This window comes from Bos mutus, chromosome 4, assembly GCF_027580195.1.
Source record: "Bos mutus isolate GX-2022 chromosome 4, NWIPB_WYAK_1.1, whole genome shotgun sequence".
NCBI classification, from domain to species: domain Eukaryota; kingdom Metazoa; phylum Chordata; class Mammalia; order Artiodactyla; family Bovidae; genus Bos; species Bos mutus.
This window is the reverse complement of record NC_091620.1, coordinates 9,184,376-10,310,183: the sequence shown is the minus strand read 5'-3', so window position 1 is coordinate 10,310,183 and position 1,125,808 is coordinate 9,184,376. Positions and strand designations below refer to the sequence as shown.

The 1,125,808-nt window shown below is 40.3% G+C and overlaps 2 protein-coding genes, 1 long non-coding RNA gene, 1 other non-coding gene and 1 pseudogene across 7 annotated transcripts; 2 read left to right on the top strand and 3 right to left on the bottom strand.

Annotated features, from left to right (window-relative positions):
- Window positions 1-29,495: 29,495 nt before the first annotated feature.
- On the bottom strand, window positions 29,496-135,897 carry LRGUK (leucine rich repeats and guanylate kinase domain containing). 3 transcript variants are annotated; one of them, XM_070369030.1, is made up of 20 exons: window positions 135,577-135,897; window positions 128,563-128,670; window positions 126,194-126,275; window positions 122,191-122,291; window positions 120,578-120,659; window positions 110,991-111,115; window positions 106,525-106,668; window positions 103,623-103,703; window positions 101,648-101,734; window positions 100,214-100,320; window positions 92,430-92,549; window positions 80,768-80,864; window positions 76,801-76,914; window positions 73,523-73,724; window positions 72,726-72,821; window positions 54,287-54,429; window positions 50,900-50,988; window positions 48,945-49,064; window positions 43,280-43,428; window positions 29,496-35,657 (listed from the first exon to the last, which is right to left on the bottom strand). In XM_070369030.1, the coding sequence occupies exons 1-20, from the start codon at window positions 135,895-135,897 to the stop codon at window positions 35,527-35,529; spliced, it is 2,499 nt and encodes an 832-aa protein (XP_070225131.1). In that variant the 3' UTR covers window positions 29,496-35,526. The 3 variants fall into 3 exon arrangements, with proteins under 3 accessions (XP_070225131.1, XP_070225132.1, XP_070225133.1); XM_070369031.1 differs by lacking the exons at window positions 29,496-35,657; window positions 43,280-43,428 and adding an exon at window positions 44,467-47,952; XM_070369032.1 differs by lacking the exons at window positions 29,496-35,657; window positions 43,280-43,428; window positions 48,945-49,064; window positions 50,900-50,988; window positions 54,287-54,429 and adding an exon at window positions 58,444-66,252.
- Window positions 135,898-180,061: 44,164 nt separating this feature from the next.
- EXOC4 (exocyst complex component 4) lies at window positions 180,062-983,213 on the bottom strand. 2 transcript variants are annotated; one of them, XM_070369027.1, is made up of 18 exons: window positions 983,083-983,213; window positions 959,866-960,055; window positions 948,789-948,983; window positions 927,269-927,453; window positions 917,122-917,231; window positions 896,606-896,849; window positions 874,944-875,118; window positions 758,705-758,850; window positions 748,972-749,060; window positions 621,738-621,834; window positions 415,717-415,936; window positions 344,051-344,187; window positions 324,090-324,245; window positions 299,963-300,141; window positions 249,734-249,875; window positions 240,629-240,807; window positions 237,168-237,327; window positions 180,062-181,114 (listed from the first exon to the last, which is right to left on the bottom strand). In XM_070369027.1, exons 1-18 carry the CDS (start codon window positions 983,166-983,168, stop codon window positions 180,877-180,879), a joined length of 2,928 nt encoding a protein of 975 aa, XP_070225128.1. In that variant the 5' UTR covers window positions 983,169-983,213; the 3' UTR covers window positions 180,062-180,876. The 2 variants fall into 2 exon arrangements, with proteins under 2 accessions (XP_070225128.1, XP_070225130.1); XM_070369029.1 differs by lacking the exons at window positions 180,062-181,114; window positions 237,168-237,327; window positions 240,629-240,807; ... (2 more) ...; window positions 324,090-324,245; window positions 344,051-344,187 and adding an exon at window positions 408,886-409,030.
- On the top strand, window positions 517,210-527,215 carry LOC138987516 (uncharacterized). Its single transcript, XR_011463877.1, has 4 exons — window positions 517,210-517,304; window positions 521,651-521,703; window positions 526,579-526,771; window positions 527,027-527,215. It is a non-coding gene; the product is annotated as an uncharacterized lncRNA (long non-coding RNA).
- On the top strand, window positions 910,726-910,797 carry TRNAS-GGA (transfer RNA serine (anticodon GGA)). Its single transcript has one exon. It is a non-coding gene; the product is annotated as a tRNA-Ser (tRNA).
- A 12,461-nt stretch (window positions 983,214-995,674) lies between the features above and the next one.
- LOC102278468 (large ribosomal subunit protein uL18-like) lies at window positions 995,675-997,332 on the bottom strand (annotated as a pseudogene).
- Window positions 997,333-1,125,808: the final 128,476 nt, after the last annotated feature.

The window sequence follows — 1,125,808 nt, the reverse complement described above, 5'->3', positions numbered from 1 at the left end:
GGAAAACTATCAACAGCTACAAAAGAAAACACTGAAACCTACCAAAAACAATACCCTGCGTCCACAAACAGAGAGGAAGCCTCAGTGAGACAATAGGAGGGACACAATCACAATAAAATCAATTTATTGCAATCGCAATAATATCACCCATAGCTGCTAGGTGGTCTACCCACAGACTGAAAAAATAATTAAATTGCAGAGGTTCTACCATAGGAGTGAAAGTTCTAAACCCCACATCAGGGTCACCAGCCTGGGGGTCTGGCATGGGGAGGAGCCATCGGAGCATCTGGCTTTGAAGGCCAGTGGAGTTTCACTGCAGGAATTCCACAAGATGAAGGGAAATAAACTCGATTCTTGGAGGGTGTACCTTAGGACCCAGGGGAAAAACAATGACCTCGTAGGATCCTGGGTCAGACCTACATGCTGGTATTGAAGAGTGTCCTGCAAGGAGCAGCTGAGGCTAACTGCAGACACAAGGACATTGGTGGTGGTAGTTGTGTAAAGTGTTCACTGGTTAAGTCTGCCTGCAAAGTACTATTTTCTCACCAAGACCTGGCCCAACCCAACAGCCTATAGTTCTAATGCTGGGATGCCTCAGGCCACAAAACCAACAGCAGTCTATCTGCCTGGAGCCTAAGCAGCCTGCTAAACAGATCCCTTGACATGGCCCTGCCCAGCAGAGGGACAAGACCCACCAGAGGAAAGGAAACCACCTACCAGGACATCTGCACAAGCCTCTTGGCCCAGCCTCATCAACCAGGGGACAAACAGCACAAGCAAGAAGGACTACAGCCCTGCAGAACAGAAATTGCAATCACAGAAAATCAGACAAAATGAGATGGCAGAGGAACTTTTCCCAGACAAATAAACAAGTAACACTGACAAAGAACAACTAAGTGAAGTGGAGGCAGGCATTCTATCCCAAAAAAGAATTCAGAGTAATGATACTAAAGATGAGCCAAACCTTGGAAAAAGAATGGAGGTACACACTGAGAAGACACAAGAAATGTTTAACACAGAGCTAGAAGATCTAAAGAACAAACAAGCAGATGAATAGTACAATACCTGAGATGAAAAGTTAACTAGAAGGAATCAAGAGCAGAATACATGAGGCAGAAGAATGAATGAGTGAGCTGCAAGACAGAATGGGGGGGATTACTGTCACAGAGCAGAATCAAGAAAAAAGAATGAAAGAAATGAGGACAGTCTAACAGACCTCTGGGACTACATTAAACACACCAACATTTGCATTATAGGGGTCCCAGGAGGAGGAGAGAGAGAGAAAGGACCTGAGAAAATATTTGAAGAGATAACAGCTGAAAACATCCCTAATATGGGAAAGGAAAAGAAGCAAGTCCAGGAAGCAAGAAGAATCCCAGGCAAAATGAACCCAAGAAGGAACATGCCATAGTGATCAAATTGACCAAAATTAAAGACAAATATATATATATATGACAAATATATATAAAGCAACAGGGGAAAAGCAGCATACAAGGGAAATCCCATATGTTACCAGCTATTATTTTAGCAGAAACTCTGCAGGCTGGAAGGGAGTGGCATGATATATTTAAAGTGATGAAAGGGAAGAACCTCTAACCAAGAATACTCTACCCAGAAAGGCTCTCATTCAGATTCAACAGAGAAATCAAAAACTTCACAGCCAAGCAAAAGCTAAGAGAATTCACCACCACCAGACCAGCTTTCCACAAATGCTAAAGGAACTTCTGATGGAAAAGAAAAGGTCACAAACAGAAACAAGAAAATTACGAATGGAAAACTTCACTGTTAAATGCAAACATACAGTAAAGGTAGGAAATAATCCACACACCAATATGATATTAAAACTAGCAATTGTAAGAAGAGGATAGTGCAGGATATTGGAAATGCATTTGAAATGAAAAAAGTAAGACAAAATATTCTTGTTTTTATAGACTGCTGTATCAAAACCTCATGGTAACCACAAACTGAAAATCTGCGATAGACACACAAAAAAGGAATCCAAACACAACAATAAAGTTAGTCATCAAATCACAAGAGAACAAAAGAGAGGAAGGGGGAGAAAAAAAGACCTAACAAAACAAATCCAAAACAATTAACAAAATGGCAGAAAGAACATATATATTTCCAAGTGGTGCTGGTAGTAAAGAATCTGGCTGCCAATCCCGGAGATGTAAGAGATGCAGGTTCAATCCCTGGTTTAGGAAGATCACCTGGAGAAGGAAATGGCAACCCACTCCAGTATTCTTGCTTGGAAAATCCCATGGACAGAGGAGCCTGGCAGGCTACAGTACATAGGGTCACAAAGAGTTGGACACGACCAAAGTGACTTGGCACGCATTGATAATTACCTTAAACATAAGCGTATTAAATGTTCCAACCAAAAGATAGACTGGCTGAATGGATACAGAAGCAAGATCTGTCAATATATGCTGTCTATAAGCTACTCATTTCAGATCTAGGGCCATGTACAGACTGAAAGTGTGGGGATGGCAAAAGGTATTCCATGCAAATGGAAATCAAAAGAGAGCTGGAGTAGCAATACTCATATCAGACAAAACAGACTAAAGAATGTTACAAGAGGCAATGAAGGGTACTAAGTAACGATCAAGTGCTTGATCCAAGAAGAAAATATAACAATTATAAATATTTATGCACCCAACGTAGGAGCACCTCAATATACTAACAAATACTAACAACCATAAAAGAGGAAATCAAGAGTAACACAATAATGGAGACGTTAACACCCCAATTAAACCAACTGACAGATTATCTAGGCAGAAAATAAATAAGAAAACACAGACCTTCAATGACCTTAATTGATATTTATAGAGCATTCCATTCAAAAGCAGCAGAATACACATTCTGTTCAAATTCACATGGAACATTCTGCAGGATTGGTCACATGCTGTGCCACAAAGCCAGCCTGAGTAAATTTAAGAAAATTGAAATCCTACCAAGCATTTTTTCTAACAACAACTCTGAGATTAGAAATCAATTATAAGGAAAAAAATAAAACTGCAAAAAACAAATATACGTAGGCTAAAGAATGTGCTGCTACTAAATAACCAATGGATCACTGAAGAAATCAGAGGAAATAAAAAAATACATAGATACAAGTGAAAATGAAAGCATGATAATCCAAAACCTATGAGATTCAGCAAAGCAGTTCTAAGAGGGAAGTTTACAGCAAAGAGTCTAACCTCAGGAAACAAGAAAAGTCTGAAATAAAACACCTAACCTTACACTTAAAGCAACTACAGTAAGAAGAACAAACACAACCTAAAGTTAGTAGGAGTAAAGAAATTATAAACATCAGGACAGAAATACAGACAGACAAAACAATAGAAAAAAAAATCAATGAAACTAAAATCTGGTTCTTTGAAAAGATAAACAAAATTGATAAACCTTTAGCTAGACTCATCAAGAAAAAAAAAAGAGGGCTCAAATCAATAAGATTAGAAATGAAAACGAGTAAGTTTTAGTGGACATCACAGACATACAAAGGATCGTAAGCGACTACTACAAAAAACTAACAACTATATGCCAATAAAATGGACAACCTAGAAGAAATGGACAAATCCTTAGAAAGGTATGATCTCTCAAGACTGAAGTAGGAAGAAATAGAAAAAAATATGAATAGACTAATTAAGTACTGAAGTTGAAACTGTCATTTAAAACTCCCAAGCGGGACAAGGAGCTGGTGGTACAAACGGAGAGAGTAGCACTGACATTTGTACACTACCATTTGTAAAGCTGATGGCTAGTGGCAAACTGCTGCATAGCACAGGGAGCTGCGCTTGGTGCCCCGCGATGACCCAGAGGGGCGGGATTGGGAGGGGGCGCTCAAGAGGGAGGGCATATATATACATATATATACTGACAGCTGATTCACACTGTTGTATAGCAGAAACTAATACAACATTGTAAAGCAATTATACTTCAATTAAAAATAAATTTAAAAAATGAAAAAATAACAAAAAAAAACCTCCCAAGATATGAAAGTCCAGGACCAGATGCTACACAGGCAAATTCTAGCAAATATTTAGAGAAGAGTTAACACCTATCCTTCTGAAACTTTTCCAAAGACTTGCAGAGGAAGGAATACTCCCAAACTCATTCTGTGAGGCCACCATCACCCTGATAGCAAAACTAGAGAAAAATACAACAGAAAAAGAAAGTTACAGTCAAAATCACTGATGAACTTAGAGGCAAAAATCCTCAACACAATACTAGCAATCCAAATCCAACATTACATCAAAAGGATCATACACCATGATCAAGAGGGATTTATCCCAGGGATGAAGATCTTTTCAATATCCGCAAATCAATCAGAATGATACACCACATCAACAAATTCAGGGGGAAAAAAATCACGTGATCATCTCAATACATGCAGAAAAAGCTAGTGACAGAATTCAGTTTTTGACAGAATGGACCCATTTATGATAGTCTCTGGAAAATGTGCATAGAAGGAACCTACCTCAATATCATAAAGGCCATATAAATGACAAACCTATAGATAACATCATATTCAGTGGTGAAAAGTAGAAAGCATTTCCTCTAAGATCAGAAATAAGACAAGGATGTCCATTTTCACCACTTTTATTCAAAATAGTTTTGGAAGTCATCGCCACGGCAGTCAGGAAAGAAAAATATAAGAAACCCAAATGGGAAAAAGTAGAAGTAAAACTGCCACTGTTGGCAAATGACATGATACTATACATCCGATCAGATCAGTCGCTCAGTCGTGTCCAACTCTTTGCGACTCCATGAATCGCAGCACGCCAGGCCTCCCTGTCCATCACCAACTCCCAGAGTTCACTGAGACTCACGTCCATCGAGTCAGCGATGCCATCCAGCCATCTCATCCTCTGTCGTCCCCTTCTCCTCCTGCCCCCAATCCCTCCCAGCATCAGAGTCTTTTCCAATGACTCAACTCGTCACATGAGGTGGCCAAAGTACTGGAGTTTTCAGCTTTAGCATCATTTCTTCCAAAGAAATCCCAGGGCTGATCTCCTTCAGAATGGACTGGTTGGATCTCCTTGCAGTCCAAGGGACTCTCAAGAGTCTTCTCCAACACCACAGTTCAAAAGCATCAATTCTTCGGCGCTCAGCCTTCTTCACAGTCCAACTCTCACATCCATACATGACCACAGGAAAAACCATAGCCTTGACTAGACGGACCTTTATTGGCAAAGTAATGTCTCTGCTTTTGAATATGCTATCTAGGTTGGTCATAACTTTCCTTCCAAGGAGTAAGCGTCTTTTAATTTCATGGCTGCAGTCACCATCTGTAGTGATTTTGGAGCCCAGAAAAATAAAGTCTGACACTGTTTCCACTGTTTCCCATCTATTTCCCATACATGGAAAAGCCCAAAACCCTACCAGAACTACTAGAGCTCATCAGTGAATTCAGTAGAATTGCAGGATACAAAGTTAATACACAGAAATCTGTTGCATTTCTATATACCAGCAATGAAAGACCAGAAAGAGAAAGATACAATCCCATTTACCATTGCATCAAAAAGAATAAAATACCTAGGAGTAAGCCTACCAAAGGAAACAAAACACCTGTACTCTGTATAAGGCATTGATGAAAGAAATAGAAGACAACACAAACAAATGGAAAGATGTACCATGTTCTTGGAAGAATCAAGATTGTCAAGATGCTTATACTATTCAAGGCTATTAATTTAACACAAAGGAGGCAAGAATATACAATGGAGAAAAGACAGTCAATAAGTGATGCTGGGAAAACTGGACAGCCACATGTAGCAGAATGAAATTAGAACATTCTTTAACACCATGCACAGAAATAAACTGGATTTTTAAAAATGGAGTAAAAGACCTACAAAAATGGATTGAAGACCTATGTAAGACCAAATACTATAAAAACTCTTTGAGAGGAAAAAGGCAGAATACTATTTGACATAAATTACAGCAGTATCTTTCAAACTGTCTCCCAGACTAATGGAAATAAAAATAAACAAATGGGACCTAATTAAACTCAAAAGCTTTTGTACAGCAAAGGTAACCATAAACAAAGCTTTTAAAAAGACAGCCCATGGAATGAGAAAATATTTGCAAACAGTGTGATTGACAAGGGATTAATCTCCAAAATTTACAAACAGCTAATGCAGCTTAAGATCAAAGAAACAAACAATCCAATAAAAAAATAGGCACATGATCTAAATAGACATTTTTCCACAGAAGATATACTGATGGCCAATAGGCTCATGAAAAGATGCTCAACATTGCTAATTATTAGAGCAATGCAAATCAAAACTACAATGAGATATCACCTCACATCAGTCAGAATGGCCATCATCAAAATGTCTAGAAACAATAAGTGCTGGACAGGGTGTGGAGAAAAGGAAACCCTCTTGCACTGTTGGTGGGAATGTGAACTGGTACAGCCACTATAGAGAACAGTATGGAGGTTCCCTTAAAAACTAAAAATAGAGCTACTGTAGGATCCAGCAATCCCACCCATGGGCTTATTCCCAGAGAAAGTCACAGTTCCAAAGCATACATGCTCTCCAGTATTCATTGTAGCATTATTCACAACAGCCAAGCACTGGAAGCAACCTGAATGTCCACTGACAGATGAATGGATATAGAGGATGTGGTACAAATATACAATGGAGTACTACTCAGCCATTAAAAAGAATAATGCCATATGCAGCAGCATGAATGGACCTGCAGATTATCATACTAAGTGAAGTCAGAGAAAGAAAAATATGTAATATTGCTTAAATGTAGAATCTAAAAAAAGATACAAATGAACTTATTTATAGAAAGATGGTAACAATAACCCTGTATACGAGACAGCAAAAGAGACACTGATGTATAGAACAGTCTTATGGACTCTGTGGGAGAGGGAGAGGGTGGGAAGATTTGGGAGAATGGCATTGAAACATGTATACTATCATGTATGAAACGAGTCACCAGTTCAGGTTCGATGCACGATACTGGATGCTTGGGGCTGGTGCACTGGGACGACCCAGAGGGATGGTATGGGGAGGGAGGAGGGAGGAGGGATCAGGATAGGGAACACATGTATACCTGTGGCGGATTCATTTCCATATTTGGCAAAACCAATACAATATTGTAAAGTTTAAAAATAAAATTAAGAAAAGAAAAAAAAATTCATCAAGCTGTACACTTGTGGCATGTACACATACCTTCATGCACATGTCATATATTAATAAAAAGTTTATGAAAAATAAAGAAAAAAAACAGACTCACCAACTTAGAAAATTTATGTTTACCAAAGGGGAAAGGAGGGAGGAGGAGTAAATTAGGAATTTGGGATTAACAGATACACACTGCTATGTATAAAGTAGATAACCAACAAGGATCTACTGTATAGCACAGGGAACTCTACCCAATATTCTGTAATAACCTAATGGAAAGAATTTGAAAAATGTGTGTGTGTGTGTGTGTGTGTGTGTGTGTGTATCTGAATCACTTTGCTGTGCCTGTCAAACTACCAAAACATTGTAAATCAACTATACTCCAATATAAAATAAAGAATTTTTAAAACCACACAATTAAGAAAAAAGTCACACAATTTAAAAAAAAACGTGTTGCAGGCAGATTCTTTACCAGCTGAGCCACGAGGGAAGCCCAAATCATGAACTCCCCAGCAAAATGTATAACCTCAGTGGAGCAGTCTTCTATAGGGTATGCTGTGATTCCAGTGCCAGCAGCAAAACACAGGTACAGATGCTGCAGCAACTTCTCAGCCTTCAATATTCCTCATGGATAAGGGCTTGAGCACTTATGTGGATGTCAGAAAAGAGTCAGTTTCTTTGTCCTCGTCTTACATTCGGCATTCAATCACCTATCATAAATAACACAGATGAATGAATGGAGTGTGTATTAATGTCAGAACTTTTCTTTAAAAGAAAAAAAAAAAGCACATCTGGCTATGGAAGTATTTAATAGTCAAAGATTTTCAGTGATGTTCTTTATCTGCAAATTAACTTAATAAAATCATCCCATCATTAAAATTAAGTTATGTTCACGTTTGATTGTCTCTTAATCAGCACTTCAAGAACTTAGCATCTGGCTTCATTATTGCATGTGACTCCGTGGTGCACAGATGCCTTCTGTAGCTGAGGGAGCATATGTTGATAATTATTGGAGGTTTATTATTTCCTGTAATAGCTTCGAATTATGTTTACTGCATGAACACCCTCCTTTCATGAAGGCCACACATCTGTATCAATTTCCCAGAAATCTCCAACACCGTTACAGTGATGGGTTTCATTCCAACAATTACATGCCATGAAATAGTAGCAGTAGCAAATGTGTATTTACCATGTGTGAGGCACCTTGCTCTGCTTACATTAACTGATGTAATCCTCATGACAAATCACTAAACTTAGAAAATTACCCTAGTTTCTTAGGCACAGAGGAGCTAAATTGCCTCAGACACTCATATGTGAGATTGGAGTCGATTTAACCCATGAAGACCGAGGCCAGCACCTACACACTCATCATCACCATACTATGCCACCTCTTGAATCACAGGAAGAGGCTGCCAGAGCTTCCTCTACCCTATGCCTCCCTGTTTGGTGTTGATCTCTATGTCAACAACTAGTCGTGATCTGTTTTCTCACTGTTATGTTATCATATGTCTTTGAATTCAGCTTATTAATCTACTTTTCCTCCAAGAGTTTATGATCCATGGTACAAACAAGAGGAACATAGAAGAGGGGGGTCAGGATGGCAGAGGAGGAGGATGTGGGGCTCACCTCCTGCCACAAACACATCAAAAAATATTACATCTACACGTGGGAAATCTCTTACAGAAAGCCAACCGGAAACTGGCAGATCATCTCCTATACAACCAGGGCTGCAAGATTCTCATGGAATTGGCAAGGACAGGCAGAAAACAGCAGGTGGGGACCTGTACTCCTGGGGGAGACTAAGAGGAAAAGGGAGATCATAGGGAGTAGACAGGCCAAGCCACAGACTAGGCACCGCAGTTCCGGGGTCCGCAGGATCAGAATATTATATACAAATATACACTATATACATTCACACTACATACAAAAGTAAACTAAAGGTGGTTTAAAGACCTAAACCTAAGACCTGGAGCCATAAAAGTCCTGGAAGAGAATGTAGGCAGAACAATTGACATAAATCAGCAGTATTTTCTTAGATGAGACTCCAAAGCAAAATAAATAAAAGCAAAACAAATGAGACCTTATTAAATTTTAAATGTTTTGCACAGTCAAGGAAACAGTCAACAGAATGAAAAGACAACCTGTGAAATGGGATAAAATATTTCCAAATGCAACCAACAAGGGGTTAATACCCCCAAATATACAAACTATAGTAACTATATACACAGTGTTCCAGAGAAGCCCTACAGATGGCTAAGACGCATTTGAAAAGATGCTCAACATAGCTAATTATTAGAAAAATGCAAAAACACCACAATGAGGTATCACCTCACCCCTGTCAGAATGATTATCATAGGAAAGTCTACAAATTATAAATGTTGGAGAGGATGTGGAGAAAAGGGCACCCTTGTAAACTTGGTAGGAATATAAATGTGGTGTAGCCACTAGGAAAAACAGTATGGAAGTTCTTTAAAAAACGGAAAATAGAACTATCAAATGATCCAGTAATTCCACTCCAAGGTATACATCTGGAAAATATGAAAGCACTAATTTAAAAAATACACATGCACCTAAATGTTCATAGCAGCACTTATAATAGCTAAGACATGCAAGCAACCCAAAGTGAAAAAATGAGTGTAGTCACTCAGTCATGTCTGACTCTTTGTGACCCCATGGACCATAACCTGCCAGGCTTCTCTGTCCAGGGAATTCTTCAGGCAAGAATACTGGAGTGGGTTGGCAGTCCTTTCTCCAGGGGACCTTCCTGACCCAGGAATCGAACCTGGGTCTTGCACACTGCAGGCAGATTCTTTACTGTCTGAGCCACCATGGAAGCAACCCAAATGCCCATCAACAGACAATTGGATTAAGAACATGTGATACACATGCAGAAACACACACAGAAACATGACTCAGCTATAAAAAAGAATGAAATTCTGCCATTTGCAGCAATGTGGATGAAGCTACAGAACATTATCCTTATTGAAATAAGACAAATACTATATGGTATCACTTATGTGGAATATAAAAAAGAATACAAATGGATGTACATACAAAATAGAAATAGATTTACAGATAGAGAAAACAAACTTGTGGATACCAAAGGGGAGAGGGAAGTTGAGATGGACAAATTATGGGTATGCGATTAATAGATACAAAGAAGTATATATAAAATAGATAAGCTACAAGGATATATCCTATAGTACAGGAATTATACCCATTACCTTGTAATAACTATAATGGAATTTAATCTGCAAAAATACTGAATCATTAAGCTATACACCTGAAACTAACACAATATTATATCAACTATTTAGTCCAATTAAGAAGCCTCTGGGCTTTTTGCCATAAAAGTGCTGTTTTGTATACCTAAAGTTGATTTTTTGAATCTTAAAAAATAAAGAAGAAAATAAATACCAGTAAATATAGGACTCTGAAACAGTTCTGCTTCTTAAATGTCACATCACAACATTCTCATTATTCCTGATGTATGACTTTTGGGTTAATCAACATTATCAAATGTGCAGCATGGAAACATAGGTAATTAAATCACAAAACCTTTATCAGTGATTTGCCTAAGTAGCTGTAATTCACAGAATGTTTAATGTAAGCATTAATCGTTCTTTTAGTTTCTCCAAGTCCTGTCTCAGAAAGCATTTAAATTATGTTATCTCATCTACCTAGATCAGTGCCAGCCCTAAATTATACTTTGATAATAAACCTTCAACCATTATACAAGGATCATTACTAGAGTTTTCATTTTCAGCAATTCAGTATCTTTGGCACAAATGGATTTTAATGCATTATACATTATCCACTGGATTGCCTAATATCCCCTTTTCAAACAAGAATAAATGTTATAGTATTGCTCAGATTTTAGCTCTGGAAAACATTTCTCTGCAGATGTGTTTGCATATGTAATTTGGTCAGAAAATAAAAACTTAACTATCATCCATTTTATACACATTTCATCAGAATGAGGTTTAACTACAAGTAATAGAGACCCCAACTATAGTAACTTAACCTAATGGCTTGTTTTTCACAGGAAGTAGGCCGGACACAACTGAAGCGACTTAGCAGCAGCAGCAGCAGCAGGCAGGTCAGGGCTGGTTCAGCCACTCAGGAAAGCAAGTAGAAGCTTTCATAAAATGCCATGTCTGCAAAAGCCCCCATCCGCCTACGATCACCAGAAGAGGAGCTAGATGGCTCCTGTTTCATTTCTGCCTTCCACATCACACAAGTACCTGTCATTAGAGGAGCCTGCCCCAGAACACCGCTGGCAAAGATTCTGGGGACTGTAGACTCTAAGACCTCCGAAGAGGGGAGAGAGTACGATTAGCTAGGGAAACAGCGAATTGCCAGCAGGCAAGCTTCCTTGGTGGCTCGGTTGGTAAAGAATCGACCTGTAATGCAGAAGACCTGGGTTTGATCCCTGGATCAGGAAGATCCCCTGGCGAAGGAAATGGCAACCCACTCCAGTATTCCTGCCTGGGAAAACCACCAACAGAGGAGCCTGGCGGGCTCCAGTCCATTGGGTCACCAGAGTCAGACACAACTTAGCGACTAAACCACCTAGCGAGCACACTGTGCCCTGTGGCTGGACTATTAAACAATACTATTTAACTTCCAGACTAACAATTCTAGTAAAGCAGCATGCCTCTGCCTAATAAGATGTGACATCCCTCACGCAGATGAATGTCTTGCATTCTTTGCCCTTAAGTTCCCAGATCCATTTCTAGTTTCATCACAATTCCCTTTTGATATCCTGTGACCTGAAGCCAAAGTGTAAAAGTTAACCACCACACATCTTATATAAGATGAAAAAGGTCAGAAGATGGGGATTTGCAGCTGAAAATAAAACTAATTTGCTAATGTTAATACCGGAGAAGGCAATGGCACCCCTCTCCAGTACTCTTGCCTGGAGAATCCCAGGGACGGGAGCCTGGTGGGCTGCCGTCTATGGGGTCGCTAAGAGTCAGACATGACTGAGCAACTTCTCTTTCACTTTTCACTTTCATGCATTGGAGAAGGAAATGGCAACCCACTCCAGTGTTCTTGCCTGGAGAATCCCAGGGACAGAGGAGCCTGTATTTCTAACAATGCAAAAAGCAAAATACGCAGGCTTGCTGTTATTCCTCATTTTAGCTACTGTTTCTGAGGCCATCATTGGTATATTTACAACTTTTAATTCTGCTCCTTATGCTGTGTTCCCTTTGCTTGAGGGTCTTTACCTTGTGGAATGACCCAGACCTTCATTCCTGAAGGATCTGAGCCAGTTGCTACCTGCGCTGGTGGTGTCTTCCATTAACTTGTGCCTCTGGGCATGTAAGTATTGAAACTAAGGAAGTTCCCCAGAGGATGCCTTGAGTCACAAACATTTCTTATTCCCATGATATGGAGGCCCTCTGTTTCCCTGTCATCATCAGGATCAATCCCCACCCCTTCACCCTTCCAGCAACAATAACAATCCCCTACTTGACCTATGGCTACAGTGACATAGGTCAAAAGTGACCAGGTGGAGGTCTCAACTTCCTCAACTGAATCTGTTGCACTCCTTGGCAAGAGCATTCCTCCCTTGGGATCTAAAACTTATAGACCAACAGCATTTAAAGTTGTGAGACACACGTTTTACAAGTGTCTTAGGGGTAATGGTGTGAAGCCACTTCACATCTACCTCCTAATTCTTGGACCCACATTTCCTCTCTGTGAGTGAAAAGGGACAGTGTATTGGTTACTGGTCTAAGCAGATACTTGCTGGACAGCAGATTTTAATTGCTCTCCTAAGACTGAATGAGGCAAACCTAGAGCCTTTTTTTTCCCTTCTGGCTGCCGCACAAGCTCTCAGGGCTCAGGTGTTCATTCTGGTTTAGAACAGCTTGAGTGACATGGAGTTGGCCTAGCTTAATACGCCTGTCTCTGCCTCGTCCCCAAATGCTACTTAAACACATGCAAATGAAACACACACACAACTGTTTGCAGTGTTTCTGGTGTAAAAAAAAAAATCCTGAAAGTGACATTTTTTTCTTTCTCTTTTGAAGGCTCCCTGGCCCCCCTGCCCCCACTCTTTCTTTGGTGGGCCCATTTCAAATGTGTTAAATCTAGGGAAAAAATGTCATCAAAAGGAGGAAAACAGGTGGGGAAGAAAGAGATGAAAACACTCTTTGACAGTTCACTTCTGTTTTGCAGCTGTGAGAGCCGCGGATTTGAATTGTGCTACCTCCCTCACTCACCAAGCTAATTAATTCTCTTCAAAACAAAAAAACCCACATCTCCTTCCTTCAATCAATGTCAACAGCCAATTACAATCTTTCATCACCCAAAGTGTAATAACACAAATGTTATCAGGGAAGGAAACAGTTGGATTGACAAGATTAGAAATTTTCACTCCTTCTTCCTTAATCTTGTAATCACACGGTAGGCAGGAGTTTACAATAATATACACCCCAGTTTGCCAGTGAATTACTCCAGAAAGGCTTTGTGTAAATTCCCCATCATGTCATGTCTACTCTGGGTACAGAAGCACGTGTCTTCCTTCAAGAGGCATGGGATGAATTAAGATCGACTCCTTAGAGCTTTTTCCTCATCTATTAATCACTGCAGAAGGTTGTTAATTATGCAAAGAGGGGCAGCCTTGGTGGAATATATAACCACGAATGGCATTTAAGGGTGTCAGAAAATGGAGACAGCTGATGGTGACAGAAGGTATTTCACCGATGCTAAGATTAGCACTTTGCTGTCATGTGCTGGACAACAGAAGGCTCTCCTTGTCTTATGAGGATTAAATATTTGTTGATATGATTAGGGTGTTTTCCCTAACGTCTTTGGGAAGCCCAGCTTGGTTACTGGTGCTCAAAACCCACACTCCCCACCATCCCAGGGGTGTGAGTGTAATGGTTTGAATTTTAGATCACAAGTGGGATTGTGAAAAGAATGTCACATATATTTGATATAAAGAAATTGACTTAAAAGAACTGATTCCTAGCTCCCATCCTGCCAGGCTCAGCGGGGAGTCCCAGATTCTGTCTTTGCCATGGCTCTCGCATCTCCCTGGCGTTGAACAAAGACCCAGGAGGCTCGTGTGATGTTTAGAAAATGAATGGGAGGGAGGTTCTGATTTCTGACCATTCTTGATGTTGGGATCCCTGAAGCCTGGTGACCCTGCATCCCCAGTGCCTGCCCTGGAAACACTTGTCTTGGTGTCTCCTTGTCTGTGTTACTCTAAGTACTTCCCTGGCTCACCCCAGGTGTGGGAGCACAGAGGCTCTGGAGGGGGAGTTAGAACAGGCAAAGGCTTTTAATGGAGAAGAAGGATGGAAAGTCAGAGGCAGATCAGTACTCAGAGAAACACTGTACAAGTGTAGATCTTGTTTCTCCTGCCTTGAGAAGAGCCTTTAGAGCTCTGTCCATTTAGAGAGAAGGTTTAGAGCCTTGTGTCTACCTGGAATTCTTCCAGCTTCCAAGAGGACTTAGCCACCCCTGCCACTAACTCCTCCTCCTCCTCCAGACTGGGGATGGTGTGACTGGTACCTAGTGTGGCCTAGGGAGGGCCCTGGCATCTGCTGTTGCATCCATATCCACTGCTTGATTCTAGATCCTGAAGGAAGATTTCTCCTTCCTGAGTGGCTACAGGAATTTCGGCTGATCTTAGAACTTATATGAGAGCAACCATGCTGCTTTCAGAGCCTCTCTGTGGCAAAAACTAGAACACACTTCCTTACTTTCCCAAAGCTCTCTTCGTCATTCCTGCCAGGGCTCCTTGACTGCTCTCATGCCGGAAGGACTTTGTACCCTATAACTGAATAGCCCAGCAAGGCAGGAAGACCAGGCTTAATATTAGCCAATGCTGGAGTCACATGATTTTGATACAGGATCAGATCTTGGCAGTCAATAGGTGAGTCAACAAAATCCTCATTATTTCATACTGAAAACATATGTCCCAAACCTCTGAATCATCCTTAAATAGCCAAAATATAACCACAGTAGGCAGTTTGTGGAAGACACAAGTTATCTGAGCTCAGCACGCTTAGTGCCTTGTGCTTGACAATCTCCCACCAAGAGTGTATGAAAATACATTGATTTCAAATCAAGGATGTACACACTCTGCTGTGGATACTGCGGGTTGAGTTCATGTCACATATAGCTAAGGCACAGATTACACAAACACACGTCACGGAAACAGTCTGCAGGCATTCAAAGGTGCTGGTGACAAATACGCTATGTATTTGCCTTGCCACTTCCAGTACACAGACTGCCCTTGGCAGGTATTACTGGTGGGGCATGCCAGCTGCCTGTTTTGCAAGCAGGAATATATGATGATAAATGAAGCTTTAAAATACACAATCAGTGATTAGTTACTGGTAATGGACTATGAAGGATGAAGAATTCTCACTATTTTAAAGTGCATTATTCCAATTAATTATTGACTATCACAATTCACAAGTACTGTGCCGAATTATAAAAATACCAACCTGGAACAACTTGGAACTAATTTCAAGGCACTTACAGTGCAACATGGTAATTATACTTACTGATGGTCCCTATCATCTAGAAACAACTACTGGAAAATACTGGCACATTTCTAATTTTTTCTATGCCCAGATACCATATACCAAAATTAGATAATTAAATATACAGTTTTATGTCTGTTTTATTAACACCATTTTGTTTGTAGTTCTTATATTCCTTGAGATTGTTTTAATGACTTCATGTCATTCTATTACATAAATATTATACTGTTTAACAATAATGTTAAATATTAATAATGTTTAATGGTAAACAATAATATTTAATGTTCCCTAAACTTTATTATAAATAGTGATTGTATGAACACTCTTGTTTATAAATCTTTTTGCCTTGATCAGATTTCTTTCTTAGAGTACATACCTCAAACTAGATCTACTGGTCCATAGGCTGCGAACATTTCTAGATTCTTAAAGCCATATGGCCCAGTTTTACTGGCTCTATAATTCACATAATTCGTTAGGCAAGTATTTTTTGAACAAGCTGCTAATGTGCCAGGTACCATGCTCCGCCACTAGGAGTATACAGGTGAGTAAAACCAATAGAAGCCCTATCTTTACAGAACTTAGACTCAACTGAGAGTCTAGATCTAACCTGAGAACAAGAATCTTTGTGAGTTTATGTTAAATTTCATGCAGAATTAAGAGCTTTGGACAAGGTAAAAATAACAAAATGAAAACTTTGGCTCTCAAAATGCTATTTACGCAAATAATTCCAACAAGTTAAAATTTGCTGAGCATTTTAGCAGCAGTCAAATTACCCATAAATTATGTGATTGAATCATAAATTATGTGTTCAGTTGGTTAAGGTTATGGAGGAATATTAGAAATTGATTCGACTCCAAATGATGCTCAGAGAAACAAAGAAAAATATTATTGTACTTTCACAATTTAAAAATATAAATGACTAACTCACATGTGAAAAGAGTTGTCTATCTTTCCAAAACGTCATCTAGAAAAACTGCCCAAAATATTAGGAATGGGAAAGTTTAAGAAGAGTCTATTGGGAATTTCTATATAATGTGATGGGTTAAGCTACATGGATGGCTCCCCTTCCTGTTCTAAATCCATAGATATTCTGGGGAAAAGTTTAACAAGGAAGGGAAGAAAGAGGAAAGGAGAAATATTAACCTATGAACCAGAACATATTTGTCATATATATATCTCCTCTTTCAGATATATATATAACAAAGAATTAATATCCAGCATTTAGAAAGAACTCCTAAAATTAATAAAGAGTAGACACAGAACAGAACAACAGGCAAAAAGACATGAGCAGTGTTTCACAGAATAAATAACATCCAGTGGCCTCTAACCATGAAAGGATGCTCAAACTCATTAATCATTAAAGAAGTACATCCTAAAACCAGAGTGATATATCATGTTACAGCCATCAGATTGGCCAACACTGAAAAGTCAGAAAATGGCAAGCGTGGACAAGAAGTATATCAGCAGGAACTTCTTACGCAGCGTTGTGGAGTGTAAACTGGCACAGCAGACTTGAAAAAGAATTTGATGATACCTTTTAAAGCTGAAAACGTGTCTGTCTTGGGACAAGAAATTCCACTCCTTGCTCTACCCAAGGAGAAACTCTTGTACATGTGCACCAGCCAACAAATCCAAGACTTCACAATAGTGCTGCTTACTCTGTGAAGTGAAAATAAATGAAAAAGACCAAAACTGTCATTGACAAGAGAATGAAAAAATGGAAAAGTAATGAATGAATGAAATATAGCTCTACCTGTCCACAAAGATGAATCTCAAAGATCTATCGTTGAATGAGAAAAGCAAATCTCAGATGACGACAAACATTTTCATACAGGTCAAAAATTAGCAAGCACAAACAGTAGGTACTATTAAAAAAAAACAAGGTAATGGCAAGCTGAAAACTGAGAATTATGGTTATTTCTGCCTCCTGGGCCTTCATTTTAATAAGGAGAAATATATGGTAAACAAGATAAATAATGAAAATCAATGGTGGGAGTGCTAGAGAGATAAATGAAGCAGGGAAAGGGGGTAAGGGTTAGGTGGAGGGGACGGGGGCTATAGACAGATTTTACATAGGATGATCAGAAAGACCTAAGGCAGTGATGTAAGAACAGAGACCTGGAAAGGTGAGGGGAGCAAGCCAGGTGGTTATCTGGGGGAAGAGTGTCCGAGATAGGGTTACATCAAGTTCATATATTCTCATCAGTAGCTTAACTTCGTCTGTGCATCAGAACCACAAAATATCCTTCACCTTAAAGCTTCCTTGCCTTTTCTGTTTTTCCTTCATTTGTCAAGCTTTCTGAATCAGATATTGATTGGGTTTTTAAGGAACTGCCTCCCAAACAAGCAAGTGGAGTTATTATTTAGGTAAAATTAGTGCCTCTGCCCTCCAAATCTTTATTTGGCACAATTCATAGTTAGATCAAGAATTCTGCTATAATTTACAAGTACTTCCATTTTGGGAAAAACAGACTGGATCTTTATACCTAAGCTCTATGATCCAGGAAATAAAGAATTTAAATATTCTACAGTGGCAATTGAGAATACTTTTGACTTCACAATTGGTAGGGGAGCACTATTTCTTATAGGAGTTAGAGAATTAGAGGTATGCATTAGGATAATAGAATTTTCGAGAGAACCTTATAAACTTGGGTGAAAATTAGATTGGGGGCTTTAGTGTCTGGGATTCTAATTTAACATGCTGTGAATTCACCTCATCAAATTGCTGAGCTAATCTCCCATGCCAACAACTGCCCAGGTTAATAAAAAACCTAGAGCTTTTCTCATGTTAATAAATAAGAGAAAATATAAAACTGCAGACCCTTCTCCTTCTTAAATGCAAGCAAGAAGTACGTGACCTTAGCTGAGCCACTTTGATTGCATGGAGGCTTTCTAATTAGTAGATCAAATTGCTCTCATCTTTCATAGTTCTTGTTCAACAAAACTTGCTGCATATGCTTTTTAAAAGTAGTGATACTGCAAATTCTGTCTGGTGCTCCACTGATTATTATACTGAGGAGCTGTTATTTATGTGTTGATTTCACCATCTCTGTAAACAACACCCTTGGCTATCAATACAGTTTGGGATTGGGGTGTTTTCATTAATCGGGTACTTTAGGGAAGAATTTTTACACATGTGACCATGTCTCCAAAACCTATGAAAATTATTATTAGTATGTGATGTTTATGCACTTGGAGATCTGAATGGCAAAAATGCAACATCTCACCATTTCACCAACACTGAGTGAGAAGTCTTTGTGTAGAGGGTTTGATGTGCTTTGGGAGAAGAGGGTCAGGCCATTCTCTGGGTGCCCTGACACCCCCCCTTGCCCAGAGGACTCTGCCTGGGCCCTGCACTGACAGAAAGCAGAGTACAGAAGTCTAGGTGGTGTTGGCGTTCAATGGCTTTCAGTCACAGCCCAGATTTCACTTCTCCCTCATTCCTCTTTTAGTTTTTGGCTAGTTTTGTTAAAGAATTAAACATTGTGTATATATAAACTATTCTATAAATACAAGCCTATCTGTGTATATATAAAGTATTCTATAAATACAAGCCTATCTGTGTGTATTATATACAGAGGTGTATATTTTTAGTGAGTTTTTTTTTATTTTAGTGAGTTTTTCTTACTCTATTTGTATTGTTCTGTTTATATTTTTATCCCATTTTACAATTTATTTAGTCTCTGTGTTCTCTGTTTTGTATTTTAAAATGTATTATTACACATTCTAATGTAACATTTCTAGAATACTTAGTTTGAGCTTTTAGCCCCTTGATGCAAAGAACTGACTCATTGGAAAAGACCCTGATGCTGGGAAGGACTGAAGGCCAGAGGAGAAGGGATGACAGAGGATGAGATGGTTGGATGGCATCACCGACTTAATGGACATGAGTTTGATCGAGCTGTGGGAGTTCACAATGGACAGGGAAGCCTGGCGTGCTGCAGTCGATGGGGTGTCATAGAGTCGGACATGACTGAGTAACTGAACTGAACTACTCTGCAATGTTGTGATGGTTTTTGCCATACAACAACATGAATCAGCCACAGTTATACGTGGGTCCCCCCAGTCCTGAACCCCCTATCTCCCTTTTAAAATGTGAATGTGTACATGCTTAAGCTTTTTGTGAATTTTATTGATGTGATGGCAGTACACACTTTAGAAACAATAAAATACTAACACTACTTTAGAAATAATAAAATACTAACTAGAAATAATAAAATACTAACTAATAATAATAAAATACTAACACTTTAGAAATAATAAAATACTAACACTACTAATACATGGAGAAGGAAATGGCACCCCACTCCAGTATTCTTGCCTGGAGCATCCCATGGACTGAGGAGCCTGGGGGGTACAGTCCACGGGGTCGCAAAAATTGGACACGACTGAGCGACTTCACTTATTCACTCACTACTAATAAAATACAAATATGCAATATTTTTTTGTGGTTAATTTCATATAGCAAATTGGTACTCACAGAATGCTTTCATTGGTTTTTGCAAAATTCTTGTGTCTACTATTTACAATAGCTAGGACATGGAAGCAACTGGGATGTCCATCAGCAGATGAATGGATAAGAAAGCTGTGGTACATAAACACAATGGAATATTACTCACCTATAAAAAAGAATGCATTTGAGTCAGTTCTAATGAGGTGTATGAAACTGGAGTCTATTATAAAGAATGAAAAGTAAGTCAGAAAGAGAAACACCAATATAGTATATTAATGCATATATATATATGGAATGTAGAAAGACGATAATGATGACCTTATATACAAGACAGCAAAAGAGACAAAGATGTAAAGAACAGACTTTTGGACTATGTGGGAGAAGAAGAGGGTGGGATGATTTGAGAGAATAGCATTGAAACATATGTATTACCATATGTAAAATAGATGGCCAGTTCAAGTTCGATGAATGAAGCAGGGCACTCAAAGCCGGTGCTCTGAGACAGCCCAGAGGGATGGGTGGGGAAGGAGGTGGGAAGAGGTTTAAGGATGGGGATACATGTGCACCTGTGGCTGATTCATGTCGATGTATGGCAAAAACCATCACAATAGTGTAAAGTAATTAGCTTCCAATTAAAATAAATTAATTAATAAAAAAAACAGTTGTTTCACCTTCTCAAATGTTTTTCATTTAACGAGTCCAAGATGTAGGCTTTTTACTATGGAATTATTTTTGTTTTAGTTTTTATTTATTGTTGATTTCTTGGTTTTTCAGTTCTTGTTCTTAGGCTTTTATATATCTCACTAATTGAATTTTTATCTTTCTGTATTTAAATTATTGTATTTCTCACATTGTCCACATAGAAATGGAAAGACTGACTCCTCATGACCCGTACATAGAATGAGCTTATCAATTATTATCTACATTAGGATGCTTTTGAGAATGAAAGCGGAGTCCTGTTAGGAATTTTGCTGGGACCCTGGGCATAAACTGGGGACAGTCCCAAGAACACCAGGATGCATGATCATTCGATCAATAAGGGAATTTTTAGGTCCTTCCCCACTTCAGCACTCCTAGGTACCATGAATCGCAGTAGCATTTCTGTTTTTTCCCTAATCTTTCATATTTTCCAACAATGTGTGGCCAAAACTACTTATAAAACTAGCTAATGCTTATGGAGCATTTATCATTTGACAGGTAATTTATGTAGACAATTCTGGAGGGAACAGGGGGTGAACTTCCCCTAAAGGGAGATGTAGTTTCTTCCCAAACTGGGATGGTGTAGTTAGCATCCCAGTTGGCCCTTCCTGTGCTGATGTGAGTTTCTGAGTGTTCAAACACAGCAGTCTCTGATATTCTTCCTGGTGGCTTAAAGTCAGAAGAATAGTTCACTGACAATGGTCTCTCAACAGTCCTGACTGACTTGTGAAATAATACCTAACCACAAGAAGGCTGACAGCCAAAGAATTGATGTTTTCTAACTGTGGTGCTGGAGAAGACTCTTGAGAGTCCCTTGGACTGCAAGGAGATCAAACCAGTCCACCCTAAAGGAAATCATCCCTGAATATTCATTGGAAAGTCTGATGTTGAAGCTGAAGCTCCAGTACTTTGGCTACCTTATGTGAAAAACTCACTCATTGGAAAAGACCCTGATACTAGCAAAGATTGAGGGCAGGAAGAGAAGGGGGCGACAGAGGATGAGATGGTTGGATAGCATCACCGACTCAATGGACATGAGTTTAGAGCAAACTCTGGAGGATAGTGAAGGACAGGGAAGCCTGGCATGCTGTAGTCCATGAGGCTGCAGAGAGTCAGACATGACTTAGGGACTGAAAAACCACCACACAAAGAAGTGGTATGGAAGGGGCTCCTGGCAGGCTGTCCACTTCCTCTGCCTTTTTCTAACTGTGTATTCTTATGCTTTTTTGTAGTTTAACTCTTTTCTCTGTTGACAAAGGAATTTCCTTGTACATGCAGTTCTTTTCTCTCATTATAAGGGACCTGGGAAAGATGGCTAATGCAAGGTTAGCCCTCGTTGGACTTCTTTCCTAAATGGGAGACCACCTTCTTTGACATAGCCCTAACTGGACAACCATGGCCCTCTTAGATTGCCAGAAGTTTAGAGGCATCCATGCTACCTCCACAAACAGACCTTAGCTGCCCCTGATGAAAAGCTGGTCTCTTGCAATAATTATCACTATCACATTTTATTGAATCTAAGGTGTTATAAATTATAACATACCCCATCATTTTATATTCCACCAAGAAAGAAAAACAATGCTGCCAATTCAGCTATGGCATGCCATCAATTTTAAAATGTGCCCTGATTTTTTAAATATTTTTTAAAATGTGAAAAATGTGTCTCTCAGAATTGATGGAATACTTTCTTTTTCCTTCAATTTTCCACCATTTGATTATTAATTCTCCACCAAGGCCCACCACAGGGGGTTGGAGACTTGAGGTTGGAGACCTCATTCATTACAATGTGATTAATTACAACCCCACACCTCTACCCTACTCCAGTCTGTAAAAGGACATTTCCATCAGTCCCTTCATGACCGAGCCTGGCAGTGGAAGAAACAGGGACTTGAGTGAGTTACCTAAGGTCAGACTCTAAGCTAATGACTGAACCAGGGTTTGAACTCAGGAATTTGGACAGCAGCCTTACATAGTTAATAACCATTATGTTACAGTGCCTCTCTACCTATTTAGATAGAGCCTCTCAAACAATTTTATATAGGCTGCATCGCAGGACATTCTAAGAAATAGCTGTGTCAGACTCTTCAATGCCTACATGATATGGAAAATATGGTCCATGTGTTCAGACAGCACCCACTTTTGGAGAACAAGGAGAGAAAAATTCTCCAAGTCTCATTATCAAGAAAGGCTATTGCTGCTCCTGGGCAATGACTTGTCTTATGTTAAGGTCACCATGAATCGTGAAACTGTGGTCCTGATCGTGCTTTCTTTTGTGCTGTGACTAAGTATAGTAGTCAAACCAGTCAACCCTAAAGGAAGTCAACCCTGAATATTCATTGGAAGGACTGATGCTGAAGCTGAAGCTCCAATATTTTGGCCACGTGATGTGAAGAGCCAATTCATTGGAAAAGACCCTGATGCTGGCAAAAATTGAGGACAGGAGGAGGAGGGAACAATAGAGGATGAGATAATTGGATGGCATCATTGACTCAATGGACATGAGTTTGAGCAAGCTCCGGGAGATGGTGAAGGACAGGGAAGCCTGGTATACTGCAGTCCGTGGGGTCTAAAAGAGTCGGACATGACTGAGTGACAGAACAACAACTAGAAAGCTTAATTTTGCTCAATTTTCCTCTAAAAATTAGGGCTTGCACTTGACATATTAAAGCATCCTCTTTTTCCTCGTTGCTTCAATATCCTTACTTTTTCATGTGTTATCTGATTGAACTGAATGCACCACTGTATGTGTCCTCAAACCTTTCTGGAATGCAGTGGTAGGCCACTGCCGAGGTCCAGCCCCGGCTGATCCAGGGTATTCGAAGGGGAGACGGCGTCGGCGACTATTTACATATTCATCAAAGATACAAAGAGTAATAGAATAAGGATAGCTCAGTAGGAAAATTCAGTGGAGAAAAGAGGCTGAGTAGCTTGGTTTATGCAGAAAATCAATATAACCTGTGACACCAGGTTAGCTCTGACCACGGAGGCCGCAGGCGCCCTCTCGAATAGCGGAAGGTGCCCCACCTTAGACACCTTCTTGAGTGGGTCTTAGAAGCCCAGGCAAGTAAATGGTCGCAGAGGACCTCCGCACTCCAGATGGAGACTCAGCTGGAAATTGAGGAGAAGAATGACATGGGGAGACCAAGCTTTGGTGAGCAAGGCCCGTAGCTTTATTTTCAACAGGGGCTTTTATACCCTAAGTTACACATAGAGGATAATAGGGGATGCAAAGTCAGCAGTCTTTGATCCTTATCAAAAAGCAGGGTTTCTTTCCTGCAAATTTATCGTATACAAATGGTTTAGGTGATTTACATCATCTTCTGGCCAAAAGGCCTATTAACATTTTATGACTCTTGACAAAGGTTTGTCAACCGTAAGAATTATTTTCTCTAAGAGTAATTATTTTAAGGTTTGGTGCCATCCTCCGAAGGTGTTAGATAAAACTGCATTCCTATAGGGCAGAGGTGCAGTGGGTTTACAACAAAGGAAAGAATTTATTACCTTAAGGGTCTAAAGTTGCTAGCACCAAGGCCACTACTTATCTTTTCTACATACCAACTATATTAATACACATTCAAGGATACAATACAGGGGATGTGGAAACTTGGCAGCAAGCATTGACTCATCAATGAAATCTTTTACTAGTTTTATTCTGACAGTTTCTAACTTTCTGAGAGGCTCTAAGCTATTTGAATATCTTAAGCTTCCTGTGCCTCTCGAGGCTGGGAGACTGTAAACAATCGTATGCACAGCTGTAGGAGTCCAGGTAAACTTGTCAGGCGAGTTAGAGAGCTACCTGAGGGGTTTGGATTTAAACACTCCTAATTGCCCAGGAACTTATTAATTGGAGCTGTAAGTTAACTCTTTGACAGAGAGAGTGAGATGATGGTGGGGGACAGCCCCCAGTAAAGTCAGAGGTGAGAGCACAAAGCAACAAAGTAGGCAGACTCTGGTTTTTTGGGGGTAGATGCTCGAGAATATCCAGGGGGACTCCTGAGGCTCGATCCCGCCTTTGCGTATGCCGAGCCTCCTTCCTCATGACCTTTGTCACGAGTGGAATGCCTCTCGCCGGCTTCCAGCAGGCCACACAGACAGACAGATATCTTTATGAACTTTTGAAATGTTGTGCTTCCTAGAAATTGAAATGCACGTGTCTAGGTTGGAATGGCCGCATATTAGCAGCCTCCTATCCTAACTTCCTGTTCAATAAATAATGAAAGACACTTCCCTTATAAAATGCAAACAAAAGTAACAAAAGCAACTGGTACTAGGAATGAAATCTAAAGTTAAGTTTACATGCAAAATCTTAGAATACTTATTGAGTACAGGATCCTGGGAGAGCAGAAAGAAAATATGTCCTGGGAAAAGCAGAATAAATATTTTAAAAATGTAAAAAGAGTTCAGTCAGCTCTCACCTCTTTCTTTTCCTAGTAGAATACAGAAATCAGATTCCTCCATTACTTTAGAACTATTTTCTGAAAATACTTCCCTTCCCTCACTTTCCCTTCAGGATTTTTTAGCTTAAGAATTTGACAGTAAGAAAGTAATCATATAAAAGAATTGGTAGTAAACATCGACATTAGTGAAAAATCCAGAGAGAAATAAAATAACATAAGAACTGAGGATAAAGCCAAAAAAGCTCTTAAAAATTTAATTGGGGAAAATAGAAAGAGGGGTGAGGCTCTATAAACTGAGTCTAAAATTCTGAAGTAGGACTTCTCTGCTAGTAGAGTGGAAAAGAATCTGCCTACCAATGGCAGGGGACACAGGTTCGATACCTGGTCTGGGAAGATTCCACATGCTGCGGGCAACTAAAGCCTGTAGACCACAACTCCTGACCAGGCTCTAGAACCTGCAGCCACACTGCTGAAGCCCCTGTGCCGAGAGACTGTGCTCTGCAACAAGACAAGCCACCATAACTAGAAGCCTGTACATGACTGCGAAGAATAGCCCCCACTCGCCTCAACTACAGAAAGCCTGTTTAAAGCAGCAAAGACCCAGCATCACCAAAAATAAACAAACACTTTTTAAAAATAATGAAAGTCTTAATTAAATGTATAATTGTGGGAATGGAAAAGGCAGGGAGAACTACAGACATTTTGAATTCTATGATATACATCAGAGTAGGGGGAAATATACCTTTCAAATTACTATAGATGAAAAGAAGAAAATATATAGCAAAAGACATAAACCAATAAGTGAAATGGTTAACAAAGCCAGCCTGTCAAAACATGAGAAGAAACGATAGGAAAAGGACTGAACTCGTCAGTATTAAAAAGAAATAAAAATTGTTTTGCACCACACCTGAAATAAAAGGCAGAAAATCAGATTGAGTTAAAGAAGAGAGCATCCAACTGCATGTTTCTTATAATAGTGAGACCAAAATCAAATTACATAGAAAGAATAAGATTAAGAAGATAGAGTAAAACATATCAGCGAAACAGAAATAAGCAGAGGTGGCCCTGATACTATCAAAGGAAACTTCAAAGCAAAAAGGATTCTATGAAACAAAAAGGACTCTTTCAGGACCCTTTTATTTTGAAACAAGGTGAAATCCTAATTATGAAATAGTCCTGAGCATTTATGAACTGATTAAGATAACATCAAAATCTAAATAGCAAGAAAACTAAAAGACTATAAAAAGCAAACAAAATAAAGGGAAAACATTTACTATAGCAAACAATTATTTGATATTTTAAGAAGAGACAGAAATAAAACTACAGTCTACAGAGAGATACTATAATACCAATATCATTTATGACAGAGCAAGTTGATAAAAATAAAGAGGATATATCTTGTTTGAATAATGTAAATTAGAAAAAGTGAATTAGTAGATGGAGCAAAATTTTATGCCACAGACTTTCTTTTAAATCCCAGTGATGATTTTTTAAAATTCAGCACATGCCAAGGCATAAAGGACATCAATAAAGTTTATAAAATATAAATTACAAAAGCCATATTTTCATTATCATTTCTTCATTATACTCCACCAAAACTAGAACTTATAAGGAAAAAGAACTCTCAAAATAACTGTCAGACAAAAAAAAAAAAAAAACCCCAAGACTACAATGATAAATTCTTTAGAGCTGTACTTTTCAATTGCTCAGTGTAGTAGCCACTTGTAACATGTAGTTATTTACATCTAAATTAAGTAAAAGTAAATACACTTAAGAATTCAGTTCCTCAGTCACACTAGCCACATTTCAAGTGCTCAACAGCCTCATGGAGCTATTGATTGCTATACCAGATAATGCAGATATTTTTACATATTTCCATCATCACCCAAAGCTCTATTGAACAAGCACTGCTTGTTCAATAATGTAATAGAACACATTTTATGTTCAAAAAAGTATATACAAAAGTTCTATACAAAAATGTATAGAACATATTTTATGATCATAAGCACTTTATAAGAAAACATAGTTTTGAAAACCTCTCTATTGAAAATAAATATGGACCAATGACAAATTGGGATGGATATGTAAAACAAGAGGGGGCCACTTGGTTAATATTTAATAGAGAAAACTCTCATAAAAATATAACAGAAAACACTGACATCCTAGGATAAAAATGTAACAAAGATATGAACCAACAATTCACCAAGATGGAAATACCAATTTAAAAAATAAGCATATGAAAAATATTAAACCTAATCAATAAATTAACATTTTTCAACTATCAAATTAGTAATGATAAACAATTATGTGGGAATATAAATTTGGTGTAGCCACTATCAAGAACAGAATGAAGCTTCCTTAAAAAAGTTAAAAATAGACTTACCTTATGATCCAACAGTCCCACTCCTATGCATATATCAGGAAAAAACTCTTAATTCAAAAAGATACATGTACCTCAATGTTCAAAGCAGAACCTCAATGTTCAAAGCACAATGATTTACAGTAGCCAAGACATGGAAGCAACCTAAATAGCCATCAACAGATGAATGGATAAAGATGTGGTACATACATACAATGGAATATTAGCCATAAAAAAGAAATAAATAAAAAAAAAGAATGCCATTTCTAACAACATGAGTGGATCTAGAGATTATCATACTAAGTGAAGTAAGTCAAAGACAAATATCATATGATGTCACTTATATGTGAAATATTAAAAAATGATACAAATGAACTTACTGACAAAACAGAAATAGACTCAAATACAGCAAACAAATTTATGGTTACCAAAGGGAAAAGTAGGGGGAAGGCCAAATTTGGAATTAACAGATACATTACTATATATAAAATAAACTCTCTCTCTCTCTCTCTATATATATATAAAATACTATATCATACTATTTTATACAGTATGTAAAATAAACAACAAGGACCTACTGTATAGCACAGGAAACTATATTCAATATCTTCTAATAATCTATACTAGAAAAGAACCTAAAAAAGAATACATATATTTCTCTATATATATGTACAACTGAATCGCTTTGCTGTATACCTGAAGCGTTGCAAATCAACTATACTTCAATAAAGATTTTAAAATATAAACATTAAAAAATCATAGTTTATGCTACTAAGAGTATGATGAGCTGGTGAGTCATCTGTTAAAGACAAAAAAATATACATTTGATAAAATCATTGTAGAAAAGCCCCATGACTCAACCCTCCAGGAGCAGTGGTAATTTTTTAAAAATACAATGCCTTAACACCCACCCCAACAACATACACACAGATCCTTATCTAAATGACTTGGGATGGAGCCTGGATATGGGTGTTTTTTTAACTTATGGAGAGAGTGACTTTCCTATCAAGCTGAGAACCATTACTCCAGAGACAACTTAGGTCTAGGATACAACAGAAATCCTATTTGAACTTGGGACTTGAAGAATAGGGTCCCAATGTTTGGCTTCCCGTATGGAGCTCTACCAGGTAGCCAATTGACCAAGTTCCCAATATATCCATGTTCTGGGAACTTGGCAAAGAAAGAAGACTGCAAGGGAATCAAGGGAGAGAGGCACTAAGACACACCCTTTGCCCCAGACTGGTACAACGGAGCAATGGGTTTATTATATGCTTTCATAAAGGTAATCAAAGTTACATTAGAGAAAAAAAAAAGAGTCGACATACCTGGAGTGGTCAAAATAATAGGGCACGTCAGCAGCTACAGGCATGGTCCCTGAAGAACAGGCAAGACCCCAAGATTTTCTCATTAATGCAGGAACCAGATGCTTTCTGCTGATGCCTTGGAAACTCTATAAACCCCTAGAAGTTGGATGAGATCCCAGGTTAAAAGCAAGAGAGAGGCAACAGAATTAAGATTGTCCTGAATTGATAGAGAATAAGATTAAATTTCTTTCACTTTGGATTTGACTTAAGAGTTTGTGGCCTGAGGTATCTGTACTCACTTACTATACACATGTCACTTAGCTTAACCATCAAAAAGTCCTGACAGGCAAACCTGTTATAATCCTAGGTTTATGGATGAGAGCACTTTGATTCAGATAGAAAGCAATTTACATTTCTAACATTTTTTTTTTTGCCGTATATACTTTGATGTTATATGATTCAATTTCTAAGCGTTCATGACTGTTACCCCTTGGTAATGGGATGCGCCTCTTTTAATGGAAAAGGTGCTTTACATATCATTTAATGATTGTTATCTTAACCTCTTATTTTGTCTGATTATAAAATTGCTGCTCTGCTGTCTTTCTAATTTGTGTGATGTTTCTGTAAGCGTGTCTTTTAGGTACCACTAACTTTTCTACAATCAACAGGTAATCTGGGAAGGGAGGGAGGGAAGGAGGAAGGAAAAAAAAAAGAAAGGAAAGAAGGAAGAAGGGAAGGGGAGGGGAGGGGAATCCAGTCATAGTGAGAGGGTATTTTTTTTAATGTTTCAGTATAAGTAGGAAAAAAATTTAAGAAAATAACTTTGAATAATACAATTGATATGATTGAATTTGTATAATACATACCTCAGATTTCTGTGCCCTACAAAAGAAAACATTTTTTTTTCAATACTCATTCATGGTAAAATGTATGGTAATCCAGGAATTAAATGAAAATTCTTTTTTCCAAAGGTGATTATCTGCCAAAAATCTACAGCAGATTTCACACTTAATATAATGAAGCATTAGAAAAATTCCTTTTAAAATCAGAAGTGAGACAAGGATGTCTACTATCATTGTTTCCACTCAACACTGAATTTAGAAGTTCTCTTCAGGGAAGTTTTTAAAAGAAGAAAATGATGAAATGAAATTTTCAAAAGAGAATAATAATAGGAATGTAAAGAAGGGAAAAAAATTCATTTTTGATGATATCTGAATGGAATCCTGAAATAATCTCCAAATATACTGTTAGAATAAATAATATGTAACTATAGGAATGAATTGCATCTCATATATCAGTCATAAAAAATATAATCTTAAAGAATATTCCACTTACAATGACCAAAATAAAAGATACCTGGGAATAAAACCTAAAGATACATATATCCTTTATGGAGAAAAGTATACAACTCTTGATGAAAGTGAAAGAGGAGAGTGAAAAAGTTGGCTTAAAGCTCAACATTCAGAAAACGATGATCATGGCATCTGGTCCCATCACTTCATGGGAAATAGATGGGAAACAGTGGAAACAGTGTCAGACTTTGTTTTTTTGGGCTCCAAAATCACTGCAGATGGTGACTGCAGCCATGAAATTAAAAGACACTTACTCCTTGGAAGGAAGGTTATGACCAACCTAGATAGAATATTCAAAAGAAGAGACATTACTTTGCCAACAAAGGTCCATCTAGTCAAGGCTATGGTTTTTCCTGTGGTCATGTATGGATGTGAGAGTTGGATTGTGAAGAAGGCTGAGCGCCGAAGAATTGATGCTTTTGAACTGTGGTGTTGGAGAAGACTCTTGAGAGTCCCTAGGACTGCAAGGAGGTCCAGCCAGTCCATCCTGAAGGAGACCAGCCCTGGGACTTCTTTGGAAGGAATGATACTAAGGCTGAAACTGCAGTACTTTGGCCACCTCATGTGAAGAGTTGGCTCATTGGAAAAGACTCTGATGCTGGGAGGGATTGGGGGCAGGAGAAAAGGGGACGACAGAGGATGAGATGGCTGGATGGCATCACCGACTCAATGGACGTGAATTTGAGTGAACTCCGGGAGATGGTGATGGACAGGGAGGCCTGGAGTGCTGCGATTCATGGGGTCACAAAGAGTTAGACACAACTGAGCGACTGAACTGAACTGATACAACTTTATTAAAGGAATTAAAGTTTATACAAAGGGAGCATGTTTATAGGAAGGGAGGTTCAATATCATAAAGAAAATAAGCCTTCCCAAATTTATGAACTAAATGTGATTCTAATTAACTTCAAGTAAGGTATTTGTAAGTTTAAAAAATTCTAAAATTACTTGAAGTAGAGGATTTATGTGGCAAAACCAGAACTATGTTCACCAACATAGAACTGCATGTTATTTTTCATATAAAGTTAAAAGCACATTGTATTTCATTCCTCACCACTTGCCAGTCCCAGTTTGTTTGAGAGAGACAAGCTTCATCTTGTCTTCAAGCTTCATCTAAATTATTTCATCTGACTGACTGTCATTTTTGCTACATTTACTGCTATTTCTGTCTTGGGTATTCCTTTGGAAAAGATGTATGGATTCATTACATATTCTAATGTATTGTCTATAGATTATAAGATAAAGTCAAGCATGTATCGGCTGATACTTTTAAAGTGGACCTGTCTTTATACTTACAAATGTCTCTTATTAGTAGGCTTCCCTGGTGGCTCAGATAGTAAAGAAACTGCCTGCAATGCAGGAGACTCAGGTTCAATCCCTGGGTCAGGAAGATCCCTTGGAGAAGGGAATGGCAGCCCATTGCAGTATTCTTGCATGGAGAATTCCATGGATAGAGGAGCCTGGCAGGCTACAGTCCAATGGGGTTGCAAAGAGTCGGACACGACTGAGCGACTCTCACTCACTCAAACTTACTTGGTACAGCAAAATGTGAAGAATGGTCAAGATAATTTTGAGGAAAAAAGAAGTACACAACTTGTCCCACAGGTTGTAAGTCTTATTATAAATGTATAGTAAATAAAACAGTAACACAGAGCAGAAAGCCCAGAAACAGACCCAAGCATTTATGGAAATAATATGTGAGACATGGTCTTACAGATTAGAGAGAAAAAGAGGTGGAACAACTGGAAAAAAATTAAGCCCTACCTCACACTGTACACAAAAATCCATTGCAGGTATAGACCTAAATTGGAAAGGCAAAATTCTTTAGAAAAAAGCATTTAGAATAACATCTAAGGGACTACAGTTACAGTCGACACAGGAAATGAATATATGAGACATAAAAAAAAGCACAGTATCAAGAAAATGGTTGAAACATTTGGCCATATTAAAAACTTTTATTCATTACAATATAACATTTTTTAAAAGGTGAAAAGACACAGCCTTTGAAAAGATATGTGATTCATATAACTAAAGACTTAATAACTAGAATATATAAATAAATCCTGCAAATTGATAAGAAAAAGATAATCTAAAATTGAACAAGACATATAAGTAGGCAACTCGCCGAAAAGCCACAAATGGCCAAAAAACTCATAAAGAATGTTCAACTTTGGAGAAATCCAAAGCACCACAATGAGTTTACATTATCACCTATTGGATTAGCAATAAAAAGACTGTCAATCCCACTTGTTGCTAAAGATGTGGGAAAATAAAAACCTCTTACATATTTGTGAGGACATATTAGAATAACCAGTGTAGCCATATCTGAAAAGAAAGTGAAAGTGTTAGTTGCTCAGTCGTGTCCGACTCTGTGAATCCATGGATTGTAGACCACCAGCCTCCTCTGTCCATGGGGATTCTCCAGGCAAGAATACTGGAGTGGGTTGCCATTCCCTTCTCCAAGGGATCTTCCCAACCCAAGCATCAAACCCGGGTCTCCTGTACTGCAGGCAGAGTCTTTACCGTTTGAGCCACCAGGGAAGCCCAAAGCCATAAGTTGAAGATCTACATACTAATAACACAGCAATTTCACACATAGATAAGACTTTTTTTACCTGCACCTTTTATAGTAGGAAAAAATTAGCATTCATCAGCAAGAAAGTGGATAAATGGTGGTATATTCTAACCGTGAAATATTATATAGCGGTGAAAAACCTTAAAACGAAACCAATACAATGTTCACGGAATAAACCCACAAACATAAAGTTGAGAAAAAATTAATTGACGAATATATACAGTATACTGTTGAAGTCATGGTGAATAAAAGTGTATGTTGTTTAAGGATAGAGACATGTACCAAAAAGTCTTTATCAAATAGAAGAAAGTCTCCTCTGTGCCAAGATTTTATCATGAATGGGTATTAATCTTTGTTAAATGCTTATGCTGCATTAATTGATCTGATCATGTAATTTTTATTGTTTAGTCTGTTATTATGGTAGACTACATTGGTTCATTTCAACTAGTGAGTGAATCAGCCTTGCATCCCTGGATTAAACTCTGCTTGGTCATGCTGTATAACTCTTTATGTATTACTCAACTTGATTTGCTGAAATTTTGTTAAAGCATCTTTTCATGATCTGTCTCATTTTGGTATCAGGGGATATTTGCCTCAGAAAATAAATTGGGAATTGTTCTTTCCTTTTTCACTTTCTGAAAGGGATAATGTAGAATTGGTATGAATTCTTTTGTAACACTTGGTAAAATTCTCCAGTGAAAGCATCTGGATCTGGAGATTTCTTTTTCATAGTTCAATTAAGAATTCTTTAATTATTCAACTCCTGTAATATATTTATAGGATTATTCAAATGATCTGAGAGAGGGTTCTCAACACTAGGTGGTGGTAAATGTCCTGGCTCTCCACAAAAAAATGTTCTGATACTATCATAGCAGGGAGGAGAAGGCGAGCATCATTACAGCTAGGAAAGCATGAAAGCATTTGCTCAGATGCTGGGAAAGATTGAGGGAAGGAGAGGAAGGGGGTGACAGACGATGAGATGGTTGGATCGCATCATCGACTCGGTGGGCATGAGTTTGAGCAAACTCTGGGAGATAGTGAAGGACAGGGAAGCCTGACATGCTGCAGTTCATGGGGTTGCAAGGAGTCGATATGACTCAGAGACTGAACAACAATTTGCTAACAAGAGAGTAAGAATGGGGCCATGACTTTCTTCACAGTGTTTAGCTGGTAGGAGGCCGTCTATGGGGTCGCACAGAGTCAGACACGACTGAAGCGACTTAGCAGCAACAGCAGCTGGAGTAAAGCAGTTCTTGCCTAAAAGGTTTCTGTGCTGCTAGTCTGCTCCTTCCCCAGTCTTTCAGCTAGAGAGAGCAGGCTCTTTTTTGGACATTTTGTTGTCTGTGTCGTTAGTGTTGTGGGACTGTAGCTTCTCCAGCACCCGGTAAAGGAAACGTCTGTGGCAAAAGGAAACCCAGAGAAATCACCACTATGTCGTTACTCAAGTCCCAGTGTCCTCAGGTGCTCTGCCTTCTCCCTTCTATCTCTCAATCTTACATTTTTTTAGCTGTGCTTAGTAGGATAAATTTTTAAAAGGCATCTCTTCCATACTGTCTGAAGTTGAAACTATTATTTTTATACCTTCCAGTATGTCTAAAATATTTCATAATAACATTTAAGAAGATTAGATGATGCTGGTGAATCTTATTTTCTAAGGTTCTTGGGGCATGAGACCCACTCTCTGCACCCCTACTTCTCCAGAGACCACTGCCTCCCTTCTCTGGCTCAGCCTATTACTCTCCTCTGCGTTCTGCCTCCCATCCTCTCCCACCCACCCCCAAGAGAAGAATTTAACCAGCTCCAGTTGAGAATAGGGCTAGGTGTAAGATAGGAGCCAATAGCATATCATGTTACATCCAAATTTGAGTTATAGCAAAGAGGGTTATTGAAGGAGGTTTTGATATTTTTTAAAAAGGAAACATTAGCAGATTTTGATATTTAAAATATTTAACAATCAGTGCAGTACTATGTGAAGGCTCTGGTTCCCATGAACCATCATGCATAGAGGATTCAGAGGAGAGGCCATTTGCCAATCCAAAGGGATGTGTTTCAATATTTTTAACAACCTGGTTAGTTATGCTCACACATATCAGCTGAATACCAGCTTCATTTATAACTATTAAACAATTTTTTTTGCAAATAGCAGGAAGCGAAACTACAAAGATGATGAAAATTGTTTATAAGCTTTTCATAATCAGAGTCTAAAAAGGGTAAAATAAAAGAAATACCTGATACTCTTTATTTTTTCATATTGCTAAAGCAAGTTGAGATACCATGCTGGTCAGAAGTTAAATGGAATGCTATAATTTTTTCATAATGAGAAGAACAAAATACTTCAATCCTGTAAAGTATACCCTAATGTTATAAATGGACATGTTGAAATTTTAAGACCACAATCTCCATTGGCTTTATCTTCACACCACTATGCATGTAGCAAGGCAGAGATCTTGGGAGATTTTTGCCATCTGATATTTTGGAGCAGGAAGCAGCTGGAAGAGTCATTCATAGCTATGGGAAAAACTGAAATTACATTAATAAAAGCTAAGAATAACTTACATTTCAAAAAAGACACTTTTCAGAGAATCACAAAAGAAGCTGATTGAGAGGATTAGGGCACATAGAACATTCTTTTGTAGGCAGTTGGTTGAGTGAGGAATAGCCAGGATGCACGGCCAGGTAAGACAGAGGGACCAGACATGATCAGAGAGGATTTTCCACATTGAGATCAAACATCAAGTACTGGTCTACTTGCGGCCCTGAGGTATCGGAGGGAGGGTGGGTTTGATGTTGGAACCTGGGCGACTGATGGCTGAGACCGTGTGTCTTCTGTGTTGGAGAGACCCTTTTCCATGTGGAAATGCTTGTTTATATAGTGCTGTAAAACATTAAGGAAAAAAACACAGTATGTATGGTTAACCCCTTGGTGCATTAAACAAAGAAAATAAGCATTGCATGACATAAAAAACAGAATAACTTTTAGAATGCATTCATAACTATAAAAAATTAATGACATCCAAATAAGAAAAATAGGAATGAGGTTGAGAATATATTGTGTGTGTGGTTAGACAAACCTTGGGTTGTAGAGACTTGCTCAATGACCCGAAGGTGGCCACAGCAAGCACTTCCCATGACACTCTTCTACCCTGCTCATACCCTCTGCACAATGCCCTGCACATATTCCTTTTCAATCATATATGAGCAGACTTAACAGACACACACACACACCCACAATCTGCCCCCCCACACACTCTGAAGTCCTTCCTAGAGAAACCTTATCGAATGCTCTTAAGATTGGCTTGTTCACCAAGGATGGGGACACAGGATGAACCATGGAGCTAGGTCCCTTCAGGGACTGTGGAAGCAAGAGGAGTTTGGAAGATAAGAGACTGAAGGTGGAAGCATGCTGGCAACAGAGGAAGCTGCATCCTCAGTGGGCAGAGAAAGCAGTGTAAGAAGAATTAAGAGAGTGAGGCTAGAGGACTCTATAGGAAGTGAGCAAAACAGAACGGCCTGTAAGATTGGGAAGTAAGATTGCCTCAGTTTATCAGGCAAAGCAATGCAATCCCAAAGTTAAAGGCAATATGGGCCTTTTTAAAGGTATATTCCCTTGTGGCTCAGCTGGTACAGAATCCACCTGCAATGCTGGAGACCTGGGTTCAATCCCTGAGTCGGGAAGATCCCCTAGAGAAGGGAAAGGCTACCCACTCCAGTATCCTGACCTAGAGAATTGAGGGACGGTATAGTCCATGGGGTTGCAAGGAGTTGGACAGGACTGAGCAACTTTCACTTTCAAGGTATATTCAGAGCAAGAACAGCACACTCCTTGAGAAGATGATACTGTGTTAACAGAGGACACACACACAAAAAGAAAACAAAAAGGCTCCTCCTCATGTTCTTCTCTTTTGTTCACCAAGGAAATTTTTTTTTAAGCTGGAAAGGATAATAAAAACACCTTAAATAAAGGCCTGTAGGAAGAATGCAGAGAGTAGCAGAGTCGGCCTCCCTTCTCAATCAGTTCATTTTTCATACCCAGGTAAGCTACCTCTCAGGGCGTTGAAAAAACAGGAGTAATTTTTAGAGTGTCTTGTTTTTGAGAATTCATCACCATAAGAAAAGCATTGGAGGTAAATGATACTGCCACTTCAGTTCACTTCAGTTCAGTTCAGTCGCCCAGTCGTGTCCGACTCTTTGCAACCCCATGAATTGTAGCACGCCAGGCCTCCCTGTCCATCTAATTTACAATATGGGGAAACAGTGGAAAGTGTCAGACTTTATTTTTGGGGGCTTCAAAAATATTTCCTATGAAGTGATGGGACCAGATGCCATATCTTCATTTTCTAAATGTTGAGCTTTAAGCCAACTTTTTCACTCTCCTCTTTCACTTTCATCAAGAGGCTTTTCAGTTCCTCTTCACTTTCTGCCATAAGGGTGGTGTCATCTGCATATCTGAGGTTAATGATATTTCTCCCGGCAATCTTGATTCCAGCTTGTGCTTCTTCCAGCCCAGCGTTTCTCATGATGTACTCTGCATATAAGTTAAATAAGCAGGGTAACAATATACAGCCTTGACGAACTCCTTTTCCTATTTGGAACCTGTCTGTTGTTCCATGTCCAGTTCTAACTGTTGCTTCCTGACCTGCATATAGGTTTCTCAAGAGACAGGTCAGGTGGTCTGGTATTCCCATCTCTTTCAGAATTTTCCACAGTTTATTGTGATTCACACAGTCAAAGGCTTTGGCATAGTCAATAAAGCAGAAATAGATGTTTTTCTGGAACTCTCTTGCTTTAGAAGATGGAAATAAAAATAGACAAACCAGCACACCTCAGTTTGCTGCTGCTGCTGCTGCAGCTGCTGCTAAGTCCCTTCAGTCCTGTCTGACTCTGTGCGACCCCATAGACGGCAGCTCACCAGGCTCCCCCGTCCCTGGGATTCTCCAGGCAAGAACACTGGAGTGGGTTGCCATTTCCTTCTCCAGTGCACGAAAGTGAAAAGTGAAAGTGAAGTTGCTCAGTCCTGTCCAACTCTTCGCAACCCATGGACTGCAGCCTACCAGGCTCCCCTGTCCATGAGATTTCCCAGGCAAGAGTACTAGAGTGGGTTGCCATTGCCTTCCCACACCTGAGTTTAATCTTAGCAAATTCAGGTTTATTAAAGAAATGATTCAAAAAACTAAGATCATGGCAATTGGTCCCATCACTCCACAGCAAATAGATGGAGAAACAATGGAAACAGTGACTGACTTTATTTTCTTGGGCTCCAAAATCACTGCAGACGGTGACTGTAGCCATGAAATTAAAAGACGCTTGCTCCTTGGAAGAAAAGCTATGATCAACCTAGACAGCATATTAAAAAGCAGAGACAGTACTTTGCTAACAAAGGTCTGTCTAGTCAAAGCTATGGTTTTTCCAGTAGTCATGTACAGATGTGAGAATTGGACTATAAAGAAAGCTGAGCGCTGAAAAATTGATGTCTTTGAACTGTGGTGTTGGAGAAGACTCTTGAGAGTCCCTTGGACTGCAAGAAGGTCAAACCAGTCCATCCTAAAGGAAATCAGTCCTGAATTTTCATTGGAAGGACTGATGCTGAAGCTGAAACGCCAATACTTTGGCCACCTGATGCGAAGAACTGACTCACTGGAGAAGACCCTGAGGCTGGGAAAGGCTGAAGGTAGGAGGAGAAGGGGACAACAGAGGATGAGACGGTTGGATGGCATCACCAGCTCGATGGACATGAGTTTTAGCGAGCTCCGGGAGTTGGTGATGGACAGGGAAGCTGGGTGTGCTGCAGTCCATGGGGTCACAAAGAGTTGGACACAACTGAGCGATTAAACTGAACTGAACTGAAAGAAATGGTTTGTGCGTTCAGAAAGCAATGTAGTGAGTAATAAGTGTTGGAAGAGATTTGCAAAGAAAAATGATTCATAATTAACTTAATTTCCCTTTCACTTTGGCAGGGGTCAACAACCTATGGCCCATAGGCAAAATCTGGTCTGCAGACATTTTAGTTAAAAAGTTTAATGGAACCCAGCCCACACCCTTTCATTTACATACTGTCTATAGCAGTTCCCACAACACAATAGTAGGGATGAGTAGCTGCTAAGAAGTCTATATGGCCACAAAACCAAAAGTATTTACTATCTGGACCCTTACAGAGATCTTGATGACCTCTGAGTTAGAAAATACGACTAATATGATGCGAGGCACACATCAAAGTTTCTCTTGTGAATACATTAGAGAGATGTGAGTAAGAGTCACAAAGCAGGTAGACTTTCCCTAGACATGAGACTCCAGAGACTTGTCACAGGATGTTACTCTTGGCCAAGCCCTAGGTGTCAGTGTTGACAGAGACCATGACAAAGGCATAGTGGCATGCTTGCTGGCTTAATAGAAATCTATGCGCCCAGTGGTTCAGTCATGTCTGACTCTTTACGGCTCCATGGACTGTAGCCCACCAGGCTCCTTTGTCTATAGAATTTTTCAGCCAAGAATACTGGCTGCTGCTGCTGCTAAGTCGCTTCGTGTCCAACTCTGTGCGACCCCATAGACGGCAGCCCACCAGGCTCCGCCATCCCTGGGATTCTCCAGGCAAGAACACTGGAGTGGGTTGCCATTTCCTTCTCCAATGCATGAAAGTGAAAAGTGAAAGCTAAGTCGCTCAGTAGTGTCCGACTTTAGCGACCCCATGGACTGCAGCCTACCAGGCTCCTCCGTCCATGGGATTTTCCAGGCAAGAGTACTGGAGTGGGGTGCCACTGCCTTCTCCGAAGAATACTGGAGTGGGTTGCTATTCTCTACTCCAGGAGATCTTCCCAACCCAAGGATCGAACATGCATCTTTTACATCTTCTGCATTGGTAGGTGGATTCTTTACCATTAGCACCACCTGGGAAGGCCCAATCTATAGAAGTAAATATGGAAGATGAATAAAGACCCCAAATGATCTAATCAAGTTGGAATGTGGGACTGAAACCAAAATAACAAAAAGATAAAGATAAAAGTTGCATATATATATATCATCAATGGCACATATATTATATAATAAAAACTTTGGCAGTTTGTGGGGAAAAATATTTATGTGTATATATATATATATGCTGCTGCTACTGTTAAGTTGCTTCAGTCGTGTCCGACTCTGTGTGACCCCATAGATGGCAGCCCACCAGGCTCCCCCGTCCCTGGGATTCTCCAGGCAAGCACACTGGAGTGGGTTGCCATTTCCTTCTCCAATGCATGAAAGTGAAAAGTGAAAGTGAAGTCACTCAGTCGTGTCCGACTCTGTGTGACCCCATAGACAGCAGCCCACCAGGCTCCTCCATCCATGGGATTTTCCAGGCAGGAGTACTGGAGTGGGGTGCCATTGCCTTCTCATATATATATATATATATATATATATATATATATATATATATATATATATATGTATATGTATATGTATATGTATATATGGGTTTAACTGACCCAGAACCAGTAGTGTGTTGTGATTTCTAAGAAGATAACCATGGAAAGATGGAAAGACGTTGGCAAGATGGCAGGTTAGGAAGCTCCAGGCCCTTATTCTCCCAGGGAAACATTAAATGAATAACTAGGGACTAGCTAAAATAACTGTATAGGAGTTCTGGAAATCAGTCAGCAATCCATAGTGACTAAGTGAATACCCAGTCATGAAAAAACCACAGGCACAAGGGTAGGAAATCTAATGAAGTTTTTACTCATCTTTGTCTCTCCCCCTTCCAGGGGGTTAAAGTACAGTTTGGGGGAAGAGAGGTCTGGCTCCCAGCTCTCTCATGAGAATCAGAGAGAGTAATATTCTAACCCATCTAGGGGCAGCCTTCTGGGTGTCTGCATCACCTAACTCGGAGCCCAGATGGCTAGAAGTGGGATCTCAGGGTAGAGGAAGCCATGGCAAGCAGTGGGCAGGGCTCCTGGAAAACCCCACAGGAGGCACAGACCCAAAGATGCCTGGAACAAGGGATTCCTACTTGAGGAACACAAGAGAACAGCTAAGACTCCAAGAAGACATTTAGGAAAATCAATACACTCATTTAAAAGCATCTGTGTATACTGGGGAACTGGGGGAAAAAAAGCACCCCCAGAGATCCAGGGAAAGGGCATGCCCAGGAAGGGAATGAAAAGACCTTGGTCCCTCAGGCTGGGCTGATCCTGGGCTCAGGACACATGTCTCTGGTTAGTGAAGGGCTTCCCCTGCATTGAGCCAGTCTACACCTTGAGAGAGGTAGCTGCTTTTCCAAATGCCCAGTTTTCAACACAAGATCACAATGCAGATAAAGAAATAGGAAAACTTCGCCCATTTCAATTTTATTCATTCCATTCATTCATTCTAATCTATTTCAGTGAAATAAATCTCCTCCAAACATTCCATTAGAAAACAACCACAATCTTCTATGTGTGTAAAAATTTACAAGCATAATACCTGGCAGGTATCTAACACTTAACTTCTTACTTACACCACACCCCATCTTGCTGGTCCTGTATTATCACATTATGTCTCACATTATAATGCATATATTATAGTAATACAGGATATTACTATATCATTGTGAGACAGATATTATTAATTCTAAGGCTCAGACATTAATTGATTTGCCCAACACTGTGCAGCCAGCCCACTGTAGAAATGGAACAGGAACCCAGGTCTTCTGATCCCTAATGCAATATTCTTTCCGCAGCCCTGCCCCACAGGTAGCATCCCTCCTTTGCTCTGGCTAGACTAGGTTTGGAATATAGTTTTCAACTCTAAGGATTCCATTGATAAGGAAGGAGACAGGCAGAGGAGGAGAAATGAGATGGGAAAGGTCTGGGAACATGTCCTGTGGGAAGCCAGAACCATGATGGACCTTGGGGGCATGTTTGGCCCAGGGCTCCTGTTTCCTCAGGCTTTGAAGTGGCAGCTCACGGCTTTTAAAGCGTTCCCAGAGCACTTCCCACATCCTGTGAGATGACACAGTATGTCTACCTGAGAACCTGGGACTATTTCCTGGAATGTGAGACTTGGGACTTGTAAAAAAATATATATATTAATAAACAGAAATTTCAATTAAGTGAAGTTGGAGCTGTTGTGTCCTGTGACCATAGTAGAGCCCACCAGGAAGAAGAAAGTCTCCTCTTCTTTCTTGGGATGGACTCAGGCAATGAAAAGCCATGGACTGTTTGTTTACTAAAGCTCTCCCAACTTCCGTTCCCTCCCTGTAAAAGCTTTCTCCTTCCTTTGCCTTGTGAGGTCTTGCATGTGGATGGTTGTGGTTGTAGACCCCAAATTTTGAAGTTCTCAGCTTCAGCCCCAATAAACCCATCTTTGCTGGAGAAATACCTGGCAGTCTATTTGTTTCAGGCCGTGTGCTAGGCTCAGTTGGGTCTGACTCTTGTGATCCCATGGATTAGCCTGCCAGGTTCCTCTGTCCATGGAATTTTCCAGGCAAGAATACTGGAATGGGTTGCCATTCCCTCCTCTAGAGGGTCTTGCTGACCCAGGGATTAGATGCGCGTCTCTTGCACCTCCTGCATTGGCAGGCGGGTTCTTCACCACTAACTAGTCCAACAGATTCTAATTCTTATGGTTGATGTCCACCCTTATGAGTAAAATCCTTGAAGATACTTGGTCAGCTGTCCTGAAGACACCACCTGAAGAAAAATGGTTAGAAGGTGCCTGATTCAGGACCTTCCTTCTGGAGAATGCCACCTACTGTGTCCTCTTGTTGCTGGTGACCTAACACGCCTGTACCCTCCTTCTGGTTCCCATGGTCACCTGAGCAAGCAGGCGATCCTCAAGTCTTCTGGGCTCAAGCAGGTCACCCCACCCCACCTCAGGTTGCTCATGGTGGCTCCTTGCCTCCAGGTCCTAGAGAATTCCCCCCAATTTATTCATCCCTCTATCAATCGCTCACGGAGCCCCATACGGACTACTCTCTCCCTTATCCATTTTGGCCTCCAGCCCTTCAGTCTTTACTCAATGTCCTTTATGAACAGTGCCAGAGACAAAAATGCAATGCTCATCCTGTCTGAGCTAGGCGATACACATTCACAAGTCTGTTGGGCAGCTGGGTGTAAAAAGGAGGTGCAGGGGAGTGGGGGCTGAATCTGATCCTTCAAGCCCTGAACCATCAGGATTCTGCTAGACCCCCAGAGCAGGAGATTGGTCAGTAACATGGCACCTTCTCTGCTTTTCTTCACCTTCACTGAATGGAGCCCAAGCTGCTATTAATAAAGTAGCACCTCTCGCTCCACAGCACCCGTGCAGGTAGTGTGGTCAGATGAGCCAAGCAGCAGCACCCACCCTGAATAGCTAAGTAACCCTCGGCACGTTCTGGATCTTTTCGAACTTTGTTTCTCATCTGCTACAATCTCATCCTGCCTCAACAGATGGATTCTCAGGTAAAACACTTATTTAATTTTTAAAAATCAGAAAACAGAAAGACGGTGGAAAATAGATATAATTATAATATGAATATCTATAAGAGAACCATATGTAAATGACTCATACCTTTTAGGGCATGATCCTCAGTATCACCTATTATTGAGCCTGGTTGCGAATAAATTCTGTCTTCTAGAGGCTGAAAAGGCAAATCTTTTGGCCATGGACAAGAATGAAGTAATTCAGGATATTGCATGGAATCACTGGAATCCATGACACTGAAATATGAAAAATGGATATCTTTGAGCTGTAAAACCATGAATGGTCATATGACCATTGGGTTATCATTGTCAAATTATTCAGTAGTTTGCAAAAGTATCTCTGTTGAGCTTAAGCTTTCAACAATACTTAGTAGTCAAGACCTATTAGCAGCTGAAATATTAAGTAGCATATATATATTAGCATAAAGTTCTCATCCATTATACAAAACATCCCTGAATATTTGCAAAGAGCATGGTGAGAGGTGCTGGCATCTATAAAACAAGATGAGTCAGGCGTGGATCCTGATTCCTAGGACTTTAGAGTGTGTGTTTATATGTGTGTGTATGTTCAGTCACTTAGTCATGTCCAACTCTTTGCAGCCCCATGGACTGTAGCCTGCCAGGCCCCTCTGTCCATGGAATTTTCCAGGTTAGAATACTGAAGTAAGGTGCCACTTCCTTCTCCAGGGGATCTTCCCAACCCAGGGATCAAAGCCACATCTCTTGCATCTCCTGCATTGGCAGGTGTAGTCTTTACCACCAAGACACCTGGGAAGCCCTTAGAATCAAGTGAAACTTATACAGGCAGTCTCTGCTATTTCAAGGTCAGAAAAGATGAAAGCATGCTAGGCAGCCTGATCTGGACCATACATTGGGCATAACTGTTGCTAGATGTTAGTTCCCCTTTTAAGGACGAAGCTGGGGTGTGATCTGGATGCCTGGACTCTCTGCCTCTGGGCCAGTGCACTTCCTATCAGCAAGCTGCTCTCCTTTGCGTTCTACCTGTTCCTGCTTCCTCCAGGGTGGAGGGGCGTGGGAGGCAGCAAATCCACCGAGGGGGGAGCTCATTCCTCAGAGAGAGCACTGTAAACAGCTGAGCTTTGTTTACGGCAAGGTTAATCATTATTTCTTGCACCTATTAATTAGCTTTTATGAACTATTTACTTCTTTTCTTTATTTATGTTTTGAGGCTCTGAATGTTTTCCATATCAATTTATGTGAATACATACACATTTCTGGGGGAACGCAATTCGACTCAAAAGACAGATGGTTTGCTCTCTTATTTCTAGAAAAGAATACCTCTTCATTTAAAACACACACCAAGAAAGGGATCACAGCAAGTTCTGCCTTTCAAACAATTACTGTTCCTTTGTATCAAAGGATGTAGTAAATGAAAATGCTTTGAAAGTCAGAAGTCCAAAAGTCGTGGGGTTGAAAGACACAGGCGTTACCATGTGGTGTGAGCAGACTTGAGTGAAGGTCTGACCCACCGATTGACAGAGAAGCCTTGAGTGAAGGTCTGACCCACAGTTGACAGAGAAGCCCATTGCAGTCTAGTAAGCAATTTTTAATTCTTTTTTTTTAAATTCTGCTATGGACTGAATGTTTGTGTCCCTTCCCCACTCTGCCCAAGTTTATATGTTGAAATCCTAACCCCCAATATGATGGAGTAAAGAGATAAGACCTTTGGGAGGTGACTAGGTCCAGAAGTCCAGCCTTCCTGAATGGGATTAACGCTCTTATAAGAAATAGCTCAGCTGGTAAAGAATCCGCCTGCAATGCGGGAGGCCTGGCTTCGATCCCTGCATCGGGAAGATCCCCTGGAGAAGGGAAAGACTACCCACTCCAGTATTCTGGCCTGGAGAATTCCAGGGACTGTGTAGTTTATGGGGTCCCCATAAAGAGTTGGAAGTGACTGAGTGACTTTCAAGAAAGGACAAAAGGCAGCTCGCTTCTGCTGTGTGGGGACACAGCAAGAAGCCAGCCATCTGCACACTAGGAAGAGGATATTCATAAGAACCCAACCACGCCGACCTCCTGATCTCAAACTTCTCAGCTTCAGAACTTTAAGAAATAACTGTCTTTTGGTTAAGCCACTCAGCCTATGGTGATTTGTTATAACAGCCTAAACTGAGACATTCTTTCTCTCAGTGTTCCCATCAAGCTACCCAACTGTACTAAAAACTGAGAGCATGAATAAATGCTCAGAGATCTACAGTCTCAACATTGTCACTATAATGAGTTAACTAATTATAATCTAGAGTATCTAGTATCCAGTGAGATGTGCCGACTTGGGGGAACCATTTAGTGGGGACTCTAGTTTTTGGTTATCAAATTTCTCAAAGGAAACCCAAAATATTATGACAATAAAACTTATAAATAAAGGAAGCCATTACTCATTTTTTAGGTTGGCATTCTCATGATGAAACATCCCCCTCATAAAACATCCCTTTGCCATGGCAGACTTCTAAAATGGCATTTTAAAGTTACATTAATACCTCAAAAATTATAAAATGCTCACTTGGAAAATATGGTGAAGAATAAAGAAAATAAAAATTGGCCATAATCCCATCACTAGGAGATAATAACTGATAATATTTTGGCATATGCCTTTTTAGTGTTTTTTCATGTTACATATACATGAATATTTTTTAAAGCTACACTATATCCTGGATATACATTTGCATCTGACTTTTAACACACCATTGATATTATAAGCACTGATTTGCATTTCAGTTCAGTTCAGTTGCTCAGTCTTTGCAACCCCATGGACTGCAGCACTCCAGTCTTCCCTGTCCACCACTAACTCCCAGAGCTTGCTCAAACTCATGTCCATCAAGTTGGTGATGCCATCCAGCCATCTCATCCTCTGTTGGCCTCTTCTCCTCCCGCCTTCAATCTTTCCGAGCATCAGGGTCTTTTCAAATGAGTCAGTTCTTTGCATCAAGTGGCCAAAGTATTGAGTTTCAGCTTCAGCATTAGTCCTTCCAATGAATATTCAGGACTGATCTCCTTTAGGATGGACTGGTTGGATCTCCTTGCAGTCCAAGGGACTCTCAAGAGTCTTCTCCAATACCACAGTTCAAAGACATCAATTCTTCAGCAATCAGCTTTCTTTATAGTCCAACACTCACATTCATATATGACTACCAGAAAAGCCATAGCTTTGACTAGACAGACCTTTGGTGGCAAAGTAATGTCTCTGCTATTTAATATGCTGTCTAGTTGGGTCATAACTTTTCTTCCAAGGAGCAAGCATCTTTTGATTTGTATTTAACTGTTTGTAATTTACTTCCCTGGTGGCTCAGATGGTAAAGCGTCTGCCTGTAATGCGGGAGACCTGGGTTTGATTCCTGGGTTGGGAAGATCCCCTGGAGAAGGAAATGGCAACCTACTTCAGTACCCTTGCCTGGAAAATCCCATGGATGGAGAAGCCTGGTAGGCTACAGTACATGGTGTCACAAAGAGTTGGACATGACTGAGTATCTTCACTTTCACTTTATAATTTACCCAAAATTTATTTTAATATATGGAAGCAATGAGCAACTTAATTGTATTATAGGACCAATTTTTCCAATTTACTGAATATTTCATCAAATTCTCATGAGTTTTTTTTTTTAACATTTTAGGATATTAAAAATAAAACACATATATGCTGTGTGGATGATTTAGAATTTACAGAAAAAAAGATGAAGACAATAAAAATAACTGATAAGTCTAGAGGAATACCCACTGCTAATGTTTTAGTGTGCTTGCTTCCAGTCCCTTCTTGTCTATTTTGTTGTCATACATTCAGAGAGACCAAACCCACAAACTCCTGCTGAAGAGTTCTTTACTTAGTTCTCTGTCACTGCTCTGGCCACAGATGATTAGGAAAAAAGATGGTTATCTGACATCAGATCAGATCAGATCAGTCGCTCAGTCGTGTCCGACTCTTTGCAACCCCATGAATTGCAGCACGCCAGGCCTCCCTGTCCATCACCAACTCCCGGAGTTCACTGAGACTCACATCCATCGAGTCAGCGATGCTATCCAGCCATCTCATCCTCTGTCGTCCCCTTCTCCTCCTGCCCCCAATCCCTCCCAGCATCAGAGTCTTTTCCAATGAGTCAACTCTTCCCATGAGGTGGCCAAAGTACTGCAGTTTCAGCTTCAGCATCATTCCTTCCAAAGAAATCCAAGGGCTGATCTCCTTCAGAATGGACTGGCTGGATCTCCTTGCAGTCCTAGGGACTCTCAAGAGTCTTCTCCAACACCACAGTTCAAAAGCATCAATTCTTCGGCACTCAGCCTTCTTCACAGTCCAACTTTCACATCTACACATGACCACAGGAAAAACCATAGCCTTGACTAGACGAACCCTTGTTGGCAAAGTAATGTCTCTGCTTTTGAATATGCTATCTAGGTTGGTCATAACTTTCCTTCCAAGGAGTAAGTGTCTTTTAATTTCATGGCTGCAGTCACCATCTGTAGTGATTTTGGAGCCCAGAAAAATAAAGTCTTACACTGTTTCCACTGTTTTCCCATCTATTTCCCATGAAGTGATGGGACCGGATGCCATGATCTTTGTTTTCTGAATGTTGAGCTTTAAGCCAACTTTTTCACTCTCCTCTTTCACTTTCATCAAGAGGCTTTTCAGTTCCTCTTCACTTTCTGCCATAAGGGTGGTGTCATCTGCATATCTGAGGTTATTGATATTTCTCCCGGCAATCTTGATTCCAGCTTGTGTTTCTTCCAGCCCAGCGTTTCTCATGATGTACTCTGCATAGAAGTTAAATAAACAGGGTGACAATATACAGCCTTGACGAACTCCTTTTCCTATTTGGAACCAGTCTGTTGTTCCACATCCAGTTCTAACTGTTGCTTCCTGACCTACATACAAATTTCTCAATCTGACATAGGGGCCACCAATTATAGACCAGCTTGTTACCTATGTTACCTGTGAGGATTCCAGCTAGAGATTTCTACCCAAGATGATTGACTCAACCAGCCACATCTTTGCTTGAGAAGCATGGATTTAAGACCTATAGAGAGACAGTCAACGGTAGTAGCAGGGACAGCTGAAGCAGAAATGGAATGTAATAGAATGCGCACAAAAGTCAAGTGCTAAAACCACTGGGAGGCCCATATGGAGTTCTCAACCTACACATATCAGGTTTTGAATCACAGTTTGACATATTAGGGACCCAGGGAAAAAAAAGACTTTTATAATAATTGAGAGAGAGCATCAGCTAGCAAACATTTTCAATCGTACTAATCAGAGATGTGGATTACAAATTACAGACACCAACTCTGGCTAATTTAAATTTCAAAAAGGGAGTCACTGAAAAGCTATTGGGTAGTTTGCAGATTTAATGGAAAACTAGAGAACCAGGCTTTTACACCTGGCAAGAGCTAGATGCCAAGAACACAGCCAAGCTGCAGTACAGGAAGAGACTGGTAGACATCACAGCTTTTGCTTCACACCGGACTCTTGATTATTCACCACTGGTGACCTGAATGACCTCAAACTGCCCCTGCATCTGTGTGCCATTCCCTCAAGTTTCAAAGTCCCAAAGAGAAGCTTCTTAGGTTCCAGTGAACCTTGATTATAAGGCTGTGCCCTCCCTAGAGGGCTCAGATCTACTCCATTCATATTCCACGGTGGGGCCTGCTTCCCAGCGTCAGGAATCCTCTGAAGTCTAGGGACAAGCACCATGACTGTAACTAGCCAGCAGAAAATAATGTATTCTATCCGACAAAACTCAACTCACCTCTTTTCAGAAGGTCCAAAGGGGGCTTTAAAATAATCTCCATAAAGCTCAAAACTTTTCTTGAGTTCTAACGCTGTAAAATAACGTAGACTATTGATGATGGGTGCTGGTACTAGACCCCTGAAATTGGAAAAAAGATCCACAGAATTCTGTAATGATACCAAGCATATACACACATGTTATACCTAAATAGTGACTCTTACATCACAAGTAAATGCATTTGACAGCAAAATCTATTTGGAATAATGTAATGTTTACACTTACAAACACATCAGAGCTTGTCTTAGATACTGGTATTACATTTTAATTTGTAGATTAAGCAAATTTGTATTTTTCTGAATATTCCTTATCCATTAAGACATTAATATAGGCAGATTATCTTCCTGTTGATTAGTGCATATTCTATTGTAAATCCTCACCTATTTGTTACATGAAGTCCAGCAATATATCAACTGCTATAAGAACTGAAACAGATATTTTTCAGTTTTGTTTGTAATCTAATACTTTGAAATAATATCAGAATAAAATATTTATAAAAATTCTGTTTTACTTTCTACTGAACTCTAGTACAAAATATCCTTTTTTCATCTATACCAGCCTGTTTTCCCAGACAGAGTGACTTGAAAGAATCATTAACTACTTTTAGTAAATAAATCCTGCCGCTATTCACTCTAGAGTTGCTAAACAGAGTTGCTATGTGCAAAGTAGACCGATTGCATATAAAGGCATGCAAATTTCAGAGCACCCTTCTGCCCTTGTATGACCCGTCAGAGGCTCAGATTTAAAATGTCTACAGTGTGCCAGTAGGCATGGCCGCTCAGCTGGTCAGAGGTCGGACAAGCCCCTACTTTAGCTGCTCTGGGGTATACTGCCCATCTCCTGACTACCACCCATAACCCCTCCTCCAGTAGGATTTGTATATTCCATACAGCCTGCCTTTAGAATCAGACTATCCAAAGATAGCTTACCAATATGGAGAAAAGAAATCACACTTTTTTTTTTTTTTTGCTACATAGAAGACAAAGATAAAACTTAATTTATATTGGGTTAAAGATTTTCAAAAGATAGCTTAAAATTACAGACAATAAAAAGAAGTGAAATTGAAAAACATTTTAAAATGGCTTTAGCGTTCTGCTTTCTTGAATCACTGCACTTTAAAAAGCTCTTTAAAACACTATAATTAAGGTCTTGTCAGTGCTCTTAGTAACTTTCTGAAAACAGGGGCATCACTTTACTACTCGAACTTTCCAAAAGGTCACACAGAAAAGAGAATTCAGAATACTGAAGCCTATAACTTTCATGAGAAAATAAAACACAAACATTTCATAAACATCCTGGTTATTCATTGTGAGTATCTCTTAAAGTTAAAATGTGCCTCATCACATGTGATAATTAATAGTACAGTAATTATTATAGCCACCAATATCTATGAAGCCTCTACTATGAATCAGGGGCTAAGTGAACCACTGCATATTAAGGATGGAGAATTCATGGATTAATAAAGATACAACAGTCCCCATCCTCATGGAATTTACAGTTTAATGTGGAAAGGAGACATTAAACAAATGATCCCACAAATCATTAACTACTATTGTTTTGAGATTCAGGAAGGACAAGGACAGGATATTCAATAGGATAAAATTAACCTTCCATCATCAAAGCCTTGGTGAAGGCAGATACTCATATTCAAACACGACCAGAAATATCATCCTTTGCAGTCCTCAAAGACTGCAAAAAATCATCTGTTTCTAGCAACAGTGAGTATACTGTGCCTTTAAAAACATGTATAAATGAAAGGGAAATACAACTTCTAGAACTAGGCTTACTACCACCAGGTCCATTTTAGTACAAAGGTCCCTGGCTATGCTGACGATTTAGGATTCACTTGGTATACCTGGATACTAAAAAATCAATCTAAAGATGCCCAACTATAAACACACGTGACAAGTATCTACCTTTGAAACAGGAACGTGTGCTGAGGAGGCGTGTTTCCCATTAGGGTCTGCCGGGCTGTCTCATACTGTCTCGCCAAAGACTCTCTTTCCTAGGCAAGAAATATGATCTATAATTATACTGAATTAAAAATGTCAGATATTAAAATAGCTATAATCATCCTCTTCTTGAGAGAGACTGCCAAATGTGTGGAAAGAAAAAAAAAAGGCCTATAAAACAATATTTGTCCAGTGGAAAGAAAAAAAACTTTATAAAACAAAAATATTTTTATGAAGACTGAAATTTAAATGTGGCAATTTTTATTAACATGTCATATTATTTCCTACATCTAATGAGATTATCTCTTGATGATACAGACTATTACTGTCTTTTTAGTTTTATCATAGTTTTGCACACACAGTAACTGACTGAATATATCTGATGATAAGTATGAATCTGAAATACGACAGACTGTGAGGTTTTCCTCCAGTATTTCACCAACACCCCATCACCATCACTAAATACCAAACAGCACAAACATTTCTATTTTGGGGGATGAATGATTTACGATATAGATATCTGACTGAGGAAGTTGTAATTACTTTCCCCAATCCAATAAAAAGTTTCAAATATACATAGGGATTTATGCTGGGAAAGTAAAATGAATTAAAATAGCTTCTCCTAAGGGTTGCAATGAGGGGTACATGAGATAATTTACATGAAAGCCCCTTCCAAATTATAAGTGATGCATAAAGTCTGTTTTCAATCCTAAAGGAAATGACCCCTGAATATTCATTGGAAGGACTGATACTTTAGCTCCAGTACTTGGGCCAACTGATGCGAAGAGCCAACTGATTGGAAAAGACACTGATGCTGGGAAAGGATGAAGGCAGAAGAAGGGGAGGACACAGGATGAGATGGTTGGATGGCATCGCTGACTCAATGGACATGAGTTTGAGCAAGTTCTGGGAGATGGTGAAGGGCAGGGAAGCCTGGTGTGCTGCAGTCCATGGGGTCGCAAAGAGTCAGACACAACTGAGCTGAGCGACTGAACAACAACAAAGGCTATTTATGATCTCCGCCATAACATCTCATTAAACTTCTGTTGTGATGATCTTAAGAAGGTTGTTGTTCATTTTGCAGCATTGTAACAGCTGTGCAAGAGGTTGATAACCTACGAACTATCCTAAAAGCTGATAAACACTTAAAATTTCAAAATAGCATTGAATTTTCATAATCTTTATAAGAAAATGAGGCACTAAAAATAATCTCAGGCAAATTCACCTCATGTGTATGACAGCAGCAATTTAGCACTACTTCTCTCATTTCTGAGGAGTGAATCTGTTGGTTCCTGGTGGGATTTGATTTGCTTTTCTATGAAATTACTCTGTTAGATTTTATCTCTACCAGGGTTGGCAGGTGAAGTTACCAGAACCTCGGGCTGCAAGAGGCTTGAGCGCTGTTGCCATCATGGATGAGAAACCGCTAACCCTCTAACACAGAACACAGCAGATTTCCACACTAGAAGCCCGGGATTATGGGGGCTGAACAGTTTCTCAAGGAGGTGGCAACAGATAAGGCATGACCCTGGGCATGTCAAAGTTCAGGAGAACTTTTGACAACATGTGGTCTGCTTTACCTGCTCCCCTCCCCCCGCCAACGCGGCCCCTTCTACTCTCATATTGCCTTTTGATCACAGCTTCTACTCTCCAGTTCCTCCATAATGTTCATGAATCTTATGTTGAGATGCTGGAGATGAATTATAGCTGAGAACCCAGCGTGTGTGTATTTCATCTCTGTTTCTCTGCTCTCACTCCTGAGTACCTGAGTGCCCTTGACCAGAGAAAAGCTGCCTTTAATCGGACCTGAGAACTTTCTAGCAGGTAGCATTCAGGTTGGTCATGTGTAAATAAAGCACGATACGCACTAACAGGCAGCGGCTGCGAGGCAGTGATGTGTGTTTCCCATCAGTGTGTATGAGGGTTAGTGGCAGGACAACCTAACTGCGACATGAGCTGGTTCTTGTTGTTAAGACACAGACTTATCATTACAGAGTGGCCAAGGGGCTTCCCTGGTGGTCCTGTGGTTAAGACTCTGGGCTTCCAATGCAGGGGCTGTGGGTTTGATCCCTGGTTTGGGAACTAAGATCCTACATGCTATGGGTAGCACTGCCCCCAAAATGGATAAATACATAAAGGTGGAAATATTTTTTTTAATATATTAGAGGGAAAAAAAGAATAAAGGTGGCCAAGAATGTGTGTTCTGGAGTTCACAGTCTGGATACACCATGCCCTGGGAAGTTAAACAAAGAACTTATATTTGAAAGTCTAAGCTCAAAGGAACATAAAGATGTACCATCCAAGGAGGGTGGGAGAGCAGATACAGAGAGAAAGTGATGGGAAAAAAAAAAGAGCTGGGCTTCCCAGGACTACAAGGAGAGAGGCTGATGGGCCCCTCATGTCGAGGGAGCTCCTAGGGTGTGGTGAGATCTTAGGAGTTGGCACTGGGCGAAGGTACTTGCAGGAGGAGATCTGGAGAATACCAGAACCACTGGCTGGGAATGGAACTCAGGGTTTCAGACAAGGTGCATCGCCATGGTAACCACGATAACCATAGTAACCAGGGGCCCTTCCCTTCCCTAAATTTCCAGGACGATGTAAACCTCAGGATTCTTGAACTTAATCCAAAGACTGGGAGTGATCCCCACTCCTAATGACTGATGTTTGATTTCCCACAGATTCTAGTAGGTGGGAACAATTCTAGATTCAATTTATTTTGCATAAACAAATGGGACATTTCCTGCACTCCAGGATCACTTCTGCAGAAGTGGCAATGATTTAGGTCTCTGTATTCCCAACATTCACAGAAAACCCATCACAAACAGGAAAAGAACACGACCTAATGTGAATGCAGGCCAACTCCTGTCCATCCTGACTTCTCTAAGTTCTCGAAGGGATTAGAGTAAGTTATAGGACAATTCTACGTACTGCAAGCTTATAAAACATGGGCTCTTTGAGTGGACTTGCTTTGAAGGCTCAGCACAAGAATATTCAAAATTGTATCTCAACACAAAGCAAGTTTTACCTTGAAATATACATATTTTACAGTATTAATTCTGTGTAGCGCTTTTCTGTGCCTCTTAACTAGAAGAACTGAGTGTCAGAGTTTTGACTAGGAGCCTGGGGGAAAGCTACTCCCAAAATCTACACTAAATATTCTACTTTTAAAACCCGTGCCTATTCTTAGAGGTGTAGAAAGTGTGTGGGGGGCCAGTGGGGGGGCTTGTCTTCAGCTGACACTGTCAGAGAACAGTCCTGGTGAAACTTAGTGTTAAAATATCCAATGTCCTTTTTGTCTGAATTGCGTAATGTTCAGCTGCGGCTTCCCCCTCCCCTTCTATCCCTTCTTACCACTGGCGTTTTTTTGCCTGAAAGTCTGGCCCATAATTTCACAAAGTAGTTTCTGTCTGCAAAATCCAGGGACTCAAACTCATTTGAAACTCTTAACTTCCTAGAAATCTTTTCAGGTTTCAGCTGAGGTTTCTTAGTATCTCCTAGGGGAAAAAAATAAGGTTTCAAATAAAAGGCATAAAATAGGATACAAGAACTTTCTGAAGTGGGGGAAATGTTTTATACCTGGATTTGCTCAAATACAACAAAGTGTATACTTGAAGTCTGTGCATGTCAACTTGAAAGTAAGATAACTAAAAATATATCTTAAGAGTACAATAATAATTATTATTGTAAATATAAAGGTAGTCCACATCACCTAGTAGAAACATTCTGGGAGTACACTTTGTGTTCAATCAGTAAAGACTTATGAATGCAATTAAAGGCTTCCAGATACTTAACTGAAAAGTCCCCTTAATAATTACTTTCCTTTTGACAAAATTGTCCTAAAAGGCTAAAATAATAATGAACATGCAGTGCTAATAATAATAGTCATAATAAACACACAATGCTAAGAAAAAACTTCTAAAAAGAATGGAATGGATGATGAGGTCACTATTTAGCAGAATTTATACATAAATGTCTAAAGTTTCCTTTAAAACATTAGAATGTCCATAGACCTAGAATATGGAGAGGGCAATGGCACCCCACTCCAGTACTCTTGCCTGGAATATCCCATGGATGGAGGAGCCTGGTAGGCTGCAGTCCATGGGGTCGCTAAGAGTCGGACACGACTGAGCAACTTCACTTTCACTTTTCACTTTCATGCACTAGAGAAGGAAATGGCAACCCACTCCAGTGTTCTCACCTGGAGAATCCCAGGGACGGGGGAGCCTGATGGGCTGCCGTCTATGGGGTCGCACAGAGTCGGACACGACTGAAGCGACTTAGCAGCAGACCTAGAATATAAAGAATCTAAATTTCTATCACTGCTCATGTATCATGGGGCCAAGTGTGAATACTTTTGGATGTATTAGGAATATCACCATTTTCAGTATTGCTATAAAAATGCCAAAATAAATCATCTCCACAGTACCAATATGGCTGACTGAACAGATGTGGGAAGCGAGCCCCAACTCAAGACAGAATTGAATAGTGGATAATATATAACAGAAGTGTGTTTTTAACACAGAGCAAAACTGAAACCAAGAAGGAAACATTTTCAGGTGCTGAAAGTGAAGATTCTAAGTCAGAGCAGAAGACATTGACACCAAGAGGTCAGAATGTTTTGGGCCTGAGGTTTCTGGACTGAGAGGCAAGGCCAGTCCTCATGTGCTTCATGGACAAGACCTGGGCTCTTTATTAGGCGGGAAGTTGGAAAAGGCGTGTCTGGAAATCTCAGGACTTAGTCTGGCACAGGCTCACCTACACCAATGATGGAAACACCCATGGGAAATCAGACCTTTAATTCTGGGCTGTGTGCTGGTACAGAATCTGAACTCGAACTCCTACCAAATTGCGTAGCGATCCCCACAGCAGCCAACAAAAACAAGCAAGGTAAAAGCTGTTGCAGACAAATGAGTTTTTAACCATGGTAGGGAAGTCTAAAGCGCCACCATTCAGCACCTGTCTTGAAGGGGAGAGACTCAGAAGATGTAACAAACGCATGAATCCACACCCAAGGAATTCCAGGTGACAGAGCACTTGAGACACTGAAGTAATTAAGTTTACAACAATCACAGAGATAATAGGAGACAAATGTTATGTGGAAACATCCTCTATTCAGTCTTCCTGATGGAAAAGCCATCCAACCCATATTGGTTGAGCACCTACTATGTGCCAGGCAGCACACTGACTGTTGGGGGTAGAGCAGTAAATAAAATGTCTTGACCTGTGAGATTTACATTTTCATGTTGGAGACTAGACAGACAAATAACACACCAGATAATGTCAGGTGGTGATAAGGGCAACCAGGAAGGTAGATAAGGAGGCAGAGTGAGGGAGAGCATGATGGTCAAAGAAGTCCTAAGGAGATGACATCTGCACAGTGGTCTAAAGTTATAAAGGAAGGCATTCAAATACCTTGATACCTTTGATATGGGACAAAAGCATATCAGGCAGAGAGAATGGCTTTGTATAAACACCCAGAAGCATGCTCAACACAACTGACTTACAGTAAAGAATTCAGCATGGCTGAGGCAAGGCAAACAAAACAAGAAGAGAGGGAAGGGCTGGCTGAATCTTATTAAAACAAAGAAACAAAACCCAAAACATTTGTTCTCTTGATGAGACTCTTAGAGCATTGTAAAAAAAAAAAAAAAAGAATAGAGCATTGTGAAAAAGATCAGATGAATCTGAAAAAAAAAAAAGATGAAATTTAAAGAAACAGAAGCTATAATTTCCATAGAAATGATCCTCTCTATATAAAAGCTTATTTAATGTATAGTATTTGTGTCAGGGTCCCTTATTCTAGCTTTCTCACCCATAAGTCAATTGTACCATAATGTAAACAAACCAAGTTCTATCCAGTGATACAATGGACCTATAATTCAACAGATGAATGTCTTAATGGTTTCTCAGCAACAAAACATTTTGGGTAAAAATAATGCGTTTAGACTACATTAGACTACATTGAAATGCCATTACTTTCGAGACTTGGACTCTTATAGTAAAGAGTTTCATACAGTTCTTAATATAGTTTCAAATGTCTTGATACATTAATGAACAAGAGATATTACTTTTCAGTTATTGAAAAATCATAATTACTGGTTATAATATCCTGCAACAAAGTTTCTTAAAGTGATGTTATTCAAAGTATCTAAATTAAAGTCAAACTTGAGGCAACATTAAATTATATATGTCATTGTATAGTCCACAAAAATTACCAAGTTCTTCAGTATATAAGCTAGTTACATTTACTTAAACACCTACAATGAAGCATAAATGAATTTACTGATGCATAACAGATTGTCAAGTTATTTTATGGATTGGTATCATTACCAAATACAGGAAAATATCAATGAAATATCTGGAACAACCAGAACTATATCTCAAATGAATTCAAAGTAACTTAGACTTTATTTAGAATTATACCCTTTTGCAGTGAATTAAAATAATATTTATATAAGATGTTTAAAAAATGAGCACAGAATCCAACCAAATAACGAATGCAGTAGAAACCATATACCTAAGATAAAACATCTGTGTGTATTTCATAACACATTATTACACAAATGAAATAAGACCTTGTACTGCAAAAAAAGGAGGAAAGAAAAAATGTTGATGATCTGATATCATAGGCACATAGTCATCTTAATAACTAGTAATAAAATTAGAATTTGGGAGTCAAATGGTAAATATTTTTAAAAATAAAAATCCCTATTTCGATGGCTAATTTTTCTATAGCTGTTAAGATTACTTGTTTAGCAAAGCAACTAAGTCGCTCTATTGTCTAAAGACATGAGGCTGAATGCTTTTTTTTTTCTCTTTATTTGTGCTGGGTCTTCACTGCTGCACGGGTTTTTCTCTGGTTGTGGAGAGCAGGGCTAAGCTCGAGCTGTGGGGCATCTCACTGCGGTGGCTTTCCTTGTTGCAGAGCATGGCTCTAAGACACAAGGGCTTCGGTAGTGTGGCACGTGGGCTCAGCAGTTGAGGCTCCTGGGCTCCAAGGCACAAGCTTAGCTGCTCAGCAGGATGTGGGATCTTCCCGGATCAGGGACTGAACTCATGTCTCCTGCATTGGCAGGCGTATTCTTTACCACTGAGCCAGCAGGGAAGCTCCTGAACACTTTTAAGTATACATTTTTTTTTAAAACAGTTAAATAAAACTTTGCAACAACAAAATAAATGAATCAGCACTAGACTAGGTTTGTCTCTCTTTGAAAACACATGGAAACGTATGACTTGGAAGTAGGCTTTAATTTTCACACAAAAGTTCTCAGACAGCCAGAATCATTCCTTTCTTTCCCCACTCAAATGGGGCTTAAAATACATGCTTATTTTGGTAGCAGTGAGGTGTTTTGTTTTTTTTTTTTTTTAGTTAGCAAGAGTAATATATGCCTACCATGATTAAATACATATACATATACAAAATGCAAATAACTATAAAAATCTCTGTGAAAGTTTCAATGCTGAAATATGTAACCATAAAAAGGACCAGAAACAAATTAAAGTGCAATAATCTGATACACAATTTTAAATATTTATTTATTTTTAATAGGCTAGTTATACAATTTGTAGTGGAAAATTGCTCAGTGCATTACAAAGTATTAACACAAAACCAATGGGGCCGAAAGAAACCATTTTTCCCAGGACAGATTTAAATCTTAAACGTCTTGTCTGTTCTTCTGAGAAAGGAATAATTGCAACTAGAAAAACAATCATTTCACATAATATCTATAATAATTTTCCATAACAAAATAAGCTTTTGTAGTAGAAAGCTATCATATGAGTCTAAAAATATAGTAATAATGTTCATGTTATACAGGATAAATGAATACTGTACTAAACTATTCTAACAGCAAAGTGCTATATTCTTTAGTGTCCAGTCAAAGGAATAACCAGTTATTTAAACAGAGAACAGATTCTACAAAGGAAAGCATGTGAATGTATTTTCTAAGACAGAAATTATGAGGCACAAAAAGAATGCTTCCTTCCATTGAACTCCATGCTTTGAAATGTCTTCAGCAGAGGCGAACTAATGGGTTCAGTATTTGGACACTGTATCCAGAATGTCCTAAATAAAACAGATAATAACATTACCCTGAATTTCAGGGTTTTATAAAATAGATGAGTTTATCAGGAAGTAGTTAATTGACACTTTGAAGGAGATAAAATGTAGGGCAGATAAGTTCAAGAGTGGAAACGATGAATAAAATCTGGATGTGTATAGTATTTGGGGAAAGGAGAGGATAAGGAAAGAGTGGCTATGGCTGGCAGGAAATAGGATAAAAATCTTCAGGAAGCTTGAACACAGATTAAAGGTTTCCTCTTCTTGGAGCAAAATGTTTTAGAACTAAATTTCTGATGTGATTTCTGCCCAATCCTACATCTCACCTTGGCTAAATGTGGTCTCTGCTTGCAAGGGCTCATCCCTTAAGAACAACATTTTCAAAGATGCTGTTTCACTGGTCACTTCTCAAGCAAATACATCTTTCTTTTATTTCTTACCTATGCTATCTTTGTCCCTGTAAACTAAGGGACTTTAGATCTGGTAGTTTATAGAAGCCAGTCTTTGCTTCAATTTACCACAAAGAGAAACCAAAATGCCCACTATCTGGTAGTTTCTTCCTCAATCATATACCTTGATGGCATTTACGATGTAACCAACCTGAAAGGTGGAACATAAATGCCTTTGATATTATCAATGACATAATAATGGTAAAAAAAAAAAAGATAACATTTACTGAGCACACTATGTTTCAGGTGCTATTACAAATCTGTTCTGTGTGTGCATACATGCTAAGTCACTTAGCTGTGTCCGACTCTTTGCGACCCTATGGACTGTAGCCCACCAGGCTCCTCTGTCAGTGGGATTCTCCAGGCAACACTGAAGTAGGTTGCTGTATCTCCTCCAGAGGATCTTCCCCACCCAGAGACTGAACCCGAGTCCCCTGAGTCTCTTTCATTGGCAGGAAGATTCTTTACCACTGAGCTACCTGGAAAGCCCTATGAGAAAACCACATCAGTTGCCAAATATTTCCACCTAGTTTGAACAATGTTGTGCTTTCCAATTAAGGATAAGATGATATTAGAAAAAATTTTTTTGCTGCTTACATGTTAATGTACAAATACACATATAAGTACTTACTATGTGCCAGACATTGTTCTGGGTATTTTTCAATATATTAGCTCATTTAATCCTCACAATAATCTTGTGAACAGGTACTACTAGTATCTCCATTTTATACATGAGAGCTTTGTAATTTGCCTAAGGTCGCACAACTAGATTACACTGGAACTGGAATTTCCAATGATAATTTTGACTCAATGTTTTCTGAAATCATGAATTTCTAAGGTTACAAACTTAAAAAAAAAAAAAAAAAGATCTCCAGCTTTTGCTAATCAGGACTGGTTTCTCATAATCACCTTTGAGATGAAAGATTTTAGTCTAACATTATTTATCATCAACACAAAGAAACAGTCTCTTTTTATTCTCTTTTCTGAATGCCTGGTCAATAAAGAAATAAGATTTCTAGAATGATTATCTTTAAGCTGAACCAAGCAATTAAGTTTTGACATAAGTTTTTGTCCATTTTTATTTCCTCTTTTATAAATTACCAAATTATCCTTTGCCCAATTATCTTTTGAGATTTGGAAATAACTGATTAAAGTATTTGAAGAAGGTTCTTGGCACACAGTGGAACTATTACCTCTGTTGATTTGAATACCAGGTACCAGACTTCTTCTAAAAAGCTGAGGATTGTATTAGGTTAAGAGAGAGACCAAAGTCCACAGAGTTGTTTTTTTTCCCCCATAAAAATCACTTTGCTAAGGCACAAAACAAATGAAAGTGATATGAACTTTGTTTGTAAATGTAGATGGAAAATGACAATTTTTAAATATTTATATTCTATGATTAAAAAGCAGAAGTGTCCCTGATGCCAAGAAAATCAATAACAGCTGTTAAAAATCTCGTACCGAGAGAGAAGATGGCAATCTTTTCTACCTATTTCCTTGAATCACAGACAAAATATCCAGCTGCATTGACTCAGAGACATTTATACGACCAAAACACAAACCGGACACCATCATGGACCCCAGGGAAGGATGCTAGAGCTTCTTCCGATTCAGAAGATGGGAAGTTTGGCATCTTATTTTGTATTAGAGCCCTAATGAAGATGCAGTCCCGAATTCCTTAATGAGCCTCCAAAACAGCTGCTCAAGGAGGAAATCAAATCAATTTCTAAAGCTTTTCACCTAAGTGAGGTATTTGTGCCTCTAAAATGCCCCACACGCAGGTCAGAAAAAAATGGGTGCTTATCCTGATTTTCCTCCTCTCTTTCAGTCTGCACTCCCCCTCATCCAGTCCAAATGTCTCGAATCTGCCCATTCCTGCAACAACGTGCCTTGTTTCAGCCCCTTAGCATTGCGTCAGGATTAACGCAACAGCTTTCCAGCCACCGTTCCAGCTATCTGTATTGCCCTCCTTAAAGCGATCCTCTATACTGACTAGACAACAGATGCCCCCTAAGATAAAACATTTAACCATTCAATGGCTCCCCACTATTTTCTAACAGATCAAGTTTCCAGGCTCACTAGCATAATACAAAGTGCCCTTTGGATCTACAAATACCTACATATACCTACAGCTCTCCTGACATTTGGGTCCTTAGAAGATGCCATGCCTGCTCTTACCTCCCTGCTCAGGCATATGCTGTTCCCTTCTGAAAGAACTTCCCTCCTCTCCTGTCAGCCTGCTGACTACTCTGCAAACTTGAGGACTTAGCTGAAGGGTAGCTTCCTCTTGGAAGTGTTTTCTCATCCAGTTCTCACATCCCAGGCTGAATCAGTGTCCTTCCTTAGTATTCTTCTTGTGACATTCTGGAAAAGTTAATAAATGAGTTTTCTTCTCTATTTGGTGCTAAACCTACCCTCGCATGCTGCGGGGACTCCAGCTGCCCCAATCACATGGTGTTGTAATGAACCCTCTTATCTGTCTTCCTTGATAAGAGACAGAGCTCCTTGAAGTGTCCTCATCATCCCACTCTACGTAGAAGCTATCAAAGTGTCTGGCATATATGAAGTACTCAATCCATGCTTGTCAGAGGACTTGAACTAACTTCATAAAAATAAGTTATGATATGTTAAAAACATTCACCGTATTAATTTCATCTTGGACAAACCAGATAAATCAGAGGGTAATTATTAGTATATCACAGGCTCTTCATCATACAAGAGGAGTCCTGCACCGTGGATTGTAAAAAATATCAATTTCCTCTATGGCACTTGAAATAACACTTGACCTACATACAATTTTGGGGGATATGTGTTAAGGTAAGACATACCTTTTGTGTAAGATAAAGACATATTTATACAGGCTACAGGTAATGTAGTCATCAATGACATTTTTAAAACACAGGACACCAAACACAGTTTAGTATGATACTGAACACACAGTAAGAGTGCTCAACGACTGTCTTGTAAATTCTTCGGAGTCAAATCTTAGACTGGCTGCTTTCTTTAGTTATTCTCTTTCATGTGAATGATAGGACTCACAGAATGGAACTTATGGAGTATATCTAAATGCGCCCCTGTCCCCAGCCAGAGTAGACTGGCTGAAGAGTGAGCATCTGACTCACACTGGGCCACTCAGAGAACATCCCTGAAAAAAAAGAAAAAATATATATGTATATTTTAATCTTTGGACCAAGGGGCACCTGAGTTAATCCCTCTCTGACAGTGGGAGCTGCCAGATATAAAACCAAATGTAAACTTTAGGAGTGACTGATGGTCATATTCCCTGCCAAGTGCAGAATCTGATTTAGAGTCATTTATGTCATAGAGAACGAAGCCAGCATGGAGGCAAAAACAGAGATGAGAAATGGTAAGAGTCCTGGAGATGACAGAAGTCTAGGAGATGACAAGAATCCAGTAGATGATGAAAATCCTGGAGATGACGAGTTATGGATGTGTTGAAATGGTCCCCGGTCTCTCTGAGGTTCTTCTGCCGCTCTGCTCTCCCCAGTTTGGCTTTGTGAGATATTCCCCTCCCTTCTGATAGATTTGTGTAAGCTGGCTCAAGTTGGATTCCTGACACTTGCCAGCAAAAGAATCCTGATGGTATGAACAGATAAACAAAAAACCGATTTGCCTCAATTTTCTCCTTCCTAATTCTTTTAGCCAGCTGGTTAGGCATAATGAAGGCATGGGCTAATTTACATGGGGTTCTGGTTCAGAGAAAGAAGGTGTTCATTTCAAACAAAGTCAGTTTCAGGCCGTACATGCCAATACAAATCTGAAGCACTCGATCACTTGTCATGGATGTAAAAAACCTGTCCTCTTCACACAAATTAACTGTGGGATTGGAATGTTTGTGGGAGAGACCAAGTAACTACAAAGGATTCATTTCTCAGAGTTCTTTTTGCTTTTGAACCCCTTGATAATGCAAGAAGCATAAGAGAATCTGCTAATGTAGAAATGACTTTTCCTAATAAAGAAGTCTGAGCATTGAAGAATTGATGCTTTCAAATTGTGGTGCTGGAGAAGACTCTTGAGAGTCACTTGGACTGCAAGGAGATCAAACCAGTCAATGCTAAAGGAAATCAAGCCTGAATATTCATTGGAAGGACTTAGGCTGAAGCTCCAATACTTTGGCCATCTGATGCAAAGAGCCAATTCATTCGAAAAGATTGAGGGAAGGAGGAGAAGGGAGTGACAGAGGATAAGATGGTTGGATGGCATCACCGACTCAATGCACATGATATCTGAGCAAACTCTGGGAGATGGTGAAGGACAGGGGAGCCTGGCATGCTACGGTCCATGGGGTCGCAAAGAGTTGGATACGACTGTGACTGAAGAACAAAAAAGAAAACTTAGTGGCTATAAAGCATTGCTTCAGACAGAGCCTACAATCATGATGGAATTCATGTAAGTCTGGACACAAAGCATTTTTGCTGATACCAACCTTTCAGACCTGCTCTCTCTGCTGCAGCAGGGGAACCACTTGCTGGCATACCCCACCACCACAGAGCTGCTCTTCCACCCTGACCGTAGCTTTTCCCGCCTTTAGGGGCACGTATGTCAATGACCTGGTGGCCCCGGGATGACTCACATTTTGGTGCTCTGACTCCCCCGAGCTCGAAGCCTCCCCTTCTGGTTGCCCTGCTCCCCAGCAGATGCCTGACTCTGGGGTGCAGCCGGGCTGGTGCTCCCCGGGGCTCCCCTGCGTTTCCAGGTGCCTCTCTCTTTGGCGTGCTGCCTGGAAGCATGGTCCCTCTGGACAGAGCTCAGCCCAGTCTGGCTGGCTCCCTGCTCGGCTTGTGTGTTTTTGACAGGCTGCTGGACAGGGGACGTGCCGTCCTGCTCTGGGGGATCCGAAGAAGTCTCTCCCATCTGAGACCTACCCCTTCTGTGATCCTCTTTTTTTCTCCTCGTTTGCTCACGGGCAGCAGAGCCCTCTGATGCTGACTCTACAGAGACCTCCTCACTCTGGGGGGGTCTCCCGTGAAGGGGTTGACCTTCTGGAGTTGCTTGATCACTGCTGAGGGTAGTTGCATGTTCTTGAGATAATCCTCCAGAATCCTCTCTTTTCAAAGCCGGTCCTTTCTTCGACCTGGCTCCCTTCTGAACCAAGTCATCTGCAGGGAGGTTGGCTTGGACCTTTTTCCTGAAACGATGTACGTTTCCCCTTTTCTCTTCCTGGACCTGGGCATCTTTAGGCACTGGTTCAGTGTCGGGTGGTTCAGGAATGTCTGATGTCTGGACTTTTCCTCTCCGATTCCCTTGAGGGCTCCGGGGAGGGGTGGGGCTGGGGTGGCTGGGGGCCTTGAAGGGGGTTGGCTTCCTCTGGGATTCTGGCTGCAATGCTGCATGGTGGCCTCCAGGTGGCGCCCTCTTCAGGTATGCGGGCCCTTTAGCTGTCTCTCTGTGGCCAGGAAGTTTTTTTTTCCTAGCTCCTGTGGGCTGTCCTGGCTCGTGGTTTTGGGGTGAGGCATGCATACCTGGAATCTTCTTGCTGGAGGAGTGGCCTGCCTTGGGAGTCTGCCTTTCCTTGGCAGACCTCGAATCAGAAGGAGCCATATTCTGAGGCAGCTGCTCCGAGAAAGGAGTGGAAATTTGGGGGAGCTTGATTAAGTGGGTCTCCCCTTCCTGGGGTGGGTGGGGTGCAGCTGATGGCTCTTGCACCGGAGGACTGATAAGAGGGAGTTTCACCTCCTGGACTCTCTCTTGCTGGACTTGCTGGGGGCCGGGGCCCTGATGGGGGCTTGGGTTGGGTGGCTGTTTGGAATGGGGGGAGCTGATAAGAGGAAGTTTACTAGGGTCTTCATCCTGAGCTACCTGGGGCCTGGGAGAGGGAGTCACGGTTTGATCTGAGGCTGTTCCGAGGGCCTCCTCCCTGCTGGGTGACAGGAGTTTGGGCGTAGGCCTCCGACTCTGGAATGGAGCAAGGACCCGGGGCTGGGGCAGCCTGGTGGGAGCCAGCCGGCTTCTGGGAGGCAGAGTCACAGGTTCCCCCCTATCCTGCGTCTGCTGGGTATCTGTTGAGTCCTGGGGATGTGGCATTTCTGGGTAAGGTGTGTCGACCCGGGCAACTTCCGCTTTGGGGACGCCCTCCTCGGGAGGTTGTTGAGAGCCTCCCGGAGGTGGTCCAGGCCTCACCTCGTCAGGGCCGGAGAGATCTCTGGGAGGATCATGGTGGGAGCTGCTGGCCTGCAGGCTGGCCGACCTGGTTTCCCCCTCCTGGATTCCCTGGGGGCTTAAGGATGCTGGGTCAGATCCCTGTGGAAGTTCAGAGCAGGGAGGGCTGCTGGGGGTTACTCTGGCCTCCCCTGATTCTTCATCCTGATCCAGCTGAGGGCTCTGGGATGGCGGTGGGTCAGGATGCTGAAGAGGCCCTTGGGAAGGAGTGGTGGCAGGCTGCCCCTCTTCACCTGCTTTCACCTCGGATGTCTGGGCCTCATTCTCAGGTGGATTTGTGGTTGCTGTTTTTGAAGAAAGAGCTGATTGTTGGGCATCGCCTTCCTTCCGGTCTGGGGATAAGTCTTGGGCCTTTTGGAGACCAGGCGCTGATGGGCTGGGCTCTGCAGGAGGCTGAGCGCTGACCTGGCTCTCGGGAGAAAGCCCCTTTTGAGGGGCTGCTCCCTCCTGAATCAGCTCCTGGTTCTGGGAGGGAGCGAGGCTCTGATTTTCAGGGACCTTTGTGGGGATCTGCATTGCAGAGAGATGCTCTGTTACCTGGCCATCCGCTTGCAGTTTCGCCAAGCGCCTTGGGGATGGAACCAGGTGTGCTGGCACCCCAGAGGCAGTCTTCTTGCTAGAGGGAGCGCCTGCTTTAACATAAAAAGAAGTTAGCTAAAAAACATCTTAACAAAGGCAACAATGTAACTTTAGAAATTAATAACCAAAACTATCTTTCCTTTTTTTGTTGATGCACATAGGACCTTGAAAAGAATAAAATTACACATATAGAAGAATTTAACGATCCTTTCTCCTTGGTATACTAAGTGCGTAGAATTCTCTTATTTAATGGAATCAGAGCAATTTGGGGGCTTCTCATGTGGTGCTAGTGGTAAAGAACCTGCCTGCTAATGCAGGAGACATAAGAGACGCGAGTTCGATTCATGGGTTGGGAAGATCCCCTGGAGGAGGAAATGGCAACTCACTCCAGTATTCTTGCCTGGAGAATCCCATGGACAGAGCAGCCTGGCGAGTGACAGTCCATGGAGTCGCAAAGAGTCCGACACGACTGAAACGACTGAGCACGCAGAGTAATTTTTAGTCAAATGAAAGCATAAACTTTTACGAATAAACATGAAGAGGCTTCTTCACAGAACTGACATTTATATTCAGGTCTGAGAATGGGCCAGAATATTTTCTAAATGAATGACATTTTCATTTCACCAGCTTAGAGGTCAATGCTGCTTTTCACAGTAGAAACTAGAGGATGGACAGCTAGGCTACCAAGTCTGATTGGTTTCCTTGTTCAGTGGCCTGTTTCCTTGTCCCATAAAGAAACTGTGAGCTCTGTAAGGAGTACCTAGCAAGGTGCAGAAGCTCAGCAGGCACTCAGTAAGTGAGTGATGAATGGAAGGAGGAAAGAAAGAAGAGATCCAGTGGGATCTCACAAGACGCCATGGCTCAGGGACATTGCACCTGAGGCTCCACCGTCCAAGCTGCTACCCATCCCCACTCCACCCCTCCACCCCCCCAGGGCAACCTCTTCCCTCCAGATCCACCCTGGCTTCAAAAGTGACTCTCAGAGGCCAACATCCATGCCGATGTTGCAGAGGGGGGATGCCTTCTTCAGTCACCTGCATGAGAGCACATGTGAGTCTGGTCTCCTGGACACAATCACCTCAGCAGGCTCTTGTTCAGGATAGAACCCCTGGTGTATCCTGGTGGCCCGTGGATCACTGTAACCCAGTCCTTAGGACACGGCTCTGAAAGGTTAGTGGTCAGAGGCGGCACACCAGTCTGGAACAGCCTTCAAGAAACCAGCCTCAGCTGACCCTGGGGGAGACTGGTTACTCAGAGGCCAAACCCAATCAGACCTCTGAGGGGAGCCCAGAGCAGTCCATCTCCAGGAGCCAGCTGGGCTCCTGGCCACCAGTCCCTCTCCTCCCACAACACAGGAGGCTTTCAGACCACTCCGGGTTCTCTCTGAACCTCCTGGTCTGGGTGTGCACCCCGAGTGTCCAGACAAGTGAGAGGTAACCGGGGAGGAAGAAGAGGGGGAACAAGGAAAATTTTGCCATGTGGTGGGTTTTCTGAGGGGCTGCCCTGTTCATCATTCTTAACATCCTAGTTTATAACAGTTATAAATTAAAATACGAACTTAGTCAAGAAACAAGGCTAAAATAAAAGAACAGTAAAAAAAAATATCTAGAATAGGCAGGTTCATAGAGACACCCAGTAGATTAGAGGTTACCAGGGCCTAGGGGTTGGGGTGTTGGTTATTGTTGAACGGGTATAGAGTTTCTATTTAGGATGACGAAAAATACTTAAAATAGGTAGTAGCTATGGTTTGCAACATTGTGAATATAAATAATACCTTTAAGGCGTACACTTAAAATGGTTAAAATGGCAAATTTCATGTTGTTTTTTTAAACCACAATAAAAAGCATTAAAAAAAAAAACAGAAAATTCTAAGAATGGTGAAATCCAATGCTGAAAGTTCTTTGAGCCCTCCTGGTTTCCAATAATCAGATACACAAAGATTTTTCCACCCCACTTTCACAATTTAACCATTACAATTTAACCATATAGCTTGGCAAATGATACCAGGCCCCTCATTAGAGATAAAGGCACCACTTTACGGACTAGTAAATTGCTCAGTTTTCCCCTTGTTAGACTCATCATCGCCATCATCATTCTCCTCTATCATTAGTCAGAATCTTGAATAATGATTTTCAAATAAAATGTTGTTTTATGACCTCTGTAGTGAGAACTCAGGGTGGTGGTTGGATCAGCTTTTTAAAAGCTTTACTGGAAGTACTGACAATTCCAGAAATCACTTGTAAAGAGACAAATGGAGAGAAAAGACATCACATATACTGGGTTGTGAATATAGTGAGTTTTCCCTTATTTTATAGACATTATATTGTTTACTCAGGATTTTTTAACCATCTTGGTTTTAGAAATGAATATTACCTGCATTGTTGTGGGGGGAGGAAGGCAATTCTGTACCTTAATTGATACAGGATGGCATCATCGACTCAATGGACATGTGTTAGAGCGAACTCCAGGAATAGCGAAGGGCAGGGAAGGCTGGTGTGCTGCAGTCTATGGGGTCGCGAAGAGTTGGACACAACGGAGAGACGGAACAACTAAAGAACTTGAAGGTTTACAATTACTCTGTGCCCAAAGTTATTATTTTATATTTACATGTATTAAATGAAATTTAATTAGTCTCTCCTCCAGTGAAGGTTTGCACTTGTGGGTCCAGGCTGATGGGCTGCTATACTCAGAACTGATAAACACTGGACTTACTTTGTTCACTTCATTCTACTCTCATCATTAAGTGTAGAATTTAAAATTGCATTCTCAAGTACAAATTAGTAACATGAAGTTACTAAAGATAAAGCTATGTATTAGCAATTCAGATGTTTGGCAATCATTTTCTGTTTGCATTGACACAGGATCACTGCTTCTATGAAAACACCATTGGCCATCAGGTTTTTGTCTGCAGTGAAGCTGACCGTATAGATGGACAGTTTAGGCCCGTTGTGGAAAACCTCAGCTCTGGAAGAACATATTTTAACGTGTTCCAGAATGTTATATATAGTTTTTTTGCGTTTTGCTTCTTAGAAATGGGAGTTCTAATCAAATTAATGATTATTGGTGAAAGTTTGAATGCAAAACTGAGGTTTCCTCTTTCCAGTCCAATTTTTTAATTGTTAAGGCAAAATTGGCATCATAGAATCTTAAATATTTTTAATTTCAATTTCTTACCTTTGACAGCTCAATTATACATGAAAGTGATTCCACATACTAAAATTATGGAGTTTTGCTTTTCAGGATCCCATTTACATGCACGAAAGTAATGAAAGTCTTTATATAGACATACCTAAACCACAGAACTTTAACTCAGAGTGACCCGGCCCAGAAGGGAGGCCGAGAATTGCGAGCCAGCCGAGCCTGTGGCAGTGACCCTGCTGGGGCTCTGGACCCTTCTCAGGGAGTCACATGGTTCACCTTAAGGTGATTATGGCTAGGCCTTGCTCTCCCGCCGGGAACCTGTTACCATCTGCTCCACGCTCCCTGGCGCGCACCTCACCGCCCGGAGACTCAGAGGGGCCGCTGGCTCTACTCTCGGGCCACTGGAGACAATGTATAAGCTTCTTAATGAGGACTATGTTAATTAGAATTTTTAAATACTTGAATAATATCTGGCCTCCACAAAATCACTTTATGTGCAAATTTATCCTTAAACCATCAGCTGAAAAAAGTACCTTCTTCCACAGATGAACTGCATAAACCAAATAGAGTGTTTGGCTTCTAAAGAAAATATATCAGTTTCCAAATAGTAAGCCTGTCAGAGCAACTGGGGTCTATCAAGGCCAATGATTTGATATAATGAGTACAAACCCTCCCATCTACTATTAAAAGCTGGGGCTCTATTAGTCAATAACTGGACGGCCCGATTTCAGGTATTAAATGTATCTGAGAGTGAGAACACTTTTACAAATTCCATAAGTCATACTTTTCATTAAATCAGACAGGTCTAACCTAATTAGTCCAAATAAATGAAGTTTCCCAAAACCGTTTAAAACAGAAGTCTATTTCCTTATGCACACATTATCTGGTCTATTAATTTGCCAAATGGCACACTGCAATCAACCATCAGTGTTCCTGATGGCTGCAGAGTAAGACGAGCTGTGTTGGTGGGGGGGGTTGGGGGACTGGCCACATCCCATTGCCCGGGGTGCTAAGTCCTGCTCGGCAGTCACAGTTTAGAGGTGCCCTTGGGGCTGCTGTGTCTCGGTTGTTCAGAACCGCTCAGGCTCAGGGGACTGACTCATGGTTCTCCCAACCCACAAGGGGCTGATTTAAAAGCCAGAAACACCAACTTATTAATTTACAATGGGAGATGGGCCTGGTGCAGGGATGGGGCAGGGTGCTCTCACCTAGGGGACAGCCCCATAGGGACAGGTCCACACAGGGGACCAAATTAAACATCAGAGGTTGCTGGGCTGCTAGCAAAGATTTAAAGCAAAGGGAGCCATATTTCCTCAGGAGAAACTTACATGGAGCTTCTATGGAAGCCTCACGAGATAACACTGTACAACTGGATAGGCGAAGCTTTCTAAAGAACAGAGCCTGACGCAGAGGCGGTGGCCAGGCAGGGTGGACCCTGTCCACCCCTCATTGGACGTGCCCCTCCACGGACTGAGTGAAACCTTCCCTCCTCCAGGGGTGCCCATTTTCTCAGCGTGCACGCTGGTCATTATATGTTGGGTGCCACCATTTTCACACCAATCTCGTTCAGGGATTCCAAGGGCACCCTCCTCGAGAAAGTGTGTAGAGTTGCAAAACAACGCAGTTAGTTTGAACTTTGGCAAAAACCATGACCTGACATGCTGCTGGCTGGCCAGGACGCAGCCCGGCCAGCAAGATCCTACTGGGCAGGGTCATAAAGACCAAACCACACGACAGACTGCCTGAGCATTCATAAGCATGAATGCAGGTCAGTCCATCGAAGAACTTCTTTCATGAGGGCATTCTTTGATGATGATGATAGTAAAATACATGTAACCTAAAATTTGCCATCGTCACCATTTTTAAATGGATGGTCCAACAGCATTAAGTACACTCACACCATTCTCCAGCCGATCCCCAGAATTCTTTCCATCTTGCAAAACTGAAACTCTGACACCGTTAAACAACACTCCGTTCCTCTCTCTCCCCCAGCCCCTGGCAACCACCCTCCTCCTTTCTGTCTCTATGATTTGTCTAGTCTGGGTACCTCATATAATTGGAATCATGCAGTATATGTGTTTTTGTGGCTGGCTTATTTAACTTAGCAGAAGGTCCTCAAGGTTTATCCATGTTGTGGCAGGTGTCAGAATTTCCTTCCTTCTTAGGCTGAATCATATTCTGTTGTGTGTACAAACCTTCATCCACCAATGAACGCTTGGGTCACCTCCACTTTTTGGCTATTGTGAATAATGCTGCTGTGAACACGCAAAGACATCTGTGCAAGACCCTGCTTTCAGTTCTTTCGGGTATATACCCAGCAGTGGAATCACTGGATCAGATGGTGTTTCTAATTTTAATTTTTTTGAGGAACCACCATACTGTTTTCCGTAGCAGCTACACCATTTTACATTTCTAATTTCTCCACATCCTTGCCAGCACATTTTCTATTTTTTTTTTTTTTTCATGGTAGCCATCCTAATGGGTGCGAGGTGGACTTGGGGGAAAACTGTTAAAGACATCTCAAAATACTCATGTACTGAAATTCTAAGTTAGGGCTTTAGAATTCCTAGATTCCAAGGAGAGGCACTCACATATCCCATTTTCTTTGCTGCGTATGATTCATGAAGCAGGTGGGGAGGATTAACTCCATCTAACAAGAGGGCAAACTGAAGCTCAGAACAGCTAAGCAGCCTGTCCCAGATGGCAGCCGGGCCAGGACCACTCTCACACTCTCCTCCATTATTCTCTGACGGGCCGCATTTTGAGGACTAGAGCAGCGCAAACAAAGAGGGAAATAATCTCTTGGATTGAACAATGCTGTCAGGCAGAACACCACCCCAGCCCCTGAGAAGCCAAACTTCCAGAAGGCTGAGTTCTGAACCATGGGACTGACCTATATCTAACTAGTACCAGCCTGCAAGGTACTGCCCAGCACATCCTTAAAGGACAGTCCTCTGCGATCCATTATAGTCACCTTGACAAACAGAGGGACACATCCAGAGGGGCTGTTTCACACAATTTGTTTGTGGGGACAGTAACCCCAGAGGAAGGACAGGGATTAAAGAGTAAGAACCAGCTTTAGAGGCCTTCCCTGGTGGTCCAGTGTCTAAGACTCTGTGCTCCACTGCAGGGGGCCCAGGCTTGATCACTGGTCGGCGAACCAGATCCCACGTGTGACAACCAAGAGTTTGCATGCCACAACTAAAAATCCTGTGTGCCACAACTAAGATCTGGAACAGCCAAATATGCAAATAAATTTGTTTCTTAAAAAAAAAAAAGAAACTAGCATTAGCCTGGTTGATGAGTCCTCAAATAACAACCGATAGATTTGTTTTCCTTTCAACGCAAAATAAGTTTTGGCACAAAAGGGACAGGACCGTACCTGTGGTTGGAGCCAAACTCTTGGCAGTTACCTCAGAAAATCCAAGGTATTCTCTAATGAGCTGACTCAGCTTTTGGTAGGCAACATCCAGATCATCTACAGCAGAGGAGAGAATTTACTTTAGCAACAGACGTATGTAAAAACAGCCAATCTGTGGCAATAATTTTTTAGCTAGATCTAACTGCATGAATATCGTGGTAGGCAGAATTCTAAGACCCAGTGACACTTCACCCTTGCTTAATTACACACACACACCTTGAGTGTGGGCAGAACCTGTGAATCTGATGAGCTATGACTCCCGTGGTTATGTTAGGTTATATGGCATAAGGGACTTTTGCAAATGTAATTAGGGTTATTTTATTAAGATCCTAATAAATAATTTACTGTCCTAATAATAAAAATCCTAATAAATAATTTATTATCCTAATAAATAATTTGGGTTATTTATGAGTTTGGGCTAATCAAAAAGGAGATTATCCAGGTGGGCCTAATCTAATCGTATGATTCCCCATAAAAGGAGGTTTTCTGTCTGGAGAAGTATGAGGACACTCGAAGCAGGAGGAGGAACTTAATGGGCTGTTGCTGCCCTGAAAGTGGAGGGGCCACATGCACACAACCTGAGCACAGTCTCTAAAAACTGAGGGTCACCCTTGTCAGACAGCCAGCCAGCAATCAGGAACCGCAGTCCTACAACCGTAAGAAACTGCCTTCAGTCAACAACAAGAATGTACTTTGGAGCAGGTTTTTCCCCAGTGATCTTATACTTCAAAAATAAAACTTTGCTGAAAGTTACTTACCTGCATTGATTACTGCATCAAAGTATCCTGGATATTTCTGGTTAATTTTAATATAAAGGTCCACTCTGGAGACAGCAAATTCAATCTCTACACGACTGAATAATCCTTTTCTCCTCAAGTAGCCCTCATATTTTTGCTTGTCCATGGGTACCACTAGGATATATCGAGGCTCAAAATAGCAATGTTTTAAACTTCTTACACCCTATGTATTTAAATAAAAGATAATAAATTAGAAACACAGATACAATTTCGAAATCATTTAGGAAATATGTGACAACATAGGCTTAATAAGTAGTGTTGTACTGAAGAATTTGTTTACTCTGTATAATTAGCTATTATTTTCCTCAGGATTGGATTACTTCTGTTTGTGTATCAAATATTACATTATCATTAGAAAAATAAGAATTCATCCTACCTGGTTATCCTTTAACAGTTCTAAGGAACATTACTGTTAAAAAAGAAAATTGCTAGAGACAAATAGGTATGCTCACAGAATACTGCATATTTATAACTGAAAAGCAGTTTCAATTCTACTTTTCAAAAGGCATCCTTGCAGCCGCAGGAGACAGAGATCTTACCAGAGAGAAAGGCTCCTCTGTTTCCCCTTTGTCACCAACTTGGTGCCTTCCTGTTCCTAAACCAGCAGCCTGGTGGTTGGCTGGTTCCTATTCCATCTCACGGGCTGTACCCAGAGCACGGGAAGGCCAGGCTCCTGATACCCTGATAACCAGGAGCCCACACGAAGCAGGGAAGCGGCGGTACGTAGCAGTGCTCTGAGGAACCAGGGGCCTGGGTCAGGACTGCAGCTCGCCGCCACCGTGACTCTGTGCCAACTCCTCTGTGAAATGGAAGTTCTTTCAAATGGACTCTGAAGTTCCTTCCATCTCAATCCAACCATCAGTAGTTTAACTCAGTGTTCAAAATCTTTGTTTTTAAAAATTCAAGGGGAAGAAATAGAGACTCTTTAAAAAAAAAAAAAAAAAACAATGTCTAAAAGCGTCAATGACAAGGAGAGTTTGGAAGAAGGATTTAGCTAGGAAGAACCAGGAATAAAGCCTGGTTTATAGACTCAACCTCCTGGAAATGAGTAGGAGGAAGCTCTCAGGGAGGAAGAAAGTAAAACGGGAGCCAGAACTCAGAACCACTGAGCTGGAAAAAGGTGGACACTGGAGCTGTGTCTGCACTCAAAGATGCATACTTTTTGTGTCTGCCTTGTTCAAGGAAGTCATTTTCTGGGAAAGGTCTTTGTTGTTGTTGCTCTGGCTAATTAGCATAGAAACAAAGTCAACCTTAAGGATGAACAACCAATCAATTGCAGGAAGATAAGAACTGTAGGGTTTTAAAGTTAGGAAAATTACTGAGGTGGAAGAAACTTGACCAGTCTCACTGAAGTGAGGCAACACTTATCTCCTGGATGGTAGCCCACCAGGCTCCTTTGTCCAAGGGATTCTCGAGAATATGGGACCAGGTTGTCATTCCCTTCTCCAGGGGATCTTCCAGACCCAGGGATTAAACCCAGGTCTCCTGCATTGCAGGTGGATTCCTTTATTGTCTGAGCCACCAGGGAAGCCCTTGTGGGGACTAGACCAACACAAAAGACCAAAAAGGAATCACAGTCTCCTGCTCTTCAAAGTCAGAGAGGAAAAAATTTAAGGGAGGGGTAATCAATAGTAACGGAATACCTGACCCCTAGATTTTGTTTTCTGTGTGTTTGGTGTAATGGGATCCTTTTTATCATTTTTTTTCTTTCTGACTAAAAAAATGTTACACTGTCAGAAGGTAACTTGGAAAAAAAAAATCAACTGTATTTGAAGATCTCAAATATTTAATATAACTACATATTTTTTAAAAACAAATGCATACATCTGCCGGATTGTCAAAAAAGCAAGAGAGTTCCAGAAAAATATCTATTTCTGCTTTATTGACTATGCCAAAGCCTTTGACTGTATGGATCACAATAAACTGTGGAAAATTCTGAAAGAGATGAGAATACCAGACTACCTGACCTGCCTCTTGAGAAACCTATATGCAGGTCAGGAAGCAACAGTTAGAACTGGACATGGAACAACAGACTGGTTCCAAATAGGAAAAGGAGTACGTCAAGGCAGTATATTGTCACCCTGCTTATTTAACTTATATGCAGAGTACATCATGAGAAACTCTGGGCTGGAGGAAGCACAAGCTGGAATCAAGATTGCCGGGAGAAATATCAATAACCTCAGATATGCAGATGACACCACCCTTATGGCAGAAAGTGAAGAGGAACTAAAAAGCCTCTCCATGAAAGTGAAAAAGTTGGCTTAAAACTCAACATTCAGAAAACTAAGATCATGGCATCCGGTCCCATCACTTCACAGCAAATAGATGGGGAAACAGTGAACACGGTGGCTGACTTTATTATTCTGGGCTCCAAAATCACTGCAGATGGTGATTGCAGCCATGAAATTAAAAGATGCTTACTCCTTGGAAGGAAAGTTATGACTAACCTAGACAGCATATTAAAAAGCAGAGACATTACTTTGTCCACAAAAGTCCATCTGGTCAAGGGTATGGTTTTTCCAGTGGTCATGTATGGATGTGAGAGTTGGACTATAAAGAAAGCTGAGCGCCGAAGAATTGATGCTTTTGAACTGTGGTGTTGGAGAAGACTCTTGAGAGTCCCTTGGACTGCAAGGAGATCCATCCAGTCCATTCTAAAGGAGATCAGTCCTGGGTGTTTATTGGTACAACTGATTTTGAAGCTGCAACTCCAATACTTTGGCCACCTGATGTGAAGAGCTAACTCATTTGAAAAGACTCTGATGCTGGGAAAGATTGAGGGCAGGAGGAGAAGGGGACGACAAAGGATGAGATGGCTGGATGGCATCACTGACTCGATGGACATGAGTTTGGGTAAACTCCGGGAGTTGGTAATGGACAGGAGGCCTGGTGTGCTGTGATTCATGGGGTCGCAAAGAGTTGGACACAACTGAGCGACTGAAGTGAAGTAAAGCTAATTAAAAATTTCACATTATTATTACTTTTTAACTTTTTGGCCACACTATGTGGCATGTAGAATTTTAGCTCCCTGAGCAGGGATCGGATCCAAGCCTCCTGCAGTGGGAGCATGGAGTCTCAAACACTGGACCACCAGGGATGTCCCCCAAATCTCACCTTTCGTATGCATTCCTTTCAGGCCTAGAAGTGTGCTGTCTGCACACCATAGTCTCCTCCCCAGTCCCAAATATACACACAGTTTTACACACTAAAAAGAAACTGACTGAATGGAAAGTACTTACTTCTATTTCCATATGAACACAGCTTGCTAAACCATCTCTCGCGATACCTTCTATGGTGTCCCTACTTAATCCGTACTTGTGATTACCGTAATTATAGGTTAGAATGAATTTCCCCTGCAAGGGAAGAAGTAAAAAGACTTTCCAATAACAGCTGCCATCATGGAATTTAATATAAATTAAATTACTTGATATCTTCTTTCTATATGACTCCATAAAACTTATAAATATTAGCGATTATATAAGGATGACAATGGGTTTAAGAAACTTAATATCAAACTGTGATGGAGAAGTTCATTCAGAATTCCTGGCTGGCAAAAAAAAAAAAAGGCTTTTGGAGATAATCTAGAGCAGAGTGAAGGCAATGAAGCTTACGGTAAACAGATCATTTTGTCCACTGACCCACTTCCTGCCAAATGTGTGCTATAAACCTTCATTAAGGAGAAAGCAAAACTAATAGTTACTTTGTGCCTCAGCCGTTTTGGGTCTCCCAGCACACCAGCTCTCCCCCAAAAGCTTTCATTCCCAAAGGCCTTGCACTCCCAGATAAGCCTGAAGGCTGTGAATTACAGCCACATTCTCAACTTTTGCATTCTGAGATAAGCTGTAAAATACAGACCCCTCCTGCTTTTCCTCATAAACACAGCTTTTTATTGGAACTGCCCCAAATGTATTCAGCAGCCTCGCTGGGTGCCCTCTAGACATTTGAGGTATAAATACTGCCTTCTCATTATATTCCGGAAGCTCCTCCTGAAACTGTAGTCATGTGTAAAAAAGAAAGAAAAAAAGAACTAGAAACATCTCTCAAAATTGTCTTGACTTTTCCTTTGATGATATGATATTTACTAAATTACAAGGTGGATGCTGATGACAACAGAAGAAAGAAAAATGTGGACATCCTTGGCCACCAGGACTCTTACGATACATGATTTTGAAATAAATAATGAAGTGAAAACTCCTCAGGCTGAGCCCCATCCTCCGAAGCCCTGCAACAGCCAGCACTGTCGTTACAAACAGTAGCAGTTTGGGGGTCTCTGATGCTACCCTGTGCCTCCTGGCCTGGAGGTTCTGGAGATCCATGGGGATGGGGGGTGGGCTACCTGTCAGGGGGCGGTGTTGGAAGGCCATGAAACATAGGGTGTCCCTCAGGTGGGATGGGTCTCTGGGGCATGTGTCTGGTGTGGGCAATGAGAAAAATCCATACCCTCCCATAATCAAATGAAATTTATGTTATATATTCTAAAAGTTAAAGACTCAACAATAAATATCCTTAATACTTTACCCACTCAATGTCATACTGTATTCTCTGCAACAAACACTATGACTCCTTTCCTTTTAATATCTATATTATATTTATATACAGATAAACAGATATCTGAATCTCTTGTCAGGTATGACTTATTTCATCTTGTTTACTGTGACTCACCCTGTTTTTTACAATGTATATTTGAATCACTTTCCAGATGTAGACTATGAGTTTGCTTACTTGTGTGTACAAGGGCACACAAGTGGACCCAAAAAACATTTTTTGGAAGAAGGGAGGGTTGGGAGAAATCTTGCATTGTACTTGTGTACATAAAACAAGCCTTGTTCAACTGATTTGTTAAGAATTGAGATGAGTGGTCCCCCAGCTTCTGGAGAGGTATACTCCTGTCATGGCTTCCGGCCTGTGGATTTCTTCATACATAGCAATAATCTTATCTCAGACACCTCCATATCTGCGGTCTTATTTCCACCAGGGAAGAAGAGGCTATGCAGGTGAGTGACTGTGTATATGGCCTTAAGGGTTCATGTGTCTGTGGGCACATGGAGAGATGATCTGTGTTTTGGGGGGTGTGGAATGTATATTGAAGTGTGTGCTCGTCTACGTGTACCCATCAGAGTGGGGAAGTGTGACTGTCCACAGCAGGTGTGCAGGGCTGGGGTGTGCCAGGGCTTCTCTTAAGGGGGACTGTGACTTGGAAGGGGACAGGCTGGCTGGGGAGTGTTCCGTAGAGGGGTTCTGTGTGCAGAGGCTGAGTGTGTGGGTGTGACTGATGCAGCTGACAAGGTGTCGTGAGTTTCTCCTCTCTAGGTTTGTCTCTCTTCACGAAACAGCCTCAAGCTCCCTTTAAAGAAAAGATCTTAACTACAAAATTCAAGTTAAAGATGCTGATACCACAGTGAAGTCATGCATGTTAGCAGAGGCAGTAAAAGTGAGTGCTTTTCCAGTACACAAGAACTTTCATAGTGAGAGTAAATAGAAGACTAAATACAGTTCAGACGTATGGTGATTTCTTAGACTAGGGACTGTTGGACTTACTTGATTACAGACAAGATAAGGTCTGAAACATCAGGGGAGCCCGTGGGGCACTGAGAGCAGTGGAACTAAATCAATAAAAAATGCCCCAGACTCTACCACGAGAAATTAACAGCAGTGTGGGGAACTAGTTGTCTTTCAACCCAAAGAGTCCTAAGAGAAGGCTTCTTACTAATATCAAGATAACTCCTCAGATTTCTATTATGGCTTTTAGAAATAGAAAGTCTCAGAGTACCCTTGGTACATTAAACCAAACTTCTAAAATATAGCCCTAGGAGAGAAAATCATAAAGAAGTTCCAAGATGTTCTTCTGACAAGATTAGAGGGAAAATGGCCGAGGGACTTATAGGGCTTTCTCACTCGGCTTCTCTGTGAAAGCAAGAGAAAATATGTACCATGTGTAAAGTTGGTCATTCACAATTAAACTCATAGCAACTGCAGAGCCTATGCCTACATGCTCCACAGTTGCCTGCACTGAGGTGGAAGCCAGGTCTGTTATCCGAGGATGGGGCAGAGAAAGGACAGATGAAGGAGCAGGGGCAGAGAGGAGGAAGCCTGCAGCAGTAAGAGCATCACTGGTTGGATGGTAATCTTTCAAAAGCAGAAACAGAGATTAATCCTTAATCCTGTCCTTCACCAGGCTTCAGGGGGAAAAAAAAAAGTGGTGTACGATTAATTTAGTGATAGAAAGAAGTGAAGATAAGATAAACAAAATTAAGGCCCATGCCTGAAAAGAGAATAAAAAGGCTTACAGATTTATCAGTAGTGATGAAGATATGAGATACTCTTTAACTGAAGTCATGGGTGGATAATGTATGGACATTAGCAATATACCTTTGACAGATGAAACACACTAGGGTTGTGAGGATTCCCTTTGATGTGAAGGGCCAAGAAAGAGCAAATAAATTATTTTTAAGGAAATGAACTCAGACACCAGGTTGTTGTGAATTACTACCGATGACCAGATGATCAGGGTTTCAGGGGGTAAAGCCTTAAATTGAATAAAACTGTCCAGAGCTCCTATGAAAGGGACCAGAGCAGGGTAGTGACCCTCACCCAGGAAAGCCACAGACCTCAAGGAAATGAGGAATCTTTTCTGATCTAATGTCGAGGGCTTCCAACTGCGTTAGTGACCTGCCTGCCAGCTCTCTGGGACTGAGGACTCCTCACACAGCGATGTTTCAGGGGAAGAGTAAGGCTGTGTACGTACGTGTCCAGGGCAGACCAACTGGCTGAAATGGTGCGTAGGGTCACAACAATTAGAAAGCACCAAAGATAGCAAACACAGGGAGTGGTCTGTGGACAGAACACGCCAACTCCCTGGAAGTGCTCAATTCATAAGTTAGCTGCGTAACATCAGTTCTGTGCGAGCCGTTTATCTTGAGTAAAATCTGACCATAAATAGCAGCACCTGACAAACACAGATCTCAAGAACTTTTCATGGTGCTCTTTCTTCCGTTTTCTTAAAAAATCTCTTTATTCAGTTTCATTGGAGATTTACAGTATTTTCTCCAAGATCATAAAGCCGTGTGTGGACGATGATATATCAAAGGTATTAAAAACACAACTCAATGAGAATCCATCCAAGTAATTGTTCTCTTTCTTATCATGATCTCCTAATACTTCTACCAGAGAACATGTATTTCTTGTGCACATAAAGAGCATTCTTACCATGTTTTGCATTTCATCAAAAACTTCTTGAGAGGTAAAATGATAATCAACCCGATCTCCTTCTCCAAAGTAAGGCAGTCTGGTGGTGTGACAGGCCCTGAAAACAGAAAGTGTCTCTTTCTATTAATTTGAAATTCAAAATGGAAAAGGTTTTGGCATAAAGTATGTTTTAAAAAATGGATCCACAAATCATAAAGTAACGTAACCATGAAAACCCTGATGTTTGGCAGTGCTAGACATGTTCACTTGCTATGCTGTATAGGGGTTATACAAACTTTGGATTCAGTTCAGATCAGTCACTCAGTTGTATCTCTTTGTGACCCCATGGACTGCAGCATGCCAGGCCTCCCTGTCCATCACCAGCTCCCGGAGTTTACTCAAACTCATGTCCATTGAGTCGGTGATGCCATCCAACCATTTCATCCTCTATCATTCCCTTCTTCTCCTGCCCTCAATCTTTCCCCAGCATCAGGGTCTTTTCAGATGAGTCAGTTCTTCGCATCAGATGGCCAAATTATTGGAGGTGCAGCTTCAACATCAGTCCTTCCAATGAACACCCAGGACTGATCTCCTTTAGGATGGACTGGTTGGATCTCCTTGCAGTCCAAGGGACTCTCAAGAGTCTTCTCCAACACCACAGTTCAAAAGCATCAACTCCTCGGCGCTCAGCTTTCTTTATAGTCCAACTCTCACATCCATATGTGACTACTGGGAAAACCATAGCCTTGACTAGACGGACCTTTGTTGGCAAAGTAATGTCTCTGCTTTTTAATATGCTGTTTAGGTTGGTCATAACTTTCCTTCCAAGGAGTAAGTCTTTTAATTTCATGGCTGCAGTCACTATCTGCAGTGATTTTAGAGCCCCCCAAAATTTAGTGTTGGATTATCAACACTAAGTTTTCACTTACTGTTCCTGACCACCTTCCGAGTCATGACCTCTGATATCATATCATCAAACTTTAAGAAATAAAACAATATTTATTACCCATATACTTTTCACCCAAATGTTTTCATACTCTCCCTGGTCTATGGCTATTTTCTAGAATGCTCCCTACCCCATTCCTCTATCTGGTTAGCCCACTTGTCTTCAGGACTCAGTTTAAGTGTCACTCTCAAAAGGCCTTTCTGGACCCTCTGTGGCTGGGTTATGCACCTCTTCTTTATCCACCTGTAGTCTCAATGCCTGCCGCCAACTCCTCCCCCGCCCCCTTGTTCAGGACCCCATCTCCTCCACTGCTGGAGGGTGGAGACTGCTCGTTCCTCATTCCTGCCACACTCATCAATCTATATGAATTTCCTGAGGGACTCCATGATTCCAACACTGTATGGAATTCTCAGTATGGCATTCTCAGCTCAACCAGAGAGGGCTTTTCTGCCCGCTGTCTGAAATAACATCCCCACAGCTTCCTTGGTGGCTCAGATGGTAAAGAACCCACCTACAATGCAGGAGACCCAGGTTTGATCTCTGGGTTAGGAAGATCCCCTGAAGAAGAAAATGGAAAATGGCAACCGGCTCTAGTATTCTTGCCTGGAGAATTCTATGAACAGAGAGGAGCCTGGAGGGCTACAGTCCATGAGTCTCAAAGAGCCAGACACGACTGAGCACACACATGCATGCAACCAGCTCACCACACCCCAATTACCCTGTTACTCCTTCTCTTTTCTGTTTTTTCCTCTTTTCCCCAGGAGGATGTATGAATCATAAAGGGAGCACTTTATGTTCCTAAAAATTTTTTCATTAATTTTTAAAAATTTCTGCCATACCACAATGCGAATCACCCTTAAGTATACATATGTCCCTTCCTTCTTGAACCTCCCTCCCACCTCTCCCCATCCCACCCCTCCAGGTAGTCACAGGGCACTGGGTTTGAGCTCCCTGTGTCATACAGCAAATTTCCACTAGCTATCTGCTTTATATACGGTAATGTATGTGTTTCAACGCTGCTCTCTGAGTTCATCCCAGCCTCTCCTCCCCGCGCTCGTCCCACACGTCTGTTTTCCATGTCTGCGTCTCTATTCCTGCCCTGCACATAGGTTCATCCTTACCATTTTTCTAGATTCCACATATATGCATCAATATACGTATTTGTTTTTCTCTTTCTGATGAACCTCACTTTGTCTAACAGGCTCTAGGTTCATCCACCTCACTAGAACTGACTCAAATGCATTCCTTTTTATGGCTGAGTAATATTCCATTGTGTATATGTACCACAACTTCCTTCTCCATCTGCTGATGGACACCTAGGCTGTGTCCATGTCCCAGCTATTGTAAATAGGGAGCACTTTATCTTGTTCATCGAATCTGCTACTTCATTCACAGTGCCTGGCCCACAGTAGGCATTTACTAAATATCTGTAACATGAATGAATTAATCAAACATGTGAGGTGGACAGTAGCTGTGATAAGCTCCGTTTTAAGATGACTATAAAAATGACTTGCCCAGGGACTTCCCTGGTGGTTCAGTGGTTAAGACTCGGGAATTTTCACTGCAGGGGGCTCAGGCTTGATCCCTGGTTGGGTAACTAAGATCCCACATGACAGGTGGCATGCCCCCACCACCAAAAAAAAAAAAAAAAAGACCTGTCCAAGACCACAGAGCAGGCCAATACTGGTCCCAGAACTAAACTATGACTCCCAACTAGCCCAGGACTCTTGATTTCAGACATGCTGACTTCCCAATGCTAAGTTCTGGGAATGCAAACTGATTTTTAGATTATCCTATGGCTTTAAAACAGGAGATGCAAGTAGCTAGACAAATGACATGCTGTTTCACTGACTCCTCACAAAAAGATATGAGGTAGGTATTATTACCATTACCAATGGTTATATTACCATTACCACTGTTATTACCTCATTACTACTGTTCTCATTTTACAGATGATGAAACTGAGATACATCAGTGAAGTAACATGACTCAGTAACAACCACAGGATGACACTGAAGTCAAGTCCTTTTAGGATCACACTAAGAGGCAAGAATACACAGAAGAACTGTACAAAAAAGATCTTCATGACCCAGATAATCATGATGATGTGATCACTCACCTAGAGCAAGACATCCTGGAATGTGAAGTCAAGTGGGCCTTAGAAAGCATCACTACGAACAAAGCTAGTGGAAGTGATGGAATTCCAGTTGAGCTATTTCAAATCCTAAAAGATGATGCTGTGAATGTGCTGCACTCAATATGTCAGCAAATTTGGAAAACTCAGCAGTGGCCACAGGACTGGAAAAGGTCAGTTTTCATTTCAATCTCAAAGTAAGGAAATGCCAAAGAATGCTCAAACTACCACACAATTGCACTCATCTCACACACTAGTAAAGTAATGCTCAAAATTCTCCAAGCCAGGCTTCAGCAATATGTGAACCGTGAAATTCCAGATGTTCAAGCTGGTTTTAGAAAAGGCAGAGGAACCAGAGATCAAATTGCCAACATCTGCTGGATCATTGAAAAAGCAAGAGAGTTCCAGAAAAACATCTATTTGTGCTTTATTGACTATGCCAAAGCCTTTGACTGTGTGGATCACAATAAACTGGAGAATTCTGAAAGAGATGGGAATACCAGACCACCTGACCTGCCACTTGAGAAACCTATATGCAGGTCAGGAAGCAACAGTTAGAACTGTTGGAACAACAGACTGGTTCCAAATAGGAAAAGGAATATGTCAAGGCTGTATATTGTCACCTTGCTTATTTAACTTATATGTAGAGTACATCATGAGAAATGCTGGGCTGGAGGAAGCACAAGCTGGAATCAAGATTGCCAGGAGAAATATCAATAACCTCAGATATGCAGATGATACCACCCTTATGGCAGAAAGTGAAGAAGGACTAAACAGCCTCTTGATGAAAGTGAAAGAGGAGAGTGAAAAAGTTGGCTTAAAACTCAACATTCAGAAAACTAAGATCATGGCATCTGGTCCCATCATTTCATGGCAAATAGATCGGGAAACAATGGAAACAGTGTCAGACTTTATTTTTTGGGGCTCCAAAATTACTGCAGATGATGATTGCAGCCATGAAACTAAAAGACGCCTACTCCTTGGAAGGAAAGTTATGACTGACCTAGACAGCATATTAAAAAGCAGAGACATTACTTTGCCAACAAAGGTCTGTCTAGTCAAGGCTATGATTTTTCCAGTAATCATGTATGGATGTGAGAGTTGGACCATAAAGAAAGCTGAGTGTTCCAACCAGTCCATCCTAAAGGAGATCAGTCCTGGGTGTTCACTGGAAGGACTGATGTTGAAGCTGAAACTCCAATACTTTGGCCACCTGATGCGAAGAGCTGACTCATTTGAAAAGACCCTGATGCTGGGAAAGATTGAGGGCAGGAGGATAAGGAGATGACAGAGGATGAGATGGTTGGATGGTATCACCGATTCAATGGACATGAGTTTGGGTAAACTCCGGGAGTTGGTAATAGACAGGGAGGCCTGGTGTGCTGCAGTTCATGGTGTCACAAAGAGTTGGACATGACTGAGTGACTGAACTGAACTAAGAGGGTAAAGTCACAACCTCAACATCTTCTCCATTTCAAAGTAAAAAACCAACAAGCTTTTATAATTCATACTATTGTTCCCCTGCTTTATAGCCAAGAACTAACAATAGTATAAATGTAAAGGTTTTAAGATCACATTTAAATTGCATACTGAAGAAAGTGCACATATTCTAAGAGAAGGCGGTCCAAACACCACAACCTTTGTTGAGGTGTTTGCTCGCACCAACATCTCTTCCCACCATTTGGCAGGGACCTGAGACCTTCTGTTTGTTGGTGTCCTTGACAGTCAGGACAGATAACTCAGTGACTTCGCTTCGGGTACGGTGCACCCTTAATGTAGCCTTTACACACTGTACTGAATTTGCATTTTCCAACAAAGGAATTGAGCGGCAGGGATTTTCTCAGAATTTCTAAAAGAAAGACAAAGCAAAGAAGCAATCTGAAGCTTCTAGGCAGGTAAATAAAGGGATGGCTTCACTGGCGTGGAGAATGCTGATGACAGAACCGGCATCCACTGTGGAACTTTCTATTAAGAAGGACCTGGGATGACCTACGGTTTTTTCAATCTGTCATCCAGTTTTCACATATAGAAATGTCTGCTCTGTAGCATGCTGTCCAAATATGAATATCTTAAAAAGGAAATACTTCATAGTGAAAGCAATGTTCATTAAACTGAGATAAACACAATACCAGATAAAGAAATTTGCTTGGGCCATCACCTTTAATATCTTTCCTGTCCCCAGTCTAAACATAATTTCAATTGTAATTTACATTTCTATGAGTTTATTTTTACTAACTTACTAGTTCAATCATGGTATGTTAGTTAAAACCTGGTTTGTGATGGGAGCCATACTCCCTGTTAGTTTCATTTAACAGACAAAAGAGCTGAGTTAGCAGTTAACCTCAGACTATAACACAGGTGCTCAAAAGTCTAAGGGTGAGTTACACATTCTCAAAGGCCGATTCACTGGCCAGCTGTCATCTAGGATCCTAACAAACCAAGTCCGTGGGCTGGGGGAGATGATCAGGACAGAAAGGAATCTGGAAGGCCAGGCCAAATAATGAAATGTCTCTACATCCGGGAAGATATAAGAGGAAGAAACAAAGATGTCTAAGAAGAGCTAGGAGATGGCTGAGGGAGTAGAAGTTTTTTCAGTGTAATTCAGAAGTGTGCAGATTTAGAATCTCAATTCTGGACCAGATTGCCTTAAGAAATAATGAACTTGTTACTGCAAATATTTAGGCAGAGCGCATTTTGGCTGTGAGTGCATCCAAATTCAAGCATATTTATAGAATGCCATATTGTGAGCAAGGGAACTGGGTGTTCACAAATGCCCAGGTATTCTGAGGGTGCTTGGTAGGCATGCCGAATTGGTCCCAATGCCCAATGCAAATGTGTATCAGTAAGTTGCTGGATACAATTTAAGAGATCAGGAACACAGAAGATTCCAGCATATACTGTGTCTGACTATCAAATTCCAGGGATCCACTACTCTGTCCACTTTCCAGTAACTACATACCACTTTCTAATTCGTGCCACCAGCACCTGTCACTACATCCTCCCCAGTCTCCTAGTTTCCAGCCTTCCTTCCCCAAACCCTCTCCCAAACTGCCCACAGGGGCCACTTTCTGAAATGCAGCTGTGACCCTGACACTCCTCTGCTCAGAGATCCTTTATGGCCAAACCCCTGACTTTTTCTCTGGTCCCATCTTCTGCCATCTTCCTCCATGCTTCACGCCTAGACAGGCTACAGAGTATAACACTCTCAGTTAATCAAATGTGCTGTTGTTCTTTCTGCCTGGACTGCATTCCCTGCTCAAATCTCACATCCCATTTACCCCTGATTTCTTCTGTCACAGAGATTCTTCACTTCCCTCACCATCAGATCAGATCAGATCAGATCAATCGCTCAGTCGTGTCCGACTCTTTGCGACCCCATGAATCACAGCACGCCAGGCCTCCCTGTCCAGCACTAACTCCCGGAGTTCACTCAGACTCACGTCCATTGAGTCACTGATGCCATCCAGCCATCTCATCCTCTGTCATCCCCTTCTCCTCTTGCCCCCAATCCCTCCCAGCATCAGTCTTTTCCAATGACTCAACTCTTCACATGAGGTGGCCAAAGTACTGGAGTTTCAGCTTTAGAATCATTCCTTCCAAAGAAATCCCAGGGCTGATCTCCTTCAGAATGGACTGGTTGGATCTCCTTGCAGTCCAAGGGACTCTCAAGAGTCTTCTCCAACACCACAGTTCAAAAGCATCAATTCTTTGGCGCTCAGCCTTCTTCACAGTCCAACTCTCACATCCATACATGACCACAGGAAAAACCATAGCCTTGACTAGGTTGGCAAAGTAATGTCTCTGCTTTTCAATATGCTATCTAGGTTGGTCATAACTTTCCTTCCAAGGAGTAAGCGTCTTTTAATTTCAAGGCTGCAGTCACCATCTGCAGTGATTTTGGAGCCCAGAAAAATAAAGTCTGACACTGTTTCCACTGTTTTCCCATCTATTTCCCATGAAGTGATGGGACCGGATGCCATGATCTTTGTTTTCTGAATGTTGAGCTTTAAGCCAACTTTTTCACTCTCCACTTTCACTTTCATCAAGAGGCTTTTTAGTTCCTCTTCACCTTCTGCCATAAGGGTGGTGTCATCTGCACATCTGAGGTTATTGATATTTCTCCTGGCAATCTTGATTTCAGTTTGTGTTTCTTCCAGTCCAGCGTTTCTCATGATGTACTCTGCATATAAGTTAAATAAACAGGGTGACAATATACTGCCTTGACGTACCCCTTTTCCTATTTGGAACCAGTCTGTTGTCCCATGTCCAGTTCTAACTGTTGCTTCCTGACCTGCATACAAATTTCTCAAGAGGCGGTCAGGTGGTCTGGTATTCCCATCTCTTTCAGGATTTCCCACAGTTTATTGTGATCTACACAGTCAAAGGCTTTGGCATAGTCAATAAAGCACAAATAGATGTTTTTCTGGAACTCTCTTGTTTTTTTGATGATCCAGCAGATGTTGGCAATTTGATCTCTGGTTCCTCTGCCTTTTCTAAAACCAGCTTGAACATCAGGAAGTTCACGGTTCACATATTGCTGAAGCCTGGCTTGGAGAATTTTGAGTATTACTTTACTAGCGTGTGAGATGAGTGCCTATCTTGTTAGATGGCTTTACTTAACTGAATCTCATATAGGTTGTAGGCTGCCAGGAGGACAAGACCCATGTCTGCTTGTTTCACAGTTTTTTCGCTGGAACAAGGCACACAGATAGTGCTTAAGAAACACTGACAGAAAGAATAAATAAACCACTCTACTAGTCTGTCACATCTGTATAAAGGGGCATTAGATTAGATGGCACTAGGGAGCTATAGCTCATATCATCTCATTTAGCTCAATAGCTATGAGTCTCTGATTTACCGTATTATTAGTAGAATATATTTAGTAGTCAACATCATGAAAAGGTTATAAAAATAAAGATTTCTCTAAGAAGAATAAGGTTTTGCTTTCATGCCTCTTCAGATCACTTTCAAGGCCTTAAATCTGGAAGATGAACAGGCGTGCTGGTATTGTTTTATGTTTCTCTCATTATCCAGCACTCTTCCAGGAAGCTACTGATCTGTGCAGTAATAGTAAGACTGAAAATAAGTGGAGAGACTCAGAAGGCATGGATGCATGCTCAGTTGCTCAGCCATATCTGACTCTTTGTGACCCTATGGACTATAGCTTGCCAGGCTCCTCTGTCTATGGGATTTTCCAGGCAAGAATACCAGAGTGGGTTGCCATGCCCTTCTCCAGGGGATCTTTCTGACTCAGGGATTGAACCTGCATCTCCTGCATTGGCAGGTAGATTCTTTATCAGTGAGCCACCTGGGAAGCCCCATCTTTAGGTCACTTATAACTAATACTGGTAAAGAAAGAACATCCAGCCTATTCCTAAAACCAAGAACAAATACTAAAATCAGATTCTGAGGCAAGAGAACAATCTCTCAGCCATCCCAATATCTGTTATACCACTGAGATACATTTTTAATATTTATACATCTGGATATGCAATTCAGTATGTGAATATTTCATTGAATGTCATGGTCTTGGGTAAATGCAATTTAAAAAGAAAGACAAAATGCCAGGAGAAAATGAGCTAACTAGGAGGGAAAGAAAAGATTCAAGCAAGCGCTAGAGAAAGTGCCCTTGTAAATGTTTATGTGTTTCACAATGAGACTATGTTCAAGCCTTTTTTTCCCATTTAATTAAAAATCAATAAAATTTATGTTGGCTGAAGACTAAAATAAAAGAAAAATCTAAACAAGAGCAATGGCTTGCCCCTGAGGATATGCTTTGGTTTTATCATTTGTTTTAATTAGAAAGTTGCCGCATATCATCATAGTACTATCTGACTTTCTTATTGCATGAAATTACTGGTTTCCTAATACTCTTTATAGTCCAATGATATGCTCTTTGGGCTCCCCAGGTGGCGCTCATAGTAAAACAACTCGCCTGTCAGCGCGGGAGAGATAAGAGATGCGGGTTCTATCCCTGGATGGGGAAGACCCCCTGGAGATGGGCATGGCAACCCACTCTGGTATTCTTGCCTGGAGAATCCCATGGACAGAGAAGCCTGGCGGGCTACAGCCCAAAGGGTTGCAAAGAGTCGGACACAACTGAAGCGACTTAGCAAGCACGCATGACATGCTCTTTGATCCATGCCTTGGTGAAATTCTTAGAATGACCCTCCTATTTACAAGCCCTGATCTCTGCCTCCATGAAGATGCCAATGCACAGTCAGACAAGGCTTTTGAGCCCATGAGGGAGGTGGGAGGGTGACTGCAGGTCTTTCCACTCAGGTATCTTTCTACTCGTCACTAATCCTATCCAGAGGAGAAAAATAGCAGTGGTAACAGTACCATTAGAGGAGCAGGAAGCTAATTTAGGATTTCCATTTTGTCATCCTGTGCCTCCAGACAAAGTGCATATGATGCTAACTATTTAAGGTCTGAGTTCCCCACCTTCAGAGTCTCTCCATTTATTTCCAAATACATTACAGACATTAAGGCAAGGGCCTCATCAATATTGTTCCCACTGCATCTTCAGGGCCCAACACATGGGAAGAACTCAATAAATCTTTATAGAAAGAATGGATGAACAAATGAATGAATCTCTTCATCTCTCCATGTACCCATCAGTGGAGGTTGGAAAAAAAAAAAAAAAACACCTATGCTTCTTAGCATAGTAATTTCCCACTGAATTTTGCAGGTAATACCACTAATTAACTCATCAGACAATCACTTAGTCATTCATTTAATAAATATTTCTCATGCAATTGGAAGTGCCTGGCCATCCACTGAACACTGGGAACTTAGTCATGAGCAAAGCTGGCATTGGTCCCCACCCTCACTGGGCTTACAGTCGAGCAGGGGAACCAGGCATTAAGTACATCATCAAAAGCATGATGGACAGATATTTGTAACAGTGGAAAAGCAGGATTTAATGAAAATGAACATTGGTGGGGTAGAGGTGGGGGCTATCCAGTGAGAATGTCAAGGCCAACTGGATAAGAACCTTGACGATGACTTAACAGACATCTCCAAGAACACATCTGGCCCTACATGCCTCAGAGAGTAAACCACAAACAAACACGAAGGATGGGCTCTGAATCATTTGCAACAGAACTGGTGTCAGACATGTGAAAGGACTTCTAAGCAGGAAAGCCTTGGTTCATGTAAGTTACTTTGGTTCACTAAAAGGTTCCAGGTTTACACATTAGCACCATAGTCAAGAGATATCTTTTTTGCTCTAATTTGATCATCCATTCATTATGCTCCACTTATCTTTCGAAGCAGGTTCTATACCGCTGTATAAGCATAAAGACACTCTGCCCTTTTCAATTCTGATATTAAGTTTTAATTTACTTTTTATTGCTTCAGGGTGTTTAGAATAGATTAATGAGTAAATTCTTCCATAGTATTTGTTTCCTGGAGTTGCTCAAATGCTGGATATAATTTTATTCAGCATAAATGAACCTGTTTAACACAGTGTTTACATTGTTTGAACACATGTAGCTTAAGGGAAGGAACTTGTCTGTAACAGCATTAGAACATAACTTACATTTCTTTTTCTTGCCGTCTTATGTATCTTTGCAGTCACATTCTCAGCTCACTGAGAAACATCACTAATCTAAAAGTAAGGTCTTTGCTATATGTAAAAAAGAAAAGAGGAAGCCAGTTGAAAAGGCCACAGCGATAACTCTAACACTGAGACACAGAAACCTTTAAAAAGTCTCTAAGTCCAGCTGATGATTTCCCCGCAAGGTTCTTGTGTTTTGGATATATCCAGCTATTTTCACTGAGTCATTTGGGAATCACACAGCGAAATATCTGCCCCAGAAAACTGAAAGGGTACTGAATGCTAACCTGAGGGTAAGGAAAAGGAACCCTTTGGCTGTCATTTCTCATTCCTTCCTTCTGAAATATGACCTGAGCGGAAATAAAGCAGCTGACATGCTGGCAGCGTGCGCTCCGACAGTGATGAGGAGAGGCTGTGACTGGAGTGCAGACACACCCCCCACACCCCAATCATAATGTTGTGATTCGCGTGTCACACCACATGGCGATAGGAAGAGGCCATGCTCCAATACCACGAGACTTAATTAAAACCACTACTACTACTACTAAGTCCCTTCAGTCATGTCCGACTCTGTGCAACCTCATAGATGGCAGCCCACCAGGCTCCCCCGTCCCTGGGATTCTCCAGGCAAGAACACTGGAGTGGGTTGCCATTTCCTTCTCCAATGCATGAAAGTGAAAAGTGAAAGTGAAGTCGCTCAGTCGGGTCCGACTTTAGCGACCCCATGGACTGCAGCCTACCAGGCTCCTCCCTCCATGGGATTTTCTAGGCAAAAGTACTGGAGTGGGTTGCCATTGCCTTCTCTGGTTAAAACCGCATGTAGTTCCAAATCTTGGAGCAGGATTTTGGCTGTGGCTGAGTGCATCAAAACATTTGGAGGGTTAAAGTAAAAAATAAACAAATAAATACAGTGTATATCACAGTGTAATAACCGGCAAAGCAGCTCATAAGCCTTCTATGCTTGTTTTTTAACTTGCTTAAAATTAATAGCCATTGTGAGCAACAGCTGACATTTTATAGCCTTAGCAGCCAATAAACTCACCCGTATCTGAAGTAAGTGCTGAACTGTCTGCAGAGGCGGTGAGCGAGTTCTCGTTTACCACATGCTTGAGGACCGGCCAATACCAGCATGGGGTACGGGGCATCCAGACTAGGCAGGGTGCTGCAACATAGGGCAGAGCGGGCACGTGCATTAATGCATCCGGCGTGGAAAGCTGTCCACGTCGCAGTCACGGTGAATCCGGCTATCCGGCACTTGCTATATGCAGACAGGGTATGGAAGGACAGTCCTACTTTCCAGAAGCAAGTTGATTACAAAATAGCAAAGAATTTACTTTAACACCATTTTTTGAAGGAAAAAGACGGTAGGAGAGATATTAATTTCTGGTTGATGGGAGTTTTCCCCCAAGAAATTCAAAATGAAAGAAATAAGCCTTGCCCTCTCAGAGGTAAACTTTTTCATATCTTTTTAATAATTACTTTAATTGGCGGATACTTACTACACAATATTGTGATGATTTTTGCCACACACCAACATGCATCAGCCATGGGGTACGCATGTGTCCCCCCATTCTGAACCTTTCCTCCCACCTCCCTTCACACCCTGTCCATCTGGGTTGTCCCAGAGTACTGGCTTAAGGTGCCCTGCTTCATGCATCGAACTTGCACTGGTATCCTTTTTGCATATGGTAATGTACACGTTTCAATGCTATTATCTCAAATCATCCCACCCTCGCCTTCTCCCACTAAGTCCAAAAGTCTGTTCTGTGTCTCCTTTGCTGCCCTCAATGTAGGATCATTGTTACCATCTTTCTAAATTCCATACGTATGCATCAATTTACAGTATTCGTCTTCCTCTTCCTGACTTACTTCACTCTGTATAATAGGCTCCAGTTCTTATCTATTGATTTAGAACACTGATGTGGGGACTTTCCTGGTGGTCCAATGGTTCAGAATCCTCCTTCCAACACAGAGGATGTGGGCTCAGTCCCTGTCAGGGAACTAAGATCCCATGTGCCACGGGGCAGGTAAGGCTGCACACAACTCGAGAGGCCTATGTGCCACAAATACTGAGCCCTCAGGCTCTAGAGCTCAACCACCAAAACTAGAGAACGCCTGCATGCCACAACGGAGACCCAGGGCAGCCAAAATAATAATAATAAAGATAAAATGGCAAGTTTACTATAAAAAAGAACACATGTGTGCAAAGAAAATAATAATCACTAACATTTACATAAGCAATTACTATGTGCCACGCACTACTCTAGGCATCTTACGTGTATTACCTGATTTAATTATTGCAGGAAGCTAATGAATTCATTCTCCCCACTTAACACACGAAGAAACTGAAGTACAGAGAGGTTAATTAACATGCTCAAAGTAACAGCTAGTAAGTGAGAGCTGGTATATGAATTTAGGCCTGGCTTCCAGGTCTAAAAGACCAATTTGGACTAATTTACATAAAATCTCTTACAACAGGCAGAGCTGAAGTGTGTGGGCTTCACTCATGACACAAATTCTAGAAATACAGACTAAAATATAATATTTTGAAAACAATATGGCTGAGGTGTAGATTCTATGAAGCACGGGGGCAGCACAGCATACGTTTTCAATCTCTCTGAACACTCACAGAAAGACAGAAAAACTTGAGAACAGAAGTCCATGGAAAATGTGGATAACAAAACCAGACGAAAAGCCACAAAGCCACAAGACCTTTATGGCACTGGAATCTGTGCAGGAGGAAGGAGGAGGGAGTGATGGGCAGCATTTGAGGACAACGGAACCCCAGAACAACACGTATCCAGCGAAAAGCAGGCAGGCTGGAACTGTACATGTCCAAAAGCCTACACATGAATGCTCATAAAAGCTGTATTTGCAGTAACCAAACACTGAGACCAGCCCAGATGTCCTTTGAGAGATGACTGGTTAAACTAATTGTGGTGTATTCAACAAGGAATACTACTCAGCAACACAAAGGAGTGAACCGTTGATACATTTAACAGCTTGGATGAATCTCCAGGGAATGAGGCTAAGCAAAAAAAAAAAAAAAAAAAGTCAACCCTCAAAGGTTATACATACACTATATGATTCCATTTATATAGGCTTCTTGAAATGACAACATTCCAGAGAAGGGGAACAGATTATGGGAAGATGAGAAGGATGGAGGCAGCTGTTGCTATTAAAGGGATTCACGTGACAAAACTCCTGTATCTTGACTGGAAGTATGTTGTGCTCAGTCATGTCCGACTCTTTGCAACCCCATGGACTGTACCCCTCAGGCTCCTGAGTCCATGGGATTTCCCAGGCAAGAATACTGGAGTGGTTGCCATTTCCTACTCCAGGGGATCTTCCCAACTCAGGGATCGAACCCACGTGTCTTGCATCTCCTGCACTGGGAGGCAGATTCTTTACCACTGTGCCACCTGGGAAGTTACCCATTTCCATCTTGAGTGGCGTGATGCTCATGTGAATCTACACATGTGATAAAATCGCACATAACTAAATGTACACACGAGTTCATGCAAAACTGGTGAAATCTGATAAGGATGATGGACTGTATCAATGTCAGGTTCCTGGTTTTGATATTCCACTATAGCTAAGCAAGATATTACCACTGAGGGAGACTGGGTGAAAGATACCTAGACTTTTTCTGTATTATCTCTTAACTGCATGTGAATCTAAAATTGCCTCAATAATTTTTACGTGATTAAAGAGGAAAATTTTTGAAAGAAGTGATGAAAATTGGGGATAGGCAAAGAAGATCTACTTCCTAAAGGAGAAAACCAAAACCTACAGAACAGAGCAAATATTACAGACTGTCATTCAAGAAAAAAGTTTCCTGAAAAAAATAAATAACAGTATACAACATATCTGAGAATATTAGCCCAGAACAACTGGGCTAGAAATGCTGTGACAATAATAATAAGGCATAGTCTCGTAAAATTGCTGGACTTTAAAAAGGCAGTGCGTGCTCAGTTGTGTCCAATTATTTGCAACCCCATATACTGTAGCCCACCAGGCTCCTCTGTTCATGGGATTTCCCAGGGAACAATACTGGAGTAGGTTGCCATTTACTTCTCCTTAAAAAAGGCAGAAGTGGGGGTAATTATTTAGCTAGAAAGAGAACACACGATTTATACAGGAAAGAAAATTAAATTGTCATCACATTTTTGACAGCAATTTTTGCATGAAAAGAAAATGGGAGAAGCCCTTTTAATATATTCCAGGAAGAAAAAAGTGTGAGTCATGGCTTTTATATACAGCAAAAACTGATTTTCTAGTGTAAAGGGCAGATAATCGTCCATATTATCAACATGGAAGATTTCAAGAGACACTGATTGCACAGCCCTTCCTAAGCACTGTGCTAAAGAACAAGCTTCATACAACTAAAATGACTCAAGAGGCATCACTATAAGGGCTGGCAGTGGGCAATAAATATGCAGTTACCCAGAGAACTAAGGCTAAATGACAGCAAAGGAGAAAGTGCAGTGTGTGATGGATATATGTTCTGACAATATAAATATAGTGCACTATTTTTAAAATGGAGTGATTGACACTTATATGAAATATATACAGTAGGCAAATTCATAGAGACAGAAAGTATATTAGAAGTTACCAGGGGGTGAGGTAGCAGGAAATGGGGAGTTATTACCTAAAGGCTACAGAGCTTCTGTTCTGGGTGATGAGAAACTTGGAAACAGATGGTGGTGATGGTCGCACAATACTGTGAATATAATTAAGGCCACTAAACTGTACACTTCCAAGTGGTTAAAATGGCAAATTTTATGTTATATATATATATATTTTTAACTGAAATAAAAAACAATGGGGGATGGTTAACAGGAAGAACATTAGCAAAATGGTTTTAATGCTTCAGTAATTATTACTACTGGTATTCTTACACTGTTGTGGTGTAATATGGGACATTAAAAAAAAGAGTAATCATGGGATGTTCTAATTTCAGCTTCTTCAATGTCTTTGGTGAGGGAGAAAAGGAGATATAGATGTAACACAGGTGAAGTTCAGTAAAAGCTCAACTGTAGTCTTGAAGCTGAATTGTATCAATTGAGGAGGTATTTTACTATTTTCCTGGTGGCTTCCCTGGTGGCTTCCCTGGTGGCTAAGACAGTAAAGCATCTGCCTACAATGCGGGAGACCCGGTTTCTATCCCTGGGTTGGGAAGATCCTCTGGAGAAGGAAATGGCAACCCACTCCAGTACTCTTGCCTGGAAAATCCCATGGACAGAGGAGCCTGGTAGGCTACAGTCTATGGGGTCGCAAAGAGTTGGACACGACTGAGTGACTTCACTCACTTTACTATCTATTTATAGATAGAGCTATCTAGATACAGATTCAGTTCAGTTCAGTTCAGTTGCTCAGTCGTGTCTGACTCTTTGCAACCCCATGGACTGCAGCACGCCAGGCCTCCCTGTCCATCACCAACTCCTGGAGTTCACTCAGACTCACGTCCATTGAGTCAGTGATGCCATCCAGCCATCTCACCCTCTGTCGTCCCCTTCTCCTCCTGCCCCCAATCCCTCCCAGCATCAGAGTCTTTTCCAATGAGTCAACTCTTCGCATGAGATGGCCAAAGTACTGGAGTTTCAGCTTTAGCATCATTTCTTCCAAAGAAATCCCAGGGCTGATCTCCTTCAGAATGGACTGGTTGGATCTCCTTGCAGTCCAAGGGACTCTCAAGAGTCTTCTCCAACACCACAGTTCAAAAGCATCAATTCTTTGGTGCTCAGCTTTCTTCACAGTCCAACTCTCACATCCACAGGAAAAACCATAGCCTTGACTAGATGGACCTTTGTTGGCAAAGTAATGTCTCTGCTTTTCAATATGCTCTCTACATTGGTCATAATTTTCCTTCCAAGGAGTAAGCGTCTTTTAATTTCATGGCTGCAGTCATCATCTGCAGTGACTTTGGGGCCCCAAAAAATAAAGTCTGACACAGTTTCCACTGTTTCCCCATCTATTTGCCATGGAGTGATGGGACCAGATGCCATGATCTTCGTTTTCTGAATGTTGAGCTTTAAGCCAACTTTTTCACTCTCCTCTTTCACTTTCATCAAGAGGCTTTTTAGTTCCTCTTCACTTTCTGCCATAAGGGTGGTGTCATCTGCATATCTGAGGTTATTGTTATTTCTCCCGAGAATCTTGATTTCAGCTTGTGCTTCTTCCAGCCCAGCGTTTCTCATGATGTACTCTGCACATAAGTTAAATAAGCAGGGTGACAATATACAGCCTTGACGTACTCCTTTTCCTATTTGGAAGCAGTCTGTTGTTTCATGTCCGGTTCTAACTGTTGCTTCCTGACCTGCATACAAATTTCTCAAGAGGCAGGTCAGGTGGTCTGGTATTCCCATCTCTTTCAGAATTTTAGAAGAGGTGCCAAGAATGCACAGAAGAACTGTACAAAAAAGATCTTCATGACCCAGATAATCATGATGGTGTGATCACTCACCTAGAGCCAGACATCCTGGAATGTGAAGTCAAGTGGGCCTTAGAAAGCATCACTACGAACAAAGCTAGTGGAGGTGATGGAATTCCAGTTGAGCTATTTCAAATCCTGAAAGATGATGCTGTGAAAGTGCTGCACTCAATTTGCCAGCAAATTTGGAAAACTCAGCAGCGGCCACAGGACTGGAAAAGGTCAGTTTTCATTTCAATCCCAAAGAAAGGCAATGCCAAAGAATGCTCAAACTACCACACAATTGCACTCATCTCACACGCTAGTAAAGTAATGCTCAAAATTCTCTAAGCCAGGCTTCAGCAATACATGAACCGAGAAATTCCAGATGTTCAAGCTGGTTTTAGAAAAGGCAGAGGAACCAGAGATCAAATTGCCAACATCTGCTGGATCATCGAAAAAGCAAAAGAGTTCCAGAAAAACATCTATTTCTGCTTTATTGACCATGCCAAAGCCTTTCACTGTGTGGATCACAATAAACTGGAAAATCCTGAAAGAGATGGGAATACATTGTGATTGGGAAATACCATTTCTCACTAAAACGAACTAGGGCTTCTTGGAGAAACGGCTGATTTCAGAGTTCGGACAAGGCTTGGACAACATCAGTCTGAAGAACCTTGTCATATGAGAGAGGTAGAAAGCCATCACTGACTATGAGGCCAGAGTCAAGACAATATGAAAAATCCATTTTCATATTCGCTTCTTACTTCAGTCTCGCCAGGAGAGAGGACAGTGATTCCCCAGTATCACAGCCTAAAAGTTCCAAGAGAAAGAGTCAGGGTTTCTTTCCTGGAGGTTGACTTCTGGGGCTGCCAGGGAGCATGTCCTGACCCAGGGTGGGAAGGACACAGCATGCCTCCTCCTGCCTCCACGAGCTTTACATCATGGACACTGCTCCATCCCAGGGCATCTACGGTGGCTTGGCCATTTGCTATTCTCTGTCTGACAGCCAGAAATGATCAAGAAATGTGCGTTTATCAGACACTGCTGTAAATTTGCTTGATACATATTTTTATATAAATGTACCCTAAAGCATGAAACAACTAGCAATCTCATAAACTAGAAAAGAAATACAATGAGGACAATAAATGCCCTTCTTTTAAATCAAATGTGCTTTTCCAGATGTATGCAAATAAATGATAAATCATTTCACCTAGAGGGCTACCATAAATATATAAAACTGTCAACGTCTACATGATTAAATTACATGTAAAAAATCATGTCCTGGATGCAAAATAAAACATTTTCTCTCTGTGGGAAACCAACCGGGTGGAGTATAGGACCAGACCACATGAAGAAGAGGAGCCATTTATAACCTAGAGATTTTACAAGTATTTTTCAAATGCCTTTGGGTACTGATAGAAATTCTGTATTATACTTATAGTGTCAATGGCCATCTGCTTCGACAGAGTGTTTAAAAAGAAATGGAGAAATTGTGGTAAATCTGTCTTCAAACTTAGAGGTGAGGGTCTCTATTCCTGTGTTCAGACAAGCTGGGTGACTCCTCCCTGTGGGGTTGATTGCAGCTCAGCACAACCCCTGGAAAGGCTGTTTCAGTTCCCCTTCGGCGAGCAGGGACTCTACGGACTCTCTAATATAGAACCCGTGGTCACGGGTGCTCTTTGGCAGGGGTTTCTAGCATCCACTCACAGCTAAGGAAAAATTGTCAGTGGATAGAGACCATCACAGTTCTCTGTTGATGAGGCGAGGGTCTGGGGTTCTCTCCTATAGCAGGTCTGTCGGCAAATTTTTTTTCCTTTTTCATTTCACCATCCTATGTCACAGGCTTCCCTGGTAGTAGCTCAGCTGGTAAAGAATCCGCCTGCAGTGCGGGAGACCGCGGTTCGATCCTGGGTCAGGAAGCTCCCCTGGAGAAGGGATAGGCTACCCACTCCAGTATTCTTGGGCTTCCCTGATGGCTCAGCTGGTAAAGCATCCACCTGCAATGTGGGAGACCTGGGTTCGACACAGAAGGGAACAGGTACCCACTCCAGTATTCTGGCCTGGAGATTTCCATGGACTGTATAGTCCATGGGGGTCACAAAGAGTTGGACATGACTGAGCGACTTTCACTACCATGTCACAGGCTAGCCACCATTCAAGAGTCCAGATGAAAGAGAGAAGTTGAATCCACTTATTGCCACACTTGGGAAAATGCCAACAAGGGAGTCCCATGTTTGAACATCTGATGATGATATGCTATATCCGAGACAATACAACCTGTCAAATGAAGACCCGATCCCTTCCTCAGAGAGGTGAGAAAGGAATGAGTCACAAGGGAGATGGCTAGGGCAATGAGGAGGTTGTCCTGTGCTGACCACCCCAGGTTCCACCCAAGGCGTCTCTCAGAATACCTGTCAAAGATCCTCTGTGGCTGCATCACGCTGTTGACCACATGGGTCATGTGATCTTGGGCCGCGACCACTTCCGGGGGAGGGTTGTATTTATTCACGGCCGAGATCTTTTCCAAAATTAGAAATGCAAAGGGGAAAAAAAATTCATTGTACAAGAAAGACAAGACTTTCTTTACTGAAATGTTCTAGACATGCAACCAGGAATCTGTGTTCTGGGTTCATGTCTACTCTAGCTTTCCTAAAACCTAAAGAATGATAATTCTTTCAAAATATTGAACTGGAACCCCTTGGTCACCTATTTCTTTATATTTTCTGGTTTGGGGGAAAAAGCAAAAAAAAAAAACCTCAAAAGTCTAAGATTACCTTTAATACAGTAAATGTTTCAACTTTTACTAAGAGAAGAATAAAATTCTTAGTTCCAGATTTCAGGTAGCTGTTATTGTAGAAGTTTTCCTCCTGCCATCATACCAAGAACTATTCCTATTATCTCAAATTCTACTAAACCTCCTCCTCTTTTAATATAACTTTCTCTTTTCCAAAGATACAGGCCTTTTCCTCATGACAGACAGTTGTCTGTTCCCCGGCTTTGCTATCACTCTAAATACAGTATACTTGTCTACCACATCTTTATCTAATGTGTGGTTTTGAATGTTATCCCCTTTGCAAAACATTAAAGGGAAAGAGAAATCTAATAAGTGCCTCTGAGTGTGAGAATAATAACAGACCAGCATCTATAACTATTTTTAACCAAGATTTCAGAAAGACATTTATGAACTGGAATATATCTGCCTCTCTGCATATTTATACCTGCTCTTTCACGCCCATCTCAACTTTGCATCAGGTGTAAGAAATCCCTCATTAGTAGAGATCTCAGCTGACACCTGTCACGACAGCATGACAAATTGGCTACCACAGGTATGGTGTGGGGAGGCAGGTGCTAGCATTCAAGGTCTGGTTACTCTCAAGTTGCGTGTCCAGAAAAGAATCATTATCTTAAAGAGGAGAATAAAGGATTTAAAAAACCAGAGTAGTGATTTGAGTCCTTTACAGTGATGTGGTAGAATGACATTGTAATTCATTTCATTATTAAGTGAAGATTTAGAGGAACACAGAATCATACATCCCCCACATATGATAATTTTCCAAACTTATAGTCAGCCTTACAGCTGCCAGCCTAGGTACATGAAGGCTGCTTCTGTCTCCCATGGCCAGTCTCCTTACTGTACCAAAAGCAGGGCTTTCACTGCGTTTGTGTTGACACTCAGCTCTGCAGAGGGTTAAACAACTAGACTCTAGGACAAGGAAATGCTCCTTAAATAAATAATGAATGAGCATACGGTTATATGCTCATTTCTGGATTGCAATGGTCCTGCAGCAGACGGCATGAGCTTTTGAACCTATCAACTCATAAACATGTGAAATATGACTACATACCTTTTCGTCTACTTTAATCTTCTTCTGATCCAATTCTGTTAATCGGAGTAGCATAAAAATGACGAAGGACCAATAGTCAGGTTTTTCCTGTTTAAAATATCAAGAGGGTTATTTTGTTACCTTCCTTTTCCCAAATTAAAAAGCAGTAGCAGTCTGCTTTCATGAGCCAAGGCCTTTTACCCACGAATGCTGTCATTCACACACACACACACACACACACACACACACACACACACACACTAGGTTTTCACATTTTCACAATTGCAGTCCCCTGATATTAACAACTCAAATGCAGACTCTGCCTTGTAACTTATAAAGCTTTTCAAATGTGTGATCTTGTTAATCTCCCTGTGAGATAGGCAGGACAAACCTGATTATCTTCATCTCTAAAGAGAAAAACACCTAAGGCTCAGGGAGGTGGAGTATTTCATCTGATGTTCCATGGCCAGTGACTGAAACCCTATCTTCTAACTTAAAGGAGTTTCATTATTATAATAGTAGCAGTCCTTATGATTAATTCCTCATTATTTCTTTGTGTTGTTTTATATTAATTTTGTATCATTAATTATGACTGTTTTACAATAATAAAATGATATTCATTTATAGGACAGTTCCCTTAATACTCTATCATCTGCTGTGTTAGGACTATCTGCTTTTTAGAAATATAATTAGTTACATTGTATCAAGAAGCTACGTCTCTTTGAAGGGAAAGATATTAAGTGGGTGATGCATTTTGTAGATGAGAATACACATGAAATGAATATACAATGGCATCTTTTGTGTACTTCAAAGTGCATATGTGGGAGGGGCTTATAAATAAATGAGGTAACATTGTGAAAGGGTTTGGGCTATTTATTTATGCAAACACCTGGATGCTCTTTATGGGTCTGAAACTGGGAGGGATGGCCACTTTAAACCCCTTCCTTTCCAGGGGACGCTTTTACAGTGTCTGCCATTATTCCCATACCAAGCGTTGTTTTTACTTTCAGACTGTACTTTTCATTTTTCATTTTGATTTTTTGCCTGCCTAGTTATGTTTCTCAAGTCATACACGCACAAAGAAAGGTACTCAGAGATACATACAAATTCGAGAATCTACGGCAAAGTGAGCAAAGGATATAGATTCAAAGGGGAATGAATGACATTTGCACAAAGAGGGAGGGACAGAGTTGAGCAGAAAGGATCTATCATTGGTGACAAAAAAGAGAGGACCCAGAAAAAAGAAAAAGCCTGGATCTTTGATATCCAAAGGTGAAGAATCACTAGGATATAAATGATTTTTTTCCTATAATCATTTTACAATGCCAGTTTTACAGCAATCGCCAGGATAATTTCTTTAGGTGTCTAATCTTAGACTTCTCCCTGATATAAAATAGGAGCCACATTCCATCTACACCTCAGGCTGCTAAGTCGCTTCCATCGTGTCCGACTCTGTGCGACCCCAGAGACGGCAGCCCACCAGGCTCCCCCATCCCTGGGATTCTCCAGGCGAGAACGCTGGAGTGGGTTGCCATTTCCTTCTCCAATGCATGAAAGTGAAAAGTGAAAGTGAAGTTGCTCGGTCGTGTCCGACCTTCAGCGACCCCATGGACTGTAGCCCACCAGGCTCCTCCGTCCATGGTATTTTCCAGGCAAGAGTACTGGAGTGGGGTGCCATTGCCTTCTCCACACCTCAGGCATTCTTACACTAAAAAGACATTGCTCTATAATCTCAATAGGTCCCTCTTGATAATCTTTGTTACCATGTGGATGAGTCACAAATGGTCATACAGAGTAGACAACTAATATTCAATTTCAGGCTTTACCTGCACCAGTGGTGGAGCACGGGTATGACTTTGCTTACCCTTCTAATAGAGAATGGTGATAAACACACTGTATTCACATTCTTCATGTTCTATCAAAAGTATTTCATAAAGAAGAATTCCAAGAATGTTCTCATCCCTAACCCCCACCCTCAAAACAAAGGACGTCTTACCCGAATTGGATTTCTCAGAAGATTGAGAACTCGAAGGAGAGGTAGGTTTTCAATGTATTCTATTTCACCCAGCTCAGCAACCTGTTTAACAGAAAAACAAACACACACACACAGAGACAATATTATCAACAGACTAAATGTACCAAGACAACAGAGAACATAATATAAGAGGAGCTACACTGGATCCTTTAAACTCAACTTATTTTAAAAATTGCTCTTGTGAATATCTAGCTTTTCAATGAGAATTCCATAAAGTCACACAGAACAAGAGAATAACTGCATATTCCTTCAATAAATGTAAACTCACAGTCACATTTTCTTTTCTCCCCTCTGGATAGAAAACAGTGAGGTGGACAGATGTTCCTCATCTCATCCACATTTAAGGCAGGAATAAAATAGTATGTAGAAACAGAGAAAATGCAACAAAGGCACGCATGGGCTATGCGGCTCTCCCCATCACTCATCCTATCTAGCCTCCAGTTCCCCAGTCCCCTCCCCACCACTGGTTCTGCAGGTTATTGTGGTTATTTGTGACTGGGGAAGCCTTCTTACTGCATGCAGCTCTATCATTTTATCAATGAGGTCACTGTTTTAAGAAAAGATAAAAATGGCAAGTTGCATGACATATTTCTTGATGTCAATGTTACATGACTTCACCTGAAAACTCTTTGCTAAACTGTACATTTATGAGTTATACATAACTCTTGAGAAGACTCTCAAGAGTCTTCTCCAACAACATGGTTCAAAAGCAACAATTCTTCGGCTGTGTAGATCACAACAACTGTGGAAAATTCTTAAAGAGATGGGAATACCAGACCACCTTACCTGCCTCCTGAGAAACCAGTATGTAGGTCAAGAAGCAACAGTTAGAACCAGACATGGAACAATGGAATGGTTCAAAATTGGGAAAGGAGTACATCAAGGCTGTATACTGTCACCCCGATTATTTAACTTATATGGAGAGTACATCATTTGAAATGCCAGGCTGGATGAAGCACAAGCTAGAATCAAGGCTGCCAGGAGAAATATTAATAACCTCAGATATGCAGATGACATCACCCTTATGGCAGAAAGCAAAGAGGAACTAAAGAGCCTCTAGGTGAAGATGAAAGAGAAGAGTGAAAAAGCTGGCTTAAAGCTCAACATTCAAACAGCTAGGATCATGGCATCTGGTCCCATCACTTCATGGCAAATAGATGGGGAAACAATGGAAACATTGACAGACTTTATTTTGGAGGGCTCAAAAATCCCTGCAGATGGTGACTACAGCCATGAAATTAAAAGATGCTTGCTCCTTGCAAGAAAAGCTATGACCAACCTAGACAGCATGTTAAAAAACAGAGACGTTACTTTGCCAACAAAGGTCCGTCTAGTCAAAGCTATGTTTTTTCCAGTAGTCATGTATGGATGTGAGAGTTGGAGTATAAAGAAAGCTAAGGGCTAAAGAATTGATATGTTTGGATCGTAGTGTTGGAGAAGACACTTGAGAGTCCCTTGGACTGCAAGGAGATCCAACCAGTCCATCCTAAAGGCGATCAGTCCTGAGTGTGCACTGGAAGGACTAATGCTGAAGCGGAAGCTCCAATACTTTGGCCACCTGATGAGAAGAACTGACTCATTGGAAAAGACCCTGATGCTGGGAAAGATTGAAGGCAGGAGGAGATGGGGATGACACAGGATGAGATGGTTGGGGTGCATCACTGACTCGATGGACATGAGTTTGAGCAAGCTCCAGGAGATGGGTAAGGACAGGGAAGCCTGGCGTTCTGCAGTCCATGGGGTCGCAAAGTCAGACACGACTGAGTGACTGAACAACAACAACCACAAAACCATATGAAGAGATTTGGAACCTGGTCTTATGACTTCTTAGGTCTTATGACTTCTTAAGTCTAATAATTTCATGAAGTCTATGACTTCATAAGACATATGGGACAGTGAACAAACGCATTAAGCTTAGAAGTTGACCATTTAATATGCAAGTCACATGAAAATGAGGAACAGTTTTTCCTGTTATTAAAAATCCACTCTTGCCAGACTTAAAGACTGTCCTTTTTTTGATTTTTAGAAATATAACAGCTAATGGAAGCTCACTGGAGAAAGTCATTAGATTCAGCTGATGAGCACCATCACGGCTGAACAGAGAAACGTCTCCTCAGAAATTCATCTTATACTCTCTATGTCTCTTTTAGGGTCAGGCAGACTTTTCATTTTCAAGAAGTAAATAATCAACTTACTTGTGAGATCTTTCCCAAAAATACAACAAAGTACTCAAGATGAATAAAATCACAAAGTAGATCTTATCGCAGAAGAAGTGAGCTACAGGTACCAACTGAATATATCATTATTAGGAGCATACATGCTTTATTAAAAATAAAATATAATTCAGAGTGAAAGCCAATTGATATAATTTGTGAAGTAATGTGTGCATTAAGCCAGAATGGAAATCTGAATAAGTCCAGTCTCCAAATGTATCCAAGTTGCAAACATAGGCTATTGTTACAAATAGGATATGAGAATTCACTTCCTGGGTCTCTTCTCATTAAATGGAGGCAACACCAGCCTGAGGCTATTCTCTTGGCTCCAGTTTCCCTGCTCTGACATGTCAGACATTCCTAATGCAATCTTTCTACCCCAAATTTCACATGAACATATCTACTTCACAAAGTCATGCGCCCTTGGTTGCAGTTTAAACCTTCAAAATTATGAAATCAGGAATGCTTAAAAGCTAAGAATCACTATTTATTAAAAAAATAAAAAAGCCCTTCACCTATTGCTCCAGGAGGGTTTCTAGAATATTTCTGAGCTGGCATTGCATGTGATAGCACTTGAGACATTAATAATGGGTCCTAATATGTTCTCTTATGTAGACACTAAAACCAAGACACTTAAAGTATGACATTACCTTATTATCCTCGAGGTTGATCACTTCCAAGAAATCATGACCCTCTAAGCCTTGGAGGCTACTGATCTGATTCTGGCTCAGATCGAGGATCTGCAGGACTCTTAGGTCATCCAAACCTGTCATCTTCTCAATCTGGTTATTGCTCTAAAATTGATAAAAATACACTTAATGTCCTAAAGAGAAAACTGCAGTGACAAGTTTTCATTCTGGGTACACTGCCTCAAACCTCTTAAAATCAGTAAGACATTCTTGTCTCCCTCTATTCCCATCATTCACCTCCCTAAACACATATACATACATCATAGAAAGAAATCACGGTATTTCAGCTGGAAGACTCAGAACTTAATATTTTTTGCTAGAGATAAGCAGATAAATGTTCATAGGAACATTGTTCAGTAAGAAAGACAAAAGCTAGGCAGTATAAAATTTGGACATTGCTAACCTCAAGCCTAATGGCAGCATGACTCCATGCTCCTCTTTAGAAATATAAATTTAACAACAATTCTTTCATGGCCATTTTAACAAACCACTTGAATGCTACAACTCCCACATCTACTCTGTCTTCAGAAATATTCTGAATATAATCACTTCATATCACAAGGTTTGTGGCAGTCTGATATATGCTTCTGCTTATTCATGCTCTTGGTACCTTTCTCTCCTCTTGAATCCAGGCTGCACCTATGACCTGCCTTCACCCAAAGAATATGGCACAAGTGTCCTAGTTACAAATCTAAGACATAAGAAGGCCTGGCAGTGGCTCCTTTTGTGTTTTGGAGCCCTGAGCTGCCATGTAAGAACTCTAGCTCCTCTAGAAAGAATCTGTGGAGATGTTAAACAGAGAGGAGCCCTGAGACTAGAGAGAGAGAAGAAACTCAGCTACTGTAGCATCTCCGCTGAGCCCAGCCCCCAGTCAATCTGCTAGCTGGACAAGGCAAGACCAGCAGAACCACCCATCTGAGCCCAGCTCAGATTACAGAACTGCAAAATAACAAAATGGTTCACTAATAGAATTTCTCAACACCACTACATTTTGGGGTGGCATGTTTTACAACAATACATACACAAACTAAGTTCTTAAATAATTCACACATAAACATCTTCTTAGACAACACCATGAAACAGAGAAAGATATAGGACTTAAATGTTGTTCTCTTTTCCAACCCCCATGAACCCATAACACAAATTATGGTGGTAACAACAATTTGCATTTTCTTGTACATTTCCCAACACATGCAAAATTCCTTGTGCTCATTAGTCTTTGAAGTATAAGAATATGTCCCAGTAAAGCTAAACTCTGAGTTGAGAATCACAGTAAAGAGTAATTTTGAGATTTCAACTAATGCCATGTTATACCCATCCTTAACCTTTTAAAACTTTTACTGACCACTTTATAACTAAAAAATTTTAGTATTCTCTACCATCTATAATATTTTTCCTGGTACATGTTTCCTGATACATTTAATAGTAAGAGCTCATTTTCACCCAATTTTTCATAAGATTTCACTTTAATAATGAGCAAGATTTATATTCATTAATATAATTTTATGGTTCTTTAAAATATATTAATAAAATGTTGATAATCTATAAAGCTGGATGATAGTACATGGGATTCATTAAACTATTCCCTTTATTTTTATATATGTCTGAAAAATTCCATAATGAGAAGGAAGAATACTAATGACCCCATTTGCCTAAGTCAAATTTCCTACTGTTCAAAAAAGTTCTAGAAAGAGTAATAGAAAAAGGAAAGGAAAAAACTACACTGAACATAATGTCCATATTAATTTAACTTATTGAAATAGGACCTCAATATCCTATTTAAAATATACCCACATATCAAGTTTATACATAATACACTTCTTCCTAAAGACTTTTGATGTGCCATAGATGTGGAAGATAAACTGTAATTCTTTTTTAGTGTGTCTCTGATGGCTTTCAAAGTGGTAGATGCTCAAGAGCAGAGTAAGGCATAGAAATGTTTAATTAGATAGTCTACGGTCATAAAAGAAAGCAGAACTTGAGAAATATGTCAAATCAGAATTTGAGTTGAAAGTCATCTAGTCAAATCTTTTATCCAATGATGAAAACCCGATACGTCTCTGCTCAAAGCGTATGGCCAGTTTCTGCAAGAACAGTTCCTCTTGCATGTTTCATCATGTTGAGCAGGGAAAAGGGAGCAGTTAGAGAGAAACTGTTTTATTAAATAAATGAAATGAGAAATAGTCTCAATCTCCCAAGTTGGGAGGGGAAAAAAAAAACAAATGACTTTTACTGAGACACAATGATTTTTTGAAGTTTGGAATGGATTGCCCTTACTTGCTAAAGGAGGTGGCTGGCAGAACAGACCATGAGTGAACCACATTTTCCCTTAATATTTATTGTAGAAGTTGATGGTAGGGAATTAACAATTGGTTTGTATAGTGAATGGCTCTTTTTTTTCCTCTGAATTTATCTCAATAAAGGGAATTACTTTCAGCAGTACAATTGTTTTACTGATACCACAATTTTTTAAAAAAGCATGAAAAACTATTGAAACAAATGAGTCTCATTTTATGTATTTTATTAATATATGGAAAAGAAAACTTTACCATTCTCAAAAATTTTAAGGAAAATGAATGATGGAAAATTCTGTATTTTCTAGTTAATCTTGGATGACGGGAAAGGGAATGGGGAACAATCCATCTAATCTACTTGTAGGAAAAGTAAGTTTTTTAATGCTTTTTCTAAAAGCTGCTTGAGATGAAACTGTCAACACAGTTTACTTATTCAGTTACTGAAACAAAGTCTTACGATAAAAGTGCTATGTGTTGTTATTCTTAATAATGAGCTGAATTCTCATTGCCTTATGCACAGCTGTGTATCTCTTTCCGCATATCATGCTCTACTTAAAGTGAACAGGAATGCAATGTAAAAAGATACATAAAGAAAAGGATAAAGTTGTAACAAGCTGCAAATTGAATAGAACATACTGCCAAGAATCCTTCAAATTATCGTAATTTTTAAATGTGACTTTCTTTTATAATTTTTAAGTTTGCAATTTGACTTGCCGAAGTCATTTTCATTTACAGCTTTGCCACTGTGCCTTGGTGGACAGAAAACATGAAACTTCCGGGGAATAATTAAACTTTACCACGTCTCTACTGGCAATCAGTAGTGTGCCCTCATCTAATTCACCGTAAGGAGTGAAGAGTCCTGAAAAAGCACTTCAGGCTTCAAGCTCGGGGAAAGAAAAATTAACACATAGCCAACCATCAGCTGTCTGTAGTTAAACAAGACAGAAATAATGCATCATATTTGTAAAAAATCTGCAGATAACAGAATTTAAACAACAGTTCGACAATCTTCTGTGGGATATTAACTTAAGAAATTAATAAATTACTAGTCTCATGGCTTAAAATCCCTGCCTATCCTGTGACAGATAAAATGAAGAATAGAAAAGCCATCCAAGGGTAAGAAAGAAGAAGAAAGACTCCTACATCATCCACAAACTACTTTATCAGCCCCCAAACTAGTGAGCTAGACTATTACTTCAAAAATACTGTATTTTTGGTTGGAACTAATATGATCCTGCTGATTTTTAAGTAAGTTGTCTGTGTTTTCTTTCAGTCATAGTCAGAGAGCATGTCATATAGCTTAAGGATAGTGCTCTTCATGGGGAAAAAATTTAAAATATTAACTTTCTGAAGGAAATTGTTCATTTATTCTCAGCCAGAGAGAATAAGTGAACTTTATTTATTCATTCATAATAAATTATGAATAAATTTATTCATAATTCTGGTTTTCTAGAATGGGAGACTAGCATATAGTGATATAAAAGGATTGCCAAAATTCAGTGCCCAGTGGTTCATTTGAAAGTAATGAAGGTTTTTTTTTTGCAATGATGCTTTAACTGCAATAAATATTACACTTCTTCATGTTGTTTAGTCACTAAATCATTTCCGACTCTGCAACCCCATGGACAGTAGCCTGCCAAGTTCCTCTGTTCATGGCATTTCCCAGGCAAGAATACTGGAGTGAGTGCCATTTCCTTCTCCAGGGGATCTTTCCGACCTAGGGATCAAACCTGTGTCTCTTGCATTGGCAGGTGGATTCTTTACCGCTGAGCCACCAAGGAAGTCCAAATATTATGCTTAAATATGTTTAAATATTATTGCATTAATAAGACATTATAACTATATTCTTAACAGGTGCTAAAAGTATGCCTTTCTTTCTTAGTGGTAAAGTCAGTCTTTTAAAAAATGGAATTTGTATTCCAAGTTAGAAAATCATTTTACTTTAAGCATGAAATATTCATCAAACACACATAAACAAACCAGATATGAAAAGGAGCAAACAAAATGGAAGATCACGACATTACATAAAGAAACTAGCTCTTTATAAAACTGAAAAATCCTAGCTATCATTCATATATTTACTAAGACATTAATTGGTACTTCTATAAAGAATAATACTTTTGGTAGACTCACCAGACAAAGTATTTTGATTGGTAACATGCCTAAGCCATTAATGGTTGTGATCTTGTTGTTGGCCAAACTAAGGTAGGTAAGGCTGCTGCACAGCTCTAGTCCACTGATTTCAGTTATCTCATTGCCTGTACACCACGACTATGTTTAAGGAAAATGTTACTGGAAACATTTTGAAGAAACAATGAATCAGTGTCAAATCATCATTAGAAAAATGACAACCGCATAAATAAAAAGTACTACATGCCCAATACAAAGCATGCCACATCTTAAAATATTTTTTATATGTAAGCTAATACTTACATGGGGAAAACACGTGAAAAAGAATGGATGTAAATATGTGTGTGTGTGTGTATGTATACATATACTTCACATATATCAACTTAGCAACATACCTGATTCACTTTGCTGTACACCTGAAACACATTGTAAATCAAATCTACTCCAATAAAAACTTTAAAAAAAAAAAAAAAAGAAAAGAAAGAAGTTAGTCCTAGCAGTACTTATTTATTTTTTTTTAAAGGAACAGCTTTTGAGTGCACTCAGTTGCATTTGTGTTCATATGTGACTCATTTAATTGGTGAGGAAAAAGCAATCGCCAGAAGTGAAACCACCAGGGTGGTTCAAAGCTGCCTCTTTGGCAGCATTTTTCCTTTGCTCCCTTAATGGTCTTCATGGGAAACTCTTGTACTTTCCTACAGGCAGAACTTCTGAATCCAGGGTTGTCCTGGGGAAGTACACGTGCTTTATCATCCCCATAACTGGGAAAATAGCCCGGGAGATGTCATCTGCAGAAAATGGGTCATGTGAGAAAATTTGGAGAGGAACAGCTTTTTGGCAAATTTCCAGGATTTAATGTCATTCTCCACCAAAGCTCAGTTTTCCTTCCCAAGTAGCCTAAGACATCACCATTTTCTCAGCCAACTGTCATCTTCAGGGCGTCCAGTCATCACCAAGACCTGGCATTTTTTGCTTTAAAACATCTCTTCAAACATGCCATTGTTTTTCATCTCCAGCTTAATTCAGCTTTGATACAAGTGCGTACCTCTAACCTACATTTCTTCTTGTCTTCAAGTCATCTTACACCCTATAGTCAGGTTAAATTTTTTTCAAAATATTGACTGGTTATCATGCTTAATTAACAAATTCTTACAGGACAAATTCCAAAATCTTCACTCTGGCATTTAAGACCCTTTACTTTAAGCAAAAGCTATTTATTTGAATTTCATCCCCATTAGAATCCAGTGAGAATTTTCCAGTTCTGCCAGGTCCATCTTCTTAATAGTTCAGGAATTTACATTTGACTTTCTTTTTTTTTATACACTGCTTTCCTAATTATTTCTAAAATCTGCTCATTCTTCAGGATTTAATTTAAAATTCCACTTTTTAAGTTTTCTCTTTTTTTAACATTTGCTTTAGACTGGCATATTAAGCATTGCTTTTTGATGAATAGCCTCATTTCTCTATTACTTTTTAATTACATAAATAAGTACGAGTGACAGGCTTGGAGAACGTATATTCACAACATACAGAGTAGACAAAGAATTAAGTATCTAGAAAATATAAAGATCACAATAGCCCAACAGAAAATGGGGAAAGAATATAATCAAGAAATTCTCAGAAGAGAAAATCCAAGTGGCTAACATAACATAACAGGGAAAAGGAAATGGTAAGCCACTCCAGTATTTTTGCCTGGGAAGTCCTATGGATAGAGGGCTACAGTCCATGTGGTCACAAGAGTCAGACACAACTTAGCAACTACACCACCACCGCCAACATAAAAAACATATGAAAAGACACTCTGCTTCACCTGTAGTCAGGAGAAAGTAAATCAAGATGTTATTCTTTGCCTATCGGTTTGGCAAACATTTTAAAAGTTTTGAAGAATAGATTCTTTCATACCACTGAGTGAGAGGGTTCATTATGGTGCAGCCTCTCTGGAGGCAATCTGGCAGTGTTTATTATAACTGTAAATATCGGGGCAATTCCAATTCTTGGTATTCACTCTAGACAAACTGTTTCTTCCCCACAGCCTTTTCTGGTCAACTTTGAACACCCCACCTATGGAGATCAATCTCAGAACCAACAAATGCTTTGAAGAGAAAGGAACAGACCGTAAGTATCACAAAAACATACATTTTGCTTCATAATTATCTGCAGTTATCCTAACTCTATTACTTACTAGTTATGTGACATAATTTCTCTCTGCTCAGATTTTTCATCTGTACAATGAAGACAACATCAGGTTGCCATGAAGCCCAAAAGTTAGATCATGAGGAAAAAAATTTAGAAAATAGGTGTGAATGAGTTGTACAAACTATCAAGTACCTCACACTTACAAGATGTTATTGTTACTAAATTACAAGCACATGAGGCTAAGGAATCATATCCTCTGCCTCCTGGCCAATAGCACACAAATAAGGATTCAGGCCAGGATGGATTCTGAAAGAACAAGGCCAGAGACAGCTGTTAATTAAGAAACTAAGAGCAATGATGAGAAAATACTGCCAAATGAACTGGAAATTCCTCGATTTTCCTCACAGGGTCCAGATTCAATCCTTAGGCGGAAGCATAATTCTGCTTATTGTTAGCACGCATTTCAAAACCACTTTCACAAAGCTTCCCGCCAGACTAGCCCTACAGACAGACATTTATGCTCATAAACACGATCCTTCTTTCTGCTTCCATTTTCTTTGAGCTGTTTAAATAATCACTCCATAGATGAATTAAAATATCCTCAGAGTAGCAGTCTTTGGTAAGAAAAATTAAGCACGGAAAACTTCAAATGGACAACGGTTTCACTCTAGCCCAGGAAGCAATAGTCTCTTACGTCCTATTTCAGGAGCCCTAGGGTCTTGGTAGCTCAGCTTCAGCAGAAATGAAGATACTCAGTTATGATGGAGAGTAAAACAAATGCTTGTCAGTGGCTGAGTCAGGAAGGACTCCCATGGGAAGCAGGCAGGAGAAACCATCAAGAGATAATGGGAATTGAAAAGGAAAGCTTGTTGACTGTGTGTATAATGATTTTCCAAGACATGAGAGACTACGTTCAGTTTACTCTCTAGCTTTGAATAGGAGGGAAAGTCATGTATTATGAAGTTAGTGCTGCAAGGGCCAAAAGAAGGAGCAATTCAGATGCCCCCTGCAGTCATGGCCAGGGCTTCTATACTGGGGCAAAGGGTGAGGAATTGACTGAACATCTCTGTTGATAAATACTTCCATTTCACCAAAACCATCTGTTTCCCAACTCTTCACTCCTCTTTAAATTTCAAGGAATTTCAAGCATTATAAATTACAGCTGACCTTTGAAACACAGGTTTGAAATTTATGGGACCACTTATACTTGAGTTGTTTTTTCTTTTTCACTAAATGCATACTACAGTGATACACCGTCTATTGAGCTTGGTTGACTCCACTGATGCAGAACTGTGGCTAACAAAGAACTTACTATAAAGTTCTGTGAGGATATTCGATTGCTCTGGGTTGGTCCCTAACTCTTATCATTATTCAAGGATCAACTGCAATCATGTTCTTAAGAGTACTTTTAACCGTGGTATAAGAGCTTTCTTCACTAATTACTTCCACAGTTACATCATATGTGACTATCAGCAATGACAATAGTCAATATGCAGGACTGGTCCATCCGACGTTCTGAGTTCAGGAATAACTTTATCTCTCCCATCTCATTTTCTTGAGAACCTTCATGAAATGTTACTTGCCCTTCCTCCTAACATTATTCTTTCACATTCTTTAATAGGTCTTGGGACTACCCAGTAAGAAGAAATATAATCAGTTAAGTCATTAAAATGTTACAATGAATTAGTTTACTAGTTTAATTCTCTTAGGTATATTTCAATTTTAAAAGGCCACTATTAGGAGAAAGAGACTCAAAGAACTAAGAATCAACATACTGCATTCTAACTCTAAAGTTTTATGACCCTATGAATAAATCTTTTACTATGGAATGTTAGATCCTCATGGAGACTGAGTGAAGGAACCCAAAGGCACATAAGCATAACTTTCCAGCTAGGGAAAAGCCCAACAATATATTTTTACATTTTGGTGATGCTGTCAGCAGTTCGCAGTGCTTGACATGAATTATTCGCTACTCTGGTATTTGCTCTTATTCATTTGTCTACAATCATAAAATATGGGCCTGGTGTATAGAAAACAGTTACTAAGAAATAAGTAGGAAATCCATCACAATTCTCTTAGTGGCAAGAACCACAGTGATGGCTTTAATCAAAATCAATCCTGAAGGATGTATATCACCTTACCAGTGAAAAATGTTCTTCACTCTGAGAGTGAATCTCTTTAAGAAATGAAACACGCATACACTTTAAATGGCTATGTGATAAAAGTAGTAATTATTCAATGAATTGCAACATAGGAAGAACAATGGAATTCAGAAGACTAGTCTTGGTTCAACCATTTACCAAATAATCTTGGACATGTCCTTGGGTCTTGGGCTTCTCTCTCATAAAATAATAGCACTAAAGACAAAAAAGAAAAAAGAAAAGAAAAAAAAAAATAAACTAACAGCACTAGATGATCCCTAGAGTCCTGTCTAGATTTAAAAATTCTATGAATCAATTTTTCAAAATTTCATGATTTTATAATCATAGAATAAATTCCAGTGAACAATCAATTAGTATATAGGTAAAGAATAAGCTGCATCCTTTCTTAAACCTAAACAAATGTACTTATCCTTGGTAAAGTTTATCTTCTTTCATTTTGGGGTGCTTATCAATTAATCATCAGTTGCCCACCTACAAAGGACAAAATAGTATAATAAACTAAAAAGTTAGTATCGTATAACTGACATTGAGTTATTAACATAATCTACTACAATCACATTGTCAGCACGACTAGTTTGATTAGCTGATTTGTTTTTATTCTAAATAACTGCTTCTAATATTGATAATTATACTTCTAATTTTATTTTAAACAAAGGTGCATTTCTTTCCCCTCAAATAGAAGATAGCTTGAACAAATTTAAACAGTTTAAAATAGGTAACAGCTAAATTTCTAAAGCATTTAAAAAAGGACAAGTAGAATGGTATCAGATTAAAAAAACATGATATTCAAAATATAATAGAAACGGACTGATTAGGTTAGAGCTGTGGATCTCAGAAGTGTGGTTCTCAGACCAGCAATATCAGCATCACCTAGAAATTGGCAGAGGATGAGAAGGTCAGATAGCATGACTGACTCAACAGCCATGAATTTGAGCAAACTCTGGGAGCTAGCGAAGGACAGGAGTGTGGCGGGCTGCCGTCCACAGGGTCACTAAGAGTTGGACACAACTTAGCAACTGAACAACAGGAACTTGTTAGTGATGCAAATTCGCAGGTACCACTCCAGACTTACTTAAGCAAAAGCTCTGGAGGATGGGGACCAGCAATAGGTGTTTTAACAAGCTCTCCAGGGAATTCTGATAGAGCTAAAGTTTGAAGTTTGGTAAATAATAATTTTCAAGGAAATTAATTTCTAATTTTCAAATTTAAAAAATTTTTAATGGAAAATGGGTACATTGTTGGTCATACTCGGCCTGCTTCTATTTACTTTTAAAACTTTGATGAATATTCCTAGAAACACAGGTCAGTGGTAGTCTGATACATGCCTCTGCTTATTCATGCTCTTGTACAGGTGTCTCCTCTTGAATCCAGGCTGCACCCATGACCTGCCTTAACCCAAAGGATATGGCAGAAAAGTCCTGGTTCCAAATCTAAGACTTAAGAAGGCTTGGTAGTGGCCTATTTTGTGTCTTAGAGTCCTGAGCTGCCATGTCTCCTGTAACATCCTGATGTCCCTCTCTCAGAGATAACCCCTAGGCTGAACTGCCTATTCTTTTCTTTCCCCTTTGATTTTAAACCTCAACTATATTTGGTTTTATTAACTGCCAACTGAACTGGCACATGGAGATAGAGTTCATTCATTTCCACTACTGTATGATAATGCTGTTGTATCAGTATACCATAATTTATTTATGCTCTCTCTTATCAAGGAGCATTTGGGCTATTTCAATTTTTGCTGTTATAAGCAATGTTGCTACGAGCATTCTTACACACGCCTCCAGGTACACGTATGCTAAACTTCCTAGACATAAGAATGAAAGGGTTAGGTCACAAAACGTGGGTGTTCAACCTCACAAGACTGCACAAAATTGCTTTCCAAAGTGGCTGAACTAATTTCACAGCTGTAGGAAGAAAAATAGAGATCCTCTTGACCTAGGTGTTCTCCAACGTGGGGTATTTTTAGATTTCTTACATTCTGCCAATTGAATGGCTGTGACACAGTATCTCGTGGTCTTGAATTGCATTTCCCTGAGTACAAGTGAGGGTGACATGTCTTCATATGTTTATTAGTCTTTCTGATTCATTTTCTATAAAATTATTTTTACATACCTTCTCCCATCTTCATATCCAGGAGCATAATATATTTCCCTTCAGCTATGTCTTTAATACTTATCAATAAAGTTTTACTATGTTCCCTCTACAGGTCTTTTTCATTTTTAATAAGAAATATATTCTTATAAATAGTGTTTCTTTTAAAGGTTGTGTTTTCTATGTTGCTTGTTTGTGGTGTAGAGTAACGCAGCTGATTTCTGTTTATTGAAATCATATCCAACTATCTTGTTGAACTCTCAAAACTCTATTATTTCTAGTAATTTATTGCAAGTTCTTTTACCTATTCTCTGTAGACAATCACATCATCTATAAAAAATGACTTTTTCTCTGTATCAATCTTTATATTTTCCTTTAATTTCTTTCTCTTATCTTTTGGTACTGAGCAACACCTCTAAAACAATGATGGTTAGAAGTGGCAAAGGTAGTTATCTTGCCTTGTATCCTTGAGTTTAAAGAACGCTTTTAACATGCCCCCAGTTGAGATAAAGTTTGTTTCAAATATTTTTGTTGACATTCTTACCAAGTTGAGGAAATTTCCTATTACTAGTTTCCTAAGTTTTTATTGTGAAGGAAAAACGTATTCTATTAAATTTTCTGTATCTATTGCTCACATGATTTATTTCCCTTAATCTGTTCAAGTTATTAATGACATTTTAAAATCTGCTACTGTTAAACTAGCCTTACATTCATGAGATAAACCTAACTTGGTCATGATATATTGTCTTTTTCATATATTGTCAGATGCAGTGTGCTCATATTTTGTTTAGGATTTCTATGTCTATATCACGAGTGAAATAAGCCTGCCATTTTCCTTTCTCTTATCTTTCCTTGTCTGGTTTGGGTATCAAAGTAATCTTATTAGAATGAACTGTGCCTATGCCTTCTGTTTTAAATCTTTGAAAGAATGTGTTCATTTTTGAAAAGTCTGTTCTTCAAAGTTTGGGTCTGGTGGGGTTTTTGTATGAAGATATTTAATTCATTTTAATTTGTAATGAGTTACTTTAATAGTTATAGGACTACTCAGTGTTTCTATCTCCAAGTCAGTGCTTTGGTACATAACATGTTTCTAGGGATTTATTCACTTCATCTAAGTTTTCAAATGTCCTGGCATTAAAAAGTTGTCTAGAAATTCTTTATCTTAAAGCTTTTTAGTCTTTTCAAAACTCTAATTACATAATTACACACAGCATGATATGCCTGAACAGAACAAAAGGAAGAGGCATAGTTAGTACTGTTTAAAAACTAGCCTACCCTCTTTCAAAGCTGTAAGCTATCTAAGAAGTTGTTTATGAAGGGAAGCTTGTTCTGGGTACTTGTCTTTGCATTTTTAAAAACCCAGGTGAGGAACAGTGCTATGGTACATTCTAATTTTGTGTCCATGTTCTGAATTTCAATCCGTTCTGATATAGTAATTAAAGCTTTTTATACTTTGGAGAGAAGACTCCATTGTTACATCTAAAGTTAAGTTTTAAAAAAACCCTGATTTCTTCCTCCACTGACATTTACAAAGTCATAATAGTTTAGCTTTTTACATGGAAAGATAAATTTAGTAGAAATTGAGACTTTCATGATAGATATGTTTTAAAGAGCATCTTCAGTCCAAAATACCACTGAATTGTTTTCTCTGACAATTCCATGCTGCATATGGGAGACTATTTTTCTGGGAGACAAAATTCCAGACTGCTGTGTCACAGTGTCACTCAGGGTACCCTGGGGGACACAAGTGGCTCTGGACACTCAATTTCTTCTGGCTGGCTGGGGCTTAGGGGGCAGCTGACTTCTAGACTAGTGCTTTTCAAGCTTTAATATCAACTCACATCACCTGGAGGTTTTGTTAAAAATGCAGATTCTGATTTCAGAGGTCTGGGGGAGCCTCCAAGAGCCTGCATTTCTAAGAAGTTCCAGGCAATGCTGCTGCTGCTGCTACTCCTTGAGGAGCATTCTTCTAGATGGCCCGAGATGACGAGATCTCCAAGCCAGACTGCTTCAGGGCTGTCAGACTGTATCTCTTTGCAAATGAAATACACGTACAACAGTCAAGCATAAAGTGAAGGTTCTGTGAACGGGTGCTGCTAACGTGTACTCCTTTTAGCTTGTCATCAAAACAAACCCTTCCTTCATTTTGTTTCATTTTGATCATTTTCTTATTAGGCAACGTTCAGGAACACTTGCTCGTTTCAAGAGCACCATCTAAATTTCCACTAATTGCTCATTTTCACATATAAGTTCTAAAGAGAGTGATGCTATGTTTTAAGCTTTCCATCATATACAAATAAAGGGTTTTTCCTACAAAATATGCCTTCAAGAAAATGTATCTTCTCTTCTCCCCACATCCCAGCATCATTACAAGTATAGTGTGTATTAGCTGCTGCCACATCCCTGGAATGAGGCACCCGAGGGCAATCAATTCATTCTTCACTCTGCCCCGAAAAATCCTCAGGTGGGTAGAAAGATACTGAGAAAGAGAAGGCACTGCTCCCTTATCACCCAGAGAACATCAGTCTCTGGTGTAAAGAAGTTCAAGCTCATTAAACTCACAGATCCCCTGTCAACCCCTCAGGGTCCAGAAGCTGGAGTGTGTCTACTTGAAAGTAGGTGCTGTGTCTGCACGGGAGCCTGGCTCATGAAACAGGTATGTTGCTAAAGTTGGCTACGAATCAAAAGTTGTTGGTTTAATAACTGTTAAAACGTTTTTTTATGGAAGCATCATTTGAAATACACTGGAGAAGACTGCTAGTTAAAGGGAGCTTTGTATGAATTTTTCTGTAAAATAAATACTCACTAATTTTGGTTGTATCTGGATTTTCAGATACTGGACTTACATAAAGTAGGGCACCAGTTTAAGCAAATTTGAAGAAGGGAGTTGGGTAAACAGAGCTTATCTGGTTCTAGAATTAAAAGTAAGACTATGTTTATCAGAAGAATGACTGACTTCTTAGCTTTTCAGGTGTAAGAAGTTCTTGGCAAGCTTTGCTTACAATCGTACTCCATGGTCAGTAAGACCTCCTTCCTTCATTTTGTGAGTATCAATGCTGAGCCATTTCAGTGAGTCACACATCTCTAGTAAATCTGCCTATCCGGCCCTACTTCATATCATCCAGTACATACACATTAATTACACATGTATTAACTACATGGGCCTATTAACCAAACTTTCCCCGTTACTCATTCAAAGGATACTGTCCAAAATTAGTTTTGTGAGAGACTCATATGCCGATAAACTGCACATTTCTGAAATTTGGTTGTAGGAAAAATCCACCTTCTGATGAGAGAAAGAGAGCAAGATGTTATTCATCTTAACCACACAATTACTGGGCACAAGAAGAATGTCTTTTCTGATGAGGAGTTACCAGTTCAGAATACACTCAGGCTGACTTACCTGCCCTGTGTTTAATCACTTCCTAGCTGGGACCCTCTTCTGTCCACTGTGGGGGGAAGTAAGGGGAGACCCTTCCCTGTGGCCAGTGCACACACCCCTCACAACAGAAACGTTGTCCGTTTCTGCAGTCACTCTCCCCATTTTCAGCATTCATTTTATTTTTTGTGTGGATAAAATTTTTTTTATTATTATTTTTTTTTATTACTTTACAATATTGTATTGGTTTTGCCATACATCAACATGCATCTGCCACGGGTGTACACGTGTTCTCCATCCTGAACCCCCCTCCCACCTCCCTCCCCATACCATCCCTTCGGGTCATCCTAGCGCACCAGCCCCAAGCTTCCTGTATCCTGCATCGAACCTGGACCGGCGATTCGTTTCTTATATGATATTATACATGTTTTAATGCCATTCTCCCAAATCATCCCCGCCTCCCTCTGCCACAGAGTCCAAAAGACTGTTCTATACATCTGTGTCTCTTTTGTTCAGCGTTCATTTTAAACTTTCTTGATCTTCCTTCAGAACTTAACCTCAGCCTCACCCTTCCTAACCAGCATGTCTCCATCTTCTCTAACTCCCAGGAGCCTGTGTGCACCTAGTTTATATGTATATCCTGTTTCCAGTTTCTTCACTTTCTCTGTTTCGATCTCAATTTACTCTCCCACTTGAATCAGAATCTCTGGGAGTGGGGTCCAGGCATCAGCAGTTTTTAAAACTTCCCAGGTGATTCCAATGTGCAGAAAACTGGGGTACCATCAGTCTGTGATCTCTCTGCTTAATTAAGTATGCTCCATGGACCAGCAGCAATGGCTTGCCAGGAATGTTGTTAGAAAGGAGAGTCTCAGGCCCACCCAGACCTACTAGGTTAGAATCTCATTTTCACAAGAATGCCACATGAGCTATATTCACATTAAAGCATGAGACACTGGGTTCCATAGCAGAGTAAGCTGCTCCGTCAATCAACATTCCTCGGGCTTCATTCTGCCTCAGAAATGCAGAAGTATGTGCAGAGAAGCAAGAATGCAGATCTGAAATCACTGCTTTCTAAACAGAAGCTAAGGCTGGATCAATAAGAAGGCAAAACGTAAGCCCCCAGGAAATTTTTACAGATTTTTCAGGTACAAAATTGTTCCGCTATAACAAAAATAAACAAACAATAACTAGTATTTAAATGAACCATAGAAAAAGGAAGGAAGTTAATTCTTTGGTTTGAAGACTAGGTTTCAGCAAAGCTTCTGAAAAACATCTGACTCTTTTTTTTTCTAAAATAACTGATACACAAGTCCTTCTCCTTTTTTAAAACTCATTTTTCCTGTACCTCATTCTCTCTGAATTCTCTTTGGATGCTGTTTGGCTTGTTAATGTATTTCACTCAGTTAACACATGTAATTAGTGTATTAATAAAACCTACCTTGAGCTTTTTGGGTGGCTTGAAATTGAAGAATGTTTTCAGGTGATTCTGAGAAGCATTAAGTTCTAGAAGATAAGGCATACAGCTCACACAAGACAAATCTGGGAGGAGAGACAGTGGAAATGAATACAGAATAAGGTAAGCCAATAAAGTAAAAATTAGACAAAGTCATTAAAAACAGCAAACATTATGTCAGGACATTTTAAAATTATGCTAGTTGCAAGCACATCTTAATTATTCCAGATGAATTAAATGAACAAAAATAGGAATATGCAAAACAACACACACACAGACACACAGACACAGACACAGACACACACACACACATACACACAGCATAGAACTCACATCATGAGCCTACAATGTAACCTTCTTCTCCAGGGCCCCCACCCCCCACAGTGTAACCTTCTTTTCCAGGGCCCCCCACCCCTACAATGGAACTATTCTTCTCCAGGGCCCCCTCACCTCTCCTGTTCCCATCTTCCAGCACCTTCAAGAAAGAAATGGCCAAGGTTTCCTGAGTTCCAGCTCACTCTCCCCGAGGCTGCTAACAGTCAATGCTTCAAAAATGCCAGGCTTGGAGGAACTAAAGCTTTACATAATCCTCTCGATAATTAGCCCCTGAATAACTGCATTAGGTCTTTTCGGAAAGACGGCAAATGCCACAATTAGTTCTTTGTTATAAATTACATTTTGTTTCAGATGGACTCAATCTTAAATCTCATTAATTATTTGAAGTGATTTAAATTATGGCTATTATTTTACTTTGATTCTGGGCTGGTTCAAAACCATGTCTGAGTTTTGCACTTTATCCCCAGCCAATATTCTGTACCTAGAATACTAAATAAAAGACAATTGTGCTAATGACATGACATATACAACATAAGAAATAGTGAAGCGTTGTGCTGCTTCTCTCTGCCACTTGACAGGAGACGGACTTTGGGGCAGCAGGAGAATCAGGGAGAGGCTCGGGAAAAGTCACATCTTAAGGACTTAGAGCACCATCTCTACCACTAATGGGCGTCTCCACCCATCTTTTCACTCGAGATCACGTGATCAGCCATCACAACTCTTCAGAGGACGGCCTCTGGAGGAGAACACAGCCTTCACACCCCTGAAGCCCAGCAAAGTGCTTCTCCTTTCGCCAGGTAACAGAGTCACGCCCAGGCCAGGAGAAGGGAGCATAGCCGAACCCTGGGGTTGTGCCATGAAGAATGTGGAGCTGGTAAGGTGAGGGTCCTCCCCACCCATCCTCTTGACATCTTTGCTTCTCAGGGTGGCAGAAGCCATGAGATTCCTACCAATTTCTACTTCATTTCTCTGGACTAAACCTCAGCCTTCTTTAGCCTGTCTTTCTCATGAAATTACAAAACATTAAGACATCAACACTTTGGTGGGAATTCATGAGCAAATCCAGGAAGGCTGCCTGTAAGAGGAAAGCTAAGGAGAAGTGTAATGGCTTCACAATTTTGGCTATTTGCTACAGTTTTGCCTATTTGCGCCAGACAAGATCAGCTCCATGTCTGTCAGCGATTATCTACATTGACCCTTTTCATTTCCACAGGCCCCCATGTCCCCTTGAAGTTGCTCTTTCTGTGGGCAGGTAAGTGCTGTACCGTGGAGCACTATCTTAAAGCAGAAGCAGCAGCTACCACTTGGATCGTGAGTACATTTCACATCTGGTATACGCCGAGCGCTTTTGAATTACTCTGATAGAAAAAATTCACCGTCTGGGTTGCTGGACTCCTAACTCTCTCTACTCGGTGTAGTGACCCCAGTGTCCACCAGATGGCAGGAGCTCCTCATGTCTGCATCCATGGTTCCCAAAGTCTGGTCCTGTCTCTTCTTTCAGGGGAAGTAATTAGAAATGCAAATTTTTAAGTCCCACCTCAGATCTACAGAATCAGAAAGTCTGAGGGTGTGGCACGGGCATCCCTGTTTTAACAGACCCCCTCCAGGTAATACTGATGCAAGTTGAAATCTGGTCCATATCAGGCCAAAAAAGCTGTTCTCTTGAAAAGAAAAATATATACTATGCCTTACACATTGCTTTTGAATTGATGCTTTCAAACTGTGGTGTTGAGAAGACTCTTGAGAGTCCCTTGGACAGCAAGGAGATCAAACCAGTCCATCCTAAAGGAAATCAACACTGAATATTCATTGGAAGGATTGATGCTAAAGCTGAAGCTCCAATACTTTGGCTACCTGATGAGAAGAGCCAACTCATTGGAAAAGACCCTGATGCTGGGAAAGATTGAAGGCAGGAGGAGAGGGGGACAACAGAGGATGAGATGGTTGGACGGCATCACTGGCTTAATGGAGATGAGTTTGAGTAAGCTCTGGCAGATGGTGAAGGACAGGGAAGCCTGATGTGCGGCAGTGCATGGGGTCACAGAATTGGACACGACTGAGCGACTGAACAGAACTGAGCGACTGAACAACACCACGGGCTTCCCTGGTGGCTCAGAAGGTTAAGAAACTGCCTGCAATGCAGGAGACCTGGGTTTGATCACTGGGTTGGGAAGACCCCCTGGAGAAGGGAATGGCTACCCACTCTAGCATTCTTGTCTGGAGAATTCCATGGACAGAAGAGCCTGCCAGGCTACAGTCCATGGGGTCACAAAGACTTGGACACGACTAATACTTTTCACTTTCACTCATTTCACTCCCAGTAGGTTCTTGGACACTTGATGAGTTAATAAAAGATGACATACAAGGTTGAAAGAGACTGATCTGAAGAGGAAAGCTTCATTTGCTCCCAAGGACTACTTGCTCAAGAGGTAAAGGTCTGAAGCCACATTTCTTTCCCTTTCATTGAGCACTAAAAGTTCTTGGAGTCCCTGCAACCCCTTATCTAGTAAGTGGAAACAATCTTGGAGGTATGGATTGTGGGAAGAGCACCTGCTAGTAACATTAAAAAGTCTTTCTGATGATATGATGTCTGGGAACTGCCTTAAATAGCCCTGGGGAGGGGAGCACGGGAGGATGCTGAGCAAGAGGGGCCATGGGCTGATAATTGTTGAACCTGAATATTCATTACAAACCTCTCTACTTGTGCACGTTTGTAATTTTCAAAACAAAAAAAAAAAGTTTTATGAAACTAGAAAAAAAGTCCTAAAAAGTGTTTCAAAACAGTAGCACTTTAGAATTAAAATATGCTGGAATGTGTCTGAGCCATTGAAAGGAGTGAATTTTAATTACTGCAGTCAGATGGGAGGAAGAAATCAGAAAACAAATCAGAGAAGACCATACCAGCGACCCTTAATGGTCTTTAAAAAAGAGCTAAAGAAGTGAATAGAAAGGTTATCAGTGAAGAAAAAAGCAGGTCAGAAATTTCAAATAAGATCAGAAAATTATTACAGAAACAAGGATCAAGCTTTGAATAAAGTGTGACTAATTTCATTAAATGTGAGAAGGTATCACAACAGATACCTTATAAGGAACCATAAATGGCAGGGTTAGACCTGTAAGAACCCACTAACTACATAAGGAGAGCAAAGAGAGGGGAGAAAAAATATTTCTGAATCCCTGGTGCTCAAATAAGAACAGAAGCAGCTAGCCAGGATTAAGATGTAGACTCAAATGCAAATTAAAGAAAAGCATCCATTAAAGGCGAAAGAAAAGGACTAATCCCTCTCCACTGAATAAACTCATAGAGGGAAAGAAATGGGAACCATCAAATATTCAGGAAGTATTAAAGAAGTAACAATCCATCTCTGGAAAGGAAAGAGCAAACGTTCCATCTGATGCTCTTCAATATCACTGAGTGTGTCTCAACCATCGCATAAAACAGCATGTTTGCTGACCTCTGCATTTTTCTTTTCTCATGAGTCGGGTGCTTTTTTTTTTTTTCTCATGGAAAAAGTAGAGGATTAATGCATAAAGTGATCCATAATAGCATTTATATCAAGTTTGGTAGTATTAAAGTATATTGCACTCTGCAAAGCTTAAATTTTGTAATAATTCAGTGGTCCATCGATTTACTAGAATGACAACGACATACCTTCAATTTTATTTACTGAAAGATCCAGCTTCTGTAGGTGAACATATCCACAGAGGATGCTAACGTCAGTTAAATCAAGATCCTGAGAAAATAAAAGGTAAACGACTTTAATGTGGCTTTAGCAGATGAGTACTCAGGCTTTTCAAGATATCTGGAAATAAAAGCCGACAGAGAAATCCAGAATTTCCTTTGAAAGTATTGTAGGAGTGAGAGGATAAAACCTGAAGCCTATTACTAGTAGGATCTCAAAACAGACTACAAACCCCATCAAAAATGCATTCCTCTAAAGGAAATACTAGCTTTGAAAATTAGGGTTGTTAGCAAGCACAAATACAACATGAAAAGGCAAATTAAAGCCGTGTTCATGAAGACCTTTAGAGCAGAGTTTTATATTTTATAAAAACATGCACACACATAGAAGCAATAAAGCCAAAGCCTTTATCTTGTAGAAGAAAAGAAAAAGCAAATGCCTAGAATTCAAACAAAATGTTAGGCAGGTTCACACCTAATCAAGTGATCATTAATAACAATACTTCCTACACTTTTTCTCAGGCTGGGTTTTCAAAGCTCTGTCACAATAGTCTCATCTGATGAAACAAACCTGTGAGATCTGTAGGGCACATTATCCCCAGTGGAGTGAGGAGGCATGTGGGGTACAGAGAAGTACACAAATAGCTTAAAATCACTTAGCAAGCCAGTGATAGAGAAGCAACTCCAAATTTCCAGAATCCACGTCTCAGATGCTCTCCATGAAATCTACTGAACGTCCTGAGGGGTTGGAGGGGAATTTGGTCACTTGGAACAAAGATTCATGTCACTGGTCTATGCTGTGACGCCAGAGTCAGACAAAGCCAAATGATAAAGTGTCATTATAAGCAAGTTCTCAAATATAAGAATGATAAGAATGTTTAATGAAGGCCACTGGAACAGTAATAATTACTAAGAAACCCACTATGTACAAGGCATTAAGCTCAGAATGATGAGAAACACATATAATGATGGACTAGAGCTATATTTAGCCCTTATAAACTTACGACTTTGGGGAGGAGAGAAACTGTGCACACAAGTAATAAAAGAAAGTTTTAAAAATTACATGTAACGTAAGTAAGATATAAGGGGGGAAAATCACTAACCTGGCCAACCCTAAGAAAGTGTATTCAGTAAGACAGGTTATTAGGGCAAAGTAAATCAACATGTAATATCTCAAATGTAAGGAGGTCAGTGACAAAGTAAGTTAAGCTTCAGTCCATCTAGCTGAAATACGATTTAAAGAATTGTGCTTTTTTGCAGATCAATTTAAGGCGAGGTACTGTGTACGTAAGTAGAATTTTGATTCAAAGGAATTTATGTGAGGAGGTACTGGCTGCGGGAACTAGCTTCCATTCCAAAGCCTAACACAGCGCAGCACACCCAAGGCGCTCCCTGTATGTTCCTGCCTGACTTGCAGTCATCCCTAAAATGCCGTGAAGTGAAAAGAGTAAAAGATGAGAGTCTTCATGTGCTGTTGTCAAAGGGCATGCGGTGAAACCAGCACGGGTGAGAGGGGCTTTAGCATTTCTTAGGTAGTTTGCGTGTTCAAATCTAAGACAAAACAGCCTTGCTATGAATTATATATGCTCGAGCCAAAGGAGGGTGCCATAGCAGAATTTCAGTGTGCTTTCTTCACCAACATATCTGCACTTACTCTGTGGACCTCCAAGGAGAAGTTAACACTTTACAGTACGAGGAAGCAGAAAGAGATAAATTGTATTTCTGTGTCTGTAAAGAAACGAAATGAGGACAAAAGCTGAAATCCTAAGTAATCTGCTCTCACAGCTTCTCTTATGATAAATTTAGAGCCAAGATTCTGTGCTAGTATCGACATCTTATAAATTGATGAATAACAATACATGTTTTCTTTCATAATAGATATCTTTTGGAAAGTGAGCTATAGCTCACAGCTACATATTTATGGGAGGGGGGCCAAGTCAATACCAAAATACTTTGTTCCCCTGGATTCAGATATAAATTTTAGTCCTGCCACTGATCAGAGGAAAAAAAAAATTCTTAAAAGAGTTTTTGATTGGTTTTACGGAATCAAATTCAACCTCCTAGAAAGAAAGCATTGATTACTATAAAATAGACTGCTTAAGATGAAAGAGACAGACTGTGAAGGAAACGAAAACAAAGGAACTGGGGGGAAGGCAGCTGATTACTGGACTGGCCAGGGCTCTTTGATGTCAAACGTAAATAACTCATTGCCATTCTCTGTCAAATGCAAGACTCAGAGATTTGGGACCACCAAAATAACTGTGAGTTAGCAGAGAACATGGATATGGTCCAACCAGGGTCAAGATGGAGCCACGCAAGGGTGACCCTGTCATACTCACTGATAAAGTCAGGCTGAGGTAGACCTGCTCCGTCCCAGAGCCTGAGCGCCCCAGTTGGTAGAGCTTCTCAGCCACGACCTCCTCTCTCAGGACCCCATCAAATCCTCCCTGCAAAAACAAAACAGACAGGTGGACAAAGAAAGGACTTCCATTAGAAAAGAAACAATCCGCTTCGTCATATCCAGCACTTATTTAGTATATTACACATCTGGGAGCTGAGACTTCCAAAATTTACTGGCCCCCAAGAAAATTGTGTTGAAGACCCATGCATATTATACACAATTAAAAAAATGTATCTATCCAATCAATGTCTCACTGCTGATAGCATTGAGTGCCGTCGTGTCGTTCGTTGCTAAGAGCTCTCAGCGGGTCCACTCACTGATCCGCCTAACAATTCTGAGGGAGGTACTCTTCGCTCCATTTTACAAATAAAGAAACTAAGGCTCACAGACCAAGACTAGCCTGAAACCACAGAGCCCAGAATACAAACCAGAATCTGCCTGACCTCTAGGCAGTTCTAACCACCAACTGCACTTGACTGCTTGTCCACACCCCAAAGGAGGGCTGCACCACATCAAGGCAGTGACTTCTCTACATCTGGCATTCTTGTTGGAGAAAATGGGTCCTCGGGTTCACTTTGCATTGGCTAATCTTGCTGGATTCATACCATTTACAAAATTAAAAGGGTAATAATTTCAAGAAGGAGGCTGGTCCTTAGTCTACAGACACCATGAACCAGTGGTGGCCCAACACCCCCTCTCCCCATTCTCCCCAAGAGAAGAGGTAATAGTGCTGTGTTTGTGCTGCCGGCAACTCTATAATGACCAACACATTAACACTAACATCAGCATTAGAACACAAAATAGAGCAATTTTTTAAGTCACAGCAATACAACTAACCAGTGTAACTGGTACGTGGACTATGAAGGCAAAATACTGTTTCAGGTGTTTTGGGCCACTTTACGTTAACTTGGGAATCAGGAGTGCTGTTCAGACTGCTCGTACTGAGGACATAAGTATGTAGGGTGGTGCTATTGTAAAAAGTTTTATTTCCTCCCAAATTTCCCCTATCTTGTTGCTATTTTTCAGTAGCTCAGTCATGTCTGACTCTTTGCAGCCCCACGGACTGCACCATGCCAGGCTTCCCTGTCCTTCATCATCTCCCAGATGGACTTGCTCAAACTCATGTCCATCGAGTCGTTGATGCCATCCAACCACTATCTTAGAGAATCAAATATGGCTCACAGCTGGGCAGGCTTGGTTTGAAGCCCAGATCTGCCATTTTGAATATATATGACTTTGAGAGACAAAGTTTTCTCTGAGCCTCATATTTTTCATCTATAAATAGGGAATGTTATTACTTTCTCTTAATGTTTTGAAGATAATTAAAAGTAACTGTGAACATAAAGCTCTTAGCACAGTGCCTAGAACACAGCAAGTGTTCTCAATAAATGGGAGCTGTTAGTACAAATTGATGAATTCAGAAATTCCACATCTTAATGTCTCATTCATTGATACCAATCAATCTGTTCACAAAATGGGGGAAAGAGATCTACTTTTCACAACAGAGTTACTATTTTTTATAGATGGCCTGGGAAGGAATCGAGGTAAGACAGTGTGACCTTACCTCTCAAACTTTTCACATAGCCCACTCCCTCCAGCTCCTGTAAACTAGATGCTACAGCAGCCCTTCCTCACCGTAGGTCTGTTTTTTAACACAGCCATTGATACAGAGACTGGCCACATGGTCAGCATATTCCCAGACCCCCAAGGCAAGACTCTCCATGGCCACCCCCTCACACCTCCTTAAGTTCCGTGCCATTTGTCAGAGTCATGTCTCTCCCTTCTGGTCTTTGGTCATTTTCAGACCTTGACTGGCCCAATCTGTACGTTGGCTGGCTTCAGAATTCCTAAGGAAGGCCACTCAACATCCCAACCACTCCAAGTGCATGCAAATGCACACACACACACATTCCTTTACTTTCTCAACTCCAAACATTTAAAAATTGATCCAGATAACTCAGCCGCTCACTCCCCTGGCTGTGCCCTGGACCCAGTCATCATGCTAAACTGCTCTGCCCTAGAAACCTTAGACCTCAAATCTTCCATCGCTCTCGGATCCCACAACTGCTCGTCCTTCAGCCTTCCCAGCATCTCCTGAATTTGGTCACTGACCACAACAACATTTCCAGTCTGTTCATCCACCCCTTTCTCTGAGTCTATCTGTCCCCTCCCAACTATATACTTCCTTCCTGACTGGGTCTCCCATGGGCAATTTCAATGTCTCTCTACCCTCAAGTCTCAGCCTCCTTGTCCTGATTGCAACTGTACCATGCAAACCCAAACCTGAATCAACTTCACAATCAACTACTGCATCGAGGCAGGGATTATGTCATGTTCATTATCCATTTGGGATAAAAAATCTTCCTAGCATGCCAAGCACATGCTAGACAAGTATACAGATGATTTCAGGAGTTGCATAAACCACTATAGAGGTGGGCAGGGTGCTTTGACTAGCAGAGTTCCCATTTCAAGGCAGTTCTAGTGAGGAGTAGGGGGTTAGCAAAGGCTTCCTCGGAGAGACAGCTATTGAGACCTGAAGCTGCGAGTTATTCTGACAAAGGAGAAGAAAGGGCAGAAGAGGGCCAAGAAGGGTACTGTGGGCACAAGGGACATGTACAAAACTGCAAAGGCAAGCATGGCCCACTGGGCAAACTACCGAGAGTTCAGACAGCTGAAGCGTAAGGGCGGGTGGGGAAGACAGTACCTAGTACATGGAGGGCACTGAACGAATTAATGAACCTACTCCCTGCCCGCTTCTGAGTGAGCCGGCAAAGACCCACAAGCATGCATTCTGGTGCCACTCAAGTCAGCTTCTTGCTGGGGTCTCAGAGGAGGACAGTTCCTTCTCCTCACACAGGGTCCTGCTCCCTTTCCCCAGAGACCATGTTCAGGGACCATCAATAGTACTATCTTTTGCTTGTGGTTTAACCAGTCACTCTCCACTGCCATTCTCCAAGCTGTCACTTCTCCAGCTCTAGGAGTGCGTGAGTCCCTTCTGTCCTCCAAGGGGCCCTTGGCTCCTGCATGTTCCTTCAGCGATAGCTGGAGTTTCCCTTAATAGCCAAGCTCCTCCAGAGGTGCTGTTTTATTCTTCCGTCTCCCCTTGTTCACTTCCCACTCATGTCTCAACTCACTTCAGTTAGGCTGCAGGCTTCTCCACATCACAAAATGCATATGGGTTGAGATCTCCAATGGCCCACAAAAAGCCCTTTTCATGGTCCACTTACCCTCTTGGCAACGTAACCCTCTCCCCTGTTCTGCGATTCTTTCTTGCTCTGACTTCCCACCCATACAGCTCTTAGTTCTTCTCCTTTTTCTCTTGCCAGTCCTTTCCAGTTCCCTCCCCTAACCCCAGGTCCTCTTCATCTTCTGAGATACCTGTATCCCAGGGTTTTTTCCTTGGCCCTCCCCTTCTCTTCTTTCTTCTCTTCCTGGATGATCGCACAGACTCCAGTGCTGATGGTTCCTGGGTCGCTGACCCTCTCCTGATTTCCATGATTCGCATGCCCACCTCCTGAATGCATAGCTCCGCCTGTCATTGTTTCCCATGGTAGTCAGTGGTCTGATATCCCTCTGGAACATTCCATAGACTTGGCAGTCAACCTAGACTTCCCACGTTCATTAGTGTCTCATTCTAAATACGTATTCATCACCAGCTTCCTTTCTATTCCCATTGCCTTAATCCAGACTCTTGTCTCTCCTGCACAGATGCTGCTCAGCTTCTCACTAATCTCCCTGCCTCCAGACTCACCACCCTCTAATCTAACCCTCTCAGCCACAAGAGAGGTTCCCTACTGCTTAAGAGTCAAGTCCACAGTCCCTACAGCAGTGTGTGTGCTTCAGTTGTGTCCGACTCTGTGCAATACTATGGACTGGAGCCTGCCAGACTCCTCTGTTTATGGGACTCTCCAGGCAAGAATACTGGAGTGGATTGCCTCGCCCTCCTCCAGGGGTTCTTCCCAACCCAGGGCCCGAACCTGGGTCTCTTTTATTTCCTGCATTGGCAGGCAGGTTCTTTACTACTAGCGCCACCTAGGAAGCACAACAGCCCAGAGCTCTCCACAATCTGGCCTCCGACCCATCTACCTTTTCTGTTCTTACCTATAATTCATCACTTGGAAAGATGCCATCTGCCTGCCCATACCCCACCGCTGCACCCAAACAAGGGTTTACTTCCCTTCAAGTCTTCTGCCAACCCTGTAACCCGGCTATCACTGCAGGCATCTGTTCACAGGCTGAATAGCTATGGTTTACTCACAGTCTTCTCTCACCCTGAGAGCTGGGACCATGCATGTCCTCCATCGCACTCTCATCTTCCTTGATCATCACTGTTGCTATTATGTATTACACATAAAATCTTTTGAGAGCCCACGCTGTATCAGACCCTATGTTAAGAACTTTAACACAGACTTTCCCATTAAATTTGATGCTTATAACTATTCAATGAATAGGCATTATTAGCCACATAAAGTTATTGGCAAAGAGTGGCTTTCACACAGCAGAAATGTGTTGCAGGCCCAGACACTTCTTCTGACCTTTATTGTCAAAAGAGTACTTCCCATAGAATAATCGTTTGTTCCATGAAGGCTGAATTAATGAAGTCAAGTGATAGGCTGGAGTTAGTAGATAAGGACAGGTAAGTTATTACTTGTGTTAGTAACAGTATAAATGATATATTGTGCTAAGTAGCTTACACATAGGATCTCATTTAATTTTCACAACTCTCCTGTGAGGTAGGTATTGTTATAATTCCCATACTACAGATGAGATGCAGAGAGTATAACTTGCTCAAGATCTCACAACGAACAAAAGATTTTATACAAATATCTAATTCCAAAGGCAACGTTCTGAACAATATTCTGCCCGACCTCCCTCAAGTTCATTGAGCCTAATTACATTATAGGCACTTTGTCATTCTGACCATCAGAGCCTTATAAAACTTAATCAGGCTAGGATATGGAAAATAAATCACTGAACAGAAAAGTTCAGGTATTTCCTCCTAAAACTTTTCAGTTTACTCAACATACAAAAACATATGAGACACTATAAAAACTAAAACAGAATGTGAGAACATAAAATAAATATTAATATTTGGAACATAAACAAAAGAAATAATACACTTTTTCCACACAGAGCCTACAAGCGAAAGAGGATTAACTAGTTCAAGTCAACCCCCTCCCCCTCTATGGTTTTTAATGGCATACTGAAGACAGATTAACAACGGTATTAATGAACCCCATAGCTGAAGAACACACGTTAATTAGAATAATAAAGTAAACTGGTGATTCATTTGTTAATTCCTCTGGGGTGAAAGATGGTAGAAACCATATAAACATCTCAAAGTTGTAAAAACATTGCTACAGTTTTGCAGTAGTCACTATTAAGCATGGCAAATAAATCAACAAAAGATGAACAAAATAAGTAATAATTTTCTATGGCTCACTTTTAAGAAAAGTTGATGTTTAGCCCAGGTAAAAGGAGGGAGAAGAAGAAGAAAGGTAGAAGATTGGAGAGGGGGGGAATGTGAGGGTAGAAAAATATGGGCCAAATGTGGGAACTGAACAAAAGGACATTACAAGAGAAGGGAACCCAAGCAGGGACACTGTAGATAGTCAGTGGCAAAACCAGAGTGACAGAAGGCAGTGCAAGTCACAGAGGGGTAAACAGGAAAAAATAAAACAAATGAGGAATGGAGATGAGAACGGGCATAACAAAGAGAGACCTGTTTGAACTCAAGAGGGAAAGAAAGGTGACTAGGAAATGAAAGGTACAATGAGACAGGGGGGATGTCAGAAAAACATCACAGAATCGGATGTTGGAAACGATTTCTCTATTATATCTACTTCTGAAAAGAGTCTGAAGCAATTTATACTATCAAAGAGGAGGAAAGAGAAGAGAAAAATGTAATCTAGAGAAAAACTATTGAAATTAAGAAAATTTTTGAGTTAAGGGGGGAAAAATGTTATATTTCCTGGCAGCCAAGACAAAGAGGAAAACCTAACAGTTTACTAAAAGAAAGCAAATCAATTTACATTTTTAAAGAAAGCAAACAATTCATTAGGAAGTCAAGAGAAGGAATTGGTACAATATGAAGTAGAAAGGGACAAGAAGGCAGGTGAGGAACTAAGGAAGGAACAGGATGATGGTAAGTGTAAGAAGTGGAATTGGGTGGTGTTTAGATGAGACACTGCAGAAAAGAGGGAATCTGTATTATCAGTGTGAAAGGCCAAGCTGCCAACAGTTATCACTGATGGGAATGTTGGGACATTCCCCAAATCCTAAAATACTCTCACAGTGAGCGGTGGGTGCATGTGTGTGTTGCTGTATAATACATTATACACCCCTGGCATAAGTAATATATAAAACTTTCAAGACACTTGGTCTTTGAGGAATAAAGTGGGCTTTGCTTGTGGCTCAGCTGGTAAAGAATCTGACTGCAATGTGGGAGACCTGGGATCGATCCCTGGGTTGGGAAGATCTCCTGTAGAAAGGAACAGCAAGCAGCACTTAAGATTACTTCAAGAGGGGTTTTATTGGTTTGTCTGTTTTTCCTAGAGGAAGGAGGATGAAGGGACTAGAAACTGAGGAGAGTGTTGGAGTATTTCACAGTCATGACGAAAAGGTACAGAAGGTGCAGAGGTGGAACTCTGGTCAATTCACAACGCTTTAGAGGTATAATTTCGAAAAAGTTAAAGTCACAACTCTAATAGATACTTTTTTGTAAGGACGCTGCGTAACGACTCTTAAAGAATCACATGTGCTAATGAAAAATGAAGGGTGAGGCAATGGGCTAACGGAAATGGGGAAGAGAGGAGGGGAGTCTCGGAGCAGTAAGGAAGAGGCACTCCTAGAGGCAAGGAGCCCTAGGAATGGGGCTCAGCCGCAGGCTGGTGAACGGGTTCTGACCGCTGGAGAAGGAACTGAGGGGATTAGGGGTAGGGGGAAGGCACACCTCAAAATTCAGCATTTCAGATTCTGAGGACTCCTCGGATTCCACTTCGCCCTCGCCCTCGCCCTCGCCCTCTTCCAGGTCGTAGTAATCTCTGTCCACGTCTGACTCCTGATAGCGGTGAATGAGGTGCTGGAGCAGGTAGGAGGAGGCTTTGCATAAAGTATTTTTCGGTCTCTGACCCATGGGAAAAGGAGACCAGCAAGAGTGACGATCTTTTTCTGAGTGCAGCACTTTTGACTGCGCTCCAGTTCGTGAAATGCTCATGCCTCCCTGGAGAGAGGAAGGCGTCGGAAACTTGGGCTCTCTCCCGGAGGTCGCCATCTTGTTTACAAGAGTTGCCTAGGAGACGGACGCTAGGGCGGAGGTGCCGCAAGGGATTTTGGGGGCTGTAGTCTCTGCCCCTCGTGCGTTCTCCCTTTCAGCTTGCTTTGCCACTGTAGCGCAACTTAGCTTTCTGTTCGCTTGCTGTGATCTTTCTTTTTCAATCTGTTAAGTCGTTGGCTCTGCTTCTTTTGGCTTGTCTTTCTCGTTTTCCATCATTTTTCTCTGCGCCCCCTTTTTTCAGTGTTCAACTATTTTCTCTCGACTTCGAGACCCCTCTTGGAGATTTTTCATCCCACCCTGAGATCACTGGTGAGCGCACCATCCTGCTTCCTTCATGAAGGGTCTTTATATACTTAGTGTTAGATGTCTGTAAAGCTGTCTGTCAGAAAGTTGATAGCACTGAAATTTTACTCTATGCAGAGTGCAGTGCGCATACATGATATAGAAGGCATGGCTCCTGTCCTTATGATTTAATTGCGGATAATAAAGAGAAACTACCAGACGACGACTGAGAGCTGGTTGGCAGTTAATTAACATTTTTACCCAAAAATAATAAGCCATGTCCTTGGGGAGAAAAGCTGGCAGTGGTTTAACAGTCCAAATACAGGGGGGGAAAAAACGACTGTCAAACTCACACTTTATCTGAAAGCCTCTGTAAAACTATTAGCATTGCATAAATAACTATATTAGTCAATGATCTGCATTGGTAATAATTTTTACCTTGTTGCATAGGTTCTCTTTGCAGTTTTATAAAATACTCTTGCAAGATTATAAAGCATGATTTTATGCTAGTGTGATTTCATGTGACCTAAATCCTATAGCCTTGAGCTCCACAAAGTAGACACTGTATAGAAAAGCAGAATGAAAATTATAGAGACTATTATTGCCATAATGATGACCATAGAGATCCTTGCGGGAAGGTCGCTCTCATCCTCCTGCCTTACAGGCCTTTTCTCCATGCTTCGGTGATAGTAGTTGCAAATACAAAATGATCCTGTCAATGGCTGTCAGGGGAGAAGTAGAAGAAAAAATCCTTATGGACACCAGCCATTGACTCTTATTTTTCTCAGGGCTTGAGGGCCCATTAAAACTGACAGAAAGCTTTCAGAATTACCTTCCTTCATTATCTTGCTGGTCATAAATGTAAAGGCCATAATTAAAGTATCTCTTTTGGCTAGGCTCATCTTACTGCTTGCCTGCTTCTTTTTCCACTGGGTAGAATATTCCTCCAAGGGGTTTTTCTCTACCCTCACCCCCATAAGACCTGGCTGGCTAACTGACAGAAGGATGAAGAGGGAAGAAAGTATAAAAATGGAAAAACTCTGTGTGCTTTTTGCAGTTTCCAATAACTTAGCATCATATGAACAAAGCTAGTAGAGGTAACAGAATTCCAGCTGAGGTATTTCAAACCCTAAGAAATGATGCTGTTAAAGTGCTGCACTCAATATGCCCGCAAATTTGGAAAACTCAGCAGTGGCTACCATGGTGGAAAAAGTCAGTTTTCATTCCAGTCCCAAAGAAAGACAATGCCAAAGAATGTTCAAACTATTGCACAACTGCACTCATATCACACACTAGCAAAGAAATGCTCAAAATTCTCCAAGCTAGGCTTCAACAGTACATGAACTAGGAAAGTCCAGATGTTCAAGCTGGATTTAGAAAAGGCAGAGGAACAAGAGATCAAATTGCCGACATCTGTTGGATCATAATAAAGCAAGAGAATTCCAGAAAAACATCTACTTCTGCTTTATTGACTATGCTAAAGCCTTTGACTGTGTGGATCACAACAAACTGTGGGAAACTCTTCAAGAGATGGGAAAAAGACCACCTTACCTGTCTCCTGAGAAATCTGTACGCAGCTCAAGAAGCAACAGTTAGAACCGGACATAGAACAATGGACTGGTTCCAAATTGGGAAAGGAGTACGTCAAGGCTGTATATTGTCACCCTGCTTATTTAACGTATATGCAGAATACATGGGAAATGCCGGGCTGGATGAAGCACAAGCTGGAATCAAGATTGCTGGGAGAAATATCAATAACTTCAGATATGCAGATGACACCACCCTTGTGGCAGAAAGCAAAGAGGAACTAAAGAGCCTCTTGATGAAGTCACCTTCATCATCAAGAGAAGAGTGAAAAAGCTGGCTTAAAACTCAACATTCGAAAAATGAAGATCACAGCAACCAGTCCCATTACTCCATGGCAAATAGATGGGGAAACAATGGAAACAATGACAGACTTTATTTTCTTGGGCTCCAAAATCACTGCAGATGGTAACTGCAGCCATGAAATTAAAAGACACTTGCTCCTTGGAAGAAAAGCTATGACCAACCTAGATGGCATATTAAAAAGCACAGACATTACTTTGCTGACAAAGGTCCGTCTAGTCAAAGTTATGGTTTTTCCAGTAGTCATGCATGGATGTGAGAGTTGGACTATAAAGAAAGCTAAGTGCCAAAGATGGAGAAGGCAATGGCACCCCACTCCAGTACTCTTGCTTGGAAAATCCCATGGACGGAGGACCCTGCTAGGCTACAGTCCATGGGGTCGCTAAGAGTCAGACACGACTGAGTGACTTCACTTTCACCTTTCACTTTCATGCATTGGAGAAGGAAATCGTGCCCCACTCCAGTGTTATTGCCTGGAGAATCCCAGGGACAGGGGAGCCTGGTGGGCTGCCTGCCGTCTATGGGGTCGCACAGAGTCGGACACAACTGAAGCGACGTAGCAGCAGCAGCAGCAGCAAGTGCCAAAGAATTGATGCTTTTGAACTGTGGTGTTGGAGAAGACTCTTGGGAGTCCCTCGGACTGCAAGGAGATCAAACCAGTCCATCCTAAAGGAAATGAGTCCTGAATACTCTTTGGAAGGACTGATGCTGAAGCTGAACCTCCAGTAGTTTGGCCACCTGATGCGAAGAGCTGACTCATTAGAAAAGCCCCTTCTGCTGGGAAGGATTGAAGGCAGGAGGAGAAGGGGATGACAGAGGATGAAATGGGTTGGATGGCATCACTGACGAGATGGACATGAGTCTGAGCAAGCTCCAGGTGTTGGTGATGGACAGGGAAGCCTGGCGTGCTGCAGTCCATGGGGTTGCAAAGAGTCAGAGAGGACTGAGTGACTGAAGTGAACTGAATCAGCATTTCCAGGAAAGTTAGTTTGCCAATGTCAGTCTATTGAGAAAAGTGTTAAGGCAGAGTTAGGTAGGACTTGTCAAAGAGTAATTTTCAAAAGGTTAAAACGGTGATTGTCATACAAAAATAAAAACACCTGTGAAGGATTTTATTAAACTCATTAATTAATGAAGGAACCAGCAAGATGGTAACAGACTATTCATTGTCCACACAGAAAGACATTCTGAAAAAAGCTCACTAGGTTAGAGATAAAACTGGTTTATGCCCTACAGGACATTAAATGATAGCCTTTGGTGTTAAATATTTCTATGCTTTCTCTCTTTTCACCTTCACATCTACTCTATCACCATTCAACAGATAAGGTAACTGACACTCAGAGAATTTAAATAAATGGCCCAAGGATAAGCACTGGTGTTGCAATCCAAATCTAGAATGACCAAATCCACTGTCTACCTTCAACTACTATTTTTGCAGGTGGAAAATGTGAGTCAAGGTAAAGGTGCACAAACTGTCTCAGAAGAAAAAGTAAAACATGTAATCAGAGAATGTTCTCAAGTGTAAATAAAAGAACTCAGAGAATAATCCTTTCATATAGAATCACAGTATGTCAGAACTATTAACAGAAAGAATTTAAAAGCTCATTTTATCCCAACTCTCCCTTTTAGAGACAAAAAACTGATGGCCCTCCAGGAATAATAACTTGCCCCAAATCACCTGACTTGTTAGCAGTCAAGCAGGAATTAGAGTCTATACCTCTCCTTGCTCAATCTTTGCTTTTGCTGGTTCACCAGAATGACCCGTAGGCTGGAACTATATGCATAGAATCCCTAATTTGGGATTCTGGGCATCAAAACAGAAGGCATCATCTTTATAAAAGTTATTTTACCAGGTAGAGAAGACAGAATTAGGCAGAGGGACAGGGGTGAGGGGAGGGACTACTTTGTCAAAAGTTTTCCTATTAGCATAAGACAACAATAATCGCTTCTGTTTTTTTATTGCTTACTGTAAACCAGGCCTGTGCTCAATGCTATAGATATGTCTCAGCTAATTATTCCAACTGCTCTCCAAAATAGGAATTGACACCCCCATTTTTCAAAGGAGAATGATGCTCAAAAATGATAAGCAAGTTGCCCAGTCACACAATCTGCATCTAGCCCCAAATTCCAACTCAAGTCTTCCTGGATCTAAAGCCCCTGATCTTAACCAATAATACTCTTTCTCTAGAAGTATGAGTTAATTTCTCAGGAAGCATTTGTGAGGCACAGAGAGCCTGGCCCTGAGTCCTGAAAGTGTGTGTGTGTGTGTGTGTGTGTGTATGGTGGTGGGGCAGGAATACCCAGGGTTTCTGAATCCAGAGAAGTACAGTGGGCGGGCAAAGGCAGTGGGATATGATAATCCAGGGGATTATCAGGGGACCTAGGGTAGCAGGGTCTTCTGTGATGGCACTGGATCCTTAGCACGGGGGTGAGAGGAAGGAGAAAGTGGAAGAGTGTCACCATGACACTCTAGAGCTCTTCTCGAGAGGACATCCAGGACAGGAAACTGAAAGGGGAATATCAAAGGGGCCAAGAGTTTAAGTTTCAAAGAAGGTGCTACCTACCAGCTTCAGCCACTTGCTAGCTTTGCCCTGGTAGTATTATTTACCCTTACGCCTAGCTTTTCTATGTAGAATAAGGCTCTCTTCCAATCTGGAGCCAGCACCCTGATGTAAGACCTCACTTCACTGAGAATGGAAAGAAGAGGCAGGGATCAACCTCTTGTTTCCTTCATTTGGGAAGAGGATCTCCCCAGGTGTGTTGACCTTTGGCAAAGCAAAAAATGTATGCCCCACCCCAATTTTATGAGAGGAAAAACAAGTTTAATAGTGCTTCTTAGGTATGTTTGAGATGGCAGCACCTTGAACTCATGGTGTTTTTGACAGAACACTTAAATTTTCACAGAATATCCTGAAATGGGGAGAACAGATAGACTGTAGAAGGCACCACTGATATAATAATGACAACAAAAATAGAACCACAACTAATGTTTATGAATAATAACTATGTGCTTGGCACCCTTATAAATACTTTACATATATTAACTCATTTTATCCCCCAGAGGATCCTACAAGGTAGAGATTGATATTATCCCCATACTACAGATGAGGAAAGATAAGCATAGAAAGGTTCTGTAAAGTATTCAACCCAGTTTATCACCCAGTGGCAAAGTTCTATAGAACTCAAATGGAGGGAGTCTGGTGTCCCAGTCCACATCCTTAGTCAAAACATTGTACTTCACTCAATTGCTTTAGTAAAACTTTATGGGCAACATTATGGACATTTTTGGGTTCCCTTCCCCTAAAAGTCATATGTTGAACTCCAATCCCCAATGTGATGGTATGAGGAGGTGAGGCCTCTTGGAGATGATGGGGTCAAGAGAACAAAGTCCTCATCAATGGGATAAGATGAGGCCAGAGAGCCTTCCACCAGGTGAGGCTACTAGGAGAAGGTGGCTTCTTGCAACCTGGAAGGAGGTTTTCACCAGAACCTGCACCTGGCATCTTGACCTTGGACTTCCAAACTCTAGAACTGTGTGGCAAGTAAAGTTCTGTTGTCTATAAACTAGTCCGTATATTCTTGTTACAGTAGCACAAACTGACTAAGACAGGGGAGAATCTTAAACTTGATGCATTAATGTCATATCCTTTTATGTTTTGTTATTCATTCTATGAATAAGGGATGATTATTCATAGGGAAGGGAGTTTATTATCTAATAACAGCTTAGTGGGTCTATAGCCATTAGGCAGATAATTATATGAATAATCATTTGTTTCAACTGCCATAAAGGCTAAGAAGGGAAAATATAGGAGTCATGAGAGCATCACCTGGGGCCACCTTGATCCAATATTGGGTGGAAGGATCCTTAAAATTGTCAGACATGTTGAGCCTCACAAGGATTATCAAAAATGTTGGGGAAAGACAGTATAAATGAGAAACGCTGTCATCTTTGCAGAAATCAGCTGTCTTAAAGTTATGAAGGTAGTAATGAATTGGGCTCATAGAGCCTGATAAAATCCAGGTAGGACTTGATTGAGCCAAATAACACCTGTTCTAAGCAAATATCAAAAGCATTTTGGGGGCTGTCCCACTAATAGATACCCTGAATCAGATACTCTGTGTTGAGATCAGAGACAAAAACCGCAGTCTAGGAAGAGGTAATTGTAAAAGTTCTTAGACAAAGGCAGAAAAATCAAGCCAAGGAAGAATTGTTTGCAAAGGATTTGCAAGCATCAGATCTTGAATAAAACCTGAACAGAGGACTAGATAAGGACTATTCAATTTTTGAGATTATCTTTACGGAGCAAAAGATGGATTTCATCAGGGAAGTCACAACCACTTAAGATCAAAATTATTAAAATGTTACAAATGATGACCAGAGAGGGACTATATGGAATCTTCTGGGGAAAGATACGAGGATGAGAGGATGTTATGCAAGGCCATTCAAAAGATCAAAGAAGACCAGAAGGAATTCAAGAAGAAATCATCACATAAGGGATAGAAAGGAAAGTGCTTTCTAGAGACATGAGGTTTAATAACCAAAGCATCCCAGTGGCACTAAATAATAAAAACAGAAGGAAGAGCAAACAGAAGTCAGGTGAATGAACTGTGCAAGAATTCCCACCATAGCCATGCACTTCCAAAAGCACAACATACTTCATCTAGTTAAGAGCAAGTCTGCAATGGTGGAGATTGGGAAAAAGCAAATCATGCAGGCTTTGATGCAAAGGACAGGAAACACCCAGATCATTATTATCAGCAATTAGTCACACAATTTATGTAAGAGGGGTCTGTTTCAAGTGCTGGAGATATAAAAGCTAAAGTTCGGGTCTCTTTAATTAAGAGATTTGTGTTATGGTAGGGACAGTAGGATATAGAAATTTTCTAAATGAATCAGAAGTACACGAGAAACATGTATATGCATTGCAGAGTCCCTGTGCTCTCCACCAGAAACTACACAATGCTGTGAATCGGCTGTACTCCAGAACAAAATAAAAGTTAAAAAAAAAAAAAAAAAAGCTCACAGGAGAAGGTAAGCCCTACCTGAATGATTTCTAGTTCATGTTTCAGGCCCTCAGGCAGGCACTGAGTCGGAGGCGACATGACCACCACTTTCCCTTTACCAGGCTTGGCACAAGGGACTCACTCCTTGAGGCAGATAAAGCTGGGCCCCCCACCCAGCAGGTGCATGGGAGTTGTCCACTGGGATAAAATCTGTGTCCCAAGACAGGGATGCTCAGAAGCTTCATAGATAAGGTAAGAGTTGAGTTAGAGCTTCAAGAAGGAAAGAGATACATAGGAAGAGGTGTTGGACAGTCCCCAAATGGGAAGTGGCATAAGTAGAGGCAGAAAAGTTCGCCTGGATATTTTAGGAAGTCTCTGAGAAGTCACTGATTTTGAAATGAAACCTGCTCACAAGAAGTTGGCAAGAATGAAGAGTATGCTGCCTTTCTGGGAGAAACAGGGCATGAGTGAAGAAGTGGATGAAATTTCCTCACATGTCAAAATGTCTTAGCTGAACCAAGGAGATGAGACTTTAAAAGAGGGAGAGAAAAGATGGGCCTGGTGAGAGATTCTGACAGCCATGGGGGGAAGGCAGAAACCTTATAATTAAGGACAAAGGCTTTTTCACTTAGATAATGCTTTCCCATGAGATTAATAGGAGATTCTGTTGGTCTCTAATGTACTGTATATTTTGGGCACTTTACATAATTTACATCTACACCTAATGGCCAAACTTCCTAGTTACCTCTCTCCACTGAGGGCCCTTCCTTTCTTTGCAAAAAAGCACCTTGCCCAGAGTAAATGCTTTATAAACATTGACTCCACAAAAGCTTGTTTTTTCAGTGAGAATACTGAACGCAGTTTCCACTTTATTCCTTTCAAGTGAAATCACAACTGTGCAGATGAGTGACTGGAATTAAAATAGCAGGATGCCAGGACTTCCTTGGTAGTCCAGTGGTTAATAACCCCCTTTCCAATGCAGGGGACACAGGTTCGATCCCTGGTTGGGGAACTAAGATCCCACATGTCCTGGGGCAACTAAGCCTGCCCACAGAGCCCACAAAAGGTCCTGTGTGCTGTGTTAGTTGTGTGTCCCAACAACACTGGGTACAGCCCAAAATAAATAAATATAAAGAAGTTAGCAGGATGCCTGTCTCAGAACTGCCAAAAAAAATAAAGACACAAATCTGCATTCAAAGGGTCTAACAAGACTGCTTCAGAGTTGAAGTGAAGTGAAGTCGCTCAGTCATGTCCGACTCTTTGTGACCCCGTGGACTGTAGCCTAGTCCATGGGATTCTCCAGGTAAGAACACTGGAGTGGGTTACCATTTCCTTCTCCAGGGGATCTTCCCAACCCAGGGATCGAACCCAGGTCTCCAGCACTGGAGGCAGACGCTTTAACCTCTGAGCCGCCAGGGAATGACCTGGCTAATCCAAGCCAGTCCTCATGCCTGCCTCCCCGGATTACAGAGAGAATTAAATGAATGTGAAATTGACTGACTCAGTGTGGTAGACTGTAAATACCGCCACCAGTTCTCATCCTTGTACACACCCTTTGCTATGTGACTTTAGCCCCTCCCATTAAGAGGCTTCCCTGGTGGCTCAGAGATGAAAGTGTCTGCCTGCAATGCAGGAGACCTGGGTTCCATCCCTGGGACGGGAAGACTCCCCTGGAGAAGGAAATGGCAACCCATTCTAGTATTCTTGCCTGGAGAATCCCATGGAGAGAGGAGCCTGGTGGGCTACACAGTCCACAGGGTCGCAAAGAGTCAGACATGACTTAGCGATTTCATTTTCACTTTCATCAAGAGGTGGAGCCTCCTTCTCTACCCCTAGAGTCTGGGTGTGGCCAGTAGAGCTCTCTTTGGCCAATGAACAGTAGCAAATGGTGCACCAGTAGAGACTTGAAAGTGCTAGGGCTTTGGGATAATGTGATCACCCTGTGAAGAAGCCAGGGCCAGCCTGCTAGATAGAGACAATGACCTAGTTCTCTGGGGCCTTGGTCAGCTCCTCCCATTGCCAGCCATGCAAATGAAGCCAGCCTTGATTACCCAGTACCAGCAGCAGACCTACCAACTGATCCAAGATGCCTGAGGGAACTCAGCAGAAATCAGACCAGAAGAACTCTCAGTCAACTTGAAGAATCATGAACTAAATACACGGTTGTGTCAAGCCACTAATGTCTGGGATGGCTTGGAAGGCAGCAAAAGTTAACATATAGTGCATGAATTGCCTACAGTCTCACCCAACTGGCTAGTAATAGATTGAATATAGAATCTCTATCTTCTGACCCTCATTCAGGTGATTATTTTCATATTGGCCTTTGCTACTGTCAGTACTATCTTCCATCAAAAACAAATATTTGTACTTCCCTGGTGGTACAATGGTAAAGAATCCGCCTGCTAATGCAAGGTACACATGTTCGATCCCTGGTCTGGGAAGATTCTACATGCAGCAGGGCAACTAAACCCACAGGCCACAAATACTGAAGCTCTTGTACCTGGAGCCCATGCTCCAGAACAAGAGAAGCCACAGTAAGGATAAGCCTTCGCACTGCAATGAAGAGTAGCACCCATTCGCCCCAACTAGAGAAAGCCTGCCTGCAGCAATGAAGACCTAGTGCAGACAATAAGTAAGTAAGTAATTTTTTTTTAAACCCAAATCTTTGCTTTATAAAGCCCAAAAGAGAAACTACAGATCTTTCCAACAAGGTAGATATATTAGCCAGGATTCTCCAGAGAAACAAAACCATATTAATTGCCTCACATGATTATAGAGGATTTGAAGTCCCAAGATCTGAAATTGGCAAGCTGGATACTCAGAAGAGCTGATGGTATCAATTTCAGCTCAAGAGCAGAAGAAGACAGATGTCCCAGCTCAACAGTCAGACAAGCACTGGGTGCTCAGTTGGTCAGCTTGTCCAGCTCTTCACGATCGCAAGCTTAAGTTCCCTCTTATACAGTTTCTGTTCTGTTCAGGTCTTTGATTGACTGAGGCTCACCCACCTTAGGGAAGGCCATGTGCTGTATCCAGTCTACTGATTCAGATGTTCATCTCAACCAGAAACACTTTCCCAAATGCACCCAGAATAACATTTGACTAAATGTCTTGGGCACCCCATGGCCCAGTCAAGTTGACATATAAAATTAACCATCACAGAAGGTGATTCTTATGGGTGGTTTCTAAGTAAGGCATGGAAAGAAAGTCCTTTGGAGTCTGTGAAAAAGAAGAAGTCACGTCCTTTACTATCATAGTACCATCCACCCTGTCCAGCCAAGTGGGCTTGAACATCAGCCTCCATTTCATGCCCCACTGGTCTGGGGAGCACTCTGGCTTTCCTTAAGGTCTGTGATGACTCAAACCACTGAGAGTATTAAAAAGTCTAGGCTGTACATAGAAATGATAACAAAAACAATAATAAAGCCACACTTGCATGAAAAAGTATAAGTAGGTAAGGGATAGCTTTCAAATACTTTCCCCTTCAAATGAGACAGTCTATATTCAAAAGTAGAAAGAATATGGTAAAGAGAAACCATACCTTGAGTCATGCCACAAGGCCTTTTAAGTGAGTCACAGGATGCTGGCAACATACTTTTCTGGAAAAAAATAGAAATCAGTAAGCATCAGAAGAATAGGTCAGGATTCTGACCTTTGGCATCTCACTGCCATTAGGTATCCAGGTGAGCAAATTTATGTTTGAATTATTTATCTGCTTTGTAAAGAGCCTTGCAGATACAAACAGCTCTGAATATGCATAGTATTTTCATGACAAATAAATGGAGGCTTCAGGCATTTTTCAAAGTTCATTAATTATTGAGGTTCCCTCAAGCAGCTCTCACTCTGTCCTGTTTTGATTTTTGTTCCTGACCAAGTCCAGTTACTGAAGAGTCCATCTTGATTGTGAATTCATTCAGAAAGAGATTTGTGGCTTTTATGAAAATTCTTTTGCGTAAAAATCATCTTGGAGAAATTTGATTTTAACTATTTAGGTACTGAGCTGCTGTTTATACACAATGCCTTTTCAAAAACTGTAGTAAAATAAACAAAGCATAAAATTCACCATCATAATCATTTTTAAGTGTACCATTCTGTAGCATTAAGTATATTAACACTGTCAAGCAATCATTCACCCTCATAATTCTTTACCTTGTGCAAAACTGGAACTATACCCATCAAACAATAACCCCCCTTACCAATCTGCCCCTTACCTCCGCCCCTGGAAATCACCATTCTACCTTCTGTCTCTATGAATTTGACTGGTCTACGAATATCATATTAAGTACAATCATATAGTGTATGTCTTTTAGTGACTTATTTCACATAGCATAATGTCCTGAAGGATTATCCACGTTGTAGCATGTACCAAAATTTTCTTCCTCTTTAAGGCTGAAGCATATTTCACAGTGTGCATACACCATATTTTGCATCTATTAATCTGTCAGGGGACACTTGGGTTGCTCCCACATTTTGTCTATTGTGAATAATGCTGCTATGAACATGGGTGTACAGAGACCCTGCCACAGATTCTTTGGGGTGTATACCCAGAAGTGAAATTGCTGGATCATAAGCTAATTCTGTCTTAAACTTTTTAATTAACTGCCATGCTGTTTTCCATGGCAGCTGCACATTTTACATTCCCACCAACAGAGCACACATTTTCCAATTTCTTCACATCCTCACCAACACTTGCTATTTTCTAGGTTTTTGTTTATTTTTGTTTGATAATAGTCACCCTAACTGGTGTGAAGTTGTATCTCCTTAGGTTTTGGTTTGCATTTCTCTAATGATTAGTGACGTTGAGCATCTTTTCATGTGATTATTATTCATTTGTATGTCTTTTTCTGAGAAATATCTATTCAAGTCCTCTGCCAATCTTAAAATCAGATTGCTTCTATTTCTGTTGTTGCTTTGTAGGAGTTCATCATATATTCCGGATACTAATCTTTCATCAGATATATGCTTTGCAAATATCTTCTCTCATTCTAAGCGCTGCATTTTCAACTGTTGATTACATCCTTTGATGCACAGTTTATGACTTTGATTTCGCCCAATTTACCTATTTTTCCTTCTGTTATCTGTGCTTTTGGTGTCTTATCTGAGAAATCACTGCCAAATCCAATGTCATAAAGATTTTGTCCTTTGTTTTCTTCTAATAGTTTTATAGTTTTAGCTCTTATGATTTGGTCTTTGATTCATTTTGAGTTAATTTTTATATACGGTATTAAGCAAGATAGAGTGCCTGATGAACTACCGTTGGAGGTTCCTGACATTGTACAGGAAACAGGAATCAAGACCATCCTCAAGAAAAAGAAATGCAAAAAAGCAAAATGGCTGTCTGAGGAGGCCTTACAAATAGCTGTGAGAAGAAAAGAAAGTGAAAAGCAAAAGGAGAAAAGGAAAGATATTCCCATTTGAATGCCGAATTCCAAAGAATAGCAAGAGAGATGAGAAAGCCTTCTTCAGTGATCAATGCAAAGAAATAGAGGAAAACAATAGAATGGGAAAGACTGGAGATCTCGTCAAGAAAATTAGAGATACCAAGGGAACATTTCATGCAAAGATGGGCTCCATAAGGGACAGAAATGCTTCCTAAAAGAAACAAAAGATATTAGGAAAAGGTGGCAAGAATACATAGAAGAACTCTACAAAAAAGATCTTTAAGACCCAGATAATCATGATGGTGTGATCACTCATCTAGAGCCAGACATTCTGGAATGTGAAGTCAAGTGGGCCTTAGGAAGCATCACTATGAGCAGAGCTAGTGGAGGTGATGGAATTCCAGTTGAGCTATTTCAAATCCTGAAAGATGATGCTGTGAAAGTGCTGCACTCAATATGCCAGCAAATTTGGAAAACTCAGCAGTGGCCACAGGACTGGAAAAGGTCAGTTTTCATTCCAGTCCCAAAGAAAGGCAATGCCAAAGAATGCTCAAACTACTGCACAATTGCACTCATCTCACACGCTAGTAAAGTAATGCTCAAAATTCTACAAGCCAGGCTTCAGCAATACGTGAACCGTGAACTTCCAGATGTTCAAACTGGTTTTAGAAAAGGCAGAGGAACCAGAGACCAAATTGCCAACATCTGCTGGATCATGGAAAAAGGAAGAGCGTTCCAGAAAAACATCTATTTCTGCTTTATTGACTATGCCAAAGCCTTTGACTGTGTGGATTACAATAAACTGTGGAAAATTCTGAAAGAGATGGGAATACCAGACCACCTGGCCTGCCTCTTGAGAAACCTGTATGCAGGTCAGGAAGCAACAGTTAGAATTGGACATGGAAAAACAGACTGGTTCCAAATAGGAAAAGGAGTACGTCAAGGCTGTATATTGTCACCTTGCTTATTTAACTTCTATGCAGAGTACATCATGAGAAACGCTGGGTTGGAAGAAGCACAAGCTGGAATGAAGATTTCTGGGAGAAATATCAGTAACCTCAGATATGCAGATGACACAACTCTTATGGCAGAAAGGAGAGTGAAAAAGTTGGCTTAAAGCTCAACATTCAGAAAACGAAGATCGTGGCATCTGGTCCCATCACTTCATAGCAAATAGATGTAGAAACAGTGTCAGATTTTATTTTTCTGGGCTCCAAAATCACTGCAGATGGTGACTGCAGCCATGAAATTAAAAGACGCTTACTCCTTGGCAGGAAAGTCATGACCAACCTCAGATCAGATCAGATCAGTCGCTCAGTCGTGTCCGACTCTTTGCGACCCCATGAATCGCAGCACGCCAGGCCTCCCTGTCCATCACCAACTCCCGGAGTTCACTGAAACTCACGTCCATTGAGTCAGTGATGCCATCTAGCCATCTCATCCTCTGTTGTCCCCTTCTTCTCCTGCCCCCAATCCCTCCCAGCATCAGAGTCTTTTCCAATGAGTCAACTCTTCGCATGAGGTGGCCAAAGTACTGGAATTTCAGCTTTAGCATCATTCCTTTCAAAGAAATCCCAGGGCTGATCTCCTTCAGAATGGACTGGTTGGATCTCCTTGCAGTCCAAGGGACTCTCAAGAGTCTTCTCCAACACCACAGTTCAAAAGCATCAATACTTTGGCACTCAGCCTTCTTCACAGTCCAACTCTCACATCCATACATGACCACAGGAAAAACCATAGCCTTGACTAGACGAACTTTTGTTGGCAAAGTAGACAGCATATTAAAAAGCAGAGACATTACTTTGTCACCAAAGGTCTGTCTAGTCAAGGCTATGGTTTTTCCAGTGGTCATGTATGGATATGAGAGCTGGACTGTGAAGAAAGCTGAGCGCTGAAGAATTGATTCCTTTGAACTGTGGTGTTGGAGAAGACTCTTGAGAGTCCCTTGGACTGCAAGGAGAACCAAATAGTCCATCCTAAAGGAGATCAGTCCTGGGTGTTCATTGGAAGGACTGGTGTTGAAGCTGAAACTCCAATACTTTGGCCACATGATGCGAAGAGCTGACTCATTTGAAAAGACCCTGATGTTGGGAAAGATTGAAGGCAGGAGGAGAAGAGGACGACAGAGGATGAGATGGTTGGATGGCATCACCGACTCGATGGACATGGGTTTGGGTGGACTCCGGGAGTTGGCGATGGACAGGGAGGCCTGGGGTGCTGCGGTTCATGGGGTCACAAAGAGGCGGACACGACTGAGTGACTGAACTGAACTGAATTAAGCAAGGGTCTGGCTTCATTCTTTTGCATATGGACGTCCAATTTTCCCAACATCATTTGTTGAAAAGACACTATTACTTTTTAAAATCTTTCCAATCCTTTGAGGATTAATTAAGAAACAAGATTGTCTCTTCAAGCATGGAACATTAATGCTTTACAAGATGGGACTGACTATCAGTTCAGTTCAGTCACTCAGTTGTGTCCGACTCTTTGTGACCCCATGAATCGCAGCACGCCAGGCCTCCCTGTCCATCACCAACTCCCGGAGTTCACTCAGACTCACGTCCATCGAGTCAGTGATGCCATCCAGCCATTTCATCCTCTGTCGTCCCCTTCTCCTGCCCCTAATCCTTCCCAGCATCAGAGTCTTTTCTAATGAGTCAACTCTTCTCATGAGGTGGCCAAAGTACTGGAGTTTCAGCTTTAGCATCATTCCTTCCAAAGAAATCCCAGGGCTGATCTCCTTCAGAATGGACTGGTTGGATCTCCTTGCAGTCCAAGGGACTCTCTAGAGTCTTCTCCAACACCACAGTTCAAAAGCATCAATACTTTGGTGCTCAGCCTTCTTCACAGTCCAACTCTCACATTCATACATGACCACAGGAAAAACCATAGCCTTGACTAGACGAACCTTTGTTGGCAAAGTAATGTCTCTGCTTTTGAATATGCTATCTAGGTTGGTCATAACTTTCCTTCCAAGGAGTAAGCGTCTTTTAATTTCATGGCTGCAGTCACCATCTGCAGTGATTTTGGAGCCCCCCAAAATAAAGTCTGACACTGTTTCCACTGTTTCCCCATCTATTTCCCATGAAGTGATAGGACCGGATGCCATGGTCTTCGTTTTCTGAATGTTGAGCTTTAAGCCAACTTTTTCACTCTCCACTTTCACTTTCATCAAGAGGCTTTTTAGTTCCTCTTCACTTTCTGCCATAAGGGTGGTGTTCATCTGCATATCTGAGGTTATTGATATTTATCCTGGCAATCTTGATTCAAGCTTGTGTTTCTTCTAGTCCAGCGTTTTTCATGATGTACTCTGCATATAAGTTAAATAAACAGGGTGACAATATACAGCCTTGACATACTTCTTTTCCTATTTGGAACCAGTCTGTTGTTCCATGTCCGGTTCTAACTGTTGCTTCCTGACCTGCATATAAATTTCTCAAGAGGCAGATAAGGTGGTCTGGTATTTCCATCTCTTTTAGAATTTTCCACAGTTTATTGTGATCCACACAGTCAAAGGCTTTGGCATAGTCAATAAAGCAGAAATAGATGCTTTTCTGGAACTCTCTTGTTTTTTCAGTGATCCAGCAGATGTTGGCAATTTGATCTCTGGTTCCTCTGCCTTTTCTAAAACCAGCTTGAACATCAGTAAGTTCACATATTGCTGAAGCCTGGCTTGTAGAATTTTGAGCATTACTTTACTAGCGTGTGAGATGAGTGCAATTGTGTGGTAGTTTGAGCATTCTTTGGCATTGCCTTTCTTTGGGATTGGAATGAAAACTGACCGTTTTCAGTCCTGTGGCCACTGCTGAGTTTTCCAAATTTGCTGGCATATTGAGTGCAGCACTTTCACAGCATCATCTTTCAGGATATGAAATAGCTCAACTGGAATTCCATCACCTCCACTAGCTTTGTTCGTAGTGATGCTTTCTAAGGTCCACTTGACTTCACATTCCAGGATGTCTGGCTCTAGGTCAGTGATCACACCATCGTGATTATCTGGGTCGTGAAGATCTTTTTTGTCCAGTTCTTCTGTGTATTCTTGCCACCTCTTCTTAATATCTTCTGCTTCTGTTAGGTCCATACCATTTCTGTCCTTTATCGATCCCATCTTTGCATGAAATGTTCCCTTGGTATCTCTAATTTTCTTGTAGAGATCTCTAGTCTTTCCCATTCTGTTGTTTCCCTCTATTTCTTTGCATTGATCGCTGAGAAAGGCTTTCTTATCTCTTCTTGCTATTCTTTGGAACTCTGCATTCAGATGGGTATATCTTTCCTTTCCTCTTTGCTTTTCGCTTCTCTTCTTTTCACAGCTATTTGTAAGGCCTCCCCAGACAGCCATTTTGCTTTTTTGCATTTCTTTTTCTTGAGGATGGTCTTGATCCCTGTCTCCTGCACAATGTCATGAACCTCAGTCCATAGTTCATCAGGCACTCTGTCTATCAGATCTAGGCCCTTAAATCTATTTCTCACTTCCACTGTATAATCATAAGGGATTTGATTTAGGTCATACCTGAATGGTCTAGTGGTTTTCCCTACTTTCTTCAATTTAAGTCTGAAGTTTGCAATAAGTAGTTCATGATCTGAGCCACAGTCAGCTCCCAGTCTTGTTTTTGCTGACTGTATAGAGCTTCTCCATCTTTGGCTGCAAAGAATATAATCAATCTGATTTCGGTGTTGACCATCTGGTGATGTCCATGTATAGAGTCTTCTCTTGTTTTGCTGGAAGAGGGTGTTTGTTATGACCAGTGCATTTTCTTGGCAAAACTCTATTAGCCTTTGCCCTGCTTCATTCCGCATTCCAAGGCCAAATTTGCCTGTTACTCCAGATGTTTCTTGACTTCCTACTTTTGCATTCCAGTCCCCTATAATGAAAAGGACATCTTTTTTGGATATTCATTCTAAAAGTTCTTGTAGGTCTTCATAGAACTGTTCAACTTCAGCTTCTTCAGCGTTACTGGTTGGGGCATAGACTTGGATTACTGTGATACTGAATGGTTTGCCTTGGAAACAAACAGAGATCATTCTGTCATTTTTGAGATTGCATCCAAGTACTGCATTTTGGACTCTTTTGTTGATAATGATGGTTACTCCATTTCTTTTGAGGGATTCCTGCCTGCAGTAGTATATATAATGGTCATCTGAGCTAAATTCACCCATTCCAGTCCATTTTAGTTCACTGATTCCTAGAATGTCGATATTCAGTCTTGTTTGACCACTTCCAATTTGCCTTGATTCATGGACCTGACATTCCAGGTTCCTATGCAATACTGCTCTTTACAGCATTGGACCTTGCTTCTATCACCAGTCACATCCACAGCTGGGTATTGTTTTTGCTTTGGCTCCATCCCTTCATTCTTTCTGCAGTTATTTCTCCCCTGATCTCCAGTAGCATATTGGGCACCTACTGACCTGGGGAGTTCCTCTTTCAGTATCCTATCATTTGGCTTTTCATACTGTTCATGGGGTTCTCAAGGCAAGAATACTGAAGTGGTTTGCCATTCCCTTCTCCAGTGGACCACATTCTGTCAGATATCTCAACCATGACCCACCCATCTTGGGTTGCCCCATGGGCATGACTTAATTTCATTGAGTTAGACAAGGCTGTGGTCCTAGTGTGATTAGATTGACTAGTTTTCTGTGAGTATGGTTTCAGTGTGTCTGCCCTCTGATGCCCTCTTGCAACACCTACCATCTTACTTGGGTTTCTCTTACCTTGGGCGTGGGGTATCTCTTCACGGCTGCTCCAGCAAAGCGCAGCTGCTGCTCCTTACCTTGGAAAAGGGGTATCTCCTCACTGCCGCCCTTCCTGACCTTCAACGTGGGATAGCTCTTCTAGGCCCTCCTGCGCCCACGCAGCCACCGCTACTTGGACATGCGGTTGGTCCTCCCAGCTGCCACCCCTGGTCTCTGGCGTGGGGTTGCTCCTCCCGGCCACCGCCCCTGGCCTCGGCCTTGGGGGCATGGGGTAGCTCCTCCCGGCCATCGCCCGTGACCTTGGACGTGGGGTAGCTCCTCTCGGCCACCCCCACCCCCGACCTCGGATGCAGGATAGCTCCTCTCGGCTGATCCTGTGCTGTCGCAGCCTGGGCCACTGCCCCTGACCTCAGACGTGGGGTAACTCCTCTTGGCCGCTGCCCTTTGGGCATGGGGTCCTCCCGGCTTCTGCCCCTGACCTCGGATGTGGGGTAGCTCCTCTCGGCCACGATTAGTGTGCCGGTCGCAGACGCCTGTGCTTATATAGACTGACTATAGGGTAGGCATTACTGAACACCTGAAGTGTTCACTTAATAATATGTAAGACACAGACACTGGCTAGTCTCCATTTCTCCCTGTCCCTTTGGTTTTGTTTCCATCTCTGTATCCCTCGAGTGGCTGATTCCTGCAGACAGTATCACCTGGATCCCTTGTCCTTTGTCTTTTCACTGATTTTAGCCAATGGAAGGTAAAGTATGGGGGGATAAGAAACAGAATGGTCAGAATCTCCCTCACAGCTGCATCTCTCTGTAACTGTGGTTCCTGTCTGAAGGTCCCCTTCCATAGCTTCAACTAAGGCACTGTTTATATACTATTCAGCATAGAGCTACATTTACAATTTGGGCAAAAGAAGTAAAGCCAGGGATGGATTACCTTCAGTTCAGTTTAGTCGCTCAGTCATGTGTGACTCTTTGCAACCCCATGGTCTACAGCATGCCAGGCCTCCCTGTCCATCACCAACTCCCAGAGCTTGCTCCAACTCATGTCCATCAAGTTGGTGATGCAATCTAACCATCTCATCCTCTGTCGTCCCCTTCTCCTCCTGACTTCAATCTATCCCAGCATCAGGGTCTTTTCCAATGAGTCAGTTCTTCGCATCAGGTGGCCAAAGTATTGGAGCTTCAGCTTCAGCATCAGTCTGGACTACCTTAATCAATAATATACATCAGAGGCTAATGAGAGAAGGCACAAATATAAGACTACCGAAGTATTCTATTCCTTTTTATCTTGCTCCTTCAGTTGCCTCTCAAAAGAACTGTATCATCCCTTGTCTCATTTTTCTTATATGCATTTGAATCTAATGGGCAAACTCAATCCACACCCAAGCCTGCTTCAGTTATTGAACTATTCTGAATGTGTCCAGAAGGGGCCTCTACTATCTAGCTATCTACTTGAGTCAAATCCTTCTGTAAACTACACCTAGAATTTTGTATCTTAGGGATGAATCCCGGGTGCACACATAGAATGAAAGCACTTCCCACACCTCCCATCTACTGTCACTGCTAATTCAATTCATAAGACCATCCTTCTGCACTTACAAATATCCCCAGCTACCACCAGGCAGCAGCAATCAGAGTTGCAGGTTTACACCTCAGAGGAGAATAATCAGTGCACCACCTGTGGGATAGTTTGTAAACCCAATCCCTTCCAAGGATGGCAATCTTCACAACTTATCAGGTTACATGGCTAATTCTCAGTACTTTGCCACCTCAAAAATTCCTCTTTATGTTCATATTTTAAAGAAGTAAATGGATATGGATTGCAGTTATAACTATAGGTGGGGAGAACTTCTCCATGCCCAATCAGTTCATATTGATTCAAATAATGACTAGGAAGCTGGGAGAGAGAACTTTCAAATTTGATTCATATCTCCCCATCCAACCATTTCTCAAAGAAGCTGCTAAGCCTTCTTAGATAAATCCTAAACAATATTTTATATTTTCATTAGGCTTGTTTTAAAAAATGAGAGTAAAAAGACGAAGTATTTTTCACCCTGGCAATAAACCTGCATTAGGCCGAGAATTGGATGTCAGAATCTTTAGTAGCAGCTTCATTATTTAGCTGATGAATTAATAGGAATTTGTAGAAGAGGAGGTAGGATTTAAAGTTAGAGCTGAATAATAATTAGGCTTTAGTGTCATTAAAATTCTACTTTCAGCTGCTACTAATTTTCTTTTTGACCACAAAAGACATTAGTTTTTCTGAGTAAAGAAGGGGGAAAAATCTATATTGTTTTACAACACTACCCACTGAAGAGGCTGCCACAGTAGTAAGAGGCAGTCATTTGAATTATGTAGACAGGAATAGATGAACAGAAGAGAGGATGATTGGGAAAGAAAAGAATGCACTGGGATGCTTGAGAATCTAAAAAGCATGAGCAAAACAGCATTACTGTTTCCAGCAGTAGGAAAACAGGTGAGGGAGCCTAAGAAGAAACAGCATCCAGATCCCTACCTTGACACAGAGGGCAGAGAACACTGGACACCACGGTGTCCATCTGTGAAAAAGATCAGGTGCTTTGAAAGGGTAGGTTAGGAGCATCATTTAAGGCCAAAGACAAGTCCAGTTGATGCCAAATTACAGTGCGGCTATTGGTTTTAAGTCTTTAGGAAAGTTCCATCATCGAAATACTGGTGGTATTTAGAATTTACTTGGGGAGAAGGACTTGGATTTATAACATAGGTATGTTTACCACCCTTCCTTCCTTTCACCAAACAAACGCTGGTCTACTACTCATGTTGCCAGGACTAGCCGCCCATCTAATTCCTGGTTAGCAATATTAAATACGAAAATGAAATACATTTCATTGTTCAGCAAGTCCATTAATGTATTAATTGAGAGCAAAAGAGCATAAGCATTTTAATTAGGTGACTGCAGAATCTGAGCTGTAGGCTGTCAAAGTTATAATTCTGAGCTCAACCATTCAAAAACCAAACCATTTAAGAAGAGGAAATATTACAGCATGAGAAATGTGTGGAAATCCCCAAATAGGGACTACACTACCACTTGCCAAACCTCAATCAAGATTGTTTAAAAAACTGGACATGCTTCTTGAAGGAAGTCTGAAAAACACGAGCTCTTGGAGAAAAGCAGCAAATCGAAGAGAGTTGATTCCATAAATGTTGAGCTAGAATAGAGGAACAAGAACTTGCTTTCAAGGAGCAACTGTTAAAAAGACAGCTTCCAAGAGAGGCTGAGATAAGAAAGAAATGACTCAGCAAGAAGATGGCAGCCCATTCAAAATGAAATGTGGGCGAGAGCAGCAGCCCTTCCTAGCCTTCCTAATGGCTCCTCCGTGGGCCGATCTGTTGGCTTTGCAATCGCCCCTTAAAGACAAAAATGAACATCCCATGACCTCATCAGAGCACTAAAAGGGGTCAGAATTTAGTTCACAAATGGCAGTCTCTCTTAGAATTTACATACTAAACAGAAGCTTCTATTCCTGGAATTTCTCTTAGGGAGACAAGATAAGTAAGAAAAGGTGCCTATGCTAACCCTTGATCTAGTAGGAGAAACTGAACTAAGTACAGATGATTCATCAAGATGGGTGGGTTCTGTAATATAATGTGAGAGATACAAACGATGGAGCCATGGACCAAGAGCTAAGAGAAAGCAGAGGGGGCTATTAGCCACCCGGACCTTTTCGGAACCCAGCCATTCTCACTATTGTAGGCTAGTCAACAAGCACAATGTCAAGTCTAGTGAGGAGACAAAGGGCATGCCAATGTTTTCCCTTTTGTTTGGGTCCCCTAATTTGCTAGACTGACCTGAGATGCCTCCCTTCCTCAGTATTTATTAAAAAACAACAAAACAAAACAAAACCTCACTGTCACTGTTTCTCAGAAGACTCTTTGGAACTGTAAATTATTTCATGTGTTTCTCCTGAAAAGAAACAGTGGATGTCAACCCCCAGCAAATTAAGGAGCAGCTGCCCCCCTATATTGCCACCATTTCTAACAAAGACAAAGGGATTTCACAATAAGGGCTCTTGGTGTACGGTAGGCATTATGCTAGGTTCTTTACATGCTCTGTTTCTTCATATTCACAACAATGGGAATTATTATTTCCACTTTACAAGTCAGACGACAGAGTTTAAGAGGTTAGGTGACTTGCCTAAGAGTGCATACTGGCAGTAGGTGGTACAGCAAAAAAAATAAGGTCTCTGACCCCGAAGTCCACACTCTTTTCACCACATTCTGTGCATCCTACGGAAAACTGAAATATAATCAAGTACCACTGAAATCTCTTAGAGGAAAAAAGCCGATTAGTTTAATAAGTAAAAATAGAAACTGATACACAGGCTAAAGCATTCCTTGCTACTTGCAGACCTAACATCTGTTCCCTCAACCTCCACTGCACCCTCTCCTTCCTCAAACAAATTCAACCTCCTCCAGGAACCCTGCCTTCCAGCAGCCAAGTGCTGCTTCTAGGAGGCTGGCGCTATCCAGCTGCAGCCTTTGCTGACAGGGCCTTGACTCAATTCAATCAATCAGAGTGTCCTGTTGCTTGCTAGTGATTGGTTTAGGATGATCACATGACACTTGTCTGGCCAATGGGATGTCTCCAGTGGAGGGGCATCTGGGTTTCCTTTAAAAGAAAAAATGGTTCACAAGCAGATATGGTCTCTTCTTCCATGGATTGGTGACACTCTCACATGGTGCTCTTAGAAGTGTGTTAGCATGAAATCACCAATCTTTATAGTGGCAGGATGGGGTCAGAGGGAGCCTGGATTTCCTGAAATGGCCACCTTCTGCCCAGATCAAGGACCACCTTGTGTCTTTCATTATTTTCCTTGATGATGGAACTCACTCTTGAATGTTCCCAATGGTTGACCCATTACTGGAGCTATTTACTGCTTTTTTTTTTTTTCCTTTTGATGGAGTCTGGGGTAGTTAATCACTTCAGATTCATTTCTATTTTGTAATTTAGAGATCTTTCTCTGTAAAATGCAGAGCAATTTTGCAGAATCCATAGGAAACATCTCTCCCACGTTCTTTTGTAACATCAAACAGATCTCTGTCAACAAAGGGCAGTCAACCCAAGCTTGCGCTCTTTAATGTGATAATGAGATAAAGCCTGGTGTCTGATTTCTCTGGGGCTTTTCAAGAGTCTGCAGGCTGCACCCCACGTGCAACTCTTCCCCCAGTTCAATCCTCTCTCAGCATCCTCCTCCCATTTCTCTCTCAATCCAAATGAATCTCTCAGTATTCTGTGTTCTTTATACTCTTAACCTTTTCACAGTACAACTTAATGCTCACAGGATACCCCAGATTTTTATCCTCAAATTCAACAAGTGCTTATGAAGGACCTACTATGTGCAAAGCACTAGGATAAGCACAGTACAAGATATAAGCCTGAGGGAAGCCCCTGACCTCGGGTAATGTATACTCTAGTAAGTGCCACAAAACACCTCAACATTTTAAAATACTAATGAAATGTTTAAATTAATATTTTGGACATATTGGGTTAAATAAGATTTTTCATTAAAATATTTGTTAACATTGATTTTGCCTCTTTCACATTTTTAAATGTGGCTACTAGAATTACTTGTGGTTCACTGTTGTGTATTGGTTTAGTAGGATTTCAGATCTACTTGTTTATGACAAATATAAAAATAAGTTGTTTTAGAAGTAGTTTTAGAAGGATCTCTACTTTGTTGGTGGTGGTGTTTGTTTGCTAAGTCATGTCCGACTCTTTTGTGACCCCATGGACTGTAGCCTGCCAGGCTCCCCTGCCCGTGGGATTTCCCAGGCAAGAAAACCAGAGTAGGTTGCCATTTCCTTCTCCAGGAGGTGATCTTCCCGACCTAGTGATTGAATCCACGTCTCCCGCATTGACAGGTGGATTCTTTCCCACTGAGCCACCAGGGAGGTCCATTACTTATGGTTTCCTGTTGTGTATTAGTTTAATAGGATATCAAATCCACTGGTTTATGACAAAGATCAAAAAAAGTTGTGTTAGAAGTAGCTTTGATGTAAGAATGAAGCTGTGTCAAGATGTCATTGTCTCATCTGTTGTTGATAAGCACTAGGCGCTCAGCTGCCCAAGGGTCCTGCTGGGGCTTATCAGTTAAAACATATGAAGAAGCAAATATGGTGAGGGGACATTTAGACTATAATACCCAGAGATGTGAGTTCTCAGAATTTTGATCTGGGCAAGGAGACTCTTCGTTTCCAAATCTCCTTGGGACCACGGTAAAGGTGATTCTTAGTGACAGCGGCAAAAGTCATGCAACCATCCTGGAGATCACCTTGCCTGCCATCACCAGGGACCATATTCCATAGCAATATGCTTGAGCCACAAGGGACTTTGGCTTTTGTGCTAGCAGCTGGAGATCAGTTCTTGGTTGGTCAGCCATCTCTCCCAAGTACCAACTCATATAAAGATACACACTGAATGAAATTTGGATCTTATTCCTTTCATCTAATACTTTGGCCACCTGATGGGAAGAGCCAACTCATTGGAAAAGACCCTGATGCTGGGATAGATTGAAGGCAAGAGGAGAAGGGGACAATGATGATGGTATCACCGACTGAATGGACATGATTATCAGAAAACTCCGGGAGATAGTGAAGGACAGGGAAGCTGTTCTGGCTTGCTGCAGTCCACGGGGTCACAGAGTCGGGCATGACTGAGTGACTGAACAATAAATCCCTTGCCTGAATTAACAGTGCAACTAATCTAACTTTGGATTGGGGTATGTTATTTCTTTATTGGCTCACTAAGAGACATTATCCTGTATGCTACTGGCTTGTGAAATTATTATAATTCCTGTGGTGAACCTGTGTTAAATAAAATATTGGCAAAGACAAGCTCAGCCTCTGAGAATAATTTGTCCCCAAAACAAAACACTCACATTCTATTTTTATTGGTGAGGCAATGAGGTAGTGACTAGTTTGGGTGACATGCCACCATGGGAGTTCTTATCCACTTTTACTCGGCTTAATAAGTTTTGGTGGTGAGATCGTATGAGCTTTGCTCACAATTACCAGGCTTCCTGAATACTTAAGTAAGCAAGGAGTTAAGTATGATCAGGTATGAGTTAAGCATATTCTTCTGCTACACTTCACTGTTGAACTTAACCAAGGCTTTTCTTATCCTGCTTTCAAGAAAAGTGCTTTCTCATTCTGGTGCTAAAAGCATCCAAGGTCTTCTTCCCAGATGCTGCTTCTTTTGTCTCTTTCTCCCGATGCATCAATTAAGAATTCTTTGATGACCGGAGCTTCCTCTGTCAGAGAGCTCAGTATTCATCAACTAATTAACTCTCCAAAGAAAGCTGAGCTGCTCTGTCTGTCTGTGCTTTCTTACTCTCTCGGTGGCTCTTCTGCTTCCTGCTTCCTGCTGTGGCCCGAAGAGCAAAGTGGGGAGATCACCCTCAGGGGCTGCAGGGCCTCAGGCTTCAGTTCATGCTTTTGTTTTTCTAGTTAGGAGAGACCTTCCTTGATAAAAAGCTATTCATTTCATTACTCAGCCTTCCACAGAAGCAAGGTTCAAGCAGTTTTTTTCACCAAATTTTTTTCTTTGTTAACAGTACTTTAAAGAAAAACAACCCATATTTGAATAGATTAGAACAACCTTCAAATGGATTAACAGTGTTTTTTTCCCATTTCTTGTATAGTAGAATTGTTATTTTTCAGCTGGCTTCAAAATGTCAAATCTCTTGTCTAGGTGAATAATACCATATTTCTTCCAAGTTCAACTGCCTGCTGGACTCCTCTGCTTGGGGCCCTCATAGACACCCCATAGTCAAGTGTGTGTAGAAGAACTGAAACCCAACAGGAAGCCTTTCTGTCCACCCTTTCTTGCCTTCAGCCTCTATGACCTTCCCTGAGTCTCAGAGGGTAGATTTGGAACAGCTGCTAATCTAGGAAGGAAAGGGATGCAAAGAAGGGAGGGGCAGCCAGGAAACAATAGTGCAGCCTTAGGGCAGGGCCTTGGAAATGGCACAGGCGACCCACTCCAGTACTCTTGCCTGGAAACTCCCACGGACGGAGGAGCCTGGTGGGCTGCAGTCCATGGGGTCGATAAGAGTCGGACACGACTGAGCGACTTCACTTTCACTTTTCACTTTCATGCATTGGAGAAGGAAATGGCAACCCACTCCATGTTCTTGCCTGGAGAATCCCAGGGACGGGTGAGCCTGGTGGGCTGCCGTCTATGGGGTCGCACAGAGTCGGACATGACTGATGTGACTTAACAGCAGCAGCAGCAGCAGGGCAAGGCCTCAAGGGATAGACGTAACAGTGTGTTTGTGCCCTTTACAGAATGAAAACCCAGCACTTGGAAGATGTCAGCATTCTTCATACCAGAGAAGACTACCTGAGGCCAGACTAAAGGAACTAGAGAAGCTCATCAAGATTACCTGGGACCACATTTAGGGAATGCAGATCCTGTACATGCTCTAATCATATAAGCAACCCCATCCTTGAACTATTGCCATAAAACTCCTCACCAAACTACCCTGGATGGGGAGACACAGTTTTTGAGGATAGGAGCCCACTGTGTCCCCCTCCTTGCCTGGCAAACCATAAAACAATTCTTTTTACTGCACCAAAACTCTGTCTCTGAGATTTGATTTGGTACCAGTTTACAGAGGCTGAAACTTGGCATTAGAACCTCTCAACTCCCCCAACACTGGAGGGAGTTCCTCACTGAATGTGTTAATGGCGCTATCGTCCTCCCAGTCACCAGGCTCAAAATGCTGTCAATTCCTCCCTTTCTCTTCCTCTCCACTCATGAACATTTACCAGGTCAACAAAGACTTGTTACCCTTTGTCTTCATCCCCTATTCTCTGTTCTGCTGCCATTTGCTTCTTTCAGTCCTTCTTTGCTTCTATTTTCAGATTATCCTTGTGGCTTCTTACCTAGGTGCTGCTTGCCTCTCATTTCCCTAAGGATGTGTGGCCAAGTTCATTGTCCTGTAGAGGCTCCGATCATGTCACACCCAGCATCCAATCTGCTTTCCTGTGACCTACAGACTAAAGGCAGACACCTCAAATCACTTCCTGCCCTACTGGATGTAAACAAATACAAACACAACACAAACCAGCTGAGAAGCAAACTCCCCCAGATCAATCTATGCCTGGCCCCAGTACAACTTCCCCCAGCTCCTGTTCAGACTTGTTTCCAATAGAACTGAACTGCAGGGTGCTCCTGCGATGAGAGCACATTCTTAACTCCATAAGCTTGTGCTATTCTCTTCACCTGGGGTTCTCTTTTCCCTTGTCTACACATATAGTCCTACAAATCTGTATTAGTTTGCTAGGGCTGCTGTAACAAAGGGCTGCAAACTGGCTGACTTCTTAGAACAACAGAAATTTATCGTGTCCCAGTTCTGGAAGCAAGTCCGAAATCAGTAGGGCCATGTTACCTCTAAAGGCACTAGGGAACAATTTGTTCCAGGCCTTTCTCTTAGCTTCTGGTTAAGTTCCTTGGCTCGTGGCAGCATAATTCCAATCTTCATATGCCATCTGTGTGTGTGTGTGTGTGTGTGTGTGTGCACACGTGCGTGTGTGTTCAAATTTCCCCTTGAAGGACACCACTCGCACTGGACTTAAGGGCTCACCCTACTACAGTATGACCTTAACTACTTACATAGACAATGACCTTTTTCCAAATAATGTCTTATTCTGCAGTACTGGGGGGTTAGGACTTCATCATAAGAACTTTGATTTGATAAAATTCAATTCATAACATCATCCTAACAGCCAAGCTCAGAGTCACCTCCTTCTGGAAACATCGCAGGTGTAGTCTCCATCTCCTGACCCTGAGTTTGACATAATCTCTATTTCTCTTTGATGACATTTGACCTAAGTAGCCCCCGTAACTTTTCTGTGCTTTATGACAGAAGCACTAGCTTTGCATCTGATTCGGGTACTTGAATGGGCTCCAAGATGTTTTTTGAAGGGAATGTTGACCCTGCTTGCAGGGCCTCTAGTTCCCACCTTCATCTCTCATCTCCCTCAGAAGATGCAAGAGACGCACATGTGGTTCAGAGAGGGCTCTCCGTGGCCTTGTGAGCCTGCTGTGTGTGATGAGGGGGTGTCCCAGTGACAATATCCTGCCATGACAGTTGTGTCCAGAACCAGTGCTGGAGTTCTGAAGATAGTTCCTGAGGCCTCCTTTACTTCCAACTACTCAAAACGGTACTTCCAGCTGCTCCCATGAAAACCTGAGTTTGCTTTGAGCTATTTCCGCCTGCTCGCCTGTAGCTTTCCCGACCGGAGCAGTTAATCTGCTATTTAAAATGCAGATCTTGATTTCTCTCCACAGCCTGCCCAGGCCCATTTTGCAGTTTTGATTAGAAGATAGTGCCCTGTGTGTGAGAATTGGGTTGGGTCACACCATTTAATAAAGCGATCATGACTGATGTGAGCACTACACACAAAAGTGAACAGGAGGCCCATGGCTATACTCTTTGTGGCATGAAATCATGCAGCTTCCGCTTGGGTATGGACCTTTTTGATGTCACAGGGTGAGGGATTAAGTCATAATTATGTAGATCTAAATTACCTTCCAGCAAACCCACTGGTGCTTCTTCATTAACCTCCCAGCAGGCTTTAATTCCAGCATAATACTGATCACCCTTCAGCTGCCCGACATCCAGCCTGCAGAATATGTTTGGAATTAAGCAGAGACTTTGGTTGAAAAGAACATCAAGTGCCATTTCTCTACTTTGGTCTCAGACTTGATTTCGATTAGCAAGTATGTGTCCTCCTTTCATGATAGTGCTGGAGATGCATGATCGTCAGGTTCCATATATCTGATTTCACTGCCCAAAGCTCACAGCACTGTAATCTGAGAATGCAGGAGTTATTAGGACCTTGGGTATCACCGATCATCTTGAGTTTTCATTGGAAGGCAGTACAATTCCAAGTTAGATTTCTTCCAGAAATTTTTATGGCTGAGGTGGCCAAATGATATGTTCATGAATATTTTCAAGGCCCGAATCAGATTCAGAATTAGACTGTAACATCTTAGTGTCTTTTTCAGGAGCACTGAAATAACCAGGAGGAGAGGTTTAGGGATTAGAGGCAACTGTTAGGAACGTGGATGTTTCCATCCCATATCAGGTTGTGGTGGCTAATCCCTGGTCAGAGTGCAGGATGCCTTGGGGCTGGTCCATTGACCCTTGTCTGGGGTTACTCAGGAGCTTGTTTCAGCAAGGACAGTCTACGAGCCCAAACCACCTCCTTCATATTCCATTGGAGTGAACCAAGGATACTGCCTCCCAATGTTAGCAAGTTTAAATAAGTTTGTTCTAGGAGACTTCAAGGCAGTCCCTGAAAGATATGGACAGTGAGATCTGCTTTTTTCCATTAAGGAGGGAGCTAGGCTTTCTCTTACCTTAAGGGATTAGGTACAGTGCAACAGCTTTAAGACATTACAGAGATATTTTTTTTTTTCCTACTCTGTAACAGGGAATAGTCTTCAGTTTACCTTAAACTGGGTAATGCTTCAGTTCAGTTCAGTTCAGTCACTCAGCCGTGACCGACTCTTTGTGAACCCATGAATCACAGCACGCCAGGCCTCCCTGTCCATCACCAACTCCCAGAGTTCACTCAAACTCATGTCCGTTGAGTTGGTGATGCCATCCAGCCATCTTGTCCTCTGTAGTCCCCTTTTCCTCCTGCCCCCAATCCCTCTCAGCATCAGAGTCTTTTCCAATGAGTCAACTCTTCACATGAGGTGGCCAAAGTACTGGAGTTTCAGCTTTAGCATCATTCCTTCCAAAGAACACCCGGGGCTGATCTCCTTTAGAATGGACTGGTTGGATCTCAAAAAAGCATACAGGAGATAACAGAATTTGGAGGAACATTCTGGGCCAATAGATCCTCCAACCAGAATGTTAGTGGACTTAAAAAAGGAACAAATGGCTAGGTCCCACTCTATGCCTACATGTCAACATCTCCAGGGGTTGGGAGTTGGATTTCTTCCTCTTTAAGCTTCTATCAGGCTTATTTTTGGTTGCAAGTTTTCCTAACTCTTCTAGGTAATTTCCAATCTCTGTTTCTTGTTTTTATTTTAGCTTTTTTATGCATGTAGGCCATAATTCCAGAGACCTTCAAATTGTTTCTGGAAAACAGATGGCAGTGCTAGTGGTAGGTGTCAAATTATAAACAAAATCGAAAACAGAGGTCATTCACAAAAATCATCTACCACAGGAGAAGGAAAGCATATTCATCATCTATGATAAGTGGCCATCTATCTTTGGTTGAAACCTTTAAGTGACAAGCAACTCACTACTTTAAAATGTGACCTCTTCCATTGTGGGCTGCTCTCACTACAGAAAGTTCTTCCCTCTTTTAACACAAAATTAGCTCCCTGGTAACATTTCTCTAATGCTCTTAATTCTTTTCTTAGATTATTTTAAAGGCCTTTTCCCTCTCCACATGTATTATTAGTTACCACTAATATTTGCTGCATAACAAATGATCCCCAAACTTAGCTATTTAAACAACAATCTGTGTGAGATACACAGTTTCTGAGGGTCAGGAATCCAAGAGCAAATTGCCTGGATGGTTCCAGCTCAGGGTTTCTCATGAGTTACTAAGACATCAGTTGGTATGTTTACAGTCATCTCAAACCTTGATAGGAGCTGGAAGATTTGCACAAGGTAACCCATTCACACGGTTGTTGGCAGGAGGTCTTGGTTCCTTGCCATGTGGCTCTCCCCATGCTGCTGCTGCTGCTAAGTCACTTCAGTCGTGTCTGACTCTGTGCGACCCCATAGACGGCAGCCCACCAGGCTCCCCCGTCCCTGGGATTCTCCAGGCAAGAACATGGAGTGGGTTGCCATTTCCTTCTCCAATGCATGAAAGTGAAAAGTGAAAGTGAAGTCGCTCAGTCGTGTCTGACTCTTATCGACCCCATGGACTGCAGCCCACCAGGCTCCTCCATCCATGGGATTTTCCAGGCAAGAGTACTGGAGTGGGGTGCCATTGCCTTCTCCAGGCTCTCCCCATAGGGCTGTTTTAAATGTCCTCATAATGTGGCAGCTGGCTTCCCCAAGAGCAAGTGATCCAAGTGAGCAAGGCAAAGTGTCAGTACTTACAGGACCTAATATGGTCACATACCATCACTTCTGCCTTACTCTACTCAGCAGAATTGAGTTGTTTACTGCAGCCCAACTCAAGGGGAGTGGAATTAAACTCTGTCTCTTAAAAAAAAAAAATCTCTTTATTGTTGCTGTGGTTGTTCAGTCATTCAGTCATGTCCAACTTTTTGCAACCCCATTGACTATAGCACGCCAGGCTTCCCTGTCCTTCAGCATCTCCTGAACTTTGCTCAAACTCATGTGCATTGAGTCAGTGATGCCATCAAACCATCTCATCCTCTGTTGTCCCCTTCTCCTCCTGCCTTCAATCTTTCCCAGCATCAGGGTCTTTTCTAATGAGTTGGCTCTTCACATCAGATGGCCAAACACTGAAGCTTCAGCTTCAGCATCAGTCCTTCCAATGAATATTCAGGACTGATTTCCTTTAGGATGAACTGGTTGGATGTCCTTGCAGTCTGAGGAACTCTTAAGAGTCTTCTCCAACACCACAGTTCAAAAGCATCAATTCTTCGGCACTCAGCTTTCTTTATAGTCTAACTCTCACATCCATACATGACTACTGGAAAAACCATAGCTTTGACTAGATGGACCTTAGTTGGCAAAGTGATGATGTCTCTGCTTTTTAACGTGTTAAGTTTGTCATAGCTTTTCCTCCAAGGAGCAAGCGTCTTTTAATTTCATGGTTGCAGTCACCGTCCACAGTGATTTTGGAGTCCAAGAAAATAAAATCTGTCACTGTTTCTGTTGTTTCCCCATCTATTTGCCATGAAGTGATGGGACTGGATGCCATGATCTTAGATTTTTGAATGTTGAGCTTTAAGCCAGCTTTTTCGGTCTCCTCTTTCACCTTTAACAAGAGGCCCTTTAGTTCTCCTCTTTCTGATGAGAAAGAGAAGGGTGATGTCATCTGCATATCTGAAGTTATTGATATTTCTGCCGGCAATTCTGATTCCACCTTGTGCTTCATCCAGCCCAGCGTTTCACATGATGTGCTCTGCATATAAGTTAAATAAACAGGTAATATACAGTGTTGACGTACTCCTTTCTCAATTTTGAACCAGTTTATCATTCCATATCCGGTTCTCTTTATTGATTTTTCTATCTGGTGAGACATTATTCTTTTTCTTCCCTTTAATTCTTTACACGATTTTCTTAATTCTTCAAACGTATTCATAATAGCTAACTGAAAGTCTTTGTATAGTAAGTCCAACATCCAGGCTTTCTCAGGGATTTCTATTGACTGCTTCTTTTCTTGAGTATGAGCCATTCTTTCCTGCTTCTCTGTATGTCTCATAATTTCTTTGTTGGAAAGTAGACACTTTTGTCTTAAAAACTTTTTTATTGAGATACATACCAGAATATTCACACTTTTCAAGTGTATAATTTCAATGGATTTTAGTACAAAGACATTCTTGGGAGATATTGTAGGTTCAGTTCCAGACCACTGCAATAAAGTGAATATGGCAAGAAAGCGAGTCACAGGTTTTTATTTTTTCTGTGCACATAAAAGTTATGTCTAAACTATTCTATAGTCTATTAAATATGCAATATTATTATGTTTAAAAATGTACATATCTTAATTTAAAAATACTGATAAAAAATGCTAACCATCATCTGAGTCATAGTAGTAATATCAAAGATAATTGATCACAGATCACTACAATAATTTAAAAATTTGAAATATTTGAGAATTACCAAAATGTGACATAGAGACATGAAGTGAGCAAATGCTGTTGAAAAAATGGTACTGATAGACTTTCTTGATGCGGTGTTGCCAGAAACCGTCCATTTGTATAAAAAAAAAAAAGCAATATCTGACAAGAGCAATAAAGTGAAGCATCATCTTCCTCCTGGATTATATTAGTCTTCCTGTCATCCATCTTCCAGTTCATTATTCATCTTCCCAGGGTAATAGCTGTCAAGTCAAAACCTGACTCCACTCTATTGCTTAAAATCCTTAGTGGTTACCCTGCACTCCTCAAGGTAAACACTAACAGTTCATTAATATCTCCTGTGAACCCAAGTTCTTCTCAGATCGTACGCCCCTCTAGTCCCTGCTGACAACCATAGCTACTTCTCTGTCCTGCAATAAGCATGGTGCTGAACTTTTTAAAACCCTCTTAAGCTCCTCTCTTCTCCTTCCACAAAGAGAATAACGGGGTTTTAATTTTGTTGTTGGTTGGTTTCTCTTTATTTGGATTTGAGATGTATTTTAGAGAAACTGGCTCCCTTTAAAAAAGAGCCATTCATTCAGAAAGGGTAGGTCTGGGGATAGGATGAAACTTTCTAATCAGGAAGGTAAGAGCTAATCATGCAAATGAGAGACGTCTGCAGCTTCACTAAGTCAGACACTGCAGTGATACATTATTAATAAGCTAGCGGCTGGTGGCGTGGCCTTGGATATTAACAGGGTAAGTTAAATGGACTATAAATCTTGTGAGAAGGGTATAAAGCTCTGCCCCCTTGGACAGGGAGCAGTTTGCAACAGCAGTAGGAGTGAGGTTTGGGGGGCTCTCTGAGTCAGGCTTCCTGATTGTGCATGGCTGGAGTGGAACAGTTTAGTGAAGCACGTATCACTGGGGCTGGGTCCAGCCTTGTTATCAGTGGACCAAGGAGTTAGTGTCCTTGTGCTCTGAGGCAGGTTGGGACTAAAGCCTGGGTCCTGTCCTGCAAATTAGAGTTTTAGGTCCCAAGGTTACACGGACCACTCAGTGCAGAGCTGTGTCCACAACTTGGAAAATGACAACCAGCAGACATCCTATTGTGGGGGATTGGAGACTGCCACTAACAGGGCATCTGAAGGGCGGGATATTCATGAAGGGTAGAATGCCTCCCTGAGAAATTCTGTCCCCAAAGAACAGACTCAGGGGCATCTGTCCAGGAGCTATACTCTCCAGAGGTGGCTGTGGCAAACTGTTGCAATCTTGCTGTCTCAATCTGACCAGTAGCAGAGGATTGGTTAATTGCTAGGAGAGGGGTTAGAAATGAGTGGTGAGATGTGTTCAAGACATGTGCTTGGCTGATAAAGACTTTTCATGAATGACTTTAAAAATAAGTAAACCCAGTACTTGACAGCTATGGACTTTGGACCCAGTACTTTGGGTCTTTGACTCCCCTTAATCATGGTGAACTCGGACTCCACATCTGACTAGAAGGTGAGTCTGGTGCTGCTGTCAAAATATTTTTGTGTTTGCCCTTGAAGTGAACATTTCAATAATGGTGGTGGTGGTCAGAGAGAAGGGACAGAGAGAGGGGATTCTGATGAATTTACAGAGCATTTCGGAAGGCAAGTTTTGTCCTTGCTTGCTAAATGCTGTCTGTGGCCTGCTTTCTTTGTAGCATAACCTGCTAGCAAAGTCATGGGAAAGAGGTATGTTGTTCCTACCTTATGGTTGAAGGCTAATAATGTTTACCAAAAGAACCTGACAAATAGAATTATCAAGTTGGCTTAGATACATGCTATGACCTAAATGTCTTGTGTTTTCCCAAAATTAAAATCCCTCCTTGGGAGGTGCTTAGGTTGTGAGGATGGAGCCCTCATCAATAGGATCAGTGCCCCTAAAAAAAGAGACTCTACAGAGCTTGCTAGCCCTCTTCACCATGAGGACAGAACAAGAAGGCACCATCCATGAACCAGAAAGTGGGCCCTCACTAGACATCAAATCTGCTGGTGCCTTGATCTTAGACTTTCCAGCCTCCAGAACTGCGATGAATAAATTTCTGTTGCTTTTAACCTACCCAGTCCATTGTATTTTGTTACACCTGCCAGGAGGACTAAACACAGAGACCTCAATCAAGGGGCGAAATATAAAGTGATTTAGATATGCTTTCTTGCTTCTGACTCTGAGTAGGGTTTGGGACAGTGGAACCATCTCAGGGGTCTACCCTGAGACCTGTGGTACAGGGACATGACCTGTACCACAACTAACTGTATCTAGGAAACACGGAAATGAAAATTAAAAATAAAAAAAATTTACACAATACAACTGCAAAGCTTAAGGATTTCTATAACCTCTGTTAAAATACTTTAAACATTTGCTATATTGTAGATAAGTAAATTGCAGCTCTATAAGTGTCAAAAGCCTAGTACCTTATGCTTTATTAGTCTCTTAAAACTGGCTGAGTTAACAGCTTCTCAGGGTTATGTTTCTTCATTTTTAAATTGCAACTTCATTATTTCCTTCAAAGCCATTAACATTTACTTCCATTGGGACATCAGAGAAATATAAGGAAGTCTGAGCTACTGGAGAAGAGTGTAGAAAAACAGAAAGTAGATTTTTTTTTTTCCTCTCAGTCTTCTTCTTGCTTTGGTGAATGGACCTGAATTGTCAGAGGATTAAAAACTCAATTCCTCTGAGAGGATTGGCATTGAATGGCCCTGTGTTAGAAAGCTTTTAAAAGAAAAAGGGGCTGGTCCAGTGAGATGATTCCTGCTGTTGCTAAGTCGCTTCAGTCGTGTCCGACTCTGTGCGACCCCATAGACGGCAGCCCACCAGTGAGATGATTAGACCTCAGTGAAAATGAGAGGTTTTAAGCTTTAATAACTTCAATTATCATAGGCATTAATTTTTTATGTATTGAATATACAGGCTTTCCTATGAATAGTTAGAAACACTGAGATCTTACTATTATTACATTATTGATTACACAATTATTACATAATTACATAATCATTACATAATTATTATCACTATTATTACACAAGTTTAAGGATGGAGGCAGAAAAAGCAAAAGACATAAATAAACTGGGGGCTCCAGGGTCCTTTTGCAAGTGAACAACACGTCCCTGTTGCCTCTATCTCTAGGACAAACGTGCTGACTAAAAGCAGCAAAGCACTTCTCCCTTGAGCCTCCAAATTTACCTCTTGTTCCCATCACTACACTCAAATAATTCTCTTTGATGTAATACTTCAACCTTCATTAAAATTCCCTTGGTCTTCCCCTTCTCATCTTTGTTCTGTGCATTAGTCAGGACATGCAAGGTTCTGCTGCAGTAACAAACACCGCCCCTACCCCCTCAATTTCAGTGGCTTAAAACAACCAAGATTCATTTCATGCTTACATCACATGTCCCCTGCAGGTCAACTGGAGCTCTGCATCTTCCTCCCTGTGGGACCCAAGCACACTGAGTGTTCACTATCTGGAACACTGCTGGATGGGGCAGAGTGGGCAGTGCTGTGGAGGGTTGTACAAAGGCAATTAAATGCTTTGGCTGGGAAGTGACATACCTCTTACAATTCATTGGCCACCTAATCACATGGTTTCAGCCAAACACAAAGGAGCCAGGAAATGCTATCCTACCACATTTCTGGAGGGTGAAAAACAGGACATATGGAGACCCTGATTTAAAAATCTGACTTTTATTTCTTATAATGCACTACCAAACCAACCCCCCAAATGCTGCATCCATGTAATCCTAGGAGATTCAAAGATCCCACATATCCACTGACTCCCAGCAAGGTTTAGAACAAATGAAAAAACATTCAATGTGCTGGGCCTCCTCCCTGACTGGTGTTCCCTTTTGACTAGTTTTCATGCTGATCCTTCTTATATTTCTGAAGGTTTTCTTTTTTGCTTAATTTCCTTTGCTTCCTTCTAAACAGCAACATTTGTCAATATGCAGCCTTTCATCTCCGGAGAAGGCAATGGCACCCCACTCCAGTACTCTTGCCTGGAAAATCCCATGGATGGAGGAGCCTGGTAGGCTGCAGTCCACGGGGTTGCTAAGAGTCGGACGCAACTGAGCGACTTCACTTTCACTTTCATGCATTGGAGAAGGAAATGGCAACCTACTCCAGTGTTCTTGCCTGGAGAATCCCAGGGACGGGGGAGCCTGGTGGGCTGCCGTCTATGGGGTCACACAGAGTCGGACACAACTGAAGCGACTTAGCAGTAGCAGCAGCCTTTCATCTCAAGTCCCCCTATTATGATTTTGGCTCCACATTTTCTTCAAGATCATAGTCCAGTTCCTACCTCTCCATGAAGCTGTATCCAGCTAATAGTAGCCTATAATTCTTTTTTTCTGAATTCTTGAAGTATTTAGTCTAAACCACACCATGAACTTTTAGCACCACATGGGCTGGCAGTTTTCCATAGCTGATCCATGTCTGTTGCCTGGTTCTTTCCATGTGAGTCACGTCTTTGAAGTCAGGTCTTTGCCTTCTGCTTCTACACTTGGCAGCCTAATAGAGTGGGGCACCTTTGGGCTCTTAATGCAGCCTCCCTGGATTTAAGTCAAGAGACCTAGGTGCTAGTCCTGCCTCAGGCACTGTGTGTCCCCATTCTGTTCTCTTGGAACTCCTCCCCTGACTGCCTTAGAAGGTATAGATGGTTGGAACAAAAGCTCTCCAGGTCTTATGAGTCCACAACAGGGTGAATTACTGAGAAATGGCATGCATGCTTAGTTGTTCAGTGGTGTCGACTCTTTGTGACCCCATGGACTGTGGCCTGCCAGGCTTCTCTGTCCATGGGATTTCCCAGGCAAGAATACTGGAGTGGGTTGCCATTTCTTCCTCCAGGGAATCTTCCCCCCTCCAGGGATCGAACCCATGTCTCCTATGTCTCCTGCATTGGGAGGTGGATTCTTTACTGTGCCACCTGGGAAGCCCCTACTGAGAAACTGATTGATGTCATCTGCTCACCCCCAATTAGAGTAAACACCCCCTCCCTCTGCTGCCCAATAGGGAGGTTTCCTGGGGACTGCTCCTGGAGCCCAGAGAGGCAGAAGAGAAGAGGGGAAGGAGAGGAGTCCCTTTCAAGTTTTTTGAAAGGTCTAGACTTTGGGAAAGGACCTTGGATCCCCAGTGGCAGAAAGGAGTAGAGATTTTGGCATTTGGAAGGAAGAGGGGAGAACTATCCAACCTAGAGTGTTGAGACCCTCAAAGTTCAAAAGAGAGACAGGGGCCATAGATTCCATGGAGGTTCCCACCCACACCCCACTCAGTGCCTCCCAGCAGGCAGGACCTTGGGTGGGGATGACTGGGAAAGGGGTCACCTCTGGAGGCTGGTCACTGATGCCTGGCAACACTGGAGAGGACCTCCGCACCCAGAGCTGCAGCACCTGAGGGCAGCTGGCTATCCACGGCAGAGGCGACGAAGAGATCAGGACACATGGATGAGCATGTTGTCCTCAGGGACGCCTCCCCTCCCCACCCCCTCCTCCAGGAAGAAACCACAGAAAATGAATGAACTCGGACTTCTGCTCAGAATGGTAAGTGAGAGCTCAGAGTTAGATTCGATTGACAAAATTTTTTAAAAAGTGACACTTTCCTTACCTCAATTTCACAGAGCAATCTGAATTTGGAGATCCAGGATCAGATATTCCTCAGCACAGGTGGGAAGACTGACAGCAAAGTCAAAGCCCAGGCAGAGGCCACTTTGTCTGTTAAGGTCTGGTCCCTAAAGGGTACTGGAGCCTTCAGACTTTAATGAGATGTGCATAATACATTGGCAGACAATGAGATGCAAACTCACTAACAGCTAAAAAGGAAGCAAGTGTGAGAACCAGACACCAAGGGCAGTTGTCCTCTGTGGGAAAAGGGGCTGAAACAGTGAAGTAATAAAATCAGGAGTCGGGGGTGTGGGGTCGGGGTAGGGCTGGGGGTGGGAGGCTTCAGGATTCCAAGTCCTGGGTTCCACCTGGCAAAACCTAGGCTTTTCTAACAACAGGGCTGGTCAGGATAGCTGTACTCATATGTCATATCAAAAGGGCAGGTTTTCTAGATATTGGGTCAACAGCACCCCACAGAAACAGACAAGATATATTATTAGCCTATTATTAGTCATATATATATATATAATACTTATTATGTGCCAGGCACTGAACACCCTCTTTTATATTATTATCATCATCCCATTTCACAGATGAGGAAACTGAGGCTTAGGGCATTTAACAACTTGTACAACAGCAAACCAGTTGTAAAAGGCTGAGATGATCTTCTGTGCCAAGGCAGAGCAGATTTTAAAACCTAAGCATTTCGCTCTCACCCTCCTGGTCACTCCATCACTTAGCTGAAGTGTGGGTCCTCTTAAGTCTCCAGCTGGCTGGGCTCAGCCTCTGAGCCCAAGGTTTTGGTTTCCAAGAGTTATGCTGATGTACTGGCCACAGGGGTGGGCTCGGGCAGTTGGGGGCTGAGGAGAAGCAGAGGAGAGAGCCAGGTAACTCCAAATTCAAGAATGGTTCCCTCTGGGGGCCACAGGAGAGGGCAGAGCAAATGGAGGGGTCAAACTACCAGAAAATGTCACTTGGAACTCAAATACAGCAGGTGAGGTACCCTCCCTTTGCTTCACGGGATGAGGGGTTTTGGCTCATGATAGAGAACAGAGGGGATTTCAAACACGGACTCTGGCATCAGCATCTGTCTGGGGTCAAGTCCTTAATCTGAGCCTCTGTTTCCTTCCCTCTGTAAGGGGTGGGGGTGGGCCTGGGTGGGAATGATTCTAACACCTGTCTCATAGGATTACTGCAAGGATTAAGTGGAAAAATGTTAATTCATTGAGTGTAGCACCTGACACATATTCAACTTCCAATAAGTATTATTCAGTAATTGTCATTCAATAGGTGTTATTATTATCTAAAATAACAATAACAATCATAAAATAAAAACAGTAACAAAAAACAGGTACCAAGAGCTTCCTGCTCTCTCACAGTAAATAAATCCTTGTGAAAGAAAACTCAGCCTGGTAGGAAATTAAATGTTTGGGATGAGAAGATTGCCAATTTTTCTCCTCCTAGAGTATCTATTTTCGAAGTCAGCAGGAAGCCGAGGTCACGTTTCTAAATGAGTTTGAACATAATGGGAACTACACTCACCCAACAGCACCTGACTTTTATTTCTTTTCAGTTCTATGTACATAAATAAACTGTACATACATGAAAAAAAGTGCACGTGCAACGTTTGCAGGTCACCGCATTCTCGGGTTCCCAGAGACGCCCGCTCCAGGTGTGTGAACGCCCTGGTGATATTTTTAATTACAGACATAAGGCTGTGGCCCAGGTACGGGAAAGCGAGTCCTCAAATCGGGCACATTTCACTTTGAAAGAAATTTCCAGCTCAAGTCCAGGGGCTTCTGCATCTCATTACACTTGGTAAGTAGCTCTCTCATCACACCCCAGCCCAGCTGGAAGAGGATATGTTGTTTTCAGGTGTAGAGCTGTGGTGGGCCTCCCTCCACACTGCCTCAAAACTCCAGGCAGGCCTTGAGCTGCCGCCAAATCAGGACAAACACCTCCAGCTGTGTTCACTTCAGTACAACTTCCACCTCAGGAAGAATCTCCGTATTTCACATCTGGTCATCCGCTTATTAATTATGTATTTCTTAGGACAACTGTGCCTAATTAGGACAGAGTCAGGACCTTTGCTGAGCCCAGTTATTCTTTGTTTTCTTGTTCTTGTACCTCATTACCCTCCCTCCAAATTATGCTCGATTTGTTTTCCATCCTTGCCACGTTAAGACAATTGTTCTCACGTGTGTGTATTATAGCTCCTTTTCACATTCTGCTAGAAAGATGGCTACTTGGCTGGCGGTCTTTATCATGTTTGACTCCACTGGAGTGAGTCTAGCTTGGGCTGGTGGGACCCTGGTTATCCTCTGTTGTTTACTATGAAATTTCTATGCCCTGGTCCTGGGGAAGCAGCCACACTATGTCTCAGAGCAAGAATCTTGAACACAATGGCCTTGGTACATTCATAGAGGCTGTGGAGCAGGAATTCACTTGTTCCATCAACTTCCAGGCTCTTTGCCCCAGTTAAGGAGGAAAGAGAGACTAGTGAGACATAGTACTGGCTTCCAGAAGAGCACAGCTCAGAGTAGCAGAGGGTTAGGCTGAAGATTTCAGTCCTCAGTCCTACTGGATGAAAGGGCAGCCCTGGGAAATATGGAGTCTGGGGAGGGGAAGATGTGAGTGCAGGTACCCGCTCCATGTCACAGGGACTGTCTCTTTTGCTTGCCATTACATTATTCCATATCAGGATTTGTTATTGCTATAACAGGCAATCATATCTTTTTTGACTGACAGTGAACACCTTAGCACTAAGACTTTCATGGATATGACTTGACAGTAAGAACGATCAGGCTTTGGTTGCCAGTCAACTTGGCTGTTTTTGAGGTTTTCTTCCCAAGCTATTTGAAACACAAATTAATGACTATCAGGCTAAGAAAACATTCAGGCAAAAATGATGTTCTGGAGAGAGGCTGGAGCTTCTACAGGTGAGGTCACTGTGCCCAGGGTAGTGATTCCAGCTGGAGGGTCCCTGCTGGATTCCACATGCCTGCCCGTCTCAAGGGTATGAGCTGTGGGAACTTAGGTCTGGTCTTACCACTGAATTTGAGCTGATTCACCTACTCAGAAATGAACTTGTCCTTCACAGCCTGGAAGCAGGGGTCCTCTTCAGCCAAGGGCTTCACGAGGAACCTATATCCTTGTTCCTTATCTAACCAGCAGACATGTAACCAGCTGTGAGAGGGAAAAGTTCTACTTGGGCAGTAAGACTAAAAAACCATTTGTGAAGCAGGAATAAAAACACTGTACAAGGAGGAAAAGCCCTGAGATAAATCGTAACCATAGTGCAGGTATAAATGAGTGCTCATGGGGTGAACAGCACAGCATTATCCAGAGTACTGCTTATAAATTAAGAGGTGCAATCACAAGTGATAATAAGATAATCAAAAGTAACAAAACACCCCAGAAGAAACCATTGTCAGCAGTTCTGAGAATACAACTGACCAAAATCTATCAAGGTTCAAAGGAACCTATGCTCTGAATGAGTACTTCTTATTCAAAAAATTTATTTTAAGGGAGGCTGAGTTGGGAGAGATTCCACTTAGCATCTTCTAAGACCTGAAAGATCGTAGTATTGACAGCATGGTTGTGGGACAGCATGTTAAGTGCCAGAGGGCAGATGCCAGTGACGATAATAGAAGGAAACTCTCCCTAGAGCTGCTCTGGCTTACGGAGTTGGTTCTCTGATGACTGGGCTGGATCTCACCTCCCAGCCCTCCTTCCTTGGGCTCTTGTCTGTTGTCCACCTTCAGACCCTTCCTCATGAGCCTTTTCCATGGTGCTGACAGTGGTACAGATAGTATCCCACATGTGTCCATTCCATCTGTCACTTTGTAGAAGAGCAAGATGGTAGTTTGCTTTGTTTTAATGCCCTTTCTAGGAGGTCTATTTTATTGTGGTTTTCAAGGCTGGAAACGAACTCCTGTGGCTGCATATCAGTGTGAGTGGATGCTGGACCTTGCCTTTGGGAGACTCTGGCTCTCTCTAGTGATTTCTGATCACAGCTGTGAACAGCACAAAAGCAGGCTCACAAAATATCCCCAAACTAGGACCATAACAAGTAGAAACCTTCACTGTGTTCCAGATGGAGGCAGGTCTTCGGGTGGCTGTACCAGCTCCATCTGCATCCACGGGATCACCACTGAGTAGCTATTCTTGATCTCTTAAAGAATAATGACTGATGGACCATCCTGAATAGTGATTTGGGACAAAGAATCACAGACTGCTTTTTATGTGCAGAACTGACATTTTTCAAGCCTATCATTATTGCAAGCAAAGCAGAGATTTCGCTTTTCTAAATGCTCCCCCGAAACAGTTCATTTGCTATTTGTCTGTCGGTTCTCAAAGTTCTTGGCTGTTTTCTCTGTCCAAACCCGTGTCCCTTTCCGCATCCAATTAAAGGATTCTAAGCACTCCCCCATCCTACCCTGGCTCTTCTGGTCTCCTTGTCACCACTCCAGGGCTCTTTGTCCAGAGTGGACAGGAAGGGGAAGAAAGGGAGGACACAGAAGCGCTGAGGGCAGGTCACAGCCACCAAGAGGAGGCTTCCAAACCACAGCAATTAGCTCTGACTCCCCTCTCTCCCTCCCCTCACCCCTACTCTCAGGGAGACTACTCCAATGATGTTGTTTAGGGACAGTACCTTCTTGCACGATCATCTCCCATGTAGATTCAACTTCTTCCTTGTTGGGCCTCTGAAGCTACAGAGATTTACAGTATTCCTTCCACAGACTCTCCTAGAAGATCATGCTCCAGTTGCCTGCTGAGTTCCCTTCACAGCCGCCCCACTGGCCTGATTTCGAACTCAGCCCTGAGTGTACATCTCTTAGGATTTTGGTTAGAGTCCAGCTTCTGTTCTTCTGTCTTCTAGGTAGGTAATACGGGAGCCCTCAATACTGTGAATCTGTGCCCCGCAGTGTTTGGCGCATATTAGGGTCTCAGGGCATGTTTGAGGAATAAATACAAGAAAAACGAGACGCAACATTTAAGCTTCTCAAAGCATTTTTTTTTTTAATTTTCTGCTTTTCCCACCAAGACCTAAGTTGTACAAACAGGTGTAAAATTCTGACCTCATGTAGTCCAAGTCCTTTCTGCTTTCTTTGCCACATGTTTTCCAGTTGTGTCCCAGTCAGTGCATCACTTTCTTCTGTGACATATCAGCCATAGGTGGCAAGGGCACTTAGAGAGGTGGGGACAGAGGGGAGGCAAGCATGCGGGAAGCAGCGGGCTCCAACCCCAGCTGAAAGCCCTGTAGAAACAGCCTCGGCTGGGGGATGCACAGAGGAGGAAGGTCATGGCTGTACCAGCTTCCTTGCACTCGGCTGGCAGCTGGAGCTACCGTCTAAGATGAGGAAGTCCTAGGGGCTCCCATGGAGACTGAGCATTTAAGAATAACTAACGGGTTCAGGACAGGAAACACATGTACACCCGTGGCGGATTCATGTCAATATACGGCAACACCAATACAATATTGTAAAGTAATTAGCCTCCAATTAAAATAAATAAATTTATATTAGAAAAAAAAAGAATAACACCCAGGCAAGGTGTCAAGTGAGATTAAAAGTTCTCTAACCATCATTTTCTCTTGGTGAGTGGAGGAAAAAAAAAAAAAAATCAAGAAGAGTTGAATCACCTTTCATTCTTCAGTTTTTGTCATTAATTTGGTGTTGCTTGGTTTTAATACAGCAGAAATAGAAACAAAAATGCATCAAACCAACAGATACTTGGGTCCAGGGTACTGCATACAAAACTCTCCCAAGGATTGAGATAAAAGGACTTTATCCCCTAAGACTTGAAGAGGCAAAGAGGTCCTGTTTGGTTAGGAAAACTGGTTGAAAAGTACAACTAGCTGAGAAGCCATTGGTAATAGAGACAGAAAGCAATGCACACACACTTATTTTGTAGAACAGTAAACTGACAAGGTCAAGAGAATAAAAATCCTACTGCCTATGTAATAGAACCCCACTGAGCAGTTTTAGGAAGGGACTAGAACTTAGGTAACAATCTACTTACCAAAGATTGCTGGGTGTTAGTCACTCATGCATTCATTTTTACTGCTTACAACCTTCCTCCCCATCGCACCCTAGACCCTCTGAAGCTGACCACATCAAAGTAAATGTCCAACCCAAATAGGTACTGTGAAGTCCCTTTAGCATTTATAGAAAAGCCAAAAAGAAAAAGAAAAGAAGCCTTACGCCTTCTTTCCACCCAAGCTTCAGTGTGGAGAAAACTCAGTCAGCTCAGAACATAGCAACTAACATACCAAAGAAGGGACTGTGACTGAGGAAACAAAAGTGACCCATCCCCTGGCCCCTTCCCGCCATGCACCCTGTTCACACTGTAGTTATTTTCTTATCCTTGGTGGCTTGCTTGATGGCTGCCTGCTCGCAGATGATCTCCTTGAGCCGCTGCAGCCGCATGTTCTGGGTGGTCTGGTCTCCCACCCCCGTCTGGCTGCGGTGCAGCAAGGTCAGGGCGTGAATGTACTCCAGCTCTGTGTACTTCACGCCCTGGTCCACCACCAGATTCAGGAGCTCGTCGGCCGTGTTGTACAGCATCTCGTAGTACTGCCTGGGGAAGCAAGACACAGCGGGGTTCATTGGCTGCATGGTCAGCAGTCTACACGGTTTCAGTGGTAATGAATGTGCTGTTCAGAAGCTACCGCATTTACCTATTCAATAAACATTTACTTATCACTGGATGTTGTTCCAGGCTTCCTCAGTGGCTCAGCAGTCAAGAATCCGCCTGCAGTGCAGGAGATTCAGGAGACATGGGTTTGATCCCTAGGTTGGGAAGATCCCCGGAGGAGGGCATGGCAACCTACTCCAGCATTATTACTTGGAGAATCCCATGGACAGAGGAGCCCAGTGGGCTGTTGTCCAAGGGGTCACAAAGAGTTAGACATAACTGAAGTGACTTAGCACCCACGCTGATGTTGTTCCAGGTCCCATGACTATGATGGAGAATAAGACAGCTATGACATCTGTCATCCTGGAACTCACTTCACGAGAAGTCTAAATACAGACCCAGAGAGACCTCTCATCAGGGTCTCAGATCACTCAAGACTCTCCTAATTTTGCATTTGCCTCAGGATATAAAAAAGAGAGAAAAGTTGGGATACAGAAGTAAGAGAGAGAACCATCCAGCAGACATTGCTAGTAGTTTCTGTTTCATTCAGCCCCTCATTCATCAACATATTCATTGGAAGCTCTGTGAAATATATGGCTTTCTCCATAAAATGGGATAATAAGAGTACCTCTTGAGGCGATAGTACCTCTTAGGGTCACTGGAAGAATCAGTTAATCCATATAAAGTACTTAGAATGGTGCCTGACACAATTTTACCTGCTCCATAAACATTAACTATTATTACTGGAAACAGATCTATAATAATACATTAATAGTAATGTAGCAATAAAAATAGTAGTATATAATGATGAGCAAAACACAGTCCCTTTCCTTAAATAGCTCAGAGACAGGTAGGAGAAGGTAATGAAAAGCAGAGAAAACTGCTGGCAAAGTTAATTTCCATGTACTGGGTCATGTAACACTCGCAATACCTAGGGAGCTATTACTGCCTTTCCTCAGATAAGAAAACTGAAGCCCAGGGATATGACAGGACATGCCCAGTGTCACAGAGACATCTGTGACTGTGCCAGGATAAACTCAGGTTTTGGACTCTAAGTCCAGTACTCTTCTTCAAGGACACAGACATGATGCTCCGAGTGCCCTGAGTGAGGTCTCAATGCTATGAACTGACAGCAGAGGAAGGAGGAACCAGGCATATTGCTGGGACGTGAGGGACCAAGGAAGACTTCCTATGGGGTAGGATGCTGTCAGGTGGGGCTTCCAGGAAAGAAATTCTAGACTAAAGGAAAAGAAAAGAGATGAGCAAAGACAGGGAAGAGCAAACTGGTTGGCCTGGGAGTGCAGCTGAATAGAGGAGAGCCGTGGGAAAAGGGATTAAAGGCCAAGGGTACAGAGCCTGGCATCAGGTTAGTTGAGTCAACAGAGAACTTGAGACTGAGGTACGTCAATAAAGCCCGCCCCACTTGGGGTCCCAGGTTCTGCTGAGAACAGAGGCAGCATTCCAAGCTTCTGGAAGATTAATGTGATGGCACTATGAAAGCAGGATGATCTAGGAAGGGACCAGGTATAATTCTAGCAAAAAGGAAGGGACTTGAGAGCCATTTGGCTCAAGGCCCTAGAGGCACAGTTGAGGGAGACAGCTATCCATTTAGGGAACTACTTCAGAAAACACTGAAACAGTTGTTTAAGGACACATGTTTGAAGCTAAATTTGTCACATGGAATAAAAGAGGATTGGGAGCTCAGGGTTCTTTCAAAGCTAGAAGACAGGACTTTCCTGGCAGTCCAGGGGTTAAGACTTCACCTTGCAATGTGGGTTTGATCCTTGGTCAGGAAGCTAAGATTTCACATGCTTTGGGTCCAAAACACCAAAACATAAAACAGAAGCAATGTAGCAAATTCAATAAAGACTCTAAAAATGGTCCACATCAAAAAAAAAATCTTAAAAAAAAAAAAGCTAGAAGGGACTTGAAGTTCTAGAATGGTGCTTCACCAACTGTAGAGTTACTAGGGAACTTAGGAAAAGCACAGGTCCCCAAGATCTCCATCCCAGAGACTGTGATCCTCAAAAGTTTAGAGCTAGGCAAGACTCTGAGCCAGCGTCTGTTTGGTAAGTGAATAGTTACAGACCCATTCCCACCTCCTTGAGCCAAGGATCTCAAAGCATTAGGGAAGGAGACAGAAGCAGTAGGTGAGTTGTGATGCTTTTCACTGAGATTAAACCAAAAGAATTGAGTTTCTTTGTACTATGATGTTGATATTTTCATCATTTATCTTAAGAAGTAACACTGAACCCACCAGACCAAGTGAAATCGGATTTCTTTTGAAAAATCCAATGAATTGTTTCCAGGGATACTGGCTGGTTTTCTACAGAGACAGCAGTTTCATGCTGGGAGCAGACAACAAAACAAAGATGCCTGGATTTCTAGTCCTGGAGCCTCCAGTGTGATAAGTGATAAAGGGCATACTACTTAAGCCCTTAATGTTTCAATATCCTCTGTGCGATGAAGACCTTTATAAATCCCAGAATGACACTGCGAAGTGGACTGAGAAACTAAAAGAGTCCTCAGGAGCCGCGGATGAACAGTGCCTCAGAACTGCAAAGCTGAGTTATTAAACAAAATTGACAGGTAACTGATGGTGTATTTTCCATAGTTAAGGGGAAGAAATTCCCCATAACTACGATGATATATTAGATCATAAAGAAACATAAATATTTAAAGAGAGAATGAAATTCATTCATCTTTCAGAATAGTACCCAGGAGCAAAGGGTATACTAAATCAGCATAGCAACAGTTCTACTTGGAGATGGAGAAAGGGTGCTACAAGGTGCCCTAAGGAGAAAAGAGAAAAATGCCTTGAACTATACAATTAGGATGAGCTTCCATGCTAAACACTGACACACTGAAATGAACATGTAATCCAAGTGGGATAAATAATTTATCAGTGTTTATTGAGGCCCCGGGAAAATGAAAGCTTGATCTTTATCATCACAAATTAAAATAGCAGCCATGGCTTCCAGGGCCCCACGTTTTATACAAGGTGGCACTCTACTTGACTGCCGAGACAGGACCAAGGGAATACATATTTGATTTAGACTTTTTCTGGCTCATGACTTGTAGAGCAAGTTTCTTCAGAGCTGGTGATATAGTCAGAGTCCGATTGCTAGACATGGACCAAATATCCCATTCCAGTAACAGAGATCCATGTCCCCCTTAGGGGTGGAACGTTCTGTGCGGAGGTGGTTCTTCCCTGCTCTTTTTCTCTTGCTTTGCTGAGTGCCTTTGGGCAGTTTCCACGTTTAATGAGTGGAGGGGGAGAGAGTGCAAAGATAGAAAAGTGACGTCATATAGACGGGTCTCACAGTCTATAACATGACAACGTTTACATTTTGCTTGGGTCCAAGCAGATTATTTTTTCATATCTTCCTCATATCTCCTTTATCCACAGACCTTTCTTCCTTACTTTTTCCCTTATTTTATTTTAATATTGCACTGCAACTTTTTCTCCCCAGTGATTCTGTCTTAAAACATTCATAACAGTAAGCATACGAAGGACATTTTGGTAAGCTGGGCAAATCTTCTTTTCCACGTGTAGAAATAGTTTGTTTTTCTGTGATTGGATATTAATACATGTGTCATAGCTGTCCCTGTGGCTCAGCTAGTAAAAAATCCACCTGCAATGCGGGAGACCTGGGTTCGATCCCTGAGCTGGGAAGATCCCATGGAGAAGGGAAAGGCTAACCACTCTAGTATTCTGGCCTGGAGAATTCCAGGACTATACAGTCCATGGGGTTGCAAAGAGTCAGACACAACCAAGTGACTTTCACATAGGATACACAGATTATACAGAAAGATTAAGCTGAAAAAAAATTACTCATATAGTTGCATCACCACATTTAGCATTTCCTTCTAGATTTTTCCCCCCATATGTAGAAGTCTACCATTTCTTTGTTACAGCTGAGAACTTTAGGGTGACACAGTATTGGACACATGGGTTGTTTCCATTTTAAAAAACTTTCTTTCCTGATTTCAGATTTCCAAAACAGAATTAGTCAAAAGATAAGTATATATATATTTTTAGGACTTTGGCAATGCCACCAAATTGCTTTCTAAAAAAGTTGCATCAATATCTTCCTACCAATAGCATATGACAGCCCCTAGCTCCTCATTTTCTTTTAATTTACATGAGGTTGGACAATTTTTACCTACATATATTTTTTTAATGTGCGTGCATGCATGCTAAGCTGCTTCAGTCATATTCGACTCTAGGTGGCCCTATGGACTGTAGTCTGCTAGGCTCCTCTGCCCACGAGATTCTCAAGGCAAGAATACTGGAGTGGGATGCCATGCACTCCACCACTGGGAAACCCTGTTAAAGTACATGGGTATGCATATATGTATAAGCAAACTGTTGATATCTTTGTATCTTTTGAGTATTAGTGCTTTTCATACTTTTCTTTAAGAATGCTTCCTGTTTTCACAGACATGAAGCAAGGAGAGTTCTAGTCTCTCATCCCTGGCTCTCCTTCCCACTTCACCAAACTCAAAGTTATCACTGTATCTCTGAGAGCTTCTGGAAAGAGTTTCCATTCTCTTCTTTGTCAAGAGAGGGAAGAAAGCCCTAATAAGACCAGTTACTCTCAACCCAGTGACCCCTCATCCCTGTTCTTGTGGGCGGTCCCTAAAGTTTGGGTGTGGGGGTAAAAGGAAGGCACCAGCTGGGGGCCTGCCCACAGTCTCTGGAGAAAGCTCTGCCCTCTGCCTCCCTCCACTGTTGGGGTTCAGATTCCTGGATCTCCAAATGGAAACTATATTTTCCACAGATACACAGCTATGTCTCAGACTGGGTTTTATAATCCATCATGATCATTGTAGTAGTTAACAGTGATGTCAAAATTTTAGTTACATTAACACATTCAACCCTTTGAAGTAGCTCCTGCAATCACCCACATTTTATAATGAACAAACTGAGCTATAGAGAGTGTGGGTGTTTTGTCCAGGGCCTCAAAATGAAGGACCCTGAACCCTACACCTGCTCCAAAGTCGCCCCTAATACAGAAACTATAAAAAGCAAAAGTACTAATTGCACAGGATACTTGTTGAGCTTATTCATTTTTAGTCATGATTTAGGAAAAATGAATTAAATAAAATTTGCATACTAACTCAACCCTCTGCCTTCCATTGTAATGCAACAAAGTAATACTGTGACAATTCAAAATTCATTTATACATTTTGCAATAATATTTGAATAACACTGGATTTGATCTGGGAATTCAGCACTCTAAACCAAATAATTAAGTCATGTTGTATATTCAGCACTCAAGAGTCACAGCAAAGACTTCTGGCTTTTCATTGTGAAGACTTTCTCATGTAGTCCTTTCTCCCATAACAAGAGTATTAATGTCAATGAAAGAATTAGGCTCTGGAGCTGACTTCTTAAATGTAAGTTTCTAAGGAAGAAAAATTTACCTGAATATAATTTAGTAATGACTGTAGCTCCCCAAATTCTTTTTAGCCAATACTTGCAGCATTATGAGCAATTTAATAAAAATCAAGTAGTTGATAGGTCACTAAATTGTCAGGTAAAATATTCAACTACTGTTTTCTCTGCTGACTCAATGGTATATAAGGTAATAAGCAGGGAAATAGGAAGAGAAAAGAAAAGAACTGAATAATCCATAAACTAGACAATCATCTCATAAATAATTGAGAGGTAATATAGCAGAAAGACCTGGAGAAGTAAATACTCAAGAGATCAACTAAGCTTAGATTCCAGTTAAGTTTTTAATTTCTTCCTAACTAGTTACAAGAACTTGTATAACTGCTACTAGCTTTTGAACCTCTGCCTCCAACATGAAAAACAAAGAGGTTACAGAAGATGCTATTCAAGCACTGGTATTTTTGGATTTTAAAACCTTTACAACTAAAGCCTTTGACTGTGTGGATCACAACAAACTGTGGAAAACTCTTCAAGAGATGGGAATACCAGATCACCTTACCTGCCTCCTGTGAAACCTGAATGCAGGTCAAGGAGCAACAGTTAGAACTGGACATGGAACAACAGACTGGTTCCAAATAGGAAAAGGAGTACATCAAGGCTGTATATTGTCACCCTGCTTATTTAACGTATATGCAGAGTACATGGGAAATGCCAGGCTGGATGAAGCACAAGTTGGAATCAAGATTCCTGGGAGAAATACCAATAACCTCAGATATGCAACTGACACCACTCTTATGGCAGAAAGCAAAGAGGAAGTAAAGAGCCTACTGATGAAGGTGAAAGAGGAGAGTGAAAAAGCTGGCTTAAAACTCAACAATCAAAAACCTAAGATCATGGCATCCAGTTCCATCACTTCATGGCAAATAGATGGGGAAACAAAGGAAACACTGACAGACTTTATTTTCTTGGGCTCCAAAATCACTGAAGATGGTGACTGCAGCCATGAAATTAAAAGATGCTTGCTCCCTGGAGGAAAACCTAGTTAAAAAGCAGAGACAGATTTAGGAGAATGGCATTAAAACATGTATAATATCATATAGGAAACGAATTGCCAGTCCAGGTTCGATGCAGGATACAGGAAGCTTGGGGCTGGTGTACTGGGATGACCCGGAGGGATGGTATGGGGATGGAGGAGGGAGGGGGGTTCAGGATGGGGAACACGTGTACACCCATGGCAGATGCATGTTGATGTATGGCAAAACCAATACAATATTGTAAAGTAAAAAAAAAAAGGCAGAGACATTACTTTGCTGACAAAGGTCTGTCTAGTCAGAGCTATGGTTTTTCCAGTACTCATGTATGGATGTGAGAGTTGGAGCATAAAGAAGGCTGAGAGCCAAAGAATTGATGCTTTTGAACTGTGGCGTTGGAGAAGACTCTTGAGAGCCCTTGGATTGCAAGGAGAGCCAACCAGTCAATCCTAAAGGAAATCAACCCTGAATATTCTTTGGATGCTCTGATGCTGAAGTTGAAACTCCAATACTTTGGCCACCTGATACAAAGAGCCGACTCATTAGAAAAGACCCTGATGCTGGGAAAGATTGAAGGCAGGAGGAGAAGAGGACAACAGAGGATGAGATGGTTGGATGGTATCACTGACTCAATGGACATGAGTTTGAGCAAGCTCTGGGAGATGGTGAAGGACAGGGAAGCCTGGTGTGCTGCAGTCCATGGGGTCACAGAGTCAGACACGACTGAGCAATGGAACAACAACAACAACAACAGCATCCTCTGCTTGGTCCTTTAAAATCATGGGCTTCCGGGACTTCTCTGTTGGAATGCAGGGGTACTGGGTTCAATCCCTAGTCAGGGAATTATTTATAGACTCTCACATGTGACAACTAAGAGTTTTTGTGCCTCAACTAAAAGATCCTTCATGCTGCAACGAAGATCAAAGATCCCATGTGCAGCAACCAAGACTTGGCACAGCCAGATAAATAATAAACACTGAAAAAAATCATACTGGGCCTCCATTAGAATTAGCTGATGCTGATTTTCCCTAAGCTCTGGGAAGCAAGATGCAGTACTGCTTGATTTGAAAACATTCTGAACATATGTAAACTTAGCTCAGATGTACTTTCCAGACCAATAATAAAATGGATGGTAATTCTGTGTGTCAGAAAAAGAAATTACTTTATTAAAAATATAAATATAATTGCTCTCATTTGTCTTCCCCTTCAAAGAGCTCAAAGTTTATTACAGACAGGATTGAAAATTCTACTTTGAAAGAGCTGAAGTTATTTCCATTTCAGGAATAAGAAAACTAAGGTAAAGAAAAGCTAAATAATTTTCTGAGAGTTTGTGGCAGAATTACATTTGTATTCTACATGGGGATAGTTATTAACACTCCTTAAAATAAGTTGTGCAGTTTTTCTTCTGACCAGGACAATCCAGAAAAGAAGTGAAGAATGGTCTTTAGAAAAAAACAATGTAGAACTTCCTTCAGCTGGTGGCAGCTGAAAACCTTTCAAGAGGTAGAGAGCCTGAAGGCCAATGCTACAAGGCTTGCAGAAACTGGATGGGTCATCTACCTACATTTTCTTTATATAATGTGGTGCATATACCAGAGATTCCATCAACAGCACATATGCTTAAATGATGGTTATCCATTGGTCTGTTTCTGATAACCAGTACTGGGGGGCGGGGCTGTCTCCCCAGAGTAGATGTTAAACCTGTTAATGTTAAAAAAGATGTTAAAAAGTCATCTGCGTTCATTCTTCTCAGTAACGGACCCTGATATGTTTGACAGCAGTGGCCAGCGCCTTGCTTTATTTCTCTTCAAAAAATACAACTACTCAGAGGAACTTCTCTGAGATCCAGCCCTTTTGAGATGAGGACCCTCTCCCAAGCTCAGTTACAGTTGCGAAAGGGGAAGAAAATGTCTTTTTATTCCTTTAGTTGGAAGTTTTGCTCCCCACCTTTGGAATACATTCTAAATTATAAATATCTATGGTTAAAATTTCTTCCTCAGTGACTTAAGGATTCACATGTCACCCTCTGCTGCATCAGATAATTTTTTAAATTAAGTTTTCTGCAACAGGGCTGGAGGAAGATCTGCATTTTTAAATTCAGTACAATTAAAACTGTGTCTCTTTGGTCTGGCACTGCCTTTGGTCAAACCCCACTGGTATGAATAATTATTCAGTCCATTAAGAAGTCTGCTCTACTCCTTCTCCCATTTTGAAGGTTTTAATAAATATTGATCAGGCACATTTCTGTTTGCACTTGCCAAAGCAATTCTGATGGATTCATCTTATGATGTTATCAAATAATGAAATATGAAAGAGTGAATAGAATTACCCTCTTGTTCTGTGATTTTTTATTTAGGTCCTTCATTTTACTTTCATAATTGTGTTTGTCTCATACTCCTGTAAATGCTCTTTTGATTATCAAAAGGTGTGTTCAGGTTAAGGCGAGCTATGCTGTGCTATCATTTAAGAGAGTCTTTTCCATTAAAAAAGTATAATTCATTGAATATCACTTTAGAAAGTCTTTTCAATTAAAAAAATGATCTAATATCATGGGTTGATAAGAGGACATAGTATTATACATTTTGGTGGCCTCAACACTATAAATTGTTTACCAATTAGCACAAGGCCTTTGTATTGGATATTGTCTCTATTTCTCAGATTATCAATCTGGGAGACAACTGCTGAGATATGCTAAATAAAAATAATTCAAAAGTCCTATGGCTTTTTCAGTTTTAAGTAATGAAATGGAATGATCAACTTTTCAATAAATAATGCAAAGGCTTTCTTCAAAGGAAAACCTAATATTATTATTACTAATGCTTAGGAAGCTCTAATAACATTTTAAATGCTAATATACAAAGGTACAGTCCTTGGCTTCAAGAAGGTTTTTTTTAAATCTACACTTGAAAAAAAATCCAATCTAGGCCTAGATCAAAGATCTCTAAGACACCAGGGAAATGTTTTAATAATCGACTACTCTCTTTCAGATCATGAGAAAAAGAGTTGAGGGGCCCTAGACAAGGTACCGGAGAAGGCAATGACACCCCACTCCAGTACTTTTGCCTGGAAAATCCCATGGACGGAGGAGCCTGGTAGGCTGTAGTCCATGGGGTCGCTAGAGTCCGACAAGACTAAGCGACTTCACTTTCACTTTTCACTTTCATGCACTGGAGAAGGCAATGGCAACCCACTCCAGTGTTCTTGCCTGGAGAATCCCAGGGACGGGGAAGCCTGGTGGGCTGTCGTCTATGGGGTCGCACAGAGTCGGACACGACTGAAGCGACTTAGCAGCAGCAACAGCAGACAAGATACAGAAACCAAGGTTTCTAATTCAGGTGATGAAATGGAGAAGTGAAGGGGTAACAGGTGTTGGGTTTTTGTATTTATAACATGGAGATTCTTCTCTACATATAGTGCTTGGGGAGAAAGGTCTGTGAGGATAGGCATAGACTGCATGCTTTGATGGGAGAACATGTTCATTAGAATATTAAGCCAATGAGACCAGGATGATGGATTGACTGGTAGGTGCCAGTTAGTTGCATCCAACCGAGTCTGCCCCAGCCAGCTACCTCATCAGTATGTTAAGACAAAAACTCGACAAGGTTGAATGGACAGTTCAAGCAAGCCATTATTCCTGCTGGGGGCTTAAGATGCAAAACCTGGTATTCAGCCAACAGTTGGCAGAGTTACTCAAACACTGACTCCTTTCTTACCTTTCAGTCCTAGTCAAGGACCCTCCCATGCTTTTCAATAGTGTTTGGGAAATTTCTCTACTTTGCCAAGACAAAAGACTGTATCTTTTAGGAATGAAGGGCCAGAAAGGAAAATAGTCTGGGCAGAGAGACCAAAAAATCTGGGGGTTATTTGCAAAGTATGAGCATATGGAAATCAACAGGTCCCAAGGGCAAAAATTCAAGGGTGTGTTTACTAAACCATTAGATTATTTATGAAAGACAGAGGGAAAAAAAAAAAAAAAACTAAATAAGCCAAAGCTACAAACTGGGCTACCTGAGATTCCAGGACACATGACTCAGAATGGATGTCAATTAGAAAAATAATTGATGAAATCAGAAGGAGGTAATGGAAATGTGTACAATATCCAGCAGGGTTTAATTAAAGATCCAAATATTCTGACAAATGTGATGGATAGCTTTGGATAGCAGTATGAATTTGGTGGATGTAAAGACCACTGTGGCTGATATATATTTGGATGTCAGTAAAGGCAAAGGCACCCCACTCCAGTACTCTTGCCTGGAAAATCCCATGGATGGAGGAGCCTGGTAGGCTGCAGTCCATGGGGTCCCTAAGAGTCAGACACGACTGAGTGACTTCCCTTTCACTTTCCACTTTCATGCATTGGAGAAGGAAATGGCAACCCACTCCAGTGTTCTTGCCTGGAGAATCCCAGGGACGATGGAGCCTGGTGGGTTGCCATCTATGGGGTCGCACAGAGTCGGACACGACTGAAGCAAGTTAGCAGTAGCAGTAGCAAGCCATTTTATACAGTGCCTCTCAAAAAATACAACTAGCAAAATGAATTTATTCTGAATGGCTATCCCGATAGGACACAGACTGAAAAATAAACAAAGGATAATGACGAAGGCAAATCAAATTCAGAAGTGAAAGCATCTGCTGAATGCTAAGGACACTTCCTTCTAACCGGTCTCACCTAACACTTTAATTAATGGGCAAGAACATATAAAAGCAGTGTGGAAAAGGTCAAGCGCTACCAAATGGGGAAAGGCTGGCAACAGCAACAAAGTAATAGAAATATGGAAAGGAAGCCAGAGAATTTAGAATCATGGGTAGCAAATAATGGAATGAGATTTTTTTTTTTTTTTAAGAAAAACCCAGGCGAATCTGTCTAGAAGAAATTCTAATCTCCTATAGTGGGGATTCCCAGGTGGCACAGTGGTTAAAAAAAAAAAAAATCCACCTGCCATTGGAGATGCTGGGTTTGATCTCTGGATCAGGAAGATCCCCTGGAGGAGGAAATGGCAATCCACTCCAGTATTCTTGCCTGGAGAATCCCATGGACAGAGGAGCCTGGCGGGCTAAACTCCATGGGGTCGAGAAGAGTTGGACACAACTTAGCTACTGAACAACAACAACACATTCAATAGTTGGGAGAAATTTTAGAACAGCACTAGTTTAAAAAAAAAAAAAAATGGTCCATGAGGGTGTGTTGGGTTAAGGACACTAAATCAGGGCATTTTTTTTCTTTAACTTACTATTAAAAAAGTGCCAGTTATAGGACAAGAAGATGATGATAACCCATCTTCACCGAACTTCATAGTTTTATACTGCTTTAGGCTACAAGCCAATTGAAATAAAATAAAAAAAGAGCATCAAATGGCATTAAAGGGGCAGAAGGCTAGAGGAAAATAGAAGATACGAAGAAATTTAGTCCAATTTTTGCTCAAATGTCAGCTTATCAATAAGTGAGGTTTCCCCTGACCACCTTAACCTAAATGATACCTGCCCCATCCTCATTAAGCTTTATCCTTTTACTGAGCTTGTTTTCCTTTTAGCTTTCATCCTCATCAAAAATATGTATCTTTTCCAAGATATATTTTAATATGTGTTATATATTTTAAAAATATGTGTGTGCGCATACACACAATTAGACACAGCATAACACAGTGGTTAAGATCATGGACTCAGGAGTCAGGAACCTGGGTTCAAATCTCAATTCTGCCTCTTTTTCTTGGGCAATTTATGACTCTCCGGGCCTTACTTTCTTCATCTGAGAAAGGCAAAAGTAAATGAGGTTGTTACAGGGATCAAATGATGAAGAACAGTGGCTGGAACAGAGTTGTGTAAGTATTGATTACATAAATGTCTGTCTCCCATCCTCAAATGCAGGCTGTACAAAAGCAGGGTTGAATTCTGTACCATTTGTTGTTACCCCTCGGGGCTGAGTACAGGGCATCTAACGAGTGGTGAATAAAGGAAAAGGAAAGAATGAATGAGAGAGCCAACAGTCGGTAAACTTCATTAAGTGACAGAACACAAGATAAAAGAACAGTTGATGACTCTTTGACCCCCGCTGGCGGGTGGGGGAAGCATGAATAAGACAGGTGGCTCTGTGTAACAGGGTAAAGGGTATTCTAATATAATTCTAGGGTGGTGATGTGGATGTCCGGGATAAATGGCTGCAAATGAAAAAGGGGAGGGCACGGAGGGAAGATGTCTGTTTCAGGATAGTGATGTGCAATCCTCTCAACTTTTCTTTCATTCTTTGGCAGAATTAGACATCAATCTCATATATTTACTTAATCTGTTTGACCTCAGCAACTTCTTAGCCTGTTCGAACTTCAGTTTCTTCATTTATGCAATGAGGTAGGATAATATAGCATCTCACGGGAGATTTGAGGATTAACTCAATGACATGGTAGGACACCCACGATGTAAAAATGGTAACGAAACACACACACACACACAAGTAGAAACCACAGCTAACTTTTAATGTACTGGCCACACATATATTATCTCTTTGGATCCTACTTTATCATAATTGTGTAAGGCATCATACCTTCCACACTGAAATGAGTTCTTACTAATTGTTCCCCTTTCAACTCTAGGCTCAAAAGATGGGTTTCTTTTCTAGCCTTCCCTGCTCCTTTCCTTCTAAGGTTGGTTTTATGCCTTTAATCCCCATCCCTCCCAATGCCTTTAGGACCCTGCTGGGGTTTTGTTTTGCTGTTTTGTTTTTAACTCTCAGATCTACTATCTATCCCTTTCACAGGTTCTTTCACGTCTGCTTCAAGCATCCTTGTTTCTCCTATTTTGAAAAAACAAACCAAACAATAAACCCCAAGCCCTTCACGCAATCCTGCGTCCACTCTGTGTCTCATTATGTCTCTTTTCTCCCTTTTATTGTCAAATTTCTCAAAAAAAAAAAAAAAAAAAATCACTTGTATTCACTATGCTTCAAAGGCCTCCATTTTGTTTGAAACGAAAAGGTCATTGATGACATCCTAGTGGACAAACACAGTGGTCTTTCCCCTCGACAGTGTCCATCTTTGAGCCACATCGTCAAGCTCTTCTCCCAGCAGCCCGAGTCCCTTCTTTCCTTTATCGGCTCCTATTCCGTGCCCACCGCAGGCCTTCCTCCCAGTCAGGCACTTGCCCTTTGCTCTTTCTCTGCTTGCAAAAGTCTTATCTGTACATAATACAGTCTCTCTTTATGATCTGGTCTTTGAAATAGATCAGAACTGCATTTTCAGACATGATGACAACTGGGTTTTAGAAAGACCTCTCAAGGTGGTTCTGCAGGTGGAGGACAGATGGTTTGAGAAGCCAGAGAATCTTCAGGCTATAGGACTACCCAGCTTCTCCTTGCTTTGCTCAGATCTCCTCTATTTGGCCATATCCATCTTCTAGGTTTCCTCATAACTCTTGTCCCCAAGCTTGTAATGGAATAAAATCAACCTCAAAGAGAGAGAAGGGCACCAATACCTTGATAGAAAAGCCAGGAAAATTTAGGCCCTCACCTCTAGTAGCTTTTTGTTCAGGTCACCATTGGAATCAACTATTACAGTTACCCACTATGGACTGGGATGAGGTGGAGAGGAAAGGGAAGGCTGGCAGTAAGAATAGGAGAAAGCTGGAGGGATACCTTTCACCAGAAGCTACTGTGAAAGGAAATATTTCCTGCCATACTGGTAAACAAGGATGTCACAACCATGGAGGTGGGGGGCATTCGAGGAAGCACAAAAGGCAGGCATCCCACATCTGCCACTCCCTGTGTGGATGAGGAATTAAGGATGTGAATAATCAAGAAGCAGGATTTGGCCCCATAACTGAGATGCATATGAAAGGAATGAATTCAGTGAGCCTACATGCTTACACTTCCCATACATAGACCAGCACTAAATTCCTTAAATTGAGATATCTGGTTTTCCTTAATGAACAATAATCTTTGGATATTCAGATTACCTGCTCTTTGAGGAAAAATGATGTAGCCTGACTCCTCCCTCAGCCTCCTTAGAAAGTTTTCTCAGGGGTACCTGAGATGCTATCTCCTGGACTCGAAGTCCTAATAATCCCCAGAGAATAAACATAACTCTCAACTTTTAGGTTGGGCATATATATATCTTTAGTTGACACTACTTTCTACTTTCTATATATATTTAGTTGACATCACTGGTCTGGTTGAAGGAGCTCAATGTGAGGGAGGGAAGATTTAAGATGCTCACAATTACATATAAAATTATAAATTAGAAGGAAAGTCACTATCTTGTTTAATATCTTTACAACCACATACAACAGGTTTAATAACCTCAGTTTGGCAGGTAAATAGAGGCCCTGAGAGAAGATCAAGCAGAGAAAATCAGGCATTGAGGGATGGAATAGCAATTTTTTTAAACTGACCCTTTCCATATAAAAAGACTAACAGTGAGACTTCTCAACGATGCCTTTCTCCTAAGTCTGTATAAAGAGAAAAGGGCCTTTGATGGGGAATATATATATAGCATTTGCATTCTTTTTTTAGGAAGAAAAAGTATCAGGTTTGAGAAACCTCCCAGAAAGGGCGACGTTATGAGAGAAAGGTCTTTGAGTACGCTTAATACCTCTATTTAAATGCTAATGCTAACCTATAACTCTGGACCACACAGAAACTAAAGTTTCCAAAGAGCAGAAAGTGAATTTAAAAGGAAAACTTAATTTCTGGAATAAAAGACCTTATTTTTCTTATTTCTGCAGAGAGGCTAACACACAGAATTTCATGAGAGGAATACATTTTTGCTCAGAGTAAAAACCAGACGGTGACACAGCAGGGGAGTTTGAAGGCAGAGTAGAGGCTGCCTTCATTGCAAGTAGGAGTCACCCCTCAAAAGACTTGCCTTTGGAGGTCAACGTTGGTCACAAATTGTACCTGCCTGGAAGGGAATGCTTTCTCCCCCTCCGCTGTAATGGTCCGCGCTAAGGGAGCGCTAGTGTTTGGAAGGAAAGCTGCCTGGGGTCAGGAGCATGCAGTGCGCAGTCAGGGGCTCTGGGAAGACTGGGTGTTGCTTTACTTCCTTGGAACCAGCGGTAATGAACGCAGTGACCGAGGCCCCTGAGTGCTAGGGAAACGTCCATCCTGAAATCAGAGCTCGTGGAGGCTGGGACACCCACTTGTGCAGGTAATCAAATTCAGAAAAATCAAACCAAACGAAATTCGGAAATATCTGTGCTGGGGGTAATGACTAGGAAGGGGACACAGGAAGTTTCTGGGCTGATTCTGATATTCTCTGTTTTTATCTGGGTGATGGTTATCTTTAGCTGAGTGTACTCACTTTGAAAAAAGTAATCAAGCTGTGAGGACTTCCCTGGTGGTCTAGTGGCTAAGACTCCAAGCACCCACTGAATGCAGGGAGCCTGGATACCATCTCTGGTCAGGGAACTAGATGCCACACTCCCCAACTAAAAGATTCCATGTGCCACAGCTAAGACCCAAGGCAGCCAAACAAGCAAATAAATAAAAGTAAATATGAAACAAGTAATCAAGCTGTATAGTTACGATTTGTACAGTTTACAGTACGTATATTATACTCCCATAAAAACATATTACCTTCCTTTTCCCACTTCCCTTCCTACTCTGAATAAAAAAGAAAGAGAGAGCAGGCAACAGGCTAAGTGTTGGGGTGGGTACCTGGATTTTTTAATTCAGTCTCATACCCTAACATTAAGACAACTTAATGAACCTTGAAAACATACTAAGTAAAAGGAGCTCATCACAGATCACGTGCTATTATTTACATGCTATAACCAGAACAGGCAAATTCATAGCGACAAAGTAGATGAGTGGTTGTCAGGGGTGGGGTGGAGGGATGAGGAGTGACTGCTAGTGGCTAGTGGGTTTCTTTTGGGGGGGTAATAAAAAACGCTCTAAAAATAGCTAGGGATGATGGCCATGCAACTCTACGACTACACAAAGAAAAGCGAACTGCACACTTTAAAAGGGTTAATGTTTATGGTATGTAAATTATATCTCAATAAAGCTGTTATAAAAATGCTAATTTTATGAACTAGAACTCCATCTTAACCATACAGAAGACGTATACCCACAGCCAATACTTTTGTGAAGACTGATCCATTAATCCAGACATTTGCTGCAGTTCCATGTTCTTCTGTGACATTTGCAGAAAAGATTCTGTAAGCTGACAGATACAGAAATATTTTCACCAGCTCACATTTTCACTGAGTGTCCTGAATGAACTAAAGCCATTTCTCAGGGTTCTACATTTTTGTAGGTTCTGTGACTTTTCCAGCATCTTTGCACCAAATGCCTTTGAACTCCCTCCATCCTTACACTCTATTCTCAGGAAAAATTTATGACAACTCATGAAGAATAACCTCCACTAGGAAAACAGGATAAGACTGGGAATAATTCTAGGTATATGATTACAGAGTAACAGAAATATAATTGAGTTGAAGACCCACTAATGTTTATACTGATTTTTTATTAAGGGGAACAATGACCATTTATTACTATTTAACACTTGGTGTGCATGCTTAGTCATGTCTGACTCTGTGACCCCATAGATGTTAGCCTGCCAGGCTCCTCTATCCATGGAATTTTCCAGGCAAGAATACTGGAGTGGGCTGCCATTTCCTACATCAGGGGATCTTCTTGACCAAGGGATCGAACCTGCATCTCTCATGTCTCTAACACTGGCAGGTGGATTCTTGACCACTGGCACTGCTAAATGCTTTAAAGTTCACCTGATTTCATCCTCACAATTGAGCATCACAAAGGCTAAATACCTAAGGTTGGCAGGCTGGTTAACAATAGCCAGATCCCTAGCCTACCTCCCCCAGATCATTCCAGAAAAACTCTGATTTGGGCCATGAGAAAACAATTCTCACCCCGAGTCAAGTCCGGGGAGACAAAAGTGTTTACTCATAATCAAGAGACTTATCATGATCATATATATGACAGCACTGTAAAGGGCTAATGCAAATATACATATGTGGCAAGACAACATGAATATTATTTCAAATTGGGTATCAGATGGGGCAAAACAAGAAGCTGAGGTGTAGTCACAGAATCTGACTGCTCTATGAAATAAAATTCATATTTTATGGAAAGACAGGAAGAATTTTAACATAAAAATTCTCTACCTTTTGGTTTCCTTTATCTCCTTCACTGTGCATTATATATCTGTATTATGCATCAACCAGATCGTGGCCATCAGGCAGGATGATGGCCACAAAGAGCAACATTCTTGTAGCATCAACAAGACAATCCATTAAAAGATAACATTCCTTCTTGAGCTTGTACAGGGTCACACAACCCACTATGATGACACTTAAACTTGGGTTATGTAAACTTCAATAGTACATTACTTGATGTATAGCCCTCTGTTTCAAGAAACCTTAAATGACTGTACCTTGACTTCTAATGGGTGGAACAGTTCTTAGAGCTTTCTGAGATGCTCTTTGCCAATTATAATCCTTAAATTTGGCTTAAATAAAAACTTCTCTTTCTTAGATCTACAGATTCATTTTTCATCTACAGCTCAAAGTGTGACTGTTGTACTAAGTTATGCTAAATTAAAATGAAAGTTGAGACTTCTCACAATCATCTGCTCTTTCACACAGCTGACCTTCAGGTCTTTATTCCTGGTAGCTAGTGATTCTTTAAGGCTGAACTGAGACTGTAACTACAGGAAAGTTTAGTGTGGGATGGGTATAGATTTTACAGAAAAATATGCTGATCCTTGGTGAGAAAAGTTATTTTAAAAAACAGCAAAAATAACCTGGGCTCCTGAACCCAGTTTTCCACAAATACTGAAGAAGAATGTAGTAGGAAAGAGTGAGAGAGCTTATTCCATTTCCTCATACCTGCTACCTTCAGAATTAGCATCTCATAATTTCCAGGGCTTTCAAAAGTCTAATGAACTTCCATAGCGCTTCATATATAGTCTAGTGGAGCTCTGCTGGCAAGCAGGATGGGGCTTATGACAGTTCTCCTGTGGCCCCAAAGAAATGCTGCTCTTGAGACCTGGGATCAGGCAATGGGAAGAAATTGGTAGAGGGGAATTAAATCAAGTCCCCCTAAAATGGAAACAGTGACAGACTTTATTTCCTTGGGCTCCAAAATCACTGTGGATGGTAACTGCAGCCATGAAATTAAAAGATGCTTGCTCCTTGGAAGAAAAGCTATGGCAAAGTTAGCATATTAAAAAGCAGAGATATCATCTCTTTGCCAACAAAGGTCCATCTAGTCAAAGATAGGGTTTTTCTTGTAGTCATGTATGGACGTGAGAGTTGGAACATAAATAAAGCTGAACACCAAAGAATTGATGCTTTTGAACTGTGGTGCTAGAGGTCTCTTGAGAGTCCCTTGGACAGCAAGGAGATCAAATCAATTAGTCCTAAAGGAAATCAGTACTGAATATTCATTGGAAGGACTGACGCTGAAGCTGAAGTTCCGATATTGTGGCCACCTGATACGATAAGCCAACTCACTGGAAAAGACCCTGATGCTGGGAAAGATTGAGGGCAGAAGGAGAAGGGGGTGACAAAGGACGAGATGGTTGGCATCATCAACTCAATGGACACGAGTTTGAGCAAACTCCTGGAGATAGTGAAGGACAGGGAAGCCTGGTACACTGCAGTCCATGGCGTGGCAAAGAGTTAGACATGACCTAGTGACTGAACAACAACAACAACAAATCTGTAGCTTCTTCATGTACTTTAGTTCATGTACCTATTATAGTTCAGAATCAAAGAATGTCACACTCTAAGGTCATGCTGGGAGACGCTGCACATTCCTTCTGGGCAAGGAAGGAACTGCTGTGCCTGGAGCTGCCTGGAAGTCCCCAAGCAGGTAGCTGGGGGTGTCCCTCCTACTCAAGGCTTATACTTCCGTTGAGAATCTGCTTTACTGGCAAACATTTCTAATGTTTTGTAAGAGAAACATTTCAAGTGTAGTGGTGAAACAAACATTGGTTTGTGACCCAAATGTTCCTGCAAATGTTTTCTCAGACTAGGGGGTGAAAATGTTTACAAACCATTTGGGCAAGAAAACTGAAGTGATGTGTTTCAGAAATAGTTGCTTGGGGAAAAAAAAAATCCCAGTGCTACCAAGTGCTGCGAGGATGTCACTAAGAAGATGCCCATGTGTTCTTGTATACTCCGCGTGATGGTGCAGGCTGAGCTCAGAAGCACCCACTCCAATTCTGGCCCTGCCTCTAGTTCAATCAGTGACAATGATTGTACCACTCCATCCCGCTGTACCTCAGTTTCTGTATCTGGAAAAGTAAATGGGATTAAAATGAGAATGAATGACACTTAAAAACCATTTGGACCCATGAGGCAGACTGAAGTAGGCAGGAGGGGCATCATTATTAATATTATTTCCATTTTCCAGGAAAAGAAACTTAGAGAGATTAGGCTTAGGTCATCAGCAGCAGAGCTTTCAATCTGTTCTCCCAAGCCCAAGGCCTGGAACTTTTCAATTACACCACAGAGACTCTCAACAGTTTTTCTGGCTGGCTGGCTTCCTGGGTGCCTGTGTACTGAACAACAATGTGCCCGGTCAGAGATGGCCTACATTTGCTATTTGTCCTTTCTCTTTCTTTTTTTTTTAACCACGCATTGTGTCACTCAATCTGCACTGAAAAAAAAAAAAAAAACCCAAAAAAAACAAAACTGTGCTTTTTGACAAGAGCACTAAGCACCCTGGGAGTATAGTAGATGCAGCTTTATTTCAGTGCATAATCAATGGAAAGTAATAGTGGCTTCATTGTAATAAAAGGCTTTATTGTGCTTTGTAATGAAGACACAAAGCACTTAGTTGAAATCAGTCTTTTAAATAATCTGCTTTATATTCTATAGTGGAGTCGCAGATACAAGGGAATTCAAAGTGATTTCTACAAAATGATTGACTCAAAGAAGCCACACTCAGAATCTCAGGCTTGCCCAGGTACTCTCTCTCGGGTCAGGGTTTCTTATCTTCTCCCTTTTCCTACTGTGTTTATGGCCTGCATGCTCTGATCTTTCCGTGTTTATCCAGCTTGTTAGGACTGGGAGCCTTCCCCATAAAAACCATTACATACTATATGATCTCAATCAGGATGTAGAAATCCTGTACCACCTACCTCTATACACACATATACACGCACACCAGAGTATAAGACATTTCGTTCAGTGGGAGGAGAGCATTTTAAAGTCTTTAAACACAGATTATAACTGTTGTTGGACTGCACAAAGATACAGAGTAATTAAAAAGCTCTTCAAAGAATGGAATAAGTCCATTAAATCCAGTTAAATAATCTTTCAGAAACACTGCAAGAAACACTTCTTGCTGTTTCATTTTCTCACAATGAACTGAAGGAAGAATATCTCATTTTCCAAATGGAACTTTATGGAGTTTTCAATAAGACCCCTCAGCACTTATCTACATCTTTAATTAGTTCTATAATATACTGATGATATCAAGACTAATTAAATTTATATAGATAAGGAGCAATGAAATTCTAACCAAGTGAGCTGGAAAGCATATATTAAGAAGTAAATTTAATGGTTCAAGCTGATAACTATAATTTTATATCAAAAAATTAAATTCAATTTACTTGTTGTATTCAAATTGATTTTGAGTGTGCAAATTATTGGAAAAATCTCGTGACGATATCAGTAAAATTGCTAATCCAGCCTGTTTAAATATCAGTTATTAATGTCTGCATTTGCAAATAAGCCACACACATTTGCATTTTTACTGCATATAGTAAAAAATTATCTAAACCTTATGTCATTTTATTAAGAATACTAAGTGATTCTTCTTTTGGCTTCATGCATAAATTAAGGAGGCAAAGAAATGACTACTGGGTCTAAAGAAGAGAGAGTCAGCAATTTAATATATAGCAAGGCAAAGATGAGAGATATATATTTTGCTGACTAAAGCAGTTTATGCTACCCTTTAGGAATAGCAATTACAATGGTTAAATTCTTCCTTATTTGGGATCAACTGGAATAGAACTGTACATAACATCTGATGCCATAATCACAGGGAGAGAAGGGTACATACAAATTTAGTGGTGTTTTCTATCAGTTGGGAGATGGGAAATGCCTTCTTACGTTTATCAGAGGGTAATGGTATACACCAGCTGACTTCATTTCACAGTTCAGTCAAGGAATATACTTGGGAAGCCGTGATAAATATTCACTTGCCTAGTCAAAGACAAGGCCCAATTACCTGTACCATATAAGCTGATTGATGACAGTACCATTCCTGGTTTCCATGGGTGACTGGTTACCCCTTAGAATCATTAGCATTAAACATGCGTAAGACATACACGAATACTGAAGACATGACAAATATTGTAACTGAGTCTCAGTGACCTCAGAATTTGCTGTGTATTTGTAAAAACTTGTGCAGTGACTACTCTGGTCCAGCCATTATCTGCTTTCCCCCCAAACATACCTTGATTATTCTTAAGATTCCATTGGTTAGAAAGCTATCTTTGAAATAATCAAATATTTACTGAATATCTATTACATGTCATGTACTTGCATTATGGGAGATACAAATAAGATGCCAATATCTGTAGACAATGGAAAAATGAGTGCTAACTGGAGTAGTCAATCGTTTCAGAAAAGGGGTGGGAGTGTGATGCATTTTGAAGAGGAGGAAGTTTAAGAATAAGCTAACACGAGGGACTTCCCTGGTGGTTCAGTGGTTAAGAAGCTGCCTTTCAATGCAGGGGACATGACTTCAATCCCTGGTTGGGGACCTAAGATCCCACATGCCTCGGGGCAAGTAAAACTGTGTGCTGTAGAGAAAGCCAGATGGCTGCAACAGAGACCAAGCGCAGTAAAAAAATTAAAAAATCAATAAAAAGAACAAGAAGAAAAGGAACAACAGCCAGAACAAAGTGGAGATTGGACTATACATCACATGTAAGGAGGACTGTGAGATCACTGGGGATGGAAGATTCTGGAACAAATAATGGGAGAAGCTAGTTAAGAAAGGACAGTGATTAGCAGAATTTTTATTCAGGCTTAAAAAGTTTGGCTGGATAGAGTATGTGCAAAAAGTCACTCCAAGTATTGAGCATAAAATTAAGGGGCGCAGTATCACAAGGGCTGACCAAAGGGAAGAGACTAAAAGACAAACATCAGCTTCAGGACCGTCGCTTTATTCCAGATGGAGTGATGGTGGGAATAGCAAAACAGAAATCAAACTGAATGCCGTTTAGAGGAAGAGTCAACAAGGACGTAAGAGGTTGATATGGTAGATGGAAGAGCCATGGAGAGGTGTTAGATCTTCCTGTAACGTAAACTCTAAGGTTAAGGGGTGGGGCACAGAATTAAGATTCAAAATTGGCACATCTTTGAGCCTGCTCTTACAGAGAACCAAAACTAAAGTGAATGAACCAATGATTAATATCTGAAAACTTGAAGGAAGAACCGCGAGAACCAGAAAAGTGTGATGAAAGAGAATTAGGAGTCAATGACTATCCAAATTCTCTCCTGAGTGGAGAATGCTGTCAGGTTTAGGAGTGGGAACTTGCTTTATGAAAGAAGATGAGCTCTTTTCAAATGTAAATGATTCAATAAAGTGAAAGTCAGTGTATTCTGAGACTCTGTGCCCATGATCATCCATTCTACTGAAATAGCTAAGCAAAGCAGTATGAGTATATGGGGAGGAGTAGTCAGTTCTAAATGGAGGACCAGGATGGTGGGCAGTGAAGAGGGCACCAACGTTGTCAGGCCTGGCGAGATTATATAATTTCATCATTGGCATGATATTCTGTTCTGATCCCTAACTTTCTGTTCCAAGGATCATAGAGGGCTGAAGAGAAAGGATTTAGAATTTCACAGTACCTTTTGAAAACTTGGTGAAATTAGGGATTATCTTGCCAGAGAAGATTAACATCCCATAAACTAGATTTTGCACATAATTTGAGGATGTTTATGGAGCTCCTGAAGCTCCATCATGCGCTTCAAGTTAGGATTATATCATTTATATTCTGAATACCATACTCCCAGACACACACAAACACACACAAATTGTTGTTGTTCATTTGCTAAGTCATGTCCAAATCTTTGCAACCTCATGAACCGTAGCCTACCAGGCTCCTCTGTCCATAGGATTTCCCAGGCAAGAATACTAGAGTAGGTTGCCATTTCTTTCTACAGGGGATCTTCCTGGAACAGGAATTGAACCCATGTCTCCTGCCTTGGCAGGTGGATATTCTGAGTCCCAGAAATATCTATATTGAGAGGCACATCTTTTCTACACAAACATACTCCATACTCATATGCATGTATTATCTATGTATCTGCATGTGGCTGTCTTTCACCCACTTCCATTTCTGAATAATCAGGATCTCTATTCAGACCACAGAGAAGCAAGAGAGTGGGACAATGAAAAGGTAGGTGGATATTTTTACACTGTGGCAAAGAAAATAAAGGAAGAAACCTCAGTATCACCAGAAGTGGCAACATGAGCTATGGGATTTATTGTAAGGACACACAGATGGATGGGCTTCCCAGGTGGTACTAGTGGTAAGGAATGTGACTGCCAGGGCAGGAGATACAAGAGATGCGGGTTTGATCCCTGGGTCAAGAAGATCTCCTGGAGCAGGAAATGGCACTCAACTCTAGTATTCTAGACTGGAAAATTCCATGGGCAGATGAGCCTGGTGGGCTATAGTCCATGGGGCTGCAAAGAGTCAGACACGACTGAGCACACACATATACGGATTATCTTTCCACGTGCACTTGGAGTGCTTTGAGGTTGCTGGGTATGCAAATGTTCATTTATCTTGATTCTCAGGGTCCTGACCTAGAGCCAGTCAAGCTCTAGAAAGATCCTGGTTCAAACATCTTGCTTAAGAGGTCTTACAAAAGCCCCTCGTTATTTTTGCTGGTGACATATACAGGTTGGTGGCATCCTGTGCTATGCCTACTCTGCTTGGTACGGGCCTTGTACTACTGGGGAAGATGAGGTCTGGGGGCTCTGGAGGACAGCAAAGGAACAGAAGGCAAGGACCAGTGAAAGAAACAAAATAGAGATGAAAAGGCAGAGATAGGGAGAGATGCAGAATCAGAATGTTTTGCAACTGGTTTCTCAAAAAAAGGATTAATTTACCCACACAATTTAGCTCAGCACTCTAAGACAACTGAAAAGATTTGGAAGACAAATTAGAAAGGCCAACCACATCTGAAGAGCTGACCACAGGCAGCAGTTCCCAAAGAGCAGAAATGCAAATACAAATGCATACAGTATCAACAGAGCCCTTGGGGAAAATACTTTGATGTGGCAGTGCTAGAATTAATAAAGGTGGAAATCTTCTAACGTGTTCACCGGATCTCCATGGGAGAAATCTCAGGCTGCTACATCTCGGGCGGTGCGTTAAAATCCTAAATCAGACGCACGAAAGCTGAGCAGTGCCAGTCCACCTGGTCCAGACGCCTCACAGCTGAGTGAGTCCAGACAGTCCCCATCTGCCAGATATGCTAATTTTACACAATCAATACTGCAACTCCTTAGCCTCATGCTTCTCAGACAGGCCTCAGAGAATGCGATGTCTGTTCCACTGTGGGTGAAGGAGGCCGATGCCGGCACTGGATTTTGTTTTCATCTTGACCTTTTAAAAGCAGGCGGTGGAAAGACAGGTTAACCTATTTCAGTTCCTTGCCGTTCATGGTGCTAGGCGTTTTGAAAAGAACTCCCTAGGTTCAGAATCAGCCGGTTGGTCGTGAGATGCTGTGGATTACTCTTTTATAACTGGAATACTGGAAACAAAAATATGTGCCTTTTCAAGAACTCCTGGGCTACAGATGCGGACTAACAACTTGTAGAAAGTCTTTATTTTGTCACGGCATTTTGTTCAACCAGAGCAACTGCTTTAAGGGCATCCAGAGATGAGACAAGAAAGATAGTATCTCCATTCAGCGCCAACAAAGCCCTCGAGGAGGAATGGGGATAACCTACTTCTTCGTTGTGCCTAAAATATTCACGGCAAAGTGTCTAAAGCCAGGATGCTAAAACTATAGATATGACCATTGTTCTGCCTCGGTGCCCTGGTCTAGGATGTGAAGAGCAAAAAGTCTAACTCCAGGCCCTCTCTGCCATCAACTGATCACAGACACATGTTGTAATTCATTGAGATGATGTTTGAACTTCTTTGAGCTTTTCCGCCAGGGGAAAAACACTCCAGAAATTCAATTATTATTGAATTTATAATCCTATAACATATTTTATCCATCATCTCCTGCTTTTTGATTATCTGAACCCGATTTCTTTTTATAATTCAAAGTGTTTCAGTGAAGAAATCAAGTTGCCCTGGTCTCCTTCTGTGAGGAACCATTCTACTGAAACCCCTTTCAATGGCTCTCCCTAGGATCCAGCTCAGGGCAATGTGGGAGCAGCTTGTGGTCTTTGATTGAGAAAACTTGGTCAGAACCACTGATATCTCCTTCCTTTGGTCTTTATCCTTGCTGCCTTTCATCTCTCCCCTTGTTACTATATTCATGTTTCAAATGAGAATTAAATTCCACTGCCGTGCCCCCTAATTTGACTCACTTTTCAATAATGTCAACCAACTATCAAACAAAAAAACGGGGAAACCAGGCACTGGGTGTCCTTTTGCGTGTTACACTAAGAAGAAATAGAATTAACAATTGCCCACATCCTCTTTATGTTTATACTAGGTACTTCTATTGGCAGTTCAATCATCCTAAAATGTAAGCAGATCATTTCTATTTAGAGATAGGACAACTAAGGTCTCCAAAGATCAAGAAATGACTGGCGGTTATACAGCTACTAGTGAGTGGTGGGATTGGGATTCAAGCCTGGGTTTGCACTTTGGTTCCACTTTACCAAGGTACAAACCACGAGGTTTTGAGAGGAGACATAGGAGCCTTCTCTTTATAGAATCTACACAATATGGAAAAGCTAAGGACTATCTAAAGAGAGGAAGGATCTTACAGGATCTATGAATTATATAAAGCTGTTTAATAAAGAAAAAAACAGTCAGCAGTTCTGAGGATTCAGATTTGATGCATCAACCAGAAAGAAGGAACCTATATTTCTATATCTCAAAATAGGATTACCAAAGAAGGAAACTAGATTGTCACTTTGGTCTTTTTTTCTGAATTATGTCTGTAATTAAACTGAGTACAGGGATGACAAAGACCACTTTTCTTTAATAGGTCCATTGGTGGGAATGAACACTTAACAAGAGAAAGACGAGATTAACAGTTGCCCTGTTCAAGTCTTAGGTTCATGCTGAGATACAAATTGCCATTTCCAGGGACATCCTGCCAAGTCAAGTTGCCTGAGGAGTGGCTGCAGGAAGGCAGCTTTCCATTTTTTGTTGCCACTGACTGGTTTAGGGAAGGGTGTGTGATACAGCTGGGGCCAATGAGACATAAGAGGAAGTCTGCTGAGGGACTCCTGGAAATGCTTCCTTCTTGACAAATCTAAAGCACAGGAAGGAAAATACTCTTTTGCCACTGGATACTTCTATGATGCTTAGAAATGCAGGAATCAGCCTAGGGCCACTGAGGGGGCTGTGGACGATGAAGCCAACACACTGTGAAGAAGGAGGAGCAAAGAGATGGCAAGAACACGGGTTCACTACATCAACGGGCTGCTGAATTAGCCGACCCTCAAGCCACCCTATCTTGGTCCTTCTTGTGATAGGAGATCAAACGTTTCTTAAAATAAACATTTTAAGTGACTTAAGTCAGGGTTTTCTGCTACATGCAGTCAAAAGTATCCTAATAAGCCTCTTGATGTGAAAGATACAGATATAGCTCACCTATAATCCTTCTCTCCTCTTCCTATATTTTATTTTAGTGTGAAAATGCTATTCTTAGTAATTTAAACATAAACTACCTCAACCATTATTTTTACCTCTACTAGTCTCCTGCCTGTCCCCACTTTCTGAGATGAAGCTATGACCTTTTCTTAAGATTTAACTGTCTAATATTTTTTAAATGGTTCTATCAGTTTATTATTATTTTTTTTAATTTGTGGCTACACCACGAGAAATGTGGGATCTCACTCATTCCCTGATCAGGGATGGAACCTGCGCCCCCCAGCACTGAAGTGTGGATTCTTTAATAACTGGACTGCCAGGGAAGTCCCTAATGACCCTTTTTAAAACCTTCCTCCCTCTACTATGCCTGGACCACCTCTCGCTCTGCCCCCTCTTCCATCTCTCGCAGCTGCATTTTACCTCTGGCCTGTACTGTGCGGCAAACACAATCAAGTCTTTCATGCTCTGTGTTATTCATGCAAAACTATCAGAAGCATTTACACTACTGTGTGTTCTCAGTACTCTTCTGTAAGTGGCCTGGTGCAGTTAGGTAAAATATTTCCTGCTCCGTCAGTCAGTTTCAGCCTTAGGGCCTCTCAGAGAAGATGCTCTAGAAGTTTACTTAGTATTTGGACCACAAATGTCTTGCATGGTTTTTCCCCCCCTGAAGATTTCCAGTTGACTTTCCTTTTTCTTGCATGTCTTACATTTATCATACTTCAATTTTTTGCCCATAACTTCTCAATCCTACCGTCTATTTTCTTGAGTCTTTCTCCTCCCCGGAGACCTTCCTGAGTAGCTGTATCTTATTACTCCAACTTGGACTGCTTCTCTGAGCCTGCTTTGTGGATGCCCTTGCACTGTCTTTCTAAGTGGGAGCAAGCGTTTTTTAAACACTATATTTTTCTACTTTTTCGGTTTATTTACTCTCTTTGCTCAGACACACACTTAATTAGTTCCCTAGGAAGAAGAACATGAGAAGCAAACTTTCTGAATCCTTATAAATCTGAAAATGTCTTTATCTTCCACTCAGAATTGACTGAAACGCTCTTTGGATATGTACTTCTAGGTTGAGATCCTTCTTTCTCAGAACTGAGACGCTTAGCCACCAGTTCATTATTTTCTAGCACTTAGTACTATTGATGGCAAGTCTGACGCTGGCTGACTTTCGTCCCCCTCCCCCTCTCCCTGTCTCTTTTAGGGACTTGACTTTAGGCATTCTGATCATTCAGGAGGCAGGGTATAGGTGAGGCTGTTTTTTCCACTCACTGCACTGGGATCCCAATACGCTTCTTTACTATGAATATTTGTGCCCTTCCTTAGTTTTAAGAAGGGCTTCCCTCACAGCTCAGTTGGTAAAGAATCTGCCTGCAGTGCAGGAGACCTCGGTTCGATTCCTGGGTTGGGAAGATCCCTTGGAGAAGGGCTAGGCTACCCACTCCAGTATTCTTGGGCTTCCCTTGTGGCTCAGCTGGTAAAAGAACCCGCCTGCAATGCGGGAGACCTGGGTTTGATTCCTGGGTTGGGAAGATCCTCTGGAGAAGGGAAAGGCTACCCACTCCAGTACTTTGGCCTGGAGAATTCCATGGACTGTATAGTCCATGGGGCTGCAAAGAGTCAGACACAACTGAGCTACTTTCACTTTTTAGCTTTAAAAATGCATTTCTCCTAATTCTGAAGTACTTTCCCTTCCCCTTCATTTTCTGATCTTTCCCAGGGACTCCAATTAGGTTGATGCTAGGCCTGAAACAGTGGAAACAGTGGCTGACTTTATTTTTGGGGGCTCCAAAATCACTGCAGATGGTGACTGCAGCCATGAAATTAAAAGACGCTTACTCCTTGGAAGGAAAGTTATGACTAACCTAGATAGCATCTTAAAAAGCAGAGACATTACTTTGTCAACAAAGGTCTGTCTAGTCAAGGCTATGGTTTTTCCAGTGGTCATGTATGGCTGTGAGAGTTGGACTATAAAGAAAGCTGAGCGCCAACGAATTGATGCTTTTGAACTGTGGTGTTGGAGAAGACTCTTGAGAGTCCCTTGGATTGCAAGGAGATCCAACCAGTTCATCCTAAAGGAGATCAGTCCTGGGTGTTCATCGGAAGGACTGATGTTGAAGCTGTAACTCCAGTACTTTGGCCACCTGATGCGAAGAGTTGACTCATTTGAAAAGCCCCTTCTTTTGGGAAAGATTGAAGGCAGGACCAGAAGGGGACGACAAAGGATGAGATGGCTGGATGGCATCACCAACTCAATGGACATGGGTTTGGGTGGACTCCGGGAGTTGGTGATGGACAGGGAGGCCTGGCTTACTGCGATTCATGGGGTCGCAAAGAGTCAGACACGACTGAGCGACTGAACTGAACTGAGGCCTGTACGTATGAGGTTTCTCTGATTGCTCAGTGGGAAAGAATCCACCTGCCAATGAAGGAGACACAGGTTTGATTCCCTGGTCTGGGAAGGTCCCCTGGAGAATGAAATGGCAAGCCACTCCAGCATTCTTGACCGGGAGATCCCATGGACAGAGGAACCTGGCAGGCTACAGTCCATGGGGTTGCAGAGAGTTGGACACGACTTAGTGACTAAACAACAAGGTCTCTAAGTATAGGTTCCTAAAAAGCCTCTACTCTGAGTGAGAGGGAGCTCTGCCTGGAAGGATCATGTGGGTGGTGCAGAAAGTAATGCTAACAAGTAGGTTTCTCCTTTAGGGTAAGAAGGTAGGGTGTCAGCTGTCAGGCTGAGAACCTCTTTCTCTGGTGCCACTATGAGGAGGGTTTATCCTGGGGCTCCAGAATCCACGCCAAGAAGCCCTGACTTGCCTCAACTACTGGGGTGGCCAAAAGTTTGTTCAGGTTTTTGGTAAGATTTTATGGAAATACCCAAATGAACTTTTTGACCAACACAGTATTTCCTAGGATTCCTTTCAGGAATACATTTTATATGTCACCACGTTGAAGGGGTGAACAAAATAGTGCAATATATTTTCCCATTTATGAAGTTTTCACTAATCCCTCTGTCTTCAGTTTCTCTTGACACTCTCACTTTTGGGGGCGGGTGGGTAGTGTTGATTATAAGTTTAGAACTTCTCCAGAGCACTCACTTGCATTTCTCAAACTGAGGTTCCCCCCCGCTTCCCCAACCAGCTAGTTTATCCATTAACTGTGTCCCATTTTCTTCTCATCTTCCAGAAATCTGTTGACTTCATTTGTTCCTTGGTAAATCCCTTCCTATTCTTTCTCAACTGTGGATTTATTCCTTTTTGTTTCTCCATGAAAGGACAGAAGTTGGTCTGCCATCTTGAATCCTACATATTATTTTAAACGTCACAAGGTTTGTTAAAAATATCCGTGGGACTTCCCTGGCAGTCCAGCAGGTAAGACTCTGTGCTTCTGATGCACGGGGCATGGCTTCAATCTCTGGATGGAGAACTAAAATCCTGTATGCCACGAAGCCAAAAAGAAAAGAAATAAAATTTCTTGAACTGAATAGAAATAAAAATACAATGAATCAACTTAAAATACTGGAGATGATGGAGAACCTTTTAAAATAACTTCTAACGTAGGCACTGAAATTTACAGTGTACAGTCAGGGAGAAGCACGGTGCTGCTTAGTTTTCAAGTTGCTTACATCTCCAGAAACAAATAAGGAAGAGAGATGCTGGGCTGCGATGTGCTGACTTTAAAACACAAAGATACTTTGAGTGCCCAGGGCTGGCCTCCCTGAGAGGCTGCTTCCACAGGTTGGAAGGGGACTGTCACACCCCCTGTGCCAGTGAAGTGATGGTCGCAGCTGGCATCGTGGCTGGGAGGGTGGTGACGAGCAGTGGCAGTAAGGGGTGTCAGATGGCTCTGTGCCTGCGGTTGGGGAACAGCTTCTGCCCCTTGATGTGGCACGACGAGGTGCCAATCACTTCCATTAGTAGCAGGATGACAGTCACAAGGGCATCAGCTTGTATGTGATGGTGACGACAGCAGCCGTGGTGAGAACAGGCTGGCAGCTGCCATGACACCCTGGGAGCCGCCGCTGGACAGTGACAGCAGCTCCCGCTGTAGGAGGAAGTGGTGGCAGGCTGAGGAGATGCATACCTCACACTTGGATGTAACAGATTGACAATCACTTTCAATACATAAAAGATAGCTTTCTCGGTAATGTGATTATGAGAAAGACTTCAGTCTGCTTCAAGATGCCTCTGACAAAAGATGCCTCCATTAGAAAGATCTCTAACACCAAGGTCAGAAGACCTTATATAGGACCTTTGTCACCACCAAAGATTCTGATTTTCAGCTTGCAAGGGGTTAATTTTGTTTCTAAAAAGGCTTGTTTTTTCTAGAAGGGCTGTACTCTTTGTTGTCATCAGGGGGCAGCCGCTGGTGCTGCTCAGTCGATCAGTCTTGTCTGACTCTTTGCGACCCCACAGACTGCAGCGCACCAGGCTCCCCTGTCCTTCACCATCTCCCAGAGTTTGCTCAAACTCACGTCCACTAAGTTGTTGATGCCATCCAACTATCTCATCCTCTGTTGCCCTCTTCTCCTCCTGCCCTCTGTCTTTTGCATCACTGGAGTCTTTTCCAAGGTGGCAAAAAAGAGTTGCAATTTATAATCTCAGATGGCTTGGGTTACCAGGGAGATTAGACATTTGTTATCCTAATCATGACTTTGTAACTAAACTCACTGTCTGCTTGTTAAAACAACCTTCATTGAGAGATGAAGTGAGAAACAAAAACTTAGAAAAGGCAAACTTCATTGCAAACACAAAAACAGAAGAACTCCCTGACATTTCTTTAGTTCCGCTTAACTTAGTGGATCTATAATGGAGTCTTATCTTCATCTGCACAGAAGTTTCTTTCTCGTCATAAGATGCATCTGTTTTAACTTCCGAGTTGTTTCTTCCATAGCTTCTTGCAGCCCAGCTCTTTTGCTATAATAAGTAAGTCTTCTCCCAGCTGGGATGGAAGCACGTGTCAGATCTGAAATGGGTAATACCTGTCTCTTCCCTCCAAGTGCCATCTATCTCTTTCTCTGCCTGAAAGGGTTTTAGTCATAATTACCTTCATAACCAACTCAATAATAATTACAAAAAATCACCAGGACTAATAAAAGCATCCCCTTGCTACCAGAGGCAGCGTTATAAACATTGCATTTCTTTTCTTAGAGAGAGAGATGGAGGGAGGGAGGGAAATAGGAAGAAGAGAGAGGGAAAGAAACATAAATGGGGTTGGGAGGGTTCCCTGTCATTCTACTACCACTACTCTCAATATTTGTTCTTAATGGAGTTTTTAGAAAAAAGATTTATTGAAATATAATTCACGTACCACATAATTAACTCATTTAAAGAGTACACTGGTCAGAGATACATAGATCCTCCCTGTCTACTTGTCTACCTGGCATTTTAAGGCTATTTCTCAACATAAGCATCACGAGCACTGGGGCTCAGGAGGGAAACCTCTGGAGAATCTTCATTGGAGGTGGAAGACCAGTGCCGTTACAAGACAGCAATGACATTAAACTCAAGAGTCTAGCTATCTTCACATTGGGATGACCCCAGAAGACTAGGACTTGACTTTCTACTCCTTGTACTAACAAGTGAAGTCTCCCTCCTACACTCTCTTTCTCTCTCACACATAATCACAGAAACCTATATGCAGGTCAGGAAGCAACAGTTAGAACTGACATGGAACAACAGACTGGTTCCAAATAGGAAAAGGAGTACGTCAAGGCTGTATATTGACACCCTGCTTATTTAACTTCTATGCAGAGTACATCCTGAGAAACGTTGGGCTGGAAGAAGCACAAGCTGGACTCAAGATTGCTGGGAGAAATATCAATAACCTCAGATATGCAGATGATACCACCCTTACAGCAGAAAGTGAAGAGGAACTGAAAAGCCTCTTGATGAAAGTGAAGGTGGAGAGTGAAAAAGTTGGCTTAAAGCTCAACATTCAGAAAACGAAGATCATGGCATCTGGTCCCATCACTTCATGGGAAATACATGGGGAAACAGTGTCAGATTTTATTTTTTTGGGCTCCAAAATCACTGCAGATGGTGACTGCAGCCATGAAATTAAAAGACGCTTACTCCTTGGAAGGAAAGTTATGACCAACCTAGATAGTATATTCAAAAACAGAGACATTACTTAGCCAATGAAGGTCTGTCTAGTCAAGGCTATGGTTTTTCCAGTGGTTATGTATGGATATGAGAGTTGGACTGTGAAGAAAGCTGAGCGCCAAAGAATTGATGCTTTTGAACTGTGGTGTTGGAGAAGACTCTTGAGAGTCCCTTGGACTGCAAGGAGATCCACCAGTCCATTCTAAAGGAGATCAGTCCTGGGTGTTCATTGGAAGGACTGACGCTGAGGCTGAAACTCCAATACTTTGGGCACCTCATGAGAATAGTTGACTCATTGGAAAAGACCCTGATGCTGGGAGGAATTGAGGGCAGGAGGAGAAGGGGACGACAGAGGATGAGATGGCTGGATGGTATCACTGACTCGATGCACATGAGTTTGGGTGAACTCTGGGAGTTGGTGATGGACAGGGAGGCCTGGTGTGCTGCGATTCATGGGGTTGCAAAGAGTCGGAAACGACTGAGTGACTGCACTGAACTGAAGAGTTTATCAGGGGATTCCCTAGTGGTAGTGGTTAAAGGTCCCTGTCTTGCAATGCAAGGGACAGACACTGATTTCATGCCTGTTCTGGGAAGATCCCATATGCTATGGAGCGACTAAGCCCGGGAGCCACAACTACTGAGCCCATGTACCCTAGAGTCTGTGCTCTTCAACAGGAGAAGCCACTGCAATGAGAAGCCTGCACACCACAACGAAGAGTAGCCCCCACTCTCTGCAACTAGAGACAGCCCGCAAGCCGCACAGATCCACCAGAGCCAAACAAAAAATACAACTCTTAAAAAAAAAAGTTTACTGAAATTCAGATAGTAACTCATCATGGTAGCATTTCTACTTTAATTTACTTGAGAAAAAAAGATTCAAATTGACGTGGGCAGAACAGATATTTATAGGTTAGGGAGAACATGGCGATATCAATACTAAAAGCTAATAAAGCTAATAATCTTTCTGTGCTCCCTTATTAACAAGGACATGCACATGGGTAGATAGTGAACAGAAGTTGTAATTGTTCTCACATAGTAATTTCTGTTTATAAAGATGTGGCCAGCAGCCATATTACTCTGTTAGCCTCAGAGAAGGCAAATACAAGAGGAATGAGGTTAGCATAACACTCTTAGAGTTTTATCACAAACTAGGAGGGGGTTTCAAACCCAGGATGATGTCTCTTCTCCCCAGGCTGCCTGTTAACTGCCCCGGGGAGTCATGGCTTCTGATGTGAATGTGAATTTGTAAGCCCCTTTGACATCAGCCTGCAGGAGGCATCAAGGTCTCTGGGAGGGAGACCTGAATGAGGAGTCAAGTCTGGGCTCTCCTCCTATCAGGATCCTTCACTGTCCTATTACTCCATGTCTGTGAGTGTCAAAGAAAGGGGCCAGGAGATACCATATTGAAGTCTTATCCAACAAAGGTTTCTGGGAAGACAATATGATCCAAGATGTCTGAGAGTCATCAGAACTCTTCTTACCAAATTCCATTTCTATTTTCTTTTTCACTTGAAATATAGTTAATTTACAATGTTGTGTTTGCTTCAAGTATACAGCAAGCTGATTTAGTTATACATACATATATATATGTATGGAAAAGAATCTGAAAAGGATATCCATATATATGTATATATGGATATACATATACATATATATATGTATATATGTATTCTTTTTCAGATTCTTTTCCCCTCTAGGTTACCACAAGATATTGGGTACAGTTCTCTATGCTATACAGTAGGTCCTTGCTGTTCATCCATTTTATATATAGTGCATTTACATTAAACCCAACTCCTAATTTATCTTTCCCTCCCAACTCACCAAATTCTAAACTCCTCTTTGCTCTCTACTGCTTTCTCTTTTCACCAATCTCATTAAAACTGTAGCCAGTTTAGACAGTTCATGTTTCGTTACTCTCTCCTCATACTCTGTTACGTTTGACTTTGAGACCGAGAGAGGGAGCTGGGCTCACTTTCTTTTCTTCTTTTGCACATGAGACGGGAGCTAAATTAATTCACATTCATGGAAACTTTCAACTTCACAAGAGGACTATATACGCAGAAATGCAGATTACTATTATTTCTGGTAATTTTGGCATCTGTTGTTAATCAAAGTTACAGACGACACAAATCGAATATATATTTTGAAAGATTTTCTTTTCTTTTGATTGCAATCACCTTGGAAGCTTTATTTATATATGAGTCCCTTAAACACTTAAAATACCCACTTGTCATATTCAGGGTTAAAAAAACAATCTTCTTTACAACCAGCTAATTCTGAAACTATAGAGTGCAACACACTGTAGTAACCAGCCTCTGAATTTTCTTGAGGGTATAGTTTAAGGAGAGCAGTAGCACCCTAGAATTAAACTTTATAACCTTCTTTTTAATAGCGTTTTGATTCTTCAGAAAGTAATCCTTTGGCTAAAATATCATCCCATTCCTTCCACCTCTTCAAAGGACAGCTCAAAAATTGCTTCTTTTATATTTTTCTCTAATTATTCCAGTCCACTCTGAATAATGTCCCAGCAGCACCTCTCTCTCTCTCTCCATAAAATAATTTTTAAATTGTCTATCTTCTTTGGCACATGATAAACTCCAAACGTTATTGGCTGTGCCACAATTAAATTTCATCCAGCAAATGGTTATTAGATGCAATATTAACATTATAGCATTTTATCAAGCATTCATCCCACTTCTTTTGATAAGAGAAACTTTCCTCTTCTCTGTTCTAAGAGGTCCAGGTTGGAGGGATCAACCCTTCACAACAGATGTGGGCATGTGATGTGGGCTGTCCAATCAGAATGCTCCATTCTCCCAGGCCACAGCAACTGGGTCAGAGATGGACAGGGTCCAGCAGAATCCCTTCAGGAGATCTGTTAAATGGATTGTAGAAGAGATAACTCTCTCTTTTGCTAAGATTTCTAGCTACGAGTATGATGTAACTTCGGGGATAATGTTTGGCCACACAGGGAATTAGGCTATACAATAATAAAGTCTAGTAGATATGAACAGAAGCAAGAGTTTGACAGGAAAAAAACAAAAAGATTGAGTCCTGCTGATAGGGCTTGAACCCTTGGATAAAAATCAAGTCTAAAACCAATCACCCCTTGAATATCCAAATTTCATGATTCAATACATTCTCTTTTTTGGCTTCAGCTAGTTTGGATTTGGTTTCTGCTCCTTACAACTGAAAGAATCCTGACCAACATGAGCTGTTTACTGTACCAATCACTGAACATCTCATCTAGGGCCTCAAGTTTAGACAGAGTGGCACTTACATTCCAAAGATAACCCCTAATAAGTGAGACCTTCCCTTATTTATGTCTTTGTGTTGTCTTCTCCTACACTAAGTCTAGGCTAGCCTAGTGACTTGCTTTAACTAACAGAATGTGGTAAAAGAGATAATGGCACCAGTCCTGGGGGCAGGCCTTAAAAAGGCCTGGAAGCTTCTACTTGCCTGCTTTTGGGAGCCCTAGGTTATTGTGTAAGAAGTAGGACCACCCTGATGGAGAAAGCACATGGAAAAGCTATACGAAAGGGAGGAATCTTTGAGACTATGGGGAGAAGGGGGAAGGAGGGATCCAATCATCTGAGTGTCCCAGCAGAGTCCGGCCTTACAGAGACTCCCACCAGACACATGAGGCAAACCATCTTGGGTGTTCCAGCCCCATTTGCCATCAGATTACAGTCATGCAAGAAATCCCGAGATGCTTCAGGAGAAGAACTGCACAGCTGGGACCCAATCTTCTAAATCAAGAGAATCAATATAATGGTTGTTGCTCTTGGTACTAAGTTTTGGGATGATTTATTATATATTATATTTATATTATATAATAAGATGATTCCATTATATAATGGAAACAAATGTACACATCTAATAATTAAGTTTTCTCAGCTCCAGAAGGAGCCAAGCTTCAGGGCATGTAATCCAGCCAGTTTTGCTTTCTTTTTTTTTTTAAGTAAAATTCTTGATATGAATTGAAGTATTCTCTATAATTGATCAAGATAAAGAGATATGCCATAACTTTATTCCAAAACTTCAACAGTGGTGAGTAATAATTTAAGACTCCAAGCTTTACTGAGGATTGACAGTTTTAAAAGCTAAATTTTACCAGATTCAGTAGATTTTACTATGTCTGTAAGGAATAGTCTTGGTTTTAAGTTGCAGAGAAGAAATTATTGAAAGGATTCCGGGTAAGTCATAGATGATTCAGAAAGACGGAAGCATCAGACTTGGAAAGTGAGCAGGAATGAACAATGTTAGGGATCAAGGCCCAAGTCACTCCAGGATCACTCTTCAAGGACAGTTTTCTGAAGAGATCACTATTGCTGCTGCTAGATACAGAACCCCATGTCTCGCTCTGCTGCCGGCAGAAATGGATGTTGACTGTGTCATGGCCACTGCCACTGACTCAGGTGACTGACAGCTACCACTACTGCTGATGCCACGTCACAAGACTCCCCATCACCCCTGCACTCGTCCCGGGCTCCCTGATTAGTTTTGAGTAGGTCATCCGATTGGCCCAGCTGAGGCTGGGTCACCACAGAGTGAGCAGGCCTGGCCTTTGTGTTTTTATAATGGGAAATGGGCCCTGCCTCCCTCCCCAAGGAGGGGAATTCCCACAAGGCCACATTGTGGGGAATTCCCTTAACACAGCAAGAGACGTAGAAGCTAGGTGGACAAAAAAATGACACGTGTCACTCATATATCACTATTGTATTTTCCTTTAAAAGTGACTGGGTTTTCTACTGATACAACAAAAAGACATAGCCTCTTGCTTCCCTTCCTTTCTGAATATATTAAATTCATTTGAAAAAATCAAAGTAGCTTCTTAAAAGCTATTTTAGACAACTTCATCAGTCACTGTATTACCACCACACGTAGGTGTTTTCCTGATACTTGGAGAATTGAGGTGTACACTTGGCAGTGAGCCCTCTCTCCCTGGGCTCTCTGGTCCAGCCTTCCCCCCTGACCTGGACACCCTCCAATGCTGCTGTTGCTGGGCCAGGTCTCTTGGATGTCCCACCCCCATCCTGGCCTTGCTGGGCTCAACAATGACTAGTGAGCATTTCTAGACAGGACCTTGGTGCTATGCTAAAATCCACTCTCATCACCTTTTGGATTTTCTTTTGTTTATCCCCACAGGCCTACAAAACAATCTCTCCTTTCATTTTCCCTGAAGGAAGATAAAAAAAAATATTACCCCTCCTTTAAAAGCCCTTTCAGCTAGGAACACCCTATCATCATTGTTTTAATAGAGTCTATAAAATCATCGAGGCCATGGTCTATCTTCTTGAAATACTAACACATTACACTGTCATGAGCTGTATAGCACAGTAGCTAAAATGCAGCCAGACCTGGCTTTGAATCATGGTTCCGTCATCTATCAGCTGTGTAGACCCTGGGTTAATTAATCTTTCAGAGACTCAATTTTCCCATTTGTAGAACGAAAATGCTAATAGACAGGCACACTAAGTTATCATAAGGATTAAATAAGATAATGTGTGTAAATCACGTAAGCAGAGTGCCTTATACAAAGTAAGTACTCAATACAATAGGTGTTATTAGTAATACGAATAAAAATAATAAAAAATATTTATTTTAAGCAATTTGCTGTTACTGTATGTGGAAAAAGGAAATGCTGTGACAGAACTACAGAGCTATAAAAACTTCAGGATATGGCATCAAAAGAAAATCAGGGGTTACAGTTAATCAGATATTCTGGCCTATACTGAGATATCATATTGAGTCATCAATTTTTAAAAGACAGAATACAGGAAAATACATGTAATGCTAAGACTATGCTGAATGCAGTAGTCTTCTTTGATGGTGGACAGGATCTTCCATTCTCAGGGGCAAACTTCATGAACCCCAATTATCATTGCAATGAAAAAACACAGAAGTACCAGTCTGTATGATTGTTTTGTGCAGAATTATTAGTAACCAATTCTTGCTGCTCTTCTATTTGGTTCTAAATATAAACACTATTTCAAAGGAAGAGATTCAGGAAAAAGAAAAACAAACTCATTGTTCTAAGAAAAGGACAGTCTGATGGAGATTTAAGAAAAGCTTTGAAGTTAGGATTTATAATGGCTCACGCATCAGGAAAGGACAAGACAGATTAGACGGAATAGAAAAACTTAATATTAATATTAACTGAGTTAAAAAGAACTGTGAACATGTATAATGTATTGTTCATGTCTGTAGGGGTGAGCCAGCCTTCATGCCAACAGCAGAATACCTGTGTGTGATGGCTGTCACACCAGCCAGTATCTAGTCCTGCCTACTGTATCTGTCTGGGTGAGGATCCCTTCTAAGACAGTTGCCAAAAGGAAATTTCTCTCTCATTTTCCAGGTGAGCTAACAAAGGGGTGGATATTATCCAAGCAGATCTGCACAGGTGCTGTCAGAAGAAAAGGACCTCAGGAAAGCAACTGAAGGTTTTACTGAAAAAACTGCATTTTTCTCCCGTAATTTAAAAAAACGAAAAAGAGTTATTAGAATCTCTCTGGCTTTGGGGCCCATAATTTAAACATATGCCATTGGTGAGGAGCCTCAAAATGCCTGAGAGCAGGTTCTTTCCCTCCGCACAACAAAAAGTAAATATTTAAGGCTCATTAGAGGAACTGGCAAATAGCTGATAGCCAATAGCTACAAAACTTAAGGAAGGCATCAGTTCCCTGGCAGATATATGCTTCCCCTGTTCAAATGTTAGTTACATGTCATTATCACTTCAGTACTTTCATCCCTGGAGAACCAGGAAACCAAAAGAGGGAGAAAGAAAGCAAAATTTCTGAAAACCGAAAAGTAAAAATTCTTCAGTGCTATATAATTAAAGTTAACAACAGACGCCAACCTACCACCACATACACGGAGCCGAGAGAAGTCGAAACTTCTAATGACTGATTTATCACAGCAAGTAATTACTTTATGTTTTTCACAAACATTTGAAACCTATTATTACTTTCACAGCGGCGCACATCAACAGAAGACAGTCACCTAAGGGAGAAACGGGGAAACTGGGCTGTAATTAATTTCCGGTCGAATATATTATGAAGCCTTTAATGTTGTCAATAAAATGCTTGAGCTGCTAAAAATCACCAACCTCTCCCTCCTTCCTCTGTCCCTGGTACCCCAAAATGTTTAATCAGCATCTTTGTGAAACAGATTGCCAAAAGGAGCAAGAGACACGGTATTAACGCCGGCTGCAAAGCAAAGACCATTGATCCACTCCTTTCCTTGACCCAGGTATCAAGAGAGAGATGTCAATCAAGAACCGGCCTCTCCAACCCCCACTTGTTTTTTTCCTCATTTGACTCTATCTCTAATCGACAAAAAACGGAAGGTGTACAATTCTTTGGAGAAATTTAAACATGTAGATGCCAGGCAATGGAAATCATTATAGCAGCAACCGAAGCCTATATCCTTAAAGGTTAGAACACAAAGATTAAGAGTACCTCCAGGAAAAAGTGAAATAGCTGATCTGAATAAAACCTTTCCATCAATTGGAAAACCACAGCGCAGCAAAGGAGATGAAGAGCTATAGCTGATGTGACATTTATATTTTTGAGTACCTACATGTTTATTTTTTGAATTACTGTTCAGAGCCTTATGAGACCTTTATAGGTCATGCAAAAAACAGTAGCCAGCTTCTCTATCTGTCTAACTCCCCAGTACATGGGGTGAGCAATGCTACAACCATGATCTCGACTGTGAAAGACACAGGCCTACACTACTTCTTTCTCCATTCATTCATCCATTCATCCAGTCATATACACATGCATTAATTTGTTCATCCTATCAACAAACACTAAAATGCCTGTTACATGCTGTGTATCTCAGAAATCTTTACAGTGTCTTTGTGGAATTAGACTGAAGTTCACTTCCCTCCCTTTAAAAGTCTTTCCTGGGATGGTCTCGAGAGCTAGGGGTTGGGGTGGAACTCTAGACCCCTGAATCCCATCTCTGGCTGCACAAGTCTAATCTACAAGATACCCTTGAGTTGATTTTCTAGTCAAATACTCATTTTATAGATGAGGAAACTTCAGCCAAGAGAGCTCAAGTGATGGGCCCAAGTTTATGCAAAAATCATGGGCTGAATTCGTTTACAGCCTCCCACTAGATAATAAAACACTACTTTGTTCACCCCCGAACTTCCAAGAACACAGCTTGACTCTTCCTCAAAACAATAATGGTGACTCCATAAGGGGTTTTAAATGATGAAAAGTGTTTTCAGATAATTTTTACTTTCATTGCCTGCAGCAGGAGAAAAAAAGGGTAAAGGGGAAGAAAGGAGAATAAGAGGGTAAAAGAAAAATGGCCTGGATATTGTAGAGTCTCAAAGAACATGAGGTTAGAGTCCAAGAACTACCTGCATCAGGATCCCTGGGCACCTTTAAACAAACTGCAGATGCCTGGGCCCATCCTCAACCGTCTAAATCAGAATTTTTATGGATGGAGTCAGAGAATTCCACCAAAAGCAAGTTCCCTGGGAAATTCTTACGCCCTCTGGCTTTTGACGACCACTTGGCACCATGTTTTTAAAGCAAAGGTGTATGTACTTGGGGTTAATCATAGAGTTTACTGGGAATATGAATCGTGTAGTGGTTCTAATTTGTGCTATGACTCCAAGAGCATGGTCTTGGGCATCCAGTGGTGTTGCTCCTGGACAGCTGTTTGGAACGTGGGCAGGTGAGCAGCAAGCAGCACTGAGTACCTACTGGCTGAGCAAAACCAGTGCAACACGTTCGTGAAAGAGAATCTGCATCCTCCAGTGAAACTGCTCATTAAAGCTAACTACAGCTGCCAAGACCAGAGCTCGATGGAGACACACAACCAGAAAAAATAAAGGAACAGAAAAGAGAAGCGCCTCATTGAAAAATAAAATCATATTTTAATTAAACAGAGCAAAACAGAAACCTAGGATTTACCAAATGACAGCCCTGGTTCCACATGGTTAAGGACATTCAGAGACTCTGGGGTTGGACTGACCTAAGTTTGAATCCTGAAGCTCATTCTTGTGTAAACTGGGAATTTACTTTAGCCTCCTCAAGCTTTAGCTTTTTCTTTGCAACTAGAAAATGGGGCGGTAATAGCTACATATGGAGTTTCAGGAAGGATTCAGTGAACCATTGTAGGTCAAACATTTCCTAAGGTTCATGTTATTCACTGAGTTTAATTATATAATAGTATCAGTGACTACTCTTTCATTAAAATGGGAATATATCATCATCGTAACTGGGAGAAAGTAAATAATTAAGCCTCTAGGTGATCTACACTGAAGTTACTTGACTGCTAGATGCTGTCTCTGCTTTAGTAAAAGCAGGCTGCAGCCACAGGTCTATCAGGCACATGTTTATTTCTTGGTAACCTATCTATAATTAGCTATGGATGCTCTCTGAAACATGCAAGTAAATTCATATTCATCAAGCATGCTTGGAAACTCACATTACATTCATGAACACTTCAGGTTGCTGACTATTACAGAGAAGAAAAGGAAAACAAAAGACAAATTTCAGAAACCACAAGAAAGCAAAACACAATCATGGTAACTAGTCACAAGGGCTTTATAATGAAATGGGGAGGAAGAACATGTTAGTAAGAATTAGAGCAATAAAGTATTACACAATAGGTACAGATGAAGATGGTTGGATGGCATCACTGACTCAATGGATATGAGTTTGAGCAAACTTCGGGAGATTGATGTTTGGGTGAAGTTTGGGTGAAGTTCAGGTGAAGGACAGGGAAGCCTGGTGTTCTGTAGTCCATGGGGTCACAAAGAGTAGGACACTTGGAGAAGTCACACTTTGTGACTGAACAACAACAAATGAAGAACCATATGGATATAATAAGGTATTATTTAATAATTACAGAGGGTAGAAGATTGAGGTGGAGAGGAAAGAGATGATAAGGTGAGAAATGGATGTGGACCTGACTGTTGGGGGGGTTGAGAGAGCAAAATGGTCTGGCTGGGTGCTGACCACTGAGCTCATTGCAGCCACCTGGCCTCCCTTCAGCACTATTCTCGTAGACTGACAAATGGTGTTAGGCAAAGCAGGGGGTGAGAATGGAGAGAAGGGCTTTCTGTATAAAATGGAACAAGAGAGGGAATGCAGAAGGAAGTCTAGCCTCCATATGATTTGTAAGGGGTTGTAGCTCTGTTTACACCATGATAGCCAATTGCGCCTGTTTCTTCCTTTTAGGCATCAAAATTAAACCCTCTATTTTTATTTATAAGATAAGAAAGGCGTCAGCTTCCAGTCTCAAGTTTTTCAGTAAGGATTCTATTAGAGTGATCATTAGAATGATCTTTCCCCTGCTTTAGTCATAGAATAAGCGTAATGTCTTTCTAGAACAATACAATCCTTTCCTGGCAGAAAAATGGCCTCACTGGGTGAATTAATTTAATTTCCGCACTATGGCGACTACAGAGGCCATGCAGGGGATATACATAGCACAACTTGATGAGAGATTTTGGACAAGTCACTTCTGATTTCTGTTCCATAGGATCTTTATTGGATATAATAACACCTGCCATCTATGCTAATCTCTGAATCATCCAATCCTAGCACATGTGCAACAAAGGGAAGATGACGACTATGGCTGCCGATACGCTCGGGGAACCCTAAATTATACACTGACATTGTATATGTACAAGGTATGGTGACGTTAATTGAGCATAATCAAAAGAAATCTTACTTAATCAAAGCTCACACACTGGATAGGTTTATAAGGAATCAAACACCAATACTGACAGGTATTATTTTTTGAGAGCCTTCTGAGTACTCATTGTTCTGCTGTGCTCTCGGGGGATATGAAGACCAGTAGGCATACTCACCTAATTAATAAAGCAATTAATCACCAGTTAGTTGGTAGAATGTATGGAACCTACTGTGAGTGCAGTAAACACAGAAAAAGGAGATCAGTAGAAAGTGGTATCGTTAGAAACAGGTATGGTCAGGAACAAAGTCAAATACAAGTTTAATTAGGGGGAATGTAATGATATTTAAATCTACTTGTAATAATATTTACAAAAACTGCCTCAGAGATCATGCCACACAAAGTTTTGTTTTGTCACTAAATTTTAATAACTGGCATATTTCCTTCTTCCAGGGAGCAAAACATGCAGCCTCTTGTATTTCCCCAATGACTTGGGTACCTAGGAAAGTCAGGTTAGCTTTGTCTCACTAGGAAACTCAGGAGATGTAACAGAATTTTTAGTGGCATCATCACTGAAAGAATTTTGATAGCAGACTAATTTCTCCTGCAAATTAATCACAAAATTAATCAAAATTAATAATCTTGAGCCACAGTCCTGGAATATATGACAGGTAAAGGTTCGAAAAAGGATGCATTACCCCAGAATCAGAAAGGCAGGTAAGACTAATAGCACAATAAAGTTGGGGAAAATGTGAAAATAATGGGAAAATGCATATACATATTTTAGGAATAGAGCTGCTCTTTAAGCACTGCAGTCAGGAAATTTCACGTGATAGGCGAGGACACTTCATTATTTTCACCTCTGAAGCCTACCAGTGAGGCAGCCCTGCTCCAGACTCATCAGAGAGACAGGGAGTTAAGAGACCACAGGCCTGTCTGGATGTCCGTGGGTGTTTCCAGTAGATGGCAGCATGTCATTGCTAATCCCTACCTATCAAACAGCTCCCTGGTCACTTCAGATAGGAAAACCCATAATAACCTTTTCTGCAGAAATCCAGAGTAATGTCCCTGGGACAATAGGTCTGTAGGAATCACGTCTACCAAAGCAGCTCCCTTGGAAGGAATTCAATATTCTCAGCTACGCCAGAGGTCATCGCTGGCCTTAGAGAAAGTACAAGGTCAAGGATAAAGCAGGAGTCCAAGCTGATATGCTTAGGCTGGCTTTGTCACTCGCTCTGCCGCCTTGAGGAAAGCATTTAAACAGTCTACCTCAAAGAGGAACTGGGAGAAATTAAAATTAGAAGATGTGCTCATTGATTGGGAGGAAAGATGCTGGATCATTTTGTGGGGAGAGTACCGTGTCAGTGCGGGTAGCAATTTCACGCTGTGCTCTTTTCTGGCTCTTGTACTGTGGGGTCATTCCTTCCCTGTCCTCTTCTGGGGTCCCTCTTCCTTCTCATGCCCTTTACATGCTGGTGTTCTCCGTCTCCTCTCTTTTTTTTTTTTAATTTTAGGTGTGCCATGCAGCTTGTGGGATATTAGTTCCCTGACCAGGGACCAAACCCATGACCTCTGCGGTGGAAGCGCGGAGGGGTTCCACTAGTCTAACCACTGGACTGCCAGAGAAGTCTTGTCCTCTAATGGTCTTAAATAACAACCTCGAGCTGATGATTCCCCAAACTGTTCAAACCAGGCCCCTCCCCTCCTCCACTCTTCTCCAAGCTTCTAGCTTACACACTCAGTTGCACATGAGCCATCTCCACTGGAAATCTCACAAACATCTTACACTTGTCACATCCACTGATGATCTTCCTTCTGCCAAGCCTACTCCTCCCTCTTCCTATAGGCTTATCTAATTTAACAGTGTGGGGACCCACGTAGACATCCATGTCAGAGAGTGGAGGGTCAAATCTGACCCATTTTTCTTTATCCTCAACATTTAATCACTCTTTATATCCTGCACATTTCAGCTCATTTATACATCTCAAATCTGTCCCCTCCATCTCCACCAGGACTGACCTAGTTCAGGCTCTACACATCTCTCTCTCTACAATTACCTTCCAATTGGCCTGCAAGGCCTCTAGGGTTATTGCCCTCAAGGCCATTTCTATATAGTTGCTGAAATAATCTTCTTAGAAAACAAATCTGACCATCTCCCTTTTCTGCTTAAAGCTCTTTAGGCCACAACATGGTTAAAGTTATCACGCCACAAATATTTACTGATTGCCTACTGAAGACTCTTGAGAGTCCCTTAGACTGCAAGGAGATCAAACCAGTTGATCCTAAAGGAAATCAACCCTGAATACTCATGGGAGGGAATGACGCAAAAGCTCTGATATTTCGGGCACCTGATGTGAAGAGCATACTTATTGGAAAAGATCCTGATGCTGGGAGACACTGAAGGCAAAAGAAGGCAGCAGAGGATGAGATGGTTAGATAGCATCACAGGCTCAATGGATGTGAGTCTGAGCAAGCTTCTGGAGACAGTGGAGGACAGAGGAGCCTGCATGCTGCTGTCCATCGGGTTGCAAAGAGTTAAGACACAATTTAGTGGCTGAACAACAACAACACTGCATCCCAGGTATTGTTCTTAGCCCTGGAGATACAGAAATGAACAAGAGTTCTTGCCTTCTAGAGTTCATAGACAAGGAACAAAGAAACAAGTATATATTAAATACATCAGATGGTGATATGTGCTAAAAAATAAATCAGGGTAAGGAATACAGGGAGTGCTGAGAGGAGAAGCAGGTTGTCTTGGAACTGTAGAGAGAAGGCCTCTGATGAGGCGGGGCTTATGTTGAGCCAGCTCTGGTCTCTCCTCAGGTTACACTTCACCACTGCCTGCCTTGAGCATCTGCTCCAGTCACCCTGAACTGCCCTTTCTGTTCCAAATGGCTCTCTCCCTATCCTGGATAATTTCAGTTAAGATTAGTATTGAGATTCTCCCTGGTGGTCCAGTGGCTGACTTCATGCTCCCAATGTAGGGGACCCAGGTTCGATCCCTGGTCAGGGAACTAGATCCCACATGCTGTAACTCAGTTAGCATGGCACAGCTATGGCCCAGCACAGCCAAACAAACAAATATTTTTAAAAAATTAAGTATTATCTCCTCCAAAACTCTGTCTTGATCTCTCTCAGATGTGTTAGGGAAACTCAAAAAGAGTTAGATATTTCCTTTACAAAGCTCCCCATTAATGTGAATACAAAACTTAAGCTACTTATTGCCTATAACATTTGGGACTTTAATCTTTAAAGTTCAATCTTTTAAAAAATTGAAGTATAACTGCCATATAACACTGTGTCAGTTTTTTTCTAAAAAAAAAATAAAAAAAAACAGCTTTGAGAGTATGCCATACAATTCATTCATTGTGCAATTCATTCAAAGTGCACAGTTAAATGTCTTTTAATATATTTGTAAGGCTGTACAACTGTCAACACAATCTACCTTAAAACCACCCCTAAAGGAGACCTTGTACCCATGTCCCATTTCCTTCCAACCCACTAGCTCTAAGTAACCACTATGCATTCAACTTCTATAACATTAGTTATTTTGAGCATTTCATATCAATGGAGTTAACATACGATCTTTTGTGACGAGCTCCTTTCACTTAAAGTTTGCAAGGTTTATCCATGTTGTATCATATATTAGTACTTTTGTATTTATGGCTGAATAAATCTATTGTAGATATGGATTGATCATATTTTATTTATTAGTTGATGGTTACCTCGGCAGTTTCCACTTTTCAGCTTTTATGAATAATGCTGCTCTGAACATCTATGTACAAATTTCTGTGGAGATATAAATTTTCATTTCTCTTAGGTATATATCTAGGAGTGGAATTTCTGGATTATATGGATGCCAAGTGACGTGGGTTTGATCCCTGGGTCAGGAAGATCCCCTGGAGGAGGAAAAGGTAACCCACTCCAGTATTCTTTTTGTTTTTTTTTTAAGTTTTATTTATTTGGCTGCACCAGGTCTCAGTTGCAGCATGTAGGATCCAGTTCTCTGACCAGGAATGGAACCCTAGCCGTCTGCATTAAGAGTACAGGGTCTTAGCCACTGGACTACTGGGAAGTCCCTCACTCCAGTATTCTTGCCTGGAAAATTCCATGAACAGAGGAGCCTGGTGGGCTACAGTCCATCGGGTCCCAAAGAGATGGACACGACTGAACACACCCATGCGTGCATGTGCACACACACACAGTAACTCTATGGCTAACTTTTTGAGGAACTTATAAATTGTTTTCCAAAGAGCGGTTGCACCGTTTTATATTCCTATCACCAATGTATTGATATGAATGTTCTAGTTTCTCCACATTCTCTCCAACACTTGCTATTGTCTGTCTTTTTGATTACAGTAATCCAACACTTGCTTTTGTCTTTTTGATTATAGTAATCCTAGTAGCTGTGATGTGGTATCTTATTGTGATTTTGGTTTGCATTTCCTTAGTAACAAATAGTGTTGAGCATCTTTTCATATGTATACTGGCCATCTATATGTCTTGTTAGACAAATGTTTATTAAATTTTTTGCCCATTTTTTTATTAATAGATTTTAATTCTTCCCAACAGTTTTAGACTGAAAGAAAAATTGGGAAGATAGAACATTTCCTGTTTAACTTATACCCAAATTCCCTATTATTAACATCCTACATTAGTATGATACATGTAGCACAACTGATGAACCTATATTGATAAATTATTAACCGAAGTTCATAGTTTATTCCCATTTCCTTAGTTCTTACCTAATGTCTTCCTCTGTTTCAGAATCCTACCCAGGATACCACATTACATGTACGTATCATGTCTTCTTAGGTTCCTCTCGGCTATTACAGCTTCTTAGATTTTCCTTGGTTTTAACAAACTTGACAGTTTTGAGGAGAATTGGATGGGTATTTTGCAGGATCTTCATGTAGTGGGATTAATTTGATACTTTTTACTATATGGGTCACGATTTATGCATATTGATGCTGACTTTGATAACCTGGCTGAAATACTATTTGTCAGACTTTTCCACTAGAAAGTGACTCCCCCACATTCCACATGTACTCTTTGGAGGGAAGTAATTATGTGCAGCCAGCCTTAAAAAGTGGGCCTCTACCTGTAGATTAGCTCCATAATCTATCCGGAATGCTTCTGCACAGATTTTTCTCTTCCTCCTTGTTTATTACTGTAGTCAACCATTTACATCAGTATGGACTTATGGACATTTACTTGATAGTTTGGGTTGATATTCAGTAGTACTTTGTTTATTCTGTGGCTCCAATGGTCCCCTCTTTGCCACTGGGAGCTCTTCCTGTGTCTCTCTGACACACTGTTATATATGTGCGTGTGTTTAGTACTTCCTTACTTTCTGGTACTACAGTGAAGTCGCTCAGTTGTGTCTGACTCTTTGCAACCCCATAGACTGTAGTCCACCAGGCTCCTCCGTCCATGGGATTTTCCAGGCAAGGATACTGGAGTGGGGTGCCATTTCCTTATCCAGGGGGATCTTCAGAAAGTATTAATACTACAGGCTCATCTTGTCTATTTCTTGTTCCAGTCCTACAATCAGTCACTTTCTGCAGGAGCCCTGCTTCCTTTTATTGAACAGCACTTAGAACCAGACTGGGGTACTAGGTATGCACAATGCTACTGGGATAGCTTTACCTAGTCTTAAATTAGGTTATTTGCTTTTGTATTATTGAGTTGTAAGAGTTCCATATATATTCTGGATATAAATCCCTATGAGATATGTGATATCCAAATATTTTCTCCCATTCTATTGGTGGTCTATGATGTACTGTACTTCTCCATATAAACCTATGTCCAGAGGAGGCAGTTCAGGCAAGATATTTTACTTCTTTTGTTCCCAGGTACCAAACAGTTTACTCTCTATCAGTGCAGATTTTTCTGTTGTCTTCTGTGGAGTAGATGTTCCCACTCCATAGGGTACTATATATAGGAGATATAGGACTTGGTTAAGTCAATATGTACAGAACAGCTTCAAAGCTAACTTGGAGCTTCTGGAAGAGGAACTGGGGCTAAAGAGGGGTGAGGCACCTAGGAGCAGAGACTGCCATCATTAAAAGCAAACTCACTTAGCTGTGTGCTCTGCTTAGTCGCTCAGTTGTGTCTGACTCTTTGTGACCCCATGGACTGTAGCCCTTCAGACTCCTCTGTCCTTGGGAACTCTCCAGGCAAGAATACTGGAGTGGATTGCCATACCCTCCTCCAGAGGATCTTCCCAACCCAAGGATTGAACCCAGGTCTCCCATATGGCAGGTGGATTCTTTATTATCTGAGCCACCAGGGAAGTCACCATTGGTTAGTCTCTCTCTAAGAGTGATCACAACTCTGCTTCATCATGGGAACTGGATGAGTACCTTTGCTGGGAAGAGCAGGGCTTTCTTTCTAACTATTCAATGAGAAAAAAAGAGGCTGCCAATTTGGTCTTTTATATATCACACTAGAATCACACTAATTGCATTTCTGTTTGCCCCAAATGCTTCAGACCCTACCATGGAACTGAGGAGTAAGCAGCCTTCCCTAAATATGTTCCAAGTTTGTTGCTATACTAGGTAAGTTGTAGGGCAGATAAAAGGAATGCAAACCAAAGCATTTCAGATATCTGATCAAGTCTACTAGGGGCTGATTCTCTATCCTGAGCTCATTTAACCTACTGGCAGCATTTAACACAGATGAGGACACTCTCCTCTTCAAACATGTTCTTCACTTCTAGGACACAAACCTCCCCTGGTTATTTTCCTACTTCATTGGCTGCTCCTTTTCAGGTTCCTTTGCTGGTTCTTTCCCAGTATTCCAACATCTAAGCAGTGGAGGACCCAAGGACCAATGCTTGGTCCGCCTTGCTTTCTACTCTATTCATTCTCATTGCAGTCTCACTTCTCACTCTGTCTCATGACTTTAACATGACATTTATAAGCTAATGAACCACAAACTCCCATTTCCAGTGTATATCACTTTCCTGAAAAAGCAGAGACATCACTTTGCCAACAAAGGTCCATATAGTCAAAGCCATGGTTTTCCCAGTAGTCATGTATAGATGTGAGACTGGACCATAAACAAGCCTGAGCGCCGAATAATTGATGCTTTAAAACTGTGGTGCTAGAGAAGACTCTTGAAAGTCCCCTGGACAGCAAGGAGAGCAACCTAGTTGATCCTAAAGGAAATCAGTCCTGAATATTCAGTGGAAGGACCGATGCTAAAGCTGAAGCTCCAATACTTGGGCCTGCTGCGAAGAGCTGATTCACTGGAAAACACCATGATGCTGGGAAAGACTGAGGGCAGGAGGAGAAGGGGAGAGAGGATGAGATGGTTGGATGGCATCATCAACTCAATGGACATGAGTTTGAGTAAACTCCAGGAGGCAGTGAAGGATGGGGAAGCCTGGCGTGCTACAGTCCATGGGGTCACAAAGAGTCAGACACAACTGAAAGACTGAACCACCACCTCTTTCCTGAACTTTAGATTTGTGTATCCAGGTCTCTCTTCTTTACTTCTATTTAGACATCTAATCAGCATCTCAAACTTCATATTTCTAAATCCAAACTCTTGATAGCCTCTTTGTATTTGCCTGCCCCCTCAACTCAACCTGCCTTTCCTGTCGTCTGGCTCATTTTCATTTCAATAAATGAAAATACCATCCTTTGAATGGCTCAGAACAAAAATCTTGGGGTCATTTGTTCACTTCCAATCCCTTAACAAATCCTGTTATCTCTACTTTTAAGATATATCCTAATCTGTCCATTTCTTATCCTCTCCACTGCTACAATTGTGGTTTGAATCACCACTATTTTTCACCCAAATTATTGCAATAGTTTTCTAACAGATCCTTCTGTTTCTGCCCTTGTGTGTAATTTCCCCTCCTCAGGAAAAACAGAAAATCATCTATTTTCCACATAGCAGCCAAAGCGACTCTTTTATAACCTGAGTCAGATCATGACATTCTTCTGTTCCAATTCTTCTAATAGCTTCCAACCTCAAAGTAAAGGCCAATGTTATACTGGTCTTCAAGATCTCAGCTTCTTTGATTAAATCTCTGACTCCTCTCTTATTCTTTCCTTGTTTATTTACTTCAGCCCTACTGGCCTTTCTTCTGTTCTTTAAATGCTAAATACATGCCTCTTTCTAGTTCTCTGCTCCTAGTGCTCCCTTCCTCAGAAGCTCCTCTATATATTTACATGACCTACTCTTCTTTAGGTCTTTCCTCAAATGTTACCATCTCATTAAGAACTTCCCTGAACACTCAAAATCACAAATTACCTTCATTATATCTGAATACACTCTATTCTTCTTAACATCGAATTTTTCACCATAGCACGTGTCATCATCTGGCATACTTTGTATCTTTCTTGTTTATTAGTTGGTCTCTCTTGCCCATAATAATGTAAATTCCACAAGGGTAGGGCCTAGAGAGGATGCACACTCAATAAACATTTGTTGAACAAATGAGTAAAAGGATTCCTTTTACTTCCTTATGTGATAGGACCTCACCTTAGGTCCTGAACCTTAGCTTTCATTTCCTTATCTGTGCCAGATTAAATAATGAGAGAGATATCAGTCTAAAGAAAACCAAAAAGACCACAGAATCAAGGAGAGATAATAGAGATAACAGGAGAGATAAAGGAGAAAAGAGGCAACTGTAATGAGAGAGACCAATACAAAAGGGAAATGTGGGAAGAGACGGAAGTACTAGGAGGAAAATTCTGGGATTTTTTTCCCCCAACAATGGCTTCACTTGAACTATAAAGGCTGCCAGATTCATTACCCTGGGGATGGAAGTACTCATTCAGACTTTTCCCGTTACTCCTGACTAGTGGGTTGCTTCGAAGCACGTGACAGTTCAGGGTAAGATGTTCTTTGATGAAGGCAATTAAAGAGCACACTCAGAGTGGCCTTCCACTTTCTAGCTAGTCTGTAGTGATTTTCCAGGACAAAGCCTCTTTTTGAGCCTGAAAGTCAACGATTGTGTCAAAAGGGTCAAAAACATAGCAGAGATCATTACCATAGGGGACAGGGTCTCTCAGCAGTTCTGGTCACATTATGGGTTATTTTGAGCCTTTGCTCACCCAAGATTTATTCCTATTAGAAATTAGCTGGACCAAAGGTGTGTATGAAGAAAGAGACAACAATACCATGAGTAGAAGAGTTAACATAAATGGAATGAGTCCAGATCTCTCATTTCTTTATTTTGGAAGAGTGTTCTATTTTCCACTGGTCAGGAAGGCTGTGAAAGTGAAAAGCTACAAGAGCCTTGCAACTTCTTGTTAAGTAAATTTTCTGACACATGGCAACTAGTGATTAATTACTACGTTAGAAGATAACATTCCTATAGAGGTTTGCTGGAAATACAGATGTTGTCTGTGCTTGATTAGACATTGCTTAAGGAATGCTGAGACACACTGCTGCAGTCTATTATTTCTAGCTATTTTGGTATCACTCTTATGTTTATTTTACATCACTTCACATTCAGTAGAATTGATGGAGCCCATTTCACAAAACCTGTCCCTACCAAAATCAAGAACAGGGAAAACAACAACAACAACAAGGTTATAAAGTGTATTTAGTATATGTGTATGTAGGAGAGCAAGAGAAAATGAAGGAGAAAGAGCCTATGAATAGTTAGGGATGTAGTATTCCTTCTTGTAACACTTTCTAGAAAGAAAGAATTGCAAAGGAGATGCTCTGTTTCTCAACAGCCTGTAAGAAAATGATCTCACATCAGCTGGTTAAAATGTTCGGGATGTTAAAGATAAACTAGACTTTGCCATTATCCAAGCTCTTTACCACAAAAAGAAGCCTTGATTTGATACCTAGTCATTCGTCCAGTATACAAAGTGAGCACTTACTCTGGTTTGAAAATCTCGGCTTCCTGGAGCTTACAAGTCTAGTAAAGATGTGTCTTTCTGAACTGTGATCAGGATGGAATCATCTAGTGCTATATACTTAAGCTAGCCTATCTCCTCTCAACATCCGTGAACAGTAACGAGAGCAGTATCTCTCCCAAGTGGTCATCTTTTAGCTTATAGCTACTTCCTTGGATATCACCCCCAAATCCAACTGTGACAGGCGTGGCTTCGCTGAAGAAATGCTTTGCTGGTACACGGCCCATTAATGTCAACCTCAACACTGCCCAGTCATCATTTCATTATTCAGATGCTAGGGTTTTCAGTATGTGTGCAGGCCCCATAGTGTCTGTCAAAAGCTGTGTTAATTTACTTACTTCAGCAAAATAAAAAAAAAATTCATTTAAAAAAGGATGATTGAATTTAGGAATTATATTCCTCAGAGAATTAGTAATGCTTCTCTGTATCCCTCAGGCCTCTGTGTTCTTAACTTCCCATTTTCAATGTTATTATGAATAGACTAATTCAATAATGAGATCATTCCCCATAAGGGAGGCCAAATAAATGCAGCATTCAGTCACACCTGCTTTCCCTAATCTGAGCAAGGAACGCTTTCCACCGAATTTAGCCTAACATAGGGAATTTAATGCACACACACACTCAAACAGAAAGAAAACGACAGAGGAGGAGGACAGAAAAGCAGAACAACAGGAGAGCAATGGAACAAACGAGTGACAACCTGGAGAAGAAAGGTCAAAGTGAAGATGTATGGCTATATGATTTCAAGACGAAGATCCTAGCACAGATGTCCTAATGACTGTCAAAGTAACACAGCATTTCATCATCCCCAGAAGTTTCTCAACAATTATTTCAAATTTTATTAAACTTCTTCAGGAATCAAAAAGTCAAGTGAAAAGACACAGAAACACTAAATAATAGGCAGGAGCATGCCGGACTATTAAAAGCAGAAAACTTCCCAGCAATAAAGGGGTTCATGGAAAAATTCATCCAGGTATAATCAGCAATAAAACACCAACACCATAATCGTCATCCACCCTCTTCAAAACTTCTAAAGTTCTCATTAAAGCCCCAAAGATCCACTGACTTAAGAAAGGTATGAGTAGCGTTGAGACCCCTAAAGAGAGAAGATTAACTCTTGCATTTGAAAAAGAGTATTACAAGGAAACCCTAAAGACTGAGATCAGCAAACCCTGAAGAGAGAAAGTCCAAACACTATTTTAAAAAAATAACGTTCAGTTACGTGAAGGAACAGCATGGAGAGTGATGAGTAACCATTTTCTCCCCACCGAAAGGAAGAAGTGGGGATGGATTTCAACTGGGAAAGACAGAAGAGATGAAGAAATAGATTCATGTAAAAATACATTCAATACATGTTATTTATAATGAGAGAAAATGTAAAAAATCCCAATGTCTACAAATCTGCAAATATTAATAATCAGATAAATAAATTATGATTTACTTACCCCATGAAACATTTGTTCAGGCATTAAAAAGAGTATTTTCAAGGGACATTAATGGATATGGAAAAAACCATGTTTTCAAAGGTTACTAATGATATAGGAAAACACAAAGTAAATGAATAAAAAACCCATTAACAATTTTATAAAGAGAAATGATACACATGCCCACGAATGAGACTCACCTGTACACATAGCACACTCATAAAAACCAGGAGAAAGTATATCAAATATTGCATTTTTAGATTAAAAGTTTATGAGTAATGTTTATATTCTTCTTTGTATGTTAGGTTACATATTTTATGCTACATATTTTATGCAATGAGCACATATTACATTTACAATTAGAAAACAAAGTTACTGAAGTTCTGTAGTAAAAGACCTTAGGTTAGACAATAGGAAAAATTACCTGTTTCACAGTCATTAAACATTCAATAGAATTTTATAGACTTACTTCCCTATTACCAAAGGACATCTGTTAGTTCCATTTTTTTTCCTTTTCTAAAATTGAGGTATAATTGACATATTAGTTTCAGATGTACAGTGTAATAATTCAATATATGGATATATTGTGAAAAGATCATTGCAATAAGTTTAATTAACATCAATTACTTGTTTCATTTTTTTAACTAGCTTTTTAATGATTAAGAATCCATTTTTATTAATGATGGAACACGAACTGAGTCCAGTCTACCCTCTCTTACCTTGCGAAGTCCAGGTCTGCCTCCCGTGACATGGTGATGTTGGTCAAATTCTGCTGCAGGACAAAAATGTTCCTACACATTTTCTTGATGCCAGACTCACTGATGCGCCGGAAGTACTGGGCCCCATTAATAAGGATGCAGGAGATCAGGTGTCCCAGGCCTGAGGGATCAGCACAGGGTGATGGGGAGGGAGGAGACAGATTAACACCATCTTGAAGAAACGGACACACAGGATTCCTCTCTCTAGTCCTCAGAAAATGTAAGTGACCAAAGAAAACTTAGCTGTGATGGTTGGACCACCTGATATTACAGTGATTTTGGAGTAGTCAGATACTGCCCAAGGAGTTACAAGTGGGGAGGCTTCATACTGGTAAAAAACCGGGTACATCCACAGTTTCTGCACTGCCATATACAGCTAAAGCCACAGGCCAAGGCTTAAGAGTATATGCTGCTGCTGCTGCTGCTGCTGCTAAGTCGCTTCAGTCATGTCCGACTCTGTGCGACCCCATAGACGGCAGCCCACCAGGCTCCCCTGTCCCTGGGATTCTCCAGGCAAGAACACTGGAGTGGGTTGCCATTTCCTTCTCCAATGCATGAAAGTGAAAAAATAAAGTGAAGTCGCTAAGTCATGTCTGACTCCTAGTGACCCCATGGACTGCAGCCCACCAGGCTCCTCCGTCCCTGGGATTTTCCAGGCAAGAGTCTGGACTGGGGTGCCATTGCCTTCTCCGGAAGAGTATATGCTAGAATTTTTTAAATTACTGTGTAAAACTTCTGTTTTTCCTGTTGAACTATTTTAAAGCAGAGAACACCATATATAAATACTGTCATCTGTTTAGCCTCCTTTTCCTCCTACAAAACAGGTAGGGGTTGTACTTTTGGCTCAGAAGTTGATTGGGAACCTATGTAAATAAAAATAAATCAATAAGAAATTGGACTCTTGGCATTAATGTTAAGATACCTCAACGCTGACAATGGGGTATATTTCTAAAGCAGTAATGGGAGAGAACATAACTCGAAACAAAGTGGAAGGAAAAGCAGATCACACATGAACTGCTGAGTTCCCACAGGACTCCTGTGTAGTTTTTCAGGGGTCTCATTGAGTGAGTTGTTCTCACCGCCAAAGGACTGTCTTAAGGTCTGTGAAATTTGACAAATTGCTGGTTAGGATGTCAGCAAACTAAGAGATCCCATTTCAGGTTATCTTAGGTAATGAAGTTGAGGAATGTTGTTTCAGAACAACCCGAGGAACATGTGGGTTACCATTTTTAGAAGTTAGATTTCAATTCGAAATGCTTGGAACTAAGTAAACCTCTCTTCCTCCTTCTTCTCTTATTCTTACAAAGTTGGACTCTGGCAAGATATTTTCTCAGAAATCTCAAGTTAGTCTGACTAGTCGAGAATAGTCTACTATTTTTGTCTCAGGGTGCAACTTCAGGTTCAAAGGCTTCTTCTGTCTTCAAAGCAAGTTTTCCCTTGATTAGGATACATGTAGGAAAAGGACAGGAGAAGGCAACATCTCATGCTTCAGCTGCTGCTGCTGCTGCTGCTAAGTCGCTCCAGTCGTGCCCGACTCTTAGGGACTCCATGGACTGCAGCCTACCAGGCTCCTCCGTCCATGGGATTTTCTAGGCAAGAGTTCTGGAGTGGGGTGCCACTGCCTTCTCCATTGCTTCAGCTACACTCACCCAATGTGGCTTCAACATGACAAATTAGCTACTCTTATAAGGTGAAGTAAAAAGCTTTTCACTCAAAGGGAAAGAAACACACACATGGATTTTACATTTAAAGCTAGACAATTTATGTGAAAAATCTCTGTTGGTTCTTTTGCTATGATGCCCTTGAGCCCATAACTTCAGGCAGAATTTTGTTCTGCAGTGGTTTAATGTGGTCTGCCCTAAGCATAGGCTATGAGGTGATGCACTGGTTATAGAGAATAAAAAACAGATTACAGAAATAAATGTATATAATAATTAAGCATGATAAATTATAATAATAAACCAGTTAAAAGTTGGTCTGCTTTGTATTATCACTATACTCCAGGAATTTTAAACAGTATCTGTGATTAAATACACCCCTTAAAAAAATAAAAAAATGTTTCTCCTTGCCACACCAAGAAGACTGAGACCACTGTCACCTCCTCCACTTGGGAAATTCAATAATATGCCCTTGAATTTAGAAAGTGATATGACAGGGGATAGCTAGCTTTTTTTAAGTAGGAAATTTCCAATTTATGATTTTTTTTTTTTAGTTAAAATCTCTTCTGTGTCAGAGGATTATACCTCTATTGTTTCCCAGAAGGATTAGATGTCAAGAAATGTCTGGTCCAAATGAGAGGAAAACTCTGGGATGTGAATGGTGACATGTGGGACTTGGAAGAGCCAGTGTCAAAAGCCAGATGGGAATTCTGTGTGGTCAGGAGAATGATTCTTAGATGGGTCCTAGACTGTTACGACAGACAGTATGACTGCAGTCCCCAGGACACAGAGCCACGGGGCTGACGAACCTTTTTCATCACTTATACATTCTGGCTAAAGTCTTTCCGGAACATTCCCTTTCAGAACACATCTTCATCACTATGACATAATTTAATGAGAAAATAGGATTTTTTTTTGGGGGGGGTGGTTTCTGCATTTGCTAGAAGCAAGACATGGTCATGCATTGACACTTTCTTTCCATCTTCAGGCTGCCACAATCCTTTGCAGTAAGTACCTTCTTGTTTTAAGTTACACTGGCTGAATTCTGTGAGACACCATAGATACTTTTGGCCCCGGGGTCTATGTACAAACCAACCGAAACAAGAAAAAAGGGGATATGACTGGAAGTCTTAAAAAAGGGTCCTTTGGAGGAATCCATCACGCAAATGATTTGGCTGGCCGCTCACTTTTTTGAATGTTGAAGGCAAACACCTTTGGGTAGTACTGCTGTCTACACCCTTCGTTGCTTCCTTGCCTCTGAAGGCATTTATGGATGCAGACTTCTCAGAGCTGCTGTTCATCAGTGGTTTCTGTTTTCTCTTCAGACAAAAATTCATTCTCTGAAAGAAAACGTCCCCTTCCAGGGATAATTTTAGCCAATGAGGGGATCTCTCAGGGTTCTCTTCTTCTTGCATGTGTTTCTTTTTCCTTTATGAGCTCTTCTTGAGTTAATTTGTGGTCCACTCCACACTTACCCAGCTCTCATGAGTGGTGTGTCAAGGAGGCAGCCGGGCTGCCATCTGCCTCGTCTTGGATTAAATCTCCTCGTCAAGAAAGAGCAGATGGCAGCCATACTGTTGCCTACCTAGCCATACACAGAGAGGCTAGGTATTGCTGCTTTAATCCAAAAAGCAAAAAACAAACAAAAAAAAAATCATAAACTTTTTACTACAAGTTTTGAGCTTTAGTAATAGAGAAAAAAAATCAGGAAAACCTTCACCCTTCTTTCCTCCCAAACTCTCAGGGACAGGGGCAGGGTCTGACCTTCAAATATGTACTGGAACTTGTGCTGCTGGAGGCTGGCACTCATGGCTTCTTCAATGGCACTGATATCTTTGTTGAGCTTCACCACCAGTGGGTCATAGTCCATACTTTCCACATTCGCGACAATGGCGTAGTTCCCCTCCTTCGCAAGAGGGATGAGATAGTGGAAACAGTGGACCCTGGAAGAGAGAGAGATGGGGAAAGAAGTTGGTATGATTCTTCCTGATGAAAACAACCCTCTTCTTGTGACAGTGCACCCAAATATTTAAGACAGCAGTGGCCCTTTAAATTTTTATGTACCCCTCGCCTCCAAAGTATTGGAGTTTCAGCCTCAGCATCATTCCTTCCAATGAACACCCAGGACTGGCCACCCACATGTACAGGTATTTACTAAAAACAAATATACAACCACCCCACCCCTCCCCCATCCACTGGCAGGTATAGATCAAACAGGTTTGTTCTGTAAGTTTATTGATTGTTTTCCGTGCTCCATCTGATCTTGACAGGAAAGGTTCACTGGAAGTAGACAGGATGATAATCCAGAGTAGGGGTTCTGTTATGCCTAGACCTGGCATCAGGTAATGAGAATATGCCTAAACAAATGGCCACAGCCTTGAACATCATCCCTAATATTGCAACCACAGGCTTAATCATCATCTTGGTGACAGACAATTTACAAACAGTAAATTCACCTTTCTAGTGTACAGTTTTATGAGTTTTGACAAATGCAACCAGTTGTATAAGCATCACCATAATCAAATTATAGAACAATTCTGTCACTTCCAGAACTCCATTGTGCCACCCTGAAGTCAACCTCTACTTATACCCCAAGGCTCTTGCAACTACAAATCTATTTTCTGTCCCCACAGTTTTGTCTCTTCTGGAAAGCCATATATATGCAATTGTATAGCATGTAGCCTTTGGGGTTTAGTGTCTTTCAGTCTGCCTCAAACATCTGAGATTTATCCATGTTGCTGTCCATTCCTTGTTATTGCAGCGTGGCCTCCTGCCTATGAATGTGCCATGATTTAGCCATCACCAGCTGACATCAGGGTTGTTTCTTGTTTGCAGTGATTATGAATTAATCAGCTTCACGTATAGGTTTTTGTGTAAATATAATTTTCTCTTTTTCTTGGGTAAATATCTAGAAGTGGGATTGCTGCATCATATGGTAAGTGTACATTTAATTTTGTAAGAAACCACCAAATTGTTTTCCAAAGGAGCTGTGCCACTTTGCTTTCCTACTAGCAATGTAGGAAAGAGTTCCAGTCGCTCCGCATTCTCACCAGCACTTTTTGTTGTTAGCTTTTTTTTTTTATAAAAACTTAAGCTTTGTGAAGGTATAACTGGCATTAAATGATTATAAGATATTTAGTGTACATCATGGCAACTTGATATATGTATACACTGTGAAAGGATTCCCTTCATCTAGATAATTAATACATCCATCACGTCACATATTTATCCTTTCTTTTCTAAAAAAGTGAGAACACTTAAGTACTACCCTGTCAGCAAATTTCAATTATACAGTACAGTGTTATCAAGTATAGTCTGGTTTACATTAGATCCTCAGACCTTGTTTATCTTACAGCTGAGATTTGTAGCCTTTTACCAACCACTTCCTATTTCTCTCATCCTCTAGCCGCCACTTTTCTGCTCTGTTTCTGTGATTTCCTAAAAAAAAGATTTGACATATAAGTGATGCCATGCAGTAGTTGTCTTTCTGTGTCTAGCTTATTTCTTCTAGGATACTGCCCTCAAGTGTTGTCAGTTAAAAAAATTTTTTTAATTCATTTTAATAGATGTACAGTGGTGTCTCACTGGGGCTTTAATTTGCATTTTACTAGTGACTAATGATGTTGGACACATTTTCATATATTTATTTGCCATCCATACATCTTTGTATTCATATCACTTGCCTAAATTTTTATTGAGCTGTTTATTTTCTTATTATTAAGTACTGAGGGTTTTTAATATAGGCTGAAAAGAAAGTGTTAGTCACTCAGTTGTGTCTGACTCTTTGTGACCCCATAAACTGTAGCCCACCAGGCTCCTCTGTCCATGGGGTTCTCCAGGCAAGAATACTGGAGTGGGTTGCCACTCCCTTCTCCAGACCCAGGGATTGAACCTGAGTTTCCTGCATTGCAGGCAGATTTTTTACCGTCTGAGCCACCAGGGTAGCAAGTTATCAGACATGCGTTTTGTAAATATTTCTTCCCAATTTTTGGCTTGTCTTTTCATCTTAACAATGTCTTTCAAAGAATGGTTTTAAATTTTGATGAAGTTCAATTTAATAAATTTTTTCTTTTATGGCTGGTACTCTAGGGGTTAGCTTTAAGAAAACTTTGCCCAAAGTTACAAAGATTTCTTCCTATATTTTCTTCTGGGATTTTTACAGTTTGAAGTTTTACACTTAGATGTATGATCCATTTAAAAGGAAGTTTTGCATAGGATGTGCTATATTTTTATAATCTGTTCATTTAAGGAAATCCAAATATCTTGACTGTCAGTGTGTTTTTATGATAGGTGATCACTTTAACAGTTACTAAAAACTAAAGATTAATTTTGCCAGTAAAAACTCTTTCTGACATTCATAAGCTTGAAGTGTATGGTTTTGATCAGGATACCAGTAACTGCACCAGTTACAGTCCTTCCAGAATGAGACATTTTTGATAAAATGAAAATTGAACAACCCTGGAGTGGGATTCATGCCTAGGGAAACTGACTGCTATTTCACAGTTGAAATTTAAACTAAGTAACTCTTAGTTGAAAATAAAACCAAGTCATCAACGCTAAAATACTTTTACAGTAAACTATAGACCATTACCACCTCAGACAATGAGGCTTCTCAGGTCTCTCAGTGGTAAAGAGTCCGCCTGCCAATGCAGGAGACCTGGAGTCCATCCCTGGGTTGACAAGATCTCCCAGAGAAGGAAATGGCAACCCACTCCAGTATTCTTGCTGGGAAAATCCCATGGACAGAGGAGACTGGCAGGGTATGGTCCATGGGGTTGAAAAGAGTCGGACACGATTGAGTGACTGAGCACGCATGCACGCCTCAGGCAATGGGAAGACCATGTGCAATGGCATGAGGGTGTGAATGGAGGACGGTTTTAAGGACTGACCAGAAGTTCCTTTCAGTACATAGAGATGACATGACAGAGGCATGAAGTGAGCTTGGGGAGGTGGTCAGGGACCAGGTCATCATAAGATTGAGGTCATCTAAACAGGATTTTAAGAGGTGAAACGATATAATCAGATATGAGTTTTTGCAAGATGATTCGGCACAGTATAAAGAGTAAATTGATGGTAGAGAATAATAGAAACTAGAAGTAGAGACTGCTTAGGAAATTACTATGAATTGGAGGCGTTTATGAGATACTGGACTTCCCTGGTAGCTCAGACAGTAAAGAACCTGCCTACAATGCAGGAGACTCGGGTTCAATTCCTTGGTCAGGAAGATCCCTTGGGGAAGGGCATGACAACCCACTCCAGTATTCTGGCCTGGAAAAGCCCATAGACAGAAGAGCATGGCAGGCTATAGTCTGTGGGGTCGCAAAGAGTCAGACATGACTGAGCGACTAACACTTTCATGAGATACTGAAGTGAATGGCAGACAGGAGAGAGAAAAACTATTTTAAGGCACTAGCTTCCTCTCCCCAAGAACTTAAAATAGTCATTGGCAAACATCAAGTTCAGAAAAAGTGGGTTTTTTCCTTTGGAATTCTGGCATGTTGTTGCTGACCTTAACATGACTTTGGCATTAATATTTTTTCTGCAAATATTGCTGATTACACAGCAGGATGGTTGGTTTTCAGAAAGTGCATGCTTAGGATCCCAACAGCGACAGGCAGTTACTGCTGAACCCACTTAGAACCCTCCTGATGGTGAGAGAAATCAGCTGATAAAGGTGACATTCTTAGCATCTCAGACTGAAATGGCAACTTAATTATCCTCTTCTAAAGTCCAAAAAGGGGAGAAAACCAAAAACCAAAAAACCTCAACCATTTTTAATGGTCTCACCACGTCTTTCATCTCTTGGGGTTGTCACATGCCTTATGCTTCAAACTGTATAAAAAAAGCACTGCTTGGTGGTTAAATGTGACCTACAGGGACACAGGTAATATGTCACATGTCTTTCAGAACAGAATCTACTGGCTTTGACAGCACTTTTTGGTTTGAACTATAACAATGTTCAAGAAAAAGATGGGCTATGGATGTAAAAATATTTGGGGGAATAAGACAAATTTTTGGTATCTGAAGTTCTAGACTTCTTGCTAGCTTTCGCCATTAAATGCGCTGCGCCCCGCCTCCTTTTTCTGTTTGTTCTGGCTTCTTGGGTAAAAGTGCCAGAGAGTGCCAAACCAGCCACTTCTTCATCGTACCAGCTCCAGGACCACAGGTCCTAAGCTGATTCTCCTTTACAACTGGATGGGAACAAAACTAACCTTAGCTGATTATGATGACAAGGATGATGTCGGGCCATGCAGTCTTTGTACCTCTTAAGTATAGGGTTGGCCAAAAAGTTTTGTTTGCGTTTTTCCGTAACAGCTTACAGAAAAACCCAAATGAATTTTTTGGCCAATCCAATCATATGGTGGACTGTGAGTTCCAAACCAGTTCACTGTCCTTGATGAGTAGCACGTTTTGTTTGGGGAACCTGCACTTGTTTTATCTGGGTTTGATTTCAAACCAGCTAAATCCCCAGAGTCACTGAAGTTTTTACTGAACACTTACTATACAACAGGACTGTTACAGGTTCTAGAGCCAGAGCAATGATGAGGCACACCTGATTCCTGCCTCCCAGGTGCTAAACGTTTCTTCCACAGTCACCCACTGTGGGCACCCATAGCCCTTAGCCGTCTCCTCTATTGTAGCGTTGGACTACTACAGTAACGATTTACTTGGGGTTCTCCTTATTCATTTTCTATCATTAACTGTACAAACAAATGAAATCTTGTTACTGTGACAAGGAATGAATAAAGTATGTCAACATCCACTATCTGAGCCGTACATGGAGCGCTCTGTCTAGTTTTTTGTACCATACTTAAGAAGAAGCAAAGACAATCTGGAGCACATTCATAGGAAAGCAACCTGAATGCTGAAACCATGTTAAAAGAAGATACAAGAAAATTTAATTTGGAAAAAATAAACATATTTAGTGTTTTCATTTACAGTTAAGTAAAGATAATTCTGCATCCGGGACTCTAAAACTCAGTCTTTTTTTTGTAATTTAGTCTTAAAATGATCCTTTTTCTATTTTTAAATTAATGAGGAAGGAGATATGGCAATAGATGTTACAGCACTGAATGGTTTCTTGTAAAGTTAATTATTAAATAATGACTAAAATATGCTTAACATTATTAAAAATACTATTGCCAAGATGTACAAAAATTTTAAAAAGCAGGTTAGAGGTTAAGGATTAAAATGATCTTACTCAAATGCCTTGAAAATATCACACTTTAAATTAACTACACTACAAGCTGATAATTCCAAATGAAGAACACATCGTGTACCTACGCAATCAATAACATAAATTCTAGGAGCTGTGAGAGTAATTAATTTGATGGTTTTCTGCACAACCCAGGTAACAGAGGCATCAGGGTATTACTGTTTCTTTTTTTCCTCATCAGTTGCATTTATCTATTCACAGAAAGTAATGTCTCTGCTTTTGAATATGCTACCTAGGTTGGTCATAACTTTCCTTCCAAGGAGTAAGCATCTTTTAATTTCAAGGCTGCAGTCACCACCTGCAGTGATCTGAGAGCCCAGAAAAATAAAGTCTGACACTGTTTTCACTGTTTCCCCATCTATTTCCCATGACGTGATGGGACTGGATGCCATGATCTTCGTTTTCTGAATGTTGAGCTTTAAGCCAACTTTTTCACTCTCCACTTTCACCTTCATCAAGAGGCTTTTGAGTTCCTCTTCACTTTCTGCCATAAGGGTGGTGTCATCTGCATATCTGAGGTTATTGATATTTCTCCCGGCAATCTTGATTCCAGCTTGTGTTTCTTCCAGTCCAGCGTTTCTCACGATATACTCTGCATAGAAGTTAAATAAACCGGGTGACAATATACAGCCTTGACGTACTCCTTTTCCTATTGAGAACCAGTCTGTTGTTCCATGTCCAGTTCCAACTGTTGCTTCCTGACCTGCATACAAAATTCTCAAGAGGCAGATCAGGTGGTCTGGTATTCCCATCTCTTTCAGAATTTTCCACAGTTTATTGTGATCCACACAGTCAAAGGCTTTGGCATAGTCAATAAAGCAGAAATAGATGTTTTTCTGGAACTCTCTTGCTTTTTCCATGATCCAGCAGATGTTGGCAATTTGATCTCTGGTTCCTCTGCCTTTTCTAAAATCAGCTTGAACATCAGGAAGTTCACGGTTCACATATTGCTGAAGCCTGGCTTGGAGAATTTTGAGCATTACTTTACTAGCGTGTGAGATGAGACATTACTTTGCCAATAAAGGTTCGTCTAGTCAAGGCTATGGTTTTTCCTGTGGTCATGTATGGATGTGAGAGTTGGACTGTGAAGAAGGCTGAGCACAGAAGAATTGATGCTTTTGAACTGTGGTGTTGGAGAAGACTCTTGAGAGTCCCTTGGACTGCAAGGAGATACAACCAGTCCATTCTAAAGGAGATCAGCTTTACCCTTCCTTTCAGTCCTCTCATCCTCTTGTTCACTGAGTTATAGTCATACTGGGATCTTCTCTGTTCTTCAAATCTGCCACCTCAGGATCTTGTGAGTGCCCCTCCCTCTGCCCGAAACTCTTTTCCATAAGGTCTTTGTACAGATGACTCCTTCTTAGTACCTTGTCACAATTTCCCTGACCACTTTATATAAAACATAAAATTACCTAACCCCGCTCTCTAGTAAACCTCAGCCATTCTCTGCACTGTCCAGTATGATAATGCTAGCTACACATGGCTACTGTGCAGCTGAAATGAGACTAGTCCAAATTTTGATGTGCTATAAGATATCATAGATTTCAAAGGTGTAGGATGAAAAATGTAAACTATCTCATTAATAATTTGTATGTGAATTCCAAATTAAAATGATAATATTTTGGACATACTGGGTTGGATAAAATATGATACATTAAGATCATGTGTTTCTATTTTTTTAAAGGTAACTATTAGAATATTTAAATTATTTGTGTGGTCTTGTCTAGTCACAGCTATGGTTTTTCCAGTAGTCGTGTATGGATGTGAGAGTTGGATTATAAAGAAAGCTGAGTGCCAAATAATTGATGCTTTTGAACTGTGGTGTTGGAGAAGACTCTTGAGAGTCCCTTGGACTGCAAGGAGATCCAACCAGTCCATTCTGAAGGAGATCAGTCCTGGGTGTTCATTGGAAGGACTGATGTTAAAGCTGAAACTCCAATACTTTGGCCACCTGATGCAAAGAACTGACTCATTTGAAAAGACCCTGATACTGGGAAAGATTGAAGGGGACGACAGAGGATGAGATAGTTGGATGGCATCACTAACTCAATGGACATGAGTTTGGGTAAACTCCAGGAGTTGGTGATGGACAGGGAGTCCTGGCGTGCTGCGGTCCATGGGGTTGCAAAGAGTTGTACACGACTGAGTGACTGAACTGAACTGATGTGGTTCATATGTGTAGCTTACTTTATATTTCTATTTGATAGCACCATTTAATTCCATTCTGCTATTGTTTTTGTTTTTTTTTTAGTTACACTAATCTGAAATTTTCCTTTGTATTTATTCATTGGCTGTTTACCCAATAAGAATGTAGCTCTATGAGAGCAGAGACCTTGAGTGTTGTTTTCATTGCTGTTACCCAATTCTTAGAACACTCAATAAATATTTAATTGAATGAATAAATAAGTGATTGGAGACTTCCTAGTCTTTTCTTCCTACCATTTCCATAGGTGTAATACTAGAGTCTCGACAGATAATAAACTAATCATAGTATTCTACACTTCAGGGGAGGAAACAAGAGCCCAGCAATATCACATCTTAGAAACTATTTTCTTGAATTATGATTGAACTTAATTCCTTCAATTGGGTTTTAAGTTCTTAAAGGAAGATATCATAGATCTTTCATCTGTACACTCCTTTCTTGATTAACAGAATACCATAATAAAAATACTGATGGCAATAAAGTCACCATAGTTGAAAAGCTACCATATAGTGAGCACTTACTCTGTGGCAGGCATTGAACTTTTTATTTCATTTAAAAAGTCCCTACAGATGGTGATTGCAGCCATGAAATTAAAAGACACTTACTCCTTGGAAGGAAAGTTATGACCAACCTAGACAGCATATTCAAAAGCAGAGACATTACTTTGCCAACAAAGGTCCGTCTAGTCAAGGCTATGGTTTTTCCAGTGGTCATGTATGGATGTAGGAGTTGGACTGTGAAGAAAGCTGAGTGCCAAAGAATTGATGCTTTTGAACTGTGGTGTTGGAGAAGACTCTCAAGAGTCCTTGGACTGCAAGGAGATCCAACCAGTCCATCCTAAAGGAGATCAGTCCTGGGTGTTCATTGGAAGGACTGATGCTGAGGCTGAAACTCCAATACTTTGGCCACCTCATGTGAAGAGTTGACTCATTGGAAAAAGACCCTGATGCTGGGAGGGATTGGGGGCAGGAGGAGAAGGGGACAACAGAGGATGAGATGGCTGGATGGCACCACCAACTTGATGGACGTGAGTTTGAGTGAACTCCAGGAGCTGGTGATGGACAGGGAGGCCTGGTGTGCTGCGATTCATGGGGTCGCAAAGAGTCGGACACGACTGAGCGACTGAACTGAACTGAAGTTAGAAATTATTGTCTTTATTTTTAAAAGGAGGAAACTGAATTAGTCAAGTTAATTAAGTTACTTAAGATAGCCTATCCAACCCATATAGATATTCTGATCCACAGCATTTCTGATGTCATGGGCCATGCAAACTCCAAACCACCATATTCACAATACATCATGTACTTAAAAACTAACAGTGACTGAATAACACTAAATATCACTTTTAGTATCAAAAAAAGAACAACATCCATAATAAGAACAAAAATGGATGATGACATGACCCACAGTGCATTTAAATCACGAAGTCTTGTACTTGAAGAAGTTATACCTGACTTCCAGGTGTAGGACCAGCAAGCAGCGGTCAGCCATATCCTGGAAAGACTTGGCAAGTTCGCTCAGAGTCTGCATAATCTGCTCTGACACTGGAGGGAGATCAACGTTCACAGGGTTATCTTGAGCAGGAGACAGATCTGCAGAAAGAGGTGAGGACAAAACACCCATCGTTTCATTAGACGCCTACAGAGAGATTTTGAAATGACATACGATTTTGTTGTTCATCATGTTGTTTTTATCAATTTGGCTAATGCTAGCGTTGGCAGCCTCAGACATTCAAGACGTGATAGACTATTTCTGTATTTGATTAAACATAGAAGCCCAGAGGATTGTCTTGCATCAATTCACAGAATGATAGAAACAGAAACTCAGATTTGGAAGTGAATTTAGTCATCTGGCCCAACCATGTGGTCTATGCTTGTGTTATTTGTACATCTGCAAGTGGCTGTTCAGCTCCTGGTTGCACACCCAGGAGCATTTGGTTGCATACAAATGTTTGTGACAGGAAGGGTAGCTAGGCTAGGTGTGTGTACTCAGTTGTGTTTGACTCTCTTGGACTGTAGCCCGCTGGGCTCCTCTGTCCATGGAATTTTCCAAGAGAGAATACTGCAGTGGGTTTCCATTTCCATTTCCCAATCCAGTGATCAAACTTAGGGATCAAGATGCTTCTCCTGAATCTTCTGTGCTGGCAGACAGATTCTTTACCCTGTGCCACCTGGGAAGCCCTTGTGAAAGGAAACTCAATACCTTTTGTGACAACCTATTCCATCTAAGAAAGACATGACCATCTTATGTCAATCTGTATCTGTTGTCATTGACTTCTAATCATGGACTCTGGTTCTACCAACTTAACAATCATTCTTACAAGTGTCAGTATTTCAAATACTAAAAATCTCTCTTCTGTCTTCCTTGAGCTCTTCTCTTTTTTGGGCTAAATATTCCCAGATTTTCAACTATTCTTCAAATAATACAACTGAGCCATTTTATAATTCTCATAGTTCACCAACAAAAACATTCCAATTGTCTATTTCCCTTGAAATGGGGGACTCAGAACCAAACATAATAAATACTACAGAGTGGTCTGACCTGTCTAGAGAGAATGATCAACTCTCAAGTTCTAGAAGCCATGCTCCTTGTGTGAAGCCTAAAATCTCCTAGGGTGGGGGGCCAGAAGTAGTGTGCTGCGTTTTCCTTTAACTCATATCGAGCTTACTTACATCAGCTAAAATTCATAAAAAGGTCTTTCTGGAAAATTTGATAAACCTAACTTCTCTCACTCTCCCAAGTAACTGATAAAACATTTAACAGCATTTGGTATTTTTCATCAGCAAACTACTAAACAAAAATGTGAGCTGTTATTTCCTTATGTCTAGACTTCTGTCGTGTAAACAGTTCCCCACAGTTTCTCAAACATCACCAATAATAATTTGGCAATTTCATTCAAAAGTTCTTTGAGTTCTCTAGAGCCTCAAAAGCTGGCCTTGAGTCCAGGTTCTGTTACTTACTTACTTACTGTGACCAAGAGCTAAGGACTTAAATTCTGTCCCCCTCAGTTTCTTCTGTAAAAGGGGCATCTGTACCTACAGAATGTTGTTGGGAACTTTGAATAGTTTCCAGTTGTTGGGAGTATTGAATGGGTTAATGTAGATAAAATATTAATACTTAGGACAATAGCACAGAAAACTTACTCAATATTAATATAAATAATAAACACAAGAAACATTAATTTTAATATTAAGAATTATCCTGTAGCATGTGGTTTCCCCAGACTAAGAGTTCTAAGCTTAATTATGGCAACAAGGTACTTAAAAGATAAAGCCATCCACCTTGAGGTTCAATTTCCATTGATCAGTATCTTCTGTTTTTCCATGTGAAAACTCTCTTCCTCAGAGGATGAAACCTTTGGAAGAAGAGCTCCCTGGCCTTAGGGGACACGGGATTTGGCGAGGCACGCTGACTAACTTGGAAGGTGTCTGCCTTGCGGAGCAGGGCGTCAACACCTGTCGTGGAAGGCGTACCTGCAGTTGTGTGCTTGAGTGCTGCATCTGCTTCTAGACTCAGCCAAGCATGGAGACGAGCCCAGAGAGACAGTCAAGACTTAAAAGGCTAAGTTCTCCTTTGTGGAGGCAGATTTCAATAAGTTAAAATATGGAAAACACACAAAAAAAGAATTCTGTTTAAGGGAACAGATGTGTAAGGAGGAAGGAAATACAGTTTTGGAGATTTAAAATTATTACCAGTGTTGGCATTATCTGAGATGTGCACTGACTTGGTCTGCAGGACTGGAAGTAGACACTGCTTTTCCTCTCTAATGGTATCGTCTTTCAAGTTGTTTGATACAAGGTAAGATCACTGTCTTCATAACGTTTTCTTTTGGGAGATTGGGTAAAAACAACTATAAGCAACAGTGTTCTAATATTTCAAGGCAATTAGGGCTTTTGAATCCTTAAATCCCCCTGTTGTGTGACACTGTGCCAGGAAGAGCAAAGCATATATCAATTAAAAAAATTTAAAAAAAAAGGAGGAAATCAGACCCTAAGGAAATTGGGCTCATAGTCTAAACACACACACGTGTGTGTGCTCAGCTGTGTCTAACGCTGCAACTCCATGGATTATAGCCCACCAGGCTCTGCTGTCCATGGGATTTTTCAGGCAAAAATACTGGAGTGCATTGCCATTTCCTACTCCAGGGGATCTTCCTGACTCAGGGATCGAACCAGGATCTCTGTGTCTCCTGAATTGGCAGGTGGATTCTTTACCAATTGCACCACCTAGGAATCCCTGTTCAAAGTCTAAGGTCCAAGGCTATACTAATCGTCCAACCTACAAAAGGCATTTTGGACAAATTTCACCAAGGTAAAAAATCTCCCTTTCTTCTTACAGAAATATGTAATTTCATCATGTGTAGTAGTTGACTACTTTCAAACTCTACAAATGTTAAAAAAAAAAAAAAAAAACATCCAAGTAGAGTAAGTTAACAGCCAGATAAGCAGTCTTGGTAAAACTTGCAATGAATGAGGTAGAAGTAGTTTATAACAGCAGCACACTTTATATTTTGCTAAACTGTAATCTACAGCAAAAATAACATTCTAGTAAAGCAACATGAAAAATGATGCCCAGGGCTCCACTGAAAAGCTGGTTTGAGAATTCAGCTCACTCAAACATATGAAGTTTTTTTTAACAAAAAGGAATATATTGAGCAAAGAGATGCTGAGGATGGAAAAGAAAACATGAAACAATTAACTACCTCTTAACTGTCAAATGGAAATCTACCAAAAAAAGCAAAGCTGACAGAATCTCCTTGGGAGATTACAGTCAAGATAGAGATTACTTGATGCGTGCACACACACACACACACACACACATGCATGTACACCTTTAGAGGCTCACGTCTGTATATTTATGTTGGGGATTACTCTTCTCATTGACAGAGTCCACATATATTGGCCTTCAACAATATCCATACTTGATTATTTTATTAAGATATCCTAAAAGATGATGCTGTTAAAGTACTACACTAAATATGCCAGGAAATTTGGAAAACTCAGCAGTGGCCACAGGACTGGAAAAGGTCAGTTTTCATTCTAATCCCAAAGAATGGCAGTGCCAAAGAATGTTCAAACTACCACACAATTGCACTCATTTCACATGTCAGCAAAGAAATGCTCAAAATCCTCCAAGCTAGGCTAAAACAGCACATGAACCGAGAACTTCCAGATGTATGAGCTGGATTTAGAAAAGGCAGAGGAACCAGAGAACAAATTTCCAACATCGACTGGATCACTGAAAAAGCAAGAGAATTCCAAAAAAACACCTACTTCTGCTTCATTGACTGCGCTCAAGTCTTTCACTGTGTGGTTCACAACAAACTGGAAAGTTCTGAAAGAGATGGGAATACCAGACTACCTAACCTGCCTCTTCAGAAACCTGTATGCAGATCAAGAAGCAACAGTTAGAACCATACACAGAACAACGGGCTGGTTCCAAACTGGGAAAGGAGTACATCAAGGCTATATATTGTCACTGCGCTTATTTAACTTATATGCAGAGTACATCATGAGAAATGGGAGGCTGGATGAATCACAAGCTGGAATCAAGATTCCTGGGAGAAATATCAATAACCTCAGATATGTAGATGACACCACCCTTATGGCAGAAAGTGAAGAGGAACTAAAGAGCCTGTTGATGAAGGTCAAAGAGGTCAATGCTGAAAACTCAACATTCAGAAAACCAAGATCATGGCATCAAGTCCCATCACTTCATGGCAAATAGATGGGGAAAACAATGGAAACATTGATAGACTATTTTCTTGGGCTCCAAAATCACTGCAGATGGTGACTGCAGTCATGAAATTAAAAGACGCTTGCTTCTTGGAAGAAAAGCTATGACCAACCTAGACAGTGTAATAAAAAGCAGAGACATTACTTTGCTGACAAAGGTCCGTATCTAGTCAAAGCTATGGTTTTTCCAGTAGTCATGTATGGATGTGAGGGGTGGACCATAAAGAAGGCTGAGTGTCGAAGAATAGATACTTTCCAACTGTGGAGTTGGAGAAGACTGTTGAAATCCCTTGGACTGCAAGGAGATCAAACCAGTCCATCCTAAAGGATGAATATTCATTGGAAGGACTGATGTGCTGAGGCCTAAGCTGCAATACTTTGGCCACTAGATGTAAAGAGCCAACTCATTGGAAAAGACTCTGATGCTGGGAAAGTTTGAAGGCAGAGGAGAAGGGGATGACAGAGGACCAAATAGTTGGCTGGCATCACTGACTCAATGGACATGAGTTTGAGCAAGCTCCAGGAGACGGTGAAGGACAGGGAAGCTTGGCATGCTGCAGTCCATGGGGTCACAAAGTGTAGGACAGAACTGAGTGACTGAACAACAACAACAATTTTATTAAGATATGCACTTTGAGCTGTTTTTCTAATACATCAGATCATTTAAAACATCCTTGTTCCTCTTACAACCATTGCATAAAAGCAGGCATCTTTGAGATTCCTAAGTATTTGTGGCTACATGACTGTGGCTTTCTGTACTAAATTGATCGGTTTATATGAGGAAGCTAAACCTTGGTCTTTGGGAGAGCTACTGCTTGCTAGGTGAATGAACAGATGTTGCCAGTTCTCTCTTGCTCGTTCCTCAGTAGACTCTGAGAAGCTGAATGTCTTCATTCCCAGTCTTGCTTGTGGCTGGTGGTGGCCATTTGCCACTGTCTGGCCAATGACCCTCTCGGCTGATTCTTAACTAACTCTAGGCTAATTCTATGACACATTTTTTTTGGCAGGAAAACCAAAGTACAGATGGCTGCCACTAGAATTTTCTGGATTTTACCCCCCCCCGCCCCCAAAAGTCTTCATTATCACCTGGCAATCTTTCAGTAGTGCTTGGCCATCTCCTTTCCCTTTCTAAACAACTTTCCCAAATCCATGCTGCTCTCCCCAGGCCTTTTGTCCTTCTTACTGTTAACTCCTCTCTTGAGGACCTCAGATTCTTACTGACATCTCAAAAGAACTATCAACATTTGCTTTCTCCATAGTCATGTCTTCTATTAACTCTTCCATGTGCCATGATTTGACTTCTGCCTTCACATCTTTATTAGGTAATTATTCTGATAATAGTTGCCTATGGTATCCTAATTGCCAAATCCACTAGGTGCTATTCAGTGCTACCCACAGAAAGGCTCTCTGCTATATTCCATAGGACTGGCCACTTCCTTCTTGAATTCTGTTTTCTTTTGGCTAGGATGGCACCAAAATTCTCTGGCTGTCCTTTCACCTCTCTGCCATTACCTTAATAATTTCCTTCACTGGATCCTCTTTAGCACACCCATAAATGCTGGGGTTCCCAGGGATTTTTTTCTCTACTGGTCTCCCTTGCTTGTCATTCTGTATGGTTCTCTTTGAGTGAGCGCATCAATTTTCATGGTTTTCACTATTATCTAGGGCTTCCAAGGGGAGAAGGTGATGGCACCCCACTCCAGTACTCTTGCCTGGAAAATCCCATGGATGGAGGAGCCTGGTAGGCTGCAGTCTATGGGGTCGCTGAGGGTCGGACACGACTGAGTGACCTCACTTTCACTTTTCACTTTCATGCATTGGGGAAGGAAATGGCAACCCACTCCAGTGTTCTTGCCTGGAGAATCCCAGGGACGGGGGAGCCTGGTGGGCTGCTGTCTATGGGGTCGCACAGAGTCGGACACGACTGAAGCGACTTAGCAGCAGCAGCAGCAGCAGGGCTTCCAAGATGGTGCTAGTGGTAAAGAATCCATCTGCCAATGTAGGAGATGTTAAGAGATGTGGATTTGATCCCTGGGTCTGGAAGATCTAGGAACTGCTGACTCCTAAACTTTATTTGATCAACTGTTACCAAGCTATCTTTATCTGTAGATCCCACAAGCCTCTCAAATGCAGTATGTTCAAACTAAACTCTTCAGCATCTGCTCTTTATCCTGAATTCCTTTTCTATCAGTGGTATATAAATCTAGGAATCTCAGCTGCAAACATGAGAGTAATCTTTGAATGTCTCCTTTCCTTTCCCTCACTCTCCTCAGCAAAGATTAATTTCTGCCAACTTTATTCCCTAAATGTTTCCCTAATATATTGTCCTTTTTATGTATCTGCTCACTTCCTTGCCGAAGCCTTCATCTCTTCCCTGGATTACTGTAACAGTCTCCTGACTGATGTCTTTGCCTCATGCCTGGCTCTACTTTACATCATTACTCCATATTTAACTAATTAAATACGAGTTAGATCAATGGACTTATTTATCTAAGATACAAAATTTGACTATGTTATTAAGAATTACTTGTAAAGACATCAGTGTTTTCCATTGCTTATATGATGAAGCTTCTTAGAAAGGCTTTCCATGATTTTTGTTTTCTGCCCAACACTTCAGTTTTTCTCCATCTTTCACCACTTTCTCCTTTCTCTCAAATGTCTCCCTTCCCTAGCTCGGGCCCTCTGACTTGCTACCCTTTTAAAGCAAATTCCCTAAACATATCAGGGTGGTTAATGATTCTGTATCTTTGACGGCTCTTATTCCTCTTTCTGAAATATTTATGATTCCTGGCAGGGTCACTGGTTCCTCTGCTTATGTTTTTCACACAGTTCTATTAGCTATCATATGCTGCTTATCATCTGTATATCAGTATGTATGCCTACCAGATCATTAACTCCTTCTAGTAAGGGATTTTATACACACACGCCCCTATTTTCAGGGCCAGCAAAATAATAGGGGGCATTACAGGAGCTCAGTTCCTGATTTTTCAAACAGAACAAATGTTTTAATTGACCAATATAACATGACAAATAATTCACATAATAACAGATTGATAAAGATCAGGCAGGAGATGAAATGACTTGGCATTTACAACTAACTTTCACTTTAGTTTCTTGAGTGTATCCAAGGGACAAAGTAAAGACAGGGAAGTCATTTATTATAGCTAGTTTCCTGGGCTGTCAAGGAATCTTGCATATGTATAGTATAAACCAATTCTGGTCAATCCCTACAGTCAAAGCACTTTAAAACAACAACAACAACAAAAAAACTGCATTGCCTTCAGAAGTCACCTTGATTTCATGAGTCCACCTTCCTACAGCCGGGACTTGAGGGTCTGTATTTCCTATGGACATACAATCCCTAGCATATCAAATACTCAGCATCTCTCAAGGAAAGACATACACTAACTGTCATGGAGAAGCAATCAGTCTAGGGCATTAGGATGTCTCAAGTGGTTCCACATCCTAATATTAACCAGACTGAAATCTGTTTAGGTCTTAAAATTAGTCAAAATTGAACTCATTCAGACCCAGAAGAGCATCTGTTTTCAAGGATGCAGCTGCTACACTTTCAATGGCAACTTACTGTGACTTCTTTAATTGTCTCATGTGAGCATGTCCTTGTGCATCTGCAATATTATCTCAAATTGTTACCATATTAGCTTAGACTAGTATCAGCTGTCATGAAAGTGATAAATTGAACAGGGGAAGATGGTTACAGCAGGAAAAGGAAGGTTAACTGTGAATTCAAACTTTTTAGAAGACAGAAAAAGACGATGAAAAATGATCTCATGAGATGTCTCACTGGAAAACAGTTTAGAAGATCAAATTTTGGCATAATTGTTATTTCTGACCCCTCTTTCTATTCGTACAGATACCACAAAATGATCTCTGCTTGAACATGGAATAAAATTATTTAATTTTCAATCTTCAGTTTTCCTATTTAGAAAATTGTAATAGGACCTTCCTAACTCCTGGTGCAACGTATTATTAGATTTTGTAAATAATTTTGAGATGCTGTCATCTGGCACACACTGTAAAAAAATAAAATTAAGGATGCTGATCAGCCTGTGACATTAAGAACTCCTGGGACTTACAGAGTTAACAGGGGCTGCAACAGGAGACCCCCATCTAACCTATTTTTTTCTCCTTAAATACCTGTGGGATATACTAATACTACTGTCAAGCCCAGTGCTACAGTAGGATTTAAAAATGTCTTACACTGTAATACCCCAGGTCCAAGTTGAACTTCTAATGCCAGCGAGCTCTATCCTCAGCTTTCTTAATGTCTCTATATCACTATCCCTATTTTTCATTCCCTTAAATTATTTGCAACACATGCATGCTAACCTTCCTCCATCCCAGTGCTCTGTACACAGTAGGAACTTTTAAAGTATTCTTAAATATATTGCTTCCCTATTTATGAAATCTACAGGCTTTTGGGATGGACAGATGATCTTCATATGCTAAAGGGTCTACTGTCTTATTAGCATCTATGTTGTATTTTCTTAGCATAGGGATGTCCTTCCTCCTTAACCAAGTCAGTTACTCCAAGCTAACATTTCATGGTGACTCTTTTGAACATTCTTTCTCTTTCTTGAAACCTATTTTAATACCTAGCTTCTCTTTGTCAATAGTCCTAGCTTTAACCCCTATTATTAAGTCATACAGTCACTTTCCCCCATCCTCTAACAACTCAAGTTTTAAGTTCTTTTCGATGTAAGAATGGGCCTTATCTAAGAAACATGTTTGCTAGGCTCTCTCTGTTTTACTTCCTAAAGCAATGGTTCTCCTGTCCCGAAACAACAACTACCTCTTTCAGCCCTGATACCTTTAGAAATTTGGGGTTTAAACTAGCAAAGTCAATTGACACTGAAAAGCAAAATAAGCTGATGCAAACTGCTCCTTGACCTAAAAAAATTATGATTGCGAAGTATGGGGACACTTTGTGTATGAGTCAGATCAGACTCTGTATGCACACGTATACATGTGTGTATAACCCGCTTTGGAAATACAGCCTACTCTATGAGACATCACACTCAACCAAGGAATCCTTTTGTATCTCACAGCCATGCAAAAAAAATGCTAAGCCTTTTCACTGCTGCTTCTGGAAGGGAGCTCTCTTTTGTCTACCCTTTTGGGGGAAGAAGGGCAAATAAAGAGACTTTTTAAAACTGGAACGGGGAAAAGTGAAAAAATTCATTATCAGGAAGGAAAAAGAACTTAAGAATGGGGGACGTGCAGGATGAGGGGAAGGTGTTTTACTTATATTTGTTTTTCTGGGTGTAACCTCCTAATTGATAATAAGTTCATGATCAAAAGAATGCTTCCAGGGAGTACAGGAGGCAGGGACCTACTTTCTTTTCTGTGGTACTGCTTTTTTTTTATTTTTAAAATTTTTATTTAATTGACGGATAATTGCTTTACAGAATTGTGTTGGTTTCTGCCAAACATCAACATGAGTCAGCCATAGTGGTGGTGGTTGGTGGTTTAGTCTCTAAGTCATGTCCAACTCTTGTGACACCATGGACTATAGCCCGCCAGGCTCCCCTGTCCATGGGGTTCTCCAGGCAAGAATACTGGAGTGGGTTGCCATTTCCTTCTCCAGGGCATCTTCCTGACCCAGGGATTGAACCGGGTCTCCTGCACTGCCGGCAGTTTCTTTACTGACTGAGCTACCAGGGAAGCCCAAGTATACATATGTCCCCTCCCTCTTGAACCTCCCTCCCCATCCGACCCTTCTAGGTGGTTACAGAGCCCTGATGTGAGTTCCCTGCGTCATACAGCAAATTCCCATTGGCTATCTATTTTACATATTGCAATGTAGGCTCCCACATTACTCTTTCCATACAGCCCCCCTCTGATTCCTTCCCTTGCCGCTGTGTCCGTAAGTCTGTTCTCTATGTCCGTGTCTCCATTGCTGCCCTGCAAATAATTTCAGTCGTGGTACTGTTTGCTATTTAATGATCCTGTGTTACATCTTTTCTCACTATTAATCATAAGACAGTGGGCAACATAAATTCTTAGTGTTTTTTGGAAACTCTCCCTCTCACTTCCCTCTCTCTCCTCTGAAATGCTGTACAGTCCCCTAACTATAGACAGTAACTCTTTGGGGCTGAAAAAATATGCCTGTCCCACTCACTGCCAACCCAATGTCCCAGATGTTCAATAACACTTCTTTGGGAACGTATTATGATAAGGCAAAACCCAAACCAAACCAAAACCCAAACCAAAAGAACCCAAGGACCAGATTTATAAGAACCTGTACTTTTGCCATTAGCAACGACTTGGATGGACCTAGAGATTCTCATTCTAGGTGAAGTGACTCAAAGACAAATATGACATCACCTGTATGTGGGATCTGAAAATATTACACAAATGAACTCATTTATGAAACAGAAAGAGACTCACAGACACGGAAAACAAACTTATGGTTACCAAAGGGGAAATGGGGGCAGGGATGAGTAGGAATCTGGGATTAATAGACACACACTATTCTATATAAAATAGGTCAATACGTCCTGTTGTATAGCACAGGGAACATAGTCAGTATCTTATAATCAACTATAATAGAAAAGAATCTGAAAAAGAATATACTCACACACATACACACGCACGTGTATGTATGTATGACTGAAACAGTCTGCTGCACACCAGAAACTAACACAACATTGTAGACTGACTATATTTTAATTAAAAAAAAACAACACCACGCATTTAATTTTAAGGATGATGCTCAACAGTAATTTTATCTCAATGAAAACAAACTCTTTTCTACTGCTTCCAAAAGGAGTAAAATTTATTCTTTCACTTTTTATCACCTCTAGAAGACATTTCTCAACAATCCTAAACCTTGTTTTCCTCATCTCTTCAGCTTGGAGAGCTGCTGTGAGGATCAAATGGGGAATGTGGTCCCTGACACAGGGCCTGCGGCGGAGCTAGGGATCACCCTCTGAGCTCCAGTAACTCTTGGCGTCCTCCTTCCAGCCTCGACACTTCCATCTCGGGCTGCATTTGCCTACAGAATGCCTAGTGGATTGTGAGATCTATGACAACAGAGGCAATAACTTATTTATCCTGGCATCTCTCAGAGCCTATAGCTCTTCTTTACATTCAGCAATAATGCCTATTGAATTTAATCTTCAAGTGAAGGACCAAAGAATTTCATAAACTTTTTTTCCCATTATATTAACATCTGCACAATGACATTAACCTAATGTCTTCCAAACAGTTCATTGGCCTGTGACGTTATTCTCTTTCAGGGTAAGAAATTGAAGCTCTGGAAAGCCTATGAGTGTTTGAAATTGCAAAATTATGCCAAATACTGACCTATATAGGGAAAAGAAAGGAGACTGGTGTAAGACCCATTGTGAAGAGCAAATCAAAAATAAGAACCAAGGTACAAAAAAAAGAGCTGTTTCCTTGGGCTACCACAGGAGAAGAGGCCGATTCTGAGCCAGCGGTTTACACTACACGCCGCCTGGTTCCACAGCAGGAAAATCACATCCGGCTTCTCATGACACAATGCTCGACGGTCACAAGCCTGAACAGGCCTTGGTCCTTCGTTACACGGAGCATTAGGCTCCTATGTCCATGCAGGGCAAACAGCACACACACATCGTCTTTACACACTGGGACAGTGACAGAACAGATCTCAGTCTCTCTCAGTCCTGAGGGGGAAACACTAAGATCGACTTTTCTTTCATTCCAAATAATCTTCCCCCAGGCTTGGTAAAAAACCTAATCATCTACTAAAAAGGAGTGTGGTTTGGCTCATTCAGGTCCTGTCAGAAAGGAAAGAGAAAGTGAGGAGAAGAGTTAATGAACAGCTCCTGTTCTTCTGTTGAAAAAGGCACTATTGTGGAGCTATCTTAGATTTCCATGGACTTTGTAAGCCTTCTGTATTCTTGTAAATCCCTGCATCATAGACCATCTTAAAATGTTAGTGACTACTTAACAAGAGAGTGTAGGTGAAAAAAACAACACAGTTTTAAGTTTTAACAGAATTATAGAGGCAAAAATATTTTATGGCAAAGAGATAACGTTTATCCATGTGTTCAAACAGGATCCCTCCAGCTTTGCATTTGTAAATCTTCCAAAGAGCCTCAGGGGATGGCTTATTCACTGGCTAAATTAGAAACATAAGGTCCATTTACAAATGGTGAAACTGAACCAAAGAGAAATATAGCTTAGATCCCAATATGACAGCAAAAAAACAAAACAAAAAAATGTTCCACAAATATAGAACTAGAAAGTCCCATATGTAGTTTCTCTTCTTTTTAATTTTTTCTTGTCTTTTTTTTTTTTTCCCCCCACAAGTTTACTGTTCAGGCAGCTACACCATTCAAAAATTTGGGCCAAGCTTAAAAATACTCATCACCTTCTGATGGACAGCAAGTACAATCTCACTTTTATCTTTGCAGACCCAGCATATAATGTAGCTTCTGGAATCAGCCATCAAGTATCAAGTTCAATGAACAAGACGGTACCCTTTGGAGACAGACAGACCTGAGTTCAAATTCTCGTATACCATTTGGGTGAACTTCTCCATATCAGATTCTCTATTTGTAAAAGAGAATACTCATACCTTCCTCATGGGATTCTTAATATTAAATGAGAAAATATATAAGCACTTAAAATAGTTTATATATTAAGAATAGTCCTTAATATGTGGCGATTCCTATTGTGTACGTTAGTCACTCAGTTGTGTCTGACTCTTTGTGACCCATGGCCTGTAGCCCGCCAGTCTCCTCTGTCCATGGAATCCTCCAGGCAAGAATACTGGTGTGCATTGCCATTCCCTTCTCCAGGGGATCTTTCTGACCGAGGGACTGAACCCACATCTCCTGAATTGCAGGCAGATTCTTCTGTTTGAGCCACCAGGGAAGCAAATCAATTACTAATACCACTATTATTATATATTCAATAAAGATGTGCTGAATGAAAAAAATGACAAAAACTCAGTATCCTTCTCCTTTATCTATAGCTTCAGGTAAAGGAACAATTCTACTAGCTTTATACATTTAATAAACTCCAGTACTTTGGCCACCTGATGCGAAGAACTGACTCATTTGAAAAGACCCTGATGCTGGGAAAGATTGAAGGTGGGAGGAGAGGGGGATGGCAGAGAATGAGATGGTTGGATGGCATCACTGACTCAATGGACATGAGTTTGAGTAAGCTCAGGGAGCTGGTGATGGACAGGGAAGCCTGGTGTGCTGCAGTCCATGGGGTGGCAAAGAGTCGGATACGACTGAGTGACTGGACTGAACTGAACTGAACTGATACCTTTAATGCCAAAATCGGATGGGCTACTGTCATTGTAGAGCAAATAGGTAAAATTATAAGCACTGGTCACTCTGATCCTATTGCTATGTGGAAAACACACGAACAACTGACTTAACTGCAAGACACAGTCGACTCAGCCACCAAGCACACAGTCACCAAGACTAGCTGCGCAGCTGATGACAGCTCCCTAGGAAGGAGGCTGGAAGCAAGAAATAGAGAGAGAAGCACCTCACTAACACACAGTGCAGGGATGGCAGGTGTAAATCTTGCTAAGACTATTGCTACTCTGTGAGGATAAGTGTGGCCACTTCCCCAGGATGGGGTAAAGATAACGGTTCAGTAGCTCCCCTCTAATTTCTCTTGTGTCAGATACTCCCTGTGCAGGCCAACATGATGAATGGATGCCATGGACCTACTGACTAATGCCTTGTGAAGGTTCATAATACACAGCCATATTTCAGTCATTACGCATTAGTAACACATGAGTCCCGTTCACACATCCATTCCAGTCTCGCCACATAATCCCTAGGATAATTAACAGTTCAAGGAGATGCTTCCAGAATCAACTTTCTAAAAACCAAAAGAATAATCTGTTTTTATGCCCATTAAGGATAAGCTATACAGAGAAGTAATCATTTATCAGGTGGTCATGTAATCTCAGGATACCGTCTGAAACTCTAACTAATTTTATTTTACTAAGTAAAAGAATATGGTTCTCATATTCATTATAAACTTGAATAAACTTGATTTTTCCAGCTACCACAACATCTCTTACATTTCTTTGGGATTGACGACCTATGTTTAGCCTCAGTAAGTAGTGGTTAAATTCTGACTCAATCACTTGACTCAATTCAGCTGAATAACCTTGGGCAAACTGTGAAAACTTACAATCAGTGCAGTTACTGTTTCAGCCTCCAAAGGACATTGTAAGGATTCAATGATATAAAACACATAAAACTTTCATAACAATGTTCAGTATATAGTAAGTGCTCAGTAAATCTAAGTGATTATTGTTGGACCTTCAAGAAGGAACCCCGAAAGAGTGAAATTCCTAGACTCATATCTTCACTCATCAAGATCAAGTATGTGTTAGTTGCTCTGCTAAGTTGCTTCAGTCGTGTCCGATTCTGTGCAACCCCATAGACGGTAGCCCACCAGGTTCCGCTGTTCCTGGGATTCTCCAGGCAAGAGCACTGGAGTGGGTTGCCATTTCCTTCTCCAATGCATGAAAGAGAAAAGTGAAAGTGAAGTCGCTCAGTCATGTCCAACTCTTAGCGACCCCATGGACTGCAGCCTACCAGGCTCCTCCGTCCATGGGATTTTCCAGGCAAGAGTACTGGAGTGGGGTGCCATTGCCTTCTCCAGTGTTAGCTGCTCAGCAGTGTCCAACTCTTTGCAACCCCATGGACTGTAGCCTGCCAGGCTCCTCTGTCCACGGAATTCTCCAGGCAAGAATACTGGAGTGGGTAGCCAATCCCTTCTTGGGGGGATCTTCCCGACCCAGGGATTGAACCCGGGTCTTCCTGCATTGCAGGCAGATTCCTTACCATCTGAGCCACCAGGGACACCCTTGCAAAAACTAGACAGCTATAGGCTTAGTTGTTCCTGTGGCTAAGGGACACAAAGGAAACAACATATCGAGATAGTAAGACATTCAAACTGCATAAGCTCATGACTTTTTGACCTTCAAATAAGAAACTGCCAAGGTCTGAGAACACAGCAGAATTCTCGAAAGTTCAAATCAGTGGAGACATGCAGGAGGAAAAAGGGATTCAGGGTGGCAGGCTTAAATTTGATCTTTTTACCCACAAAAAGGGGGAGAATGATTTTCCCCAGAGTTGCAACTATTTTAAAGGGGAAGTGACAGGGATCTCTCTTTTCAAGACAGTATGTCCCCAGTGCCTGATTCTATAGCCAAGTGAACTTGGGTGGTATCTTAGGACTTCAAATGGATGTTCAACAAAGCTTTGAAACTGTGTTTTTGAGCGATCAGGTCTGCCTTACTCAACTGGGTCTGAAAGGTCATATTTATATTTTGAATCAGCATTTATTTCATGGTTACAGTTTATTTCCCCTTCTGCCAAAGGCATTATGAGGAGACAGAAGAAATACACCTGAGTGTGCATCCCTGTGGTACAGGTGAGCGAGCAATGATGATGAACCCATAGAGACTCTGAAATTTTGACCTGAAATGATAGGAACTGTGATTTCACTTGAAGAGACTGAAATTGCATTATAAATTATTTCAGTACGCACATAAAGACAATGACAAGTCGGATCTTCTATTAAGGCTGACACGGCTGAATCGGGCTTATTTTGGAAAGATGGTTTTTCTATTCACCACCATGGGGGACTGGCTATGTTATTTGCTTTCCTAGGACTGTGTTCCGTTTGATATCACCTGGGATTAAATTTACTGTAGAAAGTGACGGGGGGAAATGCCCAGTGCCCTTGTCTGTTGGCATAGTGACATCATCCCCAGTCCATTTCCTGGAAGCACAGGAATGACATTTTCTAACTCCCAGCCAGCAGGGTTTGGAGTTTAGATTCTGCTGGTGAGGGGCACTCCCCAAAGAGGTGGAAGGTTAAAGGAAAGGGAGGGCATCCTTCCCCCCTTGCAGTGGGACAAAGAAGTTCAGGCAGATGGCAAATAAGAGGCTCGTAGTAGCATCCAGAACTGCTCCCGCAACAGCCGCCTCCCTGCTGCGGGCAGGTGGAACCACTGGCACGATTCCTGTATCTCATTTCCCCACTCGCCACCTGCTAGTTCTCCTTGCTCTTTGCTTCCTTCCAACTAAGCCTTCTTAGCAACCTTCAAAACACTGAATTCCTTGTGTTAAATTCCCTCTTGCCTGAAATCCCTAAATAATGACTTCTGTTTTCCTGACTGAGCCTTGATGAATAAATACAACCTTCTACTCATATTTCTGAGCTGTGGCGACTCCAACCTCAGAGCATATTTGGAGTAGGAAGGAGTGGGATGAAGAGTCACCAAGAACCCCTGGGCTATCTCTGAAGGGCACATTGTAACCACTAAGGCAAGGATTCTCAAGATGTGTTCTACTGTAGCAGTCCTAATCTAATCTCTCAGTTTTGCCCTCCTCCACCTTCATCAGAGAAGCTCCAATTTCACTCGTTACCTATTAAAGTTTGGCAGGACAAGCTTGCTGCTGAGATAGCTATTTGCAAACCACTGACCTTGAAGAGTTGGACCACAAAGAAGGCTGAGTGCCAAAGAATTGATGCTTTTGAATTGTGGTGCTGGAGAAGACTCTTGAGAGTCCTTTGGACTGCAAGGAGATCAAACCAGCCAATCCTAAAGGAAATCAACTTCGTATATTCATTGGAAGGACTGATGGAAAACTGAAGCTCCAACACTCTGGCCACCTGATGCGAAGAGTCGACTCATTGGAAAAGATCCTGATGCCGGAAAAGATTGAAGGCAGGAGGAGAAGGGGACAACAGAGGATGAGATGGTTGGATGGCATCACCAACTCGATGGACATGAGTGTGAGCAAATTCTGGGAGACAGTGGAACTCAGATGAGCTTGGCGTGCTACAGTCCAGGGGGTCGCAAAGAGTCAGACACGACTTAGCAACTGAATGACAGTAACAGCCCTTGAAAAGGAAGGATCTGGTCACTAGCAAACAATGCCCCACTGCACTGCAACCTCCAGAGCCAGTCAGTAGGGACAAAGGCCAAATGTTTAAACTACGGCACAACTCCTATAGAATGGGGATGAGTGGCAGGAAGAGCTATTTAAGTAACAGAAATAACATTTACTTGGGAACAAATAACTTGCTTTCTCTCTATCATTTTAGTTACATGAACTGTAGGATCATTTTAGGGATATTTACTGAGTATTGAAGAAATTATACATTGCTCTCATTTTGACTAATGCACGCCAAGATTCCCTGGCAAAGTAGATTCAATCTTCCCTTTGAAAATGTTTCACAGAATCATTTTGCTGTCTAAATTTTCAGAAAACTACCATAGCTATTTCTGCCATTTTCTAAAGAAATCACAGATTGAAGATGTAGACTCCACAAAGTAGACTTCTTATCTTATCGAGGTCACTCAGTCTGGAGCTGTTTTCAATGATTATATAAAAGCTCTGGCTTAACACTGAGGTATCCCCCAAATACTCCATGTCCCTGAGAATGTTATACACGCAGCTACTTCTGGGCTCTGTAGTTTGGATCACCAGCCCTTTGGTAACTAGGTTGAAGGCATGAAGTTTAGGAGAAATCACCTAGATACTGACCCATAAAGGCTTAGATCTCTTTGTTCTTAGGCTGTTCATCAGAACACCCACTTTTTTTTTTTTTTTTCCATCCTGAGCCCCTCTCCCACCCTATCCCATCCCTCAGGGTCATCCCAATGCACCAGCCCCGAGCACCCTGTCTCATGCAATGAACCTGGACTGGTGGTCTGTTTCACATATAATAATATACATGTTTCAATGCTATTCTCTCAAATCATCCCACCCTTGCCTTCTCCCAGAGTATCCAAAGGACTGTTCAATACACCTGTGTCTCTTTTGCTGTCTCGCAAATAGGGTTATCGTTACCATCTTTCTAAATTCCATATATATGCTTTAGTATCCTGTATTGGTATTTTTCTTTCTGGCTTACTTCACTCTGTATAATAGACTCCAGTTTCATCCACCTCATTAGAACTGATTCAAATGTATTCTTTTTAATGGCTGAGTAATATTTCATTGTGTATATGTACCACAGCTTTCTTATCCATTCGTCTGCTGATGGACATCTAGGTTGCTTCCATGTCCTGGCTATTATAAACAGTGCTGTGATGAACATTGGGGTACACGTGTCTCTTTCAATTCTGGTTTCCTTGGTGTGTATGCCCAGCAGTGGGATTGCTGGGTCATATGGCAGTTCTAGTTCCAGTTTTTTAAGGAATCTCCACACTGTTCTCCATAGTGGCTGTACTAGTTTGCATTCCCAGCAACAGTGTAAGAGGGTTCCCTTTTCTCCACATCCTCTCCAGCATTTATTGCTTGTAGACTTTTGGATCACAGCCATTCTGACTGGCATGAGATGGTACCTCACTGTGGTTTTGATTTGCATTTCTCTGATAATGAGTGGTGTTGAGCATCTTTTCATGTGTTTGTTAGCCATCTGTATGCCTTCTTTGGAGAAATGTCTGTTTAGTTCTTTGGACCATTTTTTGATTGGGTAGTTTATTTTTCTGGAATTAAGCTGCAGGAGTTGCTTGTATATTTTTGAGATTAATTCTTTGTCAGTTGCTTCATTTGCTAGAACACCCACTTTTAAAAAGTGAGTAGCATTTAAACATTTTCCCATTTTCCCCTGTTGGACTAATAGAATTTCATTTCCGGAGAAAGAACAAGATGATAGTGGTAAATCTTGGTTTGATATACATAGAGCTAAGTTGAAAAACATATTCACATCTATTTGGAAATTAAGCATATACATTTGAGATTGTGGCTAGATTTGTCTTTGCCCGCTAATTACACAAAGACATGCACAGGCCCCCGTTCTCTCCTCTACAGATCTGGTCCAATATCTTTCGGTGGCCCTTCAGCAGCTGTGATGCTCTTCTTTAACTCCTGTGAGACCACACTGACTCCTGGCACTCAGTCTTTTCTTGCTTGCTTGCTAAGTCACTTCAGTCGTGTCCGACTCTGTGTGACCCCATAGATGGCAGCCCATCAGGCTCCCCAATCCCTGGGATTCTCCAGGCAAGAACACTGGAGTGGGTTGCCATTTCCTTCTTCAATGCATGAAAGTGAAATCGCTTAGTTGTGTCCGACTCTTGGCGACCCCATGGACTGCAGCCCACCAGGCTCCTCCGTCCGTGGGATTTTTCAGGCAAGAGTAGTGGAGTGGGGTACCATCGCCTTCTCCACAGTCTTTTCTAGGTGCCAAGAATCATATCGGTTCTAGGCATCATTGTCAAATTCTTGTCTATGGTGTCTAGAATTTCTTTAGCATTCATTGTTCTAAGAACTGGCAAATCTGGAATTCCCTACTGTGGTAGTTGCTAGGATGCTGTGCTTCCACTGCAGGGGGCACAGGTTCAGCTCCTGGTTGGAGAACATCCCACATGGTGTGCCAAAAAAATGAAAAGGCGTATCTGCTGTAATCTGGTGTTCTGTCATATTTCACATGTTCCACATTTTCCTAAATTTCCTTAAACACCCAAAGGATAATATATTTGAACTCCACTTTTGAAGCAAGATGCCTTCTGATGCTTTTCTCACAACTGTCTCTTACCACGAGCTGTCCTGCCCTTTCGCCCTTTAGTTTGGAGAATAGTCCCCTTTCTAAGTAAGAAAGAAAGAAAGAGAAACAGAGTGGTTGGGCTTTCTATTAATGACCTTCACCACTTTACCAACTGTGGGCCTATCCGGTTCCTGTTTTCTGTGTCTAAACATCCTCAGTATCTCAGGTATCAGCATGTCAGTCTGGGTTTTGCCTCCCTGACGCTTTACCTACAGGCTCCCTTACATTTTGTGTCTGCCATGCATCTATGATGCTTCTACGTGAGCTCATCAGAGAGCTCTCTGGGTGCTGGACAACAGTGTGGTGGTCAAAGTACAGATTGTAGAGGCAAGCTAAGTAAGTTCAAATTCTGGTCCACCACTTTCGTAATTAATAGCTGTGTGTCCTTGATAATTAATAGTTGTGTGTACTCTTAAAAGTCTAATATTTTAGACTCTCCATGTCTAAAATATTTCAATACCATGACAGTGTCTTCCAAATAAAATCCCAACTGATCTTTGTTCCTATCTCCAGTTTCATAGTTTGTTGCTTCCCTACAGTGAACTTCATGTTCCAGCCCTTTGGAATAAGTGAATTACTCTGAACTCACCATATTTTCTTCCATAGTCTTTTCTCCTCCCCTCCCCTTTCCTTCTTGGTTTCTCCTCCTAAAAGGCCCTTCTGTCTGGCTAATTACTATGTAATCATTTAAGCCTCAGATCAGCTGCTGCATTCTCCAGAAAGCCTTCTCTTGATATTTACATTCTCCTTTAAAATGTGTTCTTTATATATTCCCATAGTACGCTGTGTTTACCCCATAGGTGCCGAATCACAGGATGGTATAATTCTTTCATGCCCATCTTTGCCATGACTTACAAATCCCCTGCAGGCTGAGGGTGGGTCGTGTTTATTCATGTCCTCAGGGCCCTAGCCCAGAGCCAGTACTGTTATTTGTTAAACCAAGTTGATCCATAAATATTTACTGAATGAATGAATATCTTCCCTGATGGCCTCATGAGAGAGCGCTTCACTGATCTAGTAAATTAAACAAGATAAACTTTCCATTTAGCCAATAGAAATTAACTATTGGATAAATTCAATAGAACACATGATTTATGAATCCTTGTCTAAACCTGTAACCATGTGACGCTCCAGCTAACTGACTGTGCCTTATTGTCTTCTCAATAGGGGAGGCCTACTGGAGAAGATGGACGCAAGGCAAAGCAGTTGGCAAAGCCGAAACACGACAGAACAGTCAGAGGTCAAAGGTAAAAACAGGGGGAAGCCAAATTCACTTTTGTGACTACGACACTTCCAGCCCTTCCTTATTCTCTGCAATTCAAACAATCCATCACACACAAGAAACACAAGAATTCCCCTAATATGGACAGTGAATCCCTAAATTTTTGCATTTGTGGTGTTCATCTAAGATTTGCTTTATTTAAACCTGAAGACACATGAATAACATCCCCTCTGCACATCCTACCACAGTATGCTTTCAAACATGCTTTGAACTTGAGCCATTCTGATATTTCAAGTTTGTTAAAATGTCTGGGGGAGAAATGGATACACGTGTATGTATACACGTGTTCACCTGAAACTGTCTCATTATTAATGCGCTCTAACCAATAGAAAATAAGAAGTTAAAAAATAAATAAAATGTCATTATACTTCTTTTATTAGGTAAGGAAGTCAACTTAAATAAGAGAGACAAAGGACCTTCTAATCCAGAAATTAAGAACACATGTCTAAGAATCACCAAAAAGGATTTTTTAAGAAGGGAATTAAAGCACTACAGATGAATGACAGGTAAAAATCTGTCATATGAGGAAGTGGGAATCACAGACGCACAGATTCATCACGTACAATGAGGGGCGCTGAAAGCATGAGAAATACAGGATTTGAGAAGAAAAAAGAGAAACAGAGTAAAATGGTTTTAGTTTGATGAAAAGAAATGAGGCTCCAAGATTAACAGCCCAGCTCAGACACCGGCTAAGCAGAATTCACACTTTTTTGCTTCAGCTTTTCTACCTATAAAATGGGAATAAAGATGGTAGCTTTCTAATTAGCTCAGGATGCATCTGTGCAGATGAACCAAGGGATGACTACGGTATAAGCTACAAATGGAGACTGCGAGGGAGGTTTTGCTGGGGACACATTAGAAGTCAAAGAGAAAGGAAGAAAATTTTAAATGGACAGAATAACTCAGAGCTTCTTTGGTACCCATGGCCTACTCACTTCAATGAAGACAGGAGGGATGCCCAAGGAAGCTCAGAAAGTGATGTAAACTCACTGAGATGAGCAGGCCTGACCAAACTCCCATCCCACCCCACCCCCGCCCCACCCAGGCTGAGTAACACTACAGAGGAAGAGGGGGCAGGGAGCCAGCTGAACACTCTATGATGAACTGTCTCCTTAGAACTGCCTGAGGCACTCCTCTCTGCCTCTGCAAGTTACATCTTTCACTGGGAAATTCAGCACTTCAAGGAGGCAATAACTCCTTTTAAAAAAAAGTTTGTTTTCAATTAGGTTGTGCAAACATCCTGCCCTAAGAAAGTGTGCTCCTTTTCCTTCCTTCCTTCCTTCTTCCCTCCCTCCCCCTTCCTTCATCTCCCTCCTTTCTCTATCTTACAACAATTAAAGAAAACAATCTTCCATAAAATTTTATAGATATTCATGATTTACACGAGTCCCGATACGAGCTGGGAATAATTTAAAAAAAAAATCCACAACTGAAGACCCGTTAGTCCTCTAAAACAATAAAGAGAAACCAATCTTTTACTAGTCAAGTCTTGCACATTAACCCTGACTATCAAGTTTCTCCACCAGCCAAGGTCCTCTAAACCTTATCTCCCCTGCAGAATTAAAAAGCCAGGCCTGGGCCTCGGAAGCACATTACTGCATTTCATTTCTCTGGGGCTTATAACCACTTATAAGCTCACAAAGGACTGCACAGTTAAAGCCTAGGTTCTCTTTTCAGCCTTAAACGAGCTGCTCCACAGGTTGTTTTTAAGAAAGATGAGTCTGGAGAAGGCCATTTAGAAACTGGAGTCTTCCTTCTGGTGGCTGTTGTTGGCTCTGTGGCTGACTATCTTGAACCAGTGAAGTGTGGACTGATAAAAGTAAGTTTAAAGCCTGAGAGAAAAAAGTTTGTTTCTTCAACTTAGCTGGCTTTCTCTTTCTAATATAGAAAGTTAGTATCAGGGAGACTGTATTGTATTCTGAAATAAAGAACTAGATTAGGAACCAGAAGACCTGAGTCCTATGATTGGTTCTTTTACTGCCTTTTTTCTAAGAGTTTTGAATTTATTTTCTTCCTCAGAGATTTATATATTGCCAATTTCTCTAACAACGTGTTCTTTCTCATATATTCTCTTATATTAGAGTTGCAGATTTTAATTAAAAAGATTTCACAGGGGCATACATACATAATAAAAACAATCTCATAAAATATATAAGACAGGTTGCTATTTCTAAACTTATTCTTAACATTCATCCCTTCAAGTCGAGCTCCCCCTTTCTTCCTTTCTCCGTAATCTTCAATATTTCCTAGGTGACTGTGCACAACCCTCTGCATAATTTAACCACGTATCTGCATTCCTGTCTTATGTAGCTAACGGCCTCACTAAGCTCTAAGACCGCAGATCAACTAGACCCCTGATCTTCTGTTCACCACTGAACACCCTCCCCCTGGGCACAGAGCAGGCTATTGACTGAAGGGATGGAAGGGTTGGCGTCAATTTCATCCTCCTTTTTCCCTCCATGGGAGTTCTCATCTCTTTCATTTTTTTTTTTTGATACTTTAATATCACAAATTTCTTTCTAATAATTTAAGTATAAAAATCAGTCTTTCCCCCAAATCCTTGACACCAGTTATCCCAGTTTGGTGCCCATGGCCTCTATTATTTGTCACTTCCTTTAAATTCCTTACTTGTCAGAAACGCTTCTGATTGCTGGCATTTCTTTTGCCCCTGGACTGTCTGTAGTCTAAAGAGACATCCCTAAGAGTTCAAATTTCTGTGTTCCACATGGAACACACTTTGTTGTTTATTATATCACTACAGTACTTAGGGGAGGCTGATGATCTTCTTGGAGGTCAGTTAACATTTACTAAACAGTTAAGAGTATCACTACAGTACTTAGGGAGGCTGATGATCTTCCTGGAGGTCAGTCAGCATTTACTAAACAGTTAAGAGTATCACTACAGTACTTAGGGGAGGCTGATGATGTTCCTGGAGGTCAGTTAGCATTTAATAAACAGTTAAGAGTATCACTACAGTACTTAGGGGAGGCTGATGATCTTCCTGGAGGTCAGTTAGCATTTACTAAACAGGTAAGAGTATGCGCTAAGGGGCTTCCCTGGTGGTTCAGTGGTAAAGAATCCTCCCAGAATGCAGGAGATGCAGGTTTGATCCCTGGGTTGAGAAGATCCCCTTGGAGAAGGAAATGGCAATCCACTCCAGTATTCTTGCCTGGAGAATCCCATGGACTGAGGAGTCTGGTGGGTTATAGTCCATGGGGTTGCGAAGAGTTGGACACAACTTAATGACTAAACCACCCCCACATGCTCTAAACCTGAAAGACATTCATAAATTTGCTTTTTCAAAAATAAATTCCTGAGCCCTTTAAATACTGCAGACCCCACCCTCCTAAAAGGGAGCCCCATGACAACCTGTTGGGGATATTTGATGCTGGGGAGTCAGATGAGGCATACGGGCAGGGAGTGATTATCTGGGGCCCATGTGATTAAGTGGAGGAACCAGGGGAAGTGGCCTCAGGCTGTCCTGCTCGCCCCTTGTGGAACCATCTTCTTATTTGTATGATGACTGCCACCTTCTCATTGCAAAGCCATCCCTACATGTACCGCGTGTGAAAACATATTGAAAGCCTCTTTGGATCACAATACATCTGTTCTAAGAGGCTGAATGAGAGATGCCAGGGGAACATTAACTCACAATTTCCTAACTCGAGTGCAATTAAAATCTCAGCCACAGTACAGAATTAATGTAGTCCTTTGCATTTTAAATACATATTTTAATTAAATGACACCCATCTGTAGAATATGAGACTGCATTTTTATTGAGGATTTCAAATGATATAATCTGTTCCTATGAAGCGTAAATGGCTTGGTTCATGTTTCCAGAAACCTCTGAAGAATTATATAGATCTGGCAGAAGCACATGTGGTGACACTCAATTTTGCTGAAATTTAAATCTGTTTAACTTGCATGATAAGTGCTGTTTGTGTGATAAGACTTAGATTATGTGTAAATGTGACAGAAAATAAGAGCACAGCTCTTTCAACCTCTTGGGCCTCTTCTCTGCAGGGTCTGTCAGAGGAAACACAGGGTTGAGGGCGGGCATCTGTGACCTGGCTAGAGCTACGTAGTCATGGTGATCATCCTTTAACTCATTTAACCTAATGAGAAGCTTCGTCTAAGGTAAAAGATAATGTTAATGAGCCTCTAACCACTTCCTTATGGACAGGAGAGCTACCTGGGAGCTGTACAATTATTTGTGACAGAAGTGATTTGAGATAGGTGTAAAGTTCCTCAGAAAACTGAACTACACCAACAAGAAGTAGACAGCAAATGTGCCCTTTGCTCTCTAGAGTATCTTTGTCTCAGGTCCTTTTTTTCCCACCTATATTTCCACATTAAGTACACTCTTCAAGAAGAGGAAGCCTTAGGGAGGCAGGAGGTAACTTGGGTTCTAGCCCCATGTTGATGTGAGACCTCGCGAGAGTCAGCCAGTTGGCACTCAGTTTTCTTGTTCATCTGCAAGAAGACAAAGTGGTGTTGGGATGGACAGTGTGGGCATTAGAGTCTGATGGCACAGATTTAAACCCTGCCTCGATCGCTCTCTGTGACCTCCCTCAGCCCCAACTCTGTCCTGTAAGAAATGAGGGTAACACCACGTCCCTCATAGGTTGTTGTAAGGATGAGTTAGCACGGTGGAGATCTGAGACCAGGGCCTGCCTCACTCTTGGTTGGTGTTCAATAAATGTCAGCTACAACCGCAAGCGAAATGTCAGCATTCGCTCTTGGGAAATCTGGGAATCACACTGTCCTAGGTTCCAAGCCTGGCTTTGCCTCTTGCTACTTGATGCTTGTAGAGAAGGTATTCAGTCTTTGAACTTTATTTTTATCCTTTGAAAACTAGAGACAATAATGCTTACTGTATTAGCTTCCTATTGCTACCATGACAAAGGACTACGAATGCAGCAGCTTAAAGAACACAGACCGCTTATCTTACACTTTCAGAGACTAGAAATCTGACATAAGGCTCAAAGGGCCAAAATTGAGGTGTCAGAGGCTTCTAGAGGCTGTCCGCATTCCTTGGCTTGTAGCCCCCTTACTCCATCTTTAAAGCCAGCAACAGAGGGTTTACTCTCTCACTGTATCACTCTGGCCTACTCATCTGTCTCCCTTTTCCACTTTTAAGGACCCTGTAATTACATTGGGCTCACCTGGATTATCCAGGATAATTTCCCCACCTTAAGGTGAGCTGACAAGCAATTGCCCATCTGCAATCTTAATTCCCCTTTGCTGAACATCTTCACAGCTTTTGGGGATTAAGATGCTGACACTTTTAGGGGAGTGATATTCTGCCTACTACACTTAGCCTCACAGCATTATGAAAGTTAGAAATAATACTCTATAATTCCCAGTACAGTGTCTTGCACATGATAAAACTCTCGATAAATAGCAGCGTTCCCATTATTGGAGCTGACTGGTAATTAAGGTCCTGTCAATCTTGGAAGTTCTGTAATCTTGTTATAATGTAGGTAAATGTTTTGCTAACAGTTTTATGTTTTGATCATAAAGCAATAGGCTCCAAGTTCTGATCTATAAACACTTGTCTGTTAACAGTCAGAATATTATTACAGCAAAGTATCTGGCTCTCCAGATAAATCTGTTGGTAGCAAATTGAGGTAAGTAAAGTCTTCTAGGATGATTATCATACTATATAGGGATTTGCCTCAAAAACTCTGTCAGACAGCTTGTGGAAACATCTTAACAACAGTGAATTATTTATAATATTACTTACGGGGGTATAATATTATATCTCTAAATATTAAACAGACTTGAATTACTTTGCCAATTTTTCTCTTGTGAATTTATTTATACATGCGTGCACATATAACTTAAGGACTTAAAATTTTTCACTGTATCTTAAAAAAAAATCAAGTCAAATGATCAGGGTTCTACTATTTCTCATAGAATTATTTCTGATGAGCAGAAACTAGTTCTATCTAGCCTATGTTAGGCATCGTATTAATTTTAGCTATCTAATAGTCCTTCAGATCAGATCATATCAGATCAGTCGCTCAGTCGTGTCCGACTCTTTGTGACCCCATGAATCGCAGCACACCAGGCCTCCCTGTCCATCACCAACTCCCGGAGTTCACTCAGACTCACATCCATCGAGTCAGTGATGCCATCCAGCCATCTCATCCTCTGTCGTCCCCTTCTCCTCCTGCCCCCAATCCCTCCCAGCATCAGAGTCTTTTCCAATGAGTCAACTCTTCGCATGAGGTGGCCAAAGTACTGGAGTTTCAGCTTCAGCATCATTCCTTCCAAAGAAATCCCAGGGCTGATCTCCTTCAGAATGGACAGGCTGGATCTCCTTGCAGTCCAAGGGACTCTCGAGAGTCTTCTCTAACACTACAGTTCAAAAGCATCAATTCTTTGGCACTCAGCCTTCTTCACAGTCCAACTCTCACATCCATACATGACCACAGGAAAAACCATAATAGTCCTTATGAAACCAGAAAACATCATGGTCAAGATGGTGCATCCACGAGCAAGGCAGAATGTAGAAGCAGCCTCCTGGGGAACTTATTACATGCTAGATAGAAGAGCTTTTATTATCTAATCCAAATCCAAGCAAATACATTCTTCTGGGAAGAGCTGGGTTTGGTGGAGCGTACTTGGAACAAGGGCAGATTCCATAGTTAACCTAGCCATAAATTTCACAGGAGAAATGGTGAAAGCCCAGATTTCAAGGGACATTTGGAAGGTTCCCTTTTCTCTAGTTTTTGGATCCCAGGAAAATGAACTGAAACTTTGTGGACAATAGGCTCTTCTTTGATTGGGTCTACCTAACAAGTTCATATAATAGTGTAAATTATTCATCAGAATTGATTAAAACTTAAAAATGAGGACCTAGCAAGGACTTTTGCTACTGTAATAATTTTTCGTTCACTTTTTATTTTAATCAAATCTAGGTATGCACATAGATTAAAGAGCCAGGTAGGTTTTATAAGCTTTTTCATCTTAGTCAATTTCCTTAGTGCTTATCCCTGTATAAAGAACTTGTCTATTTAGCTACTTTCTTAACTTTTAATGTTCAGGTGTTTGTTGCCCTCCCACTAAGAAAGATGGGGATTTAACTTCCTGCACATATGCGTATCTCTTCCCACTACTGTCTCATAACTGTGGCTAGATCAGTATTTCATGTTACTGTTGTTTTGTTCAGTTGCCCAGTTGGGTCTGACTGTGATCCCATGGACTGCAGCACTCCAGGCCTGCCTATCCCTCACCAACTCCTGAAGTTTGCCCAAGTTCATGTCCATTGCATTGGTGATGCCACCCAGTCATCTCATCTTCCGACACCCTCTTCTCCTTCTGCCCTCAATCTTTCCCAGCATCAGAGACTTTTCCAATGAGTTGGCTGTGAGCATCAGATGACCAAAATACTGGAGCTTTAGCTTTGGCCATCAGACCTTATAACGAGCATTCAGGGTTGATTTCCCTTAAAACTGACTGGTTTGATCTCCTTGCTGTCCAAGCGACTTTCAGGAGTCTTCTCCAGCACCACAGTTTGAAGGCATCAGTTCTTTTGCACTCTGCCTTCTGTACAGTCCAGCTCTCACAACCATACGTGACCACTGGGAAGACCATAGCCTTGACTGTACGGACCTTTGTTGGTAGAGTAATGTCTCTGCTTTTCAGCACAATGTCTAGGTTTGTCATAGCTTTCCTGCCAAGCAGCAACTGGCTTCTGATTTCATGGCTGCAGTCACCATCTGCAGTGATTTTAGAGCCCCAAAAAAGGAACTGTGCCACTACTTCCACTTTTTCCGCTTCTATCTGCCATGAAGTAATGGGGCTGGACACCATGATCTCAGGTCTTTTAATATTTAGTTTCAAGCCAGCTCTTTTACTCTCTAAACGCTACTGCCATCTAGGGCCATGCAGTAGGCCACGTTTTCCCCTTGCACAATAGGTGTGTTTTCTCTGGCGCTAATAACAATCTTGTTATTTGTTTGCTTAGTCTTTTTGTACTTAAGAGATTGTTGAGCCTCAAATACTTCTCTCTCAATACATCAAAACATATTGGGTTTCCTATCAACATCACCTACTTGAACAAATCTCTCCTGCAACCTTCTGAACCGTTCCTCTGGGGGCGAGTTACTCTCTATGCCTGTTGCCATCTTGGCACCTCCTGCCATGATCATTTTTGGGCTCTTTCTCTGTGCTGGAATCCTTGCGTACTATGACTTTCTATTTTTCAGGTAAACTCTTTTGTACTATGACTTTCTATTTTTCAGGTAAACTCTTTTAGTTTGGTAGATTCTGAGGAAGGCGGCGTGGAAAGTACGTTTTTTTGAGACTACGTGTGTCTGAAAAGGTTTTCTTTTTCCCTCACACTGAACTGGTAGTGTGACTAAGTATATAATTCTTGGTTGGACATAATTTTTCTCAAAATCTAAAGGTATTTTTCTATTGTGTTCTAGCTTCTGGTGTTACCTTTGAGGAGTAATTTTCTGCTTCTTGATTCTCTAAAACCTCTCCTGTGCCCCTCTGCCCCAGACAGTTTAGCACTTTCTCTGTATTCTGAGGGCTCTGCAATTTTGCAGTGATCGACTTGGTGGGAATCTATTTTCATCCACTATGCTGGGCACTCTGGGTCTGTACAACTTGCAAATTCATGTTGATCCAGCAATCTGCCTCCTGAGCATATAACCAGACAAAACTCTAATTTGAAAAGATACATGCAACCCTGTGTTCATAGTACTATCCACAATAGCCAAGACATGGAAATAACCTAAATGTCGACCAACAGATGAATAAATAAAGAAGATGTGGTATGTATATACAGGGGAATTCTACTCAGTCATTAAAAAGATGATATGATGTCATTTGCAGGAACATGGATAAGCCTAGAGATTATTACACTAAGTGAAGTAAGTCAGAAAGAGAAATACAAATATCTGATATCCCTTACACATGGAATCTAAAATATGACAGAAATGAACTATGAAGCAGAATCCCAGACATAGAGAACAGATGTGTGGTTGCCAAGGGGCAGAAACTGTAGGGGAAGGATGAACTGGGAGTCTGGGATCAGCAGATGCAAACTATTATATATTGAATGGATATACAACAAGGTCCTATTGTATAGAACAGGGAACTATGCTCAAAATCTCATGATAAAGCATAATGGAAAAGAATATTATAAAAAAAAGAAAGTGTATGTGTATTTATAACTGACTCATTTGAAAAGACCCTGATGCTGGGAGAGACTGAGGGCGGGAGAAGGGTACGACAAAGGATGAGATGGTTGGATGGCATCACCAACTCAATGGACGTGAGGTTGGGTAAACTCCGGGAGTTTGTCATGGACAGGGAGGCCTGGTGTGCTGTGGTTCATGGGGTTGCAAAGAGTTGGACACGACTGAGTGACTGAACTGAACTGATAACTGAATCACTTTGCTGTACAGCAGAAATTAACACAACATTGTATATCAACTATACCTCAATTAGAAGGAAAATTCTTAATCTAAACCCCAGAATGGCTTGAACTCCTTTAGATCCTTACAAGAAAAATCCTACTTTGGACCTGGTTATACTTTGCCATCAGAATTTTACTGAATACTACAGAATATAGTTAATACAATTTCCTAGGTGGTGCTAGTGGTAAAGAACTCATCTGCCAATGCAGGAGACATAGAGACTCAGATTCGATCTCTGGGTTGGGAAGATCCCCAGAGAAGGAAATGGCAACCCACTCCAGTATTTCTAGCCTGGAGAATCCCATGGAGAGAGGAGCCTGGGGGGCTACAGTCCATAGGGTCCCAAAGAGTAGGACATGACTGAGCAACTTAGCATGCACGCACAGAATATAGTTAATAAAATTTTAGTATGTTAAAGTTATGGCAGATGTTTTAAATTAATGCATATTTATTTATTTAAAAAATTTCACTCTTTCTGGTATTACTGAAGTGTCAGTATCTCATTCACCTTCCTAGGGATATTCAGGGCTACTAAGATATTTAATCATCTTTAGTTTTTATGTTTTTTGGGGGGGCTTCCCTGGTGACTCAGATGGTAAAAAGTCTGCCTGCAATACAGGAGACCTGGGTTTGATCCCTGGGTTGGGAAGATCCCCTGGAGAAGGAAACGGCAATGTGCTCTGGAAAATCCCATGGGCTGAGAAGCCTGGCAGGCTATAGTCCATGGGGTCGCAAAGAGGTGGACACAATTATGCGACTTCACTTTCACTTTTCATTTTTTTAAAAAATAAAACAATGTGTAAGATATCTAACTGAAAAAAGTCCATATGAATAATCAACTCAATGAGACATGTTCAAGTTAATCCCTAATTAACAAGAGAGGCAGCTGAACACAGAACCCTTTGATGCCTCTAAAAGGCTCAGAGCTTCAGAACTCCTATGGCCCTGTGCTGGACGGACTGTCATTTTGTTACAGTTTTTATTAAAATTGCACAGCTCCTTCATTTTCATACCTCCTGATTTAAAAGTACAAGTTTACAGAGAAAGTCATTTAATGAGAGTGGAGATTTAATTTAAATTTCACTCACTGTGGCTCTGAATAAACATACCCTGTGCCAGAGTTCAAGGGCCACATGGATCTTGGAAGGCTGTTAAACTTAAGTGCTCAACGTCGAATTTCAAATGCAATGCACCAAAGATTCCTTGATGGTGAAATTAAATGATCAAGTAGACAAGTAGGCCCGGTTATCAGCAGGAAGGATAGGAGAAGGGGAAAAACTAGAGGCAGACTCGGGCATTTCACACTAAGTTCCATCATGGGGAACCATGGACAGTACAATGAGAGAGTCAGAAATGAAATACTCTTAAAGGGATGGCTAAGAATGAGGAAATGAGTTTAAAGGGAGAAGAAACAGAAGGAAAAACAACTGCCATTTATTGAAAGATCACTGTATGGTAGGCACTAGATCAAGTGTCATGCATAAAGTAGTTGACCTGATCCTCAAAAGCAGGGGTGAGGCAGGGGTTCCCAACCTCCAGGATCTAATGCCTGGTGATCTGAGGTGGACCTGATGTAATAACAATAGAAATAAAGTGCACAATAAATGTAATGCACCTGAATCATCCTGAAACCATCCCCTCCCTCCTTGGTCCGTGGAAAAATGGTCTTCCACAAAACCATCCCCTGGTGCTAAGGTAGTGGGAACTGCTACTGCGAGGGATTTAGAACATAGACAACGCCATCGATGATGTTAAAAGTGCCCTGTCCAAGCTCAAGGCCATGGCCATGTTTCTCTGTTATGTTGGTGCCGAGAAGAGAAATAAGGCTGGACTGTAACATTAGATGTCGGTCTTGCCTCCATATTCCATGGTAGGGCTGGGTCCGGGGGGAGAGAGAGCCTGGGCATGGTGTGGAAGAAACCCATCTCTGTCCGCTTATTTGGGGAAACAGGAGGTGGTGGGAGGAGTTTCCGGCCACTGGTGGCGCTTGTGACAGCCATCTGTCTGTCAGTGACCCCTGCTCTGCTTCCCGGAGCGAGGCAGACCCAGCAGCATATGCAGAACTCTGGTGTGGGGGCGTTTCTCTACCACACTTCCAAGATTCCTGTGAAAAGCCCAAAGGCTGTTGGCTTGAGCAAATGCGTTAATTGGGCTTGCGGTACCTTTACACACATAATAACGCTGGTGGATTTTTCATCACATTTCCCTCTCTCAGAAGCGGACGTGATAAAAGTTCGGAACATCTCTCTCTGGGTAAAGTTTGAGCAAATATATATATATATATATATATATTTTATATAAAGCCGATCCAAAGGGTGGCCTTTATAATCAGTGTATGAGAAAAGACTCTGATGTTATTTCTGTTTTCATACTTATAATCATAATGCGTAAGTCTTAAAATTAATATTTCTGGGAGAGTTTCTCTCTACACAATCTTTCTCAGTATTCTGACACCACTATTTGAAGACTGTAGGAGAAAAGGTCAAAAATCTTGTCATCATTTCTTGAGTGAAGTTTTATATTTTCCTAAAAATTGTATAAGAGAAACCCTTGGAGGAAATGGACAGGTCCTCAGTGGGCTCAAGAAAAGAGTTTCCAATAAAGTAAGAACATATGTGTCCACTTTATTCTGGTCTTTTGTTCAGGACGCCTTGCCTAAATCTCCCAGAGATTTCCCATTATAAGGAGAAGAGGCCTGATCTTAATTTGAAAATAGAACTATTTCAGGAAAGTGGGCAAGATAAAAACCTGGGATAAAATGTAAACACCTAAGAGTATGTACTGTGGATCAGGTCCAAAGCTTAGGTAAAGAAAACACATTAAAAAAAAAAATCATTCACTTGGAACCACTGAAGTTTTTCAGATTTAAAATGTTAAGATGCTCAATAATGAGCTATACATAGAAAGAGATATTGTTTGAACTGGCATTCTCCCCCAGGTGTTAGGCTAATGACTTTATCATTTTCCTTTCAGTAAGTTTCTCATATAAAGACAATCTTTATATACAGAGACCCACTTACACAGCTTATCACCTCCTTTCCTGAGGTTCAGTAATACAGTAATTCTGATAATACCTTGTCTTCGAGCAACATCAGATTTCCTAATACCTCATCTTTGCCATGCACTGTGTGTTTTAGAAGAATGAGGCTCTAAAGAGCCACAGAATACACAAATATTGGAAAATAAAAAGAACCACAAAGAAAAGAGGAAACCCCCCACTGCAATTAAAATGCAATAGCCTTCTACTGCGTGTCCCAATGCTAGTTAATACAGACATTTCCCATAACTTTAATCTTTAAGTGGTGATTGTTGGGGGGAAAAAAAAAGAAGAAATCAAGTTTTGAGTTTCTTAAAAGACAAGAGGGAAGAAAATGACTTGTCATATCTGACTGGTTCGGAAATATAAAATCCAATTCTGAAGAAGGAGAGATAAGAAAAGTCCTGTGGAAGTGCCATCAGCTTAGCAAACACTAAATAATGAACAATGCAGAGACTGTCCAGCATGATAAAATACTCTATTAGAGGGACTGCTTTTAAATGAGTGATAATTGTGGCACTTCCCCAGTGAAAGGTTATTGAATTTTTATCTGTAGCAGGAAGCTTTTGACAGACTTGCTGAAAAGTCACCTACAAATAGCACCTTCTTTAGATGAATTTGACCAAAGGGGTTTTCCAGTGTGTAACATCTTTCTGACATTTACAGGATTTTTGTTTCCTTGAAGAATCAGATCAGATATTCTTGGTTTCTAGAAAAACACTTGGGTTTTTCATCAGTCTTATAGAAAAGTCCTCCATATTCTTCCTTTCATAAAAATTGGATTATGTTAGTTAAGAACTCCAGTCAAATCCACCTAGGATTCAAGGACCAGACCTTAAAGATGTTAGTACACAACATTAACTGCTCTTCATAAACAACACTGTGCCTTGGAGACCTACACTTGATACGTTCCTGTACCTCATATGAAGGAGGAGGGAGGTCTTTTATGTTTTTATTGTAGAGTTTATGAGTGGATATAAATTACAATATTAAATTTAGGATAATAAAGTAAAAGAGAAAAGTGACAGTCGTCAGTCATGTCCGACTCTTGCAACCCCATGTACTATACAGTCCATGCAGTTCTCCAGAGAACCTTTCCCTAAATACATGCCTGAAAAATCTGGTTGCAAAATAGATCTCTGGCAGGGACGTGGTAGTTTTAGTTTTTTTATAGCAGGTGAAGGTCAAGACCACTCCTTTTAAAGTGTATTCAGGGACTTCCCTGGCTGTCCAGTGGTTAAGACTCTGTGCTTCCAAATGCAAGGGACATGGATTCAGTCCCTGGTCAGAGAGCTAAGATCCCACATGCTACATGGTGTGGTCAAAATAAATAAAGTACATCCAGTGCCATTCATAGATGCATTTAGGGACACGGCCGGGCACTCATCTGACTGCTGTGATTTGGGGAGACAGCTAAAGAACAGCATTAACCACGAGGGGGAACAGAAGTGCGCTGGTTTCGTGCTCCGAGGCACACTAGCAACAGGCGATTGTGGTGTTTTTCCCAACACTGTGGTCTGCACTCCGAGAAAAGTCAGGTTTGGCCTAACTTCATCGTCTCACTCTGACCTTGGGCCCAAACTTCTGTTTCATGTTCATGTTTTGTAAACGGAGAGAATAAAGGCTGTTAACTCCAGCTTGAGGCAGGGATAAAGGATTAAGAATTAATGATTATAAAGGCCCTTGAAAAAGTATGAAACAATCTACATGTTGAGTGCCATTACTGTCCTTGCAGCGTCCTCTGGGACCGTCACAGGCACACACGTGTGCACGTATTGCCCCTCTCCTGGGGGCCGGCAGATTGCAAACGGCCTTTGTGCACTACTGATTAATAAGCAAGCTGTCTGAAAAGCCAGATCCAGTTTACACGTAGAACATTTTTCTAAATCCAATCCTACAAAGTGAGGGAGATTTCTTCCATTCAATCCAAGCTAACCCTTTAGCCTCTTTCCATTTCCCCATCAGGATTTGTCGTTCCTGGTCCCCTGCATTTGTCATACACCCATGCTGAGTCTCAAGGGTGAAGAAATGAAAAGACATACTCTTTTTCTGGCGAGGAGTTCATGAAGTCATGGCTTCATGTTGGTTAGGGACCTTATCTCACGTTCTAAAGCACTCAGTGATCTGAGGGCTTTTCCAGATAAAAGCTTGGGTTTAATAGCATCATCAGAGCCTTCAGGTACAATCTTTAACTTGATTCTCACTCACTTGAAGGGTTTTTTTATTTCCCTGTTTGGCAGCCAAATCAGTCCCCTGCAATTTCTCATTCAAGTCCTGCTGCCCAAGTAGCCACTGCTCCTCATTTCCACTCAAGGTGTCAATCTGGGTAATCTCACATTTCCATGCTCTCCTCAGTCTGGTTCTATTTCAGCATGTCATTTTAAAGCCCTTTCTTGCTTTCCACTTTCTTTTGCCTTCCCTTTTCCCCAGAGATTTTCATTCCTATTTCTACTTCCAGATTCCATTTTAGAGTTTTGTTGAAGATTCAATCATTCAGCTGGAAGCTCCCAGCCACCACACTTAAGCCAATCCATGATATTACCATATTTTCATCAAATATTTCCCTCTTGGATACAAATTTCAGCCTTTTCAAAGAAACAGCCATGTAACAAACTCCAAAATTATTTGGAATGCTCACAGCACTAGCCCTCTGTAGTTTCACAATCGATAACCACCTCCTTGCTGAGGGAGGTAGGAGGCTGTTTTCTCATCAGTACTCAGCCTGGGACAGTGGACTCTACAGATGACCAGCTAATTGACAGGAGGGAACTGTAGTTGATTCTGACATGGTTTCCAATAGCATTGGAACCCTCTCTTCATAGTTTCGGAGAACACAAAGGACAGGTGTTAACAGGGTTTTAAAAGTACCCATAAAACTTGAAATACAGAGAAGTCTGAAGGGGTAGGAAAAAGTGAAGACCCTGTACTTGGGGGGCAGTACAATGAGTGAGCGCCCCAGTGATAGGATTGACAGCCGTAACCCCAAGAAGCCCGTGCTGAGTTCCCATGGAGTGTTACATACTAGGAACTCCAAGTTTATCCTCTCATGTAGTGCTTACACCAACCCAGCGAGGATCCAGCATCGTATCTACTTTACAAGGAGACCAATTTAGTTCAGAAAGGCTAAATAATTTCCCTTTGGTGATACAATAACTTGCCTCATTTGTCCCCAGGTGCGCTTGACTTCAAAGTCAAGTATGTACTATATACACGCCTGTTAGATTAGGGCAGAGAAGGCACTGGCACCCACTCCACTACTCTTGCCTGGAGAATCCCATGGACGGAGGAGCCTGATAGGCTGCAGTCCATGGGGTTGCTAAGAGTTGGACACGACTGAGCGACTTCACTTTCACTTTTCACTTTCATGCACTGGAAAAGGAAATGGCAACCCACTCCAGTGTTCTTGCCTGGAAAATCCCAGGGACGGGGGAGCCTGGTGGGCTGCCGTCTATGGGGTCGCGCACAGAGTCAGACACGACTGAAGTGACTTAGCAGCAGCAGCAGCAGCAGACTAAGGGAGAGAGTCTGTGAATTAAAAGAGAGAGTAAGAGGGAAGCAAACAACCACTATCTAGGAGCCATGTGAGGGTATTCAATGAGAAGAAAGGGAAAAAAATGAGTAGACATATTGAAAAAGGGGACTTAACTCCTGCGTATCAGTACTTAAGATGCACTAAGGAGACAGGAACATGGGAACCCCATGGGTCAGCCTGAAGCCTGGATGATATCATCAGTAACAGTGCAGAGTACACCATTGTGGAGAAGGAGTAGGGAGGGTCCGCATGTTCTTCCTTATAAAGTGACAGAATTACCAGCATCTCCACTGTTTGTAACAATACGGTCTCAGAAAACTCCTAACATGATGTGAACACCCTCAGCACAGGGACTTTGCACACAATTCTTTCTTCATTAAAATAAATTTCAATCAACTTTTAAGGAACAATAGAGTACAATTAAGGCTGAAAATGAACAAAGCTGAATCATCATAAAATGACTGTTTAGTGTTTCTATTCCTGCAAAACATATGGTTGGTTTAGAAACTGGTAAAACATAGACCAAGTATATTGGGCATGTCCCAAGTATACTGGGAGTATATTTGGACAGTTCCAAATATTTCAAGGCTCACACAAAAGTAGAAGTTGTATCAATTATTAATAGATAAGATCAAAACAAATTCTGAATTGGGCAGAAGGTGGCAAACTCCTGAACGAGGTATACTTCCGGGGTTAGTGCAATTTTCCCAGTAAACAGTATACTCGTGAACCCAGCCAATGACAATGAATTTGGAAGTTGTCACCAAAAGAGGAAGAGGAATGATGAAACCACAGAATGAGAGCTGGCTGAAGAAAACGACAGCTAATGAGACCAAAAAATGATTACGGCAGAGAAAGCCCAACCTCAAAAAGACGATTTGAGAAACTAAATGTGTAGAGTTAGGCTAAGCAACTGCTGAGGAGGAGCTGGTCTGATAACAGTCTACAAATATTTGAAACTTGTAAATACCGGAGCAGGAGAGAAATTACCATGCACGGAGTTTTAATTAAAAATAATCAGATGAAATCATGACAGGAAAACTCTGGCTTAATGATTTGACAGAAGCGAAGCTGAACCAGGACAATGTCCCATGAGATCTTGGCTAGGGACGTTTTTATTCTCATTTGTGTCAAGGCAGAAAACCAAACAGCAAGGGGAGGGGGAGCCTGGATTTTATCTTTTGTTTGCCATTAAGGCCGAAAAAGCCCATGACAGCAAGCTCTATTCATATTCAATTCCTATTCCATCTCCTAGAAAATGTTAAATCATAGCAGTGCACAAAGACCCCCTGGTTTGCCACAAAACCATGTGTTTGAGGGATGGGGGTGTATAGACACTTGGACCTTGTCCATCTTCATTTGCAATGATATAATTCACTTGTAAACACTTCCACATTCATTCAATTGGTTTGGCAATCACAGCCTTTTGTGTTAAGAGAGGCACTGATTCCTGTGCCCTTCTCATTTAACTGATTTGAAGAAGGGAAGAGGAAGATTTCTATCTTTAATCAGGTGTGGGGAAACAGCTGGGGTGACTAGGGACTGCTGAGCAGAAGTGGGCGGCTGTCCTGCTTCTGTGCCACACTCTGAGCCTGGTGTTCTTGTCTGTAAAAAGGGAAGTCGTGCTAACCCCAAACTTTTGAGACCAGACCTGGCAAAATAACTATAGAGTATTTCCCAAAAAGAAGAGCTACTCCAAGAAGAAATTTTGGAGGAATTTCAGATCAAAAATCAGTGGCTCTCCACCTTGGCTATTTGTTGAAATTGCCTCAGTGTATTGGTTGCTCAGTTCAGTCCAGTCACTCAGTCATGTCCTTGACTGCAGCACGCCAGGCCTTCCTGTCCACCACCAACTCCCAGAGTCTACTCAAACTCATGTCCATTGAGTTGGTGATGCCATCCAACCATCTCATCCTCTGTCGTCCCCTTCTCCTCCTGCCTTCAATCTTTCCCAGCATCAGGGTCTTTTCAAATGAGTCAGCTCTTTGCATCAGGTGGCCAAAGTACTGGAGTTTTGGCTTCAACATCAGTCCTTCCAATGAACACTCAGGACTGATCTCCTTTAGGATGGACTGGTTGGATCTCTTGCGGTCCAAGGGACTCTCAAGAGTTTTCTCCAACACCACAGTTTAAAAGCATCAATTCTTCAGCACTCAGTCATGTCCAAATTTTTGTGACCCCATGGACTGTAGCCCGCCAGACTCCTCTGTCTATGGGATTCTCCAGGCAAGCATATTGGAGTGGGTTGCCATTTCCTTCTCCAGGGGATCTTTCCAACCCAGGGATTGAACCTGGGTCTTCTGCATTGCAGGCAGATTGTTTTACCATCTGAGCCACCAGGGAAGCCAAAATTGCCTGAGATGATTGTTAAAAGCTTGGTACTCTGAGCATGTCCCCCAGAGAATGTGACTGGAAACTCTATAAGTCATCTTAATACAAGTCAAGGTTGAGAACCAATCCCTTACAATAGTGGTTCTCAACCCCTGATTTGAATGTTTTAAGGATCCCCAGGCCACATTTTGGCACAAATTAAATGAAAATCTGGAGCAGGGCCCAGCATCACTATTTTTTTGGGGGAAGAGGCGATGTTGCATTTTGACAACCTTTTAAATTTCTTTTTTAATTGGAGACTAATTGCTTTATAATGTTGTGTTGATGAGTATTTTTTAAAACTCCCCAACTGATTATAATTGACATGCAGCTAACTTTGAGAACTGCTACTCTAAAAGGATATTTTTCAGGAAATAACTTTCACTTACAAATGAGTTTTGAGTCAACAATGCATATTAGAAGGACCTAATGTAAATGAGCTAAAATAAAACTATTTTTGGTGAAGAAAAATTCAGAGAGCAGTTTAATCTCAGCATGGCCTTGTCTGAAATTAATATGATTGTACACATTTACTACAGATTGTTTAGTACACACGGCAACTAAGAAGTACTTAAAGACCCTAACTGAGTGGCTCAGAGGAAGAAAAAACATCTTCTGTATAAAGGTTTTCAGATCCACAAGATTATAATCTATCAACTGCATAACTGTTTAAGGTGGACAACTATTTTTTTAAGCAAGCTATTCAACTTGTCCAAACACTGGGCTTATAATAGATGCATTCATCATGTTAAAAAAAAAAATTCATCACTAGAAAGATAGACAAAAGCAATTTGTGGTGGGAAAGTGGAAAGTCAATCTAGAATTCAGAAGGAGCAGTCTAGAGGGGACCATATGAATTGGAGGCATAAAAATCAATCCTAGAACATCACCAGCGATAAGTCACACTGATAGAAGTTTGCCTTGATAGATGTGATGAGAATGGTTTTATCTTTGTGCTTTTCCTTCCCAAACCTACAAGCCCAATGTAATCATGAAAAGAGATTAGACAAATCCGTATTGAAGGACATTCTGCAAAAAATCTGACCAGTATTCCTCTAAACTGTCAAGATCATCAAAATCAAGAAAAGACTAGGAAAATGTCACAGTCTAAAGAGATTATGATTATATGTATTATGATACCCTAGATGAGATCCTGGAACAGAAAAAGGCCTTTAGATAAAAAACAAGGTAATATGAATATAGACCTTAATGAATGATAATGGATTAATATTGGTTTATCAGTTGTGACAAATTTAAGATGTTAACAATTAGGAAAACTGGGTATGAGATACACAGGAAATCTGCACTGTCTTTGCAAGTATAATCTAAAAGTATTCTAAATTAGAATTTCTCTTAAAAATAAATCTCTGAAGTCCCACAATGGATATATTAGCATTCATCAGTGAATTGAAGTGTGCAATCACTGGGCTGGCCAAAAAGTTCCTTTGGGATTTTCTATAGCACCTTATGGAAAAATTCTAATGAACTTTTTGGCCAACACAATACATTAGCAGCTGAAATCTCTTGGGAATCATGAGAGACGTGTAATGATTGGAGAGCAGTCAGGTTTGAAACAAGCAAAAAGGAAGCCATAGTCATTTCATATTGGTTGGCCTGAACATTTCTAAAGATAATCAAATCAAATAACAAAATAACCAAATTGCCACAGAAGTCATCTGATACTGTGCAGATCTGCCAATATTATGAAATTGCACGCCTGCAACAGGGAAATGTATGTCCTGTCTTGTGCCTGATTATGTTGGGAGAAATAAAAAGACTCTGAACAAATTATATAAATAGAGCAGTAAAGTCCTGTAAGATGCTCTGGAGTGAGAGAATTCCATCAATAAAGAAGTCTGGGAAACACTGCCCTGTCGTAATTACTCCATTAACATATTTTTTAAAAGAATTTTTTTAGACCGTTTAAAAAAGTCTTTATTGAATTGGTTATAATATTGCTTCTATATTATGCTTTGGGTTTTTGGCCATGGAGTATGTAGGATCTTAGCTCCCTGACCAGGGACCGAACTTGCATTCTCTGCACTGGAAGGTGACGTCTTAACTTCTGGACCCAGGGAAGTCCCTCGTTAACATACTAAGGTTTGAACAGTTTTACTGTATGCAGGAACTATATTTAATGTTCTTTAATGTTTCTCAAGTGTATTTGGTCACTAAACTCTCTTGCCTATAGTATCAACAGAAGAGTTTTAGAAAATGCTGGGCCTAAAACATACTTCTCTGCAGGAGATTTGGAGACTGGACAATTGAAGTATTTATGATGTCTTGATATAACTAAGAGGACATTTCAAGTAAGTTTCGTAAAGCCAGCTGTATGGACTGGCAGGATTTTAGACCTTCATCAACAGTGACCTAAGTGATGAGCTGTAACACTAACAGAACCTTCTGTGAAGATGGAAACGTGGTATAACTGCCATGTTCACGAGAGTACTCACTGAATATCTGAAATGTGGCTAGTATACCGAAGCAAATGAATTATATATTTTAGTTAATCCTAATTAATTTCAATATAAATAACTACACAAGATTAGTGGCTGCTGTATAGGGAAGTACAGTAGCTAGAATATATTCTGTAACACACTATTTCAAACCTTAAAAGATGATGCTGTTAAAGTGTTGCACTCAACATACCAGCAAATTTAGAAAACTCAGCAGTGGCCACAGGACCGGAAAAGGTCAGTGTTCATTCCAATCCCAAAGAAAGGCAATGCCAAAGAATGTTCAAACTACTGCAAAATTGCACTCATCTCACACGTTAGCAAAGCAATGCTCAAAATTCTCCAAGCCAGGCTTCAATAGTACATGAACCAAGAACTTCCAGATGTTCAAGCTGGATTTAGAAAAGGCAGAGGAACCAGAGATCAAATTGATAACATCCGTTGGATCATCAAAAAAGCAAGAGAGTTCCAGAAAAAACATCTACTTCTGCTTTATGGACTACGCTAAAGCCTTTGACTTTGTGGACCACAACAAACTATGGAAAATTCTTAAAAAGATGGGACCATCTTACCTGCCTCCTGAGAAATATATATGCAGGTCAGGAAGCAACAGTTACAACTGGACATGGAATAATGGACTGGTTCCAAATTGGGAAAGGAGTACGTCAAGGCTGCATATTGTCATCCTGCTTATTTAACATATGCAGAGTACATCATGCGAAATGCTGGGCTGGAAGAAGCATGAACTGGAATCAAGATTGCCGGGAGAAATATCAATAACCTCAGATATGTAGATGATACCACCCTTATGGCAGAAAGTGAAGAGGAACTAAAAAGCCTCTTGATGAAAGGAAGAGGAAAGTAAAAAGCTGACTTAAAACTCAACTTTCAAAAAACTAAGATCAAGGCATCTGGTCTCATCACTTCATGGCAAATAGAAGGGGAAACAATGGAAACAGTGACAGACTTTATTTTCTTGGGCTCCAAAGTCAGTGCAGATGGTGACTGCAGCCATGAAATCAAAAGATGCTTGCTCCTTGGAAGAAAAGCTATGACCAACCTAGATAGCATAATAAAAAGTAGAGACATTACTTTGCTGACAAAGGTCTGTCTAGTCAACGCTATGGTTTTTCCAGTAGTCAAGTATGGATGTGAGAGATGGACTATAAAGAAAGCTGAGCACCGAAGAATTGACGCTTTTGAACTGTTGTGTTGGAGAAGACTCTTGAGAGTCCCTTGGACTGCAAGGAGATCCAACCAGTCCATCCTAAAGGAGATCAGTCCTGCGTGTTCATTGGAAGGATTGATACTGAAGCTGAAACTCCAATACTTTGGTCACCTGATTAGAAGAACCAACTCATTGGAAAAGACCCTGATGCTGGGAAAGATTGAAGGCAGGAGGAGAAGAGGATGACAGAGGATGAGATGCTTGGATGACATCACTGACTTGGACATGAGTTTGAGCAAACTCTGGAAGTTGGTGATGGACAAGGAAGCCTCGCATGCTGCAGCCCATGGGGTCACAAAGAGTCGGACATGATTGAGCAACTGAACTGAACTGAATATAATAACAAGACAGGTGGCGTTTCTAACTTAGAAAATACTTGTAGAACAATTAAAAAGAGGGAGAAAAACTATTTTATTATAACTAAGATAAAATTCAGAAAGCGGTATGTGCAATATCCAACATATTTAAAGCACAGGAAGTCTGGTTACATAAAAGACAATGATGATCAGAAATGATGACAAGTTAACTGTAGGCATTTAATTGCTTTCATTAAACCAAAAAAAAGGTGACCTTCCTGGTGGTTTAGGAGGAATATGGTATGAAGTGCTATCACTTCTAGTACTTAATCTCGGTCATGGTCAAGACAATGATGTGGAAGAAAGTTAAACTGGCAATTTGAGGACTTGTTTCCATTGGAGTTCAGGTAGAGATGTGCAGAGTGATCATTTTGAAACCTTAATTTCCTTATGTGCAAAACATCTGAGTTAGACCAGATGATTTCTATCAGATCAGATCAGATCAGTCGCTCAGTCGTGTCCAACTCCTTGCGACCCCATGAATTGCAGCACGCCAGGCCTCCCTGTCCATCACCAACTCCCGGAGTTCACTCAGACTCACGTCCATAGAGTCAGTGATGACATCCAGCCATCTCATCGTCTGTCGTCCCCTTCTCCTCCTGCCCCCAATCCCTCTCAGCATCAGGGTCTTTTCCAATGAGTCAACTCTTCGCATGAGGTGGCCAAAGTACTGGAGTTTCAGCTTTAGCATCATTCCTTCCAAAGAAATCCCAGGGCTGATCTCCTTCAGAATGGACTGGTTGGATCTCCTTGCAGTCCAAGGGACTCTCAAGAGTCTTCTCCAACACCACAGTTCAAAAGCATCAATTCTTTGGCGCTCAGCTTTCTTCACAGTCCAACTCTCACATCCATACATGACCACAGGAAAAACCATAGCCTTGACTAGACGAACTTTTGTTGGCAAAATAATGTCTCTGCTTTTGAATATGCTATCTAGGTTGGTCATAACTTTCCTTCCAAGGAGTAAGCGTCTTTTAATTTCATGGCTGCAGTCACCATCTGCAGTGATTTTGGAGCCCAGAAAAATAAAGTCTGACACTGTTTCCACTGTTTCCCCATCTAATTCCCATGAAACGATGGGACCGGATGCCATGATCTTCATTTTCTGAATGTTGAGCTTTAAGCCAGCTTTTTCACTCTCCACTTTCACTTTCATCAAGAGGCTTTTGAGTTCCTCTTCACTTTCTGCCATAAGGGTGGTGTCATCTGCATATCTAAGGTTATTGATATTTCTCCCAGCACATTCTAAGAAAGAAGTATTATTGGCACCCTTCTGTGTCACTGTGGGAATAGTCACAATAACCAAGAGATGGATGAAATATAAATACCCACTGAGAGATGTCTGGATAAAGAAAATGCAGTATATCCATAAAACAGAATATTATTCAGCCATTAAAAAAAAAGGGAATTCGGTCATTTGCTATAATACAGATACACTTTGAGGACACTGTGAAATGAGACAGTCACAAAAATACAAATACTGTATAATTCCATTTATATTGTTATTGTTTATAGTCACTAAGTCATGTCACACTCTTTTGCAACTCCATGGACTGTAGCCCACCAGGCTTCTCTGTCCATGGGACTTCCCAGGCAAGAATACTAACAGTGGAGTGGATTGCCATTTCCTTCTACAGGGGATCTTCCCGACCCAGGGGTTGAACATTCATCTCCTGCATTGGCAGGTGGGTTCTTAACCACTGCGCCACCAGGGAAGCCCCCTCCACTTATATGGGGGCATCTAAAGTAGTCAACCTTGGGACTTTCCTGGTGGTCTGGTGGTTAAGACTCTGGGCTTCCACTGCAGGGGGTGTGGGTTTGATCACTGGTTGGTGAACTAAGATCCTACATGTCACGTGGTTGCAAAAAAAAAAAAAAAAAAAGTTGCATAAAAAAAATTTGAAAAATAGTAGTCAAACTCATAGAAATAGAAAGTAGACAGTGGTTACATCAGGGGCTGGGGGAGAGGGGGAAATCGGGTGTTGAGGGGTATAGGGTTTCAGTTCTGTGAGGCGGAAAAGTTTCAGAAACCTGATGCGAAGTAATAAACACACTGTGAACACAACTCTACTGACCTGTACACTTAAAACCGGTTAAGATGGTGTATCTGATGCTACACATTTCTTAATGCAATTGAAAAAACAGTATAACTGCATAGCTAGTACTGTAATTCATGAGCCAATTCTGGGAAACAAAGTTATGAGATTTATTTGACCCTGTGGTTTCTCAAAAAAAAAAAAGAGATTATGGTATGCCTTTTTATTATCCATGTACGTGGGCACAACAAGAACCACGGTAATGGAAGCTGAGGGAGCCAGAGCAAGATAAACCTGGGGTCGAACGAGCTTTCAATATCAGCCGAATTCAGAAAGGCTAACAATTAAACCACCATCTGAGAGGCTGATCTGGGCTCCTAATGCTGCCAGGAGCCTGAGTCCAGCTTGGTTGTTCTGGACTGAGACACTGGCAGCCTCAGGCCAAAAGTCTTTAACATCCAGGGATGGGCAGGTAGAGGCCAGGGAAATGTTTTCAGGCACATTATTTTATAGAAAAAATATTCAACATTTAATTTCTGAGGCATAGGACAGAAGAAAGAGGTTTAGACTGAAGCAAAGGGAGGTTAATAAAAACTAGATGACCTCCTCAATGGTAAGGTTACTTAAAGAGCAGACTATATAATCAAGAAGTTGTAGATTCTCTAATCCTGGAGATTTTTGCAGAATCAAGAAAGGAAGAAGGGACCCCTGAGGAAGCAAGGCAGTGAAAATAAGCCCTGGAGCCCCCTTCAAGTTCTCTGTACTCTATTTTTAAAAGCAACACCTCCTTAAAACACAGGGATAAAATACAAAAGAAAATCATTAGTGTTTCAATTGAATGCACTTTAACAATTTCTATGTAGGTCACATTTTGCTGAGAATTTTCTTAAAGTTAATTTCAGACTTTTTATTTAGTATTCTTACAAACAGCAGCTATTACAGAGGACAGATAGTCTGTGCCTTGACTACAAAGTTGAAACTCTGATCAATGACGGGAGGTACCTATAAATCTAGATCCTGAATGTCCAACACTAAATATGGTCCTGCTCAACTTCCTTGCACTGGAAGCATATTTGTTAAAAACAGATCCTGAACACAGAGATTCTAGGAGTGGGAGTGGGAGACTGAGCCGTAAGTAGGGGGATAGAGAGTTAGAAACCAAGGCGTATACACGGAGAGACTGAGAGACCCACGAGCGGAGGCCAAGTTAGGTCAATCCAAGTCTTCTTTAGGACGGCTTCACGAGCTCTTAGTAAAAATGCTCTTTCTGTCTGGGATCAAATAATCTTGGGGCTGCTGGTGGCCAAGAATGTTACTATATGAAAAGGTCTTCCCTGAGATGAAATAAAGGAATACAGCAAAAATAAAGAATGGGGGAGAGAGAGGGCGCAGGCGTGTAAACAGGTCTGTTATGTCCTGTTATCTTGTGAACCTCTGCGTTCAGCCACATCTGAAGCCTTTGATTTACTGGTTTTATAAATCAAAGAATTTTTTTGGTCCTTTAATTGGGCTGTGACTGTCACCAGGCTTCCCAGGTGGCTCAGTAGGAAAGAATCTGCCTGCAATGCAGAAGATGCAGGAAACATGGGTTTGATCCCTGGGTCGGGAAGATGCCCTGGAGGAGGGAATGGCAATCCACTCCAGTCTTCTTGCCTGGGAAATCCCACGGACAGAGGAGCCTGGTGGGCTACGGTCCATGGGGTCACAAAAAGTCAGACACGACTGAAGTAACTGAGCACTCAACACAAAGAATTTTAAGTAGAATACGTTGAAGGAAGACTGAGCAGGAGAGTACTGGGAGAAATGGAGCAGGAACAAAGGACTGTGGAGGGATGAAAAAGGAGCAGTGTCTTTGGTGCAGTTAGGATCTACATGAGATAAGGCGACTCTCCTAAGTGTAAGGAAAACAAAATAGTAGAAGAGACGGAAAACCCATCTTTGAAAAAAGGGTCAACTCTTATTCTCTGGGTACATGGCCAGCCATGCTCTGCCATTCTCCTCTACTTGACATATTTCATGTCTTTATATTGAACAGGAGGAGAATCCTGTTGTAGTATCTAAAGAGATTGTTTTTTACTATGAAAATAATTTTCTGCAAACTTTCTCCATGTACCTTAATTATAATAAGGCACAGTATTATCATCCAAAATAGTTGAACAGATGTGGACAAAAAATAAACTTCTATACTTCTTTTCTTGACTTTCCCCCACCTGAGTCTCTGGGAATGCTAGACAAAGGGCTGGCATTTTCCTCATGCTATCGAGTCTCCAGACTGGGCAATACTTTTGTTGAGGTAATCATGTGGTTCACTTTTCAAAAGAATATAAAGAGCTGTTCCTGATTCCCCTTCTAAAGTCACACTGACATGGAACAATCAAAGTAACCCATTATCAGAGAATCCCCTGCTTTGTTCAAATTATAAACAGCAATGGGCATCTCTGCTGGGAATTCGAAGACTAGACGAGTGTGGGTGAGCGAGGCATGTTGCTAACAGAACAAACCAGGCTTGCTTGATGCTTTGTTTTAACAAAGACAACATAACTAGTGATTACAGTTCACTCGGGTTTTGCGCTGATCGTCAAAATGCTGACAGTCACTTAAATCACTCACTGGGTGGAATAATCACCCTGAAAGGAACCGAGAGGGTACAACTTATATTATAAAATGGAATTGAGCATACGAGAGGTATTAACGGGCGTGGTACGAGAGATCTTTGTCAGAAAACCAGAGATGATAGAAGGCATGAATTAGACATCAACTGTACCAGGGACTCTTAGTGACATGAACACAACAGCGAAATGGTGCAATTACAGAGTTGAGCATAACTCTGAGAGCATGTCTTTCCCTTTTTGAGAATAGTTGAAGCCAGGTTAGCCTGAGTGGATCACTCGGTGGCTTGCTGTAGAGGCTGTGTGGAACCTATTTTGCCTTGTGGAACCCTTTTAGAATAGAAATCTGGACTGCTGTGCTGCCAAAGTAAGAGACTGCATTATTAAATATTAGACTTGGATGACCCACCAAACGAGAGGACTCCTTCCAGTCATCACTAACACACCAGCCCAAGCAGCCCTACGTTTCAAGAGTCAAAGGAAACTGGGATGGGAAGCATCGGGTTCCTCTTCAGAGCTGTTTATTTTGCAAGGAACAAAAGGGAAAGTCAGCTCCTCCCTGGTTTTTTTGTTGTTGGTGGTGGTGGAGTGAGGTGAGTCTGGGAGATAAAATGGCTAATTTCAACTACTACTCGTGACAGGTTCCCTGATCTGAAGGGATCATAAAGTTGAAAGCCTCTCAAGGGTATCCACTTAGGCAGAGTCTGCTCAGACTGATACTGCACCCAAGCTATCCATAGTAGATGAATATATTTCTAAGAGTAAACACGTACAATTTTATTATCAGCTAAAAGCAATATTTTCTATAATAAAAGTATAAAAATAAAAATATTATCAAAGAGCAGTATTTTAATGAGATTTCTAAAGCAGAATACCTAACATCAAAAGCCCCCTCCCTTCCATCCTTCTTTCTCACCCCCTGCTGACCCCCAGGACAGCTACACAACCTGCGGGAGATCATAAGTAGTGAGCATTCAAAAGTCTCCTAGACTCTGCCCTTGAGACTCGTGTTTCAGGAAATAATTTACTCTAGTTTATTTCATCCACATCTTCTCCCTCTTGGGTCTGGAAATCATGGTTCATCAAGTAATAATAACTTTTCAAGAGACAGTGATAAAAAATAACTGTCTTTGAAGTTCACAGTCCAAATAATATAAGCTTTTCCTTTAATAATCTTCTAACAGTTCAGTCTAATATTAACTTCAGAGCTGATTTAGTTTCTTTCATGTTCTTGCTGTTATTTTGCTATTTTCTATCCTGTTTTTTGTCCCTCCATTCATGCGTTCAAATCTGCCATCTCCTTTATTCCTTCTGCATTATCGTTTTTTCTTTGCCTTTATTTTAACTGTTTAACACTTCTTAACTAATGCTTTTAAAAAGTATTTATGTTATACTTAATGAATAAATTTTGTGTCCCAAAGTTTCGAAATTATTTTGAAATAACTGATCATTGCTCCTTGATAGAAAAACAGGTTTCCTATTTTCACTTCAGACCCTATGCCTTAATTCCCCTGAAATGTATAATGAGGTTATCTTTTAGCCATCTCTTATCTAGAATAACTGTTTTTCTCATTGTTTTCTAGCACCTTAAGCATTTCTATCAATATAATTGTCTTTTTAGATACTTTTCATTTTTTTTCTATCAATTAAAATGAAAACATCAACCAAATACACAACTTTGAGCTCCGAGACACAGTTTCTACCCTTGAGAAATCATAAGGAGGACAAAATATACTGCTTTCTGTTCTTGAGACATGGTGTTTCTATCTTACATGATTCTGGGTTTCTAAGGTTTAATGTCAAGCTATGCTAACATGGACCTTTTTTGACTTCCCATGCCCTAACACACAGAAGTCAAGATTTCTTCATTTCACAGAACCACAAAGTACCAGAGGCTCAGCACAAGAAGAATCCTTGCACGGATCTTCTGACAGTTTGGACATGTGCCCATACAGAGACGTGTAGACACTCTCTCATTTCAAATGAATGTACTCAGCCTAGTTTCTCAGCTGTCCCCACAAGATCCACCCCACCAATACTTACTCTGGGACGTAGAAAGACTGGAGAAAGCTGACTTTGTTCGGCCTGCTAACCATTCCAAGCTCTCGTGCATGTTGGCCAAGGCTTTGAGGTCGCTGACGTCACAGAGGATGTCTTGTGGAGGGATTAATTTATCACCCAGGTTCCCAATAAGAACTTCTGACTCCTTGCCAAATGCTGCCCTGCACAACAAATCAGAAGCACATTTTACTTACAGTCTGGAAAAGACAGAGGGGACAAGACTTTCTAATGCTTGTCTAGCAAAGATGGTTGTTATCATCACTATCTTATAGCATGCTGTTTTTCCTACATTCTGTTTTGTCAGAACATCATAATATACATATACTGGCATTATCATATGCATATACTTTCTCCTGTTGTAAGAGAAAGAGTTATTGGAAGAACGAAGACCCTGATGCTTGTACTCCAACCAGGGTGGGCCTGATTATACAGTGACAGTCCTTGAGGATGGCTTCAACACCTGCCCTTTTGTAGGTTTTCCTCTTGCCTCTTCTGCTATGAAAGCTGAATAATAGCTTAGGGTGTTAAGTATATACATGGTTTGAAGGTGATTATAATATATGAAACAGCCATATTAACTTGGCAGCTAGAAAATGTTTTAAGCTGTTCAAAAGCAAAGAGGGTCCAATCTCTTTAAGAAAGTAGATTATAGTTGAAATGGATGACAGGCCTTATTCATTGATTCATTTTGTGCTTGTTGCTCAGTCACTCAGTCGTGTCCGACTCTTTGCAGCCCCATGGACTGCAGCACGCCAGGCTTCCCTGTCCTTCAACATCTCCCAGAGCTCGCTCAAACTCATCTCCCTTGAGTCAGTGATGCCATCCAAGCATCTCATCCTCTGTCATCCTTTTGTCCTCCTGCCTTCAATCTTTCCCAGCATCAGGGTCTTTTCCAATGAGTTGGCTCTTTGCAGCAGGTGGTCCAAGTAATGGAGTTTCAGCTTCAGCATCTGTCCTTCCAATGAATATTCAGGGTTGATTTCCTTTAGGATTGACTAATTTGATCTCCTTGCTTTCCAAGGGACTCTCAAGAATCTTCTCCTTGTTCTAAAAAGGATTGGAGGCAAGGAAGCTATAAAACATCAAGGCATTCACTATTTGGATAGAGAAACCAGTACAAATCAGTGAGGGATCCTTTAACTGGCTGGAAAATATAATCAAGCGCATTTCCTATACAGTCCAGTGTCTTCAAAATGTTTCTGTGGTTTTCTTGTGGGGGGAGGGGATGGGTTGAAAAATCAAGTTACATGAGGTTAAAGAAGAATGACATTGGAAGTGACTCAGCCACTGTACAAAAGGAGGGATGGAGGCTCATACGGTTAAGTGTTTCAGCTGCATGATACATAAAAACTAACCCATATTTCTCTTTCTTTCAAAAACATGGCTGAAATGATACAAGATGACTGAAAATGTTATGGAAAAAAATTTCTTTTTGGAAAAGGTACACACAGGTAAATAGAGATGGTGAGAAGAACAGGTGTCTGGAGTTTTCTATAAGCCCCAAAGTGTTTAAAACTCACAATACCTTAAGTGAACAGAAGCAAGAGTATTACTTAAGAACAAACCAAAGTAAGTTTCAAGCAAGCAGTGATTATTAGCAGCTGACAATATGGTCAGAACCATGCTTAATTGACATACAGGCATGCAGTGCCCAGCACTAAAGGCGGACGCTCCCAGCACTAAAGGCGGACGCTCAACGTTGAAAGAAGTAACTGCTCTGAATTAAATGCTTATTAAATTGTTATTAAATGCTACCAAAGAGTGGCTCATGATAAGACTTCTTGTTTCAAAGGAGGGTAACTTTTTAAAATTAATTTATTTGTAATTGAAGGGTAATTGCTTTATAGTATTGTGTTGGTTTCTGCCAAACATCAACATGAATCAGTCACAGGTGTACCTATGTCCTCTCCCTAAAAGAGGGCTGTATTTTTTTAAGGAAAAGTCACAGTTGATTGAGTTGGGTAAGCAGTGGCTACGGAGGCAATAACACTGCTGTGGACAGAGCATGGGAACTTTGGGTAGGCACACAAAAGAAACGTCAGGGTCATGTAATAGGTCTTGATGGGACTCAGAAGTCTGAAGTTCTAATAAGTTTCAGTTTCCTTACCTGGGAGACACACTCTCTTTGAATAATAAGGGTTACAGCACAGGTTTCTAAGTCAGGCAAACCTGGGTCTGAGTCCTCAAACTGCCACTCACTTGCTGTGTGATGCTGCTTAACTGCCCTGAGCACTGTTAGCTAGGGCTAATAGTACTGCCCTCATACGAAATAATGTAAGAAGCTGATGAAGTGATTTAAAGATCTTCACTGGGAAATTTTCCATTATTACAAAGTAGAGCAAAGCATATATATAATCACCTCCCCTGTAGCCATTGCTCAGCTTTAATTACTAGCAACCCATGGTGGTTCCTGGTGGCTCTGATGGTAAAGTATCTGCCAGCAATGCAGGAGACACCAGTTGGATTCCTGGGTTGGGAAGACCCCCTGGAGAAGGGAATGGCTGCCCACTCTAGTATTCTTGCTGGAGAATCCCATGGACAGAGGAGCCTGGCAGGCTACAGTCCATAGGATTGCAAAGAGTCGGACACGACTGAGTTACTAACACTCTCACTTTCACATGGTGAGTACTGTTTCATTTATTCAGATCTACTCTCCATCCCCCTTGGAATATTTTGAAGCAAATCATTCAGGTAAAGTTAAATGCATAACACAGTGCATGGAACTGGATGAAAGCTAATAAGCTGTAGTCATTATTATTCTTAAGTCTGTTGAGATCACGGGTTTATTTACTGTCAACCCAGGGTATGCTGTGATGAATAAATTGAAATAGATGAGTGATCAGAAGTAAATAAATTAGATAGCAAGGGCTAGTTTTACAAATGGAACCTTGTAACATCATAGCAAATGTTGCCATGTCTCAGAGTCCAGACTTCTCAGAATCTTGAAGAGGTAAGTCACTGTGACAGAAACCACCAGCTGCCTACTAGACCGCCAGGCTGCCACACCTTCTCGGTCAAAGGATCTTGACTGCAGGAAGCAACGTCCCCAGTGTAAAATCAAAACAAACCAAACCAAAACCCTGCTCACTTTCCCAGCCTCTCTTGTGGATGTGGCGGTCAATGAGACATAAATTGGGATCAGGAAATGGGCTTCTGAGAAAGTTCTTCCAAGCAGTCTTAATGGCAGGGATTTCTTTTGCCTCCCTCTTTCTGAGTGCAGCCGTGAAGAGTGAAGCTGCAGTAGCTCTTCTTCAAATAGCAGGTGACCTTGAGTATGAAAACCACCCTGGGAATAACAGAGCAAAGGCAGGAGGACACAGAGGCACCAATGACATCATTGAACTGCCATGCAGCCCCAGATGATACATTTCTGGGCTTCGTGTTATAATAGGAGAGAAAATGAAACCTTATTTGTCTAAGCCACTGCTATTGCAAGTTTCTGCTACTAGCAGTGAAATGTAATTTCAACTGACACAATTATCTAATTAGCATAAGTGATGTCATCTGCAGAAAACTTTCCCTGAATTTAGATATCCCTACAATCAAGTTACTGGGGAAGGCAAAACAGTATCTCCTCCATGATTTGAGCCCAGCAGACAGTCATAATATCTACCCCTTGGCTGTCACTCAGTCAAGCTGTAAATATTTAGTTTTCTCAATCCATCCTTCTACATCAACTCTCTCAGTCCCTTAATCATCTTTGATAGATATAACACACAAAAAAATGCCTCTGAGCTGGGTGGTTAAAAAGCAACAAGGGAGGCAAACTGGCTTTGAAAAAATAGGCTTGGAGCCATTTTTATGCATGTAGGTGTAACCCTGGGTGGAAAGTGACAATCAAGACAAATGTATTTATGTAGCAGTCTAATCTTCTTATCTGGGGATCTCTGGGTTTAGGGCATGTCTGCTGCGCACTGCCAGCACTCGACACCTATCCCATTCCCCTTTGGCTCACAGATTTGCTTAACTCCCTCCGACGGGAAAGCAATAGACGGAGAAAAATACAAACTGCCTCGTGTTGAATACATAGTAGACATCTCATTTGACAGGAATCCATAATCACCCCCTAACAACCTGGAGAGAGCACCACAACCATGACATGGAGAATAAATGATTGACAGCTAGAGCCATTTCGCACGAAAAATCATACCTTCGAGGATTCGTGTGTGTCCAAGAGTCTGGTGGACGGTTTTTACGTGTTACAATAACCTTAAGGGGATGGCTCTAGCTGCTCAACTACAGATTTTTTTTCCTATACCCTCTAATTTATTAAATAAATTACGGCATATCCACACTATGGAAAACTATGCAATCATTAGAAATTATCAAAAAAAAAAGTTATTAATACATGGTACCACAGAAAAAAGCTTGATACTGCATACTTTTAGCCATAATATGCAAATGAGTAAAATAAACTGTTATAAAACTGTATGCATTGTATATATAAAAGGAACAGAATTATGTATCTATGTGAACCGAAATAAGATTGGATATGTATCAGTCAAAATGTTGCATGACTCGATTATGCTGTGTGCTTCTCTGTATTTTCTATACTTTCTCCAAAGGACACATTTACTTTATAATTAAGAACGAAAAACTGAAAACCCTACAAGTGAGAAAAACCTTTCAAACGGATGCACCAAGCATTTTAGCCTGGAAAATTAGAGTATTTGGGTACTGCAGTTATTTGAGCCAAAGTGAAGGCAAGTTTGGTTGGTCTCAAGTCTGGTTTGGACCGTGGCTCCAGGCCTGCTCAGCCTGCAGTCAGTAGGGATCCTTTCCACACTGTAGGTGGGAATGTAATTTGGTGCAGCCACTGTGGAGAACAGTTTGCAGGTTCCTTAAAAAAAAAATAGACATATCATATGATCTAATAATCCCACACCTGGGAACATATCCAGACAAAACTCTATTTGTGTATTCGAAAAGGTACACGCACCCCAATGTTCTTAGCGGTAGAATTTACAATAGCCAAGACATGGCAACAACCTAAGTGTCCACCAACCGCGGAATGGATGAGGAAGATGTGGCGTGTATATCTATATATGAATCTTACTCAGCCATAAAAAAGTAAAATACAGCCAATTGCAGCAACATGGATGGCTCTAGAGATTATCATACTGAGTAAGTCAGAAAGACAAACATCATAAAGTATCACTTATAAAAGTAATACAAATGAACTTATTTACATAACAGAGAGACACACAGACATAGAAAATAAATTTATGGTTACCAAAAGGGAAAGGGGGTGGGGATAAATCAGGAATTTGGGATTAGCAGATACACACTACTGTATATAAAATAGATAAAGAAGGACCTCCTGAATAGTATAGGGAACTACATTCAGTATCTTGAAATAACCTATGATGGAAAAGAATCTAAGAATCATCTGTATCTATACCTGAATCACTTTGCTGTACACCTGAAACATTGTACATCAACTATACTTCAATTTTTAAAAATATGTTTAAAAAAAAAAAGATGGTGGTCAGCGTCTGCCTCAGAGGTCTCACTGTCAGGATGATTGCCTGCCAGCATCCGGGTCAGCAGTGTTTCCTCTTTCTAGATCTGAATTTTTATTTAGCCTTCATCTTCTTTTTATTATGAAAGCACATTATTTAACGAAGGTATTACATATGTTTGTGTGAAATGGGCAGCAGAGTAAATCATTACCTGGAGAAGATGAAGTAAGAAGTGTTCAGTTATGGCCCAAAGATTATCTGGCATACCCAGGAACAGACATCAGAACCCAGCACTCACTGGTTCAGTCACTGAACCCTATCTGAGAAGTCACTTTAATCATCAGTAGGCCAACGCACTCACAGAAGCCTAAGAAACTGAAGGAAGAGTGTTAAACCTGTTACGTTTTATTTTACCACACAATTGTAATCTTTAAAGAGCCTGAATCTGACAAGAATCCATTTAAGAGAATTTTGCCGAGAGTGTAAAACCTGTTTAACTCAATCTTACCACACAATCATAATCTTTCAAGAGATCTAGCTGACAAGAATTCGTTTAAGAGAAGTTTGCCAAAGATGCCGCAAACTGTCTCCATTTAGTCATTAAGTAATTGTTTTTTTTCCCTGAAATCTTAGGAAGGAAAAAAAAGAAAGTACACTTTCAGCAGACTAAATGGTGCTTATGAAGGAAATAGCACAAATAGTTTCAAAGCGATTTGCAGATCGAGGCTATAGTTGACCGCATATCATATATGCTCAGACCCTCTCCATTCTCCAAGTCTTCTGTTAGTACCACGCTTCCCTTTGCTGACTCTGCTGTAAGAATACTTCTCCCACAAACAGGAAACACTGCCCAAAGTCCCCTGTGATCCAGAAGACAGCAAGGGGAAGACACAGCCGGGCTCAGATGGAGAAGCAGGTCACCAGACTCCTTGTGTCCCGGAGGGGGCAGTGCTGTACCCACACGGAGCACGGAATTGCTCTCCTGAACTGAAGTGTTTCTAGCAGCACCATTATCAGGAGATTCACTCAAGCTCTTATTCGCAATCACGATATCCTATTCAACAATGTTTCTGGCCAAGAAACTTCTTGGGTGAAAATGGCTGATGCAAGATTCATCTACGGTCCAGTTGGGAGACAACTTTTACAAGGCTGGAGTACTTTGACCTAGAGACCAATATATAGTGCTGTTTTATTTTCCCCCAAGAAAATATGGATCTAGAAACCCAAGGGTTAGAAGTAGGAATGATCTCTCTTCTCATTATTAAAACCATGCATGGAGGTTCTGTTACTGCTCTCACAGCTTTGGGCTAAACTGGTCTCGAGGCACTCAGGAAGGAATGCTTCCACCAGAAAATACAACAATGACTAAATTACATGGGAAAGAGAGACTGTCATCTGGCTATTTCAGGTTTCTCACACTACTGAACAACAGGTGGAGAAAGGGGTCACTTTGATGCCTGGAAGGACTGATCTCAATTGCCAAGGGCAAATTTAGTTGCTTCTATGCAATAAAGGCAGAGGGCACTACATCAGATTCACTGGAACCCCTTTTAGTATTTCCAGGGCCATAGTACCAATAGCTCCTGGTGACTCAGATGGTAAAGAATCTGCCTGCAATGCAGGAGGTCCGGGTTTGATCCCTGGGTCAGGAAGATCCCCTGGAAAAGGAATGGCTACCCACTCCAGTATTCTTGCCTGGAGAATCCCATGGTGGTGGTATGCCCTTATATGAGAATTGTTAACCTTGTATTAGGCAGAAATACCAAGTTTTAACAGATACAGAAAAAAAGGGGTGAACCCTGAAAGCCCTAGGCTTGTCTTCCCTAAGACCCATTCCTCACTTTTGCTCTGCTCTATATCTGGAGTCAGGGGCTGACTCTCTGCAGGCTGTGTTCCAGGTTCTGACCACAGGGGACCCTGATGGGAAACTGAGGGCTAAAGGGAAAGGGGAATCCAGGGCTTTTCTGTTCTTTCCCTCCCCTCTGCCTCAAGTGATGTCTCCAGCAACAGACACATCTCCTTCTTGGTTTTAGCATCTACCATGCTCCAATTCCTTTGACTAATTTGTGTTCCAGTAAAAACCTCTTCCCCTTGGCCCTCCAGCTAAAGGGAGGCAGAGGCTTCTGTGAGAAGGGGCTCTATGGGTTCTCTTAATGTCCCCTGTTCGACACTCAGATCCTCATTCTCCTATGAAACCAATTCTCTCCATTTAAATCCAACTTGAAGGAATTTAAGGGAATGTCGTCGTTTAGTTGGTAAGTTACGTCTAACTCTTTTGCGACACCATGGACTGTAATCTGCCAGGCTCCTCTATCCATGGGATTTCCCAGGAAAGAACACTGGGGTGGGTTGTCATTTCCTTCTCCAGTGCATCTTCCCGACTCAGAGATCAAACTTGCATCTCCTGCACTGACAGGCAGATTCTCTACTACTGAACCACCAGGGAAGTCCAAGTTAAGGGAATTTGGTTGTTGTTCAGTAGCTCAGTCGTGTCCGACTCTTTGCAACCCCATGGACTGCAGCACGCCAGGCTTCCCTGTCCTTCACCATTTCCCTGAGTTTCCTCAAACTCATGTCCATTGAGTCAGTGATGCCATCCAACCATCTCATCCTCTGTTGTCCCCTTCTCCTCCAGCCTTCAATCTTTCCCAGCATTAGGGTCTTTTCTAATGAAAAGGGATTACTTGAAGGGATTTCTGTTTTCTGGGAAAGACCTTGACTTATACCAGACCTAGTAAGATGTCTGACCATATTCAAGGCAGTTGGAAGTTGATTAAATTCTTTGGCATGGGATTAATTAGTTCTGTTCTATAGGTAGAGAAACTGAGACATGTTAAGATAACCTGTAAAGATCACTTCACTATTATCTGTCAGAGCTTAAACTGATGAAGGCTATAAAAAGGTTAGGTCACCTACCTAAATTCCTAATAAAACCGAGTGATTCTTATGAGATGTGACAATGACACTTCCATCTATCACTCCTGCTTTTTACAACTGCTCAATCTTCAACACTTTCAAAACCTGTCTAATTTGTCAGTGTCAAAAATAATGGAGGTGGTAACCATTCTGAAGAGTTCTTTACTCAGGTCTTCAAAAACTGCCTTTCTAAAATGATCCTGGCTAAGCCCTCAAAAATAGGAAGGCATAAAACAGCTTAGTTTTCGATTATAGTATTTTTTTCTTCCTAGAGACTGCTAAAACTCATCACTAAGTCTGTCCTTCAATGGTTTTCATCAGAGATGATCATGTGAGTAGCTATTTTTCATATTTAATAAGTAATTGCTCCTCTTCAGAAAAGTGTCTCCTCTTTCAGTAAGCACAGTCAAGGATTTGTCATTTGCTTTCTTTGTTTACTGTCTGTCCATGATTTAGAAACTTGCAATACTCTTGATACACTTGCCAAATAAATATATATATGTGTGTGTGTGTGTGTGTGTGTGTGTACACGCACATACAAATACAAATTTTTTTGGTTACAGGGAAATTGGAGTTTCTGGGTTGCATACTCAAAGATGTCAGCCAAAGAAATTAACCATGACTATTATTAAGGTGTGTTGAGGGGGTGACCACCAGTTGATTCCCTTGTGCTTTTAAATCACCTTGTTCACTGGGACAAACATAGAACACTAGACTCAAGGAATCATGGTGCTTTAATACCGAGATGGATCTTGGAAAATAGTCTAAACCAGAAGCCATAATCCTGGCTAGACATTAAAAACTTAACTAGGGAAGCTTAAACAAAATACCTGATGCCAAATTTGACTTGTAGAAATTTTTATTTAATTGGTCACAGGTGGGGCTCGGTCATGGGCATTTTTTTTTTTTTGATAAATTTTTTTTTAAAACTCAACATTCAAAAAACAAAGAACATGGCATCCAGTCCCGTCACTTCCTAGCAAATAGATGGAAAAACAATGGGAACAGTGACAGACTTTATTTTCTAGGGCTCTAAAATCACTGTGGATGGTGACTGTAGCCATGAAATTAAAAGATGCTGAAAGAGTAACTACGACAGAGCTAGACAGCATATTTAAAAGCAGAGACATCCCTTTGCTGACAAAGGTCCATCTAGTCAAAGTTATGGTTTTTCTAGTAGTCATGTATGGATGTGAGAGCTGGACAATAAAGAAGACTGAGTGCCAAAGAACTGATGCCTTTGAACTGTGGTGTTGGAGAAGACTCGAGAGTCCCTCGGACTGCAAGGAGATCAAACCAGTTAATCCTAAAGGAAATCAGTCCTGAATATTCATTGGAAGGACTGAGGCTGAAGCTGAAGGTCCAGTACTTCGGCCACCTGATGCATTGGAAAAGATCCTGATGCTGGGAAAAATTTAGGGCAGGAGGAAAAGGGGATGACACAGGATGAGATGGTTGGATGGTATCACTTAATGGACATGAATTTGAGGCAACTCCAGGAGATGGTGAAGGGAAGGAGATGGGAAGCCTGGCATGCTGCAGTCCATGGGGTCACAAAGAGTCAGACACAAGTGAATGACTGAACAACTGAAATAGAACTCACATACCACAAAATTTACTCACAGTATCAGACAATCATACAACTAGAACATTTTTATCTCCTCCAAAAAAGAAATCAGACTTCTCATTTATTTCCAACCCCAGCCCAAGGTCATTACTCATCTACTTTCTGCCTTTATAGATCTCCCTATTCTAGACATTCACGTATAATTCCTATTCATATAAATGGAATCATACAATATATCATCTTTTGTGACTGGCTTCTTTTATTTAACATGGTTTCAAGGTTCATCCATATTGAAGCATGCATACTATTTCTTTTATTACCAAAAAGTATTGCATTGGGTATGTCCCGTTTTATCTGTTCGTCACTTGATGGATATTTGGATTATTACCATTATTTGGCTATTATGAATAATATTGCTCTAAACATTCACATCTAAATGGATGTATGTTTTCATTTCTCTTGGGTGTATACACTAGGAATGGAATTGCTAGCTCATACACTAACTCTAACCTTTTGAGAATATGCCAGACTATATTCCAAAATTTTATATTCTCACCAATAGTATTTAATGGTTCCAATTTTTCACATCCTTGCCAATACTTGTGATTACCAATCTTTATAGTATCGTTATCTTAGTGGACATGAAGTAGTATCTTTTGGTTTTGATTTGCATTTCCTTGATGGCTAATAATACTGAGCATCTTTTCATATGCTTATTGATCATTTGTGTTATCTCCTTTAGAGAAGTGGCAATTCTGACCCTTAGATTATTATTATTTTTTTAGATTATTTTTTAATTGGGTTATTTATTTATTATCAAGCCATGCCTTCATTATCAGATATTTACTAGGAATCTACTATTACTCAGGCTCCATCCTAGTTCCTGTGGTGGGTTCAAAGTCCTCTAGAATCACTTCACAGTTCCCTAATATGCCGTGACCCAGAGTTTGAAAAATGCTGCGTTAAAATCTGGCTCTGTGAATGTGTTCCTTGACTGTGTCCCCTGAAGATGGCAAACTTCTATGAATCATTTTAAAGAGAAACTGAGGCCCATGGCAGGAGATGTGCTCACTGCACAGCTGCAGCCATGATGGAAGCAGAGCTGGTTTTTGTTCTTTTTCACTACTCAGGGCCACAAGCCATGCTGCCTCTCACAAGTTTCAGTCACTCTAACATTTCTCTTTGCCTAGGGATTCACCAAGAGACATAAAAATTGCCTCTTATCATGGAATTGGACTTTCTTGAAGACTCAACTCTCGTGCTAAAGGATGTGTGCACATACACGCACACACACACACACACACACACACACAACCGGAATACAGGCTCAAGAATCAAGGGTGGGTGTTTATACAAGGGCTTAATTTCCAAAATATACAATATCTCACACAATTCAATAACAAAAACATTTTTTAAATGGGCAGAATTCCTAAATAGACATTTCTCCACAAAAGATATACAGATGGCCAACAAGCACATTAAAAGATGCTTAACATCTCTACGCATTCAGTTCAGTCGCTCAGTCGTGTCCGACTCTTTGCAACCCCATGAACCGCAGCACACCAGGCCTCCCTGTCCATCACCAACTCCTTGAGTCCATCCAAACCCACGTCCATTGAGTCGGCGATGCCATCCAACTATCTTATCCTCTGTCGCCCCCTTCTCCTCCGGCCCTCAATCCTTCCCAGCATCAGGGTCTTTTCAAATGAGTCAGCTCTTTGCATGAGGTGGCCAAAGTATTGGAGTTTCAGCTTCAACATCAGTCCTTCCAATGAACACCCAGGACTGATCTCCTTTAGGATGGACTGGTTGGATCTCCTTGCAGTCCAAGGGACTCTCAAGAGTCTTCTCCAACACCACAGTTCAAAAGCATCAATTCTTCGGTGCTCAGCCTTCTTCACAGTCCAACTCTCACATCCATACATGACCACAGGAAAAACCATAGCCTTGACTAGATGGACCTTTGTTAGCAAAGTAATGTCTCTGCTTTTGAATACGCTGTCTAGGTTGGTCATAACTTTCCTTCAAAGGAGTAAGCATCTTTTAATTTCATGGCTGCAATCACCATCTGCAGTGATTTTGGAGCCCAGAAAAATAAAGTCAGCCACTGTTTCCCCATCTATTTGCCATGAAGTGATAGCATTAGAGAAATACAAATCAAAACTCCAACGAGGTATCACCTCACACATGTCAAAATGACCTGAATCATAAAAAGTTTACAAATAATAAGTGCTGGAGAGGATGTAGAGAAATGGAAGCCCTCCCGTACTGCTGGTAGGAATGTAAATTGGTAAAACCACTATAGAAAGCAGTATGGAGATTCCTCCCAAAATTAAAAATAGACCCAGAATATTTTAAAAATTGAAAATATGACCCAGATATTCTACTCCTGGGCATATATCCAGACAAAACTCTTAATTTGAAAAAATACATGCACCCCAGTGCTCACTGCAGCACTATCTGCAATAGCCAAGACATGGAAGCTACCTAAAAATGACTGAATAAAGAAGACGTGGTGTATATATACAATGGAATATGACTCATCCATAAAAAAGAATGAAATGATGCCATTTGCAGCAATCTGGATGGACCCAGAGTTTACCATATTAAGTCATAAAGAAAAAGACAAACACCATGTGATAGTATCACTTATATGTGGAATCTCAAGCGTGACACAATGGTATATGAAACAAGACTTACAGAGAACAGAACCATGACGGCCGAGTGGAAGAGGGTGTTGGAGGAAGGATGGGTTGGGAGTTTGGCATTAGCAGACTCAAACTATTATACACAGAACGGATAAGCCACAAGGATCTAATGTATAGCATGGGGAGCTATATATTCAGTTCAATATCCTGTGATAAACCATAATGGAAAAGAATATGAGAAAGAATGTATATATAGCTCAATCACTTTGCGGTACAGCAGAAATTGACACAACATTGCCAATCAACTAAACTTCAATAAAATCATATTTTTTAAAAGTTGGCATCTATAGATGAGGGATGGAGTGAGGGAACCTGGCTAAAGACATATGGAGAAGTAGGGGCAGGCGAGGGCGGGAAGCCAGGGCTCAGTCTCAGGCTTTTCTCCACATTCTGTACCCCTGTTTTGGGTCCCAAGTAGATGAGGAAACTGATATATCAGTGTGTGAAGTCCGTGAAAATTTCCATGAAAACTGGTACTTGCTAACAACAAGAAAAGAATGAATTGCGAAGTAGTGCATTATTTTCAAGCTGATGGCACCGCTCAGAGTTTTGATATAAACTCAACTTGGAACAAAGTTGCACGGGAAATGCTCTGTTAGCTTGGAACATGAATGCATCTTTCTTTAGCCAAGCCACTCAACAAGCCTGGTTACTAAGTCTTCTTTGCAGGATGTTGTCAAGCAACATGGGATATACACAATAAGGTACCAGTTTGTTTTTTGTTTTTTTTTTTTTCTGTAGATGCTGTGATTTCCAGAGGTGTGTGGTTTTTCCACCAGGAGCCACTGTAAGTTATGCATTCCTATAAACAACAACAGATGTCCATAGAACATCTTTTGGAAAATAATATTTGTAGAAGAATATATATATGCATGTACAACTGAATCACTTTGCTGTACAACAGGAATCAACATTGTACCTCATACTTCAATAAAAATAAAGAAAAAAGAACATTTCTTAAGCTTCAAAACAGATGATCAATACATAAGATTAAAATAACCAATAATTACTTATTGTTAATTGAAAATATACTCTGGTTTTTCAACTACCAAGAATGATGACAGATTTAAAAGTAAAAATGTATATACCATTGAACTTCCTCATTAACTATTTCAGCTTATTGATGATTCTGGTTATTCCTCAAATTTCCATACAATTTCCTTTGGAAAAAAAATTTACATCTGTTCAGAGCAGAGACATTAAACAGTTGATTTCAAGCAATGGCAATGATTCGAGCTAAGCAACCAAGTGTCATGTTTTGAAGGTAGCTCTCTGGGGAAGGGATTAGGGAACTGCTGGGGGATTTGGAGGAAGACAGAGAGAGGGGAACCTCAAAGTCAAAGTAAACTACTACAGAGAAGAGTAAAGCTTTGCATAAAATTAGCAGAAAAATACAGACAGATTAAGTTTTTTTTTTTTTTTTTCCAGGGATAAAGAGAGGTTAGAATGACTGTATTTGTGGAGAACCGGTGAACTGGCAGTGAATAATAACAGGGTTTGAGGACGTGTGGAAAAAAAATTTTAAACCAATAAAAATTTAAAAGCTCAGTACTTATTGGTCATGGTTAAATAGCCAAGAACGATGAGCAGTGATCCCCTGTCCCACCCCTTCTCACCTTGGACTTTCGTCCCAGAAAGAAGCACCTACAACTTAAAAAAAAAAAAAAAATTCTGTTTCTAATTCTTTCAATGTTACATCCATCTTTTTATATAATCTGTGAAAACCACTACTCGCTGATATATACATTTTATGAATGTATGAGGTGAGGACATGATTGGTAAGGAATTATCTTATTTATGTCCCTCTGGCAACTCCCTGATTATACCAATTTCCCCTTCAGAGTGCAGTTGTGTTATTATTTTTAGTTTTTCTATTGGTCTCTTTCACAATATATTTATATATTATCTTTGCCTCTAGCAGCTGTACTCACTATGCTCTAAGTTCTTATTTAAGTCCCCCATGGACTGTGAGCTCCTAATCTAGGAGGGATGCAGGGTGGGATGAAGAAAGGGAGAGGGTTACGGGGGCAGAGATGCTGGAGGAGTTCATACCTGAGCTGTATCTTGAGAGCTGAATGGGACAGGCACAGGAAGCTGGGGTGGAATGAGCAGGAAGAGGAATGGACATGGGCAAAGACATAGAGGGAGGAAAGAGCATGGTAGACTGGGAACCTGAAAAGGTTCAGTAAGACAGGGGTGAGAAGGCCAAGAGTCCTTCATCATCTGGCAGGGAATTAAGCCTGCAGCAGAGAGCAGCCACCAGTAGAGATGGTCCTAGGGGGAGAACAGCAAGTGATGGCTATGGACTATCTCATTCATGTTTGCCCCTGTTGTAGGAACACCTCTTTCTGCTCCTACCCCAGAGAGATAACAGGTATCCTGCCCACCAACACAATGTCACAGAACATCATTCTCAGCTTCACTTTCTGAAGGGCTGGGTAAGACTAAATTGGAAGGATTAACTTTTAAATTTTATTAAGACTCCAGATGAGAGAAAGAGGGATGGCATTAAATGTGTATCTATGTAAAAAAAAAAGTTAAATAATTCCATGACCTAAAATGAAACAAAAAATAAAATGCAGAAATACTGTATTTTGACTTTTTAATGGTACTAATAGATAATCATAATCCTCGAATAACTGTCTCAATAGACTAGCATTTATGCACTGCATAGAGGAGATTCACATTTTTTTTCATTTACTGCCAATCTTATGCTAACAAGAGTCATATCATTTTGATATAATAACAAAGTGCCTAATTCAATCATCTTGAAAATTAATTGATATGTTTGTAGCTGAGCCTCCAGTTAATTACCTTTTTTGTTTAATTTTGAAATTTAAGTCTGCTTCTCATCCGGTCCTGTCTGTCTGTGTCCTACATACATCTATGACCTTCATCTTGTATTATGGAGAAAAAAAAATTCTTGCCAAGCACTTTCTACTCCTGTACTTATTCAACATATTCATATTTTCTGATTCATCTTTCCTTTTATAATTATATTTTTAAAGTCATATTAAGTCTTCAGAGATAGTAGAATAAATGTCTCTCTTCTAATGAACATTTTGTTAGAGTTAACTAAAGTCTTTTCCCCCCCTGCATCAGATCTTCAAATTTATATAAAGATTCTTCAATAGCTATAGTTATCAAGAACCTTTTAAGTCATTGCTTATATTATTTTGAGAACCTTGACATTTCCAAGTGGAATATTTCTGACACTTATTTTGTTCTACTTTATTAATACTGATACTTGCTTACATCTAAACACATTCCTAGGCCTACAAGATTTCTACTTCTATTAATTGTTAAATCTCAGCAGGAGGAAGAAAGTAAAGAGGTGTGAAGACCAAGACAAACCCCAAATAAAACAAAATGATTAATTAATGGCAGTGCTGAGGACTAGAACTCAGACCTGTGAGCTTCCAAAAGGAATAAGCTTTTGGGAGGCCACTGAAAGCATTTTCTTGCAATTAAGGCGACTGGCTCACCATTCTTCACATTTTATTTTAGTTTTTCATTTGAAGAGTGAATGAGGGCTTCCCCGGTGGCTCAGTGGTGAAGAATCCACCTGCCAATACAGGAGACACAGGTTCAATCCCTGGTCCGGGGAGATCCCATATGCCTTGGAGCAAATAAGCCTGTGTATCATAACTTTTGAGCCTGTGCTCTGGAGTTTGGGAGCCACAACTACTGAAGCCCATGTTATAATTACTGAAGCCCACGTGCCCTAGTGGAGAAGGCAGTGGCACCCCACTCCAGTACTCTTGCCTGGAAAATCCCATGGACGGAGGAGCCTGGTAGGCTGCAGTCCATAGGGTCACTCAAAGTCAGACAGGACTCAGCTACTTCACTTTCACTTTTCACCTTCATGCACTGGGGAAGGAAATGGCAACCCACTCCACTGTTCTTGCTTGGAGAAACCCAGGGATGGCAGAGCCTGGTGGGCTGCCGTCTATGGGGTTGCACACGACTGAAGCGACTTAGCAGCAGCAGCAGCAGCAGCATGAAGTACTAGCAGGGTCCATGCAAAGTAAAAATACAAACCTGTTTTCTGCTTTTATTCTGATTCTTTCATTAAGCATCTAATATAAAACTCATGCCAAATAAAATCTTAGAAATTGTCTTGCTCTTTGGAAAGAATATTTGGAACCAAAATTGCTGTTCTTTAAGCACTGAGTTCATACAGCTCAAAAAATAACAAAAATCAGTCTTAATAAACATATCACTCATTTGATTCTCCAGATGAAACAGCTATCTTCTAAATAAAAATAACTAAAAATCTCCTTTCATTTTCTCTTCCTTGTTCAGGTCTGTATCACACATTACCTGAAACCAACATAATTTGCTTTATATCTTTTTAATCTTGTCAGCCCCTTTGTATCCTTCTTTTTACCAACAATGATTGATTTTCTTTTTTCTCTTCTTTGATTAGGCAAACATATAATTCAGAGGGAAGTAAGACAATCAGTTTTAGAGCATGTACATTCCTGGTATCATTATCCTGTCTTTCCCTCAAACAGTTGGATATTCTGTTAACAACCTGTTACTGAAAGGGAAAAAATGGGCAAAAATATAATACACAAAATACAATTAATTCTAATAATAATGAAGGGTAAAAGTATCTGTATGATAAATTTCTGCAACAAAGTGTGTGTGTTAGTCACTCAGTTGTGTCCAACTCTTTGGGACCCCATGAATTATAGCCCACCAGGCTCCTTTGTACATGGAATTCTCTAGGGAAGAATACTGGAGTGGGTTGCCTTTCCCTGCTCCAGGTGATCTTCCTGACCCAGGGACTGAACCCAGGTCTCCTGCATTATAAGCAGATCCTTTACCATCTGAGCCACCAGGGAAACCCATTAGCAAATAACTATTAAAATATCAGTCAAGATTATGATGGTGAATGCAAATGAAGGCATAACTCAAATGTCCAAAAGTAAAATTCTTGGCCAATTTAAGTCTGGATGATCACTGTGTGCTAGCTCTGGGAACCAGACTACTGGGGCTCGAATTCTAGCTCTGTCAACTTAGTGGCTCTGCAAATTCGGGGGCCGTTATTATTTAAGTTCTCTGCACCTCAGTTTCCTTATCTGTTGAATGAGAGTAATAGTGCCTGTAAACACAGTCCATGGAATTCTCCAGGCCAGAATACTGGAGTGGGTAGCCTTTCCCTTCTCCAGGGATCTTCCCAACCCAGGTCTCCTGAATTGCAGGCAGATTTTTCACCAGCTGAGCCACCAGGGAAGCCCTATTCAGTGTCACTCCCTGTCAACTCTGATTGTTGTAATAGATTAAACAATTTCATAGAAACTTAATGCTTTATCATTCATTTTGCTTCATGCTGGAGTTCCAGAACAATTTGTAGGTTTTATATATTCTTTAACTTTTATCACTTGAATATTCTTTTCCTGGTCAAGTGGAGAAGGGAATGGCAATCCACTTCAGTATTCTTGCCTAGAGAATTCCATGGACAGAGGAGTCTGGTGGGCTACAGTCCATGGGGTCATAAAGAGTCTGACACGACTGAGTGACTAACACTTTCCTGGTCAAGATAGATGTCAATTACATCCTTCCACTTCAGGATTTTCAAACCTGGCTGTAAAGTAATGATTCTTATTCTTTGAAATTATGGGGCCCTGAGTGAAATGGGTGTAACAAATTATGGGGGACAGGCTCTAATACATAGGGCCTCCCCACCCCTTTACTTCTTCCAACACCTCATCTCTTCTGTTAATTACATCTCCAGAAAGCAGGGCTGCTTTTATCAGTGGCTATCCACTGATATCAAAAGGATAACTATATACATATATAAGACAGGTACAAAGACAATGGGCTAGAAAGCCTGCTTTCAGCTACTTTGGGAACAAAAGGATATTTGCTATATTTCATTTTTCTATTAAGGCCCTGGTCTGACCTATTTTTCCCCCTTTATTCAAAGTTAAGCCAGGAAATAATACATTTTATTTTTTTTAGTTAAAAAACGAGAATGGAAAAGGGTCTCATTTAGTAATGAAGGGAACATAACCTTTATTCAATGCAAAGGGCACTGGAGTCTATATTCATCCAGGCGCCAAATAGCCCTCTAAGCTTTAAAAACTAATTACAGGAGGAGAGTGTGATTTTTCAGTCTTTTTGGCTCATGCCACGCTCCTGTGGTACTCTAACGTGCTAAATCAAGGCTCTGTCAACTCTACCACATTGGAATATCAATGAAGAATGTCCCCTCCACTTACCTTTGGTTTCAGGATAGAGAATGTGATAGATTAAGAGAAAAGAATCAATCACATATAAAGCAAAATAGACATAAAAAATTATTTTTCTTCTGTTAAAGCAAACAGAATGTGTTTTCAACCCATGTTTATTTGCATGCAAAAACACGAACAAATATCTAAGGCACCTTGTTCAGCAAAATAAACCAGATAAATATGGAAAAATTTATATAAAATTCAAGCCCAGACAAAACTAAACAACAGTGATGAAAGTCAGAACAGTGGTTACCTTCAGGTAACCTTCTGGGTACAAGAAAAGTTCTGTATTTTGATCTGGGAGGTGGTTACAGGAGTAAAATAACACGTAACAGTTCACTGAGTTATACACCTAAGATTAACATGTTACTTCATGGATGTAATAATCCACCAAAAATTTAAAAAATATGTATAATTTGTTTTGCCTTCAAATTTAAGATGGAATGTAACAATTCAAATCACACACAGAAAAGAACAAAGCCAAGAACTAAATTCTAGCTCTTTTAAATCAGACATATGAGGTGGTATAGGGAGGCTCATCTCTTGATCAGCATTCTCTCTTTCTAACTATGGCTAGAAGGCCTCCCCTTTAAGCTTTTGAAGACAACTAATAAAACTGATTGAGGGGGAAGGAGGCTTCAGAGGGAGGCGATATATGTATACATACAGCTGATTCACTTTGCTGTACAGCAGAAATAAACGTGACATTGTAAAGCTTGATTGGGAGGGCAAGCTCTTACCACCACTTTGGGAACTATTTGGCCATGTGCACTACAATTGGACACATGCATATGCTATGACCAGCAACTTGAAGCCTACAGTGTAAGCAATAAAAAAACATACATACATATGGTTACCAAGAGAGAGTAGAATATACAAAGAAGCACTATTTGTAACAGTTTCAAATTAGAAACTACCCAGGTGTACCTAACAGGAGTAAAATAAATGAGTGCATATATACACACATACACAGTCAAATAATAAAATATTAAAAAAATACTTGTGGTGTGTTCACATTCATTGTGTATTCACATTCAAGTCATGTCTGACTCTTTGCAACCCCATAGGCTGCGCATGATGAAATACGATATACGATCTATACACAAGAATACGCATGAATCTTGTCAACATAATGTGGAACAAATGGAGCCAGTTATAAAATATATAGCTGCATGATTCCATTAAAAAAAAAAAAAAAAACCAAACAGACTAAACTAATCTTGGTACTTAAAGGTAAGACGCAGGTAACTTTCAAAGAGGTGGCCAGTGACCAGGAGGAACGGTAAGGCTCACTACCGCTTTGTTCTGTTTCTTGGTATTATTCTGTTTCTTGATCTGGATACTGCTTACACAATGAAAAGCATGAAAATTTGCCAAACTGTGCCTTTGACGTGTGCACATGTAAACTATAGGCAATATAAGCAGAGAGATGGAAACTCTAAGAAAGAATCATAAGGAAATGATAGAAGTCAAACATGCCATAACAGAAATGAAGAATGCTTCTAATGGTCTTATTTAATGGACTGGACATAACCAAGCAAAGAATCAATGAGCTTTAAGAAATGTCAATAAAAATTTCCAAAAGCCAAATCCAAAGACAAAGAATGAAGAGACAGAACAGAATATCAAAGAACAGAGGAACAATTTAAAAAGGTATAATGTATGTTTGGGCATACTAGAAGGAGAAGAAAGAGAGAAAAAAAAAAAATTAAACGATAATGACTGAGAATTTCCCCAAACCAATGACACCCATTGAATCACCATGATCCATGAAGCTCAGAGATCACCATCATGAAAAACACACATGTATACAAGATTTGAATAGTGCAAAATCAAAAACAAAGAAAGGAATTGTGCAAGAAGCCAGAGGAAAAAATTACCTTACACACAGAAAAACAAGGATAAAAATCACACTGGGCTTTTCTTCAAAAACCATAAAACAAGAATAGTGAAGTGAAATACTTAAAAAGTGTTAGAAGAATTATCAACCTAGAAATTTGAACCCTGTGAAATTATTCTTCAAAAGTGAGGGGAAAATAAACACTTTTTCCAACAAAAATCGAAGGAATTTGTCTTCAAAAGGCTTGCCTTATAAGAAATGCTAAAAGAAGTTCTTTAGGAAGAAAGAAAATATAGGTTAGAGACTTGGACCTACATTTAAAAAGGAAGAGAATTAAAGAAGGAATAATTGAAGGTAAATAAAATCTTTTATTTCTCTTATTCTTAATTGATCTACAGGTAACAGTTTGTTCAAAATAATAATAGCAACATTATATACAGTGATCATAGTTTATGGATAAATGGAATAAATGGCAGAAATGTTACAAGGGATGGGAGGAAAGAATTAGGACTACTCTGTTATAGCGTACTTTTGTTAGTCCCAAATGTATGTTGCGAACTCTAGTGGAACCTTTAAAAAAGCAAAAAATAAATAAAACAAATATATACCCTAAGGTGATACAGTAGAATTACACAAAAACACTCAAAACCAGACAGCAGAAAAGCACAGTCCATTTTGAAAAAACCATTAAGTTTGATTTTGTTAAAATTAAAAATTTCTGTTCTATGAAAGGCTCTGTGAAGAGAATGAAAAGACAAGGCACAGACTGAAAGTTTTTGTAAACATCTGTCAACTAAATAAGTGGCATCCAAAATAGCTCAACAGTAAGAAAATACATAACCTAATTTAAAAATGGGAAAACATCTGAACAGATAGATACCTTACTATATGTATATATACACACACACACGTATATGTATACATATATATGTGTACACACACACACACACACACACACACACACACATATATGCTACCCTGGTGGTTCAGTGGTAAAAAATCTGACTGCAATGCAGGAGACTTGGGTTCGATCCCTTGGTTGGGAAGATCCCCTGGAGGACGGCATGGCAACCCACTCCAGTATTCCTGCCTGGAGAATCCCAAGGGCAGAGGAGCCTGGCGGGCTACATAGTCCATAGGGTCACACAGAGTCAGACATGACTGAAGTGACTAAGTAGCAGTCACTGCTTTAATAAATGCTTATTTATTAAATAAAAAATGAGATGATGCTAAACATCATATGTCATCAGGGAACTACAAATGAAAACAATGAGATCACCAGACACTGATAAGAATGTACCGAATCTGAAACACTGACACCACCATATGCTGGCGAGGATATGGAGCAGTGGGAACCCCTACTCCCTGTTGGTGGGAATGCAGAATGGGACTGCCACTTTGGAACAGTTTTGCAATTTCTTACAAAACTAAACACACTCTTGTCATACAATCTAACAGCCACATTCTTCGGTATTTACCCAGATGAGCTGAAAACTTACATCCACAAAGAAACCTGCACATAAAGGTTTATAGCAGCTTTATGGATAACTGCCAAAACTTGGAAGCAACCAAGAAACCTAACAGTAGATGAACAGATAAACAAATTCTGGTATGTCCATACAATGAAATGTTATTCAGACATCTACAAAAAAAAAGCTATCAAGCCACAAAATGACAGAGAACAGAAGCGAATATGAAAAGGCTACGTACTGTATGATTCCAACTATATGACATTCTGGAAAAGGCAAAACTACAGAGATTGAAAAGAAAACAGGGGTTGCCAGGGGTTGGAGGAGACAAGGGCTGGATGAACAGGAGGAGCATAGAGGATTTTTAGGGCAGAGAAACTTATTCTTAGTGATACTGAAAGGGTTACATTTACTTTAAACAGTGAATGGATACAATCACTAGACATTTCTCAACTTTTAAAATGTACAAGACAAAGAGTGAACCCACTGTGAACTACAGACTTCAGTTGATAATAACGTCAGTATCAGCTTACCAGTTTTAACAAATGTACCTCATTGCTGCAAGGTATTAAAAGTAGAGGAAAGTGGGGGTAAGAGTGGGTGAGGGGTCACATGGGAACTATGCATCTTCCACTCAGTATTTTTAACAAACCTAAAACTGCTCCCTTATACAAATAAAAATCTATTAATTAAAAAATACACATATATTCATATATATGTGTATTTTCTTATATCATGTATATGTTTTCTTATATCAACGTAACTAGCTAACAAGTTTTTCTGAGAGAATGTGAAATATAAGGAAGAAAACATAAATTGTTGTTGTTGTTCAGTTACTAAGTTGTGTCCAACTCTTTGCAACCCCATGAACTGTAGCACACCAGACTTGACTATAAGAACCTTTGTTGGCAAAGTGATGACTCTGCTTTTTAATACACTGTCTAGCTTTGTTATAGCTATTCTTCCAAAGAGCAAGCATCTTTTAATTTCTTGGCTGCATTCACCGTGTGCATTGATTTTGGAGCCCCAGAAAATGAAATCTGACACTGTTTCCACATTTCCCCCATCCCTTTGCCATGAAGTGATAGGACTGGATGCCATGATCTTAGTTTTCTGAATGCTGAGTTTTAAGTCAGCTTTTTCACTCTGCTCTTTCACCTTCATCAAGAGGCATTATCTTAAATTATGGAAGAACTTTTGAGTCTCATGATTTTGAGAAAGTTTTAAATGGCACTATAGCAATTTTTCATAATAAAATAGTAAAGATATGGCACCACAATACACAAATACAGTTAACTTCATGAACAGTAAAGGCCTATTTATCTACAGTTGCAGCCCACATTCTGAGAAGGAGACAAGCTCACAGTTCTGTGATGAATTAAAATTAAAATACTGGTCACTACTTCTTTTATTCTTTTTCTGGTCTTTGCTTCTTTCAAGTGCTTTTACTTTATTTTATTAATATTTATTCATTCACTTGGATAGGCAAAAAGACAATAAGAATAAATTTTATTTATTTTAATGTGACAAAATATTACCTCCACTTCTCCCCTACCTGACCACCAATTTACACAGCTCTAAAATGACAGAGGTGAAAATATTTCACTGTGCCAGGCCAGCTATATGAAATTCAAGAGTGTCAACAGATTAGGCCACATTTTCACTGCTAAAAAAATAACTTAAATTGTACCAAGGTAAATATTGCGGGATAAAGTTGAGAGACTTCACTTTTGTCAAAATATGTAGGAAATAATCAGAGATAAAGCACTGTATATGCACCAATGTGGGAAGCACATCTCATTTCTACAAGGTTCACCTAAGTTCTATGAACTAAAAAGCACGTTAAGAACAACTGCAACATACAACATATCCGTACAAGGGCAAGGACTTTTTAAACGTTTTTACCTTATGAAATCTTCTTCCTCTTCTCTCTTTGACCTCAGCTGTTTGGGTTGAGCCATATTCATCCAGTTTGGTAGAGATTTCAAGAGCCTGCTGATATCATCATCTTTTGCCCAAGATGCACTGATGACAAGTTTTTCTTCAGACTGGACGATACCCCTGAACACAACCAACAGAAAAGAGACACTTCAGGACACTTCATCAGCATTTTCCATCTACCTTTGTTGTTGGAAAAAGACACCATGCTCACCTCTCTTATTAACCTAACCCATTATCCAGCTGGAGGCATGACATCCACGGATAGGTCACCTTTGTGGGAAACATCATTTCTAGATTCCATTCTTAGTTTCTTCATTGTTGAGTAATTGTGAAACTAGTAATATTAATTAGCTCCCCTCATCCTAGTTAATCTCTAAGGATAAATAAAAGTGTATGGGAGGTCTTTTGTGGGTGGGGAGTGGAAAGGGATTCTTTCAAGAAAGATGCTGAACAAACAAAAAGTGGGTTAACCACAAAGACAGTGCAATTAAACAACAACATGAATTATATCTGAAAGGTGATGGAAGTGTTACAAAAGGCTGTTCTCTGACCTCTTGGTTTAAACTACCAGTTAGCTCTACTTGAAGATGTTTTTTGAATCATGGACACCCCTCTATTCAAAGCAAATCCACCATCACAGAGAAACCTTCTGCCCTTGATGTCAGGCAGAAAAAGTCTTTGATTACTGTTCTCTCTAGTGAGCTCTGACAAGTGACCTGGAGTGACAGGCTTCAAGTCCTTTAATAGGGCCCATGGGTGAGCTATTAACACTGCTCTTACCAAAACATACCTGGAAAGCCATCGTGAACACTCAATTCCAACTTAATTAAAAAGCTTCCCTTTCTGTTCAACATTTCTTTCACTGTAACTAATTTCAATGGTCTAAAAATCCTCCTCAGCAATTCTAGGTGACAGAATGGCATATATTTATGAAAGGACTGCTAATTAGCTGGCGAGCCCTCTGAGGCTAAGAAGTTCTCTCCTCCATCACAGGCAGGAATTTATGTTGGTATAATGGTTCTACTGAAGAACATGATGTCCTTCTAAATAATACAATACATACACAGTGTATATGCTTGGATGTATAAGAAAACCTTCTTTACCCAACAGACAGTGTATATAGACAGAAGTTGCTGACACCTAAAAACCTTGACTCATGACAACCTAACTTGAGGTAACAAAATTCTATGTTGCAGGGAGCAACACTGCCCTGGTTCTCTGAAAATAAACTAGAATAAATAAGAGAACCATAGTTGATTTCTAGAATTCTCACTCACCACAAGCAAAAGGTTTCTAACAGTAAGTGTGGTCAGCAATACAAAACTTAGATTACAGAATCTTCTTCCCTGAGACCTCTCAAATTACTCTGACTGGTATCTTTTGTTCATTTTTTTATTTGTTATTTTCAAGCATCTTCCTACAATCTACATGGATTGATCCCACAAGATAACTTTACACTTTTATACATGGGGTGCTGTATTCAGCCTTACAGAATACAAATCTATGCTACTGCATGTCAGAAGAATCCTCAACGTTCTTTGGCATGCTTTTTACCTGTCTCTGATCGACTTCCTCTCTCCTTCCTTCTATGGCTATCTTTTAAACCTTTGTCTTTTATCTCCTCATTGTTTGACCCCCCACATTCTTTCCATTTGTCAAAGAAAGGAGGGGACCGAAGTATATACTTTCAAACAGCTCAACTCTTATCCTCCATAGAAATATATTCAAATCTGTTTCATCACCACTTATTGGCAATAATTCCTCTACCTAGGCTTGTGGGGCTCCTTTCTCTGCCCTTCCTTCCAGTGACACCCCCCCTTCCTGCATATCTGGGATCTCTCTCAATATATTCCTCAATCCCCTGTGTTCAATTTTTTAAATGAATGAATAACTGAATCTCTTTCCTGATGCAGTATTTCTCTCTAATAAAACTTCTCTCCCTCCACATACACTGTTATCAAATGAATGTGGCCTTCACCCAGTCACTTCATTCTCTCACCTCTCATTTACTTTTTCAATTCCTGAAGTCTCCCTCTGGGATCTACTCTATGGTTTAACCCATCTGTTCCTTCTTGCAACTTCTTCAGTGATTTTTACTTCTAGATTTTCTGTTTAGCTCTTTTACAAATCCACTGGCTTCTTTCCTCTAAAATGTTCCGTACTTGTATTGCGGATTCTATCCTTCCTTTATTTCTCTGAATCATTTTTAAGCAGAGATTTTAAAGTTCTTATGTGGCTCTGTATTTTCAGGAAGTTCTTTGGGGTTTCTCTGGTGGCTCTGATGGTAAAGAATCTGCCTGCAATGCAGGAGACCTGGGTTTGATCTCTGGGTCAGGAAGATCCCCTGGAGAAGGAGATGGCAACCTATTCCAGTATTCTTGTCTGGAGAATCCCATGGACAGAGGAGCCTGGCCGGCTACTGTCCATGGGGTCGCAAAGAGTTGGTCGTGACCGAGCCACTAACCCTTTCACTCTGGATGTCAAATGTCCTATAAGTTGCATTTTCCTTCTTTTTTCATGAGGGTGGTTTGCTATTCAGGTCTGCAAGTTCTACCTCAGAGGGACTTGACCTTTGAACGAATCCCACATTTTGCCCTGTGCTTTGGAGATGTCACTATTAGATGAGCTGCATTCGCCCCTCCTGGATCCTTTAAGTTTCACTACTTTCAAATAAGTTTTTAAATTTTTTTTTTCCTTCCTTATTCTGGCTTACAACTTTCTCCCCCTACACGAGTGGTATAAATTGAGGTCCTTACTTGCATACGTCACATGTGTAGGATTCTGATTTCTTTTAGAGGTCACTTTTTCCCTTGGACTGAAAGGAGATCAAACCAATCCATCCTAAAGGAAATCAGTCCTGAATACTCATTGGAAGGACTGATGTTGAAGCTGAAGTTCCAATGCTTTGGCCACCTGATGTGAATAACTGACTCATTTGAAAAGACCCTGATGCTGGGAAAGGTTGAAGGTAGGAAGAGAAGGGGACGACAGAGGATGAGATGGTTGGATGGCATCAATGGCTCGATGGACATGAGTCTGAGCAAGCTCCACGAGTTGGTGATGGACAGGGAAGCCTGGCGTGCTGCAGTCCATGGGGTCGCAAAGAGTCAGACACAACTGAGTGACTGAACTGAACTGAACTGAGGGAAGCCTGGCATGCTACAGTCCAAGGGGTCGCAAAGAGTCAGACATGACTGAGCAAATGAACTGAACTTTTCTCCTGGGAGTAGAGTGGCTTATTCCCAAGCACAAAGTTTTCCTAGTCTCATATATGGGTGGAAAGACCCCATGCATAACTCCTGCACAGATAAACTTCCAGGCCATGTAGGTGTTAATACGCTAGCCCCTACTGGGTCTTCACCTCTGCTATGATCTAAATGTTTGTGTCCCCCTGGAATTCACATGTTGAAATCCTACCACCGCTGCCACAGTATTAGGAGGTAAGGCTTTTAGGAAGTGATTAGGTCATGGAGGGTGCAGCCCTCATAGAGGGGATTAGTGGCTTAAAGAGATCCCACAGATGTGGTTCCCTAGCCCCTTCCTCCGGGTGGTAATACAATAAACAGGCTTCAAACCAGAAGAGGGCCTCCCCTGATGCTTTCAGCACTTTGATCTTAAACTACAGCCTCCCGGACTGTGAGAAATAAATTTCTGTTGTTTATAAGCCACCCAGTCTGCGGTATTTTATTACAGCAGCCCAAACAAAGACTACCTCTGGATGTTGTCCTCATACAGGGGTGGGACTCTCAACTGTAACATTTGCTTGTTGTGATGACTTTTAGTTTCTGTTTCATTCTTCTTCATGTGGAGAATTCTTTCTTTTGAATTTGGCAACATATTTAAAAAATATTTTTAAAGTCATATTTTTATCTTGACTTTCTATGTGTTGGAGTAGGAAAGGGGTTTCCTAAATATACCCACTCCACACTTCTAAATAAAGTCAAAATTCAGTATTAAATCAATTGAAGTCAGGGTTCTAAAACTATTGTTCCCCTGGAACTGTTCTACCAATCCATGGGCATGTTCTACCTTCAGTCCAGTTCAGTTCAGTTCAGTCGCTCAGTTCTGTCCGACTCTTTGTGACCCCATGAATCGCAGCACGCCAGGCCTCCCTGTCCATCACCAACTCCCGGACTTCACTCAAACTCACGTCCATTGAGTCAATGATGCCATCCAGTCATCTCATCCATCCTCTGTTGTCCCCTTCTCCTCCTGCCCCCAATCCCTCCCAGCATCAGAATCTTTTCCAATGAGTCAACTCTTCGCATGAGATGGCCAAAGTACTGGAGTTTCAGCTTTAGCATCATTCCTTCCAAAGAACACCCAGGACTGATCACTATGATTATTGAGACGTATCTGATACTTTTGATTATTCCTTTTTAAAAATAATACTCCTTTGGTATCCATGTCATTATCCCTCGTAAGTTCATTCTTAGCCAAACCAAGGGCTCTTTTCCTCTGTCCCTACTTTAGGTATTTGATTCCATAGCATTCTGGTTGTGCCATTTGGGCAATCTCATCTTCTTGCCAGACCCAACCCACCAGTATTCCGGGGACTCCCAAATTAATATTTTCAGGGCTGCCCTCTCTTCTAAGTCTCGGATCAGCATATGAAAAGGCTAACTGGAGAACTCTACTTAAAAGTCCCAGAAGCAATTTAGATTAAACTGAGTCAAAAGAGTTCATTTATTATCCACCCTTCCCTGTCCCACTGAACATCTAGTATTCCCTAGTTTGATTGACAGACCAACCATACATCCTGCTATTTGAGTCAGAAACTTGAAGTCATCCTCATCACTCATAGACACCACATCCTGCTGATTTCATGTTCTTAGTATCTCATAAGTCTGTTGTTTCCTGACTAGTCTGTTGTTTCCTGACTATGCCCTTCACCCATATGCAGACCCTCATCACTTTTCACTTGGACTTGGCCGTGACCTTATAACTGGGTGCCTTGCCTGGAACTTCAAGACCATCAGTCCAATTCACCACTTTCATTGGAAGGGTCATTTCTCTAAAACTGTACAAATGCAATCCTGTTTTCTCCTTCTTAGAAATATTCACTGATTCTTAATTCTAATACCAAGTCCAAACTTAGCAAGTCATGAACATCTACCTTTTCAACTTCATCTCCTTCTACTGCTTTCCTCTCTTGTATATTCACTACTCCCAGTCACGGCTTCCCTGGTGGCTCAGATGGTAAAGTCTCTCTGCAATGTAGGAGACCTGGGCTTGATCCCTGGGTTGGAAAGATCCCCTGGAGAAGGGAATGGCAACCGACTCCAGTATTCTTGCTTGGAGAATCCCCATGGACAGAGTAGCCTGGTGGGCTACAATCCATGGAGTTGCAAAGAGTCAGACATGACTGAGTGACTAACACACACACACACACCCCCAGTCAAATCCCTGCCTGTGTTGGCTGAACATCCCATCCACAGTCAAAATTCAAATGTTTTCTGAATGCTTCCTGCTTATGTGTATCATCTCTGCCTAGAGAACTTTTTTCCATCTCTACTGATTAAACATTACATCAGCTTTTCCCTTGAGACAACTGAGTCCTTTCATTGTGCCTTATCACCCTTTACTGGGGCTTTCAATCTTGACTGCATCTGTGCGTGCATGCTAAGTCACTTCAGTCATGCCCAACTCTTTGCAAACCTAAGGACTATAACTATCAGGCTCCTCTGTCCATGCGATTTCCCAGGCAAGAATAATGCAGTGGGTTGCCACGCCCTCCTCCAGAGGATTTTCCCGACCCAGGAATCAAACCCTTGTCTCTTATGTTTCCTGCACTGGTAGGAGGGTTCTTTACCACTAGCACCATATGAGATGCCCTGGGGAGCTTTAAAAATATTACTAGATGTCCGGGCCGCATCTAAAACCTAGTACACCAGAATCTCTGGGGATGGCATGTGGGCATCAACATTTTAAAAAGTGTCCCAGGTGATTCCAGTGGGCATTCCAAGGTGAGAACCACTACCTCCCACATACCTCTGCTCTCACGGGTCCTACCACACTTCTTTACAAGCTAGTATCCCTTACTAGATGGTGGCTTCTCTGAGGACAGGGTTGATTCCTCATTAGCTGTTGTGCACCCAGTGCCGTGCACAAAACCTGGTATTTGGAGTGTGTAAGAACTGAACTGGACATAAAAATAAGCCCTCTTCAGTTTTAGGAATCTTGGGTAACTGATTAAGCTAAAACCATGTCAGTGGTTTTCCTTTACTCCTTCTCTGCACCAAATGACTCAGGTGAGCCATCAAACCATCTGGCATTTTGACCAATGTATAGATCATTCTGCTATGCTCTCACTATACCTCTGTGAATTCAACAAAATTAGAATAATGAATAGAAGTGTATCCCCCTTTCGAAAGAAAAAAAAGCCCAGCATTAAAAAGTCCTGACTCACAAGACAAACGAGCCAAGGAGTAATTACTGTCAAGCCTTCCCTTTCCACTCCACTTACTCATACATGGCCTATTACTGGAAAGTCTCCTCAAAGCCTCACTTTCTCTGGGAGGACCTTGTTAACTGTGTCAGCCTACAGTATTTTCCCCTTTGGAAAGCAAATGAACAAAACCCCTCCTTTTCTACTTACAATTTATAACCTCATAGCTAGGACTTTGTCCTATACCATGGGTTGGTCAAATTAAATAATCTGCATGTCAGATCTGCTTCACCTGCTAATTTCATATGTGTTATAAAAGCTGTGAATAGTGCTGATATTTTCAATGCTTTTTTAAAATCTAAAGACAACTATTTTGTGACATATGGAAATTACATAAAGGTTAAATTTCAGATTTATTTAACCTTTATGTAATTTCTATGGAATCTAGAAAGATGGTACTGATTAATTTATTTGCAGGCAGCAATGGAGAAACAGACATAGAGAACAGACATGAATGCAGGAGAGGGGAGGAACGGGTGAGATGTATAGAGAGAGTCACATGGAAACTTACATTACCATATGTAAAATAGATAGCCAATGGGAATTTGCTGTATGATTCAGGGAACTCAAATAGCGGCTCTGTATCAACCTAGAGAGGTGGGATGGGAAGGGAGGTGGGAGAGAGGGGACATATGCATACCTATGGCTGATTCATATTGATGTTTGACAGAAAACAACAAAATTCTGTAAAGCAATTATTCTTCATTTAAAAAATAGAAAATTTTTAAAAGTTAAATTTCAGTGTCCATATTTATTAAGAGCTATGGCTGAGTGGGTCAGTTCCTCTCATGCCCACAGTACAAATCAAAATTCTGTTCCACGGAGTTAGAAGCCCAAACCCAATACAGTTTTTCAGCATGTAAATCTCTGAGCCCATCCATGATGGCCCCCATCTGTTCCCAGGTTCAGGGAAAAGGCTGGGTCTATAGGCATGAGATAGTACTGTACATTTTTCAAGAACTAGACTTTTTCTTTTAGCACTGGTTGGAATGAAAAAGTATCGCTTAGTGGGGTACTATGTTAAAAGTACTCATACTATTTACTTATGTATTTCTTAAAGCCTGGTTTAATTCAATAGTACAGTATTACATTACTGTCTCCACTAATAGTCATAGATCCTGTCTTATTAAAAAACAGTAATCCAAATTAACGAGCATGCTATCCACCTATATAATGCCCTCAACCATAAATTATTAATTCATATTGTAATCAGTCCCCAAAGCAATTCCAAATATCCTAATTTGAAATATTAGCATTGATTAGCAAGATACGATTACCCTAAGGGGAATTTTTCATTCAAATGGCAAAGTTCCCATCTTAACCAACCGCATTACTTTATAATTCTGTGAAAAATGGTACTATGTGGGTGACACAATTCTAGGACATATCCAAACAGCCTCCAAAAAGGAGAACTAAATTTACAACAATTACTCCATAAGAGGGGTAGGGTTAATTACCACTACCAGAACTATAATCTACTGATTAATTCACAGCTCAATGGGCCACAGACACAGCCATCTGTGTAGCTATTTGTACCTGCTCCCAGGAGGAAGAGGAAAAGAGGTATACCTCTTGGAACAGGTGAGGGGGCTGCCATGGGAAGAGTCCACCCTCTGGACACAGCTGAGTGAATTTCATTCAGAAAACATCTGCTGGTGTCGACTGGCTCCGACGTGTACCGCTTCCTTGCTGGAACAGTTGGGAAGTACACGTGTGCCTGGTCCCCGGACACAGCTGGGGTGCTGAGTCTTTCATTAGGTAAACAAGCAGGGGCAGGTGGGGCTAATTGGATTCAACTGTTTGGTGATAGCCTGGGCATGATGTTTGCTTTCCCAGACTGAATCTTTCAGACACTTAAAAAAAAAACTAGGAGCCAAGCTAGAGAAATGAACCCCATCAAGGCTGGTCCAAATGAAGCCACTAGAGTTGATTTTCGACCATGAATGACTGGACCTGTAGCAGGTCAGACTGCAGAGCGACATTCAGCAACTCGGCGATCATGACAATGAACGCAGAATGCAGAGCTGGTACTACGCCGCTGAGTGAAATCAAGCAAACACAAAAGCAGATGCAAAACTAAATATTCTCTTAAGAAAAGACGGAGCAGAATAAATAGGAAAAGAGCAGAGAAACATCAGGTTGTCTTTCACATCACACTCAATGCTGCTCAGAGAGCTTTATGATGGTATGTATCTCCACCTTGGAATTGTAACTCAAGAAACATCTGATAACTCTAGAGATGGGTGATGGAAAGAAACAATCTTAAGAGGACCCAGGGGGAAAGACTTGAAATTTCAGAGCTTACTGAAATTATTTAGGGGATAATTTAATAACAACCTTCAACTAGATAAGCTCTCACATGAAGGGTCATAAGTGTTTGATATTTTAAAAACCAAGAAAAATAATTATAACACAGTGGACCAAGAATACAAAATCTGCCTCAACTGTCAGGGCTCAGATTTTTTTTAATGATAAGCCAATTTAAATATAAATATAAAGATCTTTATAAAAAGATCTCAGACCAGGTAACTCCCAGTTTCCACCCTAAATGAACACGTCTCTCTGATCTGAAACATTATTTGAGTTTCCCACTTTCTCTTCTTTGGGCTGTAGAGCCAGTCTTAGCTTCTCATGCCTGTACAACCACTTGCTTACATTGGGACCTTAGCCATGGTATGAACCTTTCTGAACCTCTGTTTCTTCATTTGTAAGGTTGGGAGAATCTAATCTTGAGAACTGCTGTGACTGACAAAATGAGTAGATAACTATGGAGTCCTTGCACAATGACCACGCACCTTCCCAAGTGTGTATTTCCATTCTAGTTCGGGTCCTTATTACTTTGCTTCAAAGTGACTGCAACTGACTCCTCCTTCATCGTGAGTTAGGTGGGGGAAATTAAGACTGGCTGCTTGCTAGGGAACTCCTGGGAGATGTGATTGGAAGGGCAGTATCTGTACTTGACAGGAAGGCAGTTTATGGGCACTAGAATATGGGGCTTCCCAGGTGGCACTAGTGGTAAAGAACCCACCTGCCAACGCAGGAGACATAAGAGATGCATGTTTTATCCCTGGGTGGGGAAAATCCCCCGGAGAAGGGAATGGCAACCCACTCCAGTATTCTTGCCCGGAAAATTCCTCAGACAGAGCAACCCGGTGGGCTTCAGTTCATGGGGTCGCAAAGAGTGGGACATGACTGAAGTGATTTAACATGCACACAGAAAAGTAGAGTTATTCACTTGATCAATAAACATGAGGGAAAGGCCTGTATGCAGATGTCATGCTAAATGTTGGGACAATTTTGTGGAAAAAAGACACAGTAACTTGCTTCTAGAGCTCCAGAATTCAGATCAGTAACACATACAAGAATCACTTTGGCGACATTTTTAAACTACTCTTTCCCAGGTCCAGGATTCTGTGAGCCTTATGTGAGAAATCGAAGTGGTGTGTTTTAAAACCTCCTCAAATAACTTGCGAGTCCACAGTGTTTGAGAGAGAAAGACATGTAAACCAATAATATATCAAATAACACATGATAAAAGTCTTCAATTATAATACAGCTGGATAAATATTGAAATGTTATGCCTAATAAGTTATAGGAGCACATAATAAAAGCTCGCATTTGCTGACTGTGCTCTGTGAATCAGATACTGTACATATTTTTATAAATGTCTTCATAATCTCTTCACTATTTAATGAAAATGAATGTATCAGTGGTAGGTGAGCCAAGAATAGGGGACATAGCATAGGTTTAAGAGGCAAACCAGAAGACAGGCTAGCATGGAGCTTGACTAGGGTTCCCTGGCACAGCCCTTGGCTCATCTGAGGTTCAGAGTTAGTTAGCTGGCAAAGACAGTGAGACCAGGTCAATTAAACTCTCACTCCTGTAGGACCCTGGCATCTTTCTGCACAGCAAATCCACAGGGTTTCACAAACCATGGTGTCTAGTCTCTGCTACTTGGCACAAGGTAGCCACTGAGAGCTTCTGAAGACACTACTTGGATTAGAGAGGATAGGTCATCCTGTTCCCAAATACCCATGATGGTGTTCCTGTACTTAACATGGGAAGTTTAAAAGAAGAGAAACCTTTTCTGCTCATTCTTAACTACACTGACCACCCCAGTCATTTTCATTTCTCAACCCCTCCCCCATGCATCACGTCCATCCATGCTTCCCTACTGCTTGCTCATCCTCTTCGGTCTGTTAGGAACTGACTCCTTCATGAAATAAACATCTTGAAGCCCCACAAGGTGTCCAGGCTTGTGCCAGAGCTGGCTTCTGCCATTGGTGGTGGTAAGTGCACCTCCATGTCAGTCATGCCTTGGTATGAGTTCTCAGGCCTCCGTGGAGAAGTGGTGAAAGGTGGGCTCTGGGGTTGGTTCTTTCTCCTAATAAAAACATGCCTGTGTCTTGTATCAACTGCTTCTTCAAGATTAGATGTTTTATTTGTGTTTTCTACCAGGCCCAACACAATGCAGGAAGGCCCAGAAATTTGATTAATGAGCTGATGCTCAATTGGAACAGACAAACTTTACAAAAATGATTTTCCATCTTCAAGTGACTATTTGGGGGCACATAAGCAGCTGCTTGTACCTTAGGACAAAGAGGATGATAAAGGGAGAGAAACACTCAGCTTACAAGTAGCAGACCAACAGACTGGCCACCTGTCGCTAATGCAGTATAAATGCATGCTCAGTCACTCAGTCGTGTTTGACTCTCTGCGATCCCATGGGCTATAGTCCGGCAGGCTCCTCTGTCCATGGGATTTCCCAGCAAGAATACTGGATTTGGGTTGCCATTACCTCCTCCAGGGGATCTTCCCCACCCAGGGATCGAAACCTTGTCTCCAGTGACTCCTGTATTGGCAGGTGGATTCTTTACCACTGAGCCACCTGGGAAGCCCCTCACTAATGCAGAGGACCCAAGAATTCACAGCTGAGTTTTCTTTTAAGACTCAAGAGTTGTGACTAATTAAGAAGTAGACTTCTAGTCCTCATCTCCCTTTTAGGATGCCTTTTTATCCAAAGCATATAACATGACATCAGTATACATAACAGGCTTTCTCTCCAGAGTGAAGGGCTCAGAGAAAGGTGAGATGTTGTTGACCCTTCCTTAGACCTCCTTGTGACTCCCCTGGTGGCTCAGACGGTAAAGCGTCTGTCTACAATGCGGGAGACCTGGGTTCGATCCCTGGGTTGGGAAGATCCCCTGGGAGAACGAAATGGCAATCCACTCCAGACTATTGCCTGGAAAATCCCATGGACAGAGGAGCCTGGTAGGCTACAGCCCACGGGGTCACAGAGAGTCGGACATGACTGAGTGACTTCACTCCAAACTCCCAGTGGTTCACTTGGGTTCTCAGGGCAAACTCGGAAAACACTCCAGCTCTCAGCAGAGGGCATTGTGAGCTTATGGATCAGATTCTTTGTGTAAAAGATATCTGCTGAGAAAGAATCCGATGGCGATATTTCCCCGCTCCCTTCCTCCTTCCCCAATGTTATATCACTTTGGATCATTTGAATTGTATATGGCTTTCTATTTAAGTCAGTCATTTGCTGGCAGCAAAACTAGAACATTTCCTGTTTTTCCTCTCACTGTAATCAGGATTTGGCTGTCCAAATTAGAACTGCCCTAATTACTCCTCAGCAGGTGCCAGTCTGGGGGAGGGCAACACGTGGGAAGAGAGGAAGTAAGGACACTTTACATCTTCAGACTCACACAGTAAGGAAACACTTTCTTCCGAGCCTGGAAAGCCTGACTAAGTGACAGGTAACAGGCACCACAGGGTTCTGTGTTGCGTGTGTGAGCGCGCTGTTGTGTAACAACCACGTAAACGATTTTCTATTTAATCCCCGGCAGAGCTTCACAGGAGTACTTTTCCCAACTCTGAGATAAATTCAGCAACTGTGGTAGACCAGGACAGAGAAGACTCTGAAGAAGGAACAGTGTGATCGTGGGCACCAGTAAGTCGACATCATTCCAGAGAATTTGGCCAGGAAGGACACCAAAATGATATAGTCCCTCGGGAGAAGGAATCATGATACCTGTTGACCACAAGATATCAAGAACCACAAGTAATGGGTATTTTCCAAGAGAAAAGCATGGGGGTTGGCCAAAAAGTGGATTCGGATTTTCCCACAGGATGGCACGGAAACATCCGAGTGAACTTTCTGGCCAACCCAGTAGTATAATAGATTGGTGCATTGTTTGGACAAAACGGTGAACTATAAATGACAGAAATCATTCCTTTGAGAAGGACAGAGCATGGTGAACAACACTACCTGTGAGCCTGTCTAAAGCCAGTTACTATATTTGTTGCACTGAATCCAACCCCCAAACACAATTTTAGCAATGTTCATTCTTTCTCTCCTGTATCGATAATCTTCCCTTTGTCCTAAATAATTTTCTTAAAATATAAACATGCACTTATTTCTATTTAAAATAACAGCTAAAACAATTAAAAAACCCTTCATGTGGTCTCAATTCCCCAGCTATCACTCCATTTCTCTGTTCCCTTTCACAGCAAAACTCACTGTAAAAGTTCTGCCTGTATTTACAAGTTCTCTACTCCCAGATTCTTTTTTAAGTCCGTATCAATCTAGGTTTCCCATCTACGAGTCCATGGAAACAACTCTTGTGACAATCAGGAATACCCCCGTGTTCCATTTATCACTCAAAGATGAGTTCTAACACGATCCTATAGCAGCACTGGGACAAAGGATCCCTCCATCCCTTCACTTGGTTTCCTGGACCCCACACTGTCTTCTTCTTCCTCCTACTGCGCTGATGGTCACTTCTCAGTCTCCTTTGCTGGTTTCTCATCTTACAAACTTCTTAAATTCCACAGTCCTTTTCTCTGTCATAGTAATACTCAATCCCCTAGAGATTTCATGTAGTCCATAGTTTTAAATACCATTTATATACACTATTTATATGTTGGTGGCTGAGAATACCTATCTTCAGGGCAGACTTCTTTCCTTTTGATACATACATCCAACTGCCCATCCCATAGCTCCATGTGGTTGCCTAATACACACTCCAAATTGGAATCTTATCTACTGCCCCCAAACCTGCCATGTTCTCCATCTCAATACTGGCAACTCTGACTTTTCACCATTTAAATGAAAAATCCTGAATCATTTTTGATAGCTTTCTTTCTCTCACACTCTATCCAGTCTGGCAGGGAGCTCTGTTGGCTGGCCCTTACAAATACAGTCGATCTTTGAGCAATGCAGGGGTTAGGGGCACTGACTTCCCGCACAGTTAAAAATCCATATACTATTTCTGCCTCAAAAACCAAAGATTGATTAGTGACTCACCCAGGGGCACGAAACTGAAACAGTCTGGACAGAATCAGGACCCAAACCCTAAGTTTTTTGATTCCACATGCTGGAATCAAACACAAACTTTCCCTCACACTTAAAGATGTGCAGAATGAAAATCCAGGTACTGTATTTATTGAAAAAAATGTGCATATTAGTAGCAGACCCATGCAGTAGAAACTTGGGCTGTTCAAAGATCAACCATGTATTCAGAATTCAACCAGTTCTCAGCCCCTGTGCTGCTGCTAACCAGAATGAGCTGCAATTCTCACCTGGATGACCGCAACAGGCCCTCGTCAGCCTCCCTGCTTCCATCTATGTAACCCCTACAGCCTACTCTCGATACTTATATTTAAAAATAAAAATCAGACCATATCTGCTTGTAGGCACAGCTCTTGCAGTGGCTCCTGTTTTAGTCAGAATAGAAGTCAACAGCCCTACAGTGGCCTACGAGGCCCTACACGCCTGGCCCTCTGTTCCCTTTCGGATATCTTTCTAGTTCCTTCCTGCTCAGTTTACCCCAGACACGCTGGCCTCCCTGTTGGTTCTGAAAAGTGTCATGTGTAGTCATGCTTGAGGGCCTCTGTCCTTTGCCAGGGCATTCTTTACAGATAATCTTCTCTAACTCCCCAAACTCCTTCCAGTCTTTTATCAAACTTCAACATGACAGGGCCTACTGGGGCACCCTACTGAAAACTGCAACCTTCTTCTCCTACATCCCAGGGTCTATTGACTCTACTCCGTTTCCCCCTGCAGGGCTTACCATTTTCTAAAATTCTTTATGGATTTATGTATTCTATTTATTGTATATCTCCTCTCTCCCATCTCCAACAGAGTGTAAACCTCTACAGTGTAAACCTGTAGAAAGCAGTATATTTTCTGTTTGGTTCACTGCTGTATCTACAAATCCTGGGATAAGTACTCAATAAACATTATGCTAAAGCTGAAACTCCAGTACTTTGGCCACCTCATGCGAAGAGTTGACTCATTGGAAAAGACTCTGATGCTGGGAAGGATTGGGGGCAAGAGGAGAAGGGGACGACAGAGGATGAGATGGCTGGATGGCATCACTGACTTGATGGACGTGAGTTTGAGTGAACTCCAGGAGTTGGTGATGGACAGGGAGGCCTGGCGTGCTGCGATTCATGGGGTCGCAGAGTCAGACACGACTGAGCGACTGATCTGATCTGAAACATTCATTAAATGAATGAAATTCTAGAGACCAAGCAAATGAACTGTTTTAAGGATCAAGTAATTAACTGTGTCAAGAGTAACTGAAATTAAATAATATTTTGATAGGTTTAATAAATTTAGTCAAGAACCATGGGGCACAGAAATAATTCAAAGCATAAACTCATAGAACCACTGCTGATAATCTTAGACGTATCCTGGCAGATAGAAAAATGCCTGAGAACAAATGCCCTGATGTTCATAAAAGAAGGTATATTACAGAAATTGGGTAAGTTTGGAACTATAGGCAAAAATTCTAGAATAGATTATTAATGATGGTTTATGAACAATTAGGAGGTGGTACTCACTAGGAAACAGGAAGATCTCACAATTAAACAAGTAACATGACTTTGTTCCTTTCCTAACTGGGTATGTCACTGACTTGAATGAAGAAATGGTAACATTTGGCTCAAAGTCAAGAGACTTTATTTCTAAGATGGAGAGTTCTTAACAAAAAGTCTGGCAAAGTGGGAGGCGATGAATGCTAAAAATGAAGGGATGAGAGGATTCCAGAGCAAAGAACTAGGTATTGTCTACTGCTGTCTTCTAATGCCCATCATGGGGATACAGAAGGAAGGGCTAGCTGCACTGTAAGGATCAGAGCTGGGCGGACACTAGTAAGAAATCTAAGTCTCTTATAGGATGCATGATGAAATATAGGGGCATTGACCATGGGTGGTAGTAATCTTTGTCATCATCATCATTGTCATTATCAGAACAATATGAATAGCTAATCATTTGGGAGGGGGCTTACTATTTTGCTAAGACAGCTCTATAAAGTTGACATTTTCAAAACAATAGTATGAGAGAAGAACTATTATTTTCTCTTTCTGTAGATGAGAAAAGTAAGGCACAGAGAGGCTGAGGAACTCGGTTCAAGGTCAAAGCTAATAGGTGACAAAGCTGGTATTAAAGTTCAGGCCCCAGAGACTGCTCTTGAGCTATAGTCCAGGGTTTATAGTGAGAAAAACATATGAACCCTTGAAGTACTGACTAGTATATGGATGTCAATCTCAACAGAAGTCTTGAGAGATACAGAGTGCAAAGTTCTTAATTTAGCCCTGTCCCGTCAAACATTTTTTAAATGACACAGGCAGAGAAACCAAAAGATTGCTTATAAAATCAAGAATGACATGGAATTTGGAGGAATAGCTATGATTATTTTGATGACAGAATGAGGATTCAAAAATATCTCAATAGACTGAAATGATGACCTAAAAATAACATTAAGTCCAATGGCTACATGTGAGATCTTGAATTTAAGTTAAAAAAAAAAAAATTCCTTCAAATACAGCTTAGAAAAGATAAGGCCAATTTCAGCTAGTATTTCTTCTTATACTTTCCTACCCTCTAGAGCCAGACAGTGACCACATCCTACAAATTCAGCCCCTCATGTCTCTTGGTCTGCCCCTTCCCCTCAATTTCCCCCATGTCTCCTCTAATTCAGGAGCTCTGCCTCTCTCCACTACACCTCCACACTCTTGCCTTTCCAATCCATCTTACTCAAGCTCAGAAACATCTCCCTAAAGCACAGGTCTGCCCGGGCACTCCCTGTTTACTCATCTTCAGTGGTTCCCACTCCCTAACTTTAAAAGGTCAAGTTCCTTGAACCTGGTATTCAACAGCCTCTATTTTGGCTTGGCCATCTTTTCCAAAACCCAAAAGTTCATCCTTTTCCTGCTCTTCCCCACCTTCTTGACATTGTTCTGGTTCCTTCATTCCTTCAGCCCCTTCAGCTTAAATCCTGTCTAAATCCTCCTTGTTTTAGGGACTTCCCTGGTGGTCTAGTAGCTAAGACTGCACACCCAAAACACCCAAAGCAGGGGTCCCAGGTTTGATTCCTGGTCAGAGCACTACATCCTGCATGCCACAACTAAGAGTTTGCATGCTGCGACTCAAGATGCAGCCGAATAAACAAATATTGTAAAAATCCTACTCATTCTTCACAAGTCCAAGTCGGTGTCTTTCCCCAAGTCTTTCTTGTCCTCTGTAATTTCTTCTTCCTAGAACATGTCATCATTGCCTATCTTACCATGTTTTCCATCATAAGTTAATGCTGTGGGTATACTTGCCTGCTTTCTTTGTCTCCTGTTTTCCTTTCTATGCTTTACCAAGAATGTAAGCTCATTAGAGATATAATCTGTAACTGACTACTTTAGTTCTACACATTCACACGCAATGAAAGATGAGTTTTGGCACTGGGTCCTACAAAAAGAAGGCAGTGGTTTTGCTGAAGAATGAGAGCACATCTGGAACACTGGGCTCAGAGGGGAGTGCTCCTTTTTTAAGATAGACACTGCCTGCCTAATGGCAATGAAGAAAGAAGAGTAGGATGGTTTGCGGACCCAGGATGTATCAGAAACCAAGGATGTTCAGTCTAGAGTGAAGAAACCAAAACTACTAAATGGACCGTGATAGTCATCGTCACATATCTGAAGGGCTGTTCACGTGTAAGGATGAAACTTATCTGGAAACGCTCCAGGAAAAAGAACTATACTCAACCTGAGTATCATTTCAAAAGAAGAATGTTCAACAGTGCTCTGTGAATTTAGTAAGCTATACAACCTCCATTATAATTAATAATCATTGGCATTATTATTTGTTAGAAATTATGGGTTGCCCTTATGAAATATAAGAAAGAGAAGACATACCTTGCTTTAAAAAAATCTTAAAATTCAATGCCACTTAAAGTAAATGTAAAAATCGATTTTTAAAATATGTTTTTTGACTGTCATTTGGTAAATGTGACATTGGTACAACCATTATGGAATTTGGTTTTATAAAGTTGAAAATACAGCTTTGGTCCAGATTCCTCTCTTAGACAACTAACTAAGGGCAACTAACAAGGGCAATGGCTTTTAAAATTTTTATGTGTATCTCTTAAAGGAATTTTGAAAAACTGTATTCTTTTTCCCAAATTTTAAAATTGAAATTTAGGGTGTTTTTTTTCTTTTTTTTAAGCATGAGTTCAATGGTTATAAATACATAATTTTTGGCACATTATAAATATTGATACTTTAAATCACTATTTTAAGTGTAACCAATAGAATCTCAGTACCTTAGGGATTTGATATCCACCACAATACATATAAAATATATGAAAATAAGCTTGTAGTTCAGCTGGTAAAGAATTTGTCTGCAATGCAGAAGACCCTGGTTTGATTCCTTCGTTGGGAAAATCCTCTGAAGAAGGGAACAAATACCCACTCCAGTATTATGGCCTGGAGAATTCCAGGGACAGAGAAGCCTGTCAAGCTACAGTCCGTGGGATCACAAAGAGTTGGACACAACTAAGCGACTTCATTAATTATTATTAATGGTTAAATATTTTTCATTTTTCTCTTTGAAGTATTATTTATACTTCATTTCCTCACCAAGTTCTATCCTAATGGAATATATCTTAATGCTCAAAAGTATTTTATTATTAATCTTTTACAGTTTTCTGCAAAAAAATCATCTAATTAAAATCTAAAAATTTAAATTAAAATTTTATTTATCAAAATACTAAATGTAAACATATTTTTTTTTGATGTGCCATTAGAATTATCACTTGTACATCACAATTACACAATTGAGTATAACATATATGTTGATTATATGTATGATTTTAACCTAAATGTATTAACATTCTTGATGAATAATTACTGAACAAAAAAAAATATTATTGGGAGTGCATCTTTCAGTGAAATGACTGTTTGTTTTTTTTTTGGTTTGTGTAACTGTGGATAAATATTACTTACTGTTGGAGTTAAGGAGGTTAAGTATTAATCTATGTTATATCCCTTGGCCAGATTAATCTTCCCTAAACACTGCTTCCTGGCTTACTTATAATGGCTCCTTATCATCTACTATTCAACATCTAAAGTTCCAAGTCTTATTTTTTTAAGACCTTTTGTTATATGGTCTTACTTTCCCTATTCAACATTATTTCCTACTATCTTCTCTAGGAACTCTGTTCGATTCAAACCTCTCCCTCCTCAACCGTCCATCTGAATATCAGATAACTATGCTCTTGCTGATTCTTTATCCCTGCAGTGCTCCTATTTCTTCTTCCACCTCCCTAATCTCATCCATCTGTCTAAGGTTCTGAATCTATCTCACCTTCTGTGAGATTTCTCTTGACTCCAGCCTGTCACTCTCTTTAATGTTTTATTCCTTCTGCTTTTACAGTCTGTAGTGTACAAGTAGTACCTGATCCTGTGCTATACTGTCTATTCTTAATTATATATCACATAAATTTAGTATTTTATTATACATTCTTTTCTTCCCTAATTGTTTCAGGTCTTGTCAACCAGACCATAATTTGTTCCTATTATTAGCTTTTTACAAGAAGTGCCATGATCTTTTCCACAAGCTCAAAGAGAATTTTGAACTCAGAAAAAAGAAATCAGGAGGAAAATGAAAGGTTTTCAAGTTTATAACAATGATCTTTCATCTCCACTGACGCTAAAAACAGATTAACCATCCTTTCATGACAGTAGGAACGCTATAGATCAAATATCAGGAGGACTACATTTGTACTAACTAAAAGAAAACCGTATTGATTATTAAGGGTTGCTAAGAGTTCAAAATTGCTTTCTTTAAAGATCTTCTGGAATCACAAGAGGGGTTAATCAAGATCTGGAATTTCCTTGAGGAAGACACACCTTGTGAGTCTAGTAGTTCATAAAAACCAAGGCTGACACTTCACCTAAGCCGCTCAGTGGCAGTGCTAGTCGGCTTTGTCCCTTTGTCCCTCCCACTCTCTGTTGATACACACGTCTGTGTCTAGGAGACTGCTGCTTTCGTATATGTTCTCATCAGGCTTCTTGACAAACTGAAGGACGGTCCTTTTCTATAAAGGTGGAAATTTAGGCTATGAAGGCAGTATCACCCACCGCCCCAATGGTCAAGTTCTAAACTGACTGCTTAGCCCCACAGACGCTCTACCTGTAGGCTGCAGCGCACGTGTCCTTGTACTCCTGCAGCTTCACGCACACCATGTTGAGGAACTGATCTGAGTAGGCACTCAAGTCGTGCATCAGGTTCATGAGGTCTTGCACTGTCTTCTCCACAATGATTGTGCTCTGGAAAAGAACACAGAGAGGACGCAGAAGCTGATGAGGGTTTTGACTCAGGTAATGTGTAGGAAGAGGAAGGACAACTGAAGGATGTAATCACTTAAGACACCTGAACCTTCCTAGAAAGACATGACATTTAAAACTACTCACAAAAAAAGAAATAAGTATCTTACATAGGGCTGATCCTCCCAAGACCTGAGAAGGTGTTTTTTTATGGAAGGACACAGGACAGGGAATTTCAAACTGATTTCATGAAATTCTTGGCATTCACAAGATATCTCTCTGTGGCTTTTAAGAAAGGAAAATACATATTCAGTTGCAGTCGATTTATCATCCTCAGGGTTCTACTTTCAGATTAGGGATCCATGACAGGCAGCCTGAAGAAAAAGCCTTCCAGGAGTTGTTTTTAAAAGTTTCAAAACCATCAATCTATTAAGGATACCAAATAACATTTGTATTGTGCCTTACAGCTTGTAGAATGTTTTCACATATACAGCATATGTTACCCTCACTTGAAACTCACATAATAATGATAATTACGAACACTTACGCATTCTTACAAGTGCAGAGTACTGAGCTAGACACTGTACATGCTTTATCTCATTTAATCCTCTCAACAAAGCCATCAATTGAATCCCTTAACCATCCCCAGTGTAAAAAGGAGGAAACAGGCTTAGAGAAAGAAAAAAGCAAAGCAAGGACTCCAGACTTGTCTTTTCACTACACCATTGCACTTTAGAAACATTTCTCATGAGATCATGGTGCTTCTTGTTTTTGTCACTGTAGAAGCAGTGTCCAAACAGATGTGTTTTAAAAGCGAATTAAAGGAAAATCCAAGGGAAAAAATAAACCCATCTTTAGAGACTAATAATACTGTGCAGTGAAACAATGCTATATCTAAAAAGAGGCATTTTCAATAAATTCTATATTTTTGCTTAAGAATAAGAAAAAGGTGGCAAGCCAAGCCAGAAAAAAAGAAAAGGTATAACTGTTCAAACCATTTGTTTGTGCCGCTTTCCCCAAGAGCTCAATTACACTGGAGTAAATATTAATCGCACGCTTAGCATTTTGGAATCCTTTGGTCAATAACTGGTTTAATGAATATGTATTTATTTATATAGAATTCCAGACTGAGCCAGAAAAGTGAACATTAAATTTTTTTTTTTTCCCGGTCTGACAGTAACCTTTGAAATAATCAAAGGCATTTTATTCTGCTTAAATACAGACTATGGGGTACAGGGTTTTGGTTTTCTTTCTTCTACAGTCAAAAAGAACGGACAAAAGTGTACAGCTTTTCTCAACACAGTGGGGGACCAGCTTAAGTTATGAGTTTACACGTACGTGCTTATTTAGGCTAATTTGGGTCTAGAAGTTTCTTCTTTGCCTCTCCTCTCCCCACACCCCAAGTAAAATAATCAGAAGATGAAAAGGAAGGAGCAGTTACATCGTGTAGGGAAAACTCCATGGGAAACCAAATTACAGTCTCTACAGAATCCCCACAAGTTCAACTTCCTTTTCTGTATTGATTTTAAGATTAAAGCACTGCAGCTTCACCCTGATCCATAATTCTGTTCCTTGGTGTTTGTGTGTGAATGACAGGAATTGATTCTGCTCAGCTACATGTCCCTGTGCTGCTATGAAGAATCAAAAATCCTCATCCTGATTAAGAACACAGGATATCCTACCACACGTGGAACAGCAATTAATAAAAGGAGAGTGGACTCCAGCCATCCTAACAAAGGCCATTTAAAATCTGAAACACTGCAGGGAAGATGAGCACAAGCAGATGGCTCAGATCACTGAGAAAAAGGGCCTGGTTCTATTTCCTATTATGCTATTGATAATCCACTCTGGGACAGTTTTGGGGAGCTCCTGCCTTTCTGATGGCTCCATCTAGCTTTCTGGTAACCAAGGAGAACTTGATGGTCCTCTACGGGCCTTCATCACTCAACTGGTACCTTGGTGCTTGCAGACTTTGGGAATACTGTGTTACTGTCCCAGGTCATCTCAGGTGTGTTTGTTCCTCCTAATTAGACTATCGACTTCTCATAGTGACACTGGTGTTCTTCTTTTCTGAAACCGTCCCTGTGTCACACAGCAGCTTCCCTCTAGCTATTTCACACACGGCAGTGTATATATATGTCAGTGCCTACTCTCACAGGTGGGATGCAGAAGGGCGGGCGGGAGGCTTATGAGGGAGTGGATATGTATATACTTACAGCTGATTCACACTGTTGTACAGCAGAAACAAACACAACATTGTAAAGCAATTATCCTCCACTAAAAAAATCTTAAACTCAGCCAACTTAAATTAAAAAAACAACAACAACAAAACATAACCTTCCCATCCTTCCCTTTCTTCACGTATTCTGTAATTTCTTAGGATCTTCAGCACAGCACTACTAATCAAAGAAACAGGACTAATAATGTTAACTCATATAAATAATGTGAGGGATGTCATATATGTGAAGGACGTGAGACACATACATCTTTGTATTTTGAAGTCTCTGGGTGGATTCAGTTTGGTCTGTATTTATCCCAGGGCTTTTGGGTGACTAGAATTGTGCTGATATCAGCTGGAAGGGAAGGAGAGGTTGGAAGCACATAGAAATATCCCCTGGAGATAAAGGTTTTGGGGTAAACAGAAAGTACCTGCAGGGAATGATTAGAATGCCATGGTTTAATTCTAATGGTTGTGCTCAACACAGAGCCTATGTGATGCTATATGATTATATACAATTTTCCAGCTATTTGCTTGGTTTTCCTTGTCATGGTAGCACTCTGGATAATCAATCACTACATTCTCTTCAAGGAAAATGACACTGTAGTTTGCCAAATGATGGGCATTTTTACAGGGGAAAAAGATTCCATTTTCCAAGAATTTATAACAATTTCCAAATCAGTGGCTCTGACAGATAAATACTGAAAATATCAAATGTCTAACAAGGTCAATCCTGTTTTTATTTATTTGATCCCTTTGGCATCACAAATGATTTATTGTCTCATTATTAATTTGGCGATTTGCCAGTGGTGACTATAATGACTTCATCATAAGTAAAACCTTGATTTTATTCATTATAATTGCCATTAAACATATCACACATGATTGATATTTGTTTAAAAATAACTCAATTCTCATTTCTTGCAACCTATTACCAGGTAATAAGTCTGAGCTTGACATGAAAAATGAGAACAGGAAAAACAAAAAAAAAATCCCAGGATAGCTGAGGCAATAAAAAAAAAAAATTGCTATGAAGAATAAACAACTAAAGTTTATTACAGGGATGTATCAGCAATGTAAAATAAGAAGATGATATATAAGGACTAGCTCTTTGGTTCTGCACTTAAAATTTTTAATGAATGAATAAATGAATAAACATGATTGGACATTAAAGACCTTGTCCACTTAGCCCAAGTCCTAATGGGGTACAGCAACCAGTGGTAAACTTTTTTTTTTTTAATAGCAGTATAGTTGATTTACATTGTTATGTTAGTTTCAGGTGTACAGCAATGTGAATCAGTTATATACGTATATACATACACACATGTACATATAGCTGCTCTTTTTTAGATTATTTTCCCACACAGGTCATTACAGAGTATTGAGGAGAGTTCCCTATGCTATATAGCAGGTCCTTATTAGTTATCTATTTTATACATAGTAGTGTGTATATTGGAGAAGGCAATGGCACCCCACTCCAGTACTCTTGCCTGGACAGTCCCATGGACAGAGGAGCCTGGTGGGCTGCAGTCCATGGGATCGCTAAGAGTCGGACATGACTGAGCGACTTCACTTTCACTTTTCCCTTTCATGCACTGGAGAAGGAAATGGCAACCCACTCCAGTGTTCTTGCCTGGAGAATCCCAGGGACGGGGGAGCCTGGTGGGCTGCCGTCTTTGGGGTCGCACAGAGTCGGACATGACTGAAGTGACTAGGCAGCAGCAGCAGTGTGTATATGTCAATCCTGATCTTCAAATTTATCCCTCCCCCACTTAACCCCTAAATAACCATAAGCTTGTTTTCTGTACCTATAACTCTATTTTTGTTTTGTAGATAAGCTCATTTGTACCCTTTTAAAAGATTCCATGTATGAACAATATCATGATATTTGTCTGTCTGTCACTTCCTTACTTACAGTCTCTTCCATCAAGTCACAAAATCCTTTTGATGGGTGACTATACCTTCATCTCTACTGCCTAGGAGAAGGTAACTGGCACATTGCAGGTGCTCAACAGATGGTTATTAGATGAACTGATGCACATTCAGAACAAGGTGAAAAGACAGAATAGAATTATAACGCAGGATAATGGTTCAAAAGCCTGATTTGGTAATGTTGAATCAGAATACAGTCTCTATTACTACATTCAGTTCAGTTCAGTTCAGATCAGTCACTCAGTTGTGTCTGACTCTTTGCGACCCCATGAATCGCAGCATGCCAGGCCTCCCTGTCCATCACCAACTCCTGGAGTTCACTCAAACTCATGTGCATCGAGTCGGTGATGCCATCCAGCCATCTCATCCTCTGTCATCCCCTTTTCCTCCTGCCCCCAATCCCTCCCAGCATCAGAATCTTTTCCAATGAGTCAACTCTTCGCATGAGGTGGCCAAAGTACTGGAGTTTCAGCTTTAGCATCATTCTTCCCAAAGAATACCCAGGGCTGATCTCCTTTAGAATGGACTGGTTGGATCTCCTTGCAGTCCAAGGGACTCTCAAGAGTCTTCTCCAACACCACAGTTCAAAAGCATCAATTCTTCGGTGCTCAGCCTTCTTCACAGTCCAACTCTCACATCCATACATGACCACTGGAAATATTACTACATTACTGTATCCTAATTCTCATGGTTCTAAAGACTGAAGATCTTGGACTTTTCTATATAAACAGTCCTAATTTCCCCTAATTGTTTTATTTTTCTTTAATGACAATCCATAAATATATATACACACACAACTAAATTGCTAATTTAAAGTTTTAAGCTGTAGAAATAAATTCTCAACTCAGGAAAAAACAAAAAACTTTAGTTTGGAGAATGTGGTCTCTGTATGTGTGCTGTTTTAGCCCTTGGATCAGAGATGGTTCAGAGATGCGGCAAATAGCCTAGGGTCCTGGGAAACTGCTTTAGGAAGAATTTGAAAGAAAAGAGTAAATCCATCTATCACTTTAGACATGCCCCACCACACCCCCTCAGCAAGACAAACAGCAATAATTGTGGAGGGAGGGGCTTTTCCTAATATTTAATGATGACAATGTTTCTGTTTAGGAGGCTATATCCAACTACAAGTTGCCAGATCTCATCATTGCATATTGTCCTTCCAGTTACTATCAGCTCTAAGTTATTGTTGGCTGTAAACAATGACAAAGACAATAATGACAGAAATCTTCTTTCTGGTTTATAATCTATATTTTGATTTCTGTGATGTTTAAAATAATCTGAATTGGTTTGCTCCTTTAATAAGCCAACTGGTAAAAGACTATGCACCCAAGGAGTTGGTGACTAAGGAAACTGCCTCTGCTACACTCCTCCCAATCATGCTTCTATAGCCCATCATTCTCATGTAACCCATGGCGCCCTTCATGGCATGGCTCTGTCTACCCCTCCAGCCTCAATAGTGCCATTCCCCCTTGCTCTCTAAGATCTGGCTACATGAGGCTGCTTCCATTTTTCCTTCTCATTTCAAGGCTCTGTACTTGCCTATAAAGTTCAGTCCCTTGCCTTCCTTTCCTAGAGCACTTTCTCCTATCCTTCAGGTCTTAGATAAGAACTCCTTTCTGTGGGAAGATTCTTCCTAACCTTCACTAGGTTCTCCTGCTACAAGCACTTAGAACATATTTATCTATACAGCCATCTCTCCTTCCCCTTCTTTTGGTTCTGTTTCTCTGGGGAGCCAGATTAGTCGAGGAGGGGGCTACTGATTGGGAGGGACATCTGGTCGGTGGTTACACGCACACATGTTATATCTCAACTCTGAACAATTTATATCCAGCCATTACACAAATGAATAGGCATCCCTTCAAAACTCTGTCTGAGAATACCATATGTAAGCATATAAGGCTTCTATTATAATGATTTTCACTTAGGGTGTATTTTTAAAATGTGAAGATGCAGCATTCTTGTTGGCAATATTATTATAGAGCACCGTTATAAATGAGAACTGTTCCGAAAGAACAGAAGTTTTGTGGACAAAGAGCAGAGAATTTAATAAATTGATTAAATATATACATATTTATTAAGTAAATATTTCTTGTATGCCAAATACTAACCTAACTGTAGGAGACAAAGATCCAGAAGAGACAAATTTCCTGACTCCAGTAATCTTAGATAGGAGGAAGAGACATCAATTCACTTCAGTTCAGTCACTCAGTTGTGTTCAACTCTTTGCAACCCCATAAACTGCAGCATGCCAGGCCTTCCTGTCCATGACCAACTCCTGGAGTTTACTCAAACTCATGTCCATTGAGTCCGTAATGCCATCCAACCATCTCATCCTCTGTCGTCCCCTTCTCCTTCTGCCTTCAATCTTTCCCAGCATCAGAGTCTTTTCAAATAAGTCAGCTCTTCGCATCAGGTGGCCAAAGTATTGGAGTTTCAGTTTCAGCATCAGTCCTTCCAATGAATATTTAGGACTGATTTCTTTTAGGATGGACGGGTTGGATCTCCTTGCAGTCCAAGGGACTCTCAAGAGTCTTCTCCAACACCACAGTTCAAAAGCATCAATTCTTTGGTGCTCAGCTTTCTTTATAGTCCAACTCTCACATGCATACATGACTACTGGAAAAACCATAGCCTTGACTAGATGGACCTTCATTGGCAAAGTAATGTCTCTGCTTTTTAATATGCTATCTAGGTTGGTCATAACTTTCCTTCCAAGGAGTAAGCGTCTTTTAATTTCATGGCTGCAATCACCATCTGCAGTGATTTTGGAACCCGCCCCCCCCACCCCGCCCAAATATAGTCAGCCCGTTTCCCCATCTATTTGCCATGAAGTGATAGGACCAGATGACATGATCTTAGTTTTCTGAATGTTGAGCTTTAAGCCAACTTTTTCATGCTCCTCTTTCACTTTCATCAAGAGGCTCTTTAGTTCTTCACTTTCTGCCATAAGGGTGGTGTCATCTGCATATCTGAGGTTATTGATATTTCTCCCGGCAATCTTGATTCCAGCTTGTGTTTCACAGCCCAGCATTTCTCATGATGTACTCTGCATACAAGTTAAATAAGCAGGGTGACAATATACAGCTCTGATGTACTCCTTTTCCTATTTGGAACCAGTCTGTTCCATGTCCAGTTCTAACTGTTGCTTCCTGACCTGCATACAGATTTCTCAAGAGGCAGGTAAGGTGGTCTGGTATTCCCATCTCTTTCAGAATTTTCCACAGGAGGAGACGTACAAGTTCACAAATATGGACAAAACAGTGTCATAGACACTGCCACCCTGGGCATCTGTATATATGGCAGTAGAGGTACAGAGGAGGAAAGAGTTCACTGGACTGCGGTAGAAGGGGTGGAAGGAATCCTGAGAAAGAGGAAGATACAACTGAACTGAGTCCACAAAGACAAATAGCAACTTGTCAATTGACAAAGAAGGCAAGAAAAATACTTATGCTTATGGTAGATGGAATAGAATAATCAGGAAATGGTGTGGGATTCTGGGAATTGCACGTGGTTCCTCACGGCTGGGGTGAGAGTGTGCTGTGTTTGTGCAGATTGGGAAGGCAGGCAGAGAGAGGACCCCGGAAGCTAGATCCTGGAGGCCTTTTTACAACACATACAAACAGGGTATCTAAATATTTTGAATATTCCTTCTCCAGCAAGAAAATACAACAAATTAATCCCAATTGATGTCACTAGTCACTAGATGATCCACTTCAAGTACAGGAAGACAATTTCAGAAGGCTCTATTCTACCATTCAGAAAAGAAAAACATAGAGCCAAAAGGGAAATACGTTCTGAGTTCTGGCAGCCTCAAGAGTCAGGTAGAATTTATAAGTAGGCTTAAACAAAGAAAATATAAGGTTAAATTCTGGGCAATCAAAAAGACTATATCCCTGTAGAAGTCACAAAAGTGCTCATAAAATTTATCTGCCAAGTAAAAACTTGAAATACACATGATGTAAATTACTAATAATACTTATTTTTTAACATTTTGAATAGAGGATCATTTATGGTTGAATACAATCTGTGCCTAACATTATAAGCACAGCTGGCTTTTTATGAGGTTTATTTAGGGGGTTGTGATTTCATATTCAGAACAAAACAAATAGCAGGCGAGGGGAAAGAAGTGTGGAACAGTTGGGCTTAATTAGACTGTGAGATCCCAGGGGGCATCTTTGTTTCCTGAGCTAACACTAGATAACAAAGGAATACTTGTTGACTTATATACTTCAAATCAATGTAACTCTATGGCCTGGTTATCAATTCCCCTTGATGTGTAATGGAACCCAGAGAGGCAAAATAATCAACAATCGGTGAGCATTAGCACTTGGAAGAAGTATCCCCAAGTCTGCCCTCCCCTCTAAACACAAACATATTTCAAAGGTTATTATTCTGCCAACTACCTAGTGCTACATGTTAGGAGGGTCACAGAACTATCATAGTAACAAAATTAGCAGCTATAGTACTTCATTTTTGTCAAGCAATGTTCTTGGTATAAAGCACGGTCTCTTTTCAAAGGGGTGATGACTGTCTACTTGGGATAATATCATTCAGAACAAGAAACGAGTGGCATTCCAAGAGATGAAATTAAGTGTGAAAGACAATGGAGGAGGAGTCAGGGAGCATGAACTGGGACCTGTAGGACGGGTCAGGTTGGATACATGGAAAGCAAGAGGTAAGATATTTCAGGCTAGAGAAATGGTGTTGCAAAGGCTAGGAAGGAGGATTGAGCTGGTCTCACATAGCAAAGAGAAGTCAAGGGTGGTTGGAGAAAGGTTGACCAGACAGGGGAGAACCAGTTTGTGGAAACCCTGAATGACAAGCTAAAGGCCTTTTCCTGCAGATGGAGAGAAAGAGGGCAGTGTATTAGACAGTGGAGCCCAGAAACTGAATTCTAGTGTCAAAAGCAACTTGCTGTCCACAGTCTAATTATCTTAAGCCACGTTACAATTATGGTCCTAGATGGAATCTTAGTTTGGAAAAGCTAGTTGTGAAGAACAGCTTTGTAACATTTAGGAAATTTAAAAACAGACTAGATATTATATGACATTAAGAATTTACTGCTAATGTTGGTAACAGTGATAATGTTATTTTGATAAGAAAATGCTCCTGCTCTGTAAAGTAATATTAAAGTATTTTGGTATAAAACAGCTTGAAATCTTGGCTAACACAACTAGAAAACCAGATGAGATACACGAAGCAATAGATTTCAGATGCCGGAGAAGGGAAATGCGTGAAGCGAGACCTATGGCCACCCCAGCTGGTGTTTCCATGCCGTAATGCGGAAGGTGGTACCTAGACAGAGCCTAGAAGTCTTCCTGAGTTGAGGAGATAGAACTTGGAGGTTTGGAACATTAAGGAAGCTGGAGTTTCATGGGAAAAAATACTGGGAAGGCAGGAGCTGCACAAAGAAAGGGGGAAAGAAGGGAGGAGGGAAGAAAAGAGAAAGAGAGAGAGGGAGAACGTTGGAGGGAGGGAGGAAGGGAGAAACAGAGAGAGACCTCTGTATATCATCAAGAAAAGTCCCCTCAGTGTGGGGGAAAAGGAACCCTCCTATACTGTTGATGGGAATGTAAGATGGTGCAGCCACTATGGAAAACAGGGATTTCTCCAATGAGTCATCTGTGGCATCAGATGACCAAAATACTGGAGCTTCAGTATCAGTCCTTCCCATGAGTATTCAGGGTTGATCTCCCGTAAGATTGACTGGTTTCATCTCCTTGCTGTCCAAGCGACTCTCAGGAGTCTTCTCTAGCACCTCAGTTCAAAGGCATCAGTTCTTTGGCACTCTGCCTTCTTTATTGTTCCAGCTCTCACAACCATACGTGACCACTGGGAAGACCATAGCCTTGTCTATACGGACCTTTGTTGGCAGAGTAATGTCTCTGCTTTTCAACACACTGTCTAGGTTTGTCAAAGCTTTCTTGCCAATAAGCAATTGTCTTCCAATTTCATGGCTGCAGTCACCATCCACAGTGATTTTAGAGTCCAAGAAGAGGAAATCTATCATGACTTCTACCTTTTCCCCTTCTATTTACCATGAAGTAATGGGGCCGGATGCCATGATATTAGTTTTTTTTTAATACTGAGTTTTAAGCCAACTCTTGCACTCTCCTCCTTCACTCTTATCAAGAGACTCTTCAGTTCCTCTTCGCTTTCTGCCACTACAGTGGTATCATCTAATACCACTGGAGGCAATAGCAAACCACCTCAGTAAACTTGCAGTGAGAACCTCATGACCTGTATAAAAGGACAAAAAGATATGACACTGAAAGATGAGTCCTCCAGGTTGGAAGGTGTCCAATATGTTACTGGGGAAGAGATGAGGGGAACTACTAATAGCCCCAGAAAGAATGAAGTGGCCAGGCCAAAGTGAAAATGACGCTCAGTTGTGAATGTGTGTGGTAATGAAAGCAAAATTTGATGCTGCAAAGAACAGTATTGCATAGGAACTTGGAATGTTAGGTCCATGAGTCAAGGTAAATTGGACTTGGTCAAGCAGGAGATGCTAAGAATAAACATCGACATCTTAGGAATCAGTGAACTCAAATAGACAGGAATGGGTGAATTTAACTCCGATAACCATTATATCTACTACTCTGGGCAAGAATTCCATAGAAGAAATGGAGTAGCCCTCATAATTAATAAAAGAGTTCAAAACGCAGTACTTGGGATCAGCCTCAAAAATGACAGAATGATCTCGTTTTGTTTCGAAGGCAAGCCATTCAATATCACTGTAATTCAAGTCTATGCCCCGACCACTGATGCTGAAGAACTATCATAGAATCCAGCAATCCCACTTCTGGCATACCCCCAGACAAAAACATAATTCAAAAAGATACACGCAAAAAAAAAAAAAAAAAAGATACATGCACCCCTATGCTCACAGCACTGTTCACAAGAGCCGAGACACGAAAACAACCTGAACAGTGTACATATGAATGGATAAAGAAGATGTGGTGCATATATACAGATGGAATACTTCAGTTCAGTTCAGTTCAGTTCAGTTCAGTCGCTCAGTCGTGTCTGACTCTTTGCGACCCCATGAACCACAGCACACCAGGCTTCCCTGTCCATCACCAACTCCCGGAGTTCACTCAGACTCATGTCCATCAAGTCGGTGATGCCATCCAGCCATCTCATCCTCTGTCGTCCCCTTCTCCTCCTGCCCCCAATCCCTCCCAGTATCAGAGTCTTTTCCAATAATGAGTCAACTCTTCGCATGAGGTGGCCAAAGTATTGGAGTTTCAGCTTCAACATCAGTCCTTCCAAAGAACACCCAGGACGGATCTCCTTTAGGATGGACTGGTTGGATCTCCTTGCAGTTCAAGGGACTCTCAAGAGTCTTCTCCAACGCGACAGTTCAAAAGTATCAATTCTTTGGTGCTCAGCTTTCTTTATAGTCCAACTCTCACATCCATACATAACTACTGGAAAAACCATAGCTTTGACTAGATAGATGTTTGTCAGCAAAGTAATGTCTCTGCTTTTTAACATGCTGTGTTGGTTGGCCATAACTTTTCTTCCAAGGAGGAAGCGTCTTTTAATTTCATGGCTGCAGTCACCATCTGAAGTGACTTTGGAGCCCCCCAAAATAAAGTCTGTCACTGTTCCCCCATATATTTGCCTTGAAGTGATGGGACCAGATGCTATGATCTTAGTTTTCTCAATCTTTGGCTGAGTACTAATCTTTGCCTGTGTGGCTGGAACTCCCAAGGCTGGTGAGTGAACTACCTGCTAAGAGCAGGTAGAATTCCCAGAGTTCATATAGCAGCAAGAATGGTTCATGCTCTTACCAGCTAGAGCAGAAGGATCTCCCTATAGATAAGGAATCCAGCTGAGTTCTCAGAAAGGTACTGCCACAGTAGTGGGACAAGTTAGTTTTAGACTAAAGATTGCCCTGGACATGTATAACAAAGCCTGAAAGCAAAGCTTGAAATAACTGATGCAATTCTATGTCACTAAAATGTGTCTTAAACAAAGCTCAATAATACTGAAAAGACTACAGCAAAATCTATCATCCAATGATGTACAGATGATAGATGCTGGGGAAGATTGAAGGTGGGAGGAGAGGGGGACGACAGAGGATGAGACGGTTGGATGGCATCACTGACTCAATGGACAGGAGTTTGAGTAAGCTCCGGGAGTTGGTGATGGACAGGGAGGCCTGGCGTGCTGCAGTCCATAGGGTCACAAAAACTCGGACACAACTGAGTGACTGAACTGAACTGAATGATGTATAAAAATTATATGTCCAGCATCCAATCATTTCCCAGGTGGCACCAGCGGTAAAGAATAAACCTGCCAATGGAGACACAAGAGATGCATGTTTGACCCCTGGCTCAAGAAGATCCCCTGCAGGAGGGCATGGCGTCCCCTTCTAGTATTCTTGCCTGGAGAATCTCATGGACAGAGGACCCTTGGTGGGCTACAGTTCACAGGGTCACAAAGAGTGAGATACAACTGAAGCGACTTAGCACAGATGCACACATCTAATAAAAAATTACCTGGCTTTCAAATAAGTGGGAAAATACATAAGGAGGGGAAAAATAAGAGGAACAGAATCGGAAAGAACACAGATAGCAGAATAAGCAGACAAGGAAAAAGATACAATAGCCATTGTAAATATGCTCCTCTGCTCAAGACCATAAAAGAAAGACATGAACATGGCAAGGAGAGAGGTGGAAGACACGGCAATAGAAACTATTCAAAATAAAACACAGAGGGGAAAAAGATGAAAACAAGGTCAAGCAACCTAATATACGTGTAACCGAAGTTCCCGAAGGAGGCGGCAGGGCAGAAAAAAATGACGGCTGAAAAATTTCCAAATTTGATGAAATCTATAAGCCCACAGATCCAAGAAGCTCAACAAACTTAAAATAGACGAAGTCAGAAACTACAGGGGGGCCCTTTACAATCAACTTACTGGATATTAAGGATAAATAGAAAAATCTTAAAAACATTAATTAAAAAAAAAAAAAAAAAAGAGATTTGAAAGGAAGCCTTTGGATTCTCATTTCCGTGCTCTCTTTACTACCTCATAGGCTGACTTCTCCTGGGGGAAATGGTGTTAGATGAGGATGGACTTGGCTGGCACAGTGGGATTGACTGAGGCTCTGGTGGTAGTGTAGGGTGGCCTGGACAGTGGCGATAGGAGGAAAAGAAGATTCAACAGGGAGAAAGAGAGAGGGACAAGGACAAATAATCAAGAAAACAAGTATGAGAAAAGCTGAGGTAGAAGAGTTTCAAAGAAGAGGGGTAGTGTAAGGACGTCCGACTTGTAAGAAACCAACCACTCACAAGTCCGCCAATGCAGCAGTGAAGGTGAGAGTCGCTCAGTCGTGTCCAAGTCTTTGTGACCCCATGGACTATACAGTCTGTGGAATTCTCCAGGCCAGAATACTAGAGTGGGTAGCCTTTCCCTTCTCCAGCGGATCTTCCCAACCCAGGGATCAACCCCAGGTCTCCTGAATTGCAGGTGCATTTTTTACCAGCTGAACTATCAGGGAAGGCCTAATGGAGCAGTAAGAACCTTCAATGGGAGGCTTATTCTGGGTAACAGTCTTCCCAGGAATTTTATTTTCTCACTGTATATTTCTAAATGTTCTCTTTCTGTTCAGAGGGCCCAATATGATCCCATGCTCTACACTCTAGTTATATATACATTTTTAAAAGTAAAAACATTCTTCTCCTTAATCCAACCAATACAAGTTCTTTTTTTTTTTTTAAAGATGTAATTTACTCAAAGAAAAAATGAATAACAGAAAGCCACATAAAAGTAAAAAGTCATAAAAAAGAACAAATATAGACAAGCCTATAGAAAACACATACTCAAAGATAATCAAATTCTAGCCAGTACTTGACTATATTAATGAAGATAAAATATATGTTTCCTTCTTATTTTGGATACACTGGCAAAGATAAGTAACATGTATATTATAATATAAAAGCAAATGTTAGAATGAGCTACCTACTCATCATCCATCAATCTACCCAACACTTAATGAGCACCTACTATGCATTACCTCATTTAACTCTCTATACATTTTATTTATATAATATGTATTTACTATCTGTAAGAAGAATACTATTATCTCTATTTGGTAGCTGTGTGCTGTGGTCAATTGCTCAGTAGTGTCTAACTCTTTGGGACCCCACGGACTATAGCCCACCAGGTTCCTCTGTCCATCGGACTTTCCAGACAAGAACACTGGGGCGGGTTGCCATTTCCTCCTGAAAGGTTGTTGTTGAATCACACGAATACACCGGGATTCTTGGCCCCCGGAGGAGAAGAATTCAATCCAGGGCCAGAGACGAGGCCTGATCGCTCGGAGCTTTTGTGTAATAAAGTTTTATTAAAGTATAAAGGAGATAGAGAAAGCTTCTGACATAGGCATCAGAAGGGGGTAGAAAGAGTACCTGCTTGCTAGTGTTAACAATGAGGTTATATAATCCAAAGAATGTCTGGAGGTTGTAAAGACCTCCTCCGACCTACTCCCATAATTTACATTTTCAGATAACACTCTTCAGGCAAGATACATCCTTGTAAAGACCAGGTATACTCCCATAATTAACATTTTAAAATAACAGAAGGTTGAATCCAAAGACTGTCCTTAGGCAGGATACATTATTGGTATATAATTCTAAGGAATGTGGAGAAAGAAAAAAAGTTTGTCCTTTTTTCCTCCTTGAGAATTCCAGACCCCTCTCTCCTTGGGGACCCCTAGACTCCCTATCAACCTGCCTAGGAAATGACTCTCTCACTCCTACAGGGGATTTTCCCCACCCAGGGATCAAACCTTCGTCTTCTGCATTTGCAGGTGAATACTTTACCCCCTGTGCCTGGGAAGCCCATTTGATAGTTGGGGAAATGGAAGCCCATTTGATAGCTGGGGAAACCAAATACTAAGAGACCAAATTGTTTAACATCACACAACTAGAAAGCTGCCGTTCCAGCCAGGCAGCCTGAATCTGTAGTTGCTTCTAGAAAGAAATACAGATAGAGTGAGTGATGAGTTAATCTTTTCAGGCAGTCCACAGTGTCCAGTACAGCATGGTCAAGGTGCATGAGGACTGATTTTGGAAGGTTATGATGACCTTCAGATGACAGTGTCAGTCTTGTGACTGGTGAGACCATAACCAGGTCTACAGGAAGCTGTGAAGGGGCTCAGCAAGCAGACAGGATGGAGTCAGGGCAAGGAGTGAAGACTGGAGACTCCTGGCCCCAGACTCTCCTGGCTAACCTGCCATCTGGAAGGATAGGCCACTCCAATGCCAGCAGCCAAGACACTCTTCGGGGACAATGCTACGCCAGCAAGAGGTTTAATCTTATAACGCTTTCCTTATACCCCGCCCTCTTACATCACCCAGAACTGATAACTGAGACAAAAGGTTTAGACAGAAGGACAGAAGACTGCCAGACAGGCTCCGACTAGTAATTCAAACTGTCTCAAACTTATCTTTTTGGAGATTATATTTTCACATAATTTTCCATGCCCTGCCATCACTGTCACATTTTCTAACACCCCTTTTCCTGAGAACTCGGAGTACTGCATAAATATTTCAATCAATATCCCAACAGATTGTGAGAAAGTAGAGCAGTCGTTACCACCCCTATGTTTTAGCAAGTCTAACACTTAAAGCAGTTTCAAGGAACAAGTATAACAGTTCGAGAGAGGTTTGTAAAGAACTCCAGAACACCAAGTTGCCACCAAAGGTGGTCCTAAATGCTTGCATGTGGCTATGGTTTTCAAATTCTTTTTCGACTCAGACCACTTTCTGTCAAGCTGCAAAGCATCTGTATTCACAGAGACCCCTTTCTTGATGTAGTGGTGCTATTCAAGTGTATTATGTGATTATTTTGTTCTCTTGAAGATTACATGTCCTAGTCACTCCATTTGGTGCCAACACACACACACAAACCTGGAAATTCACAGAGCAGAACCTTCACAATTCTTTTTTCTAGTTAAGGCAAGGCCTCTGCAGCAGGAAGTTCCAATGACCCACGGTGGGGCACAATTCATGAGGGAAGAGCTACAGACTTATAAATCAACATGTCAGAGGAGGAAGCCCGGCTGAACCCAGTGGGAAATGCATGCTACACACACTTGGTTCCACTCTGTGCAGGCTCACCTGTCTTCGGTGGCTCACACCATATAATCATCAATTATGCTGACAAGTTTCCCTCCAAATCGTTTCAGCCTCAGTTACTCAGAGGTGAGAGCTGGAGCCCTCCATGGAGGAGAATGAGAAGGGAGCTCGGCTTTCAGGAAAATAGAACATATGGGATTATTTTGGGGAGACAGTGTGCAAGGAAGCGTGCGAGCGTGCACACACAAGGGGAAATTTGTTCAAGGGTAAAGACCCAACTGGGTTATGACTCATACTGGGAGGGCCAATACAATTTGAGAAGAGCTCATGAATTTAAAAAACTAGATCTGGTTTTTGACAAAAACTGGCTGTTGTACATCCAGCATTCTAGCTCATTCTATAAAGTTAACTGCTCTATGTGACCTGTGCATGCTGAGCAAAAGAGTATGAAGGTCTTCCCTGGTGGCTCAGTTGGTAAAGAATTCACCTGCAACGCAGGAGACACAGGTTCAATCCCTGGGTTGGGAAGATCCCTGGAGAAGGAAATGGCAACCCTCTCCAGTATTCTTGCCTGAGAAATCCCATGGACAGAGGAGCCTGGTGGGTTACAGTCCATGGGGTCGCAGGAGTTGGGCACTAGCAACTAAACCACCACCACCAGAACAATATGTACCACTGGGCAAAAATCAACTCACTAGAAATCAGGAGACCTGAGTTCCAAACATGGTTATAACACTGACTGCCTTTAGGAGGTTGAACAAGATATTCGCTCTTTCTTCATTGGCAAGGGCTGTGATAATCTTCCTGACCCATGGTGACATCTTCAGCCTGCCTACCATAAAGCTGATTTGAGCTTTACCTCTTTTCCCCAAGTTTAGGAGGTGACTCATTCACATTTATCCTAGATTTTAGGTATCAAAGCACATGATCTGCGCCTATATGAGATGAGAAATTTCACAATGCATCTGATGAACTCAACTCATGGCATCCTGCCAAAGTCTGCATGGAAGGAGCAATAACAGAATCACCCACACACACTGCCCAGGGAAGCAGCTTTTCTCCTGAGTCTAAAAACAGTTAGTGGCTAGAAATCAGAATATTGAAGGTTTGACGTGTCTCCTTCTGTAAGAATTTCTTCACACAGGAAACGCCCACGTTACTGGCAAAGATACAGCCAGCATTTAGGTGTATGATAATTTATAGACTTTAGGATATCCCCAGCCAGGAAACATAAATGGACCAACACAGATTCAACTTTTGATGGTGCTAAGCTATGAGGCTTAAAACAGAGCCAAAAGAGATCACCTACACTGTCACTGTTTTTACAGAAGTATGATAAAAGCATGAATGCTTCAGCAGCAAAAAAATAGAGGAGGAAAAGAATATCAGAAAAAAGGACAGTTCTTCCCCGCAAAGTAAACCTAAAAATCCCCCTCTCTCTCGCACCCACCCACCCACATCACACCCACCTACACCCACCTTTACCCCCGCCCCCATCACCACCCCCACTGTGCTGAATTTACTTTATCCATTCTCTGTGGATCTCACTTTGGGCTGACTCAGGCGGGTTGGTAGATTGGGCTTTGGGAACCACAGCTCTATGAGGGAGGGGTTAGGTATCATTAACAGCGTACATGTTTTACAGATCACTATGCCTGGTGAGACAAAAGTGCCAAGGGACAACGTTCAACTCTTCTGTTTTCACCTGTAGGGGTGAGGGGGTGGGTGGTCATCACTGCACCAAAACAGGATTTTGTATTTACCCCGGACTCTCTTATTAAATGAAGGAGGAGAGCAGAGACAGGCTCACATGTTTTAAAAATTAAGAGAAATTAAGCACACAAAGATTCAGCTGTCAAGATTTTATCTTCAAGTTGTAAGTATAAAATTTTTTACAATACAAAATTAACACAAAACTCAAACGTACTAAATGGAATAATAAATTTGTTCAACAGCCTCTTACTGTAGGTAACTCAGGAGGTACTTTAAGAACAGGCAGATATAATTTGGAAAGAAAACTCTAATGATTCATAAAATTACCACCGTTCCCATGTAACTGAAAACAATAGAGCCTACCGCAAAATACAGACAGAGCATTCAAATCATTTTAATGGTTTCTCTTTTTTTTTTTAAACTCTCTGCTCCTTTTATCACTAAGATTTTTTTTTTAATGAAAAGTGGAATGTCCCTGCTGCCCATTTTCTTCCTTTATTGTTTCCTTTTTGTTCTAAAAATGAGGGTAAAATTAAGAGCTTAGATCACTCGAGATTTCCAGATGGTCAGACAAATGAGTATGGGGCTCGTGGGCTTGTGTTTTTCATAAGATACGGTCGGACACCTCCCATTCAGGCTCCAAGGCTCTTGTTCAGCACAAATCTTATTTAGCCTAAGTACCTTCAGTGTGTGACAACCAAATTTCTACACAGGATGAGGGGGCAAAATTGGTTTCACTGCTTAAATTAAAATGGGAAATTTTTATGCATTGCACAGTATCCCTTAATTTTCTTGGTGTGTATATCTAAAATAGACATTTCTATACTTTAATCTTTGCCTATTATTCTGAAATGTGACTGTTTTTCTTCCTATTTGTCTCCCCTCTCGAGCACCTTTTCTCCAGGTTGTTTCTTTAAAGTGAAAGACACTCAGTTATGTCCAACTCTTTTGTGACCCCATGGACTGAATTCTCTAAGCCAGAATACTGGAATGGGTAGCCATTCCCTGCTCCAGAGGATCTTCCCAACCCAGGAATCAAACCGGGGTCTGCTGCAGTGCAGGCAGATTCTTTACTAGCTGAGCTACAAGGGAAGCCCTTTTCATTAAAGCTTTTCCTAGTTCCCTGGAGCTACTAATCCTGTGTTATAACCCCAGGCCATTCTTCTTCTTTTACCCTCAGATGTTTCTTTTGCTATTCTCTTTTCTGTCTTAAACTATCTACCATACAATAAGCCTGTGGGTTAAAGATGGAGAGCAACTGCAAGTGTTTAGTTTCTTAAATAAATACGCATATATTGTTTACAATATGCCAGGCATTATTCTAGGTGCTTTTAAAATTATTAACTCATTTAATCCCCAGAGTAATTCTATGAGGCAGATACTACTATGAATTCCACTTGACAGATGATGAAACCGAGGCACAAAGCCCAGGGTAACACAACTAGTGAATGGTGGAGCCTGATTGGAAGGACTGATACTGAAGCTGAAACTCCAGTACTCTGGCCACCTGATGTGAAAAACTGACTCACTGGAAAAGACCCTGATGCTGGGAAAGACTGACGGCAGGAAGAGAAAGGGATGACAGAGGATGAGATGGTTGGATGGCATCACTGACTCAGTGGACATGGGTTTGGGTGAACTCTGGGAGTTGGTGATGGACAGGGAGGCCTGGCGTGCTGCGGTTCATGGGGTCGCAAAGAATCGGACATGACTGAGCGACTTCACTTTCACTTCTTCTTTCTTTAGGGAGCTGAGGGAGTCCTGATTTGTGATGTTTGATGGTTTCCACTTGTAGACACTCCTGCCACAGTATATCTCAAGCTTCCAATGTGATGTCTCTGAACTCAGAGGTGGGAAGAGATGCATAGTAACACACCTGGTAATACAGTGCTGCTGCCACAGCTGTAATATGTGCAAAAAACTAAGAATAGAGATGCTAGTAAAATGTAAAATAATCAAGTGATGAGTTTAGTATTTACTACCTTTGTTTTTAATATTACAGGACTTACTTTTTAGTAACGGCTGTGTTTACTAACTGGCTCACACAACTTCTGACAATTTTAACAGCCAGCTCTTGGGAGCCTATGGAAGCCAGCTGTACATCACTGAGTTTGAGTATCCAAACACATCCATTCTCAAATAAGTGGGGTGGGTCACAGGGTGGAAACTTGACCTTCACAATGTCCAAAATTTGCCACACCAGGAAATAAATTCAGGAAGAGGCAATCAAAGAAAAATGATAGAGCGTACATATATAAACAAATCAAATAGCCAATCTAATCTGATGAAAGGAGATGACCAAGAGGTCAAGTGTAAAAAAGGGAGTTTGAGAAGGTAAGTTCAGAGAAGGCCCGAGTCTACATTTTCTAACATGCCATAGGTCATGAGCATCAAACAGAAGACCACTGCACAAACCTACCATCTAGCCTCACACTCTCTAAATGAGGGCCTGCCTCTCCACTCTGTTCTACGTAGGCTCTTTATTCACAGGAAACAGAAGTAAGGAAATAGACTAGGACATTCATGGAATAAAAGGCCTTAGGTGAGCAGTAATGATAAACTGTATAAAAAGAGGATTCAGGAACATCACGAGTACTATTTTAGTATTAGGATCTGACATGGCACTGAGAAAAATGTAAAGCTCTGATACAGAGAGAAGAAAAAGTCAAATATCACAGGGAACTAGTAACCTTTGGAGAAAGTCAGTCCGTTTCACTCACCAAGGTTTCTCCATAGTCAAGCACAGAGTAGTACAGTCATATTCAGTAATTTTTTCCCACTAAATGAATTTCCATTCTATCTGTTTCATGAGGTCTTTGAAATTCTTGTCACTTTTTGTAAAAAGCAATGCTTGTGTGTGTTTGAGTGTGAAACTGTTTTTTTAAGGAAAACTTTCTGCTTATTTGTTACTCAAGATCCTAGTAATATTTGAAAATTCATGAGCTCACAAAGGAATGCACATTGAAAATTTTGACCTCCAGCTCTTCAGATAACCTCACTAGGTCCAGTACAATATAGAATTTTATGGCTAAAGCATTTATCAACTGCTTGTAGAATTGGGAGATTAGTGCAAGATCCATCTCATTACTTCAGGCTGCCAAATAATGGTCTGTTTTGCTAATTGACACCTGAACATATAATTATAACTGGCAACCCTACATAGCAGAGCACCTTAGGTCAAAAAATCAGCTAGCTTCCAGATCCCAAGTGGCAAACTGAGGATTGAATTGGAAGTTAGCTAACACAGTTCTCACTTTTATAACTGCTAAGAGGAAGCACAGATGTAAGCCCCTGGTTGGCTTTGGTAAGGCTAATACTGACATTAAGATCCTTTCAGCTGTATTGAATACTGTATTTCTAGTTCCTCCAGAATCTCTTCTCTCAAGTGATAAGGATTTCCTGCCATAAAATTTTAGTTTTGAGGACAGATCCTATCTTCCTGCTATAGCTAATATGGTACAGCCTGGATACAGAAAAACAGAATAACTGTGTTTAGTGAAGATGAGAAAGATGGACTTAGGGGAGAACTTACCTCTGGGTAAAGAACATACACCTCTATTCACTCTCTCTCTCCACCTCCAAATCTCAAGAAATGACAGTAAGGAGACTATTTTTGGCCAAGACAGAAATCTATCGGATAAAGAAAATAGGAGGGAGAAGACAAAGACAATGCAATATTGGAAGCAAGAAAGCAGATCAGATTGGTAAATGCTTCTAACAGGCTCAAGAGAGTGGAATCTTATGTCAGTAGTGGGAAAAGCAGAGAAACAGTCCACTTTCCACTGCAAGTTCCAGACAGCCCCAGGTTTATCTGGATGTGAGGGCAAAACAAGAGGAGCGACTAATATAAGGAGTGGCTAAAACAAGGAGGATTAGTTGAAAGTCTGTTATTTAAAAAAAGTAGTCAGAGCCATAGACTATACTCCCTGTTGGGTAATTGTCTCTCCTCCACTCTGGTAAAAATATGAAGGTTTATTCCTTGGAAAGAGTGAAACAGAAGGTCTCTGGGCTCAGAGACAGAATGAACAACTAAAGAAGGGGGGAAACAGAGGAGTTAAGTGATTTAAGGAGTTAAGTGCATATCAGATGCCAAGAATCCCTGGCCTTCTTCCATCCTCTTCCCACTTGGTTCCTTGGATGATGGCAGTGAGGCCTTCAACCTCTAGGCAGCAGATGAAAGAATCTTTCTCTGGGAAGTCTGATCCAAGAGAAATGACCTGAAGATACTGACATTGGAGGCATCTCAAACAAATAACCCAGTCAAATCTTCAGGGTTCCCTGACCCCAGCCCAAGCCAGGAAGTGAGATTAGAAGAACAAGTAAAAGCTAAAGAGCTCTCACCCTTATTTGAAAACTAGAAAGGATCTCTTTGCACCAACCTCCATACAGAACTCTTACTACAGAGAGTTCCAAGTCCTTTAATTTACTTATTAGAGAAAATTCTTGTTTTTTTCCTTCTGTGTTCTTGGCAATTATTTGATTACCAAATTGATGAAATAACCTCCGATTCATGCTGCTTTAAATGAGAAGGCCATTAGCACACATGCTTTCAAGATCCTTGGGAACCATACAGTCAGATAACACACAGAGGGCAGTGCACAAGTCATAATCTTCTTTTAATTAAGTCAATCAATACACATTTGCTCAGGTTCTACCGAAAGGACCCAGTCTCTTTTAATATGCACACCCACCTCTGAGGTTTCTAAAAATTAGTCTTTGGCAGGTTTAAGTAAGTGATTAGAGTTTTCCACTGTTATCCTACAGGTCAGACCATGTATCACATTTAAGTGAATGTGGCAGGATAATTTTCTGGAGACTCATTTCTGTTCTCACTGCCACAGGAACCTTGGCAGGACTGAGGGGGGCAGGGACACTCTAGAAGAATATTTTTCTCCTTTTCCCACTTGTAAAAGAAAAAGCAAAGCTTTGGTTCCCCAGGAAAGGATTAACCGCTGCCTTTTGCCTCAAGCAGTTCCCAAAAAGAAAGTCTACCATCCAGGTCTCTGGAAACTGAGCTAGACTGCCTTGGGAGAAAGGGCAGGAGGTTTTGCATGCTCTGGAAGTACTGGGACAGTGATGGAAATGACAACAGCGGACTTCAGAGCTCTGACAGTTCTAACACCTCAGAAGGTGTTCACATTGATACCTAAGTTAGAAATTTATACAGTAGTTTATTTCATCCTTGCAACAACCCTGTGAAGAAGGTACTGTTATCGCCATTTTTCAATGGGAAGAATGGGGGGAAGAGATAGGGAGTCTGGGATGGACATGAACACACTGCTATACTGAAGACGGATAACTGACAAGGACCTACTGTATAATATGGGGAACTCTGCTCAATGTTATGTGGCAGCCCGGATGGGAGCGGACTTTGGGGGAGAGTGGATACATGTATATGTATGGCTGAGTCCCTTTGCTGTTCACCTGTAATCATCACAACATTGTTAACTGGCTACACTTCAACATAAAATTTAAAAAGTTTAAAAATAAATAAGTAAATAAAACAAAGGGGGAAACTGAGGCACAGAGAGTGTGGGAAATGTGCCCAAGGCCACATAGCTAGTAGAACAGGGAAATTAGATAATTAAATTGGAAGGTACTGGTCAGAGCTGGGACTTAGTGGAAGAAGTGAGTGGCAATGCCCCAGATGAACTGACCCCACTGCCCACCCCACACCTCCTCACCAAAAGAGGCCCAGAGGTGTCACCAGCATAGCCGGTCTAGCTGGCATTATCTCCTGCCTTCTTCCCCCATGATCCACAGCTGTCCTGAACCACACAACTCCCGCCACAGCAGGGCCTTAGGACCTTTTCTTTCTAATACATGAAATGGCCACTCCTCCTTTCTCTGCTTGGTACTCCCCTCTCAATCTGCAAGCTCAATGTTAGCCTTCTCTGCAAAGCTGTTCCTGACTCTTTCTGAATCAGTCATTCATCCCTTTGTGTTCCCACAGTGCTTTGGACAAATTGTGACTACAGAATTATGTGTTTTCCCAACTCCCGACCATTTCAATGAAGCTAGAGCTTGAGACACACAAGGCCCTGAATATCCTGAGTGGCCAGTTGGCATCTGGTATCCACTAAGCCCCATGTCTGAGGGAAGCAGTAGACATCGTACAGTCAGAGGCAAGAGTTAGAAAGACCGGGATTCACCAGAGACTCTGTCGGTGATTTGCCCTGTAACCTCAAAAAGTCACTTAATTTCTCTCAACCACATGACTGTTGCAAAGATTAAATGAGATCACACATATGAAAAACATATTGCCTTCTTCATAAATGATAATGAATGTAATTTTCCTGAGAAAATACTGAGAAATAAATACAGTCTTTACTAAGAAAATACACACAGCAAAACAGACGTCTCCAAGTGCACAGTGAGTGGACAGTGATAAAGGCACTGAACGAAGCAGTGAGGGCGTCTCTGGTGGCTCAGTGGTAGAGAATCTGCCTGCAGCACAGGAGATGTGGGTTCAATCCCTGGCTTAGGCAGACTCCCTGGAGAAGGAAATGGTCATCCACTCCAGTATTCTTGCCTGGGAGATCCCACGGACAGAGGAGCCTGGTGGGCAACAGTCCATGGGGTTGCGAAAGAGTAGGACACAACTTAGCAACTAAACAGTTGAGCAATTAACTAGGATACAAGTATTTCTACAGAGGAATGAGTGAAAATGAAAATGCAAAAGATGCAAAGATAATCTGGTTCAAAAACATGCTGGCAGTATTAACATAATTTGAAAGAACTGTTAATACACTGAATTTATATACATTTCTACACATAAGTAAACTACATAAGAGAACTCTCAAGGTTTTCATCAAAAACAAGCTATACTTTTGTTTTCATTTGTTTGTTTCAATGCACAAAGAATTTTTAAATCTTCATTTCTACAAATAAAAGGTTTCCTTTTTTTTAAGGAAATGAAAACAAGAAATTCACTAAAAATAAAAATCTTAGAAATCATCTCAAATCTGATCAGGCAAATGGAATTAGTGAAGATAACAACTTTGTCCCATGAAATTTATCTAGGAAAAATGTTAAAGTATTATACTAATATGATGGTAAACATCTTTCAAATTATATACATAATTTGAACAAAATATATACATAATAATCCTTCACTATTCACTTTCATTTTTCAGGCAAAGTTTTTCAAAATCCTAATCCCCTAACAGGTGATTTAGTTATTTCAAAATAATATTTAATAAGACAAAGGTCCCATACAACCATATACTTAATATAATTTCCTATATGCCCATCTGTGATGCTTTTTGAAAAATATATTCATACATTTCCACTTGTTGGAGAAGACTCCGCAGGTCTTAATGTAACTCCATAATGATTCATTACAAATTAATGATTCATCATTATTAATATCAACCCGTTTGGTAATACAGTCATGCTTTTAAAGGCTATTAAGGCAGGCAAAGCAGTTTGCACCCCATTTAAATAGCTCCAAACCAGCATGTCATTTTATGGTTTTATAAAGTTTTTCTTATAGGGATGAACAGCTATAAAATTTCATTACACTGAACAAAAAGTAACAGTATATTCTTACTCTCAGTTTCTGCAACTGCTAATTTTGCTGCTTCTTAAAGTACTGCGAATCAGAAAATCAGATAGACAAACTTTTCTAGAATAAATAGGCTTTGACTAAGGGTGAAGCACAAGGGATTTGATACCCAGTTTTATTATGACTGCTGTTCATGTAACTCAGAAGCATTCAATTTTGCTTGTATTAACCAACTTTCAGTATCAGTCAAGTATTCAGAGGAAACGAAATGCAAGCATCACTATCCTCTCCCACAATAGTAACTCAGGTGTGTGAAAAGTACAATACCATGAGAACTCCGATAAATAAGAGTATTTTTCATATATAGACTTGTATTTACATTTCTTGAATCAAGCTAAGTCCTATCCACTTTTGTATATCTCAGAGCACCTAATGCTGTAGCTTGTATGTATACAGTTAGCAATCAATGATTATTTGCTTCTTGAAATAACCATAGGAGTTAGAGAAAAGGAACCTTTGGCATCTTCATCTAATGAATCAATGGCTTCCAGTGATGATGAGAGCAACTATGTGGGCATATCTCCCTATCAGAGCACAGAATGGGGAAGACAGTTATAATGACAATGTAACCAGATTGAGAAACCACAGGAGGAGCTCAGGGCTGGGGAAGATAGTGTTCAGAGAGGCCCTGTCCCTTTACTGTCCCTGGGCCATCAAGTATTATCACAGTATATAAGGCCTAACTTTTCATTATAGGGGACTGGAATGCAAAAGTAGGAAGTCAAGAAATACCAGGAGTAACAGGCAAATTTGCCCTTGAGTACAGAATGAAGCAGGGCAAAGGCTAATAGAGCTCTGTCAAGAGAATGTACTGCTCATAGCAAACACCCTCTTCCAACAACACAAGAGAAGACTCTACACATGGACATCACCAGATGGTCAATACCAAAATCAGACTGATTATATTCTTTGCAGCCAAAGATGGAGAATCTTTATACGGTCAGCAAAAACAAGACCAGGAGCTGACTGTGGCTCAGATCATGAACTCCTTATTGCTAACTGCAGACTTAAATTGAAGAAAGTAGGGAAAACCACTAGACCATTCATGTATGACCTAAATCAGATCTCTTACGATTATACATTGGAAGTGAGAAATAGATTCAAGGGATTACATCTGATAAACAGAATGCCTGAAGAACTATGGCTGTGGGTTAGCAACATTGTACAGGAGGCCCCTAGGGATCAAGGCCATCCCCAAAAAAAGAAGTACAAAAAGGTAAAAATGGTTGTTTGAGGAGGCCTTACAAATAAATAGCTGTGAAAAAAAGAGAAGCAAAAGGCAAAGGACAAAAGGAAAGATATACCCATTTGAATGCAGAGTTCCAAAGAATAGCAAGGAGAGATAAGAAAGCCTTCCTCAGATATCAATGCAAAGAAATAGAGGAAAACAATAGAATAGGAAAGACTAGAGATCTCTTCAAGAAAATTAGAGATTCCAAGGGAACATTTCAGGTAAAGATGGGCACAATAAAGGATAGAAATGGTATGGACCTAACAGAAGCAGAAGATATTAAGAAGAGGTGGCAAGAATACACAGAAGAACTATACAAAAAAGATCTTCATGACCCAGATAATCATGATGGTGTGATCACTCACCTAGAGCCAGACATCCTGGAATGTGAAGTCAAGTGGGCCTTAGGAAGTGTCACTACAAACAAAGCTAGTGGAGGTGACGGAATTCCAGTTGAGCTATTTCAAATCCTAAAAGATGATGCTGTGAAAGTGCTGCACTCAACTATGCCAGCAAATTTGGAAAACTCAGCAGTGGCCACAGGACTGGAAAAGGTCAGTTTTCATTTCAATCCCAAAGAAAGGCAATGCCAAAGAATGTTCAAACTACCACACAATTGCACTCATCTCACAATGCTAGCAAAGTAATGCTCAAAATTCTCCAAGCCAGGCTTCAGCAATATGTGAACCGTGAACTTCCAGATGTTCAAGGTGGATTTAGAAAAGGCAGAGGAACCAGAGATCAAATTGACAACATTCATTGGATCATCGAAAAAGCAAGAGAGTTCCAGAAAAACATCTACTTCTGCTTTATGAACTATGCCAAAGCCACTGACTGTGTAGATCACAACAAACTGTGGAAAACTCTTCAAGAGATGAGAATAGCAGACCACTTGACCTGCCTCTTGAGAGATCTGTATACAGTCAGGAAGCAACAGTTAGAACTGGACATGGAACAACAGAATGGTTCCAAAAAGGGAAAGGAGTATGTCAATGCTGTATATTGTCACCCTGTTTATTTAACTTATATGCAGAGCACATCATGAGAAAAGTGGGGCTGGATGAACCACAAGCTGGAATCAAGATTGCCGGGAGAAATATCAATAACCTCAGATATGCAGATGACACCACCCTTATGGCAGAAAATGAAGGAGAACTATAGAGCCTCCTGATGAAAGTGAAAGAGGAGAGTGAAAAAGCTGTCTTAAAACTCAACATTCAGAAAACTAAGATCATGGCCTCTGGTCCCATCACTTCATGGCAAATAGATGGGGATACAGTGGAAACTGTGAGAGACTATTTTTTGGGCTCCAAAATCACTATAGATGGTGACTGCAGCCATGAAATTCAAACATCCTTGCTCCTTGGAAGAAAATTATGACCAACCTAGACAGCATATTAAAAAACAGAGACATTACTTTACTGACAAAGGTCTGTCTAGTCAAAGCTATGGTTTTTCCAGTAGTCATGTATGCTGCTGCTGCTGCTGCTAAGTCGCTTCAGTCGTATCTGACTCTGTGTGACCCCATAGACAGTGGCCCACCAGGCTCCCCTGTCCCTGGGATTCTCCAGGCAAGAACACTGGAGTGGGTTGCCATTTCCTTCTCCAATGTAGTCATGTATAGATGTGAGAATTGGACTATCAAGAAAGCTGAGTGCCGAAGAATTGATGCTTTTGAACTGTGGTGTTGGAGAAGACTCTTGAGAGTCCCTTGGACTGCAAGGAAATCCAACCAGTCCATGCTAAAAGAAATTAGTCCTAAATATTCATTGGAAGGACTGATGCTAAAGCGTAAACTCCAATACTTTGGCCACCTGACGTGAAGAACTGACTCAATGGAAAAGACCATGATGCTGGGAAGGCAGGATGAGAAGGGGACGACAGAGGATGAGATGGTTGGATGGCATCACCAACTCAATGGACATGAGTTTGAGTAAACTCCAGGAGTTGGTGATGGACAGGGAGGCCTGGCTTGCTGCAGTCCATGGGGTTGTAAAGAGTCAGATATGATTGAGTGACTGAACTGAACTGAACTGATGAGGACTAGCACACCATTCCTCGGGTGTCTCCTCTCAGGGTTCCTGGTCTGAGGAATCCGACCATCTAGCCTACTTCTATATCTTTACCTCTTACCATGTCAGACTACTAGATCCAAATACACCATGGCATGACAATATTTAGGTTTCCACAACTGGTATATGTAATTTACTTACAAAATCCCAAAATTTGAGTGGCAGGAAAGCTATCTCTTGTTCTAGAATTACCTATACTAACCAAACCCCACTGCCTTTCCTAATTTGAGTACAAATGTCTCAAAGGCTGGAAGAAAAGGATTTGACAATTTACTGCTTATCAATATGTTATGGATTGATATTTGGCAAGTTACTAAATACTAATATTTACAGGAAAAAATACTAATATTAACAGGAAAACTTTGGGAGCATGTAGAAATACCTAACAGCTTCATCAACTTTTATAAATTAACATGACCCCCTAAAACTTCCCTGATTCAGAAGAGGCAGTGAAGTCAAGAGAGAAGAACATGGAGTCAGGGTTAGAAGATCTGGATATTAGATCCTGATCTACCACTGACTAGCTGTGCTACATTAAGTAAGTCATAAGTTTCCTTCTCTATCACACGGAAGAAATAATCTACCTTACAAAGTTGTTGTGTACATGATACCACAGCTGTAGGTAAGATGCTGTCCAAATATTCACTGATCTCATCAATTTCCATATAGAGATCAATTTTGTTGTAGTTTACTCGTTAAGTCGTGTCTGACTCTTACAAGTCCATGGACTGTAGCCCGTCAGGATCCTCAGTTCATGGTTTTTGGTGAATATATGTTCATAGTTTCATTGGGTTTATACCTAGGCGTGGAACTGCTGATAACAGGATATTTATTTATATGATTGTCTGTAACAGATACTACCAAAGAGTTTCCAAAGTAGTTGCGTCAGTTTGCATCCTACCAGCAATGTGTGAGAATTCTACTTCCTCCATTCTTACTGCACTCGGTATGGCAATGTTTTTGAAGCCATTTTGCTAGTGGTATGTCAATTTGTTGTTGCTCAGTTGCTAAGTCACATCCAATTCTTTGTGGCCCCATGGACTGCAGCACTCCATGCTCCTCTGTCCTCCACTACCTCCCAGAGTTTGCTCAGATTCATGTCCATTGAGTTGGTGATACTATATAATGATCTCAGTATCTCAATATGGTATTCTATATTTCCCTTAAGACTAATGATGCTGAACATCTTTTCTTAAATGTACTAGAAGAGCTTATTTTCATAACTTCCTATTCAAGTCTTTTGCCCATTTTTAAATTGGGTTGTGTGTCTTTTATTACTAGTTTGTAGAAGTTCTAGATCTATTTGGACACATATCTTTTGTTGGAAGTATGTAGTACAAATCTCACTCTAAGGTTTGCTTTTTTACTCCCTCTTAAGGTGTCTTTTCAGAGACGGAAATGGCAACCCACTCTAGTGTTCCTGCCTGGAGAATCCCAGGGACGGGGAGCCTGGTGGGCTGCCGTCTATGGGGTTGCACAGAGTCTGACGCGACTTAGCAGCAGCAGCGGCAAGGTGTCTTTTAGTGAACAGAAGATCTTAATGAAGCTCAAAATTATCCATCTTTTCTTTCATTACTGTGCTTTTTATGTCTTGTTTGAAAAGTCTTTGCTAAGTCATGAAGATATTCTCCTATAAAAACCTTATTTTGAAATTCCAGTTGGATATCTAGTTGATCCAGCACCCACCACTGAAAGGATCACCCTTCACTTATGGCCCTCCAAGGGCACTTTTGTCATAAGTCAGCTATTGTCTGTTTTTGACCCTCTACTCTGCTTCAGTGATTTATCTTTAATGCGAAAAACTGTGCTAACTTCCTCCTGGTGGTATTTGTACTTTCAATATTCATTGATAAAGCAACTATGTAATGAACCAAAATACTATAAATTCAGTAATGTTTATAGATCATATTATAGTGTATTGTTATTATAACTTCTATCTGTTATTGATGGAGTCCATTTATGTATGAGATATAATTATTTAGATTCATGAACCTTGCAAAAACTCAGACACTCTTAGCCTTGTAAATGTGGCTTTAGAAGTAATTTTTAAAAGCGTTTACTCAAATCTTTGCCCTAATATAACTTATCACCATTAACATAAATCTATCACCAATACCAAATGTAAAAAGAAACATGTATGTGTATATGTATGTACACATGTATCTGTATTTACTTTAAAAAACACCTTAGCTTCTTGTAGAGATCTTTGAAAAATCTTAGGAGCAGCCATCAGTTTCACAGCTGAAAGCAATGATTTAGCTTACCTAAAGGTCATCTTTTGTGTCGTAGCTAGGATTTCAGTTAATCAATCAATAAATCAATTGAGCAACCCAAGAAATAAAATGCTTCAGTTAATGAAGTCTCCAGGAATAAAGCTCTTTTTAATGAAGCAAGACAAAGGCGGGGGAGGCGGGGGAAGGATAAAGAAAACTAAAGATACGAACCATGTGGGTCAGTTTTGGTGTGTGCCTTATGGCTTTAACGGAATATTTCTAAAGTTATGCATGCAAACAGCTGATCAAATACCCTATTTCATGACTTTTATTTGCAGTCACCAAGGAAAATGGGTCTGATCTTAGAACTGTGAAAGCACCCTTTTGACATTTCCAATCTTGCCTCCTCCACCTTTCATTATTTTGACATGTGAGCTACTTACTTCCAAACCAGTGTTTCTCAAAGCATGGTCCAGAAACAACCTCGTGAGCATAACCCTGGAGTGCCTGTTAAAGCTGGCAATTCTCAAGCCCCAGCCCAGATCCAGAGAATCAGAATCTGTGCAGAGGGAGCTGGGAATTCCCATTTTAAAACAAAGGCCGCAGGCAATTTCACACACCCGGATTTGAGAAGCACTGTTTCTGGTCCTATCGTAAGTTTTCTCATTTCCTGAAAACCACTGGGGATCTCTTCTACAACTTAGTGCCTACCCTGCCTGATCACAGGTCTGCTTTAAAGGAATCTTCCCTTCTCATCCTTCAATTTCTTTTTTGACTTGAGAATAGATGAAGAGAATTACTTTATGCTGAAGAGAATTAGGAGTTGCTTTGTAAAGGAGATGGCAGTTAAGCTATTAAATAGTAATATCTGGACAGTTGGAAATGGATGGAAAGACATTCCCAATAGAGAAAAGTGAAGGAATAAGAATGCCCTCATCATGTAAGGGTGACAGGAAGCCGCTGAGCTGAATTATTTCTAGTTGTATAGTATGCATGCATGAGGGCTAAGTTGCTTCAGTCATGTTGACTCTTTGCGACCCCATGGGTGGTAGCCCGCCAGGCTCCTCTGTCCATGGGGTTCTCCAGGCAAGAACACTGAAGTGGGCTGCCATACCCTTCTCCAGGGGATATTCTCGACTTAGTGATCGAACCCATGTCTCATGTCTCCTGCATTGGCAGGCAGCTTCTTTACCATTAGCAACACCGGGGAAGCCCAATACAGAGAAACATATAAATGTTGACGTGTATACTATGCGAAGAGTTGACTCATTGGAAAAGACTCTGATGCTGGGAGGGATTGGGGGCAGGAGGCGAAGGGGACGACAGAGGATTAGATGGCTGGATGGCATCACTGACTCGATGGATGTGAGTCTGAGTGAACTCCGGGAGTTGGTGATGGACAGGGAGGCCTGGCGTGCTGCGATTCACGGGGTCGCAAAGAGTTGGACACAACTAAGAGACTGAACTGAACTGATACTATGCATATGATACATTTAGGTAGAGCATGAGATTACATATATATATATATATATATATATTTCTTTTAAAAGTTTAGTGTTTTCTACAGGGTATCATTATTGCATGGATATAAAAAATTTAAACTCTAGGTCAACATGTATCCATTCTCCCCTTTTGCTATTCACCTAAAATTATCACATTGTTAATCAGCTATACCCCCTCCACCAAAAAAGAGGAAGAAATCAATGGATATTAAAAACAAACAAACTAAATAAATTCCAGGTCTGAAACGTGGCAACAAACAGAGCAAGAGCAGAAGTAACATCCATAAGTACTAAAATATTTTGGCTCTAGATTCTTTACTATTTGAGCTTCAATTCACCATTTCTCTGAAATATATTTTCCCTCTTATGAAACCAAAACTAGTAGACATTAAGATATTTGCCCTAAGTCACACAGCAGCTATAAGGGCAGGAGTGAGGGAGGTATGGAGGAAAGGAGGAGACTTGCTTTTAATTTATTTTGTATAGAATTAAAGTTTTTCATTGTAAGTGGCAGGTTTTGGAATGAGGAATTGCTGACTCCTTTCCTTTCTTCCTCGGAACTTGAAGTTTGATGATTTCTCACGCTCTGTTAGCTTGCCTATGTCATATGTAGAAACGCTGAGGAAAATGAGGCTCAGAAAGGGACAGCAAGCTGTCCAACGTGAGCCCGTCTGTATAACCAGATGTTCCCCTCGTAGAGCAGTTCTGAAGCATATTTCTGACTCCCACAGCCAACAGTTTAGATTGGGATCCTCTCAAGGACATATGGGCATTGGCCTACAGGCTTTGGATTTTTGTCAAAGGGAAAAATGCATCTATAATGTTGTTGGCCTTCAGAATTCTGTCTAAAAAGCCAGAATTCTGTATAGGGCAGACCATATGAAATTGCCAATATTTGCCCTGTGTGACCTATGGAAAGAGGTGATTTCATAACCTGATGGAAGCATTACAGATGTGTTCTAAGGAATTTTCTAGTTGGTTTCTGGCTCTGCTTTCTAGACGATAATACAACAATTTGTTACAAAATTTCTTGAATTTTTAAAAAGCTTTAGCATACAAAAGAGTGACAACATTATTATAAGTGCTCAAAGCAATTTTTACCTAGCATCTTATTTTATTTTCATAATCCTGTACACCAAAGACACATACAAAACCCCCATTCTTTTTCAACTCTTAAAACTCCATGATGAATTTCCTAGGTTAAGCCATTTGTTCTACCTCTGGAAGGATTTTGTGGCTTCACTCTCAAAAAAAAAAAAAAACCAATCAAATCCTCCCAAGTGAGTGAAGACGGCAGGGAAGCAGCAGTTTGACTTCCTTCCGGTGCTAACAACCGGAAGCCACTATCCTGTGAATAAGCCCATTTAGGTCTCCAACGCCAGCTGCAAGTAGGAAATTAAAGTAAATGGGAAGCCAGACTCTGCTGCAGTTCCAGTGTGGGTTCCGGATCCAAGAAACACTCATCCATTAACCAAACAACAGCACTTTCAAACCCAGCGGGAACCCATGGCTCCCTGCTGAGAAACAGAAATTAACTTTTCGAGCAGATAATTCATCTTCAGATGGTTGTCATATTCAGAAAAGCTTTTCCAGAGAGGTGGTGGGAGGAGTGGGAGGGAAGCTCCTGACAACAGAGCAACGTTTAAAAAAGAAAGCATATCAGGGAGCCAGGTGGCACTGAAGATTGATGTAGGAAGTCTTGCTACCTGTGGGACGCGTGCTTGAAACCTAGCAGTAGCTGGGGTGCCATTTACCTTTAAGAACAGCAGGGGTAGGGGAATGGACTACACCAACAATGGGTGTAGATTTAACTCACCTAAAAAAAATCCATGAGACAAGTGAAATGAGGTCTCTGAGAAACGAATTGGTGCCACTGGGTGGGGTCTGGCAAGGTTTTGTGGGAGAGAAGAGTCAAGGACCCAGAGGATGCTTAGGATGGCAGGAGAACAACCTGCCGGAGCGGATGGCTGTCACAAAACAAGCACCTGGAATTTAGAATGCATGCTGGGACTGGACAGCAAGCTGCAACAAGATGCCACTTGCTGTTCAGAGCAGATGAAGCATGAGAGATGCCTGAGATGCTGACACTATTTTGACTAACTTGAAAATGATTTAATATTACAGGGCTTGAATAGTGCCATGGGGTAAAAGCATAGGGAAACTCCCTGTTGTGAACTGAGAAGAACACCATCCCATTTCAGAAGCCACACTTCTTGAACACCTGCACAACATCAAGTCCCTATCCTCAAGGAGTTTCCAAAATGTGTGATTGCAAAAGGTAGTCAGAACGTCTTTACTGGACCCAGCTGTCAAATAAATGACGCCTCTTTAGTCGCAAGGTATTAAAGGACAACCGTCCAGGTAGATCAAGTGGAGGTGTTATCTTTAAAATGTTCTATTTCCCTACTGCATTTCTGGCTTTTGATAAGAACTGATCAAGCAAGGAACGTGAATCAAGAGGTGTTAAGAAGCCTGGAGATGCAGAATAGAAGCAGCATTGTGTATTTCACCAAAAGTTACATTAATTCATCACTGCCCTGCCATTCAAATGTTTGATTAATTTTATAAACATGAGCGGTACTTACGAGGTACAACAGCATACAGTGTTTGACTCTTGAGACCCCATGGACTGTGCCCACCAGGCTCCTCTGTCCATGGAATTTTCCAGGCAAGAATACTGAAATGGGTTGCCATTTCCCACTCCTGGGGATCTTTTGGATCTAGGGATCAAATCTGCATCTCAAGTGTCTTCTGCATTGGCACATGGATTCTTTACCACTGAGCCACCTGGGAAACCCTTATAGAAGGTATAGCAGATGATAAAAATCATGCGTTTATTCATTCAACAGACTTGTTCCAAGCTACTACACGTTAGATACCCTACTAGGAGATGCATATGCAGTAAGAAGACAACCCTATATACAAGGAATTCACAGATTTGTGGGTGACAGAGAAGTAAACAAGCCATTACAAAAAGGTGATGTCGCACTGCTGGTAAATGGCAGTGTCAAGAATACGCCTGAGTAGTGTGCTCCAGGTACTCAACTGACATCATGCTCTCAGAACTCCAAGTCATTACATCATCTCCTTTACAATTGTACCAGTAACTTGAATCTTTACAGAACTAACATACATCATACATAATGTACTTTTATATGCCTTACTCATTAATCCACATACTAATGCTATAAGGGGCGTTCCTGGTGACTCAGCTGGTAAAGAATCCGCTTGTAACGTGGGAGATTCAATCCCTGGGTTGGAAAGATCCCTTGGAGAAGGGAACAGCTGCCTACTCTAGTATTCTGGTCTGGAGAATTTCATGGACTGTATAGTCCACGGGGTCACAGAGAGACGGACAGGACTGAGAGATTAGGAAAGGAGGAAAATGCTATAAGAGTCAGGACAGTATGATTTCCAATTGATAGGTCAGGAAACAAAGGCTTAAGGTAACTTCCTGTGAAAGGCCATATAGCTAGAGAGTGGCAGTTCTGGGATCCGACTCCATGTCTAATTCCAAAGGCCATGCTTTTGTAACTATATGGGCCAGGTTTCTCAGAAATCAAAATTCATGTAGGGTTTCACTTTACCAAGTGCTTTTGCATGTTCCAGATCATTCCATCTTCCAGAAAACACTGTAAGGTAAACATCTCTGATGACAGATAAGGAAACTGAAGCTCATAGATGTTAAGGGAAAGTATCCATTTACACAGCTAATGAGTGATAAAACAAAAGGCTTACAAGAAGGTGCTAGATTCTAAATTGATGTTTTCCACTAGAGCCTACACATGTGATAACTGTTCGTCAGCACTGCTGAACGTGAAGAGAAATGCCCTGACTGGCACACAAAACACGGGAAGCTGACTTAATGCCTAATGTCCTGTCCCCAATTGCTTCCACTCTCTTCTCAAAGAAAAAGGTATATACACTTGGCTTGTCAGAATCCTTCGTCATTCTACATCATGTTGAGTACTGTTACATCACCACTTGGGCACTTGGTGCAGAGAAAATGAACTTGGAGATCCGAAGGATAAAATGTGAATCCCAGGGTCCAGACACAAAGGCCCTATCTCCTTATGCTGGTATCTTGAGAAGTGAAATAACAATCCTGCTTGCCTGGTAAGTCAAAGACACGGACATAAGTGTTTTCTTTTCATATCTTCAGTTTTCTTTTCATATCTTACTAGAGAAAAGAAATCTTCCAGGTTACCTGCTGTACTACAGAGGAGGAGTTAAAATTCACAGGTGAAACTAAGTTGATTTTCTGCTTTAGGTTATTAGATTATTCCAGAAAGGCTTGAGAGGGGTTGAGAGAGGAATATAAAGTAGAATGACTCTACTACGTGTCTGATAAAGTTGACCATGAGAAGCAACTGTCCACTTCTCTTGGCTGGTAAAAGAAGGTGCTTCAGTACTACCTTGGGAACAGATGGGGGTGGGACGAGGGGAAGGCACTTATAAGTCCATCATCAGCTACAGGGCAACCCTGTGTTATCTCCTTCCTTCAAATGAGCTGAAGATCCAATACTTAGCCACCTGATGTAAAGAGCCGACTCATTAGAAAAGACCCTGATGCTGGGAAAGACTGAAAGCAGGAGAAGGGGATGACAGAGGATGAGATGGTTGGATGGCATCACTGACTCAATGGACATGAGTTTGAGCAAGGTCTTGGAGATGGTGAAGGACAGGGAAGCCTGGTGTGCTGCAGTCCATGGGGTCGCAAAGAGTCAGACATGAGTGAGCGATTGAACAACAATTAAGAGTCACAAGTGGACATGATGTACTGCACAAGTCTCTAGCTGATGGTAGCTCAACTTCTTCTTTTTTAATTAATGCCAACAGGTAAGTCTTTTTTTTTTTTTTTTTTTTTTAATTGGTTTCCAAGGAATAAAGGAAAAGGAAGTCAGGAAGATACATCCAGAAAGAAGAAATGGCTGAGGGACTATTGGAAGGCGGGGTGGGGTGGGAGTGAAGAGGGCTCAAAAATTTAATACGCCTCAGGGTCCCACACAGTCTCTCAGTTTTGCTGATGGCTGTGCTTGTGTTTTAAAAATAAAATATTTGCTGAGTGGATTAAAGGAGTGAATTGAATTCCCGAGGCTCTGATTACCTTTCCCTTTGCCAGTTTTTATCAGCAACGATCAGTAAGACTGTCAGATCTGATGTAAACTTTTTGCCTCTTGCACTCTCTCTCAGCTTTGGAGCATATAAAGTACAATATTAATTTTTTTTTTTCCCCTAAACAGTTGAGCCCAGGAGGAGAATGTGCTTTTTGAAAAACACCTCATAACCAGAAAACCAGTCTAGAAGGGGCATTTCTGTGTGAGGGGGGGCGTTGTCCCTAGAGCCTTTGAAGGCACTTTACTCCGTGAATCCCAAGGTCCCCGCATGCCCTGCTGTCTATCACTCAGCTCCACCCCGACTCACCCTGAGAAGCAGGAAGCAGGATGGCCAGTGCCTGGAGAGCCAGGTGTGAATTGACATGGCTGATGTGCTGCTAGGAGTCCTTGCCCCGCAGTCAAATGTGATGGACCACTTCACACACACCCTCTCCTTGGAACACTGCCTCTCTGATGAGGCAGCTGCCTACCAGCTCCTGGATAGGGCTGTTTTCTTCTGTGTACACCACATCTTCTCAAAGGTTCAACACTCTACCTCCATGCGGAAAATGTAAAAGGGGCACGCACCAGGGACTGGAGACTGCCAGAACCTGCAGGTGAGGACCTTTGTGCTCACAGACAAGTCAGAAAAAGGAGGCAGCTGGAGACTGAGTTCTCTCTGAGGAGGAGGAGCAAAGCCTGGGGCTGGGAAGAGGGTATCATTCATGTGTGCTGCTCAGCTAACATGACCTGACAGGTTCTTCCGAGGTTTAACCCTGTGAGAAGAGGTGGGAAATGTTAGAGCAGGACCTCTGTGCCCTTCCAAGATGAACACAAATATAAGCACATGGTAAGGATTCAATGCATGCATGCTGAACCGGACCAAATGGAATTGGGATGTCCGGGGAGTAGGAGCAGATGTGAAGGCTTTGCTGGGCCTCAGGTATGCCTAAGCCTACTGCTAAGCATCTTAGAGGTTTGGCAAAGAAAGATTTTCTTTCTCCATGAAAGAGAAATGATGACTATCAAAACAATCAAATCTTGACAAAAACAATAGTGAGAAGAAAGAAGTGGACGGCAACAGAACCCAGCTAGCTACGTGGAGCAGGTGTTCTGGCTGGTGACGAAGCACGCAGTTATCTTTGGTGTCACACTAAAGGATGGCATTGTTCCCAACACCTTGATTGCCTAACTCATGGCCAAATTGCACTTTAACAGGCACTCATGTACCTTAGGCTAGAATCATTTACTGGATTCTGAACATCAGGAGAAAAAGACAGGTAATTGACTAAAACTAGCTTCTGGTTAACTTAACCCCCTCTCAGACCTCCCAGGGCTTTAAGGAGGACTTACGAGCAGAGACACCAGATTGTCTTTTGTTTGTTACATTTTGTGTTTTTAACAAATCATTGGTCCCTAGGTCAATATGAGAAGTGCTCAAAAAACATAAATTTATTTTGTATGAAATTCACTTTGGGCAGGGACTTTAAGCCACAACAGATGTTGCTATTCCCTTCTCTTAGAAAGAATGCTTTTGTCAAAGACTCCATTAAGAGTTTTGCTTGCTCCCTAATCTCCATTTCAAAAACCAGAGTCAGAAAATTCTAGGGATTTTTGTTTTGTTTTTAATGAGAGAGGATGTATTTCAGAAAGAATTGATTAAATTTCAATCTTTTGAGTTATGAACATTTAGAAAAGGAAATGTTATCTAAGAGTTATCCTGCATTCACTAATGTATTATATAAATTTTCTTATAGGATTAGTAGACTTAGTGATCTATGTTTTCAATTATCTGAAGGGCTATCCTTGTGGTAAAAATTTGGGGTGGAAGCAAGTTATGGGGTCAATTATGAGCAGGCAGTTGAAAAGCTATACTGAGAAAGGACTGCTTAGTGGATTATTTTCAACCTAAAAGGCTAACAGACTATGGTCCTTGGCAACAACCTGTGCAATCATTTTACTGGTAAATTTGAGTAAAGGCATATAAGATTTATTTATTAAATTTAAGAAAAACAGAAACCTGAGACTGCTGTTATTACCACTGATGACAAAGTCAGAATCCAACATTTTCCTGATAAGCAGGAAATCAAATCTATGCAATTTAAGAGCAACAAATATTTTTCACTTAAGATTCTAAATTATTGGCTTTATCATTAGCATAAGAAAAAGCAAAGACCTAAGGATTTTAATTTATCAAAAACCAATAGGAATTGGAAATTTGATCAGATTTGTAGAAAAAATAACAGCAACACCAAAAAATTGTGGGCTGGATTAGAAGCAGTAGAATGTCCAATCAAATGCAGATCAATGTACCATCAGTGGAGATAGAATTAACTGGAATTACCCTTTAGAAGTTCCTGTTGCTCTCCCATTCTCTTCCTAAACTCCCCAACACAGTCTTCTTTCCCACTGACAATACTACCCATGATGTTCCCTCCCTGGGGTTCCTCTACATCATTCAAGAACAGCTGAAACATCACTTCTCTAGGGTCCTTCCTGCACCACTGACCTAAAACAAGTCACCTCCTTCCCAAATACTTCTTATTAGAATAGAGATTCCTATCTTATTGACTTTATAACATTTTTGACTACCAATCATCTTCCCTCATTTACTTACTGGTTTTTTCACTACCAGTCCTGTCTTATTGCCTGCTATATTCCCAGTGTCTGAAAATGCCCGAAATAGAGGAGTGACTCCAGAAGCATTTGTTGACTAAAAAGTTAAACACTTGGGCTTGGCAGACCATAGCAGACTGTATTTAATTTCTAGGTATCTTATTTGGAGAGAGACACTGGATGTTATCCAGAGGAGAATGATCAAGATGGTGAGAATTCTAGAAAATTCCTCATAGGAGGAGGAGTTGAATAAATTAGAATTGTTCAATTTAAAGAAGAGGAGGCTAAACAGGAGATATGACAGTTATAGGAAGGAAGGAAGTGTGTTTTGTCAATATTTCAGATGATAAAACAGGAAGTAATGGACAATTCATGGCAGATTTTTGGTTCAACTGTAAGTAGGGACTTAGTTTTAAAAACAAAAAAAGGAAAGGAGGCTAGACATGGAATGGTGAGTTTCCTGCTAAGGTTGGCAATTCCAGTGAAGCTGAATGGCTACCTGGCCGGGGTGATGCAAAATGGATTCTGAAATGGAGGAGGGAGTCAGGAGAGGTAGCTGAGATAACTTTTAAGGGGTCTCACTTCTCAACACTATAGGATGCTATAAGTCTGTTCATTTGTGAGTGTGATATTTCCCAAAGAGTGCTCCTGGGAACATCAGGTCCTTGTGATAAAATTCTTATGAAAAAAATTCACTGGGAAATAGTATATACCGTATCCCACTCTGTAATGTGCTATTGTAAAAATACTATTTAAAAAAAAATACTATTTAATGTTAGACTAATTTTTCCCCAAGCCCATTTTATCTTGGAACCAGTTATCACACAATGCCTATTAACATCTTGCAGAACTGGATCCCACAGAATACATTTTGAGAAATGTTAGCCTACACTATGTTGATTTTGTTTAGTCATTAAGACATTTCTGACTCTTTGCAACCCCAGGGACTATAGCCCACCAGGCTCTTCTGTCCATGAGGTTCTCCAGGCAAGAATACTGGAGTGGATTGCCATTTCCTTCTCCAGGGGATCTTCCCAACCTAGGGATGGAACCCATGATTCCTGCATTGCAGGCAGGTTCTTTACCACTGAGCCATCAAGGAAACCAGGTCTACACTATAAGCGGGTATTATTTTCACCTTAGAATACCTTAAAGTGCACAGATACTAGAATTCCTATGTTTGGTCAATGCCAAAACTTTAGTCTGAAAATATGTAAGTTACACAGCATACAGAGAAAATATAATTCTCCTCAATTTTGTAAACAGAATAATGTACATATGACAGGAATTGGTAGTGTTCTGTTGGTTTAGAAGAACACAGATCAAAGAAACTGACATTCTACTGAAATATAGTTCCTGGACATATTTATATATTGAGTTATTTCTTTGAACACTATGACCATGAATAACTCACATATCCTTAGTTGTAAGGTATTGAAAATATTAATATTTCATAAGCTAAAGTACCTAGAGATGAACATTCATAGAAGTATATATTGTCAAAGTTGGTCAAAACCAAGAAAATAAAATGTGGTTTTTAGAAAAAGAAACCCTATCTTTGGTTTCATGGTGTATTAATTTGGTGAGAATGCAAACAGCTGGAATAATTCATTTACTCAACAAGTACCTGAGTACCTACTATGTGCCAGGCATTAGTGATGCAATGGTCAGTAAATCAAGCTTTCAGGAAGCTCATTCTTTAGGGAAGAAGGAAGACAAATAAACCATTATAATACATTGTGCTAAGAATAGTGATGGTCTGGAGCTGACTCCTATTTGTTCATAAGAGTGAACTGTTTTCACCACTTTGGCAAATGAGTTCTTAAACCCAGACATTATTAAAGACATAACTATTACTATTATCCATGTTCTTGAGGTCACTTATGTCCATTGATTCTTTATACTGAAAATTTCATATAATCATGTTCATTTCTTTTCAGCACTGCATTCAGAACCAAGATATTAGTAGATTAAAACTGGTCAGGGTTAACTCCTGGGAATATATCCAGATAAAACTATAATTTGAAAAGATACATGCATCCCAGTCTTCATTACAGCAGTATTTAAAACAGCCAAGGTATGGAAGCAGCCAAAATGACCACTGATGAATGAATAAAGATGTAGCACATACACACAATGGAATACTATTCAGCCATAAAGAAGAATGAATCAATGCCATCTGCAGCAACATGGATAGGCCGAGAGTTAGTGAAGCAAGTCAGAAAGAGAAAGACAAATATCATATGATATCACTTATATGTGGGAAAAAAAACAGGTACAAATGAACTTATCTATGAAACAGATACAGACTCACAGACACAGAGAAGAGACTTGTTGCAACAGGGAACAGGTGCTTGAGAGGGGTGAACTGGGAGTCTGGGGTTAGTAGATGTAAACCATTATATACAGAATGGCTAAACAACAAGGGCCTACTATCTAGTACAGGGAGCTAATTTCAATATCCTGTGATAAACCATAAGGGAGAAGAATATGAAACAGGATATATAACTGAATCACTTTGCTTTACAGCCGAAATTAACATAAGCCTGTAAATCAACTATTCTTCAGCTTTTAAAAAAATGGCCAGGGTAGGGACTCTTAGCTTCTGAAAGGCTCTCCCACACCAAAATAATTTACCTTTCCCTAAATATATTTTCACTCAACAAACATGTGCTACACATCACATGCAAGACATTAAGGAGTCAAATGCCAGGTATAATTTTGAGGACTGTCACCAGAATTAGAAACTTCATGTTACAAAGAATATACCATTCTATCTAAGACACAATTATCTTCCACTATTAACCCTTATGAGACATATTTACAAGCTAAATTCATTAGTGTAAAAAAAAATACAGAAACTAGGAAAGTTTCAAAATGATGTTCCTTGAGTATAGCAAATCCTTCTTGGCAAGTTAAAAATTTCACATGAGATTTCACATAAAAATTTCACATGAGATCTGGAGAAAACGCTAATGAGAATAGATACATGTACCTCAATGCTCACAGCAGCACTACTTACAACAGCTAAGACATGGAAACAAGATAAATGTCCACTGACAGATGAATGCAAAAAGCAGATGGGGCTTATACATGCGATGGAATACTATTCAGCCGTAAAAATGAAATAACGCTATCTGTAGCAACATGGATGGAGCTAGAGATTATCATACCAAGTCAAGTAAGTCAGACAGAGAAAGAATTATCATATGATATCACTTATATGTGGAATCTAAAAAAATTGATACAAATGAACTTGTTTACAAAACAGAAACAGACTGACAGACACAGAAAACAGTTATGATTACCAAGGGGAAATGGGTATGGAAGGATAGACTAGGAGTTTGGGATTAGCTGATACGAACTATTCTATATAAAGCATATAAACATCATATGATATTTGACATCTTGTAGTAATCTACGACAGAAAAGAATCTGAAAATACGTACATCTGAATCCCTTTGCTGTACACCAGAAATGAACATAACACTGAAAATCAACTACACTTCAGTAAAAAAATTACTTTTTACATGAGAACACTTAGATGAGAGGGAGACCATCCAATACTGATCATCCCACTGACGCCAGGGCTGATGTAAAAGCTATAAGAGACCATGTTGGCATCCTCTCCCTTTTCCTATATGATCTTCCTGAAGCTGTGTACTCAGACAAAAAGGGCCGTCTCTGATTTTGCCCCCTTTTATGTTGCTGGGGTTTTAAAATAGGCCCATAGGCACATGAACATCTCTGGGTACAGTCTACATCCCAGAGTGAGGTTCTCTGATGGCTTATAGGGGTTTTGCTCCCAAACCCATAAATTCTGAAAGACTCTGATACAATTGAGAGAGATTGTAAGTGAATTCTAATCTGCTGCTCCTCTAGGAAAAACTGTCCTTGCTGCCACTAATAAAACTCAGCTGGAAAAAGGCTATGTTTACACAGTACTTCACAGTGAATAAATCTTATTCATCCATATTACTCCATTTAACTTTCTAAGGGAGGCATGGAGAGTGTTAGTTCTACAAATTTTACCAAATGAATACACAAGTGATGAGACCCACTTATGACCACATTGTGATATACAGCTTTTAGATCTCATGTGAAAACCCACCTCAAAATCCAATAATCTTGCTACTCTATTAGGAGTCAGTGATCTAAACTATGGTCTGTGGGCCTCATCAAGCCTGCTACCTATTTCTGTAAATAAAATTTTAGTGGAATATAGCCACGTGTTTATTCCTGTACTGCCCATGGCGATCTTCCTACTACAAAGGCTGAGTTGAAGAGCTGAAAAAGAGACCATATGGCCTGCAAAGCCTACGATACTTACCATCTGGCCCTTTACTGAAAGTTCGCTGACCCTACACTATGCCCCACCTTGCCTCAGTAGAGTGGTCCAAGATTTCCAGAAGAGATGGACGCTTCCAGTCCCATCTGTAGTGGAGTGATCCAGAGGTACTGAGTACCCGACAGGGGTCCTCCAGGCCCAGGGTACCAGCACGGGTTGCATGTTACCGATGTATCAACCACAACTCAGCTAAGGGCGATAGAAAGACTGAGCCTACAAAGGACTTGACTACTTTCAGGAGGGCCTATGACTTCTGTTATCAAGCATTTTGAGGCTTAAATGAAACTAAAGAACTGAATAAAAACGATAGAACTGAAGGTTTCAAAGATTCAATGAAGCAAGCAGGTGATGGAGACAGAAATGGATTTTATGAAATTCCAGTCTCAGCTTGCTTTTTGCATCATCTTTTCTCAAATTTTCTTTCACTTTATCCCCTATTTTTTTGCTTCACTGAAGACCAACCACGAAGACATTAAATGAGTGTGTTGTTTTACTATTTTTTGCCATAAATTAAATTTTTTCCCAGTGTGTATGTGTATTCTAAACGGGGAGTAAGGGGTGATGATCATTGCATTTATTGCAAAGCCTGTTGGTTTCCTATAGTGAACAAAATGCCTGCCTTTTATGTTCTCTTACATCCTAGAAGGCTGACAAGTTCAACCAGTCAACCAGAGACACTTCATTTCCTCCTAGCTCCAAAAAAAAGAGTGCAGCATCAGCACTCTGACACCACTATAGCAAAGACCAGATTACTAAGACCTGTGTTCATGACATGATTGCAAAAATGGACCTCTAGTCTATTAAAGGAAGCAAAGCTTCCTCTACCTCACTGCATGGCAACATGAACTGCAGAGTTTTGTTTCATCTGAGCTCCAAAGTGGCATTTAAAAAGATGTGCTTTGTTAGGTGAGAGGAGACAACATGACTGGGATGTATGTTAAGTGTCTGTGTCAGGGAGAAAGCAGAACAAGCCTGACCAAGGACTTTTGACTTTCCAAGAGAATCAGAAACCAGACAGTGCGGGATGGGTCTGAGCCATGGATCTCTTGAGTTAGCAGTTGCCAATACCGGGCCCTCAACACATTTTGACTGAATGGGACATTCCCAGTGGGCCATCTGTCACACGACGACCCAGGCAACAGGATAAGTATGGATGATGCAAATGAAGCTCTTGCATCAGAAAAGCGGCATAAAGCAGCTGCCTACCTAGTCACAGTAGGCCTCTACAGCATCTTTCTAAATAAGTAACAGCTTGTTCAGTCTATTTCATATAAAGAGAAAATACACAAGCAATAAAAACCAAAGCTCCCATGACACAGAGGCTACTTACACATATACAAATTTCAGTTTCAAGATACAGGTTTGGATTTACAGTCTTGAGTTAATGAAAGGCTCCTTTAAATTAGAAAGGAAAGAAAGAAAGCCATATGAGAAAGAACAAAATCTATTACAATCAAAGTAGAACATCTAGTGTGGTTTTAACATCAACATGGATATTTTCAGGATTAGTTTAGAGAAGGCCAACAATGACCTTTTTTATTCAGAGATGGGTTTCTGAAGGGGATTTTAAATTTGGTTGTAAAAACTGAGTAGTGGACTCTGGGGAGAAGGACAAAGCAATGTGTTATACGTACAGAAGCACAGCAGAGAGGTATGGACAAATACATGGAGAAGACCAGTGAGCATTAAGGACTGCATGTTTCAAACTGGTAAGAAAGGAATGTGTGATATATTGAAGAATCAGCCAAATCAAACCAGTTGGCTAAAAATGTAAAAGGCAGTGTGTGTGTGTGTGTGTGTGTGTGTGTGTGTGTGTGTGTGCAGAGAGAAAGAATTTGAGGTGATTGCTGGAATGAGTGGAGATGTGAAGATGGACAACTAAGCAGTCTCTTGGTAGGACTGTTGGTGGAGGTGGTAGTGATTCATACTGGGTTGATCAAAGAGTTCATTTGGGTTTTTCCATAAGATGTGTGCTGTAGCCCTTGGAGTTGCAATGAGTCCGGACAATAAGATACAACAACAACAACGATACTCGAATGAACTTTTTGGCCAACCCAACATTTACCTGAAGAAGTAGGTATGAATAGCAACCTTTGTGCAGAATGAGAAGGGGCCTAAAAGAAGAGAAAGCTGAAGCAGGAAAGGCCTCGCCAGTTGTGGCTGGTACTGAATGTATTCCCCATCTGAGCAAAGGCCATCTTTCTGGTCAACAAATTAAAAACCTGGGATCAAGGGATCGCTCTGACGCTCCATCCTCAACTGAATCAGTCGTCCGTGATTCCCTTGAGTGATTGCCAAATCTCCTTCCTGCTCTTCCACTTCCTACTGCCTCATTTCAGGGATTGATCTTCTCTTCAAGAAATCTCTTTTATTGTAAAATAGAACATATATATTTCACAGTAACATATATACATATAAGAATTTTTATAGTATGTATGTACATCTTAACCAATAATCATAATGTAGACACCCAATGGAATCATCATGATCCTGGGAAAGAAACAAAACTTTCTAGGTCCCCAAGCACGCCCAATACCAACCAAAACCTTCTCCCCATCTAAGTTATCTTTTTTGTCTATTCTTTATGACTGTACTACTTTTATATATATATAAATATACATATATATATTCCTAAACTATATAATACAATTTTGCCTGTTATGAATACAATTGCAATTTACACAACTTTTGGGTCTTACTTTTTTTGAACATTATTTTGTTAGGTTCATCCAGGCTATGTATACCATGCAGTCCATTCATACAGAATTCTATCATAGGCACACATCACATGTATCTATTAATATTTCCCTTAATGTGTGATTCTATTGCATGCCTCCGTATCTTCGCCAACGCTTTTCTCTCTATTTCAAAAATTCTCCCACTTTCTATCAATATATTCAGCTTAAATATCATATCCTTTATAAAGTCTTTCTTGAATGACCACTCTTTCTCCTGAGCTCCCAATGTGCCATGTACATGTGTGGGTCATGGCAGATGTAACAATGACTTGTTAATATGTCTGCCTCTCTATTAAACAGTAAACATGAGGATGGCTCTGTGTTTTACACCATGAAAACATGTTGGCTAAACATGTTAAAGAACAGTTAGATAACTTTCAAGTATAACATCTCAAATGTCAAAGAAAGTACATGTTATTTACATCAACAAATACTAAAAATGTGAATCTAATACAGTGACCTAAGTTTTCTGAGCTTGTATTTTTTTTTAAGTTTTTAATCTACAGTTGCTTTTATTTTTTTAATTAAAAAAATTTTTTTTGGCCACACTATACAGCATGTCGGAGAAGGCAATGGCACCCACTCCAGTACTCTTGTCTGGAAAATGCCATGGACGGAGGAGCCTGGTAGGCTGTAGTCCATGGGGTCGCTAAGAGTCGGACACGACTGAGCCACTTCCCTTTCACTTTTCACTTTCATGCATTGGAGAAGGAAATGGCAACCCACTCCAGTGTTCTTGCCTGGAGAATCCCAGGGACGGGGGAGCCTGGTGGGCTTCCGTCTATGAGGTCGCACAGAGTCAGACACGATTGAAGGGACTTAGCAGCAGCATACAGCATGTGGGATCTTAGTTTCCCAGCCATAGATCAAACCTGTGCCCACTGCAGTGGAGGCACAGAGTCTTAACCACTGGACTGCCAGGGAATTCACTCAGTAGTCTGGATTCTAATCTTCCCATATAGCATCTGTCATTACAAAATTGCAACGCTGGTACAAGGTCTCCCATGGCTGATATCTTAAAACTCAAGAGTACTGTTAAATGATTACCAGCCTTGCTCTTCATTCTCTGTTGACTTCCAACTCTTGGGTCCATTTCTCCATTACTGGCAGAAAAACAGGCAAAGGCTAACTGACCTCGTCAAGGAAAGCCCGGTGAAAATGAATGTATTAAAGCATACGTTTTTCACCAGAGCACAATCTTCAAAGCAATATGCTGCACTGTCATTATCTCATTACAGCAATTTCAACACTTGCTCCTGTTAACTTATTAAAAAACATTTTAAATCATTTTCTTCATTGCAGGCACAACAAACGATCTCATTACCCAAATATGGATCAGTGCCAAATGATATGGCAAGGGATGTGATAAGAGAAACGCACATACGCAGGAAAGAGGTAGTTCGGAAAGAGACACACATCTAACAATGTGTAACTGTAAACCGCTGCTTGCCAAGCTGGAAGTGGTTTTTCAAAATGTTGTCATCGTTATGCCACAACAGCGCTAAAACATTATGCCTCTTACCTTATTCTAAGTCCTCTACAGGGAAAAGATATCATTATTTGGCTTACTTTTTTTTTTTTTTGTAATAACTCATTAGAGCACAAATTAAATTCTAACCATTTTATACATGTTCCCAGCACTGTAAAACAATCCTATTTAAACATGTGGACGAAAGCCTTCAAGTTTTAAAAATATATATACCTCATTTCAAATACAATGTCTAAAGAAGGGCTTGGCAAAATATGTCTCACAAGCCAAATCGGGTTGTTGCATATTTGGGTAAGTAAAGTTTTACTGGAATACAGCCATGCTCATTCATTTACACATTATCTAGGGTTGCTTTTATATTACAATGGTACAATTGTTCAAACAGAGACCATATGGTTCACATACCCGCACAGAAATATTTACTATCTGGCCCTTTACAGAAAAAGCCTGTTGATCCCTGGTCTACAGACTTGCTACTCAAGGCATGGTTCATGAGCTAGAAGCATCAGCATCACCCAACTGCTTGTTCAAAATGCACAATCTCAGGTCTTAACCAGGCTGCTTGAAGCAGCATATGCATTTTGCAAAAATTTCTGGTGATTAACATGAATATTAAAATTTTAGAGGCACTGGTCTAAAGAACACAGTCCTAAAAAAACTAAAATTACAAAAAAGAGGTGGGCTTACTACTAGTCATAGTGTTTTTATTACTAGACAATAGAGGGGTTTTATAAAGATGAAGGGGAGGAAAAAGGTAGATTGCAAATTATGGAAAGCATTAATACTGCAAATGAAGGGAAGATTTCTAGCCTCAGTTTCTACCCTTAGAGAAGATGGGACATGAGCAACTTACTTTACCCCAGATGGTTAGGTCTTTTTCAAAAAAGAAGCATTACTGCTGAAAGCAGATTCAGGCACCATATTACTCTCCCTAGTGCAAAGCAGGACCATGGGGCAGCTAAGAGTCGGACACGACTGAGCGACTTCACTCTTCACTTTCATACACTGGAGAAGGAAATGGCAACCCACTCCAGTGTTCTTGCCTGGAGAATCCCAGGGACGGGGGAGCCTGGTGGGCTGCCATCTATGGGGTCGCACAGAGTCAAACATGACTGAAGCGACTTAGCAGCAGCAGCAGCAGCAGTGCAAAAACAAGTAAATAAGAAACAAATTTGCCAATTTCGACCAAGTCCATTTGGCTGTCATGTTCATTTCCTTTTTAAATACTCCATTTTCCCTCTGTAACAGAAAAATTGTTTTTCCAATAAGGCAAATGGATTATGATTTGCTCCCTGAAAATAAACATGTTATGAAATCCACTCTAAATCTCTATTTTAATATGTGTTATTTATGTTCCATTTGAAACAGGCTATACGCTGTCATTTTGGGTTTACTTTATCCAACACTCTAAGGCTCTGACAAGAGATGAACACCATTTCCTCTTAAAAGTTGCAAAGCCTGAATTATCATTGTGTTTATACTTAACACCAAGTTTCCTAATTTCTTGAATTGGCAAGTTTCATTGTATCCAAACTACATACTTTCAAAGAGTAAAGAACAATATATAAAGAAGCACAAGAACCAGTTTGTGACATTTCCTTCCAGTCAACGGGTGGCAAAGTTCAGCCTTGTGAAAAAAACATGTTAGACTCAGAATCCTCACTGGAAAAACAGCTCCATGAACTAGTAAAAAGATGTCAGGCAGTAATTTGAGAGGAAAAGTTACTGCTCCTTTGATAACACCTTTCAGTTGCTTAGAGACTGTTACTTTCTGCTCCCAAACACCCCCTGTTTTGGGCATTCTGGATATAGCAGGTAGAAAATATATTAAAAAAATAAATAAAAGAATCCTTTAAGAGCATTCAGGCTGGACCATCTTTGATTTCAGAGGTGATGAATTGACTTCAGTCACAGAAAATGTATGCTTTTTTACTATCTCTCATTCTTCTAATTAAATCTTACAAAGAAGGAATGTGGCAGCTACTTTATGGCCCTTTTTCTTCAGAGCATCATGGGATTTTACAGCTAGAAGGACATTCTGAAGAGGTACGATATCCTTCATTTAGATGAAAATTGGGGGCTCAGGTCCCTCCCAAAGTCATAAGTCGGGTGGCAGATTACCACGATACCCACTCCTAACAGCAGTTTTAAGTCTTAGTATTTCTTAATGCTTAGTACAGTGCCAGGTATATGGTAGGCATTCAGAAATTGTTTGTTCAGCTGAATAAAGATCCCAGCATGCCAGTCCAAAGCTTTTTCCCTTGTACCATGGTTGTTCATGTTTAACAATGGATTAATCTCTCTTTCATCTTCCAAAAGAATCAGAAGTCACATTTCAAATTATGCTTTTACACAGGTATAATTAAATCTTTAAAAGGTGGGATGGCAAAGAAATTAGAGGCTAGAGCATAACAGACATTTTACAACCTGCAGATGCCAACAGCAGGCAGCCTACCCTACCCCACCCCCCTTCCCCCACAGTACAATGGCAATTATATTCTGGGGTGAATAATATAATTATCTAAATGAAATAGTAAAAAAAAGTTAAAAAAAAACAAAACAAAAAACCAAGCATACAACATAAAAGGATTAGCTGCTCAAGGACCTGGAGCTGGGGGAGGTGGGGGATGGATTCAGGCTGACAATTTCATAAAGTAGCCATCAACTATTTAAATCATTGTGACTTTTCAGACAGCATTCTGGACAGCAAGAGGAAAAAAAAACTCTGAATTTCTGAAAACCATAAATTAGGAGAGAGATGCTTGTTATTTGATTTGTGATTGAAATGTGCTCTGCCTTTAGAGGAAGAAGCGAAAGGAAAAGCAGAGTCATTGGAGGTGGTTCAAAATGATGCTTTTCTGGGAGTTCAGACAAGTATTCTTCTTATAGTACAAGCATTGGTGCTGTTAAAAGTCTGATATAAATAAATTACTCAGTACCTAAAAGGGTAGCGGGCTTTAAATAATACCGCAGGAAGAAAAGAAAGAGAAGTGGGTCAGCAGGAGAGAAACCTGGATTCTACTGTTGGAGCTGCCACTGGTCTCCTAAGACAAGACACTAAACTTGTTGAGCTCGACTTCACTCAGATTTGCATAAAAAATCTGCACTAAAATGTTGCTGAAGTCTAGTCTTTACATGCTAGAGAATATCAACACTAGCTGGGGGAAATTCATGTTGAAGGCTAACCACACACAATCAGTCCTTGATCAAACAAGAGTTATGACTTACAAAGAATATTTGTTCCATGTACATGAGTTTGGTTACAACATTCCTTGTCTGCTATATTTCTATCATCTAGACAAACTAGCCTGTGCCTATATGTCCAGGACCTGGCAGAAGGAAGGAAGGAAGTAGAATGCAAATAAACCTAAAACTGTGGCCAGTACTTGAAGTATTTGCATTTGCAAGACGAGCTCTAAAGCAATTGATTATTTCTACCAGGTACAAGGTCTGCAATTGGGTTCGTATTCATGAGGTCAGTCTGGGAAGTAGTTTCATGAATTCATTAACTTGGTTTTCTCTAGATACAGCTAGTTGAGAAAGAGCAAAAATAGCTTTCAATCCACTCACTTATGATTATTTCTATAAAACTACTCTACGAGGAGGCAGACATAAATAACTAATCACATAAATATTTAACCACTGCATTTTAGACAAATATATGTACTCTAGCAAGATTTTTAAAAAGACAGTTACCCAGGGACTAATTAAAAATATTCACCAACTAAATTGTAACATGATAAATTACAACTTCTCTCTGAATATTGTTTTGTTTTTCACTTAAGGAGAAATCTTTAATTTACTCTTATTTATGTTCCACACATCAAAAAGTTTCTGATAACTTACAGCCAACACATTTCTTGTTATCCAGGGTGCTGGAGAAAATTCTTTCTTTATTTACAATCAGGATCTCTGTACTCCTTCCTATTAATTACTCTGTAAACGAAGAGCACTTGCTCATGAAATCAAGCCTCTGTGCTTGTGTTATATTTTACTAAAATGCAGGTGGTTTTTCCTGTGGTCATGTATGGATGTGAGAGTTGGACTGTGAAGAAAGCTGAGCGCCAAAGAATTGATGCTTTTGAACTGTGGTGTTGGAGAAGACTCTTGAGAGTCCCTTGGACTGCAAGGAGATCCAACCAGTCCATTCTGAAGGAGATCAGCCCTGGGATTTCTTTGGAAGGAATGATGCTAAAGCTGAAACTGCAGTAGTTTGGCCACCTCATGTGAAGAGTTGACTCACTGGAAAAGACTCTGATGCTGGGAGGGATTGGGGGCAGGAGGAGAAGGGGACGACAGAGGATGAGATGGCTGGATGGCGTCACTGACTCGATGGACGTGAGTCTGAGTGAACTCCGGGAGTTGGTGATGGACAGGGAGGCCTGGCGTGCTGTGATTCATGGGGTCGCAAAGAGTCGGACACGACTGAGCGACTGATCTGATCTGATCTGATACATTCAAGAAGGGTATGTGTGGGCCAATTCTTGTGCATTCCACCTCCCAGGCAGTAAACACACTTTCCTTCTCCTGCTATTCCACCTTCTCTACCACTGACGGGGGTATAAGTCCGGCTCCAGTTGGCACAGTGGACCCAGGCAGCTAACATGCAAAAGTGCACAAGCAAGAAAAGAGAGGCCTTCCCATGACTCCCTGGCATCTCTTTCTGGGCATATAACACAAAAGCTCTTCTTGAAAGATACTGGCTTAGCTCTTGACAAAGCAGGGTTTCATTTCCCATGTGGCTAGTTTCACTGGGTTTAGCTCTAGGAGAAATCTCTGGGGGAGGAACCCCAAATCCCAGAATAAATTATTTGTTGTTAGCTCTGCACTTGGTAAAAAAAAAATTACATCAGTTCCTTCGTCCTACTAGTTCCAGATTTCCAAACAGCTAAAAGTCTCTATGCATTTTTTTCCCTTCTCATTGGTAAGAGCTGTTTTTTCAACCTTATGTGGATTTTCTCCCCCACTATTAAGTTGTGAAGGAGTCTGTCATGAGCGAGTTCCTATGACTTTCATTTTTCAGGCAGAATATTTTGGGCCACCTGTCTCAAGGTCTTCACTGTAGCTGCAGCAGAAAGTCTTTGGTAAATTGGTGGGTTTTGGTGGAGGGAAGCAGAAGAAGTTGGAGGGAGGGTGTTTTCCTGGAAAGCAATGTGAAGTATTTTTTTTTTTTTTTAATGAAGCTTAAGAGTAAATTAAGGACAAAAACAGTATGGACCTAAAAGAAGCAGAAGATATTAGGATGAGGTGGCAAGAATACACACAAGAACTGTACCAAAAAGATCTTTATGACCCAGATAACCAATTACCTAGAGCCAGATATCCTGGAATGTGAAGTCAAGTGGGCCTTAGGAAGCATCACTACAAACAAAGCTACTGGAGGTGACGAAATTCCAGCTGAGCTATTTTAAATCCCTAAAAGATGATGCAGTTAAAGTGCTGCACTCAATATGCCAGCAAATTTGGAAAACTCAGCAGTGGCCACAGGACTGGAAAAGGTCTGTTTTCATTCCAATCCCAAAGAAAGGCAATGCCAAAGAATGTTCAAACTACTGTACAATTGTACTCATCTCACATGCTAAGCAAAGTACTGCCCCAAATTCTCCAAGCCAGGCTTCATCAGTATATGAACTGTGAAATTCCAGATGTTCAAGCTGGATTTAGAACCAGAGATCAAATTTCCAATATCTGTTGGGTCATGGCAAAAGCAAGAGAGTTCCAGAAAAACATCTACTCTGTTTTACGGACTATGCCAAAGCCTTTGTGGTGTGGATCACACAAACCAATCACAAAGTTTGGGTGGATCACAACAAAACTGTGGAAAATTCTTCAAGAGATGGGAATACTGACCACCTGACCTGTTTCCTGAGAAATCTCTATGCAGGTCAAGAAGCAACAGTTAGAACCGGACACGGAGCAATGCATTGGTTCCAAATAGGGAAAGGAGTACGTCAAGGCTATATATTGTCACCCTGCTTATTTAACTTATATGCAGGGTACATCACGTGAAATGCCAGGCTGGCTGAAGCACAAGCTGGAATCAAGACTGCAGGGAGAAATATCAATGACCTCAGATATGCAGATGACATCACCCTTATGGCAGAAAGCAAAGAGGAACTAAAGAGCCTCTTGATAAAAGTGAAAGAAGAGAGTGAAAAAGCTGGCTTAAAACTCAACATTCAAAAAACTAAGATCATGACATCTAGTCCCATTGCTTCATGGCAAATAGATGGGGAAACAACAGAAATAGTGACAGACTTTAATTTCTAGGGCTCCAAAATCACTGCAGATGGTGACTACAGCCACAAAATTAGGGATGCTTGCTCTTTAGAATAAAATCTATGACCAACATGGACAGCATATTAAAAAGCAGAGACATTACTTTGCTGACAAAGGTCCATCTAGTCAAAGCTATGATTTTTCCATTAGTCATGTATGGATGTGAGAATTGGAACACAAAGAAGGCTGAGAGCCAAAGAATTGATGCTTTTGATCTGTGGTGTTGGAGAAGACTCTTGAGAGTCCCTTGGACGGCAAGGAAATGAAGTCAGTCAATCTTAAAGGAAAACAATTCTGAATATTGGAAGTATGGTTCATTGTTCATTGGAAGAACTATGTTGAAGCTGAAATTCCAATACTTTGGCCACCTGATGTGAAGAACTGACTCATTGGAAAAGACCCTGATGCTGGGGAAAATGACGGCAGAAGGAGAAGGGGATGACAGAGGATGAGATGGTTGGATAAGACTGTTGGATGGCATCACCAACTTGATGGACATGAGTTTGAGCAAGCTCTGGGAGCTGGTGATGTACACAGAAGCCTGGTGTGCTACAGTCCATGGGATGGCAAAGGGTTAGACATGACTGAGCGAATGAACTGAACTGAGGAATCATTTAAAAATAGAACTTAAGAGTAAATTTAAGTATATTTACTTTTGCCTTTTTCTTAGATTCAACAGTTTACTGATCGTATTCCTATGTCTATTAGAGCACTTACCACGTAAAGTACTTGCTTATTTGTGAGTAACCCACAACCCCATCCACTTGCACAACTTCTATACATAGTTAAAAACAATACCCAACTGATCTGAAAACTTATAATCATATAAAAATCTGTATGTGGATATTTACAGCAGCTTTATTTGTAATGGAAGCAACCAAGATATCCTTCAATAGGTGAATGAATAAACAAACTGTTATTTCTATATCATATACCACATCCATAATCCATACCATGGACTATTATTCAGTGATCAAAAGCAATGAGCTGTCAAGCCACGAATTAATCTTTCATAGAGTGCTAATTTAAAGAAGCCAGTCTGGAAGAGCTAAATACTGCATGACTCCAATTATATGACTTCTGGAAAGTGCAAAACTCTAGAGACAATAAATGACTGGTGACTGTCAAAGGCATGGGGAGGAGAGGAGACAAAGGCTGAACAGATGAAATACAGGGTATCTGGGGATGTGGGTAAAAATCATTTTATGTGATACTTTAACGGTAAATACATGACATTATGCATTTATCAAAACCCACAGAACTTATAATACAGCTTAATATATGCAAATTAAAAATTCATTTAGGAGGTTAAGGTATCCTACAATACCTTAAATTTAACGACATACAGAATATGATAAAACCATCTAACTATATCACAAATGTCTAAAATAACCCTCTTTAAAGGAAAGTGAGAGAAAAAGGTGCTAGCCCAAGTAATTCTGGAAATTAGTAAAGTCTACAAAACTAAAGGCAGAAGAAATTATACATAAGGACTATAATGAGTTGAATAAAGTTGTTTTTCACAGGGTGGGGGTTATCAATTCTGATATTGCTATGCATGGAAGCTGGAATTGAACAGTTAGGGACATGGATTATAGGCGGTCGGAGGTTCTTTCACTGTGGGAGAGGAAGGTAACAGATAAGCGAGAGGAGGAGGTTAGAATGATCCATGTGGCAATGCACTTGAGGCAGAGACGTCAGTATAAACTCAGTTTTAGCTCAATAAGTAAAGGGGCCACATACAGAAATATACAGGGATATGAATATATACACGAGTTAGCATACACATGTATTTCCTTTCTCTGTAGACCGAGAGGACAGACATAATGACACCCAAGTAAAAATAATCATATCAAATCCCCAGATCTTGGTTGGCATTTCTATTTTCTCTAATAACAGGAACTGGAGCTTCTGGGAAAAATGGCTGATTCTAGGACTGGGGTAAGAAATACAAAGATGGAGCTCGTAGCATCTTGGGGCACCAGAAAATAAGTGCTTAAAAAAAAAAATCACAAGGGTGATGATACAGGAGCCTCCAATGGCCAAAGCTGGGATTTAAAACAGAAAACAAAGACAGTATTGGATTTTAACCCACTGTATGCAATAAAAATCTATGAGTTCATAATGAATGATTGAATAAATACAAAAATGGGAGAGAAGGGACACATCTTTCAGGCAGAAGCCTTCCCAATCATTTATGCAGATATTCTATTTTCACGGAAGTGGGGCATAAATCCTCACTCTTTTTTCTCCCCACTCCTTGAGTGTGTCTGCTGTGCATAATGAATTCCTTCCAAAGAGTAAGGTTTCTCTGATGGCTCAGAGGTTAAAGCGTCTGCCCGCAATGTGGGAGACCTGGTTCGATCCCTGGGTTGGGAAGATCCCCTGGAGAAGGAAATGGCAACCCACTCCAGTATTCTTGCCTGGAGAATCCCATGGACGGAGGAGCCTGGTGGGCTACAGTCCACGGGGTCACAAAGAGTCGGACACGACCGAGCGACTTCACTCAGTCCAAAGAGTAACCTATGGAAAGGGGCAGGGGAACTCTCTAAAGGAGAAATCTAAGCCTCAGCAAGGAGAGCAAGGTTAACACTGACAGTGATGAATCAAGCCGACAGTATATATACTTGATGTGACATGATGAGAAATATGCTTTACCTCTGTGGTCTTCCCCCCACAAACACATACCCCTCGTCAAATCACGAGAAAAACATCAGACTAGTCCATACTGAAGGACATTCTGCAACATACCTAACTTGCTGTCAAGGCCATTTAAAAAAGGAAAGTCTGAGAAACTGTCATATCAGGGAGGAGCCTAAAGAGACAGAACTTAACATAATGTGATATCTTGGATGGGATCTGGGAACAGACGACATCACGTGAAAGACAAGGCAATTTGAATAAAGTGTGGATTTTAATTAACAGGAATGTATCAATATTGGTTCATTAATTGCAATCAATTCACCATACGAATATAAGATACTAATAAGAGGGGGCAACTGAGTGTGGGGTGTATGGGAAGTGTGTCATCTTTGCCACTTCTCTATAAATCTTGGATGTTTCTAAAATAAAATGTTTAAAGAACCATAAAACTTAGAGCTCCTTTCCTTGGCAAACAACATAGGTTTGCTTCTATACACCCTTTACCTAACTGTAAGCCGAAGGCCATCCTTGAACATAATTGTTCAAGGCAATTTCTATTTTGGCAATTTCTATTTTACTCACTCACCAAATGAGAGCCTACTAAGTATAAGAGGTTTCTTTTGGCTCCAAAGCAAAACTGTGAAAGGATGGAAGGACAGATATGTCTTGCTCAAGAGGTACGAAATTCACGTACCAACTAGCCATCTCTCACTCAGGTAAGCTGCTCATTCTGGACCCAGCCTTGGAAGCTACGGGCAAGAACAGCAAGCAAGGTCATCAGAGCACTTCTGCAAGCACCTGATAGGCAGCCTTGACCTTGGAACAACCAAGAGGAGAACAAACTAAAAAACGCTTTGTGGAATAAAAAGGAAGAAGCAATTAAACTCCTGTGGTTGCAATGGGGCCAAGAGAAGTAGTGTGGGTCCAATAAGGTACAGAATAGCTCTCATTGAAGAGCAGTTATCTGAACTTGACTTTGTAGCTATTTGCAAGTGAATACTCAGGGTATTCTGGACTCCAAAGATATGACCATCCATCATGGGAATAGCTGTAACTATGGAGGGAAAAAAGGCAGATAAAAATGAGGAAGAAAAAGAAAGGGAAACTAGAAGCCTAGATGGATTCTTTTTTCTCCTCAAAAGACGATTTCCAATATGTACAATCCAAAAAGGACATAATGACATAGATAACCTGTTAATGAGTTAGCTGCGTGTTGCCTTTTCCCCAAAGCAGGGCTTTAACTGACAGAGCTCCTGTGTGTCTAAAAAAGGTAATAAGGGAGAAATGTACAGCTTAATCTTTGAACAAATACAAACATGCTGCAGCCGAGCGGCTGCTCTTGTGGACAGAGGTGATGAAGGGCAGGACACCATCCAGTGGCTGCCGTTTGAAGGCTCGGCGAGAAAAACCTGATGATGATTAACAAGTACAATACTTATCCCAGAAAGTAAACACATCTGGGGTGGGTGTTTGCCCAATCACGACACTGAGTCAAAAGAATGACTTCAAATCCAAGCAAAAGGTTGGGGGTCATCAAACCTCAGGCAGCCGTGAGGTTACTACCTGAAGCTTCTGTCTGAGAGAGAAACACTCGTTGGAAACCATCTTCCTCTCTGGGTTGGATTACTGGACTCCCATCTTGGCTGGCCCTTCTGACCCCAGGCTCTTTGTCTCTTATCTTTTTGCTTTGTTTTTAACTATTTATAACACAGTGCATTGAGATAAAATAAAAGAGGAAATTACCCTCACATGGTACCAGTGTATTGACTACACAGAGTACCTAATAATCAGAGAGAAAAACTACATTGTCAGCTTATCACATTGGTTAAACAAGATGGTTTTCTGGGGCACAGCTATTATCAAGTAAAATCTCCAAAGAGAATTACATATCTCTGGGACACAGAGAACTAGGTTCCCATTCTGTGTTCCCTGAGTTTGAAATGTCTCTGCCTAGCAGATCAAGTGAATTCCTAGGCATTTGGGTTCCTTCTAATCTCACCTATGAATTGCCCAAGCCCACTCTCCCTTAAGAGAGCACCCGTTAAAGTATACCCTTCCAGGCTCTGTTACAAAGGAAATAGTCCTGTCAAAGTTTAAGACCTCCATGGGAGTTCTGCGCCCTGAGAACCTTGCTTATCACTCTCCATTCCTTCACTCACCTAGACTAACCCCACCATTTTGTGAACAATCCCTTTGGTGTCTTCACATGTATCATTTGGCTCACGTAATCCTACAATGTCCGGTTCAGGACCCACCTCTTGTTTAAAGTTTCTAGAATTCTCCAGCCCTCAGCTGAGTCCTCCACTCTTTTTTATTTTTTAAATTAATTTATTTATTTTAATTGGAGACTAATTACTTTGCAATATTGTAGTGGGTTTTGCCATACATTGACACAAATCAGCGATGGGTGTACATGTGTTCCCCATCCTGAACCCCCCTCCCACCTCCCTCCCGATCCCATCCCTCAGGGTCATCCCAGTGCACCAGCCCTGAGCACCCTGTCTCATGCATCGAACCTGGACTAGCGATCTATTTCACATATGATAATACACGTGTTTCAATGCTATTCTCTCAAATCATCCCACCCTCGCCTTCACACACAAAGTCCAAAAGTCTGTTCTTTACATCTGTGTCTCTTTTGCTGTCTCGCATATAGGGTCATCGTTACCATCTTTCTCTTAAACTGCAAATCTTCTGAACCATCACCTTCAGTGTTCAGGTACCCATGGTCCTCTGCTGCTGTCACACTTATAGGCGTGAGGAATTCTGATTCCCCAACTAAACTGGAGGCCCCTGAGAAGTGGGAGTCGGGCTTTAAATTTCTTTTGTATATCCTCATCTCCTTGTCCAGTGATAGCACAAAGGAGGTGTATAGTGAGTAATCATTTAGTCTTACTAGAATTTCATCAGTGGAAATTAACCAGCTGTGTCGTGTCTCTCTTATTATATCTGATGTGTCAGATTTTCACCAGCCCATCTTAGGGTGTCTAATCTAAGACAAAGCACGTGCCAGGTTCTGAGCAGGACAGGATCCTTGAAAAGCATGAAGAAAAACATCTACTTTATTTGAACAGTTCATCTTAAAGAACCGTTTAACTCTCAAGCTCAGGCAGTCTTCATCCTTTTCCTTGGCTCACTAGAACATCTCTAAGCCAGAGCTGCACTGGGCAAAACTGACTTAGGATAAGGACCTCAAAGATTCCCCAAGAGCAGCAGTGCTCTGTCTATGCTCATCCGGCCTCCACCAGTCATCTTGCCAGGTCAGCAATCCTGCTGCTCACAAGAACGATGACTATCATCTGCTTGGGCTGTCAAGCCAGTCTTTTCTCCCTTCTTGCTATCTCTCGATGGGATGTTCTTCCTCTTCTCCAGTGTTTAAGGAAGAGAAATACATCTGAAGATGCCTTTGTTAGCAAGTAAAGTCAAATCTATTTTGGGCAAAGACAGCTCTCTAAAGATCTGAACGACAGAGTGTTAATGCAGTTCAGTCCCTGTCAGCATATCTGTCACTAATCATTACCTTCTCTCCTGCTTATCCACCAAGGAGTGGGCCGAGGCAAGATCAAGACAGATAGTACCCCGAATAAGCCCTGTTACATAGCCCAGTCTAGGTGAAAACCAAGATGGCCATCAGTGGGCCTGCCTTTACTTAGAAAGTAAATTCAGAATCCTCCTTTAAAACCCAGGGCTTATCCCTATATTGATGTCATTCTGAAACAGCCTGGTGCTCAAGCAAGTTTCTTAGTACCAAGCAAAGCTGGTAAACAAGCGTCATTGGCTGTAATTACTTTCTCATTCAGCAGCCCCTCATGCCTCCTCCAGCCCCTCATGCCTCCTCATGGGATAAGCCCTTCCCAGCCTCTGTGTTATACACTGACCTCATAACCCAGATACAATAAATGAATTCTGGGAAAGTTGCATCTAAGTTAAAATCTGTCCCAAACACATTCTGAGAATTAATGGAATGCTGGAGAAAACAGTCGGATTTTTAACCGACTTCAAAAACGGAAAACTTCATATCATTAATGATTTTTATACAATGCATTGGGTTGGCTGCAGATGATTTTCTGCAGACAAAAGAAAAATGATTTCTTTATTTCTGGCCCCTCTTGGTTTTCTCCAAATGCCTCACTGGCTATACTGTATAGAAGTTAGTTTAAATATATGCATATTTACACACACACACACCCTTTTCTCCCATCTAGTTAACCAGGGACTTTCTATGAAAACCAGCCAAATGGACAACAAGGTCCTATTTCTTCTTCATCCAGAGATAAGACTATAAAGATATTTATAAAAAGTTGATCATATGATGTGCCTATTCTGCATGTATATAAAAATCACTCTCATTTGCTCACTTCACAGCCCTTTTCATCAGTAGTTATAAGGGCAAATTCCTTGGTAGTATATTCAATAAAGGCAGTCTATTCAATAAAGGCAATTTATAGGTAATAGATTAACAACAAGCATGGGTTGGTCAATTTCCTGTTCCATGACACTATTTTAAGGAAACATCTGGATGGATACTTTTAGAAACTGAACAGTTAACACAAAGCAACTACTTTCTCACTTAATATATTTCTTTTTATGTTCAGATTTTCTACGTAAGAGATTAAAAACCTGTGAACACCACCATGGTAAAGTGATTAGGAATTACTGGGAATTCATTTCTAGAATGACTGAAAAAGAATTCAAATTTATCAGGTTTGGTTATGCTCTGGAACAAATTCAGAGAAGTGCTAACTGTAAAATCTGGATAGTGAGCTGTGGGTGGTTTTCTTTCTTTTTCTCAGCCTTTTTAGATGTTTCAAATATTTTCATGATAAACTCTAGGGGGAAAATACCAGGTTCTTATATTGGTTGTCCAATCATTTATAAAACAAACTGTTGGCAAAACTTAGAGAAGCCTCTCATTTAATAGGAAATATTTTTCATTTCTGTAGGTGTTTTCTTAGCATCATTTCCTTTAATGCTAATGGATTTTCTGAATGATCATGTGGGTGTGTGGACCAATAATAACAATTATGAGACAACTCAATACGTAGAGCAGTTCAGAAAGCCCTGCCGAATACATGATCTCGCTGTACTCATCACCTTAATCTTACGAGGTGGTTTAAGCCAGTATCATTCTCATAGAGAAACGTGAAGCTGAGGGACAATAAGTGGTTTGGGATTGCCTAAGGTCACTGGACTAACAGGGAGACCGGACCCCCATTTTAAATGCTTTTCCTACCATGCCATGGTGAAATTTCTGTGAGTTATTTTCCTGAATGGCTATGAAGAATCACAACAAAAATTCTACAACAAATAAAATGCTTTAAACTATTAACAAAATAAATCATACAAAAATAACACAAGTTGATAAGAAAATCTGAAGACACACCCGAAGTCCACATCAGTACTGAAAGATTTAATTTGCTCAGCTGTCTCAGAAGTGGACAGCGGAGTGTTGAAAGCCATGCTGACAATCTGAACATTCAAAAAGAACAAAGGAACATTGTTGCCCGTCTTCCCAGATAAAACCTCAAGCGGCCACTAGTGGTTGGTTACTGGAGGCCTTCGTGCAGCATGAAGGGCCTAAATAATACTGTCGGTGAGTATTTTATTTTACTTTTATTTTACCTTTATCAAAGGAAAATTCAAAGTTACTATTTAAGTTAGTATTTCTTTAGGTTTAGGTAAACACTGAAGAATCAAATTAGGCCTCAAGGCATCTTGGTTCTGAGACCTATTTTTAGCACACTGAGACCATTAGCACCACCTCTCCAAGCTTACAGGGGAGAAAAAAAAAAAAAAAATTGATCAGCTCTCTTTTCCACTTAATGATTTCCATGATGACTTCCAGCAGACCTTAAATGGGACTAATCTATTTAGGCTAATAAAAACTAAATCTATTCTGTACCATGAGTAGAGTGGTAACAACTGGCTGTATGCAAACACCACTCAAATCCAACATTGTTCACATTAACATAATTTGATATGATGAAAACAATATGCTACTTCCGCTGGCCACACTTCCCTGGGAAACCAACAAGAGGTTACTGGCAGCACCTTGACTTAGCCAGGGAGATAATAGGCTTGGGCATCAGTGTAATTATCTCTGGCAAATCATTATACTGTAAGCAGCTGTGTCTGCTAACCCTCAATAAAGCTTAACTAGAGCTCCAGCAATCACTCAGCCCACCAAAAACTTTCATTTGGAACCTTGCTGACATCTAGAATTTAGACCATTCTGGCCCTATTGACTTAACAACATTACTTCTATACTGCTTCCTGCCAGAGTGTTTTCTAGGAAAATATAGCAAGTTGAATATGTTGCATTCTATATAGACTGCTTCAAATTATTAGCTGTGGTGAGTTGAATAGTGTCCTCCCAACATTCCACAGGCAACCTCAGAATGTGACCTTAGTCGCAAATAGGGTCTTTGTGGATATAAATATGATTAAGGGTTGAGGTGAGGTCATGGCTGGATTAAAGTGTGCCCTAAATTCAATGAGAGTGTCCTGAGAAGAGACAGAAAAGGAAAAATGGAGAATGTGGGAGAAGATCATGTTAAGATGGAAGCAGGGATCAGAATTATGCTCCCCAAAGCCAAAAAAGGCCAGGACCACCAGAAGATGGAAGAAGCAAGGAAGGGTCCTCCTTTAGAGCCTTTGAAGGGAATGTGGCCTCTGGCCTCTGGAACTAGGAGTCCATGGATTTCTATTTTTTTAAACCACCAAGTCTGTGGTAATTTGTTTTACTTGCCCTGGGAAATGAACATACTAGCTTTAATGATCATAAATATTGCATGATGTTTCTGCTGCTAACAAATGATCAGTGGGCAAATCCAGGAAAAAGAGGAAGGAAGTGAAACAATACCATCTCCTGCTCACTCTAAGGTAATAGGAAGCAGGAAACACCACTTACTAGCTGGGTGAGGGAGCACAGAGAACAGGAGTGAGTAAACAGTGATGAGAGGAGATGCAGGCTGAAATCTACAAAGAAACAACAGGAGTGGTGAGGCGTGGTCAGGAGAAGTCAAAAGGCTGCGATGTTGAGAGATAAGCTGTGGGCAGGTAGCAGGCATCAGAGTAGTCAAGGCTGAAGTCCAGGCATCTGTGACATGGAAAAGGAAGGAGGCATGTTTTACAACCATTATTCCATCCAAACCCTAGAAATGATGTCTGTGTTCCTAGGACACATATTTTATTATTCTTATTTTATAGAGCAGGGAATAGGTATGGAGAGGTGAGAAACTTGGTCCTGATCACAGAAGTATCCACTGAAACATCTGGGATTTAAATCTATTTGTATCTGATCCCAAGTCTTATATATCAAGCTTGATTCAAAGTATCCAACAGACCCTTTGTTACAAAACTGACTGAAAGAAAGGATCCCTTATTTATAACTTTTTTGTACTTCCTCTCAGGGCAGTAATTGATTCTATGGAGTAGAAAGATGCAGGCCAGCGACAAGTGATGCTAATACTGTCTGTATATGTTGGAATCATCTGGACAGCTCATAACACCTGGATGCCCAGACCTCATCCCTGATCTACTGAACCATATCTCTGGGATGGAATCTTACCCCTGATCAACAGAACCAACTCCCTGGGTGTGTTCAGAAAGCCTTTGGGTGCTTCTAATGAAAATTGTTACTGATACCCACACACCCCCAGGCAGCAGTGGGGAGCTCAGAAGGATGAGGAAGACAGAAGAATGTAGGGTTTGCAGGCTGCCTCTATCTCACTTCTCAGAAGGGCTCTGACACACACTGGGGCAATGAGGAAAATGAAAATGTACTTTAGATGTTTGAATATTGTTTCAACTTTTTCACTTGCACAGTTTATGGTTTTTTCCTCCTGTGAATGTGGGAATGTAAGCCTCGGCTTTAGGAAAGCTGTCCTTGTCTCACATTGCTCAACATGAGCCAGGAAACGTACACTCAGCCTGTGTCTGGAAAGAACTTTGCAACATTCAGCAATGTGCTAGACTAGGAAGCAGCTTCTGCTGCCGCTGCAAATATTGTTTTTACAAATTTGGCGTCTGTATGAAACAAAGCTGAATCATTTTCTTGAAGTAACTACTGTTGTTTGCCGCAGTGCTAGAAGCCCACAGCATTAGAACCCCATTGCCTAGCCTCCAGCTGGAAATGCCCGTATTATGTAAGACAATGCTTCTAAAACTTCCACCTCTATTAATGACCAAGAGGGCTGGTCAGACCAGAGATTCCTGAGCTCCACTCTTGAGCACAGTTGAGGCTGAGGAATCTGCATTTCTCACAAGCTCAGGTGATATTGGGGTCGCATAGAGTCGGACACGACTGAAGCAACTTAGCAGCAGCAGCAGCAGGTGATATGATGCACCAGTCCATGGACCACACTTCATGTTGCTCTCGTACAAGGAGTATGTGTGTGCTCAGTCACTCAGTTGTGTCCAACTGTGCGACCCTATGGACTGTAGCCCACCAGGCTCCTCTGACCATGGGATTCTCCAGGCAAGAATACTGGAGTGGGTTGCCATTTCCTACTCCAGGGGATCTTCCTGACCAGGGATCAAACCCTCATCTCCTACAGTGGCAGGCATATTCTTCACCTCTGAGCCACTAGGGAAGCCGTGCTCATTCAAGACAGTGCTTCTGAAAATCTAATGTACGTACAAATCACCTGGGGATGCCGTATACATGCATATTCTGACTCAGAGGTCTTATGTTCTTGTCCACAGGTCCCTCTCTAAGTAACAAGGATACCAGGTATTTCATTGGTGGGAGGGTGGGGGGGGGACACCTTTACTTGTATCTTTTGTTCACACAGAAACATGTCTGTTCAGCTGTGTGATAGTTAAGGGAGAAAAACCTAAGCATTAGTCTCCTCTCCCCTTTCTGGATGGAGACACTAAAGAGGAATAAATCAAATTACATCCCCAAACCAAGGGCAAGTCAGGGAACAGAGAGAATGTTTCCTCCTATCTGATGAGTGAACAGTTGGTTGATTGCTGTGATATATAAGGCATGAAGGGGTATCCACTTCAAACAATCAACTGTTTCCATAGCTCTATGTCTGGAATGCCAGAAGATCTGAGTCAGGAGAAATGAGGAATTTCTCTTAATGGATTTCTTTCATTTGAGTCAGCATGCTTTGCCTTGCAATGGATGGAGGCCACTCTGCAGAAAAAGTGATGGTAACAGAGGACTCTCAGATGGTAAGAGCATGAAGCATAGTCCACCTGTCTCCATCTAACAGCATTAGAAGTATAAGATCTGTGATGTTTCAATTTAAACATTGTCATGATGCTGGGAAAGACTGAGGGCAGGAGGAGAAGGGGACGACAGAGGATGAGATGGTTGGATGGCAACACCGACTCAATGGAGCTTGGCTTCCTAGGTGGCCTAGTGGTAAAGAATCTACCTACAATTCAGAGACATGGGTTCGATCCCTGGTCCAGAAAGATCCTCTGGAGTAGGAAATGGCAACCCTCTCCAGTATTCTTGTCTGGAAAATTCCATGGACAGAGGAGACTGGCCAGCTATAGTCCATGAAGTCACAAAGAGTCAGACAGGACTGAGCATGCATGCAGAGGAAAAAAAATAAATAAATAAACAGCTTGCAGGGAAGCATTCTCTTACACTGAGTAAAACTGAGTTAGAACACGGGTTCCAGGGTTAGGTCACCTGCCTTTGAATTACAGTTTTACTGATGCTAGCTAAATGACTTTGGGCAAATTATTTAATTTCACTGTTTCTCAGTTTCTTCCCAACAATAAGAACGCTACCTTCACAAAGCTGTTGTCAATGCATATAAAACATTTACAAGTCAATACATGTAAAGCACTCGATAGTGTCTGGCTCATAGTAAATGCTGTTGAAGTGTGAGCTGTCAGCTTTATTACTATTTACTGTTATGACTGCTATCATTACTGCTTCTGTTACTTCTAGTACAATGCTGCTGTATCAGCGGCCAGCATCCACACAGTTATTTCACCTATAACATGGTGCTTGTAATTTCTTCCTCCCTATTTCCTTCCTTTCTTCCTTCCTATGTGCCTAGAAAGTAAAGTTACCAATGTAAAAGCACGTGAGCACACGTGTGTGCTGTGTCCAACTCTTTGCAACCCCATGCACTATATGCCGCCAGGCTCCTCTGTCCACAGGATATTCCAGGCAAGAATACTGGAGTGGGTTGCCATTTTCTCCTCCAGGGGATCTTCCCCACCCAGGGATCAAACCCATGTCTCCTGAGTCTCCTGCACTGGCAGGCAGACGCTTTACTACTGAGTCACCTGGAAGTCTATGTAAAAGCACGTTATGGCCCAAATAAATGCCCCCTTATAACTGACTGTCTACCCTGACCAAATGCCATTTCAGAGAGGAAACGACCGAGTGTCCCGGGGTTCTCTGTGTCTGCACATCATGAAATAAATGGAAGCAGCACTGAGACAGCTGTCTGTCCACTGTCCCCGGAGAACCCCATCGGGCTGATGCTTTATGACAGTGGGTGCTGCCTCCAGGGAAAGGCACCATCCTTTCCAGTCTGTAAGCAAACAACAGTGAGCAGGAAGAATGGCTTTGAAGGACACAGAATTCCATACTTAGCCCTCCTGCATCTTTCACACATATAGATATTTCTCCAAGCTCTCTTCTTCACAATTGCTTTGGATTCTCAGCTACAGTTACTGAGAATTACTTCTCAATTATTTTTCTTTATATTAGCTACCTATAATTAGCTGGGAATAAAAAAATATTAAAGTGACACTGAAACACATTTAAGAAACACTGATATCTGAGCACGAGAGAAATTGTCAGAGAACAATTTACAACCATCAGAAAGCCAGAGACTTTCTCAAGATGGGAAAGGAAAATAGCCTCCTCCTCATGTGCTTTTTTAGCCTAACTCTGAGAATATTAAACAAACTTACTGATGTGCTCTAACTCATTTTCACTGTCAAAAATAAAACTCTGAGGAAGAAAGGGAGAACAAAATAACCAAATAAGAAGGCAGGTATCTGGGCTCTGTAAACCTATCTGGAGATGAATAGCTTGAATGGCTTTTAAGATTTATTCACTTATGTGCAACTATCATGTTTGGACAAGGTCAAAGAAAGAAGAGGTAAGGCTGGAGTTGTTAATGTAGCCTCAGAATGGAGTCATTGATTTGAAGAACAAGAGGTGTAATGACATGTACAAATGGCTGGTGATGAGGTTAGGAGTGACTTGATAAGCACGTTGGTAGACGGACCAGAGACGCCATGGAGCCAGCAGTATGGGGCCCTGACATGGCCCAGACTGCAGTCAACCAGTTAGGAGTTTTAATGTGTCTCTGTTACTCAAGTTGAAAATTATCATGTCTAATGAGCCAGTATCTTTAGGTCCCAGATTCTGTCTGTAGTGCAATGTTTCTTTTATTTTCACCACACTAAGTGTATTAAAGTTGCTCTGTACAGCATATAGCATGATACTTGAGGGATATACATACTGAGAGGCTTTCTAATGGAGAAGAAATTAATGATATGGTCAGACATAACATAAAAGTAAACAAGTTTTTGTCCCTCTCTCTTTCTCATCTTCCCACTCTGACTCTGCAGTTAAGACACTCAAAACCTATTCACTGTGACCATCTATCTGCCCACCCACCCACATATACATTCATCCAACAAACTCCTGAGCACATTCCTCCTGCCTATGTGTTTGGAACTTAATTTCTAGTGAGAAAAGATAGGAAATCAACAAGCCTGTTGTTGTTGTTCAGTCACACAGCCGTGTCCAATTCTTTGTGACCCCATGGACGGCAGCACGCCAGGCCTCCCTGTCCCCCACCATCAACAAGCCAGAAAATAAACACCTATGACTGTTGTGCGAAGAAAGAAAAAAAATTAAAACCTGAAAATAGTGACTAAGTAGGGAAATCTATTCATGAGCCTAAATGAAAAACAGAATTCCATTCAGATGATTAACAGAAGAAATACTAATGAAGAGGTGACTTACAGAGATATAGGCAGCATTGAAAAAAGCAACAAGGGATGCTGAGGCTCCCAGAGACTGGTAACAGCAGAAAGCTCTCATCAAGGACCGAGGGGAGGAAATGGTGTTGTCATAGTCCAGGGAGAGCTGGAGCCATGGAGAAAATGTTATCTGGCAGGACCTCTCGTTATGGAGGGAGGCACCCAAGGCCAGAACTCTGGTCCAAAACGGAGAGGAAGGAGACAAGAGCCCAATCTCTCTTTCTCCTTTTACCCTCCAACTTCCTGCTGCTGCTGCTGCTAAGTGGCTTCAGTCGTGTCCGACTCCTAGCGACCCCAGACACGGCAGTCCACTAGGCTCCCCGTCCATGGGATTTTCCAGGCAAGAGTACTGGAGTGGGGTGCCATTGCCTTCTCCCCAACTTCCTGCTAGTGCTTCCTATTGGCAGAACCTGATCATACGTCACCTGGAATGGGAGTTTGTGTGATACATCCATAAAATTTGGCTCCAGTGTTAAGAATAGATTGAGAAGGTGGAGGAGGGAAGATGAAAAATAACCAATGAAGGGAACCTACTTAGGCAGATAGTCAGGAAAAGCTTCCCTGTGGAAGTGGCATTTGAACTGGCACCAAGAGAAGAGGCCGGCCACACAAAGAGCCAGTAGAAGAATGAGCCAGCAGAAGGGTAAGTGAGCACATGTCTTTGCTCTTCTCCTTGTTCTGCATCCCACACTCAGGACAGATCCTTCACCAGGAACACAGATTCAGACAATCCAAATGAACACCTTCCTAGATGTGTTGCTATTACTCTAGTTCTGGGGGACATGAATGCCTCTCGTCTATGTTCTCAAGACCATATAAGACTTAGCTCATAAAAAAGGAGAATGCTCACACTAGGACCTTTCCCTACGAGAGGGCCAGCATTTTTATTCAATCTAGTGTACAAAGAAGGAAAATCTAGGATGACATATGTAAAGCAGGTAAAGAAAGGCAACTGAAGCAACTATCCCATTTATCCAATGTCTCTTTGAAGAGCTCAAGTCTTCCACATTTTGACGTATCCTCATATCATACAACATATGCAAAAATGCACTATTGTGCCTATCATTCTCTTAAATGAGGAAACACTGCAAAGGTCCAATTATTATACAATATAACAGTAATTAATGTATATTCATAATTGAAATTCATATTAATACAAATTTTCTTTTGGTTTTATATTTACCTCCAAGTCACTGGCTTAAAGCATGTAAAATAAATACCTCGTCTATTAATCTGAATATCTAACAACTTGTTTTACTTCTGTTGCCCAGAAACCATCACTTAAAATAGGGAAAGTAACATTTTCATATTAAGATGATCGTCACTTGAATTAACAAATGATCTGACCTTCAAAAGCCAGTTTGCAAGGTGGGTTCAGATTCACTGTGAGCTAGCCAAATCAGCATTCAAATGGAACTGAGGGTTTACTGTTGGTCATTGAGGTTAGGCAGAGTCACTTCCTCCCTGTAAATCCTTCTACTTCAGCATGCACTCACCACTGGAAAGAGAATTCTATTCAAGGACAAATTTCAGGCCAATAATGAGGAGTTGCCTGCATGTTAATGAGGCTCACCATCTCCTATACTCAAAACTAACCATTTTTTTCTTAAAGATCTTCAGGACTTCCATTATCTCTACATTAGTCCTTTAATTTCCCTAGTGCCCATTTAATTTATTTCCTCTTATTTTGTCCCTGATGAACATGGAAACAGATGGTAATTCTTCTCCTTCTCTTTTCAATTTGTAACCCTTGCCAAGTCAGTGAAAACTGCTGACAGAAAGAAGAAGTTCAAAGGATGTGATTACCTGGAGGAGAGGCCGCTGAACCCCCAGCACTTTCATGGTGTCTGCATTAGCCAGGATCTTCAGGGGGTCAGATGTTTTCGTGACTCCTTCGATCTCCTTGTTGATCTCAGCCAAGACCTGATTGAGGAAGATGTTTTTGATGTACATGGTGAGAAACTCTCGAAGAGGACACTGTTTGGCAGGACCAAGTCCCAGGGCGTGCTCTATCTCTTGAATGAATCTGGAAGACAAACAGAGCACAGCCACTGTCAAACGTATCAGAAAGATAGTTACAGAAATATGACCAAATATGGGTATCTCTGCTTGCTGCCATGGAGAGATCTGGGGAAATTACCAGAATTCTAAACAAGGGCAGGCCACTTTAATATCCACCTATATATGAGTCTGTTTTTTAAACAAAAGTTATTTCACTTATTCAATAGAAATAGGATGAAACAGAAACAAAAATTTCAAACTAGTGGGGAGAAAGGAGAGACAAAAATATTTATTAATTCAAGAAGGAAATAAAAATATAAAAAGTGAAAGAAAGTGTGATAAAAAACAAATTATGATGCAAAGAAAAGAGCAAACCTCATTCTGCATATTTCTTAAGCTCTATATATGTGTGGACAGAACTTTCGAAAAGAGAGAAAATAAAGGATATTGTTGTTCAGTCTCTAAGTCATGTGTGACTCTTTGCGACCCTATGGACTGCAGCATGCCAGGCTCCTCTGGTCTCTACTATCTCTGAGAGGTTGCTCAAATTCATGTCCCTTGAGTTGGCGATGCTATCTAACCGTCTCATCCTCTGCCACCCCCTTCTCCTTTTGCCTTCAACCTTTCCCAGCATCAGGGTCTTTTCCAATAAGGATAGTCTTTGAATTTATGATGCTAATGTGGGTTGAGAGGTTATGAAAGGAAACAGGAGGGGGGTGGGGACAAAGGAGAAGTTTAACTTTATTGGTAATGATCAATTTCCTTTAAAAAAAAAAAAACACTTAAAGCATTTATAGCGGAAGGCTAACTGTCAAACCTCACAAATGAGTACACAGATACTTGTTATGTTATTCTTTGTATTTTTCTATGATGGCAGCTCCTGCTTTCATGGTTCTGATATGCACAAATATAAGTTACTACAGTGTAGTGAATCACACCAGTTCAACAGGATTTGAATTCCAGTTACCACAATATATTAACTATGAGTAGTGGCATGAAACAGAGACTCCAGTGCTTCAATCCAGAAATTTCTATGTAAATAATTGATGTTCGTCACAATCAATGATCAGTCATATCACTTCTTTCAAAGTCCAATCAGTGAATGGTCACTTCACATCTGTTACTCAGTTCGCAGAAAGACAACAATGTGGGTAGCTGTTGTCTCCTGTCTCTCGGTGATTAACCCCTGTGACAGTTTACAGAAATGGATAACTGAAAAACGGATTGGCCAAAAGAGCTAAAATTACGGGGGGCGGGGGGGGGGGGGAAACCACCTAAAAGTAATACTGGGAGCAAAATCTGACTTGAACATAAGTGGATTTACAGAAGAAATAACAGACCCTGGGAACATGTGACAGGAACATGCAGCCAGAGGGAGGGCAAACAAACTGACCTTAAAAGAGAAAAACAGTTGTGATGAAAGAGAGAAAGGCATCCCAGAGGAAGTGATGTTGACCAAAACATGTTACCTAAGAGGAACTCTTGGAGATTTTTCATGACATTGAAAAGCAAAGGATAAAATACAGGCAGCTGACCCAAACTGAGAGGGAAGTATGACATTTCACTAAGGCAGAGAAAAAAGATCTTTGCTATGTATTGTAAATGACCCAAAAAGAAGATGGTGGCAAGCACTGTTCAAACTGCTCTTGGTAAGACTTGTTTTTGTGGCCAGGTCATGTGACGTATGGGATCTCTTAGTTCCCAGATCAAAGGGATTGAACCCGTGCCCCCTGCAGTGGAAGTGCGGGAGTCTTAAACCATGGGACCTCCAGGGAACCCCACTCTTGGAAAGATTTTAACAAAGAAACAAAACTCTGATTCTCAATGTTTCTAATGTTACAGGGTACTAATACATATTAGTTTTATTTTTCATCTCTGTATATATTTGTAACTGACAGTAAGAATTTTTTAAGGTTCTCATACCAAAAAATTTCAAGTCATGAAACAATTGTTATTTTCCCCTACTGATTAATAATACTGCTTTGCCTGGTGAGTTTTACAGTTCTGCAATGTTCTGTAAAGCAAGAAAGGCCTTACGCTTTAAATTTTTCCCAAAAGAAGAGAAGTTAAATAAAATTAAACAGAATCTAATATAATAGAGAAAAAAAATTAGTGATTAACCGGGAAGATCTATTTGCAACTTATGTCACAGACGACAGGCAGTGAAAAACCAAAGAACGTGGTAGAAAAATGATCAAAAGACATGAAAAGACATTTTACAGTAAGTGAACATTAAACATAAGAAAAAGTTTTAACTTCATTCATAATGAGAAAAATGAGAGGTAAACTGTACCGAGATACCATTTTTTATACCCACGCATCAGCCAGATTCCAGAAGTTCGAAAACACGCTGTTGGTTTAAGTGTGGGCAGAGAGACAGTCTCATATGTTATTGATGGGAGTGAAAAATGTTACAACCCTGACGAAGGACAAATTGGCACTATCATTCAAAATTACAAATGTATTTCCTTTTGACCCAGAAATCTCACTTCTGGGAAATTCTTCCAACAGCTATCATCTGAATATGGATGAGATGATCTATGCACAGGGTACAGAGATCAGTGCAGCATTGTTTTTATAGCAAAAGATTAGAAATAACACAAAAAATCCATCAGTTAGACATCAGTTAAATAAACTACGGTGAATCTACACACTACAATATGAGCAGCAACCCAGCTCCCAAACATGGAAGCTTTTGATGACCTTACATGCAAAGGTCTCTAGGACTTATACTGTTTAGTGAGAAAAGCAAGGTGCATACCAATATGCACCTTTGTATAAGAATTACACATTTATTTGTTTTATTATAAAGACATCTTGGAAGGATTCATAAAAAAATTAGTAAATGTGAGTATTTATAGGAAGCAGGATGGGGGTGGGGTCTGGCAAAGGAGTGAGAATATACTTTTCAATTGTAATTTTCATAATCATTTAATTTTTAAAAAACTGTGAATATATTAGCAACTCAAATAAAATAAATTATCTACATTTATCAAAGACTCTATTTCATAAGTTGCTTTCTAATTAGATCACATTTAAAGTTTGGGGTATAAATGTTCCGTAAGTTCAGCTGTTTAACCTAATAAAGAGTTTCCTTTACTTAATAAATAAATACATCATGGTTACTCTTCCATATCACCAGTTAAACGCTCCATTAACCTCCAGGCCCTTGGAGGGGGAGTGGGGGCAGGAAAGAGAACACAGAGGATTATTACAGTGGAAAAGTCACCCAGGAAAGGGGACACAGAGAAGCCATGACAAACAGCAGTGAGATTTCTTAACTGATGTTGTCAACAACTAAAGGGAAGTAACAGCCTGACCCAAGGGACTTCCTAGTGGTTCAGTGGCTAGAACTCTGGGCTCCCAATGCAGGGGACCTGGGTTAGATCCCTGAGCAGGGAACTGGATTCCATATGCCTCAACTAAAGATTCCGGATGTTGCGACTAAGGCCTGGCGCAGCCAAATAAAAATAAATAAGTTAATAAATATATATATGTTTTTAAGGCCTGACCCCAAACAAGATACCATAAATCTTTAAGAAGAGATTGCGTAGAAGGTGGGCGGGGGGGGGGGGGCAGAAATGAAGAAATAAAGAGCAGATAGTTAACTATGGTTATAGTTTTAAGATCTCCAGGTCCCACATCATGCTAGAGTGATCCCCTCTGATCTCATCTAACTCACAGAGAAACCCTCCACCCAGGGGCATCCCGGTTCCCTTGGTCTGACTCTAAAAGACCACCACTGTTACCAATCTGATAACAAATAAATACACCTGTCATCAGAATCCCTATTTTTTCTTTCCCATGGGTCTTAGAAGAAGAGTTCTCTGACAGAAATACTTCTTGTATTTTCAAAATCGACCAATTATTTGGAGGAGATTTTTAGTAGTTAACCTGCTCCTAAACAAAGTAACAGAAGGCTCTAAATTACCCCATTTTTCTTTTTTTCTAGTCCCTTATTTGCCTTTGGTGCCCCTCGAATCTGAAACCACTCTGAGCAGCACGGATGGAGCAGCTTCCATCACCTTCAGCCAAATGATTTTTTTCGAATACAAATCATTTATTCCCTAAAGCATACACATCTGTCTAAAATGACACAGTCAGATTGATGGTGTCATCTCTGACTCGAGGGGACCCATTCAACATGTTTCTAAATCTGCTTTTGGAGCTGGGAGGGTCCCACTGTGCAGAAGACATGAGACATGAGGGGAGAAAGAAAGAGAAAAATTAGGGCCGTCTCACCAGCCTCTTCTCCACACTCTGGTCAAGAATGAGAAGCAATCACATTAAATGGGCAAAACGCCCTTTCTTAGGCAGGAAGGACACAGAGGAAGATTGTCCCTAGGCATCTAAGAGGTGAACCAAACTCATAGTCTGTGCAGAGAGGAAAGGTTTAGGAAGTGGGATGGCCAAGGGTGGAACACGGAAAGTAAGGATTCCTGAGTCTGAATCTTGAATGTACTGTCTTGGGCAGGTTACTTAGCCTCTCTTCATCCTTTTTGTGCATTCTGTAAATGGATGTAACACACAGGATTTACTCTGATGATTAACTAAGGAAATAAAATGCAAGTGCTCATCACAGAGGCTGACATATAGTTAACTGCTAAGTAGGTGGTGGCTGCTGCTATTTGTATACTTACTATCAGTGCATAAACCCTGATGAGGCTGGAGATTTAGAACAAAGTGTGACATATTTTATCATTTTTTTTTCACTCTCTCCTTTACTTTGCCTTGCAATTATCCATAATTGGCAATTTGGGCCATTAGATTATTACTTGGACTATTTCAGCAATGCACATATGTAGGAATGACCAAAACCCCATGTGGCCAGGGGTCAAGTTTAAATTTCTCACTGCTGTATCTTCAGGGCCTAGGACTAGTCTACTGCTGGCATATAGTAGGTCTCAGGAAATATTTGCTGACTCAAGTATTGAATAAAATAATTAATAGGTCCTTTCATTTACCCTTAGTTCCTAAAACTAGAGTGTGATCTCTCTGATAAATAGTGCCCTTCCCCAAACGATTTGGACTGGAGGTCCAAATGAAAGATTATAAGAAAAAGAGAGAAAGGAAGAAAATAATCCTATATCTCAACCACAGATGCCTTGGATTGAAAGAGTATTCTCCACTCCGTGCCCATATTCTCACTTGTTTTTTGCTTCATGCAATAAGGTTGTTCACACTACTTCATATTAGCCATTTCACAGAGGTTAGTGCTTGTAAGCCTAAGACTCACTTCATCATCTAATGAAAGTGAAAGTCACTCAGCCATGTACGACTCTCTGTGACCCCATGGACTAGACAGTCCATGGAACTGTCCAGGCCAAAATACTGGAGTAGTCAGCCTTTTCCTTCTCCAGGAGATCTTCCCAATGCCAGGGATCAAACCCAGGTCTCCCACACTGCAGGTGGATTCTTTACCAGCTGAGCCACAAGGGAAGCCCAAGAATACTGGAGTGGGTAGCCTATCCCTTCTTCAGGGGATCTTCCCGACCCAGGAATCGATCTGGGGTCTCCTGCCTTGCAGGTGGATTCTTTACCAACTGAGCTATCAGGGAAGTCCCATCATCTAATGAACACATTATTAACCTAAACATCTATTGTGAAAGTGAAAAGTGAAAGTGTTAGTCACTCAGTCATGTCTGACTCTTGGCGATCCCATGGATTGTAGCCTCTGTTCACAGAATTCTCCAGGCAAGAATACTGGAGTGAGCTTCCATTCCCTTCTCCAGGGATCTTCCGGACCCAGGGACTGAAGCTGGGTCTCCTGCATTGCAGGCAGATTCTTTATTGTCTGAGTCACCAGGGAAGCCCAAACATCTATTAGGGAACATCAATGCTGCTTCCTGGCTTTACTATAGATAAGCCTACAGTGAACATCTTCATTTTGCTTCTGTGGAATTCTTTCCATGAGTTAAAGTACTAGGAGTATTTCCTCATCATCTTTCATGGGTGAGCCTATATTTTATTTCCCTCAGATTCCCAAAAAATGCTGCATGGCTCCTTTCACCTATTAAGTACCTTAAAAAATCATCTGTTGAATGGAAGACAGAAGACAGAGTCAAGGGTGTTGAAGAGAAGCATCAAAAAACCCAGTTTTTCCAACAATGCTCCTAATCAGCTCTTTGGAACTAAGAAAACATTGAATTTTTAACAGTGAAAGGAATCTCATTAGGAAAGAAAACACTTCACTTCAAAGTTAAAATGGAACACAGATGGAACCCCATCAAAAGGGTATTATCTAATCTCGTGAAGTGCTTTCACACTGGGGATTTCCTCTTCTTGTAAACGATGAGAAGGCAAACACAAAACGCAGGTACATCTGTGTATATGGAAAGAGAGACAATGAGAATCAAAGAGAAGGATCTACATAATGAAAGATGCAGAGTATCTAATTACAGGATTTTTGAAGAACGTTATTCAGATCAGCCTCCCAATCCTCAAGCTGTAGCGCAGGATATACCAGAAAACAAAGAGTGTATGCAATCTATCCTTATTGTCTTTGAATGTCTAAAGCATGGATCTTACTTCCTAAATTCTAATGTTGCCGTTTATAACTATTTTACCAAAGGTTTTATTTTCAAATTACCATCAACCAGGGGATCTCCAAAAATCTGTACATATGTAATACCTATATTTTATTTTTGATTGGAATATAATTGCTTTACAATGTTGTGTCAGCTTCTGTGCTACAACAAAGTGACCCAGTTATATGTGTATATATATCCCCTCCCCCTTGACCCTCCCTCCCATCCCACCCATCTAGGTCATTACAGAGCACTGAGCTGAGCTCCTGTGCTTTATAGCAAGTTCCCCCTATATTTTAAATTTATTCTTTCTTATAGCAAGCATGTGTACTTTGGAACACATACATGAGCACACAGTACCCACACTTAACCTAGTATTTTCAAAATTTTTACTCTGATTTGATTTCTATCCAAGAAAATCACACTAATTAAAATTTCACTCAAGTTTCCCAAGCCTCTTGTTTAACCCAGACTCCTCATCACAAATTCCATCTTATTGTAAAGCTCCATTTCATCTCAGTCAATGATTATGGTTGCTACCAGCTGGAAATATCCTAAAATACAATTTGGATCCTCTGTGTTCAAGAAGTTGCAATGAGAGCAATACTCAGTTGAATAAAAATAGTTGCTCACAGTAAATAAGTGCTCCTTGTGTAATTTAAAAGATCCTACAGCTGACAGCAGTAATGGGACAAAGTGACGCCATGTACCATCTGACATGGTACAGAGAAGAACACAGCAGCACCTCTTACCAGAAATGAGTATTTTTGCCAAAAAGCGCATAACCTGAATCCAGTCATGGGGAAATAACATCTTTCCAGAGAACTAAAATACAAATCAAAAGTATACACTTCAGAAAATTCAAATTAAGAATTTTGGCTTTTGGACTACAAGGAATTCATTCATGGCTCTCTCACAAACAATATGTCACTGTTTACTGCTAATTCTGTTTGTAATACATACATCTGTATATAATGTATATCATACAACATAAAACATTTTAATTCTTTTCACTTTTATTATTCCTGGATTTGTCATATTATTACACACATGTGTTGGTAGTTTGGGCTGCATTATGTACACACAATATTTATCTGAAAAGCTTGGGATTTTCCTCCTGATCTTATGTATTAGAACCAGTAGTTACATGTGATTTATTCCTCTGACCTCTTGCATTCTGCAGGATCTTGCAACATACCATTTCTGCCAAAGTAACTTCTAATCCAGTCTTGCCACTCTGCAGAGATGTAACATGCTTACCTCCATCAAGAAGCTCTGAATCTCTTCTATTGCACAATGGCTTTAAAGACAGTTTAAAAAATCTGAACCATCTCTTTCCCTTCCTTAAGTTCAAGCTTTCTATGTGAAAAGTTATGAGACATTTACAGGCCTGCAGAAGATCTGCTTATGTCATCAAGCATATTCAGAGGTAAATCCCCATGTCACCATGCTCACCATCACGTTTAATGTATGTACATTTAATAATGTCACAGGATACAGGTATTTATAAATATCTACATTAAAACTTGATTAGCAATAAGCAGTGAAGCACTGTTTATGACAGAGACATGAATAAATAATTTTGTGCTTTAAAAGCCAGAATTCTAAATTTTCTGAATTTTCTGAAACTGATTTTGTGTTTTCATTTTATGGAAAGAATGCAAACAATAGCAGTAACAGCCACCCTATAGCCAGAATGACACATTAGTTATGAGGAGACAAAAAAACTCACATTTTCCCTCAAATCCAAGACAATCTTCATACCCAGAAGGAACACTGCTTGCTCAATGCAGAACTCTTCTGGAGAAACATGGGCCCACGCGAAAGGATGCCAAACATCACTAATAACAGGGAACTATGTGCTCATGACACTTCCTGCACATCACTCTAAGGGGAACAGTGGGCTTTTATGAATATACAGAACACACTCAAAATTCCTGCCATGCTTGACTGGTACCAAGTGACTCAGTGGGTACAGAATCCACCTGCAAGGCAGCAGATGCAGGTTTGATGCCTGGGTCAGGAAGATCACCTGGAAAAGGGAATGGCAACCCACTCCAGTACTCTTGCCTCAGAAATCCCATGGACAGAGGAGCGTGGCAGGCTACAGTCCGTGGGGTCGCTAAGAGTCAGACACGACTGGAGCAACTCAGCACACATACACACATGACATTTAAGTCATGGAGCAAACTGGAAATAACTTGGGCAAAGAAGGAAAGAAGCCTCAGAGGAATTGACTGGGGATATATTCAACTGACTTGGATTATCTCACTTGGAAAAGATCATTTAGAAATGATTTACAAGGGACTCGTTCAGAAACAGCTGCAACAGGCATATTTAAGACCATAAATCAGGGGAACATGAAAACCGAAGAAAAAATCCATAAAGGTTAATGCACTTTGGAGCACATTTGCCTCTTAATTCATAGGAGTAAGTCACCAGCACATCAGGAAGAGGCTCCCCCAACAGCCTGTAATTGTTCACGCTGAGTGTAACTACTTTCTGTGACTTCTGTATAGAAAGATTTTCTGGCTGAAAGTGCAAAACAAGCTCATCCTTGCAAAGCCCAATCATGTCCTCAGTCTAAATCCCTAGGAGACAATTTACTGAACTAATGAAATAAAAAGGGATTTGGGTGCTCTCTTTGTAACGAGTGAAATTCATGCCTAGGACTGGAGGAGAAAAGAGGCAGAAATCATTAACTAAAGGTAGAAAAGAAAATTATCTACACAATTTGAGCTCTGCAGGCTTGTAAACAAATTTAACTTAAAAAAAAAAAACAAAAAAAACCCTTACACTTGTGATAGCAAGTGATTTGTGACTATACTTAAGTGTTCCCTCCAGACTGAGAAGCACTTTAGGTAAAATGAAGTAAGCCTCTTTATAATGACAGCTGTTTAAATTTTTTAAGCATGTAATTTGGAAACTGAAATAACTCCAATGCTAACTCTTAATATCAAGTGGTCCTTTTTTTTAATCAAAAAAAAAAAATCATGTAAATAAGGACTTGATATAAAACTCAAGACAAAATGATAGTCCTGCTTCTTCCAACAGGCCTGGAATTGTTTTTATCCTTTTCATTTAATTGTAAAATCACCTCTCCTTTGCATCTTTTTAATAGAAGATAAGGATGTCAGAAAATTTTTCAAGAAAAAGAATCTCAACTTATAAAATGTCTATCATATCACCTGGAAACTTATGTATAATATATTAAATATATTTCAAGTGTTCCAGAGCAATCTGGCAAATCTACCATTGCTATGTGAGCAGGAGCAGTGCTAATAACTGCTTACATCTACTGAGCTCTTCCGTCCATGGGATTCTCCAGGCAAGAATACTGGAGTGGGTTGCCATGCCCTCCTTCAGGGGATTTTCCCAACCCAGGGATTGAACCTGCATCTCTTTTGTGTCCTGCATTGGCAGGCAGGTTCTGTATCACTGGCACCACCTGGGAAGGTCTTACCATGTTCTGACTGAAGAGCTTCATATGGATTTTTTTCTGCCGTTTTCACAATAACTCCCTGAATCTGCTCCATTAATATCTGTATTTTACAAATGATGAAACTGAGCAAATGAAAAAATAACAGTAACATTAATAGCTGAGAGTTATATTGTGCTAATGACATGGCAGCACTGCTTTAAGCAATTGCCACGCTTTGCTTCCTTTATGCCTTCCTGAGGTTAGATCTCTTGAGGAGGGCTGCTGAGGGGAACACAATCAACGATTTCATTTTGAGAACCCCAGCATGTGTACTGATGTAGTTGAACTTTGTGTGGATTGAGAGGACCGTAATATTGCTAAATACAAATATTAGAAAACAATAAATTATTTCTCTTGAAATGTAGTAAATCTGATTTCTACTCCTCACTTCTTTACCCAAGCTCCTAAGCTGCCTTTTAAATCACCTGTTAGATACTTTCTCTGGATATCTTCTTGATAACCCAAACGATGTCCAAAATGGAATCTCAGAGCCACCCTCTAGTGATTTCAATCCTCTCCTTCTGCGTTCTCTATTTTTGCACCATTCCCTTTCAGTCACCCAGTCTCAAACTTATTTATCTTTCACTTCCTTCTGTTTTCAGCATCGTTACTCATGCAAGACACTTCCAGACTTAGAGACATTTTCTTTACATTGTCTCTTGATTCACTTGTTTATTCCTTCATTTATTTAAGGAGTATCTATGGAGTATCTACCTGAGGTCATGGACTGTTCTAGGGGCTAAAGCATTCACAGTGAAATCACCCTGCCCAGGGACTGCCATGACCATAGCACACGCTATGAATGGTACCACCTCAACAGTTCCATGCCATACCCTGGGAAAACTTCCCCGCATCTCCATTTATAACACCTGGCAGCATCCTTTAGCCTTTCATTCAATTAGATGACATAGATGAATAGGTGGAACTTAATAAAGGTAATTTATTTCCCAGGCTTTCCCACAACAATCGCCTAACTGGTTTTTCCATCTTTCATCTCTTCTTCCTTCAATGCATTAATATCTAACATACAGCTGCTATATTAATTTCACTAAAGCACAGACTATAACTGCTTGCATTTTCATGAACTAGCCCTGCTTTCTTTCCTACTTCCAGGTCTTGCCCAAGGTGGTCTATTTGCCTGAACACTTTGCCCACACCTCTTGTTTCAAATGTCATTTGCCCAACAGCATCTAGCTTAGAAATACTTTCTCCAGGACGCCTGTCCCTCGAGTCCAGTTGAAAGCTTTTCACTTTGCACCCCCCGCCCATAGCACCCCAGGTCCAAAGAATATTCCTGTTGAGGTGCCTGTATTCCCTCCTACTTTGTAAACATCTTGAGGTGACGGGAGGTGTCTTGCTTCTTGAAGATAGTAGCACTTAATAGGAAATTAAGAAACAAGTAACATATTTCAACTTTTACTCATCAAATTTTGTTTTCTATGTATTCTCTACATTAAAAAACAAAACAAAACTTTTTTTTTTTTTTCATGGTGTCCATGTGGTCTTTTTCTAGCTCGTCTAGGCATGTTCTATATTGTGACAAGTAAGCTACAGTGGATATTTGAAAAACTGTCATTTTCACTATAATCTCCCCTCAAGGACTCATTCAAAGCTCACTCACTCATGGTTTTCCCTGATCTCTTTAAGCCAGTTTATTAATTTGAATTATTTTACTTCATCAGATAGCATTAGTCATTCTTCTCCCTAGGCGCTTTTCTCTCCTATCAGAATCGAGCTCCTTTAGAGCTGCAACTGTGCTTTGCACATTTCCAATCACACTCAAAGCACATAACACTATGTCAAGTACAGTGGACACTGTCAATAAATGTTTTAAGAAATGATAATATTATGTTTCTATCACAAGTTGGTTAGGCTTGTCTAAAAGGCCAGTGCTTTTCTGAAGGGTTACAATGCATAGGCTACTGTAAGGCTATGTTTTAAGGTATAAATATGGCTGGCTAAACAAGGTGAAAGAACAGAGATAGTGAAAGAAAAAAGAAAAGGCTGTGAAGTTAAATGATGCATTATGTGAAATCTATCCATATGAGGCCTTTTTAGGCACACCATTAACAAATCAAATCCTGATCACATTCCTGGTAAAGTGAAATTTACCGACTCTGGCCTAAACTGAATACTACTTTGCCATCAATGACAAAAGTCAGAGCTTGGTGTATGTCATGTGTCAAAACATGAACTGCGAGCCTGCTGGGATAAAATTACAATATATATTTGCTGGAAGACATGGTCTGGCCACTTGGTTCTCACCTTCACTGTTCTTCAATAAGGATGGATTTGATTATATTTAATAAATGAATGCTTTGGAAAACTCAGTTTGAATTATCTCTAATGAGCCTATTTGGCAGCTAACCTTGTTTCTGAACTTAGCTTATTATTATTTCATATCCTGCTCTTAGGTTTATCATCACTTGATCAACTGCCAACCTGAATGCAAAGTGCTCCAAGAAAAAGTACCTGGAAAACAGCGAGTGATCCCTTAGCTGACAAATCTGATATGTGAGAGTCACAGACATTGCTTGCCTAAACTTTTTTGCTTTTATCTCCTTTACTCACATATTTGATTGTTTCAATTAGGCCATGCTCGTCTTCTCATAAACACTGCTGGTTCCAATCCCTGCTCCCATCTCCATACTTTTCCAGACCAATATCTATAATTATCTTACACATGTTCACAAAGTTATTTTCTATAATGGTTCAAAGTTCTCCTCAGATTTACCTCCAAAAGAGTTCTTTACTACTTAGAAGAGATTTTGTGCTTTCGAGAGCCTTGCTTTTGGCCATTGAGAGTCATATCACACTCTTAGGGTTTTAACATGATAAAAAGGGCTGGAGTAGTATCAACTTAATATTGAATGTGAACTAAGCTAAATGTTTTTAAGCCATCTTAGCTGGCATTCTGCTATTATTGTCCTCCTTTCCTTCCAGAGGGCTCACTCATTTTCTTCTTTATAGTTTCATAAATAGGTCTACTTATTGGAGGAATTAGACACGTTATATTCCTACCATTTCCTTTATTCAGGTTTTCATATCCTCTGTAAGGCTAAATCAGAATTTTAAATTCTGCTCAAAAATCTTGAGATCCAGAGCAGCATAGATTATTACATTTGTATGTAAAAATAATACAGAAAAAAAGAAAGCCTCTTGTCTGCAGATTAACTTGTAGGTTAATATTTATCAATCGAAGAAACATTAAAATGATGGAATATACATGTTTCTGAAGAAAAAACGAGACTCTAGAGAAGAATTTCGATTAGAACACTATCAGTTCCCACAGAATGGATACTCTTTGAGATTATACTGATGACAAATACCTAAAACACAGAGCAGATAAAAGACCAGTCCAACAGTCAGGGTCGACAGTAAGGTTACTCGGTTCAGTGAGTTACACGTTTGGTCTGGTTATTGCTACTGAATATGCAAGAAACAGAAAAAGCCTATAGAAGTAGTTTGAACATTATTTTTTAAAAAAGCCAATGTAAGCCCTGATTTCATCTGAGAAATGTTTCCTGTTTTCAAAGCAATGGAAAAATGTAATGAAAATATGATTTACCATTGCACAAACATGAAATACATCTTACTGGAAAAATTCATTTCAAAAACCTACTTTGTTTTGTATTTAACTTTTTAAAAAAATATCTAACTCATCAGACTGGCTGTAAATTTCCTCTGAGAAATTACACATACATATTATGTATATAATATATATAACCTAATACTATATATTAGGTTATATATATTATATAATATATAGTATTAGGTTATATATATTTTATGCATAATATATAGTATTAGGTTATATATATTATATGCATTAGGTTATTATATATTACATGTAATTATTATATGTAATATTACATATAATATTATATGTAATTATATGCATAATATATATAACCTAATACTGGAGAAGGCAATGGCAACCCACTCCAGTACTCTTGCCTGGAAAATCCCATGGTCGGAGGAGCCTGGTGGGCTGCAGTCCATGGGTTCGCAAAGAGTCAGACACGACTGAGTGACTTCACTTTCACTTTTCACTTTCATGCATTGGAGAAGGCAATGGCAACCCACTCCAGTGTTCTTGCCTGGAGAATCCCAGGGATGGCGGAGCCTGGTGGGCTGCCATCTATGGAGTCACACAGAGTCGGACACGACTGAAGCAACTTAGCCGCAGCAGCAGCAGCAACCTAATACTATCATTTTGAAAATTATTATATATATTATATATAATATTAATACCCTAATATTATTGGTATTAGCGAATACTAGGTTCCAGGACTCCTTATAGATACCAAATCCACGGATGCTCAAATCCTTTAAATACAACAGCATAGTGCAGTCAGTCTTCTGTGCTGACCATTGTATGGAGGGCCAACTGTGCACAACAACTGACGACTGCTATGAGGTTAACAATACAAAATCACAGCCGCAGACACAACACTTAGTTCTACATTTATCATTTATGTATTCAGACTGTTACTTATGTGCATTCAGAATTACCAACACCTTGAAGTATTTTTTAATATCATTCCCCACGTGCACATTTTGCTTCAGTGGCTCTGTAATAAGCTCCTTTTGGACAGGAAGACTCTTGAGAGTCCCCTGGACTGCAAGGAGATCGAACCAGTCCATTCTAAAGATCAGCCTTGGGTGTTCTTTGGACAGAATGATGCTAAAGCTGAAACTCCAGCACTTTGGCCACCTCATGCTAAGAGCTGGCTCACTGGAAAAGACTCTGATGCTGGGAGGGATTGGGGGCAGGAGGAGAAGGGGACGACAGAGGATGAGATGGCTGGATGGCATCACTGACTCAATGGACATGAATCTGAGTGAACTCCGGGAGTTGGTGATGGACAGGGAGGCCTGGTGTGCTGCAATTCATGGGGTCACAAAGAGTCAGACATGACTGAGAGACTGAACTCAACTGGACAGGAGAGATTTGTTGTGTTTTCTCTCTTAAAAAAGTATGCAACTCTATTTTTGACAAATTCTTAGCAATCATCATTCAGGTGAAATCAATAATGTGAAACCTGGCAGTGAACCTCCCTAATATCTAATTTGTTCATTCATTAAAGTTAACATTTACTGACCATGGATAGGCCATGACCCAGGAGCAAGGGATGCCAGGTCATAAGGCCAGTGGCTACAGGATGATCTCTCACAACCACAGTGCTTGTTAGCACTTGCAAAGGACTTCCACATACTTGAACCTCACTCTGCTTTGGAGGATGTTTTGATAGTGATAATTATTTCCGTTTTACAAAGGAAGGAACTGCAGTTTACAAATGAAGGAACTGTAGACAAGTTACGTAATTTACTGAAAGTCACCCTGCTATCAAGTTTTAAGACTCTGCCTTATACTTCGATCCGGCTCTTCATTTATTCACTATTCTTTCTTCTATATCCTGTCCTAAAAATGGCAAAGCCCATATGCATGGAAATTCAGAAGAAAGCAAAATAAATGGTCACAGATTCAATGATTTTAGAAAATTTCCCCATGCGCTCATTTCCAAAGATGGAAAGGCATATTTTTCACAACTAAGTTTGGGATATTTTGATAGTTTTAAAAACACTGGCAAAGTCAAATACGTACAACTTGGTTGGAAAAGTGAGTGGGCAAAATGCGTGTATAAAAAGGACAGACATGACAGGAACCTGGGCTACTGGTGTGCTTCTATAGGAAAGGATTCCAGGTAGTGTTGTGACATAATACCAGTGTCATACGCAGGCCCGTGGAGCTGCAAGAGACCTCGAATTTTTTAAGACTCGATCACATAGTTCGGCCAAACACAAAATCTGCGTCTTTTGCCTCTCGGTTCAGCGTTCCATTTTTCAATGACAAAAATGAAAGAATAACTAGACTATGTGGGTTTCTCTTTAACCTGTTTGGCCATTTCTCCTAACAGCACAATTACCCTGCTAATGAGATTAAATTTGGTTTAACGAGGGGATTATTTCACAGCGGAGCCCCCGCTGACTCCAGTTCCCCAAAGACCTATCGTTCTGAGGTTGCACCCATCTAACATTCATTTGCCTTAATGAAAGCCAGACGGAAGAATCGGGCAGGCACAGTTGTGGAAAGAAAAAAAACACACACACATACACACAAGGGCTTTTGTTTATACTGAAAAAGAACCTCATTTAGTCAATCTGAATCTTCCTAATACCCAGTAAAATATTTATTAATGAGTATCAGCACAGCAAGCCAGAAAGTCTTATTTGTATTAATTTAAACCATAAATAATTGAAGGTAGATTTCATTCCTTAATACATGGTTTCAGAAAAAAAAAAAAATCCTCAAGAGCATACTGTATAAAGAGAGAGCATTAATGAAGTAAAATGTATTAAAAGTTGAGGGTGGTAGATGCTTTGCTTCCACTTGGTCTACATGGATTGTTTCCCAATATTTAGATCATAGTCCTGTTATATGTATCACAAGGAGGGGACACAATAAGACACGTAATTTTTTTTTTATTTCTGTCAGTCAGGATTATAGGGAATATATCTGTACTATCTGTCAAGGATCGATCAAAAATTTCTTCACTCATTCAGCAAACAGTCAGTGTGCTTACTATACCACATACTCCAATAGGTGACAAGGATGAAAAATGGACAAAACATACAAAACACAGAACCTGCTCTTGGGAATCTCCTATTGGTCCAGTGGTTAGGACTCCACATGCTTACTGCTGAGGATCCACGTTGAAAAAAAAAAAAAGAATCTGTTCTTAAAAGAGCTTGGGTTGAAGCAATGCTGAATCCAAACCATATGAGGGGTCATGAAACAAAACGAAAGGATTGCAATCAGCACTGATAGAGACAGAGTAGGGGGGAGGAGGGTGGGCTGAATAGGATAGAAAATATCAGAGTGTACCCTTAGTCAGTCTCTCACATCAGGAAGCTTCAGTAAGCCTCTTATCCTTCGCCATCAATGGGCAGACAGACTGAAAACCACAATCACAGAAAACTAACCAATCTAATCACATGGACCACAGCCTTGTCTAACTCAAGGAAACTATGAGCCATGCCGTGTAGGGCCACCCAACACAGACGGGTCATACTGGAGAGTTCTGACAAAATGTGGTCCACTGGAGAAGGGAATGGCAAACCACTTTAGTATTCCTGCCTTGAGAACCCCATGAACAGTATGAAAAGGCAAAAAGATAGGACACTGAAAGATGAACTCTCCAGGTCGGTAGGTGCCCAATATGCTACTGGAGATCAGTGGAGAAATAACTCCAGAAAGAATGAAGAGACGGAGCCAAAGCAAAAACAACAAGAAGCAAAGTCCGGTGCTGTAAGAGCAATATTGCTTAGGAACCTGGTATGTTAGGTCCATGAATCAAGGCAAATTGGAAGTGGTCAAACAGGAGATGGTAAGAGTGAACACCGACATTCTAGGAATCAGCAAACTAAAATGGACTGGAATGGGTGAATTTAACTCAGATGACTATTTTATCTACTACTGTGGGCAGGAATCCCTTAGAAGAAATGGAGTAGCCATCATGGTCAACAAAAGAGTCCAAAATGCAGTACTTGGATGCAATCTCAAAAACGACAGAACGATCTCTGTTCGTTTCCAAGGCAAGCCATTCAATATTACAGTAATCCAAGCCTACGCCCCAAACAGTAATGCTGAAGAGCTAAAGTTGAACAGTTCTATTAAGACCTACAAGACCTTCTAGAACTAACACCTAAAAAAGATGTCCTTTTCATTGTAGGAGACTAGAATGCAAAAGTAGGAAGTCAAGAAACACCTGGAGTAATAGGCAAATTTGGCCTTGGGGTACAAAATGAAGCAGGGCAAAGGTTAATAGAGTTTCTCCAAGAGAACACACTGGTCATAGCAAACACCCTCTTCCAACAACACAAGAGAAAACTCTACACATGGACATCACCAGATGCTCAATACTGAAATCAGATTGATTATATTTTTTGCAGCCAAAGATGGAGAAGCTCTATACAGTCAGCAAAAAAAAGACCAGGAGCTGACTGTGGCTCAGATCATGAACTCCTTATTGCCAAATTCAGACGTAAATTGAAAAAAAGTAAGGAAAACGACTAGACTGTTCAGGTATAACCTAAATCAAATCCCTTATAATTATACAGTGGAAGTGAGAAATTGACTTAAGGGACTCGATCTGATAGACAGAGTGCTTGATGAACTATGGATGGAGGTTTGTGACACTTGTACAGGAGACAGGGATCAAGAACATTCCCATGGAAAAGAAATGTAAAAAAAAGCCAAATCGCTGAATGAGGAGGACTTACAAATAGCTGTGAAAGGAAGACAAGGGATAAGCAAAGGAGACAAGGAAAGATATATTCATTTTTATGTGGAATTCCAAAAAATAGCAAGCAGAGATAAGAAAGCCTTTCTCAGTGATCAATGCAAAGAAACAGAGGAAAACAATAGAATGGGAAAGACTAGAGATCTCTTCAAGAAAACTAGAGATACCAAGGGAACATTTCATGCAAAGATGGGCTCAATAAAGGACAGAAATGGTATGGACCTAACAGAAGGAGAAGATATTAAGAAGAGGTGGCAAGAATACACAGAAGAACTATACAAAAAAGATCTTCATGACCTAGATAATCATAATGATGTGATCACTCACCTAGAGCCAGACATCCTGGAATGTGAAGTCAAGTGAGCCTTAGGAAGCATCCCTACGAACAAAGCTAGTGGAGGTGATGGAATTCCAGTTGAGCTATTTCAAATCCTAAAAGATGATGCTGTGAAAGTACAACATTCAATATGCCCGCAAATTTGGAAAACTCAGCAGTGGCCACAGGACTGGAAAAGGTCAGTTTTCATTCCAGTCCCAAAGAATGGCAATATGAAAGAATGCTCAAACTACCACACAATTGTACTCATCTCACACGCTAGTAAAGTAATGTTCAAAATTCTCCAAGCCAGGCTTCAACAGTATGTGAACCGTGAACTTCCAGATGTTCAAGCTGGTTTTAGAAAAGGCAGAGGAACCTGAGATCAAATTGTCAACATCCGCTGGATCATCAAAGAAGCAAGAGAGTTCCAGAAAAACATCTATTTCTGCTTTATTGACTGTGCCAAAGTCTTTGACTGTGTGGATGACAATAAACTGTGGAAAATTCTTCAAGAGATGGGAATATCTGACCACCTGACCTGCCTCTTGAGAAACCTGTATGCAGGTCAGGAAGCAACAGTTAGAACTGGACATGGAACAACAGACTGGTTCCAAATAGGAAAAGGAGTACTCAAGGCTGTAATATTGTCAGCCTGACCATTTAACTTCTATGCAGAGTACATCATGAGAAACGCTGGATTGGAAGAAACACAAGCTGGAATCAAGATTGCCGGGAGAAATATCAATAACCTCAGATATGCAGATGACACCACCCTTATTGCAGAAAGCAAAGAGGTACTACAGAGTCTCTTGATGAAAGTGAAAGAAGAGAGTGAAAAAGTTGGTTTAAAACTCAACATTCAGAAAATGAAGATCATGGCATCTGGTCCCATCACTTCATGGCAAATAGATGGGGAAACAGTGGGAACGGTGAGAGACTATTTTTTGTGGCTCCAAAATCACTGCAGCTGGTGACTGCAGCCATGAAATTCAAAGACGATTGCTCCTTGGAAGAAAAGTTATGACCAACCTAGACAGCATATTAAAAAGGAGACACATTACTTTGCCGACAAAGGTTCGTCTAGTCAAAACTATGGTTTTTCCACTCATCATGTATGGATGTGAGAGTTGGACTATAAAAAGCTGAGTGCCGAAGAATTGGTGCTTTTGAACTGTGGTGTTGGAGAAGACTCTTGAGAGTCCCTTGGACTAAAGGGAGATCCAACCAGTCCATCCTAAAGGAAATCAGTCCCTAATATTCATTGGAAGGACTGATGTTGAGGTTGAATCTCCAATACTTTGGCCACCTGATACGAAGAACTGATTCATTGGAAAAGACCCTGATTCTGGGAAAGACTGATGGCGGGAGGAGAAGGGGACAATGGAGGATCAGATGGTTGGATGGCATCACCAACTCAATGGATATGAGTCTGAGTAAACTCCGGGAGTTGGTGATGGACAGAGGCCTGGCGTGCTACAATCCATGTGGTTGCAAAGAGTCAGACATGACTGAGTGACTAAACTGAACTGATTACATACATTAATGGTAAATATTGATTTGTATAATCTTTACTTTATAGATATATATATGGTGCTGGTGGTTTAGTTGCTAAGTTGTGTCTGACTCGAGAACCATAGAAGGCTTCTCTGTCCGTGGGATTTCCCAGGCAAAAATACTGGAGTGGGTGGCCATTTCTTTCTCCAGGGGGTCTTGCCGACCCTGTGATGAAACCCACATCTACTGCATTGCAGGTGGATTCAGTTTACTGACTGAGCTACCAGGGAAGCCCAGGTATATGTATATGTGCATATTTATTTATTCATTTCTTTTTTTTTTTTCCACACACACATAGTAGGAGTATACCAGATCAGGGTGTAAAATACACATACTTCACTGTTCTGTTTGCAAGCCATTGATCCAGAGAATAGAGAATTTAAGAATGCTCTCCAGACAGGCTGATATGACTCACGGCATACAGCACTTCGTAATGTGTTTTTATGTGTCACCCACCTACATGACTCTAGGGTCCTTGATGCAGGATGTTGGTCAGCTCTGTCACTGCATTCCCGTCCGTGCCTAGTACAGTACAGTTCACTAGTAGAAGCTCACTGTAAAACTTCCTGCATAAACTGGTGTATGAAGCCATCTCTGAAAATGACACTGATACAAGCCAGCCAACTTAGGTCTGTGATTAACTGAGCATATGTGAGGAAAATGCATATTCGTTTGCAGTGGGCCATTTGCTGTTTATGACCAGTCTATGCTTATATCTTCTCTACCCATGACAATTAGATCTAACTTCATTTGTTCAAGCTCTAATTAATTCATTGTTCGTCCTTTAGGAAGTATTCAGAAATTACAAACAACATTGCTGCTAAGACAAATTGTGCCTCTTATTAGCTGGTTAGGCAGTGGTTTAAGGCGAGGGAGTGTGCCTATTGATTATTCATAAAGAGCAAATATGACATAACCAAACAACAAGAGAACATAAGCATGAGGGGATGCTAGCAAATAATATCTCACAGCCAAGAGTGAAAATGAAGTGCTCAGCTGTGTCTGACTTTTTAGGACCCCAGGGACTGTAAGCCCGCCAGGCTCCTCCATCCGTGGGATTTTCCAGGCAAGAATAGTGGAGTGGGGTGCACGTTTCTCATCGCGTTGCTCACCTTGGAAATTAGCACAGGAATAAATAGCATTGTTAAGAAAGCAACAACAAGGAGAAAGAGAGTCACCTTCAAGCTCTCGAGTCACCCCGGCCACACACGCCATGCCTTCACCATCTGCCCTCACTACATTCAAGTATTCAATGGGCGTCTGCCATGCAGGTCATGGCTTTTGGCCAGTTGTCAAATAACAATTCTTTTTTTCATCTGAAGAAAAGATAAGCTTGATCAACTCTGACTACAAGGCTGAACCACTCTATTCCAGAAGGTAATGTATGCAAGTTACAACACTGTAAAGGAAGGAAAGGATGAGATAATCTTTAAATTTTTATATATCTTTCTCTGACTTGAGAAACTGCATGCTTGACTTTGTAGCAATACTGAGTTGACCAAAAAGTTAGTTTGTGTTTTTCCAGAGCAAACCCAATATTTTGTAGCGTTTTTACTGGAGAATACAGGATGCCTGCCTGTTAGGTCTCCACACTGGGGCAGGTAGTCTGATTGGATGTCAATGACTAAACCATAAAGCGATGATCAGGAGATGTCCATGAAATGTTGAACTCGAACTCAATGAACTTGTTTTGACTACTGTTTCTAAACTATTTGAATTTCTGAAACGAAAGAAAACCCTATCAGAGGACTGAAAATTTATTGTAGGAATGTAACTTAATATGACTATTCTTTAATATTATGAGGAAAATAAAAGAGATGTTATTAAAACAGCAAACATTTTTGCTGTGCCTCTTCCATTCAGAGCATTATAGAGGGAAGCAAAGTGATCATTTTAGGTCTTGAAGAAAAGGAAGTCTTCCTTTTTCCTTGATCAACTAATTTTCTAGTAGAAGGTACTGTCATAAAAATGCAGGAGGAATCAGAATAAGAAGAAACTAGATGACTGAAGGATGTATTTATTTTCAAATGTACAAAGCAGTACATGTATCTACCCACCTATTCTAAACATGAGTTTAAGAGAAGTCAAAAGGGATGAAAACTAAATAATAATAACCATGATGTTTCAAATTTGCTTTTACAATGGGAGTCACTTTCATGTTCATTACCTGTTTTTATGCCTCCAACATAGTGCTACACTGGGACTGTTACCTGGGGAAATGTGATTGACTCTTAAGTATAAATTTAGAAAGGGAGGAAAGAATGTAGGATGGATAGATGGATGTACATTCCAAAAAGCTACAGCCAGATGCTTCAGTAATTTACTTGTATTTAACCTACTCCTTTGAATGTACATCATTCCCCTTAAGGAGATCAAGTAAGGTAAAAAGGCAACAAAGTTCTCTCCAAACAAGTCCCATCTCTATGACTGGTCTAACATTCTGGTCCATCCCTCTTCTCATAGACTCTGACAAACTGTCTCTGGACCAGTCTTTCCCAAGTCTACTTCACTATCCACCCTAAGCTCCACCAACCTGATTAATCTACACTGAAGATCCCTTTCACAGTGATAGTCCATTTCTCAAAAACCTTCTATGGCTTCAACTTCCATTACATTAATCCAAAATTCTCTCTCTGGGTTTCAGGGCTCTCCTGAAAACACTCTCTCCTGGCCCAATTATTATGCTCCCACATTTCTGCAGGATGCTCATTATCTCATAAGACTTTTCACTTACGCCTTTCCATTCATTCAGAGCACAATTCATTTCAGTGACTTTCAGAACAAACATATTCAGTATAAATGAAATCAACAATACATGGGCTAAGAGGGCAGTGTAAATACTACCAGGTATTCAAACTGCCATTCTACTTCGTCAGAATAGCTCCCAGGGTATGCAAATAGGGAGACACAAATCCAGGTCTTTTGATCAGACCCAGGTCCTGGCTATCTTTTCTTTGGTATCAGCATCTAGCCACTGTGACTCTGTAACCTGGTATTTTAAAACATATATTTTGAATGCACTAGAATGCCTATCATTCATAAGGGAAATACTTCTCTTAGAGCTTAACCAAAAAGGAAAAAGAAAAACCCTGGAGAAAAACCTAATTGCATTGTATTTACCATGTTAAGAAATGGTAGTTAATTTCTAAGTTGCTAAGTGATTTCCACAGATAATCATGATATCTGATTTTCCCCTTAGGGGCAAGAGTAGCTGCTAATGCTCATATATGACTGAAACTCCATCATACAGCCTACCTAAATCCTACCCGTCTTTTAAAAGCTTAGCTTCAGGCCTACTGTCTCCAGCCTGCATTCATCTCCCTCTTTTCCCTAGCTTTCACAGACCACGGAACGCAATTATGTGTTTATATCTCATCGTTCACTGTCTGTGGGTGTTTCTAATGTAATCATCTCTTCCCAGCTATATTTTCATTTCTCTGAGTACAGAAACTGTGCTTGTAGTTTTTTTCTCTATGTCTCATGGTTCCTAACACAATGTGCCACTCATGTTAAGAACTCCACGGGATGACCTTTTGGACAACATCATACACAAGGTTTGGGGTCAGACACACCTCGGTTGAAATCTCACATCTCCAGATATTTAACCAGAGGACTTCTTGACTCGCCCCCACCCCTCAGACTCCTGATCTACAAAACAGGGAAACAATACCTCCCTTGGAGGGTTAATGTAAAGTTGTCAGTGATGTACGCATTGGAAGAATGCCCTATATTCACCATATAATATATACAAGGAAAGCTCCTGAAATAGAGTAGCACTCATTACAAGGTAGTTGGACCATAAAAAAGGCTGAGTATCGAAGAATTGATACTTTTCAACTGTGGTGTTAGAGAATTCTCTTGAGAGTTCCTTGGACTGCAAGGAAATCAAACCAATCAATCCTAAAAGAAATCAGTCCTGAATATTCATTGGAAGGATTGATGCTGAAACTGAAGTTCCAATACTTTGGTCACCTGATGCAAAGAACTGACTTATTAGAAAAACCCTGACTTAAATTGAAGAAACTGGGGAAAACCACTAGACCATTCAGGTATGACCTAAATCAAATCCCTTATGATTATACAGTGGAAGTGAGAAACAGATTTAAGGGACTACGTCTGATAGAGTGCTTGATGAATTATGGATGGAGGTTCGTGACATTGTACAGGAGACAGGGATCAAGAACATTCCCATGGAAAAGAAATGTAAAAAAAGCAAAATGGCTGTCTAAGGAGGCTTTACAAATAGCTGTGAAAAGAAGAGAAGCAAAAAGCAAGGGAGAAAAGGAAAGATATATTCATTTTAATGCAGAATTCCAAAGAATAGCAAGGAGAGATAAGAAAGCCTTTCTCAGTGATCAATGCAAAGAAATAGAGGAAAACAATAGAATGGGAAAGACTAGAGATCTCTTCAAGAAAACTAGAGATACCAAGGGAACATTTCATGCAAAGATGGGCTCAATAAAGGACAGAAATGGTATGGACCTAACAGAAGGAGAAGATATTAAGAAGAGGTGGCAAGAATACACAGAAGAACTATACAAAAAAGATCTTCATGACCTAGATAATCATAATGATGTGATCACTCACCTAGAGCCAGACATCCTGGAATGTGAAGTCAAGTGAGCCTTAGGAAGCATCCCTACGAACAAAGCTAGTGGAGGTGATGGAATTCCAGTTGAGCTATTTCAAATCCTAAAAGATGATGCTGTGAAAGTGCAACATTCAATATGCCAGCAAATTTGGAAAACTCAGCAGTGGCCACAGGACTGGAAAAGGTCAGTTTTCATTCCAATCCCAAAGAAAGGCAATGCCAAAGAATGCTCAAACTACTGCACAATTGCACTCATCTCACATACTAGTAAAGTAATGCTCAAAATTCTCCATGCCAGGCTTCAACAGTATGTGAACTGTGAACTTCCAGATGTTCAAGCTGGATTTAAAAAAGGCAGAAGAATCTGAGATTAAATTGCCAACATCCGCTGGATCTTCGAAGAAGCAACAGAGTTCCAGAAAAACATCTATTTCTGCTTTATTGACTATGCCAAAGTCTTTGACTGTGTGGATGACAATAAACTGTGGAAAATTCTTCAAGAGATGGGAATATCTGACCACCTGACCTGCCTCTTGAGAAACCTGTATGCAGGTCAGGAAGCAACAGTTAGCACTGGACATGGAACAACAGACTGGCTCCATTTAGGGAAAGGAGTACGTCAAGGCTGTATATTATCACCCTGCTTATTTAACTGATATGCAGAGTACATCATGAGAAAAGCTGGGGTGCACAAAGTACAAGCTGGAATCAAGACTGCCGGAAGAAATAGCAATAACCTCACATCAGCCTTATGGCAGAAAGTGAAAAACAACAAAAGAGCCTCTTGATGAAAGTGAAAGAGGAGAGTGAAAAAGTTGGCTTAAAGCTCAACATTAAGAAAACTAAGATCATGGCATCCGGTCTTGTCACTTCATGGCAAATAGATGGGCAAATAGTGGAAACAGTGTCAGACTTTATTTTGGGGGGCTCCAAAATCACTGCAGATGGTGATTGCAGCCATGAAATAAAAAGATGCTTACTCCTTGGAAGTAAAGTTATGACCAACTTAAACAGCATATTAAAAAGCAGAGACATACTTTGTCAAGAAAGGTCCATCTAGTCAAGGCTATGGTTTTTAGAGTGGTCATGTATGGATGTGAGAGTTAGACTGTGAAGAAGGCTGAGTGCCAAAGAATTGATGCTTCTGAACTCTGGTGTTGGAGAAGACTCTTGAGAGTCCCTTGGACTGCAAGGAGATCCAACCAGTCCATCCTAAAGGAGATCAGTCCTGGGTGTTCATTGGAAGGACTGATGTTGAAGCTGAAACTCCAGTACTTTGGCCACCTGATGTGAACAGCTGACTCAGTGGAAAAGACCCTGATGCTGGGAAAGGCAGGAGGAGAAGGGGACACAGAGGATGAGATGTTTGGATGGCATCACCAACTCAATGGACATGAGTTTTGGTAAACTCTGGGAGTTGGTGATGGACAGAGAGGTCTGGTGTGCTGCAGTCTATGAGAATGCAAAGTCAGACATGATTGAGTGACTGAACTGAACTGAACTAATGCTGGGAAAGATTGAAGGCAGGAGGAGAAGTGGGTGATAGAGGACAAGATGGTTGGATGGCATCACTGACTCAATGGACATGAATTTGAGCAAGCTCTGGGAGATGGTGAAGGAGAGGGAAGCCTGGCACGCTGCAGTCCATGGGGTTACAAAGCGTTGGACATGACTGAGCAACTGAACAACAAATGCTACTAACCGTTAATTAATGTGTTCCTTTATTTGAAAACGTGCCTATCAAATAAATGATATAGTATTTGTATCATGAAAATTTGCATATCACTGAGTCTCAATAAATAGGACTTCCTTTGAAACATTTAAGGATTCAGTTTACAATAACGGGGCTGTCTAGAGATTACCTGGAGCTTCGTAACCAAATCCATGTCTGCATACCATTTAGAGCTCACAACACCCTTTCATATACATTATCAGTCTTTCTTAACTTGCAGACAAGAGACGCCGGAGACCTTATTCATGCAAGCAGCCTGGCAGCACCTGGTGACTATGGACAGTGTACTTCATATGTACTCTAGGCAAGTGCTGGGCCCCCTCTCTGGTCTGTTCTTCCTCTAGTCACACTTCAGCCAGGTCTCTGCAAACATGACGTCTTCTGAAGAATTTCAAGGAAGGTCTGACATCTATAATAGCTTCCTAACTACTATCATCTTAAATTCCATCTTCTTTTTCTTTTGTTAGAACTTATTATAATTGGATACCATAGAAGACTCTTGAGAGTCCCTTGGACTGCAAGGAGATCAATCCCTTCAGGACGGACAGTCAATCCTAAAGGAAATCAACCCCAAATATTCAATGGAAAGATTGATGCTGAAGCTCCAATACTGTGGCCAGCTAATGTGAAGAGCTGACTCACTGGAAAAGACCCTGATGCTAGAAAAGAATGAAGGCAAAAGGAGAAGGGGGTGGCAGAGGATAAGGTGGTTAGATAGCATCACCAACTCAACACACATGAATTTGAGCAAACTCTGGAAGATAGTTAAGGACAGAGAAGTCTGGGGTGCTGCAGTCCATGCAGTCATAAAGAGCTGGAAATGACTTAGCGACTGAACTACAATATATCTATTCACCTATTTGTTTATTCTCCATTTGCCTCACTGCAATGTAAGCCCCAGGAGAGCAGGAACTTAGGTTGATTTATAGGTGTATATGTTGAACTATGTGAATGGAAAAAACGTTGCCTGCTGTGTCAGGTATAATAGGATGTTGCAGCCATCAGGCCATCACATTACAGCAGCCCCGACAGTGAGCCCTGAGGAAACTCAGGGTGGAAACAGGACACTCCGATTTAGCTGTGACCCACTCCAGCCACCCACAATGATGCACCCTAAGGAGACTCGGGATGAGAAAGCATATGATACCAGCCCCAGACAGCTCAGGTGCTCATCAAAGCAATAATTTCACTGATGTTGAAGTTACTGCATCTTCCCATATATAGAAAGGCACTAAATTTCTTAACTTCAGATATCTACGTGTGTGCGTGCGTAGTTACTCAGTCTTGTCTGACTCTGTGATCCCAGGCACTGTAGCCCACCAGGCTCCAATGTCCATGGGATTCTCCAGGCAAGAATACTGGAGTGAGTTGACATTTCCTCCTCTAGAGGATGTTCCCTCAGGGGTCAAACCCACATCTCCTGTGTCTCCTGCAAGGCAGGTGAATTCTTTACCCGCTAAGCCATCAGGGAAGCCCTGAGATGTCTGGTTTTCTTTAATTAACAGGAATCTTTGGATATTTTGACTATCCTGACTCCTCCCTTACTTCTTTAGAACAGTCCCTCAGAGCTGAGAGACTGTGTCCTGGGCTTAAGTCCTTGGCAAATTCACCAAGTGAAAGTCACTCAGTTGTGTCTGACTCTTAGCAACCCCATGGACTATAGTCCATGGAATTCTCCAGGCCCGAACACTGGAGTGGGTATAGTCTTTCCCTTCTCCAGGGGATCTTCCCAACCCAGGGATCAAACCCAGGTCTCCCACACTGCAGATTCTTTACCAGCTGAGCCACAAGGGAAGCCCAAGAATACTGGAGTGGGTAGCCTATCCCTTCTCTAGGGGATCTTCCCAACCCAGGAATCTAACTGGGGTCTCCTGGTGGTTCTTTACCAACTAAGCTATCACCAGATAAAACATAATTCTCAGCTTTTAGGTCATGCATTAGTTTTCAGTGGACAACTTAGGAAAGTGTGTAAGATGCTGCAGGTACTTTAGAGACACTTGCTGAATAAATATAAACTTGCTGGATTCTGGTCTAGTTCCAGCCATGAACATGGAAGACTAGAAACTCTAGGAGGTGACAGTTATCCCTGAATCCATTAATGACTAACGGAAGTACTATTTTTACCGCTTCTCCCCAACCCCATCAGAGCCCTCCCAACCCATCCTTCTGAGAAGAATAAAGCTGCAGAGCTTATCTGCTGCCCTACTCTCACACTGAGCCCATCCCCCATGTCCTCTGACCTTCAATGGTACCAGACAGTAAAACTGGAACCTGTGAGAAGAAACGTGTTTATGCAACATGGTATTCTAGGTCTTACCACCTTTCTTTCATGCCTCTTTAAGACTACTGTTTAACGATCACACCTGAATGTAAGAAAAGAGCATGGGGCTAATGACATTCCTTGGGCAGAATAACTTGAAAAAAAAAATTTTTTTTTTTTTTTTAAAATTATCACCAGTAACACATTCTCGTGTGTTCCAATCCTGCAGCTCTCAATCTGGCCCCCTGTAAGAAGTAACATATGCTCATAATAAATCTTTAAAATGGCTCTATTAATAGAGAGGCTGCAGTGACAGTTTTATAAATGGGCCCCATCTTTATGCAAACTGTGTTTTATTAGATTGCCTTATAATGATTTGCAATAAGAATACAGAGATGAATTCTGAGGCAGGAACTCCAAATACTCCTAAGCCAGTCAGGAGTTTCAAAGCCCATGAATTCTGGGTGGCGGACTATGCATGCCGGGAACCGCAGACATCAACAGATTAGTTTTGCTACAGTTGTATGCTTCTTCTCCGCCTGCTTTTTCCAATCAGATAGTAACAGTCTAATAACTGGCTTTGTGTCTGTCAATCCAATTACTTCTTATTTGGGATGTGCTGGCACTCCATTAAATCGGCAGACAGATGGCCGGGTCTCTCATTACCCTCCGACTGAATAATTAGCTTCCCGGGCACATAATTGGGGAAGGAGTCCATCTAGATAAAGTCAGGTGTCTTCTAAAGAAAACCAAAGACACAGATCACTAAAAGTAAATTCATGAGCCTAATGTTACACTGATGCCATGCCTAAAATAGGCAAAGCCATCTAGCTTACCCTTCAGCCAACCTAGGAACCCGCCTGGGCAGGCTTGATTAGGAAGGGTGGCCCTTTGGTCATCTTTCCACTAGAGCCCTTTACTGCCAGAAATCTGACTGATCTGCATTCCAGGGGAAAAAAAAACCAGTTTAGTCTGGGATCCGAGTGACATCACCTTGGGAAAGCAAAACTGTTCTTTCATCTGACCTGATTTCATTAAGAAATTAAAGGAGTAGGACACATTAAAATAAGCTCCCTATGGAGAAAGTCAAGTAGAACTTAACCCACAACTTTTAAGGGTGAGGCCTGGGTAACTACAGTAAATAAAAATACATCACAAGAATTTTAACAAAGTTATCTTATAATTATAAATCTTCATAGGATGCTCACAGTATAATTAAGGAAAAGAAATTTTAAAGGAAGAACCATCATTTATCTTCTATATTCTGGACTCTATTTACCATAACAACCACCATTTATTAGTAACAGGTATCCCATAAACTCTCTGTGAATCAATTTAAGGATATCACAAAGTTGTTAATAATCATGATGATAATTTTTAGAAGGAAAAAGGCGATGTAGTGGGTGAAATTAATGCCCCCAAATATTGTGAGAGTTTACTACTAAGAGCTCACATGGTTGACAGAGACCCTTTTCCAGTTCCCTTCCCTCTTGGAGCAGCTATGTCACAAACCTCTCACTATCATGGTCAAATTCTGATTAGTTAGTGAGCATTCAGTGGGTTAGAAGCCCAGGAATGAAAATGGCAAATTAATATGGAGTCAGCATGATGTTATGGAGGAATATGGCTTGGGTATCCAAAGACTGGATGCCAATCTGGGTGTCCAATTCATAATTAGGAACCCTGGGCCTCAGTTTACTGGTGAAATGAACTTCCCGGACACTGAGCATATGCCGCCCCCCCCACAACCTTACATGAGTCAATATGGGAGGCTGGCATAATACGACCTTTTCCTCAGCTTTCCTAGAAGCTAAGACTAATTCCCTGAGGGCGCTAAAAGGGACCTGAAGTCTCACTGCTATCTCATTATGAATATTCATTTCCAAAGGCCACAAAGACGAACAAAATCCCAGCTGCAGGGAACAGAGGGTCAACATACTAAAACAGCACTAAAAGCAAGAAGGCATGAAAGTGCTGAATCACTGCAGCAGACAACTTTATGGCCCTTTAATGAGGATTATATTTTTTCATGGTTGTGGCTAAAGGGAAAGGCAGGCCCATGAACAATCATTCTCCCCTTTCAATGTGTCTTCATTCCTTATTTATGGAGGATAATAGTTATATTCGATGATAGTTATATATGAACTTGCTTGTGTAACACCTGACTTTTTTTTTTTTAAGTTCTTTGAATACACAATCTCTTTGATGGAACACTTAAAGCACTCACAATGAATAGCTGCTGCAGAAAAAGAGGGATTAAAAGTGATTAGACTGGGAGATGCTCAGTCAATGGAGCCAGAGAGTTCTGCTATTGAAGAAGAGAAGGTGCTCAGTGGCAGATAGTTGTAAAACATTCTGGCTGTTATCAATAGCATGGACATGGCCAGCGACACTAATATAATGACAGAAAGAACACCTCGGCTGGAAGAACTGAAACTTGAATGAGTTAAATTCAAGGTGGTGCCGTTCAGGTGCTAAGAGAAGAGATGGAATAACCTAGAGAGTAAAGTTCAGTATCAAGAAAAGGGTGATTTAATTTGGAGACTTTACAAATATTAAAAATTAAGTATGAATTCCAAGGCAGAAGAGGGAGGCTCTGCTTCCAGGCTCCCCAGGGAGGTCAGAGAGTGTCAAGGTCTTCAGTAGGGGTGAGAAGGGTCTAAGCTGCCACTGGCCTTCTGAATTAATTCACCACTTAAAATGGGAAGCAGTCTATGACTCATCTGGACAGCAAAGGTGAAAATACCACTCTAAGTACTGAAGTCACCTGAATGTATCAATATATGAGATAGCATCTCTAAAGAGTTATTTTTCCAACTAGGAGACTTTATGAAGGATTCAAAGTCAATTACAAAGACTGGATATTAGGGGGAAAAACCCATTGAGCAAAATACTGGGTAAGATACATGAGGATAAAATGGCTCCACAAGCTCAAGCTCCTCAAATCTAATTCTTGAATTGTCTCTTACTATATCAAGAGAGGCTATGGGGGAAAAAGAACTACAGAAGTCATGGGGATATTTTCTTGGGTGTTGGGAGAGCCAATGTAAAGCCAAAAGTCCTCTTGGGGTCATATGTCTGAGACTCAGAGTTCAAAAGTTACATGAGCTTCTGATAAATACAGTCAAGGTCAACAGAGCACCATTGCCTCTGTCAGAGTCTCTTCGAATCACCAGTGAAGATGGTAAGAAGAGGTGCAAGGCTCCCTGATCAAGTTCCTCTTTGAGGATTCCGAGGCCTCACTTTTATTAAACATCTTCATTTGCCAATTAAACACACTGTGCTTTTCCCACTAATTGACACATTTTTACAGGTAAAGAAGAAAAAGTGTGGGGTAAGAGGGAATGCCTCAAAAAGCCAAGGGCACGTCTGTCTTTGCTTTTTGGGAGCCAGTCCTGCAGAGGTTCCGAAGGCAAGGACTGTTCCGTCCCATCTGGGACGTGACAACTCCCTGTCAGCCTCCGTCTATGCTAAGGAGGTTCCAGACCCACTCAGACAACCCGAACTTGACTATCCCATTTGATACTTAATCCCGAAGAGCTGTAAACACACCATTTTACACAGTTGTTTTTTCAGAGCAGCAAAACTGTCTCAGTCTTTACAGCTCCATTTCTATGCAAAAATGCATATTCTACAATAGCTCCATTTATGGCTTCATCATAGCATAGTAATTTACACTTTTGTTCCTCTGAACAATTTTCTTCTATAGCAGTTTTTTCCCCATTTTCTATATATATTTTAATGAAAACGCGTTAGTTGTAAATCAAATAATCACTTTCTATGGACAATATGAAAAGTCCCTTTGGGGGTGTTTTAAATGATGAACCGTTACGGGCTGTTTAATTGTGATCTGAGCAGAAGTAAATGTGAAAGCTCAAAAGAGAACATCCAAGACTATGGGAGGGGCGAGAGAAAAGGCAGTCGATCCCCTCACTCAGGGTCCTTAACCCGGGGTCTGTGAATCCCCCGACGCAGTGTGTAACACTGCATGGGTCTGGGCATAGCAGCCTTTCTCCAGGGTCCGCAGCTGTCACCAGATTTTCACAGGCAGCTGTAACCATCCCTTCCCAAATTCCCTAAACCACAGAATTCAATAGTCCCTCATCTGCACGGAAACAAACAATGTTCAATTTAGTTTCCATGCATCATACGTAAAAGTAAAAGGAAGCAACCACAGAGGTAAGTTTTATTTAGAGCCACAGATGTTTGCTTTCTAAATCTCAGATAGTATTTTCAGTTCATAAAGATGAAACATACTAAGAAACCTGATCAGTTTTAGCTAACATAATTCATGGTTGGGGACACTGTGTAGACACACAGCTCTGGGTTTTAATCCTGATGCTACACCCAGCCTGCTGCTCAGCTTGGAGCAAGCCAATGAGCTTTTCCAGGCCCTGGTTCAGAACTACTAGAAGCAGTGAACACATCCAAAATGTAATTTAGTGATGCACTCTCACTGAGATTTTGTTTTGAAATACTTTTACTAACCAAATTGCATTTATTAAACAATAATCTGTTTCTCCTTTAAAAAATTAACCCAAGTTTATATAACTGCCAACAGAACTCCTGATCAGCTTCATTCCATTTGTCTAAGCACATGACCAACAAGTATTTATTAAGTTCCGAGCAGGTGTGAGGACCTATTTAGGATGCTAAGGACACATACCTGAGCTAGAGTAGACCTAGTTTCCACTGCTACAGCGCCTACAGTAAGTCCTACATCTCGAGGTGATATAACACCAGTCAGAAAAATAATAAACCTACTCGTAATTTTGTAGCCATATCATGAGTGCATCCATACGCATGAAAATCCTGAAAATAACTTGTGAACCGTACCACCAACTTCACAGGCTTCTAGAAGCTGGGAATCCAGGACAGTCAGCTGCTGAATGAGATCAGCTGTCAGCTTCCTTCTAGTTCTAAAATATTAAGATTTCTAAAACATTAAGATCTTATCATTCTAAGTGGAGACGACAGGACCCCATAGTTCAACCACAATAAAAATGATTCTTCAATGATTAAAACATTCCCACGTCTCCCCAATCTACATAAATGTCTTCTTTCATGAAAACCTAATTATGTCTGTAACTAAAGTAGGTATTTATAACGATAATTCAATTTATGTAATGTACATCTGCCTCCATGCTTCAGAGAGTTGAGTTTAAATGTCTTTTCTGATTACTAATTATTTTCTAAGTAAGTTAATTCTTGGAAAGCTATGGGGACCACAAACCTGTGGATGAACATTCTATTGATTTGACAAGTGGACTCCACAGAGCCCCCGCAGCGTGTACCATGAACATATACCCAACAATCTCAAGCTGGAGAGGCCCTTTAGTGAAGCTGAAGAACATTTCAGTCATGATTCAATTACCAGCTGGTTGTAAATCTTAAAAGGGTAACCCAGCTCTAGTAATAGGGGATAAATTATACAAAGACTTTGCCTAATCATTTATTTAAAATGGCTTGGATGTGGCCACTCAGAAAATAAAAATTATGTAAAACAGCACCAATGTGATAAAAGCAAAGAGCTTCTACATACATTCTACCAATTTCCTTCCAATAGAACTTTCTACCAAAGTTCTATCACCTTGGTGCAATTTGAGATGTCACCAGTGATCACCCCTGCAGTTCCAGGAAATCCAAGCATGGCTTTTTGCATCATCTGTTTCAGACTACTCAGTGCTTGCTGCTGCTGCTGCTAAGTCGCTTCAGTCGTGTCCGACTCTGTGTGACCCCATAGACGGCAGCCCACCAGGCTCCGCCGTCCCTGGGATTCTCCAGGCAAGAACACTGGAGTGGATTGCCATTTCCTTTTCCAATGCATGAAAGTGAAAAGTGAAAGTGAAGTCGCTCAGTCGTGTCTGACTCTTAGCGACCCCATGGACTGCAGCCTACCAGGCTCCTCCATCCATGGGATTTTCCGGGCAAGAGTACTGGAGTGGGGTGCCATTGCCTTCTCCAACTCAGTGCTTAGCAACTTGTATTAAGTGTCCCCAGTGGGATGGGCAGGGACTCATTAGCAGCTTCAATCTTTAGGACTATTAAGCAATCTTAGGTAAAGGCATCTCTTAGACTTTTCCAGTGAAAATCAATTCATCAAATTCCTTTCCTGTCTATACTCTATTGCATGCTCTATTGCTCTAAAAGCTTGATCCTCCTCCAGCTGGGCTAAGTGCAGTTCACTCAGCAAGCACTGATTCATTGACCACACTGCAGACCATAAAGTAGGCTGACTCTTCTGCTGGGAAGATCAGGTTGTGTTAGATATGTGCTCAATATTTACCAGGTTGGAGGCAGCTCTGGGCTCCCTCAGGAGCCACCTAACTCTATAAAGTCAGGTCTGTTACACGAGAATATGTACTTTTACTAATTATGTGGTCAATGGGCTGAAGATCTTGCTGGCCATGATCTTCATGGCAAATCCTTACACTCCTTCTACCAGATGATCAATATATTGATTACTACATCTAAGATGAAGAGTTAAAAACGAAATATGGTAATACAATTGTGATGGTTCAAATGCACAAACTAACACACAAAGTCTGTCATTATTTTCAACAACACTGTATTCTTAGAAACTGAAAGTCTTTTCTCCTCCACAATTGTCAAAATAACATTTTCTCTTTGAAATGGATAGCCTTAGACTGATCAGTATACCTGCTATTATTGTAATTGTGTCTGACTCTTTGCAACCCCAAGGACTATAGCCCGCCAGGCTCCTCTGTCCATGGAATTCTCCAGGCAAGAATACTGGAGTGAGTGGCTAGCCATTCTGTTCTCCAGGGCGTCTTCCTGACCCGGGGATTGAACCTGGGTCTCCTGTAATGCAGGTGGATTCTTTACCATCTGATCCATCAGGGAAGACCATTATAATGGTAACACAATCTTATAATGGAAGTAAATAACTGAGGTACAGAGTCCTGTAATTTGAGCATGGCTATTTCTAGGTCAGTAATGGGCAAAGAATCCAGGACTTTCAAATCTTCCTCTGGTCTTCTTTGCAATATAATGCTTTGTTTTGCTTTATTATCAAATGGTAGCCGCATATTGTTAGTGTGGTTGACTATAAAATTATATTCGAAAGCATGGATGAAACTAAAAATTGAAGGAATTAAGAGATACAAAAGAAAAACGTGCTATTTTATGTCGGGGTGGAGGGAGGTGCTGACACGCGGCATAGAATTGAACCAAAGTCGGCAAAATCCAAAGTGGCACAAGGTAGAGAGCTGCTGAAACCGGAAGCCTGCAGAAAATGCTTTTCTCACCCCAGTGTTCCAGAACTTTTCAAATAATTCCCTTTCTTCCTTCATACTATCTTTAGCTAAGATATAATTCACATCCCATACAATTTACCCTTTTAAAGTTTATAATCCATTGATTTCTAGTATATTCACACAATTGTGCAGTCATCACCAAAATCAACTTTAGAATATTTATTTCATCACCCCCAAAAGAACCCCTACACCCATCAGCAGTGGTTCTCCATTTCTCCCCCAATTCACCCCTACCTCCAGCCCAGGCCACCACCAATCTACTTCCTATTTCTATACATTTGTTAGTTCCAGACTTTTTATATAAACAGAATCATACAGTAGGTCGACTTTGTGACTGGCTTCTTTCATTTAGCATAATGTTTTCAAAGTTCATCCATGTTATAGCATGGATCTGTGCTTTATTCAGAATAATATCCCATTATATGGATGCAGTGCATTTTATTTATTTATCCATTCATCAGTTGGTAGATGACTCTTGCCTTTTAACATGTTAATAATCCCTCCTCTTGGGACTTCCCTGGTGGTCCAGTGGCTAAGATTTCACATTCCCAATGCAAGCAGCCCGGGTTTGATTCCTGGTCAGGGAACTAGATCTCACATACAGAAACTAGGAGTTCACATGCCACAACTAAAGATCTCAAAACATAGACCTGGAGCAGTCAAATGAATAAATAAACAACAACAACAACAAAACACTCCTCTGGGTTCTTCATTAACTTACAGTCCACAGCTATCACTATTTTTATTTTTTGTTCATAATCACTAACGGAATAGTGACTGAAGAAACCAAGGCAATCCAAAAATGAACTGAAAGCAAGTCTAAAGATAACTGAAAGGCCATATATTTGTATGAAGAATAATCCAGTGAACTGTGAACTAATAGTGGAATAACAAAAAGAAATTGATGTGGGTCTCAGGAACTAGGCAATACGTTATCTAGGAATGTGCTGGTGTGCAGATTCAGTGGCATCACCACGGAACATGACTAAACAGAGAAGGTGGGTTTCATAGTGTTCTCATCATGATTTCTCAATATGACATTAGCACGAGGCAGTGTCACTGTGGGAGCCACTCACTTGCCAGCTCCTGTGTCTTACACATTTTTGAACCTCTCTGAAAGCCTAGAATAGCATCTGGTCCAACCAGAGTTAACAAATATTTATTAAATGATCACATCTTCCAGCTTCAGGGTTCCCTATGAAAATGCCAGAACCTGTCCCTGCACTGGGATCTCACAGCAAAAACCTTCTAAGAGACACACTCTTTCAGGTCATTGCAGGGTATGAAGACATTTGATTCATGGAACTGTACTTAAAATGACTGATTTGTTTAGTGTTGAATAAACATCTGAACCCAATGGATAATCAATTCACAGTATTTGTTGAGCATCTACTATGTGGGAGGCATTGTTCTAGACACCAGGGACAGAACAGACAGAGATATTAATGCAGCTTACATTCCATTCTAGTTAGGCAGACAGACATGAAATAGACATGTATCAAGTAGGACAAGTTAACAGGGCTTTAAAGTCCATGGTAGGAACTTCCCTGGCAGTCCAGTGGTTAAAACTTGCCCTTCCAATGCAGGGGGTGTGAGTTCAATCCCTGGTTGGGGAGCTAATGCTTTATGGCCAAAAAAAAAAAAAAAACATTAAAAAAAGAAGCAATATTGTAACAAATTCAATAAACACTTTAAACAAACAAACAAAAAAAATGGTCTACATTATTAAAAAGAAAAAAAGCTTAAAAAAAATTAAAGACCATGGTAAAGAATCTGACTAGTGTTATGATCTACTTTGTGTTTGTTTTTTTTTTTTAACCAGGATCATGCAAATGGCTGCCATGTGGACAATGAAGTTTACCAGGCAAGAAAAAGTCATGAGAGCATCAGCCATCTATTAAAGTGATACAGATGAGGGATTATGTTGGCCTGGATCAGGACAGGAGCAGTAGAGATGGTGTGAAGTAGCTAGATTCTGTATGTAGTCTGAAGGCAGAGCACACAAGCTTTGCCAATGACCTGGGGTGTATGGGGTATAAAACACAGAGAGGTGTCAAGTATGGCATGAAGAGTTTTGGTTGGAGCCAACAGAAGGATGGGGCTGGCATTTACTGAGATGAGTAAGACAATGATAGGAACAAGTCTAGGGGGAAATTAAGAGTTTTGTTTCAGGTGAATTTAGCTGAAGATGCCAATTAGACATCTAAGTGGAGAAGTCAAGTAAGGAGGTAGATATATGAGTCTAGGGCTGAGAGGAGAGCCTGGCAGGGCGGATAAAAATTTTTAGAATATATGAGTGCATAGTTGGTATTTAAAGGCATGAGATTAGGAAGAGAAAAGAGAGGCACAAAGACTGAGCCCTGAGATATCCTAATTCACAAATGGAAAAGCCAAGGAGTGGGTCACAGCGCTGAGGGAGTGGGTGAGTTGACCAAGAACTGTAGACTACCAGGCTCCTCCATCCATGAGATTTTCCAGGCAAGAGTACTGGAGTGGGGTGCCACTGCCTTCTCCAAGAACCTGTTATAGTATTTTGAATAGACATAAGCTTTATCTCCTTTCCTCTAGAAAACTGTCAAAAACAGTTAAGACTATGAACATTGAGAAGGTCATGTCCCTACTATCTGTGCAAACTTAAATCAGTTGTTTAACCTCTCTGATCCTGTTGCTTCATCTACAAAACAATACCAACTATATGTTGAGGGATTGAATGGCACAACCCATAAAAAAAGTGCTCAATACAGGACCTGACAGAAAACGCTCAATAAATATTACTTCTCATTATTGTTCTCTACGAATCCTTCCTCTTTTATGTCTAAAGCACTTTCCATCTGTATACTGATCATTTGGGATTTATTTACAACGTTGAAGGGTAATGGTAACTACTTTATGTTTATGAGTTATATTGTCAACTAAAGTGTAAGCCATTTGAATTCAGAAACTAGTTCAACCTTCTTGTATTCTCCACAATTCAAGCACAAGACTCTGAGCACTGTAGAAGCTTGAATACATACAAACACACACACACATACATTAGTGGACTAATTTCATTATTTTACATTTTTAACAGGGTAAAGAAGGAAATAGGTCTTTGGGTTTTTCTTCTCCTGGATACTTGGAAGGGAAAACTTAATATGCAATCAACTAACATGTTCCTTAGAGATCCATAAACCATCAGACAGGATGATGAGGTCATCACTGTTAGATCCTACCTGGCCTTCTGTCAGATGGGGGAAGAAGCAGCAAACAACTAAATAAAGATCATCAAAATGTAACATGACACCAGATGTAGATCCTCGACGTAGCCTTAAGTCAGAGGAAAAATGCTGTTCTAGACCTAGTGTTCCAAGCCAAGCAGGTACTGAAGATGCTCTGAGAGCCTTTATTACATTTCTGCAATGAGTGCTGGTCTAAAAGACTCTGACACCTCCATTTTGATGAACTGTTGAGTTGGTTAAAAAGTTCACTGGAGTTTTTCCATATAGAAAAAAACAAAAACAAAAACAAACTTTTGGCCAACCCAACAAAATGAAGCCTCTAAAAACTTTAATAAGAATATAGATGCTTTGAGGATGGCCTATGCAGTCCCCTCCTCAGGGAAGAATCTATAACCCCCAGAAGAATAACTTTGAGAGTAGATTTTCTGTTGCACGGCCATGTCTTTACACAAATTGATTTGTATGATGTCCAAAGATAACTGGCAAAAGTGGGAGAGCTGAGTCATGTGATGAGCACACTGCAGACCAAAGATGCATAGACTCCCCTTGCTGAGGCCCCAGAGCTGCCCTGGTTTCTGTCCTTCCAAAAGAAACCTTGGATTACTGTTCTTTCAAAAATTTTTTTTTGTTTTTTGTTTTGAGGTGGGGTGGGAGTATTGACTTCTTTTACTTACAATTAAAAAAAGAAAGAAAGAAAGAAAAAGCAACTGGGACTTCTCTGGTGGTCCAGGCCCTAAGACTCCACACGTTTACTAAAGGGGACGTGGGTTCAATCCCTAGTCAGGGAACAAAGATCCCACATGCCTCAGAGCAAGATTAAGCAAAACAAAACAGAATTAAAAAATAAAATAAAAAACTATCATTGATATATGTGTATATTGGAAAGAGTATGAGATTTGAAGGAAGAAGACCTTTCAGTAAAAAGGTTTCTAAAGCAAAATCAAGAATATAGAACATTTGCTCATTTCCTTCCTCTATCTCTTCCTTTGACATCTCGTTTGGTGACCTGGAGATAATGGCCTTCTCAGGGGCTGAGGATGGAAGACAGCAGGCAATTTCGAGAACCTAAGTATGTGCTTAGGGGTGAAGGAAGAAATAATGGGGTGGTTTTTGTCCCTGTCATCCACGTCCAGACTCTCTCACTATTCTCCCTATCTCACTCAGTAAACAAAGGATAAAATCTGAATTATGATACAGTGCAATAAGCCAGACACATATGGGAAGGAAATAAATCCAGTGAGGAAACCTCTTAATTCTATAGAAGTGTCACAGAAAACAGTGACTGGAAAACCTAAGACTTGGTCAAGTACCTCCATTATTTTTTTTTATATTTAACAGGGAGCATCACAACTGATGACTGAGAAAGAGTAATGAATGAGTGTGAGCTGGTTTTAATCACAACACTTCTGACACCCATTGTGTCAGATTTTTTCACCAATCAATTCTCCAGCTCTCTGGACACCAACTGTATGTCCAGCAACTCAGTTCAATTCTAACATTAACTACCAAGTGTTATGAGTTTGGGTATACTCCGGGAGCTGGTGATGGACAGGGAGGCCTGGCGTACTGCAGTCCATGGGGTCAAAAAGAGTCGGACACGACTGAGCAACTGAACTGATCTGATTTGAGTGTTACCGTTAGACCCCATGAGTTAAAGGCTTAGTCCTACCAGGCCCTCACTTCAGACACCAGTCACAGGTCCCAGGTGTTTCATGCTTCTGAGTGACTAGCCAAATCAGGAGCTAGACTATGGAAACAAAGACCTCCTCTTTGGATTTGGTCATTTGCTAGAACAGGTCACAGAATCAGGTAAAACAATGGACTTACTATGACTATTTATGATAATAAATGCGCTCCCCCTGTGGCTCAGCTGGTCAAGAATCTGCCTGCAATGTGGGAGACCTGGGTTCAATCCCTGAATTGGGAAGATCCCCTGGAGAAGGGAACAGGGCTACCCACTCCAGTATTCTGGTCTGGAGAATTCCATTGACTATATAGTCCATAGGGTCACAAAGAGTCGGACATGACTGAGTGACTTTCACTTTCATTTTCATTTATTATAAAGGACCTTCTGTCCCAGTGGAGCTGGGACAACCACCCTCCTTACCTGTGGACATGTTCAGCAACCTGGAGGCTCCATGAACCCTGTTGTTCAGGGGCTCTTAGGGAGGGTGGTATGGTTGATAAAATCATTGGCTATGGGGTATTAACTCAATCTCTAGCCTCCTTTGCCTCCAAGGAGGCCAAGGGGTGGGGCTGAAAAGTTCCAATAATCATGCTTTGGTCTTTTTGGTCACCAGCCCCCATCCTGAAACTATCCAGGGATATCCAGCTACCAGTCACCTCTGCTGCTGCTGCTGCTGCTGCTAAGTCGCTTCAGTTGTGTCCGACTCTGTGAGACCCCATGGACTGCAGCCCACCAGGCTCCCCCACCCCTGGGATTCTCTAGGCAAGAACACTGGAGTGGGTTGCCATTGCCTTCTCCTCCAGTCATCTCATTAGCATACAAAAGACACTCTCTCTGTCATTCCAGAGAGTCCAAAGGTTTTAAGAGCTTTCTGCAGGGAACCTGGGACAAAGACAAAACAAATATTTCATATAGTAGCACAAGGAATAATACAAGAATTCTACAAGTTAATTATAAAAATTCCTTAGCCTGGGACTTCCCCGATGGTCCAGTGGTTAAGATTTTGCCTTTCAATGCAGGGGATACAGGTTCAATCCCTGGTCAGGAAGCTAAGATCCTATGTACTGTGCAGCCAAAAAAAATAAAAAAAAAAAGAAGCAATATTGTAACAAATTCAATAAAGACTTAAAAAATGGTCAATATAAGAAAAGAGATCTTTAAAATAAGTAGATAAACAAATGAAATCTGCTTAGCCAAATAGTCACTTCAGTCGTGTTCAACTCCTGTACAACCCTAGGGACTGTAGCCTTCCAGGCTCCTCTGTCCATGGGATTCACCAGGCAAGAATACTGGAGTGGGTTGCCACGCCCTCCTCCAGAGGATTTTCCCAACCCAGGGATCGAACCCAAGTCTCTTATGTCTCCTGCATTGGCAGGCGGGTTCTTTCCCACTAGCGCCACCCGGGAAGCCCAAACAGGCATTCTGTTGTTGTTCAGCTGCTCAGTCATGTCCGACTCCTTGTAACCCCAAACAGGCACAGAAGACATAGGTTCATCAGTTTCATTCTAACAGTGATGGGACTTTTGGGCCAATCAACAGAGGTTCTTTCTCCAAATTCTCTTCTGCTCTGAGGCAATAATATGGGGCGGGGGTGTGGTTTGGCTAACTAGGGTTAGAGGCACAGTAACTGGTGATTTATTAAGTTAAGTTGTTTGGTCCTATGGGAACTAAATTCACAGCACTGGTCTCACTTGAACCGTGCTCCAATAAACTACAACATACTATTCTGGAGTCATGTAGTTGACAGCTGCCTCAAAGAGTTATTTCTTCAGAGCTAAGACCAGCAGCCAAGCAGTTAACTGCATTTGGGAAAAATGCCTTTTTTTTTTTTTTAAACAAGTTAGCCTGAGTGCAGCTGTGATTCTTGAACAGCTTGTTCTGAACCACATGGCCTTCCAGCCTCCCAATCTTCCCACTATGTTCCATGCTTAACTGGCTTTCAACAGCTTTCCTGAAGCAATGCTTCAGCATACTAAACTTGGGATTCTTTAACAGCAACTAACACTCTTCTCTAATGGGATAATTTAGCCTTCTGACTTTCACAGCAGATGCATTTAAGACTTAGTGATGTCATTTAATTACAGACTCTGAAGCAATCTGAAAGCATCATTATAACTAGCCTATGCTGGCAGTTCCCTGATGGAACCCACCAGCAATGCCATGTACAAAAAGAACGGACTCCAGGGAGGAAAAAAGAAGAGAAAAAGGCGCAGGTCAAGGCCTGTGCTCCATCACCTGAATATTAATGTCTGAGGGTCTCCATATATCATCTAGTTAAATGGAGATAAAACTCAGAAAAGCAGAGACTGAGGGCACAAATTAGAAGGCAAATGAATAGTTAGGTCAATATACCTACTGAATAATTATTAAGGTGTATTTTTCTCAATTAGAGTGATCAAATTAAGATACCAAAGGTACATTTTTCTGTCCTCCTAATGGTCTCTTGAAGTTGTACCCGCTGGGGTTCAGTAGCTGCCATGTGCCATTACGAGCGCTTGTGCTTGACCTTGCGTCTGGTGAGAGAGAGGATGAAGACTGAGGGGAGAAAACACGAACAAAGGAGAAGCCTAGGTGCTAAGCAAATGAGAAAGTGCTTTAAGAAAAAATTAAGTGGTATAATAATCAAAAACTTTGCTGATTTGAATCAACATAATAATTGTTAATGTTATCACGGAAAACGGAAGGACAGATGAAATCGATGTTTTAAACCAGTGATTACTATTTCTTTAAGAGCATAAGGATGGGGATGTGAAGAAATCATCACATCCCTAAGCTGTCCAACAAATCAAAAATAAATACATTTCATCTACTTCAGGAAGCTTTCTCTTGGGACTCACCACCATAAACTAAGGATCTGAACAATCAAATTGCATAGGAGAGTTTAACAGAATCTCAAAGCATGATAACCCCAAATCTGTATTACCTCCTGTTACTGAGAACATATATCATTGCTATATCATAAGCAAAGGAAGAAAAATTAAGTTTTGTTAGTCTGCTAAAATCTGAACCTTCCTCCCTTCCAAATAATTTGTAATTTTAAAAATTACCTACAAGCAATGATCCTATACACTAAATCTTCACACAGTTCACTGAATGCACAGTTTATTACACTACTTAAGTGAAAGAATTCAAGAGCACAAATGTGGAGGAGTAATTCGGACTGGTGAAAGAGATGAACACTGAGCTTTTGCCACTAGGAATCACATAAAATTCATTGTCCATAAGAACAGTTATGCCCTAGGGGAACTGCAAGTGGGATGATGGCCAGGGCCATGGCTAGACACCATGACGTCACACACAGCAGGGCTTCATGCTTGTAATTTACAATTTATTTCACTGAGTAGTGTCCAACTCTTTGCATCCCCTGGACTACAGCCCACCATGCTGCTCTGTCCATGGGATTTCTTAACAAGAAAAGTGGAGTGGGTTGCCATTTCCTTCTCTAGGGGATTTTCCTGATTGAGGGATTGAACCCATGTCTCCTGCATCGCCTGCAATGGAAGGTGGACTCTTTGCCACTAGCAATACCTGGGAAGCCCAGGGTTTCACATGTAAGCATCAAAATCCACACAGGTATGACATATGATCCTCTCCCACCAGTTAACCACAGATAATCCCTGTCTCTAGATATCTCCAGTCCTTAGCAGCTCTGAGACTTAAGAATGCTATGAACATGTGGATTCTCTAAGTACCGTAAGACTGGGAAAGGGCTAAAAGAGTAAAGTTTTCAAGGGGTCCAGTGGCTCATATCCATGATAGAAGAGTTACAGAAGGTTCTTTAAAGAAATCATTGAATACTATGAACTACTTGTACATTATATGTATTACATATATATTTATTATTAACCTTCACAATATTCCCATGAGATAAACATCTTCGTTTTAAAGGTGAAGCACAGTGAAGCAACTTGTCCAAAGTCACTAGGGAAATAAAAATGGCATAGTTGGGATTCAAACTCTAGACTAACACCTACATCTTTCCACTCTGTGACTGCCTGTTTTCCAATGGCTTGAGCCAGGGACCAAAGCAGTGTGGCCTGGAAGCCAGAGAGCAGGTCTGTGGAAAGCGACCTTATCTGTCTGTATACTCCATACAATACTATCAAGCGCTTCATAGCAAGTCCCTCTCTCCATATGCATGGTATAATTGTAGTTACATATGTACTTGGGTCCAGAGAACATTTAATCTAAAGGCAATAATTCCTGCCATTCGTTTAACTAGATGTCAGCGACAAAAGAAAGTGTTTCAGGGGACCCATTAAAGTGTGATTTGCCCCAGGCTCCACTTCTACTATGGATGATGCTTCGAAAAAGTCTCTCATGTTGGGATCATTTTTCTGCCCTGATTTGAAACTTATCCTTTGACAGCTTTCAGCTTCAGAGGCTGATCTGAGCCTCATCTGTTCAAGTATATTATTGCAAACGAGACTTCTTGTCTAGTGAGATCAACATGCAGGGAGCATCAGATAATTTCTAATTGAATTTTGCATCACTTTGATTAATGTTAATGCCCTCAAGGCCCCAAGGATGGGTGCATTTGTGTGACTCGAAATAATTCAACAATTTTATAAAACCAAGAAGGGATATTGGCGTAATGTTAAGCCTAGAGGCCCAGGTATCTAACTAATTTGGATCCCAGAATGATTGCATTCCCTCAGAGGTTACATTTATTTTAGAAAACCTAGATATGCATAAATATAATAGTTCCTGATGTAGCATTTTGACAAATAACTGCCGATGTCTGAATTGATGACTCCCTCTGAGCTAAGGAATCTCACATGTTCTCAACAAAAGTTTAAAAATTTTTATGAATAGCTTTTAGTTGTAGACGGTACTATAACCCTTGGCAGCCTATTTGTTTTGGCCCAAGTTGGTGGTATTCATCCCCAAAGATAAATTAGATGGAAAAATCATACAGGCTAGGATTACAAAGGAACAATTATTCATACACACTCACTCACACTCACACACACATACATACATACTAGAAGCCACAGGGGAATGATTAAAATTATAAGAGGTTGATTCTGACACAACAAAAGCTTTTTCTGTGTTGTCACTCATTAAGTGGAAGGAGATTATTATTTGCGTTTTGGCTGGTGAAACTAAAGATAAGTTAGACAAGTTGCCCAAAGGCATAGAGCTATGATAAGTCAAGAACACAAATGGGAGTTGAGGTTCTCTGCCCCCGTCTCTAAACTGATCATAGTCAGGGGATAATCAGCCCCATGTGGGAGACCCACACAGGTAAAGGAGGCCCATGGTAAGACAAGTTCTCTGGGGATGCATATATTTTTCCCACAAGCTTCAGGTATGGGAGTATATAGGCTTTTATTGCACAGGAATACCTCAGACAGAATCAACAGATTTTAGAATTGGAAAGCATTCTGCCTTCACTGGTATTTCAATTTTTGTATTTTGCAGATAAAGAAACCAACCCAGAAAAACTGAGTGATTTGCTGGAAGAAACACAACCAGTAAGTGGCAGAACCAGATCACAAACTTGGGTCTACCAACTCCAAGCCCGTTATCAGAGAACCTTACCACAGTGTGGACACATTATCTTCAGGTTTCAGAATTCACAGAAAGCCAATTTATTTCTATAGTGATTCCAGGAACCCCAAGAAGTCTAGTATAATCTAGCGTTTAATGACCCACTCCCCCCACCACAGACCAAATGAACCAGGCAACCTAACCCAGCCTTCGAAAGTTTTCAGCCTCCAGCTGCCTTTGGCAAGGGCTGTTTCAAGTTCTACATTCTCTGAGAGAGGGGTTTCTGCTTCTTGATACTTTATATTTCCCCCATTTCAGTACTCTTGCTTGGAAAATCCCACGAACGGAGGAGCCGGTTAGGCTGCAATCCATGGGGTCGCTAAGAGTCAGACACGACTGAGCGACTTCACTTTCACTTTTCACTTTCATGCATTGGAGAAGGAAATGGCAACCCACTCCAGTGTTCTTGCCTGGAGAATCCCAGGGACGGGGGAGCCTGGTGGGCTGCCGTCTATGGGGTCGCACAGAGTCGGACACGACTGAAGTGACTTAGCATAGCATATACAGAAAAAAACTGAAGCTAAGAGCCATCATTTTCTTTTGGAACCAAAGTGTTAGAGGTTTACAGAGGCAGCACTTTCTACTCTCATCAACATAGCTAAGGCATGCTTAGTGTCTCATGTTTCCAAAAACTAATAGAAGATCATCTGATCATTTTAGTGATGTTCATAAGTGGAGTCACCATGAGGCAAAGCTAATTCTAATCATGGCAATCTTAGAGGCTCAAGTTAGTCACTTCACATTTCAGGAGGCAAGAGTTAATTCCTAGTTTTAAAAATACCAACATGCTAACAGGGGTTATGGCAGCCACAGAGGCGGTCCACTTAGCTCTCCCTCTGAGGGAATGTGTTGTGGGGAGTGGAGCTGACTGCCAACCTCCAGACACCACACCTCCTGACCCCCTGGGCGTTCATGGTGGCCGTGTTCTCTGGAGTTGCTCCCAGCCAGTGACCGAGCGTGGTAGGCATACTTGAACTGGGCCACTGAAACCCAGTGTGGGATTCTTTACAACACTATTTCAGCTCCAAAAAGAAGAAAAGACATTGCTCTTGGCAATTATTAACAGTAATACTGGGAGACTCCCAGGAAACCTGGGATAGCTGCTAAGTCCAGTCAAGAAGGTGACTCTATTAGCATAAAAGGGTAGTTTGGGGGAGGGAGGGGAAACACATACAAAGGAAAAAAACATCTTTGGTGACAAGCTTAAATGAATTTTTGAGCCCCCAAATCCAACACATCTCAAAGACTGCTAATACCATTAATGCTTTCCTTTTCCAAATTTTCAAAAACAGAACAAAAAAAACCTTCTCATTGACTTGGTAACACTCTCAAGTAAAATGCTAAAATTGTGGCTTTTTTAGCTCTTAAAAAGCAATCATAGGAAGAAGAAATTATTTCAAATATAAAGAAAATGAAGGATTTTTTTGGAAAGCATGTTAACTATGAATGTTAAGGCATTCAGGGTACTGGTTGATGACTAGAAATAAAAACATAATGAGTTGTAAAAAAAAAACAAAACTATTAGTACCCCATTACTTTTATGCTAATATCATTTGTAAAACAAAACCCATCCTTCTAGCATCCAACCCCTGCTCTTCCAACCCACCAGAGTATACTGATTTCCTCCCTAGTTCATCAGGGAAAGTCCTCCAACCTAGATATCAAGTAATCTAACCGAAATTTCCCAAATGATCCTAAGGCCTAGTGAGTTCTAGAAGGTTTCAAGATAGAGTTTCTAAGATATTTGTACTTTCTCTTTTTTTCTCTTTACTCTTTGCTTTTTATTGTTTCATAAATCCATACTTCTCACCCAGCACTACAGCAAAATTAAGAGTAAGTTGTACTGAGAAAGCCAGTTAAGAAGAAACCTCTCATTTTTATAGACAAATTCCTTTTAATGCATAGTATTTAAAGCTCTCACTTATACAACGAATATGGCACGCAGACAGATATTTTACAGTCTCTAAAAGCAAAACCCTGTGGCCTACCAAAACAAAATTTCCCTTTAGATGAAACTTTGCAATCTAAACTTAAACTCCAAAGGTAATTTGGCATCCAGGGTACTTACTGATATATGAATTATACTCACAGAGATGACTCAATAGTTAATAGTTTCATTGCTTTATCATTCCTCCATTATATCAAATCTTCTAAGGCAGCAGAAAACATCATAAGGATGTCTGAGGATTGTTCATTTGAAGATACAGAGGAGGCCAAATCCTATCATACCTATTATGGAAAAGAGCCTGACCATGAAATCTTAATTAACACTGTAACAATTTACTTAAGAGTCTCTGATGCAGCCCAAGCGAGGCTAACTCAGAAGGGAACTGCTGTTGGCATTTTAGAAGAATTAAACTAATAGAAAAAAAATTGACAAGGCAGAGACCACATTATAGACTAATAAGGGACTAGATAAAGCAATTATTGTTTGGGTATTGTTTCTGCTATAACGTAGAATGAAGAGGAAAATAACTGAAACCCTGACTAGAGTATAACTTTTGAAGTCAGTAACCATGGGAAGATAGTAGGTGAACCACAACTTCCGGATTCTATCAATACTGGAGAAATAGTGGAAAAGTCATATGAGATAGCATCTTAGATTAAGTCTTGTTTAAAGTTAAGGGAATCCTGAGGAACTTGGTTTATATTTTTTCTCATTAATTATTCCCTAAGATCTGAATCAAGAGGTAGGGAGTGTTAATGGCAACTTGAGTTAAAGCGCTTATTCTACATACTTTGACCGTCCCTTTGTCTTAATGACAACATGTCCTAAGAAGAATGCCTGCAGCTCTCATCAGTCAAGTGTAGCTCTGTAAGCCTTTCAGGGACGTTCTTCTTTTGACTGTGTGCGGTGCTCAGTCGCTCAGTCGTGTCTGACTCTTTGTGACCTCATGGACTGTAGCCCGCCAGGCTCCTCTGTCCACGGGGATTCTCCAGGCAAGAATACTGGAGTGAATTGCCATGCCCTCCTCCAGGGGATCTTCCCAAACCAGGGATCAAATCCAGGTCTCCCACACTGGAGGTAGATTTTTTACCATCTGAACCACCAGGGAAGCCTTCTTTTGACGACATAGAGATCCATATAAAGAGTGAATGTTACTAGATATATAGGCTGCAAATAGCATTGGGGTACAGGGGAGATGTAGTTCCAGGGAGAACACAGCATCACCTGGCTAAGGTATCGAACCAAGACAATCTTCATAATGGCTCATAATAAACGTGCTGTATCTGGCTAGCTCTATGCCAGAGACAGTTTTAAGAACTTCATGCGTATTAACAAGCTTGATCCCTACAACAATTGCACAAGATAGGTTCATTATTATCATCCCCATACATTAGATGAGGACTGAAAAACAGAGGTTTAGTGACTTGGTCAAGATCATGCGGCTAATATAAATGACTGGGCTAGGATTTGAATCTAGACAGGGTATGTTTGTAAAGTCTGCATTCTCAACCACATGCTGCATCTTTAATCTATACTGCTCATCAGCTTCTTACTACAATTCCAAAGCAAGCCATTTCTGATATCACCAATAATCATAATACTGTTTTCTTCTTTATAATGGCATTTATTAAGAAGGTGAAAGTACTTTCCACCTCTAGAGTAACAACTTCTCACATTATGCTCTGCAGGAAGGATTTTTATTATACACTGTGGTCCAAAAACAGATCCTCAGATAGTCTGAATCAAACTTTGGTATACAACTCAGTAATAAGGTTTCCTGAGAATACCTTCTGAAGAGGTATCTATAAAGGCAAAATCAACTGACAAACAAATCTCAGTAGGAATTCTGGTAAGTACAATAATGGTCAAAGAATTATCCTTGATAGGGAATAAGGATCATTAATGATCCGAGTAAAAGCATTTTAAGCCTATAATCTTAGCAGACTAAATATAAAAAAATGATAAAGTTATGAAAAAGCATCAGAAAATATAAATTAAGTAATTTTCTTGGCCCTCAAGTGGTCCTATATTTAGAACAAAATGAAAGCTTGTGCTCGTTTTTATTTTCATTTTAGTTCCTTTCTAGAAGGGTAAAGGGGCCTTCTTGTTGCAAAACAGTTTTATTTCATATTTTTAATGTGGTAGTGAACTACATACAAGTATTCTTAGATAGAAGGCAATTAGGAAAACATCATGAAGAAGAAAATAAATTCATGGCCCATAACTTGCAATGAAGAAACAAAGAAAATTCTTACTTTGTTAAGAATACTAATTTTAAGATTCAAAGCAATGGGTTTCTGAACTTAATCCAAATTATTTGGGATATGAATAGGTTTACCCTGAGCCAAATGTTAGCTCTTGAACATTTGATAACTCTTAAAAAATAATATGTTGATGATTTAAGAGGAAACAAACATGAATTGAGATTTTCAAAAATTGCACATGATCTTAAAAATTAGAGTGAATGAATCCTGTCCACCTTCACATGAAACCCAATTCATCTTTCACGTGCTACAGTCCTTCATTCACAAGGAGGTCAATTAGCCTCCTTGGGCGGCCCCTTTTTCCATATAAAGAGACTGAACTTGGGGCAACACGTGCCAAATGTCTGGAACAAGTGACAAGATGTTCAATTAACTTCTGAAAGATGACTGAATAAATTAATATAGAACTAAGACTAACGCATAAATACAAATCATGTCAGTGCACTTAGCACAGGGAGGAGGAGGCAGGAAGAGCAAACTGTAAGGAGGATGTACACTGTTGCCTCACTGAGCAACAATATGCCAACAACAACGAAAGATGCCACCATTTTTATTCCTTGCCACCAAAGGGTAGAAAGAAAATAGAATGTGATGATCCATAAGGAGATAGTGTTTAAAAAAAAAAAAAAAAAGTCCATTTCCTCAAGTGGCTCATCTATTTCTTAAAAATCACATATGCTTGCAATTTGAAGTCCCCACTTTCTTGAGCTTTCTAGCCTAGCCAGAGCTATATCTTGAATTTATTTTGCCCTATTTCTTTAAGAGTGCTTTTAATCCACAGAATACCCATAACTGTCCAAAGCATCTTAAGTCCACTAAGACTGAAAACAAAAAGACGACACATGCAGTTTCTTCAAGAAAACTGATGATGTCATTTCTTCCAGCACTGAGTCTAATTCTATATTCCTGAGAAATCCTTTCCTGAAGTTTCAAGTATGCCCAATTTCAGTTTTTCTTTTGTGGACACTACAACATCCCAAACAGTTTATAGCCATGACTTACCTGCATTGAGAGACAGCTCCACACTAGTCCTACTGTCTCCTGTGTATTTAAGGACCAAGGACATTCAACAGAAGAATAAACAGTAAACTTGTGGGTTTATGGAAGTCACACACACACACACACACAATATGTACAGGGAAATGACCTCATCTATACTCTTGGATATTCTGATGCCTTAAGTGTGTTAAGAGGCCTCTCTATTGTACTGAATCCACAGAAAAGCTGTACTGGCGAATGTACACCAGATACCCTAAGTGTGGCTATACATGTATTCTTCCAGGGGCACCTCCTTTATATTTGGCAGGTATAATTAACTTGTCTTCTTTTCAGACTTCATTAAGGATGACAAACTAAAGACAAGAGTACAAGGACAGTGCTACACTGTGTATCCAGACTGAGGAAACTCTGTGTTTGCAGATCACCCTGTGGGATTATCAACTTGACTATTTTGCTGAATAGCTTAACAAATGGCTAGAAATTATTTCTCCACAACGCAGGCTAAGAACGATCAATGTACACTCTTAATTTATTTAAATGCTTAACACATACAGGCTCTGTATTTTATCCATGTTGATTTCTATGCCTTTCCCCCAGTGACAGGGATATTGCATATTAAAGACAATAAGACACCTTGGCATGCACACAACATAGTAAAGGGTTTCAGAAGAAATCAAAATTCCTGACTCCCTGCAAGACAAACTAAGCAACAAATTCTTAAAGAGATGGGAATACCAGAACACCTTACCTGCCTCCTGAGAAATCTGTATGCAGGTCAAGAAGCAACAGTTAGAACCAGGCATGGAACAACAGACTGGTTCCAAATTGAGAGAGGAGTATGTCAAGGCTATATATTGTCACCCTGGTTATCGAACTTTTATGCAGACTACATCATGTGAAATGCCAGACTGGATGAAGCACAAGCTGGAATCAAGTCCTGGGAGAAATATCAATAACCTCAGATATGCAGATGACATCACCCTTATGGCAGAAAGCAAAGAGGAACTAAAGAGCCTCTTGATGAAAGTTGAAAGAGGAGAGTGAAAAAGCTGGCTTAAAACTCAACATTCAAAAAATGAAGATCATGGCATCGGTCCATCACTTCATGGCAAATAAAAGGGGAAAAAATGGAAACAATGACAGACTATTTTCTTGGGCTCCAAAATCACTGCAGATGGTGGCTGTAGCCATAAAATTAAAAGACGCTTGCTCCTTGGAAGAAAAGCTATGACCAACCTAAAGCATATTAAAAAGCAGAGATATTACTTTACCGACAAAGGTTCGTCTACTCAAAGCTATGGTTTTTCCAGTAGTAACGTATGGATGTGAGAATTGGACCATAAAGAAGGCTGAGCACTGAAGAATTGATGCTTTTGAACTGTGATGTTGAAGACTCTTGAGAGTCCCTTGGACTGCAAGGAGAACAAACCAGTCAATCCTAAAGGAAATCAGTCCTGAATATTCTTTGGAAGGACTGATGCTGAAGCTGAAACTCCAATACTCTGGCCACCTGATACAAAGAACTGACTTATTAGAAAAGACCCTGATGCTAGGAAAGATTGAAGGCAGGAGGAGAAGAGGACGACTGTGGAAGAAATGGCTGGATAGAATCACCGACTCAATGGACATGAGTTTGAGCAAGCTCCAGGTGTTGGTGATGGACAGGGAAGCCTGGCGTGCTGCAGTCCATGGGATGGCAAAGAGTTGGACAGGACTGAGCGACTGAATTGAAGCCAACTGAAGCAACAAAACCAAGTAAAATATTATGTTTTTTTAAAAAAAAACTGTCACAATTATGACTCCATAAAGAGTTAAATATTCTTAAAATCCATAGACCTGGAGCTCTGGGATAAATGCATTGCTCCATCTTATTGCCACATATCTGAGTCATTGTTGGAGGTAAGAGACTTTAGTCAGGTTAACTATATTTTCATCATTACTAAATCAACTAATAAAAGGGAGGGATAAATTGAATGGAGGATTAGAAGCTTCAGGGAAAAATAATCATAAACTTTGAAATGACATTGTGAGTTACCTACCCATAAGCCTCAGTGATTCCTGAAATTGGCCTGGGGATGAGATTCATACAGCCCATTTAATTCACCTAAAAACATCTAACTCACTAAGCCCAATGGAAATATGAACTCAGAACTAATGTCCATAAGTTAAGGACCATATACTATAATATGCACAAATAGAGTAAGAAGTTAGGCTTGAACTAAGTGGATTTTTAAAGTTGCTTTTTTTTCTAAAAAGTCAAGTCAATTGTCCTCAAATTTTAATGTTTAATAACCATGGTCAATATGCCACTGATTATCAGCAATAGCTTGATTTAAAATAGCATGGACATAAGAATAATAGCAATAACCTCAACAGGAGCTAACATTTATTACATGCTTACTTATATACTGGGCTCTGTCTAAACTAACTTTATATGTGTGTAAAATCTCATTATCTTTGATTGCCTTCTTTTTCTAACATCTTTATTCAATGTCATTCTACTTCCTTCTGGAACATCTTTAAACCTTTACCAACACTGAAGAGTCCACAGCTGGTAAGGAGGCTGCCTTCATTTAGAAAGCAAGTGAACCATTATAGTAACACATATGGAATTGGCTAAGCATCCACTTTCTGCTCATGCCTAAGAATAGTTCAAGATATCAGTCTGGATCTCAAGGGATGTTGATGGTGTGTGCCCCTGTAGCCTCCCTACTTTGCCCCAGCTGGTAGCTCATGGATAGAGAATCATACAACAAAGTCAAGACTCTAGCTCAGTGTGCTTCCTGATACCAGTTTATTCTGCACAGAGATAATCACTTAGCATCACACACCATATCCTTCATCCCAACTACGTGTTTTGAAAACACATCTTCAATCATGAGGGGACCAGATGTAGGAGCTGCTGCTGCTAAGCCGTTTCAGTCGTGTCTGACTCTGTGCGACCCCATAGACGGCAGCCCACCAGGCTCTGCTGTCCCTGGGATTCTACAGGCAAGAACACTGGACTGGGATGCCATTTCCTTTTCCAATGCATGAAAGTGAAAAGTGAAATTGAAGTCGCTCAGTTGTGTCTGACTCTTCACGACCCCATGGACTGCAGCCTACCAGGCTCCTCTGTCCATGGGATTTTCCAGGCAAGAGTACTGGAGTGGGTTAGATGTAGGAGAGAAGGGAGTAATATAAACTCAACCCTATTACTGGGAAGGTGGATGTGGGGAGATTAAAATCACCACTGCCACAAAGCAAATCTCAAACTGGAAGTGGACAGCAGACTTCCCTTTACTGACACTGATATTTGTTATACTGTCTACTTCAAGTTGGAAAGGCTGCAGACAGGGTGGTGGTGGCGTTGTGGGGAATGTGGGTGGTGGTGCTTGTATAAGTCTCTATAAAGGCAAGAAGAGGAGAACCAATTCTTGCCTCCAAGAACTGTAGTATCAGCTTACTGCTGACACTTCAACCTCTAAAATATAAAAGTTAATTAGAACCCACGGAGAAGTACCCAGAGATTCTAGCAGCTGTAGAAGGTAGCACATTTGGGGATCTGATCTGCTTGGGTAAGCAGCATTTCCCCAGCAGGCATCCCGGGAGCTCAAAAAGCAAAAACAAGTGAAACAAAACCTAGCTAATCCACTGATGATCAGGCTCTGCTGCAAACGTACTACATTAGGTTTTTTTCTCAAGGAGGCCTGACAGGAGGGTGGAAGTACCATGGGGAGTAGGAATCTGTACTTTTAAGAAAACTCTGAAAGTACAAGTCGCTCAGTCGTGTCTGATTCTTTGTGACCCCAAGAACTATATAATCTATGGAATTCTCCAGGCCAGAATACTGGAGTGGTTAGCCTTTCCCTTCTCCAGGGGATCTTCCCAACACAGGGATTGAACCTAGGTCTCCCACACTGCAGGCAGATTCTTTAGCAGCAGAGACACCAGGGAAGCCCAAGAATACTGGAATGGGTAGCCTGTTCCTTCTCCAGCAGATGTTGCCGACCCAGGCATCTAACTGGGGTCTCCTGCATTGTAGGAGGATTCTTTACCAACCAAGCTCTCAGGGAAGATCTTAAGAAACTCCATGGGAGTCTTATTTGTCGTGTTCGGAAATCACCAATGGACATATCAGGGATGATACCTCGGGTTGAAAAAGACAGAATTTCTGCACATGACTTGAGCGGCCATGTCTCAAACAACAGGTAATAGAAACAGTGGGTAGCCTGTAAAAAGAGTGCTGTTTTCAACCAGAAAGGGGCTGAGCACCTTCTTCTGTTTCCTGGCAGGTGGTGATGAGGCCAGGCACGTACTGGGGGAAAGATGACACGTGATGAGAGCAATCAGAGGGCAACACAAGATTGCCTGGAGTCCCACAAAGGACCGGGGAGTAGCCTTCCCATTTATGCTCAGTGCAACCCTGGGGTTGCTCATTCTACAGCTGAAAAAGCTCAAGGTCAGAAAAGTCCAGTGGTTTTCAGAGTAACCCAGATAATCAGGCAGGAGGCAGTGCTGTGCAGGGAAACGAGCAAGACTCTGGAAGTCAGGAGAACCAGGTTTTAGCTCAGGTTTGCTCTGACATTGCTTAAGCTCTCAGGGCCTCAAATGTCCTGCTTATAAAGGAACTGATTAGACTATTCCTAAGGTCCTTTAAAACTTCAACCATCTATGATTTTAAGCTGTCTCAAGCAGGGTTTCTGCCTCATGGCTTAGCTTCTTGTACACTGTACTCGACTGCCATGTTTATAATGACATTCAGCAAAAGGGGGCATGGAAAATCCAGGTTAGGTTTCCCTGCAGGAGTTATCGAAATTTAAGGTTTATAATGAGAATACATCATTTTAATTAACGCATGGCAAGTTCTTTATTAAAGATGGAAGGCGGGAGGGTGGCAGGGGGTCGGGTGGGGTAGAGCTAGAGTTTGAATTCAACAATGTGAAAAATTCTTTGTGTTCTAACATGTAAGCTACAAAGATGAGTGGTATGTTCCATGAGACCAGGTGTGAGGGACTGCGGTGTGAGATATTCCTAAATATTACCAGGGCTGCAGTAACAACTCTGTCTGCAAAATCCACGCCCGGCACAGCCTGAGATGCAGAGCACATACTAAGTAGGAAAACGTAAATGTGCAGAACGGCTGTATAATTGTTGAACTTGTGCCTCATATATTCATAGTTAATTTTGGCAACCGATTTCAGTTACGGGAAGGGGGAAGATGGGGAGGGGGTGACTTCTCCTGTCCTTCAACTTCCCAGAAATGTATTAGAAATGACAGCCTATGATTGCTGCAGACAGTATCTAATTAACTGTCATTATAAAACACATGTCAGAGCCTGGGGCCTATGAGAGATCTGATGTCTAATTTCTCTCCAGAATAATAAGAGTCTCCTTTGAAACAAGCTGGTGAATGAATTTTGTTGTCTTATTAATCAACTGATTTCAATCTGACCCCCCTTTTCCCTCCCCTACCTCCTTCTTTCCTGCAGTAGCCCCCTCTCCTAACTACTCTGGAACTCATATTTTAGACAAGTGATGGGTTTAAAACAACTTCTTGTCATCTTCTGCCTAGGCAATCTCAATAAAGAGCTACTGCAGAAATATGATATGGAAATGGAAGCTGTTTGTAAAAACTATTAACTCAATAATGAAACAATTATTCCTAAACAACCATGAAAATTACTTACAAGCCTTATTTTCTCTCATTTTGCCATACCATAGATTGTGATTCTATTTTCATTCCTATTAATTAGAACAAAGAACTTAATCCTTTTCTCCTTCTATTATGTAAAAACAAGTGTGGTTATTAGGGAGCTATCTAGCTTCCAATTAATTTTCTTTAGGAATGAGCTGCAGAAACAGAATCATTACTGATGTCCTCTAACGAGGGGTTAAGATGAAATGGGGCCTGAATCAACACCGAAAATAAACAATTTCCCTCAATTCACTATTCCATTCACAAGATTACTCATCCGTTTCCCCAAAGGGATCCATGACATTCTGCAACTAAGCAAGAAGCATGAACAAATGAGGCTGAGTGAAACTAGATAAAAGACTGTCATCAGACAGAAGTATAAGATCCTGCATGTGACACATCCATGGTACTTGCCACTCACCCCCTTCAGTATCGGAACAATGCACATCCATAACCAGGCAGGATTTTCTGGGAGTGGAGGTCACATTCTGACCTGGCCAAATACGTGTTACTGATGGGGATCAAAGCAGACTTTTCCAGACTATATCATAATCAGCATGGAGTGCATTGATATCCAATGGATAGGACAGAACAGAACAGAAAATATCTGAGTGTATTACATGTAGTCAGATATTGTTGTTGTTCAGTCGCTCAGTCATGTCCTACTCTTTGCGACCCCATGGACCGTAGCACGCCAGGCTTCCCTGTCCTTCACCATCTCCCAGAGCTTGGTCAAACTCATGTCCATCAAGTTGGTGATGCCATCGAACTATCTCATCCTCTGTTGCCCTCTTCTCCTCCTGCCTTCAATCTTTCCCAGTTATCAGAGTCTTTTCCAATGAGTCAGTTTTTTGCATCATGTGGCCAAAGTATTGGAGCTTCAGCATCAGTCCTTCCAATAAATAGTCAGTATTAATTTCCTTTAGGATGGACTGGTTTGATCTGCTTGCGGTGCAAGGAACTCTCAAGAGTCTTCTCCAACACCACAGTTCAAAAGCCTCAATTCTTCAGCACTCAGCCATCTTTATGGTCCAATTCTCACATCCATACATGACTACTAGAAAAACCACAGCCTTGACTAGACAGACTTTTGTTGGCAAAGTAATGTCTCTGCTTTTTAAAATGCTGTCTAGGTTGGTCATAGATTTTCTTTCAAGGAACAAGTGTCTTTTAATTTTGTGGCTGCAGTTACCATCTGCAGTGATTTTGGAGCCCAAGAAAATAAAGTCTGTCACTGTTTCCATTGTTTCCCCATCTATTTGCCATGAAGTGATGGGACCAGATGCTATGATCTTTATTTTTTGAATGTTGAGTTTTAAGACAGCTTTTTCACTCTCCTGTTTCACTTTCATCAAGGGACTCTTTAGTTCCTCTTTGCTTTCTGCCATAAGGGTAGTGTCACTGGCATATCTGAGGTTATTGATATTTCTCCAGGCAATCTTGATTCCAGCTTGTGCTTCATCCAGCCTGGCATTTCACATGATATACTCTGTACAGAAGTTAAACAAACAGGGTGACAACATATAACCTTCATGTACTCCTTTCCCAATTTGGAACTAGCCCATTGTTCCACGTCTGGTTCTAATTGTTGCTTTTTGACCTGCATATAGATTTCTCAGGAGGCAGGTAAGGTGGTCTGGTATTCCCACCTCTTAAAGAATTTTCCATAGTTTGATGTGATCCACACAGTCAAAGGCGTTAGCATAGTCAATGAACCAGAAGTATATGTTTTTCTGGAATTATCTTGCTTTTTCTATAATCCAACGGTACTTGGCAATTTATTCTCTAGCTCTTCTACCTTTTCTAAATCCAGCTTGAACATCTGGAATTTTGTGGTTCATGTACTGTTGAAGCCTGGTTTGGAGAATTTTGAGCATTATTTTGCTAGCATGGAGGCTTCCCTAGTAACTCAGCTGGTAAAGGATCTGCCTGCAATGAAGGAGACCTGGGTTTGATCCCTGGGTTGGGAAGACCCCCTGGAGAAGGGAACAGCTACCATTCCAGTAATCTGTCCTGGAGAATTTCATGGACTTTATAGTCTGTGGGGTTGCAAAAATCGGACACGACTGAGCGACTTTCATTTTGACTTTTGCTAGCATGGGAAATAAGTGCAATTGTACAGTAGTTTGAACATTTTTTGGCATTGCCCTTCTTTGGGATTGGAATGAAAACTGACATTTTCTAGTCTTGTGAACACTACTGAGTTTTCTATATTTGCTGATGTATAGAGTGAAGCACTTTAACTGCATCATCTTTTAGGATTTGAAACACCTCAGCTGGAATTCTAACACCTCCACTAGCTTTGTTCATAGTGATGCTTCCTAAGGCCCACTTGACTTTGCATTCCAGGATGTCTGGCTCTAGGTCAGTGATCACACCATCATGGTTATCTGGGTCATGAATATTTTTTTGTATAGTTCTTCTGTGTATTCTTGCCACCTCTTAATATTCTCTGCTTCTGTTAGGTCCATACAGTTTCTGTCATTTATTGTGCCCATCTTTGCATGAAATGTTCCCTTGGTATCTCTAATTTTCTTGAAGAGATCTCTAGTATTTCCCATTCAATTGCTTTCCTCTATTTCTTTGCACTGTTCCACTTAAGAAGGCATTCTTATCTCTCCTTGCTATTCTTTGGAACTCTGCATTCAAATGGATATATCTTTCTTTTTCTCCTTTGCCTTTAGCTTTTCTTTTTCTCAGCTATTTGTAAGCCTCCTCAGACAGCCATTTTGACTTTTTGCATTTCTTTTTCTTTCAGATATCCCTGTATGTGTGTGTGTGTATATGTGCATGTGTGTGTATGTACATAAGAATGTATGCATGCATGCCTGTATATTGTAGTGATGGCTAAAATTTTTGAAAATCCTTGGACCAAAGCAATGAAATTGGTCAACAAAAAATATTCATTAAATACACAGGTGACCTCAAAGTAAGTTCAAGTGAGCTTCTGCTTGTCAGCTACTTGATTTAACTTCAGACTCTACTTATTAGACATATCTGTTCTCATTTTTCTTCTACAAGGAGGAATCAGAGAGTATAATAATGATCATCTTAGTGTCAAAGGTCTAAAGATAAACCCGTAACTTCTTAAAGTCAGTTCCAACTTCTGTTTAAGAATTAAGTGAGATGTAGGACACTGGTAAATGTTGAAAAAGCTTTACTATGCAAATTACTGAAATGTAAAATAAGCCATAATATTTAATCTAGATGATCACAGCAGATAATTACGTGCTATTTTTAAAATGCTATGTTCTTCACCTCATAGTCAGAAGCAGTCACTTAATTATAACATATTCAAGACGAATAAAATCCAGTAATCTACTTACGCATCAGATATGTACATCTGCCCATGAGAGTACTGATAAGTAATTATTGTATTGAAAATCAAATCTGAGTTTTCCTGTGTTAGCTCAGCTACAATACATTGTCCAGACTCTTACGTGGCTCTGGCCTTAGAGAGTGGAATTGGCCCAAAGGGAAAACAAGGCTAATAGACTTTGTGAAATAGGTTACCAAATAAATGGTCCCTTCAGGACAAAATATTTCATTTGTCCATATATCTATTCTTCTATCCAATGAGTATTTACTGAATGATAACTATGAAGCAGGCATAATGCTAAGTACAAAGATATATAGATCAGATCAGATCAGATCAGTCGCTCAGTCATGTCCGACTCTTTGCGACCCCATGAATTGCAGCACGCCAGGCCTCCCTGTCCATCACCAACTCCCGGAGTTCACTCAGACTCACATCCATCGAGTCAGTGATGCCATCCAGCCATCTCATCCTCTGTCGTCCCCTTCTCCTCCTGCCCCCAATCCCTCCCAGCATCAGAGTCTTTTCCAATGAATCAACTTTTCGCATGAGGTGGCCAAAGTACTGGAGTTTCAGCTTTAGCATCATTCCTTCAAAAGAAATCCCAGGGCTGATCTCCTTCAGAATGGACTGGTTGGATCTCCTTGCAGTCCAAGGGACTCTCAAGAGTCTTCTCCAACACCACAGTTCAAAAGCATCAATTCTTCGGCACTCAGCCTTCTTCACAGTCCAACTCTCACATCCATACATGACCACAAGAAAAACCATAGCCTTGACTAGACGAACCTTTGTTGGCAAAGTAACGTCTCTGCTTTTGAATATGCTATCTAGGTTGGTCATAATATTTTTTGTTCTCTAAATATATACTATATAATAAAAGGATACTTACATATAAACAGATGACTGCATGAAATATTAGAGATTCTGTGATACAAATATATACCATCTATGGTGGAGAGGAAAGGAAGGAGCAATTCGTTCTCAGGAAGGCCTAATTATCAGAGGGCTGACTCTTAGGGTGAATGCCAGTTGGAGAAGGAGTAGACATAAAGCATTTGAGTGTGAGACACAGAGCCAAGGCAGGGCAAAGCAAAAGAAGACCCTGCATGCTTAGGGCCAGATCTTGCATGCCTCACTGAGGAGTCTGGACTCTAACCAGAAAGTGGGGAAGGGTAGGTTAAGTAACAAAGTAACTTGCTGGGTGTCTCAGAAAGATTGCTCTGGGGAGAAAGACTAGTGCCAAGAAGTTCACTTAGAAGTCACTGACAGTGAACCTCCTTATTCAGGGTTTATCTCATCAAAAATAGGTAATTGATCTCCCTCCTAATACCTTCATGTTATTTTCTGTCTAGACTTTATCACCGAAGTACCTTACCTAAGACCACCTTTTATAAAGGAAAAAAAAAGTATGCCTCAAGATTTCTCTTCACTGACTTCTATGCTGAGGTAAAGGAAATTTGACTGGAGAATATTTATTTCATACATTCATTATACCTCTACACAAGCTTATTTAACTTATATGCAGAGTACATCATGAGAAACGCTGGGTTGGAGGAAGCACAAGCTGAAATCAAGATTGCCAGGAGAAATACGCTGAGAAACCTCAGATATGTAAATGACACCACCCTTATGGCAGAAAGTGAAGAAGAACTAAAGAGCCTCTTGATGCAAGTGAAAGGGGGGAGTGAAAAAGTTGGCTTAAAGCTCAACATTCAGAAAACTAAGATCATGGCATCTGGTCTCATCACTTCATGGGAAACAGATGGGCAAACAGTGGAAACAGAGGCTGACTTTATTTTTTTGGGCTCCAAAATCACTGCCAATGGTGACTGCAGCCATGAAATTAAAAGATGCTTACTCCTTGGAAGGAAAGTTATGACCAAACTAGACAGCCTGTTAAAAAGCAGAGATATTACTTTGTCAACAAAGGTCTGTCTAGTCAAGGCTATGGTTTTCCTAGTAGTCAGGTATGGATGTGAGAATTGGACTATAAAGAAAGCTGAGCACCAAAGAATTGATGCTTTTGAACTGTGGTGTTGGAGAAGACTCTTTGAGAGTCCCTTGGATAGCAAGGAGATCCAACCAGTCCATCCTAAAGGAAATCAGTCCTGGGTGTTCATTGGAAGGACTGATGTTGATGCTGAAACTCCAATACTTTGGCCACCTGATGCGAAGAGCTGACTCATTGGAAAAGACCCTGATGCTGGGAGGGATTGAGGGCAGGAAGAGAAGGGGACAACAGAGGATGAGATGGCTGGATGGCATCACTAACTCAATGGACATGAGTTTGGGTAAACTCTGGGAGTTGGTGATGGACAGGGAGGCCTGGTGTGCTGAGATTCATGGGGTCGCAAATAGTCGGACATGACTGAGCAACTGAACTGAACTGAACAGCTTAAGGGAAAAAGACTCTTGGACATGGACGTGTCCCTGCATGCCCTCATATTAAATCATGGAGATTAGAGTCCCAGGACTTATGGAAGGGAAGTCCCTGCAGTTAGAGTTATGGCATCAGAAGAGTCAATTATGTGATATAATTTTGTGGATTTCTTCGGAGTGATAAAACATGTTGCTGAGTAGACGGAGGGTGACTGTGAGATATGACATACAACTGCCTACTTGAAGGTGATTTATGAGTTTAAGTCATTACCCACCCTTTCCCCACCAATCACACCACCATGGGTCTGGAGGTTGCAAACAGCAGCTTCTATACTTCTAGCTGAGACTTGGTTCTCAAGAGTCAGTTTCCTATAGGGGCCAGGCATGATGGTTTTGCATGTCATGTAAAAGATGCTAATCTTTCAGGATTTTCATGAGTAATTAATCAGTGTAAGATGTCTTGCTTACATGTTGCTAGAGAAGATGCATTTAGGCTATCTTCTTTAGCAACACAGGCATTCTACAAGACATAATTTTCTATTAGGATAAAACAAAGAAATTTTTAAGATAACTGCTTCCCATAGTACCTTCTTGCCTAAAATAATAAACTGTTTCATTAAAAGCAAAGTAAAAACTTCTGATGAAATAAGACAAGCATCATTATTTTCAAGCTATAAAGTGACTGGACCCCTTTGTTCTCTTCAGTTTGGAAACTTATTCTTCAGCTTATTCTCCCACCATCACATTTCCATGTCTCACCTAAAAAATATGGAAGTTGCAACTGATATGCTACTTGATCACCAAGTGGTAGAAGTTTCTTGGGTCATAGTTCAATGTACTTCTTAAACATATGGCACAATAAAATCCTAGAAAGAACACCTGAAGGCTTGTCAGTGGCACCATACCTTAATCACTGAAGCTTAAAATCAAAATCTACTCAGTTATTCACTAATTGCACTGCGAACACATTCAATGGCTATTCTTTAATTCACGCTGTTGAAGACAAAGTCCAAGAGGCTGAGCTGGTAGGATTCTCTCCTTTATTGACACAGGAAATGAGCAGTAAGCCATAAGCTATAGCTAAGGCCTCTTAACATACTACTTCAATCAATTGTTGCCTTTCCCAAATATTAGTATTTTGAAAGATGACAGAACCCTCTGATTAGTCCATGCACGTTTTGTAGAGCAGTCTGCACTAATGGTACACCTGCCCTCAGCCACCTCAGCTCTTCTTCCAGAACATGCTGGCCTGAAAGTGCCAAGTGATCTCCTGAGAGTGCGCGTGCTCTGACAATGTCTCCACAGCATCTGACAGCATCTCCTGACACCCTGCCTCATGCAGGAAGGAGACACACTGCCATCCTTCCATTCCTTGATACACCTCCATTTGTCTCCTCCACTAACTGCTTCTCTTCAATCTCGTTAGCTTCATTCTTCCATCTAACCTTAAATGTGGGTCACCTGCACTGACTTCATCTCGATAATATCATTTACTCTAGCAGCTTCAAATCATTACAAATATCTATGACTAAATATAAAACTTACAAGCGGTACTTCAGATCCCAGATCTCAATTGCCTGCCCCATCTCCACAAACATGATATAGAGGAAAGTCAAGTTCAACATGGACACGATCACTAGCTCTTGTGCCTCCCTCTGTATTCCACGTCCACTGACTCAGATGCTCAGATTAGAAAACCCGGAAGTCGGCTTTGAGGTCTTTTCTTCACTTCCCTTTCTCTGTCCTTGCTCAATTATTGCCACCACATTGTTCCAAATCCTCAGCATTCTGGGCCCTATTTACTATCACAGCATCCTCGCTGAGGCAGGAGGGAATTCTCAAATGCAGAAAGTTGATGAGATGACTCCTCTGCTTAAAGCCTTCCCAAGCTTCCCTAGGGCTCGGCCACAGCCAAAACCAGTGCACACTTGCTGTGGCATGCAAGGCCCTCTGTAATCCGAGGCCAAACTGCCTTTCTAGTCTTGTCTCCCGTATACACCCTCGTCACATTCTCTCATGACAGTGTATCTTTGCCCTTGAGTTTTGCTCTGCCTGGTCAATTTTTGGTGAATTCTATCTTCAGTGTCTGAAACCTTTCTTCTGTGAATCTTTAACTCAGTCAGGTCAAGTGACCACACCTTTCTTGGGACCTCCACACCTGAATTCACTGTAATGGGTCCACAATCCCCTCTGTTAGACCCTTACAACCAGATGTATTCCAGAAATGAGAAAGTTCAGAATTTAGAAAAGTTATGCAGGGCATTTACTACAGATTATGTAACAACTCCCAAAGGCCATGTATAGCCTACTATCAATTCAGGTCAGGTATTAGTGCTAAATAAGCCTCATACAAAAATCTTTCATTTTTCAGAGGTTTTTGGAATTTGGGAACTCTTGTACATCTTGCCAACTACATGTGACCTTCTCAAGGTCAAGTGATATCTTTTTTTATTTTTTAAAATCCAATGCCTGGTATAATGTTTGGCTTATTAGTAGCAAGGACATCCTTGCTAAATAAATATCTTATTAAGCCTACACCAGCTTCATCTTGCTTTCAGTGTTTATAAACAAACGTTAATAAGCTAGTACTAGCTTAAGAGTAAGTACTAGCATAAGACATCAAATAATGCGTTACATTAAGGACTGTCATGTGGAAAGTCTATTTTAGAATATCACAGAATGACTGAAAAGATGTAGTGTAGGCTAGTGTATCAGAGCCTGGGCTCTGGAATCAAACAGGCTGGGGTGTGTACTCCAGGCCTGTAAGCCACAGAATAAGAGGCAAGTCGCTTGACTTCTTGAAGCCTTAGTTTTCTAGATAAATGATATCACGTGGGCATCTCCATGACAGGACCACTGTAAAGATAAACAAGACCACTTACATGAAGCACCTAGCATGTGTTAAGTGGTTAAAAAAATAGTTAACTCATATTATGACTACAACATGATTGTAACATATTTATAACACTTCAAATCAAAATAGCTACATGAAGGGTCATGTATAGAGGCCAAACATGTTGCCTTTACAAGCTTACTAAAGCAGAGACCTACTCTTTCTCAACATACAGTGTGGTTACTTTCTTGATGTCTCATGTTGGCGCAGGTAGACATATTTAAAATATATTAGAGTTGACGAGGCCAGTGAAACAAAGGCTCTTGCTACAACTACATGGAAAATGATTCTGTTCCAGAAAAAAAGGGTGGCAGATATCATCGGAGTGTGAAGCTCCCTGTGGTGACTGCTAATAGTCCTTCAAACCTGGAAGCTAATTCTGAACAAAAATTGGTTCCTTTGGATATTAAACATTCATGATAAAGGGAATAAGGGAAAAGCTTAAAACTGTTTCAGATTTGCTTTGTTATCCTGGAAATAGGATTGATATACTGCGTTTAGAGATTTCTTCCCTCATTAGAAAATAACCAGAAGTTTTTCTCAAGTCAGTCTTCTTTTTTCCTTAAATGTTATTTCCCTTAGTTGTTAATAAAAAGAATAATAAGAGGAAATCATTTGTCTTTCTATCTGCTACATGGCTCAAGGCACAATGTGTGCAGACAGACTTTAAAATTGGAATAAAAACCAGACACAACCCCAGGACAGAAAAGATTTGATGGATCAAAAATATGCCTGTTCAAAGTCTCTGAGAAAAATGGTGCATTAATTGGGAAGGAAATTTTCCATTTGAGTAGCCCAACCACTGTGTAGGTGGTTGGCAAATTCAGCCACTATCAAATACCAAAATTTGGCTTCCTTGGCAATGAATGCCAAATTCTCAGTGTTTACATTCAAACCAACTTATTTTTTAAACTATGTATTAGGTCTCAGCCCTTTTATATGCATCCTCACAATGCTTTGCGGTAAACCCTATATGGAGATGTGCAAGTGATGTTCAGAGAGGTTAATTAAATGACTGGCCTGTGTGAGACCACAGAGCCTTGCACGTGGCTGGCTGGTCTCTGGAGCATCAGATGGATGACAAAGACCAAGTGTTCTCCACTCAAAGACAAAGCATATAGGGAGGGCATCCTTCCCCATGTCTTTACTTGTCTAATTTCTAACTGATTCTGAAAGACTCACTTTCAATGTCATGGCCTCAGACACGACATCGTCTTTTCTATGGTCCCAAAAGTGCTCATTATGTTTCTTCCCTAACACTTAACATAATATTCTGAACAATCTGACTTTTCCACAAGACTATGGCTCTCTGTGGAGAAGACAATGGCACCCCACTCCAGTATTCTTGCCTGGAAAATCCCATGGACGGAGGAGCCTGTGGACTGCAGTCCATGGGGTCGCGAAGAGTCGGACACGACTGAGCGACTTCACTTTCACTTTTCACTTTCATGCACTGGAGAAGGAAATGGCAACCCACTCCAGTGTTCTTGCCTGGAGAATCCCAGGGACGGGGGAGCCTGGTGGGCTGCCGTCTATGGGGTCGCACAGAGTCGGACACGACTGAAGCAACTTAGCAGCAGCAGCAGCATGGCTCTCTGAGAAGAGAGGCCTTGACTTTTTCCTCTTGTACACAGTGCAAGGTTGGTATATGGTAGTCAGTCAAAAAGTATCTATTGAATTGAACAGCTGTCCTAAAGTCAGTCACATTTTGCAGAATTTCTTGGAGTGTTATCATGTAGCTAATAGATACTACCTTCCTGTGAGCCAAATACAAATTTCAGATGATAACTAAGACTCCCATTTAAAAAAATAATGCAGTATTTCCACTTTTAGGCTTCCGAGGTGGCTCAGTAGTAAAGAATTTGCCCACAATGCGGGAGACCCAGGTTCAATTCCTGGGTTGAAAAGACCCCCTGGAGAAGGAAATGGCAATCCACTCTAATATTCTTGCCTAGAGAATTCCAGGGACAAAGCAGCCTGGCGGGCTACAGTCCATGGAGTCATAAAGAGCTGGACATGATTGAGCGACTACACTTTCATTTCCATTTCCACTTTCACCAATTAAGGTTCATTATCTAATCTTGGTGATGGTTTAAACTAGATGTTTTAAATATGCCTTATCATTTGACTTCCTCTTTAGCCCTACAAGGTAGAGACACTACTTCGAGCCCCATTTCATAATTAAGAACCCTGAGACTCAGAAAAGAGGCAATTTACCTAAAGAGGCATGTTTTAAATCCATTTCTGTGCAGATGATGATGATTTAGTCACTAAGTCATCTCCAACTCTTGTAACTCCACGGACTGTAGCCCGCCAGGCTCTTCTGTCCATGGAATTCTCCAGGTAAGAATACTGGAGTGGGTTGCCATTTCCTTCTCCGGGGGATCTTCCTGACCCAGGAATCGAACCCAGGTCTCTTGCATGTGCAGGCAGATTGTTTACTGACTGAGCTTTAAGGGAAGCCCATTTCTGTGTAAGGCCAAAGCTAAAGCTCTTGAGATAGAAAAGAAAGCTTTTAATGCGAATTAGAGTTAATAGTAAGAACATATTGCAAATATTTTAAGTTGCTATTTTAGAGAGAAAATCTAGTTTTAAACTAAATGAAGGAAAGGAACTGATAAGAACTGAGCCCTTTAAACAGGTGCCAGGGTACACGCAAATGAAGGAGGACAGTTACGTAAATAAGAGTTCCCAGCTCATCATGAGATAAATGGTGAAATTAACAAAAAAAACAAAACATCATGCCTGATAAAGAGTGGGAGGAAGAGGAAGCCTATATAAGAATTGTGAAAGTGAGAGAAGATGAAAAAAGTGGAATGGAGAAAACGCAACTTCGTTGGGAATTTTATTTTAACTCCAATGGAAGATCCGCAGCTTGAGAACGTCTATAAATACACTCAGCACCATGAGTGGTCATAACCGAGCGATCTGGGCAATGCTGCGAACAAATGCTCATGAGTGGTCATAACCATCTGGGCAATGCTGCGAACAAATGCTCATGAGTGGTCATAACCAAGCGATCTGGGCAATGCTGCAAACAAATGCTCATGAGTGGTCATAACCGACAATCTGGGCAATGCACCAATGAGTGGTCATAACCGAGCGATCTGGGCAATGCTGCGAACAAATGCTCATGAGTGGTCATAACCGAGCGATCTGGGCAATGCTGCGAACAAATGCTCATGAGAACAAAATGCTGCAAATGCTCATGAGTGGTCATAACCGAGCGATCTGGGCAATGTGCGAACAAATGCTCATGAGTGATCATAACCAAGCGATCTGGGCAATGCTGCGAACAAATGCTCATGAGTGATCATAACCAAGCGATCTGGGCAATGCTGCGAACAAATGCTCATGAGTGATCATAACCAAGCGATCTGGGCAATGCTGCGAACAAATGCTCATGAGTGATCATAACCAAGCGATCTGGGCAATGCTGCAAACAAATGCTCATGAGTGATCATAACCAAGCGATCTGGGCAATGCTGCAAACAAATGCTCATGAGTGATCATAACCAAGCGATCTGGGCAATGTGGTCATAATCATAACCAAGCGATCTGGGCAATGCTGCAAACAAATGCTCAACAAATCTGGGCAATGCTGCAAACAAATGCTCAGAGTGGTCATAACCAAGCGAACTGCAAACAAATGCTCATGAGTGGTCATAACCAAGCAATCTGGGCAATGCTGCAAACAAATGCTCATGAGTGGTCATAACAAATGCTCATGAGTGATCATAACCAAGCAATCTGTGCTCATAACCAAGCAATCTGGGCAATGCTGCGAACAAATGCTCATGAGTGATCATAACCAAGCGATCTGGGCAATGCTGCGAACAAATGCTCATGAGTGATCATAACCAAGCGATCTGGGCAATGCTGCAAACAAATGCTCATGAGTGATCATAACCAAGCAATCTGGGCAATGCTGCAAACAAATGCTCATGAGTGATCATAACCAAGCGATCTGGGCAATGCTGCAAACAAATGCTCATGAGTGGTCATAACCAAGCGATCTGGGCAATGCTGCAAACAAATGCTCATGAGTGATCATAACCAAGCGATCTGGGCAATGCATGAGTGATCATAACCAAGCAATCTGGGCAATGCTGCAAACAAATGCTCATGATGATCATAACCAAGCAATCTGGGCAATGCAAACAAATGCTCATGAGTGGTCATAACCAAGCGATCTGGGCAATCAAACAAATGCTCAAGTGATCATAACCAAGCGATCTGGGCAATGCTGCAAACAAATGCTCATGAGTGATCATAACCAAGCGATCTGGGCAATGCTGCAAACAAATGCTCATGAGTGATCATAACCAAGCGATCTGGGCAATGCTGCAAACAAATGCTCATGAGTGATCATAACCAAGCAATCTGGGCAATGCTGCAAACAAATGCTCATGAGTGATCATAACCAAGCGATCTGGGCAAAAACAAATGCTCATGAGTGATCATAACCAAGCGATCTGGGCAATGCAAACAAATGCTCATGGTGATCAAACCAAGCGATCTGGGCAATGCAAACAAATGCTCAAATGATCATAAACCAAGCGATCTGGGCAATGCTGCGAACAAATGCTCATGAGTGATCATAACCAAGCAATCTGGGCAATGCTGCAAACAAATGCTCATGAGTGATCATAACCAAGCAATCTGGGCAATGCTGCAAACAAATGCTTCAGAGAATATGTGTATTAGAAAGAGACGTGAACTGGGGTCTTGGGATATCATGCTCAAGTGCTAATTCTCCCCCTCTTTCTTCTAGAGTAGGCGATGAGGTTCTGAAGGGTAGGGAAGGTTTACCTTAAAGGGTGAAAATGTGTCCTTCAGTAAATGAACCATACGCAGCACTGGATGGTGGGAATGGTTGGGGAATGTTGACCATTATACTCTGAAGCTTTTGATTTCCAATTACAATTTGATATTAAAATAGCTCTGTTACATTTTAGCCAGTCCAAATTCCCACTGAGGTTGATAAATACTTTCCAACTACCATTCTAATGAAACATCACTACTATTATTTTAGAAAGCATATTAAGTTGAAATTTAATTTAAATAGAGAGTGAGTTGCTTTCCTTTAAAGAATTACACTGTTTCCTGTGTTAAGCAAATAATAATTAACAGAAGTACATACAGTTATAATTAGCAGGGAATTTAATTAAACAAATATGCCAACATAACCAGATGCATGACAAAGTAATTGTAATAAGCCTTGCCAATGTATTCCTTCCCACTTCATAGTCCTTACATAGTAATTATAAAGCTTTTTTATAAAATAAGCACAGAAAATCTAAATATGAGCCTCCTAGAAGCCATATTCAAGCAAAAGAATACAAAGAAAAGAAATCTTTCTGAAGGGGAACATAGGAGAATGCAAACAATTATTTCACTCAGAATTCCTGATAAAAGTTCCATTGATTTTACTTCTTTAGCTCTGCCTGAACTTCACCAGACTTACCCTTACTTCAATTTTTTTGGGTAGTATCCCTCAGCTGGCAGAGACAGAATTACATCTATTTTTAAGAGCTTGATTTTACATAATCGCCTCAAGTTAAGTCCTCTGTCCTTCAAAAACAAAGCAAGTCACCCAGAAATCATATGTCACTTTGAGGCCCAAAAGAGTCTCAAAAGAGAAAAGGGAAATAAATTACAAAAGAGAGAGGAATTATGACTCACGGTTTATAAAGCATACATGCTTACTTAAACCCAGAAGAAAGAAAAATGATGGGTTAACCTGACATTTTCTTTATAGAAAAGATGATAATACAGGGGAAGATGATTAATGCAGCAAAGAGAAAATGCTACACAAAGACCTTAAAATACACTCCGTTTTTATCTTATACTCACAAAAACTTGATGCTTTTAGTGATTAAGAAACAAATGATCCGCCCATGGTAAAAGAACACGTCTAGAGAGACACACACCACTTCTAACGCCCTAGTCTACCCCTGTTAAAAGTATTCCGTTAATCTTGGGTTTTCAAAATGAGAACAGGCCATTTTAAAATCCTAGCTACTTGGTATACAAAAAGATCCAACTATTTAGCTTTTCAAGCTTTACCTAGCAAAGGTTAGAGGTAAACCAATGATAAACTCAATCAAAAGGGAGGTGAGTCATGACTCTGTCAGAGATCTCTTCCATTTAAATCCTAAGTCCTGAAATCAACGAGGAAAAAACAGCCATCCTAATTCCATAATGAAAGCGTAAACTCTCCCAAAGCAACAGGATATGCTCATTTTATAGAGACAACAACAAAACCAAAAACTCAAAACAAACATACAAACCCCCCCCCCAAACTTATGTTCATAGAGTAACATAAAAATAGCAGCCTGTAGCTTAACAAGTCCCACCTACCTTGATATAAGAATTGATAGGTTAGATAAAGTTTTCACACATTTCACATTCTCTGGTGGTCACAACAATTCCAATTACCTACTGATTAGTATCTATGTTTAATAATGCGGCATTTGAGAATGGCGAGGTTAAATATTCTGCCCAAGGTCACCTACCTAACAGATGGCACACCAGGAAGCAAAACCAGATCGTTGAGTTTGAATTTGTCTTTCCCACCACTTTTCAGATGTCACACAAAGAAGAACGATCTGTAGATATGTATAATAGAGCTCAACTCCAGATTAGCAAAAGCTTGATCAATATCAAGCAACTCCCAGCTGGGTGGGAAGAGCAGTGAACTTCTCTTTATCTCTCAGGCAATCTGGGGTCTGCCTTAGCTCTGCCGTCCCCACTTGTGATGGACATTCTCGGAGTCCACAGCCAGTTGATCCATCATTTTCACTCTTTTGTAAAAAGAGGAGTTCTAAAGTCTCTTTCCAGTTCTAAGTTCTATGAAGACATTGGCAACTGGCTAAAACTACTGTCAGCCCCTTTTCCTTGGAACTCTGGCAATACTACATTTCATCAAGGGAGGCTCAGAGCCAATCTTTCAAAGTAGGCCCTAAAGCACCCTTAAACTCTCACATACATTACAAAATACAAGGCTCTTTATGAGCTTCCCGAGTCTGTTTCAGATACTTTATAAGACGTAGCATTATCCAAGCTAATTAAATCCTTACATCTGTGGGGCTCTATGCAATTGTTGGGTTTTTTTTCAAAAATGCTCCTTAGGGTATCTTCTACTTGCACTGTTTTGTTCAAAATTTCAGAGGTAAATATCAACAGAAAATGTTAATCTTCTTTTAAGACTTCTTAATTAGGGAGGGTTGAGGCCCCAGTAGATATACTGCTGCTGCTGCTGCTGCTGCTAAGTTGCTTCAGTCGTGTCTGATTCTGTGCGACCCCATAGATGGCAGCCCACCAGGCTCCCCTGTCCCTGGGATTCTCCACGCAAGAACACTGGAGTGGGTTGCCATTTCCTTCTCCAATGCAAGAAAGTGAAAAGTCAAATTGAAGTCACTCAGTTGTGTCTGACTCTTAGCGACCCCATGGACTGCAGACCACCAGGCTCCTCCGTCCATGGGATTTTCCAGGCAAGAGTACTGGAGTGGGGTGCCACTGCCTTCTCTGTAGATATACTATTAATACTAAATCTTAAGTTACCAGTTTGTTTGCTCTCTGACTGTGGATAGGCTGATACATGCATATTTTGCTGCAGATTTTGTAAATTTTGTCAATTTGCTGTTTTGTTTTTGTCATCAAATTGTAAAGCATGATAATCAAAGAATGATAACAGAAAATTCAAAAGATGAGATGGCACTGTGTATTCTGTTATCATTTCCCCATATAAATATTTCTTAGAATAAGGAGATCATTTCCTAGGCCTCGGAAATATTTTTGTTACCCAGAACTTTCTGTCATCCAGAAAAAAAAGACTTCCTTTAAATTAGCCTGATAAAACATTAGACACGTTGTTTGAGCTTTTAAAGAAACGTAGTTATATGTCAAGTGGAGATGAGAAAGACAGTGAAAGTGTTATTCGCTAAGTCATGTTTGACTCTTCACAACCCCATGCTCTTCTGTCCATGGGATTTCCCAGGCAAGAATACTGGAGTGGGTAGCCATTTCCTTCTCCAGGGGATCTTCCTGACTCAGCGATCCAACCCAGGTCTCCTGCATTGCAGGCAGATTCTTTACCGTCTGAACCACCAGGGTGGAGATGAGAAAGGAATAAACACCAGGAGACCTAGATCCTGCCTTTGCTACTAGTGTCTTTCCTAAATGAGGCCTAGAATAGTGCAAGGTCCAACCAGCGGGCAGAAGGGAAGTCCCTGAAATCGGAAAGAAAAACTGCAGATGTGGAGTGAGGTCAGAAGGAGAGGCATCAGCATCAGAGACTTTCCCTGGGAGACGCTGGAGTCTAAGATCAAAGGGGACAGGTTGTCAGGGACTGTACGGCACTCGCTGCTCTCCTCCCCTGCACACTCTAAGAACTGATATCCTATTCAAGGAAAATATTAAGATGGTATATTTCCTTCCATATCCCATGACTAAAATAATATTTTGAAAGCATTTCTGTGTTAAATAGGAGTAGTATACATATTCAAATATAGTCACTCTACAAAGATACTACATCAAAATGCTACTCTCTTCACTAAAAATGACTAAACTAACAAGAACAGGGCCCTCTAAATATCTCCACTGTACAAATTTGCTTTCACTTAATACCATGTGCTATATCCAGAGGCTCTCCAAAGAGCCTCACTCCATGGAACTGAGCACCACAATCGGGTGTGTAAAAACAGAGAGTTCTCCCAGTGATCTTTCCTGTAAGGGATTTGACTTGTCCTGACATGATCATCTTTGGTCAGACTCGCGTGACTTGGAGAGGCAGTGATTCATTCTAACCTGTACCCTACTTCTTCTTCTTCTGTATCATACTCCTCATGAAAAGTAAGAGGCTGCTTCCAGACCAAGTTGGAAAACAGAAGAAGCCTACCACTACCTACCTTCCCACTTTACCTTCCTTCTACTGCGCTCCTTCCTAAACTCGGACCCCCATCCCCTGCCTCCACTCCTCTGAACATTCAGGGGCTGAGGCTCCTTCTCTTCACTCTTCTGTCTCACCATCCATCAGAACTCCAACTCCCCAAGGCTCTTCCCTTGCTTGCTGTCATGATGAAAAGGGGACAATGACTCAGTGATCTAGACTGTAAGTATCTGATGAGAACTTTATGTGTAGGATTACACGGAGCAGGTAAAGACAGAGATAAGTGGCTCTGGAGTCTCGTTACCAATGGCTTTGACACTGACTGGTTGCGTGTGTGACCATGAAGAAAAACACTATGTAGTTCCATTAAGCCTATCTTTTTTCATTTGCAAAGTGAGAAAGCTCATAGAATTGTTGTATTTAAATGAGATAATACATGTAAAACCGCTGTAGATCTGTACATGGGATACAGTAAATATCCAGGGAAGGTTACATACTATGTTATTACATCATCAATGCTATCATCAGCATCTCTTCATCATTTATTAGCCTCTCCCAGAGAGCCATTAGGAGACTGCTTAGAGAAACAATATATTAATCCAGTATTCTAGGGGAAAAAATTCTATTATCATATAAATTTGTGAAGTGTTGACATAACAAAAGTAAACGGAATTTTTTTCTCACTATGGGACGTTTTAGAATCTATCTTGTCCTAAGAAATAATGAACTGCCTAGAATGGGATTAATAATAGTATTTTCCAATCTTATTTGCTGATGGAATTCTTTACATGCTCAGCACATCTTTCAACATCTTGCAAAACAAGATGATTCTTAGGGTGAAGTGCCCTAACCTAGAAGGTTTTAATGGTATCACTGAAGGTATGTTACAAGCTGGAGGGAGGGATTTATCGTATGAAGAACAATCCTTCAATGCCACAAAATCTTATCATATTTAAAACCATCCACTCTATCAATATGCTATTGGCCCATTTCTTTATTTTTCCTCACCCTCCAGAAACACCTCAAAACTTTAACATTTATTCCTTAACTATCTGAAACTGCCAATGTACTTTAAGTCTTGGTTTTCCTCAATGAACAACATGATCTTTCTACTTAATCTGAAGACTGAAAAGGAACAATGTACTACATAAAAAATATTACATATATTAGATCATCAAACCACAAAGATTATAAATAATCCTTTGGGTGGTCTGGGAAGAAAAATTAATCCTGCTTTATACATACACACACATACACACCACACTTTTCAGTGTATAACTATATACCATTGAATTTTATGCCATGTGCTGTGTTTCTTTGCAAAATGCATATCTTGGATTGGTCAAAAAGTTTGTTTGGGTTTTTCTGTAACATCTTATGGAAAAGCCCAAGCAAATGTTCTGGCCAACCCCAGACATACAGCAAATAAAGGTGAGAAGGAAAGCACATATGTTCATCCCCAGTGCTCTCATTTCTATATAACCTGTCCCAGCCCAAGTGTACCTGGTGGTCTGCCTCTCTACACAGTGGACCATGCCCCTCAGGTACAGATCCTGGCCTTTTCATCTTTGTACCCCCTAGAGCCTAGCATGGCATATTCAATAAATATTCGCTCTACTCAATGGGTAAATTATGCACCGATGCACTCATTTTATACTAACTTCATGATGTTCTGCTTCAGTTAAAATCATAAGCAATACTATTTAAGATGTTTCCTAAACAGCCCACTAATTCAGAATTTGTCTGACTGAACAGAAAATAAAAGCAACCATAAAAGCAATCCTTTATCATCCTCTTTTGGTAAGACAGTAGGCTCTGGAGCCAGAGACCCTGAGTTCTAATCCCTGCTTTACCACTTACCTTTAAAAGTTATTTAAAATATGTAAGACTCAGACTCCTCAAAACGGGAATAAAAACAGTACTATAGTGATTAGGGTTCTCCAGACAGGCAGAAACAATAGGGTGTGATATGGATGGTACTTAGGAATGTGAAAGTGAAGTCACTCAGTTGTGTCCGACTCTTTGTGACCCCATGGACCGAAACCTGCCAGGCTCCTCCATCCATGGGATATTTCAGGCAAGAGTACTGGAGTAGGGTGCCATTTTCTTCTCCAGGGGATCTCCCTGATCCAGGGATTGAACCCGGGTCTACTCGTATTGCAGGCAGACACTTTACTGTCTGAGCCACCAGGGAAGAGGCATTCAAAAACAAACTGTTGTTAAGTTCACTGAACAAATAATTATTTGTCTGAGATCCAGACCCACAAATACCTGGTCTTTGCCCACATCCGTGATACTTCAAGAATGTTCATATAAAGGCCTTTTCCACACAGTATGCAAGACATATCATTATAAGTTTATTGTTCTTTTTAAACTGCAATTTAATACATTTTGGAAGAACATGGCAAAAAAAGCTGCCTTTAGAAGAATTCATCAAGTAGTTTTGACTCCAAAATCTCTTGGGAAAAGCGCTGTCTGATGACAGTCTTCTTTCTCATTTCAAACTATGCATTTCCAAAACTGAAGCATCCTTATGACACGTCTTTAAACATCTGAATCACAAAGCGAACAGGGTCCACATCTTTTAAAAAATGAGATGCTTCATATTCTTTTTCTAAAACAGCTTTCTTCTTCTATCGACTTTAGCACAGCAGAAAAATCCTGAGCAATTTAACTAGAGCCACAAAATGCAACTTATGTTCAATGGCTTATAGTCAACACTACATCACTTCTCCACTATAATCTCAGTTTAAAGTGAGAATCCACTCACTTCACACAGAAGGAGACGATGTTAGAAGAAAGAGTGGCCTCATCTGTATTAAAACCAAATGTTAGTGTAACATATAGAAAACAAAATTGCAAATGACCAACTTCACAGATAGAGCTTCTAATAATGTACAAAGGAGCTAGGGGATATATTTAGTCCATCAGTACATGTTTTCTAAAAATAGCCAGACAACTGTAGTCTTGCCCATTGTCCCTCTCATTCTAGAAGCCTGAACTCAGCACTTCCATGTATAGCTCCAAGAGTCACCATTTTTACTACAGTCTCCTAAATTATATAATTAGATTACATCCAAATATTTTAAACTCATTTTGGTCAATGTTTTTATGTAACTTTTCAAAGTGTTTTATACATGTCTTCCAGAATGTCTTCTCATTTTCTTTCTGGGTTACACAACATTAGAGAAAAATGAACCATATCATTTCTGCTACTTCTTGGATGTGAAATACTTTCTCAATTCTATGTCATTTCCACAGCTTCTTTTCTTTGCTTAGGGCAAAAAATTCTTGGTCCCTTGATCATGAAACATTTTATGTGTTTGTGCACAGTGGCATTTTTTAATGGAGAGAATCCAAAGCTTTTGCCATATTCTTAATGGAGTGTAGGACACAAAAGATAAAGAACTATCAATGTTAGAGAGGTTTATTACATTCAAAGAGTCATAGACTGGGTATCACGTAAAAGGACTTAGAGATAATCTCAGAGACAAGCTTGATCAATGCCTTCATTCTACAGGTGGGATAGACCCAGAGGGCAGGAGTTGTTCCAATATATCAGCACTTGATGTAAATGTCTTTGAATTCACTCTGTGCCCAGGCTGTAAAGATTTGATAGCATCTAAGTATGACCAACCTAGACAGCATATTAAAAAGCAGAGACATTACTTTGCCGACAAAGGTCTGTCTAGTCAAAGTTATGGCTTTTCCAGTATATATGTTATATGGATGTGAGATATGTTAACATATGTTATATGTTAAACAGGTTATATGGATGTAAGAGTTGGGCTACGAAGAAAGTTGAGCGTCAAAGAATTGATGCTTTTGAACTGGGGTGCTGGAGAAGACTGTTGAGAGTCCCTTGGATTGCAAGGAGATTCAACCAGTCCATTCTAAAGAAAATCAGTCCTCAATATTCATTGGAAGGACTGATGTTGAAGCTGAAACTCCAGTACTTTGGCCACTTGATGCGAAGAACTGGCTCACTGGAAAAGACCCTGATGCTGGGAAAGATTGAAGGCGGGAGGAGAAGGGGACAACAGAGGATGAGGTGGTTGGATGGCATCACTGACTCAACGGACATGAGTTTGAGTAAACTCTAGGAGTTGGTGATGGACAGGGAGGTCTGGCTTGCTGCAGTCCATGGGGTGGCAAAGAGTTGGACACAACTGAGCAACTGAACTGAAAGTATGCCTCTCCTTGAGCCTTTACAAGTTGGAGGATATGTTTTCCTTTATTTTCCCATGGAAAGCTCTTCATCCTCTTGAGACTTTTCTTATCCATCTTTGAACATTCTGCAACATCCTATAACTCACTGTGTATTTCTTGGAAGATAGGAACTACCTTAAGGTCTTTTCAAGTTATTCCTTGCATGTTCATTTAGCATAATATGTGGGATAATGGAAGTTCAGAACAGTTATGTCAATTTCAAAGGTGTTTTGAAAACAAAAACAAAAACATTTACATCATCAAAGAAAGTAAAATGGCAATGGAGGCTGCCTAAGCATTGAAACATCCCTAACCTCCTCTGCAAACTTTAACACAGGTACTTAGAGAAAACAAGCAGGAAGTGTCATCAAGATGGTGATTAGAGGTGACTTATTTTCTGTAATGGGATCGTACTGTTTTTATGATGAAAATGATAATTATGAAAATTACACAAAAATATGGAAAACAGGATATATAAGAAAAAAGCAGAATACAAATTAGTGCCTGTAGTCTTGCATAAATATATATGTGCATAAGGAAAATAACTGGAGGGTACAGAATTTAAAAAAGGCTGTTCTGTTGGAAGGGAGTGATAATTTTTTTCTTTATCCACATACTGTCTTTCCAATGATTTCATTGGGAAGGGAGCCACCATGGAGACTCAGGTAAAACAAGCTAGGTCTTGAAGGGAGACAAGGGATCAGAGAAGAAGGGAGGGTGAGGTATTAGAGAAGAAGGGAAGACAAGGTATCAGGAGCCAACATTCCACCTTGAGTCAAGACACAAAGGAATTAAAAATGGGAATCAGTAGGGAACGAGTACAAGAAGTTCAGAGTGTGTGAACACCTAGTTCTCAGGACAACAGAGACATGGATTGTGCCTATTTGCCAAGGGCCTACAGGACAGCAGGCTTCCACAATGCAGCTTCATGCTGCTCTTGTTACACTATAGCTCCTTTGAAATACTGTATTAAGTTGGCCAAAAAGTCTGTTTGGGGTTTCCATAAGATGGTACGGAAAACCCTAAAGGAACTTTTTGGCTAACCCAATAAATGAGATTTGGCCAATCCAAAATCACTGCAGATGGTGACTGCAGCCAGGACATTAAAAGATGCTTGCTCCTTGGAAGAAGAGCTATGACAAACCTAGACAGCTTATTAAAAAGCAGAGACATTACTTTGCTGACACAGGTCCACCTAGTCAAAGCTATGGTTTTTCCAGTAGTCACATACGGATGTGAGAGTTGGACCATAAGAAAGCTGAGTGCCAAAGAATTGATGCTTTTGAACTGTGGTGTTGGAGAAGACTCTTGAGAGTCCCTTGGACTGCAACAAGGTCAAACCAGTCCATCCTAAAGGAAATCAATCCTGAATATTCATTGGAAGGACTGATGCTGAAGCCCCAATACTTCAGCCACCTGATGCAAACAGCTGACTCAGAAAAGACCCTAATGTTGGGAAAGATTGACGGCAGGAGGAGAAGGGGACGACAGAGGATGAGATAGCTGGATGGCATCACCAACTAGATGGAGTTTGAGCAAGCTCTGGGAATTGGTGGAAGACACGGGAAGCCTGGCATGCTGCAGTCCCTGGGATGGCAAGAGTCAGACATGACTGAGCGACTGAACAACAACAACAAAATAAATGAGAGGCTGATTTCTTCCTATGGCCTTCCAATCTTGTGTGAAGAACGTTTTTAAAAAATTAACTTATTTATTTTAATTGGAGGCCAATTATTTTACAGTATTGTAGTGGTTTTTGCCATACATTATTGACATGAATCAGCCATGGGTACACGTGTCCCCCATCCTGAACCCCTCTCCCACCTCTCTCCCCATCCCATCCCTCAAGGTTGTCCCAGTGCGTAGCCTTTGAGTGCCCTGTTTCCCGCATCGAACTTGGACTGGTCATCGATTTCACATATGGTAATTTATATGTTTTAATACTATTCTCTCAAATCATCCCACCCTTGCCTTCTCCCACAGAGTCCAAAAGTCTGTTCTTTATATCTGTGTCTCTTTTGCTGTCTTGCATATACGGTCGTTACCATCTTTCTAAATTCCATGTATATGCATTATTATACTGTGTTGGTGTCTTTCTTTCTGACTTACTTCACTTTGTATAATAGGCTCCAGTTTCATCCACCTCATTAGAACTGATTCAAATGTGTTCTTTTCAATAGCTGAGTAATATTCTGTTGTGTATATATACCACAGCTTTCTTATCCATTCATCTGCTGATAGACGTCTAGGTTGGTTCCATGTCCTGGCTATTATAAAAAAGTGCTGTGATGAGCACTGGGGTACATGTGTCTCTTTCAATTCTGGTTTCCTCAGTGTGTATGCCCAGCAGTGGGATTGTTGTTTCGTATGGCAGTTCTATTTCCAGTTTTTTAAGGAATCTCCACACTGTTCTCCATAGTGGCTGTACTAGTTTGCATTCCCACCAACAATGTAAGAGGGTTCCCTTTTCTCTATACCTTCTCCAGCATTTACTGTTCGTAGACTTTTGGAGAGCAGCCATTCTGACTGGTGTGAAACGGTACCTCATTGTGGTTTTGATTTGCATTTCTCTAATAATGAATGATGTTAAGCATCTTTTCAAGTGTTTGTTAGCCATCTGCATGTCTTCTCTGGAGAAATGTCTGTTTAGTTCTTTGGCCCATTTTTTGATTGGGCCGCTTATTTTTCTGGTATTGAGTTGCATGAGCTGTTTGTGTATTTGTGAGATTAATTCTTTGTCAGTTGCTTTGTTTGCTATTATTTTCTCCCATTCTGAAGGCTGTCTTTTCACCTTGTTTGTAGTTTCTTTTGTTGTGCAAAAGCTTTTAAGTTGTGTGAAGAAGTTTATACAGCATCAAGCAGGTCTTTTAGAAGGCAAACTGTTGAATTGAGGACTTGTTAGCACCTATTTTCTAGTAGTTTTTACTTAGGTTTTCAGCTTCCGTATTACATTTTCTTTTATCTTTTCCATTGCATTTTAAATAAACTATGTTGACAGAGGAAGGCACATGAGAGAAATGGAAGCTCAGCCTTTTTTGCCAAGGTATTCTCTTTCCAGAGGAAAAAAGGTCTTTATCAGTAAATATTTACTTATCATCAACAACTGCAGTACTGTGTTTCCAGACCTACAGAAAAACGTGTACCATTCTTCCTTGGCATGGAGGAGGAACTGGCAAACCGCTCCAGTATCCTTGCCTGGGGAATTCCACGGACAGAGGAGCCTGGTGGGCTATAGTCCATGGGGTTGCAAAGAGTCGGACACGACTGAGCGACTAACACACGCACACTTCCTTGGTAACAGCAAGAACATTTATGTTGGGAAAGGGCATCAATTCTGTTTCTTTCAGCAGCTTTAGATCTGAATCTTGTAAATAGTACTTTGTAGCTCCTAGATTTTAAGTAAAATCACGTATTTTTAAATGTCACATGCAACAGAGTACCTCGTATAATCAGTTGGTACTATACATTTACAATGCCTAAACATTTATCACAGTAAAGAATTACAATAGTATCAGTAGCAGTATCTTTAGTTGAGTGCCCCCTTCCTCTGACCATTCCGTAAGTGCGATGTTCCCTAAGGTGTCACCCAGTTATCTTCTTACTTAACAAACTCCCTAGTCCATTCCGACCACTGTCATGGCTTTGACTATTAACATCATGCAAATAGCACTGGTTCCCTCACATGTAACCTCCTACCTCTTCCCTTCTGAACTCCTGAGAGGTGTTCATAACTAACACACGCCTTCTGGATATTTCATCAGGACCAAATGCCACAAGCTCAAACCTAAACTTAATAACTTTCCCCAGAAACCCACTCCTGTTCTCAGTCTATTTCAGAGAAGGGCACCACTATATCTCCAGCTGCCCAAGGGAGAACTGGCATACTGGCCTCCTCCCTTTGACCTCCAACAGCCTGTCCAAAATCTGTCAATTCTGCCACCAAGACCTCCTCACTCTAGCTTTTACTGAAGTGATTTTATTGTAAGACCCCATCATTTCTCAAGCAACCTACTATAATATGCTGTTCTCATTCCTTCAGTCTTGCCTGCTTCAAAATATCCTTGATGCTACCGACACATGACTGTGGGCCTTAAAGATGGGAGGGTTACCTGAGTTAGAACTGGTGGAGAGTGTGGATTCTGGCTGGTATTAGGTTGGCCACAAAGTTTATTCTTATGGAAAAAATTTGAATGAACCTTTTGGCCAACCCAATACATTATAATAACTCATCTCTTCCTAACTTTTCTCTACCTTATCCTTTAAGTTTAAATGTGATGAATGCATTCCTCTGATTTGAACTCCTTCAATACTCCCCAACTCATAAAGGCTAAGGTCACTACCCCGAAACACAACATGGACACTTAGGTTCCAGACTGAGCCCACTTCTCTAGCTGCATGTCCACTGCAGCCCCACATACTCCCAGCTCTCCAGGTCACAAGAGCAACTTGCAGCTGAACCAACGTGTAAGCACATCTCTCCAAATGTATGCAATTCACATTTGAATTCTCAAGCTAGAATGTGCTTCTTTTCTTGTTCACATGGAGAAATTCTTGTCATGCTTTAACATAAGTAGTTGAGAAGCTCTGAATGTTTGTGTCCTCCCAACATTAGTGTTGGAGAAGGAAATGGCAACCCACTCCAGTATTCTAGCCTGGAAAATCCCATGGACAGGGAAGTCTGGCAGGCTACAGTCCATGGGGTCACAAAGAGTCAGATACAACTTAATGACTAAACAACAACAACATTCGTGTGTTGGAATATCAGCCCCCAAAGGTGATATACATATATGAGCATCTGGCGCCTTTGGGAGGTGATTAGGTCCTGAGAGCAGAGCCCTCATGAATAGGATTATGCTGTTATAGAAGAGGTCCTACAGAGCTCCCTAGTCCTTCCGTCATGCAAGGACAGAATGAGAAGTCTGCAACCTGGAAGAAAGTGAAAGTCACTCAGTCGTGTCCGACTCTTTGCAACTCTGTGAACTGTAGTCCATGGAATTCTTCAGGCCAGAATACTGGAGTGGGTAGCTTTTCCCTTTTTCAGGGGATCTTCCCAACCCAGGGATCAAATCCAGTTCTCCCATATAGCAGGCAGATTCTTTACCAGCTGAGCCACAAGGGAAGACCAAGAATACAGGGGTGAGTAGCCTATCCCTTCTCCAGCAGATCTTCCCAACCCAAGAATCGAACTGGGGTCTCTTGCATTGTAAGAGGCTTCTTTATCAACTGAGCTATCAGGGAAGTCAAATCTGGAAGAAAGCCCTCAGCCAAATATGCTGTTACCTTGATCTCAGACTTCCAGCCTCCAGAACAATGAGAAATAAATTTCTGTTGTTTACAAGTCGTCCAGTATGGTATTTTGTTATAGCAGCATGAATGAACTAAGACAGTGGTGTGATGGTCATAGAGTCTTTCTGGACCATGTTAGGCAGGGGTCATTTAATTCTTCCAGTGCATCTCTGCAGCTCAAATGACATCCTGCTCTACCTATTAGATATTTACATTTCTCATTTCTAGAGTTTCTCTAGAGTTTATTTAGATGTAATCTAAGTTCATCCCCAAGTATTTGTTAATACAGTCCTTTATTTAAAAACATCTACTATGTATAAAATAGACAACTAATGAGAACATAGTGTATAGCACAGGGACTCGACTTAATGCACTGTGCTGACCTCAATAGGAAGAAACTCCAAATGGGAAGGGGCGTATGGCTAACTCATGTTGCTGTACACTAGACATTGTAAAGCAACTATACTCCAATAAAAATTAATTTAAACAATTTAAAAAATCTTGTCAAGTATCTATGCTGTGCTTAGGTGCTCAGTCGTGTCCAACTTTTTGCAACCCCGTGGACTGTAGCTCACCAGGTTCCTGTGTCCATGGGGATTCTCCAGGTAAGAATACTGAAGTAGTTGCTATGCCCTCCTCCAGGAGATATTCCCAACCCAGGGATCAAACCCAGGTCTCCTGCATTGCAGGTAGATTCTTTACCATCTGAGCCATCAGGGAAGCCCTGTCAAGTATCTACCAAGCATCATATTCTTGGGTGTGCTAGTGATAGAACAGTGAATCACTTCTAGTACTTGCCATAAGGTAAGAGATTTAAAAAATAAATAGGTACAATGAGGACTACAAAGTTGGTCTTAGGAGAGAACAGTTATCTCAGCTTCTTGGTGTTCATGTTCCTGTTAGATTCAAGTTTCCTATATTTATAAACTTAAGCTGAAAAGATTCAGAACACACAAATCAGATTCTAAAGAGATAAGTTCTTTGATTTTTGAAAGAGATGGTCAAAATGGTGGAGAAAAACATCAAGAGTATTCTGCAGGTTGGGGATAAGAGGAATGATGTCAGAGAAGCAGGAGCAAGCAAATTTCAGGGAAAGGAAGCAGGTTTCATCTACACAGGGCAGCATTAGAAAACAAGGGGCCAGATGCAGGCAATTATGTGCAATAATGTCTGACAGAGCAAGTTGAGGGTTCAAAGATTGAGACAAATTGGAAAACTGAGAGCCTGGGGAAAGATGCGCAAAATCTGCTTGGGTCAGCAAAGTAGCGCCTATTTTAGCTCACCTTCCATGGAAACATTCATTAAGTCAACATTTATTTGCTGAGCAAAGCTGCTCATGACCTCTCTCTCTGCCCGCCAAAAAAATTAAAAATATTTTGATGACTTCTGCTGTAGACTGAATATTTGTGTCCTCCTAAAAATTCATATGTAAAACCTAATCCCCAATGTGATGCTCTTTGTAGGTGGGGGTGCTGGGAGGTGATCAGGTCATAAGTGTAGAACCCTCATGAGTAGGATTAGTGTGCCCTTATGAAAGAGATCCCCCTAAGCTCCTTCGTTCTTTCTGTCATGTGAGGACACAGTGCAAAGACGGCCCTCTATGGTCCAGGAAAACAGCCCTCACCAGAAACAGAATCTGCCAGTGCCTTGATCGGGACTTCCCAGCCTTCAGAATAATTTTCTGTTGTTTAAACCATCCAGCCTAGGTATTTTCTTGAAGCAGCCAGAATGGACCAAGACAGCTTCTCACTGTTTCTACCCTGTCATGCTCCTGCAGCATTCTGTACTCTTTTTTTTTTTTTTTTTTTTAAACATTGGTCATTCTTGCAGTGGCTTCCCTGGTGGCTCAGTTGGTGAGGAGTCCGCCCGCAATGTGAGAGACCTGGGTTTGATCCCTGCATTGGGAAGATCCCCCAGAGAGAAAACAGCAACCCACTCTAGTATTCTTGCCTGGAGAATTCCATGGACAGAGGAGCCTGGTGAGTTACAATCCATGGGGTCACAAAGAGTTGGACTAAATGACTAACTTTTCTCTTTCTTTCATGCTTGTAACTACTGTTTAATATCCACTTGCCCCACTAGATTGTAAGCATCCTAAAAGCACAGACCATGTCCATTTTGACATCCCTTCAGTTGGCATGGTGCTCACCAGAGTGAGTGCTCAATACCTACTGTGAACAAATTCATGAAAGAATGCAGACCAAAGAAGGAACAACTGAAATAACAAACAACCGAGAAAGACAGATGCCATCAGCCCCATCTCATTATGAGAGAATATCATCACTCCAAAAGTTAGCGGCTGTAACTAAACTCAGAGATTGTGCGCAAGAAAGCCAAGTGTAAAGCCAGAATGATTCAAAATCTACCACCAGATTCTCCTTCTTCCTGATCACACAGTTCCCCTTAAGTAGCAGTGCAATAAGAGAAAGCAACTGAATTAGCTCAATTCAGAAGCAATCTAGAGAGATTATAAATGAGTCTACTGGAAAAGGAAGATTAAGTGGAAGAAAAGATTTTAGATGCTGGTCATCAGAAAAGTTAGAAAATTCAGGAGATATGATAAAGTAGCCATTCCAAGTGAAAGGAATAGTATGTAAGAGGGCTGTGTGAACTCTCTTGAAACGAGTTAAAAGAGAAAATTAGATACAATTATTTCACTGTTGTGTTTTAAGATAACACGTAAAGGCCACCAGTATGCCAAAAAGAACAGTATATGAAACTGTGGTTTTGATGAAAATGCAGAACAAAGAACTAACACTCAAGTCAAGATGCTGTTACACACAGAGTTATTTGCTCACTGGCATCATCCACCTAACTTCTGCTTTCCTGCTTTAATTCAGTCCCTGAAAACCAATTATACTTGAATGCAATGGAAACCAAGCAGTTTCTTAGACGATCTAACACCCTTTCACATGCTGACAAATCAAATTTGGGAGGAGGCAGAGCAGCAGGGAAATTTCGAACTATTTTGGGCTGTGTGTCTTCTCAGGTCTTTGCCTTGCTAGCCCTTCTCATGCCCGATATTTGACTAATTGGAACTCTAGATTTCAAGCAGAAGTCTTGAGCTATAATTTGGTACATCTGCTTAGAGATGTGACTAGACTCTTAAAATGGTTCAATTGTAACATTTGGGAATGGTGAACACCAGTGCAATTACAAATAACTACCAGAGAAATGCTAATACGTGTCACTCTGTTGGGAAAGAAGAAAGACAGGATCCAACTTCATGCAAATAATTAAAGGTGCCTTTGTGACTGTGAAATACACTGGCTCTCCAAATACTCTTATGGTCTTCAATGACACGAGTGATTCAAAGGATTCAGTAAACTAGTTGAGGAAATGGACTTTCTGTAAGAGTCTCCTCCTGTGGTTAATATACACGTGTGGGTATGAAACACAAATGATTTCTAAGTGGTCTGCCTCTTACATTTTAGGAAGCTTCATATTTCCCAATAATTGATTTTCTGAGGTCTTCCCACTGACAAAGATAAAAACAAGTTTATAATCCCCTTGCACAGCCATTACTCATTTCTCAGGTATTACAGCATTTTAGAACTGGACTCCCCACAAAATGAGGCACCAGAAGCATTTCTGCTTTACATATGAGATTAATACCAGAAGAAACCTGTGATCTACCAATGGTGCTCTGGGTCTCCCATCCCAGGAAGTGCATAATAAAATCAAAATAGCCAGATTCTGCCTGAGAAACTGGAGTTCAATGCACACACTGTCGGATAAAGTGCTCTAGGCCAATGATTCTTAAATATGTTGGGGTCTAATTATGCTTGAAATATAAAACACATTTCCATCAGCCATTAATAACAATGGCTCAATATTAAGGGCACACAGAATCCAGAATCTTGAGGGAAAGGAGACAATGGAGGCAGATATGGTCCAGAAACAGAAGCCCATGTAATTTGAATCCCCAAGTAACTCGAATATACAATCTACTCTCTTGATGACTAGAAAAATCAGAACATTAGGCCTTGTAACTTTCCTTCACTTCAGCAGAATTTCCCGCAAATCTCTGTCTCAGAGGCTTGTCTATTTAGTATTCAAGGCACTAAAACCTATTAGCAAAGAGAAAACCAACCAGCCTATATTAAGGCCTACAGGGGGAAGAAGGGAGTATGTTAACCAGGTGGCTAGAAATCATCTTTTACTGAATCTCATGGTACTATTAGGGCTTCCCTGGTAGCTAAGCTGGTAAAGAGTCCGCCTGCAATGCAACAGATTCCAGTTCGATTCCCAGGTCAGGAAGTTCCCCTAGAGAAGGGACAGGATACCCACTCCAGGATTGTTGATGGTAGACAATTTGCCCACAACGCAGGAGACCTGGGTTTGATCCCTGGGTTGGGAAGATACTATAAAAGGAGAATCAGTTTAGTGTGGAAAAAGAATTGGCCACCGATATGATGTTAAAATACTAGTTCATGATGGACCCTGCTCAGTGCTTGAACTTGGGAATTTTAGACACAACATTATCCCTGTGAAGTCTGAACTTAGAATTAACTATTATTGCGCTGCACTCAAAACAAGCCACATGTTTAGAGTTCTTCAGCCTGATTTTACATAGTTTTTAATAAAGGCCATCACCCATCAGGACCCAGAGACATGAGTAAAATTGTGAAGTAGGCTCTTGGGGAAATCTCTCCCCTTTTCATCAACCCTTTGGACTCCACTGAAGTCTATCAGCTAGAGCAGGGATTCTGTGAAACAACAAAAAACTTCTTGTAGTCTGGGATTTTCAGTGCTTGGCAAAGGGTGCCTACATGACCCAGTGCCCACTCCCTGACCTTGGGTGCTGAATTTCTCATACATATTGTTGCATTTCTGTTTCTGGGAGAAGAAGAAGGTGCCCTTAGTGATCTTCTCATGGGGAGTAGGGCAGTATGGAGAGCATAAGGAAGCCAGTACATGAATTTCTGCAGACCTATATGGGCCTCTGAAACTCCAATACTTTGGCCACCTGATGCGAAGAATTGACACATTGGAAAAGACCCTGATGCTGGGAAAGATTGAAGGCAGGAGGAGAAGGGGACGACAGAGGATGAGATGGTTGGATGGCATCACTGACTCGATGGACCTGAGTCTGAACAACATCTTGGAGTTGGTGATGGACAGGGAGGCCTTGTGTGCTGCAGTCCATGGGATCGCAAAGAGTCAGACATGACCGAGTGACTAAACTGAACTGAACTGAACTATATGGGCCTCTTCCCCTTATCAGCCAGTTGTGTACCCTGACTATATCACTGTTCTAAATCGTAGCCACGGTACAACTCTATGTTGAGTTCCATGAGTCCTACTGAATCTCCAAAAATAAGAGTGATCATCTGAACTTCCAATGGAACTATGAAATGACTTCCCAATCTGGGACTTCATGTGATTCCTCTTGTAACAAGGATTCATTCATTGATGGTTTCACCTTCCCTCTCTTGAAGTTTGTTCCAGGTTATTCATAAAACCATATTAATGCAAAGAATCACAGGTTTCTAAGATCTGAGGTTTTCCTTCTAAAGTATGTTCAAGTACTATGTTCAAGAAAACATCCTCAGAATCATTATCTAACCCAAAGTATGAATTCTGGTGGTAGAAATCTAAGGCCAGGTAGAAAGATGTCAGTTCAACAATTGATCAGTATAAGAAATCTTTGGAGGAGGAACTCCCTGGTGGTCCTGTGGTTAGGACTCTGCACTTTCACTGCTGAGGGTGCAGGTTCAATCCCTGGTCGGGGTACCTGGCTTCTTCAAGCCACATAGCATGGCCAAAAAAAAAAAAGTATCTAGGGGAAATACAAGCTTTGCAGTACTTCAGCTCACATGACACCAGCAGTTTCTAGATATGTAAATAGGGTTGGGGAACAAAAGGGAAGAAAAAAATCTAGTGGTCTCCTAACCTCTTCATTTAGATCCTTCTTTTCCAGTGTGAGAACAGGGAGCAAAAAGTTAACTAGATATTCTAAGTCTGAGAGACTAAATTTTCAGTCAGAACGCAGATGCTTCAATTATGTGGTGATGGCTGATAGGCATGAAAATAAATTAATATTCTTCCTTATTGTTGGTTTTTCTTGCTGAATCATACAGATTTTAGAAACTGCCTCAGAACAGGAACAGTTATATTGAGCTTTGGGGGGTAGGGGATGGGAATAATGAAGAGACTAAGTTACACTGCTTGCTCAGTGCTATTCTAGGAAGAGCAAGACAGCTCCAATCATAATTCACTATATAAAGGTCTAGAAAGATACATCAACATTTTGTCAACACACATTTCAATGCATGTGAATGCACTGAATGCATGTGAGACCAACTCACATTATTTCTTTTAGCCCTCAGAGCACACCAATTTCTGGCATGACTTTAAATAATTTATGTTACTTCTAATCTTCTAAGAGTTCTTATAAGTTAAACAAGCCAAATTTATTTCAAAAAAGAAAACCAAAATAACAACAGTAATAGAGATCACCACCACCACCAAAGAGTAACGTGGCACTGACCATTTATTCTTCCTACTAAGTAGACATTTGTCTTGATATTCTGGATTATGTTACTTCTAGGGGTGTCACTGCAATGCATTCTGATATATAAAAATTGTAAAAAAAAAAAATAGGTCTTAATGTACAGCAATAATAGTATTTTAGAAAACTGAATCAGTAGCGATTTGAAGTTAATCACTCAGTCATGTCTGACTCTTTGCAACCCCATGGACTGTAGCATGCCAGGCTTTCCTGTCCGTCATCAACTCCCGGAGTTTACTCAAACTCAAGTCCATCAAGTCGGTGATGCCATCCAACCATCTCATCACCCTCTATCGGCCCTTCTCCTGCCTTCAATCTTTCCCAGCATCAGGGTCTTTTCCAATGAGTCAGTTTTTCATATTAGGTGGCCAAAGTATTGGAGTTTCAGCTTCAACATCAGTCCTTCCAATGAATATTCAGGACTGATTTCTTTTAGAATGGACTGATTGGATCTCCTTGCAGTGCAAGGGACTCTCAAGAATCTTTTCCAACACCACAGTTCAAAATCATCAATTCTTTGGTGCTCAGCTTTCTTTATAGTCCAACTCTCACAACCATACATGACTACTGGAAAAACCATAACTTTGACTAGGCGTACCTTTGTGGGCAAAGTAATGTCTCTGCTTTTTAACATTCTGTCTAGGTTGGTCATAACTTTTCTTCCAAGGAGTAAGCGTCTTTTAATTTCATGGCTGCAGTCACCATCTGTAGTGATTTTGGAGCCCAAAAAAATAAAGTCTGACACTGATTCCATTGTTTCCCCATCTATTTGCCATGAAGTGATGGGACCAGATGCCATGATCTTAGTTTTCTGAATGTTGAATTTTAAGCCAACTTTTTCACTCTCCTCTTTCACCTTCATCAAGAGGCTTTCTAGTTCCTCTTCACTTTCTGCCATAAGGGTGGTGTCATCTGCATATCTCAGGTTATTGATATTTCTCCCAGCAATCTGGATTCCAGCTTGTGCTTCATCCAGCTCAGCAGTTGGCATGATGTACTCTGCATATAAATTAAACAAGTAGGGTGACAATATACAGCCTTGATGTACTCCTTTCCCAATTTGGAACCAGTTTGTTGTTGTATATCCAGTTCTAACTGTTGCTTCCTGACCTGCATACAGATTTCTCAGGAAATCTGTGATTTCCAGGTCAGGTGGTCTGGTATTCTCATCTCTTGAAGAATTTTCCACAGCTTGTTGTGATCCACACAGTCAAAGGCTTTGGCATAGTCCATAAAGCAGAAGTAGATGCTTTTCTGGAACTCTCTTGCTAACATTTATAGGGCACTGTATACAAGGCACTTTCTGTATGCTGGCTCATTTAATCTTTATAACAAGCATCAGCTGGATCCTTTGCAACATTTGGGAAATATGCAGCATGGGAAATATGCAGCAAAGAATTCAGGCATTAGGTGTGTCCGAGTTTAGCTGCATTTGTAATTCCTTGGCCTCAGCTAATCCAAATGGTGCACAGAATCTTCTGAGAGCTTTCACACAATCTTATAAAAGAGACAGACCCAAATCACCAATCAGCACTGGTCTTACTTGCTGCTAAGTGCTACATGGAGCAGAAATTCACATATGCAAACCCAACAGTGGTGGAATAATATACAACCGTTTGTAATATTAAGAACTAGTGATAATAGTTCTCACCAGAGCTCTAGTTCTACCTGACCCCTCATCTTACTTTTCAGTGACTTTGGGTGTATATGTTTTATTGAACATTCTCCCACCCCCACTCCCTAGCATCACTATAATTAATCAGATTTGTGTTTACTGAGTAAAAGTCATATGTCACACATTTCATCTTCCCCTAGAAAGTCTTTTTTAAATTAAGCCTCAAGGTAAAGTGATACTGTATTCCAAGAGTTAAGAGCTTGTGCTTTGAAATCAGACTATCCTGGATTCAAATCTTGGCTGCATCACTCACTTCTGATTTATAAACTTAGGTGATGGGATGGGTTGGGTTGGGGGTGTATGCAGAAAAGTCTATGGTATTATTTCCTGTACCCAGGCAATCTTTTATAATGCGTTATACATAGCAGATGCTCAATAAATATATTCCTATTATATTCCCCCATATCTAAATTTTCTCTGTATATTTAACCAGGTCTCATTCCCTTCTACTTTTTTTTTTTTTTTTTTTGCCTCTAGGAAATATATACCTGGCAGATGTTTAACAGCTACGTATAAGCAGAAAATGAAATGATGTTGGTACATAATTTGGTTGTAAAGTTTATAAAGTGCTTTAAGTTGACAGAAATAGTGCAAATGAAGACTGTAAATGGATATAAAACATGAAATATCTCTCTCACTAACCTATCTTTTCTCCTCAGATTTCTCTCTCCCAAACTAGGGATTCCTCTGTTTTCCCCCTTCCTGTAAGAGGCTTCTCAGGTAGCACAGTGGTAAAGTATCGCCTGCCAATGCAGGAGACTCAAGAGACAGGGGTTCGATCCCTGGGCTGGGAAGATCCCCTGGAAAAGGAAAAGGCAACTCATTTCATTATTCTTGTCTGCAAAATTGCATGGACAGAGGAGCCTGGCGGGCTACAGTCCGTGGGATTGCCAAGAGTCAGACACGACTGAGCATGCACAAAGAGGCAGATGTAACAAGCTCACACGGAGCAATTAGAAAAAGGGTGGTTCTGATTTATTTAGGACTCCCAGCATCAGGGCACAAAAATGACAAAGTAGCTCAAAAATCAAAGATTAGGCTCATTCCCCTAACGCGGACAGCTTGCTCACAACAGCCTGGTGTGTGAACCCTGTCAATAACGTGCATAGGAAGTAGTGGCCAAAGTATGGCAGCCATAGGGTTTTGAGTTATTTCGTGGTTTTGTAAAGGATGGCATCTAATTTCCCCAAAGATCCTGTGTCTGGGAGAAATTCATCTGCTCTCTTCTTCTGGAGCTTTGATACATGACATGTCACAGTACTTCTGAGTGGGCTTCTGCCAGTGGTGCAAAAACTGATGACATGAAGCAGGTATCCACAATGGCACAGCTGCTCATGGGTGCATTTAAATCAACGCCTATTCTTCCCGTGCCATCAGGCAAAGCCCCTTTTACTGCTCTCATACAAATACGGCTTAATTTTATTTCCTGCCTGGCTTTGTATAATTTTGACATGTCCTCAGTCAAACACGACCCAGTCCTTCAATCAGGCCCTATTTTTCTGGAGATGGGAAAATAAGAGGAAGCTAAAGTAATTATTGAAAACTCATAAGCAGCAGCTTTAGCCTAATTACCTTGACTTTCCTTTTTAATTTTTCTATCGATCGTCTCTTGTTAATATACAAGTATTGACTGAGCCAGGAGAGCCTGGTGTTACTGTGATAAGAACAGATGCCGCTGCGAAGCAAGATGGAATTAGGAGATCCAATAGTCAGCTCTTCTTTCTCAGAAGCACACACAAACAGCACAGACTTTGGTGGGGGACCCGCTTAAGAATCACCAGCAGCATCTATACAGCGAACATCTTTGTTCAATGCCTTGGTGGTCTGTTCTGCCTTTGCCACCAGGGGGCAGCTGGGAAAAAGAAAAACAACCCCCTTTTCTTTGTTCCTCTCCTGATGTTAAAATAATACAATGTCCCTTACTTTCAGCACATAATCTACTAGAACTCCCAGGTCAACAACTCCGGAGGGGTGGGCAGCCCAGGAATGAAGGTGACATCCCTTGGAGCTGCAAGTGCTTTTTAAACGCTGTTGTACTGAAAGTTTCAACCTGAAAATACCTTAGCAATATTGGGTGAGCTGTCCTGCATATTAATGTATTGTTGACAAACGCTTTTAACAGTTCCTGCTTCCTCTCTCAGGGAGAAATGTGAAGTTTTCTTGCTATAGAATAGGAAACCCATTTAAAAAATAATTATTTCTCAAGCACTTTTAACTTTTCAATTTCTCATATATCTCAGTTTTCAAGAACATTAATAATGCGTTGTAGGTTGAGAGTCTTAAATTGCTATCGAGGTCTACCTCAATATAAGCAAACACAATTTAGTAACCCCGAGTGGAAATCAATTTTCTTAGGAGTTAAGAAAACCCTGGTAAGCCAAGGTGGCTGGCGTGCTACATTCTGCTTTATTTCATCTTTTAAAGCAACTCTACAGGAAAATAAAGCAGGAGATGTTAGCAACGCTAAAAGAAACCAGAAATATCTAAATGGGGGAGTTCTCAATAAACCCCGGTCGCAAATTCTCTTACATATTCCAGAAGGAAAGAAGTGTTCTTAAAAAAGGATGGAGAATACACATAAAAACCAAACGAGTGGTTCAAAATCCAAGAAGCATAGAGGAAAGCCACAGGAAAAGGCAGCCAATGGATCCAAAAGAAAAAACTATATGAAATGAAAGAATTGTTAAGACTAAAGAAGGGGGTTAAGGACTGGTACAGAGCTGAAATGGCTCTCTCGACAGTAGAAGCAGCAGAAGTAGAAGAAACAGTACAGTCCCCATAAAGCACAGTGTTGTAGCAGTGAAGGCATGTCTATTATAAATTAACAAGTTTACAGACTTGGGGGACATTTAGGGAAAGGGAAAATGGATTTCTAGAAAAATAACTTCATCAGACCCCCTGAGGGCATCACTGTCATCAACAGGTCACAGGCATAGGCTACATCATCAGTCCAGATTAACCAGTGGCAAGCAATTCATCCGAAGGTACCGAGAAACCAAGTCACACTATAATCTGTACAACTGTCGTGCATAACACCATCAGATAATAATCACAGACATTCGTCCACAACATAGGTTTCAAATATGCTTTAGTGAAAAGACTGGCTCAGGAAATGACATATTTCAGAAATGAAAACTGAAAAATATCTTCAGGATTTGGAATGGATGAACTCCCAACGAATAACACTGTGATCTGCTTATAGCTGGATTCAAACACTTAGACAATGTTTCAGCAGATCAGGATATTTTTGAGTGCCTACCATGTCCCAGACACAAAGATACAAAGGCAGATGGGACCTGCTCTTTCTCTCTACAAAGGTCATTGTGTGGTGGAGAGAAACACTCTAACGATTCTAACACAGTGTGATAGGAGGATAATCATCTCAGGAGCAAGATGTTAAGCCAGCCAAAGGAAAAAACAGGAGAGCCTTCACTGTTTAAAAGCGTTATATTTAAGGCAGATCTTTAAATATACTTGAAATGGCCATCAGAAGAACAGCAGGACTGGAGGAGTGTGGAAAAAGAGACTCTAGCATCCTCAGGTCAATTCAGGCCTCAAATGGGGAGGCACAAACCAGTGCTGACCAGAGAAAACCTGTGTTTAGAAAGACAAGGGTGGGAAGAGGCAGAGACACCACTGAGAGGCGACTGTGGAAGACAAAGGGAAAAGCAGACAGAAGGAAAGAGAAAGCAGAGTCATATTCCAGGAGTTGAGTTTAATTTCTTAGCTCTTACTGACATCCTAGTCATGGTATAATGGAAAGAGCTACGGATCTGTTGTCACGTGACTTTGACTGACGTCCCAGCTCCACTCTTCACCAATACTATGTGTCTGACTATTTCAACCAGGGATCTTTCAGTTTTAAGTAACAGAAAAACTGACTCAAAGTGGGAAACAGGGTTTTACTGTAAGAAACAGAAACGACTATAGTTAATTTAAGCAGAAAATGATGTAAGAAACTAAACGTAAGAAATTGAGTGCTTATGGTATCACAGGAAGGGCTGGTGGAGCTGAACTTAAGCCACATTTCCAGGAAATTACTCAAAAGTAACACTAAAGAACTGACCCCACCAGAGGAGGTCACTATTAGGGAAAGTGAAAGTCGATCAGTCGTGTCCGACTCTTTGCAATCCCATGGACTATACAGTCCATGGAATTCTCCAGGCCAGAATATTGGAGTGGGTAGTCTTTCCCTTCTCCAGCACTATCAGGAAGGCCAGGAGTTAAGAGGCTGCCCAGCTTCCATCAGCTCTTGATAGCCATGAAACTAGTGAGTAACTTTTAACATTGTTGCAAAAATATCAACATCTCTATTCTTGCTCCCACAAAAGAGCCAAGCCACTCAAAAGAGCCTTCATCTCAATTTTCCCTTCCAAATGCCACATGAACGCATCTAATAATAAGAACCTAGGGGCTCCCCAGGTGGCACTAGTGGTAAAGAATTCACCTGCCAATGCAGGAGACGCAAGAAACGTGGGTTTGATCTCTGGATTGGGAAGATCCCCTGAAGGAGGGCATGGAAACCCACTCCAGTATTCTTGCATGGAGACGCTCCATGGACAGAGGAGCCTGGCGGGCTACAGTCCATGGGATTTGCAAATAGTCGGACATGACAGAGTGCCTGAAGACACAATAAGAAGAACTCAATTCACCCTTGAATTCTGCTGCAGGGAGATCAGGAAATGTACTCCCGAGGGCCCACCAGGAGGAGCCTGGAATTCTGAGTACCAACCCACCAGACTCACAGGTAGATGAAACAATAAAAATAATACTGGCATTCAGGAGAAGAATTCCAAAGGCGGAGCAGTTCAGCATTATTTGATTCAGTGTTTTTACAACACCATTAAGGACTCAGGGTTTTTCCATTTTTCTATCTTTAGCATCAGAGGCTTACCCCTCTTTGATGGCAAAATGGCTGTCACGGGTAACACACATACATTAGACATTGTTAACAGAGACAAATGGGCCTATTTCTTTCTATTACCTTTTAATCAAAGAAAACCCTTCCCCAAATGCCTCAGCAGATTTTCAGACTTTCTGAACAGAACTGAATTACTTATTTGTGGCCCAGACCATCACTGCTGAAACATCATTAGCATGACTGGTCTATAGATAAATCATGATGTACACTGAGAAGCAGGAAAACGGACCCTTCCCTGAGCATATGGCCTTGCAAGAGAACAAAAATTAGCACTGGACAGCTAGGAAGAAGGGGGAAGGCAATACAGAGGTGCAGCAAACTGTTTATCTCCAACTCTCAATGTCTTACCTTCCTCAAGTTAGTATCTGCCTCCTCATCTAAGAGGGCCATCATTCCTGGAAGATCACATGAAGTGACATGTATAAGACCTCTGCAGATGATCTGAGAGGTCATCATCATTAGCACAAGGGGGAGTGAGAAAGAAGACTTTTGTTTTCAGCAAGTACCACCCTGTCTGGATAGTGTTCATTGAAAGGGCAACTAATTGTCTTGAGGAAAAGCAATTTGCTGAGATGAGTGTTTTTGAAGCACTTTATACTGTCATTATGGAAAAGAGGGCTAGATTCTATCTGAAGGAAGACAATCAATAAACCATGAAACCACCCAACATTACTGGAGTGTTTCCAGAGACAGAACTCTTTGGTTGTTTTTAAGAAAGACTCTCTCGAGCAAGTGTCACTCGGCTGATGAAGCAACCATGTGTATGAAGCACGGTAAACACCATCCCAGCAGGTAATCATGGATCAAGAGCCTGAAGTTGAGAGGACAGGGCTTATTAGGAATGCAAATGCTAATATCCATGTAGGTTTGATATACAAAATGTGTGGACAATTGCAACTTTCACAGCCCTAGATATTTCAAAGGGTCACACCTGTTGCTTACAGGGTACTAGCTAATGCAGATCAATTCTTCCTGCCAAGTTCAAGCTCTTTTGTACACTCAGTGGAATTTCATATCCTATGGTTGAATTAAGGTAGCAAGGATGACTGCCCATTAATATGCTTATAGTATCTTTCAGCTTGCAACAGTTAATTCGCTGAATCGAATTACACTGTAATATGAAATATTATTATAGAACTGATCTCATAAATTGATGATGGAACTTTCAAAGGAATTTTCCTTAATATTCTCATTTATTTACTCTTAATTTTACTACATTATAATCATACCCTCAAATTCAATGAGCCATTATATAGGATTCTCAGGCCCATAGTAACACTAATGATGTAATTATGTATCCTGGCTATGCCTGGAGAAGGGAGTGGCAATCCACTCCAGTATTCTTGCTTGGAGAATCCCATGGACAGAGGAGCCTGGTGGGCCACAGTTCATGGGATCACAAAGAGTCAGACACGACTGAGTGACTGACACTACTATGCCTAGAATTTTGCCATTCAGATGTTATGAGAAGGGAGGAAGAAGCTTTGACCTGTACCTCCTGAAATGATATTACCCTCCTGAAATGATAAAGAAGTTATATAGGAAAGCTAAATTTGTAGTATGATAGCTGTGAAATGTGCCAACTTGGCCAGGCTAAACAATATTTCCCTGAATTCCCTTCCCTGTGTACTTCTGTTAAGATGGGTTATAAGAGACATTCTTGCTTGAGACTGAGGGGTGGAAGTGAAGCAGCATCCACTGTTTTACAGATTCAGGAGCTTGGGTTCTTAATGCAGATGCTGTTCAACCACTTGGTGTGGGGCACTGCTGAGCCCATGACCCTTCCACTTTCCACTTGGACCCTCTTACAGTAAGCTTCTTTGATGCTCTGTAGGACGCTCATATCATCAGGGTTGGAGAGAGTGAGAACTCACAGGAATTCCAGCTCATTCTCATGAGTTCAACCTTGTCTACACCATCCCTTACTTTATATCCCTCTCTCCTTTCTACCTGCCCTACATAGACTCCAGATTATAGTAAGAGCTGTGAACCGCTTAACCAGAGCCTACAACTGCATAAGGTCAAGTCCCTGTAACAAGTCTTTTCTTATATGTGTGTTTGTGTACAATACACACAAACGCCTACCTGTGCTTCTGCTTTTCTGACTGAACACCACTAATTTAACGCCATAATTTATTTGTCAGAATATCATTCCATGGTTTTGTGTCTGTCCACAAAGATATTTATTCTGAAGTGAAATGACTAAAGGTGAGCTTTTTTACAACTTCCTACAATCCAGTAGTTGAGAGATGTGTGAATAATCAAGAAAAAGAAGAGGTAAAGCTTAGAGAGGCAAGATTTAAGAGAGATTTCCACTTGAAAAAAGTTCAAAACCAACTTTTAGCATCAAAAGCCAAACCTTAGTTATCTGCTGAATTTTGCTTTCAAAACTCCCATGCATTGGAGGAAATGATAAAATGAAAATAGCATTTAAAATATGTTAAATATATAGATCTCTATAAGGAGGGATAAGAGTAGCATCTATTGAGCAAAGGGGTTATGTAGTAGAAGTCTTCTCAAGAATAATTATTATTATAGCTAACACTCACATATATGGCTCTACAGTGAAGTTTCACTAAAAGCACAATCCTATTTTATGAGTTTCAGATATAACAGTTCACCTCAACAACATAGGAAAACTATGATTACCTCCTTTGTACTGATAAGGAATCTAAGACAAGAGCAAGAGCTTTCCTAGGATCACCTAAGAGGAAACTACAGGGACAAGGCTTTTACCAACTCCTGAACTCATATACTCACACAAAAGTGTACAACTTAAAAATTCATACAAAATATTTTGAAACAAAAATATTGCTTATGATAATCAGTTCTTTAACATATAATGCTTCTCATCTCAATGTCTTTACTCAGATCCCCTAACTAAACCATCTAGGTCTAACCAATTTTCTCTGATCAGAATGTACGTTTCCTGATGCCAAGTCTCTAACTTCAAGGCACTTCAAGATATTTTAGAGTAACATGCATATAGACGTGATTTCCATGGAGCAATGGTTTGTGGTCTTTACGGGCCAGCTGGCGCAAGCCTCTTGACGGCAGATACCGTATCTTCTCCTTTCGTGCATCCCCTCCACTGTACATAGGGCTTTACAAACACCAGGCACTCAATGACGCCCTACTCATTTTCACAATCAACTGGCTTTTTAATCTGGCAACATAAGGCTGGTAATAGGTACAAAAACATATTTTTTCATTGAAAAAAAAATGTCTAAAAACAATATGCAGATTCATTCACCAAACTGCTTAACTCTACAACAGAGGGGTCCTATCTTCAAGTTTAAAGATCATTTCAGAACGAATTCAAGAAAGTATCATAAATGATGAATAGATGTATAGAACTTGTTACTCAAGGAAGCAACACAGATTCGAAATAATTAAAACCGCAAAAGGTGTTCTGATAAATTAAAGGTACACATTCATCATCGAGAAAAAAGAAACGGTAGGTCGATGTCTTGAAGCTCAATGGTGTGCTTTCACAAAACATCTTCTGTTTCCTGTTAGAAAAAGCACAGTTCTGTACTGCAGTGAGTTTTCTTAAAAAAAAAAAAAAAAAAAAAAAAAACAGGAGAGGGAGCAGTGCCAGGTGTCAGGACCACACGGAGCTTGCATTTATATTACCCTGGATAGTCGAGATGGCACTTTTTAGATCTCACGTTTTGTCTGGCTTCATCTGGGCCAGTTCGTTTTGTTCTCACCCCTACCTACAAACTGTCAAAACATGCCATCCATTTCATAACTGTGTTCTACGTAAAAAAGGAAAAACTAGACCATTTTCATCTCAGTTGCTGGGGAAGAATTCCAGTGGAATGGACCTAACAACACAAGGGAACTGGAAGGGACGCTTCAGGCAGGCTGACTCAGATACCCAAGCTCCTTTCTGCAGTATCCCTGGAGACGTAAGTAATATCTTCAAATCAGAAGAAGCTAATAAGACGATTTCAAATAATTACTACTCTAAAAAAAAGATTCTAAGTTATGTTCTATGAAAATGATGTTCTCAAAATGCCAAAAATGCATATCCAAAATTATCTATGTAAAACAGGTCATAGTGACTGAAACAGCTCAGCTTTTGCAGAAATGCAGGGCCTGTAGTTAATATTTGCTGAATGCCTTGTAGCAGAAAGCTCAAATAGCAAGAAGTGATCAGTCTGCCATTCCATTATCCACACCTTCAAGTATAAAGCTCCTTCTGCTGAGAATTCTTCTTGCTTTTAAAATGTTGCCCTAAAAGCATTATATTGTTTCCCAGCAATGCTAACCACAAAGGTAATGATGCTGTACATTTAATTTTTCCAGCCTTCATGTGTCTGCCAGAATTATAAATGAGTCATTAACAGTCTCAAATAGATTGACATTATTGTTTGCTACTGCTGAGAAATCTCATTTCTTTAGAGACAGCAGGAGGACAGTTTGGATTTAATAATGGTGGGGCATAGAAAGCATGCAAAGTTAAAAGAATCTAAAAGCATACCAGTCCAACTTTCTAGGATATTTATTTTGTTGCTGAATTCAAAGGGCTGAAGGCATATTTTATCAAAAGGTCCAGGTTAGGAAGATAGACTCCAGCCTACAGAAAACATGAGAATTGTCTAAAAAAAAAAAAAAGAAAGAAAAGAAAAACCTCATCTTTACCCTGATATGGTGTGAAATAAAGAACAGTTAGCTAGACAAAGTCCCAGAATATGCCAGGGATCACAATTAGTCACAAGCCATCTTTGAAGCTACAAACATACTCTGGTTAAATTATATTCAAGCAACTAGAAACCTTAAGCTATTTAGTTGACTTTGGAAGTCAAACATGAGGTGGATCCATGAAGCCTAGAACTTTTATGGCAAAAATTCTCCTTTCCAAGGGTTTCAGAAAAAATTAGTAGGCTTCATAAGATAGAACATTTATACAAGAATGTCAGAGAGAAAGCTTAGAGGTGAGGGAACAGCAAATAGCCCAGTTTAGCTGAAGTACAGAGTCCTATTGAAGAGAAACGGGGCTAGGTTGAAAATGCCGGCAGGGAGCTATTATCAAACGCCTAGAATTGCCAGATAATTATATTCTATTAATACCATAGTCAGTATGGATCCATAGAAGGTTTAAAGGATAATGAAAAGATTGGAATTGAGCCTGAAAATGAATGTAACAGCACTGAGTACAGTTATCCTACAGTGCCACAGGATACAAGAAAGATCAGCTAATGTAATATTGTAATTATTCACATGCAACCAGAACAAAATTAATGACTGTGGAAAGAGTAAAATAAGAGCAAACCAAAGGGAAGTTCCTAGGATGAAATCTATAGGATGTAGATGATAATGATAGTGGCAAAAAGAAAGATGAAATTGAAGATAAATATGATGCTTCTGGCATTCACGGCTGAAAAAACAGAAGCTAGAAAGGAAAAGAAAAAACAATCCCAGCTAGATGATAAGCTCTCCTTTGGACATGAGTGGCAATGGTATATGCAGGTAAGTGTCTAGAAGGCAGTTTATACTGAGGAGTCTGGATTTAGGGAGAGAGAGCAGAGAAATAGTACATAAATATAATTGTAAAGCAAGGACATAAGATCTGTGATCTAGATAATAAAGACTAGAAGATCTATCTAGGCTGATACTTTGGGCAGAAGCAATATTTTAGGAATATGAAAGAGAAAGAGAAGGAAAAAGAGGACAAAGAAAATGAGCAGTCACACAGGAGCAGACAAATACAGTGCACAGTTACAACCAGGAATATTTATGAGCTTAAGGAAAAGATTTTTATCTATCTTGAACTAATAAGACAAAAAGAAAACATAAGGAGAGAACCTGTTGGAGTTAACAATTACAATGATCATTAGGACAGTGGTTCTCAACTCTGGCAGTACATCAGAAACCTCTGGGAAGATATTTTTTTAAAAGATCAGTGGGGATGCTTATCACTGACCAGTTAAAGCAGAATAGTCAGGGTGGTCCCCATGCATCTGTAGTTTTTAAAAGCTATCCAGATGATTCAAATGCAGCCAGGTTTGAAAACCACTATTCTAGACAAAATGATGAAACCAGAATATGTTAAAAAAAAGAAAAAACAGCAGGAGGAGGAAGGAGAAGAGGAGAAAGAGGAAATGGAAGGGGAGAAAGAGAAAGAATAGAGTTAGCACAATCTAATCTTCGGATAAACTTGGTGTAGAAAGGACAGCAGGATCTTGAGAAGATCTCAAGTCAGGAGACGGTTTCTTTAGGATGCGGAGAGAATGAGCATGTTTTAGGGAAAGAAATCAGTAGATGTACAGAAAATAAATATGGGCTTGGAGAGAGAGCTGGACATGGGGTACACAGGAAACAGTGAAACAAGACTCTGGAAAATTTGAAAGAGGATACAATTAAAAGCACGAATCGAGAGCTTAAGTCAGGTGGCAAAAAGATTTATTTCCCAGAAAAAATGAAAATGGAAGAGAAGTAAGATGAAGATAAAGAGAAATACTTGAGGTAGAGTGGAGCAGGGTCATGCTAAGAGAATCCTCTTCAGATGGTCTCAATAGGTAGATTAACAGGGAAAGAGTTGGGGTTTCAAGAAGAAGAGAAAAACCATAACATCACCAAAGGCAAAACACTCAATATCTCTTTTAACTGAGGCAGGTACACAATCTTCTACTAATGTAACCGATCAGATTTCGTATCAGAAAAGTCAGGAAGATGACTGGAATACACAGAGAGGACTCAGATAATCTAACTTGTGAACTGCCAACACAGCTGAAATTAGAATCAGGCACCAACTGCTTTACAAAAAAAGGAAAAAGACAGATCAAACCAAAGTTTCAATTGACATCTACATCAAGTCTCAAGAAAGTTAAAGAGCTGATCAAAGTTTCAAGTGATGAATGACCTTAAAGCAACTGACTAACACTAAGCTATAGTTTTTCCTTCAAGAAATTCTGACAATGAATTAAGAATCTCAATTCATTAAATTCTTCAAAGTTCCAAAAAGTTCCATGAAATCAATACAGGAAAATTAGAATATCAAGGAATCCCTGAATTTCTAGAAGGCATTCAGAAACTAAAATGAACTAGAAAACAAAACTCTAAGTATAATTTTTCCAACAAATGGAGGCTAACAGAAACAATCAGAGATTATCTAAAGTTTCAACCTCATATCTACGTTGGAAAAAAAATGAAGAATTATCATAAGTGAACTTCAAAGATTCCATTTACATTTGGCCAGGTTCTGTTTAAATAAAATGGAAAACCAATTTATGACCCATCACCACCTCCCTGCTTAATGTGATAATGACTACAAAGGCTTAAAAGGTTTAATTTTAAACCCTTTCTAGTACTTGGGATGTTCCCATTAATAATTTGAGTTTTTCAGTGTCGCCAGCTCTCACCCTGGCCTGCTGAAGGAAGCTGTCCCCACGATACAAGGAAGCTCTCTTGTGGATAACAAACAACCCACCTGTATGAATGTGATCTGCCACAGGCGCTATTGTCTAGTGCTGGGTAAATGGTTTGTATAAAAATCCATATATTGAGTTGAGCAGAAATGAAATAAAGTCTGAGCAGTGACAGAATGTCAATTATGGAGTTGGTAAAATAGCCTTTTTAAAAAGCTGTTCACTTCGGCACTTTTTTGACTCTACAAATTTTACTTAAATATCATATTCCTCTGTCACAAGCCACATTGTGAAAAATAGCAAAAACTATTTGGTGAAGAGGAGAAAATTAATCTTTTAGGCAAGTATCTTCTCGGGACTTCACTAAAAATCAGTTAAAATCTGCATTTTAAATTAAATCTACATGACATGTTTGGAATAGAGAGGGCCAATAAACAACAATACCCATCCCCTCCTAACAAAATAACAGGTTACTATCATTGGACACGACTGAACTGAACCAATCATGTGCACAGTATCTTGGGGAATTAGAAGAGAAGTGTCTTAAAAGTTCACTACAAGATATCTACAGAGATACGGTGGGTTCGAAATACTAAAAAGGGAGTCACCATAAACTTATAAAAATTAAAGCTTAAGGACAACAATAATTAAAGAACATGCCCATGGGTCAAATGTAATGACAAAATCTCAGTGTAGGCTATTTAGACTTGGCAAGGAATGGCAGGAAGAGGAAAACACTCAGATGCCTGGCGTAACAACATACAGGTTAACATACGAAATATGAGTTCTGATTTGCAGAACACTTGGATAGAATTAACTTCTTGGTTCCTTACAGCTGCCTGGTGAGTTAAGTAAAGCAAGCTTTTGTTATATCCACTCTACAGCTGAGACAACTCGGACCAACCGAAGTGGAGTAACTTGCCCAGAGGCAACTAGAGTAAGTGCAGAAGCCAGGATTCAAACTTAAGTTTTCATTAACATCCAGATTTGGCTAAACAAATTATTTTTTTCTCTCTTTATCCTCTCTCTGTTTTGCAAATTCAGTAGTCCCAGAAGTTAGTATGATTTTTTCTTAATCGTATCCCAGCAATAAACAAAGTCTTTAATTAGCACCTATTATTTTACAAAGAGACCAAGGATAAAGGATATTTTAAAGTTTATGTTCTATATAAACCAAAAGCAATAAAAAGAGGAAAGGAGGGATTTTTTAGTGGATAGGACTGCAGTTTGGGAAAGAAGAAAAAGTTCTGGAGTTGGATAGCAATGATGTGAATAATGTGAATGTACTTAATATTATTTAAGTGTACACTTAGAAGTGGTTTAAACAGCAAATATGAGTTATGCATATTTTATCACAATAATGAAGATAATAAAACATTTTTAAAACCACATTTAAAATCTGAAATGTAAAAAAAAGTAAATAAGTATATGAAATCTACTACTGGTTTTCATTATCTGTGTTAAATGTATTGCTCCTCTAAGTGTGACCTACACTTTAGCTAAAATCTGCAGTAGATAGAAAGAACTAAATCTCACTTCCCATTTGACTTCCCAACTAGATTCACTGTGCAATGACTATCAAGTAAGTTTTATGAAGTCAAATGAAATCTAAGAGAGAAAAAGAATACTTAGTCTTACTAAAGGCTTATGTCTTTCACAAAATTAACATGAAATGACTCAAGCTCACCATAATGACCCATATCTGTTAATGTGAGCTAATTCATACAAAATGGTGAGAGGGGAAGCAATGAAGCACTTAATTGTATATCATTTAATATTTAATACTGGTATTTTTGCACAGTTCTTCCAAAATGCTTTGGATTGTAAGCTCCGTGAGACAAAGACTAGTCTTATTCTTTGCTGTATGTTCGGACTTTAGCAAGTAAAATAAATAGGCTACAAGGATATGTTGTAAGCACAGGGAATACAGTCAATATTTTATAATCACTATAAATGGAATATAATCTTTTAAAATTGTGAATCACTATGTTGTATACCTGAAACATGGGTCACAAACTACAATATTTTTTAATTTTAATAAATAAACTAAAAAATTAAGTAAAGAAGGAAGAGAGGGAGAGAAGAAAGGGGAAAGAAGGAAAACTAATGGTTTATGAACACATCCAAGCAAGTAACCAAGAAAACTTGGGATCTGCCAAATCTGAAATACTTGATAGTTCACCAAGTTGACTTGATTATATCAAAAGATATCTTTTTTCCCTAGAGCCATGCTTGAAAGATATGACAGTGCCATTAATAACATCTTACCAATCTATTATTTGTTTGGAAGGAAGAGTATAAATGTAGAACATTTCAGTAAAGGGTCATCATATGCAAATAATCCTAACACTTTGTACTTGGAAATCCTACTTGCTAACCTTTAGGACTTCCCCTATTAGATTCCTCTCCAGGTAGAGAATATAATTTCAAATCCATTTAACAAGATTCCAGTTATTGCCATCAATAATCGTTACCCCGGTCCAGTCATTTCATTTGCAGTAAATAGGTAAGAAAGAAGGTTACTAAAAAGATGATTTGTCTGCCTTTAAGATCTGTGGAGTGTGTTTGTTTTTGTTTCCCCCCCAACCTCTCTTCTTTTGTGGTTGTTAGAAATAGTAGCACTACTGGAACAAAAGAAAGCCAAAGGCATGGTGTTATTTGGTCACAAGCCTACAGCATCTATTTCCTTTACCTAAACCTAAGAAAAGTAATCCAAATAGTCAATGATTGCTCATTTATATGCTATTACATTTAATTTCTAGAGGTCAATTACTTTATATCTTCCTCTGGGAGGTTTCCAGATTAAAATTTAATTAATCTTATTCCTTTGACCATGAGACTAAGTATTTCAGACCTAGAAAAGGAAGTTCTGCTTTTTTTTTTTTTTTTAAACAATCTTCTACAGTAAGGGGAGAGCTTATCTCCTGAATTCAAAAGACAATTTAGAAAAGGAGAATCATGAAAGTTGATTTTGACTGCTTCAATTCTTTAAAAAAATTTTTTAATAAAAGACCTGGGTATGCAACCTAGCAAAAGAAGGCTTATTAAGTCATATATAAGAATCTTCCTCTAAATAGAAACAAAATCACATAAGGAAAGTTTTCACAAATCTTACTGCACTCCAAGGGCCCAAGAAGATACCCTGTAGCTAAGAACCCCCTTCCAGTCAGGTCAGATAACATCATTTCAGTAGGAAGCCAGATGAGTTCTCTCCACAGCTCCCTAATATGCAGTGAACTGACAGAATGTCTCCTTCAACCTAAATGTTTACCTCGAAGTATCTTTCATGTATTTCTTCTTCATTCCTTCATACAACAGGTTGCAAGATTTGTCAAGTCCAAATCCATTGATTAGTGATGAATAAGCAAACAGTCATGCTTTAACAATTACACAATATACTCATGCAACTAAGATTTGGTTGTAATAGCATAGTATACATTTACTCAACAGAGAGTAAACAAGCCACCTGTCAATCATTCCTACATTTCTTCTTATAGCCTGCCTCAAGTTTATAGTCAGAAATAAAGTTTTTGGCATTTGTTGTCTGCAACTTTTCTGGAAACTAATTCTAAGGAAAAAAATCAAGGGAGAAACTTCATCAATGATAGACATTACCTGAGGACCTGCAGGGTTTATAGAATAGAACCATGTTCTTGTTGTCCAAACACTTGAAGAACTGTTCTGCGGAAGAGGCATTAGACTATTTTCCTTAAAAAACTCAAGCTAGAACTGGCATGGACAGGTAAGGCTTTTTAGGAGACAAAGTGTTTGCACAAAAAACAGACAAAAAAAAAAAAAAAACCCACAAGCCCCCCAAAACAAAGTAAAAAATGCTTTCTAAAAGTCAGTTTCACAGAATGATGAAATAAGTTTCCTCAAAAGGTGGAGAGTTTGTATTACTAAAAGTCTAAACACTGGAACAGACCAAATCCAAGATAAACAGTTACTGCAGAGAAGATCATGTCTCAGAAGACTCTCAGCGTTCTTAGTAAAATGGCCTGTACATAAAAGTCATTCTTATCATTGTTATAAGCTAACTAATAAGAGGGTTAAGAGCCCAAACGGAGTTCACAGAATAGACAGATTTTACAACATGTTACAGGGGGACATAACGTAAGTTACAAATAGCTAGAAGGCAACGAAATAAGGAAAGTTTGCATCTAATAATATCAAGACAAACTGTCAGCAAACACAACCATTTTTCCCCCCAAAGGAAAGGCAGAAAACCCAGCTCAAATATGACAAGGGAAGGTATTCTTTGGTCGACTCAATACAGTCAAAAATGACTGAGACAGTCTACAACTTCCAATGTTATCTAGCATTCTGAAATAAAAAGCTGTCTTCAATAAACAGTATGTGACAGCATCAACAGAAAGTCTCAATAAAACTTTCCCCAATACAAGCTGTGGCACAAACAATCCTTTCAAGACAACTCACTAGCAAATCATCATTTTAGGGTTACTGCTGCAACTTCACAAAGGCGCTAAGCAAAGGTTTAGCTCTCCATGTCACTTTCCCTTTCTCCACCTGATGTACCACCATCAATTTTTAACATAACATTTTAAGGTCTAATGAAAAAGTTATAAGTACTGACTGGAGCTGCAGCTCCTCCTCACTCAGAGATACTCTGTTGATTAACAAGAAAAGTAGCATTTGGGGGCAAAGGAAGAATCAGATACTTACGTGCTGTTGTCAAGTTAATAAATTGCCAAGTGGCAATTATTTAAAGGAACTGCAACAAAGATTGTCAAATAAGACACAATTAACCTATAATTAACTTAAGGCATATATGCAATGTTTAATCCTTTCATTGTAAATTATTGAAGAGGAGGTATGTACAAGAGAAAGTGATAAACTTTCATTGAGATAACAACAACCTCTTGATGATTTTCCCTTGCACAAACTTATTTGATACATTGTCTCCATGGGGGGAAATAGCTTTAATCTGACAAAGTGTAGATGCATACATTTAATATGACTATCTCATCTAATTCTCAAGAAACCTTATTTGTCTAAATTTATGGGTGCAGAAATGGAGCCTTGAAGAGTTTAACTGACTGAGCAAAAGTCAAAAGCCAGTCATGGCAGAGGTGGTATTTAAAAACAAGTCTGTTTTATACCATTGTCCTTATAATGCTTATAATCAGTCTATATAATCAGTCTTATAATCAGTCTACTCTAGTACCATGCTCCAGATTATAGGGAATCTAAAATGCTATACGGGAATTAAAGCAAACAACTGGAATCAAGTGTAAAGTGGAAGAAATGTTGGTAGAGCCATGACACAGGTTGAAGAATGGGTGAGAAGAGAGAAATGGAGAAAAGGCAAGTGGTAAAGTATTTATGGAGAGGAGGGTATCAGAATTAGCCCCTAAAGGACTGCCAAGATTTCCATAGGCAAAGAGGGACAGAGTGGCATTCCACACATAGAGGAATGTGAACAGAATGAGTAAATAAGGAGATGTAAACATTGCAGAGCTTCCTGGAGACTTGTAAAATGCTGTGCAGTTTGGCTCACAGTCATATTAAAATATAAATTCCCAGTCTTAGACTTGACTTATGCAGGCAAAGGGGAGTCATCAAAGGCTTCTGAACAGAGGGATGGTACATTACAAGTCAATAGCAGTCAGTATGGAGTAGTGTGTGGCCGTAATTCTTGACTCCACAAATAAACATGGGCCTACTGTACCCCAAGAGCACTTGATTAGTATTGATGGCTCTCTCTTAGACACGCTTTTATTTGGTTGTTAGGACATCACTTTCTGGGTTGCTCGGACCCATCCTACGGTCTACTTTACTGTGTCCTTTTTAGCTTCCTTTTAGGGCTTCCCTGGTGGTTCATTGGTAAAGAATCCGCCTGCAGTGCAGGAGGTACAGGAGCTGCATGTTCAGTCCTGCTGGGAAGATCCCTGGAGGAGGGCACGGCACCCCACTCCAGTATTCTTGCCTGGAGAATCCCACGGACAGAGGAGCCTGGCGGGCTGCAGTCCATAGTGTCCCACAGAGTAAGACATGATTGAACTGACTTAGCACAGCACACGTCTGTTTTATCTCTACACAATGGAGTATGTCAGGGATACTGCTGTTGGGCATGGAGGGTCACTTCCCTCCGTGCCTCAAAACCCTTCAGTAACTTCCTCTTTTATTCAGTGTCAAAGTCTCGGGTAAGGCCTACTATACAATCACCTCCCATCCCCAGTGCCCCACCACTTCTCCGTCCCCATCTCCTCTCACTCTCCACCTTATTTTGCTCCAATCAGGAGTGCCCTCCTCCTGCTGAAAACACACTGGTCTCAGGCACTCTGCACCCACTGTTCCCCCGGTCTTCACATCTGTCTCCAAGTATCTGCAAGAATCACCACGTCTTCTCCCTTGGCCTCTGCTCAGACAGCACCTTGGAGCCTTGAAGAGAGCACCTTCACAGAGATCCCTAACCAGCCCACTGGTCCACTCTGTCTGTCCTTATGACATGCATCACCAGCTGACCTATTATATCTGTATTTTATGATTAACCAATAAAAGATATACTATTCTTAATATCTGTGTTTCACCATTACAGTGTGTAAGCCCCCAAATTTTGTCTATTTTGCTCTCTGGTATATCTCTGGAGCCTAGAACAATGCCAGGTACACAGTAGGTACTCAATAAATATTTCTTGAGTAAATGATTGAGTGAATGAATAAATGGGAACACCCTGTAGAAGAGGCTCCAGAAGAATTCAGATTTAAGAGAGTCTTCTTTGAAATCTGCCTCACTGGCCTATCTTCCAGATGTGGGTTTAAAATTTTGTCTTTAACATATAATGTCACATATATGTGGAACCTAAAACATGATACAGATGAACTTACTTACAAAACGAAAAGTAGATTCACAGACAGCAAACAAACTTACGGTTACTACAGGGCAAGAGATGGGGAAAAGATAAATTAAGAGTCTGGGATTAGCAGATGCAAACTTCTATATGAAAAATAGATAAAACAACAAGGTCATACTATATAGCACAGGGAACTATATTTGATGTCCTGTAATAAATAAACCATAATGAAAAATAACATGAATATACATGGGTATAATAGTGGTTTAGTCCTAAAGGAAATCAGTCCTGAAAATTCACTGGAAGGACTGATGCTGAAGCTGAATCTCTAATACTTTGGTCACCTGATGTGAAGAACTGACTCACTGGAAAAGACTCTGATGCTGGGAAAGATTGAAGGCAGGAGAAGGGGACGACAGAGGATGAGATGGTTGGATGGCATCACTGACTTGATGGACATGAGTTTGAGCAAACTCCGGAAGATGGTGATGAACAGGGAAGCCTAGAGCGCTGCAGTCCATGGGGTCACAAAGAGTCAGACATAAGTGAGTGACTGAACTGATTACTGAGTCACTAAGCCATGTATGACTCTTATTATCTAATCGACTGTAGCCCACCATGCTCCTGTGTTCATGGGATTTCCCAGGCAAGAATACTGGAGTGAGTTGCCATTTCATTCTCCATAGGTGTGCATGTATGTGTATGTGTATGTGTGTGTGTACACACATCTATATATTTGCATGCACACACATATGAACATGGAGTATCCACAGGTATCTATCTATACAGGTATATATACACACACACAGCTGAATCATTTTTCTGTACATCAGTAACTAACACATTGTAAATCAACTATACTTTGATAAATTTTTTTTAATTTTGCCTTTTACTTCCACCAAACCTTAGTTTTGCTGAGCTCCCTTATCCCTTGAATTTGCAGTAACTGATGAAATGAAATTTTCTCAATAGCTGCCATTGAGTCCTCTCTGCTTCAATCCATTCAACAAGAAAGGCTGAAAGTTTTTGGAAATATCAGCTTGGGAAAACCAGATCCGATTGAGCAGCCCAAGGCCTCAGACTAAATCTACCAGTCCAAGGGCAAAATTTGCCATTGCCAAATCTGCCAGCCTGGAGTTCACTATTAATAGTGATAATGGAATTTTCGATTCTTACATCACTCAGATTGGCATGACTAGTAATCACTTATAACATTTTTTTTGTTTATATAAGTCAGGGCTTTGCTAATTTTGAATAAATCATTATGGAAAGAAAGTAGACTTCTTTAGTAATTCAAGATATTATTATATATATTAGCCATCAAGTCAGGAGGTGTTGTCATATGGCTGCCAAGAGGGAGATAATATTTCTCTGGTTTTAAACTGTGTCCTGTTTCTCCACCCTAACCAACTCCTCCCAGGATTTAATGAAGGAAACACACAGGAGGTAGGAAGGTGAATGCAGCCGCTCAAGGCTTAGTGAAAGCCGCCACAGGTCAGCTGATACCAGCTGCGGCAGGGCTCATTTTGACATAAACCACCTGGCCTCTTTCTCCCTTCTTTAACAGAGGGCTTTTTTTTCTTTGTAATTTAATTTTTATTTTATATTGAAGTAGAGTTGATTTACAATTTTGTGTTAGTTTCAGATGTACAGCACAGTGATTCAGTTATACATGTATCTATTCTTTTCAGATTATTTTCCCATAGCAGTATTATAGAATATTGAATAGAGTTCCCTGTGCTATACAGTAGGTCCTTGATTATCTATTTTATATATAGTACTGTGTATACATGGGGCTTCCCAGGTGGCTCAGATGGTGAAGAATCCTCCTGCAATGTGGGAGACCCGGGTTCATTCCCTGGGTTGGGGAAGATCCCCTGGAGAAGGGAAAGGCTACCCACACCAGTACTCTTGCCTAGAGAATTCCATGGACAGAGGAGCCTGGTGGGCTACAGTCCATGTGGTTGCGAACAGTTACCTTAAGACCAAACTCCTAACTTATGCCCCTGCCAACATTCCTAAAACAGACTTTCTATTTTCGCCAAAAACCCCAAACCAGCTACCATAATGGGCAAACAGATAAGTAGCATGAACATATGCACTCATCTGACAGCTTTCATCTTTCTAATTTGCAAGGAATGAATTTCAAAGCAGGTAAATAATTTAAGATTACTAATGTAAATGGAGAAGTAACATTTCACTTACAAGTAATACTCATAAAGAATGGACTTTTTATTCCCTGAGGCATATGCATAAAAGCAAATCTATGAGATGATCACTGACCTAGGAAAAGGTTAAGAGCAGCTTAAATAATAAATCCAGAAGCAGAATTCAGACGGACATAAATTTATTTTTCCTGCTACTGCTTCCATATGGCAATAATCCAATCTGAGAGGCTGAATTTATGTGGTCAGGGTATAACTCAAAAGCCTGCTTGTTTAAAAATTCAACAATACAGGGTAGTTGGGAGTGGTGATATTATATACCACTCTGCATTTTGAATGGCAAGGAAATTTTACATTGATTTTCACAGAAGATACTTCAATGAACACACTAGTAAAAATTAATGCATTATTTTCCCTTTCCCAGTGACCTTTAAAATGCCTAGAATTCAAGCTGAAGTACCTAATGGTTAATCACTTCTGCTTACTGCACCAGTTATAGTATATCTAAGACCTAAAGTTTCAATAATGTTTCCAAATTGGCTACTGATAGAGACATATAATTGCTCAAAGCAGACTCTAACAATAGCCAGCTTCCATTTCCTTGTGAAAGGAACAGATTTATTTCTTCTTTAACATTCCTCATTCTGCAGAATCTTGATTTTTTTTCTCCTAAAGGAGAAAGAAATTAACTATTTCCTCCATTGACACAGCCTCTGATTCCCCTCTGAAACCTAGATAAACGCAGAAGCAACAGGAATTTAAGGAACTCAGGTAAAGCAGCTGATATGTGTGGCTGAAGAAACAGTTTTTCTTTAGTCTTGTTGTCTTAAACTCTCAAAATCAAAGTGCATTATCCATAGATGTCTAACACTTCATGGCAATGAAAGAATGGTTTTAGGCAAGTCTCAAATGGGATAACAGGTAAAGACTGTTCAGCAAGAAGTCTTCGAGTTACAGTTTCTATTTTGAGTTCTACCCTCTTCTTTTTGGCCAGAACTCATAGGCAGTTCCCAATTTCACCAGATCAATGTATCTTACTTTAAAATTAATATGTTTAAACTCAACTCTGTCAAGAACATGAAGGGTCTGAGTTTTTACCCTACTTGCAAGCTAACAAGTTAGCATGCCACAGTTTCAAGGATGCTGGCACAAGAAAAAAATTCTGTGGTTCAGAGACAAAGTACATTTCATTACGTTCAGCAATAACAGGAGTCAGCGAATCACCACCTCCTTGTTCAAGTCCCTTGAGGCTCAACTGCCATGGAGCCATGTGATGCAGGTCAGCTAAGTACATGATACATAACGGGGAACAGGACAAGGCAGGAATCCAGAGGTCAGGAATCCCTGATCCTTTACAAGGGGCTGTAAGCAAACCTGCTACAACTTTGCACCCTGGAGGGAGCTGTTTTTATGATACTAGACTGTAAACAACTCTGCCCTTTGCTCCAGAGAAGAGACACTACTTCTTCTTCTAAGGATATCCAATGGACGATCAACCTTGAGAAGACAGTCCCCAACAAAAGCGTGCCATGCTATTCTGTCCGTGAGACGTGAAGCACAAGAGACCGAAGGAAAACTGTCTCCCAATACTCATCATCTCTTACCATGTATACTTGCCCAGTGGTTATACATAAAAGAGACACTCGGTTCAGTAGGTCAGGTAAAAGACTGGTGCTTTTGGCTGACTACAACGGTTCAAAAACCTACTCCACCTTACACTCAGCATCATATTATGTTTGCTTCTTTCTGTCTTAAATCTTAAAATGGTCAACATCCAATGGGATAAAACTTCGTCTCTCACATAGTAACAAAATTAGGAACAGGAATGAGACTTGCAAATCTATCAATGTTTTTGCTACACCACACTGTGTCTGTATTAAAAGAGATTCTCTATTTTATCAATGGTTCCAATTACCAGTCTGATTCCTAGTTCTTTCCCTAGGGATATTGTATGAGCCCCAACTAGATAACACTCAGAAAGCAAGCTTGATGATGTTTCAAAGTATTTTTCTTTATAATAAGCTCCTAAGAGTATGGAAACTAGTAAACTGCAAGGTGATGCCACTGCTGACAAATGTGTAAAATATGGTTGTTTTTCTTAATCTTAAGGAAAAAATGGAAATGAAGCTCCACAGTTTCCCATCTCTACCCCAAACCAAGGCCAGTCCATTAATTTAGTGACAAGAAGAATGAGGTCTCTGAATTTCAAGTTCTCCATTTCCCCTTAATTGGATGTGGATGGTAAATGCAAGGGCATGTCTACCAGAAGCAAAAGGACAGAGCAAAATGCCAGGCTTAATATCAAACACCGCTGAGCTGGATATTTACTTAGGAAAATTGAAGGGGCCTATTTAATGCTAAGAAGTTCTATCTTAGCCTCAAATTGCTTCTCCTTAAAATTATCTGATAAATTTAAACCTTGACCAACACTACATATTTCGAATGGCAGTCAACTCCATCTCAAGTTGTCCATCTCCTTGCTGGGAAAGGTCATTTTTCATATCTTCAAATGGTCTATGTTCTGTTTACCCATCAAAGAAATATCATTGTCTGGTAAACACCACAGTGGAATTTCTTGGTGGCTCAGAGGTAAAGAATACAACTGACAATGCAAGAGATGTAGGTTCGATCCCTGGGTCAGAAAAATCCCCTGGAGAAGGAGATGGCAAACCACTCCAGTATTCTTGCCTGAGAAATCCCATGGACAGAGAAGCCTGGAGGGCTACAGTCCTCCAGGTGTCACAAGAGAGTCAGATGCAACTAAGTGATTAAATAACAACAAAACACCATGGCCGGGCTGTCATAAGGATGCAAGGTAAGACAAGCACTATTCTCTCTTAAAAGTTCTTTTTCTCTGATATTTTAACAGCAAACAACTGAGACAGGCATGCAAAATTTACCACATTGTCAGAAATTCCTAGTTTTACAACTTGAAATATCCCCAAAGTAACTACAGCTTGTCATTTTATATGAAGAAGAAAATAAAATACCTCCAAAATCAGATCCTAAGGTGGGCTGTGTGCACATCATGGTTTCCTTGTGTAAGTGGTCATTTCCTTACAGGCTTTTGAAATGTCATTGTCAGGATGGCTCATGGGCAACATGCAGGAGATAAATCCCTTTATTGGTTGCATATTTAGCTGAACTTAGTGATTAAAATTCTGAAGTGATTTGTAGTATATTTTAACTTACTGTTTATTAGCAAAATAGGTGCTTTACGAATTTCTATAGCCAAGGAAACTAAGATCTTAAGGGAGTGGCCCAAAGCCCAGGATACAATCAGTGATGTACTCTTCATCAGTGATGTACTCTCAAAATCCCACAAATAATCCTATTTCAGGGGCAGATTCACTTATTTAGAAATAATGAAAAACCATCCAAGGTACTGAGTTAAGAACTGGAGATACAGTGAGAACAAGAGGGACACAGTCCTTGTTCCAAGAGGCCCCTGGTCCAGTCATGGTGATGGTGGAAGATACATCAGGCAATCATGCTCCATGAGGCACAGTCCCACAGGGCAAAGGCCAACAACTCTGAACTCCTTTGCAGCTCATCATATTGTTCATTCATTTACCCATCATTCCTGTTCATTTTCTCTCAAGTATTACATGGGGAAGGGTTGGAAAACAGAAAGCTAAGTAAAGCACTGCAAACTTTTATAAAACCCTGGCTTATAACATTAAAAAATATATTTCTTGAAAAGGGGGAGGGGGAGAGAGGCTCAAGAGGAAGGAGATATATATATAATTATGACTGATTTGCACTGATGTACGGCAGAGACCACATCATTGTAAAGCAATTATTTTCCAGTTAAAAAAAAAAGAAAGAAAGAAAGAAAAAAAAAAGGGGGGGAGTTTCTGAGTCTGTCAATTCAATATAGTGAGAAATCACCAAAATCCAAAGAAATGCCTTTTAGATGTATTGTCTTATACTGTTTTTATCTGTGCCTATATCCTATTAAAAATAACTTGGATTACTTTTTAAACCTTTTGTTATTACAATGCCTGCACACGAAGAACAGCAGAAGGTGGACAGAGGTCTGGAGGCATATTGCAGCTCACACTGTAACTCGCTGGAAGAGGGTGATGGCAAAGCAAATGGAAGTCAAAGGGCACAGAACTCAAATCTGCAGCTTCCTGGAAAATAAATTACTTCTAGCCTAGAAGGTACTCCTGTCTCCAGTTTATTTTCCTTTTAATATACTTAGAATGCCTACCACCACATTGTTTTTTCTGAAAAAATTCCACTACATATCATGAGTTGACAAGAAAATCTCCAATGTCTCCAAGCTGACTGGAGGATGGTTCTTTAATTTGCACTAAGGGTCCTCCCTCCCCCAGTACAGTTCTATTCTCCCCCAAATAAGCCCTTTCCCTGACAAAACTGGCCCATCCTCTGTCCCTGGAACAATGCCTACCCTTGGAACAATGCCTGTCCCCACTGGAACATTCTGCAACATTCTCTTTCCTTTCTTGGAAAATCATAATCCTTGCTTTCCAGCTAATGTTCACCAAACACTTGCTACGTACTAAATGTCTATTTTATTTCATTCTCATTACAGTTCTATGAAGAATGAGTTATTATTATTCTAACTTCACATTTCAGAATATTGAGACTTAGAGAGGTTATGAACCTACAGTCACATAGTCAGTAAGTGGGCAAGCAGAGATTTGAACTTGAGGTCTTTACTTTCAGGGCCAAACTCATTACCACTGTAGTGCAATGAGCAGGACTATCTGATGGTGACCCCAGAGCTCAGGCAGCGTCACCCGCATGACAAACAGAGCAGGTGAACACCTTTTTCCCAGCAGAAGGGACTGTACTTTATATCAGTTATCCACAGTGTGGGTGACTTCCTCCCTCGGAAGAGGAAACTGAAACTTCCCATGGGTCTGAAAGTCTCTAGTCCAGAAGGTGACATTCATAAATGCCTATAGACAGCTGGGACACCAAACTGAACTGTTTTGAACTAAGCAGCCTGAGTATTCCTCCAATGCCAAGGATGCTTTCTCATTCTCTTGCTCTGGTAAGGCAAAATGACAAGAGAACTCAAGCCCACACTGCAGGCTCACAAAGCCCAAACTCAGTACACATCTCAGTGGGACAATGGGAACACTGGGGGAACTGTGCCTTCTTTTCTCCTCCTGACTGAGCCGTGTAAGTTTCCCATTTCCTAAGTAAAATCTTCACACATTAAGTAAATTCCTTAACACATGCAGGGTAAAGTTGTATGATCAGTCTTGAATCCCGGTACATGGTGACTGAAGACCTAGATGGAATGTACTGGACACAGCCACCACCTATGATGCCTTTTGGCATAAATGTTAACCACTCTTTTACAGTTGAGCTAAAGTCCCACTTATTCTACAAATAAGCTCCTGATTATCCTTAGTGAAGGGGGATCCTTGGAGCTCCAAGGATCCTATAGCAGAGTTTATCCTTTGGCCTCTACACAAAGCACATCTCTGATATGTTATTGGTTACGGCATCTTTTCCATTAATAAACGCAGACGTGAGAGATATTCTGAGTTCACAGATCATCGCAGTAAAGTGAGTCCTATAGGCTGTTCTGGTTTCCCAGGGCACAGAAAAGTTATGTGTACACTATACTGTGATCTATTAAGCATGCAAAAGCATTAGGTCTTAAAAAATAATGCATATACCTTAATTAAAAATACTTTATTGCTAAAAAAATGCTAAGCGTCATCTGAGACTTCAGTTAGTTGAAATCTTCTTGGCAACATAAGCATCGAAGATCAATGATCACAGATCACCATAATGTATTAATAATAATGAAAAAGTTTGAATTTTGTGAGAATTACTAAAATGTGACACAGATACATAAAGTGAGCAAATGCTGTTGTAAAAATAGTGCCAGCAGACTTGTTTGATGGCGGGTTGGTCACAAACCTTCAGTATGTAAAAAACCTAATATCTGTGAAGTCAATAAAACAACATATGATTGTGTGCATTTAGAATCCAATGAAATTCATCTTCCCAAAGGTAGGGGAGGGACCCTATAAATTTAGTACCTGCAACAGGCCCAGTGGCAACCCTATATACAACAAAGATTAATGCCTATTTGCTGATTGTGCGTGTGTGTGTGTGTGTGTGTGTGTGTGTGTAAGTAGGTTCTGTTCTTCAGAAGGCCACATTTCATTCAATCACTACATATATATGCTGCTAAGTCGCTTCAGTCGTGTTCAACTCTGTGCGACCCCCATAGACAGCAGCCCACCAGGCTCCCCCGTCCCTGGGATTCTCCAGGCAAGAACATTGGAGTGGGTTGCCATTTCCTTCTCCAGTGCATGAAAGGAAAAGTGAAAGTGAAGTTGCTCAGTCGTGTCCGACTCTTCGCGACCCCATGGACTGCAGCGCTCTAGGCTCCTCCATCCATGGGATTTTCCAGGCAAGAGTACCGGAGTGGAGTGCCATTGCCTTCTCCAACATATATATGAGTACCTATTATATGTCAAGTGCTGTGCTGGGCACTGGGTTTACAAAGATAACAAAGATACTATTCTGGCACAAGGAGTTCATAACTTAGTAGAAAGATGGATGACATATAATAATATAATTATATAAAGACATGGGGTAGAGTGCGAAACGTGGAGAGTGTCCCCAATGAGTAGGGAAGGGCACACATGCTGAACATTCACATTTTACTAGAGTCTCATGAATAAACCAGACTTAAAAAGGAGCAAGATTCTATAACTGAATGAGAGATATAGGTGAATTCTTTAGCTATTAAATGAACAATACTAATTTAAAAGGAGAGGATTCCTATCATTTATAAAATTATAAAACTTACCCAATGATAAAAATTTCTTTCACCAGTTATTAACCTTGAATTACACAAAAAAGAGCAATTTAACTGATTTCATTATTTGGCAGTAGCCACCTGAAAAGATAAGAAACAGCAGTGAAACTTTCAGAAGTTTTGACAACTTTTTGCTCTTTGCTTTTTCTTTTTTTTAAGATCTGAAGCTAAATCAATGGAAAATATCAAGGTGAACAACTTGCTAACAAGACTAAAAAGAAATTAAGTGAATCAAAAAATAACATATTTCTGTTTATGTCTAAGAAACACAGAACCAGTGTGAATTTTTGGCAATTGAAGAATTACACTTTTAAAGATTTTCTAAAACTAATCCAAAACAAACTCTTTAATTACAAAAATAGTCTAGGACAAGGCTCCAACTTGGAGGTATCTCATTTTTATATTTCATGCCAGAAAACCAGATCTATATTATAAATCACTTTAAGTCTCAAATAGCTAAGGCCAGATATGAAAAGTGCACAGAGTTGTTCCCAGAATCCATCCCTTGGGTACCTGGTTCCTATACAAAATGTATTTGCACATATATGTATTTGCATATATATACTTACATATATCCTACTCACATCCTCCTGTTTATTATAAATCATCTCTAGATTACTTATAACAGGAATAAGTGTAAATGCTATGTAAATAGTTGTAAATACAATGTAAATGCTATGCAAATAGTTGCAAAATAAGGCAAACTGAAGTTTTGCTTTTTGGAACTTTCTGGAAATTTTATTTTATTTGAATATTTTCAATCCATATTTGGTTGAATCTGTGGACGTGAAAAGCTGACTGTATTTATTTTGTGAACAGGGAGAATTTCTCACAAAGGTTCTTCTCAACCAGTACCCAACTCTCAAAATTTTCTAAATTCATGCTTATAAATAAAACTTGTATTCACACAGAAGTCTCTCCCTTACACAAGTATTTTAGTTTTATAACAAGACTCTGCAACTGTTCAATTTGCTTTTTCCACCATGCTGAAGGCCCACTGATGTAAGAGTCCCATTTCAACTTTTTCACATCTATGTCCTCAGCACTTTGCAATTCTCTGCACATAGAAGTAGTCAATAAGTTTGTTGAATGAATCACTAAATGAATAGAATCTAGAAAAAGTATATTTAACAAGCATCACACTAGAAGCAACTTCTCTGAGGGTAGTAGAGTGAACACAGTCTTTGAGAATCTGTCTGTATTTTTAAAAAGAAAAAAATTCTTGATTGATACATGGTATGCTTTGCTTTCTACATGGGACATGATGCAATGTTAATTGCTTTAATGACTCTGTATCACCTACAAATGGTTCTCCCCATTTGAACAGGAATCCTCAACAGTATCTTTCCTATGAAGAAATATGCTTTCTAGAGTAAGAATTAAGAGTTCCCATGAAAAGTAAACTGTCTAATTTCATGTGTCTACACTACAAGAACCCGTTCTCTCCAAGTTCAATAACCGAAGGCACTGGTGCCCTTGCACTCCCCCTTTTCTCCCCTCCTCACTCTCTTTCTCTCTTGTGCCCCTAATAGTCAGGAGGGAACAAACAAGCAAGCAATGTCTCGTGAAACACACAAAATGCAGAAGTGAGAAGGAGTCGCCTTTAAAGTCATCAAAATTATTTGGGACAGAAAGTCTGTAAGAAGCAGCTTAGGAAGTAAGAGTGAAACACAAAAGAAGACCACGGATAAGGCCAAATGTAATTAAAAAATTAAGTCCCTGTAATACTCAATCAAGATATGGGGCCCCTCATGTTTAAGACTACAGTTTCTAACTTTTTGAATCTTAAACCTTGGATCTTTCCCGTTTGTTGAATTCTCAATATTACTACCTACCCCCTTCCCCCAAATCATTAGAAAACATTCATGATTTTCATGACTACTTCAGGGTCAGAGGGAAATGGTGGGAGACCAGATCCATTTTTATAGCCTCGAATGAAGGAAGACCATTTCCTTCTGGGAGTGTCCAGTGGTAACGACAAGAAGTCAGAGGACCATGAGACCCCTGAAGTCCCCAAACAACAGAGCCTCAAAAACTCAGTAGAATGTTACTCATAATTGTTATTCTCCATCTGGGTCTATTTTCCCTAAAAACATCCATGAATGCTTAATACCATGTACTTTCATGAGACACTCAAAAGTGACTGTGTGCATCTTATCAGTGGGTTTCAGTCTGTGCGCCCTTCTACAAAAATCCATCCTCTACAGCTAGCTCTCCTCTAGCTCTAAAACCCAGCAAGGATCTGTTGCTCTTTTGTGAATATACTCATAATTTTCAGAAGAAAAAAAAAGAAGTCAAAAATGGAGGAAAAAAAAAAAAAAAAAAACTAATAGAACCAGAGAGTTTATACAAGAAAATACAGAGATCAACAGATACAAGCTACCCCTTTCTATGAAAGAGAAACAGTGAGTTCCAGAGAGATGTCTTGCTCAAGATCATACAGCAACAGAGCAGAGGCATGCCTGCACAGTCACGGCTTCCCTTCTGGTCCAGAATTATTTTGGATTATGACTGTGATAATGATAAGAATGGGACAGAGGGCTAGAGTTGGGTTTCAATGATGAGGACTGCAATCCTGGCTGAGCCTTGAACAAATCACTTCCCCTCTAGGTCATTTCCACTTGGTCAGATGCTTGCTAAAGGACAAGAGTTATTTTCTAAAGTAACACTACAGGTTTCAGTGTACAACACAGACTATGGAATATAAATATTCCAGGTGATCTAGCCATCAGTATGCTTTCAGCAGCAAGGGAAAACAGCAGTACGACTGACAATCTATTTTCCACTAGAGCAAGCGGTCCAAAGGCGGGAGGTCATCAGGAACTGGAAAATCAAGGTGCCTGTCCCCTGTTGTCCATGATTCTCCTGGCTTTTCACTCCTCCATAGCCAACTTGTCCTTATGTTACCTACCCGTAAAATTGCAAAAGGACAAAAAATCTCTCCCCAACTGTAGAATAAAACCCTTTCTTTCAGTTGGATTGGGCCAGGAAATAATTTAGACTTTGTCCTCTTCTTCAGTACCTGAGCTCTTAAGAGCACCTAAACAAGCAGTGTTAGAAGTATTCAAGGGCCATTGTGAGAGCCCTGACTATAGGCACGAACACCCCCGGCTGACGGTCTGAGTTCCTCAAAATGTAGGGGTTCCATCAGTATCTAGCTGAGCCTATTTTCCCTAAAAACATCCATGAATTGCCTAATACCATGTACTTTCATGAGACACTCAAAAGTGATTGTGTGCAACTTTATCAGTGGGTTTCAGTCTGTGTGCCCTTCTACAAAAATCCATGAAACCCTCAACTTGGGAGTTTCAGGAAATGCATTTCTCTCTCATTTCAGTCTGAGCCATGCAATCCAGCTCTACAGGTAGCAAATTGAAATGTTTAGTGGCCCATTGCAGAAAGATTGAATCTGAAAAGAATACAGCAATAAGAAAGAAGCAAGGCATCAATATCATACAGTAAAGCTCTCGCCAACGACAGTGATGATGTAGGAGAATGATTGGGCATTTGTTAAACTTCTACCATCGTGAAAATAACCTATTATTTTCCTGGTTGTGCACTGAAATGCCTCAATCACTGACAGAATGAGTCAGTAAAAAATGATAGTTTATTTTCTATCACTGTTCTACGGGGACAGTGTGGCATACTGTATCCCCACACCTTGAACTCCACTTTACCAAGAGTGTGCTTAATGTACCATCCTCCTTCCTTCATTTTGTAATATGTTTGATATACCTGTGGTGATGACTTTTCCTTTTTTTTTTTTTTTTTGTGGTTGTTAAAATTCGGCCTGATAGAGTTTAATTTTAAGCCTAACATGACATGGCTGTCTGATTTAGGATTACTTACAAAAATTCAAAAGAATGGGCAGTCATGTCAAAGTGAAACAAAGGAAAAAGAAATTAGTAGCAGCTGCCTCGCAATATACTCCTTTGTCTCTCTGACTGACTGCACAACAAAAACAGTGGAGGTTATAGGTGAGGTCTCACGTAGTAGCATTTTGAATCTGCACCTACCAATTTACACCGCAGCCAGTTTTCACATCCAGATCACATCACTACCGAGTGTAATCCCCCTACACACAATAGCAGCCAAAGCAGCTGCACGGACCCAGGCCGGGAGCCACAGAAAAGCTGAAGGAAGGTGCCTAAGAGATCAGAGGATAAGCCTACTCCCAAGATCTGCCCCAACTGGGTGCGTGAGCCCCTCCTCTGCTGGTGCTGTTTCTGCTGCCCTTCTTCCCAAGGGCCGTGGACTAAAGGATTGTGTCCCCCCAAAATCTGTGTGCTGAAGTCCTGATAGCCTAATGTGATGGTATTTGGGGGTGGGAAATTTAGGAGGTCATCAGGTCACAAAGGTGGAGCCTTCATGACTGGGATTGGAGCCCTTATATGAAGAGTCATGGGAGAGAGGATTTCAACTCAGCCGTGTGAAGATACAGTAAGAAGGTGGCTGCCTGCAAGTCAACAAACAGGTCCTCATCAGACAGTGATCTGCTGGCCACCTTGATCCTGGACTTCCAGCTTCCAGAACTATGAGAAATTAATATTTTTTGTTTAAGCCAGTGGAATTCTTGTTATAGCAACCAGAACTAAGATACTAAATATACTGTCCTAAATGCCTACTACTGCATGCAGTACAAATATTCTGTCCTAAACGCCATGACTACTATGGCATTAAATTTACAAGTTCTTTTATGGCTAATATATACATGTCCCAACATTCACAAAGGACTAAGAAGCTAAAGGTAAATGCTCTTGTTCATCTGCCATTTGATGTTAAGAGGATACAGTGACCACAATAATTATGCCATGATAATATGTTTCTGACAGTAACAACAATACTATCAACAATCACAGTCCACTAATCACACATAGTGTTTACCACGGGCCAGGCACTTCTCTAAGATCTTTACTCACAAAAATCCTACCAGGTGGGTTCTACTGCTGCTGCTGCTAAGTTGCTTCAGTCGTGTCCGACTCTGTGCGACCCCACAGACGGCAGCCTACCAGGCTCCCCTGTCCCTGGGATTCTCCAAGCAAGAACACTGGAGTGGGTTGCCATTTCCTTCTTCAGTGCATGAAAGTGAAAAGTGAAAGTGAAGTCGCTCAGTCGTGTCCAACTCTTAGCGACCCCATGGACTGCAGCCTACCAGGCTCCTCCGTCCATAGGATTTTCCAGGCAAGAGTACTGGAGTGGGGTGCCATTGCCTTCTCCGGTTCTACTGCTATTCACATTTAACTGGGAAACTGAGTCAATGAGAGATTAAGTAGATTAAGTCATCTGCCCAAGGCTTTGCAACAAGGAAGAGACTGATACCACGTCAATCTGGCTACAGAGCCAGAAGTTCTTCGCCACTATTCTAAAATCTCACGCCTCCCAAAAACTGAAATAGAAAACAAACTATGATAGTGATGATTGCTGCGTTTCTTGCGCCTCCTGCATTAGCAGGTAGATTCTTTACCACTGCACCCTCTGGGAAGCCCGAGTCCATCACAGAAAATCTTAAAAAACAAAGCTAAAGTCATATAGGCAATGATCAGACATAATCTCCCAGCTCCAAGGCTAAGGTTTGACCACACACATACTAAATTTGATTACGCTCCCTTCTATTGAGATAGATGTAACCAAAGCCTTAATCGGAATAGAAACAAGGTATCTTTACAGCTTGGCAGATAACAACTCTAACCTGCACAGGCAGTGCCTGATGACAAGGCACTGTTGATAATCAGTTAGCAGAACTTTTCCCTTTGCTAATCAGAAACGTGCAAAACTGTCTTCCCCACTTTTATCTTTTTTTCCTCTCTTGATGCCATCTCCTGAATACTATCCCTTCACAAAATCCATAAATCCATATATTTCTACAGTACCCCTACCAAGGTCAACCTTGGCAGACACTGTCTGATTATAATTGGCTGTCCTTTGCTATTACTCCAACTACACTATTAAAGAGGCAATTGCTTATCAGAATTACCATTCTGAAGACAGTGCCCATTAAGGATCTTCCTGTTGTTATTGAGGCGAAGCTGTCGTTTGTGCTACTAGATCAGGCTGAGCGTACCAGGCGTAATTTCTTTTGAAAATGCAATCAAGCCCAATACTACAAAATGACTGATCTGAAAAAAACAACTGAATGATAAGCAAAAACAGGTTTTAATGTTATTAAATGATGACATTTGGTAAGATATTTTTATAAAGAATGGGTCCACAGGAGATGGTATATTAGTGGAGCTGCAAAGTGAAGGGGTCAGGCAAGGCAAGCTTTCACTACTGGCACCAACTCCTGTTGCTTACTGGTTATACAGTCTTAAGCAACTTAGTAAGACTCAGTTTCTTCAACTTCAAATTGGAAATAATCATTATGCCATAGTCTGCTATGGAACTTCTAAGAGAATACAAAAAGTACCTACTACATTGCCTATAAGAAAACAAAACCTCCTCCACAAGAATTTAAGCTCTAGGATGACAAAGACTCTTGTCTGTCTGTCCTGCAGAACAAAATAAATGTTCAATAGATACTTAATAAGTAATGAAAGAATAAACATACTGATTGCTTCATTCCTTTTAGTAATGTTGATTAATATCAGTTCCTCTTTTTAGTGAAATACAAAGAAATGCTTTTATTAGGACTAGGTAAGTTACTGAATCCAATCAGTATGTCCCTACCAAACCATCCAAAATGTTTGTTATTTCCCAAAGTTAGTATTGAAACCTAAAGAAGAGTCCGTGATGACAGATGCCTCAAATTCTTCATTTATTTTAGTTTTACTCAGTCATTTATGAAGAATTCCGTTTTCCTGTATTGACCACATAGTCACTTTTTTGTCTTCTTCATCTTACAGTAATTCTGATCCATTGGGAGATATGCTTGTATTGTAAACAGAAGAACTAACAGATCTCCAGTGAGAAGTAAGATTGTCTTAGCTGACAGTTCTGCAGCCCTACCCCAAAACTCTGAGTCTGAAGGTTTTCATTAAATTCTATCTTAAGGATTTCAAAAATGCACTTTATAAATAATATGAACTATAAACATCATATAAATTTCAGGTATTACTTCTGTTATTTGTTTACCTAAGTAACTGCCCATTGTCACTTAATATAATCAGAATATCATGTCCTCAAATCTGTCAGAAACAAAAATGATAGCAAGTATTATCCAGAAATGAGAATTTGGGAGTTGAGAAAAAACTAAGCAGATTTCTATAATCTACTTTAAAAGAAGAAAGTATTAATCTTATTAATTGGTATTTCATTGTCAACTTTGCTTCTATTTATAATGACTTTTCTTTTGTCATTTTATTAATCATTGGCATAAGTTGAATTCTATAATTTCACCAATAAAAGCTTCAATGCAAACCCTTCAAACCACCTAGCACTTATCTGCTAAAATGAACTTCTTGGTTTCAATTTTATTTTTTAAAAGAAAGAAGGAATGGCCACTACATGTGTACACATACAAAATCTTGTAAGAATGCTGGTTTACCAGGCATGGATATAGTGAAAGCTGGAGATATGACAGCAGTTCCCATACTCTGGACTGAGTATTTGCCCTGCTCCCCCATTTCCTGCCGTAATTCACATATGAAGCTTCAATCCCCTATGTGATGGTATTTGGAAGTGCATCTTTGGGTGGTGATTAAGCTTAGGTTTCGTTTTGCTGAGGTCCTGGGGTAGAGCCCTCCTGATAGGATTAATGTCCTTATATATAAGAAAAGGAAGAGCCATCGGAGCTCTCTTGCTTGAGGACTTAGCAAGAAGAGAAGCCGAATCTATCAGCCAGGAAGAGGAAACTCCACAGAGCCCAGCTAAGCTGGCATCTGATCTTGGATTTCAGCCACCAGAACTGTGATAAGTAAGTTTCTGTTGATGAAGCCACCTAGTTAATGGCATTTTGTTATAGAGGTCCCAGCTGAGGCACCCCTTCATACTCTGTCTCTGTATTCATATTAACTGGGCCTGAGCGTCTGCAGGTGCAATCTCTCTTGAGAAGTAAATTACTTAAACAACTCTGTGCCTCCCCTTCCAGAAGGCTGGTCCCAGCCTTCCACATCAGGAACGGTAATGGTAGTGGAAGCATCTTATCTCTGTAGGCCTCCTGCAGCTGGGAGACTGGGAGGCTTTTCCTCCCCAGCCTGAGAAGGAGTCAGCAAGCTCTGGAAATTTCTGTGAGTCTTACCCCCAATTTGGAATTTTGCTTCTGCCAGCAAAGAAAGAAAAACAATATAGGAGCTCTTTCCCCTGTGTTCACATATATATAGGAAACGGTCTTTTGTTTTCTAGCCAGTGTTCCACCTTCTCTAAAGAAGCGGTGATTACTGGAGACGCTGTTAAATGAGCTATGATTTCATCCTAGCTTCATTATCTTCGCCATCCCCTTCCTCCTCCCCGCTCACCCGGGTGTCCACACTGACAAGCATCAAGCTCTGTGCCATCCTGCACAGGAGCCAAAAGCCACACAGAGCTAGCAAGCACTTCAGATGTGCAGCGGCCAAACCGAGATGTGCTTTCAGTGTAAGGTACACAGTTCTAAGATTTACTATGAAAAAGAACACAAAACAGATTTGCAATTCTTCTGTGGCTTACAGGTTGAACTGATACTTTGGAGGTATTGGGTAAAATGAAATATATTACTACAACTTACCCGTTTCTTTATGCTTTTTAAAAATTGGGTATATATATCTCTACTGGAAATAAATTACATTTTGTGGCTCATATTTCTTTTGGATAGTGCTAATTTGAGCATTCATTTGTCAATGAAAGCTATGTCTAAACTGGACTTACAAGACTGTATATGTGTATAAATGTAAACAAACAGAAATAGAAATATACATGTGTGTCAATCACCTTTGTAGTATGATCTTGTAACTGATAAACCAAGTCTGTAAGTAATGCAGAAGGAAGGTACCATGCTGGAATATATTTAACCAGATGTTTCACCATAATTTCATTATATTAAAGCTAATGGAACTAGTCAAATTAAAAGAAATACACAGAAATATATCTTTTGATGCAGACCTGCATCCATGCATGCACATGGTGGGCATCATAGTGGCATTAATTCTAAATGGTCGGTAGGAAAACCACTCACACACTAACAGAAAGAACAGGTGAATATGATACTTCTATTTGAAATGAAGCTTGATCATTTCTAAAGTTTTAAATGCACTGGAACATCTAGTCAAATGCTGTCTAGTAAAAAGTATAATTTAATACACAAATAAAAATTACACACAATTGGCACAGCAAAGCCTCAGTGGAAGCAACCTCTTTAACAGTGTCTAAAAATGCTTTGATTATTAGCTTTTGATGCTGTTGATCTTGTTTAATAGTGTTAATATTCTCTTCATTAAAATCCTTAAGGTAATATGCTTCAACTCAGCTCCAATTCAAATTATCCCATTTCATACTGTGAATTATGCAATTCTATTACACTCTGCACTGATCTTTTTGAGGATGTAGAGCTATTCAGATAATGGAAAATTTCTAAAGTTGAGGACTACAGTTTAATTACTCAGGGAAATATTCTACTTGGAAAATTAAGACTTTCTAGGTATTTTGAACCCTTTGGTGTAACAACATTTACAATTCAAGATAATCTTTATATATATCTCTGAATTTAGATTTTCAAATCTACTGCGTACTTGATCCTTTCTGTTTATTTCACCAGGTAAGAATATGCTATAAGATAATTGCTATTTTTAAGTAACATAGAAGAATTTAAACATCCAAGGAAGAGTCAGTCTTTCCAAGGTTCTTGATGATGGATGTTAGATATTTGCTTCAGAGCTGCCACCATTGTTAAAAATATTCTAGAATTCTAAATATTTTAGAAACTGCCTTAAAGAAAGTAAATGGTAACTTTTCTTTGTCTACTACAGATTTTCTAACCACTTAAAATCATTCAAACCTCAGTCTAATGACTGAGTAAAAGTAAACGAATTAGGTAGTATCATTTGCTGTTTAAAAATATATATTCAGTTCAGTCGCTCAGTTGTGTCCAACTCTTTGCGACCCCATGAATTGCAGCACACCAGGCCTCCCTGTCCATCACCAACTCCCAGAGTTTACCCAAACTCATGCCCATCATGTCGGTGATGCCATCCAGCCATCTCATCCTGTGTCGTCCCCTTCTCCTCCTGCACCCAATCCCTCCCAGCATCAGAGTCTTTTCCAATGAGTCAACTCTTTGCATGAGGTGGCCAAAGTACTGGGAGTTTCAGCTTTAGCATCAGTCCTTCCAAAGAATACCCAGGGCTGATCTCCTTTAGAATGGACTGGTTGGATATCCTTGCAGTCCAAGGGACTCTCAAGAGTCTTCTCCAACACCACAGTTCAAAAGCATCAATTCTTCGGCGCTCAGCTTTCTTCACAGTCCAACTCTCACATCCATACATGACCACAGGAAAAACCATAGTCTTGACTAGACGGACCTCTGTTGGCAAAGTAATGTCTCTGCTTTTCAATATGCCATCTAGGTTGGTCATAACTTTCCTTCCAAGGAGCAAGTGCCTTTTAATTTCATGGCTGCAATCACCAACTGCAGTGATTTTGGAGCCCAAAAAATAAAGTCTGACGCTATTTCCCCATCTATTTGCCATGAAGTGATGGGACCAGATGCCAAGATCTTCGTTTTCTGAATGTTGAGCTTTAAGCCAACTTTTTCAGTCTCCTCTTTCACTTTCATCAAGAGGCTCTTTAGTTCCTCTTCACTTTCTGCCATAAGGGTGGTGTCATCTGCATATCTGAGGTTATTGATATTTGTCCCGGCAATCTTGATTCTAGCTCGTGCTTCTTCCAGCCCAGCATTTCTCATGATGTACTCTGCATATAAGTTAAATGAGCAGGGTGACAATATACAGCCTTGACATACTCCTTTTCCTATTTGGAACCAGTCTGTTGTTCCATGTCCAGTTCTTAAAAATATACATAAACACACACAAAATAATACATGAGGTGTATATAAAACATATATATATATATTATATATATATAAGAATTGTATTTAATTTGGGGTCCTTAAATTTGCTCTGTGAAGTGAAACTTGCTCAGTCATGTCCAACTCTTTGCGACCCCATGGACTATACAGTCCGTGGAATTCTCCAGGCCAGAATACTGGAGTGGGTAGCCTTTCCCTTCTCCAGGGGATCTTCCCAAGCCAAGGATCGAAGCCAGGTCTCCTGCAATGCAGGCAGATTCTTGACCAGCTGAGCCATAAGGGAAGCCCAAGAATACTGGAGTGGGTAGCCTATCCCTTCTCTATCAGATATTCCTGAGCCAGGAATCAAATTGGGGTCTCCTTCATTGCAAGTGGATTCTTTACTAACTGAGCGATCAGGGAAGCTCTAAATTTGCCATGAGGTAATTCCAAAAGAAGATTTTTTAAATGTTTGTAACAATGGCAGCATATATAAATATATATATATATACACACACACACACACACACATACTCCTAAAGTAAGTATTTTATGGATAAAATTCAATTAGATTATCAAATCAGGATATTTAAAAAATCTGTTTATGAGCATGTTTCTAACATGCTGACTCAATTGCAAAGACAAGTCTACCCTACTTCTTTTTACATTCCTAGCTCAGGATCATGGAATTAGTCATATGAAGTATGACCTTCCATTTTCTCTTAAGTAAATAGAGAGATGGAGTTAACCAAGGTCACGGAGATAGAAGATAGAGGAGTCTGATGTTCTGAGTGACAGTCCTTCCAGACTAATTCAAGCCTTGTGCTTGGGCTCAGTCACTAAGTCATGTCTGACTCTTTGCAACTCGAGGGACTGTTGCCCACCAGGCTCCTCTGTCCATGGGATTCTCCAGGCAAGAACACTGGAGTGGGTTGCCATGTCCTTCTCAGGGGATCTTCCTGACCTAGGGATCGAACCTGTGTCTTTTGCATCTCCTGCATCAGCAGGTAGATTCTTCACCACTATCGCCACCTGGGAATTCCAATTTAAGTCTAGAGCTCTCCTTCCCCTTTCAAATTCGGACAGACCCAATATTCTCATTCTGAAATCTACATTATTTCTTTTGTGTGGATGTTTTATTCCAGGCTGTATTTAACCTAATTAAGCTACTTCTTCCCTTCGGCAAACTATAAAACCTCAATTTTCCCTTCTATTATTACAAATCCCACATAGTGCTGGCATCAAGATTCTCTTGCACTGATTATCCCAGACACTAATGGGTTCATTCTCTCTGCAACTAGTGCTACGGATTCTCTCTCCAAATCTACAATCTCTAATAGTTTTCTGACATTTCCTTCTCAAATTACAATGTAACTACCTCAAACTACCATCTTATAATTAAATTTTAATTCCTATTAAGTCGAGGATTTGAATTTGATAAAGTCAAATTTTCTCACAACAGATACTATTAAATTAACATTTAATATCACTTTAGAATTCTTTTTCTCCTTTTACCAACTAACAAACTATCAGGTTGGCCAAACCCAATAAAACAGAGAGTGGTCCCTTTAATGTTCCCTGGACCACAGTGGACACCAAAGTCTCCATATAAAAAACAATTACCAAGCGAATCTCTTTCAGGCAATAAAACATAAATTCAGTAAAATAAACGCATGTAGACTGTCTGCTATTACTGCTATAATACGATCTGACACATACATCTTGGCCAGGACCTATTAGCAAAACAATGACTATAGGCTCAAAATCACAAATCCAAAGGTTAAATATTTGACCACTGTCTCCCCAGAGATTCCCTTCACCAATGAATAAATGGAAGCAATTTACTGCAATTTTGGAATCTGTCAAAACTCATAGAGAAATCAGAGAAAAATCCAGGGAAGGAGTCCACAACCAATATCTTTTTTTTTTTTTTTTGCTATTCACAAAGTCAAGTTGATTTTGACATAAAGAACTTGAATGAACATCATACAGAATTCAATTACTAAAGCTTCTTTAAATTGCATCCTTTGAAAAAACAGTCTCTTAAGAGTAATTTTATTTTTTTAATTTTTTTTTTTCTTAAGAGTAATTTTAAAGAGGGGGATTCTATTAACATGTAACTTTGGAAGCTACTCCATGTTATAGTAATCTCTTTGGCAATATGCACTTTCACACATTACAATTCAGGAGAGTCCTGGAGTTAAAAAAACAAAACAAAAACCTCAAATTTTATTTAACCAAAGGTTTTTTTCCCCTTGTCAAATTCCAGTTTCTCCCTTACTCGCCATGACTCCAGTTGCATGACTTCCTAGGGCACTAGTGTCCTGTGGAGTACAGTTTGGCAAAAGCCAGTGTTAGAAAGTGTATGCGGCTGAAAGAGAAATGAACATGATGCCAGTCTAAATTTAAGGAACCTTCTGCGTGACTTCGGCAAGCTATTTAGCTACCCCGGACTTCAGTTTTCCCAAAGGTCGTAATGTATTACACAACTATACAATTCACAGTTAATTGCTCTAATATATTTTCTTTGCCAAGGCAAATCATAAACTTTGTTCCTTAAACCAAAATCAAACATTGAGTGACTTGTGTAATGTTTCAGATGCTGCTGGAGCTCCCTCAAGATAATCCTTACATGAAGGAGTTCACACTTGGTTGAGAAGACATACCTAAGTAAATCATTACAGACAGCTATCAGAGGAACAAATACTGCTTCAGCCTAAAAAGGGTCAGACACAGAAAACTCTCCTGAGAAGTGGACCGGAGGGATGAATTTCAGTTTTCTCAAAGGGTTGAAGGTGGTGGGCAGCCCAGAGAGGAGTTTAAGAATACAGAATCTTTAAACAGTCTAAATGTAAGTATATTCCTCTGTAAATACACTTGACAGTAGCCTCTTCAACATTCTAATTTCACCCTTGCAAATATTTATATCCTATCAGTGTGGCTCTTAAAAAGGTAAGTGTTAATACTAAACAATAACAGCACTTTTTAAAAGCAACTTCCAGTTAGTGTACAGTTTTATAGAAATAATATGTGCACAGATAGCACAGAACTGATAAAGCACATGTCTACTTTTATTGACTAATTTATTAATGATGATCTGATTTTTAATTTCCATATTACAGGCACATAATTCACACAAGTAAATGAACCATGAACCTCTATATGTTAACATTCTTTGCAAAATGTCAATACATGGCCTCAAAAACCGTCAAGAGAAGAAAAAAATGGCCAACATATGTGTCATGAGAAAAAACAAGACATTAGATATTGATACAGAGTAATATGTATATTGAGTGTTGTTAGGTATTTTCATAACCTTAAGCAATAGACTATAGAGCTAAAAATAAAGCTGTACAATGTCTCTATGACTCGTAAGTTTCAAACATGAAGCCATTCTTTGAAACTATACACAATGATTTTTAAAAATAGCCGAAGGACCCATGAAGAGGTACTGATACACAGAGCAAGAGGGGGAAAAAATGAAATCATAGGTCACAAATATAAACGTAATCGCTTTTTTTCCCATAGAGCATTTGAGTTTTTTATGAGGCATCCAATTCCTTGCATTTTTCCTTTGTTCTTAGGACACATAAGCAGTTAGTATGTTTTTGTGTATTTTTTGTCTTTGGCCATGCCGTGTGGTGTATAGCATGTAGGATCTTAGTTCACCAACCAGGGAATATACCCGAGTCCTTCGCAGGGAAAGCTTGGAGTGTTAACTACCGCACTGCCAGGGAAGTTCCAGCAATACACATATTACAATTAATTTCATTTTTATGGTACGGCTGGTTGTACCAAAGGAAAAGAAGACAGGCTCCTGAGTTGCTCAGTTCTGTTCCCTGAACTATACTTTGCCATTAACTAGATATCTCACCTTAAGGTTTTATAACCTTTAGTAATTTATGGGGGAAGAAAGGGAATATATTTAAATCACAGGGTTACTTCAACAGTTGAATGAAATAATCTATGTTAAAGTGCCTTCCCCTTCCTTAAGCTTTAAAAAAAAAAAAAAGTCACTGCATTTTCCCATTTTATTTCATTTGTTTTCATGAATGAGAATAAAGATAAGAACAAGCAAAATAAAGAGAGTGACAAAAAATAAGGAGGACTAACCAGTTTAGTGGAGAAGGCAATGGCACCCCACTCCAGTACTCTTGCCTGGAAAATCCCATGGACGGAGGAGCCTGGTAGGCTGCAGTCCATGGGGTCGCTAAGAGTCAGACACGACTGAGCGACTTCACTTTCACTTTTCACTTTCATGCATTGGAGAAGGAAATGGCAACCCACTCCAGTGTTCTTGCCTAGAGGCTCCCAGGGACGGGGGAGCCTGGTGGGCTGCCGTCTATGGGGTCGCAAAGAGTCGGACATGACTGAAGTGACTTAGCAGCAGCAGCAACCAGTTTAGAGAAAGGACTATGTTTTCATCTCTCAGACTCTGAAGGTTACATGGAGTTTCCCAGGTCCTGGGCGTTAACTTATACTATCAAGCTCACCAAGAATGGAGCCCAGGAACGCACACTGGTTTTGAAGTTACCTTGGTAATTCTGGGGTAGCCAACTCCAGACATGGGCTTAGAGCGAAATTCCTAAAACAGGTAACAGTCTCAGCACAAAACTGGTGCTCAATAAATGTTTATTAAATAAACACATGGTGTGTGATTGAGTGAACTGTTTGTGATATCATTTAAAAAGAATTTCTGAAAACTACACTAATAACATCCCAGGCACAGGATGCTGACAAATAAGAATGTCTGTCTTCAGAGTTTATTAAGGGAGGCTGACATGTAAACAAATAAAATAAAATTGTGATAAATGCAACAGCAGAAACACAGCAAAAGGGAGAATGGGATAAATGTCCTGCTCTAAAGTAGTTAATTTTAAGAAAACAATATATATTGTTCAGTGTCAATGACAACAACAAAACCTAAGAGATTATATAAAAAAGACAAAAATTTAAGGGGGAATTATCAATTGGTTTTGCGTTAACATGTCACACTTTTAAACGCTCTTTGAGGAACAGCCTATTTTGTTCTTCACCTGTACAAATATGGAGAATACCTGAGATATATTGATGTGTTAAACTTCATATAAGACAATATTATTTCAAGCAATGCCTAAAACAGCCAAATTTCAGTATAATAAATGAATCTGGACAGTGTTTTGTCTTTTACCATAATAGGATTTGATGCATGCAATATAATTATTCAGAAAAGCGTAAATCAGATGCCCGTAGAATTGCATGTCAAACTTTTAAAATTCTGAGACAAGTTAATGGACATCACTGGTAATGAAGACTAGAAAAGCTACTGTCACTAACAGTGTAACAATTATCAGCACAGACTTATTTAAGCTATTAATGGCTTGGTTTGGTCCCAGCCATTAAATAATGATTATAAACAGCTGAGAAAAGAAGAGACGCGAAAAGGAAAGATATACCCATGTGAATGCAGAGTTCCAAAGAATATTTTTTTTTAATTTTATTTTATTTTTAAACTTTACATAATTGTATTAGTTTTGCCAAATATCAAAATGAATCCACCACCGGTATACATGTGTCCCCCAAAGAATAGCAAGGAGAGATAAGAAAGCCTTCCTCAGTGATTAATGCAAAGAAATAGAGGAAAACAATAGAATGGGAAAGACTACAGATCTCTTCAAGAAAATTAGAGATACCAAGGGAACATTTCATGCAAAGATGGGCTCAATAAAGGACAGAAATGGTATGGACCTAACAGAAGCAGAAGATATTAAGAAGAGGTGGTAAGAATACACAGCAGAACTGTACAAAAAAAATCTTAATGATCCAGATAACCCAGATTACACGATGGTGTGATCACTCACCTAGAGCCAGACATCCTGGATTACGAAGTCAAGTGGGCCGTAGGAAGCATCACTACGAACAAAGCTGGTGGAGGTGATGGAATTCCAGTTGAGCTACTTCAAATCCTAAAAGATGATGCTGTGAAAGTGCTGCGCTAAATATGCAAGCAAATTTGGAAAACTCAGCAGTGGCCACAGGACTGGAAAAGGTCAGTTTTCATTCCAAGCCCAAAGAAGGGCAATATCAAAGAATATTCGAATGACTGCACAATTGCACTCATCTCATATGCTAGCAAAGTAATGCTCAAAATGCTCCAAGCCAGGCTTCAGCAGTATGTGAACCATTAACTTCCAGATGTTCAAGCTGGATTTAGAAAAGGTAGAGGAACCTGAGATCAAATTGCCATCATCTGTTGGATCATCAAAAAAGCAAGAGAGTTCCAGAAAAACATCTATTTCTGCTTTATGGACTACGCCAAAGCCTTTGACTATGTGGATCACAACAAACTGGAAAATTCTTCACGAGATGGTAATACTAGACCACCTGACCTGCCTCTTGAGAAATCTGTATGCAGGTCAAAAATCAACAGTTAGAACTGGACATGGAACAACAGACTGGTTCCAAATTGGGAAAGGAGTACGTCAAGGGTGTATATTGTCACCCTGCTTATTTAACTTATATGCAGAGTACATCATGTGAAATGCCAAGCTGAATGAAGCACAAGCTGGAATCAAGATTGCTGGGAGAAATATCAATAACCTCAGATATGCAGATGACACCACCCTTATGGCAGAAAGTGAGAAGAACTAAAAAGCCTCTTGATGAAAGTGAAAGAGAAGAGTGAAAAAGTTGGCTTAAAATTCAACATTCAGAAACGAAGATCATGGCATCTGGTCCCATTATTTCATTGCCAATAGATGGGGAAACAATGGAAACAGTGTCAGACTTTATTTTGGGGGGCTCCAAAATCACTGCAGAGTGTGACTAAGACGCTTACTCCTTGGAAGAAAAGTTATGACCAACCTAAACAGCATATTAAAAAGCAGAGACATTACTTTGCCAACAAAGTTTCATCTAGTCAAGCTATGGTTTTTCCAGTAGTCATGTATGGATGTGAGAGTTGGACTATAATGAAAGCTGAGCACCAAAGAACTGATGCTTTTGAACTATGGTGTTGGAGAAGACTTTTGAGAGTCCCTTGGACTGCAAGATCGAACTAGTCCATCCTAAAGGAAATCAGTCCTGAATATTCATTGGAAGGACTGATGCTGAAGCTGAAACTCTGAATACTTGGGCCACCTGATGCAAAGAACTGACTCATTGGAAAAGACCCTGATGCTGGGAAAGATTGAAGGTGGGAGCAGAAGGGGAGGACAGAGGATGAGATGGTTGGATGGCATTAGCAACTCAATGGACATGAGTTTGAGTAAACTCCGGGAGTTGGTGATGGACAGGGAGGACTGGCGTGCTGCAGTCCATGGGGTAACAAAGAGTTGGACATGACTGAGTGACTGGACTAACTGAAGGTGGGGAAAGATGAAAACTATCTTTATGAGAGTGAAACTGTTACTTGCTCAGTTGTGTCCAACTCTCTGCAACCCCACAGACTGTAGCCCACCAGGCTTCTCTGTCCATGGGATTCTCCAGGCAAAATACTGGAGTGGGCTGCCATTCCCTTCTCCAGGGGATCTTTCCAACCCAGGGATCAAACCTGGGTTTCCTTCATTGCAGGCAGATTCTTTACTATCTGAGTCACCAGCTTAAATCCTGTGTGTAAAAGAACAGACTATAAACAAATATATCTGTGTGGTGAGATGAAGCATTTTATTTGTCAGAGCTCCCCCAAGACAAGGCCAACAGCAGAGAAGGCCAGGTGTCCAGGGAGGCAGAGTCTGCATGGGCCCTGAGAGGAGGAGGAATGCAATGAGGAAGCAGCACAGTGAGAGGGGGTCTGTGGACACGTGTTTAGCAGCCATTGAGACTCTTAACTTTGGGGTTTGGAAAAGCTATCTGAAGAGGGTCTTTACTTCAAGATGAATTTTAGAGAGTGATTTTTCTCTTAAAGTAAAGATAGTACTAATGCACAGCTCTCATGGTTAAACTGCTATAGTAAGATTGGGCCATTAGACTGATCAGTTTTCTGCATTTTATACGTGGTAGAATAGAGAGACGGAGAAGGCAATGATATCCCACTCCAGTACTCTTGCCTGGAAAATCCTATGGACTGAGGAGCCTGGTAGGCTGCAGTCCATGGGGTCGCTAAGAGTTGCATACGACTGAGCGACTTCACTTTCACTTTTCACTTTCATGCATTGGAGAAGGAAATGGCAACCCACTCCAGTGTTCTTGCCTGGAGAATCCCAGGGATGGGGGAGCCTGGCGGGCTGCCGTCTATGGGGTCATACAGAGTTGGACACGACTGAAGTGACTTAGCAGCAGCAGCAGCAGAATAGAAGATGCAAGAGAAACTGGTTGAACACTAAAGAAGGAAGCTTAAATTGATCAGGGAAAGCATTTCAGCATGGTCAGAATCACACTACTAAAAGAATTGCTTACCAGGAGGTTGCTGATGTACTGGCTACTTTACTTAGAGACGGGACTTAGTTTCAAGAGTTGCAAGACTAGATTTCTTTTCCATACTATTTAATTTACATCAATAAATCTGGAGATGAGAAGCACTGGCTTGCATATGAAGAAACTATTTAGCTAAACAGTGATAAAACAAAATGTACATAAGGAATGTGGGCATTTGAACAATTTCAGCACATACACAGAAAACTGTGAATGCCTGACCAGTAGAGGGAATATCCTTGGTCTATCTTTTGGTTTCTCAAGTGCTTGAGCTCAGATGCTCAGTTGGGTCTGACTCTTATGACCCCATGGACTGTAGCTCGCCAGGCTCCTCTGCCCATGGAACCCTCCAGGCAAGTACTGGAGTGGGGTGTCATTTCCTACTCCAGGGGATCCTCCTGACTCAGAGAACAAATCTGGGTCTCCTGTGTCTCCTGTATTGGCAGTCGTATTCTTTACCACTAGCGCCACCTGGGAAGCCCCTCTCAAGTATTCACACTGTAATAAAAATGTTAAAACTTCATAAAGGAACCTATGAAGCATCACCTGACAAAGAAAAATGGGCCTGGACCAGGATGCTATGCCTTTTGATATGTTTATAATGACAGACAAGCTAAATTACATTTAAAGGTTTTATTTTTCTAAGCCAGACAAACTACATTTTTACTGATAATGAAAGATCATTTACTTGTTTAAAAAATATATATATTCAGGTCTTGCTCTTCTTGTTCCAAAGCTTCCCATACCATTTATAACAGAGAATACTAATGACTTATAAAATTGGGCACCATTTCTTTCCTTATCAGTCCCAAAGGAGCAATAATCACTGCTATTTTCAATGTAAAGTAAAATCACTAATCCGCTGGGACTCAAAAGAAAAAACTGCAAGATTACTGTTTTATTGCTGCCACTTTTTTTCAATACATATTTTCACTTTTGGAAGACGTCTATTTAATTAAATGTATACATTGATTGAAGGAAAAATGCATGTAGGTATGTACATGATATAACCCCTGTCCTATACACTGCATGCCTACAGAAAGAATTGCATTTTCAGGTGGCTTCACAAAAAGGCCAGCTTCTCCAGAGTGAGCCATGCTATAAAATGTACTACCTTCTTCTCAGTTTTGGTGAAGATCCCTGTAAAATTATGCAATGACCGCAGGACATTTCTCTTCACATTACAGGGTGTCTTAAATCATAATTCTAACTGAGCTCAGTGACATGTGAAGTGAAGGCAAGTAGTTCTACTCTGGACCAACTATTTTAATAGTCCTTTAAGGCAAATACAGATACTCCTAAACCTACTTTAAAAATTTTTACATATGCCTGTACACACAGTTTGCTGGATTCATACAGCAACATTTTAAGATGCGATTAAAATACTTATGTTAAACAAATTCCAGTATCCAACAGTTTTAAGCCACATTTTGTGGCAACTGATTAATAACTAGTTAAGCTAAAATAATGAACTGCTTGAATGTATTTTAAGGCCAGAATTCAAAATACTATATATGGAATGATAAGGACGCTAGAGAAATCCAGTTGTTAAACGTAGTACCATTCCAAAACAAAACTATTCTTTGCTTAGAGATTTATCAAAAATGGAGGAGCCGAGTCAAGTCTCAGTTGGAGCTAGCTGACTAGATGGAAATCATACTCTGCTGGCTGTATGCAGCTGCATGCATCAATTAGATCAAGTAACCGCTACAACCACTGAGTACAGATGCTCCACACTTGGTGCCTGCGCTGGGATCAGCCTAGAGACCTTGCGCTGCTGTGTGACTCCGGCCTATCACTGGCCCCAGGTCAACAGCAACTACCCAATGATGGCCGGTTCAAAGGCTGGCTAGAAGCCAAGCTCAAATTCCTACTCCCAGTAAGAAATTCAAATAAAGTAGTTAGACAAAAAAAAGATAGCAACTAAAGGATTATTATGTAGAGAAATGCTGGCAATGTCATAATATGTAAGTTGAATTTTTAAAACTACAAGGAGGAAAAAGTTAGCTGAGTCATTTACTGGAAGACAGTATTTGTGGGCTGGCGAGTGTCCGGGTTCCGCTGTCTCTTTCTGCTCAGCTTCACAGTGTTTACTATCATTCCTGTTGTCCCTGAGTTTTTAATAACTCTCAAGTATATCACATAACATGCCATAACACCTGGAATAATTTGAATGAGTTTCTATTCTTTACAAAGAAAAGATCCAACTAAGAGAGCAAAAGCTTTGCCAATGAATTGAAAAACTGAGTTGCATCTCTAAGTCAGCTGTGAGGGAAACTCACTTGTCCTTATCCATTTGACCAGATTACTACTGGAGGGAAGAATAAAGTTGACAGTCATGCCCTCACAAGCAGCATTCTTAGCAATTTTATGATTAGTAATTTCTTCACTTCCCACCTATCTCCCACCTGCAATGCGGGAGACCTGGGTTCAATCCCTGGGTTGGGAAGATCCCCTGGAGAAGGGAACAGCTACCTACTCCAGTATTCTGGCCTGGAGAATTCCATGGACTGTATAGTCCATGGGATCACAAAGAATCGGACACGACTGAGAGACTTTCACACTCATCACCTATCTCTCACCAGTCTCTCCTCCTCAGCCCCACCCCCACTCTTTTCCATTCAGACTCACCAGACGTCATTTATGGCTGGGAAATCACAGTTGATTGCCAGGTACTTGAGAAATGAAATATAGTCATCTTCAGCAAAACTGTAGCAGACTATTTGTTACTATAGATATTCAGAAAATTTTAAGAATACAAATATTTTTCAATGGTATTACTAAGGATATAAAGGCTCAAATTCTATCTTACTCATTTATAACCAAGATATTTCATTTCTCACAATTCCAAGACTTGGGCCATAATGTTCCATATCTACTGTTTCACTTCCTCCCCTCAATCTACCCCCTCTGCTAAGGCTTAAAATCTCCCAGTCAAGTAGACTGATCTTATGCCCCACAGGCTTTGATCTTTTTCCTATGTGATATACCATTCACTGAAACCAAAAGGTACACAGGATTTGCTCAATCTCCACTTTCCAAATCCTTTCAGATTAAATACGTGCTTCCTTCAAGGAGATGTCACACAGATTCCTATTACTACCACTCAGTAAACCCTCACACTCTCGGTCAAATTTTTATTATAAAATATTCAGGTGTATAAATAAGCGTAAAAAATTATGCATACTCATGTAGTTGCTACCTAGCTTAAGAAATAAAACGCTACAGAGTGCAAGTGTCGAGTGCAATTACATTCCTTTTCCTTTTCTACTCCCACCCCTAGAAGTGACCATTATACGGACTTTGTTTATTATTCAAAATACATCTTTGTATTTTCACATGTATGTGTTGCTAAAAAGCACACATGAAGACATATCCACTTGTATAGTTTCTCATAGTTAAAAATTTTATATAAATGCCATCACACCATATTCTTTGCCATACATTATGCTTGGGAGACTGATTCACCTTGATATACACAGCTCCCGTTCAACTCCTTACCGCTGGATAGTATGGGTAGCTTCTTATTGTTGTCACATATCAATATATTCATCAATCCTTCTACCAATGAAAAATCAAGATATCTCCAGTTTATTTCTGCTATACCAACTAATGTAAGTTGTACTCCACTGCTAAGTAACATATCTTTTCTATCTGCTTTTAATATCTTATCTTTGACTTTGGTCTTCTACAGTTTTACTTTGCTGCATGAGACATGGGTTTCTTCTATCTTTCCTACTTCAAATTCATTATACTTCCGGGATCCAAGGATGTATGTCATTGATCAATTCTGGAAATTTCTAAACTTCTATTTCCTTAGATATTGCTTTTTTCCCTCATTCTATTACTTTCATTTGAAATTTCTAACAGATATATGATAGAACATCTCATCTTGTCTATTCCATTTACCCACTGCTAAGAAACCTTATCAAAACTTAGTAGTCACCACCATTGTGTGGTTAAAGCATTCACAGAGCAGAGTTGGACTGTGTTTGTTCCAGGATGTCTGGTACTTTAGCTTGAAACAGTCAAACTAAGTGACCCAAAGAGTTGGGACTGAACTCTATATGATTTGGGATTCTTCAAACCATTTCAGCCACAGGTGAGCTGGATGTGTTTCCTGCCAGCTCAGGGTCCCAAGAACAATTACTTCCACCAACAGATCAGTTCAGTCACTCAGTCGTGTCTGACTCTCTGCGACCCCATGGACTGCAGAATGTCAGGCCTCCTTGTCCATCACCAACTGCCGGAGTTTACCCAAACTCATGTCTACTGAGTCAGTGATGCCATCCAACCATCTCATCCTCTGTTGTCCCTTTCTCCTCCTGCCTTCAATCTTTCCCAGCATCAGGGTCTTTTCAAATGAGTCAGCTCTTCGCATCAGGTGGCCTAAGTATCGGAGTTTCAGCCTCAATATCAGTCCTTTCAATGAACAGTCAGGAATGATTTTCTTTAGGATGGACTGGTTGGATCTCCTTGCAGTCCAAGGGACTCTCAAGAGTCTTCTCCAACACCACAGTTCAAAAGCATCAATTCTTCGGCGCTCAGCTTTCTTTATAGTCCAACTCTCACATCCATACATGACTACTGGAAAAACCATAGCTTTGACTAGATGGACCTTTGTTGGCAAAGTAATGTCTCTGCTTTTTAATATGCTGTCTAGGTTGGTCATAACTTTCCTTCCAAGGAGTAAGCATCTTTTAATTTCATGGCTGCAGTCAAGGTAGAAGCTATATAGTCTTTTAGGATTTAGACTCTGAAATTACATAATAGGATATATGCTACATACCCATTTCAAATAGTCACAAGCCTGCCCAGTTTCAAGGGCATGGACTTCAAGATAGGAAGAGCATCAAAGAATCTGTGGTTCTTTGTATTGATAAAAGGGCCACAGCATCCTACAAATTTTAACTTTCTTTCCTATTTTCTAAATCTTTTGTCTTTATACACTGCAGTTTAAGTAAGTTCTTTGGATGTTTTAAATAGTTTGCTAATTTTCTCTGGAATGTGTCTAATCTAATGTCTAAACCATAAATTATTTCCTTAATGCAAAGATTAAAATGTCATCCATAGCAATCTATTTGGTTCTTTGTTAAGACTGGCTAGTCTTTTTGTTTTGAGAGCATCTTGTTCTTTTATCATGTTTTTGATGCAAATTTTATTTTTTAAAAGTTTGAAACATACCCTTTTTATATTCTACAATTAGTAATTCCATTTCTGAAGTTATTGGGAACTAATTCAACTCCTTATGACCTCTGCTTGACTCCAGCTCTCGGTTACCTATCATTTGGGGTTGTGAATTCATGTATTAATAAAGTTTAAACATGAGAAGAATCAAATCCTAAAATAGGCCTATTCCTCTAGAGAAGAATTGTTTTGCTCTTCCAGGACAAGTTTTTTGGTCATCTCTCTGCTGATGAGCATGTTTTTTCTATTTTACCCTTGCACTGAAGATGTAACCCATCAAAAATTCTAGGCTTTACATGTTGGTTCTAATTCTATATCTACTCTTGAACAGGCCCAAGGTCCTGTCTTCAGCAGTGATGCAGCTGTTAAAACTGAAGCCTCTTGGTTAGTGAATCTGACAAATGCCTCCAAGGCAGTGGCAATATCAGTATCATCTTGCTGCTCCAATTTTTCCTTTTCTCTTTATTTTCACTCCCAAGGGACCTCTTACTCTCAAACAAGGTCAGCAATACACTTAAAAGACAGTTTATTACACTATATGCAGCTTTTCTAACTGCTTTATACTAGCAAATTTTCCAGATTTTTTAGCTTTCCCCCTTGCCAGAAATCCAAGTCCCTTCATTTCATTTTTATGTGGTCATTTCCAATAGTTTTTCCTCCCCATTTCCTTTGACCTAGAACCTACAGATTTGTCATATATTATGCAAGATCTTTTTACCTCATCAAATCCAATTATTACAAAGGTGACATAATTGGGCATTTTAAAAATCACCAGTTCTTAAATTGAAAATCAAAACCATGGTGATTTTGTATTAAAATTATTTGTCTTTAAAAGCATATTGTATTGAATGGATAAAGAACAAGGCCCTACTGTGTAGCACAGGGAACTATATTCAATATCCTGTGACAAGCCATAATGGAAAGGAATGTAAAAAGAATTTATAAATATATATATATGTAACTGAATTACTTTGCTGTACAGCAGAAATTGACACAAGATTGTGTAATTTTATAGAAATTTACACAAGATTGTAAATCAACTATACTTCAATTTAAAAGAAGTATGTCAAGTTTACATTAAGTATGGTTACACTGTAATTTTGCATCATTTATAAAGTTACAAGAGTGCATTAAAATTCAAAGCATAATGTTTTCTGGCATTTAAAATAAATTTTAAATTAATAAATTTAATACATCGTTTTGAAACATGAATATCTTATCTTTCATTTGTAAAACACTTTCAAAATTTACATTAATCATGTCAAAAGGCAGAAGGATGATATGACACTGCGAGATACTTTTTCTGAGCTACATCTAATGCTTATATAAGTTCCTTGGATGTGTGCTAAGTAGCATGTACTAGTTAAGGTTTATTAAAGCAACTAATTGGATAAAGCTGATGTGTGATACTGGCAGAATAATACAACTTTAAAATACCAAGTGTGATTTTTTGACTTTCTAAAGTCTAGATCTAGGACACCTTGCAATACACGTATAAACAAGCTGGTGATCATTTGCCTAACATGTTATATTTTAATAAAAAGGGGGAAATTTCCATCTTTTAGGATTTTATTTTACATCCTTAGATGTACTGGTAAAATATTCACTAGCTTGTCATATCTTGATGTCAATTTTACCTGATTTTTCTTTCCATATGAAAAAAGTGTCACTCAAGTAATAACTATTTTAACAAAACTGGCAAAATTGCTTTCCTTGGTTCAAAATTACCAAAAAATCTCATGTGAATTCCCCTAAAGTTGCATAAAGAGACATGATGTTGTAGAGACCACAAAACTATACTAAGAATAGGGCTTTTACATGAGGATTTTGCTGGAAATTATTATTACTATTTTTTTTTTAATTCTAACCTTAAACAATAATTAATGATCAGTGAAAGAATAATCACCAGTATTTGATTCAAAATAATGGCTAGATGACCAAAATATAAATTGCATTCTTCAACTGCCACTCTCTAAACAGCTTAAAATACATGTTAGATTGTGAGCCCTAACACATGAACCAATCTTGCATGTGAAATCAGCACACTGTGAGTGAAATTAACAAGTCAGATGTAGAATAGGCTGCAAACCTGATACTGATCAATTATGCCCCAAGCAGAGCAATCAAGGAGTGCTATCTTCAAAAGTAAGCCTGCTGACCTGAAAGGATGTGAAACAACACTCATGGTGATTTCACTCCTTCTAATCTGTCTGGTAACACTAACAAAATGTGTCAGTTGGAATGAGCCATGTAATATAAACACAGGGAAGAAGTGAGGCCCCATAAAGACAGGTGGAAAAGAAGCAGAAACATGACAATCAAAAGAGTCACAGTGCTCAGAAAAGCAAAGGGGGAAATGCAGTCTTTCAAGGGGCTATCATACTTATCCCCCCATTCATAGAATGACAAAGTCTCTGCAAGATCAGAACACCAACTCGTTTAAAGAAAAGCTTTTCATAGTCTGAGCACACAGGGGAAATCCATACAGCCTTTTACCATCTGGGGTCCAACTCCTTTCCTTCAAAAGCATGTATTGGTGCTTGAGAAAATAACAGTGTGCTCCAGGACCCCACAGCTGTAGCTTTGAATCATTTTTGACAGAGCTTCAGACCCTACGTGGTGGTATAAAAGGGTCTGATCATAAACACTACTTTACACCTGCTACAAAACTAAAAGAATCTGCCTGCCAATTAGGAGACGTGGGTTTGATCATTGGGTTGGGAAGATCCCCGGAAAAGGAAATGGCAACCCACTCCAGTATCCTTGCCTGGGAAATCCCATGGACAGAGGAGCCTGCTGGGCTAATGTCCAGGGAGTCACAAAAGAGTTGGACACGATTTAGTGACTAAGCAACAAGACTAGTGGTCAATGAAATGATAAAGGGTGCATGAGAAAGGTGGCTTATGAAATTGTTCAGGGTACGTTCCTGTTCCACAATGCCAACCCACGGCTACCAGGGTGCTACTTTAACAAACATTACGGTATGAACCTAGTAGTCTATGAATTCTCAGAAGTAAGGAAAATGGTTGGTGTATGTATTCTTAGACTTTGGCTTAACCTCTCTGCCTCAATTCCTTTTAGCTACAAAATGAGGACAGTAACAGTGCCTGCTTCATAGACCATAAGTTAGTTGAAGGGTTAAATAATGAATATATGTAATATGATTTTACAAAGTGCTAGATTTATACCATTCCAAAGTTGTTAGCTATTCCAATGACATTATCTTTTCCATTAACACTGATTTTCATATATTTATCCAACTTGTCAGTTTTCATATTTTTATGAGCTTCCATCTCAACCATTTGAACACAACATTCCTCACAGACACTAAATGGAAAATGTGTTACATGTGTTTTTCTAAAAACAAACAACAGAATAAAGGCAAAGTATAATAGCAGGTCTGTCAGAACAAAAACTCCAATGAAAATTAACTACTCTAATGAAATAAATTGTCAAAATTTCACCAGATTAATAAAATTTTTAACTATACAGATGACATAGATTTTTCTCTATTATTATATACAATTGAATTCATGCCCAGCATATTCCTTCTTCTGAATAAAGTTGTTAATATACCTGGCATGACACCTCCTAATGTACTAGACCTTTCTCCAGTATTTTATTTTGAAATAAGTGTACACTTAGAGAAGAGTTGTAAATACAATAGAGTATTTCTATATTGAGAGTGTGTATGTGTATATATATACACACACACACACTATATACAGAGTATATTGCTATATACTCATACTTAACCATTGTGCAATTAACAAAACTAAAAAGTCCACACTGGTATACTACTACAGACTCTAGACTTTATTTTGATTTCCCCTGTTTCTCCGCAAACATTCTCCCTCTGTTTGAGGGTCTAATCCTTCATATTTCATTGAATTTAGTTGTCATGTCTTTAGTTTCCTCTAATCTGTGACAGTTCCTTGGTCTTTGTCTTTCATGATTTCAAACCTTTTGTAGTGTGCTCACTAGTTATATAGTTTTTTTGGTATTTTCCCAGGATTAGACTGTGGTTATAGATTTTCCGGGAGGATCCCACAGAGATGAAGTGCTCTTTTCATCTGACCACATCAGGGGCTACATGATATCTATGCCTTATTGTGCTGTCAATGCTGAACACTTGCAAGGTGGTGTCTATCAAGTTTCCTCACCTTCAAGTTATTCTTTTTCGCTTTCCAGATACTCTGCTAGGTCACCATGTCCAGTATACACTCCAGAGCAAGGGAATTGACTTTGGCTCCTATAGCGGGGAAGAGTGTCAAAGAATTTGTGGATATGTTAAAACTGGTACAGGAGAACAGGGAAAAAGAGGATGGTCATGTCCCAGGTGTTTGGCGAGTCCCTGGGACAGGCCACCAAGTGAGGATCCTTGCCTGGGAATCCCATGGACAGAGGAGCCTGGCGGGGTTACCGTCATACAGGAAAGAATTTAAGACTGAGCCACAGAAAAGCAAAAGCAGGTTTATTTAGAGAGATATACATCCCATAGGCAGAATGGTGTTATCTCAGAAAGTGAGAGGGACCTCAAAAGATGGGGTAGTTAGTTTTTATGGGCTGGGTAAAACTACAGGCTAATGTGTGGGAGAATTATTCCAACTATTTGGGGGATGGGTTGGGGATTTCCAAGAATTGGACCATGATCCACTTTTTGACCTTCTATGATTGGCCTCCGAATGGTCATGGTATCCATGGGAGTGTCATTTATTATATGCTAATGTAGATAGATGGGGAAACAGTGGAAACAGGGTCAGACTCTATTTTTTGGGGCTCCAAAATCACTGCAGATGGTGACTGCAGCCATGAAATTAAAAGATGCTTACTCCTTGGAAGAAAAGTTATGACCAACCTAGAAAGCAAATTCAAAAGCAGAGACATTACTTTGCCAACAAAGGTCCGTCTAGTCAAGGCTATGGTTTTTCCTGTGGTCATGTATGGATGTGAGAGTTGGACTGTGAAGAAAGCTGAGCTCCGAAGAATTGATGCTTTTGAACTGTAGTGTTGGAGAAGACTCTTGGGAGTCCCTTGGACTGCAAGGAGATCCAACCAGTCCATTCTAAAGGAGATTAGCCCTGGGTGTTCTTTGGAAGGAATGATGCTGAAGCTGAAACTCTAGTACTTTGGCCACCTCATGAGAAGAGTTGATTCACTGGAAAAGACCCTGATGCTGGGAGGGATTGGGGGCAGGAGGAAAAGGGGACGACAGAGGATGAGTTGGCTGGATGGCATCACCGACTCGATGGACATACGTTTGAGTGAACTCCGGGAGTTGGTGATGGACGGGGAGGCCTGGCGTGCTGCGATTCATGAGGTCGCAAAGAGTCAGACACAACTGAGCGACTGAACTGAACTGAATGTATTATGATGAACATATAATGAGGCTCAATGTCAAAGTGAAATCTTTCGCCATCTTGGGCCCAATGAATTCTAACTACTTTTTGTCCTAAAAACAAACAGCAACAGGTTTTTCTCAACTGCTGTGTCATTCTTTAAGAGTGATGCCCTGCCCTCTTCCCTCTGGTCTCAAAACCACCACAGAAATAAATACTTCAGGAAAGATATTTCAAGGCTATATAAATAACCTGTGTCTGTAATTTAAGGGTTGTCCAAAGCCAGTTTTACATATATCACTTTCTTTGACCTTTACAAGAATTCCTTACCTTACGAATACATATACTGAGCCTGAAATAAAGTCAGCTCACTATAAGAAAAGGGTAAATTCCCAAGTTCATGCTAAGATTACATTATAAGGCAGTGCTAATTCTGTTGTTCAGTACCAGCACTGGAAGATTTCAATGGCCAAACAGCAAATTGGGGAAAAAATTAAGCAAACCCACTCATTGGGATTAATTCCTTTTCCTGCAGACTACTCTTGAATAGAAAGTAAAGCGGGCTGGGCTAGGAGACAAACATTTCATACTCTAGCTGTGTGTGCAACAAAAATCACCATTCCCCTTGTAAGTTAGAGTATTGTTTACCAACCTAAGAATGTCTACTTGATTTTCTTTTCCAAAAAAATAAGACTCTGGATGTTCCACCCTTGGAAGATCACCTGGAGAAGAGAATGGCTACCCATTCCAGTACTCCTGCCTAGAGAATTTCATGTACAGAGGAGCTGGTGAACTACAGTCCAAGGGGCTGCAAAGAGCTGGACATGATTGAGTGACTGAACACACACAGATTCTGAACAACTTAATCAGTTCTTCACAGATATCTGAATCCCAATGCAGGATATAGTGTTGACCAAAGACTAAGAGTTTCAGGTAAACCTATTTTCCAACTATTGAATCAAATTTTACTCATTCTTTCATAACAATTTTAGTAAATATCTTTAGTTAGTACCATTCATATCTGAAAGTTTGTAACACTGAAATTCTATAGAACAAAAAAACCTAGGTATACTAGTTTACATAGATTTAGTTAATATTTATAGGGCTTCCCTGGTGGCTCAGAGGTTAAAGCGTATGCCTGCAATGCGGGAGACCTGGGTTCGATCCCTGGGTCAGGAAGATCCCCTGGAGAAGGAAATGGTAACCCACTCCAGTATTCTTGCCTGGAGAATCCCATGGGCAGAGGAGCCTGGTGGGCTACAGTCCATGGGGTAGCAAAGAGTTAATATTTATAAGGCAGTTTTACATATATTTCCTCATTCTATCCTTTCAACCATCTTATGAGATAAAGGGGAAAAAATGACCAATTCCATTTTACAGATGATGCTTCTAAGGTTTTAAGGTGTTTACTGCTAGCGTTAGTAAATGCTATCTACTTGAAAATAGATAGAACAATGCTATCTACTTGAAAACAGATAGAACTATGCTGTAATTCTACATTTGAGCTATGCTGATGGATATTCACTCTTTTTATTTATATATGAATTTGCCTTAGCATAACTGGATGGATCAGATTATTTCTTTTAGACAAAATGGATATTATGTCAGAGCTTGTGACACTTGGTTAAATCACATTTTTTTTTTCAAATCGTAGAACATATGTTCATATGATAAAAAACAAAAAATACAGAAAAAAAATAAAACGAAGAAAAGAAAAATAATACCCAGGGATAAATATGTTTGCTATTTATTGTATTACCTCCTAGTAACATTTCACATAGTGAAGATCAAATTGCATCTATGATCACAAATTCAGTTGAAACACATATACTTTTCACTAGTAAAGATTCTTCAAGGACATTTGTTAGCATTTACCACTAATAAAATAGTAAAAATCTATGTGATGCTTATCTGCTAGTAACGGTTCTAAGTTCTTACCATATACGAACATATGCAGTCTTCATCTCAACACTATGAGCACATTTTAAAGAATAGAAAATTGACTTCATGGTGATATGATAGAACATTAACTGAAAATATCACAATTTACTCTGTCTTCCCACTATTCCTTGATGCTCAGCTTGTTCACAATTTATAAAACGTGGTTAATGTTAAGTTCTGACATGACATGTATTATTAACATAAATGTATTCTGCTTTGCCTGGAACTGTGGATTAAATATACTATGAAGTAAAACATAGTTTTTATTAGACTGTTGTGTAAGTGGTACCAAAATAAAAGGGTAATAAAAAGCAAGGCAGCCTTTATATTTTCAATTATTGTAGACTGCCTGTAATACTGATTTTAAGCCTCATGGCCAGAAACCCACTGAATGACATTCTTGTCTGAAGAACAGTTGTTACTGTTGGACGTCACCTTCTCTCCGTGATCACAGTATCTGGTGGTATGGTTTAGGGAAAGGAAATTGCGGCATGGCAAAGCAAAATTACTTATATATGATCAGTCAATAAACAGCCAGCTGGATCAGGAAAAATCTGCTGGGTGAACTATTTTGTTCTGGCAGACCACATTGCCTTTCTATCTTAAAACTACAGAAAACCTTCTAGAGTCTTTCAGAAATGCGGAAGGACCTAAGTCCATATACTAACAATACTAAATGTGAACGAAGACCCAGTGAATGGGCATGCTTGCCTTGCTACTGCCAGTCTGGAATTGTTTATAGGAATAAGCAGTTGTCCTATTTTGTCATAAACACAGATTTTTTTTTTTCTCACTACAGATACAGAGAGAACATTTCCTTTTAACTGGAAAAAAAAAATTTCCTTTCAAAGCAAGTTTCCATCATTCAAAAAGATATCTGGAGCTAAAATGCCCTTTACCTGCTTTATTTACATGAGAAACAGGGCAGAAAGAGACTTGAAGCTCTCCACCATCTAATTTCTCTAAGCTACAGCCATTGATTCTTTGTAAGTTTATTTATTCAAAACAACAGCACAAACAATTCTTTTTTCTTGGGTCAGCAGCTTACTGAATTAACATCAATCATCAAAGGAGACGGGGCTGAAAGGAAGATGGAAGCCCATTTTCTCAGAGATTGATTTTTTTTTTAAGCCAAAACACACAGGCATAAGCAGGAGGCTATTTACCATTGAAAAGGTTCAACTTGGAAGTCACAGCTGAAAACTGGGCACTCACAGGACTGTCCAGGTTCCTTGAAATCCAAAAGAATTTTTACTCATGTATTTCTTTATGATGGCCTGTGAAGTTTGATTACTTCACCATTTAAAGCCCACCTGAACAATTCAAAACACGGGGAGGGGAGGTTCTGAAGGAGAGGGAAGTGGATCAATGCTGGTGTTTATTATAATGATTTCCTAATGGCTTTCTCTACTCTCTTTACTTACTTTGATGTATTTAAAGTGGGAAAAGTTCATCAAAGACCTCTTTGATTAGAAGCTTAAATGTATTTAAATAACTATCTTTGGCATGTTTTAGAGGTGATTTGCTCCATAGGTCCTGGCAAAAAATTCTTCTTTGAAAGCCTTGATTTGCCTCTTGCTAGGAATTCTACTCAATTACTTTTCTTTGTAAGGTGGGGGTCAAGAGTTCTGGCTTGAAAATGAAGTCAGAAGGGTCAGTATTTCTGAGACTAAGAACTGCAAAAAGTAATTGGTTTATATCCATTTTACACCCTGCCATGTCAGGGGAATGTGCTTGCTTCCTACAGCTTTTCTGGAGATTTATGTAAGGTGAGGAATGCATTAGACCAAGCATGTGTAAACTATAGGCCTATTTCAGTAAAATGTGCTATACTCTTTGTTTTAGGTATTTTTAAACATTTGCCATCAATTTTAGGAGAGAATGTGAGATTTTCAGTCTAGGACACAAGTAAATAAAGATGAAAGAATGGTCCAATATGCCTGGGTTGGCTGACAGAAAGGACCTTGTGTTATCGCTATTTCCTCTCAAATTGAGACAAAATTTATTTCAGTTAATAATATGATATCAAAGCCATCAATCACCTTCTTGTCTAAGAATGAAGTAGGGACATCCATTTGCTCTCCCAATGTAAAACGAAGATTTTTATCCTCAGATTCAGAGAGATTATGCTCAGAAATAAAGGGAGAAAATAAATTCATCCATTAAATTAAATCAGTATGAAAGACTTTTACCTAATTTAAAAACAAAAAAATACAACAACAACCCACTAGTTTTCAATGAGATATGGTTTGCTACTCATTTTAAACTTTCTTTTTAGTCCCACAGTTAGAACATAGAGATTAGGAGACTAATGTTATCTATGGCCATTTTGAGTAATCTTTCAGCATCAACATCCTACCTTGCTGATGTTCTGTGCTGAGAAAATGCAAAATGGAAGGAGAAAATAAATGCCTGCCACAAAGAATGACTGGCAATTTCCACTGATTATAAAGCCATTCAATGAGGATTAGGTGAAACTCCAGTAAAGCTAAAAATACTCCCGAGGGCCAGCTCTCTGGGCATGATAACACAGCCTCATAGCAGTGCTGTGAACATCAAGCTGAAGGCTCTGCTCTGAGTGGCCGTGTGTGGCCATCCACAGTGAGAAGAAGGCTCAGAGGCCTTCAGAGATGGGAAAAGGGATATATTAGATCACAATCAATTATGAGAAAAAGTGAAAAAGTGAAAGTCACTCAGTCATGTCTGACTCTTTGCAACCCCATGGACTATACAGTCCAGGGAATTCTCCAGGCCAGAATACTGAAGTGGGTAGCCTTTCCCTTCCCCACGGGATCTTCCCAACCCAGGGATCGAACCTAGGTCTCCACATTGCAGGCAGATTCTTTACCAGCTGAGCAACAAGGGAAGCCCAAATATGAGAAGGGGAACTTAAAGACTTATCACATGCTTATCAAAATGCTTTGAGACTGTTTAAAAGCATGGTTTGCAACAAAGGTAGCACAAGGAAGGAAAGTGGAAGTCACTCAGTCGTGTCCCACTCTTTGTGACCCCATGGACTCCAGGCAAGAATACTGGAGTGGGTAGCCTTTCCCTTCTCCAGGGGATCTTCCCAACCCAGGTATCGAACCCAGGTCTCCCGCATTCCAGGCATATTCTTTACCAGCTGAGCCATAAGGGAAGCCCTAAGGAAGGAAAAGGCTTTGTAAATTCTGAAAAAAGAATGCACCTAAGTGGTGCATTCCCCTGTAGAATGATTGTCTGTCTTCAAAAGAACAACATGTGGGAGAGAAGCATCAGACTTTCAGGGACATTCGAACATGTCCTGCTTGTTCAAGGATGCGAGCGCTGGAAAAAAAGTAGTCCAAGGCAAGGGCCTAAGTTATTGACATATAATAGATAAGAGGGATTTTAAACAAAACAGAAGTACTGAGATTGGTTTGAACACATCAAGAATAACCAGACAAATATAAAAATGGAATATCAGAGTAAAAGAAGTAAGATTAATCAAGTAGAAAGAGAGGGTAGAAGTTATCAAGAGCTGGTCTGGCGACACAATGTGGAAATTTTAAAGGGGAAAAAAAACAAAAGGAGAATGAGACCAGGTGTACGATGACATTTATGACCTCCAAAATTTTTTTTATTTGAAAATAAACATAACCTTGAGAAATCAGTTACTTTAATAAAGGGGTCAGCATGAGGGAAACAGTTGGGAGTAAATTGCATTAAATTATTTCCCTGTGAGTGAACACACAGAGTAATAAGCTGTGAAGAATGTAATTCTGTACTTACATTGTGTTTTGCAAGCAAAGTGGGAAATTGAGAATTACTGAACCTTGCTTAAGTTCTTATCCAAATGAGTGTTTCAATTAGTTAACCAAGATTCCATCTAGTTTTAGAACTGGAGTTAGTATGTGGGATAAAGCAGTCCGTCTACAGTGCTACAAAATGGCCCATCAAATTTGTTATACATGGGATTAAACCTAACCAAAGAAGGCTATTTGTATTTATACAGCACTATTACTTAGGTAAGATCTTGGAGGTTACTCCACGTATACAGAACAGCTTTACTGAGGCATAATTTCCACACCATTAAGCTCACCTTTTTTAAAAAGTTTATTCTTAAACAAAACAGCAGAAAGCAGAGCCTTATTAAAAAATAGTCAATGGAAGTTTAAGAGCACAGTTACGGTGATGCATTTTAAGTTCGGTATACTGTTGAACACATAACAGGACATTAAATAAACATTCGAATTTACTAAGTGATGAAGGCACTCTAAGAGATATCTACCAATGAAAGTAATAAACAAAACACCAAATCTTTAAGTTAAAGCTAACAAGAAAAAAAAAAAAGAATTCTATTTTGATGCTATTTAGCAGAAAGGGAAGGATTTCAGAGTGACTATTTCCTGAGCAGCTTTGGAGTGGGGAAAAGGGATGGAACTTTCATTTACCTTGTAACCATCAAGGTACTGAGCCCAGTTTTTTGCACACAGTGATGCCTTAAACATTTGCTAAATTAAATGGAAGAATAACGGAAGTTGGAATGTAGAAAGAAAGCAAAATGCAACGTGAACAAGGCAAACTTTCAAACACAACCCTGGAATTCCAGATTGAAGCTCTGGAATTTCACACTCACAGGTGACAACTTGGATGACATTTTTTTTTTTAATTGCCTGCAATACATTTGACATCTGAGATCTGAGAATTTCTACTACATATCCCTTGTGTGGAGATGGAGCTGACAAAGATGGAAGTGTCTAAGGATGAAATCATGGAACAAATCTAGCGCAGTAAATCACTGGGACAGGGTACTCTGATCCATGGATTTGGTAGAATCCATGTGCAGTGACAAAGACATGGGGATTTGTCACCCGTTCCTATAAAACAGCAGCACATCTTAACTGTAACAAAGATGTCAATAAGACATCTTATTTGTAATTCTTTTTATCTAGAATTTAAAACTAAGGAATAAAGGAAACATTAAGAACCACCAAACTAATAAGTTTTATGTCATGCATAGGAAATAAGGAATTCAAATAAAACAGGACAATATTCTATAAAGATAAGACAAGCACAGAGCCGGCAGTGTGGTGTTGGAGAAGACTCTTGAGAGTCCCTTGGACAGCAAGAAGATTCAAACCAGTCAATCCTAAAAGAAATCAACCCTGAATATTTACTGGAAAGACTGATACTGAAGCTGAAGCTCCAATACTTTGACTACCTGATGCAAAGAACTGACTCACTGGAAAAGACCCTGATGCTGGGAAAGACTGAAGGCAAGAGGAGAAGGGGGAGACAGAGATGAGATGGTTGGCTGGCATCACTGACTCAATGGACATGAGTTTGAGGAAACTCAGGGAGATAGTCCAGTTGGTAAAGAATCCACCTGCAATGCAGGAGACCCCAGTTCAATTCCTGGAGCAGGAAGATCCACTGGAGAAGGGATAGGCTACCCACTCCAGTATTCTTGGGCTTCCCTGGTGGCTCAGCTGGTAAAGAATCCACCTGCAATGTGGGAGACCTGGGTTTGATCCCAGGGTTGGGAAGATCCCCTGGAGAAGAGAAAGGCTACCCACTCCAGTATTCGGCCCTGAAGAATTCCCTGGACTGTACAGTCCACGGGGTCACAAAGAGTCAGACATGACTGAATGACTTTCACTTCACTTCACCTCAGCGAGACAGAGATGGACAGAGAAGCCTGGCATGCTGCAGTTCATGGGGTCGCAGAGTCGGGCATGACTTAATGACTAAACAACAACAAGACAAACGTATCAGTATAAAGAATAATTATAACACCATCAAAATAAGAGAGGCAAGAACGCTAAACCCTGGAGATTGATCATTCAATCCCATTCCCTCTGTCTCTCTCTCTCGCACATACACCATATATTTGTACTCCCAAATGACAACTGTATGTGAATTTTTGAAAAGCTTTCTATAATATACATAAGAACTTCCTACTGCAAATACAAAGTCTTAATCATAGACAATCTTTTCACTAGTGAAAATTACCAGGAAAACAAGAAATAGTTCTACAGCATGTTTGTTTAAATATCACACAGACATTTAATGTCCTGTTAACTACTATATTTACTTAAGAAAAGTAAGGCAACCCTGGGGGAAAAAAGGAGAAGGTGGTAGTTAATAAATGCCTTATGGGAAATGAATGAATCACAGAAAGCAAAGTTCTCTCCCTTCCACCTTGCCAAGATCACATCTCATCTTGAATGTACTCGGTCCTGTTCCTACACATGAAAAGGGGCAATACTAAAGAAGGGCAATCCAACTGTGTAGAAGAAAGAACTGTTGAAATTAGGACTATTTAGCCTGGCCATTAAATGAATGCCTTCGAACTGTGGTGCTGGAGAAGACTCTTGAGAATCCCTTGGACAGCAAGGAAATCAAACCAGTCAATTCTAAAAGAAATCAACCCTGAATATTCAATGGAAGGACTGATGCTGAAGCTGAAGCTCCAATACTCTGGCCACGTGATGTGAAGAACTGACTCATTAAAAAAGACCCTGATGCTGGGAAAGATTGAAGGCGGGAAGAAAAGAGGATGACAGAGGGTAAGATGGTTGGATGGCATCACTGATTCAAAGGACATGAGTCTGAGGAGACTCAGGGAGATGCTGAAGGACAGGGAAGCCTGTCGTGCTGCAGTCCACGGGGTCACAAAGAATCAGACACGACTGAGCGACTGAACAACAAGAAACCTGGCCATTATGTTAATGTGACTAATATATTTAATGGCTGTCACAAAAGGATTAGATCTATTCTATAGTGCTCTCCAAAATATGTAGACTAGGTTTTTCACTTATTTAAAAAATAAAATTCTGAGCACATTCTAAATGTAATATACTATGCTGTGTAAGGTGAGGTACAAGATACAAGGTAATCAGACAAGAATCCTGTTCTTAAAGAGTCTAGAGTCTAGAAAGGAAAATAAGACACAAAGTTAGAGTATGAGTGCACCTTGTATCTGGAACAATGCCTGGTATATAATGGGCACTCAATAACTTTCTTTTTTAATGAATGAATGAGTGATTGCAACTCTCATCCCGCTGATCTTGTGACCCTCTGCTTGACTGAGTTGCATTAGTGGAGCTGACTCATGTGCTTCAGTAAATCTGCAGGCTCATGGAGTAAGCAACCTTCCCAAATGCTGCTGTTCTTTATTCATGAGACAAGTACAGATAATGTACAAGGCAGAAACGATCAACTGCCAGATAAGAGAACCAAACAGAACTATGTGAATTTAGAGGTGGAAATTAGAAGTAAAAATTACAAGAAGGCAGATTTCATCTCCATCTAATAATTGAAACTGTCCAAAACAGGAACAAATACTGCAACTCCTGGCTTCCCAAATCAAAACTGTGCTTTCTGACGGCTCTCATCAGAGGGTTATTTTACACTCTTTCCCACTCCTACCCTGTTATCAGGAAATACAGTCCAGGGCTATTTATCTTAGCAGGGCCATCAGGAATACAGTCAGCTCTAAATCGAATGGTCTACCAAGTAGAATGATTTGTTCACACTAGAAGCAGACAACTAGTAAATCAGCCCTAAGAATCTTGCAAAATAAAGTCAACTCTCCCCTGGTTGAGAACCATAGGCTTACACACAGCCTGTCGTGTGTTTCTGTAATACACTGCCTGGGGCTTTCTAAGGTGATTTCACATATCCTTAAAGAGAACTATGAAGACAAAAAGGCTTCATAGATTGATATGCTATTACATACATGTACAGATATACCATTCTGCTGCTGCTAAGTTGCTTCAGTCGTGTCCGACTCTGTGCGACCCCATGGACTGCAGCCTACCAGGCTTCTCTGTCCATGGGATTCTCCAGGCAAGAACACTGGAGTGGACTGCCATTTCCTTCTCCAGATATACCATTCTAGCAGATGCTAAATCAATTTTTATCTACAGAGGCAACACTGGGTCATAGAGACCAATCAGTACAAACTCTCTTGAATAGCATATAATAATCAAATTACGACTCTAGCAAATGGCTTTGGGTAAAGTGAGAACATATTTTGACACTTTTTTTGTGGGAAAAAAAAATGGTAAGTTTGCAGTTGATTTTTCCTTTTGGTGGTGAGTCTGTTCATCATTTGCTAGTATAAAAACACAATCACCCAATCACTTGTCTATGACTCTATTACCATAAAGGTAAACCGCAGCATATCCCTCTTCCATTCATTCATTTCTGGATAAATACACAATAAAATAAAATTTAACTGTACTGACGTTTAAAGACTGAAAATAAAAATTCAACATAAACAACACTGAGTATTTTGTGTTTATTGAGTGCTACCTACTCTACTTTGCAATGCCTCACTATATTCAGCATTCTTTTCTTTAAAGATGCTAAAATTTTAAGTGATTTTCTTTCAAGAGAAAGCTCTAGCAATGTATCATGATGTCAACAGGCATGACCAAGGAGAATCAAAATGGAGGCACATTCAAACCAGTAATGGACGACTGGAGCTAATAGTGCAAAAGAAGCCTTGACAGTGTAAACATTTTTGGGAACTTACATTTAAAGCAGAACTATCAAGCTGGTAACCTATGAACCCAAACTAGAGTGCTGATTTATTTGGTATTTAACTTTTAAAAATTAGATAACAATTGATCATGAATATTTCACATGAAAATAAAAACTATGATGTGTTTTTTATCAAATTTAGTCCATCTGTCTTCACTGAGATTATATTCCACGTGTCAAAGATTGACTGGACCTGAGTACAGGTTGGCCCCTTAGATGGAACAAGGGTCCTCCAATTCGCCCAAGTCATTCATCAATCAATCAAGCTCCTAACCGCATGTAAACCTGCAACCTTTATCTCAAGGAATGAATGTCTAATAAAGGTAAATAAAAGCAAGATCAGATCAGATCAGATCAGTCGCTCAGTCGTGTCCGACTCTTTACGACCCCATGAATCGCAGCACGCCAGGCCTCCCTGTCCATAACCAACTCCTGGAGTTCACTCAGACTCACGTCCATGGAGTCAGTGATGAATAAAAGCAAAGATATTACAAAAATAACTTGAATAATCTTGGAATAAAATCAGATACACGTTTATACACACAGAGTTTTGAGCATTCACGAGTTAACTCTTTCTGGACTTCAACAATGAAACAGAACAGCTCTACTGACCAGTGATCATGGTGAGGGTCTGGCCTGCACATATTTCATGTATGGATAACCAACAGGGTCATCTTGAAAACCTCCAAATTAATAATACATTGATAAGGAAGGAATTGTGAACTGCTTACACCCTCCCCACAAAGTTCAAGAGTTCTCTATGGATGAAGCTGGTGGAAAACACTAACCTAACATTTATTTAGCCCAAGAAATTAGGTATCATATGCTTTTAAGAACACTTCCTTACTTGAATCGCTAACTTGGAATTGATATTACCTTCTGAAATGTTGCTAATATGACTGAGTCTTTTCCCTTTCCCAGTCTCATTACATTCAGATGTTAGTACTAATAAGCATAATGTTAAGCATTGTAATTCAGCCTTTATTAGATTCAGGTATATAGATGGCATCCTAGTGAGTGTGGTGAATTTTGATCATTATTTCCCCACTCAAGTTGTGTTCATCTTCCTGCTGAGAGGATGATCACTGAGTTGTACCGCAAGCCCAAGGGACCCATTATTTATTATATTACATTTTATGGTGTGGAGTAAATAAATAGCATTAAAGTGCTAAATTCATTCACAGAGATGAACTGTATTTATACACTGTAGAAATTCTTTAAATCAAGCCTAAGCTGCTAATAGGCTCTTCATAAAAATGCAGAAAACATCCACTGTAATATGGGAGCAATAAACGGAGGCAGCTGGGTTAACACACAGAAATATAAGAAGGCAAACATTGTAGGCAAGGCACATAAACGGCATATAACCAAATCACGAGGTTAAACACACGAACCTCACCGAGTAATCTGTCATTTTCATGTAACTGGATTGTGAAAATTCATACCATAATGTAATTATCATAATAGAAGAACTCAAAATCAACTAAATGTAGGAATGTGTGAAGAATTCAGCAACCTTGACCCCTCCTAAGATGTCCCTTAATTACTGCTCATTTTGTCTTAATCGGCTTGTCTTCTATTAAAAGCCCATTCGGCAGGGAATGTGCGTGCATTTGTCTTTTGTATTATATATAATCCACTCTCATTTCCATTGCTGATTTTCAGGGTCTCATGCAAGTGCTATGAAAGGTTTTCTAGCCACCAATCCTTTGGGGTTTTCTTTCCCCAACCCTCATGTGACTTCTAATCATTTGAGGCAAGCTACAACTCCGCATTTTTCCCTTGGCAGATTGAAGCTCAGTAGGGCTTGGGAGTGACACAAATCCTTTGGATTTTACCTCAGGTCGGTGTAGATCTCCAGAGTCCAGGCCCTTACTACCCTGGCACCTGTTCCTCCTTATACAATGCTGCACCAGCACTACGCATGTAGCCAGGAGCATTTTAACAACAGGAATCATGAATTTTCTGTGCCAATTAAAACATTCATTTTGTATTATAAGGTGGTTCAATACAGATACAAAGAACAAAGAAAAATGAGCATTAACAACAAAGTATCATCATAAGTACTTAAAAACATACTTAAGAGGATTACCATAGAAATTATAATCAACATATAAAAGGTACCGAGGAGAAAGACACACCTGTTGTCTCTTTGTTTTTAGCATTTCTAAGCCAATCAGAGATGACGGGAAGCACCCACTCCAGTGTTCTTGCCTGGGGAATCCCAGGGATGGGGGAGCCTGGTGGGCTGCCGTCTATGGGGTCGCACAGAGTCGGACACGACTAAGCAACTTAGCAGCAGAAGTATCAGTGTAACACACACAGAATGGACCAGAAGGCAGAGCCAGGTGTACAGAATAGAGTCAGAGGTCTGGAAGCAGCAGAGAACTTCCAAATGGAGGCACATAAGGGCACAACGAGACAAAGCAATGGCGTGTGTGGCTTACCAAGTAACAGTCTGAGTCAGGGCATAGGAACAAGGAACGGAACTTTCAAAAACTAGGGGAGGGACTTCCCTGGTGGTCCAGTGGTTAAGGCCCTGTGCTTCCAAGCAAGGGGCATGGGTTCAAACCCTGATCAGGGACCTAAGACCCCACATGCTGCACAGCACAGCCAGCCATAAACAAACACACACATGAATAAAGTAATTGCTGGGTACTTTTAAATGTTATTAAAAAAAAAAAAAAACTAAGGGACTAAATGGAGAGAATACCAAGGGGAAAACATACACAAGAGAAAAGGCAAGAGAGACAAATCATCAATATGCAGAGACAAGAAGAACTACAAGGGAAGCTGGGAAAAGAAAAAAAAATATTACATGTAGTTATCACAATAGTCAATTTAGTAAGGTATATCAATATTTCAGGGATTTGGGGTAAAATCCATACCCAGCCATACCCAGTAATTTCTTCACTTGACTCTAAAAGTTGGTGTGGACTGAGTGTATACACAGCTAGAGAGAAGGCCTGCTGTTGCTAAGTCGCTTCAGTCATATTTGACTCTGTGCGACCCCAGAGATGGCAGCCCACCAGGCTCCCCCATCCCTGGGATTCTCCAGGCAAGAACACTGGAGTGGGTTGCCATTTCCTTCTCCAATGCATGAAAGTGAAAAGTGAAAGTGAAGTCGCTCAGTTGTGTCCGACCTTCTCGAGCCCATGGACTGCAGCCTACCAGGCTCCTCCATCCATGGGATTTTCCAGGCAAGAGTACTGGAGTGGGGTGCCATTGCCTTCTCCGAGAGGGAAGGCCTAGGGCCTAGGGCCAGGCAGATATCTGGTTCTTTCACATCAACTGCTGACATAGGCGGTATTGATGCTGTCTCCGTCCCAGCTTCTCCAAAATCATATCCCGTTAGTACGAGGGAGGGTGAGATGGTGGAAAGTACCAGTGAGAAAGCAGTAATGAATACAGTTTGGGATTTCCAAAAGTAATAGTTCTAAGATTTCCATGTACTGACATTAAATTAGGGAGCATATCTCCTGAAAATAAGTTTGTAAAAGTTGATTGAGTGACCTTGTTCCACATTATTCATTTTGCACCTACAAGTCAGTAAGCACACTCTTAGGTTTGTGGATGAGCAGTCTTTAGAGACAAGTTCAAAAGTCATTCACCATGATCAGGGAAACAGCTCAGCAGAGTTTGACAGCACGGCTCACTAGTCTCAAAACACCTGCTTTGCTTGGTTTTCTGGAAACCACTTTACCACTTTCTCTTGGCCTTCTGCATTCTTACAATCTGCTACTTTTTTAAAACATTCTTTGACTACAGCTCTGTATCTTCCCAACCTCTCTGCTTTGCAGGTCTTGATCCTCTGACATCTTTCCTTCTTTATCCAGGCTGCCTCCAAGCAGATTTTATCCAGTCTCATGGCCTTAAGTGAAAAGTAAAACTCGCTCAGTTGTGTCCAACTCTTTGCAACCCTACAGACTGCAGCCTACCAGGCTCCTCTGTCCATGGATTCTCCAGGCAAGAATACTGGAGTGGGTAGCCATTCCCTTCTCCAGGGGATTTTCCCGACCCAGGGATCAAATCCAAGTCGCCTACATTGCAGGTAGAGTTTTTACCATCTGAGCCACCAGGGAAGCCCATGGTCTTATGCAGCAACGAAATGTTGAAGACAAATTTTTATATACTGTCTTCCATGCTGACCAATGCAGTAGCCTGAAACTCCTGTGGCAGTTCAAATTTCAATTTAAATTCATTAAAATTAAGTAAAATATGAAATCAGTTCCTTGGTTTTACTAGCCACATTTTAAGTGCTCGGTAGGTATCCATGGCTAGTGGCTACCATATTGGAGAGTGAAGTTATAAAATATTTCTATCACAAATATTTTATCACAATAGCAAACATGCTACTGAACAATGCTGGTCTAGCTCTCACTTTCAGACTTTCCATCATACACTCAACTAGTTACTCAACATTTTCACTGTTTTATCTGACATCTCAAATTTAGTATTTCCAAAACTGGATTCATGATTTTACTCTCCAGCTAACTCTTCCCATAGTCTTCACCCTCTCTAGAAAACACATCTTTGTTCTTGTTGCTTAGGCCAAAATTTTGAGATATGCTTATTTTTTTTTTCTCATACCTATATTTGACCCACTGGTAAATCTTCATAAGACATCCAGAATATACCCACCTCTTAACTCCCTGCTGCCAACCTAGTGCATCCGGGACATCAAGTCTCACCGAAATGACTGCAATGGCTTTCTACTCTGCTACGACTCTGCCCCCTACACTAAATTTTTCACGTGGCAGGCAAAGCAGTACTTGAGAAAGGTTAAATCAGATTATGACATTCTTCTCTTTAAAACTTTCCAATAGCTTTCCATCTGAGGATAAAATCCAAAGTCCTGACCACCATCTCCAAGACCTGAAGAACACTGTTCCCAGCATCTCTCTGACCCTATCTTTGACATCCTTGCTCACTTGTCTTCTGCTATTCTGGTTTTGAGGTTTTTGTGCTTACTTTTTCCTTTTCTCCCAGATATCTCATGGTTTGCTCCTGAACTTCATTTCAGTCTTGGCTTGAACATGCTCTCTGAGCACCCTGCTTTATTTTCCTTCACAATACATACTATACCCAACGTATTTTATACTGGCTTATTGTCTGACTCCTCCCATTGGAATATAAATTACATGAGAGCAGAGACTTTATTTTTTCCATTGCTTGTAACATAATAGGAGCTAGGTAAATATCTGCTAAATATAAACCAAAAATTACATCATTATGATACATGCCCTAACATAGGGATGTAGAAAAAGAAAATTTGCCAGATCTATTAACTCAGTCCACCAGCTGAGATGACCTCAATCAGGCAAATACTATTCAAAAATAGAGAGATTCAGGCACAAACAAACATGCAAGAGGAGCAGCCCACTAGTAATGAGTTACACATGCAGAAGGAAGGGAGAGTTAGAGAATCCAGGAAGAAAAGAAGGAAATTCCAGGGGTTCCTGTTCCTGGCAGAGACAAAGCAGTCTTGCAAGTTGAGTGGCTCAGCAAATCCCCTCCAGCCAGACTGTGCTGCTGTTTCCCTATCTGCTTGTTAGCGACTGACCTGCAGCATACAGTCAGAAATGGAATCACACTCAAACAAACCAGACATTCGCTGGGCAGCCAGTAAATGCCAGGACCTTTCCCGTAGATCACTTTAAGCCGACACTTAGAACACCACTGCCGGCCAGTTGTTACTTGCCCCGCATTACAGGCGAGGAAACAAGTTCAGGTGATTAAAGAATTCGCCTGAAGTCACAAAGCTCACAAGGCGAGAATCTCAACCTAAATGTGACTCCAAAGACCATGGGAAATTAATACAGCCACTGAGGGCAGTGTTTCAAGTATTGATAGCAAGGTAGGAACCAACTTTTGAACCAGACACTAAGATCACAAACAAGCATCCACCCCAACCACTTACTGGCAACGTAATGCTCATCACTAACGTGAGTGCGTCAAGTGAAAGCTTCTCAGTAGCGTCCGACTCTTCGGGACCCCATGGACTGTAGCCCACTAGGCTCCTCTGTCCGTGGAATTCTCCAGGCCAGAATACTGGAGCAGGGAGCCATTCCCTTTTCCAGGGGATCTTCCCAACCCAGGGATAGAACCGAGGTCTCCCACATTGAAGGCAGATTCTTTACCATCTAAGCTACCGGGGGAGCCCTAAACCAACCGTGAACCGTACTTCCAAAAGTTGAGATAACTAACCTCCAGAAAATTATGAAAATTTCATCACAGACTGCAGTCTTAAATATAAAATGAGCTTCCTAACTGCTTCCCTCCTCCAATCTCATTACAAAGCCAAGTTAGATAAAAAACAAAACAAAACTCTACAACCTATATGAAAATATTTCCATGTGCAAACATAGTGAGGGAAAGAACATTCTCCAGAGTCCTTGTAGGTGTTTCTCAGAAATGAGAATGTCCTCTCTCGGCCTTCAAGAAGCTGCAGTGAATCAAGACACACTCGCGACATTCTCCTCAGACCCCTCTGGAGAACTGTATTTCGTGTCAGTCCCTCTAGCCTCCTTCTCTTTTTTCAACCATCCTCTTTTACCTCAAACATACACAATGACATGCTACTGGAAATTTCTATATTTTAAAAATAAAAATATTTAGAAGATGCAGGGTGAAGGAATATCCTTCTTGTGAGTCCAACACCATTGGCCCATTCAATGATCATGGTTCTTGATTCAGTGTGGGGTTTATATGTTTGTTTCCTAAAATCCAATTTTCCACACCAGATTGTCCAGGACTTGTCCCTGTATCGTAGATGCCGATTCATCAGAACAGCACTGAGAGCTCTGCTTCACCCTTCCACCCACACAGGCATACAGGAGCCCCGGCCCAGCCAGAAAGTTAGCATTGTTTTTCTCTCTACATCTCATATTAACCTATCTCCCCAAACCAGCTTCCCCAGGCACTGTGATGTGGAAATCCGGCCCTGTTACCTACACCAGGTAGTCAGGCAGTCTGGTTACCTACACCCCCAGCTGGGGGCCACAGAAGCTTCTCTTCCTCACCAACTGCCAGAAACATCCTGTTGCACCCCCATGAGCCACTGCAGACTATGTACCCAGCCAGAACAAATTGAGTTTGCTCCTCACCTCTTCCCTCTAGCCATAGCCTCAATGGGTAAGGGGGGAAAATCTGTATTGACTCATGACAGTGCCAATGGGGAAGAAAAAGATGAATGCTCTCTTACCCAAAGAAAAGGGCTTCACCTGACATTCCTTAATAACTAGGAAGGGCCAGAGTAAGGAGTGGGGTACAAAGGGAGGCAAAAATAGAGAACAATTCCTTGGTGCCTATCAAGAAGGGTCTCACATATTCCCTCCCAAACCCAGACCCCCACCACTACTTCAGTTTCCCACGCCTCACCCCAGAACTGTCAGATCCAGGTCACACCCTACTCCTCACACCAGTGACTCCAGAAGACTCTGCCCGAGGCCTCAGTAACAATGAGGGCATGTTGGGGATTTTGTCCTTCATCTCTAAAATATAAAAGCTGGCCTGGACGATCTACACATTTCTTTCTATTTACCATATCCCAACACTAGCTCTAAAGAATCTGCCTGCAATGCAGGGGACTCAGTTTCAATTCCTGGGTCAGGAAGATCCTTTTGAGAAGGGACAGGCTACCCACTCCAGTATTCTTGGGCTTTCCTTGTGGCTCGGCTGGCAAAGAATCTGCCTCCAATGCAGGAGACCTGGGTTCGATCCCTGGATGGGGAAGATGCCATGGAGGAGGGAAAGGCTACCCACTCCAGTATTCTGGCCTGGAGGATTCCATGGACTGTATATAGTCCATGGGGTTGCAAAGAGTCAGACACAACTGAGCAACTTTCACTTTCACTTTCTTTCTTTACGACGCTATATGAGGGCTTCCCTGGTGGCTCAGTGATTAAGAATCTGCCTGACAAGCAGGAGAAGAAGGTTCGATCCCTGGGTCACGAAGATCCCCTAGAGGAGGAAATGACAACCCACTCCAGTATTCTTACCTGACAAATCTCATGGACAGAGGAGCCTAATGGGCTACAGTCCATGGGGCTGAGAAAGGTTGGACACAACTGAGTAAATAAACAGCAATACTACATATGACTTCTGACTCCACTGCCAGGTTTCAAAAGGAAGAGATGTGCTCCTAGAATCTCCAGCGCGACTCTAAATCCATTTCCAGGACACATGCTTATATTTAAGTCAAATATGAGAAAGTTATGGTAAGACTACAGATATACTATGGAAAAAACGGTTTCGTGTTGGTTTGTACCAAATAGGATTTCCATGAGGAAACGCATTCTGAGCTACAAACAACTGAAGAACAAATGAATCAGATGGATGGACTATAACCTACACACAAGTATGAAACTATATTCTGTTATGATGCTACCGAGTACCTTGTAATAGAAAAACCACAGAAAACAGGCCGGCCATTTGGCAAGTAATCATGAACATGACCTACAGGTGCCCACAGTCCATTATACAACTTTTAGTGTTTTTATTTGACTTATATGGCACTTCTGAAACGCATTCATGATAAAAGCAAGGCCTTCTTATAACTTATTTTCCACTCATACATTTAATGTGTTATATTCCCCTCCCTACATTTATTGCACTTTCTCTGACATAAAACCATTCAGAATAACCTACCCAGGGCTTCTGTAGAGCATCAGATTTTAATAGTGAGTCACTATAGTATTTATTTGTGGAGGTGGGAGGAAGAGGCTCATCACTGCCTACAACATGACATGGTTATTTAGGTAAAACACTCTAAACACTACGATGGAATAAGAAGCACGTGAGATGAGAAAACTATAAAGTAAAAGACAAATAGTTGGCTTATTCAGGAATTTTGTGGGAAAAAATTTTAAAAAAGTTTGATAGTAAAGACTATGTTTAGCCTATTTGATTGTAAAGTCTAGTTATTCAGGAGTTTGTTCCAAATGCACCAGTTGTTGGGGATTCAAGCATTTGAAGAAGAACACTTCTAATCAGATATCATCCGAGGCACAGTGTGGTGTAATGGTAGACTCAGGAGATGTGTTTTGCTTTTGCTTTTTCCCAGGCTATGCTTTTAACTAGTTCTGTTATCGTAGGTCAGTCACAAAGCCTTTGTAAACCAGCTTCAGTCTCCTCTCAAGTTGAATATAGGATCTAAATGAGGGGACTGCTAATCTTTTAAGAGTCGATCTCATGGACAAAAATACCTTCTGGAGACAGCCTAAGTGTAAGCAGTGGGGAGGCGGTTTGCTTCTCTTTCACAGGCTGCTACTCAATTTGGGGGAGAAAACAGCTTTAAAGAGTAACTCAATTACATCCCCAACAGCTGTTCAGGGAAAGCTGGATTGCCTGCCCTTGCTCACTTCGAGCGCTGTCTGGCAAGCGGAGGGTGAAAAATGGCCATGTCATTAGTTCTTTAAAATGTGTCCTAAAGAATACCTACTCTAAAACATACTTCTTAAGTAACGGATTTATCGTTTCCATCAGCTTAGACAAGGCTGCATACGCTATTTGCCTCTGGAAATTCACAACAAACCCTTTCTAGTAAAGCTCTGAAAAGTTCCACAATAAACAGTTCTTCATTTTAAAATCAAGCGAACAACAAGTATATTACATGTGTATGGTACTAGAAAGGATCAACTAGAATAGAGCTTCTTAGAACAAGAACTGTGTCTTAATTCACCTTTCTAGCCTTGGCCCTTAGCACAGTACCTGATACATGACAATGTTCACTTTTTTTTTTTTTGAAAAACTGGAAAAGCCTGGAGCCTGGAAATATGGCAAATGCTTTTTATTAGGTCCTTGGCTAGCTAAAGTAAAAAGTATTAAGAAAATGCAAGTGGAAAAGTAAAACGTACAGCCACAAAACAACAGTTTCCATGAAGACGGATAAAATCGAGCCAATAAGTTCCATGGAACCCTTTTCTTAGGCTGCTGCTGCTGCTAAGTTGCTTCAGTCATGTCCTACTCTGTGCGACCCCATAGACGGCAGCCCACCAGGCTCCCCCGTCCCTGGGATTCTCCAGGCAAGAACACTGGAGTGGGTTGCCATTTCCTTCTCCAATGCATGGAAGTGAAAAGTGAAAGTGAAGTCGCTCAGTCGTGTCCGACTCTTCGCGACCCCATGGACTGCAGCCTACCAGGCTCCTCCGTTCATGGGATTTTCCAGGTAAGAGTACTGGAGTGCAATTGCCTTCTCTGTTTCCTTAGGCAGTAAGCGGGAAAGCCGGAAACAAAACACACTGCACAGGGCTTATGAAAGCACATGCTCCACACGGGCTCAATAAACATTAGCTGACGTTTCCCAGCAGTATCCATAACTTATTTATCTAGCCACTTAGGTTCCCAATGCCTCAATTTCCCTGTCTATAAAATAACCAAATATTTACTGTAAAATAAAACAGCAATCCATACTCACTGAGGAGTTAGGAGGCTTAATTTATGTTTCAGAAGCATCTGGGAAAAGGCAGATGATAGATGGGAGTGTCGATCACCATCAGCATCACAACTGCTATTGCGGTAAACAGGTTAGAAAGGCAACGTGCCAGCTCGTCTGTTTCCTGTCCTGGGAGAGGTGTCCTTTTTATAAAACCACACACTGCTCGGTCTCTTAGGGCATGGAGAGAAAGATGAGAATTGCTAAGTCAATAATACTGGCTATAGCTAAGTTCCAATAGTTAACATTAATCAAGATTTCCTTTCTTAATCTACGACAAATATTTTTTACCCAAACACTATGTATAAATGAAATTAGTTCCTAGGAAGAATCAAGATATGAGTTTAGAAGAATTTTTAGGTATAGGTCAAGGTTTTGAACACAAGAGTTGAGACAAGAAAAAAAGAAAAAGAAAACTTTAATTAGGATCTTGATGGTTTTCCATCGGTTCTTAACCCATCCGTTTGTAAATTACTTGAGGACAGGGACTGAGGCCACCACTTTATATCCCTAGTGACTCGCAGAGCACATGGAATACATTAGGCACTGAGGAACGGCTGAATGAAAGGCTGGGTGACTATCCGGGCCTCACCGTTTCATTAAGCGATCACCAAAATCTGACCAGCTACATAAAGGGTCTCAGTAATCATTCGGTTGCTTGTAAAATGCTTTAAAGAAAACCTTTACATATTACCATCCCCATCAGCAGAAGCCTGAAAGGTAGGAGGAGACGAGAGAGGGAAAAAGATAGCATCTATCTACCCTACAAAATGTCCACCAGCTTAATATATGACACAGCTATCAATCTGTTCACCAGTCACCCCAATCCATTCTGAAGAAAAATCATTGCTTCCACCATAATACACTAAAACAAATTTATAAATGTTAATAAAATTTTTAAAAGGTCAGGTCACTACTTCCTGTAACATATGTCAGGGAGAACCTAATACATCTCAGTATCAGGTCATTGGCAGGACAGCTATGACATTCAAGAATGGAGAAAATGAAATTTTTTCTCTTTGAAAATTAGTTAACCAGCACATCCGTCTGTTCCCCCACTTGGCTGCCTGGTGTGGAGCAAGCACTGTAACAGGGGAAATTTATTGAAACATACCATTAAATCAATATGGTAGAGCACTCTGCTTTATATGGGGCTATAAAAGTCATGCATGTGGGAAAGCTGAAGGAAACAAATTGGCACTGAAAATAAGAACAGAAACGCTTATTTAAAAAAAATAAAATGGATTCCTAGAATTTACAAACATCAGGTACGCAAAACCAAGGTCTTGAAATAGGCCTTGTAATCTTTTCTTCTTAGGCTAAAATTAGAGCTAGCCTTCTTTTTCAAGAATCGAGCCTAAATATGACAAACAAAAAGTAAGGGTTCTGGCTGGATTGTCAGAAATTACTTTGGAAGTAGGTAATAAAACTGGATTTATAGAAGAGCCATACTGGGGTTTTATTTAGTAACAAGTGGAGGTGCTATTTTTTGGTAGATCATCCATGGAGAGACAGAGGTGAAGAACAAAACTTGCTGTCAAATAATTCTGCAGGAGAGTAAAATGTGTTCTGAATATCTGAGAGGCACATGCCGAAAATATAGGATGTGTAGGTCACACTGACATTCTGCATATTTTTTTCTTTTTTAAGTCTTAGATCAGGCCCGACTACTCAATATGATGTATATATGTAAAACCTATGGTTTCTAAGAGTTGAACCTAAGACATTCATGTATCCCATTACCTAAATTTGTAGAATGTACTAGAAACACTGCTTTGGGAAATTTTAGAATAAATTTAGTTCTATAATTAAAAAACATCTTGGAGATCAACTGGTCTAATATCCACACTGGTATCATCAATTTAACTATTTACAGTAGTTTATAAAGCGTATTTATCCATAGGTATTTGATCCTCACAAGAATCATGTGCAATAGAAAAAAGTCAACTAATTTATCCCAGGATCACTAGGCTAGCCATGTGAAACTGCAAAGGGGAGGAGAAAGACACATAAAGAAACAAGCTCCTCACTTAAATTAGGGATGGGAAGGAAATGCACAGAAAATGAAATCAACCAGCACGGATCACTATGATAAAAGTCTAAGTGCTGATGAGTAAAATAACAAGCAGCTAAAGAACTCAATTTAACAATCTGCATGATAATGCATATGCCTTGGAAAAGGAAACGGATGAACAATATCAGGTTGCTATTGGGAATAAAGGGCAGTACATTTCTATTTAATGGAGCAGAGTCCTCCATCACTCCACGATAGCATATGTACCTTTTACACTCGAGATGTATATACTTACAAAAAGGAAAAACAAAGACACCATGAAAATCACCTTGAACTTGGCCTGCAGGTTGTTTCTTCCCATCTTTGGTTATGGTTTGGTTTTGCTTTTTTCATGACCATTATAAAACAGAAGGAAAAACCCCCAACTTGCATGGCAGCTGAGCCTACAGAGACCCATTGTGTCACACGCCATTAGTGTTCATCATTACACAGCTTAATGCAGTTGTCTGTTCCCTTTAGTGAACTCTGCATAGATTTATCTCTGGCTAATGCAGCAGAGGCTAAGGGAAACTACTAAGGTCTCTGGATTTGTCTGCCTTTCTGGGGTAGCATTTTTGAAACCATTCTGGGCCAAAGGGATTTTACAGAAATGGAGATGGTAATATGCCCTTCTCCCATCGCATTGGCTCTAATAGGCAATGGCTGTTCACAAGGATAAAGATCTGGGTACTCAGAGGCACCTTTGTTCAGACACAGGAAATTGTCATCTTAGGACTAGAGCTCAGAAACCAGGAGAAAAACTGTATTCACAGACACATGTTTATTTACATAGTCTTATTCCATAACTCTGTTTCAGGTTCTGAAACTTCATTTATTCATTTCAACAGAAGTCACTGAGGGCCTAGGGATGTGCCAGGCCCGATTTCTAGATGACAGGGAAGTAACAATGAACAAAAGAGACAAAAATCCTTGCTCTTGTGCCACTGACGTTCTTAGTGGGAGGAGACAGGCAATAAAACAGATGAAAGATACAGTCCATAGACAGCAACTAGGGAAGAGCAAAAAGTAAAACATAGTACAAGTTCAAACAGGATAGCCCGGCAGGGCTTCACTGAGACAGTAACATCTGAGAAGAGCTCCAGAGGTATGAAGGTGGTGACTCGCACGTATGGCCAGTGGAGGAACAGAGAATAAATGTGCTACTGTTCAATTGCTCAAGGATAAGTTGGGTCTTTTCAAACATTGTAAAGAATTCTGGTTTTTACTCAGCATGAGTTGCTATTGGAGAGTTTTGAGCCAAAAGGTTTATATGACACAACTTACATTCTAACAGGATCACTATGGCTAAAAGGGAGGAGAGCAAGAGATCAAGCATGAGACCAGATAAGAGCCTAATTCACTAATCTCAGCAAGAGATGATGGTGGCACAGACCAGGCTAGGACTCACAATGGGGTTGAGCAATGATTAGGTTCCGGGTAATTTTTGGAAAAACTAGTAGGATATGCTGATGGATTGCTTCTGGATGTGAGAGAGATGACTCCTGGATCTTTGGCCTGAACAACTGGAAGACTAGCAGTGCCATTTATCGAAGTGGGGAAGACTACGGGTGGCAGTTGGTGAACAGATGGTGTGAAATGTTGGGATCTCAGTTCTGGACGTTTTGAAGTTGGAATTCCCATACGACACACAAACAGAAATGTCAAGAAAGCTAAAAACATAATAAGGCTGAGTTCATTGGAGTAGTGCAAGCTGGAGATATAAATTTGGGAGTCCACAGCTTGAGATAGTATTTCAATTCCTACGACAAAGTGAGATCCACAAGAGACATACGCGTAGAGCAAAAAAGAGAAGGTGGCCAAGGACGAAAGCCTGGGTACCATAGGCTAAGAGGTCAGGGAGGCAAGGAAGAAACTCATGAGGAGCTGGTGAGGTGAGAAGAATACAGATACTGTCCTGGGAGCCAGCCCGAGAGAGTCTTCTGAGGAGGAGGCATCGATTAACCACATCAAATACTATAGACAGCTTTAGTAACAAGTCAAAGCAGCTGGTCACCATAGTGGTAGCACTTTGTTCTGACGAGCAGGGAAAGCAGGGATCAGGAGAGAAGACACAGAAATGAAAAACTGAGGGTTATACTTGTCCCATGCTATCTCTGTTTCGATTTCAGTTTCTCTATCACTGCCCTCCTCACAAAGGAAATTATTAGCCTTACACATGTCATGTTTTATTTATGAGACTCAAGCGTGAATCTGTGAAATGTTTTGAGATCTCAGTAAAAAGCATAGGAAATCTCACTCTAGATAGAGTCCATTTAGCACATCACTTGATGCCATCTTATATCTACTTGTTTTTAGTAAGTCTCTCTGAGCAAGATTAAAAAAAAAAAAATTCTGGTATTGTTTTGCTGTTCTCAGTGAGGAAGACATCCTGTTACTTTGTTCTACCTTTGTTTTATATATGTGCTTAATGAATTTATTTTGGAGGTGAGAAGGAATGGGACAAAGAAATGAAGGAAGTATCACACAGGCTCTCATTTGCTAAAAAAATGTTCAAAACTACTGTGTGTGTGTTAGTCACTCAGCTGAGTCCAACTCTTTGCGACCTCATGGGCTGTAGCCCACAAGGCTCCACTGTCCATGAAATTCTCTGGGCAAGAATACTGGAGTGGGTTACCATATCCTTCTCCAGAAGATCTTCCCAACCCAGGGATCGAACCTGGGTCTCCTGAATTGTAGGCGGATGCTTTACTGGATGAGCTACTAGGGAAGCCAAAAGTTAAGTTGGCTTTAGGTACTCTTGTGTGTGTTAGTTGCTCAGTCGTGTCTGACTCTTTGCAATGCCATGGATTGGGGCCCTCCAGGATCCTCCATCCATAGGATTTTACAGGCAAGAATACTGGAGTGAGTTGCTATTCCCTTCTCCAGGAAATCTTCCTGACCCAGGGACTGAATCCAGGTGTCCCGCATTGCAGGCAGACTCTTTACCATCTGAGCCACCAGGGAAGATTCAAAAACTATTATCTTAAATCAAAGTTTCATTTGCATAGCTTGTATCGATAACACAGTACATTTACTTAATCATCCCCATCCTTGTCAAGAATCATCTGTATGTCTTGGTGGCTCAGATGGTAAAGAATCTGCCTGCAATGCAGGAGACCTAGGGTGGGGAGATCCCTCAGTGGGGAAGATCCCCTGGAACAGGGAATGGCAACCCACTCCAGTATTCTTGCCTAGAGAATTCCATGGACAGGGGAGCCTGAAGGGCTACAGTCCATGGGGTATTAAAGAGTCAGACATGACTGAGTGACTAACACAGAAACATCTGTTGTCAAGAACCACTGGTCCAGAAATTGTCATCTGGATAGTCAGAACCCCTTGTTTCCAAGGCATTTTCTTTTTCTAAAAAACTTGCATATTTTAATATCTTTCAAGTAACAAATCATTTCTATTGCAAATATCTAATTCTCTTATTCTAAGAATTGTTTTGGAGGTAATACAAACAGGAACACTTTGAACCTATACCTGTACCGTTTTCACCTGTAAGAACTTTCTAAAGTTATGTGGTCACATCAAACTCCTGCTGACCAGGTAGCTCACGGCATACTTTTTAATGAATCCTATTTGTCAGAACATAAACTGTCCAATAATCTACCTTGAAATATAACTTCTCACTGCCATCAAAATTGTCTTTTGCTTCACAAATATATAGTGCCTAACCATAAACAGCGAATAAAATATATCCAGAGGGCCTGTAAAATGTGTATTTTACCACTTCTGTGTGAGCTTTCTGCATTCTTTGTAGCCATCATCTTTTTACTTTTTCCCAGAAGAAGGGGGTAGAATACCACCATGGCTCAGGTTTTGGAGGTAGTTAGGAAACTGTATATAATTCCTCCTGGCTGGCTCAATGACCAAACACAGTGAGATGTGTCTATGGTTCCCGGTGATTTTGTGTTTCTTTCTCTCCAGCAGCATCTCTTAAAGTAGTAATTCCCAGTGCCCTACTCATTGAGGCCACAACTGCTCTGCAGACACAGAGCCGCAGAGACGAGAATACACTTGTGGCCTCGGGCCGAGCTCCATTCTCCCTCTCTGGGACGCTGCTGAGCCCTTTGTCTTGCAGTTCTCTTAGGTCCCTCTCCTAAGCAACAGCACATACCCTGGCTGGCTTGAGTGGTGAGCTGGGAAGCAAAAGAAATTTCATGCCAGGCAAAATGTGAGCTCAAATCTCTAATTCACCACACGGTACTGTGTTCGATGACCTTGAGCTAATTACTCTGCCTCTTTCTCAGATTCCTGATTTTTCAAATCAAATGACTGCTCTGAGAATTAAGACTGGATGTGAAAAGTAGCTGGGACACGGCAGGGGCTTTAAAAAATAAAGGAATAAGTTTAAAAAATAAAATAAAATAAAAAAAATAAAAAATGAATCATGCCGTTCCCTCCCTGCAGGCGTATGGCTGACTTCTGCAGGGGACAGCACCACCCCGCTCACCCACCCTTCTGCACTGCACTTGTGTATCCCCAAAGACTAAAACTGGCACTAGGTCTCCCATAAAATCATCAGAGAGAACCAAGAGAGGAAGAAAAGAGAAAAAGGAAAATACTAAACTGCCCTCAAAGGTTTAATATTCTTCTGATTGGATGCTTTGAAAATTTGCAGAGTTCCACCAGATCCATTCAGTAGGGAATTTATCTTTTCCATGGCTTTAAGAGATCAGTACAAACAATAACAATGGGCGTTAAAGTGCTACACGCCTGTTATCAAGAGGTCTTTCGTACAGTGTGGCAGAAACATTGTCTTAGAGGGAGAGGCATCTTTACGGCCATTCTTCCTCTCCACCTTTTATTCTCTTTAAAAAATTATTGCAGTAAACACAAGCACAGAGCCGTCTGTCTCCGACTCCGTGTTTCCCTTCACTCTTGCTCACAGGCAGTAGTTTTCCCATATTCACCTTTGCTTGGAAAATATTCTGTAAAGAAATAACTGGAAACAAATGAGTCATTCTGCAGTCTATTGATTAAACCACACTGAATCAGGGTCACACCGGGTATGCTCTGGGGGAAGGGAAGCAATCAATTCAAGGCTGTGAAAAAAGTTAATGAAAACATGCGCAGAAGTTTCAGTCTTTTTTTTACCTCGTTTTGAACATTCAGGCTATGAGTGCTGAACATATTGCCCAAGGGCAGTAACAAACCTTCTGATTGGAAAGGGGAAAGCATGTTATTAACTACATGATACTGAAGGTGAGTAGTAGACGGGTGTCAGGCTTCTTGAGTTTTTGAGAAAGATGCTAGGGAAAGAAGACTTATGCAGAGAGGAAGACAGTTCAGTCACACCTTACTTATTTCTGGAAAAACCCATGTAAATGAAGGCTGCTAAATGGGGGCAACAGGGGATGAGACAGTTCGATGGCATCACTGACTCAATGGACGTAAGTTTGAACAAACTCTGGGAGACAGTGAAGGACAGGGAAGCCTGAAGTGCTACAGTCCATGGGGTTGCGAAGAGTCAGACATGACTTAGCAACCGAACAACAGCCAACAAGCACTAAATGGCCATTTTTCCATTTAAAGTAAAGCAAAGAGGGTTTCTCAGGAAGCAGAGTTGCAGAAAGCTCATACAGTAAAAAGAACAGGAAAGTGACTGCAGCTTTACTTAATATTGTGCTAAATGGGAAGTCAGTGAGACCAAATGACCCTAGTAGGTTACAATCTTCAGGGCGTGCATGGGAACCACTTAGAGAGCTAGTGTAACACACGGATCTCCCACGTCATTCCATTTGCACCATTATTTAACAGGTCATTCATCAGTTTAGTAGAGTGGGTTTTTTTTTTTTTTTTGCATTTGTATTGCATATTGTTACCTATTCAGTATATGTATTTAGAATTTAAAAATAATTCTATTTTAGTTACATACTTTGGATACTCTTCTATTTCTTCCAGTCTCCAATTGCACTCTTGTCTTTGCATAGGCAGAAAAGAAAATGGCATATTCCATGCATTAGTATGGAAGTCCCACCAAATGTTACTTTTGTCACTAAAGGACTGATGGTGAAGCTGAAACTCCAATACTTTGGGCACCTGATGTGAAGAACTGACTCATTTGAAAGACCCTGATTCTGGGAAAGACTGAAGGCAGGAGGAGAAGGGGACGACAGAGGATGAGACGGTTGGATGGCATCACCGACTCAATGGACATAAGTTTGAGTAAACTCCAGGAGTTGTTGTTGGGAGGGAGGCCTGGCATGTTGCAGTCCATGGGGTGGCAAAGAGTCGGACACGACTGAGTGACTGAACTGAACTGAAAGCTTAAAAATCAGCCCTTAATAATTTAAGTGTGAGCAAATGTTCTCCCAGTTCTTCCATACATCAATATAGGAGCCATTTTTCTTATGAGTTTACTATGAATGAGCCCAAAGAAACAGGAAAAGGAAAGAGTTGCTGAGCCCAGCAGAGAGATATGAGGACAGATATTCTACACCTATTATGGGCAGATTATCCACACGTTCTCCTTACACCATCTCAGTGTGCTTTATCAATAACACCCCCAAATGCTAAGGCCGTTCAGAACATCTAAAAAAGTAACTCATTTAAACTATCCATTTTCAGTTTCTGTCACAACAATCTCTACAAATATCGTATACCCAGACTTTACTGTGTTTCAAGTACAATTCTAAGTCATTTAGCTAACTAACTTGGCTCATTGTCTGACAATGCCACTAAGCTAATGGCATTATTCCTATTTTACAGATGAAAAAAACTGAGACTTATCAACACTCAGTAACTACAATGGGAATGGAACTTTGATGGTTTGACTCTAACACCTGAATCTCAACAGTATTTCTGCCTTCAGGGTTAAACTTACAGCTCTCAGACTTTTAATGAATTTAAGGCACTCCTTTAACTTCCTACTAAGGCATATTCTCTCATGCAGGACTGATTTTTACAAACCCTTATTCACGCATTCACAGAACCAGTGCTGAATGACAGAGATCACCCGGTGCACTATTCGATTTCTTATTAGGAAAAAACTTCCATATATTAGAAACCCTATTTTATGAGTCCCCAAGGAGGGAGGACATGTTATCTATGAGGAAATTCATTTCTTCCCTGACTGCCTGTATCTTTCCCAACGAGGTTTCTTAATTACCTCCTAGTCACCCTGGCTCAACACTGCCCAGGGCACTCTGACGCCTTTACTCTTTCCCCAGGCCAGCACAAAGGTGAGAGCTCTGAACAGAGAGCACCCCGCCCTCACATATTCCTAGTCTGTTCACTTCAAGTTCTGTGCAATTTAGAAACAGAGAAGTTCTTGGGAGACTGACAACAGAAGAGGGTTCAGAAAGTTAGGCTCCCTTCTGGTCGGAAGAAAGTGGAGCTGTGCAGGGAAGAAAATTCAGCTACACACAGAAAGGTATTTGCTGAGCTTTAGAGAGTTTACAAGCAATGAGGGGATGTTTGCAGAGCTGACGACTCTGAGAGTGGGTGGGGAAGAAAACGATTAAACAAGGTTATTTGTCCTGTTAACCCGACAGAGAGGAACAAAAGTTCGAAAAGGTAAATGAACTGCTGTGCTTGTGTGCAAATAAAAAACAGTACAAAAATAGCGCAGAGCAACCCTGTCAGCCCATCGAAAACTGAACCTGAGCCACAATTCTACAACCAAAAGGGTATGCTGGTATAGTGGGCATTTTCTAGCTGTGTTAGACAAACACATTGAGGAACACTCGATCCTGGTAAATTGCACAGGCTTGCCTTGGCCTTTAGAAAAGAAAGTTCTGAAAGCTGGTTAAGGTGTTGGATGCCAAACATACTTCATGTAATGAAGAATCTGAAAATATAATATCTACCTACAACATAAAACATTCTTATTGTTCATATTACTGTTTTCCTTCCTCTCTGAAGTTGCATTAGAAGATACACTCAGGCCCATTGAAATCTGGATTGTACATAGAAAACACTACATACAGCTGGTCCATGGATGAAAATGCACAGCTTCAAGGTTTCACCTCTTAAAGGACAGTCTCACTTGTTTACTCATTTTACTCTCTTCCTCAAATGTACTCCAATCAGAAAATTAGAAAAGAGTGAGCACTGTTATTTATAGTTTTAGATTCGTCACATCTCTCTGCCTAAAGATTTTTGATGAAAGTAAAAGAGGAGAGTGAAAGGGTTGGCTCAAAGCTCAACACTCAGAAAACGAAGATCATGGCATCTGGTCCCATCACTTCAAGGGAAATAGAGGGGAAACAGTGGAAATAGTGTCAGACTTTGTTTTTTTGGGCTCCAAAATCACTGCAGATGGTGACTGCAGCCATGAAATTAAAAGACGCTTACTCCTTGGAAGGAAAGTTATGACCAACCTAGATAGCATAGTCAAAAGCAGAGATATTACTTTGCCAACAAAGGTCCATCTAGTCAAGGCTATGGTTTTTCCTGTGGTCATGTATGGATGTGAGAGTTGGACTGTGAAGAAAGCTGAGCGCTGAAGAATTGATGCTTTTGACCTGTGGTGTTGGACAAGATCCTTGAGAATCCATTGGACTGCAAGGAGATCCAACCAGTCCATTCTAAAGGAGATCAGTCCTGGGATTTCTTTGAAAGGAATGATGCTAAAGCTGAAACTGCAGTACTTTGGCCACCTCATGCGAAGAGTTGACTCACTGGAAAAGACCCTGATGCTGGGAGGGATTGGGGGCAGGTGGAGAACGGGACGACGGAGGATGAGATGGCTGGATGGCATCACCGACTGATGGACATGAGTTTGAGTGAACTCCAGGGGTTCGTGATGAACCAGGAGGCCTGGCGTGCTGCGATTCATGGGGTCACAAAGAGTTGGACACGATTAAGCGACTGAACTGAACTGAACTGAAAGATTTTTACTCTTTTTCTTCTTTTCAAACGGGAAAAGGCAGGATTACTATTTAAATCCCAAAAGGGTCCACTCTCATATAGTGCCTGGTCTGTGAATTTTTAAGATAATGTCAAAAAAGCTATTTTTATTTTTGTATCTGCAAGTGAAAAAGAAGACAGTGAATGAGAGTTTAGAGAATGGAGAAACAGTCAAAATGCTATTTAAAAAAAATAAAAACAGTCGATTGCTCTGAGGCCAATAGACAATGGGGCACTGGTCCTGGGGCTGCTTTTCCCTCATCAGCTGCTACCTTGAATCGACTTCTCTCTTAACTATGCCTCCTCCTTGAACCCTGTCCACTCTGCCCACTCTGCTCCCCCTTCACTCTGGATCCATGTCATTCTTTTCTTTTTAACTCCGCTCTCCCATTCTCTACTCTTTCCCTTTGCTCCATTTCCTCTAAATGGCTTAAATGCAACTGAGATGCTCTAAGGACTGCAATCTCTATATTATATTAAAGACAAATCATATAGCTTGTATTTCTCTAAGAACAAAAAAAAAGGGTGGGGGGAGAAAACCACATTTCGCCAGTATGTAGCCTTCAATTTCTTTGGGGCAACCCAAAGAAGATACTGTCCACCACATCCCATGTATCTTCACTAAAAAGACACTGTACCTTTAGGCTGTTTGTGAATGTAATCACTTTCCCCCCACTTTTACATTTCACAAGATACATCCTTATGTGATAAATATATATATGCTGGTAGCTTTTCATTTACACTGAGACTACTAACTGTGGATGTCACCAGGACAAGTAACAGTTATAATCCAACACCATCACAGCCAAATTACCTACAGAAGGAAGCCAACCAGTTTTCCTGTTTATCTCAAAGCTAATTATAAGAAATCAATCTACGAAACAGTACTTGCCCACTAGAGTTCTGGAATTACAAAGTAAGGTCCTTGTGGGCAATTCTGGTAACAGAAGCCCTCAGAGTCATATTTAAAATCATCTTATTCAGTGAATAAGCAATCTACATCTTCCTAGCATGGTTTAACGCTATGAGGCTAATTCATACTATAAGTGATCCAAAGCTGACTTCTATTAGAATCAACAATCCTGTTCTTATGATAATGCAGTAATTTTTCAGACTAATGAATCATGATGTCTTTCTGAAAATGTTCAATTCACAACAAATATAGAATCGTACGGCTAAGAGAATATAGGTGCTGATTTTTTAACCATTTTCTTTTGACTTCTAATTTTTGGATGGTATCTCAGTCTTTTCCTCTGTATTTACTCAAGTTTGAATGCAAAGTTCCCGCTTCAGTTCTGAGTTTTGATCTTCTTGGTTATGATGCCTTCCTTGGCCTGCACTCTAATGAGACTAAGGTTCCACACACACTGTCAGTCATCAACATCAAATGCTGGGAGAGAGGAGAAAGTGACTTTTTATTACAGAACTTGGAGGTGGTGAATGACTTCTTTCAATTTTTCTTCTTTCTCACATGGGGCGTATTTAGGATATAAGCAAAGAATCTTTTCTGGTCAGAATAATGAAATTAACAAAGACACCTCCACCACACCTTTTTTCGTGCTTCGGGGATACGTAAGAAATGTGTGGGCTTTCCAGGCAGCACTAGTGGTAAAGAATGTGCCTGCCACTGCAGGAGATGCAAGAAACACAGGTTCAAGCCCTGGGTCAGGATGATCCCCTGGAGAAGGAAATGGCAATCCCCTTCAGTATTCTTGCCTGGAGAATCCCATGGACAGAGGAGCCTGGAGGGCTACAGTCCATTAGGTCACAAAGAGTCAGACGTGACTGAAGCAACTCAGCACGCATGGAAGAAATGTGTACTCCAGAAATCAAATGAACCAATCTCAATACTAATAAAGCTTTTTCATAAGGCAAAGTGATAAACTTCTTTCTACTATAAGATAAAATAACCTGGAAAATAAAAGTATGTCTCCTGGCTTTTCTCCCTCTCTGAATTTCTTGTACTACAGCTATTTTATACATTAGACTCAATTCTCCCCAACAGTAAATCTCCAGCAGGGGAGGTTATTGATTACATTTATAATAAGAATACTATTGCTGATTAGGGTCTAAGACTGTATGAGAAGTCAGCCACAATTATTGGTATAAAATCTTAATATAAAACGTACTTCCCTGTTCCAAGGCATAATTGCTGTAGTTATGGACCTCGAAATGGCCACTCCATTAGTTTTAAATGGTACTAAGATTTATAAATTAGATCCTGTGTAACACAGAGACATAAACATGGATGGTGCAAAGTTTTGGCTCTTTCTCTAAGAAATTATCAATTCGATGATTAAAAATATGACTAAGTAGTCTTAAAGGGCAAATTTTCATTCTAGAAAGGAAATAAGCAACCTTAAGTTGCTGCCAGTGGGAGGAACAACTGAATTTAAAGCTCCATTTCACAAATTAAATTCTGGCTGCATTTTAACATCAAGACTTTTTTCCCCTTTCACAGTGCCAGAAATACATTCCAGAGCCAATGTTCTCAAGTGAAAACATACAGTATTTAGACAAGCAGTAATTCGCTAGTAATGTTTCCACATAATCATTTCACACACGACTGCTAATCATGCCATGTGAGGGAAATCTCTAAACTGGGGAACATGTATTGGCCATAAAATTAAAATATCAGACTGATAAATAAAGGAAAAATGGTCAAATAAAAAACTCATTCTCCGCTGGTTCAGAGTATTCATAAATCTGTTTTGGCTTCTTACAAAAGGGTAGCAATCTGGAACGATGCCATATCTTAGAAATATAAACACTTCCTTTCTCTTATCCCTGAAATGTTTGGCTAAAATTATTTTTCCCACAAGTAGTGAAAAAATACTCAATTATTCCCTGGTCACTTACCACACTAACCTCTAAGGACTAAGCTCTTAAAAAATTATTTACTGAGGTCAGTTCCAACAGTTTCCCTACCAAACCACACTCTCGATCTTAAAACCCTCTCAAGCCACTAATGGGCAGCGAGAGAGAGAAGTTGGAGCAACACCAGAGCTTCAGAGAGCATCCTCTTGCTGAGAAGCAATGCCTGTCATTCAAAGCATCTCCATTTTCCTCCTTGTGCGCCAAAGGAAAGACACAAGAGGTGATGATAGAAAGTTATTAGTGAGGTTTACACAGAGGAATGCCAAGAGAAACACTCTGAGTGAGCACACCCCTCCCTGCCTTCTTGAGAAACACAAATGAGCATGGAAGAAGTCAAGTTATAAATAATCTTTCCTGGTAAGAAAGTAGTAATGCTTTACACACGGCAGGATCTGGCAGAGTGTGTTACAGAGCCAGCTCGTGAGATGCTTAGCTATCAAATTAATTCCAGTTGGCTGGGATATGAACCCTGTCACATATATTGAAAACTAGATGAAACGTAACTAAATGTAATGATAAAGAGCAATGAAAGTGCTGCTGGAAAAGTCATCATGAAGCTTCAGGCTTGTTTAATGATTTTGTCAATATGTGGAGAAGAGAAATTCCACAGAACCAGAAGAAACCTAAAGGGGATTTTTGCAAACACTGGAGAGAAATTATACAAAGGGTTTGCAATATCAGTATTTTTTAAAAGCGGAGAGGGTATTCTTTTGAAATAATAAACTCAAGAAAATGCTAAGCTGAATTTTAAAGCTTAAAATTATTTTCCTTTATAAGCGGTATTCTGAGATTAACCATACTACCAAAAAAAAAAAAAAAAAAGAAGTCTACTCAAAATTCACTGCAATCAGTCCAACATAGAGAAAAACCATTCATTTCTGTTTCAGGAAGCTGTATGACGGAAAAGCACAGGTATATAAAGAGAAATTAATTAAGAAAAATTAAATACCTCTATTGCTTTCCTTTCATCAATTGTTTCTGGCACTGTTTCCCCATAATTTTAATTTTTCAACTGCTCCTCAAGCAAAATACAGTTGATTCTTGAACAAGTCAGGTTTGAACGATATGGGTCCACTTACAAGTGGTTATTTTCCAATAGTATATACTGTAGTTTTACATGGTCCAGGGATAGCTGGATCCAAGGAAGCAGAGGAACCTTGGATAGAGGGCCAGCTATAAGTTATAGGTGGATTAACCTCTGCATTGTTCAAGGGTTAACTGATTAAACAAGGGTTAACTGTGTTTAATTAGCTGTTCACATTTCTCTTGGAAAAGTATAAACACTGAATGAACAATTAAGTAAATTTTAAAAATCTGAAAAAGAATGGATGTACATATATGTATACCTGAATCATTTTGCTGTACACCTGAAACAATATTGTAAATCCACTACACTCCAATATAAAATAAAAATTAACTTTTAAAAAATTGAAGTTTCTGAATCAAATTGCTAATCACTTACTCAAACTTTTCCAGATAAATATATAGATAGATGTGTCCATTCTTCTTCATGTAAGAGAGAGGGTTAGCAAGATGACACAAACAAATGGTCTGGGTACATAAGAATTCTTTTCCTCTCCTTATGTCATCCTGCTTTAAGGAACAAGGAGAGTATCATATACATTAAGAGATGTATGAGATTGAAGTCCATTTGAAACAGCATTACAAAGACTAGCATGTGCCGTGTCAGTCGTATTTGACTCTGAGACCCCAGGAAGTGTAGCCTGCCAGGTTCCTCTGTGCATGGGATTTTCCAGGCAAGAATACTGGAGCAGGTTGTCATTGCCTTCTCCAGAGGAATCTTCCCATCCCAGGGATCGAACCCGCATCTTTTGCATCTCCTGCATTGGCAGGTGGATTCTTTATCACTGTACCACCTGGGAAGCCCTAGAGACAAGCATATCTGAGGCCAATATGATATTTGTCATAGCTCATTGAAAAAAAAAACCTACAATACCAGGAATCATTGGGAAAATAATGTAATGCCATAAAATACATGGAAATGCATGCTTTCCAGAAGATAATCATTCAAAAAGGTGATATTCCTCCAGGAAGGGTTATTGAAACTTTTCATTTCACTTCGTATCAAGAAGCAAAGCTAATGGGGAGATCAAAATGTTCTGTTCTAAATATATCCAAGTGCTAAGTCTTTCTTGCAATAGAAACATCTCTAATTTGTGTAGAGAAATTTCCTTTCACATAAATTAACTTTTAAATAGGCTTGAAAATTGACCTTGGGTAAATTTATATAATAATGGTTCCTAAGCTATGCAGATTATTATACCTAATTAACCAGTTAAATTCATAAAATTTTCTTTTAAATCAGCTCAACTATTTTCAGATGTTTATCTTTTAGAAGCAAAACTAAGAAGGGCATCATGATGAGACTAGACCATCACAACAAAGTACTCTGAGTTTCTGATCTTAATTTCACCTCCTATTACTCTGGGACCTACAGCTAATCATATCATGTCTTTTGCTCTTCATTTTTTTTTTAATAGAAAAATCCTTTTTTTAAATCCAGTAAGGGAATTCTGTTTATGAACCACTTGTGTAGAAGAGTCTTAGAGCCTGAGAAACCTCCCATTATAAGGGTTGGATGGCATCACCGACTCAATGGAGATGAGCTGGAGCAAACTCTGGGAGATGATGAAGGACAGGGAAGCCTGCAATGCTGTAGTCCATGGGATCACAAAGAGTCAAACGTGACTTAGTGACTGAACAACAATAACATAAAGGTTTTGGGCTTTGGGGTCCTTTTGCCTAGGCTTGAACCCTGGCCCTTCCATTTTCAAAAGAGTGATCTTGGTCAAGCCACTTCAACTCTCTAGGCCTCAGGTTCTTTACCTATAAAATAAGGATACTCATAACCCCTTACCACAGAGTTGCGGTGAAAAATGAATTAGACATACACCTTAAAATGTTTAAAACACAGCTGAGTATACCACTAGGACTCAATAATGTTAGTTATTTTTATTATAATTCACTTGAGACCTTTACAAGCAGACTGCAAAAGTGACACCCGGAGTGCACACTTTGATGACAATTCCATCCCACATTACTCTAACATTCCTAGAATTCCAAATGTCTTGAAACTATTGTTTAGTCTTTTATATATAAACTGAAACACAAGCAGCCAAGATGGGGACTCATCCCTCCTTCTGGGTACAAGCAGGAAACAGTATTGGTGTTCCAGAAATGCAGTGTTTGCATGGCATCAAACTTTTGGTGGCAAATTGGATGTGAGCATCGCAAGCAAAATCACTAAGACTGCATCAATAAACTGACGCCTTCTGACTTCAGTTACAGTTTTCCTGGAGTTTGCTGTGATAATGAACACAGACAGCATTGATCCATTGAGGACTACACCTGCTGCATTCCCACAAGTAATTCAATCATGTTTGTCAGGGAGAAACTGTGAATTATCTTAGGACATCCAAACACCAGCTTTCTCAGGGTATGATAATATATTTAAATTACAGAGGGGCTTCCTGATTGCATTAGAAATACATCCATCTTCCCCTTCTTATCTTTGCAGACGGCATGCCACAGGCTTCATCACAGCCAAATGCAAACTTCTTGAAGGCTGGGATTGCTAATTGTATTTAAAAGAGCAACTGGTTTCTTTCTCAGTAGTTATTCACTATCCACCAAAAACTATCTGAAGTAAGTGTAGCACATATAAATGTATTTCATCCCACTCCCAGGTAAATCCCTAGGGGATGCTTAACACAAGAATGGGTTTGGTAAAGACTCTACAAGACTGAGAAGAAATTAAACGGAAGCATAAAATGAATATTTAGAAATATCAATGCCTATTTTTCAGAGAAAGTAGAAAAAAGGTAATGAGATATAACTAATATTTGGAAGTAAAAATATCTAGTTCCCAGCAGTGCAGTTTACTTAAATTGCTAGAAAGACTTCAACGTATCAGCAGAGGCTTTCTTCCTCTCCCCAATCCAACTCTCAATAACACTTCCTACAGACTCTCCAAAGCCTATGACAAAATGCTCCTAACATTTACATCTGTAATGGTTTTTCTCCTACAGAGAAGAGAAAATATGGGGAAATAAAAATTTTGACAGCCTTTGTGATGTTCAGTAAGGTGGAAGGATGTTTGCAAACTTCAAACCTGAGTGACTTGTTGTTCCACCTTTTCTGACAGGCGACATTAAACAAATGTCTCACACAAGAGGTACCTCTGGTGTGTGCGCTTGGGTTTGGGCAGAGAGGAGGGGAGGCGCTTTATGTGCTGTCATGGGAAATTAACGGTCTACCTTAGGAAGTTTTACAGACAATCACTTTAAATCAAACACAGGCAGCCTGTCAGCAAGCATAAGCGCTAAAGAGCACAAAATGGGTGACTTTCTCACTTTGCTTCATCCTCATCTCTACAATGACCTAAATAAGTTCTCCTTAAATAATGTTACCACCAAACACGTTTGGAAATTTTTTAATTTATCTAAATTAAATTTACCTAATTAATTTATCTAGTTAATTTTATCTAATTTACCTAATTAAATTATCTAATTAACTTATTTATCTATTTGGAAATCAAACAGATATCCAAGTCAAGGTCTTAAGTCTGAATAGAATCCAATTCCCTTCCTCATCCCTATTCTTCTCCTTTTCCTAAACTTCACTAGTAATTGCAGATGTTACCATTTTCCCCTAAGATGATGGCCATTTTTCTAACATTTTCACTGGGTATGTGTACATTAATCTCAAAATAAGACAGTGTCCTGCCCTGAGCCATCTTGAGATGATGTGTTAAGTGCTATAATGAAGATGTCTAAAGCAAAGTAATTTTAAAAATTCACACAAAAAATATTTCAAATAATTCAAAAGGAAATTTAACTTACATCTTACAAGAGTGGGTGAGTGTAAGACCAGATAAAAGCTGAGAGAGAAGATGAGACAGGACTGAATCTGGAAGGATCAGGTGTATACCAGATAATGAAAATGAGAAGGTTGGCATGGTTGATTTTGATTTAGGTAGAAATAAATAACTATGGGCAAGCTTGGCAGAGCTAAGAAAAGGAAAGGGCCAGTGAGGGTCTAGAGCATAAAAGGTCAGCACAAGAGCTGTGTGCTGTGCTTTTGCTTAGTAGAGCAGTCATGTCCAACTCTGTGTGACCCCATGGACTGTAGCCTGCCAGGCTCCTCCATGCATGGAATTCTCCAGGCAAGACTACTGGAGTGGGTGGCCATTTCCTTCTCCAGGGGATCATCCTGCCTGAGGGATCAAACGCAGGTCTCCTGCACTGCAGGAGGATTCTTTACTGTCTGAGCCACCAAGAAGCCCAAGAGCTGTGTGGATGAGGTCAGAGAAGGCCTTATGCTCTACAAAAAGGCATTCATTCCGACTTGAATAGTAGACAATACAAAATCACAAAGATGAGGGAAGCAACATGATCATTCTGGCAGAGGTAGGGAAGATAGAGAAGTTTAGGTTTAGAGTGGAAACCAATTAGAAAGAGGAGAGGGGAAAGCAATGGCAACAGGTATGGGAAGGAGAAAATGGATTTGAGACATAATTGCAAAGCAGGATGGACAAAAATGAATGACGGTGTATGAATCAGGTGAGGGGGACACGAGTGTTCTAGAGCGACCCCAAGATACTAGGGGGTGGTGGTATCTGGATCACTGAAGAGCTGGAGGCATCACCTTTCAGGAGAGTCAATAAAGGAAGATGAGAAGCAGAAGATGATTTGGGCGAGGATGCAGGTATGCGTAGGGGACTGGAGGTTGGGGGTGGAAAATTTCAACAGATTATTATTATTTAGGTTTAGACCTGGACCTTTGGAGAGAGTTCAGTTTGGAGCTACCATTTTGAAATTTATAGCTAAAAATACTGAATGGATACAATAATGGCAAAAGAAGCAGAAAAGAGTCAAGGAAGGCTCTGTGGAGAATTTGTGTTGAGTGAGCGGGTAGAGAAAAGGGAATGTTCACGAGCCTGAGGACAAATGATATGAAGAGGAACAGGAGGTCAGAGATAGTGGTGACGGAGAAGCAAAGAAGGAAAAGGCTGAAATACAAAAGCAGCATCAGTTGTATAAAATATTTATGAAATCAGTTAAGACAAGGCTGAAACACACCCTTGAGCTTTGGCAGTGAGACAGTGACTGGTCAGGAGTGTGCAAATGAATGGGAGGGGGAAGGAAATGGGGAACAGATTACGAGAAAAGAAAAGAGAAACTCAAGGGATAGGCTGGAGAGCTGAGGACGAAATGCAGGATTAAGAGATTTTTATAAAATGGGAGAGATTAAAAATATTTATAGGTCCTGGGGAAGGAGCCAGTAGAGAGGAAAAGACTGAGGACAGCGGAGAGAAAGAATCTAACAGAAAGAACAAGATCCCACAGGGCATGGAGGGAAATGGAATTAAGACTAGAGGAGAAACTGCCTCTGAAAAAGACAAGGCCACACAAAGAAGTGTGCCTCTATGACAAATAAATGCCTAAGAGTAAAGAAGAAAATTTAAGGAAATTCAGCACTGGTGAGAGGGATAACAGACTTCTTTCTCACGGATCTTCTTATTCTAAAATTACCAGGATGCTTTAATAAGGAGAAAAGGTAAGGACAATGTCTGGCACACAGTAATCCTTCAGTAACTGTTTGCTGGAGAAAAGGAAACAAATGAGCAAAAAGTCATTAACAGAAAAATATGACTAAATAGAAGGATTTCCCTTGAAAATTCAGTTTATTTTAAGTATACTCAACTCCTATTGAATGTCAGAGCTGAATCTTGAAAAAATAGCCTGCCAATCAAAAAACATGTACAAGAGAAAATGTAATGAATTAAGGCTTATAAAGCAGAGGGCTTCCAACTTTTAGAGAGGATGCAGAGTCCTTTTTATTCTTCAGTGAAATCCTCATTTCAATTTGCTTGAAAGCTTCAAAATAAGAAAGAAGTGTAGATTCACTTAGATGCATTTTTGAGCATTGATGTACCTCTACCAACTCTCTCAGCATTTCTAATTTCATTTTAAAGAATGGATTGAGTCACCTCTTTTCATACAATTTTCTTTGCTATTCTTATTTCCATTCTGACATTGAAAAAAATAAAATAAAATATGCAAATGAGATATTGGTGGCTTTGCTGATGCCAGGGCCCCAAACACACTGGGCAGACAAAGAGAGCTGCCTATGGGCGGTAGGCATCACGGCTGACAGGGAATGCTAGTGGCCACCGGAGAGACTGCAGATAGATTACAACTCAGAAAACAAAGTGGCCATGACAAATGCGACTGGACAGAATATACTATATTCTGGTAGCCAGGTAGCTAACCTGATGGCAGTGGATGACAGCAATTAACTAAGCCCAAGACAGTGTAAAGAGTTTAAAAACACGTATCTTTTTAATATGCAAGAACTAAAATGAAAGATTCCAAGACCTACTATGGGTCTACTATACTCTTGCCTGGAAAATCCTGTGGATGGAGAAGGGGGTCACGAAGAGTGGACACGACTGGCACACTTGCACTTTCCATGCATTGAGAAGGAAATGCCTGCCTGAGAATCCCAGGGACGGGGGAGCCTGGTGGGCTGCCGTCTATGGGGTCGCACAGAGTCGGACACGACTGAAGCGACTTAGCAGCATACCTACTATATCCATCAAGTTTTATTTTGTGCTTTTACAACCTGCCCATCCACTTACCAACCGCTCATTTGCTCATTTACTCAGAGCACTTTTATTGTCTGTTACGGGCCAGAATCACACGATTTACATCCTCACTACATTTAGGGTAGAGCCTCTTGGCTGGGCCTGGGCCGGCTCGCTGCTTCCTTTGATATTTCTACATATTAATACTTTTTCCTGCGAATGTTGATTTAAGGTGCCAACTGTCTTTCTTTGAAAACCATAATTCTTAATTATGAAGTCATATGATTCCCACTTTTCTTAGTGTTGAAATTCTTATTCTGTATTAAAATTGGCAAATGATGTTGGTTCTAATTATCTTTGTCATCGACTGATTCATAAATCCCATAGTTTAGGAAATACAGAGTCAATTAGTTTTATCTTCCCTGGCTTTCACTTTTATTTCCCAGGCTGTAGGGCACAGTATATATTCATTATCTATATAGTCTTGCTTCTGGGCACACCATATCACCACCTACCTGGACCACCCCCCAGCATTCACCACCATCCCTCCCCTCCAACCCCACCCCAGCCCCACCAGATCTCTTACATGTTCAACTGGCCCTTTGGTCCCACAAGATAGGAAATCAAAAGATTTCTTGAAAACTTGCTTTGAAGCAGTTTAAATTGGTAAGCAGTCCTTAGGCCCACAGAACTCTAAAAAGTTCTCATTTATTCCCAAACAATAATTAAATATTGCTTTTATAACTACCAATTACAAATTTTGTTTTTATAACTACACATTTTATAACTATATACTGATACAATGACTGACATAAAGGAACCAAGTACTGCTACTGCTTCCAACAACATGGTAACTGACACGATATAAGGTTACACCAAAGAGGACTTCTTACAGTATTCCATTTAGATAAAGTTCAAGCACAGGCAAAACCTATCTATCCACAGCCAAAAAAATAAGAACAAGTACCTCTCAGGGATGGATGTCAACTGTCAATAGGAGGAAGTTTTCTGGGACACAAAAAATGATCTATATCAACATTTCATATATTGACCTGGGTTGTGGTTACATGTGAATATATATATATATATATTTTGTATATATGTAAAAATTCATAGAAATATATGAATACACAAATATTGTAAGGATTTGGACACAATGATGTATGTCATATTCCAATAAAAATTTAAAAAGAAATTAGCTTGCAAAATATTTACAGATTTTGAACTCATAGAGTCCAACTACTTCCCTGGTGGCTCAGAGGGTAAAGGATTTGTCTGCAATGCAGGAGACCTGGGTTCTATCCCAGGGTTAGCAAGATCCCCTGGAGAAGGAAACGGCAACAACCCAGTGCAATATTTTGCCTGGGAAATCCTGTTATAAGGAGTTGGGACTGGACTGAGCAGCTGTCACTTTCAGAGTCCAACAATGTAAAATACTTGAGTATTCTTTCACTAAGAGCAATATCCTACAAACTTTCTAGCATTACACTTTTTTCTTCCTGCTATGCATTAAATACTTTTGTACCTATTCCTGCCTGGAGAATCCCAGGGATGGGGGAGCCTGGTGGGCTGCCGTCTATGGGGTCGCACAGAGTCGGACACGACTGAAGCGACTTAGCAGCAGCAGCAGCACAGCGTGGTAGCTTACAAGAATAGGCTCTAAAGAATGCTCATTGAGAATGCTCCTGGTGGTGAAGCAGATGGGAATCTGCCTGCCAGTGAATGGGTCATGGGTTCCATCCTTGGTCCGGGAAGATTCCACACGCCACGGAGCAACTAAACCCACAAGTCACGACTACTGAGCCCATATGCGGCAGCTACTGAAGCCCGTGCACCCAGAGCCTGTGCTCCACAGCAAAAGAAGCCACCGCCACGAGAAGCCTGTGCACCACAGTAAAAGCAGACCCCGCTTGCTGTAAGCAGAGAAAGCCTGCATCCAACAATGAAGACCCAGCACAGGCATAAATAAATAAATGAAATTATCTTAAAAAAGAATGCTCACTGAGCTTAATGATAACAATCACCAAATCATTAGCATTCTCCCACAAGTGCTGAAAACTACTTAAGGACATCAGAGACTCGAGTCTCTCTTTCAATCGCAAAAAGAAAAGAAGGCACACACCCAGCGTTTCCAAGTTCAAAACCCCTGCTCTTACTCAAAACATGAAATTAAGGTAATTAAAAATTCAATCTTCTTTAATGGCACTTCCATGTCAATTCTTTAAATATGGTTGTTGTTGCTTCTCTTGCTTGAATCAAGGAACTCTCCTTTCTCATTTATTAAGTAACAAAATCTCAAAAAATACATGCTTAGCTGGAGGTTGCTTTTTATTTTTTACTACAAAAGGAAAATTAAAACGGTTTCTTGGCCACAGAATGGAATATATTTAATTTCCTGTATAACATATTTAAAAAAAAAAGTAGGCAGTATTAATGATTAAATTTTCAAATGACAATTACTGAAAGTAAGACAGTTGCTAATGACAAAGTATGCGAAACAGCAATAGAGACCAAATGAACGAGGCTGGGGTCTGTGTTTTCGAAGAGGCAAGGGGAAATGGTAAAATAATCTTCCAAATGACACTGAGAAACAGTGTCTATAGTCAACACCCAGAAGGAATATAAGTTATTAAAGGGAAAGACCATGTTTTCCCTCTAGGTATTCATATGCTATTTTTGATACCAACTTATATTATCAATTTAGGTCTCAAAATCAGATGTAAATGGGCTTCTGGCTGGAAGGAAACTTATTTCATTGAATGCTGAATAAGCATATTTTGGCTACCACAGTCCAAGACAAATACATGTTCAGAATACATAAAAAGCAACACACAAATTAGGTAAACATTTTGCACTGGAAAGAACCTCCTCTACTGTCTCGTATATGTAAGCTTCCAATAATGTTAATTGATCATTAGAAAACTTCATTGATAGTAAGAAAATCTGCAACTAAACTATCAGCTTAAAGTCAAAATCATGGCAGCAGTCATGATGATTTTAGGTTTATCTGAAAATACAGTTTTAGTTCCATATTAGCTTTACAGCAGAAACAAGTACGCTTTCATTTTGTCTTACAAGTCCCCAAAAGGGTTAACTTATAACACACGCACCAGTTACTGGCACGGGGCGGGGGGGGGAATAGAAAAGTACAAAAACAGGAGCAGAGAAGGAAAAAAAAAGAGAGAGAGTAAAAGGAACTCCATTGCCGAGAAGGGTGCAGTTCCTCTAATAATTGCTCTCTGTACAGCCAGGATCTGAGTTTCTCTCTTATCCTTTTTGGAAAGAAGAAAGTCAAAGCTGTAATGACTTTGACCAGTCAGACCTGGTCAACCGTAACACCTTCACTTGGTCAATGATAATCATAAGCACTAAACTGAAGTATAAAAATTAACCCAAATGATCAAGACTGGAATAAACACTTCCGACCAGAGTTCTGGAGCTGCACAGTATATTAGAAAGACTTCCAATCACAGACTTAAAGAATGTAGATCTCTCAACTCTGCACCTTGTTAACTGCACCTGGAATTCATCTTTTGATTAAGCATCTCTAGGAAGGATACCGTCTTCCAAGGAAAATTTTCTATTTTTGAACTGCTTTGTTCATTAGAAAAAAGCATTCATTCATTCATTCTCACTATGTAGAGTCAAATCTTACACATCCAACCAACTAGTTCCACTCCAGATTTATGAAACAACAAAACACAAAACTGCTTTATTTCTTTTAAGTGGCATTTTATATATTTGAAATCAGGTAGCAACTCTTCTCTTTTTCACTAACATTTTTTATTTTTCCTGCTGTTTCTCATAAGGACCAGTCAACACTTTCCTGCTAACTAGACTGGCCTGTCTGACCTCTCTTGACATTGTTGCTGAATTGTGCACTGACATGTGGACTGGAACCTGACTGACTCACCAATTCACTTTATTAATACAAAATTGCTAGTTAGTTGCAATCAGTGTTCAGCCATATACCATTATCATATTTTGAAAATACAAAACTTAAAAAAAAAAGCTTCAAAAAGACTTTTTTATAATCTCCAAAGGTTACTTAGTTTGAAGATTAAAAGCATTTAACATTTATTATATAAATTCAAAAATACAATATATATAAATAATATTACATAATTTCAAAAGCAGTGACTCAAATGTGGGGTTTGAAATCTAAATATACCACAACTCAAGTGTTTCACAGGCCTTCACAGGTCAGACACTCTGAAAAGACAGCAATATTTTTCATAATTCTGAGGACAGGGGGAAAAAAGCATTGTGTTTCATAAAAATGCAACAGGGTAGCCACATTTCCTCCCATGCATGAATAATGTATGATCTACAATGTTATTTGCTAGACTGTCTAATCACCAGCATCTTTCAAAATGTCTATATAAGCTTTAGCTCATTAAGAACAAACATGTTATCTGTATAAAAATATCATATACCTGTGAAGACTCAGAATAATATTCTGCCAAATGCCAATGCACACATCAAACTGACATGGTGGGCCAAGCTTTGTGCATTTCTCCAAGACAAAAACATTGAGAAAGAAATACAGAAAGATGACTTCTGTTTAAGACATTCACACTTACTCTAATAATCACACACACACTCTCACAATGTATCTATGTAACTATCGATCTAGTATAAAGAAAGAGTCCAGGGGCTATGGAACCCTTGTAAATAAAGTAAAAAATAACAACAACGAAAACAACCTAAGAGAATCAGAAGCTACATAAGAAAGCTTTTAAAGCAAGGTTGCTTCTATTAGAAAAGGCTTTATAATCTTGAAAAGGGTTTCCATAATTCATGAAAGAATAAGGGAAAAGTTGTTTAATGCAACCATGACCTTTCAATATAGTAATAAGAAAGAAAAGGTGAAAGAAAAAGGATCTGCTTCTATTATGTAACCATTAAAAACAAAACATGAGTCTAAAAGATTAGTAGTTTAGGATCAATGATATTAAAAAAATAAATTTCCCAATTCACTTTAACTTTGTGATATTTTAGCCTTTAACAAACACTCTATAGTTACAATAGAGATAAAACAATGTTAAAATATATATGTGTATATATATATATACATACACAGACACACACACATATATATATATTTAATACACATATATATGAAATATACACACCATTTTTAGGTACAAAAGAAAGATTGATCTATTTCAATATCATTACTAAAACATTTCCCTTTATATTTTTATTCATATTTAATAAAAAAAATTCACTTCAAATCAACAAATAATTGCTAAGCACTCCTGTAAGTTACCTATTAATTCTTTTTTTTTTTTTTTTCCATCCCTGGGATTCTCCAGGCAAGAACACAGGAGTGGGTTGCCATTTCCTTCTCCACCTATTAATTCTTTAAACAAATATTTACTGGGTATCCCATTCACACAGAAGATACATGTGAACCACTACTCCCTTTACTATGGAAGTAATGTTGAGAAAATGTTTGGGAGAGAGATTACAAAAGGCAAAAATCCAGGGTGTTATAAGAAAGCAGACTTGGAGTTCTGAAGATATAAAACAGCCTTACCAAATTAAATCACTTACAAACAAGTCAGTACCAGAAGAGGTTGAAAAGACCTTTTGAGCTAGAGCAGGTTTAGACCAATAATCTGCATAATTCATAATTTTTAAGTGATTACTCCCAAATTATTCTCTATAAAAGACTTAGATTTGTTGGCAAAGCTTATTACAAAACTAACACACAAAAAAAACCTACAAAACTTCTGCAAAGCTGCCCACAGAACCATACTACCTCTTCAAGAGAAAACAACAATTTATAGTTCAGCCACAACTATTTAAAAACTCTCATATATGGAAAAGTTACACAGAATAACTCCTTCATAATCACTGCAGATGGTGACTGCAGCCATGAAATTAAAAGACGCTTGCTCCTTGGAAGAAACCTAGACAGCATATTAAAAAGCAGAGAGAATACTGACAAAGGTCCGTCTAGTCAAAGCTATGGTTTTTCAGTATTAATATATGGATGTCAGAGTTTGACCATAAAGAAAACTGAGTGCCAAAGAACTGATGTTTTTGAACTGTGGTGTTGGAGAAGACTCTTGAGAGTCCCTTGGACAGCAAGGAGATCAAGGCAGTAAATCCTCAAAGACATCAGTCCTGCACACTCATTGGAAGGACTGATGCTGAAGCTGAAGCTCCAATACTTCGGCCACCTGATTCAAAGAACTGACTTACTAGAAAAGACCCTGTTACTAGGAAAGATTGAAGGTGGGAGGAGAAGGAGACAGCAGAGGATGAGATGGTTGGATGGCATCACCGACTCAATGGACATGAGTTTGAGCAAGCCCCAGGAGTTGGCAATGGACAGGGAAGCCTTGTGTGGTGCAGTCCATGGGGTTGCAAAGAGTTGGACACGACTAAGCGACTGAACTGAACTGAGCATCTTGAAAGGCTAATGGCATAACAGCATTTGCTTACTATCTTTGGATAGTATTGTCAACATTGACCAGTATCAGAGATTTATTTTCCATTTCAGGAAACAGAAGTGTTAGGAGGGACAAAGGACTTTTACTGTATCAAACAGATGAATATTAATGGCTTCACCCATAAAAAGAGGGCTTTCTGCATATTCAAACCACAGTAACATGAAGTCTTAGAAAATAGATTTTACTAATAGCCATTCTCTGAAGCTATGAAACAGTTCCCTATACAGCTGCTAACTGGCAGCTTCTATCATACATCTGACATGATTAACTTTTAGAAGCTATTCTTCTCCATAATTATGGACAAGAATGATTGGATGGTATGATTACAATTACCTGTCATTCCTACTGTTGTTTGCCCAAAGAAAGGCACACAGAAAACCAGAGAGACACTATCAGCAAAACCCATGTGGCCATAAAAGTTGGATCCCCCTAACTGACCTAAATGCCAGCTTACTCCTTACTGACTAATAAATATTTTTGGTTCAACCCAGGAAGTGTTTAATTGCTGCCTGATTTAATGAAATGTGGCTAAAAACAGTGAAAAATGCTCACAGCCCAGATACTGAGTATTCCAGTTGTGTTCAACAGAGGAAGCATCAGTGACATTTTTGCAACTTTAAATACCATCATCATCCACTATGTCTCGAGCCTCTTACCTCTGCCAAGTCACCCCAAGACTACAAACATCTGTTCTTGCAACTGTCTCATAAGAAAGGTACTTCATAAATGCAAAGTGCTCATTATCCTAAAGAGCCAAATGGCTTTTAAAGGCTAGTTAAAGCAAATAAGCAAAAGAAACAATGCATTGTCATTTGGACTTTTCAGATTTTAAATGTCAGGCCATTGGACATTTTTGTAAATATTGTAAAAAGCATTTCCCAATCACAAAATTGCAAAACTTGGAAGATAGAAAACAAAATTCAGACCAACCAACTCCTCTATTTTATAGATATGAAAAACGAAGACACACAGTGATTTGACCAATATCAAAGACTACAAAGTGGTCACTCATACCCACTCCCCCACACCCACTTTTATTGGTCTGTCCTCTCTACCATGCAGTATACAAATCCCCCTTCCATTGAAACAATGGCTTTAGTGCTTAAGAATGACCAAATAAATCAGTTAATAAATTAGGTCCCCAAATTTCTTCTAACTGCAAAATTTAATGTATATTCTCTGCAGTAGATAAATAAGAAAAGATGATTTCATAAGGGTGAGTCCCTAATACAACAGGACCAGGGCCCTAGTTAGAAGGGGAAGGGACTATGTGAGGACACAATGAGAAGACTTCTTTGAACTCCTGAGTTCTCATGTCTGACTGGCTCTAAACATTTGGAATTTCAGTTTCTCAAATGATGATGCACTAGCATTAAAATCCACCACCTTTCTTTGATGATTCCACCTTTAAAACCAAAAACTTATACACAGAGATGAGATGGTGAATACAAAAATCAAATGCATGTTTTTGTTTTCATTAGAGACACATTAGTAGCAAGCCACACTAATGTGCCTAATTATTCCAGAATGCATGCAATAATAAATGCATGCAGTAGACAGGCAATGGCAGCCCACCCCAGTGTTCTTGCCTGGAGAATCCCAGGGACGGGGGAGCTTGGTGGGCTGCCGTCTATGGGGTTGCACAGAGTTGGACACGACTGAAGTGACTTAGCAGCAGCAGCAGAGAGGTAAAGCTTTAGACTGTTTTCTAAATACTTCAGTTCGATGGCTGCAGTCAGTTCTTCAAGTAATAACTCTATCTTCACCCATTTTTTTTGCCCTAAGAAAAAATTGCACTAACAAACCTTGTCCTTGTTGCTTAGTCACTAAGTCATGTCCAACTCTTGAGATCCTGTGAACTGTAGCCCCCCAGGCTCCTCTGTCCATGTGAATTCCCAGGCAAGAATACTGGAGCCAGTTGCCACTTCCTACTCCAGGGGAATCTTCTGGACCCAGGAATTAAACCCAAGTCTCCTGCATCTCCTGCAGTTGTAGGCGGGTTCTTTAACACTGAGCCAGCAGGGAAGCCCACTAACAAATCTCAGGTACAATATAATCTGCTTTTAGAGAATAAAGAATAATAAGAAATTTTAAAAATAGATAGGGAAAAATAAATTCTCACTCCCTCCCCCACCCCCTCCCAAACAGCAGCCACAAAGTAATTTCAAAGTTCCTGAAATAGCTAGATTATGTATTAATTATAACTGAAACTTATTACTCTATAGCAAACTGTGGTTAATACCTCAATAAAATACACACTTTTTTGGTAATGGAAATGCAACCCACTCCAGTATTCTTGCTGGGAAAATCCCATGGACAGAGGAGCCTGGCAGGCTACAGTACATGGGGTCACACAGAGTCTGGCGTGACTGAGTGACTTCACTTTACTTTAAATTTTATTAATATTTACATGATGGTTAATAATTAACATAATGTAATTACTCAAAAATATAAATTTTAGAAAAAATATAAATGCTTGGCAGACCTAGACAAAAGAAGGGCAACATGCCACTCAACATTAATGTATCTTCCTTCCGTTCCCCCAATTCAATGCCTTTAAATAAAACCAGTTTATTAGAGCGAATTCATCCATTCTGGTTAAATGTTTCCAGAGAAACAAAAAATAACAAATATCTCAGTGGGAATGGTTGGGGGAGGGGGTGGTGGGAGGCAGATATAAGTCCTATTATTTTTTAGGTTTATATTTTGGTCAAAGTATCTCAGAATCTACCTAGGCATGGCTAGAAATCTTTTTATTTCAATATGCTTTTGTTCATTTTAGACCCACAGGCAGAAAAACTGATTATATGACCTCTCACCATTAAAAGCCTACATTCAGGGTTTAATTGCACACAATGTCTTATTAGGCTGAGTAATGCAAGCATGGGCAAATAAAGAACAGAAACAGCAAGGATCGAAAAGAAGCAGAGGACATTAAGAAGAGGTGGCAAGAAGAACTACAGAACTATACAAAAAGGTCTTAACGACCCAGATAACCACCACGGTGTGATCACTCACCTAGAGCCAGACACCCTGGAGTATGAAGTCAAGTGGGCCTTAGTATTCAAACCTATAAACAAAGCTAGTGGAAGGGATGGAATTCCAATCGAGCTACTTCAGATCCTAAAAGATGATGCTGTTAAAGTGCTGCACTCAATATATCAGCAAATTTGGAAAACTCAGTAGTGGCCACAGGATTGGAAAAAGTCAGTTTTCATTCTAATCCCAAAGAAAGACAATGCCATAGAATGTTCAAACTATGTTACAATTACCTCATTTCACATGCTAGCAAGATAGTTGTCAAAATCCTTCAAGCTAGGCATCAACAGTATGTGAACTGAGGACTTCCAGATGTTCAAGCTGGATTTAGAAAAGGCAGAGGAACCAGAGATCAAATTGCCAACACCCACTGGATCACGGAAAAAGTAAGAGAATTCCATAAAAACATCTACTTTTGCTTCACTGACTGCACTAAAGCCTTTGACTGTGTGGATCACAAAAAGCTGTGGAAAATTCTTAAAGTGATGGGAATATGAGACTATCTTACCTGTCTCCTGCAAAAACTATATTCAGGTCAAAAAGCAACAGAACTAGACATGGAACAATGGACTAGGTCCAAACTGGGAAAGGAGTACATCAAGGCTATATACTGTCACCCTGTTATTTAACTTATATGCAGCGTACATCATGCTAAATACCGGGCTAGATGACTTGCAAGCTGGAATCAAGGTTGCAGGGAGAAATATCAACAACCTGAGATATCCAGATGATACCATTCTAATGTCAGAGAGCAAAGAGAACTAAAGAGCCTCTTGATGAGGGTAAAAGAGGAGAGTGAAAAAGCTGGATTAAAACTCAATATTCAAAAACTAAGAATATGGCATTCAGTCCCACTTCACATCTGGCATCACTTCGAGGCAAATAGATAGGGAAAAAGTAGAAACTGACAGATTTTCTTTTATTGGGTTCCAAAATCACTGTAGACACTGACTGTAGCCCCAAAATTAAGATGCCTGCTTCTTGGAAGAAAAGCTATGGGAAATCTAGACAGTGTATTAAAAAGCAGAGACATCAGTTTGCCTACAAAGGTCTGTATAGTTCAAGCTATGGTTTTTCCAGCAGTCATGTATGGATGTGAGAGTTGGACCATAAAGAAGGCTGAATGCTAAAGAATTGATGCTTTAGCATTGTGCTGCTGGAGAATACTCTTGAGAATCCCTTGGAAAGCACAGAGATCAAACCAGTCCATCCTAAAGGAAATCAACCCTGAATATTCATTGGAAGGACTGATGCTGAAACTGAAGCTCCAATACTTTGGTCACCTGATGCAAAGAGCCCACTCACTGGAAAAGACCCTGATGCTAAGAAAGATTGAGGGCAAGAAGAGAAGGGGGCAGCAGAGGATGAAATGGTTGGATGGCATGATCAACTGAACGGACATGAATTTGAGCAAATTCCCAGAGATAGTGAAGGACGAGGAAGCCTGGTGTGTTGTAGTCCACAGGGTAGCAAAGAATCAGACACCACTTAGTGACTGAACAACAAAAATGAATACATGAATGACTACAGGAGACATGATTTATGATAATTATCAAAGTAAAATATACTAGCAAGATGATGCACACTGATTCTTCTCACTGTCGAAACTAAAATTCTAAACTTCTTTATTTTTTTGGCCACACTGCAGGGCTTGCAAGATCTCAGCTCCCTGACCAGGAACTGAACCTGAGTCATAGCAGTGGAAGCCCATAATCCTCACTACTAGGCCACCAGAGAACTCTCGTAAACTTGTAAACTTTGAGAAGGAACAATAAATTCAGTAATCAGCCAATGCTGAAGTGTAAAAGCAAAAATTAAAAAAACAAAAAACCAACAACACTAAAAGATCTTAGTCATTTGAAGTTCCAAAAGCCCATGGAACCATGAGAAGCAAGGTTAAAATCTGACCCAAAGGCTAATTTAAAGTCTATAATGATCATTTGCTTAGGAAGGAATTAAGTCAGCTTGTAGACCACTTAACAGTCTTGTGACTTCCACTAAGAGTTACACAGAGAAAAAATAATTAACTATTTGCGTTATGCAACAAAATTCTCCCTAGTTCTAATCAATAATCAATTAAACTACTTTATGAAAGTAGAGACTAAACAAGTGAATTACACTGGTAAAAGTATAATCAAGCTATAAAACAACTCTCTAGTGAAGCAACATAAATAAAATAGTAAAAAAAAAAAAAAGAATTGTCAGGAATACATTCAACCCTACCAATATTTTACCAGAAATGTATTACTTAGTGTGAAATAAGTATATACACTTTTTATTCTAACTTCATGTTTAAAAAGAAAAAAATAAGTTTATGGGAAAAATAAAAAAACTCTTGAAAAGTGACAATACTGCTAATGAAACTTCCCAAAGATTCCTTCCATTGTTAAAAACAAATGTAAATATTAGGATTACATTTATTGAAGTAACAGTATACTTAGCAGTAAATTATGGTGTTTGAACTAGGTCAGAAGATGCCTATAATGATTAAGCTATCTTCTCATTTTCCTAACAATTAGGAACACTGACTAAGTAGAAATCAATTGTAATTGGAAAAGCGTTAAGTCCTAAACTAATTACTAAAGTCAGTTGATATATATGATAGTTAATTAATTTAGAAATTCTAAATGTTGCACTTTATATATGTATATATATATATTTATATATATATACACACACACAACATATAATGAATTATATAAATTAATTGACACTATATATTTCCCACAGCATTGTGGAATCTCAGTTCCCCAACCAGGGATTTAACCTATAACCATTGTATTGGAAGTGCAGAATCCACTGAACCACCAAGGGAAGTTCTTATAAGTTTTTTAAATGGAAGTATCACAGATTCTTATTTTCTTAAATCACATTATCACAATAAACTGAGCATTGTGATAGATTTCATTCTACTCATCAAGTTTTATCTTCCAATATTTAAAACCATATTGATTGATATAATGCTTTTCAGTTTTCGTAAGTCGTATTTGTTCAGAGAACTGCTAATTCTCAAAGGATATCTGAGTCATTAGTTTAAATCAGTGAGACAGATCATGGGTCTGCAATTGTTTCCCGTAAAGGGCCAGTAAGAAAATATTTTAAGCTTTGTGAGGCATATGGATTCTGTTTTAAATATGCAACTCTGTACCTAGTGCCCCAGCCATGGGCAAATACATAAATGGATAAGCATGACTGTGCCAATAAAAACCTATTTACAAAAACAAGTGACAGGTTAGATTTCTCCATGGGTTTTGCCAATCCTGAAACAGTTAAGGAGGAAAAGAGAGGGATGGTAACAAGGAGAGGGACAGGAAATGGGAAAGAAAGAAAATCAAATAAACATATTTATGAAGTATTACTCTCGAGACTAAGTAGCTACTTAGTAGGGTTAACATTATTTTTCTAATGTTGACAAACTTTGATTGTGAGGCCCTATAAAATGCAACAAGGTCTTTTTATGATTTGTTTCAATGCTGACAGACCTACTGGCATTCAGTATATCAGCATAAATAATGAAAATATTGATCTTCAGTAAGTACATAGGATTTGACTTACCTTAATAATGGATGGAATATGACGGTAATGTTCCTGGCTCCAGGTTTGCAAACAAATTTTGTTCCTCCACCTTCAATTAAGTTGTCATCAGGACCCCCTTTCAGAAAAAAAGCAAAAGAGAAGAGATTAGCTTATAGGAACTTAGAAAAAAAAAAAAAAAAAAAGCCTATCTGATGGATGTTATACTATCATAAGGAATATCAACTTTGAAAACAGCTGACTTTAATATTTACTAAATTATTATGAATGACTTGATCCAGTCTTCCTCGTGAAATAAGCAATGGATTAGCATTTTTCACTTTGGAGAACACGGAAGCACAGTAAGAAATACTGTTTCAGTGTCAACCTTTGACAGCACAGTTCAGAGGAAGGAAGGAGGACCACTCAGGCTGGTCTAGGTAAGGCTGCAAAGGTTGGAGCAGAGGCCCATATGAACCTAACCAAGCTTATTTCATCAAATCTAAAACCCCACTAGTTTTAAGATACACTACTGTTAGAAGCAACAATAAGAAAAAAGAAATCCTGCTAACTAAAGTATACAATGCTTCCTTATTACATAGAATTTTCTTTTTCTTATTGAAGGTTCTTTATAGTTTAAATTACAAAACTAGGTCAAATAATTTATAAATAAATTTAAGACTTTATTAATATTTGAGTACATCCAGTATTTTACTTCAAACTGCTGATACCCATTCTGCAAGGTTTAATGTTGATAAGTTCTTAATGCTATTAGAAGGTTTAAAGAGAAGGTGTTCTTATACCAACCAAATTTCATACTCTTTCCTCATATATTCCTTAACAGGTTCACTGACTGAAACACTGAAGGGTTAAGATGTGAAGAATAACCACTCAGCTCACACATACTGAGGCAAAAACAACTCGTTATGACTATTTTCCAGTTAACAGCCATTAAGACGTCACTAATTGAAGATATACCCTAACTTCAGAGTTTACAGTGTGACAAATGTACATCGAGGGGTGCTGGGAGAAATGTCCCCCAGATCACTATTCCTGTTTCTTTGCATTAAAATGAAGCTCAATTAAAGTAATCTCTGGCCTCTCTCCATCTTTCATTCACTCTGGGGGAGTAAACTCCTTTGGTAAAACAGAAGAAAAGGCTGGGCATGCACAGCTTAGCAACATTCTTATTTCACTTCAGAGATCAGAATGCCTGTACAAGGTCAGCATTGTCTCACTAAGTTTAGCAAATAAAAGGTCCTACCTTGTCAGAGAAGGATGAAGTGGTCCAGCACCTTCTATAAACAAGCAAATTCGTCTAATTCTGATGTTCAGCAAGCAAACTCATTTTGCTCTCAAACTAGCTCACACTTTCAGTCTGCCTTCTATCAGCAGAAAAGTGGAAGTGGTATTTCACCTCCCATTTGCTTACATATATTATTTCATAATAGTATCAGAACTCGAGATAGGGAAGGTAGCTGCTATTTAATAGACTTTTTCAAAACCCTAACAATCTACACACACAATATTGCATTTCTTTTTTTCTGAATTAAACAGCTTCTTTTTAATTATAGTTCTTTTCATGATACCAAACATAACTAAACCTCACCTGATTTATTATCTGTTTTAATGGTCTCTGAGGTATCTTAGAAATTGACTGATAAAAACATGTGAAGCTTAAGAAATCTAAAGCCTGGATCATCAAGACTTCCCAGAGGCATCAGAGTTTAGACAAATCCCATTTGAATCAGCTATTTCCACCAACGGATCAAAGAATGGTTTTTCTTAAGAAATACAGAAAATACAATGACACGTACAGCTCTTGATTCAAAATCATGAGCTTTTTGTTCTCATTTGGGAAAAAAATCCATTATTATATTTGCATTGGAGATATCACTGCTCTGCTAAGTCAATGATTTTGCTTGGTTAAAAGTGAAACAAAAGGAGAGAATCAACGTTACAACAAACACTAGTCCTATAATAAAAATCCTCCTCCAAACTTCATATGATTTGGTTACAGACCAAAAAAAAAAAAAAACCCACAGAATAAAAATATCTTTATTAATACTTCTCAAGATCATAAAACCAAGTCATAATTGAATCACCAAGGAAACGTGCACATGCGCAGAAGAAACCAGGTTAAATTCTGCACTCTAGGAACAACATCAATGATTCAAACGACTTCCTATGAAACAAATAAATCTATAGAAAATAACGCACTAATCTACTCAATATGAGTTATGAGCATATCTTAAAGGGACAAATATGAGTGGACTGCATGACCTCTAACGGTTTCTAAAAACTCTGAAGCTTTCTGATTTTAGATACTCAATAATTACACACAGGCCTGATTAACACAGCTTCAAACCAGCATCTTCACGGACACTGAACACATTGTACGATGACTACCTCAAGGCCTCGGCCCACAGTGGGCTGTATCTGGGGAGACTGCTTGTCTCCTACCATTCCTTTAGGGCCCAGGAGGTATAGCCCAAACTGTCAAATGCCCCTCTCCTGATGTTCACAATGCCATTCACTTCAGTTCAGTCCCTCAGTCATGTCCAACTCTTTGCAACCCCATGGACCAAAGCACGTCAGGCCTTCCTGTCCATCACCAACTCCCGGAGTTTACTCAAACTCATGTCTGTTGAGTCGGTGATGCCATCCAACCATCTCATCCTCTGTCGTCCCCTTTTCCTCCTGCCCTAAATCTTTCCCAGTATCAGGGTCTTTTCAAATGAGTCAGCTCTTCTCATCAAGTGGCCAAAGTACTGGAGTTTCAGCTTGAACATCAGCCCTTCTAATGAACACTCAGGACTGATTTCCCTCAGGATGGACTGCGTGGATCTCCTTGTACTCCAAGGGACTCTCAAGAATCTTCTCCAACACCACAGTTCAAAAGCATCAATACTCTGGCACTCAGCTTTCTTTATAGTCTAATTCTCACATCCATACACGACCACTGGAAAAATCATAGCCTTGACTAGACGGACCTTTGTTGGCAAATTAATGTCTCTGCTTTTGAATATGCTGTTTAGGTTGGTCATAACTTTCCTTCCAAGGAGCAAGCATCTTTTAATTTCATGGCTGCAATCACCATCTGCAGTGATTTTGGAGCCCAAAAAAATAGCCAGCCACTGTTTCCCCATCTATTTCCCATGAAGTGATGGGACCAGATGCCATGATCTTAGTTTTCTGAATGTTGAATTTTAAGCCAACTTTTTCACTCTCCTTTCACTTTCATCAAGAGGCTCCTTAGTTCTTCACTTTCTGCCATAAGGGTGGTGTCATCTGCATATCTGAGGTTATTGATATTTCTCCCGGCAATCTTGATGCCAGCTTGTGCTTCCTCCAGTCCAGCATTTCTCATGATGTACTCTGCATATAAGTTAAATAAGCAGGGTGACAATATACAGCCTTGACATAATCCTTTTCCTAATTGGAACCCATCTGTTGTTCCATGTCTAGTTCTAACTGTTGCTTCCTGACCTGCATACAGATCTCTCAAGAGGCAGGTCAGGTGGTCTGGTATTACCATCTCTTTCAGAATTTTAGTTTATCGTGATCCACACAGTCAAAGGCTTTGGCATAGTCAATAAAGCAGAAATAGATGTTTTTCTGGAACTCTCTTGCTTTTTCGATGATCCAGTGGATGTTGGCAATTTGATCTCTGGTTCCTCTGCCTTTTCTAAAACCAGCTTGAACATCTGGAAGTTCACAGTTCACGTATTGCTGAAGCCTGGCTTGGAGAATTTTTTTAATATAAATGTATTTATTTTAATTGGAGGCTAATTACTTTACAATATTGTATTGGTTTTGCCATACATCAACATGAATCCGCCACGGGTGTACACGTGTTCCCCATCCTGAACACCCCTCCCATCTCCCTCCCCATACCATCCCTCTGGGTCATCCCAGTGCATCAAGACCAAATTTGCCTGTTACCCTAGGTGTTTCTTGACTTCCTACTTTTGCATTCCAGTCCCCTATAATGAAAAGGACATCTTTTTTTTTTTTTTTTCGGTGTTCCCGTTCCGCCTGAAAAAGAAAAGGGGAGGTAGACGCTAGGAGGAGGTCTTGTAGGTCTTCCACCCTCCGTGACCCATTCACCTGAAACTCCCAAGGACATCTTTTTTGTGTGTTAGTTCTAAAAGGTCTTGTAGGTCTTCATAGAACCGTTCAGCTTCTTCAGCATTACTAGTCGGGGCACAGACTTGGATTACCGTGTGACTTTTTCTGGGGGGTGGGGGGCAGCACTCTGTGACATGTGGAATCTTAGTTCCCCAACCTGGGATGGAACCCACACCCCCTGCACTGGAAGCGCAGAGTCTAACCCCTGGACCTCCATGGAAGTCCAGCAGTGACTTTCTGTAAAATAGATCATGTAACCTTAATGTGAGTCTCTTGTCACTGTCATCTGTTTTCTGATTCTAATGCCACCTTCTCCCTTTGTGGAATGTTAACATCCCAGAAAGTACCTACAAAAAATATATTTGTTGAATGAATGAAGGAGAAACAATGCCCTAACTTAGTAGTATGTTATCAGAATTAGATGAGAAAGTATTATGTGCAAGTCCTTCATAAACTGCCAAGAACATAACACATGTCAGCAATCTTCTCTGTATCCCCAAAGTGTTATAAATGGTAGGTGTGCCTAATCAATGTTTGTTGATGACCATCATATGAGGAACACACATAAAGATGCGACACCAAAAACAAGGCACTGGAGCCACCGGACATGTCAGTGTGAAGAAGATTTCACTGGGACTCACATGTGACAATACTAGGCATGAGGACAATACATCAAGAGATGACCTGCTTCAATTCCTCTAAATCCCTGTTAGTTACATAAAGACTATTCCTGATTCACACAGTAGGGTTAAACTAATCAAAAAGTAAAGGCTGGGCAGAATTGAAAAGAAAAAGAGAACAGAAAAATCCCCCACCCCCACCTCCTCCGACAACCAAAATTTCATCTGTAGGACTTCTGTAGACTTTTCCAGGTTCATCACCAAGTGCCAACACTGTATTTGATGTGATTTCCTCTTTACAGGCTACGAGTCCAAATCTAGCTTCAGATCAGATCAGATCAGTCACTCAGTCGTGTCCGACTCTTTACGACCCCATGAATCGCAGCACACCAGGCCTCCCTGTCCATCACCAACTCCTGGAGTTCACTGAGACTCACAGTGGAGAAATCGAGCTTACTAAATTACTAATAAACAGCACAAACCTGGTGAAAATAGTCTTGAAAATAAAGCTATCAGAACCAAAAGTAAAGGCCATAGCCAAAGAACCGTGTTGTCTGTGAGTCTCTCGCCTCTGACGTTTAGCTTTCAATATTCTGAATGAGAAACACAACCTACCACCTCTCCTCACATGCCTTCTGGTCATCAAGCAAGCTGGGAGCCGTTGTCATGAACTTGCTTGGGGAACACATTGTTCAAACCTGAGAAAAACAGGGGTTGAAGGGCAGAGCTTATCCTTCCCCTTCATTCATTATGCTCACAGTGTAATCCCCACTGTCACAGGCCAGGTGACAGGCACCAGGGAAAACGCGGAGAGATGATGGATGGCTGGACAGGCCGGGGAACTGACAACCGTACTACAAGTAGAATACATATTCTGCAGAATGAAGGGGGCGAGATGCCCTCATCATAGATCTTGGTCCTAACAGGCAGGACAGTGGCTGACTGGCAAAAGGTGCCAGGGCCACCCAGTGACTTCGGGATGACAGCTTCTTAGCTAGGCCCTTCTTTAAGAATCCATCTACTTATAAGTCATTAGCTCCCAAACTTCTTCTCAGCTAGAATTTGATGTAGTTTATAATAAACATAGTCATGTTAATAAAATAGAAAACCAAGATCTCAAAAAGAAAGGGAAACAAAGGTTCCTGCAGAGAGGACTATGGTACAATGGGAAGAAGCAAAAAGATTTGTGTCAGACTCCAGATATCTACCTACTACTAGTGTAAGGGTGACAAGAACACTCAAATTTTCGGAGCGTCAGCTTTCACATTTATAAAACAAAGATTGCAATAAACTTTTTCAGAGATTTAAGAAGTAGGATAACGTACTCCAGGGCATTCAGTACAGTGTCTGACAGCTGGTACATCTCAAATAAACAATTATCTACTTTTCCCTTTAGAATTACTAAGCAGATAAGGATCTAAATGATCACACACTCACAGGAACATACACTAAAAGGACAAAAGGTTCAAATTAAAAAAGTATTATCCATGATCCTTTAGGCAATACTGTACTAGTCAGTATCATTTGTGAGATCAATAAAAACATGTTTGTCTTTATTTGGAGTCAACAGCATTGCACTGAAAGTTTGAAACGATTACTAAGAATACTTACAGCCTGACAGAAGAAAACCAGTCTTTCTCTTCATTTTTCAACTAAAAACAATCAGTATTAGGACTTTCTGGTGGCACAATGGATAAGAATCCACCTGCCAATGCAGGGACTATGGATGAGTTCAATCCCCAGTCCAGGAAGACACCACACACCTGGGAGCAACGAAACCCGAGCAATCGACCACTGCACCTGTGCTACAGAGCCCCCCTGCTGCAACTACTGAAGCCCGAACACTCTGGAGCCCATGCACTGCAACGAGAGAAGCCTGTGCGAAAGAGTAGCCCCCGCTCACCACAGCAAGAGAAAGCCTTCATGCAGCCAGGAAGACCCAGTGCAACCAAATAAATAACTTTTTAAAAATCAACATTAAATGTATAGATGTCAAAATGATAAATGCTCTGTGCCAAGAGATTAGACGAAAATAGTATAGAATTAGATAGCCATTTTTGCTGAGCCACAGCAAACACTATGCCTCACCTGACATTTTTAATGTGTTCTGGACTTAAAGTTGGCCTTTCCACATACAAAAGAACCACAGTGAAGGTTAACTTTAAAAAAAAAAAAATTGAAATATAATTTAGAATCTTATGTTAGTTTCAAGTGTACAGGAAAGTGATTCAGTTATACAAATACATATACACACACTTTTGCGGGCTTCCCTTATGGCTCAGCTGGTAAAGAATCCACCTGCAACGCGGGAGACCTGGGTTCGATCCCTGGGTTGCTTTTTCGGATTGTTTTCCATTATAGTTTATTATAAGATACTGAGTCTCACCCCCAGTGCTCAACAGTGGGTCCCTGGTGTTTGCCTATTTTATACACGTAGTGTGCATATGCTGGGGCTTCCCAGATGGTGCGGTGGTAAATAATCCACCTGCCAACGCAGGAGATGCAAGAGATGTGGGCTCACTCCCTGGATCGGGAGGATCCTCCAGAATAAGAAATGGCAACCCACTCCACTATTCTTGCCTGGAAAATTCCATAGACGAAGGAGCCTGGAGGGCTACAGTCCATGGGTTCAAAAAGAGGTGGACACGACTGAGAACGCACACACACAAGTATATGTTAATCCCAACTCCTAATTCCATGGGGTCAAAAAGAGGTGGACACAACTGAGAACACACACACACAAGTATATGTTAATCCCAACTCCTAATTTACCTCTCCCAACACAGCCTCCGATACCCCTCTATCCTGAATGGTAACCAAAAGTTTGTTTTCTGTGTCTGTGAGTGTCTCTGTTTGCCAAATAAGTTCATCTGTATCATTTTTTTCTAGATTCCACACATAAGTGATATCACATATTTGTCTTTGTCTGATCTACTACACTTACTATGTTTATCTCTAGGTGCATCCATGTTGCTGCAAATGGCATTACTTCATTCTTTTTTATGACTGGAAGGGGAACATTTTTACAGCAAATATTTTGCTTCATAAATACTTTCTAAGAATTATGAAAATGCATACAGTACAAAAAATATGGAATTCCTGATTGCATTAAAAAATAGGGTTTTAAATTGGTTCTATGAGCCAGATGAATGGTCTCAGAGTTCTCTGAATTCACAGCTGTCACAAGAGGGCTTTTAAAAGATTAAGTCCTTTAGAAAGTACCTATTCTTAAAGCACAAATTACCTCTGTGACTTCATGCTGCTGTTGCTGCTCCCAGCACCACCAAACCTATAACAAGGGTCTGCACACGAGATTGATGTTCAGTGCTAGATTAAGAAGCACACAAAGATAAAACACTTACCCTTACCCTCAAACGACTTACATTATGGACAAGTCAAGAAAATCAAGATTGGTGATGATATTCTGCTGCTATTGGGTCTGGGAGGAAAATACAGGCAATAAGCCACTTGGAGGAAAGGATCATCTTTTAGACTCAACTCTTACCTAGTGTATAATTATCAGCAACAATACTTTTTACAGACTATTGTTCATAGACGTAACCCTTGTTCCTAAAATAATTTCTGGTACGTAACAGGCACTTGGCAAATGTTTATTAAATAAATGCATGAATAAGCACAGGAAACTATATTCAATATCCCATAGTAACCTATAATGAAAAATAATCTGAAAAAATATATATGTATATAAATGAGCTGCTTTGCTATATGCCTGAAACTTGGTCTTCCCTATAGTTCAAACTGTAAAGAATCTGCCTGCAACGCAGGAGACCTGGGTTCAATTCCTGGGTCAGGAAGATCCTCTGGAGAAGGGAATGGCAACCAACTCCAGTATTCTTTTTTTTTTTTTTTTAATTTTATTTATTTTTCCATTGCAGGATAACTGCTTTACAGAATTTTGTTGTTTTCTATCAAACCGCAACATGAATCAGCCATATGTATACATATATCCCCTCCTTTTTGAAACTCCCTCCCATCCTACCCTTCTAGTTTGATACAGAGCCCCTGTTTGAGTTTCCTGAGACATACAGCAAATTCCCATTGGCTATTTATTTTATATATGGTAATGTAAGTTTCCATGTTACTCTCTCCAAACATCTCCCACTCCAGTATTCTTGCCTGGAGAATCCCATGGACAGAGGAGCCTGGCGGACTATAGTCCACGGGGTAGCGAAGAGTTGGACACAACCGAGCAACTATTACTACTACTATGCCTGAAACTAACATAATATTGTAAACCAGCTACACTTCAATTAAAAAGTACATGAATAAGCAAATGGAAAATGATAAAGAATATTTCTTTCAGACCGACTGAATTCTATGTACAAACCACACAGGAACAAGCAGTTGTGTTTTGCATGAAGTATGCTCAGTGAGGAATCCATGTTTCAATAAAGTGCTAAAAAACTATATTCATTTAAAATACTTTTTGTAGAAGATAAGCTACAAAATAGAAATAAATTAGTTATTTCGACCGTAAGTTATGTCAATGACTTGCCTATATTTCATTGCTCAATTATATTTTATTCCTAGCTAGTTGTAATGTTACATGGTTCACAATTAAGACAGGTACAAAGTATTACACAGGGTGTAGGAATAAGGTCAAGGGAGGGGTAATAATAGTATCCCTGTAAGATAACTCACTCCAGTATTCTTGCCTGGAGAATCCCATGGACAGAGGAGCCTGGCAGTGTACAGTCCAGAGGGTCGCAGAAAGTCAGACACTACTGAAGTGTCAAACCAGCAGCAGCAAGGGGCTTGGGAGATGTGTCTTGCTCAAGGTCACACACATGCTAAGTCCAGAATTCAATTTTTTCCCAACTATATATGCTACGATGTTTTAAATATTTTTTAAAAGGGTCTTTGTTGGCTGCGTCAGGTCTTAGTTGCAGCAAGTTGGGGCCTTCTTCGGGTCATGCAGGATCTTTTGTTGTGGTGCGTGGGATCAGCTGCTCACAGGCATATGGGATCTTAGTTCCCCGACCAGGGATCAAACCTGCGTTTCCTGCATTGCAAGGTGGATTGGTAACCACTGGACCACCAGGGAAGTCCCCTGTGCTTAACATTTTATAGTTCCAAGAAACTCACAGGTTGAATCAAATGATGTAGATGATGAGAGACACAGGACAGCAAATCCTGACTTTTTTTCTTTAGGGACTTCCTTGGTGACTCAGTGGTAAAGACTCTGCCTGCAATGCAGGTTTTGACTTGGGTTCAATCCCTGGGTTGAGAAAATGCCCTGGAGAAGGAAATGGCAAACCACTCCAGTATTCTTGCCTGGGAAATCTCTTGGACAAAGGAGCCTGGTGGGCTGCAGTCCACGGTCCTGCAAAAGAGGTGGACATGAACTGGCAACTGAACAACAATGATATTGTGGACTGTAGCCCACCAAGCTCCTCGGTCCATGGAATTTTCCAGGCAAGGACACTGGAGTGGGTTGCCATTTCTCCTCCAGGGGATCTTCCTGATGCAGGGATCAAATCCCTGTCTCTTCTGTCTCCTGCACTGGCAGGTGGATGTTTTACTAAGTCACTTGGGAAGCCCTTGTGCACAGTCCATGGGGTTGCAAAAGAGTTGGACACAACTTAACGACTGATTAAACAACAAACAACCCTGGTCTTACAGTAGCTTGACACACAAAATGCATTTTCCATGTAATCAACACCATAAATATCACAGTTGGTTATCCAAGTCAACGCACAAAGAAATCTCTTGATCAAAAATGCAAGTGAAGCTTAAGAAAAATAACATTCTATGGATAAAACCATCATGCAGAAAATGTTTCAGGGGAAAGGCATTTAATGGTTCAACTGAGGCCAGAAATAACACTTTCTGATACAACAAGAATTGGAATTCTACTTTTCCCCCCTCTCTCTGGACTAGCCAGTAGAGGATATCATAACCCCTCCAAACTCAAACTACTCCTGATGGCTCCTTGGAGGTCCAGGGACATGAAGGGAGAAAGACAGGAAAGGGCTGACACCTTTGAGGACGGAACTTGTACAGTCTGCTTGTATTAATGCCTAAACACAGATAGAAGCTAATTTTTTTTTAAATGTTTCTCCTTTTAAGCAAACAATTCCAATAAGCCTTCCTTGCTGCTGTTGGTGCTTTTTATTATTTTTTTTTAACTGTTACTACAGGTCAGTTCTACATGTCTATTCATTTAAGGCCCATATATTGTCTTGTGTATTTTTAAGTTTAGCAACAAATGAAAAGGGGAAGATGAAAGGGTCTCAAAGGTCTCACAATAAATAAGCAGTCCTAATATGTAAATGAAGGTTTTTATTTTTTAACTTAAAACCTTGTCTATACTTTTTATTTTCATCTTTATTAAGATACATTTAACATCATAAGATATTTAAAATATATACCATAATAGTCCATCATGAAAGGATTTGCCCCATCTAGAAGGAAATGGTAACCCACTCCAGTATTCTTGCCTGGAAAATCCCAGGGGCGGGGGAGCCTGATGGGCTGCCATCTATGGGGTCGCACAGAGTCGGACACGACTGAAGCGACTTAGCAGTAGCAGCAGCAGATAATTAACACATCTATAATTTCACATTTTTTTTTGGTAATATTTAACTTTCACTGTTAGTACATTTCAATCATACCATACCCTTGTCTCCATTTCTCTTGCCCTCTGTAATCCTTGAAAATGCTGAGGATAAACTCTGGGCTAATACTCATGAAAAACATCCTCCCTTCTCTGACTTCCAACCACCTATAATTTAATATGAACATGGCAAACCCTGTGAGAAAAGCAAGTGATGCTGGTGGATTCCTGTGGTCCTCAAAGCTTATAATGAAATAGGGATGATATGGCATCTTTCAGGATGCCATTCTTCCCTGTCAGAAGCATGGGCAGTCATTGACTGGGGGTAAGAATGAGAAATGAAAGAAAGAAAGGAAATTCCAAGGACCGGATCCCTGAGAGAGGGAAAAGGGAAGTCCTTTTGGGTTCTACCTAGAGTCACTCACTAGGTATATAAGGTATCATGTAGGGAAAGAACCATCTAAATAAGGGACTGCCCAATGATGGGTTATTGTGAGGATAAACAGTATGTGTTTTGAAGCACAAAGAACAATACAGTACTGTGCACTGCATTAACTTATTTTCTGGAAACTTCACCAGAAGCAGGCTGCTGGGAAGCAAGGAAGTCGTCTGAGTGTTGCTTCAAGTTAAGACAATCTCGCCTAGATTTTCAGTTAAAGATCATGAAATGATTCTTACTAGAAAGTAAAAAATCACATTTTGTAGTTCAAGAACTGAATACACTCTTGCTCCTAAGTAACAAGTGAAATTTATAATAATCTATTATTTGGGCGGGTGGTCTCTTAGCTTAAAACAGGAGGAAAAAAAAAAAAAAAAACACCAGTTCCTTAATTATCTTCCTAACAATAAATGAGAAGAGGTTTTGGAGGCTGGGATGACAAGGAACAGGGAGAAATGACACAATGGTTTTTAAGGTTATTAATAACTCATTCTGAGCCATCTATAAAGCGTGTTCACCTGGAGCGCTTCATGAGCATAAGTCAAAACAGACCCGACTACTTCTGGAATGGAGTTTGAGATGCGTGCTCTAAGAAGAGCATAATGTGAGGTATAAGCCAATTACCAAAGGACCCACAGTCACTGCATGCAGGTTTTTTAATGGTTGATCGATAAGGCACAAGGGAACTTTAACTGACCATCGGTGAGGAGCATTCCTATCTTAGTGACATTATCTTCCAACTCCCTTTATTTTAAGGCTACAGCAGGAGACTGCATTGATTCTTTTTTTCTCTTTCCACTCTTTAACAGCTCTTCTAGTTTGAATTATCTTTCATCTATTATAAATATTTTTGTGGCTAGTCAGGTATATCCAGCTCAGAGATTCTCACGTATGTAAGCTGGAGTTCCAACCTTATTTTGGGGGCCCTGGTTTCCTAGCAAAATGTTTTCAAAGTTCGTCCACACTGCACAATTTACCAGTCATGTGTGCTAAGTCACATCAGTGTGTCTGACTCTACAACTCTATGGACCACAGCCCGCCAGGCTCCTCTGTCCATGGGATTCTCCAGACAAGAAACACTAGAGTGGGTTGCCACGCCCTCATCCAGGGGATCTTCCTGACCCAGGGGTCGAACCTGCATCTTCTGCGGCTCCTGCATTGCAGGCAGATTCTTTACCACTGAGCCACTGGGGAAGCCCATTTATGAGTATAGCACTTCATTTCATTTTATGGCTGACTATTTATTCCATTGTAGGTATATACCACACATATATATTTACCAAGTGATAAACATGTGGGTAGTTCCACTTTTCTGGCCATTATGAACAATGTCACTATGAACACCCATGGATAAGTCTTCTGCGGACATACATTTCCTCTTCAGTATATACCTAGAATTTGAACCCTGGATCATATGGTAAATCTACGTTTAACATTTTGAGAAACTAGCAGACTATTTTCCAAAAAGTCTATGCCCTAATGTTCATGTAATATTTTTAAATAATTATTTTAAAATCTGAATGTGTATGTGTTTGTGTGTGTGTGTCTGAGTTGTGTGCTGCAATGGTCAGCACTCAGAGGAAATGTATTTTGTTCTCCAGAAAAACCCTCTCCCACTAGCCTTAGACCCCATCTGCTAATTCCTGAAGTGGCTGCGGCTGCTTAAGTCACTGCTGATGCTGCTGTTAAGTCACTGTAGTCATGTCCGACTCTGTGTGACCCCATGGACTGCAGCCCATCAGGCTTCTCCGTCCATGGGATTCTCCAGGCAAGAACACTGGAGTGGGTTGCCATTTCCTTCTCCAATGCAGGAAAGTGAAAAGTGAAAGTGAAGTCACTCAGTCGTGTCCGACTCTTAGCGACCCCATGGACTGCAGCCTACCAGGCTCCTCTGTCCATGGGATTTTCCAGGCAAGAGTACCAGAGTGGGGTGCCGTTGCCTTCTCCGACTTAAGTCACTAGGTCATGTCAGATTCTTTTTGCCTCCATGAACTACAGCCCACCAGGCTCCTCTGTCCATGGGATTTCTCAGGCAAGAATACTGGAGGGGGTTGCCATTTCCTCCTCCAGGGGATCTTCCAGATGCAAGGATCGAACTTGTGTGTCCTGAGTCTCCTGTTTGAGAGGTGGACTCCTTACCACTAAGCCACCTGGGAAGCCCCCCTGTAGGGGCAGCCTTGTCTGTTTCCATCATTAACAAAGCATTACCATGTGTCACAGGTGACAAGCAGGGCACAAGCATTCAGGCATTGGTACAATTTGGTAACTATCTGTGCTTCCTGTACTGTTCCCGTGTTGGTTCATCAGCCATGATTAAAACAGACAATAAGGTTTCTCTCCTCACTCAAGTTTCAGATTGCAGAAGATTTTACTATTTGCTCAGTAGTTCCTGTTAACATAAAGCAGGAGTGATATGAAAGATGACAGAATGCAGTGAAGATCTCTAATCAGACGAGCCCATCACTGTGCTGACCTAACACGTATGTCTGACTAGTCCCAAGTCTTCTGATGATGTCTTGCCAGCTGGGTGGTAGATTTATGGTGCAAATAAGCACCAAGCTGAAAACAGATTGGGCCCATCAATCTTATTTTGCCTGTGAAATGGTCTACGATAGAGCCCAGGCCACTGGAAATGATTAGCGCATAAATATACCAGTTCATTTGGAAGAAGTGGTATTGTTAAATGCTGTCACTGTCTTCACACTCAGAGACATGATTAAGTCTAAGCACTCCCAAAGTTTGAAAGGAGAATTATTTTGCAGGGCTTGATGTGACAGGTATAAAGTATAAAACCCTAAAATGACTATCAGAAATAAGAGAGATAAAGGTCTCCTCAAATACAAATTAAGAGTCGAAATACAAGTGGCACAACATGGTAGCGTTTAGCTTGCTGACAAAGACAATCAGGGCTGGAATCTAAACAGAAACAACATTATTTCATGGCTCGCTGGAAGCATCTGGATTACTGAAGCACAGGTGGCTTGAAATACCTTTACCAGTCACTGTTTAGGTTTAATCAGCAGTAGTCAACTTTCCAGGCCCCCTAAGCAACAATTCTTGCAATATTCTCAATGGAACAAAATTGGTCTTTCAAGTCAGCTAAACATGAACCATGACATGATCAACACTCAGAACTAGACCCGGCAGAGGCATTTTGTTTGTCTATTGTTATGTAGAGTACAATATAGGATCGTGCATACCCGATGCTCAACCAATAACTGATAAAAATAATCAGTGTTTTACAACCTATTTAGATTCTCCATTCCTTGCAGCTCTCAATGACCAATACATGTTTTATACTCTACTGGAATACAATATTATTTTTAAAAAATACATTATTCTCATTCATCTACAATTGAAATAATGACAATCATTTTTTTTTAATGAGCCTATTATGTTTGAAATCTTAACCTCTGTCCTGCATTAAATGCAGCAAGTTCAATGTCAGCGACCTACCAAAAAAGAATAAATTTGTAGTGAATTTTTATACTCATGTTTGCTCCATTTTTCTGGCAAAATTATATCTTGTATTTATTCTCAAATTTAAATTTTTCATTTGATCAGTCATGATTGTTGAAAAGCACATAACCCTAAATGTTAACAGTTTATACTACTAAACCCCCAAAATTTCTAGGAATTTCCACCTAGGTTCCATAAAAAAAAAATCATGATTAATTTCAGATTTGACCAACAAAGATGTTTATCACAAAACACTATATTAAACTTCAAAAAAAATCACTTAAAATGCAGAATAGAGAACCAATGACAAACATACACACAAATATGCATATAACTGATATAAACACATAGATATAGATAGATTTATAGATATTAATTATATCTACTACTAGAATATGATGCAGCTATTAAAAATGTACAGATACTGGAATGAGGCAAGAAAAAGATCTGAAAGGTAGAAGTCCATTATGGCAAAAGGTTATAAATTAAAACAACATTGTGATATAAGCCTGTATTAAGTGCCTCCTGGCACCTGGTCCCATCACTTCATGGGAAATAGATGGGGAAACAGTGGAAACAGTGTCAGACTTTATTTCGGGGGGCTCCAAAATCACTGCAGATGGTGACTGCAGCCATGAAATTAAAAGACGCTTGCTCCTTGGAAGGAAAGTTATGACCAACCTAGATAGCATATTCAAAAGCAGAGACATTACTTTGCCAACAAAGGTCCGTCTAGTCAAGGCTATGGTTTTTCCTGTGGTCATGTACGGATGTGAGAGTTGGACTGTGAAGAAAGCTGAGCGCTGAAGAATTGATGCTTTTGAACTGTGGTGTTGGAGAAGACTCTTGAGAGTCCCATGGACTGCAAGGAGATCCAACCAGTCCATCCTAAAGGAGATCAGTCCTGGGTGTTCATTGGAAGCACTGACATTGAAGCTGAAACTCCAATACTTTGGCCATCTCATGCAGAGCTGACTAACTGGAAAAGACCCTGATGCTGGGAGGGATTGGGGGCAGGAGGAGAAGGGGACGACAGAGGATGAGATGGCTGGATGGCATCACCGACTTGAAGGACGTGAGTTTGGGTGAACCTGGGAGTTGGTGATGGACAGGGAGGCCTGGCGTGCTGAGATTCATGGAGTCACAAAGAGTCAGACATGACTGAGCGACTGAACTGAACTGAAGTGCCTCATAATTACAATACTGAAGTCTTTGCTGATTTGATTCTTTTGTCTCTCACCTCAGCTGAATCTTATTTTCTTTTTAAATCTGTTATTTTTCAAGGTTTACTTATTTACTTTTGGCTGAGCCTAGTCGTAGTTGCAGCGCTCAGGCTTATGCTTAGTTGCCCCACGGCACGTGGCATCTCAGTTCTCCCATTAGGGATCGAACCTGCCTCCCTTGCATTGCAAAGGATTCTTAACCACTGCATCACCAGGGCAGGCCTGCACCACACTCCCCGCCAGCTGAATCTTATTCCTGGAACTTTTCATCCTATGTGTATTCTGTATGTATGTTTCATAAGATCATTCCCTTAGAAATTTATCCTGAGCAATTCTTTGAGGCCTGGTGAGAAGGTATGTTCTACCAGAAAACATGTGATAGTGTCTACTAGTTTACTTAAGGGTACTACCAACCTGGAACCCATTGTAAACTAACTTCTCACTCTGAAATTTTCTCACATCCCCCAGAGGATGTATATTTTAGCAATGAAGCTGGTTTTTTTAGGAATTTTTCCTCCCTTTGGCCTATGAGTCCCTTACAGGAGGTGGAGAGATTATGGAAAATAGACTGTATGTCTAGATGATCCATATACTCTATGTAGAGGTTGGGGGTATGTTCCACTAGATCCCCCAGGTTGGGCAGGTTCTGGGTTTTGCTTCTATTCTGTGTCTTGCAAGTTCACTCAGGTTTGGCAAATACCCTCAGGATGAAAATTACCTTGGTAGTACTTTCTTTAATATTTTTCTGCATTCCTTTTATGTTTTTTGCTTCAATTATCCTAACTCACTTGCCAACTCATCAAAGCAACTTAACACCTTTTAAGTGTTTTATCCAACACTAAAATTTTTTTTTTCCTGGGAAGTAAAGGGAAAGTACGAGTCATACTGCTATAAAGATAAGTCTCCAGAGAACTTACTCTTCACAGAACTGTCTACAAATAACTTCCCCTCTGAATTCAGTTATTCCAGTGCAAGCACCTTTGGAGCCTGTTCAGATATCCCTACCACTGGCTGTTGGTCTTTAATCTTCATAGTTATCGGAAGATAAAGATTACAAATACTCTAAGAAAAATTTAAAAATATAAGCAATAAATACAGCTCATTGTAAAGGTAATCATTAACTTGATATAGTAAGATACAATATATAATAAGCCAGAATTTGATATAGTAAATTATAAAATGAGATGAGGAGAATGAAGTTCTCTTTCCAAGTTTGAGATCAAGTAATTATATGGCAGTAAGTTGCTTAACCTCTCTGAGTCTTATCAATAAAATAAGGAGAATGAACCACATAATGTATTCTTGAGAAAATCCTCCATCTAAAATTTCCTTTATAACATATCCTACTCAATGGTTTTATTTACATTTTTGACACTGTATAACATATATATACCTTCATCAAGTAGATATTTATGCCAATTATTATAATCACCATATGTAATAATTCTAATGGGATTTTAAATGAAAATCAACTGTACTTTTGCTTTGGGATATTAGTTATGCTTCAGGAAAAAATAATTAGTATCATTTGGGGCTGACATTTTTATACTATCTAATTATGATTATCTTATGCTCTTTCTTTTTTATCTGAAGCATCTTAGATTCTGTCTTTATTATCACAAGAATTCCCCAATGTGGATAAATAAAATGGGCAAAACTCATGGCATGTCTGTGCAATTTTAACCTAAAGCCTTTCTCAATTATTTATCCCAAAGCAGGTATGAGAACTTTAAACAAACCAGTATAATCAATGGTATCAAAAAAGTAATTCTGATGGAAACTCATTTAATAGGAAAATACTATTTGAGTTCAATCTATAGTCAGGAATTCAGCAGTTTTGTGCCTAGGAGTGATCTCATAGAGACATAAATCTAACTAAAAGACATAGTTCATGACACCAAGAAGTTCATATCGATTGAGGTATAAAAAAGAACACACCAAAAGTTAGAGACAAAGGTGTTATAAACTGTACTAAAAGAATGAAAAATAGCATTCCAAAATGATACACCTATCACTGTTGATCTTGGAAACCAACTTACAGAAGGCAGGAAAGATACATGAAATTTCAACTGTTTGACAGAAAAAATATGACATTGTTCCTCTACAAAGTAGCCTTGATATTAATAATACAAGAAAATAGATTAGCAAAGATAACACATAATATAGGACTCCTAATTAAAAGGCGCTTAGTCTTTGGAAGGAAAATTATGACCAACCTAGGTAGCATATTCCAAAGCAGAGACATTACTTTGCCAACAAAGGTTCATCTAGTCAAGGCTATGGTTTTTCCTGTGGTCATGTACGGATGTGAGAGTTGGACTGTGAAGAAAGCTGAGCTCCGAAGAATTGATGCTTTTGAACTGTGGTGTTGGAGAAGACTCTTGAGAGTCCCTTGGACTGCAAGGAGATCCAAACAGTCCATTCTGAAGGAGATCAGCCCTGGGATTTCTTTGGAAGGAATGATGCTGAAGCTGAAACTGCAGTACTTTGGCCACCTCATGCGAAGAGTTGACTCATTGGAAAAGACTCTGATGCTGGGAGGGATTGGGGGCAGGAGGAGAAGGGGACGGCAGAGGATGAGATGGCTGGATGGCATCACTGACTCGATGGACGTGAGCCTGGGTGAACTTGGGAGTTGGTGATGGACAGGGAGGCCTGGCGTGCTGCGATTCATGGGGTCGCAAAGAGTCGGACATGACTGAGTGACTGAACTGAACTGAATGTTGGTACTCAATAAACGCTCCATCTGACTGATCAAAAATAGTGACTCAGTCACAGAACAAAGGAGTTACTTATCAATATTTTCTAAATGCATCATATAAAATTATTGCTACAACCTCTTCTTGGAAATATATTTTACTTTTGTAGTTCTTCAAAGATCGGTGAATCTGCTTTTTACATGTTGTTTTTCGAAAGTCTAAGATACTGGCAATGGCGCCCCACTCCAGAACTCTTGCCTGGAAAATCCCATGGATGGAGGAGCCTGGTAGGCTGCAGTCCATGGGATCGCTAAGAGTCGGATAAAACTGAGCGACTTCACTTTCACTTTTCACTTTATGCATTGGAGAAGGAAATGGCAACCCACTCCAGTGTTCTTGCCTGGAGAATCCCAGGGACGGGGGAGCCTGGTGGGCTGCCGTCTATGGGGTCGCACAGAGTCGGACACGACTGAAATGACTTAGCAGCAAGATACCGACAAGTCTTTTATTAAAACGCACAAAAAAATGATTTGTCAATTTAGCTCAGGAGGGAGCCGAGAGGCAGAGGTAACTAACAAAAAGTCTCTAAAGATACTAGATAGCATGACTTAGCCCTAGAAATGGATGGTCCATGAATATAGCTTCAGTGTGAACTTTTTTTAAAGATGATCCAGCACCACTCTCACAATACAGAACTAAAGAGAGATTAGTACAAAAAGACGGGAGGTGGGTTAAATGCAAACACATTCAACAAGTACTTATTAAAGTACCCACCATGGGGCTTCCCAGATGGCACTATGGGAAAGAACTTGCCTGCCAACGCAGGAGATATACGAGATGCAGTTTCGATCACTAGATCGGGAAGAGCCCCTAGAGGAAGACAAGGTAACCATGCCAATATTCTTGCCTGGAAAATCCCATGGACAGAGGAGCATGATGGGCTGCAGTCCAAAGGGTCACAAAGAGTCAGACACGACTGAGTGACTAAGCACACATAACCACATTACAGGTACCAAACATGGTCTCGGCAACAGTGAGAGTAACATCATCCTGTGGTTGTTCATGTTAACCTTGGAGTTATCCTGCCTCTTCTATCTCGTTCATGCTTCTCATCCAATCCATCAAGCCAGTCCTGGCCATTCAGCCTTCTAAACAAAGAATCCCAGCACTTCTCACCACCCTCATCACTGCTACTCCTTTAGACTAAGCCACCACCATCTGTCTCCTGATTACTCGTCTCATACTTGGTCTCCGTGCCTCCATCCTTGCCTCCTTTCAGGAGATTCTCAACATTCAAGCCAGAGTGATCCTGTTAAAATACAAGGCCAACCCAGTTACCCCTCTCTTCAGAATCTTCTGCTCTCTAGAATGTACGTTCCTTTGTCTGGAATGTTTCCCTCTCTAGGGTGAACGTTCCTCTCACCTGAAGTCAAAGCCCAACTCCTTTCAATGACTAGAAGATTCTCTACTATCTGCCCCTTTTCTGGGCTCAAGTCCTACCACCCCTTCCAGTTACACGTCCTGCCCTGCTCTTTCGTGAATATACCACGCATGTGTCTTCCTCAGGGCCTCTGTCCATCCTGTTCCTTTCGCCTGGTAACACGCTAGAATTAAATGGCTCACTTCCTTACCTCCTTTCAAGGCTTTACTCAACTATTTTCTTCCCAGTAAGCCCATTCTGGGCATACAAAATGAAAATCAAATAAAATATGAGTTCATTTAAATAATACATTTAGTCAGTAGAAAGGACATATTCTACATACTAGCAACTATAAGCCTATGAAAAATGAAGTTCCTGAAACCTGGCCATGTTGATATCAATCTGAGGTAGACACTACACAGAGAATCCACTAAAATGTCTCACTCCAGCACACAACTGAAGCACATGCATAAAGTACTGAAACCATGCACATATTTGTCCCAGCCAGCTTTCTCCTCCTAACTGTCTATCCTGAGTATTTGCCCAAGTCATTAATTATTTTTTAAGAACATGATTTTAAAGATAGCATAATACTGTAGGGATGCACCGAACATTCACTATTCAACAATTATTAGAAAACCTGCTACATACCAGCTGTTGTGCTAGGTACGGGGCGGAAAAACTGATCAAAAAAGATACAGCTATGCTTTTATGGAGTTGAGCACAGGATTATGAGATAGACATTAAGCTATCACACAAATACATATATAATTACAAATTGTTTTCTATGTTGTGAGACTGGAATAGAATTAACAGGAGAGACCATGATATCTCTCTAACACTTAAAAATAATCTCTCTAGTATCTATTGGCAGCTAATTCACTTCAAGGTCAGACAGAGTGATACTTATACAAAGCCTGAAAGCTGAGTGGAAGTTGGTCCATAAAGAATAGAGCAAGGGTGTTCAACTAAAAGGAAGAACATGTATGACGGCCCTGAGGGAAGAGCTCGGCACATTCAGGGCACAGAGAACATTGAGTCCAGTGTCAGCAGGCTAGTGAAGAAGCAGCATGAAACGGAGGCGGAGGTAGGCAGAGCCAGATCACATAGCAGCAGGTCATGTCAAGTACAGGATGCTTTAAATCCTAAGCATAATGGGAAGCTGTTGAAATATCTGGAGAAGGAGAGTGATGTGATTTAATGCAAATAGATTCTGTGTTTTAAAATCCAGAGTAACCTGTAACACAACCCATTCCCTAATTTTTATCTAGATGTTAAGTCTTGCTTCAAAATGCCGCTCCTATCTTCTTCAAAGCAAACTGAAGCCTCCTTCAAATCCCTCTGCCAAGCAGTACCCAGGATCTGCAGCTCCTGGGACCAACATCAACCAAGAGAAAGGCGACAAAACCACAGGCCACTAGCCCAAAGCCTACTGCATCTCTCATTCCTGTGTCATCAATCTCTTGGACGCGACCATCTGTTACCACACTACTCCCTTCCTTCTAATACTCCAAATTTCTCTGCTCCAGATTCAGATCCTTCTTTCCTCCAATCTCCAATCTCTGTTATCCCTGGTTTTCTCCTGTGAACACCATCTCTGCACAGGCCTCTGAAGCACTGGTTATTTCCTCCTTCAGAGGCAGGAGGATAGATGGGGTAGCCTGCATGGTATCCCAAAGCAGCTTCTAGACCACTGCACCTTCAGCATCTGAAAAATAACTTCTTAAAAATTCTGAGGCTCTAGGGCCCATGCCACTGTGCTGGGTCACCCTACCTATCTTGTTTCCCTACCACTTAAGAGTTTGACTTCTGCTCCATAATCTCCTTCTTACCCGAGGGTCCTCCAGTATCTAGGATGATGTCAAGATTTACGCGCTTGGCCCATTAAACACAAAGGCTACTGAGAGCTGTGACACTGTCACCTCCAATGACTTCCTCTGTTCAACCTCAGGCCCCACATAGAACACATATATGAACCCTCCAGCAGACAGGCTCCAGGTGCCAGCCACCTCAGGGTCTGCCATTTCAGAGCCCCTCCTCTGGAGGCCCACAGCCAGTGAATAAGTATAAATAAAGTCCTGGATATTTCACATCAATGCAAGACAATTCTGATGGGCAAGATCCACCCAGTTGATCCCTGCTGTGCTGGCAGAGGCTCTCAAGAAGCTGTCTCCAATTTCACTTTTCGCTCTGCTAAATCCTAATTCCTCCCTGGACTCTTTCATAGGTGATGACTCCCATCAGGTATCTTGCACCTTTGACTCTTTCAGTATCTGCTTCTGGATAAACCCCACCTGCAACAGTTGCCCACCCCCTCAGTCCCTGCTCAGTCTTTACCATCTAACTATGAACTCTACTCTTCTCACCCAATCTTTTTTACCTCCATCACAACTTCCCATCAATAGTTCCTTTATCTTTCTCCCATTTCATTACCATTTTTTTTATTTTAAAAAATAATAAAGTGATCTTTTTATTGTCCTCCTTATTCATCCAAGATTTCAAGCTGCATAGTGCAAGGCCCACTTCTGCTAACACCATCACTGAACCTTCTATCTCTTCATACATCAGACCTGATGAAAGACAGCCATGGAGGAGCCCAATTACCTGCCATCTCTGTGTTTTATCAGCCAGTGCCAGAAACAGACACCGCACAAAGTATACTGGCTAACAAAAATGGGTCCTTCAACACTGCATAGCAAGTAAACCACATTTTTCTGGATAATTCATCTCTTCTTTACAACAATCGTATCAACCCTTCTCCACTCTCAAGCATCCCAACTATACCACCTTCTCCCTCACTCTTACTGGATGACCTTGCTTTTTCATCTTACCAAGAAAATAAACATCCTGGACATCCTTCATCTTTTTTTTCCCCAAAAAAACAAATGTTCCTACATCTATACCCAATCTAACCTCTTCTAAGCATTTCACAGTTCTCCCAACCTAATGTTGATACCTCAGAGTCCTAGAACACTTTTTAGTTTATTACATAAACGAAAACACAGCCCCACTCAAAATAACCAAAGTGAATTGATAGCACACATTAAACTCTAACAGAAGTTCAATATTATTTAATGAGGTGTGGCAATAAAGTAATAAGACAAGTTCCATAAACCACATTTTTTTCAAAATTTATTTTCTTATTGTTTACAAAACTAACAATAAATTATTTCTAAATTTTAAAATTTGGAACACATGGAAAGTGTAATAAGAGAATATAAAATGTGCATGTGTGTGAAAGGAAGAGAGAAAAAGAGAAAGGTTGAGGGGGAGAGAGATCTGGTTAGATCTAAAAAGTGAAAAAGGGTAAGAGGGGTGTGTGTGTGTGTGTGTGTGTGTGTGTGTGTGTGCCTGTGCATGCGTGAGCACGCAGGTGTGTGCGCTCAGTTGTGTCCTACTCTTTGCAACCCTATGGACCATAGCTTACCAGGCTCCTCTGTCCATGGAATTATCCCAGCAAGAATGCTGGAGTGGGTTGCTACTTTCTCCTCCAGGGGATCGTCCCAATGCAGGGACTGAACGTGCATCTCCTGCATTGCAGGCAGGATTTTTTACCAATGAGCCACCAGGGAAGCCCATGTATGATGTTTATTACATACATATTCACATAATACAGTCCAGTGATTCAGCCAAAGGGAAGGATCTTTACTCGATGACATGAATCTCAATGAAAGCTGTATCTCTAAAAGAAGGGAAGTAATAAAGCCACACCTTTTATTTACTGAAGATTCTATTTGTAAATAATTTTTTGATGAGTAAACTTTCAGAGAGGGCTTCCCAGGTGGTGCTGGTGGGAAAGAACCCGTCTGCTAGTGCTGGAGACATAAAGAGACACAGGTTCAATACCCAGGTCAGGAAGATCCCCTGGAGGAAGGCAAGGCAACCAGCCCAGTATTCTTGCCTGGAGAATCTGAAAGACAGACAAGCCTGGCGGGCTACACAATCCATAGGATTACACAGAGTTGGACATGACTAAAGCGACTTAGCATGCATGCACACACTTTCAGAGAGGCAGGCAACACGAAAATATTTCACCTTGTTGAAGTTAGAAAAGCTTTTCAGAATCTGACCTTCTATGGATCTTTTTCTCAGAAAAAAATGCACGTATACATGAAGACAAAACCTTAACAAGCAATGCCAGGGCTGCACAGGCACCCTTAGACCAGAGGCCTCAGGTGTAAACAGAAAAGAAGTTTCTGGAGTCAGATTTGGATTCAAATCCCAACTTCACTACTTCCTCTCTATGTGTCTATCCTTGGTCAATGCATTTCAACTTTTCCAATCTCCATTTATTGTATCTATAAACAGTATTTTATCTATAAACAGTATAAAAATACACCTTTTTCCCTCAAGGATTTATGATAAAAAACAAGAAAAATTAAGTATGTGAACCTCTTTCTAAAATTTTATACAGCACCGTGTAAGTAATAGCTATTGTAACATGGAATTGGTTGTGTTTTGCTAATCCTCACTATGAAGAAGCTTTAAGAGTCAGATCCTCAGAGGTAAGTGGGTTTAAGTCATAGTTTTATTCTTAGTAATTTTTTAAAATGGGGAGGTGGGTAGAAGAAATGGGAGATGTCTAGGTTAGAGGAATGGGAGAGTGGGGAGGAGTATGAATGTTCTCTTCAGATCTGTTAAGTGCTACACGATGAAAAAGAGAAAAAAAAATTACATTCTGTGGTCTTAGAGACAGTATTAGGACAAATAGGTTAGAAGCTTCAAAAAGGCAGATTGGGCTTTATAAAAGGAAAATTTTACCAAGGATAAGTAGAGCATAAAAAAGTAATGCCTGTTTTAGGAGAGAGATTTTCCCCTTGTAATGTAAGATCTTTATTTTTGTTTTTCCTGAGACAAGCCAGATATACATTTGTCGAGGTAGCATAAAAGAGATTTAAAGCAATGATTGGGAAGTCAGAATCAATTTAAACGGTGAAATTCTGGGATTTCATAAAAATGCACTGAGATCAAACCTATAAATATTATTAAGTCAAAGACCATCACCAAGAATTGTGTAGCAGTCAACTTCCCGAAAGTTTACCACTATATGCCACAGTCATATAGATTATAAACATGAAGCTAAATATATGTCTAATTATATCTAGTTATGGTGAGTCATATCAAGAATAAAAAGGAATATTGCTCATATTAAAGAGCAAATGATCATAAAGCAATATAAAAACAAAGTGTGCTTTTTTTTTTTTTTTTGAATTCTAAAGGGACAGAGCAATGAAGCAGCATTTGAACCTCTCATTTTACAGGTACTATAAAATACTAAGGGCTTCCCTGGTGGCTCAGACGGTAAAGAATTTGACTGCAATACAAGAGACCTGGGTTCGAGCCATGGGTGGGGAAGATGCCCTGGAGGAAGGCATGGCAACGCACTCCAGTATTCCTGCGTGGAGAATCCCATGGACAGAGGAGCCTGGCAGGCTACATACTGTCCATGGGGTCACAAAGAGTCAGACACGACTGAGCGACTAAGCCCACACACACACAAAATACTACACACTATAAATTAGTAAATAGTATTAATATATAAAATGTTATACAGTATAAAATAGAAGACAGCAAAATAGTATATAGTCTTTACTGACTATAACCACTGATACGTTAGAAAATGCTGAATAATCAGCTCTTTGGTGGTGGGACAGGGAGAGAAGCCCTAGTTTCTTCTCCTGAGCTGGTGATATGCAATACAATGCTCCCTTAGGATGCCCGACAGCAGCAGTGAATGTAAGCCCCCACTCACCACAGGATCACAAGGTGAACAACCATTCTGTACCCAGGCAACCATTCTGTATCTCACGTCAGTACAGTATTTGATAAACTGCATGAGATATTCAACATTCGTTACATAGGCTTTGCGTTAGATGATTTTGCCCACTGCCAGCTCAGGTAAGTGTTCTGAGCACACTTAAGGTAGGCAGCGTAAAGTCATGACATTCTGTAAGTGAGGTGTATTAAGTTCATTTTTGACTTCGAGTATTTTCAACTTATGACGGACTTACAGGGACATAACTCTATCATAACTCAAGGACAATTTAAGACAAAAAACATGTATTCATTTTCCCTCGATCCAGCAGAGTTAGTAAACACCCTCTATGAATCCAGTTTCATCATGGCTGAACATTACATATATATTCATCATTGCAAACGAAGAATAGTAACAAAGTTTAACTACTCAAGTCAAAACCGTGGATAGTATTCTCCAACTCCAAAGTACTTACACAAAGCCACGAGACCTTGCCACGGCTCTTGTTTGACCTTGCTCCTTCACTGCATCTACACTACTGATTGCTCTTTTATTACAGGGGACTCCCTCGAGGCAAACACCTGCCTTTAGTCATTTTAGGTCTCTTTTACTGAGTAGTGGCCTGGCAAATAGAACACACTCAGGAAGCCACGGTTTAGGCAAAGTAGAAGGCTTGACAGCATGACAGTCAATGGACAACATCAGAAGCATTACATTTAACAAGAGTTGCTTCAGTGGTGGCATTCAATGGACTCAAAAGTAAGCTGACTTAACATACGCTTATAGTATCCCTCCAAACCATAAGGCAGGCTGAAAGTAAAAATATCATAATTGGATACAAGTTTGTTGCAAGTTTATCATATTTAGAGAAAAGTTTTATAATTCAGGGCCCAGAACAAATAATTGTTCTGCCAAGCTAATCTTATGGATCTCATATTTTACTATTTTATGTCATCTTTAATTTCATTGCATTTTTCAGTTAAATATGTTGCACACTCTCTTCCCAGGAACTGTGACCATCTTAAAGGCAGGGGAACACCTGTACACCTTTGGCGGATTCATGTTGATGTATGGCAAAACCAATACAATATTGTAAAGTAATTAGCCTCCAATTAAAATAAATAAATTTAAATTTTAAAAAAAAGGCAGGGTCTTTTTATCTCCTAGCTAAGTGTTCAATAACTGATGAACACAATAATATAACACCATTTTGAGAAAGTCAAACTCAAATGACACAATCAAGCATATTGTTAACCTAGAGAACTGTGAGGAATATGAGAATTTCTGTCTTTTTCCTCAATTTACCCAACCAAAAACAGTCTCAGATTAAAGTGTTCGATATTCAAGATCCAGAATCTAGTTTAAAACAAACTCCAAGGAACATTCTGCTATAGAAACTTTAAGCATCTTCTACTAAAAATGCCTTATAAAAATAAACCAAAAGAAAACTTCCTTACTTCACTTATAAAATAAAAAGTCAATAAAAGATGACTTAATTTCTTAAAATCATAAATTTTTGCTTGTCCCTCTACATTCTTATTTGGCAAATTAATAAATTAAAACTTCAGAGCCACACTAGTTTGCTTTTCTAAAATCTATTTTTATACTGAAGCTGCATGTAGTTTTCTGACGTGGTTCATTTTCTATCATTCTGTGAACAAAGAGAAGCTGTGCAGCTACATTCCAAGCATGAAGCAGGCTCACACGCACTGATGCAAATTTGTCCATTATGATCATTTGCATTTCTTCTGTTAATGCTTTTTATGAGAAATCTATAAAGTGATTATAGCCTTCTGATCTTCTTAAAACACAATGGGGACGGAAATACTAGAATGATCAGAGAATGCGTGTGGTAATACAATTTCACTCTGATCTCTTTCATGTATAACTCCATGGAGATCTTGAAGGCGCCTCTTGGCGCACTATAATTATTTATTTACTAAATTTCTGAGTTTGGTGCCATGAAATGTATTTAAATATTGTTATGCAGATGATACTTAGGTACAATGGACTTCTGATGCTGCTTAATCTATTTTTACTCCCAGTACTATCTTGTCTAAGATCCAACACCATATGCATTGAAATAAGTTGTTCTTCAATGTTTCAAAACCTGATTTATTAGTTGTTCAAATTCCATCTGCCTCTAAAAACTGCAATGTCCCTCTGCTCTCACTGCCTGCATAAAAGGGTGAGGCTCGATTTTCCTCTACTTTATCATTTGATCAGCATATCTGACACATACATTAAGTTCTCTTTTCAACTATATAAATCACTTAAAATTCACACTTTTTTTTTTTTTTTTGAAAGATCAGGCCAGTACAGCAGGAGCTTAACTAATGCATTTGTCATCTTCCATATTTACTAATGTTTCAAAAAACCGGTCTCAAGAAACTGTCCTTGTTATTATAAAAAAAAAAAAAAACAATGAAGTCAGGTTGAAATACTGGTGCTTGCCCAAATTGGGAAAACAAATTATTATTAGCAAATACAGATTGCATGATCCACAGCTAGGGGGGAAGAAATGGAACAATGCTCAGGTCTGTAAATAACTACAACAAGAAATAATGACAGATGGAATAATCTGAAGGTGTGGGAATTTTTCTGGAGAAGACCAAAAAAAATGGAAGAGGCAAGAGAGACACTTTTGCCATCCATGTGACAGAAAAGAGCCACCATTTAGGAAGAGGCAAGAGAGACAAAAAAGAAAAGAGCCACCATTTAGGAAGAGGCAAGAGAGACACTTGTTGCCATCCATGTGACAGAAAAGAGCCACCATTTAGGAAGAGGCAAGAGAGACACTTGTTGCCATCCATGTGACAGAAAAGAGCCCATTTAGACAGAAAAGAAAAGAGCCACCATTTAGGAAGAGGCAAGAGAGACACTTGTTGCCATCCATGTGACAGAAAAGAGCCACCATTTAGGAAGAGGTAAGAGAGACACCATTTAGGAAGAAGGCAAGAGAGACACTTGTTGCCATCCATGTGACAGAAAAGAGCCACCATTTAGGAAGAGGCAAGAGAGACACTTGTTGCCATCCATGTGACAGAAAAGAGCCACCATTTAGGAAGAGGCAAGAGAGACACTTGTTGCCATCCATGTGACAGAAAAGAGCCACCATTTAGGAAGAGGCAAGAGAGACACTTGTTGCCATCCATGTGACAGAAAAGAGCCACCATTTAAAACGGCAGCAGGGAAGTAGGCTTTCAAAGGTGAGATGGGTTTTAGTTCCAACTGCTCTAGGAAGAAGGTTAAAAGAACATTCCGTTAGGACATCTAGGATATAAAGGATTCTCAATGATGAGTCAGGTAAATTCACTGGAGAGAGAAGGGAGACGGAGACGCACAGAGCAGTATTAGGGAGAGGGGGCCCGAGTAGGTTAGCTAACTGAGGACCCTGGACTCCCTGTGGTGACAGACATGAATGAGACACTGAGCAGGATGAGAATGACAAGCTGGACTCGAGAAGAGCAGTAAGAGCTGCAGGGGACTGAGGGACACGGAAATTAACAGGAACACACACAGTTGTGAGGCTCCCACCTTCAGGTTTCGATGGTGGTATGGAAGCCACCCTTGTAAAATTCTCAATCCTTATCTTTTTTTTTTTTTTTTAATCCTTATCTATCTTATTGGATCCAGCAGGTCAAACTGGCTCAATTAACCATTCTTTTCTGGAAACAATTCCTTCATTTAGCTTCCAGGACCATATCATCATCATTTCCCTTCTTACTGCTCAGTCCTTCTCCATTGTTCTGGCTCATTCCCCCTTATTTTCCTGACTTTATATCACTTGAAGACCCCAGAGCTCAACCCTCTGAACCCTTTCTCTGCTTTACATACATGCCATGGAAGATATCATTTAACCTGGCGGCTTCACATATCATCTATATGCCAATGATGCCTCAATTCCTATCTCCAGTCCAGACCTCTGTCATGAACTCCCGACTGGTATGTCCAATTGACTCCTTGGCACCTCCGCTGAAATGCTCATAGAATGACTAATTTAACATCCAAAACCAGACTTAAACCAACCTCCCACTCCCTACCTGCTCCTCCAACGGCCTTCCTTATTTCTGAAAAAAATAAATAAAAAAAAGAATAAAGTTCCGATTCATGCTACAAACATGGAGGAAGCTGAAAAACATGATGCTAAATGATGGAAACCAAACACAAAAGGCCACACATTGTACAGTTTCGTGGATACTGAAGGTCGGGCACAGGCAAATCCAGAGAGGCAAAAGACAGATTAGTGGTTAGCGGGAGCTGAGGGAAGGAGGCAGGGACAGAGACTGCTGACAGACAGCGATGCCTTTTGAGTGTGATAACAGCGTTCTGGAACTAGAGAGTGGCGATTTTGCACAACACTCTGAACACACTAAAAATCACTGAATTACACACTGGAAAACTGAGTATTATGGCATGTGAACTTTATCTCAATAAACACATTTAAAATAAAATAAAACTAATAAAAGATTACAAGAACTTTGTTTGCTCTTATATCTATTTCAAGTACCTATGACATCTGACAATGGTGGGTATTCAGAATATATTTGCTGAATAACTGATGAAATTAGTCTCTGAAGTTCATGCACATATATATGTGTGTGTGTGTGTGTGTGTGTGTGCATGTGTGTATACACCTACTACAGTTTTGCTCTCTGCTTCATACATCAGTACCTAATGATGTGTGAAAGATGAGCAGAAATAAGATGAAAAGTCCACTGTTCCATCTTGAAATCAGTCCTGAAAGTTAATGGAAATGTGAAAAAAAAAAAAGCTAAATAAAAAGTACCAAGTGTGCCAATTCCTTACATTTAGAACTCTCTCAAGGTAACTTTAAATTACCTTAGGTTTGTGTATAATACTGCATTAAAGCTTAAAAATAACTTTTTGTAGAGCACAAAGGATAAATTCTAAATCAATCCACAGGTAGCTTTTTCAAAACTGTTTTGTGTACAGTACAGTGAGAGAAAAGAACTTGAGTCAAAGATATGGTATCATCAAGGAATTTATAACCTATATGGGTAGAAAATAAATACTCAAATCCTAAAACTTCCAAAGACAAAAGGCTAGCAAATAAAAGAATAAAATTACATAGGATTTTAATTTGGTAGCAACTGATAAAAAAATCTCATGTCTAATATTCCTAATTTTTTAAATCCAGTATTTTTTCCCCAGAGAACTTATTAATTGGGGTAGCAATAGTCGATAATTGTTTTTATTTAGATGGCGATAACTCCACAGTATGTCTTAGAATCTAGGAACACACATTTCTTGATTCATGCACATTTATTTCCATATTTTTTCTGCATACATATGAAAGGAGTTCATTTTCCATTTCCCGTTGGCAGGCAAAGACATCATTCCTAATGGCATGGGGTTCCCAAGCATGCCACTGCCCGGGGCACCCACGCCAAGGCACAGAACACACCTGTCAAGAAGAAAGGCCTGGCTGAACCTGAAGTATCTGATGGTCTACATCTCAACTCTGCCATATCGTATTCCTCAGCTTGTTCATCCATAATCTCTTTTAGATGGGTTTCTCTCCCTTCTCATCATGGCCCCATTGTTTTGTCTGAAATTCAATCACAGATGAATTAGGCTCTAGGAAACATTCCCATTCTAGCTCTCCAGCCACACCAGAAACTCTAGACCCCGTGTTAATTTTGTTATAGCTTTCAGTTCTCGCATTTCAATGCAAAATCACTTTCCCCTGGAGAATGCCACTGATATTGGCAAGACAGCACAAGGGGCTGCCACACAACTCAATCACCAATAACAGCCAGGGAAACTCAACCCTCAGCACACATTAGTAATCATGGGAAAGGAGCCAGAACTTTAATCACAGTTGTTTCAAAAACAGCCAGGGATTTCAAAACGCTGTTATTCTAGCATATGACCCCAATACAGTGCTTAATCAAAGCCACTGCCAGTACAAGAATAACCTGCAGACTTTAATAAAAACCGATTTCATAGATGTCAGTGTGTTGGCATCATGCTGGATCCAATTTAGCAAAAGTCTAAAAAGTTTACATCTATAGACATTCTCGAGATAACATTTGTTTACGATACCATAGTGCACTTCTGTACTTGGGACTGTGTATTTATACACACACACACACATGTGCAGCCACATCCACACTGCCATTTAGAGACACAGTCACACAATTAAGGTGACACAGTCAACAAAAGCACTGCAAAATGTGAACGTGCGCAACTGGTGACCAGCTGGGTGGGCAGGTGCAGGATCTGGATGCGATTACCCTCAGGTCCCAGAGATGATCTGGAAGCTTTCTTCAAACTAGAAATTTGGGACAGAGTGTTTTTGGTGTCAAGCCTTGCTGTCGAGAGACACAAGTCCCAGATGTTCACAAAGCCACGAGGCTTGACTTAACTCTGCCACCAGTTCTATTTTTAGGCTGCGCCCTGGTGAAATGGCGAAGGCCATGATCATATCTTAAGAGACAGCAGCTGCCACGGCTGCTCCTGTAGTTGGAGAGAGTACAACAGAGCCGTTCTCTGTCATCCAGGAGAAGGATAACAAAGAAAAGCAGGATGGTGAGCTTGACTTGTCTGCAATAGTCCCACTTCTAGGGCTTTTCACTTCTCTCCAACTGTGGCAGAACTGGGGAGAGCAGCAGGGACTAGAGAGCCATGGAAAGGAGAAGGAGGCTGTACCAAAATGTTTTTTATAAAGAGGAGCTGCACCAGGGGAATCTCACACACACACACACACACACACACAAAATGGTCCGCGTGTGTGTTAGTCGCTCAGTCATTTCTGACTCTTTGCAACCCCATGGACTTTAGCCAGCCAGACTCCTTTGTCTGTGGAATTTTCTAGACAAGAATACTGGAGTGGGTAGCCATTCCCTTCTCCAGTGGATCTTCCAGAACCAGAGATCAAATCCAGGTCTCCTGCATTGCAGGCAAATTCTTTATCATCTGAGCCACCGGGGAAGTCCATATACAGTGGTGGGATACAACCATTCAGAGGGTTTACAATCTATTAGAATTGAAGGGAATGAGTTCACTCTTAATTCTTAAAAAATATATGCTAGGGCTTCCCCTCCCAATGCAGGGGTCCGGGGTTTGATCCTCGATCAGGCAACTAGATCCCATATACCTCAACTAAGACTTTTCCTGCCACAACTAAAGATCCTGCATGCCACAATGAAGACTAAGAGCCCCATGGGCCACAAGTGGTGCAAACAAATAAATATTAAACAAATTTAAAAATGTTTATGTCCATATATGTGTATATAATACACACACATACATGTATACACACACACACACACACCCCCCTCCAAACATTTTCACAGACCACCTTCTAACATGAGATATTTCCACCAGATCTTTCTACTCATAAAAGTGGGGAGATTCCTCTGAATAGAAATAATGTAACTATCAGTGAGTATTCTAGGCCAGCAACACCAGTAAACATCAACATTAAGCTTTCTGATGAACTAAAGCACCAATCTGAGATTTTTTTTACCTCTGAAAAAAAAAATCCCAATTACAAAGAGGTCTGTGATGAAGAATAAAAAAAAAACATACCAAATAAGTTATTTCTTAAAGAAAAAGCAGTATGTAAACAAGGGGAGGAAGGGCAAGGGACTCTACATCTGTCACATTTCTATCCACTATCACCAGGACAATCTTCAGGGGATTATTCCCAGGATCCGTGATTCACAGCAAACCTGCTTTCAAATATATATTGGCAATATTTAATTATATACTGTCTTGGCATACTCTGTATATAGTTGATGCTTTTATACAAGCTAGGAAAAAGACAATTTCACAGAGTCTTCTCCTGTCTGACTATACAAATGCTTGAAATTTTAAGAAAATAAGCCATCGATGCTTTAAGCTAAAACCCTCACTGATTAGAGGTATGGACGCACTTCTACCCCACAAGGGGGTGTGGGGGAACAAAGGGATAAGATGGTAAAGTTGTAAAGCTGCTTATTTGCCTCTGAATCAGACTGAATTTTCATGGACCTTTTTTTTTTTTAACTTTTGTTTCCTGAATTATGAACTCTTGGAAATATGTCATTGTAATATGCAAATACTGTAATATTTTCTAAATGATTTTTTAATCATCTTCCTTTTTGGAAAATTGACATTATTCTCTCCGTTATTGCAGATAATAGAGGATACTCTGCACCTAGATGATTGGGCAAGTGGGAAACCATAGCACCCTCGTTTCACTGAAGAAGAAAATAGGTCTACACAGATAACAATACCTTACAATACCATAGCTGCTAAATGGCCAAAATGCTTTTGCAATCATACTTTCATCTGAGCCTAGAAGTATCATGTTATTGAAGCAATGGATGGGAAAATTAAGATACCAAAGGGTCAGCATCTTGCCAAAGATACCCACAGGTGATTAGTAGTTTAAAACAAATGAAAAGGCAAGGCAATGTGAGGATCTTTCAAACATCTCAAAGGTCCAGTGATCTGTCTAGTTTCCAATACCTGTCCTCTATAACTTGTTCTCTGATATTAGTGGAAATAATGTCAAGTTGGATATGAATTTGTACTTTGTAGATTAAGGATCATACCACTTTTCTCCCAAATATCTCATCACAGACACCAAACCAAATAATAAATAAGAGGTAGGCTTTCAGATAAAAACACAGTCCACATAATTTCAACATTTAACATCAAGCTGGTGTCTCTTTAAGGTTTCTGGAATCTTAGATTCTAAAATTCCTCTCGCAGTTCAGGCTGTGATAGTTCTGCCTCAGTGACACCCAGAATGGTCAATACGACTATCTTTGGTTTGAAAACAGTCTCTTAATCACTATCTCACTATTCCACTTGTTGGAAAAATATTACTTATTTTTATCTCATGTACAGTATCAGAGGAATTTTTTTTATAAATCCATTTCTAAGAAAGTATTAAATTCTACTACATCTTTATGTAACCACTTAAAATGTGGATTCTGATAGGAAATTAAAATGCATTTATTCTTCTTTTACTATTTAATCAGAATAAAACACAAATGGGTTTACTTTTGCTTGCATAATAATCTATTTTGTGTGTTGTTTTTAAGATGTGTCTTTTGCTATGTTTGCTCTAATATGCTTGCTTATCTATTATAGAAACACCCTGCCACAAGAATTTTGGAAAAGTGAGGTACAGAAGTTGTGACAAGTGGATATAACAAGAAAAGAATTGTCTTTTAAGGTCAATCCTTCTATGTGCAGGAGACAGAACTGAAGAACCTAAAATCAGGAGGGCTGTCTATAATGCAAGAGGCTCCATCCATAAAGATCTCCTCTGATTATACAAATCTGACAACTGAAGTTCATCAGCTATTCTTCCCAAACCACACTCCCAAAGATGAGCTGATACCCATTTTATAATTACATACACATTAGTAATTCAGGGAGCAAAATGGCCTATAGATTTCTAGCCGGATTATCTCAGGCCCTGAAGGTTATGCCTGCTGGGTAAGGATTACCAGAGTTAATTTCAGATAGTGAACTAGAAACACCCAGGCTAATGAAAAAATGCCAGTGTCTACAACCAGAACAATAACTCAGCATGTCCAAGCTTGCCTTATCAAATCTCACCTTGCCTAGATGTCATTCATACTCCTGTTTCACTTGTAAACACAAAACACTACAATACTTAGCTATGGCAGAGAAGTGGTGATTGTTTGCAGTACTTTTTAGTAGCTTCTTTGTTTTTTTGGTCACACCTTGTGGCTTGTGGGATCTTACAGACAGAACCCGGGTCCTCAGCAGTGAAAGTGCAGATCTTAAGCACTGGACTGCCAGGGAACTCCAACAGTGATTCTTCTCTCCTGTGTTTCACGAAGGCCAAGAAGAATTACCAAGACCAAAATGATAGGCTTTCCTAATTTTTTGAAGATGTAACCCCTTTGATTCACATCTATATCGCTGCTGGATGGAACTTTCAAGGCCTCGCGAGGCAATTCCAAGTATGTACATTCCTGTAGGCAACAGAGTAGCTTAAGGGGAATGCTTTCTGAAGATTTCTTGGGCTGCAAAGAACTCAAGTCCAGATCTTGCAATCTTTGATTTGGCCAAAGAATAATCACAGCAGGTGAATTTCACAGTTATGAATGGGGAAAAAAACACAAAAACTGGTGAGCACACTCAACAGACCCAAGAGACTCAAATAGAGTCTCAGAATACAGCACACAGCACTGCCACAAGCCTTTGAGCCCACCTTAATGCCATAGCACAGGGCAAAGGAAAGCAACTGAGTCAATTATCAAACCTACATTCATTAAATCCCCCAAACCCCCCAGGTACTTTTTATAAACCAATCAGCTGCCACTCTGCCCTGCAGTGTACAGACCTAAGAGCCATGTCTGCGAACAGTAAATAGGCCCCTGAACAAATTCATATCAGCAAATTCTACAAGGTGTTATTTTTCAAACAAAGACATATGGTGTTAAAAACAAAGGAAAAGAGGCAGTATTGCTAAGAAATATGAGTATATTTTTTTAATTATTAAAATGGAATTACATTAAAGTAGCTGAAAAGGGAGCAAGGGACTGCTAGATCTTCCTTCATTCGGACGTCTTAATTTATTTAAAACACATAGAAGAAAGAGAATGGCAACAAGACAGTCTTTGTTACTGTTTTACTTAATGGCTAATGATTATTCTGCCACACAGAAAACCATAAATTAGCAAGCCACAAACACTGAGACAAACGGCAATTTGTTTGTGTTTTAAGATGCTATGTAATATTTTAAAAGGATAGGGTAGGAAGGACCAGGTAAGGATAAGGAGAGAAAAGAAAATCATTCATTTGGGGTATGTGGTATTTAATTTCCTTTCTGGATTAAACTGAGGGTCTGGGTGTCATGGATTTAAATGCTGCCACATGGCCCAGTTCCTAATGATTGGTCTATTACACTACACTTGGATTTATTTCAACAATTAAATGGCCTGTCCGAAACAGAAGGCATACCTGCCTTCCAGTAGATAAAATACACAAATTCCCTTAGGGGATGAATACAGGGCAAGAACACAGAGAAGTGTGCCTAACAATGGTAAAAATGTCAGGAAACAGAAAATGTCAAATCCCCAAGGGGAAAAACAAGCCCAAACTTTGGTTGGAGCTCAGGCACCAGTTTTTTGTGTTACGAAATTATACTCTGCAATCTCCCTTAAGGAAAAACAACTGCTCGAAGTAATCAAAGTGTGGTGTTTGGTGAATTTTCTTTGTTTCAAAGTCCAAAACAAAAGCAAAAGCAACAACACAGCTTTCATGTCCCTATTGGCAGGAAATTTAACTCTTCACAGGATAACTTTTCTTTAGAAGAACCTAACCCCAGAAATGAAGAGTTACCGGTTTCTGGGTTTCTCTTCCTGATTCCAATTTCCTGCCTGGTAAACTGGAAGCTAAAGAAATCTGGAGGACAAATTTAACTGCTAATTACAGATTCAAGCCATCAGCTGATTTTTCTGATGGGTTCAAGCAATGATGCTAAAACTTGGGCACTTTACTTGATGATTTCTGTTCAGTCTGACATGCAAACACCTTGTAAAACACAAATGATCTGAATAAAACTGGCTGCAGACTCTCCACCTTTCCAAGTCTAGTGAGTCACTTTCAGCATGAGTACTGGAGTTTCACTCAGGAAATTTCCCCTAAGAGCTCCAGATTTCATTATGAAACTCAAAGGCACTAGAATCCTCATTCAGTCTCCAAAGAGCCATAAATAACACCTTATGGAGACAAGAAGTCTTTATTCTTCTGGAGTGTCTAGCCTAATAAGAGTTAGATGAAACAAGTATTAAATATTTAACTTGCATGGAATCCCATCAACCTCCTCTTGGATATGAAGGCCTTGCCTTTTATACCACTTCCAGTTATATTTTGATATTGTATCAATTCCTTGTCAGGATGATGTATTTTCACTGCAATAAAAGTGCAGTGAGGAAACAAGAGAGCTAATAAAAATGTATCCCTCAGTGCAAGGAGTTCTCATGGAGCTGAGGTCAAAGACCAAGTCTAAACACACACTTCTAGGCAAACAACATGTCGTAATAGAATGATTTTATCAAGCATTTCAGGATTTCTAAAGAGAAAACTTCTCGGAGGCCTTCCCCAGCCACTCCACCTAAAATTTCCACCTTTCCTGTTGCTATTGCATGTCTCCCTTTTCTTCTTTAATTTTCCTCCCTCACATTTATCATTATTAAAACATTATATGCTTATCTCACTTATTATCCAACTCCTCTTCTAGAACATTTGTTTCATGACATAAGGGATTTTTGTCCACTTTGTTAACTGCTGCATCCTCATGGCTTAGGGAAGTACCAAAGCAACTGTATGTTGAATGGATAAATAAATGAATGAATAAAATGATCCAGAGGGACAAAGATCAGAAATATTAACTACTGTGCTTCACATTTCGCTTTATTAATTTATCCCACACAATGGCCTATTTTACAAATAAAGAATATGAAATTCAGAAAAGTTCTTCAAAGTTACTCAGATAATGGGTAGCTGCACAAAGGTTTACACAGTTCTTTATACGGCACCACACTGCCTCCTCTTCAAAGAGGTAATGACACTTGAATTGCTGAATTGGGCCTTTGTATAAGTGAGGAGGAGTGAAGGTAGTAATAGAAACAGCGTAAGGAAAGGCGAAAATTCCAGAGCATCAAATATTGCAGAATGGCAAAAACCTGGCATTTATGCTGAAATTTATATTCAAAAAGATAAACTAGAGATAGTCTCTACAGGGCCTTAAATGTCAGGACCTGTCTTCTTACAAAGGATCAGTTTCAAAAATTATTTTTCTCAAAGAAAATAACTTTCCTTTGTCATTTGAAAGCTTATATAGAAATCTGATACATTAAGTAGATAGAAGTCTGAGAGAAAATTCTAGAGACAGAAAGGTAGGCTAAGAGAAAATCGCAGAAGACTAACAACAAAGGCCTGAAAAACAATGATGCAAGTGGAAAAAAAAAATAACAAATGCCAGATTTGAAAAGTATTATAAAAGAAAAAAGCAAAAGAGCTTGGTGACAGATTAGGCAAAGATCGTTGCCAGAGAAGACTTGCAACTTCACATTCCAACTCCACTGAGAATACCGTTTTCTTGAGAGAACAAGGAAATTTAGGAAGAAGGGGGTTTTGGGGAGAGGTGACAACTCTGACTTTAGGTGAGTGTGGCCTCCGTACATTTGTACATGTCAAGGCCCCCAAGAGTCTCTTCCCCAATTCTTTTTCTTCTCCTCTCCCTGAATGATCAAATAGGCAATCACGGTATCAACTACCACCTAAATACTAATCACACTCAAAACAGTCCTGACCTCTCTCCCAAGCTCCAGATTTTCCCTGAAAATCTCATACATTTCAAATTCAACAATCTGAACTCTTTATCTCTGTATCCCGCCCTTCCTTTGTCAAAACTAAACCTTCCATCACCTAATTTCCCACGCCAGTGGTCAAATCGCACTTCTTCCTGTCCTTCGAACCTTCCCCTTCCTCCACCCAGTCAGTCAGAGGGAGTGAAGAAGTATTTTCAAAATTACTGTACCTTTTCCTGCATTATTAGTATCTTTATGGTAAATATATGTAACCTGCATAACTTAAAATCCATAGATTAAACAGAAAATAAGTGTTAATGAGAATGTAGAGGATTTGGAACCTGTGTGTGCTACTGATTAGAATGTAAAATGAAAAACAATATGCTGATTCCTCAACAAATTAAAAGCAGAATTATCATATGATCCAGTAATCTACTTCTGGGTATGTATTCAAAACAATTAAAACCAGAGTCTCAAAGATATGTACACCAAAGTTCACAGCAGCATTATTCACAATATCCATATACTGCTACTTACTTACATAGCTAAAAGCCAGCAGAAACTCAAATATCCATCAGATGAATGAATGAGTAAACAAAACGTGGTGTATACATACAATGGTGTATACATACAATATAATGCAGAAAGGAAGAGAGTTCTGATACAGGCTACATGAATGAAACTTGAGGACATTCTGCTAAGGGAAATGAGTCACATAAAGTATTATATTGTTCCACTTATATGATGTAGGGCTTCCCTGGTGGCTCAGAGGGTAAAGCGTTGGCCTGCAATGCTGCAGACCGGGCTTGATCCCCGGGTTGGGAAGATCCTCTGGAGAAGGAAATGGCAACCTGCTCCTTGCCTGGAAAATCCCATGGACAGAGGAGCCTGGTAGGCTACAGTCCATGGGGTCCATAAGAGTCGGACAGGCTGAGTGACTTTCACTTTCACTTTTATATGACGTAATTCAGTTCAGTTTAGTTGCTCAGTCGCGTCCGACTCTTTGCAACCCCATGAATCGCAGCATGCCAGGGGGGTGCTGTCCATCACCAACTCCCGGAGTCTACCCAAACCCATGTCCATCAAGACAGTGATGTCATCCAGCCATCTCATTCTCTGTCGTCCCCTTCTACTCCTGCCCCCAATCCTTCCCAGTATCAGAGTCTTTTCCAATGAGTCAGCTCTTTGCATGAGGTGGCCAAAGTATTGGAGTTTCAGCTTCAGCATCAGTCCTTCCAATGAACACCCAGGACTGATCTCCTTTAGAATGGACTGGTTGGATCTCCTTGAGGTCCAGGGGACTCTCAAGAGTCTTCTCCAACACCACAGTTCAAAAGCATCAATTCTTTGGCGCTCAGCTTTCTTCACAGTCCAGCTTGATGTAGTTAGACTAGTCAAATACACAGAGACAAAAGTAGAATGGTGGTTGCTAGGGGCAGAGAGGGGGGTAACCGACCATGAAAAGTGAAAGTGAAAGTGAAGTCGCTCAGTCGTGTCCGACTCTTTGCGACCCCGTGGACTGTAGCCCACCAGGCTCCTCCGTCCATGGGATTCTCCAGGCAAGAACACTGGAGTGGGTTGCCATTTCCTTCTCCAGGGGAATCTTCCCGACCCAGGGATTGAACCCAGCTCTCCCTCATTGCAGGCGGACGCTTTAACCTCTGAGCCACCAGAGGGAACCACATTACTGTTTAATAGGCACAATTTTAATTGGGTAAGATGAAAAATTTCTAGAGATGGACAGTGGTGAATGCACTTAATAACACTGCACTGGGCTTCCCCTGTGGCTCAACTGGTAAAGGATCCGTTTGCAATGTGGGAGACCTGGGTTCAATCCCTGGGTTGGGAAGATCCCCCGGAGAAGGGAAAGGCTACCCACTCCAGTATTCTGGCCTGGAGAATTCCATGGACTATGTACAATGGTTAAGACGGTAAATTTTATGTGTATTTTACCACAATTAAAATTTTTAAAATTAAGTCAATGAAGCAACTCAAGAAATTCCAACTACCTAATAATGATAAATACTAGTGCTTAAAGAAAAAAAGAGTACCTAAACATCAAAAGATATTCATATTATGTCTATGCTTTACTCTATACTCAAGAATGGTCTTTCCTTATCCAAAAAAATGATGCATTACAAGAGTAAACAAATTATTTACGCATGCCAAGTACTATATTTGGAGAAGGCAATGGCACCCCACTCCAGTACTCTTGCCTGGAAAATCCCATGGGCTGGGGAGCCTGGTAGGCTGCAGTCTCTGGGGTCCCTAAGAGTCGGACACGACTGAGCGACTTCACTTGCACTTTTCACTTTCATGCATTGGAGAAGGAAATGGCAACCCACTCCAGAGTTCTTGCCTGGAGAATCCCAGGGATGGGGGAGCCTGGTGGGCTGCCGTCTATGGGGTCGCACAGAGTCAGACACGACTTAGCAGTAGCAGTAGCAGCAAGTACTATATTTTCATTTCAAAAACAAAAAGCCAATATATTATACTCTGTGTTAAACCATCCCTCCACTGTTAATCAAGTTTAAATAAAACTCTTTATGGATGGCTAGAGACCTAAAAGTGAAGTATTAGTATACCATTAATATTTTAATTGAACCATGAATATTCATAGCCATTTATTTTGTTAAAGAACAAGATAACTCAATTATTCTAATATGTAAATTTCAGCCCGGACAAGTTATCTTACCTTCATCTGCATTACAAAAACCAATGCATTTTGGGACCATTCATTATTTATATAATCCTAGAGTTTTCCAGGTTAATATGAGCTTCCAAAGTCATTTTGCCCTAGCCATCTGAAAGAGTTTTATTTTATTTTTTCATGACTCCAAACTAATTTCAACACCTGTTCTTCACTACAAGCCCATGAGAATAAGAAGAATGCAATGTTAATAAAGATCTGTTCCTTTGCTTTCTTTCAATGACCTGGGAATTTCCAACTCTAACACTGCAAAGAATGTTTAGAACTTTGACAGCAATGACAGTTGTTGTGTAAAACTAGTAGTTTATCACTTTACTTTTTAATTATTAAAAAGTATGCAAATAATTGCATACTTTTGATAATTGATAATCCCCCAAAGTGAAGCAACTCATTTTGATGCAAAGGTACAAATAACCTATTAATTCAAGGACTACCCAGAGTACCTCACCATATCAGGATTATACTACTATATATTTTAAGTCATATTGTTATTTCAAGTGAGCCATGGTGATAAGAAATATAATGGCTATGAAAAATTCAAGTTCTCACTGATTTTGAGATATAAAAGTATATCTCAAGTTAAAAAACCATGTGAATGGAGAGTAAGAAGTTGGTTCTCCAAAAAAAAAAAAATCAGCAATGTAGGAACAGGATTCAAGGTTCTGAAGCATCAAGTAAAGTAAAAAGAGTTCTTTCTACGGTCTAAGAATGGCTAGGTAAAACATGAAATCCAAGTAAGTATTTGATAAGAGATGAAGCCAAGTTTAAAGGGAGAAATATGGCCAAACAGAACTATAAGGAACCATGGGCTTCCTTTTCTTTGAATCCCATGTGACAAACAGATGATAAATACTACAACTTCAATAAACTAAGACAATATAAGAATGACAACATCAAATATACATACTGAGTTGAGAAAATCTGTACTCTACCTACTGGGGGAATTATGAAACATCTGTGCTATGCTGAGTTGCTCAGTCATGTTTAACTCTTTGCGACCTCATGGACTGTAGCCCGGCAGGCTCCTCTGTCCATGGAATTCTCCAGGCAAGAATACTGGAGTGGGTTGCCATGCCCTCCACCAGGGGATCTTCCCAACCCAGGAATTGAACCCAGGTCTCCCACATTGCAGGAAGCCCTGGGGGATTACGAAACATCTGTACTATTCTGAAAATCTGTAATCTCTACAGGTTTGATTTATCTCTGATTATGAACACATATTTTCATAATATAATTATGCTAGTATTTCACCATGTGATAATATCCTTCCAAACAAACCAGACGGATCCATCTTGGTTTCTTTTTTTTAACTTCACATTTTCTGAGGGGGGAAGTCAGCACTGTCTTAACTTTTACAAGCAACTTGTGATAGGCAGCAGCATGACTATAATCAAGAGTGATGAGCAGAAACAAGGAGATCTGGGTTCTTCTAAAGACTCCGTAACTTAAGATGTTGTACAATCTTAAAGAAGTCACTTAACTTGGGGAAGGGCAAGGCTCAGTTGTAGCCTCTATAATGCAAATTAGATTTTATCCAAGAGAACCTCTAACTTTATAAAAATCATTGGAATGATTTATAGAACAGTTGGCTTAAGAACAGTTATTAAAGTGATCCAGAGAATTACAAAGGGATATTTTTATAGTTTCATAAAGAAAAATATTATTGAAATAAAGGGGAGAAAAGACAAATACAAGTTTCTTACTTAATCATGTATTTCCTAGCTTCCTAAGCTCTGATGAATGCATTAAGCAAACTAGATATTTAAGGGTAAGTGGCAGTAACACATTTGACTTTTCTAATCTAAAATACTATCCAAACTTCCACAAATGTATCCCAACTCCATAATCTGTATAATTAATTCTTTTTGATTATGTCTATTTTTAAATTGGGCTTCCCTGGTGGCTCAGACTGTAGAGAATCCACCTGCAATGAAGGAGACTTGGGATCAATCCCTGGGTTGGAAAGATCCCCTGGAGAAGGGAATGGAAACCCACTCCAGTATTCTTGCCTAGAGAATTCCAGGGCAGAGGAGCCTGGTGGGCTACAGTCCATGGGTTCTCAACGAGTTGGAATTACACTGTGAAAGAGACTGCCAAGTCCAAGCTTCTGTGCCTACAAGTATATGCACATCTTACTCCATTTACTAGTAAATGAAAACATATAGCCAACCCAGAACATATTTTTCTCTCTCATTCACACACTCACGTGGATACAAATAGTGAATAGAACTAGAAAGCAAAAAAAAAAAAAAATTTACCTTTAGCATCTTTTTATAAGCAGAAATAAACGTCTGTCGTTACCCTCAAGAATCAGCTGTTATGAGACTGTTGTACAACGCCAGTAATTACACAAAGGCTGAATTAGTAATTACCATGACTGTGGATATTTTAAAGGTCATCACTTTCATTTGTCATCACTGAAATTAAATGAACGGATTCATTTGCCCTAACTCTCAAGGACCTCAGTAAAGACTTGCCGTGTGATGGAAGAGTTCTATGGGTTTTAAGGCCTCTCAGTTCCCTCTCCAACAGAACACTGCAGTCCAGTATTGTGTCTCCATGGTGATAACTGGTCTTCATTGAGAGGGTTTCATGGGTCTCATTTCTCACTTCTGAACATTTATTTTCCTACTGAGACTATCTAAAATCATCTCCTTGGGCAGCAAGGAGATCAAACCAATCAATCTTAAAGGAAATCAACCCTGAATACTCATTGGAAGGACGCAATGCTGAAGCTGAAGCTCCAATACTTTGGCTGCCTGATGTCAACAGTCAGCTCATTGGGAAAGACCCTGATGCTGGAAAGACTGAGGGCAGGAGGAAAAAAGGGGTGACAGATGATGAGATGGTTGGATGGCATCACCGATTCAATGGACATGAACTTGGATAAATCCCAGGAGATGGTGAGGGACAGGAAAGCCTGGAGTACTGGGGTCACAAAGAGTCGAACATAACCTGGCGATTGAATGACAAGAGCAAAAAAATCACCTCTAATGTTATCAGGGTGGTGACTGCCCCTTCCCCTTAAGAAATCATCTTTATAGAGCTGGGATTATTGGGATCCCCTCCTTTGCTCATTTAGAATTTGCTGGCTGTTACCAAATTGGACAATGTAAGAGAATGTTTTCAATAATTCAAGCTCAGTGAACAGATGCCCCCTATAAATGGGTTAAAAGAATTTTTTTTTAAAGGCACAGGAATATACTACATAATGATGATTTGATTGTGATGGAGACAACAGATTAAAATGAAAGAGACAAGCCAACCAATCACTTTTCTTAAGGTGTGATCTGCCAATTATCTCAACCAACACAGATCCTAATATTATCATTCTAGGCCATATGTGTAATTCTCAGGCAAAAAATAAATCTTTTCACAAGTCTGAAAGAACTGTTGGCACCCATTCATGCCAGCCTGCACTAACATCTTGAGAATTTTCTCTATTCCAAAAAAATATATATAATGAGGGGGGAGTAGAAGAGGTGGGAGAGAACCTCACCATAAATGTGATTTCACTTTAGGTTAAAAAAAAAAAAAAAGTAAAGATCTAAGCAATTCTTTTGAAAATTGCTAATAGATAATAAGAAAAATGCTGGCAGGGCTCCCCACTTGCAAGCTGAAGGAGCGTGTGGAGGTCCAGAACACGTTCAATATTCACTGTGCCCATCTGTCGGCAGCACAGTCACCGAACAGAACAGGCAATTACCAGAGCCCTGTTCAGATATAATCTGTCAACCACATCTAGTCTTCCTGCCAAAAGAAATCAGAACTGAGGAATGCAAAAACGGACTGGCCTTCTGGGACCAGGGAGACATTCATTTAAGATTAACCTGGAGGTGAAGAAAGGCAAGGGGAAAATTAGAAAACTGTTACAACCACTCCCCAGAATACACTGGAATTGTCCACCACTGGGCACCAAAGCAGTATGGAAGGAAGAGAGGCTCCACTGTGCTTATTGTGACAACTTTAAATTCAAGAAAGTGTCTCCTCATTCCCAGAACTGATTCTGACACTGAACATTATGAGATAGACCCGTCTCTACAGCCACCACATTCCCATACCCTATCACTAAGGCAGGAAAATGTTTGAATCAAGTATACTGCCAATCTATTAAACGTTTATTAAATATTTTCAGCATCTAAAGCAGTACTGTATGTGCTGCGGCCCCATAATTATGTTTTAAGGTGAGGAGGAGCTCTTTTAAAAGTCAATGCTCTACTACAAGTCAACACCTCTCCATCCACTTTGTGATGCTTTCCAGGCAAGATGTACAGTGTGGCCTGAAGAAGACAGTATACAGAATGGATCAGAAAGAGGAGAGGCAAGTGTAGGTGTACAGTAATGCAGGTGAGAGGGGATGAACACTCAGGCACGGTGGGAATGATGAGATTATGAAGCCACAGCAGGTAAATATAAATGAAAGAGAAAAATGGCAAGATTTGTTTGACAGGTTAGATAGATCTACAAGATAATCAAGAAATGCAGTACCTCCAGAAGTACATATAATGAATACACTCTCACTTCCTTTGGGGGTAAAAAGCCACTTTAAAACTTTTGAGGCTGAGAATTAAGCACATTTCTTTCAACAAATGTGTATGATCATAAATACAATTATATGATTACTAGTGAACAATTCACTGATTAGATAATATAAAGTCCCACTGAACCATGAATCCATTTTATGAATGGTATCACTTTCTTAAAATATTCCTTCTACGAAGTTGCTTCTAACAGATTTTTTTTAGCACCACGGACGATAAAAGATAGTGTTCTAAGCTTGCTGCTAGGTCACTTCAGTCATGTCCGACTCTGTGCAACCCCACAGACGGCAGCCCATCAGGCTCCCCCGTCCCTGGGATTCTCCAGGCAAGAACACTGGAGTGGGTTGCCATTTCCTTCTCCAATGCATCAAAATGAAAAGTGAAAGTGAAGTCGCTCAGCCGTGTCCGACTCTTAGCAACCCCAGGGACTGCAGCCCACCAGGCTCCTCCGTCCATGGGATTTTCCAGGCAAGAGTACTGGAGTGGGGTGTCATTGCCTTCTCCGAAGAGGCTCCAAATCGTCACCAAAAAGCATCTCTGCCAGTGACATCTTTGCAGGTGCATTTGGGTACAAAGGTGGAGGCGAGTTCTAATAAGAAGCAAGGGAGAGTAGCCAGCATGAGACAAAAGTCGAATTTAACAAGAGAGGGACTTGTACACTTCAGAGAAGCCATGGTTATGCTGATCACAAGCTTCATACTTCACACAAGTGAAGCACAGACACTTCAGGATAAAGGCAGCGAGCAGCAGCGGCAGGTCAGCATTACACAAACTGACAACAGAAAGCGCCCTCACCGTAGTTACACTTCAGAAAACATCACCACCTTACTTAGTACTAAAACTATAGCAATCAACACAGTTTTATTCAGCATCTGTAAGTGAGAGTAACAACAAGGTTATTTTAAACTGCCTGTGCTCAAGGAGCTTACAATCTATTTCAACAGGTTATAATCTAAAATAAGCCTAATTCTCTCCCTAAATATATCTTTAAAAGCACTGCTGTGTGCTTTGGTATATGTATGTATAAATATTTAAATATTGTATTTGTATATAGTTTTTATATATAAAGATTGTATATACAATTATATATACGACCGTACATAATTATATATGTATTATATACATACATGACATACATGTGAGCATGAGTGTGCACACACACACACACGCACACACGCACACACTGTGGCAAATTCAAGAGCCAGAGCTACCTCTTCACATACTACATACTTTCTACTTATTCATCTCAGACACTGATTATAAATAATAATGTATAATCACCCAAAGCACTAATAAGAGCAGTAGCTTATTAGAAATTTTACCTAATAGCCAATGATACTAAGAAGTACTTTGAAAACACAAAATGTGTTTCATGTACTAAATGATAAATGTAACAATTATAACACAAAACCAAAGGTATTTTAAACAGTCTACAAGGCTGATGCATATCTTCTCACAGCACAAGTAAAGTTCCCAGCATTTTTAATTCACAATTAACACATGAGCATACAACTCTGAAAGCTGCAAATCAAAACTCGAGGCTGGTAGTTAAAGGCCAAGTTCTAAGTCCGTGAAGTTCCACAGGACTCTATATACTTTGGGGTGTACTACCACACTTTCCTGGGCCCCTAATTCCCTGTTTATTAGAGTTGCCTCTGATGATTCCTGATGGGCCCAAGCAGAGGACCAGAGGTGAAGGCCTGCCAGAGGATGAGGCAAGTACCACCCTATCTGCACTCTGTCACTGAAGCTAGTCCTTCCTCCACTTTTCTAAGTAGCTTCATGGCCTATATGGACTGATGACACCAATCACCCCCAAAAGGCAGAATTCCTATTCTTCTGTCCATAACTAGTCAATTCCCCTCTCTAGATCTCAGTTTACAGACTCTTTAAAATGAGGTTCCTTCCAGTTCTAATTTTCTATGTAAACTTTGAGTGTTAATATACATCGAAGACTAGTACTGCTTTCTTTCACTCATCAGAAATCCTAAAATCAACATATTAACTGCATTTAAGCTCTACCATTCATGTATTATCACAGCCATACACAACCGCACTCTGTTTTCATAATTAGTACAATTTCATATTACCCTACATATAGTAAGTGCTTTATCATATGGGCATATCCTTAAATATTACCTTACAATCTGGCTAGGGCTCCATGGTAAATGGAAGATATCTAACTGAAACATTCAAAAATAAGAGACTGTTTTATCAAAACATTCCCCATATTCATAGCTAGGAAGTCAGTTTATTAAATGGGAATTTTTCTAGTAGTCATGAGTAGGAGATGAAGTCACCATTTTAGTCACTATGATTCATATTGAGCTATTGATCACTATTCGTGGATTATTCATCAGCAATCAAAAGCATGCTGTTTCAGCATGATGGCATTTAGAGATGTCCCAAAAGTTTCCCCAGACACCCAAGAGTTATTCAAATCAGTATCATACCTTCGTTAAAGTTTATTATTTTATTGTCCCAAAGTGATTTTTGCATGCCAGAAGGAATTTCTTTTATTTATTTTGTGTTTGTACTTGCTTCATTCTGCTGTAACTTTTCAAAAGCTAGAAATCCTTCATGTACATAGGCAGAAACTATCAATTCTTTTTGTTTATGCGGTTCAAAGTAAAACGATTATCTAAGCACCTCGGTTGTTTATTATTCTTGATTTATTGCTATTTTTATATTGAGTAAGCTTCTACAAGCTTTTCCCCTAAGCTTATTGATTTTTCAGTTCCAGTCATCTTTTCCAGGCAGGTTCACATTGAGCCTATTCAATTTATTCACTGCTATGATTCAGATTTACCGTTTGCATCGCTGCAAATTTGGAGCAAAAATTTAGACAGCAATCTAGACAAGAATGCAGGCTGTAATGATGGGGAGACAAAAGAAAATAGACTGGAATGTTGTGTTGAAATATCTCTAAGCACAAACAAACATGATCACAAATAACTGCCTTGTTGCTTTAAACCTACTGACAAATTCTTCATTCATAAACACTATTGCCTTTTCCATTAGATTCTTTCTACCATCCTTCAGTTTATTTTCAACCGGTGGCTCATCAACAAAGAAAATCTCCATATCTACTTTTACAGTAAACCCTTTTCAATAAACTTTCTTCAAAAGGTATTAATTGTTATGAGTAATGTCTACATTCACTGGGTCCCTTCTGTCTGATGACACTGGTCCATTGGACTGTATGGAACATCAAAGGGATTATCTGGTCACTCCTCTGACTCACAGTTGTCTCTTGGGAAACATTACATGACATAGAGCCACACAAGTAGTCACTTAATAATCCCTTTAATATTGTTTCTTAATTTTTTATATATTTAACTTAGATCTTCTATAAGTTATTTAGGCAGAGTTTTGAAACAATTCTAAATTCCACTATCTGCTTCAGAACAGCCACTGGAGATACTCAATAGCATAATAATTGGAAAGTGCAAAGATCTCAGTATTTAGATTAGCATCCCTAAATAGTTTCAAATCAAATCATTTTTTAAACATTAGTTGTCATAATCTTATTTCTTTTAAATCCCTACTTAAAGGTGGCTGGCTGATGCTGGGCCGTTTTACATTGGTAATTAACAAGCCAATGTCCCACTAAGCCGTGAATCATCACTGATTTTAGCAGCTTTCTAAATCTTGTTCCCAACCTTGGGTGGAATTGGCCACTTCACTTCCCACAACATGAAAACCACACATCAAAAAAGACACTGAGGAACGAATACAAGTCCTGGTTTCACCACTTCCTAGATGGGAGACCTCGGCAGTATGACGTCCATGTGCTCCAGCTTCATGCAGGACATAGACCATCCTTCTCACGGAGTGGTACAAGTACCATCTTCATCTGAGTGAATACATGTTTAAAAGGTAGATTCTTGGTCCCAAACACCAGATCTGCCAAAACAGAATCTCTGAGAGTGGAGATCAGCAATCTGTATTCTTTACCAAGCACCACTAGGGGTGCACTGAAAATCAAGAACCACCATGACAAAGGAGTTAGCACATGTTGAAAAGACCAATAAAGTAAGTCGGAGAACCTGTTAATCACATCTCTGCCCATGGACAGAGGAGCCTGGTGGGCTCCAGTCCATGGGGTCACAAAGAATTAGACATAACTGAGCAACTAACAATTATATTTTATCTGGCAACTCTACACCAGAGTTAAAACCTATTCAAAACCGTTGAAGGTAGATCCCAGCAAAAAGTTTTGAAACATCCTCAAGGTTAATTCTGATGCATGCATAAAGTGTGAGAACCACTGCCTTAGACTTAACTCCTCCCTAAGCTATCTCTAACCAAGTCTGCATCTAAGTTAACTCCGTTGAGTTGGCAGCAACTGTAACAGCCAACATTCTCATTGAACACTATGACACTGGCACTAATTTAAGTAGTCTCCATGGATTTTCTTTTAAGGCCCATAAACAAACCCATGAGGTAACTACCATTAACTACTATTACCGTCTCCCAGATGAGAAAACTAAGAATAAAAGATGTTAAGCCCTGGATACAGCAGGCTTGAGAGAGCCCACCCAGTTTATGATCTTCCCTGACTCCACCATGCACGCCCAATCCTTGGCTCCTAATTACCTCAATTTTACTATGGTTCTGAATGGGCAAAGTCTTTCCCCGGGTCACTAACTGGGATTGTAATTCAAACTAAAAATGGTACAGCTGGGAAACTCAACATTACTACTGTAAATTAGAGATTTCTATCGCAATTCCCCACTCACCAGATGAGAACCCTGGGTACCCGTAGCTGGAGGGGTGAAACCTGAGATCATGGAACTCCTTGAATACTACAATTCAGACAGCTGGAGCTGACCTTAGCAAGCTCCACCTGCAGGCCTCAATTTGCAGCCCCACAATAACCTGTAGCTTAGCAGTAGGTTAGGATATGATTTTACCCTCGATGAGTTGCTATATCTCTTTCCTATTTCTCTTCATGTTACATGTCAAAAGCCTAACATACTACATTAAAACATTATTAAATGAAAAGTGAAAGTCAGCCTGTCTAATACTAGTCACTCACCAAAACTCAGCAGTCTGGTCCTGACCTTTAAAATGGGTCATGGGAGGTTGATTTAGTAAGGTATAGTTAAAAGTATGGCACGTGTTGGAGAAGGCTCTTGAGAGTCCCTTGGATAGCAAAGATATCAAAACAGTCAGTCCAAAAGGAAATATTCATTGGAAGGGTTGATGTTGAAGCTCCAATACTTTGGCCACCTGATGCAAAGAGCCGAGTGACTGGAAAAAACCCTGATGCTGGGAAAGACTGAGGGCAGGAGGACAAGGGGGTGACAGAGGATGAGATGATTGGATGGCATCATCACCAACTCAATGGACATGAGTTTGCGCAAACACCAAGAGATAGTGAAGGACAGGGAAGCCTGACGTGTTGCAGTCTATGGGGTCGAAAAGAGTCAAACACGACTTAGTGATTGAAACAATAATAATTTAATTTATTTCATATAAGTGGAGAAAGAGGGCAAAAAGGTTGGCACTAGACTGTGATCAGCAACTGGGTAGGCAAAATAAAAGAATTCCTATATAGCAAATGATCTTTCAATAAAGCTCAATTTGATTCATACCCAAGTTAATAAAAATAAAACATTGATAGCACCTTAATTTTTTTCACAGTCTTCTTCAATTTCACTTGCCATTAAAAATGACCGCTAATGCCAGAGTGTGCCAACCCACCACTGAAATATAACCCCATTTTATAGAACTAGGCCCCATAGAGTAACTCAGAAGGAAAATTCAGGTGGACAAAGTAGCTGATGTCAAAATCAGTGGCTTCAATGTGCAGTTAACTCAATACCTGGCAATTCTGTGAAAACAAATTTCTATGAATACCATCACCCAATTTTGCATTCATGCTGAAAATATAAAAGCCCGTATATTTGAACTACTGTGTCTTACGGCCTTATTTTGCAAGGTCTTCATCTCGTATAGGAGTTGTCTCATTTGTTCCCACTAACTTATGCCACCTACTTTTACCAAATCCACTTGCATGAAAACACAGACAAGACAGACCACGCATTGGACGCCTCCCACTCAAACCACACGTAACTAGGCTCCAGCTGGTGGAGACTCGATTCAACTGTTAACTGGTGTTTGGAAGAAAAGACTTTAACACAGAAGCGCACTTATCTTTAGAATCTTAAAAATAACTAAAGCCTCTTAAACTTTTCTACACAAGCAAACCCATGTGACTCACGCAACAGCAGAAAAGCAGAGAGTGGCATGTAACAATGGAGGAACATAACAAGAAACCTCCCAACCACAGCAGCTGCAGGGCAATTAAACTCAATGCTTACAGATGTTCATAAGACAGAATTTGCCCAAGTTTGGTTTACTTTTTAAAAACATACACATCTTTAGACTTACAAAAAAAAACCTCATTTCATTCTGCTCCCGTTAATAATTAAAAACTGCAGTTTTCCTTCCAACACTTCAGTTTTTTCAATTTCATATGCCATTAAAAATGACCATTAATGCCAGGGTGTGATAACCCACCAGGACAAATCAAATAAATGAAATATAACACTCAACCTCCCGAAGCTGACTATAAACAGTACTCCTTGTCCTGCAACAGCCATTTAAGAAAAACTGTTTTTAAGTGATGCTGAAAGCACCAAATTGACTTTATCCTCTTTCTATGTCTTCATGAGTCACCAGTCTATCCCAGCAGACCAGCTTATTCTTAATATTGTTATTGTTTTGTCCCTCAGCCGTCTGATTATTTTGCTACCCCATGGGCTGTAGCCCACCAGGCTCCTCTGTCCATGGGATTTCCCGGGCAAGAATACTAGAGCAGGTCGCCATGTCCTTCTCCAGAGGATCTTCCCAACCCAGGGATCGAACCTACGTCTCCTGAATTCCAGGTGGACTGTTTACTGCTAAGCCACTGGGGAATCCCCAATTCCTAATGAGTCTTTCATTATTAAAAATTAATTAGTCAAGCATTCAGTTTGGCCACAGTGGGGCTAGCAATACAAAAATGTGATAACTCGGGGACTAAAAATTAAAAGCTGTTATTAAGAGGCATGAGGATTACTAAGGACACATTAAGATCCTTTTATTTCAGATTTCATAACTAACAAGGTCCCAGAAGGACACATGAACCCCATAATACATTCGTTGTATCATTAGAAACTACAAGGACTCAATGCCCTCGAACCTTCTTTCAATTTACTGCCTTAGTACAAAACAAGAATATTTCAGCTGTGCTTATCTGAAACTAATTGCAATTTTCCAGTTCTTCACACACTTGTGAAAACAGCTATGGCTAAAATAAAGCTAACATTTTTCCGAAGTAAGAAAGAACTCTATTCGTCAGGGGTCTGCCATAACTGCTGAAGCAATGAGACCTAATAAAAATGACAAGTCTGCAAGTGCCAGATGAATGGGATTTAGAGAAGCATGTGAATCAGAAGCACAAGGCAGCGATTCCGGGAGGCAAAGGAACCTAATAATGCAGAACTCAGGAATCAGAGAAGCATCATGAGTGTCTAGTCTAGAGGTCAGATGTGGCCTTCTTATCACTGGAGCAGAAACCTACTCCTGGGCCTGGGCAGTCCAAAACAGGGAGCAAAGTTGATGGAGAGAGTGAAAGCACCTTCACAGAAGTTCAACAATTTCTTCATAGTAAAAAGGAAATGGACAAACACAAATAAGAGTCACCACTCCAACTCATGAGGAATGACCAAGGCAATCCAGTATCAAAGAGTCAAAGATTTAAAACTGATGGAAATGAAAGGTAAATGACTTTCAGGGTTTCCAAGACGCTGTCTTGCACTGTCCAGGTGGTAGGCCAGTAAGAAAAAAGGCTTCTTAGAAATCCCCGAGGGGGGGGAATTGAAGACTCAATTAAGGGATACAGGGAAATCCTGGTTAAAGAAGATGCGGAAGAACTTAATCACCTATGTTACAAAGCTGGGTTACACAACTTAAAATACTTTCAAGAGTGACTTTTGACCTTATTTGCAAAGACAGATGGTGTTAAATGGCCACACAAGGCCAGTCCAACTCCACTTTCTAAGACAGAGACTCCAGTGCCATATGCTTGCCTTTGTCAACCTTCCCTGCATAGAGGAATGGTCATGTCACAAGACCTGAGGTGACCTGAAAAACCTTTCATGTCTCTGACAAGAGGACTAAATCACACACCCCATCCCATATCCTCTGGCCTCAACCATGTATATAATGACTGTCATTGCAGCAGCTATCATATGACCAGCAGAAAAAACCCAAAAGAACTCTACAGAATCAGCTCTGATTTCATTGAGTCATGGAACCAACTGCCCATCTTCACGCTTTTCATGTAAGTAACAACTCCTGCTGTATAATGGGTTTTCCCAATACTCAGAAGTGAATGCATTTCTAACTGATACAAGTGCCAACAGCTGTATCTTGCAGTTTTTACCCCATGGAAGATACAGTCCCATCACGTCCCTCAACGTAAACAGTTATTCATGAGTGGCAGGAAGGGAGGAAATCTTTATTTATGTCCTTCACTCACATGTGTTGTCTAAATTATTATTATTCCATGAAGCACTATTTGGTTAAGCACAAATTAGGAATGAACATTCATTTGACACTAATATGGCCACGTAAGATAGCTTAACATTCAAGAAAGACTGAATAAAAAAATTAAAAAGGCATACCATGATTTGGGTATCAGAATAAGAAGTCAATTCTCAGCTTATAAATCTATAAATTCAATATACTTCCATGGAAAAAATGATGGTGTGTGTAATGGAACTTGACATGCTGATTCTAAACTTCATCTGGAAGAGTAAGTATCAGCCGGTAGTATTTTTTAAAGAGAAAAAAAAGGTACTTACCTACAGTTTTCTAAGCACAACAGCACACAGCATTGAATTAAAACAGGCATGGGTTAACAGCTAAATTATCATTTCTACAGAGCTCAGAACCAAACCCACATACCCAAGGAATAGTAGGCATGTAAGGAAGTATTAATCTGTTACTAGTCACCACACCTTTTCCCAGATGGCTCTGGTTGGGCTGGCTGTGCTTTTACACGACTTCATTTCCAGGACACAAGAAAGGCAGCTGACCCAAACTGAGATTTTTGGACTAGAGACCAAAAGAGTTCGTCTCTTTCTGGGCAGATGAAAAGCTCAGGAACCAGTTATAAAAAGATAGTCTACGGTGAGAAAGAACAAGAAAGCCAGTACATAGTGACAAGAAGAGAGATGAGAAATGAGAAAGAGAATGAAAATGTGATAGTGTTTGAGTCACTGGTCAGAGTTGTTCCCAAGGATCGGCAGCATTTCCTGCTCTGGGGTTCAGAGAAAAAGCCCACTCTCCTGAATAATTACCCCTTTTCTCTTAAGCTCACTAAGCTGCCTCCTTTTCATCTGAAATCAAGAAAATCTAATTATGCATGTGGAGACTAGTATACATTTCAAATCACTGGAGAAAGGCCAGGATTAATCAATAACAGGTGAGTGCATCACCAATTTCACATCTGAAAAAATTATGTCCTATTGCACATTTACACAAAAATAAATTCCACATGTATTAAAGACCTAGATATGAGAAAGGAAAACTGAATGATGGAAAGTTTTAGCTATAATAAGGAAAAATCTAATTATGGACTAGAGGGGAAAAGTGTTCTCTTTAATACTGAGGTGAAGCGAAAGTGTTAGTTGCTCAGTCGTATCAGACTCTTTGCAACCCCATGGACTGTAGCCCTCCAGGCTCCTCTGTTCATGAAATTCTCCAGGCAAGAAGACTGGAGTGGGTAGCCATTCCCTTCTACAGAGGATCTTCTTGATCCAGGGATTGAACCCAGGTCTCCACATTGCAGGCAGATTCTTTACCATCTGATTCCCCAGGGAAGTCCACTGAGGTTGGGAAGGTTTATTTCAACAATATTAAGAAATAACAAGCTATAAAGAAAAAAGGAAAGATAATAACCAACACAAAATTTTAAACTTCTGCATGACAGATACCATAAACAAAGTTTAAAAAGTGAGCAACAGACTGGAAGAAAATGATTGTGCCACACTTATAAGAGAAAGGCTATATATAATACATACAAAAAAGTTGACAACAAGGTACAGAAAAATGGTCAAGAGATCAGAACAGGCACTTCAGAAAGAAAAAAACAGAAAGAGAAACATATACCAAATACAAGCCAAAGTTTGGTGTAATTAGTTTAACTGCTTAAAATCATAGATGTGATGAGCATTTTACATAATTCCTGTATATTATCATGTATTTCTCATCTTATACCCTTTAGTAGAGGGCTAATGAAGCTGGCCGCTTGTTCCCCTTGGAGGCACCACAGCTGAGCACAGACCTTGCTTCTGGCCCCTCACTCTCCTCTTAAAAACAGTCATTAGCAGCATTCCTTTTCTTTTTTTTTTTTGTTTTTTAATTTAATTTTATTTTTAAACTTTACATAATTGTATTAGTTTTGCCAAATATCAAAATGAATCCATCACAGGTATACATGTGCTCCCCATCCTGAACCCTCCTCCCTCCCAAAGCAGCATTCCTTTTCTGAGCAACTAAAAGTTTACGAAATGATCTGAAGAAGTACCAACAGGGTTAACTGTCAAATATCTTAAACAATCAGGCTACCACTAAACAAAATTCGTATCTCATATCTTTTCAGTGAGCATAACCATAGCCTAAGGGGACTACCAGAAAAAAAAAAAAATATATATGTATATGTTAACTCCTTTAAAATTGAAAACAGGAAAAAAAAGGAATAGAAATTTAAAGACTATGTACAACATTTGTTTGTAATTGCCAAGATTATTGTTCCACCATTAAAGGGAAGAGGGTTTAGTTTAAACACATTTTTCACATTAAGTTAGTCCATATTTTACCCACTCCCCTAAAAATGCCTCAAGTATTTCATGAACTTAAAAGAAAGCATTATTCATACATTTAACTGAGAAACTGATTATTACATAGTTGTACCTAGAAAATGAATGCAGATTAAAATACGTAGTAATTCTTGATTAATTTCAAGCTTTATCTGAACTCTAAGAAGCCACAATTCTAATGCTGTTATTTGATGTTCCTTTTACACATTTCCTGGGAATTACATTTATAACAGATTTCAGGGCAAAAATGGTTTTACTAAAAAAAAAAAAAAAAAAAAGAACCAAAATGCCAGCTAACAGTTCCTTCAGGAAGCATTTCACTGTGGGTGTTTTCACAGACATATTTTGGCTTTGATCAAGGAATAAAAAGCAGATGAATTAACAAACATATGACACAGGTCAGAAGCAACGCGTGAGGGGAAACCACTTAGCATTCTCATTCTCCACGCACGTGCTCTTTTAAGTACGAAGGAGAACGAACTGTTGGATTTGGACAGTTAGTGTCAGGAGAATTTTCTTTATTGTTCAGAACTCAGTAAAAATCATGCATGTTTTATGTACCAAACACCTGTATCTCACGTCCTGACAGGTTCTAAGCATATGAATCTAACTGTTTATTCAAAATAAAATTCTCATTTTTTTAAGAAGTTCATTAAAAAAGGAAAACTTTGATTTTTGAAATCACATCATTAGCGCTGGGCTCATGAAATCTCTAGGCCATTTGGAAAATGTATGTATCAGTTAACGGGCAGAGAACCAAGGTGCAATCTGAGATTTTTGTGCTTGTTTTATTGGGTGGGCCAAAAAGTTTGTTTGAGGCCTTCAGGGGCATTTTATAGAATCCAGTACTTGGGAAGGAGGAAAGAGGCTGGGTAGTACTGAAAAGAGTGTAATGATCACAGCATTCTAAGAAAATCGGGTTGAATAAAAGCTGTGTTATTTATGTTGAAGGGCTGAGTATCTGTCTCCATGGTCTAACACCCCGGTCATCTGTTTTAGGTTAGCTGCTCTCTTCTGAAGAGGTAGATGACCAACACTGAGGTAGAGACACTTAAACACTCCAAAGGAGGTCCACCCTCCATCAATCTCACAACATACTCTCTTCCTCTGACTTAACTTCATTCACACTCATTCACGCCCTTGCTGCTGAAACAGAAGGAAGCAGAAGTGTCTAAGAAAGTCCTGGGCAGGGAAGCTGATCCAGTCCTTAGGTATCAGGAAGGTTGCCTTGCTGGCTTCGCTGCTTTCCTTCTCATTCATCACTGCAGATTTCCCCAAGGCCAAGTTCTCAGTCCTCTCTCTGCTCCTGAATCCACTCACTCTTTTAGCATTTCACTCATCGTTTCCACCAATACACCACCCCACACACACACAAACACACAAAACCAGGCCATCAGTGCCCTATCTCCCTCAGATACAGCCCCCAATTCTTACCCAAGTGGTTAATTCCTATCATAACACTCCCTTTGTAGGTCTCCAGCATCTAAGCAGAAATGCTTCTCTTATACACACACTCATCCCTACCACGGTACTTGACTTTGTTTCTTTAAAAAGCTGACACGGTACCTCCTACTAAATGCAAACTTGGGACTTAACTTTTTCTATCTGGACAGCATAAGAGTCATGAATTTGTCAGTGACGCTGGATTGAAGATGGGAGGTAAATCACAAAGGACAAGTCATCTTAAAATGGGGGAAAAACGGGGATGGAAACAATAGGGAAAAAAAAAAAAACCCTTTCAAAATAAGAAGAATTAACTCTAGATATGTAGGGAAATTCCATTTAGGATAAGAATCAGCGACAGGCAACAGCCAGAAGGGACTATTTGTACTGAAATACAAGCCATTAACTTGAGCCAAGCTAAGAGCAAACGACTGCAGTGGCAAGTGCTGGCTGTGGATAATTAGTTTAGAACCTATTTGAACATGAATATTTTATCATGCAGCACAGAACTTGTTACGGAGAAGAATTAGAGGGCCAGGACGTCTGAAGGCTCTGGAGAGGTGATTTGTCAGGTCCTGTAAAGGGGCTTCCAAGAGAAAACAGGTTCAGTGACTCAGCAAGACTGGATTTCATTACAGTTACAACAATGCATTAGAACACATCTGGTGACAAGCTGAAGAGCACGGGTACCAAGCTACAACTTAACTGTGGGCAACACCTCACAGTAAAAATAAACTCAGTGAAAAGATCATCCAGGGATGAACACCTTCTCAGCGATGCACACACCCCACTTACATGAGGAACTACCTAATCTGGCGATGCTACAATAAAAAGCATAGCTACTTCATACAGTAGCTATGCAATGCAGAGGAGAATATGCCTGCAATGCAGCAGACCCGAGTTCAATCCTTGTGTTGGGAAGATCTCCTGGAGAAGGGGATGGCTACCCACTCTAGTATTCTTGCCTGCAGAATTCCATGGACAGAGGAACCTGGCAGGCTACATACAGTCCATGGGGTTGCAAAGAGTTGGATATGACTGAGCGAATTTCACTTAGTACTTACCTTATCTGTTTCCATACGAAATGTGAAAATTCAAAATTTTGAAAGTTCAAAACCTCATTTTTCGTGCTATGGAGGAATATGCCAAACTGGAAATTTTACCTCAATAACGGTTGCATATGGAGTGTATGTGATAACAGTAAACCATCATTGTTAAGAGTCTTATTTGCATTATCTCATTTAATCCTCAGACTTACCCATGAGGTGAAAGTGAAAGCCGCTCAGTTGTGTCTGACTTTCTGCAACCCCATGGCCTATACAGTCCATGGAATTCTCCAGGCCAGAATACTGGAGTGGGTAGCCTTTCCCTTCTCCAGGGGATCTTCCCAACCCAGCGATCGAACCCAGGACTCCTGCATTGCAGGCAGATTCTATGCCAGCTAAGTCACAAGGCAAGCCCCAAAATACTGGAGTAGCCTCCCCTTCTCCAGGGGCTATTTCCAATCCAGGAATCAAACTGGGGTCTCCTGCCTTGCAGAGGATTCTTTATCAACTGAGCTATGAGGGAAGCCCTATCTACCTATGACGTAGATAACCCAACTGTATTTTGTAGATGACAAAATGGCAGAGATGCTGAGGTAAATTCATTTCAAATCATGCGGCTGAAGTAGCACAGCCAAAGTTTAAACCCAGGCCCTTTGATTCAAAAGCCTGTGTGCTTTCTCTTTGTATATATCTCAAGACACCCTAAGGCTTCTCAATATAAACCTAGGTTCTCAGAGGGGCAAGTTTAATGTCTTTGAATTTACTAAAAAGAAAAAAATTAAAAACAGGGGAACATAGGTATTACTCAAAAATATTACTATTGTAAAGAAATAAAAGCAGCTTTAAAAGAATAAAGTTACAGGTTGTGAAGATAAGACTTGAAATGTCTGACCTGCGAAAATAGTTATTAACACAGAGCTAATGTATTGGGTTGGGCTCCCCTTGTGGCTCAGCTGGTAAAGAATCCACCTGCAATGTGGAAGACCTGGGTTTGATCCCTGGGTTGAGAAGATACCCTGGAGAAAGGAACGGTTACCCACTCCAGTATTCTGGCCTGGAGAATTCCATGGACTATACAGTCCATGGAGCTGCAGAGAGTCAGACAGGACCAAGCGACTTCCACTTATTTGTTAACATTTCTCTATAAGCTCTTATGAATGCATTTTCTGGCTACCCCAGTACTAGCATCTTCTTAACCGCCACAAACTCAGTGACCAGCAAAGAAAAAAGGCATTTTAATGACTGCTAGTTTGACAATCTATTTATACACCTTAATCTATACACAGAATAACCACATCTAATAGAGTCCCTTAGGCTGATAGGGACTCAATAAATATTTGTTCACTGTTATTTAGATAAATAACTTGCCCCAGATCATTGTATGTTATAGGAATTAATCCACACCCAAGGGGCATTAGAGGCTAGATTCAGTTTTTCCAATAACTTCTAATCCACTGCTTTCCCAAACATTTTTTCATCCATATCAGTCTTGGAGGTTTCACTACGTTTCATGACACAGTGCTGTGCCTACGGGGAATTAAAACAGTAGGAATCTTATTACTGCGTGTAGGTTGCAAGGCACAGGGTTTTAAAAATTAGTAAATTAGGCCCTGCCCATTAGGGTCTCACAGTTGACTTGTGGAAAGAAACAGATAAATAAACACATGCAATACAATGTGATGATTGCTGATATATAAAAGAAACAGATAAACACATGCATACAATATGATGGCTGCTAATATATAAAGAGCTAATGGAACAGGAAAGAGGAGACACTAAACTCTTCAGAGACCAGGTGAGGCTCTCCTGGTAAAAAGTGACATGCAGGATGCTCACCTGTAGCATGGCAGGCAGGCCCAGGGAAAGAGCATGTCCAGGTATAGCAATGAAAAGGAAATGACAATGGCCACAAAACCTAAAACCTGAAATGCGCCCTGTGATTGGAATTCTGCTTCACGGTAGTTTGGCTGGGGGTGGCGGGGGCTAAGTCGGTTTGGGGCATGTTTTGAAGCACAGATTACGCAGGCCCATGTAAATCTGGCCTAGCACTGAATAAAGGAGAGAGGACAGAAGCAATGAAATTCTCTACCAGAGATCCAGAGCTTTATTTTGAAATTGACAAAGATGATAACAAATCTATTTTTGATGTAGAGAGCTTAGAAAGTTAGAATGTAAACCTATTTTCCACGATTCTTGCTACTCAAATCATACCAGCAAAGAAGACTTCTAGAGCACAGTATTAAATGACTGAGAACTAAAACTTAAAACTTGAGCAACCTAAGGTAGTGTGGCCTATGAGCATTTTACAACTTTCAGGAATTGGCCAGGGCTGCATTCCTATAGACATTACCACTTAACATGGGATAAAGTATCAGTATTTCTTAAAAAAGGCTGATGTATAAAAATCTAAATAGCAGACGAACTGTGAAATTTTTCAATATACCAAGTGAATTTTTACTTTCAACACAGCTCACTGCTGTATTCTTCTAAACAGCATGCTTTCTAAGAATTTACATTATAAGATGTATATAAAATGTGTATTATATTATATAAAAAGGGAATAGTTATAGATCTACGTATCATCAATCTACTTAATAAGTAAGATTGTGGGTGACATGCTACACGACAGATAAAAACCTATCACAACTTAATTTTCCAACAGCAGAATAAAACCTGAGATCACGTCTCACTGTGTTGGGAACAACAGAAAGTCAAATTGGGTCATAATGCCTCTCAACTCTTATTCCTGGTTCCCACTGTCTATGCCATCTCTAGTAAAGAAAAATCAGGTCTGGTAAAGTACGGGAAACAAATAAAGGTAGAAATTCGTACTTGAGATGAACAAAGACAGATCAAGGACTCTGGGTAGAAGTAACAGCACATTCGAAGGCATACAGGTGGCAAGTAGAGAATTTAAAGCATCGCGAGTAGTTGAGGGAATGGAATGGGAGGAAGAGGGATAAGGAGAAAAATAACAGCTGGCAGAGTAGACAAGTGGCACCATGAAGAAGTCTTGAAAAGGAAAGTAGCACATTTGGAATCACATTTCAGGACTACTCTACACAGCCTAAAAAAGCCAGAGATGGGAAATTTATTTAGTAGCAAATCAAACATAATCCAAACATGAGGAAGGAAAAGACTTGAGTTATCTGAGGCAGTGGAAAGGAAAAAAAAAATAAATTACAGACACATTGTAATAGAATCTTTTACATGAATATCACACTGCATAAAATACTTTATGCACAGAGTATTTATTTTAAGCGTAAAATAGAATTACTTATTTGATTCTCACAATAATTCTATAGATTAAGTAGGATATAAAATGCTGCCCCTATTTTATCAGTAAAGAATCAGTGCCTGAGATAAACTGCAACTTGCCCAATGGTACTGATCCACTGGTCAATGGCAAGGCTTTTATATTAGAGCTCTGTGTGTGTTAATCTGATACCCTTCAAATATGCAACATGCAAAGAGATCAGAGATAAAGAAGGGTAAACTGTGCTCCTTCCTTTGATAGCTCAAACACACTGTGTTCAAATATTTAATAAAAATGCTTGAAAAAATGGGTAAACATAACATTAATGGTAAGATGTGCCCTGCTTTCAGAAGCATATAAATATGAAAAACGTGAATTTTTACTTTCAAGAAAAGATGATGTTTAGTACTTTGCCCCAGACACTGCCAGGGGCTATGAATATGGTGGAGGCTGACGGGGCTGGCTGTGTTGATTAGATGTGTATGATCACCAATTGGGAGAAATCTCCTTCTTGCCTCCCCCATTCCAAGTCACCACCGAGTTTTAGCAAAGGAAACCTACAGTAACTGTCTGATCTGCTACGTGTTCCTAGAAGTTGGCTGTGGTGGAAAGGAGGCAATGCCTAGGGTATCTGGCTTTTGAAATAATTTCAAATATCAATAATTATCCCTCAATTTCCCTAACATGGGGGTAAAATAAAATACCTCTGGTTAAAAGTTGTCAATGTTCACTAGCCTGTAAACAAGAAGGACCTTTTGGTTTTACATAATAACAGTAGCACCAAGACATCTTTGATGACTTTTGCCCTGTCTATTAAAGCAGCCACTTTGAAGAGAAGCTAAAACATTTAAGATTTTGCAAGGTAAAACAATGCTAGCTGACACATAAACCAATAACTCTGTCTGGAGCTCAGAGAAGCATCTTTATGAGGTCTGAAAATCATGGTCCAATGCAACCTTGTTTTTTTTTTTTTTTTTTTCATTTCTGAAATCAAAGGTTCTTAATGATACAAAACAACTGCAATACCATGCAGTCAGAATGCAACCAGTTTTTATTACTTTTTATAACACAGTCAAAACGCCAAATCAATGCCATTCACAATACCATTATTCCTGAACCATGAAGACATATTTAAATTCATTATTACTTTTAAAGATGCCCCAAATGATCTAACTCTATCTTCAAATGAAGACTCGATAAAATAAAAAAATTAATTTCCCTCTCCACTCCACAAGTCAGAAATGGATACGCTGCTTCCCGCTGTTAATGAGGTGATAGAAACACTGCTGCTGTCGTACTAATGCACTCCTTTAATGATTTTTCTCCCCTTGGTAATTAGTATAATAACAGTAACTCATCCCAAACTTCAGCATTTTAACACTGGCATATTATTTCCATTTCCATATTTAGTTTGCTTACCTCTTGGACAAATTTAAGTGAATGAAAATCAGCTAGATTACAGGTGGTAAAAAGCCCCAAAGAAACGCCATATGGAGATTCCATATGCTTTGGCACTATATCAGCATGTGACAGAATCCTGGAATGCAGTCTCAGAATAACTGACACTCCCCCGTATCAGCTCTCTGCACTGGTGCTCCAGAACATTCACTTTTAAACCTTGTGCTCACATAGTCGACACTGAACGACTGAATACGGTAAATCAAAAAGCACAGCAGTTGCTTTTCTCCTTCCAAAAGAGTAAACAGAGCAATTTCAAAACAACTAAAATTATAGAAACATTATCTCCCTATATGCTCTAGACCAGAAAATTACGAGATGAAAAGTCTGCCAAACAGAGGCATTTCTCACACAGCTAAAGTCTTTTATAACCTATAACTTAGGAATAGACTGATGAGTTAGGATCCATGCTTTGCATCACACCATTCATTATAAAATAATCAGGAACCACCTCTGTGAACAGGGTAATGTATGGGTCATGGTTTAACTAGAGAAAGAACTAGTAGGAGATACAGATGAAGAGATAACAAGGAATTGGGAAACAACTGTTGTTGTCGCTGTTCAGCCGCTCAGTCATGTCCAACTCTTTGCAACCTCATGGACTGCAGCATACCAGGCTTTTCTATCCTTCACCATCTCTCAGAGCTTGCTCAACTCATGTTCATTGAGTTGGTGATGCCATCCAACCATCTCATCCTCTGTCATCCCCTTCTCCTCCCGTCTTCAATCTTTCCCAGCATAAGGGTCTTTTCCAAGGAGTCAGTTCTTTGCATCATGTGGCCAAAGTATTGGAGCTTCAGCATCAGTCCTTCCAATGAATATTCAGGACTGATTTCCTTTAGGATGAACTGGCTTGATCTCCTTGATGTCCAAGGGAGTCTCAAGAGTTTTCCCCAACACCACAGGTCAAAAGCATCAATTATTCGGGTCTCAGCTCTTTTTATGATCCAACTCTCACATCCATACATGACTACTGGAAAAACCATAGCTTTGACTAGACAGACCTTTGTCAGTAATGTCTCTGCTTTTTAATATGCTGTCTAGGTTGGTCATAGCTTTCCTTCCAAGGAGCAAGCATCTTTTAATTTCATGGCTGCAGTCACCACCTGCAGTGATTTTGGAGCCCAAGAAAATAAAGTCAGCCACTGTTTCCATTGTTTCCCCATCTATTTGCCATGAAGTGACGGGGCCGGGTGCCATGATCTTAGCTTTTTGAATTCGTTGAGTTTTAAGCCCGTTTTTTCACTTTCCTCTTTCACCTTCGTCAAGGGGGTCTTTAGTTCCTCTTCGCTTTCTCCCATAAGGGTGGTATCATCTGCCTATCTGAGGTTATTGATATTTTTCCTGGCAACCCTGATTCCAGCTTTGCTTCATCCAGTCTCGCATTTTGCACAATGTACTCTGCATGTAAGTTAAATAAGCAGAGACAACAGACAGCCTTGACGTACTCCTTTCCCAGTTTGTAGACCAATCCCTTGTTTCATGCCCCATTCTAACTGCTGCTTCTTGACCTGCACACAGGTTTCTCAGCAGGCAGGTAAGATGGTCTGGGCATTAGCAAGGGAAGTCTTAAATCCACAGGGCAGGCACTAACCCTCAGACAGGAGGTGAAGCTGTCACAGAATTTCTTCTTCTGGGAAGCTTACAGCTCTGCTTTCAGTCCTTTTGCTAGCAGAATCAGGCCATCCAGGTTACCCAGGATAATTTCCCATACCAAGTCACCTGATTATGGGCTTTAATCCTATCTACAAAAGATCTTTACAGCAGCAATCCCCAAACTTTTTGGCACCAGGGACTAGTCTCGTGGAAGACAATTTTTCCACAGAGGATGGAGGAGGGAGGGAGGATGCTTCCAGGATGATTGTCATAAGGACTGCATAACCTCCATCCCTCCCGTGCACACAGTTCACTGCAAGGTTCTCACTCCTATGAGAATCTGATGTCATCGTTTTTAGGGAGCACCTATTATGGGTCTGTAATCCTGTATGATCCTGGGGTCACCGTTATCAGATACCAGAGAGACAAGGGGCCTGCCTTTGGAAAGCTTATTTGGCAAATATGATCCTAATAAAAAACAAAGTGGACAAATTTAGCTTTAAAATAGCACCAATGAAGAACACTTAAAAGTCAATATGAATCAACAGAGTAACCAGCTCTAAAATATGTCTAGAGTAATATTAGATTAAATTAGCAGATATACAGTATCAAGAATAAGAAAAGTACATCATCCAATTCTCCTCTGGATAGGGAAAATCTTATCTGGAAAAAAGTTCCTTTTTTGAGAGAGATCTGAACCAACAGAAATAGGCAAGAATATCAAAAAGAAGCCAAGGGTACTGGAAACACAAATATAGACTGGAAACTGAGGGCTTTCACCTGAAGAAGAAGAGGACAGCTAGGAACACGAGGGCCACCCTCGTGGACCACAAGGCCTGCAATGAGAGACTGGGGTCAGACACTCTCTGAGGCTAGACTGGGTCAAAGCAGGACCAGCATGTGTAAGCAATAGAGACAGACTGGAAAACTTGAAGAAATACTGCAGAGAGAACAAGTCTTAGAAGAGCAGTGAAACTAGATGACTTTCAAGACCCTTCGATATTTACTGAAAATAGTTCAAGGCAGTGATGAAAAACATCTCATCTGGGGAACCTACAGCAAATATGGAAAGGAAGATTAAAAAAAAATTACTTGAATGTAAAATCTATGTGATTCTACAACCATGAGAATCTGAAGAAAAAAGAGAAAGGGAAGGTACATCAAGTTATCATCTTTAAAAGGAAAAATGAAAGAACCTGATATGAATTAAATGGCGACTTGGTATCCAGTGCTATCCAATTGACACACATTTAATGTTCAGAATAACCCACTGAAGTGGGTATTACTACAACTTCATCTTTAGAAGAGAGGAAACTGAGGCTCAGAGAAGTTCAACCACTAGCTGAACATCTAGACACTGGAGGAGCTCAGATTCTTACTTGAATTTAACTACATGTCCACTGAACACCAATCTGATTCCCAGAGGGAGAATTTAGTTGTCTGGAAAATTAACTTTTGAGAGATATTTCATTTCTTAATGATGTTAACAAATGAGGCATTACTATACTGCTTTCTCCATAAAGCAGGAGTCCTGACCTAAAGTGTAAAAGGGGGTAAATCTCTCATTTCTGTGTATCTGGCAGAGAAATAACTGTAACATAGTTAAAAACCAAATTCTTTAACTAGGCTTTTGTCTCCCTGGCAACTTTTCAAACATCAAGCATATATACAGATCCCCTGACTTTTAAAAGTGCAAACTAAAGGAGAATTTAAAAAGAAATAATGATAATAATCAGGACAAAAGGTAAAGAGTTATCCTCCTACTCATTCAAATCTTATCTTATTTGATGTATGAGATACAAAGCCCTGAAACACGCTGACCAGGAGAAAGAAGGAAGGAAATCTACAAATGGAAGGTAACAAGGTCTTTCCCGCAGCCAGTCAGCCCAGCACATCAATATCCTGCTGCTTTAGAAACAGAACGTAAAAGCTGACTTCTTTACTTCCCTTGATTTGGCTAAACCTCACATTTGACAAAATACCACCTAACAAACTTACTTAGCATGGTCTTGGAAATCAAGAACAGAAGAAAAGGGGGAAAAAAAAATTTTCAGCTACATTCAGCTAAAATGTAGAAGAAAAAGGAATGAGACACTGTGAGGTGACCTAATTTAATTTGTTAAAGGGGTTGATAAAATGGGTTCTAAAGTCCTTGATCCTAATGGACAAAGAAAAGACAGTTTCAAAACAGATATGTGAACCACATAAAAAAAAAAAAAAAAAAAGTAAATCAGTGTCCTACCAGGAAAACAAATGAATGGCAGAAGTTACTATAAAAATCACTTTACCAGCAGGAATTGTACTAGATTTCAATTTAACTTGATCTCTAAATGATTAGGAGACTAGACAGAAGGCAGATAAAACAATGAAAACATTAGTAGTCCCAGACATGCTGTGTGATTATCAAGATTTTAAAATTTATTTTAGAGCTAAAAAAAAAAAAAAATCAAAGCACAAATATCTGGTAAAAGTTTATTTTAAGCATGTATTTTTCAGTCTATCTGGGTATAATTTTTAAGCATGGCTACAGGCATAGATGATGAGGACTCTTTTGTTCTCTTCAGGAAATATGTGCTGAGTTCTTAACACTTTCATATTCCCAGAGCACTGTTATTTGGATGCTAAAATCCAAGCAAGAAAATTGTGTGTATAATAATAATCAAACTGTAGCCCCTAGCCTTTACTATTTAACTTTGTTCAGAAAGGTATAATTCAAAATTTTCTAAGTAATGCTATTTCTTGGAGAAATAAGATAAACCTAATTTCATTTATAGGCTAACTAAAGACTGAGGGTCCATTTATCATTTTAAAAATGCTAGCCAGCAGATAAGATTAGTTTCTGTCATTCACAGCACTGTCAAGATGACTCAATATGATTGCAAAGTCGATTTTTATGGCCATATTTGAACAAATAATAAATGTTCCCATACAGGCTTCAGTTTGAGGGTCTCAAGAATTTGACTGATACAGAGGATAAATGATAAGCACACTTCTAGCAGGAGATTCATTTTATAATCTCATCCTACTCTTTTCTAAAGAAGATCTAGAAGAAGCCACTAAAATCATTAAAGCCTGGATAAAAGGAGTATAGAAATAAAGCTTAAAGGAAGTGAGATTATTGTGGCTGAAGAAAAGACAGCATAAGGATAATCTAATAATAGTTATTAAATATAGGAAAGCTTATTGTATAAAGGATAGGTGAAGCTGCTCAAGTGAGCAACTCAAGCAAAAATGGGAATGAAGAAATCACATAAAATGAAGAAAGGAACGTGCCCACATAAGTGTAAGCAGTAGATACTGAAAGTTATAAAAAATACTCCTCTGAAAAGGGATATCAGGGAACAGCAACGAAACAGCAGCTTGGATGGAGTCAACAGAATTAATTAAATTCTATCTGGATATTCACCATAATCTACTGAGATTCCCCACAAAATACTGAATTAAATGGAAATAATAAACTAAATAGAAACATAAAAATCCACTTTAGGGAAAAGTCTTAGGCCACTGAGATTATGTCAGATATACAATTTACATACAAAGTGGATTTTGGAAGAGTTACAAAAAATCTGATTGCCTTCTTAAGTCATTACCAAAGGCAACTAAATATCAAAAACATAGACTGCAAAGCCAACCAAGAGCTGAAGGACAAATCTAAAAGCTCAAGTTTCCCAAAACACTCAAGCTGTTATGTCTGTGGTCTAACTAAAAAGAAGGAAAAGCTTCTTTTTATAACTTTGATCACTTTACTGCTCTCAATTGGCATATTTCTATTTTAAACACAAATATTATTTTTAATCTCTAAATTTTAATTCTGAATCCAAAAACAACAACAACAACAAAAAATTCAAAATTTTCTGGATACAGACAAAAAAAAAAAAGCTGGTACTGATAATCAGACAAAATTTAATGGCATTCATTAAATAAGCTTCAAACCATTTCAAATCATTTTGTGGACACTTTTACATGGGCATTCTCTGGCTACCCTAAAATAAAAAAAATAACAACAGCAAGTGTTGCTGAGGATAGGAAGAAAAGGGAACCCTTGTGCACTGTTGGCAGGAATGGAAATTTCTGCAGCCACTATCTAGAAAGCCGAACGGAGACTCCTCAAAAAATTAAAAATAGAAATACCATATGATCCAACGATTCCTCTTCTGGGTATACATGCGTAGAAAATAACAACAGGATGAAAAACAAAACAAAAAAAAACAGGATGGCAAGGAGATAAACTGCTCCCATGTTCACTGCAGCATTGCTCACCATACCCCAAGACAGGGCGACAATCTAAGCATCCCTCAACAGATTAACAAATAAAAAAAGATTAATGGATAAAGAAGACGTGAGGGGTGTGTGTGTGTGTACATATGTGTGTACACATATACATAAACACACACATACACAGTGGAATATTATGCAGTTGTGAGAAAGGAGGAAATCCTGCCATCTGCAACAATGTGAATAGATCCATGCTAAGTGAGATAAGTCACTCAGAACATAGAATCTTACAAGGCCAAATTGGTAAAAACATGGAGTAGAATGGTGGTTACCAGAGGCTGGGGGTGGAGAATGTGGGGAGATGCAGTGCAAGGATCTAGCAAATAGTAAGTCCCAGATTTATTTATCCATAAGTCCCAGGGAAGCTATGGGGCTTCCCTCGTAGCTCAGTCAGTAAAGAATGTGCCTACAATGCAGGAGATCTAGGTTTGATTCCTGGGTCGGGAAGATCCCTGGAGAAGGAAATGGCAACCCACTCCAGTATTCTTGCCTGGAGAATTCTCATGGACAGGGGAGCCTGGCGGGCTACAGTCCATGGGGTCATAAGAGTTGGGCACGACTTAGGGACTAGACCACCAAGCACCCAGATCTAATGCACAGCATAGTGATACTCAACAACAGTGCATTATAAACTTGAAAATCACTGAGAGACCAGATTTTTAATTGTCCCCACTACAAAAAAGAAATGATAATTATGTGTCATGATAGAGGTATAAGCTAACACTATGTTGGTAATCATACTGAAAGACATTAACATATCAAACCAACAGGCGATACACCTTAAACTTACAGTATTATATGTCAGTTATGGCTCAATACTAGAAAGGAAAAATACAAATACATGTCTCCAAGCAACATATTATCTCAAAGTACTTTTAAAAATAAGTTTATAACTGAGGTCTCCAGCTGGCAGCCATACTCTCCAGCCACAGTTTAAGTCTTAAATGACAACTGTCTTGACCAGCATCTTAATTATAATGTCATGAGGAATCAAGAGCCAGAACCATCAACATAAGTGACTCTTTAATTCCTAACTCATAGCAACAGTGAGGTAATAAATGTTTGTTGTTTTGAGCTCCTCTCCCCCAAAACACTTACAAAAGACACTTAGACTGTGTACTAAAGGAAGAGACAGACTGATATGAGAGTTTAATGCTTTGGACTAAGAAGTACATGACCACCCACAAGAGAACCCTGAGCCCAGTCTTCCTCACTGGTAACCCTTCACTCACATGATGCAGATATAAGGCCTGGACAAAATTTCTTTCCTCAAAATTACTTTCAACACTGCTGAGAATTTTTTACTGTATCAGACTGCTGAAGCACCCACCAAGCAAAGGGCCAAGAACACATAAAAGAATGATTCTTTAAAATACAAATATACTGGGACTTCCCTGGTGGTCCAGGGGTTAACAATCGCCTTCCAACGCAGGGACACAGGTTCAATCCTTGGTCTGAGAAAAAAGATACTAGATGCTGCAGGGCAACTAAGCCCAAGCACCACAACTACTGAGCCCGTTCACCACAATGCAGCATTCCGCATGCTACAACTAAGACCTGATTCAGCCTCAAACAAATAAATATTTTAAAACACACACACACACACAAATACACTTGGGTGGATGATCCTTAGTTTTAAAAAAATAATAATTTAAAAATATCAACACAACTATTTATGGGGCATTATGCATCACTGCCTGGTGGGCTGCCGTCTATGGGGTCGCACAGATTCGGACATGACTGAAGCAACTCAGCAGCAGCAGCAGCAGCATGCATCATTATTTGGGCTTCCCTCGTGGCTCAGCTGGTAAAGAATCCACCTGCAATGCAGGACACCTGGGTTCGATCCCTGGGTCGGGATGATCCCCTGGAGAAGGGAAAGACTACCCACTCCAGTATTCTGGCCTGGAGAATCCCATGGACAGAGAAGCCTGGTGGGCTACAGTCCATGGGGTCACAAACAGTCGGACACAACAAAAGTGACTTAGCATGCACGCACACATACATCATTATTCTCAAGTGTTTATGGCCAACAGCTTTCAAAGTAACTACAGAGATGCTAACCAGTAGTGTCCCAAAATGAAGCAGGTAACAGTGATGGTCTTTCAGACGTGGAAAATTAATGCAAGTGCCATTTGGGCACAGATTCTTAGAAACGGCACATCTAACTTATGCTTTCTGTGTAGTGCACAAATTCTCAATTGTTTGAAAAAACAGGGAGAATAATTTCCAAAGAGGAAAAAAAAAAAAAAAAACCAGACTATAATCAGCTTAATCGGGGCTAATTATTTCTTGTAGATATAAATATCTAAAAGATGAACCATGATTTTCCTTATTTTTATCTTTACAATGGGAAAATTTTTATGTTATTGGAATTAAAAATATAAATGTTAGTAATGTCAGAAAAAGCACATACTCTGTAGGTCAGATGGTAAAGAGTCTGCCTGCAATGCAGGAGACCTGGATTGGATACCCGAGTCAGGAAGATCCCTTGGAGAAGAGAATGGGAACCCACTCTACTATTCTCGCCCAGAGAATCCCATGGACAGAGGAGCCTGACAGAGGACTCTTTGCGACCCCAGCCTACAGCCTGCGGTCGCAAGGAGTCAGAGACACAACTAAGCAAATAACATTTCACTTCAATGTCAGAGAAAGGGTAACAGCTAGAGAGTAGTGCTTTGATTCATTATGTAAAACCACACGCTTCAAGGGATTCCAAATTTCTAATCAATATTTTTTTAAGTTTTTTGACAAGAAGTAAATAAAGAATAAATAAACTGATTTCTGCAACAAAGCCTTTCTCTACTTTATCAGAAGAAGCTATTAGTTTTGCAAGTGAAACTGCACAAGTCCATCAGGTCAATATATCATCCCATGACATGCAAACTGAAAACTGTTAGCAGGAATCTTGCAGAATAAGACTCAAAGTTTTTGAATAAGGAAAAAATGGTAATTTACCCGAAAAACACACATATACTGATATACAATGAGCTGTGCATTAGTAAATAAAAGCATAGGTTTGGAAATTATGTTTGCAAATTTGGAAGTAAATAAAAAGGCAATTTAGCAATTGGTTATAAAAATGAAGCCAGGCATGGAAAACTTATTAATGTTCTTTTAATAGTTTTCTGAGGTAATAAGAACTGTGATGGGGTAATCAGTTGGAGTTTCCTTGGTTTTTAATATGTTTTCTTCTCCTGCGCACCCAGCACCATATGTTCCTAAAAAATTTCCATTAGTGGCTCATTGACAAATGGGACAGAAACAGTATTCTAAGGCTGGAGTTTCAAAGAAACAAGAAATCCAACCACAACATTTAGATGGTATGTGATTTACCACTGATTACATAATGACAAAAAGTGGCCATCAGGAATAAAATTGCAGCTCCTGTAAGCAATTGCATTAGTGAGACAGGTGCTCCATAAATGACAACAAGTAATGGTAACAGTAATAACAAAAAATGCCTTATGTTTATCCAATGCCTTCCTTCTAAAATACTGAAAACTACCGATGGAAAATGGCTCTCTGCTCCTCCCAGGTTTTTGGAGGTTGCTGGTACTCTTTTTTTTTTTTAATCTCAATTATAGAGATATTTATCAAAGAATCATAAAGCAAGATGGGATTCTGAGAGATTATCTACAGCAAATCCACCACCTCTAAAGAGCTGAGTGCCCATCGAAATGCCTCCTGAGAATTTTCTGGCAAAGAGTCCATAAACTTTCAGATCCAAAGACTCATAAACTTTACTGAGTGATGAACTTTTTCCAGATAAACAACTGAAAATTCAGTTATATCCATGATGGGATCTAGGGAAAGTTTCCTTGCTTATGAAACTATATGATAATTTCCTTTCCTATGTGGAAAACTTTTAGGTCACATAAAGGGAAAAATTCCCTATTACTAAACTATCACAACCTACACAGATATTATGGTTAGCTTTTAGAGAGGACCTATGTCATCTGATCTGATGTCTAAGACAGGGCTTCCCCGGTGACTCAACGGTAAAGAAATGCCTGCAAAGCAGGAGTCAAAGGTTCAATCCCTGGGTCGGGAACATCACCTGGAGGAGGGCACGGCAATCCATCCTGTATTCTTGCCTGGCGAATCCCATGGACAGAGGAACCTGGTCAGCTACAGTCCATGGGGTCGCAAAGATTTGGATATGACTGAAGCGACTTAGCATGCACGCGTGCATGTCTAAGACAAATGGCTTTTTTCTATTCTTGATTAACAGATACTACGTATGATAGCCTGTCTTCAGTTAAGTCAGCAGAAAATAGAATGCAACTGAGATCTGGAACTCTGGTAAGGATGATTTAAACTCATTTTAAAGTTCAGACATTGGCAGTTATGCAAAATGGAAAAATACAGCCCAGGAGGTGAAGTTAAGGACAAAATGAGATACAGGAGAGATGGCTATTTGCATCAGATACCAGCTGACAACAATAAAAGAAGAGATAATCTCTTACTTAATCAAAGCATCACAGTGCTTGAAGCAGGTCAGGATAAAGAATGGCGTGATCCCCATTTTCATGCCAGGTAGAAAACTGCCACTGCCTTCTGTTCTACTTCTTATAAGATGATGGAGTGTGTATGTGCATAAATATAAAGATTGTTTTTTTTCAGAAGTGTTGGAGTAATACAAAGCCTTAACTGTACCCATGACATTCCCGGAGTAAATATTCCTGGAGTAGAGGATGACAGAGCAGTATCAGTTTATATTAAAAATGTACTGGATAAAGAACACTAAAGGGAGAGAAAAACATACACAGGCAGCAATTTCACTGAGACCAATGTGGCGATGTGGCTGTTTCCTGACATATACATCATGTATCCCTAATGAAAATGTAAATTCCTTGAGAGCACAGACACAGATTTTTAACAAGTAAATTCAATCATGGGGAAAAAAACTAAGAGCAAAAGAGTTTAAGGAGGGGAAGGAGATCTTTTCTATGCTGTAGATGAGGAGAAAAATCTTTTAACAGCAAAGAAAAAAAACAGTTCTGCTCCAGCTAAACATTTTCAAAGAAATGAGGATTCTCCCATGAAGGCTGATCCATCCACTATAAAAAAGCAGCAACAGGGAATTCTGAGAACTCACAATCTGTGGTAAGTGAAAGACTTCCCAAACTGTGCTTGTTTTCCAGCTCCTGTACTTACCACAGTGTAAAAGGAACTGGATTTGATTTTGGTCTGAATCTTAGGTCTGCTACTTATGACCTTGGACAAGTTACCCAACCCCTGAACCCAGTTGCCTCATCTATTAAAAGTACTCATATGGCCAGTCAACCACAATAACGTATGTGGATAAGGCAGGGCAAGTTCTTGTTGCTGCTACTAAAGAAAGGAAACATTTATTGATAAAAGAAAACAAACTGAACCAAAAGAATGGGCTTCTGTGACCACCATGTCAAACTTTTTATAATCATATCTTCAAAACAGTTCACAACTATACCTGAGGACTGGCATATCTTAAATACGGACTGTATTTCCACAGGCATTTTGATAAAAACAGCTGAAGAGTTGTACAGCAACATTATTCTGGCTGAAATAGTACTAACATCCACATGTGGAATTACCTTCATAGGAACAGGGAGGAAAAAACCCAACATGGCATTCTACCAGATCTGCTAAGCGTGCAGCCAAAGATCAAGGTCGCTGATTCATTAGGCAACAAAGAATCTGACTAGTAGGGACACTTTTTTCTTAGTAAGAAAATGATCAACAAGGAACACAGGTGGTATTCTCTCTATTGCCACAGATAAGTGTTACTTGTTCAGTCATGTCCTACCCTTTGCGACCCCAGGGACTGCAGCCTGTCAGGCTCCTCTGTTCATGGGATTCTCCAGGCAGGAATACTAGGGTCGGTTGCCATTCGCTTCTCCAGGGGATCTTCCCAACCCAGGGATCGAATACAGTCTCCCGCATTGCAGGCATATTCTTTACCATCTGAGCCACCAGAGAACCCATGGTCACAGATAATGTAGACTCAAAAAGATAAAGTACAATATGTGAAGAAGGACATGTCCTGCTTTGCCTCTGCCTGCTGTTGCTAAGTCACTTCAGTCGTGTCCAACTCTGTGCGACCCCATAGACGGCAGCCCACCAGGCTGCCCCGTCCCTAGGATTCTCCAGGTAAGAACACTGGAGTGGGTTGCCATTTCCTTCTCCAGTGCATGAAAGTGAAAAGTGAAACTGAAGTCGCTCAGTCGTGTCTGACTCTTCACGACCCCATGGACTGCAGCCCACCAGGCTCCTCCGTCCATGGGATTTTCTAGGCAAGAGTACTAGAGTGGGGTGCCATTGCCTTCTCCTGCCTCTGCCTACTTCCTGCCAAATAATAAGTAGATGTGGTGGCAGGTACCCATATTGGACAAACAGGAGAAATTAGGAATAGGGTGCACACACAGGATGAAACTTTGAGAAGAAAAAGCCTGGTTCCTAGAGGACACCACGCCAGGACCTGATTGCTAGACTCTGACATGCTGTTGCTGTTCATTCACCCAGCTGTGTCAGACCCTTTGCAACACCATGGGCTTCCCTGTCCCTCACCATCTGCCGGAGTTTGCCCAAGTTCATGTTCATTCCATCAGTGATGCCATCCAGCCATCTCATCTTCTGATGCCCTCTTCCCTTCTGCCCTGAATCTTTCCCAGCACGAGGAACTTTTCCAAAGAGTCATCTGTTCACATCAGATGACCAAAATATTGGAGCTTCAGCTTCAGGATCAGTCTTTCCAGTGAATATTCAGGGCTGATCTCCCTTAAGATCAACTGGTTTGATGTCCTTCCTGTCCAAGGGGCTTTCAGGAGTCTTCTCCCGACAAACCTAGACAGTGTGTTGAAAAGCAGAGGCGTCACCCTGCCGAGAAAGGCCCATATAGTCAAGGCTATAGTCTCCCCAGTGGTCACATATGGTTGTGAGAGCTGGATGGTAAAGACTTTGACAGGAATGAGAAATAAAATCCTATCTTGTACACCACTGTTAGGTTGAGTCTCTGTTGTTTATAACCAAACCTACTCCTACGGCCAAGATAAAGATGTTTGGCAGGAAATCTGTCAACTTGATAAGGAAAGTTTTAACATGGATTGACAGAAAAAAAGAAGTAAGCTCAGATAAACTAGTTAAGAAATATGGGAGACAATGGGTGACTGGAAAGTAGCATGATGAAGTCATACTTTGCTCAAATACTAATAAACAACCTGATTAGAAACGATACTGATGACCCTATGTAAGCTAATGACCAGAGCAATCTTCCAAGTGGGTTAGGTGCAACCTCCTGAGAATCACTAAGACTCTGGAGTTGTAAACAGAGAGAGAAAGACAGAGAGAGGGAGATGGGGAGAGAGGGGGTAACTGAGGAAGAGGGGGAGAAAGGGAGAGAAATACCTAGTAAAAAGTACTGCATATTAAAAGAAAATCATAATTTATTTAACACTCACTCTGAGTAAGGGACACTCACTCTCTTCAGTTACCCTACAGAATCTTCACAATAAACCAACTAATCCCTCTTATTAGAGATCAGGATAATGTGGCTGTGCTGTGCTTAGCTGCTCAGTCATCTCCTATTCTTTGTAACCTCATGGACTGTAGCCTGCCAGGCTCCTCTGTCCATGGGGATTTTTCAGGCAAGAAGTCTGGAGTGAGTGGCCATGCCCCTCTCCAGGGGATCTTCTCAGCCCAGGGATCAAACCCAGGTCTCCTGCATTGCAGGTGGATTCTTAACCATCTGAGCCACCAGGGAAACCCAAGAATACTGGAGTGGGTAGTCTATCCCTTCTCCAGGGGATCTTCCCAACCCAAGAATCAAACCAGGGTCTCCTGCATTGCAGGTGGATTCTTTACTAGTTGAGCTACCAGGGAAGTCCCACAGTATGGCTGGGAAAAAAGTAACTCAAAAATCTAGTAAGCAGAGAAGAAAGAATCCCAATTCAGAGGTCTCTCAAAGGCATACAACTTTCCATTCCATGCTGTTGCTGCCTCAAAGTTAAGTTTCTGAACAAAACTAACTGGACTCAGAATAGAAGCAAAGTAAAACACCCAATTTGGTATAAAAGACAGGAAAAATATCTGTGATAGCACTCTATTAATCTGAGCCACTGGAAAAGAAAGTGTGATAGTAACAGAAATTTTGGAAGAAAATGAGTATGTTCACTCAGAGCTTATAACAGCAACAAAACATGCTGGAAATACTTAAACCTGCACGAACTTCTAACTAATCTTAGAAGACAGTGACAGCGTGCTTAGAAGATACATATTTACTACTCCAGAACTAGTTTCTATCAAAGAAAATAAAAATCTACCAAAAGGTAAAAATACGTTTTTAATCAGATAAAAGAACTAATAGTACTTTACAACTATGTGTTACACTGGCTTCCATAAAATATCAACAGTGCCAGAGTCCTCATCCGCACGCTGTCAGGAGTGTGAATGCAAAGCCTACAATCCCTAGAGAACGGTGGTGTAAGTCCTGGTGTCACCCTTGCTTTCTACCACGCTTCTGACGTTAACACTCACCCTAGGTGAAGCGAGGGTTCACAATGTCTGAGGTCACGCACACAGGATTGTAAGCACAAGATATGAGGAATTTTTCTTAAATGCAACCCGTCAACTATCATTTGCGATAATATCAGTTCTAAACATGAAAACCTACCCCATCGACCTCATATTTTTCCATTTTCTGTCCCCAAAGATTGTACATTTTCAATCAAGCAGTTCTTCAACTGGATACGAATGACTCAATGAGACCAAGGGTAAATATGTTGTTTCTATTGACTTGAAATCGCAAGAGAAGCCATCCTCGAAGTCTACTCATTTCCTTCGTTTGATTCAGACTGACTGACTCTGAAGACTAATGGAACGCGACTTCTGTGTGTGTGCCGGTGTATATACATGTTAATGTGATTCAATACTACGAGGTTAAGCTGCAGCGAAAACATTTCTCAGCCCTTGATTAAGGCCGGCATTAAACCATCAGACCCCATCACAAGCCTTGCTGATGAGTAGCTATTTGGACACACACAGAGCTGTGATTTCCATCCACTTTACTAATCAGCAAGTTCAGATTTGCTGCTAATGTGACACTGATGAACAGGAATGATGCTAATGTGACAGTGATGAGCAGAAATGACAGCTCAGGATGATTAAAATTAGCTAAGGCTCTGCAACCCAGGACGAAACAGAGGGGCTTTGAAAATGACCACAGCCAAACATGCATCTGTCACACAGAAAGGAAACACCAAAAACATATGTTTTCTGATTATACATAAATTTGAACAAATATACACTGTCAGCGTGACACTGTTTAAAATGTAGGTGGTCAGTAATATTCAAGTCCCACACTAAATCAAAAATGACAAAAAAAAACATGAATATAATGAACAAAAGTGCTGAGCAAAACAAAAACGTCAAAAGGTAGAGAGTATGGTTTGATTGTGAAAATACAGGGTATACTAGAAACACAAACCATGTGCTTAGTGGAGCTGAAATAAAATTCTCTGATCTATGCTAAATGAGAATGCTTCAGAAAAGCATGTGGACTTCATGCACTGGTCACTCTCAGAGACTTGGAGTTAGGTATCACATACACAGACTTCAGGACAATGACATCACCTTCCTTCCTTGCCTTCCTTTTTCTCATCACCTACTACCCCGCCACCCAGGCCAAATCAGTGTATTTGGGAAAACTGAAGTAGACTGCTGGATTTTTAAAAGTCAAAATGTACTCCTGGCAAAAATAAACTAATAAGGTATGTCCATTTTCCAGTATAGTCTTAATCTATCCACCAAAGTTTCTAGTAGCATAGAACTGCTTCAGGAAAAAAAAAAAAAAAAAAACAAGCAAAACAAGAAAATCTACAGAGAAGTGGAAAGTCAGCTGCGGCACCACTTCAGCTTTTTATGGCAAGGAACTGACCACACTGTTCATGGGGTTCTCGCACCGAGAGTGCTGGAGTGCTTTGCCGTTCCCTCCTCCAGTGAACAACATTTGGTCAGCTGATTCATTGGAAAAGACCCTGATGCTGGGAAAGATTGAAGGCAAAAGGAAAAGGAGGTGGCAGAGGCTGACATGGTTAGGCAGCATCACTGACTCAAGGAACATGCATTTGAGCAAACTCCAGGAGGTGGTGAAGGACAGGGAAGCCTGGTGTGCTGCAGTCCATGGAGTCACAGAGAGTCAGACGTGACTTAGTGAATGCTCAACAGCTGACTATAAGCAATCCACACTGCACAGGCTACCCCACAGATAGAGCAGAATAGGATACGGATGTCTTTTTTTTTTTTTTTTAAGTTCATTAATACATTCTGCCAGTGTTGAACTCTAAATAAGGTAACCAGATTCTCATTTTGATAGTATTGAATTAAATTCCTAAAGACGGATTTACTCAAAACATCACCTGCACCAATGAGTCATTCTAAAAAGGCTGGTATCCAGAAGCTACAATGCCCTTGCATAGGCCCTCAATCTAGCCCTGAAGATCAATAAGGATTTCAACATAAACATTCAGATACCTAAGGTTCTGCAAAGAATAAATGAGAAAAGTGTATTATATGTGAAAAACCTCAGTCTCAGAATTCTAGTAAACGTCAGGTTTTTTATAATGTTAATAATGCTGTCACCTGAAATAGTCTACTGATAACTACTAAATGGTTAAATGACCTTCGAAGACGCCAAAAATCAATAGATAAACCGGACACGTCTTACAAGCATTTCTGCAAAGAGGTAACAAAGCAGATCAGAGAATAAGATACACTGCTCAGGGCTTCTGTAATCAGATACTGAAAGTCAATCAACACAGGAAAATCTTCAATTACTGTCTTCCCAGTGGCAGGCATTGACAGGGCTTGTTTCTGGGTCATACTTCATCCATGTAATTTTCACCCTGAAACCTCCAAGAAGAGACTATTTTCAGGCAGAATCTCTCATTTTAACCTCTATCTATAGTTAGCATTACTCCCTTTTTAGTAAACAGTCTTTTCTCACACGTAATTGTCTAAATTATCCTTTATTAGAATTCCTTCTCAAAAGCAAATTTTCTGAAATTATCTGAATTACCTCACTGCTTCAAATAAGTCAATTACAAACGCCTCCAAACAAATTTATATGGGAGTAAATAATTCATTGTTGTCATTCTGCTAAGATTCAAACTCAAACATGGTTTCCACACCTAAGAACAGACAATGCTAATTTATGTCTTAGCAACACCGAAGTCCCGTTTACTTCTAGAAGAAAAAGGTATCAAACACAGACAGGTTTTCCTGTAGGTCAAATGCTGTCTTCGAGCTTTAGGGCTTTGCTTCCTGGCATTAACTTACACCATAGCACCAAGTATGAAAAGCACTCAGGAAAACAACAACCACACAAAACTAAGCACCACTTCTTAGTGTGATTGGCTTCCAGGCTCTTGTTTCCAGTGGGAGAAAACAACTGATACTCACTTCCTAAGACGGTTTTCACTGAAGCAATTTATCCTAAATCTTGTCAATTTGAATGTATCTCTCCTTTTATTTTTCTAAAATAATTATGATGGGCCATATGTTAATGAGCACAGTTAAGAAGTCAACTTTAGACTAATAGAGAAAGAAAAAGTTCAGAGAACTCTTAGAAAGAACTGGGTTCCCCAAAATGAGAAATAATAAACATTGGGTACTTGTAGGTCTCTATTGTTCAAAACTAATTTCTAAAAACTATTCAGTGGGAATGGTTTTGTTTTTTACATATAAAAAAAATCTATTATTAAAAGTCAGCTTCATTGAAAAGATGCAGTACAACTGAATTCTCAATTGCAACTCCAAGAAAGAATCATATCCTGAAGAGGAGAACATTTTTTCACATGAAAAAAATTTTTTTTCATGTCTTTTTTGTTATTGAGGTAGACAGACCTGCTCGCAAGCCTATCCTGGTCTCAAGGCCAGTGACATAGGCCTTGACAACAGTTTTTCTTGATTTTATTACAATGTTCATCTCCCCTCCAACTTTCACCTACTCTAAAATTTAACAAAAAAATACAAATTCAGTTAATGAATCTGTAGTTAGAATTCAAGTATACTGTACTATAAATCAAAAATGCTAAACATGAAATGGTTTATCACATTAAAATTGATTAAAGATAAACAGAAAATGTTTTTAAAAGCCTAACTGAAGAAGCATGGATACCTCTGACATGGATGGTTAAGATTCCATAAAATGGGGTCCCATTTGTTTACTTTGGTTTTTATTTTCATTACTCTCAGGAGACAGATCAAGAAAAATCTTGCTATGATTTATGTCAGTGTTCTGCCTGTGTTTTCCTCCAAGAGTTTTATAGTATCTGGTCATAACAATTAGGTTTTTAATTTTTTGGTTTTGAATTCATTTTTGTGTGTGCTGTTAGATAATGTTCTAAACTTAAAAGCTTTTGCACAGCAAAGGAAACCATCAAACAGAACAAAAGGAAAAGCCACAGAATGGGAGAAAATATTTGCAAATGAAGCAACTGAAAAGGGATGCATCTCCAAAATAAACAGCTCATGCAGTTCAATATCAAAACCCCAAACAAACCCAATCAAAAATGGGCAGAAGATCTAAATAGACATTTTCTCAAAGAACACATATAAATGGCTAAGAGGCACATGAAAAGAAATTTAACATCACTAATTATTCAGTTCAGTTCACTCAGTTATATCCAATTCTTTGAGACCCCTAGACTGTAGCACGCCAGGCCTCTCTGTCCATCACCAACTCCCAGAGTTTACTCAAACTCATGTCCATTGAGTCAGTGATGCCATCCAACCATCTCATCCCCTGTCGTTCCCATCTCCTCCCACCTTCAATCTTTCCCAGCATCAGGGTCTTTTCAAATGAGTCTGTTCTTCGCATCAGGTGGCCAAAGTATTGGAGTTGCAACTTCAGCATCAGTCCTTCCAATGAATATTCAGGACTGATCTCCTTTAGGATGGACTAGTTGGATCTCCTTGCAGTCCAAGGGACTCTCAAGAGTCTCCTCCAACACCACAGTTCAATAGCATCAATTCTTCAGCGCTCAGCTTTCTTTATGGTCCAACTCTCACATCCAAACATGACTACTTTTCATTCCAATCCTAAAGAAACACAATGCCAAAGAATGCTCAAGTAAGTGAAATCACTCAGTCGTGTCTGACTCTTTGCAACCCCATGGACTGCAGCCTACCACGCTCCTCTGTCCACGGGATTTTCCAGGCAAGAGTACTGGAGTGGGGTTTCTTCTCCAAGAATGCTCAAACTACCACACTAATTATTAAAGAAATGTAAACAAAAGTCCAATGAAGTATCACCTCACACTGATCAGAAACGCTATCATCAAAAAATCTACAAATAATAAATGCCGAAGAGAGTGTAGAATAAAAGCAACCCTCCTACACTGTTGATAGGAATGTAAATTGGTAGAGCCACTATGGAGAACCATATGGAGAGTCCTGAAAATAGTAATATTAGAGGTACTATATTTTCTAGCAATCCCACTCCTAGGCATATATGTGGAGAAAACCATACTTTGAAAGGATACACGCACCCCAGTGTTCACTGCAGCACTATTTACAACAGCCAGGATGTGGAAGCATCAATGGATAAATGGATAAAGAGAATATGGTACATACAAACAATGGAATACCACTCAACCATAAAAAGGAATGAAATAATACCATGTGCAGCAGCAACATGGATGGACCTAGAGACTGTCAGACTGAGTGAAGTCAGAGAAAGATCAATCATATGATATCATTTGTCCATGGAATCTAAAAAACGTAGTACAAATGAACCTATTTGCAAAACAGAAATTGAGTCACAGATATAGAAAACAAACATATGGCTACCAGTGGGTAAGGCAGGAGAGAGGGATAACTTGGAAGACTGGGATTGACATACAAACACTATATAATAATAATAATATATATGTATACATATATATGTAATAGGCAACTAATAAGAACCTACTGTATAGCACAGAGAACCCCACTCAGTGCTCTGAAATGCCCTACATGGGAATGGAGTCTACAACAAGTGGATATATGTATATGTGTGGCTGACTTACTTCATTGTACAGCAGAAATAACACAACCTTGTAAATCAACTGTACAGCAAAAGAAAAAGAAAAAAAAAGATTCCATAAAACACCCATAGAAGAATCTGTGGTTCAGGAATGAACTTGGTAAAGACCACGTAATTGCATTTATAGTCAATAAAATAAAAGAAAAATAACTTCTCATATAAAGACAATGTCAGCTATATATTTAAAAGGCATGAATAACAATGGGTACCATACTGTTATTTTAATGAAAATCTTTTCCTCATTAGAAATTTCACCCTTCTGCTACCCTTCTGCAGCAAAGCAAATGTATTGTATATTGTATATGTGTTGCATATTGAGACGTATTTGCATGTATATGGATACTAAGAACTGTCTATTACTCCATCCAAATGTTCAATGATGACCGTTTCTACTAGGTCCTGCCTACCCAGGTCTTGCCTACATGTCAGAAAAGTCACATATTTTATTGTGCTTTAGGAAAAAAAGATTATGGCAAGCTCCGCCACTACACTCAAGGTTATACAGTCAACAGGCCAATGCACTTGACATCACTCACAGACTTCCTCACGATGCTTTGAGGTAAGAAAGTGAATCAGATTCACATCCTTCATCTTCTTTTACCTTTGACAAAGCTGTACAAGTGCAAAACCTCTAGCCTCTTCATCACTGCTTTTAACTTCTCTATTCTCTTAAATCCCCAGTTCTTTCTTTTTATACCCAACTAGAGGGACTTGGAAATCATATAACCAACTTTCTTGGATTAATCAAAAGTATACAAGGTAAATATACATGTACTTCAACTTCTCTTTATGAGACTAGTATTCAAGGAGGGGCAGATGCCCTTCCAATTGCTTAATGTTTCTAGCTCACAGATGGAGGCGGCGGGGGCGGGGGGGGGGGGATGTAGGTATTCAAATAAACTACCTCTCCTTTTCTAGGCTATCATATCACCTCTTTCAACTTCTGCTTCTTGGCAAGGTACCACAGATTAGGACAGTGAGTTCTGGAATCTGAAGGCAGCTCCTCCCGACTGCATCCCCTCAGGTTATGTTGGCCATAATGTTTAACTGCTATGGCCCTCATTTTCCACATCTCTTCCTACACTTCCTAGAGGAGTAAGTGAAATAATATACTGTGTTATTATTATTATGATTATTATTATTGCAATATGTGGCTGGCACATCGGAAATCCCAAAATATGTTAGTAGAGAGGTTAAAACACTTCTTTCCTATTACAAACAAAGCTCAAGATTACTATTTCTGATCAGTCCTGCCAATTTCATCTGCAAAGAGTGAATAATCTTCCAAATAGAAAAATGATGACCTCAATATGAATCTGAACCTCCAGATAAAAACAGAATTTTTAACATGCTTTCTCTAGTTGTCTTTTTGTTCTGGATAATCATGCCTCATATGCAAACAATAATGCCCTACATGAAAAATGAACATAGGCATTTGAGATCATATATTAATATAACTCACCAAAAATTTGCATACATAATAGAGAAAGAGAGATTACAGCATCAGAAAGATGCAGGTTTGAATCCCTGCTCCACAACTGAGTTATCAAATATTTGTGATGTGCAGTGCCCCATCTACAAAATGGGATCATCATATTTAAAGCTCACAGATTTTTTACCACAATCAAATGAAGTGACATGAGGGAAGCACCTGGCACAAAATAAGCATTCAAATGGGAGCACCCTTCCCTGATAAGCATGATGAATTTAAATAGCAACCCCTTCCACAGCAAAGTTGCTTTTCATCCGCAAGGGAGCAAGGATATCTGAACATTAGGGATTTATTTGTGGAAATCTGTTCTTAAGATTCTTCAAACTGCATAAACAAGTGATATGTACAAAGTACACGAGGGCCTTATTTTTTGAAATAAAAGCCACAACGTTCACCATAAACATAATAAAAAGCCAAAGAAGAGGGAGAAGAGATAACAAGGGAACAGCTGGTAGCAACTGTGCACATCATTCAAAGAGGCAATGGGGCCAGTAGAGTTTTTCAATAAAAGCAAAGAGAACACTAGGTGGTAACGAAATGGATACTTTAGATGTGGGGAAGCAAAACATATTCACTACTCTTCAGGATGCCAGGGGAGGCTTGGATAACATCTCCTGTCTTAATGAGCTATACTCCATTCCCAGCTGTTCAAAACAATGACAGAGTTCACTGCAGCAGGGAATCTATATACAAAAACTCCACAGTCCCTAGGGCCAGAGGTGCAGGGCAAATGCTAAATCATACATCTGTTGATGCTTGGATGTATAAATGAAGAGGGATTTTTAAAAAAATCAACTTGCACATCTGGGATCTTTCTTCTCCAATAACTGTCAAACTTATGTATATTTTCTAATCCCTTTTTTTGAGCACTTTTTAAAAAATTAATCATCTTACTTTATATTTTAGGGCAATTTTAGGTTTAAAGAAAACTAAATAATATGAAGCGTACCCCCATATCCTCTCAATCTGCGCATTTTTAAGGGTCTTGGCTCATTTAAAACATTAAATGGTCACCCAGAATTTTAATGAAATAAATAAAATGACCAAAGTAGAGAATTTGAGACGTTATTTAGATCTGCATAAACCAAGTGATGGTGACAATCTGAAAACAATATAATGATGTGTCAGAAAAAATTTTAATGTATAACTGCAGATTTAATCAAACCTAAGCAGGGCATCACTACAGCCAAACTCAAAATCGTTGTCTGAATATAACATTTAAAGTGAACTTATAAAAAAATAAATAAATAAAGTGAACTTATAACAATCAGAATTTTCACAGTTAACAACATTAACATCACATTCACACCTTCACCTCTATATTTGCTAAAACCAGAATACCCAGCAGATAAAGGAACAGGATAAATGCCCACCAAACCAAACAAAAGAGGAAGAGATAGGGAATCTACCTGATAAAGAATTCCAAATAATGATAGTGAAATTGATCCAAAATCTTGAAATTAAAATGGAATCACATATTTGCTAAAACCATAAGAAAACATGTTATAATGGACCTTTCTCCAATCTAAAGAATATGAATGTTCCCAAGATCAAGGTTCAGAGCACCTTGTATGTTTATCAAACAGCTTCTTTTAATTATGGAACTACTACTGCTACTACTTTAAATAAGATGAGGTGCTCTATTGGGTCATGCAGATAGATGAAGCAAAAGATGTTCTATTTCCTCTGAGCTGGAATTCCATCACCTCCACTAACTTTGTTCATAGTGACGCTTCCTAAGGCTCACTTGACTTCACACTCTAGGATGCCTGGCTTCTAGGTGAGTGATCATGCCATCATGTTTATCTGGGTCATTAAGATCTTTTTTGTACAGTTCTTCTGTGTATTCTTGCCACCTCTTCTTAATAGCTTCTGCTTCTGTTAGGTCCATACTGTTTCTGTCCTTTATTGTCCCCATCTTTGCATGAAATGTTCCCTTGGTATCTCTAATTTTGTTGAAGAGCTCTCTGGTCTTTCCAATTCTATTGTTCTCCCCTATTTCTTTGCATTGTTCACTTAGGAAGGCTTTCTTATCTTTCCTTGCTGTTCTTTGGAACTCTGCATTCAGATGGGTATATCCTTCCTTTTCTCCTTTGCATTTTGCTTCTAGAGAGAAGTAATTTTTTACCTATTGGTTGACCTTTATTAAGGCTGCCTGCTGTCACCCTGCTTGTTTAATCTATACACTGAGCACATCATGAGAAATGCTGGGCTGGATGAGTTACAAGCTGGGATCAAGACAGGCCGGAGAAACATCAACAGTCTCAGGTATGCAGAGGATACCACCCTAAGGGCAGAAAGTGAAGAGGAATTAAAGAGCTTCTTGTTGAGGGTAAAGGAGGAAAGTGATAGAGCCAACTTAAAACTAAATACTGAAAAAATTAAGATCATGGCACCCAGCCCCATTACTTCACGGAAAATAGAAGGAGAAAAGGTAGAAGTAGTGACAGAGTTCCTCTTCTTGGGCTCTAAAATCACTGCAGATGGTGACTGCAGCCATGAAATCAGAAGACGTTTGCTTCTTGGCAGGAAAGCTCTGACAAACCTAGACAGCGTGCTGAAAAGCAGAGACAATACTCTGCCGACAAAGGTCCGTATAGTCAAGGCAATGTCTCCCCAGCGGTCATGTACGGTTGAGAGAGCGGGACCACAAAGAGGGCGGAGCACCAAAGAATCGATGCCTTTGAACTGTGGTGCTGGAACAGACTCCTGAGAGTCCCGTGGACAGCAAGGAGATCAAACCAGTCAACCTCAAGGGAAATCAACCCTGAATACTTGTTGGAAGAACTGATGCTGAAGTTGAAACTCCGGTATTTTGGTCATCTGATGTGAAGAGCTGACTCATTGGAAAAGACCCCTCTTGCTGGGAAAGATTGAGAGCAGAAGCAGAAGAGGACATCAGAGGATGAGATGGCTGGATGGCATCACCAAGGCAATGGACATGAACTTGGGCGAACTTCAGGAGATAGTGAGAGACAGAGAGGCCTGGCGTGCTGCAGTCCACGGGGTCACAAAGAGTCAGACACGACTGGGTGACTGAACAACAATGACCTTTATTAATCTAGCAACAGTGGCTGTTCTGGGAAAGGCAAAGGAAGCCCAGAGATAATTCTGGCATCAGGAGTCACATTCTCCTCAGTCCAAAATACTACCTAAGGCAGCAGCCCCAATCTTTTTGGCACCAGGGACTAGATTCGTGGAAGACATTATTTCCATAGACGGGGACGGGGAATGGTTTTGGGATGATTCAAGCACATTACACTTATTGCGCACCTGACTTCTATTATTGTTATATCCGCTTGACCTCAGATCATCAGGCAACAGACACTGGGGGTGGGGACCCCCCACGTAAGGTACTACTGAAGTGACTCAAATACCGCCCTCATGGTATGGAAGCAGTAACAAGCAGAAGGGCCATGGAGGACAATTCCAATGGCTAAATGTCATACAAGATGGACCAGGTCAAAGCTGTTTGTGTGAAAAGGATTTCAAAATGCCTGACAACAGAATAACTTTGTGAAATTCTAGAGACCATAAATCAACATCTTTATAATTAGCAAATATGTTTTGATAGTCCAATCACCATGCGTAAGAGATGTTCCTGAAACCATGGTTTAAGTCAGATACTTTCAAGATACTAAGAAAGAACTTATCATTGAAAGGAATCTTATAGTAAGATTTGAGTGGTCTGGGGCCATGGTTAGGAAAAAAGTGACAATACCCTATCTCAACGTTGCATGCATCTGCCCGGACCAATTTATAGGGATCTGCTGACCATTAACATATGTAAGTCCTCACTGCATTCAATACCAGCCTCTGGTTTAACAGAGGTGTGCAAGAGCTAACTACCATCTCCCATTTAGGTTACAAGATTCTAAACTTTCACCTTCTCTTTCATGACTCTTCCTCTACATTAAACCCGAAGCGGGCAGTCTCGAGCAATCAGTGCATAAGAAGTGGTGGCACATTACAGTTACTAGTTGGAATTTTAACTGAGGGTAAATAACAATTATCACTGCAATGCAGCTTTAGAAATATTTCTGCCTGGCATCAGGCAACAGCAAACGCAAAGTGGAGAGTGAAGCACCAGCAGGCAACCTGACTTGGTTCAGAAATTAAATGCTGTAGATGCCCTTCAAATAAGATTGTTTCAGAAAAGACTTCAAAACGGAACACCGGACCATGGCTTTCATACGGCCGTATCATGGATTCCTGGGCAGCAAGGCTCCTGTTTTATGCTAGTCACTGTTAAAATGATGCTACATAAGGCATGTGTGTGCAAGGACCTTACAAAGGGATATTTCCAAGACAGATTCTGTGCATTTAAAATGTTCTGCAGCTAAAAAGAAACAACTTTTCCCTCTCTGAACAGTAAATTTTCTATCTTCTACACCACTGTGCCATCTCAATTTAGGGAAAAAAAAATCTGCACATTCAATTATGATTCAGTTGAAAACAAAGGTAGTACCACCATAATTGTGCCCAATGAGGCCAGAATATTAAACTTTTATTTTCAAGTATGGTTTTCATCACTCTCTCCTCCAGTGCAGTATATATGATAATATATTATTTGTTATTCAGAGGGGAAGAGTTCCATACAAAATGAATGACTTCAATTGCCTTATAAATAAAACATAGATAAATGTCTTAGTAAAATAAATTAAAGGAGCATTTGTATTTGATCACTCCATCATATTACTGCCTATCTACAAGCAGAATTTGTTGCTATGTATTTCGTGAAATTCATTATATGTAAAGTCCATAATGGCTGAAACTCAAACAAATCACACGTATCATGCACCTCAGAGAGACTTGAAACACATTAAAGGCACAAAAGTCAGAAAACGTAATGATGGCCCACACTGTAGTTTGGGGGATTGTTTGCTTGTTTGTTTCAGGAAAGCTTTTCCCAGCTAGACTATTTTAAAAATTAAGCTGTAGCACATTTAAAAGCATCAACATTTAAATGTATTAACATTTAAAAGTTGATATTAAACTTCACTTTCCCTTCTTAAAATTTACTGAAATGGCTGAAGAGGATGAATATTAGTCTTGATGAAATGCCTTTGCTGGTTTGGATTTAATAAATAGGATCATTATATAAACTAGTTAAATCCATTTTTAAGGAAAGCTGAATCCACATTATTATGACTGCATTGCTAAAGTAACAAATCCTGAGTGAAACAGAAGTGGAATAAACAACAAATAATAAATACATGATATTTTGCTCCGGGGGGTAATTCCAGGTTATCCTTCATTTTTCCCATTATTGTTGAAATACACTGGGGACAATATAAATTTCAAACACTATAGAAATAAATAAGGAATGCTGATGGTTTAAGGGAGTGTTTGAAAAACAGAAATGACAAAAACTATTTTCAGTGAGAACATCATGAAAGAAAAAGCTTTTTTCTCATGTGCTACGGCAGGGTGATTTACAAATAAAATCTTAATTATGACCAATATGAAAGATGAGGTAACATAAAAAAAGCACCTGATTTCTACAGATTTCAAGTTATAGACTAGTGTTTCCCATAGCATAAACAGCTCTAAAAGAACGATTAAGATAACAACAGTAAGTGTATTCAATGCAATAAAAGTGAAAGCCTGATTTCATATAAATGTCAATGTACAGATTTATAAACACTGTCATTTCCAGTAGCCAGTATTATTAAGCTGGCTCAGTTTACCATCCAAATCAGGTAATACGTGCATACTAGCCCTGAAGGGTCAACATTCCACATGAAATCCTTTATTTTCTACAGCATCACCGACAGTAATCAGCCTGCATCTGAAGTTTATTTCCCATCATACTCGGGCCATCTTCAATACATACTTGGTTGATTTTTATGGCTAGGTGGAGAAACGCACAAATGAAACTCAAAATCTTCACTGTCTTGCTGAGTTTGTTGTGTGGCAGGAAAGAGAGAGGAGGGGGTGAAAACAAGAAGCAGGAACAGAGAGAAAAGATAAAGGGCAAAAAAAAAAGGAGCGAGGTGAAAAAGGAGAGGAGGAACGAAGGCAGGACTTGTGGAAGGAAAGGCAGAAGAGTTAGCAAGACAATAGAATGATCTTCCATAACTAAACGATGGAAATAGTGACCTGCACTACTTGCATTTATAATGTAACTTCAGTACTCGGTCTATTTCATCAGAATATGGTTTTCTTTTTAAACATTCTGCACCAAATACTGTATTTGGTACAAATAAAATCTGTACAGTACTTTAACTGAGCACCGTTTTCCCCTTTTCTCAAATCAGGTTCATCAACTGACAAATGAATTTGTCAACATTTCACATTTCAGTAAAACAAGGGCCCCCAAATCTAATTCCTTCATATTCAGACGCTACTGAATTCCTCCTATGGGCTAGATCCTGTGCTTGTCCCTGAAAACATCAAAATGAATAAGGTACCCCCACAGAGTAACACAGATACAAACACAGTAATAAAAAAAAGAACGTGGTAGGTATATTAAGAGAAATGCATAGGTCTTCTGGTACACCCAAAACAGGATCGCATCTGATTAATAATGAAATTGTGCTGTTTGTGACACCATGAATGGACCTGGAGGGTATTATGCTTAGTGAAATAATTCAGAGAGAAAGACAAATACTGCATGCTTTAAACTGTATGTGGAATCTGAAAAATAAAGCAAATGAATGAATCTAATAAAACAGAAAAAGACTCACATAGGGAACAAATGACATGGGGGGAGAAGCAAAATAGATGAAGGGGATTAAGTACAAACTATTAGGCGTAAATGAGTTACAAGGATGGAATGAAAAACACAGGACAAACATAGTATGTATGTATGTAACTTTGTATGAAATGTTGGTCAGTCACCAAGTCCTGTGCAACTCTTTGTGACTCCATGCACTATAGCCCACCAGGCTCCTTTGTGACTGGGATTCTCCAGGCAAGAATACTGGAGTGGGTTGCCATTTCCTTCTCCAGGGGATTTTTCTGACCTAGGAATTGAACTTACATCTTCTGCACTAGCAGGGAGATTCTTTACCATTGAGCCTACATTCGATTAAAACATCGATTTATTGTTATATATCTACAACAAAATACTATAAGTCAACATCACACTAATAAACATAAACAAGTAAAATAGATAAATAGTTTCTCAAATATTCTGAACTGGCTTTGCCAATCTGCTGGTTTCCAAAGGAATACATCTTTCACATAGACTTAAAATATAAAAATAAACATGGTGTTAAGTTGTTGAGCAGAAAAGTTTTAGCCTTTCTGACAATTTCAATTTATTTTATTTATAATGGTGATGGTTGCACAACTGTGCATACCCTAAAAACCACTGAATTATACCACATTTTAAATGGGTGCTTTGTATGGTCATGTGAATTATGTCTCAATAAAGTTCTGTATTAAAAAGTAACAGAAACGGATTTCTCTGGAGGTGCAGTGGCTAAGAATCCACTTTTGAATGTAAGCTAGTGGGTTCAATTCAACCCCTGATCTGGGAACCAAGAGCCCACACACTACAGGGCAACTAATCCCGCAAGCCACAACCAGAGAGAAGCCTGCTCACCACAGTGAAGATGCCACCTGCAGCAACCAAGACCAATCACCGCCAAAAATAAAGATTTTTTTAAAGTAACAGAAAAAAAGATGCAAAGCATCTCAAGAAAAAGCTCCTAAAACCTTCTCGTGTTCATCCAGTTGCTGAGACTGTCATTCGACCCATGTTAGAGACAGTAACTGTAGCAGTGATACATCAAAATCCTGCTAGGATTTTAAAAGCACTGCCACTGATCAATGATTCCATGCAAAGATGTATTGCTGAGATGTCAATGAACAAAGATAAATTTTCTATTAAGAGTGATGAAACCACAGTTGCTGACAGCAAGGCTCTTCAATGGCATATTTTCATTAATTTGATCAGGATTTTAAACTGTAGAAGACATGCTATTGACAGATTCTTCAGAAACTGGTTGAACTAGAGCACTTATTTTTGCTACTATAAAAACTTGGCTTGATGAAAACAAGTGTCATTCGAAAATTCAGTGCCCTGTGCTACTGATCATTGAAAAAGCAAGAGAGTTCCAGAAAAACATCTACTTCTGTTTTATTGGTTATGCCAAAGCCTTTGACTGTGCGGACCACAGCAAACTGTGGAGATTTCTTAAAAAGATGGGAATACCAGATCACCTGACCTGCCTCTTGAGAACTCTGTATGCAAGTAAGGAAGCAACAGTTTAGAACTGGACATGGAACAACAGACTGGTTCCAAATCAGGAAAGAAGTACGTCAAGGCTGTACATTGTCACCCTGCTTGTTTAACTTCTATGCAGAGTACATCATGAGACACACTGGGCTGGAGGAAGCACAAGCTGGAATCAAGATTGCTGGGAGAAATATCAATAACCTCAGATATGCAGATGACACCATCCTTATGGCAGAAAGTGAAGAAGAACTAAAGAGTCTCTTGATGAAAGTGAAAAAGGAGAGTGAAAATTTGTCTTAAAACTCAACATTCAGAAAACTAAGATCATAGCATCTGGTCCCATTACTTCATGGCAAATAGATGGGGAAACAGTAGAAACAGTGACAGACTTTATTTTTTGGGCTCCAAAATCACTACAGATGGTGACTGCAGTCATGAAATTAAAAGATGCTTGCTCCTTGGAAGAAAACCTATGACCAACCTAGACAGCATATTAAAAAGCAGAGACATTACTTTTGTCAAAGGTCCATATAGTCAAGGCTGTGGTTTTTCCAGTCATCCTGTATGGATGGAGAGTTGGACTAAAAAGAAAGCAGAGTGCTGAAGAACTGATGCTTTTGAACTGTGATGTTGGAGAAGACTCATGAGAGTCCCCTGGACTGCAAGGAGATCCAAAGAGTCCATCCTAAAAGAATCAGTCCTGAATATTCATTGGAAGGACTGATGCTGAAGCTGAAACTCCAATACTTTAGCCACCTGATGTGAAGAACAGACTCACTGGAAAAGACCCTGATGCTGGGAAAGATTGAAGGCCAGAGGAGAAGTGGACGACAGAGGACGAGATGGTTGGATGGCATCACTGACTCAATGGACATGAGTTTGAGTAAACTCCGGGAGTTGGTGATGGACAGGGAGGCCTAGCATGTGGCAGTCCAAGGGGTCACAAAGAGTTGGACAGGACTGAGCAACTGAACTGAACTGAACTGAACTGTGCTGATGGAGCGACCTCCACGGTCAGAAGACGTAAAGCTCTTACAGCCTGCCTAAAGAAAGTATATTCTGAAGTTCTTGCAACACACTGTGCTATGCATCGAAATAAACCAATTGCAAAAAAATATTTGTCTACTTCTTTGTTCCTCTCACAGTATAATAATTAAAACCAACAATAATATAGTAATACCACACACACAAAATGTAACTTTCGGTGTATCCTGTTGCCTCTATGGACAGTCTCTAAATCTAGACTGGGAAGCAAGTGAAGTGAAAGTTGCTCAGTCCTGTCCGACTCTTTGTGACCCCATGGAATATAGGAATTCTCCAGGCCAGAATACTGGAATGGGTAACCTTTCCCTTCTCCAGGGGATCTTCCCAACCCAGGGATCAAACCCAAGTCTCCGGCATTGCAGGCGGATTCTTTACCAGCTCAGCCACCAGGGAATCCCCTAGACTAGGAACCCTCCTATCAATAATTTAAATACTAAAGGAATTACCTGGTGCTGCACAGAAGCACCCCACTGTCAAATTTTCTAGAACAGTCATTCCAAAAGTGAATGTTAGAAATTATACAAAGAAGAAAAAATAGTTACTTGTTTTAAATACAAGGATGCTCTTCTGAGTTGAATATTAGAACCAAATCAAATTGAATTCCATGAATTGTAAGAAAACATTATCAATATCATTAATCCATGTAAATCACCTTGAGCAATGTCTGGATATAACAGACATTTCATAAAGGTTATGCATGACACTACACACATGATATGGAACAGTGGGTAAGCCGTTGGTGGGTGGCTTACCACCCATGGTGTGTGCCAGAACAACACCATTCAATCCAACAACTGGCTACGTCTCCTGCCCAACTGCTGCCCAGCATTGTGGAGAACAGACAGAGCTCACGTACACCCAGCAATTTCAGGAATCCAGATAATAATCAAGAAATAGAAGTAAACACAAAAGGCTGCTAAAGGGACAAGGTAGAAGTTACAAATTTCATAAGCCTTACTTCTCACCTCAAGTCTATTTATTTGTACTTTATACAGAGCAACACAGTCTTATATCCCACTTCTACATCTAAAGAAAAAAGAATGAGAATAAAAATGACTAGAAGGAAGAAAGCCAAGAGCAAAGGAAAATATCTGACAAAAAGAAAAGTGGGGGGGCGGGAAAATTAAACTAAATTATATTAAATTAAAACATTATCAATATCATTAAGACATGTAAATCACCTACAGCAATGTAAATCACCAAGAACACACAGAGTCAGGATGCTGGATATCTTGGATCAAGAACAAACAGACTTAAACCTAAGTATACTGTTCTGTTTAAAGTATGCAATGATGATTCACATTTATCAATAAAAAGTTATCTTATATTTAGAATATTCTCCTCAGAAAGACATGAAATATTATAGATAGCTTTTTTTTAGAAAAGGGTAAACATTTTAAACATAAAAATAATACCAAACACAGGACTAAAAGTTGCCTTTCTATTTAATTCTCATGGCCTCTCTCATTAAAATATGTGTTTGCACACTGAGATTTAGAACTGTAAGATGGTTCTGACCTGCCAATCCATCCAAACAACCAAACATCACAAATAATGCATCACCAGGACTATAGTAATACAGTCACTACCACTTCTGCTGTGATCAGTACCACCCTGCCCATAATACACTTAACAAACGATCATGACAATATTAACCAGTCATTTGCAGGTCACATCATCACCATCCACAGGGCATCACTGAAAATCACTACAGTTGTGTGATTTATTTTAATGTATGCTTTTAAAACAGCGCTGCTGCTTGTATGCCTCCAGTGCTTAGATTTCTCAATAAATGATCTGTTACCGTACTTCATTTAATTCTCACAGCAATTCCACAAGGAAGACTGCATCATGATCTCTGAGAGATGAGGAAATCACATCTCTTAGAGATGAGCAGTTAGGCAACTTACCTGAGGTCACCAAGTTATTAACTGGAGGAGCTAAGATTCAAAGCCAGGGACACCAGAGCCTTGCAGGTTAATATTCAAAGCAGCAGTATTCAAAATAGCCAAATTGCAGAAACAATCCAAATGTCCACTATTGATGAATGAACAAAATGCAATATAACCTGGTAACCAAATGCCATTCATCAATATAAAGCAATCAACTACTGATGTGTAATAGGACACAGATGAACCTCAAAAAAGTAGGCCAACTAAAAGAGGCCAGATACAAAAGACCACATAACTGTAGGATTCTATTTATATGAAATGTCCCCAAAGACAAACCTACAGAGACAGAAAGCAGATTAGTGATTGAGGTTGGGGTAAGGATTTACTGTGAATGGACACAAGGGATCTTACTGGGGGGATGAATAGCATTCTAAAACTGGATTGTGCTAATGTCTGTATGACTCAGTAAACTCATCAAAAACACTTAAATTGTACACTTAAAAATTGTACACTTAAATTGTACACTTAAAAAGGGTGAATCTTATGTTAATTATGTCTCAATAAAACTGTTAAGAATAAAAGAGGTGTTTCCAGCTCTGAAAATATGTAATTTCACCAAGAGGAAAGAAGAAAAAAAGAGGTATAACATGACAGGGATCCAGTCACATAGATGGCTTAATTTATAATGAATTTACAGGGTCAACAGTGAAAATACCCCATAGGTTTTAAAGACCAGCTTTTTTTTTAAAAAGAGAGGAAATGCCACCTGTAATATTAATTACATGGTTTACTTGCAAATAGCAGAAAGTACAAGTAAATGCTTAAACAAAACAGAGGGTTATTTTTCTCTCCAATCTGAAGGTAAACAGTCCAGAGCTGGGATGCTGACCCAGGGTCATGAGGGATTGAGGGTCCTTTTTGTTCAGCTGGCATCAGTGCTTGATTCCCAAGATCGAGGTGGCCTCAGATCAGGATGACTGTTGAAACTTCGGCTATCACATAAAGACTTCAAGCAGAGAGAAAGAAGAAGCGTTTATAAACAGGTATCTCCTGAGTCAGTTCCTTTTAGGGAACTGTCCCCGAAGTCCTATCCAACTACCTCTGCTTCTATTTCACTGGTCATTCCCACTTGCAAACAACAATTGGAAATGTGTTTAAGCTAGGAACATCATTATCTAGAATACAATCAGAAAAGGGAGAGAAGCAGGCAGGTAAATGGATCTGACTAAGCAACCAGCAGGTTCTGCTAGATTCCCTTTAAAATTGCTCAAGACCAAAACTCATTTAAAGAAAAGTGTAGAATAAAAACTCAACACTAATATAATACAACTAGACATCTAGCATCAAGACAGTATCTTTGTACACTATTTTATTCTTCTCAAGAATGTGGTGTTACTGTTACAAATGTTTAAACTGACTACTCATTTTTAATACAAAATTAAGAGCCTGCAATTTCTATTGGAATAACAGAGTTTGAAAGATAGTCCTTCATCCTGTCCCTAAACATTCTCCCACCTCCAGCTCTGTAATTCATGCATAAACCCAAATGAAGGAGACTTGCACAAACTCCCAATTATAAAGCCTGGTAATTGTTAATTTGTTACTATAGCTACAGGTTTCATGTCATTTGATGGGAATGTCTCTTTTCAAATTGCTCTAGGCCCAAGGGAAAAGGTGTAAGGTTGACGATCTCTTAATGCACATGCATAATTCTATTAGGTTCGATCTTCTCCAGGGAAAATAAGATAATTCCTAGGTGCTGTGGCATTAAAGAAAAGTAGTTGGTCAGAGACGACAGGACTATCTTGATTAGCACCATCTTTTCTTGTTTTTATTACCAGGTTTGGAGGAGAGCGTCTCAAAATTAATTCCTTGAGCCATCAGCATCACATAAGAACATGCTAGAAATGCAAATTTTCAGACTCTACCCAGGCCTATGGAATCAGAAACTCAGGAAAATGGGGAACAGCCATCCCTGTTTTAACAAATCCTCCAGGCTTTCTGGTGTGCCCTAAAGTTGGAAAATTCTGTCTCAGGATATAACCCACATCACACTTCTTTCACTGAAAAGATGTAAGTTTTCAAGGACAAATAAGAAATATCATTACACATTCAATAAGGTACCTCTGTGGCATGGTTAAAAAAATAAATGTTGCATTTGTTGATTTTGGATTGTGAGAGGAGTAATAATGCCCCAGGTGGCCCAGTGGTAAAGAATCCATCTGCCAATTGAGGAGATGCAGCTTCGATCCCTGGGTCACGAAGATCCCCAGGATGAGGAAATACCGACACTCTAGCATTCTTGCCTGGGAAATCCCACAGACAGAGGAGCCTGGCAGGCTACAGTCCATGGGGTTGCAAAGAGTTGACTGAGCAACTGAGCACACACGTACTTTACATCTTAGCTGATGGTGATGAGGAAAAAGTCACCTCGTTATACTAGAGTTCTTCCAGCCATGCTCAGCTATGGTGATCAGCCACCATGGTGGTAATTCTTCATGGAGGTCTGGGGAATAGAACACAAGTGATTTTCATGCCCTTTACAAGAAAGACCGTAGGTTGGGTCACTTACTGCTAGACAAAATAGTTATGCCCTACTGTCAAGCCAAATGTACCTTAACCTGAGAGCACATCTAAACAAAGATTCTGATTTCTGGTTCTGCTGTGTTACAATCCCACGCCAAGTTACTAGACATCTGTTCTTCCCTTCAAGAGTGCAGATATGCATACACAATCTATCCACAAGGGATACTGTGATGATCACAGTCTACAAAGCAAACTAACTTTAGGAAGAAAAACTGGAATCAAGTTGCTATGAAGTAATGAAAAATTGTAACATTAATTAGAAGACAATAAAACCTTGATATTTTATGTTGATAAGAAAAATATTTTAGACTGCTAATTAAGCCGAATATATATTCAAATTAATTGAGGATGTTCATAATTCCTTATAATGCTTTCGTAAGTTGAGAAATAAGGGCTTATAAAGACTTGAGACATTAAAATTGATTACCCAATGAAAACTGTACCAGATACTTACTTAAGAATCCATTCATCTGAAAGAAATCATACCATCAAAAACATTACTGGTTTAGTGGGTTTAAAATTATTTTTAGAAAAATAATATTTTTCCCAAATTAAGTCTTGCATAAGTGTCAGATTCTGGAAGAAAAAAGCATTTATAATTTAGAACATATAAAAAGTATATAAAAATCATTAAAGTAAAAACAGACTAACAACCCAATAAAAAGTAGCAAAAGGGTTAGGGAAAAGGGGTTTTCAACTCTACAGCAGTAATTCAGTGAAAAACTACAATGTCAAATAAATGAAGAAAAAGATGTTAAACCTGACAGGTACACACTCCAGTAAAGTTTTACAAAACCTGAAGTCAAATGACATCAAAGATGCACAGAAACAGGCGTTTGGAGGCAATGTGAACCGGTAACTTTTCTGGAATGTAGTTGAGTAATCTATAGAGATTCACATTTTCATACTCAAGTTTTGAAGAGACATCCTCTTAACAAAGAGTCCCTTTTACTAGAGTTCCTTTTCTAGACATTTGTTTTAAAAGAGTATTCAAAAATGTTCATGAAAGTACTCACTGCAACTTTTGTGATTTAGCAGTTTGGAAAATACGTATATGTGAGATTACTTGATACATATTATAAACACAGAACACGAAATAGAAAGATGCATACTAACTTCCTTACAGTGGATCATCTGGGTAGATGAACAGGAACAAGAGGTTAAATGGTTTTAATAAAGGTTCACAATTTCATGTATAAAATTCCACCAACATGGACCACAATGTCATGAATAAAATTCAAAACAAACAATTTCACAGAGGAACACTGGAAGAAAAAAATCTTACGCTGAATCTAAATAAAACCAAAAAAGCAAAGACATTAAGCCATCCTGGTTGAAGGGAGGACTAAGACTATTGACTGGCCAATTTCCTAAACCTTTTCGAGCTTCTAAGCGTTCTAGAATAAAAACAGTTTTAAAACCACTACACTATATCATCTCAAAAGATGCTTCCAAGCCCCACAGTAGAATATGTTTTGAGGGGCTTAATATCACTGAAACCATCCAAATTTCATTTACACGTGACTGTGTTTAGACTACTCAATCACTACCATGGAGTTTTATCTTCAACTTAAATAAATCATACATAAATATCAAGAAAAATATCTTCCTAATTCATTTAGCTATTCTAGGATACAACTTGTCATCCTATTGCCAAATCTAATGCAACTAGCAAATAAGCCAACTTCTGTGGAATAAGTATTTCTGAAAATATTTCTTCAGCATATCTCCAATTTCAAAGAAACTCAAGTTGAGGAAGAACATTTGAAGTATGTAGATATTCACTGAACACACAAAGACGGGACTGTTCATTCATCTTATACTAAATACCACTGATAGGCAACAATTGTACGGCGAGTAAGCAGGAGACTCCAGCGGTGGTTAACAGCAACTAAGTTGAACACAACCACAAAAACACTGCACTTAGGACTCCCAGAGAAAGCTGTGGGAAGTCATCTGAGCTACAGTCATTTATAATATTTTTTATATTATTTAAGGGAATCCAGCGGTAGAACATCAAGCTTTTGTTATTATCAAGCTTTTGCTATTTTGGTATCAAGCGACTACAGAAAAATCAGAAAACACTAAGATTTCTCATACTAATAAATTCTTAGAAGAATCAGAGTGAGTTTGGCATACTCTCAGGAACTTGGGAGGTTATGCAACTACCTGGGCTTCAAAGCAGGTTCATAAAAGAGACAGAAATTCTTGGCATTATCTGTCAGAAAATTTTTCATGGCTCTGATTCATTTCATGTCATCAGAGCAAAACATTTGAAGATGTGATGCCATCATTTATTCAAAGACTGTATTTCACTGCTTATTAGTGTGGTTGCAAAAATCCTACAATCTTAACTCAGAAACTTGCATTCAAGAGTATACTATTGCATCATTAAAATATACCCACAGCTTTGGATATTTTAGGCTCACAGACAAGGCTATAATTATCAAAACTTATAAAGGGGTACCAAAAGCAAAAGAAAACATTTGATTATATATATAGCTGGGAATCACTATGACCTCATCCAGGTGAGTTTTTTAAGAAGATGATAGAGGAAGAATTTTTACACTTACAAATCTTAGCTATCCCCGGGCCCACCCTTCTCCCTAACTTATTCAAGATAAGTTATGTCCTTATGTCTTACGAGCTGTGCTTCTTCAAACAATCCTGAGCTTTTCTTTGCATTTATCCCTAATTTTTTTTTTTTAAAAAAGCTCAGCAATTCCACAGTTTATAGCTACCACATAAATGGCTCATATATTTCAATCTCCGATCTAAATCTCTTCTAATCCATTGCTTTGAACCCTGAGGTTTCAACCCTTCATTTAACTGGCTAACACCAACCCTTGCTTATAAAAGTCTTATTTCATAAATTAGATTGATCAGAATCCTAAGAAAATGGCTTTCTTTTAACTATTAGCTATTTCTGTTAGAATGCCTGCTAAATTGCTTTAGCCATGTCCGACTCTTGTGACTCTATGGACTGTAGCCAGCCAGGTTCCTCTGTCCATGGGGATTCTCAAGCAAGAATACTGGCGTGAGTTGCCATGCCCTCCTCGAGGGGATCTTCCTGATCCAGGGATTGATCCCATGTCTCTTATGTCTCCTGCATTGGCAGACAGGTTCTTTACCACTAATGCCACCTTGGAAGCTTCAAAAGAAAGTGAAAGTGTTAGTTGCTCAGTCATCTCCAACTCTTTGCGACCCCATCGACTATAGCCCACCAGGCTCCTCTGTCCATGGAATTTTTCAGGCAAGATAGTGGAGGGGGTAGGTATTTCCTCCTCCAGGGGATCTTCCCAATCCAGAGATCAAACCCAGTTCTCTTGAATTGTTAGTGGATTCTTTACTGTCTAAGCCACCAGGGAAGCCAATAGGATATCCTTATCAAATCAAGTACTTCAATGGGAAATTGGGTTAGAGAGTTTCAGATGCTCAATAACAATGTAAGCTGCCCAGTATAAATTTCAAGTATTTATAGGTTTCTATAAAACCTATGAATATTTACTATACACATATCAGTATTTACAGGTTAAATAGTTAAATATCTATACATGTATGTGTATAATCATATAAACACACATGAGTCAGTCACTATTAAAGGTTGACTGTATCCTAGTTAAAGTAAAAGCTTTCTTTTATAGTCATCATCAAAAATTTTTAAATAATCTTCCAGGTCCATCATTCACCACTGTATAAACAACACACAGCAAACCAAACAAAGCAGAATTGTTGCCAGTAGAATAGCTGACACCCCTGGGAAATCCAGAATGTAATAATGCTATTACCAATTGTAAGCCTCTTAAAGCAAACCAAGTTCCTTAAATAATTGATTGAGCTATATCAAACGGTACTTTTTAAAAACCTACGATTACAGGAAAGGCCCTAGAATCCTCTTGGTTTTTCCACTCCACTGAACCAGAATCCTTGCTTCCTTCAGAATGATTCATATTAAATTACTATGCCTTTCCTGATTAATTTTCCCAGTTTTTATAAATTCATTTATTTCTGCCGACTCTTGATACTTAAACATTTGAATATACATATACACATATTTAATTCATACTTGTTACAAAAAGGTATCATTAAAGTTATTTGATTGGGTTTTGTTGTTTTTGTTTTTAATTTTTTGGCCTCGTCACCCAGCCTGTGGAATCTTAGTTCCCAACTTGGGATCGGACCTGCATCAGGAGTGCAGAGTCTTAACCACTGGATACCAGGGAAGTCTTTGATTGTTTTCTTTCACAAACAATAAGACTCTCAAAGTTCAGAACTGCACTTGTATATGTATTTATGAATGTGTGTTTACACATACACATAATAATAGTATTTTACAAACCTAATGAAAACAAGGCAACTTCTTTCCCTTCCCCCACATACCTGTATACAATGATGGGGTCACAGATTCCCTGTAGGCCATCCATACACCTTTCCCCCCAACACATGCACACATAGGTTATCAATCCCTAATTCAGCTGCTTAAATCCCTATGTTATAGATTTGGAAATGCAGAAACATGTTCCAACAACAACAAAGAAAGATCTATAAACCTAACACTGTAATTTCTTCAGCAAATATTTCAGCAAAAAAGCATATAATCATCGACATTCAAACACACGAAGATCAGCATTGACACTGATGGCTACACATCTGATAAGACCAACACTTCAGCCTCTGAATGGCAGTTTTTCCCTCTCCTCTCCCCAAGATTAAACTGCAGCCAACTGTCATCCGGCCCGTGACGGATACTCTTTACCAACAACGGAAGAAGGATTAAGCAAAACTGAGAAATAAAGCTGAGGATTCACAGTGGGATTGTAAAAATGACAGACTAGATCAGTGAATCATGTTCCCAAATCAAAGATGCTTTAAGGAGAAAAATGGCATCACAGAAATCACTGATTATATGATGTCACGTGGTCTCCCCCATTCATGGTTAGCATAGCCCAGAAGCTGCTTATAAAGCTGTTTTTAAAAATAACGCTCAAGAGTCTAACAAAAGCTCCTACCCTTTATGGAAATAGAAAAATCAAGTCTGGCAGAACATGAGATAAACCACTATCACACGGGCCTTTCAACAAATCTTAACCCTCAACCTCCGTCCCAGGTAAAAGAAGGGACCCTTCACCTGTGTTCATCTTGGCACTGGATGCCAATGATTTCCTTGATGTCATTAAGCAGGCAGTCCATAAACAGCACATATCAACACCTTAGATACACAAAGCACCAGCCGAAGTGCAAAATATCATTGCAGAGAAGGACTGGTGATTTTAAAAGATTAACAGACCCTTTACCCAGGAGTCTTAGTACCTAATGGATAAAGAAGGGAAAGACAGAGTGCTACCCTAATGGAGTGAGCTAACACAAAAGATACATTGCTCCTCTATTTCTCAATTGAAATTAGATGTCTAAATTAAGAGAAGAAAAGGTGAAAAATATCTTCCAGAACAAATGAATTTTCATTATGTTGTATTTCCTTGGGGAGCACCAATTACACTGATGACAGCATCCACTTTGTTTTACAGGAGGTCTGGGGTTGCCTTGCTTATCACAGATGCCTAAGCTTGACAAAGGTCACTTATTATTAAATGGTAATCTACGTCTTGAGATAACTCAATATCTCAACTATGCCTCAAGTGATTTAAAATAATTAAAAACACCAATGAAAATAAATAGACTCCAAAAAACAGCAAACCACCATTTAGAAAAGAAACGTCCTTTTCTAATGAGGAAGAATTTTGGCTCTTCTCCAAAGCATACAAACACTCTAAGTATTTGTTCAGCCACTGAATATCTAAAAGGAATATATTGGAGAAAGACTGAATAATAAGTAATAATACAGAATCAAAATATATTGCTGTGTTTCTAAAACATATTCTAAGCAAACATTTATAACAGATACTTTGCATAGCAAATAGACCACTAAAGAATCAGGCATTTCAGGGTCTTGCATTTTCAGATTTTTTTGCTCTGCCATGTCTCTGAATTTTCCATTGCCTTGATAGCAATCTCAGAATTAAAATCAAAAGACAATTTTTTTTCTTAAATATAATTTCACACTCTCCCACCCCTGCTTTGCTGTCAAGTGTCTGACCCTGGTTTGATAATCTCATTTCCTGAGAATCAAAAAGCTGGAAATTTAAGCTTCCTAGAGTGTTAATTGCAGCCCTGCTCCATTGCTAATCAAAAAATTGGATGTTTTGCATGAAAATGCTTCTCTAATTAATTCTCAGACATAAATCGCCCTGGTTTTAATAACCCCTCCTTGATTGGATAGCCTTTGAAGAGACAGTGCAGCTAATCTGCTAAACTGGAAAAAACACACGCAGAGGAAATAATAAGTGGGCTTACAAGGTAGAAACTAGATGATTGCATTAATACTGTCAAACCAACAAAGTGAGTCTCCTTTCCAGGCCTTTCATGTCTCACCCTGCACCCAAGTTCAGATAAACCATGAAACTAGGAATCATGAACAAAGCCAACTGCCAAAGAGGTCAGACATCAAAAGTCCAATCTTTTCACCTTCCTTCCACAAACAGCTATTCCTATCATTTTGTAAAAGAGGTTTCCCTTGACAGTTTTTTCCCCCCAGAAAGTGGGGATCCAGCAATGTCCACTTGTCACACTGTCTATTTTAATAAGCCAGGGGGTTTTGCTTCCTCCTTTCACCCTGCTTCTGACTGACAATATATTATCATACATCTCTAAGAGGTGCTGAACTGAATTTTCATTATCCCAAATGTCAAGATTCGTTTTTGTCATCAGAGAACACAGCTGGTCTACACCAGCAGCTCTCTGATTAATTCAAATGGAACAAGTCACCTATACATAACTTCATTTTCCCTAGGCTAGGTCTTGCATTCGGCAGGTTTTAATTTACAGCTTGTCAGTTTAAGATACTATTTGCTGCCGTGGTGGCATGCAAAGAAAAACAGAACGTCTTAATTAGCAGCACTTTGCATTAGTCCTGTGATTACCAATAAGGCAACAATTGGGAATTTTTAGCGTCAGAGCAGGACTTATTTAGAACTCACTCACTGCTGTTTAAAAATATTAAACACTTGCAGAAGATGCTGGAACTATACAGATATACAATAAGTAGTACTGTTAGCAACCACTGTTTTTAACATATAAATGTTAACATATGAACATCGCCCTGGTGGCACAGGGCCTCACAGTGGGCAGAGTGATAAAGAAGCCACCTGCCAATGCAGGAGGTTTAAGAGACTCAAGTTCAATCCGTGGGTCAGGAAGATCCCTTAGAATAAGAAATAGCAACCCACTCCAGTATTCTTGCCTGAAAAATCCCATGGACAGTGGAGCTGGCAGGCTACAGTCCATGGGGTCCACGAAGAGTCAGACATGGATATGTGATGTGATTAGTCCCTCAGCTGTGCCGACTCTCTGTGACCCCATAGACTGTAGCCCGCCAGGCTCCTCTGTCCATGGGGATTCACCAGGCAAGGATACTGGAGTGGGTTGCCATGCCCTCCTCCAGGGGGTCTTCCCAACCCTAGGATCAAACCCAGGTTTCCCCCATTTCAGGCAGATTCTTTACTGTCTGAGCCACCAGAGGAGCCCAAGAACACTGGAGTGGGTAGCTTATCCCTTCTCCAGCAAAACTTCCCAACCCAGGAATCGAAACCAGGTCTCCTTCATTCCAGGCAGATTCTTTACCAGCTGAGTTACCTTATATATATATATATATATGTACACATATCTCCAGTTGACTTGTAAAATAGGGATTTCTATTTTCTCTATACTTAGAAATGTCATAGAGCTAAATATTTTAACAGTTATTTCAAAAGAAACTACATGGAACAATCGGTCTAGACTTGTCATTACAACAAGAGAAAAAAGATTTGAGGTGGATTCTAATTTGAATTTAGAATGTTCAAATCCACAGTTGCATAGCTTTTTCCGTCAATAAGATATTACACTAAAAATGTACAGGACACCACAATAAAACACCACTACATACTCACTGAAAGTCTGAATTTAAAGACCGAAAAATCCAAGGTTGGCATATACTGCTAGTGGCAATATAAAATACCACACTCACTTTACAAAACTAGTACTTCCTTACAAAGTTAAACACACACCTACCATATGATAAAGCAATCCCACGCTCAAGTATTTCCAAGGGAATTGAAAATATACATCCCACACAAAGATTTATACATGAAGCTTTAGTGCAGCACCATTTACAACAACCAAAACCTGTAAACAATTTAAACAATTCCAAGAGCTGGAAGGATAAACAATGTGACATGCCATATCTGCTGTGGTATATCCATACAATAGAGCTCTACTAAACAGTAATAAAATAAAAAGGCACAAACTACTGATCCACGCAATAAGATGGATGAACGTCAAAATCATTACGTTGAATGAAAGAAGCCAGACATAAAATATATCTGCATGACTCCATTTATATAAAATGTAGAAATTGCAAGCTAATCTCATGACATGAATCATTTCAGTAGCTGCCTGGGGCTGGATCATAAAAAAAAGCAAGAGAATTCCAGAAAAACATCTACTTCTGCTTCATTAACTATGCTAAAGCCTTTGACTGTATGGATCACAACAAACTGTGGTAAATTATTAAATAGACGGGAATATCAAAACAGCTTACCTGCCTTCTGCAAAACCTGTATACAAGTCAAGAAGCAACAGTTAGAACTGGACATGGAACAACAGACCGGCTCAAAATGGGAAAGGGAGTACGTCAAGGCTGTACACTGTCACCCTGTTTATTTAACTTCTATGCAGAGTACATCATGTGAAATGCTGGGCTGGATGAAGCACAGGCTGGAATCAAGACTGCCGGGAGAAATATCAATAACCTCAGATATGCAGATGACACCATCCTTATGGCAGAAAGTGAAGAAGAACTAAAGAGCCTCTTGATGAAAGTGAAAGAGGAGAGTGAAAAAGTTGGCTTAAAGCTCAACATTCAGAAAACAAGGATCATGGCATCCGGTCCCATCACTTCATGGCAAATAGAAGGGGAAACAATGGAAACAGTGACAGACTTTATTTTCTTGGGCTAAAAAATCACTGCAGATGGTGACTGAAGCCATGAAATTAAAGAGAGGCTTGCTCCTTGGAAGAAAAGCTATGACCAACCTAGACAGCATACTGAAAAGCAGAGACATTACTTTGCTGACAAAGGTTGGTCTAGTCAAAGCTGTGGTTTTTCCAGTAGTCATGTATGGCTGTGAGAGTTGGGACCATTAAGAAGGCTGAGCGCCGAAGAATTGATGCTTTTGAACTGTGGTGTTAGAGAAGACTCTTGAGAGTCCCTTGGACTGCAAGAAGATCCAACCAGTCAATCCTGAAGGAAATCAACTCTGAATATTCATTGGAAGGACTGAAGCTGAAGCTCCAAAACTGTGGCTACCTGATGTGAACAACTGACTCATTGGAAAAGACCCTGATGCTGGGAAAGATTGAAGGCAGGAGGAGAAGGGGACAGCAGAGGATGAGATGGTTGGATGGCATCACTGACTCAATGAACATGAGTTTGAGCAAGCTCCAGGAGATGGTTAAAGACAGGGAAGCCTGGCGTGCTGCAGTCCATGGGGTCGCAGAGTTGGACATGTCGTTCAGCTGAATCACTGAACAACAACAACTAGGGCTGGGAATGGAGGGAGAAGCACACTTCAAAAGGCCACAGAGAAACTTCTGGGCGACGAAAATGTCCAGTCTCCTGACAGGTATACATATTCATCAAAACTAATCAAATTGTTCATTTAAATGAATTTACATACAATAAGCTATATTATCTCAATAAAATAGAGAAAGTCACAAGTCATCTCAAATGCAAGTTAATTTGCAAACCTTATATAATGAAACTCGATTATATTAACTGTTCATCTCTATCATTTATCCACTTTGTGCCTTTGGTTAGGTTAGTTAACGCTCATAAGCAGTGCTTTCTTAGCTATAAAAAAATTTGAAAACAAGACCTACTTGAAAAAATTATTATGAGAATCAAGTAATAATTATGTTGTTGTTTAGTCACTCAGTCATGTCTTGACTCTTGCAACCCCATGGACTGTCGCTTATCAGGTCCTCTAACCGTGGGATTTCCTAGGGAAGAACACTGGAGTGGGTTGCCATTTGCTTCTCCAGGGGATCTTCCTGACCCAGGGATTAAATAGAAGTCTCCTGCCTTGGCAAGTGCGTTCTCTACCACTGAGCCACCAGGGAAGCACCGAGAATTATGTACCTACTCAAAAAAATGACATCTCAATAACTTCACTCTCCTTTCTCAATATTAGTTTCCCTTATCTTCCTTCCTCATAAAACCTCTGATATATTTATATATCTCCTCAAGTATTACTAACACACTGGAAAAAGCTCTAAACTTGTGGACAGAAAAGACCTAAACTTCTGCCGAATTCACCATTTGGTTAGTGTTTAACACTGAACTTCTTTATTTGTAAGACATATGAATAATTATTGGGCACTTACTATATGCAAGACACTGAACTAGGAGCTTGGAATGTCAGGTAAACACAACTGATAAGGTTCCTGCCTGTGTGCAACTTAAATTAAGTACACATTTCAAACAAACAAGCAATTAGCTGAATAACCATAAGCATGCTATGTGCTACAAATAAGGAAACCAACCTTGTCTGGGAGAAATTAAACAAACAAAGCTTCCTGAAGAAAGTAATAGTAAGAAGACAAAAGAAGCTACTCCATGCAAGATTTTTAAAAATACTGATTGACACACGGTATTTAATAAGCTTTATTTAAAAATTCTTTTTATAAAGCAAAGAACCACCTTTAAGATAACAACTATTAACCAAGGAGAAGGAGAAGATAGGGGACACCAATTCCAAGTAAGGAGGACCCAAGGCCTGAATGAGCTTGAGCTTCTGAGAACTGCAACAGACAGGCATAAGAAGTCCAATGAGAAGGTCATGGCAAGAAAACGGGGACAAGAAGAGGCTGTGTATAAATGGCTGCCAAATCATGCAGATCTTAATAGGCAGATTAAGGACATATAGTTTAGCACAAGAGACATACGAAATCACTTTGGATCCAGTATAACCAAATGGTTTGGAAGAATTCAAGGCAGTAAACAATGAAGAGCTGATGGTAGTTAGAACCTGGGTAAGGCAAGAGCCCTTTATAAAAATAGTAGATGGGTCTGTCACAGTAGATGGGTGCAGAGACGGTAGCAGCAGTATCTTGTAACAGACTATATAGTGCAAAGGAGGAAAACAGAAATGACTTCTGGGTTTAGCAATTAATAAGCCAAGAATGCCACTTAGTGAAATCGAATACACTGAAGGAAGAGCAGGCTTGGGGGTGATGGGGAGAAGAGGAGATCATGAGCTTGATTTGGACATGTTCAGTGTCTGCTGCCCATGAGAACCCAGAGAGGTAACCCTCTGGCTTGCCTTAAATGGTTATCATGATGATGTTTTTATTGTATACATAAATTATTACTAAAAATTTTAAACTGTTATCTCATACTATAAAGTCTACAGAAACATAAATGTATTAGAAACTGCATCCTAGCTCAAGGTCCCTCTCAGCTTCTAAATTAAAATCAGAGAACTAGAGGGACAAGGAATAATTGTAAGATTGGCAGCTCAAGTAAATTTGGAGTAGGAAGAAAAAAGCTGATTCTTTTCCTTACTTACAATAAGGGAACTAGTTTAACAACTTCCATCCATTTATCTAAGGGAATGTTTCTGAGTCTCAAAGGAAGAATCATGAGTTATCAAGACTGGGTACCATATTAGTTTTCTTTTGATGTGTAAGAACTTACTGCCAAGTTAGCAGCTTAAGACAACACCCTTGATTACCTCACAGCTTCTGTGGATCAAGAGTCCAGGCACGGATTAATTAGGTCCTGTGCCCAGGATCTCACTAGGCTGAATGTAAGGTGCTAGTCAGGGTTGCAACCTTATCTGAGGCTGGCGGTCCTCTTCTGAGCTCATTCAGGGTGTTGGCAGAATACAGTTCTTTGTCGTTATAGAACTGAAGTCTTTGTATTCCTGCCAGCTACTGGACAGGGGTCACTCTCAGCTCCCAGAGTCCACCTCATGTTCTTGCCACAGACCCCACTCTTCTCACAATTAGGTTTTCAAGGGTAACATCTGTACTACTTCTGGCCCCTTTAAAGGACTCACTTGATTAAGTCGGGCCCACCAAGGATAATCTCCCTTTTGAGTAACTCAAAGACAAATCATTAGGATTTTAATCATATCTGCAAGGGATGATATTCCATCATAGTCACAATCTGGCTCAAACACAAGAGGAGGAATTATAAATGTCATGTGTCACTGGTGTCAGTTTAGAGTTCTGTAAGAACTCTAAATATCAGTCAGATACCTGTAATATCAGTGAGAATATCAGTGAGAATATCAGGAAATGTATCAGTAAGATACCTGTAATAAAGATGTAATTCAAAGTAGAAAGCCACTAACCAAAAAAAAATTACAAAGAGAGAAGACAAAAGATATCATTATATCCCATCATAAAAGTGATAAGAGATTAATAGGTGATTTCTAAAAAAAAAAAAAGACACCCAAGAATTCTGGGTAACACTGTATGTACAGAAGCAGGACTTCCCAGGAAGAACACAGGCTCATGTACTATGAAAACCTGCAGTCCTGAAAAAAACCAGTGAATTAGGAAGTAGCCTGTAAACTGAATACTCATATCCAGAAGTAGGGAGACCTTAGAGTTCAGAGGGGCGGGACGGGGGGGGGGGTGCGGGGAGTGTTATTTTGTTTTAAATAAAGTAGACTACACATCCACCAAAATGGAGAAAACTTAACAGCCTTATACAATCACATTAGTGAGAATGTAGAATAATGTAATTTTCATACAATTTCTCATTAATTTCTGTAATTGTAAAATGCCTGTTAGTTATCTTCTAAAGAGAGATACATGAGTAGCTCATGACTCAGCAATTCCACTCCTAGGCTAATTCTCAAGAGAAATCAGCGCATAGGTACAAAATTCTTCACAGTATATTAATGTATCACAGCTGCAAAGTGGAAATGACAAATGTTAACAGAGCAAATGAATAATTTGTCCTACAATCATACAACGGAATATATAGCAATAAAAATAAACTGTACCTTCAATAACATGAATGAATCTCCAGACATGATGTTGAACAAAAGAAGATACGTAAGACACTGTTATGATTGTATTTATAGAGAGTGAAAGAACCGGCAAAACTAAGTGACAGCATTAGAATCACAATTGTGGTTGTCCTGTGGAGGTGAGGCTGATTGGGAAAAAGCATGGGAAAATCTCCCGGGTACTGGTTACATGACTCTTCATATATGTCAAATTTTGTATGTATATTCAAGATAAGCATATTTCACACACTTCAGTGTAGGTACAGTTGTTGTTTAGTCACTAAGTTGAGGCTGACTCTTTGCAACCCCATGGACTATGGCCCACCAGACTCCTCTGTCCATGGGATTTCCCAGGCAAGAAACAGAAAGGATTCAGTTCTTAGGCTCACATGTTATAGACAATTTCTGTTTATATAATTTACATGATTACTGTAAAAATATCTGAGGCAGTGACAAATTTCGAAGTGTGAAATAAAACAATTATGGCTAAAAACTAAGCAAACACCATCTAAAATTGAGCTAGTTATTCCCCTTGGGGCATTGTGTATTTACCACAAAATGTCTTGGAAGTGAAAGTGAAGGAAAAAAATAAAAGAACCATACTGACTGATTCAGGGATGACAAAGGAATCCAATTGCTTAGGAAATAAGACCAAATTCTGTGTCTATTCTGAGGAAACTACATCTATTACATTAATCAGAGTAAACAGATTTGAAATGATAGCAACCACTCAGATACAAAAGAATATTTGTGGCAGGAGATCTTCTCTTGAAAAAAAATTTAAATGACACATTTGAGAGGAGTTGGAATTATTGATTCCAATGGATTCCAGAAAGAGTCAAAGAATCTAAAAGGGTAGATACTCAATGAGTGAATGGTTTGTCCCATTCACAGCCTCACTTGGATCAATTCTCTTTCTGCAGCCATGTGGTGGGAAATATTGTCCACACGTGGCTCATTGCTCAGCTTCTAGGACAAGTCAAAAACTCCCCTTTCAGATTAGCTGTAATTGTTTTTTTGTTTTTGTTTGTTTGTTTGACTTTGTTTCAGGCATACAGTTTGTTGTTTTTAAGAATTTGCGTTGTTTTCAATAGATCGTTTCAATTTATTTTCCTCAATGATACTAATTTGAGCCCTCTGCTAGCTCTAGGATATTTTAAGTTGACTTGTTAGTAAATCATGATTTAGAGTATAACTTTTTCATTTTCACAAGTAGCAAGGCAATGATTTCAAATTGGAAGAAAGAGGAAGGCAAAACAACAAGGTACATAAAACGCTGCCGAATGCTCATATCTAAAGTCATTACTTCATGAATAGAAGGCATGTCCACTACATTTTAGCCTCTTTATTTTGCTATATACTAATCAACCTAAATTATTTTTGTAGTAAAATTCAGACTTAGTGACACTGAAGATCAAAGTAACTTTGAAGAGAAATGGCTACTTTCATGATGGCCATATTTATTTCGGGGGAAATAACTAGGAAGAGCAGATCACTATAGAGTCACTAAGCACTGCCCTCTTGGTTAGATACATGTGAATGCCACTTAACATTATAAGATTGGGATGATCACCAAGTTAAACATGGTTTCTCAAGTCTTTAACTAAAAGGGCTTTTATCCAAAAAAAAAAAAAATAGAAAAGAAGCAAAAGAGGACCATTATAGATTTTACTAGAATTTCTTTGTCCATTAGCATGCTTATTCAATCATTAATTTTACAAGAATTTATTTTTTGAGTATCTCCCATATATGAAGAATGATGCTAAGTGCTGGGGTGTGGGGCAGGGGGGAGTGCAGATATAGATAAATTAACAATAACTAACATTTATTCAGTATTTAGTATGTGCCAGGCACAGTGTTTAGCCACACATATTAACTCTTTTTATCCTCACTATGGCCCTATGAGGTAGATATATTTACAGTTTGTAGAAAATAAAACTGACATACAAAGGAGCTAATTTGCCCAAAGTCACCCAGATAGGAAACCTGCTATAGAGACCATACTCCTAGTTCTCAGACTCAGAACAGAGAGTGACTGCGAGGCTAAGACTCAAGAATCCAGAGGTTTGGGCAGAATGAGAGTCAGAGAAGTCATTTAACTTCTTTTTACAATTAAGACAACTAGAAAGTAACTTGTACAGAATTGAAAAAGCAAGTTATTAAGAAAGATAGATAGTAGCTTGATTTTAATAGCAAAAATAGAGGATATATCTGGAAACAAAAATTAAAGACTTCCTATTCTTCAGAGACATAGAAAGGGCACCAAAGTTAATAGATCAGTTAAATCCTAGAAAGGAGAAAGCAGTATGTGGAATTTAAAAATAGAAAGAAGAGGAGGGAAGGGGGGAAAAACTTTAACTCCATTACACTTAGAGAGGGGAATGGTAATGGTAATCAAACATGCTGAAGGCCTTAATCACCAGAGAGTTGATAACAGATTAATACAATTAGTTAGGTTAGCTAAGGTTAGACAGATCCAAACAAAACTAAAAGAGAAGCATGAAAATATGTATTATAAAAAGCGATCTTCGCCCCTAACACTCCATAAAAACCACTTCTCTTCTTGTACTTCTATCTTACAACAAATAACATCATAATCTACCCAAGTCACCAGATTGGAAAACTGGGAACCAAGCCTATCTATTGCTCAAACTCCACACAGAATGAATCCTGTCCAAATGACTCCACCTCGAAATTAGCTTTTGGATCTACTCCCACCTCTCCATCCTCCCTGCTACCACCCTTCTAAAAAGCTGGCATAATCTCCTATAAGCTCTCACCTGGAACAGCGCCATAATGTGCCTTCTTGTCTCCAATCTCACTGCACTGATGCTCTTCCATGAGCCACCAGAATACTTGTACTAAAATGCAGATTTGATTAGGTGACTCCCCTGCTTTAAATCCTTAGAGGACTCCTCATCACTCACAAGCCTCCCTGCTGTCATACCAGGTCCCTTGAGATCTGCCCAACTGTCCCCCTTGACTGGGTCCAACCTTCCCTTTGTGCTTCAACCACAACAAAACACCTCCATCTCCCTGAAGCTCTCACACAGCTGTGTGTTGTTTTACATCCTCTCCCTACCTGCAGTGAGTGCCCTTCCCCTGGTCAGTCCAGTGAACTCATCTTTTCAACTGTTCTTTTTTTAATATTTATTTATTTACTTTGGCTCCATAGGGTCTTAGTTGCGGCAGTGGGGGCAGCCCTATGGCATGTGCAATCTGAATCCCCTGTCCAGGGAAGGAACCTGAGTCGCCTGCACTGGAAGGTGGATTCTTAACCCCTGGACCACCAGGGAAGGCCATCCAATTTCAACATAAAGATTCCTCCTTTGTAACAGCTTCTATGGCTATCCCAGGAATGTTCTGTTTTCTCCTCCATGCTCCTCAAGGTACTTATTTATGAAAACTGTTTGCATGTCTTGTCTTCCACAGCTCCAAGAACTCTTCTACATGCAGACGTTCTAGGAGCAGCGCCTAAAATATGGTTGGCCTGGAAATGTTGACTATGTTGTCACCTCTGACACATCAATTACCAGAACCTTAAGAAAGAGGCAAGGTCAGAGTACTGCTGGCTTCATTACATGGATGAGTAATCTGGGGCTCAGAAACGTAAAATACCTTGCTTGGTAAAAGCAAGGTGAGTACTAAGTACTCCTTCCACTAAACAAGAATGCTCCCATAGCTACTCAAAGCACAAACAGCCGTACCAATATTCCACATATGAACCTCACTAACCAACTGAACAGGGATATGTAAATGAGCTAACTGGTGCTGAAATCAGACATTAATGTGCAAACAAACAGGGACTTATTTGAGCTAAGTGGGCATGAATATGCAAATGAACTGGCTGCAGTTCAGTACATGTCATCACAATTCTAGGAATGAACATCCTATATTATGACTATTACAATATTCATGTAGCATTCAGAAAGACTATCATATATTACTGTAATATGGGCTTTTCGAGTTTAAAATTGTGGTGAAGCCAACAGTGACTTGATGTATATTTTCATCCACACCACAATGACAAGCTGGAAATCCAATGTGAGTACACACAACTCTGCCACCTCCATACAGAAGCAAGCTGCCATCTGCAGCCTGAGCTGAACAAGGGACTTTGGAATCGGCTGGGCTGGTCCTTCATGATCCAGGTGCTGCCAGGATCTCCAGCCAAAACTACTGTACAGTCTGATACAATACCGTTACCACAATTACATTTAAAAGTTATTTTTTTCCTCTAGGATTTTTAATAAAGTGGCAAGGCTCTACTGCTTGAACACCACTCAGAAAATCCAGTATGTGATTATATTTAGCTTTTGGTCTAGTATAAACTTTTATATTCCTATCACCACCAGCACACCACTGGTTTCTATCAATTCTTCATCTCTTAATTGCTATGATGCACACAGCCATTCACAACAGCTTTGGTATCCTTTCTGTTATCTCTGGTTCCCAAAAGTTATAAATTATAATCAGTAGAGGTCTGTATATATGAACTGATTTCCTTAATTAAAGAAAAAGTTATATCCAATTAATGTTACAAAACAAGAAAAGCCTATACTCTCACATTTACGTGACTTTATCCCTCCATGCCCACTGCCTGAAAGGCCCACCCCTTCCTTCTTTATCTGGAAAGCTACTTTTCATTCCTCATAAGCAGTTCAAACCTTAAATACTTGCAAAAGTCACGCTGCCTTTTCCAGAGCTTGTACACACATTTCAGCTACATACATATATACATACAGTTCCATCACAGCACGCGTCACAGCACTACGATCACGTGCTTGTACGTTGAATTAACTGGAACATAAGTAGAGCTGCAAGTTATAGAGAATCCAACGATTAGCGACAAACAAGACTGCTGCTTCCTCTTTCATCGAGAAGTCGGGGTGGGATGGTGGCTCTGGTCATCAGAGTGTAACACTCCGTGGGACCAGAAACCTAAGCTCTTTTTCACTTGCTGCCCAACCATCCCTACAGTGCGGCCTCACCCACGTGGTCTAAGATGACTCCCCACCACACTTCATTCATACTGTGTATGTGTGAACATCTTCACACAGTACACACGCACCAGGCTGGGACAGAAGAAGAGTCTTCTCCTTCCCTTTAAACATAAGACCTGAAGTTACACACATCACTTGCACTCACATTCAGTTGGCTAGAACTATGCTTCCCTAGCTGGCTGCAAGGAAAGCTTAGACATGTTTATATTTGCAGGTAGCCATATGTACGGCTAAAAATTAGGGGCTGTATCAATATAGAACTAATGCTGGGAGACAAATGCCAGTCTCTGGGACACATTCACAGTCCCTTTATGTTTTTTTACTTTAAAAGGCAAAACTCAAAACCTGGTTCTGTTCCTCATGGTATCCTAAAAGCCTAGTGACGTGTCCAGTACAAATACACATGATAAATCTGTACCAATTCAATAAATCAACAGGAAATCCTAGAAAACACAGCAAGAAAAATTACTCAGCCATTAAAAAGAATACATTTGAATCAGTTCTAATGAGGTGGATGAAACTGGAACCTATTATACAGAGTGAAGTAAGCCAGAAAGAAAAACACCAATACAGTATACTAACGCATATATATGGAATTTAGAAAGATGGTAACAATAACCCTGTGTAGGAGACAGCAAAAGAGACACTGATGTATAGATCAGTCTTATGGACTCTGTGGGAGAGGGAGAGAGTGGGGAGATTTGGGAGAATGGCATTGAAACATGTATAATATCATGTATGAAACAAGTCACCAGTCCAGGTTCGATGCACGATACTGGATGCTTGGGGCTGGTGCACTGGGACGACCCAGAAGGAGGGTATGGGGAGGAAGGAGGGTTCAGGATGGGGAGCACGGGTATACCTGTGGTGGATTCATTTCGATATTCGGCAAAACTAATACAATATTGTAAAGTTTAAAAATAAAATAAAATTTAAATAAATAAATTAATTAAAAAAAAGGAGAACAGCAGCTGACTTAAAGTTAGGTTCTGACACCCAGATGTAGGATGAGAGAGAGGAAGATGCAGGTCAGTGGGGAGGGAGCCTTCCTGACTCCAAAGTTGTCCTCTCATGAACTCCATAAGGTACAGACCTAGTTCAATAATCATTCACAGCTTCAGCAGGGGCATGGAGTTTCAGTGAAATGGTGCAGGCCTAAAAAAAAGAATCCAGCTATCGCAGAAAACTCCAATCTGGTTTAGACTTCCCAACAGTAGCATTACACTGCAATGTATGATTGTGTCTCCAGAGACCTAGAGGGCTTTAAAAAAATTATATTTCTACTCTTAATGAAATGTATAATATATGTGAGAGTGCACTTGGCATTTGTATGGTTTTAAAAATAATAAGACTAGCATGAGCATTTCCATCATGGAGCTTAAGAAACACAACACTCCTGTTCTCCTTCAAGGCTCATGTGCTCCTCTCTTGGATCATATACTCCTCCATCTTCTCCAGAGGTGATCCCTTTCCTAAGTTTTATATTAATGCCTCTATCTTACCTTCTTTGCATTTTCATTACATAAGCAGACGTATGCCTAAAGAAGATACTATTCATTTCTGACTGCTTCTGATCTTCATGTAGATGGAATTAAGCCTATACACAGTCCTATGTGACTGCTTCTGAGATCCAACAAAACTAATGCAGAGCAGAATTCACTCTTTTTCATTGCTATTTACTATCCCTCCACTAGGAACCATGGCTATACCATGATTTATTAATATATTTCCTTTCTCCAGTCTATGCCATTTGTTTCCAGTTTTCTGTTATTCAAACAATGCTGCTATAAACATACTTGTCCACGAGTTTTCCCTTTCACATGAGTTCTCTGCCCACCAAAAATGTATTTTCCTAAATGATATGAGGTTCAAATCCAATGTGTTTTCTTTTTTTTCCTTTACAGGTTCTCAATTGTCTCACCACTCATTACTGGTAAGTCTGTCCTATCCCTACAAACCTATGATACCCTCTCTCTCCTGATATCAAATTTTCCTTTGGTTAGGCCTCTGCCTCTGAGAGTTGCTGGTTCCCTCGGGTGCCCCAGAGAGGAAGGGGAAAGAAGCAGATGGAGAAAGGGTCTAAGCGGGGGAGGGGCTGACCCCCAGCCTCAATGAGCCAAACCATTGCCACTTCATCTCTTTTCTGTACCAAACTGGGAAAGAAGACACAAACAGACAACTGGCTCTGACTGAGAAATGAGTTTAAAAGCACTGGGTTGTGAGTTCCACAGCGCTTTCTTGCATTAAAAACCGACTGCTTTATTTTCTAGATGTCATACTGTGCGCATGTTTACTTCAACTTCTGAATTTTTATATCAGATCACTTTCGATAAGGTAATTTCTACTAGTATGTCATTAGTATTACATTTTGAAAATATAATATTACCTTATGAATCGTGTCTTATTGAGACAATGATAAACTTGTTATATACAGCATTTAGTTCCTAATAACTACTTTCCTCACTACATACCATAAATGTTTGTGGTCTTCTCTATCTTCTAAAAGAGCTCAGGTCCAAATGAGCTGCATTGTAAAAACTACTGGAGTGGTCAAAATGCAATTTCTTATGGTCCTAAAGAAAGTCTAAGAAAATAAGGAACAGCAGCAAGCTGCTATCTCCACATTATTAAAAAATTAATATGAACCAAATGATGAAAAATATGACGGAAGCTAACTTTCAAAATTCTGTTGCTTCACGTTAGAAGTTTTTGGTGTAGTTTTTTCATACTTTGGTTTAAAAAAAAAGTTTAACTGAAGTATAACATAAATAGACATGCATATGTATGACTTTTAAAACTCAAATATATATATATCTCATTTAGCAGCATTTCCCCTTCATTCCTATTTGTATGGATGAATAAATAAATGGGTAGAACAAAAGCTTTTTTAAAATACAGTTATATGTCATCAACTAGTTCTGCATAATGACCAAGGACCCTTTGTCAAGAGTGAGTTTCTTAGACTTTACTAAATGAGGCTTTGCAATGGCCTCTTTGTACTCCCCTGTTTCATCTCCTCCATGGTTCAGCTACCAGTGATTTGTCCACTATGTAGAAAGGATGGGGTATGAACTAGACTTATTCAGAAAATAAATACCTATATACTAAATCCACAAAAACAAAATAATTTTAAATAAAATACCTACATTCCATAGATTAAGGCTAAGAGTTGGTACACTCAATAACAGTCGTGGCATAAGAACACTTTTATTTTCTACAAGATTTGAAATAACGCATTTGTCTGCTCATGACCTGAGGAAAGTACATTTATTATAATACTTCTTCTTAGGAACAGACGAAGAAATTAGCACTTATAAAAATTTGATTATAATTTCATTATGAGACAAATCTTACCTATAAGTAAGTTATGATCTGTCTTTTTAAAAAGTATTAAATACCCCAAAGGAGGGGGAATCAATTTTCATATACTATTTTAGAACTTAAAACAGAAGAGCTAACTATAACAGATTAAGGTTATTTTGAAATAATTATATGCAATTTTAACCAAAAAAAGTACTTTTTTTTTAACCCATGTCACCTGCATATTGTTACTGAGTTATTAACAAAGTCATTAAGCAAAATTTTAAAGACTACAAAGAATTTTCTTATCAGATTTTAGAATATAAAGCTTTACAAGTTCTTGTATTTAAGGCTGTGGAACAAAAGAGTGGTATGAGTATAAAATCACTGTGCCTCACTTCAGCCAAAATGTCCCTGAAAATGTATGCATAAGTGAAATCTTGCTTTAAATGTTCCATTATAGAAGAGCTTGCTACTTAGGAGACTCTTATTATAAATTCTCTGTGAAAAGGATAATCAACTCATGGTTAATCTATTTCAAATATTGCCTTACCTTAAGGCAAGGCGCCTCCAAGCAGATTAATTACATACAACATTATTAAGTATTCACAACCCCAGTTACCAACAACCCATTAGAGAGAAAAACTCAGAAAATTCAGGTCAGGTCAGTGTAAGAGCCCACTTTTCCCTGATGCCAGTACTTCTGTATTTACTATGTAAAGCAAATCCTCTTAGAGAAGTCAATTCTCAAGTGGTTGGAGCTTTACAGACTATTTCAATGTCAGGGCCATAGAAATGCTACTCATTAAACTAATGGGAATAAAACTAATACTCTTAAAGGTGATATAACTGAGAACAAATAGAAGCACTAAGTAGCCCCAGGACACAGAAGAAACTGGAATCAAAACTGAGCATACATTTCAACCTGTTAATGTACTCTACCCACTCGTGAGTTCTAACATCTTTAAAAATGAACACAGACAAATCACAGAACTACAAGTCTGTTTATTAAAACCCCCCACTGCTGCTGCTGCTGCTGCTAAGTCGCTTCAGTTGTGTCCGACTCTGTGCGGGTTTCTCAAATAAGTAAGCTTGAACCTACATCTAAGATTTGAGGATAGAGGCCTCCTCCTCCATCATGTATTTTCTAAGTGCCTGATTCCAGTCAAGCGCTGTCCCGGGCCGTGGAACACACTACCAATGCTTGCATTCTGAGGGAAGTGTAGAAAATTAACAAGTTAACCACTCACTGACCAGAGGAGTACTAATACATCTTTTGTTACCCAAATATTATTGACCGGAGTGTTTCAAAATTCACACAGAACAAATCGCCAACCACAGGCATTAGTAGCTTCTGCAAAAAATCGCCAGTCAATAATGTGTTAAGAAGATGTATATATTTTTTTTAATGTATCATGAGGAAAATAAAAAACCTGCTGAGATCAAGAATGATAGGATGCGAGAAGGGGAGACAGGATGCTGGAAGGGATCGGGAAACAATGATGAGATTTGGGCAGGACACACAGACTTGGAAGTCAGCTGTATTGAGGCCGCAGGCAAAGCTTGGTTTTGGCTGAGCTCATCTGGGGAAAGGCCACACAGGGAGCACGGGAGAGATTCCAGGACCAAATCGGGAGACACTCCACGGAGGAGCCCTTGAGAAGACTCAGAAAGAACACGAGAAAGAGAAACGGAAAACAGCTGCTGAGAGAGGCAGTGAGAGGAACGCAGAAAAGCAAACACAAGATCTGCCAAGATGGAGGTCACTGGTGACCTTGAGGAGAGCTGACCCAGAGAAACAACGGGAGTGCAGGGGAGGCGAAAATGAGGGATGGGGGTGTGGGGGCGCAGCTCCCTTCAGTCTGCAACAATCAATTGTTTTAAACACCATTTTAATTTCAATCAATTATAGCTATTCTAATTTTTCCAGAGTTTTAATATCTAATTTACCAGTCATAATATCCCCCTAAAAGAGTCAGAAATGATAACAGCTCTATTTTTCAAATGAGAGGACCGAGGCACAGGGGACTGATTAATCACAGAGCTTATTTTGGTCATGGGCTGCAGTGAGTATTTTGACTTTTTTTTAACCCTCATGAGATAATGTGTTCATCAGTTATCTTATTCTCCTGAAGAATCACGCACTAAACCTGAGATGCTATATTCAAGCTAAACATTCATTAAAATGAGTATCTTTCTAAGCTACCACATGGCTGCCTAAGTGGAACAATGAACCAGTGAAGAGGCTCAGAACAACAGGACGTCTGTGATTAACGGAGACACATACACAAGTTTGATTTCCACCTGTTACCCTGCACACTTGGAAATCGCACCCCCACCTCCTCAGCCCAATTGCCAAAAGCAGACTATATAATGAACCATCTGTACCCTGACAGTTAGAGCCAATTGAGATGGGTTGATGGTACCAAAGAAATCTCATTTTTTTATTCTTTTCTTCCCCCTTGTGGGTTGTTAGGTTGGGTAACATTTTTAATTGCGTGATGAATTGGAAGTGTTGGCAGGAACTAAACTTTTTGTCAGATTTGAGCTTTTTAATGTTACTTTGATGGTCTTTTACCATGCTCCTACAACAGAAGGAAGAGCTGACCTCATGAACCAAACCACTGCAGCTACGTGGTGCTAAGAGAAGTGACGAAAATCTCCTGCCAGTCTCTCGTGATGTGACTGAACTATTCAGCTACACCTTTTCAGGGTAAGCTGAAACGTGGATCTCACTGTGGTCCTTGGACCAGTCAGATTAACAGAATAACTGAGCAAGAATGACTGTTTTTAATGGAAAATAGGTATGACCCCCCCACACACAACTTTTTTCCCTGAAATATTAAAAGCACTCTTCAGAGAAACTCTGACTGCTAAATGAAACACTATCAAACTTGTATAATAATTGGTCATGTGATATTGTCTCTCACCAAGCATGTGATGTATCAGTTCAGTTCAATTATTTTTTAATGACTATTGTGAACATGGTCTAGCTAGCTAGTCTCTACCTGTAACCAGAGATAAATGCTCCTGTTTGGCTCAATACAGGTAAGTACAATAGACTGTTGCTTGAAAGTTCCATATTTCAATTAACTTTTTGAAAGAGGGCAAGTTCCTAGTCAAGATTATGATGATTCTTCAATTAACCATCCTCGCAGAATAAAAGTCCTCTGTAATTTAACTGGATTTTAGTGTTTTTCAATTATACACAGCAATGCTGTCATAGGCCAGACAGCTCAAGGGCAATATTTGTACTTAATAAAGCCATGTATAACTGCAAAGGACAAAAACGTATCTATGTATAGTCTCTACTTCCACCTAAACTTAAAAGCTAATGGAAACCGAGGAAGCTGATAACGGCTGTCAGTGGTCCCGTCTCCTTCGGGACCCCTAACTTCTCAGTGGTAAGCTGTCCATCCTACTTTAGACCTCTGCCATCCATATTCCTCCTGGCAGTGAGCTAGTCAGTCTTTATCGAACATTTACTATATCGGGCACTGTGCAAAGCACAGGAAATAAAGAAGCATTTCCTTCCCAGAGCTTATACTTCAGTGGCAGACTCAAACAGTGAGCATTAAGCCACACTACGGTGCAGAAAGTGATCAGAAAGGGAACACTAAATATGTGAGCACACAGCAGGGGGAATGAGCTCAGAGAGAGGTAGAAAGAGAGTGTGTTTGTGGTTTTTTGGGTGGTAGGCAGGAAGTAAGTTAGGGAGAGGAGGGACCAGCAGGGTAAATGACAAATTTAAGTAGGAAAGGTAAGTAGCATTTAGCCCAATGAGGAGACAAACAGAATGTATATGAAAACTCTACACTGACAGAACTAGTAATAACAACATTTGAGGAGGAAGGCATTAGAGTTACTATATGCCAGGCACTTTCTTAACACTGTTCACAGCTTAACTCACCTAACTTTCATAACAACCTCATGGGGTTATTTTTATCCCCATTTGGAGATAAGCAGAGGCATAGAGCTTCTGAAGCTAGGAAATCAGGAGCTAGGTTTGAAATGTGGGCAATATGGGCCCAGAATCCTCTACTCTTCATTGATCGGCTATTACTGTCTCTCAAGAGATCATGGACCACGAATGGGGAGGAGGGCAGAGAAAATCCTTCCACATGGCTAGAGCAGACTGCTTACTCACTGTGCTTACTATCTAACCGAAAAGAAGAATCTAGTGCATACTTACGTGTACTCAGTCATGTCTGACTCTGGACCTCAAGCACTGTGGCCCCCCAGGCTCCTCTATCCATGGGATGTTCCAGGCAAGAATACCAAAGCGGGTTGCCATTCTCCTCTCTAGGAGATCTTCCCGACCCAGAGATCATATACTAGAAGCCAGGTGGAAAGGAATTATATGGGTAAATTTAACCTATTCCTTAGGCCCCAACTCTGAATTCACGAATGAACTCTGTGATGAAAGGTGGAGATACAGAAGATCTCTCTAAACCTAGATGACTTGCTACATCCTCTACCTGGCAGTTCAATTATCATCAGTCCTACAAGAATGTGTGTTCCAAAACTACCATTGCCTCCCAAGCTTTGCAGTCCATTCTACATTGCTAGGAGGTCTCTGTCTGCAGAGGTCTAGATCGCCTTCTCCTTCACTCCTTGTCTGACCACACAGCAGGTTACTCCTTCACTTATTCCAAATCTAACTACTCTCCATACTCCTCCACTTCAAGACTCCAAGACACACCCTTCATGTTTTCTAGAACATATAGCAGTACTTTAGAACTAAGTAAGATGCTGGTAAGCTAATGTCCTTTTCCTTATATCCTGAAACATATTTCTAGGTTTTTAATTCTAGAAATTAAATCTAAAGAATCATTCCCTTCCCTCAACAAACTTAGCAATTTATGCCTAACATCTGCTTAGCTGTTGACCACTGACTGTCTGATATTGCTTGGTTTCTGGAGGGGTTTCTTTGTTTGCTGTTGGCGCACCATGGGCATCTGAACTCCCCAACTAGGGATCGAACCTGCGTCTTCTGCATTGCAAGGCAGATTCCCTGATATTGATATTCCTCCCTTACTTTCACAACTGGATCTTCAGGCTCTTATCTTATTTGTACCAGACAACTTCCATCTCTTTCAGTGCTTGTGTGTGTTGCATTTAGCAGGCCTCACGAACCTTCCTTGACTGATCACATTTCCCGTGATTAGCATCCTTTTGATCACAGGGGAAAAAAATGTTATTGGCGTGATTTTTTTTTATTTAATTAAATTTACTTATTTATTTTCTTAAGTATTTTCTTCTTCAGATTTCAACTATTTGGTAACCACACCTAAGTATCAAATATCCTGTGTATCAAAGCTATGTCAGCACACACTATTTAAAGACATCCTTCTTCCCTTTTCCAAATCTCAAGCATTCCTGTGATACTCCAGAAAGTATTGAAAACAATAATTAAAATAACCATGGCAGCCACAGAAGACGGGCGTTCCTCTAGACAGTGACTGGAATCATGTCCGTCATCTTTAAGCAAGAGGGAACTGCCCTCCTTTTCTTTGCACTTTGAGCTCCCACTTGAATGGTGGCAGGTCTATAAATCCTGCAGCTATAGTAACAGTTTTAGCTGCTTGGCGGCAGAAGCTGGGAAATGATAGAAGAAACAGATTACCAAGTCTTTAAATCTTTGCTATTGTGAAAGAATCCTATGAATGCAGACCTCAAATTCACATGCTATAAACACTTCAGATCTTCCTCCAGAAAATGACTTTTTCCAGGGAGGGTCAGTTACCCACCTTGAAGTTCTCCGCTCCGACTGTACAGCTCCCTTCTCTGTTCTCTCAAGTAGGCACTCATGCTGATGGCATGGGAGGAGGATTCGAACCTGCAATGAAACGCAGCAAAAAACACACAGTGAGGGAGTAACCAAATAGGTGGTGTCCAGCTACGTATATCCCCAAAGTAACCTACTCCATCCGTGGGATGCTCACTAGTGCTCCATGACCAAGATGTCCTGATCCAGGGCAGGCTGCCATGGATCGTGATTTGTGAATGGTATTCCTGGCGAAATGCTCTTCCAAGACAGAATTTGGATCTTCTGCTCATTATTGATTTCAACTGATACAACTTGATCTCTTGCAACTTTCTTTTGTCTTCAGATCCCTCGCCAAGATCCCTACACGCAATCCACACAAGCATCTCATAAAGTCATTCTGACTTTCCTCCTATGCAACCCAAAAGCCTTCAGTGGCTGCCAGCTGCCACCACAGAAATACTGGCTCCTCGGAGCTGAACTCTTGCCCTTCCAACTAGTGACAGGATGAGCACAGTGGGCTCTTTGAAATGATGTTAAATAGCTACACCAGAGAAACAAGACATCTGCAGTCTCTCCGTAACAGCCCTCAAAAGCCATATACCTTCTAAACAGTTGTCAGAATTCTTACCTGCCACCTGCCACATAAAATACTTTGAAAAATACCAAGCTACACAATGTCTGTTCATATCTCCCCAGGAACGGTTTCAGAGACTAGAAACATGGTGGATAGGTTCGTGATCTAGAACATGTCTTTAAAAGCTAAAACGACAAGAACGTGAATAAAAACAGAAACAAATCATAGTCTTCAAAGTAACTTGCAGTGGGACTTCCCCGGTGGTCCAGTGGCTAAGACTCTGGGCTCCCAATGCAGGAGGTCTGGACGTGATCCCTGGTCAGGGAACTAAGATCCCGAATGCCACAGGGCACAGACAACAATAAATAAATAAAAAGGCACCAATTTCTTTAACTAAAAAGAAAAGGTAAAGGCATTGTTCATTCACTCACTCATTCTTTAAAAAATAACAAAGAATAACTTGCAGATATGGGACAACAACAAACAGGAAAAATTATGATTATATCAAACAGTAAATTCTTAGATGTGCTAAGAAATCCCATTTCAAACCTGAGGCATTCAAAGCCAGGATAACAGGCTGACAGGAGAAATTCTTCTAAGAATTATAGCCACTCAGGGGTAAAAACAGTGAAAGAGCATCAGTGATGATGGGACAGGTTTCTGGTCACAACAAAGGAGCCTCAATATTTTCTTAATTATGCCTTCTTTATCCATTCTTTGACAAGGAAGATGAATACCAAGATGAATGTCAGTGTGAGGGAAACACTTGAGTCACTTGATCCTTTCTCTGCACCCTGCCAAGAACTGAGAGGGCACGAATAGCCAGAGGGAAGACAAAGGGCAAGGTACTTCAAAAGTGCCACCTGCCAGTCAAGAGTTGACAAGAAACCACTGACCTCCAAAAAGCACACTGACAGCTACTGATCAGAAATGGCAAAGGGCAAAAAAAATACTCGGGCAAAGACTACAAAGGCACACGGAATACCATAAGAGAAGACTTAAATACACCCAATTAACCTTGGCTAGGGGCAATTAACGGAGAAGGCAATGGCACCCCACTCCAGTACTCCTGCCTGGAAAATCCCATGGACAGAGGAGCCTGGTGGGCTGCAGTCCATGGGGTCGATAAGAGTCAGACATGACTGAGTGACTTCACTTTCACTTTTTACTTTCATGCACTGGAGAAGGAAATGGCAACCCACTCCAGTGTGCTTGCCTGGAGAATCCCAGGGACGGGGGAACTTGGTGGGCTGCCGTCTATGGGGTCGCACAGAGTCGGACACAACTGAAGCAACTTGGCAGCAGCAGCAGCAGGGGCAATTAAAGACAGCAATAAAGTTCCTCATGGATGTGATAAGAACAGAGGACGTGCCAGAATCTGAATCATTTATGACCTGATGTATTTTTACTACTTGGGAATCCTTTTTGTGTTTGCAACAAGCCACAGATTGATACAATTTTACAGTAAAAGAGGCAAGAAGGATTATCCAGTCTCACCTAATTTTACAGCCAAAGGCATGAGGGGCCATTGAGACAGGAGAACAGCCCTGACTCACACGACTCATTAATGGTGGAACCAAAACAAGAAACAGGAAGATCTGTAAGAATGGCCTAATTCTGTGTGAGTGATGAGTTTTCAGTTCAGTTCAGTTGCTCAGGCGTGTCCCACTCTTTGTGAGTCCATGAATTGCAGCATGCCAGGCCTCCCTGTCCATCACCAACTCCCGGAGTTCACTCAGACTCACGTCCATTGAGTCGGTGATGCCATCCAGCCATCTCATCCTCGGTCGTCCCCTTCTCCTCCTGCCCCCAATCCCTCCCAGCATCAGGGTCTCTTCTAATGAGTCAACTCTTCGAATGAGGTGGCCAAAGTATTGGAGTTTCAGCTTTAGCATCAGTACTTCCAAAGAACAACCAGGACTGACCTCCTTCAGAGTGGACTGCTTGGACCTCCTTGCAGTCTAAGGGACTCTCAAGAGTCTTCTCCAACACCACAGTTCAAAAGCATCAATACTTCAGTGTTCAGCTTTCTTCACAGTCCAACTCTTACATCCATACATGACCACAGGAAAAACCATAGCCTTGACTAGACGGACCTTTGTTGGCAAAGTAATATCTCTGTTTTTTAATATGCTATCTAGGTTGGTCATAACTTTCCTTCCAAAGAGTAAGTGTCTTTTAATTTCATGTCTGCAATCACCATCTGCAGTGATTTTGGAGCCCAGAAAAATAAAGTCTGACACTGTTCCCACTGTTTCCCCATCTATTTCCCATGAACTGATGGGACCAGATGCCATGATCTTAGTTTTCTGAATGTTGAGCTTTAAGCCAACTTTTTCAGTCTCCTCCTTCACTTTCATCAAGAGGCTTTTTAGTTCCTCTTCACTTTCTGCCATAAGGGTGGTGTCATCTGCATATCTGACGTGATTGATATTTCTCCCAGCAATTTTGATTCCAGCTTGTGCTTCTTCCAGCCCAGCATTTCTCATGATGTATTCTGCATATAAGTTAAATAAGCAGAGTGGCAATAGATAGCCTTGACATACTCCTTTTCCTATTTGGAACCAGTCTGTTCCATGTCCAGTTCTAACTATTGCTTCCTGACCTGCATACAGGTTTCTCAAGAGGCAGGTCAGGTGGTCTGGTATGCCCATCTCTTTCAGAATTTTCCACAGTTTATTGTGATCCACACAGTCAAAGGCTTTGGCATAGTCAATAAAGCAGAAGTAGATGTTTTTTTGGAATTCTCTTCCTTTTTGCATGATCTAGCGGATGTTGGCCAGAGGAGGCAATGGCACCCCACTCCAGTACTCCTGCCTGGAAAATCCCATGGACGGAGGAGCCTGGTGGGCTGCAGTCCATGGGTCACTGAGGGTCAGACACAACTGAGCAACTTCACTTTCACTTTTCACTTTCATGCATTGGAGAAGGAAATGGCAACCCACTCCAGTGTTTTTGCCTGGAGAATCCCAGGGACGGGGGAGCCTGCTGGCTGCCGTCTTCGGGGTCACAAAGAGTCGGACATGACTGAAGTGACTTAGCAGCAGAAGCCGTATCAGATGTTGGCAATTTGATCTCTGGTTCCTCTGCCTTTGCTAAAACCAGCTTGAACATCAGGAAGTTCACAGTTCACATATTGCTGAAGCCTGGCTTGGAGAATGTTGAGGATTACTTTACTAGCGTGTGAGATGAGTGCAACTGTGTGGTAGTTTGAGCATTCTTGGCATTGCCTTTCTTTGGGATTGGAATGAAAACTGACCTTTTCCAGTCCTGTGGCCACTGCTGAGTTTTCCAAATTTGCTGGCATATTGAGTGCAGCACTTTCACAGCATCATCTTTCAGGATTTCAAATAGCTCACTGGAATTCTATCACCTCCACTAGCTTTGTTCATAGTGATGCTTTCTAAGGCCCACTTGACTTCACATTCCAGGATGCCTGGCTCTAGGTCAGTGATCACACCATCATGATTATCTGGGTCGTGAAGATCTTTTTGGTGCACATCTTCTGTGTATTCTTGCCACCTCTTCTTAATATCTTTTGCTTCTGTTAGGTCCATACCATTTCTGTCTTTTATTGAGCCCATCTTTGCATGAAATGTTTCCTTTGTATCATTAATTTTCTTGAAGAGATCTGTAGTCTTTCCCATTCTGTTGTTTTCCTCTATTTCTTTGCATTGATCACTGAGGGAGGCTTTCTTATCTCTCCTTGCTATTCTTTGGAACTCTGCATTCAGATGCTTATATCTTTCCTTTTCTCCTTTGCTTTTTGCGTCTCTTCTTTTCACAGCTATTTGTAAGGCCTCCTCAGACAGCCATTTTGCTTTTTTGCATTTCTTTTCCTTGGGGATGGTCTTGATCCCTGTCTCCTGTACAATGTCATGAACCTCAGTCCATAGTTCATCAGGCACTCTGTCTATCAGATCTAGGCCCTTAAATCTATTTCTCACTTCCACTGTATAATCATAAGGGATTTGATTTAGGTCATACCTGAATGGTCTAGTGGTTTTCCCTACTTTCTTCAATTTAAGTCTGAATTTGGCAATAAAAAGTTCATGGTCTGAGCCACAGTCAGCTCCCAGTCTTGTTTTTGCTGACTGTATAGAGCTTCTCCATCTTTGGCTACAAAGACTATAATCAATCTGATTTCGGTGTTGACCATCTGGTGATGTCCATGTGTAGAGTCTTCTCTTGTGTTGTTGGAAGAGGGTGTTTGTTATGATAAGTGCGTCCTCTTGGCAAAACTCTACTAGTCTTTGCCCTGCTTCATTCCGTATTCCAAGGCCAAATTTGCCTGTTACTCCAGGTATTTCTTGACTTCCTACTATTGCATTCCAGTCCCCTATAATGAATGAAAAGGACATCTTTTTTGGGTGTTAGTTCTAAAAGGTCTTGTAGGTCTTCATAGAACCGTTCAACTTCAGCTTCTTCAGCATTACTGGTTGGGGCACAGACTTGGATTACTGTGATATTGAATGGTTTGCCTTGGAAACGAACAGAGATCTGTAATTTTTGGGATTGCATCCAAGTACTGCATTTTAGACTATTTTGTTGACCATGATGGCTATTCCATTTCTTCTAAGGGATTCCTGCCCACAGTATAGATATCATGGTCATCCAAGTTAAATTCACCCATCCCAGTCCTTTTTAGTTTGCTGATTCCTAAAATGTCGACGATCACTCTTGCCATTTCCTGTTTGACCACTTCCAATTTGCCTTGATTCATGGACCTGACATTCCAGGTTCCTATGCAACATTACCCTTTACAGCATCGGACCTTGCTTTTATCACCAGTCACATCCACAACTGGGTATTGTTTTTGCTTTGGCTCCTTCCCTTCATTCTATTATTATGCAATAATAACAAACGTGTAATGATTTAAGTTCATTTACTCACTTCCAATAACTTATGTTTTCCAAAACCACAATTTCAAGATTGGTTAAGTGTCTAAAAATGCTTATGTGGTCTGATGTTCACAGTTAGGGGTGAGGGGTGACAGTATGAAATCTAAACACCTTGCTTTTGGCAATATGCATAGAGTGAAAATGGTCAGCTGAGCTTCAGGAGGGAAGAGGAGGATGAGGAGGGTTGGAGGAAGGAAGGCAGGGGAGGGAGGAAAGAAAAGGCCTAACAGGAGAAGGCAATGGCAGCCCACTCCAGTACTCTCGCCTGGAAAATCCCATGGACGGAGGAGCCTGGTAGGTTGCAGTCCATGGGATCACTAAGGGTCGGACACGACTGGGCGACTTTACTTTCACTTTTCACTTTCATGCATTGGAGAAGGAAATGGCAACCCACTCCAGTGTTCTTGCCTGGAGAATCCCAGGGACGGGGGAGCCTGGTGGGCTGCTGTCTGTGGGGTCACACAGAGTCGGACACAACTGAAGTGATTTAGCAGCAGCAGCAGCCACAGTAGGCCTTAGGCAGCACCTGAGGCAGTCTTAGCTGCCTCCATCAACCACCTTTCTCCCATGATATCTTGCTTGCTGGCACAGCCTTAATTTTATCTGGGCATCTGTGTCCTCCGTCCCTCTTCACTCAGCAGGAAGCTCAGGGGAAGGGGCCCCCTCTCCAGCTGGAGACCTCTTACCAAAGATAAACTCTGACTGCTTTAAAGACAGTCACCATGGTCTCCTTCCCCTTGCCAGTGACTGGTTCAGGAATGGGCTTGCAGAGGGGCTTTGCCCCTGGCAGAAAACATGAACAAATGGATGACTAACCACTACTCATGAATTAAAAAGGATTTGAAATGCTAAAGCCATTTCAGAAGGCAGTTCCATGGCGTCTTAAAAAGTTAAAACACAGTCCTACCATGTGATCCAGCAATCACGCTCCGGGGCGTTTACCCAAATGAGTCAAATACGGACACTGACACTAAACCCTGCACACGAATCTGTATCACAACTTTATCCATGACTGCCAGAAGCTGGAAGCAACCAAGATGTCTCTCAATGACTGAAAGGGAAAACTGTGGTACGGTCACAAAACTAGTATTATTTAGCAACACAAAAGATGCCACAAAAAGACACGGATGAACATTACATGTGAAAGAAGCCACTCTGAAAAGACTGGGTATTGTCTTTAAGACCTTCTAGAAAGAGCAAACTACAGAGACAGTTTAAAAACAAAAAAAGATCATTCATTTCTAGGGGTTCGGCAGTAAGGAAAAGGAGGAGGAATGAGTAAGTGAAAAACAGGATATTTAGGACAGTGAAGTTACTCTGTTAGATAGGATAATGGTAGACACATGACATCATGTATTTCTCCAAACCAGTGCAACTATATAACACAGAGAGTGAATGCTAATATAACAAAGAACTTTAATAATGATGTATCAATGTTGGTTCCTCAGTGTAACTAATGTGCCACGCCTAAGCAAGATGTTAATCAGAGGAGAAACTGTGGAGCAGAGGAACATAAGGAAAATCTCTGTACATAAGGGAAATCAATTTTTCTGCAAATCTAAAATGGCTATAAAAAATTAAGCCTATTAATTTAAAAAGAAAAAGATTTGTGGGATGAATCACACAGTTTCCTTGACACCACCATTTTTACTGGAGTGGGACTGAATGCAAAGAGAAAAGGAAAGGACCGAGTCCTTGATGACACTGTATTGGTGAATTGAGGAATCCTCTACAGTCACACTTACGTGTGAGGTAATAACCTTCTTACAAGTTAACCTATTCACTTGGGGTCCTATGTTACTTGCAGACTAAAGCATTTTAACTCCTACTGCAAACAACCTGTGAATAAAACTGTTTTTTTTTGTTTGTTTGTTTTTAAAGAACAAATTCAATAAACAGAGTGGATTTTACTACAGTCTGGGCACAGGAAATCTGCTCTCCTCAAGACTCCAAAATAAATGAACTGTTGAAACCTTCCTTAATGATTAAGAACTCTATGAATACCTGATAGAAAACAAATCTCAAAAGTGAATCAATAGAGGATACTGGACTTCCAAATATTTAAAAAGTAGGAATTCACAACATTGGGATGTATTTCTGTACTCACTTTACATGCTCAGATATGATCTTTTAAATATCTATTAATCCTCACAAGAACATAGGTTAGCCAAGATTTAAATCCTGTTTCTACCACTTGCTAGTTATGTGACCTTATGTAACTTAACTTAAAGAACTTAACCTCTTATGTGTCAAGTTTTAAATTTTAAAAAAAAAAACTGAATTTTGGAATCAAGTTTATAGAAAAGATACAAAACGGTACAAAGAGCTGCTGTATACCTTTCACCCCAAACCCTCCCTAATGTTAATGTCTTACATAATTGCAGAACATTTTGTTGCATCTAATAAATTAACATGGGTATGATATTGAACTACACACTTCATTTGAATCTCACAAAAATTTTCCACTAATAATCTTTTCCTGTTCCAGGATACCACACTGCATTTAGATCATGTGTAATTTTGATAGACTTCAGTTTCCAATGAGCTTTTTCTTTACCATGTATGTTGTTCAATAATCCCCTCTGACTAGGGCTGAGCAGAGAAAGTCATTGACCATGAGAATGAACCACACCATACCAGTAGTGTTTGGTAGGCTTTGTTTCCCACAGCACTGTTAATTCAGGGGAAGGGCTGGCTTCGCTCCCAGGATGGTGTAAGTTGTCTCCTGAGAAGCTTAAGAGCTGATTTTGATTGGGAGTCCCTTCATGGCCTCCACCAATACCATGCACTCATGGTACTATCACCAAGTATTTACTTGTCGGTCTTCTTTACTAAATTGTATGTGTCTAAGCCATGAAATTAAAACACGCTTACTCCTTGGAAGCAAAGTTATGACCAACCTAGATAGCATACTGAAAAGCAGAGACATTTGCCAACAAAGGTCCGTCTAGTCAAGGCTATGGTTTTTCCAGTGGTCATGTATGGATGTGAGAGTTGGACTGTGAAGAAAGCTGAGCGCCGAAAAATTGATACTTTTGAACTGTGGTGTTGGAGAAGACTCTTGAGAGTCCCTTGGACTGCAAGAAGATCCAACCAGTCCATCCTAAAGGAGACCAGTCCTGGGTGTTCATTGGAAGGACTGATGCTGAGGCTGAAACTCCAATACTTAGGCCACCTCATGTGAAGAGCTGACTCATTGGAAAAGACCCTGATGCTGGGAGGAACTGGGGGCAGGAGGAGAAGGGGACGACAGAGGATGAGATGGCTGGATGGCATCACCAACTCGATGCACATGAGTTTGGGTGAACTCTGGGAGTTGGTGATGGACAGGGAGGCCTGGTGTGCTGCGATTTATGGGGTCACAAAGAGTTGGACACAACTGAGCGACTGAACTGAACTGAAGGAGTCAGTGCCTCAACTTTTTTTTCATGTGTAAAAGAGCATGAAAAATAGTACCCACACCCATAAGATTTTTATATGAATGAGTAAATGAGATAATCCTTGAAAATAGCTTTATGCCTTGGCTAGCACTTAGTAAGGACTCAGAAGTATTAACCACTACTCTTGCTGCCCAAATCTGATATAATCTGAATTAAATTATGATTAATTGAGACTCTCCTGAGAAACCCATTTATCACAGTGCCTGGTACATAGTAAGCACTGAGCAATGGTAGCTGTTACTGTTATTACTATTAATGTTAATAATTATATTAACTATTAGCTGTTACCAAGTGACACTAACTTATGACCTGCTGAGGAGGGTAGTTGGTCATAATAAGGAAAAAAGAATGTCCACATTATTCTTTTATTAATTCAAGTAAAACCCAATACTACTTAGCTAGCTTTATGACTTTATTAACAAAGGTTGTTTCTTGGCACTTGGGGCCTTTGCAAAGGCTAAAATACTTCATTTCCTTTCATTCCATATAAAATTCCCCAGAAACAAGAGGGGAATTTCTCATTTTATATAAAAATACCCAGAAATGAATTCTAGAAATTATTAAAAGTTTTAGATAGTCCAGCAACCATAGTCCAAAATAGCCACTCCTCTTACAGAAGACGAAAGTACACAAAATTGAATATATATATTTAGTATATAAGAGGAATATATATTGCTACCATAATTCTTTCAAAGCAACTTTAACTGCATGAAATAATGACTGTTAATAAAGTAGAAAACCATTCAACTTGGATCTAACACATCTGAACATCTATCTTACCAGCAGGGAGATACTTACTTGAAAAGAGAATTTTTTGGCCTTTGAGGTTTCTTCTTGGCAAAAAAGGCTGCACAGTCGCGTCCACTGCTGGCATAACTGAGCTGCGCTGATGGTTCAGAGGCTGTACGTGTATTTTTCATATCCAAGTACTCAGTCAACAGCATCTGTACAAGCAAATAAACAGCTTAAAATTAACATGCACCTTTACGATATGCAGTTTTAAAACCATGAAGACCTAATTCTAAAACCTCCTTGACTAAGAAGGGTATTAACCTAGCTATTCATTATTTCTAGTAGTAGACCTAAGGAAAGATTCATTATGTTCCAAAAGTCATGGATTTGCTACCTGTGCCTAAAACTGAGAACAGGGTATAGTGGGCATTTGCACGTGGGGGTAAATGGGAAGTTTTTATTGAGGGTCTACTATGTGTCAGGCATGAAGTTGGGTGAGTCAAGCAATATACTCCTGCGGTCATAATTTAAGCCTCATTATTCCAAATTATAGTAGCATCAGCAGTAATGCCGTAATGTTTACTGAGCGCTTACTACGTTGCAGGCAAGGGGCTAATCCATTTAGATGTGTTACTTCATTTAAAGAACAAAATCTTATCAGGGAGGTCAGTTCTCAGAACATAGACAAGGAAATGGACCAGCAACCTAAAACACCTGCCAAGCAGGCCAGCGGAGGCCACAGTGGACTAAGTGGTCTTGACCCGCAAATAATCTTGAGGGCCACTACTCATCTTCAGAGCTTCAAAGCAACAAAAGCAACAGGGTTTTTTTTTTTTTTTTTTAATCACTACTGCCATCAGGTCCTGCTTATAAAAATGAATCCACTTCAGAGCCTCAAGGGTTCGGAGGCCTGGGCTAGAATCAGTTGTACTATCTTTAAGACAAGTATAGTAAAAAGTCCCCACTGTTCAGAAAGAAAACAGCAGATCTGGAAAAGAAATCACCACGGTTCCTAAGAATATCTAACCTGGGACTAAAGTCTATCAACTCACTTCTATAATCACTTGCCACATTTACAATCTCACGATAACCAAGTGGTATAACAGTACATGTTGGCAAACAATTCTATCCATGACGGAACTGAAATCCCATATCACTAGTATCCCTGCATATGGGTGGGTGGGTGTGTGTGTGTGTGTGTGTGTGTATTCATTCATTCAAAGTGTGAGAACCATATTAAGCATTATCATCAAAAAACATTTATGAAGCATCTGTGACTATACTGCTCCAAGTAAATTTTAAAGCCAATCATGTCTCTATTATGATCACATACACCTTATTGAGTACTTATCACATATCAGGCATTTTGGAAACATGATCTTACTCAATCCTCAAATCTATGACGTGTTACTAATTTTAATTTAGAGATGAGGAAACTGAGAATTAGTGGTGTTAAAAAAACTAGCCCATATGGGTGTAGAGGAGCAGGAGTTAACAGGAAATTTCTGTACGCTCCGGCTTCCCTGATAGCTCAGTTGGTAAAGAATCCGCCTGCAATGCAGGAGATCCCGGTTCAATTCCTGGGTTGGGCAGATTCTCTGAAGAAGGGATAGGCTACCCACTCCAGTATTCTTGGGCTTCCCTTGTGGCTCAGCTGGTAAAGAATCTGCCTGCAATGCGGGAGACCTGGGTTTGATCCCTGGGTTGGGAAGATCCCCTGCAGAAGGGATAGGCTACCCACTCCAGTATTCTGGCCTGGAGAATTCCATGGACTGTATTGCCCATGAGGTTGCAAAGAGTCGGACATAATTGAGCAACTTTCACTTTCACTTTCTGTATGTTCCCCAACAATTTACTATGAGCTTTAAAATGCTCTTTAAAAACCTCAAAAGAAAAGGAGAGGGAAAAAAGGAGGGAAGTAGAAACTAGCCTGAGGTCTTATATTTACAGTGTAACAGGTCAGGATTTCAACTCAGGTTTAGTTCACACCAGTCTGTTTTCTTCCCCATGACAGTCCACTCTCACTAACTGCACAAAATCTATCACTGAGACGGATTGCAGCTGTCAGTGAATGGATTTTTGTTGTTGCTGTTCAGTCACCAAGTTGTCTCTGACATTTTTGAGACCCATGGACTGTAGCCCACCAGGCTCATGGGATTTCCCAGCAAGAATACTGAAGTGGGTTGCCATTTCCTTCTCCAGGGGATCTTCCCGACACAAGGATCAAACCTGCATTTCCTGCACTGGCAGGCAGATTCTTTACCACTGAAGCCATCAGGGAAGCCCCTGTGGGCTTCTTTTATTTCATCCTCTGTACAATAAATGTACTTCATTTGATTTTCTGTACAATAAAGAGTTCACTGGGAAACAATGAAACATGTTAAGAGATTGGTCAATGTTTTGTTTTTTTTCTTTATGAGGTCCCTGGAGTATTACTCAGTATGCTGAGGAAGTAATATAATGACAAGTACTATCTCTGTTAATATATCACCCAAATTGCACAACAGTCAGAGAGAGAATTGAATTGGGTCTCTAGTAACAATTCCAGTGAGGGACTCAATTATTTTGCAGATTTAGCACTGATGTTAATAAAGTTTGCAGGAATCTGTGATCAAAAGAAGGTCAGTAAATCAGAGAAGAATTTCAACTTGTTGACATCTTTCAAATTTCAACACAGAATGATGTCTACAAATACCCTGGTTTCACTTAAGTGTTGGTCATTACACCAATATGACAGAATTATGTTTCTACCAAAGCCACACTATACCAAAGTAATTCTTCTGAAGTAATTATTGTCCTATAAATCAATGACTGTCCTTTTATAATAAAATATTGACTGACCAGGACATAACTAAGCAGCATCCTTAAAATCCAGGTATTTTATGATCATTGTTCTTTTTCTCCACATCCCCTTAATTATTAGAGCTCAGGATTCTTAGTCTTTCTATTCACCAGCTTCTCCCTTTCTATCTATACAAATATACTATTTCTAATACATTTTTCTGGTGACAAATATCTTCCTTTGGTTCTCACAATCTATTATCTTTTTTCCTGTCTTTTGGTTCTAAACTTTAAAAAGCAGTCTCCACATATATTATGTCCCCTACCATAATGTGGTCTTTATCCCTCATTTCTCTCCCAAGCTTCAATCCTACATCTGTGACTTCATGCCTGACCTATTCACTTATTTCACATAAAATCAATCCTAAATTCTGAAACCTAAATCATCTTCCCATAAAAATTAGTAATTTCTTCTTTCAACTTTCTGTTTAGTATTTTCTTACTGTCACTGATCTCCAGGTTTAAAACTTCAGAACAATCCTTAATACATTCCCTTATCCTTTGTATTCACAAAGGAGTTAGTGCCCAAATTCATTAATCTCTCTTTCTCAACTCAATGAGGTTGCCCCTTCTGGTCCATTCTGACAGTCACCACGTTAGTTCAACTCATGCAGTTTTCCTCATTGAGTTTTCTGTCTCCCATCTCTTATTCTTCCAATCCTCCTACACCTTCAATAGAGTGATCTTCCTTAAAAAAAAAGTTGCTCCAAAAAAGTGTAAAAGTGACTTTATCTACAAAAGAGAAATAGAGTTACAGATGTAGAAAACAAACACGCACAGTTACCAGGGGGCAAAAGGCAATTAGGACTGACATATACACACTGAAAAAAAGAAAAAAGTGAAAGTGTTAGTCACTCAGTTGTGTCTGACTCTGTGCGACCCCTGGACTGCACCCCACCAGGCTCCTCTGTCCATGGGATTCGCCAGGCAAGAATACTGGAGTGGGTTGCCATTCCTTTTTCCGGGGGATGGTTCTGACCCAGGGATCAAACCCGGGTCTCCTGCATTGCAGGTGAATTCTTTTACCATCTGAGACACCAGAGAAGCCCACATAAAATAGGCAACTAAGAAGAACCTACTGTATAGCACAGGAACTCTGCTAGGTACTCTGTAATGGCCTACCTGGGAAAAAAAAATCTAAAAAAGAGCTGATGTATATATGTATAACTGATTCACTTTGCTGTATACCTGAAACTTATACAATATCAACTCGACTCCAATAAAAATCATACAGAAAAAAAATAAAAAACAAACACAGTTGCTGCTACCATCACAAGACTCTTAATCTCATCATTTACAACAATCTGACCTCAATATTCCAATCATATCTTATTCTCCTTAAGATGAAACCAGCACTCCAATCAAGATCACACACTTAACTTTCCCCTGTATATGCCTGGGCCTTCTCATTTCTGGAATGTCTATCCTAGACTACCCTCTCTCCTAACAGACCCTTCCAAAAAACAGTTCCAATATTTTCTCTTCAACAACTCCTTTCCCAGGCCACTGGAAATGAGCTGTCTCCTTTTCTGAGCTCCTCAAGTACCCACTTTCAGATCAGATCAGTCGCTCAGTCGTGTCCAACTCTTTGCGAACCCATGAATTGCAGCATGCCAGGCCTCCCTGTCCATCACCAACTCCCGGAGTTCACTCAGACTCACATCCATAGAGTCAGTGATGCCATCCAGCCATCTCATCCTCTGTCATCCCCTTCTCCTCCTGCCCCCAATCCCTCCCAGCATCAGAGTCTTTTCCAATGAGTCAACTCTTCGCATGAGGTGGCCAAAGTACTGCAGTTTCAGCTTTAGCATCATTCCTTCCAAAGAAATCCCAGGGCTGATCTCCTTCAGAATGGACTGGTTGGATTTCCTTGCAGTTCAAGGGACTTTCAAGAGTCTTTTCCAACACCACAGTTCAAAAGCATCAATTCTTCGGCATTCAGCTTTCTTCACAGTCCAACTCTCACATCCATACATGACCACAGGAAAAACCATAGCCTTGACTAGACGAATCTTTGTTGGCAAAGTAATGTCTCTGCTTTTCAATATGCTATCTAGGTTGGTCATAACTTTCCTTCCAAGGAGTAAGCGTCTTTTAATTTCATGGCTGCAGTCACCATCTGCAGTGATTTTGGAGCCCAGAAAAATAAAGTCTGACATTGTTTCCACTGTTTCCCCATCTATTTCCCATGAAGTGATGGGACCAGATGCCATGATCTTCGTTTTCTGAATGTTGTGTAAATGTGTATGTAAAGTACCCACTTTACATATCAGTAAATAAGTATTCATCCAAAACTGCCCAATACTATTAGCTATTGTCTAATGAAAAGATGTCTCACCATTAATAAATAGGAGGAACTTTTATGTTCCTTAAAGCATTATATTTCTTTACTTCTACCACAGAGCCATGCAACATACCAGTGAATCAAAAAATACAGGGAACCAATGAATTTTTTGAAAAGCAAGTGATGAGAAGCCTTGATGTACGCTATGCTATGCTATGCTAAGTCGCTTCAGTCATGTACAACTCTGTGCGACCCCAGAGACAGCAGCCCACCAGGCTCCGCCGTCCCTGGGATTCTCCAGGCAAGAATACTGGAGTGGGTTGCCATTTCCTTCTCCAGTGCATGAAAGAGAAAAGTGAAAGTGAAGTCGCTCAGTCATATCCGACTCTCAGTGACCCCATGGACTGCAGCCCACCAGGCTCCTCTGTCCATGGGATTTTCCAGGCAAGAATACTGGAGTGGGGTGCCATTGCCTTCTCCAGCCTTGATGTATATATGTTGTTAGATGCAAATTAGTGATAGTCTCCAAAGCAGAAAGAGACCTATAAATGAGTCCAGAGTATAAAAACGTACACTGTGAATAAAGTAACAAAGGGAGAGGTGCGATTTTAACCACAGGCTTTGTGGTGTCTGCTTCCTTCGTTGTGTTTCCCTCTTTTTCCTAATAACATTCACCACCAGCTGAAAAATACTGCTTTAAAACAGGTAAAGTTTTATGTTGACACTCAAATTGGCAAAGGTGTAATATTTTTTAATATCTCAAAGAACAAATAGCCCCTACTCTAAGATGCCTGAAATGTGTCTGAATTAGGTTAAATCTTCTACTACAGAGTCTTGACACAAACACCAGATGCTTGGTATTAAAATATAACCATATCATTTCTTGGTGATTTTACATCATTGTGGATAACACACTGCATCTTCGAAATTGTACATAAATTTCCTAAGTGCTCACGGATGAGTTCAAATTTCCATTTTTATGAAAAGAAATAAGCCATACAGCTTGTCTTTTGCCTAGGGAAAATCACCCAAGATTGGAATTCCGGGGTCAAAGAGCATTCATATAGTATCAAATACATTCTGCCCACAGAAAATCTGCAGAAGATAATTCTTCTTGGCTTTACATTCCTTCTTATTTCAGACATGCATCTCTTTTCTCTTTGTAAGTACCAGGAAGTACTATTTCTTCTTGATCAAGAGTTCAAAAAATTAAAAGGCATAATTAATATCTGTGCTTTAAGTTTAACTTAAAAGGTGTTCATTTGTATTGAGTTGGCCAAAATGTTTGTTTGGGGTTTTCCTATATGGTATTATGGAAAAACCCCACCTTTCTGTTCAACTTAATAATAACTGAAGACAAGAAATAAGAAAATATAATTGAAAAGTACCTGAAAAATCTATATATACCAGTGATATCATGATTCAAATGTATTTACTGAGTATCTGGTATGTTAGATGGTTCTGTGGTAGAAGCAAAGAAATATAATGCTTTAGCAGAGCATACAAACTCGGATGGTCAAGCATCTCTTCTGCTAGAATACTGATTAGCAGTTGCTAAGATGCTAGTCAGAAATTCCATGATATATAAAGCAGGGCCAAGATGTTGAGAATTATAACATGCTCTAACATTGAAAACATCATTCTGAACGAATCCCTCATTTACTATACAGTCCTCTTTATTTAACATATTAACTATGGCTGCTTGTGGTTATACATGGAGAATTTTGTTTTTAAATAAATGCGAGATTTACAGACTTAGAATTAACACATCTCCTGTTATCAGCTTCTCCATTTACCCAACTAGCTACTTTGTGAAACATCGAGATCCTTCTAGATACTGATCCTTTTTAGTGTCTTTCAGCTTACAAAATGCTCGCCTCACATAAGGACTGTTTCCCAACCATTAATGGACTTGGGAGGAGCCAGGCCTGTACCCTGGGATGTCTCTATGTCAGAGCCTACTTTGCCAGGCAAACAGCCAACCCTCAATCAGCTAGTCAGATTTCTCTGTGTTAGTGGGACACAGTCTGTGCTGGTGAACGTGAGGAGATGTAAATACCCTGGGGCAATCATCTTTCACCATGTGGATGAAAAATCACAGAAAGCCCATCTGCACAGAAAGAATAAAGAATGAACCAGAGGGCCAGAGAGAAAGAGAAGACTCACAGGAGAGAGATTCACAGTTTGCAAACTAAGTTTTCCACAGTGCAAAGGTCTCAAACTGATCTGATAAGGTCTTAGACTTTCTACCCTTGGGTCCCGCAATATATCCTTACAGTCTTCAGTATGTTTTCCTTATTTCCTTATGATAATCTGAATGAGTCTATGTTTCTTCACTAAGCTATCTCTGGATAAATGAATATACACTAATATGCATCTATGTGTATATTCTATGTATACAGAATATATTCTATGTATATATTCTATGTATAAATGAATATATACTAATAATATACTAATATGCATCTAGCAACATTAATATCACAAATACAATTTTTGTAAAACACTGTATCTTATGAAAACAGTAGTAGTAGTAGTGGTTTGCACAGATTTCAACCTCTGCAACTAGGAGAGCGATTCTCCGGATTACAACCTTCATATGTTCAATGATTTATGTCAAAGCCATACTGTATTTGTGTCCCCTACCAGCCCCCTCCCGACCATGAATCTGAGAATTAGATTACTGCATGACAGCAGCAGTACTAAGGTGAAAGAAAAAAAAAAATCACCTTGAGCTCCCACTATGAACTAAGGCTCAACTTCCTTATGTGGTACCTTGTATATGCCTATAATAAATACTGCAGTTTTTAATAATCTGCTCTTTTAAAATACAGATGCCCAGGAGTTTCTGTTCTAGGAACAGCAAAGTGACTTTCAATGGATTAACCCTCATACTGATAATAATTATAAAAGCTGAAAAAAAAAAAAAAAAAACAAACATTTAAAAAAAACAGAAGTTGAAGACCCTGGAGAGGAACCAAATTAGGCAGTACCTTTGGTTATGACCCCTGGAAGAAAGGAAGCACACTAGGTGAGCTCTCTCGGCTTTTCCCCAGAGAACCCTTCCAGGGACCACGGAGTAAGAGTAGAAGCCACGCAGAAACTCCAGGCTCTCTGGATGGTGGACACAAGGCCTAGGTAAAGGGAGACCAGGATGTCCAGAATTTGAGAAATCCGGAGGAAGAGGAGGAGCAAAATCAGAGTAGTACACCCCTCAGACTGTCACCTTGATTCCAGACACACTAAACAGTAAGACTGAAACAATGTAATGACAGTTTAAAAAATGAGGACCACTATTTACAATTACTAAAAACTATCAGGTTTCCCCCATAAGGTTGCTAATGAGTAAAATATTTGTAACAAAGAAAAACAGAAAAAGTTATCTTTTGAAAATAGCAGTCTTATTTCCCTATTATATAAAGACTAAAATATTCTGCCATAAGAAAACCAGTCATTCTGCAAATAAAAGGCTGCCTGCTTAACTATACTCATTATCAGTGGCAATTGTATCATTAAGACTACTATGTATATGGTCTTGTGAACAGTTCCTTAGTGTTCAAAGTAAAAGAAACCAAAAAATTCCAAGAGTTACACAAGTACTTTCCGGTCCTCTGTCAAATTCCTGGTAAGTCTCAAAGAGACATTTAGCTCCTCAGTCCCCTCAAAAGAAGAGTTTTTAACAAAGAAATCCCAATTTTAAAAGAAAGGTTTCATTTACTTTAAACATATTTACTTAATATGTAAAATATGCAACATATTGTCCTGGATATGAAATCAAGACTGAAAAAAAAAAAATCCTAATATCAAAACAAGTGAATTTTACTACATATAAATTAAAACTTTAAGGGAATTAAAAGTCAAATCAAGCCAAATCAATCAATCCTTCCCTCAATGTGCTTATCTAGTCATACAGACACAAGAATGACTACAACACAAGAGAGAAAGTAGAAAGCATTGGGTCAAAGAAATTGTTGTGAGCATTTATAGAAGGATAAGATTGCTCCCATCCAGGTGGTTCAGTGGGTAAAGAATCCGCCTGCAATGCAGACACAGGAGACACGGGTTTGATTTCTGGGTCGGAAGGATTCCCAGGAGGAGGGCAAGGCATCCCACTCCAGTATTCTTGTCTGGAAGAATCCCATGGACAAGCGGAGCCTGGTGGGCCACAGCCTATAGGGCTGCAAAGAGTCGGACATGACTGAAGCGATTGAGCATGCAAAGGACAATAAAGAGTTTCAAGATCACGGCAGTATAGGACAAAAATATAATCTTATAATGTATAAAAAGCAAAAAATAAGGCAGAAAGAAAAGGAAATTTCAGGTGTCTTCAGTTAACTACAAAATAGTTCAGGTAACATAAAAATGAAGCCTGAGAGATGAGCCTGGAAAGGTGGTAAATTCACAAACTTCTCAGGGTCTGTAACCCCAGTATTGAAGTCAAGTACAGAATGAGGAGGCAGGAAAAAGCTTTCAACGGGTAAATAAAATGTTGATGGATATACTCTAAGTAAATTAATCTGCTAGCATATACAATAATAGATTAGAAGGCAATGGGATTTGCAGGGGAAAAATGAATGATTAAGGAAATAAGATAAAAGGAGGGGACAAGGAAAAAAACCTACCAAGATGAATTTTAAAAAATAAAAAGGATTTTAAGCTAAAGTAGTGGCAATGAGATTTTACAATTAGGCATACATTTCTGAGTTGATGTCTAGAAAAAATATGAAAAAAATTTAACCAGCTACTCTAGAAGGAAAGAAGACAAGTTTTAAAATGGCAAAAAAGACTGCATATTCAAGGGACTAAAAAAATATTGTTCCATGAACAACGATCAGGAAGGCAGTAACAATGAGTTTGATAGGAACAATAAATTTAGTTTGGAATATAATCCCTTGTGAAGCATATGAATATTCATATGCACCCTCAAATACATAATTGTGAAAGGGGAAATAATGCTGATGAGATTTCCTTGATTTATACACTAATTAACTTCCATTAGGACTGTTAAGTGTTTGTCTAGGAGTTCTCTGAAGGATACTGTGAAGGACATATATTTTTGAATATTTGTAACCTGATTTTATCCTTTATTTTTATTTATTTATTTTTGTTGTTGTTGGCAAAGTGATGTCTCTGCTTTTGAATATGCTATCTAGGTTGGTCATAACTTTCCTGCCAAGGAGTAAGCGTCTTTTTTTTTTTTGAATATATGAGAATTTTTATTCTTATATATTCATATTTATAAGAATAAATATGAAAAGTTACTCAAATTCATTATCAGAAAAAGGCAGATCAAGACCACAGCAAGATACTCTTTTACACCAGTGTTCAAAATTATCAAGTTCTAGGAAAAAAATATTGAGCTCTCCTATAAAATTGTTTGTGGCATTATGAATTAGGAACAGTACTTGGGAAAACGAGTTGTCATTGCCTTATATTCTTATTTCCTGTGGCTCGGAAATTCCAGTAAGTATATACCAACAGAAAGAACTTTCTGATGAGATTAGTAGTGAACACATGCATGCTGAAATGTGTAAACATTTGAAAGATCCAAATTACTCAATGACTCAATATTTTTCAAATGACCAATGCAAACTGATACAAAATCATGCATGATTAAAAGATCCATTCAAAATTCAAGATACACTAATGTACTTTAATGTAACAGAATATAAAAAGTTCATCTGATTTCAGATTCCACATTGCAATGAATCTTTAAGAAACTATTGCTTGTCAAGTTTTGGTGTTACATAAAAGCAGAATATCCACAATTATTTGAAGAGGCTATAAAAACACTGTTCCTTCTTCCAACTACCACCCTATGCCAGGCTGGATTTTCTTTTTTTTTTTTTTTTTTGTAATTTTTCAGCACTTTATTTATTTATTTCTATTTGATAAATTTAACGCCTTTTATTGCCATACCTCATTTTACTGTGCTTTGCTTTAGTGAACTTTATAGATACATGTTTTTTTTTTTTTTCCTTGTTAATTTTCTGTTTAGTTGATCTATCCATAAGTGTGAGTGGGGTATTAAAGTCTCCCACTATTATTGTGTTATTGTTAATTTCTCTGTTCATACTTGTTAGCATTTGTCTTACATACTGCGGTGCTCCCATGTTGGGTGGATATATATTTATAATTGTTATATCTTCTTCTTGGATTGATCCTTTGATCATTATGTAGTGACCTTCTTTGTCTCTTTTCACAGCCTTTGTTTTAAAGTCTAATTTATCTGATACGAGTATTGTGACTCCTGCTTTCTTTTGGTCCCAATTTGCATGGAAAATCTTTTTCCAGCCCTTCACTTTCAGTCTGTATGTGTCCCCTGTTTTGAGGTGGGTCTCTTGTAGACAACATATGTAGGGGTCTTGTTTTTGTATCCATTCAGCCAGTCTTACCCTTTATTTTTAGAACAGCATTGTTGGGGCACAATTTACACACCATAATTGTCATGTACAGTTCAACAGTGTTTAGGTAAATGTATAGGTTGTGCAACCATCACCACAGTCATTTTAAAATACTTCTAACATTCCAAAAATTTCCCTTATTATGTTACAGGTTTTTTACAGAGCCTTTTATTAGATTGAGAAAGTTCCTTTCTAGTACTAGTTTGCTAAAAGGTTTTGGTTTTGTCTTTTCAGTCATCAGTGGGTATCAAGTGCTTTCCAGTATCTACTGAGATAATTGCGTGGGTTTTCCCATTATTCCATGACTATGGCATATTACATTCATTGATTTTTTTTCTGATAAATCCCAGTTAACTGTGGTACACAACACAGTTCATATGTTAAAGGACTCAATTTGTTAGTACTTCATTTGAGGTTGTTGCATCTACGTTCACAAAGGACATTGACCTATAGTTTCCTCTGCTATCTCAAATTTTTATCAAGGTAACAATGGACTCACAGCATATGCTGAAAAATGTTTCCTCATCTCTGTTGTCCAAAACAGAAATTGGTATTATTTCTTCTTCAAATGCTTGACAAAATACTTGTATACGTATGTATGTGCAGGAAATCTTTTTAATTATTTAATTTATAGGCATAACTTGAAGATACTGTGAGTTCAGTTCCAGACCATTCCAATATAGTGAATATAGCAATAAAGCAAGTCACATGATTTTGTTTCAAAGAGCATGCAAAATGTATGTTTACACTATACATGTACAATAGCACTATGTCTGAAAAAATGTACATACTGTAATTTTAAAATAATGCTACTGAACATATAGCACCAACAGACTTCCTCAACATAGGACTGCACAAACCTCCAATTTTTAAAAAATGCAATGTCTGCAAAGCTCAATTAAGCAAACTGCTGTAAAATGGGGAATGCCTATATTTACTATAGGACAGTTTAGATTTTCTATTTCTTCCTGAACTAGTTTCAGTATCTTCTTTCTTTCTAGGAATTTGTCCAGCTCATCTAAGTTGTCTAACTCGGGTTATTCATCACAATCTTTTTAACTTTTATACAGTCTACAATGATGCCTTCTCTTTCACTCCTAATTTCATCATTTTTTGAGACTTCTCCCCTTTTTAATTTATCAGTCTAAAGATTTATTAGTTTTTGATCTTCTCAAAGAACCAATTTTAACATCATTACTTTTTTTTTAATTTTCTGCTGATTTTTCACTCTAATCTTTATCATTTTTGTCCTTCTGCTTGCTTTGGGTTTCATTTTTCCCCCTCCTTTTTCAAGATCTTAGCGTACAAACTTTGATTGTTGATCTTAGGTCTTTCTTCTTACACCCACGGTGTATTTAGAACTTTGTTGTTTTACTTAAAAATATTTTGAGACGTGCCAAAATTTCTTCCTGTTGTTTATTTAATTGTTATGGATGGAGAACATACTTTTTGTCATTTCAATCCTTTTAAATGTACTGAGACATGAACGTCATAGTCCATGATCTACCATGATAGTCAATGTACATAAAAGAATCTGTATTCTGATGGTGGTAGTTAGGGGTACCATATGTCATGTTAAGTCATGGTGCTTGATAGTACAGTTCAAGTTTTATTGGTTTTCTGTCCAGTTGATTCACTATTTTAAAAGAGTATTGAAATCTTCAACTTTACAATTGTTGAATTTTTCACTGATTTCAATTGTCAGTTTTTCCTCTATGCATTTTAGATCCTATAGCATTTTCATGATTTTTTGTTTATTGCTAAGCTCCTAAGTCACTTCAGTCATGTCCGACTCTGTGCGACTCCATGGACTGCAGCCTACCAGGCTTCTCTGTCCATGGGATTCTCCAGGCAAGAACACTGGAGTGGGTTGCCATTTCCTTCTCCAATGCATGACAGTGGAAAGTGAAAGTGAAGTCGCTCAGTTGTGTCCTACTCTTAGCGACCCCATGGACTGCAGCCTACCAGGCTCCTCCATCCATGGGATTTTCCAGGCAACAGTACTGGAGTGGGGTGCCATTGCCTTCTCCCTTTATTTATTGCTCACCCATTAAAAAAAAAAAAACAGAAGGCAATGAGGCTATGATGGGGAAAGCACAGATGTGGTCTCAGTGCCCAAAGGCATACTGCTAGCTACAGCTTCATAATATTCTCTGCCCATTTCACTAAAATATATTTTAAGGGTCATTCTATATATTTGTATCACTTTCTCCCCTTTTCTCATCAAAGTTGACACAAGCTCCATGATTTTCTTACACCATTACAAAATGTTAGCTACTGATAATAACAGTCTTACTCTGCACTAACACTCAACATGTTTCATCATGATATATTAAGAACTCCTTTTACCATTACACAGTCTTTCTCAGTCTCCTTAATTTCAATGACCTCTATGTATTACTCTTTGACATTCTTTCTTTGGAAATACTCCAACATCTCCAATTCTGAATTCTCAACTCTGACCACAGTGTTTTATCTCCTCCCCCAAAATACATATCACTCTTCCTTCTTAGTTTAAGCTAAAATTCTATTAAGAGAAAGACTGATCCATACATAGGAATCACTTGAAGAACTATTTTAAAGATTCATGTGCCCCACCTTAGAACTATAAATTGAGAGGGTAATTCAGAAATACAGAAAGTGTGCGCTTAAAACCAAACCTGCCACTTAACCAGCTATGTGACCCTGGCAAGTTACTTAACCTTGCTAAACTGTATTTCACTCAACTGTGAAATAAGTGTAACAGAACAATCTGCTTCACAGAAATAAAATAAACACACATGAAATGCTTGGCATACTCCTTTCCCAATTTGGAAGCAGTCTGTTGTTCAATGTCCAGTTCTAACTGTTGCTTCTTAACCTGCATACATCAAGGCAGGTAAGGTGGTCTGGTATTCCCATCTCTTTAAGAATTTTCCAGTTTCTGGTGAGTTCCAAATCAGGAAAGGAGTATGTCAAGGCTGTATACTGTTACCCTGCTTATTTAACTTATATGCAGAGTACATGATGAGAAATGCCGGGCTGGATTAAGCTCAAGCTAGAGTCAAGATTGCTGGGAGAAATATGAATAACCTCGGATATGCAGATGACACCCACCCTTATGGCAGAAAGTGAAGAAGAACTAAGAGCCTCTTGATGAAAGTGAAACAGGAGACTGAAAAGGTTGGCTTAAAACTCAACATTCAGAAAACTAAGATCATGGTATCCGGTCCCATCACTTCATGGAAAATAGATAGGGAAACAGTGGAAACAGTGTCAGACTTTATTTTCTTGGACTCCAAAATCACTGCATATGGTGACTGCAGTCATGAAATTAAAAGACACTTGCTCCTTGGAAGAAAAGCTATGACCAACCTAGACAGCATATTAAAAAGCAAAGACATCACTTTGCCGGCAAAGGTCTGTCTAGTCAAAGCTATGGTTTTTCCAGTAGTCATGTATGGATGTGATGGTTGGACTATAAAGAAAGCTGAGCACCAAAGAATTGATGCTTTTGAACTGTGGTGTTGGAGAAGACTCTTGAGAGTCCCTTGGACTGCAAGGAGATCCAACGGTTCCATCCTAAAGGAAATCAGTCCTGAATATTCATTGGAAGGACTGATGCTAAAGCTGAAACTCCATTACGATGGCCACCTGATGCGAAGAGCTGATTCATTGGAAAAGACCCTGATGCTGGAAAGATTGAAGGCGGGAGGAGAAGGGGACAACAGAGGATGAGATGGTTGGATTGGATCACTGACTCAATGGATATGAGTTTGAGCAAGCTCCAGGAGTTGGTGATGGACAGAGAAGCCTGGCATGCTGCAGTCCATGGGGTCACAAAGAGTCAGACACGACTGAGCCACTGAACTGAATGAGCCACTGAACTGAACTGAAAATGCTTGGCTCACAAATGCTACTACATCTGAGGAGGAGGCTCAGAAATTTGTTATTTTTTCTTAAATGAATCCCAAGAACCAGGTAACTAAGATACTACCTTTCTGAATCCAAGAACCTTGGTTCCTCATCTTTATTTTTTGCCATATAAATTATATTTATTATATAAAGAGATCCTATAACTTGATATGAAAAAGAAAGCAACTCCAATAGGTATCACAAGGGCAAAGGATATTAGCATTTGATTAAAGAGGAACACAGCTACTCAAAAAACACAAATATTTAACCTCATTAATAATTAAGGAAGAAATTCGCTGGTGGTCCAGTGGTTCAGAGTCTGGAGGCCAATGCAGGAGACACTGGTTTGATAATCCCTGGCCCAGGAAGATCCCACACGCTGCGAAGCAACTAAGCCCCTGCACCCCAACTACTAAGCCTGCACCCTAGAGCCCAGGAGCTGTAACTACGGAGCCCGTGTGCCTCAACTATGGAAGTCCACGCACCATAGACCTCAACAAGAGAAGCCACCACAATGAGAAGCCAGTGTTCTCAATCACTAAACGTAGGATTCTGCTAATATTTATCACTAAACTTTTGGAATGTTTTCACTTCAGTGAATCTGACTACATCATTTGTCTTAAGTATGTGAATGTCCAGTATCCTTACTCTTACTATTGCTCTCTTCCATTTTAGTTATACCTACATTTCAGATGATTCTCAAATCTTCCTCTGCCATCACACTGTACTTTTTTCCAAGCTCCAGAGATGACTGTCATTGCCTGCAAGAGGGTCTTGTCACAGTAAGGAAGTGAGAACAGCACGGCAGACAGTACGAAAAGTACTGGGGCACAGGTTCAACAAACAGCCTGACCAAGCAAACTCTTTATCATCACCCCCCTTCAGAAAGAGAAAGGGGCAAAGAAGGAAGAAAGAAAGGTCCCTTTAGTTTCCCTCTTTGTTAGCACTACTGTTATTTCTCTGATCTCCCAGGACCATAACCTGTAATTAGCTCTCACTCTTCTCTGTCTTCCCTGGTGGCTTCAATGGTAAAGTGTCTGCCTGCAATGTGGGAGACCTGGGTTCAATCCCAGGGTTGGAAAGATCCCCTAGAGAAGAAAATGGCAACCCACTCCAGTACTCTTGCCTGGAAAAATCCTGTGGACGGAGGAGCCTGGTAGGCTATAGTCCATGGGGTCGCAGAGAGTCAGACACGACTGAGCGACTTCACTTTCACGTCTCCGTCTTACTCTCCAAATCAACTGCCAAGTCTTATATTATACCACAGATCTCATGTTCTTTTCCTCTTTTAAGTATTTTCATTCCGACCCTCATGCCTTTAAATCTCATCCTCATTATCCTTCACAGAGCTTAGTCCAACAATCTCCCAACACTCTCCCATCCTCCTTACACCTCTTATGACCATCTACCCCACAACCCACTACACTCGTAACAGAGCTTAGCATCATTATTCTGCTCAAACCCTTCAGTGACATGCTCCTTGCCAGTAAACAACCTATATCTCCTCTCTGTCATTCAGCACCTTCCACAACCCTAACTGACTTCTACAACCATATTTCCTATTTATTGTTTTTACATAATTTACATAATTGTTTCTTAAATTGAAGAAAGTCTTCTTCCCCACTCAGACTGGGAGCTGACTGTGGCTCAGATCATGAACTCCTTATTGCCAAATTCAGACTTAAATTGAAGAAAGCTTGAGATTGATCTAACTCATAAACCTAGATAGTTTCATATTCCACAAGTAAGTCCCATGGGTTTTCATCATGTCTAAGTTTATCCTTTTTTCCCCCTGCTTGTAACTACCACTATCATTAATCAAGCATAGAAGAATGAGATCAAGAAAGTGAATTTAAGTATTAACTTGGCTGATTTTTAACATAGTATACACGTGCACCATCCAGATGCTACTGATCACAGCCCACATGCCCGATGGAGATGCCAATCCCACGCATGCAGAAGCAGAGGCTGGTCTTACATCTCGGAAGTTTTAGCTTCTTATGGAGGTATTGTCCCTACTTTCTTTTTTCCCCAGTGGCCTGTCATTTACCCTTAGTCTTACAATAGCTTCCTCTACCTTCACAGCAAATATAAATTGTGTAACATATGCTGATAAGTAGAAGAGACTTTTCATATCCTTTTACTTCCTGAAGGTCAATATCCCATCAGTAGGCTGACAGACAAATTGAGACAATTAGACCAATCAGTGAGCATATCTCCAAAGGATACTATCTTATTTTTCTGGTTTTCCCATCCTTACCACTTTCATTTTAGATTAACACCAGATATTAATAATTCATATCTCACAGGGGGGAGAAAAGCACATATGTGCAAACTGTTGTTTAAAAAAAAAAAAGCTTGAGATTGATCTAACTCATATTTTACCGTTAGTTAGATGTGTGTATCTATATATCTCTAACTGTTCCTGGACTTCTCTCTTAAACTCCCAACCAAGAAAATAAACATGAACGAGAACACTGTGTGAAGAAGCCAAGGTCCCTACCTTCTGGGAATTTTACCATCTATCCTAATTGTTAACTATGGTATCTTGCTCTCATTGAAACCCACATTGCAGTCTGCAGCTCTCAAGGATTCTATCTTGTGGTTATTTGCCTTCTCTCTGCCTCTCAGTTCAGGCCATGTCTTTTCTTTGTGTCTCTGTTAACATCCAGCACAGTGCCTTGAACAAAGTAGATGCTCCCTAGTAGGTTACCTAAATTGGAAGTAAGATGCTTGAAAGGGCAGCTACTCATTGATGTTTTACATTCACAGGCGAGCTCCTTGGAGTAGAACTTTAACACCCACGGTGAAACCAGGCTTTCTGAGGTACATTAATTTACTCACATCACAGGAATACCATTTATTAAATTTCTGCTCCAATGAGATAAGTGCTACCCTAATGACCTGAAAGAGTTAATGCATCTTGGAAAAGACCCAAATTGCTCTCTGGAGACAGTTTATTCAATTAAGTGGCTATGACCCAGAATTTTCAATTAGCAGTTCAGTTACTAGAGCCTCCTTCATATTGGTTATCTGTAATCTGTGAACATTGACACACCTACCAAAAAAAGAAAAACAATGCTTGCTTATAGTTCATTCAAAATGGATTATTTAGGACTAACAAGTGCAGATTCAGACTCGATTAACGTTTTATTTTGTACCTACTGAGTGCCAGGAACCGTGTTAAGTACATTTCCATTAGGGCTTGAGGGAAATACTGTTAAGACTGGGAGATAACAAGATTTGGAGGCACTGAGAAGTACAAAGCACAAGGAAAAAGCAGCTCCTTTCATTAAGGAGGCCACAAAGATTTCAATTGAATTCCTCTAAGGCTCTTCAGAACCTGGCTTCTATCTCTCTGAACACATCTTACACCCCTCTGTACAAACTGTGCATATGGCAAATTCAGTGAATCCCTACTGGTGGCATACATGTAACATTATACCTAGCTAGAAGGAGCTTCCCACTTGCCTAAAGCCTAGCCTTCCTTAAAGGGCCAGCTCCTACCAAATACACAAAACCTTCTCTAACCAATCTATCTTTAAACTCCTACAGGACCCAGAGTTGATTACCTAGATTTGGGAATTAATCATACACTGCTGGATATTTAACTTTACCTCTACTTATCTCTTAAACTCCCAATATGACTTGATGAGAAGGCACCCTAATACATCCCTGTATTTCCAAAGATTCATGCCAACTGGAATACATTAACTGAAATTCTTTAAAACTGAAGGGCAACTTAACATCACTCATTTCTATACTCACTCTTACATCTATAAGAAAGATTTTGTCTATTAAATAAACAAAACTCTTCTATCTGAAAGTGATGAAATTATATATATGTTTATGTGTGCATACATATTTCCCTTAAGTAAGATATTAAACTGATTTAAAAAAAAAACAAAACGTTGACAGCTTGGTTGTAGTAACCCTGTTTTATCAGCTTTGTGGCCAGAAAACAATTTTCCAAATCCGTAAGAGGTCTACAATTACTAAATGGTATTTCTACCGAAATCTTTCATGTTATTCAAAACACGTAACTATTTTCATTTATTTGCTACATTTGAGGCTAGCCTACAATTTATAAGATTAACCAGTTAACTGCACTGCTGGTTTAAGTGCACAGTAAACACAGAAGCTCTAGGGTCCAAAAATGGAAAACTGCTTCACTGATATTTCTGGCATGGAATTTAATTATTTCAGATCAGTTTTCCTATTTAAATTTATTTTTCTCCACACATTTCTCTATTTTGATCTTTTATTTAAAAGCAATATATGCTCATAAAAAATTCAGCTGGTATGGAAACATTCAAGTATTCTTTCATAACATTGTTATATACAATATATTTTAATGATTTGCCTTTGTCGATATTTCCATTATTTTCACCTGTCATTCCTCTAAATGCTAATAAGTAGTGCTCTGCACAAAGTACCCAAGAAATGCATTGTGCATCTATCAGAGTCCAATTCTATTGGCAAGGAAAAAAGCCTGCCAGATTGGCAGTATATGCCCAATAGGATCCTTCTCACTTTTAACTATTTACTTCCCATTCTCCATACATCACAGCACATTCCAGAGTGTTTAACTATGCTACACTGACCTGTTCTAACACATTTCTCTTCTGTCCTCACGACCCAAAGAAAATGTCTCAATAGCTGAAATGCCTAAAAGTTTAGAAAGAAGTTGCATGCCTGAATCACTTCTCGCTCCACAATGTATATTTTTTCATTTTAACTCTCAAAAAGACTACCGCACCCTCTAGAAGAATGCAGTTTTAAAAATGCATACACTGTGTTTTCACTTATATGTGGAATCTAAAAATAAACCAAATGAATAAATAGAACAAAGCAGAAGCAGATACAGAGAACAGACTGGTGGTTGCCAGGAGGAGGGCCGAGAGGAAGGAGCAAAATGGGCAATTGGGGCTACAATGCACAAACTGCTAGGTATAAAACAGCTAGGTTTACAAGGATGTAATGTACAGCACAAGGTAGAATAGCCAGTATTTTATAACTTTATATGGAGTCTATTCTACAAAAATATTGAATCACTGTGCTGTACACCTGAAACTAATATAATACTTTAAGTCAACTATTCTTCAAAACAAATGCAGGGGCTTCCCTGGAGGTCCAGTGGTTAGGATTTCATTCTTCTGCTGCAGGGGCCATGGGTTCAATCCCTGGTCAGGGAACTAAGATCCTGCATGCCACGTGGCACAGCACCACAAAAAAAAAATATGCAATATAGCAGGATGATGAACCTGACTCCTTACAACCTGAGAATGTAAACATGACTTCAGAACATCAGACAGGAGGAGGAGCCTCAATCTCCTAGGTATGCAAATTGCTACAACTCCACCTCATTTATCCTTGGCCCTATTCTACCACTCAGTAACAAGCTCATGCCATATAGCAAGTCAGAGGAAAGAAAAAGACTGCACGCTATTTAAATATCAACCATGTTAACTTAGAAGCAATACAGTACAATTCATGTACCCCATGTTCTCTTCTAATTGCCTGAGACAGCCTGCGATGGAGAAGACAGCAACACTAGCCAGGTCCAAGACTTCTGTAAATGCCAGCTCTTAATAACAAACTCCAAAAAGGTCTTAATTGCATTTACCAGGAGCTCATGAACTTTAAAAGTTGTTAATCAGATTTCCATGTAAATGGAATGACGATTAAAGGTTAAGTACAGGTTTCTGAAATTTCAGAAGATGAGAATATATTGCCCTTCACAGGGGAAAAAGAAAAAAAAAAAAAAAACTATCCGTCTTGACAGGAACTAAGCATCTTAATTAAACATTCAGAAGTACCATGCTTATTTTTACGTGAAGTTCTATTTTCAAATGTCAAAGTTAATCACGCACTTGACGAAAATGTGCAATATTCACTCTGCCAGAGAAGAATCGCCTTAGTATTCTTTCCTGAGACAACATCTGCAGACCTCCAAAAATTTCTCTGGTGTCCCCCTCAGACCTGATCCCTGCCAGTGCTGTGCGAAACCCTGAGAATAGCAGTGAAATGCTTTCTACGGAGAGATCTTAATTGCTTTCCACCTGAGGAGTAATCGAAAGCCACACGTTTCCGATCAAGACGGCTTCATATTTATGTGGCTCAGGAGAAACACGAGGTGCATCCTCCATAAATTTGCTGCACCTGTGTCCCTGGAGTGACATGTTGACAAATGAACATGACATCCCCTCAAACTCCAGTAAGAATTTATGATTCTTTGAAAGAATATATTTGATCAATTATACTGTCATCACAGTCGGAAGCAAAACCACGTCTTTGGAGTGCGCTTCACTGAATGTGCGGGCGCTTCAGTGCTGCCACAGGGTAAACGGCAGATCCCAAACCCCAGATCAGGTCTCCACTCCAGCTTTAAAACTCAATCTCAGATTCTCCAGCTTAAGAGGAGCTGGGTACGACCATGGCTGAGAACGATAATGACTAAGATAAACAGCTGTGTAGTGCTCTAGACAGATTATCTGCGGAGCTCAAAACTGTAAATCATTTGTGGTGTACTATCTAGCCAGTACAAATAATGATTCTTTAATCTAGGTACACAGGGAAGCAAATGATCCCGTTTGCAATCCTACATTTTCTGCTTTTGTCTCTGATTATACTCCTAATTCTTCCTTCTTTTATTTCTTCTAAACGTCTGAAAAAAAGTAAGATGTGTGCTCAACACAAAGTACCTACAACATACTTGAAAGGAAAGCATGGGTTCTTAGTGTTACTACCAGAGCTACATCTACCAGCGCTGTCAGAAGTATTTCTAATAATTGTAGTTATTAGGATTACATTTCTCTGAAGAACAAACCAAAGCTCATGAGTTTTAAAAAAAAAAAAATCCGTTAGTGAAAATGTAATACAATATACTAGTTAGCCAACTGAAGATGAAAAAAGAAGCAGAGAAGAATTTTTTTTAATGGCTATTTTGTAAAGTGCTTCTGTTAAATTATGTGGTCCTTTTAGCAACATCTGTAGATGCATCTCAACAGCTGGCAGAGTGGGATACAATGACTTTAAACTAAAGGGGGCTCCCGCCTCATGAGGATAGTTTCAGAGTTTTACATTTGCTTCAATCCACCAAGTATCAGTAAGATATATATAGAGAGAGACATATGTTTAAATATATATAAAATTGTATTTGTTTGTCTTTGGCTGTGCTGGGTCTTCATTCTGCACGGGCTTTCCTAGCTGTGGCGGGCAGGGGCCACTCTCCAGTTGCAGTGCACCGGCTTCTCACTGCAGGGGCTTCTCTTGTTGTGGAGCACGGGCTCCAGGGCGCGTGGGCTTCGGCAGTTACGACTCCTAGGCTGTAGAGTACAGGTTCAGTAGTTGTGGTGCATGGGCTTAATTGCTCCGCAGCTTTGGGATCCTCCTGGGTTGGCGATTGAACCCATGTCTCCTGCATCGGCAGGAAGATTCTTCACCACTGAGCTACCAGGGAAGCCCAGTACGACTTTCAATAAGCAATCTGACTGAAGAAATGACCCTACTCAAATCTGGGGAGCTCTCAGCTGCAGGACGGTGGTGTGCAGAGTTATCAAACTTGCTTCTGCTAGTGCCACCAACAGCATACAGGAAGGCACTTGGTTGGAAGTTATGACATTAGTCTGTGACAACTTCAGTAGAAGCATCTCATTTCCCCAAAGAAGCATATACTGAGTCTTATTCTGTGTGTTTGTGCAATGAATACCAACTGAATGAATGGTTTTTTTGAAGACGAAAACCATAAGCCTGCCCTCACTAACACCCCGTTCTCCTAAAGTAGTTTTACCCAACAAGATAATCAGGACAGAGCATCAACAAAGCCAGAACACAAAATTCTGAGGAATCAGTCTTTAAAACAACCCCATACAATCATTACTACCACAATATCCACCACAGGCCTCTAATCAGACTGACTTCTCCAGGGTCTCACAAAATCAGTTAAGCTCATTCCAACATCTGTGCCTTTATTCAGTGTTCTAATTTACAAACCCGTCTCATTTCCCTCTGCTACATCAAATTCAACCACCTCTCAAGGCCCAGCACAAACATCAAATTTTCACTGACATTTCTATTTGTTCAACCAACACTTCTGATTGCAAGGCACGGTACATACACTGACACACAGACGGTCTATGCCCTGAAAGAGCTTGCAGCCTTGTGCAGGGTCTGCCATTCCTTTGAACTATAGCATTCACCTTCTCTGTCAGCTTACACAAAGAATTCTGCAAATAAAATTAACCTTTAAAATATTACAAACATGACACCAAAGTACATATTCAAAAAAGTACCACCAAGTCAGAAGAGACTCTAGCCACTGACTTGACTCTTATGTTTGTTCCCCATATTTTCTGGCTTCTTGCTGTACTTTCTTTTATTATGTAATATTTATGAGTGTCTTCTGCGTGTTGGGGGCTATGTGTTTGGGGCTTCCCCTGGTAGTTCAGTCAGTAAAGAATCTGCCTGCAGTGCAGGAGACCTGGGTTCGATCCCTGGGTTGGGAAGCTTCCCTGGAGAAGGAAATGACAACCCACTTCAGTATTCTTGCTTGGGAAATCCCACAGAGAAGCCTGGCAGGCTGCAGTTCATGGGGTCGCAAAGAGTTGGGCAAGACTGAGCGACTTTCACTTTCTATGTGTAAAGCACTAATGTAAGTACCTTCATTTGTCACTTCACTGACTACATGGAGTGACCCATTTCTCCACATTACCCATCATGTCCTTCAACCACGGGCTCTGATAACTTATTCTATCTGGGTAGCAATAATTCTGTCTGCAACCCAATAGTAAGCTCTGAGACCTGGAAAAGGCACATCAACCTTCAAGTACAAGATGATTACCCACACCATCCAGAGCAAGTCGTAGAGCTCAATTCATGGCATCATCTAAGTTTTCTCTTACAGGAGACATTGATTAGACAGAACAGAATCTAGTTTGCTATTATTTCCAGTTTACCAGAGTAGCTGCACTGGAAGTTCCTCCCCGCTCCTAAGGGTGTTCAGTTACATGACCACATGAATGTAAATGATGCTGGTGTGCTCCATAAAGGCAATGGAACTTATCATTCCTGAGAGCAATGTACTTCCACGTGGGGGAGATGTAATGAGGCTTTGGTACAGCTATTCTTTCTTCTGGACCCATGAAGCCATTATCTAAACATTTTCTAGCCACTTCGGAATGTGGTGACCCATATGAATATGGTGATTGTAGGATTCAGTTACAGTAACTCATTAATGACCAGGTACAGGCTGAAATACAGTTGCTTTCATTTCCTTTGCATTTACTTTCAACTGAAAAATACCTATTTCCCATTAAATAACAGCTTCCATGAATAAAGGCAGAATACACTTAGAATGAGTACAGAATATAGCATAGCAACCAAAGACATTCTAGTTCAGCCCAACATGGAAGGAAACAGACTGTTCATATAACTAACTTCTTAGAATTTATATTCTCAGAGCATGTTTTTTTTTTTTTAAATAATCAGTAATTCTCAGATTAATAAATAACATAGGTTATGATTGGGGACATGATAAATAGGGCAAGAGCTGAACTGCCTATGTTTATGGAATTGTGTTACTTTTGCAGCTTAAAATGTCACTAGGATCATTTTTAAGTCAAAATAGCAGTAAGTTAAAACTCATAAATCTATAGTGTCAATTAGGTGTATTATATATCCAGTTTCAAAGTTGCAGTCAGCACTTTCCTTTGCAGGCAATCACCAGCTCAACCTTATCTATTGATATTGGTTCAGACATATATCTACCACTTGAATTTTCAGATTCATCAACTCTGAGTTTTCAAAGAAATATAAAACTCTCCATTAAAGAAAGGTTCTACAGGTAACAACTTTAGGAAATAAAAAATATTATTTTTCCTCATGTGTCAACCACAATCAGTTCAGCTCAGTCACTCAGTTGTGTCCAACTCTTTGTGACCGCATGGACTGCAGCATGCCAGGCTTCCCAGTCCATCACCAACTCCCAGAGCTTGCTCAAACTCATGTCCATCAAGTCGGTGATGCATCCAACCATCTCATCCTCTATATATCATATTGATATAATCTCAATTTATAGCTCATATCATGAAAGTGAAAGTTGCTCAGTTGTGTCTGATTCTTGGCAGCCACATTGACTATACAGTCCATGGAATTCTCCTGGCCAGAATACTGGAGTGGGTAGCCTTTCCCTTCTCCAGGGGATCTTACCAACCCAGGGATCAAACCCAGGTCTCCCCCACTGAAGTTGGATTCTTTACCAGCTGAGCCACAAGGGAAGCCTAAAAACCACAATATGTGAACTAAAAATAAATGATATGAATCTAGATGGTGATATGCCTCAGCTTTGTCACAGATGAGCTGAAAGTTGGCAAGATGAAAATTCTATTAAATAAAAATCACAGGAGTTCCCGCAACTCAGTGGGAAAGAATTCATCTGCTGCCAATGCAGGAGACACTGTTTCGATCACTGATCTGGGAAGATCCCACATGCCACAGGGAAGCCCATGCGTCAAAACTATTGAGTCTGTGCTCCAGAGCCCAGGAGTCACAACTACTGAGCCAACAGGCCACAACTACTGAAGTCCATGTGCCTAGAACCTGTGTCTACAACAAGAGAGGCCATTGCAATGAGAAGTCCATGCACTGCAACTACAGAGTAGCCCCCACTCACCACAACTAGAGAAAAGCCCATGTGCAGCCACAAAGACCCAGCACAGCCAAAAACAAATCAAACATTTTAAACTAATAATAATCACATATTGCTGAACAACTGATGCTTTCAAACAACTGATGGTTTTGAAGACTCTTGAGAGTCCCTTTGACAGCAAGGAGATCAAACCAGTCAATCCTATAGTACATCAATCCTGAATGTTCCTTGGAAGGACTTATCCTGAAGCTCCAATACTCTGGCCACCTGATGCGAAGAACTGATTCATTGGAAAACACCCTGATGCTGGGCAAGATTGAAGGCCAGAGAGGGGGTGACAGAGGATGAGATGGTTGGATAGCATCACTGACTCAATGGACATGAGATTGAGCAAACTCTGGGAGACAGTGTAGGACAGGGAAGGCTGTTGTGCTACAGTCCACGGGGTTGCAAAGAGTCAGACACGACTCAGCGACTACACAACAGTAACAACAAATTGCCACCTTGGAGAGATGTTCTGTTCTTGGTAGGGAAGGAGTTTGGTGTTTCTTAACCTTCAGCCTAACAACAAACCAAAGCAAATCCTCTTAAGGAATAAAGGTAGTGTTGGAGAACTTTGAATACAAAATACAAAAACAAGGGGCTGTTTTAATACGAAAGAAATTTCCTTTTAGAAATGAATTAAGGAAAACATCTCCTAATCTATTGGAAGCGGAATATTTAGAATGCTTTTCAGTCCAGTTATGTGTGAATAGGGGTAAAAAAGTAATAGTAGCCTGTCTCTAGTTTCCTTTAACATTGACATTTAAAAGCAGCCTGAACCACACAATTTAGAACTTAATCATACATTGTCTTGAAATGTCAGTGCCGTTAAAAATAATATTAGTTTGATCTCAACTAGGAAGCCATCGAAGAACAAGCACTGTCTTATACTTTTCTCTTTATCTCCTACATTATTTATAGAGGTTGCTTAATTCCAGTGACACAAAGAAAGCACTTTTAATATAGAAATGGAACCATTGTTTTCAAACTAAAAAGTTGTACATTTAACATGTAACTCTTACCTGTGTAAGAGCTACATATTTTAAAGAAAACTTCTTAAAGCAAACTATACCCTGTTTGTTAAAACAGCTAATTAACCAAGAAATGATACCTTTAATACAAAGAATATTCTCTTTAAAACATGTTTTAAAAATTATTTATATATTTATGATTAATTTTCTTTATAAAATTTAGTTAAGATAGGAAAAAAATTAAGGAGCTTCTCTGGATGCTTCATCAATAAGAAACCCAAAAGATAATCACTAACTTCAGATAAATAACTTTAAATAAAACAAAGTATGAGATGTTTCAATTGTGATTTTTAAAAGACTGAAAATCTACATGTTATTTTCTAAGAACAGATGTAAAGAAAAATGGGCAAGATTTCTTTTGACAATACTTTGATAATAACATAAAGCAAATGCAATTCCAATAGCATAAGTAGCATCAGTGTTTCATGTTATCAATTATAACCCAGAATTTTTCCTATGGAACTTTCTACTATATTCCACATTGAATATGGTCAACCAATGTTATTAAAATCACTGAGTGCTATTGTAGGAAGAAATATATATCCACTTTCATATAAAATGATTTCTATAACCCTGCTGTCGTATTTATAATTCACAGTGATTTTTATAGTCTCACAGCCTACTAACAGATTTTTCACAGTGATTTATGTTGGGCTCTTCTAAAGCCTCGTTCATATTTATGGTTTATTCTCCTTCCAGAAAAGGTAATAATCCATTCCATGTATATATGTCATGATAAACTTACAGACTGACAGAGGGTGGACACACAAGGAGTTTACATAATGGAAAGGAAATTGACGAACAATTGGTGACGCCATTATAAGGCACTTTTCACAGGAAAAATAAAGCAGAAAATGGACTATAGAATTGAACTAAGCTCACGTGACAGAATTTTAAACAGACATATTTCAAAGCATCTATGTATTGCTCATTTGCTCGAAGCAAACACAAAGGTTAGTAGCTCACATATGTAACATTCTGTTGGCTATTCAGTCATTATCACTAAGAACATGTTTCCACAGTATCCATTTGTTAGACTGTCAGCTGCTGTCAACAGCCCATAGTGGTGGAGAATCAGAGAAATCTATCTTAAAATAAATTTTACAAGGGGGGAAAAAACCCTATTATCTAGAATCAATGAGCATTAGCTATTCTGGACCTTTGAGGTGGGCAGAGAGCTGGAGGCTGGATGGAGTATGAAGAAGGCAGTGGCTGTGAGGTTGGCAGGATGGCTCTTAGTCGTTCTCTACGCCCATGCTCTGACACTACTCTGCCTCTGTGGTCACTAGCTTCCTCCTCAGATACAACATTCACTGCTTCTCATCACCGTACCTAACACTTCCCTGTATTTCTTAGATTCTATGATGCAGATTTTCTCATATTGCAACACACCTAAAATAATTATATCTTTATAAATAATTATCAACAGTTTTTTTTTTTTTTTGGTGGGGGTGGGGCACAGGGTGGCGGGTGGTGCTTCCTTGCTGGCTCAGACAGTAAAGAATCTGCCTGCAATGCAGGAGACCAGGGTTCAATCCCTGGGTAAGGAATATCCCCTGGAGAAGGGAATGACCACCCACTCCAGTACTCTTCCCTGGAAAATTCCATGAACAAGGGAGTCTTGTGGGATACAATCCATGGGGTTGCAATTATATCTTTATAAATAATTATCGACAGTTTTTTTTCTTTTAACAACAAATGTACACATTTAAGATACCTTTTCTTTTTTCCCTAATCTTATACTTAGATTGAAAAAATGAAATATTCATTAATACTGCTGCTATAGGGACTATTTCTAATCTAGGCTTTATCCTTCTTCCCTGCTTTTCTTATTTTACATTTTATTTTGTCTTCAATTGTTTCTTATATACTTCATGAGAAAACCTGGGTTGTTCAACAAATTACAGTGTGTCAGACAAAATATTAGAGCTTTGCCCCTTCCCAGTAGTATAACAAAAAAAAGTTTAAATGCAACACAACATGAATATACTTAACACTGCTGAATTCCCCAATGGCTCAGCAGTAAAGAATCAGCCTGCAGTGCAGGAGACGTGGCTTCAATCCCTGGGTTGAGAATATCCCTTGGAAGAAGAAATTGCAACTCACTCCAGTATTCTTGCCTGAAGAATCCTATGGATAGAGAAGCCTGGCGGGCTCCAGTCCATGGAATCACACAGAATAGGACAGGAGTGAAGCAACCTAGCACACATATGCATTAATAAATAAACAATAAACAATCCAAAAATAAACCCCTTTAACTCTTTCTCTGACTCAAGCTTTTTAAAATAATACATGCTTGGAGATAAAGAAAAACAAAATATACAAAAAAGGCGGGGGGGGGGGCGGGTAGTGAACATTTTTAAATACCATCAGTCTACCAAATGAATCAAAGAAAAATTCATTTGGTCAAGAACACAAGAAAAAAATGCTGTCATATATTAAGAAATATTGGTAAATTACTTGAATATTTACATATATCCAAATTAAAAATACACATTTAAAATCCCATTCAAAGCTGAAGATAAGATTAAAAGATGATCTTGCCCTATGTCATAATACAACAGGAAATCTATCAGTAGGAAATAACAAATCAACATCAGACTTTCAAGTTAAAATGTAAAAATGGTGTTTGGCTAGCAGCACCCCACACAGCTTCTCCCACATACTTATTAAAATATCCGTGTAAAGAAGACAGAAAACAATTAATAATCCCAAACCTCTGGACCCACACACAACTACCACCAGAATCTTTAAAGAATTTCCACAAAATACAAGGTTGATGGAATAGGGATTAAAACCTACATCTTTTTGGCTTAAATTTATTGGTAACTGTTGCACCAGTGGAAATAAAATTGAGTCTGCTTGCTCAGAAATAGGTACACAAAGCCTTTCCAGTGTTCCAACAGTCTGCACTCTCAAAACCAAACCAAACTGTTCAACCATTCACAATTACATAGATGCTGGCTTTAGAGGCAGCAGTAAGCCTTTCCACTTACTACCTGACATTAACACTTCTTATCCAATATCCATTGGAAACAGCACTTCCAATTCAACAATATGCACCCCAGACAGTAAAGAAATCTGTCCACAATGCAGGAGACCCGGGTTCAATCCCTGGGTTGGGAAAACCTCCTGAAGAAGGGAATGGCAACCCATCCCAGTATTCTTGCCTGGAGAATCCCATGGACAGAGGAGCTTGGCAGGCTACAGTCCAAGGAGTCCAAGTCCAAAGAGTAAGAACAACAGCTGAGCGACCAACGCTTTCACTTTCACAAAGCAGAATAAGGCTGGCAATGGGGATCTGACAAATAGAATCGTCTTATGTAAAAAAAACAATCATAGAAGATATGTTTATGCTTGTTTTAATATGTCATCTATTTCTGTGCACCAGGGAGTCAGGTAATAATGTAGTATGAAGAGTCATCTCAAGGAAACAGATTTGCATTATAAGAAAACTGAGCTGGCAAAGACACATGAAATTGACTTCTAGCAGTAAAACTAAGAAAATGATTTCATTAGTACCCAAATGCTTAAGTAATGGGTTAAGAAGCAGCCTTCCTCTCGGAAAAGTTGGCAAAAGTTGTGTCTCCATGAACTTTCTCTCATTTGAGAATGAGTATACAGGAAAACGGACAAAGTGAGGAAAAGATACAATCAATAAACTAGAAACAAGAAAGCTTCAATAAATTCTCACATCTTCGAGTAGCATATAAAACCACGTGACCTCCTGCAATAGTAGAAAAAAATCTTTAAAAAGATGAAAGGCTGAAAAGACTAAGATAAGATAAAACACACAAAGGAAAAATGAGAAAAATTACAAAGGAAATAAAAGGAAATGTCATAACCAAAGAGAACTATATAATAAAAGCACAAAGTTAATCATTGACATCCCATGAAGCACAAATCAGAGGTATAAAAAACAAACTTGAGAAGTAACTCCAAATTCAGATGGGAAAAACAACAACAAAGGTTGAAAAGGTTGAGAACAAATGAAGATTTGAGGACAAGGATTTAATCCAAGAAAATGGATTTAATTAAAAATTATTTTTTTTTAAAAGATATGTGTACACACACATACATGTACACCCACAACCTGAAGTATATTTTCTTGCTTTGGGAGAAAAAAGACCATGACTAAAACAGAGTTTACCATATTTGGGGGCACGGGGCAGTGGGTAGGGATGAACTTTTTCTAGCTAGATGGATCTAGGAGGCAAATGGGGAAAAAGGGGGGAAGAACTAAGAACTTACAAAAAGAACAAAAATCAGAATAGCTTTATACTTTATACAAATACAATGACAGAGAAGACCATGGAACAATGTCTACAGATTTTTACGGAAAACCTGCATGCCAAAAATAAATTATTCTCACATTTAAGAAAGTTCAGAATACATATTTGAGAGAGCTCAGAAAATAAGGAACCAATGTCTTCAGGACTGTACTAGTTTCTTAGGGCTGCAGTAACAAATGACCCAAACAGGGTGGCTTAAAATAACAGTGATTATTCTCTCACTGTATCAAGGTGTTGGGAGGCCATGCTTTTTCTGGAAGTTCTAGGGGAGGATCCTTCCTTGCCTCTCCCCAGTTGCTGGTAGCTGCTCATAGATACACCACCTCCATCTCTGCCTCCACCATCACATGGCATTCTCCTGCGTGTCTTTTCCCTTTCTTATAGGAAAAGTAAACTTCAGTCTTTAGGTTAGTCTGGGCCCACCCTGATACAGTATGACCTCATATCTGTGGCAACCCACTCCAGCATTCTTGTCTGGAAAATTCCATGAACAGAGAAGCCTGGCAGTGGGCTATAGCCCATGGACTTGAAAAAAGTCGGACATGACTGAGCACTGCATCCATGTACGCATGCCTCTTGACCTGATTACAGCTGCAAAAGTTCTATTTCAAAATAAGGTTACATTTACCAGTACTGGAGGTTAGGATTTGAACACACCTTTGGAGGAGGGTGCACAATTCTATCCATTATGCTGGGACAGTTAAGCTATACTTAAGGCCATCAGGGATAAGTAGAACTTAGGACTGAAAGCATAAGGAAGTCATGATACAAAATGATTGGTGGATTTTCCCCAACCCCAATGTCAGTGACCCAACCGGACTGCATACAGTGGGCTCACCATGCAGCTCAAGGGCCAAGTACAGGCGGAGCACTCATCCAAAGCTTCCCAGACCTGTGCCTTTCCTCTCCTGCCCTTCACTGTGAACCACTTCTCTGACCCACAAACAAAATATTTTAGTTAGATATACGACAGGAACTGGAGAAGGAAATGGCAACCCACTCCAGTATTCATGCCTGGAGAATCCCACAGACAGAGGACCCTGGCAGGCTACAGTCTGTGGGGTTGCAAAGAGTCGGACACGACTGAGCGCACACACACAAGTTAGGAACAGTGTTATTTTTTTCTACAACTAATGGTAGCCCAACTATCTTAGACACTTTTAGGACACTATTCCTGGGAAAACTACCTAAATGAAAATTATATTTTCTCAATATAAGGGAATAATCACATAGGGTAACATTGCCGGGAGCCAGCGTGAGGAACTCCACCCGTGGCAAAGTTCATAAGGAAGGAGGCTCAGCATACACAAAGGCGGGATCAAGCCTCAGGAGTCCCCCTGGAAATTCTCGAGCATCTACCCCCAAAACCAGAGTCTGCCTACTTTACTGCTTTGTGCTCTCACCTACACCTCTGACTATACAGGGGGCTGTCCTGGGCGTGACAAGAGTGTTTTAGTTCACAACCATGAGAGGCATGAGATGTTCTAAACTGTCTGAATACAGATTTCTTTGAGCAGTTAAAAGATTGATTAAAAATTGTATTGGTGAAGGGTTTTTCACTTGTTGGGCCAATGTTTGCTGCTAAGTTTCCATATCCCTTACCTGCTGTGTCCCTGGCAGTGTATTGATTAATATAATTGGTGTAAGTAGTAGCTTTAATGTTTGTAACCTTGGACCCTTGAGTTAATTCTTTTTCTTCTTATAGCCCACCACACCTTTACCCTGTAGGAATGCAACTTTATCTAATGCTTTTGGAGGGTGGCGCCTGCCTAATCACCTTTAGAGAAAAATAAGTTTTCTGAAGAAAGGCTCTTAAAATGTTAACAGGCCTCCAGGCCAGAAGATGATGCAAATCACCTAAACTTTTGCATATGAAGAAAGCCTGGCTTACTGCATGACTCTACCCCTTCCACCATTATCCTCTATGCATAACTTAAGGTATAAAAACCACTTTGGAAAACAAAGTGCGGGCCTTGTTCACCGAAACTTGGTCTCCCCATGTCATTCTTTCTCTCACCTTCTGGCTGAATTATTCAGCCTCTTTACTCCACTAAATTTTCTCACTGAGCTATCCTTATTTAACCACTCTTTATATCCTTAATTAACGTTTAATTAAGCAATTGTTTCCTGATCCTCGCCGACGCCGTCCCCGCTTCGAATTCCCTGGATCCACTGGGGCTGGACCCCGGCATAACATATTAGCCTTTTTTGGTGTTTGTTTGTTTTTTACTAAGAAGCATGAGAAATAATTTTTCACAACTTTGAAACTCATACTGAATAACCTAAATCATTAGCTTTTTTTTTTTTTTCCATTAACTCTTCGTTGCTTTACGTCTTGTAGCTATGCCTATATCAGGTATGCTTAAAAATAATTAGGATAGCAGACACTCCCTGGTGATCCAGTGGTTAGGATTCACTGCTTTCATGTCATGACCTGGGTTCAATCCCCGGTCAGGGAAATAAGATCTTGCTAGTCATGCAGCATGGCCAAAAATAATAATAATGATGGTAACAATAATAATAATTATGATATGAACTCAAATATGCAGGAACTGTACAAAAAATATCTTCACGACTAAGATAATCACAATGGTATGATCACTCACCGAGAGCCAGAGATTCTGGAATGTGAAGTCAAATGGGCCTTAGAAAGCATCATTACGAACAAAGTTAGTGGAGGTGATGGAATTCCAGTTGAGCTCTTTCAAATCCTGAAAGATGATGCACTCAATATGCCAGCAAATCTGGAAAACTCAGCAGTGGCCACAGGACTGGAAAAGGTCAGTTTTCATTCCAATCCCAAAGAAAGGCAATGCCAAAAAATGCTCAAACTACTGCACAAGTGCACTCATCTCACACGCTAGTAAAGTAGTGCTCAAAATTCTCCAAGCCAGGCTTCAGCAATACGTGAACCGTGAACTTCCTGATGTTCAAGCTGGTTTTAGAAAAGGCAGAGGAACCAGAGATCAAATTGCCAACATCTGCTGGATCACGGAAAAAGCAAGAGAGTTCCAGAAAAACATCTATTTGTGCTTTATTGACTATGCCAAAGCCTTTGACTGTGTGGATCACAATAAACTGTGGGAAATTCTGAAAGAGATGGGATACCAGACCACCTGACCTGCCTCTTGAGAAACCTGTATGCAGGTCAGGAAGCAACAGTTAGAACTGGACATGGAACAACAGACTGGTTCCAAATAGGAAAAGGAGTACGTCAAGGCTGTATATTGTCACCCTGCTTATTCAACTTATATGCAGAGTACATCATGAGAAATGCTGGGCTGGAGGAAGCACAAGCTGGAATCAAGATTGCTGGGAGAAATATCAATAACCTCAGATATGCAGATGACACTACCCTTATGGCAGAAAGTGAAGAGGAACTAAAAAGCCTCTTGATGAGAGTGAAAGAGGAGAGTGAAAAAGTTGGCTTAAAATTCAACATTCAGAAAACTAAGATCATGGCATCTGGTCCCATCACTTCATGGAAAATAGATGGGGAAACAGTGGAAACAGTGTCAGACTTTATTTTTGGGGGTCCAAAATCACTGCAGATGGTGACTGCAACCACGAAATTAAAAGGCGCTTACTCCTTGGAAGAAAAGTTATGACCAATCTAGATAGCACATTGAAAAGCAGAGACATTACTTTGCCAACAAAGGTCCATCTAGTGAAGGCTATGGTTTTTCCTGTGGTCATGTATGGATGTGACAGTTGGACTGTGAAGAAGGCTGAGCGCTGAAGAATTGATGCTTTTGAACTGTGGTGTTGGAGAAGACTCTTGAGAGTCCCTTGCACTGCAAGGAGATCCAACCAGTCCATTCTGAAGGAGATAAGTCCTGGGTATTCTTTGGAAAGAATGATGCTAAAGCTGAAACTCCAGTACTTTGGCCACCTCATGCGAAGAGTTGACTCATTGGAAAAGACTCTGATGCTGGGAGGGACTGGGGACAGGAGGAGAAGGGGACGACAGAGGATGAGATGGCTGCATGGCATCACCAAATCGATGGACGTGAGTTTGAGTGAACTCCAGGAGATGGTGATGGACAGGGAGGCCTGGCGTGCTGTGATTTACGGGGTCGCAAAGAGTCAGACACAACTGAGCGACTGATGTGATCTGATCTCTGATGCTTTCAAAAAATCAAAAGTAAATAAATACATGTGAAAGTTAAAATTAATCCTTGAAAAGTAGGATTCTGGATGATTTTTAAATTTTCTGCTTTATAAACTAAATAAAATGGTTTATATAAACAAGTGCTGCACACTTTATGACACCTCCAATTTAAAAAAAAAAAGAAAGGCTTTATAAAACCCTTCAGGGAGTTGGGGGTTTTTGGAGGACAAGCCAACCCCCACACCCCACTGCTCCTATTCTCCTTGCTCAGACTTGCAATAAACCTCTTTCTGCTAAAAAAAAAAAAAAAAAAAAAAGCACAGATTTCTACATTCCCCGTACAATGACAAATTTTTGTTTTTTTTAAATGAAACAAAAATGTGGAAAAGAAAAATACACTAAAATGTAACAACAATTATTTATAGGTGCAGTAAACGTGGAAAAGTTAACTTTCCTTCTATTTTTCTGAATTTCCCAAATTTTCTGTAATGGCCATGTCTTATTCTTACAGTAGGAAATAATAATACAAAAGACAAAGGGAGAGTCCTGGTGGACTCTGCAGAAATCACAGAGCGTGAACCAATCTTTCTTTTTCATCTGTAAAATCTAGATATCCCAGTAGGGAAAAAAGCAAGTGGAAGTCCCTATTTGCCTTAAACAATGTGTGGAAAAAAGGATCAACATTGTTTTCATACCTCAGTATGCTTTAGACAATGATATATGTCTTTTAGAGCATAACACTGCAGAGCCAAAATACATCTGAAAATAAAAAATGATAAAATGCTTAATTGACTTAGCCAGACTCACTTGAAAATGGAAACATAAACTGACAAAGCAAACTGAAAATGATTCTTCCCCTTCAGTTCTTGACTCATGGTTAAAATCCAACATTAAACCTACCAGAACGTCCCTGTGTCTTCGATGGGATAAACAAACATATGGAAATAGGACTGCAGCCTAAAGAAGCCAGGTGGCAAATAAACTGTCAGAAATAGGTTTAGAAATTTATCTTGTAAACTGAGGCCGAGTTGTAGGCTGAATGCCATCGCTAAAACCTGAAGTTACCACTTGACAGTTTATCACTCAACATCCTCAAAAGTAGTCCCAAATCAAACATATCAGCATTCTTCTCCAAAAAGAGAGGTGGTCCTTAGTCCTCCCAGTTCCTGCTGGGTTCAGAGATATAGTCCATGGCTTCTGAAAGCATCTGGGAAGATGGATCAGTTTTGATATTTTCTCAAAACACAGAAAGGGTACCAGTTTAGAAAGACAAACATGAACAAAACCTAAGCTCCAATTCTATTTTGATGATTCAGCTCAACAGACATAAATTACTTTGTCTAATCGCTAAGAGCTTCTAAGTGTTTAATCTCAATCTCCAGACTTAGGACAGTGAGGACAGGTCCCAGGGAGCATACTGGCTGGTGTGGCCGGGTTAGTAGCACTAATCTAGTCAAGCAAGAAGCTGGCATGTAGTCACTAGTTAATAGTGAGCAAATGAGAGAAGCGCCATCTTCATTTCACAGACAAACCTGCTTTCAAAGCTAGGAGTACACAGCATTGTACTCAAAACACAAAGAAATAACCAGAGAGAACACTACAGCATGAAAAATGGAGCAAAAATTACAAATGCCTATCTCTCAATCCCCAAATGTGGACAAAGTCCCCTTTTAAGTGAGAAGACAGCTTTATTGACAGTCTTGTGCAGTAATGATACTGGGCTAAGAGAAGAAAAGAGTTGATCCAGCTTCATTGGTCTCATGGGCCCGCAGAGAGAATGAGGGTGGCCCAAGAAGTAGAATGTGTGATGCTTCAAATTCACAGAGACTGACAAAGGGCCCAGTAAGAGTCAGGACTCTGAACTTCACTGGAAAGAAAAGATAGGCCTTCCTTACCAGTGTCATTACAAAGAGTCCTGGCTGACTCAGTAATCTCTTGGAGTAAAAGAGACAATACAGAGACAATACATCTGGTGACAACACAGCTCCTAGGAAGCAGTTGGTACAGGCCGGCGGCTCACAGCTCCAGCTGCACAGGAGCATGCCCTGGGGAGCATAAAACAAAACTCCCAGTCCAGGCTCCAGTGCAGAGCCCAGCATAGCTCTTTTAAGATGATTCTAATGCATAGGGAAGGCTGAGAACCTCCAAGGTAGTAGAAAGAGCCTTGGCACAAACCTTAAAGTCGTGGGTTCTATGGCTGGCCTCAAAGTTTTTCAGTTGTGTTGCCCTGTCGAGTCACTTCACATTCCAAAGCCTTGTTCTGCACAACTGTAAGGAGTTTTGGAACGTCAGATGTGTGTTAACTGGAAAGCACTTTACATAGGTTTCAGCAATCCTTTTCAAACACAAAATGTACTAAGGGAAAGATTTCTGGGGCTCTTTATAAATCTGAAGATCAGAAACCTATGACTACATATCCACACTTGAGCAGATTCTATAATGAGTTTAGAAAAATTTCAATTTGTCAGGACAGAAGTTGAAAACTTTGAGAAATGCTGGCTCTTAGAATCAAGTACATGGTAGGGGGAACCCAGCAATCACTATACACATGATCCAGAAATATGAGGGAAAATCTGCATACGAAATTATATTTATGCTCCCAAATTTCTGCCTAATCTTTTTAATGTTTTTAATGTTCTAAAAGTAAAAAATTTTATATGTACTTTATCTAGGCAAACAGACAATTACAAAGCCCCACAAAAGCATAAATTGATCTCACCCAGTCCTGTGACTCTAAAATACAACCTCTCAGCCCACGTCTCTCCCTTGAGCACCCAGAAGCATATGACTACCTGCTAGCTCTGTATCTCATGACTCACAGACACTCAAACAACATGGCCAAAGAAAGCCACTCTTCCCACTCTAAATGTGGCTGACTGCTTCTCATCATCAAGGACTGAACTCAGATGTCAGCCCTTCAAAGAGAGACCATTCTAGCTTGAAGAAGACACCTCAGAACAAATCACACCCTACAGCACTGGTCCCTTCATTTTTCTTTTTCATAGGAACTCATCAGGAAGGAACTTACTGTTCATATGTATACATGTACGTGTGGGCCTATCGTCTCCATCTCCCCATCAGGATGTAAGCTCCATGGAGGAAGGCACTCTTCTCTGTCCCCACAACTAGGGTGTTCACTGCTGTGGTTCCAACACTAAGACATTACCTGATACAAAGTCAGTCCTCAATAAATATCACTCTCCAACTCTGTGTGCATTTAAATAGAGGCAAAGAGTAGGAGAAAGATTCAAGCAGATTAACAGAAAAGGAATAAACTACTCATAAATGGTCAAACTCTCTTTAAAGAGCTCCTTTTTCACACCTGAGATCCCATGTACCCCTATATAAAGGTTCTCACTCTGGTGCAAAACACTTATTCAGACTAGTTGCCGCTCTCTGCTCTGATCCTTCCTTTTCTGGTCCCTGGTCTGTACTGTGGCTCTCATCCAAAATCATCATTGCCCCCTCAGAGTAAACTCCTGTGGTCAGCCAGCTGGACTCTGTACTTTGACTCTTCCCAAAGGCAATGCTCAGACTGAAACCTTGGCCAACCATAGTCAGTGAGTGAACTGCACCCTACTCTGATGCAGACCTGGTTCTCAGCATGCGTTTTTGGCCAGGACAGCAGTACACCCAAGTCTGCTGGGAACAAGAGAACAGTGAACATAAATCCCTGAACCACAAGGCTCCTGGGGTCTGTCATTTGTCCCCAGTTGTGGCACAATGGCCAACATTAGGACAACATTCCACCATCCCCACCATCCCCCGCTTTTGTTGTCTGGGCAAGAACTTTGTTGCAGGGGTTTCTTGTTGGCTTTCCATGCATAGAAAACAACACCTCACTTAACCACATTCTACCCTGAGGGAGCATTTTCCAGCCGACCTTCCTGGGAATACAACTCTCAGAGACAGAGATGCAGCCTCAGGGCCCTTAGGTCCTACACTCGATTCTAGGCCCTCATCACAGTCAAGAAGATAGGAAAACTTTGGCTAAAGGCCACTGTTATCACCCATGGACACCCCCCAAAGGAGGGCAAGCCCCTAGGCAGATAGCTGAATCTGTAGAGCAGTAGAAAGCAGCCCTCATCCAGATCACCTGAATTCTGTGCCCTGGTGACCGACCATAGGAAGGAACTTAGAGAAGCTTTCAGTACTCGAATTTCCATCACCGGAATGAAGTAACAGACTCTGAGGGCAGCTGTGCACTTTACAGACCAAGTTCTTACCTGCAGGCCTGATTTCTGACTCCATCCAAGCCTACCCAGCTCTCTGGTGAAGAAACCAGCGACAAGCCCACACTGTACACTGCACAGGACAGAGTTTGCCAAGAGGTTGGTGTGTCTACTGCCTACCTTTCCCCTTGCACTGGGCCTCTGCTGCTAGGACTTCCTGGAAAGTCATCCTTCTGCTTCTAGCACTACTTCCATTTCCCACACCAGGTCTAGCCTCCACAATAATTTCATACCTGGGATCCTGGACAAATCTGCCACCTCTCGGAGAATATCTGAAGACCCAGAAACTATGGTGCCACCCCAAAAGGGAAACGCTTTATTTTATGAGATAACTCATTCCATGCTTCCTTTCACAGCAACTACCCCTCTTACAAGCTCCCCCAGCCCTGCAGACACACAGTCAGTATAATAGATGACATCATCATTATGCACCTTCTCTTTGATAAGGAGCTCAACCTTATCTTTCACTGGTCAACCTTATCAAGCTTCACTACAAGCTTCCTATTGGACTGTCAGCATCTCAAACTCAAACGGGCTTAGAACAAATCCATCTTCTCTTTATTACAAACAGTACCACTATCCCTTTAGTTACACAAAACTGATTACTCAGTCAGTGGTGATTTATTCCTTTCCTCCGTATCCAGCCAATCTTTAAGTTCCCCCAAATGCCTTCTCCTTGAAGCCAAAATCCATTTACTCCCCACCTTCTCCATATTTCATCTAATTTTCTCTTCTCTCTCCTTGAACATAAACCAATCCCTCCTTCTCTACTAGGTTCTCTCCTTTAGCTTACAAATAAGCTCAAATACCACCCCTCTCAGGCTCCCCTTGAGACTCTTCCCTCCCCAACTAGGCTGAGGAATGACCCCCTTCTGTTTCCATAGCGCTGCAGCACTGCAGCACTGCCCGTCATTAAGTCCATCATGGTTCTGACTGCCCGCTAGGGAGGGCTCTTTGAAGCAGTGATTCCAGGTTTTTCAACTTTAAATCTCTAAAGCATAATACATTTCAATGAATGTTTACTAAGTGAATAAATTCTTCCTATGTTCCTTTCTTTCTAACTATCCTTATTCTGTCCCTCCTCATCTCACACTACACTTTCAAAAGGGTCCTTTAATTGGCCTTGAGTTATTCCCTCCAACTCATTAGAAAACTACATCCAGCACACATGCTTTCTAAAACAGTCATTTCCTATCAATTCCAACATTTAAAACACAAGACAACAAAAACCCTCCAATGCTTCCCACTGCTTACGGCAGGCCTTGTCGCAGGTAGGTTATTAGAAATTAAGAGATCTAAAAAACCAAAAGGTCAGAATTTCATTTCACAGCTTTCCAGGACTGTTTACAAGAGGAGGACTCAGCCAGCAGTGCCCTACTCTCCTTCACTCCCTTCAGGGCCTCTCATCTCAAGAATATCTACTGGATGTGTACTGTACTTGTGCACAAAGCTACACAGACACAGATACAGAACACACAAAGGCTTAGTGACTTTAGATTCTTAGAATTAGCCCCACTGTGTGATTCACAAGCCCTAACCCTTAAAGAATGACTGGATCCTCACAGGGAGTGATAAATATCTTGTTAAGATGTTAAAAAAAAATTCTTGCTCCATAAAATATAAAATGGAATATCTTTCACTGGGATTTCTAGACCCTCTAAGACTCAGTCCAAACCCACCTGTACAGGATTTTCTCCCATGCATGTCACATGCACAGCCTCCGTGCAGTCCCATCCCCCACCCCACACACACACTCCCTGTACTTTCTGCCTTTACCTTTCTCTAGTACTGTTTCCCAGACCTTACTTGCTTATTCATCCATAATACCATTTCCATCTTGAAACATTTTCCAATAACCAAGTGATCTCTCCTTCCCTTTAACTCCTCTGCTACCTGGAGGCCACATCATTTATTTGGCATTTACCACAAGCTGTTAAAGTTACAACTTCTGAAATGGAAGATTTCAACCAGAATCTCCCAGTAGTACTAAAATAACTCCACAGTCAAATGATGAACACTGATGACCAAATGTGGCATGAGGAGCTAATTCTAAGGCTAAAAGTGCTTGAAAGGAAGAGGGAATTGAGTGGGCGGCCAGGGGTAAAGATGAGAAAAATAAGAGTGAGAGCTTTCATAAAAGTACAGAGTTGATTCTAGCACTTTCCTCCTTGTGCATTAATATGTCACTCAGCAACAGCAAGACTCAGTGAAAACATGAAGAGAAGTAAAATGGCCCTTGCGGGCTTCCAGCAACTACAATAACTTACTGAAAAGTTTAAAAATGTGGTTGAGGTAATAAGCCATGCAAGACCCTAGCCTGGAAATACTGGGTTGGCCAAAAAGTTCATTTGGGTTTTTTCTGTAACATCTTATGGAAGAATCTGGATGAAATTTTTGACCAACCCTGGTGGCTCTGCGGTAAAGAATCCACCTGCCAATGCAGGAGATGTGAGATTGATCCCTGGATCAGGAAGATCCCCTGGAAAAGAAATGGCAACCCACTCCATCATTCTTGCTTGGGAAATTCCATGGACAGAGGAGCCTGGCGGGCAACAGTCCATGGTGTAGCAAAGGAGTTGCACACGACTTAGGGACTAAAACACAGAAACATAGTTAAAAGTTTACGGAGGGGAGAAAGAATGCCAGTGAGTGAATATTCCACTGGATCACTATTTACACATTTGCTTTTAAAAAATGCTTTTAAATGGACACGCTTAATTAAAAGGAAAAAATAAAGAGGCTGTAACCCACTAGAAGCACTGTGTTACCCTGAGTTTGGTCTCTTTGAGCTGTCTGAACTGAGTGACAAACGGAAGACCTGCCCACTGAGTTATGGTCACCCCGATTACTTTGCGGTCAGAGATCTCCAAACACTCCACAATTCAACAGTGAGGCAAATCCAAGGGCAACACAAGAGGAGTCATCGGAACTGAGGGGATGATAAGACTCCCACTGCCTTTGTTTCTTTTGTGTTATACACTTTATGTCTTTTTAATAAATCCTGATTCTTCCAGGAGTGCCAGGCCAGTGATACACTTTTCTTTTTTCTTTTTGGGGGTGGCGGGGGGAGGGTCCAGGTAATCATGTGTCAGGAGTTAAAGGCAGCTTCATGTAGTATCGTCATCCTCATAAATACAAATACATGCAAACACATAGGCATATTTCACTGGTTGTATGAGGCATATTCTTTCACATTTTAACATCACTCAACTTGAGAGAGGTCTTTTAAATAATGACATATTAGAACTGATGAAACAGGGTACATTTCGTCTAAACTCAACTACAAGAACTTAAAGGCAGAGAGCACCAACGGAGATTCAAACACTGACTGCAAGGAATATTAGTGACCTAAGACAATCCACCTTCTTTTATTCACACACACACACACAGAGTCAACAGAAAAAATAAACCCAGCCTCCAAATCTCCTGATTCTCAATAACTGCTTTTATGTTCTAAAAGCCCAGTAACAAGAATAAGGAATATTACTGAACTAAGCCAATCCACATTCTTTTATCAACCCACACAGAATTGGAGGGAAAAATAAAACCCAGCCTCCAAATTTCCTGATTCTCAATCACTGCTCTTATGTTCTAAAAGCCCACTAGCAAGAATATTGATGAACTCACTGTTACATGTAAACAATAGGAAATTAAGGACGTTTTTGAACTAAGGAAGACATGAAGAGGATTCAATATAGTGTAAGCATTGCAAGATCACAGACAAAGTCCATTTTGCTTACTATGATATTCTGAGTGCCCAGCACAGTGCCTTGCAAATAGTAGCCATTTTATAAATTAATTTATGGATGAATGTTGCACTTAAGATAATTAGCAGACAGCGGCTGCAGTGTATAGTCGTGTGGTCGGTGGACCAGCTCATCAAAAACCTCCTGTTTGCCTGTTGAAAATGAAGATATCTGGCCTCTTCATAGGCCAAATAGAATTTCTGGGCTTGGGCCCCAGGAATCTGAACTTTTAACATGCAATCCATAGTGATTCTCATGGCCATTAAAGTTTGGGAACCAGAGTGTATGCAAAAATAATGATGTGCACTGGAGGCAATGGAAAGAAATGAGACAACATCGTGGAAAATAAAAATTTAAACCTAAAGAACATCAGGTTTCAGAGGGAAAAAAAAGAGACAGAACTTCGGAGATGGCGTGGGGGTGAACAAGGGGAAGTTAGTTATAAACTAATGTGAATGAGTGTTAGTCCCTTGGTCATGTCAGTGTCTGACTCTGCAACCCCACAGACTGTAGCCCGCCAGACTCCTCTGTCCATGGGATTTCCCAGGCAAGAATACTGGAATAAGAACCATTTACATACAAATGTACAAACATTAAAGAACCAGGAACGCTGAAGAGCCCTGGGATGAAGGATTAATTCCATCAGTGTGCAAGAGGCCAAGGAGTACCATATGAGACTTCATTAGGATAATTAAATAATTAACACACATAGGATTAAAATTCCTCTTGGGGAAAACGATAATGAACAAGAAACACCTAATGTAGTTTCACAAATGACTCTTCAAATATCCACAGACAAAGACAGATCTGAACTAAATACAGGGAAATGGGAAAAGTATCTTGCTATAGTCAGTTAAAACTTTCAGAAGAGAGTCAAATGGAGCAAATTAATTCATGCTACTCAAATAAGCCAGACATGAGAAGACGAACTTTTAAAAGTATCAACGGGGTGGGGGGAGGAAGAAAAGAAAAATGCTGCTAAAAATAGAGTTGGGGTATGGAATTAATGAAGACTATACTCACTCAGAAGCTGAACTGATCCTTTTTAATTTGTCTTTGACAAGAAAAATGAAGAAGACATATTTGTATAATTAGAGAGAAGGAAGACTCTGCAAAAATAGTGACTGACAAAAGCAGATGGGGAACTTGACAAAAAACAAAAAACTCATACCAATCGGTAGGCCCACATGATGGGAAGCTCAGCCTCTTAAGGGAATTCACGCACACACTCGAGGAGCCATTTCCAATCATTACGGAAACATCACAGAAAATGGGGAAACACAAGATTTGAAGGCGAGGAAATTAGATAATGAAATATCCTATCAATCTTAAAATGGTTACAATGAGACATTATGGAAAGTGTTAGTGGTAAATGAAATGTAAAGTGTGGGGAATACAGTCAGTAAGACTGTAATATCTTTGTATGGTGACATATTGTAACTAGGCTTATCACGGTGATCATTTTGAAATGTGTAGGAATATCAAATCAGTATGTTGTGTAACAGGAACCAACATAGTGTTGGAGGTCAGTCATACTTCAAAAACAAACACATAGAAAAAGAGATCAGATTTGGGGTTACCAGAGACAGGGGGATTCACAGAAGGAGAACTGCATGAAGGTTGTCAAAAGGCAATACTCACAGTTACAAATAACTACCAGGGATGTAGTGTAATGATAAATATAATGAACACTGCTGTATGTTCTATGTGAGAGTGTTGAGAGTAAGTCCTAAGAGTTATCAACACAAGGAAACATTTTTTTCTATTTAATTTTGCATCTGTATGAGATAGTGGATGTTCCCTCAAGTTACTATGATAATTTCATGATGGCCATTAAGTCAAACCATTAAGCTGAATTCCTTAAGCTGACACAGTGCTGTACGTCAATTACACTTCAATAAAACTAGAAGAAAATAAATAACAAACAAATAAAAAAAGGTTAGTGGTAAAATCAGTGACTTTCTCTCCCATACAGGTCGTGAACTCCAGGAGGCCAGTGACCGCTTTCCTCACCATCCAACATGAGCACCAAGTTTGCAGCAAACAGCTAGTGACCATCAGATAGTTGAACATGGACACATTCAAAGAGCTAGAAAGTGAATGCTACCAAACTTTTCCTTTTCTTCTGAGCAGAAAATTATATCACAGAGAAAGATTACAGCTCATTTTTCTCTCAAGTAGGAAATAACATAATAGCAAAAGGTAAAATACTTGAACATCTGGTGGGTAATTAAATCATCAGCTATAATCAGAACAAAAACCTAAAAACTCTGCCAACATAAATACAGTAGATTTGAGAAATACAAAATAAAAGCCAAAACAAGGACAGTGTATACCATAAATCTTAGCAAATTTTCTCAGGACTTTCTTTAAAAAGAAATCCTCTAATGTATTTGAAAGACATGTTAAGTTTAAAGAGAAATCAAAAATAAACAGAAATCTTAAAAACTACCTTTACTGCGATCATTATATCATTAAATGATTCACAGAAGTTCCTCACACATATATTTCAACACAACCCCCAGCCACAAACACTCAAATCTTTTAATTAATTTATCCTCAATTTATAGGCAGGGCAGACAGGCAAACATACATAGAGGAGTATTCTTTCAGGAGGCTGACACTAAGCTAATAAGAAAAGATCTCAATTATAAACATAAGCCAAAAAGACTACCTGCTGCATTTTTTACAAGCTAAATTACAAGGGGGAGGGAGACTTCCCTTGGGGGTATCTTTTGGTATACCACATAGTGCATTCCATGTAGCACATGTTAATAACCACACTCTGATTACATCAAATTGAAAACCACTAAACTCACATACAGGAAAGGTATATGATACTTACAAAGGCTGTTTACTTCACAGGTCAGTCTAGTCCTCTGAGCAGGTTCCTAAAACTGACCCCTACGGACGGCCTTAGTAAAGAAGGGTTAGGTTAGCAGACTATTGCATAAGGTCGGAATAATGTTATGACTTTTTTTTAATTGGCCACACTGCCTGCTCTTGGGAAAAAGACAAAGAAGAGAAAAGGGATTGGTCCTGATTAAGGGGAAAGTGGGTTTCAGTACTTAGGAGTCTCAATGCCAAATGCAGAACAAAGTAGAAAGCAGACTCAAAGATAAAATCATCATTTACATGAGTAACAATAGCTCTGGTTTAAAGTGGACTTGAGAGTCAAACAGGAGATCTTCTCATTCAGAAGGCCAAACTCAGGGTGGAGAGATGAGCCTAACAGCTGAGACAGTAAAAAGAGAACAAGGAAGGACCAGACCACTCTAGGTTTGACCAGTTCATATCCAGTTTGTCTGGATGAAAAGGAAAAAAAAAAAATCAAATTGATATAAGAGCACCAACTTCTTACAACAACTGTCAAGGGTAAATCCTATCTTCTCATAACAACACATGAAAAAAAAAAAAACTGCTTAAGATAATTCAAAAACTCTTATGCTATCCTTAAGAACAAATCAAGTGTTTCCATATCTTGACTGTTGTGAATAATGCCACAACCTAAGCGGCCATCAGCAGAAAAATGGATAGGAAAAATGTGGTATGTATGTGTATCTGTGTGTCTATAACCTGTTTCAGGTATCACTTGATTGCCACTGTTAGCCTTGTTGATGTTCAGTAGTCAAGTTGTGTCCGACTCTGCAACCCCATGGATTGAAAAGCACACCAGGCTTTCTTGTCCTTCACTCTCCCAGAGTTTGCTCAAACTCATGTTCATTGAGTTGGTGATGCCATCCAGCCATCTCATCCTCTGTTAGCCTAATAATACCTAATTTATCTGAAAACCTAGAGAAACCACTGAGAACTTAACAGGAAAGAAAAAAGGGTATATCCCACAGCCAAAATTTTCCTGTTACAAAACTCATAGCTTAGAACTCAGGCACCTGACACCAGAGGATGCTTCTGTTTCCTTATTCTTCACAGAATTCTAACCACTTTTATTGCTTCCTGTCTTTGCGCTTATACCAAGTGAAAGTGAAGTTGCTCAGTCATGTCCAACTCTTTGCAACCCCATGGACTGTAGCCTATCAGGCTCCTCCGTCCATGGGATTTTCCAGGCAAGAGTGCTGAAGTGGATTGCCATTTCCTTCTCCAGGGGATCTTCCCGACCCAGGAATCGAACCCAGGTCTCCCGCATTGCAGGCAGACGCTTTACCGTCTGAGCCACCAGGGAAACTTATACCAAAGAGTTGGGCAATTCCAAAGGCAAGAGCAGCTTGTCTGAGACAGACACAGTCAATAGCTAGATATGATAACCTACAACCACACAGCAAGGCAGGTGGCATGAAAAGCAGACAAGGAGACAGACATGGAAGTCTGGGCTGGTTCTGACTGAGGGTAACACTTCACTTGCCTCCACAGGCAACAACGTGACCTCTGACACCACAACACACAGAGTAAGGGGCAGGGCTGCAAAGTCCAACGGGAGCATCAGTTAATCCCGTTCAAAATCTTAGTCTTCGATCAAGGTAAATCCCAATGTGCTCAGGAGTTTTGTGACAAAAGGGACTGGTGAGTTTAGAGCACATCACCCCAAAATATGTCACCCTGGCATGTTAATTCTTGTGGATCAAAGGCACTTGAAAAACACCAAATGTAAGAAAAACACTTGGATCTTTCTTCTGTTTCTTAAAGGCAAAAGATGGAATTCCTATGTAAAAGATGTCCTTTCTATACCAGAAGGAAAGTAACATTCTTACCATGAAGGATAAGAAGTTGAGACAGAAAGGATTCTATACAAATAGACCTTCTTCTCAGGAATTCCCTGGCGGTCCAGGGGTTAGGACTTGGTACTTTCACTGCTGGGGCCTGATCAGGAAACTAAGATCTGCAAGCCACATGGCACGGGCTGCCCAGGGGAAAAAAAATGTCTTATCTTCCTCTGGCCTCCTCACAGAGTTGAGTCACTTTTCCATGTCGGCCTCCCTTTGCTCAACCTAATATAAGAAAGCAAGTAAGATTTTTTTTTAATTTTTATTTTTTTAATATAAATTTATTTATTTTAATTGGAGGTTAATTACTTTACAATATTGTATTGGTTTTGCCATACATCAACATGAATCTGCCACAGGTATACACGTGTTCCCCATCTTGAACCCCGCCCCCTCCTCCCTCCCCATACCATCCCTCTGGGTCCTCTCAGTGCACCAGCCCCACGCATCCAGTATTTTTTTTTTTTTAACTTTTATTTATTTTTGGCTGCACCGGGTCTTCACTGCTGAGAGGACTTTCTCTGGTTGTGGGCAGGGGCTTATTATTGTGGCAGCTTCTCTTGTTGTGTAGCATGGACCCCAGGGTGGGCGGGCTTCAGTAGTTGTCTCACATGGGCTTAGCTGCCCCACAGCAAGTGGATCTTCCCGGATCAGGGATCGAACCATCCCTTGAACTATCCCTTGCGTTGCAAGGCAGGTTCTTAACCACTGGACCACCAAGGAAGCTGGCAAGTAGGTTTTACATGTCTATGAGTCTTCATTTCCTTATGAAGGTTCCCTTATTACACAAAACTAACAAACAAATTTGGCCGCTTTTCTTCTACTAATGTTTCCCATCAGTTTAACGCTCAGACCCAGCCAGGGACCCTAAAGGAAAGTAAAACCTCATCCTCCTCCACAGACCCAATTTGAGAAAAATGTATTAATGTGCTGTACAAAATTTTCCATTTAGAAGTGTTAAAATACAACCTTTGGTGCTTCAAAAGGGTGAGATTTTGTTTTCTGAAAAATCAAGCTACAATGACAATCCAATTCCTAAACAGTGCTAAATAAATTGGGCATTACCAATCTTCTTGCTAAAAAAAAATATTCAATAGTTAAGAGTTTACTGACAATATAATCAGCTTTCATCAGAACAAAGATAGCCATTTAAATAGAAAAAGCATAAGGATAACACTTGAATCGCAAAAACAAAGAGCCATATGGATCTATTTGTTTCAAGAGCACAATCCTGAGGTCTGTGAAAAGGCACCTCATTTCAGTCCTGGCACACAAGTCTTAAAAATTGGTTAAACAAGGTCAAAGCATCTTTGAGGCAACATCAATGGTGCACTGGCTTTCCGACTTTTTTTTTCTCTGCACTGAATTAAAAGTTAATAAATGTTCCAGGCAGTTCCTCTGCGTTCCTTAATCCACAACCCCCCAAATAAGAAATAAAAGCAGCGCAAACCATCACTTACAGTCGAGAGGGTTTACAAAATGACATGGCGGGAGAGCTTTGAAGTTTGTAATAATAGAAAGAGAAATATACCATGAATGCCAGAGGGGGGAGCTCAGAGCAAAGGGAAAGACCATGTTTATAATGGGCAAGAAAGGGAAATTCTGGAAACCTTCGGCGCTTTTACACAATATCCTTTTTTCTCTTTTTCTTAGTGTTCTCTTTTGAAGGATGAGTTCCAATACCCTTTGAAATAAACAATCTTTTTTCCCCTATTTTTTCCCCCTAGGTAGAGGGAAAATAAATAAAAGCACTGCTGAGGGAAATGGGGTTTCAACAATGGGCAGGTGTCTGAAACTCCACTTTAGGGGAAGTCTCGGACACAGCCTCCCCTCTCTAATCAGTTTTGTTTGCAAATGATCCTCCACAGTAGGACTGACATCTAAGGATGCCACAGGCACAGAGAAAGAATTAGCCCAAGACAATCATTATTTTAAAGAGGTGTCTGGGCTCCTTCAGATTCCTTTATATGCTTACTTCTAAAGACAAAATGGAATTTTAGTAGTTTCTTTCCGTCATTAAAGAGACCAGCTTTGTGTATTCACGGCCCTTTCCGCCAGCCACCAAGGAAATATCAACCAGAAAAGAGCCACTGGTCATTATCTTTTCCTAGAATAACTTCCAAGTACACACAGGTTTGCATAGATAGCCAGGGTCAACCAGCAAGCACCCTTCTTCCAGTTCTGAATTGTTCCCATTCCTTTTAAATGAGCTTCCAATCCTGAATGAACACAGAAATGGCATTAAAATAGGTACAATCAAAGAGAGAGGTTTTTTGATTCTCCGGGGAAGGTTAAGGCTCCCAAATCAGTGCCCAAAGAAAACCTTGAAAAGAAATCAGCATTCCTTTGTATCTTTTAGTCATTGCCACAACAACCCTGAGTGACAGACCACCTCAGAACTTAGTAGGCTTGCCCACATATATGCTGGTTGGTTGGGATTCACCAAAAGACCGAGTCCACAGGCACAAGCACTTTTAAAACAAGTGGCGTATCTGTACACAACTGCACTGGCCATGGTAAGCCACACATCTTACCCAATACCAATGGCTGGCTGCTGTTTAGTCAGTGAGTCGTGTCTGACTCTCTTCTAACCCCACAGACAGCAGCCCAGCCCTCCAGGCTCCTCTGCCCATGGGATTTTGCAGGCAAAAATACTAGAGTGGGCTGCCATTTCCTTCTCCAGGGGATCTTCCCCACCCTGGGACTGAACCCACATCTCCTGCGTTGGCAGGTGGATTCTTTATTGCTGAGGCACCAGGGAAGCCCCAATGTCAATGGCAGCAGGAAACTCTGCTTTCACGGACGCAGGGCTGGGTGGTGGTGGAGTGGGCTGGGAATGAATGATTGCCAAGAGTAACCCAATCTACCACACCCTCAGATTCAGCCTGCTAGAGGTTTTTCTGTTTACCCACACCTGGTATCTTGCTGTTAATGGAATATAAAGTTCTTGTCACTTATACTATTTAGGTAAAAGAGACCCAATTTTATCAGCTTAGCATTTAGAAGATTATTAGAAAATAAGAACTACACATGGAAAAAAATTTCAAAACCGGGATTATATTGTATTTCTGAGTATAAATGGACATGAAGCTTATCACCTCAGTGATCTGTTGACTAATAAACTGTCTACCTTACATCAGCATCAACACTCTTTTATGCCGTGTTAATTTTGCACAGAAAGAGCCTACTGGATAACAAAATCACGAATCAAAGAGAAAGTAGAAAAGACTTCCAACTTGTATGACGTAAGCAATAGTGGCGGCACTGACAGAAACCGGAAGAGAACGGGAAGCCCTGCCGGATCGACAGCCACCACGAACAAGTCTTCACAGTAAACAACACTTGAAGATCATCTGTAAAGGTTCCCATTATCCATATACACATAACAGTTATCTTGTCAACCACTGAGCCAGCTAAATCCTACTAGAAACAAGATGTGAGGTGGAGACAGCTGGCGTAAGAGGGATGTGAGCGTGTGTGCATGGGCTGTGTGTGTGTACACGTATGTGTGTGTGTTTGCATGTGCAGTTGCTCAGTTGTGTTCGACTCTGTGACCCCATGGACTGTAGCCTGTCAGGTTCCTCTCTCCATGGGATTCTCCAGGCAAGAATAATGGAGTGGGCTGCCACTTCCTTCTCCAGGGGATCTTCATGACCCAGGGATGGAACCTGCGTCTCCTACACTGGCAGGCAGATTCTTCATCACTGCATCACCTGGGAAGTCCTATACATGTGTACACATAGACCCCTATACATACGTATACATAGAACCCTATACATATGTACTCATACAAGTAAGCTCTGTATACATACAAAGTTTACTAAGGAAGTCCAAGGAACCCCAGGGTTCAAATTCCACAACTACTGAATGCCTACCACGTGTCCTACAGAGTATCTCAACAAATCACAAAATCTACTTTGTAAGGAATTATTATTATCCACATTTAACAAATGAGTAAAGAGAGCCTTGGTGAAGTTCTGTGATTTGAAGATTATACAACCAGTTAGCCATAGAACCAACATTTGAGCATAAATCTTCTAAATATAACCCTGTGTTTTTTCCCTACCACCCCAAGCTAATCCCTTTTAAAAAAAAAAAAAAAAAAAAACTTTAGTTCTTACTTTAACAAAAAAGAGAATTCTTTTATATTTTCAATAGTACAGGGATGTAGTAGATTAGAAATACAATTAGGCCCCTAATGGCGTTAATGATCCTCCCTAGTACATGTCCCACAGATTTAGACAAATATGACGAAAATTCCTAATAGTCTATTAAACCTGTTACTTTAATACCAGGTATCAATTAGCTAAAAAGTTTCAAAAAGGGGTTAATCTCAATACTTTCAAAGAACGTCTTGATATTCTGTTTCCTGGAATGAGTTGTAACTAAAGTAATGGAACCAAACTGTTCCCCATAAGGCCTCATAAAATAATGGCTTTGTCATTTCCAGGTGTAATGGATACTCTGTGTTCAAAGGCCCTAGATTTCTACCCCTAGCCTACAGGCTTTACACAGTGATTCTCGACTTCATTATGGGTCTAGTCTATAAACCTATCCTTCATGGCACACGATTCACTTAACATGCAAATGTGGCTCCAAGAACACTGCCTCTGATACAGGCTAATCTATGCTTACTTACACTAAGCTACATTTAATTTATACATATATTACTCTGGAAGAGCACAGTTTGGAGGAAAGACTGATAAAATGGATTCTCCCATCCACAAGGGTGATTAGGAAAGAAAAGAATGCTAGTAAATAGAGAGCAAGTCTGCATTAACTTGTCTCCCTTTCAGATAATTAGTTGTGAATTTTTAAGGCATGTGATTCACAAGGGAGGGGACAAATTTATTGTCTTCCACAATCTAATAATCCTGGCAGCTACGAAAGTTATCTATTTATTGATGGACAACTGTAATTTATCTTCCCTAGGTAAAATGCAGTTATTTAAATGTTTCTCTCCTTTTATGAATGCTGGCTTCAGCAGTAAACATGGAAATGACTTCACAAGAATAAAAACACTCGTTAAACGTCAATAACCCCCCAGAGCCAAGCTCTAGAACTGTCAGAAAATGCTGTACCAGGTCAGCCATGGACCACCAAGCTCAATAAGAATTGTGAATTCAAGATGATTGTTATGGTAAGATCTTGGCGAGGAATATGAGACTAGTATTCCAGCCATTGCTCTGCCAGTTAAGTCTGTGGCCTTTAGGAAGTCACCTGACTTCTCTGAGCATCATTTTTCTCATTAAAACAAAGGTAATTGAAAAGATTCATTCATTTAGAAAAATATACTGAGCACCTACGATTTTATAGCACTGATCTCAGAGAAGTAAAAGCATTGAGCAAATACCTGAACCTCAGGGACCTTCCATTCTGGTAAGAAGACGAATCCACTAGAATCTCTCCAGCTCTAAAATTCTATTACCTTTCAAAATTTCAGGTAATAACTCATTCCAGTAAATATGATGTCCAAAAGGGCAGGAAACAATGGATAGCTAAGCCTTTTTTTTTTTTTTTAACAGTATGTCTCTTAAATTTCAAATAACATATCCAATATAGTGAGAATATAAAATTGTGCAGTCAATTGGAAAACAGTTTGGCAGCCCTCAAAAAGTTAAACACAGAGTTGCCATGTGACCAAAAGTTCCATTCCTAGGTATACTGAAACTGTTCAGTTTCAGTTCAGTTCAGTCGCTTAGTCGTGTCCGACTCTTTGCGACCCCATGAATCGCAGCACGCCAGGCCTCCTTGTCCACCACCAACTCCCGGAGTTCACTCAGACTCACATCCATCGAGTCGGTGATGCCATCCAGCCATCTCATCCTCTGTCGTCCCCTTCTCCTCCTGCCCCCAATCCTTCCCAGCATCAGAGTCTTTTCCAATGAGTCAACTCTTCGCATGAGGTGGCCAAAGTACTGGAGTTTCAACTTTAGCATCATTCCTTCCAAAGAACACCCAGGGCTGATCTCCTTTAGAACGGACTAGTTGGATCTCCTTGTAGTCCAAGGGACTCTCAAGAAACTGTACATATATCTTAATGTAAAATCATGTATGTAAATGTTCAGAGCAGGATTATTCATCACGGCTAAAAAGTGGAAACAACCCAGATGCCCGTCAACCGATGAACAGAAAAATCAAATGACCATATGATGGGATACTATCAAGCAATCAAAATGTATGATGTGTTCATACATGATACAGCATGGATGACCTTGAAGTCAGTCACAAAAGATCACACTGCCCATTATATGAAATGTCCAAAATCCATGAATCCATAGAGACAGAGAGTAGACTGGTGATTGCCAAAAAGTTGAGGAGGAGGAATGGGAGGGACAATGAATCGCAGGTTACTGCCAGGGACCAAGTTCCCTTTGGGGAGGATGAACATGTTCTGAAATCAGGTGGCGATGACAGATGCAGTATCTTATGAATATACAAAACATTACTGAACTGACACTTCAAAATGGTGAATTTTATGAGATGTGTGAATTACATCTCAATTTTTAATTGGGGAAAATATTTTAATTATGAAAAAAATATTGGGCTCAATATCTAATAAAATCACTTACCTTAGCAAAACTTAAAAATGGCTAAATTGAAACAGAATGTAGAAGATTTGCTTTAGAGAATACTTACTGAAACATTTTAAATATTCAGATTGTGATTTCAAAGTAAATTTTATACTTGTTCATTATTTTAGGTCCAAAGGAAAACAGTGCCAGTGTAGATTAAAAGACATGAAAAGCCATGTTTCTAATAATTCTTATTCTAAGACTCTATCATTTCAGTACACTTCCACCAACTAAATCAATATGCTGACTTTCTCCTTCACTGTTTTTCTTAATCCGTATTATTAATTACTTCAATCTCTATTCTGAAGTCATCTCTCAGTTCATATTTCCCTTGGTTCTACCATCCCCCTTAATCAGCTCTTGACTTGAAAAATGGAATATTTCCTGCCATATCAGTAAACAAGGATGTCACAGCCATCAGCTGCAGCCACTCGCTACAGTGAGCCCCCAAGGCAGCTCAGGATGTGAAAAACACAGGACTGGCCCCAGATAGCTGAGATGAGTATAAAAGGAGTGATTTCAGTGGGCCAAGACTCTTGCATCTCCCCATACAAGAAAAGCGCTCTACTCCTTAACTTGGGATATCTGGTTTACTTAACAACAATTTTTTGATGTTCAGACTACCTGACCTCTGTTACAAAACTTCTATATAACCTGACTTCTTCCCTCGCCTTCTTAGAGCAGTTTTCTCAGGGTCACTGGAGATGCTGTCTCCTGGGCTTGAAGTCCTAAAAATTTCCACCAAATAAACCATAACTCTCAACTTTCAGGCTGTGACTGTTTTTTTTTAAGTCAACAGACTCATATCAAGTCAGAGTTCTCAGATACACACATCTGTGTAATGTTCATAAGGTAACCTTTGATTAGTGAAGAGGAAGAAATAAAACAAAAATTAAGATATTCATTGTAAGCAATTTTACCAAAATTAACTTTAAGTTCTGGTATAACCCAATTCAGAACTAAATATACACAACAAGCACCCAAAAAAATGGTTGTGGAATTATAAGAAAACACATGGATGCAGAATACAGCTGAAGGAAGTTACATTAAACAAGTTTTAAAGCCACAAGTACTAAATCAGTTTCCTGATTTATAAACTCTACAGCACCCAATTTCTGAATATTAAGTTTGTGCATTCTTAGCCAAACCTGTAGAAGCTTCAGGGATTTTTAGAAGAACTGTATGAGGGCCTCCATAACAAATATAAAACATTAGTAAAGAGCGCAAAAGAATTGATGCTTTTGAACTGTGGTGTTACAGAAGACTCTTGAGTCCCTTGGACTGCAAGGAGATCCAACCAGTCCATTCTACAGGAGATCAGTCCTGGGTGTTCATTGGAAGGACTGATGTTGAAGCTGAAACTCCAATACTTTGGCCACTTGGTACAAAGAGCTGACTCATTTGAAAAGACCCTGATGCTGGGAAAGACTGAGGGCAGGAGGAGAAGGAGACGACAGAGGATGAGATGGCTGGACGGCATCAATGACTCAATGGACATGGGTTTGAGAAGACTCCGGAGTTGGTGATGGACAAGGGAGGTCTGGCGTGCTGCAGTTCATGGGGTGGCAAAGAGTCAAACCCGACTGAGCGACTGAACTGAACTGAACATTTGTTCTGAGTGGCTTCTTCCTGATCATTCCAAGGCATGTGCTTCAGTTTGTGGCACAGGTTAAGCTGCTTGGAATAACAAATAGCATTTGATGGCAATGAAGAACAAAGTCAAAGGTCAAAGACATGTTAGTAATTCAAGTCCCAGAGGGAAGAACATCCTGAAGCTCAGTTTGGGTGTCTCTGATCAGAAACTTATCCGTGGCTGAGAAACTGGCATTCTACTATACAAAATATAGAAGGCATAGCTGCTCCTCAAATCAGACCAAGGGAATAAAATTGGAAATTTTTAAATCAGGACATTCTCTATGCTGAGGTTTAATAATCCGTAGACATACAAATCACTGTCAAGTATGATCCAGCAATTCTGAGTGCCGCATTTTCAACTTCCATTAGGCTGGAGCACTTTCACCGTGATCCTATCAGTCATAAGTTGAGAAGCTAAATACCCTATTTCTCAAATTCTGGAAAGGATCACAGACTGAAAGCAAATAATTTGCAAACACAAGGTGGTTATGTCTCTCATCCTTTTTCTGTTAAGGGAATCGATTTTCTCCACAGAATCTAACCATTGATTTTGCCCTTTTTTTAATCGGCATTATTAAAGGAAGTGCAAGTTCTCCACCTGGGAATCTCAATCTGAAAGGAGCGGCAGTTGGGTAGATGTGTTCTGCCTTCATCCTTCACCCTCCAGAAACACAGTCACAAAATATTTGGGCTCCAGCCTTTCAAACGCTAATCTCCACCACGGCAATCAACGTAGAGGACTGGCCAAGAGAGTCCCCTGAGACAAGATCTTATTTGTTTTTTAAAAGATGTATTTTTTTTGGCAAGAGGGGCTGTGGTGGGTCTTCGTTACTGCACACAAGCTTTCTCTAGTTGCAGTGCGTGGGCTTCTCATTGCAGTGGCTTCTCTCGTTGCTGAGAACAAGCTCTAGGGCACAGGCTCAGTGGCTGTGGCGCACAGGGCTTAGCTGCTCCGCAGCCTGTGGGATCTTCCTGGACCAGGAATCAAACCAGCTTCCCCTTACATTGCAAGGCGGATTCTTACACTGGACCACCAAGGAAGGCCCCAAGGCAAATGTGGATTTCCAGAATTCAGTGGTTTAACCTTCCTACACCACCCCCATATTCTCCTGCATCCCAACCCACATGGAACCTAACCACTAGATGGAAAAATGAGGTTGGAGAGTTGCTGACACACACTAATCCCAGGTAGAAAATGCTGTTTTCCTTTTTTATTAGATGTTAAAAATTCCTTCTCCAGTAAAAATTCAAGCAAAAGTCCATTTCTGTTCTACTCTCTGTTTTGTGAACAGCAGATGATGAACCACACTGTTTGGCATGCTGTAAGATAATAGTTTCCAAATTCTGTCAAAAAGGCAGTGTTGTTGAGAAAATGCATAGAGGTGAACAAAATGCCTGAGTGAGCATTTAGAGAACGAACAAAATAGTAAGCTAGCAGGGGTGAGAATCACCCTACGGAGGGAGGCAGTCCACAGATGCACCGAGCCTGGAAAGTTGGCTAGAAAAACAAGTACTCTTCATCCTGACCAAAATGTTCCCTAGCTTATGACGCATCTGATACACAGTTCCAAGCTAATGACTCAGGAGAACTGATTATCTCGAAAGAAGAAAAAAATTCCTTACATCACCTCTGATGCACCTCAAGGAACACACATATACAGAGGCATGGAGGCACACAGAGGGATGCAAGAGGTTCTTTCGAGTGTGTGGAACACTAGGCAGAGTTTAGAGCCATCTTTTCAAAATGAACCCAACCACTCATTAGCGGAAAAGGCAGAGACCCACATCATGGAGCACACTGTCTATATAAAACTGCTCAGCCCGCTCTGTTGCCTTAAGAGAAGAAACGTCTGAAGTTTACCAAGAAGCTGACATCAAAAGATGCTCATGAAAAATATCAACAGAAAGTCAATATGGACTGAATGACAAGCATACAATAATTCAATAATAAGAATTTCTGTATTACGTAATGAAGCTAATAATGACATCCACTTGTTTTAGGCAGAAAAAACCCACACATAATCAACAGTTCTTCACCATGTATACACAAATACTGCCTTTAGAACTGCCCTTGGCAAGGCAATGATAGAAAGTCAAAGTAATGGTTTCCACAATTTCTATAAAGTATTTCTGAAAGAGAGGCACAGGGAACCAAGTATTGTTCATTTTCCAAAGGAAAATTAGCAGAAAATTGAGCCATGTAAATAAACTTACCATAAACATCCAAACAGATACTATTATTATCCCACATTTCATGAGCAACAGTTATTTGCATGTAATTAATTTGCTTACTTCTGGTGCCTCAGACAATGTAATATGCTTATCAGCTTGGTTTCTAAACAATAAGTGTTTAACTCTTCCTTTTATATTTATAAGAAAATATTTATCTTGCTCCTTCCCTGACAGATTCAGAACCATCTGCAGGCAAAACGTGCAGAACTGCTTTTGTGGCGGTTAAGACATAACTCCCAACTGGGGCACCATGTCACCAACTTTAAAGTAAACGTGGAATTAATCAAGGCTGAATTCAGTTAAAACCTCTACTATCTGGGCACACTGGCCAGTGATATATTCTGTGTGAGAAGCATTATTGGAAACAGAAAAAAACATATAAGGGTAAGGGATGGGGGAGTGCAATTAACACTAAATCCAACTAGTAAATCCCATTCTCCCATGAAAGGGAACTCCCTACCAGTGTCCAGTCCTCTGGAGTTTTCATGGCTGCTCAGCTCACGGCCTTCAAAGCCTTTCTTCCTAAAGACCCATTACTAGAATGCATTGAGGCACAGTCCCCTCCTGCACAGGGCAGCATGAGAGTGTCTTGCCCATTTCTGGAGCTCTGGCCTTGAGAAAACAGCATTCCTTCCTTCACTGGAATTGCTGCCACCACTGACTTAGTTTGCAGCTGTAAGAACTCCCATAAGCCTGTCTGTGCGTTGGCCAACCTAGTTACTAGAAGCTTCATTTCCTAAGATTTTTAGTAGTCATTTGCCCAGTCTTGGGTTCAGGATGCTAAATGTCCCATCTATTGATCCCTCTCTCATTCTTCTCTTCTTTTCTTGTATTAAGGTTAGCTTCTCTCTGACAGATGAAAGAAATCAGTCAAAGTGATCACATTTTTTATGGAGTACTGACCGACTACATTTATAGTACTAAACCTTATATCAAATATACAATATTCTAAGAGCCAAAAAATGATTTTACTTATAAGTATTTCTGGCATATCTCTGTATGAGTAATACTCGTACTGTGCAGAGTTATGTGAATAACTAATAAATATTCATTCATTCAATAATTACTAAGTGTTTCTATGTCCAAGGGCAGTGCTCGGTACTGGGTACATCGGGAAAATAAGGTAACCACATAGTTCTCATTTTCAATGAACTTAATCTATCAGAGAAGAAACTTACAATGTAAATAAATGTGTATACATGTACACACACGCATGAGTGCATACAGGCACATGTACACATACATACACAATTACAAAATGAGCAAAATGATGTAAAGGTAGGATAAAGAGTGATGTAACATTAAAAAAAAAAAACTACAGATGCTTATCTAAAACAAGAAAAAAAGACAGGATACAATATCTAAATCAGTATTAGTTTTACCTACAGAGGTTTCATTCCTCTGTATTATAAAGTCTCCAGAACAATTTTAGGATTAATCTCTATAATAATTCTTCCTTCAAAGAAAATTATTTAGCTCATCCTTGGGTTATTCCACTAATTCTATTATTTTCCCTAATGATATTTTCAAAATAAGACTAATTAGTTCTTTTTCTAAAAAAAAAAAAAAAAAAAAAAAAAACTAAGCATTTCCCACAATTTCATTAGTAAGATAAAGCTTCACATGTTTCTCCAAAATTCCTTATAAGTAGTTTTTTTCTGTTATTACAAAGAATGAGGTTCCTAGTTTTTTAATTGCTCCATAAGTCCCCAAGGGATATTCCACCAATGCCCACTTCAATCAGCTATAAGCTGAATGTCATTCTGAACTGGGTCATTTTGAAGAGCTGCATAAGCCAATAAAACATATAACCTATATAACCTGCATGTTAAGAAAATGTGGTTCTAAAATCAGCCCTATTCAGTTTAACTATAATTTCACTGGCTTTCATCTAATTTAAACACCCATTTTATAATGTAATGCAAGCTAAAGGGAACACAGAACTCTGATATTTGTTAACCTTTTTATTATGCAATGCAAGCTACATAAGTACATTTTCCTTACACATTGCTAGATACAGGGAACAGATATCTTCTACTAAATACCTTTTTTAGTATATAATATGAACCCACCAGGGCTTCCTTGGTGGCTCATAGGTTAAAGCATCTGCCTGCAATGCAGGAGACCTGGGTTTGATCCCTGGGTCAGGAAGAGCCCCTGGAGAAGGAAATGGCAACCCACTCCAGTATTCTTGTCTGGAGAATCCCATGGACGGAAGTCCACGGGGTCGCAAAGAGTCAGACACAACTGAGCAACTTCACTTTCTTTCACGAACCATATAAGCACTCTTTTATACATAATGCAAGCTATAGGGAATACAGAACCTCTAAGATCAACCCTAAATATGGAAATACTCAAATCACCCCAGGTAAGGCTGACTTAGTGATCTTAGGAGAGCTAATAACTTCACTGAGGAAGTTTTGTTTTTATTTTTAATTTCAGATCTGAGCTTCTGTTTTTGACTTGCTTTCAGTTCTGCCTACATCATTTTAATTCCTGCTACCTAGTTTAATAAAGAAATGCATACATGGCCTGACTTCCTGGCCTGTTTATGGATTTCAGAGGCACAGGCAAAAACAAGTCCGGAAGCATGAGTCAGGACCTTAAAATCAATCAGAGACAAAAAGGCTGGTTACTTGCAAAAAAAAAAAAAAAAAAATCACCTGGTCATTTACATGTCCACCTCCAGCAGTAAATTAAAAATTACCTGAAGGCAAGGATCCTAGTTCTTCATCTCACATCTCTAATGTACCCTGAAAAAAACACTCAATGACTGTTCAATAAAGGAAGGAATATAATTAGCCTTTGAAAACAAACTATGGAGACATGAGGGGGGTGGGGGGAAGCAATGAGTAGTTAAGGGATTTTTAAAAATGTTTACCTGACTTACTGGGCCCTCATTTCAGTTCTCTAGTTGCAAGCAAGAGAAAACAACTCAAAACAGCCTAAACAAATAAAAGGAGGCGTTTACCATACAATTTTAGAGGTGTATCACACAACTGAAAGGGCTTCCCAGGTGGTACTAGTGGTAAAGAACCTACCTGCCAGTGCAGGAGACAAGGGTTCAATCCCTGGGTTGGGAAGATCCCCTGGAGAGGTAAATAGCAATGGTTTCACTCTCCTTGCTGGAAGATTCCATGGACAGAGAAGCCTGGTGGGTTACAGTCTATGGAATCGCAAAGAGTTGGACACAACTGAGCACATGCACACGCACAACTCAGAAGCAAAAATGTAGCCAGAACCAGGTAAAGCAAGCAGGAAATGGGACGCAGACCGGACCCCTAGAAGCGAGTCTTCGGATTCTCTATGAAGTTCCAATTTCCTTCTACCCTCTGTCACTCATTCCACACAGTGAAAGACAGCTACACTAAAGCTCACTAGGTTTCTAATCTCCTTATACTAGATCAGCAAGGCCAGACTGGTCTTCTTTTGGCCCCAAATTCAAACTTCAAGATGGAAAACTCCATATGGCCCTGTTTAGTTACACTGCTCTGACACATGGTGGTCAGACATGACCAAGGTACAATCATGGCTTTTAGGTACCTGCTTCTATGGAAAGAGGAGAGCTCTGTGAATTGCCATTTACAGCAAAAGGAGTTCACAACAACATTAAGTAGTGCTTTAAGTTCACCAAGAACTTGAGCATTCTTTAATTCATTCAATTCTATGAGGCCTTCAAGGATAGACCCCCATCCAGGTCTTCCCCCTATCCTTTGTAGAAAAACTTTAGTCAAAGAAAAAGTAATCAGGGAAGTGAGAAAATGCAGAAAGGAAGGAAAATAGTCAAGCAAGGCCAAATAATACTTAGGCATTAAACAAAGTCAAGGACCTTTAGTTCTTCCTCAAGGACTACAGATAATATTCTGAGCCATGTCCTCTTGAGCTGTTCTGCAGACACCGAAACTCTCACCAAGTGGAAGAAGTTAATTGTATGCTGCCCACAAGCTCGGAGCCCCCAGACCACTTGGAACCAAAAGGCAGATGATGCTGACTCCCAATTACCTCATCACTAACCAATCAGAAGAACGTCCACGAGCTGACCACACCCTGCTCCTTGAACACCATAAGACTCCGCACCACCCAAATCCAGGGTGGGAAACACAGTTTTGAAGGCATTAGCTTGTGGTGGCCCCATTTACCTGGCAAAGCAAAAAAAGTCATCCTTTTCTACTTTATGCAAAACTCCGTCTCCATGTTTTTATTTGGCATGGGTGAACAGAGGCTGAGTTTCAGCAACATTCACACAATCATCATCTAAGAGACAAGTGACAGACTCACATACAAGAGAACTGAGGCCAAGGATGATCCACTGACTTTCCATAGGTTGCTCAGCTATCAGGGCAGAGAAAAATCTCCAATCCAAAAACTACCCATCAACTCTCACGATCAAAACAGAATCAGGGAAAAGGACAACTTCTTTTCAAAAAGTCAAAGTTACGAACCCACAGACTCTCAAAGAGAGAAGTGGCCAACAATATCACAAAAGTGAAAACACTATGCTACCTGGAGGTGGTGGGGTGGGGTAGTGTTAAGAGATACAGTAAGTTCTCCGATGTGACTAAGACTTTATACAACAAACTATCTTGCTGGTCATAAAAGTCGACCCAGCCAAGCCATGCCCAAAGAATCTTCTTCTCCCCACTAAATCAAACTCTTTTGATTGCTACCATCTAGAACTCTGCTTCTTAAAATGTAATCACTTGGGGGAGTACAGTTCAAATGTAGATACTGATTTCAGTTCAGTTCAGTCGCTCAGTCATGTCCGACTCTTTGCGACCCCATGAATTGTAGCACGTCAGGCTTCCCTGTCCATCACCAACTCCTGGAATTCACCCAAACTCAGGTCCATGTACATGTCAAAGACAGACTTCAAGGTGGTCCCCACGATTCCCCTGTCCTGTTGCCCACACTTTTGTATAATTCCCTCCCCTTGGGTGTAAGTTGGTCCTGTGACTTGCTTTTAGCTGAAGAATGTGATAAAGATGACAAGATGTTAAATCACATTCTTTAAGACTCTGTCTTCATGGGAAACTGACTCTCTACTAGTCAGTCAGTCTCCATTGTCAGCTGGCTCTGAAGAAGCAAACCACCTTGAATTCTAGAGCATCGAGGAGACTGAACTCAGCCAACAAAGACTGGAAACACCATCTTTCCTATGGATCCTCCAAGGTGAACCCAGCCCTGGCCAACCCCTTGGCAGCAGCCTGGTGAGAGACTCTGATAGAGGAGCCAGCTAAGCTGCCAGGACCACTGACCCACAGAAACCAACAGATAATTAACGTATGTGCTGCTTCACCTCTCTCAGATTGTGGCCATCTGTAAGGCAGCCATAGAAAACCAATATAGTAGCTCCGGACTGGGGCCTGAGACCAGAGATACCCACTCTGGATAGCAGCAGGGTTCCTCTGACACCAATCTATGTTGTCCTCCATTTGGGTTGACCTTTCAAGTTGCTCTGGTCTGAGTCAGACTACAAAATTCTTTAAACAGCAACCATAAACACCAAGATTCCCAAGACAGTACTCAGTGAACACTTCAGAACTGGCTACATCTGATCATGCACTATTACCTTCCTGGTATCAGTCATTCAGACTTTTTCTTTTTAAATCTGCTTCATATCAAAACACCTTAGACAGGTGGTAAAGTTCTTTACTGTTGGTTCTTAAAACTTTATAAAAAATTAATTGGGATATAACTGATATAACTCCAGGAGATGGTGAAGGACAGGGAAGCCTGGCGTGCTGCAGTCCATGGAGTTACAAAGAGTAGGACACGACTCAGTGACTGAACAACTGATATATTATTATAAAATATACATATTATATTGGTTTCAGATTTAATATGATGACTCTCCTTCCATGTATTCATACACACACACATACATACACACACACATATATGATCACCACAGTAAGTCTAGTTAACATCCACCACACATAGTTAATTTTTGTGTCCATGAAGAGAACTTTTAAGACCTACTCTCTTAGCAACTTTAACATATATAATAGAGTATTATTAACTATATACCCCACGCTGTACATTATATCCCAAGATTTATTTATTTTATAACTGGAAGACTGTACCTATTTATAACTGGAAGACTGTAAGGTATAAAAAACTTAATACTTTCAATGACAAATACCAACTTGAAGAACTGGAGGATTTCAAACACGAGTATCTAAGTAAGTAGGCCTTTAATCTGTTCTATGCCATGAACTCCCTTTTCTGTTGTTTCAGCACCTTTTCCCAATCCTACAGACCATACATCAGTTCATCTGCCCCCGTGCTGTTATTCCATAATCAACAAAATTTTCACTAGATGATTCCTCCGATGTCCCTCAAATTAAAACCTCCCTGTTATTTTCTTGAAATTACTACTCTACCTTCTTTTACTTTGCTTCAACATCCTGCTACTTGAAATAGCTTTTCAGGAGTCTCTTTTGTGTCTTCTGTTGCTCAGCACTCCCTAAATTCACTCGTACCAAGAAAAGCACAGTGAACCTCTTTCCATATTGAATATCACTTCTGAACACAGTCAAAGATGACCTTTTCTCAACACTGAAAATAACATCCTTACAGTATTTCCCCATAAGTGTCCATTCTTGTTTCATTTTTAATTGAAATTCTAAAAGCTTATTATGTATGAGGGCTTTATCTAATCTTATATCCTACCTAAGAGTTTGCTATAAAATAGCTAGGCAATCAATTACAATGGTCTCCTAGCCCCAGAGTATATTCACCTTGTATCTAACAATAATCATAATAATCCTAACAGCAGTTACAGATAATGAGTATATATAGTGATTCAAAGTAGGATAAAGAAAAAGTAGAATCCCAGGAGTGATGGCTATAGCAGAGGTTCAGGACATGGACTATGCATATTTAGAAAAGTTTCAACCAAAGATTCTGTTGTGGTTCCTTTAAGATTGTGGTCCCCATCCTTACCCCAAAAGAATCAATGTAGTGACGCAGTTTTTTCACTCCAATACTTCACCAACCTCTGTATAATACATTGTAGATATTCTTCTTAGTAATTTCTAACACAGTGTTTTTCATCAATATTCGAACTTTTAAGTCAATAGTATCTTTGCAGCATGGCATGAAAGAGACAGAGTATTCAGTGTTCTCTAGAAACCAACGCACAAAGCAAGCAAGCAAAAAGAGCTAACTGGCAAACCTGATTCATGCTACTTTCCTAGTCCTTTTGCACTGAGATCAAGCAAGAGAAACCACAATAATCAATACTAAATTTCCAGACATAATGTACCACATCAAAAAAAAAAAAAAATTGGTTGACTTTGGGATCCTACAAGATCACAGCTTACAGCTTACATATACTTAACACTGAGCCAAGAAAGAAACCAACCTGTGAATTATGTGTGAATCAGTTGTCCCTTGTCCTGGACTTCCTAGAGCATCTGACGTTCTCTCCCTGAGATGAATAAAACTGACAAAACTACTAAGAGGAGATGAAATGCGGTAGTAAAGTGAGGAAATAGTTATTATTTCAGAATTCATAATAAAAATGGAAAATTTACATTAGTAATAGTAATCTTCACTCAAAACCAAAAATTCACCTATTGACTGATGCCAGTGAAAAGAAAATCAGGCAAAAACTGGAAATGTATTTAAAATGTTTGGGTATCCCATGTGAAATCCAGCAACAAATTTAAAACTCCTTGGTTCATATTTCAAAGAAGTTAATTCACTCTAAAATGAAATTTTAAATGAGAGTGAAAGCACATGCAGCCTAAATGCCCTGATGAGATAGGCTGGTTGAGCAAGACTGCAAGTAATGAAGCCATAACTGGTAAGACTATATTGATAATGTTAAGAGTAAGGAGGCAGAAAAAAGCTTGCAACTATGGCATGGATGGTCCCCGGCTGTCTTAGATCTTTGGCTCTTTTCTGGCTACAATGGATGTCCAATCTACTGGACTGGCCTCAGGGTCACTAAATTTTTTTTTCTGCTCTTAACTACAAACTAGATCTTCTTACCCCACCAACCTTTTGATCATAAAACCTTTTTAACACTTTAAGTGTTAAAAAGGTTTTCAGCTGACATGCCATCAGATCTTCCATCTTCAAATCTCACCCTCTCTCTGAATCCTCCCCCATGGTGGGAAACGCCCATCTCTCAAAATAGAATATTCCAATATCAGATAGCTCCCATTATTGGTAAGTTTTTGCTTTTTCACTGAGCAGGAATCTTACTCCAACTCTTTAGCCTCAGTTTAGTCTTCTAATAAAATAGAATTAAAAGAATTACTTATTGATATGGGGCCTGTTCAAATATTTAAAATGAAATGCCTGTATCTCCACCAAATCTTTCCTTTGCAGCCCTGCGAATCCCCCTGATATTAGGTATTGTGTATGCTTTTCCTCAACTCCAGCTTCCAAGGCATTAAAATCGCATATTCACAAAGATGCTTTCATTCAGACTATTAATATCTAAATTCAAGTGAACTCTCAATGTTACCATACAATGCATTTAGCCATTGGCCTTTTATTTCTTCACTCACACAAAGATACTCCAAAGGCTCTTCACTCCCTTCAATACCCACATTGCTTCCTCCATCAGCGCAGGACCTGACTTCACCCCATGGAGGTCACCGACTACGCAACCTGTCATCATTTCTCCTCTCCCTCCAACACTGCCTTCTGCTCCCTCCCTCCATCCCAAACTGATCTCTGCCAACCTTTCTGAGTCTTCTTGATTGGTTTTCCTTAATTTCTCCTCTCCAATGTCCAGGAGGGGAAGGCGCCATGAGGGAATACTGACATTTACGGACCACAAGTTAAGTGTTTTGTTTGCACTCTGTATACACATTCATCAATCGTTCCATCACTTTGATGGTTTTCCCATTAAGTGTCTCCATGTCAAAAAAGTTGTTCTTTTTAAGTTAAGGTATATCATTCATGCATCTAACACATGCAAAATACTGTGGTTGGCAGAGGTACAAAGACGGATAACCCATCATTCCCTCACCCAAAGGATACTGAGCTAGAAAGAGCCACATAGGCAAATAACATCATGTTTTTAACGAGGGAGGAAGGAGAGAAGATGTGAATAAAGTAGCATTCAGTCCTGAATTTCTAAATCAGAACAGCACTGTTGCTGTGGCACTTAGAAATTCTAAGCTGTTCCCACAAATGATGGTCAAGTACTGTACAAGCCTGATGCACAGGCTCAAGTTGTTTGATCCATCTTTCCTTTTAAGCTCCTGCCTTGCTGCACTCCTTCAATTCACTGACAACCTTCTTACTGTGTCTTAATCAAGCTCACATACCATATACTGTTTCCCCACTACACTTTAAATTTGAACTTTCACTTCTAAAATAAAAAAACTCCATCCTTGGAAAATATTAATGAACTGATTACCAAATAAAAGGTCTCGCTGTTTTTATTTAACAAGACCACATTCTCTTCCTTTCGGCAACACGTGACATTGCTGACAACCCCTACATGGTTTCTGTACTAATACATCAGTTGACAACTTAAACCTTTTGGATCAGTTTTTATCTCTGTTTCTCCTATCTCACCAAAACACACCAAAGCATTCCTGGGATTTCCATTTTCTTATTCTTCCTCAGAAAAATTGTCTACTCTCACATCAACTATCATTTTTCTATGGTTGCCTTTACATATAAAATATAGAGAGATATAGGGTTTTATATACATATACACAAAAATAAATATAAATTTAACAGATAACTATGTATCTACCACCATGATTTAACAAATGCTAATATTTACTTATGTCATGTCTTTCATTATTTAAGATGTAAAATGATACAAATATAGCTATAGTTCCATTCTCCCATCTCTTCCCATTTTTACACTTTGACTATACATATAAGCATTGAGAAACAATACATAGTAATATTCTCTATGCTTTATAGATGTATATATAATCAATAAACACATGTAAAAAATGACCAACATCATTAGTTATCAAGAAAATATGTCAAAACCACAATGAGACGCTGCTTCACTGGAATGTTTATAATAAAGACAGAGAGTAACAAGTGTCAACAAGTATAAGCAGAAAGTGCTGCCAGCATATGCTGCTGGGGAGAATGTAAAATGATGTAGCCATTTTGGGAAACAGTTTGGAGGTTCAAACGGAGTTTAGTCACTATGTAGTCTGGCAATTCCACTCCTAGGTATGTACCTCAAGAGAAATGAAAACACATGTCCATACAAAAATTTGTACACAATGTTAATAGCAACATTCTAAATAGTCACAGAGTGGAAATAACCCACACACCCATCAATTCATGAATGGATAAATAAAAGGTGGCATATCCATACAATGGGATAGTATTTGGCAATAAAAAGAAATGAAGGACTGATAACACACTACATCAGGAATGAACCTTGAAAACATGATCTATCTGAAACAGGCAAGTCACAAAGAAACACATATCATGTGAATTCATTTACCTGAAATATCCAGAATACACAAATCTATAAGAACAGAAAGCAGATTATTAACAGTTGCCCAGGACTAGAGAAGATGGGAGACTTGGGGTGGGGCTGGCAGTGAAGGGTTTAGGAGTGAAGAAAATGTTTTAAAATTGACTGCAATGATAGATGCACAACTCTGAATATACTAAAAGCCACTGAATACTGTACACTTAGTAGAGGTGAACTGTATGATATCTGGATTGGATCTTAATGAGGCTGGTTTATCTTTATACATATAAATATGGTATATACGTATTAGGTTATAATTATATTACATATATCCATTTATAAATTAATTTACACATATAATCTCTTACAGATTATTCACTTAGTACTATGTTTATTTAGAATAACTAGTTTACCTTAACTGTTCCAGTGCATGGGGAGATAAATTACACTATATTCACTAACTCTTCTATTTTTTTTCTATTTGAAGTAATACTACAATGAACATCTTTGTACATGCCTCCTGGTTTTACACGTGTGACAACTTTCTGAACCCTAAAAGAATTTACAATGGTTGAGTTGTGAAATTTGCAGGAGTTTGAGCATACTTTGGCATTGCCTTTCTTTGGGACTGGAATGAAAACTGACCTTTTCCAGTGCTGTGGTCACTGCTGAGTTTTCCAAACTTGCTGGCATATTGAGTGCAGCACTTTTACAGCATCATCTTTAAGGATCTGAAATAGCTCAACTGGAATTTCATCACCTCCACTAGCTTCGTTCATGGTGATGCTTCCTAAGGCCCACTTGACTTTGCATTCCAGGATGTCTGGCTCTAGGTGAGTGATCACACCATCGTGATTATCTAGGTCATGAAGATCCTTTTTGTACAGTTCTTCTGTGTATTCTTGCCACCTCTTCTCAATATCTTCTGCTTCTGTTAGGTCCATACCATTTCTGTCCTTTATTGTGCCTATCTTTGCATGAAATGTTCCCTTGGTATCTCTGATTTTCTTGAAGAGATCTCTAGTCTTTCCCAGTCTATTTTTTCCCTCTATTTCTTTGCTTTGATCACTGAGGAAGGCTTTCTTATCTCTCCTTTCTATTCTTTGGAACTCTACATTCAAATGGGTACGTAGTCACTCAGTCGCGTCTGACTCTTTGTGACCCCATGAACAGTAGTAGCCCACCAGGCTCCTCTGTTCATGGGATTCTCCAGGCAAGAATACTGGAGTGGGTTGCCATTTTCTTCCCCCAAAATGGGAATATCTTTCCTTTTCTCCTTTGCCTTTCGCTTCATTTCCTTTCACAGCTATTTGTAAGGCCTCCTCAGACAACCATTTTGCCTTTTTTGCATTTCTTTTTCTTGGGGGTGGTTTTGCTCACTGCCTCCTGTACAATGTCACAAACCTCTGTCCATAGTTCTTCAGGCACTCTATCAGATCAGTCTCCCACAATGGAAATAGTAAGACTTTATTTTGGAGGGCTCCAAAATCACTGCAGACAGTGACTGCAGCCATGACATTAAAAGATGCTTGCTCAAAAAAGAAAGGCGCTTGCTTCTTGGAAGAAAAGCTATGACCAACCTAGATAGCATATTAAAAAGCAGAGACATTACTTTGCCAACAAAGATCCATCTAGTCAAAGCTATGGTTTTTCCAGTAGTCATGTATGGATGTTAGAGTTGGACCATAAAGAAGGTTGAGCGCCAAAGAATTGATGCTTTTGAACTGTGGTGTTGGAGAAGACTCTTGAGAGTCCCTTGGACTGCAAGGAGATCCAACCAGTCCATCCTAAAGGAAATCATTGGAAGGACTGATGCTGAAGCTGAAACTCCAATACTTTGGCCACCTGATATGAAGAACTGACTCATTGGAAAAGACCCTGATGCTGGGAAAGATTGAAGGCAGGAAGACAAGGGGACAACAGAGGATGAGATAGTTGGATGGCATCACCGATTTGATGAACATGAGTTTAAGTAAGCTCCAGGAGTTGGTGATGGACAAGGAAGCCTGGCGTGCTGCAGTCCATGGGGTTGCAAAGAGTCAGACACGACTGAGCAACTGAACTGAACTGAGTTGTGAAATATGCACATTTTCAACTGTACCAGGTATTTTCAGATTGATCACTAAAAATCAAACAGCAATTTATTCCCATCAGTCATGTACAAGAGCTCCTGTTTTCTTCTCATCCTTGCCAGCACTTGGTGTTAGCAAACTCATTAGGTTTTGCCAATCAATAGGTGTAAAATGGAATCTCACCAGGCTCTTACTCTTCATTTCCCTGATTATTAGCAATGTTGAGCATCTTAGATAAATTGACCATTCAGCCTTCTTCCTCTATGAAGTGCTTAGTCATATCCTTTGCCCATTTTCTACTGAGTAGTTTGTCTTTTCCTTATTGATTTGAGGACTTTTTTCTGAACTCTGAATGCTTAACTGTGATCACAAAGAAGAGTTGCAAACGTAATACTCCTAGTCTATCATCTGCCTTTTCATCTTGTTTTAATGTTTTTTATTAGAATGAAGATTTTTATGTTAATTTAACGTCAGTCTTTTCTCTTAGGGCTTGTGATTTCTGTATCTTATTCTTCCCCATCACAATGTCATGAAAATATGCATTGTGGTTTACCCCTAACAAAGTTTTAGAGTTTGGCTTTTCACATTTAGACCCATAACTCATTTTTCTATACAGTAGGAGGCGGACATTTAATTTTAGTTTTGTCCAAATCAATAGCCAACAGCTCTAGGTTTATTTATTATCTATCAAATCCATTCTTACCTCCGCTAATCATTAACTGATAAATTACTTTCAAATCTCTATTGTCATTTTATAATCATCAATGTAATAACTGATTCAGGCAAAAATCAACAACAATTTGGTAATAGACTAGTAAGAGGTTAAGCAAATAGTCTGTAAGTACCACTCTATAGATAGCTTACTAATTATGAAGGAGATACGTCTCAAAACAGACAACTGGAAGAAATACTTAAGAGATCAAACTCAGCATCACCAATAACACAATAAATACACTTCCTGCAATGACATAATGGAAAATATACATGTCCTCTACAGTATTCTTGCCAAAATTTGCCAAACTGAATCTAATCAGGAAGAATTATTTAGGCAAATCCAGATGTGGAATATTCTTACGAAACACGTAGACTGGACTTCTTCAAAAATATCTTGTAAAAACAAGAAAGGTGAAAGGACTATTCTAGACTAAAGGAAGTTAAATAAGCAGGACAAACCAAACTGTAATAAACAACCCTTGTGTGGATCCCAAATTATTCCTAAGAGCAAAAAGTAAAAAATATGGTAGGATAATCAGTGAAATTTGAATATGGACTGCATATTAAATAATATGACTGTATTCATAACATCAGTATTAAGTTGCATATGAAAATGATACTAAAGCTATGTAAAAAAGTGCTCTTACTGTAAGAAGATATAGGTTAAAATATTTAGGAGTAAAGGGTCCTAATCGGAGAAGGCAATGGCACCCCACTCCAGTACTCTTGCCTGGAAAATCCCATGGGTGGAAGAGCCTGGTAGGCTGCAGTCCATAGGGTTGCTAAGAGTTGGATACTTTTCACTTTCATGCATTGGAGAAGGAAATGGCAACCCACTCCAGTGTTCTTGCCTGGAGAATCCCAGGGAGGGGGAGCCTGGTGGGCTGCCATCTATGGGGTCGCACAGGGTCGGACACGACTGAAGCAACTTAGCAGCAGCAGCAGCAGCAGCAAAGGGTCCTAGTATGTGCTATGTCATGTGTGTTATAAATACATAAGTATTTCTATCGTTTTGTACAGACATGTATATACATACAACATAATATGTATACATTCACAGAGGGACAGAAATTAAATATTGGGAAATGTTAAGAAGTGGCAAATCTAGGTGAAGGATATATTAGTTTTTATTATATGACTCTTTCAGGATTTTTCAATGTTTGAAACTGCAACCCTCCCCAAAAAGAGCTGGGGTGAAAGTTATATTGCTTTTCTCAACTATGTCTTAAATTACTACTACCTCTGGACATTTCTCAGACAGTAAAGCGTCTGCCTATAATGCGGGAGACCCAGGTTCAATCCCTGGGTCAGGGAAGATCTCCTGGAGAAGGCAATGGCACCCCACTCCAGTACTCTTGCCTGGACAATCCCAAGGACGGAGGAGCTGGTAGGCTACAGTTCATGGGGTTGCACAGAGTCGGACACAACTGAGTGACTTCACTTTCACTTTCTGGACATTTTATCTTAGATGCTGACTGTTATTTAATATTAAAATAAACATACTTATCTTAGGATAAACATATTATCCTAAGATAAAAAAATATTAGCCTCTCTTTCTCACTTTCCAATTTCTTTTAGCATCTACTTTATTATTTAGACTCAAAATACTGTAGTCAACTTGTAGGATATTTGGTTGGTAATTAGTAAATACTATAATAATGACTTATTGAAGCCAATTTTACTCATTTTCTTACAATTATAGCTTAAAAATTCTCTCCCCCAAACTGACCAAAAAGTAAAGAATGTGTAAGTCTGTGAGGGGCTAAGATTATAAATCTCAGAGAACAAGCTAAATCAAAGGAGAACTTTTTTACAAAGCTAATCCAAAGACATTTCCTCATCAGAGAATGAAAGCAGACTTGTTCTCATTTCAGACCTCTCAGGACAAGAAAGCCATCAGCTGACAAGACATCTTGAAGTCACAAGGTACAGCTGATAAGGTTTCAGGGCTTCTACTAACCCAAGATTCTGAGTTGCAAGTCACTGACCTGCAAAGCAGACCTGTGAGTTGCCAAAGCAAGTGCTGCTGTAACACAGAGCACACGCACCCCGGCACTGTGCGGAACCCCAGATTCTGGGAACCTGTCAGGGCTACAGCCAAGCTGACTCAACCTCATGAGAATCTGACCACAGTTGGTACCACCCAGAATCTTTCATCAACCTACTTTCAGTGAACATTTACTGAGTGCCTCTGACATGCCACAGGAAATGGCAACCCACTCCAGTATTACTGCCTGGAAAATCCCACGGACAGGAGTGTGTGGTGGGCTACAATTCATAGGGTCACAAAGAGCAGGACACAAATGAGCAAGTGAGTGATGTGTCATAAATACTATTCGGATTGATGAGAGGCAAAACATAAGCAAAACATGGGCGCTGGGTTCAGTTCAGTTGCTGTCATGTCCGACTCTCTGCAACTCCATGGACTGCAGCATGCCAGGCCTCCCTGTGCATCACCAACTCCTGGAGCCTACCCAAACTCATGTCCATTGAGTTGGTGATGCCATGCAACCATCTCATCCTCTGTCGTCCTCCTGTCTTCACTCTTTCCCAGCATCAAGGTCTTTTCCAAGGAGTCAGTTCTTCATATCAGGTGGCCAAAGTATTGGAGTTTCAACTTCAGCATTACTCCTTCTAACGAATATTCAGGACTGATTTCCTTTAGGATGGACTGGTTGGATCTCCTTGCAGTCCAAGGAACTCTGGAGAGGCTTCTTCAACACCAGAGTTCAAAAGCATCAATTCAGTTTTCTTTGCCAGTCCAACTCTCACAACCACACATTACTACTGGAAAAACCACAGCTTTGACTAGATGGACCTTTGTTGGCAAAGTAATGTCTCTGCTTTTTAATATGCTGTCTAGGTTGGTCATAGCTTTTCTTCCAAGGAGCAAGTGTCTTTTAATTTCATGACTGCAATCACCATCTGCAGTGATTTTGGAGACCAAGAAAATAAAGTCTGTCACTGTTTCCATTGTTTCCCCATTTATTTGCCATGAAGTGATGGAACTGGGTCCAAGAAGGTGATAACGAAGATGGTTAAGAAAACACAAAATTACCACACAGAGTCCTGAGGCTAAGAAATAGAAATGTATACCGTACACAGACTAGGAAGTCGATTTTTCAAGGAGTAGGTTATCCAGGCAGAAACTCTGAAAGTTTACCAGATTTACCCTAGGATAAATCCAGATGGACCAGAGCATCACCAGGGCACATCAGCAAGAGTAAAAAGCACATACACGAGCAAAGAAGCATGAAGAACATAATATGCTCTGGACCGCTGCGTGCACTGTGGGAAGATAAAGGGCAGAAAGTGAGAGGGAAGCACCGCAACAAAGGAGAAGCTCTTGACTACCCCACAATTCTTTGAATTCACGAAAGGCAAAACTGAAAGGTTTCTAGCCAAAAGACAACTATGTGTTCAGGAGAAGGGGTGTGGAAGGGGTGTGTGTCTGTGTACATGACACGCAGTGATGTGATGGTGATTAACAAATCTATTCACAGGAAGTACCACTTACTAAGCATCAAAATATGGGCCTGACATTAACTCATTTAATCCTCTCAATAGCTTTATGATATCTATATTAATTCCTTCACTTTACAGAGCATAAATCTAAGGCTTAAAGAGACTAAGGAATTTCTCAAGGCCACACAGCTGGTAAGTGGCAAAACTCCATTTCTCTTCCCCTGTTTCATTAGTACGTATTAACTCTTGCTTTATTCAATCTCAAAATTATTACTCCAGACTCTCCCCTGTGTGATCCATATGGAAGTCAGATCAAACATTCTCATACACTGCTTTCAGCATACTACTTTTGGGCTCAAATCATCTTGGTGACCCCTTGTAACTACAGGAAACCATCCAGATTCTGTAATTTAATCTGTATCTTCCAAACTCCCAAACCGGGATGCCCAGAAAACACAACTCTGAGACAGAGTTTGGCGTACAGAATGTTTACCAAGAGGACTCTTGAGATTAACACCCAGCTTCCTTTCTCAGAGAAGTAATAAAAGCCAGATGGAGCTGAGAAAGAGAGATGTTAGGCCCCAATAAAGGCCAAGCAATGCGCCAGCTGACACTAGGTGGAGCCATGGGGCTAAGATGGCCCTCCAGAGTCACCCAGAGCCTGGCTGAGATGGCCTGGCCTTTCTGCTCTCTCACTGCTCAGACAATGTAAGCCAACTCTAGAAAAGGCATCTTGGGTCATGCAGCCCTTGGCAGCACTGGCAGTCTGAAGGGGCTCCATAGCTCGAGTCCTGGGCACTGACATACTTAGTCTCACCTGCACTACAATTATGAACAGTCCCATGTTTAAAACTTCACAAGCTCCACTGTCCTTCCAACAAAGTCCAAACTCAGCAAGCATGGCCCACAAGTCCCTAGGAGGAAACTGAGGTTTACAAAAATCACTTCACTTGTACAATATCCCAGAGGCAGCCAAAGCGGCTAAACAAAGTCAAGCTTCAATGCGACACCAAAGTGTCACTTCTCAAGTATCCATGGCATCAAGAATAAAATGCCAACGTGAGGGTATGGAAGGAGATCCAAGCTAGGGATGACTAAAGAAAGACTATCTACAGCAACATTTTCCTAAGGGCAGTTTTACCATCTATCTAGGTCCCAACAAAACATGACTATTAAATAGAGTATATTAAGAATGCTCTCTGATAACTCCTTTGGATGTAAGTGCTAAGCAAAATGACAAGGAATCTGGTTTTGAAATGACCAAATTATTAGTTTCAGCATAACCTCCACCAAAGCTTGTAAATCCAAAGGAAACTCAACAAGCTGCGCAAAAGGAAAATCACTGAACTCAATGGAAGGAATCATTCTGAAGTGGGCCTCAGTAGATGGAGCTGTCCCCTCTGAATCGGTGCTGAACCACAGAACAGGGAAACCTGAAGAGCTGGAAATACAGTCATTCAGACAAAGGTTCTGAACATTTGCACTGATTAAAATGCCAATCACCCTTCTCCTAAGAATGCTGGCATTAACCCTGGTGTGCCAGCCACATTTCAACCCTGACTAATGTTATTATTAAACATGAACTGAGCACCAACAATGCCTTCAGCACCTCTAAGAAAGAGGCAGGGTGCTTGCCTAGTACTTTGCCATCAAACAAGTGTTTTGAGAAAGACAACAGAATGACTATAAACTTCGAGTTCTATGTTCATGGGGAAAAAAGAAACCCTCAAAATTGATCTCTCCCCTTAAATTTAAATAAAACTTGGGAGTTTATTTAGGGGAAAATGTCCTTCATAATTGCTTTTTTTCTTATGATTGCTGTTGTCATATAAATTAGGCTTCTGACCAAACTGTGCTTTAATTAAGAGGCTATTTGATTCTACATGTTGTTTGGGGTGAACACATAACCGTGAGGTTGCAGAATTGGGCTACCTGTAGATGCTAAGAAACCTTGTACCTGAATATGTAAGATCTCATTTGCAAAGCAGAAATAGACACACAGACGCAGAGAACAAATATATATAGATGCCAAGGACATGGAAGGGTGGGTGCAAGGAATTGGGAAATTGGGATTAGCACATATACACTATTGATTCTATGTATAAAAAGATGACTAATGAGGACCTACTGTATAGCACAGGATATTCTACTTAATTCAATGTGGTGACCTGAATGGGAAGGAAGTCCAAAGGGGAAGGGAAATATGTATGTGGATGGCTGGTTCATTTTGCTGTATGGTAGAAACTAACAATACTGTAAAGAAAAAGAATTAGACTTATCCCCAAATAAAGATGGGAATATTAAACTATTCAAATATATTTCAACAAAAACATGTCTCATCCTCCAAATGCCCCATGACAACATGCCACTTTTTTTTAATCAGATAATGCCAGCCCACCAACTGTTGGCCCAAAAGAGCTGAAAACTCAGGTACTCAGCAAGTGCAAAGTCAGAAATACGGCATAGCCTAGAAGGTCTCACAAGGGCTACAGTTAAGACTGCCCACTGCAGAGCAGAACTAACTTTGGCCAACAGCCAAGTAACAACGTCAAAAGCAACACGCCCTACAAACAAGCTCAGTGAAAGGCAATTATTATCTAATGATTCAATTTAAGATTTGGGGTCCTACCTCTTCCTTTCAAAGGCCATACATAGAAGTAAACTGTAGTATTAGAGGGGAACAAAAAACTTGCAACTCAACATGAAGGGCAAAAAAGTGTTCTGTTATCATGATTTACTCTGACTTTCAGAGAGCTGAAGACGACAGCAGGTGAGAACGCACATCCAAGTATTTCAGCATAAACACCACAGCACGCATTCCAAACAAACTATCATGGCCCACTTGACACTGGCACACAGCTCTTCCTAAGCCAGCACGCCTTCGCGAACTTGAAGATTAGTTGCTCATAATCTGGTCATAATTTGCCCCTTCAGGTGCCTTCACTAAGATATTTGATGTTGGGATTTTTGTTCAAATGACTTTGACAATGTCAATTCATGTTTAAATGAAATGTAAAGACCAAGAACTTGTTCCGCTTTTGCTGATGCTGAGTCCTGAAGACATTAAATCTACAGATACACAATCTGTGATAAGATCTACTTATAATTCTGCAAGTGTAAGGATGTGCTAAATGCACTGGCAGCGGTCAAGACAAGCATGGGAAAGGGGGCAGGGAATGTCTTTAAAATGCATAAATAACTAAGAAAGTTTCTATTTAATGATAATAATTCTCAAGTTTATTTCTAATGACATAATAAACTCTTAGAGATAATGCTTTAACAGGTAAAGTGATTCAGTGAGGATCTACCATCTATAGGTGGTAGAAAGATGCTTCAAATTCCTTGTATTTGGTTAATACTGAATCAACTATTTAAGGCTCCTTCCTCTGTATCCAAAAATGACTTTACAGATGTAAGGCATGAAGTTTAACTGTTTTTTGTTTTTAATGAAAGAGGATAGGATATGATTTTACACTAATATGCACACATTCTTTTGCCAAGTTCCTTTTAATATAAAAGATGGATATCTTAAGATGGCTGACCACAACTTATTTACATGGATATGTAATTTATAATCAACATCCAAAAAAATAAAACATAGTTAACTGACCCAAAGACAGCCAGTATTTGTAACTTCAGCCTCTTAACATCACAGCCCCTTTCAATGTAGTACTGGTCCTAAACTTTAGTAAAATAAGATGTGAGATGTTGACCTAGCTTGATTCAAATGGTCTAGGTCTATAGATGCTAATGTCTGTTTCAAACAATAAATTTTACTACCATCTTTTGGGGACTTTTGATGTACTTATTCAAAAACAAAATATAAAGCAAGACAGTGACAGATGCCCACATATGCATAATGTGAAACATGTAGAGAGCCACATGCAAAGAAGAAATTCACACATGTACAGACATATACTCATCACTCTTCATGTGTTTCAGACAAAGCTATGTCAAACTCTAGTTTCCCTAATATAAGGGTTTTTTTCTCTAATACAATGCCTTCCTTGCCTCCTCTGATACCCTGTAAGATATAAGTCCTGATACGAAGATTTTGGGCTACCTTGAAACCCACGCCAAACACATTATGAAGATTCCAGCAGGCTATGTACTGCTCATGAACATAAAACCATTTCAAAAGCACGCTTACTGCATATTGGCTCAGCAGGATGAGATGTCTGGAGGTAAGGAAGAAATGAGAAGGTGATAAGCAGGCAAGTCCAGGTAAAACAGCATTTCATTTCTTAGCCCCAAAAATAGACTCCCTGCAAATTCATATGCTGAGCCTCTAATGTCTGTAGTTGTAAAACACAGGAAATAATTCTGAATGTTCTCTTAAGAATATCACTCAGATAGACTAATTAAAAACGATAAAGAACAAGGAAAATGCAAAATTCTTTTAAAATGTTAACTGACATCAGGTTTCCCAGCAAGTAAGGTCCAATAATTTTCTAGTTCTTACCCTGAATTCCCTTCCCCAGCCCTGCAAAGCTAACTAACCCAGAGCTATGAAGAGCCAAGAATTTCCAGCACTCATCAAGCTGGCCAAAAGTAACATTCTTCAGAATACCAGATCCCTGGGGTAATTAAAACATAGAGAACAGAAAGAAGGAATTAATTGAATGACCACAGCTGCCAAATGAATAAGGCTGAACAAGGCTAGTTGGTAATAGATATGTTCCACAGTAAGAGAAGTGGAACAAGGGGTCAGGATGAGGGTGGAAGGAAGCCACACCCAACATGCTGAGCTAGTGATCTTGAAAGGTAGTAATGGCTCAGAAAAGCCAAAGCCAGTCAAACTCCTCTGGCAATTTCTGGAAACATTTTGAACACAAACAAAGAAATGAAGCCTCCAGCACCTCCTGCCTCTCAGAACTGGTGACACTCCCCTAGGAGGGCTTCGGGAAGACGGGGTGAGCACGGCGCTGAGCACACACACGACACGCATCTTTCCCGTCCCGTGTGCGGCAGGCAGGTTCTACACGGGAAATTAATTTGGTGAAAGGAAACCAAAGACTGCTAAAATTCTAGCATTTATAGGCCATCAAAATGGTAGCTCTGTAGCAGGAAAACCAAACCTCAATAAAGTGGCAATAAGGCTTGAGCATTCCGGTTATGGTATTTTAGATAAACATTTATACATTTTCTAGTTGATTGTACAATCCCTGATGAGCAATGCAGAGGCACAGCCTGAGAGTAAGAAGGACGATGATTTATCTATGTACTAACCTACTGGGAGGTTTATCTGATTTCGATTACACTTCTCTCTTCACGCAGCCACTCGAGATAGCTCCAGCCAAAGAAAACTGCCTATACAAGATGGTCCCAAAACTCGCTATGAACGGTGCTTCAGAAAGGGCTTTTGGTCTTCTATATGAAGTACTGAATATTAAAACATGCGAAGGTAAGTGAGAAGAATCACTGACACCTGTTTGACCACCTCCTTCTCACCCCACAGACAGAGAACCCATGGCTAGTGTCACAGTTCTGTGAAAACGTACAGAATTCACACATGGGAGAATGAAAAGAGTGTGGGAAGCACATTCTGGTGGACTTTGGTGCCAGACTGATTCAGGTTCAAGCCCAATCCTCGCCACTAGGCACCAGGCAGTAAAACACGACAGAACGTTATAGGGAAAATGAGATCATCACAGAGCTTAGAACAAAAGAAACCTTACGTAAGGAATGCCCCCACTATGCCACCACCACCTACATCATCCCCACCAATACCACCGCATCGGCACCAATATCTACATCACCACCACCTACATCATAATTGCATAATTACTGAGAAGACAAAAACACATTAAATGAAACCAAGTATACATTTAGAAATCAATTATTAACAGTGATCACATACCCTATTAAACTCACTTAGGATTATTGCTAAAACTGGACTCAGTAAAGAGGAACACAGATGCCCAAGGTCAAGGCGTAGTCAAGAACAGGCTTAGAGGAACCTAACTAAAATCTGACAGTCTTTCAAATCCAAGAGTAAATAATCCCAGAATGAGGGCAAGAGTAGTTGTCCTGATAAAGAACTTGAGGCTCATTGCACACTCTCTGGGACACACATACTGGTAACAATAGACTGCTCCCTCTCACTCGCTGTCCAAGTTGAAGATGATAATACCACCTTATGTTCCTATAGCATATGACATATAACAAACCATGAAAGAAAGTGAAGGTGAAAGTGTTAGTCGCTCAGGTGTGTCCAACTCTTTGCAAGCCCATGCACGGCAGCCCGCCAGGATCCTCTGTCCATGGAATAGTCCAGGCAAGAATACTGGAGTGGATAGCCATTCCCTTCTCCAGGGATCTTCCCAACACAGAGACTGAACCCAAGATTGCAAAGCGCAATTTCCCACATTGCAGGCAGATTCTTTACCATCTGAACTTTAGGGCATAGATACATTCATTTCTATCAAATGATACCTTCAACTGATAAATGACCATTGCCTAAATGAAGACTTTCTGTACAAACAGATACAAAACTAATTTGAAGTGAACTATGAAAACTATATTTAATTTATATGCTAGAATTCCAATAATACATATCCTTCAATAAAGTTCTTTCTAGCTGTAAGAACTTCATCCTTTGTATTTTATCAGTATAACAAAGAAATTATAGGAGGCGAAAACAATCAAAAGAAATTTCAGGGGGAGGAGCTAAGATGGCAGAGGAGTAGGACGGGGAGAACACTTTCTCCCCCACAAATTCTTCAAAAGAACATTTAAACGCCCAGTAAATTCCACAAAACAACTTCTGAATGCCGGCAGAGGACATCAGGCACCCAGAAAAGCAACCCATGTCTTCGAAAGGAGGTAGGAAAAATATATATAAGACAAAAAAAGAGACAAAAGAGGGAGGGACAGAGCTCCGTCCCGGGAAGGGAGTCTTAAAAAGAGAGAAGTTTCCAAACACCAGGAAACCTTCTCACTGCCGAATCTGTGCCGAGCCTTGGAAGCACAGAGGGCAACACAACAGGGAGGGAAAATAAATAAACAATTAAAACCCACAGATTACGAGCCCTACGGTAACTCCCCCACTGGAGAAGCAGCGCAGACGCCTGCATCCGCCATTAGCAATCAGGGGCTGAGCAGGGAGGCGCGGCGCGGGCTGCATTGCTTAGAATAAGGATCTGGCCTGAATACCCTGAACGCTATCTGAGCGAAATAATTTGGGCTAGCAAACCAGACTGTGGGATATCTACTACGGGAGAAGCCAGCCCTAAGCTAAGACACCACCAGGCCTGCGCACGAAACAAAGGACTGTACAGAGATAGCCGGCTGCAGACCGTCCCTGTCTGGTGACAGGCAGCCAGAGCCGGAAGTGGGCAATCACAGCTCCAGAGAGACATTATCTACAAAACTGTAAGCAGGCTTCTTTGCTAACTAAAACTTCGTGGGGGTCTGGACGGTCAACATCCGCCTGAGAAGGTGCGCCAGTTGTACACCTAGATAACCAAGCCACGGGGAGGCGATAAGTCGCAGCAATCGCGCTCGCCAAACACCTCATCACCTGAGCTGCTCGGACCTGGGAAGGGCACAAAACGCTGGCCCAACCGAGTCTGCGCCTCTGAGGGCTTCCCGAGTGCCTGAACCTGAGCAGCTTGGACCTGGGAGGTGCAAGCAGCCCAGGGCCGGCCACGGATGGTTCCTGGCGGAGCAACCTAGAGCCTGAGCAGTGTGGGCAGGGAGGCTACACGCACCGTGAGCGGGGGCAGACCCAGTGTGGCTGAGGCACTGCGAGCACACACCAGTGTTATTTGTTTGCAGTGTCCCTCCCTCCCCACAGCGCGACTAAACAAGTGAGCCTAAAAGAAAAAAAGTGGCCACCACTGTCCCCTTTGTGTCAGGGCAGAAACCAGACACTGAAGAGACCAGCAAATAGAAGAAGCTATAACAGAGGGGACCGCTTTGGAAGCTACAGGCAATAGATTAAAACACTGTGGTTAGAACTGAATACATAGGAAGGGGCCTATAGATCTTGAGAAATATAAGTCGGACCAAGGAACTAGCCGAAAATGAACTGACCCCACAATGCCCAAAACAAAACCAGAGAAAGCCCTAGATATATTTTTATGATCATTCTTTTTTTTTTTTAATTTTTGAAAAAATTTTAACTCCTCTATTATTCCTTTAATTTTCACTTTTATAACCTACTATTACTTTGCAAAAAAAAAAGACCCTATTTTTTTTAAAAAGCAAACTTCATATATACATTTTTTATAATTTTTGTGACCTTGGTTTTTTTTCTTCTTTTCTTTAACATTGTATTTTTTGAAATTCCAAACTCTACTCTAGATTTTTAATTTTAGCTTTTTGGTATTTCTTATCAATTTTATACCTTTATTTATTTATTTATTTATTTATTTTTTTTACAAATTTTGTGACTTTTTTTTTTCCTCTCTTTTTCTCTCTCTCTCTCTCTCTTCTTCTTTATATAACATTGTATATCTGAAATTCCAAACTCTAGATTTTTAATTTATGCTTTATGGTATTTGTTATCAATTTTGTACCTGTATTTTCTTCATAATTTTTACAACTTGGTTTATTTTTGTTTATTCTTTTTCTTCTTTTTTTTTAACATCGTATTTTTAAAATTCCAGACTCTAGATTTTTAACTTTTGCTTTTTGGTATTTGTTATCAATTTTGTACCTATATTTTCTTTATAATTTTTGCGACTTGGTTTGTTTTTGTGTGTTTTTTTTTTTCTTTTTCTTCTTCTTTTTTTTAACATTGTATTTTTGAAATTCCAGACTCTAATCTAGATTTTTTAACTTTTGCTTTTTGGTATTTGTTATCAATTTTGTACCTATATTTTCTTTATATTTTTTGCGACTTGGTTTTTTTTTTTCTCTTTCTTTTCCTTCTTCTTTTCTTTAACATAGTATTTTTGAAATTCCAAACTCTACTCTAGATTTTTAATTTTTGCTTTCATGTATTTGTTACCAATTTTGTACCTTTAAGAACCCAATCTTCAGTACCCATTTTTCACTAGGGAGCGAGATTACTGGCTTGACTGCTCTCTCCCTCTTTGGACTCTCCTTTTTCTCCACCAGGTCGCCTGTGTCTCCTCCCTAACCCCTCTCTACTCTATGCAATTCTGCGAATTTCTGTGTGTTCCAGATGGTGGAGAACACTTAGGGAACTGATTACTGGCTGGATCTGTCTCCCTCCTTTTCATTCCCCCTTTTATCCGCCTGGCCACCTCTGTCTCCTTCCTCCTTTTTCTCTTCTCTGTATAATTCCGTGAACATCCTGAGTGGTCCAATTGTGGAGTGCACATAAGGAAGTGATTACTGGTTAGCCTGCTCTCTCCTCTATTGATTCCACCTCATCTCATTTGGGTCACCTCTAACTCCCTCCTCCCTCTTCTCTTCTCTTCTCCGTGTAACACTGTGAACCTCTCTGGGTGGCCGCCATGGTGGAGAAACTTTTCATCTTTAACGCAGATGTTTTATCAATGGTGCTGTATAGAAGGTGAAGTTTTGAAACTACTGTAAAAATAAGACCGATAACTGGAAGCAGGAGGCTAAGTCCAAACCCTAACTCCAGGGAACATTAATTGACAGAAGCTCATCAAACGCCTCCATACCTACACTGAAACCAAGCACCACACAGGGACCAACAAGTTCCAGGGCAAGACATACCAAGCAAATTCTCCAGCAACACAGGAACACAGCCCTGAGCTTCAAGATACAGGCTGCTCAAAGTCACCCCAAAACCATAGACATCTCATAACTCATTACTGGACACTTCACTGCACTCCAGAGAGAAGAAATACAGCTCCACCCACCAGAACACCAACACAAGCTTCCCTAACCAAGAGACCTTGACAAGCCACCTGTACAAACTCACACACAGCGAGGAAACGCCACAATAAAGAGAACTCCACAAACTGCCAGAATACAGAAAGGACGCCCCAAACTCAGCAATTTAAACAAGATGAAGAGACAGAGGAATACCCAGCAGGTAAAGGAAAAGGATAAATGCCCACCAAATCAAACAAAAGAGGAAGAGATAGGGAATCTACCTGATAAAGAATTCTGAATAATGAAAGTGAAATTGATCCAAAATCTTGAAATCAAAATGCAATCACAGATTAATAGCCTGGAGACAAGGATTGAGAAGATGCAAGAAAGGTTTAACAAGGACCTAGAAGAAATAAAAAAGAATCAATATATAATGAATAATGCAATAAGTGAAATCAAAAACACTCTGGAGGCAACAAATAGTAGAGTAACAGAGGCAGAAGACAGGATTAGTGAATTGGAAGATAGAATGGTAGAAATAAATGAATCAGAGAGGAAAAAAGAAAAACGAATTAAAAGAAATGAGGACAATCTCAGAGACCTCCAGGACAATATTAAATGCTACAACATTCGAATCATATGGGTCCCAGAAGAAGAAGACAAAAAGAAAGACCATGAGAAAATACTTGAGGAGATAATAGTTGAAAACTTCCATAAAATGGGGAAGGAAATAATCACCCAAGTCCAAGAAACCCAGAGTCCCAAACAAGATAAACCCAAGGCAAAACACCCCAAGACACATATTATTCAAATTAACAAAGATCAAACACAAAGAACAAATATTAAAAGCAGCAAGGGAAAAACAAATAACACACAAGGGAATTCCCATAAGGATAACAGCTGATCTTTCAATAGAAACTCTCCAAGCCAGGAGGGAATGGCAAGACACACTTAAAGTGATGAAAGAAAATAACCTACAGCCCAGATTATTGTACCAGCAAGGATCTCATTCAAATATGAAGGAGAAATCAAAAGCTTCTCAGACAACCAAAAGCTGAGAGAATTCTGCACCACCAAACCAGCTCTCCAACAAATACTAAAGGATATTCTCTAGACAGGAAACACAAAAACGGTGTATAAATTCGAACCCAAAACAATAAAGTAAATGGCAATGGGATCATACTTATCAATAATTACCTTAAACGTAAATGGGTTGAATGCCCCAACCAAAAGACAAAGACTGGCTGAATGGATACAAAAACAAGACCCCTACATATGCTGTCTACGAGAGACCCACCTCAAAACAGGGGACACATACAGACTGAAAGTGAAGGGCTGGAAAAAGATTTTCCATGCAAATAGGGACCAAAAGAAAGCAGGAGTAGCAATACTCATATCAGACAAAATAGACTTTAAAACAAAGGCTGTGAAAAGAGACAAAGACGGTCACCACATAAAGATCAAAGGATCAATCCAAGAAGAAGATATAACAATTATAAATATATATGCACCCAACACGGGAGCGCCGCAATATGTAAGGCAAATGCTAACAAGTATGAAAGGAGAAATTAACAATAACACAATAATAGTGGGAGACTTTAATACCCCACTCACACCTATGGATAGATCAACTAAACAGAAAATTAACAAGGAAACACAAACGTTAAACGATACAATAGACCAGTTAGACCTAATTGATATCTATAGGACATTTCATCCCAAAACAATGAATTTCACCTTTTTCTCAAGCGCACATGGAACCTTCTCCAGGATAGATCACATTCTGGGCCATAAATCTAGCCTTGGTAAATTCAAAAAAATTGAAATCATTCCAAGCATCTTTTCTGACCACAATGCAGTAAGATTAGATCTCAATTACAGAAGAAAAACTATTAAAAATTCCAACATATGGAGGCTGAACAACACGCTGCTGAATAACCAACAAATCACAGAAGAAATCAAAAAAAGAAATCAAAATTTGCATAGAAACGAATGAAAATGAAAACACAACAACCCAAAACCTGTGGGACACTGTAAAAGCAGTCCTAAGGGGAAAGTTCATAGCAATACAGGCACACCTCAAGAAACAAGAAAAAGTCAAATAAATAACCTAACTCTACACCTAAAGCAACTAGAAAAGGAAGAAATGAAGAACCCCAGGGTTAGTAGAAGGAAAGAAACCTTAAAAATTAGGGCAGAAATAAATGCAAAAGAAACAAAAGAGACCATAGCAAAAATCAACAAAGCCAAAAGCTGGTTCTTTGAAAGGATAAATAAAATTGACAAACCATTAGCCAGACTCATCAAGAAACAAAGGGAGAAAAATCAAATCAATAAAATTAGAAATGAAAATGGAGAGATCACAACAGACAACACAGAAATACAAAGGATCATAAGAGACTGCTATCAGCAATTATATGCCAATAAAATGGACAACATGGAAGAAATGGACAAATTCTTAGAGAAGTACAACTTTCCAAAATTGGACCAGGAAGAAATAGAAAATCTTAACAGACCCATCACAAGCACGGAAATTGAAACTGTAATCAGAAATCTTCCAGCAAACAAAAGCCCAGGTCCAGACGGCGTCACAGCTGAATTCTACCAAAAATTTAGAGAAGAGCTAACACCTATCCTGCTCAAACTCTTCCAGAAAATTGCAGAGGAAGGTAAACTTCCAAACTCATTCTATGAGGCCACCATCACCCTAATACCAAAACCTGACAAAGATGCCACAAGAAAAGAAAACTATAGGCCAATATCACTGATGAACATAGATGCAAAAATCCTTAACAAAATTCTAGCAATCAGAATCCAACAACACATTAAAGAGATCATACACCATGACCAAGCGGGCTTTATCCCAGGGATGCAAGGATTCTTCAATATCTGCAAATCAATCAATGTAATACACCACATTAACAAATTGAAAAATAAAAACCATATGATTATCTCAATAGATGCAGAGAAAGCCTTTGACAAAATTCAACATCCATTTATGATAAGAACTCCCCAGAAAGCAGGAATAGAAGGAACATACCTCAACATAATAAAAGCTATATATGACAAACCCACAGCAAACATTATCCTCAATGGTGAAAAATTGAAAGCATTTCCTCTAAAGTCACGAACAAGACAAGGGTGCCCACTTTCACCATTACTATTCAACATAGTTTTGGAAGTTTTGGCTACAGCAATCAGAGCAGAAAAAGAAATAAAAGGAATCCAAATTGGAAAAGAAGAAGTAAAACTCTCACTATTTGCAGATGACATGATCCTCTACATAGAAAACACTAAAGACTCCACCAGAAAATTACTAGAACTAATCAATGACTATAGTAAAGTTGCAGGATATAAAATCAACACACAGAAATCCCTTGCATTCCTATACACTAATAATGAGAAAACAGAAAGAGAAATTAAGGAAACAATTCCATTCACCATTGCAACGAAGAGAATAAAATACTTAGGAATATATCTACCTAAAGAAACTAAAGACCTATATATAGAAAACTATAAAACACTGGTGAAAGAAATAAAAGAGGACACTAATAGATGGAGAAATATACCATGTTCATGGATTGGAAGAATCAATATACTGAAAATGAGTATACTACCCAAAGAAATTTATAGATTCAATGCAATCCCTATCAAGCTACCAACGGTATTCTTCACAGAGCTAGAACAAATAATTTCACAATTTGTATGGAAATACAAAAAACCTTGAATAGCCAAAGCTATCTTGAGAAAGAAGAATGGAACTGGAGGAATCAACCTACCTGACTTCAGGCTCTACTACAAAGCCACAGTCATCAAGACAGTATGGTACTGGCACAAAGACAGAAATATAGATCAATGGAACAAAATAGAAAGCCCAGAGATAAATCCACGCACATATGGACACCTTATCTTTGACAAAAGAGGCAAGAATATACAATGGATTAAAGACAATCTCTTTAACAAGTGGTGCTGAGAAAACTGGTCAACCACTTGTAAAAGAATGAAACTAGACCACTTTCTAAACCATACACAAAAATAAACTCAAAATGGATTAAAGATCTCAACGTAAGAACAGAAACTATAAAACTCCTAGAGGAGAACATAGGCAAAACACTCTCCGACATACATCACAGCAGGATCCTCTATGACCCACCTCCCAGAATATTGGAAATAAAAGCAAAAATAAACAAATGGGACCTAATTAAAATTAAAAGCTTCTGCACAACAAAGGAAACTATAAGCAAGGTGAAAAGGCAGCCTTCAGAATGGGAGAAAATAATAGCAAATGAAGCACCTGACAAACTAATCTCAAAAATATACAAGCAACTCCTACAGCTCAATTCCAGAAAAATAAATGACCCAATCAAAAAATGGGCCAAAGAACTAAATAGACATTTCTCCAAAGAAGACATACAGATGGCTAACAAACACATGAAAAATAAATGACCCAATCAAAAAATGGGCCAAAGAACTAAATAGACATTTCTCCAAAGAAGACATACAGATGGCTAACAAACACATGAAAAGATGCTCAACATCACTCATTATCAGAGAAATGCAAATCAAAACCACTATGAGGTACCATTTCACGCCAGTCAGAATGGCTGTGATCCAAAAGTCTACAAGTAATAAATGCTGGAGAGGATGTGGAGAAAAGGGAACCCTCTTACACTGTTGGTGGGAATGCAAACTAGTACAGCCACTATGGAGAACAGTGTGGAGATTCCTTAAAAAACTGGAAATAGAACTGCCTTATGATCCAGCAATCCCACTGCTGGGCATACACACTGAGGAAACCAGAAGGGAAAGAGACACGTGTACCCCAATGTTCATCACAGCACTGTTTATAATAGCCAGGACATGGAAGCAACCTAGATGCCCATCAGCAGATGAATGGATAAGAAAGCTATGGTACATATACACAATGGAGTATTACTCAGCCATTAAAAAGAATACATTTGAATCAGTTCTAATGAGGTGGATGAAACTGGAGCCTATTATACAGAGTGAAGTAAGCCAGAAAGAAAAACACCAATACAGTATACTAATGCATATATATGGAATTTAGAAAGACGGTAACAATAACCCTGTATACGAGACAGCAAAAGAGACACTGATGTATAGAACAGTCTTTTGGACTCTGTGGGAGAGGGAGAGGGTGAGATGATTCGGGAGAATGGCATTGAAATATGTATAATATCATATATGAAACAAGTCGCCAGTCCAGGTTCGATGCACGATACTGGATGCTTGGGGCTGGTGCACTGGGACAACCCGGAGGGATGGTATGGGGAGGGAGGAGGGAGGAGGGTTCAGGATGGGGAACACGTGTATGCCTGTGGCAGATTCATTTCAATATATGGCAGAACCAATACAATATTGTAAAGTTTAAAAATAAAATAAAATTAAAAAAAAAGAAATTTCAAAAAATACACATCCTCTTTTTACCCCTAAATTAAAAATAAAATCCCAGAAAATAAGGGTAAAACCATGTTTTTAATACTTAAAAGAGAGACCCAATAAGTGATGTAATGGACATAAATTTAATTACATGGTACACAACACTCAAATATCACTAAGCATTGGAACATGTGCCATAAATTTAAAAAAAAAAAAAAGTATTTTTCAAATGATGATCTCAAAAATGTGTTAGGGTTCTGTGAGGTCCTCACATAGTACTGCCCATGGAGGCAGTACAGATCATTCATGCAAGAAATCAGCATGGGAAAGGGAATCTATCCTGGGCCCAAGTTTATCTTCTCCCCTGGGAAGGCATGCGACTTTGTGTAATCACTCTCAGCTTCCATTTCTTCATCTGTGATATAGGAATAGAAGGAGATACAGCACATGAAAGAGTTTTTCAAGCAGTAAATCACTATGCAGGTATTAACTGTACTGAGAACACCAAAGCAGACTCACGTTTGAGATGTTCTTCTAATTAATGGACATATTTTATCTTTAAGATAATAGGTATTTTGCTTACAACTCCACCATCTAACACAATGCCTTGCCCAGAGTAGGCACACAAATATTTACAAAGTGGAGGTGGATGGATAGGTGGGTAAATGGATGGATTGATGGATGCAGTTTCTCTTCTGCTAGCTCTAAATTATAATATTATAACCATTTTAGGGTGGTACATTTGGCCCAAAAGGCAAACCAAAGCCACATTCAGAAAACAGGAGATTGTAATATGAACATTTGTTAGCAATACTTACATTATTTGACCATGATGTGAATAAAGAAACCACAAAAAGGGGAAAAAAAATTTATTTTTTCCATTTTCCACAACCTCTCTATACCTTCTCACATATCTGTTATTAGTCTTATGATTATTATTGCATATCTTTTGGGTCACTGCCTATATACTAACATAAAACTATAAATTTTGTTTTATCAACATTTGTTCTACATACATCATTAAAACTTTACTACCAAATCAATGTTGTATGATGTTTATAAACAGAACATTTCCATAGACTCAAAAGCATGGTAAATTCTGCCTTAGACAAAATAAAGATACAATATCTAACTTTTCACTTTTTCACTCAGTCTTATTCAATAAATATTTCTACTTGCCTGACACTAAGAATACAGCTGTGAGTCTTTTGAACAAAAGATGCTGGGAAGACTGGATATCCACAAGCAAAAGAATGAAGTTAGACCCTTACCTAACACCATATACAAAAATTACTTTAAAAGAGACTAAAGACCTAAATGTATAAAACCTAAAACCATAAAACACAGGGCAAAAGTTTTACAATTCTGGTTTTAAAAATTCCTTGGACATGACACCAAAAGCACAGGCAGCAGAAGAATCAAAGGGCAAACTGGACTTCATGAGAATCTGAAAAAGTATGTGTGTGAAAAGACAAAGGCGTAAACAAGCAACCCAAAGAATGGGAGAAATCATCGATCTCTATCTATAGATGATCTACAAATCACCTACTGATGAAGAATAAATATCCAGAATATATAAAGAACTCCTAAAGCTCTATGATAAAACAAACAACCTAATTCAAAAATGGGTAAAGGACCTGAATAGACATTTCTACAAAAAAGATATACACATGAAAAGATGCCCAATGTCACCAGTCATTCAGGAAACAGAAATCAAAATTACATCGATACCACCTCACACTTGTTAGGATAGCTACTATGAAAACACACACAGAGAACATAAGTGTTGGCAAAGATGCAGAGGAATTGGAACTCTTATACACAGTTGAGGGGAATATAAAACGGTACAGCCAGTATACCGAAAAATTACAAACAGTATTACTGCAAGAGCCAGCAATTCAGTTTCTGAGTATATACTCAAAAGAATTCAAAGCAAGGTCTTAAAGAGATACCTAGAGACTCATGTTCACAGCAGCATTATTCGCAACAGCTAAAACACGGAAGCAATCCAAGTGTCCACTGAGAGATGAATGGATAAGCAAGATGAAGTATTTACAAATAATGGAATAATACAGCATTGATGAACCTATTTGCAGGGCAAGAATAGAAACGCAGATGCGGACAAAGGGCTTGTGGAGACAGTGGGGGAAGAAAAGGGTGGGACAGACTGAGAGAGTAGCACTGAAATATGTACAGCACCATGTATAAAACATAGCCAGTGGGAAGGTGCTGTTCAGCACAGGGAGTTTTCAGCCTGGTGCTCTTTGATGACCTAGAGAGGTGGAGTGGGAAGGTGGCTCAAGAAGGAGTGGATATATGTATATTTATGGCTGATTCACGTTGTACAGCAGAAACCAACACAACATTATAAAGAAACTATCCTCCAAGTAAGTTCCTTTTTAATTTTAAAAAAGGAAAGCAATTTTGACATATGCTACAACATGGATGGACCTTGAACACATGATGCGAAGTGAAATAAACCAATCACAAGTACTGTTTGATTTCACTTACATGAGACACTTAGAGCATTCAGCATCAGAGACAGAAGAATGGTGATTTTCAAGAGCTGCGGGGAGGGGGGAATATGGAGTTATTGTTTAATACGTACAGAATTTCAGTTTTACAAGGGTAATCAAGATAGGTGGTGGTAATTGTTTCACAACATTTTACATGTATTCAATACCACTGAATTGTACACTTAAAATGGTTAAGACATATTTTACATTAAGTGTATTTACCAGGGGTAAAAAAAAAAAAAGTACAGCTGTGCATAGGAAAGTACACAGCTCTTTCAGGAAGCAACAACAGAGATACCTAATACTTGCTTGGAAGACCCAGAAATGTTGACATCAAAATTGAGAACTGAAAGATAAATCAGAGTTAGCCAGGGAAGGAAAGTTGAGAAAAACTATCTTTAGGCAGAGGGTAAGTTAAGGACAAAGGTCTGGAGGCAGAAAGGACTGGGATCCCATCAAAGAACAAAAGTAAGATGTAAAAGCTTCCATGGTCCGACTCAAGGAAGGCCCTGAATGCCATGCCAAGAAGTCTGGACTTAATCTTCACAGTGGGGACATTAAGAACACAATGTCAAGAGTAAATCAGGATAGGGTTAGAAGAAGAGTTAACAGAATGGTACAGTGACCTGGGGTAGTAAATGGTGGCCCAAATAAAACTGTAGTCTTGCAGTGGGAGAGAAATTAGAGGGACTTAGAGACGTGAAGGTGTGGAATTGTTAAACTGTAGTGATCAATGTAGGATATTTTTAAAAGATGTGCAGCATCTAGAATGATAATATTCAGAAGTCACTAAGGTGGAGAACATAGCTGGCTTGGCACCCAGCAGTGAGTTAAGCAAAGATACAGGACTCAATGTTGGCATCATCATAATGGCCAACCACTGTCACAGGCCATATTAATTTCTACCAACACTGACCACCCACAGAGAAGCTCAGAACTTGAATTCTGGGTCACATGTGATGCTCAGCCAGCAGTCCTTCCACAAATGTGGTGGGATCGCAGAATTAGGGGAAGAGGACATTGAAGAGACAGGGGTAGTGACCACAGTTCTTTACAGACTCCAACAGCTTCCAATCTCTCAAGAAGAGAAATGTTACACGAGGGCATGTATGTGTTTCCCATGAATAAAATGAATTCTCTCTGGGGCTTCCCTAGTAGTCCAGTGGGTAAAAATTCACCTTGCAAAGCAGGGGGCACAGGTTCAATCCTTGGTGCGGGAACTAAGATCCGACATGCCATGGAGCAACCAAGTCCATGCTTCACAACTAGAGAGACTGTGAACTGCAACAAAAGATCACACATGCCGCAAACTAAGACCCAACACAGCCAAATAAATAAATTAAAAAAAAAAAAAAGATTCCTCACTTTAAGAGATATTAGTGTCTTGCTACTCAAAAACAGTGTGGTCCACACAGCACTGCCATCACTTGATAGCATGTTAGAAAAACAAATTATCTGGCCCCATCCCAGAACTGGGGCTTCTCCAGTGGCTCACTGGTAAAGAATTTGCCTGCAATAGAGAAGACACAGGAGATGAGGGTTCAATCCCCGGGTCAGGAAGATCCCCTGGAGAAGGAAAAGGCCACCTACTCCAGTATTCCTGCCTCGAAAATCCTATGGACCCAAGAGCCTGGTGGATGATGGTCCATTGGGTCGCAACAAGTCGGACACCACTGAGCACGCACACATGCACCCCGGAACTCCTGCATAAAAGTCCATATTTAAAGAAAAGCAACAGGTGATGTATATGCATGAAAGCTTGAGAAGCACTGAATTAGGGGATTGATCCATAATTCATTTCCCTAAGGCTAAAATGAACCATCAGCCTTGCTCCCTTCATACCTGAAAGAATAACTCAACAACAGCCTTCAAATTCTGCAGCTTACAAAGCAGCCCACACTAGTACTTAATGGCAATTAGCACAGTCATTGGAGAAGGCAATGGCACCCCACTCCAGTACTCTTGCCTGGAAAATCCCATGGACGGAGGAGCCTGGTAGGCTGCAGTCCATGGGGTCTTGAAGAGTCGGACACGACTGAGCGACTTCACTTTCACTTTTCTCTTTCATGCATTGAAGGAAATGGCAAGCCACTCCAGTGTTCTTGCCTGGAGAATCCCAGGGACAGAGGAGCCTCGTGGGCTGCTGTCTATGGAGTCACACAGGGTCGGACACGACTGAAGCGACTTAGCAGCAGCAGCACGGAGTCAAAAGGTAACTCTAGGATCTTCTGCATTCAGTAGGCCAGAATATTTAGGCAGAACTAATATAATTATGATTTGTTCTTGTTTTAAATACTTTCCGGAGAAAAAATTCATTTCCACTACACATATATTTAGCAGAACAATAGATAATTTACATACTTATAACTCTTCTCCAGTTTTCTAGTTTCCCAAAGGGTTTTGCAAAGTCCTTAATTATATACTAGCCTGGAACAACTATTTCATTAGCTAATTTTCTGCCCACCCCCTTTTGTCAGGTGAAAATGTGTTACCACGGTTCTTAGTGGAGGCATGGTTAATGTGTTTTGGACAGCGATTTGTCTTAAAAGGGGTAATTAACATTCCCACTCCAAAATAAACACCACATCTATTAAAAAACAATACATTCAGGAATAGATTAAAAGGTTGAAGAAGCTAAACTCACATCAAAAATTTAGACTAAAAAGTCATGCAAAAATCGCTGTGTACACTATTTAATATCTAGTTATTTTTAAAAATCTTCAATGAAAAAGAATCAAACTGATGATTTATCCTCTATTTTTTTTATTATGAAAGTATAATACCACATTTACAGGACACTTGGAAATTACAGAAGAAAGTTCCATAGAGGTGCACTCTATATTGTGATTATTTTTTAAGTAGATAAGATTTTTGGTTGGACTTTCAATATCAAACTCTCAAAAATTAATTGAAAGAATATATAGAAAAGTAGAAGGATACAGTAGACCTGAAAAGCACCATGAACCAACTCAACATAATTAAAATTTATATAATTTTCACACAACAATAGGATATAAATTCTATTTTAGTTCCCATAGACTATAAACCAGGAGACCACTGCAACATATCCAAGGAAATAAGACATGGTGCAAAAATTTCATGGTCTAAAGGTACTGAAATCATACAGTCTGTGGATTTATGTTCAAACTCAGTATCAAAAGATTTATCCTCTAGTTGTTAAAGAACACAAAGCCCTGTCCATTTATAACAGACCAAATTTTAGGACAGCTAAAATCACTGAGAGTTTCAAAAATTGACTGGATGGACACAGAAGAAAAGAGATACTTCTCCATGTTTGGATCAATATTAATATAAAAGCTACTACGAAGAGTTCCATCTCTTCAGACTGCCCGATAAACAAACTCCCTTGCATCAAGGAACGATATTGTATACAAACAGCAGTAGTAACTAAGATTCTTAGGCACATTCCACGGTGATATGAAGTTCAGTTCAGTTGCTCAGTGATATCCAACTCTTTGTGACCCCATGGACTGCAGCATGCCAGGCCTCCCTGTCCATCACCAATTCCCAGAGTTTACTCAAACTCATGTCATCGAGTCGGTGATGCCATCCAACTGTCTCATCTTCTGTTGTCCCCTTCTCCTCCTGCCCTCAATCTTTCCCAGCATCAGGGTCGTTTTCAGTGAGTCAGTTCTTCGCATCAGGTGGCCAAAGTATTGGAGTTTCAGTTTCAACATCAATCCTTCCAATGAACATTCAGGACTGATTTCTTTTAGGATGGACTGGTTGGATCTCCTTGCAGTCCAAGGGACTCTCAAGAGTCTTCTCCAACACCACAGTTCAAAAGCATCAATTCTTCAGTGCTCAGCTTTCTTTATAGTCCAACTCTCACATCCACACATGACCACTAGAAAAACCATAGCCTTGACTAGACCGACATTTGTTGACAAAGTAATGTCTCTGCTTTTTACCATGCTGTCTAGGTTGGTCATAACTTTTCTTCCAAGGAGTAAGTGTCTTTTAATTTTATGGCTGCAGTCACCATCTACAGTGATTTTAGAGCCCAAAAAATAAAGTTTGCCACTGTTTCCACTGTTTCTCCATCTATTTGCCATGAAGTGATGGGACCGGATGCCATGATCTTAGTTTTCTGAATGTTGAGTTTTAAGCCAACTTTTTCACTCCCCTCTTTCGCTTTTATCAAGAGGCTCTTTAGTTCCTCTTCACTTTCTGCCATAAGGGTGGTGTCATCTGCATATCTGAGGTTATTGATATTTCTCCCAGCAATCCTGATTCCAGCTTGTGCTTCCTCCAGCCCAGCATTTCTCATGATGTACTCTGCATATAAGTGATATGAAAAGTCATGGCAACTCTTCCAGTTGGTTAAAAGATCTTGAAAGTCCTTTTTATAACCTGTATTGCTTCCTGCACAACTTGGTAAAGAGTCTCAGAACCTGACTTCAACAATGAACCTATGGCTACACACAGCTCAAGTCACCACTCCAAAGTCATACTTTTCGTGTTTTCATGTATATTTACTTTCTGCACTTGTTCTTCTTTCCTTCCTTATTTCCCTAGCACTCAATACATTTTCCAGAATTCCCACTCATCTACCAAGCAGCGTATCCACCTATCTCTATATTCATCCTCTCATTACCTAATTTTATTAACTCATCATGTCAACATGAGACAGGAACAAGACCTCCTGGAGGGGTGATGGAAGGGAAGAGGGGCTTGAGACAAACCTTTGATAGTTGTTATGGCCAGCAAGCACTAAAACTAGGAAAAAGTGGTCAGATGTAATTCCTTAAAGACATCTGGCTTTGGATGCTAAATGATGAGATAAGAAACTATAAACCAGACTCAATGCTTTGACACTGGCATGCTGCTGTAAAAAAGAAAAAAATTCCTAAGAAAAATGAAGAGAACACTGTAAAACCACAATCTTCAGTCAGTACTGAGACTCCTAAATAATAGGTTATATACAAATATTAGAAACAATTTATTAAATGGCTGCCCCAATTTAACTAATGCCAAGTAAGCAGAGAGAGTGAGCAAACCATCAAATTTAGTAGAGATGGATCTATAGTAGGTGATTGGGAATTATCTAACCAAGTAAATACTCATTATTTTAAACTCTTACATTAGATAATATGTAAAATCATCAAGAAAATCTGAAGTCTCTATTCTATAGGTCCAAGACCTTCAAGTAGCTGGACTTAAAAATTTCAGAACTAAGCCTACCCAAGGTCCCGTCATGTCATGTCTGATTAACCCTACTCTTCTAACTGCTTCTTCTGCCTCCAGTCTCCCCATTGTATTCCAGCTGCTTATATGTCTTTAGAGCCACCAATCCCTGCCCCCACAGTACCAACTGTCCTGAGTGCACACTAAAAAGCACTGAGTATTGTGCCTAACATACAAATGATATTCAGCAAGTTTCCGTTTACTATGAATCGTGAGCTGATAATTCAAGATCCTCAATCTGAACTACTCCCCTACTCCCCTCTCAAACTTGAATGGTGACTACCCCCTTATAAGAACCACCTACTACAAACAAAGTGGGATAGTGACTCCCCATAACCAGAAATGCCACATGCAAGGTTATTTCTCTTTTCCCTTCTTGGAATGCATGCCACTCTACCCTCCTCCTTTGTCCATCTCTTCACTCAACCTTACTGTACCCCCAAGAGTAAATAACTCAATACTCAACCAAGCTCTCTATCCCCAGAAGCAGCTTGGCTCTAACCCCACCTCCATGTGAAGCCTTTCTAAAAGGGGCCAACTTCACTCCTGGGACGTCGAAGAGCTTATTCTGCCTACACCACTAGGGGCTAATTTAAACTGGTGACATAAAATGTATGTATAACGATGAGTTCATAACTGAAGCAATATCTCAGCATCAAAACTCAATGTGCCCCACATTTCAACTATCCTGGTCTTTATGTCCTAGTCTATAAGACAGGATCTTGTCTGCAAATGAACAAGTGATGAGAGGGCTTCTGAGTCCCTCACATGTGTTATTTCTTGACCTGAGTGCTGACAACAGGGGTATGCTTAGTTCATAAAAATATGTGGAAAAATATAGACTTATGACATATATACCTTCTTCTATTTATAAAAAATACAAAATAAACAGGTAGACAAGGTGAAAGAGGATTAAAAAAGAAAAACCTAAGATAAATAATCTGAACAACAGAAATAAATTCATTCTCAAATACTGGTAGGTGAAAGCCATCTCAGTCATCCCCAGGCACGTAGTTATCTACAAGGATATTTAAGAATGTTTACCTTCGGTGATTTAAAAGCTATTAATCACTTTTACCCTTTTAACAAGGTGTAGTTCAGCTGAAATAAAAACTATAAACTAAAAATGTCAACATTTCAGAGGATAATACCAACATAATTTATAGAAATACCAGGAGGACCAGCTAATTACATGAATAAAGCACTTTGGAAATGTAAATGGCATACAAATTCTAAATGATGATGATAATGATGGTTGAGGTATCAATATTTTAACCTTTATAAATGTAATTTAAAAATAATAAGCACTTCCATACTGCTTTACGTTCTCTAATCAGCTTACAGATACTAATTAAGCCACAGGTCATCCTCTGAAATACATGCAAATAATTCCATTTAGAGAAAATGGAGGTGAAGTCACTAAGTCAGGCTCACACGGAAAGAACTACAGGGAATCCAGTTCTCTTTGGTCCTTGGGACTTCAGTGGAGAAGGTGGACTATGAGGGCAACAAAACTCAACTTCCTTGTTTTGCTTTTAGCACCCTTTGTCATCCTGACTTCAAGAAAGAAAGGATTGGGGGGATATCTGGAAAGGAAATGTTATTAAAATGACTATCTGGCCCCATTATGTTTTGGTCTACACACTGACTGAAGCATATATGTGAATAAAGCAAACGCAGAAGGTGAGTGTAAAATAAAGGAAAAGATTCACATGCACATGTACAAAGTCACTAAGATCCAGGAATGAGAGGAATTTGTCTGTAACCATCCTAGGGAAATGCTGATAGAGCCCTATTTCCTAACAGGATCATGAACAGACCCCTATCCTTACACCTATATTGGACTCAACTGAGTCCAATGGCACTCAAGCTTAAGTATGAACTAAAGTGAGGAGACAGTTGGAGCTATGTGAAATAAAACTTAACCCAGAAGGTTGTAGCCTATGTCCTTATGGTACTTAGGTCCATCTTGTAGAAGATTCCCAAGACTTTATGTGCGAGAGTTCTGGCCTGGAAGGTGTGCCTAATAACCTCTACATATCTTTTTTTTTTTAAAAAAGAACCCAGGTTACAACAAGCCTAACACACGGTAAGATACCATAATAAAGGGAAGAAGACAAAATCACAAATGTTTATATAAATTTTGAAAACAATGGAGACAATATATCATGGTGGCTAAGTGTCTAACTGGGAATAGACAAATCTGAGTTTACATCTCAGCATCACTACTTAATAGCTGGGGCAAGTCACTTAGCCTCTTTAAATCTTACTTTCGTCACCTCAAGAGAAAGCATAATATACAGCATTATCAATGTGAGGATTAAATGGGATAATGTGTACAAAGTACTAAACGTGGCAAATGCTCAGTAAATGTCAGCTATAATTTTTACATTTTTCATTATTAATGGAGAAAATAGTTCAGAGGGAAAAGAATGGTGTATCTATTCTAGAGAAATGGTAAGTATTAATACAAATGCTTAGAAGTAACAGAGGATGAATTATGAATATTGAAAGATGTGTGACATAGTACCTACAGGATAGGCTTGAAAATACTAGGAAAAGATAGCAAGATAAGGCAGGATCGAAATATTAATCCTGTATGAAATTTCTGAGTGCCTGCTACGAAACAGTTTATAGACAAAAAACAAAGAAATTGTCCTCGACGCCCATATGCTAATAATTCAGCTAAAGAGACTGCAACTTTAGGTGACAGACAGGGGGGTTTAAAAAAGAAAGACAGGTAAGATGACCGGATCGACTCTTTTTGTGATAGATCCAGACAGGTTCAAAGGCTGTTATGAATTCAGGCTTGATATGGATAGAACCGTACTTCAGGTTTGCCAAAGGAACTCCTAAATAAATGTAGGTGAAAGTGAACTACAGCATCTCGGTTAGCTTATACTTCTTTGCTCTTAGAAAAAGGATGGTAGCAATTGCTGTCTCAACATCATTATGAATAGAAGCAAACTATTGCTCTTCCACTGAAAGCAGAGATGAAGACCTTGAAAAAGTCACTCCACTCTGCTAGTTTTTCCAGTTTAAAGCAGAAGCCTGGTTCTGTGAAAGAGGTGACACTCTTCATAGGAAGTGATAACCATCTAAGGAATCAAGTAAATGAGTAAGATTAAATGACTGAGGAAGAATGAAGGAAGAGATGTGGCAAGAACTGAGTTTCAGGTTTATCTTCTACTTTGCCTGTGTACCCAACTTGCCACAGGAGCTTTTGGGTACCTTCCTAATGATGATATACTTAGTTACTAAAAAGTCACTTAAAATCATTCTGTTTTGAGTCTTCCTATTCAGCAGTAGTTTAGACAAATGTTGGAATCAGACCAGGATGCAAAGCTTGACTCTGTCACTTATTAGTGATCAGCTTAGGCACAATGTCATCATCTGAGCCGGGGAGTAAGAACATCAAGCTCTCTGAAGGGTTGTGAGGGTTGAAGGAAATCATGTATTTAAGGCTTGGCTCAGGTCATATCATTAGTATATGTCGCGCTGAAATTTCCCCAAGTAACACTAGTATTTCCTATGACAGTCTGGTGTCTAACTCCATGGTTCTCCTGCTCATCAGAATAACCAGGAAAGTTTGTTAAACACTGACTGCAGAGCCCCATTCCCCCAGAGTTTCTCAAGCAGTAAGGCTGGGATAGTCCTAGAACTCACACATCTGACTAGCTCCCACGTGACGCTCATGAGGCTGGTCTGGGGACCACACTCTGAACTATTAGTCTGTCTAAAGTCTTTTTCTGATGCTACTGTCTACTCTAAGAAATTTTCTTAAGACTCCAGAGGGAGTCAGAATTGACTTACATTAAAAACCATAATAGTTTGCAAGTATATATGCAATAAAGAAGGAGGGGGAAAAACATCCACTGAGCTGGGACTTAAATAATCCCTAAAGAGAAAGTTTTGGTTCCCCCTGCCCCAACCAACAGCCTTTTTCATAAAATGTTAGCATAGTTTTATTCTGTACAAATCCCAAGTGATTCATGTCAGATAGACTCCCCACAGAAATGTAGGCAGAATGAACAGATGGCTTTTTCCTCTCTAAATACTGTGTGTATAACATAGAATTTTTTTTTTTTTTTACTTACGCAGTAAAACTCACTGGCTCCAGAGTCACATAGGGTCTAAATAAAATAATCTAACTGCATTCACAATCACAATTCTGAGGTCCTATTCACTTGCTCCTTTAATGCTGTTAACTGCTCCTACCCTATCAGTTCTGAGTTGGCCATGGATGAAAGGAGTTGCAGTAGATATAAAACCAAGAGCATAATAAATATAAAGATGAGGGTTTTCCCAAGCTTTTCTGCCTGCCTCCAGGTTTTTATTTTCAAGAAAAGAGCACAGCTCTTCATGGCATACACTTTCTCATCTCTCTATTCCTCTGATTAATGATCCCAGAAGACAAACAGCAGCTATTCATATATACTGGAATGGTGTTTATATGTAGGTAGAAGAAAATTATAAGAGTATTTTTTATTAAAAATGCAAACTTCCTTCCAAGTGAGCAATTTAAACATCCCTGTTTCATTTTAGGAATTTCACCTTTACCCTTCCCCAAGTAAATGGCTGTTCATCATCTCCAATTACTACCAGCTTAAAAAAAAGACAGACAAAAGGACCACTCTTCGACCAGCAACAACATATAAAGACTTGGTGACCGTGGCAAAATTATACTAATTACCATAAACTAGCTGGGCACCTCCAAATTGAAGCTCTCAGAAGTAATTTACTACCATAAACTGACTCAATTATGGCAATTTTAATTTCATATTCTTGTAGTTCCTTTTGACCGTTTTTCCCCCTCTTGTAACTTTGCTGGTCTTTAAAAAGGGCACTGTCACCTCTGGCTGGATCTTTTTTAATGCTAGGTTTGTAACATTCTCTTGAAGCTTGAAATTAAAAATTTTTTTTGCCTACCAATTTAGTCCCTTCCCACTTGGCAAACATCTTTTGTGACTCTTGCATCGCTAATGGAGCTGAAAATTAAGATGACTTTTTTTGTTTAATTCTTTGGTATGCCAAAGAATCATCAATAATGTCAGCACAGCTTTTTTCTGTATAGTGGCCCAGGAGTTAAAAGCCTTACATTTCTACAGCACCTCATCCCCTGGAGGACCACAGACCACTTCACAAACCACACTCTGCGGACACACCCCCATGCCGCTCACTGGCAGCTGCCCCTAGCAAAATGCATACTCGTATTAACTAGCATTTACTCAGAAGAATTTCATAATAGCAGCTCTAATGATTCTAAATAAAGACTTAGCACTCAAAGAAGGCAATCACACAGAAAACATATCACGGAAAGAAGTGGATTCAGTTTACAGCAAACGTGGTTCACTTACAGCAAGATATGAGCAAGAACTTTCTTAATTTGGATAAGACAATCAAAACGAAAAATCAAACCGTAAAATCTTTTTTTCCCCCAAAGAACTAAGGGCAGTTAGTTCTTTGGGGATCGTTTTGACATAACCAACTAGCAAGCTGTCACCATTCTTCCAGAAGTATCATCAGTGCATGTGTCAGTCGCTCAGTCATGTCTGACTCTTTTTGAGACCCCATGGACTGTAGCCTGCCAGGCTCCTCTGTCTGTGGGATTCTCCAGGCAATAATAAAGTGGGTTGCCATTTTCTCCTCCAGGGGATCTTCCCCACCCAGGAATCGAACCTGGGTCTCCTGCATTGCAGGCAGATTCTTTACTATCTAAGCCACCAGGGAAGCCCCTAAAAAGTATTGTCATAGTGAAAATGATGCTGATAAGCAAGCATTGTTATCTATGGGGTCGACCAAAAAGTTTGTTCAGGTTTTTCCACAACATCCTACAGAAAAAACTCTAATGATCTTTTGACCAACCCAATACTACCAAGCTGGTGATGGTCTCAATTATTAACAGTTTCTCTTGCCAACATTATTTCATGCCCCTTATGTGAAACCTGGAGCTATTCTGCCTGGTCAAGAGAAACCCCAGGGATGATTTCACTGCCATCCAATGAAGGAGAGGATGAACTGCTCTCCTGGGAACACAGCAGTCTTTCAAGTCTTCATCGTCACAAAGCTTTATGAGTCCTCTGCTATTAATACATGACTTTTAACTCTACAAAGTTCATCACAATTACAAAGCATTTAAAATTCAATCCTAGGACTTTCCTGGTGGTCCAGTGGTTGGGAATCTGCCTGCCAGTGCAGGGGGCACAGGTTTGATCCTTGGCCCAAGAAGATTCCACATGCCACAGGGCAACTGAACCCTTGTACCACAACTACTGAGCCTGTGCTCTGCAGAAAGAGAAGTCACTGCAGTGAGAAGTCCATGCACCGTAACTAGCGAGCAGTCTCCACTTGCTGCAACTGGAGAAGGTCCACATGCAGCAACGAAGACCCAGTGCAGCCCAAAAAATACATTAAAAAACATAAATAAAATACAACCCTAAAATCAACTCATCAATTGATATGTATTGGGTATCTACTATTCATTCATTCAAGAAATGTTGATTAGGTGCATACTGAACATAGGAAGTGGTACCAAATTTGGGGGCAGGTGGGGAACTCACAGTTAATAAACAATAGTCCCACTCCTTCTCTCAAAAGGCTTAAAGACCAGTTGAAAAAGGAATTAAAAACTGATTTGGCAAAACTAATACAATTATGTAAAGTTTAAAAATAAAATAAAATTTAAAAAAAAAAAAACTGAATGTGGGAAAGCACGGTGAGCAACTGAATGACGTATAAGAAATGATCCTCCAGAGGACTTCTACCTGACTGAAAAGATGTAGATTAAGCAAAGAAAAAATAGAGAACTACAAGACGTGTTGAACAAGTAGTAACACAAGGGCAATGAGTTCTTGAAAGGAAATGCTCAGTGAATGCTTCCAGATAACATAGAGAAGACTGGAGTATATTAGAGAAGGTATTCAGGCATGAGGGCAAAGACAGTGGGAAGGATGTACAGGATCAACAGGTGTTGCTGTGAGAAGGGACAGTGTCATATTTGGAGGACAGAGAGAGACTAATTTAATTAGAATACAGCATCTCTATAGGACTTCCCAAATGGCTCAGTGGTAAAGAATCCACCTGCCATGGCAGGAAACTAAGAGACCTGGGTTCAATCCCTGGGTAGGGAAGATCCCCTGGAGAAGGAAATGGCAACCCACTCCAGTATTCTTGCCTGGAAAATTCCATGGACAGAGGAGCCTGGAGGGCTACAGTCCATGGGGTCGCAAAGGAGTCCGACATGACTGAGCACAGCACAGCACACAGGACAAGGGTAAACTAAAGAAGGAAAAACAGGCTTTGTCCAAATTGTGGGAGCACTTGAATGACTAAGAAAAAAAGAAAAAACCTTATGCACAACCTAACTAATACAAGGAAATGGATCATTTGTAATAAACCTAAATTTAATTTGCATTTCCGATTTGCTTCTTTCACTATACAATGATGCTACGACAGAGACTGGCACGTGCACCACCACCATGCCATAAGGAGTCAAGCTTTTCTTTTGGAGCCCTTAATCATCAAAAATCTTGGAATTATCACATTTGTACAGGATACAGGAAGAGTCTATGATCACCTGACCTGAATATCCTTTTTCCTTAAATTAAAATCCTGGGAGGAGCAGGTGGGACGGGACTGGTATTCACTCCTGAAGCTCTTCTACTCTGCTGCACCCCAGGGAAGCCAGCTGGCAATCCTACAGGGTTATTAGGTGTCTCTAAAGAAGATCCTGACCCCGTACCCAACACCCCTCTCGATCAAAAGTATCCGCCTCCAATGAGGGACCCTACTGACCTGCATCTCAAACAGAGGGGAGTAATTCTCTAAGATCAGGCGATTCTGTTGCTGGGTCGACCTCAGGGCAATGAATCTCCACTTTAGCTTATGTCAATCAGCAGAGCATCTAAAATGTGCCTGGGTGGAGGAAAACAAGAGGTGGCATTTCTTTCTGATCACAGCAGGTGAACAGATCATCAATCAGGACCCAGATTCAGAGAAGAAAGAAATAAAAGAGCTGCAGGGATGTTCAGTCTATTTCCCAACTGATACACATCCAGTTCTGTCAGGATCAAATGGCCAATGAAATTCAACTCCACTTTCCTAGGGGACCCTCCTACGGCCCAACAGTTCTCAGTGTAGAAATACCCCGACCCGTCAGCTGACATTCTGAGTGTCTTTCTGCTGTGCTCATGTATACTACTGTGTTCACTTCACATTTGAATTTTTAAAAATCACTGTAAAGGTCTCACCCCCATTGTTCCCAAGTTCAACACCTGCATTCGAATTTCCAGTCAAAAGCATCAGACCTACATCATCCATCGTGATTTTGTATTCCTTTTCTCACTATAAGCAGAGACTTCCATCCTTGTTGATCCCTTGATTAAAAACATGGTTGACTATAAACAAGTACTTAATTTTACTTTGGGGCCCTTTTTGATGATCTGCTCTCTGTGAAAACACATGAGCAACCCCTCAAAAGTGCTCTGTATCAAATCAATGCCAACTATTGAAGGTCATGACTCCCTGAGTGACTAACTTCACAATGACGCTTGTTTCTTCAGTGTCATCCCATCTCCGAAAAGGTTAACCTCTGTTGGCTTCCGTGCTTGTTCCTACACATGCCAGTTCTCCAAAAAGCACTGAAACGTGCCTCATCTCAAGTCCATCACTACAGATCCTCGGCTTGGGACTCCCACCCGTTTGTCTGTCATTCTGGTGCACACGTGCCTGACACTCAAGGCAGCAACCCAGATGCTATCTCCCTCAAACCGGGGAGATGGAGATGATCAGTCTCAGCTCCAGGAGGAGACACTGTTTCGTGCAGCATAGCCCAAAATAGCGCTGGCCTTTTTCACTGCCATATCACGCTGCTAACACATAACTAATGTGCTGTCATTTATCACCCCCGTGAAACTGGCTATTCCGTGCTGAGGTTTCGTCATCTGCTGCAGTTCACTTGGAGGCAGCCCTCGTTCTCCTTAGATGGAATCCTATCCCAAGTGTTGCGTTTTGCTGTCACTGTTCACTTTTTATTTTTTAAAAATCCTTCCAAACTTTTAGGGAGCTCATCAAAAAAGACTCATGCCACTCACTACTGTGCCAACAAAGACTTCTGGGAAGACCAGAAATACTTAAAAAAAAAAAATTGCACCTTTGAATGCAATACAATTGGCTATAATCTTAAGGATAAAATAACTTAAAACAATTCTGAAGACAATTCTTCTGTGAAGGGCTCAGGTTTTTTTCAGCACCTGAATGGTATTATAGGTATAGATTTGGCAGCCAAGCTGTTTTCTGCCCATCTTTCTATAACTAAGCAAAAGTGTACATGACCACATAGGTGGTGAATGAGACGCTGTAAAGCAGTTTGAGAGATCTCTGAGTAACAGCTTCTTAAGCTCCTTTAAGTCAGGCAGGACTTTTAATGATTATATTTACTTTTTGTGGCTCCCATTTAACCACATTCCCTGGAGTTCTGGTGGATCTGAGAGAAGAAACAGAGGACATATCAGGAAACTCTTGGTGCCAGCCTCACAAAGTCATGACATAGCCACGGTGTAGGCTGGTCCAGGGATTATGAGGGAAATGAACCTCAAATCACCCCAACTCCAAGGTCTCTTCCTAATGGCTGGCCCAATGGACTTATTGTCCTGCTTGCTTTGCTTGTTCACTTCCTCTGGGGGTCACTTGCAGATCTGTTAAAACAGGCTTTTACTCCCTCTCCAAGGTGTCTGTCCACATCCCTTAAGGAATGGCCAGATTCTGAAAGCCACCATCTCTAATAAGAACAGCATTTGGGTCCTGCTCAAAAATTGCCACCATATCAACCACACATAATGGAAAAATGCAGATGCAAAGAAAGGCAAAATGTGGTATCACTGTTAAGAAGCCTCAATCTCTAGGAACTATAACGTATGCTGGTTGGAGCAACATTGGAGAGCTGATTAAACTGATGGACTACCAAAGGAAAGTAGGGCTTCCCAGGTGGTACAATGGTAAAGAATCTGCCTGCCAATGCAGGAGACACACGGTTGATCTCTGAATTGGGAAGATCCCCTGGAGAAGGAAATGGCAACCCACTCCAGTATTCTTGCCTAGAAAATTCCATGAACAGAGGAGTCTGACAGGCAATGGTCCATGGGGTCACAAAAGAGTCAGACATGACTGAACACGCACACATGCACCGAAGGAAAACAGTCCTTGCTTCACTCTTACACTCATGAGCTTCTGCTGCTAAGTCGCTTCAGTCGCGTCCGACTCTGTGCGACCCCATAGACAGCAACCCACCAGGCTCCCCCGTCCCTGGGATTCTCCAGGCAAGAATACTGGAGTGGGTTGCCATTTGAGCTGGTCCATTAGTATAGATTCAGCTATTATCCTGGAGAAGGCAATGGCACCCCACTCCAGTACTCTTGCCTGGAAAAGCCCATGGACGGAGGAGCCTGGTAGGCTGCAGGCTACCTGCATGAGTATCACTTCTCACTTTCATGCATTGGAGAAGGAAATAGCAACCCACTCCAGTGTTCTTGCCTGGAGAATCCCAGGGATAGAGGAACCTAGTGGGCTGCCATCTATGGGGTCACACAGAGTCAGACACGACTGAAGTGACTTAGCAGCAGCAGCAGCTATTATCCACAGGCAGACAGAGGGTCCCTAAATTTCTATCTCCCACCCTAAGCTCTCCCCTAGACTCCAGTGTCCCATCTCTAGTTGCCTGAAACACAATTCTATGGGGATATTCTGTTAACGCCTCACATTTAACAAGCACAAAGCACTATCTTCTTGATCCTAATTCCCAACCATACAGGTTCAGAACTTCACCCTAATTTGAGACTCTCCATTTCTTAGAGTCAATGTTAAAACTCTCAGAAAATTCACTCTTTCAAAATCTCTCTTAGCTCTGTGTTCTTTCTCTTCAAGGGCCCTGCCCTAGTCTAGCCCCTCCTTCTTGTATTGATTGAACTTGCCTTCTAATTGGTTATCTCTCCATCCATTGGCTTCTCCAGTGATTCACTGTGAACACTGCTGCCAGAAAACTCATCCTAAAAATACTACTTTCACCATTTCACTCTTCTACTGAAAAAGTATAACATCAACCATCATCTATGAAGTAATCATGCCCTGCTCAAAACAATTTAAATCTGATGAAGCCTCTTGACCTAAGTTAGGAACATCAATAAATAGCAAAAGACACCATGGGGAACAATCACTAAAAGCCAGAATGTAGGAAATTCTACAGGACAAATGATCTGGCTTTGTCAATACATAAATTTCAAGAGGTAAAAATGAGATGGACAGGAAATTATACATTAAAAGAGTTTCAAGAAACTTAATAAGCACACTGTTGTGTTTAAACCTTATTTGAATCCTGATTCAGACAAACTGTAAAAAACATACAATTAGGACATTTGAGAAATGGGAAATGTGAACACTGACTAGATATCTGATAATAAGAAAATTATGCCTTTAGGTATGATTATGGTTTTTAAAAGGAGACCTTATCTTTCTGAGATTCACACTGGACTACAGACAAAACAATATGCTCTCTAGGACTTTTTTAAAATAAGGGAAAGGGAAATGGGCAGGGGTAGAAATGAGACAACAGGACTATATATTGGTAGCACTGGCAACTGTGAAAATGTGACCATGGGTGCATGGGGGTTCATTATACATTTCTTTGTATTTCTGAATAGGTTTGATGTTTTCCATAATAAAAAAAAAAAAAAAAAAAAATTGTAATGGCAGCCTATGGCCAAAAAAGGCAAGTCCAAATTGCCCAGTCTCTATTATTTAAAGATCTCTATGGCAGTCAAAATTATTCACTTATTTTTGGTAACACTTTCCAAAACTGATCCAAAAAAACCTCCATTCTTCCTAACCCTCTATAATACGATGTGTATTACGTATTCAACCCTAATCATGTTTGGATGTTCCAAATCTCTCCTTGCCCGTGAGCTCATGTACTTTAACCCATTCTGACCTCTTCCTCTGTGATCTCTGAAATTTTTCCCTGGGACCATAAACAGCTCTGTATTATTGTTAGTTATGTTTTTGTCCCACCTCCTTGCAAAATTGATTTCATAAACTTCTTTTACCTGTACATCTTAAAAGAGAAATGTCTTTTCCTTTAGTTAACAACAACCAACTTCCATTAATATAAACCTGAAAAACTTATATAAGTAATAAATAGGGGTGGGGAGAGAAGAAACAAAACATCTGTTTCTTATGTTTGCTGTCTTTGGGCTACTAAATAAGTAAAGTTGACCAAAATCTCAAATGGAGGTTACAGCACAGTCATTTAGCTTTCCTTTCCCCTTTAAAGTGTGTAGATATTAAACAGCATTTTCCTGTCTTTATGGAGCTTCAACATGCTATCATTATTTACTTCATAGAACACACACTCCCTCCTAAACATGCCACAGTGGCACATCTTTCCAAATAAAACTAAACTCACTTCTTACAAACTTCTCCCAGCCCTTAAGACTTGTCTCCTAACAGTCTTGGTTTTATTATGACCACATCTATAACTACTTGCTTATCGTAGCTCTTAACCAGATTGTGCACTAGAATCAGCTGGAATTCTATTAAGAGAGGCTTTGTAGATGTAGGATCCACAGGTCATTCTGTTTGGGAGGAAGATTCAATGACTACTAATACTGTGACTACTAAGATATTCAGAACATTCGGGTTATCTAAACTGAAGCCACTGGCAAAAAACATAAATGAGATCATTTTTTTGACCCTATAGGGTAAAGCAAGGGCTTAAACCAATTTTAGTGAACTTAACAAAATACCTGGCATTTTAGGATTGGAAAAGCCAAATCTCTATTCAGCGACTGATATCCACTGAATCTTGAAATCCTTAATTTTCACAATCTGAAAACATGTATACATATACAGGTATAAATAAAACTTCTTTACATACACTTAGTAAAATTCCTAATAAGACATATCCCTCAACCCAAAATCTTTCAAAATACAAGAACTAAAATCATTTCGACTAAATGAGTCAACTAAAAATATCATAGAATTTCCAGTTGAATGTCAACATGTCAAAGTCCAAGCCAAGGTAGGCATTTAAATCACTGACTGAAACATTTTAAAAGAAGGCCAGGGCCAGCTGAGTTCTACACGTGACTCTTCGGTGCTGTAACGGAGCCTTGAACTTGAGCAACCGCCACGAATGCACTGGGAACCAGAGAGTCTCCTTGGCTGCCCAGCACTTTCTGCTCTCAGTAATGAACATAAAACAACCTACCGAGAGTCCTAGGCAATGGAAACTGACTTAAATTTAGAGGAAGATTTCTACTTTAACTTTCATGTGTTAACTGCATTCCATTCATCGGGCAGCACACTATCCATTGACAAGACAGAACAAACATCCCAGCACCTTTCTGAAGACTCAATGGCCTGGCTGACAGCATGTCTTTAATATGCCACTCAAAATAGTGGCTATCAAAGAGCTTTAAAGGCTGAGAAATGAAGAGAAACTATTTCTGCAAGAATAATCTCACAAGTTATCCGGCCTAAAATACTTGGGGGCGGGAGGGGAACCTAGTTTTCCTCTAAGAGGAATAGAAGGAAGAATCCTCAGCTAACCAAAATATCAAATGAAATAAAAATCTAAGAATAACCTAGTTTCAGACTTGGATTCAAAATAGAAATTGCATTTGTCCCCTTGAAAAACCCTCCAGGTCATGGGTCAGTACCAATACGATTTGTGGATTTTCACACCTGACAGCAAACTTCAAGTTCTCTCTGCAGGAGGGTAGTTTTATCACTATTTAAACATTTCAGTGGCAGTTAACGAAAGTAAGATGATGTCCCGTCCTGTCTCTGTTCATTTCCAGAAAAAGAGATCGGGTGCTGTAAAGTGAAGTGTCTTGTGGCGTCACCGCCACTGGTTCGACAGTGTGATTACAACCCCCTGCTTCCATCTGCACAACACGGCCTGGTACATCCAGGGCTTGCTTACACACGTAAGCCAACAATGACAAAGCAAGCAGTTTTGTTTTGAAAAGAGATGAGGGAAAAAAATGAGTTGTTGTTATTTTTTTTCCGGAATCAAAACACCTGAAAGATATGTTTGTTCAAAGTGATCCTCTTCTTTCCTCTGTTAAATCCCACAAGAATTGGAGTATTTTGTGTTTCTAGTATACCACAGTCTTACACACTTAAAAATGTGCAGTCAATGGTATGACAGGCATGTCATCAAGCAGGTGACATTTGGGAAGGTGCTGCTGCTGCTCAGAGGGACAAAAACACGTATTCCTATTATCACAGTTTCAAAAAGAGTGTAAAATTGAAAAGGGAGTTCAACGGTGTGTGGTCACAGAGCCGACACCAGGAGAAGACGCTGACACTGTTACTGTGACGGCTACAGCCTTGTCTCCACGCACGGCTGTCTCCAGACACAAACACACTGAGACAAATGAGCCTTCCAACTACACGACGGACTCTGCCTGCCAGGGACAGCCCAGGTTCCAGTGCAGAAAGGCTGCCAAAGTCTCCACATGATCAAAAATTGTTTTCTTTTCCAAGATTTAATACACAAAAGAGCATTTCAATTTTTCAGCAAGAAACACTTTCTGTTCAAAGAAACACTGAAATTCGAACTCTATAACACTTGAAACTCCATTTATATGATCCCGTCACCTTCATTCGTGTGGGTACATGCTTACTACATGCATCCATGGTTCTCAACTTTGTCTGTTCTCCAGGAATGATCTTAACCTAAAGAGCATTCCACCAACAAGTGTAAGAAAACTAAATTGGCCCTAAGCTCCAATACTTTGGTCACCTGATGAGAAGAGCCAACTCAGTGGAAAAGACCCTGATGCTGGGAAAGATCGAGAGCAGGAGAAGGGGCGACGGACGATGAGAGCACACAGTTGGCCCCAATAGCTTAAACACTAAAACATCACTAAAATACCTGTCATACGAAGAAGCAGCAAAAGCCAACTACATGGTTTTAGAGTTCCCAAAAGACTCCTAAAGGTTTACAAATCTTTCTCTCTTCACTGTACTCCTCTAACATGCTCCATGAAAGCCTGTTGTTTACTCCACTATAAGACAACATCTCAAATAATATAACCCACTGACTCTCTATTAGCATACAAAATACTAATAGTAGCCTTGCTTTAGTCTCCAGCCGCTACACCCAGCCCTTTCAATGCTACCTTATTAATCCAACTTCATCTCACTACACGCCAGTCAAAATCCACCACGGGCCAGTATCACCTAAAACAAAGGTCCTCAAACTTGGACGTGCATATAGTCACCTGAAAGGATTATTAAAATACAGAATGTACGGCCGCACCCCTAGACTTTCTGATTCAGTAACTATGAAGTAGGAATAAAAATCTGCATTTTTAACATGCTCCCAGGTAACACGGATACTGCTGGTCCAAGAAACATACTTTGAGAACCACTGGCCCAAAGCAACAGTTCCCAATTACAGGATCTCAAACAAATGAATCACCTTAGGAGCTGAAACAACAACCCCACAAAATCCAGTGCTTATCTACAGTGATTCTTATTCAGAAGGTCAAGGATAGGACTAGGTATCAAACTGGAGGTAAATTTTCCTGACCTTTCAAGATGATATACACTGATTTCTGTCTGGCTTGTACTATTTCTGATGAGAAGTTAGTGAAAAAAAATTTTTATCACTGCTTCCCTACAGGCAATGTGTCCTTTTTCCCTCTGGGTACCTTGCGGATTTTTTCTTTGCTTTTCAGATACCTGATGATAATATGTCTAGGTATGGTATTCTTTGTGTTTATCTTCCTTGTGATTTGTTGAGCTTCTTGTATCTGTGGGTTTATGTTTTTCAACAAATTTAGAAATTTTGGGTCACTGTCTCTTCCAATAACTGACTGCCCCAATCTCTCTCCCCACTGTCGGTATCTGCAGCCACACAAACGCTGGATTCCATGATATTGTCCCATAGGCCATTATGGCTTTGTTCACTTTTCTCTTCAGTCTATTTTCTCCCTGAACTTTAGTTTTGGTTGGTTTTGATAGATTTTTCTTGAAGTTTTCTGATTCTTTCTTCTACAGCATGCAATCTGTGGCTAAATATATCTGGTATATTTTTCATTTCAGATATTAATCTTTATCACATTTTAAAAATTCTGGTGATGAGTCATATTTTTTGGCTTTTATTCAAGTATAATAATTGCATGCTGGACAACGTGGTGAATCATTATTGAGAATCTGGATTAGGTTACTTTAGAGTCAGTTTCGTTCTGGCAGGCGGTTAATTCACGAGTGGATAGGCTAACACTGTAGAAACCTGGTTTGGAGCTTTATTATGTGAAAGTATAGTATCCCTTACTATATGGTTAGATTAGCCCAAGTCCTAACACATAACCTTTCTGGGGACATCTGAAAGCACAGGATGTTCACCAAGTTCTCCTTACACTGGCTGGTCTGAATGCCAATGCTTCCCAGCATTTGGCAACTTGTGCAATTTCCATTCAGCTCAGTCCCATGATAGCTATTTGCCACGCCCTGGAGTGTGTGAAACTTCATCTCTGACCAAAGGCTCAATAGCACTCTTTTCAGATTTCTGGGGCTCCTTCACTCTGCAATTCCCTTTCCTTTGGTATCCTAATCCACAAACTACAGCTGCTTCCACATCCCTGAAACCTGACCTCTGCTTCATCTGCTTAGAGTCTGCTAATCTCTGTTCTATTTCCTACGTCACAGTTTGGAAAGCATCCCCAGAGAAGAAGCTGGGATGAACGTGAAACTGACCTTATGTATTCTCTTCTCTCAACTAACATTCTGATTACCTGAGTCCATCCAGTTTTCAAGTCACTTTGGGTAGGAGGTAACCTCATCATGGACAGAACTAGGTGAATTTAATTCTATTTTTGAAACAGCTTTAAAAATCTATTATCTTGACAACTATACATCAATAAAAATTAATTTTAGAAAATCTACTGTCTTATCCTTAAAATAAGTATGTAACCTGAAAAGCTTATGTTTCCATGACAGATGAACAAACCAAGACATAAAATATTAAATAACCAGTTTCTGAGAAATAAAGATATTTTATCCAATACACAAATATTCAACAAGCACCTACTATGGTTCCATGGTAATCAACATAGCAGCAAAACAAACTCAAGGAATATAGTTGCAATCTATATTCTTTCTACTGAACCATCAATAAAGCACAGACTACATCCAAAAAACTGTCTAATGAATGAATAACCAGGAATCAATCAATCTACCAAGAGCATGCCTATACTCTCAAAAATGAATACAATTTACATTCATGATTTATTTTTTCCTGCAAAGACTCCTATTTGCTATGCAAATAATTTCATTTCTACATAGTTACATTTTTCAATTCCCTGTATATACTTATTCTTTTTCCTATTAGTAGATGATGTCTAACCAAGTCACTTCTATTGAGCTATGTCAAATTTGTTTCCGCTAACTCTTAATTGTATTTCTCATTTTCATCTGACCAAATCATATACATTTTCCTGGTGCATGGACAGAAAATATAATAAAATTTCTAAATACCACCTCTGCAGCATCACACCAAACACTAATATCATTGCTCCGATCATCAACAAACCAAAGTGATAACATTTATACTTTACAGGTTTATCTTCATCTCTCAACATAAGCTCTTGACCTGTCTTTTACCCCAACATATTCAAGAGCTGACTATACAAAAAATGGTCATAAAATTAAGCTACATGTATGTTTATAAAACAGTGTTTAAGAACATTTTCATACTGATTACATAAATATATGACTAATTCCACCAAAGTAACGTACGTTACAACAGGAAGTCAAATACTATAGATTCCTGATTGCTACATATTAAGAATGTCCCAATTTTAAAGTCTGGCCAAAAAAATTTTGTTTTAAAGGTATTTTGAAGATGACAGAACTCCATAACATCAGCAACCATCACCCTTAAATAGAAACACAACATTCTCACTCTGTCTATGAGTAAGGAAATATTTTAGGTGGCTGGTTTTTTTATGTTCCTACCTGTTATTCTGAATCAAGATGGCACCCTTTGTCAAAGGACCTTACCTGCAGAACATCTTGGATCTTCACCCACACATCGGCCATGTCATACAATTTGACATCTTCCTGCTGACTCAGTGGAGTCACCACAGTGTCCTGCAGGTATCCCAGGACCACAGAGTGTGCCGTGGCTACAGCGTTAAATTTGTCAAACAGCAACTCCAGCAGTTCTAGAAGTAGCCTAGTGAAAAAAACAAACATTTACATATACACACACACACAACTGATTGACACTGGGCTGCAAGAAAAACATCAAGCTAAAGTAGCACACGGCCATGTTAAACAGCACATTGCATTTCAACAGGCTGCACTTCAAAGTAACCTCTGAAATTTTATCTAGGCCCAGATTCCTCTGTTATAAAATGGACATGGTGAAATCTGACTGAGAAATACAAGTAGTATACAATATCAGTTAACACGTGAGATCTAAAAAATAATACAAATGAGTCTATAAACAAAACAGAAAAAGAATCACAGATATAGAAGACAAACTTATAGTTACCAAATGGGAAAGGGAGGGGGAGGATAAATTAGTAGTACAGGATCAAGGATACAAAATACTATAAATAAAATAGATATTAAGAATTTATTGTATAGTGCAGGGAACTACATTTAATATGATAAATCTGTAATGGAAAATAATATATAAATATATAGAGAATAATATATAAATATATAGAGAATCTCTACATAAATATAGAGAGAATTGAATCACTCTCCTGTACATCTGAAACTAATGTTGTAAATCAATTATACTTCAATTTTTTAAAATGGACATGGTGTAAAAATTTTAAAGAGAATTGTAAAGGCCATGAACCAGCAGTAGCAGCTTAATACACAACTGTATTAACATCATTCAGTGATCTCTATACTGTATGTTCATATAAGAAGTTTTTCTAAGGAATTCAGGCAATCTTTCAGACAACGGTTCAAATGTTACACAGAATATGCTATTCTCTAGCAATAAATTGGGCACTCTGGTAAGGACACTAATCCTTTTAGTCATGGAAAGCTGAGCTTGCTCCCATTCAAATGTGTGGCCTTACTTGCCTGGAAAAAAAAAAAAAAACACACACACACACCTGCCAAGCAATCTGACTTTCACCACAGGGAGCAGCTTAAGGCCTCCGCATTATCTCATTTTTCATAGTGAGAGATGCTGGACACATATTATTACATCAATTTTATACACTCAAGGGCACAAAATGAGGTGCAAGGCAGCTGAGCCTAGAACAAAAGCTGATGTCCATGTCAGTGCATCCAGCCATCTACCTCTCACTGTACTTTTACAACATAGATGTATATGCAGAGATGGCTCAGAGTTTATATCATGGATGCAGAGTAATTCCCCCATCTCAAGCCTTACAGCATCACTGATCACCCATGCGTGGAATCATTCTTTCCTTTTCTGGACTTGAATGGTAGTATACCCCACTTTTAAGGAACGTATCACATGCAGCTGACTATGTGACTCAATCAATGTGGGTCACTTATTTCTATACAGACATTTCACCTCCCTTCCCCATTACTAGTCTTTTAGAGCAGACACTGCTTTGTACATCATTGTATACACTGGAGCACTCAGAAGAATGATCAGCAAATATCTGCTAAATGAATTTCATGTGTATACCATGAACGAGTACAGACAATCTTGGAATGTGACTTTTATTGTATAATCTGTGGCTCTCAGTTCATAGTTCCTATGGAGACTTATGAACCAACCTGGAAAGTAGAAAAGGAAAGCAAAAGAGCTTGTTGGCAATGTCAATTAACAAGATTTTATTACCATAAATAAGAGGCTATAACTACAATCTCATCAAAACGTATAGCATATTATCTATTCCTATGGCTTCTTTACTGCCCAATTACTATAATTAATGTGCTAACATGACAGCCAGTAACCATCTTATGATAAAACCCTAATATCTTTTTGACATTTTAATTTAGACAAGACAGAATCAATAAAAATTCATGTAGGCTTCCGAGTCTGGAATATACATAGATAATTTAGAATTATACACTGTATTTGTAAACAGGACCCATTTTACCTTTGAATGAGGATTTTTTTTAAATCTTGTAAAGGTCAATTCACACTTATACTCACATTTACCTAAAATAATTCTTGATATTCACCTCTGTTATATGACATCTACTCACATAACAGAAGAGAGCAGTACAACGGACAGGAAGATATATCTAACTTAACAACCGAAATAGTTAACTTCAGTGTAGGTAAATAATCTGGATAAGAATGGTATCTGGCATCATACAGAGAATATACCTGATTAAGCTAAGGTTCTACTTTTCAAATAAAGATTTATGTTGAGTGTGTAAAGTGTGGTTCCCAAATGTCAGTCCACAGACCACAGTGCATTTTTCAGTGGTAGAGAGAAAAGTAAGACCATACGCTGATGTTTTACAAAAGTAAATGTATTTACTTTTATCCTTTTGGTATTCTCTTGATACGAAAAATCTTATTTCCGTGACAGCAGCTACACTCCCAAATGTCCTTACTTGACAAAACTAAAATCTAGTAACACTATGCTATACCCCAACATTCTCGAAATGATTTTTTATGGGGTCACAAAGAGCCGGACACGACTGAGACGACTTGGTACAGCACAGCATAGGTGACTTGTAATATTTTGTTAGTTTCAGGTGTATAGCAAAGTGATTTAGTTATAAACAACTATCTATTCTTTATTGGATTCTTTTCCCATATAGGTTATTACAGAATACTGAGTAGAGTTCCCTGTGCTATACAGTAGGTCCTTGTTGACTATTTTATATATAGTATTCGGTATACGTTAATCCCAATCTCTTAATTTATCCCTCTCCCTCATCTTTCCCCTTTGGTAACCATAAGTTTGTTTTCCAAATCTGAGTCTGTTTCTGTTGAAATGATACTGATTGAAATGAAATGAAATGAAATATTGATTCATGACATTCAAAAGCATGAGACAAATTCGTGCCCAACTTCCCAATGGCATGAAGTTCTAGGTACAGGCCTAACAAACCCGAGATAAAACACACTGGAAGAGAGGTGGCTCCTCCAACGGGAGGGGCTGTTGCTAGTTAACTCCAGGGCCACCAGACTCCATGACTGCACACACCTTGGCTACTACTCAGGACAAGAGCAACTCGGCAATGAGGGGCAGTGCTCTGTTTAGAAAAGAGACCTAAGGAGGAATTGAGGTGTAAAATGAGATCCATGGCATCATAACATTACGGAAATAGCAATCTCTGTTTAAAATGCTGAGACAGGGCCACTGCACCTGGAGGATCAAGACCAAGATAGATCTGTTGCAGTGTGACCATCAAAAGTCATAAGAGAGGCTACATGGGGAAGAAAAGAGGGAAAAGAGCCAGGCCAGAAGTGGAGAGATTCTACCTGCCACTCTGCCTACTTTGAAACATCCACCAATTTCCAAGACAGGAAAACCTTCCTCTGCCTCCCCACAGAACAATCTTGAATATACCAATAAAATCTGCAGCTCAGACAGTAAAATTTAAAACTTTTATGCTGCAAGTGATATCATCCAGAAAGTGAAATGGCAACTCAAGAAACGGGAGAAAAATATTTGCAAATAATTTACCTGATAAAGGATTTGTATCTAAAACATCTCAAGATTTCTTATAACTAGTATCAAAAAGACAACCAAATTTTAAACTGGACAAAGGATTTGAATATATTAAACAGTTCTCCAAGGAAGATATATGACTGGACAATAAGCAAACAGAAGATGCTCAACATCTTAGCCATCAGAGAAATGCAAACCAAAACCAGGAGATACCATTTCAAGCTACCCGGATGGCTTTAATTAAAAAAACAGGCAAAAAAGCATTGGAAAGGATGTAGAGAAATCTGAACTCTCAAACAGTGCTGGTGAGAATGCACAATGCTGCAACTGCTTTGGAAAACAGTTCGGTGGTCCCTCAAAAGATTAAACACCGAACTACCACATGGACCCAGAAATTCCACTCCTAGGTACGTACCCAAGAAAAACAAAAAACACATATGTACAAAAACATGTACACAAAAGCTGACTGCAGCATTATTCATAATATTAAAATATTAGTAAAACAATAATAGTAAAATCTTAAAAGTGGAAATAATCCAAATAGCCATCAACTGACAAATGGACCAAAAAGAAGTGGTACATTCATACAATAGAATATAATTTAGCTATCAAAGGAGATAAAGTACTAATACATGCGACAACATGAACCTTGAAAATGTTATGCTAAGTGAAAAAAAGTCACAGAAGACTACATATTGTGTGATTCTATTTATATGAAATACTCAGAATAGGCAAAGTCTACAGACGGAAAATATGTCAGTGGTTACTTAGGTAGGCGGGAATTGCCCACCACAGCATATGGGTTTTGTTTTGCAGCAGGGGACAAAAATGTTCTGGAACTACATGGCGGTGATGGTTTCCCACCCTGTGAATATACTAAAAACCACGTTTCAAGGTGTGATTTGTGTAGCATGTGAACTATATCTCAATAGATCTTTTTTTTTTTAATCATCAGCTGTGGCTCTGAGTTAGGACACTGAGGTCTCAATCCCTCCCCTGTGGTGAAGCAAAAATACATACAACAGTGAAAAAAGGAATCTGATGTCTCAAAAACTGAAGTATCATTAATACTGATTCCTGTGGACTCTCATTACCAGGAGGACATTAGCTTTCCTCTTCTGGTTCAGTTGTTTTGTTTTGTTTTCCCCTTTCTCATATAAATAACCTGAAAAGAAGAAAAAGATGCACATTCTTTCCCAACATTGAAAATTCCCAACCCTGTAATTACGAGAAAATCTGTCAACTTCACCAAGTGTTCCCATCTGAAAAACCAAAGTATTAATTAATAGCTGTTCCAGGAGCTTCACACGACTGAAGGATGGATCACGTTAGAAAGTGGACAGAATTAGTGGAGGCAATGGTACCATAATTAAAGAGGGAGGGGGGTTCAGGATCCCTTTGTTGGAGTTGAGCAACTCTGAAGACAATGGTTACCTTTTCTGATAAAAAGACAGAGAGCGAGTGGGGAGAGCAAAGCGGGGGGCGGGGCGGGCGGGGCGGGTAGTAGGGAAAGAGAATGAGAATGAATTAAAGTGAAGACAGAAATTCCTGAAGGACTCCTTCTGGGTTTAGATCTGAAGATGTTAAGTTTAAGGTGTTATGCACTGGTACTTGCATATGCAAGTCAGGAGCTCAGGAGACAGACTGATACTGGAAATTTACAAAGTGATAAATATTTGAGGGAATGAGATTACTCAGGGATAATATGCAGAGTAAGAAAAGCAAGCCAGACCCAGCATCAATACTTCCTGAAATAGTAGCTGTGAAAAGATGGTTAGGAAGCAAGGAAGGAGGAAGAAAAGAAGACAGGAAGGAAAACTGTAGGAGACAAAGGACAAGAGAAGAGCAAAAGAGGCAAGGCCACATGGTGGTCGGTGGAGGTCAAGACAGAAACATAAAACTCACAGGTCCTGGTGACCTTGGAGAAAGGGCTCCAGGGGAGCAGTGGACGCTGAACTCAGCATCAGGATGAGGAGTGAATGGCCAATAACAAAGAAGAATCCAAGTCAGCCCCACACTTTGCCAAGGCCCACCATTCCTCACCAGCACATGCCTGCCTAAAAAAGAAAATGAAAAAGCAAGATGACTCTCCCTCAATGCAGCAGAGAGAGACCAGGCATCACTCACATAAACAGGACATACACTGCACTGGTCTGGTCCAATTTAAAGCTACCAGAAATAAATGGAAATATGTTGTTAGCGGCAGACACACTCAGGATAACCCCCACACAAAGCCCTATGAACGTCATTCTCCACTCCACTCTCCCCACCCCACAAAATATTAACTAAAGAAGAAATAAAACAAGACACTGCAGCTAGCTCAGCTGCTTAAATCCTGTTAGGCTCAAGGTTTTCACCACTGATCCAAAAGACAAAAGAGCAGGCAGAGTCATTAAACTACCAGACAGCAGTCCTTACACTGAACTGAGTTAAGAAAAGGCCTCAGACAGGAATAAGCCTAAGAATCATGGAGATGAGAATTCCCATTAACTACAATTTCTACCAGTCAGAAGAAAATCTCTCTCTCACACACACACACAGGTTATTTCCAGAGTCACAAAATAGTATGCAATAATATTCAATATAACATCACAGTTGGTGAAAGAAAACTTCATTCCTGAGATGGCAATGTGGTATAAATGCCTATATGCAGGACTGGCATTAGAAAGCTAGACTTGGTACCAGCTCTCTGCTGAACAGCCATGGGATGATCAACATATCATCAGACTGTTCCAAAATCTCAGGCTCCTCAAACACAAATTTCCTCAGGTGAATTTCCTCATAAATTGTGAGAATTAAACAGAAAACTCAAAGTGGAAGTATACTGAAAAGCAAACTCAGAGCAACAGTAAACTTCTTTCTGTACCTTTAACAGTTACCACCCAGAGTAGGAAAACAGGGAGAGACAAGCGATACTTCAGATGTCCCCATGGGCCAGCGGCATCTCTGTTCTTCCCCCAGCTTAGTGAAGTCCTGCTTGTATTGCCTAAGATACACTAGTACCATCCCAACAGAACCCTTCTTTAATTACGTTAGTCGGAGGCAGGTTCTGTCACTGATAACTAAGAGAGTCCTAATCCACATTGCTCAATCTCTCAGTCATGTCTGACTCTTCTGCAACACCGTGGAGCAGGCTGGGGAAGAGGTTCCTGATAAGGCACCCCCAGAGAGGCAGAAGCAGAGTGGAAGAGTTGGAGGAATGGAGCCAGGCTCCAGGCTCCTCTGTCCATGGGATTTTTCAGGCAAGAATACTGGAGTGGGTTGCCGTTTCCTTCTCCAGGGGATCTTCCCGACCCAGAGATCAATCCTGAGTCTCTTGCACCTCCTGTGTTGGCAAGCAGATTCTTTACCACGAGCGACACCTGGGAAGCCCAAATTCACATTATAAGAACCAATTCCTTCATTCCTTTTTGTATAATCCCTCCAAACAAAAGCAGATGATCACAATGGACTGAGAGAACTGACAAAACAGTGACGTGTATGGCCCTTCTGGGCCAGAGAGTAAGAACACAGCCCCTGTCTGCATGTGGGATTCTTCACCATCTGAACCACCAGGGAAGCCCCCTGCTGACTCCTTCTACATGGTGCCCGCAGCTAACGCTCTCGCGATGGACAAGATCTCCAGTGAGGCAGGAGTGAGACGATGACAATGACGGCAACAGTAAGGATCACGACAGGAACCACTACACCAACACAGCCACTCCGATGACAACAGGCAGGCACTGCACAGAGCGCACGCGCAATCCTCACGCCAACTCTATGAGGAAGGCTCCATTTGTAGTCCCCGTGTTATAAACAAAAAACTAAAGCTCAGAAACAGAGAACAAAGTGTTCAGTCTGGGACAGCGTTTCTTTTAAACGGTGTTAGAAAAAAAAAAAAAGGAACAAATTCAAGAAAAGAGGCAGAAGAGTTATGAGTACCGTACAATGTTAGGGAAACCAAGGCTGCCAAGAGTCAATGAAACTGCCCATAATTCCTCTACCTTCTCACTGCCAACCAGTTTTTACCTCTGGCATGCTATTAATTCTCACAGAAGTCTCAAATCAGCATTTTGCTCAATGTAAGATACGTACATTACTCCACGTAAAACAGATAACCAACAATTACCTACTTTATAGCACAGGGTAAACAGCATACTATGCTTTGTAATAACCTGTGAGGGAAAAGAATCTGAAGAACAGATGTATATGTATAATTGAAGTACTTTGCTGCACACCTGAGACTAACACAACACTGTAAGTCAACTATACTAATAGAGAAAAAGGGAGAGAGAAAGGAAAGAAAAGGAAAGACCCTCTTCAGTCCTTATTCAAGACAGTGCAGCACTTGCTTCTATTGACCATGCTCTCCTCCTTGAAACGCTGACTTCCAGCAAATGTTCCAGCAAGGCTATCACCTGCTCCCAGCAAATCATAGACTCCATTCCTCCGACTCTTCCACTCTGCTTCTGCCTCTCTAGTGATGCCTTATCAGGAACCTCTTTCCCAGCCTGCTCCTTAAGTGCTGTCAATGCTGCTCAATCCTCACACTCGCTCTAGGTGAGCTCATTCACCACTGTGTCCTCAAACATCCACTCCCTAATCTCCCAAACGTATCTTCTGTCCAGATGGCTCTCCTGAGCTGTCGACCTCAAACCCAACATCTCTTAAATAAAACTCATCATTCTCCTCCCCAAACCTGCTTTTCCACTTACCTAAGTCAGTGAATGGGAGTCACTTGATCCCAGCAAATCATCCTTCCCTCCCTCTCTTCCTCAAAGCCAAATAATTACCAACTTCTTTTATTTCTACCTCTTTACTGTCTCTAGAATGGGCTTCAGCCTATTGCCACTGTTGCTCTGCTCATACAGGCTTTATTTTCTCTTCCCTGGATTGCTGAAACAGCCCTTAGAGGAGTTGTCTTTCCCTTAGTCTTCACCTCCTCTTCTCTAAACTGTAAACTCAATGAGGTTAAGAACTGCCTGATTTATCACTGTATTCCAGTATTTGTCATAAGAGTAAGCGTATGACAGGCAATAAATATTTGTTGAATCAATGAATGAAAAAATGAGCTCTAGCAGATGAGAGAGATGGAGACCCGATTGCAGATAACAAGTGATGAGGAAATACGTATTAGATATTACAATCTCCTGGCTTCGGCACCCCACAACAAAAAACATTTCACATGAAATTCTCTTCTCAAAAGACAGCCTTATCAACCTGAACGCGAGAACCAAAAGAAATGTAGTTACAAGATGAAAGATATATGCATCCACAGCTAACTTGAAAAATAATGTAATAAAATATATCTTGTGTTTAAAAAAAAAAAAAACAGGGAAGAGTCAGGTGAAGCAAGTATTTGTTCTTTAAACATCCTTCCAATTACCTGGCAGGTTTTGAAAATAGCCTGCTTACAGAGGCAAGCAAAATGTTAACCTGTTCTCTTAGGTATCCTACTAACTTCCTACCCAGAGCTGTCCCTATGCATCTCATGTTGGAATGCCACTATGAAAACAGGCAGAGGATTAAGAAGAAAATGTCAAAAAATAGTCACAGTTGCATATGGCAAGAAATGTCTATGGTATAAAGCTATATCCTCAAACTGTGAAAAATGTTCAATATTTAAGGTGAGATTTGACTATCTGAATCTAAATTTAACATCCAAGGAACCCTGAATTAGTCATTTGGCTGGAAAACCCATTTTAGGAGCCAAGAAGCTGCCTTACTTGGTCACGAAGCAAAGACACACACACAAGGTAGAAAATCAGTTTTGTTCTGCTACTTATCTGCTGAGACCTTAATATCAGGTTCTGCATTTCCCATGGACAGACAAAGGCAAAAACCACAGAATACTTATTTCCCTACCTCCATGTTCTAAAAGACAAGAAACTACTAACCTCTGAGCTTAGGTTTTCTATGAAAAATTAAAAGAAACTGATCATCAATTATGTCATATCAAAGCGGTCTTAGATTTACATTCCTGTGAGATATCACATACACATTTTCATAATAAGCTTGGCTGAACTAGTATTTTTCATTTCAAACAGGACATAGATGCCATTTAATCTTCAAGGTTATCTAATATCTACTTCTAAGGGATGAAAATTAGTTTCACCACTTAACAACAATCTTCACATAAGAAGAAGTTACTATTTAAGGAGTGCTGACTAATTCCCATCTGTGCTATGAAAAGAATAGGGAAAAAACTATTAGCAATATAGAATGGAACACCCTGAAAAGAACTGGGTCCTGGCTCTAGTAATTTCCTTTCTGTGTCATTTCCCTACTTGTCAAGTCAGCCTCTCATGATCAGTCTCTGAATTCTTAGATGACCTCGAATGAACTTCTAATGTGTGGCAAATTAGTGACTGAAACTAGAAAATAAACCCAGGCCTTCTTTCTCTGAATTAAAGTGTTAGTATCATTCTTTAAGCCTTTGCCAGGACAGTCTCCTCAACAAAAGGGGATGATAAAACTAACAGTCACGTGCAAGAGAATGAAACTGAACCACTCTCTCAACACCAACACACACAAAAATCAACTCAAAATGAACCACAGACTTGAACCTAGAACTGAAACCATGTAACTTACATGAAAACACAGGGATAATAGCCTCAACATTAGTCTCAGCAATGACTCTTTGGATTTCACACCAAAAGCAAAATAAACAAGTAGAACATAAAAGTAAAAGGTTTTGCCCAACAAAGGGAGCCATGAACAGAATGAAAAGCAACTTATGAGTGGGAGAAAATATTTGCAAACCATATATCTGATAAAGGGTTAATATCCAATATATAAAGAACACACAATTCAATAACACAAAACACAATCCGATTAATGGGCAGAGAAACTGAAGAAGACGTATTTCCAAAGAAGACATACAAATGGCCAAAAGGTACACAAAATGGTGCTCTACATCACTAACCACCAGGGAAATGCAAATCAAACCTACAAGGAGATCACCTCACACCTGACAGAAGGGCTATCATCAAAAAGACAAGAGACAGGATGGTGGGAGGAACGAGGTTCAGGGGGAGGGGGACATATGGATACAGTACAGTAGAAATTAACACTGTAAAGCAATTACACTCTAAAAATATAATTTTAAAAAGAGATGACAAGTGTGGGGGAAAATGTGGATTAAAGGGAACCCTTGTGCACTGTTGGGTGGAAAGGTAAACTGAGGCACCACTGTGAAAAATAATATGGAGGTTCCTCAAAAAATTAAAAGTAGAACTGCCATATAACCCAGCAATCCAACTTCTGCATATATATCCCAAAGAAATGAAAACAGACTATCAAAGAAATATCTGCACTCCCATGTTCATGCAGCATTATTCACAACAGACCAGATGCGGAAACAGCCTAAGTGCCTATCAATCAGTGAACAGATGAAATACAGTGGAATATTATTCAGCCATGAAAAAGAACATCCCGTCATTTGTGACAATACGAAGTGGACCTTGAGGGTATTGCTGCTGCTGCTGCTAAGTCGCTTCAGTCGTGTCCGACTCTGTGCGACCCCAGTGTTAGGCTAAGTAAAATAAGTCAGACAGAGAAAGACAAACACTGTATGTGTTCACTCGTATGTGGAAACTATAAAAGCCAAAGTCAAAGGAATAGACCAAGGAGGTTAAAGGGGAGATAGTGGTCAAGGAGTATAAACTTTGAGTTATAAGATGAATAAGATCTGAGGAGCTAAGGTAAAGCATAGTGTTATAGTTAATACTGTATTATATACTTGAAAGTTGCTAAGGGAGTCGATCTTAAATGTTATCACCACCAAAAAAGAAATGGTAATTATGTGAGGTGATGCACATGTTAGCCAATGGTGGTGACCATTGTGAAATATTTAAGTGAGTTAAATCAGTATGTTGTACACCTTAAACCCACACAATGCTATCTGTCAATTACATCTCAACAAAGCTAGGAGAAGAAAAGCCCTTCATCCACTTGAAAAATAATATACTGTCGTAACAGAACATTGGAAAAATTATCCACAAATCCACTTAAATACAAGAGAAGTTATGATTTTAAGTGTCTATTCTTATCACTTAGTTGTATATTAGTCTTTAGTACAACAATGTACAAGGTTTCTAGGGGAACTGTCTAGGTACCTAAGTTATCAGTCTGCATCTCAAGTCAATTAAAACTCATTTACTCTGTGGCCGCTGATCACACTTCTTAAGGAGTCCGGCTGTTGCTGAGAGGGCTGCCACTGATCATTGCAGGGAGCATGGGTCAGAGAAGGGATGTGTGGCCATGAATACCATTCTTCTGAGGAAGGACAAAATCAGGCCCAGGAAACAAGCTAGGACCACCATCCTTATGAAAGCCAGAAAGCAAACTTCCATGGCAGATAAGAGGCAACTTCTCCTCTGAAATCCACCACCACCAACCAGCTTTGTGAACTGTCAAGTCATTGCAGCTCTCACATTTGCTTGGGCAAATCTGAGATTAATAATAATGCCCCTGCCTGTGATGAGGCCAACAGTGAGCCTCACTCAGGTGAGGCGCCAGATGGCAGGCTGCTCTGCAAAGCATAAATGTTACAAAACTGCAGAACTCCATGATGTCTCTGATGTTATAAAGAGCGTTCTCAAATTTTAGCATACGTACAATCGTCTAAAGTAGAGGCTCCTGTGGGCCCTGCACTGAGGGATTCCAATTTAATCACTTCTCCACCATGGGGAGAATTTGCATTTCTAAATCTCAAGTGACAGTGGTATTGCTGATCCTTAGACCCCACTGTGTGTACTGCTGAGAATTTTTTTTAATAGAAAAATTGCTTACTCTTATTTTAAAAGTATCTTTTTTGCATTTTTCTTACCTATTCATTCATTAAACTTCCTGGGCATTTGGTATGTGCCCAGCCCTAAGTCAGGCTTCAAACACAAAGTGAACCCTCGTCTTACAAACTTACACCTCAGTCTGATTAGAGAACATAATGAGAACATGGACCAGGAGCTGGAGGAGCCCAGAAAACACGAAATAAAGCCTAAGATACACACGAAGGTACTTTAATCATATGTGACCTCACTCCTAAACATCACCAAGGGAAGAATTTCATTTGACCCAAGTCTGTTTTTGTGTGTTTTTGCTACAAGAAAGAGTCAGCGCCAGTTTAAGTGTGGAGTATGTCTATATTATGACACCAACAAGCATGAAGAGAATGACAAGATCTAAGGCAGCTCCTACCATCCGCCAAATAGAGAAGTGGCCTTGATGCAGCATGAAAGCTGACACCTAAGTAGTATTAGCAATAATCTGAAATGTACATTTTATTCATTGTTTCCTTAAACTGGCCCAATCTCTAATTGAACTTCCTATAGTATGCAAAACAAGAGAAATCAAAAGCAAATGTTTTGCTTTTACCCTGACAAATGCAAAACAAAGATTTGAGAAATGTTCAACACTGAGTAAGACCTCTGGCCCATTCAGCCAAGCACCCTTTCCCCAAAGGACAACATAAAATCAGAAAGACAGCTGTCCAACTGCACGTTTACCAAAGAGCTATAAACATACCCATAACATGGGTAATGTTATTAATTCACCTGATATGTCAAGAAGATCTCATCAATGAACTTAAGTCTTACAAGAAAGCATGCAGATTTGGGACCAGTACTACCTTTCATGGTAATAAGCTGGATGTTTCAGTTAACAAACAGTGTAATAAGTCCCAGAGGTAAAGAAGCAGTTCCTTTCATTTGTCCTAAAAATATTTCAGTTAGGCTGCAGGTGATTACATTCCAGTTGAGGAATACTGGGATATTTTTCTGTATGTCTCTGGTCATCTTAGTCACACCTTTCAGTGTTCAATAGTTTGGGTGTATTTAGAGCATATTCTCACTGATAAGTGTAATCAGAAGTAGAGATTTAATCAAATGGAATCATAATCAATGAAGTTAAATGTACTCGCTTCCCGCTTGCTTGCATTTGAATTAACCACTCATCCAAATTACATCGAAGCCCGCCCTGATGTCAAGCATGTCCAAGTGCTACATACAGCGCCTGGGAATGGCTACAAGAAGCCACCAGGACAAACGCTTGACCTTGCTTCAAAGCTGCTCTTAAACGATTTTCCTGTAAAATAAGATGGCCAATTTCACCAAATCCTATATTTCAGATATTTAGAAGAGTAACTAATAGAGAAAGAAGAGATGAAAGGAAATGCTCTTATTTGAAAAATACATGCCTGACTCTAGCCACAGATATAAAGAAATCGTGAGAAATATTTCGTTTCTCTTTCCATGAGCACTGTACTTGTACCATAAAACTAACCTTGGGACTGGAGCCTTTAGATATCTCAGAGATAAAACCACTTTGTAAGACTGGCCTATTAAAACAGTATGCCTTCAAGTTCTGGACTCTGAATTTTTAAAATATTTGGAAGTACATTTTTCCAACTTTTAGAACAATAATTCAGTGTATCTCCACAAATCTATATCCTGTGTAGACTGAGAAATCAAGAGGGAAAAAAAGTTTTAGGAAATGAGGCAAATACCAACTATGAAGAAAAACATGACTATAAAGCAGATAAGTATATGTTACAATTATTTAGCCAGCATCATCTCACACGGACAATCCATTACATGACAGATACTTAGGAGGCAGAAATGAAAAGGGTATACAGTTGATTACAATACAATGTAATACATGCTAAAGATGTTTAAAAGTAGCATGGGCCACTCCTTCAGATACCAAATCTCTCAAAATCATAAATACTAAGATTGTACTAGAAAAAAGTTTGGAAAATTTTATTTATAATCTATGAGTGAAGAAGAACTAAGTTCTGACACAAAATCCAGACCCTTTAAAAATAAAATATTAATAAATACAACCTCATAAAAATAAAAACAATGTATACATGATCAGACATCATAAAGTCAAAAGAGAATGCAGCTGGTGGGAAATTACAATATAAATTTCAAAGAACTAATTTTCTTGATATATAAAGAGTTCCTTCAAATCAATAAGACAAACATAATGGAAAAATGGGTGTTCACTGAAAAGGAAATAAAACACTATTTGACCACTGTATTACTGAAAATTTCAACATTTAAATAAGTCTACTTTTAGGAAAGGATAATGAACCATCCTGCACCTATCACCCTGATTCAACAATTATCATTTAACACTAATCTTATTTTAGCTATCACTACAATCACCTTCAATCCAGATTATTTTGAAGTAATATATCCAGATATAACACAAATATCATAACAAAAAAATTTATTACACAAATAGGAAGTTTAATCTCAAATTTTCTCTAAAAAATACAAATCGAAACCATCTTGAAAATACAATTTTTCGCTGATCAGATTGACAAAGATAAAAATGTTTATAGTACAATCTGTTTACTAGGGAATACAGGACCTCTCAAACATTATTGATGACCTGAAAACTTGGTATTATCGCCACGAAAAGTACACTTGGCAATAATGATCAAAATCTAATCAACCATAAAACTCTCATCAGCCAGCAGAAAAAACTGAAAACGGTACATCAAGAATTGGATGCTCTCCTTCTCACATCTTATACGTCAATGTCAAGGTAACTGCACAGCTAGAATAACTAGTAGTAACTAGAAGCAGGTGCTATCAAACGAATGGAGATGGCATAAAAAGGTAAAAGCCGCCTTACTTATTTAAAACATTCATACCATACACCCTAACGCCCACCTACCCAGACCAGATTGCATCCCCATGGTTATATGCTCTTAGGGCACATTTGCTCTTCCTCCATGGTACTTAAACACAATTTGTAATAATACAGTTATCTAAGAATTCTCTAATGCTCTTCTTCCCCTTTAGACTTTTAAACTCCATAAGGATGGGGATCATTCATGTTTGTTTGATATTTTAAGACAGTTCCTGGTCCATAACAGATATTCAATATAAGTAGAATTCATTCTTTCATTCAAAAAATATTTATTATGGGTCTGGTGGACACTATGCCTACATTCTAGAGATACGGTGGTGAACAAGGCAAAAGCATTCTGCTTTCAAAGCTTCCATTCCAGGAATAGTCAAGAAAATCACACATACACACACACATCACAAAAAGCAACTTAATGAACATGATCCAGTTGGTCTGCAAACAGGTATTTTTCCACACTAATACTTCCAATCAGAATTTCCATTTGTAATGATCTCTTTCTTTCTTTTTTATTTTTATTTATTTATTTTGCTGTGCTAGGTCTTAGCTGTGGCATGTGGGATCTAGTTCCTGGCCAGGGATCAAACCCAGGCCTCCTGCTTTGGGACCACAGAGTCTTAGCCACTGGACCCCCACAGAAGTACTGTAATGCTTTATTTTGATTTAAATAACCTGTGTAACACTGTAAATTAATTCTTAAATAATAAATTTATTTTTCACATTAACTTAACAGCTGCAAAACTGGGAGAGGGGGACCCATAACTTCACTATCCAAACACAAATATTTTAGCATTAAAGCATATTTCGCTCCCATTTTTCCATGAATCTTTCCTCAATACCACAGTGAGCACAGAATATGCAGTGTTCTCTTTTTATATCGGACACTTAATCTTCCCTCATTCATAACAGAGATGAAGGTACAGGGCAGAATGATCTTCCAAAAGGGGGAAAAGGTCTCCCTGGCAGTCATGGCATCCACCTGCCAGACCAGCAGTTTTACCAAGGTGGAATGATCCTTCAGCACCTCCCCATTCTGCTTTCATTTTTAAATAGGATCATTTTCAAATGAGTTGAGTGGTTGTTTCACACAGGCCAATCCTTCTCTTTTCCCAGTTCTTCTCTCTTCCATATTCTTGACAAGCTACAACAGCTGTGAGAAGATTTTGTTTCTTCCCTGTATTCCTCATGCTTTTCTTGCTGTTGTTTAGCTGCTAAGTTGTGTCCAAGTCTTTGTGACCCCATAGACTGTAGCCCACCAGGCTCCTCTGTCCATGGGATTTCCCACGCAAGTATACTGGAGTGGGCTGTCATTACTTTCTCCAGGGAACCTTTCTGACCCAGGGGTAAAACCTGTGTCTTCTGCATTGGCAGGCAGGTTCTTTACCACTGCACCACCAGGAACTTATTTGCTAAATAATAAAGAACCTCCTCCAGCTTTTTTGAAACAAAAATGACAGGAAATGTTCATGAGCTAGATTTTGGAAAAGAACCAATAACTAGGCAGTGGGACTTGAAGAAATTGATTCTGAGCTGCACAGGCTGCAGGCCACACCAACCATCTGAGACTGAAGACACCACCTGGCTTTCTGAGGAAATTATGGGTAGCAGGTAGTTCTGGGAGATTTTAAAGCACATGTTCTCCTAATGTCTATCAAGTTGGTGACAACAGTAGTTGAATATTTTCCTTTCATAGTAAACAGAGGTTTTAAGACACTACAAAATGGATCAAAAGACAAAATATTTCTCCTATAAATAGACAATCGGAGAAGGCAATGGCACCCCACTCCAGTACTCTCGCGTGGAAAATCCCATGGACGGAGGAGCCTGGTGGGCTGCAGTCCGTGGGGTCGCGAAGAGTCGGACACGACTGAGCAACTTCACTTTCACTTTTCACTTTCATGCATTGGAGAAGGAAATGGCAACCGACTCCAGTATTCTTGCCTGGAGAATCCCAGGGATGGGGGAGCCTGGTGGGCTGCCATCTATAGGGTCACACAGAGTCGGACACAACTGAAGCGACTTAGCAGCATAAATAGACAATAGATAGATTGGGGGTCAAGAATAAAATAAAATAAAAAGTGAGGGACCTGGTGATTTTTGAAAATCAGCTGTGAAAGTATTATGGCTCTGCAGGAAGTGAAAGCAAAAGAAAATTCACTAGTCTGGTTGCCACTACTTTTCTAGAGAAATAGCACACAACATTAATTCGCTTTACATAAAGACAAATGAAAACAGGCCTGCAGTGCATCACAACCAGAATATATTTAAGATGATGATGCTGAACAATGAAACTTCTAGGGAAAGTTATATTCTGGCACCTAGCCTCAGAGTAGCATTTATATGCTAATGACCGGAACAAGTTATCTCAGCGGGAGTGGGAACTAATGGAGAGAAGAATTTTGTGGAAGAAGGATTCATGGTTCTTTTGTCTCTGCTCCATCTTCCTTTACGGAAAACAGACTCTTGTCCCTTTAGCATAAGATTCCTTGACGGGTAAAAGAGAATAGTAATACTGCAAACTGTTGAGACTTTGCTTCTCTCTAAAATAGTATCACTGACACCTCCCAGTACAGTTTAACACAAAGTACCATGCAAGCTTCAAGAACCTTCTGCCAACATCCTTTCTAAAATTCTAGACCTCTAGAAACAACAGTGCCATCACTTTGGAATGAAGTTTCCCAGGTAATTAATTCTTGGAGTTTTATAGCCTTAGTTGGCACATAGCCACTACAGACTTGCTCTAAATTATCAGTTATTTGGAACACCAACCCAAGAATTTAGTCTTTGACTTTCAAAAAGAATGGTTGAATCAAAATATTTGCTTTCTCTGTGTTACTGTATAATAAAGAGTTTTGGCCCCAAATTTCAGGTTTGTAGACTTTGTAAAATGGAAATCATGTTATAGGCATGAAACCAAGACAAACAGCTTGTTCGCAAGCCAGTGTCCAATATATCCTGCCTACAAAAGCCTCTAAAATACTGACAAAACACGAAACTTAAAGGGAAAAAACCCTCCTGCTGACTCATTCTTCACAGAGAAACATTTATTATTTCCTGGGGCAGTATGCTAAATTTCCACTTCTATTGCTGTAATTTCCACTTGTGAATTTTGGAAGGGGTTGAGGGAAGGGAAGCAGAAGAGATCAAAATCCTAGGAAAGATGCATTGCTTTTAAGGGGACTGTAATGAGAACTGCAGAAAAGTTATTGATCCATGCCCTTTTCCTTTTGTTTCCAGTATATATTATAGTTGTGCTGTTTCCCCATGAAAGTTCAGTGTTTTCATCCAGGGACTTGCAGCAACTGGGTAAATAGCAAATCAGAATTCTGGAATGTTCATTAGTAAAGAGGCAAAAGGCCTTCAGGAAAATCCAGGATCCAGGCAAAGAAAAAAGACAAGCACAGTTCAATCTGGAACCATTCCCAGCTTCTCTGGACCACAGTATGAGAGATCAATGAACATGAAAGTTGAGAAAGGAACCAAGAACAAATAAACTTATGTATTCATACACAATGTACGCATGGAATGGTGCTGACTGGCACTATTCTAACAAACTCTAACCATATAACCTCATCTAACGAGAGCTAGCCTGTAAGACAGGTATTACTGGATTGGCCAAAAAGTTCATTTGGATTTTCCCATAACATCTTATGAAAAAACGAAAGAAATTTTTGGCTGACCCAGCATTTACAGAACAGAAATTCAAAGTCAAGTCTTCTCAACTCCAAAATCCATGCTTTTCCAAACATGTGCTTTGACATACTCCATGGCAGAAGAGGGGTAGAAAATGCTTTCTTTACCAACTGCACTATAGAATGAAGCTTACCAGAGAATTAATTTTTGAAATTCCAAATCGGGAAAGGAGTACGTCAAGGCTGTATATTATCACCCTGCTTATTTAACTTATATGCAGAGTACCTCATGAGAAATGCTGGGCTGGATGAAGCACAAGCTGGAATCAAGATTGCTGGGAGAAATATCAATAACCTCAGATATGCAGATGACACCACACTTTTCACAGAAAGTGAAGAACTAAAGAGCCTCTTGATGAAAGTGAAAGAGCAGAATGAAGAAGTTAGCTTAAAACTCAACATTCAGAAAACTAAAATCATGGCATCTGGTCCCATCACTTCATGGCAAATAGATGGAGAAACAATGGATATGGTGACAGACTTTCATTTTCTTGGGCTCCAAAATCACTGTAGATGGTGACTGCAGCCATGAAATTAAAAGACACTTGCTCCTTGAAAGAAAAGTTATGACCAAGACAGCATATTAAAAAGCAGAGACATTACTTTGCCAACAAAGATCCATCTAGTCAAAGCTATGGTCTTTCCAGTAGTCATGTATGGATGTGAGAATTGGACTATAAAGAAAGCTGAGCACCAAAGAATTGATGCTTTTGAACCGTGGTGTTGAAGATTCTCAAAGAGTCCCTTGGACTGCAAGGAGATCCAACCAGTCCATCCTAAAGGAACTCAGTCCTGAATATTTATTGGAAGGACTGACACTGAAGCTGAAACTCCAATATTATGGGCACCTGATGCGAAGAACTGACTCATTTGAAAAGACCCTGATGCTGGGAAAGACTGAGGGCAGGAGGAGAAGGGGATGACAGAGGATGAGGTGGCTGGATGGCATCACTGACTCAATGAACGTGAGTTTAAGCAAGCTCTGGGAGTTGGTGAAGGACAAGAAAGCATAGCGTGCTGCAGTCCATGGGGTCACAAAGAATTGGACATGACTGAGCAACTGAACTGAAATGAATGTGTAATTAAAATCAGTGTTATTTAGAAAATCCAAAGAATATAAAAAACGTAAGTAGAAGACATCAATTTCTTCAAAAATGTAAAGTACATCTGAGGGACTCCATACTAAGTAAGCTATTATTTCTCTTTAAATTTGCTTATCTTCTTTCTAAATAAGTTTTTAAATTCCTAAGTATAAAGAGTAGAACTCCTTCACAACAGGCTAGCCTGATTATGATACTGCCTAGAACACACTGTCCAGCACCTCCCAGGAACTCATATTATTTGAGCAATGTTCTACTCTACAGAAGAAATGTTCTACTTTGCCCTCTGTTCTCAGATAAAATCGTGGTTTCCATTGGCCTTTCCCCTTCTGATGGCAAATTCTTGCCTTGCCCATATCTGGTGCACATAGAAGGCTGAGGAATAGAATAGAGAAGCAGGAAGAAGGGACAGAGACCCATGTAGAGTGAATCTTGAATCTTCTAGAAAAGCCTCAATTTGAAATATCTTCTCCCATCATCAGATAACATCAGAGTATTAAGCTTTAAGCCCAGTGTATGACAGTCAAGAGAGTCAGAATCAGAGGATGATTTGGTTTTCCCTCATGAAAGAAGAATTATGAAATCCAAACCTTATTAGTTGTTTTAAGTCCATAAAGGAATTCCTGGGACTGATGCCTACTGGCAAGTATAATATCACCACACATTGAAGGAGAAAGCATGGGACAGAGGAAAGACCAAGGACTTGCACTCAACTCCAAGACTAGCCATTTGTTCTGTGACCTTGAGCTAATTACTTTATCTCTGAACCCCAGTTTCCTTAACTGTAAAATGTGGATACTAAGTAAGTAGCTCAGAAAGTTGTAATGAGAATTAAATAAGGTAATATACATAAATTGCCTTGAATACAGTTTAGTGCTTAAGAAATATTCAATAACTGCTACTTTGTTACCTTTGAGTATGGACAACTTCTCAACTACATCCAAAACCAGCTGAGCTACACTCATTCAAGCTGTTTTCACCAATCTGAGTTTGTATGGTCCACAGCATCCAAAGTTCAAGAAATAACATCAACTTGGTATATATATACAACGGAGTATTACTCATCCTTAAGAATGAAATAATGCTATTTGCAGCAACATGGACAGACCTAGAGAGTGTCATATTGAGTGAAGTCAGTCAGATGGAGAAATATCTTTTGACATCCCTTATATGTGGAATCTAAAAAGAAATGATACAAATGAATTTACTTATAAAACAGAAACAGACTCACAGACTTTGAGAACAAGCGTACGGTTGCCAGAGGGGGAAGGATGGGGAAAGGGACAGTTAGGGTATGTGGGATGGAGACATGCACACACTGCTGTATTTAAAATGGATAACCAACAAGGACCCACTGCATCACACAGGGAACTCTGCTCAATGTTATGTGGCAGCCTAGATGGAAGGGGGCTTGTGGGAGAGTGGATACATGTATTAATACAAGTATGGCTGAGTTCCTTTGTTGTTTACCTGAAATGATTACAATATTATTTGTTAATTAGGTATACTCTCCAATACAAAATAAAGTTTAAAAAAAAAAAAAATAACATCAGTAAAGAGTAGAACATGACTTAGTGACTAAACAACAAAGATACATATAATACTTACCACTCCCTACCCTTCAAAAGGTATAGTGAGTACAGTTAGCAAAAACCTACCTTGGCTGGTTCTCAGCCGTGAGGTTCTCTCCCCTCTGATAGTCACTGTCAGCCACCTGAGTTGTAGACCTCTTCACGATTTGCTTAAGTTCCTGCTCCAAGCGTTCTGTGATTGCCTTCACTGTCTCTGGGATCTTCTTCAGTTTGGCCAGCCCCTTGATGAGGATGCCCATAAAAAGGGTGCTGTTCTCCTCTGGATCCAACTCCAAATCTTCCTTGATGTCCTGGAGGCTTATTTCCTTCACTGTTTAAAAAAAAAAAAAAAAAAAAAGAAAGAAAAGAAAAATCAATCAGGAGCCACAGACTGCATCAGATCAGATCAGATCAGATCAGTTGCTCAGTCACGTCCGACTCTTTGCGACCCCATGAAGCGCAGCACGTCAGGCCTCCCTGTCCAGCACTAACTCCCGGAGTACACTCAGACTCATGTCCATCGAGTCAGTGATGCCATCCAGCCATCTCATCCTCTGTCGTCCCCTTCTCCTCTTGTCCCCAATCCCTCGCAGCATCAGAGTCTTTTCCAATGAGTCAACTCTTCGCATGATGTGGCCAAAGTACTGGAGTTTCAGCTTTAGCATCATTCCTTCCAAAGAAATCCCAGGGCTGATCTTCTTCAGAATGGACTGATTGGATCTCCGTGCAGTCCAAGGGACTCTCAAGAGTCTTCTCCAACACCACAGTTCAAAAGCATCAATTCTTCGGCGCTCAGCCTTCTTCACAGTCCAACTCTCACATCCATACATGACCACTGGAAAAACCATAGCCTTGACTAGATGAACCTTTGTTGGCAAAGTAAGGTCTCTGCTTTTGAATATGCTATCTAGGTTGGTCATAACTTTCCTTCCAAGGAGTAAGCATCATTTAATTTCATGGCTACAGTCACCATCTGCAATGATTTTGGAGCCCAGAAAAATAAAGTCTGACACTGTTTCCACTGTTTCCCCATCTATTTCCCATGAAGTGATGGGACCAGATGCCATGATCTTCGTTTTCTGAATGTTGAGCTTTAAGCCAACTTTTTCACTCTCCACTTTCACCTTCATTAAGAGGCTTTTTAGTTCCTCTTCACTTTCTGCCATAAGGGTGGTGTCATCTGCATATCTCAGGTGATTGATATTTCTCCCAGCAATCTTGATTCTAGCTTGTGTTTCTTCCAGTCCTGCGTTTCTCATGATGTACTCTGCATATAAGTTAAATAAACAGGGTGACAATATACAGCCTTGACATACTCCCTTTTCTATTTGGAACCAGTCTGTTGTTCCATGTCCAGTTCTAACTGTTGCTTCCTGACCTGCATACAAATTTCTCAAGAGGCAAATCAGGTGGTCTGGTATTCCCATCTCTTTCAGAATTTTCCAGTTTATTGTGATCCACACAGTCAAAGGCTTTGGCATAGTCAATAAAGCAGAAATAGATGTTTTTCTGGAACTCTCTTGCTTTTTCCATGATCCAGCAGATGTTGGCAATTTGATCTCTGGTTCCTCTGCCTTCACAGACTGCATAACCACATCCAAACCCAGTATGGGTCTAAAACAAGGGACCACTCCCTTAAAAGGAATCATAAACGTTTTTCAATTTAATTAAAGTATACTTATACAGTAACTCTCTAAGAATCACACAAAAAAATTATGTTCCTCAAATTATACCCAACCCATCAGTTAATACAGGGTAGAAACATTAAAAGTAAGCAAATCTCCACAGAAAATTTTCTACACTTCTCCAATGAGTCAGTTGGTTCATGACATTTATCAACATTCACTGTATATAAAATGCCATTTTGATGCTGCAGAATTCCAAAGAGCCACACCATAGTCTTAAATTCATATTGATTAATTAGGAGTGATAAGTAGCTTGATAAAAAGACATAAATACATGTGGAAAAGAAAAGACATGTAAGTTAAAAGTATAACAGTAAGAGATGAAGAAAAAGAAAGGAAAAACAGTATGTACAAGTGAAACAACTGTGAAGAATAGAAGAATATTCCCTAAATACCAAAAAAAAACTTTCTATTTTTCTTTAAATACATGTAAATACATGTCTAACATAATATCATTATTTACTAAAGATAGGTCTTGCTAATCCACAGAAGTTTTCTGAGTAGTAGATCTTTAGACGACAGCTTTCATCTAAACCATAAGGTTTGGGAATGAAAGAAATAACTTCTAACACTGGCTTTTAAGCCCTGTGGGAGTGGAAAGAGGGCAGGACTGGGCTCTGAGACGCCTGTCATCTACTGAAAACCACAGGCCTTTCCCTCAAACTAACACACACACAACTAACGCTTCTCATATAATTTGAGGGGTTTCCACAACAACCAGAACAACTACAGGTCAAAAAGCTCTGGCCTAAAAATAATCTTATTTTACGAATGGTGGACTACAATGGACAAAAGCAGAGTGAGTAAAAGCCTAAGGATGGACCCCAATGAAGTTGCTCCCATCCTCCCCTCTCTCCTTCTCTCTTCTAAACACCTGAAAGGCCTTTAAAATGGGATCCTTCAAGACTTCCCTGGTGGCCCACTAGTTGAGAATCCACCCGCCAATGCAGGGGACACGGGCTCGATCCCTGGTCCAGGAAGCTCCCATATGCCGCAGGCAAACTAAGCCCGAGCGCCACAACTGCTGAAGCCCACACTTCAAAACCTTTACAGAGACTTTTGAATTTTTTAAAAATGTGGCTCCTGAAAGACTGTGTACATTCTTCTTTAGTAGATTCAAGCTCATCTATACTACAGACCCAATCAAAGTTCTTCGGCACGCCTGGAGTATTTTGAAATTTATTTAGGAAAGAATGAACATATCCCAGTATATGGAATAAGTCCTTTTAACCACCGGATAAAGTCTCTGAAACCTCTACTTCAGACAACATGTGCGCTACTCCCCCCAATTTGTTTTTTTTGCTCCCAACTCATAACACGCACTAATGTATAAACTTAATGACTTCACTTCACTTAATGACATCCATGATATAATTACTTACACAAATTTGTTCCTAAGTGAATAAGCCCTCTACAGATTATCCATAATGCTGTTGCCTTAACTTCAACTCACTAGACCAACCCACAACAAGAGAGAAGACGACAGAATGAGCAAATCCATATGGTTTCCTTCACAGCATAGAGGGCATCTGATGATACGGTAATTAATTGTAAATATTTTAATACTAGCAAACTGGGAGTAGAACCAAGAAGCTTTCAGCCTCTAAACTGACATGACAGTTCTGAAGCCAAGCGAAAAAAAAGTCATCAATATTTCCAGTCATGACATTCCAAGAACAGACATTTTAGTTACTGGCTTTGTTTTATAAAGAACTGGACACCTCAGGCCGCAGAATTACTCCATCCTGCAAAAGCAGCTTCAACAGTAGAAAAGGACTTAGTGGCCAGGGAGCCATCTAAATGCAGCAGGGCAGAGAGGGAAAATGAAGCAAAAGCTCTAAGCAGAGCTTTAGGAAGGAAAAAAAGTAATAGAAATTCAGCTGGGACAGAAGGATCTTCACGAAAGAGCACATGAGTCACAGACAAGACACATCAGAGGACCAGCTAATCGTCGCAACTTGCACACGTGCTGGGTGACGACGAATGCTGGATGATGAGGTATACGCAGTTGAAACCAACAAGCCCCTAGACTACATGCCATACAGATACTTATATGCACACTAATATGACAGATAGCCTATTAAAAATAACAAATAAAGTATGAATAATATAATGCCACAGCCCCAAATGGCACATTTGCTTACAAACTTATCTTTCTGTCTCCCAAAATCTTCTAGAGCATAAACACTGAACAGAGTCAATATTAATTAATTTATATTATATCTATTTCACTTGCATCAGCTGAAAATTAAAAGGAGATTCTAAAGAATAATATAATAAGCCATGAAGACTCATCTAATAATCACAAAAACCCAGTGAGGTCAGATAGAATTATTGGTGCTTTAAAGGAAAAAGCCTTGTACAAAAATAATTCAGCTGAAACTCAGCAAGTCTTCACACCATCATTAGAACAAAATATACATATTTCAATACTGATAAACCCTAAATCACTCTCTTGTATGTACCTCTACTGTTATAATATGTATTCAATGTTTTAGAACACTTTAAAATTAGAAATACTTTATACCTTTCCCAATTCTCTTATCTTTGATATTTTTATATTTACTTTTTTTTTTCTTTTTGCTGAGGACCTTATCAAGTGAGAATTTCTTGAACTTGGTTTAGAAGACTTTAACCTATAGGACTGTGTTAAATGTTAAAAGACTTTGATGTTCTTTAACCAATTATTTCTACTAAAATGTTACTGGTCCCAGTTGTTTCTTTTAGACACCCACATATTACTAAACAGGTAAACAGACAAGACAGGACAGGCAGATAAGCATGTATATCTACACCTCAGTGGATATGTGGGATCGTGGAAGGCGGGTTTAACTAGGACACTATGGTAGTCACGAAAGAATTAATTAGATGCTATCTAAGGTCTTTTCAAGCTCTATCATTCCCTGATTCCATTAAACCGTAGTTAACTCTAGGTATCTCTGGTTCCAAGGCCTACAGCTAATTATAAGAGCCTATTTAGTAACAGACAAGCAAGGTGAACAGTCTATTTATGCAGCTAAATATCTTATAAGAGAAAACTACTTTTCTGTTCATCAGTAAATACAGAAAGCAACCTAGACCAGTCCCTGGCCACTTTATTTTTCTCAGTTTGTTTGGTAACAAGATAGGTAACACAGGCCAGGCCTATACACATGTTATTAAACTGCAGGAGCTAAGAGCTCTGGTAATACACATTAACCTTTTATTGAATATACGATTTTATTTATCGTTTATCGTTATACATGTCAGTTAAGGCATAAGAGATAATGGTACTGTTTCCTATAGAAGTTCCTATAGATGTCACTCCTTACACTATGCAGGGTCCATAAATTACGTAAAGTTCATAAATATGATTTCAACCTATAGAATTTACATGCTGTATTCAAAAACATTATCCCTGTTTAAGAGAACTGTCACTATTAAACAGAATTCAGCATTAAAAAAAAAAAAAACTTTAAAAAAATTACCAAGTCTAATTAGACCACAAAGTATCAACAGAACTGTACAATGTCACTCTGCCCTCACTGTTCTGAGCCTGGCCTCAAAACACTGACAATATTCTTAAAGGGAAAATAAGAAAGTTACCGCTTAAAAATAATTCTTATGTTTCTGATCAACCTGGCACTGTAAACTCATACCTAAGATACACAATCTGCTCAAAACTCAATTATACATAAAATATAAGCTAAGGAATTAAAAAGAAATAGTTAGCTCAAAATTGACAACATCATCTCTGTGGACAAGAAATGCAAACAAGTCGAGCCAGAGTGTGTGTCCAGGGAGCTTTGGGTGGACAAGCAGGCAAAGGCAGGCAGGATTTGGCCCATGTAGAGCTAGAGACTTAGCACGCTCCACTGGACAGGTGAGATGACAGAAATCCTTTAAAGGCTGCAAGCACAGGACCAAACCAAGCTCCAGACCCACACTGGTAGGCTACTGGCCTCATCAAATCCTTATCCTCCATTTATGCCCCAGTGGAGCGACTTGGTCAACGACTTATCTTAAATACCATTGGGTTCACCAATGAAAAATTACCTCTAACATCTTCTATTCTAATTAATGCACCCACTGCTGCATATTGAGAGAGCACTATCTGACGCACTGGTTGCCTCTGGAGTATAGAGTCTTGATTAGGGTCTTTCAAATGTTAACTAACTACCCCCAGAGTGTGCATTCCTGATTAAGGTACTTCAAAACTGTTAACTAAGCACCCCTAAGGTGCAGATTAAATTACTTTAAAGAAAACTACAGACAATATAACACCCCACTCCTGAAAGGAGGCTGCCAAAAGCTGTTGACAGCTGCTGCTACTAGGGGCAATCATTTCCAAGGAGCCAGGAGATTTTACAGCCTCAGCATACGGATAGTTTCAATTCAGAGGTGAAGATGGAACCCCACACTGCATTCAGTTCTGAAAACACAATGAATATACATTGATCCTTCCATAGTGAAAGTGGGCTGAGGGGAAAATGATGGTATGTTTGGAGAGAACATAGAATGGAGTACTCTATTTGGATAAAAAACAAAACTAACATCTGTTGAATCAATTTCATTGATGATATAATGCACTCAGTTTAGTTCAGTCACTCCGTCATGTCTGACTCTTTGCAACCCCACGGACTGCAGCACGCCAGGCCTCCCTGTCCATCACCAACTGCCGGAGTTTATTCAAACTCATGTCCATCAAGTCGGTGGATGCCATCCAACCATCTCATCCTCTGTCGTCCCGTTCGCCCCCTACCTGGAATCTTTCCCAGCATCAGGGTCATTTCAAATGAGCCAGTTCTTCCCATCAGGTGGCCAAAGTATTAGAGTTTCAGCTTCAGGATCAGTCCTTCCAATGAATATTCAGGACTGATTTCCTTTAAGATGGACTGGTTGGATCTCCTTGCAGTCCAAGGGACTCTCAGGAGTCTTCTCCAACACCACAGTTCAAAAGCATCAGTTCTTCAGTGCTCAGCTTTCTTTATAGTCCAATTCTCACATCCATACATAACTACTAAAAAAACCATAGCTTTGACTATGGATCTTTGTGGGCAAAGTAATGTCTCTGCTTTTAATATGCTGTCTAAGTTGGTTATAACTTTTCTTGCAAGTAGCAAGTGTCTTTTAATTTCATGGCTGCAGTCACTTTTGGACTTTCTGCAGTAATTTTGGAGCCCCAGAAAAATAAAGTCTCTCACTGTTTCCCCGTCAATTTGACGCGAAATGATGGGACCAGATGCCATGATCTTAGTTTTCTGAATGAGCTTTAAGCCAACTTTTTCACTCTCCTCTTTCACTTTCATCAAGAGGCTCTTTAGTTCTTCACTTTCTGCCATAAGGGTGGTGTCATCTGCATATCTGAGGTTACTGATATTTCTCCCAGCAATCTTGATTCCAACTTGTGCTTCCTCCAGCCCAGCATTTCTCATGATGTACTCTGCATATAAGTTAAATAAGCAGGGTGACAATATACAGCCTTGAGGTACTCCTTCCCCTATTTGGAACCAGTCTGTTGTTCCATGTCCAGTTCTAACTGTTGCTTCCTGACCTCCATACAGATTTCTCAGGAGGCAGGTCAGGTGGTCTGGTATTCCCATCTCTTTAAGAATTTTCCAGTTTGTTGATCCACACAGTCAAAGGCTTTGGCATAGTCAATAAAGCAGAAGTAAGTGCACATTATATTACCTAGAGCAAAAAGGATGCCCCTTTGTAGGGCAAAGAGTAGCAATCAATGAAGAAGAGGCTACTAGAAATATAACAGGGATACAGGATAAGAGACAAGGAACAGATGAATAAATTGATTGTTTATATTAATACTCACTAAACTTCATTAGGCAACAGTCTGTTGTTCATGTATGATTTTGTAAGTTCAATTGCCCACAGAGATAGAATGATATAGTAGAAAGAACAAAAGCTTGGCATCACTTTAGATTAAATTATCATGTCTAGTTGCGTGTTCTCTCAATTTCTTCAAATGTGAAGAGAAGATAACATTATCAAGAGAACTGTGCCTATTAAATGAGATAATATGAACATCAAGGCGAACACCAAACATTTTTTTTTTTTTAATGCATTTTTAAAACCTCCAGTTTTACTAACACTTCAGGGTTCCTGTAGACAAGGATGGTGGCTTAGATCCCCTTTTCTCAACATTTCCTCCAGAAGCAAAACAGAACAATAACAATAAACAAAATTCATAAAAACCATGCTTTCAGGATAACTCGAAAGATAGAAATTGCCCCAAATTCAAAATAACTAGAAATAAAAATAAGAAGAAAAAAAAATCACCTAATGCCAGGAAGTGTTACATCATGCTCCACTCCCACCACTTCTTTGCCACAAGGCTTTGTTACAAGCAAAAGTATACTGTGAAAAACTATAATAAAGAAATTTAAAGAGTTAATGATGAACCTAAATGCCGAGCCTCCTTCCTCATGACCTTTGTCACGAGTGGAATGCCTCACAGTCCCTTGCCCAGTGATATCCTCTCTGGCAGCGAGGGCAAAGAGACCTAGGATTAATGGGCATCTAAAGATTTAGAATCAAAGGTTTAGAAAGACAAAGTCAACCCTAAGTTTCAAGACTAAAAAGGTATACAAGCAGATCACAGCTTGAACTATAGGGACTTAAAAGCAGACATAATTTGAAAGAGCAGTGTTTGAAACACATAGCCTCTGAGAGAGAAATGAGACAAAAAGAGATAAAAGCCCTTTGGCTATGGGATGATGAAGGGAGAAAAAAGCAAAAGGCAAACACGATTCAGAGAGCAAACAAGCTTACCCCACCACCAAAATAAAAAGTCCACTAAAGACGAGAGTGAAAAGTTGGCTTAAAACTCAACATTCAGAAAACGAAGATAATGGCATCTGGTCCCATCACCTCATGGCAAATACATGGGGAAACAATCAAAACAGTGAGAGACTTTATGTTTGGGGGGCTCCAAATCACTGCAGATGGTGACTGCAGCCATGAAATTAAAAGACACTCCTTGGAAGAAAAGCTATGACCAACCTAGACAGCATATTAAAAAGCAGAGACATTACTTTACCAACAAAGGTCTGTCTAGTCAAAGCTATGGTTTTTCCAGTAGTCATGTATGGATATGAGAGTTGGACTATAAAGAAAGCTGAGCGTCGAAGTATTGATGCTTTTGAACTGTGGTGTTAGAGAAGACTCTTGAGAGTCCCTTGGACTGCAAGGAGATCCAACCAGTCAACTTTAAAGGAAATCAGTCCTGAATATTCACCAGAAGCACTGATGCTGAAGCTGAAACTCTAGTACTTTGGCCACCTGATGCAAAGAACCGACTCATTGGAAAAGACCCTGATGCTGGGAAAGATTGAAGGTGGGAGGAGAAGGGGATGACAGAGGATGAGATGGTTGGATGGCATCACTGACACAATGGACATAAGTTGGTGATGGACATGGAAGCCTGGCATGCTGCTGCAGTCCATGGGGTCGCAAAGAGTCGGACACGACTGAGTGAGTGAACTGAACTGAAATAAAAGTATCTGCAGTTTGCTGTAATGACAGAAGAGGGAGCCAATGAGCTAGGAATCCTACAAACACACCCCCAATATCATTAAAAAAAAAATGAATAGAAAAAATAATGAACACATTCTTATGAGAGTATTACCAAAAAATCCAACATACGTTTAGAAGAAAATTTCATCCAATAAAACAGCATGAAGCACAAGAAATCTGAGTGATAACACTCTAGGTGGAATTAATATACTCACTCAAACAAGAATTTTGGAATATGAAAAACCACTTTGAGTCAAAAATCGAAAAATTATGACAGACACGGACAATCAAAAGCAAAGTGTGAAAGGAAAACTTACAAAACCCAGGAAAGAGAGGGAAGAAAAAAGACAATATTATCTCATACCTCAAGAATACAATACAAATAAGCAAGACAGAAAAGACTGAAAGCATTTATTCGAGAAAGGATATTGAGCAAATGCCGGGAACCAAAGTGGAGGATAAAAAGGAGAATAAAAAAAAGTAGTAGTAGAAATGAAAAGATGAAAGAGAGAGTAGTAGAAACGGAAAACAGCCAAAGAAAAATAGAGTGATAAAGAGGAAAAGTAAACAGAACATTTAAAATTGTAAACCAAGAAAACTTACAGAAGAAAAAAAAAAACCTGAATGCACAAAATGAAACAGCAGCCCATTGGGTATCTTGGAAAATTAATACTAAAGAAATCAAGACTCCAAGGCACATCCTACTAAATCTTTTCAGTTCCTAAGATTAAAAAGAAATCTGTAAGACCTAAGAATCAAGGAACTTTAACAAGGGGAAAAAAAAAAACTAAGGAATCTGAAATTTCAAAAAGCACTAAAAAGAAAAAAATGAAATAGTATTTTGTAAAAATAATAATAATAAAGTGTAACCTAAGGAACCTTTATCCCCAAGTCACCCTTTAAGTATCAAGGCTTTAGGAAAAAGAAATTAAAAGTTTTCAAATAAAGAAACTCTGCATCCATGACTCCTCAAGGAATTTTTTAGATAATGAACTTCATTCAACCAAGAAATGACTAGGAAACTTGAACAAAATGTCTAATTCATGAACGTTCGGAATATTTAAATGTAGGTTTAATATAAAAACAAAAGTTGTGGAAAACAACTACATGAAAGTAGCATGCTGTAAAAAAGTAAACATATGTAACTAAAAAAATGGCAGAAGAAAAAGAGGAAAGTGGAGTAAAGTTTATCATTTATTATGGAGGCAAAGGATGGAAACTAAAGTATACCAATAAAAATGGAGAAATCCAAGAGTAAAGGTTTAACCAAACCAAAAAAAAAAAAACACAGCTAAGAGCATTTTCTTAAAAGTATACATTAAAAGACAATCAATGGCAGGGGGGGGACTTCCTAGACAAAAAATTTCTATATAAGTAAAATAAAAGAACACATATCTTAGAAAGAAACATAGCATACATAATACACATATTTACAAAATACTATGATACAGTTGTGACTGAAGACATCAGTCATATCAATATATATCGATGGATTCAACTCATCTATTAAAAAAAAAGGTTTTAATTCAGCTTACAAAGCAAGGCCAAACTATATATGCTATACACATACTAAAGCCAATTTATTTAGAAAGGCTAAAAATATAGAATGAACAGTTCAGTTCAGTCGTTCAGTTGTGTCCGACTCTACGACCCCATGGACCGCAGTACGCCAGGCCTCCCTCTCCATCATCAACTCCCGGAGTTCACTCAAACTCATGTCCCTCAAGTCAGTGATGCCATCCAACCACCTCATCCTCTGTCGTCCCCTTCTCCCCCAACCTTGAATCTTTCCCAGCATCAAGGTTGTTTCAAATGAGCCAGTTCTTCCCATCAGATAGCCAAAGTATTGGAGTTTCAATTCAGCATCAGTCCTTCCAATGAATATTCAGGACTGCATTCCTTTGGGGTGGACTGATTGGATCTCCTTGCAGGCCAAGGGGCTCTCAAGAGTCTTCTCCAACACAACAGTTCAAAAGCATCAATTCTTCAGAGCTCAGCTTTCTTTATAGTCCAACTCTCACACCCATACGTGACTACTGGCAAAACCATAGCCTTGACTAGATGGACCTTTGTTAGCAAAGTAATGTCTCTGCTTTTAATATGCTGTCTAGGTTGGTCATAACTTTTCTTCCAAGGAGCAAGTGTCTTTTAATTTCATGGCTGCAGTCACCATCTGCAGTGATTTTGGAGCCCAAAAAAATGAAGTCTGACACTGTTTCCATTGCCTCCCCATCTATTTGCCATGTAGTGATGGAATCAGATGCCATGATCTTAGTTTCCCGAATGCTGAGCTTTAAGCCAACATTTTCACTCTGCTCTTTCACTTTTATCAAGAGGCTCTTTAGTTCCTTTTCACTTTCTGCCATAAGGGTGGTGTCATCTGCGTATCTGAGGTTATTGAGATTTCTCCCAGCAGTCTTGATTCCAGCTTGTGCTCAATCCAGTCCAGCGTTTCTCACGATGTACTCTGCATATAAGTTAAATAAGCAGGGTGACAATATACAGCGTTGAGGTACTCCTTCCCCTATTTGGAACCAGTCTGTTGTTCCATGTTCAGTTCTAACTGTTGCTTCTTGACTTGTATTCAGATTTTTCAGGAGGCAGGTCAGGTGGTCTGGTATTCCCATCTCTTTAACAATTCTCTTTAAGAATTTTCCACATTTGAATGAAATTTCCACAGTCAATAAGCATTAATCACATCAATGAAGGGCATTTTTTAATGCCAAAAAGCACAATTCACAAATGAAACAACACACGACTATTCACATACCAAAAAATAGCAATCACCATTTTTAAACAAAAACTACAGGTGAGTCAAAGAGACACAGAAGAAAAACACTAAAAATAAAAATGGAGATAGACAAACAACATAATGAGAATTTCACAAATATACATCAAACTCCTCATCTAATAGAGAAAATGCATCTTCCTCTCAAGTACCCCTGGAATATTCAAAAAAAAAAAAAAAAACCATAATATATTAAGTCACAAAGAAAATGTAAGTTCTATAAAGTAAAAATATTACAAGCAACATTCTCAATTCAACACAACAAAGCTAGAAAATATTAAACACACACACACACACAAAAGACCCTTTCATCTTTAAAATTCTTTTACTAAAAACACTTGGATCAAAGGAGAAATAAAAACTGAAATAAGACAATCTTTGTAAATGATATGTATCTATGGCATACATTTAAAGTAGTAATGAGAGAAAATTTTCTATCACTAAATACTTTTATCAGTAAAAAATGAAAGAATTAAAATGCATGATTTCAGTTTCTAGTGCAGGAAAAGAATAAACCAAGTGAAAGGATGAAGAAGGAAAGAATAAAAACATAAAGGAATGAGGTAGAGAACAAAAAAACAGACCTAATCAATACATCAAAATTCTTGTTATTTCTTGGGAGAAAAAACGAACACCAAAGACAAACCATTAGCTACTTTGATCAAGAAGAAAAGGGAAACAGCATAATTAGATGACATAAAGGAAACAAAAGAATTTTAAAACAGTAAGAAAATACTTTATAGACATCTATATAAATGAGTTCAGTTTAGTCACTCAGTTGTGTCCAACTCTTTGCAACCCCATGGACTGCAGCACACCAGGCTTCTTTGTCTATCACCAACTCCTGGAGCTTGCTCAAACTCATCTCCATCAAGTCGGTGATGCCATTATTCTATATACATTATTCTATATAAATAAAATTGAATAAATGAAATCAATAATTGCCTAGGGAGATACAGATTATTAAAACTGACTCCAATAGAAACAAAGTTTAAACAGAACAATTTGCACTGATGAAACAAAATTACTGAACAAAAAGTAAATGTATTAAAACATACCATATCCAAAAGGTTTCATAGAGAAATTCCTAAATCTTCAAACACCAGATACTCCCAGAGCTCCATAGACTTTTCAGAGCATTGAAAAATGAAAGAGAATGTCCTAATTCCTTTTATGCAGCAAATTATCACATTAAAACCAAAATCTAGTACGATTTGGACCACAGGACACTATTACTCATGAACATGATGTGAAAATCCTAAATAAAATATTAGCAGACAGAATTCAAGACTACATTGAGAAAATAATACAGTATGATCAAGAGCAATTTATCCTAGTAATGAAAAATTGGTTCAATATTAAGAAATCCATTAATGGATATTAATAGATTAAAAATAAAATTTAAAAATAGATAAAGACAAACAAGTTGGCACTCCATATCCATGAGTTTCACATCCAAATTCAGCCAACCATGGATAGAAAATAAATTCCAGAAAATTCCCAAAAGCAAAACTTGAACTTAGATGCATGCTGTCAACTATTTACATGGCACTTACACTATACATAGTATAAACATAACACATACGCACTGGGGAGCCAAAAGATACCTGTGACTGTCTTTACTATAGTGGTCTGGAACCAAACCCACAATATCTCTGAGGTATACCTGTATTTATATCCTGTAGCTTTTTCCTGTTTGATTTCATACTTTTACTATGTACATATAAGGGTATACATGTTGTACATATGTAAATGTAGATTACACGTATTGGGTTTCCCAGGTAACTTAGTGGTAAAGAATCTGCCTACCAATGCAGAAGATGCAGGAGATGTGGGTTCTACCCCTGGTCAGGAAAATCTCCTAGAGAAGGAAATGGCAACATACCCCAGTATTCTTGCTAAAAAAATTCCACGGACAATGCAGCATGGCAGGCTACACTGAGGTCATAAAGAGTCAGACACAATTTAGCGACTGAGATGGCATTGTTTCTATATATTGATTTGTATGTCTGTTTCTGTCACAGTGCCACACTGTTTTGATTACTGTAGCTTTGCAGTATTGCCTAAAGGCTAGGAAGATTATGCCTCCTGTTTTGTCCTTTCTTCTCAGGATTACTTTGGCAATTTTCAGTCCAGTTCAGTTCAGTTGCTCAGTAATGTCTGACTGAGTCTTTGCAACTTGGGGTCTATATATTTATATACATGTATATGTTATATATGGGACTTCCCTGGTGGCTCAGAGGTTAAAGCATCTGCCTGGAATGCAGGAGACCCAGGTTCGATCCCTGGGTTGGGAAGATCCCCTGGAGAAGGAAATGGCAACCCACTCCAGTACTCTTGCCTGGAGAATCCCATGGAGGAAGGAGCCTGGTGGGCTACAGTCCAAGGGGTCGCAAAGAGTCAGACACAACTGAGCAACTTCACTCACTCACTCATGTTATATATAGTATTTACATACATTATTTAATACAGTTTATATATTAAAAATTAATATATTTTTAATAAACTTTGGTCTTGTTTCATTTTTCTATTTAGAAACATTTGAACTATTAGTTCTATTCTGTCTCCTTTGTATATATTCCTCAACTCTACTTCTGATCAATCATAGAAATCAAAGATACTTATTAAGAGCAAATGCACGGATACCTCAGAAACAGTTATATTTAAAAATACCAAGGGAGATCATATCATAAGGACAGAAGTAAAACAAAAGATGTCAAGATTTGTCAATCGGATCTACACTATTCTAAAAGTGACATTTGATTTCCAAAAAGAGGAGCTTCATCTCCTTTTATATCAGGATTCATAGCTCCCAACCCACATAGGGAATTTTTAAAATATCGAACCCCAAATTCTTGAGACAAATATCAAGTCTCAGAACAAGATTTGATGAAATAAAACACACATCAAGAAAACAGCAGCAAAAGAAGAAAAAATAATTTCATTTGTGCTCTCTTTACGTTTTATTGCTTAACCTATGCTGGTACCAGAAAAAAAGGGAGAGAAAAGTCCAGTTTCATTATAGCTATATTCACAGCAATCCCAGCAGGAGTGTGAATAAAATGAATAAAGAAGCCACAAATGAAATGCCTGTGTACCTTGCGAATAATTGCTCAGTCAGAACGTTCCAAAGGCAATTTGCCAAAGAAAAAGACATACTGAGAATCCAAAAGCTTAAACCAACTTTTTACTATAATTATTGGCTTTTCTCCATACTTTGTCCATGCTTCTACCTAAGTTATAGTTGAATGACTACATCTATATTAGACATTAGTTTCCCTGTACATTATAAAATACTGTGACTGATGAGAATAATCGGGGAAAAAATGCTTGCAAAATACATCCTTTACGTATTTAGAGTGAGGACAGCAAGAGGCCAGTCTCCAGCAAATACTTTTTTGGTTGAACCTGGACCAATCACTCAGCATCCCTGAATTCACTTCCATATTCGTAAAATGACAATTGATTTTTCGTGTTATTTTAAAAATAAAACTTGATTAACTAGAGAGTATAAGCAGTTTTTCATATATTGACTAATATAGCTGTCTCTTTAAGCAAACTGCCTGCTCATATTTTTGCTTATTTTTCTACTTGCTTATCTTATCAATTTATAGGGATTCTTTATATATTCTTGATATTTTAACATCCGTCAGATAAACGCCCATCTTTCCATGTGTATAGACTCTTCTGTGAATTGCCCATTTGCCCAGTTCTTTACTATGCCATTGCTTTTCTTCATGATTACACATGAAAATTAAGTCAATGCTAATCATTTTTCTCTTTACATGTTGCTTGCTTCTGCCAATCTTTGCCTGGAATTTGCATCTTATAATTAAAGATTTTATTTTTAATTAGATGATACACAGACATAGATAATTCCATACAATTTTATGATAACTTAAATATCTGGCAATACACTTAAGAGTACTGGAATGGGGTGCCATTGCCTTCTGTGTTAAATATGACATAAATACAATAATCATAATGACAGTAACACTACCTGCCCCAACTACCTCTTAGGACTGCTGCATCAGTTGAATGATGTATAGTTTCTTACTAACAGTAACATGTAAACTATGATAGAATACCTCTCACATAAAAGTCACTCACAACTCTATCTCTAAATAAGACATTTGAAAAATGACTCATTCACAAGCCAACAAAATTCTCATTTAATTAATAATAATCCGAAAGTTCTCAGAAATCACCTGCAAGTTTAATTTATGGCACCCCAATGGGAGATGAAATTCTACCCAGGGATTCCCTATTGCAACTTCCTCTATAGAAATGTCAGCTCTAATGGATTACACCCTCAATCCTACTATTTCACAAGATGAGAAAGGAGCTTTAAGAGCCTATGTTAAATTCCCTGCTGAAAAAGACTATTACTTTCTAGGCTGACTTGCAGAGCACTTCACAAATAGACTCTCAGGACTTTGTCCATTATTTAGAATAAGACAAAGTTTCTGTCCTTTATTATAGTATATTTCATCAGCCCCACACTTTCACATGTACTTATTAGAAACATTTTATGTAGTTCTCTACATAATTCACATTTTTCTCATTTATATAATCCCCTTTAATAATGTGACCCAGATTAATATCGTCCTAAAAACGAGAACTGCAAAGACTTCACACATCATTTCAAGAAAGTCAAATTTTTATATATTGGCTCCTAAAAATAACTTGGGTCAGAAAGTAAGTACTTGCAGATTGTGACAAGTAGAATGGGCCCTGAAAGATTGTTGTTGTTTAGTCACTAAGTCATGTCTGACACTTTTGCAACCCCACGGACTGTAGCCCACCAGGCTCCTCTGTCCATTGGATTTCCCAGATAAGAATACTGGCTCTAGAGGGTTGTCATTTCCTTCTTCAGGGAATCTTCCTGATTCAGGGATCGGAGCCCCATCTCCTGCACTGGCAGGCGGATTCTGTACCACTGAGCCACTACCAGGGAAGCCCATGAAAGATATTCATGAACTAATCCCCAGAATCTGTGAGTATGTTACTTTACATGACAAAGGAGACTCTACACGTGATTAAGGTTAAGGATATTGAGACAAAAAAAAGAGCTTGGATTATCCAGGTGGGAATCAATTTAATCACATAGTCCCTCAGGAGAGGAAGAAGGAAGCAGAAGAGTGGGTCAGAGAGGTATAAGGTGAGAAGAATGTGACCCACTGTCCCTGGCTGTGAAGATGGAGAAAGGGAGCCTGCCACAAGTCAAGGAAAGCAAGAGCCTCTAAGAGCATGTAAAGGCAAGGAAATGGAAATGGATTCTCCTACAGAACTTCTGGTAGGGACACAGCCCTGTCCCTAACCTTCCTTTTAGCCCAATGAGACCCATACTGGACTTTAACTACAAAACTGTAGGATGATACATGTTTCCTGTGGTAATCCGTTGCAGCAGTGACAGAAACCTAGTATCTAGTTTATCTGCAGGAAAACTGTGCATGTTTTGGAACCCAGCTCCTGATGTGAGATCACAGGCGCCACTGTGTGTCAGCTGCGTCAACTCACATCTACCATTAACCATCCTCAGTCTCGCTTTTCTCACCTGTAAAATGGGGCTAACAGTGCCTCTCTCCTAGAATCATCAAAGGACTTCATGAGTTAATTCATGTAAAGCACTTATTTCTACTGTTTCACAGATAGAATGCATACTAAGCACTTGTTAACTACTGTTACTATTGACTTTAATCAATAACTACCTTTTTCAGTCACCCCCCAGAAAAATCAAGAGATCAGTCTTCCGAACAGAAAAGGAAATGAGCCCTTCTAAGAAGAAAGTTTTGTGGCCAGATCTACAAGCGTCTTCATAATAGTCCCAAGCTCCACTAATCTATCACACAGTTCTTCCAGAGTCATTCCCAAAAACGAAGGGACAGATGGCTGAAGTCAAAGTGTCACTATGAGCTCTACTCGGTGATGAAGGCTAACTGCAGGGCCTGACAGAAAAAGTGCACAGAGAGGAAAAGCTGTCTCATTAAAAGTAATAGATGTTGCAGAATTAGCTTCCACTGAAATCTGCCATCACTGGCCTTTTCTCAGCTTGTTTGGTATTTATGTTTTTCATTTTCAAAACGCCTGCCCCATCATCTCTTCATGAACAATTAAAATTTTTATTTCACTTGGCCATTGACTCAGCAGTATTTACCTAAATAGATATAACCAAGCTAAGCGGCAATTCACATTATAAAGACACAAAGATCTAACAACTGGTAATTTCCACAAAAGGCAGGGGTAAAATATAAATCAAGAGTGTTTATATAAATGTTTATATAAATATAAATGTGTTTTCTGTATCATAATTCCACACTCCACAACAGCTCAAAGCAGTGTCAAAACTCACAGAACAGCGATACAGCAAAGAAAGGAGGAAAAAACAAAACCTTTTACTCCAGGAAGAAGTTTGAATACACAGCTTTGTAAACTGTCATCTATGTGTTTGGTTTTAAAAAAATGAGTAAAACTTACTATAAAACAATTTCTTACAGCAGAAATTAGGGCAACAATATAAATCAACTATAACTCAATAAAAATCTAAAATCAACCCACCTTAAAAAAGCAATTCTTATACTTTTCCTACAGTAAAAGCAATAAACTTCAAAATTCCAAGCTTAAATAATCCTAAAATTTAATTAAATTATATCTTATAAAGTAATTAAATACGCTTCAGCAACAGTATATTGTTAGGCTCTCAAAATGAACACTTTCAGTTAGTTGCACAAAATGCGTTGACTGAACTCAAATTATTTTTCCACCTTTTCATCATTTCAAGCTCTATAGGACTACAGAACTAGTAAGAAGTATGTTTTATCTGAAAAGTCAATAATAATAATATTGTTATTTCTTTAAAAGACATTATTATTTCTTTAATAGCATTTGTGAGGAGGTCATACCAAGGCAACTGTGGAAGAGCCCACAAAAAAAAAAAAAACAATCCAGTCACCATCTGCCCAGCCCAAGGCTGCAGGCAGGGCAGGTGTCTGCAGCAGCCCAGAAGCTCTGAGCCCAACTGAGATGAATTGAACCCTATGATGGGGCAGGTCTGAGCCACTCCAGAAGAATTCCCTTAAACTTTGCTTCCATAATCAAAAATACAACTTCCCTCCAGAACTTTAAATATTGGCAAAAATGGCTCTCCTTTGTCTCATTCAGTATCATATTAGGTAGGTCAAGAAGAAACAAGATTCAGTTCAGTTCAGTTGCTCAGTCGTGTCTGATTCTTTGCGACCCCATGAATTGCAGCACGCCAGGCCTCCCTGTCCATCACCAACTCCCAGAGTTCACTCAGACTCACGTCCATCGAGTCAGTGATACCATCCAGCCATCTCATCTTCTGTGGTCCCCTTCTCCTCCTGCCCCCAATCCCTCCCAGCATCAGAGTCTTTTCCAATGACTCAACTCTTTGCATCAGGTGGCCAAAGTACTGGACCTCAGCTTTAGCATCATTGCTTCCGATGAACACCCAGGGCTGATCTCCTCTAGAATGGACTGGATGGATCTCCTTGCAGTCCAAGGAACTCTCAAGAGTCTTCTCCAACACCACAGTTTAAAAGCATCAATTCTTCAGCGCTCAGCTTTCTTCACAGTCCAACTCTCACATCCATACATGACCACTGGAAAAACCATAGCCTTGACTAGACGGACCTTCGATGGCAAAGTAATGTCTCTGCTTTTCAATATGCTATCTAGGTTGGTCATAACTTTTCTTCCAAGGAGTAAGCGCCTTTAATTTCACGGCTGCAGTCACCATCTGCAGTGATTTTGGAGCCCAGAAAAATAAAGTCTGACACTGTTTCCACTGTTTCCCCATCTATTTCCCATGAAGTGATGAGACCAGATGCCATGATCTTCATTTTCTGAATGTTGAGCTTTAAGCCAACTTTTTCACTCTCCTCTTTCACTTTCATCAAGAGGCTTTTGAGTTCCTCTTCACTTTCTGCCATTAACGGTGGTGTCATCTGCATATCTGAGGTTACTGATATTTCTCCTGGCAATTTTGATTCCAGCTTGTGTTTCTTCCAGTCCAGCGTTTCTCATGATGTACTCTGCATAGAAGTTAAACAAGCAGGGTGACAATATACAGCCTTGACGTACTCCTTTTCCTATTTGGAACCAGTTTGTTGTTCCATGTCCGGTTCTAACTGTTGCTTCCTGACCTGCATATAGGTTTCTCAAGAGCAGGTCAGGTGGTCTGGTATTCCCATCTCTTTCAGAATTTTCCACAGTTTATTGTGATCCACACAGTCAAAGGCTTTGGCGTAGTCAATAAAGCAGAAATAGATTCGTTTGTGGATATGTCCTCAGAGTGCACTGAGTGTGTCCACACATGCACACACAGGTAGATGTGGAGAGGCCACTGGGAAAACACAAGGAATGTAGCTACAGAGCAGAGGTCACACACACAAAAGCTCTCATGGACCAGACGAGGAATGTGCTATGTGCAGCAGCTGGGTAAAAGCTAATAGGTTCAACAGGAGTTAGAGCAACACACACACACACAATCAAAAAGCATTCAACTTCAAAGAACTCAAATGGAATGCCCACCCTGGCCCAGACCCAGGAACTGCAGCCCATTAAAAAGCAGTTGAGTGGCTGAAGAATTAAATACTTACCACTGGAGCTTCCAGGAGTAGAATACTGAGAGGTATCAAGGAATTTCCGAGGTGTAGGAAGGTTGGTAACATCAAGCAGAGGGACAGGAGAAGCGTCCTTCACCAGGGAGCTGAAGGGGAAGAACAGTAGTAGTTACTCCCTCACCACTTTCTCCAAAATCTACTTACATCCAGGACATGCCCATCCTTTATTCCTTTCTTTCTGTCATGAACCCTCTTGACACTCTGATTTCAAGTATCCCCCAAGTCTATTTCATAAAGCAGTGATTGTCACAGACAAGTGAATAAAGATGCATTTTAAGGATTCCAAATATTTACATTTTTATCTTTTTAGTTCAATACTAGGTCAAGAAAATTAGTGGATATTCTGATGATCTGCATGACCACTTTATAACCAAATTATACCATGCAACCTCAGTACCTCTTTGTTTCTGTATTAAACTTATCACCAAAGGAAGAGCAAATACCTTATTGTGATAAATGAATGGAAGTTTAAATAGTCAAGTCCAGTGAAACTTGTGTTTTTCAAGCTGGAATTTTTATTTTTTTAAGATACACTCGGAATTCACTACGTTTAGTTTCCTTTAAAAAAAAAAAAGTTCATAAATTTCATCAAGCTGAGAATCACACCTATGAAAGATGGTTTAAGGAATCTCAAATAGGTTAATTCAGCATTTGATTGTCCATTTCACCTTTTCCAAAAAGGTCCAACGAGTCATCTTACTAACTTTAGCGTCTCCATATAAACACAATAATTTTAAGTGACACAAAGACTATAAAAAACAAATTTCAAGAGAAGTCCCATTTATAGACATCTGTTAAGTACAAGAATGTAGGCGGTGCCAAAGCAAAAGCACCGGTTGAAGAAACTGAATCATCTAATCACTCTGCATTTCCAACAGAAAAGCTTCTCTAACTCATGTTCCAAGGACAGACAGGTTAAAGCCATAGTTCTCGCCTCCTTCCAATTACAGTAACATCAGCAGTCACAGTGGCCATGGAAGCGATTCTCAAATGAACTGGGCAGGGAGAGCAGGCAGTGATGAGCAGGAACATGACTACACCTTCAAGGAAGCTTCCTCCAAGTGGAGAAAAAAAAAAATGTGTGGAAGTTGGAACATCGACGATAGTGACATCCCCACCTGCCTCCCACCACTCCTTTGAAACCAAAGGTATGTGTGTATTCTTAACCTAGGTATGTATGCATCCTTAAGCAAATTAAAATATATATATACATTCTTTCAGAAAACTTTCAGAAACTTTTATTAAAGGGAAAAATTATCCTTTAAGGTATTATTTTTATTGAATGTTAACATTGTTGACAGCAAGGAGATCCAATCAGTCCATCCTAAAGGAAATCAGCCCTGAATATTCATTGGAAGGACTGATGCTGAGGCTGATACTCCAATACTCTGGCCACTTGATGCAAAGAACTGACTCACTGGAAGACACTGATGGTGGAAATGATTGAAGGTGGGAGCAGAAGGGGACGACATAGGATGAGATGGTTGGATGATATTACCAACTCAATGGACATGAGTTTGAGTAAACTCTGGGAGTTGGCGATGGACAGGGAGGACTGGTGTGCCGCAGTCCATGGGATCACAAAGAGTTGGACACGACTGAGCGACTGAACTGAACAATGTTGACAGCCATTGTCCTTCGCCAGAGGGTAACTGACTGTCATTAACTTCTCCCTTTTCACTTATGACTAGGAAGGGGGAATCATTACTCAAACAAGTCTCAGCATCTGCCATGTGCTTGGCACTTTGCTCAGGGCTGAGCATCCAGGAAGTATGACTAAGACATGAGCTAAACCCAACTTCATGCATTTCCAAGTGCTGGAATCACTTGCAGACTAATGTGAAACCGCAAGTGAAGAATAAGACATAAAAGTAACAGAAATAGCATTTACCAGGAATTGAACTGACAGAGTTAGCTCCAGTAACTCTTCTCCAATATAAAGCTGTAAGTTCCTATTTGCCTGCACTATCTTAAGAAAATCTAAAAGAGCCTTCCAATCCACTGATTTGCTATAATCATCTAATTATAAAACCAATTCAATCCCATATTTATCCATTCAGCTTTTGTACACTGAATACTGTTATCTTCTCATTTCTTCTCCTCAGCGACCTCTCTTTTACCTCCATCTTATTCATAACTGGAAAACAGCTCTACACACCTGCCTATGGACACACGTGCCCAAAGAGACAGGATAACCACTCATGTGGACAGTGCTGTTTCTGAGTATTTAGGAAAAAGGTAATTTCAACTTTAATAGGAATAAGACTTGATAAATTTAGTAAGTATTCTCATAACAGAAGTGGAGGAGCTATTTTTAAAGCACTGATAAATGAAGGTATAGATTAACAGGAAACTGAGGTTCACAGAACACTGCCTGCCACAGTTGTAAATGAGGCAGCGGTTAGTACACGTGTGTATGCATAGTCATATGTACATGTGAGCATAAGACACACTTCTGTAAATACAGAGGTGCACACGATTCACTTTAGATTAAAACCTAAACTACCTTCTCAGTTTTAACCTAAAAATATATTTCAGTTAAATATAGGGTGATAAACAGCTAGCCATTTTAACTTTGAAAAAACATAACCTGCTGACTATTATCAGAGCCAGAAGGGCCCTCTAACTCCATCAATAAACTCTTAGAAAGTCAATTTACTGCAAAGCTATTTTCATAGACTCATTTCTCCTTCTAAAATTTTCCCTTGGGCTTCAATTTTCTCCTTTGTGAACATTAACGCAAAGGCAAGTAACTCTGGAAATGACTTTTGGTTTTTCTCTTTTTCTTTTATGGAAGGACTTAGTCATAAAAGTTCAAAAGAAAGGGGGCACACCCACTCACTTAGTTACTACAGATAGGAAACTCACCAGAAGGTACCTGCTATGACAGAATATCTCATACCGACCTCTCAGTTTCAATTTCAGAAGCGAGAAAAGGCCTGTCCTCATTGTACATCAGAAACAAAGTTGAGAAGTATTAGTAGCCTCAAAGCATTTTCAATCCTTCAGAGGACATATTTTTGAAAACAAAAAAATAAAAACTAGATTGTTGTTAAAAGCAATAACAAATGTTGGAGAAAATGTGGGGGAAAAGGAACCCTTATATACTGTTAGTGGGAATGCAGATTGGTATAGCCACTACAGAAAACAGTAATGGAGATTCCTGGAAAAATTAAGACTAGAATTACCACGTGATCCGGACGTTCCACTTCTGAGTATTTATGTGAAGAATATGAAAACACAAATTCGAAAAGATATGTGCTCCCTATGTTCATGGCAGCACTATTTACAGTGGTCAAGACAAGGAAACCACTTAAGTGCCCATCAACATATAAATGGATAAAGAGGATATATGTATACACACACATCTTCTATTGTGTTTATGTATGTATATATATGCCTACAATGGAATACTACTCAACAATAAAAAATACATCTTCCTCACTTGCAAAAACATGGGTAGACCTTGAGGATATTAGGATAAGTGAAAAAAAGTAAAAAAGATAAGTAACTTCAGGATTTCATTCATATGTGGAATATAAAAATCAAACACAAATGATCAAACCGAAACAAAACAAGTAACATCCGCCTGCAATGCATGAGACAGCAGTTCGATCCCTGCGTCGGGAAGATCCCCTGGAGAAGGAAATGGCACCCCACTCCAGTATTCTTGCCTGGTATATCCCATGGACAGAGGAGCCTGGCAGGCTACAGTCCATGGGTTCACAAACAGTCAGACACGACTGAGCAACTAAACCACCAACCACCACAGAGAACAGAGTAGTGTTACCAGGGAGAAGAGAGACAGGAGGAGGGCAAACAGGTCAACCGGGTTAACCGGAGGGTGATGGATGGAAACAAATTTGTTGGGACTTCCCTGGTGATCCACTGGTTAAGACCCCACGCTTCCAATGCAGGAGGCCTGGGTTCAATCCCCGGTCTGGGAACTACATCCCACATGTTGCAACTATGACTTGGCATAGCCAAATAAATAAGAATATTTTTTAAAAGGAAAACTAATTTGTTGGTGATGAGCACACTGAAGTGCATACAGAAGTCAAAATACAACGTTGCAGACAAGAAACATACAATGCATAAACCAATGTTACCTTAAGTAAAAAATATTAGATTGTTAATTAATGTGAATTGCTTCTAATTAATATGAATCATCTAAGTGGCTTTATTTTCAAAGAAATATTAATAGAAACAACTTCTCTTTTTAAATATCTATGTGGTTACAAATTTTACATCAATTCAGAATCGTTCACAACTAAGAGATGATACACATAAATCCTTCTAGAATAAGACAGCACCTCTCCTCACAAAATCAGGAACTGTATATTTTAACTGAGTGCCTTGATATTTAATAACCACATGGTGGCAGACAGGAAAATTATAAAGCGAAATTAACCACACCAAAAACAAGCCCCTACCACTATAATCCCTAGGACTTTCTCGCCATTAAACATCCATCCAACTAGGAAGGATCTACTCAAAATGTGTATCATTTCAGTATTTCAAGCCATGAAGTCTTTTTCTTTTTTTTTTTTTTTTTAAGAAAAGGTTAGTAGTGCTAACAGCTTATTAAATGTTTGCACTTTAATTAGAACTTATTTCTGTTCCTCCATTTAATAATAAATATGTCCACCTATATCCAAAATTCACAGCAGCAGCTCATTTGGTTGATTTTATTGTCAAGCTAAAACTTAACAGAGGTGATCTGAACTCTAAGTTGTAAATCTAATAACTAATATATTCACCCTATAACCCAACAGCTGGTACAGGACCTGTCAAAGAGCAGGTGCTCGTAAAAGTTGGTTAAATCAAACTCAGCTAAGAATGATCTGTCGAAGATAATGTGCCCTGAGTGAGAAAATGTAACGGAATAATGAATCAGGAATGCCTTGCATGGTAATTCTCTATAGTTCTAAGATCTGCCTGAACATACAGAAAGAATCATGAATGATTTAGAGGGTAGAGAAGTCAGAAACAGTCATGGTATCAAATGATAACCCAAGAGAGAAGACATGCAATTCAAAATAAAGTGAAGCTAACATCTAAGCAAAGAGGGAGGGAGAAAGCCCTGAAAGATAACAAAACAGACACACACAAAAAGGAAAAAAATTTAAAGACAAAATAGGTAGGGAGCAAATAATACAACAGAGTCAAGGACACCCTTTATGCACCCAGGGACAAATACGGTCACCAAAATCCACGGGTCTGAAATTTTCTCCCCAGTGAGCTAGAATGTCCAAGGAAGCAAGATCAAATCAAGTATTAAAGCCAGGATGCATGCAAGAAGTAAATGGGCTAACCGTTTTTAAAATAACTTTTTTACTCATTTCATCTTATAAAGGTATTAAGTATTCTTTTTTTTGAAAATATAAGAAAATTTAAATAAGCTTCCCTTGTGGCTCAGAAAGTAAAGAATCTCCCTGCAATGCAGAAGACCCAGATTCAAACCCTGGTTTGGGAAGATCCCCTGAAGAAGGGAATGGCAACCCACACCAATATTCTTGCTTGGAGAATCCTATGGACAGAGCAGCCTGGTGGGCTACAGTCCATGGGGTCGCAAAGAGTCAGACCCGACTGAGCGACTAACATGTATGCCTTTCAAAACAGTTAACAGAAAGGAGTCTTTCCATCCCTACACACACACACACACACAGTCATGCATACACACAAAAATGTACACATGCTTTTTCAACGGCCTCTGGAATGCCCTGTATAGAACATTAAGCCCTAGGTTCTCTGCGCCTTTGTGTGACTTCTTTCATTTTCTCCTACACTAGAAATCTGTTTCTGGGTGTTTGCTTTTGGATACCAACAACTGGAACAGTCTTTGTATTTGGAGAGACTCTCCATGATCTGGGTCAAAGCAGGAAAAAGAGGGCACTTCTTCCCGCTATACAAGTTGACATGTCTCAGGCTCCAAGAACTGGAAGCTTCCAGACAACACTTTGAATCTTGAGGAAATAAAGAAAGAGGGAAGTGACATTTAGAGATCATTCACCTTGAAAATTCAGCAACTGAGGGCATGATGTCACAACCCGACCAGACCCTTCCTGTGGCTTGCCTGTGATGTACACCCAGCTGCTTCATCTCCCGTGGTCCCTCCAGGGTTTTAGAGCCTGTCTATAGAGACTCACTTTCCTTAGATTCTGTGACCCTACTTGATAACTTTCCACTAAATTTCTTTCCTTGTTTATTACCAGGACTGACTCTGCTATTTGCAGTCAAGAATATTGGCTAAAACATCATTCTCTATAATAAAGAATATGTTTTATCTGCTTCTGTCTTCTCTGACTTTTCAATATAAAGATCTTTATATATATCTAGGTTAATAAATACAAAATTAAATGAATTAAACATATTTTCTCTATAATTATTAAAATCCTTCTCATTCATCTTAAGAATTCAGCATTCCTTTCCATCTCCAGCTTATCCATATTTCCCAGTCTCTACTAACTTAATATAGGGATATATATTCTATTTACTGTTACAGAGTATTCTTTAATCACATAGACCTTCTTTTTCAAAAAGAGTTTTCAGCTTATATTTCTGATCAAAATATTTCCAACTATTGCAAAAAACATTTCAGTTGTTTATATGCAAATTTACATATTTAATACTGTGAAGTCAGTCCTGGCAGCAGTTTCAAACTACCTACAACTTTATTGTTCTCAAGCTGCTAATTTTGGTTCCTATCTTACAGTTCATCTTTGAGCATTTTTCTCAAGAAAAGAATTCCAGGTTTGTATTTTGTGTTAATTTATATCTGAGAATGTTGCTGTGTTGCCTATGTACACTTGGCTGGATATAGAGATTTTTGGTCCCAATCCTTTTCCATTCCTTGTAGACTTTGCTCTCCTGTATTCCAGTATTTTATGTTAAGCAAATCCTGGTGAGCCTCACTGGTGCTCCTTTCTGTTTATCAGGACTAGTTTCAACTACATATAAACAGAAGACCCAAACAGCCATGACCTGAGTAAATCAAAAGGATTTCCTTCTTGTCATATAAAGATACAAAAATCCCATTCAGAGGTATAATGGAGGCTCCATGTCATTAAAGAGTTTACGATCTGATTTCCATTCTCAAGGTCACCTAGTATCCAAGACAATAGCCCCAGTCCAACTCCTTGACAGGAAGTAAAGGAAGGCAGGTACAGGGTAAAAGAGTGAGCATACCAGCTTTGCTGGCACGTCTGAAGAATGTTCCTATGAGTCCTGACTCAACATCTTGCAAGTAGAAGTCTCACTAATCACCTTCAGTTACACAGAAGGATGGCAGCAGGATGGAAAATGTAGTCTTTTTGCTGGATATATGGCCACCATGAACAAAACAAGAGTTGTCATTAAAAAAGGAAGGAAAGGGGACTCCCCTGTCGGTACAGTGGATGGGTATCCACCTGCCAAAGCTGTGGTCCGATCCCTGGTCCAGGAAGATTCCACATGCCACACAGAGCAACTGAGCCCCCACACCACAACTCCTGAAGCCTGTACATCTAGATCCTGTGCTTCTCAACAAGAGAAGCCACTGCAGAGAAGCCCACCCACCGCAACAAAAAGTAGCCCCCGCTCTCCGCAGCTAGAGAAAGCCCACGCACAGCGACAAAGACAGCACAGCCAAAAATAAATAAAAAGTAAATGAATAATTTAAAAGAAAATAAAGGTGAGAATGGGTTAGGTGGGCATATAACTATCTCTGTCAGAGAAAGGAACATAATTTTTCTCCCTGGTGCTTATTTCTTTGTTAGAATCAGAAAGCTTTTTATGAATTTAAGAGTCAGTTTTTCACTAATTTTACCTTGAATCATTTTGATTTGCAGACCAAGGTCTTTTTTTCTGTGTGAGTAGGTTTCTTTCTTTACACTCTAAGTACTGCCACTATTTCTCTCTGTATTAGTTTGCTAGGGCTGTCATCACGAAGTACCACAGGCTGAGCAGCTTCAACAACAGAAATCTGTTTTCTCACCCTTCCAGAGGTGAGGAGTCCAAGAACAAGATGTTGGCAGCGTTGGTGTCTCCTGAGGCCTCTCTCCTAGGTTTGTAGACGGCTGTCTTATCACTGAGTCTTCACATGGTCTTCCCTCTTCAGAAGTGTGTGTCCAAATTTCCTCTACTTATAAGGACACCAGTCATGTTGAATTAGGACCCATGCTAATAACCTCATTTTAACTTAAATGACCTCTTGAAAGACCCTAGCCCCAAATTTAGTCACAGGTTCTGGGAGTTAGGATCTCAACACATGAATTTTAAGGGGACACAATTCAACTTATAACATTATCATGTTAGTGTCATTCTATACAGCGCTTAAAATCATTTCATTGATCACTATTCTCCATCTTTCACATCTATTACCTTTCTTTCATCATCTTATCTTTTCCTTCTTCATAAGTTTCCCCTCCATATCACTGATTCAACTCTTTCAGTGTTTTAAAAAAGAATTTAATATTTTGACTATCAATATTTTGATATTGATATTTTGACTATCAATATTTTGACTTTCCTTACATTTTGTTCCTGCTTAGTTCTTTTTGCATCTCTCTCAATCCCATTCATAGGACTCCCCACTATCATTTCATAGAAGCTACACGCTTGCTGCATACAGCCACAGAATCTCAGTCATGTTCAATAATAAGCACATTTGGGTGACTGGCTGACTCAGGCTAGCCAGCTCAGCTGAACTTGGCTCGATTCCACATGACTCCTCCTCCTCCGGGGACCAACATCACCATGGCAGTGACAGAGGCATGACAGGGCATGCACCCTGGCACATTTCAGGCCCCTCGTGTTACATGCTAACAATCAGCAAAAGCAGGAGCCCAAGAATCAGAGACAAGGAAATACACTTCTCCCACTCAAGTGGAGGGGGAAGGCTGATAATTCTGAGCAATTACGTAATCTACATCATCTTGCATCTTTTGAGAAACCTTGAGCCTAAGTCTCCTAAACATTTCCTATTTAGCTTTATAAATCCTTTCCTTCAAATAAATGCTCTTCTTTGAGAACTCAATGTAATGCTTTTTCCCTTATGCTTACATGGGAAGGGGTTTTTATTTTTAATCCTTGCACAGGAACAAATCTATTTAGATCCACTATTTACCACCAGACACTCTGGGAGGAATTTCCTTAGCACTGCTCCCACCCACCACTTGACTCTCCAACAAGGCTATATTCAGATCCAGTGCTTAGATTAAGTCTAAGGTACATGCCCATAGCTTAGTTTGTGTGCCTAAGGTTTTCCAGTGCCCGTCTGCAGAAAAGAGATGGAAACTCCTCTTTCTCTGTCACGGGCTCTGATTGAACTGAAGCATCACACACAAAGTTGGCGATTAGGGTTTGAACAGGATAGGATTTTACAGACTTCGTTCCCAGCATGCACTGCTTCCAGCATTCCTCTCATCTACAGCCCGATGAAAAAGTGTCAGTAGTACAGAGCTCAACTCAACTGCCCCCTGAAGAATCTCACTTCTTCAGTTAGTTTAAGGCTATTTTAAACGATGTTGGGAGGACACACGCCATGCACAGCTATCCGACACACGTTAGTAACACCGATGTCCTACCATCTTACCATCTGGTCTTATTCCCTACCAGGTCTCCCCTAATTTAATAAATGTTCTGAGTCCACCCAGGCCCTTCATCACAGGACTGAGCTACACCCAGACCAAGGATAAAACAAGTGTTCTAACTCAACCTCGCCTGAACTTAACCCGGAAAAAGAATTATACACAGCTCTAAGTAACAATCTCCTAACTTCAGTTCATGTGCCTACATTTCTTAATTAGGAGGACTGCACTATCATTTTAAGGGTTTTTCTCTTCCTTCTGAGATACACCAGAGTCTCTCTGATCGAGTACATTAAAAGCCCACAGTAAGTGTTTCCTACGTATCTGTACATAAAAGGACCACAAGAAATGTGAAGTGAGGGATGAACAAACACTCAGTGTCAGCCTTTCAGGACGGGGCGCGTTGGTTATCACAAACCCGTCTTACATTTTCAGAGACAGTATGTTAAAAAGACAAGTAAAAAAAGCTACAACCATGTTCGGGAAAGCAAATAATATCCCTTAAAGCTTTACACGGCCACAAGACGCTGTGGCAAAGAGCCTTTTTGACTAACCTCATCCTCCCTTTTTCCTTGTTCTGCTGCACAACTCGGCTAGTGGATTTGATGTACAGGTGCCGATGCAGCTCGTCTATGAGAACCAAGTGGAGGTTCATCTTCTTGCTGTGCAGCTCCAGCCTAAGGTCACTCAGTCCTTCCACCTGGAGCAGTGGGCCCTCCAAAGACTCGACTGCGGACACCTGGAGAGGCGGAAGAAAACGATTCAGACAACAAAATAGCTCCACAATATTATAAATATGAAAGGCTGTTGGCTTAGCTGGTAAAGAATCCACCTGCCATGCGGGAGACCTGGGTTCAATCCCTGGGTAGGGAAGATCCCCTGGAGAAGGGAAAGGCTACCCGCTCCAGTATTCTGGCCTGGAGAATTCCATGGACTGTATAGTCCACGGGGTTGCAAAGAGTCAGACACGACTGAGCGACTTTCACTCTCATTTTTTCAAAGATACTGTCAAAAGAGTTTGTGAGAACCTCATCAGTACACAGGAGACTTTGAGTAAAATGTGGGTAAGCCTGGTTCTGCTCTTGAAGGGTTTAGCAGATATTGCTGAAGAAAACAATCATGATAAACACGAAGGCACCTCAAGCACCTCAACGTTGTATGTGCTATTTATTCCCACACACACCGCCTATCAATGGACACAAATAAACTGACTTCCCAATAATTATTTTTATATCCTTACAAGAAGTCCATGTACTAATAATTTAGACCAACTTTTAGTCAAACTTACCTTTTAAGATTAAGACTCAGTAAAAGCACACTATATCAATTTCTTTAAATAATTCTTAGGGCCATTATGAGTCAGAGCTTGGTTAGCCTAAGTCTACACACATACTTACACATGCTCAAGTCTCTCTGGCTCTTTCTCATATTCACATACACACAGAGGGAAAGGCAGTTTTACATGAAAGCTAATAGCAAACAATAGCAGTTCTCACCTCTCCTTGGACTGACTCAGTTTGACAGAAGAAATGGGATTTGAAAGATGAACAGAAGATAAATTATGAAGAGGGAGATTCTCTTGGTGTAAAGTGCAATTTGGAAGATTTTAAGACAAAAAGCACTGGGTGTATAAAAATGGTGTAGCAATACCTACAACAAATGGAGAAGATGAGGGACTCAGGGAATTTGGAAAACAAAGTGCTAAGTGCAAAGGAGGAAAAAAAACACAGTATGTATTATATAATCTCATTTATCCATATATATAAAATTTTATTTGTCTTTTTATATGTATAGGAAAAGAGAAACACCAAGACTAACAATAATAATGATAGTAGTAGTAATAATAAAAATAAAGAGATGACTACAAATGAAAACAGAGAAAAGAGCACTACCAAGCTCCCTCAAGGAATTAATGTTCAATGACTATTCCCTGATTTGGTTATACATCTAAATAGTCCTCATTCGTACGGATAAAGGCAATAACCAGTACCACTATGCATGTGCGTGCTCAGTCGCACAGTCATGTCCAACTCTTTGCAATCCCAAGGACTGTAGTCTGCCAGGCTCCTCTGTCCATGGGATCTCCCAGGCAAGAATACTGGCGCAGGTTGGTTTTTCCTTCTCCAGAGGATCTTCCCACCCCAGGGATCGAACCCACGTCTCCTGCATCTCCTGCACTGGCAAGTGATTCTTTTGCCACTGAGCACCTGGGACACCCAACCAAGGGCACTACTTCAGGGTAACTGTAATTATGGATATAAACATGCACCTTAAAAATCATGCATTTATACAAAAGCAATCAAGAGACAGTAGAAGTTATAAAACATCAGTGATCAAAAATGTTGATCACAGATCTATCCTAACATACACAGCAATTTAGAGGAGTAGGGAGAGCAAATATAGAAAACTCTGTGGCTGCCAAATACAAACCAGCCTAAGATAGGGAAGAAAAGGCAATGGCCTAGCCATAAATACATCACTTGTTTTGTGATGTGCTATAATCAAATGTCACTAGCAAATAAGTTTCCTTAAGTTAACCAAGACAGAATCGGGGAATGAAAGAGTGACAAGCCCTGGGCCAGCTCTGCCCTCTGAAGCCTGCCAGTTCCTGTTCACACTGACTTGCAACAGCCCCTGCTATGGAGACCCTGTGCCTGGTGCAAGCTGCGGGCAATTCCAGATGGAAAGACTGCCTGCCTCACGAAATGACCAAAGTGTCCCCAAGGAGGAAAAACAACAACAAATTCATTTATACTTATGCTCCAAAATGGATTTTTAACTCAGGTCTCTAGCAGAGAAAAGAGGATGCATTAACCTTTAGTGACATCAAGATCCAGAAAATGAAAAATAATTTGGTAAACCACTGGCCCATCATGTAGCCTTATCCCTCAAGGTAATTAAATCCAGCTGAGATATTTAAGCTTAAAAACCACCCACTGCACAGCCACACTCAATTTGCTTGTAAGAATCTGCATGAAGATTTTTTTTAACCCAAACAGCTCATGTTCCAAGTATAAAACTATACGACAATGTTAACTTTCAAAGCTGCTTAATTTTTCTTAAATATAGCTAAAGCACTTAGCACAGTGCCTGGCCTATACTGAGTGCTCACTCAAATTATTTTTAATAGAACCTATTTACCACATGGACAAAGCAACCTCAGAGGGTGTTTCCAACATGTTTTAATGCAGTCTTTGCAGTAAAGTGCTGTTTCCATCATGGAACTATTATTAACCATACAGACTACAAATTTTCTGAATATGTTTTCTTGACCCAAAATACAAGTACAATTAACATAGAATCAAAAATAGTCTCAGAACTTCAAAGATTTGAAAACCTTACCATGAATAACCTCTATTTATGTACGAAGACACAGTGCTTTATTTCCTGGCCTTCACAAATGAAAAGTCTATTTATAAAGCTATAATTATGGAAGCTAAGCAAAGCCAGTGTCTTCCCCGACTCTAACCTTCCTAGGTACTCAAAACAATTTGAACAAAATAGTTGTAAACGCATATATTTGATCTCTAGAACATCAGTTTAGAAACCTGACATTTATCTTCTGTGGTTTTAAGTAACTTGTACCATAAAGCTTATGCATAAGCAAAACTTTGTAGGCAGCAGTGAATCCAACCACCACTTTTAATGCTGTTATACTGAGGGGTCGGATTTTTAGGTATTTCCTAACATTCAGCCTTTACTAGAAGAGAAATCCTTAAATATCCATCTATAGGGCTTTCTCAAAATGGCTCCGTGGTAAAGAATCCATCTGCCAATGCAGAAGCTGCAGGTTTGATCCCTGAGTCAGGAAGATCCCCTGGAGGAAGAAATGGCAACCCACTCCAGTATTTTTGCCTGGGAAATAGCATGGGCAGAGAAGCCTGACAGGCTACCGCCTATGGGGGTCACAAAGAGTTGGACATGACTGAGCAACCCACACAGTTAGAAATGTGTCTAACTACTGATGAAAAAATATCACTAAAGGATTTTTTTTCATGTATGGGAAGTGGTCATTTTATAAATTATTCCACATTCTCTAAATTTAGTGATCACAGAGCACTTTTTAAACAACAGGTTGATGAAACCTCAACAGAAATTCAGGAGATGCAGATGAATTCCAGTGGACAGCAACAGGTTCACTCTTTGAGAAATAATCAAAATTCGATTCAAAAGTGTGACATACAACACTGAATAATGTCACAAATATATATTAAAATTATAGGACAAGACACAGCAGGTGAAAAGTAAAACAGACAACATACAGTCGAATAGTTCACTGGAAAATGCTGTCTATTTATCTCACAGATATCATACCATGAATTTATGTACCAAATGATCTCCACCATGACCTCTCAGGTACACCACACCACGTCTTAGAAGACAGATTACTAAATAATGAACCAACCAGATGTTATTTGGAAGCTTTCTTACACATAGTTTCAGAAATAAATCAGTATGGGGAAGGCATAGGAAAGAGAGAGATATCAACAGGGAATTTTTTTCAGAGAACACCTATAATAATAAAATAAGAACAGTAACGTTCTAACTCACCAGAGTGAGAAACTACTCATACAGATAAATCTATTTTGGAGTTGAAAAGAAAAATTTCTTTTAGGACTATGAACGTAAGCAAACATCAACAAAATGTTTTAACACATGATATAGAACAGGGCAGTATGTTTCACTATTAAGAACTTGTCCATTTAGACCAATGAGGACCTACCGTACAGCACATGAACTCTGCTCCATGTTATGTGGCAACCTGGATAGGAGAGGAGTTTGGGGGAGAACGGATACATGTTTAAACATGGCTGGGCCCGTTCGCTACTCACCTGAAACTACCATAACACTGTTGATCGGCTATACCCCAGTACAAAATTAACAGCTGAAGGGAAAAAAAATCCACTTAGGAAAATAAGTTCTGAAAAATATTTCCATAACTCAAGAAATAGGTCAAAGGTACAGTTAAACTTGGAGAAGGAAACGGCAACCCACTCCAGTATTCTTGCCTGGAGAATCCCATGGACAGAGGAGCCTGGCGGTTTGCAGTCCATGGGGTCACAAAGAGTCAGATGCGACTGAGTGACTAACACAACAGAAAAACTGTACACAATCAAGAACTGTCTGGTGTTTTCCAAAAAAAAATTTGCTTGAGTTGAGAGATGAGAACTACAGTGCCCTTAAATGTTCTTTCCCAGATAACTATTTCTCAATTGCATTTTAGTTTAAATTAGAAATAATTATTTCATGGTTAAGTGTTTTCTACCAGCCTGACTCAAGCTGATTAGGTAAAAAGATCTAGTTTTGTGCTTAACATGAACCAATGGAAATGTCTTTGAGGAACACCAGAGTTGGCCATTCTCAAACATCTGCTTCACTGAAAAAAAATGCTGAGAAAGAAACCACTGATATTTATTTTTCTGGTTGGGAGAAGTGAGATACACAAAAATGAATGACAATAGCAACTTTCTAAACAGAACTAAGGTTCAAGCCAAACAACAAAAGCAAACAAACCAACAACAACAAAAAGAAAAGCCTTTTAAATACAAGCCAAAGAATCCAACCTGATAACTAAACCATCTGCTAGCTAATAAAAATGCTTATTTTGACAACAGTGTTACCTAAAAGAGACAAATGTGTTGCCACTGTTGAGTCCAAAAGAAGTATTTCCTTCAGGACTCTGACAATTACATGGTTCCAAAATGTTCTATCACTTTCCAATAGGTCAGTAAGTCTTCCTTAGGGAAGCATTTTTCTAGTTAAACAATATAACCATTCTGAAAATGTTACTGTGGCCCAACTTACAGATGTAATAGTAAGATATAAAATTAGACTATTCCAGAGAATTGATTTTGTCCCTGCCCACAAGTATATAAGATACAAGTCTAAACAGTCTCAACTAAATGACACCAAAAATCTCTGGCTATGAACAAAAGAAACATGCCTTGGGACCCAAGATTTACTCAGTACCCAGGTCACCAGTCTGCACCACTGGGCTGCTGAACTGTGGGAAGGCAAACTGGTGTCTTCAAGCCCTGTTCCTCAAGAGTCCTCCACCCCGAATTCCCCATGGGCTCATGGGATCCCAGATGGACCCAAGAAGTCTTAGTCTGAATGAAATATGCTTCACACCCACCTCAACACAAGCAGAGATGTTTTTTACCATTCATTTACCAAACATTCCCATTTAGCTATACCATATTTCCCAAAGTAGAGATTTTATCAGACAGAAACTGGTAAAAGAAACCAAGCACACATTAAATAAATAAATAAGAGTCACCAGGACTTCATGTCTTAGTTTGAAATTTGAACCATATGGAACTACTGTTTGTACCAGTCAAAAATGATCAAATATTGGCTGTTTCATATGGTTCAATCTAATAGATTAAGGAGACAGTCTGAAAGCCTTGATGCACCCAGGAAAGCACTGAACTGTTTGTAGAATGTTGCAGTCCTTATAGTCCTAATAGATATTTAGCCGCACAGAGGAACTAGGGACAATTTTACTTGCAGAATATAGTATCATATTCTACCTATAGGACAGAAAACAGAGAAGTATGTGATCCCAAAGGATTCTGTTCACAAAAATCTTACCTGTTAAATATAAACGATAATAGAATTTACACTTTTTAGGTATAAACGTCATCTGCTCATTTGTGTTTAAAGCACAACACCAACCACCACACAGGGCCTAAGGAGAGGACGGCTTAGACTTGCTTCCCAGGTGGCACTAGTGGTAAAGAGTCCGCTTGCCAATGCAGATGTAAGAAATGCATATTTGATCCCTGGGTCTGGAAGATCCCCTGGAGAAGGAAATGGCAACCCTCTCAGTATTCTTGCCTGGAGAATCCCATGGACAGAGGCACCTGGTGGGCTGCAGTCCAGGGCTCGCAAAGTGTCGGTCATGACTGAAGCGACGGAGCACTTAGCACGCTCTGCACACAAAAGTATATGACATACAAGGGAGAATAAAGGGCTCAGGCTACTGTGGCGGTTTCAGGGGGTCTTAGGAATTCAGCGGAAAACCAGAATCCCTGATCCCAGCTTCACTGGAGACTCCTGAGAGGGGTTCAGCTCCCCAGGGTTCAGTCTGGCCTCTGACTGAAGGCCTTAGGGCTAATTGGCAGTTTGGTACTTAAGACGGACTTCCCAAGAAAGCTGCAAAGGGCAAGGCCGAGTGCCTGGAGCAAGAACACATGTTTTCTCCCCACTAACTCCCCTGCTTATAGCCAATCAACAACGATCAAATCAGGCCACAGAAAAAGCCCATTCTTAAAGTCAGTCCGCTAACATATTAATACTATTGATCAGCCCCATTCAAGTGCCCCTTCTTTTCCCTCAGGAAACCCGATACATATAACGCAGACTCAGCAGGCTCTCACCACTACGAACAGGGTGCTGGCTACTTCCGCTCTCCCTTCATTACTGCCAGGGCTATTGCATGTTTTTATTTAATAAACTTTCATCAGTTCAAATGAAGGGCTGTTATTAGCTGAGCTAACAGCCAAATGATAATGCTCCAGAGAAATATCAGTGCTTGTCAGCGCATTAACAAAGAGAGGACAGGGGCTGAGGTCAAGCACGTGTCAATGTAAATGAGGCCATATTAGGTACTAAAGGCTTAATGCAATAGACTGCTGGGGAGATAATGGAATTTACAGGATAAAGCAAATGAGATTAAGTTATTGATAAGTGAAGAAGGGAAGAGGACCTATAAAATCAAAGGCCTTTTTCTTGTGAATTTCTCCTGTAAAGAATCTTCAAATAGACCTTAGAAAACAAAATTCAAAAGAGATCAAATGTACCTTCCAGCTTCATGAAAGATCTCATCCTGTCTGCTGTTTATCAGTCACTAAGTTGTCCAATTCTTTGTGAACCCATAGACTAGCATGCCAAGCTTCCCTATCCTTCACTATTTCCCAGAGTTTGCTCAAATTCATGTCCACTAAGCCGGTGATGCTGTCTAACCATCTCATCCTCTACCACCCTCTTCTCCTTTGGCCTTCAATCTTTCCCAGCATGAGGGTCTTTTCCAGTGAGTCAGCTCTTCACATCAGGTGGCCAAAGTGCTGGAGCTTCAGCATCAGTCCTTCCAGTGAATATTCAGGGTTGATTTCCTTTAGGATGGACTGGTTTGATCTCTTTGCAGTCCAAGGGACTGTCAACAGTCTTCTCAAGCACAACTCAAAAGCATTAATTCTTTGGCGCTCAGCTTTCTTTATGATCCAACTCTCACATCCATACGTGACTACTGGAAAACCATAGCTTTGACTGGACAGTCCTTTGACAGGAAAGTGATGACTCTGCTTTTTAATATGCTCTCTAGGTTTGTCATAGCTTTCCTTCCAAAGACCAAGCATCTTTTAATTTCATGGCTGCAGTCACCAGCAGGAGTGATTCTGGAGCCCAAGAAAATAAAATCTGTCATTGTTTCCACTTTTTCCCTTTCTATTTGCCCAGATGGGATGGGGCCGGATGTCATGATCTTAGTCATCCTATGACTGCCATGAAACACTGGCTTGTTCTAAGAGCATACAGAGGCACTTCTCCTAGTGGTTCAGTGGCTAAAACTTTGCACTCCCAATGCAGAGGGCCCAGGTTTGATCCCTAGTCAGGGAGGGAACTAGACCCAACAGGCCACAACTAAGAGTTTGCATGCCACGACTAAGGATCCTGCATGTGGCAACTAAGACTGCACAGCTAAATAATAAATAAATAAATAAATAGAAGGATGCGCTGTGCTTAATTGCTCAGTCATGTCTGACTCTGCGACCCTAGGCTCCTTTGTCCATGGGGATTCTCCAAGCAAGAATACTGGAGTGGGTTGCCATGCCCTCCTCCAGGGAATCTTCACTACCCAGGCACTGAACCCAGGTCTCCTGCAGTGCAGGGGATTCTTTACTGTCAGCTACCAGGGAAGCCAAATAAAAGCACACCAGTCTTTAAAAGTATTTTTAACCTTTCCTGAAGGTCCTCCCTTATTTTTGCTTTTTCTTAAACATTAGAGCATTCTACCACATCTAATTCCTATATTTTATTAAAGCCAATCTTTTTTTTCCTCTTGTAAAGACTGGGAACCAGGTCTTCTAAGATATCCATCCCATTAGCACAGAATGACAGCATCTGAAAAATGAAAGGTTAAGAATTTTCTCAGAGAAGGCAATGGCACCCCACTCCAGTACTCTTGCCTGGAAAATCCCATAGATGGAGGAGACTGGTAGGCGGCAGTCCATGGGGTCGCTAAGAGTTGGGCATGACTGAGCGACTTCACTTTCACTTTTCACTTTCCTGCATTGGAGGAGGAAATGGCAACCCACTCCAGTGTTCTTGACTGGAGAATCCCAGGGACAGTGGGGCCTGGTGGGCTGCCATCTATGGGGTCGCACAGAGTCGGACACAACCGAAGTGACTTAGCAGTAGCACCAAGAATTTTCTATTTTAAGAGGCCTTTAAAAATTGTTAAGATTGAGGCCCCATTCCAATTTTACAGATTAAAAAAAAGAAAGGTGGGGCCCAAATATCTATTCTTTATCTTTATTCTTCTTTAAAATTACAAAAGTAATAGATGCACAATCAAAAAAAGCTGAAAAACAGAAAAACCAAACAGGAAAGATCCATAATCAGTCAGATAAAGTTATAAATTTTAACCTGACACCAATTATTTTTCCACACAAAGTTCTTACAAAAAAACAGTTACTTTCCAACATGTTTTTTCCCCACTTGGCAATATATTGGGAATATCCACCCATCACCAAACATGATTTTTAGTGTTTTCATACTAGTCCATAATATGAATATTCCATAAATGACTTAAACTAACTCCCTGTTAAATAATTGCTAATTATTTTTACTTCCATAAATCTTATTGTGATAATTATCCTTGTATATATATATTTTTGGAACACCTCACAATTAAAATTCTGAATTCTTTACTTAACATTCAAGAAGTAGAATTTCAAGTCCAAAGTTATTTCAGGCTTCTGATGCATAATGCCATATTAAGAGCCTTATTTTTTTCTAAATGTACTTTTAAGAGCTCTGTCCACAATCACTTTCCTAATGAAATTAAACTATACCTAAGATCTTGTAAGATAAGGATTATAATTGTTTATGGAAAAGCCCCTCCCGCCCCCCAAAAAATCCTTCTTTCTTCCTAATCTTATGATCTGTTCATCTTCAGTTCTCATTGTTAACCAAAGTTTAGGCTCTCCACACACCGGTGCCAAATCAAGCTTTGGAGATAGAATTTGGGGTGAAGCAGAAATCACTGCAGACAGTGACTGCAGCCATGAAGTTAAAAGATGCTTGCTCCCTGGAAGGAAAATTATGACAAATCTAGACAGCATATTAAAAAGCAAAGACAATCATTTTGCTGACAAAGGTCGGTATGGTCAAAGCTATGGTTTTTCCAGTAGTCATGTACGGATGTGAGAGCTAGAACATAAAAAAGACTGTCAGCTCAGTCGTGTCCGAATCTTTGCGACCCCATGGACTGCGGCACACCAGGCCTCCCTGTCCATCACCAACTCCTGGAGTTCACTCAAATTCATGTCCATTGAGTCGGTGATGCCATCCATCTCATCCTCTGTCATCCCCTTCTCCTCCCGCCCTCAATCTTTCCCAGCATCAGGGTCTTTTCAAATGAGTTAGCTCTTCACATCAGGTGGCCAAAATATTGGAGTTTCAGCTTCAACTTCAGTCCTTCCAATGAACACCCAGGACTGATCTCCTTTAGGATGGACTAGCTGGATCTCCTTGCAGGCCAAGGGACTCTCAAGAGTCTTCTCCAACACCACAGTTCAAAAGCATCAATTCTTCAGCTCTCAGCTTTCATTACAGTCCAACTCTCATATCCATACATGACCACTGGAAAAACCATAGCCTTGACTAGACAGACCTTTGTTGACAAAGCAATGTCTCTGGTTTTTAATATGCTGTCTAGGTTGGTCTTAACTTTTCTTCCAAGGAGTAAGCATCTTCATGGCTGAAGTCACCATCTGCAGTGATTTTGGAGACCAAAAAAATAAAGTCTGCCACTGTTTTCACTGTTTCTCCATCTACTTGCCATGAAGTGATGGGACTGGATGCCATGATCTTTGTTTTCTGAATGTTGAGTTTTAAGCCAACTTTTTCACTCTCCTCTTTCACTTTCATCAAGAGGTTCTTTAGTTCTTCTTTGCTTTCTGCATATGTGTCATCTGTATATCTAAGGTTATTGATATTTCTCCCGGCAATCTTGATTCCAGCTTGTGCTTCATCCAGCCCAGCATTTCTCATGATGTACCCTGTATATAAGTTAAATAAGCACAGTCACAATATACTGCCTTGATGTACTCCCTTTCCTATTTGGAACCAGTCTGTTGTTCCATGTCTGGTTCTAACTGTTGCTTCTTGACCTGCACACAGATTTCTCAGGAGGCAGGTGAGGTGGTTTGATATGCCTATCTCTTTCAGAATTTGCCACAGTCTGTGGTGATCCACACAGTCAAAGGCTTTGGCATAGTCAATAAAGCAGAAATAGATGTTTTCCTGGAACACTCTTGCTTTTTCAATCCAGTGGATGTTGGCAATTTGATCTCTGGTTCCTCTGCCTTTTCTATATCCAACTTGAACATCCAGAAGTTCACTGTTCACGTATTGCTGAAGCCTGGCTTGGAGAATTTTGAGCATTACTTTACTAGCATGTGAGGTAAGTGCAATTGTGCAGCAGTTTGAGCATTCTTTGGCATTGCCTTTCTTTGGGATTGGAATGAAAACTGACCTTTTCCAGTCCCATGGCCACTGTTGAGTTTTCCAAATTTGCTGGCATACTGAGTGCAGCACTTTCACAGCATCATCTTTTAGCATGAAGGCTGAGCACTGAAGAATTGATGCTTTTGTATTCTGGTGCTGGAGAAGAGTTCTGAGAGTCCCTTGGACAGCAGTGAGATCAACAAGTCAATCCTAAAGGAAATCAGCCCTAAATATTTATTAGAAGGACTGATGCTGAACCTGAAGCTCCAACACTTTGGCCACCTGATGCAAAGAGTCGACTCACTGGAAAAGACCTTGATGCTGGGAAAGATAGAAAGTAAATGGAGAAGGGGGCGGCAGATGATAAGATGGTTGGATGGCATCACCACCTCAATGGACATGAATCTGAGCAAACTCTGGGAGAAAGTGGAGGACAGAGGAACCTGGCATGCTACAGTGCATGGGATCACAAAGGGTCAGGCCTGACTTAGTGACTAAGCAACAACAATGGCTGTTTTAGCCAATATGTGAGAACAAAAAGTTGTAAGAAATCGGAAGTTTGGGGCTAAAGCAAAAATCCTATTGTTTGCAGATGTGATGATGTGCTTTTCTATTGAGAAAAACCAAAATAAACTACAGGTGAATGTGTTTTTAAAAAATGGAGGTAGGCAACCATAAGTAATTAGTATTGGGATGAATCTCAGGGAAAATAGACTTCCTTGGCAAGTTCCCCCTACCTTGTCAAAGCCAACCAAAACTGCCAGTCAGCATTCTCAGGCCACCATCAGGTTGAGAGAGGGATCCCAGTGACGATAAGCACTACCATCTGCCGCCACTGACACACGCACAGGGTCCCCAGCTAGCCACAGACTTACCCATCAAAATCCTGCTCCAACAAGTCCCTACAGACAAAGACAGCAAAGCACTTTTGTGTTATTCTGACTGAGATCACTCCTCCTACAGACCTGAAGTGCATACACATAAGCGTGTACAATTACAGTTCATCTGCTTATAACAGGTATGCATCAGTGACAGCAGTACCAGGAGAGAAATGCTGCTTAACGGGACAAGCCCGGGACTACAACTTTTTCTTTTCACCCAGCCTTGTGTGATAGTGGGCTTCCCTGGTGGCTCAGACGGTAAAGCGTCTGCCTGCAATGCGGGAGACCCGGGTTCGATTCCTGGGTCGGAAGATCCCCTGAGAAGGAAATGGCAATCCACTCCAGCACTCTTGCCTGGAAAATCCCATGGACGGAGGAGCCTGGTAGGCTACCGTCTATGGGGTCGCACGGACACGACTGAGCGACTTCACTTTCACTTTCTTTTGTGTGATAGTGATAACAATCACGCTCCCTACACCACAGATTTGTATATTGCCTTCCATTTCACAAAGTACTTCACATGTACAAAATTTCATTTTTATTCTCACCACCACTTTATAATATAGACAGGTTAAGTATTCCTCTACAGAAGAGGATACTGGAAGAAAGAAAGCAATGCGTTTGTCTAACCTCACAAAACTGATAAATTGTTAGAATTAAGAAGTTCTGGCTTTTCAACCCATTTTTGGTTTTACTATACCATGCTGGACCTAGCCACCACCTGTCAATAAATGTGGGCCCCAATTTCAATCCATTAAATCCCAGCAATAAGTCAGATAAGAAAGAACGCACAGTAAAGATACAGAAGTCAGAGCACCAAAATGACAGCTCTAAAAAGTTCCAAGTCAGCTCAACTCTGGAGAGCATCTAATCTACCCAGTAAACAAAACTCACATTGACCAAATAATCAGGCTACAAAATCAGAATAAGAGCCTGATACGCATCAGCTCTATCTGAAAGCTGCACTAGAGGAAAGCAACAAGTAACTTTTAATCAACCTTCAACATGTCTACATACACATGAATATTGCCACGTGATGTCTGTCTTAACACAAATATTTTATTTCCAGCTACTACTTACAGCAAGTGTTAAATGCAGTCAAGGACAATTGGTTTTGGTCTGTTTTACACCATAGGCTATACACCACATCACTGGTTCCAAACCTGTCCAAACATTGGAATCACTTGGAGAATGCCAACAATTACAGAAGTTACTGTCCCATCCCCAGAGATTTCAAGCCTAGGGTGCAATCTGGGCTTTAGGGTTCCTGAAGGATTCCCTGATGTACAGAGTTTGGGAACCACTGCCCTACAGCCAAGTGAGCCAACTGAAAACTGCTGAACGTGATGAGGTTTAGTGAAACAACACACAGTTTCTATGTGCTTTAAAAGAGGCAAATTAAAAGCAGATACAAAAAGCAAAGCAAAAGAAAAGGGAAGCTACTACAATAAGCCAGTGCCTATCAAACAGTGTGGCTTTTAAAAACCCCAGCCTTCAAAATCAAACATAAATTAAAAGGGCAGGGGTAAATACCCACCCCCCCCACACACACCCACACACAATGGAATATTACTTAAGTAACAGAAAGGAACAAAATTGGGTCATTTGCAGTGATGTGGATGGACCCAGAGTCTGTCATACAGAGGGAAGCCAGAAAGAGAAAACCAAATATTGCATATTCACACATACATATAGGCTCTAGAAACATGGTACAGGCTATTTGCAGGGCAGGAACAGAGACGCAGCTGTGAAGAACGAACATGTGTACAACAGGGCAGAAGGGGAGAGTGAGACAACTGGAGAGAGTAGGACTGAAATATACATATACACACTACCACGTGTGAAGTAGACAGCTAGTGGGAAACAGCTGCATATAGCACAGGGAGCTGAGCCCAGTGCTCAGTCATCACCTAGATGGGCGGGATGGGGGTGGGAGAGGGGGACACGGGAGGCTCAAGACGGAAGAGATACATGCATAGTTAGAGCTGATTCACATTGTTGCAGAGCATAAACCATCTAAATACACTCAAGCAGTTATACTCCAATAAAAAATAAAAAATAAGATAAATTAAAAGGTCAATGAGTGAGAAAAATAGTTACTACAAAGCCTGTACTTTTACTCTCCAGGAGAAAAATGCTGCTGCCACAGTAAAACTACTTACTTAATTAGGGATCCAAAAACCAAGGTTATTCATTTACTAACTTTATTTTTAGCTTTTCCTTAATCTTTTTGCCAAGAAAATTAGATGTAGGTGTTTCAATTCAGGGTTCCCAAAGAGAGCTGAAAGCAGCTACGGCTGACCGGCCTATTAAAATATTAATGGCAAACCATATTCCCCACTCCCAGCCCCTGGATTCCTGGAACTCTGGTGGTACCGATCATGATATGAGATGCTGTTTATTTCCTCATCATCTGTCTCCTTGTACTAGCATGTAAGCTCCTTCAAGGTTAAGGTCACCTTCACAGATCCATGTACCAACAACGGCATTGTCATATTCGTTTGTCCATCTATCAAAACACATGCCAAATTCTTTGCTGATCAATTATTAGTATAGAATCTTGGCATCAGTTTTTAAGATCAATATTCTACACTAGGAACAGATGGGTTTTAATGGTGGATATTTCATTATTGATCACGGATACATTTTTTTTCATTATGTTGTACAGAAATCTATATGGAATACTGAAACATTTTGCAGGCACTGAACCACTTCACGTTACATCCAGTAAGTTCTCTAGAATGTTTCAGCTCCTGATAGCCATAGTGCTTTCATCTCAATACCACTTGTAGACTCAGGAGAGAAAAAAACAGTCCTGTGAGATCTCAGAAACTTTCAAGCCACGTAAGGGGATATGCATTTTGGCCCCTTGTGTCTTACTTGTACATTATTTTATAATGGAAGCATGATCACCCCTTGCCTATCCATAAAATGAGAAGAGAGTTATTTGCTAATGACACAGGTTTACTGGCACCAACGGGACCAACTTCACTGGCCCACTGGTCCTGCCATCTAAGCAGTGACAGAAAGAATAACAACTCTAATACTAAAGTCAACGGAAGTCAATACTTTTGATAGGCATCCTGTGAAAGTGAACCGGCCTACATCTGACTACAATACCCAACAGATTAACACACCTGGTCACCTAAGACTAGATTTTGCAACAAACTGATCCTGGGTAGCTTACCAAGAAATTACACTGTTTACCACTGGACAGTCAGTGGGTACCCATTGAGCATATTCTTGATGTAGGCTTAAGAGGTGACTTATAACACAATCTGGAATTTGTTCACACAAGATCCTGAAAACATGGTCTAGAACTTTGAGGTCTTGGTCATCCAACCATGCATGTGTTAGAGCAGAAGAGATGTGTGTTCTGAGAAAAATTCTCTCTCTGCCTGCAGGGATTCCTTGACCATATAAAATGTGGAGTGGTCTTTTACTCGGGGCAAGAAGAAAAGGAATCAGAATTGCCTAACTTAGTCCCACTTCAACTCTTAGCTCAAAACAAGTCCACCTCAGACTGGTTTTTGACAGTCTAACATGGTAGCGATCACCACATCCTTTCTTACAGTATCAGTAAGCAAATTAATTACAAACAGCATTTCTAAGGTCTTATGATGGATACTTGGTGTACTTTACATACATAGCTTACTATTTCTGTTGTTTATGTTCTGGTTTTTTTGGCCATGAGGCATGTAGGATCTTGGCTCCCTCACCAGGGATCAAACCCACACTGTCTGCAGGGGAAGGTGAAGGCTTAACCACTGAACCGCCAGGGAAGTCCAATAGCTTAATATTTCATTTAATCCTTTCAGCAACCCTGAGGGCATTCAATTATTCTCAATTCCAACTTTCAGCTAAGCCAAATTAAATAATTAGCCCCAAGGCATTCAGCTAGTAAAAGTCAAAGCTGGGATTCAAGCCCAGGTCCACCTGACCCCCAGGAAGCCCCATGCTCACATTCACAGCCTTGAATGTTGTCCAACAATTGCAAAGGATCTTGAAAACTAAAAATATGACAAATAGAGTTATTTTTATCATAGGATCTTTGAAAACTATGCAATTAAGTAGCTGTTTTACTCTCTTTATCCCAAATGTGGGCACAATTTCATAGGGTAAGTGAAATAATTCCACCATACCATTCTCTCAGCAAAGCACTCTGGGACCTCTAAGAAGGCAGCCAACATAAATATGCTATTATAATTATCGTTAACAATCCCTATCTGGCTATACAGCTATAGATTCTTTTTAAAAAGGTGTTATAAATAAAAAAGACAAAATGATCACGATACATTCAAAATCTCTACAATCTCAGGAAGCCTTAGAAATGAAAAAATTATTTTAGTCACAAGCCTTGTGACTGTCAGCTAAAGTGCTTCAAAACTACTCGCACGGGCTTGGTTTCCACTGATTGAATGCAATTATGAATTGACTTCTATAGGTTGATAAATCAGAACTTGTGTAAGTGGTTTTCAAAGCTCATCTGTGCAATTTCGGTTTGATGCAGACTTCCACCCAAAACTCTCCTTAAAAAAAAAAAAAAAGTTTGTAAAAATATTAACTATCATGAAATTCCTTCCTGGTTGGCTCACACCACTGGAAAGAAGCTGCTATTCTTATATTAATAATTCTTCCCAGAATTAATCAGTCATTGTACATTAGAACCAGCAGCTGGAGTGTTTTGAGTGATAATGAAACCTGTAACAAGGCATCTTCAGCCGTCTTTTCAAGACAATAAGGGAATTAAAATTTCAATTTAAATGCAGAGGTTTGAAACACGCTTCACTGGCAAAATTACTTCAATTAATGTGAGTGGAATACAAAGGACAGACTGCAGAAATGTGATGCAGCAACCAGAAATTATGTCATTAATGTGCTTGCATCAACCCGGCACAATGACTGCAGAGGTCTAATTTAAACCGTACATATCACAAAGCTACAGACTACAATATTAATCAAGTCTCTGATTTCAACATGATGGATACAGGCTTCTTGCTGGATCACTTTTAGCTTTTCATAAGCTAACAGCAGCTGTTTACCTTGAAAGAGGAAACAAAAGGCCAGGCCTATTTGCAGACATCCCCTGTCATGACAATTTAATTATTTTATGCAATACTCGGGTTATCATATCAAAAGAAATAAATATCCCATCTAGAAGCCGCATCTGTAGCCATCAGCCCACTCTGATGGTGAAGCAGGAATTGCAGGAGCTGACACGATCTGTGGGTCACCACTGATTTATTTACTCTGGATTTATTAACCTGAGGAGGGATTAAATTATTGGGCATCTGCACCTGCCTTAAAATGGAAATGCAAAATCTTTTGATAAAAAGATCCAAGGAAATCAGAGGGGTTTGAAAGACTAGACTGTCCTGCCTTCACTTTCTTCTGATGTCTTTTCGCAAAGATTTTCATTTGGACTCTTGAGATGCCTTAAGTAGATTTTACTTCTAAGAGCACATAACCACGGGGAAAAGCAATGTGATTATTTTCTCATATGAAGTCCAATAAAAAAGCAATTATAGACCTTACCATTTATTCACATACAAAAGGCAAACTGAAGAATATTTCCAACTTTTTAAGCACATCTTAAATCCCACCTCCATGAAATCTTCATTGTATGTTAGGAAATGCTAACCCCCCAGGTCATGCAAAGCAACTACCTCATCTGGAAAATGGAGAGGACCTCAGAAACCTCTCTCTCATAAGAGTATTGTAAGGATTCAGTGTTTAAAATGGTACCAGCACATAGTGAGGGCTCAATACACATTAGCTAGTATTATAATTATACTTTTGTTGTTCATTTAAACACTGTAGAAAGGAAAGGTTAGGAACGAGAGAACTTTGCCATTAAGAAAACAAAAAGATTAACAAAAGCCACAAATCAGAGGGAAAAAGTCAGACCCGAGCTTGTAGAAAGCAAATGCCCTTTTCTATTTATTGGTAAGACAGTCTTCCACAGAGCTACCCATTTGGCTAATCATCAGTGAACTCTATGTAAAGTGCATTATGCTAAGTACAGGGTAGACAAAAATAGGTAAGACATAGTCCTTGCCCTTAACGACCTACCATACAAACAAAAGCAACTATATTCCTGTGAAATACACGCAGCTTATGGAAATAAATTTACTCATGTTAAGCATTAATACTACAATGAATATATAATATTTCATTTTTTTAAAAAATAAGGTAAGTATCTAATCACCTAGGGCATTCAGAAACTCGATGAAATTTGAGCCACGTCTTAAAGAATAAATCATTTTTCCAAGTAGGAAGGATAAAGATTAGGTTTAAAGAAATGTATGGTAAGAGCACTGCTTTAAAAAGCAACCAGAAGCTGACAGTCAGAAGTACAACTAACAAATACATGTAGTGTCGCTGAAGGAGTCCATTACTAAGCATTATTATTATAAATGACATAAATTGAAACTTTAATAAATGAGAGATAGCCTGTTCACAATATTACAACTGTGAAAGACAATATTACAAAGAAGACACTCTCCTAAATTTAATCAAAATGTCATCATGTTGGGACTTCTCCGGCAGTCCAGTGGTTAAGTTTCCACACTTCCTATGCAAGGGACATGGGGTTCCATCCCTGGTAGCAATCTACAATCCCACATGCTGCAGAGCATGGCCAATGGAACCTGACAAGCGGATACTAAAATTCCTATGCAAGAGTAAAATAACAAACATGTGAAGATAAACAATAAATGTGTAAAGAGTAAAATTAAAAAATAAAATGTGTCAAGAATAGCATAGTTCTGAATAGCAAAGTGAGGGAATGTCTTCACCTGCTATTAAGATATATTTTAAAATTATAGTAATTAAAACAGCATGGTTTTGGTGCAGATACAGACAAGACCAACTAAACAAAATAGAGAGATCAGACACAGACCCATGCACATATGCAAACTTGGTATGTGACCAAGGTGGAATTATAAACCAGCAGGAAATGAATTCAATAAATGGCTTGAGCCAAGCAGCTATACTGAAGGTAAAATCAGATCTCTAGTTCATGCCATATACATTTTAAGTGGATTAAAGACAACAGTATAAGAAATTCTCTTTGTGACAGTGGGATAAAAAAAAATAAATTTCTCAAAAGAAGTCACATAACAAAGGAAAAAAAGACTGTAAAACATTGTTGAATTAAATTTTAAAACTGTTTAATAAAAGACACCATAAACAAAAAGATACTACCAACTGGGAAAAGATATTTACAATCCATCTAACAAAAAATTAGTATCCAGAGTGAAGAACTACAAACAGAAAAAAAGAGGAACTTCTGAGAATTATCTCTCTCACCTTCACTCATTTCTAGAGGTGACTGCCCTTTCTTCTCAACCAACTCCCCACGTCTCCCATGTCCCTCAATCACATAGTTTTACTTAGAATTGACAATCACAGTATCCAAGGTTGACCAATAGATCCTATGCTATTTCTGAATTAGAAGATTATTTTCCTCTGCAAAGCTGGAAATTGTAAGATAATAGCTTACAAACCTTTTTCCCCAAACACCAAAACTCTGCCCACATGTGGAAGAAAGTCTATAGAAAAAAAATTTTTTAATGCAGGAAGACCATATAGATGGCCTTCAACATAGATGCCTGTTCTTTTAGCAGACTGGCTACATGGGTAAAGCAATTCTCTTACCTAACCTAGCTAGAGCTGAATTTCTGCAACTTAGAACTAAGAATTTACAGAATATTTAATGAGGTCCTTAAGAAAATAAGTTCAAAAAAAATATATGGTATCATTAATTAGCTCTTAAATAAATTAGCCCTTGAGGAATAAAGGCTAGTCCTAAAATCTGAAATCCTAAAATGAACATAACACCAAAATAAACATTAACAACCTATTTTTAATATATGGCACTAACTTAAAAACAGACCCAGTACAAAAAATCATGGTTCCAATAGACGTATACATGCTACACAAATATATATATATATATGTATATATAAGCTTATCCATTCTGATTGCTGAGTCTTGAATATTTAGTACATATATGCCTTCCTGAGTTTCCCAGGTGGCTCAGTGGATAAAGAATCCACCTGCCAATGCAGGAGAGGCAGGAGACGTGGGTTCGATCCCTATATTAGGAAGATCCCCTAGAAGGGGCAACCCACTCCAGTGTTCTTGCCTGGAGAATCTCACGGACAGAGGAGCCTGGCGGGCTACAGTCCATGGGGTCACAAAGAGTCTAACGTGACTGAAGCGCTGGCCTTGCATGCACGCATGCCATCCTAACATAAACCAACAGTAAGGCTGAGAGGTGAGTAAATTTTTTATTGGACACCATATAGTCATTATTAAGGAAGATGACACTATAAAGATACTAAAAATAACCAATTATTTTGCCACTCTGAAGAAAAGACCATAATTAACCTCCTTCCACTGTGGAAAATCACTATCACATAACCAGGTTTTAATATATGAGAGAATATCATGGCACATCTCATCTCTTGGTTATCAAGTTTCCTTTAAACCTTAAGACAGACTTCGAGCAAAATTCTTCTTGAAAGTCAGAATGAATTAGAACCACTTAGAGGATTTAACCTGTTTTGCTCCCACTAATTCCTCTCAGTGTTTTGGGTTTTTTTCTTCCCAGAGTTGCAGGCAATCTAATTTGTTGAAACAAAGATAAGGGACCTTCACCTATCGTGGAAAAGAAAATCCAAATACAGTCCATCTGCTTCTGAGAGTTTCTGTCATCCCCAGACAACTGTGAGAAGGATACAGGGGAGTTGGTGTGGGAGGAGGAGGTAGAATAAGCAGCTCCCATTCAGAGCCACAGGCCCTGGAAGGTTAAGGTTTTTAGGAAGCAAGATTTGTTTTTTGTTTTTTTTTTATTCATTATCCTCTCAGCCACGTGTACCACCAGCTGCAACCCTCTCTTGAATTTTCACTTCTAATTCAGAAAGTAGCAGAGAGGACGAAGATACAGGCTAAAGGCTAGTCTGTGGCATACTTCTGCTGGACAAAGTAACTTCCAGAATTATTCCCCTGAAAATTATTTTGTTTCTTATCAACTTAAAGGAAAAAAACAAAAACAAAACCCTAAACATTCTTTCACAGAATTTGTGCAACCTACAGTTCAGAAATCTCGAAAAGTTCTGTCTCATGCAGATTTCATTCTTCAAAATGGGGTTCATTAATCATCTTCCTCTGACACTCCAACTAACACCTCTCATCACCATTCATGACAGGTCCTGGTTTCTCACCATCATACTTCTTGCCACTGTTCCCAAGGCAGACGACGTAAATAACCATAGCCTACCACTGCAAACATTGAAACCAGGAAGAGAACCAGGCAGGCTTCACCTGCAAGGGCTCATGAATGCCCAGAGGGCAGCTTGTCATGTGCTTCGAGAGGGACAGAATTCAGAGGGAACAGAAGGAAGCACTCTTCTATCTGAGCAGAAACACCCAGGAGTGTGGGCTGTGCTCTTACCAGCATGTCGGTGGCACTGAGATAGTGCTTGCTGGCCATGCACTGTTCCAGCTTTTGAGGCACTTGCTTGATATTCTCGATTTCATCCAGTAGGTTCAGAACATGCTTATGTTCAATTCCTTCAATCCACAGCTTCCGAAGCTCATCTCGTTTGCAGTGCAATAGCATCTTGCATGAAAGCAGATTCTCTTTCACCTGGAACAGAACAGTTTCCATCTTGGGTCAGTGCAAAGTCTTGCCAGACTAAACCTACAGTGTGGTTTGTATTCTTCACCATTACCGCTGTAAGTAACAGTCCGTAGTTCTCACTGCCACCCGTTTTCCTGAGGCTAATCTACATGTGGAATTCTAATCCTGATTAACACACAGATTCACTTGCTTAGGTCTCCACTTCTCTGTATTCTCCTTCCTGTGAGATGAGAGAATTACTCCTAACCAACCTCTGAGTAATCTAGAAAAATATTACTCAGGCTACAAAGCACTCTGAAAATAGGATGTTCCACACCTAAATTAGGATGTCTAAAAGGGAGTGACTAATTTAAGAGACCACGCTATTAATCCTTCTCCATTCTTTCTGGCATATTTCCTATTCAGCTGATGAGTCACCTGGCTCATCCTTCAAGGTCTAAAACTTCAGCTGAATTTTATAACCAAGGAACTGGACGTTCATCTCAACTGACTAAAATGAAAGTAAAGTCAGCTTCCAGGAGAGTAGACATAGCCGGAGGCACTCATGAAATAACAGAATTAAAACATGCCAAGAATTTTTTGCCATGTATTCTGATTTTTAGATATTAAATAAGACGGTTGCCAGCATTCTCATAGATCTGCCCAGTTTGGCACCAGCATCGGTAAGCAAAGCTTGATAACGAAGGAGGAGAAGAGGAGCAGGGAGGGGTAGACACAGTGTTCAGGATAAGTGTCTTTCCACTTCCTACCCTAATTAAAAATTTTTATTTTTATAGCATGATACAGTAAAAATCATGAGCTTTCACAATTTACAGAACTACTTTTATATACTCTTGATATTCTTTTATATCTGTCTTTATTTAAGTTAGAATTTCGTATTTGTTTACAGTTTTGGCTTTCTGTTTGAGGTACATGAAGGGATATCACTTGAGCTTTAGCAAATGCATACATATCTGCATAATTCAAACCCTCATTAATGTATAGGACATTCCCATCACTCTAGAAAGTCTACCATGTTTGTAACAATTAAAGTATCTTCTTCTACAATATTTAGTGTCGTGACACACAGACTCGCTATTTTTTTTGATGATTATAAAACTAAATTTTAACATCTTTCCAAAAAACATGGAAAATAGGATAAATGAATGCTAAAATTAGAAGGTATCTTGAGACAGTATCTAATCCAATCCTGCAACTTAAGGACAACTTTTATCCTTTTTAAAATCATACTTTTATCAAACTCTCCAATGTAAAAAGAGACCTAAGTGAGGGCACTCTCATCTCTCCTGATAAGCACAGTAGAATGACTTAGCTTTTGAGGGAGTGATAGACCTCTTTAACAATCTGGCAAAGAAGTTTCTAAGGAACCTAATTCTTCCTGCAATCCCAAAGAGATGGCAAAATAACCCCTTCTTAGCATGAAATACTAAGACAAGAGAGAACAGAGAGGAGGGAATAGCAAGATGGCAGGAAATACTTGGAAACTGACAAGAAGATGGACGGCATCAAGTGGGGTTTGTTAAGACTGAAAAGGAAGCACCAAGAATTCAAGGTGGAGGGACTTCCCTCGTGGTTCACTGATTGAGACTCAATGCTCCCAGTGCAGGGATTGTGGGTTTGATCTTTGGTTGGGGAACTAAAAGCCTACATGCCACAAAGTGCAGCCAAAAAACTTAGCCAGCAGACCCATAGGTAGCAATTTATCAAAAAAACAAACAAAAAAAAAGTACACAGCTGAAAGTATTTTGAGTCCTCAAACATCTTCATCAAACCACACAGATGTGTAATTCCCTCCCCTCAACCCTGGCCAAATAGGTTTACAATCTGAAGAAACTGAACTATAAAGAATCTGGACCAGGAAATGTCAGCCAACTGGGAGGAGGGAGGCACGCACTGAGCAGGAAACAGGAAGATGGGGTCAAACTGGACCCACCAACAAGGAAGGTCCTCAGCCCTCTCTGGACCCTCAACCTCCTTGCTGGGTTGGCTCCAGTAATACTCAGCTTGACTCTGAGCCCCGATACGGGAAACATATGGCTCTCCCCTGGGAAAAACAACCAACTGAAAAGACCTATAAATGGTGACATTTGAAGCTCCAGCAAGGAAACTGTTGGGTCCCTACCCAATCATCACAAGACAAGTCCCACCACATGCTCTGAGCTGTGCAGTACACCTCCCTCCCCCACCCATGGAGCCAGCCAAGGATCACCATACAGTCAAGGAAAGCCTGTAATATGGAAGACAGGTAAAAGAAAAAGGTGCTGAGTGGAGCAGGGAAACAGAAACTAAGGGAGGAAAAAGAAATTTTTGAAATCTATGATGAGTATCCCTTGGGGGGAAAAGATATTACATCAATGAAACAAGAATAGGATGCTATTAAAAAAAAAAAAAAACTCAGAGAATGAAAACCAGCTCTTGGAAATTATAAGTATGATAGGAAAAAAAAAATCCAATAAACATTAAAAGAGACTCTTGAAATCTCCAAAGAGTAAGACACAGAAAAACAAAGGAAGGAAAATAGATGAGAAAAGAAAATTGTGTGATTGCTCCAACAGGTCCAAATAAGGATACCAGGGGAAGAAAAATGAGAGGGAAAAAAAAAAAAAAAAGATAAAATGTTCCAGAGCAAAAGATACGAATTTTCCAACTGCAAAGGCATGCCAAGTGTTCAAGACAATGGAATGAAAAAAGACCAAAGCCAGGGCACCTTATCCTGACTTGTAAGAACACAAAGATACAGTTCTAAAAGCTTTCAAAGGAAGAAAAAATAAAAAACCCACACAAAGGATTGTAAATCAGAACATATCTCAATAGGAATGTTAAAAGCCACAAGACAAAGGAATAATATTTCTTCAAAATCTTAAGAAGTCTTTCCCAGAAAAACTTTCAATCAAGTGTGAAGAAAAAAATAAAGACACTTTCAGACATGCAAGCTCTCAAAAAGACAGACCTCATTTGTGCTGTATCTCACCAACTACTGAAGGATACACTCCATCAATTAAGAGGAAAACGAGAACATACACAGGATCCAGCAAAGGGGGACACTGATGCAAAACAAACACAAGTGATTCTCCAGTCATTGACTCCAAGGAAAACAACAAAGATATCACACAAACAAAACAGTATGCTGGATGGCTTCAGTGCACACATTTATGTCATTATAATAAAACAAGCTAAGATCATGGCATCCGGTCCCATCACTTCATGGCAAATAGATGGGGAAACAATGGAAACAGTGTCAGACTTTATTCTGGGGGCTCCAACATCACGGCAGATGGTGACTGCAGCCATGAAATTAAAAGATACTTACTCCTTGGAAGGAAAGTTATGACCAACCTAGATAGCATATTCAAAAGCAGAGACATTACTTTGCCCACAAAGATCCATCTAGTCAAAGCTATGGTTTTTTTAGTAGTTATGTATGGATGTGAGAGGTGGACTATAAAGAAGGCTGAGCGCCGAAGAATTGATGCTTTTGAACTGTGGTGTTGGAGAAGACTCTTGAGAGTCCCTTGGACTGCAAGGAGATCCAACCAGTCCATCCTACAGAAGATCAGTCCTGGGTGTTCATTGGAAGGACTGAGGTTGAAGCTGAAACTCCAATACTTTGGCCACCTGATGCAAAGAGCTGACTCATTTGAAAAGACCCTGATGCTAAGAAAGATCGAGGGCAGGAGGAGAAGGGCTGACAGAGGATGAGATGGTTGGATGGCATCATCAACTCAATGGACATGAGTTTGGGTAGACTCTGGGAGTTCGTGATGGACAGGGAGGCCTGGCGTGCTGCAGTTCGTGGGGTCGCAAAGAGTCAGACAGAACTGAGCAACTGAACTGAACTGAATAAAATAAGCACCAGTTATTTAACCAAAAACTAGGATACAACTATACAGAAAGGATGAGGGAAGATGAGGTGAGATGGGTGAACTAAATTGAGGGGGGAAACCATAACTGGAACCTCATATACAATGTCTTAGAGAAAGAAATGGCTACCCGCTCTGCTATTCTTGGCAGAAGAATTCCACGGACAGATGAGGCTGGTGGGCTACAGGCCGTGGGACCCCAAAGAGTTGCACATGACTGAGCAACTAACACATATAATGTCTAAAATAGAAAAATCCAGAAAAGTAGTATAAGCTTACTACTTAGAAATATAGAAATACAAATATCTGGGGGGAAAAATGAAAGAAATTTCATACTGAAGTATGAAATTAGTTTTATGGTAGGATGAGGTAGGGAAGAGCTGGTTTTTAATCAGTATTTGTGATTTTATTTGACTTTTTAAAACACATTTCTCAAGGCCATTCCTAGATCCCTCTAGGAGTTCTTGGTCCCTGGGTTAAGAACTCTAGCTATTAAATCCATTCTATTTTAAATCTTAGTTGAAATCTATCAAAATCTAATTTCCGATATTCTGCTCATATCACCTTGGTTCTATATGTCTCAGCTTTTTCCTCTGTGTGTAATGGTTACTATGGCAACAGTTAAAAATAAATTTTATGTCATACAACACCCAACTAGGCTCTTGATCAAGAGAGTGAGAGATAAACTTACAGTGTTGTCAGTAAAGCTTGGCAAACTCCTTTCTGATTGGAAAAAGACCATTATGGCATTTCATACAGGATATATACAATGTAATCTGCTCACTCCTCATTTTTGCTTACTAAATGGAGGAAAAATAAAAAGGAAGGTAGGATGTGTGGCTGGGTTTGGGGGCAGGAGAGATGGCATCAGGCTGTGTGGAAAATGAACATCACCAAAATGATTCCCTAAGTTGAATTTAGCCAAAGATGCAGACATAAGAAGCTACAAGAACTTTTAAAACTAAATTGCCCTGAGGCTTCAGCTTTTTGATCAGAAAGTCACAGTTATAAAGAAATGTTCTTTTAAAACTTGGGGTGATGGGGGGAATACCAGTCAGCAATAAAAGGGAAGAAACATGAATTTCAACATTAAGGCTGAGCAAAGGAAGCCAGACGCAAGAGTGTATATTCTGACGTTTCAGAAGAAACAAAAATATATGCAAATAGATTTCAAATCAGTATTTGATGCAGGATGAGGTGGGCGGGGGGGGGTGGTTATTGCCTGTAAAGAAGCAGAAGAGAACTCTCTGAGACAATGGAAATACATTCAAGGATATATACGTTTGGCAAAACTCATTGAACTGTACTCTAAAAATAATGCACTTTACTGTATGCAAACTCTAGCTCAATAGATAAAATTTTTGAAATAGGGAGGGGAGAAACAAGGCTATATCCAGCAGTGAATAATGGCACCTTTTAAATGTAAGAAAGATACCATATTCCACCTAAGCCTTTATTTCTCAAATGCCTGTTCTTTTAGAAATGTGGTGACAGCATTTTAATTCCATTCTGATTTATCAAGATAGCCAAGATTCAAAAATTCTGTTACTCTGTTTCTTCCTTAAATAAATCCATGAAGAGTCAAGCTTTTGAAATCGTGACATCAAAACCCAAGTAAAGAAACTCTTCCTCAAACACAAGTTTCCTCTGCTTCCTTAGAATTTTAGTAAGGTTATAGTTGCTCCAAATTACCTGCTGAATAGAAATGAATGAATTTCATTAGCAGGAATTTCAGTTTCAATAAATGGTTAAGAACTAAGTCACTTTAATTAGAGACTACTAGAAAAAGAGAAAATAAAGAACACAGGGCCCAACAGGTCATTGTGAATAGATATGTGAGATACAGAAAGCAGAAAAAAAATATATATATATGTATCTCAAGATTTTGCAGCCCTGCCTTGGGAAAGATCAAGAGAGGAGGAAACAAACCAGGACCTCTGAACAACACGGTGGGAGCATCTGACAGAGCAGGATGCTGATGGAGGCATGGGGGAGGTGGGGGGGGCCTTAACTTTAAAGTCTTAAAACCAGAAAAGCATTGAACTTGGATTAAGTATAAGATAAGGCGAGGAGGGGAAGGCCTTTGAGTGTACGCATTGCATTATCTGTAATAAAGTCCAACAAATGTGCAAGCACCTCACTGATTCTGTAGACCAGACATACCCTGCAAAATTCCCTATGAACAAGGGAATTCTAGCAATTCCCTTTGCTAGAATTTTTTGCTAGGTAAATGGAAATCTTGCAATCAACACTATTCTTATTTCTAAAAGTATCACATTTTCTCTTTTTTGTAGTAAAAACAAACCTATATACAAGAATTTTTATGGGAATCCTCCTTACTTGTGTCCAACCCACTTCTTCCACAGTCTTATAGATAGTATCTCAAAAGAATGAGTTTCAGAAACACTACTTACTGCTCTGCTTAAAAGCCCTTTGGAACTAAAGATCTTTTTTAAATTACACTCAAACTTACTTTCCATGCTTTTTGCCCTAGTTTTTTCAGCTTCCAATTTAAGGACTTAAGTTCTGAGAGGCTCCACTCAACCCTTTCTAAAGGCAACACCATCCTTCTGAGTTGCTGAGTCTGGATACAGAACACAAATAGAGATACAGTTAAACTTAATGAAAAGGTTCCCTTGTAGTTCCTGTGACCACATTCATGACCCAGACTACTGCCTAGATTTTCAATGATGCTATCTCATTCTTGCCCACATTTCTAGATTTTTTCCCTTTCTCATACGAGCAGCTAGGGTTTTCTATCTTACATCTGGGCTTAAAATAACTTCCTACCAAAATCATCTTATTCTCCTGTGACTTTCTTTTTTATATTAACTAAGGTTATGCTTTGCTCTAATTCCACCATTCAATGTATACTTTCATATAAAAAGTCACAAAATTATTTTATGTAAATGTTAAATAATGAATGTTACATTACTCAGTGATTAAGCCCTAACAACTTCACTTTAATATTCACATATGGTTATTTCCAATTACAGGCAAGAAAAATGATTTAACAGCTTGGTTCAGCACCAACAGAATAGCCAAAATTGGGGCAAAATGTAAAGAGTTTGCACACACATCACAACAGAGGCAATTTTCTGTGTTTTCCCTTCAGCCTCAGTCAGTTTGTCACTCAGTCATGTCCGACTCTTTGTGACCCCATGGACTGCAGCACGCCAGGCCTCCCTGTCCATCACCAACTCCCAGAGTTTACTCAAACTCATTTCCATTGAGTTGGTGATGCCATCCAACCATATCATCTTGTCGTCCCCTTCTCCTCCCACCTTCAATCTTTCCCAGCTTCAGCCTACCTGCTTCCATAAGCATTAGATGAGTACTTAGCATCTTTAAAGAAATCTGGTGTCTTCTCATCTACTTAGTACAGGATGGGAGAAACACTCAAATTCAACTACTACCAACAATCCCTACCCACACAGCCCAAGTCCCCAACTCATATCCATTCATATTCATCTATTCTTGGTGTTGCTATAACAGTCATTATAAGAGACACTGATAGATCCGATAGATTCTGAAGCTTTCTAATGTAGTAACATCTCATTTGTACTCAATAATAATATATACAATGGTAAGAAGACAGCCCAACTATTTTACTTATCCACATAATTGATCTGATCATACATGGCATTTCATTTACACATTTAATCCTGAAAAAACTCCAAATGGGCTTGACTGATATAAAGAAGTTTGGGGCATCTGGAAAGAATCAAATCCATCTGTCAACTCATATATCCTCAAGGACAGAGATTCTACCAACACAAATCCATATGTGAAATACCAAGCTGTAAACAGTGTAAACGGTTCCATGTTCTCAAGCTTTAAAAGGTAACAAAGCATGAATGTGGACATCTTCATCTTCCCTGGCCCCCTATAAAATCTATTCTCAGAGCAGCTAGAGTGGCCCTTTTAAAATGTTAGACACAGCTTGCCATTCTTGTGCTCAAAACCTTAAAATGATTTCCCATCACACTCAAGAGTTCATATGCAAACCTTTACAATGATCGAGACCTCACGTGACCTGACCCACTCTGAGACACCCCAACCTTCAGCCGTCTCCTCTCCCTTCCACTCCCCCCGTCTCCTTTCCACTGTGCTCCAGCTCCAATCTTGCTGCTCCCCCAAATTTCAATCATGTTCTTGCTTCAGGATCTTTCTGTACCTGATATCCCCTCTTCCTGGCGATTCTTTTCCGGGCTCTCCCTCACCTTGTTCTGGTGCTGGCTTGAATATAACCTCAGTGAAGCCCTCCCTGACCATTCTATTCAAAAGAGCAATGCCCTGTTCTTTTTCTTTTTAAGCAAAGCACTTCTTTACCATCTGCTATACTTTCTTACTCATTTATAGCCCGCCTTCTTTGACTAGAAGGTAAACTCCACGAGGACAGGAATTTTTGTCTGTTTTACTCACTTATATATCCCAGGACCCAGAGCAATGCTCAGCACAAACCAGATACTTAATATACAGAGACTAAATCAATGATGCTAAATAGCATCTGTTTTCCTGTGTCTTCCCACTAGCATGTAAGGTCCATGATTGTACAAAGATTGATATTGTCCATTATATGGAAATCTAAAACAGATTTCAGTATCTAAAACACCACCAGCACATAGCTGGCACTCAACAAATATTTACTAAGTGAATCTTCATCCCATTCTTTTGGCAGAGAACAGAAAGAAAATTTCAACTCATATTCACACGTTCTCAACATGTTGCTTGGCTCTGAAATAATATAATCCAATGAGAACTGAATCATCCCCATTTCTACTTTAGAAATATACATACCTTTATTTTGTACATAATCTAAAGTGCAATTAAAAGCCAAAAATGATGGGCAAAGATTAATGAGGAAACATCAGTGTTTCCTTGGTGATAAGGAATGGACTTTCACAGTACAAAATTGTCCAATTATACAATGAAAACAAATTCCCTATCATTTTTCCCCAAAATCTTTCTTCTCCCATGTATCACTAAAGGCTTTCTTAGATAGAGATTTTAGTCCTTTCTTTCTCTTCCCCACATTGAAGCTAACTCATAACACAGAGTTATGTGACATTTACTTGACAACTATCTAATACAATAAACACAAAAATTTTTGTTGTTGTTTCCTTTTGCTCTAAACTCCAGCCTACTTAAAAATGAGGATGGTAAAAAAGACTGTGGCTACTAAAACAAGTGTGAAATCATCAAACTGAGCCTCTCTTTCTCAGTATCAGCAAACACTCTTTGGGCAGAGATGCTATCAACTCAGAAAGATATAAGTCAAGCCAGAAGCCACTGCAGTGCCTCACTGATGATCAGGACAAAGTCCCTCCAGTCAAGCAGACTAATCGTAAAACACAAATACCAAGAGGTCCTTCACCCTTACTGTGATTACCAGAGGCAAAGCCAGCAGGCCGGCAGCTCTATACATTCACTCTCTGACCCCGCTTGAGCTCAGTATACTGGGTCAAAATAGACTACAGTTCGCTCTAAATCTAGGGCGACTGATCTATAGCTTTACCTAGTTGCACACATAAATCCATGGGATGAACTCGCCACTTGTCAAAGCTAAGAATTACAGTATTCCTCTTGAAAATGCCCAGTTAATTTTAAAATGTAGAGAGGTCAGCATATTGCTTCAAAAAATGTTAAGAGCCTACTGATTGTGGAACTGGACTCAAGGCTGAAACTCATATATAACAGCATTCTGAGAAGAATCATTTCGATACCTGCTTACACATCATAATATAAGGTCTAGAAGGCAGGAAAGAAAACATGTGAGAAGATCGGAAGCACAGCCATCCTGGGCAGGTACATCCAGAGAATTCTCGAACCAATAAAATTGCACAGGGCAGCGCTCATCTTCACACGGTTCACGCAGCCCTCGGGCCACAGAGCTGCTTGGGAGTCAGCAGCTGAGTGCTAAGGAGGGGACCCAGCATCAGGCTCCGCGTCTCTCACCCCAGTACCAAACAAGAGGCGACTGGGATGCTGAGATTCTGCAAAATCTCATTTGCGAAGAACTGGGGGAGTCGGGGGAGCAGGGAAGGGTACTGCTTAAAAGATGTCTGAAAACCAGAATTCAAGGACCTCAGAGCAAGAAGACCAGAGTGCAGACCCGAAATTTGAGAACTGAGGAACAGACATAATTCTGCCGGGCAAAGAATCAGTGCTCAGTAAGTGGTAGCAATTGTTATTTATCAGAGAGCTGTCATACAAGGTATTAAAGAAGTGACCCTTGAAATACATAGCCAAGAACCATGTAACTATGATGTGACAGTACACAACCTTTATTTGATCAATTCATCCTTTGGCCAAATATAAAAATACTCCTTATGAACCCACTTTATTCTTTAGGAAGCAAAGATGTGGTACATGGGAACCAAAAGATTTTCAAAGACCAATCACAGAAGAGAAGGGGGGCGGGATGGGGAGTAGGGAAGGATGGAGAGAGTAAAGGAGGAAGGAGAGGAAGAGAGAAGTGAGAAAGAAAAAGCGAAAGAAAAACAGCTCCAAAATACGGAAGACAACTACAAAATGAAAATACACGCTTGTCACTACTGAAAAATATTCAAGAATTTCAGTATTCATAAATACTTTATTATATATTTAAATAATTTGTGAGTTAGATTTTCTCAAAAACTACCAACAAGGTACAATGACTGTGGAGAAAATCACAACCGACTTCAAATGGGGCAACACACTCAAAACCAAATGTTTTCTACATTTTCGACTGCTACAGCAATACACACAATGTGTGACTACATCTGATGCATTAAAACGAGAGCCTCCAACAGTAAAAGGCCCTAGTGTCTTAGAACAGCTCCCTTTTCAGGCTTTCTCAAAAATCGTGGCAGAAGCCAAGGGTCAGATTTAGAGGAGAAAAGAAGCAAGGCCAGCTGCCCTCTGTGATCCTCTGCAGCCTGGGCTAAAAAAAACCTGAATCACTTGTTAAGGTCATTAACCCCACTGCAACACCTGGACCAATGGACGATGTACTAGTCATGGCCATCAGAGGGATGGAGCCGTACCTGCTTTATTTTGTTTCGGGAGTTGGTGATGCGCTCTGTGATGCTCTGGTACGTGCGGATGGCCGTCGTCAGTTCTGTGTAGTGCTGTACGATGAGTTCATCCAGGTCACGGTCACACCTCTCATAGGCTTCTTCGAGGCGCCCCTTCTCGTTTTCTCTGTCTTCAACGTCATCACTGGTAGACAGGGTCCTGTTCAAGACAGAATGTATCAGGCTGAGTCAAACTTAAAAGCTGAAAGTAGAAACAAGTAGAGTTAAGTCAGTGAGAGCACATGCACCTAGGAAATGAAACAAGTTACTAAGGGAAAACATCAAACATTTGCATGGTAAATTCCAGTAGCCTAGTAAGTGGATTTATATGTTTTCTAGATAAGGAATCTTCCCCGTCACTTTTCCCCCGGGCATGATCAGGAAACAGGCAGCGTGAACTCTGTAAGAGCCGGGGCACGTCTCGATTTGTTTGAATGAACCCTAGTACGTGCATGTTCCTTACCAGTGACAAGTCTGACCAATGAGACCTAAGGACTTCAAGGAGTAGTTTCCTTCCAAGCAGATTAACAGGAAGCAGGTTCCTCTTCCCAACACTGGGTATCGTTATACAAAGCTCAGATATTCAGACATTAGCCATGTGATAATCCTGGGAGGAAAAGCCAAGAGGAACACCATGCTACTGCCATCACATCATCGGGCCACTGAAGCGGCCAACCCACAGCAGCCTCGCCCCAGAACTCCTTGATGTCACCTTCACTTGGTCTTTTATAACAGAGCCAAAAGCATACTTACTGTAAAACTGCTTCTACACTGAGGAACTGCCTTCCAAACAGTTCATTCAAATGGCCTGAATTTGGTACAGAGCCCCCAGCGACCCAGAAATAAGGTCATGGTAATTCTAAAAATCCATTACAACAGCAATAATATCAGCTATACTACCAGACCATCCCTGCATTTACTATTCTTCCAACAGCACTAACAAGACTGATATGAATCAACAATAAGCAGTGAATGAGATAGATACACTTATTAAAAATCTTTCAATAACTTAGTTTGATACATGGGCCACAGAGCTTTGTTTCCTCTATTATCCTTCTTGAGTAATTTTTTTTTAATTTAGTATTATAATCAGTAACAAAGAAATCTTTTTCTCTTATCTGTTGGCTGCCGTAATTTCGCTCCATTAAATTCCCTCAGATTTGTCAGCTTATACATTCAGCATACTTTATTTCATTTATCTTTTTTAATTTAGGGAGGGGGTAGTTTAGGCTCTCTGTGATGGATGCAATCAATTATAAAGTCCATCATTAGAACTGCTTTCGGAGATGGTCTGTCAGCAAATCAATCACATATTCCCTTCCAGATTTGTGTAAGCAAACTACTGTAAAACGGTCTTTTCCAAACTGTCATTTAGAGCAAAAGATCTTAATTCATGAGTCACACAATATATAAAACGTTATCTTCCAACTTAGAGGGAGATTCAGCAGGCCAGTCTGATACTAATCTAACCTCTAAAAAGAATTTTGTAAATGTGTTAAGGGATGTCAAGAGATGATGTCCAGCATGAAACGGGGGACAGGAGGGACAGAAATGGAATGAAGGGAAAGGCGACGCTTGGATGGGGAGCGGTACAGGATACACCCAAGGCAACACATTGGGAGCCCAAGACGTGCAGGCAGGCCGTTACCAAGCCAGGTCCTGTGTCCTCCTCTGTCAACTGGTAAGCCTACACCAGACTATCTCGAAGCCTACTTCCAGGAAGAAAACAGCACAGAAGCATTTAGCTAATTAAGTACATCAGAGTAGAGACCTTGGGGTTGGGGGGTGGGGAGGGGGGGGTTGGTTTTAAAGCTAGAGCAACCAACACTACTTGCAATATTTGGGTACAGGGTGGCTGAGCATGTCATCATGTTGTTTGTATGATACATAACTTTGCTCTTTAAATCTGAAACCTTCCAGGCTGTTAATCTAGAGTAAAGCACAATCAGAAAATGCCTTCAATTTATCAACTGTCCCAAAGGGAAGAGTTCCTATTTAACTATTAGTTCCCCCTTTTCACAGCAAACGGCCACAGACTTTTTCAAAACTACAGTCTGCCATCTTTATAAGGCTTTGCAGGATTTCCTCCCCACCATCTGCAGAAGGAAACATGCCAAGCATTTGACATTATTCACATTTACTAGTACAACTACCACCAAGGAAATGTCGGGGCTGAGCATCAGCTATCTTGGGCATCAGCTATCACTGTAACACATCACCACACATCAGGAACGATTCAGAAAACCGAAAGGGTTACTGAAATGAAGAGGAGAGCAAACTGGGTCTCTAAGCGGGTTTCGGTTCCAATGTTCATTTTCAGAGAAAATATCTGTATAAGGAAATAGCCTGTGCCATGTTTTGCCCCCACATCTGAAATTCATCCTCTAGATGTAAACTGGGCTGAATGACATTCACCTTTAGTCAAAGATTTCTTGCATAAGAGCATTCTGAGAGGACAAAACCATTCAAGTTTTGTTTGTGCTTTGGGGTTTCTTTATGTGCACCATTTTTAAAGTCTTTATTGAATGTTACAATACTGCTTCTGTTTTATGTTTTTTGATCTTGAAGCATGTGGAATCTTACTTCCCCAACCAGGCATTGAACCCACATCGCCTGGATTGGACGTGCAGAGTCTTAACCACTGGATGGCCACAGAAGTCCTTAAAGTGCTTTGTTTTTTAATTAGAGAAAAGGAAAGCAGCAATAATAATAGCCACTAATATCTAGAAGGATGCACATTTTATAGAAAGTATGCTCAATCCACAGGACTGGGTCCTGTTAACATGCTTCCTCTCCCTTTTCACAGATGCCATAGCTGAGATTTAAAACGGTAAATTTGCCCCATCTCACACAATGAGGGTAAGGGCTAGGGTGTGCGTGTATGCTCACTGGCTCACTCGTGTCTGACTCTTTGCAACCCCATGGACTGTAGCCCATGGAATTTCAGACTCCTCTCTCCATGGAATTTCCCAGGTAAGAATACAGGAGTGGGTTGCATCTTGTACTCCAAAGCATCTTCCTGACCCAGGGATCACACCCGAGCCTCTTGCCTCTCCTCCAATGGCAAGTGGATTCTTCACCACTGCGCCACCTAGGAAGCCTAAGATTACGCTCCTATCTCTTACAGATTTGTGGGCTACTCTGGAATCAAACTGCTTGGGTTGGAATCCACCGCTGCTTCCCACATGACCTCGGTCACAGTATCTCCTTTTGCCCACCTATAAAATGGAGATAGTAAGTATACCTTCCTTATAGGGTTGCAGGTGAGAATTGGATGAAATTAAACAAGGCCTGGCATATCACTGCTGCTGCTGCTAAGTCACTTCAGTCGTGTCCAACTCTGTGCGACCCCATAGACGGCTCCCCCGTCCCTGGGATTCTCCAGGCAAGAACACTGGAGTGGGTTGCCATTTCCTTCTCCAGTGCATGAAAGTGAAAAGTGAAAGTGAAGTCGCTCAGTCATGTCCGACCCTCAGCGACCCCATGGACTGCAGCCTACCAGGCTCCTACGTCCATGGGATTTTCCAGGCAAGAGTACTGGAGTGGGGTGCCATTGCCTTCTCTGTGGCATATCACTAGCACTCCATAAAAAAGGTTGGTGGCTGCCATTGTTGTAATAGTAGTAACGGCAGTAAAGGCAATGGCAGTTTTCCACAATGTCATAGAAAGGGCATCCTTTAGAGACAAAGGTTCAAATTTCCTCACCCCCAAATACTGGATCATTAGGCTCTGGGAATGAGGTCTGACCTCCCTTTCACTTTACTCCTCCTTAACGTCAAAAACTGTGAAGAGTCTGAGACTTCATTAGTCATAGCACAGCAAGTAGCAAGAGCATCAGCATGTTTGTAGCAGATCCCTTGCCCCGGAGTCCCATGGGCAGTGGGAAGATGGGCCCAAATGGATGCCTGCTGAGTCACTGAAGAGAACTCTGAATTTTTCACACTAGACAGTAAATGTGCCTGCCATTTGCTCTGGAGGGAAAGATTATCTCTACCTTCTAAACAAGTCAAACAAACATCCTTGAGAGTCTAAAACAAAGGGCACCCATACTTTGCTCACAAGAATCTCAGAAACATAACCTTCCCAAGCAGAACTATCCCTCAACAAAAATGAAACCTAATTGATTGGGTTCCTCCAGGGACTGCATGGTGTCGAGCAATAGTTGACCATCAACAAAGATTCATTTCCAACCTGTTTTCAACAAAATGAGGCCAAAAATACAACACCTCACACAATAAATATCTGTAAAATGAATGAATGATAGACCATAAGAGCAAACTAAGTCTAGGGAGAGAGTCCCCACACATGCTACTGAAACCCAGCGAATTTCAGTGTGGGATTATCCTACCGAAGTGGGTCACTTGACCTGAACTGAGAGCAGGATGGAAGAGAAGGCTTGTGATTGAGCTCACCCTGCCAGCCAGGTCAGGAACCTCTCCTTGGCCTGATAAGCCTCTGGGTGAAGAAAAAATCACTCACTCACAAACCCACTCCCCGCGATTCTGAACTGCTCTACTTCTTACAAGGTCTTTCATTAAAATAAAATCCTCCCCTTTGTAATTTCTACCCCTTGATGCTGGGGGAGAAAAAAGTCAAAGTGTTATTTGTGCAGTTGCGTTGGACTCTGCGACCCCATGGACTGTAGCCCGCCAGGCTCCTCTGTCCATGGGATTCTCCAGGAAAAAATACTAGAATGGGTTGCCATTTCCTTCTTCAGGGGACCTTTCCAACTCAGGGATAGACGCCAGGTCTCCTGCATTGCAGGCAGATTCTTTACCCACTGATCCTAGTGATTCTTCCTTTTTCAGTAACAGAAGTCTATTCCCTCTTTCATGAAGTCTCTCCTTAAACAGTAAAGGACTCTTTAATATTTTCTCACGTTCAACAGCTCCAGTTTCTTAATCCATTTCTTCCACAACATGGAAGCCCACCAGCCTTCTTACTTTCTTCTGAGGTCCCCTCGAAAACGAGTGGCACTCACACACAGGACTTGCTGCATTACTCTCTGTGGTTTATGTTCACTAACTTATTCCAGACAACCACCTGCGAAGTAGGTCCCACTGTTCTCTTTTTACATATGAGGAGTCAGAGCTGTGTGTTTGAGGCACAGAACTTTTAAGTTGCAGAGCCAGGCCTCAAACCTGGATAGTCTGGTCCTTAGAAGGTTCCCTACCCTGCCTCTCAAGACATGGTACTCACAACTGCCGCAACACACTCCTAGCATGACCGTCCAAACAGAAAGGGGTTTTATACCCCATAAACTAGAGCACTCTATTTCTAACACTGTAACCTAAAACTACATAGCATTTTTGTAAATAGAGTCCAAAAATGATCCAAGATCCCTTTGACAGTAACTGCTGACAATCCAGCTTTCACTCTTCCTCTGCTTGGGAGATATGAAAACTAAAAGCACAAATTTACATGACTTCCTGGGTCCCCCCATTTTGGGTAAAGAAGATCAAGGTGAGGCACAGAATATAAATCACTGATTATCGATTATACAAACAATGAAGTGGTTATTTTATACACACAGTTTAAGGTAACACTCAAAGTGGTCCTACGAGACAGTATCACCACCTTTTTACAGATCAGGAATCAAAGGAACAGAGAGGTAAAGTAACTTGCACAGATGTACACAGCTAACATCAGAAATGAAAGCAAAGTGTAACGTCAAAATCCATGGCCTTCCCACTATACATGTTATGAAACCTACCCTTTCCTGGCTTCAGCCACTGGCTGCAGGACTGCACCCTAATCGAGCTGCAGTCCACATGTGGAGAGAGGGGTGGACAGCCAAGAGATGTCAGGAGGGCATCCGGCAGCTTTTTTAGTATTAACAGTAACAGTCTTGAATCTGGACAGGTTTAAAAAGCATGACCTAAAAGAAGACATGGAACAGAGGAGAAACTACTTGAAGCTGCCATCCCAAGATGCTTTCAAGATACGGAATCATTCTTCAGAACTTTTTCCATTTCTCTCTCAAAGTCATTATGTTTTACAAACTATTGCTAAGTTCATGAAAGTCGCTCAGTCATGTCCAACTCTTTGTGACCCCATGGGCTATCCAGTCCATGGAGAAGCATAAAAGCATAGATTTCAGTTAAGCTGGACACACGCATTTCTGGATCACTAAGAATTTTTCACTAAGACAGCTCTGGTATTTGCATGATGAATTACATCACTGGCCGTGACTAATTAATCCCAGGAAAGAATTTATTAATTAATCCCAGGAAGGAATTTATTTCCCCAGTGGACCTCAAGGACCATGGTACCTACACTAAGCTACAAGGAACATGTACATTAAATGATTCTAGTGAATTCACAGCCATCAGCTCCAAGCAAGCCCTATAAACAAGCAGAAAAACCCAGGGTAAATAACTGGAGATCTAAAACCAAGTTTGCCAGCTTCCTTTTTGATACCAGCTTCTGTATTTCAGGGTAGCCAAGTCAAGTGTTTTGAAAGGAAAATAACTAGTCACCATAACTGGCTCCTTCTATGCAGCAATTTTGCTTTCACTTTGGACTTGATAGAGTAATGGTGTCCAGACAAGAGAAGTACACAAAAGTCAATATTACTCTTAAAAAAAAAAAAAAAAAAAGATCAAACAAAAGAAAAAGCCTGTCTATGAAAATAGGGTTAGTCACCCAAAGGTAACCCATCACTCAAGAGAAACAATAACTTCCTGTCAAAGACAGAATGCTGCTGCTGCTGCTGCTAAGTCGCTTCAGTCGTGTCAGACTCTGTGCGACCCCATAGACGGCAACCCACCAGGCTCCGCCGTCCCTGGGATTCTCCAGGCAAGAACACTGGAGTGGGCTGCCATTTCCTTCTCCAATGCATAAAGTGAAAAGTGAAAGTGAAGTCGCTCAGTCGTGTCCGACTCTTAGTGACCTCATGGACTGCAGCCTGCCAGGCTCCTCCATCCATGGGATTTTCCAGGCAAGAGTACTGGAGTGGGGTGCCATTGCCTAAAAACAGAATAAGAGGGTGCAAAAAAAATCTAGAATTCTACCATCAGGAACATAGCAGAAGTGTCTTACTACACTGACCAAATGTCAAACATGAGGCATCTTGTGAAACTTTGAAGCTCTTTGACCTTGGGCAAGTCACTTAACATGTCTGGGTCTGTTTCTTTCCTTGTCAGACAGACAGGATCATAAGAGAACCTGCCCCACCACGTTATCATGAGGATTGGAGAAGCGTGTGAATGCACTTTGTAAAATATAAAGTGCCCTCAATGCGTGGGTGGAAACATTATTAGCAATGAAATAAATCATTTGTGAATCACAACACTGTTAGCCCCAACCCCCTAAAGCTTCCCCTGCTGGAAAATGCCTGAGGATATTTATGAACTGAGATCAGACCTTTTCTCTGTATTCTTACGGTGCCTGGCACATTAAGTGCTTAGGCAAAGCTAAATAATGAGTAGCAGCAAAATGCAGGATCTGAATGGGTCATGGAGGGTCGTTTCCTGCCTTAAGAAACAACTGAAGCTAGATTATCTCACACAAAGAAATGCCTGTTCAGAAATCTGGAGGAAAGGGCCAACAAGAGTTACCTTGACCCTGTTTAGTCCATTCAGTCAACTGAACAAACAGCTCTGACACACCCACAACTTAGCAGGCAAGGCTGTTGAGCAGCTTAAGATAGAGCTGTGAATATAACCAGCCCCTCCCTCATGAAGCGCACAGTCTGGTCTAGTGGGGGAAAGCAGGCAGCCCACGGAGGCCGGGAGAGCACAGGAGCAGCTACGGAAAAGGGAAGCCAGGGCACAGAGGAGACTCTGACACAAGGAGGCCGGAATGGGCTCTCAGATCGAGGGCGTTTGAGGGGCTTCCCGGGTAGCTCAGTGGTGAGGAATCCACCTGCTAATGCAGATGACGCAGGTTCGATCCCTGGTCTGGAAAGATGCCACAGAGCAGCTAAGCCTGTGCACCACAATGATTGAGCCTGTGCTCTAGAGCCCGGCAGCCCCAACTACCAAAGCCTTGGCACCCCAGAGTCCATGCTCAGCAGCAAGAGACGCCACCGCAACGAGAAGCCTGAACACAGCAACTAGAGAGTAGTCCCAGCTTCACAACTAGAGGAAAGCCCACAAAGCAATGAAGACCTGGAAGAAGACAAAAACATTTTTTAATTAGGAAAAACAAATAACAGACTTGACAGTGCGGGAAGGAGAGGGTGGGACAAGTTGACAGTAGCATGGAAACATGTATCACCAGATGTAAAACAGACAGCCAGCAGGAACGTGCTGTATGATGCAGGGAGCCCAAAGCTGGTGCTCCTCGACAACCTCGAGGGGTGCAGTGGGAGGTGGGAGGGAGGGGACACATGTATACCTGTGGCTGATTCATGTTGATGTTTAGCAGAAATGAACATAATATTGTAAAGCAATTATCCTTCAATTAATTTTTTCTTAATTTTAATCAAAAAATAAAAAGATGGCATTTGAACAGACCTTTCTAGAAAACTGTGGGGGGGGTGGCAGCGGGAGGAGGCGGCAGTGAGCAGACGTTAACTACCTGGGAACACTGATTCCAGAGACCACAGTAGATGCACAGATCCTGAAGTAGGACATGGTTGGCCTGTTAAAGGAATGAGGAATGGCCAAGAAGTCAATGTAGCTTCAGAGAAGCGAGGAAGTGATATGAGACAAGGTCAGGGAGGAGGCTGGGAGCCAGATCAGGACAGCTTTTCAGGCTCTTACGCCAAAGTGTTCTCTCAAGTCACCTGGGAGTTAGCACCAAGGCAACTTTCAAACAACAGCTAATGGTAAATAATCAGTAACAATAATCACTTTCAAGTTTCATGTCAATTCTATTCCACTTCTTTCCAAAAAAGATCTGAGATGGTTACTACAAGAATCTGGACAATAGAAACGAGAAAGGGGAACTAGTTAAAGAGATGTAGAACAACGTCATATAAATGTAAAACAGTTATGCAGGTCATATGGACAAATGTAGTGTGTATGAAATGGAGCCACCAATTCAACTTTGAGGTTCCTAGTAGCAGATGCAAAAAGGGAAACCTAGCCAGTAATTCTCATTCTTAAAAAGCCCGATTCCAGTTCCTCCAAGGAAGCAAACTTTAATAGTAAACTCTTCAAAAAAATTCATTTAAAACAAGGATGTTGGTGGGAATGCAAACTAGTACAGCCACTATGGAGAACAGTGTGGAGATTCCTTAAAAAACTGGAAATAGAACTGCCTTATGATCCAGCAATCCCACTGCTGGGCATACACACTGAGGAAACCAGAAGGGAAAGAGACACGTGTACCCCAATGTTCATCACAGCACTGTTTATAATAGCCAGGACATGGAAGCAACCTAGATGCCCATCAGCAGATGAATGGATAAGAAAGCTATGGTACATATACACGATGGAGTATTACTCAGCCATTAAAAAGAATACATTTGAATCAGTTCTAATGAGGTGGATGAAACTGGAGCCTATTATACAGAGTGAAGTAAGCCAGAAGGAAAAACACCAATACAGTATACTAATGCATATATATGGAATTTAGAAAGATGCTAACAATAACCCTATGTATGAGACAGCAAAAGAGACACTGATGTATAGAACAGTCTTATGGACTCTATGGGAGAGGGAGAGGGTGGGAAGATTTGGGAGAATGGCATCGAAACATGTAAAATATCATGTATGAAACGAGATGCCAGTCCAGGTTCGATGCACAATACTGGATGCTTGGGGCTAGTGCACTGGGACGACCCAGAGGGATGATATGGGGAGGGAGGAGGGAGGAGGGTTCAGGATGGGGAACACAGGTATACCTGTGGTGGATTCATTTTGATATTTGGCAAAACTAATACAATTATGTAAAGTTTAAAAATAAAAAATAAAATTAAAAAAAAAAAAAAAAAAACAAGGAGACATTATACAATACAGTGAACAATGTCCTCAACAACCTTCTAGAAACAGTAACAAATCTTACATGGCCATTTCTTACACGTTCCTCCAAGAACGTAACATTAAAACACAACTAAGACCTAACAGATTTTTCAAAGACCCTGAATATAGGCCAGAGTATAAAGCTTTCCAACGATTTTCATCTAAGAAGAGAATTTAGGGAATGTAAAGGACTAAGTGAATCAAATTATGTTTCATTAATTTCCGCCTTTCAGCAAGCCTTTTGATAGTTCAAGTTAACCAGACAGTAATTCTCTGAAGAGAGTCCACAGTACGAGTATTTGGTATTACAGGGCTAATAGGGGACTATTAAACATTGTAAGACAGAAAAGCAGGTAGTAAGGTTGAAAACCAACTGTAAAAAATTAGCCTGACCAGGGCTCTTGCCTGCTTCTCAAGATTGCCAGATTGTCACTCTGAAAGCATTTTAGGATATTTTAACAACTAAGAGTGCACAGAGTCCCACATACTACGGACTGAATTCTGACACTGACACATACATACACACACACACACCACCAAATTCATTATGCTGAAGCCCTAACATAATTGCATTTGGAGGCAGAGCCTAGAAGGCAGGTCATAAAGATTACATCAGGTCATACGAGCAGGGTCTTAATGGGATGGAACTGGTGTCCTTATAAAGAGAGGAAGAGACACCAAAGAGCCCTCTCCCTCTCCATGCACTCACAGAGGAAGGGCCATCTGAGGACCCAAGGAGAAGGTGACCATCTCCCAGCCAAGAAGAGGTCTCAACAGTCACCCAGCCCTGACTGTACCATCATCTTAGACTTCTAGTCTCCTAGAAGAGAGACTAGGAGATTCTAGTCTCCCAAGTTACCCAGTCTGTGGTATTTTGTTACAGCTGCCTGAGCAGACAAGTACACCACCCTGTAAAACACAAGCTGTGTTATTCTGCTTGGGTAAACTCTCAAGGCAGATGTTGTCAGTTACCCCCCACTTAACCACAGCAACACAGATTCTTCCACGAGAAGAGTCAGCTGCCTGATAAGAGTCTCAGATAACTGAATTAATTAACCTGCTATAAGAAATATTTAACATCATACACCTGAATTTTGGTGACACCTGTGGTATAATTAGCATTAAGTCAGGCTTTCTGAAAACAGTTAATACGCTTAATTGTCTACTAAGGGCATTCCTTGTTGGCATCCAGTGACCTCTCCTCCAGGAATAATAAAGATTCACGGAACAATTAATGGAAATCCCTCCAAGCAACTCAGAAAAACTAATTACAAGTAAGGCTCCACATATCCAGAAATAACTTACCGGGACCCAGCAGTTCTACACAGCAAAACCCACAGTAAAATCAAGCCTCTTCAGTGATCCCCATTCTGGGAAGTACTCAACGGGACTCTCAGTAGACACACTACAGGTCACTGAGCCCCTGCATTTTTTTTCCCACTCATCAAGCACCTGAATCCCTCCATCAGTACGGCCTTCTCTCATCAGGACAATTCTTATGAATTTTTTAAATTGCATCATGGAAAGAGGAGAAAATAAGGAGTCATCCTTACAACATTCTAACATTTTATAAGCCCCAAACTGAGAATTGGTAAATTCTCAGATATTCAAGGCTGAACTAATTTTTGAACCTCACTCCAAGCAGGAAGAAAACAATTTCCTGATCTTTCTAGAACATAATATTCTTTATTATTGGCCCCGATGTAAGAAAAAAAAAAGTCTAGAGCTGACATGATTCTTGAAATTGTGAACTGTTTTTTTCTAGTTAAAATGCGTTTAACTAGAAGATATTAAGCAACATTATTAGATCCACTTGGCCCTTATTTCAAGGGCTTCCCTGGTGGCTCAGCAGTGAAGAATCCGCTTGCAATACAGGAAACCACCTGCAATACAGGAGACATAAGTTTGATCCCTGGGTCAAGAAGATTCCCTGGAGAAGGAAACGGCAGCCCACTCCAATATTCTTGCCTGGGAAATCCCATGGACAGAAGAGCCTGGCAGGCTACAGTCCATGGGGTCGCAAAGAGCACATGACTTAGTGACTAAGCCACCACCACCACAGCCCTTATTTCAAAGTGTGAATCAGATTTTCTTTTCCTCGAAAATAACATTAATAACAGCCAACCTGAGACATGCCTGAAAGTAACATATACCTGTTACGTCACGAAGGGCACTCAGTACAGTTCTGAGTAACATTAAGTACAAACTAAAGTGGTGGAGCAGAGAAGGCAATGGCACCCCACTCCAGTACTCTTCCCTGGAAAATCCCATGGACAGAGGAGCCTGGTGGGCTGCAGTCCACGGGGTCGATAAGAGTCGGACACAACTGAGCAACTTCACTTTCACTTTTCACTTTCATGCACTGGAGAAGGAAACGGCAACCCACTCCAGTGTTCTTGCCTGAAGAATCCCAGGGGCGGGGGAGGCTGGTGGGCTGCCGTCTATGGGGTCGCACAGAGTCGGACACCACTGAAGCGACTTAGCAGCAGCAGCAGCAGCAAAGTGGTGGAGCCATGAAATTAACAGACGCTTACTCCTTGGAAGGAAAGTTATGACCAACCTAGATAGCATATTCAAAAGCAGAGACATTACTTTGCCAACAAAGGTCCGTCTAGTCAAGGCTATGGTTTTTCCTGTGGTCATGTATGGATGTGAGAGTTGGACTGTGAAGAAGGCTGAACGCCGAAGAATTGATGCTTTTGAACTGTGGTGTTGGAGAAGACTCTTGAGAGTCCCTTGGACTGCAAGGAGATCCAACCAGTCCATTGTGAAGGAGACCAGCCCTGGGATTTCTTTGGAAGGAATGATGCTAAAGCTGAAACTCCAGTACTTTGGCCACCTCATGCGAAGAGTTGACTCATTGGAAAAGACTCTAATGCTGGGACAGATTGGGGGCGGGAGAAGGGGACGACAGAGGATGAGATGTCTGGATGGCATCACTGACTCGATGAACGTGAGTCTGAGTGAACTCCACGAGTTGGTGATGGACAGGGAGGCCTGGCGTGCTGCAATTCATGGGGTCGAAAAGAGTTGGACACGACTGAGCGACTGAACTGAAAGTGGTGGAAAGAGAGGTTACTAAGACTATGAACCTGAACCAAACAAGTTTCAAACTGGTCTTCAAAGCCTGTTATGTGAGGCAGCATCCTTTGATAAGATGAATAGTCCTACCAAGGCTTCCAATGAACTGTGAAAATGAGAGAGTCTCATCGTAATTCTGAGTTTTGGCAGAAAGAAAAAGATCACACATTAAATATATGTGATGTGTATCACTATATAATCACATAAGACATGACGTAGTCACTCAAAGCATAACCAAATGTAACACTTTTAAATCGGATTTTATTATATTCAATTAGACACTGCAACTACTTCTTAATTATGTTTTATTAGATCCCACAAAATACAAGACAATCCCACCCCGACTGATGGAGATTCACAATGACAAGTTCCTCTGAAAAAATTTTCTGAGGCATAAAAACATCCCTTAATTCACTCCAAAGAAACTCACTTCATATCAAGTGACAGTAAACAATTTCTGCTTTAAAGTCAATTGAAAATTCACGGGTGTCTTGCTTCAGACAGCACTTAGGGCCAATTACCACACCCGATGCATGAAGTTTTTTGTATTTCAATTAATTCGGTTATATAACCCACACTTCTGGGGACCAAAAGCAGTCAACTTGTACCCAACAGAGAAGGCCATTACCAAAATTAAGTAGAATCACTCTTAACAAAGCCTACAATAGTCAAGGGTTGACAAAATCAACTTAAAATCTCCCCCACCCTTAGTGAACCAAACTCCACCTCTCTTCCACTCCCATTTTAAGCATCACATCCTTAAAGCATCATCTCCAGTCATCTCATTTTTCATCTCCAGTGGAATGCCTTTGTTACTACAATGCAGTACAGTATATGATCATTTTAAATGTGTAGACTATTTCCTAATGAGGAGTTTCTAGTGAATTCCTCAGAAATAGTGTTTTGTCTATATTAACATATATGTTTATATTAACATATTATATGCTGATAGGCTAGTTTGGAAATCCTGGGTTACACAAATTGAAGCAGGTTTCATAACCACATTCAGTTTCAGGAGACTTTAATATGTTAATGTTCAAGGTAACTCTGGGTGGGAATGTTTGGGTGGGGCCGGAGTGAACAGAACATGAATATATTATGTAGCATTTCTGCAATTTATTAACCTACAGAACCTTGTCATTCCCACCACCTTCCATCTCCCCAGCATATATATTATACACACACATGTGCATGTTTACAGAAATTTTCAAACACGAACAGAAATTAAGGAACTCATCAAACTCAGCTTCAACAATCAGCAGCACATTCCCATCATGTTTTGTCTATACCCTCACTGGCTCTAACCTTCTTATTATTTTGAAGCAAATCCTAGTCATGATATTTTACTGGTTTATTTCGGTAAGTATCTCTTAAGAATAGTACTTTTCAAAAGACAGCCATACCATTATCTCAGCTAAAAACAAGTTAACACTACCTGGTTTCTTGTATCTTACTTTCCCAACTTACATCTTTAAGGGCTACTCAAAACTTTGATGAGTAGGGGACTCACCTGAGACTCCTGTAAACGGCAGATTCGGGTCAAGTGGTTCAGGCGGTGCCGAAGATTCTGCATTCCTAACAAGCTGTTAAGTGATATTCTGAGTATAAAACAATGCTTCTCGTAATATTCAGTGCAACGATAGTAAGTTTAGACAGCAAGTTTCCAATGGAAAAAACACCTGAATTACATGCCACTGTATTTTTTGAAAGGGCTTTATAAAAATTTTTTAAAAAGTAAAAGTCAATAAAGGTTCAAAGGTTCTCCTAAGGATCTTGAAATACATTTCTTACCATGTTACATGATACACAATTTTCCCTTATAACTTCCCGTTAAATGGAGGGTCCCTGGTTTTTCAAGGTGAAAAACACAAAGGACTGGCTACCATAAAGGCCAAGGTCATAACTCATTCCATAGCTAAAAAGCCGTTAACAAAAACATAAGGAGCAGCAGAGTATAAGACCAGAGGGAGCAGAGCTCACCACTGCAAACTGAAAAATGCCAGCACAAGCTGAAACACCCCAGTGCAAACAAAACCCAACCACCAACAGAAACATTCTAAGTACCATGCCGCCCAAAGAAAATACATTTACTAGCCACTCTAGCGGAGAAGGCAATGGCACCCCACTCCAGTACTCTTGCCTGGAAAATCCCAGGGATGGAGGAGCCTGGTAGGCTGCAGTCCATGGGATCGCTAAGAGTCAGAGACAACCGAGTGACTTCACTTCGACTTTTCACTTTCATGCACTGGAGAAGGAAATGGCAACCCACTCCAGTGTTCTTGCCTGGAGAATCCCAGGGACGGGGGAACCTGGTGGGCTGCCATCTATGGGGTCGCACAGAGTCGGACACGACTGAAGCGACTTAGCAGCAGCAGCAGCAGCAGCAGCAACCGCCGCACTAGACCTCAGGTTAACAAACAATACCATCACAGGTATCAGATAAAAAAACTATATTTTAAAACATAAATATATAAACAGATACAAACTAGTTCCAAGGCATTTCTAAGAGTTCTGAAGGAAAAGCTCCTGAAAAAGAACTATATGAAGTTAATTTTAACTAAACAGTCCACAAAATACTACAAAATCAGAAAGACCATCAGTGCTGAGGTACCTAGTTCACTTTCAGGCTACAAACTTTTTTTAGAGCATCTTATGCTTCCTCTTTGAGCATAGGCAACCCAAAATTTGGACCCAGGAAAATTAACCTTTTGAGATTTTTTTTTTTTTTTAATATGAAGCACTGATAGACTTCTGCTCCAGGACTGGATGAAATCATAGGAAACAGATCTACCCTCCCATCCAAAACAACAAACCAAAGATTTCAAACTTGGACACGAAAGCTGCTGGAGTTTGCTGAGCGGAGTCCTGGAGAAGACAGAGCTAACCAGAGCACCCTGGAGATCTGTGGAGAAGCTTCCTAGAGTCTTCCCCCAAGCACGTGTGGTAGAAAACTACTCAAGGCCACAATAAAAACCACCTGAAAGCACTTGCGAGAACAATGATCTGAAATCACACACAGCCAGAGTGAAAATCTCACCACTCACAGAGCACGAGGTGGAGCACTAAGAAGGATTCTGCCACAGTCTGAGATAAAACCGCCCTCAACTAAACGCTGCTTGGCTCCTGATTGTTGTTTACTCGCTGAGTCGCGTCTGACTCTTGCAACCCCATGGACTGGAGTCCACCAGGTTCCTCTGTCCATGGGATTTCCCAGGCAAGAATACTGGAGTGGGCTGCCATTTCCTTCTCTAGGGGATCTTCCCCACCAGGGGATTGAACCCCTGGCTCCTGCACTGCAGGCGGATTCTTTACTGCTGAACCATGGGGGAAGCCAATTAGTAAAATTTAAAACAGGGCCTCAAAGGGCTACACTGTTTCTGAGTAAGTTAACCACATCCCAGAAAACAATAGTCAAGAGTACTTATGGGAAAACAAAGATATCCAAATTTAGTACATAACAAGGTAAAAATCACAGAGTCTAGCATCCAAGAAGTGCAAGGCATGTGGGGGGAGGGGAGATTAATCAACTGAAACGAATCCCAAAATGATGACATGATAAAATTAGTGAACAAGAACACTTAAAGAGTTACCTGCATTCCGTACGTTCAAGAAACTACAGGAAAGACTGAAAATATTTTTTTAAAAGATCCAAATTAAATCTCTGAAAGAGCAAAACCACAATCTAATAAAAATTGCATTACATGGAATTAACAGCAGAATGGGAATTGCAGAAAAGATTAATGAAGTTTAACACACAGCAACAGAAACCATATCCAAAAAAAAAAAAATAAACCCACCTAGGAAAAAAAAGACCAAAAAATAAAAAGAGAGAAAGATAGCATCAGTATTCAGGGAGCTGTGGGACAATAGGAAGTGTCTTAAACTACTTAGAGGTAAGTATGACAGACAACATGTGGACTTACACTTGAAATCTACAAAGAAACTGCTGGGAGAAATTGACTGAAGAGAGATAATACTGTTTATGGATCAGAAGACATATCGTTGAGATGTCAACTCTCCCATATGAATCAGGACATTCAAAGAAATCCTAACCAAAATCCCAGTGGGTTTATTTTAGAAATTGATTGGCTAATTCTAAAATGGACATGGAAATGCAAAGAACCTAGAAGGGCCAAAATTAACTTTGGAAAAGTAGGAGAGAGCTGGAAAGCTTATGTTGCCTGTCTCCAAGATTTACAAAGGCAGAAATCAAGACTGTGCAGCATTGTCATTAAGATAAACAGACTAGAGGGTCAAAAAATAGATCCACACTGGCCACCCGATTTTCAATAAAGGTACAAAAGAAATTCAGGGGAAAAAGAACAGTCTTTTAAACACGTGGTGTTGGGAACAACAGGGTATCCTTACAAAAAAACTGAACTGGAAAAAGAATTAACAAGGATGCCGGGAGTGTCTATCTTGACATGGGTAGTGGTTACAAAAGCAAAAATTGTCATATACTTAATATGTGTGCACTTTGCTATATATATATACCCTAAAAATGGAGACAGTAAAGTTATAAGTTTAACACATAGAGTATGATATCATACTCATTTTTTTTTTATTATTTCTATCTATCCATCCAACATTTAATACAGAGAGACACACAGAGAAAGGGAGACAGAGAGAGATCTGAAATTAGGTTCAGCTAATACTAGTGATGGTAACTTAAGGAAAATAAAGTTTGGACTCATATTTTTTTACTTTCATCTGCAGTTTTCTGCATTTCCATTGTTTGATTACTTTACAATGAATATATACCATTTTTATAACAATGCAATGATTTTTAAAAGCTTAAAGAAAATTTATTAACAATGGTTAATTCTAGGTGAAGAGAATATGAGTAATTTATATGTCTCTATCATTTTCTATATTTTTAATCCCCCCAGTTAAATATTTATACAATTACAAAGATATAATATCATTTTTGTTATGCTAAAAATATGTTAACTTTGTTATAACTACAACCATGTACATGGACAGGATCTACATGAAAACCTTAAAAACAAAAACAGTATTTTGAGAAATGGGAGTTTTAGATGATGTTTCTCTTTGATTATTTTTTTTTAACAAGTTTGTGTGATACAATTTTTATAAACGAAAATGGGAAAAGTTGCGATGACAAGCAGGCATAAAAAGAGAACAGAAAGCACAGAACGTTGGTGAAGACCTCACATATATACAACAATGGAGAAGATCGTCTTTTCAACAAATGGTGTGAGAACTGAACATTGACCACAAAAATCAGTCTAGACAGAGATCTTATAGCTTTCACAAAAATTAACTCAAAATGAATATGAGATCTAAATATCAAACACCTAGAAGTCAGCAAAGAAGAAAACTGAGATGACCTTGGGTACAGCAATGACTTTTTAGCTACATCAAAGACATGATCCATGAAAGAAACAAGTGACAGCTGGATTTTACTAAGAAAAACTTCTGCTGATCATATCACCCAACATTAAACAGCCTGGATGGGAGAGGAGGTTGGAGAAGGGTGGTGGTGGTGGTGTAGTTGCTCAGTCCTGTCCAACTCTTGTGACCAAATGGACTGTGACCCACCAGGCTCCTCTGTCCACAGGATTTTCCAGGCAAGAATACTGGAGTGGGTTGCCTCCACTCCAGGAAGATCCTCCTCCAGGGGATCTTCAAAACCCAGGGATCGAATCTAGGTCTCCCACATTGCAGATGGATTCTTTACCATTTGAGACACCAGGGAAGCTCAAGAATACTAGAGTGGATTGCCAAGCCCTCCTCCAGGGGATCTTCCCAACCCAGGGATCAAACCCAGGTCTCCCGGCATTGCAGGCGGATTCTTTACCGCTGAGCCACAGTGAAGCCGACAATCTCCAGGACTCTGCTCCAATGGCCTTTCCTGCCAGAATTTGTGTCATGGACCTCAAAGCTGTTTGTTCAAAGCTCTAAACCAAAACGTGGACTCCTGCAACAAAGTGTACTTTGAATTAAATACAGGGCTGACCAAAATACTCTGAAGAGGAAGGGGCTTTAACAGGCGTCTACAATAAACGATTTTCTAAGTTTGTGGAATTCCAACTTCTGTGAAGACATAAAAGTTGATGACAATGTGCTCCTTTTACTGCCTTCAGACCTCCTTGCCATCTGTAAGCAGTGTCTGTCCACAAAAGCTCTGCTCTGAGGTTTCAAGGAGGTCTCCTCCAGTCACAGCTGAAGTTTGTCTTCCCAATTAAGCCAGCTATTAAAGGCTAACTTATAAAGAGAAGAGAGTCAACACTTAATTGGGAAGTAAATCACCTAACAGTAAGTGGTAGACACATTTCCCAATTAAAAATCTGACAAGACCTCACAAAAATAAAATAGCATCTCCAAAATGCCATCTTGCTTATTTCCCATTTAGAAAGGCTGCCTGCCCCAACTTCACACCAAGCAAAAGGTTAGGGGGGGAAAGATCAATAGAAAAGTAGAAAATGCTGTGTCTGCGTGTGTCCGTAAAACTGTCCAAATTGTACATCAGCAGGTAATCAGGTCCACCAGATTACTTTCATTTTAAAGGGTCAGGGGCAAGACTTAAAACCAAAAGCTGTGGTTAACAGCAGCTTCCAAAATCAATCCTGAACACTATGTCTCATCAAAGCCCCACCTCACGAAAGAACCACCTCTTTTGTTAAACCCCCGAGTCCACTCTCTGAATCATCCGGCCGTCCTGAAATGGCTTTATTCAGTATTTTGTAAATGGTTAAGAATTGCACTTATGAGTCTCAAAGCACTTAAATAACCCATCCACCAAATGTAACCCCTCCATTACAATTACACTATATTTTTTTACATCATTTTGACTTTTAAATGCCTTAAAGTGATGCACTATCACACTAGCAAAATAGTCACCATTTAATTACTTGGTAAATCCCATGGACAGAGGAGCCTGGTAGGCTACAGTTCATGGGGTCGCAGAGTCGGACACGACTGAGCGACTTCACTTTTCTTTCATGGCTGCAAACAGTGATGAGGCTTGGGTATTCCCCATGTGTACTCTGACACTGTCCTCAGGTCAAAGCCTCATCCACCTACAGTCTTTTTCCAGTTAAAAGATGCTTCTAACAATAAATGGTGTTCCAACTAATAGGAATAGTATGAGAATATAAAGTGCTATGCTAATATTAATACATAATGGAGCACAGAAATGACACTTTTTACATATCTGAGAACTAAAGGAGAATTTTTAACATTCACTATTCAAAAAAGGAAAACAACTGCTCATTGATAGAAAAAGATAAAGCTAAACTAATCAAACTCTTCAAAGGACAATGGACTCTATCACTCACAAGCCATTTATTTTGTGACAACCTGACAGGTCCAAGGAAGCCTGCAAGAGAACTCGCATGTACCAGAGACATCTTCAGGGATGTTCAGATTTTATAAACATGAGTCTAAAATGGTTTTCCTTTCTGAGGCTTGTTGCCAAAGCAACCAGGAAAGCTACAGTCTTTAAGAGAGAATTGGAAAAGAGGTTAAGGATAAGAGGAGGTAATCAAAGTTTCATGTGAGGAATTTACAATCATGAATGCAATGTTGCAAGAAAAGTAACAGGAAGAATACAAATTGAACAGATAGACAAAGCAGCAACTTCAGAGTCACAGAACAATCTACTAACAAGACATATGAATCCTCCATTCTTTTTATTCCCATTATATTGATATATATGACATACAACATTGTAATTATTTAAGGTACACAACATAATGATTTGAGATATACGTATATTGCAAAATGATTATCCCAATACGTTAGCATCCATCACCACAAATCTTTCCTCGTGATGAGAACTTTTAAGAGCTACTCTCTTATCAACTACTTTCCTCTTTGCATTCTTCCCTCAATTACGCCCCCAAAACTCCCGCATCCCAAATACCAAAGTAAAACTACCATTTTCCTCTCATTCACTGCAATTATTTATGAAATGGAAACCACTGGCTGTTTTCAGAGCACATCAGGGAGGAAACAAGGAATTAGCAACACCCAAATTTTCACACCAACACCAAAATTTTCCTGTGACTCAGAGAAATGTTGAAATACTCTGAGACCAATAACATCCAGTCTTAAGGACCCTAAGTAACCATGAACCCCAATCCTTACTAACCTCGCCCAGGATGCTAGATCTGGATACTCCAATATAGCATGCTGGTAATAGATTATAATAAAGTAAAAATGTTATTCAAGTGATCTGAGGTGGCCAAGGATATGGAAGAAAAATGAGTTAACAATACACAACAGAAGTCAGAGTAAAAAATGTCCAGGTCCAAATCACGGTCGTAATGTGAAGGTAACAGAGAGAAACAAGCCACCAAATCATATCTTATAACACCCAGCAGGATATTCCCCCTGAAGAACATATAGGCACAGTCGACCAAAGGCAACATATGTTTCCAATCAGTATCAGTTTAAAAAAAAAAGCTTTAGTTTGATATAAAGGTTTTTTCAAATATAGGACATTTTGGGTAAATTTAAATGACCTTTAAGAAAACTTATATACAAAAAAAAAAAAAAAAAACAAATGAGCAAAGACTACAAAATCATAAATACATAACTGAGCAGGTACATTTGTATATACTGCTATCTTCCCTAATCCCGACTCCACTTTTGTTGAAAATAACTGCTCCTTCTCCTAGATTGCCAGCACATTTCATCTGTCTCATCTAGCCTTATGTCACATTGTTACTTACATATTTTATCCCTCAAGTAGTCTATACTCTCAAGGGTACCATCATGTCAAATTCATGTTTGCAAAACTCAGGGCATTCACTCATTCATTGAACAAATATTTACTAACTACATAGTAAGTGCCAGGCTCTGTACAACACACTGACACTAAACTTGTACTGTTTATATGAATGTTGACTATAAAGCAAAAATAAATAAATGAACAAGCTCAAAAAGGAATCCAAATAAATTCATGTATTATAGTTCCACAGGAGTAAAGCTGGGAAACTAAAAATATTCTACTTGGAGTTTTAGTATCATGATAAACATTTATACTACTTGTGTTTTGTCTTGGCAAGACTGGGTCCACAAGAAAACTGCATTTTCTCTGTATGACCTACCAAGTATATTACATATTTCCATACAGAGAAGAATTATCCTCTTAATCCTAAAGAAAATTTAGTAATAATGATTTCATATGTCACAATCTTACTTTCAGAGAGGCCTAAATACCCTTGAGATGGGTCTTTATCAGTCCATGAGTGGGTGGGCTGTTTTAAAATTTAGATCTGTTCATTCATTCAAATGCCTACTAACTACCAGATACTGTTGAGCCTAGGTTTTTAAAAGGTCATCAGAAGCCCTCCAAAACTTAACCGAAAGTTTAGTATAGGTGGGGGAAAGGGGGAGGGAGATGTTTCATTTTATTAAAAATACATGGGTTGAAATTCATATGCTAACAGCATAACGTGTCGTAATACATTTTGTTCAGCTTGCTTTTAGCCACTCCCTGTATCATCCTTAGCTGAATTTGAATGAATTATCCACCCTTACTAGAATTTACTTTAAGAAAAAGTGGCCCCTAGAAGGTCGACTACTTCTACCCCCACCATATACAGTCTGGGAAAATGATATGCAAAGAGGATAACTTGAAATTTGTTTTGCTTTTTAAAGACTAGATCGGAACACGAAGGCAGAACAAAAATCAGCACGGATGTGTGCCTTCAAATCCACAACTCTTCTAACCAGCTCACGACAGGCTCTCGTATTTGAGGCTGAGCCATCCATGCACAGGTGGTTGGAGGTGTTCAACGTGTGAAAACAAAATCTGCAATTCGTGACAGAGGTCTCCGGACGTCAGGGCCTGACACCCAGAAGTCCAGGGAACAAGGTGCCTTCCACAGTGAGCGATGCTGAAGACAATCAATCAATACATGTATGAGTAAGTGAACACACCTGGCTTTCTCTACCAAACCCCAAAGACCGTGCTTTTAGGGCCCGGGGACCCTAGTGGAAAGCTCTGGCAGTAAATTAGATAAACACTGAGAGGCCAGGCTCCTCCCTCTGGCCCAACCCCAGAGAAAAAGTGAGAACTGCGGGGGCCCTTGGGAGGGGCTGGGGGGAGGCAAGGAGGGAAGGGAGGGGTCGGCAGGGTGGAACCCAGCTAACCCTTCTCCCTTCCAAAGCGGAAATCGAGCCGCTGCCCCCTGTCCCTGCCCCTGCCTCCTGCCTCCCTCACCTGATCACAGAGATGAGCAGCCCCGAGGGGTCTTTGCTTTTGCTGACTGTGCTTCTGTATTTCCCACCAGCTCCTTCTGCCGCCATCTTGGTGCAAGGGAGGGAGAGCGGGTGGGCTGGAAGGAACCAAGTGTAAACTCTGTAATTGACCTCTCTTTAGAGTGCACCAATGGGAGAAGTGAAGTCCAAAGTCACAGAACTGGATAACCCAATCGCTGAAGAGAGGAGGCGGGACGTAAGAAGTTAGTTTCAGGCCCCACGAGCTCTCTAAGCACTCTGGGAATTGTAGTTTCCTTCCGCGGTTCCAGGGCGCGCAGGAAAACTAAACCAGTTGCGATTTGGTGAAATCTTCTAATATCTTCATTTGTATTTATTCTGATCTTGAGTTTTTCCCCAGTTTTATTGTTTTTAGAATTTTATTAGTTTTTAAATCATATTTATCTGACGATGCCAAAGCGCGTACATGGGGTGTGTATTTCAGTAGGGTCTTGTGCTTGATGTCTGTATGACAAAGTTTTTACTTTAAACACAAGTAGTTTTTTAAAAATCCAATAAAATACGAAAATGGATAGATACAGAAATTCTTTTCTTTAGTATTATCTAAAACTAAATGCTTATGCATTAGTTTAATGTGTGAATTCAGTTATTTTATTTCCGGACAATTCTAAAAAATATGTAAGGAGTAACACACAAATGGATATTGATAAAGAAAACAGAAAAACCGGGAAACAAAACTGACCAGCTTCAGATTCCTTTTCTTCTCAAGCTAAATAAAATATAGTTGGCAATAATGCACAACTGTGCTTTATTAACATTTTTACTGGTAAGTTTTCATATGTCCTGCATCTGGCTCAACTGGCTTAGTCATAAATTCAGTAGATGAAATGAACAGAACAAGATTACCATAAGAATGGAAAGTGCATAAATTGAAGAGGGAAGGTAGTAAGTGAGCTGCTTAGTAGCAGTAGAGATTAAAGAACTTCAGAGATGAATAGAAAGCAGAGCTGGAGCTGTGAAATAGCGAGCGCAGAGCACCTCCACTACTTTGTTTAGGCAGGTATCAGCTGGCAGAGGTTCACAGTGATTTTATAAAATAACTTTCAGACACACCCACACACACATATACTTATTTTTTAAGTGTTCATTACCTCTGGCTCAATAATTCCAGTTCTAGGGATTCTGATTCTAGAGAAATAGAGAGAGAGAACAAAATGTTAAATTTTTTAAAACAACATAGATGTATTAAGTAAATTATAGAACATCCACACAAGAATATAATATGTAGCCACTGGAAATCATAGTTTTAGTGGTTTTTAATGAAGAAAAGATGTTCGTGATGTACTTGCAAAAAGCAGGTTATAAAATTAAAGAATGCACGTATGTGAAAAGGGGTAATTGAGCCTAGTGCCTTAGGATGTGGGCAGTAAGAAGGGAAAAAAAAAAAAAACAGGATCACCTCAGTTGAAACAGAAAAAGCTTTAGATAGAATCGAAAAACGTTTTCATGATGAAACACTCAGAAAACTGGAAGTAGAAGGGAATTTATTCAATATGATAAAGGTTGTTTATTAAAAAAAATACAGCTAATGGTATCAATGCTCAAAAACTGAATGCTTTCAAGCTATGATCAGGTACAAGACAAAGATGCCCACTTTGCCACTTCTATTCAGTGAAGTAATGAAAAGTCTAGCCAAAACAATTAGGCAAGTAAAAAATAAAAGGCACTCAAATTAGAAAGGAAGAACTGAAACCATCTCTATGTGTAGACAACGTGGTTGACATATGGAAATCCTAAAGAATTTTTTTAAACTATTAGAGCTAATAAATTAATTCAGCAAGGCTGCAGGATGCAATATCAAAACAAAAATATCAATAGTATTTTTAGACACTAGCTATGAACAATCCAAAAAGGAAATTAACAAAACAATTCCATTTACAATAGCATCAAAAAAAGATAAAATATTTAACAATAAATTTAACCAAGGAGATGAAAGACTTAAACACTAAAAACTACAAAACTTTGCTGCAAGAAATTAAAGAAGATGTAAATAAATGGAAAGACATCCTATGAGCATGGGTTGGAAGAATTAATATCATTAATATGTCAATACTCCCTAAAGCTATCTACACATTCAGTGCAATCCTTATGAGAATTCCAATAGTCTTCTTGCAGCATTGGAAAACCTGATCCTAAAATTTAAATACAAGGAATTTACTGTATGGCAAGGAACCTCAAATAGCCAAGAAGAATCTTGAAAAAACTGTGGTATGGTATGTGGTATATCATTGAGATATCAACAAAATGTGCTGCGGCTGCTGCTGAGTCTCTTCAGTTGTGTCTGACTCTGTGCAACCCCATAGACAGCAGCCCACCAGGCTCCTCTGTCCCTGGGAGTCTCCAGGCAAGAATACTGGAGTGGGTTGCCATTTCCTTCTCTAATAACCAAATGTGACATATCAACATCCAATGGAATATTATTCAACCATAAATGGAAATGAAATACTAATGCATGCTACATCATTGATGAAACTTGAAAACAATATACTAAGTGAAAGAAGTCAGACACAAAAGTCTGCACAGTGTATGATTCCATTTATTAAAAAAAAAAAATACCTAGATTAAAGGATTTCATACAAACAGAAAGCAGATGCGTGATTCTCGGGGGTTGAGAGGTGGGAATGGAGAACGACTGCTTTATAGACACAGGGGTCCTTGTGATTCACTCCCAGCCCTTCACCTGTTTGTTAGATTATCTTAGTGTGTGCATGCTCAGTTGTCTCCGACTCTTTGCAGCCCCATGAACTGTAGTGCACCAGGCTCCTCTGTCCATGGGATTTTCCAGGCAAGCATGCTGGAGTGAGTTGGCATTTCCTCCTCCAAGGGATCTTCCCAGCCCAGGAATCAAACCGGAGTCTCCAGTGTCTTCTTACTTGCAGGCAGATTCTTTACCACTGCACCACCAGAGATGCAGACTGTCTTAGGTGAGTTACTTAATCTTTCTGGGAATGACTTTCCTTATCTATAAAGCATATGATGATAGAACTTCCATTAGACAATTATAGTAAAACTGTGACATATACATGATCAGCACCTCATAAATAGTACATGAACCATGAACTTCCAGATGTTCAAGCTGGATTTAGAAAAGGCAGAGGCACCAGAGATCAAAATGCCAACATCTGTTGTATCATCGAAAAAGCAAGAGAGTTCCAGAAAAACATCTATTTCTGCTTTATTGACTATGCCAAAGCCTTTGACTGTGTCAGTCCAGTTCAGTCGCTCCGTCGTGTCCGACTCTTTGCAACCCCGTGGACTGCAGCACGCCAGGCCTCCCTGTGCGTCACCAACTGCTGGAGTTTATTCAAACTCATGTCCATCGAGTCAGTGATGGCATCCAGCCATCTCATCCTCTGTCGTTCCCTTCTCCCCCGACCTTGAATCTTTCCCAGCGTCAGGGTCGTTTCATATGAGCCAGTTCTTCCCATCAGGTAGCCAAAGTATTGGAGTTTCAGCTTCAGCACCAGTCCTTCCAATGAATTCAGGACTGATTTCCTTTAGGAGGGACTGGTTGGATCTCCTTGCAGTCCAAGGGACGGACTCTCAAGAGTCTTCTCCAACACCACAGTTCAAAAGCATCAATTCCTCAGTGCTCAGCTTTCTTTATAGTCCAACTCTCACATCCATACATGACCACTGGAAAAACCATAGCTTTGAGTAGATGAACCTTTGTTGACAAAGTAATGTCTCTGCTTTTCAATATGCTGTCTAGGTTGGTCATAACTTTCCTTACAAGGAGTAAGTGTCTTTTAATTTCATGGCTGCAATCACCATCTGCAGTGACTTTGGAGCCCAGAAAAATAAAGTCAGCCACTGTTTCCACTGTTTCCCCATCTATTTGCCATGAAGTGATGGGACCGGATGCCATGACTGTGTAGATCACAATAAACTGTGGAAAATTCTGAAAGGAATGGGAATACCAGACTGCCTGACCTGCCTCTTGAGAAATCTGTATGCAGGTCACGAAGCAACAGTTAGAACTGGATGTGGAACAACAGACTGCTTCCAAATAGGAAAAGGAGTATGTCAAGGCTGTATATTGTCACCATGCTTATTTAACTTATATGCAGAGTACATCATGAGAAATGCTGGGCTGGAAGAAGCACAAACTGGAATCAAGATTGCTGGGAGAAATATCAATAACCTCAGATATGCAGATGACACCACCCTTATGGCAGAAAGTAAAGAAGAACTAAAGAGCCCCTTGATGAAAGTAAAAGAGGAGAGTGAAAAAGTTGGTTTAAAACTCAACATTCAGAAAATGAAGATCATGGCATCTGGTCCCATTACTTCATGGCAAATAGATGGGGAAACAGTGGAAACAGTGACAGACTTTATTCTGGGGGGCTCCAAAATCACTGCAGATGGTGACTGCAGCCATGAAATTAAAAGACACTTACTCCTTGGAAGGAAAGTTATGACCAACATAGACAGCATATTAAAAAGTAGAGACATTACTTTGCCAACAAAGATCCACCTAGTCAAGGCTATGGTTTTTCCAGTAGTCAAGTATGGATGTGAGTTGGACTATAAAGAACTCTGAGTGCTGAAGAACTGATGCTTTTGAACTGTGGTGTTGGAGAAGACTCTTGACAGTCCCTTGGACTGCAAGGAGATCCAACCAGTCCATCCTAAAGGAAATCAGTCCTGAATATTCATTGGAAACTGAAATTCCAATACTTTGGTTACCTGATGTGAAGAACTGACTCATTTGAAAAGACCCTGATGCTGGGAAAGATTGAAGGCAGGAGGAGAAGGGGATGACAGAGGATGAGATGGTTGGATGGCATCACCGACTCAATGGACATGAGTTTGAGTAAACACTGGGAGTTGGTGATGGACAGGGAGGCCTGGCGTACCACAGTCCACAGGGTCGCAAAGAGTGGGACAAAACTGAGCGACTGAACTGAACTGGGTATTACAAAGTTGTTTTGAGGAGCAAGAAAATGGAATTTTTCATTATTTTTAACACTTTACTGTGTTTTCCAAATTTTATCTGAATAGGCATTGCTTTTATAAGCAGAACTTATAAGGAAGAATTTGGAACAAAAAAAGAGCAAGAATTGGGTAAGCATCAAAAATGATGGGCTACTTTTGTCACCCTGTTTCCAATGTTTCCCCATCTATTTCCCATGAAGTGATGGGACCAGATGCCATGATCTTCATTTTCTGAATGTTGAGCTTTAAGCCAACTTTTTCACTCTCCTCTTTCACTTTCATCAAGAGGCTCTTTAGTTCCTCTTCACTTTCTGCCATAAGGGTGGTGTCATCTGCATATCTGAGGTTATTGATATTTCTCCCGGCAATCTTGATTCCAGCTTGTGTTTCTTCCAGTCCAGCATTTCTCATGATGTACTTTTCATAGAAGTTAAATAAGCAGGGTGACAATATACAGCCTTGACGTACTCCTTTTCCTATTTGGAACCAGTCTGTTGTTCCATGTCCAGTTCTAACTGTTGCTTCCTGACCTGCATACAGATTTCTCAAGAGGTAGGTCAGGTGGTCTGGTATTCCCATCTCTTTCAGAATTTTCCACAGTTTATTGTGATCCACCCAGTAAAAGGCTTTGGCATAGTCAATAAAGCAGAAATAGATGTTTTTCTGGAACTCTCTTCCTTTTTCCATGATCCAGCGGATGTTGGCAATTTGATCTCTGGTTCCTCTGCCTTTTCTAAAACCAGCTTGAACATCAGGAAGTTCACGGTTCACATATTGCTGAAGCCTGGCTTCGAGAATTTTGACCATTACTTTACTAGCATGTGAGATGAGTGCCTTTGTGTGGTAGTTTGAGCATTCTTTGGCATTGCTTTTCTTTGGGATTGGAATGAAAACTGACCTTTTCCAGTCCTGAGGCTACTGCTGAGTTTTCCAAATTTGCTGGCATATTGAGTGCAGCACTTTCACAGCATCATCTTTCAGGATTTGAAATAGCTCAGCTGGAATTCCATCACCTCCACTAGCTTTGTTCGTAGTGATGCTTTCTAAGGCCCACTTGACTTCACATTCCAGGATGTCTGGCTCTAGATGAGTGATCACACCATCGTGATTATCTGGGTCATGAAGATCTTTTTTGTACAGTTCTTCTGTGTATTCTTGCCACCTCTTCTTAATATCTTCTGCTTCTGTTAGGTCCATACCATTTCTGTCCTTTATCAAGCCCATCTTTGCATGAAATGTTCCCTTGGTATCTCTAATTTTCTCGAAGAGATCTCTAGTCTTTCCCATTCTGTTGTTTCCCTCTATTTCTTTGCATTGATCTCTGAGGAAGGCTTTCTTATCTCTTCTTGCTATTCTTTGGAACTCTGCATTCAGATGCTTATATCTTTCCTTTACTCCTTTGCTTTTCGCTTCTCTTCTTTTCACAGCTATTTGTAAGGCCTCCCCAGACAGCCATTTTGCTTTTTTGCATTTCTTTTCCATGGGGATGGTCGCCAAAGAATTGATGCTTTTGAACTGTGGTGTTGGAGAAGACTCTTGAGAGTCTCTTGCACTCCAAGGAGATCAAATCCTAAAGGAGATCAGTCCTGAGTATTTATTGGAAGGACTGACGTTGAAGCTGAAACTCCGATACTTGGGCCACCTGATGCAAAAGACCCTGATGCTGGGAAAGATTGAAGGTGGGAGGAGATGGGGACGACAGAGGGTGAGATGTTTGGATGGCATCACCAACTCAATGGACATGACATTGAGGAAACTCAGGGAGATAGTGATGGACAGAGACACCTGGTGTGCTGCAGTCCACAGGGTCGCAAAGAGTCTGATATTACTGAGGGACTGAAGTGAACTGAACTTGAAAGAAGAGGATGTCATGCTGTGTTGTGACTGACTGCCTTTAATGCTGAAAGAGACTACCTGAAGAGTATCATCACTAACCTAATTTCTAAAGAGAATACATACACATCTGTAAGACTAAGGTCATATGGGTAAACTTATGTATGTCATAGAATATTTGCAAAAAATAAATTTTAAATGTGTATTTAGGTAACATAAACATTGGAAGGAAAGTTATGACCAACCTTGATAGCATATTGAAAAGCGGAGACATTACTTTGCCAACAAAGGTCCGTCTAGTCAAGGCTATGGTTTTTCCTGTGGTCATGTATGGATGTGAGAGTTGGACTGTGAAGAAGGCTGAGTGATGAAGAATTGATGCTTTTGAACTGTGGTGTTGGAGAAGACTCTTGAGAGTCCCTTGGATTGCAAGGAGATCCAATCAGTCCATTCTGAAGGAGATCAGTCCTGGGATTTCTTTGGAAGGAATGATGCTAAAGCTGAAACTCCAGTACTTTGGCTACCTCATGCGAAGAGTTGACTCATTGGGAAAGACTCTGATGCTGGGAGGGATTGGGGGCAGGAGGAGAAGGGGATGACAGAGGATGAGATGGCTGGATGGCATCACCGACTCAGTGGACATGAGTTTGGGTGAACTCCGGGAGTTGGTGATGGACAGGGAGGCCTGGTGTGCTGCGATTCATGGGGTCGCAAAGAGTCGGACACGACCGAGCAACTGAACTGAACTGAACTTTCGTCACACACTGCAAATGCAATTACATGATAATTAAATCAACACACCCCAATTAAACCTTCATTCAATACATTGTTTTCACAGGAAACCTTTGTACCATTGTACTTTTCATCTTTAGGTGACAACCACACCCTTTCTCATTGCTTCTATCCTAGGGGATCTAAACTAATTCTAAACTTGCACTAAACTCTTAACATGGGGAAAAATTTAGGGGAAGGCACAGTGCGTCTGCTCATTTGTAACATTCAACCTTCAACGCAAATTTCCAAACTCACCAGGCTACTTGGACCAACTAAGGCTATGAACATCAAAGTGATTTGATGGCATGGTTAAGAATCCTCCTGCAATACAGGAGATGCAGAAAATCTGGTGTTAGATTCCTGGGTTGGGAAGATCCCCTAGAGGAGGAAATGGCAACCCACTCCAGTATTCTTGCCTGAAAGATCTCATGGACAGAGGGCTACAGTCCATGGGATCACAAAGAGTCGGACACGACTGAGCACCCACATGCAAGCAAGGGATTGATGATAGACTTCTCTGTGTGGAGGGGCTGACATGCTATACAGGAAAAGAAATGACCGTAAACCACAGCATTAATGCCCAAAGAACAAGAGCGTATACGTTGCAGATGTTTCCATGGGAAATAAGCAAGGAAGGCCAGGTTCCTACAGTGGTCTTCATGGTCTTCATAGGTGGGTTATAAGTAAACTTGACCTCCCCCACCCGCCCAAAAAAAGAGTACAGACTTAAAACACCTACGGAGGAGGTGAAGGGCCTTGCAGAACATGTTAAGGTACAATACAAAGTGAAGACATGCATCCTATGTTAAATGATTAATTTGAGTAAAACAAAGAATTCATAGAGAAAAAGTGGAGTCACGGGTGGAAAAAATACATGGAGATCTGCTCAGAAAGGACCTTGAACCCCACGGCCAGGCATCAGATATGTTTGTGCAGTGAAGGTGAGAGGCAGTGTATGCTCAGGTCTTGTTTTATGCTGTCTATTATATTGTAAACCAGAGCAGACTGTTTCTTATTATTACATTTGTAAATATACCCAGAGGCTCTTAAAGCCACAGGAACATCCAATTAAATTAAAAAGCTTTGACCTCTTTGGATGAGAGGCTCTATATAAATCCAAGGTATTGATATTCTTATTATGGCGGATAAATGAAATGTGTGAGTGAGGCTAACTCAGCAGCAGAATGGTTTCCCTGAGATTCATAAAAAAAGTAATAATAATGCCAGACCTGAGTCTGTGCAGGACACCCAGCACAGATCCAAGGGATTTTAAAAAAGAGTGTCTCATAATATTAGCCATGTGGGCAGAACTCTGAAAAAGGAGCTATTTCATGCCCCCATCAACATTGCCTGCTCACCCAAGATATAAAAAAAGTGCTTTAGGCATGGCTGAGTAAATCAAGGCAGAGCACATAGATTATAAACTGAAGGCAAAAGTCAATGATGCTTTCAGCATGAAAGAAGGAACTATTTTATTTATACAGGATTGGAATTTTATATCAGCTTTTTCAATTACTTTGGTTTAAATAAATCTTACATAAATATGAGCTTAGATTAAGATATACACATATGGTATTCTGTTTGAAGGAAAAGAGTATAAGTAGATCACAGTAGGCCATGTCTCTCCCTGGTTGATTTTGTTTTTCGTATTCTCCATACCTGGTTTAGCCTGTGTTGTCTGATTCAGAATTGTGGTTTAATTCAAGTTGCATTTAATTTTCTGACTGTTTTAGGAAATTGACCAAAAATGATATTTTAAAAATTTAATTTGATTTTTGATATTTTATTTAATTAATTATTTTGGTGACTCCATGGGGGTATGCAGGGTCTTAGTTCTCCAAGCAGGGTAGAAGTTGTGCCCCCTGTAGTGGAAGCTTGGAGTCTTAACCACTGAACCACGGGGGAAGTCCTAGTATTTTTAATTATAAAGGACAACCTTGTTGAAAGAGGAGTGACTTTGTTTCTGTGGGATACAGCCTGAAGGCTTATAGCTAAGGCAGCAAGTACCCACCAGCTTCTCTCTAGATTCTATCAATCAAGAAACACCAAATGCATAGGATGTTGCAGGCACCACGTGAGCCAGACACCTTTGGCTGGGTGTCCCCTGAAGATTTCCAATCAACACCACCAACTGAACTTATTTTTCCTTCTTTCTATCCTTGGCTTCTCCTGTGTTTCCTGTTTCAATAAATGGCTCAAAAAAAAAAATCTTTGGCTAAAAAGATAACCTGCTGCAGAATGGGAAAAAAATATTTTCAAATCCTATATATCTGACAGGAGTTTAGTATCCAGAAAATATAAAAAGTTTTTACTGCTCAGCAACAAAAAGGCAAATAAATAATCCAATGTTTTTAGTGAGCAAACTATCTGAATAGACGTTTTTCCAAAGGAGATATACAAATGGCCACAATCTCACAGGAAAAGATGCTCAACAAAATTACTCATTAAGGAAATGCAAACAAAGACACCATGAGATACCACTTCACAACCACTAGGGTGGCTATAATTTAAAATATTTTAAAACAGGAAAATACGAAGTATTGGCAGGTGTGTGCAGGAATGGAACCCTAGTGAGAATAGAACCTGTGAGAATATAAAATGGTGCAGCTGCTTGGTGTAACAGTTTGATGGTTCCTCCAAAATTTAAATATAAAACGTTTAAATGTTCTGGACCTAAAGAGTGCCACGTACCCTGTGAATCTACTGAATGGCACCAAACTGTACACATTAAAATGGTTAATCTACTATTATAAATGTTACCCAGAAAGATATCTATATCTATCCTAGAGAGAAAGAGAGAGGAGACACATCACAGTAGAATTCTTTAAGTCTTCTTTCATCTAATCACCAAGTTCTACCAATCTGACCTGCACAATGTTTCTTAAATGTGTCCCCTTCTCAGCATTCCCACTCCCACTCACTTGACTGGGTCTTTATCATCTCTCTTGTCAACTGTTTCGATAGCTTCCCACTTGCTCTCCCCTCTTACACCACCTCCATTCCAATCTACTTACCACACTAGTCAAAATCTGTCAGTTCAGATTCATTGTACACAGCATTTGTGACCCTTGCTGATATTAAACAGTTATAACACTTAGAACTGGACATGGAACAACAGATTGGTTCCAAATAGGAAAAGGAGTACATCAAGGCTGTATATTGTCACCCTGCTTATTTAACTTATATGCAGAGTACATCATGAGAAACGCTGGGCTGGAGGAAGTACAAGCTGGAATCAAGATTGCCAGGAGAAACATCAATAACCTCAGATATGCAGATGGCACAACCCTTATGGCAGAAAGTGAAGAGGAACTCAAAAGCCTCTTGATGAAGGTGAAAGAGGAGAGTGAAAAAGTTGGTTTAAAGCTAACATTCAGAAAACGAAGATCGTGGCATCCGGTCCCATCACTTCACGGGAAATAGATGGGGAAACAATGGAAACAGTGTCAGACTTTATTTTTTTGGGCACCAAAATCAGTGCAGGTGGTGATTGCAGCCATGAAATTAAAAGACGCTTACTCCTTGGAAGGAAAGTTATGACCAACCTAGATAGCATATTCAAAAGCAGAGACATTACTTTGCCAACAAAGGTCCGTCTAATCAAGGCTATGGTTTTTCCAGTGTCATGTATGGATGTGAGAGATGGACTATGAAGAAAGCTGAGCGCCGAAGAATTCATGCTTTTGAACTGTGGTGTTGGAGGAGACTCTTGAGAGTCCCTTGGACTGCAAGGAGATCCAACAAGTCCATTCTAAAGGAGATCAGCCCTGGGATTTCTTTGGAAGGAATGATACTAAAGCTGAAACTCCAGTACTTTGGCCACCTCATTCGAAGAGTTGACTCATTGGAAAAGACTCTGATGCTGGGAGGGATTGGGGGCAGGACAAGAAGGGGACGACAGAGGATGAGATAGCTGGATGGGATCACCAACTCGATGGACGTGAGTCTGAGTGAACTCCAGGAGTTGGTGATGGACAGGGAGGCCTGGCGTGCTGCGATTCATGGGGTCGCAAAGAGTCGGACACGACTGAGCGACTGATCTGATCTGAACTGAAAGTAGTTGCCAGGAGGAGAACTTTGAAATGGAAGCTGAACTGAACTGAACTGAAGAGGTTTTGTTTATCAACAAATGACTTAGGCATCGAACTTTGCACTATGGATTATATGCACTATATCAAATAATTATGCACCATATCAAATCTATCACTCTATGAGTAGAAATTAAGGCTTTGTGTCATTTTCATATGTTGTAGTATTTCTTCAAATAAATCTCTCCTCTAAACAAACAAAAAAAGCAGGAATCTGATCCTTCTATTCCCACATGAAAAACCTCTAAGGTTTCCCATTGTGCAAAACATGATTCTTCATATTGTTTACTAGAGATCCAGTTCTAAAGTGCCTTTCCAGCTTCCTTGTTAATTACTCTAGTTAATTACTAGAGTTGTATCCGACTCTCTAGCCATGACCCAAATATGCCAGGACCACCAGGGAACTCCTACCAGGTATTCTTAAATTTCTCTTTTCCTACCTATTTTTACTCAGCCTAAAATGTCTTGGAGCCTGGATACCACATCTGTGAAAATGTGGTTACCTAGCTCCAGGTTTGTTGAGATACTCAGTGACTCAAGTGGTAAAGAATCTGCCTGCAATGCAGAAGACTGAGTTTGATCCCTAGGTCAGGAAGATCCCCTGGAGAAGGGAATGGCTACCCACTCCAGTATTCTTGCCTGGAGAATTCCATGGACAGAGGAGCCTGATGGACTATAGTCCATGGGGTCACAAAAAATCAGACACAACCGAGCAACTAACACTTTCACACTTTGAAAGATAGTAAGCCATGCTTGTAAGGAAGCTCAGCCTACGGTTATTTTTAAGAAAAAATGTTTTTCAATTCACCTGGTTAAAATTCTGCTTATTTTTTTAGCCTTGTGCAATAACTTTATTATTGACTTTATCTGAAAAATCTTGATAGAAAATTGTGGTTTGGTTTATCAACTCTCAGCAGGCTGTTCCTGAGCTCTAAGAAAGCTTCCCTTCTTCTGAACTACTCAGTCTTTCTTCTGGACAAGTGACATTTTGGGAATGCTCTACCTCTTCTTTTTAACATTTTTTTCTTAGGCTTCTTCTCATCCACTGGATTCTCTTATATTGCAGGGTGAACTTTCTTATGCTTTTCCTCCATCATGTCTGCAGTTACATTGTTCTCTACGTATTGAGAGGACTGTTTCTTGTAAGCATCCTCATCTTCTTCATTCAGGTAACACATATAATTTGCAGTATTCTGCCCCATGATGTGTTTTTAGTGTCCCTCAGCATTGAATTCCTTGCTTTCTGAATCATAACCAGGGAACCACATGGCACTATGAGGGATAGACAAGCCTCCATCGACAGCTCCATTTCGGGCCCCCCAAACTTTTTTTCCAGTAGTAGTCCTGGCAAACCAGTCAATCCTGAAGGAGATCAACCCTGAATGTTCTTTGGAAGGACTGATGCTGAAGATGAAGCTCCAATAGTTTGGCCACCTGATGCAGAGTCAACTCTTTGGAAAAGACACTGATGTAGGGAAAGACTGAGAGCAGAAGGAGAAGGGGGTAGCAGAGAATCAGGTGGTTAGATAGCATCACCAACTCAACGGACATGAGTTTGAGCAAACTCCAGGAAACAGCGGAGGACTCAAGAGCCTGGCGTGCTTCAGTCCACGGGGTTGCAAAGAGTCAGACATGACTTAGCAGCTGAACAACAGCGATCCTGGCAAGCTCTGCATCCAAATAACACATGAAGACACCAGACTGACCATCAGTGTTTTCCACATTGTATTCATCTCTAGCCATCTCGACATGGCCTTCATAAATTCTGTCCACACCAAACCTGTTAAGAAGCCTGCTGGCCAGCAGCAAGCCACTACAATATGCTGCGGCATCATTTGTCAGGTCAGCCTTCACACCACACTTTGGGAGTTCGTGAGCATAAACTGCACCAGCTGTCATATCTCCTTCTATATGGGTGTAAGCAATCTGACAAATGATATCCCTGTTGCTTACATGAACTATCATTCTATATTTGGGTGTATGATACTTATTTTTATCTTGGATTACAAATCGTTTGTGAGCAGAGCAGTCAGTTTTGCCCTCTCTCCATCTTCTGAATTTAACTTGGTATCTCTTGAAGTATGGCTTCCTAGGTGGGTCAATGGTAAAGAATCTCCCTGCCAATGCAGGAGATGTGAGTTCGATCCCTAGGTTGGGAAGATTCCCTGGAGAAGGAAATGGCAGCCCACTCCAGTATTCTTACCTGGAAAATCCCATGGACAGAGAAGCCTGGTGGGCTATAGTCCATGTGGTTGCACAGAGCTGGACCCAAATGAGTGACTGAGCACACTCTTGGTGGTTGTGGTGGTTTAGTCGCTAAGTCGTGTCCGACTCTTGCGACCCCATAGACTGTAGCCTGCCAGGCTCCTCTGTCCATGGGATTTTCCAGGAAAGAATACTGGAGTGGGTTGCTATTCCCATCTCCAGGGGATCTTCCTGACCCAGGAACTGAACCCAGGTCTCCTGCACCTCAGGCAGATTCTTTACCCACTGAGCTATGAGGGAAGCCCAAGCACAGTCTTGAAGTAGGCCTTATGCCTGACAACTTTGATAAACCCCATCCTGCAAGTCAGAGCACCAACTCTGTGGCTTGCCACGAAGCTGCAGAATTAGCACAGCTCTGGGGGTGGGGTGGAGGTCAGTTCAGTTCAGTTCAGTTGCTCAGTTGTGTCTGACTCTTTGTGACCCCATGAATCTCGCAGCACACCAGGCCTCCCTGTCCATCACCAACTCCCAGAGTTCACCCAAACTCATGTCCACTGAGTCGGTGATGCCATCCAGCCATCTCATCCTCTGTCATCCCCTTCTCGTCCTGCCCCCAATCCCTCCCAGCATCAGAGTCTTTTCCAATGAGTCAACTCTTTGCATGAGGTGGCCAAAGTACTGGAGTTTCAGCTTTAGCATCATTCCTTCAAAAGAAATCCCAGGGCTGATCTCCTTCAGAATGGACTGGTTGGATCTCCTTGCAATCCAAGGGACTCTCAAGAGTCTCCTCCAACACCACAGTTCAAAAGCATCAGTTCTTTGGCTCTCAGCTTTCTTCACAGTCCAACTCTCTCATCCATATATGACCACCGGAAAAACCATAGCCTTGACTAGATTGACCTTTGTTGGCAAAGTAATATCTCTGCTTTTGAATATGCTATCTAGGTTGGTCATAACTTTCCTTCCAAGCAGTAAGTGTCTTTTCATTTCATGGCTGCAATCACGGTCTGCAGTGATTTTAGAGTCCCCAAAAATAAAGTCTGACACTTTCTGCTGTTTCCCCATCTATTCAAGGGATAGCAAATTCTGCTTACATTTTAAGGCCAAAGGTTATTGTTGAAATCTGGCCTCAGTACACAGGTAATGGTTTAAAGCTTAGAGACAGAGTTCTGGGTGAAGTAGAAAGAAACAGCTTTATGGCTTTGTCAGGCAAAGGGGGCCATAGTGGACTGATGCCCCTAAGACTGTGTGTTCCACCCCAGAATGTGTAGTGAGGAGTCTTCCAGTGCTGAAGGTGTATGATCAGTTTGTAGACATTCTTCTGATGGTTGGTGCTGAGGTAATTGGAAATCAACATCAACCTTCTGGTTCCAACCAATCTGGGGTCCATGTGCTTGTGGGCAGCATACAGGTAACTTCTTCTACTTGGTGAGTGTCTGCAAGGCAGCTCAGAGGACATGGCTCAGAATATTATCTACAGTCCTTGAGGAAGAACTAAAGGTCCTTGACTTTGCTTAATGGCTAAATATTATTATTTGGTCTTGCCTGACTATTTTCCTTTCTTTCTGCATTTTCTTATTTCTCTGATTAAGTTTATCCTTTGATTAAAATTTTTTTGCAGACAAAAGGCAGGTAGGGGACATGGGTGGGGGGTCTATTCTGAGAAGGCCGCCTAGGGTCCAGCTCCATTACAAGGTCAGCAGCTCACCTGAGCACTTAGGCTCAACACATGTGCACACCACAGCTGCCTTAATTCTTGGTTAGTAGCAGTTATGACAAGAGAACATAATGGTTCCAGAGGATGTGCTTGTTCCCTTTAGTCTTGTTCACTTGTTTGAATTCATTTTCATACACTCAGTGGCTACCACAGAGCAGGGACTCCATATTTGTTGAACTGAAGCCTCTTCTCTACTATATTATATGATGAGGCTGAGGCTAAATCTTACAAAAATACTTGATTTTAAGGGAAATTACACCAGAGAGGCTGGTAAAAGTCACTGCAGTCATCAAACTAATAACAAGTGATTCAAACACAGTATTTTCTTTAGCAATTTTAAAAAGACTTCACCATTTAGTTGAATTCATTCAAACTTAAGTTACCTTTGGGGAGCAATTGCACTCATCTCACACGCTAGTAAAGTAATGCTCAAAATTCTCCAAGCCAGACTTCAGCAATACGTGAACCATGAACTTCCAGATGTTCAAGCTGGTTTTAGATAAGGCAGAGGAACCAGAGACCAAATTGCCAACATCCACTGGATCATGGAAAAAGCAAGAGAGTTCCAGAAAAACATCTATTTCTGCTTTATTGACTATGCCAAAGCCTTTGACTGTGTGGATCACAATCAACTGTGGAAAATTCTGAAAGAGATGGGAATACCAGACCACCTGACCTGCCTCTTGAGAAACCTATATGCAGGTCAGGAAGCAACAGTTAGAACTGGACATGGAACAACAGACTGGTTCCAAATAGGAAAAGGAGTACGTCAAGGCTGTATATTGTCACCCGGCTTACTTAAGTTCTGTGCAGAGTACATCCTGAGAAATGCTGGGCTGGAAGAAGCACAAGCTAGAATCAAGGTTGCCAGGAGAAATATCAATAACCTCAGATATGCAGATGACACCACTCTTGTGGCAGAAAGTGAAGAGGAACTAAAAAGCCTCTTGATGAAGGTGAAAGAGGAGAGTGAAAAAGTTGGCTTAAAACTCAACATTCAGAAAACAAAGATCATGGCATCTGGTCCCATCACTTCATGGGAAATAGATGTGGAAACAGTGTCAGACTTTATTTTGGGGGGCTCCAAAATCACTGCAGATGGTGATTGCAGCCATGAAATTAAAAGACGCCTGCTCCTTGGAAGAAAAGTTATGACCAACCTAGATAGCATATTCAAAAGCAGAGACATTACTTTGCCAACAAAGGTCCATCTAGTCAAGGCTATGGTTTTTCCAGTGGTCATGTATGGATGTGAGAGTTGCACTGTGAATAAAGCTGAGCGCCGAAGAACTGATGCTTTTGAACTGTGGCATTGGAGAAGACTCTTGAGAGTCCCTTGGACTGCAAGGAGATCCAACCAGTCCATTGTGAAGGAGATCAGCCCTGGGATTTCTTTGGAAGGAATGATGCTAAAGCTGAAACTCCAGTACTTTGGCCACCTCATGCGAAGAGTTGACTCATTGGAAAAGACTCTGATGCTGGGAGGGATTGGGGGCAGGAGGAGAAGGGGATGACAGAGGATGAGATGGCTGGATGGCATCACTGACTCGATGGACGTGAGTCTGAGTGAACTCCAGGAGTTGGTGATGGACAGGGAGGCCTGGCGTGCTGCGATTCATGGGGTCTCAAACAGTCGAACACAACTGAGCGACTGAACTGAACTGAACAAAAGTAGAAACATTTTGATAGATTTATAGATTGTAATATCATCTTAATATGTAAAGTCAGATGGAACATTAAAACAGAATCAGCACTACCATTTCATATCTGAAATTTTTCATACTGTCTGGAGTAAAATTTTCTAATGCACTATTTAAATTTTTCACATGTATAAGTAAAACTGTAAATAATACAAAAATCCATGTGCTTGTTCTGCAAAAATGCTTAGAGATGTTTATTGTAGAATGATGCAATTACACAAAATATAAAAGCATTTGAATTACTATTTAATTACTTATCTGATGCTCTTTTCTGTCCTTATATGACTCAGTAGCAATTTAGGAAACAAAGCAAACTTATACCAGTCAGTTATGTATTACTAGTGATGCTGTCCATTCTAAGATTTCAAGTACAGGTTTCCTCAATGTCCACAGTTAGAGGGTTCCGATGGCGCACTGAGCGCGGGCGGCTGCAACAGCACACATAGTGCGGGAGGCTGAGATGGTGCACGTGCGTGGCCGAGAGGAGCTACCTCACATCCGAGGCTAGGGGCAGAAGCTGGGCGGACCCCATGCCCAAGAGGTGGCGGCCAAGAGGAGTTACCCCACGTCCGAGGTCAGGGGCAGCGGCCGAGAGTGCCAGGCTGCAACGGTGCAGGAACGGCCGCAAGGAGCTACCGTGCATCCGAGGTCAGGGGCGGCAGCGGAGAGTGCCAGGCTGCTACAGCGCAGGAGCAGTGGAGAGGAGCTACCCCCCTGCCAGAGGCCAGGGTCGGAGGCTGGGAGGAGCAACCCCAGGTCCAAGGAGCGGTGACTGCGTGGGCGCAGGAGGGCCTAGAGGAGCTATTCCACGTTCAAGGTCAGGAGGGGTGGCGGTGAGGAGATACCCCTTGTCTAAGGTAAGGAGCAGCGGCAGCGCTTTGCTGGAGCAGCTGTGAAGAGATACCCCATGTCCGAAGTAAGATAAATCCAAGTAAGATGGTAGGTGTTGCAAGAGGGCATCAGAGGACAGACACACTGAAACCATAATCACAGAAAACTAGTCTATCTGATCACACTAGGACCACAGCCTTGGCTAACTCAATGAAACTAAGCCACGCCCATGGGGCCACCCAAGATGGGCGGGTCATGGTGGAGAGTTCTGACAGAATGTGGTCCACTGGAGAAGGGAATGACAAACCACTTCAGTATTCTTGCCTTGAGAACCCCATGAACAGTATGAAAAGGCAAAATGATAGGATACTGAAAGAGAAACTCCCCAGGTCAGTAGGTGCCCAATATGCTACTGGAGATCAGTGGAGAAATAACTCCAGAAAGAATGAAGGGATGGAGCCAAAGCAAAAACAATACCCAGCTGTGGATGTGACTGGTGATAGAAGCAAGGTCCGATGTTGTAAAAAGCAATATTGCATAGGAACCTGGAATGTCAGGTCCATGAATCAAGGCAAATTGGAAGTGGTCAAACAAGAGATGGCAAGACTGAACATTGACATTCTAGGAATCAGTGAACTAAAATTACTGGAATGGGTGAATTTAATTCCAATGACCATTATATCTACTACTGTGGGCAGGAATCCCTTAGCAGAAATGGAGTAGCCATCATGGTCAACAAAAGAGTCTGAAATGCAGTACTTGGATGCAATCTCAAAAATGACAGAATGATCTCTGTTCGTTTCCAAGGCAAACCATTCAATATCACGGTAATCCAAGTCTATGTCCCAACCAGTAACGCTGAAGAAGCTGAAGTTGAACGGTTCTTTGAAGACCTACAAGACCTTTTAGAACTAACACCCAAAAAAATGTCCTTTTCATTATAGGGGACTGGAATGCAAAAGTAGGAAGTCAAGAAACACCTGGAGTAACAGGCAAATTTGGCCTTGGGATACAGAATGAAGCAGGGCAAAGACTAATAGAGTTTTGCCAAGAAAATGCACTGGTCATAGCAAACACCCTCTTCCAACAACACAAGAGAAGACTCTACAATGGACATCCCCAGATGGTCAACACCAAAATCAGATTGATTATATTCTTTGCAGCCAAAGATGGAGAAACTCTCTATACAGCCGACAAAAACAAGACCAGGAGCTGAATGTGACTCAGATCATGAACTACTTATTGCCAAATTCAGACTTAAATTGAAGACAGTAGGAAAAACCACTAGACGAGTCAGGTATGACCTAAATCAAATCCCTTATGATTATACAGTGGAAGTGAGAAATAGATTTAAGGGACTAGATCTGATAGATAGAGAGCCTGATGAGCTATGGAATGAGGTTCGTGACATTGTACAGGAGACAGGGATCGAGACCATCCCCATGGAAAAGAAATGCAAAAAAGCAAAATGGCTGTCTGGGGAGGCCTTACAAATAGCTGTGAAAAGAAGAGAATCAAAAAGCAAAGGAGAAAAGGAAAGATATAAGCATCTGAATGCAGAGTTCCACAGAATAGCAAGAAGAGATAAGAAAGCCTTTCTCAGCAATCAATGCAAAGAAATAGAGGAAAACAACAGAATGGGAAAGACTAGAGATCTCTTCAAGAAAATTAGAGATACCAAGGGAACATTTCATGCAAAGATGGGCTTGATAAAGGACAGAAATGATATGGACATAACAGAAGCAGTAGATATTAAGAAGAGGTGGCAGGAATACACAGAAGAACTGTACAAAAAAGATCTTCATGACCCAGATAATCACGATGATGTGATCACTGACCTAGAGCCAGACATCCTGGAATGTGAAGTCAAGTGGGCCTTAGAAAGCATCACTACAAACAAAGCTAGTGGAGGTGATGGAATTCCAGTTGAGCTATTTCAAATCCTAAAAGATGATGCTGTGAAAGTGCTGCACTCAATATGCCAGTAAATTTGGAAAACTCAGCAGTGGCCACAGGACTGGAAAAAGTCAGTTTTCATTCCAATCCCAAACAAAGGCAATGCCAAAGAATGCTCAAACTACCGCACAATTGCACTCATCTCACATGCTAGTAAAGTAATGCTCAAAATTCTCCAAGCCAGGCTTTAGCAATACGTGAACCATGAACTTCCAGATGTTCAAGCTGGTTTTAGAAAAGGCAGAGGAACCAGAGATCAAATTGCCAACATCCACTGGATCATCAAAAAAGCAAAAGAGTTCCAAGAAAACATCTACTTCTGCTTTATTGACTATGCCAAAGCCTTTGACTGTGTGGATCACAATAAACTGTGGAAAATTCTGAAAGAGATGGGAATACCAGACCACCTGACCTGCCTCTTGAGAAATCTATATGCAGGTCAGGAAGCAACAGTTAGAACTGGACATGGAACAACAGACTGGTTCCAAATAGGAAAAGGAGTACGTCAAGGCTGTATATTGTCACCCTGCTTATTTAACTTCTATGCAGAGTACATCCTGAGAAATGCTGGGCTGGAAGAAGCACAAGCTGAAATCAAGATTGCCAGGAAAATTATCAATAACCTCAGATATGCAGATGACACCACCCTTATGGCAGAAAGTGAAGAGAAACTAAAAAGCCTCTTGATGAAGGTGAAAGAGGAGAGTGAAAAAGTTGGTTTCAAGCTCAACATTCAGAAAATGAAGATCATGGCATCCGATCCCATCACTTCATGGGAAATAGATGGGGAAACAGTGGAAACAGTGTCAGACTTTATTTTGGGGGGCTCCAAAATCACTGCAGATGGTGATTTCAGCCATGAAATTAAAAGATGCTTACTCCTTGGGAGAAAGGTTATGACCAACATAGATAGCATATTGAAAGGCAGAGACATTACTTTGCCAACAAAGGTCCGTCTACTCCAGTATACGGTTTTTTCAGTGGTCATGTATGGATGTGAGAGTTGGACTCTGAAGAAAGCTGAGCACCGAAGAATTGATGCTTTTGAACTGTGGTGTTGGAGGAGACTCTTGAGAGTCCCTTGGACTGCAAGGAGATCCAACCAGTCCATTCTGAAGGAGATCAGATCTGAAGGGATTTCTTTGGAAGGAATGATGCTAAAGCTGAAACTCCAGTACTTTGGCTACCTCATGCAAAGAGTTGACTCATTGGAAAAGACTCTGATGCTGGGACGGATTGGGAGCAGGAGAAGGGGACGACAGAGGATGAGATGGCTGATGGCATCTCTGACTTGATGGACGTGAGTCTGAGTGAACTCCAGGAGTTGGTGATGGACAGGGAGGCCTGGCGTGTGCAATTCATGGGATCGCAAAGAGTCGGGCACGACTGAGCGACTGAACTAATGAAACCTTTTGTAAGTTAAACTGGCCTCAAGAGAAGAAGCAGTTACCTCTGGGAAGATCTTTTTAAGGGATGCACAAAATGAATCAAAATAAAGCACAAATGCATACAGACACAGTTCAGAGCTAAGGCAGCTTGATGCTAAGGTGCGGAGTATAATTTCTGGGGAAGGAGCTTGCCAGGGCCATTCTGCCTGCTTTGGGTCTGTGCTGCCTCTATAATGCCTTGCTGCAGAATAAACTTGGAATGCTTTTTAGTTTTTTGCCCTTTTTTTCCCCATAAAAGTGAAAATCCTCTTCAAATTTCAAAGATACTGAACATAGGTGCCAATGTAAGTCTTTCATAAAAGGAAAGTGGTGTAAAGTGAACTTTTGAAAAATGAGGAATACCTGTATTAATGTCTCAAGAAATTCAATCACCCTGAAATAACATTTTCCATTGCAATGGGTTCTAGCTACAATAGCATGATCAGTTTCAGCTTTTCTGAGAGGATTTTCAACCATTCTCAGAGATTTCATTTTATTATGAAAATGCCCTTTGATATCCAGAGATTGGAAAGCATTACATGGAAACCTGATTCACAGATGGGATCAATAATTTTGTATGGGTCGAACACCTGTGGAATAGAGATGACCAGGTTGAATTGGTTCACTATAAATTGATTGCTGTTGTTGTTTAGTCACTAAGACATGTCCAACTCTTTTGTGACCCCATGGACTGTAGCCCACCAGGCTTCTTTGTTCATGGGATTTCCCAGGCAAGAACTGGAGTGGGTTGCCATTTCCTTCTCCAGGGCATCTTCCTGATCCAGTGATCAAACCTGCATCTCCTGCATTGCAGGCAGATTCTTTACCACTGAGCCACCAGGGAAGCCCCCATAATTTGATGACCTCTCCCAAATTAACAGGCTTTTATTAGTCCTGTTTAATAAAACCCTTGCAAGGGACTTCCCTGGTGGAATGGTGGTTAAGAATCTACATACCAGGCCAGATGAAGACCTTTAAAGTCCCTACGTACAGTGCGCGGCCATGTGGTATAGGAATTGAATACAGTACTAAGTGAGAAAACATTTCAAATGTAATTTTCTCAGAATTTCACTAAATTTAAAAATATGTAGGTCAATACTAAAATGTATTTTTTATTCTAAAAAAAAAAAAAAAAGTCCATCAAATGCAGGGGACACAGGTACATCCCGAGTCTAGGAACTAAGATCCCACATGCCACGGGGCAGCTAAGACCGTGTGCCAAAACTACTGAGCCTCTGTGCTCTAGAGCCTATGTTCTGTAACAAGAGGGGCTTCCACAATGAGAAGCCTGTGAACCACAACGAGGGAGTAGCCCCTGCTTCCTACGCTAGAGAAAGCCATGCTCTGCAACCAAGACTCTGCATAACCGAAAATAGATAAATAAATGATAATAATAAACTTGAAGAGATCTCTAGTCTTTCCCATTCTGTTGTTTCCCTCTATTTCTTTGCATTGATCACTGAGGAAGGCTTTCTTATCTCTCCTTGCTCTTCTTTGGAACTCTGCATTCACATGGGTGTATCTTTCCCTTTCTCCTTCGCCTTTAGCATCTCTTCTTTTCAAAGCTATTTGTAAGGCCTCCTCAGACAACCATTTTGCCTTTTTTGCATTTATTTTTCTTGGGGATGGTCTTGATCACTGCCTCCTGTACAATGTCATGAACCTCCATTCATAGTTCTTCAGGCACTCTGTCTATCAGATCTAATCCCTTGAATCTATTTGTCATTTCCACTGTATAACAGTAAGGGACTCGATTTAGGTCATACCTGAATGGTCTAGTGGCTTTCCCTACTTTCTTCAATTTAAGTCTGAATTTGGCAATAAGGAGTTCATGATTGGAGCCACGGTCAGCTCCTGGTCATCTTTTTGCTGGATGTTTAGAACTTCTCCATCTTTGGCTGCAAAGAAAATTAGAAATACCAAGGGAACATTTCTTGCAAAGATGGGCACAATAAAGGACAGAAATGGTATGGACCTAATAGAAGCAGAAGATATTAAGGAGAGGTGGCAAGAATACACAGAAGAACTGTACAAAAAAGATCTTCATGACTCAGATAACCACGATGGTGTGATTACTTAACTAGAGCCAGACATCCTGGAATGTGAAGTCAAATGGGCCTTAGGAATCATCACCATGAACAAAGCTAGTGGAGGTGATGGAATTCCAGTTGAGCTATTTCAAATCCTAAAAGATGACGCTGTGAAAGTGCTGCACTCCATATGCCAGCAAATTTGGAACACTCAGCAGTGGCCACAGGACTGGAAAAGGTCAGTTTTCATTTCAATCCCAAAGAAAGGCAATGCCAAAGAATGCACAATTGCACTCATCTCACACAGTAGCAAAGTAATGCTCAAATTCTCCAGGCCAGACTTCAGCAGTACATGAACCGTCAACTTCCTAATGTTCAAGCTGGATTTAGAAAAGGCAGAAGAACCAGAGATCAAATTGCCAACATCCGCTGGATCATCGAAAAAGCGAGAGAATTCTAGAAAAATATCTACTTCTGCTTTATTGATTACGCCAAAGCCTTTGACTGTGTAGATCAGAACAAATTGTGGAAAATTCTGAAAAAAAAGATGGGAATACCAGACCACCTTACCTGCCTCCTGAGAAATCTGTGTGCAGGTCAAGAAGCAACAGTTAGAACCAGACATGGTTCCAAATCAGGAAAGGAATACATCAAGGCTGTATATTGTCACCCTGCTTATTTAACTTATATGAAGGGTACATCATGTGAAATGCAGAGATGGATGAAGCACAAGCTGGAATCAAGATTTCCAGGAGAAATATCAATAACCTCAGATACACAGACGACACCACCCTTATGGCAGAAAGTGAAGAGGAACTAAAGATCCTCTTGATGAAAGTGAAAGAGGAGAGTGAAAAAGCTGGCTTAAAACTCAACATCGAAAAAACTAAGATCATAGCATCCAGTCCCATCACTTCATGGCAAATAAATGGGGAAACAGTGGAAATAAGTGACAGACTTTATTTTTTGGGGCTCCAAAATCACTGCAGATGGTGACTGCAGCCATGAAATTAAAAGATGCTTGCTCCTTGGAAGAAAAGTTATGACCAACCTAGACAGCATATTAAAAAGCAGAGACATTACTTTGCCGACAAAGGTCCATCTAGTCAAAGCTATGGCTTTTCCAGTAGTAATGTGTGGTTGTGAGAGTTGGACTATAAAGAACGCTGAGATCTGAAGAATTGATGCTTTTGAACTGTGGTGTTGGAGAAGACTCTGGGGAGTCCCTTGCACTGCAAGGAGATCCAACCAGTCCATCCTAAAGGAAATCAGTCCTGAATATTCATTGGAAAGACTGATGCTGAAGCTGAAACTCCAATACTTTGGTTACCTGATATGAAGAACTGACTCATTGGAAAAGAGCCTGATGCTGGGCAAGATTGAAGCCGAGAGGAAAAGGGGACAACAGAGGATGAGATGGTTGGATGGCATCACTGACTCAATGGACATCAATTTGAGCAAGCTCCAGGAGTTAGTGAAGAACAGGAAAGCCTAGCGTGCTGCAGTCCATGGGGTCCCAAAGAGTCGGACATGACTGGGCGACTGAACTGAACTGAATAATAACCTTATAAAAAAGTCATTGTGTGTATAGAAAGAAGGGCAACATTAAAATTTACTTGTATTTATGTTATATATATTTCCAAGAGATATATGAGAACATATGCACCATAACATGTAAAAAATATTCACAGCAGCATTATTCATAATATCCCCAAAGTGAAGATTACAGAAAAACACCAAGAGTGGCATGCATGAACAGTGCCACAGCCATACAAGAGAATACTCTCAAGCCATGAAAAAGAAGCCAGCTTCAGCTATACCCAACAACATGAATGGATCTCCAAAACATGATGTGGGAAAAGTCAAGACAGACACAAAAGAATGCACCTTGCTTATCATCTAATTAAAGTTCAAAAACAGACTAAATAAACTATACTAATGCAAAACAGTGATTAGCTTATAGGTAAGAGTCACCTGGAAGGGAGGGGAACTGCTAATGTTCTCCTGCTGGATTAGGTGAGGTTACGGAGAAGGAAATGGCAACCCACTCCAGTATTCTTGCCTGGAAAATTCCATGGATGGTGGAACCTGGTGGGCTACAGTCCATGGTGTCACAAAGAGTCGGACACGACTGAGCGACTTCACTTTCACTTTCACAGAGATAGTGACTTTTGTAGCCTACTTGTATTTTACTTTTATGTGCTATTTTACTAACTTTTCTGAAACTGAAAACACTGCACTGGCCAATACATTGTTTTCTGAATGTGAATAGATACACTGAATTTATCTATATTCTGAATAGGTTATCCTTATATATGGATTGTAGGGCTTCCCAGGTGGCCCAGATGGTAAAGAATCTTCCTGCACTGTGGGAGACCCAGGTTCAATCCCTCGGTCAGAAAGATCCCCTGCAGGAGGGCGCGGAAATCTGCCCCAGTACTCTTGCCTGGAGAATCCCATGGACAGAGGAGCCTGGTGGGCTATAGTCCATGGGATCACAAAAGAGTCAGACAAGAACAAAAGAAACAAGAACACAGGAAGCTGATAATATGATAATCCTGGTTGTCTCTTGATGATGAAACTGGGTGTCTAAAGGGTAGGAATATATTTTTTAAAACTTGAACCATATAAATGTATTAAAGGTTCAAAAAATAGTAGTTTAAATAAATTATTACAATGAACTTTACCTGACACAACATACACTGTTTTAACAGACATAATTTTGATATTCTGGCTTTTACTTTCTATTTCTGTCACTAATGTCCGGCTTGCACATTGCTCTGCTCTTGTGCTATGCTGATAACAGCCTGTTGACCATTAGCTTCTGTTCGAGAAACTCTAGGGCATTTTGTTTCTAATCATCTTCTTTATTCAGCATTTTTTATCCATGCTCCATTTCAGACTCCAAAAATTTCTCCTAATTATTTCATTGGCAATTCTGATACATTTTTTCCCCTAGAGTTCCCTACACACAGTTCTTTTACTTCTACACATTCTAAAACTTAAAATTTTTTAATTAAATGATTGCTCAAAATTTCAACTCCTTTGCTGCTGTAAATAATTGCACTTTTCCAAACACTTTGATGCATGAAGTCAAGGCAAAATAGGTGACATTTGTTTACCTTTACAGGTTTGTGAAATTTCCACACTTAATTTCAAAAATATTAAGTAAATAAATGCTCAGATATGCACACAATTCTAAAAAAAAAAAGAAGCATAATTGCCACCTGTTACCTGTTCAGTGCCAACATGTGTAGATTAATAAATATGGTTTTCACCTGAGCACTGACTGCTGGATTCTTTGGCTGCAGTGATCAGGTGGAAAATGTACTCTTTTTTGAGAAGACATAAATAGAACTGTTATATACCATAGTTTAGTATGAGTGTAATGAGAGGCAAAATGTAGTGAATTGTGAATTAAGAGGATGATGTAACACCTTAGATAGTAAAAAACTGGTTAATCCTAAACGTATCAAGTAACTTGATAAAATATCAGAAGTTCTAAAATAATTTTTTTAACAATGGTCCCATTTAACAGATGGAGAAAATGGAAACAGACACAGAGTAACCTGGAATATGTCGATTTGAGGTTTTTAATCCATGGGTGATATTTAAAACAGTAAGAGTGATATGACATAGGTACTGATCCAATAGAATGGACCATTCAGCCTTGGCCTTGGAGGTTGTCTGTGGGTCAGGAGTGAAGTCTTCAAGTCCTGTAGGGATGGCTGTGACAGCGATGAGAAAGAGAGCAATGGGGTCTGGCCCAGCGTGGGGAGGGGGTGCTCCTTGATGCCTTAATATTTTGATCTCCTTGCTGTCCAAGAGACTAGGCTATGAAAATTCTGTTCTCCCAACAAAATCACAATCATTTTTCCTACAATGGGAAGTGTGCCCTGGCTGACGTTTCCCTCATAGCCACCTTCTATATCCTCACATATCCCTAAAATAAGAAAACACAAGCATCCACCTGCAGCAAATTTTAAAAGAACTTCAGCCTACCTCATTGGCTTTGTGTCAAATTTATTGCTGAATTTCACTACAGCCTCCTGATCTGCTTTATTGCTGATTTTAATCTTGTTTGTTTTGAGCTTCTGAGTCTACCGCAAAATACCTAATACACTCTTTGTAGCCAGAGACTGTAAAAATAGAATGTATCATATTCCCATTATAACCACGTTATATCATCCACATTACACAGCACCCATAGGTGGCCTACATTTTTAATTATTTCCCCCCTCAAAACTCTAAATTATTACAATGAATTTGGAAACTCCTCCACCTCTCATCAGAGCAAGTAATTGAATACTGCATTATGATAATAAACCATCTTTCCTTCTAAGTGCTCATTCCCAGAGGGCTTTGTTCTGTGCAGGAAGTCCAACATGTGCTGAGTACTCAGACCATCATGCCTTGTTTGTTATTTTGCCTTGGATCTTAAACCACTTTTACTCCAACAAACCCTCCTTGCATTCTGCAGTCAAACCTATCAAGGGGGCACCATTCTTTAGGTAGAAAAGCAATTCCCAGTCTCTGGTGACAAGGATGTGCCTCTGCTTCCTAATACAGGGAAGACATCTTTCTCATGGGGAATTTAATGGCTCATTTTTTAGTGGAATGGGAAAAGTCAGGGAGCCCTTCCTGCACTTACTATTTTTATGTAACTTCAGCTCCAAATAATTGAGGTGACAAAGCAGCATATTTGAGGGTAGCATGTCCCAAACTCCTCTGTAGCCTGGATAGGCAACCAACACCATGGTTAGGTTGGAGGGTTGATAAAGGGCCTCACTGAACAGGTTCATCCTCCACCCCCAACAAGCCACGTGGGTGACAAATCACTCGTCCATCCTACACTTCACTTCAGAAACCACCTCTGAAAATAAAATTACAAATCATGACCAAGGGGAGGTGGATGCCCAGCATCTGACCAGCTCTTCCTTCAAAACCCTCTGATTTCCTCCCCTAGCTTTCAAAACCCTCTACTGGATGGCACATTGCTTTTCCCATTTATCTTAGCTCTGGTCTTCTGTTCATCTAGCTGCTGCTACTGAAGTCAATTTCAGCAAGAAGTAATTCTTCTCAAGGGGTTTCCCTGGTGGCTCAGTGGTAAAACAAACAAACAAACAAAAACCCTGCCAATGCAGGAGACACAGGAGATGTGGGTTCCATCCCTGGGTTGGGAAGATCCTGGAGAAGGGAATGGCAACCCACTCCAGCATTCTTGCCTGGGAAATCCCATGGACAGAGGAGTTTGGTGGGCTAGAGTCCATGGGGGTTGCAAAAGAGTCAGATACAACTGAGCAACTAAAAAACAACAACAAATTCTTCTCAAAGCCTCTTTCATATTTATCTGAACCTATTGACAGCAAATGCCATTAAAGTCCCTTGAGACCCTCTGTCTATCCTGGTACTATGTTCAGGGTGTTCGTAACAGAAGGAGTCACTGCCCGCACAACAGGGAGACATTTATATACAGTAAGTAGCGGCTGAGCTTCATCTTGACCTGAGCTATGGTTGGCAGACAATGTCATTCTCTTGCACTTCTAATCCTTTAACAAAAAGGGCAACATGTGCTGTGTACTCAGCTCAGAGAGAACAGTCTGATGCCGGGGACACTAAGAGCCCCAAGACTGACGTGGAGCTTCTTTCTGAATCTTGTCCTTTGCACCCTGCAGCCTTTGTTATTAAAGTACACAAGTGAGTAGCCGATAATTGGTAGAACATTTGGCAGCTAAGGACCTCTTCTGCCACAAATCAGAAAGATTCAGGACTTAAAGAGAATTCTTTCACAGGAAAATGCACAGGGGCAGGAGAGAGCTTCTGCAATGCTTGTCACGTTCTGTTTCTTGATCCGGGTAGTAGCTACATGCTGCTGCTGCTGCTGCTAAGTCGCTTCAGTCGTGTCCGACTCTGTGCGACCCCATAGACAGCAGCCCACTAGGCTCCTCTGTCCCTGGGATTCTCCAGGCAAGAATACTGGAGTGGGTTGCCATTTCCTTCTCCAATGCATGAAAGTGAAAAGTGAAAGTGAAGTCACTCTGTCGTGCCCGACTCTTAGTGACCCCATGGACTGGAGCCTACTAGGCTCCTCTGCCCATGGGATTTTCCAGGCAAGAGTACTGAAGTGGGGTGCCATTGCCTTCTCCAGTAGCTACATAGGGGTGTTGATTTGAGAAAAATTCATGCAGTTCCATACTTATGTGTTGTGTGCTTTTCTCTCTGTGAGTTATACTTCAATTAAAAAACTCATTAAAGCATTAAAGAAAATTGAATATGTTAAGTATATGTGCTATTTGAAATTTTCAAGGAATGTTAATTAACTAGGTAAATGGACTAAATATTAATCAGTCAGTTTAAAAGTTATTGTTCAAAATTTGCTAATTCTGTGAAATAGAATACAATTTATAAGTTGAACTAAAAGACTTAAGGAAAATATTCAACCATTAAAAAAAAATAGAATGAACTACTGATATATGCTACAATGTGGATGAATCTCCAAAATATATGCTGAGTAAAAGAGTGAGTGAAAGTCACTCAGTCATGTCTGACCCTTTGCAACCCATGGACTATACAGTCCATGGAATTCTCCAGGCCAGAATACTGGAGTGGGTAGCATTTTCCTTCTCTAGAAATCTTCCCAACCCAGGTCTCCTGCATTGCAGGCAAATTCTTTACCAGCTGAATCACAAGGGGAGCCCTTATGAGTAAAAGAAGTCAGACAAAAAAAGTCACAGATTATATGATTACATGTATATGAAATGTCCAGAATAAGTATATTCATAGAGACAGAGAAAATTGGTGGTTTCCAGAGACTGAGAGGAGGAGGAAATAGGGATAAACTGCTTAACAGGTAAGAGGTTTTACTCTGGCAAACTACTTCAGTATTCTTGCCTTGAGAACCCCATGAACAGCATGAAAAGGCAAAAAGATAGGACACTGAAAGATGAACTCCCCAGGTCCATGGTGCCCAATATGCTACTGGAAATCACTGGAGAACTAACTCCAGAAAGAATGAAGAGACGGAGCCAAAGCAAAAACACCACCCAATTGTGAATGTGACTGGTGATAGAAGCAAGTCCGATGCTGTAAAGAGCAGTATTGCATACAAACCTGGAATGTTAGGTCCATGAATCAAGGCAAATTGGAAGTGGTCAAACAGGAGATGGCAAGAGTGAACATCGACATTTTAGAAATCAGCAAACTAAAATGGACTGGAATGAGTGGATTTAACTCAGATGAACATTATATATACTACTGTGGGCAGGAATCCCTTAGAAGAAATGGAGTCACCATCATAGTCAACAAAAGAGTCCGAAATGCAGTACTTGGATGCAATCTCGAAAATGACAGAATGATCTCTGTCCGTTTCCAAGGCAAACCATTCATTATCACAGTAATCCAAGTCTATGCTCCGACTAGTAACGCTGAAGAAACTGAAGTTGAACAGTTCTATGAAGACCTACAAGACCTTCTAGAACTAACACCAAAAAAAGATGTCCTTTTCATTATAGGGGACTGGAATGCAAAAGTAGGAAGTCAAGAAACACCTGGGGTAACAGGCAAATTTGGCCTTGGAATACAGAATGAAGCAGGGCAAAGGCTAACAGAGTTTTGCCAAGAGAATGCACTGGTCATAGCAAACACCCTCTTCCAACAACACAAGAGAAGACTCTACACATGGACATCACCAGATGGTCAACACCGAAATCAGATTGATTATATTCTTTTCAGCCAAAGATGTAGAGGCTCTATACAGTCAGCAAAAACAAGACCAGGAGCTGACTGTGGCTCAGATCATGAACTCCTTACTGCCAAATTCAGACTTAAATTGAAGAAAGTAAGGAAAACCACTAGACCACTTAGGTATGACCTAAATCAAATCCATTATGATTCTACAGTGGAAGTGAGAAATAGATTCAAGGGATTAGATCTGATACACAGAGTGTCTGAAGAACTATGGACAGAGGTTTGTGACACCGTATAGGAGGCATTCCTTTTTTGCAGAAAGGCAAAATCGTTGTCTGAGGGGCTCTTACAAATAGCTATGAAAAGAAGAGAAGTGAAAGACAAAGGAGAAAATGAAAGATATACCCATTTGAATGCAGAATTCCAAAGAAGAGCAAGGAGAGATAAGAAAGCCTTCCTCAGTGATCAATGCAAAGAAATAGAGGAAAACAATAGAATGGGAAAGACTAGAGATCTCTTCAAGAAAATTAGAGATACCAAGGGAAATTTTTATGCAAAGATGGGTACAATAAAGGACAGAAATGGAATGGACCTAACAGAAGCAGAAGATATTAAGAAGAGGTGGCAGGAATACACAGAGAACTATACAAAAAAGATCTTCATGACCCAGATAATCACGATGGTGTCATCACTCACCTAGAGCCAGACATCTTGGAATGTGAAGTCAAGTGGGCTGAATCGAGACACTGATTCAATTCCTGGACCAGGTAGGTCTCACATGCCATGGAGCAACTAAGCCCACGTTAGAAAGCATCACTATGAACAAAGCTAGTGGAGATGATGGAATTCTAGTTGAACTATTTCAAATCCTAAAAAATGATGTTGTAAAAGTGCTCTACTCAATATGCCAGCAAATTTGGAAAAGTCAGCAGTGGCCACAGGACTGGAAAAGGTCAGTTTTCATCCAATCCCAAAGAGAGGCAATGCCAAAGAATGTTCAAACTACTGCACAATTGCACTCATCTCACATGCTAGTAAAGTAATGCTCAAAATTCTCCAAGCCAGGCTTCAACAATACATGAACCACGAAATTCCAGATGTTCAAGCTGGTTTTAGAAAAGGCAGAGGAACCAGAGATCAAATTGCCAATATCTGCTGGATCATCAAAAAAGCAAGAGAGTTCCAGAAAACCATCTACTTCTGCTTTATTGACTATGCCAAAACGATTGACTGTGTGGATCACAACAAGTTGTGGAAAATTCTTCAAGAAATGGAATACCAGACCACCTCACCTGCCTCCTGAGAAATCTGTGTGCAGGTCAAGAAGCAACAGTTAGAACTGGACATGGAACAACAGACTGGTTCCAAATCAGGAAAGGTATACGTCAAGGCTGTATATTGTCACCCGGCTTATTTAACTTATATGCAGAGTACATCATGAGAAATGCTGGACTGGATGAAGCACAAGCTGGAATCAAGATTGCCAGGAGAAATATCAATAACCTCAGATATGCAGATGATACCACCCTTACAGCAGAAAGAGAAGAAGAACTAAAGAGCCTTTTGATGGAAGTGAAAGAGTAGAGTGAAAAGGTTGACTTAAAACTCAACATTCAGAAAGGTAAGATCATGGCATCTGGTCCCATTACTTCATGGCAAATAGATGGGGAAACAATGGAAACAGTGAGAGACTTTATTTTGGGGGACTCCAAAACCACTGCAGATGGTGACTGCAGCCATGAAATTAAGAGACGCTTTCTCCTTGGAAGAAAAGTTATGACCAACCTAGACAGCATATTCAAAAGCAGAGATATTACTTTGCCAACAGAGGTCCATCTAGTCAAAGGTATGGTTTTTCCAGGAGTAATGTGTGGTTGTGAGAGTTGGACTATAAAGAACACTGAGATCTGAAGAATTGATGCCTTTGAACTGTGGTGTTGGAGAAGACTCTTGAGAGTCCCTTGGACTGCAAGGAGATTCAACCAGTCCATCCTAAAGGAAATCAGTCCTGAATATTCATTGGAAGGACTGATGCTGAAGCTGAAACTCTAATACTTTGGCCATCTGATGCAAAGAGCTGACTCATTTGAAAAGACCCTGATGCTGGGAAAGATTGAAGGTGGGAGGAGAAGGGTACAAGAAAGGATGAGATGGTTGGATGGCATCACCAACTCAATGAACATGAGTTTGAGTAAGCTCCAGGATTTGGTGATAGACAGGGAAGCCTGGCATGCTGCAGTTCACGGGGTCCCAAAGAGTTAGACATGACTGAGCAACTGATATGAATTGATGGGATTGCTTTTTTTTTTTTTCCGCTTTGTAATGGTTAATTTTAGGAACTTCTCTTACGGTCCAGTGGTTAAGAATCCACCTTGCAAATCAAGAGACACCGATTCCATCATTGTACCTGCTAGGTCTCACATGCCATGAAGCAACTAAGCCCGTGTGCCAGATATCTGTTAACTTTCTTAACTGTTGAACCTGGGCTCTAAAGCCTGGGAGCCACAACTACTAAAGCCTGGGCATTCAAGAGCCTATGCTCGGTAAGAAGAGAAGCCCCTGCAATGCGAAGCCTGGGCTCCACAAGTAGAGAGCAGGCCCCACTTACCATGGCTAAAGAAAGCTGGTGCACAGCAACGAAGACCCAGCACAGCCAAAAATAAAATAAATAAATATTTTTTAAACTAAAATAAAATGGTTAATTTTATGTGAATTTCACCTCAGTAAAAACCTTACAGATTAAACTTAGACTTTAATTCATTCAAATTTAATACATTCAACTGTAATTTAAAAACCTCTAAATGTGTTTTTTTTTTTTTCCTGAGCACCATAGCAACCCTGTGTGGCACACAAAGCTATCATACTTTCTTTTGAATGTGGGTGCTATTGATGGGGTCAGATTCATGGTTGAGTGCAGAGATAGGAGTATTCCTCTACATTCTTTGTGTGCGATGGTCTACTGTCCCTGCAAATCCAATTTCATAGATCCTCTAAGAAAAAAAAAAAAAAAGGAGAAATGGCTACTGCAAATAAAATTGCAATTGATGTAATCTGAGGATTGTTTTTTTTTTTGCCCCTGCCATTTGGTAAACCTGCCTTCAGTCCATTTGAGATGACCTTTGTTAAATTAACTCCTGGGGAGGATATTCTACAATTTTTTGTGAACTTATACCCCAAAAGAAGGATCTGTAAGACCTACCAAAGAGAATCATCTGACACTGATGATTAAGCCTTCTTAGGGATATTCTAAAAAAGCATTTGCCTGTGATGCGGGAGACCCAGGTTCAATCCCTGGGTTGGGAAGATCCCCTGGAGAAGGAAATGGCAACCCACTCTGGTACTCTTGCCTGGAAAATCCCATGGATGGAGAAGCCTGTAGGCTACAGTCAATGGTAAGCTACAGTTCTATGGTAGGCTACAGTCTACAGGGTCCCAAACAGTCGGACATGACTGAGCGACTATATTCTATGTGGTCCAGAAGGAGGTGGACGTGAAGTTCATCTTGTGACTTGACTGGAGATGTTTGCTGACTTGACAAAGGAAACTTGGTGGTAATGGAAGAAACTGAGCATCTCTGGAATTTGGGGAGAGAACAAATTCCAAGACCTATCTACTTGAAAAGCTTCCCCCAGCAACGGCAGAGTGAGAACAGCACGTGAAGTGTGAGGTTTGAGTAATGACAGACAGAATCTAAGCATTATTTGCAGCTAGCGTGCATGTCCTAATGTAAGAAAATGACTGTTTCAACACAGGCCAGCAGGGGACAGTGACAACGTCCTCCGCTCTGACTAGACTACGTTCAGGGGAGGAAAGTGGATCTGAAATTTAATTAGGTTAAGGTTGCCAGATTTAACAAATAAAAATACAGGGCATCCAATTAAATATGAATTGCAGATAAAAAGCACGTTTTTGTTTTTCCTGATAGGTAAGAAATGGACTTAATTTAGAGAGAAACACATTCCATAGACAAAGTGTGGGCCATCTCAGAAGGCAAGAGCTGCCAAGTGCGTGTTTTTTAAGTGTTTAAGTATATTCCATGCATTGCTTGAAATATACTAAAAGGTGATTCATTGTTTCATCTGAAATCCAAATTTAGCTGCATGCCCTGTATTTTATCTGGCAACCCTGAATTAAGGAAAGATATGTCTCTGTGTATGTTAAGGAGAGAAACAGACACAAAGACGTGTAACTCATCCAGTTTACACAGTCTTACATGGTAAAACCTGGGCTTGCCTGGTGGCTCAGATGGTAAAGAATCTGCCTGCCACACGGGAGGCCCGTGTTAGATCCCGGGGTCGGGAAGATCCCCTGGAGAAAGGAATGGCTACCCACCCCAGTGTTCTTGCCTGGAGAATCCCATGGGCAGAGGAACATGTTGGGCTACAGTTCATGGGGTCACAAAGAGTCGGACACGACCGAGTGACTAATACACACACACACACACACACATGCATACACACACACACGCGGTAAAACAGAATCTCTGTTCATTTTACCTTAAGATGATATGAAAACGGAAATTAGTGATCTGACGGATTTGGAGTTTTCTTTCCTGATCTCCCTTACTGCTTCCTGTCTTTTGTGCCTTATGGCCAAAGAGATTTCTAATTAACCTCTTCTGTTCCTCATATTGGCAATCAACTTCATGGTTTATGCCTCCAATGATACTGTCTTCTTCTCCCTGTTTCCTTATCCTGCCCTGAGGTCTACTTTTATTCTAGAGTCTTCTCAAAACAAGTGGAAAGAAAATGAGGATGATCAACTCACCTCAAGCTGGACCAAGAGGGGGTAGGGAAGCAATGAAACGTGAAGCCAAAGAGAAGAAAAAAGTCGTCTGTTTGACTTTACTCTTTTGCCACATAGGACAGGATCCAGGACCTGCTGTGTCTGTGTGCATTTACCTTGGAAACAAGCTTTGTGTAAATTGGGAAAGCCACTTGACCTCAGATTTTTCAACTGTAAATAAAAATAATCTCAACCTACACCTGCAAGGGGGCTCCGTTGAGAAAAGCATGTGAGAGTACTTTAGAAAATCTGAAGGGCTATGATTATGGGGTTATTTTATTATATATTTTTTCCTCTTGGAATACCACATCGAATACCTGCTTTGATTTCTACAAAAGAAACACTGCTATTGTATTCTCTTCACCTTCACCCTAATCCCAACAACTAAAGGTGTTATAAATAGTGATGAAGAAGCTTAACTAAGGTGAGTCAAGTGCAGCCTCCAGCATAAATCACCAGCACCTTCCAATTTCTTGATTTAAGCCCCTCCATCAGGAGCAGGTAATGGTTGGGAGAGAGGCTTTTTAAAGCTTCAGAGGTATGAAAGGAGCTAAACACCAGGAAACATCTATCAAAATACAAAGGAAGTGACAAATTACTTTATAATATGCAGAAAAATATGCATTTGAATGATTATCTTTGAAGACATTTTTTTTTGGGGGGGGAAATAACACATTTATAGATGTTCTACAGGAGGATGGGTGACTGCTTTATTTCATCTATTAAGCTTTCCCAGAAGAGGAAACTTTAGGGACTCTAAAGATGCTTGCAAATCACCCTTATAACTCTTGTCTTCATCTTACTGGCTTCCTTTGGACTTTTGCTCTCAATAAAGCATAATTCTCTTGGTTACATCTGTCACCTGTGTTGAGTCTCTACTGTGAATTTTTGTTGTTGTTTTGTTTTTAAAGCTTTCTTCTTTGTGGGCTCTTCTTTTCTGCCCCACAGAGATAGCTAAGTGTTTTCTAGCTGTCTGTGTTCTTATATCCCTTGCATTCAATCCAGTTTTGTAAATCCAAGTTACAGCTATTCCCTACCTCTTACAAAAGGAGCTGTGCCTTTCAGGAGTCCTTGTTGGAGGGCCTACAAGGCCATTTAACATTATGTGTCAGTGCTAGTTGACAGCAAAGGATTAGACCAAAGGTCTCTAAAGGGGGATGGAGAGAGGACCTAGAGTATTTATTTTATGGATTGACAATGCCACCCTCACTCGGTCCATTCAGCCAGTCGTCATCAGTGATATGCCAAGGGTCTTGGGAAGAGTGGAGGTTCCACAGTCAGTTGAAACTAACAATGACCCCCATCCTCATTCACTCTATTTCACAGAATTGTGAAATATTGCCATTTGCATGTATATAGTAACACACTATTACAGATTATGTGGTTTAGCTTTAACCCACCAAATGAAGAAGTATTAACAGCTTTAAAATATTCCTGTAAAGAGACCATGAATTGATTGAATGTTGACAATGCAAGCACAAAGAAAGAGCAAGAAATTGATGAAGCTGACACTTTTCCTTCTCATGGTTTGAGCTCTAGCTCAAACCATTGTAGGCGAAATCAATGATAATCTAATAGTGCTGACACATTTCTCTTGCTTAAAAAATTTGTTTCCATGAAAAGAAAAAGTTTTATAACACAAATAAATGAACAAAAATCTATTTTTAAGTCCTGTGCATTTTCCCCGTAATAATTTAATGGCCATATTAATAAAGCAGTATATGTACATAATGTAAAACTGTCAACATTTTGTGATTGTAAACTCAAAGAATTTTTACTGACAGCTATATGCAACAAAAAAAAATTTTAGCAACCGCTGGGTAAAAGTTAATGTGCTGGAATTGACTCACATAAGCTTTTGAGAGCCGATTGTTAAATTTTCAGGGTTTTTTTTTTTTCATGCTATCTATTAAATACAATTATTAAAATTTTGATTATATAAATTTACAATGACATAAATTATATTAAAAACAAAAGTTAATAAATTTCAAAACTTAACACTTCCTAATTATCTTACTACTGTTATTTTACTGTTGTCTATGCTTTTGAAGTTATATACATCTATTTCATCTATATAGTGGTGTATTAGTTATCTACCACTGCATAACAAATTGCCCCAAAATTTAGCAGCTTAAAATAATGAACATGTTAGCTCACCAGGATTATAAATTAGGAATCTGAGAGCAGCTTAGATGGGCTGTTCTGGCTCAGGGTTTTTCATGAGACTACAGCCAAGATGACCTTTGGGGCTACAGCCATTTCATGGCCTAACTAGAGCTGGAGGATTTGCCTCTAAGAATGTTAACTCACATGACTTTTGGCTGGAGGCCTCAGTTCCTGCCACATGAGCATCTTAATCAGGCTGCTTACAATAGGACAGCTAGCCTCAAAGTGACTGATGAGACAGAGAGTGAGAGGCAGAAAAGAGGGGGCAGTAAGAGGAAGAGAGAGAGAACGAGAAGCTGTAGTGTCTTTTATAGCCTAACCTTGGGAGTAACATACCATCTGCCGTAATTTATTGGTTACACAGACCAACTCTGGGACAGTGCGGGAGAAGAATAAACATTGGATGTGAACACCACGGGGGTTATCTTGGAGGCTGGCTGGCACAGGCAGAAATACAATGATATGCTACTCCGTATTTCTTCCCTACTCCACATTCAGTGACATCACCTGGATTGTTTGAAATTGGCCAGGGTAGTGGTATTTTACTGCAGAAATCAGCAAATGGTACAAAAATCAAGTGGTTGCTGTTTCATTGCATGTTGTTTTGTCTGTTTTGCCTGGAGAACCACTGTTGAACACTTCCCAACACCTCCCAGATCAGAGCACGCCACCACATTGCACTATCCATGCTGTGTTTACAAGGTAATGGGGGTGGGTACCCATTGGTCTGAGCATGTGGTAGGGAGGATTAGCTGTCGATTAGCTGGGATGAGATGGGAGTTAAAGAGGGCTTTCCTAGTAGCTCAGATGGTAAGGCATCTGCCTGCAATGCAGGAGACCTGGGTTTGATCCCTGGGTTGGGAAGATCCTCTGGAGAAGGAAATGGCAACCCAGTCCAATATTCTTGCCTGGAGAATTTCATGGGCAGAGGAGCCTGGCAGGCCACAGTCCATGGGGTTGCAAAGAGTCGGACACAGCTGAGCGACTAATGCACACAGGAGTTAAAGAACCAAGGCAGAAGCCACAAACCAAGAGGGAGGTGGTAGGAAGTGGGATCAGTTGAGGGGCTGGTACCTCAGTGGTTCTGAAGGACAGCATGGCAGCCTTCAGATTGCACATGCTTATTTTAAAGGTCTAGGGTGAGAAAAGACTAGACAGAAGTCTGACATGGTGAGGCCCTAAGGCTCTCACTTCGTAGGGCGTTGACAGACTGTATCTGAATTTTGACCTTGAGCTCATTTCAGTGCCCTATTCTGAGGCTGACAGGAGTGATTTAAGATTGGGCAATCAAGAATCTAAACAAGTGGTTAAAGAAACGAGGAGAGAAGCTTGGCAGAGGTGCAATAAACAATGGGAATGGTCTCCTGGGAAAGGCTCTTGTACAGAAGAGTGGCAGGACAAGGACAATAACGATCAGAATGACATTAACTTGGGGACTTCTCTGGTGGTCCAGTGGTTAAGAACCCGTCTTGCAGTGCAGGGGACACAGGTTCGATGCCTGGGAACTAAGATTCCCACATGCCTTGGAGCAACTATACCTGCGAGCCAAAACTGGAGAGAGTCTGTGTGCTGCAAGGAAAGGTCTGCATGATGTAATGAAGACCCTGTGTGCCTCAACTAAGACCCATCAGAGCCAAATACATAAATATTTTTTAAAAAGAGAGAAATGGCTCTACCCTATGAGATAAGCTCTGTTTCAGTCTTATTGGCTACTAGATAATGAATGTAGGCTTGTTTCATCATCAATTTAATCATTCAAAATTCAACTTAATAAGTGATTATTTAAGGTCTGCTGTGTGCCACAGACTGGCTTGGGATCCTAGGAATGGAGGTTGGAATGGGAAATAAGAGAATTATATTAAACAGTCTCTATGTTATAGACTTTTGGGCCTAGTTTACAACACTTTAAAGAACCTCCAATTTTTTCTGATAACAAATAAGGATATTGGAACCTAAAAGTTGTGGGTGGTTTTATTTTTACTATGTTAAAATATACACAGCACAAAATTGACCACTCTAGCCATTCTCACATGTACAATTAAATGACACTAAGTATTTTCACAATGTTGAGCAGGCATTACCATTATCCATTTTCAGAAAGTTTTCATCATCCTAAACAGAAATTTGTACCCTCTAGACAATAACTTTTGTCTAACAGATGTTCAATCTTTTTATATTTTGGATTGCTTTTATTTTTTTCCCTTAATTCTTTCAATGCCTGGATGTTAAGCATTAAATATGGCATTATCAAATCATTAGCCAGTGTTACTGAGCCCAACGTGGATTAAAATGTTTTAAGCTCACATAAAACAAGGCATTAACCTACTTTGTATAACTGCTGATAAGTTAGAGTTGAAATTTTACAGATCAGTGAAAGAATGAGTTAATCAATTTAACTACAGAAGTGGAGGACAACCGGATGCAACCAGCCCAACAATAAAGACCAATTAGTTCAAATGTCCACTGAACACAGAGATCAGATGGGCTGAAACAATAGTCAGAGCTGTGTCTTTTAGAATTGGGCCATCTAGCTGTGTGAGAACCCGGATGCTCTACCCTCACTTGCATAACCCAGGTTTGATGGCTAGACTGATTTCATTTTCAATCTTAGGAATCATACTAAAGGACTGTGGGAGGAGGGATGGGAGGGCAGGCGGGCAGGAGAATGAATATAATATCCCTCTCAGTTCAGTATTATCCTTGGTACTTCCTCACTTTTGAATTTTATCGTAAGAAGTCCCTTAGACAAGTATTCAAGAGCAGTTAATTTATTCGGGAGAAGCAAATTCCTTAAGGCAGCAGGGAGCTGAGACAGGGACAGGAAAGCAGCCGATGAAGGGGCATTACCGGGGAGACTCCCACTTGGGAGGCTGAAGAGTAATCCCATAAGAAGCTCCGGTAAATGGCATAGACCAGGGGTCCCTAACCTGCGGGATCTAATGCCGGATGATCTGAGATGGAACTTCTGTAATAAAAATAGAAATAAAGTGCACAATAAATGTAGTGCGCCTGAATCATCCTGAAACTACGCCCCTCCCCACCCGTGGAAAAACTATCTTCCACGAGATCAGTCCCTGGTGCCAAAAGAGGTTGGGGACTGCTGGCCCAGAGCACACATCTGCCTCATCCAAGCCCAGGGTTGAAGGAGATGGGGAATTGAAGGGGACAAAAAATGTTTTTTTCCCATACCATGTTGAGTTCTTAGCTGAGACCTCACTAATAAAAGTCAGATCAACAAGAGAAAAACAAACAGATATTCATTAACCTTACACCTCCTACATACACAAGAGACGCGAGAAAAAATGATTAACTCTCCAAGTGGCTTAGAATTGGGCTTGAATACCATCTTAAATATCAATATCCTCAGATATGCAGATGACACCACCCTTATGGCAGAAAGTGAAGAGGAACTAAAAAGCCTCTTGATGAAGGTGAAAGACGAGAGTGAAAAAGTTGGCTTAAAGCTCAACATTCAGAAAACAAAGATCATGGCATCTGATCCCATCACTTCATGGGAAATAGATGGGGAAACAGTGTCAGACTTTATTTTTGGGGCTCCAAAATCACTGCAGATGGTGATTGCAGCCATGAAATTAAAAGACGCTTACTCCTTGGAAGAAAAGTTATGTCCAATCTAGATAGCATATTGAAAAGCAGAGACGTTACTTTGCCAACAAAGGTCTGGCTAGTCAAGGCTCTGGTTTTTCCTGTGGTCATGTATGGATGTGAGAGTTGGACTGTGAAGAAGGCTGAGCGCCCAAGAATTGATGCTTTTGAACTGTGGTGTTGGAGAAGACTCTTGAGAGTCCCTTGGACTGCAAGGAGATCCAACCAGTCCATTCTGAAGGAGATCAGCCCTGGGATTTCTTTGGAAGGAATGATGCTAAAGCTGAAACTCCAGTACTTTGGCCACCTCATGCGAAGAGTTGACTCATTGGAAAAGACTCTGATGCTGGGAGGGATTGGGGGCAGGAGGAGAAGGGGATGACAGAGGATGAGATGGCTGGATGGCATCACTGACTCGATGGACGTGAGTCTCAGTGAACTCCGGGAGTTGGTGATGGACAGGGAGGCCTGACGTGCTGCGATTCATGGGGTCGCCAAGAGTCGGACATGACTGAATGACTGAACTGAACTGAACCATCTTAACAGGGCAAGAGGAGGATAAATGATTTTTAGGAAAGGTAAGAGGATCCTTAGAAGACTACATGTGGTAGTTTGTGACACATTTGTCTGCAGGTGGTGTTGACTTCTAGCTTCATCTCCTGAGATGAGTCAGTCTTTCCCCATTGATAAGACGCTTGGGGAAGGAATTTATGACACTTGAGTTTCTTTTGGAGGATCTGTCTTTAGGCAGATAAGCAAAGTTCACAGAAACCTGTCCTTGCATTTGCTGTTTTTCAAGTACCTACAGCTCAAAAAAAAATCAATATACCAATGCAGTATATTTTGTGGTGGCCTGTCCTGAAATCACACAGTCATGTTCTGGACTAAATAGTCTACTCTTCTCCAGTATTTATGCACCAGTTCCCTACAGTCACCCAATACTTTGGCCAGATGCGAAGAACTGACTCATTGAAGAAGACCCTGATGCTGGGAAAGATTGAAAGTGGGAGGAGAAGGGGACAACAGAGGATGAGATGGCTGGATGGCATCACTAGCTCGATGGACATGAGCTTTAGCAAGCTCTGGGAGTTGATGCTGCAGTTCACGGGGTTGCAAAGAGTTGGACACGACTGAGCAACTGAACTGAACTCCCAACAGTCACTGTTTGAGGGCTGTTCTCAGGGGTCAATTACAAAAATAGCATGAGTGTAAGTCCACATTTGAATGAACGTAAGTAGTTGGAGAGCCAGACCAAAGCTTGTAAAACATGATCAGCAGTTATAATTTCATTCTTGAAATCAAGAATTTCACCCAAGAGTTACTCTTGAGTTACTGGAAAGCATTTTCAGTGTGGGATTGTTATCTAGCTTATGTTTTCAGTTAAAATTACTCTGGCTACTGTGTGAAGGATAAATCATAGAACAATAGTTAAACAGGGAAACCAATTAGAAGCTATTTAAAATAACTGGGGGACTTCCCTAGTCGTCCAGTGGTTGAGATTCGGTGCTTCCAATGCAGGAGGGGGTGTGGGTTCAATCCATGCGTGGGGGAAGCTGAGGTCCCACATGCCATGCAGTGTGGCCAAAGAAAAAAGATCATTAAATTAGTAACTGGGACAGTAGATGATGGGGGCCTAGGTTAGGAGGAGGGCAGCAGATATTGAGAGAAGCGGTGTGATTCAAGGTACTTTGACTCAACAGTATTGTAAGTAAAGAGTGAGAGGAAGAGAAGAGTCAATGGTGGCTCAGGTTTTTGATGTGAACAATTAGGAGGCTGCTGCTGCTGCTGCTAAGTCTCTTCAGTCGTGTACGACTCTGCGCGTCTATAGACGGCAGCCCACCAGGCTCCCCCGTCCCTGGGATTCTCCAGGCAAGAGTACTGGAGTGGGTTGCCATTTCCTTCTCCAGTGCATGAAAGTGAAAAGTGAAAGTGAAGTTGCTCAGTCGTGTCCGACTCTTAGCAACCCCATGGACTGCAGCCTACCAGGCTCTTCTGTCCATGGGATTTTCCAGGCAAGAGTACTGGAGTGGGGTGCCATTGCCTTCTCCGAATTAGGAGACTGGCAGTGCTAATTCAGGAAAGACTGGAGAGGCCCACATCTGGAGGTGAAAATCAAAAATTCTGTTTCTGTGTTATGTTTGAGATGTCAGTCAGACATACAAGTGAAGTTGCTAAATAGGCAGCTGGAACTAGATTTTAAAGTCTAAGATTTGAGATACAAATTTAGGCCACGTAACATCAATTTAGGGGTCAAAAAACAAAGATAGCCTTTAAAGCCAAGAGATCAAACTTGCAAAGTTGTAAAATAGTTGCAGAAGGCATTCCTACCCCTGTGCCCGATTACTTGTCTGCCCCTCCAGGCCCTCTCTTCCTCTCTCTACCCTCCTTTCTGCCTCAAGGCGGTTGATATGCATGTAGGGAGCCATCAGTGTGGGCTCACTGACCAGGCTCCTGGCTGAGCTCCACCCGAGGGGAGTGCCCTTCCTCCACGCCCAGGAGATGAGAAGGAGGAAAGATGAACAAGGTCCTTTTTTCCTCTGTATGTGGCGACCTCAACCAAAGGCCACTGCTTGGTCTCTTAAGATGGCTTCCTCTGTAACTGAGCAAGGCCCTATGGGGCCTTCCCAGGGCAGGCCCTTCCCTCATATTTTGCTTTAGTTCCTCTCTAAAGTGCCTAGATAACAGTAACTAATGCACATTTCCTGAGTTGTTTTACAGATGTGAAAACTCTGCAGCAAATGGAAGATATTAACTACTTGGTGACCATGAGCACACAACCCCCAGACATCCTGGAGCCTGTGTGTGTGTGTGTTAGTCACTTCAGTCATGTCCGACTCTTACAACCCTATGGACTATAGCCCTTCAGGCTCCTCTGCCCATGGAATTCTCCAGGCAAGAATACTGGAGTGGGTTGCCATGCCCTCCTCCAGAGGATCTTCCTGACCCAGGAATCAAACCCTAAGGATTGATAATGTTAACCCCTGTCACACCACTCTGTTACCTTACCATCAACCAATCAAAGAATTGTGCAGGAGCTGGTCACATACCTTGAAACCTGCTTCCCCCACCTGGGAAATCCTTGGGGGAGTTCAAGGTTTAGCGGTAGGTACATGAAACACCTGTCTTCTTGCTTGGCCCCATGATAAAAATTTCTCTGCTCCAAATCCTGCCATTTACGTTTGTTTGGCCTTATGGTGCATCAGGCACATCAAATTGTCTTCACTAGCCTCTTTTTTTTCTTTTAGGTTGTCCTAAGTCTTTGTTGGAGAAGGCAATGGCACCCCACTCCAGTACTCTTGCCTGGAATATCCCATTGTCGGAGGAGCCTGGTAGGCTGCAGTCCGTGGGGTCGCTGAGGGTCAGATACCACTGAACAACTTCACTTTCACTTTTCACTTTCATGCATTGGAGAAGGAAATGGCAACCCACTCCAGTATTCTTGCCTGGAGAATCCCAGGGACAGGGGAGCCTGGTGGGCTGCCGTCTATGGGGTCACACAGAATCGGACACGACTGAAGCGACTTAGCAGCAGCAGGTCTGTGTTACTGTGCACGGGCTTTCTCTAGTTGCAGTGAGTGGGAGCTACTTCCTAGAGCAATGCACAGGCTTCTCACCATGGTGGCTTCTCTTGCGGTGGAGCACAGGCTCCAGGGCACAAGGGTTCAGTAGTGGGGCTCCAGAGTATGCCTTCGTTAGTTGCGGCCCTTGGACTCAGTTGCCCCTGCTGCCTGTGGGAGCTTCCAGATCAGGGATTGAACCAGTGTTTCTTGCACTGCAAGGCAGATTCTTAACCACTGGACCACCCAGGAAGTCCACACTAGCATGTTTAACTCTCCGTTCTGGATCCTGGCTAACTTTCCCTATATTCCCTCTTAGGCTGGGAGCTGGAGTGATAACAGCTCCGTGATAGCCTCTGGTATGTTGTATACCCCATGGTTCACACATCTAGCACATACCTTTGTAAAAAGCCTATATGTCTACACTGAATATTCTCCAAACTATAATGTTTAGTATGCCATGTGTTTCTTCTTGGGACTTTAAGTAAATATACCTCCTTTCTCCTCTCCAAAATCACCCCCAAAACAAGAATGAGAGCTGTGAACAGAAGCATAAACTCCCTCTTGTCATGTATAACCTTATGTCACACCCTGTCAAGATGGAAAATTGCATGACGAATGAGAAATGATTTTGCAAAGTATAGGAAACTCAAGAATTGCAAGCACCAGGCTCTATGGAAGCAGAGGTGAGGCAAAGGGATAAACACAGGAAGATAATGTAGAAGGCTGTCTCAGTTCAGTCGAACAGTCATGTCCGACTCTTGGCGACCCCATGAATCGCAGCACACCAGGCCTCCCTGTTCATCACCAACTCTGGAGTTCACTCAGACTCATGTCCATCGAGTCAGTGATGCCATCCAGCCATCTCATCCTCTGTTGTCCCCTTCTCCACCTGCCTCCAATCCCTCCCAGCATCAGAGTCTTTTCCAATGAGTCAACTCTTCGCATGAGGTGGCCTAAGTATTGGAGTTTCAGCTTTAGCATCAGTCCTTCCAATGAACACCCAGGGCTGATCTCCTTCAGAATGGACTGGTTGGATCTCCTTGCAGTCCAAGGGACTCTCAAGAGTCTTCTCCAACATCACAGTTCAAAAGCATCAATTCTTCGGCACTCAGCTTTCTTCACAGTGCAACTCTCACATCCATACATGACCACAGGAAAAACCATAGCCTTGACTAGACGAACCTTTGTTGGCAAAGTAAGGTCTCTGCTTTTCAATATGCTATCTAGGTTGGTCATAACTTTCCTTCCAAGGAGTAAGCATCTTTAATTTCATGGCTGCAATCACCATCTGCAGTGATTTCGGAGACTAAAAAAGTAAAGTCTGACACAGCTTCCACTGTTTCCCAATCTATTTGCCATGAAGTGATGGGACCAGATGCCATGATCTTCGTTTTCTGAATGTTGAGCTTTAAGCCAACTTTGTCAATCTCCTCTTTCACTCTCATCAAGAGGCTTTTTAGTTCCTCTTCACTTTCTACCATAAGGGTGGTGTCATCTGCATATCTAAGGTGATTGATATTTCTCCTGGCAATCCTGATTCCAGCTTGTGCTTCTTCCAGCCCAGCGTTTCTCATGATGTACTCTGCATAGAAGTTAAATAAGCAGGGTGACAATATACAGCCTTGACGTACTCCTTTTCCTATTTGAAACCAGTCTGTTGTTCCATGTCCAGTTCTAACTGTTGCTTCCTGACCTGCATATAGGTTTCTCAAGAGGCAGGTCAGGTGGTCTGGTATTCCCATCTCTTTCAGAATTTTCCACAGTTTATTGTGATCCACACAGTCAAAGGCTTTGGCATAGTCAATAAAGCAGAAATAGATGTTTTTCTGGAACTCTCTTGCTTTTTCCATGATCCAGTGGATGTTGGCAATTTGGTCTCTGGTTCCTCTGCCTTATCTAAAACCAGCTTGAACATCTGGAAGTTCATGGTTCACGTATTGCTGAAGTCTGGCTTGGAGAAATTTTGAGCATTACTTTACTAGCATGTGAGATGAGTGCAATTGCTCCCCAAAGGTAACAAGTTTGAATGAATTCAACTAAATGGTGAAGTCTTTTTAAAATTGCTAAAGAAAATACTGTGTTTGAATCACTTGTTATTAGTTTGATGACTGCAGTGACTTTTACCAGCCTCTCTGGTGTAATTTCCCTTAAAATCAAGTATTTTTGTAAGATTTAGCCTCAGTCTCATCATATAATATAGTAGAGAAGAGGCTTCAGTTCAACAAATATGGAGTCCCTGTTCTGTGGTAGCCACTGAGTGTATGAAAATGAATTCAAACAAGTGAACAAGACTAAAGGGAACAAGCACATCCTCTGGAACCATTATGTTCTCTTGTCATAACTGTCTTCAATTTAAGTCTGAATTTGGCAATAAGGAGTTCATGATCTGAGCCATAGTCAGCTCCTGGTCTTGTTTTTGCTGACTGTATAGAGCTTCTACATCTTTGGCTGCAAACAATATAATCAATCTGATTTCAGTGTTGACCATCTGGTGATGTCCATGTGTAGAGTCTTCTCTTGTGTTGTTGGAAGAGGGTGTTTGCTATGACCAGTGCATTCTCTTGGCAAAACTCTGTTAGCCTTTGCCCTGCTTCATTCTGTATTCCAAGGCCAAATTTGCCTGTTACCCCAGGTGTTTCTTGACTTCCTACTTTTGCATTCCAGTCCCCTATAATGAAAAGGACATCTTTTTTGGGTGTTAGTTCAAGAAGGCCTTGTAGGTCTTCATGGAGCCATTCAACTTCAGCTTCTTCAGTGTTACTGGTTGGGGCATAGACTGTTACTGTGGCTGTTACATAGGCAATTACTGTGATATTGAATGGTTTGCCTTAGAAATGAACAGAGATCATTCTGTTGTTCTTGAGATTGCATCCAAATACTGCATTTTGGACTCTTTTGTTGACCATCATGGTTACTCCATTTCTTCTACGGGACCACCACAGTAGTAGATATAATGGTCATCTGAGTTAAATTCACCCATTCCAGTCATTTTAGTGCGCTGATTCCTAGAATGTCAGCGTATATTCTTGCCATCTCCTGTTTGACGCCTTGATTCATGGACCTAACATTCCAGGTTCCTATGCAATATTGCTCTTTACAGCATCGGACCTTGCTTCTATCACCAGTCACATCCACAACTGGGTGTTGTTTTGCTTTGGCCCGTCTCTTCATTTTTTCTAGAGTTATTTCTCTACTGACCTCCAGTAGCATATTGGGCACCTACCGACCTGGGGAGTTCCTCTTTCAGTATCATATCATTTTGTTTTTCATACTGTTCATGGGGTTCTCAAGGCAAGAATCCTGAAGTGGTGGTCGAGAGGAGCAACCCCACATCCAAGGAGCGGAGGCTGTGAGGGCGTGGGAGGGCCGAGAGGAGCTACTCCACGTTCAAGGTCAGGAGGGGCAGCCGTGAGGAGATACCCCTCATCCAAGGTAAAGAGCAGCGGCTGCGCTTTGTTGGAGCAGCCATGAAGAGATACCCCACGTCCAAAGTAAGATAAATCCAAGTAAGATGGTAGGTGTTGCAAGAGGGCATCAGAGGACAGACACACTGAAACCATAATCACAGAAAACTAGTCTATCTGATCACATGGACCACAGAAGGCTGTCTAGAAACACATATATCCCCACTTCTACTTCAAATCCAGGACACTTACTCTCACCCACTCCTACAGCAGATAAGAAATTTATTATCTGGAGAAATTAAACCAGAGAGGGTCCCAATCGGAGCAGGAAGGAAGTGGTACCAAGAAGAATATTTCCAGGAAATAAAAATTAGAATGGATCAATTTCCTGACAAGTTTGACTATGAAGAAAATTCTTCGCGGTGGCATTTGCCATTTCTCTGTGAGTCTACAGGAAAGCTTAACTCTACCTTCAAAGAATATTAAGCAAATGAAAAACGAGTGTATTTTTAACTCCAGGTAAAGCAAAAATTTGCCCAAGAAAATAAATTTAATTTTGGCACAACTCTTGGCTCAGCAGAGAACAATATTTATATGCTCATTATACTGAAAACAGATTTTATATGTAACTGTGTTGGGAAGAAAAGGAACTTTCTAGCAACTTAAAATGCACATAGCTTATGACCCAGAAATTCTCCTTAAAAGAATTTATACTGTTTATTTGCACATATTCTAGGGTCCTTGTAATAATGTTGCTTGAAACAGCAAAAGGTTGATGACAACCTAAAGGATATTAGAGTTAAATTGGTAGTATTCCAAACAACAATACACTATTCAACCACCAGCACTGTTTGTGTTGTAATAAATGCTGGAGACTTCCCTTGTGGCTCAGCTAGTAAAGAATCCACCTGCAATGCAGGAAACCTGGGTTTGATCCCTGGGTTGGGAAGGTCCCCTAGAGAAGGGAAAGGCTACCCACTCCAGTATTCTGGCCTAGAGAATTCCATGGACTGTATAGTCCATGGGGTGGCAACGAGTCGGACATGGCTGAACTACTTTCACTTTCGCTTTCAAATGCTGGAGAGGATGTGGAGAAAAAGGAACACTCCTACATTGTCGGTAGAAATGTAAATTGGTGCAGCCACTATGGAAAACAGTATGGTGTTTCCTCAAAAAACTAAAAATAGAGTTGCCATATGCTCCAGGAATCCCACACCTGGGCACATATCTGGACAAAACTATAATTCAAAAAGATACATGCATGCCATGTTCGGCCGCACTGTTTACAGTAGCCAAGACATGGAGACAACCTAAATGTCCATCCACAGAGGAATGCATAAAGAAGATGTGGTGCATATACTACTCAGCCATGAAAAGTGAGAGTGAAATCGTTCAGTCTCCCAGTCATGGCCGACTGTTGGCGACCCCATGGACTGTAGCCCACCAGGCTCCTCCATCCATGGAATTTTCCAGGCAAGAGTATTGGAGTGGGTCTCCATTTCCTTCTCTAGGGGATCTTCCTGACTCAGGGATCGAACTTGGGTCTCTTGCATTGCAGGCAGACGCTTTTATCGTCTGAGCCACCACGGAAACTCAGTCATAAAAAAGAATGAAATATTGCCATTTGTAGCAATATGGGTGGAACTAGAGATGATCATACTAAGTGAAGTCAGTCAGAAAGAGCAAGACAAATATCATACGATATCACTTATATGTGGAATCAAAAATGTGATACAAATGAACTTATCTGTGAAACAGGAACAGACTCATAGACGTACAGAACCAATCTGCGGTTGCCCAGATGGACGAAGGGTGAGAGAAGGGTGGATTGGGAGTTTGTGATTAGTAGATGCAACTGTTATATAGAGAATGAATAAACAACAAGGCCGTACTGCATAACACAAGGAACTGTGGAGTTCCTGTGATAAACCAAAATGGAGAAGAATATGAAAAAGAAGGTGTATGTATTTATGGATACCTGAATCACTTGCCTGTATAGCAGAAATGAACACAGTACTGTAAATCAACTATACTTCAATAAAATAAATTTAAAAAACAGTTATCTGTTTCTTCAAAGTTTGGGTCTCAAAATTTAGAGAACTTGTCTTTAAATTGTCTGGAATTGAGCCTTTTAAAGGATAGATCTTTGATTATTTATTCACTTTTATAGTTACTGAATTGTCAGTTCTCTCTTATTTCTCCTTAAATTAATATATAAATTTATTTTTTTCTAGAAAACCATCCATTTCACCTATATTTTCAAACACAATGGCATGAAATTTACATAATATTTTGTAATTTAAGAAATTACTGCCGGACGTTTAGTGTATTTGCATTCTTTTTTCTAAGGTTTATTATTTTTATTCTTTCTCATTTATCTTTGTAAGAATTGCCAAAGATGTTTATTTTACTGTTCTTTAAAAAACAATCCATTTTTGTTTATATTGATCAAGTCCACCATATTTATATTTTTTCATCAATTTCTGCTTTAATTTTTATACTTCCCCTTTTATAGTTTTTTGAAACGTTCTTGTGATGAATTACTAGTTCATTTTTTTTTGCCTTTTTTATTTTTTAATAAATGTATTTAAGGCTATAAAGTTTCTTTGGTGATACTTCACAGGTTTTGATACATAGGGCTGCTGTGCCCATTCATTTCTCAATCTTTTGTAATTTTGGCATTGATTTCCTTTTTAAGCCAAGAATTATTATAAGGGTCTTCTAAATATCCAAGTTGTATTTTAGGGTAATCGAATTTCCTTTTTAACACAAGAAGAGGCTCAACAATGTGAATATATTTAACACTAATGAACTAGATGCTTAAAAATAGTTAAGATGGTATATTTTAAGTTGGGTGTATTTTATAATAATTAAGGTGTGCTGCGATTTATGGGTTTGCAAAGAGTTGGACACGACTGAGTGACTGAACTGAACTGAACTGAAACATTTTAATGCAAAAGAAAAACATAAGTAGATTTCTGGGTGTGCTGAATGTAATCATCAGACCTGTAATCACAAGTCTTAAAAATAGAAGAGAATGCAAAAGACCAAGAGAAATGGCAGTGCTGAAGTATTTGACCCATCCTTGCTGACTTTGAAGATGGAACAAGGGGTCATGAGCTGAGAGATACAGTAGCCTGTAGAAGCTGGAACAGGTCAGGAAATAGATTCTCTCTTAGAGCCTCCAGAAAGCAATGCAGCCCTGTTGACACTTGATTTTTTTTAGCCCAGACCCATTTTGGATTTCTAACCTCCAGAATTGAATTATAATAAATTTGTATTGCTTTCAGCATTCCAAAATCATGTAAAAGAAAATTTAAAAAAATTTCAACTGAACAGATTTTAAGAGAGGCTATAATTATGCTAATTCCAATGAACTTTTATTAGCAACTCTTAAATAAGCCCTCAAGTTAATATGAGATACTGCACCAATATTAGCCTCTTTTTATATTTGACATAAAAGTAATCCTAATCTTTTCTATTGATATAAAAGTAATCTAAGCATAGAGATATGAATTGCCAGGCATATAAGCCATAGGGATATTCTTCCCATAAAAAGCTCAATAATTTGTTATCCCCTGGCCACCCCTTTGTACAACTATAGTGCTGATAGCACCAACCAAGGCAGAAAGAAGGTAAGTTCCAAGACCTCAGGATCTCAGTGGTGGACAAGGGGGTCCGTCAGTCAGTATGTGTGCTAAGTCATGTCAGACTCTTAGTTACCCCATGGACTATAGGCTGCCAGGCTCCTGTCCATGGGATCCTTCAGGCAAGAATACTGGAGTGGGTTGCCATTTCCTTCTCCAGGGGATCTTCCTGACCCAGGGATCGAACCCACATCTCCTGTGTCTCCTGCATTGCAGGCAGATTCTTTACCCGCTGAGCCATTAGGGAAGCCAAGGATAAGGGAGTAGGACCTCATAGGTCAGGGACACTTCCACCATCCTGATGAACTCTCTCCAGAAGCCACTCTACACAGCTAGAATTGGAACACCAACCCCACCTCCCCCCCACCCCCAGCACCCAGGCTCAAAAAGTAGAGCCTAGGAAATATTAACCTGAAACACTATCACAACTTTCTTCTGCAACGTTTAGAACAGTAGTAAGAGAGTAAGCCCAGCAGTGGGAGAGAAAAGCCATAGCTCACCAGGCTGTTAGCCCTCTGCAGGGCTTAAGGGAATTTCATTCCCAAAAATGTGTACAGAGCCTTTGCCACCGAGTCCCAGATGTATTCCACCTGCTTATCCTCTGAACTTTAGATTGCATTAGAAGAGCTAACATTTGCTTGTTTGGAAGGGGGCTGAGAAAGGTCTGAGAGTCAGAATGACTTTAATAAATGGAGACAGAACCCCATTTGGCCAACACTATTTTCATCAGTCTTTCATTTCATTATTTTTTAAAGACAGAATTCAAAGTGATTTTCAGATTTGGTGCAATTCCTCTATCTTTGATTCTCAAGTTTGTAAATTAATGAAGGACATTCTGGCTTGTAAAGTGGGAAAACTGAGTCAGGGAGTTGAGGAGTGATGTAGTCCAAGTTACCCAAGATTAGAAAAAGAAATTTTTGAGGGGGGAGAGGTAAATTGGGAATTTGGGATACACACTACTATGTATAAAACAGATAACAAGGACCTATTGTAGAGTATAGGGACCTATATTCAATACCTTGTAATAACTAATAGGGGAAAGAATCTGAAAAAGAACATCAATCTGTAACTGGATCAGTTTGCTGTGTACCCAAAGCATTGTAAATCAACTATGTTTTGTGTTTGCTCATGCTCAGTCATGTCTGACTCTTTGCGATCCCATGGACTGTAGCCCAGCAGCCTCCTCCGTCCAAGGGATTCTCCAGGCAAGAATACTGGAGTGGGTTGCCATTTCCTCCTCCAGGGAATCATCCTGACCTAGGGATCAAACCTGCGTCTCCTGCATTGCAGGCAGATTCTTTACTACTGAGCCACCTGGGAAGCCTATGTATTTCAATTTTAAAAAAAAAAAAAGAAAAAAAAAGGGAATTTGAGAATCTGACCATGCAATGAGCTGATGAAACTCATCTAGAAGCTTTCCAATTTTCTCCCTTCTCCCCTCAATGATCTCTTGGCATCTCAGCATAATTATTCCCTAGACTTAGTCTATAGCTGCCTTTCCACAAGGCAGAAAATGAAGGTGAAGATGGACTCCGTATGTTTAGAGGTGAAGTAATATTTTCTTTGCTACCCTGCCCCTCATCAAATCATGCAAATAATTTTTGCAGTCCTTGAGTCATGAAAAAAGTTTAAAATCTCCTTTAAGCCATTTGCATTTTTTGGTATTAAAATGCTTTTCCACATGTGAATTCTAAAGGCAAAAATATTTGCACACAATCATTTTTATTAGGACTTTTACAACATATAATCTTTACAAACTACTTTCTTATGCAATCTTCCTCAGAAAGCAGTTCACTTAAGAAAGCAGTTTCTGAAAGTTGTCAGTTGCTAAGAAGTTACTAAGGAAAATCATTTATGTGCAAAATAAAATATCAATCAAATGGTTATAACATGGAGTGAGGTCTCACATAAAAGAAAATAAAATGCAAAGATGTAAAGGCACTCAAGCAAAGAGAGATCTAGAAATAGAATTAATTACTAAAAGTTTTTTTCTGAAGTGCTAAAATGCCTTGTCTGGTCGCAATCTCCTCCTTTCCCTGCTCCATGGAAAGAATTGATGTGAAGAGCTGAAACTTACAAGGAACTGCTTTAACAGAAGCTGTGAGAAAGAATGAGTCATTGAAACAATTCTTATGACAAACAGTCAGTAGTTGACAGAAGCTACAAAACAACTATTTGCTCTAGGGCAATAAAATTATGGATCTGATCCCTCTGACATATTATATGACTTTAAACAAGAATTAAAGAGAAATTACAAAGATATTAAACAATCAAGTCTTGGGAAAACACACTATGCTATGAACGATCATGTTTAGAATTCCTAAGAAATGAACTGAGTTTTGCCACATAGCTGGGTTTTTCCTGACTATTACCCAGAGATTAGTGCATCTGAAGCAAAGGGAACCAGAGATGGAATGCTAGTGCTTGCTAATATCCACCATGCCCTTACTTTTCTACATAAACATACTACGAGACCACATTCAAATTCTCAATGTACAGTTAGGGGAGACCTCTTGATTGAATTTAGCTCTGGACTTACATGGTCACTGCTATGACAACCTGTAAAAACTCTCAAACCTCTCATGTACTATATATACCACATTCTTCATCTTCCTTCATTTCTTTGCTGGATACAGGGTTTTCCACAGAGTGGAAGGTGACAGAACCACAAAATGTACATAGTCTGGATTCCTGAAACTCTGTGTGGAAATTTGCTAATCCATTTGGATTTGGGATATGAACAAGAAATAAATCTTTTATTGTGTTAACCATCTGAGGTTTGGAGGTTATTTGTTATGGCAGATAGGCTACCTTGATTAATACAATGCTTATTAAAATTATAGGATCCTTACAAGCCAAGGGTGTCCACTTTCGCCACTATTATTCAACATAGTTCTGGAAGTCCTAGCTACAGCAATCAGAGAAGAAAAATAAATAAAAAGAATCCAGATTAGAAAAGAAGAAGTAAAACTCTGTTTGCAGATGACATGATACTGTATATAGAAAACCCTAAAGATAGTATCAGAAAATTACTAGAGCTAATCAGTGAATTTAGCAAAGCTGCAGGATACAAAATCAATACACAGAAATCACTTGCATTTCTATATACTAACAATGAAAACTCAGAAAGAGCAATTAAGGAATCAATCCCACTCACCATTGCAACAAAAAGAATTAAATATCTAGGAATAAACTTACCTAAGGAGACAAAAGAACTGTACACAGAAAATTATAAGATGCTGATGAAAGAAATCAAAGATGACATAAACAGATGGAGAGATATTCCATGTTCCTGGGTAAGAAGAATCAATATTGTGAAAATGACTATACTACTAGATGCAATCTACAGATTCAGCGTGATCCCTATCAAATTACCAATGGCATTTTTCACAGAACTAAAACCAAAAATTTCACAATTCATATGGAAACACAAAAGACCCCAAATAGCCAAAGCAGTCTTGAGAAAGAAGAATGGAGCTGGAGGAATCAAGCTTCCTGACTTCAGCTTATACTACAAAGCTACAGTCATCAAGACAATATTGGTTCTGGCACAAAAACAGAAATATAGACCAATTAAACCAGATAGAAAGCCCCAAAATAAATCCATGCACCTATGGGTACCTTATTTTTGACAAAGGAGGCAAGAATATACAATGGGGCAAAGCATCAATAAATGGTGCTGGGAAAACTGGACAGCTACATGTAAAAGAATGAAATTAGAACACTTTTTAACACCATACACAAAGATAAACTCAAAATGGATTAAAGAGCTACATGTAAGACCAGAAACTATAAAACACTTAGAGGAAAACATAGGCAGAACACTCGATGACATAAATCAAAGCAAGATCCTCTATGACCCACCTGCTAGAGTAATGGAAATAAAAACAAAAATAAACAAGTGGGACCTGATTAAACTTGAAAGCTTTTGCACAGCAAAGTAAACTACAAGCAAGGTGAAAAGAAAACCCTCAGAATGGGAGAAAATAATAGCAAATGAGATAACTGACAAAGGATTAATTTCCAAAATATATAAGCAGCTCATACAACTCAATACCAGAAAAACAAACAACCCAATCAAAAAGTGGGAAAAAGACCTAAAGAGACATTTCTCCAAAGAAGATATACAGATGGCTAACAAACACATGAAAAGATGCTCAACATTGCTCATTATTAGAGAAATGCAAATCAAAACTACAATGAGACATCACCTCACACCAGTCAGAATGGCCCTCATCAAAAAGTCTACTAACAATAAATGCTGAAAAGGGTGTGGAGAAAAGGAAACACTCTTGTACTGTTGGTGGGAATGTAAATTGATATAGCCACTATGGAAGATGGTATGGAGATTCCTTAAAAAACAAGGAATAAAACCATCATATGACCCAGCAATCCCACTTCTAGGCATATACCCTGAGGAAACCAAAATTGAAAGAGACACATGTATCCCATTGTTCATTTCAGCACTATTTACAATAGCTAGAACATGGAAGCAACCTAGATGTCCAGCAACAGATGAATGGATAAAGAAATTGTGGTATATATATATACAATGGAATATTACTCAGCCACAAAAAGGAACACATTTGAGTCAGTTCTAATGAGGTGGATGAAACTAGAACCTATCATACAGAGTGAAGTGAGTCAGAAAGAGAAAGAGAAATACTGTTTTCTAACACATATATATGGAATCTAGAAAAATGGTACCAAAAAATTTATTTACAGGGAAACAATGGAGAAACAGACATAGAGAATAGACTTATGGACATGGGGAGAGGGGAGGAGGGGGTGAGATGTATGGAAAGAGTAACATGGAAACTTACATTACCATATGTGAAATAGATAGCCAACGGGAATTTGCTGTATGGCTCAGGAAACTCAAACAGGGGCTCTGTATCAACCTAGAGGGGTGGGATGGAGAGGGAGATGGGAGGGAGTTTCAAAAGGGAGGGGATATACGTATACCTATGGCTGACTCCAGGAGTTGATGATGGACAGGGAGGCCTTGCGTGCTGCAGTCCGTGGGGTCACAGAGTCAGACGCGACTGAACTGAACTGAACTGATGGCTGATTCATGTTGAGGTTTGACAGAAAACAGCAAAATTCTGTAAAGCAATTATCCTTCAATAAAAAATAAATTAATTAAAAAATGTTATAGTATCCTTGTTCCATTTCAAGTTACATTAAACTGGAAACTCAGAATAGGATTCAGGAATCTGGAATTCCTAACAAAGTCTCCAAATGATTTCCATGCACATTAAATTTAAGAAGCACTGATTTAGACTTTGATTTCTTTGAAAGTCATCCATATATATCAAAATGAAATCTTTCTTGAAGGTATTAAGTTTGACTGTTCTAAAGAGTTTTAAATCTGTTAGTATGGAACAATGCATTTGAAACAAGGTTAATCTTGTTTTCAAAATCACTCGTTTAAATTATGTAGATCAGGGTATGCAACATTTATTCAACAAGTATTTATCAAGCACCCACTTTGTGCCAGGTACTATACTAGATGCTGGGAATACATGATCAACAAAATAGTCACATTCCCTGTTTTCACAGAGCTTCCTGTGAGTATGGATAAGTGGAAATACCTGGTGCTCTGGGAGCAAATAGGAAAAAAATTGAACCCATGTGGGCTGGAGTCAGGGATAACACCACAACTTAAGTATGAAAGGTGACCAGGAAGTAGCCTGATGGAAGGGAAGAGGAAAGAGGAGGGTAAAACATTGTGCCAAGTAGGAAAACAGCACCACTAAGATCAAAAGGTGAGAGAGAGCATACAACATAATGTTAGGGATGGGTATGAGGAGAGGTGGGGCCAGAGAACGAGGTATGACCAGGTTAGGGAGGGAGGTGGGAATCAATTTAAGGAACTTGGAAATGATATTGAGGGAAATGAGGGACCATTGAAGAGGTCTACAAGGAAATGAACTTTATCACAGTTGCTTAAAAAATTATTCCAGCGAATGGTGAAGAATGGATTATTTGGGCCAAGACTAGAGAAAACCCATTAAAAGATTGGTTTGCATGTGTTGAAGAATCTAGGTGATAAGTTAACTAATTAATCTGTTCATTGAATTTGTTTATTGAGCCCCATGCAAGGGACTTAGGATACATCGGTGACAAGGTAGATATGATTTCTGTCTTTATGAACTTTAAAATTTGGAGAAAGAGAGAGACAGACACACTCACAGAAAGACTGAGTTTTAATATTTAATGAAAAGATGATAGTGGCTGAGAATAGCCACAGTAAAGGTGGAAAGAAGTGCTTGTAATTGATAAAATGCAGGAGTGGAGGAAGAAGTCCAATAGGACGCTCTGCATGAATGGATGCCACCATTCATCAAGATAAAGAATAAAAGTATAAGTGTAAGTTAAAAGTATAAGTTAAAAGAGAGGTTGTGTTCAATTTTGGCCTAACACTACCTGATCTCAAGACTTACTATAAGGATACTGTGATCAAGACAGTGAGATATTTGCATAAAGATAGATCAGTACAGCAATGGAACAAATTAGAGAAGTCAGATACAGATGCACACATATATTGCCAACTGATTTTCAACAAAGACAAAAGCAATTCAATGGAGTTAAAGACAGTCTTTTCAAGTGATTCTGTAACAACTGGACAACTATATGCTAAAAAAGTTTGATTCATACCTTATGCCAAATTAAAAAAAAAAATTCGGAGTGGATTTTAGATGTAACTATAAAGCTAAAAACTGTAAAACTTCCAGAAGGAAATATTTGTGACTTTAGACAGAGATTTCTTAATGCAATACCAAAAATATAAACCATAAAAGAAAAAAAAAGGATATTAAGAAGAAGTTGTATTAAAATATTCAAATGGGCAAAAGATTTGAGAAGTCACATGAGCAAAGAAGATATGTAGATGACAATTAATCACATGAAAAAGTGCTCAATATCACTAGCCATTAAAAAATACAAATTAAAATTACAAGTGAGATACCACAACAAACCCATTAGAATGGCTAAAATTATAGACTGATCATACTAAGTGTTGGGGAGAAGGTGGAGTAACGGCATTCTCATTCACTACATACACTGCTGGTGGGAATGTAGAATGGTACATCTACCCTAAAAAATAGTGGCCTCTTAAAAATTAAGCATGCACCTACATATTTAGGGAGTTTGGGACTGACACAGCTATATTTCAAATGGATAACCAATATGGGTCTACTGTATAGCACAGGGAACTCTGCTGAATGTTATGTTGCAGCCTGGATAGGAGGAGAGTTTGGGGGAGAATGGAAATATACATATACATATGGCTGAGTTCCCTTTGCTGTTCATCTGAAACTATCACAACCTTGTTAACTGGCTATACTCCAATAAGAAATTAAAAGTTAAAAAAAAAAAAAAAAAACAATACACCTACCATATGACCCAGCCATTGATTTCTAGGTACCTACTGAAGAAAAATGAAAAAAGTATGTCTGTACAAAGATATACACAAATGTAATATATAGCAGATTTATTTGTAATAACCCCAAATTGCAAACCCAAATGTTCATCAGGTGAGTGACCAAACAAATGGTAGTATATCTACACAATGGAATACAACTCAGCAACAAAAAGGAATTCACTATTGACACACGCAATGATGGTGATGAATCATAATTATTATGATGATTGAAAAAAAGCCAAGAAAAAAGGAGTATGCTCTATGGTTTTATTTCTTCAAAATTCTACAAAATCCAAATGAATCTATAGTGACAGAAGGCAGATCAGTAGTTGCATGGCAATTGACAGGCAATGGCACCCCACTCCAGTGCTCTTGCCTGGAAAATCCCATGGACGGAGGGGCCTGGTAGGCTGCAGTCCATGGGGTTGCACAGAGTCGGACACGACTAAAGCGACTTAGCAGCAGCAGCAGCAGGAGGAAGGGGCTAGAAGGAGGAATTACAAAGGAGTGCAGTGAAAACTTAGGGGGCGACAGATGTGTTTATTATTTTGATTGTGGCAACAGTTTCATGAGTGTAGACATATATAAAAGTTTTTCAAACTGTATACTTTAAATATATCTAGTTTATTGTATACCAATTATAACTCAATAAAATTTTCGAAACACTTTAAAAAATAAAACTATATGGGTGGGCCTCATCCAACTCACTGAAGGCCTGAATAGAATAAAAGGCTTAGTAAGAAAGCGTTCTCTCTCTGCTTGACTGTCTTTAAGCTGGAATATCAGTTTTCTCCTGCCTTTAAATTTGGACTCAGACTGAAGCTTGCACCATTGACTCTCCTGATCACTCTGGCTTGGGACTGCAGATCTTAGACTTTTCAGCCTCCATCATTGCAAGAGGCCAATTCCTTAAGTGAATCTTAATCTCTTTCTGTCTCTGTCTCTCTCTATATATATGAGATACATAATTCTATGTAATGTACATGTCTCTCTATATAATCATATATCATTCTTTAGACATAGAGAATATATATAGAGAGAATTGTATATATGTAATTATGTATATAATTCTATAGAGAGAGAATACAGCACATAGTATACAGACCTATATTCTCTAGAGGACTCAGACAGAAACAGAGAAGGTGGGCAGTTGGATCAGTCAAGGAATGCTGTCTGGCCAGGTGGTTGAATGGGAAAGCAATGAGACAAGAGAGTTGAAGAAAGATAAATCAGGGGAACAGAGGTGAAGAGTGTGGGGAAAATTAAAGGGTCAGGGAAGTAGAGAGGTCAAAGTTGCAAATGAACAGATAAAGGGGAATAATGGGTAGATAAAGTAGTTGCCAGGAGGAGAACTTTAAAATGGAAGCTTGCAGACAAAAACTGTATGATATCACTTATATGTGGAATCTAAAAAATACAATAAACTAATGAATATAACAAAAAAAAGTAGCAGAGCCACAGATATAGAGAATAAACTAGTGGTTACTAGTGGGGGCTTCTCATGTGGTTCAGATGGTAAAGAACCTGCCTGCCAATGCAGGAGCCACGCCAGGATTCTTGCCTGGAGAACTCCATGGACAGAGGAGCCTGGCAGGCTACAGTCCATGTAAAGAGTCAGACATGACTGAACAACTAACATTAGCACTTACCAGTGGGGAGGGGCGAGGAAGGACAATATGGGAGTTGCAGTGTAGGAGGTACAAACCACTGGGTATAAGATAAACTCAAGGGTATAGTGTGCAACATGAGGAATATAGACAGTATTTTGCAGTAACTACAAAAGAGCAATGATTAAAAATTATATAAAGCTTTTAAAAATTATAAAATAAAACAAAAGCTTTCAGAAACAGAAACGTGCTAGATGATGACAAGATTGAGCAATGCTACCTTGGAAACAAATGGCTGAGAAAAAGTGGCACGCGTGCTAAGTCACTTCAGTTGTGTCCGACTTATTGGTGGCGCTAGTGGTAAAGAATCCAGCTGCCAGTGCAGGAGACCTAAGAGATGAAAGTTCGATCCCTGGGTTGGGAAGATCCCGGAGGAGGGTATGACAACCCACCCCAGTATTCTTCCCTGGAGAATCCCATGGACAGAGGAGCCTGGTAAGCTATGGTCCACGGGGTGCACAGAGAAAACGTGAAGGTGATTTTCACTGGTCGTGAGTGAACCCAGGAGTTGACTGATCAGAGTTTCGAGTCATCTGTGTATTCTTGGTGAGAGGAAGATTCACGAGAGTCCAGGCATGTGTTGCTAACTGATGTCAGCACCTCCTACGTGCAGGTCCTGCTACTGTAAGTGATGCAGTTATCTCTGGAGAAATTGTACTCCTGAACATAGAAAATGATCGTGGAAAATATCATGCCTGAAATATTCAGAGCAGAAAAACAGTGTCTTTACTGTTCTAGATATTGCAGCCCCTCTTTGGTCCTTTTCCCAGTATTTTTAGCCTTGCAACAAGCTAAAGGATTTAGAAAGTCTCATTAGGAAAGCTCCTTTCCTGTGATTGATTTCTGCTAATCCCTCACCTGGCAACTCTGCTTTAGCACAGCAGCTTGACGAGTTGTGATTGGATGGGTTCTACGAAATGAGGGCATTGGATTAGATCAGTGAGAGCTTCTGAACCTTTTCTTTGATTGTTGACCTCTTTGGAAGTTTGATGAAAATATGACTCCTTTTTCCAGAAAAACAAACGTTTGCACACATCTCCACAATTCTGCATTAAATGTAAAGGCAGTTCACAGACTATCACTTAATACACCCTGACTTTGATTATTGTGGTTATCTTTTCAGTTCTACAATATGATTATAATTATACTACAAAATCAGTTGGCTCATTGCCCGCCCCCGCCAGAAAAAAATATTAACCTTATTGCCATTCTTTCACCCAAATTTGTCCCCTAGCTCTCTTTCTGTAATTGGCGAGGTCTAGAGCTACCATACACATTCCTCTCTGATTGTGGCCTGATATTTCATTGCTAGCATGACCCTTCCCTGTCAGAGCACCCAAGAGTCATGTTATTCACCCTGACAGATTTTATTTAAAAAGGATCAATCTCTTCAGTTGAAACAGCTGAGACTGATACCTTGTTTGTTGACTGGCAACAGCCCAACCACACAGCTGAAGTGGTGGAAGGACATCAGAGACACTCACCATCCAGCCAGTTCTCTCTGAACTGGGAATTACAAGCCTGAGAGTAGAGGGGTTGGCACAGAAGATGGGACAGAGGACTGATGGGCTGATGACAGGGGCTCTGCTAAACGCATTTGTGCTGGTGGTCTCAAGAGTGCTTAGACATGACAAAACTAGCAAAAGTCCACGGAGCAAAACGAAGCAAGAGAAAAGAAAAAAATCCTCCTAAACAAGCAAGGAAGCTGCAGACATACACCATTATAAAAAATCATGTCTAGAGATCTCCATAATTTTTCATTATTCTTAAATTAAGATCAATCACAGAGATGGTATCTTCCTCTTTTGGTTAAGAGGTTATTAACTATTTGTCCAAAGCAGTAGTAGGAGATCTCAGTAACTAGAGTGGATGTAAATTCAAATCCACTTTAGAAAATAAGTGTGCTCTATTGATTAGATTATTTCATCTTGCTCTGCCTCTTGGGCAGAAAGTTACCTTTATTCTGTTTCTATCTATGCCTTCTTTTTTCCTATGGCAATTCATTCTCTCTCAACTATAAGCTATCAAATTCCTAGAGTAGTGGCGATAAGACTGATCAAAATTATGTATAGTTTATCCACATATTACTTTGATTTTATATCTACTGCCTGAAAGACTTGAAGTGATTTATAATAAAGACTAAGATACTAGAATACCACTAAACCATGGCAAAAGAATAAAAGCCAAGCAACATGTGGATTACAGATGTGTCATAAACATTTAGGCTAAGCAAAACTACCGCAAGATCCCAAAACCGTTCTGAGAAATATAATGACAGGAAGTCTTTGCTCCATATTAAATTAAATATGCCAACCTAAAAAGGATTTCCTATAATCAAAATGCATGGGACTCTGCTCAATGTTAGGTGCCAGCCTGGATGGGAGGGGTCTTGGGGAGAATGGATACGTGTGTATGTATGGCTGAGTCCCTTCACTGATGACCTGAAACTGCCACATCATTGTTAACTGGTGATCTCTCTCTCTCTCAGTTGCTCTGTCGTGTCTGACTCTTTGCGGCCCTATGGACTGTAGCTCGCCAGGCTCCTCTGTCCATGGGATTTCCCAGGCAAGAATAATTGCCTCTACCCCAATTCAAAATGTTTTTGGTGTAAAACAAATTACCCAATAGAGTAAGAAAAAAAAAGAAATACAATGACAGGAAGTCTTCACTACATATTAAATATACCAACTTAAAAAAGATTTCCTATAATCAAATTCTAAAATGAATTTATCTGTCATGGAAATATTCAACTAATATGATAAATTTAAATATCTTCAATTTTATTTGTGATATAGGAACATTTTTATATGGAAAGTCCTCAGTATATCCTTGATATGTACCAAATGTTAAGTCATAGATTTGTTAAGGTTTCCTCAGAAGTAGTTTAAAGAAGTTTATCATAGGAGTGTACTAGTTTTTAACCTGTCATGAGAATAAAACTTAGGCCAGAGGAGAATTTAGGCTAGAGAAATACTTCTTTTTAGGTATGCTTCTTAGAAAACTCTTTTTAATTATCAGTTGTCTCAGGTGGGTAATTAACAGACAAATGGCAGGTACTGCTACTGCTAAGTCACTTCAGTGGTGTCCGACTCTTCTCCACCCCATGGACTACAGCCCACCAGGCTCCTCCGTCCATGGGATTTTCCAGGTAAGAGTACTGGAGTGGGGTGCCATTGCCTTCTCCGGAATGGCAGGTAACTTTAGACCTAAGCATAGATCTTTTACATTGCTTTTTTTTTTTTTATTTATTCCAGTTGCACTGAGTCTTAGTTGCAGCATGTGGGATCTTTAGGTGCAGCCTGCGGGATCTAGTGGCCTGACCTGAGCTAGAACCTGGGCCCCTTGCACTGGGAGCGCAGAGTCTTAGCCACTGGACCACCAAGGAAGTCCCTCCACATTGTTAATATAAGATTCAGGAACTGGATGTATCGGATGTGCTGATGACAAAGCTGAAGTTATATTATGAAAACTAAGAAGCTTGATTTATCTTCTTGCCTACATAGAAGGTCTTTCCATTGGTAGCCTGGGTAGGGTTCAGGTGTATATGCAAACAGTGCCAAAATTTTTCTCAGGTAACAGCTTTGGATAACTAAAATATCTTCTGGTAACTAAATGAAATAACCAAGTTGTTTAGTCTGGAACACATATAACTATGGTGGCTATTTTGAAATTGGAACAAATAATTTAAGGCTTTTCTTTTTGATAAGAGTCAATGAGATTATTTGCCTGAGGATAATTGTGGAAAAGTAAGATTATGCCAACACCAAAGAAAAGGATGCTTATATTCCTGTTTGCTGTGGGAAGAAAGAATGCAACCAGCTTATCTAAAAGGTATATAATATATAGGTATGAGTTCCAGGGAATGGGGAGGAGTAATATGGTTGCTACTAAAAAGGAATGGGATCTCCCGTTTCTGCTCCTCAAGACTCACTTAAGGGTGCTGTTGGGCAGGGAGGTGGGAGGGGGGTTCAGGATGGGGAACACGTGTACACCCATGGCGGATTCATGTTGATGTATGGCAAAACCAATATAATATTGTAAAGTAATTAGCCTCCAATTAAAATAAATAAATTTATATTTTTTAAAAAAAGGATGCTGTTGAAGTGAGATAGAGTAGAATCAGATTTATATTATTTGTTTCAGCCCACAAGCTATCAGAAGCAAAAGATGTCAACCTGGTTGTTAGAACAAGAAGAAATTTGCATTATAGTTTTCCATTTTATACCACACACATAAAAGATCTCCTTTAGAGTCAAAGTTCACTCAAGTATCTTACTTATCCTATGATTTAGCATTTGAGAATAAAGAATTCTTTTGTTCTACATAAGGTTATTTGCTCTCTGTGAATAGGATTATCTTATGAATCAATGAATAGTCAGGGAGGGTGGAGGTTCTAAAAAGAATATAGTAATGAAAGACACTTCTTTGAGTTCCAGGATTTGAAAAACAAATCTAACCAATGTTGACAGTGTGCAACGAACAGAGGAGTATAATCAATATAACCATCTGAGCCTGAGGTTCAAATAAACAAAAAAACAGCAACACAAAATATCTGGGTCTTAAAATAGACAATAAGTCAAAATTGGCTACAAGAGACATACAAGGTCATTGCATGATGATAAAGGGGTCAATTCATCAAGAGGATATAACAATTATAAATATATTTAATACATTCACCCAACATTGGAGCACCTTAACATATTAAGCAAATACTAATAAATCTGGAGGGAGAAATAGACAACAAATCAATAACAGAGAGGACTTCAATACCCCCTTTTCAACAATGGATAGATCATCCAGATAGGAAATCAATAAGGAAAGATTGGACTGAAACTATGCATTAGACCAAATGGACCTAAGAGTATGCATTTTACCCTTATTGTATATTTCAATTTGGACTGGTCACATTTCAAGGGTTCAATAGCCATGTGTAGCTAATAGCTACCATATTGGACACTTCAGATTCAGCCTGCCTTTTGTAAAATAGAAATAATAACCTGCCTCTCAAGGTTGTCTTAAGCATTACATGAGATAATTTATCCAAAAATCTTCCTGAAAAAAAACAGAATGAGCATGGCAGCCTGAATAATGGACAGCCCAAAAGATTGCCCTAATTCCTGGGAGCTGTGAATATGTGACCTTGTATAGCAAAAGGGCCATTGAAGAAGTGATTAAGTCGAGGATCTTGAGAAGCAGAGCTCATCTTCTATGATCCAGATGGGCCTGATATAGTCTCGAGTGTTCTTTGTAAGAGCTCTGGAGGCAGGAGATCAGAGTGAGCAGTGGGAGATGTGATGACAGAAGCAAGAAATTGGAGTGATTTGAGGAAGGCACCTTGAGCCAAGCAGAGTAGGTGGCCTCTACAGGCTTAAAAAGACAAGGAAATGATCCTCCACTCAGAGCTTCTTGGGCAACCAGCCCTGCCAACACCTTGACTCTGGCTCAGCAAAACTGATTCTGGACTTCTGACCTCCAAAACTTTAAGATAATAAGTTGATACTGTTCTAGGCCACCAAATCTGGGGTAATTTGTTACAGCAGCAATATGAAGCAAATACAATGGCCAGTGTAAGTGAAGTGTATTGCTGTCACTACGTGTTAAATATGTCATTGTGTAAAAGACCATTTTAGACTTGGCAACAAATGGAGCTTAACTGTGGGTAGTGAAGGGGGGTGGATTAGGTTGGGTGTTGGCTACTGCCAGATGGAGGGATAATTCCCGCCCCACCCACCCATCCTCATCTATTTGCATTCAGAAACAAGAGGAAATAGTGCCACTTCTTTGGGGGAAATGTATTAGACCCTCTCTCCTTCCCTCTGAGTATGAACGACATGAAGTATCTGTGATATGTGGTCCTCCAGCCTAGGGCCAGCCTGCAGAACATTTGGGTCACTGAGAGAAGGCACCATAAAAGAGGAGGAGATCTGGGCTGGTGGCTGACTTAGCATGAGTGGTTAGGCTGTCCACAGACAGTACTGGTTTGGAGCAGAACTTGTGGGCTCACCCAGCCTTCCCAGCACCTGAGACCTCCAAGGTGAAATAGCTTCAAACTCAGAGAGCTGTATCCCTCTGAGACCCAGGGAGTCATGTGGCTGGCTGCCTCTCCTGGTACTCCACTGGGGCCTGATGTCAGGGGACAGAGCTGAGACTCAAGGCCAGCAGGAGACCCAACAGGTCCCACTGCTGTTGACTCTCTAGTTGGCCTCCAGAGTGAATGAATTCTCCCCTCCTGGATGCTACTACAAGCAAGCTCCCAGGGGGCCTCCTAGGAGAAACCATGGGGGTCTTGAAGTCTGGCAAGTGGCATTCAGCGGTATCGTAATCTCGGGTCTTAACAACAAAGGAAGCATCTTACTTTTTGCCACAAGATTGTGGATTTTGGATACGTGGGTTAGTTGGGGAGCTTATACAGTGACAATGGTACTTAAAATTACAACCTTTCCAGGGGAGGCTGTTCTTGTCTTATCAAGGAAGATTTATCTGGGACTTCCCTCGTGGTCCAGTGGTTAAGACTTTGCCCTCCAATGTAGGGGTTGTGGGCTCAGTCCCTGGTTGGGGAGATAAGATCCCACATGGCTCCTGCCCCAAAATCCAAAGCATAAAATTGAATAAAGACTTAAAAAATTGTCCACATAAAAAAGTCTTTAAAAGGAAAAAAAAGGGGAGGACTTCTCTGATGGTCCAGTGGTTAAAGAATCTGCCTACCAATGCAGGGGACATTGGTTCGATCCCTGGTTGGGGAAGATCCCACGTGCCTACAGGCAAATAAGCCAGCACCTACTGAGCCCACATGCCCCAGAGTCTGTGCTCTGCAACAAGAGAAGCCACTGCAATGAAAAGCCTTCATGCCTCAATTAGAGAGTAGCCCCTGCTCACCATAACTAGAGAAAGCCCACACACAGCAATGAAGACCCAGTGCAGCCAAAAATAAATGTCTTTAAAAAACAAATGAAAAATTTAAAAAAGAGAAATTCACTTGAGCAGACCACCTGTATATTTTGGGGAGGGGGGCTGCAGTGTGAGGAAGGTGGCAAGGCTGCTTATGGACAGTACTTCTTAGGAAAAGGGCTTGTCTCTGAGAAGGAAGGGGCAGCGGCAAAGTAGACAGAGAAGCAAGACGACTCTAGAAGGGAAACACAGGGCAGGGGTGTCTTTGCTCAAGAATTGTAGTGCAGGATGGTAAACTGGCTTCTTATCATGGGCTGTCACCACTATCCCAACATCTTCTCCCTGGGGATTAATTCGTGTCCATCAATTATTCAAAGTATCAGGTGAACTTCAAGAGTGAAATCCTGGGGCTTTCTGCCAATAAGCCTGGGGGGAAGTTTTGCATTAGGGCAAATCATAATAGAGAAAGCAAGAGGACTGTGAACATCTTTGCACCATAAATTTGTGGAACAGTGACACAATTGATGCAAATAATACTTCCCGAAGCATTCAGCTTGCAGCGAGACAGTCAGTGATACCATTTCACTCTTGCTTAGACATTGCTCCATCTTGCTGTCTAAGACCACAGATAGGGTCATCTTAGGAGAAGAGGCTGGGAAATGCTCACAGAAGAACCCTTTTACTGCCATTTCGCGCAAACAGGACTCCACACAAGCATCACTGGCTTCGCCTGACATCTGCCAAATTTCTACATAAATAACCATCACCTGAATCCCTAGCAGCTGGGAAAGAAATCAAGTTTAACAGGTTCAGACTGATAAGGTGGTCAACCCAGCTGACTTTGTTTTGAAACAAGATTAGATCCCCTTCTAGGAGCTGTGAGACTGTAAGTATGTGCTAAACGTGGCACAGAAAGCCTGTTAGACACAGCTCCGGGCTTCACAAAGGTGTGAGCAGAAAGAAATTTCCTCAGCGCACAACTATAGAACATTTTAACACCCTCTGTCTCTGTGGATGAAATGCTGTCATCCTGTTTGGTCTAAAACCTCTCTGTGTTCTTCTTTAATATTCAGTTTTATTCAGAGGAAATGATACACAGTCAAAGGAAGCTCTCACCACAAGAGGTCAGGATGGAAAAATTAAGTGCTCCGGGCTCCTGGCGCTCTTATTAAGGAGACAAAATGTATGCTGATGAAGACAAAGACAAGCTTCAGGACAAGAGAGAATGCTTAGGGCAGGTTGGTAGAGAGACTCGAAAATCTTTTCTGATAGGAAAATGACCCTGGTGGAGCTTCCACAGTGCCAACCTGGGGTTATAAATCTCTCTGTGCAGCAGCCCTGAGTTTAGTCCAGGACTCCTGGTGCAATTAGGGAAGCTCTGAATATATCCATTTGTGTACAATGAAGTGAAAGAAGATTCAGTAACTGGAGGAAGACTGTGAGGGAAGAAGGGAATTGGTCACAGACAAGGCCTATAGGAGAGTGGGTTTCCATCTCTGACATGATGTGATGTGATGTTAGTCACTCAGTGATGTCTGACTCTTTGTGACCCCATGGACTATAGCCCTCCAGGCTCCTCTGTCCATGGGATTTTCCAGACAAGAATACTAAAGTGGTAAAATGTCCTCCAGGTCTTCGCTGATATTCAGGGTTAACAATCCACAGATTAATCAAGTTAGGGAAGGAGCTCTGCCACCTGTTTCTTGTCACCTAGCTAGGTGGGTGCTTTCCACCCGTGTGTCCTGGCTTGTAGCAAAATGATTTGGCTGGTGTTGTGATCCGGTAGTGGAGGCAGAGGCTGGGACATTGAGCATACACCATCAGGGCCACTTGTAATTCAGGTGGTCAAGTCACAAGTTTCAAGGACAAAGCTGAAGATGTCTGTTAGCAATGGAACAGTTAGGAAAGAAGTAAGGCTCAAAGAGTATATTGTGTAGAGAATACGGCCAAGTTTGTCCTGGTGCTAGTGACAAGTGTGGGACACGGAAATAATTCTCTGTTCAAGTGTGACATGATGCAACCCACCTTCAGACCACTTAGATTTCAGGTTCCTTAAAACTTTAGGCATCGTCTCTCAGTAAGAGCTAGATGCTATATTGGGTTGGTTGATGGGCTGAGACCCATCAATTTCAATATCCCCCGATTAGAGCAAAATCGTTCAGAGTCTCCTCTGACTGATGGGCCATTCTTTCTCTCTTTCATCATCACAGCATGTTGACTATGTGCTTGCCATAATTAACTAACTTAATGTTAATAGCAAACTTCAATGATGTATATCAGCCCTCAAACTCACTGAGATCTTAGGAGGAAAAATGAGACAGACTAATTTTTTTTTTCTTGCTTAACGCATTCCCCGGGGGAAATCAGAAGCTGAAGAAATTTCCAGCAACGAAATTAAAAACTATTCCCTCAGTGGATTAAGTCAAATAATAGGGAACAATAATGGCTATAATTTAACTGAAAGGACATTTTAGTGTTATTTCAGAGTAGACAATGCTGCCACACAATTGGCCTTCAAAGAAAGAAAAAAGAAACACAGAGAAAGATTGAGAAATGAGGGATGGATGTCGTGGGGTGGTAGAAATGGGATATGGGAAAAAAGGATTACTAACTCGCGTGTAGCTCTGATTTTTAGGAAGCTAATGCAGAGACTAAAATATATGTATAAGGGTATGTTGGAAAAGTACCTACTAGCTTACAAAAACTTTGGCATGTCAATAGTTACACTGACATAGAACTAAAAATCAAGTCAGTCAGTCAGTTCAGTAACTCAGTCGTGTCCAACTCTTTGCAACCCCATGGACTGCAGCACACCAGGCTTCCCTGTCCATCACTAACTCCCAGAGCTTGCTCAAACTCATGTCCATCAATTCATGATGTCATCCAACCATCTCATCCTCTGTCGTCCCCTTCTCCTCCTGCCCTCAATCTTTCCCAGCATCAGGGTCTTTTCCAACGAGTCAGCTCTTCACATCAGGTGGCCGAAGTATTGGAGTTTCAGCTTCAGCATCAATCCTTCCAATGAACACCCAGGACTGATCTCCTTTAGAATGGACTGGTTGGATCTCCTTGCAGTCCAAGGGACTCTCAAGAGTCTTCTCCAACACCACAGTTCAAAAGCATCAATTTTCCAGCTCTGAGCTTTCTTTATAGTCCAACTCTCACATCCATACATGACTACTGAAAAAAACCATAGCTTTGACTAGATGGACCTTTGCTGGCAAAGTAATATCTCTGCTTTTTAATATGCTGTCTAGGTTGGTCGTAGCTTTTCTTCCAAGGAGCAAGCATCTTTTAATTTCATGGCTGCAGTCACCATCTGCAGTGATTTTGGAACCCAAAAATATAGTCTCTCACTGTTTCCATTGTTTTCCCATCTATTTGCCATAAAGCAATGGTACCGGATGCCATGATCTTCATTTTCTGAATGTTGAGTTTTAAGCCAGCTTTTAAAATCCCATGGACGGAGGGGCCTGGTGGGCTACAGTCCATGGGGTGGCTAGGAGTCAGACACGACTGAGTGACTTCACTTTATTTTTTCACTTTCATGCATTGGAGAAGGAAATGGCAACCCACTCCAGTGTTCTTGCCTGGAGAACCCCAGGGACGGGGGAGCCTGGTGGGCTGCCGTCTATGGAGTTGCACAGAGTCGGACATGACTGAAATAACTTAGCAGCAGCAGGAGCAAACTTTCCTCTTTTGCTTTCATCAAGAGGCTCTTTAGTTCTAGGATCCTATAAATATTTTATTACAGTGGGAGGAGTCTTCCAATATTGCTTTCAACTTCCCAAATGGCACTAGTGGTAAAGAACTCACCTGCCAATGCAGGAGACATAAAAGACACGTGTTCGATCCCTGGGTGGGAAGACCCCCAGAGGAGAGTGTGGCAACCCACTTCAGTACTCTTGCTTGGAAAATCCCATGGACAGAGGAGCCTGAAGAGCTACAGTCCATGGGGTCACAAAGAGTTGGGCACGACTGAATCAACTTACCATGCATGCATGCATGATACTAATACTTAGGTCCATCTGCAATGGGAATAAGTAAGGCTTATCTTAGTTAGGTCAGTAGGTGCCCAATATGCTACTGGAGATCAGTGGAGAAATAACTCCAGAAAGAATGAAGGGATGGAGCCAAAGCAAAAAGAATACCCAGCTGTGGATGTGACTGGTGATAGAAGCAAGGTCCGATGCTATAAAGAGCAATATTAGATAGGAACCTGGAATGTCAGGTCCATAAATCAAGGCAAATTGGAAGTGGTCAAACAAGAGATGGCAAGAGTGAATGTCGACATTCTAGGAATCAGCTAACTGAAATGGACTGGAATGGGTGAATTTAACTCAGATGACCATTATATCTACTACTGTGGGCAGGAATCCCTTAGAAGAAATGGAGTAGCCATCATGGTCAACAAAAGAGTCTGAAATGCAGTACTTGGACGCAATCTCAAAAATGACAGAATGATCTCTGTTCATTTCCAAGGCAAACCATTCAATATCACAGTAATCCAAGTCTATGCCCCAACCAGTAATGCTGAAGAAGCTGAAGTTGAACAGTTCTATGAAGACCTACAAGACCTTTTAGAACTAACACCCAAAAAAGATGTCCGTTTCATTATAGGGGACTGGAATGCAAAAGTAGGAAGTCAAGAAACACCTGGAGTAACAGGCAAATTTGGCCTTGGATTACGGAATGAAGCAGGGCAAAGACTAATAGAGTTTTGCCAAGAAAATGCACTGGTCATAACAAACACCCTCTTCCAACAACACAAGAGAAGACTGTATACATGGACATCACCAGATGGTCAACACAGAAATCAGATTGATTATATTCTTTGCAGCCAAAGATGGAGAAGCTCTATATAGTCAACAAAAACAAAACCAGGAGCTGACTGTGGCTCAGACCATGAACTCCTTATTGCCAAATTCAGACTTAAATTGAAGAAAGTAGGGAAAACCATTAGACCAGACAGGTATGACCTAAATCAAATCCCTTATGATTATACAGTGGAAGTGAGAAATAGATTTAAGGGCCTAAATTTTATAGATAGAGTGCCTGATGAACTATGGAATGAGGTTCGTGACATTGTACAGGAGACAGGGATCAAGACCATCCCCATGGAAAAGAAATGCAAAAAAGCAAAATGGCTGTCTGGGGAGGCCTTACAAATAGCTGTGAAAAGAAGAGACGCAAAAAGCAAAGGAGAAAAGGAAAGATATAAACATCTGAATGCAGAGTTCCAAAAAATAGCAAGAAGAGATAAGAAAGCCTTCCTCAGCGATCAATGCAAAGAAATAGAGGGAAACAACAGAATGGGAAAGACTAGAGATCTCTTCAAGAAAATCAGAGATATCAATCGAACATTTCATGCAAAGATGGGCTCGATAAAGGACAGAAATGGTATGGACCTAACAGAAGCAGAAGATATTAAGAAGAGATGACAAGAATACACAGAAGAACTGTACAAAAAAGAGCTTCACGACCCAGATAATCACAATGGTGTGATCACTCACCTACAGCCAGACATCCTGGAATGTGAAGTCAAGTGGGCCTTAGAAAGCATCACTACGAACAAAGCTAGTGGAGGTGATAGAATTCCAGTTGAGTTATTCCAAATCCTGAAAAATGATGCTGTGAAAGTGCTGCACTTAATATGCCAGCAAATTTGGAAAACTCAGCAGTGGCCACAGGACTGGAAAAGGTCAGTTTTCATTCCAATCCCAAAGAAAGGCAATGCCAAAGAATGCTCAAACTACCGCACAATTGTACTCATCTCACACGCTAGTAAAGTAATGCTCAAAATTCTCCAAGCCAGGCTTCAGCAATATGTGAACTGTGAACTTCCTGATGTTCAAGTTGGTTTTAGAAAAGGCAGAGGAACCAGAGATCAAATTGCCAACATCTGCTGGATCATGAAAAAAGCAAGAGAGTTCCATAAAAACATCTATTTCTGCTTTGTTGACTATGCCAAAGCCTTTGACTGTGTGGATCACAATAAACTGTGGACAATTCTGAAAGAGATGAGAATACCAGACCACCTGATCTGCCTCTTGAGAAATTTGTATACAGGTCAGGAAGCAACAGTTAGAACTGGACATGGAACAACAGACTGGTTCCAAGTAGGAAAAGGAGTATGTCAAGGCTGTATATTGTCACCCTGTTTATTTAACTTATATGTAGAGTACATCATGAGAAACGCTGGACTGGAAGAAACACAAGCTAGAATCAAGATTGCTGGGAGAAATATCAATAACCTCAGATATGCAGATGACACCACCCTTATGGCAGAAAGTGAAGAGGAACTAAAAAGCTTCTTGATGAAAGTGAAAGTGGAGAGTGAAAAAGTTGGCTTAAAGCTCAACATTCAGAAAATGAAGATCATGGTATCCGGTCCCATCACTTCATGGGAAATAGATGGGGAAACAGTGGAAACAGTGTCAGACTTTATTTTTCTGGGCTCCAAAATCACTGCAGATGGTGACTGCAGCCATGAAATTAAGAGATGCTTACTCCTTGGAAGGAAAGTTATGACCAACCTAGATAGTGTATTGAAAAGCAGAAACATTACTTTGCCAACAAAGGTTCGTCTAGTCAAGGCTATGGTTTTTCCTGTGGTCATATATGGATGTGAGAGTTGGACTGTGAAGAAGTCTGAGCGCCCAAGAATTGATGCTTTTGAACTGTGGTGTTGGAGAAGACTCTTGAGAGTCCCTTGGACTGCAAGGAGATCCAACCAGTCCATTCTGAAGGAGATCAGCCCTGGGATTTCTTTGGAAGGAATGATGCTGAAGCTGAAACTCCAGTACTTTGGCTACCTCATGCCAGAAGAAAGAAGTTGACTCTGATGCTGGGAGGGATTGGGGGCAAGAGGAAAAGGGGACGACAGAGGATGAGATGGCTGGATGGCATCACTGACTCGATGGACGTGAGTCTCAGTGAACTCCGGGAGTTGGTGATGGACAGGGAGGCCTGGCGTGCTGCGATTCATGGGATCGCAAAGGGTCGGACACGACTGAGCGACTGATCTGATCTGATCTTAGTTAGGTAAAGATAAAACCTACAAGGAAAAGTGTTCTCCTGAACCTCTGATCAAAGATGACAAAATTATGGTACCCCATATTCTCAACCTTTAAAAAATACATATATAGTTTTAAATTAGAAAATTCAATTGTGGAAAATCAGGACTCACTTAAGACCCTTTCCGGTGATTAAAGATGACTACAACACTTGAGAAACCTATCCTTCCAATTTGCATATGTATATATTGAATAATGTTGACAGGTGATTGGTCCCAGTCCATAGTATTTTAGTTTGGGGCTCAGGGTTGGGATTAGGTACACTTTCATCACTCTGCCAGAAATTCTAAGGGAAGAATATGACCTTGTTCCATAGGTATTAATCAAAACCCAATTATATATAAAATAATGATTGATGGCAATCTCAACTACCTTTCTTTTTTGTGTGTGTGTGTGCCGTTCTTTATTTTGTTTTTTTTTAATTAATAACAATTTTTTTTTTTAATTTTATTTTATTTTTAAACTTTACAATATTGTATTAGTTTTGCCAAATATCAAAATGAATCCGCCACAGGTATACCCGCGTTCCCCATCCTGAACCCTCCTCCCTCCTCCTCCCCTACCCTCCCTCTGGGTCCTCCCAGTGTACCAGGCCCAAGCATCCAGTACCGTGTATCGAACCTGGACTGGCGACTCGTTTCATACATGATAATATACATGTTTCAATGCTATTCTCCCAAATCTCCCCACCCTCTCCCTCTACCACAGAGTCCATAAGACTGATCTATACATCGGTGTCTCTTTTGAAGTCTCGTACACAGGGTTATTGTTACCATCTTTCTAAATTCCATATATATGCGTTAGTATACTGTATTAGTGTTTTTCTTTCTGGCTTACTTCACTCTGTATAATAGGTTCCAGTTTCATCCATCTCATTAGAACTGATTCAAATGTATTCTTTTTAATGGCTGAGTAATACTCCATTGTGTATATGTACCACAGCTTTCTTATCCATTCATCTGCTGATGGGCATCTAGGTTGCTTCCATGTCCTGGCTATTATAAACAGTGCTGTGATGAACATTGGGGTACATGTGTCTCTTTCCCTTCTGGTTTCCTCAGTGTGTATGCCCAGCAGTGGGATTGCTGGATCATAAGGCAGTTCTATTTCCAGTTTTTTAAGGAATCTCCACACTGTTCTCCATAGTGGCTGTACTAGTTTGCATTCCCACCAACAGTGTAAGAGAGTTCCCTTTTCTCCACACCCTCTCCAGCATTTGTTGCTTGTAGACTTTTGGATCGCAGCCATTCTGACTGGCGTGAAATGGTACCTCATAGTGGTTTTGATTTGCATTTCTCTGATAATGAGTGATGTTGAGCATCTTTTCATGTGTTTGTTAGCCATCTGTATGTCTTCTTTGGAGAAATGTCTATTTAGTTCTTTGGCCCATTGTTTGATTGGGTCATTTATTTTTCTGGAGTTGAGCTGTAGGAGTTGCTTGTATATTTTTGAGATTAGTTGTTTGTCCGTTGCTTCATTTGCTATTATTTTCTCCCATTCTGAAGGCTGCCTTTTCACCTTGCTAATAGTTTCCTTTGATGTGCAGAAGCTTTTAAGTTTAATTAGGTCCCATTTGTTTATTTTTGCTTTTATTTCCAATATTCTGGGAGGTGGGTCATAGAGGATCCTGCTGTGATGTATGTCAGAGAGTGTTTTGCCTATGTTCTCCTCTAGGAGTTTTATAGTTTCTGGTCTTACATTTAGATCTTTAATCCATTTTGAGTTTATTTTTGTGTATAGTGTTAGAAAGTGTTCTAGTTTCATTCTTTTACAAGTGGTTGACCAGTTTTCCCAGCACCACTTGTTAAAGAGATTGTCTTTAATCCATTGTATATTCTTGCCTCCTTTGTCAAAGATAAGGTGTCCATAGGTGCGTGGATTTATCTCTGGGCTTTCTGTTTTGTTCCATTGATCAATATTTCTGTCTTTGTGCCAGTAGCATACTGTCTTGATAACTGTGGCTTTGTAACAGAGCCTGAAGTCAGGTAGGTTGATTCAAAAGTTACAAATCTAGAGTAGAGTTTGGAATTTCAAAAATACAATGTTAAAAAAAGAAGAAGAAAAAGAAAGAGAGAGAAAAAAAAAAACAAACAAGAACAAACAAGGTCACATAAATTATTAAAAAAAAAAAAAATACAGGTACAAAATTGATAACAAATACCAAAAAGCATAAATTAAAAATCTAGAATAGAGTTTGGAATTTCAGATATACAATGTTATTTAAAAGAAGAAGAGAAAGAAACAGAGAAAAAAAAAAATAAAAAGGGTCACAGAAATTATATAAAAACAAAAACAAAAAACTATAGGTACAAAATTGATAACAAATACTAAAAAGCTAAAATTAAAAATCTAGAGTAGAGTTTGGAATTTCAAAAATACAATGTTAAAGAAAAGAAGGAAAAAGAAAAAAAAAAAGGCCAAAAAAATTATTAAAAAAAAAATATATATGAAGTTTGCTTTAAAAAAAAAAGGGTCTTTTTTTTTTTTTTTTGCAAAGTAATTGGTTATAAAAGTGGAGATTAAAGGAATAATAGAGGACTTAAATTTTTTTTTTTTTTATAGGCTCACTTGTTCAGTCGCACTGAGGGGAGGTAGGGAGGGATGCTGCAAACAAATAACCCTGGCGTGTGCTCGCAGTGCCTCAGTCACACTGGATCTGCCCCCCGTTCAAGGCGCGTGTAGCCTCTCTGCCCACGCTGCTCAGGCTCTAGGTTGCTCCGCCGCGAACCATCCGCGGCCCGCCCTGGGCTGTCTGTACTTCCCAGGTCCAAGCCGCTCAGGTTCAGGCACTCGGGTAGTCCTCAGAGGCGCAGACTCTTGGTTGGGCCTGCATTTTGTGCCCTTCCCAGATCCGAGCAGCTCAGGTGATGAGGTGTTTTGCACGCGCGATTGCTGTGACTTATCGCCTCCCCGCCACTCGGTTATCTAGTTGTGCACCGGCACACCTTCTCAGGCAGATGTTGACCGTCCAGACTCCCAAGAAGTTTTAGTTAGCAAAGAAGCCTGCTTACAGTTTTATAGATAATGTCTCTCTGGGGCTGCGATTGACCCCTTCTGGCTCTGGCTGCCTATCACCGGAGGGGGATGGTCTGCCACCGGCTATCTCTGTTCAGTCCTTTATTCCGTGTGCGGGCCTGGCGGTGTCATAGGTTAGGGCTGGCTTTTCGTGTGGTAGATATCCCACAGTCTGGTTTGCTAGCCCAAATTAATTTGCTCAGATAGTGCTCAGGGTATTCAGGCCAGATCCTTGTGATGCAGCCCGCGCCGCGCCCCCCTGCCCAGCCCTCGCTTGCTAATGGCGTATGCAGGCGTCTGCGCTGCTTCTCCGCTGGGGGAGTTACCGTAGGGCTCGCAATGTGCGAGTTTTAATTATTTATTTTTCCTCCCTGTTATGTTGCCCTCTGTGCTTCCAAGGCTCGGCGCAGATTCGGCAGTGAGAAGGTTTCCTGGTATTTGGAAACTTCTCTCTTTTTAAGACTCCCTTCCCGGGACGGAACTCCGTCCCTCCCTCTTTTGTCCCTTTTTTTGTCTTTTATATTTTTCCCTACCTCCTTTCGAAGACTTGGGTTGCTTTTCTGGGTGCCTGATGTCCTCTGCCGGCTTTCAGAAGTTGTTTTGTGGAATTTACTCAGCGTTTAAATGTTCTTTTGATGAATTTGTGGGGGAGAAAGTGTTCTCCCCGTCCTACTCCTCCGCCATCTTAGCTCCTCCAATCTCAACTACCTTTCTTGAACCTGAGGAAGAGTAGAGTGAAAATAATGTAAAATTGGAATATAAAGAATGTTGGCCCAAAGGAAAGGGAAAGTGGGAAGAAGGGGAAAAAATGGGAAGAAAGAGGTAATCACAACTAAAAGAATTCAATTTAAAAAAGGATATTGAAATCACAAATAAATGAACTTTGAAAGTATTGAAAAAACTAAAAGAAATTCCAAGAAAAATCATGGATTAAATGGCCAGAGTAGGAGATGGCTAATGTGACACCAACAGAAACATATCCCCCAGAGAGGCAAAGTTCTTGCTTCTGAAACACCAAGTCTTATGTCCAAAGCTATTTATCATTACTCCCTCCAGGGCTGTCAGACACATCTTCTATGCAATACAGACTCTGCCCTCCAGAGTGGAGGGACCTGAACACTCAAACTGGGCAGGGAGTGACTCCCAGGGCTCATTCAGCCCAACCTGCTTCCACAAACCCATGAGGTTCAGAAGGAGTTTCCAGTTTTCTTTCCCAGCAGCAGCTTTCTCTTGCCAGTTCTGCGGTATATATCCTTAGACACAGTCTCTCTCTCCTTTTATTAACCACATCTCTTTCTCTTGCTTCCTCTTTCTCTTAATTAAAAAATATATATATTATTAATATATTTAGCTGCACTGGGTCTTAGTTGCAGCATGTGGGATCTAGTTCCCTGACCAGGGGTCAAACCCGGACCCCCTGCATTGGGAGCTTGGAGTCTTAGCCACTGGACCACCACGGAAGCCCCTCTCACTTAATTTTTAAGGGTTTATATTTTATCATGTCTTAGATGATTAGCTGTGGGTTATAATTTGAGTATAAAGAAAGAAGTCAAGATATTTTGGTAGTTGTTGCAAGTGACAGACATCTAACTCAAACTGCCTTTAGCACAAAAGGAACTTGGTTCTCTTGATGCAAAGTACAGACCTTCAGATATGGCTGGATCCAGGGGCTTAAAAGACATCAAATCATTAGAACTCAGTTTTCTTCTTCTTTCTCATCTACATTAACATCATTATTAAGAAGCTGTTTTCCATATGGAAGCTTCAAGCGTCTATCTTCCTTGTTTTAATAGCTAGAAGTATCTGCAAGAGTTTATCTTTCTCAATAATCCTAGTAAAAAAATCCCAGTATTAAATTGCATACCTACATCACCGAACTAGTCAGTGTCATCAGCAAATGGAAAATGACTGGCCATGCTTGGGTCCCATGCAAATTTCTGGACCTGTTGTAGGGGGTCAGTTCCACAGAACAACGCAGACTGGACATGGTGAAGGAAAAGGGGAGGGGTTTGAGGAAGGCACAAGCAGTCAATGTCCACTACCTATCCTTTCTCTTTCTTTTTCTCTCCATTCCTAGAAATGTAACAAGGTCCTTTTCTGCCCTTTTTAGGAACCTCTTCTCCTTCCAATCAGAAAATGAATTTTTCAGCTATGTATCAACTAAGCAGTGTGCTCCTCATCCCCCGTCCCCCTTTTCCTTCTCCCAGAGCTTTCAAACTGAGTGCAAATATCTGTGCCCCCAACCCATCGCGCCCTGCCCCGCCACCCTCCCCACCACAAGCCTTTGCTGTTTTTAAGTCTCTGTAAATGACTTGCCTCCGCTCAGATAATTTTCTCTTTTCTGAACCCTCTGCTTTCCTTCAAATCATCTCACACCATTCTGTTGCCTGGTCCCATGCCCCACAATGCTTCCTTTTGCCCTGTTCTATCAGCATCTTTGAACTTCCAGGCCTAAAGGGCTTTAAGCCTGCCAAACCACGTTGACCTAACATAACACAACTATTTGTTGAACTATTGACCAAAAAGAAATAGTGTTTTTAAAATCCACAGGAAATGAGGGTTGGTGGGTAATTGACTATAACAAATGGTGGTTAAAAACTGAAATATTAATACATGTGGGTAAATGTTTGGAATTATTTTGTGCTGAATTGATGCTTTTGAACTGTGGTGTTGGAGAAGACTCTCAAGAGTCCCTTAGACCACAGGAGATCTAACTGGTCAATCCTAAAGGAAATCAGTCCTGAATATTCACTGGAAGGACTGATGCTGAAGCTGAAACTCCTAAAATAATTTGGCCACTTGATGTGAAGAACTGACTCATTTGAAAAGACCCTGATGCTAGGAAAGATTGAAGGCAGGAGGAGAAGGGGATGACAGAGGATGAGATGGTTGGATGGGATCACTGACCCGATGAACATGAATTTGAGTAGACTCCGGGAGTTGGTGATGGACAGGGAAGCCTGGCGTGCTGCAGTCCATGGGGCTGCAAAGAGTTGGACACAACTGAGTGATGGAACTGAACTGATTTTGCTTTGAGATCCAGGAGTTAGTAATTTGGTGGTGTGATAAGTATCCAGGGAGGTTATAGAGAAAATGCTGAATTTATAGACTGGGCTTTCCCTCACGACATATATTGCTAAGGTTGCAAATTCAAACGTCTACAGAACCCTGACAGGTTGACATAAATGAGAACAGAACTGGATCTCAGATAGAGAGTGATGGGGATAATCAGATGAAGTGAAACATGCACAGCCCTTCTAACAGTGGTGCGTAGTGGTTCAGAGCATGGGTTCAAGGACCAGACAGTCTGAGTTCAAGTCCTGGTTCCACCATTTCTCACCTATGTGGTCATGGTCTGAATATCTGACCCACCCTCTCCATGCCTCAGTTTCCTAATCTGTAAGATGGACATTTGGATTGTTTGCATCATTTGCATACTGTAAATAAGGCTGCAGTGAACATTGATGGATAAGTAGTCTGCGTCCCTGCTTCCAGTTCCTCTGGGTATAGACCTAAGAGCAGAACTGCGAGATCATATGGCAATTCTATGATTGACTTTTGGAAGAACCGCCAAACTATTTTCCACAGCTTCCACACCATTTTACATTCTCATCGGCAATGGGAGTGGGTTACAATGCCTCCAAGGATATTTTATTTAACTGAATTTCTGCCGTTAATGGGCACACTCCACATTTGTGTGCCCTTACTTCACATCCCACATTTCTGGGACAGCAGATGCAACCGATGCAGCTTAGCTCGTGTCCGGGCACCCTTGTATCAGCAGAGCATGGCGGGAGGGGGCGGGATCATGTGACATAGATGTGCTCACATGGGCGAGGTATTGTACCAAGCAAACGGTCAACCCAGGAGGTCTGTACAATACTCAGTTTCCTCTTTTCTGAAACAGGGATAATAATATTTAATACTGCATACCTGTGAGGATTAAATAAGATAACACACATCAGGTTTTTAGTTATCACCTAGCACTCAACAACAGAGGAAAACAGCAGTGTCTGAGAGTGGGGACAAGGGTGCTCTGTGGGCAAGCTCCGCTATTCTCTGTCAAGGGTCAAGTACACCCAGCTTTCCTATTATAGAGGAAAAACCCTCTGTTGTAGATTTATAAGTCTTGAATTTATCCAAAGCAATTTTCGAACCTATTTCTATTTTCAGCCTATATCGCCTTCAGGGGTGGCATGTTTAATTTCTTTACTACCTGCTTTGTCGACTAGTAATTTTGTTGTTTTTGTCCGAAAATCACCTCTTCCAAGCTCCTGAGACAGCTTCTTGGTTCTGCCTCAGTGGCCCCCGAGACCTTCCCCACAAGGGCATGTTCACATATCTGAATCCAAGTGAATGGGAACATTTGCACAAGCCCTGGGCTTTCTTCCAAGATGCATTCCAAATCACCTGCACAGATAAGCTGATCGTGTTTTTTGCCTTATGGAAGTGTCAGAGTAACATCATTTCTTCACAGCGTTCGAGTAAGTTGCTGCCTACAGGAAGGACAGAGCTGAGATGCTGAACGGCTGCTCAGCAGGGGGGTGCCACCACCAGCTGTCTGCCCCTTTCCCGTTACTTGTCACCTAGCACAGGTGATCCAAACTCATGCCTCGGTGACATAAAAAAAACACCTTACCTGCCTGTGGAGTTACTGTGATCACAAACCAAAATTCATGAATGCGAGAATCTACTGATTCAGAATTTAGTGAATATATGCACTTTTTACCTGCTGTGATTAACTTTTATGATTAAAGGTACAATTAGGGACATCTGAGAAGAGATTTTTCTCTTTATAAAACTGCAGAGAGGGCTTCTTTGGTCGCTTAGAGGTAAAGAATCCACCTGCCAATGTGGGAAACCCAGGTTTGAGCCCTAGTCTGGGAAGATCCCACATGCCTCGGACCAGCTAAGCCCCTGCACCACAGCTACTGAGCCTGTGCTCTAGAGCCCATGAGCCGTAACTACTGAAGCCCACGTGTCCTAGAGCCTGGGCTCCCCAACAAGAGAAGCCACGGCAATGAGAAGCCTGCTCACCACAACTGGAGAGTAGCCTCCACTCACCGCAGCTGAAGAAGAGCCTGTGCAGCAACGAAGACCCAGCACAGCCAAAAATAAATAAATAAAATTATATACATATATATACATAAACTACAGAGCTCCGACTCATGTTCTCCCTTGGGCTTCACCAACTGAGTTAATCACGTTAACCCAAACTGAGAATTACTACCGTGGTGTGATCCATGTGTGACAACTGGGTATCTTCCCCACATACAGTCCCCTCCCAATTATCTGCACAAATGCAGGGGTGCGGTGGTGCAGATAATTCAAAGCAGGGAACGGTCCAAATGCCATTTCTGCTTGGCTTGAGAATACATTATGCAAATTTGTACAGCAAATTTACTTTCCTTATTACATTTTGCTTGGATTCATATTAAAAAATTGTTTGCATTCTCTATGAGTGTGAGAGAGTGTGTGTGTGTATGTGTGTGTGTTGTGTAGGGGGAAGTGGTAGGAATGGGATCCCTGGAATTCAAGAGAATCATAAAACCTTGGCACTCAAAGAAGCCATACACGTCGTACAACTTCCTCCTTCGTTTATTTTGAAGAGGCAACCAAGGCCCAGAAAGGTTATGTGACTTATGTGAGAACCCAGAGTAACCGGGTGGCAAACCAGGAACCGGATGTACCTTTCTGACTTATTCTCTTACTCCAAGGGAGGTCTGACTGAGTATTCTGGTCTTGTCTAGACAAACCCAAACACATGCATGATCTTAGCTCTTCCAAACGGCAAAGCCATCTGCATTCTCATTTCTGGACAAAGAGTCGCTATGTCCGACTCTTTGCAATCCCATGGACTGTAGCCCACCAGGCTCCTCTGTCCATGGGATTCTCCAGGCAAGAATATTAGAGTGGATTGCCATTCCCTTCTCCAGGAGATCTCCCCAACCCAGGGATAAAACCTTCATGTGCTACACTGGCAGGCAGATTCTTTACCACTGAGCCACTAGGGAAGCCCTTCTGGAAGCATAAAACTTTCTAAAAAAGTCTGGATCAGGAGGCTCACTTCCATGTGGACTAGATAAACACCTGTTCTCCCAAGGCAGTTAACAGCCCTGGTGGGTGCTGAGCCTTCTTAGTTCCTGCTGTTGAGATGTGAAGAGCGTGGCATCAGCAAAGAGCTCTCAAGGAGGATCACCTGTCTCCTGTGCCAGTTGGGAATTGCTGGGAGGCCATAGACACTGAAATTAGTGGATCTCTACCTCGGAGAGTGTGGCGAAGGACAGCAAAGCAAGCACCATGCTTTGAATCATGACTCCAGCAGCATACGCCAGCCTGATGGGTAACCTGGGGTTTGGCTGCCAGTGAGTTAAGCTGACCTTGAAATAACAGCTACAGAGAAAACATGAAGCAGAGAGGCAGGGTTCCACCTCTGGCTAACCTCCCCAAGAAGTACAGCAGTGTGGTTGGAGAAGAGACATTCTATAAGATCAGCCAGCAAGCATCGGTTCGGGTGCCTCTGGGGAGGTGGGCGGCTGCAGGGGATGGTGACAAGCTGTGCTGGATTGCACACGGCCGTGAAGCGATGTCCAAAGAGACTGATGTCTGTTCCAAGGGTTATTATCAGCTAGTGGCTCTTTGTGGTTTGAAGCGGACAGACTGGCAGTGGTTCCTTGAGCTTTCTCCTATGTGGGCAGCTGTTTTTACTGCTTTAGGTTCTCCTAGGGCAATTTAGCAGGAGGCACTGGAGCACCTGAGGTGCTCAGAGGCCAGCATGGCCTTGGAGGCTGGCTTCCAGTGGGAATGGAACCCAAAGATGGAGGAGAGGCTCTGGCAGGGACACAGGCAGGGTGAGCTTGGGCTTCCAATCTGGCAAGTCGGATCTCTCAATACCACTTGCCGGTCCTGTACACTTTTATTTTCTGCCAAAAATGAAGGCAAATATATACCTTTGAATGCAGAATAATGTCTGAAGCTACTTACTAGGTGTTTCTTCCTTTTAATTAAAAGAAGTTCCTTCTTTTAATCAAAGATGGATTCCATTAATGTTTTCTTAATTCTTTCTGGGCAAAGCCTTTTTCTCTATTCATAGCAACATCTGCTTTGAATTGCTAGAGTTATCAATAATAGCAACATTATTAATGCAATAGATTACTAACAAGAATATACAATAATATTATAACTTTAATTTATGAAATGTTAACATTGATGGAATCGCTTGTGTAGAATTTCCCATTTTCTCACAATGGCCGTGTGAAGTCATTAAGAGCATTTGATTACTCCAGGGCTTCAGCGAGGTACCCTGGCTTATCCAAGGCACAGCGGACTGGAGAGTGGAACCCAGGTCTTATTCTTTTCCAGGTTCTATGGTTTTCCCTTTGACCCAGGAAGTACCTTCTGCATTCAAAGGTAATAACAAATACCTGGAGGGAAGGTTAAATGACTTATGATAAGATGAAGTGAAAGCTACAACCCCAACCCCAGTGCGGGGCAGAATGCTCAGGGCATAGTGGGCAGAGCAATGCCACACTACATGTGCTGCCCAAAATTACACCTGCCATTCTGACTGAGAACCTTCTACTACCAGCTCAGAGAGAGCACAGAATAGGTAGTTGCCTATGTAGGGCAATTTGAGGATCATTAGAAAGAATTGGAAATGCAAATTTGTAGGCTTTATCCAGACCCACTGAATCAGAAACTTGGGTGGACAAAGCAATCTATTTTAATAGGTCCTTCAGGTAATTTTGAGGCACACTGAAGTTCAACGGCCAGTTTAGACCAGCAATCAGCAATTTTTTTTTTCATAAAGGACCAGATAATAAATATTTTAGGCTTTGGAAACCATACACAATCTCTATCCAGATGATTCAAGTCTGCCATTGTAGAGCAGCCACAGGGAATATGTAAACAAATGGATAAGGCTATGCTCTAATAAAACTTTATTTAGACTAATAAGGGCTCACTTGGTGAATGGCATTAATGCACACCATTGTGAGGATAACTAGAGAATAAATTCCTATAAGGAACAAGGGTTTTTAAGGTGTAAAGTGCTATTTTATAAAACTTTAAGAAGTCTAATTTACTTCTATTCTCTAATGACTCATTTCAATTCAGGTACCTAGCTTTTTCAGTATTACAAGGATATCTAAATGTTATATATATATAATGTATATGTCAGTCCATGGGGTCTGCAGTCCACAGGGTCTCAAAGAGTCAGACACAACTGGGCGACTGACCAACAATGTATATTGTATATGTATATGTATATGTAATAATTCTCTCCCTTTTTAGTGTGCATGTCTATGAGTTTCATATGTCTATGGAAACAAATGCATAGTTTTTCAACACCCAGAACAGTAAAAATATACTTATTCCATCACTTCAAAAAAAAAAAAAAATCTCTCTGAGGATTTCCCTGGTGGTCCAGTGGTTAAGAATCCAGCCACCAATGCAGGGGACATGGGTTTGATCCCTGCTCTGGGAAGATCCCACGTGCTGCGGAGCAGCTGAGCCTGTGTGCCACAAGTACTGAGCCTGAGAGCTGCAACTTCTGAGCCCACATGCTGTAGAGTCTGCGCTCTGCAACAAGTGAAGCCCCCACAGTGAGAAGCCTGTGCACCGCAGCAGAGTGGCCCCTGGCTCCCTGCAGCTGGAGAAACTCCACGCAGTAATGAAGACCCAGTGCAGCCAAAAATTAATTAATTAAAAAAATATCCCCGAGCGCCTTTAGTTAACCCCACACTCTCCCTCCAGCTCCTGGCAACCACGGACCTGTTTCCTGTCCCTGTAGTTTTACCTTTTCCAGAATGACACATAAAATAGAATCATACATGATCTAATCTTGTGGTTCTGGCTTCTTTCCCTTAGCATATTTATCCATGTTGTAGCACACTGCAGAAAGTAGTTCTCTCTTATTCCTGAGTAGTATTCTTTAGGAAATTAACTTAGGCCAAGCTCAGAAGTGGGCTTCCCTGGAGGCTCAGTGGTAAAGAATTCACCTACCAATGCTGGAGATGTGGGTTCGACTCTGGGTCAGGAAGATCCCCTGGGGAAGGAAATGGCAACCCACTCCAGTATCCTTGCCTGGGAAATCACATGGATAAAGGAGTCTGGCCGGCTACAGTCCATGGGGTCACAAAACAGTTGGGCATGACTTAGTGACAAAACAACAGAAGCTCAGAGGTAGGTTCTAAACATACAAAGATGTTCTTTTCTGCTCCAAAGCCAATGGAGTTAGTGTAAGAGGAGAAATAAAAAACTTGTGCAGAAAGAAAATCTCTATCTTGTCCTTTAGCATGCCAATTGCATAGTTTTCTCCTCCAAGTAGATTTTTCCTTTGAAGTTTTTAATAAGCACCTTTTAAGACTAGGTGTAATTTTAAAGATCACCTAATATGACCTAGTTATTATTTTTAAGCACATATTTACTTTTTATTTAATTATCACAGGTGGATAATTTTAAAAAATCAATTAGTGCTAAAAGACATAACCAAAAACCACAATCTTCTGCCCCACCATTTCCTGACACCCCACATGCCAAGTCCTCCACTTTCAATCCTTTTATTTGTTTCTTCTGGTTTTAATTTTCATGTTTCTTTATATTTCTAAATCATTTGCTTACACTAATTCACCACTATCTGTATATCTAGGTAACTTTTCTGGGATATTCAGTAATCCCAGAGAAGAAGTCTACAATTTATTTTCTTTGGGTAGAAGGTGGTGAAGGAAGGAGGAAGCCATGGCAATAAGGCTGGTTCCCAGTGTCCCAGCAGCTGAATATGGAGTAGGAGGTGGGTTTCACTGTCTGTTTAACTTCTTTTTTTAGCCTGTGTCTATTCCAGGCCTTCCACTAGCTGGGGTCCCTGAGTTTGCAGGTGCATGCTGCGTGCTTAGTCGCTTCAGTCGTGTCTGACTCTTTGCAACCCCATGGACGAGAGCCTGCCAGGTTCCTCTGTCCACATAGATTTCCCAGGCAAGAATACTGGAGTGGGTTGCCATGCCCTCCTCCAGGGAAATCTTCCCTACCCAACGATCAAACACATCTGTGTGTCCTGAATTGTAGGCAGATTTTTTACCTTTGAGCCCCTAGGAGTCCAAGTAAAATGAGAAACAATTCACCTGGATCTTCTGGATGGGATGCGGTTCTCTCTGCTCCTTAGAGAGATGTTTAATCAATTGCTCTTGTTTAGCCCCTCCCTGACTCCTACTTTCTGTGATATTAAGTATCTTAAAAATCCTATCAGTAACCAACTACCCAGGCTTTGTCCACTCTGCTGCATCATTTAAACTTCTTCGTTCATTTTCATATATTATTGTTTGTAGTTATAAATACTTCTTAATTTCATGGACTGTGGAGTTTATGTTTTATTTCTCATCATCCTTGTTGGTTGTGGCTGAGAAGAGAGGCAGAAAAACTTTATTCTGCTACCTTAAAACTGGAAATCTCTGATAGCACATTTTCATTTTGATGGATATTCTCAAATTGTCCTCCATACAGTTTGCACCAATTTATATAAAACTATGTAAAAGTGTCCCTTCCCTATCTTCACCATCTTAATAAGTTAACTTTTTAATCTCGGTCAATCTTAGTGAAAAATGGAGGTGGCACAATTTTAACAATATATTTTGCAAAGGGCACTGAGACCTCATTCATCCTAAATACAGTTATTCAGTAAATCCATGCCCTTGCATACGGATGTTTGTAGATAAATTACTATAAATAGAGATATCTCTTTGGAAAATATCTCAAAGTTTCACTTTGCTGACAGTGGAGTGCCAGTAGGGTGTCTACTATCAGTGCCAGGAGAGTTATATTTATTTATGAGAATTTGCACATGAGTGGGCTGGATTGTATATAATAAAGGGCTCAGGATGTGGAATCTTAAGGCTCTGGGTCCTGTGCCATCATTCTCTAGTCTGTCTTCTCGTACTTTCCTCCAGGGAGGCAAGTAGAGGTGATGGAGAGGCGATGGGAAATTTATCCTACATTATGTTTTCTTCTTGGGCTCCTGCCTTCTTAGCTCTTAGTTTTACACAGTATGTGTCCTCTAAGCTGTTCAAGGTGGTACAGAGTCTCTTTGACAGTGAACGTCTCCCAAAGAGCACGAGAGCCCAGCTGTTAGACACCAGGCTAAAGGGAGAAATTTGACACAGAAGCTTATACAAACCTCTGGACTACCATCCCCTCCGGTGGTGGAAAGCACTGCTCGGAAGAGAAAGACCTCACTAAGAAGTTATCTATCTTCATGTCTGAGAAATGAGAGGGGATGAGATTTTCCTTTTAAATGCCAATGAGGGGCCTTGTCTATCTAGAAGTATAGAGATAAAATCACAAAGACACAAAGAAGGTATACAGGAAAGATTTGCCACGGTGTAGCAGAGAGAGTACACAAGACTGGGAAAGCACTTCTCCAGTATATGGAAGACCTGCTTCTTTTTCCTTTATGGACATTCCATGGCAAATTTTATACCTAATGCCCAAGCTTGTATCCATGGCTACATTGGGGAAGTCATCTCAGTCCAGGGATGGGTTAAGGGAGTTAAAGAGGGTTCCCTTTGAACGTGGCAGATACCTACACAAACATCATGACATTGTCTTACTTTTTAAATTGTACTTTTGTTTTGTTTGAGCCTTATGGCCATATCTTACCTTCTAATGGTTACTCTCCTCAAAGATTTAAATGGGTCTTTAATGTTCTGAAAAATTAAAAGAACAAACAAGCAATAAGGCTGGCCTCTTTTAAAGGTGATTTATGGTTCTGAATCTACTTCACTGAATTTCATCACCCTCATAAAAAGGCAAAATGGAAATAAACCTCTGTCTTCCTTGGCATTAGATACAACAACACAAATACATTTTCTGGCAAACTGTTCTAGGCGGGCTATAAACAGGAATGTCTGCCTTATATTTCAGTGAAGTTTCTAAGCATGACTTTTGGTTTTCTAGTGAATGCCTAACACCTGTGGGTCTCCAATGCCGTACTGTATTTCTACCTTATTTAAGAGACGCCCGGCAATTTCATCAGTAAGGTTTTTTTTTTTGTTGTCACTTGACGAAGGAACAATATGCTGACAGACTAAGCCCACAATAGCTTCCATCAATCAAGCACTTTGGGAAATCAGAAATGACAATGAAACCCACTGCATTAAATAACCCATGGTGCTGGGAATTAATCAGAAATCTGGTGTTGTTGAAAATAAATGAGTTTTTAATAAATTAGATTTGAGAATTACTGACAAGCTGTGGACTATGAGTATGTGAAAAGGCAGCTCCAGATTCATTGGGAAATCCATACGGGGTAATGGCTGCTAAAGGAGACATTAAAATATGCTCTTTCCCCTGGGAACAAGGGAGAGGAGGTTACCCAGATATGTGCCAACTCTCTTCTCCATTCCTACCTTGGCCAGGCCAGGACTTCACTTGAGGCTCTTAGCTTCTCTGAGTTGACTTTGATATCCAACCATTAAAAAAAAAAAAATTGCCCTACTTCTGCTCTCACTCTCTCCATCTGCTTTTCATCTTAGATTTAAATTACCTGAAGTTTTAAATTATTTAAAATATGGTGACACTCAATTTCATAATTAAATTCATCCATTTAGTTAGTTTGGAAGACATTCAATTAACAGTCTACAAAAGGCAGCAAGACCTGCTCTGCTAAACCCTAACGTCAATTAGATTTCATTCAAGACAATGTACCAATGAGTTATGGAGCACCTACTGTGTGCAAGATGCTGGGCTATGTATTAGGAATACAAAATTGCCAAAGCTTTCTCAAGGATCTTAGAATCTTATGACAAACTAGATCTGAATACAAAGCAAAATGTCCTAAGTGCTCAGATGAAGTTACAAATTGCTATGGAATAGCAGAAGAGGGGCAGGAAATTCTACCTTGAAATAGTGAAGAGGGGAGACTTCACAGATAAGGAAGCACTTGTTGTGGATGACAGAGAACTAATCTAATCACAGTAGATGAAGGAAAGGTTAATAGCATTCTGAGCAGATGGAACAGTATAACAAACACTATGGTGGAGTCTTGGCAGTAGAGGATAAATATAGCTAACAACACTGCACTGGGTGCTTGAAATTTGCCAAGGGGGTAGATCTTAAGTGTTTCTGTGCAGTGCTCAATCGTGTCTTGGAGAAGGAAATGACAACCTGCTCCAATATTCTTGCCTGGAGAATCCCTGGGACGGAGGAGCCTGGTGGGCTGCCGTCTATGGGGTCACACAAAGTCGGACATGACTAAAGTGACTCAGCAGCAGCAGCAGCAATCGTGTCTGACTCTTTGCAACCCTTTGGACTGTAGCCCACCAGGCTCCTCTGTCCATAAGATTTTCCAGGCAAGAATACTGGAGTGGTTTGCTATTCCTTCCTCCAGTGTATCTTCCCAAACCAGAGACTGAACCCGTGTCTTCTGCATCTCCTGCACTGCAGGTGGATTCTTTACCACTGAGCTATTGGGAAAGTCCCTAAGTGTTTTTACCATCCACAGAAATAAAGAAAGTTCAGTTCAGTCACTCAGTCATGTCAGACTCTTTGCGACCCCGTGAACCACAGCTCTCCAGGCCTCCCTGTCCATTACCAACATCGAGAGTCCACCCAAACCCATGTTCATCAAGTTGCTGATGCCATCCAACCATCTCATCCTCTGTCGTCCCCTTTTCCTCCCGCCCTCAATCTTTCCCAGCATCAGGGTCTTTTCCAATTAGTCAGCTCTTCGCATCAGGTGGCCAAAATATTGGAGTTTCAGCTTGATCATCAGTCCTTCCAATGAACACCCAGGACTGATCTCCTTTATGATGGACTGGTTGGATCTCCTTGCAGTCCAAGGGACTCTCAAGAGTCTTCTCCAACACCACAGTTCAAAAGCATCAATTCTTCAGTGTTCAGCTTTCTTTAATGTCCAACTCTCACATCCATACATGACACTGGAAAAAACATAGCCTTGACTAGATGGACCTTTGTTGGCAAAGTAATGTCTCTGCTTTTTAATATGCTGTCTAGGTTGGTCATAACTTTTCTTCCAAGGAGTAAGCATCTTTTAATTTCATGCCTGCAATCACCATCTGCAATGATTTTGGAGCCCAGAAAATAAAATCAGCCACTGTTTACACTGTTTCCCCATCTATTTCCCATGAAGTGATGGGACCTGATGCCATGGTCTTAGTTTTCTGAATGTTGAACTTTAAGCCAACTTTTTCATTCTCCTCTTTCACTTTCATCAAAAGGCTTTTTAGTTCCTCTTCACTTTCTGCCATAAGGGTGGTATCATCTGCATATCTGAGGTTATTGATATTTCTCCCAGCAATCTTGATTCCAGCTTGTGTTTCCTCCAGCCCAGAGTTTCTCAGGATGTACTCTGCATATAAGTTAAATAAGCAGAGTGACAATATACAGCCTTGATGTACTCCTTTTCCTATTAGGAACCAGTCTGTTGTTCCATGTCCAGTTCTAACTGTTGCTTCCTGACCTGCATACAGATTTCTCAAGAGGCAGGTCAGGTGGTCTGGTATGCCCATCTCTTTCAGAATTTTCCAGTTTATTGTGATCCACACAGTCAAAGGCTTTGGCATAGTCAATAAAGCAGAAAGAGATGTTTTTCTGGAACTCTCTTGCTTTTTCCATGATCCAGCAGATGTTGGCAATTTGATCTCTGGTTCCTCTGCCTTTTCTAGACCCAGCTTGAGTATCTGGAGGTTCATGGTTCACGCATTGCTGAAGCCTGGCTTGGAGAATTTTAAGCATTACTTTACTAGTGTGTGAGATGAGTGCAATTGTGCAGTAGTTTGAGCATTCTTTGGCATTGCCTTTCTTTGGGATTGGAATGAAAACTGACCTTTTCCAGTCCTGTGGCCACTGCTGAGTTTTCCGAATTTGCTGGAATATTGAGTGCAGCACTTTCACAGTGTCATCTTTCAGGATTTGAAATAGCTCAACTGGAATTCCATCACCTCCACTAGCTTTGTTCATAGTGGTACTTCCTAAGGCCCACTTGACTTGACATTCCAGGATGTCTGGCTCTAGGTGAGTGATCACACCATCGTGATTATCTGGGTCATGAAGATCTTTTTTGTACAGTTCTTCTGTGTATTCTTGCCACCTCTTCTTAATATTTCTGCTTTTGTTAGGTCCCTACCATTTCTGTCCTTTATTGAGCCCATCTTTACATGAAATGTTCCCTTGATAGCTCTAATTTTCTTGAAGAGATCTCCAGTCTTTCCAATTCTATTTTTTCCTCTATTTCTTTGCATTGATCACTGAGGAAGGCTTTCTTGCTATCTTCTTGCTATTCTTTGGAACTCTGCATTCAAATAGGTATATCTTTCCTTTTCTCCTTTGTTTTCACTTCCCATCTTTTCACAGCTATTTGTAAGGCCTCCTCAGACAGCCATTTTGCTTTTTTGAATTTCTTTTTCTTGGGGATGGTCTTGATTCCTGTCTCCTGTACAATGTCACGTAACTCCATCCATAGTTCATCAGGCACTCTGTCTATCAGATCAAGTCCCTTAAATCTATTTCTAACTTCCACTGTATAGTCATAAGGGATTTGATTTAGGTCATACCTAAATGGTCTAGTGGTTTTCTCCACTTTCTTCAATTTCAGTCTGAATTTAGCAATAAGGAGTTCATGATCTGAACCACAGTCAGCTCCCAGTCTTGTTTTCGCTGACTGTATAGAGCTTCTCCATCTTTGGCTGCAAAGAATAATCAATCTGATTTCAGTGTCAACCATCTGGTGATGTCCATGTGTAGAGTCTTCTCTGGTGTTGTTAGAAGAGGGTGTTTTCTATGACCCGTGCGTTCTCTTGGCAGAACTCTATTAGCCTTTGCCCTGCTTCATTCTGTATGGCAAGGCCAAATTTGCCTGTTACTCCAGGTGTTTCTTGACTTCCTACTTTTGCATTCCAGTCCCCTAAAATGAAAAGGACATCTTTTTTGGGTGTTAGTTCTAGAAGGTCTTGTAGGTCTTCATAGAACTGTTCAACTTCAGCTTCTTTGGCATTACTGGTTGGGGCATAGACTTGGATTACTGTGATATCGAATGGTTTGCCTTGGAAACGAACAGAGATCATTCTGTTGTTTTTGAGATTGCATTCAAGTACTGTGTTTCAGACTCTTTTGTTGACTTTGATGGCTACTCCATTTCTTCTAAGGGATTCCTGCCCACAGTAGTAGATATAATGGTCATTGGAGTTAAATTCACCCATTCCAGTCCATTTTAGTTCGCTGATTCCTAGAATATCGATGTTCACTCTTGTCATCTCCTGTTTGACCACTTCCAATTTGCCTTGATTCATGGACCTGACATTCCAGGTTCCTATGCAATATTGCTCTTTACAGCATTGTATCTTGCTTCTATCACCAGTCCCATCCACAACTGGGTGTTGTTTTTGCTTTGGCTTCATCCCTTCATTCTTTCTGGAGTTATTTCTCTACAGATCTCCAGTAGCATATTGGGCACCTACTGACCTGGGGAGTTCATCTTTCAGTGTCCTATCTTTTTGCCTTTTCATACTGTTCATGGGGTTCTCAAGGCAAGAAGACTGAAGTGGTTTGCCATTCCCTTCTCCAGTGGCGCGTATTCTGTCAGACCTCTCCACCATGACCCGTCTGTCTTGGGTGTCCCCATATGGCATGGCTTAGTTTCATTGAGTTAGACAAGGCTGTGGTCCATGTGATCAGATTGGCTAGTTGTCCGTGACTGTAGTTTTAGTCTTTCTGCCCCCGATCCCCTCTCGCAACACTTACCATCTTACCTGGGTTTCTCTTACCTTGGACGCGGAGTCTCTCTTCACAGCTGCTCCAGCAAAGTGCAGCCGCTGCTTCTTACCTTGGACACGGGGTAGCTCCTCTCGAAATAAAGAAAAGGAAAAGTGAAATATGTGAGGTGATGGATATGTTAATTAGCTTAGTCATAGCTATTATTTCAGAATGTATGGGCATATCAAGTTGTATATATTAAATAGATACAATTTTTATTTGTCAATTATATGTAAATAAGGACTTCCCTGGTGGCTCAGAGGGTAAGGAGTCTACCTGCAATGCAGGAGACCGGGGTTCAATCCCTGGGTCAGGAAGATCCCCTGGAGAAGGAAATGGCAACCCACTCCAGTATTCTTGCCTGGGAAAACCTATGGACGGATAAGCCTGGCAGGCTACAGTCCATGGGGTGGCAAAGAGTTGGAAGTGACTGAGTGACTTCACCTCACTTCATAAGTAAATAAAGAGGGGGGAAGAAGGTGCAGGACACTTTTGAAAATTGTAATTCATTCATTCATTCATCCAACAAGCACTGAATGCCTAGTCTAGCTTAGCTACTGTATAATGTAGTTGAAGTGTAAATTTAAGGCAGGAATGTAGTTGTGATGAGGCAAAGGAACAGTTTGGGACACAGTTTGAAGGACCAAGAGTTCATATGAAATGTCTAGTTTTATTTTGTTTAATATTGTCTTCATAAGCAGGGTTATACTGAGTTTATTTTTCTGTCACTTGATTTTTTTACACTTGCTGTGTCTTGAAGATACTTCCATGTCCATATCTACAACTCTGTCTTTATTTTTTTTCTATTTCTGTATCATATGTGGAAATGAACTATAATTTATTCAATCATTTTCCTCATTGATGAATACTCAGGTTGGGGAAAACTATCTTAAAGTATTTTCTTTCTTGAAGAGAAATCAGCCCAAATACCATTACTATGTTATTTTCTAAAGGAAGATATATTAGAACCAAGACTGGTTAATACAGTTAACCAATCAATATTTGCAAAGGACTCTATCAGAGTCCCAGAGAAGGGAATGGAGACCCACTCTAGTATTCTTGCCTGGGAAATCCCATGGACAGAGGAGCCTGGTGGGATACAGTCCATGGGGTCATAAAGGAGTCAGGCATGACTTAGTGACTCAACAACAACTATCAGAGTCATGTCAGGAAATAGTGCCTTCAAACTAAGTAAATGAGAAGAGTTTTACAAAGTCTGATAAAGTTAATGACACTTAATAATGGTACTATTTACAAAAGTGTAGGCATAATTTAGGGAAGCTAACAAAGGATGGTGTTATACCCCACAGGTAACATCACTAAACTGTCACCACTTCAAGTCCAGACTGGCAAGGAGGGGGCATGGTTAATAGAACCAAAGGCAAGTAACTGCAGAGAAAGACAGTCAGCTCCTCATCGCCGGGCAAAGAGTGATCCCTGACATAAGACACCTTGATCTGACTTTGCTGCTAACTCTTATCTTATGCCTGGGTCTCCCATTGGCCAAACTATTATGCAACCAGAGGGCAAGACAATGCAGTCCAGCGAGGTCAGCCTCTGGGTCACAAAGCAGGATGAAGAAGGATAGGGTGAGAATCTGAATGTGCATTGAGAAGAATCTCTAGTACACGGACCAATTAAGAGTTATCAAAAATTTGGTATTAGGGCTTCCCTGGTGGTTCAGTGGTTAAGAATCGCTTGCCAAGCAGGGGTCTCAGGTTCAATCCCTGTATCTGGGAATATCCCACATGCCGCAGAACAACAAGCCCCTGTGCCACAACTACAGAGCCTGTGCCCTAGAGCCTGGCAGCCACAACAAAAGAACTCACAGCAATGAGAAGCCCGTCACTGCAACGAAGAGTAGCCCCTGCTCGCCGCAACCTAAGAAAAGCCTGCACGCAGCAACGAAGACCCAGCACGGCCATAAATAAATAAATCTTTTTTAAAAAATTGTATTAAAAGAGCTAGAAAAGGGTTACAGTGGTTAAAACTATGTACTTCTACTGAAGGAGGAACAGGGGTTGCCAGTTTGATCCCTGGACAGGGGACTAAGATCCCTCATGCCTCTCAGTTCAGTTCAGTTCAGTTCAGTCGCTTAGTCGTGTCCGACTCTTTGCGACCCCATGAGTCACAGCACGCCAGGCCTCCCCTAGGTGCAGCCAAAAAAAAAAAAGTTAGAATATAAGATTGTTGGGCTGCACTCAGCAACCCTGCACTTGCCCAGCTTTAAGAACAGAGAAAGCCCGAATTCAGCAATGGAAACAGTAACGGTTTAATAGCTAGGGAGAACATACATGTCTGAAGCAAGGTCCTGAAGAGACACCCCACATGCTGCTATGGTGGGCAGGACTGGACATGGCAGCAGTCTTCACTCTGGGGAAGTGGCGGGGAGGGGCGGTGAGTGGAGCATAGATTGATATCAGGTGGGCTCATTAGTACCAGGGAAACCAGCAGAGGGGGCACCGCCCTCTTGGCCAGCTGGGGCCTGGGGCAAGTACGTAAGAAGGCCAGTGACTTGAGTAGGGTGTAGGTGAGGCAGGCGCTGGTCTGGCAGGGGATATAGAGAGTGCAGGAGAGCAGCCAGCCAGATCATACAAAGATGGAGAGTTTTCAATGAGAGTTCTAGGATAAATACTTGTCAGGGAAGAAATTAAATACTTTTGAGGGTTGAAAACAGGACTTCTAGGGAATTCCCTGGCAGTCCAGTGGTTAGGACTCCATGCTTCGGGTCTAGGTTTGATCTCTGATCAGAGAACTAAGATTCTGCAAGCTGTGCGGCCAAAGAAAACAGGACTTCTAGGACATTCTATAGTCTGCCTGAGTAGTATCCCACAAAACAGGACTTCTGAACCTATCATCTTGTTTGTGACTTTTCTCCTGAGTTCCAGACTCAGATTTTGGCTGATTGCTGGGCATGAATTCTGTGTCAAACTGAGTATGTCTCATTCACTCCTCTCCAAACCTGTCCCTGAACTCAGCCCTCTTTAACTACTATCTCTGTCCCCTGACCTTGCACTTAGATCTATTTATCTCACCTTATTATATGAGCTATCACTTTAAGTTTCTTCCTCAGCTAGATCACTGGGTCACTGACCTCAAGACATGTATGTGGCTCCTTCTCACCCTCCATAATGTCCTGTGTAGAGCTTGTCTACCTCCATCCTGGGGAGAACTAGGAACTTTCTCTCCTAAAGCAGGTCTCTTCCGTAGGACTCACCGTAGTTTGTATCATCTTGAAAGTGTTAGCCACTCCGTCGTGTCTGACCCCACAGACTGTAGCCCGCCAGGCTCCTCTGTCCATGGGATTCTCCAGGCAAGAATACTGGGTAGGTATCCCCGACCCAGGGATCAAACATGGTCTCCTGCCCTGCAAGCACACTTATTACCATCTGAGCCACCAGGGAAGCCCAAGTGGAATTCTAGTGTGATCTTAGTTATTCCTTAGTTATTCCCAAACCATTAGCCATTTCCTCATGATATTCTTTGAGGTCAGGGACCATGTTTAATTGTGTTGATATGTCTCCTGGTGGCCCGTTTTCTGAGGAAAGAACTTAACACTCAATAGGAGATGAGTGGCGGCTATTTCTGTTTTTGCTCTCACTGTAAATTTTGTCTGGAGTGAACCATGGCCCAGCTTGGGCACCATATAAACCTACTAGACAAACATCAATGAAATAACTAAGTTTGGAAGAGTTATATTAAAGATAGATGCCTGTTGTGTCAGGGCTCCCAAGTGGGAAAATTGCTTCAGCCATCATTTAACTGCTTTGGAGACTTACATGAATATGTAAGGGAGACAAAAAAAAAAAAAGACCACCAACGGATGGCAGACTGGCTTGGTGATTAGGCATTAACAATCAAAGTTTGGATAGAGGTCTTCAAGTTCTGCAGGTATCAAGAAAAATTTCAAAATTATTATCATCTCATTGAAATGGTTATTACATGAGACTGAAAAATACATGATTGTAACTATCCCTTCGTGGGTCTTTTCTACACTCATTGAGAGAGGAACAGCAGCTGATAAAGAATTGCAACTTCCTCACAAGCCAGAAGGTTTAATGCAGAATTAAGGATATTGCAACCTTGTCGCTGAAATAATAGAAAGAAAATTGAATTATTCTTTCCACATTAAATGCATATATTCCTGAGTGTTTCTGCCAAAATGACTTTGCTAACCCATGGAGTGAAATACACTTTGTTTTCACATGGGGGCATTAAACAAAGCTGTGGGCTCGACTAAAACTGCTTAGAAGGGAATTAAAAAACATCAGAATGAAGAAGCTCTTTCAATGTATGGTTATATCAGCCCTAAATTGTATCACAGCTGCTTCTGGCACCATTAGATGGAACACTGGGTAATTTACAGAAGTCATTTTTAACAATTTGATTGTTGGTATATATCTGCTGAATTGATTGGTTGCGGAGACAGATCTTTATTTTTACAATAGCAATAACATCCTTTGCAGATTACTGCTCAATTTATTCCTGATGCTAACATTACCAAGCAGCGCCTATCAATTTATATTGGAAAAATATGTTCTTATTTCTTAATTATCTGTTTAATTGTAGGGAGACTAGAGTCCCGTGATGCCCTCGTTTGCCAGCACTGGGGAGCTTGCCAGAGTCTCTGAGCCTTGCCGTTTGGCTTCTACAGAGCTCTTTGCCACCTCGTGATATTAACCACCTTTACCCCTGCGTATAAGGAGGCGCTTGTGCCCTGAGTCACAGCTGGCAAGCAGCCCTGCCCTTCTGCTCCCCAGATGAAGTCTCCAGAAGCTGGCAAACGGCTTCTCCATTGACCTGCTTTCCTGTAGCTCCACTCTCACCAGCTGTCGTTGTCAGGGATCCTGGTGACGACACCCTCCATCAGGCCACCCTTGGGCACCATGGGCTTCTCTGGAGAGAAATTGATGGGAGGACAGGACTGCCCACATTTTGTGACAGCTCTCTGGAAAAAATTATAGGCCTCATTTCTGACCAATAGATTCAGAATGGCAAAACATGGAAATTATACACTTTTAACCAGTCTCCTCTTCACCCCAGCTGTCACCATCACTACATAGAAAAATAAGTCTGTATAATAGATGTGTATTAGAAAGTAACTGCTGTAATTATGTCATAGCATTCATGTTTGCACACTCTTTGTGAAATTTCTTTTATTTTTCATTTATTTTTATTATGATAAAATACATATAAATAAAAGTTGCCATTTTGAGCATTTTTTAAGCGTTCAGTGACATAAAGTACACTCATGTTGTTCTATAACCATCACCACCATCCACTGCCAGAACTTTTCTTCACAAACTGAAGCTCAACACCTATTAAACAGTGTCCAGGATGACCCCAGTAATCCTTCATTTCCCCTCCCCTCAGCCCCTGACTGGAGAAGGCAATGGCACCCCACTCCAGTACTTTTGCCTGGAAAATCCCATGGACAGAGAAGTCTGGTAGGCTGCAGTCCATGGGGTCTCGAAGAGTCAGACACGACTGAGCGACTTCCCTTTCACTTTTCACTTTCACACATTGGAGAAGGAAATGGCAACCCACTCCAGTGTTCTTGCCTGGAGAATCCCAGGGACGGGGGAGCCTGGTGGGCTGTCGTCTATGGGGTTGCACAGAGTTGGACACGACTGAAGCGACTTAGCAGCAGCAGCAGCAGCAGCCCCTGACAGGGCTTCCCAGGCGGTACAAGGGTAAAGAATCTGCCTGCCAATGTAGGACACATGAGATGCAGGTTCGATTACTGGGTTGGGAAGGTCCCCTGGTAGAGGAAATGGAAATGCACTCCAGAATTCTTGCCTGGGAAATTCCATGGACAAAGGAATCTGGCGGGCTACAGTCCATGGGGTTGCAAAGAGTCAGATATGACTGAGCAACTGAGCACACAGCCCCTGACAACCACCAGCCTACTTGGGTTAGATTCTATGAATCCGATCACTCTAGGGACCTTGTGTATGTGGAATCATACAATACCTACCCTTTTGTATCTGGCTTCTTTCATTTAACACAATATCTTCAAGTTTCAGCCATGTTGTAGCACATAATCAAAATTTTGTTCCTTTCTAAAGCTGTATAATATTCCAGTGTGAAATGACCAGCTTACACTGGTTTTGCCTCCTTAAAGAGTCTGTTTATTGATCAAAACTTGAGTTATTTGATAGACAGCGCTATGCATGTGCAAGACATGTGCGGCCTGTCTCCAGGCCAACCCCTGAACTCAGAAGCTTCAGTCAACGAAATGAAAAAAATAGAAATGCTGCCATCAGAGCCCTTCACAAAATAAGAAGTCCTTTGATGAGGAAAATCTGACTTGTAGGACCCTGTGTAGACTTCACTCACTGATTCAAGACTAGCCAACCAGCTTCCATGTTTGAAATTCCCCAAACCTCTTAAATTTCACTCAAAACTCTGGATTCAGGAAACAGATTTGAGCCCTACATCCTTGCCAGTGCACCTCACAGTAAAGCTCTTTCTTTTCTCAAAAGACAGTGCTGTAATATTGACTACTATGCATGTTGGGCAGCAAATATTTGATCAGTAACAATTGTTTGGATGGGCCATATTTTACCTGTTCATTTATTATCAACGGACACATGGGTTGTTTCCCACCTTTTGGCTGTTGTAATTTTGTGTAGGGCATGCTTCAGTTCCTTTCTCTTCATATTTTCTGTATCTACTAGAGGTTTCTTTCTTTGTGGTTGCCATGATATTTACATAAAACATCTTATAACATTCTGAATTGGCTATTGTGAATAGTGCTACTCTGAATGTGGGTGCACAAATATCTGAGTCCCTGCTTTCATTTCTTTTGGTTTTTGCCTACTGTTTAGTTGCACTGCTCATCTCCTTCACCATGTGATTCTACCCCAACTTCCATCTCCCTGTGATTAAGAGTTCCTGCCTATTCCTTTCACTGTGACTACTTGGATTCCATCCTTTCTCATCATCTGCCCTCCCTGAGTCCTTTTTCAGCTCACAGACTCTAGTTTCTTTCCCAAGTCCCCTTTTCACCATCAGCCTTCAATGAAAGAGGCAGAAGCCCAGGGCTGGACTCTAAGAGGAGGGATGCTGCTGCTGCTGCTGCTGCTGCTGCTGCTAAGTCGCTTCAGTCATGTCTGACTCTGTGTGACCCCATAGACGGCAGCCCACCAGGCTCCCCATCCCTAGGATTCTCCAGGCAAGAACACTGGAGTGGGTTGCTATTTCCTTCTCCAATGTATGAAAGTGAAAAGTGAAAGTGAAATCATGTCCAACTCTTAGCGACCCCATGGACTGCAGCCCACCAGGCTCCTCTGTCCATGGATTTTCCAGGCAAGAGTACTGGAGTGGGTGCCATTGCCTTCTCCAAGAGGAGGGATACTCCCATCTTTTCTCACTGATGCCCAGTAGTGGGGTGGGTCCCAGTCCTATGCCCCCCATAGCTACAAGTAATACTTCCTGACTTCTACCCAGAAGCCATCATGAATATGTGAAGATCATCCCTGATTTGGGGATTCTGGCAGAATATAAAAACTGAGCGCAAGCCCCACAGTCAAAAGTCAAAAGCCAGAACAGTGATAATGATCTCAGCAGCTTTAGACTCTAACATCAGTGTGGCAGAAGGAAACAGCCTTGGTCCCAATTGGGATCCAAGCTCAGGTAAAGAAAGCCCTCTCTCTGGTAAGGGGGATAGTTTACTTGGGCTAGCTAACAGCTTTTTCACCTTTTAACCACACCTTTTCTAAATCACTTTGATTTTTATTCATGTCTTGCTTCTCACACTGTTCGTTGAACCCAGGGTAGAGGAGGCGCGATTGGGGAAGCTGGATAAACACTCGAGGAGCCATAGGAACTGCAGACATGTTTCTTCTCCCCGGACAACAGCAACCCAGCGACCTCAGGTAGGACTTATATACTTGTACAGAACACAAGTGACTTGGGGCCGAGTGGGTACAACGGGATGCGCACGCACAGTGCTACAGGTGAGCTCACCTGTTACACAACCATGCAAGGCCAGCAAAATCATTGTTTCCAGAACACACGGTGAGAGGGTGAGAAGGACTTGGGTGGGAGAGCCTGACTAACCCCATTTTGTTAATTTCTCCACATTCTTTGTTACTTTCCCCACAATTCTTTTCATCATAATGGTCATCATTATTTCAGATCACTACCATTTGTTGTATGCTTACTAGATACAAGCATATAATAAGAAATTTACTTGAACTTTTTCTCTTTCTATAATATATTTTTAACAAACTCCCTATTAATAGCAGGCAAAAAAACTCTTTGGAGTCAGACTGCCAAGTTCAAATTCCCCTTACTAATGGCTTGAACCTCGTTCAGTTTCCTCATGCAAGAGAGGATGATGGTATGCACCTTAAAGAGCTGTGAGAATTACATGAGATTAATTAATGGAGATCATATCCAATCATATGTAGCACAGAGTTAAGGTTAGTATTTCTCCATCTTAAAGATCAAGAAACCAAGGCAGAGCAGGTCAAGAAATTTGCCCAGGGCCGCATATTCTAGGTCTGTTGATTCTGAGGTGGTATGTTCATAATATTTCTCAGGTTTATAGATGCTTACTCTTCCTCATGGAAGGGGAGATAGAAAAGCTGTATTTTAGCCTTTTATATATAAACCACAAATATGTACCCATTTTTGTACCCATTTGAAGATATCATGTTAACTAGCCTACCTCTACTTCAAGTTGCAAAGACTAGATAACAGAGTTAAGTAAAATTTCTGCCTCTTAATTTTTACTGACCTAAGGCAAGTATCTAAAAGACTGATATATTGATAATACCTTTCATGTACAAACACACATAAAGCATGGATTCCTTATCTCACCCTCTGCTAAATATCTATTCTCAACATTCCCAGTCTTTAGAAGGCAGACTATTAATCCTTTCTCCTATCTTGTCACCCTCATCATTCTCCACAAATTGGTACATAAGAGATAGTGAATGTAGATAGCAGTTCAGAACTGGAAATATCTACAGGTATTCTTTATGCAGAAAGCTGCCCATTCTCCAAGGAAGGAGCAGGTGAGTCTCGCTCAAGTGCATTCCCAAGTCATGAGAGTAAAACACTTTAAAAATCTGAACCACTTCAAAATTATTTCAATAGACTTATTTAATGTTGGGGGGCTGTGATTAATATCAATTTGTTATTTACAAGGGGGCATGACCCATCTGATCCTATGAAGGTTAATATGGCAAATTTCTGAACGTAGATAGTTTTAAATTGAAGCATCTTTCTGCTTCAATTGTGGATGCTTCTCTGGACGTAGATATCAATTCATCTTTGAAAGATAATGCCATGTAATTTGGAAATTACAGAATGGAGGTGAACTTCTCTTCTTTGGAGGTACGTGTCTAGGTTTTATGGAAACTTTTCTTGCAGAAAACAAGGTGTTAGACTAGAAAATGATATGTAAAGTTTCTTTTAATGGACACATTTTCTGATTCTATAGGAAAGAGACTGAGTGTGAATATCGGGGAAAAGATTTTGTCAAGGTCAAGAACTGGTAAATAGTTCTCTGTAAAGGGATAAGTAGTAAGTATTTTTGGTTTTCAGACCATAAGGTCTCTACCACAACTACTCAGGTCTGCCGTCATAGCAGGAAAGCAGCCATAGATACGAATGAACGGTCTTGGTTGTGTTCCAATAAATCATTTACCAAAATAGTTGTAGGTTAGTTTGGTCTGTGGGCCATCATTGGTCAGGCCCCAGGACTATTTAGATTCTGTGCTGGGCATTTCATATACAGTATCTCAATCACTCAGACTACTGAATATCAAGGCAGAGTCTAGTTATATGCTAGGTTGGCCAAAAAGGTCATCTGGGTTTTTGTAAGATGGTATAAAAAACCTGAATGAACTTTTTGGCCAACCTAATATATGAACACAGATAAAGAAATTTTTCTCATACATCCAGTGTGTATGCTAAGTCGCTTTAGTCATGTCCAACTCTTTGCAACACTGTGGACTATAGCCCACCAGGCTCCTCTGTCCATGGGATTCTCCAGGCAAGAATGCTGGAGTGGGTTGCCATGACCTCTTCCAGGGGATCTTCCTGACCCAGGGATCAAACCCAGGTCCCCTGTGGCTCCTACAATGCAGGCATATTCTTTACCACTGAGCCAACAAGGAAGCCCCATGCATCCAGTATGGAACAATAAAAAAAAAGGCTGACTTCAGATTTCTCTACATGAGTGTTAAATGTTGGAAGAAAAGTAAAGGAGGAACATCATCAGAGTTCTAAGAGAAAGAGTGACCTGTGAACTTGACATTATTCAAGAAGCCTTCAAGTAAAAACTACACTTGAAATAAAGAATACAGAGCCATGGGCACTTGTGAAAAAATTGCAGATTGCAAAATTTCACATAGAGGTAAATAAAAATAAAGAGCTCAAGGATGGACTTTCCATGATAAAAATGCTGTGAGCATTAAATACATTTGAATATAGTCAAATTTTGAACCAAAGTGAATTTCAAACAACTGTGGGAATTATGCACAGAAATTAGAGTGAAAATTTCAAGTGTGGATAAAGGTACAACACAGCTAACACAAACCAAAAAGTGGGCAAAGAGAGTTGGAAGAAATTATGGGTGCTGGTGTCTAAAACAGAAAAATGTAATGACTTTAGTCTCCCAATATGTTTCGTATTCTCTTTTTAGTTTTGGAGCGATCTTTTAGAAAGTTGTTCCTATTTTACTAAAGGAAATATTTATTTGAAGTCCAACACTTCTGTTTTATATCTACTAAAATAAAGTAAAATTAAGCTTATTCTTAAAGTAGCATCTGTAGCATGAACTCATTTTTAAAAACGCATTTCTATTTTTCTAGTTTCATATTTGCAATTTTTCCTTTATTATTTTTAATTGGAGGATAATTGTTTTAGCATGTTGTGTTGGTTTCTGCCATACAACAACATGAGTTAGCCTCCAGTCAGTTCAGTCGCTCAGTCGTGTCCGACTCTCTGAGACCCCATGAATCGCAGCACGCCAGGCCTCCCTGTCCATCACCAACTTCCGGAGTTCACTCAGACTCATGTCCATTGAGTCGGTGATGCCATCCAGCCATCTCACCCTCTGCTATCATTTTAGCCTTAAGTATGCATATATCCCCTACCCTTTGAACCTCCCTGCCATATTGGTTTCATATTGCATTTTTAAAAGATGCTGTGTATAACAAACTGTTTGGTTGTGTCACCCGAAGTAAAAATAGAATTTCAGGGTAAAGGGATTTGAGTACTTTGTAAATTTCTAATACTTTTCAAATGTTCATGTTAATTTCATTTATATCATGTGCAAGTAAGATTTTACAAAAGGGAGTGATTTTCTTAAAGAAAAAATAACAGAAAAGAGGAACATGTTAGTAGTAGTTAATGTGTGGTTTTGATACAAAATATTGATTTCTCATTGTTCATTTACAAATATTAAAACAATTTTAAAGAAACCAGTATGGATTTGTAAAACATAGGATATATTGCTATAGAAGCCATAAAAAGAATATTTTTTAAAAGGAGAGAATGGTCAACAGTGTCATTTCCAAAAAAAAAAAAAAAGAATAACATTAGGACAAACATTCACAACAGGAAAGTTATATTTGACCTCAATGAAAAATAGTTTCAAGGGAGAGGTAGACGCAGAAACCAGAAATAAATGTGTGTAGAATGAATGAGAAATGAAAAAGTGAAGACTTCAAGGTTAGGTGACTCTTTCCAAAATAATTCATTATTCCTCAATATCCTCTTGGGATAGATGCAATTTCCTCTATGGAGAAATGGAAGTTTATGCTCTTTAAATATGGCTGGTAATTACAGACCCAGTATTTGAACCCAAGTCTACCTGAGTCCCAAGCCTATTAGCTCTCGGTATGCTATGACTGGTTTGACGTTCAAGTTAGAAGATGGAAGGTATGATTAGAAAACAAGAGACAAAGATTCCTTTTAAGGCGCATGTCCAGCCCCCAGTTCCCACTCCTGAGAACTACCTATAGACCTAGGAACGGATGATGACAGCTATGGACTTACTGCCTGGCCACACAGAGTGGATTAAGTGGACAATCAGTGAACAAAACTGATTGGACTGGAGTAGACCAAACACACGGAGAAGGCACTGGCACCCCACTCCAGTGCTCTTGCCTGGAGGGTCCCATGGACGGAGGAGCCTGGTGGGCTGCAGTCCATGGGGTCGCACAGAGTCGGACACAACTGAGTGACTTCACTTTCACTTTTCACTTTCTTGCATTGGAGAAGGAAATGGCAACCCACTCCAGTATTCTTGCCTGGAGAATCCCAGGGACAGCGGAGCCTGGTGGGCTGCCTTCTATGGGCTCACACAGAGTCGGACACGACTGAAGCGACTTAGCAGCAGACCAAACACGAGCCTAAATCTTCTGGGAATTTTTATTGGCACTACAAAATACTAGTACTTTTTCAGACAGTCACTTGAACTTTTTTCAGGCATTCAGTCATTTTAATTCTTGAGGAGAATCAGAAAGGGCGGAGGTAGCCGTATTTGTCCATGTGCACATGGAAAGGCAAAGAAAGCTGAGTAGGAGAGACAGACCAACAAGACAGAGGTCCAGGGAGGGGCAGGGGCAGGGGAGGGGAGTCATTATGCAAGGAAAGTCAAGAGAGAGGCCAGTTGGCGAGAGAGAGAGACTAAGTGAGGTTGAAGAGGAGCTGCTTTGGTTCAGATGACTTTCCAGTTCTTGTTCTAGAAAGTTCTAGCTGCACTTTTTGGGGGGGGGTGTGCAAGTGGGGTGTGCCGCACAACTTGCCATGTCTTAATTCCCCAACCAGAGACTGAACCTGGGCCAAGTTCAGATTGAACCTGTGAAAATGCTGAGTCCTAACCACTGGACTGCCAGGGAATTCCCTGCACTTCCTTTAATTGAGCTGGTTTTCAGTGAGTTCATTACTGCCAATGAAATAGTCTTGAAGAAAGCAGGAAGGTAAAAATTTGTTTACATTAAGGGAAGAGCAAAAAGAATTGATGCTCTTGAACTGTGGTGTTGGAGAAGACTCTTGAGCATCCCTTGGATTGCAAAGAGATCTATTCAATCCATCCTAAAGGGCATCAGTCCAGAATATTCATTGGAAGGACTGATACTGAAGCTGAAGCTCCAATACTTTGGCCGCTTGATGCAAAAAAATGACTTATTGGAAAAGACCCTGATGCTGGGAAAGATTGATGGCAGGAGAAGGGGATGACAGAGGATGAGATGGTTGGATGGCATCACTGACTTGATGGACATGAGGCTGAGTAAACTCTGGGAGTTGGTGATGGACAGGGAAGCCTGGCGTGCTGCAGTCCATGGGGTCGCAAAGAGTTGCACACGACTGAGTGACTGAACTGAACTAAACTGAAGGGAAGACTGACAGTTATGCAAACTAAAGCATAACCTGATATTGTCCTGCCCCTGGGCCTGCTACTTATCAGCAAGTCATTGGACGTCTGCTTATCCACTGGCAGTTTCCAATTCTACTTAATAACGGAGTGTCCTAAGTAATACAGTTCTGACCCCTCTTCCCAGGTGATTTCCTCCCCCTCTGACTGGGTCAAGGAAACCTCAGAGCATGAATGTTTTAAAATGGGTATACTAGGAAGCATCTGTAATCTAAAGGCAACTGTGGGCTCTTGAAGCCCTCCTGAAATCACAGAGACTCCTCCTTTCAACAAGGAACCTGTGAGGATTCCCATCCTGCTGTGACAAATGACAGCCTGAGCCATACTCCAGTGCGTCTGTCTTTGAGGGCTGTACCCTCCCAAGCTCCCTTACTGCTCCTTCGATTGGGTTTGGAGAACATAGGGTTTCCATGACTACCAGGTCTCAGTCTCAGGCAGCAACTGGAAGAAGAAAAGACCATAGGATTCTGGTGTCAAACTTTATAGTGAAGAATTGGCTTTAAGGACCCAGATCATTCATTCAGTCATCACCCACCATCACAGTCTTCCTGAAAAGTCACATGTGACTAATGGATTGGTTAGAAGAATAATGATAACAAGATCCTAAATTTAAACTGGAAGAAAGTCATTTAGTATTATTCCAGTTTGAGGTGACAGCTCTTTATTTTTAACTAATTAATTTTTTAATTGAAGGATAATTGCTTTATAGAATTGTGTTGGTTTCTGCCAAACATCAACATGGATCAGCCATAGGAATACATACGTCCCCTCCCTTTTGAACCGTCTCCCACCTCCCTCCCCATCGTACCCCTTTAGGTTATTACAGAGCCCTGGTTTGAGTTCCCTGAGTTATATGTTACATATAGTAATGCAAGTTTCCATGTTACTCTCTTCGTACATCCCACCCTCTCCTTCCTCCCCAACTCCCCGTGTCCATAAGTCTGTTCTCTAGAGGTGACAGCTATTAATCCAGTTGTGTTGTTGTTATTTAGCTGCTCAGTCGTGTCTGACTCTTTTGTAACCCCGTGGACTGTAGCCTGCCAGGATCCTCTGTCCATGGGATTTCCCAGGCAAGAATACTAGAGTGGGTTGCCATTTCCCTCTCTAGGGGCAATCTTCCCAACCCAGGGATCGAACCCACATCTCCTGCATTGGAAGGTGGATTTTTTACCACTGAGCCACCTGGAAGCCCAATCCAGTCATATGCTTGCTAGATAGCCTGATGTTAATACATCAGCATCCAATTATTCAGCAGCATACATATTTGAAGATCTCCTTAGAGGGCATGACCCACCCCATAGGAGATAGGAAGCACCATCCCCTTCTCAAGAGCTTGGAGGACTTTGATTTGTCTGATCTTCTCTGATAAGGACCTAGTGATGTGGAGTCTTCCAGCGGAGAATTGGTAATTCAGTGTCGTGAATGAACTCGGGCTCTCAGATGGAGGGCAACACAGATGCTGTCTCCTGATGCATTTTATACTCTCACCACACGAGATCTCATCCTCTGAATAACGAGCATCTAGTGTCCAAACCAATGTGTGCAACTTGACCGATGTAGATGTAAGTCCTACGATGCCTTACAAAGTGCTGCCTGTCACCCCAGGTTGCGTTCGCCTCCATCACAGCGTAGGCTTACAGGCTGCTGCCTAACGGGATGTGGCAAGCTGGGTGATGTATAATGCGATGGTACGTGTCCTGCCTGCAGAGCAGTGTGTTCTCAGTGGGAGCAGCCCATCACAACAAAAAGCCCTGCTCGCCCCTGATCCTACATCTGTTGGTGGGCTGAGGGAGCTGGCTTCTGAAGGTAATGGACTCTCTCAACACCTCACACACCAGCGTAAAGTTACATTTTTTTTTTTAAAGTTACATTTTTACCCAATTGAATCAGTAAATGGTTTCAGAAAGTGAAGTCTGTCAGCCTCAACCTAAAGCCACCTCAGGGAAGGGGATGAGCCTGGGACCGCGTGCCTGTGGTTAGAAACCAGGCTGGCTGGATATTTTGGCCTTTGCTTTGATGCCTGAGGGCAGATTCATTGAAAAGTCTCCCAGGTTTTGCCAGGAGTGCACATCTTGCTCTGAATACAATCAAGTCACTAGTATCAAAGACACAAGGCTCCTGTTCGCCTAGAGGTCGCTGTTTTGTCAATTAGAAAAAGGCACTGCTTTTTCTACCAGGTGCCCTGCACGTTCTGACAATCAGTTCAGTTAAGTCGCTCAGTCGTGTCCAGCATTTGCAACCCCATGAATCGCAGCACGCCAGGCCTCCCTGTCCATCACCAACACCTGGTGTTCACTCAAACTCAGGTCCATCGAGTCGGTGATGCCATCCAGCCATCTCATCCTCTGTCGTCCCCTTCTCCTCCTGTCCCCAATCCCTCCCAGCATCAGTCTTTTCCAATGAGTCAACTCTTCGCATGAGGTGGCCAAAGTACTGGAGTTTCAGCTTTAGCATCATTCCTTCCAAAGAATACCCAGGACTGATCTCCTTTAGAATGGACTGGTTGGATCTCCTTGCAGAGCAAGGGACTCAAGAGTCTTCTCCAATACCACAGTTCAAAAGCATCAATTCTTCGGCGCTCAGCTTTCTTTATAGTCCAACTCTCACATCCATACATGACTACTGGAAAAACCATAGCCTTGACTAGACAGACCATTGTTGATAAAGTAATGTCTCTGCTTTTGAATATGCTATCTAGGTTGGTCATAACTTTCCTTCCAAGGAGTAAGCATCTTTTAATTTCATAGCTGCAGTCACTATCTGCAGTGATTTTGGAGCCCAAAAAAATAATGTCTGACACGGTTTTCACTGTTTCCCCCATATTTCCCATGAAGTGATGGGACCAGATGCCATGGTCTTCGTTTTCTGAATGTTGAGCTTTAAGCGAACTTTTTCACTCTCCTCCTTCACTTTCATCAAGAGGCTTTTTAGTTCCTCTTCACTTTCTGCCATAAGGGTGGTGTCATCTGCATATCTGAGGTGATTGATATTTCTCCTGGCAATCTTGATTCCAGCTTGTGCTTCTTCCAGCCCAGCGTTTCTCATGATGTACCCTGCGTAGAAGTTAAATAAGCAGGGTGACAATATACAGCCTTGACGTGCTCCTTTTCCTATTTGGAACCAGTCTGTTGTTCCATGTCCAGTTCTAACTGTTGCTTCCTGACCTGCATATAGGTTGCTCAAGAAGCAGGTCAGGTGGTCTGGTATTCCCATCTCTTGAAGAATTTTCCACAGTTTATTGTGATCCACACAGTCAAAGGCTTTGGCATAGTCAATAAAGCAGAAATAGATGTTTTTCTGGAACTCTCTTGCTTTTTTGATGATCCACCAGATGTTGGCAATTTGATCTCTGATTCCTCTGCCTTTTCTAAAACCAGCTTGAATATCTGGAAGCTAACGGTTCACGTATCGCTGAAGCCTGGCTTGGAGAATTTTGAGCATTACTTTACTAGCGTGTGAGATGAGTACAATTTGAGCATTCTTTGGCATTGCCTTTCTTTGGGATTGGAATGAAAACTGACCTTTTCCAGTTCTGTGGCCACTGCTGACTTTTCCAAATTTGCTGGAATATTGAGTGCAGCACTTTCACAGCATCATCTTTCAGGATTTGAAATAGCTCAACTGGAATGCCATCACCTCCACTAGCTTTGTTCATAGTGATGCTTCTTAAGGCCCACTTGACTTCACATTCCAGGATGTCTGGCTCTAGGTGAGTGATCACACCATCGTGATTATCTGGGTCATGAAGATCTTTTGTGTACGGTTCTTCTGTGTATTCTTGCCACCTCTTCTTAATATCTTCTGCTTCTGTTAGGTCCATACCATTTCTGTCCTTTATTGAGCCCATCTTTGCATGAAATGTTCCCTTGATATCTCTAATTTTCTTGAAGAGATCTCTAGTCTTTCCCATTCTGTTGCTTCCCTCTATTTCTTTGCCTTGATCGCTGAGGAAGGCTTTCTTATCTCTTCTTGCCATTCTTTGGAACTCTGCATTCACATGGGTATATCTTTCCTTTTCTCCTTTGCTTTTTGCTTCTCTTCTTTTCACAGCTATTTGTAAGGCCTCCCCAGACAGCCATTTTGCTTTTTTGATTTCTTTTCCATGGGGATGGTCTTGATCCCTGTCTCTTGTACAATGTCACAAACCTCAGTCCATAGTTCATCAGGCACTCTATCTATCAGATCTAGTCCCTTAAATCTATTTCTCACTTCCACTGTATAATCATAAGGAATTTGATTTAGGTCATACCTGAATGGTCTAGTGGTTTTCCCTACTTTCTTCAATTTAAGTCTAAATTTGGCAATAAGGAGTTCATGATCTGAGCCACAGTCAGCTCCCAGTCTTGTTTTTGCTGACTGTATAGAGCTTCTCCATCTTTGGCTGCAAAGAATATAATCAATCTGATTTTGGTGTTGACCATCTGTTGATGTCCATTGTAGAGTCTTCTCTTGTGTTGTTGGAAGAGGGTGTTTGCTATGACCAGTGCGTTCTCTTGCAAAACTCCTTATTAGCCTTTGCCCTGCTTCATTCCATATTCCAAGGCCAAATTTGCCTGTTACTCCAGGTGTTTCTTGACTTCCTACTTTTGCATTCCAGTCCCCTGAAATGAAAAGGACATCTTTTTTGGGTGTTAGTTCTTAAAAGGTCTTGTAGGTCTTCATAGAAACGTTCAACTTCAGCTTCTTCAGCGTTACTGGTTGGGGCATAGACTTGGATTATGTGGTCCATTGTAGAAGGGAATGGCAAACAACTTCAGTATTCTTGCCTTGAGAACTCCATGAACAGTATGAAAAGGCAAAATGATAGGATACTGAAAGAGGAACTCCCCAGGTCAGTTGGTGCCCAATATGTTACTGAAGATCAGTGGAGAAAACTGCAGAAAGAATGAAGGGATGGAGCCAAAGCAAAAACAATATCCAGTTATGGATGTGACTGGTGATAGAAGCAAGGTCCAATGTTGTAAAAAGCAATATTGCATAGGAACCTGCAATGTTAGGTCCATGAATCAAGGCAAATTGGAAATAGTCAAACAGGAGATGGCAAGAGTGAATGTTGACATTCTAGGAATCAGCAAACTAAAATGGACTGGAATGACCATTATATCTACTACTGTGGGCAGGAATCCCTTAGAAGAAATGGAGTAGCCATCATGGTCAACAAAAGAGTCCGAAATGCAGTACTTGGATGCAATCTCAAAAATGACAGAATGATCTCTGTTCGTTTTCAAGGCAAACCATTCAATATCACAGTTCTGACAATAGCCATATGGTATCAGAGCAGGCCTCAATCAGCTCTAGGTCACTGGAGAGGATCTCGGGCCAGCGTCATCCCAGAAGACTTCCTGAGTCAGGCTACCCTCATGTCTTACTCATCATCATTGCTTCTTGGATATGACTGTCTCCAGGCAGGGCTACTTCAGAGAAAACTTACACAGAAAGCAAAGATGGTTAAAATCACAAGCTGTTCAGAACACTTGCTCCCTGAGGGCAGAATCAAAGCCTGACAATACAATTCACCATAGTGAAGAGAAATTTGTGGGCTCTCCCCAAACGCAAATCACAATTCATAAACCAGTTGTTGGTGTGTATAAATAATGGGCTTTCCTAATTATGAAAGTAACTTCTATTGAAGAAAAATAGGAAAGTATTAATACAAAAAGTATGAAGTAGAAAATTAGAAAATGAAAATCATTCATAATCTTACCACTTGGAGATAATAGCTATTAATGTTTTGGTTTCTTTTCTCCTAACTTTTGTAGCAGACTTGCAGGTGCATTTACAAAATTCTTGAGAGGGCTTCCCTGGTGACTCAGTGGTAAAGAATTCACCTGCCAACTTAGGAGACACGGGTTTGGTTCCTGGTCTGGGGTACACATGCTGCAGAGCAAGTAAGCCTGTGCCACAACGACTGGGCCCATGCTCTAGAGCCTGAGAGCTGCCATGCTGAAGCCCTTGCTCTGCAACAAGAGAAGCCACTGAGATGAGAAGCCCTCATACCGTAACTAGAGAAAAGCCCACACAGCAACGAAGACCCAGCGCAGCCAAAAAACAAATTAAAAATAAAATGTAAAAAAAATTCTTGAGGATTATATATAAAATACATATTGGTATATATAATTATATAATGATTATATTATGTATTCTAATTATATAATATGTAACAGATACATATTATTGTATACAAATATACAATATAATTTGTGCATTTCTTTTTTCCACTTAATTATAATGCTGTTAACACTTCCCCATGATTTACTTTGTACATTACTAGCACAGGATTTATTAGATCAGAGGGGGCATTTCTAGGTCATGTGATACACGGTGCCAGACAAGAATATTGTCTGGCTTTGAAATCTTAACAACCTGGCAGGCCAGTGTAGAGTAGACCACTGCCTTCTCCTGGGAAGGTCCCAGGTTCATTACTGGGAGCAGCCATGGTGGCTAGAGGCTGAAAGTGCTGTTTCCATCATATCCACAGAATCGCTGGAACAATAAATATGTCCACCCCCAAGGCTCAGTTTCCACTTTGATGAGACGAACTTAAAAGTGACTAATCTAAGATTCCACAGATCTCACTGAGCGGAGAGCCAGACACCCAGGATGGGCCCCCAGACTTCCTCATACACTTGCCACCATTCCTGAACTTTCCCCAGAAACAGGTCTTTTCATATACTCAGTTGTACAGACTGGGGAAGGAGGTCTCGGTGAGTGGAGAGTCCTTTTTTTTTAGCTCTGGCTGCTCTGGGTCTTCGTTGCTATGCGCAGGCTTTCTCTAGTGGAGAGTGGGGGCCACTCTCTAGCTGCAGTGCTCAGGCTTCCCACTGTGGTGGCTTCTCTTGTTGCTGAGCACAGGCTCTAGGGTGCATGGGATTCAGTAGTTGGGGTGCACGGGCTCTAGAGCACAGGCTCAGTAGTTGTGGTGAAGGGATTTAGTTGCTCCATGGCATGTGGAATCTTCCTGGACCAAGGATCAAGCCTGTGTCCCCTACCTCGACAGGTAAACCCACTGTACTGCTAGGAAAGTCTGAGTGGAGAGTCTTGAAGAGGAGTGAGGGCTGAGCAACTGAAGGAAAATGTTCCAGAAGCCTCATGCTCTGCTCTATTTCCTAAAGGCTTTCTCAATTCCTGAAACTTTTCACAAGAGAAGTTGGGAATAAAACAAACTTTTTCATGAAACTTGTCCAAGGCAGTCGCCACTAGTCAAATGCAGCTATGTAAATTTCAATTGTTGTTGTTCGGTCGCCAAGTCGTGTGACTCCATGGACTGCAGCATGCCAGGCTCCCCTGTCCTTCACTGTCTCCTGGAGTTGCTCAAACTCATGTCCACTGAGTCAGTGATGCTATCTAACCATCTCATCCTCTGCTGCCTCCTTCTCCTCCTGCCCTCAATCTTTCCCAGCATCAGGGTCTTTTCTAAGGAGTTGGTTCATCATACCAGGTGGCTGAAGTATAGGAGCTTCAGCTTCAGCACCTGTCCTTAAATTAAATAAACAAATTAAGATGGAATACAAGAAAATATTCAGTTCCTCAGTCTCACTAACCACATTTCAAGTGCTCAATTGCGCAAGCATCTGTATACAGCCTTTACGTGGCTCTAGAAAGTTTTATGGATGGTGCTGCTCTAAACAGTCCTTAGACAAAGGAGGCTAAATGCATATCCCTGGGGTTCTGGAACCTCTGCCAGGACTTTATCAGGGGAGACGTTTCTTTAAAGACTCTCATTTTCTTTTCAGGGCTCATGTGAATTTTTCATTCTATAATTTAAAGCACACACATTTGCTTTAATATGAAAAATGATTTTAAACACTGAACATTGAATACAATTGATAAACCATGTAGGCATTGGATTTATGCTGTGGTTTTGTGTATTGCAGCTGGGCGAACGCAGGGTTGTTTTTTTTTTTTTTTTTTTTCCTGATGGTGATGGTTTACGAATTAAAATTTAAAAAAATTTTTTTAAATTATGCTTAAAAATACAATGCTTAAAAGTTACTTGCCATCTATAGTTATTAAAACATATTGGCCTGTGTCATACAATACGTGAGTCTATCTTATATCCAATAATTTGTGTCTCGGACTTCCCAAACGCTCTATTGCCTCCCCCATCCCTCACGAGTAACCACTAGTTTATTCTGTATATCTGTGATTCTGCTTCTTTTTTGTTGCATTCACTAGCTTGTTGTATTTATTTTGATTCCACATATAAGTGATATCATCCAGTGTTTGTTTTTCTTTGTCTGAGTTATTTCATGCAGCATAATGTCTGGAGGAACACAACTTGGGGGGCACTCAGGGTGTGGCTGTCCTCAGCCTGCCACCAGTGGTGAGTAAATAAACTCTGAGAGTGACACCTGTGCAGATCCCTCCCAGAACCTCCCTTCACACCCAGTAAGATGCCCTGACACACGGGGAACAAGTAGGCTCATCTCAGAATGTCTTTCGCACTTTTTAACTATGCTGTGACAACCTGGCTGGATGAGTAGACACAGATTGAACTGGTTGACCAGATAACAGTCTCCCTGCCTGATCCTAGGATGCTGTTTGCAGAGAGAACCACAGGCTCAGTGTCAACGTTTGGTTGTCTTAGGCCAGGGGTTTTCAAAATCACTTGGGGATGGGAAATTCCCTGGTGGTCCAGTGGTTAGGACTCGCCACTTTCACTGCCAAGGACCCAGGTTCAATTCCCAGTCAGGGAACTAAGATCCCAAAAGCCATGTGGTGCAGTCAAAACAAAACAAAATCACTTGGAGGTCTTCCCTTGTGGCTCACTGGTAAAGAATCTGCCTGCTAACGCATGAGACACGGGTTCCATCCTTGATTTAGGAAGATTCCACATGCTGTGGAGCAACTCAGCCCGTGTACCACAACTATTGAGCCTGTGCTCTAGAGCCCGGAAGCTGCAGTTACTGAGCCCATGTACTGCTGCTGCTACTACTGAAGCCCACAAGCCCTGGAGCCCATGCTCTGCAACAAGAGAGGCCACCACAGTGATAAGCCTGCACCCTGCAACTACAGAGCGCCCCCTGCTGGTCAGAACTAGAGAAAAGGAGCAATGAAGACCAAGCACAGCCAAAAATAAAAATTATAGATAAATAACTGATATTATTTTGAAAAATCACTTGGAGAGGTTATTGAACTTGTAAGTTCCCTGATACAAAGGGCCTTGAGTAATTATATTGCATGTTGTCCGTTAATAACAATATTTATTGAGCACATACTATGTTTTGGGCCTAGTAGCAGGCAGGAAATAACAAAGCAAATGATCATTCATTTCTAGCATCCTAAGATCAGATTAGATTCTAATCCTAAGATTAGAATCCTCTAAAGGATATATTGTCCACACCCAAGCCTTAAGTGTCTTCAGTTATAACTATAGACTGACCTCACTTCTCAGGCTTAAGTTCAGTTTTTTGATCAAAGCTTTGGTCTGTATTTTTTCCAAGGTAATTCTTTCATCTAACAAAGGCTGTATAATGATTTCCAACAAAGAAGATATTCAGAATAACATGAAGAAAAATAAAAATTGGTACAGAGCATGGAGGTGACCTGTGTTGGGAATTCATGGCCTCTCTGCAGTTCTAAAGGCTTGGAGGGAATTAGATCAAATATCTGTGTAGCTTTCTGTTTTAGAATCTAAAACATCAAAATTTGTATGTCGTTCAAATTCTTCATTCGGTGGTTGAGGCTTACTTTTTCTTTGTGCTCAGAAGAAATGGAGATGGTGAATTTTCATCCTTGAAAAAGAATACTTCTCAGAGTTTTAAAGTCTTTATTCATATATTATGCAGATTTACCACCCAGACTACTAAATCATCTTTTTTCCTCACCTTCCCCTTAGGTGCCATTTTCCAACTCGAATCACTCCTATTTGTTTCTGGAACTCTTCCAATTTACCCAGGCCCACTTCGGGGTAAATATGCTGCACAAAATAAGGTGCCAACCCGTGCTACAGAGTTGGATTCAACCAAAACCACCCCAAGGCCATCCAATTTCAGCTGGCCCATTGGTTTTTCTCTAACCTGGAGCCTAACACCTGTTTTTTTCTGTTATTGTCCCCTCTGATCCAACCCCTCTATTAAGATTCTCAGCATTCAACTGTTGCAAATATATCATACATAGAAATTGTTATTGCAAATATTTGTTTCAATTAATTAGCAATGGCCCTATGATGAAGCCTGCTTGCATTTTTCCTTTGTAACCATGTGGTAGCTCTAGCCCCGGGGTGATGCACAGCCCAGCAACACTCCTTAACGATCTTCTTAATTACACAGTTGGGGTAACCATTCTGTCTAAAAAATCTGCTTTGTAATTACAAAATCACCAGCCCAGCCAGCCGTGTTGACCCATCAATCGCTCGCATTCCACTGTGTCCTTAAATTGTGCTCTGTCTTCTCTCCAAATGACAGGGGAACTTTGGAAACTGGTGCCTGTGGGGTGCAGCTGCTCCCGTAATAAATGTCTCTGCCTCTCTCTGCCCAGGGCTGCTCCACCGCTGGGCTTCTTCCTCTACCTCCTGCCATGTTTTCCTCGGCAATAGCCTCGGAAATACAAAGGAATTCATCCCCTCTTTCAAACCCATCTACAAAAACCTAGTTGCAGTAATTTAGCATAAGCCTGAAAAAGGAATGATGACCCCTCGGGTGGCCTGGCTTGGTTTCTTGGATGCAGAAGCTCTTGTCGAAACTGCCACTTCACTTGTTCCTGTTTACTAACCAGGCTTGTGTCGTCAGGTCCAAAATCATTGTGTGTCCCTCTGTTGTGCTGTGTGTTGTGTTGAGCTGTGATGCTCTGTGGACGTGTTGGTCTCCTCCATTGTTCTAGGAGTTCTGGGATGTAGTACCTTGCTGCAGTCACTGGCCCATAGACAGGCTCCACGTATCTCTGTGGTTAAGGATTGGCAAATGAAAAACTTGGCAAGTTCTTAATTTCTCTGTGTCACATCTTTTCACTTTGAAGACTCCTACAGGTAAACTTGTCCTGACTGTAATGTACATGGGAAAACCTTTGGACCCAAGGTAACACATGTGCATCTTGAGGGTCTGGTTATGGAACTCCTTTGGGATCCCTAGAACTACTCTTTGGCTGTATAATGGGAATTCCTAGCATCTTTGTTCAGAGAAGGCAATGGCACCCCACTCCAGTACTCTTGCCTGGAAAATCCCATGGATGGAGGAGCCTGGTATGCTCCAGTCCATGGGGTCGCTAAGAGTCAGGCACGACTGAGCGACTTCACTTTCACTTTCATGCGTTGGAGAAGGAAATGGCAACCCACTCCAGTGTTCTTGCCTTGAGAATCCCAGGGACAGTGGAGCCTAGTGGGCTGCCGTCTATGGGGTCGCACAGAGTTGGACACAACTGAAGCGACTTAGCAGCAGCAGCAGCAGCATCTTTGTTATCGTCAACATGCTCTTCTCTTATTTCATCCAGGAAATTATCACCTTCTTATACTGCAAAAGTATTGCTTATCTAGGGGCCCTTTGGTAACTGGTGGCCCCAAGACCATGGCATGGTGGATTCTGAGCCCTTGTGCCCCAGCCACCACTACTTCTTACAGAAACCCTGCCTTCTAGAGCAGTGGAGATTGGCTAGGAGTTTTACTTCACGTTGTGTATGACATGGTTTTAATTCAAAGGCAAGGCTTAGAGCAACAGGACCCCTCATTCATTGCTGGTGGGAATTCAAAGTGATAGCGTCACTTTGAAAGACAATGTGGCACTTTCTTGCAAAGCTACATAGTCTTTCCATACAAGCCGGGAATCATGCTCCTGAGTATTTACCCAGTTGATTTGAAAAGGTGTGTTCACACAAAAACTTGCATATAAATGTTTAGAGCAGCTGTATTCCTAATAGTCAAAAACTGGAAGGAGATGTCCTTCTCTAGGTGAATGGATAAACTATGGTTCTTCCATATTGCAGAGTATCAGCCAGGAATAAAAAAAAAAAAAAAAAGAGCTATCGAGCTGCCGAAATGCATGATGGGCCTTGAAACTCCTAAGTGAAAGAAGCCAGTCAAGGAGGCCACACATTGTTTGATTTCAATTTCATACCTTTCTGGAAAAGGCTCAACTATATAGCCAGTAAAATGATTAGTGGTTTCCAGGGGCTCAGGTGAAAGAGGGGTGGGGGGGGGGAAGAATAGATGAGACACAGGGGGTTTTTAAGGCAGTGAAATTATTCTGCCTGATTCTATTGATATAACAGATACATGACATTACGCATTTGTCAAAACCTGTAGAACTTTGTATAGCACAAAGACTGAAGCTTAATGTTTGTAAACTTTAAAAAACTCTTCAGAGGGTTGAAGGGTTGCAGGAGGAAATGCAGTTTATGGCAAGGAACCTAAATAGGAAATGGTGCTGACCTAAGTATTAATAACTTTGAAGATTGGTGAGTCTGTAAGATTGAAGTTGAAAAGCACTACCTGTGAGCACAGTTTTCTCCTACACGATAAGAAATGTGTATTTGGTCACCATTCCAATTTCCGACAGAGAACTCATAAAACTCTTAGAGTTTTGTGAGTGGTAGAGTGAGGGGGACTTCTTCTCTAATTCATGATATACCCCATTCGCCCAGGCCTGAGTTTATGCTCACAGGGTGATTTCTTGGAGGATGGGAGCTGATTGCCAGAGAAACCAACTGTGTGATTAGAGATTTGGAATTTTCAGCCCTACCTGCCCTCTGCCCTCCAGGTCTCCCACATTGCAGGTGGGTTCTCTACCAGCTGAGCTGAGCCCTCCAGAGAAGGAAGAGAGGCTAAAGATGGAGTTAATCATCACTGGCCAATGATTTAATCAATCATGCTTATATCGTGAAGCCGCCATAAAACCCCTAAACTATGGAGTTTGGAGAGCTTCCAGGTTGGCGAACACATCGAGGTGCGGGGAGACTGACAGCCAGAGAGCGCATTGAAGCACCACAGTTCTTCCATTCACCTTACCCTGCGTGTCTCTTCCGTTTTGGTTGTTCCTGAGTTGTATCCTTTACAGCAGTCTAGTAAAGTAAGTTCAGTGTTTCTATGAGTTCTGAAGCCATTAAAGCAAATTATGGAACCAAGGAGAGAGAACCTCCTATTTGTAGCCAAGTCAGACAGGAGTGCCGGTGACCTGTGGACCCACTGCTTGTGAATGGCATCTGAAATGGGGGTGGGTGCAGTCTTGTAGGACTGGCCCGTTGACCTCATAGGGTCTTAGCTAACTCCAGGTAGTTAGTGTCAGAATTGCTTAATTCGATGAAACCCCCAGATATTTGGCATCAGAAATGTTCTGTGAATAGAGGAAATTGTTATTCTTTCAGCAGGAAAAGCCTGGAGAATCTTATAGTGCCAGGAAGTAAGACTATGCACACACACACACACACACACACATCAAAACACATTGATGAAGATATGTCAAAGGGGCACAAAAACCAATTGGGAAGCTCCCAGTGGCCAAAGCTGAGACAGTGTGAGCAACAAGATAGATAAAACTGCATTGGATTATAACCCAAAGTGGAAAAGAAGTATTCATGATTCATACTGATACAATAATAAGTGATTGAATAAAATAAATGGGGGAGAAACCAGATCGCTCCCATGCAAAAGAATTCCAAATCATTTATGTAGATACTTCACCTTCAAGGAAAGGGAGCAGAATTCCCCTATTTTGGGTGTCACACATAGTAATTTCCTTCCTAAGAGGACAGGACCGAAAGGAAAGAAAAATACAGTGTGGAAAACTAACAAAGACACGGCCTCAGCCAGTGATCAAGGTCAACATAATAGTCATAAATCATGTTGATAGTATGTACTCTTGATATGATATGATAAAAATGGTACTTACTTCTGTGGATTTCTTTCCCATAACCTATAACCCCAGTTGTATCATGAGAAAAACATCCAATTCCAATAGAGTGACATCCTACAAAATACCTGACCAGAAATCCTCAAAAATGCCAAGGTCATCAAAAACAAAGACAGTTTGAGAAACTGTCACAGCCAAGATGAGCCTAAGGAAACATGACTGAATGTAATGTGATATGCTGGCTGGGAAACTGGGTCAGGAAAAGGCACTAGAGAAAGACTAAGGAAATCGGAGAAAACTATGGACTTTAATTAATAGTATTTATGTATCAATATTGGTTCAATAATCATAACAGAGATATCACACTAATTTCAGGTGTTAGTAATGGGGAAACTGGATGCAGGGTATATGGAAACTTTGTATTATCTTTTCCATTGTTCTCTAACCCCAATGCAGGGGACGCAGGTTCAATCCCACATGCCATGGAGCAACTAAGTCCTCGCACCGCAACTAATGAACCCGCACGCTCTGGAGCCGGTGCTCCACAGCTAGAGAAGGCCACACACCACAAAATAGATACATACACTAAGTAGTCGCTAAAACCATAATAAAAATAAAAGGGGGGACAGGCTCTGTGGTCATCAGGGCACCATCCTGGCCCCTTTCTCTTTTGCTTCCACTTTCTGGGACGTTTACAGCCCCCCTGCTTTGCCCTCCTTTACTTTGAAAAGAATGGCAGGGTGAGTGTGACTATACTGTTTGCCCCTCCCATCCACTCATCACGCTTTCTCTATATCTCCAGAAGTTGCCCATATGAATTGTACCAACTGGGCTCCCTTGCTCTCTGCATTCTGTTGTGTTCTGTGGGTGCAGATATCAGGCAGGAGGTGATAAACTGGAAGGAGAAGGAAGCGGGGCCATTTATTCCCCTGGCGCCCTACTCCTTGGCTGTGGGTTGGTGGTGACCGTGCTATGCTATCTAAAGCCAGATCTCTATCTGGCTGTACCCAACAGCTCTACCCAAGTTTCCCTAACCACTCCCTCCTCTTGCTCCTTTATCCCTAGGCTGGTAACTGATGCTATTGATATCCAGATATTTTACTATCACCTACTGGTTCCTTTTAACCCAGCTCACACCTTTGTAAAAAGACCCATTTATTAAACTCATCCCAATTTCCCCACTTGAATGGGCCACCTATTCTGCCCTGATCCTACTGATACCCAGAGCTCTGGACCCTGATTCCCACCAATGCTCCCTTACATGCTGGATCCACTCCCTGATGCCCTGCAGTCCCACCAGTGTATAGCCTACATGTTCCTGTCGACTGAAAAAACAAACAAAGGAAAAAATGCACAGGAAGAGAATTGTGAGTTGCTTTATTTGGGGGCCAAATGAAGACCATAGGCCAGGAAACAGCATTTCAGATGGCTCTAAAAACTGCTCCAGACAGGTAAAGGGGAAGGTCAGTGTTATATACAATTTCAGTGAAGGAGGGGATACGTACAGTTGAGCATACATTTTGGCAGAGTCTTGCTACTAGTCAGGAGGAGCAGATGTCACCGTTAATGATTTTAGTGTTTTTCTAGATACAAGGAGATATAAGAATTGGGCTCATGAAATCTTCTCCCGAAAATATCTATCTGAAAACATTTTCTGCCAGTTTTTCCCAGAGCACAGAGTGCCTCATTCTTGATCTTCGCCCTGAACTCTTTTCAGGGGTTGTTGAAGGTCAGTAGCTGCAGCAGCTCATGATTTAATCCTTATAGAGGTAGATGGCAAGTGCCAGTTTGTAGCTGGCACTTCTCTAGGAGAATATGAGAAACTTGCATCCTTTGGTGCTCTGAAGCCCACCTAACTGCCCAGGGCATGCCAGCCAAGTAGAAACAGGAAGATAAGAGATGTACTTAATCTCTCAACATAAGCTAATGGTGAGTAACCCTCTCCCTACTTACCAGGGTCTCCATTTGAAAAATGGAAGCATTGCCACAGGCCTACCTCATTTCTCTCTGTAAGAATTGCTAGTGATAACAAAAGTGAAGTCATTAGTAAACCCAAAGAAACACACAGTAACATTTTTGGTAATCTTTTCTGCTCATTATAAGAGTAATATATCTTCGACAGTGTTAAATTTCTTACAGTAAGCATGTCTTCATGCATTACTAATGTAATTAAGAGACTATACAAAGATAAAAATAAAAGTAATATACGCTTATTTTCAAAAATTTGAAAACTGTTCTTAAAATTTAAAGTAAAAAATAAAAATGACCCACAATGCTGTCATGTTGAAAGAACATGAGAATTCTCAGCTCAAATACTGGATCCATCATTTTGTCTGCAACCTTGAATAAGTCACTGAGCTCCTCTGAGTCTCATTTGTCACGACTATGAAAGAGAGACATTGAGACCGCCCTGGCAGGATTGTGGCAAGAATTAGGTGTGATATAAGCACTGTCTGTGGCATTGTGCCTCATGAAGAGTATTCATGAATAAGGACAGCCCTGGGTTTGAAATCTGGCCTTGACAATTACAAACACTTTGACCTTGGGAAAGTTAGCTAACCTCTAAGTCTGTGAAACAGGGGATAAAATGATAACCATGTCCATGGGGTCACAGAGAGTCGGACATGACTGAGCTACTGAACTGAACTGACTGATTGCCAACAAAGGTCAGTCTGGGCAAAGCTATGGTTTTTCCAATAGTCATGTATGGATGTGAGAGTTGGACTATAAAGAAAGCTGAGCACCGAAGAATTGATGTTTTTGAACTGTTGTGTTGGAGAAGACTCTTGAGAGACCCTTGGACTGCAAGGAGATCCAACCAGTCCATCCTAAAGGAAATCAGTCCTGAATATTCACTGGAAGGACTGATGTTGAAACTGAAACTCCAATACTTTGGCCATCTGATGTGAAGAACTGACTCATTTGAAAATACCCTAATGCTGGGAAAGATTGAGGGCAGGAGGAGAAGGGGATGGTAGAGGATGAGATGGTTGGATGGCATCACCGACTTGATGGACATGAGTTTGAGTAAGCTCCAGGAATTAGTGATGCACAGGGAAGGCTGGCATGCTGCTGTCCATGGGGTTGCAAAAAGTTGGACACAACTGAGTGACTGAACTGACTGACGTACTGAGGGTGAAACATGATAATTCACGAAAAAGCTTGTGAGTAGCCCATGGCCAGTGCATGCATTACAGGTCAGTATTCATCTTCATCATTATCATCAGCAACAACGATCACCAGCTTAGAAAAGGAAACCAAACCTGAAGAGACACCCTCCTCCAAGGTCTGGTCTTTCAAATAGGCTTTTTACATATTCAAATGGGACCTGGAGGTGAGAGGGCAAGAGGGCAGTTGGGCCCATTCCTTATCCCCAAAGTTACACCTTCAGAGATGTATTTCTTTAGTCCAAGGCTTATGCAACAGGGGTTATATAGGCACACGTGGGTCACTGAGCTTTTAAAAGGACTGCTCCCTAAAGGAAAGGTGCCTGGGACACTTCCCAATCCTACATCTTCAGACCTATGAAACCCAGCAAGAATAAACAGGTGCAATAAACTTACATGGAAGGGGCAAAAAGGAATTCCATGTAAGAGCAAGGAGAGAAATGGGGCTGAAAGGTGGGAAAGAAGGTGAGAGAGGGGAGACGTTAGGCGAGGCTGTCTTTTCTAATTTGTCGCAGTGACGGGGAATGGTTTGCCAGCTTTATATTTTACTTATGCTTGTTTGCTAAAGAATCCTGTATATTGTTTCCTATGAGCCAGGCACTTTTCTAAGCTCTTTACAGCCATTAAATTGTTAGAAAAATACCAATTTACAAGTATAATCACTAGATTATACGTAGGCCTAGGAGTCTCTGACCCTTTTAAAAGCAGAAGGCATGATTGTTTTCTCTCAAGCCCCTTTTTTTCCTTGGGGTCAGTGAGACAGCAGTTGTGCAGCCAACTACACACCATGTGTTCATTAATTCTTTCAAGAAAGATTTGCTAAGCACCTGTTCAAGTCAGGGAAATAACTCACACTGACCTCTTGGAGCTTATATTCCAGTGGAAAGAGACAGACAACAAACAATTGGTTATAAATGATTATTCTAGGGAGCCCAGAATTGCAGAATGAAGAAGTGGTCCTTTTGAGAGTAGCTTCTGATAGATGTGTGTGTGAGTCACTCAGTCATGTCCGACTCTTTGCGATTGCATGAACTGTAGCCCACCAGGTTCCTCTGTCCATGAAATTCTCCAGGCAAGAATACTGGAGTGGGTTGCCATTCCCTTCTCCAGGGGATCTTCCCGACCCAGGAATTAAACCCAGGTCTCCTGCATTGCAGCCAGATTCTTTAGCATCTGAGCCACTAAAAACCAGAGGACCTGGCTTTGGAGAAGAGGATTATGTAGGGACATGTCAATTAAAGGAAGACTCAGCTGGGTTGATGAGAGTTTGGGGCTGTTGTTCACATCACATCTTCGCCTGGGGTCAGCCCAAGAGCCCTGGCTAAAGACTTCAGGGCTTTATCATCTTCAGGAAAAGGGGCTCTTTCTGACCTTACCATGTTTCTCTGGGCATTCTTGGGATGCGGCCTGTGTGTCCACACAGTCTATAAGAAGCAGGATAGTGCTGAGTCCAAAGGCTGGATGGTTTCAGGACTTCCTTATCTCTTTATCTCCTCGGGGGACTGTTTCAACAAACTGGAGGGGGACTGAGGATAATACCTTCTCTTAGGAAAATCATGTTAAAGTGCAGTTTGCTAAATCAGCCTCCTGATCTTATCGACGGTGGGCACTTGTTCTGGCCGCACAACCAGAAGGTGATAAATCCCTCAGGCAGAGTCCGCAGATGGCTGTCCGGACTGAGGACAGAATCCACAGGGAACGTCACCTAACGGATGGGCTTCTATAATACCAAGCTGGTAATGCTGCTTGATCAGAGCGCAAACATTATTCTCCCCTGGTCTCTGTGTCATTCCCACCACAAAGCTTTCCACGTGGTTGAAATTTTCCTCTTCTCCTAGTGAGAGCTGCAGAAACACCTGTTACCTATGTTCCTCAATGCTTTCAACATCCAAATTCCCTGGCTAACTGGGCCAAAGCGTTGCTGGGAAATTGGGGGAACAAGACTGGGGATGGAGGTTTTGTGATGCGGCTGGGTAATACAAACCCGTGTAATGTAAGTGCTTCTCAGAGAGCCTTTGGTGCTGAGGAGAAGGGCATAAAACTGGGGGAGCTTCTTGCCTTTTGGGAGGCTTCACGGCAGGTGGGACGTGAGGTTAAGTAAGTGAATTTTTTTAGGAAGCAGTGTAAGGGCTGGCATTGGCCTCACTTATTGATTGATGTACCCAGTAAGTGCTGAGCACTTTCTGTGAGCCAGGAACTGGCTGCGTGGCCAGTCATTCCCTCTCTAGAGGATCTTGGGCAGTGCTGGCCAAATCTGCCACTGCTTGATTTTGTCCAGTCCAAGGGCTAAGATTATCTTTACATTTTTAAAAATTGAACTGTAGTTGATTTACAAGACTGTTCTAGTGTCAGGTGTATAGCAAAGTGATTCAGTTATATATATATAGATAGATATAGATATAGATATATAGATATAGAAGCCCGTAACACACATAGTTGACTTACAAGATTGCTTTACTTTCAGGTGTAAAGCAAAATGATTCAGTTTTTAATGTATAGCTGGTAAAGAATCTGCCTGCAATGCAGGAGACCTGGGTTCGAACCCTGGGTTGGGAAGATCCCCTGGAGAAGGGAACAGCTACCCACTCCAGTACTCTGGCCTGGAGAGTTCCATGGACTGTATAGTCCATGGGGTTGCAAAGAGTCGGACAGGACAGAGCAACTTTCACTTTCACTTTAGTATATATGTAATAGTATATATAACACATATTTATAAGAATATATAACACTTATGTATTAATATATACTGTATATTAATATATTATATAATATATATTCATTCTTCTTTAGGCCCACAGTAGATTGAAAGATGCCTACCTCCATCTGGAAGGGCAAACTGCTTTATTGAGTGCGTTGATTCAAAGGCTCATTTTATCCAGAAATACCATAGCAGACACACCCAGAAATGATGTTTAGCCATTTCTCAGCCCTCTGTGACCAGTCAGGTTGACACAGACAGTTAGCCATCAGTTTCTGATGAATCCTGGTAAGCTGATTATCTTTGGAGACTAGAAAATGCCTTTTCTAATTCATACATTTGTGATGAGGAGAAAATATGTTTCAAACTTTGCCACATAAGTCTGACATTATTACTGGTGGCTCAGCGGTCATGAATCTGCCTGCAATACAGGAGACTTGGGTTCGATTCCTGGGGTGGGAAGGTCATCTGGAGAAGGAAATGGCAACCCACTCCAGTGTTCTTTCCTGGTAAATCCTGTGGGAAAAGGAGACTGGCGAGCTACAGTCCATGGGGTCGCAAAAGAGTCGGACATGACTTAGTGACTAAGCAGCAATTATTGTTATTATTTCCTATTTGTCAGAGGCCTCTTCTCATTTCTTCTGTAACACAGGTGACTTTTCAGAGATTGTTAGTTGCCCAGTGATAGCTTGCAAGAATCTGATCTGTGCACATTTAATGCTTCCCAGCAGGGGAAGTCTGCTGGAGAACAGGGGTTCTCTTGGCCCCAGGGTGTGTCTTATTACCCACGGGGTACACTGACATTTTCTTACCTCTTTGTTGATCAAAGCTTCCACTTCCAAGCACTAAGGAACTGTAAGCAACTGTGAAAACCTGTAGAAAGGTTCTTGTCTCTGACAAACAGACCAAACTTTGACCAGGACTTCTCTTTGAAATTAAAAAATAATAATAATAAAGAAGCAGTGGGATCTTCATGAGCCCTGGCTCACTTTGTTTCCTGAAAAAAAAAAAAAATAAAGACTACATTTATGTCAGAGAGTGTTTTACAAGTGGTTGACCAGATTTCCCAGCACCACTTGTTAAAGAGATTGTCTTTAATCCATTGTATATTCTTGCCTCCTTTGTCAAAGATAAGGTGTCCATATGTGCGTGGATTTATCTCTGGGCTTTCTATTTTGTTCCATTGATCTATATTTCTGTCTTTGTGTCAGTACCATACTGTCTTGATAACTGTGGCTTTGTAGTAGAGCCTGAAGTCAGGTAGGTTGATTCCTCCAGTTCCATTCTTCTTTTTCAAGATCGCTTTGGCTATTCGAGGTTTTTTGTATTTCCATACAAATTGTGAAATTATTTGTTCTAGCTCTGTGAAGAATACTGTTGGTAGCTTGATAGGGATTGCATTGAATCTATAAATTGCTTTGGGTAGTATACTCATTTTCACTATATTGATTCTTCCAATCCATGAACATGGTATATTTCTCCATCTATTAGTGTCCTCTTTGATTTCTTTCACCAGTGTTTTATAGTTTTCTATATATAGATCTTTAGTTTCTTTAGGTAGATATATTCCTAAGTATTTTATTCTTTCCATTGCAATGGTGAATGGAATTGTTTCCTTAATTTCTCTTTCAGTTTTCTCATTATTAGTGTATAGGAATGCAAGGGATTTCTGTGTGTTGATTTTATATCCTGCAACTTTACTATAGTCATTGATTAGTTCTAGTAATTTTCTGGTGGAGTCTTTAGGGTTTTCTATGTAGAGGATCATGTCATCTGCAAATAGTGAGAGTTTTACTTCTTCTTTTCCAATTTGGATTCCTTTTATTTCTTTTTCTGCTCTGATTGCTGTGGCCAAAACTTCCAAAACTATGTTGAATAGTTGATCCTCTATGACCCACCTCCCAGAATATTGGAAATAAAAGCAAAAATAAACAAATGGGACCTAATTAACCTTAAAAGCTTCTGCACATCAAAGGAAACTATTAGCAAGGTGAAAAGGCAGCCTTCAGAATGGGAGAAAATAATAGCAAATGAAGCAACTGACAACTAATCTCAAAAATATACAAGCAACTCCTACAGCTCAACTCCAGAAAAATAAATGACCCAATCAAAAAATGGGCCAAAGAACTAAATAGACATTTCTCCAAAGAAGACATACAGATGGCTAACAAACACATGAAAAGATGCTCAACATCACTCATTATCAGAGAAATGCAAATCAAAACCACTATGAGGTACCATTTCACACCAGTCAGAATGGCTGCGATCCAAAAGTCTACAAATAATAAATGCTGGAGAGGGTGTGGAGAAAAGGGAACCCTCTTACACTGTTGGTGGGAATGCAAACTAGTACAGCCACTATGGAGAACAGTGTGGAGATTCCTTAAAAAACTGGAAATAGAACTGCCTTATGATCCAGCAATCCCACTGCTAGGCATACACACTGAGAAAACCAGAAGGGAAAGAGACACGTGTACCCCAGTGTTCATCACAGCACTGTTTATAATAGCCAGGACATGGAAGCAACCTAGATGTCCATCAGCAGATGAATGGATAAGAAAGCTGTGGTACATATACACAATGGAGTATTACTCAGCCATTAAAAAGAATACATTTGAATCAGTTCTAATGAGGTGGATGAAACTGGAGCCTATTATACAGAGTGAAGTAAGCCAGAAAGAAAAACATCAATACAGTATACTAACGCATATATATGGAATTTAGAAAGATGGTAACAATAACCCTGTGTACGAGACAGCAAAAGAGACACTGATGTATAGAACAGTCTTATGGACTCGTGGGAGAGGGAGAGGGTGGGAAGATTAAAAAAAAAGAAAAAAAGACTACATTTAGGTGACAGATGGTAAACCTCTTCACTTTATAGGCATCTTGCCTTCCTAGGACCATTGGGAAAGCTCTCTTCATATTTCCAAGCAGTTGATCTTTGATTGTGTTTGCTACTTATGCAATATCTGGGGAGAAAAAAAAAATATCCTGTTGCTTTTAAATCTATGCAAAGTGTCTCACCTTGGTAGAAGGCAGTTTTCGTCAAAGGGAGAAATGAGCAGGGAGAGCGAGAGGGGAGAAGAGGAGGGTGGGGAGAGACAGAGCGCGAAGTGAGGCATCTCAGGATGCCATCCATACCCTGCGCTGTCAAAGAAGAGGCAGGCGCAGAGAGAAATGATAGCAGGAGGGGATCATCAACATCTGGAATTCACTGCTCGTCACGTCTTGGTTCAGTCTAGGTGAAACTGTTATGAAAAGATCTATTCCGCTTAAATCCATTCATTTTCACAACAGCGGAGAGAAACATCAAGTATAACCAATTCCACTTTGCAGATTCAGGAAGTGAGTACCTAGTGTACTATGACAGAGGGGCTGGAGAGGGAATCTAGAAACATCCATTCCCTGGGCCAGCTCTGGCTCGCCACAGCCTGGTTCCCAGGGGTCCCTTGCTGCTCTTCCTTTTCCAGTTCATCCTTTTACTTCTGACAGTATTTCCTTCTCTACAGTAATTAGAAGCACTAATTCTGAGGTTCTGCCATTTGGAGAAAGAATGATTTTTTAAAGTTGAAGCTCTCAAACTCTGGAGTCAATCTCTCAAGGTTTCCCTCTGGTTTTAAACACTAAAGGGCAGACATGCTCACTGTTCTTAAAGAAAAGATAAATCAAAAGCAAGAGTTAAGCCCACAGTTACCCATCTGTCATAGAAAAGATTTCCCCACCACTGCTGTATTTGGAATTTGTAGTCAGCAACATGTGTCACGTCAATTGCTTCCCATTGTTTTCAAGCTCCCTATTTTTGAGAATTTGACAACCTAACAAATATGTTTTCCCCCAATCACAAAAGTCAGTTTGACATCCTTGTTTCTCCTTAATAGATAAAGGTCCTAGGACAGAAATGGCAAATGGCTTTCCTTGCGGTCTTATCAAAATCAATGGAGGAGTCAGCATCCAGAATTATAACTCTGGAACTCCTTCTAGGAAGGCTGACTAGCTAACATGCACAGTCCAGTCCTGGACTGACCAGACTGTAGCAAGACAAAGAAGAGGGACTTTCCCGGTGGTCCAGTGGTTAAGTCTCTGAGCCCCTAGTGCAGAGAACCTGGGTTTGAATCCTTGTTGGGGAACTAGATCCCACATGCCACATCTAAGAGTTCTCATGCTGCAAATAAAGATCCCACATGCTGCAATGAAGATCAAAGTTTGGCACACTGCAACTAAGACCTTATGCAGTCAAATAAATAAATATAAATATTTTTAAAGTGCAATGAATACTAAACCAGGGAAACTCATTCACTGGGGCATATGAGTAGTATATCACAGCATTCATCCACAGCGATCCACATGCTTTCCAAAAATGAATAGATATTACATGAGGAAGGAGAACCCAGCCATCTCAGAATCTCTAGTTCCTCTGGCCCCTCTAGACAGTCCTTGGGTAAGAAACGTGTTACATCCATTCAACAGGCTCTGGAAGATACAAGATGGAAACTGAGAGATGGAAGTGCAAATCTTGTTGCTGGCAGCTGTACGGTCCCAAAGCCTGAAACAGAAGAGACATTCACTAGTCCTGGCTATCTCAGACACAGTTTCAGCTGCTGATTCTCCAAGGAAAGGACTTGACTCAGAGTAAGGTGTTGTCCCCATTGTCTCTAAGGAACCTGTGCTTACAGAATTCAGATTGGTTGAATTCAAAGCTACCTTGGAGTCTAGTAAGAAGCAAAGGGCAATATCAACAAGATTTCAATTATGTTATGAGATTGAGCTGTGCTGGGCCACCACACCCGTCTAACTCTATCAAAGTTTGGGCAACTTGAGGTTTCTGAGCTGGCTGCTCTGACTGCCTTCTGCTCAGAGTGACTGGAACCTGGATTCCAGTAGCAACGTTACAGATGCTCATGAAATGGGATGACCAGCTCCACAGAGAGACAGTCTTACCACCCTCAGCTTGTGGCTGTCTTTCCCCAGTTCTGCTCTCTGGCATTTACAGCTTTATCTATGCGAGGACACCTGGGACTGGAAGGAAGTTCCTGTCTCAGAAAGCTCAAGGTAAGATGGTTATGGTCGAAGAAGATCCAAATTAAATCCAGTCTGGAGAGCTGACCTGCTGTTTTCCGTGATGACCTTACAAGTCATGAGTAACTAGAGTCAAGTCCATTGTTGAAACTGAACCCAGCAATAGGCCTGATCTACTTGGATTATCTTGGCTTCAAAAGGTAAGTTCCTGTATTGTATCCCTGTACAGAACCTTCCCATTCATCCTTTCAACAGACATCTTTGTGGACCCATTCTAGATCAGGCATTGCATTAGAAACTGCAGATACAAAAAGACTCATTAATAAATGGACCTTTCTCTTGAGGACATTTTGGTGGGCTTTACAGTACTATTTCCAGGAATCACTATGTCAACCATAGTACTGGATGGGGCAAAACCAGGGTAGAGTAGAAAGGATAATTGGGGACCAATCTCAAGGCCAAATGACCTTAACTACTACCTGATGTGAACTCTAGCGTTTCTGCTGGGACAAAAGCCATGCTCTGAGCCTTATAATTTTTCTTTTTTAATTGGAGGATAATTGTTTTATAATGTTGTGCTGGTTTCTTCCATGCAACACGAGTAAGTATAACACATGTCCCCTGCTTCCTGAACCTCCCTCCCACCCCACTGCCCTCATCCCCCCGGCCCCCCCAGGTTGTCACAGAGCACCGGCCGAGCTCCCTGTGTTATGCAGCGGCTTCCCACTGGCTCTCTGTTTTATATGCGATGATGTATATGTTTCAGTGCTACTCTCTCAGTTTGTCCCACCCTGTCCTTCCCCTGTTGTGGCCACAAGTCTGGTCTCTATGTAAACCTTAGACTTTTTAAACCTCGGACTTCTTAAACCCTGATAATGCCATTTTTTCTACCATTGAGCATCTCAACATCTTAGTAACTTCTGCTGATATGCCTCATCCAGTGGGCTAGGCGTGCTTAGTCACTCAGTTGTGTCCAACTCTTGGCAACCCCATGGTCTGCAGCCCCCAGGCTCCTCTGTCCATGGGGATTCTCCAGGCAAGAATACTGGAGTAGGTTGCCATGTCCTCCTCCAGGGCATCTTCCCAATCCAGGGATTGAACCCAGGTCTCCTGTATTGCAGGTGGATTCTTTACAGGGTGAGCCACCAGGGAAGTCCAGACCCCCACTTATTTATGCCATCCCAGACTAAATCTGAATTTGCTATATCCCTTTGGTCTTGTGGATTTGCTTGCTTCCTTCCTTCCTCTCTTCTTCTGGCCTCACTGGGACTAAGGTCACTGGCTACCATCCCGCGAGATGTATAGTGAAAATGTAAAGACAGTAACGTGAACATGTCAACCGCAGGCCTACCTATTTATGGCTTCTCCCCTCTCACCTTGTCCTGCAGCTGAGAACCCAGCATGCCTTTCGGACAAAATCTAATTGCTAGGATGCTGTCTGGATGAAACCTTTACCAAGGAAGACCTCGTTCTTGGAGTCATCTTCACCATGCCCCCTCTCTTGTTCTCCTACCACAGAGTCCTGTGTGTGTCCGGGGGAGGACAGCAGTCTGAAATATGCCACCACTTTGGGCCCCTGGATGTGAGGATGGTTCCAGACCCAAGTGTGGGAGGTAGAGTTGACCCCAATGATCAGTCTTGAGAACTTCCTTTGACCGTCTCCTCCAGATCATTGTTTAGATCACCTTCAACATAAGAGTTAAACCAGCACTTGGGGAGTGGCAGACCTGGGTTCTAATGCCAACTCTGCCTTCCACTGTAACATTTTTTTTTTGCCAGATGGCACATGGAATCTTAGTTCCCTGACCAGGGATCGAACCTGCACCCCTTTGCACAGGAAGTGTGGAATCTTAACCACTGGATTATCAGAGAAGTCTGTCTTCTGTGAGATTTAATGCTTTATTTAACTCTCAAAGCCTCAGCTTCTCTGCCTGGAAAACAAGGCTAATCCTCTCTCAAAGGATTGTCAGAATATTTAAATGAGATGGTGTATTCACAGGCATAGTGCTCAGTAAGAGTTCAAAACATGGCAACTATTATTCTTTTCTACTGTGATGGTTATTGTTTCTAAGGCTTTGCCCTAACAAGAATCTGAAATAGATTCATCCCCATACTTCCCCACAAATCCAGGAATTTGCCATGTCACACTGTCTTTTCCCTCCCAACTACTGTCATATTATGCAATACGAAACAATTCGCGATTAAAGTGATGAATTAACTGTTAACTGCTAAATATTTAATGTCAAGAAAAAGCCATTTAAAACCCATAAAAATCAGGCAATAAATCTAAAGAGTGTGGTGGAGAAATGTTATACTAACTTAGATTTTGCAGTACCTTCATATTGTCTTATATCAGACGTTTGCCAATTGGAGATCACACAGCACATTTACTGCATAAATGTATGAGCATGTTTCCAGTATCCTCATCCGTTTTCTCTGTATTGTTTTCTCTTGGCATTTATAGCAACTTCAGTTTGTCACCGCACAAGGATACATGATTTTTAAAAATTTTCTTCCAGGTTTGGCCCTTGTTTAGTGGAGTGCATTTATGGCCAGCTCACTTTTCTTCCATCACTCTTAAAAAAAAATCAGGTTTTTTTCCCCTAAGTGAAAGTGATCATATCTAAAACAGGACTGGAAAGGAGCTAGACCCCAAGGATGAGATGCTCTTACTTCCCATCACTGCCAACAATTCACTCTTAGAACCCAGGTTGCTAATTTTAATGTATTCTACTGAAGTTGCTGTGAGTGTAATAATACTTGCCACAAAGCAATCCTCCAGAGATACAGAGGGAGTTAATGAAGTAATAACAAGGTGAAAATGCCTATGTTTATAGAATATTCCTTGGATTAAAGTGATGCATTCGCTGAGTGTGTGCTGGTGTGCTCATTTGTATCTGACTCTTTGCAACTCGTTGGACTGTAGCCACCAGGCTTCTCTGTCCATGGAATTCTCCAGGCAAGGATACTGGTGTGGGTAGCCATTCCTTTCTTCAGGAGATCTTTCCAACCCAGGGATCAAACCCAGGTCTCCTTTATTGCAGGAGGATTCTTTACCATCTGAGCCACCAGGGAAGCTAAAATGGTCATAAGTGAATGTGAATCAACTGAGAGTTTCTGGGTCTTTCCCTGTGCTGTCTTCTCTTTCAGGAATGCTTAATTCTCTTCTTCTCTACCTATCCACAGGGATGCCTTACAGCTACAAGGGTTGTGCACTGCACATTTCTGGGAACCCCATTCACACAGACCACCATGTAATCAGCTGTTCATATCCTTATGGCTCACCTCTGGGAGGCCTTTCCTGATCCCTCAGGCCTCATGGCTCTCTTTCTCAGTGGACACTCAACGATGCTACAAGAGGTACCTCAGAGAGGTGCCACTGACCGCAATATAATCAGAGGACCATATTCCATCAGAGCACCCAAGAAGAGCTCCCAAGAGAGACCCAAGAAGTGACCTTTAACCCCTCAGTGAAGTTGGTCTACTACAGAAAGCCACAGCAAGAATTCCTGGGCCATGGAGGACTCAGCCATTGCCACAGGGAAACCAAAATGGGTGTTCAGACACAACCAGCTCTTTCATCTGAAATGAGATCAGCTGATGGTCCAGCCTGAGGTCCCACTAAGCATCTCAGGTTACTACTGCCACAAGTCCCTACCTAGGAGCTAGAATAGAGCAGGTCATGTGCACTTCTCTCAGCCTCCACTTCGATCCCTGAGAGCCATCAGAACTGGGTAGTTGAGCAGCCACTAAATCTCATCTGGCTTCAAAGAGGAGCCCAGAACCTCTCTATTAATATCATTCAGGCCTCCAGTCCAGCTCCTGCTGCAGACCATGACCTGACCAGTTGGCCAAGTCCTTGAAGCCTGGCTGGTACCCCTGCCCATCACTGCTGTGTCTACTCTCCAGGTCCACAAGGCAGCCCAGGACAAGGCAGCTATACTAAGAGCTTGACAGTTGTCACACGGTACCTCGGACACGTGTTGAACCTGGTACCTGACCACTTCAGCGTGGAGGACACTGGCCAAGTTGCACTGATCTTTCTATCCCCAGGGCCCAGCACAGTGATAAATACACTGAGTATTCAAAAAAGCATTTGTTAATACTGCCTTGCATGTAAAATGAGCAGTTTTAAATTTCCTAAAGTAATAAAAAGAGCATAGCTCTAGTGTCATCTATTTTTTATTATCTCGTGTTTACATGCCTCTGGTTAGTAACCCAAACACGTTTCCATGGTGAATGTGGCAGGACTATGTGATTACAGGCTGGAAACTTTCTCTTTGTTTTGAAAAAGCTATGTGATTACCAGAACTATAACTTTATCTCCCTTTGTAAATTATTTCTATTATTTTGTTGCTCACTTGTCACTGCCAACAGCCTCCTAGAATTGGCTTCCCCTGCCATGTAGCTAACTGTTCAGTGAAACATTCTTAGAAATGTTTAAAGAGAACCGAGACAGGAAGTTCCTGAAGGACAGAATCAGAAAAAGAGGGATAACATTTCTGTGGGAATATATGACTTCATTCAATTTTTACAATCCCATTCTAGATAAGAAAAACTAAGTCTCAAAGTGGTAAGTCGCTATGTAAAATAGGGCAAGTCTTTCAAGGGTGAATTTGATTCAAATCCAGAAATATCTGACTCCAGGACTCATGCATGCTTTTTTCACATGTAATACTTTGGAAGAAGTTGGGTCAGAGGATAACTTCACAATGAAAGTATCCTACAACAAGGGAGTAGGTGAGAAAATGTATATTCTACACAGATCACTTGTTTGATGATGAAGGAAGGCAAAGAGTGATAACATTCCTGCAATATCTGGACTTGATTGTATTCAAGAGAAGGGCAAGGATCACATCACTCACATTTACCATTGTCTCCCCACTGGTTAACACAATGCCTGCCTCCTAGTTTGTGCTGAATGTGTCAGATAAACTTCTAACATCTGACATGAGGATTTCTTACAATTAGATTTCAGTAAGAATAGTCAAATATACCTCTATCGGTTTTGGCTACTGTGCTTTCGGACTGTTTTCTGAACATAAAGTCAGCGGTGCCTCAGAGCTTACCCTTGAAACTTTCCTAAGGTGGCCACCGAGAAAAGTGATTTGAAGATGCTTGGTTTGGAATCAGGGACCATCCAACGTGACAGTCACAAGCTGCGTGTGACTAATTTTAAATAACCTTAAATAAAATTAAAAATTCAGTTCCTGAATTGCACTAAGTACCTTTCACACCTCAAAGCCATGTATGGGTAGTGGCTACCACATTGGATAGGGCAATTAGAGAACATTTTCATGGTTACAGAAAATTCTATTGTCAGTAACAGCAGAGAGCACAACCTTTGGCGTCAGGCGGACCGAGGCTGAATCCTAGTTACACTATGTTTAGTTGTGTAACCATGGAAAGTAATTCACTGACATCAGTAAAAGGGAAAGAGCAGTAGTATCTGCTTCAGCCTAGGTTTCCAGAAAATACAGCCTAAAACAGAGGCCTGTTGCACAAATATTTTACTGGGGAGTGTCATGCAGAGAACAGGAGGAAAGGATGGGATAAGGGGGCGAGTGAAGGGAACAGTTGCTGATGTATGTTATAGGGTCTCAGCTATAAGCAAATAGCAACTTGATTTTTGCAAGACTTCTGGAAAAGACATGTAATGTGCAACTCAGATTCACTTGTCTGGGGAATGGAGAAGGTGGGAAACATTTATCTGTTGGTTCTCACCCCCTTTGCTTCCCTTGTTGGAGGTGATACAGATATTCATCTCTGAACAGTCTGAGCTTCAGTTGCCTTGTCCTTGTCAGGCAGTGATCACTGAAATCCTCACCATCACTAAGATGCCCCCATTGAATCCCTGGGTTGCGGTCTTGGTCCTCCCTACTCGAGCTGTATAGCAGTAGCTCCTGTGGCAATCTGGGTCGATGACCCTTGCCAGTGTAATGGCTCCTTTCTTAGCCTCCTTGTCCTTCAGCATTAGGGTCCCAGTGCCATCAGGTGTGAGTCCAATGACTGAGTCCCTGGGGCCATCCTCCGCCCCACCGCTGTGCAGTCTAGCCATGGGGGAAATAGCACCGTGTGACTTCCTTTGGCTCAGTGCACACACTATAACCGGGAGCCAAATGCCACAACTCAGCAGGGTGTTAGTCTTGAGATGGAGCCTTATTGGGGATGACACTCCTCAACAGAGTATTCTCTTAGAAGGGTTGCTTCTGAATAAGGGGATACATGGTCAGACCAGGGGATCCCGTGGTTCTGTAGCCATCATTGCACCTGTTTTCCATAACAAAGGACCTCTTCTACTAAGGCAATGTAGTACTTTATTCTGTGTTAATACATCAAACGTTCTGTAGATCAATAACAGTGACGCTGGTGGAGGCACTGTTTGCTGACAGGCCAACACCTCTGTGAGGAAGTGTCAGTTCTATGAAGGGCAAATTTCTGCTCCCTCTGGGTTAGAAGGGTGTGATATAATCAACCTGACACCACATGTCTGGGTGGTGACCTTGAGGAATGGTGCTGTAGCAAGGACACAAACAATGGTCATTGTTTGCAGATTGGACGTTTAATGTTCAGATTGGTGCAGGCGGACCCATCACAGTCCCCATTCCTGCCACCGTGGCCACTCTGTCTTCAGACTCATTGTCTGCCACTGGAGTGGCTTAGCAGGAGACTGGCTGGGATGAGTGAACCTGTCTACTCACCTGACTGTTGAGAGCCTCTTCTGCAAGGAATGTTCTCTGTGGGACATCAATGAGAGACACAAAGATCTATACACTTTCTCTTTATCCCTAGGGGTCCATTCACATGTCTTTTCCCCAGACTTCTCTTCCAGTTTCATTCCTTTCAAGTCCCTGACCAATCGTCCAAAGCATTCACCACTCCCTAGGAATCTGTGTTTAACCATACCTCAGACTGTCTCTCCTCCCATAGAACATGGAACAATTAAGTATACTATTGATCACTGCTCTGGCTACTAAGAAAATTTCCCTTTACTGGACTTATAAAATCCACTTTTGGATGAAATCCAGCACTAACGTATAATGCCAACCCATCTGTGAAGTAAATTCTTCCTTCGTCTATCATTTAGATATAAGAACACCCTCCTCCCACTCCATAAAGTTGTTAGAATGAGCTGAGGGGCAAGTGCTGTGCAACATGGATAGAATGGGAGCCGGGCCAACTAATCACAAAATTTGCTTGTGCATTGTGGACCTGCTGTGGTAGGATTTTGAATGTACTGCTCATTATATTGAAGAAGGCGATGGCACCCTACTCCACTACTCTTGCCTAGAAAATCCCATGGATGGAGGAGCCTGGTAGGCTGCAGTCCATGGGGTCTCTAAAGAGTCGGACACAACTGAGCGACTTCACTTTGACTTTTCACTTTCATGCATTGGAGAAGGAAACGGCAACCCACTCCAATGTTCTTGCCTGGAGAATCCCAGGGATGGGGGAGCCTGGTGGGCTGCTGTCTATGGGGTCGCACAGGGTCGGAAACGACTGAAGCGACTTAGCAGTAGCAGCAGCAGCTCATCATATGAACTGACTTTATGACTTGGAAGTTCTGGTAAGAGTGAGCTCAGAGTGCTCAGTTTGGATTTCAGAGCCATTTGGCAGCCCAGGTGTTAATCTCTGCTAGAGCCCAGTAGGACACCAGGAACTATTGCTGAAAAGGAGGACAATTCCCTGATTCAGAAGGATGGTCTTCCTCCAGAAACCTGCTTTCATCCTCATGCAGGGTTTGCCAGAATCTTCACCTGGCATTCTTACCCACCAGGAATCTCCCTGCACTACTCAGCCTGCTGGGTCATGCAGCCCAAGTGACAGGGCAGTTTGCCCCACAGTCCAGACTTGTTTCTGAATCGTCTTTGTGTTCCAGATCCTACTTGAAAATGGAAGTCTTTCTGACCACCTGATAAATTGGTCAGAATAGTATTTTCAAGTACAGGTCATGCTGGGGCCAAAACCCAAAAAGGTTCATCAAACATTGTTCCTCCTTCTTAATGATAGGATGTGTTAGATACAAAAACTTGTCGTCTACCTTAGACCGAATATCCATGGTCATCCCAGATTTGACAGACTTCTAAAAATTTTTATCATCAAGTACGTGTTTACAGGAAACATAGAGGAACATGGCAAAATACACTACAGGGATGACATTAACCAAATCAAACCTGCAGGAAAAATGACCCAGTTCCTTTAGAAAATCAATTGCAAAGGAAAAAACCAGAAAGATGGAAGAGGAACTGATAGTTAGAGGAGACTTAAAAACATATTAACTAATTGCAATGTGTAGGGTTTTTCTATATTTAGTCAAACAACCAACTTAAAAGATCTTTGTGACATTTATGCAACAATTGAAAATGTGAAAATGACTGATAATTTGATGGTATTAAGGAATTATTAAGTATTTTTAGATGCAAACATGTTATTGTAATTATGTTGAAAAGAAGTCTTTTAGAAGCACTGTATACACAGAAGGTTTATGAATGAAAGGATATAATGTCTGGGATTTGTTTCAAAATAATATGGAAGGGGGAAAATGAATGAAGTTACAGTTGAAACAAAATTATCTAAGAGTTGATCATTACTGAAGCTGAATGAGGATAAATGGTGGATTGTTGTATTATTCTGCCTAGTACTTTACAATCCACCATGTATCCTCATTTGGAGCCTGTAGGGATCGCAAAGAGTTGGACACAACTGAGCGACTTCACTTCACTTCACTTCAATACTTTACATTGGCCAAAAAATTCATCTGGGTGTTTCTGTAACAGCTTATAGAAAACACAAAAGACCTGTTTGGTCAATCCAATACATGTGTGCGATTTTCTATGAAAAAATTTAAAAAATATTTTTAATTTACAATTTTAAGAATCATTAGTAAGTAATTATATTGCTAATGCCTGCAACCTAAGTCTTTGTAGAATTTATCTCCATGCACTGGTTCACTTACAAGAGTGTCTGGGATGTTTGCCATCCCATTCTCATCAGATCCCCTTAGCATGATGGTATTGATGTCCTGGTGGAATCTCAGAACAATCAAGTCCCTGCAGACTCTACTGGGGCAGAGACTAGAAATGTCAGCACAGCCCTCAGGCAAGACACTGAATGCACTTCTGTCTCTCTCATGCAAAATTAAACTGATTCTGATCCTTCCTCTACAGCTCTGGATGGGGAAAAAGGCATCTGCCAGATCAATGGACACATATCAAGAGTTAGGGGCTGGGATGATCTATTTGGGGCTTCCCGGGTGGCGCAGTAGGAAAGAATCCATCTGCCAATGCAAAAGACACAAGAGACACAGGTTTGATCCCTGGGTTGGAAAAAATGCTCTGGAGTAGGAAATGGCAGCCTGCTCCAATATTCTTATCTGGAAAATTCCATGGACAGAGGATCCTAGCAGGTTTTAGGGGCTTCCCT

Coding starts and splice junctions, on each gene's coding strand:
- EXOC4 (XM_070369027.1), bottom strand. CDS start 983,168: ATGGCGGCAGAAGGAGCTGGTGGGAAATACAGAAGCACAGTCAGCAAA. Junction 344,188..415,716: donor TTCAGCGGCCTCTCCTCCAG/GTAATCACATCC, acceptor GTTCTTTTCCAG/AGCACAATCATTGTGGAGAA. Junction 240,808..249,733: donor GTCCTACACCTGGAAGTCAG/GTATAACTTCTT, acceptor TCTCTCTTCCAG/GGTCCACTGTTTCCACTATC.
- LRGUK (XM_070369032.1), bottom strand. CDS start 135,897: ATGGCGACCTCCGGGAGAGAGCCCAAGTTTCCGACGCCTTCCTCTCTC. Junction 101,735..103,622: donor TTCTGAGAAATCCAATTCGG/GTAAGACGTCCT, acceptor TATTTTAAACAG/GAAAAACCTGACTATTGGTC. Junction 72,822..73,522: donor TGATGCAGTAATCAATGCAG/GTAAGTAACTTT, acceptor CCTCTGCTGTAG/ATGATCTGGATGTTGCCTAC.